This window comes from Ambystoma mexicanum, chromosome 13 (genome assembly GCF_040938575.1).
Source record: "Ambystoma mexicanum isolate Mex_15411 chromosome 13, UKY_AmexF1_1, whole genome shotgun sequence".
NCBI lineage: Eukaryota > Metazoa > Chordata > Amphibia > Caudata > Ambystomatidae > Ambystoma > Ambystoma mexicanum.
In genome coordinates this window covers 578,806,614-579,960,046 of record NC_090938.1, presented here as the reverse complement: position 1 = coordinate 579,960,046, position 1,153,433 = coordinate 578,806,614, and the positions used below count along the sequence as shown (strand labels likewise).

General features: G+C 46.2%; 1 protein-coding gene across 1 annotated transcript; it reads left to right on the top strand.

The window, feature by feature from the left end:
- The first annotated feature begins 543,131 nt into the window (after positions 1–543,131).
- LOC138521507 (ras-related protein Rab-18-like) lies at positions 543,132–1,153,013 on the top strand. The gene is made up of 7 exons (XM_069634405.1): positions 543,132–543,360; positions 704,310–704,365; positions 753,520–753,581; positions 839,351–839,423; positions 937,591–937,709; positions 1,007,290–1,007,356; positions 1,151,964–1,153,013. Exons 1-7 carry the CDS (start codon positions 543,293–543,295, stop codon positions 1,152,137–1,152,139), a joined length of 621 nt encoding a protein of 206 aa, XP_069490506.1. The 5' UTR covers positions 543,132–543,292; the 3' UTR covers positions 1,152,140–1,153,013.
- The last annotated feature ends 420 nt before the right edge of the window (positions 1,153,014–1,153,433 follow it).

Genomic DNA, 1,153,433 nt, shown 5'->3' with positions numbered 1-1,153,433 from the left:
TAGACAGGTATACCTCTGATATTGGCAGCGAGGCTATGCAGGATACAGGCGTCTCATGAACTGAAGGCAAATACTCAGTATACTCCGGGACTGAAGACATGCTCTTTTGATGGACTTCCGGAGGCTCTAAAGCTGAAGGATGATCTGCAGGATGAGTCACTGTAGCTGAAGACAGGCAGGTCAGGGGAAACCTTGAGGCTGAAGGCATGCAAGCTGGAGCAATCTCGGTTGCTGGATACAAGCATGTCCAGGTCTTTGGGACTGGCTCTTGAGTAAATGGCAGACATGGCAGCGGTTCATTGGTTGAAGACAGGTGTGCCAAAGATGACTGCAGGGCTGTGGATTGAATCATAGAAGAGTCAATGGTTGTAGGAGGACAGACAGAAGTCTCAGAAGTTGACAGACCCATCGGTGGCTCAGGAATGAAGGGCACCTTTAGGGCAGTAGACTCCTTGGCACCAGTAACCAAAGACTGAGCTGTACCCTTGCAGTCCCTTTCTTTAGTGGGTGACACAGAGTCCTTTTCTTTGTAGAAGTCAAAATCAATCAGTGGAATCACCATAGTAAAGTCTCTGTTAATCAGGATTTCGTCTATTGTCCATTCCTCTGTTTTAGCTTCTGAAAGAGGCAGATTATCAATCAACAGTTCAGGAACCGCCTGACGGTTCTTTGGTTCGGTATACTGTGGAATGAGTCCATCAGAACATGAAATCTGTACTGTCTCTGACTGTTCGTATTGATCAGAAGTGGCAGAAGGAAGAGTGAACCCAGAGGTAACATTGTTTTCCACATCAGCTTTAACATCTACTTCAGTCTCAGCAGCTGTATCAAGAGCAGGGCCTAAGCCTACGGTAGTGACTGAATCTGTGTATGCCACCATTGTGGATTGTGTTTGGAAATCAGAAGCTTGTATGTGTGCTAGCTCAGAATTATGACAAACTGCTACACAGGGTATTTTTGGTAAAGGAGTGGCTTGTAACTCTTCAGCTAACTGCAATCCCTGATAAACAGCAGAACAATTGTTAGAACCTGTGCCTAGATTAAGCGCTGTGCTAGACGAAAGACCTTCCCTCCCAATAGATCTAACATATCGACAAATATCATGGTTTACCAAAGTCTCTGCACTCAGGGGCTGAACAGTGTTCACTTCCTCCACATCAACAGATAAAGTCTGAGGTGTATTCAGTAAAGAGTGTAAGGTTTTATTTTCCTCTTGTGCAGAAATGAGTTCTTGTCTTAACTCCTCAAGTTTAGCTCTTAGCATGCCCTGCATTAACTGTACATCACTATCAGTAGGCACAGGGGGAAGCATAGTGGCATCAGGGCTGGATCCTGCACTAGCAATCTGGATGTGCATCGATTGTACATTGTCCTCTACTGCTTGCAGGTTCTGTGATTTATAGTTTATTTTTCCAACTTGGTCTGTGTTTCCCTTAAACAAACTATTGACATTAGACCTCTTGGCATTAGGGACTACAGTATGTACCTGTGCAACGGAGTATGCGTTAGACTGAGGGTAGAAAACAGAAGTTATGCAAGAAACCCCTCCATTCTTTATGTTGGTATCATGAAACTGTTCTATCTGAGGTGAAGCACAACTGGAACCATGGGGTTCAACAACAGAGGTACTCTCGTATAATAAGTCTAACAGTGTGTTGTTTTCTGCAGCTAAGGCTTGTGCTGACATAGAATCGGGATCAAAACCAAAGATAGAACTAGGATCAGGCCATGTAGGATGTGCCATCCTATGGGAAAAATACTTTGCACGTAAATGCCCATTCGTGACAAGGAGTTCATTGGAGTCAGGACTAGTGATTTGATTGTCACAGGTAAATGTAGGGGAAGCTTTCTGTACAAACTTGTTAGAGGCCTTGCTGCCTTTCTTTCTTAAACTTGCCATATTCAATGGGAATTTTGGGCTGGTCATACTGTCAGGATTAGTCAGGCGAGTACAAAGGCAGCGAATATGGCAAGGGAAATGTGCACCCAGCAACTACGACTCAGGTATGCTAGAACCCAGGAGTGCAAATAGAGTGTGACATCAAAACCAATATATGAAAAGGGATGTGGGGTAAGCACCTGACCGCGAGGAAAGTCGGCAAGCGCCTTACCCCCAATTGCTGTTACAGGTACTGACAGCGCTAAACCCACGTGGAGGGCAAGCAATGACAGGATCTGTGTACTAACACTCTTGATGGTATTACATAAGGGAACTTAAGAACTGTACTCACGAGGACGAGATAAACCTCTTGAATGTCAGCTAGCCCACGAATCCTGTTGAAGAAACTGGGACCCCGAAAGGCTAGAACAGCAATGGAAGGAAAACTAAATACCTAAGTGGGAATAGTGTTTACAAAATAGTGAGGAAAACATAAGCATTCACACAGGAGCTAGCTACTACCGCACACCACACCTAAATCAAAGGGAAAATAAATGCAGAAGTGCAGTGGAAAACATGGAATGGATCCTCTAGAAAGTAAGGATCAGGAGCAGGGAAAAACGAAATAACCTATGCAAACTTCTCCCTACCCCTCCAAGGAAAAGACAGGAAACTAAACTAAGAGGAAGGCTAAGGCAAACGGGTAACAGCAGCAAAGGACAGAGTCAAAGAAATATAGAACACAGACAAACTGGGCTGCATCTAAAAGGGGAAAGCACTGAGAAATGCTGCCTGCAAACAGAGGAAGACAAAAAGGGAAATCAAGGGAGCAGAAATCAATTAGCGCATGAATCTGAAATTCAGGGCGGAGGAAACAAGAAAACAGGAACAAGGAAGTAGGTACAAAGGCAAGGAACCAGGAACCAGGGACTAGTCAAAAACAGGAACACTGCAATCGATGACCAGCGCTGGACTGAAGTAAGACTGAGGCTTTTAAAGCTGCTTAACGAGCACACGCCTCGGGTGTGCTGATTGCTGCACCTGCCGCCACAGCTGTTACCTATCCTCCACCCAACCTTGTGTTGCAAGGGTGGAGGTGGAGCAGTGGGCCAGGCATTCTGGGAAGCATAGTCATTTGGTTAAAGAAGCATGCTGGCTGCCAAAAACCTGGAATGGATCCGGAAGGGAAGTAGCTGGGAAAATAGGGATTTAGCGCTCCCAAATCATCACAGCACTGTAGCATAAAGTTCGGAGGAAAAGTCCAGTAGGGAATAAACCCCAAATCATGCCCCCAAATGGTGGGAACGGGAGCGAAGGGAGCGAGTCGTGACACACATGTACTAACATAGGCTTAGTAGGCACCAGCGAAACTCTCAACAAACTCCCCCCTCAATACAAATCATTCAACATCGACAACTCTATCATCACAGTTTCCAAGACAGTCAAAACCCTAGGTGTTCACCTAAATGCCTCTCTATCCATGTCCCGCCATGTCAACGCCATTGCCTCCTCCTCAGTGCTCACCACCAAGGTGATCAACGCAGTAAAACCCTTCCTCTCCACCAAAAACTGCCTATCTATCGCCAGAGCCACAATAGGTACCAAACTGGACTACTGTAATGCCCTCTTCCTAGGCACCTCTGTCAACAATATAAAAAAACTCTAAATCACACAAAATAACACCCTCAGGGCTGCGCTAACCACCCCTAAAAGGGAACACATCTCCCAAGCCAGGAAAGATGCCCATTGGCTACCGGTAAAAGAACGCATACTTTTTAAAGCCATGGCTATCACACATAGGTGCCTCACATCAGATGCCCCACCCTATCTCGCCGAAAGAATCACACTCAACACCTCCAACAGACCCACCAGAGCACACCGCGCCAACCAGATTTATGTCCCCATGTTCAAAAGAACCAGAGCTGGAGGGTCTAGTTTCCAACACCTCGCACCCAAAAACTGGAATGCCCTGCCAACCTCACTAAGGAACGAAGAATCTTACACCACCTTTCGCAAAAACCTAAAAACCTTTCTATTCCGCTAATGTTTTCAAACCAACATGCACAGTTATGCCTGCACTGTAACCAAAGCAAAGCATAACCTTCTCCTAACACCTGTCACTGCACGACTGCTACCGAATGTTGCAACCTACCTATGCTATGTTAATGCTTTGCTATGTTAAACTCAAGCCTTCTGTAACAGCGCCACAATGCCTCAGGGCAGCTCTGTGCGCTTTCTAAATGCAAATAAATAAAAATAAATAAATAAATAAATAGTGTGCAGCAAACATGATGGAGATTCAATATTAATAATCCTGCTATGTTAAATACTAAAATTATAAATGCTTTCTTATTAGAGTTTTGCATACTGTGAAACATTTAATAAGAAGTAATAAAAACCCACTTACTACATTATTGCATTATTGCACACAAAACACAAACAGACAACAACACATACAAATATGAGCATATACAGGGAATGTGAAGTAAACAAAAAAACAGCAATATTACCTGACAATCTTCATAACCTAACTGATTATGTTAATGCACAGACATTATTGCTCTGCTTGAAAGCTGCTACTTCTCTATGTATAACTACCACATGATGTGACTGGACCCTAAGGAAAGTAGTCTGAGTACAATGTATACAAATATGAGCATGTCCAGGGAAAGTACAGCCATAAAAAAACAGCAGAGCTATAAGAACGTGTTCATAACCTTACTGATTATCTTCATACACACAAAGTATTGCTGTCTTTCAAGTTTGTGTTTTCCCCATCTATGTTTCATATGCTGTGAGTGGACCCTAAAGGAATTACTGTAAGAACATATTTGAAGTATAGGTGTACAAATATAGTACTTTTTGAGTTTTTAGTTCCTGACTGTTACTGGCCTACACATATCAGTAAAGGAAAAAAAAGTGAGCCAGACATGTGATTTCATCAGTGATGTCATCAATGACATTTGTGATGTCATCTTTGATGTCCTGGGTGTTAGTCTTAGCAGTGCACGGCGGTGGCGCGAGTTATGGTTGCTTAGCTTACCACAACTGGAAAATTTCAGGGGTTTTTTGGTTTTACTTGGAACTAGAATGTCCTTTTAACAAAGTTTTTTCAATGAATTTCATAGGTTTTTAGTAGCGCAACTTAACCGTAATGTCCCTTTATTAAAGTTTTTCTACCGAATATATATAGTGTGTGTAAAGAAAGAGGAGAAAAGACACCAATGACCAACAGCATCAGGGCCGCACAGGATAGGCAGCATAGTACAGACGAAATAAAGCAGAAGTCTGTCATGTAGTCATCTTTATTTCAATTTCAAAATGATATTCAGGCTAGGAAGCAGTCATCAATGCATTTCGTGCCCTACCAGGTACTTTATCACACTAAAACAAAAGCCCTGTGCATGTGACAGGTTAAAAAGTGCACACAGACTCTATGATCTACAAAGCATCTACAACACTCACATTGAAGAAATGAAGAAAACAGTGAAGAAGTCTGCCATTTTTGAAGCGTGCAAGGTAAGTCAATATAGATAGAGTGGACTAGCCTTATGGAGTGCAAGTCTGTAGGGAATTAAAATCACTGCTGTTTAAGTAGAGGAACATAAAAGCTAATCATAAATGGGACATGTAAACAAAACGATGTTGAAATACATAAATGCATAGTGCATGAGAAACCCAAGCATGGCAAAGTATCGACCCCTCTTGAGGATTGAGCTGTTAAAGTGCATAGTCCAACATAGAGGTCAGTTAAGGCCATTAACAAAGGCCAGGTTGAGATGCTAAGTAAAATTCAATGCATAAATAATACAACTTGCTTAGATACAAATGTAATTTTTCCAGATAGCAATAATGAAAAACATATACAGTAATGAAATAAATGCACAGTCACTTACAGCACCAAGTCAATAAAGTGACAGTGAATTGTAAATAATTAAATAAAGTGCATAATGCATAAGGTGCTAAGTGCATTTCATGTGCAAACATGCTACATATTGATCACATCCCTAGACATCTCAATGTAACCAATATTCAAGACATGATAACAGTTGAATGTGCGTGTGAGCATTAAAACCGAAAAACCTCAGTACAAAAGCAGCTCGAGTATATATCAAAATGCAACGCACCCAAGTAGAGTTGGGGCTCAGAATGTTATCAGAGCGCAGCATTGAATTCTATAGGACAGCAAAAGAATAATAAATCAACAATTGAAAAGAATAGATAACACCCCAGCCAGACAAAATGGCCATCACAGAATTACCTAAAAGAGGAGGATTTTGAAAACACAGGAAAAAAGAAAGAACAATTGTGAAAAGGGAAAAGAGGAATACATATCAATACAGTGATGATAAGAATATCAAATTACAGCAAAATAATGTACAAATTCTATTGAAATCAAATCAAAACATAATAGAGACAATTCATATTTGATTAATCTAGAACCAAATGAGAAAAAACTAAAGAATACGAAGGAAGGGAAAAGTAATTGCCTAGTGATAGTATTGAAACAAAATCAAAGCGACAAGTACCAACTGTAGACAAACCACCCAGGGGAACAAATGGCACAGTCCATATTAATAGTAATAAAGACATCCCTACAGTTAATTAGGTGATCCAGCTGAGGCTGTAAACAAAGATTTCTGGGATATAGCACAAGGCATCATGCACCCTGTGGTGAGGGCATAGGAACTCAAACACTGATGAATGTGAATAGCTCTTCATCGATGTTATGTCCTACAGGGGCTTTCGTCTGAATTCCCGGGATGGGAATGACACCGCTGAAGATGCCCGCAGAACAGAAGGAGCGATGAATGATGGGCAGAAGCGCCGCAAGGTAAGGCTGTTCCTAACGGTGTTCTTGTTCTTGCAGGAGCTGAGCGCACAAGAAAGATGCAGGCCTACTGGAGACCGATCCGAACACGGTGAGTGTCACGCTGCAGGTGCAGAAAACACAAAGCATGTTTCTCAGCCTGGGTGTGGCTTAAATAGTCTCTGGGTATCACAGGTGTCTTTGGGCTGAACCACACCCAAAAGACTAGACTGCACATGCAGTTCTGGGAACTGAAATATGTGGGGGCATCCATCTTGTCCCCATCAATGCACTACAAGTCCAATCCCCAATGTTATCCTATCGGACTGAGTGAGTCTGGTGCCACAAGTAGACCAAGTGGGTCTTTGGAGGGATGGAGAGGCCCTTCAGGGCCATGTAGGTGATCGTGGCCTGGCTGCAGCCTGACATCTTGGAGGGCTGGGGACATGAGGGGCAGGAATCATGACACCGTTCATTGATCACATACCTAAAAAGGACTTGGATGCTGCCAGGCCAGTATCATGGTTAATAGAAGTGTAAAGTGACACCACACCAAGAGTCACTAAAAGCATTTCACCTTCCCATGGTATGACATTGATATGAGATAGAAAATCCTTAGTGTCACAAAGGATGAGGGTAATGTCGAAACCAAAGGCTTGATTGTTTCATCTATGAATTAGGCAACATTCTTAAGTAGAGGACCACAGAAGGTGACAATGGGTCTCCCTGGAGGTCCAGACAGTGACATATGCACCTTCGACAGGAAATAGATGGCCGGAATCACAGAGGCGGCAGGTGACAAGAAATCCCTCAGCTCATTATACAGATTGCAGCGGTCCACCCAGGTGTTCAAAAGAGCCAACAATTCAAGTTGAATTATTGGAAAAGGATTACATTCCAATTTTATATATCATTTCCTATCCCAGAGCTGTCTAATGGCCTCCCAGACATAATCTTGGTGATCCAATAAGGCAATATTGAAGCCTTTGTCAGACGGTTTGATGATATGTTCAGGGAGATTTTGAAGCTCCTGCAGGACAATTTTTTGTCTGACATTCAGGTTGTGAGAGAGATTGGTATTGGTGAATCTCATTTTCTTGAGATCGGTGATCACTAGGTCATTTAAAAACCTCAAGACAGCTGAGTGGCATGGGTGGAGAGGGTGTGTGGGGAAGTTGAGGGGGGAGGGGAAGGGGGGAGGGTGTGTGAGGAAGTTGAGGGGGGTGTTGGAGGGGGGAGAGGGTGTGTGGGGTGGAGGGCTTGTGCACAGTCATTGTTCTTTATGTTCAATACACCTGTTGTGATATGAGAATTCACATGACCGGACATTGCTTATTGTGTACGTGTGCTTTATTGGTGAAGAGTCTACAGTGTCCATGTCCCCGACACAACCAGTGCCCTGAGTCCCACCTCCATGGCACACTCTGTATCCATGTGTGTTAGAAACATTGATTAATCAAAGTCTGGCCTCTCCTGTGCATTGCTAGCTCCCTGGTGTGCACCCCCATCTCCTCCCTTAACATCCCTCTCGTCAGGTGGTTGCAGTTCAACATCAGGGGGCAGAGGCACATTCCGTCTGATGCACATATTGTGTAGCATGACACATGCCATGATGATCTTGCCCACCTTCTCATGCCCATACAGGAGTGCCCCACCAGACCTGCTGAGGCAGCGAAACCGTGCCTTCAAAATCCCAAATGTCTGCTCGATCACCACACGGGTACGTGTATGTGCACGATTGTAGTCCTCTTCGTGCCTGATCTGTGGGTTCAGGACAGGGGTAAGGAGCCACCTCTTCAAGGGATAGCCAGCATCACCTGCATGTGTGCAACAATGGTTATGTGTAAGTGATTACATCAAATGGGACCTGTATCAATGACACAATAACATGCATTTATTTCCTGTTCACACCCACATATCCATGCATGAATAGAGCTACTCAAAGTAACTGCAATGTGTGAATTCATATGATCGACAGGTGTGTGTGGCATCGTCTAGTGGGTGCAGGGGTGTCCTATTCCTTATGAGTGCTCATGCACTGTGGTTGCCCACGCTGGTTGTTCACATGATCTAGGTGATGTGTAGTTAATTGCATGATTTTATCCTTTCACCGTTGAAGCCAGACTCTTGATGATCTGACTTTCCACGTCTGATGTAGCCATGCTGGTATGCTGGACCTCTGTGGTGGTGAAGGAGTGAGAATCTGTATTTTGGCCTCATGTGACTCCTTTGTACGCACTAATGGACACATGTCCATTGTGATGATGTTATTCGGTCATATGCATTGGCCATACTAACTGCATGTCGCTGCATTGTGTTGCAGGGGCTATGGTCTGATTATGTGCGGTGTACATATTGATGGCTATGGAATGGTTGCAGCACTGCCTCATTTTCATAGTAGTGCAGCTTACGTCTTGCATTTAGGTGTCAGGTGTCAAGTCCAGTCTGGCCTGATTTGGGGTATGAGCATGGTCCATCCTCTCAGCTAATCTCAGCCAGGTGAAGTATGCATCTCCCCCCCATCTCAGCCAGGTGAAGTATGCATCTCTCCCTCCCCCCATCTCAGCCAGGTGAAGTATGCATCTCTCCCCCCCTCATCTCAGCCAGGTGATGTATGTATCTCCCCCCCATCTCAGTCAGGTGAAGTATGCATCTCTCCCCCCATCTCAGCCAAGTGAAGTATGCATCTCTCCTCCCCATCTTAACCAGGTGAAGTATGCATCTCTCCCCCCATCTCACCCAGGTGAAGTATGCATCTCTCCCCACCTTCTCAGCCAGGTGAAGGATGAATCTCTCCCCCAAATCATCTCCCCACATCACACTGCCATGAGCTTGACATGCAACTCACCGAGTAGCCAGGATCGTTGCCCTGCGTGTCGCTCCATGTAGCGTGGTATCGTGGAGTTCCACATGACCATTGAATCATGGGTTGATCCAGGAAATCGGGCACAACAATGTGTGATGATCTTGTTTGAGTCACATACCATTTGCACGTTGATGGAGTGGTATAATTTACGGTTGTGGTACACTACCTCCATGGCGTGTGGGACCACCAATTCAACATAGGTGCAGTCGATGGCACCGATGCAACCTGGGAAGCCTGCCAGTGAATGAAAGCCAACGTTGGTGTTGGAGATCTCCTGGGCAGTCCGTGGTAGGAATATGTGGTCACCTGTGTGCTTCAGGAGGGCATCGAGCACTTGGTTCAGCGTCCGTGAGAATAATGGTTGTGATATGCCATGCATCTGCCCTACTGTGTGCTGGTAGGTGCCTGTGGCCAGGAAGTGGAGCACAGACACCACCTTCAGTAGAGGGTGGATGGCGGTACGGATGTCTATGAGGCTGGCAATGTCATTATGTATCATGTCCACAATGGTGGTGATGGTGTCCCAGTCCAGACGGTACAGGGTGTGGATCTGCTCAGGGGTTAGGCTGAATGGACTGGCTCTGATTCGAGGGATTAGGGGCTTCCTGTGTAGTACAACTGCCTGCACTGGTGGTGCATGCTGTGCCTGCCTCACCCTCCTTCTACTCCTGTGTCTCCTCTGTGCTGCCTGTTGTTGTTGTTGCTGGAGTTCCACTGCAATCATGTCCTCCAGCCCCAGTATTGCTACTAGTATTGGAATCGTTTTGGTGTGTGACTGGGTGTGGGTAGGGGTTGGGTGTGTCCTTTTGTGCTGGCCCAGTCTACATTGCCTCCACCTGTGATGATTGTGTGCACCTGTGGCAGTTGGGAACACTGCACATGGCCATTTACAGGGGGTTTGCGATGCTAGTATTTACTCCATGCCGGTAAGGTACTTTTCAGGCTTCAGTAGGCCGTTATTTGCATGTCCGCCTGACTTGTGTTCAGCTCCTGTTTATGCCATGCCGCTATTGCCGGCATGTAGGGTCGCCTGCCCATGCCAATGCCGCTATTAGAGGGAGCGTTATTTACGGTGCGGCTAATAGTGGGTTGGCGGGTCGTAATGGACCGGAGCGGTAAGCGATGCCGGTAATCCTTTACCGGCATCGTTTTTCCCTTACCTCCAAGCTCGTAATGAGGCCCATTCTGATTGCTCATCTAAATGAGTTCCCTGAAGGAGTACTATATCTCCTCTATTCCTCCAGATCCTTGCCATAACTTTCCATCTCTTAACAGCACAATTTATACCTTTCACATTCCATGAAACAAAATTCAGTGGATTCATACTTTAGTGTTCTATATAGACTTGTCTATGAGTATAACTTGAGTATACACAGCTTTTCCAATTTCACTAAACCAACTATCAATATGGTAAGGAAGAAAAAAAGAGAAAGCCTGAGTAAGTGAAGGGTGAACTTTCTTTTTACCTGGCTGTTTGGCTGTTTGCTGTATTGATGTGTCTCAGCAATTGAGGTCCCCTGTCAACTTGAAGATGTCTTCTATCACTGACTTTACTGTGGAAGGACCCACTAGATTCCCATCTGGACTACGAAGCTGTCTGTCTGTCTGTGGCACCCGATGGAGTCGGGGGGACCGACCGCAGCAGCCGCCGTTACTGAGACAGAGACAGACACGATCAATAGAAAGAACCATTCCCCGTACCCAGAAAAGGACCAGCGCCGCCTGAGAAGCCATAGCTCGCTATTAGAGAAGAAATCGCCCATACGGAGCGGTAAGACTCAGGCTGCTTCTGGTCGGAACATGGGCAACATGGGAAACTTTCCCTTGTTTACAGCTGTATACCCGCGGCTACCAACGAGTGACTCTATAGAGTGCAACTCTGAAGCTGACCTAAAGTCAGGAGACGTTTTCCAGGAATTGGATTTAACCATGAAAAAGAAGGTTTTAAATGTGCCTGCCTCTGTGAAGGCAGATCGGCCTAACGCCGAACTCGGACCTTGCGAAAACAGCATGGACACGGCTAACACTCGGTCCCTCCACGGGGCTCTGGGGACGGCAGCAGTGCCACCCGAACCGCTCACCCCAGTGATTCCGGATGCAGACACAATTCTCCCCTCCGCCCCCCCACTGTAGCCAAACCGCCACTCTGGCGAGTGGCGACTTGATCGGGACAATCGAAGAATGATCTCGCCCAGTGACTTTGGCGTCGGTGGGGGAGGACGTGGGTCGCAGGGCTCTGAGCGGTTCGGTGGAAGCTTCTGTCATCGGACTGAAAGACCTCGCACTTGGCGCTCAGGAACACCAAGAACGGAATATGGCAAAGGGTCCCAGATTGGAACAGACTCCCCAGCCATTCCTATCCCCGAGTCTATCTTCGTGGGAATCTACACTTACGTCATGCAGTGCTGTAGGGAGCACTTTGGGTCCCTTTCAAGCCACGCAGAGCATAGAGGCCCTAGTCCATGCAGAGCCAACACAGGAACCGGCAGAAAATGATCAATGCTGCCAAAAAGAACTTGGTAAGTCACCCAAATCAGGCAAGTCAGCTGTCAAATTAGATCAATCGTCCTGGATCTGGACACATACAGCAACAGTTTACCAAGGAATTCCTTAAATAAAGACATTCCGAACTTAATTACTCCTGAGAAACCTTCAGACTTGTCTATTTTTAAAAGCAGGAAAATGAAGGTACTCCTACAGAAAAAAATTGCTTACACAAAAAGATGTGACATCCATAGAAAAGGGAAAAGCTCCAGTAAATGATTTCAACACATTGAAAGCCCTGAGTGAAAGACAGGCTAAGCCTAACAGAAAAAGCGAAGTGGGGAAATCGCTGCTCCCTAAACCATTGATTTCTAACGGCCTGAAAGCCTTTTTCAAGAAGCAGTACAAGCGAAAATTAGACATATCTCTGGAATTTTCTGACGCTGAAATATTGGAGAAAATCCAAGAAATGCCCCCAGTAAATAATTCACGGAAAACAGAATTTGTGGGGGTAAAGAGAGCCGATCGGGATCCACCAGCTTCAACCTTAAATGTAACACCGAAAAGTATCCAAGTTGATCATCAAATCATGAAAGATACAGCAGGGCCAAGTACCACAAAAAGGAATGGACAATCACTGAAAGAGCCTACATCTCTACAAACTCCAAGTACAGTCTTTCCAAAGAATTCCCAGAAGACTGCCCCCTCCCTTACAAATAATCACTCAGAAAGGCAGGACCTGTCACCAACCAGCACGGTTCTACCAACTGACGCCCAGCCCATAATTTTTAGCCTGCATCCCGCTGGCACCAATGTCCAGGAACATAGAGCCGAAGCATGGCAGGTGCCTATTGGTACCAACGGCGAAAGCCATTAACGTTGGGCAGAGAAGCTTGTTATCAGGATGAAACCACAATGCGCCAGCCATTACCAACTCAGCCCTGTATGGCACCGGGATGCACACCGCTGAGAAACAGAAGGTTGAGTGAAATACCTACGACAGCCCAAAAGGATTCACCCTCAAAAAAACCCGACCTTCTGGCGGTTATGTCAGCAGTGACAATCGCCATGGCCCAATTTGGAAAGCTATATGATACATTAAATGACTCCATGAAAGACAACACCACGATCCTAGCTATGATGCACTCTAAGCTAATCTATGTAGAAAGATACATAACAGCTTTGGAGCAAAAAAGCACAGAACAACAAATGCTATGGGAATCAAGATTCTTATCACTGAAAGAACAAATACATTCTCAAAAAGGTGCCAATTCAGCTGGCGCAAAGAAAACAGAGAGAGAAACACAAATATGCTCGGATTACTCCCATCCAGGGACGGTGCCCTCGCTAACAAATTCAAACATCATAGGGGCGCAAGCCACGAGTTCGCACCCAACCGTGCACACCTCACAAACTTATTTAATTTGTGAAGTGGTGGCAAATAACAAGCATAAAGTAACATTGCAACTAGCGGCAAATGGGCCCTCTATTCTATTGAAAGTAGGGCAGCCAATCACTGCGCTGTTTGACAAAGTTTTGATATCTAAGGCCCCCAGTAACTCTACTACTCATCGGGACACCTGCCAATCGCCCTGTGTGATGCTGGACCAGTCTAAATCTCCAATAACAGTGGAAGATTTTATGGCGGATAATTCATTGATGGACATCACCCAACATCTGGACCCCGCAGAGGGGCCAGCTGAACAAATACCAGAAAGCATCGAGATTTCAGCATCAACTCTGGACTTAAAATGCAAAAGGTCGACCCCTCTAGACAGGCGATCCTCTTCAGATAAGAAACCTATAGATTTGCAAGTAAGGGTTTCAACAGAGAGGGAAAGCAACACGTTGTCCCCACGCCAAACAAATAAAACTTGCGAAGATCGCCAAAGGCCAACTACATCATCAGAAGTGCCCCATGAGGCGAAACAACAAGGACTCGACGCACAGGTCGACAGCCTTCAATTGCATGCATGCAGACAAAAGGGGGCTACACGAATCTTCAAACTGGAGCAATTATCGAGTAAAGACAGGTACATGGTTCTAAACAGGAAAACAGTACTGAAACTGCTTAGCAAAGTGCACAATCTTCGATCACTACACACAGATGACTTTACACTGATCAAGCCCTACCACAGAGACCAGAAAGCAAAAGCGTACCCACACATAAAGGCCTCTTCAGTGCAAGACCTGACTCAGGAAATTTACATCAAACTTGAACGTATGGGCCTTCGCCTTGCGGAATTACCAGAGTCAATTACACAGAATCGAGGACACGTAAGAGGGAATGAAACAGCCCCAAAAAAGCACCAATATACATAAACAACAGAAGAGCTTTACAAATATAAGAGATGGCATACTAAGCTGAGACCTCCAGAAGATACACAACATCGAATACACAGGTTGCAATCCAACAGTTCGGAAACTAACCGTGATTACGGGCACTACCGGAATGAAATGAGAGAAAGGGAAAGACAGTAATCTGAAAGGGACAACGAACGTCAGAAATTTGTAGGCAGCCAAGAAAACAGGCAAACTTCAAGTCATGCTGTGGCCAACAAAAAAAGGCATAACATATCATGTACTCCGGACACATTCCCAAGTGATCCAGTGAATAAATCGAACAACGAAAGACCACAGACGGGTCCTTGGAAGTGGCTGCAATCGGTGGTTAACAACAAGGTCAAGAGATAGCAATGACAACCTACAAAAAGATCTCTCTATGACCACCGAAAACAAGAACACGCCATCTCGCCACCCATAACTCTAAGTATGGGGTCGTGGAACACAAGAGGCCACTCACACCTGATAAAACCAGAGAGCCACGATCTGGACATTTTCAACATTCTATGCCTCCAAGAGACATGGCTGGTGGAGAAGCCAACTCTTGATGGTTTCTCCATTGAGATCTCCCCGCCGTTCAAGGTGCGTTAGGCCGCCCGTCTTCTGGTCTTCTAATGGCGGTCCGGATTGGCTTGGGATTACCATCACAAAAAAACTGGTGGAGTATTATGGCCTGTTGGCAGTCCTATTATCATGGCAACACCTCGAATTGGGTTCAAATTTGTGAACCTCAACACACCTGGCTATCATCAACCTTGGAATCCACAAAGAACCTCATCTGAAAACTTTTGTGCTTCTGTGGCAGACACCATTGATAGAATCTATGTGGAGTATGAGACATCCCATATATTCGTTTGCGTCGACTTACACGCCAAATGTACCAACTCCAGTGAAAACACGAATAAACAGATGACCATCTCTTTAGCCAAAAAGCGGGGTGAGATCTGGTTGATTTAATGACATCACAGAATTTTCATAATGAGGCATGGCTGCAAGACGACCTTTACGGATCGGAATACTATCTCAGAAGTGACATCCAGACTAAACTATGTGCTCCTGCTATTCACTTACAAAGTGGGGAGGACTGGTCGAAAAAAAAGAAAACAAAACCAACAATCATGAATACAATAAGACTTTGGTCGACAAACGGAGGATTCTAAGGAAAATTAAAAACTGGTCAAAATTAATGACACTGAGGAAAATCAAACCGCCCTTTATCTAGAGGTTAGAAAATACAAATCATGGCTGAAAAACCACAGGGCAACACTTTACCAGAACAACGCTGAAGAAATGCTAAAGACTTTAACTAGCAAGAAATCACAAGACTTCTGGGCCCTAACCAAAAAAACTGATTTTCAAACCAACAGCCAATTATCAAACTCAGTGCCCGAAGCGACCGGGATGAGTCACTTTAAAAACCTGTTTGAACTCCCCTCAATTTAGTCCCAGGTCTCGGAGCCACCTTCTAAGGCCCCGTGGATTGACTTAACCGATTGAGGGCGACATTAAAAGATCAATTTTATAATTGAAATCATCAAGAGCTCCGGTTCCCGATGGCCTGACCAACATCGACTTAAAACAAAAAAGAGAGGGTGGTTTGCTTCCTGTCTGCACACAAAACACAATTACAACTGAAAAATCAGCTTGGTTTTAATTGGTATTCTGACAGCCTAACACGTGTTTCGAGCGGCAATGCTCTTCATCGGAGGCTGCGTAACATTTGTGCATACATATTTAGGTCAAGAAAATGTATGAATTTCATTCCATTTATCCAGAAGAACAAAAACCCACAAAGGTCACAGAGGTGGTTTCAAAACACCATGTAGTAAGTCATCAGTTCAAGGTGAACAGTAAATAATGCCAAATCACAAAGCATTGCACCATGTCCCCAATTGAAAAAAAGGATATTAGGTTTAACAACCATAGTTGAAAGTTTCCAAGTTCATGTCGATTCAATGAAATTGTAAGAGGGAGAAGAAAAGAAATAAGGGAATACTTATTAAAATTCAAATCCTAAAACTAGTCATACATGTATCTCTCCAATCATAACAACCAATATGTAATAAGATATTAGTAAAGTACCTTGAAGTTCTTGTGATATATGCCAAAACACTAAAAAAAAAACATTTACAGATTTTAATTGTTGGTGTATTATCCATGAGTTGATAAGGTTTATGGAAAATTGTGGTGACTGTAGGTCTCTTACCTATGTGGCTGTTCAAATACTGAGGAGAAATTTTAAATCTCGGCTCCACTATAAGTTGAAAAAATCAACTGTTACAATCATGGCAATTCTTATCAGTGAAGACCATGCATTTTCTTACTAAATTACGTGTTTATAAAAAAAATGATGACATACCTACCTATACAAGCACGATTGCGAAATGGTTCTGAGGATCTCTAATTCAAAACCGCATGGTTATTAGTGGGTTATCAATGCCATAAGAGCGAAAGAAAAGAAATGCCACTAATTAGCAGGAGTAATTGAAACTCAAAGTGGCGAGACGGTCATTTGCGCTGCCCCCACGCCAAATCAGAGCAAGCGGGGGCCAGCGCGAAATAACCATCCTTACCGGCGTCTCCGCCTGAATGTAGTCACTGGAGCCGTGCGCGGCAGAGATTTCCTTGTATTTAGATCTAACGTGCAACGTGGAACAAAACATGCACGGTGCACGTAAGACCTAAGATAGCGCCCATATTGGGTGTGTAGGCAAGTAGCCTCATACCATATTAGTTAAGCAGGGCCGATCCCGTACATTTGAAGTTATGTTGCCTTGTGACTTATTATGATTCTTGAAGATAGGGAAATCTTATGAACCATATATAAATTGCAATATGTGGGAAATGTGCGCCCTGAAACCTTACTAATAAGATACTAATATTCAATATTATGTGTGCAGGTTATAACCCATTATTTTTTTAAAAGTGCTTACTAGCTATTTTAGACAAAAACCAAGGATAGTAAAGATATGGTAACTGCCCATAAGCAATTAGACAAGTTGTATTCTTTTATAAACCTGAATTATACAAATGGTATGTGTGATCATAAATTAGTCATGGAGTTTGATACAAAGAGCTACATATGTTTACGATGCCTGGTTGGCATTATTAGTCCTTCTTAAAAGATCCCAGCCATTTAAAATATACAGTTGGAGGCATCATTGACCATTGTACTAGGTTTAGGCACTGTTGGCCTGGAGAGACATCATGGGTGACCGGTCTTGGATAAATGTACATAATTACACTGAAATACATGTATAAAGTAAGTGGATATCCACGCAAATGTGATGCATAAATTGTGCATCAGTCCAAGGGAACACAGATGGTCGGTATTGAGTCCGTGAGCCACAGTGTGATATTGGCAGATAAAACAGGCTTCCAGTTGTCTGAGTTTAAGGGCAAGGTTACCTCCACGTTGGGGTAAGGAAACTTTCGCCATGCCTGCAAATCTAATACATGACTTGTCGTCTAATTGGTGTGTTTTTTGACAAAGTATCGCAAGAGGATATTTTGAGTCCTGATTGGAGACTGTGGACAGACAACAACACCCGGAGGAATGGTCAATCCTCATTAGTAAGATTTTCGGCCAGTGTATGAAAGCAAAAGAAATTCCGAGCTCTTGGTCCCAAGCGGTGGTGGTACCAAGCTTTAAAAAGGGCAACAGAGAAGACCTGGACAGTTATCGCCCAATTGCGCTTTTAGACATTATTGGAAAGATCTTTAAGACTCTACTGCTTACCAATTTCCAGAAATGGGCAAGAGCTTCGCCCAGTAACGACCCATTTCAAACGGGCTTACAGAAAAGTGTGGGGACATCGGTCAACATCCTGCTATTAAACATCATTAAAATTAACATCAGAACTGGCACCCCCAGAGTGTTTTTAGCTTTTGTCGACTTGACTCAGGCTTTCGATAAAGCAGACAGACAAAAGTTGCAAGCCTGGAACTGGCCTCCTTCGATTTTGGAACCCGTAAAGGCTTTACATACGAATACCAAATTACGAGTGCGTTTGACCCAGAAAGGTCTCTTGTCCGAAGAAATTCCGTCAGAACGGGGCGTTAAACAGGGTTGTCCTTTAGCTCCTGCCCTGTTCATTGACTTTTTGGGAGACTACAAAGAGACAGAAAACAAGATCCGATCATTTCCACCAAAAATAGGCAAACGTGCTGTCTCCCGCATCCTCTATGCTGACAACCTGATACTGCTAGACCAAACCCAGATTGGTCTTCAGCGACAGCTGAATAACCTCGCTCAATATACAGGGGACAATAATCTCAAAATAAACACGTCAAAGACAAAATTCATTATTCTGGAAAGATACCCGAAGAAGAAAAACAAGATCCCTTACTGGTCCTTAGATAACATCAAAATCAAGATCATTACTGATTTCAAATACCTGGGAGTCATGCTTGATAGTTCCACGAAAGAAGCCAAAATGCAGCAGGCACTGTGGGACAAAACCAGAAACCTAACAGCACAAACCAGAATAATCGATGAAAAATACGGAAAGTTCTCATTATTACTAGCAATCCAATTTTACAAGGCAAAAGTGGTCCCATCTCTAGTGTATGAGATGGACGTGACCCTAAACATAACTGTCTCACTATGGCCAAAATTGGAAGGCCACCTGTGGAAAGCGGTACTGGGTTTACCGAACTCTACCTCGATTACAACAATCAGACGTGAACTTGGTCTGCTGTCTCTGGCGACAATAGTTGAACTAAGTAGCATTCAGCTCTTTAGGAAAACTCTGCTGCCCGCCAGCCTTCCAATATACCAGATGATGGCAGAGGAAATCAAAAGCACTCATTGTGCCACGCTAAATTCATGGGCGGCAGCTGTAAAAAGTAAGCTGAATGACATAGCCTGCACCAAGGAAGATTTGATCCGCAACCTACAAAGAGTGAAAGTAAAACTGGAAAATCTAGATTGGATCAAAACCAACGAAGGTGCAACATCTAACAAACTGCTGAAACACTTACCGACGATATCTAACAAACTGAAAGTCCCCTTGGCATATTGTGCCAAATTTCCAGATAAACCTCTGAAAAAGACTTTTAATCGAGCTTTCTTAAACCTTCTGCCAACAAATGAAATTTTGGCTATCACATCAACCTCATGTTCGAACATTTGTACACTATGCATGGACCAGAACCAACCTGAAACGCTAAGACATTTGCTGTGGACCTGTCCGGAAATGAGACAGGAGAGAACAGTCTATCTGACATCGCTCTTTGAGGATTCGAAAATCCTCTGAGAAGAGGTTTGGTGGGCCCACCGGATCTCTGAGGAAAAAACGACATGGACCATAGCTATGGTAAAGATCATGGAAAGCGCCATGGAAAAGATCAAAGACCCCATAAAAAGGGCAGAAGGCGCCCCGTGAATTGACTGACTTTATTGGGAATTTCTTGTTTGTCTTACATGAAACCTACGATAACTTTGAAACTTTGAAACTTTGAAACTTTGAAAACTTTGAAGACTTTGGAAATGTTACGTTTTACAGATCTTGTAAAAATCTCAATTGATTATACACAATTAATTTTAAAAAAAGAAGAGAAAGAAAAGAAAAAACAGACAACAAGCACAACACCTTCACACAAACAGACTGACTAACAGTCAGAAATCCAAAACAATAAGTCACAACTTGCAAAGTCAGATAACCATCCAACCTTGAATGAGTACATATATATACGACCAACACATCGTTCCAAACTATACTTACCAGTAGATCTATACAATTTATTATAATCAGTACTTTCCCCATCTTTCATCATTTGCTGTGATCAGGACCATTTCTTCATTACAGCACAGCTACACATTTGTTTTTTTGTTCTTTTTGTTGTTGCATTAATTGGTGTGTTATGTAAGAATTATTATATTACAAACTATAAGGTGGTAAAAGAAATGTACCTCAACTTTCTTTGTAGACATCGCCCTGATGATGGACAGCCGTCCAAAATGCCTCAGCGATGTTGGCCTCTGTACTTCTAGCTAAGCATAAGAAGGTTAAAAAGATTTGTTTTACATATCTGTTTTCTGGATAATTGATGGTTAGTACTCAAACTATATAGTACATGAGTCCTTTTATTAATTCCTGATTGTAGTGTATTCTAACCCCATTTGGCGTCACCAGGTCTGGTATATTTTTATACCAGACATCTCTCTTTTTTCCAGGACCATTTGTTCCTCTTCAAAAATAATTTTAGCCTGTGTTAGTCACGCTGTCTCTCTACAGCAAGAAGAGAAGAGATGCGAAAGCACCTGGGCTGCTCTCCAAGGACTCTCCAAATACATGTTGGCTGATTCGCTGGTATGAAGCGTGAGGTGCGTCATATTGTTTTGATGCGTCCGCCATCTTGGATCCGTGGACATCCGCGGACAGCGCAGCAACGAACGGGGGAAAAATACAACTTTGGGGAGTGTGTTAGTGTGTAAGAGTGCTTGGTGAGGGTGGGGGAGTAAGAGATGAGTCAAATGCTGTATTTGTGGTATCAGGTAATAATATTGCCACATATATGGTGACCGTAAATAATATCGCCGGGAAAATGTCATGGCGATATTATTTGGGTGTTTGGGTGACCAGATATATGGCGACAGGGGCAAAAAAATAAAAATTGGAGGGTTGCGGGGGTGTCCCCCGCATGTTCCATGCAATAATGTTGCCACAAAAAATGACCATTTTTCAGCGATATTTTTGCATGCCGATATTTTTGTGGCGACATTATTACATGGAACCATATTTGTTTAGGTGGCAGGTGCCCATATAGCATTGTTAAAATGTTTTATTCTATGGGTGTGTTATGCTGCGGTGGTTGTGGCCAGGGCCTAGAGTCAAACATCCATCAAATATCCCCAAATCTACAGTTTGTGTACTGTTTGATTTGTATAGTTTGTGTGTTAAGTTTATGGCTATGTCATGTAATTAAGATTGTAGAGTTTGGTTACAAGCACTGCAATATAACATACCCATGGAAGTAAACATTTTGAATTGTGGTGTATGGTTAGATGTTTGCTTCAATGGTTGTGTTATGGAGCAGTATTTGTGAGTTGAATTATAATATACTTACTGTTTGATTTTTTGTGATTGGATATATTTTTTCATGACTTGGGTAACTGGAGCAGATATTCTTTTGCAATTTCTGTGATAAAAGAAAAGATCATGTTAGTGTAGGTAGTTTATAATGAGTTATTGCATTGCATAATAGGCATTTCTGTATTATTTCAACCCTCATATTTAGTAGTTTACAAACCAGTGTACTGTGCAATTTGCTCAGTTTCTGTGTTTATTTCTTAAATCATTGGGTCTGTGGGAAAAAAATCCATTCTGATAAAAAACAAAACTTTTTGTTATGGTACAATACATTTCTTTCTTTCTTTTCAGTGTTTATTTGTTGTTTCTGGCTAATATTCTATCTGTTGGCTTGTTGCACATTGTTAGATACCTGTTGGCGTTTTCTAACTGGTTATAGTTTTTTATTTATATTTTCAAGTTGCTCATTTATCTGTTGGGTTGTTCAAGATTTTTGGGGCAGTTAGATACCTGCTGGCATATTCTAACTGTTTATTTCTTCTGCATATATCTGTTTGGTTGTTGCAGAATCTTAGGGCAGTTAGATATCTGTTGGCGTATTGTAACTGGTTATAGTTTTTTATTTATATTTTCAAGTTACTCATCTATCTGTTGGGTTGTTGTAGATTTTTGGGGCAGTTAGATACCTGTTGGTGTAATCTGTTTATTTCCTCTTATATTTTAGTGGTAGTGATTTATCTGTTTGGTTGTTGCAAAATCTTAGGGCAGTTAGATACCTGTTGGCGTATTCTAACTGTTCATAGTTTTCTAATTGAAGTTTCATTATTGTTTATGTACAGATTAGTTATTAAATTTTGGTTTTAAGAATATTAAATAAGTGTGTATAAGATTTGTTGGTAATTGCTGCTTTAGAGTAATGGTAATATCAATACATTCGAACCATCAACAATTCTTTTTTATATATGCAGTGTAGTGACCTGCATTGGTTGTGGCTCCTGTGTGGTAGATTATACCTATTGCTGTGAAGGTTTTCTTACCAAGTGATACTTGACCATGTGTGAATCCAGTCAGCTTGCAGTTGTTTTTGGTACCATCTGCATTGTAACGTAGAAGCATTAATATTACGTATTTACTATGTTTTTGTATTTGTAAGGTGGAGCGATTATCTGAATTGCAGGTAGTACATAATCTGCCACGGTTTGCATTTTGTACAAGTTTCTGAAATGGAACGGATACACTGTTAGGTATGGATACATACATGAAGCGTTCATTAGGGATTTGTTCCTGTGCCATATTGTTGCAGAGAGTGCATGTATGTTTCCACATGTATGAAATCTAGAAGAATTCATTTATAGGTATGTTTTTGTTTTCCAGTACTTGTAGTAAGTACATTAGAAATTCTTGTGGATCTTCTTGTGAGTTTATAGTGAATTTCACCATTCCAGCACAGTAGTCCAATTCTTGTCTTATTCCATGAACACTGTATGTGTTGTCAGGATTGTTGCTTGCATATCTATGAAGGACTAACATTTGCAAACACAATTGTTTGTTTGTTTATTTAATATAGCGCAAAACCAAAGCCGCAGGTAGCCGGGCGCAAACATTACAAGGATACTTGAGAACTTAGTTACAGTGGCACACACAAAATAGGCAGTAGGACAGTTCAACAACATTACAGTTTGAATATACTTATGCAGTTAATTCCAGGTGTCGGAAGCATAAAGAAATAGGCAGTAGGACAGTTTAACAACGTTACAGTCTGAATATACTTATACAGTTAAAGCCAGGTGTCGGAAGTATAAAGAGCTAAGTAACAATCAACCACAGTTTGTAGTCCCGGTAGGATACAGTGAAGTTCCTAGATACTAGCAGTGGTAGTTGGAGGTCCCTATAGGGGGACAGGTTAAGAATGGGCATAGTCGGGAGGTGTCACTCAGGACGAGTGGTTCTAGTAAAAGAGGGTGATCAAATTAGATGTCATTAGATCATATCCATGAAAAAACCTTACGCCTGAAACTTGGATAAGGTTGGTCCTTTCTAAGTTCTAAGGGGAGTTTGTTCCAGGTTTGGGCAGCTATGACTGGAAAGCTGGCGCCGCCAGCTGTACTCTTTTTGTATCTAGGCACCATCAAGGTATAAGCGTTAGTCATTCTTGTGGGACGGTTTGAGATTCTGTTGTTGATTCTGTTTGCTAGATAGGGAGGAGCTATATTGTTGAGGCATTTGGACGTGAGCAAGAGAGTTTTGATGGTGATCCTGTCTTGAATTTTTTGCCAGTGGATATTTCTTCTGGCGGTAGAGACATGGGCTCTGTCAGAATCTCTGTTTTGTCGTCATTCAGACAGAGGCCATGGGATGCCATCCATGCCTGAATGAGGAGATATATCTTATTTACCAAAGCTGAGTCTTCCAAGAAGTTACCCGAAAGGTGGATGAGGATCTGAGTGTCATCTGCATAGTAAGTGTAGATGACACCCAGTCTATCCAACTTGTCAAACAGAGGTTTGGTAAAGATGTTGTACATAGTAGGAGACACACATGATCCCTGGGGGACACCGCAGGAGACTTGTATGGGATCAGCAGCTGCTAGGGGGAGAAGACTCTCATAGTCCGGTTAGCAAGGAAGGATTGAACTCAGGTTATGGCATCGCTTGAAAAATGGGCAGCGGAGCCGAGGTGATTGCATAAAACTGCATGATCTACCAGATCAAAGGCTGCCGAAAGGTCAAGGAGGAATAGTATAGCTGATTTTCCATTATCCTTCAACTCGTCAATTTGAGTCTTGAGATCAATCAGGGCTGTTTCAGTGCCGTGAAGGGGCAATTGGTCTGTATTGTCTGTATTGTGTAAGTAAAAGTTGTCAACAATTGGTGGCAATTGGAATAGAATATTTATTGCTACATTTGCGTAGCAATTTACACCAGTTGTATTTGAAAATTTGAATGGACCAGATAGTTCTGAGTCCAAGTCATTTCTTCAGAGTGTGTGTTGCTTCTTTGAAGAAGTACCTGAGTTCCTTTGAGTAGTAGATTCTTCTTTGGTTGTAGTAATTGATAAAGTATTAGCTTCTTTTACTCTCTTTGGAGGATTTGCAGTGAGATTCTGTTCCATTTCTGTTTGAAGTAGTTTTCTTTTACACCGTTTTGCTTTTTGTGGAACAGGACAGGTTTTAGATGGGGGTGTATAGTGAACGTAGTCTATTGTATTCTAAAATGCAAGGAATATCAGCGTTTACTTTACTTCCATCAAAGTTAATTAGAAATAGACCATCAAGTGTACATAAGCGTGATAGTGCTACGTAGCTCATGCCTTCTTTAAATACTGTGTTCCCAATATCTATCAATGCTTTATCTAGGGTAAGACCTCGTGATTTGTGAATGGTGACTGCGTATGCTAGAGTTAGAGAAAATTGTTCTCTGCGTACATACATGTCTTTGAAAAGAAGGATTCGAGCTGTTGAGCATCCTATCCTTTTTACTTCTGATAGTTTGTCAAAGAGAATATTGACAAACTGAATGTTGCTGTCACGTGGGTATGTTTGAAAGCCAACAACTGTACCAAGTGCTCCATTAACTAGTCCTTGCTCCACGTCAAGGTTACGTTTCAACCTTACTCTACAGTTTAAAGATAATTTTAATAATTCTAAAAACCAGCTGTGTTGGAGATAGTTTTCTAAGGTATTTAGTCTTGTTGTGGCTTGTTGACACATGGGTACTGTCAAACCATGTATGTCTAGTTTGTTTGTGGGGCAAATTTCAATTATTGGTTGCATTTCTTTTTTCAACATTGTTTCATTGAATTTGGAAAAGCTTGCAAGAGTTGGCATTAAGGACATACAATTGACATTTTTGTGTGCTAATCGTTCCATGACATCAGTAGCACATGAGTTATGGCCATAGAGTGCATGGATGTGCCGGGTTTTTAATATTGCTTGTGCTTCTTGAGATAGTACACCAACTCTAATACTTTTTAAAATGTTGGCGTATGTGAGGTCTGCAGACTGGCACATATTTTCTGTTAATTCTCTTTATTGGAAATGTTGCCAAAGGTTGACGGCAGAGCTTGTGTCCTAAGGTTTTAAAAATAGGTTCACCTTTCACTGGTGTCAATTGAAGAAGATCTCCAAAAACAATAATGTGTTTTCCTCCAAAGAGCTCTTCGTAGTTTGTTGTTTTGAGTACTTCTTGTAATCTGAGGTGAATCAAAGCCAACATTAGGTTGGAGACTATGCTCACTTCATCTATTAGTAGCAATTTCATTTGTTTCAACACTCTGCGTAGTTCCATTGCAGCTTCTGTAGAAAGTTTGTAATATTCTAAATTGTTTTGGTATTCTACTGGAAGGAATAGTAATCAGTGTAAAGTAACACCGCCTATGTTGTAGGCAGCTAAACCTGTGGGGGGCAGTTACAACAGCTGGCAGTTTGTTGTTTGTCAATTGTTGAAGGAACTTGCTGATGATTTTGATTAAGAATGTTTTGCCTGAACCGGCTTGACCACTGAAGTATAGTAGTATAGGTTTATAATTTTGACAGGTACATTCTTTATTTTCATGTTGTACACCATATGCAATTTCTTTTGTTACTTCTTGAAAAATGCTACGCTGCTCATTGTTCATTTTTGATTGCAGTACAGTTAAGTCTTCTGTATCTTCTTCATAGTGATACATGGTGTTTTCTACTTCTATCATAGCTAATTCTGCCTCATTTGCAATTAGTGGCTGTCCCAGTGGTTCTTAGCTTCCTGTTACAGAAGGTTGACTACTGTCGGGAGTGTTCTTATCTAGTTGGGCCTGGAGTTCTTCTTCGTGTTGCTGTTCACTGTGCAACATTATTTTGTACTGTGTAAAGTTTACATCGGTTATAGTGCTTTCATTTCATTTGAAGGCGTCTTCATAGGAGTCATAGATATCTAGTAACTCTTCTTCTTTTCTCCATGGTTTAAAAAGTTGTAGCAGGATCATGTAATATAGTTATTTATGTTGAGGAGTTTTTAATGACAATTTGAAATGTTTAATTAAGCTTCGTTTGGTAAGTTTCACTAAGCTGCCTTCACAATTCGTCACTCTGTATCTACCTTTGTTTTCATCTGGTTTTATATTATTTTTGTATGTGAAGTTTTGGGCTATGTGATATAGACACATGGGGCCTCATTACGAGTCTGGCGGTAACCAAGGTGGTAAAACTGCCTGGTTACCGCCGGACTCGTATTACCATTCCGCCTCTGTGACTCCTGGAAATACCAGGGCATTACGACCCTGGTGTCACGGGAATTCCGGAGGCGGAATTCGGTAAATCCCCATTCCCATTGAGTCCTATAGGACTCAATGAGAATGGGGAAGTGGAAACACTGGCACCATCTCGTGATGGTGCTGGTGTTTCCACGTCCACCTGCAGGTGGGCGGTGTTAAACCCGCCAGGTCAGACCTGGCGGGAACATCACCTCCCGCCTGCAGGACTCGGGATCGGGCGGTCCAGAATTAACAGTGGTGGCGGGTTTACCGCCACTGTTAATTCCGGACCACCCGACCTGTAATGAGGCCCATGGTTTCCAAAGTGGTACTCCTGTTTGGGTAGGATATGTTTAGTAAATTGTTTCTTAAAATGTCTTGGCTGTTGGGATCATTTTTGGCTGTTGTTTCTATGTTGTCGTGTGATTTGAGAACTCTTTTCCTAGATTTAGCAGGACCAAGACTTAGCCATACTATATTTTCAGATTTTCCATACAAAGCAGTAAACTGTTAAATGGTCTGCAGCTTCATAGGAGCCACATTCTCTATGAGAGAGCATTTTTATGCACAATCTGTACAATTTCTGAGATAGTGTTTGTCTGATTATAGGTCATCCCAGAGGTCTTGAAGCTTGTTTTTTCTGCTTTGGAGAGAGCTTTTTTATGCACAATCTGTACAATTTCTGAGATAGTGTTTGTCTGATTATAGGTCATCCCAGAGGTCTTGAAGCTTGTTTTTTCTGCTTTGGTTAAGTAGGCTGTAACATATCGTGCAACTGCAGTGGAATTGTCTGCAATGTACTGCACATCTATGTTTGCATTCCATAAGAAGGCAATGATTGCATTGTAATCATTGATATATTTTGCTTCTTCTGTTCTTTTTATGTAATATGTGTTCTTAGGTGATTTATCTTTAACACAATGTCTAACTGAAGACATGAAGTTGTTTACTTGGCATTTTGTTGTAACTGGTTTAGGGAAACCAAAGCGGCATTTGGTGTATTATTTCCCTTTGTTTTGTATTTCCGACGACAATATTTCCCACATTTGAAACTTTGAAATTGTAAAATTTGTGCATGAAGATCACTATTTGTTGCTTCTGAAGGAATTTCACAAGTGACATATTTTCAATAAACTGTAAAAAAGTGGCATCACTGTCCTGACCAAATTTAGCAGCATCTTTAATCCATAAAAGCATGTGGATATGTGGTGCTCCCCTGGCTTGGTATTCTTTTCTCCAAAAGAAGTGTTGCACTTCTCTAACGGGAGGAACAGTTTTATTACAAATAAAGTGTAGCATAGCAATGAAGCGATGATGGAAATATCTTGAAACATTAACAGGATCTAGAGAGCAAAGTACTCCAGGTGTTAGTATATCTATGTTTGTTTTGTTTTTGTTTGATATGCGTAGGAAATCATGTAAATCCTCCCATGCATATTCTGCACAACTTAATATAACAAACCAAGTGGGTGGGCCGAGATTTCTTATCATACAACGTACATCTCCGTGACGTCGGAACCAGTACTCTTTAGTACCACACATGTTTGCTAACAGATTTGTAATGCTTGATTGTAAAACCTCATCTTTTTCTTGCACTTTTTGTAGTAATTGCGTAGCTGACATATTTAGAAAAATGGGTACCTGATTTCAATGTGTGTGCAACTCCGTAGCATAGAGTTGCTAGTTCACTTTCAAAGAGTAGGTGGAATATGTATTCCACATTTTGTCTAACGAGTGGTATTCTGATGCTGATATCTGAGTGGGTCTATCATCGTACCTTCCTCCTTTCCCAGTAGGAAAGAGTAGAGGAAAAGCATGTGCTTATATACTTTTTTCCCATATGCTGATTGGTGATCCTTTGGTTTGTCGCATTTGGTACGTTTCTAGTGCATCATCTATGGTGTCTTTAGAATGTAATGGATGAATTGTATAATGGTCTAAAATATTGGATACTGTAGCAGGATCTAGAAGTTCAAATTGACCAGTTTCTGGTGACTCTTGAATTATTTCATTGGTTTCAGTCAGGTTTTCTTCAATATTAATTTCTTTGTAGATTGTCTTTTAGATATTCTAAGGCTTGTCTAACTTTATATAAGTCTACGAGTTGTTGCCAATTTTTTTTGTCTTTTGTAGGTACACCATTTACTAAGACAAGTAAAGATTGCTCTATTGGACGTTGCACTCCTAGAGTGTGTACATTTTCTTTCAGATCTAATGGTAAATAAACTACTTTGCCACGAATGCCTTTCACTAATTCTGAGGGAGGTAATTTTGCTGTTTTCGGTTGAAGGCGTATTATTGCTTGAAATTGATGTTTGAATTATGATGCTCTCATATAAATTGAGTTGTTGCAAGGGTTTTGGTAGTGGGAGGAATTCCAAGTTATTTGTGATAGCACCTGAAGGAGGTTGGTTATTGCCAAAATTTGCAATGCAGTAACTACAAAGTATTAAGGGGTTATTTATTTCGTATTCATTTTCTGCTATAAGGTAGAGAGCTAATTCAAACCATTTGGAATCTTCATTGTCTTCTATATTGTATGTTATGTCTACAGTTTTTGAGCTACTTTTATAAAAAGTTCTGCGGCAACACACACACACACATGGTTTGGTACTTCAGCGGATGTACTTTTAAATTTTAATATTTCTTTTTGGTATGTGTGTAGTAGAAGGTTGCCATTTGTAGAATTGTTCCTAGTCTGTTGTAAAGCTATTGCATCTTGTAAGTGGCTTTCACGTCCAAAATATTTTCTCTGGATATGCTCTATATCTTCGAGTAGGTCTTTGGCTGTACCATGTAGAAGATTGTTATTTAAATTGTCTAATGCTAAAGCTGGCCTTTTAGCATAGTACAGTTTATGGACTAGATTTCTTATAGTTGAATGATGTGTTGATATAATTTCGATATGGTGGAAGGTGCTTTTGCAATTGCGTCCTGAAATGCAGGCTAATGGATGTCCCTGTCGACTTGTGTGTTTACGCACTGGACAGGTATCCATATTTTGTAGAAGTTTCATTTTGAATTTGTCTTTGCCTTTTACATATTGATTGAGGAACTAGCGCAAAGATTTGAACGGCCATTTGTACACTGGATGTTTTGTTTCCGTCTGATGGAGAGGTGATACTGAATTTTCTGGGGATATTTTTGTGAGCAGTGTTTCTTGTTCCATAATGGTATTATTAAGTTTTTTCATACCCTCGTCCGCTGCTATGTATGGCAATTGTGTTTGTTTGCTTTTGTTTGTATGCTTCTTCATTGAAATATGTTTCTCTGCTTGTGGTGTGACTCCATTCACCTCCACTGATATTTAAGAAGTTATTTTTGTTGACATTCCATTTATTGTCTTTTTTGTAATTTAGTAGTTAGTTTTGTTAGTGGTTTCATTCTGTTTAACACTAAAATAAATAACTTCCTTTTGAAAAGGATTGCACTGTCTATGGGAGCTTCTAGGATTACATTTCTACGGTAGGTTTTAAGGGTTGTGCATGATTTCTCTCCTGTTTTTATAAGATTCTGAAGGACTCTGTGGTGGAACATTTTTTGTAAAATACTTTTTTTGGTATGGTTACTTGCCACTACATCAAGATTTATAGGAGCAGTGTTAGCAGTAGTGGTAGCTGAATTCGTGTTAATCACTTTCTGTTTCGTTTTTCATTTTGAAAGAGGAGGCAAAGTTTTTGTACTGGAAGCTTGTTTTGTTTCGCTTAATACATCTATTAGATCTTTTGTTTGAACTTTTTGTACAAATTCTGCTAGAGATGGATGCTTATTTTGGACACTTTTATTTTCATTTGCTCTACTTCTGCGTTGCTTTCTACGGACTTGTTTTTTGGTAGGCATTCTTTTGGGTCTGTTGAAAAAAAAAGAAGGTATGAGTTGGGCTGTTCTGCAATGTATGTGTGCATGAGTGTCTGAGTATGATGGTAAGGCTGTATGTGGTGGTGTGTGATTGTGCATTGGGCAGCTACAACTAGTTGGGAAGGCTATTCTTGTATTTGTGTGTTACTATACTGGGGTTCAGAAGATAGTACAAAGTAAGCTAGTGGTGAGGGGAAGCACTAATACTAAATCTAATGGTATAGAATTAAAACAGTTCTTTGTTCTGAAATACTAACATTCTAGGGGCTGATTTATGGAATTTGTGTGCCGAAGAACGGGGATTTTTGTGCACCAATCTGCCTGCAGATCCCTGTTTAACAAATGGGGATTCATGGGCAGAATGGTGCACAAATCCCCGTTTTTCGGGGCACAAATTCCATGAATAAACCCCACAGTGTGTTTCAGTAACAGTAAGAATATTATGGTAGTATTGTACTTACTTTTTTGTTTGGAATGAGCAGGTTTCATCTGAGTTGTTGTTTGTACTTCAGATGCTGTTTCTTTTCAGGAGAGTGGGCTTCACTGCAATTGAAAAAGAAAGAAGTTAGTAATTTTGTGTGTTTATAGCACTGATGTTAATTTAGACGTTGATTTTTTTGTTTTTGTAGTAGTATTGCTGTTTGATAACTGAACATAGTGTGTGCATGCAGTTTCCTTTGACTATGTGCAGCCTTTATATTTTACTTACAATATGTTAGTTCAACATGCTTTGCAAATGAGTAGAATACTAAGTATATTAAACTAACTTGGTTTCTTCAGGTTGTGTTATTGCATGTTAGGATATAGAAGAAATGATGATGTACTTGTTTTTCAATTTTTGTAAGGTAAATGGCAGAATCTGTATAGAAAAGCATAAAATGAATGCGTTTGTGAAGGTGTGGGTAATAAAGCAGAAGGATGTGATGTACAGGCAGCTGTGTTATTTTAGCTGGGAGCTTTTCAATGATAGTGTCTATCTGTGTGAGTTCATAAAGATGCATGAACTTATCCTGGCTGTGTGTAATTTTATAATACACTACTAAGTGTTTTTCTACAATTATACTGTTATTTCTCCCATCTTTTAATATTATAATTTTTTAGATAGTTGTGTGTGTAAAACCAGAATTTAGATAGCAGACAAGTTTGGAAGTGACAGTTGATTATAGCAGATGGGAAAAATAATAGTAAGTAAATTTTATAGGTTATACCGGTTAAGTGGCAGTTACTCTGTTTACATGCATTTATAAGAGTTGTACATGTATTCTGCATAAAATATGCATACCTGTGGTTTGCATTCATGCATGTGGATATGCATGCAGCTGCAAGTAGAAATCTTGGAGATTTGTACAGTAGTTTTTGTAGTAGGTGCTTTCCAATGATATGAGACTTGTACTCAGAGTGATCAACAATACATTTGAAGTGCTGAACTCTGATGATGGAGTAGATTTAGAGGTCTTGGATGTGATTGGTGGGTGGTTGTGTGACTGCTTAGCTGTATCCAATGAAGGAATGGCACAGAGAGTGAAGTGGAAGTGAAGTGGAAAGGGTAGAAGGGCTGTCCAAGAGTTACGTGGTCCGCGGACACCGCGGCTGTACACGGACAGGGCGTGCCACACTCGGGGTTTTCCAGCAAATCCAGCATGGAAAGGGGACTGTAGGGATTACCCAATCAAGTGTTGAGGTTGTGTATTTGTGTTGAAAGAGGATGTGTGTTGGGAAGATGGCAGAGGTGGAGAAAGTCAGGGTGTTGGTGCTTGGAGATGTGTTTGTGCATGGTTTACAGCGGTATGCTCAATGCAGGCATGTGGCAAACAATTTTGATGTTAAAGGAGTGGAGGTGGTGTGGAGCACTGTGCCTGATTGCAATGTACAGGGAATTGTACAATTTTGTGAAGATATGGGCAGGATGAACAGTCCCCATGTGGTAGTTTTGCATTGCGGTACTTTCCATTTGGGCTATGTCAGTGCCCCTACTTTGTTGACAGATTTGGAACACTTGGTTCAAACAGTAAGTAACATCCATCCTTTTTCTGGATTAGTACCTAGGGCAATATGAGCCAATAGTTCTGTTTTTGTCCTCAGCAAAACATTGCTTCATGTGCAATCAACCGAGGCATGTGTGCTTTCATGCTTAGAGCAGGTATGTTCTTCTGTAATAATGAGAATATTGATTCCAGTAATGCTGTTTATTTTACGGAAGATGAGATTTCTTTAACTTTTATGGGAAATGCTGTGATGTTCTGGAATGTAAGGGTTGCTTTGGAGAAGGTTATGTGAAGATTTTAGGAGTAAAGTAAGAAAAAAAAAAGAAATAATATACAAAATAACAGGTGTTTGTCAAGCATCTGCAAAAAAAAACGGCTCTTTTCAGAGCCAACCTCAAAGGGGAAATAGGGCACACGATTTAGATATAAATTCACCATGCTGAGATTTTCGATATGTCCACGGACATGGCGGTAGTCTACGGACACCGCGTATTACACACAGGGATTTTGCGGTGGAGAGGCATGCAAATGAGAATAAGTAGAGCAAGGGATTGGTCAATAAAGTTTACTGGGTGTGTTGTGTAAGGAGAGAGTTTGTCAGAAAGTCTTTTTCACTGTGTGTTTAAGAAAACAGATTATCTGGATTTTGGGAGACTCATGGATACATTGGTTGGAGGTGCATGCAGAATGCTGTGGAGTAGCTGCAGATCTTGGATTCCCTCATGTGGAAGTGCATCGGCATGGAGTGCGTGGAATGAAGTGGCTGGACTTGGTACCTCTCTGTGCTACTTTGGAGACACAGCATCATCCAGACATAATTATAATTAATTGTGGAGGGAACAGTTTAGGACATGTGTCTGGAATTTATTTGCAATTTGCAATTTAAGAAGGACTTGGGAAGGTCATGGACATGCTTCCAAATTCTCAAGTATTTTTTTCTCGTATTGCGCAGAGACAAATGTGGCTGCGTTCTTCTTCACTTGGTCCACAAATGGAGAAAGCGAGGCGCAATGTCAATAAGGCTGTTTGTGCCTTTTTAAGAGATGTTGGCATGTCCTCTTTTCACAATGAAAATATTATGTTTCGTAACACATACATTTTTCGCACAGATGGAGTCCATCTTACTTATGCTGGTAATCAGATTTTTCTGAGAAATGTACAAAATGCATTGCAACCTTTTCTGGAATTACAGCTATCCATTTTGCAGTAGGTCTTCACCATTTGAAATTTTTCAAACACAAAAAAACACCACCAAAAGGCTCTTTTCAGAGCCACCACTTCCTCCCAGAGAAAAATGCAATGGTTTTGATAGGCCAACACCCCGAAATTTTATATGTCCGAGAACTGTCCGTGGACTTTTAAAAAATGCACAGGGCCCTGCACTATTTATTTGTCACTTCTATTTTTAAACTGTGAAAGGCGGCTCTGAAAGGAGCCTTTTTTTTGGGGGGGTTGTTGTTTTATTTTTTTGTTTTTTCACACGACACACAAGGAAAGGAGGGGGAAGGAGGGTAAGGAAGGGACACCAACCACGAGGATAAGAAAGGGCAGGTGAAGAGAGGAAGATGTATGGTGGGCCTTATTTAGGTAGGTAGCAGACCTTCTCATGCTCTGTGACCGCAGTCTCGAAAGCACTCCAAAGACTCTCCCCACTGCAGAGTTCTGCGTCAGAGTACATACACAATATTGTGACCCTCGAAAGGTAAGGGTCAACAGCATCATGGATGGCCTGTGAGGCAGCTGGAGGGATGCGCTGTCCACAGGAGTGTCTCTTGTGGTTACAGGAGCGGAAACAGAGGATGTTGTAGAGGAACTCAACCTACTACATTTATCACAAGGTACAACTTTGCGAATAGCCTCACCTTGGAACGACCATAGGTGTCGTTTCATGGATGTCATACCAAAGCTGTACAAACCAGGCTTCCCACGACTCAGCACCATTTTGCACTGGGTGCAGATGACCTTATTCGCACGCGCTTTGGCACTCGGCCCTGAATCAAAAACAATGGCCACACCCAAGACTCACGGCGAGTGTTGGTAGTAGGGACTTCCACTACCTCATCCTCTTCGTCCTCTTCATCCTCTTCATGCTCCTCCTCTACATCCTCATGCCTGTTCCCCTCTGCAGGCCCTTGGGGAGGTGGTGGTGGTGGAGGGGGTGGAGGCGGTGCTGAGGCACAAGTAGCACCAGCTGGAGCAGCAGCAACCATAGATGCCATCAGGTCTGATAATGGGAAGCAGCAAGAGCAGCAAGATCAGCAAAAGCCAAAATAGACAATGCTCTGTCAGGTAGCCAGAAGCACAATGAGGATGAGCTCTGGCCTTTTATAGGGGTGCAGGTGCGCACTCCGCGGACAGCACAGATCGAACACCCCAAAAAGGCTCAAAAAGTTCCAAAAAGTATGTAGAAAGCCAGGGTCATTGTCTGGGACATGTGCAATGGTGCATTTTTACTGTAAAATACTTTAGATTTTCCAAAAAAGTACTTTTAAAATGTTCGGGGACCCGGACAGTGTCCGCAAATCAGGACACACGCTCAGCGTGGGTGCGGCCACATGATGACGTTGTGAACACGTCCGCGAATGGGACGGGTGTCCGCAGGACACCAAATGCGTGGGAACGGTCATGCACATGCGCGTGGATGTTCCACAGACAGTGTTCCAGTCCTCAAACTAATTAAAAGTGCGACACACATGAGACAGACAGTTACGAACAGGCGCAATGTTCGTAGGATTTATGAGTGTGGTGCGCATGTGCGTAGATGTTCAACGGAGAGTACGGACAGGTATGGTATCCTTAGGGCACCTTCATTATGGTTAATTGCGGACATTTCGGACATCGAGTGTGTTCTAAGAACAGTTCCATCTTTCTTGCGGACAGCACGGACAGGTGTGGTGCCCCTTAGGACTTCTCCCTTATGGTTAATTGCAGACATTCCAGACACCGAGTGTGTTCTAAGAACAGTTTCATCTTGCTTGCGAACAGTACAGACAGGTATAGTGTCCTTAGGACACCGCCATTTTGGTTAATTGCGGATATTCCAGACACCGAATATGTTCTAAGAACAGTTCCATCGTGCTTGCAGACAGTACGGACAGGTAGAGTGTCCTTAGGACACCTCCATTTTGGTTAATTCCGGACATTCCGGACACTGAGTGTGTTCTAAGAACAGTTCCATCTTGCTTGCGGACAGTACGGACAGGTTTAGTGTCCTTAGCACACTGCCATTTTGGTTAATTAAGGACATTCCGGACACCGAATATGTTCTAAGAACAGTCCCATCTTGCTTGCAGACGGTACAGACAGGTATAATGTCCTTAGGACACCGCCATTTTGGTTAATTAAGGACATTCCGGACACCGAATGTGTTCTAAGAACAGTCCCATCTTGCTTGCGGATGGTACGGACAGGTATAATGTCCTTAGGACACCTCCATTTTGGTTAGTTGCGGACATTTCAGGACACAAAGTGTGTTCTAAGGACAGTTCCATCTTGCTTGCGGACAGTACGGACAGGTATAATGTCCTTAGGACACCCCAATTTTGGTTAATTGCAGACATCCCAGACACCTGCGCTGTCCGCAGACACCCTAACTGCCTTTAAAAAAAAAAAGACACAAAGGACTGAATTAAAACACACATAATATTTTTGTTTATTATATACAGATATAAAATTTATGAAAGAGACGGGGAAGCAGAAACTGGCACAAATACAGGGGAATTAGAGGTTTGGAGAGGATGGATGGGAGGGGATGAAGGGATGGAAGTCTCATCATAACGTTTTTATTGGTGGTGAGGGTTAGGTAACAGTTGACTGGGACATGGAGAGGGGGAACAGGTGCATGCGGGACAATGATATTTTATTTTTTCTTGTATGTGGTCCTCCACAAAAAGTTTTAAAAGATTCAAATTTTCCAAAAGTATATCCATTTTTTGTTTAATGCGCTGCAGAGTATTTTGTAATGTCTCTTTTGGTATATTATTTTCAATGTTTGTATGGTCTGTTAAATATATATATATATATATATATATATATATATATATATATATATATATATATATATCTTAAGCGCACATAAAATAATGATTATTAATTTGCTTATATAGAGAAGTGTCTACCATTAGTATCACTGTCTTCACTCATTTCCTCATGTGGGAAATGTTCTTCAAGCCATTCCAAAGTACTGGACATTTCTGTGTAAAAGAAAATATATTACTTTTAGTGTACCTAATACAGAAAGTTTAGAAATATAGAAGAAAAATGAAATTTACTTACTAGTTTCTGGTAAGTTTTGTTGTTACTGTTGTGTAGGTCTGCTGTTGCTTCTTGCTGTGCAGTTTCTGTGAGGTAATTATGTTGGAGGCATATCTTTTTTGTTTTGGTATATTCCACTTTAGAACATATGTTATTGAAATGGATGGTTGATGTGTTACATATATAGGTTCCACTTCTTATTTATTATTACATATAATGTGTTTATGTGCTGCTTTTTGAACTTATTCAGTGTTTATAATGCATGATAGAACAATTTAAGATACCCCCTGAATTTTTGGGTAGTGTTGATGTATTCCAAGTCCGTCCGCGGACATCAAAATCACTAGTTGGGGGTTCAGTATGTTCTATGTTACATGTATATAAAGTAAGGGAATCCTAGTAAACATGTATCAAATTCACACTATGAATATGTATATTCAATAAAAAAAACTTTGATAAAGGGAGGTTATGGTTAGGTTGCGCTATTAAAAACCTATGAAATTCAGTAAAAAAACTTTGTTAAAGGGACGTTATGGTTAAGTTGCGCTACTAAAAACCTATGAAATTCAATAAAAAAACGTTGTTAAAGGGACGTTATGGTTCCAAGCAAAACTTAAAAAACCCTGAAATTCACAAGTTAGGGTAAGCTAAGGAACCATAACTCACGCCACCACCGTGCATTGCTAAGACTAACACCCAGGACATCAAAGAAGACATCACAAATGTCATTGATGACATCACTGATGACATCACATGTGTATTTACTTTTCATGAAAAGTCTGTACAAGGGGTTCTTATTGTAATGTTGATATAAAAGTGTCAAGGGTCATTGGAATAAATATCATGAGATATGTAGTGCATTAAGCAATGCAGTGTTACGAATAGCATTCTATTATGAAGTTCTTTAGTATACTTAGATACTCATGTTGAAACATAGGCGTTTGTTATTTTACGTGTGTGCACGTTTCATTTCCGGCACAGCCTAAAAACCCAGGATTTACATCATACTTTCCAAACAAATCACACAACACACATGAGATATTCTGTTTGCATGTTACTCAAGCAGAATGAGGTTATCAAGTCAGTACTTGTCAGTTTGAATCATGAAACGTTCTGGCAGAGTAGAATATGCTTCCAAACAAAGACACATTCTATTTAGCTCGGAGCCCCACTGGTAAGTATGCATGAGTCTCAAAGGCAGATTATTTACTACAGGAAGTGATTAGAGATGAGAAAAGGTAAAAAGGCAGTGGCCATTGCTGTGGCACTTTAAAAAAAATTATATAGGGTTTTAAGAAGCTATTTAAGCGTGATTGTTTGGTGATTAGTAATTAAGAGGATACTGAACAAGCTGTGTGAAATAATAACCTTTTCATGCATTTCATTTCACTTTGTGTCTGTGTGAGATTGTTTGTAAATTCTCATTAATTGCTATTAATTGTGGTTTGTAGGCTTCCATTCAGGATGGGGAAAATAAACTATAGTCATAGGGGATAATTTTTCAGGTCAAGCGGAGTGTAAGAAGTGGCTCTAGATTCATTTAGCTCCACTTTTTATAAGCGGCAGGATTTTTTATGATTTGGTAGCCGAAGTTGGAGAGCAGATCGGACTTAACAAGGCCCACCTGCCAAATCCGATTGGTATTCCATCAGCATGCATTTTTACGTTGGCGGAAAACCAATGTATTCCTATGGGATCTGCCTGACTTTTATACCTGGCAAAAGCTGGCAGAGTCCAAAGGAATACAATGTGGATGGCACCCATAATTGTTAATTGTGGAAGTGATTTACACTTTTCCAGACACGTAGTCGTAAAGTAAAGAGCAAAGGCAATTTTCGCCTGTGTTTTACTCTTTACTTTTCCAGTACTTGATGGAAACAATTAAAATTAATGAATGGCCTTTTTTGCAAAATGAGTGCAAACAGGAGAATTCTGCTTTGTGCAATTTAGGATTCAAATAAAATTCCCTCCCTTAATCTTTTTATCAACATGTTTCTACAATGATAAATACATTGTCAGGTCGGTTTGTCATGTGACTTATGCATTTTTTTTAAAGTAATATGTATAACATTTAGTATTATTTTAGGTATTCAAAGTTTTAAAGTAATCTGTATAACATTTAGTATTATTTTAGTTATTAAAAGCCAAACTTCGACACATATGTGTACCAACATGACTTCGGAAGATGTGTGGTCAAGTATCTAAATTTCAGGCTAGGCTCAAAATACGGCTTTACCGCTTGACCAAAGTGTGTGATCCCTGGCATACTTTTTAAAATCACTATGCCTTACCTGTTAAAATGATGTGCCCCTAGAAGTGATTCAGTTCGCATTATAAGCTATTCCAAAAAGCCTCGCTGATGGTTTAATAGATGGGCAGCCCAGGCATTAGGACACATACATCTAACTTTTAAAATATCTGGGGAAAATGTATTGAACAAAATTGTGTCATTCAATAGCAAATCAGATTAAACACATCAAGTCATCATGGACAATTGCATATTATAATAGGTATGTAAACAGTATGTACCAGACAATGATGTACAGGGGCACGCCCCACCTCGAGCGATACCAGAAGGCTGCAAACACCTCAACCAGCACTGTCTGCCTCCTAATGCAGCCCTTACAGCCCTAGCACTCTCTTGCACTATCAACTCAATTAATATGTGCTGTAAAAATTGAACAAACAATAACATTTTGTGCTTAAAATGTAATTTTGGACATGAACCATTGATGGGAAACATTCCGAATGGGACTACTGTAGGGTTCAGTTGGAAAGGAGGGGCAGGGGAGGATGTGAAATGGGTGGGTGAAGGGAGGATTGTATACATGTGTATATTCTTGGAGGATATGTTGTTGTGCTCGAAATATTGTTAAGCTCAACAAGGCTACCTGTATTGATTGGACATGGTATTTTCTGTTCTTGAAAGTTTTAAATAAAATGTAATTTTGTAGGAAACAACATCTCCTATTTCGTGCTTCAGTATTCTGGGGGGGGGTGTCTATCATTCACAACAAGATGGAGGGAGCACAAGCATCTCCTCCGGGGCCTTCTGAGAGTAGCCACAGTGCTCAGGAAGATATTGTTGAGAGGACACCATCTGAGATGGTAAAAAGACTGGGGGGCCTCACTGCTCGGCACTCTCAGAGGAGAAAGAGGAGGCATCACCCTCAATTCTCCCAAGCCAGGCCAGGAAGGCAAGCTGGGTGCTGGTGTCAATAGGTGGGAGGGTGGGGGGGCGTAAAGGGGAACGGTGCTAGGGCAGCTGAAGGAAGGTGACTAGACAGTGAAAGGTGAAGGAGTATCAGATATAACAGAAAGGGGATAGCAAATGGGAAGGGAAGATAGATTGGTATTGCAACACTATTTTCATTGCCTCTCTTTTGCTATGTACTGTTTTTTATAGAAGGGTGAAATTGTATTTTGCAGATCTGGGAAGACATTTTTTGCTGGTTCACGGATCTGGGAAATCTGGATCAACGCCAGCACTTTGTTTAGGGTACTCCTAGACCCACACCCAATGGAATGTGGGCCCCCCCTGATCAAAACCCTGGCCCACCCAGATGAAAATTCCTGTAGCAGGGTCTGGGTGCAATGCGGAAGTGAAATTACAATTGGTCGGACACGTGAGTAGAACCTTTCCTTTAAGCAATATATAAATAGCTGGGCATTTCTATATTGGGTGAAAGCAGGGAACACATAATGCCTGTCTGTACAAATTCAGGCACCTTATTCCAAAGTGTTACCAACACAATTTAGGAAATAAAAAGGGGAAAAGAAAATGCAAGGGACATGAGAATGTACCCGTTGTATCAGGGGCGTTGCTAGGGGGAGGCTATAGCCCCTGATCTTTTGGTTGTAGCCCCGGATAGAATCTCAGGAGCTACATCCGAAAGACTAGCTAGCCCCCAGTCCCAACAGTTCCGACATCAGCTTAGCCCCGGGTCTTTTCCAGACCTAGCTACTCCCCAGTGTTGTATAATATTGTGAAATTGAAAGAAAACACATTCACTTTCAAGTTTAGAATTCTGCCTGTGGTGAAATAGGCTATTTAGGATGTGTTTGCGCCTGTGGCCTTTGCACAGTGGTTGTAGCAATAAAAGCATCTTTGTAGAGCTTCTAACATCTGAGGCCCTGGAAATAATTTTGAAAGTCACCCCGTATTGCACATTTTCAGCAAGCCCACCCTTTTCCTATGGGAACATTTGTAGATACCACACAAAAGAGGCCCAGGATGCAAAGGCCTACTCGGAAATCTCCAGAGTTCCCTATAGGCCAGTCTACCCCTGCCTCTCCCCTGTTAATTCGAGACACTGCTGGATGGGCGGAGTGTGACAAGCGTTCAGCTCTAGAGGTTCTTCCCATCAGGGTCTGCTTGACCCTGGTGTTAAGAGAATGGGGTGCCAGTGAGAAGCAGAGACCCCTGTGATTAACAGTACCGCTGAGGTACAGGCTGTGTCCGAAAACTACCTGCCAGGAATGTATGCTTGCCCCAATGATTGAGTGTGTGTGTCTGACTAAGAAAGCAGGAGGCCTGAGAAGGACGACCCCAATATGTGTACTTAATTTATCAAAGATATGGCTTCTTGATTGTACACCATATATCCTTTATGCATCCAAAGCGCCCTAGGCTGACGTTGATGATGACACACCGGCTGTTTTTGATTGATAATGGACAAAGAAAGTGGGCTCCCGTGCTCATAGGCACCAACTGTGTTCGCCGAACGTGTGTGACATTTTAAATGCTACAGGCACGTTTATAACTGAAATTTTCATTCAACGCAACAAGCCTTTCATTTCCTCCCAGTTGGAGAACAATTATTCTGTTTTCATGATGTGCTGTGATGTGACATGTCATGTTTAAATGCATGAAGCAAAATGCAAATGTGTGCGGCCACGGCGCAAGCTAATGTTAAATGGTACAGGGAGAGGGCGGCTAGACAACATCATGGCACGACGCTGGAGTGGGCCTGACAACCAGGGCCTTCACTTGTGTATGCTGGATGTGGTACCATCCCAGACATACACGCGAAAACTTACCGTTTGGTCAATTTGTGCCTTTAAAACGCAACAGTACGCTAAATGAAACATTTCGAACAGAAGCAGAGTTAGTGAGCTCGAAACTGAAAGCGAGAAAATATCCTCACAGGATAATTAGGAGGGCATTTAAAGGGACGATTAACAATAATCGCGAGGCCCTCTTAGAATATAAAAGTAAAGACACAAGCAATTCCAGAATTGTATGTGTCAGTCCCTTTTCTTCAAAATCAAATGAAGTAACTGGAATTATTAAGAGAAACTGGCACATACTTGAAAGGGGCGAATGTCCTCTAGGCAAACCACTCTGCGCTTTTAAGCGCACATCAAATCTTAAGGAACTTTTAACTAAAAATGATATCTCACTGAAACACCAAAGACAGAAAAGTATTACAGAGTACTGGGGCCTCCCACTATTAACAGGACACGCGCCGTGTGGAAGTTGTGTAAATTGCAAATATACCTCGAGGTCGACTGAAGTAGATATTGGCTTAGCCAAACCATGGTTGCAGGTACAATTCACCAACTGCAATTCAACCAACGTTGTTTATGCCATATGGTGTCCATGTTCTAGGATCTATATAGGTATGACAGAACATAGAGTTACAGGAGTAATATCAAGAACAAAGTGATAACAGCACCCCTGGTGGGTCACTTTTTGGCTATGCACATGGGAGCGACACCTTAAGATGGACAGTATTGTTAAAGGTGGCCACAGTTTTCACGAATGATGCTGCAAACAAGCGACTATTGAACCGTGAACAGTCGTTGATTTTTTTGGACTAATGCATCCAAAACCGGCCTGAACGAACAGGTTGAGTGGATGAACTGCTGATAAGATCAATAACGAGGGTCTGTGCATTGCAGGTTAGAGATACCGGTAATGAGTCACAACACGGTAATACAAAGACTTGATCCTCTACATGGTTGCCACATTCTAGTTTGGCTCATTCCCCAGCGTAAATTTTGAACGGAACCACTTGGAATTAGCACCGGGCCGGATCCCGAACTGTGACTTCCGTGGCCCGTGAGGTAAGTTGGTTGAACCTCATTAGTTATTTGACGGTGTACACTAATTCTGAGAGTCATGATCCCTGAGTAGTAAGAAGTAAGTAGTAAGTAATTTTCTAAAAACAATAATATATTTAAAAAAATATATAAATAAAAGATTTTTTATGTGTTAGGCACTGTATGAAATGAGTCTTCTGTACGTTAATGGTTCTACGTGTATGTAATAGATTCCATCCAGTTGCATGCTAGAATGCTTATTTTGCCAATGTGGAGACAGAACCTCACAAGTGTAAAAGCTATTAGTATCAGGCTGGAGGTAGAACACGTGAAATGAGAGCCGAGCTCAAAATAGAAAAATACGCAGAGACACGTAGTTGAGATCATGTGATCATGCGACAGCCGGAATTTGACTCGTGAGGCAGGAACTATGGGATTGTATCTCGGTGAGGGCTGTTGTTGACCGAATTATGTAGACTACAGGTTTGCTTATGACACGACAGGTTTTGTAGGACTGAGACTAAACAAATTTGGATAGTTGTTTCTCACTGAAACAGCAACAAATCAGAGGAAGGATTAACAATGCCAGTGACGAGGATTTAACTGGTGGAATGTTAGAGCGCCTGCTAGTATTTCGGTAAGGGACACTGATTAAGCAGGTGATTGGGTACGTTTTCTACACAGAGGGCAGTTTGAACGAGCACTCAATTGAATTAATGCCTTTTGCTTGTGTACGTTGGTTAACTGTGCAGGCATCTGAGTATCGGAACTGAGTGCGAATATGGTGAATACAGTGTCAGTTACCAGGTGCACTTTTCCCCATAGGAGACGGTGACTAAGTCAGATGGCAATGCATTTCTTATTGTGAAACAAGAGGTGACATAGGAATATGGAATTAAAGTAGGAATGTTTGTTTAGACAGATTTGATGTCACCCAGCGACGCAATTTTCAAAGTTAGCATGAACGGCTGGTAACGCCACACCATAGAACCGAGAATTGAGTTTTTTTCCATAGGAATACTGTGATGTAACGCTCAATCTCTCAAATTGTGGACTGTATAATTCTAACACGGCTTTGAAGTAGAGCAGATCACGTTTGAATGTTGTTTATAAACCCCACGTCAAGAAGTAATGATGAACTGATAACCACGAGTAGTTAGGCCTTTTTAAACGTGTAACCAGCATAGAAGCTTAGCAGCCGTACTTGTGTTGGTTCTCATACTACGTTCTGTTTTGTGTTGTTTCCCAGATGCTTGTCCAGTGAAAGGACGTTCAAACAGGTCTGTGTCAAGGATACTTTGAAACGTTATGCAAGGTAAGCGAGTAGAAGGCAGATATAAGTGCCTTTGAGGCTAGAGGAGCTTGAAACTGAGTATTTATACTAAATCGCTGCCTTTCTTCTTTTTCCTCCCCCAGAATAAGGACAATGTTGTGTCTTGTGTTCCCTACCAATAAGATGGAAAGTCATGTTTGATTGTGTATCCCTCTATCCAAACGTTGATCCCCTGAAGAAGTTCTCGAACAATGTGCCACAAGCAAATGAAGAACGAAACATGTTGGGTTGTCAAGCACTATAATTGATAACAGTGCTTTGGATTAGAGACTATTAAATAGTGTTTTTTTTCCTTTCATGAAGAGAGGATTTATTTACAGAAGACTATTGATCAGGTTAAAGGGTTATTGTGATTCTAATAAGCCGTTTTGTGATTATTCCAATGCTTCTTTTGCACTGTCTATTTGACATATACGTTTTACAAATTATTTTGCACTTTAGGTATGACCTTACCGACAGTAGGTGGTAGTCTACTGTGAGGTATTGTCTATAGATATGTTTTGAGATTTTACTCTTTGGGTTATTTTGGTTTTATGATATATTGAATGTTTATATTGATGTAAGACAGTATGAATGTTTTGATTGATTATATGATTGTATACTGTTTTTAAATTTGTGAAAAAAATAGATTGATTTAATAAAATTGTATTAACATCTTTTTATTGAAAAACATTTTTTCATACTCAGTACCTATTTGGTACATGGGCTGAGTAGTCCTTACAATAGGCGGAGACAGAGAAGAGACATACGGGTTCTAGAGTCTTTGGTTGTCCATAGTGTGTGCAGCGCCGAACCCCCATGTCTTTAAAATGCTCTTGGTCTCTTTTTGTATTGTTAGGATTTGGTAAGCATGTCAGGGGCCTGATTCACAGAGCATTCTCCAAAGGGATTGCATTTGTGAATCAGGCCTCTGATGTTTTAATTATCTTTTTTGTTTGAATACCATCTAACTATAATTTGCGATCACCTGGGAATTTTGGGGATTTCTTTGCATATTGAAAATATCTCAAGCACGTCTCAGATTATTGGAATGTTTAAATAACAGATCCTAAGTAAGTAGCGATGAACAGTGTTTGTCTACAGCCTGTTCATTTACTTTCTTTCCTTGTTTTGTATTGTTATTGGCAATAAAGCCTTTAAGAAACATGTTATCAAAACAAAACATCAATATCATTAATTCACAGTTTTACCAAATTGAAATGCATAAGACGAAAAAAACAAGCATAAGAAAAAGAACAAGATAAAGCACCATACAATTCATACAACAGAGTTACTTGACATAATATCACCTAAAAGTTCCTTCAAAGCTAAACTTTCAATAAAACCCACAACTGACAAATCTATAGAGGTAGCTCTTCCTGATAAACAATCATGTCAGAAGTCTATTTCCCCCATTAGCATGACACCTGTCCTGAAATTGTTTAAAACACACAGAGCCTTCCCCTGATAACGCACCACAAGACATGACCAGATGCCTGAGATCTTCTACTTGTTCCCCAATACCACAAAATCGACAATTGGCTTCACTCATAGAACAAAGACTGTATCGTAACATGATCTGTTTAGTACGGACCAAATTCAATCGGAACATTAAAAAGTAGCACTGAGTTGATCGCTTAGGGTAAACTGCTAGATGAGGAGCTAGCAATGCGCGCTTTTTGTGATCCTTCTGCAAATGAATTAACGAATCATAGACATGTATTTGTTCCATTGTATTAATCTAATCTTGTTGATATAAGTTTAGTTTCATCCTTATTCAATTCCTCACAAGATCGTCTTTAGTAAAATTCGACAGATTCATCATGTTCATACAGAAATCAGCTATTACATTTACTTTCTAAACCTCAAGTAAAACACTTAAAAAGAAATTCACTGACTAGCTGATTTACATTTTCTCTGCTGTACACATACCTTGGTAGGGCTTAGTAAATGCGTAAACACTGTATTTTGAAAGAGGTTTACTTGCTTAGACAATGCTTAAGAATGACCTTTCATTTTGACTCATGGTTATTCCGCCCAGTACTTTCTTTGTACCACATGCAGTAAAAATTCAAGCCGATTCTTAACTCAAAGTAGAGAGTTTTTCCTACATTGAAGGTAAGAAATTACAAAATGGAGTTTTATATTTACTAAACTAGAAGGTGTTACCTGCTAATGGCCATGATTCACAAAAGTGTTTTTCAATAGGAAAATGTCATTGAAAAACGCTTTGTAAATCGTTCCAAATGTCTGCTAAACTGACAAACCACAAAGACAGGTCTTTAGTGAACAGTGTAACAACCCTTCGAGTTAAAAGTTTAACCTACTGTGCCCATTATAATACGAAGTGTAAATAATAATACTAATATTGATGTCACGTTTTTGGGAATCACTTCTTGATGGGTTCCTGTCTTGTTTAAGGGTCATAATAGTATTGCCCATTTAAGTGAACTAAGTTCATCACTCCCAGAAGGGTGAAGGGCTAAGTCGTCTGACCAGGATTCGAACCTGGGACTGCAGAGTGAACTCAGATGTCTGTGGCAAGCACTTAACTCTCTTGTTGTCTTAATTTAACTGGGCATCAGCATGCTAAAATGGAAATGGTTTAATGCTATAAATACCAACAGGACTCATTCCTGTTTCTTGGCAATGCCATTCTGTGACTTCAGGTCCTACATATCCGCGTTATGAATTCAGGATTACAAGTCCAGGAATGCAAAGAAAAAATCACGACTGGACTGCCATCAGTTCAATAGAATTGGGCATTTTGGCATTCATAGTATATGCAGACGATTCCCATAGTGGCCTACCATGGGCTCAGTGTGCCAGCCAAACATCAAAACACCACTCGTGCTGGCCTCATTTACAAAGCGTTGTTCGATGGGATTGCGTCATTGAAAAAGGCTTTTCTAAATTAGACCCCTTAATGTATTAATTCAAATGGAAACTAATCAGCCACATATTTGTAGCGCTCACAGCAAACCAAATTTCAGGTCTGCAACATATGTCATCCAATAGTACACTATAATTAAACCAAAAGCAAGAAAAAAATGCTCATTATCCCAATGGCTTGTCCAGCTGTCACTCTGTCTCCCTTAATTCCATCTGAATAAATAGGGGCTTGATTTTGAATTAGCAGTCGAGGCTGGAGGGATCAGCCAATCAGGTTCCTTGAATCATGGGCTGAAACTGCTAATCTCAACCCGCATTCCGTGGAACCCGAAGGCCGCTTCACCACGCTCTGCAGATTTGCGCTGTTTCCCTTTGCTGGCCACCATGTAAATGGAAGAAGGGCTCCGTATGGAGCCCCGAACTCCCATCTCCATGGCAGCCATCTAGTATATTATTTTGATTCAATGAACAGCACGCTACACGGCGTCCCGTGCATTCAAACATAATACAATGCCCCTAGCACCATGGGTTACCAGATTGGCAACCAGCGGTGATAATCGCGTTACACCCAATTTGGTGTGGCAGATAGGATATTATCGGCCCAGGGATCTGTGTTTAACTCAGGCCCTGGGCCGATAACACCCATTCTGGCCCACCGACTCAGGTACTACCGCTATAATAATGTAGTTGTGTTCTGAGTTATAGGAAGGTTCTTAAGCAGCATCTCTTTGAGAATTATATCTTTCTGAAGTATTTATTTTTTAGTGTGCGTTAATATGGGTTATGCAAAACCTTAAACAGATATTATATACATAAAGGACAACTATCATTTTAAAAACACAGTCGTGGAACAATTCACTCTTTAAATAGTCCTTATACATGAGGACCCAACTTTAATCATTCTTAGATAAAGATTTCTCGATCTTAATATAAAATAAGTATTCAATCAAGCACATTTCTATCACTTATAGCGAACACAACTTCCAGGTTGCATTCAACATTCAATTAATCATCTATGTGTGTACCATAAATGTGCGATAGATCAATACTACAATATTCATGCATGGTGACATGTCATTATTGTGGGTGTAAGGCAGTTGTATGTCTTTTTATCCACAGGAAAATACTGTTTTAAATTGCTCGTTGTTCTGATAAAACAAGCGGAACAAGCTTTGCGGAGAACCCAAAAAATAAGTAAAATTGTAATCCCTTTGAAGCAAAAAAATAAATAAATAACCCGGCATTTTGAAAAGGTACTTTTCTGACAATAAAAAGATTGTCGCCAGATTTAGCACTGACATTGTCATGTATCCTCGTGCTTACTGCATACAAAAGTCTCCACTGTCTTCAATATTTTCATCTTTCAACATTTACATATTTATCAGATTGTAATTGAAGCACCTATTCTTTTATTTCAATCTTTCTGCATTAACAATCCAAAAATCTAAGCTGTACTCTCAAACAAGAAATCCATTATTCATTTTTTTTAGAGTCAGGTCTGCTTTATAAAGTCACCTATGAAAATGCAATCTCATATCTTGGAAAGCAGGATATATTGCCACCAGGTGGTGTAAGACTTAACCTCACTCTTCCATGTTTAGCATACCCATTTGTTGTGGGTTACCTGCCCATGTACTTCAAATGTTGGAAAATTGTTAAGCATGCATGGAATTCCTCTCACAACTCTTCGAGGAGTCGAGGTCCAACATTCAAAATCTGTGGTTACCCTTTTTTGAGAAATATGGCCGACAATAAGCCTTGAATGATGTGTTAAGGGACCTGGGAGGTTGTCCTCGATATAACTTACTCAGGATTTGGGGTGGGTGGGGAGGTATGTTACAAGGTCGTCAAGTTACGTTGGCTTTTGATAGTCATTCATGATATGGTTTGTATTTCCTTGTTGAAAATATCAATATAATTCCATTTTGGGAAAAAAAAAGCCATGCATTTCATAAAACACCTTATCTGAAGCGGTCATGGTATTTCACTCAAATATGTTTGTACCACCCTTTAATTAGTTAGGACATTCACACATTGGTTCATTAAGAGAGTGTTTGGTTTGGAGGACTCTTAAATTGGAGGCGCGTACTAACCCAGAAGCAGAGCAGACTGGAGGTTACTCGAATGGGAACTAGGGGCCAGTGGGTTATGTTAGATTTCAGAACTGTGCACACATGTGAGGCGCTTCAGGTAATTGAGAGCACAGCATTGATAGTCGCCAATGTGACATTTACGATGCACGAACTACCACTAAGGAATTGTATCAAAAATATCCCCATACAATAGCTGAAAGAGCTGGGTCAGCATACTGTTTGCCAAACCACAATAAAACCTGAATGAATTACCTTAACTTAGTACAAGTAGAACGTTTTTTTTTGCATCTACACTAAGCTTTTCCTCCTTAAAAATATCTAAAGGTATGGCTCAATCAGAGTGTTGTTTCAAAGACGGATTCCATGCGGCCAGACCACTTTGCCGGGATGTTGATATTTTGAACAAAGTGTGTCAGGTGGTTGTGCACATATTTCAACAAGATGGTGAGCATAGCATATTTATTGTGTCATTTATATAGCACACAAAAGCCGGAGGCATCTAGGCGATTTTACTTAAGAGGGTGGTTACAGTGGTTACTTACAGCGATAGAAAGTTACAGACATTACATGGTGGAAAGTTGCAGTCTTTACAGGAGTAGTTTGCTTAGGAAGTGGTTACAGTGGCTGACATAGGTTGGTGTGCAGAATTTGGAGAGCCGCGCATCATGGTACGGAGAGCTATATCAGAACATGCAGTTACAGGTAGGTAAAGAGCGACATAAGTTTGGGTGCACAGTTTGGAAAGTCGTGACTCAGGTACAAGTCCAGGTACATCAATAATGCAAGTGTAGGTGGGTAAAAGACCTGCATGGGGCAAGCTGGTTATAGGGAGTGCACTATTGAGGTTGCCAACACAGTCGAGTGCCCCCGAAGTGATAGGTGGTGTGCTTTGGCGGAATCATGTAGCACTGATAGTCTGACAGTGGTGCTGATATTGGCAAGTCTCCATGATGTGATCACATGGAAACAGTGGACGGTGTGAGAGGCACAAAGTGCAGAAGATGGCATCTTGAGAAAGTACGTGGGTGGGGGGCAGTCGATGTAGCATGCAGGCATTGACAACGCATAGGTTTGTGCCGGGAAGTAACATACCCTGAAAGCTATGGTGGGAATACCAATTTAAGGAGAGCAGATACCGGAGTTATGAGATGTTCAGGATGTACTGGATTTAGTGACACAGTGGAGTTATAGCAGTGCACTACGGTGGATGGGAAGAGAGTCAGAATGGGTAATGCAAGAGAATAGACAATGTATAGCATGGAGTCAATCCGAGGTTGAAAGTGGAAAGTAACGGGTAGTGTAGCAGAATGTTTGCATCTGCATGGAAGCACTGGGCATGACCTGAGAGATTTGTAGGGTCCATGCACATATCTTTTACGCTGCCTTGTCCATCGGCTACTGTTAAGTAGCACCCGCAGCCGAACTTTGGGTGTACCACAGAAAATCAGGGTCCTTGACATGAGGAAAGAATTCCAAGGATCTTGCATGCCAGTTCTCTCCCAACACACATACAGGGCTGTCTGGTCGCTCTTGCACCTCCCAGGCCTCTGCCTCTTACTTGACTGGAGTGAGTGCATCTACTCCTCACCCAGCGTCTGGTCCAGTTTGGAGTGATCTTGTTCTTGGTACTTTCCGGAGTTCCGACCAGCTCTTCTGTGCCTTTGTGCCAAAACTAAAAATTGAAAAGGGGCTTTTCTTTTCTTGTGATTGTGGTTTGTTTGCTTCACTGTCATTTATTTTTGTTTCTGCTTTTTGAACACTGCTTTCGTGTGCATGCATTGAATGCATACATTACAGCCTTATTGTCAGCAGTACTTAATTGTCTCCAATCCTTGTCAATGGACCTGACTATCCTCATGGCTGATAATGCAAATTACTTTTAAGGCCGGTATTAACTGCATGCTTGGTAAATACGGCCAATTTATGTTCACATTTATGTTGTGGATTTCTCTTTCTCGGGTCCCGGGTGGTCTGTGGTTTGTTTTAGAATGTTTTCATAAAATGTTCACCCTGCTTTTTTCTTCTTACTTTTGCCTTTTGTTTTCTTATTTAGATCTGTAGACACACCTAATGCAGTGATGAAGAACCACTTTTAAGTTGTCACCAGTGGTGGAAAACCAACGACATGGTGACATGGTTTGGCCTTATAAGGGGACAGACATGAGACTACCATGCCCACCACTGGCAGGATCTACCCACATGAGACAATAGCCCACACACTACATCCAAAACTATAATTACAGTGATTACACCAAGTATGTCCGTTTCTTATAGGTTCTGTTACATTTTTTGCAGCATGTGATCAAACAGGAGATATACCAATTAGAATGCTTCAATTAAGGCTACTAACAGATGATAAAGGCCTCCTATGCACAGTTCTGTATCATTTGGTGTAATAAGGCTTAATCATTCCATCCAAATGTAGCACCGACAGTGTCTGCAGCTTAACCCACTTGGTGGTACTGATTCTAACGTCGCATCACACTACCTGTAAACTGACATTACCTAGCTAGTTCTGCAATGCAAAACTGTTCATTTTAGCACCTTTAAAAGTGAAGACATCTGTGGTAGTTTGGCTGCTAAGCCTCCCACTCAGCATGTGCTAATGGGATTTGCGAACATTTCATGGGGCACTATAAGAGGATAATAGACCTCTTGCCTCATTAAAGGCCCATGTATACTACTCGGGAACGTGGGCGGCAGTTCATTATCTCATGATGATGTCCTAGTAGAATGTCTGTTACTGCTATAATTAAAAAAAATGCACCGCATAGAGGATGTATTTAGGAGCTAGAACAAAGACCTCATTATAGCAAAAGGACAGTGTTCAGGTTTTGTAGGTTTAGCTCACATACATATGAGGGCAACCCATGAACAAATCAATCAAAACTCTGATGTCTCCACGCTGCAATAACAGCCACAATTTGTGCGCAGATCAGGCTGAAGGAAGCTTCTCCCCTTTACTTTCTATTGAGCTCCATGCATGTGGCCAGCGGAGGAACAAACACCAAATACAGAGAGACCGAAGGTGCATTAGATATAAAAACAATTCTAACTCAGTGAGTGGGAAAAGTCGATTAGGTTGCCCTTTTAGCTGCTCAAATATGTGGGATTATCCTTTTCACACAGCTCCCTCACCCTGCAACAGGGGTAACAGCCAGTTTTGTCGAATTTGGAACTTACTTGTCCTGAGAAAAGCAATTTCCGCAGATAAATTGGATCCTGAAATAGAACCGGTGGGTCCCACACGGCATCATATGGGCATTGCATGTTCCACTCCCGTTTTCCATTCTGAAGCATGTCAGTGACCTAGGGGCAAGTCTTAGAGTGAAGTGGGTGAAGCAAAGGATTGATCTATGGTTTTTTTTTATATGAAAGTCTCTTTTTCTGGAGGGGATATTTTGTTTTTATGTAGCCAATATCGACTTTGGGTGCCTGAAAACCTTTTGAGCCTATCATTTACCTTTATTCGACATTTAGGGCCTCATCATGAGTAAATCCTGCGGTAACCGTATTAATGCCGCCAATACCGCTATGCTGGATCACGACTTTAAATCCTGCCGGCGCTATTACAGGCGGCGCTATTACAGCTTGCTGTAATAGCGCCGGCTGTAATAGCGCCGACAACTAAATGCATTATTACAGACCTATCACAAGTACAGCGTTGGCGCTCCTAGCGCCGTAAAACCGACGCCAATATCGTTGAAAATACCCCCAGACAAATGCTGGAGATAAAAGAACAACACATGTGACAGCAATAAAGGACCAGGTGGAAACAATGCACACAAGAGGATTACAAAAGACCCATCCATGCCCCACAAATCCTCCCCAACACCATGTAGCCATTAGGAGTAGGGAGGAGACAGTAATAAAGGCCCAGGTGGAAACAATGCACACAAGAGGCCTACAAAAAACCCACCCATGCCCCACACACACTTCCCAACACCATGTTGCCATTTGGAGCAGGGAGTCTTGATGTTGACCTCTACATGCTGCGCCAGGAGCTACAGAGGCCTGACAACCAGCCCAGGGCACAGGGAGCAGAACGGGGGTGGGGGAGTGGGAGGAGAACAGCGCCATCAAGGCAGTCAGCCACCCCCAGGGCCAGGCCAACACCTGATTGGCAGTTGCTATCTGAGTACAGGCTGGACAGGACAACCATCACCCAGTTGCTTGACACAATCCAAGGTGACATAGCTAGCCGGACTGCCATCAGCACGGCTGTGCCCCTACTCATGCAGCTTGTGTCAGTACTACAGTACCTTGCAACTGGCAGCTTCCAGCACACAGTTGCCATGAGGGGGTGTGTCTCAACTGCAACCACCTGGGTGCCTGGGTGCCAGTGCCTGCCTCCGCTCCTCCCACTCCCTCAATCGTTCTCATGTCAATTAGGGTGGGACACTGCTCCCCCCACGGTGTGAGCTCTGGTGGTGGTGGCCCTCCTCCAGTCCTGTGCTGGGCCTAGAGGCCCCAAACACGGCCCCAAACACAGACCTGCATGTCATTGAACCGCTTGCAGCAGTCCTCCACGACCCCTGGGGGACAGCCCACCGCTGTCACCTTCTGGCTAATGGATTTCCATATCTGCGTGCGCCGCTCTGTGCAAGTCTTTTTCTGCTGTGGGCCATAGAGCTCCTCCTGATGGCCTATTACCTCCTCCACCAGTATTGTCAATTCTGAGTCTGAAAACTTGGGTTTACTGCCCCTGACACACTCCTGGGACATTGTCCTGTTTTCTCAGGTGTGGATGGCTTCCAGGGGCTGTTATTTTTGGCGGATTGAGATTTCCAAAATGTCTGTCGCTTTGTTTCCGGTTCTGGCACTGACACATTTACCCCAGGCCTAATAGCGTGGGACGCCAACGGTAACTCAATGTGGTCACTGGGTTTTCGGGTTCACAGCCACTGTTACTGCCAGACGCTATTTGCCTTAATGCCACATCCGTGTGCGCGTGCACACCAACCCGTGATCGGGCGTTGTTTGCGCCACACATCGCAGCGTTAACGCAAATACCGCTCAGCAGTATATGTGCCGGGTACCGCCCAACTTGTGGTGAGGCCCTAAGTCTTTAGGTAAACCTATATAACATATAAAATAATCATTAAAAGTCCATATAAATTATACAAAAAATATGTTTTATTTATTGTATTTATTTTATTTAATATTTATTGTGATATAGCTCAATGAGCTTTGCACAAATAATTTAATAAGCTAATACACAAGTAATAAATAGTAACATCATTACATATTGAAAACATATACTAAAAACAATACAATATTTAAAAATGAAAGGAACACAGTCCTTCATCACAGAAGGAACATCAACTAAAGAACTGGTTAATTAAACACATTCACATAATCTATGAGCTAAATTACGCTACCTTGATAAATAAATAAATGTGTAGTTAATGTGTTCATACCTCCAATTACGAAAAGAAAACAGACATACTGGCAGGGTCCCATGCATCATAAACCTTGTCGCCAAGCTGTTGTTCTGCATTCTTCCATACCCGAGTAAATTCCAGTTGGACAGAAACAGATGGAACATTCAAACAGTAGGCCCAGAAGGCATCAGTTTTGATGTGTTCATATGAACGAACCAATCTTCCTAGATTACACATATATACTGGACCCAATTCTTTACACTCCATGAGGACGTGTTTGGCCATTTCAAGCTTGTGCGGGAGCCTACACATCCGGCAGAATCATTCCATGGCATCCATACCCATTTGTGAGCCGAGAATGGACAGCAGTGGTAATTCATTTATTCGCAAAAGTAATAGGAAACGCCTAACTTCAGGGTCTGGGCACAATAGCAGATAAGGCAGCATCTTCCTGTCTTCCTGTACAAGTGTGTTATCTTTGATACAGCCCCCCATCCTTTTAGCCCTGTTAAGTGAGAATAGTTCTTGTGCCAGTCCCATCAGTTGAGTTTCCTCTTAAAGGACCTCACCAACTCCCTGTGCTTATTATCGCCTTCAAATTTGGGGTGCCACTCGATCTGCTCAAAGAGCACCCTAATCAGATCATGGGAGACCCATTTCTAAGTGAACAGATTCAATCGGGCAGGAAGATCGTAAACTCAAGAGCTTATGCCAGAAAGCTCTCTATAAATCCGATCCAGCCAAGTTAAGTTGGGTAATGTCAGTACCTCAATGCCGTACAGAACTGCAGGGCAGAAACATTGTTTGTAAAGCTAGATAATAACAGCAAAGGAGAATACAGCCTGGATCCTGGCCACCATCATGCTCAGTTGCAAATTTAGCCAGTTGATTGAAAATGATATCTTGTCATCGATAGTTCAAGTAAACATTATCAAATCATTAGCGTATAGCATGTACACAATGGGTAACAAACCAGTCCTCGAAGGACACAATGCTTTGGTCTTTAACAGAGCCAGTAGGTCTGATATGTAGACATTAAACAGCAGGGGAGCCAACACACCCTCCTGCTTGACTCCCCTGCTGATCTGGACCCAAGAAGTCACTGTCCCTTGATTGTCCAAGTGCACCTGAGCCTGATTGTTAGTGTGGAATTCGGAATTGTATGAATGGACTGAAAAAAAAGGTCTTACCACACAAAAAGTCTTAAAAATGCATACCACCAAAGGTTCGAGCACCAAAAGTTTGAACCTTTGGTGGCATTCATTGTAGGTTAGTAAAAAAAAGAGAAAAAGACTGCGGGGGATGCGGGGTGTCCCCTGAAACTCCCCCAAGAAAAAAAAAACAAGGGCTACGGGGGTGTCCCCTGCAACACCCCGCTCACTATACTTTAAAGTATAGTGAGCGGGGTCTGCGGGGAAAACCCCTGCAGCTGCCCGTAAAAAAAAAAAAAAGAAAAGGACCCTCCGGCGCCGGTTCCCGATCACGCAAGTGAAAGGGAACTGTTGCCGCAGGACACAGAGTGAAGAAAAGGTAAGTAGGGTTTGTTTATGTTGGGGGTGTGGGTGGAGGTGTGTTGAGGGTGTGGGTGGGGGGTGTCGTGGGTGTGTTGTGGGTGTGGGTGGGGGTGTGGGTATGTGTGATTTGCAGTGTTTGTTCACATGGGAAATATACAACCTTTGGTGGTGCGTACATTTCCCGTGCAAACTTTTCCATCACTGGCTTTTCCGTGATGGAAAAATCACGCAGATCTTTGGAATTCAACAACCATATGTAATAACCATGGCGGGCACCCAGCCTCTTCAACTTGGCCCATAGAATGAGCCTGGTTACCCTGGTCAAAAGCTGACTTAAAGTCAATATATACCACAAATAAAGCCAGAGCGCCCTGGGCTTTGTGTATCAGATGATCAAGTGCTGTTATGTTGTGTGATGTGCCTGAGCCAGCCCGAAATCCCATCTGAAAAGGTTGGAGAATCGAGTTTGTATCAGCCCAAGATGACAGTTCCTTCAGCACCAAGGTTGCAAAGAGCTTAGCAGTGAAAGCCAACTTAGACAGCAGTCTTTAATTATTTACGTCCAGCCGATCTCCTCTCTTGAACACTAGGGCCATCACAGACTGCTGCCATAAGGACAGCACTAAGTGCTCTCTGCAAACACGGGAAAACAACGTTGACAGTAAATGGGCCCAATTCTCCGGGTCAAGCCTCAGGACCACGTTGGCTAAGCCATTCGGCCCAAGTGATCTCAAGGGCTTCAATTTCATGATTGCCTCTTTGATCGCCTTCTGGCGCAATGGTTAAAGCCAGTGTCCAACTGTATCAACCTTGTCGGTATTAAAGGAAGAACTTTGGAATTTCTTGCCACATAAGTGGCTCAAACCTGTCCTTGAATGGGATTTATCAATTTTTCCCTGTGGTTTCTTTAGACAAAGCCAACGTCTCCCATATTGCCTAATAGTCTCAGTTTAGAAAAATAGAAAGAAATTGTTCCAAGTTCTTCCTATTTGCATTTGGTCTGAGGGCTTTTAGGCAGTGCCTGTGTTTGTTAGAAATAAGTGCAATTTTGCCAAACGCTGCATTGGTCAAAACGCAACCTTTAAATCAAATTTTTACCTCTCTGAAAGCCCTCCGAATCTCTATGTCAAATTTTGTGAGGTTTCTCGAACCACTGTCCAAAGCCGGAAAACGGTCACCCATGCCCACATTATGTGTAGTGTTGCTTAGCCAGAGTCCAATATCTCTTTGAGTTTTACCCTTCAAAGTTCACCATTCATACCTTCCCGCAGGGGAAATGTCATTGCGCAATTTTATCAACCTTATGTCTAGACCATCTAAGGCTATTGCCAGCAGCGTTCACTTGCAAACCACCACACACTTGTGCACAGATTTTACCATAGCCTAAGGTGAGCTCTAATGTTAGTGTGGCATCGTCACTATGTGTATTATGGGCATTTACAACAGACGACACCATTGCTAGCAGGCTATTATTCCCGCTAAAATAATCCAGTGTCGACTGTTTATTACCACTGGTCCACGTATAAGCCCCAGGACAGTTTCCCTCCATTCTCCCATTCAACATTGTTATTTCCCACTCTTTAAGGTATGCTAACCAATGTGTACCACATGCATTGTAGGTGAAAAATTGCATGGTACTTTTTTCATTAACATTTTTGTGCTTTGGGCCACATTTCTTGTCAACACACCTGGCGTTCCAATCCCCACATAACACTAGATTGTCAACCATCAGGTCTTCCCACTGGATTAGAATTGAGTTTAGATACTCACAAACTACATCAGAAACCAAATCCCCTGGGCGGCCGTAGATGTTGACAATCAAACGCTTACACAAACCACCCATTACCAATGTTACTTCAACTGCCACAACGTTTCTTCCAGAGTCCCTAGGAAGGCACAATGAAGATATTATGTCATTCTTGTTACAAATCAGTGGTCCGCCTTTTGGTCTGCCCCGGGGACCCTTTGTTGCAAGTGTCTGGTAGACAGTGTACATATCTATTTTAAGGTTGAATGATGCTAGGGTCTCCTGGAGGATAATGATGTCATATTTGCATCTATTTCCCGCATGGAGCCAGCGTTGGTGAGTGGATGTGAAAACCCATGTGAGTTCCAATTTAGAATTGTAAGGCTTCATTTACTTGGACCAGCTTTTGGTAAAAAGCACTGAAGCCACTGCCAGCCTTGATCATCATCATAGGATCCCCCAAATTTCACAGGCACCCTTGAATTCAGCTTTGTAAAGGATTTGGACTTGTGTGGGGGCTGCTGGCAGGACCATTGAGGACAGCAAGTCAAGCCCTTCACACTTTCAAGTTTTGTGTCAAGTAACAAGCCCAAGTATTTTAATGAAACTTGATGACCCCATACCCGTGCTGCCATTTCTGGTAGCCAGCAGTGAATTTGAGACAAATTCCCAGCAGACCTGGCCATAGGTTCAACAAATTCGAAGTCACAAGAGGATAATAACCTAAGTGATGGTACCTTATAAAGGAGTTCCAGCCGAACCGAACGATTTCGATGTCGGGTGGTTTTAGACTCAACCGCAGGCCCAATAGTGAACACCTTCGAGTCCACCAGTTTACTAGCTGTAGGATCGCTGTTTGTAGACAGCTTGGGAGGCTGCAGAGTAAAAGTGTCCTCCCCAGTCACTGTGATGTGAGGAGTAGGACTTATTTAGGCCAATAACAAGTCACGTTCCTCACAGTCACTGTCTGCGGCTGGTCGTTCTGCAGCGGGGTGGCTATGTCATCTTCTTTCAACAGCCAGCTAGTGAGGGTGCCCACTCATGGATTCAACCTCCTTTTCGTACGAGCAGCTTTCTTCCTGATCTTCTTTGGTCTAAGTCTATTTACAGGGTTCAGCGTAGAGTTTAAAGGGTGCTCAATTGCCTCTGCACTCACGCCCCCAGGAGTTTGCAGTGGACGTTCGTGTTTGGTCACTCTCTCCTGCACATGTTTAGCCTGGCGTTGCTGTTTACGTGTTGGGTAGGAGGCAGGAGATTGAGCCTCCTCTTCCTTCTGGGTGCAGTTTTCTTGATTTAAGCAGGATTCAGCTCCATGTTAATGCTGCTGGGAATTTGGTACTGATTCCAAGGTGCTGTGTCCATTTGAACCATTAGTGGGCAATCAAATCATGCAATTGTAGAATCACCTCACTCTGGCGTTTAAGATCTTCACGTATTGCGGCACAAAGTTTCAATAAGATCTTAATAGAAAAGTTTAATATGTCAGGCTGTGAGGTTGGGGGAAGTACCCACGTTACACGAGTTATTACTTGTGTTGCGGAGCAATTCAGTGCCTGGTTGGATTGAGGCTAACTCCTCACTGGTGTCGTACACTAATTCAGGACTCCCTGAAAGCCTTTGCATATCACTAGGTGGCTACTGTACTTCACTTAGTTCGTTTACACCAACCGTCGTCTGGTAGTCCTCAGGGTTGGTTCAATTACTGGGACCTGGTTATATGTTGTTGTGGAGTGCATAGCAGAGTTTCAAAAGTGAGTTGTTGTAAAAGTCCTGATAGGACACACTGCATTACTCGTTTACAGAATCCTTCGCAGCTGATGTGTCTGGTACCGCTGCTGCTTTACTCGCCTGCTGGTAAAACGCTGTGATTTCCCCTTGTTTTTGGGCTATAGACCCCTCATTCTGTGTCTGTGTGGCCAGGCCTTTTTCAGTACCACTTACAGTTTGACGTGACAAGACAGCTTTACTGTTCAGTGCTTGTTTGCATGGTCGAGGTAATAAGGTTTTGTTTTCCGTATATTACTGGCTTTGTTGCGTGGAGGAGCCTTACCTGGCATACCAGACAAAGGTGTTTAGTAGAATGAAGTTTAGGTGCTTACCTCTATCTACCTCTGTCGCAAATAGGAGCTTCTTAATGAAAGTTCACTTCCTGCTTAGTATGTCTCAATACGCAGTCCACCAAAAGCAACCTGCTACGGAATGGGGCGGGGGCGGGGGGTGCAATCCCTTCCTCCCTTGCCAGAACACTGCTAGAACACACTCCACACTCCACACTGTGTGTGTGTTTTTGTGTTTTGACAAAACGCCGCCTCCAGCACTGGTCACTGCAGAAAGACTCTTAGCAAGCAGATTGGGCTGCTAACACTGCTAGAACACACTATGCACACGGCACGCGCTCTGCGCTGTGTGTATGTTTTTTGTGTTCTGACAAAACTCTGACTCCAGCAATGACCACAGCAGAAAGAAATGTGCCTACATTAAAAGATATAAATCATTCAAACAGTGGGAATTTTACAGTCAATGAGCAGTAAAATGCATAGATTTAATTCTATTTCAGTTATCTTAACTATAGGTTAACATTAAAAATTCTTAATCACCTGTTGCTGACAAAACCATGCCCTGCGGATGAATTTTGACACCCAAAAACCCATATCGAGGTTGGCGGCGGATTTGCACAAAGCCATCCGCTGCCGTTCGTATTGAGTGTGAGTTGAACACAGGATTAAAATGGAATTTCCTCAAAGCGTCAAATTCTGTGGAAAACAGCAGACAGTGCATCCCCTTTTCTTCCGCTGTACTGCCTGGCAAGCATTGACCGGAGGTCGTCTCAGCCCAAGATTTACTAAGAGCACTAAAAGCAGCAACCGTGAGCAAGCCCAATCTAAATTCCAGGAAATGTGTCCTGGCAAGGGGCAGAGAAATTAGATTAAAAAAGGCTTTGTACTTAAAGTCAGGTGAAACTGCTAAATATCCTCTGCCTAAAAGTAGAACTGTACAGGATTCTTCCATTTGTCTACGGGATACAAGCAGAGCTGCATTTCTGGCAAGTCGGATACTGCCCTTCTCAATGGTACTGGTGTGCGTCCATAGGCCAATTCGATTAAGTTCTGGAAGCATGTTTTTGATATGGAGGGACCACGGTAGAGATTTGCCTCTCTCGTCTGACAGAACATGCTCTACGGCCTCTCGATATTTATTGAGGCCAAGGGTACCCGATAGCCTATCCCGGTATTATACAGGTCTGAGTCTAACATTGTCCTCGATTGGGCTCAGGTCAACCTCCATCCTGAGAAAGGCATTTGGGGAACTGGGCACCAACATCAATAGGGCTTTTAAGGATTTATTTTTTGCAGTATGTCAAGATTGATGTTTAGCATAGCCTCAGATGTCCGCACCATAACGATCAGAGGCATATACTTGTGTCCTATACATCTCCAGTGCTGGCGAGATGGGCCCCTTACCACGCCCTACGAAAAAACTTCTCACCCCTCCGCCATATTTCACTAGATTGGTGCATGACCTTTCGATCTGTGTAGGCCAGGAGACGCTTTCTGAAAAGCGGATCTCCAGGTACTCATAAGCATACACTTGCTCCTATCTGACACCATCAACATAGATGCACAGCTCCCGTTTTTTAGCAAGCTTAGGTCGAAAACATACAATCTTAGTTTTTCCAACATTTAAGGATAGACCTAGCTCTTTAAATTTGGACAGTGAACATTCCATACTTCTGTTAAGGCCCATTGGGGTGGTGGATAAGAGGACTGCATCGTTTGCACAGAACAACGCGGGCAGTCTATAAATGCCTAATCTCGGAGGATCCATGCATTGAGTCAAAAGGTCCTCAATGACCTTGTTGATATAAACACTGAACAAAAGTGGGGCGTGGACGCAGCCTTGCCTGACACCTCGGTCCACCCCAAAAAGGAGCAGTCACCTTCCCCTGCAAGACCTGCTCGAACTACCGCTCGATTATCATGGTATAGACCCTGGACTGCAGATAATAGGTGATTTGGTAAGTTTTTTCAACCAGACCTGCCAAAGCATGTCCCGGTGCACTCCGTCCAAAGCTGTCCTCAAAGCCATAAAAATTGCATAGTCTCATTTTCTTTAGTACTGTGTATTTTTGGACCAAAAGAAACAAGCCAAACCCCTGATCCAGTGTACTCTTCCCTGACTGGAAGCTTGAAGGTTGCTTATGATCTCATTATCTTCTATCCATGTTAATTTCCGGGAACGTCCCTCTCCCCTTTCTTAAATATGGGGACAATCTTGGGCTGACCACCAGGAATCCGGTACAACATTATCATGAAGAGCGGCATTAAAGAGTCGTAGCACTTCGACCCAAACTAATAACTCATCTTTATAGAGGCCAGTGGGAATCCTAGGAGCATTCCTACTCTTCTGCGACTTAACAGCCTCATATACTTCATCGAAGGTTAATTCAAAATGTCAAATCTATGCTAGTTGGATTCCAGTTTGGGATGAGTTATTCAATATCTTATCAGTTACCGTCTCAGGGCTTGAACCATATAAAACAGAGAACTGGTCAAACCATGCATCCGTACTGATAGTACACTTGAGGGAGTTGTTACCATTACTATCTTTACTAGTGACCAGCCTCCAGAATTTGGTTGTGTTGCTTCTTGCAGCATAGTCTCTAAGCTCCTCCCATTTAGGTTCCATATTGGCTGCTTTTTTAGTTTTAATAATAGTTTTGTAGCGGGCCCTTTCAAAATAGAGCTGGTGTCTATCTATCAGAGACCCTGCTTGCAAGCATGCAACCAATTTAAGCTTGGCCAGTCTACAGTCCTTATCATACCAGTCCTCACTGACCAAAGGCCCCTTTCTCATCATTGGCTCCAGGCACATACAAGCGGTCGAATAGAGCACACCAGCTCATCAGTTTCATTCAACACCATTGAGTTCCTACACCCTGGTGCACAGATGCTTTCAATATGGACTAGTCCCGCAATTCCCTGAAGTTTGTCCCATATGATACTTTTTCTTGCATGCCCAACCTGAATTATACATACCGATTGAACATAATCATGTTGACCTCTCACTGGGCACTGACAGAATGAGAAAACTGTTCAAAGTGGCTTATCGTAGCTCTCACTTCGATTTAAGTCCTTGACGCTCTCAATTGAATGAAATGATATGATAGTTTATTTGTATAGCGCCTATACACAATGTGTTTCAAAGCGCTTCAAGGAAAGGGAGGGAACAAGGGAAAATACAATGACATTCTTGGAGGCCATGAACAATAAGGATGTGAAATTAACTATCGTACTCGGCCTGACAACATTTCAGATAGTGCAAGAGCTAAGACATAGATATGGAAGGGAGGGGGAGAGTGGGAAGGAAATGGAAACAGACAGGCGACTACCGCACTAGGTCTGACGAAATTTCTGGTAAAGCCGGAGAAAAACAAAAGGTGAGGGACAGTGGTGCAGAAATGGAGGCGGGGAACAAAACAAGTGACTATCATACTAGGCCTGACGACATTTCAGATAGTGCTGGAGTGGGGGGGTGGAACAAGTAAGGGGAAGGAGGAGGAGACAGAGGAGGTTGCTATCATACTAGGTGCAGGGACAATTCTGATAGAGTAAGTGCACAGAAGAAAGTAAGGGGAGGAGGGGAGGTGTTAGGAAAAAGGAGAAAGGGAGAGGAGGAGAGAACAGAGAGTAAGCAGTCAAAAAGAGTGGCGAAGCAGAGGGGGAGTGAATACAATTGCAGAAGTCAGTAGTAACACATAATGTTGCAGCTAGGATACAAGATGAAGATGGGAACAGCATGATTCAGAGCCACCCTGAGTACAAGATGCAAAGGAAGTCCAGCATGAGAGTTGATAAAGGGTGACGCACTGTGAATCAATGAAGTCCATAAAAGTCAAATCCAGCATTGGCCACAAGACGGTGATAGTGAAACCAGAATGTATAAGGACAGACTCCTGCAGAAGTAGGCTGGAGGGAAGGGAGGGGGAGCAGGGTAGAAGAATCCCAATTTTCTGCTTTAAACAATGCATAATCTATTTGGGAGGAACTATTAATCCTGGCATAAATAATGCCTGCGGGTTGGACAAAAGGAAATCTTCCATTACAGGCCTGAATGTGAGTTATTTTGGTGTAAGGAGCTACGAGTGTTGGAATTCCCACAGACCTCATCTTGCTCTTCACAGAGCCCTTCTAAATCGCTCAGGGGTTCCAACTAGAAGTTAAAATCACCTACCACAATTACATGCAGGTTGTTACTGCTGTGACTCTCCCATTTGTTAATATGATTCTGTATCTTCCCGACTAGATATGGCTCTGAGTTGTTACCCGTCCTATTATATATTGAAAAAAAGATAAGTGTGACCTCCAGGTGCATTGGCAATTAAATGTTGTAAGTAGCATGAATCAGTGGCACACGCTTGGACGTCCCAGTTTAATGAGCTGTACACCCAGGCAATGAGGCCACCTACAGGTCAGCCTGAGAACCATGTGATGCTGGTATGATATGATATGATATGATATGGCATTTGTAACGCGCCTATACACAAGTGTTTCAAGGCGCGACGAGGCAGGGAGGGGGGGAACAAGGGGAAGACAGACAACGATCCTACTAGGCCAGGTGTCATTAGATTGCGCAAGTGCAGGGGTAGGGGGAAGGGAAAAGTGCAAGGGGAAGGGGAGGGGGGAAGTGCAGTACAGGGTAAGTAGAATAAAAATAAATAAATAGGGCCAGCTGGTGGCAAGTGCAAGGTAAGTGCAGACAAGTGCTGGGAAGGGGGGCTGTAGGGATACAGAGATAGTCCCGCAGTGCAGGGGTTGCCAGGGAGGCAGTGCAAGTGGAGAGTGGCTGGGCCAGGGACCGAGGTCGGTGAGAGTGGCCCAGTTGCAGATTCAGTGCAGTTTCAGTGAAGGATTTAACAGGGGAGAGGGAGAGAGAAAGCAGAAGCAAAGAGGAAGGTTTTGAGGTGCTTCCGGAACCGGAGGTGGTTCTCCTCAAGTTTCAGGGAGGCAGGAAGGCTGTTCCAGAGGGAGGCCCCAGCCGCGGAGAGAGATCTACCCCCAGCTCGTTGCTTCGAGAAGCGGCTGACCCTGAGGGAGTTGGAGACGGATGAGCGAAGGGCTCGGGAAGGAAGATATTTAGGAAGAGAAAGTTGAAGGTATTTAGGCCCCAGGCCCCAGAAGGCCTTGTGGACAATGCAGAGGGTTTTGAACTTAATCCTCGCAGCCACTGGGAGCCAGTGTAGAGATTTCAGTCCTGGAGAGATACGGTCCCTTGGCTTGAGGCCAAGGACAAGTCTCGCAGTCCTGTTCTGGATGAGTTGCAGAGGGCGGAGAGTGGAGGCAGGCAGATTAAGATAGAGGCTGTTACAGTAGTCTAGCTTCGAGAGAACCAGGGCTCGGGAGACAGTGAGCTTCTGGGGGAAGGAGAGGAAGGGAAGAATACCTCTGAGGAGGTGCAGCTGGTAGTGTGACTTCTTAGAGACGTCAGATATATGAGGAGAGAAGGAGAGTGTGGAGTGAGTCGAAGATGACCCCGAGGTTTTTTGCCTTGCAGGTAGGAGCAGGAAGAGGGCCAAGAGAGGCTGGCCAGAGAGCTTCAGGGAAGGAGGGAGTGGGTGTGCCGATGAGTAGAATCTCAGTCTTACTGGCATTAAGGCAGAGGTCATTGGCGGCACACGTATCACAAAGGTCCGCCTTTCCAGGGCCCAGGTTTCTTGAAAAAAAGATGAAATTGAATCCCTGAATGAAAAACATCCAGTCTGGATCTGTTAGATGTTTGCCCAGTCCAGCAATATTCGAGGATAACCTTTCACATGTGTTTCTATGCACAGTGTTTCTGTTTTATTTCTACATTAAGCCTGTAAAGAAATGCTGGAATCCAAGATAAATGAAAGATCTTTGGCTTTGCTACTGGCAATACCTGACTAAAGAGTGGAGCGTGAGAGAAACATTTGTGAGTAAAGATCTGCTCTCAAGATCAATGGGTAGTTACTCAATGACATTACATCGTCAATTGGATTTCATTTATTCTTGTACTGCTGTCAAGCAATGATGTAAATCTTCAAAAATATGTGCACTTGTGAAATTCCCAAAGCATGTGCTTGTCATTACCATTCATTTAGAAATGCCCAGCATGGCACAAAGAGATTAAAGCTACACCGAAAAAAAAGGCTATAACGGAGAACCCTGTGAGACGCCACATGTTCAAGTAACTATGTCAGACATATAAAGGGACCTGATGTCGGGGGTCTGCAAACTTTGCCTCTCCAGATGTGTTGAACTACAACTTCCATCGACCTAACCATCATATTATATGGTGAGGGATCATGGAATTTGTAGTCCACATGGGTGTAATTTTAGGGGGGAAAGGGGTGTTTGTCCCCCGCAACTTTCATGGCACACCATTTTGTCCCCATTCATTTGGCTGGGGCACCTTTTCTTCGGATGTCATGTCCCCTCCAACATTTTCAGCAAAGTTACTCCACTGGTAGTCCAACATATTTGGAAAGCCACACGTTGCAGACCCCTCAAACGGGCCACAATTTTATGTAGTCTGCAATCATCAGGGTGTTTCACCCCAAACCTCCCCCACACAAAGCACCTCCACCCTTTACCACCAGCCACGCCCCCTTTGGTGTTCCATCTACCCGGATCCGTCCAACCCGTTGAGCCCGCCAAGTCTTTTTTTAAAGTTTCCTGGCACCACGCCTGACCCTTATCAAGTCCCCTCCCTCCCACCAACCGTGCCAATCCTTTGCTCGACCCTCCAGCGCAGTTTCATTCCTCTGCCTTCTTCTGGGTCTGTGCTCCCATCTTACATGCTCTTCCTGTTGGCGGTCTTGTGTGGGCGTCACTTCCTGGGTGGCCTCCTTTATGGGCAGTTCAGGAAACACGGTCGACAGACCTGAAATGCTTCCATAATCCATAATGGGAGACCACCAACCACAGAATCCGCTGCTTTTAAGTTTCTCAAAAAGTCATTCACTAGGTGGAGAACACGGGTAGCCGAAAGCCTGTTACAGTCTACGCTACTTCATCTGTGGACCAAAAAAAAAACAACTTTAACAACACAGTTTCAATTGTTGCTTAAAGTTTTTGAAGGAGAAACTCCCCGCCTAAATTGTGTATGGAAAGCAACTATATAAATACACACATCCGCTAGAGATACATTCTCAATATTTGTTCATGATATTCCTTATTCCTCGAATCAATCATTCAGGAGCTCGTTTCTCATATTGCCCACACAGCTGCCAGGGTAATTATCAAAAATACATGGAAGTCAGTGCAAAAGATATACTTAGCAATTATTGAGCCTTTTGAAGAATATCAGTATCAGCTGCTAGAATGCTTTTTCAATGTTTATTTTGCATGCTAGCCTCTGATTAGTTGGCAGTGAAGAACATTTGTTAAAGTATTCACAAACACTACTAATGAACAAAAAAAAGAACAAATGCATCCGGGTCCTGTGGCCCCCTGTTAAATACACCACAATCCTGTCTATGTACACACCATTTCTCCGGTATGCCCTCAGTGAGATAGTGTCATTCCTGCAAGGTTGACACTCTATGTCCCCAAAAACCAGGCCGATCCCCACCTAAGGGGATGCCTCTGTCGCTTCTGTTCTGATTCTACTTGTAACCATAAAAGCAGCACCCCCTCTTCAAGATATCAGTGTTTTTCTCTGTTTGAGAGAGAGCGAGACAGATTGAGAGTGAGACAGACAGGGAGAGGCAGAGAGAGAACAGCACAGGGAGAGATAGAAAAGGAAGTAGTTCCGCATATGATACACCGGGTACAGCTAGCATGGCTTAATCCGTCTTATCGTCTTCTACCATATAGCTTGTAATGCATGCACTAAGTGCACTAAGGTAATCACGCACCCTCCACTATGTGCACCCCGTCCCCCCATCTCCCTGGATGTGCTCTTCTAGCATTTATCTCTCATTCGGTATCGCCTACGAGGGTGGGACGACCCTCTCTCCTTCCCAACATATTCACAAACGCTAATAATTAACAAAAAAAGAACAAATACATAAGGGTCCTGTGATCCCTTGCAAAATACACCACAATCCTGTCAATTTCTAGGCTGGACTATTGCAACAGCCTCTTTCTAAATCTGCCCGCTTCTACTCTCCGCCCTCGGCAACTCATCCAGAACAGGACTGCAAGACTTATCCTTGGCCTCAAGCCCAGGGATCGTATCTCTTCAGGACTGGAATCTCTACACTGACCCCCAGTGGCTGTGAGGATTAAGTTCAAAACCCTCCGTATTGTCCACAAGGCCTTCTGGGGTCTGGGGCCTCAGTACCTTCAACTCGCTCTTCCTAAATATCTTCCTTCTCGAGCTTTTCGTTCATCTGGCCGTTATTTATATTTTTTATTATTGTTATTATCTATTCCCATGGACTGCACTTTCCCTTCCTCTCTCCCCTCGCGCTTGCGCGATCTGAATGACACCTGGCCTAGTAGGATCGTTGTCTGTCCACCTTTGTTCCCCTCCCTTGCCTCGTCGTGCCTTGAAACACTTGTGCATAGGCGCATTACAAATGCCATGTCATATCATATCATATCATATCAAGGTACACATCACCTTCTCCCATATGCCCTCATTGGGATAGTGTCATTCCTGCTCGACAAACGTGCTGACACTCTATGCCCCCAAAAACCAGGCCAATCCCACCTCATTCTACTTGTAACCGTAACAAACATCACCCCCTCTTCAAGTTATCAGGATATCAGTGTTTTTCTCTGGTTGAGACCTGTTTTCCGTATGGCCATGTGTATGCACCGTCATTTCTGTTGGGAATCATGATGTAACTGGCGCTGTTGGTCCTATGGTGGGGCAGCAAACAAAAGGTAAACAAAGAGATGGATTAAATCATGATTTAATCAAATCACACAACCGTTGTTCAGTGCAGCGTCGCAACTCTCCTTGTCATAGATCCCACTCAATGGGTGTCCAGTGATAAAGTCGCCGTTGCACCTGTGAAACTCTCAGGGCCTCTCATGCGTCTCATCGCATTCGCTCAAACAAAGTCCGAAACGCTGGTGTGATACACAACTGCTTTATTTGAAATCCCAACGAGAACTGGCCCCTGCCCCGAGTCCCCTCCCTAACCCAACGTCACTTCCCCTGCCCATCGGGCCGCAATGGCGGACCCCCCCCACACAACGATGTGGATGGGCTACATGTCCATCAAGGCGTCAGGGCACAACCTGACATCTCCCCCCTTTTTAAGTCATGACTTCGTGCATAACTTTTACCCCATTTCTTCAATAAATCTTTGGGGTTTTATGTTGGCTTTATTCGGCTCCTCTGTGGTCTTCCTTGTCTGCTAGGGGTGCTGAGTGTGGGTTTTTCCGGCCCTTCTTCTTGTTCTGCCTCGGATGCCTCGCTGTCTCCTAAGTATGATTCATCTCGCCACCTTTCTTCCCTTTCTTCCTCGGTCCTCCTCCACGCCCGTTCTAGAGGGGTCACCACTCTCCTGAAGTGTGATACGTTGCGCGTCAGGGAGTTATGACTGTCTCCCTCTGCCATGACCATACTACCCTTTTTCTGGGTCACCGTGAGGAGTTCGGGCGCAAAGGTGGCATCTTCCTTTCGCCCTTTTTGTTGTTTCGCTATCACCGTGTCTCCTGGGACTATGGTGGATTCCTGGGCTCTTCTCTTTGCATCTGCCGTGTCTTTCATTTTCCTCTTTCCTTCCGTGTCCTTTAGCTGGGCATGTTGCTCCAACAGCGTCTGGGGGTCTGGCCGTGGATCCTCTGGGAGTCTTGTCTTAACAGGCCTTCTAAACACTAGGTCTGTGGGACACACCCCGGTGGTGCTGTGAGGTGTGTGTCTATATTCCCTGAGAAATTGGTATAAGGCTTGTTCGAACAGTTTGTTCATTATGTTGGCTATCTGTAGTGTTCGTTTGATGCTGGCCTTAAACCTTTCGACAATCCCGTTTGCTTGCGGCCATCAGGGAGTAATTTGTCTGTGCTGAAAACCCATGTACCTGGCGAACCTTTGGAAGTCCGTGCTGACAAACAGTGGGCCATTGTCTGATTTAATTATCCTCGCGACCCCATATGCTGATAGCATCCGATCCATCGCTGGTATGATGCAGGTAGCCGATGTGCTGTCTATCAGCTGTGCTTCAGGGAACCAAGAATGTTCGTCGATCAGTACTAGCACATATGTGCCATCCCGGAGCGGGCCGAACATGTCTACTGCCAGCTCATCCCAGACCTGTTCTGGGAGCGGGGATGACTGTATCGGGTTGGGGTGAGGCGGTGGGCTACTTGTGCGCAGATCGTGCAGCCCCCTACCAGTCGTTCCACGAGTGCGTCTAGTCCGGGGAACCATACTTTTTGTCTGAGTAGCCTTTTGGTTGCTGCAACGCCCCGATGACCTTCGTGAGCCACCTGGACTATCTTTTCTCAGAGAGACTTGGGTATGACGACTTTGCACCGTTTTAGGATGATGTGGTCTTCTACCACAGAGAGTTTGTCTCTGACTAGGTGCAACCATTTGTTGTCCTCTTTGGTCTTCTCGGGTTCGCCTCTGGCTTGTTGTCTCATGTGTGCCCTTTTGTCGAGTTGTAGGCAGTGTTTGACTATCCTGAAAGCTGTGTCCTGTTCCGATTGGGCTACTAGCTCCGGCCACTTGACCAGGAGAGGTTGTAGGTGGTGAATGACATAGTTGATGTATGCATCCGCTATAGATGGGATGCCGACGCTGGTCCCGTCGGATGGCGGGACAAATAGTCTGCAGGGTTGTCTTCATTTCCTGGACGGTGTATGATGTTGAATTTATAGTCCTGTAATCGTAATCCCCACCTGGCTATTCTGGGGGGCATTCTCGCCTTGGGGTCCCCGCAGATCGTGAGAAGAGCTTGGTGGTCAGTTATGATGGTGAATTGTTTCCCATATACGAATAGATGAAAGTACTTGCACGTCCATACTACTGCTAGACTCTCTTTCTCTGCCTGGGAGTACGCCTGTTCGGTGGCAGTGAGGCTCCTGCTAGCATACGCCACTATGAATGTCTCCTTTGGTTTGGATGAGTCCCTCTGTGTGAGGATGGCTCCCAGCCCTACGGGGCTGGCGTCGACGGTGAGTTCGGTGTGTCGTTGGCGTAGTCCAATACAAATCGTAGGCCGACGAAATGCCGAAGCTAAGCCACTTGTATTGGAAGAGTCCCATATGTGTCACGAACGTTGTGATGTATCAAGACTCTGGACTTATCTCGATTTGGTGGTACCCCTTTGTCAAGTCTAATTTGGAGAATGTGGTGGCCCCATGTAATAGGTGGATCATGTCCGTGATCCTTGGCGCCTGGTGTCTCTCCCTTTCAATGGCAACATTTGGCCGTTGAATGTCTACACACAGGGGAATTGAGCCATCTGGCGACTTTTTTGTAACAGGGACTATGGGTGATACCCAGGGAGTTGGTCCGGTGACGGGTTCGATGACTTGGGCCTTGATTAGCTTTTCTAACTCATCTTCCACCTGTTTCTGAATGTTCACTGGTATTCCCCTGTAGTGTTGTGCCACGGGTGGTATATTGGGGTTAATGTGAAGGTGTACTTTTCTGTTTTTGAGCTTTCCCAGCCATTTGAATAGCTTCAAGAATGTGTGTTCAATGGTTTCAGGCTTCGCGAAGTATTTATGTGCCATCAGTTGGTATAAGATATGCACCAGTCTCATGTCAATCGCTGTCTTGAAACTCAAGATGCACCCACTATTGGCCTCCGTTTTGAGTATATGTAGTGGTATTTTTGCAGCATGTGTTTTATGTGTGCACCACGCCGTGATGGTGCCCTTGCACGGCAGGGGCGTAGTTGCTCCGTATGGATATATGTCCACAGTAGCCTTTTGTATCTTTGGTGGGTTAGTTGAGGTGTTATAGGTTTGTTTGCTGATGATATTGACTGTCGCCCCCCGTGTCCATGAGGAATTCCAGGGGCGTATTGTTGACGTGAAGTGTTTGCATGCGGCTGTGTTGGGTGGCCGTTTTGTTGTCGTCTAGAGCCCAGACATACCCCTTTTTCCTTTGGTCATCCTCGGAGAAGGGGGTGTCGCTGGATGAGGGAGACCTCATTTCTATGTATCTGACAAATCTCCTTCTTTGACTGCGTCTCGATGTGTCCGTTGACCACCTCTCTTCTCTGGGCGGGGCATTTCTACGTTCTCTGCCTTCTCTGCATTGGGCCCTATATTCGTCCTCGTGCCTCGTGTCTGTCGGGCTGTGGCGGGTGTTTCTTCTGCGTTCTGACAGCCGTTGTCTGCTTGACGTGGGGGCGGGAGCATTTTTTCATACCGCCCTGAAGAGGTCCATACCACCGCAGGCGGCACATTGTTGGCCTACTGCAGGGCGCTCACCCGTGTGTGGGTATTCGTATCCACACCGGTAGCACGTGACTTCTGTTCGCTTGTTGTTGGCATTTGCGAATGTGGCTAGTTTGTTGACCTGATCTGACAAGTGATGTTGTAGTGCTATCTTGCCGAGGCTGTCCAGTTGGTTCTCTTCTGCTGCTTCCATCCTGGCTAGGGCCAGTATTTCTTCGAGAGTTCTTTGCTTCTGCAGTAGTTGTTTCCGGAATGGTTGGCATATGCACCCAGTAATGACTTGCGAGCGTAAAGCTTCTTCATTTGAATACCTATGAAATTTGCAGTATTTGAGTTTGATGCGAAGGCGCATCACAAAATTATCAAGAGATTCGCCCTTTTCCTGTCTGGTAGTGTGGAATACGTGTCGTTCATAATCAATGTTAGTATGTGGTGCAAAGTATTCCGTTAGTTTGCCAGGTAGCTCTCCATATGTGGCGTTATCTAGGTTTAATAGCTTGCCTGCTATGTCTCTGACCGCAGGTCCGACTGCTACTGACAGAGTGTTCTTTATCCTGTCGTCGTCTGTTAGACCTATCTCCCCGAACTTGAAATCCCGTAGCCATATGGCCCAGTGGGATCCTAGGTTGGTGGTGTCGCTGAGGTCGAATGGTGGGGGCATGTGGGGGCATGTTTAGAGTTTGGGCAGTTCCCCCGTTGCTGCCGCTTGATTGGCAGAGACATTGACATTTGCATCACCATCTGAGCGTGAGGATGATGCCGTGGTGGCAGTGGAGTCTGAGGATGCCACCAGGCTGGACATGGTGGTATAGATTCACCCCTTGGGGTTTGTTTTTTTTGTCTTTGTTTGGTCACTTTGGGTTGTGGCCAGTGTATGTGGGCTGATTGTGGGCGGTTTCCCCCCTCCTTTCACTGTTCATTTGTGGCCTGTGGTATCCTTTATCAGATGTGGCTCTATGTGGCCAGGGGTACCTGCTCAGCTGTTTGTCAGGTGCACTTCGGCGCTGTCTGACAGCTCCGTTGTCTCCGCACAGCGCGTGCCTTGGGCTGCAACGGGCTGTTTTCTACAACTTCCGATTTCCCCCCATGTGGGCGGCAGCGTGCCGCTGTCCGTGGAATTGGGCTCGGGCTCCGCCTTCCGCCCTCGGCGTGTGTTCCCTTGTAGGGCCTCCCGGCCCGCGTGTCATGGAGCGCTGCTGCTCCTAATGCGTATCGTGGGCCTTCTGGCCCCGGGACCTCCGCAGGTCCATGCACGCCACTGGATGCGCAGCGGGGCGAATGTCCTTCACACCGCTCTCAGGAGGTGCACCGACGCGCTTGCGCTGTCTGGCGACAGCCCTCCCATGGCGTGAGGTTCGCACTGCGTGCGCAGCGGGATGAGGGCCTTCTCCCTCGCCGCTCACGGGAGGTGCGCCGATGCGCACACGCTGTCTGACGACAGCCCTCCTGCAGCGTGAGGTTCGCAAGTTATGACCTTGTCGCCAATGTGAAACTCTCAGGGCATCTCATGCGTCTCATCACATTCGCTCAAACAAAGGCCGACACGCTGGTGTGACACACAACTGCTTTATTTGAAATGGCAACGAGAACTGGCCCCGGCCCGCGAGTCCCCTCCCTAACCCAACGTCACTTCCCCTGCCCATCGGGCCGCAACGGCGGACCTCCCCACACAACGATGTGGATGGGCTATATGTCCATCAAGGCGTCAGGGCACAACCTGACAGCACCCTCAGTAAAATCAAACACTTCCCCCAAATATCCCCCAAATATTCTCAGGTTGGAGTTTACAATATAAAATTAGATCCCTCCTAGAATATTTTGGGAAAGTATTTTAGTGGTCAGGAAAACAAAGTTCCCTACCTTTTTCCAGGCGGCATTATCACATGGAACCATGTGTGTCCTCCAACATGAATTGCTCAAACCATTTGGGCATGAGCCACAGCTGTCATTGATGAACAAAAAAAGGTTCTCAATCCCTAATGGGGTCATCCCCCCAAACATTATTGAAATCTTACACTCCTTGCAAGTGTAGTATTCCAAGAGTCAAATGATGCCACCAGCAGAGGCGTAGACAGAGTAGGGCCTGGCGGGCAAGGCCCACCCATAATCTGTAAATGCCCACGCGCTGTGTGGGCATTTACAGATGCTAATGTCACTAGAGTGGGCCCCACTACATTAGCTTTCAGTCCCACTTGTTAGACAATCCTGGCTACACCCCTGGCCACGAGCTGTAACCAGAGTTGGACTGGGACAAAGAAATAGGCCTGTGCACCAAAAAATGTATCTGCAACACTCAATTGCCATTCATTATATTTCGCCAGCAACTGCTTGAGTCAGACTTGTATCTTTGTGGCAAATACTGCATTTTAATGCATATTGGGTCACTACCATTTTTTAAAACAGCTATACAGAGCAGGAACACATCAAACTGGTCCACATTGCCTGAAAAAACAGGCTTGAATGCAGGCACTATGACCAGTGAGCAAATGGGGCACGAGTCCCCCCGCCCCTAAATTCTGGGATATGTTGTCTTGTCCTCGCTCGCCTCACAGAGCCATGGCATACAGGATAGGGGGCATATGATAAACATTGGCTGAGGCTGCAAAGGCGGCAAAGTCCCGGAAATGACTTCTGTAAAGCATTTCATTGCTTGGAATTGCGCTTTTCTTATGCACACATTGTTAGGCAATTGAAATTGTGATAGGATCTTATCGCCTGAATGTCAGGGGAGTTAATGGAAGGCTAGAAGGGGTTAGGAGACAACACATACTTACAGCAGTGTTTAAGGGTCTAGTTTCAGACGTGAAGGGGGAAGAGTTATGGCTGCTTTTAACATTGAAGCTTCACTAGAAGAATCTCACTACTGTCAAGATGTTAGCTGCCCTAAACACTACATTTGGTCAAGAATGCCCACAGGGAGAAAGTGACTCACAAAATAAAACTACTGTTTAAAGTTAAGTTTGTATCCATGAGGTCTACTAGTTTAAAATGAAAAAAAACTCCAACCGTAGCGAGTCTCCACGTTTAATGGGATTATGCTACAATGCAGCTGGACATGCACAATGAACAAGCAGCTGATAAAGCAAATCACGCACCATATGCCAACCACAGCATTACTGTGCTGACATGTACCAATAGAAACATGCACAATGAGCTAGAAAGCCAACCACACGCCACATCCCATTACTGTGCTGGCAAGTACCAATAGAAACATGCACAATTAACTAGCAGGCCAACCACACACCGCATCCCACCCACATCATGACTGTGCCGGCAAGTACCAACAGAAACATTCACAATGAACTAGCAGTTAACATCGCCAACCACAGATCATATCCCAACCACAACATGACCAGTAAGTACCAATAGAAACATGCACAATGAGCTAGAAAGCCAACCACACTCCATATCCCATTACTGTGCTGGCAAGTACCAATAGAAACATGCACAATTAACTAGCAGTCCAACCACACACCGCACCCCACCCACATCATGACTGTGCCGGCAAGTACCAACAGAAACATTCACAATGAACTAGCAGTTAACATCGCCAATCACAGATCATATCCCAACCACAACATGACCAGTAAGTACCAATAGAAACATGCACAATGAGATAGAAAGCCAACCACACTCCATATCCAATTACTGTGCTGGCAAGTACCAATAGAAACATGCACAATTAACTAGCACTCCAACCACACACCGCATCCCACCCACATCATGACTGTGCCGGCAAGTACCAACAGAAACATTCACAATGAATTAGCAGCTAACAAAGCCAACCACAGATCATATCCCAACCACAACATGACCAGTAAGTACCAATAGAAACATGCACAATGAGCTTGAAAGCCAACCACACTCCATATCCCAACGACAGCATTACTGTGTTGGTAAGTACCAATAGAACATGCGCATTCTGGTGGCGCTGGTGCTTGAGAATGACGTTATATGTGCAGCAAGGCTGATTTTGAGGGGTATAGCTGATTTCTAAAGACTGTTGAGGTGAATGTGAATGTGTGTACGTATGTGTGCAGCTATGCCGAATTAAATGAGGGGTGTAGCTGCATTCTATTGGTTGTTGGTGCAGAGGCAAGAGTTTGAGTGTGTGTGTGTGTGTTTCGCAGAGGGACCTCATTCCTGTTCAGCCTCCAGTGCCTGTCGAGGGTGTGGTATCTCCCTGTTTCTTGATGGGTCAGATTCTTTTGGTGAAAACTGGGGGTGGTGGCAGGTAGATCTGTCGCAAAACTCATGTTGTTACTGTGCAGGTACTAGCAACGTCATCGGCTGGCAGTTCTGCTAAATAGAATCCCTGATAGGTAGTTCTACTAGGACATTCACAGATAGTTGGGATTAGCGAGGTATAAGTGGTAGAACGTTCCTTGCTATATAATTCCCCACAGGGATTTCCAGATGTGTAGGATTTCATGGGTTGATAGCGTACTGCATGTTTGCAGGGCAATTATCAAGTTCAATGATCAGGGCATGCACAATTAACTAGCAAGCCAACCACACACCACGTCCCAACCACATCATGACTGCTGGCAAGTACCAATAGAAGCATGCACAATGAACTAGCAAGCCAACCGCACACCACATCCCAACCACAGCATTACCATGCCAGCAATTACCAATAGAACATGCACAATGAACTAGAAAGCCAGCCACACACCAGATCCCAACCACAGCATTACTATGGTGGCAGGTTGCAATAGAAACATGCACAATGAACAAGCAAGCCAACCACACACCATATACCAATCACAGCATGACCATTGTAAGTAAGTAAGGGGTGAATTAGCCCCCCCATAAATTCTACACAAGATGTACCACTCACTCTTGCACTAGTGGGGGACGGATCCATCGCCCTTCTGCTACCATGAGGAATAAAGCCTCAGTTGGAGCAGAGGTGGGGCTACTGCAAGGCACACTGGGACTCAATTTTGTGTGCCCTTGACTCCATCTTTGGAGTAGACTGCAATTCAGCACTACAAAGTCTCCTCTCCCCTCTGCAGCGCCGTGTACAGCGAGCACCAGTTGCCCCCACCTTTTCTGCAAGGCCCAAGTCTCTTTCTCATGGATGCGCTGAAGCTAACTGCAACGATTAATACTGTGTATCATATTATGCTTCCTCTGAGATCACTGTCCTGTGTGTGAACCAGCCTGAACCATGCCCTGTAGCTCATCCATCTCCACAAACCTGTTCCCGCACCCCTCACCCCGCTGTTGGAAAATTATTGCTTGTGTAACCCTGTGCCCTCCTAAGGTGTTCTCTTGATGTAACAGAAGTGTGCCCCCACTGTGCTGACCACCCTAGAGTGCCCCCAATAAACCCACACCCCTGTCCCAGTATATCCTGTCCAAAAACTAACATGTGTCACTCCACTCCCTGTCTCATTCAGATGGGCAAGACCAGCCCCCATCCCCAGGTTAATCGCAGAAAGTAAGACCCCCAGCACCCTTCACCCTACGAGTGACCCAATGTGAAATGATGTAGTTATGTATGTACAACTTGTAAGCCTCTAAGATTTACTCAAAGGTATATTGATGGTCATTGTTTATTGTACATTTAGACTAATTACTAATGCCAGCTTAGCTAGTTTCAACCGCATCTCCTACGTGACCCGACTCTCACCCCACCCGGACAAGGCCAGCCGAAACACGTGAGGCCCACCCTCCCGCCAAAGGAGCAGCCTAACCTGAAGAAGCAGCACCTACAGGATCCTATGCATCGTCGCCTTGTAACCAATAATCTTGTTCTCTGTAACCCCTATAGCTGACATCACTGATGACGCTTTTTTGTCTTATAACCCATTTTAAATGTAATGTTTGCCAGAGTGCTCACAGGGCAGCAGAGTTCTCTGGATGCCGAATACCATATAAAACGTTGGCAACCTTGCAACCTGTTCTTTTAGTCTCATTCCCTACTGGGATGTGTTTTATATTCTGAGTTTGTATACGCAGTTTGGGGAATGAGCACTTTCATTTGGTAACCCCCGCGATGTGATCGAGAAGGTGTGCCGAGAGAAGCCCCCGTGCCGTGAGCCGAGATCCGGGACGCCACCCCCAAAACCATTGCCTCCGTGGTTGACCAGTGTGCGCAAAAAACGAAAGGTTACAAGGGTGCCCCTCATCTTTGCAAATACCTGACTGCTCGACAAGGCGGGTCACGGCTTGGTTGGGGTGCGGCCCTGATTGTGGATAGACCATGAACGGAGGTTCTCGGACCACTCCGGACATGTGAGTACGGGTTGCAAGATTCTTAAAGAGGGGAGAATTATGAAGTGGATGGTCTAAGGTTAAAAATAAGATAGCAGGGGGAGTCAGATTTTGAGGCCTAGGGACTGTGTGCATGTGACTGATAGGCTTTTTATCTTCTTTTCTTTATATAGCCATTAGGTTGTGGAGACAGAGGTAAAGGAATACGGATCCTAGCTCCGAAGGGGGGTAAAAGGCAGCGCCGCGTAGCATTGTCTTGACCAGTGCTGGGAATAAGTGGAGATAAAAAACATAGGCGTCTCATATACTGAGTAGACTCAGAGTAGTAATTTAGAATATTCTTTTTCTGCGTTAGCACAATTCTGGTAAAAAAACAGCCCAAGGGGGCTCAGGGAAGGGGGGTAAGGGCAGTGAATGAGAAAATAGAAAAGACAAAATAACATAAGGTAAAGTGTAAGGGGTAATAGAGAAATATATGTTATATGTTGAGTGTTGTGAAAGGTAAACGTGTTGGTCTGTCCAAAAGTATATATGTAATAATGTCGTTCATGTAAGAATATTGATTGAAAGTATATCATTGTCGTTCCTGAAGAAGTGTAAGTAAAAAGGTTGTTGTGGTTTATCCCAGTGTGGGACAGAAAGTGGTATTAGAGCAATTACAAGTGTTTCTCCAACGGCACTGGGTAACACCTTAAGCACCCAAGTAAACACAAAAGGTAAATCATGGGTTTGGCGGTAACCCTTAAATGCAGCGCTAACACTATAACTGCCGCATTTAAGGGTCCACCAAATCACAGCCCTGGCGGATTTCCACCTAGCTCTGAGCTGGGGGCAAATCTGCCTCAATTTTGCTGATTTTCAGCGCTATTACTGACAGCGGTAATAGCGTGAAAATTCCCCATTGGGCCCAATGGGGAATGGGGAATTCCCGAATGGGCCCAATGGATAAAAGGAACTTACCGTTCCACCATTCTGTGATCCGGCGCTAATAGCGCCGAAGGGTTTGGCGGTAGGGCTAATAGCCTTGGTGGTAATACCACTGGCGTTAGTGCCTAACTCGTGATGAGGCCCAAAGAAAGGAGTCACATCCTTATCTCACATTTGCAAGCACCTCCCCCTGTACAGTGTAAAAATACAAAAGTACCATGAGCAGTGGCTCACAGAAATAAAGGGGGAGGGAGCATCCCAAGTGTGGCCTGAAGGAGGGTCATACGATATAAAAGAGTACTAGACCTTGTGACAACCCACCTGCTAGCAAAGTACCGAGGCAAGCAGCTCCAAAATAGACGTGAAATATTGGACCTCTGGAGGATGTTTGAAGATGCATCCCCTTGTAATGATATAGCAAAGGAGGTATTGCCGGAAGCAGCATCAACCCCAAATGGAGAAGGGGGATTATTAACAGAACAAAAAGTGATAAACGCGGGGGACAATGACCTCACCAGGTTATATCCCTTACTAACGAGTCCCGCTGCAGGATACAGTGACCCAACACATGTGCCAGCACCAAGTGCCACGACCACCCCTGCAGCTACAGCCCCACCACCCTATGATCCCAGAGGTTTATATGGACCCACTAGCGCCCCTCCAGTACATTTAGCACGCCTCATGGGAGATCTAGAACATCTGGCTAGTACACAAACAGAATTGACACGATTAAGAGCGTTGTGTGACAGGGGACAAATGTTGCTCGAAGGAGGGGAAGCGTCGCCCAGCATAGCCAGTGAATTGACACCTCCACCCAGTGTAGCGGGTGGGTCCACACCTTCGCCACCGCCAAAAGGCAACATAGCTAAGGGGTCCGAAAATGAGTGGCAATCAGGAGAGTTTTTCTTTCACTTAAATGACAAACCAATAAGAACCATGCGAGCGGAACCTGCAGAAGGCCAGGGAGGGGAGGGACAAGGAGGTGAAGATTCAGATAGAGAGATAGATGAATTATGGAGTGATCTAGATGAGTATGAAGAAGGGGCAGCAGCAGCAGGATTGTCGCTCCCATTCAGAGAGGATCCGGAGGACAGAGGAGGGCTGGAGAGATGGCAGGGGAGGCTGAGAAGCAGGTTAGGAAACATGTCACTAAGTAAGGCCAAGAAAGTAACGACAAGCAAAAAGGAAGGAAGAGCAAAACTGCAGATGGCCCTTATGCACAAAGGAGCAGGGAGACCCCATTACATACCATGGGCACAGATGGACAAAAACAACCTGTTGAAGCTCCTCCCTCCGCTTTCAGGTGGGGCGGGGAAGTGGATACACGCATTTGAAAAAATACAGCAGGAGTGCCCCTGGCCATAGGCGATGTAAAGAGTTTGTTAGTATCTGCAGTGGGAGATCAGGCAGACAGAGTGTGGGTGAGAGCAGGTTTTCCGGGAATAACAATAAATTGTGACCGCCATGATGGGTCCTCGTTCAACAATGTAAGGACCCAAGTGTGGAATGCACTGCGGAAAGCATTCCCAGATACTCCCGACTTACATCTAGTAATGTAGTGTACTATGGGAGAGGAGGAAGAGGCTGCGTACTTCATTCTTTGGGTGCAGGAACTGTGGAGATCAGAAACGGGCATGGCTTGGGACCAATCCACTGCCCTATTTTATTTTATTATCAAAAGAGGGCTGCCATAGGAGGTACAGAAGGCCTTGGATAAAATTGCTGGGATATAAGCCAAAGGTTGTCCCGAGATTCAGAGCATCATAGTACATCATTGTAGGAGGATCAAAGAGAGAGAAAAAGAAATAGCATAGAGAAGCTTGGCAGACGAAGCAAAGCTTGTTCAGAATAAATTGGTGAAAGTCGCTGCGATTAACGCAGCTCTACCCGTGGAAAGACAGGAAGGAGGGGAGGAGGGGTCAGGAAATACACCAGCAAGGATGGCAGCTACCTTGCCTGCCATCGAACAGGAGCAATGGGCAGGAGGGGAGCAATATGAAGGCCACCAATGGCAGGCAGGCCAGCAAGAGGACGAGGTGAGTATCAGGGATAAGGAGGGGGATTGGGGGACTGGGAAACAGAGGGTTTGGAGAACAGGGCTTGCAAGGAGGGAATCAAGGGACTTGCTAGAACTGCGGGAGGTGGGGACATTTTTCCAGAGAATGTAGAATGAGACCTATGGAGTATTACCAAGGACCCCCTCCCATGGGAAACGAACAGCAATTTGGCCACCCACATCCAGGCAGTCCCTATGGGTTACCTATGGGTGGTGGTGGATGATGAGAGCAGTATTATAATGATTGCCAGCAAGGACTGCAGCAAATACAACCTAGACAACAACCACAACAACAGGGCACGCAACCTCAAGTAGCGCGCCAGAACACGATGGGAAACACACACACTAACATTTTTGCTACCACAGCTAATGGCACGCCAGCGCCATTCCACTGTACAGAAGTAGTTGGAGACAGCGTCTTCTCTGTCCCAGGTACAACCACCTACCCCGATTAGGACAGCCCACAGAAAGCACTTGTGTGTCCAGTCTTATTAACTACCCTACGTGCAGAAGAGTAACCATTGGTGGGGGCGGAGATAGGCAACACGCAGTTCATCTTCATGGTGGACTCGGGAGTGGAAAAATCGTGCCTCATGGAAAGCCGGTTCTCTCTCTCAGGAAAAAATTTGGCAATGCAGGGGTTTTCTGGGGCTATCTTGAAAGTTCCTTACACAAAGGATTTGGATATAACAGTGGGGGGAAAAAACAGTTCGAGCTCCTCTGCTGTATCACAAAGATTCACCCATAAATTTACTGGGGAGGGACCTCCTTAGTAAGCTTAACATGACCATCTCCTTTACAGAAAGGGGAATAGTGTGCTCCACTCTCAGAGTATGTCCAGTGAGAGCGATGCTAAATGATCAGTACCATGGTAAACGAGGTTGTAGCAAGAGTGGTGCCCACGGATGTTGACATGCTTATTTACAGGATACAAGTTCTGGCTAGAGTGGTACCAGAAATAACACAAAAAGAATGGAGGGTGCCATCTGATTTTGTTGTTTGCCCTGTAATAAGTCCCGAGATAGTGCCTAGCACTCTTCTCTCAATTGACCTGCAGGGGGGTGCAAGTATCAGGCAAACGTATTGTGGCAATAGGACTGGACACGCATGGATCTGAGTGGAGAACAGTGTTGTGCATAGACCCAAACATAGCGCTGAGAGAGTTAACAGATGAAGGGCTATTTACTGACAGTGACACTGACGGGGAAATAAAAATGGAAAGATGTGTGCCGTGTGACATAATGATCCAACACAGAGAGGTCCATAACCCCCTCATAGCCAGTGTCAGTACACCGCCTTCCATATTCGATCAAGACATGGAGAAAGTACCACAAGAGGTATGGACAACTAGACCTCATGATGTAGGACTCCTGTAAGGAGTAACGCCCATAAAAATAAAATTAAAACAGGTGCAGTACCACCCAGAGTGAAACAGTACCCACTGTCTAGAGAAGCGGAGGAGGGAATAAAAGAAACAGTAAGTGCATTACTGCAACAAGGTATAATTGTGCCATCAAATTCACCATGTAATACAGCGATTTATCCGATAAAAAAGGCAAGGTGCGGGGCTTGGAGGATGATACAAGACCTCCGCCCACTTAATGACATCATACAGGAGGAGCTCCCCCTACTGCCAAACCCTGCTTCCATTTTATGCAGCATCCAGAAATATGCAACGCGTTTCACGGTTGTGGATTTGAAGAATGCCTTCTTCTCAATACCACTTGACCCCAGTTGGCAATGCCCAACAGCTTTTACCCTGGGCAGAAAAAGATATGAACACTGCAGACTACCCCATGGTTATTGTGAGAGCCCCAGTATATTCAACAGAATTTTGCATGAAGACCTTGGCAACATTGATGTAAAAAGCATAAAGATTCAGTATGTAGATGATCTCCATATTTGCAGCGAAAGTGAAGAGCAGTGTAGAGCAGATTCAATAACATTATTGACCTTGTTAGCAACAAAGGGGTACAAGGTTAATGTTAATGTTAAAGGATATTTGTCATGCACTATCACCATGGGGTGGTCCCCTGGCGCTCTGGGGGCTCTGACAAAAAGGGAGAGGTGGGGGCAGTTAGTGGGATGAGCTGGAGAAGTGCAAGAGAGCAGTGATATGCTGTTGGTGGCCTTAGCCCGGAATTCTGTTGGCTGGGCTTGGGGTGTTATACTGTCGGAAGACGCTGTGTGCTGGTGTGCGGGTCTATGTGAGCTGTGTTTTGCTGTTGCGGTGTAGTGAAGTTTGTGCGGATTGTTGTGTTGTAGGTTTGTGGTTGTGTTTGGTTAGAATTTGAGAGGTGTATGCAGAGGGTAAAATTGTTAGTGGGTTGGTTAATTGACATTGCTGTCTTGAAGTGAGGTGCTAAATTTTCTGTGGGATGTGCGGGCATTTCTGTGTCTACGTTCAGACCAGCGGCTGTACGGCACTCACGCTCCCTTTCCCATATGGCATCCATTGATATTCATAGCCTTGCCCAAGTTGGCTACCGGCCGACTGAGAAGCCCCTGTTTGTATGCGGGTGGACAAAGGAAAACTGCAATACTGCCTGGCAGAAGTTTTGTATCTAGCACAGCTGGTTTCCAAATTGATACCCAAAAAAGTGAAGGACATGCAGGAATTCCTCTGTATATGTTATTATTGTTGTGCTTGGATACTAGATTAGTGCTGCATACACCCGCCCCCTCCTCCAAGGACTAAAAGAAGCACAGAAAAGCAGCGCCCCCATCAAATGGACACAGGAAATGATGATACAATATTTCTAATTGCAGGACCTCATCACACACGCACGTGTTTTGGCGAACCCAGATTATGATTGGGAGTTCTACCTTTTCTCACATAGCAACAGAATCTTAATGACAGCAGTACTCCCCCAGAAAACATCACTAGGCCACAAGCCATTGGCCTACTATAGTAGTACATTAGATTCAGTGATGCAAGGTCACTTCACATGCAAACAAGCTTTCGCAGCCGCACCCTTCGCGATAGAGAAAAGCGGCACTATAGTAATGGGTTGCTCTGTAACGCTTTACGCTGAACACTCACTGTTTGCCATACCAGAAAGGTCAAAATCTACACTTACCACACAAAGAGCAACTGCATACCAAATAATAATATCAAGCCCAAACATGCATGTCGTTAGATGTAAAACTGTAAACCCTGCCACATTCATCACAGTGCCCTGCACAGTAGAGGATATGCAAGCACACGACTGTGCCACATAAGAGGGGGAGGAGGATGACATTCCAAAAGCAAGTGCAAATGCACTACAAGTAGGAGAAATATACTTTGTAGATGGGTCAGCATCCATTGATTGTGAAACAGGAGAAAAACATGTAGGGGCAGCTGTGGTAAGGATCGAGGGGGAAGAATATGAAGTGATAGTGCAGAAACGCCTCCCATCACATTTCTCAGCACAAGCAGCAGAACTCATTGCATTAATTGAAGCATTGCGTACAGCCAAAGGATGCGCAGTGACAATATACTCTGACTCGGCATATGTGACAACAACGGTACACTCAGGCTTTTCACGATGGCGACGAAGGGGATTCAGGAGAGCGGATGGCTCCCCTGTACATAATGCAGCGTTATTGAAAGACATCATTGACGCCTTAGCAGAACCATCAGTAGTGGCCTTAGTAAAGTGCCAGGCACATACAAATAACACAGACGCAATTTCACTCGGGAATGCAGCAGTGGATGCCGCCGCGAAAGAAGCACCGTACTTCAACATCCCGCCAACAATAGAATACATTCTAAAAACACCCACACAGGACGACAAAGAGGAAGGATACAACTCTACACCCATACTACAAATAATAGAATTGCAAATGCGCGCACCCCCGGAGGAACAAGAGCTATGGGAGAAAAGAGGTTGCAAACAATCGCCCACAGATTTGATATGGCGGCAAGAGATGACAGGAAAAGTTGTAATGCCCATAGAATTGTTACAAATAGCGTTTCAACAACTGCATTTTCCAGCACACGTTACAAAGCAGCATGTTGTAGTAGACATCTAGGAGGAGAGGTTCATCCCCAATCTACAGGAACACTTCACAAAATTGACCATAGAGTGCACAACATGTCAGACATACAGTTCAGGCATGACACTAAGAACAATACGAGGAACGCTACCACGCCCATCCAGAGAATTACACATAGACTATGCCGATATGGGAGAAAGATGTATCTTGGCAAGATACCTCATAGTGATAGTTTGCTCCCTATCTCACGGTGGGTGGAAGCAGGACCATGTTCACACCCAGATGCTAAGTGCGCGGCAACATTTTTGGTGAGAGAGGTATTTTCAAGGTGGGGAATATGTGACGTGATCCGCTCAGATAACGGTATGCACTTTGTAAACGACCTCTTTAAAGAAGTGACAACCTTGCTGGGAGTAAAGCATAAACTCTGTTTGATTTACCACCTGCAAGTAAACAGGGTGGTAGAAAAAAATCAATGGCCTCCTCAAGAGCAAATTGTCCAAATTGTGTCACACACTTAAGAAGAACTGGGTATATTGCTTGCCCCTAGCACTGTTTCAACTCAGGACCCAGCCAAGTAAGGACCACCATTTGAGCCTGCATGAAATAGTGACAGGAAGACGCATTCATACGCCACTCTCCCCGGTGAGAAGAGACCCTCATAGAGCTGCCACAGTGCTAGGGAATGAATTCAAGGAATATCTCTACCAACTTATGTGGGCTGCGCGGAGCATAGCAAGACAAATAGCACCTGCATTCACTCGAGATAATGAAACTGATACAACCACACCTGCACAAGATAGTCCCACAGGGCATTTGATTGCTGGTGAAAATGTATATGTTCTCAGCTTCGTGCGGAGATGGAACTCCCCATGATTTCATGGCCCTTCTGAAGTAATTTATTGCACCCCCTCGGCAGTGAATGTCTGAGGTTTAAAATACTGGGTGTCAGATGTAAGAAAGGCACACGAAAGCACAGCACCCCACAGTGAACAACAACAGAGTGAGGAAGTTGCAAACCCTTAGTGATGAAACACAGCTCACAAAGTGTAAAAGACAAACTCAAAAATAATAGCAAGAAAAACAGTATAAATAATGATGAAGAGTGATTATAGGTAAATATAAATATATATGTATGCTCTCTCTCTCTCTCTTTCTCTTTCTTTCTCTCTCTCTCTCTCTCGCTGTCTCTCCCTCTTGCCACTTCTCATGTTCCCTGTGTCCCTCACTCTCGCAGTATGTTTTATCTCTGCCACTTTCTACTCAACATATTTCTCTTCACAAATAGTTTGCCCTCGCTCTCTGCTCTTGTGATGTCTGACATTTCCTATCCTTGGTTTAAAAGATTATATATTAAATGTGTACATGAAGATAATAGTGATATGTAATGGAAAATAAATAGAAAAAAGGTTGATTATTTCTGTACTTAACCCATTTATATCGCCCCTTCAGGTGGAAATATGACGGGAAGGAGGGCCCTCACTAACAACGCCACAGATGTAGATAGTGATAGAGTAGAAGTTAGCAGTAATAGAAACTATAACTACGATTGTGGTCTTTATTTTGAGGCTATCGTTTTTCAGTAATGTTGTTCTGCCTCTGCATGTATTGGAGCGTGTAATTTATATTGGGGGATATAAAGGAGGGGGGGAGTGGGGCACACTTGATACAAGAAGGGTCAAGTCTCATATGGGATGGCTTTAAACTTATTTGGAGCCACAATGCTAGATGCTAATTTAACCACTTTGCACAAAAACCGAACTGTCAAAACCCCCATTTTTACATACGCTTCTATGGGTTATGATGCTGGTAATGTGTCAAATGAATATGATGAGGATTATCTTATGTTCGGTAGTTTGGAATCGCCATATGTAAATATGCACACAACTGAAGAACCGACCTCTAATGGCGATACAATGCACTTTATACCCAATGTCCCAGTTACTCTAACGTACCCAGAGTCGCAATCATTGCAAAGTGGGAGCGAACAAAATGATGAAATATGGACACATTTTTTCCCCATAAGACATCTAAAAGTGAAAAATGTACATAATAGTAAAGGGGGGTAGAAGATGAAAAAGGGGGGCGGGAGGGAAAGGTTATGATGCATATCATGGTTTGGGGTTGGATGAAATTGAAGACCCCCGCCACCCAGATCAGTCCAACAAATGGCACTCGGATATGAGTGCCACAGCTAAGCAAGCAACAAATGAGAGCTGTTACGTTTGCTCTCTCATACCCCAGGCCTCTGGCACGCCTAAAGTACTTTTACCTGATACGATACCCAGTCTGATGCCCAGTGTCTAATCCATTTAGCCTTATGTAGAATACGAAGTACCTTCCAAGCACACTAGCAGTACAAGTGCTAGAGAACAAAAAAACGTGCACAAGCAAACCTCAAGGAGTGATATGTTTGAAAGAATAATTTTTTATCATCAAAGGGACAATGTTCACAGAAAACAAATGGCAAGACGAGACAATCACATGTAAAGCTGAAGCATTGCAAGGACTGACAGAAGAGAACTTTCAATGGGTCAAACAAACTTGCACAGCAACCTGGTTCCAACAAATTGCCAAAACGTGGGTGACCGCACTTGAAAAACCGATCAAGATACAAAAAGAAATACATCATGAACTTTGCTTTCATGGGGCCGGAAAGGTACGAATGGGCGCCAACACACACTGCAACAAGACAATCATCCTGCCAGATATGAAAAAAGGAACAGCAGCCTTAATGGACACTTACTGGGTGTGTGGCAAACTAGCGCACCTACATCTCCCACCATCATGGAGAGGTACCTGTGCCATGGCAACGCTACACTCAGGTTTAATGGTGATTCTGGAGAGCCATGTCCAAGGGGGGAAGGCACCAATTGAAACATCACCGGCACCCCTGCCAGCAACCAGAGAGCCTTCGACATACGACATCCTGTCTGAAGATGAGTTACAAGACCAAGTCTCCCGCAAGCTAAAATCATCAAATTACATCTCCAGTAAATCCTCAGACCTCCTGGCAGAGATTCCCGATCAGTATAAACTTTCCAATTCTGCAGAAACATTTTTTGCTTTACTGCTTGTACCAGGACACCAGGCGCGGACAAACGCAAAATGGCTGCAGATCGTGCACTGGGAATTGATCCAGATGGCCAACGACACAGAAGAAGGCTTCAACCTCATCAAAGTGGAACTTCGCGCCTTGCGGTTGATGACCGTGCAAAACCAATACGTCCTGGACTTCCTCACAGCAATGGACGGTGGTGTTTGCCCAAAAATCTGGAGCGCATGCTGTACATTCGTACCTTCTGTGGATGCGGACAATGGGACCCTATCCCATGTGATCTCGGCAGTGCATAACTTGGGTGAAAGGATGAGAAAAGAAGGAGTAATCCCCGCAAGCAACTTGTTCGATGACATGTTCAACTGGATACCTTCCTGGTTCAACGTCATGATGAGAATTTTTGTCCCACTCATCATTTTCCTGTTACTAATTTTTTGTGTGTGTCAGGTAGGCATTTGTTGTGCAAAATCAATGCCTAATTCCGCCATGATGATGGTGACAATGGGGCAACCGACAAGGGTACAAACAATGAAGGTTGCACAAATACAGACAGGAGAATCTAATCCCCCCAAACACAGGATGACAGCAGTATATCGTTACGCCGGGGACAGGGTGGATCATTTGCATCACACCACAATAAAGGAACCAAGGGAGTTACAATGGTACAAGGCGGTGTGGGTGGATCTGGATGGGGATGGGGGAATATACATGACCTGCACCCCTGATAAGTATGCTAGAACGGGCCAAAATGTATGAGCGGTATGTAGGGCCTGGATGCCAATAAAAGGGACACCTGCTTGGGGCGAGGCAGTAATGGAGGCGAAGTATTGCCGAAATGCAAACAGTGATAAACAGTAATTTGTTACTTTAGATGTAACAAAAGGGGGGAATGTAAGGAAGGAAGGGGCAAATTAGCCCCCCCATACATTCTACACGAGATGTACTGCTTGCTCTTGCACTAGTGGGGGATGCCTCCATCGCCCTTCTGCTACCATGAGGAATAAAGCCTCCGTTGGAGCAGAGGTGGGGCTATTGCAAGACACACTTGGACTCCATTTTGTGTGCCCTCGACTCCATCTTTGGACTAGGTCACAATTCAGCGCTACAAAGTCTTCTCTCCCCCCTGCACGCCGCGTACAGCGAGCACCAGTCGCCCCCACCTTTTCTGCGAGCTCCAAGTCCCTTTCTCACAGATGCACTGAAGCTAACTGCAACAAGTAATATTGTGTATCATATTATTCTTCCTCTGAGGTCACTGTCCTGTGTGTGAACCAGCCTGAACCACGCCTTGTAGCTCATCCATCTCCACAAACCTGTTCCCGCACCCCTCACCCTCGCTGTTGGAAAATGACTGCTTGTGTAACTCTATGCCCTCCTACGGTATTCTCTTGATGTAACAGAAGTGTGCCCCACTGTGCTGACCATTGACAAGGAGTTCCCCCCTTCTCACCTGGGTCCGATGTTTGCCGGTGACTTTGATCGCTGCCTTCTTGTGAACGCTCCTTGTCTTGAACAGCGCTGCTCGAGATTCTTCTGGTTCCAGGTTGCGTTTAGTTCCGGGATCACGGAGTCCAGGAATCCGGGAGACTGGAAAGGCAAGAAAAGCTCGGAACCAGGAAGGGGGAAAGGAAAAGGAGTGGGTAACAGCACTGGGACAAGGGGAACAATACCGCGAGCTACGAACACACGTCTGGGCTACTCTGCGATAGCATTGAGACGCGTGGAGCCGCAGAAGGCGTGGTCTATAAATAGACCAAGCCGCGTTCAGCGCATGGAGCGAGCAAGGGCTTCAGCTCTGGACGGCCATGTTGGAAGTAGTACGGAATGCAAGCCCAGTTGAGACAAGGACCAGGAGGTCCAAAAGAGGCGTGATCTGAAGTTCATGACAGCATGCCTCCTCCGAAGGCCTTTCCCTCCAGGTTTGCCCGGGTGTATTAGGTGAAATCTTCTGAGCAACCGAGGAGCCTTGATATTTGAAATAGGTTCCCAGGTCCTTTCGCTAGGAGGATATCCTTTCCACTCCACTAGATATTGAAGATGGCCCCGCTTATACCTGGAGTCACAAATCCGGGACACCTCATATTCCAGTTGGTTGTCAACCAATAGAGGAGGTGGTCTACTGGGATTTCGAGAGGACTGGATGTAGGGTTTCAATAGGGATGTGTGAAAAACTGGATTAATTATTTTCCAGGAGTCAGGTAGCTTGATTCGATATGAGACAGGATTGATAATCTCCTTGATGGGAAATGGACCATAGTAGCGGGGAACCAGCTTGTTTGGTCGTAAGTGTCGGGAGAGTAGTTTTGATGACAACCACACTCGGTCACCGACCGTATAGGAAGGACCTGGTCTTCTCTTGGAATCTGCGTACCTCTTGATCTGTAATCTGGCTTTCTCTAAGTGTTCTTTAGCTTCCCGGTGAATGTTGATAAGAGTTTCGATCCAGGAGTCAACAGTAGGTACTGGTGTAGGGTCAGGAAGAACTGAGGGTAAGACCGATGGATGGAACCCCTGACTACAATAAAAGGGGCTGGTCTGTAGCGCTGAGAGTTCGGAGTTGTTGTAAGCGAATTCCGCAACGGGTATCAGGAGAGACCAGTCATCCTGGACCATGGTAGCGAAACATCGGAGATATTGTTCCAGGGTCTGATTTGCACGTTCTGTGGCTCAGTTGGTTTGGGGGTGATATCCTGAAGAGAGGGCACGTTGGATTCCTAATACCCGACAGAGGTGTTTCCAGAATTGTGAAATGTATTGGGGACCCTGGTCAGATATGATCTTGGAAGGAAGCCCATGTGGTCGGAATATGTGTTCCAGAAATATTCCAGCTAGCTCTGAAGAGGAGGGTAGTTTCATCAGTGGCGTAAAATGGGCCATATGGGTAAACAAATCTATGGTGACCATGATGGTAGTATATCTTCGGGAAGGTGGTAACTCCACTATGAAGTCTGTAGCGATGATTTCCCATGGTTTAGAGGGTAGAGTGGGCTGCAGAAGAAGACCCGCCGGTCTCTTGTTATCATGTTTGTTTTGGGCACAGGTTATACAAGTCTGGATGTATTGCTGCACGTCAGACTTCATTTTCGGCCACCAGAACTGTCTCTGTATAAGACGGAGTGTGTTGTTGATATCTTGGTGCCCGGAATGGAGTGTGTCATGACAAAGGTTTATTATCTTTTGCTGTAGCTTCCGTGTAGGAATGAATAGTGTGTTGTCCTTGAATAAGTAGCCTTCCTTGGCTCTCAATTTCCAGAGATTTCATGTTGAAATGTCCTTCCATAATTCACAGGACTGAGTTTGCGATTGGACTTCTTCCAGGAGATTAACTGCTTGGGCTACGAATATCGTGGGAGAGAACATTTTAGGAAATGCTTTATCTTCAATGGTCACGTAGTCAGGACGGCGAGACAAGGCGTCAGCGATCAGGTTCTGTGATCCAGGGACATGGGTAATGTGGAACTGATATTGGGCAAAAAAGTAGGCCCAACGTGCCTGACGACTGTTCCTGCACTCCAGTGTCTGTAGAAACTGAAGGTTTCGATGATCAGTACGGACTTGGACAGGATGTCTGGCTCCTAGAAGTAGGTGTCGCCATTCAGTGAAAGCTTGGCGAATGGCCAAGAGTTCCTTTTCCAGGACGGAGTAGTGCGTTTCACTAGGAGTTAAGGTTCTTGACAGATAAGCAACGGGGTGTTCCAAATCGTCCTCGATCTTCTGCTTCAACACTGCTCCTATGGCGTAATTAGAGGCATCCGTTTCCACTAAAAAGGGTCGATTTATATCGGGTTGAGCCAATATGGGAGCTTGTGTGAACTCAGTCTTTAAACGCTCGAATGCAGTTTCTTGTAAAGTTGACCAGACAAATGGGGTGTCCTTCTTTAGCAGATTCACTATGGGTTGTACAATCTCGGAAAAGGTGGCTATGAACTTCCGCTAGAAATTGGCTAGTCCTAGGAAGGATTGGATTTGTTTCACGGACGTGGGAGTAGGCCAGGCGAGAATGGCCTTTACTTTTGAAGGGTCCATGCCAATCCCCTCTGGACTAAGGATAAATCCCAGATAGTGCACAGAGGTAACGTGAAACAAACATTTTTCATGCTTGGCTAAAAGGTGATGTTCCTGGAGTCTTTGTAGAACTGCCTTAACATGTCCTTCATGCTTCTGAGGGTCCTTGGAAAAAATCAATATGTCATCCAGATAGACAATGACGAAGAGAAACAACATATCAGAGAACACCCTATCCATAAAACGTTGGAAAACTGCTGGGGCATTGGCTAGTCCAAAGGGCATGACCAAGTACTCGTAGTGGCCAAAGGGTGTTCTAAAGGCGGTCTTCCACTCGTCTCCTTCCCGGATACGGATCAAATGGTAGGCACCCCTGAGATCCAATTTGGTGAATATTACGGCTCCTCTCACAGCTTCCAGGATATCCGAGATCAGGGGCAGTGGGTACCGATCCTTGAGAGTGCATTGATTTAAGCCTCTATAGTCAAGGTAAGGTCGGAGTTCCTTGGTATCCTTCTTGGGAACGAAGAACAATGAAGCACCCGCTGGAGATTCTGCCGAAAGGAATTACAGCTGAGGGATCAGTATCTATGGCACAGTCTTCGGGCCTGTGAGGGGGTAAGGCCTGGACTATGGCAGTAGAAAATACATCAGCATTTCCCTGATAGGCCTCTGGAACTTGTATGATATTGGAAACCATGAGTGGTGTTTCTTGGTCTCTTGGTGGTTCTTTAGGAGTTACAGAGGAGGGATCCAGGGACAGACAGTGGGACATACAGAACCCTGAGCCCAGGAATAATGATCCTGCTGTCCAATTGATATATGGATTGTGCTTTTGTAACCAGGGCATTCCCAAGACCATGGGGTAATGGGCTGACTTAATGATGTCGAATGTAATCCGCTCTTGATGATGGTTTATGAAAAGTTGGATCTCTTTAGTCTGCAGGCTTATAGGCCCTGAAGAGAGGGGTCTTCCATCAATTGCTTCCACCGGCTGCATGGTGTTTCGGGTCTCGTACGGAATATGATGACTAACCACCCAGTCTTGATCAATGAAAATTCCCATAGCTCCGCAGTTCACCAAGGCCAGAATGGGATAGGTCTTGTCTTTGGAGGGCGACAGGAAGGCCTGTAGTATCACCAAACTGTTTTGTCCAGGAGAGTTCAAGGATGGAATTGATGTGGAGCAAACATCTCTCTCCCGAATCTCTGCTCCATTTAAGATCGGGAGTTGGCATTTCCCGAATGCCGAGGAGGTGCCAGAGGACATTCCCTAACTAAATGTTTGTCTGAAGCACAATACATACACAAACCCGTATGGATCCTTCTCAATCTTTCTTGAGGCGATATGGGTCCACAAAAGGCTCCAATTTGCATGGGTTCAGGTTCTGGGGCTGGACTTGGGTTTGCATCCGTTCTGGCTGTGCTCTCAAAGGACGTCTTGGGTGGGTTTCCCTTGGATTTCTTTCTTTCAGCCTTCCTTTCCTGGATGTGAAAGTCTATTTGCAAAGCCAGGTCCATTAGTGCTTGGAATGAATTTGGTCTGGCCACCCTGGCCAGTTCATCCTTGATCTCTTCGTTTAGGCCTCTCCTGAACAGGGTAAAACTAGCCTCAGGGGACCAGTCTGCTTCCTTGGCCAATTGTTTAAATCTGGTCACATAAGTAATATATCTTGGGGGCCTTGTTGAAAGTCCAGCAAGCATTCTTGGGCAGTATAGACCTGCTCTGGACGGTCAAACATGCCTTTAAGGGCCTGTATGAACCCATCGTAGTCGTCTAGGAGGGCATCGCTGGAGTTGACAAGGGGTGTTGCCCAAGTTAAGGTGTTGCCGGAAAGGTGGGATATGATGAAACCCACCTTAGCCCTAGGAGTCGAAAAATAATAGGGCTTGAAGGTAAAGTGGACCAGGCATGAATTCAGGAATCCGCAGAGTGTTTTTGCCGAACCATCATACTTGTCAACAATACCGCCCTACAGGGCACCCTCCTTTGTAGCAGAATCCCGGGATAAGACCAATTGTTTGAGCGTGGCGTTTTCCGCCTTAAGATTTTGAACCTCGGTTGATAGTTCTTACATTCGTCGCATTAAGTCCTGCACGGCGACTTCCATCTCGTTTTTAGGTTTGGTCGGGTGGCGTCTCAAACTGACAAGGAGTTCCCCCTTCTCACCTCCGATGTTTGCCGGTGACGGGGCGTGGCTTGGACGGCCATATAGGAGGCTGTGCTTTCACAGAGCTCTGTAGATCCGGAACCGATCCTGTGGAGGGGAGCGGGTGCGGTGACCAGCCGGCGCTGGAAAAGTGCATACCAGCTTATGAATACTGTGGGGCCACTCGCTGAAGATTTGGCGTGTGGAGAACGCCTGGAGCCTGAGTTCTCCCCACTGTGCTGCCACGGGTCCCGGACCGGGGACACAGGCAAAATGGCAGCCCGAACAATGCAGAAGGCAGGAGTCACGGGTGCGCCGCTGCAGTCACATACTTAGGGCTTGCAGGGCCCCCGCGACGAACTTTCCGCTTGTTGCCCGAAGGCAAACTGAGAAGCAGAGCGGGGACGCTGTGAGAGAGTGCGCCGGGGGCTGCGGGTATCCAGGGCAGGCTTGGACTCACGGGCTGCAAGCAGCCGCGAGCCTGCTGTGTGACCGACCTTCAGAGACTGGGCCCGTAGCGGAGCTACTCGTCAGCCGGCGCTCAGGAAGATACATTGCAGCGGCGCACGGGGGAAGGCCAATGTGATCCCCATTGGAAACAAAGTCGCCGCGGATCCCGCGAAGGGCGAACTCGCGGGAGCGGCTGTTACTGCGGGCCCCCTGGCACTGTGCACTGGAGGGAAGCGCAAGGAGGAAAATAAAATAAAATTTAAAAAAAACAACAAAAAAAAAAAAAGAAAACCCCGTCGGAACTGTAGACGGACAGCGGTGGATCCTCCGTGTGCCCTGTAGGCTCGTGAACCGTACAGCCTGGTAGGAGGGCACTGGTGTGCGCCGAGGGGGTGCGCTGGGCCCCCCCTTGAAGACACTGGGGACAGTGGCCGGGCCCAAAATAGACACAGCGCATCGGATAAGGGTGCACTGATTTACTGGCGCTGTGCCCTCACATTGGAACATCGGCACGGGCCTCCTGAGTGAGCTGGGTTGGACCATCGCGAGCCCCTTGCTGCCAACTGGGGTCCCCTGATTGGCACTCACGGGGGCCACCCGAAACACGGGAGCGGGAGCCCCATAGTTGAGATCACCCCACATGAAGGAAGCCTTTGTGATTGGAAAGAGGAGGCACCAAGGGACTGGGGAGCGCTGCTCATAAATCATATACGGAAGAGCCCGTTAAAATAATGCAGGGGGTGCACGAGTACGTGGGAGGACACAGCCCACTCGGAGCGTGTACTGCGGACGAGAACAAGTTTGGACAGCAGTGAATAGTCTGCGACTACACGCACAGTGATGTGAGAGGAAGCACGACAGGAACAAATTCAACTGACGCGGCAGGATGTCCTCTAAAGTGGTGAGACCCCGGATCAAGCAGCCCACGATGGAGGCCTACGCCAAGTCGCCCCCGGGCGCGGAGGTGGGAAAAAACAAAGAGACCCCTGCGACGGCGGCAGACCCATCCGAGAGGTGCTGGCAGCAATTGCTGACTTGAAGGAGGCCTGGGAAACGAAGCTGAGCCTAGCCATGAAAGAGTTGCAGGAGGGTCTAGACCTCAAGATTGGAGCGGTCCAGGAAGAGATGAACCTGCTAAGACAGGATGTGCGAACGATCGCGGAGCGCACTGGGGCACTGGAAAAAGAGTTTGCCCCGAACACGGAGGCGTACGCTGCACATGCTAAGGACCTTCATGCCCTTGTGTAGCGAGTAGGCAACCTGGAAGACAGAGCAGAGCAAGCAGAGGGGCGCGCCAGACGCAATAACATTCGCATAGTGGGTGTACCGGAAGGGGCAGAAGGATCGAACCCCATAGAATACGTCGAAACCATGCTTTTGCAGGGGATCACAGGCGGGTAGTTGACTCAAGGTTTGCGGTTGAAAGGGCGCATAGGGCCTTGACCAGAAGACCGGCCCCAGGAGCTCCCCCACGGTCGCTGATCGCAAAGATCTTGAATTATCGTGACCTCGAGAAGATCCTGGAATTTTTCCGGAAAGGCGGAGCAATAGAAAGGGGATCAGCGAAAATAACGGCATACCCGGACTATACGCTTCTTGTGCAGCGCAGTCGAATGAACTTCGGATCGGTGAAAAGGAGGCTCAGAGAAGCAGGCCATCGCTACATGTTGCTCTATCCTGCCAGGCTAAAGGTGTTCTACATGAACAGATCCCTTTTCTTCGAGACGCCGACTGAAGCGATGGAATGGCTGGATATACAGGGTCGACCTCAGGAACCGGATTCCCAGACGGGAGCGGCTGGAGATAAGTAGCACGCCGTAAGGGCACCCGAGGTGCCATAGTCATGACATTGGGACTGGAATATAGAATGGTATTGTGCTTGTGGGAAGGAAGTTATGGTATCTGCCGGCTGGTCCCGTTGGACGCACCTCTCCTAAAATAGATGACTGGGAGCTCCTGGGAAGCGCCCTCTGAACCCTATAGTAGTATACCTAGTTAGGTCACCATTAGATTGGTGACGCCCTGCGGGGTCCTTGTCCTCAGATACGAGGCAGGTCCAGACATGGGTAGGCCTGAGATCCAGGGATGGAGCTGGGCAATTGTTGGGGGTTGGTAGGGAGGGGAGTGGGAGGGCGTTGTGTGCTGTGGTGTAGAATTGGGGGATGGGGAAGAGGGGTTTTGTTTGTAAATAGTAGGGTGAGAGCCAGAAAACTAGCTAGCAATGGGAGCATTGGAGGAAGGGTTAAGATGGGGATAGTCAGAATAGATGGCGTCGGGTAACCTCAAAGTTGTGACCTTGAATGTACGGGGCCTCAACAGCTACCTGAAACGGAATAAAGTGATGCTATACTTAAAGAGGATGCGCATAGACATAGCCCTGTTGCAGGAGACCCACCTTACTAAGGAGAAGCTGGAGGTGGTCAGGAGGAAATGGAAGGGCACCGTTGTTGGTGCAGCATACTCTGCGTATGCTAGAGGGGTCATCACCTGGGTGGCGCCGCATGTGCCGTTCCGGGTGCTCGTCTCTACAGTAGACCCGGAGGGTAGGATGGTGGTGGTGACGGGCCTCCTGGAAAGCAGGGAAGTGCACATCATAATTTTGTACGCCCCCAATAACGATACAGCGGCCTATTTTAGGACCCTTTACAGTAAACTTGGGCCCCTGGCAGGGGGTACGGTGGTGTGGGGGGGGGACTTTAATTGTACCCTGAATCCCAGGATGGATAGGTCAATAGACAGAGCGGGAAAAAGGGCGCCGGCGGCCAAAGCGCTGGGTACACTACTGAAAGACATAGGCCTAGAGGACGCATGGAAGAGGTTGCACCCCGTGGACAGGCAATATTCACACTACGCAGCGCCGCATGACCTGTACACTAGGCTAGATTATATATTTGTAACGGCTGAGATAGTGGGAGACATAGTGGGAGCGGAGTATAAAGCCCGAGTAATATCTGACCACTTGCCCCTGGTGGTGGAGTGGAGACACCAACCCCCAAGACCACGGATCCCAACATGGAGGCTCAGGACCGAGGCGCTGCAGGACGAGGGGTTCCGGGAGGGTCTGCGGGATGCCATTGAAGAATACTTTGATATAAACATGGGAAGCATACGTTCCGTGGGCACTCTGTGGGAAGCGTTCAAAGTGGTGGTGCGTGGTGCAGCCATCGCCAAGGCCAAAGGGCTCCAAGGGGGTATAGAAAGGGAACTCCAAGAAGAGGAAAAGGAGCTGGAGGATCTCACGCGTTGTGAAAACACCGCCCATGACAACATAACCAAGATAAGAGAGCTACAGGCGTCCTGCAGCTCACTCTGGGATAGACTATGCAGACTCAATTACAGGAAATATACGGAGAGGATACATGCAGGGGGCGACAAGCCTGGCAGATTGCTGGCCTGGCTGTATAAGAGTGAGACTCCCCGCTCGGTGATCAGTGAGGTTAGGGATGAGGGAGGTTTCATTTGCAACACCCAAGATGGGGTAAACGATGCGTTCCTTAAGTTTTATAGACACTTGTATGAGGACACAGGGGAGGATATGAGTCAGGACATACTGGACACATTGGAGGACATAGAGTTGCCCACCCTGGACGACCTAGAACGCGCAGAGTTAGACGCACCTGTCACTTCGGATGAGCTGGAGGTAGTGATTCAGAATCTGCCCACATGCAAGGCATCTGGTTCAGATGGGTTGCCTGGTGAGTTTTACAAAACATTTAAGCAGGAGCTGCTCCAGCCACTGCTTGCCATGTTCAACGAAGCCTATGAGCAGGGGGAACTCCCATTGTCCCTCCGCGAGGCCGTGATTATCCCACTCTTGAAACCAGGCAAGCCGGCCGGGGAGTGCGGGTCTTACAGACCGTTGTCCTTGCTCAACCGGGACAGCAAAATACTTACTGCAGTGCTGGCTAATAGGCTGAAGAAGGTGATTGGGAAGCTAATACACCCAGATCAGACGGGATATGTTCCAGGCAGGAACATCACTGATAACCTTAGGAGGATACACCATATCATTGACCAAACCGAGGAGGATACTGGAGAGCTGGCCATAGTGTCGTTAGACGCGGTCAAAGCCTTTGATTCGGTGAGATGGCCCTGGTTGAAGGCGGTCCTTAGAGGATACAGAATGGGACCTGGATATCTCAGGTGGGTCCATTTGCTCTACAGTGCCCCGATGGCGAGAGTCAAAACGGGGTCCACAGTCTCGGACACCTGGCAATTTAGCAGGGGGACCAGACAGGGATGCCCCTGGTCACCCTTGCTATACATACTAGCATTAGAACCATTGGCAATATACCTGCGACAACAATATGGGGAGGTGGGCATAAGCACTGTCAGTGGTAGGCACCTAATATCACTATATGTGGATGACATTCTTCTTTACTTGCGTTATTCAGAAGAAAATCTGCAGTATATGTTGGAGGTAATGGAACGGTACGCCACCCTTTTAGGCATATCGGTGAACCCCAGAAAGTCTAGTCTGTTTCCTTTGGGCAGATACAAGAATGTCCCGTCACAGAGGTTGCCTATCCTGCTAATACCATGGCAGACAGAGACATTCAGGTATTTGGGAGTAAATATATACCACAAGGCAGAGGCGGAACACAAACATAACACGGAAAGAGCGTTGAAGGGGATCAAGAACAGCATGGTGTTCTAGGCCAGATTGCCCCTGACCATGATGGGTAGGACGGCCCTGCTCAAGATGGTGGTCTTGCCTAGACTCTTGCACTTTTTCGTGAATGTTCCGTTTTTGATTCCCAAAAGTCTATTTGTGAAACTTCATAGTGTGTGTTGGGGCTTTGTATGGGGTAACTCCAGAAACAGGGTGGCCCTGTGGAAGCTCCAGAACCCGTAAGGAGGTATAGGCCTGCCAAATTTCGAACTCTATTACCTGGCGGGGCAGCTGCTGTATGTTGCTAGGTGGCTTTCGGCGGAAGACTCGGCAGAGGCTAGGCTTCTGCGTGGAGATCCGGCCCCATACTTCTTGAATGAAGTGGTGTGGTTGCGTAGGGACAAACTGGTGGGCAGGGGGTGGCTGCTGGAGCTGGGCTGGGAAATCTGGCAAAGGACCTGGAAGTTGATGGGGGATCCGGAGCCGTACTCCCAGCAGGCCCCACTGGCGGCGCTGTGCGGGAGCGACTCCCAACTCCTTGAATCGGTCCGGAGATACTGGGAACAGGTAGGCCTGGCCACCCTCGGAGATATATGGCAGGAAGGGGAGGCACTAGACTTCCAGAGGTTGCAGGAAGAGACGGGGGTGCATGGTGGCCAATTTATAACTTACGTTAGGCTTGTGAAAAAGGCTAGAGAAAGATGGCCCGAGACAGTGCTAGCAGAGGATCCTGACGCCTCCCTGGAAACCATGTATGACGTATCAGAGGGTGGGCACGAAATCTCAAGGATATATGAGCTCCTGCGAGTGAGGGCGGGAAAGGAGTTGCTCCAATTAAGACAGGATTGGGAAGAGGAGGTGGGAGATTCCATGACAGACGGGCAATGGGAGTGGGCTCAGCGGTACCACAAAAAGGTGTCCCGGAATGCGAGATTCCAACAACTTCAACTGTACGTTACTCACAGGGCCTATCTGACTCCCGGGAAGATTGCGAAGTTTGGGGGACTAGCTGTGCAGCAATGCCCCAGGTGTGGGGAGATGGATGCGGGGCTGCTACACATGTTTTGGGCTTGCCCGGAAATGCTCAGGTTCTGGGATGAAGTTAAAACGAAAATGGCTGGCGGGGGAGTAGTGTTAGATGTGGGATCGGCCTGGTCATGCATGCTTGGGCTTTTCCCTCGACCCATGCATTCAAAACACATAAGCAAGATGAAGGACTTGGCCTATGTCCTGGCCAAGCGCAGGATTGCAATGGGCTGGAAAGCGACCCATAGGCCTAGGGTGGAGCTGTGGTGGGCGGACCTCCTGAAATGGGCGGAAGCTGAATCCGTAGTCCGTAATTCAAAGCGGCCACCAGGGGCGGTGAGGAGGAAGTAGGGCCCCTGCTGGCCTGGCGGCAATTGGTGGCCTCTATGGCAAATCCTTACCAAGCCAATAACGGAACAGAGGACTCGGGTGATGATCGGCTAGCTGTTGTGCACCCTGATAATGCTCCAGTAGAAGTCACGTGCAAATTGGCTCTAGTTTAAGGGGGGGGGTAGAGCTGGGGAGTTTTAATGAAAATATGATGGTCTAATGATGATTCTTTTGCGTATTGAAACAGTTATATGGTGTGTGTTGTTTGGTTTTAGAAATATAATAAAAATATTTTTTTTAAAAAAAAATGTTTGCCGGTGACTTCGATCGCTGCCTTCTTGCGAACGCTCCTGGTCTTGAACAGCGCTGCTCGAGATTCGTCTGGTTCCAGGTTACGTTTATTTCTGGGATCACGGAGTCCAGGAATCCGGGAGACTGGAAAGGCAAGAAAAGCTCGGAACCAGGAAGGGGGAAAGGAAAAGGAGTGGGTAATAGCACTGGGACAGGGGAACAATACCGCGAGCTACGAACACACGTCTGGGCTACTCTGCAATAGCATTGAGACGCGCAGAGCCGCGGAAGGCGTGGTCTATAAATAGATCACGCCGCGTTCAGCGCATGGAGCGAGCAAGGGCGTCAGCACTGGACGGCCATGTTGGAAGTAGTACGGAATGAAAGCCCCATTGAGACAAGGACCAGGAGGTCCAAAAGGGGCGTGATCTTAAGTTCATGACAACCATCCCTGAGGGCCCCCAATAAACCCAGACCCCTGTCCCAGTATATCCCGTCCTAAAACTAACATGCGTCACTCCACTCCCCGTCTCATCCAGATGTGCAAGACCAGCCCCCCGTCCCCAGGTTATCGCAGAAAGTAAGACCCCAGCACGCTTCACCCTATGAGTGACCCAATGTGAAATGATGTAGTCTTTATGTACAACTTGTAAGCCTCTAAGATTTACTCAAAGGTATATTGATGGTCATTGTTTATTGTACATTTAGAGTAATTACTAATGCCAGCTTAGCTAGTTTCAACCGCATCTCCCACGTGACCCGACTCTCACCCCACCCGACAAGGCCAGCCGAACCACATGAGGCTCACCCTCCCGCCAAAAGAAACAGCCAATCCTGAAGAAGCAGCATCTACAGGATCCTATGCATCGTCGCTTGTAACCAATAATCTTGTTCTTTGTAACCCCTGTAGCTGACATCACTGATGACGCTTTTTTGTCTTATAACCCATTTTAAATGTAATGTTTGCCAGAGTGCTCACAGGGCAGCAGAGTTCTCTGGATGCCGAATACCATATAAAACTTTGGCAACCTTGCAACCTGTTCTCTTAGTCTCATTCCCTACTGGGATGTGTCTTTTATTCTGAGTTTGTATTGGCAGTTTGGAGACTGAGCACTTTCACCATGCCAGCAAGTACCTATAGAAACATGCACAATGAACTAGAAAGACAACCACACACCATATCACAACCACAGCATTACTGTGTTGGCAAGTACCAATAGACACATGCACAATGAACTACCAGCTAACAAAGCCAACCACACACCACATACCAACCACAGCATTACTGTGCTGGCAAGTACCAATAGAAAGACGCAAAATGAACTAGAAAGCCAACCTCACACCACATCTCAAGCACAGCATGACTGTCCTGGAATGTACCAATAGAAACCTGCACTATGAATTAGCAGCTGACAAAGCCAACCACACACCATATCCCAACCACAGGATGGCCATGCCAGCAAGTACCAATAGAAACGTGCTTCATTCCTATCATGTTTAGAGGCAGTGTCAGTGCACGGATGTGCTTCGAATTGCAAAATTTGCTGCTAACTTAACACTAGCTCTCAAAAACATGCCTTGGCGTAGAACACCCCACACACGTAGGTCTGCCCCTCTGCCGAGAATGATTTAGTCTAGTTGCCCCTGATTGCATGAGCCTGTTGGAAAAGACCTCAGGGATTGTCCTATTGGCCTATAGGGTAGTCTGCCCCATGGTCTAATGTGAAGTGGCTCTCAGTAGTGGTTACTTGAATTATGAGTCACGGAAAATATTTTATCGCGTTGCGGAGCAGTAGTTAATTGCAGATGCTATATCATCTTTAATTGGGTCTATCGTTTGTAGCAGGCTTCAATTAGCATATTCAGTATTCCATGTAAATTGCCACCTGGAGCCAGATTTAATGACGATAAATTCTCCCATGGTGCATGAACAGTCTGCGTTGGGCCCACCAGAGGAGGCCTTGGAATGTTCTGTATTTAATCAAGAGCAGGAGAAGATGCAGGGCCAGCGACCACAGTAGTGCATGAATGCAATTGCATACCAGTTTGTTGTACCAAGTAGGCATTCAGTGATTGGTTGTGTGGTGACATGACAGACAGGATCAGTGACCGACAGGAATAAGATGTTAGGACTTCCAGGTGGGGAACCAATAGTTGCTGAAAGAGCCTATTACTGACGAAGACAGAGGAGGTGTGTAAATAATTGGGGCAGCCAGCAAGGCCTACATTTGTATTTAGATGACTAGTAACAGAGGCAGGGAAAATGTATCAGAAAGGGGATTGTGGAGCAACATAGAAAGGTCCCATTGTGTTTTAATTAGCAAAGCCAACCATCCGGTACTTTGCAGAACTGTCCTGAATCCCACACACACCCTCTCTCGGATGGGGAAATGTCCACACTTTTCTTCGGGCTGGACATGATCAAAGCTGTTCCAGGTACCGTTCACAATTTTGTGTGAAAGTTGGAGCTCCAGGTAGCAGAGTGGATCTTCCAGGGATCTGTGATGCATCTTGATACGTTGCTCTGTGTCAATAGAGCCTTATAATGGGGTCAATTGGATATTGATGGAAGGGAGGTGGACTATTAGCAGGGACTTTTGTCCCTTAAAAATGTGAATGGCGGGGATGAGAAATGGGCAGGGTGCATAATGCTGCATGCTGTATGAAATAATGGCTATGGTTTCAAAATCCAAGGGAGATTTGTTTAGGCTCACATTACTTTGGGTATTGCTACTGTGACCTTCCATTCAGGATCTGGAAAATAAAGCTAAAACCATACTCTTTTTGCATACAGTGTACGTTTAATATGAATGGCTAGTTTATTATTTAATGTGTGTTCTTTTCAAGGCATTGGTATAAGCAAGGTACACGAAACCCAAACCAAAATCTTAATTAATATTTATATCAATTAAACCTTGGAAGATTTGTTGTCAGGTGCTTATATTCCCAAATCCCAGTTTCACCACTTAACCAATGTGTAATCCTGTGTAAATCATTTAATCTCACTGTGTCTCATATTTAGTCTCTGTAGGTAATGCAGTTAAAAGAAAGCTTATGTTAATATATGACTATGTTAGTATGTGCTATTTTAAAAAACAACCTCTCTCATGGTTTGCTTGACTATAGATTCAAGAGGCAGTAGATTCAGAAATGTAAATTTCACTCAGCTCTTCCCTTCAATAAATGCACGTGGGGTCTCTTTTCCTCCGCCTATTAAAGGCATGCAGTGTTGTGCAATTGCCTTCTCCCATCCCTGTAATATGTATGTGAGGTTCTCAGTGCGTTGGCCTTCTCCTATGCCTAATAAATGCAACTGTGCCTCTTGTATGCGTATTAAGAACACCTGGGGTTCTCAGAGATTTGGGTCTCTTTTACAGCTAGCAAATACACGTGTGGTTCTCTGTGCTATGGCCTTCTCACCCACCTAATAAACGTGCATCGGGTTCTCACTGTTACGGCTTTCTCCATCTACTAAATGCACAAGCGTTTCTTAGTGCTTTGGCCTTTTCCTACGCCTAGTAAATGCATATGGTGTTCTCTGTGCTATGGCGTTCTCCGCCTACTAAATGGAAGTGAGGGCTCTCATTGCTTTGGCACTCTCCTACTCCAGGTAAATGCACATGGAGTTCAGAGCTTTGACCTCCTCCTCTACCTACTAAATGCACATGGGATTCTTAGTGCTTTGACCTTCTATGTTGCCTAGTAAATGCACATAGGGTTCTCATTGCTTTGACCTTCTCCGTCTATTAAATGCACATGAGGCGCTGAGTGCTCTGACCTACTCTTACAACTAGTAAATGCACATGGGATTCTCCATACTATGGCCTTCTCCTCCTACAAAATGAAGTAGGGTATGCAGTGCTTAGACCTTCTCCTCATCTACTCTATGCATGTAGGGTTCTCAGTGCCTTTGACGTATCCTCTGCTTACTAAATGCATTTGGAGTTCTTAGTGCTTTGGCTTTTTTCTTTGCCTTATAAATGTAAATAGGGTCATCAGTGCTTTGCTCTTCTCCCCCACCTACTAAATGCACATGGAGTTGTTAGTGATTTTCAATTCTCATACAGAAGGCATGTGGGTTCTGCTGACCCTTCACTCACCATTCACACCTCGACCCACCTAAAAATCAGGTCACATTCCCCCAGAAAAATTCCAACTTGAGTCCCTAGCTTTTCCTAGGCCTCATTACCGATAAAGGATAGCTCGTCCTTGACAGTTAGGGGATTAATGAAGGAGAAAACATTACAAGGCTTTGAATGGCAAAATACTGAAATCACCAAAAAAGGCATTGGCACTGGGGCGGTCGGGGGGGGGGAAATTAAGCCTACTCTAACCAAACTATCCTACAAATCCCTTCCCTAACAAGCTTGAGCTGCTCCTTTCTCTTGAAATGGCAACCATCAACTGTCGAGTTTTTACTTGCTTGACTTTTTTATAGACGTGAGGTTGAAACTCTTATCTTGATACACGGGAGACCCCTGTACAATTTGACCTGGATGAACCCCAGAAAATGTCTGAAACCTTTACACCCCACTTTTCAGGGCCCATCAAGAGCCCAGCTGTAGAACTACAGGATAAGCTGCACCAAGCCAAACAGGAGCCCAGAGGGGGCAAGAAATCAAACACCATAGGTAAGAGGACTACCAATCCCTCGCATTAACATGCCTGACCCCATGATCCCAACACTAACATTGCCTTTCTCCACTTCTCTCCCCCTCTTTTCCTCCCACCAATGTATCAACACAATTTGTAAAATGTACATAATCATATGCTTCATACAACGTGTTACGCTATCACCAATACACATTACCTAATCACTATTGAATCAGCTGCTAAACTAATGACACCAGATCATGCACTTTTGCACCACCACACATATATCATGTCACAAATGTCACCCAACACAAACAACTGTGATTATATGTGTGTAACTTTTAATATGCATCAGCCTTGAAAAAGACCCACGGGTAGAAACACGTGTCGGCTGACCTTATCTGAGACTAAGAGTCCACACTATATATACAAGACAAATAAAAAATCTTGCACCAGCAGAAAACGCGTGGGAAATCAACAAAAAAAAAAATTGCAAGGTATCCAGGGAAACCCCCATTTTTGCAACATATGTAATGGGTGCAGCATCAAAAAGATAATATGGCAATGAGGACATATATTTTGGGTGCACTTCATGGAAATGATATACAGTGTCATTGCTGGCATCTATTCTGGATGAAGCATCATGAAAGTGATTTCCAGTGGCAAAACTGACCTGTATTGTAAGTATAACATCAACATTATTTATGGTGGAAATGGTGGCAAATATAGTGGGCAGAGTATCATAAATTATATGCAGACATATTTTGTTGGAGCCACTTCATGAAAATAATTTATAGTGGCAATATTAGAATATATTGAAAGCGTAGCTTCATGAAAGAAATGTACAATGGTAATAATGGTGCATATTCTGGGCATATTCTGGGCTGCAGACATATGGTATGCTGTGCTTGGTCCTCCCACTCGGAGTGCCAAATAGGTCTGTCACACAATCACACACACATGCCTGCAGCCTTACTAGGCCACACAGACCTGATTGTTTGCTCTGCTCCTGTGGGAGCGCAGTGCTAAATGTACAGAGGGTGACAGCCGGGTGGACTGTGCTTTCTTGCCTAGCTTCTTGCTTGCAAGCTGTATACATGTATATGGACGAGTGGCCTTTAGCTGGGGATATGGAGGCGCAGCCGTTAGGCAGAGAATGGCCTCAGCTTGAGGTTGGTGCAGGGGGTGAATCAATAGAGGAAAAATTGTTCCCAACAGGTCCATCCATGAACCTAATGATTATTAAAGCAATTTTACTATACAGTAAATGAGACAGCAAGCATTTGTGTGCTTGATCAAATCAATTAATATTGCATACTTTAAATGAATTGTAGGTATAATTTATTATTTTATTATTTTTACACAAATTAATCGTCCACTTCATTAGAGTCTTCAATCACTCATACAAATCACTAATTACACAATGAAATATGACTGGAAAATAGACAAAATTGTTATTCCTTTTAAATCAACATAGAACAAAATATATTGGATGTACGTAAGAACAGTAGCCATGCACATGGGGTATGAGCATAAGGTACATTGTACTTTTACCTGTGATGTCCAAACGATCCCCTACCATGGATACAACACTCCCTATTCCTGTCCTAATCTAGAGAATAGAGAGGTTATAAGAGGATCAAATGATTAAAGGCAAAAGTCCAAATTATTAGAGGCCAATAGACACATCCCAGATCTAGGTCCCAGTCAGCATCTCTGAGGCATTGCACAAATAGCTGGTAGGTTTCCAAGTGGTGCGAGATGCTGATATGGAGGTTTCGGCAGGGCTGGAAAATATCCCACCTTCTTCAGGACCTCAAGGACATGGATCACTGTGGATGTGAAAAATGAACAAGCTATTAAAATATGCTTTAAAACGGGTTGCTCGCCCATACAAATTTTAAAATATAAATGTGACCACATACTCAGCAAGAAGGCCACCAACTGAACCACCACCAACAGAAGGAACATGCATATAAATACAGCATGTTGCTTCAAACCAACACACCCTGTGTAGCCGGAAAGTGTGAGACTGCAGCTATCCAGGCCAACACTAACCCCAAAACTGCAGCGGGGGACAGGTAAAAGGAGAAGAAACTAAATTGATGTACTTGTAGAAGGACCAGACAATGAGGGAGACACCTAACAAGTTGTTACTCACCACTATGAATGCAGGCCGGGACATTGCTCAGAATTCTATGCGATTAAGCTTCTTAAGACTCAATACTTCAGCCACTGCAGAGAAGGTACACCCTAAGGGATAACCCAGACAGGACCTCCTCTAACTGTGGAAACTCTTCTTGCTAATTAACCTTTCTGCTGCGTATGTGAATACAGAGAGAGTAGTAGATTACCCAAAAGAGCAGGTAGCACCAACACCGCTAAATCAGGCTGCAAATAAAATGCAAACAATTAATACCAGAAATAACAAGGCACAAGTATTAACCTACTGGCAGAATAACTACCTGGATGATGCTGGTTGGTACAATAAGGGATGAGCCTAGAGAAAAGGATAGGAAACTGTTTAGCTCTATTCTAAGTCTTAAGGATGGATACCTAGAAGTAGGCATGTCTTACCCTCTAAAGTGTAAAGGAAATCCTTGAATGAAGGGAAACGACAGGAGAAAATAACAAACAGGATGATTCGTATGAGATGTCTCCCTGGGCGGAACGAGCATCACAACTAGGTCCGGCGTGGTGCATTTAGGCAGCAAAGCGTTAGGAGAATGCACTTGTAGAATTCCAAATCAAATGTTCACAGTAAACACTCCAGAGGGCGTATAGGAGATAGATGTCGGGCTCCCAACACTGTAATAGGTCACCAGAATACACTTTGGCTTACTGAGTAGCTGGAGGGAGTGAGTTGCAGCTGAGTCCCAGGTGAACAAAGTGGTTGCAGATGTACACGGAAGCAACCAGCAGAAGCTCCACCGGGTTCGCTGAATCGGGCAAGAAGCTCGGTGTTTGATTGACTACCGGCAAACATAAAGGAGTAACTAAAGGGAAGTGCGTGTAACGGAATACACAGGCTCCGTATTAATCTCAACCAGTAATCAGGTCCACAGTATGAAAGAACGGTAGGAGGTAGAGGATTGGTTCAGTGTTCCGGGTCGGCAACAGCAGTTCAGGACAAGACCAGAGGGAGAGGCGAAGACAGGTCGGTTTGGAAGTCTGAGGTCAAAACACGAAGGATAAAGACAGCAAGCAAGTTGAAATGGATCAAATTAATGCTAATTAGAAGCAACGCTGCAAAAGCTTTGGGTTCTTTTATTATGGTAAGGGGTGTGGCTTGGATGTCTGCATCGGCTTGGAAGTCCGCGTTGCGATCAGCTGATGGATCGCGTGATGCTTGAACACCCGCCTATGTTTCCTAGGCAACGTTGCCAGAAAGGAGAAGCCCGATGTTTATGGAAAAGGACCCATTCCTTAACATGAGGATACCGCAATCGGTGAGGAACGGAATTAACCCTGGATTTAACGCAAGGTAAGCTAAAACTTACTGCTGTATGTCACTCCAGTCGAGTCATCCCTGAAATGCCATGAGTGTGAGTTAAAACTGAACCACGGTTGGGCTGTTCTCGTCTCGAAGTTTATAAACGCTCACAGGTGTCAAATGAAGGCTAAATTGGAGCTAGAGGTGGCAAACACAGGGGGAGCAAGAGAGTAGTGTGCAGTTCTGTAACAATACCGGAGGGACTGCGAGCGGCTGACTTGGGGCATATGTCTAGGCAAGAGCTCAAAAAAGGAGAGAGCATGGGGGTATATATTTAATTTGTATCTATCGCATCACATCTGTTTTGACAATGCCAATGTGTCCTTTAGAACTGGATTTGGCCAACTAGTGCAAATAATTGCCAATATAATGTTCCTAACCAGCATATGAAACCACACATAATAAATGTGTAACCTACCATTCATGGTATGCTTATATCTAATCACTCTGATTTTATAGACCTTAGATGTTAGCCATGCTTATAGTTAATCACTTTACAAATTATACCATAAATGTTATCTAAATTAGTTATACAGATATGGACAGTGGTACATCTATTTATTTAATAAAAGATCCATCTGCTCTCAGGTTTGGTACGCTGACAGCTAATCACTGTTGTGGGATACATCGACCAGCCCTGCAGAATTCCCCTACCTCACCAATCTGCACTTCAGCAGTTAGCAGCAGAATGGCTGTGCTGCCTCTGCAGAACGCCATTCTCTTGCATCAAAACTGCGTTGTGCAGCTACAAAAATAATGGCTGCACTGTCTTTGTCAAGCACCTACGGGGACGAGATGGAACATGGAACACCCCGAGAAAGGCTGCCAATGTTTACCTTATGTGCACAAAAGAAAAGAATTGAAAAGCAGTGCTGCTTTGCTACTAGCTTAAAATTTCCCATTGAAAAAAGGAAATATTTTACATTTAAAATGAATGCGACCTGATGCTCTTTTCCACCGTTTTCAACAGTACTGTCAGGATTAATCAGGTGAGTACAAAGGCAGCGAATATGGCAAGGGAAATGTGCACAAATTCGCACAGTGAATAACCTTGAATCAAACAACGTGCACACAAGAACCACGACTCATATATACTAAAACCCAGGAGTGCAGATATAGTGAAACAAAAATACCAATATATGAAAAGGGATGTGGGGTAAGCACTTAGAACCTCCTTATGACTGAAAGGAAAGTCGGCAAACTCCTTACCCACTATGCTACTACAGATACTGACAGCGCTAAGCCCACGTAGAGGGCAAGCAAGGACAGGATCTGTGTGCTGACACTCTGGATGATACTGAATAAGGAACTTAGAAACAGTACTCACGAGAACCGGAAAGACCACTTGAATGTCAGTAAACCCACGAACCCAGTTGATCAAACAGGGACCCAGAAGGCTATAACAGCAATGGGTGGAGGATAACTAAATACCTAAGACCTAAGTCAAGGAGCAAGTAGGAATTGTGATTAAAGAAATAGTGAGGAAAACAAAAGGCATTCACACAGGGACTAGTTACAACAGCACCCCACACCTAAATAATCAAATGGGAAATAAATGCAGAAGTGAAATGGAAAACATGGAATGGATCCCAATAGAAAGTAAGGATCAGGAGCAGGGAAAATGATATCACAAAAGGAAACCTTTCCCACCCATCCAAGGAGAAAAGGCAGGAAGCTAAATCTAAAAAAGGGAAGACTAATGCATCAAGTTTTTAAGTAGCAAAGGGCAGCATCAAAGAAACAGACAACACAGGCAAATTGGGCTGCATCAAAGGGTAAAGCACAGAGAAAGGCTGCCTGCAGACAGAGGAAGACAGAAAGGGAAATCCTGAAAACAGAAATCAATTTAGCACATGAATCCGAAATCCAGGGCGGAGGAACAAGAAACAGGAACTAGGAACTAGGCACAAAAGCTAGGAACAAGGAAAAAGGGACTAGTCACAACAGGAACATTGCAACGATGACCAGCGCTGGACTGAAGCAAACTGAGGCTTTTAAAGCTGCTTAACGAGCACACCCCTCAGGTGTGCTGCCTGCTGCACCTGCAGCCTCAGGTGTTGCCTATCCTCCACCCAACCTTGTCCTGCAAGGGAGGAGGTGAAGCAGTGAGCCAGGCATTCTGGGAAGCATAGTCATTTGAGTAAAGTAGCATGCTGGCTGCCAAAAACCTGTAATGGATCCGGAAGGGAAGTAACTTGGAAAATAAGGTTTTAGCGCTCCCAATTCATCACAGCACTGTAGCATTAGGTTCGGAGGAAATGTCCAGTAGGGAATAAACCCCAAAACATGCCCCCAAGTGGCGGGAACGGGAGCGAAGGGAGCGAGTCGTGACAGTATACCCCCTTCCACGGCCGTCTCCAGGCGACCGTCACCCGCACAAAACATCTTCCTTCTATGATAGGAGCGCTTTGTCTTTGGAGGTGGCACTGATGGAAACAGTGGCCTGTGGGCAAAAGCAGATGGACTGGAATGAATAGAATCAAGCTGCAGTCTAGAAGAGTCATAGGTAGGCTTCTGGTGAGGAAGAGACTCATGGTTCAAAGAAAGGCATGAAGGACTTGCAGGACCTGAAGCAGAGTTGGAAGTTCCAGGAAGCTCAGTCACTGGGAGTGGACACTTATAAGTCTTTGAGGAGGGAGGCAGGCTGGTGCAACATGCCTTAGACAATGGTAGAAGCCCTGTTAGCCTTTCTGCCGAGAGTGGACACGCAGGAGGTGAGGAAACTGCAGGTTTCAGGAAATGTTTATGTTCAGAAAAAGAAGGTGGCGGCCGAGGTAGAGGTTCGGATCCTTTTCTGTCATCCATCTGGGAAAAGGCTTGTGGTTGAAAGTGACTAAGGTTTGACTGCATATGTTCCATGCCTTGGAGGCCTGGAAGTCCTATGGGTGGTTCGAGGCTGGCACTGCCGGTGACAGTCGTGTAGCCACCTTGTTGCACGTGGGATACAACCGCAGGGACGTTTGGCATACTGATAGGAGTGATAGACGCAGTACTTAGTACATCAGGCACACTCGCAGCAGGAGCAATAACAGGCACATCTTGAACTGCAGCAGTCATTCCCTTCCTTTGGCTACTAGCACCCAACTGGTGCTGCTGCTGGGGGGCCGTGCCCGTCCCTTCCCTCGGGCTCATTCGTGATCCGGCAACAAAAAAGCTGTCAAGCGGCTGATCCGAACCGGACCCCGGATGCGAACCACCCAGCCCGCTATCCTGGTCGGCTACTTGTTCGGTGACTGGGCCGTGGCGGATGGTATCCGTCTCCCTCTCGTAGTACTCCAGGCAAGTCCAATGGCCTCGCATGTAAGGCTCTCCCGAGTCATGATCCAGTTTGATGTTTCTGAAGTGAGAGCTGGCAGAAGTTTCAGACTCAGATGTTGGTCTTCGGGAGGCTCTGATGCTACAGTCAAGCAGTTTGGAGAATTGTCTTGTGAAAAAGGCAGGCAATCTGGTGATCCCCCTGAAGCATACAAAGGGCAGGCTGGACCTTCATCGGTAATAAATGGTTGTGATTCAGAAGGAATCTCTGGAGCAGAAGAATATGCAGCAGGATCTGACAGTGTAGACAGGTACACCTCCGATATTGGCCGCGAGGCTGAGCAGGATACAGGTCTCTCATGAACTGAAGCCAAACTAGCAGTGGGCTCTGGGACCGAAGACATGCACTTAGAATGTACTACCGGAGGCTCCATGGCTGAATGATAATCTGCTGGATGAGTCACTGTAGCCGAAGACAGGCATGCCAGAGGAAATTCTGAGGCTGAAGGCATGCAAGCTGGAGCCATCTCGTTAGCTGAAGACAAACTTGTCAAGGTCTTTGGCACTGACCACGTACATGGTGAAGGCTCTTGAGTGAATGGCAGACATGGCAGTTGTTCATTGATTGAAGACACGTGTGTCAAAGATGACTGCAGAGCTGTGGACTGGATAATAGAAGAGTCAATGGTTGTAGGAGGATAGACTGAAGTCCCAGAAGTCGACAGACACATTTGTGGCTCAGGAATGGAAAACACCTTTATGGCAGTTGACTCCTTGGCACCAGTAACCAAAGACTGAGCTGTACCCCTGCAGTCCCTCTCCTTAGTGGATGGCACAGAGTCTCTTCCTTTGTAGAAGTCAATATCAACCAGAGGAATCACCATAGTAAAGTCTCTGTTAATCAGGATTTTGTCAATTGTCCATTCCTCTGTCTTAGCTTCTGAAAGTGGCAGATTAACAATCAACAGTTCAGGAATCGTCTGCCAGGTTTTTGGTTCAGTATACTGTGGAATGAGTCCATCAAAATCTGAAATCTGTACTGTCTCTAACTGTGCGTTGTGACAAAAATTGGCAGAAGGAAGAGCGAACACAGAGGTAGCATCGTTTTCCACATCAACTTGAACGTCTACTTCAGTCTCAGCAGCAAGATCAAGGGCAGAACCTAAGCCTACAGTAGTGACTGATTCTGTGTATGTCACCATTGTGGATTGTGTTTGGAAATCAGAAGCATGTATGTGTTCAAGCTCAGAATTATTCCAAACTGCTACACAGGAAATTTTAGGTAAAGGAGTGGCTTGTAAATCTTCAGCTAACTGCAATCCCTGACAAACAGCAGAACAATTGTCAGAAACTGTGCCCAGATTAAGCGCTGTGCTAGAAGAAAGACTTTCACTCCCAATAGATCTAACATATTGACAAATATCATGGTTTACCAAAGTCTCTGCACTCAGGGGCTGAACAGTGTTCACTTCATCAACATCAACGGATAAAGTCTGAGGTGTATTCAGTAAAGAGTGCAAGGTCTTATTCTCTTCTTGTAACGAAATGAATTCTTGTCTTAACTCCTCAAGCTTAGCTCTTAGCATGCCCTGCATTAACTGTACATCACTATCAGTAGGCACAGGGGGAGGCATAGTGGCATCAGGGCTGGATCCTGCACTAGCAATCTGGATGTGCACCGATTGTACATTGTCATCTACTGCTTGCAGGTTCTGAGATTTATACTTTCTCTTACCAACTTGGTCTGTGTTTCCCTTAAGCAAACTATTGACATTAGACCTCTTGGCATTAGGGACTACAGTATGTACTTGTGCAAAGGAATATGCTTTAGACTGAGGGTAGAAAACAGAAGTTATGCAAGGAACCCCTCCATTCTTTATGTTTGTACCATGAAACTGTTCAATCTGAGGTGAAGCACAACTGGAATCATGGGGTTCAACAACAGAGGTACTCTTGTATAATAAGTCTAACAGTGTGTTGTTTTCTGCTGCTAAGGCTTGTGCTGACATAGAATCTGGATCAGAATAAAAGACAGAACTAGGATCAGGCAATGTAAGATGTGCCATCCTGTGGGAAAAATACTCTGCACGTAAATGCCCATTTGTGACAAGGAGTTCATTTAAGTCAGGACTAGTGATTTCATTGTCACAGGTAAATGTAGGGGAAGCCTTCTGTACAAACTTGTTAGAGGCCTTGCTTCCTTTCTTTCTTAAACTTGCCATATTCAATGGGAATTTATGGCTGGTCATTCTGTCAGGATTAATCAGGTGAGTACAAAGGCAGCGAATATGGCAAGGGAAATGTGCACAAATTCGCACAGTGAATAACCTTGAATCAAACAACGTGCACACAAGAACCACGACTCATATATACTAAAACCCAGGAGTGCAGATATAGTGAAACAAAAATACCAATATATGAAAAGGGATGTGGGGTAAGCACTTAGAACCTCCTTATGACTGAAAGGAAAGTCGGCAAACTCCTTACCCACTATGCTATTACAGATACTGACAGCGCTAAGCCCACGTAGAGGGCAAGCAAGGGCAGGATCTGTGTGCTGACACTCTGGATGATACTGAATAAGGAACTTAGAAACAGTACTCACGAGAACCAGAAAGACCATTTGAATGTCAGTAAACCCACGAACCCAGTTGATCAAACAGGGACCCAGAAGGCTATAACAGCAATGGGTGGAGGATAACTAAATACCTAAGACCTAAGTCAAGGAGCAAGTAGGAATTGTGATTAAAGAAATAGTGAGGAAAACAAAAGGCATTCACACAGGGACTAGTTACAACAGCACCCCACACCTAAATAATCAAATGGGAAATAAATGCAGAAGTGAAATGGAAAACATGGAATGGATCCCAATAGAAAGTAAGGATCAGGAGCAGGGAAAATGATATCACAAAAGGAAACCTTTCCCACCCATCCAAGGAGAAAAGGCAGGAAGCTAAATCTAAAAAAGGGAAGACTAATTCATCAAGTTTTTCAGTAGCAAAGGGCAGCATCAAAGAAACAGAAAACACAGGCAAATTGGGCTGCATCAAAGGGTAAAGCACAGAGAAAGGCTGCCTGCAGACAGAGGAAGACAGAAAAGGAAATCGAGAAAGCAGAAATCAATTTAGCACATGAATCCGAAATCCAATGCGGAGGAACAAGAAACAGGAACTAGGAACTAGGCACAAAAGCTAGGAACAAGGCACAAGGGACTAGTCACAACAGGAACACTGCAACGATGACCAGCGCTGGACTGAAGCAAACTGAGGCTTTTAAAGCTGCTTAACGAGCACACCCCTCAGGTGTGCCGCCTGCTGCACCTGCAGCCTCAGGTGTTGCCTATCCTCCACCCAACCTTGTCCTGCAAGGGAGGAGGTCAAGCAGTGAGCCAGGCATTCTGGGAAGCATAGTCATTTGAGTAAAGTAGCATGCTGGCTGCCAAAAACCTGGAATGGATCCGGAAGGGAAGTAACTTGGAAAATAAGGTTTTAGCGCTCCCAATTCATCACAGCACTGTAGCATTCGGTTCGGAGGAAATGTCCAGTAGGGAATACACCCCAAAACATGCCCCCGAGTGGCGGGAACGGGAGCGAAGGGAGCGAGTCGTGACAAGTACACAATTTCTTCCAGTGAGACCCAGCTATGTCCATCAATATTCAGGTTGTGGTCCAGCAAAAGTGGGCATTTCTCACAAATGACAGGCTGCGTCAGGCAAGATCTGTGAAATAACAAAGAAGTTCATTCCAAGCCGTATGGAAAAATGCTTGACTGTTGCAAGAAAATATCACTGCTAAATTCTTCAAAAGAAGCCCTATCTCTCTGTTCTTATGTCAGTTTCAGTGGACCTTTCCCTTGAACAGACTCCTGTGTATGAGAAATGGACTAAGGCTGCAAATAATGTGCAGAAGCTAGATGTAAGAGAAAACCGCATGGGGAAGTGACAGCAGAGGGAAATAACCACATGTAAAAATTGTGCTTTTTGCAAACAAAGAAATGTCTGTTTAAAAGTAAATTGTTGAATTAAGGCCATGTCCTTGCATAGAGATGTGAGTATTTTTAAAAAAAACATATGTAGGATATTTAATTCCAACAGTATTGCTTTCTGCTTTAGGAAAAAATAAATACTTACATAAATAGATTTGCTGAAGCCACAGAACAGGTTTTCATGGCCTGGCTTCAAAGGACTTTGCTTCCTGTGAACAGGATTCAGCTCCTGCCAAGTGGACCAGCATCTGGGGCATCTGAGTGGAAGAAAATGGTCCGATAGCACAGCGAGTTGAACGCTTGCTTTCATATCTCTACAGAGCCCACTGACGCAGGTTCGAATCCTGGCAAGGCCAAACTCAGCCTTTCATCCTTCCGAGGTCGATAAATGAGCACCGCACACTGTGGGTAATAATAAGCAGCGCTCAGATACCTGAGGGTTCATAGCGCTATATAAATGCTAAATTATTATTATTATTATGATTATTATTATTATTATTATTATTATTTATCCGAATAGGAAAGGGTGGTGGATCTTGCACCCCTTCCAAGCTTTGTGGCAGTGCCCCAGCCTGGTGCAATAGATTTCTGGGACACATAGGTGTGACTTTTTAGCAGCACCTCCCCTCAACTTAAACTGGGGAGCTTCAAAGACAAATCTAGGGTAACACAGGGCCAGTGCTTGACAGTTGGCTGTGGATTGGAAGTATGCCCTTATTTGGAAGACAAAAGCTACCCATCTGGGGCAAAAGACTGTTCTGAATTAATAAACGTTAATACTTTTATTTCTGCAACTGGAAAACAAAGAAATGCGATAGTTTAACAGTTTAAATGTAATTTTGTGGCATTAAAACAAGACATGGTAGCTGTCCCTAGATAAGGGGGACGCAAATGACAGACACATGTAATTCATGGTGCAACTTTGGAAATCAATGCAACCATGCTTTATGATGATATGTACACATATCTATATTTATAGAATTGTAGGTGAAACGGTTCCCAATAAAAAGTGCAAAAGATTATTACAAGTACGAAACAATGTCATATCAACCCGCGGGTTGGAATGTTATGCTCTGTGTGAAATATGTAACCTGCCTATGTGATTTTCAAAAGTGCCACAACTGTACAAATTTGCAATTTATGTCATAACTGATTTTTGGTCCAATTAACTGTTGGAGGCCCATGGGCATGGTAAGCACACAACATAAAAACTGATGTCAGGGCTCTGAAATCCAACTAGATGACAGGAAGGCGGTAACAGTAAACCCTGGCCAATCCAGTTGTTAGAGGCATGTCCAGCGAAAGCCTGCCGCCATGGTAAATCCTGTGATGTCATCCGCCTTATAAAAAGTGAAAGCTCACGGAGACAAAGGTCACTCTTCTAAATTTTCCAGCTCCTGTGTATCCTGATATTCCATATTCATCCTGCCAGATTCCAGATTGCACTGCCAGGCCAGAGCATAGCTGACCCTATGCAGGCAGGACCATTGATCCATAAAACCCCCACTAAAAATCCCAATAACTCAGGGAGAAAGGGGGCAAGATGTGGTACCCTTCTTGAGAGTATCCTGTACCACACCAGCTTTTTGCCCCACTATCTGCATGCCAGTTGTACACCTGCTATCCAGTGACCAGACAGGCCCAGCTGTTTTCTTCTAGGAGAGCCCCGCCACGGAGACCAGTGACCAGATATTGCCTTGGTGTCCAGAATCTCGGTCCGCTGTCCAAAATACCCCATTCAAGTGCTTGTTGTGAGTATTCCCCTTCCCCAACAACCACAAACTGCATCCTTTCTCTGTTACCTTGTATTAGGTCCAATCCCATAAAAATCCCATAACTGCCTTAGCAGAAATCCTTAAAATTGGCAGAATCCTCTGTGTAGCCTGTCCTTGTTCTCCAAGTGTTAGCGCCATTTTCTTCCACTCATTGCTGTCCTTGTGTAAGTCATTAGTACGATTTTGATTAAATTAATTAATTCTCCCTAAAAGAGGGACATTGCGTGAAGGGGTTACAACTGCAGCTTTATCTTCTTATTCACGGGTGGCGTTTCTCTTTTCTAGCCCCTAAAACCTAGTTTAAGTAAAACGTGTCCTTTCCTTTCCAAACCAATTTTCTCTATCAACTGTTTTTATGTGTAAAACCGAATTTCCTTTCCCATTGAGATTCTCATTCTCTCATTAATTTAGAGTCACTCTTTCACTTTCATCTTATCCCTGTTATGTGCATCTATCACTCAGCATAAAAACTGGATTCCGATTCTGTCTATTTCATCCATCTTTCAAACCGTTTTGCCATTTAAACCTGTGTAAATTAGCAAATGCAATTTCTTCGCGTGTGATTTGGCTGCACTGTGTTTTTCACTTTCAAGTTGATTTTCTGAATTGTCTGCCCATTGTTAACACAATGCTTGTAGTTCGCTAGTGTTCTTACATCCCTGATATTGCTACAACGCATCTTTATCTCATTCATTCAACCGCACCTATATATTAAATATTTACCAATTCCGAGTGCTATTTGTTCAATTGCAAAGAGTTTTAAATACGAGTTTGCCTCCCATTTCGGGGGGAAGGTCGGATTTCACTTCTGTTTGTTGCCTAGCATACCTGGTTCCTTGCTAATCCTTTTGAGGGAGTATATCAGGGAGAAATCTTAACTTGGGTGCTATGTACTCGAAAAGTAAAACTTAAAAGTAAAAAAGTAAAACTCAAACTAAGTGTATTCTATCATTTTACCTTGTAATTATCACCCCATTGGTGATTGCTGCCCACTGTTAAATGTGTGTGATTTCATTTCAATTTAAAATAAATAAATATTGTATTACCACCCACCGGCCTGGTTCATGGTCCATTGTGACCCGAGGTATTTGTAAAAGGGGGTGTGAGACGGGTTGGGTGAATTGAATTGAATTTGAATTTTGAAACATTTATAAGCGTGCACACAGCGAACTAAATTGTATCTTGGCGCAGATGGAATGGATTCAATGAAAGGGAGCAGGGCAAGCCCATCTGTATTGTATTACAACACACATAGACTAAGCAGGGATCCAAAATAATTGATTTACTTAAAAGATAGGTTTTGAGACCTTCTCTAAAACTCATCAGCGAGTTAGCTTGACTCAGATTTAGTGGGAGACTATTCCACAGTCTGGGTCCAGTCACTGAAAAGCACCGGTCTCCTCTTGTTCTACACTTCATCCTAGGAATTATAAGGAGGGATTCATCCTCCGACCTAAGGGTACGGGTGGGTTGGTACTGTTTCAGTTTGTTTATCAAATATACTGGTGCCATTCCATGCAAGCATCTAAAGACCAGGCAACCGGTCTTGCATTTAATCCACCACCAGCCGGTGTAATGATTGGCACAGACCAGATATGTGAGTGTTCTTGGCCACATCAAAAACCAGTCTCACGCCTGCATTTTGTGCTTTTTGAAGGCAATGGATTTGATTACTCGGTGCTCCTGCCAGGAGTCTGTTACAGTAGTCAAGGTTTGAATTAACCAATGTCCCCACCACCGCCGCCCGATCTCCTCGGGGCAACATAGGGTAATGCTTGGCGCAGAAGGTGACTATTATAGAATACAGACTGAACCTTGGCTGAGACCTGGGCATTACATCCCAAGTCACTCTGCCAAATACAGCCCAGCCTCTTTGCCTTGGTGGAGTATTTGAGCCTGGCTCCCACAACCTCAGGAGGAGGGGGGCATTTTTCTCCATCAAGGAGATGCTTAGGGCCAAACAAAATCACCTCAGTTTTCTTTGGGTTCAATTGCAGCCAATTTTCTTCCATCCATGTACATATTTCCTCTAAGCATCTAGTGACCAAGGCAAGAGCTTCCTTCACATCATCGAGCCTGATGTATAGCTGGGTATCGTCAGCATAAGAGTGAAACCTGAGCTGATATTTTTCCAGGATATTCATCAGGGCACGAAGATAAATATTGAACAGAAGTGGGGAGAGAGCCGATCCCTATGGCACACCACAGCACTGGAGGAGGATTTCTGAGAGAAAAACTCCAACCTGTACACTTTGTTGACGATCAGTGAGAAAGGATGTAAACCACTGAAGTGCACCAGGGTCCACATTAACCAGATCCTTTAAGCGATCCAGCAGAATGCTGTGGTCCACCATATCAAATGCGGCAGAGAGATCGAGCATTACAAGCAGGGAGAGTTTCCCCACATCCCCTGCCTGCAACATCTCCTCCCAGACCGCCATCAATGCAGTCTCTGTCCCATGTAATGGACGGAAGCCAGATTGCAGAGAATGGAGCACGCAATGATCTTCAACAAAATCCTGCAACTGTTTAGTAGCTGCTTTCACCAGGATTTTGCCTGGCCAAGGGAGACCCACAATAAGGCGATAATTGCCATAATCTTCAGGATCCAGGCCAACCTTTTTCAGCAAAAGAGTGACAACCGATACTTTAAAAACATCAGGGACTAATCCCTGGGAGAGTGAAAGGTTGACAAGCTTGGTCATAAAAGGGGTGGGTTTCAGAGAGAGTCGTTTAGCAACCAAAGCAGGCTATGGGAAAAATGAGTCGTTTGTAGGTTTTAGCTCAGACAAGTGTATGGTAATGTCCTCAGCTAATACTTGCTTAAAACTGAACTGGGTTATTGGTCCCGTATACTTTGGCTAGTAACCTCACACTGCAGGGTTTTATCTAGATTTCTATGAATCCTAATGTTATTTTGAATATTCTAAATTTTGTCTCTAAAGAAAAAGTATTTTAATTGTGCGCCGTATTCTAGGCTAGTTGCAAGAGTCCTGGTCTGGTGTGTGACGCCTGGTTAGAATCCTTAACACTGTTATGTGATATATTATAGATTTTACCCATCGTAGGTATACAGATGAATTACTGACTTGACATTGTCAATGGCTCATTTACTGATATAACAGATAATCCATCCATCAAGCAACAGATCTGGATTTGTTAATACACACGTAACAGTTAATTATAATTGGAGATTCATTACTCAGGCAAACGGGAACGTACACTTCATACTTTGTTGTCAAATGACGTCATGCGTGTCTGGCATGTGACGTCGCTCACACAAACATCACTGTGCGTGTGACGTCACACGCACAACAGCACCACCACAACAATATAAATGGTGCTACAGCAAGCATTCTTGCACAGTGCCACAGGGATCAAACCCGAGGAATTATAAAGACTTTGAGATGGTAAGTAATATCAGCCTTTTTATATTACCATCCCAATACATTTAGTTAACGTTACGGCTTAAGTTCAAGAACCCCTCTTTTTTTTAAACATGCACATTGCTTTGTCTCACACAGGCCAAGACCATTGTATGCTAATTTGTTTCGGGGTATTCACCCATAAGTATCCCAGAACCACCAACATTATACGCCACATTACGCATCTGCCAACGGTAAGGGACACAAAATGTATTCACATTTTTCAATGATCATATTGTGGAGAGCGTCTGGCTCATTCAAATCCCAATGCATCAGAACTACATACAGGATAAAAGACCTGATACTGTGTCTACGTGCAAATCAGGGTAGGCCCTTTCTTATCTTCTTTTAATGTTTCCTTTTCTTATTCATTTTCTTATTCTGGTCATTATGCAAGTATTGATATAGGTGAATTGTCAACACAAGAAAATGACTATTATTCTCAATCCATTAGGATTACCTACAGATATATGAACAATTAGGGTGAGTTACGATTGAACTCCCATCTATCCTAATGCTGGAATAGCGATCACAGAGGGTGATTTATGTCTAAGTGAACACACCGAACTTATAGGGCCAAGGTATACCACACTCCACTTGGTACCGGGCAATTAATAGAATTATGTCACCAATTCACCCATTGGTGGGTATTATGGCCAACTAGTGAGCCCGTAATCCGTAGCACTTTCACACAGTATTTAATAATACAGTGGCTGGGTGCAAGTGATGCGCATTACTCATCTATGGACTTAGCAATATATGCTAATAAGACTTAAACTACTCAATCATGTTTGTGAAAATGTGTCTTTGTTTTGTTTTCTCGCTTCTGCATTTCACTCCATCAGTGAAATGACCATTGTATGTAACTATTTGGCTTAATGTATTCACTAATTGTTTAAATCATTTTTCATAAATATATATGCCACATAACAAACATGTTCAAATATGTTCCATGTATCTATTTTATATACTTGTAACCTTCATGGGACACAACACTGTTTATTTCAATGCAAATGCTTTTGTACGACATCATGATCTTAATTTATGTATGTACTATGATTTCTCTGTCAGCTTTGAGAACGACTTCGGTCAAAACACTTGTCGGCTGACCCTAATGAGAATAAAAAAAGTATTGGATTACCTATTTTGAGGACTTTGAACTGTTTTCACACCAAAAAACTGTTCACTTAACTCCAAGAAAGCAGAAAGCGAATCACCCAAAACCAATATAATTTGCATGGAGGAAATATGCCAGAATTTACACAGTGCTGGAAGTATGGTGGCCAGCCAATTAGGGGTACATATCATTGTAACCAGAAACTCATAGCTGTAACCTACCAGTGTAAGGTGCACACGTCTCGTCGCCGTGCCAGACTCGAAGGGTGAATTATTGCTGGTCTGCGGGGCACATTCACTATGGGCTAATGTAGCCCTGAAAAGTAAGGGCAATCTATAACGAAGCAGAGTGACGTCTTCCATTAGTGAAAAAGTATACACAATGTAGTTAGAAAATGCCAAATAAGAGGCCCGGTATTAGGCAATGCTGTAATTGGTTAAGCCGCCATGCTGTATAAAATAGGTTTCCTGACGGCAACTATAGTCTACGTAGACTGTCCCATGAGGAACAGATTGGGGAGACACTTACTTGGTTTTGAAAACGTGGGCCGAGTTGCCTTAGGTGCACCTACTGCTCAGTGAAGTCACAGAGGAGATGACGGCTATGCCTGCCGTAAATAAAGATCCTGGTGATCATGTGATCAAAATTAGGCAGGGCCTTCTAAAGAGGCAGCCAAGGCACATTCTGAGAGGCATGGTTCTCTGTGAGGCAAAAGAATGCAGCCTGTGGCAGAGAGTCCCCTGAAGTAGGTGGCTTTAGTGAGCATAAATATGGAGAAACGACTAAGGGTAGAGCGGGCTCACCACAAGGTGGAGGTCATGCACCATGAAAAAGCAGCGCCAAAGCGCTGTATGTACAATTCCAAGAACAATGTTGCGGGGCACAGACAAGACAAATTTCTGTACTTCAAAGGAATTCAATTTCCTGCTGAATTTACATACTGAACAACTGCCACAGGGAAAGTGGCCACTAGGGGCCTGAGATCCCATCCCGTGATGAAAGACCTGTTCTCCTGGGGTCTAGAATGCAAAAGGTGGTCCTTTAGATTTGTTTGTCATTTCATGGCAAAAAGGGGAGTGTGTTATTTGGCGATGTCAAAGTGTACCAGGGCAAAAGAAGAAAAGGACCCCACAAGCTACCTAACAAGGTGTACACTGGAGACTTTTTAGGGCTTGTTTAAACCACCAAGTCAGAAATGAAGCCACATCTTTTTTAACAAACATAAAAAGATGATGACATGGTCGAGTTTAGCAAATAAATGTATTCCAATTTATTTTTAACATAACAAATTGACCCAATGGTCATATTTTAAACATAAAAACAACATAAAACATAAGTAATGGACACAATTCATCCAAATAACAAAAAGCAGATTATTTGACAGTAGTTGCCTAAAGATTGGGAAGGTGTGTCATGAGACACACTCTTGCTAAAGGTGATGTTAGTAGCTAATAGGTGACTTCAATGTATTGCAATAGATGGCATAAATCAAAAAAGTCCCCATATTTGTTGTGTCAAATATGGGCCACCTTTTTTATCAATTTCTTCACTGCAAAGGTGTGTGTGCTATACGCAAGTACGCACACCAGTTTCTTCTGTTTCTTCTTGTCCCTTTGTTGGAAAGGGGTCTCTCTTGGCATATATTTAGCCCTTTTTGCTGCCTTTGTGATCAATTGTTTGGTATATCCTCTGACTAAGAGTCTGTCTATTAGAATGTCTGCATGTGTATTGCTGTGACACTGATTGAGCCAAGATAGAAAGTTAGTCAAGTATGTGATAGGGCCTTGCTTAATAAAGATAATGGTTTCAGTGTAGCAACGCCACAACTTAATGTGGGTCAGAAAGGGATTGATGTCAGACACAACGAAGTGTTGTTCCCATGCTGCCATGAAGAAAATAGTCAGACTGGTCGCAAACACTGCACCCATTGCTGTCCCTTGGGTCTCTACAAATAATTGTTCTTTATATTTTAAGAAGGATTGTTGTAATGGAATTGACAGAAGTTCTAAAATGAATTCTGCTGAAATGAGTCTATGGGAAGGCTCATTCACAAGAAGTTCTCGGATGCACTGTATCGCCTCTTCTTGATGGATACTGGTGTACAATGCCCATATGTCAAGAGTAACCAGAACTTCCTTTCTCAAACAAATGAATGACTGATGTGCTGTCCCGAATGTACGTCTCCGTTTGGTGGCTATGGGCCTGCAGGAATTTGTCCAGATATTTACAGACAGGTTCTAATACTGACCCACATCCGGCCACAATAGGATACCCAGGTTGTTTGGTGGCATCCTTATGTATTTTAGGGATTGCATAAATGGCTGGGGTGTGGCATTCCAAAGTATTCAGGAAATCAAACTCATCTTCTGTGATCCATTCCCTCTGGAGTGCCAAGGACGTCACTTCCGGAATTTCCTTCTTCAAGACGTCGGTAGGGTTCTTACGTAATTTCTTGTAACTAGCAGGGTCCTGGAAAAGATCCACCACCATCTGGTGGTATTGTTCCGAGTTGAACACCACTATTCCCCCATCTTTACCTGCGGGTTTGATAGTTAAATGTGGATTGTTAGTAATCTCAATGCCTGTCTTTCTGGGTTGGATATATTGTACCTGACGTCTTGGTTGACATGTACATGTTTCCTCAATTGTTTGAGAACACATTTCTCAGAAGTTAAAATCTATCTTGGTGTTTGGTTCTGTGGGTGTAAAATTAGAGGGGCATCTAAGGCCCCTGTCTAGTGGTTCTTCCTGTGCATCACTGTCTTTAAAGAAAGATTGCAACCTTATTTTCCTTAGAAACTTACATATGTCTGTTTCAACCATGAACCAGTCCGTGGAAGAAGTAGGGAAAAAGGAAAGTCCCTTAGGACACTTATCTGTGCAGTCGATAGAGGGTGTCCCGACAAGCTGAACACCGGGAGGGAGAGTTGTTCGGCTATCTGAAGGCGGCCGTCTGTCTGGATCTCTGCCCATGCAGGGCCTGTTGCCATGATGGATCTGGTTGATATTGGTGCAAACCTTGGCCCCGTATAGGTCCTCTGCCTAAAAAATGCCTATGGACATTAAAGGGAGGTGGAGGGGGGGAAGGGGAAAGGCTGGAATGCATAGCCTGGATCTACTATGGTTCCCTCTGATGAATCACTGCTTGTGTCAGAAAAGGTTACTCATTGTTTACACATTTCTTGTCCCTGCCAGGCTGGTTTCTACCTGTGTTTTTAGACTGTAGGTAATTGACTGCCAGGTTCTTCTATATCCCTGGGCAATTTTGTTTTTTTTTTTTGCCCAAGGTGACATTCTTGAACTCTTCAAAGAGTTTCTGTACTGAATGTTGGTACAGAAAGATTCCTCGGCCCTATCAAGTTCTAATTGGACTATTGCTGCTAGGCGTTGCATGGTAGAGATAGTAAGGACCATCAGGTCTCTCCTGCACTTAGTTGCCATATAGCTGAAGTTAGTTTTATATTCTTCATCTTCTAGAAATAGACATGGTTCATTGCATATCACTAGGCCTGCTGGAATGATATTTGCTTTTAAATATTCCCAAAGGAAATTATCATGCAGTTCTGTTCGAAATGTTTTCTTCTTCAGCTTTAGAACTTCCTCACCTGATGTTTTCAAAGAATTGATTTGCATGCCCGTTGGACCCCTGATAATGGCAATGATTTGCTCCTCTGTATAGCTCAGTGTGGCATTATCCGCCATAGTCCTTTTTCATGTGTTAGCCTAAAAGTTCAATTGTAAATTGTGTGCCTTTTTAGCCCATGTTTTTGCTGTATAAGTACTGTAAATGCTCTGCATCATCACATTATTTTTAAAATGTAATCGTTACGATAACTCCCCCAAATCCCTCTACATTACTTAGGATACCATAGCCAAGCTTGATTTCTCATGCTAATTCAGAGAGGGTGTGGGGTGGGGTCAGATGTTAATGACCCTATTTTGAAAACATTCACTAGCTGCTGGCCTTGAGTCATTCACAATGCTGGTACCCTTCCTTCCCCCCTCCACCCCAGTCACACAAAAAGCTGCCATATTCACAGGAACGAGGCTTCTGTAAAGGGACACAGTACATCATGGGTTAAGTATATTAAAGAGTGGGCAATCCGGGACCAGGAGGGATTACATGTACTACAGCTAGGGTTTGCAATCCAGTTATAATCACGAGCAATATAATGACAATATTTTGAAATTTCAAAATCTCAATCAGGCGATTATGTGAGACGACTCTTCTTCATTTTGGGATTGCTACTCAAGAGACAGCACCACCGTTTCCATCTGGAGAAATGATGCTTGCCGTTAGTCACCCCATGCCAAACACACACCTATGCTACAACTCCTCCCACTTCCCATTCTCCCTAACATACTGTGCTAGACAGCCACACCAACTGCAGATGGGTTCAATAAAATTGCACATAACTTACGCAATAGTCGTTTTTTTTCTAATATATCATCAACCAGGATACTGTATGTATATTAACTCATTATTTAAAATATTCCTCAACAATACTAGGTGCTCAGATTTTGTAGGAGTTTAGTTGTATTTTGTTGTTCTGAAGTGTGATGTGGTGCTGCGCTCCAAACGCAAATAAAGGAGGCATACACTGTGTTGGATCTGTGGAACTCAAAAAGAAAGGTTCCCAGGCTTTTTGCCCTTATTTATACCCTTTGGTTTGTACACCATCATGACGCTTCCCATCAGGACGCTCCTAGTCAGTCACCTGACTACATCAGTTTCCTCTCAAAATTGAATGAAAGAAAACAAACAAACAAACAAACAAGAGAACAGATCACCTCTGGTGCCATAGTTCAATCGTCACTCAATGTTCTTACAGCGTCGGTAAACTCCATGTAGAACAAACCCTCCGAGCCGGGTAGAGGTGAGGCTTATCCTGGAGGGAGTACCAGGGCTGACCATCTCGGCTCTGAGTCGCTGGGGGTTTTCGTGGATGCTTCCCATTGATTCTCTTTCTTGCAGCGGCACACCTTCCGCAATGAGGCTCCCTGTTGTCCCCGGGGGGGCAACTTCTGTTCCTCTCTCTACATTATGGACGGCACCTTCATGACGTGAGAGGAGTTCCTAGTCACCGTCTCGCTTCCTCGGGCTGCCGTCACCATGCTCCTTCCACAGGATTGTCCAGGGTTCAGGCTCATAGGATAGACCAATCTTCCTTGGTGTTCACCTGTTTTTGACCAGGGCCATGTTTCCTACCTGCCGTCTGCTCGGGATGGTGTTCCGTGCTTGACTTTCATGTTCGTTTTGGGCTTGACGTGTTCGTTCCACCCACTCATTGTTCACATTTGGGGCTTTCCAGGTCTGATGGAGGGGAAGTACGACCTGTATGGGGAGCCCGAACATGAGGGCTGCCAGGCTCACTTTTGTCGATGAGTGCAGCGTCTGCCGGTACAAGCGAAGGAACCAGTGCACTTTGGGTGGCCACGGTCGTTGCTGATCTTTAGCGATCCGAACGGCTTTATAGGAGGTGGCATATAAGGGAGGTATACACGGTGTTGGCTCAGTGGAAGTTAGCAAGTTAACTTCCTGGGATTTTCATCCTTATTTATTCCCTTTGGTTCATACACCATCATGATGCTTCTCGTCAGGATGCTCCCAGTAAGTCACCTGACTACATTACTTGACGTACACAGACCTAATAGACAGACCTGTCTACCCTGTGGGATTAGACCAGAACCTCTGAGTTTTAATGCTGTTCTCCAGGAAAGAGTGTGAAACATCCAGGTTTCCAAGGTAAAGGGGGGCAGTGGTGCGTGGCTGCCAACTGGCTTCACTCACGAGTATGACCTGCAAGTTAAAGCCAGTTAGAGGTGATATAAGCCATTATAAAAAGCTGCTTTTGATCCTAATAAACGGGTCCTTGTGCCCTGAGCACCCCCTTTTTTGTTATGCCCGAAGACTGTTGTTTGCGATTGTTAATAACATTAACATTACAAGAGCTCACAGGAGTCCTGTATGGCAGAGCACTCAGGGCAGAGGATTGCAATAAGGAAGCTGCACATATGAAGACCAGTGAATTTAAAAGAGAACTTTTTGGAAGTTGGCTTACTTAATAAACCTATATCTAAAAAATAATAATTTTAATATGAAAAGAGATTGCAACATACTTTTCTTTTATTCATTGATATTTTGTATGTTTTGTAGCAAATTAATGCAGTCAGCACCTTTGGAAAATGTGTAGGGGTATACTTGCTCCTATGCTAGCTGCTGTTTATCTCGCCATGGGGAAAGCATGCAAACATTGGGAGCCTTAGAAATGCAATGAGCACGGTGGAGTCTGTGCACATTCTGGCAAGAGTATGATCAGAGCTGACCCAAGGCATGGGCAGTCTGTGCGGTGGCATAGGGCCCCGCTATCAGAAGCTGTCAGAGGGTCCCCAAAAGGCACCAGTGTCTGCTTCAACTGCTGTGCAGCTTCCATGTATAAAGGTAGCGTGAGGTCACGGTGTCGCCTCCAAACCTCCTGTGGCACTCTGTTATTGTTATGTTATGTTATTTGGCATTTATATAGCGCTTTATAGATCATTGGTACGATATCAAAGCACTGTTAGGTTGAACGCCCTTGGGAACCGTAGTTCTGGTCAGTAGAGAGAGAATAGTGTTGTAGGGTGCGTGGGTGCACCAGATATTTGTACAGCTGGTGTGATTGCCGGGTGGTAGCTGTGTGCTAGTGTTTAGGTGCGGTGCTTGAGAAGTCAGTTGGTTGTGTGCAGTCCAGGGTGGGCTTTGGCTGTGTTAGACCTGAAGGACGCTTATGTGAGCAGCTATGCTGCAATGTGCTCAGCTAGCTGCGTTTTATTAGGGTGATGAGGTGTTGATGAGGTTGTATTCGTATGTGGACAGCTAGGCCGAATTATTCAGGGGTATAGCTGTGTTCTATTTGAGTGATGGTGTATAGTAGAGAGTAAGAGTAGTGATGTGATGGAGTGTTTTTTTTGTTTTGTTTTTTGGAGTGCCCGAGACCAGGCTCCAGAGAAGGAAGGTGGGAATATAGCGACAGACAGACATTTAGAGGCAAGGGGATATGGGTATATAGAGGATACAGATATATAGCAACAGCATGGGGAAAGGGGGCTGGTGCACAGTAATACACGTGTGGGCGGATTCCATCGAATTCTATTAGTTCCGTCTGGCCCATTTGTTCCGTCTGTACTGTTCGTTCCATTTACTTCATATACTCTATCTATTCCATTCATTATATCCATACCATCTGTTCTACATATTCAATCCTCGCTGCCCCTTCATCTACTGTATCAATACCATCTGTTCTACCTATTCCATCGACTCTATCCATTCCATAGACTCTTTCCATTCCATACATCTACCTAGTCCATCCACTCTTTCCATTCATCCATTCAACCAACTACATCCACTCTATCCATTCCTCTTACCGTCTACTCCATCCAATCCATCTTGTTTCATCTTCTCTATGCATTCCTTCTGTTCCATCTATTCTATCCATTTTGTCAGTTCCAGCCACCCTGTCTAATTCGCTGACCCTATCTAGTTCATCTACCCTACCTAATTCATCTCCCCAATCTAATTCATCCACCCAATTGAATTTGTCCGCCCTTTCTAATTCATCCACTCTATCTAGTTCATCCCTGTATCCGTTTCATCCATTCTGTCCATTTCATCCATTCTATCCGCTTTGTCCATTCTATTCGCTTTGTCCATTCTATCCGCTTCATCCATTCTATCCGATTGATCCATTCTATCAGCTTCATCCATTCTATCCACTTCATCCATTCTATGCGCTTCATCCATTCTATCCGCTTCACCCGTTCTATCCGCTTCATCCGTTCTACCTGCTTCATCAATTCTATCCGCTTCATCCATTCTATCCGCTTCATCCATTCTATCCGCTTCATCCATTCTATCCAATTCATCCATTCTGTTAGATTCATCCATTCTATCCGCTTCATCATTCTTTCCGATTTATCCATTCTTTCCGCTTCATCCTTTTTATCCGCTTTATCCATTCTATCTATTCCACTCCTTCCACACTATCTACTCTGTCCATGCCATCCACTCAATTCATACCATCCACTCTATCCATACCATCCACTCTATCCATATCATCCACTCTATCCATACCATCCACTCTATCCATGCCATCCACTCTATCCATACCATCCACACTCTCCATGCCTGACATTCTATCCATACCATCCGTTCCATCCACCCCATCTGCTCTATCTGCTCCATCAGTTCCATCCACTCATACATTCCATCCGTTCTAACTGTTCCAACCACTCCATCCGTTCTATCCACTCCATCCGTTCCACCCACTCTGCCCTTTCCATCCACTCCGCCCGTTCCATCCGCTCTGCCCGTTCCATCCGCTCCGCCCGCTTCATCCACTGCGCCCGCTCCATCCACTCCGCTCCTTCCTTCCACTCCCCATTCCATCCACTCTGCCCGTTCCATCCACCCAGTGTGTTCCATCACTCTGCCCGATCCATCCACTTTGTCCATTCTATCCACTCAGCCCATTCCATCCACTCAGAGTGTTCCATCCACTCGGCGAGTTCCATCCACTCAGCGTGTTCCATCCACTTGTTCCATCCACTCTGTCCGTTCCATCCACTCCACCCGTTCCATCCACTCTGCCGTTCCATCCACTCTGCCTGTTCCATCCACTCTGCCCATTCCGTCTACTCTGCCTGTCCGTTCCATCCACTCTGTCCGTTCCATCCACTCTGTCCATCCACTCTGTCCGTTGCATCGATCCACTCTATCCATACAATCCCATCTAGTTCCATCCATGTTATTCGCCCCATCCGCTCGATCCCTCCCATCTGCTCCAACCGCTTGGTCTACTGCAACTCAACGGTCCACTACATCTACTCCATCCACTCCATTCCATCCTATCCTGTGGGTAGGGTTGGAGGTCTTTGACGGTTGCACCAGTTGGATAGTCCCAATGTGAGTTTCGTCATTGGTTTGTTGGGGGATTCAGATTTATCTTTGGGTGGTTGTTCCTTTATGGGAAGAGCCACATTTTTAGTAATTTGCGGAATGACAAATAGTCTTAGGTGTGTCGGATTTGAGGAGGAAGCGAGTTCCACAGGGTGCGGGCCACGGCTGAGAAGGAGGATCCTCCGATCCTGGCAGAGTTGGTGGCTGGGATCACTAAAAGGAGGGCAGTGCCTGATCTTAGGGTGCGGGGTGGGAGATAAGGTTGTAGCTTGTCTTGCAGGTATAGAGGGCCGGTCTTGTGCACGGCACGGTGAGTGATGCACAGGGTCTTGAAAGTGGCCCTTGGTCCAAATGGCAGCAAGTGGAGGGTTTTGAGAGCTGGAGATGTGTGGTCTCTTGGGCCTAGTGCTAGTAGAATCTTGGCAGCAGCGTTTTGCGCTCTTTGCAATTTATTAAGGTGTTATCCCGGGACTCCAAGGGAGAGGGAATTAGCATAGTCCAGTCTTGATATTACAATAGACCTAACAGCAGCAAGTCTATTCGGGAAGAAGAGGTAGGGAAACATGTGTCTAAGAATTTTGAGATGTAATGACAAGACTTAGATACATTGTTGATTTGAAGAGAGAGGGTTAGGTCAGAGTCCATAGTACATCCAAGGTTTTTTACTGTGGTGGAGGGGGTGGGCGGTTGGCCCATGGATGGGTGCCATGGCAGTGGACAGGGAAGAAGCTCAGTGTTGCCGCATACCATGATTTCGGTTTTAGTGGAGTTTAGGAGGAGGTGGTTTGTAGTCATCCAACTGTCGATGTCAAGGAGGCAGAATGCGAGGTTGGGCTGAGAGTCGGAGTCTGAGTTAAAGAGTTTCAGGATGATTTGTGTATAATCCGCATAGTTGTAGCACAGGATATTGTGCGGGTGGATAATCCCAGGGAGTGTGGACATATAGAGGTTGAATAGGAGGGCTGATAGACATGCGCCTTGTGGTACCCCAGTGTTGACTGGGCGAGCGGCCGAGGCAAAAGTGGAGAGGAGGGTTATTTGTTTCCTGTTGTTGAGGAAGGAGGCGATCCATTTGAGAGCGGTTCCATGGATTTCTAGGGACTGGAGGCGGTCGAGAAGGATTGAGTGGTTAATTGTTTCAAAAGCGGCGGAGAGGTCTAGAATTAGTGCAGCGCATCCTGCAGAGTCTGCAGTGATTTTAAGAACGTCCCAGATTGAGACCAGACTGGTTTCAGACCCGTGTTGTGGCCTGAAGCCTGACTGGGCATGGTCAAGGAGGTTGTTGGGTTCCACAAAGGCATTTCGTTGGGAGTATGCAGTTCGATCGATGAGTTTTGCAAGGAATCTGGTGTTCGAGATGGGGAGGTAATTTTTGGGGTCAAGGGGGTCAAGGGATGGTTATTTTAGAAGAGGCTTGACATGTGCAATTTTCGAAGGCATCAGGGAAGATTCCTAAACTGAGGGAGTCATTTAAGATGGTTCTAGTGTACTCTCCTGCGCAGGTGGATGAGAATATTTCTTTGAGGACTGAGGTGGGGCCAGAGGGTTTTCGAGCAGAGAGGAGGTCGAGAAATTCATCTCTGGAGATTGGTTTGAAGGAGTCCAAAGTGGGTAAGGTCGGTGTAGCAGCGGCAGGTGTGGGGGTGGTCGATGGGGTGGATGGATTTTGGGGCGGAGAGAGGAGGGCCAGTTTATTGTTAAGGGAAGTCGTTCTGTCAAGAGCGGTGGTGTAGAAGTGGAGCGAGAGACAGTCGCAAAGTGATTGACATGGAGTAGATTGGGCTGAGGTACAGGTTGGTTTGATGAATTCAGATAAGATTATGTGGAGTTCCTTGCTGCAGTTTCCATAGTTAAGAATTTGATTGTTGTAGTGGGCTTTTTTGGCTTTCCAGATTTCTGCTTTATAGTTTCGATGATGGAAGACGAAGGTGGATCTACTGAGATTGGTTGTTCTTTTTCACCATTTGCGTTCCAGGGATTTATTTAGTTGTTTTGCAATCCTCAGCTCGGGAGTGAACCATTTGAGAAAAGGTCCAAGGCGTGAGGAGGGGCGGCATGAGGTGGTGAGCGGGATTAGTGAGTCATTGAGCCATGAGTCTATGGTTAAAGAATCATCATGGGGGATGGTTGAGGGGAGTCTGTGGAGCAGGGTTTTGGCTAGTTCAGGGAGGATCTTTAGCTTGTTCCGGCATTTGCATTGAAGGGGGACGGATGGTTCGGGGGTGGGGGCGGAGGCAGGGGTGATGATGGAGAAAGGGACGATGAAGTGATCAGACCATATCAGTGGTAAGGGGGTTAGTTGTATCTGGTCATGGGAGCTGAAGATGGCATCAAGGGTGTGTCCTTTAGAATGAGTTGGGCCGTTCATGTGAAGGGAGAGCAGAGAATGGCTCATGGGGTTGCTGGGAATGTCTAGCCAGATATTGAAATCTCTTAGAAGAGTCAGAGATGGTGGCAATAGAGTCACAGAGGTTGGCTGTGAAATGTCTGTCGTAACCGGGAGGTCTGTAGATGATTAGGAAGCTGTGGGAGAACTTTGGGGGCAGTGAGAGTTTAATGAGAAGGGATTCGCAAGAAGCAGTGCATGTCTGTGAATCGATGAGTGAGATGGAGAAGTGAGATTTGAAAACGACTGCCACGCCACCTCCTCTAGAGGGTCTGTTGAGCGGAATGAGAGAATAATCAGGGGGGAATGCTTTGTGAGCAATGGGGGCAAAGTCGTCAGAGAACCAGGTTTCCGTGATAAAGACTAGATCAGGATTGTCAGAGGAGAGGAGGTCAAAGATGCTGTGCCTGTTTTTTGCTACAGAGCGGGCATTGAAAAGGATGCATCTTACTACAGAGGTGGGAGATGTCCTGGCGGTTGTAGGGGTGTGGGTGGGGGGTGTAGTGAGGGCAGTGGGTGTTGCGGGAGTGGTGGGGATGGCTGGTGGCAGTGGCGCATTCAAGGTCTGTGGGTTTGGAAGGGAAGGGAGCGAGTCGGGTGGCAGCAGGTTCTAGTTGGTGAATGTTGCCGTTAGGTCAATGGGGAGTGGGAAGAGTAGGCGCAGGGAGGAGGGTGTGAACAGGGGGAGGATGGAGTGGGGAGGGCGGGTGCTGATGGGCTGTTGGTCAGAGGGCGGGTAGGGATTTGGGACTGGAGGGTCTTGTGTGGAGCACAAGGGGTTGGGGATGCCAGGGGTGCTGGGGGAGAAGTCGAGGGAGAGGGGTTGGAAGCAGGGGGAGGGAAGGAGGGAGTGTGGTGATGGTGGGGGGGTGAAAGATTGTGGGAGTGGGTCGAGGTAGGAGGGGTGAGCAGTAGACTGACATGGAAGGGGACCATACTTGTTTTCACTCTTGAGGGTTTTCAGTGCAGTCAGTATGTGAGAGAAGGTGGGGTTTCAGAGGGTGATGGAGATGAGGCCACTGTTCTTGTCAGGGCAAGACGTGCAATTTTTAGTCAGGGGAAGGGATACTGTGGTGGGAGGATGTTGGTTGGTGTTGATGGGAGGATAGGTCAGGGGACAGGGGAAGGTGGGGGTGGATCTGGGGGGAGGGTGGGCAGTTCGGTGATGGGATAGGGGAGCGGGCTCTGAGGTGATGGGTGGTGCAAGTGGGGGAGGTATGATCGCAGGGGAGTGAGGGGATGGGGTGGAAGGAACAGTGGCTTTTGGGTGTTTGGAGCACCATCGGGCTCCTCTGGCTTGGGAGTTGAATAGGGGGCAGGTGCCACAGAGAGGGATATTGGTGAGTTGTCGATGGCGGGTGGAGGGTCGGTTGGGAGTGGTGGGTTTGTTTGAGACGGGAGGGGTGGGAAGGGTTTCTGGGGAGGGAGGTGGGAGGCGCACCAGAGTGAAGCTCTCACCCTGTATCTAGACAGGGTGGGTGGAGTCATGGTGTGGAGCAATGGGTCTGAGTTGACATGCAGAATTCCACTGGGCAGACTTTTAGTTCAAACTCAATGTCGTTTGACCACAATCTCTAGATGTAGAGTTCAAAACAGTAAGCTTTAGCGTAATCTCAAAGTCGCGTGACCACTGTCTCAAGGTGCAGGGTTCAACATGGAAGACTTTAGTGCAAATTCGATGACGCTTGGCCACACTATCTAGGAGTGACACAGGCTTAAGATGGAGAATTCTACACAGTGTGCTTTTAGTGCAATCTCAAAGTCGCTTGACCACAGTTTCTAGCCCAATATCTAGATGCAGAGTTAAACACTGTGAAGCTTTAGGGCACACTCAATAGCGGTTGACTATAACGTCTAGATGCAGAGTTCAACACAGTGAGGCTTTTCGGGCACACTCAATAGTTCTTGATCATAATAACTTGGTGCAGAGTTCAACACGGTGAGACTTTTTAGAGGATGCTCAATGTTGCTTTGACACACTGTCAAGGGCGAAGATCTAGACATTGTAAACTTTTAGGGCCCACTCAGTAGTGCTTGGCCATAATATCTGCATGCAGAATGCAAACAGAGAATCTTTATGGCACACTCAATGTTGCTTGACCATAATATCTAGATGTATAATTCAGCACAGTGAAACTTTTAGGCCACACTCAATGCTGTGTGGGCACACTATCTAGATGTGGAGGATTACACAGGAAACTTTTAGGGCACACTCAATGCCACTTGACCATGACACCTAGATGCAGAATTCAACACAGTGAAACTTTTAGGGCCCAGTCAATGCTGTTTAACCATAATACCTAGATGCAGAATTCAACACAGTGAAACTTTTAATTATGAGTGGCAGGGCTTTCTGGAGTGAAGTGATTGCTTCAGTCCCCACCCGTGCCACACTTACTTTGGTGGTTGGTGCTGGTTGACGGCAGGCTACTGGCTTCTCGCTTCTCCTGTGGACACCTGCAGACACGATCTGGAGCCACCTCAGTGGGAGCCGCCCTTTGTCTCGGGCCCTTCGTCGCAGGGCTGCACGGGCAGAGGGCTGCCCTGGGAGGGTTAGTTAAAACCGGACAGGAGACCAATCAAGGGGAGGTGGGAGGGCTAGGGAGGCGGGTACAAGGAAGTCAGGGGTCGGGAAGGAGAGGGGTGCACACAGGCCTGGGGGCACAGAAAAATGCAACAGATTAAGCAAAAAGGCCCAGAGGGTCTTCTACAATGTACCGTTCACCTGCACAGCACGATGGAAAGTGAGACACCTCAAGTGAAACCATCCTATCTGACCCAATAAGTTTCTAATGAGTGACTACCCCTAGTATCATTGGTAATTCCCAACATGTGAATTTGAATAAACCAATTTATGGTGCAATGATAGAGTGTAATTAGTTATGGCACTCTCTAGTAATAACATTGATTAGTTGTGGTTGATCACACTTGAAGTTTAAGGTGGTTAGGGTGTAATACTATTATGGTGGTGAGGGATATCTGTATAGGCTTACCCCACACGAAAGGCAAAATTCACGTGTTGGGAAGTACCAATGATACTCGGGGTAGTCACCCGTTAGAAACTTATTGGGCCAGGTAGGATGGTTTTACGTGTTCTTCTCATGGTACTCTGCATAAGATATGTTTCTTACACTAGTATGGTTCATATTCTGCAGTTAAGTCATCACTCTTTAAAACAGTGACTAAATGACTGAACATATATTCTAATAATCTGTGGCCTCCTTACATTTTTTCTATCCCTCTCACAACCAACCTATCTCCATCTGACTCCATTCCTCCATCTCTGACCTGACCTGTGACACCATATGGTATGTTTTTCTAATATGTAATGATTGGAATAACCGTATTTCTTTTGATTCCCTCTTTATGTGCATTGTCATATGACCAATGTATAAACACTAATTTTATTTGATTGTATCACACACTTTTATTTCTGTACAATGTGCCTACTTATTGTTACGCTCACCTGGTATCCACGGGGGCGCCACACGATATTGGATGGAGGTCTAAGTGCTAACCCGGACCCCTCTCTGCTTAGTTATGTGCCAGACGTTGGTAGCGCCTATAACAGGAGAATGGAGGGTTAAGATACTGGTTCTGTGATGGGTGGACTCCCACCTCCCTCTGGTCCAAATCCCCTCCCTTGGGGTTATTGCTCACCGTTTTTGTGCGTTGAACTCTCCGTCCTGCATCTCTGTGCAGGGGAAAGTGGTTGGTGCGGGTGTTCTGTGGACCTAGTTGCTTCACTGGTCCGTGTGCCCTTATGTCGGGTCCAGACCGGCTGTGACTCTGACTCTGTTTGCTGTCTTCCAGGTGAGTTATAATGTCTTTTCCGTGATGTTCTGGAGTGATGAGCGATCGAAGCGCTGCTTGCCCAGGTAAGTGCTTTGTTAATGCTGACCTTGTTCCTTCTCCCTTGCAGGTTGCAGTGAAACCTGGAGATGGGCAAGGTAAGAGAAGCGCAGGGTGCTGCCAGGACTTTCTGCTTGCCCAGGTAAGAATTGTTATCAATGCTGTCCTTGTTTCTTTACCTTTGCAGGTTGCGGCGAACTCCACAGATGGGTGAGGTAAGCGAAGCCCAGGATGGATTCAAGACCGGTTACTTTACAGACAAGTGTTCTTGCTCGCTAATGCTGTACTTGTTCTTCCAGGTTATTAATGGAATCCGGATATAGGGCTTCAGGATCGGGCCGCCGGAGAAGCAGATGAGCAGGAGCAGGAGCTGGACACGGTGAGCATTACGCTGTAGGAGTGCAGAATAACGCGAAGTGTGTTTTGATATTTGGGTGTGGTTTAAATAGCCCAGGTAAAGTAGTTCCAGGCCAAGTAGTTCCAGGCCGAGCCACACCCAAAACACTAGACTGCATGGCTTGGTTCTAAGGAACTGAGCTGTGTAATAGGCCTCCATGTTGGATTAAGGTCCAAAACTGGTATTGCTTTATTCCTGATAATGAGCCTGGCGCCAAAGGCTCCAGGACTGACTCCATGTATGTTTCTGATGGAGTTTTAAGGCCCTTGGGGACAGTGTGAAAGGCTTTAGAGCCACTACTGCCAGGGGGCTGTTATACCTGAGGGGTCAGGGGCATGGATCGTGACACTTATAACAGCCTTGAAAACAACAAGGGGTCGAAACACGTGTCAGCTGTCTACATTTTGAGGAATAAAGATTTATTTCTTCATCATCTGAGTCTTTTCAGTAATATAAACTTCATACCAGTGGACTTTTTCAAATTTAGGGGTGCTGAGTGTGAGATACCTTCCCGAACCCTAATCTCATTGCCCAAATATACACACAATAAAAATAAAAACAATCGTGAAACTTCTGCAAAAACAGCAGTTGGTTTCCGTTAACACAACACAATCATCCTATTTTTGAAATACCTTCCACAGATAGTGTTTTTAGACCAAAGTTTCAAAAGACCTTACACATGGCAACATGATTTAATTTCCCATGATACCTTTGCATACTAAAGACTCATTCTGTGATATCACTAATGTCATTATTTATGCAAATTAGGGAGGCCCACGCATCTTTTGCTGCCCAGGGCCCACAAATCCTAGGTCCGGCCCTGAATGTGATATATAACACCCAGCCTGCGTTCGAAGTTTAACATGTCGGCGGGGCAGGTGGGTGGAGTCTCGAATAGCCGGGGCAAAGCATCACGTGACATAAATCTCAGGGTGTAGTTGTACGCAGTGCAGGGAATAGGCTGGCACAAGATGGCGTGCTGCTCTGGCAAGAAACTTCTTGCTGAAGCGCCACCCACCAGACCCAGGGGGCAAACACATGACTGTCCCAATTCCTGAGCCTCAACAAGCAGACCGCTTTCAGAAGAGTCTGCTCGTAGAAACGCAGGTTGCTCACTGTGCCACAGACCACAGGGGCTCAGACAGAAATCTACCAACCAGCTCCATGCACAAACGAGTAAGCAACTTCACAAGCTTTCAGTGCACTGCATACAGAAACTTCAAAATCCTCACAAACTGTCCAAACTGAGATATATGTCCTACAATTTACAGACATCTCTTTATTAGAGTGAATATTGTGACTAATCTTATCTTAACGAAATTTGCAGAGCGCAACATAAGCCAGAAGGCAACTTCGCGCTAACGAGAGGAAGGAGTCCAGTTCACAGAATTAAAACAGAAAAGTCTTCAGTGCACGGCGAAACAGAATGTGAGACTCAGTGCTGCGCAAAGGGAAGGGAAACTGGTTCCATGCCTTTGCCACAGCTACCGACAAAACGCGCCCACCCGTATGAGCAAGCCTGAACCTTGTAGGTTGTAAGGTCTTGAGATCCTGAGAGCGGAGGAGCCTAGAGGGAGTATACAAAACAAATTTGTTCAGAAGAAATTCAGCACCCAATCCATAAACAGCCCTGTGAAGAATACACAGTGCTTTGAACCTGATCCGTTGCTCAACAGGGAGCCAATGGAGTTGTCTAGCAACTGCGTCATATGGACACCCCAAGGAGGGCGAAGAACGGCCCTGGCTGCCGCATTTTGCAGCAGCTGAGGACTGCGCAGAAGATGTTTGGGAAGGGCCAGATAGAGGGCATTACAAAATAGAGTCCATGATTCGCCTAAAAGGGTTTCTTACTGAATCACTATGAAACATGTTTAACATTTAAAATTGTGGGCATTATGATGTTCTCATAATGCTCTTTGCTGTTATGCAAATTGCCAGGTTTCAGTTCTATGAACAGATATTGTGTTCCACAACCTGACAAGGGCCACGCCCTTTGTCCTCGCCCCTCCTAAGAGGTGACAGTTCCCTGAATAAATGTTTTCCATTTCCTGCACTGGTTGTAAGCATGTCTGCTAATACACCGTTCGAGCAAACAAGCTTTGGAAACACAAGGTTTTCATACATTGCACTTAGACGTGTGCACGTTTTCTGTCCGGATGTAAACAATGGTTGCGTGCAGCGCAGTCATGAGCTACTTTCCCCCCTCTCAGATCCCGTGCAGATAGCGCATGCGCACCTTGTCCCTCGCACCCCGCCCGCGACGCGACAATGGTTATACTGGAAAAAAGACTTGTTATTCCAGAGCTTTTCGAGCGTGGAGGAGCGGCTAGACTTAATTTCTTAAGGCTGCTGGGTGGTTTAACGTGCGGTTACGTGCCTTCCAGTTCTCCTACCGTGAACTTTAACGGGGGGGCGGGTATTTGTGGCGTTGCCCCGTAAGGGCTGCGCACGCGGCGGTGTGACGTTGCACGTCGCCGCGTGCGGCTTAAATAAACGGGGCGTTCCCGGAAGCAGTAGAGCGACCGGGGAGCCCGAACCTGACAGACGTGTGGGTGTGAGCTCTGTTGGGTTGGGGGCTCACGGGCACGCCTGGGGGGCAAAGGACAGACCCCCAACAGTGGCGACGAGTGATGTTGGATGCCCGGGCCCGGCGGTGAAAGGCGTCCGGAATTTTTCAAACGATCGGAACGTTCACGGACGTTTCATTTCATGCCGTGGCTGCGGACCGCACACGCGGCTGGCGGCCATTTTGCATACGAGGCCGCAGAACTTCTCGGAGCTCCGGTTCGGACCGAGAAGGTGATCCGGGTCTAATTTTTGGATTTTGTGGTTGCTGAGTGCATGACCTGCATGCCCATACCCAATTTGTGTGTTTTCTTCAGATTTTGGGACTGTTACGTCGAGTGTAAGCCAGGATAAGGACTAATATGGTAGGGACTGCTTAGTCCAGTCCATCCACGTGGCTCAATTTTTGGGACTTCTATACGGCAGTGCTTTGCTGCAAGGTGGCAACAAGGCACTTCCTCGCCCCCTTCATCATCAGGACACTCTTTTGATCCTCTTCATCATCACGAGGTGGTGGCCGTTCTGGAAGTTCTTCGTGTGTTTGCACCAGGCTGTGTGTGGCACGGGGGTGCATTCTTCCGCATGGCGATGGTGGGAATCTGAGTTGCGGCCCAGGTCTGGTAGTGGGGTGCCTGTGCACTCAGTCCCATGTCCGACAGCGACCAGGACGGTGACACCGCGGATCTTGGGGAAGAATCTCAGGACGAAGGTCAGGCGGCCCAGCCTGCAGCTCTGCAACCGCTGCCACCGGGGAATCAGGGGCCTGCACCACAGGCACCACTAGGGGCACAGCCTGTCGCTCCACAAGGGCCCCCCATTATGGCTCAAGCTAAAGCCCAGGCGGCCCTGCAACCGATACCAGAATTCGATCCTACGGGCCCCCCGTCCAGTCTGGGGCCCCGATGGAAGAGGTGGGTGGCCCGCCTGGACATGTACTTCAGGGCTGCTCGAGTGGATGACGATGACAGCATGGTAGCCACCATGCTGTACTCGGCGGGAGCCGCGGTTCAGGAGATCTTCGAGTCGCTGACTCCGGTGGACCAGACCTATGGTGAGGCGAAAGCGGCTCTCCTCGCACACTTCCTTCCACTTGCCAACGTGGACTTTGAGAGATTCGTGATGCTGTCGGCCAAGCAGAAGGATGATGAGACCCTGGACACGTTTTATGGCCGCCTACGCCGCCTTTCCCAAGGGTGCGCGTGGGGGGACGCGGAGGACATGATACGGACAATGCTGATCCAAGCATGCTCCTCCGGCAAACTGAGGAGACAGGTCCTCAGAGAGCCGGGAATCACTCTGTCCCGTATACTAGAACTGGGTCGATGTCACGAAGTGGCTGAGGTACGGGCAAACAAGATGGAAGCGGGTTCACGCTCGATCAAGGCCGAAGAGGTGTGCGCTGTGTGGCGGGGCGGCAGAGAAACAAGAAGGCCTGGTGGAGCCCCCCGAGACAGGGCAGGAAGATCGGGGGAGTCATGTCAGAAATGTGGCTATGACCTCCCCCACCCCACAGAGTGCCCAGCCGCAGGAAGAACATGTGGCCGATGTGGGCTGCCGGATCACTTCTCGAGAGTGTGTAAATCGGCTCTACCTGTCATGGTACCCAGAGGTCCTGCCCGAATCTGGACTCCGCGCCAAACCCGGCCATCCAACATGGCCCAGGTGGATCAAGCGGAAGAGGAGGCTCAGGCAGAGGAGGCTGAAGTAGAGGAGGAGGAAAACATCTTCTTCGTCTCAAGCATGGGGATCCTGAAAGGCAAAAGCAGGAGACAGCCAAGGTGCGTGGTGGAGGTGAACTGCTCGCCTGTTCCCATGCTGGTGGACACTGGGGCATCGGTCAATGTTATGGCGAGGGGACATTATGACGCTCTTGACCCATTACCGAACCTGGCTGTGCCAAGAGCTCGCATCTTCGCCTTCGGTGGACTCGAGCCCATACCGCTGGACGGAGCATTCGTGGCGAAGGTGGAGCATGAAGGCTCGAAGATCAGAGCCCGGTTCTATGTGACCCCCATAAGCAACAACACCCTGCTGAGCTGTGCGGCTGCGGAGGCACTCGGGATAGTGAGTTTTGCGTACTCAGTATACCTGGAAGATATCAACGATCTACTGGACAAGTACGCAGCCCTGTTCAACGGCATTGGGAGAATGACCGGTGATCCAGTCCGGCTACACATTGACGACTCAGTACAACCAATTGCCCTGAAACACCGGAGAGTTCCTTTTCATCTGAGGGAGCAAGTCGACAAAGAACTGGACAACCTGGTGGCCTTGGACATCATCGAGAAAGTGGAAGGCCCAGCACCAAGGGTGTCCCCCATTGTCGTGGCCAGGAAACCAAAGCAGCCAGACTCTGTTCGCATCTGTGTGGATATGAGGCTACCCAACAAGGCCATAAAAAGGGAGCGACACCTGACCCCGACCATCGATGACATAATTGCTGAGGTACAGGGGACCAGATTCTTCTCCAAACTCGACCTCAGAGCAGGGTACCATCAAGTTGTCCTCCATCCGGAGTCCCGGTACATTACTACATTCACCACCCACCGGGGACTCTACAGGTACAAGAGGTTGAGCTTTGGGGTATCGTCGGCTGCCGAAGTGTTTCAGAACATTATCCGGGGTGCACTTGCTGATCTTGAAGGGGTACTCAACATCATTGATGACATTTTGGTGTTTGCCAACACAGAGGTGATCCACCTGAAGCGCCTGGCCAAGACCTTCGAGAGACTACAGTCATTGGGCCTCACCCTCCATAGGGACAAGTGCGAATTCCTGCGCCCATCAATAGAATTCTTTGGGTTTGTGTTCAAGGAGGGAGGGGTGTCACCCGACCCGCGGAAGGTTCAGGACATAAAGAGTGCACAGCCCCCGGAATCCGTGTCGGAAGTGAGAAGTTTTCTGGGCATGGTGACCTACTGTGGTCGGTTCATCCAAAACCTGGCCTCGAGGTCTGAGCCGCTCAGAGCTCTTACCAAGAAAGAGACCGCCTGGCACTGGGGTCCACTGGAACAGTCGGCGTTCGAGGACATCAAGAGCGCCCTAACAACGGAAGACACTATGGCGTTTTTCGACCCGGCGCTACCCTCGGAGATTGTGGTCGACGCCAGTCCATTTGGCCTGGGGGCGGTCCTGACCCAGGTGGACCGGGATGGAAACCTCCGGCCCGTAGCATACGCCAGCAAGGCGCTCTCGGAAACGGAGCAGCAGTACTCCCAGATCGAGAGGGAGGCCCTGGCGGTCTTGTGGGGATGCCGACATTTTCGCCTCTATGTGCTGGGGCGCCCGGTGACTGTGGTGACTGATCATAAACCCCTGCTCCTGATTCTGGCGGGCTCGTCATCTAAGCCCCCGGCCAGAATTGAGAGATGGATGCTCGCATTGCTTGAGTACGGGGTCACGCTGGAATACCGGCCAGGTGCCAACAATGCAGCGGACTTCCTTTCCCGTCATCCCGGAGTGCGTGGGGGAGTGGCGGGAGACACCTGCGCAGAAGAAGCGGACGACCATGTCCGGATGGTGGTGGAGGGAGCAACACCAAATGCACTGCCCCTGTCGGAGCTGGAGGCTGCGGCGGCCGAGGATGGGTGCTTCCAGATACTGAAGCAGTCGATGCAGAGCGGTTCCTGGAAGCTCGTCTTGGAAGCTCTCGCAGGGCGGACCCATGAGGCGAAGACCGCCCTTGAGCAGCTGTGGAAGGTGAAAGATGAGCTGTCTTTCTCGGAGTCGGGGCTCCTGCTCTGGGGGGATCGCATAGTGGTCCCCCACTCCAAAGTGGGTGAGGTGATTGCTTTGGCCCATCAGGGACATCAGGGTGCTGCCAAGACGAAGGCGAGGCTGCGGATGATGGTCTGGTTCCCGGAGCTGGAGAAAAGGGTCGATGACTTTGTGGCAGCCTGTGTATGGTGCCAGGCAGCCTCCCCGGTGCAGAGGGAACCGGCTATCGAAGCAATGCCTCGAGGGACCAGGCCCTGGGAGGTCGTGCATGCAGACTTTGGGTCCACGTCCGTGGGCACCCATTTTCTGGCCATAGTCGATGAGTACTCCCGGTACCCCGAAGTGGAGTTTGTGGAATCGGTGGCATTCGAGCATGTGGTAGTCGGCGTGGAAAAGATCTTTGCAACCCACGGATTTCCCCTGACGCTGTGCTCGGACAATGGGTCGCCATTTCAAAGCGAACGTTTCTCAGAGTTCCTGGCCAGCTGTGGAGTTCAACATCGAAAGATATCCCCTCTGTGGCCGCGGGCCAACGGCGATGCGGAAAGACTGATGCGAACACTAAACAAGACATTTCGGATTGCGCAAGGACAAGGCCAGCCCCTCCAACGGGCATTGTATCAATTCCTGAGAGTGTATCGCACCACCCCACATGCCTCCACTGGTGTCGCCCCGGCGGAAGTGCTGTTCCGGCGATGCCCCCGGGGTCTACTGCCGGAGGTACAGCAGAGAGAACCCGGGATTATCAACGACCAGCAGGTTGAGGCCGACCGACTGGCCAGGATCAGCCAAGAGAACGCGCACCGGGGCCTGCGGCCCCAGCGGCTGGAACCCGGGGATGAGGTGCTCATCCAGAACCGCCATCCTCACGGGAAGTTGTCCCTACCTTATGAACCAGCGTCTCTGGATGTGGTCGCCGTGAAGGGGTCAATGGTGACGGCCTCCGATGGGCGAACGGCTGTCACCCGTAACGTCAGCTTCTTCAAGAAGCTGGGGGACTCGAGAACTGAACCCCCTCTGGACCCTGGTGTCGCCGAGATCCCTGAGGAAGATGGGCCCCCTCTCGGTGTCCCGGCCTCTCCGTGTCGGGAGGCTACTGTTGATGGACTGCCGGTGCCGGAAGGTGAGCGGGAGGTACCCGCAGAGGACTGGGCGAGGGAAACCCGCTTACCTCAGTGAGTATGTGTTGGGACAGTTGGAGAGTCGTCCGGGGTGAGGGTGGCTGACATTAAAGGGGCCTGGGTCCAGGTTGGGCAAGTTGTTTGTTGTGTGATATGTTGTGTTTAACTAATAACGTAATTGTGTGTCCTCCTGAAAAAGGAGGAGTGTGGCGTTGCCCCGTAAGGGCTGCGCACGCGGCGGCGTGACGTTGCACGTGGCCGCGTGCGGCTTAAATAAACGGGGCGTTCCCGGAAGCAGTAGAGCGACCGGGGAGCCCGAACCTGACGGACGTGTGGGTGTGAGCTCTATTGGGTTGGGGGCTCACGGGCACGCCTGGGGGGCAAAGGACAGACCCCCAACAGTATTGACCCAGAAATGCCACAGAAAGCACATAAAGGCTATCCAATCTGATGCGGGTGAATCAAGGACCCCGCAACCACAATACCCTCCTGAAATAATGTTTAGGCAGTGACGCGGGCATTTCCTAAATTAAAATACACGCCTCTCAACTCACGTTAACCGCCCGGCAATCAGTTAACTCGCTAAACCCCAGACACGCCCACAACACTTCAATGGGCTCTCGCTTGCTAAAAATAAAATCAGATGTTTTCCCTCCTGGCCGGGAAGGGGGGGAGGGGTGCACAAAGGTTGGGAGTTATCCCTAAATTACATTTGGAATGCATTTAATACAGTTTTTGTTTAATCGGCTTTTGTTATTTTTAGAAGAAACATGTCCAAAAAGCAGCACAGAGTTTAGATCTGTTTGTTGGGGGCCATCCCCTTATGTGAACGGGCGTAATGGAGCCTCGTACCACCCTTCAGGCGATATTCTGAAATGTCGCCTGCCCTACTTGGCTAAAGTGAGTGCCGTGCCTGACTGTGAATGCATCAATAATTAAGAGCAATTAGCTGGGATTTGTGGTAATTGATGAGGGAGTAAAAACCAAAAGAACAGAAAAAGGCTTAATGCACGTCATTGGCTACAGAGGACAGTTGATTGGTTTCCCGTCATCAACGGCAGCAGAGGGTATAGCTCAGTGGTAGAGCATTTGACTGCAGATCATAGAGGTCCCTGGTTCAAATCCGGGTGTCCCTTCATATCTTTTACATTTGTTTCACCATATATAAAACGTACGGCAATTGATGGGATTACAAACAAATTGTAACCATGGCGATTTACATTAATTTAACCAGTTAACAAGCAGCTACTGGCGAAGTGTTTCTATTTGTGAGTACATTAAGCCCGTTTTTCAGGACAATATCTTAGAACACCACGCCTGTAAAGAATACCAGCTGCGTTTTATTTGTCTGTTTATATGCCCCGTTAACGTGACCAGATGTGTGTGAAATGTGACACCTTGAATTGATAACTCAGCTCTATGTTAATATTAATTTATTTTATTTTATTGAGCATTTGCAAGGAGCTTTATACAACAGAATTGCATTTCAAAGCGCCACAAGGCTAAATGGGAAGGAAACTGCAGTGTCCCGGCTGGGACGAGCGGGTTGCGCAGCAATAAGAGGCGGACACGGAGCTCTGCTTTGAACGTGCTCTTTATTTCGTGCCTCAACATGAACTAACTTATCCCTGCCCTCCCGCTTCACTTCCCTTTCCTCCCGCCCTGGTCCCTCCTGCCCTCTTTGTCCCGGATACGTCAACATGACATCTCCCCCCTTTTTAAACATTTACCACACTCTTCGCAACAGGCGATGGTCTGGCGAGTCTCTAGTCCATTTCCTCGATCCATCTGCGAGGTCTGTTCCAGACTCGCTGTGGTCGTGTCAATCTGATCCCCGGTGAGGTCCGGCTCTAGACAGCTTCGGACTCGGGGTCCTGATCCGATTCATCCGCTTCCCAGGGATCCTCTCCCAGCTGGTCACCGGATTCTTCGTCTGGTGGGGCCTGTACCCGGCCACTCAGGCGTCTTGTCCCGGGCTGTGGAAACTCCTTGAAGTGAAACGAGTTGCGGGTTATCGCTCCCGTGGAGCCTTGTGCAGTGATCATTGACCCCTTCTTTTGTGTAACGAGGAGGGGCTCTTCCTGAAATGCAGGCGTGTGTTTATGGGTCGAGGGCTGGCGAACAGCCACTATGTCACCTATCGTTATTTGGGATGACTGGGCTTTCCTGCGGGTGTCAGCGTACTCCTTCATTTTGTTTTTGGCCGCATAATCTCGCCCCCTGACCTCTGCGTCCAACGCCGGGTGTGGTGCGATTGCCTCAGCTTGGGGGAGTCGAGTTTGAGGGTTTCGGCCAAACATGAGCTCTGCAGGTGTCTTCCCTGTGGTGCTATGGGGTGTTCCCCGGTAGTCCCGCAACAGCTGATTTAGCACTTGGTCATATGGTTGCTCCGTGAGGCGTGCGACCTGAAGGGCCCGCTTGAGATTGGCCATGAACCGTTCAATCATCCCATTGGCCTGAGGCCATAACGGTGTCACCTTTCGGTGTTGGAATCCCAAGTATTACGCAAACTGAGCGAATTGAGGTCCACAGAACGGAGGCCCATTGTCCGTCTTGAGCACTTTGGGCACACCATAGGCAGAGAAGATGTGGTCCAGAGATCAGCTGTACTTCTGCGTATCGTGTGTATTCGTTCATCACTGCGAGGACATACTTCCCTCCTTCGATGGGCCCAAAGAAATCAGCAGCTACCGCTTCCCATATGTTCTGCGGGAGTTCTGACATTCGCAGAGGTTCGGGATGTCGATTAGGTGTAATGAGGCAGCAAGTGGGACATGCTGTTAGGGCGGCCTCTACTCGGGCATCCATTCGTGGGAACCAGACCTTTTGGCGCAGCATGCGCTGAGTGGAGACGATGCCTCTGTGGGTCTCATGTGCGAGGTTGATGACTTTCGCCCGCATGGCTGCTGGGATCACGAGCTTGCAGTCTTTGAGTAGGAGATGGTCTTCCGACACGGCTAGCTCTTCTTTCACTAGGAGAAGTCGTTCCACATCTTCCCATGTTTGGCCCCCTGCCGCTTTTCCTCTCTCCTTGGCCCTTCGCCATTGTCTGGACTCTAGTCCTTCGCATATGATGCGGCATGCGGGGTCATTCTCTGTTTCCCTTGCTAGCTCTTCCGTGTTGACCCCCTCCGGCGTGCTTTGATGAACCAAGTATCTGAGATAGCGGTCCGCCATGGACGGTTCGGGCGTGCTCTCACTTCTCGGTCTTCTCGATAGGAAGTCGGCGGGGTTTTCACCCTTCCCTGCCCTGTGGATGATGTCAAAGGCGTAGTCCTGCAGTTGTAGCCCCCACCTGGCGATCCTTGGGGGCATCTTAGCTTGTGGGTTTCCATACAGAAACAGTAATGCTTGGTGATCGGTGACTACTTGAAATGGCTTTCCGTATAAGAACAAATGGAAATGCTCGCATGCCCACACTACGGCCAAGCCCTCCTTTTCAGCCTGGGAGTAAGCTTGTTCGGTTGCGGATAGGCTGCGACTGGCATAGGCTACCACGTGTCTCTGTAGCGGGTCTTTGGGATCAAATGGAGCCAGAATGGCGCCTAACCCGACGGGACTGGCATCGACTGTCAGTTCTGTTCTCCGGTTGGGGTCGTAGTAAGCCATGTTCTCCACCTTCGTGACCCTTCCTCTGATGGTCTCGAAGGCCCCTTGACACTCACTGGTCCACTCAAATTTTTCGTTTTGGTGTGTCAGTTTTATTAAGGGCTCGCTGACCGAGGCGAAGTCCTTGATGTACCTACTACAGTAGCTGGCTAGGCCTAGGAACGATCGAAGTTCAGATACATTGGTTGGTGCTGCCGTGTCATTTAGAGCTGATACTATGTCTGGATCCAGGGTCATCCCCGCCTCTGAGAGCACATGGCCAAAGAACTTGAGTGTGTTCTTCCGGAATTCGCACTTGTCTCTATTTAGTGTGAGGTTTGCATCATGTAGAGCTTTACACATCTTCATGAGGGTCTCGTCGTGCTTGTTCACATCAGTTCCGAACACCAAAATGTCATCGGAGTAGTTGAGGCAGTTTGGGATGTGTTTTATTATGTTGTGAACCTCAGCTTGGAAGATTTCCGTGGCTGACGACCCCCAAAGCTCAGTCTCTTATATCTGAACAAACGAAACCTGGGCGACGAACGTGGTTATGTTGCGGCTCTCGGGGTGTAGCACCAGCTGATGGTATCCTTTCTGGAGGTCTAGTTTTAAAAAGACTTTTGCCCCGTTCAACAGGTGGATCATGTCAGTTATTCGTGGCGCAGGGTACCTTTCCCTTCTGATTGCTTGATTTGGGCGCCGCATGTCGACACATAGCCTGATGGCTTCGGATCCCATCTTCGGGACGGGGACAATCGGGGAGACCCAGGTGGTTGCTCCCGAGGCTTTTTCGATGATGTCCTGCTCCAACAATTTCTTTAGTTCATCCTCCACCTTTTTCTTAATGTTGACCGAGATCCCCCGGTATGGCTGAGCCACTGGGCATATGTAGTTGTCTACATGTAATTTGACTTGTCGATTCCTGAGTTTCCCTATCCCTCTGAATATTTTGGGATATAAATTGTTGATCATATCAACAGGGTCAATTTGCTTGTGGACCATGATATTGTAGAGTATGTGTATCAGGCCCATGTCCGCAGCTGTTTTAAAACTCAGAACACAGCCGCTGTCTATTTCGGTGGCCAGGACGTGAATCAGAACCTTCATCTCTTGCCCCTTGTAGCGGCACAGCCCGCTGAACAGTCCTATGCACTTTAGGGGAGTTTTTGCACCATAAGCATATATATCAACAGTGGCTGGCTGGAGCTTCGGTTTCGGGGTCAGTTTGGCGTATACTTGTTCACTCACCACATTGACGGTGGCACCAATGTCGATGAGGAATTCCGTTGGTCTTTCTTGCAACTTAATGATGAGGGTGGGGCTATGAGTCATCGCTGTGGGATTTCCTAAAGCGGAAATATACGCCTTCTTCTTTTGGTCACTCCCTGAGGAGCTGGGGTCTGATTCTGTGGGGGATTGCTCTACCAGGTAGCAGACATGACCCCTTGATCTTCTCTCTGGCTTAGCCCGCATCACGAATCGTCTCCTTTCTCTCCGTTTCTGCCATTCGTCGCCGGAGTCCTTATCTCTCTGATCACTTACAACTTGGGGTTGAGTGGGTGCTTGGTGCCCCTCCATATCGACTCCCCGAACGAGTGGTGTTGTCCCTAGGCCTCTCTCTCCCTCGATCCCTGAACAGTCTGCACACTGCCTTGAAATGGCCTTCCTCACCGCACAAGGTGCAGCGTTGTCCTACCGCCAGGCATGTCCCTTCATGTGGGTACTTGACCCACACTTATAGCAGAACAGTTCTTCCGATTTCTTCTCCAGGTGCAGTTTGTTTAAATTTTCCCCTAATGGTGTGCTCCCGAAACTTTCCACTTGAGAGTCAATGGCTCTTTCAACCCTGGCCAGAGCTAGTATTTCCTCTAACGTGTGGGATTTCTGGAGTAGTTTCCTGCGGAAGGTTTGGGACTCGCACCCTGATATTATTTGGGACCTAAGGGCTTCAGTGTTTGAATAATTCGCAAAGTCACAGTGCTTGAGCTTTGTACGAAGTCGCATCACGTATGCGCCCATTGTCTCCCCTTTGGCCTGCTTCGTGGTGTGAAATAAGTGTCTTTCATAGTTCACATTGGTGTGGGGCGCGAACTAGGCTGCCAAGACGTCTTTGAGCTTTTGTATGGAGTCTACGGAGTCCTGGGACATTTCGTCTATGATGTCCCGGGTGGCAGATCCGACAGCTAGCTTCAAGAGACACACTTGCCTCACATCCGCTACTGGCCCTGTGGCCCCCATGTAAAGGTAAAAGTCCCTAATCCATTTAGTCCATCTGGGGCCCATGTTGCTCGTGTCCGTCACATCAAAGGCTCCAGGCATCTGTGCTGCCAGGGTGTCTGGCAATTGGTATGGCACCTGATCAAGTGCCTGGTTCGCTGGTGCTGGGGGCCCGTTTCCTGGGGCCACTGCGCCACGACCCGCATCTTGGTCTGACATACTGGCGGAGGTATGTCCTCTCTATGCGTGAGAATTTTGCTGCTGTAGTGTGATGGCCGCCTGTTAAGGCACAAGTACCATCCACTTGCACCAAGCAGGCTTGAGGTGCTCTTCCCTTGATCTGGTGGGTGGCTCCTTTGCTTCTCTTCCCCTGCGTGAGGCCCCACATGGTCCTTGCTTGGGCCTGTCTTAACCTTAGGCCCGGAGCTGTGATTGTGCGAGGGCTGCCTCCTCTCCTTCCGTGGGCCTGGTCTCCGCAGTGATTGCACACGCGACCACGTGTGTGCTGCAGGGAGGGGGGGCGCACCGTACCTTATTGAGTGTTCCGAAGTGTGAGTAGGCTTTTCTGCTCCCACGTGTATTCACCGCTGCGTCCCGGATCTCTGCTCCGTGACTTGATTCAGTGCGGGGAGGAGCCTGGGCGAGCTCCCGCTTCTGCCGCGGGTTTCTCCCTGCGGCCTGCCTGTTGGAGCTGGGTAGCACCCCTGGGCTGTGGCGATGCCACGCGTTCCGTTATGCTGCCGCTGGCGCTCGTCAGCGAGCGCTCTGCTCACGGTCGCGGGCGTGTGGGCGGTGCGTGTCTCTCTCCGTGGAGGGGGGACCTGCCGCTCCTTATCCCATCCTCATCACCATTGCAGTGTCCCGGCTGGGATGAGCGCGTGGCGCAGCAATAAGAGGCGGACACAGAGCTCTGCTTTGAACGTGCTCTTTATTTCGTGCCTCAACATGAACTAACTTATGCCCGCCCTCCCGCGTCACTTCCCTTTCCTCCCTCCCTGGTCCCTCCCACCCTCGTTGTCCCAGATACGTCAACATGACAGAAACAGGGGAAATAATAACAATGGCAAAAACAGTAATATACTGTTGTGGTCCTACTAGGCCTTGTGGCATTCGGCCGTGCAAGTGCATTGAGGAGAAGTGCAGAGGATGGGGATGGAAGGAGGAGCAGCGGGAGTGGACAAGTGTTGGAGGAGGACTCGGGAGGCAAGTGCTAAGCGCAACCTAGGAGGAGAACCTCAGGCTGGGTGCTTGTACAGGCAACTCTCAAGGGTGGGATGTGACGCCACCAAGCAGGGGCCTGGAGGGCAATGCAGTGGGGGAGGGGCACTGGTATTGACTGGGAGAAGGGTCTGGGATCCCGTGAGATTCATGGGGATCAAGTCACCTGTCACAGCGGCAGTGGGGTAATTTGCAGGGAAGAGAAAGAGGAAAGAGAAGAGCAGAGTTTTTAGCAGTTTCCGGAACTTAAGGAGGTCCGACTCAAGTCTGAGATGGGCAGGGAGGCTGTTCCAAAAGTAAATACCAGCAGAGGAGAGGGACCTGCTCCCAACTCTCTGCTTGGAGAAGCGTTTGACAGTCAGAAAGTTGGAATTAGAGGCGCATAGGGCTCTAGCAGGGGAATATTTAGAGAGGGAAAGTTGGAGATATTTATTTATTTGAATTTATAAAGCGCACAGCAGCCCTGAGGCATCGTGGCGCTGTTACAGAATATTTGCTTGTACAAGGAAAAGAGAAACATTACATGGTTCATGATATTACATACTGGTGTGTTCCTTGGTTACAGTGGAACACAAATCATGGTTCATAATATACTCATATTGGTGTGTTCCTTGGTTACAGTGGAATACAGCACAATAGAATCTAGTTGAATAGCTTTGTTTTCAAGGTTTTTCTGAAGGTAGTGAAGGAGGTTTCATTTCTGAGTTGGTGTGGTAATGTGTTCCAGTTCTTAGGTGCTAACACCACAAAACTGGCCCAACCAGCTTTGGCTCTTATGAAAGCAGGGATTGAGAGCTGGTGTTAGTATTGGTCCCATTTCGCTCTGTTCCTGGATGCCTAATGAATTTGTTCAGAGAGGTATGAAGGTGCAGACTGCAAGGGGCATCTGTGAGTGATGGTGAAGGTCTTCATGAGTATACACTCTTTGATTGGGAGCCAATGAGCGTCTCGTCTGGCTTGGGAGATAAGCTCTCTTCTTGGGATTCTTAGTGCAGCTGTGAGAGCATTATTTTGTGTGATTTGCAATTTGTTGATGTTTTTAGATGGTGTTTTTAGATAGCGTGGTGGCAGGCCCCAGAAGGCCCTGTGGATGATACAGAGGGTCTTGAATTTGATCCTTGCAACCACTGGGAGCCAGTGAAGAGATTTTAAGGATGGAGATATGAGGCCCATGGGCTTTAGGCCAAGGATACGTTTTGCAGCCCTATTCTGGATTAGCTAGAGGGTGGCTAAGGGAGGAAAGAGGGAGATTGAGAAAGAGGCTGTTGCCCTAGTACAGTCTGGAGAGGACCAGCGCTCTGGAGACATTGAGCGTCTGTGGGTAGGTGAGAAAAGGAAGAATGTCTCTGAGGAGGTGGAGCTGGAAGGGGAACTTCTTGGTAAGGTCCATGATGTGAGAGGTGAAGGAGAGAGCAGAGTTGAAGATGACCCCAAGTTTTTGGCCTCACAAGGTGGTGGGGGTAGAGGGCCCAAAGGGGGTGGCCAGAGGGTAGGAGGAAAAGAGGGCACAGGTGTCCCAATGAGAAGGATCTCTGTCTTACTGGCATTGAGACAGAGATCATTCGCTGCACACCATGCCTGAATGGTGGACAGTCGGGGATGAGAGAGAGGAGGAAGAGCTGGAAGTAGAGGGAAGTTTGAAGGAAGGGCGTGTGTTATCAGCATAACACTGGACATGAGGGGAGGGGGAGGAGATCAGATGAGCAAGAGGGGCGAGATAGATATTGAAGAGCCATGGCGGTGGGTAAAGCCTTGGGGGACGCCACAGGTAGATAGGGCCATGGTAGAGAAGAAATGACCCAGTTGCAGCTGGAAGGGGCGGTTAGTGAGGAAAGAGGTCAGACAAGCCAGTGCCCGGTCAGTGATGCTGAGGGTGTCATAGAGTCATTTTATGAGGATGGAATCGTTGACCATGTCAAAGACAGAGGAGAGACTGAGGAGAAGGATAACAGCAGGAGAGTTGGATTCGAGATTTGCAAGCATGGTTTCACAGGTGTTCAGGAGAGCAGTTTCCGTACCTCTGGATGCCCGGAATACAGATTGATGGTCATGAAGGCAACCAACAAGATCAGTGTGGAGGGTCAGTTGGGGGAGGACCAACCTTTCCAAGAGTTTACCCAGGAAGGGGGTAGTAGAGATAGGGCAATAGTTAGCCGGGCAGGAGGGGTCAGCAGACAGCTTAATTAAGAGAGGGTGCACAAGGGAGTGCTTGATGGATAGCAGAAAGAGCCAGTGGCGAAGGAGTGGTTGCAGAAGTCCGCAAGAGCCGGGGCGAGAGAGGAGATGTCCTTAATGGTTCTGGAAGAGCAGAGGAGCACCTGTTTGGAGGAGGCCGTCATACAGCAGACCACTTTAGAGACCTCATCCAGTACAATGGGCAGGAGCGAGGAGAGTGAGGGGGGTTGGAGGAGGGGGGCCAAGGGAGGCAGGAGAGCAGGCGTGGGAGAGGAGATGGGGTGGAGGAGAGGGAGGACAGGATGCCCTGAGTTTTGGATGTCAAATGGGAGGCCAAGGCAGTGCAGAGAGCCTTGGAAGGATGGAGAGAGGTGGAGACGAGACTGCAAGTGGATTGGCGAGTTCCTTGCAGATTTTGAAAAGTTCAGCCGTGTTTTTAGTGGCTCCAGAGATGTGGGCTTGGATTTGGGCCCACTTCTTGAAACAGATAGAGAAGCAATATTGCCTTTGAAGCAGGCGGTAGGCCAGTTTGTCAGAGGATACTTGCATTTCAGAGATGCTAGATCGTAGTTGTAATGGCTGTTCTTCTTGGTGGCAGGTTTTAGGCAGATCCTCATGGCAGGGGCAAGGACGTCAAGGGTGTTAGAGATGGCAAGGTGCAGGTTAAAAAGGACAGAATCACAGGGAGAGTCAGGAGCAGGGTTGAGAGGGGGGATGAAGGTGGAGGCAAAAGCAGCATCTGACACTCACTTCTTTTTTTTTTTTATTTTTATTTTTGTTTGGCTGAAAAAGTTTCAACCTTTCAAAATATTATTCATTACAACATATACAATTAAATACTTTTTACATAGTTTACAAATGATGATAATCCTTCAGAAATGTACATATAGATAGACATAGCAAGTTTAGCCAATATTAAAAGTAAGTTGTTCTTTGTTTTCACAAAAATGATTAAACAAATGTTAGCGAAGCATGGATTAAAAAGAAAAGGTAAAAAAAGGAAAAAGAACAACCTATATCTTAAGAGAATTCGTAAAATTGTTAATTAAACATAAAAAAGAATTTCAAGGCAAAACTGTTTTTATGAATTGCGTAAGAGCAATATGAATGGCAGTTCGATTGCTCGTCATTAGTAAGCTCCATATATGATTTGAGGAGTGATTGCAGTTTAATTGCAATAGATTGTGAAAGTAGTGTTTGCGTAAGCCATTCAAGGCCGGGCAATCAACCACTATATGTGCTAATGACTCTGGTTGTTTATAGTTTTTACAAAAACGACAGTAATTTTCATTTTTTGAAATAAGACCACGTCTTGCCAAAATTTGATTTGTTGGATGAAGATTCAGACGCATTCTTAGCATTTCTGCACGGACGTAATGTGATGGAGACTTTACAAGATACTTGGCCATTTGTTTGATCTTCTTATGTGGAAAGAGTTTTAAGTCAAAATCCACATAATTTGAACATAGTTCTTGTGTTACAATCCAGTCGTGCCAGTATAATCTTTTTTTTGCTTGATTAGGGTTTGTAAGTAGCAGGTCAATGGAGATGTCAGCATTTACCAATACTTTCAAAATGTCTTTTACCCATTTTTTCGGAAACACATCGTTGGAAGAGCAGATATTCATTGCAATTGGGCCTATTAAATTCTTTGTGTTAATTTCTAACAGACATTTGCGATAAAAGTTACAAAATTTCCAAAGGACTAGTGCAGATAGAGAGATGAGGCCCAATTCATACCTCAGCATACAGATAGGAGTACACGTAGGTAGACAAAAAACTGCTTTCCAAAAATTCCCTTCATGTCTGTCCCAATAAAATCTTGATTGTGGAAGCAATGTTTCGGCTCCATAGATTAAAATAGGGACAACTTTTTGATTGAAGAAAGTGACAACATGAGCTGAGGTAAATTTACCATACTTATGTAGGATAATTTTTGCTTGAGATATAAGAGTCATAGATTTTGCTTTCAGGGTATCATTATAAATTTGATGTTTCACAGTGCCATAAAATGGTAACCCTAGATATTTATAGAAGGGTACAATCTTTAAAGGGGCTTTCTGCAAATACCATTGGAAATTCATCAATTTTCTGTGCCTCTTTTTTTGACAAACTACTATCTGTGTCTTGTCCACATTAATGATCAAATTGTTAATGCAGGTATAAGTGTCTAGTTTGTGCAGTAATTCTTGTAGTCCTTTTGGAGTTTGAGAAATAAGGACAAGATCATCGGCATAAAGAAGCCATGTGATCTTTTGATATCCTAATTTTGGTGAATCGGATATTACTTGTTCAAAGAAGACACCTATGTCAAGAATGAACAAATTAAACAAAGTGGACGCCAGAATTCACCCTTGTTTCAAGCCTCTCAAAGTCTCAATGTGCGCAGATAGTAATCCATCAACTGATAGTCTTACTTGAATAGATGTGTTTGTATGTAGTTTTTTAATTATGGTTAATAGTGAAGGAGGGCAACCATACTTCTGTAGTTTCTGGAAAAGCAATGTTCTGTCGACCGAGTCAAATGCTTGGCGAAAATCTATAAAGGCCATGTATAACGGTTGATTGACCTCTGCATATTTAGACTTTAACATGTTCAGGGTGATCAAATTCACTGATGTTCCTAAGCCAGCAACAAAGCCGGTTTGAAACAGGTCTCTTTTGAGCTCATTTATGGTCCATTTGTTCAATTCTTGTAGAATGATTCGGCTATAAAGTTTCCCAGGAGCATCTAGTAAGGCGATGGGTCTATAGTTATCTGGGAGACTCCGATCACCTTTTTTATAGATTGGAACAATCAGCGAATGTTTCCAAGATGCAGGGATCTCTTGAGTTTCATTGATATGTTCATAAATTTGGTATAGTATTGATGACCATATTACTGGATGTTGTTTAAAAATTTTATTGGACAGTCCGTCAGGACCCGGAGCTCTGGACTGACTTATTTTATTGATGAAGTACAATATGTCAGATTTAGAGATGTTGATATGAAACCGTTTATGAGGAAAGGTGCTAAGAGTTGGTTCAGAATTAGGTGGACTAGCGTAAACATTAGAGAAGTGATTAATCCAACTTGCTTCCGGCACACTCTGTAGTTGTGACATAGATTGTACAGGGGATATGGCATTAGTTAAAGCTTTCCAAATTTGTGCCGTATTATGGTCACGGATGGTTTGCAGCATTAGTTCTCCATCTCGTTGGAATAGTCTACTGCGATGGTGTCTTCGCCAATTTCTGTATGAGGTTTTAACTTGAGTGAGAGTAGTAAACCTAATCCTTAGTGGAAGTTTCAAGGCCTCTCTTTTTTGGAATCGAAATTCAGTTTTTTTGATTTTCGCTTCTATATCGAAATTATGTAAGCCTCTAAAGGTCTGTTTTTTACGCACCCTATTATCTGCAAAATGTTGTATAAGATCGTAATAGGGTACAACAGTGGAGGATGTTTTTTCACGTGAGTGACGAAAGGCAACATGCAACGAATTATTTAAATCATTTAGTTTGTTCTCATTCCAGATTATTCGATTTAACTGATTAGAAACAGTTATTTGACCCAAATGTGCCAATGTGTTGCATTTTGTAGAAGGTACATTGGTCAACCACTTAATAGTGAGCAGACGATGATCACTATTTGGGTTGGTTTCTAGATTAAAGGAATGGATTTTCGAGTACAACTTGTCATTCACATAGATGTAGTCAATTGTGGCTTTTGCAGCACCTTGTTGCCACGTCTGAGCTGAGACACTGATGTCAAATTTACTTCCATTCATCATACAAAAGCCTCTGGAAAGCATAAGTTGTTCCCACAATGTGCGTCTCGACTCTCCTAAAACATAATTTGCAGAAAAACAGTGCAGATTGAGATCACCGGCAACAATTGTATACTGTATTTTAGGGGTGAATACAATGAAGTCCAGCATCGTTGAAACATCATTCAGAAACCTCCGATTTTCAATGCTCTTGGGATTCCAATATAAGTTGACTAAAGCGTACAAGGTTGACTCTATTGAGGTAACAGTTAGTTGGGCAAAAGGATTTGGGGAGTAGGAGTAGATTATACTGGCATTAGTACTTAATTTCGTGGCCGTCAAAAGACCAGCCATTGGTCGCCCCTTTTCACCTTGTAATGCTGGTGAGAAGTGTATGGCATGATTGTCCCAAGAGGGAGTACTTGTAAGCCACGTTTCTTGTAATAGAGTCACATCGTAATTATTTAGAGTGTTCAATGCGTTGTTTATCAGATGACTAAAGCCTCGGGTATTCCATGAGGCGAGGGAAATAATACAATCATTTTTAACCTTGTACGATAGTTAACTTCTGGAGTCACAATTACAGCAGCATTTGGAGTTCACATTATCCTTTAGGTATCCTTCTGTACAATCTGAGTCCTTGTTAAGTTCGCTTAGGGCTGCACTAATCCATGTTTCCGCCCTGAATGATCCGTCAGAGGAGCTGGTTGGACCCAATAGAAGTATGAAACCCAAAGCTAGGAGTTGATTCTTTGCTTCCCATATAAGATTCCTAACAACTCTGGACTTCAACCAGAGACACGCCGTACTTACTGAATTATCATTAACGAACTCTACCTGCGCTATATCTGTAGTTCCGATGTCCTGCAACAATGGAATATCGGAAAAAATCTGTAGGATACTTTGACGGTTTAGCACATATTGTGGATATGGTGCTGGTCGACAACCGAGTACTAAGGCAATATTTGTTTCCTTATCTACTTTTATCTTCAAGATTGATTTAACAGGTGGATTACTAAGGGAAGTTGTTGTTGTAGAGCACGGTAGATTGTTTGCAGGTGGGCGTAAAGATTTCAGCAGAGAGGCAATTTCAGCATCACGATCAGACAAGGGAGTGGACGCTAATACTAGTTTCTTGGTGTTATCACACTTGAATGAGACCGAAGGTTTAGATCCAGGTCGCTGAGCGGATGGAATATCGGGGCTGAGTGGTGCAGGTAAGGGCCCTTTTAGTATCGGTAACGAAGCAAATCTGGTCATATACGCATCAACCTCCTTTCTGATTTCTAAACGACGATTCGCCAACATCTCTTGTTCGTGTTCAGTCGATGTGCAAGGTTGAGAAACTTTTGGTTCTTTTAATGTGGAGCGTTCGGCAGTCAAAATCGCAGTTTTTTGCACTGGGGTTTGTTTATCGCTGAGTTCAACAGCCAGTGAGGGAGGATGCACTTCCAAACTCACTTGTTGTTTTTCATGATTTTGAACTGCGCGGACCAGATTGTCCAACGGTGCATATGAAACCGGGGGTGCAAAATTTTCAGTTATAGAATTAAGTTTTAGTTTGCGAATTTGACTTAGTTGCGTATACTTTTTTGTAATAGCGCAAGCCGTTTGCTGACTGTGCTTGTTAGGGAGAGTAAGTTTGTTGAAAAATTGCTTCGAACTTGTTGGTGCACCAACTTCAGTTTTCTTTACATTTTTAGATTTTTTTTTTTTTACCACCTCTGGATTTTTCTTCTTTGGTTGGGAATTTTTCTCAGAGGATAGAACTTTAGGCGGTAATTGTGATTTAGTTTTAGAAAAAATGGTGTACGGTTCAAGAATTCGGTCACTCATGGACTCCCCACCTGCACCTTTTTCAGGAACAGGCGCGATCTCTCTGATGACCTGACCAATATACGGGAGAGAGCACAATATACCTGAATTGTCTATGGTGATGGGAGACAATTGCGTTTCTGCTTGGGAATGCAGATTGGACATTTCTGGTGCATTCAATGGTACTTTTACAAGAGGACTATTATGAGCCAAGGTAGAAGTCATGGTGGCAACAGACGCCAGTTTAAGTGGCTGCACGATTGGCTCATTAGTCATTGGTCGTTGATGCGCCCAAAATGTTTCTTGCTTCGCCTGGCAAGCTAAGATAGATAACAACTGCGCACCTTGTACATCCATTTTAGTATTCAGTGTGTTAAATAATGTGATGATAGTTTGTAGAGTTAAGTTCATTGCTCCCAAAGTTAGTTCAACTACTTTAGACACATTTTGTAATGGTTGGGGCTTTTCATCTGAAGGGCATTTACGAGGAGTGGGAAATAGAAAAGAGGAAGTTACATTAGATTTCGTATAACCTCCATTTGAAAACATTTTAGGTGAGAAGGAAAAATTACCAAGTGTTTCTTGTACCATAAAATCAGAATTAGGGGAAGGTAGGTCAATCACAGCTACATCCCCTGATGATTTTATTGAAGTGGGACTGAGGTTAGTATCCGTGATTTGAGCTATAGATTCCCCTCTTAAAACTGTGCTGTCAGACAAGGAAACATGTAGAGTGGTGCTGCACCCCGCTTGATTATGACTAATTATATTTGGGGGAGGCTGTGAGGTGGCTTTAGAATTTTTCGAGGTGGAGTTTTGAGTTGCACAGTTCGGGTAAAAGGAGCGTATATCTTGGGTGCTTGAAGTTTGTTTCAGTGAGTTAGTTACAGGAAGAGCAGTACACTTATTTACAATGGGAAGCTTTGGAGGTTCTACTCTGTCTAAACGGGGTGTCGAGACACATGGAACAGTTTTGGCTTGTGTTTTGCTAGAATTGAACAAAGCACTTTGTAAGGGAGGCATCCCAGTGCGAAGTGTATGAAGATTTCGTTTCATTTAGGTTAAAGATTAGGTTAAAGATTAGGTAAGAACCCGTAATCAGAATGTTCCTAAAAACGAAATTCTATAAACGTTTAACACTCACAGTTTGGGTGCTCTCACAGGCTCTCTTTGTAGATGGAAACGAGAGCAATATTGGTAAAGAATTGACCGCTAGCCCGCTAGTCCGCGACGCTGCGGCGAAGCGGCAAAGCGGGACTTCACGGGGCTTCCACGGGTGCGCGCGCGCGGTGCGCGCGCGTCCTGTTCTTATAGGCCCGCCTTCCAATCAAGAGTTAAGGCTCCTGGTTGTTGTAGTCCAATGTTATCCAATAGCAGAAAATCAGCTTGCAAGTGAGTAAGCAGCAGAAAAGCGACTCCGGGCAAAGCGGGACTTCACGGGGCTTCCACGGGTGCGCGACACTCACTTCATCGGTCAAATGACGGCAAAGGAGAGTAGCGGTGGAGTGAGTGGCTCAAATAGAGGGCCATGGGGTCCCAGGTGGGAGCAAAGGAGAGCTTGGTCAGACCAGGAGGTGGGGTGGAGACCGGATTAGAGATAGGGATGTCAACAGAGATGAGTGCATCAAGAGTGTGGCCGGCAGAGTGAGTCAAGCCGGAAGGAAGAATAGTGAGAGAGAGGGAGTCACAGAGGACTCATACCTGAGAGATGGATGATTCAAGAGAGTCGAGGTGGATGCTGAAGTCACCAAGGAGAAGGAATTTGTAAGACGAGGTTGAAAGGGATGAGGTAAGGTAGGCCCATTCAGAGAGGAAGAGGGAGATAGGGCCAGGGGATCTATAGATAGTGGCGAGGGTGAGCGAGAGAGTAGGTGAGACCCTAAGCAGATGAGGCATTCAAAAGTGGAGTAGGATTGATTAGTAATGGTGGAAGCAGGGACCTACTCAGGGAAAATCAGGGCCACTCCACCGCCAGGCCTGTTGGGTCTGGATTTTGTGGCCCCCAGGAAGAAGAGTGTCAAGAGTAGTGACAGAGCTGGCATTGAAGCATGTCTCGGGAAGAGCAAGGACATCCAAATCAAAGTCTTTCAGAAGGAGACTGATGTCAAAGGAGTGTTTGACAGCAGGCCGAGCATTCAGAGAGCTAAGTGAAGTTGGTTAACACCTTTGAAGGTTTTTGGAGGGGGTGTACAGGGGCTTGGTACTCCCATCGGTGGTGGTGGATAAGTGAGGGGAGAGGATACAGGGGTGGCAGGAGAAGAGAGGAAATTTTTGAGAGAAGGCAGTCAATGGTCGAGAAGGAGGAGAGTAGGTTGAGAACCTTGGGCCATGATAGTGCCATTTTGATAGACCTTAATGATACATCTAGAGGATGAGAAGTATGCAAGGAGTACTTCCCACCTAGTGCCACCATTAATGGGTGAGGAGGAGAAAGAGTGGCGACCAGATGGGGGGTCCATAGGTCAGGATAGGGGACAGTGAAGAGGATATCCTTAATAGTCTGTCTGGAAGTGGCATTGATGCAGGGTCATCAATAGGTAGGCCTGGATTAGAGTCCAGGAGATATACATTGTATTGAAAGTCTTGCATGGTTTATAATTCAGAACTGTTGCTGACAAAATGCCTTTTAGTTGGGAGTATATGTGAAAATAAGGATGCCAGGCGAACAAGACTCCAACGGGAGTTTATTGGTTAAGACAAACGTGACAGCAGCACTTAACCGAGCGGCAGCTCCAACTGAACTCAGTTGACGCCCCGGTCTCGGCACATGAAATCCAAACATTCCTAGAACCTTATGACTCACAATAGAGTTGCTCTGTATGAAATACACACCACACAGTACTCTCGTGAATCAACATACTAGGATATGTAAATACATAATGGTGCTGTGCACTTTGCCCATCACATGTGCACTTTGCCCATCATAACACATCTCACCCCTTACATTTGGATCAGATTTATTTTACATAGTAGTCTCTAAACCAACTGGGTTTGTTCTTGACTCTCCCTGACCTTGTCTCTGTTCCAAATCTTGTTAGACTGTTGTCATCATAGTCTCCATACAACAGATGATTGCTTCCCTTATCACAAAACCCAGCAAGATTGTTGTTACCTTCATTGCATTCACGGTATTCATTGCTTTCAACCCCGACTGGACATTTCGCTAATCGGGACATCGACCAACATTCACCTCCCTCCATAATGACCACATTGCCCCTTATAGCAGATATCTTTTTAGGACCAATATATTTGCTTTCCACAAACTTGGAGGCAAGTGTGGGATTCTTAATGAGTACCAGATCCCCCACTTTCCAAGTGTTCACCTTGGCTTTCATGTCCTCATCAAGCCTCCCTTTATACACATCCTGTGCCTCCTTGATGAACGTCATTATTTTTCCTCGATCAACATTGGCACTTTTAGCCAAGTCCAGCCAACCTGAACAAAGCTTCGTGCCAGGTTGCCTTCCTTTAAGAGACATGAATGGAGAAATGTTTGTAAGTGAGTGTGGCGTAGTACAATAGTTCCATATATTTCCTTCAAAACACCAGACCATTTCAATCCTGAAGCCATAGCTAGTTGTAGACCACCCTTTATAAACCTATTAGCTCTCTCCACAAGGCCATTAGCCCTGGGGTGATACAAAGCTGTTTTAATGTGCTTGATGCAGAATTTTTTCGAAAAGTTTAGCATTCACTCAGAACAAAATTGCACCCCATTATCAGTGACCAACTCTGCCGGGAAACCCTCTCTGTAAAACACTTCTTCAAAAAATAGCACCATTTCAGCAGTGGTAGCCTCACGCAGAGGCTTCCATTCAATCCATTTGGAATGGTAATCTACTAACACTACGAAATATTTGTATCCATCACCAAGATTCTGTATTGGCCCAATCAGATCAACCGCAACATTTTGCCACGGCTCACTAGGTACCTTGACAGGCGTAATTGGCACTTCTCTGACAATCCTGGTCTTGTCACTTTTCTCACACTCTCTACAGCCTCTGACACACTTTTCCGCATCGCTATCAATCCCCGGCCACCAAAAGGACTGCCGCAAGTACCTCTTCGTTCCCCCCATACCTAGATGTCCTTGATGCGCTATGTTTACTAAATGAGATCTAACCCCACTGGGAGGTACAATCCTTCTTCCTTTCCTGAGTTTGCACCCATCCTCGGACAAACTTAACTCATCCCTCACACCAAAATACCTCTCATATTCCTTCCCAATCACATTTTTGTGAGGCCATCCTTCTTTAGTCCACACCATTTCAATTTTGTGTCTTCCTCATTAGCACTTACCCATCTCTCCTTATCAATGGCATCATATTCAATCTCAGCAATGCTAACGCTTTGATATTTTCCGGCATCTCACCACTTCCACCATCTCCCACAGGCAACCTAGACAAACAATCCGCAACCACGTTCTCCTTCCCAGGAATGTAGCACACTCTGAAGTTATAGCTCATGAGTTCTACCATCCACCTCGAAATCCTAGGAGACCCCTTCGCCGACTCTGAACTATTCATCAGTTGAACTAAGGGCTTGTGATCTGTTCGGACAAGGAAAGCACGACCCCACAGAAAAAATCTAAAGTGTGTGATGGCCCATAAGACGGCCAAAGCCTCTCTTTCAATAACAGAATAATTTCTTTCTGCTCCTCTGAGCGGCCTGGACGTGAATGCAATGACATGTTCAGATTTACCTGAATCAAACTGAGTCAGAGTAGCTCCCAATCCTAGTGTACTTGCAGCAACTGAGAGAAGGGTCTTCCTACCTGATATAAATCCCCCTAATGACGGTGCCTTGGCTATCCCCTCCTTGATCTGCTGAAATGCCTGCTGACACTCTTTGGACCACTCATACCTCACCCCTTTCTTTAGTAACTCTCTGCAAATCCACCCACAAATTTATGGTCATATTCCGCTAGTCCCATGAAGGAACGTAATGGGTCCTTGTCCTGAGGCTGGGGAGCATTACTGATACTTTTCACTAGCGACTTCTTGGGAGAAATGCCTTCTTTAGAAATCCTGTGTCCCAGGTAATTCCACTTCCCCAACAGCTATTCTACATTTGCTCCTTTGGACTGTCAACCCTGCTTCTCTTAGTTTACATAACACAGCTTATGATGCACTGACTCATCACTGGCAAATATCAAAATATCATCTTGAAATACTGTTACATTTCCCAGACCTTTCAACACCTCCTCCATCACCCTTTGGAATACAGAGGCAGCCGAGGCTAGCCCAAAGGGCATGCGATTATATTTGAACGTGCCTTCGGGTGTGATAAAGGCCGTTAGGTGTTGTGAATCTCTGGACAAAGGAACCTGGTGATAGGCAGCAGAGAGGTCAATAACCGAAAACACCTTTGGCTCACCATGGGTGGATAGTGTTTCTGAAATGTTGGGCAAAGGATGCCTTTCCATTAATATATTATGATTAAGACTACGTAGGTCTACACACAACCTCAATTTCCCATTGTTTTTAGCCACAAGCACTATAGGTGACAACCACTCCGTAGCCGCCACAGGCTCAATCACACCTTTGCAAACTAAATCATCCAGTTCACTACGCAGTTGCGCTCTCATGTTTAACGGCACATGCCTCACTTTATGAACAATAGGTTGAGCATCCCTCTTCAGTTTTATATGATGCTCAAAATGCCTGAGCCTGCCCAGGTTCTCAGAGAAAACCTCTGGAAACTCTTTAGACCATACATCATCGATCTCCGCAATGGTAACGGGTTCAAGAGCACTGGCCTGCACCCTGACCCTCAAATTTTTTTGTTCCTCCCAACCCAATAGGGAGGCACCCTTCTTTGCGACCAGAATGTTAGCCTTGCATTCCTTCCCTTTATATGCAACTCTTGCGGAAAATTGACACAAAATTTCAATTGGAGACTCTCCATAACCACAGGGTTCAATGTTAGGTGGGTTCAGAATTGTTCCATCCCTCTTCAGAGTTCTCTTCAAGGTGTCATCCGATATGATGGTCCAGGGAGAGCATGTGTCTACCTTCATAACTATTTCTTGACCATCAATCATGAACACATCCACCGGCCCCTCCTTCTGTCCTCAAATGGCTGATACTTCAAACACATGCCTGGGACTCGAGTCCTGTGCAGTGGACACTTCCTGTATATTGTAGCTCAAACGAACACTTTCCTCGTTGTCGTTCCTGGATTCCAGGAGGTTTATCGATGAGCCCATGCACACATTGGCAAAGTGTCCCTTGCCTCTGCACTTGAAGCATTCAGCAAATTTCGCTGGGCAAGAAGGGTAATTTAATCCATGTCTGAAACTGCCACATCTGTTACATTTCATGTTCGACGCTCCCTTTCGGTTCATGTTGACACTCGGCTTCCTCTTTGGATCAACAGCACACACGGCTTGGGCACTTTGTTTGTCAACTCTCAATTCCTTAACATATTTTGACGTTTGCTCTATGCTCCTGGCTAAATCCACAGCCTCCTCCAGCTTCATGTCCTTGGTTAGTAACTTTTCTTGGATCCTGACATTGTTCGTACACCTCACCAGCTGATCCCTGATGAGTGAGTCAGAGAGGTGTTCGAATTTGCAAGAGTGACTTAGAGTCCTCAAGGAGGCTATGTACGATTCCACTGACTCTGAGGGCTCCTGCACGCGCTGGAAGAACCTGTGCCTCTCAAAGGTCACATTCTTTCTCGGTTCAAAGTGATCCTCCAATTGTTTGAGGGCAAAAGTATACTCATCCATATCTTCGGCTTCGGCGCTATGACCTCTGCTTAATCCATCAAACACAGTGCGCCCTTCTATTCCCAGATTATGGAGCAATAATGCCTTTTTACGAGCCGCACTGAACCTCTCCACCCATCGCTACCAAGTAGTTCTCGAATATGTTCTTCCACCTGTCCTACCTGATGAAGGGATGGCCAGGCTCGTTCAGGAAAGGCACAGCTGGGGGTATTGTTGCTGCCATGTCGCGGCCGACAAAAGAGGCTAATTGTGTGAGGCAACAGTGCATGGAGCGGAGCCTTCGATTGAAAGCAGGGTCATTCAGTAGTTCATTGAGAGTGCGTCATAATGCCCCTCCAAGAAGACAGGGAGATTCCAATGAAAGGCGTTGCTCGGCAACCTAATAACAATGTCAGTATGGAAGGGAAGTTCTTCCCACGTCAGAGGAGGACACTCACTTCCTCACAAATGCTCGAACTCAGGAGCTTTCAGGCGCGTGGAATAGCATGCGTTCAGTCTCGAGCCGATCTGCAACAACGTTGCGAGCACGCGCTAATTTGGGAAGGACAGCACAACGGCACACCAGGCCCCCACCCTCCAGGGTATGCCTCCTGACCTGGTCTTGATCCTGCTTCCACTTAACTCGATCCGCTCTGCCTGCTGTCACGCAGGGAAGTAGGATGAGCAGCATTGGTCCGACTGAGTAGAACAACAATCCTCGTCTATGAACCAGTAGCACGACAATCCTCGTCGATGAACCAGTAGCACGACAATCCTCATCGCCAATGTGAAAATAAGGACGCCAGGCGAACAAGACTCCAACGGGAGTTTATTGGTTAAGACAAACGTGACAGCAGGCACTTAACCGACCGGCAGCTCCAACTGAACTCAGCTGACGCCCCGGTCTCGGCACATGAAATCCAAACATTCCTAGAACCTTATGACTCACAATAGAGTTGCTCTGTATGAAATACACACCACACAGTACTCTCGTGAATCAACATACTAGGATATGTAAATACATAATGGTGCTGTGCACTTTGCCCATCACATGTGCACTTTGCCCATCATAACAGTATAGTTCAGCGGCAGAGCATTTAACTGCAGATCAAGAGGTCACTGATTCAAATCCGGGGGCCCCATTAATTTTCTCACTTCATTTTTACTTTACATTGGTTCCATCTTACTTCTAGTTGGCATCCCGTTGTAGGCTATAAGACAGTGGGCCTCATTACGACCCAGGCGGTAAGTTACCGCCTGGGCCGTGACTTTACCACCATGGCGTAAACTACGTTTACGCCATGGTGGTTGGCGGACTTACCGCCCCATTCCGACCTTGGCGGGGCGGTAAGTCCCCAATCCCCATTTACCCTTCCCCATTCCCATTTTTGCCCCATAGGGCATAATGGGAGTGGGGAAGGCGTTAATTACGCCACCGTAAATTACGGTGGCGTAATTAACTCCATGGTCCCTTAGCGCCATGGATTTTAACACCTGCTAAAAGCAGGTGTTAAGTCCGCCATGGCGCTAAGGGACCTCGTACTCAGGCGGTAAGGGTCGGCGCTGTTTACGCCGCCGTAAAACCCTTACCGCCTGGGTCGTAATGAGGCCCAGTTACTTAAGATCCAGAGCTACAGGTTTTGAGCAGTCAACAAAGGACAATGGATTTGGTGAGCATATAAACCAATAACAGACTGCAATACTCTACTTACTGGTATTATTTGTTACACCTAGCCAATGTCTTACACAGTATTTCTTTTTTTTGTTTGGCTGAATAATCAACCTTTCAAAAGAAACAGAAAATTCATTCATCTAATATACAGAGTTAGAAAATGTGTATTCTTATACTATAAAAATACATTCAATCTATATAATTAAAACATTCTTTTGTACTATTAAAAGTGAGCAATAATATAAAAAGGAGAGGAAAAAAACAAACGATAAATTAACCAGAAACTCACTGCTGTTATGTAATTTAAACATTCCTTGTATATTAAATACAGCAGTTACAAACCACATAGAGCAATAAAAATATCCTTGTCTATTTTTCTATTTTCTCCCCTCGGGGTAAGATGACATTCACATATTGCACCAGAGCAATTTTTACTATGGTTCTAGGACTAGTGAGTATAAACCACCATATTTCATCTTCTGACAAGTGGCAATTAAAATAAAACAAACCACTAAAATATCTTTCTCGTATGTGTTTCAGCACCGGACACTTTACCACCAAGTGTGATAAGGTTTCTATCTGAGTTTGATTGCTACAGAATCGACACTTGTTTTCAATTTTTGACATAAGCCCTCTTCTTGCTAGGATTTCATTTGTAGAGCATAAGTTCAGTCTTATTCTCAACAGTTGCCTACTAGTATAATATGAGGGGAACCGAACTAAATATCTTTCCATGTTACGAAACCTTTTATGTCCAAATAATGTGATATTGAAATCTACATATCTTTTACATTGGTCTTGAGTACTTATCCAGTCTTACTGATAAAAAAGTTTCTTCGCCTTTTCAGGGTTCGTTATTATAAATTCAATAGAGATGTTTGCATCAATTAGGGCATCGATAACACAATTATTCCATAATTTTGGGAATCTTTCTGTAGGATTAAGCTCATAGTGAGCTATTGTGCTCAAAATATTTGACGCTGATATTCCCATTACACATTTCCTGTAAAAACAGCACATTTTCCATACCACCTGACTATATATAGAGATGGCTCCCAATTTGTGCCGTGATAGTGGTGCAGTTAGGAAGTCTCAATACTGCTTTCGAAAATTGCTTTCATCATCAATACCTTTGGGGTTCCAATATAAGTTAATCAGAGCATACAACACGGCACCATCAGAAACCAGGGAAAGCTGTAAATATGCATTGGCGGTTTAGGAGAAAATTAAACGTCATTTTGCACTAATCTTAGTACAGGTCAAGAAGCCTGACATGAGGGTGACCTTTCACACCCTTTAAAGCTGGGGTCAAATGTATCTCATGATCGTCCCAAATGGGCACCTTGGTGAGCCATGTCTCTTGTAGCATTACCAGATCAAATTTCCCCAATATACACCCCTTATTGTTTATTAGATGTTCGTATCCACAAGTATTCCAAGACACAAGTGTGAGTGCTCTATTACCAGTGTATTGCTCTAGTGAACTTCTGGAACCACCACATTTACAGGCACATTTCAGACTTGGTTGTGCTTTTTCAATAGACGAGACTTGATTTGTGGATAACATAGATGAAAGATCTGATTGACAACCACCATTAGGAGTACGATCAGTCATTGGCGATAGCCCCACTAGTAGTATGAACCCCATATTAAAAAGGTGCTCTTTTGCTTGCCAAATGATATTACGCAGAACTCTGGAATGCAGCCAAATGCGAACAGTATTCAATATTGCATCATTAATAAACTCAACTTGTTCCAAATCAGAACTACCTATAGCCTCCAACATTGGTATATCTGAAAACAATTCCATTACACTATGCCAATTTAAGTCACATTGGGGGAAAGGAGATGGATGGCAGCCAAGAATTAATGAGCTAGAGTGCATGTCACGCAAGACTGAGCTTGACTGCGTCTTAGGAATTTGCTTACTCTTATTTAAAGTTGTGGTTTTAGGGGGAATTTTCATATGCTGTGGGTTAGTTATAGGTAGTAGCGATTGCAAAAACGGCACCACCTCAGGGCCAAGTTCCTCATTTTGTTGTTCTCCATATCTCGAAACTCGAGTTGGATTCATATTCACAGATAGTACTTGAGAATTTTTCACTGAAGATTTATTAGCAGGAAGGCAAGGTCGTCTTGTGTCACAGTGTTCCAAACAAACTTGTGATGTAATATGCTCCCTGCTATTGAAATGGGGCAAATTTACATCTAATTTTGGAGGTGCATTGGTCCCTTTCAGATTGGATATAAATATCTCATGACCCTGCATCTGGGAGGGATTACCTCTGATTAAAGAGGAAGTTACTAATTATCAACAATGTTGAGTTGCGAGGATCAGTTTGAGCTTGCAACTAACGTAAGTGGGTCAATAGTTGAAAAAAAGCTAGTAGGCCGCCTATGAGTGTTTACTGAGGGGGCGCCTAATTTGGGGCTTAAATAGCCTGCCATATAGACGTCCACTTCTTTTCGTATTTCTTGACATCTATTCTCTTTCACTGCTTGCTCATTCTGCGTTATATTAATGACTCTCGGTGTAGAGAGTGCAGTTTTGGAGGCTTATTTGTTTTGTATAGCAGTGTTACCTTGATAATTTTGTGCAACTTCTACTAGTTCATGAAGTGGCGGATATGGGGTTATATTTCCGTCTCAATTTCCAGACTCCCCCACCTTACGCTTACGCGCATGATCTAATAGCGTGTATTTTTTGGAAACGGCTAAAGAAGCCATTTGTAGTCCTTTAGGCGGAAGCTTCAATACTTTAATAAAATGTTGAATTGCAGCCGTAGTGGTTTGTTTGGAACCTTTTACTTTTTTTGATTTTCTTCCTTTGGAGGTCTTAGATTGTTTGTCTAAGGATCCTGTTTTAGTAAATATAGTATAGGCCTTTTTATCCACAATTGCTTGATGACAAATTCCCATTGTGTCATCTTGTTTGTCTTCGGAAACGACGTTATCATAATAATTTTGTCAAAAAAAGGAATTGATGGTATAACATCAGTAATACTCGGTGCAGGGTTTTGATGCACAGAGATTTGCAAAGAGGGTCTCACAGGCAAGGTAGAGCTTGTCACAAGTATGGAACACTTAGGATCAAGTGGCTTAATCAGGGAATGACAATCTTTCTGATCAAAATATTTCACATGATTTGTTTGCCATCCTATAACAGTGGCAGTCTGTGAGGACTGGACGTTCATTTTTTCATTGAGAGTTTCAAATAATTTAATGATAGTATGCATGGTCATGCTCACAGCATCAAAAGTAGAAACAAACAATTTAATTAAACCATCATTAATAGGCTGAGTGATGGTTATATTGGCTTTTCGTGGTGTAGGAGCAATAAAGGAAGGTACCGCTTCAGAGTCAACGTGACTAATGTCAGCAAACATGTCAGGGGAAAAGGACAGTTTTTCAGAATGCTCTTGAATAGAAAAATCAGTTTTATTGGGTTCTAAATCAATAACTGCCATATCACTAGACTGTTCACTGACATTCTTAGTATCGTCCAAAGCTGTAGGAACCATCGAGTCTCCCTTCAGAACAGTACTATCTGAAAGGGAAACGTTACATGGTATAGCATTAGACACATTGAGACCTGTATCAGAAAGATGATTAACAGTACGGTCCATATTAACAATCTGAGTTTCTGCAGGAATCTGTACCGCCGTGTCTAGGACAGGATTAATGAAAGCAGTAGATATACAAGAGTCCTTACATCGAAAATCCACAGCTGTGTCTTTAAGTTGTTTTTTAGTTATAGAGTCCTTGCCAGACGGACCAGAACAAAAAGATCTGATATCAGAACTTACAGTTTCTCTAGGAAGAAGAGTCGCAATTTTCTTTTTAGTGGACCGTGAGAGCGGCATAGAGCATGTCTGAGCCGCGCGTGAGTGGTCAAAAATGTCCATCTGTTTTGTTTTGGCTCCGGATCCAGCGCTCCAATCAGTCAGAGGCGGCATGTTTGTCCGCAAAGTGAAGTGGCCCCTCCTCATGCTCTTCGCTGAGGGAGGTATAACAATAAAATACTTCTCAGCAAGAAGCAGCACGTGAGACTAGAGGCTCTCAGCAAAATACCCTTATCAGCAAGGCCTTGACTGTATTAAAGCACTTCTATGCTCCGTCGCCGCGAAGCAGTGCTTCCAAGGTGCTTCGCTTGGTGCGCGCGCGGGCCTCCTTTTGTAAAAACACGTTAAAAAGGGGCGGGTCTTGCCTTAACTTGATTTTACCCCGTTCTAAATAGGAAAAGAAAGTACTATTAGGGTCACTGGGCTTTAACACAAATGTCCACAATGAGTAAAAAGACATGACATATATTGTAATACCAAGAAAAGCAGAAATCACAATCCGTAGTCATGAAGCAGAAAATGCAGCTTGGAGGGAGTCCGGTGCAAAATGGTGCTTCCAAGGTACTTTGTTTGGTGCGCGCGTGCTGGTGCGCGCGCGCGGGCCTCCTTTTGTAAAAACACATTAAAAAGGGGCGTGGCTTGCCTTAACTTGATTTTACTCTGTTCAAGAAAAGCAGAAATCACAATCTGTAGTCGTGAAGCAGGAAATGCAGCTTGCAGGGAGTCCAGTTCAAAGCGGTGCTTCCAAGGTACCAGTACAGTCCTTTAACATGTGAACACAGTCTGCCTTCCCCCAGGACATTCTCCAAAAAATCTAATTTTCCTTTGTTATGTCCATCCCCCTTTTTCCCCTCCACATCTATAAAGAGGAAGTATTTACCCACAATTCTCACGTGTAACCCAAATCGGGTTAATCCAGGGAAGGCTGAGGCAGGATCAGGAATGTGAATAGGAAGAGAATGACTAACTGTAATGAAATTGCCTCCATGTCCCTCTTCCTCGTCCCAGTACTTACCTCTGAGGGCCACCCTGCATCACAGGAACCCTCCTATTTTGTTCTTGGAGGTGTGAACCTCCACTTACCAACGATCCTCTAGTTTAAAAATGTTCTGTCCGTCAGCCAGGAGCCAAACATCTTTCTGGTGTAGGGCACTGGGGAGCAACGTGGCTGGCCTCCTGGGCCTCTCTCCTCCAGTAGGGCAGCAGGAAATGTCCTGGGTGGCATGTCTGCTGTGTGGGAAGGGGGTACAGTTGAGTGTTTTTCCTCATCCAGCTGGTAAGGCCCTCTCGGTTCCCCTGCATGGCGAGGGCTTCCAATGGAGGGCTTTGCGTTACGGCAGCCCTGGCTCAATGGCGACTGGAGGCAGAGCAAGGACTTGAAGGCACTGCTCTCAACTCACACGCTTTTGGCGGGTGTCATTGGCCTTGCAATCAGCTGATCCACTTACTAAGCCTCGTATACTCCTATTCACTTCAATGGACTTTCACCCACCCCAACAAAAATCTGTTTTCACCCACCTTGGCGGCACAAAACGTTGAGAGCTATGCTAAGAGGTTCTATGTCTTTTTTTTCGATTTTTATAGGCCGCCTCACAAAATGGCTGATTTTATTTTGCCCGATTTTAGGCAGCCACAAATATAGAAAAAAGGGCATTCTTCGACCCCCACCCCCGCTTGCAGGTTTTCTTCAAAATGAAGGGGGTTTCACCCCCCCAAGCTCCTCCCTCAACCCCCGCTGATTCCAAGACTCCCCCCTCAACTCAAACGCACACGAACACACAACACACACATAAACACAAACAGCGGTACAAATATCCTTTAACATTAACATTAACACAATACTAAAGGAATTGGAGAACCCAATCCCTATACCCGATAACTGCGTTAAAGATAAAACCTGGTGCTCTGACATACAGAAGGCACTCACTGACAAAATTGCTACTCTTCAAGTAAAAATCACCAAGAAAAGAGTAAACATACCGACCTCGACCCCACAAATCGGTAAACTACTGACTCCACCTAAACCAGCACATTGCTTTAACGTCGTTAAAGTTTCTATACTAGAGGCTGAAAAAATAATACTCTCGCTTAAACCATCCAACTGCAGAGGAGATAAATGCCCTGCCCAAATCATAAAAGACGCTGCGAGGGACCTATCACCTTTCATCTTTAAGCTTATCAACGTGTCATTCACTTCAGGCACCATCCTGAGTAACCTTAAGGAATCGTGGGTCCTCCCCCTCCTTAAGAAACAAACGCTGGACCCTGCTATACCCACGAATTATAGGCCAATCACAACAGTGCCATTCCTCCTAAAGATACTAGACAAGGTGGCTTACCTACAGATTCAGAAATTCTTGGAGCAGAGCCAACTTCTTGGCACCCGGCAATAAGGTTTCAGACCACAGGATGGGACTGAAACAGCGCTCATTGACCTTAAGGCCCAGGCCGACGAGCTGAGAGACCAGGGAAAATGTGCCTTACTACTTCTTCTGGATCTATAAGCAGCGTTTGACTTTGCTGACCATAAGGTACTCTGCAACGACCTAGAGTCAGCAGCGCATTTCTCGCAGCAAGCTATAGCTTGGATTCAATCTTTCTTACGTGAGAGAACCATGAGAGTCTTCTCCACCACAGAAGCAGCAGATCCCATTCCCATCACTTGCGGTGTTCCCCAGGGTTCCTGCGTGTCCCCTACCATGTATAACATATTTACCAAGCCCCTCTTTGATGATCTGGACTGTCTATGTGTCATCTACACTAACTATGCAGATGACACCCAGATTCTCATCCCACTTACAGGAGATTACAATCAGGATTTGGCATTGGTGAATAGAATATACCTCATCATCCAGGCATGGATGGCACTCCATGGTCTATGCCTGAATGATGAAAAAACGGAACTCATCATTCTGGGGACTACATCCAACATTAACAAACTTTGCCATAATTATACCTCCTTTGATATAGATGGCAACACAATTAGGGTTGCCAAGGAGGTATAAACCTTAGGTTTTTACCTCGATTCTAGCCTTACTCTGGAAACATAGGTGAATGCAATGGCATCATCTACAGCCTACACATGCAAGCCGATCAGATTGGCCAAACCTTTCCTCTCAACAAGCAGTTGTACCACACTGGCAAGAGCACATGTGCTGTCCAAGTTGGACTACTGCAACGCCCTATACCTTGGGACCAATAAACACATCACCAGGAAAATTCAAGTACTTCAAAATAACGCCCTGAGAGCAGCGTTAGGAATGACCGAAAGAGAACATATCTCGGCAGCAAGGAGACAGTCTAACTGGCTCTCCACTATCAACAAAATAAGACTAAAAACTGCTTCATTAACATTTTAGTGCCTTAATAATTCAGCACCTCACTACTTGACAGAGGGATTCAATAGAAGACCTATGATCCGACCTACCAGAGCGGCCTACACTAACTGCCTGACAGTCCCCTACTTCAAAATGATGACAATCAATGGCAATAGCTTCCCTGTCAAAGCTGCCCAACTTTGAAACTCCCACCCACCTATCCTTAGGGCGGACCACCTACGCACATTTCAGACTAAATATCATCAAATGGTTAAAAGAAAATGACCTTTAACCCCAGTATGAGCCTCTAATCCCTTACCCCTCTCACCTCATGGAGACCACCTAACTTAAATACACTGTTTATAGCTATATTGTATATAATTGTATTCCATCTGCTGCACCTCCCCCGACCTGTAGTATTTGGTATCCTACATTCTGCTTCACATGCTTGTGGTGACCTCTACTGTCACCTACACTGTATTTTTGTATTGCATCTTTGCAACTCTGTAAGCTACGCTCAGCGTCGGACCGGCCTCACTGGCCGATCGGCGACTGGCCGATGGACCTTGAGTTCCTGGGGGGCGGTTTTTTTATCAGCTACCCCCGGGCTGATTTTTGGCAGGTGTTTTTTGAGTGCAGGTGCGTCGGGAACTGGACTGGCCCTGGGCACTGCAGCATCAAAGCAAGGTAAAAACGTGTGTGTGTTTACACGTTGTTACCTTGCTTTGATGATTTATTTTTGCAAATTGTTTATTTGCATGCATCCATCAAGGGCCCAATCAGCCAGGCTGTGGAGAGATGCCATGGTAGCACTTTTGTCAATTGTCTCGAGTGTCGAGACAATTGACAAAAAGTGCTACGAATGTGCTATGAAGAATCCTTGACTAATTCTGGCATGGTGGGGGGAGCGGGGCTCATGGGCTGAGGCCATAACAAGCACTTTAAGTTGCAAGAAGCAACTTGTGCCTGGGCCGGGTCCTGGGGCTGGGGGGGGGGGGGCCGCAGGGGGAAGGGAAGTTAAAAACCAATTAATGCAGTCAGCAGCGCCCGCACACAGAGACTTGGAGGCGCCAGAGAGGTCAATTCCGTGACGTGGGAGTGGTGTCAGTGTCACGTGAATATGGGCCTCTTTTGCTGCCGCCCGCCTGCGCATGATTTTGCACAGAGTCAGACAGAGTCTCACTCAGAGACAGACACAGCCGTGCATACACTGCAGCAGCAGGGCAGGGCACTGCACTGGCAGGCAGTCTGTGTTGCACGGAGGACAGGTGGACAGGTGCACTGCAGGCAGCCAGGCAGGCACCGTGTGCAGCAGGGACTGTTTGTTGCATACAAAGCGATGAGGAAGGCAACCGGATCCTGCAGCAGGTAAGTGTAGGAGAATTGGCTGCACAGCGGATGAGGTTGGGGGGACAACGTCCATCTTAAATTCTCGCTGTTCTCCGTTGGCGCCTGACCCTGGCTCCCCACCGTTGCCACGTCACGTCCCAGGGAGATGGAAATTAATGGATTTGCATTGAAACCGCCTTTAAATTACATGCTATCATTAAGAGACGATTAAAGGAGGGAGCGTGGAGCAGGAGACGAGCTCTGATTAAATCAGCTGGTGTCATTTGCAGCAGTGATGCTTTAGCTCTTCTGTTGGGTGGGGGCGAGGACAAGAGGCTTGCAAGTTTGCTTCCCTCTTCTTACTACTGGAAGACGAACTTCCGGCAGTCAGGGATACTTTGCATTCTGACTGGTGTCATTCAAGGTTCTTGGAATGCTCAGTCTTCTGAACAAGTGAGCTCACTCAATGTGAAAACATCCACGTTCAATCTTCACAACCCATAACATGGCCATTGTGCATCTTCAAACAGCTTGTATCCATCCACATGGGACTGTACTGAATATGCCAGGTGGGAATGGGGAGCTCCTGTTTTAAGTGTTTGCCACTGACATGTAGACAGCATGCAGCCAAAAAGTCCTACAGAGCCTAGCCCCCCTTTTGGAGGTCGCTAAATGAACTACTGGAGTCGGCCCTGGGCATGGGCAGTCTGAATGGTGACCCAGAGCAGGGCCGGACTGGGGCATAATGTCTCAGCGCCAATGAAAAAGTGGCCTACAGTGGCAAATGGCAATTCATTCGTTCCTTTTGTGACAGCCCGTTTGAATAGTACCCAAGGGGGAGTTTAAAAATAAATAAAATGTGATGCAAATTGTGCATTTTAAAGAATATTTATGCAGCAACATTGGTCATAACTACGACTAGCCGCACAGCAAAGTAACTCAACAAATTGGCACACATTGGCCAAACAAGTGGCCCATTTTGACCAAAAATACTGGCCCACACTAGCATTTTGTGCTTTTGGTTCGGGCATTGCCCTATGGGCTGGTCCAAGCCTGGCCACCGAATATGTTTGAAAAGTTGCATTAAGAGTTGGATGGTTGTCTGTTGCCTGTAGCAGAACATTGGCCCTACATGTCCAGGAGGCTGCGATTAACATTGTAAGGTTGTGTGTGCTCGCCAGAGTAAGAATGCTATAAATGAATACCATGCCGAGGCTGCATCAGTGTTTATCTATGTTCCTTTTAGAACAATGTCACTGATTTTACTGAGGGTTTGCAGTAAGTGTTGTAGGCTTTTTTGTTACCCACTCAGATAACATTTCTGGTAAATGTCTGGTAGACTGGGTAAATGCAGTAAGCTTGACAAAGTAGTGTTTTTTTGATTTTTCATAAATGTTTTACTGAACCTCCCACGGTCTTGTGTCTATCAATTGGATAACTAATTAAGCAATATGACCCGAGCGGCGGGGGCATTACCGACTCAGGTAATGCCCCGGGGCCCATAGTTATAGGCCCGAGCGAAGCGAAAAAAAAGAAGCAGAAGGTAAGTGGAAAAATAAATAAATAAATAAATAAAACGTACCTGCGTCCCCGGCAGGGGACGATGGAAGCCTCCAGCTGTGTGGAGGCGTGGAGTCTCCACACTGCTGGAGGCTGTCATCGTCCCCCACCAGGAACGCAGGAGCAAGAAGGTAAGTGGGGTGGGGTAGGGAGGAGGGAGGGAAGGAAAAAAAAAGCTTACCTGAGTCCCCAGACGGGGGGCAAAGGCAGCCTCTCAGCCGTGGGGAAGCTTGGCCAACCCCCCTGCCGAGGACAAGGCTGCTGGAATCCCGGCCGAGAATCAAAGGATTCTCGGCCGGGTAAGGATGCGTGTTGCATTCTGCTTGACTCTCGCCGGGTACTAATATACTTAAGATACTGAACCCAAGAAGGGATTGTGGCTAGACCACAATGCTGTGCAGTATTAAATTAACCATGAAACAGCATGTGGCACGTTAGAGTATGTAGCCTGCCCCTGACACAGAAGCTGCCATGTGCATTCCCCCCGACCCGGGTTGAGTGAAAAGGGAGCACGGTCAGACCCAGGGTGAGTGATTGGGGGGAGCACGCACAAACCTGGGGTGAGTATCGGGAGGGTGCAGGTGGCAGAGGTGCCGGGCACTGGTCCCTGCTGCATGGCGTGTGCAGCCCTGGCTGACATCCTCTGCCTCTCCCCCATTATCATCTGCCAGCGGCAGGCCGCAGCCGTACGCTCTCTCTCCAGTCCCCTGCGGCCCCTTTGTCTACCTCCTCGCCTGTCTCTGAAGATGCAAAGGCCCCCAGCTCGCCTCCACAGGTGGGCCTTCTACTTCTCGCGCTGGCCTCCCTCCGGTGGGTGTAACAAGAGCGACCTAGTCATAATAACTCACTCCAAGAATGCTATGGTGCCCGTTACCGGACTGTGTATAGCTAGCGTATACCTCTCATAGATAGGTGCTATCAATAACCAACTTGTGGTACTCATTTTATCACCAAAAGGTGAAAGGTTGGCACTGGCTCTCGAATGACAAGCGATTAGCCATCTGCCTCATGTGACAATTTTTGTCTTTGCATTATGGCACCTGCAGTTCTGCGGAGGGAGGGGATTGGGGGTGAGGAGTGGGTTTAAATGTGTTAATGGATAATAAATAATATGCCTGAGTTCGATATTGCCAGCTGATCTGTGGTGGAGAGTGTCGCGATGAGACGCGTATGCAGTATTATAGCGACTATATTGGCGACGTCTAGGCGCTAGCAGTAATACATTTGTCTCATCCTTTAGCAAGGCAGATGTCTGGCGTTTTTTGGCAGTGCAAGTCTGTGATCCTGTTTACTGAGAATGCCTTTGGTGGTCTGGAAGGTCCAAGAGGGCGGGGGAGCCTAATGTGTATCCAACAGCACAAAATGTTCTAATTAAGCCAATAGATCCGGTGTGGCGTTTACTGGATAGCTTCTAGGCACCTTTCTGTGGCGTTTACTTGAGAGCGTCACTCCAGACACCTCTCTGTGGTGTTTACATGAGAGCTCACAGACACCCCTCCGTGGCCTCTACTGGAGAGCGTCACACCTGGTTACAGTAGAGGCGTTGAGAGGTGGAGCCAGATTGGGCATGCAGTGTGTGTTTGTTTTAACAGGACCTCCGTCAATGACACACATTGGGGCTGAAGGCAGACCTCTCTTAAAACATTTTTTATTACACCATTAGCGGGTTTACAGCTCCTTAACTCTTGAAGGCTGCTCTGAGAAAACAGTGCAGAGTTTGATGGTAAGGCTTGATTAAAGCAGGCTCAAAGAATTCCCATGGAGGTGTTTTGGACAGGGAGGGGCAGTAACTGGGTGGCACCCTATCACTTGCAGCATTTGAACAGCTACTATGACACATCCTATGACCATGCAGTGGTCAAAACCTTACCCTAACATCCCCAACCTATCAATAACCTCTCCCTAAACCTCATTCCGGTTTCCCTACGTCCCCCCTCCTATCCAACCATCGTCACCCTAACCCACCTTCCCTGCTGGGGTTGCTGAGCCCTGTATAAGCATCGACGTGCAGCAGGTCCCAAAACCGCAGTGGGGGGTTGGTTCATACCACTCCTGCGCCTCGGAGCTGTGGACCCTGTCACAGAACTGTATGCAAAGTTATGTTATTTTATGAGTTGTGTTGTAATGTAACAGACACATGAACTCTCCATAAGTAGCATTTTCTGTAAAGTCGTGAATTGACACGATTCACGGATGATGGTTTGAGGGCCACTTTTTTGAGGCAGCTGTGGGCCACTATTTCATGTGAGGGGTGGGCCACTTATATTTGGTTGTCCGGGCCTATTTCTTGTCCCAGTCCGACCCTGGCTACGCTGTATTTTGTATTGCACCCTGTAACTACGTAAGCTGAAAATATCCTTGTCCTCGCACCCTGATACCCTTGGGTCTGGTGCGCATTACAAATAAATAAACAAATAAACAAACATAACACACAAACACTTACCCCTTCTCCATCGCTGACGCCTCCGGGTCCTGGCTTGCCTGTCAGAGCCTGCACGCACCTGCATGCAGCAGGGGCATGACAGTCTGATTTTTAAAGACCCCTCTGTGCGCTCACAGAATAGTCTTTCTAAATCGGTTTTTATGACAAACATTTAAAAAAATGTTTATTTGTTTTAAGATTATGCTACCGCACTGTGGATGATGATCGGTATGAGCGGGAAGGGCACAGAGACTGGTTGCCTATATGCCGGGCTCCATGCTGTCCGCATCGACGTTACCGTTTCCTCCGAGCATGGTTGACGCTGGTGGTTGGCAGATGATGCCTCCATGATTCAGAGGGAACATAGGTTGCCCAGGTTGCCTTGGTTCCATTGGGACACTTTCCTTACATTGACTCCCAGTAGGAGTTGGGGAACCTTGCAAGTTTGGCCCCAGTCTGTACTGATATATCACTCTAGAAGTCTTTAAGGAGACCTGGCCCGGTCACTATGGATACCAGTTGCTGCATCTCTTTGCCTCCTTGATCTGCGTGCAGAGCTCTGTGGAACAGATTACAAGGATAATGTGTTTTAAAGCCCCTTAGCTAGAATGGGGAAACATAAAGAGAAAAGAAAACATCTGGAGTGTTCCAAGGATTCTTCTAGTTTTGAGAAGAAGTCCCGTAAAAAGAAGACAACTCAAAAGAAATTTAAGCTGAAATGATTATTTTCTCAAAGGGAAATTAAGAACAAGATTAGGCAGACGGTCCAAGAGCATGAGGGAAGGAAAAAATGAAAATGTTCCCTTGAAGCTTGTCTTCAAACTCCTCTTTTTCAACTTCAGGTACAGCTTCCTCTTTAGTGTGTTCAGTCCCTTAGGATGAGGCTAAAGAAAAATATCTGGATAGGATGGAGGTTGATACTGTATTATCCCAGATACGGGATAACATGAGATTTTCGGAGCCTTCTACCCAAAGAGTATTGCCAATCCAAAAATCAGAAATTATAAACATACTCCCAAGATGGGTCTTTCAGTGATTTCCAACATTAAAGACAGAGGGCCTCATCCCAAGTTGGGTGGAGCGGTAAAATTTAGTGGTAACGCTATAACCGCCGCATTTGCCGCTTTGTCCAATCTCGGGTTGGGCGGAAAGTGAGAGTTTTACCTCCAGCTTTTTGCTGGACGGAAAAATCTTCCCTTTGTGCCCGTTTTCGGTGCTATTAGCACACCGCTAATTGGGCAGACGCTAGTAGTGCCAAGAAACCCCTGTGGGGTCCAATGGACTCAATGGGAATGGGGATTTATCTCTACACCGCAACTTGCGATCTGGCGTAAAATGCACCGGACCAAGTTGCGGTAGCGCTTTTTTTAATTTAGTGTCTTTAGCTAAAATAGTGACCTTTTACAATCCAATACAAACCAGTCAAATATATAAAAAGGGACATTCCACAATTCATATGAACAATCCCTCCTAAAAATCTTTTTTACATTAAAATTGCATCATATTAAATGAGTTGTCCACCCCATTCAAATAAATAATGAATAATCTGAATTCTGTTATGGGAGTGGTAATCTACAGGTTACCCGTTGCCAGAAATGAAAGGCCGCCGCCGTTATCACCAGTGATTCAGCCCCAAAAATTGCACTCCACAACTGATCTGAAGTAGGAGATGCAAATTTACTATACGCTTTCCCATAAACCTTACTCAATGGCCCTCATTCCGAGGTTGGTGCTAGTCATGGCGCTATTAGCGCCATGACTAGCACCAATACTGGTACCGCCAACGACTTGGTGGTATGGGGACTTACCGGTCTATTCCGACCATTGCGGGACCGGTAAATCCCCATTTGAAAAGCCATTCCCCATTACCATTTGAGCCCCCATAGGGCTCAATGGGAAGGGGGAAGGGGTCAATAACGGTACCGTAAATTGCAGTACCGTTATTGACCCCGGTATCCCTTTGCGGGTCCCGTCCTTAACGCCTGGTAAAACCAAGCGTTAAGGGAGGGACCCGCAAAGGGACCTCGGAATAGGTGCCCGGTATCCCTTTGCACCCAGGTCGTAATGTCCCCTAATGCCTCACATTGAATCTGAATATGTTGGGCAGATTCAACCTGTTTAGCACTGAGTCTACATAATCTGTCTTCACAGGTATTCCCACCGAGGCCCCAGTATTCTCTAAGAATGGAAGCATCTGTAACCAGAGCAGAAGGATGAATCTGCTCAAAGCAGGTATGTGTCATTTTAACAGATAAGAATTAGGACAGCCTATTAAAAACGCCTGATGAGAATACTGTTCAAACTTCCGAAGGCCTGATAATTGGGCCAAAGCTTGTCCTACCTCATGGTACGTTGATTTCGCTTGTATTTTAGCTAAAGTGAAATCCAACCACGATTCAGGGAGACTAAACACCCCTATCTCGGTCAGGTAGGACTTCACAGTTGACTCTAGGTCCTTATACCGCATGCTCTTAGAGGACATTGTGGAATGAACCATGGCCTGTCCCAACAAAGAGTCTGCTCCCACAAGTCCTTAACAGATCTTGGCCCAGAACTTACACGCTGCCATGTGCCATAGCGACACTTGGGACGGAAAACCCAGTTCAAGCCTAATCGCCTTGAGTGGCACACAAGTAGAGATGTTCAATAGTGATCGTAAGATTTTCCCTTCTAACTTCGGTAACCAGGCAACCGCCTTATTTGGGAACACTTCCAGGGCATATAATATTGCTGGAATAATTGAGGATTTGTAGGCTATGATTTTTGCCTCAATAGAGCGACCTCCATGTGCATCAATGATTCTTCTGAGTGAGAGCCACTTAGACCAGGCCTTTTGTGTTATTTCCTCTGCCAAATACAACGATGGCATAGTGGGTCTAATACAGGTACCCAGGTATTTTTATTCCCCGACCTGTACTAGTCTGGCTCCACCAAGCCACCATTCAAACAGAGGGGTGCTGTAAGCTCCATTCGCACAAACCATTATTTTAGTCTTAGCAAAGTTGTGACAAAGACCAAGATCACTGGCATATAGGTGCAGGGCCTGTAGGTAGCGCTGGAGACAAATCGGAGTGCGATCTAATATCACTGTGCCATCCGCACATGATAGGCATGGGAGACCTTCCCTGCCATATCGCGGCGGATGATTCCTGACTGACTTCAAGACTGAAGGCAGTTCTGACGTGTAAAGGTTATACAGCATAGTTGTTGTGGTGGTGGTTGGATGGCATGGGGCCTTGGGGGCAGCCATGGCAGAGGACATGCCTGAGGTTGGGACACTTGTAGAACTAGTGATAGTATTGGAGGCAGTGTCGGTGTCATGGCTGGGTCTTGGGCATTAGGGCGGCAAGAAGTAGTGATGACAACATAATGAGGTGGCATAGTCGAGCTTGGGGCACTTGCAATGTGAGAGTCAATAATGGCAACATTGCTAGGGAGCATAGTAACATTTGTTGCATTTATATGATAATTTATAGTGTTGGCATCATAATCAGGAGACAAGGCTAGGTCTAGGGCATTGGTGGCACATGGAGTAGAGAATGCAGGGTTGTCAAGTGATATCTTGGAGCTTGGTATCGTTCATGGAGCATTGTCGGGCAACAAAGTTGAAATAGAGGCATTTACATGATAAGGAGCATTATTGGCAACATGATCAAGTAATACAACTAGGTGTAGGTCTATGGCATTGTTGCATGGAAAGGTGGTGACAATATTGTCAGGTGACATGGCAGAGCTTTGTGCACTCACATGGTGATAGTCAATGGTAGCAACATTGTCAGCGAGTATAGTAACATTTGGGGTATTTCCATGATAAGGTACAGTGTTGGCAGCATAATCCCAATCATAATCAGGCAGGAGACAAGGCTAGGTGTAGGTCGGTGACACATGAAGTTGTGAAAAACCTAAGGGATTTTCCCACCTTACTCCCCTATAATCTCCTAAACAAGTGGCCAGGGAAGGGCCAGCGCTCTTGGATCCCGACCCTGGGGGTGGACTAGCAAGAGAGGACTACCTTGGTGGAAGATCCTCTGGATTGAGGAGGGAGTGCCCAAGGCTGAGACATGGTATCCCCCTTTCCTGACAGTAATCTACCCAACTTTCCTTCCCTTTCTGTGGGACACTACATCTGAAAGTCTGGAGGGGACCGGAGGGGCTGCAGAGTGGCTAGGGAGCCGTGTGTCCAAAGAGCCGGAGAAGTCAGACTGCAGCCTGCTGGCTGTCTCCTCTGAAGTGCTTGTTTCCCCTTGGCGTGTGAATGAAAACCCAGCTGTAAGAGGGGCAGTGAGGAAGACCCTGACCCAACGCTGAAAGCAGCGGAAACAAGCAAACCACGACATAGCGGCCAGTGAGATTTTGTGATACCCAGTGCGTGTATGACAGGGCGCTTTAGAGAAAGCCTTTTTGTTACAAATGAAGATTGGAGTGCGAGTGGCACGATTGAAGTCAAGAAAGCAAGGGAAAAACTATACGAAAGTCTTGAATGTTAAGTTCCATAGCCTAAGGGAAGGAGACTTTATGGGAACTGTAGTTCAAAATGAAAGTGATGGACATTAATGAAAATCAAGGGTGCCAAAAAGGGAAAATGTGCAGAGAGTATCCACAAAGTTACACTTGTGATAAAAAGAATTGTGTAGAATTAAAAGGCAGGAGCAAAGCCTTATGGGACTTGTAGTCTGAGGACAAGGACAGCATACTAAGAGGGCCTGGGGCACGATTAACAGCCAGAATATCAGAGTGGCCCCGCACTGGGTTCAGAAAAGATACTGTGCACTTTTGAAAGACTCTGATACAGGGAAAAAGCCTCAAAACTGTTCGACAGTAAAAGAGAAAGACGAGCTCGAGCCCAGCAGAGGGAAGCCTGTGCTGAACTGTGGTAGAGGGAAGCCTGTGCTGAACTGTGGTAGAGGGAAGCCTGTGCTGAACTGTGGTAGAGGGAAGCCTGTGCTGAACTGTGGTTTAAGTTAAGTTTGAAGGACAGAACGTGGCAAAGGGAAACCCCACAAAGAGAAAGACAGGCTCGAGCCCGGCGGAGGGAAGCCTGTGCTCAACTGTGATGAATTGAAGAGTTGGATGTGAAAAGAGAGGCAGGCTCGAGCCTGGCGTAGGGAAGCCTGTGTTGAATAATGGCAAAGTGAAAGCCAAAAGAAGAACTGTGTATTTGTGGTAAGATGGACGATGCCTAAAGAATTGATTAGACTGTCATAATCTTGAAGCCCAAGCCTGAACTGTTGAATTGTACCAGCAAGCCAGACTGTGCAAGACTTTTAGAACTGTGGCATCCACCTATGTTTTTTGACAAAACCCTCGAGACCCTGTGCTTCTGAACGTGGGGAAGGGAGTTGTTACCTAAACCATTCTTGCATTTCTTTTAAGACACTATTTTTCTTTTTTGTATTCCCTTTACACATTTGTCATTTGAGAAGGAGGGCAAGGTTAGGTTTTCTTAGTATAGACCTTTTTTATTTTGACTAGACTGACTTGTACTTGTGTGTTGTTTATTTTATGGTCAAGATTACTCCCATTTTAGAGTTAGGGCCAGTTAGGAATTTCACCAAACCCAGTAAACTACAAAATAAAGGTTTTTGAAACTTGCATCTATTGGTACCGGTAAATCCCTACTGCCTTACTACGAGGTCCCTTTGAGGGTTGGGGGATTTAAAGCCTGCTTTTAGCAGGCGTTAAAATCCAACCCGCTAAGGGACCTCGGAGCTAATTACGGCACCGCAAAATTGCGGTGCCGTAATTAGCGCCTTCCCCATTCCCATAGACCCCTGTGGGGCAGAAATGGGAATGGGGAAGAGCAATGGCGGAAAGGGGATTTACCGCCCCTCCAACCTTGGAATGGGGCGGTAAATCCCCTTTCCGCCAAGGCGGTGCCGGTATGTTACCGGCATGAGCCATGGCGCTAATAGCGCCATGGCTCACCGCCTACCGGGTAATGAGGCCCATAGTGTCTGTGTCTACTGTTGATACCATGCCTTCCTTACAGAGTATAGAATGCATAATTGTCAAGTGATGTAGCGGAGCTTAGGGCACATACCTGGTGAGTATCTGTAAAGGCAGCATTGTTGGGCAACAAAGTTGAAAAGAGGTATTTACATGATAAGGAGCAGTATTGGTAGCATGATCAGGTAACAACGGTAGTTCTAGATCTAGTGTTTTGGCTTAAGGAATGCTAATGGCAGTAATGTCAGGTGTTGGGGCACATACATAGTGAGAGTCAGCATTGGTAGCAATCTTAGTGGCCTTGGTGATCCCACAGGTAGGCATTTTTCCAGTATCTAGGGAAGTAACGTGCCTAGGCACGGTTCTGAAGGCCTTGAGGTACAGAGTAACATTGCTTGGTGCCAGGGTCAGGCATAGTGCAGTAGCGGTAGGCGGTGTCATCACGTTGGAAGCCAGGGTGTCTTAGTGGGCATTGGTGAAGTCTTGGCAGTGACTTGTAGCTGCTGTGGGATCGATGCTGGTGGCATTCGTATGGTGATTGAAACGGATGGGGCACAGGTGTGCGGGTCGTGGGGTGCTATTCGTATGGCAGTATGCTTTTTTGGGGTCGTTTATGGTGGCGCACAATGGGGGGGTTGGCGGCGGTGGTGCGCAATCTTTGGGGGTTGTTTCTGGTAAGGAGTGGCCGATGGTGGGATGAGCAAGGTGGGGAGGAGGTTCTGTATCGGAGGAGGGTGTTTCTTCTCAGCATGTTGCAGGGCTTCCTGTGTGGTCTATAGGGGAGGCGATCATGTTGAGATATTGGCTTATGGAGTCTGGGATGGTGATTTAAATGCTGCTTGAATTTTCACTTGTCTTGAGGGAAGACAGAGGGTTTGGGTGAGGGCCGAGCTGGTGTTTGTTGAGAATATTGTGTTAATGCAGACAGCAGAGATGCACGCGAGGCAGCGATGCTCTCAAGAGATTTCTGCGTGGGTGGGTGCTCGAGGGTTGCACTGCGGGGACACTCGCAGCAGGGATATTGTATTGGAGATTTATTAGTTTCATGTGGCAAGCAGGCAGGGTTATGATGAAGCGGTTTCAGGGCTGACGCACAGGGTGCCGAATAGCAGAGTGGTGCTGGAAATAGCGGCATGAGGAAGGAATTAGGGCTCGGGATGGGTATGTTAACCGAGCAGGAGATGTCCACGGGCCAAATGGTCTTAGATGAGGAGCCAACCATACAGGGACAGTTTGGTTTACCTTCATATGCTGGTGGTGGACAGTGCATCAGTGTAGAGAGAGAGTGTAAATGGCCTTAAATACCAGCTTTGATTTCCGGCCCGCTTCACCATCCAGGTCGGATCTGCAGCTTCCGTAAGATTCGAGGTTGCCCAATCAGCAGCCTTTGTGCTCAGCAGAGCATTCTGTGTAGAGGGACTGTTGCAATCTACGGTGGCGGCCATCTTTTAAGATATTTCCTTGTGGTTTCTCTCATCTGTTGCAATGCAGATGGTGGGAGGGTGGAGGTGCCCAAGGGGGGCTCTTGTGTTTAATGTGCAAGTTGCAGGTTCGAATCCCGGCAAGGTCGACTTAGTCTTTCATCTTTCCGAGGTCAATAAAGTGAGTACCAATTTCGATTGGGTAATAATAATGTATGTAAATATGTTCTATGTATAGCACTATATAAAGAACAAGTTATTATTATTATAATATCTACTGGGAGGGATGGATGAACAAAGTCCTTGTACATGTAAAAGGTAGATAGTGCCTCAGGTTAAAAGTCGGGTCACAACGGAGAATGACAACCTATTGGGTGACGAACCAAATAAGGAGGGGTGCAAAGAAGGGCCTGGAATGTGACAATATCTCTGGCTGAGGTATGGTCACCAAAAAGATAGTTTTCAGCATCATCAAACACCTAAGGGCTCAAGATGTCAAGGGCTCAAAGATGGAGCCCTATATGGCATGAAGGACTCTAGGGAGGACCTGGTAGGAGTCATGTTCTTAAGAGAAATGGAAAAGCTCTTACAGAGTCAGGAGATGGTGTTATCCGATGTGGACAGGTATACCCAAGCAGTCCGAAATGCCCCAATCGCTGCCCATTGAGCCTTGAGGTAGCAGTAAGCCAGCACCCTATCAAAACCCTGCTGAACTAACTGGGCAATAGTGGGGGAACCTCGCCTTAAAGGGAGTAAATTGTTAAGGTTACACCATGATACAAATGACCTCCAGTGACCTGCCTAGGTGCGGAAAGTGGCAGAAAGTATTGGGATGCAGGTTCAGCTCCCATGTCCACACAAACATTTAAGGCTGCAGAACATTTATTAGTGCACGAAAAAATGAACGCATGTGGCTGCAGGGGGGTGGAGCATGCACTGTGGGAATAACAAATAGAGTTTTTTTTAGCAGTTATGGACAAGTAGGTAGACCCTGGTACAGGGCGTGAGTGATATTGAAGTACAGTAGTTGAAATATAGTGTACATGGATGTAAACATAGGCCCTCATCCCAGATGCGAGAAAAACTAGAGCACTGCCATATTTGAAGTGAGGCCTAGCATGTTGTGGGCCCTGGTGAAAGTAGCCACATAGCACGGCTATGTGTTTCGAATCGTCCCAAGCCCCAGCAGGGAAACCGAACATAGAGGCTTTCAGGCGGCCTGCTAGATAAGAATACAATTGTATTGTGTTGCAGGCCTACAAAACCTGAAAGGTATGTGAATGTCCCGAAGGACAAACTCATGAGAGCCGGGGTAAAGGTCTAGAGCTGCCAAGAGTCCCGGCATAGATTTGGAGCATTAGCGCCCTCCGAATAATAGCCATCCCATTTGAACTGCCTGATGCCCACTAGTAGAAGACCTAAATCGATCAGAAATTGGCTGATTAGTGTGGTCCTTCGAGAGGCCCAGGAGAAGCTCTGGGGAGGGGCAGCTGATGAGGGGGGAGCCAGGAGTGAAGCATCCTGTGATGTACAATGTGACGAGCAAGAGGTGATGCCAACAAATGAGATGGGGTGCCCGCATGTCTAGTATCAAGCTAACCGCTCCAATATTCTAGAGAGCCAATTTGACCTCACAGGTATCCACTGAGCTCATGTAAACGACCAGGTACACACCATGTGGCTAGGCCCATGGGGAGGGTAACGTTCTCAGGGGCCTGCCAAACAGGGAGCGGGAACCCAAGGTGAAGGAGTAGGAAACCACATGTGAGAGGGCAGGGGTAGATTAGAATGTTGGCCAATCAGCCAACGGACTATATGGGACTTGTAGTATGTATATAGGTGGTAGCCAATGAGGGTGGGGAATGAGCACTGTATATTGTCTGCATCACGAGTGACAATATGTTGCTTTATAATGCATAGCTGCTTTGAACTAATGAAGAGCTCTGTGGCAGTTGGGTTCTATGGGACCCTCTGTCACCTTTTTCCTTTTTGTATACAAAATACATCTTGTTTTCCCTGCAAAGAGGTTCACTGAGCGTTTTTCCTCAGAGAATTATCTTTCTTCGTCTGGTTGTCTGGAGGTCTGCCCTACAAATTTGGTGATCCCGACTGTCAAGACCGGAGGGGGGGTCTGCACTTCCGCTCTCTATATGGTAGAGGGGAGGCACAGAGACCCCTGCCAAGATTCTCAATTATGGTAGCAATGGACAAGCAATCAAGGCCTAGCTTCTCGGGAGGTGATGTGAGCTGGTTCTTAAGTACAGTGTTGTGCCCGAGCACCCACGAAGGAATGTCCACACACTGTATCGGTTAAAACACAGTCTTTATATAATTAATATTCAAAGTCATATACACAATCACGATAACTCACTTTGTGCTCCGAAAATCAACAATGGTAAATATGTACAATTCTAAAGTGGTACCACTAACTTTATTAGATCTTATTAAAGTGCATACGTTCAGAATGACACACAGATCAAATTAAGAAGAAAACCAGCAGTAGAGAGAAGAAGGAAAGCAAGATGGTTGAACAAAAGGCAGAATACTGGTAACTACCGTTAAACACAGTTCTGTGTGGAGATCCCCCCACCTGGGCAACCTGTAGGAGAAAGATACAAGCCCAGTCCATATATTGTTCAGCCTTAGACTTCCCAATAGTTCGGCAACCCCAAAGTACCTTGGTGTTGTAGCGTTCTGCGTCAGGGAAATCGACAACCCTTCTTGAGTGTCCTCCCTTTCAGGCAGGAGTCACGGGTCGTCAAACGTCTGACGGAGAACAGGTCGGGCTACGACGGTGAAGTGGCCGCATCGTTCCTAGCGGTGCTCGTTGACGGGGAAGCGTGAACGTCGTGCCTGGAAGAGGCGTGCGGGGCACCTCGGTGTCGATAGTTCTGGACCGCAAAGAGTTGAAGAACTGTGGCCCAGCAAGGGCGTCGAGTCGTCGGCGTCTCTGTGGTCTTTGGGTGTCGGGAAACCCACCGGTGGATGCTCCTCGGCGCATCGACGGTCAGGCCTTCTCTAGCAGGATACAGCGGCGACGATGCAGACGAGAGCGTCCTTGGATCAATGAAGTTCTTAGGCAACGGGAGCAAAGCGGCTCCAGTCGGCGACGGCGGTCGGCGACAGTGACGGACAACAGTCCGGGCGCTTCTCCTTGGAGTTCCGCAGCAGTTCCCGTATCGGGTCGGCAGCCTGTCGAAGGTCTGTCTACCAGGGAGCTTTAGGCAAAGATCAGCTGTGCACGATGGTCCCTCGTAGCTCGGGAAGAGGGCGCCGTACCAGGTCCTCTCTGGGTCAGTCCTTGAAGCACAGCAGCTTTCAGATTGCGAAGGAGAGCAACAGCAATTCTTCTCGTCCAGCAGGGCTCAAGGTTAAGCTTCACTCCAGTTACTCGTCGTAGTGGACTTCAGCTTCTGAACACGATTCCTAGCAGTGAGAGGTCCCCAGATATACTGTTGATCTCCCATTCATTCCGCTGGGTCATACTCAAGCATCCAATCACGACTACGGGCATTCATGCAGGCAGGCAGCCAATCAGGCACACAAGGTATTCAGGCCATTCACTTCTCTCCAGACACTCACAACAAGTTATGTGTATTGGGACAAGTACCGAGCCATTCAACACTCCAAGCTGCATTCATACCAGTTTCGGGCAGGGCTGTCTCAACCATTGTGTCAAACACCAGATACTAGACAGCCACAACATAGAATGTATATTCGTCACACACTCCATTCACCCAGGTCCCACCCACAGGCGTACCCACAACATACGGTCATTGAGAAGGCTCCAGCCAGTCTGGTCGGCACTTCCCCACACTACCATATACGGAACTTCCACCCAACAGCCAGTCAGGGGGAAGGGACAGAGGGAGGGCTTCCCGGGACTTCGGGAAGATCAGGGTAACAGGTGATGGAAGGCAAGAGGCCATGGGGGCCATTTTGTCTCCATCAGGAATCTACCGATTCCAATGACAGGGCCTGGGCATCCCAAAATGGAGGACACTCAGGGCACTAGTCATTTCAGCACGGAGCTGCCACCAGCCCGTACCCTGCTCTGTGGGTCACACACAGGTGCCCAAAAACATACACTAGGGGCACAGGGTTGTACCCCTACCCATTGGTGCCATAAGGGTATCCCACGGGTCCGTTCACCAAACCAAAAGAGAGAGAGCTGCACCGCCAGGAGTCCCACATCAACTCCTGCGCGGAAAACACGACAGAACACACGATAAAAAGTAGTAAAGGACAAGGATACAGAGGCCCTGTCCCTCCGATGCATTTCCAGCATCACACCGACATGATCCCAGAATTTCTGCGGTGGCAGAGGATTCCTGGCCGCAAATCTGGAGGGGCCGTGCCCACCTGCAGTGACCAGTCTCCTATGCATAAATTGGAGAGGTTTACAGGACCCATGTTGTCTGAATTGCTGTCTGGTCTTTGGAGCGGGGCGCCGCTTCTGGATTGTGCAGGCCATTGATGGAACGCTGTGGCAGAGAAATTATGGAGAGCACGTAGATGTAAGTGCACCCTTTGCGGGAGAAAACAATATGGGTTGGGGTGAGAGTGTTGAGGGAGTGTGGCAGCGTTTTGAGAGTAACAGGACTGTGGAGTGGAAAGACCACGTGGCACTATATATTTTCTTATTATATGGAGTATCAAGGATAAAAGGAGTAACAGGATACTCTCTGATTCGGGGGGGGGGGGTTGATAGCGCTGTATGACTAGGAGAAAAAGAGGAATGGGGTAGGGCCCTGTGTATTGAGTGGGCCTGGGACCCCTCCGCCCAATATAAAGGGGGCGTGAGGACGAGAAGTAGTGTTTTGGTGTCTTTTTGTTTTTCTTATGGCGGTGCAGACCGAGGAGAGGTCTGGTTTTGTAATATATATTGAACTAAAGTGAAGTTAGGGTGTGGATAATTTGTGTGAGGGTATATAGTGGTGTGAGGTACGAGTAAGATGTGTAGCATGTCGAAGGGAAAGTTTGTGGTATTGGAAACAGAAAGGGGTGGGGTAACGGGATGGTAGGACACTGCTGTATCGGAGCCGGACTCAACAAAGTATGTAATATCTGAGGAGGTGCGGCTTAAATGGAGCCAGCAACCCCATTGGAGTATATGTGCAAAGCTCTTCCGTTGTATAGGGAGAAGATAATTAAACACCATAAAGAATGGGTGGCAGAGACCAGAGTGGGCATGTATAAGTCCTAGCCAGAACAGGGAATGATCAACAAGGACTTTATGGGTCATATGTACATGTTCCTAGCAGCATAGAATAAGGGTTAGAAGTAAAAAATAGAAAGGATGTGTTGGAAGTAAAGAAGATGGTGAAGGATTTAGAGGATACCCCCTGACTCTGTGAAGACATGGAGCGGACCACCTTTATCATGTGTCCTGGCCCCAACCACCCCCACCACACCAAATGTTCAAGTAACGCACCATCCCCCATTAAGATGTTATCCCACCCACGTGGCATCAGGATACACTGATCCTACCTATGCTCTGTAGTCGCCCACCACTCCTCCTTCTCCTTCGACATTGGCAAAGTACCAGAATCTCCCAAACCACATAGCATCTGCAGCCGTTCGAGCTCACGAGCGTTGTTACGCTCACCTGGCTCCCTCAGAGGCGTCGATCGGAACTGGACAGCTGCGGTCTCCACCAATGTGACGCGTAGGGCCGAGATGACGGACTGGACTGGCCCACCTAGCTTCGTTTGCTTGGCCCGTAGGATTATTCTTCTGCAAATGGAGAAAGGGAATTAACCACCCGTGGAGTTGAGCGTAAATCCCCCCAGCCCTGCTGTTCTCCCCACAGATCGCCTTTGATGTTCCCTCTTATAGTTTCACCTGATGGTTTGAAAAGATGAGCTCTCCATCCTGCATTGAGCGCAGGGGCGCGTTGATAACCAGTTGCTTCACTGGATCGAAGGAATTGGTGAGTTCCAGAACAATATTGACTCCGAGATTCCCGGCAAGACGCCGTAAGTATAAATTTCGTAAGAGTTCAAATGCCTGACTTTCACTCTTGTCCGATTCCTTGCAGGTTGCAACTTGACCCTAATGAAGAGTTCCTCGTGGCAACCGGTAGTATTCTGGTAAGGATTTGTATTTTCCAACACAGTTCGATAAAATAAAGTCAATATGTAACCTGTTGCTTTCTCCCTTATTCAGGCGCTGAGAGAAAATATGAAGTCCTGGGGAATAATACCTCCGGTGGTAAAATCAGGTAAGTCTGTTGTGGTGAGGAGGTTTCCCTTGTTATTCCCTTTGTTTCACCTTGCTGTTCTTTTGTTTCCCGGTAGGGACCGGGGTTCGGCGAAGATGCAGTGGAAGCTGCGCCGACCTGTGAAGAGGAATAGTACCCCCGGTGGTAAAATCAGGTAAGTCTATGGGGGGTAACTAATATTCCCCTGTGTATTCCCTTAGCTCACCTTGCTGTTCTTGTCTTCTCCTTAGGTGCCGGAGTGCGGCGGGAACATGCAGGAGGATGCGGTGAAATGTGAAGATGCTGCGAAGGCCGGTGAGTTCAGCACAGCGCTGCAGCAGGCGTGGCGACGTGCATAAAATAACTTCTTTCTTCCAGCTCGAAGGCGCGATGGATCGGGAATTCAGGTAAGGATTAAAGGTATTGCTCTTGTTCTAACCTTTTCTCCTTCTTTCTCCCTTTTTCTAGGAGCTCCAAACTCGAGGCAGGCGTGGCAGAAGGCTGGATGCAGACTTGTAGGCACGGTGAGCGTTACGCTGCTGGATGCAGAATAAAGCGAAGCGTGTGCTGCTCTTCGGGCGTGGTTTAAATAGCCTCCAAAGTAGTCCCAGGTAAGTATTCCTCCCCAGCCCCGCCCGAGTAAAAAATAGTCCCCAAGTAAAGTAGTCCCTTCCAAGCCTCTTTTGGCTTGGAGCTCTTGCAGCATGGTCTGCATAAGGTAAGTTTTAATCTATGAGCCTGGCGCCTATGGCGCCAGGACTGACTCTCCACATGAGCCTGGCGCCATAGGCGCCAGGACTGGACCCAAATAGCCCCTAGCAGAGGTTGTTGGGCTTGCTTAGGATAACTTGATGCCTGCTTCCGGGGTTGCTGGACGTGGTCTGGATCCCCGGGGATAGGCATCATGACAGCACTCCCCCCCCAAGGCCCCTCCTAAAGTCATTCTTCCCTGTGGTTTCGGTTTGTCTGTGAAATTTCCGTGGAATGTTTTCACCAATCGGGGTGCATGAACATGGTCACTAGGTTCCCATGACCTTTCCTGTGGTCCGTAACCTTTCCAGTCGATTAAATAAAAGAGTTTTTACTTTATCAGCTTGGAGTCCAGGATGTTCTTAACTTCAAATTCGGGTTCTCCGTCTACAAGAATAGGGTCTGGTGGCTTGGTTAGTCTTGTCCCTGGTTGCACTGGCTTCAAAAGTGACACATGAAAGACGGGGTGAATTCGCAAATTAGCAGGTAAGTCCAACTTGACAGCCACCGGGTTGATAATGGCCTTAATAGAGTAAGGTCCCAAATATCTGGGGTTAAAGGTCCGTGTTCCCTTTAGAGCTATATGTTTTGTGGCTAACCATACTTGGTCCCCTATCTGATATTGTGGAGTATCACTTCTATGCCGATCAGCATCTTTCTTGTATTCTTCTTTCGCCTGTTTTAAATGTGTATTTGCTTCCTTAAAGGCTTGTGTAATCGTAGCATACAGATGGTCCACTGCAGGCATTTCTAAGTGTTGGGGTGAGTCAAGGTCTGAGGTTCGAGGATGGTGCCCATATAAGGTATAAAAGGGGCTTTGTCCAGTTCCAGAGTGTACTGAATTATTGTATGCATATTCGGCGATCCAAAGAATGTTTTTCCAATTACTCTCAGTCTGATGTAACATACAATGCAGGTATTGTTCGAGAGTCTGGTTGGTCCTCTCCGTTTGACCATCGGTCTGGGGGTGGTGACTGGTCGATAACCTCACATCGATTTGCGCCAATTGACAGCATTTTTTCCAAAAATGTGAAATGAATTGACTGCCCCGGTCAGAGACCAATATGGACGGAAATCTGTGTATGCGAACAATGTTTTCGAGGAACTCCTTGGCCAGGATTGAAGCTGAAGGTAATCCCTTTAAAGGAATAAAGTGGGCCATCTTGGAAAAAAGATCCACAATAACTAGAATGGTGTTAAATCCATTGCATTGGGGTAGGTCATTAATAAAGTCTAACGATAAGGTGTGCCAAGGTGTAGGCGGAATGTCTAAAGGTTGTAAGAGTCCAGCTGTTTTTTTCTTTTGACTTTTGTTTTGGGCGCAAATGCCACAAGACATCACAAATGATTTAATATCCTTTCGCCCGGTGGGCCAACAGAATTGTCTTTTAATTTTAGCTTCAGTTTTTGCAATACCTGGGTGCCCCTCCATTAGAGTATCATGATAACGGGAAATGACTAGCTCTTGTAGTTCCTTGTGTGGCAGAAATAGCCGCCCTAGGTAATAAGGCAGATCATTGGTGACGGAGTAGTCCGGGCCCTTTTTTACCCAGTCCTGCAGGGCTGTAGGGTCAAAGAGTTGCTGGATCTTTACCAAAATGTCCTCTAGTGTCTGTAGAGTAGTCATACCAAGAATTCTTTGTTCGGAAATTATAGGTACTGGTTCTGGGTTCACTTCTGCCTCTCCCATCCCTATTCGGGATAAGGCGTCTGCTTTACCATTCTTACAACCTGTTCGATAGGTTATTACGAAATCAAACTCGGCAAAGAACAACGCCCATCAGAGTTGATGTGACGATTGGGCTTTGGCTGTCTTTAAACGCTGTAAGTTCCGGTGATCGGTGATCACAGTAATGGAATGCCTGGCACTGAGAAGATAGTGCCACCAAGCCTTGAAGGCGGATTTAATGGCTAATAACTCCTTGTGGGTAACCGCATAGTTTAACTCGGGTGCAGAGTACTTTCTGGACCAAAATGTTACTGGATGAAGCTGGCCAGTTTCAGGGTCCTTTTGAGACAGGACAGCTCCCATGGCTAGACTGGATGCATCGGTTTCCACTTTGTATGGAAGTTCAGGGCGCGGGTGCTTTAATACAGGTGCAGACGTGAATTTCGCTTTCAGCTCTTGGAAGGGATTTTCAGCTTCTTCAGTCCACATAAATCGTTTATTTTTTCCAAGAGTGCTGTGATGGGATGTACAACATGTGAAAAATCCGGGATGAATCTGAGGTAGAAATTGGCAAAGCCGAGCATGCTTTGTACTCCTTTAACTGAACTTGGTGATGGCCACTTAAGGATTGCGTCCACCTTTCGTGAGTCCATTCGGACTCCCTTTGGGGTCAGGATAAACCCAAGGAATTCAACTTCTGTGGCATGAAAAACGCATTTTTCCAATTTTGCATATAGTTTGTGCTGGCGCAATTTCTCCAGGACTGCTCGGACGTGCTTCACATGGTCAGATTCTGAAGAAGAGTATACTAGAATATCATCGATATATACGACAACACAAACGTCAATGAGTTCACGAAGGACATCGTTCATGAAGTAATGGAAGGCTGCTGGTACATTGCACAACCCGAAAGGCATCACCTGGTATTCAAATAACCCATACTTAGTGTGGACAGCAGTCTTCCATTCGTTGCCTTCTTTTACACGTACCATATGGTATGCCCCCCGGAGATCTAATTTAGTGTATATACAAGCGTCCTTCACTTGGTCTAGTAGTTCAGGGATCAGAGGCAATGGGTATTGGTTCTTAACAGTTATCTGGTTCAATGTGCGGTAGTCTATGCACGTTCTGAGGTCACCTTCTTTTTGGGCACGAAGAACAAAGCTGAAGATGCAAGGGACTTGGATGGGTGAATAAAGCCATTGGCAAGGTACTGTTCTAAGTATTGTCGTAGGTGAAGGTTCTCAGGTTCCGTAAGGGCATAGATCCTGCTACAAGGGGGTTGTGCACCAGGTATGAGATCGATTTGACAATCGTACGATCTGTGTGGAGGTAAGGTGTTTGCCTGTTCTTTTTGGAAGACATCCTGGAATTCTTGGTATTCTGGAGGTAGTTGCATGACTGCTGTGGTTACTGTGGCCAGGCCTACATTCTGACTTTTCTTTGGGTAACAGGTTTGTGCACAATCCGGTAAGGTTATTCTCTTCTCTCGCCAATCAATACAAGGATTATGTGTTTCCAACCAAGGTATCCCCAGTATTATTTGGAACTGTGGGGCTTTGATTAGATCAAACACAATAGTCTCTCGATGCCCATCCTGACCCAATAGTGTCATCTCTGCGGTGGAATGAGTTACAGGCCCAGAGGCAATTTCATTTCCATCGACTGTGGTGATGACATCTGAGGTGGTTTTTTCGGCAGAGAGGTAGATTCATCCTGGAAGCCAATTCATAGTCCACATAGTTTCCTATGGCCCTGCTATCAATGTATGCCCTTACTGCGTGCATACGCGATGGCTGCCCTGGATCTACGAGGGCCATTGGTATGATGAAATGCGAGGTCTGAGTATCCTTCTTCAAGCTCGGTAAGCGGACCTCTACGCTTGTCGGGCGTGGTTGTTTCCCAAGTCTGACTCCACATGGCTTTTATCAGCAGCTCCTACCACCTTCTTGGGTGGTTTTACAGGGAAATCCCGTAGAAAATGCCCAGAAGTTCCACAATATAGACACAATTGCATTTGCCGTCTCCTTTCTCTTTCCTTCTGGGTTAAGGATCCTTTAACCCCTCCGATATGCATGGGTTCTGAAGTATCTGCTCCTTTGCGGTTAGCGTGGGTTTTGACCAACACCCAATTCTCAAACTTGGCTCGATCAGCCTTTCTGTTCTGAAGTCTGTGATCTAACTGGACCACTAAGTCTATATATTCAGCGTAGTCTTGAGGTGGGTTCACGACTTGAGCCAAGACATCCTTGAGTTCTCCTCGAAGCCCTCGATGAAATAACGTGATTCGTTTTACCTCAGGCCATCCAGTTTCCACTATCAACCTATTAAAGGTTGCGATGTAGGATAGAAGGTCCTGGTTACCCTGTCGTAGGGACAAATGTTCGTTATCCAGGGCCTGTCCTTGGGTGTGCCGGGCAAATAGTCTTTCCATGCTCGTTTGAAAGCCCTGCAAATCCCGAAGAATTGGGTCATCCTGAGTAACTAGTGGAATTGACCAATCAGCTGCACTGCCGCTGAGATATGACAATACAAAGACTACCTTGCCTTGATCATTTGGGAAGGCTCCAAGTCTGCATAAAAAGTGCAAGCGGCATTGGTTCATAAACACAGCAAACTTTTTGAGATCAAAAGCGTTCGGGTTGAGCTAATGGAATATTTCTTGGTAGGTTTATTTGCACAGGCTTACTCGATAACACAGGAGCTGGATTTTCCCCGGAACCAGGTAGGGGTACTTGTCCAGCCTGGCTTTGCAATAGTTGCCAAGCAAAGTCATCAGTTCACTCCTTTGACAAAATCAGTTCTCTCCTAAGAGCAATGGTTTCTTGACGGGCGGAATGCACTTCAGCCCTGAGTTCCCCTAGTAATTGGGCCAATTGGTCAGTCTCTGAGGTATCCATAACGCCCGGGTGGGAATTTGTGGGTAGGCGTCGCGTTCTGTTACGCTCACCTGGCTCCCACAGAGGCGTCTGTCGGAACTGGACAGCTGCAGTCTCCACCAATGTGACGCGTAGGGCCGAGATGACGGACTGGACTGGCCCACCTAGATTCGTTTGCTTGGCCCGTAGGAATATTCTTCTGCAAATGGAGAAAGGGAATTAACCACCCGTGGAGTTGAGCGTAAATCCTCCCACCCCCGCTGTTCTCCCCACAGATCGCCTTTGATGTTCCCTCTTATAGTCTCACCTGATGGTTTGAAAAGATGAGCTCTCTATCCTGCATTGAGCGCAGGGGCGCGTTGATAACCAGTTGCTTCACTGGCTCGAAGGAATTGGTGAGTTCCAGAACAATATTGACTCCGAGATTCCCGGCAAGACGCCGTAAGTATAAAGTTTGTAAGGGTTCAAATGCCTGACTTTCACTCTTATCCGATTCCTTGCAGGTTGCAGCTTGACCCTAATGAAGAGTTCCTCGTGGCAACCGGTAGTATTCTGGTAAGGATTTGTATTTTCCAACACAGTACGATAAAATAAAGTCAATATGTAACCTGTTGCTTTCTCCCTTATTCAGGCGCTGAAAGTATGAAGTCTTGGGGAATAATACCTACGGCGGTAAAATCAGGTAAGTCTTTTGTGGTGAGGAGGGTTCCCTTGTTAGTCCCTTTGTTTCACCTTGCTGTCCTTTTGTTTCCCCTTAGGGGCCGGGGTTCGGCGAAGATGCAGTGGAAGCTGCGCCGACCCATGAAGAGGAATAGTACCCCCGGTGGTAAAACCAGGTAAGTCTGTGGGGGGGTAACTAATATTCCTCTGTGTATTCCCTTAGCTCACCTTGCTGTTCTTGTCTTCTCCTTAGGTGCCGGAGTGCAGCGGGAACATGCAGGAGGATGCAGTGAAATGTGAAGATGCTGCGAAGGCCGGTGAGTTCAGCGCGGCGCTGCAGCAGGCGAGGTGACGCGCATTAAATAACTTCTTTCCTCCAGCTCGAAGGCGCGATGGATCGGGAATTCAGGTAAGGATTAAAGGTATTGCTCTTGTTCTAACCTTTTCTCCTTCTTTATCCCTTTTTCTAGGAGCTCCAAACTCGAGGCGGGCGTGGCAGAAGGCTGGATGCAGACTTGCAGGCACAGTGAGCGTTACGCTGCTGGATGCAGAATAACGCGAAGCGTGTGCTGCTCTTCGGGCGTGGTTTAAATAGCCTCCAAAGTAGTCCCTGGTAAGTATTCCTCCCCAGCCCCGCCCGAGTAAAAAATAGTCCCTAAGTAAAGTAGTCCCTTCCAAGCCTCTTTTGGCTTGGAGCTCTTGCAGCATGGTCTGCATCAGGTAAGTTTGCAGCATGGTCTGCATCAGGTAAGATTTAATCTATGAGCCTGGCGCCATAGGCGCCAGGACTGACTCTCCATATGAGCCTGGTGCCATAGGCGCCAGGACTGGACCCAAATAGCCCCTAGCAGGGTTTGTTGGGCTTGCTTAGGATAACTTGATGCCTGCTTCCAGGGTTTCTGGACGTGGTCTGGGTCCCCGGGGTAGGCATCGTGACAGCTAGGCATCGTGACAAGCGTAAGGACCTAGAGCAGAGGCCGCAGAAAGAGTTAGAAGAAGGGTTAAAAAGGACAGAGGAAGAGTTAGCGAGATTGAAGTTGGATAGAGGAGATGTGCAGCGAGTGCCTATTGGAACAGATGAGTGGAGAGCGGGAGACATTTTGTTCAGAATTGATAGTACAGCGATCAAAGATGTGTATGTGGAGAAGGAAAATAGTGTGCAGCAGTCCAACAATGTACATCGGGGAAGGCGGTGGGCAGGAAGTTTTGATTATGGGTCAGGTCAGTGTGACACCGATATGGGTGCAGGTGCAGAGGAGGAAGAGTGAGGTACGGTGAATGACTTGTGGGGAAGAAGGAACCCCACCCATGATATCGCCATGGGTGGAAAGTTTGTGGGGGCCTAGATTGAGGACCGGCCATGGGCACATTGCGGTCGTGAAGGGAAAACAAGCGGGGAAAAAGAAGGTAGTGAGGACAGTAGGGGCGCAGTTTCCATTGTTACACAAAGGACCTAGGAAGGCACGATATGTACCATGGCCATACATTAACAGAAATAATGTAATACAGGTACTACCAGCCCTCACGCATTCGAGAAGCAGACTGCAGGCATTAACCGGGCTGTCGGCAACATGAAGAGGCTGTTTGTTGCAGTTTTAGGAGATCAGACCGATGACATTTGGGTCAAAGCACGGTACCCCGGGGTGCGGACAGGGGATGACAGTCATGGCGGGCCCATTTGAATGATTGCAGGACCCGAGTGTGGGCGGCACTGCGGCATGCGTACCCTGACACGCCCAATCCCAAGTCCATAATGCAACAAACTAAGCAGGATGATAAGGCTCTGGCCCAATATATATTACAGATACAAGAGATGTGGAGGGCAGAAACAGGGGAACATTGGGATCGGTCAATAGCTTTTTTTCTACTTCATGGTTAAGAAAGGACTCCCCAATGAAGCGCAGAAAGCACTTAATAAATTGGTGAGAATTGAAGCAAATGGGTGGGCGGAGATACATCTATAATTGTGCCCCATTGTAAACGGTTGAAGGAGAAGGCAAGGAAACAGCTCAGAGAGTGCAGACAGAGGAAGCGAAACTAGTGCAAAAGAAGATGGTGAAACTGTCAGTAGAGGGAGTGGTAGTAGCTGTGCCACAAGAAGGACAGACGGAACAGAGGGTGATTGTGGGAGACACACGATCAGCCCCTGTGTGGGGAGGTGGATATGACTGGAATGGTGGGTATCAAGTGCAGTACCAGGGATGGGGTCCCCGTGGAAGTAGAGGTGGTTTTGGAGGGATCGGGCCAAGGGGTGGGGGACACTGGGCAATGTTGGCATTTGTCACTGGAGTGTAGGAGCAGGCATGCAGCAGCATACAATCAGCGAATTCCCCCATATGTGCAAGGTGCCCGTGCCCCATATCCACAGCCCTATGCCCAAGCACCCCCCAATAGGAGAATAGCTCAGCAGCAACGTGGTCGCCTTGGAAGCAAGACAACACGGAGCAACATGGGTTCGATCCCCGGGTCCGCGCTTAGAAACCTCTGGGTATTAAGCGTGTTATAAATAACCTATCATATCATATCATATCAAATGCTCCTCACAGTGCACCACCACCCATGGCCAACCTGCTCCTGCACCACAGTTCCCACAGCTGCAAGCACTGGCACCCAAAGGTGCACCAGCATATGCAATACACCGCACGCAGTCACAGACTCCTCAAGTACCTAACAACAATCAGTGCCTTATGGCATAGTAATTAATTACCAGGGGGACAGTGTCGTTGGAGGGAATCCCTTGTCTGTCTCGGGACAAACACCCAGACTAGGACAGCCCACAGAGAACCTTACCATGCCAAGTCCTGTCATTCACTTCCAACCCAGAAGAGGTACCCTTGGTAGGCGTGTAGATAGAAAACAAACCATTTGTTTTCATGGTAGGCCCAGGTGCAATATAATCATGTATTCAGGAGGGGCATTTCCCTTTGTCAGGTGAGGTAATGGACACGCAGGGGCTCTGAGTGGCAATATAATTGGTTCCATTCACAGAAAAACTGCCCATCTAGGTAGGTAACATGGCAGTATGAGCACCATTGTTGTTCTCAACGGCGTCCCCTGTAAACTTGTGGGGGAGAGACGTGCTGAGTAAGTTGAACATGACCACCTCGTTCACAGAGGAAGACCAAAAAATCTAAAAACATAGTTTAAGAATAATTTAGCCAAAGCAGGCGCCGTGGGAAGCCCTTTGCAGGGCACAAAAAGAGCCAATTTCGTGAAATAGTCAATGATGACCCAAATGGTATCATGGCCTCGATCGCATGGCAATTCAACAATGAAATCCATCGAGATCATGGCCCATGGTTCTCCAGGAGTTGGCAATGGTTGTAAGAGACCAATAGGTTTGGTTGGAATACACTTGCATTGAGCACATATTGCACAAGTGGCTACATAGTCCAGAACGTCCTTAGACATTGTTGGCCACCAAGACCAGCGTCGCAACAACTCCAACGTTTTACGACTGCCAGGATGAGCTGAGAATTTCGTTTCCTGGCACCAACGAATAGCAGTGGTACAAGTCTTCTAGTCAGGGAGATACACCATTCCATCATGGTAAGGAACGCCATGGACCACAGTCAGATTCAATTCTTGAAGGAGTTGTGGATTGAATTTAACCCAATGTTCTAGGGCTAGTCGTAAAGGTTTTTGTATTCCACACGCACAAGCTACTTGAGCAGGCCCAAGGACTGATGAATGAGAAACACCATGTAATCTGGAAAGAGCATCAGCTTTAGAGTGTCGGGAACCAGGTCTGTAGTTGATCTGGAAATGATACATGGAGCAAAATTCATGCCAACGGGCATGTCTGGCGGTAGTGCATTTTACTGATTGCAGGGCCAAGAGATTGCAGTGATCCGTGAACACTTGAACTGGTAGAGCAGTCCCCAAAAGATGATGACGCCAGACGAGGAAAGCATCCCTAATGGCCAAGAGTTCCTTTTCTGTAATAGTATAGTTCGCCTCATAAGTGGTGAGTTTCCTTGAATGAAAAGCTACCGGATGCAACTGACCACTATCCTTGCATTCCTGTGAAAGGATGGCCCCGAGCGCAATGTCCGAGGCGTCAGCCTCTACCACGAATGGTAGATCCGGATTTGGATGCATTAACACATGAGCCGAGGTGAACAAGGATTTCAGATGATCAAAAGCCGTTTGGGCTGCTGGAGTCCACCGGAAGGTTTGTTTAGAACTGGTCAAAGAAGTAAGGGGAGCAGCAATAGTGGAAAAAGAATTTATGAAACGCCGGTAGAAGTTTGAGAACCCTAGGAAAGACTGTAACTGCTTAAGGGTAGAAGGAATCGGGCATTCCAAAACCGCTTTGACCTTGGTATCACTCATTTTTACACCCTTGTCGGTGATGTTGTAGCCTAAGAACTCAATTGAGGTAGCATGAAATACACATTTCTCTAACTTTGCATACAAGTGGTTGTCTCTTAATCGTTGGAGGACTGCAGAGACGTGTTCAACAAGGGTCTGGTATGATGGAGAATAGATAAGAATGTCGTCAAGATAAACCACCACATAAGTGTCCAACATGTCTCGAAAGACGTCATTGATGAAATGCTGAAAGGTAGCAGGAGCATTACATAGCCCAAAGGGCATAACACAATACTCATTGAGACCGTATTTTGTTTTGAATGCGGTCTTCCATTCATCTCCTGAACGCATTCTTACAAGATTGTATGCACCTCTTAGATCCAATTTTGTGAATATCTTGGAACTTCCTAATTGGTCTAAGAGTACCGAAATCAACGGTATTGGATATTGATTTCGGACTGTGAGTGCGTTCAATTCCCGGTAATCAATACAGGGGCGACGATCCCCTTCTTTCTTGGGTGCAAAGAACATAGGTGATGCCGCAGGAGACCGTGATGGATGGATAAAACCCATACTGAGGGCTTTATCTATGTATTCTTTTAAGATAACATCCTCTTTGGTAGTTAAGGAATACACCCTTCCGTTAGGTATTTTAGCACCAGGGATTAGATCGATAGGGCAGTCATAGGGACGGTGAGGTGGTAGAACCTCGGCTCCTTTGGCATTGAAGACATCTTGGTAGGCCGAATACTCTGGAGGCAAGGACATGACAACAAGAGCACCCACCGCAGACGCTACCTCAATAAGAGCTCGACAAGGAGCTTCCTTAGGCACTTGGTGAGTTTTACAACGCTTTTCACAGTACTTAGAGTCAAAAGAAACCATCCCTTCGATCCAGTCAACAGTAGGGTTGTGAGTTCTGAGCCAAGGTAAACCAAGAATAATTCTGAACTGTGGTGCTGCGATAACATCAAAGGTGATAGTTTCAACATGACCCGTGAGTGTAGTCATGATCAAGGGCACGGTTTGTTCAGTGACTAAGCCGGACAATAACGAAGTACCATCTACGGCATTCACTACTTCTGGGTGGGTTTTGGTCACAAGATTCACGCCTTTCTCACGAGCGTAAGAGAGATCAATATAGTTACCAGTGGCTCCCGAGTCCAGAATCGGATCACCAAACCAGGAAGAACCCGTCACGGGTTGGAAACAGACATTGAGCGTGACCGGAGAGTGCATCATGGAGTCTTGGGACACTGGACTCAGTAGGGGGACCCCTTCCACTACCGAGTCAATGCGTTTCCCGACTTCTTGGGTTTCTTTGGGCAGGCCTTCAAAAGATGGTCAGGAGACCCACAGTAGAAACAGAGGTTATTCAAACGTCTCCTTTCTCTTTCCATGGAGGTTAAAGGACCCCGCACGGCACCTATTTGCATAGGCTCAGGTGCATTAGAAAATGCAGTAGAAGGGGTGACTAAGACAGGCATTGTTCCGCTTTTTTCACCCTTCCTCTCCGCTCTCCGAGCATCTATCTGGAGGACGAGGTCTAACAATTCATGGAAGGCCGTAGGTACCACTGGAACCGTAGCAAGGATGTCTTTGATATTATCCGATAGGCCCTTATAGAATAATGAGGCCTTCTTGTCCTCAAGCCACGCTGTTTCAGCTACCAGTTGGTTGAACTTAGCTATATATGACAACAAAGATGAGTCCCCTTGTTGAATAGCCAAACAGAAGCTCAAGTTCGGTGGCTTGGGTTCTATAGCGAGTGTCAAACACCCGACCCATTGCCTGCAGCAAGGCATCACAATCAAAGAGCAGCGGACTCCCTGCCTCCAATAGAGGATTAGCCCACGTGGCTGCGGTACCGGCTAAATGTGACAAGACAAAGGCTGCCTTTGTAGCCGAGTCAGGAAAGGCCGTGGGGCGACATAAGAAGTGCAGGCGACATTGATTTAGAAAGGTTCGGTAAACTTTAGGGTCGCCATGAAAACGCTCAGGGGGAGCTAATGGAAAATAGGTGGCCATGACCACCGAAGGCTTTACAGCTGGCTGGGGATTTGGAGAGGCAGAACCTGAGGCCACTGCCGGTGGGGGCACTGGCGCCATAGAAGGGGCACGTGCTTGTAATTCATCGATTGTTGCTTGAGTGGCATTATGAGTGCCCGTCACATCGGTCCTCAATTCAGCCATCAACTGCATAAGATTGGCCAGAGTATCATTGACATCCATCTTTCTATTTTGTAGGCTTCTGATTATGTCAAGTTGGCCCGACTCGTGATCAGGAGGCCTGGTAGGAGAACTCGAAGTGTAGCCGTTGAGTTCTTCCTACCAATGTGTCCCTTTGTATTTCTAAGTAAAATTACAAAGGAACCAATTAGTTGAAAGATGGGTCTACTGTTGCAGCTGGAGATGGAGACACTGTAATGATGGCTGATGTACACTGAGAATAAAGGCTGTAGGGGTTAAACCAGATATCAGAAAACTAAGCATATTGAGCGGAACACAAACAATTTCAGAAAAGGACAAAAAACGATAATCAGGAATCAGGTAATAGGCAGTGAAAACTTACCAATGGTAGACAAGGGAAGGACACTACTGAGCAAACTCTGCAAACCCAACCTATCCTTAACTCACGACGAAACGAGGACGCCTAGATGGAGTTTGGCAGTCTCAAGTCCACAGACTATCCCGTTGAAACGAGGACACCTAACGACCTGAGCGCCGGGAATCAGTCTCTAGTTCGGTGTGCTATTCTTTTTTCGGGCATGCAGATTCGCTCAGGTAGGTGATGAATAGTGCCACAGTGTAAACAGTTGTTGTTCCTTAATCCGGCGTGTCGAGTCTGAAATGTTGAAAAGGACTTTGCTGGGAAGCCGGTGCGAACAGTAGAGGTAGAGCAGGTCCAATAACGTTCCGGGGTTTGGCAGCGTGCGGACAATAGGGCAGAACAGAATCAGCAGGCAAGGCAGGTTAAATTGCGTTCCGGGGTTCGGCAGCGTGCGGACAGAGATGCAGATCAGAATCAGCAGGCAAGGCAGGTCAAATAGCGTTCCGGAGTCTGGCAACCTGGAAGCAGTTCAGGAAGTAACAAACAGTAAACAGACAAGGAAGCAAGAGTTCAAGAAACACAGACTGCGGTCCAAAAACAAAGCCAGGAAAAGATAAGCGCAGTCAAAGGGAACAAGACGTGGGTTCAGGAGCTTTCAGCGATTTTGACGAAAATCAGAAGCAGCGATTGCAGCTACCCGGAAGCGTTATAACGGGTAGCCGCGAACTTGATTGGCCCCTCCTCTTCCTTGCAGTGTGATAGTTTGTTTGTGGAGAGGACGCCATAATCGCCATGGCAACATGGCGGCACGGGTTCGGAAAGGGTGTTTTGGCTATTTTTCAAGGGAACAGAGTTTCTTTGAAACGGGCAAGGGCCGTCGCCGAACACTTTGGGTTGGATGTTTTGCGGTGATCTTGGCAGAGTACTATTCAAATGAAAAAGTGGCAACCAATACTGGACTTATATAGAAATAACTGTGTATATACAATATGAGAGAATGCATACCGTGTGTTCACAAAAAGGTGTACCAATTGTTCTACTGAATTTTCAAATACTGAGCAGTCACAGTGTAGAACCAGACTCATGCGAGTGCTGAAACGTATCTATCACACCTACAAAGAATGCAAATATTGTTTTATGAGGTCCGATGATTAAGAACATAGTTCAAATGTCCTAACCTAAGGTATAGTGGGAAGTAACAAACTTACTATTGTGTGAGGTCCTGGAAATACTGCGGTTAATTTGTAGGGACGTGTTGAGAAGAGACGTGGTAATCTTAAGTTGGAAGAAATCATACCACGTGGGATACAATGGCAAATCCGTGTGCCTAAAAAATGGAAAAATATAGAATTTAAATTTTTAAAGCAAGGGATCTAAATCCTCAGAGAGCAACAAAAGGAATGTAGCAAACTGGAGTGAGCAAAAGTCAAACAAAGTGATGCACTTTGCAAAGTCTGTAACAGAATATTAGGAAGCAATGTCCTGCTAGGGAGCAGGGAAGGATGAGTAGAAGTTAAACCGTATGTCTACGGATGTTAGAAAGTGAAATCCTGCTCGGGAGCAGTAAAGGAAAGGAAGCCAAACAAGTTAGATAATCAAAGACTTATGATTAGAAGCCTGGGACAAGTAAGAAGCTGTTCGATTCTCGCCATGTTGGTGCAAAGAAAACATGGCGGTATAAATGTACGTCAGACGTGTGACGTCATCCCGTACCAAGCGTGCGTGACGTCACGAATGTAAACACACTGATGATTATTGCTGCGTAAATGTCGTAATCATATATTACGCTTACCGAACAACAATGATTTACAAGAATAATGAAATAAAGAAATGTTAAATGCATACTTGGAAATAGGCAAAAAGAGAGAAGTTTTAAGAGGGGCTTGCGATGACTACAAATGGGGGTAAATGTAAATGAAATAAATATACAATATGTATTATATGTGGCATCGGACAAGGACGCATGAATGTGTGGTACACAGGCCTCCGTGTAACAGTGTACCTATAAGGAATAATAGAGTGGGTCCCATGAAGAGTCTAGATTACAGAAATAATGTATAGAGGGAAAGAGAATGTACAAATTATATTTTTGACCTATATCAGCGAGTATCCTGTCCATAACTTATTTATGAGCTGCCTTATGGATTGAACGGGCCTGATTTTCAATCAGTGGTGACAGAGTCAAACTAGGAAACATATCTAAAATTAATGGGTTCTGTCTCCTTAGTATGGAGTGCACAATCTAGAATGGCCACACACAGTCATTTTCAATCCTGACCAATTTTGATGTCAATCATATTCTAATCAACAACAACATCATTTAGAGAAACAATCCTAAATAAAATTCCTCATTGAGACCATGTGTATACACTGCATCTAGTTTGTGAATCCGCCACAATTCTCTTTGTGCCAACTTTTTAGCAAAATCTCCAACGTAGTTGTGTGATATTATGGCCATTTTCTTGAAAATGTCGATATACTGGAGACCTTTCGTTTTTGGTTCTGATGCTGGACTTGTGCTCCGTCCAAAGTTCTTTTGCCTTTCTAATTTTATTGCCGATGTAATATTTGCAATAGGGGCATCTGAGAGCATATATTATGTATTTACTGTCACATGTGGCGAAGTCACAAAGAAAGATTTTTTTGCCATTGATGGGATGGCGAATGTGATCTCCTTTTAATGATATTAGGACAATGTTGGCATTGAAGGCAAGGATAGGTTCCTGCTTTTTGTTTCGTCAATGTTGTTTGCCTAGAAGTTTTCTTTCTTTCGGCTTTGATGAGGCTATCTCTGAAATGTTTCCCTCTTTTATAGGCCAACATTGGGGGTTCTGGAAAAGTCTATTTAGCTGTGAGTCAGATTTTATCAAGTCCCAATTTTTCAAATGATTTTCTTAATCTGATAACTCTGACTTGAAAACTTCATAGTATGGATGAGTCTGGTTGTGGTTTTCTTAGGTTTTTCTTCAAGTAATTTAGCCCTGTCGAGTGAATCTGTACGAATTACAGCTTTTTCCAGGATCTCATCGGGAATCCTCTGATTTGAACCTTTTCTTCATGTCCTCGTATTCTCCTTGGAGTCGTGTGGCATTAGAGGTGATCCTTTTTAGCCTTAACACCTGAGTGAAAGGAAAGTTCTCCTTAAGGTGGGTAGGATGAAAACTCCCAAAGTGGAGTGTACTATTTCAATCAGTTGGTTTCCTATAAATACTTGTGCTTAAAGTCAATTCTGTTTTTTGGATATTGATGTCAAGGAAATGTATGTCCGGTGGCCCTATTTCTAGGATGAAGGTAATTCTTTCATTGCAATTATTTAGATATTGAAGGAATTGGTGAAGTTCTTCAATAGTACGGTACCATACACCAAAAATGTCATCTATGAATCTTTTCCAAAAGTCGATTTTGGTTTTCCAGGGCTCTTTGTTGAGTACATGTGTTTCTTTGAAATGGAACATGAATATGTTTGCATAGGACGGGGCTACTGGTGAGCCCATTGATGTTCCTGCGGTTTGTAGAAAGTATTTACCTTCATAGCGAAAGTAGTTGTTGAAAAGAATGATGGTAATAAGTTCAATGGCAAATATCTTATGGATCGAAGTCTTTCTGAGAATGCCAACCACACATGAGGGTATCAGGTATTAATATCGCCACATATATGGTCACCGTAAATAATATCGCTAGGAAAATGTCGTGCCGATATTATTTGGGTGACCATATATGTGGCGATAGGGCCAAAAAAAAAAAAATGTGGGGGTTGCGGGGGTGTCCCCCACATGTTCCATGCAATAATGTCGCCACAAAAAACGACAATTTTTCAGCAATATTTTTGTATGGCGATATTTTTGTGGCGACATTATTACATGGAACCCACATGAGGGCTTATGTAGCAATACACCATACATGGTTGCAGAGGCCAATCCGCTGCTGCTATTCTACTACTGATCGGTGTTATACGTAGTTAAAGATAGTTCAAGGTGTGCCTACTAGATAAGGGGCAGCCAAATATATTACTAACACCTAAACCAAGTATAGGCATATATGTTCCCTTAACCAATCCCTCCTTTCGATAGCTTTTTACTGTTTGACACGTAGGATGACATCATAGCTGACGTACATAGAGGAATAAAACCTATGCGTAATTGAAATGTAGTCGAGACTGAGTAAGCTGCAATTTGTTTCCTCACCAGGTTTTCCTATTTTATTTGAACTGCTACTAAAGTAGTATTTTACCATATATTTTGAGTCTGTCTGATTATTTGGTTCTGAGATCGTTTTATGGTAATGCCATCAGGCACTTGGAACGCTCCAGGTGCTACTGCACAATCCTATAAGGACTGAGACAAAGAAGAGGGCTGAAGAGGCATCTAGATCTAGTAGTCAAGAAATTAAGCCTAACAACCTTTGCACATGTCAGGCAATTGAAGTCAATGGCTTACACCTGAAGCCAATTGCCAAACCTGTGAGGCATAAAAGCTGCAGCAGGAGAGGAAAGGAAGAGGGAGCTAGAACAGGAGTTGAGTTGGAAGGCAGGCAGTAGTAGCAGAGCACAAGGCTGGCAATTAATGTGCAAGTGTGATCACAGAAAGGACACTGGAGTGTGGAGACAGCAAATTTCATCTGCTTGTTCTGAGAGGGTCCTGTGGTCTCAAATCCCGCATTGCTGTGGCTGTACTGAGGAAAATGTGCTGAGAGTGGAGCTTTTCCCATGAGCGTCTAGTAGCTGTGAATGCAGAGCCGTGACCATGCTGAAGCCCATAGCAGAAGGCATGCCGAGGGATTGAGGAGTGAAGGAGACTACCAATTAACATGGGCATACCCCAAACACCTGTGCTGCAGAAGGCTGTGGGTCCCAAGAGTGCCAGAAGCAGTAGTAGTAGTAGGAGAAGTCGGGAACATGAAGCAGCCCACAACCGCAGAGTTCCTGGAGCCGGTGAGTGAAGCTCGGTGTTCAGGTTCACTTTGCAAGTCCCGGTAGGATAGCTCAGAGGCAACATGCTCGCCTTAGAAGCAAGGCGACACGGAGCAACACAAGTTCGATCCCCGGCTCCGGGCTTAGAAACCTCAGGGTATTATGCACGCTATAAATAACCTATCATATCATATCATTGCTGGTAATTGGGACCAGCTTAGAAGTGACTCACGTGGGGTCTAAAGTGAGTATAAACTGTTGTCATTGTGGAAATTCTTAATAATGGAAATGTATCACGCGCACTATTAATGAGAGCAATAGTGTTCGCGTAAGAAGAAAAGCATGTTAAATCCGTTGTCGAAAAATATACTGTTGCCAGAGTGGTTGCGTGTCTCTCATAAAAAAGGCAAAGGCTTGTTATAGCCACGCTGAAAACCTTATTTTAGCTTCCACAAGTGTTACAAGAATATTCAGCATTAAAGGGAGGTCGCGTGTGACCCATTGTATTTCTTTACAGGAGTCGGAAACTGACTCTGTGATATTGAAGAACAAATACAATCACTGGTATCTCTTTAAAGCTAAAGATCTATGTGAACGAGTGATCGTGTGTACCTAAGTCTTATTTGCCTTTGAAGACTGAACCTTGCAGTAGTTGAAACATTTATTCCTGAAGTCTTGAAGTTATTGCATTGACTTAACGAACAAGCATTAGCCAAGCCAAGAGGCGAACACTTTCCATATCTAAACCAGTCCTATTAAGAACTATCCACCTTGTTTACGAGGTTGGTAAAGGTCCAGTGCCCTCTGACACAAGTGTGACATTATTACCTGAAGCTGAAAGAGTGGAAATACAGCTTAAGTGTAATTACTGGAACCAAGAAGGTTTGAACAAAGCTGGGGAAGGGAGCTGGGTGCTTGTGAAGAGTCAAGCAGAAGTACTTAAGTGGCAGAAAGGCCGACAGAAGAGGCAAAGCGGCTGCCCTTTTCTTGAAGTATAGGAAGGAAGAGTGCCTTGCCTACCTGTAGAGGGCTAAGAGTCTTGTCTTTATATGGCTAAATAACATTGTAGAAAAAGTAGCAAAGTACCTGAACTGTGGTGGTGTATAAACTGTCAGTGAATGTCACATTGAAGTTGGCTGAAATAGAAATATACTGTGGAACAAAGGAGACTGTTACCATGGTAAATGGCAACAACCCAAGAAGAAGCATCCTTACAATTATACCAAATGTACTGCTGAGGTCTTAATCAATTGAAAAGTCGTCGAAGAAGAAGTTGTTAACCTAGTCTTTGAACTGTGGCTATTCATCTTGAAAGGAGAAAGTCTAGGATTACCATTGGTGCAGAAAGTGGTGGAAAAAGTGGTCCGCTGTGGCCAAGTAGTAAGGAGCCAATATCTTTACCATTGCTATTGTGGAGGTGGAGCTGCAGCAGTGAACTTTCTGTGTGAGGGTACAAAACCCCATGTGCAGTGGAGAGCGTGGTACGGAAAGTGGTGGAAAAAGTGGTCTGCTGTGGTCAAAGAGTAAGAGCCAGAATCCTTACCAATTGCTATTATGGAGGCGGAGTTGCACCAGTGAATTTTCTGTGTCATGCTACAAAATCCCATTTGAAGCGTGGCGCACAGCACGGACAGTGGTGGAAAAAGTGGTCTGCTGTGGTCAAGGAGTAAGGAGCCAGTATCTTTACCATTGCTATTGTAGAGGCAGAGCTGCAGCAGTGAATATTCTGTGTGAGGCTACAAAACCCCATTTGCAGTGTGGACCGCAGCATGGAAAGTGGTGGAAAAAGTGGTCTGCTGTGGTGTGCGGGGGATCAATGGGTTTCAGCAAGGTCCCATCCGCTTAGTCTGTGCGGTACAGCCTGAAATAAAAGCCACACTGTTGAGTGTACAACATCTCTCTGGTCATAGTAATCAACTTGAATAATTCTGACTATCCCGGACTGAGGTGAATACCGTCAGCCCTTATTGTACTGAGGAAACAGTTGTTTAGCCAGAAACTCCCTAAGACTCGGTGCTCATATAGTTATTGGTGGGGAATCAATGTGACACCAGAGCCGGCTATAGTGGGAGTGGTCTCTGGTAGTCTGAGTTAAGCACTGGACATGGCAGTGCGGGAAGGTCTGAGAAGTCAAACACTTCTTGCTGTGCAAAGTAATAACCTGCTAGTAGGGGCTGGTACCAGCATGAACATTTCGAGTGAGAAACATCGGAAAGAGGTTGTATAGCGGGTGCTCTGAAGAGGCCGTAGCAACCGAAATTGTGCATAATCTGGCCTCCCCGTCACCTCCCAGGGGCGCAAGGTGAAAACAAAGCAGCAGATTCACTGGATGTGGGGGACCTGCAGGAGAGTTTAGAACAGCCCATACGCCCCGGAAGGCCCCTGCGGGCAAGATGGTCCATTCATTTCCCCAATTGCTGGATTAAAAATCACAGATTTGTATCCAAAAAGTCTGACAAGCACAGAGATTGGAAATACTTCATCCATGGGGGCAACAGCAGCTGTGGACAATTCCCACATTTACAATATCAACTTAATTGACTTCTTGAAAAATGACTTGGACACAGTTTCGAATTTGGCGGGGGAAGGAGAAGAGCAAGGGAGTGGAGACAGCCTAGCACAACAGACTTGTGATGTCTCTGTGGTGGGGTCCCCAACAGAATTACAGGCTGGTGCTTCCTTCCTTCGAGGGAGAGACGTGCTACTCCACCACACACTGAGCAAGGAGGACGGATTCACTTTGCCATCAGTTTGCACATTAAATGTGGTTTTGAGTTCATTGTGGAACTATATGACAATATTTGGAGTGAAGTGAGGGCCCACACTATTTGTTTGAGTGAAATTAAGCTTCAAGTGGAAACAATGGGATGTGATCTTTTAGCATGCAAGGGAGGGAGGGACGATAGGGACAATATGTAACTGTAAGAAGTTGTGCCAAACCCAAGGTGAGATCAATTTACGCCCAATTGTAATTGTGGATGAGGAGAGTGTTACCATCAGCGATCAAACTCCAAACCTAATCCCTATTCCAATCCAACAAGAGTGTGTGAGTGCAGAAGAGGGGGTGAGGAAGGGGGATCAGGGAAGTAGGAGGGTGAACCCTCAGTCTAATGTGGATGTGGACATAGAGGAGGGCGTGAATATTGAGAATGATGGGAATTTGTCGAAGGTACAAGAGGATGGGAGGGGTTTAGATCGGGGGAACAGGGAAGGGGGAAGGAAGAAAACAAAAAAAAACAGAAAGGCAAAAGAGGTAGAATGGTATTGACGCGTAATTGTTTTCTTGTTTTCGTAAATTAACAATAGTGGAAACCCTAAATGGCCATCAAAGGCCAAATATGGGTAGGCCCATTAATCTCATGCCTGTGCAGGAAGATCTCTGAACTGATAGTCAGGGGAGAGGGGGAGAAGTGCCCAAGTGTGTGTCTGGGCGTGAGGTGATGGAAGTGGGAGGGTTGGTGGAAACTACTGAGGGAAGAGCGATTGAAGTAGGCACGGGAGATGGCGGTACCTCAAGTAATATCCCCATGACTCCTGTGAATGCTTTACAGCCCAATAGAGTTGAGTCAGCGGTTCACAAAGAGGGTTGGAGTAGGGGAATTGGGGAGACCCTGCCCTCAAGGTTGAATGATGTTGCAGGGACTGTGGCAGGGGGTCCTACAATAGAGGTACAGGGGGAGGGGTTTGAGCTAGTGGGAACACAATTATGCAGGGGAGGAATTACCATTTACCTGTGAGGACAGTTCCATGAATATCCAAGGATATTCTTGATAAATTGTACAGGCCTCCCTCGCTGTTAGGGAATGACAACACTATAAAAAATTGTGTCAACAATAGGTTGCAGGACAAGGAGTACAGAGGGAGGCTTAAGAGGATTTGGGGGCCGGCAGGCAGGTCCAACTTGAGAGATGTAAGGAACTCATGGTGCCAACAGTAAAGACAGACACAAGTGTTCACAGTTCAAGGGTGTGTATTAAACTGTATGCAGGTTGGAAAAACGCCTAATCTAAACCTAAATCTAGGATGGGAGCAAGCTTCGACCATCAAATGAAAATAAGGCAGTCCTTGTGGCGTTTTGTCAAAATAAATGGCCTATACTAAAAAAAACGATTGCTAAATCCTTACAACTAAACATAGAAAGAATGTGGGATAGGGTTTTCAAAAGAAAGAAGTGTTATATCAGGATGTGAATGCCAGGGGTCTCCTTTCCCCATGTTTTGAGCACGGGATAAGGTGGGTCTCTTGAGTTTAGCACACACTCAAGCTTTCCCAGCACAAGTCAACAGTTCCATTTCAGCTATCATGTTTTCAAGGCCCAACTCTCTTTAACATCAAAAGTCTCTTGCCTTTGAGGGCCTGATGTCTCAGCAGTAACCAAAATTAAAGTTTGGTTCCTTTTTGTACTTAGGGTGTTGATTTCTCACCCGTGGGTCCCCCTCTTCCGGTGTAGACCCCTCTTGAATCTCAGCCTCCTTCCACCAGGTTCAGTATGGCTTTCCTCTCCTTCACAAATCTTAATGTATTATTAAACAGTTCCTGTGGACATCCCTCTGCCGGGTTCACTGTTGTCAACACACTGTTTCTTGGTACTTTAGACTTTGCCCCTCTTTATCGGCTTCCCTCCTCCGGGATCACTCTTGCCACCCCGCGATAATATTATGTAACATATCCACCACAGCCACCTACTTCACAGTCATTGATTTAAAAGACACTTTCTTTTCCATCCCACTGCACCCTAATTCTCAATACCTCACCACGTTTACATATTGTGCAACGCAATTCCAACATATAAAGGATCTCACAGGGGTATTGTGAGTCCCCCAGCATCTTTAACAGGTTCCTGCATGCATATTTAGACAACATGCATATGCGGAGTACCATCATTCAATATGTTGACGATTTGCTGGTATGCAGCGCCAACGAGGAGCAGTACAGTTCGGTTTTCATTGGTTCTCCGCTCGACCACCGGCTGTGATGAACCACTTGGCTGTTCGGAGTATCTGTGGTCAAGGTCAGTACCACAGAGACCAGCATCTCTCCCTGGCTTTATTATCAGCGGATGGGGGTCTCATGTACCGTTGACATCTGCTACAACACACGCTAGCTATTGTTTGCGGTCTTAGGATTCCTTCTGCAGATGGTTCACGAGCCTTGGTCAGAAAAGGGAAGGTTACTTCTGTCCTTGTCACCCCCTCGGTATGTGCTGTTTTTCTCCTTGTGAACTGCCATGGTGAGTTAGTGCTCACGTTGTGCGGTCTGCCTTGCTCGTTGTGTGCTTTTATTCTCCACCTTTTATCCCTATGCGGAAGGGAAAGGGCCGTCAGGTGTGTGGGATTCTGGTAAATTGCCTGACTTTGCCTAACACTTGCATTGGGACATATCAGGTAAATGGCTCTGGTGTAAATCCATTGTCTTTTGTGTTGTAAAAGGGGGTATGGGGTATAGTTTCTGAGGATCCTACATGGTAAGATAGGGAAAAGGTGTTATAAGAAGGGGGATAGCGCGTCTCACCCATCGGTGTCCCACTCCCCAATGACCCACCATCCAGGTGATCCTCCCTCACTGGTTCACCCCCAGGAACTGCATCCAATAGTGATGGTCGTGTCCTGGCCACCTCGATGACAGATCCTCAGGGACTAGCTAGGGAGACACCTTCAGGTTTATTACAGAGGGGGGAGAGGTGAGAGTGAGTGAGGGACAGTAACTGCAGGAGGCGAGGTTGTGGGCAATATGATCATTATGTCCTCCATGTTGGGGGTGGAAGCTTCAGTTTGTTTAAATCGATCAAATGTGCTTCTAATTTTAGCCGAGGTGTCAAGCTTGGCAGCATTGTCATCAGCGTACCTGGATCGAGTTGAATTCGGGGATAAAAGAACAATGGGGAAATGCATATTACATTTTGGATCCAAATTAGTTAAAGACCTGGTTCTGGTGGAAGACAGCAGTTTACTAAGAATTGTTTTTTGGTAGCAAATGGGGAAGAAAACCTGCTCGGCAAGGGACTGAAGGGAACAGACTGCAGAGGGAGAGGTGTGATCAGCAGGATAAGAGGAATGTGACATTGATGAACTGGTCAGGAGTGTTGTCTGCCCTGCAGAACATTGGAGCCCCAATAGGTGGCTACGATGTGCATCCTCTTTAACAACAGTATAACATTGAAGATGTGTTTGTGGAACTATAGAGGGAGTACTCATTTGCTACATAATGTGGAAGCATTGAAGTGTTTAAAATGTGGTAGCTGCATTCTCCTTCAAGAGACCTGGGTGATACAGGCACCGACTGTGGGTGGTTATGTGGTCTTTTCTCAAGCTGCAAGACCAACTAGGGGTGGCCGCGCAGCCGGGGGTCATTTAACAGCAATATGTTCAGTACAAAGCCTGGTTGTGAAAGAAGTGCTTGGCCTACAATTCGGGACACTTGCTATCGAGGTGACCAAGTTGGAACAAGGGAAAGCCTGCCTGATCATCAATGTGTATTGGCACAGGTGTATTGCACCAATAGAATCCTTTGTGAAATCTATAGTGGATGGGGTAATGATCTGGAAAGAAGTGTATTCTGGGGGCAATGTCATTCTGGCTGGGGATCTTAATGTTTCCTGTAATGAACTGCATGCAGGGGAAGAAGAATGGCAGGTAACTCCAGATATGGAACGAGCGGGCCACAAAATTGAGAGTGACCGGTTTTGAATGATAGCATTGTCCTCTATGGTATTACAAAAGTTGAATGGGAATGTGCAAGGTGATCAGGATAACAATCCAACTTGGCACAGAGGGGACTCCGAGTCTACTGTGGACTATATATTTGCTGATACACAGCTGTTTGGAGAGTGTTTGGGCTTCGAGATCCTCAAAAACCTGTGAAGTGACCATTCCTAAGGCCTGATTTTGTTATGTCTTTATGTGCAATATCACCGAGTATGTTAAGGAATCTGAGGGTAGCTTCGGCTAGAAACAGAGTTGGCTGGTCGTACAAGCTGATGGAGAAAATGAATCACTTTTTGTGTGACATGTTCAATTATACGAAGTATGACTGTAAAATGGATATGTTTAATGTGACCCACTTTCATGATTTAATTGCAGAATTGTTGTAAAAAATGCGATTGGCTAGAGGGGAGAAAGTATGAAGAGGGGAAAAAGGCCTCACACTCACAAGTATAATGAAGTCCTTACGGGGAGGAAAACATAGAAATGTGATGTAACATCAGATGGATTAAGAATGCAGGACTTTTTGCAAATGAGAGGAGGTCCGATATAAATAAGGTGAAGGAGAGCTATCAAAACATCTGTAAAGGATATCAGGTGAAATTGTTACACAGTGTCGATGAGCAGATGTTGAGAATCTTGATTAACAAAGATGCTAGAACTTTTTGGGAAATAGTTAATGCACAAGAGGATGCAAACCAGCTGGTGCAGATAAAACCTGTGCCTGAAAAGGTTTAATGTATGCACTTCCAGGAGTTATATGCGAGGTCATTGGGTCTGTACATGACAGCTTGGAGATGCATGCACAGGCAGGGGAGGGCCCGGGAATTGGTACTGAAGTAGAGGAGATTGAGTACCTAATCATGCAAAGTAAAGCATATAAGGCGTCTAGCCCTAACAGTTTGTCAAAGGTTATTAAGTCAAATCCCTGGCTGTGGACATTAGTCTTGGGTTTCCTCTTCAAGGATATTGTTATTAGGGGATCAGTTCCAGAGTCATGGCACACAGGTCTGGTGGTGCCCATTTATAAAAAAGGTGTGCGGAAGAACCCAAAAAACTATAGGCCTATTACGTTGTTGGACGTGGATAGTCGAATCTTTGCTTCCTTGATTTTAAAACATCTGCAGGAGTGAGCCGAGTCGATTGGGCGCCCAACAAAGCAACAGACAGGCTTTTGCAAATGGTGTTGGACTAATTTGAATGGTTTTGGTAGTGCAAGCCTATCAAGAAGATGCTGGGGGGGAGAAGCTGGAGTCACATTTGTGGCTTTGATGGGATGTATTAGATTGTAGTACTTTGTGCTCTAAATTGGCTGCCTGGGGGCTGCTGGGAGGTTTTTTGAAGTTGATAGTGGGAAGGCACAGAAATTCAGCGATACGTGTCAGATTAAATAAGGAAGGGGATTTATCTAGGTTTATTCAGAGTGCAGCCGGATTGAGGCAAGGGTGCGTTTTGGCACCTTATCTCTTTAACTTATACATCTCGGATGTAGGGGAATGTCTAGAAGCAAAACAATTTGTTACGCCAAAATTGGGTTCTTCGAAAATCCCCTGGATCATTCGTAGATGATTTCTAAAAGTTTGACGAAATTAAGATACGCCTGAAATGCCTGTTAATAGCTTTCAAAGATTATGCACAGTTGAATGGGCTACACATTAATCCTGAGAAAACTAGGATCCTTCAACTTTCGAAAAAGAAAAAAGTTTGTTCACCAAAGTGCTTTTTGGAAAAGGTTGCCTTATCATGTGCTAATAGTATAACTTATTTGGGTTTCCATATAACAGTAAATCAGGGCTTTGGAAATATTAAGATCATTTTAAAGCAAAAAGCAGTTGCATTAACAAATGAGTTATTAATATTGGATAATAAGTATGGGAGATTTTCTCTGAAACCCGCCATCTCTTTTTATACAAGGAAGATCGTCCCGAAATTGACTTATGGCCTGGAACTATGGGTTGGGGAGTCCTTTGGCATGTTAGACAAAATCGAGGCTTATATTTGGAGACGAATACTGAGAGTATGCAACAGCGTTCCAGTTTCTGCTGTGCGTTTTGAATTGGGACTGCCATCCATTAGGGCTTGTGTACAGTGGAAACTGTTGACATTGTTTGCATGCCGCAATAATGCAGAGAAGGGGCTCCCTTCATGAAGATCTGAATGCTTACAGGGAAGGGCTGGTGAGGCAAGGATGTAGCGTAAGCCTGATGGGGAGGATATTTTCTGCAGTAATTTTTAATGGAATCAATGAGGATGTTGGAGAGTTTAACGTCTAATCCACTGAAGGTGCGGAAAGCCTTGTATGAGGTGGATTGGATAGCTACGACTAAGCAATTTCAATACTACCCATCAATGGCTCATTAGGCGCATGAACACAAGAGGCGGGGAAACCTGGCTGCCTATATGGCACAGTTCCCCAACTGTTGTTATAGGCAACTGATACAACGCTTAACGTGGAATTTGCTCCCCTCACGTGAAGTTCAACTGAGGAGGAAACTGATTGGCTCTCATGAAAGTTTGTGCAGATTCTTTAAGGATGAGAATGTTATAGAAACTAGCAAACATTTGTTCTTGGAGTGTTCTGCAATCTCAACAGTCAGATTAATGTTCTTTGGAAAAATGATGAGGCTTATGGAATGGGTCGATCTGGAAGATGTATGGAAAAGATGTCTTAACCAAGAATGGACTTAAGTGTGGGTAGCTTTATCAGGTTTTATTAAGGCATTACATTTGTCAAACCAACAAGAAAAGGTCTGAATTATGTGAGAAACCTGAAGGTATCTCTCTAGCTAGTCCTTGGGGATCTGTCATCCAGGTGGCCAGGACACGGCCATTGCTATTGGATCCAGTTCCTGGGGGTGGACCAGTCAGGGAGGATCAACTGGATGGGGGGTCCACAGGGAGGAGGACACTGATGGCTGAGACGCAGTATCCCCCTTCCTTTGATACATTTTCCCAATCCTCTCACGCAGGACATTCCAAACCTCTGCCCCCATCCCCCTTTCCAACACGAAAACTTTCGCACAACACAAAGGACAACGGATTAACACTAGAGCCGTTTACCTGACCTGTCTCAATACCAGGGTCAGGTAAAGTCAGGCAATTGATAAAAATCACACACACCTCACAGCCCTTTCCCTTCCCCACAGTGATAAAAGGTGGAGCCAGAGAGCACAGTGCGAGCATGGCAGACAGCACAACGAGACAGCTAATCAGGCATGGCAGTTGAAATGAAGGACAAAGACGGCAGGAATCGAGAAGGTGGCGAGGAGAGAAGTGACCTTGCCCTTTTTGTCCCAGACCTACAGAACCTTCAAGGAAGAAAGCCTAAGACCACAAACAATAGCACAAGTGTCTTGCAGCAGATATCAACGGTACACGGGGCAAGCCTTTGCCGATAAGCAGGAGCAAGGGAAGCTCCCGTGACCGCGGTACCGACCATGACTCCAATGAAGAGGAAAGCCAAGTGGTTGATCACAGCTGAACCGTCGACGGGAGAGCCAATAAGAACCGGGCTGTGTTCATTGATAATCACAAAGTGGCAAGTTTTGAACCAAGTTCGAGGAACTGTGAAAGAACGGTAAAGTGTTAAGGGGAGACCAGCAGAAGAGGGAAACCGGCACCACATGGGTGCAAACCCAAGAGACTCTGGTTGATCCCCATCTCAGAGAAACTACAGATACCAGAAGGCCATAAGAGAGCCAGCGGAATAGGTCAAAGTGGTCATACTGACGGTCACGCAAAATCCCTGTACAATCGAAAGACTTTGATCTACAAATTGAGTGAAAGAAAATGAAGCGAATCCCACAGTGAGAGGAAACCAGGGAAGCGAATCCCAAGAGGGGCAAAGTCTAAAGTCCCATGAAACTGAGTGTTCACAAACGTAAAACCCAGCAGAGGGATGTCCACTTTGAACTGTTTGAAAAGACATTGAGAAAACAAGGGAAGTGAATACCGCTAAAGAGAGGAGAGAAGGGTCAGCGCCCAGGAGTGGGGGACCCAGGGGTGAAGCCAGCACCCTACATGAAACTGTGGTAAACAATTGAGAAGTGTCAGCACCCAGTAGAGGGAGACCCAGGGGTGAACCCATTAACCAGCGAACATTGGAAACGAACTTTCATTTGTTAAAGGAACTTTTGTTTTTGTTAGTTGAAGACCTCGGGTCCTCGAAGACAAGAGACTTTAAAGTGAATGAGACTTGGCCATTGACGGTCCTGAGAGCTGCCATTGAAACTGTTGTCTCGTGCTGGAGAAGCCCGAGAATGAACTGTGCTCCAAGATCCCACCTTACCCTGTGCTCAAAACATGGGGAAGAGAGACCAAGTCTACCTCATCCTAACATATTTTTTGAGAACACCTCCTTCTTTTCTTGAGAATTATTGCACACCCTTTTTTGTATTAGTTATATGATTTGGCAATAGGTTTCTTAGTATAGGCCCTTTTATTTTGACACAACGCCACTGGGCCTGCCTTATTTTTCCATTAATGGTTGACGCTTGCTCCCATCTTAGTTTTAGGTTTAGAATAGGCATTTTTCCAACCTGTATATAGAATTAATTGTTCAATAAACACCCTTGAACTGTGATCACTTGTGTCTATCTTGCTTGTTGCCATCATGAGTTTCTCGCATATGGTGCCAGGTCTGGGATGTGACTCAATTGAAACAAATTAGGGAACCCTACAATTTCAAAAGCTTAGTCAGAGACCCTTCCTTTGCCACCAAGGAATCAATAGGCTTTGATATCTGTAGCAGTACAGAAGCTATTATTCCCCCTGTGGAAAGAGGAATGATTCCTATGGATTTAGTTTTGATTCCCCCTCCAGGTTGTTACATACGATTAGCCCCAAAATCTGGCCTAGCATGGAAGTTTGGGATAGATGTCTTAGTTGGCGTTTTTGATCCTGACTTCCGAGGAGACGTGAAGGTTCTCTTACAGAATCATTGCGAAGTCCCTTTTGAGGTACGTCAGGAGACCACATTGCACAAGGAATTTTGGAGAGAGCTCTGTTCCCTCAATTCCAAGAAAGTGAACTAGATAAAACAGACAGAGGTAACTGGAGAAGCGGATATATCCCCTACCATCCCCTATCATCCCGTCCCAGGATAGCTCAGTGGCAACATGCGTGCCTTGGAAGCAACACAGATTCGATCCCCGGGTCCGCGCTTAGAAACCTCTGGGTGTTTAAGCGCGTTATAAATACACAACTAAGACAAAAAAAAACAATTACGCAACTAAAAAAAAAATATACAATTCCTGTAACAGCGCCTCGATGCCTGCGGGCTGTGTGAGCGCTTTAAAAATGGAAAAAAAATGGAAAAAATGAAAAGAAAGTAGAGGAATCTACCATCTATCCTGACTTAGCCTTTGCCCAGCTAAATGATCCAGCCCACGCTGAAGCTTTTTTACAAGCAATTCCTGAAGAAGAATGCATAGAGAAGTGAAGACCCTTTTTCTTCTTAAAACTAGGGTTACTTTACAGAAAAGAAACCTCCCTTGAAGGGTTAATAAAAACTCAACTGGTAATACCTAAAAGTCACTGAAAGGTCATGCTAGAGATTGCACATTCCCATCTCATGGGAGGACACTTGGACCAAGCTAAAACCCAGGCACATATTAGTGGAAAGGTTTACTGGCAGGTATCCACGCTGCTATCAAAACTTTCATACAAACATGTGAGATATGGCAAAAGACCAACCTACGCGTTCTATTACCTGCCCCTTTGAACCTGTTGCCAATTATCGAAGTCCCCTTTTCATGAATTGGCATGGATATAATAGGACCTCTGGAAACATCTAAATTGGGCAACAAGTATGTACTGGTGATCGCGGATTATGCAACCCGATACTTTGAGGCATTTCTAATATGAAATAATACCACTGAGCAGATTGTGAAACATCTTCTACCGTAATTCTCTAGGGTTGGCTTTCCCAAAGAAATACTAACAGATCAGGGTTCACATTTTATGAGTAAGTTTATGGCTGAAGTCAAAGAGTTACTCCATATTACCACCTTGCGAACCTCTGTGTACCATCCCCAAACCGATGGTCTAGTAGAAAGATTTAATAAGACCTTGAAACTAATTCTCCGAAAATTGGTAGACAAAGACAGGAAGGACTGGGATCAAATGATCCCATGGGCACTATTTACAGTGAGAAACTCCCCTCCCCCACGCGTTTTTCTCCCTTTGAGCTACTCTATGGAAGAGAACCGAGAGATGTCCTGGACATGCTCTTGGAAACTTGGGAAGAACGGGAGGAGGCCCCCATTCCAATATCCCAAACCGCAACTAGAATGTGAGAACACATGAAATTAGTTGAGACTTAGTTTGTACTCACATAGGAAAGGCCCAAAACCAACAAAAGGCCAGTTACGATAAAAAAGTTAATTTAAGAACTTTTTCTATCGGACAGAAAGTACTAGCCCTCCTACCCACCTCAGAAAACAAACTTGTCTCAAGGTGGCACAGACCTTATGAGATAATAGAAAGAATGGGAACATGCACTATAAAATAGCCCAGCCAGACCAAAAACAGAAAGTCCACGTATATCACATTAACCCCCTAAAAGAGTGGAAAGAACACCCATCAGCCAACCATGCCAAGGTTCTAGCCTGCCTGGTTCCCGAAGACATAGATAACTTTGACTTAATTCCGCCCGAGTTATCTAGCCAACAACGGGAAGATCTAAAGGACGTAATAGTCTAATTCCCTGATGTATTCTCAGAAAAATCGGGAAGAGTAAAAGGTACATATCATTATATTCGACCACCTAAAGGCAAAGTAGTTCACCTAAAACCTTATCGTCTACCAGAGGCGTGTAAATAGGTAAAATCGAGGAAGTTGTTGGGGAAGAGGTTGTCTTTCCCACCCCCTTACCATTCCCGCAATGATCAGACGTAGTATATGCTAAAGGGGGGAGACACACACACCCTCCTCTTTATCTTCTGCACTACATAATGTTAGTAAACAAACAAATAACCAAGTCTTTTTGATAGCCTAGCAACTCCATTTTGTGCTACACCAACCGCCATCTTTTACTAGGCCCAAGCATGATCTCTCAGTAATCACAGCTCTCCCTTCCCCAGCGCTGTGCACAGACAGCCTGAGCCCCATCCACCTCCTGCCAGCTCCACACGAGCCTTGTCCTCACAGAAGTCCAGCCATTCATTGTTGCAACGTTTAGTATCCTTTCATGTCAGATGAGCTAATTGCACTATGTGAGACCAGAACAAGCCACAGGCCATGTGCCCATCCATCTCCACTAACTTGCCCATGCTTTCTCGACCTCCACCCGACCAGACCACGGGCCACCAGTCCCTGGCCCCTCTACTCTTTGATGTAAATATGCATCTGGCCCCTCACAGAGTCCATTTCAGGACACCCACCATAGCCATAATCATATGCACCAATATGTCCTCCCCAAAACGAACACATTTCTATCTGTATCATGAGGCATCAGGTAGATCAAAACGCACGAGAACGACACCTGGACCCGGGGTACCGTGTTTTATGAGCCCTTGTGCACAAGGGTCGGAATGCCAATATCTCTGCCAATGACCTGAACGTAGCCCCATTCATGCAAAGATTTTTTTATGTCTGCTATTACTCTTATGCAATCAGTTCCTGTTGTATTAGCTTAGTTAGATAGCATTGTATCGCCTCTCTGCCCTGAACTTCACCACGACGATGAGCCGAGCTGACCACGTGCACTGTGACTGACAAAGAGACACCAGCCAATGGAACCCAGGCATCCCATTTAGAGCTGGAATTAGTATACGTACCTAGCCAATTGACTTTGTTAGTTTGTTTCCTATATGTAACGTCACAGCTGACGCTTGATGCCTTTTTAAAGTGCTGCCCGTGTATCTGTCAGCAGAGCGCTCTCGGGCAGCAGAGTTCTCTGCATGATATGATATGGCATTTATAACGCGCCTATACACAAGTGTTTAAAGGCGCAACGAGGCAAGGGATGGGGAACAGAGGGAAGACAGAGACAACGATCCTACTAGGCCAGATGTCATTCAGATTGCGCAAGTGCATGGGAAGGGGCAAGGGGGAAAGTGCGGGGGTGGAGGGGACAGTGCAGTGCATGGGATAATAGAATAAATAAACAAGAAGTAAAAGTACAACTAGCTGGTGGCAAGTGCAAGGGTAAGTGCAGACATCAGGTATCAAGTGCTCGTAGTGGGACTGTAGGGATACAGAAAACAGTCCCCTAGTGCAGGGGTTGCCAGGAAGGCAGTGCAGGTGTGCGACTTGCAGGGGAGGGAACCTAGGCATGCATACTTTATCTTATATACATTTGTTTTACTTGCAATTAATCTCCTGGTCTCATTCCCTCACTGGGTGTGTCCATTATTTGGTCTATTGGGTATTACGTGTTGTGAGGAGTATAACTTCAAAGTGAACAAAATGTTGAAGGCTAATATCATCAAACCTTCCTCAAGTCCATGGTCCTCTCCTATCGCGTTGGTCACTAAACGTGACCGGTCCTGGAGATTCTGCATCAAATTCCGTCAAGTTAATGCCATATTGGACTTCGATGCCTATCCCATTCAATGCATCGATGACCTAATTGATAAACTAGGAACAACCACCTACCTATCTATCCTAGATTTAACAAAGGGGTACTGGCAAGTCCCCGTATATGGACCAGATTAGGAAAAAACTGTGTTTACAACACCCCCAGAGTTATTCCAGTTTAAAGTCCTCCCTTTCGGCCTACACAGTGCAACAGCTACGTTCCAACATCTCATGGATAACATCCTACAACCCTATTCTGACTTTTGTGGAGCTTACATTGACGATATCGTCATTTATACTAAGACCTGGGAACACCATCTCTTCCATCTTTATACCATCATGAAAGTCCTTAGGAATGCTGGTCTAACTGCAAATCCAGCTAAATGCAGATTAGCCCAATCTGCCGTGAAACATCTTCACTTCTCCGTAGGGAACAGAACTGTACAGCCCCAACATGAAAAAGTAAAAGCCGTCTTGGATACTCCAACTCCCAAGACCAAAGAGACCATAGAGCTTTCCTTCGGTTAATAGGATATTACCGTAGGTTTATCCCCAACTTTTTGGATAAAACGGCACGATTGACAGATAAACTTAAAAATGCTGAACCCCAGAAACTTCAGAGGAGGGAGGACGACGAGATATGCTATAACATCCTAAAGCAAACACTATGCCAAAACCCAATCCTATAGTTAGTCGCCTTCTCTAAGGCGTTTGTCTCACAGACAGACACCTCCCTTACCGGGTTAGGTGCCTTCCGGTCCCAAATTTGCAATGGGCTACTATACACCAGTCGCAAGATATTCCCATGTGCTAGAATCTACTCTGTGGTGGAACTGGAGGCCCTAGCCATCAAGTGGGCAATTATCCATCTCAGGTACTATCTATTAGGAAGAAAGTTCACTCTGGTTACTGACCACTCACCCTTAGTCTGGATTAGCCAATGCAAAGAGTTCAACCCTCGGGTCATGCAAAGGATTCTAGACCTACAACCCTGTTGTTTCACGGTGGAACACCGGAAAGGAAAAGACCACGGAAACATGGATTTTCTTTCCTAGTTCCCCTGAGAAACAAATGTGGCTACATCGCATGGAGGAAGGGTATGTGAGAAACCTAAAGATGTCTCCCTAGCTAGTCCCTGGGGATCTGTCATCCAGGTGGTCAGGGCACAGCCATTGGTATTGGATCCAGTTCCTGGGGGTGGACCAGTGAGGGAGGATCACCTGGATGGGGGTTCCTTGGGGAGTAGGAGTGGGACACTGGCGGGTGAGATGTGGGCCCCTTCCTTTGACACCTTTTCCCCATCCTCTCATGTAGGACATTCCAAACCTTTCCCTCCCCCTTTCCCAACACAAACACTTTAGCACAACACAAAGGACAACAGACTAATACCAGAGCCGTTTACCTGACATGTCTCAATACCAGGGTAAGGCAAAGTCAGGCAATTGATCAGAATCACACACACCTGACGGCCCTTCCTCTTCCCCACAGGGATAAAAGGTGGTGCCAGAGAGCACAGTACGAGCACGGCAGACAGCACGATGAGATGGCTAAACAGGCGATGCAGTTCAAACGAAGGAGAAAGATGGCAGGAATCGAGAGGGTGGAGAAGAGAGAAGTGACCTTGCCCTTTTTGTCGCAGACCCGCAGAACCTTCGAGGAAGAAAGCTTAAGAATGCAAACAGTAGCACAATTGTCTTGCAGCAGATGTCAACGGTACACGGGGCAAACCTACGCTGAGAAGCAGGAGCGAGGGAAGCTCCCACGACCGTGGTACCGGCCTTGACTCCAATGAAGAGGAAAGCTAAGCGGTTCATCAAAGCCGGCTAGTCGAGGGGCGAGCCGATAAGAACCGGGCTGTGTTCATTGATCACAAAGTGGCATTTTTTGAACTAAGTTCAAAGAACTGTAAATTGTTAAGGGGAGACCAGCAGATGAGGGAAACCGGCACCACGTGGGTGCTAACTCAAGAGACTTGCCCATCCCGTCTGGGAGACACTACAGATACCAGCATGCCATAGGAGAGTCCGCGGAATTGGTCAAAGTGTTCATACTGAGGGTCACACAAAATCCCAGTACAATCCAAAGACTTTGATCTACAAATTAAGTGAAAGAAAAGGAAGTGAATCCCACAGTGAGAGGAAACCAGGGAAGCAAATCCGAAGAGGGGCAAAGTCTAAAGTCCCATGAAACTGAGTGTTGACGAACGTAAAACCCAGCAGAGGGTAAAATGCTTTTTTGGCCTGAGTGGTTTTTGGCAGGCATTAAATAGCTTCGTGATCTAATAGATGGTAACAATTGGATCTCATATGCACAACTGAGTCAGGCCCATAACATTGCGGATTGTACCTTTGCTGATTACAGGAAATTGAAAAATATTGTAGTTAACTGCATTGGTGTGCCACAATTGCCTAGTCAGAATGCTGCATGGTTAGCTCTACAGACGTGTTCGACTGCTTTTCACTCGGTTGCTACGATGTATGGCTTTCTGAAAGCTCACCGTCAAGGCGATCTAAGTTTACCTGACATCTGGGCAGATGAGCTGGGAGAAGAGATTGATTTGCGGTGTTGGCGACGTTGCTGTGAGAATACTTGTCTGGTGAGTCAGGACTGGGGCCTAAGGGCTTCTCAAACAAAAATTCTCTTTAGATCGTACTGGCCACCTGTACGGTTATTCAGGAGACAACTCTTGGATGTTGATATTTGCTGGAAATGTAAGGGTGCAAGAGGCACCCTCAGTCATTTAATTTGGTTTTGTGCAAAGACAAAAAAGTTTTGGGAGTGTGTATGTGAGCGAATGTATCTGTGATCACTTGTATCTGTCTTACTTGTTGCCACCATGAGTTCCTCACAATTATAGGGCACATTTCTCATGTTTTAGCAGCGAAGGATGAAGAGGGTAATGGTTTGGGTATTATTGCACTAGTGAAATGTTTTGTTGGTTGTGATTTATTGTTTGGGGGTCGAAGTTCCTTTATTTAAAAATGAAACTTTGTAATCAATGGAAATGTTTATAGGTTGTTTCAGGGTATATTTTAAGTAATGAAAAATGGTTTTATTAATTGAATATTTGAATATAGTCCAGTTAAAGTGTTTTTTCTTTTTTTATCAACTTTTTTGAATTTCAAAGGTTTTTATATGAACCAAAAACAATTGATATATCCTTGACTGTACTTGGAAGGGGATCTTTTCAACTGAGAGCTGAAGAAATGTTACCAGTGTATTTATGTTTGATAAACATTTGTATTGACTTTGAGCGTATAACAACTGGTACAAACTTTTCTTTTCCTTTGAACATTTGGAGAAGTAACTTTGAAAAACCCTGGGGATGGGATTTACCCAGGAAAGGTGAAAGTCATTCAAATACTGGTCACATACTGTTTATCCTTTTTATGTTGTTTATGATTTTTTTTTAATGTGTTGTTGTTTAATGTGAGGGCTAGTTTGCTTATGTTAGGAGATATTCCATTAGTCTTTAGAGCAGGTATGGAATTCCCTGATAGAGTAGGATTAGCGAGGATCTATTTGAAATTGGTTTCTTAATAAAATGGCTACTCTTGAGAAAAACACAAGCAGTTGTCCGCCTCGCACTACTGACCCCTCACAATTGGATGCAACTCTATGATGTCCAAAATGCTCCCCATTCAGCACACCTCCTTCTCCGAATTCTTTGTGTCAACCTGAATGATGTAATCGCCTCTTATTATTTGCAGTAACATTACTATCTCAATACATTATCTACATCACTCCTTTCAGGGTGAATAACAATACTATCAAAGTGTATGCATTCCTTGTACAATATATTATTAATCCACTGCAATAAATATTTAAGATATTTAATAATATGAGAAATTCTATGAATATTGCATCGTTGACCCATTATTCTCACCGCCTGTAGATTTCTTATTAAAAGCATTGTGTAATAATGTAGTTATTGTACATATGTGTTGGTTATGTTTCAGGAATGTGTATAGACTCACTGAGCCAGTTTATATGGTTGGGGAATTTAAAGGGGGAGTCTGCTATGGGGGAGTGTATAAAGAATACGTTTTTCAGTATGGTACTGTCCGCAATTAGGTTCTTTAAAATGATTGAAGGAATATGAAAAGGGCAAGGTAGTTGATACAGTCACATGGCAATGGAAGCCTCAAGTTAAAAAAAAGGGTTGGAGGAAGTGGATTATGACCAATATATAGGGGTTGTATTTGACACAACGACTGATATGCAGCATCCAGAATTCAGTAAGTTATGGTATATTCACATGCGCTCAGTGGACCAGAGGTGGAATGGGAGCTGCTACGTCTTCTCTCTCATACGCATGCATCAGGGGCAGAAATGTTAGTACCCCAAGAGATAAAGGTGAAAAAGGGGTGGGCACCACTTTAAAATTCACGTTAATTCGGTCAATTAGGCTCATGTGGCTATTTGTAGTTTTCAAATGTGATTTTAGCCTGGAGCTGTCAGAAAAATAATGGTCAAAGACACAAGGACCAAAAAATTCAAAAGACAAGAAAATGATGAGGTGAAAACGCCTCAACAAATCTGACGCTCTCAGTTGGCTCCAAAGGGAGCAGAAAAAAGTACGTTGTATGTTGGTTTTTAAAGAGTACTTTTCGTTTTCATTTTTCCTTTATCAATAGTATACTTTTGTTTGTTTCATGTTTCAAGTCAACTTTTGTATTATAACAAACTCGAGTAGAAATCTTCAAAAGTGCAGGACATGTTTAATGTACATTCCTGTCACGTTATTATTTGGAGTGGCAAGTGCTGAGACAGAGATTAAATACGTGGTCTATTCAGTGCAAATTAGCCAATGCATTTCAGTGTATCTACACCATCTTCAGGGCTATGCAGTATGTTGTAAAGTCACAGAGGTTTTATTTCTATCAATCTAATTGAAGTCAGTTATTTTACATTCTTCCGTAAAATAGAGAGCAGCTCAGTACCCCAAGAGATGCCACCTCGAGAAGCCAAGTGTTTAGTTCATTTGGCACTGTGTCAGGTTCAATGTATGTTTCAAGGGCACGGAGTACGAGTTGTACTGATGGATGAAGATGAGGAACATTGTGCGAAGGAGGAAAAAGACTCCTGGTGCAAAACTCACCCATTGCTAAAAATGGATGGAGTGTTCGTATCAAACAAATGGGAGGAGGCAATAGTGAGCCACACGGCAGGGTGGTTGGTGGGGTTCGATGAAGAAATCATATAGAACATCAACAAGAACTGTCTTACCATATGGGCCCCATACTTATCGAAACTAACATGGATTGAAACAAAAGAAACCCCAGTGAAAGTGCAAGCAGCAGATGAATATGCCTTTTGTTTTTTCAAGGACATGCGACTGTTCCTGTGGGAACTAACAGCAACTGTAACACAACATTATTCATTCATGATCCCAGCAAAGACACAGCAGCCCTTGTGGACATCTTTTGGGAATGCGCCCAGTGGGCATATGCATCTTCCACCATCATGGAGAGGGACATGTTCACTAACAACTTTGCACTTAGCAATTCTCATGGTTCCTGATGCACACTTAACACTAGCACCCATGCCCGGTGCAGAACAGCCGTGGCCGCCTCCATCTCAACCCATACAAGTCAACAGGATGAAGTGCACACTAAGAAGATGGCAGAGGTGATCAAACTACTTATCAGAATACTCCTCCAAGCTGCTCAAAGCAATTCCAGACAAGTACTGCCTGTACACAAAAACAGAAGTGTTATTTGCCTCCCTTCTTCTACCAGGGGTTCATGCCACGGCCAATGTGAAATGGCTTCAAATCGTGCTGTGGGAAATTATCCCATTTGTGAATGACACAGAGCAAGGGCTTGATTCAATCAAGAGCGAGAAGCGGGTGATCCGGTTGATGACTCTCCAAAACCGGTATGTTCTGGACCTGTTGACGGCCATGGAGGGGTGTGTGTGCAAGAACATCATATTGCCATGTTGCACATACATCCCCCAAAACGTTGCAGACTACGGGTCCTTGTCACACATCACAGGGGCCCTACACAAGCTAAAGATAGGCATGGATACTGAAGCAGGAGTAGACGCTGAAGATTGGTTTGATACAATGTTCACTTTGGAACCAACATAGTTAGGAGCATTGATGAAAATATTGATGCCCATCATGGTACTCCTGCTGGTGATGTTTTGTGTGTGCCAAATGATACTGCGGTGCTGTGCAAAGACACTCCCAAACAGTGCCATGATGATGATATTGATATGGGCAGGAAGAACTCCTCCTAGTACAAAACACAGGCACACCCAAACAGAAAACTCCAACAAACCACGTATGGTGGGAATTGATCAACCCTCTACATCTCCCTTGGACCGTAATATCATCCCTCCAGATAGTGAAAATTATATAGAGTATTGAATTAACCTACGGGGAGGTAAGGATTGTCTCTTTCTCCTGTGTACCCCAGAACAGTATGCCGATGGTGGAGGGTGCCTGTGTCACATGTTCAGGGCATGGATAACCAAGGACAAGAATGTCTGAAAAAGAGAAGCAGTTGAGTTAGTTAATGAAGGATTAACTAAAGTGGGGGGTTGGGATGCACGTTCAGCTCCCATGCCCACCCAAATGATTTAGGCTGTGGAAAATATATTAGTGTACGAGAAAATGAAAATGCATGGCTGCAGGGGTGGAGCATACAAAGTGGGAATAACAAATACAGTAATTTCTAGCAGTTATGGACACATAGGTAGGCCCCGGTATATGGCACAAGTGATATTTAAGTACAATAGTTGAAATATAATGTACAAGGATATAAACATAGGCCCTGGTCCCAGATGGGAGAAATACTGGAGCACTACCATATTTGAAGTGAGGCCTAGTCCATCACGAGCCCTGGTGAAAGTAAGTGCATAGCATACCAATGAGTTTGAATCACCTTTTCGTCCCAGTCCCCAGCAGGGAAACTGAACATAGATGCCTTCAGGCCTGATAGATAAGAATACAATTGTATCGTGTTGCAGGCCTGCGAAATCAGAAAGGAATGTGAATGGTCGAACATGGGCAGGGATGTGCCCGTCCCGAAGGACAAGCTCATGAGAGCTGGGGTTCAGGTTTAGAGCATTAGCACCCCCCAGAATAATGGCCGTCCCATTTGAACTGCCAGATGCCCACTAGCAGAACACCTAAATATTTCAGAATTTGGCTGATTAGTTTGGTCCTCGAGAGGCACAGGAGAAGCTCCAGGGAGGGGCAGGGGATAAGGAATGATCGCATATTAACGATCAGATGCACAAGGTGACACCACATTTGAGCGGGCAGGAGTAGATTAGAATGTGGCCAATCGGCCGAGGGACTATAGGGCACTGGCTATGTATATAGGTGGAAGCCAATGAGGGTGGAGGATGAACACTGTATATTGTGTGTGTAACAAGTGACAATGTGTTGCTTTATAATAGCATGTCTGCTTTGAACTAATCAAGAGCTCCGTGGCAGTTGGGTTCTTGGGGGACTCTGTCAAATGTTTCCTTTTTGTATATAAAATAAATCTTGTTTTCCTTGAAAAGATGTTCACCAAGTTTTTTTTCCTTAGAGAATTGTTTTTCTATGGGCCTCATTACACGGAAGGCAGTAAGGGTTAACGGTCACTGGTAATGGTACCGGTGACTGTTAACCCTTACCGCCTTACTACGAGGTCCCTTAGCGGGTTGGTACTTTAACGCCTGCTTTTAGCAGGTGTTAAAAACCAACCCGCTAAGGGACCTTGGTGCTAATTACGGCACCGCAAATTTGCGGTACCATAATTAGCACCTTCCCCATTCCCATTATCCCCTATGGGGCAAAAATGGGAATGGGGAAGGGCAATGGTGGAAGGGGGAATTACCGCCCCGCCAACCTTGGAATAGGGCGGTAATTCCCCTTTCCACCAAGGTGGTGCCGGTATTTTACTGGCATGGACCAAGGTGCTATTAGCACCTTGGTCCACCGCCTACCGTGTAATGAGGCCCTTTGTCTGGTTGTCTGGAGGTCTTCCCTACAGACGCCTAGACAGTCAAGGAGAGAGCTCCCAACAGATCCTGTCATAGGAACCCTGTCTTCTCAATAGTCAGATCATCCAATTCTAGTTGTTGAGCAATGTTATGGATCCCTGGGCAATCGGAACCCTGGACATGTGGAGCACATGCTCCTAGGTGGAGGAGAGGGTTTAGGCTTGAGAGGGTTAGACCTCGGGATGCACAAGCAAGTGTGCAAGCCCTAGATGATCTGGAGCCGACTGCCTGGAATATTATAGGACTGTTGCTCGGTTTCTACATCTGGGTCTGCAAGTTCTTCTCTTCCTTATGGACTCAGTGTGCCTTCTCCTCAAGCTGCTCTCCAAATAGTTTAACCCCCTGGAAAGGTACGTTTAATGCAACAGCTTTTTGGGTTGATTCAATCTGCAAGTCTCTCACATGGATTTTTCTCCTGGCCAAGACTGTGGTTGTCATCGTGAGGTCAGCTGCTGTGACTCAGTTGAGGGCTACATCAGGAAGGAACTCAGCCTCTCAATGCATAATGTCCATTATTGTTGTTGTGCAGTCCGCTTTCGTTTCCATATGTGCATACTGGTCACTGTGAAATCAGCCATGAGTGCCTGAGCCATATACAAGGCATAGACAGACATCCCAAGGATAAGTGAGTCCCTTCATGGGATTTTCGGAAGGCACTGTCATCTTTTTTGTCCACTGCATTGAGTACTGCTTCTTCTACAGGGGCCAATGAAGGGTGGCCTGTGGGGCTGGAAGGATGACAATCCACCCCAATAAAGACAGCATTGACATGTCTTTGCCTTGGGGAGTCTAAAGTATTCCCATAAACCTGGCATCAGAGATCTTGTCAGGTTACTTCCATTCTCTCCAGAACTTGTCCCGTATGTTAGGGATACGTGACAGGCCGCTCTTTACTGTTTCCTTTACCGGACAATAGGCTTCACAACTGGGTTCCTCGTCCACAAATTCCATGCGCTGGGCTGCAAGACACAAACTTGTACAACTGTGGAATGGTCCAGATTTTTCCACTGAGGTTCCTCCCCAATTCTTGCTTCAAAGAAAATTCAGGAGGATAAAGAAGCGGAATCAGAAGATGAGGAAGTGGAAGAGGAGGGAGAATTCCTTTTGACGTTTCTCCTCTGTTTTTCGGTGCAGGGTTTCCCATGCGCAGAGTACCCGTGGCAGCCCAGCTTAAGTGGAGTCAGGCCTGCCTACACACCTGGGGACTGCTACGTCCCTGCAACTCAGGGCCTACGACCAGCACAGACCCTGGGGTGACATCATGACATGACTAGGAGACGAGCCCAGCAGCACTGCCCGCCAGGGCAACATCTGCCGAACACAGAAACAAAAAATAGGAGGATTGTGGATGAGTCGTTTCAATGTATACTCTGTGAAGGGGGCTAAGGGAGAATGGGTGAGTATAAAAAAAGGAATTTTTGAAGAATGTTTGCGGAAGGCGCACATAAGTGAATCAGAAGATCAAAGATGCACGGGTGAAACAATGATATTGTGTGTGGAAGCTGATGCGTTTTGATCAATGTGGTATTCACTAGTGTGTGTTTCAGAGGGTTGTCTGAATGAAAATGGCATTCAAAATGGCAGATGACACTTTTAAGATGTTGGCCCACCCCCAAGCACAAACTATACCCTACTGCACTACAGGGACAGGGACAATCTGAGCCCTTTCCCTATCAGGACCCATAGGTACAATCATTTGCACTAAAGGCCACTGAAGGGGAGGAGCAAGGGACCTATATAAACCTGCCAGCTTGTCAGTCAGGGTATTCAGAACCACGGAGCAGGATGGAAATATGTCCTTTGAGCCACTTCCCTTCTTCTCAGTCCCCAGCTTCCTCTTCAGCTGTTTCTCGGGTTCTTACATTCTCTTCATTCAGTGGACTTTCTTCAGTCCTGGATACTCTACTGTCCTTATTGCTAAAAGCTGATCCCCTTGGCCTCAAAGTTACGTTTGTCACTTTTCTATGACCCTTCATCAAATCATCTTCTCTGTTGTTTTCTCTCCTCTCACTAGTGCCCTTTCCGGACCGCGTCTTAGCCTCTTCCCTTGTTTAAATGTGTGGCGGTCTATGGTTGACTGGTGGGCAGCTCTTCCAGCAGAGCTCTTTGCTTCACTTGTATACTCTTTCCGATGATGTGTTAGGTCCATCCTGGACCTCTCCTGCCGACTGCAGGTGATGAGTGATATTTCTCCCCCTTTGCTCAGGGTACTTCTCTGATGGATAATATCATATGGGCTATGCCAGCAACAGGCCAGCTTCTGTCTCTAAGACACAGACGTGGGTCCGGTACTTGCTGGGCATAGAGGCCCTCACTGATAAGGCCCAACAAGGCTGAAACACGTCTGGGGATGCTTTTGATCTTGTTCCTAAGGAATATGACCAAGCAGTTTGGGCTGGACTGCCCCTTTTGGGGTGGGACCAAGCCTGATTTGCATATGGTCTTTCCCCTTTTGTAATGGCTTGGCAGGCGAAGGACAATGTCCTGGAGGGTTGCCTACACCAATGCCAGAGGTTAAGATTATTTCTAAACCTTCCAGCCATCATCTCTTTTGTTTTGCTTACTCCCCCCGCATGGGATGGGCCTGCCCAGACATGGGTTCCTTATCTGCTGGGCCTAGAGACCCATGCTGCTCCTCACTGATGAGGCCCAACAAGGCTGAAACATGTCTGGGGATGCTTGTGGTCTTGTGCAGAAAGGATGTGACCAAGCAGTTTAAACTGGACTGCCCCTTTTGGGACCAGGCCTGATTTGCATATCATCTTTCCTCTTTTGTAATGGCTTGTCAGGTGAAGAACGATGGTCTGCAGGGTTGCCCAGAGCAATGCCAGAGGTTAGAATGAATTCTAAACCTTCTAGCCATCCCCTCTTTTGTTTTGCTTTGTTAATGTTAATGTAATGAGGTCTTGTGCCGCACATTGTTGCCACTTACGTAGTCTATTGGCACTCTGGCGAATCTGCAAATGAAGGAGGTTTGTGGGGAGGGGGGCGTTTGTTAGTGGGGTTGAGAGGGAAAGAAGCAATAGAGCTTTTATCTGCTTTTGGCAACTTCAGTTTTGAGAAACCAGTCACTGAGCATTGGTGTGTTTCTGGTTGGTAGTCGTCATGCTGTGTTGATGTATGATTGTGTCTTGTTTGGTTTGATGTTGGGTGTTATGAAGTGCGTGCACTTTATGGTGCAGTAGAGGTATGGTTGTGTTTAGTTCCGAGTTTGTGGGTGAGTATGCTGAATGGTGAGTTGTTTTAGCACAGTTACTTAGAAACAGCACATTTCCTACCCTCAGCAATCCAGTTGTGTGCAAGAGTGCACCCATTTTTGAGGCCTACATTGTGCCAGGGCACCCCCAATAATCTGCTCTCCAGATGGGCGTGTCACTGTGCCCCCCCCCCATATCCTGCCATGTATGGGCAATCCACGCAACTCGGCCAAGGCCAAGTAAGGCCATCCTACACCCATACCTGGTTGCCTGGGTGTATCCTGTTGGCTTTACAGGGTATAGACGGTTGGGTTGTGTTGATCAATGTTTGTCACTCTGCTTGGTCTTGGTTCATCATTAGTTTCATTTGAATTCCTTTTCATGTTTCTTGCATATTTCGTGGTACGTAGATGTCGTTCAGGTGGTTTCTTCAGCTTTGGAGTTTTCTAAATTTTAGGTGGCCCTCTGTAGTATGTATTTCCTCCGGGAAGGAGTTCCAGTGTTTTATGGCTATGCCAGAAAAGGCTGGTCCTCCAGGTTTTTGTTTTGAGTTTTGTTTTGGTTCCAGGCGAATGTCGTAGCTGGATCTTGGTGTTCTTGCTGGTTTGTAGGTGATGATTTTCTTTTGTATGAATTGCGTTCCTTGGCCATGGATTGCTCTGTGTGTTATGCACATTGATTTGGAGGTGATTCGTTTTTTGACTGGGAAGCCAATGTAGCATTCTCAGCACTGGTGTGATGTGGCCTCTGTGGGAGAGTTTGAGGTGAAGTCTCGCAGCTGCATTCTGTATCCGTTGTGGTTTCCTCAGCAGGTATTCCGGCATTCTGAGATATATACTATTGGCGTAGTCTATTCTTGAAATGATGAGGGAGCTCATGGTAAGTGCTCTGTCCGTGATGGTCAGCAAGGGTAGTATCTTTTTTATTGAGTGCAGATGGAAGAAGCATTTCTTGATTATCATGTTGCCTTGTGGTTCTAGTGTTAGTTTGTTGTCCATTACGAGTCCAAGGTTTTTGACTACTTTGGATGGTTCGGTGGGGTTCCCAGTTCTGCGGGCCATGGGAAATCCTTGTTGTGTCCCTAGTTGTTGGGCGCAATCATGACTTCCGTTTTGCCTGGGTTCATTTTCAGTTTATTGGCGCTCATCCATTGGTAAAGCTCTTTGAGACAGTTTGTTAGTGTGGGGTCCACCTCTACACTGGCATTGATTTTGTATATGATTTGGGTGTCTTCTGCGTAATTGTAGCAGGTGAGGCTGTGTTTTTGATGAGACTGATTTGGGGAGTCATGTAGACGTTGAACAATAGTGGTGATAGGAAAGACCCCTATGGGACTCCACTTGAGGAGTTCCGTGGTGCGTATTTTAATGGTGCTAGCCATAATGTTTCTGTTCTTCCGGACAAGAACGATTTGATCCAAAGGAATGCTGTGTTGCGGATCCCTATGTCTTCTAGTCTTTTGACGATGGTGTTGTGGTTGACTGCGTCAAAGGCTGCTGAGAGATCGAGTAGTATCATTGCAGAGATTGCGTTGGAGTCTGCATTGGTATTTAGATCATCCCATATTGAAAGTAGCACATTTATGTTCCTCTCATTGGTCTGAAGCCTCCTTTTGCCTGATCTAATAGTTGGCTGTTTTCAACATATTCCATTATTTGTTCAGAAACATAGGTCTCTATTAGTTTTGCTGGGTACAGAATGTTTGAGATGGGTCTGTAGTTTGAGCGTTCTTGCTTGTTGCCTGACGTGTCCCTGAGCAGTGGTTTGACGTAGGCCAATTTGAAGGCTTGTGCCACTGTCCCTGTGGAAAGTGAAAGGTTGAAGAGTTTGAGGTGGTATTCTGATGGAGTTCTTTGCGCAAGGATGGATTTGTAGGTGGCTAGTGGGCAGGGATCAGCTTGGGAACCTGCTCTGTTTCTTATGTTCACCAGGATGATGAATTATTCTCTTGAGATTTAGGAGAAAATGTTTAGTCTGATCTGTGGCTTGGGGGTTCGTGTGGGGCGGATGGCCAGATAGTTTGGCCTGCTTTGTATGATTTGTTATATGTTGGTGATTTTATTCCTAAAGTGGTCGGTGAGGTCGTCACATAGTTTTTGTGTGGGCACTGGTGTGTTATTGCATCCAGGTGGGTTTCCCATCTCGTTTATGATGTTTAGCAGTTATTTCTGGGTTTTGTTGTCCTTCATGATCCATTCATTGTAATGTTTCTTTTTCGATTTCAGAATTTCTGCTTTGTATGATCTGATCTGTGTTTGGTACATTAATATTTGTCTTGGTTTTATCTTCATTCCTGTTCCAGTTTCCGATTTGATTTTTTTTCATCGCTTTAAGCTGGGGTGTGAACCATCTTGCCACTGTTCTTTTCCCATGAAGGGGGGGTGGGTTTTTCCACAGAAATGTTGTCTTTTGTTTTCATTATCCAGTTTAGGATTTTGTCTGTTCTTTCGTCTATATTAGTCCTGTTTAGGGTTGAGTTCAATGGTTTTGTGGGTTCTAGTTTTCCTTCCAGGTCACAGTTTTCAACGATTCTCCAGTTTCTGTTCAAGATCAGAGGGTTGTTTGGGGGATTTTTGGATGTTTTTGAAAGTATTTGAATCACAAAGGGTATAATGAGGTGGTCGCTCCAAAGTATTTGGATTGGTGGTGCTGTTGTGATCAAGTTTTTAATGGCGAAGATAGCATCTAAGGTGTAACCTGCTGTGTGGTTCACTCCTTTCACCATTTGTCTCCAACTGGTTACTTGGTGTTATTGGTGAGTTTGAGTTCTCTTCTTCAAACCAGATGTTGAAGTGGCTGAGTATGATCAGGCGGTTTTGTTTAATGGCAGTGTTGGTGATAGCTTCTACAAAGGTGTCTATGAAGGGTACATCATAGGTCAGAAGTCTACATACTAGTATAAATGTGAGATTTTGTAGAGGGTCTGCGGTTAGGTGCAAAATGAGTGATTTGCAGTTTGAGACGTTCAGTGGTTGTGAGGTTCTTATTTTTAGATGGTCCCTGTATGCCACGGCAAGTCCTCCTCCTCTTTTTCCTTTTATGTTGTCCATTTTGATCTTAACGTTGTCAGACAGGCAGCTGTGCAGTATGATGTTGTAGTTTTCTGTTAGCCAGGTTTCTGTGATGATTGGAATGATGATTAGAATGTCTATACCTGTGTGTGTTTGGACATAGATATTGCGTTGATTAGGTTGCAGTGTATTTTTTTGTTTATTGTGGTCTGTTTTCTCTTTGATTGTGCCTTTTGGTGGTCTTGTTGACGATGCTCGTTGTTGTCAGCGGTTTGCCGGTTGTGTTCTGTTGAGTCTGTTTCTACATTAAGTAGCTCAGTTAGATTTCGTATAGGGTATACGTCTTCTTCTAGATTCTCTTCTATTTGCGGATCATGGTGCCGTTGGTCCCCTTGATTTTTTGTGATGTACGGAGTGAAGGTATTGTTCCCTGTCTCATTTCTATGTGTTTTGTATCTTTCCCTTTGGAGTTCTGAAATCCGGCTGGTGTGTCTGATGTCTTGATCGGTGGTTGTTGGTTTGGAGGTTGGACTGATGATAGGTAGGGCGTAAGGTAGAGTGATTTACCTTCAACCATCTTACTTTGCAATATTGTTTTAGTTGTTAAAATAAGGCACGTGATTGTCTTGGGAACTGTCGGCCGTACACTCAGATAGAAATTTAACATGTGTTGCTGCACTAGAGGCCACAGTGACATCAAGCAGAACTCTGCCCAAAGATATCGAACAGGTAGACTTTCTGTAAGACCACATAAGATCTTCAAAGACAAGCTTTCACGTTTATTTAAATCTCCAGTATGTTTAGAGCTCCTGATCTCGCAGCCATACCATATTGTAAGTGATAATTTGAGTTTATTAACTTGTGTTAGTGGGCTTCGATTACAGCCAGCTTTTTGCTAGTCTTCTGCTGTGCAAGCTTGGATGTGACCTGCTTAGATCTTTTCAAGTTAGCTTGTTAACAGTAACAACACCCAAATAAGTATAGTTAGCCTCTGCCTCTACTTGCGCACCACTCTAAGCCAGTTTTTCACTTTGGACATTTGGTTTATTTAAAAATCATGATCTTAGTTTTTGGTAAGTTTATCTTTAAACCATATAAATTCGAATATTGCACGAGTGCAGTTAGTGCTTTCTGCAGTCCAGGAGGAGTGCTGTCTAACAGCAAGATGTCATCCACATATCCGAGCACCTGCATTCATGTTGATCCCAAATGAGGGGGGAAAATACCTAGGGTCGCCAAAGCTTTTGAGATAGCTGCCAACTATACATTAAAAGCATGGGCGCTAAACCGCAACCCTGCCTCAAGCCAATATGGGTATTGATTGTATCACTAAGCGATCCTGTTTTATACAGGCAGACTTCAACCATAGTGCTTTCATGCAAAGGAATGACCACGCTAAGAATACCCAGGTATTGCAATTTCTGCGATTTTATTTGTTGAATGCGGCATTGTAATGTATGTATGGGTTATATAAAGGCTGATTGTAAGTACGCTTGGCTAGCTCAATAATCATGGCGAGCACCCTTCTATTCACTGAAGTCGAAAAAACATACCTAAAAGCTGTTGGCCTATATGGCAGTATATGGAACTGTTCTACCCATTCTGTCAATTCAGTCACAACACTCGTATAAACATATTTCCTGGTGCATCAAGCATTGCCAGCAGCATTTAGCTTTTGGGGGTCAAAGTGGGATCACAGTTATTGACAGACACAATGGGCTTCATGACGGGTCTGTCGGTAACCCTGCCGGGGCAACAGGTGTGTTGCCGCCCGACCCGTAAACATTTACTGGCGCCTGACTTCCCAGTGCCACCGGCTCATTATGAGTCCGGCAGCCGTGAAGTTAGGTGCCGGTAAATTTGTTAATCCCCATTCCCATAGAGTCCCATTGGACTCTATGGGAGTGAGGTCACAAAAGCACTGGCACCGTTGCTAACGGTGCTTCCGTGATGGCTTTGCTTACCCTGATTACCCCGACCGCTGTGCCCAGCAGGGTCAGACCTGTTGGGCACATCGGCTCTGGCAGGCAAACACGTACTTTGTCGGTCCGGAAACAAGGGTGCCGGTGAGCTTACAGGCACCCTTATTTCTGGAACGGCAAACTTGTCGTGAGGCCCAATATATTTTGTCATTTGAGGGGAGAGTGGCAGTACATTCTGTGCCCCCTTCCTCTTTACAATTCCCAGAGACTAAAGGGCTGAACATTCTTTTGGCATGACAACCCGGGGAGGGGGGGCAGCATTCAAAAGGTTAGCACTCCTTGAGTGAACCTATGGTTGGGGAATTTGGTTGGTCTTACCTTGATTTTTGGCTAATCGTGTACGACTGGATGCATCCCTGAACAGTCCCTGAGATTAAAGTTTGCAGTTTTATTAGAATGTTATATGTATGTATGTTTACTTAACTTCGGCTTAATGCCATAACCGTTTTACATCATGAACACAAAGTAACACAAGCTTTTGAAAGGTTACATTTTTCCCATAGCAGCATAAAGAATACAGTGAAATTGCAAGGATTGTAGCATCGCAGCATCGACTCAAGTTAAAGTGCAGGTGCAAAATGCTGCATCTGTATCAATCGAATCAGGAATACCTTTCTTCAAGTCAGTCATTAGGCAGCATATAAATGTGTGATAAAACAATCGATACTATAAAAACACTGCTAAATACATTTGCAAAAAAACAACTAAAAAGGTGGAGAAACAGAATCCGCAAACCACAATGACTGAATATATCCTACAACCTTTCTCATCTCATACCTACAGAAGAGATGGCTACTTATAGCAGTTAAGTGATATACAACCATAGTGGGTGAAGTGGTTTCAACCAAATTACCTATCTCTAAAACGTGCCATAAAACATTCTGGATCATTAGAATTAAATGACTGGATGAGGCGTAAATAACCTGAAACTCCACTTCTGAGCATTTTTGCCACCTTGGTCCTGTAGAGCCAGGTCCGGTGTATATATTTAGCAACAAATTGCACAACATTGAAATCAGATGTAGATTTGCAATAATACATTGCTTTCATCGTTAAGCAAATGTGTGCAGAATTAAAGTGTTTATTACAATAAAAATGGCCAGAATGGCATGTGCTCTCAAATTCATTGGGCTTTACGAGTCCTTTGGGGTTGGTGCAAGTGCGGGCCTTTTCATCTCTCGCCTTCCCTGGGCTTGGGCCCGCCTTCCAACCCCAGATGTCCCTACTGGGCTGCTAATAGCTCAGCTATCGGAAACCCCTATATTTCTTTCAGTTCCCTACATATCAGATGTTTACACTATGGCGTTAGCTATCTGACTCCCTAGGGAACTTCTAGTTTTCCCTCTCCTCTCCCCGCTTAGTAATTTCAGGAAACTGGGAATGGTGCCTTCTTTCGCCCAGCGTGACACTCACTTCTTTCAAATCCTCCCACTTCTGACCCTTCACTATACTGGTCCCATACGCTGTTCTGCTCCCACCACGTCACTGTCCATCCAAACTCTCACTCCACCTTTCTACCTCCACTCTACGATCTTACTTCCTTTTTCACTCCTTTTACCACTTGTAGCCGCAACTGCTCTATTCCTCCGTCCTTCTGTTGTTTCTCCCGCTCTACCTCTCCTACACTCCTTACTCTGCGACTACCACCACCTCTCTACTACCACTGTCCTACTCAAGGGATATGGTGCCCTGCTCACCCCTCTATTACTGACTAACACTCTACCAGTCCTGTCCTTCTCTTACTACTCCCACCACTTTCGATCTTTACTGCCAACTACTACTTCTAACTCTGCCACTACCTCTGTTCCACTCCACTACTCCTACTCTAACACTCCCAATCCCACTCATCGCTCTCTCGCACAAACACTCCACAAACCCCCCTCTCACCAATAGTTTCTGCGCTGCTTTCTGCTTTCGCCTCCTCTGGTCTCTTTGACGTCCTTCTCCACCGCCTGTCCTCACCCAACTAACCCACACCACGCAAGTCACATACACGTTCTTAAATACCCCACGCCCCTCCCAGGAGTGGATACTCGCCCTGTCCAATCGCTTACTTGGCTCAAGGGGCTGTGGCAGGGACAGTGCTTAGGGAGGCTTAAAAAAGGGCGTGGAAGCCCTGCACCATTTCCTGGAAGCATCTCTGGCAAGGAAAGTGAAAGAGTTTCTGAGGAACTGGAATCCCTGTTTTATAAGGCCTTCTGATGGGCCTTTTTCAATCTTAATGTCTCTGGTAAGCTTGTGGGAGCCTTATTAATAAGGCATCCTTTTCTAAATGGCATATAGATCCCTAGAGACTTTGCTGCACCCCTTTCTCGTGTGGCCATGTTAGGCTGCTGGCTGCCTGCTGTGTCAAAGTGCGAACTGTTGCTGCATAGTAACTTCCCTCTGCTGCTTCGCGCTGTGGCTTTCCCAATCAGTGTTCGCTGTCATCATCATAGGTAAGGTGGGGACGAGGTGGGGATCTATAAACACTCACGTGAGCACCAGGGAATTTCTGGGGTGGACTCCCTCCATTCCATGACGGGGCCTGTAATTAGGCCTTGTCACACTCTCAAGACTTTTAGTTTATCATATAATATAAAATTACCTGCTTTTTCCTCATCCCTTCCTCAAAGTGGGCAATTGCCCAAACACTTGTTTCCCCATGTCCTTGGAAATCAGGCTACCCTAAGCTTAGCCATCCTAAACTCCTGGTAGAGTGCCCGTGCATATGGTGGGGTGATGATGTCAAGATAATTTTCGAATCCAAAATCCACCTTGATCGAAAGATAACCTGGTCCGAACCCCAAACTATGGCTTGCTTCCTCTGTGTTTTTCCTATAGTGAATTAATGCTGCTTTCTTAATTCTCTCGGTTGTTGCTTTGTTAACAGAGGAAGGATTACACCCTAGGCTATTCTCATCCAGAGCAAGGATGGTTATTTCCACATGCATTGGCCACAGGTGTGACTTTCCCCCTCCAGTTCCATTAAATTAATTAGCGCCTCCCAGTATCTCAGAAGATCCCGAGTGCTCCACAACCTAATCCAGTACATCACTGGTCTTATTAAGACTGCCTCTTCAATGGAGCATACATCTGTATCCATATGGATTCGTGCATTCAGAGTGTCCTGTGGGAGCATGAGTAGATTTTGGAGAAATGTATTTTCTGCTATTAGCAGGGCCTTTGCATTTGCGTGGCTTCGCTTGTTTTTGTGCATTTCAGGCGATGGTGAAACTGCGCTCCTACCACCTCAATTGAAGAAACTTCTAACCACTCCCCTATACTTTTCCAAACTATTGCAGGCTTTGTCAACATGGGCAGTCCAGGAGCCACTCTCTTCAAATCTAATCCTTAAATAATCTTAAAAAGGGGCTTGCTAAAGCCTAAAACCAGCTACTCTAATATCCAGCTATTGTCGTTTGGTAAATCTGGACCTGAAGGCCAGGGTCTTTGTTTTTCCAGTGTTTAGCGTAAGTTCCAACACCTTACATTTGCCGAAGAAACCTGTCATTACAGCAGTTCCTCAATTACTTCATCGATGTAGATACAGAATAAAAGCGGGGCGAGGACACAGCCCTGCTTTACACATCTTGCAACCTTGAGTGGGGTTGTGACCTCCCCCGCCAAACCATGGGGGACCACTGTCTCATTGTCAAAATACAGAGACTGAACTATAGATACCAACAATAGCTCACGTGGTGCCCCATCAAACGCTGTCTTGAGGTTAACAAAAAATGGCATTCAATTTAACTTTCCTCAACACAGTGTATTTTTGTACCAGGAGAAACAATTGGAAACTTTTATTCCACGTGCTCTTGCCTTTTCGAAAGCCAGCTTGTAAATTGTTAATGATCTACCCACTCTTGCAGGTATTTCAAGATTGCCTTAGGAAATGTTTTTCCTGAGCTGTCCAAAAGCAACATTTGGTGGTAATTGGCTGGTTGGTCCCTTCATCCTTTTATATATACTCAGACAATCTCCGCATTACGGCATGATGCAGGAACAGCATTTAAATTAATTACTGCATTGAAGAGGCGCCACAAGACTGGGGACCACATTGATCAAAATGGGAAAAGATCAATGGGAATTTTGTCAAGACCTTGCACCAAGCATCTGCACATATACTGCATTCTAATGCTCCACCCCCATTGACCTCCTTACCAGAGTCTAGCTTCCAAAAGGTTGTGCAGTCAATCCTCTCAAAGGTTGTTAGGAGATGATCACATTTTTAATTTTACAAAAGCATCTTCATTTTCATGTATTCGCTTTTTGTAACTTGCTCTACAAGCACGCATGTGGAATTTATCCACAGGGCGCCCAGCTGCTAGACAAGAGACTAACTTCTGCTTACCTGCACTACATTCCCCATCGTACCATCCCTCTTTTGAAAGTGAATGTTTTTTTTATCATGGGCTTAGAGCATGTTACATAAGGTATAATGCTTCTGGCCCAGGCATCAAACACATGCTAAACTTCAAGGTCAGGGCTCTCCACCATGCAAATGTTTTCAATATGCCCCAGAATGGAACTGGAGGTTAAGGTCACCAGCAAAACAAATGTGAGTTTTCACTGGGTCATACTCCTCCCATTTGTTAACCAACTCTTGGATTGTTTTACTATGCTTAATGGAGTTCTTCCATTTGGTCTATGATATACAATAAACAAAAGCCTGTGATGGCCATCAGGTGCAAATGCTACAAGATGTTGGAGATCTTTTAAATCTGTTGCTCACTCTTGAACTTGCCAGTTTAAGGTAGATTCCACCCAGATGAGCAGACCATCAATGGGCCTGATCCTAGAGCCTTTCCGACCAGAAATTGAGAACTTCTGGTACCCCTGCATATCAACCAACTCCATAGCCAAACTTTCCTGTAAGAAAATGAGCCCAAAATCCTGGATAAAATCACACCAACTATGGTCGGCAATATGCTTGGCTATGCCAGCGATGTTCCATGAGGACCTCTTACAGGGTGCTGCTGGGATGTGACAGCATACCTGATGCCCTCTGCCAGTCAAAAGACTCCCTCAAGTCCCTCCTCTACATTGGTGATAATCACTACCCTAGTTCCAGACTGATTGGGTAACTCATTATTGGGTAGCACTTCTACCTGTGGTCACCATGCCTTGGCTACCTCGGTAGGGCTTTGTCTTCGGTGGAAAGGCTCTTAAAATAATTTGGGAACCTTTGCAGAGGATATGCCTGATATTCTATAGTAATGAGGCCCTTGACCAAATCTCTACTAGTTAGAAAAATATGAATGTAATCGTCCATGCTATTGGGCATTTTCCACCACATACACCGAACAATGTCCTCCCTGATGACAGATACACATCTCTTTACAGACCGAATCCAATGGATGCTTTTATTTACCAGGGATTCCTGGTTCTCACATGCTCCTATGGCCAGTCTAGGGACGTTGTACATGGTTACTGAGTGCTGCTCCCTTCTATGTCTCATGTTTGAACAATGTGTCGCAGTTGATACCACTCTACACAGAGGGGCCCTGGCTTTGCTAAGCAACTGTTTTCTCGAACAGCACTTGGGGGATTATTGGTCACATGCTGGTTAATAGTGGCAATAATTGGATTTGACCATGCTGGGAGGGCTTGGCTCCTCTTTGCCTCAATGTGAATAAGTCAGGAACTGGTGGGTCCTCATGGCCTGCACAAACCCTCACACCCTGATTAACGGGACACCTGGTTCTTACTGCCTCCACTTGTCCATTTATAACATTTCGATTGTTTGTGGTACATAGGGGCATTCCCTCACCCAGCTGTTCCACCCTGGCCACAAGCGTGACGATAGTATCTTTTTCAACAATCTCCCCATTCATCCCTTTAGCTAAGGTAAGTGTGTTACGCCTGACCTTTGCTGATTTACATGTCAGGCCCTTTTTTGGTTTCTTGGCGGGGGGGTATTGGCTTGGGGAGAGGGAGGCTCCCTTCTGTTTAACCTTACCTGCTTCCATGTTACTTTTTAGGGGGGAGAACCTGTTAGGGTCTAAATGGGCTAATCACTGTCAACTCCTGGGTGGGGGGTACTTTATAGCCATGACCTGTGAGAAGCTCCTGATACCACTAGCCACCTATTGTGCATTAGAAGTGTCCTGATTCTCTCCCTCACGTAAAGTATGTAGTTCAAATACATTATTTAGTGTTATTCTATGGACACATTAGCAGGAAGGGTATATTCCCGCCCACACACCTGGTCTTTCCTTTTCCCCACCTCAAAATCCCCCATGGAATCGTTTTGCTGCCTGTTAGTTTGGTTGACTAGGGGATTATGGTTTGGACCAGCTGGGCAAGATGTATGTTCAATTAGTAGTTCACTCATAGATTCAATATTGCTCCTTCTACCACACAGTTGGATCTGACAGACAATTAAAACACTATCATTCTTAATATGACTTTTCTTTTTACCTGAGCCATCTACATCCTGTAGGAGACCCTTGATTTCAGTGATTAAAACATTTAACTCGTTAATCGGTTCAAACATTTTATATTCTTTCTTTGGCCTTTCTTTTGGAGAAATCAAAACGTTTGCCTTCCTTTTAGACATACTGGATCACAGGAATAACTAATGTTTCAATTAGACAGACCTAAGAATACAAGAGAAACCACACTTAGTTATGCAACAAATTAAAACAAGTACAGGAATGATACTGACATACTAACTGTGAGAAACCTGAGGGTATTCTCACTCCTACTCTCCCTGGATCCTCTACTCAGGTGGGCAGGGAAAGGCCATCACCTTTGTATCCCAACCGTGGGGGTGGAGAAGCAGCAGAGGGTCACCTGGGTGGAGGGTCCTTGGGGATTGGGAGTGGGGTGTCCACAGGCGAGACATGGTATTCCCATTTCCCTATTGATGACCAACCTACCTCTTCCCCAGCTTTTATGGGCAACCGCAAAACCTCTCCCTTCATTTCGCCACATTTAACCTCTGAAAGTATGGGATGAAGAAGAGGAGCCTGAGAGTAATGAACACTAAACCTTCAGTTTACCACTCTGGTACTGGGACGAAGAAGATGCATGCAGAGTATGTTGAGAGTCAAGCAAGCCCAATTGATGATCTACACCTGCAACCTGTTAAGTGGTTGCAGGTGCGTAAAGCGAGGGTCTGAGAACAGCACAGAGAACAAAAGGGAAACCTGTGGGGGAGACACCAGCAGGGGACACTTTTCTGAAGGAGGCAGCCCTGGTGGAACCGGTGGAGGAGCCAGGATGCCGGCCAGCAGCCCAGAGAACTTGTACAGCCCAAGGCGAGTCGGGCGGTTTCTAGTGATTGCATCGAAAATAAAGTGTTGACATACCAAACCATTGAATACAAAGCATCTAATGCCAAAGTATCGACAGGCTATCTTTTACATGTAAAAGTGCCTTTCCATCAAAAATATAAATGGACTGGTTTCAATGGAAAGGCACTTTTACAATGCTTTTTTCAGTAACTTAAAAAAACGTTACATGAAACAGTCCAGTGCTGACATTTCGGCACTGGTCAGCTCCTTGTAACATTTACATTTTTTTTGTATTTTGGAGGGGTTCCCACTCAGCCCCCCCAACCCCCACACCCCCGCCCCCAACCCTAACCCTAATATAACTCTTAATCTAACCCTAGCCCCAACCATAACCCTAACCCTAATTTAACCCTTAATCTAACCCTAGCCCCAACCTTAATGTAACCCTTAATACAACTCTAGCCCCAACCCTAACCGGAATGTAACCCTTAATCTAACCCTAGCCCCAACCCTAACCCTAATGTAACCCTTCATCTAACACTAGCCCCAACCCTAACCCCCAACCCTAACCCTAATGTAACCCTTAATCAAACCCTAGCCCAACCCTAACCCCCAACCCTAACCCTAACCCTAATGTAACCCTTAAACTAACTCCAGCCCTAACCCAACCCTAACCCTAATCTAACCCCTAATCTTAACATTACATTTCGATGGATCCATTGAATTTTATGCAAGGAAATGGCCATTGTATGGAATGGTAATTCAATGGATAAAATTTGATGGTTTGGTGTTAGATGGTTTGCTATTCAATGGAATGGACAGATACCGAGTCGGACCATTGGGCTATTACAGGTGTGGGAGCCTCTGCAGCGGGGAATCAGCAGCACAGGTACCAGCATGTGCAAGACAGTCTGGTATGCGAGTGGGGCTCGCAGAGGCTGACCTACATAGCAGGAAAGAAGCAGCACGAGCCACCAAGGAACAATGCTGAGGACCGGTGAGTGTCGGGGAAAGATACTTGACAGCCCGGGCATTCCTAATGGGATGTGAATAGGTAATGAAGTATCAAACTGAATCTGAACTTGAAATTCAACATGTTGAATGCATATTGAATACCGAACTGAGTGGCAACTTGTAATTAAGCATCTATCTAAATATATATTTGTGAAAGTGTGTTTGTATGTTCGGGGTTGGCTCCAGACCCATTTTTGTGGGTGGAAATTGTGGTCCAAGGTCGGCATACCAGTCTGGAGTGTACTGACGATAGTGAAATTTAACCAACCACACCCATTCACCCTACACCGGGCAGGGTCCGGCCCTGCGCTATCAGTATATGCGTTTTGGGTGATTGGCGATTTTGCTATTGTTGGCTCCAGCCCCACAACAGTTGTCGTGCTGAAATATTGGCCCAAGGTTGGCATACCAGTCTCTGGTGTATGGGCGATGGTGTAATCTGACCAGCCCCACCCATTCGCCCTGCACATGGCCGGGTCTGGCCCTGTCCAATCGGTAGAGGCGATTTCGGAAGATTGCCGATTTTGAGACTTTTTCAATAATAGGAAGTTAGGACACTAGGTCGGCATACCAGTCAGGGGTGTACTGGCGTTTGTGAAATTTGACCAACCCCACCCATTCGCCCTGCACAGTGGTGAAGGGAGGTCCAGCCCTGTGCTATCAGTATAGGCAATTTCGGGAGATTGCAGATTTTACGATTTTTCAAAAATAGGAAGTTATGACACAATAAAACATAAACAAGGCTATAGCAGACCCCCACATGCATGCTCGGGTAACTCTAGTATTAAATATTTGTTGAATGCTCAACTGAATGAAACCTTGCAATTAAGCTCAATGCATAATCAAGTAAAACGTTATGGGCAAAACAAATAGCAGAGTACAGTCAAAGCGAAAGTGTCCATACGAAAGCTGTGGAAAAGAGTGGAGAGTGGAAAAGAGTGGAAAAGAGTGCAAGTGTGAAAGCGTGCCACAGAAAGATGGGAGATTAACAAAACCACCACGAAGTGAACTTTATCAGTAAATGCAGTGCGGCAAGGCCAAAGCCTCGAAACGGGTGTGTGACATATTATCGAAGAGCCAAGAGGCTAACGAAGAACAGCCAGAGGTGTGTAAACATTGCACATAAAGCCAGGAGGCCAACAAAGAGAAAATAAGAGAACGTGACTCTGTACGCAGGGGCCAGTATAGAAAAACCTGTGTGGGCTAAAGAGCCTAGCGATCCTGGTTGCGCAACCTCTGGTGGGTGGACCGCGTGGTCTGACAACTGCGCCTAGACCAGTGAGCCCTAAATTGTGAGACTCAAAGACATTGTGAAATAAACCAAGGAAAAACACTGCAACTTGTGATGCAATCCAGAAGGAGGGTCAGGTTGACCTTGAGGTGTGTTAAACTTTTTTTAAAGACTGAAACAAGTATTTTATTATCATTATTATTATTATTTTCATTTATATAGCACGCACAAGCCCTGAGTCATCAGGGCGCTACTCTGGTTACATGGGGCCTGTGGGGAGGCCAATGCTTAGTTACATCATGGAGTTATCATACAGGCATGGGTGCAAAGAATAGTTATCATGCAGGCATAAATGCAAGGATAATTTAGGATATGGATTAGATGAACAGTTGAGTTTTGAAGGCTTTGCAGAAAGCCCAATAGGATTGTTTCTCTCTAAGTGAGGGGGGCAGGGTATTCCAGTATTTAGCAGTGAGGACTAGGAAGCTAGAGTCTCCTGCTTTGGCATGATAGAATTTCGTTGGGCCAGCCTGTGGGTACATGGGGTTCTAGTGGGCCTACTAGATTGGACCCTGTTGATTTGTTTCACGAGGTATGGTGGAGCTGTACTAGAGAGACATTTGTGTGTGATGGATAGGGTTTTGAACATGATTTGCTTGTTGGCGGGTAGGCAGTGGACGGCTCTGCAGGCATTTGGTCAGGGCTTGGGATGTTTAGTGCAGCACGCAGGGCGTGATTCTGGATCGTTTAGAGTTGTTTATGTTGTGGGCAGAGGTGCCTGCAAACAAGACGTTGCAATAATCGAGCCTAGAGCCCACCACAGCGTGGGCGATTGTTAGACAATTGTCATTTGTGAGGTAGGGTCTGACTGCGTTGAACAGTTTTGTTGAGTAGGCTGCGGCAGAGAAGATAGCATTGACTTGTCTATTTAGGGAGAGAGTGGCATCTAGGTGGACTCCTAGCGTTTTTACAGAGGGGGAGATTGGGATCACTGAGCCATCTATGTTGAAGCTTTGTATTGTGGGTCAAGGTTTTTTAGTGCTGACGGAGGCCCAGTGATGAGTAGTTCTATTTTTTCGTTGTTGAGACATAAGCCATGCAGGCTTGGATGGTGGCATAGGTGGCTGTGAGAGAGGCTGCATCTTTGAGGTAGGAGCCGGTGTGTAGGAGGAGAATTTGGGTGTCATCGGCATAGTTGGTATAGGCTATGTCAAGCGAGTCGAGGTGGTCAAAGAGAAGCTTGGTGAATATGTTGCAAAGTGTTGGCGAGACACAGGAGCCTTCAGGGACTCCACAGCTAATGGAGGAGGGTGAGGCATTGGCATTTTCTGCAAAGACTTTCATGACCCTGCCTTCGAGGAAGGAGGCGACCCAGGATGCAGCTTCTTTCCAGAAGAATGCAGAGGATGCTCGCAAAGGATCTTGAGGTCTACCATATCGAAGGCAGCGGAAAAGTCAAGAAGGAGGAGTAGAGCAAGCTTTCCTTAGTCTCTGATTTCATCAATTTGGTTTTTCAGTTCCAGCCGTGCTGACTCAGTGCCGTGACCAGGGCGGAAACCCGACTGTTGCATACCAAGGATTTGGTGGGTTGCTAGGTGGTGTTGAATTTGCAGGTATGCTGCTCTGTCCAGTATTTTGAGAAGGAAGGGCACGGTAGTGATGGGCTGGTAGTTATTGAAGCTGAGGGGTCGAGGGTAGGTTTTTTTAATGGGGGAAGGACCCAAGCTTCTTTGAGGCAAGGGAGAACTACACCTGTGTTGAAGGAGGCGTGGATGAAAGCCGTGATGAAGGGTGGTAGACTGTCAGCACAGTCCTTGATGAGAGGGGCTGGAATCCCCTTTACATCTGGAAGGTTTGAGGCCTAGATGGATGTGAAGGGTTTCTTGTGGTGAGATTTCATGGACGCTGAAGATCGGGACACCTGGTTTGTTAGGATGTGTGGTTGAGTGGGCAGGTGCTGGTGTGAGATGGTGAATTTTTTGGCTAGGATTTTCTCTTTTAGCAGGGTGATTTTTGATAAGGCCTGTTGGATACTGTCGCACCAGGCAGAGTCTTTGATTATGTTTGAGGTTTGAGGGGTAGGTGATTCAAGTTCTTTGAGTATAACGAATAAATCTTTAGAGTCTGAATTGGTGTTGATGATTCTGGTGTTAAGTGAGGATGCTTTTGCTTCTATGATAGCATTCTTGTATTTCACGCTGAGGAGAGAGAAGGTGAGTTTGGAATTGTCAGAGGGATTATTTTTCCAGTTAGACTCTGCACGAGTTGTGATGGAGGGTTTGTTGGCTTTTTTTTGCACTAGAGGGCTGATGGTGTCGATGGCATTGGCCAGGGTGGAGTATTGTTAGATGTTCAGGGTCTGAAGTATTCAGAAGGTCAGGATTAAGGCCAGTGAGGAGTGGGACAAGGTTCTCTTTAGTGAGTTTGTGCGCGCAGCGTGCCAAGAAGGGTGGGCTTGGCCTGCTTGTGGGTTCGGGTAAAGGACCTGGGGGAGTGAAAAGGTGACGATATGATGGTCTGACCAAGGGTAGGGGGAGATGGTAAAGGATTCTGACATGGCAGTTAGTGTCAGCTAGCCAGTCGAGGGTGCGTCCTTTGTTGTGGGTGAGTTGAAGGATACGCTGGTTGAAGCCTAGTGAGGAGAGGGCATTGGCTAAGGATGTGGCTGGTGGGTCTTGGGGGTCGTTGAGGCCTAGGTTGAGGTCACCTAAGAGGAGCACTTGCGAGGAGGATTTGATGTTGTTACTAATGATGGGGAGGAGGTCCTCTTTGAATGTGAGGATGGGGCCTGGACGGCGATAGACAAGGTGAATGTTGATGGTGTTGGAGGGTGAGGTGGTCCATTTGAGTATGTCATAGTTATTATTTAAGGAAGTGGTGAGTTGACTAATATGCAGATTGTTTTAGCAATGAGGGCGACTCCGCCTCCTCTGCAATTCAGTCGGTCACTTCGATAAATAGTGTAGTGAGCGGGGAGGGCAAAAGAGATTGCCGGACCAAATGCTGGTTGTAGCTAAGTATCTATAATGGCTAAGGCATCAAAGTTGTGAGTAGTTAAGAGGTCATGAAGGTCTAAGGCATGTGCTAGGAGGGGGCGGGCATTGATCAAGGTGAGGTGGAAGACATGGCTGAGGGGGTTTGTGGGTCATGAGTAACGGTGTTAGCTAGTGGTGGGTGGGGGGACATTGCTTGGTACTCTTAGGCAAACATTGCTAGGTACAGTGGGGCAAACGTTGCTGGGTACAGTGGGGCAAACATTTCTGGGTTTTCTTGTGCAGACATTGCTAGGTTTTCTTAGGCAAACATTGCTAGGTACAGTGGGGCAAACATTGATGGGTACAGTGGGGCAAACATTGCTAGGTTTTCTTGTGCAAACATTGCTAGATTTTCTTGTGCAAGCATTGTTAGGTACAGTGGGGCGAACATTGCATAACTTTGTAGCGCAGACGTTGCTGGACATTGGTGGAAAGGCATTGCTTGTGGGAAGGGATAGATGGGATGATAGGAGTTGTGGGGTGATAGCGATGGGCAGGTGTGGAGTTGTGACTTTTAAAGATTTTGTAGGCGATTTGATTCCATGGGGTTTTTGAGAACTGTAAGGGTTAGGACATAGGCGAACACAACGGGAGTCCATCTCAGGATGAGACGAGGGATGGAGGTTCTTGTGCAGATACACTGGTTCCTTGAGGCACTGGGTGGTGGGACCGTGTGATGGATGGAGCGGTCATAGCGATGCGGCTCGAGAGGCGCATGTTTCACGTATATGCGAGGCAAGGGACTGTGAGTGTTTGCGCAGTAGGCTCCAGGCCAGATGCACGAGGATCAGGTATTTTAGCGAGGTGAAGTATAGTGGTAGATGGGAGGAAGGTTGTGGGAGGGATGGAGTCACAGCTGGGGTCAGATAGTGGAACTGATAGGAGGGTCGAGGTTGGGTGTGTTACGTACCATTGGAGTTGTGCAATGTGCCATATCAGGACATGATCTGGACATGATCTGGACAGGGCCAGACAGGGAATGCAGTTGCTGGCCTTGAAAGTTGGCCTTTACAGGGGGCCCGCTTCACTATCCTGCTCGAAGAAGCACCGATGTGTTTTGGATGCGGCGAGGGGGGCGGCCATCTTAGAAAGGAGCTGCATTATAGTGTCGCAGTGTAGCCCAACTGGGCTTACCATATGGGTAGAATGGTGTTCCTGGAGGAGCAGACTGCTTATCAAGTGGTGCTGCTCATCCTGTGCAGATGATTACTGTGAACAGGGCTAGACAGGGAATGCGGGTGCTGATATTGAAAGTGGGACTTTACAGGGGGCATGACAGGGGGCTAGCTTCGCCATCCGGTTCACAGAGGCACCTTCTATTGTCGAGCATTGAGACCAATCAGGGGTAGGCAGAGGTGGTAGCAAGCCCTCCGGCAATCGATGTGTGTCGGATGAAGCGAGGGGGGCGGCCATCTTAGAAAGGAGCCACATCACGGCGTTGCAGTGTAGACCAGCCGGGCTTACCTTAAGTGTACCGTGGTGTTCCTGGAGGAGCAGACTGTTCATCAAGTGGTGCTGCTCATCCAATGCAGATGATTCCTGTGAACTGGTCCAAACAGGGAATGCAGGTGCTGGCCTTGAAAGTGGGCCTTTACAGGGGGGAGGCAGCTTCGCCATCCGGCACCCAGAGGCACCTTCTATTGTCGAGCATTGTGTCCAATCAAGGGTAGGCAGAGGTGGGACCAAGGCATCCGGCAGACGATGTGTGTCGGATACGGCGAGAGAGGCGGCCAACTTAGAAAGGAGCTGCGTTGCAGTGGAGCCTAGCCGGGCTTACCTTATGGGTAGCGCAGTGTTCCTAGAGGAGCAGACCGCTCATCAAGTGGTGCTGCTCAACCTGTGCAGATATTTCCTGTGCACAGTACCAAACAGGGAATGCAGGTGCTGGCCTTGAAAGTGGGCCTTTACAGGGGGCTGGTTTCGCCATCTGGCTCCCAGAGGCACCTTCTATCGTCGAGTGTTGTGGCCAATCGGGGGTATGCAGAGGCGGGTGCAAGGCCTCCGGCAATCGATGTATGTCGGATGCGGCGAGGGGGGCGGCCATCTTAGAAAGGAGCCGCGTTGCGGCGTTGCAGTGTAGTCCAGCCGGGCTTACCTAATAGGTAGTGTGGTGTTCCTGGAGGACCAGACCGCTCATCAAGTGGTGCTGCTCATCCTGTGCAGATGATTCCCGTGCACAGGGCCAGACAGGGAAACAATACAGTACAATTGTCTAAGTTAAAGTCTTGGGGAAGGGAACTGTGAGACTTGAGAAACCGCAAGTGTTGTCTTGAGAAGAAAGCCCCAAGATCCTTTTCTTTTGAACTGTTGTTAGGAAAGATTTCATAATTGTAGGGAATTTTCCTTCCATGTGGCAACCCCTAAACTTTTTGCTATTGTTTTTAACCTTGTTCTTGACTTTGCCAGAGAAGTACAGCCTTCTGCCGCACTTCTCTGGGCTTTCGCTCCTTTCTTACGGGGAAACTGACATGCCCTTAAGACAGTCAGTACCGGGGAACGTGGTTTCCCGTAGTTTCTTTTATCGTGTCGCAGCTTTAGTGCAACACGACACAAGGGGGCACTGTAAGCTAAGTTACAGCTCTCTTGGGTCTCTAGCCTTCTACAGGCCCTAGATACTCTTTTAGGATGGTATTTGATCGGTGCAAGTCATTCAGGGACTGGAATGGTGGCAGCGATCGTTTTGTTTATTTTGAGCTCCTTTTGGCGTTCTGAGCACGTTTTTGCACTGAACCCAAAATGGTGGCCTGGCTCCCAAAATGGCCAGGCCGCGAGGCTCCTTTGTCCTGTCCACTGTCCGTCTTGCTCCCTTCACCTTCCCCAGGTCCGGCGACCCGGGGCCTTCCTTATTTGGGCATGTACTTTCCCGCGAAACGTGGTTGCTTTCGCGGGCTTCTACATGTCGTTTGTGTGCCTCCAGGGTGTGGGCTGGGATGTCTGGTCCCAATACACATCCTGGGTGCCAGAGAGTCTAGGGTGGTGTGAATGCCTGGGACCACCGTGGTCCGTGATTGGTCCACGTATGGTATGTGTTTTGATGAGCGGATCTCCCATTGGCTCCCCTCCGTTTTGGCGCGAAGGGAACCGTGGATAAGAGGGGGCTGGAAACACCACTACCATGTCGATCTCCTGAGTTCTCACGAACGAAGGAATACAGGAGCCAAGTATCCTGCAACTACGAGGCTGGACCGAGGAATCGCTGGTGACCCGCTGAAGGAATCCTCCTTTGCACTGCTGTCGTCCGGAGAGCCCCTGTCCTCCTTTGATCGAACCAGAAGGCCTGTACTGGTGCTTCGACCTTTGGAATAGCAGGAACAGCTATTCCCGGCATCTTCAACCATCTCCTGCCAAGTAAGCCTTCGGAAGCGTCTCTGGGCCATCCAGTTGACTGACCAGCTTACAAAGGAGTTTGGCTCTGCAACCGCCGCCAGGTTGTGTTGTATTGCGAGTCCTTATCCCTCTCCCACGCTTCGTACGCTTGGCGTCCCCAGGTCTGAAGGGAGGAGTGTTCATTTGGCTCGAATACACACGGCCGCTCCGTTGTCCTGTGCGGCAACAAAACTGTGCCGGTTTCGTCGATTGGGACGTCTTTTTGCTCTACACGACTACAAAGCGTTCCCTGCTCTTCTGAACCTGCCAGCTGCTGAAACTATCGTGGAGAAGCCTGGGTCTGCTTGCTTCGGGGACCGGTGAGTAGTATATCTAGGATCTGGTCGCCCTCCTGCAGTATCCCATTGCTTTTCCCTGCTGTGTAAAAACAGCACCCTTTTGCCGCGCTCGCGCTCTGCTTCTGCCCGCTGTGGAGGCTGCGCTTGAGTTGCGGAACCTGTTCTCCTTCTGCTGTGCACTAACCCGAACTGCCTGACTTCCTCCAAAGAGCTTCCCCTTTTGCCCGTTGGCACCGGCGTGGCAGGTACTTTGAGCACAAGGCTCCACTCTTCGCAGGGCTCGGACTTCCATCTAGTTAGGTGCATATGAAGGCGAACTGAGTCAAAAGCATTATCGCACTGCCTGTTTTCCTTCCCTGGCAGGTGGACTACATATTTCGTGCTTTAAACGCTTGCGACTGTGTATTTGTATATATATTGTGTTGATATGGTATGTGTTGGTTTAATATTGTGATATTGTGATTTTCTCGCTACGGTCATTGTTTTAAAGGCCTTAAAATAAATGTGTATCTATTTTTGATATAACAACTGTTTGGAGTAGTTTGTAAGCGCTCTTGCTTTGTGTGCTCATTGCGGGCTTTCAGTCACCCTCACCCCTCTTGAGACCTAGTCTTGACCGCCGCGATCGCTACCTTGATTGGTCTGGCTTGTCCAGAGGTTACCCTGTTCCAAGTAATTAGGTTGGCCTTCTGAACTTCTGCGCCACCAGGACAGAGTTCAGAAATCCGTCTTAACAAATTGGTGTACAGCGGTGGGATACGACTGAAGGTATCCGGTGTTGCGCTCGAACTAAGGCAATTCAGGTTATTCCAAACAGTACACGTAGTGAATTGTTATAGTATAACTTTAAAAAGGCCATAGTCCTATCAAACAGTATGGAAACAAGTACGTTGTTAACTTTAAATGCTTCCAAATCAGAAACGCTGAAAAAGATGTGTGCGGAGAGAGGTGTTTCCTCTCAAGGCACGAAATTGGAAATGATCCAAAGAATCGTGGCGTGGCAAGAAGCGCAGCTTGACGCTATTACTTCTGAGGACAGTGCGGAAGGTGGTGGGGCTGCTCTCACTGGTAGAACCGACGGTTCTGCCGCCGCACTGTTCCACGGCGACCACGAGGACAGGGAGGACGAGCTGTCTAATGTTTCCTCTGCCAGTGCTGATGGGGAGGCTATGCTTGAATTCAAGAAGCAAGAGCTGCGGTTTAGGCAGCAGGAGCTTGAATTCAGCATAGCCAAACTAAAAATCGAACAGGCAGAAAAACAAAAAGACAGGGATCACCAGTTGGAACTGGCCAAGCTTCAGGTTGCAAATGGATCCAAGGGTCCTGGACATGGGTCTGGGGCCTCCTCTCATCCACGGTTTCCAAAAGATCTGCTCAGTGTGTATGAAGAGAGGAATGACATTATGGACTGGCTGAATGCGTTTGAGTATGCATGCGAGGTCCAGGAAGTTGACAATGCTGATAAGATTGCGTGGTTGCTCAGTAGACTGCCCCATTCTGGCTGTAGTGCCATTATGGAAATGTCGAAGGCTGAGCGGGCTGATTTCGCAATGTTAAAGCAGACTCTCATTTTAAAGTTTGGGAAGACTCCGGCCCAATATTTAAAGCGTTTTCGAGAGTATAAGAAAAAGGAAGGTGGTACTTGGGTATCTTATGTCGCTGAATCTTTGAAAAACTTAACTGGCTGGGTCGAAGGCTATAAGGTTTCTACCTTCGACGGCATGATAAATCTTGTCATGCTGGAACACATTTTTGCTTCTTCTTCCCCGGAGCTTAAGCAGCATTTGGCCGATTCGAAGGAGATAGATCCTAAGAAGCTGGCCATTGCAGCAGACTTATGGGTGTCACATCGAGTGTCCCATAAGGACAAAACTCATCCTGGTAAGCAGGAGGAGGGGAAAAAGTCCAAAGATATGGAGGGTGGGGAATCTGCTAAATCTTCTTCCCATAAGGGCCACAAAAAGAAAAACAAGGGTAAGACACAAGAGAACTCACAGGGTAGTGGAGGTCAGCCTTCGAAACAGAACTCTGGTTACAATAAGCCTCCCTACGTAAACAGACCCACTGGGGCTTGTTTTTCTTGTGGAGCAACTGACCATGTGAAGGGGGATCCCCGTTGTAAGGTTAGACCTTTGGGGGTCCACTCCGCTAATCTGGCCTTCTCCTCCTACGAGGAAGAAGAGATTACAGGAGCATCCTTCTCCTCAGACTCATTTCCCAGCGGAATAGAGGCCGAGGTAGTTTTAGTGTCCCTGGGTTCCCGGGAGCCTAAAGTCGCAGAGGCTTATGCTAGGATTCCGGATAATACCAAGCACTACTTTAAAGACAGTGTGCTGATCAATGGAGTGGATACTCCAGCTCTTAGGGATAGTGGGTGCAGTCGAACTGTAGTGGATTCTACCTTGGTAGACTCAGAGGAAGTTGCCAGAGCTACTCTGATGCCCACTAAGTTGGCTGACGGCCCCCTCCGTATGTTTCCCGTGATCCCTGTTAATCTAACTTTAAATGGTACAGCAGTCAGGATTCCAGTGAGCATTCAGAGAAACGTCCCGGGAAAGGTCTTATTAGGTAATGATCTCAGAGCTTTAGGGCTCGTAGGAGACACTGCCGAACGACCCTACACACGGTCTCAAGCACGGGCAGCATTGGCCAAGTCCAATACGCCGCCCCAGCCGAAGGGGAAACCCAAGGCGAAAGGAGTCTACAAGTCAAAACGAGGGAAAGAGAATATTCCCCCGAGCTCGCCTACCACTGCGGTGGAGGAAGTTGGTCAATCGCCCGAGCCTGACGAGGAGGTGGCGATGCCTGAAGTATTCGACCCCAACGATCATCCTGAACTAAAAGACTTGTTAGTTGAAGGAGGTCCTGATAGGGACGAATTCAGTAAAGGCCAACGTGAGTGCCCATCTCTGGAAGGCCTAAGGAGACAGGCCTGCTCCCAGCTTGAGGGTGAACCTCCTGGGAAGCATAGGATTTATTGGGAAGGTGGACTCCTGTATAGTGAGCCCACAGAGTCTACAGAAGGAGACCATAGGAGGTTGGTGGTTCCCCTTGCTGTTAGGCCCTTCCTCCTGCAGTTGGCGCATGAAGTTCCCCTTGCTGGTCACCTTGGTATGAAGAGGACCAAGCAAAGGTTATCCATGCACTTCTACTGGCCCAAGATGGGGGTGCAAGTAGAAAGTCACTGCAGGAGTTGTGCCTCCTGCCAGTTGTCTGGTAAGGTTGGCGCGACAATCCAAGCTCCGTTGGTACCGCTCCCAGTTGTGGGGGTACCATTTGAAAGGGTAGGGATCGACATCGTCGGTCCCCTTGACCCGCAAACATCCTCGGGCAATAGGTTTATCCTGGTGCTGGTCGACCATGCAACCAGGTATCCTGAGGCCATCCCATTGAAAACTGTAACTGCCAAGTCAGTTGCAAAAGCTTTACTCGGCATATTTACTAGGGTTGGCTTCCCTAAAGAAATTGTGTCAGATCGTGGCAGCAACTTTATGTCGAAGTATATGCAGGCTATGTGGAAAGAATGTGGGGTCACCTACAAGTTCTCTTCTGCATACCACCCCCAGACCAATGGTCTGGTGGAACGTTTCAACAGAACGTTAAAGAGCATGATTGGGGCTCTGGAGGAGCCCCAGAGAAGAAAATGGGATCTTCTTTTACCATGCTTGCTGTTTGCCTACCGAGAGGTACCACAGGAGGGTGTTGGCTTCAGCCCCTTCGAACTTCTGTTCGGTCATCCCGTACGGGGACCCTTAGCCATTGTCAAGGAGGGATGGGAGATGCCCACTCCCCCTGTTACTACCAATGTAGTTGACTATGTGCTAGGGCTCAGAAAACGGATGGTACTTCTGATGGGCTTGGCTAGTGATAAATTGAAGGCAGGGCAAGCGCTGGTGAAACATTGGTACGACCAGAAAGCTTCCCTCATCAACTTTACACCTGTTCAGCAAGTCCTGATCATGAATCCAATAAGGCCTCGCGCTTTACAGGACAAATGGTCAGGCCCTTACACAGTGGTGGAGCCCCTGGGTGAGGTAAACTATTTAGTGGACCTTGGAAGGCCTGGACAGGCTCCAAAAGTGTTCCACGTGAATAGGCTGAAGGCTTTCGTCCCAAGAGTCGAAATCGCAGAACTGCTACTGGCGTCAGACGTTGAGGAAGAGGAGCCTGAACCTCTCCCCGACCTGTTCCAGAGCGGTCCTTCAGATAGCTCCGTTGAGGGTGTCCGAGTGGCCCCTCACCTGACTTCTGATCAGCAGGCTGAGGTGAAAAGTTTGCTTAGGCAGTTTTCCCCCCTGTTTTCACAGTCCCCTGGTTTGACACCTTGGTGCAAACATAACATTGACACAGGAGACAGTGTACCTACCAAAAGTAGGGGATACAGGATGTCGGATAAAGTACGGTCTTATATTAAGACCGAGGTCAACAAAATGTTAGACCTTGGGGTGATTGAACCCTCTAGTAGTCCTTGGTCCAGTCCTGTGGTTCTGGTTCCAAAGGCAGGCACTTCTGAATTGAGGTTCTGCGTGGATTACAGGGCTCTGAATGCTGTCACCAAGACAGATGCCCACCCCTTGCCTCGAACAGATGAGCTGGTGGATACTTTGGGTGCCTCCAAGTACCTCAGCACGTTTGACCTCACTGCTGGCTATTGGCAAATAGCTTTAGCAGAACATGCCAAGGAGAAGACAGCATTTTCTACTCCAGACGGCCTTTACCAATTCCGGGTAATGCCGTTTGGGTTGAAGAATGCACCTGCCACTTTCCAGAGGCTTGTGAATCATGTGTTGAATGGGTTGGACGAATTCTGCCTTGCATATCTGGACGATATAGCAGTTTTCAGTGCCACCTGGGAAGACCATGTGAAACACCTCGGGATTGTGCTCCAGGCTCTTCGGAAAGCCCACTTGACCATAAAGGCTAGTAAGTGCCAGATTGGACAAGGCTCAGTGGTTTACCTTGGACATGAAGTAGGTGGAGGGAGGATACAGCCTCTACCCAGTAAAGTACAAGCAGTACAAGACTGGCCTACCCCCACTACGCAAACCCAAGTGAGAGCCTTTTTAGGACTCACGGGGTATTACCGCAATTTTGTGGCAGACTATGGTACCATAGCTGCTCCTCTGACTGCCCTCACAACTCCGAAGAAACCCAAGAAGGTAACTTGGACCGACGAGTGTGAGAAGGCCTTCAATGGCTTAAAAGACTCCTTGTGCCAGGCCCCTGTGCTTAGGGCCCCTGATTATCAAAGACCTTTTATCGTGCAGACGGATGCCTCTGACACTGGGATAGGAGCTGTACTATCACAAGTAGATGAGAAGGGTAAGGAACACCCTATCGGTTTTATTAGTCGCCAGCTTAAGGACAGAGAGCTCAGGTGGTCCACGGTAGAGAAAGAATGTTTCTCTGTTGTGTGGGCCCTAAGGAAGCTGAGGCCCTACCTCTATGGGACCCACTTCACTGTGCAGACTGACCATAAGCCGTTAAAGTGGCTAATGAACATGAAGGGGGAGAATACAAAGTTGCTTAGGTGGTCCATAAGTCTTCAAGGCTTCGACTTCACTATTGAGCATAGACCAGGTGTCCAACATAGCAATGCTGATGGGTTGTCCAGAATGTTTAACCGACCTGAACAAGAAACTCATCCAGGGGTGGATTAGTTCCCCCTGTCCATAGTCTGGGAGGGGCGAGTGTTAGGAAAGATTTCATAATTGTAGGGAATTTTCCTTCCATGTGGCAACCCCTAAACTTTTTGCTATTGTTTTTAACCTTGTTCTTGACTTTGCCAGAGAAGTACAGCCTTCTGCCGCACTTCTCTGGGCTTTCGCTCCTTTCTTACGGGGAAACTGACATGCCCTTAAGACAGTCAGTACCGGGGAACGTGGTTTCCCGTAGTTTCTTTTATCGTGTCGCAGCTTTAGTGCAACACGACACAAGAGGGCACTGTAAGCTAAGTTACAGCTCTCTTGGGTCTCTAGCCTTCTACAGGCCCTAGATACTCTTTTAGGATGGTATTTGATTGGTGCAAGTCATTCAGGGACTGGAATGGTGGCAGCGATCGTTTTGTTTATTTTGAGCTCCTTTTGGCGTTCTGAGCACGTTTTTGCACTGAACCCAAAATGGTGGCCTGGCTCCCAAAATGGCCAGGCCGCGAGGCTCCTTTGTCCTGTCCACTGTCCGTCTTGCTCCCTTCACCTTCCCCAGGTCCGGCGACCCGGGGCCTTCCTTATTTGGGCATGTACTTTCCCGCGAAACGTGGTTGCTTTCGCGGGCTTCTACATGTCGTTTGTGTGCCTCCAGGGTGTGGGCTGGGATGTCTGGTCCCAATACACATCCTGGGTGCCAGAGAGTCTAGGGTGGTGTGAATGCCTGGGACCACCGTGGTCCGTGATTGGTCCACGTATGGTATGTGTTTTGATGAGCGGATCTCCCATTGGCTCCCCTCCGTTTTGGCGCGAAGGGAACCGTGGATAAGAGGGGGCTGGAAACACCACTACCATGTCGATCTCCTGAGTTCTCACGAACGAAGGAATACAGGAGCCAAGTATCCTGCAACTACGAGGCTGGACCGAGGAATCGCTGGTGACCCGCGGAAGGAATCCTCCTTTGCACTGCTGTCGTCCGGAGAGCCCCTGTCCTCCTTTGATCGAACCAGAAGGCCTGTACTGGTGCTTCGACCTTTGGAATAGCAGGAACAGCTATTCCCGGCATCTTCAACCATCTCCTGCCAAGTAAGCCTTCGGAAGCGTCTCTGGGCCATCCAGTTGACTGACCAGCTTACAAAGGAGTTTGGCTCTGCAACCGCCGCCAGGTTGTGTTGTATTGCGAGTCCTTATCCCTCTCCCACGCTTCGTACGCTTGGCGTCCCCAGGTCTGAAGGGAGGAGTGTTCATTTGGCTCGAATACACACGGCCGCTCCGTTGTCCTGTGCGGCAACAAAACTGTGCCGGTTTCGTCGATTGGGACGTCTTTTTGCTCTACACGACTACAAAGCGTTCCCTGCTCTTCTGAACCTGCCAGCTGCTGAAACTATTGTGGAGAAGCCTGGGTCTGCTTGCTTCGGGGACCGGTGAGTAGTATATCTAGGATCTGGTCGCCCTCCTGCAGTATCCCATTGCTTTTCCCTGCTGTGTAAAAACAGCACCCTTTTGCCGCGCTCGCGCTCTGCTTCTGCCCGCTGTGGAGGCTGCGCTTGAGTTGCGGAACCTGTTCTCCTTCTGCTGTGCACTAACCCGAACTGCCTGACTTCCTCCAAAGAGCTTCCCCTTTTGCCCGTTGGCACCGGCGTGGCAGGTACTTTGAGCACAAGGCTCCACTCTTCGCAGGGCTCGGACTTCCATCTAGTTAGGTGCATATGAAGGCGAACTGAGTCAAAAGCATTATCGAACTGCCTGTTTTCCTTCCCTGGCAGGTGGACTACATATTTCGTGCTTTAAACGCTTGCGACTGTGTATTTGTATATATATTGTGTTGATATGGTATGTGTTGGTTTAATATTGTGATATTGTGATTTTCTCGCTACGGTCATTGTTTTAAAGGCCTTAAAATAAATGTGTATCTATTTTTGATATAACAACTGTTTGGAGTAGTTTGTAAGCGCTCTTGCTTTGTGTGCTCATTGCGGGCTTTCAGTCACCCTCACCCCTCTTGAGACCTAGTCTTGACCGCCGCGATCGCTACCTTGATTGGTCTGGCTTGTCCAGAGGTTACCCTGTTCCAAGTAATTAGGTTGGCCTTCTGAACTTCTGCGCCACCAGGACAGAGTTCAGAAATCCGTCTTAACAACTGTGTTGCCTGAAAATTGGGGAAGGGAACCCCGAGGATTTTGTTAAACTGTATTACCTTGAACATGAGAAAGGTGATTTTGAGACTTTCGTGGAACTTTCTTGAACTTGGCGAAGGAGTGCTGAAAAGGAAGCTAAGAGCTGTAAGAAGCTCAGAGCTTTATGTTGATCACCATTTCTTTGATTATTGACATCCCTACACATTGTTTATCTTTAGTTGTGAGGGGAAGGATAGGTTTTGGACACAGACAGACTTTTAAGTTGTTTTTTGACCCAGACGTTCCTTAGTTTTGTCAGGCAGGGAAATTCCACCTTAGGACAAGTTAGGCTTTCTACCATGCTGACATTTGAGTTAATAAAGTATTTTATTTTAAATATTGAATCTGTTGCCTGTGTTTTACTTTACGATGCCTTATACACATAACATACACAATGAAATAATACATTTTAAAAAATTCAGGCCTAAGCCAAGTAGGAAAGTCCAATGGTATATAGCGCCAACCCAAAAAGATTCCTGAGGAGGTATACAATGGAACAGAAATGAGGGCGAGGCCTATTGAAACCACAGTCCCAGGGCCAAGCTATAATCGTGGAGGGCGGCAAATATAAGTTAGTTGGACAAATAGTCATGCAGAAGCGTCCTCATCGGAAACCAGCTCTGTGCCTCGATCTACGCAGGGGGCTGTAGATTGAACAGATTCTGTCCACATCCAATTACGGGCCGGAGGATTGTGTCAACACACCCTCAGCACCAAACACCAACAGTGCACAACACTACGCCCTTCGCCGCTGTGGAACCGGCAGCCGAGTTTTAAATTAAAGGGGATGTGGCCTCCAGGTCACGGTGCTCCCAATCCAGCTCTTCGCTCCCAGGCTGTGAAGCAGTGCACAACATTGCACCCTTTGCTGCTTATAGTCTACATAATCCTTGGATGCTGAGGGGGTAGGTGGGTGTGGGGAAGGCCTAATACCCTTTGTCCATGGTCATAATGTGGTCCTCCTGCATGTATTTGTTATGATGAATTAACATGATCACATGGGGTGAAACCTAATCGGCAGTCATGAAGCAGCTTTACATATTCACTCAAAGTTTATTGTACACCACTCTCCTATATTTTGCTGATGAAGAAAAAGTTTAATAGCAGCCTGCATTTGGCAAGAATTTTTGTCAGCTGTGGTGTTTTTCATGTGGCGGGGTGAGGGGTTATTGCTTGTTTCAAGCCTGGAGGCTCTTTCCCCTTGATTAAATATATCTTGAGTATTTTTGTGATTTTGGTCGGGCAGTCGGTCTTTGATGCATGAATGTTCAGTGTGGCTGTGCTCGCATTTTGGCTAATATCTCTGGCACTGGATTGAGCAGGTTTATGTAAAGCAAGTCTCTTCTTCGGTCTTATCTGCAGACCAACTCTGGGGCTTGTAGACAACCTAGGTGTGGACCCTGGGATGTCCATGTGACCTCTGTCATGTGGTGAAGAAAATAAAGGGAGGAGGAGCCCGCCAATTCGGCAGTTCCAGCTCCAGTAAGCCACAGAGCTGTGTCCGTGTCTCATTCCGGCGCTGCGAGCCAGGGCCCGCGCAGTGCCCCTCGTCCAGCCCGCCCCGCGGCCTGGAACACACCTCACACTGACAACGAGGCAGGATTCCAGAACCGCCCAACGACCACGCCTCCCGGGCAACCCCATGGCCTGCTGAGCTACTCGTGCCACACGGGGGGGGGCTCGGGAGAAGCGGGGAAGAGGAAAAAAAAACACAGACCATTGCACAGAAGTAAGTGCGTGGCACCCAGGAAAAGGGGGGGGTCAAAACAGCGACCCCTCCAGCTGCCATACACACGCGAGCCACATCAAAGGTGCCCCAGCACAGGCACCGGCTCGTGTCTCCAAAAAAAAATGTATTTGCTCAAACGAATAAGAACTCTTTCGCCCGACGTGCCAAGAGCACAGAAGCCCCAAATCCACGTGGCCACAAGCGCGCTAAGGGAGCGAGCTGAGCGCACAAGCTGCAGCACTGCATCAAGAGCACACCACATGGCCCAACCCAGAGATGGGCACAGAAGGCCCCAGCTCGCGCGTGCAAGCACCACAAGCCGCAGGCCACAGCCCCACACCTGAAGAGGGCTATCACTGGAAAAGGACACCAAACCCTACTGCATACACCAGCAGCCCCCGAACAGAACAAAAAAAACACCCAGGCACGACTTTTGCATGGGCACACACCCTCAGTTAGCCAAAGGTGGCACGACAGACGCCCACACACAAAGTGACTTCGCACACTCCAATCATCCAGAGTGGAGGATGCACAAGACACAGGACCACAGCACTGACAAGCCTAAGAGTGCCACAACATGACAGACGATATCACGACCCCGCAGAGGTTGCATGCTCGCAACCCAGACACCTGCACGTGGCTGGACACCACTCAAGGGACATTCATGCAGCAAAGGGACGTGCTCTTGTGGAGCTCCGTTGATCCTACAATGATCCTGGAGGAGAAGTGCGTGCACGGGAGCCGGCCGGCACCGAAAAATAACGTCCATGCTTGTGAAGATGGCGGCTACTCTCGCTGAAATTTTGATGCGTGTGGAAGGTGCGGACACTGAGTTATACTCATTTGCTCGCTGCGGGCCCCGAATCGACGAGTGGAACAAAATGGCGGCAGAGACAAAGAGGACGACAGGGGTCACGAGAGCGCCGCTGCGATCACAAATGTAGGACCTGCAAGGCCCCTGCATCGAACTCCAAGACCTGTGATCAGAGGCGGACCGCGGCGTTGGGAAACAGAGGAGGAGTATCGGTTTGCCCGGGACGCGCTGCTGCTTCACTGAGGCAGCGCACATTTGAAGGCGCACGCACCCAGAGCTGATACAATCTATGGATTGTACACTGACGAGACTCGCCGAGCGAACTGGTAGCTGACGCTGGGCCCGTGGCGTATTCGGATCGAACGCCGGTGGAACCCAGGAAGATACATTGTGGCAGCGTACCTTGGGGAAGAAGGTGCGAATGTTGCACCGGCAACAATGTAGCTGCGGACCCTGAGGCCAGCGCGAACAAGCGGGCGGTGGTGGCTGCAGTTTTCACAGCGCTGCGGATTAACTCTGTACACGCAGGGAGATGGGAGAAATCCCATAGGGACAGTCAGTAGACTGCAGCCAATATTCCACACGCTCTGAACACCTTTAAGCTGGGCTGCCTGAGGAGAGGGTAGTTGCGGGCCCTGCGAGGAGCGCTGGGTCCCCTCCTGGAAACACGGGGTGTAGTGGACACCGCGGCACCGTGGGGCCCAACATAGATACGGTACACTGAAAGGGGGTACCCAGGCCCGACCATGGTGGGCCTGCATCACAAAACATTGGCGCAGGCCAGTTGAGGAGGCCGATGCGAGACATTTGCTGATCCCCTGACACTTAGAGCGGCCACCCTGAGCCTGGGTACGGGAGTACTACATCTGGAACTGCATTGTGGGCTGGATGGCCTCGTGATCGCGGAAGAGGGGGTACGAAGGGAGTGCGGCGGATAGGTGAGCGCACTCGAGCACTGGCCACGGAAGGAACACGATAGAGACCGGTGCCACGACACCGAGAGCGTACGAGTACGTGGGAGGACACGGCCCACTCTGGGTGCGAGGGGAGAGACAAGTACATACCTGGACTGCTGAGAGTGGTTCCTGACCACGCGGACATTCGTGCGGAGGGAGGCACGGCAGGCTTTCGCCCAGTTAACATAGCAGGATGTCCTCTAAAGTGGTTAGACCCAGGATCAAACAGCCCACGATGGAGGCCTATGCCAGGTCGCCCCCAGGTGCGGAGGGGGGCAAGAGCAAGGAGACCCCCACGGCAACGGCGGAGACACCGGGCACGATCCAGGAGGTGTTGGCAGCGATTGCAGACTTAAAGGTGGCCTGGGAGACTAAGTTGGGCCTGGCTATGAAAGAGCTGCAGGAGGGCCTGGACCTCAAGATCGGAGCGGTCCAGGAGGAGGTGAACCTGCTGAGACAGGATGTGTGAATGATTGCGGAGTGCACTGGGGCCTTGGAGAAGGAGATGCCCCGAACACGGAGGCGTGCGCCGCACATGGAAAGGAGCTCCATGCCCTCGTGCAACGGGTGGGCAATCTGGAGGACAGAGCTGAGCAAGCAGAGGGGCGCACCAGACACAATAACATCCGTATAGTGGGCTTGCCAGAAGGTATGGAAGGGTCAAACCGCACAGAATACGTGGAAACCATGCTCTTGCAGGAGATAACAGGCGGGGTGCTGACCCAGGGGTTCGCGGTTGAAAGGGCACACAGTGCCTTGACAAGGAGACCGCCCCCAGGAGCCCCCCCGCGGCCGCTGATCGCAAAGATCCTGAATTATCGGGATCGAGAGAAGATACTCGAATTTTTCCGCAGGGGAAGAACTATTGAAAAGGGGTCAGCAAAAATCACGGCGTATCCGGACTATACGCTGCTTGTACAGCATAGTAGGATGAACTTTGGGTCGGTAAAAAGGAGGCTAAAGGAAGCAGGCCATCGCTACATGTTGCTCTACCCAGCCAAGTTGAAAGTGTTTTATAAGAACAGATCCCTTTTTTTCGAGACGCCGACTGAGGCGATGGATTGGCTGGATATGCAGGGCCGACCTCAAGAACCGGATGTCCAGATGGGAGCTGCGGAAGATAAGTAGCACGCAGCTGTGGCACCTAGGGTGACATGGCCAAGACATTGGGACTTGAATATAGAGTTGTATTAAGCTTGTGGGGAGTGTGTCGTAGTATCAACTGGCTGGACCCGTTGGACGCACCAATCCTAAAATAGACAACTGGGAGCTCCTAGGAGGCATCCCTTGAACCCAATAGTAATATACTTAGTTAGGTCACTGTTAGATCGGTGACGCCCCGCGGGGTCCTAGTCCTCGGATATGGGACAGGACCAGACGCGGGTGGCCTGAGATCCAGGGATGGAGCTCGGCATTTGTTGGGGTAGGGTAGGGTGGGGGGAGGGGCTGGGTTGTGTGCAGTGGAATGGAGTTGGGGAACAGGGAGGGGGGGAACTGTTGAGAGGGGGAATAGGGAGAGTCGGAAAACGAACCATCAAGGGAAGCATTAAAGGGAGAGGTGGATTGGGAACAAACCGAGTAGATGGCATCGGGTAATCTCAGAATTGTGACCTGGAACGTATGGGGCCTTAATAGCTATCTGAAACGTAATAAAGTGATGCTGTATTTAAAAAGGATGCGCATTGACATAGCCCTGCTGCAGGAGACTCATCTCACAAGGGAGAAGTTGGAGGTGGTCAGGAGAAAATGGAGTGGTTACGTTGTGGGGGCTACGTATTCGGCTTATGCTAGAGGGGTTATCACTTGGGTGGCGTCATATGTGCCTTTTCAGGTGCTTAGCTCAACGGTAGACCCATAGGGCAGAATGGTGGTGGTGACAGGACTCCTGGAGAACAGGGAAGTGCATATCATAAATCTGTACGCCCCCAACCACGATACAGCGGCTTATTTTAGGTCCCTCTACAGCAAAATTAGCCCCCTGGCTGGGGGTGTGGGGAGGGGACTTTAATTGCACCCTGAATCCCAAAATGGATAGGTCAGTTGACAAAGCGTGGAAGCTGGCGCCGGCAGCCAAAGTGCTGGGGACAATGTTAAAAGACCTAGGCCTAGAGGAGGTGTGGAGAAGGTTGCATCCAATGGATAGGCAATACTCGTACTATGCAGCGCCACATGACTTGCACATGAGGCTAGATTATGTGTTTGTAGCAGCTGAGATAGCGGGAGAAATGGTGGGAGCGGAATACAAGGCCCGGGTACTATCCGACCACTCGCCTTTGGTTGTAGAGTGGCGACACCAACCCCCCAGAGCGCGGATCCCGACATGGAGACTTAGGACTGAGGCATTACAAGATGAGGGGTTCCGGGAGGATCTGAGGGAGGCCATCGAGGAATATTTTGATATAAACACGGGCAGTGTACGCTCTGTGGGAACATTATGGGAGGCGTTTAAGGTGGTGGTGCGTGGAGTAGCCATTTCAAAATCTAAAGGGCTCCAGGGGGGCATCGAAAGGGAACTTCAGGAAACAGAAAGGGAGCTGGAGGGTCTCACACGACATGAGAATACCGCCCATGAGTATAGTGCCAAGATAAAACACCTACAGTTAACCTGCAGTGGACTCTGGGATAGGCTATGTAGACTAAATTACAAGAAATACACGGCGAGGCTACACGCAGGGGGAGATAAGCTGGGCAGATTGCTGGCCTGGCTGTATAAGAGTGAGACCCCCCGCTCAGTGATCAGTGAGATTAGGGATGAGGAAGGTCGCATCTGTAATACCCAGGAGGGGGTAAACGAGGAGTTCCTCAAGTTTTACAGACACTTATATGAGGACACGGGAGGATAAGTGTCAAGACATACTGGACACGTTAGAGGACATAGAGCTGCCCACACTGGATGACCTAGAACGCGCGGAATTGGACGCCCCTTTCACCTCGGATGAGCTGGAGGTGGTGATCCAACATCTGCCCACGTGCAAGGCACCCAGGACGGATGGGTTGCCTAGTGAGTTTTACAAGACATACAAACAGGAGCTGCTTCCACCACTGCTTGCCATGTTCAACGAGGCCTATGAGCAGGGGGAACTGCCATTGTCCCTTCGCGAGGCGATGATCATCCCACTCCTGAAACCAGGCAAGCCGGCCGTGGAGTGCGGGTCCTACAGACCCTTGTCCATGCTCAACCAGGACAGCAAAATACTTACGGCAGTGCTGGCCAATAGGCTGAAGAGGGTGATCGATAAGCTGATACACCCAGATCAGACGGGCTATGTCCCCGGCAGGAACATTACAGATAACCATAGGAGGCTACACCATATCATTAACTACACTGAGGAAGATACGGGTGAGCTGGCTATCGTGTCGCTAGACGCGGTCAAAGCCTTTGATTCGGTGCAATGGCCTTGGTTGAAAGCGGCCCTGAGGGGATACGGAATGGGACCTGGATATATCAGGTGGGTCCAGTTGTTATACAGCACCCCGATGGCGAGAGTTAAAACAGGATCCATGATCTCAGATACTTGGCAACTCAGCAGGGGGACCAGACAGGGATGCCCCTGGTCACCCATGTTATACATTCTGGCATTAGAGCCGTTGGCAACATGCCTGCGGCAATAATACGGGGAGGTGGGGATTAGCACGGTAAGTGGTAGACACCTGGTATCGCTGTATGCAGATGACATGCTCCTGTATCTGCGCTATCCGGAGGAGAACCTGCAGTATGTGCTGGAGGTGATGGACCGTTATGCCACCCTCCTGGGCATATCGGTGAACCCTAGGAAGTCTAGTTTGTTCCCCTTGGGTAGATATAAGAATGTCCTGTTACAGAGGCTGCCTATCCTGCCAATACCATGGCAGACTGAGACATTTAGGTATTTGGGAGTAAATATTTACTACAAGATCGAGGCGGAGCACAAACATAATATGGAGAAAGCAATAGAGGGAGTTAAAAACAGCATGGTGTTTTGGTCTAGATTGCCCCTGACTATGATGGGGAGAGCGGCCTTGCTCAAGATGGTGTTCCTGCCTAGACTCTTGCATTTTTTTGTGAATGTCCCGTTTTTGATTCCCAAGAGTCTATTTGTGAGACTTCATAGCATGTGCAGGGGCTACGTATGGGGTAACTCTAGGAAAAGAGTGGCCCTGTGGAAACTCCAGAACCCGTGTGACAAGGGGGGCATAGGTCTGCCGAACTTTGAGCTTTATTATCTGGCGGAGCAGCTGCTGTTTGTGGCCAGGTGGCTGACTGCTGAAGACTATGCGGAAGCCAGGCTTTTGCGGGGAGACTCGGCCCCATACTTTTTGAGGGAAGTGGTGTGGTTACAAAAGAACAAACTGGTGGGAAGAGGGCGGCTATTGAGGCTGGGCCGGGAGGTCTGGCGCAGTACGTGGAGAATGATGGGTGACTCAAAGCCGTTCTCTCAGCAGGCCCCGCTGGTGGCGCTATGCTGGAACGACTCTCAAATGTTTGAGGCGGTCCGTAGATATTGGGAACCGGTAGGCTTGGCCACCCTTGGGGACATATGGCAGGAAGGGGAGGCATTGGAATTTCAGAGGTTGCAAGAAGAGACGGGTGTATAGAGGCCAGTATATAGCCTACGCTAGGCTCATGAAACGGGTTAGGGAGAGATGGCCTGAGACAGTGCTAGCGGATGACCCTGATGCCTCCCTGGAAACGATGTATGATGTTACGGAGGGCCGGCATGAAATATCAAGGATATACGAGCTTCTGAGAGCAAAGGCAGGGAAGGAGCTGCTTCAACTGAGACAGGACTGGGAGGAGGAAGTAGGAGGACCCATGACAGAAGGGCAATGGGAGAGAGCCCAAAGGTACCATAAAAAGGTGTCCCGGAATGCGAGACTCCAACAACTCCAATTGTATGTCACTCACAGGGCTTATTTGACTCCCGGGAAAATTGCAAGGTTTGGAGGCTCGGCTACGCAGAAATGTCCCAGGTGTGGGGAGGTGGAAGCGGGGCTGCTACACATGTTCTGGGATTGCCCAGAGGTGCACAGATTTTGGGATGAGATTAAAACTAAACTGGCTGGTGGGGGAGTGGAGCTGGATGCGGGATCAGCTTGTCCATGCATGCTCGGGATTTTTCCCAGGCCACGGGATTTAAAGCACATATGGGCTGGAAGGCGGCCCACAGACCCAAGGTGGAGCTATGGTGGGCGGACCTCCTCAGATGGGCGGAGGTGGAATCCGTAGTTTGGTTTGAAGCGGTTAATAGGGGGGGAGAGGAGGAAGTAGGGCCTTTGCTGGCCTGGCGGCAATTGGTGACCTCTATGGCAAACCCTCACCAGGGCAATAACGAACCAGAGGACTCGGATGAGTGCATAAGCACTGCGATACCTGATAATGCTCCTGTAGATGACATGAGTGAGCCGGCTCTAGTTTGTGGGGTGGGAGGGGGGAGGACGGAGAATTACACTGTATAATGTGAAGGTTTGATGCTGATTATGTACGTCCTAAACAGTTGTATTGTGTGTTGTTCTGTTTGGTTTTTGAAAATAAATTAAAAAAAATAAAAAAAACAATTTGAGCTCAGTCTCCTCACAAGGAAAGTCAGAAGCGAAGACTGAAAAGAGCTTTCCTCATGCTCAGCCTAGGCACAAAGGCACTCTGCATATTCAACACCCTACCAAACCCAGGTACAGAGGATGACTGTGAGACCGCGAAAGCGGTACTCACAAAGAAGTTCAAGCCAAAAGTCAGTGCCAACTTTGAAAGATTCAAGATGAGCCAAGCCAGACAACGCCTACAAGAGAGCATAGATGACTTCCACAGCCGTCTGAGTGAAATTGGCGCTGGCTTGTGACTTCCCAAACGAGGAATTTTTGGTAAAACAACAAGTCTTAAACGGCCTATCTTCAGACAAGCTGAGGCGTGCCATTCTGGCAAAGTCAGATCTTCCACTAGACACAATCCTGTCCATGGAGCGACTTCGGGAACAGACCGACAAACACCCCACGTAGATGGAGAAGATCATAAGTCACCTACCACTAGACACTGAACTGTCCAAGTGTGACACTGAAACAGTCAACGCCCTGAGACAACAAAGACCCCGGCGGAACCAACCTGCTGCAAGGCCGAAAGACTGCATATGGTGCAGGGGACAACACAGCAGGAAGGACCCTTGCCCAGCATACAGCACCATGTGTCACAAATGCGGAAAACTCAATCACTATGCATCCGTGTGCCTGAGCTCCAGACAACCAAAAGACTACACACTGCGGGAAGCCACCCCAGTCCATAGAGGCAAAGCGGGACCCCACAGACCCCGGCCCAGCCCGGGAGAAGAGAGCGCAGAGAACTTTCAAGCAGACAGCGCAGCAACTGAAGGGGCAGGGCCTGGGCCATCGACGGGGATGGCACCGACAGCTCTAGCAGCGACGAGGAGCAGTCCGCCAGAGACATGTCCCTAAACCACGCCGACAAACACTGCTACTACAGGAGGGAGAAGGTACACATGATTTCGGCAGTGAAACCTAGGCATGGGAACCCATCGGGCAAGACCCGGTCGCGACGATGCACCATATTAATGGACGGAGCACCAATAACAATGATGATCGACACCGGGGCCACTGTAAACGTCATGCCATTGTCCAAATTCAACAAACTCGAACCAAAACCCATACTTCGACCGCGTTCCGTCCTGCTTTACGCATATGGCAGCAAAACACTCCTGCCCGTAACAGGCCATTTCAAAACAATCTTCTCCCACCGTGGGATCAGCTGCAAGACCCATATCTATGTCGTTGATGCTGGGATCGAGACACTCCTCAGCTGCGCAACTGCTGAACGCCTGGAAGTCATCCAGTTCATCGTGGAAGTACAATCGGCTCACATAGAACATCTACTATAGAAACACAAGAAACTCTTCACAAGAATTGGCTCTCTCAAGGGTAGGTCGGTGAAACTCCACATCGACCCCACTATTGAACCACGAGCAGTGCACCACAGAAGGGTACCGTTCCACATGAAAGCCGCAGTGGAAGCAGAGCTTAAGAAGCTCGAGGACCTGAGAATCATCAAAAAAACATCGGGCCCTACCCCGTGGGTCTCCCCAATGGTGGTCACAGCCAAACCAAAACAACCGAATGCAGTCCGTATTTGCATTGACATGCGGCTCCCCAACGCGGCATTTGGGCGAGAGAGACACCTCACCCCAACAATTGACGAACTGATCATTGATCTGACAGGTGCAACCATCTTTAGCAAGCTTGACCTCAGGTCAGGCTACCACCAGATCCGCCTTGCGAAAGACTCACAGTACATCACCACCTTCTCCTCACACCTAGGTCTTCGACTCTACGGACGCCTCACTTCGGCATCTCTTCGGCAGCGGAAGTGTTTCAACACGAGATAAGAAAAGTCCTACAAGACCTACCGGGAGTAACCAATGTCAGCGACAATATTTTAGTCTATGGCAAAACGGAAGCCAAACACACCAAGCGGCTTGCAGCCACCCTCCAAGGACTAGAAGACTCAGGGCTCATGCTCCTCGAGGAGAAATGCGAATTCGGAAAATGCTCACTAAGTTTCCTTGGCTACGGGGGTTGGGCTCGCTCACTCTTCCGAACCCTGGTGCTCGCCTTACCATAAACTTGGCCCCGCTGCCAGGCGGAGGAACACCTGGAACGGCGCAAAACAGCTTAACAAGCGCAGCTACAACACTACCAATTGACGGTTAAACCCACGGACCGCCAGCCACTGGAGCTGGCATCAAGAACAACATAAAACACCTGCAGCCGGGACACCATGAACAGTGGAACCCAATTAAAATAGCCGGAGGCCAGCCTAGACTGTACCTCATCTGCATGATTTGCGGGCAGGGAAATTGGACTTATAGGGTCAGCGCTACACCTATAACCATTGAATATTGACCAGATAGAAGGCCCCCATCTGAGAAACTTCACTGGATAACTCAATCCTGAGACATGATTTAAGGGCCGTAGATGAGACTTCCATAGAGAGTACAGCAGGAACTAGAACTGAAGTTTTAGGATCTAGGGAGGGTGATGTCTCCCCCCAAAAGCAAGCTGAAGTTGGTCACAATGGATTCCTTTACAACGGCCAAGCCCCAAAGACCACCGCAACAGGCCCAGGAAACGGTAGCGGAACCCTCCCAACAGGGAGAAGATCTTAAACACGCACAGGTCCTGCAGGCAATAGCAGCCCTCCGCACGTCAGTAGAAGGGAAAATTGAGGAGATGAGAACAGACATGCAGCTTATGCGTCAAGACGCCCGCAACCTCACGGAAAGAGTGACGACAGCTGAAAACACTCTACAAGAGAATGTAGAAGGCACCCAGGAGCTGAAATCGAGAGTCCAGGTCCTAGAGCAAAAGGTGTCGAGACTCGAAGCGTGCTCGGAGGATGCTGAGGGCCGAGCCCGCCGTAACAACATTCGTCTGCTGGGGGTTCCCGAGGACTTGGAAGGCTCAGACCCGACCGAATTCATTGAGACACTCCTACTACAGGAAATTGGCCCAGGGAAACTCTCGCAGGGTTTTTCTGTGGAAAGAGCCCACAGGTCCCTCCAGAAACGTCCACCTCCGGGTTCATACCCTCGCCCAATCATAGCTAAAATTCTGAATTTCCGAGACCGAGAAATAATACTGCGAGACTCCAGAGAAGGAGGTGAGATCAAACGGAAGGACTCGACAATAGTCATATACCCAGATTACACCCCCACTGTGCAACGAGCAAGGAACTCCTTTATCCCAATAAAAGCACAATTAAGAAAGCTCAACCTAAAATACATGCTGCTTTACCCATCACGCCTCAAAATCCTCTACAAAGGAAGAGCCATATTTCTGGAGACCCCAGCCGCGGCAAATTTGTGGCTAGAACATAATAATCTGGCTGACGACAAGGAAGACCCTCCGGGGTCGGAAATGAGATGATCACCCTCACACTGAATTAAGAGATACACCTGCACTTCCACCAGCGAGCTTATACAACCAGACACCTATGTTATATCAGAGTTCTACTGTAATGATTGCTAGATCGGGCAAGAACTCCGGGAACCACACGAGCATCTGTTGAATGACCCACCCCTCCGGACATTGTGTGGGCAATTTGCCCACACGCCTCCCGACCCGGAAGACCAGAAGTGGCCTGGAAGGCTCGGGACCCCCGAGCGTTGCAAGTTCGAAGCAACTGCTGGGGGCATTTCAAAGTTTTGTTCCTCTGTTTAGTTTGTTTTGTTCATCTTCCCCATTCAAAGAAATGGGAGTTACTCAAATTACAAAATCTCCCATGAGTGTGATAGATGCTGTAGGAGGGGATGGACGGGTGGGGGGAGGGCTGGGGATAGGAGTATTTTCGGGAGGAATTGATGGTCCTCGGATCGATCTGGACTCAATCAAAGAGCCCCGACATGTTATCTAACGTCACAATAAAGATGGTGACGTGGAATGTGAGGGGATTGGGAACCTACTTACGCCGGAACAGAGTCAAGTCATACCTGAACAGGAAAAAAGTACAAATAGCAATGCTGCAGGAGACACACTGCACGGCGGACGCCTTGGCCAAACTGGGGGAACACTGGGGAGGACAGGGAGTGGGCACTACATACTCTAAATATGCAAGGGGGGTATACACCTGGATTCACCCCCAGCTCCCATTTCACCTAGATGGGTCAGACATAGATCCTGAGGGTAGGTTTGTCATTCTCTGGGGCCGACTGGAACAAGATGAAGTATGCATAGTGAACTCTTACCTCCCCAATACTAACATCCCAGCACACTTGAACTCCATGTACACTAAGATCGCACCCTATAGACATGGCGTTTTTCTTTGGGGGGGAGATTTTAATTGTGTCCATGATGCGAACCTAGATCGATCCCTGCCTCACCCAAAAGGCTCCTCATCGGCAACCACGGCCCTGTCCTTGTTAACAGATAGATTGAGCCTGGCCGACATTTGGAGGGAACGCCATCCGAACTCCCAGGGGTACTCATACTTCTCCTCCCCACACGACCTTTATACGAGGATAGATTACATCTTCATAGGCAAAGAACACCTATCACAAATAGAGGAAGCGCGTTATTTAGGTAGAACCATCTCCGACCACTCCCCACTCCTAATAGAATGGAATCAAACTGGCCCGAGACCCCCTATCCCTATGTGGAGGATGCCGATAGACGCTCTCGGTGACCCTGTGTTCAGGGAGGAACTACATGAATTCATAGATAACTTTGTTGAAAGAAATAAAGGAAGCGTAGACTGCCTGAGCACGGTATGGGACGCTCTCAAAGTAGTGACGAGAGGCGAAATCATCACAAAAGCAGGGGGCATCAGAAGACAATTGAGGGGAGAATTGGTTCAATGGGAACGACAGGTTGAGCAGCTGGAAGCCGCCCCGGTGAGCACTCACCAAAGGGAAGACAACCTGAAGGAACTTAGAGCTAAATGTGCCCTCGCATGGGAAAGACTAGCCAAATTTGACTATGCCGCCAAAACAAACAGAACACACAAAGAGGCTGATAGACCTGGTAGAATGCTGGCCTGGTTATGTAGGAAGGAGCACCCTAAACACACTATTACCAAGCTACAGACTGAAGAAGGGGAAATAGTACAGACCCAGCAGGATATAAACGACACTTTTAGGGGCTTCTACGAACTCCTCTATTCTCATAACGACCAGGTCCCCCGAGAACAAATTATGGACACCCTGGGGGAAATAGAACTCCCCAAAATCTCCCCGGAACAGGCAGCAGTTCTAGATGCAACTATCTCACCAGAAGATATATCTGAGGCAATCAAGTCACTAGCCATGGGTAAAACCCCGGGGAGCGACGGACTGCCCACTGAGTTCTACAGGGCCTATGAGACCTCCCTAACGCCCTTGCTATACGAGGTTTTCCAGGAAGCACATGAGAGGGGGATACTCCCTGATAGTATGAGGGAGACCCTGTTGATTCCAATTATCAAACCCAATAAGCCGGCTGATAGATGTGACTCCTACCGCCCGATAGCCATGCTTAATTATGATGTTAAGATATTGACCACTGTGTTAGCAAACAGACTGGCCAAAATCATAGGGGAGGTGGTGCATGAGGATCAATGTGGCTTCATACCGGGCCGGAACACGTCCATGAATCTACGAAGAGTACAACAGATTATTGCTCAGACAGAGGCTAGCACGGAGACGTATGCACTGTTGTCCCTTGATGCCATTAAGGCGTTCGATTCGGTATTTTGGGAGTGGCTACTGGCGGTCCTGGTAGACTTCGGCTTTGGCCCGGGGTTTATTACTTGGATCAAGATCCTTTATACCAGACCTAAAGCCAGAGTAAAAACGGGAAAGTACATATCAGAGCCCTGGGATATATGCAGGGGCACCCGGCAGGGATGCCCGCTCTCCCCCATGCTTTATGTATTAGGGCTGGAACCTATTGCGGTTTACTTCCGCAGACAATTTTTTGATGCTGGGATACAACTAGGGGGAGTAGACCATATAATCTCCCTTTACGCTGATGACGTACTGCTATATGTCAGGGACCCACTGAACAACGTACCCACGATGTTAAATGTCCTGGACAACTTTGCAAAGTACTCTGGCATTCAGTTTAGTAGGGCGAAATCTTGCTTATTTCCCCTAGCAGGCCTCAGGGGGAGAGACATAACAGATCTCCCGGAGGTAGGAATACAATGGGAATTGGCCTCATTCAAGTATTTAGGGATACACATATTGCACACCCCTACTCTAATGCATGAGCACAACACGAAGATAGTGGTCCTAGCCCTGAAAAAATCCATACAATTCTGGGCAAAGCTTCCCCTGTCCATGATGGGCAGAGCGGCAATAATAAAAATGATCGTCCTACCTAGATTTCTCTATGGGTTTCAGAATATTCATTTTTACATTAAAGTGCCCTTTTTCCGCCTGTTAGAAAGAATGATCCGGGACTTTTTGTGGGGAACAGGAAGACGCAAAATAGCACTCTCCACCTTGATGCTGCCGTACGCCCAGGGGGGTATTCAACTCCCAAACCTTGAAAAGTATTATTTGGCGGCACAACTTAGTTTCGTCACCAAATGGCTGGCAGATGAGGTCACATCTGAGACCCCCCTACTACAGACCCTAGTTTCCCCGTTACATTTAAAAGAACTCATCTGGGCCCCCTCCCACTTGATGCGTGGTGCCCCCTTCTTAGCTGCACTGGGACAAAAAATCTGGCGCAGAACAGAGACCCTTACATGCATCAAACATCAGTATGCCCCAGACATACCACTAATCTCTGACCTATGTGGATCCGCTATCGATCTGCAACACCTCAGACACTGGGAAAGAAATGGGATATACTCGTGGGGGGACCTGTTTCTGGACGGAGCCTTCAAAGATTTTAAAACACTCCAGGAAGAAGATGGAGTCCACACGGGCCAGTTCCTGTGGTACCAGAGGTTGAGAACCACAGCACGTACCAAATGGTCGTCATGGCCGGAGGAACCGGAATCAAACCCCCTAATCACGCTTCTTTATACTCTGGGAGAAGGATGGAAACCGATGTCCCAGATATACGCCCAACTGAGCGACATCCCCAACCCACGGAGTGCCAACTTGAGAGGCAAATGGGAAGCTGACATAGGCCGGGAAATGTCTGATGAAGAATGGGAAAGGGCCTTGTCATTTCCTAAATCTGTCTCCAGAAACCACAGATTCAGACAAATTCAACTTAACCTCCTACATCGAACATACCTGACACCATCCAGGCTAACAAAACTTAACAACAAGTTACCCTCTAACTGCACATGGTGCGGACAGAACAATGCAGACTTGATCCATGTGTTCTGGCAGTGCGCTAAAACGCAATCCTTGTGGACCACCATTCAACAGACAAGCATCAACATGGGAGCGACTGGATACAAGTGGACCCCGGAGGAATGCCTACTGGGCACGTATGCCAGGCCGGCCAAACTCAAGCATTTCACCAAACTAATGGACATCATGTGTATATTGGCAAAAAGGGCCATGGCAATGTCCTGGAAGAAGGCAGCAGGGCCCCAACAGAAATGCTGGCACTCTGAGTTGAAACGCTGGGTGCGAGCAGAAACCTCAGCGTGGGAGGAAAGTGTAACTAGATCGACAGATGAATCCAGTTCGTCCTTGGAAGCTTGGAGGGAACTTACAGACTCCCTGTTTTATCCCTCTGATGATAAGCCTCCGTGAATTAACGAGAGCCAACCGCAAAACGGACCTGAGACCATAGTCCGCCAGTTTTTTAAGCTGTTTCCCTCCTTTTCCTTCCCCCTCACTCCAAACCGCCTGGAACTCTTCCCCTACGGCCCAACTGGCGACACCAACCCAACTCAGCACGCAGAATCACTGGGAGAAAGTTAATGTTTTATGGTTTGTTTGTTACTGTCTTTCCTCATTAACACTCAACATCCTGGTGCTTTGGTATATGTTGTTCTACAAATGTGTTAATTAATAAATGCCAATAAACAAATTTGAAAATAAATAAGTTTCCTTGGCTACGTTTTTAATGAGCACGGAGTGTCACCCGACCCCAGCAAAGTTAATGACATCAAGAATGCGCAAGCACTGACGTCAGCAACCGAAGTCCACAGTTTCCTTGCCATGGCCACATTCTGTGGCCATTTTCTTCCAGACCTGGCCACGTCCGCTGCCCCCCTGCGTGAACTCACCAAAGCCAAGGCCCCCTGAAAGTGGGGAACAGAACAAGAACAAGCGTTTCAAAAGATCAAAGGCTCCCTCTCCAGCGATGCCACCATGGCATTTTTTGGCATGTCCCGCATGACAGAACTATTGGTCGATGCTAGCCCAGTAGGGCTCGGATCAGTACTAACACAGAAGGACTTAGAAGGCACTGTCTACACCATTGTCTTTGCGAGTAGGGTGCTCACGCCAACAGAAAGGAACTATGCCCACATTGAAAAAGAGGTGCTGGCGATTGTCTGGGGGTGCAAACACGTCCACGTGTACATCCTAGGACACCCAGTGAAGATATTGAAAGACCACAAGCCGCTCATCCCCATCTTCGGAGGATCAGCACCACACCGCCCAACCAGAATCGAACACTGGCTGCTACAACTCCGACAGTTCGACCTGAACATCCAATACCGTGTGGGTGCCGATAACCCGGCAGACTTTCTGTCATGACACCCAGGCCCAGCCACCAACAACAAATGTGAGGCTGCGAGAGTGACAGAGGAACATATATGCCACATTGAGGCCTGCACCAGGCCCAAGACCATGAGAATTGAGGAAATCCAAGCTGAAACAGACAAGGACCCATGCCTACAACATGCAAAGGCAGCAGGCCTGTCAGGTGAATGGAAATCCTTCCTTACAGCAGTAACACGGAAGACACCCCCAGCACAAGAACTACTGCAAGCCTTGTTCAGGTTACGCCACAAGTTGTCCGTCTCACTAGACGGTCTGATCCTAAAGGGGCACAGGATCGTGCTACCTACATCCCTTCATGAGAGAGCCCTCAGACTGGCACATGAAGGGCACCAGGGAATAGTGAAGACGCTAGTCTTCCTTAAGTCCCGGTTATGGCTACCACACATGCAGCACAAAGTAATTTCGCTAGTAGAAGCCTGCACAGCCTGTCAGTCCACACGCAGACTGGGACCGCCGGAACCCATGATGTGCCCTCCCCCGAAGCGACCGCTGATGGGACGCCATAAGTGTTGACTTCTGTACAATTGCAAACAAATCGTACCTACTGGTCGCAATCGACGAACACACCAGATAGCCAGAGGTTGAACCAGTCACCTCCACAGACGCCATATCCGTGACCACGGCTCTAGAGAAGATATTTGCGACGCATAGCTTCCCATCCTCAATCCGAAGTGACAATGGACCCCCCTTCACAGGTAAAGGATTCCGAATATTCATGAACAACCTGGGAATACGCCACCGTCACATCACCCCATACTGGCCACAATCCAATGGGGACACTGAAAGATTCATGGCCTCAATCAACAAGACTGTAGGAATTGCCAAAGACAAGGGCCGGCCGTGGTTCCCCAAACTCTACAGGTTCCTCCGGGCCTATCGGCTAAACCCCCACTCGGCTACACAAGCCAGCCCAGCGACCATGATGTTCGAGGTTCCCATCCAAGGAAGCCTACTGGACTCCAGCACAGGTTGACCTAGAAGTGAATGAAGCAAAAAGGCAAAGCCACAATGCTAAAGAGGACAAGGCTAGAAGAGCCTCCCCCAGTGAAATACAGATAGGAGACACAGTGCTCGTGAGAAACAGAAGCCAAAAAGGAAAGATGTCTCTTCCCTATGATTAGGCACCATGGACAATCTCACACCGAGAGCACGGCCTTGCCTCCGCCAGCCGAGGTCAAGAGACAGTGACTAGGAACGTCTCCCATTTCCAGAAAATCCCACCAACCTAATGGGATAAAGTCACTGAGGAAGCCATACCCCCAGGAGAAACTCCCCCGAAAGACAGTGCCACAAACCCTAGAGGAAAGGAGGGGAGAGAAGAACACAAGCTGCAAACAAACACAGACGCACAAGGAGAGGAAGACACAACCGGACCTGCCACACCGTCCCGAGAGCGAAGGACTCACTACTCGCTCCGGAAACGACTGGTGCCGTCAACTCGACTAGAAGGCTACATGCTGAACGGAATCTACAGGCAGAAAAGAGACTGAGAAGCAAGGCGAGTCCCACCAGTTAACGGGAGAGCACCGACAGTTACCAGCACAATACCGAACATTTCAGTCAGTTATCCAAGTTCATATGTTGTTTTGTTTTTCCTGAAGATGAAAAGGGATGTGATGTCCACGTAACCTCTGTCACGTCGACAAGACAATAAAGGGAAGAGGAGCTCGCCAATTCAGCAGTTGCCGCTCCAGTAAGCCACAGAGCTGTGTCCGTGTCTCATTCCGGCGCTGCAAGCCAGGGCCTGCACAGCGCCCCTCGTCCAGCCCACCCCGCGGCCTGGAACACACCTCACAGTCCCCATACCCCTTTTTAGATCCTGATGCCATAAGGAGGCAACCAAAACCTGTCACTGACACTGCTGTAGACCGTCCAGTCTACCCACCTCACGTATTGATTTCTTGCACTTGCCCTAAAACACACTTTGGGGACATGCCATATGGGGTGCCTTGGCAGCAACAAAGGGGCAATGAGCTGAAAGACTCAGATCAGTGATCCATAGATCGCCACAACTTTGTCAGATCCTATTTTTATCCCTACTGCTTCCAGCTCCTCAAGCACAGCATAGGAAAATATTCCAGCTCCTCAAGCAAAGCATAGGAAAATATTCCAGCTCCCAATCACAGCAGAGGAAAATATTCCAGCTCCTCAAGCAAAGCATAGGAAAATATTCCAGCTCCTCAAGCACAGCAGAGGAAAATATTCCAGCTCCACAATCACAGCAGAGGAAAATATTCCAGCTCCTCAAGCAAAGCATAGGAAAATATTCCAGCTCCTCAAGCACAGCAGAGGAAAATATTCCAGCTCCACAATCACAGCAGAGGAAAATATTCCAGCTCCTCAAGCAAAGCATAGGAAAATATTCCAGCTCCTCAAGCAAAGCATAGGAAAATATTCCAGCTCCTCAAGCACAGCAGAGGAAAATATTCCAGCTCCTCAAGCACAGCAGAGGAAAATATTGCTGCGGCCAACAGTGTCCCCACTGCCCTTAATTATAATATTTCTTTTTTAAACTCTGTTTATTCAATTTTCAGAAAGATAAAAAACAGTAAAGTAAGAACAACAACCAAGCAAATAGAAATGTAATACCAGCATATCAACAACATTAAACAACCCCATATCCAGGGAATGGAAAGAAGGAAAGAAAAATGAGAGAAAAAAAAAGAAAAAAGGCGGGTGGCAAATTGACTTCGATCATACAATTCATTAAAAGCGTCCCAGAGATCGGAATATGTGTCCAGCTTCCACTTAACCTATAATTATATTATAGTGTCAGCAGAAAGAGGTGGAACTAAAATGCCCCACCATCACTGCATTAGAGGTACCCAATTAAGCCCAATTCCAAAATGGTGATTATATTTTAACATCCAAAGCAAAGCTGGGCCCTGAACCCAAAGCAAAGTTTGGGCCTGAAGGTGACTATTGTTGACAGGGTTAATAGAAAACAGCAAATTATGTGGCAATGTTCATAAACAGACCCAGTATAAGTTGTATTACTGATCTGCACATTCTAGTATTTTATGACTTGATCTTCAACCAGGGGGGAAGGGGAGAATCACTATGTTCAGTAAGGGCGTAAGCGTGTTATCACATAGCTGTAGTGGGGCAGGGCCAATGCTAAGGGTAGTTACACAAAGCTATGTGATTCCTATATTTTGATGGTATGATATGTTGTTATGTTTCTAGTCTTAAACACTGTGCACTTCACCACTGCACTTGTCTTAAAGTGTCAGACTGTGTCTTTATAGAGGCGAAATTACGACCCCGCCCGACGTGGCAGGTAGGCAGGTCATGGTCTCTGGGGTCAAAAGGAAACGTGGTCAAGGAGAAGATTGGAAAAATTGAGGGAGACAAAAACAAAATTTATACTGACTGAACTCAAAACTGAAGGGGAATGAAAACCTAAAGGTGTAGTGATGGTGATCGTTGCGATAAATGCATAGTTTTTAGTTTTTTGGACTGAAGAAAATGTAATTATAAGAAGGGAATGCAGCATCCCTTATTGGCCAGCAGAACTTAATACTAGTAATGTCAATACGTATATCAATATGATGAAGGTATCACGTTTTTTATACTGAGCTTCAGGCCATATTCCTTCCACTTGAGGTGCTGTAATATAAAATTGCATGTAAAATATGTAAAATAATTACCAGTTATATAGCATTAACTGTAGAGAGATTCTACTAATAGGTCTTATCACACAACCCAACAGTGCTCGTATCAAATTCAGAAAGATGAAAGGCCGAGTCATAACCTGACAGCATTTCAATCTGTGACCTGCATTTCCCCTTCCTTATCTTTGGGCCTTTATCCCACTGAACGATTTACTGCACCATGGGTTCAGAGAAGCAGCATTTTTTAGATTAAAAAATGTATGAGTTAATAAGTGACTAACAGTGAAACTCACTCTGAGATGAATTTCCAATTTGGTGTGTCCATAAAAATGTTTGAAAAAGCCGCCTTGATACACCAACCACACGTGTGGGGGCGAGGTTTGTTTATACACGGCAATGCACACCAATTGCCTATCTTTAAAATAGATAGCAGAACAGTGACCAAAGGTTACCTCCATCACGACTTTCATTATATTCTGTATATCTGGCAGGAGAGCTCGGTGATGTAAGAGCCTGCAACTTCAGAGATCAAGGTTCAGTCTGCAGGTCGCCCGTTGTACGATAACACATTAGTCAAGTGAAAACAGATAATTCACTTGATAATGTGAGCTCTAAAAACCACTAAGTCGGTTCAATGTGTTTTTACCGAATACTTGTTTATCAAAGCTTTTTTTACCGAAGCAAAATCATCGAAATATGCACTAAATTTTGTATTTATTTTTAATTGGGTGGGGGGGGGGCTCACAAGCCTCCCTTTCCCTAGGTTTTCAACCCCCCAAAAACCCTCCCCACCGGTTTTAACCCCTAAGCCCATATATATATATATATATATATATATATATATATATATATATATATATATATATATATATATATATATATATATAATTTTTAAAATCTGTATTCAAAATCTGTATTTTTTCTGTGAATTATATTTGGTAAAAAATGCCTCGAATAAAAAGTTTTCGGTAAAATTACTGGATACCCACTGCGTCATGGTTAATTTGGCTCAAAATGGTGGTGTTAACCACCTGTATGAGAAAAAACGATTCCTATAGAGAGTAGGGATGGAAAGTCCTGCTTAAAAAAGATTGTTTTACAAAGGTAGCGGGCGCCCCTCTCTCGCAAGAACAGACATGATAACCTGTTCAGTGGTTATTAACCACTTGAGAGTTCGCAGCCACAGATGGGAAATATCCATTTGCATATCAGTCTTTGTCCTGCCCAGGGGCAGTCCAGCACCGAAATACAATGGCAATTCTAATCTGAACGAGAGTACCACCAGCAACCCCATACACGTGTTTCACCCTTGTTGGGGATCATCAGTGAGGTGAAGCTGATGCCTCTCTAAGCACAGTGAGAGGGAGACCACGTCTGGTTGCCCCCAGGAGACCTAGGGTTACCAATCCCAGGTTCCTTAAAAAATAGTTTTACAAAGGTAGCGGGCGCCCCTCTCTCGCAAGAACAGACATGATAACCTGTTCAGTGGTTATTAACCACTTGAGAGTTCGCAGCCACTGCTTTTACTCACTGTGCCTTTCACAGATGGGAAATATCCATTTGCATATCAGTCTTTGTCCTGCCCAGGGGCAGTCCAGCACCGAAATACAATGGGCAGGACAAAGACTGATATGCAAATGGATATTTCCCATCTGTCAAAGGCACAGTGAGTAAAAGCAGTGGCTGCGAACTCTCAAGTGGTTAATAACCACTGAACAGGTTATCAGGCCTTGTTCTGTCGAGAGAGGGGCGCCCGCTACCTTTGCAAACTAAATTTCAAGGAACCTGGGATTGGTAACCCTAGGTCTCCTGGGGGCAACCAGACGTGGTCTCCCTCTCACTGTGCTTAGAGAGGCATCAGCTTCACCTCACTGATGATCCCCAACAAGGGTGAAACACGTGTATGGGGTTGCTGGTGGTACTCTTGTTCAGGTTGGAATTGCCATTGCATTTCGGTGCTGGACTGCCCCTGGGCAGGACAAAGACTGATATGCAAATGGATATTTCCCATCTGTCAAAGGCACAGTGAGTAAAAGCAGTGGCTGCGAACTCTCAAGTGGTTAATAACCACTGAACAGGTTATCAGGCCTTGTTCTGTCGAGAGAGGGGCGCCCTGTATGGGGTTGCTGGTGGTACTCTTGTTCAGGTTGGAATTGCCATTGCATTTCGGTGCTGGACTGCCCCTGGGCAGGACAAAGACTGATATGCAAATGGATATTTCCCATCTGTCAAAGGCACAGTGAGTAAAAGCAGTGGCTGCGAACTCTCAAGTGGTTAATAACCACTGAACAGGTTATCAGGCCTTGTTCTGTCGAGAGAGGGGCGCCCGCTACCTCTGCAAACTAAATTTCAAGGAACCTGGGATTGGTAACCCTAGGTCTCCTGGGGGCAACCAGACGTGGTCTCCCTCCCACTGTGCTTAGAGAGGCATCAGCTTCACCTCACTGATGATCCCCAACAAGGGTGAAACACGTGTATGGGGTTGCTGGTGGTACTCTTGTTCAGGTTGGAATTGCCATTGCATTTCGGTGCTGGACTGCCCCTGGGCAGGACAAAGACTGATATGCAAATGGATATTTCCCATCTGTCAAAGGCACAGTGAGTAAAAGCAGTGGCTGCGAACTCTCAAGTGGTTAATAACCACTGAACAGGTTATCAGGCCTTGTTCTGTCGAGAGAGGGGCGCCCGCTACCTTTGCAAACTAAATTTCAAGGAACCTGGGATTGGTAACCCTAGGTCTCCTGGGGGCAACCAGACGTGGTCTCCCTCTCACTGTGCTTAGAGAGGCATCAGCTTCACCTCACTGATGATCCCCAACAAGGGTGAAACACGTGTATGGGGTTGCTGGTGGTACTCTTGTTCAGGTTGGAATTGCCATTGCATTTCGGTGCTGGACTGCCCCTGGGCAGGACAAAGACTGATATGCAAATGGATATTTCCCATCTGTCAAAGGCACAGTGAGTTAAAGCAGTGGCTGCGAACTCTCAAGTGGTTAATAACCACTGAACAGGTTATCAGGCCTTGTTCTGTCGAGAGAGGGGCGCCCGCTACCTTTGCAAACTAAAAAAGATTGTAGCCTCTTTAAACAATGGGTTGGGGGCGGGGTGGTTCCACTCTGCTCAAAAGAGTCCAACCATTTGGAGCGGAGGCTTGAGAAGGTTTGAGAACATCACACCGGAATTTGAGCTGCTCCTATAGCTACGAGTATTTCATGTAGTACTAAATTCTGGGATACTGGACCATTATCCTAGACTCCAGCATTACAGGCGGCTAGATAAATGATACAACAGGGACATCAAAATTAATGTGAAAGAAGCACAGGATGTGCTCTTTTCACTATTGTCCATTTTAGAAATCAGGGTGCTGGGAAACCATTTCACAGCCCGTCAGTGTGAAATGCTGTAAAATAGAAAGAATATTTCTATCCTTGTTTGAGGATGGGAATACAAATGGGGGTGCAGGTATTCACACGGCTGCTTTCCCAAAGAAAATGCATGATAGGTTGAGCAAATCCTCTTGTATGCATTGTGTATTCCCCTGCGCCTGGTCCAAACAGGCGTAGTGGAATGTCTTTGATGTTTGTGCATTTCAAAGCACATCCAATTTGTGTATTTGGGATGCGCACTAAAATGTGCAAAAGCACCCCCTTGTTTGTGCAAATGAGTGAAAAAGGCATCTGAATGAGCACATCTTAGATTCTCACCTTCAGGTATTTCACTCCGTTTGCGCATTGAGCTGCGCATCTTAGATGTAGGGGTCAGCGAAATGGCTGAATTCCGGATAAGATTCGCCCGATCTGCCATTTTTGCCTGCTGGGCGAACTTGGCAGTCTCTGGCCTTTTCCTGGCCAAAATGTCAGTCGTTTTGAATTTAGTTTGTAAAATAAATTCGGTTTTGTCTGTGTTGCTGGATCAAAAACAGAAATTTTGGGGGAAAACAGAATTTATAAGCAAAAAAGAAAACCTTCAAAACATGTGGAGGAAGAAGAAAAAACCACCGGCAATGCGAAATCTGTTGTGAATTTCACCAATTTCGTTCTTTGGTGGTAATTTTGCCCACTCCTGCTTAAAGGCACACAATCATGAGCCCTTAGGGGCATTTTTTATTGGCACACATTTTGCAATTCACTAGGGCATCTTATCACTTTAGGCAAAAATGTTTTGACAATCTGCCCCAATATATAAAAAAAAGGTCAAATGAAAGTTAAAAATTGCTGAAATTTAAATATCTGTTTTCAGTAGGACCACTGGTTTTATATTACTGATAAAAATGACAAGAATTTAAATAACAAAAAATAATCACAAAGTGTAATAGAAATGTGTGAAGCAAATAGTTGTACTCGTAATTTGAATTCATCTTTGTTTGGTGCCAGTGTTAAGATGTGCAGGGCATCTTATAAATTATTCCAAAATAAATGTTGACAATCTGCCCCAGGATGTTAATAAAATGGCTGAAATTAAAATACACTGGTTTTATTTTTCCGGTCAAAAAAGGTTAACATTTGACAAGAATTTAAACAACAAACAATATCACAGAGTAGAATGGAAATGTGTGAATGTATTTATTTTATTTTGCTTTTATAGTGCTTGATGCCTAAGCGCTATACTGTCACCGGGGTCGGTGATATCTTCGTCCGACAGTGTAGATTCCGAGATCTCCCCCGCACACGACTCCTCACCTTCTTCTTCCTTCCAAGAACCCTTCTTTTCCTTTCTTCGTGATCGCACCTTTTTTTTATGTAGATAGGGACGACCCCGGGAGGAAGCCACCGTCCCCCCCAAGAAGGGAGACCAAGGGGCCCCTCCCCCGGGAACGACCAGGAAGGGGAAAAAAGCCCTAGGCACAAAAAACCCCTATGCAATCGCCGGGTGCTTTGGAGGAGTGGAACCAGGAATCCTTGTAGGTTGAGTGCTGGTATGAAGTGTCTGGAGGCCACACGTGGGAGAGAACCCCCAAGGACACAGGAAGTCCAATAAGCGGTCTGAGGAACTGGTACACGGGAAGCTAGATGTGGAGGTAGCAAAACGGTAAGCAAAGGCAGTCCGGGGAAAACAGGCAGGAGACTGGTACACGGGAAGGACACAGCAAACTTATCTGAGTGGTAGGCCAGAGCAATCTAATGGACAAAGCAGGGAACTGGTACACGGAAGAGACAGAGCGGAGCAATACAGTCAAGAGGAAGAAGGGCGGAAGTGAAGATGGGAAGGACGGAAGGTAAGTAAATTCGGAAAGAGGGCAGAGGAGGCGGGCGAGAGAAGCAAAGCAAAGAGAGCGGAAGAAGGGCAGGCAGAAACAGCGTAGGAACGAAAGATGAGCAAAAAGGGGGCCGGACTGGCCACGAGGACCCAACCGGCGGAAAGTGAGTAACCAAAGTAGAGAGAAACAGCAAGCAAGCAACTCAGGGCTAACGGAACGAAACCGGAAGCGTTGCGACGCGTCCGCGACCCGAAAGTGGTGGGTTAAAACACCGGGCCGCAGAGCGCTCAACCAATGAGAACAGAAGAAAGTGAAACCAGGAAATAGGGGGCATGGCAGAAAGCGGCTGGCGGACGGGACTAAGTTCCGCGTCGCCAGCGGCTCCATAGACGCCAGGAGCTCGGCGGCATGACATATACAAAGAAATGAAAAACAGTACAAAAAATTCTCATAACAAGGGAGTATTTATTAGTTGTACCGAAGCTAGAGTTTCAAATTAGATTTGAACAAAGGAACGGAAGAAATCGAGCCAAGCGACAGTGGGCGCAAATTCCAGTGCTGAGGGGCAAGAAGAGAAAAGGAACGGAAGCAAGAAGTGGACATAAGAAAGAGAGATTGAGAACAAAGAGAACAAATTGGAGAATAAAACATGACTAAAGAGGACAGATGGGGAGGAGCTAGCCCGTAAAGATACTTGAAGACAAGACAAAGAAAATCAAGGTGCAGACAATATTTAAAGGATATCCAATGCAGAGGAAGTAAAGCAGCAGAGATAGAATCCACTGGGGCGAGACAGCATGAAGTGTGAGCTGAAGAGTGATAGATGGAATTAATCGGGGCAAGCTGACAAGCAGGAAGACCAAGAAGAAGAGAAGAGCAGTAAGAGAGGCAGGAAAAAACGAATGAAGAAACAAGGAGCTGAGCTCCCTTAAAGGTGAGAAAACACTGAGACGTACGAATATTAAAAAGGTGAAAGTGACTGGAACGGGAGATAGTCAAAATGTGAGAGGAAAAAGAAACAAATGAATTAAAGAAGATGCCAAAATTACAGGCAGACTTGGAGATGGGAATAGTAGAAGGGGGAAAGGATAACCACGACTCCCTTCCTCTAGCAACTGCCCCCTCTACTGGGGGCTAAAAATCATTGACCGTGTAGCCCATCTACAGATCCAAAAATTCCTGGAATCTAACAAACTCCTAGGCCTGAGACAGTCGGGATTCCACCCAGGCCATGGTACGGAAACGGCACTCCTGGATCTAAAAACACAAATGGACCAGTTCATGGATAAAGGTGACTTCTGCAGCATTTGATTTGTTCAATCACAAAAACCTGTGCCACCATTTAGAAACAGCTGCCGACTTCTCCCCTGAAGCAATTGAATGGATCAAATCATTTCTTTCCAATCGCACCATCAGGGTCTTCTCTGAATCGTCAGCTGCCCCTCCGGCCCCAGTATCCTGTGGCGTACCGCAAGGCTCTTATGTGTCTCCCACACTATACAATGCATTCACAAAGCTCCTCTTTCACAAATAGACAAACTGGGAGTCATGTATACCAATTATGCAGATGAAACCAAAATACTCTTTCCCATCACAGGATGTTATGATACAGACTCAAAGGCTCTCAACCAAGTATATCTTACTATCCAGGCCTGGATGGCACAAAACAAACTTTGCTTCACTGAGTTAACCTTCATTGGGTGTAAGTCCAAACTAAATAACTTACCACACCCCTACAAATCCTTTGATATTGATGGCAATACCATCAATGTTCCCAAGGAGATAAAAACTCTAGGGGTCTACATAGACTCCACACTCATCCTAACTCGACAGTTCAATGCCATTGTCTCGTCTGCAGCATATACATCTAAACTTGTTAAACTTGTTAGAGCAAGCAGACCATTTCTCTCCGCAGACAACTACATCACGCTGGCCAGGGAGTTGAACCTATCCAGGATTGATTACTGCAATTCACTTTTTGCAGGAACCAATAGCAGAAATATCAGCAAACTCCAAGTTGTGCAAAACAACCCAATCCACGCAGCACTGAATATACCTAGACACGAACACATCTCACCATCTAGATGACACATTCACTGGCTTTCTGTGCAAGATAGAATCACATTCAAAATCCTATCACTTATACACATATGTCTCTCAAACAATGCACCAGCCTACCTCTGCAACCTAACCTCCAAAACCCAATCCATCAGTGTAAAGACCGGAGGGGGGTCTATACTTCCGCTCTCTATTTGGTAGAGGAGAGGCACAGAGGACCCCAGCCAAGATTCTCTATTATGGTAGCAATGGACGAGCAATCAAGGCCTATCTTCTCAGGAAGTGATGCAAGCTGGTTCTTAAGTACAGTGTAGTCCCCAAGCACCCACAAAGGAATGTTCACACACTGTATTGGTTAAAACACAGTCTTTATATAATTAATATTGAAGGTCACGTACACTATCACGATAACTCACTTTGTACTCAGAAATCAACAATGGTAAATATATACAGTTCTAAAGTGGTACCACTAACGTTATCAGAACTCATTAAAGTGCATACGGTCAGAATGACACACGGATCAAAGATCAAGAGGAAACCAGCAGTAGAGAGAGGAAGGAAAGCAAGATGGTTGAACAATTGGCAGAATACTGGTCACTACCGTTAAACAAAGTTCTGTGTGGAGATCCCCCCACCTGGGCAACCTGTAGAAGAAAGATACAAGCCCAGTCCATATATTGTTCACACTAGACTTTCCAATAGTTCTGCAACCCCAAAGTACCTGGCATTGTAGCGTTCCTCGTTGGGGAATCGACTGCCCTTCTTGAGTGTCCTCCCTTTCAAGCAGGCGTTACGGGTCGTCGAACATCCGACGGAGAACAGGTCGAGCTATGACGGTGAAGTGGCTGCGTCGTTCCTAGCGGTGCTCGTTGACGGGGAAACGTAAACGTCCTGCAAGGAAAAGGCGTGCGGGGCACCTCATTGTCGATAGTTCTGGACATCAAAGAGTTTGAAGAACTGTGGCCCAGCAAGGGCATCGAGTCGTCGGCATCTCTGTGGTCTTTGGGTGACGGTAAACCCAACGGTGGATGCTCTTCGGCGCGTCGACGGTCAGGCCTTCTCCGGCAGGATACAGCGGCGACGATGCGGACGAGAACGTACTTGGATCAATTAAGTTCTTAGGCAAAACGGGAGCATGGCGGCTCCAGTCGGCGACGGCGGTCGTCGACAGTGGCGGACAACAGTCCGGGTGCTTCTCCTTGGAGTTCCGCAGCAATCCCTGTATCGGGTCGGCAGCCTGTGGAAGGTCTGTCTACCAGGGAGCTTAGGCAAAGATCAGCTGTGCACGATGGTCCCTCGTAGCTCGGGAAGAGGGCACCTTAGCAGGTCCTCTCTGGGTCAGTCCTTGAGGCATAGCAGCTTTCAGATTGCGAAGGAGAGCAACAGCAATTCTTCTCGTCCAGCAGGGCTTCAAGATCAAGCTTCAGTTACTCCAGTTACTCGTCGTAGTGGACTTCAGCTTCTGAACACGATTCCTAGCAGTGAGAGGTCCCCAGATATACTGTTGATCTCCCATTCATTCCGCTGGGTCACACTCAAGCATCCAATCACGACTAAGGGCATTCATGCAGGCAGGCAGCCAATCAGGCACGCGGTGCATTCAGGCCATTAATTTTCTCCAGACACTCACAACAAGTAATGTGTATTGGGACAAGTACCGAGCCATCCAATACTCCATACTGCATTCATACCGGTTTCAGGCTGGGCTGTCTCAGGCATTGTGTCAACCACCAGATATTAGACACCCACAACATAGAATGCGTATTCATCACACACTCCATTCACCCAGGTCCCACCCACAGGCGTACCCACAACATACGGTCATTGAGAAGGCTCCAGCCAGTCTGGTCGGCACTTCCCCACACTGCCATATATGGAACTTCCACCCAACAGCCAGTCAGAGGGAAGGGACAGAGTCAGCGCTTCCCGGGACTTCGGGAAGATCAAGGTAACAGGCGATGGAAGGCAAGAGGCCATGGGGGCCATTTTGTCTCCATTAGGAATCTACCGATTCCAATGACAGGGCCTGGGCGCCCCAAAATGGAGGACGCTCAGGGCACCAGTCATTTCAGCACAGAGCTGCCACCAGCCCATACCCTGCTCTGTGGGTCACACACAGGTGCCCAAAAACATACACTAGAGGCACAGGGTTGTACTCCTACCCATGGATGCCATAAGGGTATCCCATGGGTCTGTTCACCAAACCAAAAGAGAGAGCTGCACCGCCAGGAGTCCCACATGAACTCCTGCGCAGAAAACACAACAGAACACAGGATAAAAAGCAGTAAAGGACAAGGATACGGAGGCCCTGTCCCTCCAATGCATTTCCAGCATCACAGTGCCCCTCCCAGACTGAGGTTAGGGTGCCTAATCTCCGACAAGATAGACACCCTCATCCAGACGGTCAACATACCTTCTGGAAAGGCCATCTGCATTATCGTGACTCTTCCCTGGTCTGTGCTCTATGCTGAAGTCTAGCCCTTGCAGACTAATGGACCACCTGAGCAGTTTCGGATTCTCACCCTTCATCTGCATAAGCCACTTCAGAGGCTTATGATCGTTTTTGGACCTTGAAGGTAGACCCGGTAAGGTAGGGTCTAAAATGCCTAAGGCTCCAAACTATACTAAAACATTCCTTTTCAACAGTAGCCCACCTAAGTTCCCTACCCTTAAGTTGTCTACTGATGAATATGATCGGATGTTATCTTCCTTTGTCATCTAACTGGGACAAGACAGCTCCGATTCCGGTGTCACAGGTGTCAGTTTGAACGATAAAGGGCTTTCTGTAATCAGGCGCACACAGCACGGGTGCCCTACACAGACTTCCTTTCAAGCCATCAAAGGCCCTCTGACAGTCTTCAGTCCAATGAACCTTCCTAGACTGTTTGGGTGAAGTCAGCACTGTCAGGGTTGCAGCTATGGTTCCATAGTGTGCCATGAAATTGCGATAATACCCAGTGAGGCCCAAAAAGGCTCTAACCTGGGTTTGAGTAGTGGGAGTCTCCCAGTCATGTACGTCCTGTACTTTACTGGGGAGAGGTTGGATTCGACCCCCTCCTACCTCATTACCAAGATATGTGACTTTCCCCTGAGCTATCTGGCACTTGGTGGCCTTGATAGTGAGGTTAGCCCTTTTCAAGGCCTGCAACACTTTATCCAGATGAGTCAAATGCTCTTCCCAGGTGGAATTGTAGACGGCAATGTCGTCTAAGTAAGCCACGCAAAAGGCTTCCAGCCCACTGAGCGCATGGTTGACTAATCTCTGGAAAGTGGCAGGGCCATTCTTCAACCCGAAAGGCATGACCCTAAACTGGTAGAGTCCCTCTGGTGTTGAGAACGCCGTCTTTTCCTTGGCATGGTCCATCAGAGCTATTTGCCAATAGCCTGAGGTAAGGTCAAAGGTGCTCACAAATTTGGCAGCACCTATGGTGTCCACAAGCTCATCAGCCCTGGGCAATGGGTGCGTGTCAGTTTTGGTGGCGGCATTGACTCCTCAGTAGTCCAACTAGGAACCTCCAATCCTTGGTACCTGCCTGGGAACTTGCCTTGGGGACAAGGACCAAGGGACTGGACCAGGGACTGGTTGAGGGTTCAATAACACACAGATCCAACATCTTGGCGACCTCAGCCTGGATGTGGTTCTTAACTGTATCTGACATACGGTAGCACCTGCTTTTGACAGGCACACTGTCACCAGTGTCAATCTCATGCCTACACCACGGTGTAAGGCCTGGTGTCAGTGAAAACAGAGAGGCATACTGCTGGAGCAAAGCCCTGCAGGCCCTCTGCTGCTCTGCTCTCAGATCGGGAGAGAGATGTACTTCTTCCACAGAGCCATCCTGAGGGTTGCTAATCAGCAAATCAGGAAGGGGCTCACTCTCATCCTCTTCGTGTCCTGAAGCTAGCAAGCAACATGAGACTTCAGCTCGCCTGTGGAAAGGCTTGAGCCTGTTAACATGAAATACCTGAGGGGCTATCCCAGAGGCTCCCATGTCAACCAGATAATTGACTTCGCCCATCTTGGAGATTATCCTGAACGATCCAGTCCACTTATCTGCCAAAGCCCGAGGCTTGGTAGGCTCCATCAGGAGGACCTCCTGTCCCGGAGTCCAATCCACTTGCGATGCTTTAAGGTCATGCCAGTACTTATTCAATTCCTGGCTGGCCTTAAGATTCGCTGTTGCCTGACGCATCATCTGTGTCATCCTCCGTCTGAGGCCTAACACATAGTACCCCACTTGCTTGGCGGAACATGGAGGGGTGGCCTCCCAACCTTCTCTGATCAAGGCAAGGGGCCCCCTCACGGGATGTCCAAAGAGTAACTCTAAGGGGCTGAAACCAACACCCTCTAGAGGTACCTCTCTGTAAGCAAACAGCAGGCATGGCAGGAGAATATCCCACTTCTTCCTTAGGGGCTCTTCCAAAGCACCTAGCATGCCCTTGAGAGTTTTATTAAATCTCTCAACCAGACCATTGGTCTGGGGTGGTAAGAAGTGGAGAACTTGTAGGTTACTCTGCATTCTTTCCACATGGTTTTCATGTAACTTGACATGAAGTTGGAGCCTCTATCCGAGACAACCTCCTTGGGGAATCCAACACGGGTGAAAATGCCCAGGAGAGCCCTGGCAACCACCTTGGCTGTAACCGTCCGAAGGGGTATAGCCTCAGGGTACCTGGTGGCATGATCGACCAGCACTAGGATGAGCCAATGTCCACCCGACGTGGGATTGTCAAGGGGACCGACGATGTCGATGCACACACTCTCAAACGGTGTGCTGGCAATGGTTGCAGTGGGGCGATGACCCTGCCTCCAGTCTTACCAGATAACTGACAAGTTGGGCAGGTCCTGCAGTGGGACTCCACTTCTACTCCCATCCGTGGCCAGTAGAAATGGCCAGAGAGCCTCTGCTTAGTCTTCTTGGTCCCAAGATGACCAGCTAAGGGCACCTCATGTGCCAACTGCATCAGGAAGGGCCTGTAAACCTGGGGTACCACCAACCTCTTGTGGGCACCAGGTTCAGGCTTAGTGGGCTCACTAACAAGGAGCTCACCCTCCCAATAAATCCGAAATGTTCTAGGCACTTCTCCTTGTGCCTGGGACAGGGCCTGTTTCCTCAGACCCTTGAGAGAGTGGCACTCTCTCTGTCCCTTACAGAAGTCCGCCCGGGAGGGTCCCCCTTCAGCTAACAAGCATTGAAGGTCGGGATGATCCTCCGGGTTGAGAGCCTCTCCCACAGGAAAGTCTTCTAACACTTCTCCCACAGGAGTTGAGACGGGATTCACCACTGGACCCAGCCTGTCAGGAGCATGGATCCCAATGGGTGCTGTCGGAACAGCAGGAAGAGCAGGGGCTCCCTCCACAGAGGTGGCCTTCTTACTCTTCCGTTTCCTTCGTGCCTTGGGTTTCCCCGTCGGCGAGGGTGCCGGGTTCGCAGCCGGACCCTGTGTGACCTGCGATCGGGTGACCGCCACGGCAGCCATGGGTAGACCATCCGTGATCATCCCCAACTCGACCAAATCTTTTCCCAACAAAATGTTCGCAGGCACGTTGTCCTGAACCAGGACCAGAAGCTTTGCTGTCTTGTCTCCAATCGTAATGTTGACTAAGGCTACAGGCGATAATTTGAGAGAGCCATCAGCTAACCTGGTGGTTCTCAGAGGAGCACCTACATAGTCCTCTGGCTTGAGCACGGCCCTGTCCACTACTGTCATGCTTGCCCCAGTGTCTCTCAAACCAGTAGAAGGCTTGCCATTCAAGAGGACACTTCTCAAAAGCCTACGAGTGTTCTGTGGGATAGTCGCCAGTACTTCTGCATACTTCTGCTTACTGGTCCCAGGCCCCAAGGGACACTAAGGAAATCTCTACGGGAGCACCGAAGGTGATCCCAGTAGAGGAGGGGAGGACGGTGGCCTCCACCTCAGGTACTGAGTAGGGGTAGGTCATGCTGGCAGCCTGGACTCCAAATGCCTTACCCTTACACTTGGGGTCACCCCTTCGGTGGTCCAACCTAGCCAGCTTAAAGGGGTCTAAAATGTTCTGGTCAGCAACATACTGACGCAGCTCTGGTGAACAGGCTTCCGAAAAATGCTCAAAAAACAAGAGGTGAGACAATTCAACAAACGTTTTCACTTTGTAACCATCAATCCACCCCATCATGTTCATGTGCGCAGCACTCACCCAGTCAACCCAAGACACATTCTCTCGTTTCTTAAAATCCCTGAACCGTTTAAGATATTGGGTAGGCGTCTTGCCAAACTTGGCAATTAAAGCAGACTTCATGCACTCATACTGACCCCTTTCTTCCACACTCAGTTTCAGAATACAGTCATATCCAGTTTGAGCCACTCTGCTTAACAAACCCTTAGCCCAATCTCTCTCGTCAACATCATGAATTGCACAAGCCATTTCAAACGCTTCATCCATTGGAGGATATCAGAACCCTCCGCATACACACCAACCAAATCTTTCATAAACTTGGTTGCTGGGGACCTTACACTCTCAACTGGTCTAGCTGAAGTATCCACTCGCACTTTCTCTAACTGGATTCGCTGACATTCAGTGTCCCGGTTCTTGAGTTCAAGGTCCCTATTTTTGAGTTCCACATGCTTTGCCAACTCCTCTTTCTTAAGTTCAGCATCTATTTCCAACTTGCGATATTCAAAGGGCAATTTCATCCTTAATAACTCAAGCTCCAAGGAATGGGTGGGGTTTGGAATAGAGGCAGCATGAATGGTGGCATTCCCAGAATCGGATTTGGTGACCACCCCCGGGGTAGAGTCCTCATTGGTTGTATCCCCCCTTCAAGAGTTTCACAATCGATCTGGTAGTCCACCAGGGCAGCTATCAGCTCAGCCCTAGACTTATCCACAAAGTCTAACTCCCTGGCTTCACAAGCACTCTGGAGAGCCTCTAAGCTCATCCGAGTCAATTTACCATTCGCAATAGATTCCATTGCTTGTAATGCAGTTATCTAGTACACGACTAAACCTTAATTTAACAAAGTGCAGATATCCTTCGTAAGCGGCACGGTTATACACTGATTCTTAAAACCATAAGCATCCCACTGCTGCCACCAGCTGTAAAGACCGGAGGGGGGTCTGTACTTCGTAGACGAGAGGCACAGAGGACCCCAGCCAAGATTCTCTATTATGGTAGCAATGGACAAGCAGTCAAGGCCTAGCTTCTCAGGTGGTGATGCGAGCTGGTTCTTAAGTACACTTTAGTCCCCAAGCACATACAAAGGAATGTCCACACACTGTATTGGTTAAAACACAGTATTTATATAATTAATATTGAAGGTCACGTACACTATCACGATAACTCACTTTGTACTCAGAAATCAACAATGGTAAATATATACAGTTCTAAAGTGGTACCTCTAACGTTATCAGATCTCGTTAAAGTGCATACGGTCAGAATTGCACACAGATCAAAGATAAAGAGGAAACCAGCGGTAGAGAGAGGAAGAAAAGCAAGATGGTTGAACAATTGGCAAAATACTGGTCACTACCGTTAAACACAGCTCTGTGTGGAGATCCACCCACCTGGGCAACCTGTAGAAGAGAGATACAAGCCCAGTCCATATATTGTTCACACTAGACTTTACAATAGTTCTGCAACCCCAAATTACCTGGCGTTGTACCGTTCCTCGTCAGGGAGTCGACTGCCCTTCTTGAGTGTCCTCCCTTTCAGGCAGAAGTCACAGGTCGTTAAACGTCCGACGGAGGACAGGTCGAGCTATGACGGCGAAGTGGCCCCGTCATTCCTAGCGGTGCTCGTTGACGGGGAAACGTAAACGTCCTGCAAGGAAGAGGCGTGCGGGGCACCTCGGTGTCGATAGATCTGGACCGCAAAGAGTTTGAAGAACTGTTGCCCAGCAAGGGCGTCGAGTCGTCGCCGTCTCTGTGGTCTTAGGGTGGCGGGAAACCCACTGGTGGATGCTCCTCAGCGCTTCGACGGTCAGGCCTTCTCCAGCAGGATACAGCGGCGACGATGCGGACGAGAGCGTCCTTGGATCAATGAAGTTCTTAGGCAAAACGGGAACACAGCGGCTCCAGTCGGCGACGGCGGTCGTCGACAGTGGCAGACAATAGTCCGGGTGCTTCTCCTTGGAGTTCCGCAGCAATCCCTGTATCGGGTCGGCAGCCTGTCGAAGGTCTGTCTACCAGGGAGTTTAGGCAAAGATGAGCTGTGCACAATGGTCCCTCGTAGCTCAGGAAGAGGGTGCCTTACCATGTCCTCTCTGGCTCAGTCCTTGAGGCACAGCAGCTTTCAGATTGCGAAGGAGAGCACAGCAATTCTTCTCGTCCTGCAGGGCTTCAAGATCAAGCTTCAGTTACTCCAATTACTCATTTTAGTGGACTTCAGCTTCTAAACACGATTCCTAGCAGTGAGAGGTCCCCAGATACACTGTTGATCTCCCATTCATTCCGCTGGGTCACACTCAAGCATCCAATCACGACTAAGGGCATTCATGCAGGCAGGCAGCCAATCAGGCACGCAGTGCATTCAGGCCATTCATTTCTTTCCAGACACTCACAACAAGTTATGTGTATTGGGACAAGTACCGAGCCATTCAATACTCCATACTGCATTCATACCGGTTTCGGGCAGGGCTGTCTCAGGCATTGTGTCATCCACCAGACAGGGCCATCTTAAGCACTTTTGGGGCCCTGGGTACGGACATCTTTGGGGCCCCCCTCCACCAAACCAAACGAATTAAGGGATCAAGAATACTGGTCGCACCCCCCACCCGTTGGGCTCACACCTATAGGTTGATATGCTGTCTCACGGCATAATAAGCATGTTTACTCCATTTAAGTCCCCTTACCTTCTTCATTCTTGCTGAATGAGTCTGCATGCATTATGAATGATAAACAAGTAGCATTTGAAGACCAACATTAGCAGTCCACGAATAGGTTACTGCTCTAGTGCATACAGGATAACTGTTATCAATAACATCCAGGAGGGTGTTCAGCCTGTAGTATTAATGCAGGACCTTATGTAAAAGGTACATGTCACCCATAATAGAGAGAGAACTCACATTAGCTGCCTCACAGAATGCAAAAGTGTTCATGCATGGATAGAGGAGACCAATTGGAAGCCCAGTGTGTGAAGCACCCATTGCAGAGATATGTGTTCATATGCAAAATTAGAATATCATATTGCAGCAAGGCTGGCTGAGCTTTTCCTATGTCTGAAGTTTATAAAACTGCCTACATCTGTACTTGGTTTTGCAGAAGAACATCTGCTGGTATCAGCAATGTACCTGTACCAGATAGACTCTCAAAGTGGGAAAAAACACAGAACAGGTTATCATGCCATGTTCTTTCTAGAGAGGGGCGCTGCTACCTTTTTTGTATTTTTGCAAGGAACTTGGTGTTGGTTACCCTATGTAACCTGAGGGAACCCAGACGTGAACCCCTAGTTCACTGTGCTCAGAGAGGCACAGCTCCACCTCACTGATGAGGTCCAACAAGGCTGAAACACGTGTCTGTGGTTGCTGTTGGTACTCTTGTTCAAAGGAGGTTTGCCTGGCATTTCGGTGCTGGACGGCCTTTGCGGGCGGGAAAAAGACTGATGTGCAAATGGATATTCCTCCTTTGTGGGAAGTACAGTGAACAAAAAGTGATGGCTGCAGACTCTCAAAGTGGGGGAAATAAAACACAGAACAGGTTATCATGCCATGCTCTTTCTAGAGAGGAGCGCCTGCTACCCTTTTGTATTTTTGCAAGAAACTTGGGTTGGTCACCCTAAGTTACTTGGGGGAATCCAGATGTGGACCTTCTGCTCACTGTGCTCAGAGAAGCGTAGCTCCACCTCACTGATGAGGCCCAACAAGGCTGAAACATGTGTCTGGGGTTGCTGCTGGTACTCTTGTTCAAAGGAGGTTTGCCTGGCATTTCGGTGCTGGACTGCCCTTGCGGGCGGGACAAAGACTGATATGCAAATGGATATTCCTCCTTTGTGAAAAGTACAGTGAGCAAAAAGCGATGGCTGCGGACTCTCAAAGTGGGAAAAAAACACAGAACAGGTTATCATGCCATGCTCTTTCTAGAGAGGGGCGCTTGCTACCTTTTTTTGTATTCATGCAGATGATACACTGCTGCTATTTCGCTAGGATTCTCCGTTGTCGGATCCACCATCTGAACTGAGAAATTGTTTGGCTGCAATTGGTGACTGGATGACCAGTTGGGTTGGAGAAGGTCCATTGAAATAGAATGGGGAAAACAGAGATCTTGGTGGTTGGCTCCTCTCCTACTAACAGAGTCTGGAGTACAGAGTTTTGGCTCCATTCTTTGGTTCCCTGGCCTAATCCTAGTAAGTCAGTAAAGAGTCTTGGTATTAGACCTTTACCATCAGGATGTAGAGAAGCTCAAATTTGGTCTCTGTGTGTGATAGAGACTTTCTTAAGCTTAAGATCTTGAAGAAAATGTTGCCTTTTATTCCAATTGAGTTGCGGACCAATGTTACGACAGCTTCCATTATGGGATCTCTTGATTACTGCAATTGAATCTACCTTGGTCAACCAGTGTTTTTCATTCAGCGCCTGCAGCTTCTCCAAAACTCTGCAGCTCGCTTGGCCTTGAGTGACACCAGACTCTCCGACTCTAGTAGTCAGCTGCACCAGCTCCATTAGCTCTCTGTGAATAACTGCATCAAATTTGAGATTCTCTGTATTGTGCATCTTGCAATTCATAAATCTGGTGCTGAGTATCTCCAATCTAAATTGGTTTCTTGTATTCCTGCCAGGTCACTATGCTAGGCCTCACAGAATCTGTTGAGATCCCTAGATACCACAGAGCTCGGGCTGGAGGTCATTCTTTTTCGGCGCTCGTACCTTCTCTGTGGAACGCTGTTCGGCTTCAGCTCTGTGAAACTATTGTTCATCTGGTTTCTGCAAAGCTCTTAAAACCCGTCTTTTGCAAGATTTTCTCTGCTCTCCTGATGGCCTTTCTGCTTGTCTGCAATAGCGCCTAGATGCCTTCGGGCTGTAGTTAGCTGCTTTACAAATATAATTACATACAAAGAGCATCAAGATCATCATAGAAAGTAAGAATGGGTTTGGGGGGCGATAAAGAACTAGTAAAGCAAGAGGAGTGGGATAAGAAAATAAAGAATAATGGTATTAAAATGATGGGAGCAAAGGAAGGTTAAGAGAAGCAGGAATCGGACGAGGTGGGGAGGATGATAAGATACCAACACTGCCTCCATGTCCAGACAGGCGGGGGGTGGTGGTGGGGTATGAGTGAAAAAAGATGATGTAGAAAGAGCAGCTGGAATGACCATATTTGACGGAGAGAGTCAGGTTTCCGCAGGGCAAAGAAAATGGAGATGAAAGCGGGAGAAGATATCTAGTACTGAATGCGCTTCATTACAGAGTGACCGGGAGTTACAAAGGGAAATATCAGGCCCATTTCTTGGCTTGAGCGAAGCAGGCAGTTGCCCAGGGCGCAATTGCCCTGGGGGGCACAATTGCCCAGGGACGGCTGGAAATTAAGCTCAGGAGGGTGCGATTGCCGTGGAGGACACAATTGTACTGCGCCGAGTAGCAGCAGCAGGTGCTCCCTCTGCCTCTTCTGACCAGCATAACATTACATGAGTCAGAGAGGCTCTCTGACCCCGGACCACACCCGGGGCACAAAGTTAAACTGCTCAAGAGGAGGGCGCAGTAAGGGGCCCACCCAGAAAGCTGACTCTGATCTGGCCGCACAAAAGATTACGCATCCCGCTGTGCTGGTGAGCGCCCTTCTGCGATATGCGGCTGGCTGCTCTCTGCCGACTTTTGGATGACTGCGATGTGTTGGAATATGCAAACAAAGGAATGCATATTCCAAACACAGCGTGTGAGATGCTCTGGAGTCACACATCCTATGCCCCTCATTATTTGTGTTGACAGCCTTTCAAGTGGGGCAATTTATAAGTGATGGCTCGTTTCACAAGCCATTGTTTTTAGATAGTATGTGCTTAACATTTAAGTGTTAAAAACTGAACATGTGGCATTTTTATTCAAAGAGAATTAAAATGCCACACAGAAAAAGTTTTAAACTATTTTCTTTATGTTCATGCCTCTTTATTTGAAACACCACAACGTTATTTTTTATATATTACTTTTTAGTTACATATGGCGCAACCCTAGGAAGGTTAACTGTCATTTTGTTGCTCAAGTGTTCTAGTAGCTGCTTTGGGACATGGACTAAATGCGTTCAGCATCAAAGGTCTTTTAATTTTCTAAACAATCCAGCCACTGTCTACCACGCACAGCAGATGGAAACTCAATGTCACTTGGCACCTTGATTAGGAAAGTAGAGTTCATTGTGTGTCACCATGTAGACAGTAGTCCATGACAAATCAAAGCAGTGATATGTGTGCAGCAATGTTTTGTGCGCTGAACAAGCCACCACCCTGTTGATTAATGGCGTCTATGTGGCACTCCCGTATGTAACTGCACATATGCCTGTTTTTGTCTGATGTGTCCCAAGTGGGTACAATACAATACTGGAATGTTTTGTGTATGTGGCTCTGACGAGCATGCCATACTGTGCCCACACTTAAACGCATGAAGCAATCCAAGAAGTTGCCTCAAATTGTACATCCGCTACGCCAAATGCCCTTTCTACACTGCCAAACCATGATTTTCACTAGCTGCAGGCCAGAACTAATAAGAGATGCTAATGCCAGCTCTGTTAGATAAAGCGTGAGTTTGCTAGTTTTTGCAGAAATAACCCTTGAGGCCTGTAGTAGCTGAGGAACTATGGACCCTTTACCATGCATTAGAAGCCAGTTTTGCTTAAAATGCTTCATCAGCGTATTACTGGTAAGGCTAAAGTTTGTAAGAGGTACAATCCTTGCTGTGTAACCTAGCTGTGCATTGTTTATTGGGTCTCTCTTCTACAGTATTCTGTCCTGTCTATAGATATAATTCCCAAAAGATCTTTCTGTATTGGAGGTTGAACATGCTCACACTGAGACCCAGCCCTTCCTCATAATAATAATCAGAAACAAAAAGCAAAAGAGCACTTGTACCCAATGTTGCAGCCATTTTATACTCACATCCAAAAATTAAGTTGTCCAAATGAGTACGTATGGTTTATGGTTACAAACATGTTAATATGGTGGTGAGTATTGTGAGCAGTGATGTGAGCACCAGGCCATGCATCTGTTATGAATTTAGAGATTCACACATACAATCCTTTTATCACAGACTTGCTTTTCCAATATAGAGATCTCTGATCACTGTTCTAGTCCTGAAAGGCTCTGTGATTTAATGCAAAGCATATATGAACTCTCACTGGTGCTATTTGTCCCGTTTCCCACTCTCATAGAGGTATTTTGAAAAAATAGAATACGAGTGTACCTGATAATTCATATGGTTAGTCCAGTATTGCTCCTTGCGGGAAATACAAGTGATGTGGTACGAACAAAACACCTGCAACACAGGGCCAGTGTGCCCTCAGACCCCGATAGGCTGGTCACACCGAAGTGTGCCAGTATGGACAGTTTGAAACTGCATTCAGGCAAGGCCTTCCCTAAGGGCAGGTGAAAGAGAAACCATTTACTTCGTCAGCAACAGCTATTTTCACATTAGAATTCTTCTGTAAAGTACTTGCATTACAATGTAATGAAACCAGTTTAATTTATATAACAATTATTTATTCATAATGAGGAGGGGTTTCGTCTCAGGACACATAGGTGTAGTTTGGGAGTGATGTATGCCAGTCGGAGGGGGGTGCATTCTGGTGTTTCGCCCTGGGCACCAAATTGGCTATAAACCGCCATGGGGAATATTTAGTGTGTTAAATCTGAGACTGCAGGGTACATTTTATTGTCAGTATTTCCGGTTGAAGAACCTCGATGAGATAAGCAACTGGAATAAGAGGATGAGTGGAAATAAGGCATTGGGAAACGAGAGCAGAAGAATAGCAGACAAGAGAGAACAGGAGACTATATTGCCAGAGGAGTAAATAAATGGGCGCCAGAAATTGAACAACACCGTTCATTCGTGCCGATAGGAGGAGGGGCACTTCAGCGAGCGGAAGTCCGGGACAAAGAAGGAGCTGATTGATGGCAAAAAGAGGCCGGGCAGAAAGCAACGCCATCGTTGGAGAAAGTGTTGCCACGGCCCATTGTTGTAAGCAATTATACAGAAACCATTTATCGCGGAAATGCATCAAGCAAATATTTGTGCTGTAAGTGCATTGAGTTACTCGGCGGCTTTCTGAAACAGCTTCATTAAATATGTATTTTTCCTCAGCGATTGAACAACACTGCATCGTGGAAGGCAAAGACATAATTTATTTATCGGCCTGAGCAAACCCACATTTATCAAGTGAAAGGAGGCATAAAACTTTATCCAGTTACATATTTTTCTAGAAAGAACTCCATATGCAAATATGTCAAAAGCAATGTATGTTCCCCCCTCCCAGGGAGAGCAACGAATGAGAAAATAAGTCCAGACGTGAGGAACAATATATTTCCCCCTTCCGAGCCTAAGTCTACAATATGGCTTTCTCTCTGGGTGAGTGCACACTCTGCACTGTACACTACAGTGACTGCAGAAATTGCAACCTCCAGTCCCGTCAAAATAGGAAGAGACTAAGGACCTTCGTAAGGGTGTTACCATCAAGGAAGCGCGGGGAACCCAAAATAAAGATGATGTTTAGTGAGAATATGCCAAATGGACCAGTGTGTGATTTAAGAAGGATGCAGCGCCTGTTTAGCTGAAGGTTGAACTGCTGATAGTCCATGTCCTCAATGAAACTATGATGAATGAGCCTAAAGAAAAAGACGTGGCTATTAACAGGTTAATTCTGATGCGTGCATATTAATTGTGGATAAGAAGCATGAGCGATAGCACCTTCACAGTTTGTGTGCCTGTTCTGTGAATCTGCACCATTCATGCAGATCGCTAATGAAGAGCAGGGATTCTATGTCAAGACCGGAGGTAAGTATTATGCTTCAACTTCTTTAATCTACTCTTCAGCAGTTTCAGCACTTCAAACAGAAAACAAAACAAACTTTCCATCTCCATATGTTTTCTTTTTTATTTTGTTGAAAACTACATTTCCCCTCTTTCTCGTCCATTTCTGTAGTCCATCTTATTTCCTTTTTGTAGCCCACTAGCTACTTCCTGCCTCAGGCTCCACCTCTTCTTTGCTGCTCTTCAGCCAGATAAGTGATCTTTTCCTTTGCTGCAGAGCTATGTATTGAGTTACACTTGTTTAATGTGTGAAAGTGACTTTATGTAGTAGTATGCACGTGATATGGTGCGTGACAACGATGGCAAGTGATTTCATGCTGTTTCCTATGAGTTTAGCCCGTATTTAGTGGTAGAGCAATAGATCTTGCTCGCGCTGTGAGCCCGTTCGTTCTGGGGCCTCGCACGCGCACATTGCATTCACTGCAGGGCACCAAGTGTGTCCTGTGCAACATTATCTACACGCCCGGGAACTTACTTCGCCGCACTGGGGAGCAGGACCAGAGCCCCCTCCCTGGGGTGGAGGAGTGGAGCTGCGTTGCGTGTGTGATGCAGCTCCTAATTAAAGGTATATCCAGCCGCAAAGTTAAGACATCTGGACTCGGAGTGAGCGTTTTCCTCGCCCGCTCTGCGTGAGATGGAGTTCAAAGGCGCACAAGCATAATTGCTAGCTCAGAGCCTGAGCTCCGGAACACACACCAACATTTCTGTGATCTGCAGGCAGCAAGCCTAACTCGCAGGCGCACACCCCAGAGAACACTGGCACAAGCACTGGTGCTGAAGACTGGCCCCAGAGTAACAGAGTGCTGTAGAGCTCCTACACCACACTAAGGTGTAGGAAGTGATTTGCATTTAGGACAAAGTGAGGAAAAAAGAAAAGAAAATATAAAAAAAAATATGAAGAAGAAAATAAATGATAAAGTGTGCAGAGTCATGTGAATAACAGAAGAGGTGTTTGTGTACAACACCAGATAATGCCAGCTTGTATCTGGGGGTGCAGACCACGCTGACACTAGGTTTGATCCCGGCAGATGTGCGTAACAGCTTGCTCTAGTTCAGGCACAGGCACGCAGCACCAGCCAGTAGCCTTCCAGCCTCCAGTATGTCAGAATACGAGTGGAGCGAAGAAGAGCTGGCAGAGAGCGACCTGGCACTCAGTTTCAAGCAGATGCTTCGGGACTCATTAGTGGAAGCCATGACAGAAGGAGTGAGGCCTATATAAGGAAGACTGGCCACCCTAGAGTCTATCCTAGGGCAGAAAAGTAAAAGCACCCATGGTTTTAAAGAAAGCACACCCGTGAAGGCCACCACCATGAAAGAGAGCCTTCAGGGAAGTAACATGACCCGGAAAAGGAAATCCTCTTCTACTCCCCCGCGCCCACGTCATGGGGTAGACCAACAGACTCCAGAGACATCTGACACCTTTGGTAAGCTGAAGAAAGCCTTCCTGCAAAGGGCAGCAGTGCCGAGCCTCCTTACCCCCATCCCAGGGGAGGACAATATGGGCAACACAGACAGGGATGAAACCGGGGAACTGCTAATAGCGTGTGTATCCTCCCAGGATGAGGAGGGCAAGCAGGAGCCAGCCCCCGGGGTGGCAAGAAAGTCAGGAAGGAGGTGCACCTGGAGGTGCAGGAGCCGGACATGTCGGACATGTTAAATCCGGAAGATATCCGGAATCCCAGGTCCTTGGATTGGCATCCCTCGCTGAGTGTCGCCAGGTGCATGTCGCAAAGTATCAGGAAAGCCTTGGGTAAGGATAGCAAGGATCGCATGATGGTGGAATGCCCATGTCCAGACCTGGCAGGGAAAGTGGCCAAAGTGCCCAAACTCGACCCTAAAATGCTGACTTTTTGTTGCAAAAGTCTCTAAGGACCTCAGGAAAGGTATGGACCAGTCCTGAAGAAACTGCCAAGAGAAGTTGATAGATATCACTGGCCCTCTGGCAAAAATAATGGATCTAGCGGAGCATGCTAGAGACACTGGAGAGGAGGTGCAGGTGGAGACCTTGGCAATCTGGGCACAGCGAGCGGTGTGCCTCGCAGGCAATGGTAACTGTGCAATTTCTTCAGAGAGGTGCATGAGCCTGCTGTTAAAAATCAACCCGAAACTGAGCAACCTTCGCCACCTATGAAGCAGGTGAAGCAGCGCAAGGTCTCCTATTCGGAGAAGCTTTTGGCAAGGAGATGGGGAGGGTTGTGGGCACATATACCTCCATGGAGAAGGCACAAGCCTCCATAAAGAAAATCTTCCCGGGCCAAGTTTTTTCCGGGACCGGTCACTATCAGGGTCGAGCGGCCGATCACTTCTCATCCTCATGTAGACCCCTGGGTGGCAGAGTCCACTACTGGGAGTCGAGACAACAAGACTCCTTCTTCCCCTCCAGAGGGAGGAGCACTAGAGGTTGTAAAGGTAGAGGAGCTAGTCACTCACAAGGACCAATCTCAGGTAAGAGAGTTCCTTATACGTACTCTCCAGTAGGAGGGAGGACATTGCAATTTTGGCGCAGCTGGTGTACGCTGTACAGTGATGCATGGGTGCTGCAAACAGCCTGCAGGTTTAACCTACAGTTCGTGCAGCCCCCATCTGAAGTAGCGCGACCAAGCCTCACCGTCCGGTCTCAAGCGGAGGAAGAGCACCTCCACACCCAAGCTCACACAACTCAAGCGAAAGAGAGCGATAGAACAGGGCCCTGTTTCGTCAACAATATGTTCTTGGTTCACAGGAAGGAAAAGGTCTGACCGGTAATAAATCTCAAAGAGATCAATGGGTGGGTGATATACAGGCACTTCAAGATGGAAGGCATTTACCAGCTAAGAGATATTCTCAGGAAAGACGACTGGCTAGCCAGGATAGTCTTGAAAGATGGCTATCTGACGGTATCAGTGGCATTGGACTAACGCTGGTTTCTAGCATTCTGATGGGAAGGGAAATTCTGGCAATTAAAGACCTAACCGTTCGGGCTCGCATCCGCCCCCGCATCCGCCCCTTGGGCGTTTACCAAGATGATGAGGCCGGTGGCAGCGGCTATCAGAGAGAAAGGGATTCGTATAATCATTTATTTATTTGATTTATTTGTTTTTGGTTACATGTAACCTTTATAAAAGTTAAGAAAATTAAAAAATTAGAACAAATAAATACTTTTGTACAAGCGTTGCCGTTTAAGACAGTTACAAAATAATATAGACAATATACACAAATTATACTTATTTAACATAGATAAGATTAAAACCAGTATTGTTAAATTGTCAATTAAGTTGATTTAAACAAAGAGAAAAACAAAAAGACCACTAACAAAAAACATAAGCCTAAATCATGATCAAAATCCCTCCAATCCATTGTAAGACACACTATTTCATAGTTTCCTCTAACTAAAAAAACATACTCCAATTTTACAGAAAGAACATCTACAAATTTAAGAAGAAAAACATTATAAACTATACTTAATTGTACTAATACAACATCATCCAACTTACAAAAAATAACCTATACAAAACCATAAATAGGTTGTTATAGAAAAATAGAACAATAAATAGTCATACAGCAGAGGAGGACGGTGCCTTACCTCCAACCTTTAGGCACAAATTGCACGTATCAGGCAAAAAGCAGACAGCAGCAATCTGAAGGGAGACCCTTTGATCATGCAGCATTTCCCACCACAAATTGTAAGGTTTACTCTTTCGGGATTTATCAGAAATCTGCTAAAACATCTTATGCGTTCAGATCTTAGAGAAACACAATCAATAAGAAGATGTCGTAGCGTTTCAGTGCAACCAATTTTGTAACAGAACCTACAGACCGAGGGTTCACCACCACTTCTTTCCCTTATATCTGTAATTTCTCCAGTCAGGAGTACAATAAACCTAAAGCACATACATTTTGCTTATCAGGAAAATGCTTCAAATACGGTTCCAGAATCCCCCTCTTTTTGAAATGTGAAACCAGCTGGTGGTAGAGCTTAGTTTCCAGAACCTTCTCCACAGTGTCATTCCAATCCCTATACTCCCAGAGTTTTTTTACTTTCCCAGGATTAAATATGTGGAGCTCATAAGAGGCCCCCAATTCAGTTAGAGACTCCAGACATTCCATAAATCTGCATGATAACTGTCTTATTGCATTTATGTTGAGTTAATTTAACAACGTTTACTCTCCAAATGCCATTAGCAGATGCTGAAGACCCCTGGGAGTATGACCATAGAGCATAAAATCATCAGCATACGCTGTCCAACTCACTTTTACTCCCTCCACAATTGGCGATGCAAGGGCAGCATTTTGTAAGATAATGCTTGCGTCCGCCACATATAGATTAAATATGGTGGGCCTAAAAAAAATACAGCCTTGACAAAGGCTATTTAAGGCACTGATGGAATATGACAAGATGCCAGCATTGTTAAGACGCACTTGAAGCCTGGAACCCTCATGAAGATGATAAAGAATTGATAGAACGGGAGAGGGAATACCTATGTGAAAAAGTTTTGACCAAAGAATATTCCTATCTACCAGGTCGAAAGCCATGGAAAGATCAATCGAGGCCACGTAGATCGGTATACTATTTGGCTTCCAGGCCTTATCTTGCAGGATCTTTAATAGTAGGCACCTGCATATGTCCCCACATTCTTTCTAAACCCAAACAGAAACATCGACATGGTGTTTTAATTATCCAACCACTCCTGTACGTGCTTCAGCACAAGGCCGGCAAAGATTTTTGAGTCAACGTCCAGGAGTGCTATTTGCCTATAATTGGCGGGACAGGATCTATCTCCCTTCTTACATACCGGCACTATATATGAAATATGCCATGTCTCAGGAATGGACCTTGTCATAACAATAGCACTGAAAAGAATAAAAAGAATTTTGGACCAGAGATCTACATTCCCTTTAAGAATGACATTTGCTAGACCATTAGGCCCAGCCACCCGAGACGTTGAGACTATCAGAGATTTAATATCATCCTGTAGTATTTTGATGTTCCAGGGTGAGTTTTTCACATATGCGGGGAGTTGACATGCAATCCTCGAGGGAGCATAAAGAGAGCAACAATGGCCTTCCCACACCTCGTCAGATATTGCCGAGGTTTGCACCGTTATTTGGGAGAATTCCCTGCAATTAATTAGAGCCCATAATTGTCTAGAGGAGGAATGTCTCAAGGCAGTGAGCATATTTTCACTGTCAGCTTGATAAAGGGATGCCTGATGACTCTTTATTCGATTTTTCCATTTGTTGCTAACCCTCTTCAACAATACCACTTTTCTGTCAGTGAAAAGTATGAGTAACGGATATGCCTAACTTCCCTTTGCCTGCAGTTTTTCAAAGATTTGACCTTTGCGTCATAAATATGTGTATGTTTCATTTTACGAATAATGGCGCGCACTGGGCTCACTGCCTTCTTTATTGATGTCACAACATAGTGTTCAAAAGTATCATGAGTGTAAAAAGTTAATTTCTTCCCTAATTCCAAAGTGGAGAAGACTGACACGAAAACAGCATTCGATTCGGAGACATTGGGGCTCATTATGAGTCCGGCGGTAGCTGTGCCTGTAAAAACGGCACGGCTCCACCGGAGTCATTTTTTTTTTTCCGGCAGAAAAAAGGAACTCCACATTCGCACTGAGTCCCATTGGACTCAATGGGAATGGGGAGGACGGTAACATCGGCACCACTCGTATTGGTGCCGGTGCTACCGTCAAAGTCTGCGGGCGGGTGCCATTCTGCCCGCCAGGTCAGACCTGGTTCAGAACTCGGAATATGCCGGTCCGGTAGCAACAGTGCAGGTAGCTTACCGGCAACGTTGTTATCGGACCGGCATGCTCGTAATGAGGCACAGTATCTTTGTGCCCTGTAATTCGCGTGTGAGCCGTGTTAATATTCAGGGTGAAGGGATATATATCCGATTTTTCTTGACCCCAATCCCCTGCAAACATTAACTCTAACATTTTATGGTCGCTAAAAACTGTTTGTGTAAGAGTGAATGCGAGGACCAGATCAATCAAAGGTTTTGACACATGAACATAGTCAATCGCTGTGGAAACAGTACCATTCGTCCAGGTAGATAAATCGGACGAAGCACTCAACAAATCATTTGCACAATACAGGCTCCAATTTGTGAACAAATTACACCACTGTTGCCCCTGCAGCAGCTACCGCAAACTACCCTTGGGACCACCTTCTGTGGTATTATTACGGAGACTTAATAAAATACCAAGGTAGTTACCAACAGCGATGACAGTGCCCCCTTCCATTTCAATTTCAGCATTTAGATCGCCAGCTAATATAATCTGTAAGCCCTTGCACGGGGCATGCCATTCTTCAAATAAACAGTTTAGAGTTTTAAGAGATTCCAGCAGGTTATTATCTGGATTCCAATAAATATTCACCACTATTATAGTGCAGGGACGGGGCCCTGTAGTTAACTCCAGCAGTACTGCTATGCACTATTTTGATACGTAAAAGGTTTTTCTTACTTTCAGGTTAGTAACAATTCTAATGGCCAGTATAAGACCACCCGAAGGTCTCCTTCTAGGGCCCTTCTCTGCAGGTTCAGAGTAGACTGTGAAACCATCCAGGGCAAAGCATGTGGTAAGCCAGGTTTCCTGTAAACATAACACAGAGAATTATGTTCAAGTAGAACATAGTTCCACAGAGTTTCTGAGGAACCAAGACCCTCTGGAGTTCCATGACACCAAGGAAAGTCCTCCAGCCCGGTTAAAGATTAGGTTTCAGCCCCTGTAATTGTGAGATGGGCTCACGTAGGCTCAAAGCCAACCACCGGATATTAGGATCATTGGGCACCCCCGCCCCCTGATGTATACTCTGGCTGCCTTGGGGGCCATCCGAAAAACATTCTCTGTGCCCACCGATTGTCTCCCTGCACATGGGTTTGAAAAAGAAGGACTATAATTAAGGAGATCATAGCCAAATTTGTTAAAGGACTCCACCTCTTGCAATACTGCATCATATACTGTGCACGAGTAAAAAACAATTTGTACATAGTCATAACGCTCAGGGTGTATGAAGTCCACCAGCTTGATGTCCCCAGATGTAATTAGGATCAAGCAAGTGATCTTGTTAAACAAATCCAGAATTCTCCAGCGATTAAGGGAAACAGGCCCACCATGAGTGAACATATAATGAAGCAGGACACTTGGATCATTGGGAAAGTGGAGATGTCTCCACGACACATCTTCAAATTGACTATTGTGGATGGATTTGGATATGATCTCACCGCCCTCCCTACTGGTAATCCACCCTCTGTCTGCACATCCCCACAATCTCTGCCCGGGTTAACCACCTCAACCACCCAGAAATTATTCTCAGTTGTTTTACCCCCTGTTCACCCCTGGTCGGATCAACAGCCACAGAATTCCCATCTTGAAGTACAATCCCCTTCTCTATAGTCACCCTACTCATTCTTCCTTGAACCATGAGTTGCCAGTTGAATCTGAGATGGAACAGCATTAGTAGGGATTTGCAGCAAGTCAATTAATGATTGTCTAACCAATATTTCCATATCCCGGCTACAGGGAAGCAATTCATTGTTAGTCGGAGAGCTGATTTGCAAAGCACCTGCATTCTCTTTCTCTCCAATAATACTTTCAGCGCATGGTTGGGGATGCTTAAAGATCGATGCAACTTCCAGGCGGGAGGGTCAAACAAGCCTTCTTCCATAGCCTGCGGCAAACCACCACCCTCAGGTGCAGGCTCACTGTTATTCATAATTGAGTAAGATGGAGTAGTTGGGGTGCCACATCCTCAACAAGTGTTTTTTTTTTATTGAAGAGGTGGTGCACTCCAACACCCCTTTAAGTCCCAGAGGAGTATCTAGAAAAGAGGAATCTATCCCCCTAGCAGGTAGCTTGCTGTTACCACAGGACTCACTTTGTGCCTTCAGAGGCTCTATGGTGGGCTGTTCAGAATCTATTATGGGGGGGGCTCCTCCTATTACCCCTAACATAGTCAAATCTGTAATGGGGGGACGAGGCAGAGGCATAGCCAAAGCCCACCTCATTGTGTTCTTAACAAGAGTGATTACCAAGGGTGCGTAGAGAATGTCATCATACATCCCCCTGCCTCTGTATCTACTCGTACTTGAGTGTAGGTTAGGTTTCATTCGAGCGCAGAAGACCACAACAGCAGAATAAAATCAGTGCAATCCAAGCAAAAGGTGGCTTTAAATGAATACACAAATGGGATCTCTCGACACTTCTTCATGTACACTCCCTTCCTCCGCACTGACCAAGAGGCATACTTTTAAACAACCACCACTATATCCATATTTACATTTAGCAGTCCTGATATTGCAAAAACATGCCAATTCAATAGTAACATAATATTCAATTAAAATTGAATTGAATTGAGCAGACAAGAAAAGCCCCCGAGTTAATACTCACATTAATGATGATTGGGAACAGCAAATGAACAATACTCAGCAAGCTCCCGTATACTAAGCTCTCGAAACCCGGCCTTTACGGAAGCCGTTAGAAGACCGTGTCCATACAGCTGTACAGCTTAAGAGCCTAACAGCCACTACCGGGCCACTTCCCATTGCGCGCGCCACAGGCCTCTTGTGCTGTAGCAAGGACGAGGGGGGCAGATCTACAGAGCTGCTACAAGAAAGGTAAATAGTATTATATTAATACTGATTAAGGCAGAGTTATAGTATTAAATCCTTATATGTCCACACAGTGTCCACAGTGATAAAAGGGATGCAAATTAGGCAATGCACACCTTGAAAGCGAAAGTCCACACAATCCGACAGGATCTGAGCAAGCAGAGTCACCAGCCTAACAGCCACTTCCGGGCCACTTCCGGTGCGCCACGGGCCTCTTATGCTGTAGCAAGGAAGAGAGGGCAGAGCTACAGAGCCGCTTGAAAGCGAAAGTCCACACAAGCCGATGGGATCCAAGAGAGCAGAGTCACCAGCCTAACAGCCACTTCCCGGTATAATAATTCATCTAGACAATAGCCGTTGTATGGCAGACAACAGGGGGACTTTAGTATACCAGATAGGCTGAGTCAAGGAATTCTTAGCGTCCCTAGGTTTCCTGGTGAATCAGGAAAAGTCGGATATGTCCCCAGCCCAGGGGATAGACTTCCTAGGCCTTGTGATAAACATGAAGAGGGCAACACTGGATATTCCAGTGAAGAAGATAAGAGATAACGAGAAGGAGCTCAAAGCCTGTCTGGACAAGGAGCTCCTCTCTCTCCGCTCACTAGCGATGGTGGTGGACTGTTAGTGTCCTCCATGCAGGCGATATTCCCAGGGCCACTGCATTACAGAGATCTGCAGAGGTTGAAGATCAAGTATTTACAGCAGGGTCTCAGATATCATCAGATGGTCCCCCAAGACTAAGAATGCCGCACAGAACTGCCTTGGTGGCTCCAGAACATGGAAGCGTGGAAAGGACGCGCTATCTTCGGGGACAGTCCAGTCTTGACACTTTTATCAACGCAACTTTTACCCATAATATTGTTCCAGATAACATCAAGAATGTAGTAGTTACTCCATTGATTACAAAATCTGGCCAGGATCCGAGGACATACAGTAACTTTAGGTTTTTTACAAATGTTCCTGCACTGCTGAAAATAGTTGATAAAATTGCCACAGTCCAATTGCAAGAACATTTGTACAAGGTTGCTGTCTTTCATCCCAGGCAATCAGGCTTCAGGTCCTACCATGGCACTGAGACTGTACTTGTAGACCTGCAGACTCAGATGCTAAATGTGGTTGACAAAAGGAAATCGGGGCTGCTAATGTTATTAGATCTATCAGCAGTCTTCGACCTTGTAGATCCTGATAAACTTGTTACTATTCTGGCCACTACAGGATATTGTTCAGAAAAGGTTGCAGAATGGATCATGTCTTTTCTCGCTAATAGATCTAGAGTTTGCTGGGGGGCCACCTCTGAACCAGCCTTGATCACCTGTGGTGTGCCTCAGGGTGCTAGCGTCTCACCAGCACTCTTTAATGTATACATCCGAAGCCTATGTGGTCTATTGGAGAGCCTGGATGTACAATTTACCAACTATGCTTATGACACTCAGCTCATTATTGAGCTGAGTGGAAATTATGCTGAGGATGGCGAGAACATTTCTTATATCTTCGAAAAAAATTAAAAACTGGATGTCAACGAACTGGCTCTGCCTCAATGGTACAAAGACTGCACTTCTTATTTTTTGATCCACTCAGGCAAGAGCCAAGTTAGGAGCAGAGTATTCAGAATGTATTATTATTAACCACTGCATTGAGGTAGTACAAAAAGTGAAAACCTTAGGAGTCTTCTTTGAAGCCTCCATGGGGGCGGATGCGCATATAGACAACGCAGTGAAGAAATCCCAATACCACTTGAGGCTGTTGCGACTGGTGAAGCCATATGTCTCCTGCTAAAAACTGTACCACTCTGGTAAGAGCAATCATGATGCAGAGGCTTGATTATTGCAATGCCTTACTGAGTAGTGCTTGTAAGGGATGTATAAAAAAAAACGTCAGATCTTACAGAACAATGCTGTACGCATCATCAAAGGAATATCAAAACAGGGGCACATAACTTTACACACAAGGGCCTTGCATTGGCTTTCAGTGGCAGCTAGAATTCTGTTTAAGACCAATGGTATAGTACATAAATGCCTGTATGGTTTAGTACCCCCTTATCTAAGTGAGAAATGCATATAGCAGAATTCTACATGAATCACCCGCTCCAGTGATACCATGTATCTAACCTGCCATCGGAGCAAGTGTGCCAAAGGCAAGGGTTGATCCTTTCCAGTGCAGGCAGCCCTGACCTGGAACAAGCTACCTGCTGTTCTGCAGCAGGGAGAAGAATCCGGGGACATTCCGTAAAAAGCTTGAATACATTGCTTTTCAGCTGATCCTTGTGCTATGCCTTTTTGTGATGTTTGTTTTTTGTATCTGTCTGCGCCTAAATGCCTGCGGGCTCCAGCGCAAAATAAATAAATAAAATATTGTTGTATTAACGACTTTTTTTTGTTACTGTGGAACAGGGCCATGCATTCTCCCTCCCTAATGGTGTCTTTCTGATTCCCCAGGAGATGACCAGAAGAATGGCTGAGTGGCCTAGCAGGCGGAGGGGCAGTGAGTAGTCCCGGGCCAGGTTGGAGCTGGCGTTTGGAGTGTTTGGAGTCCCCGAAGAATTTGTCGGGGACATTGTGGCTCGGGTGTTGGGTCATTTTAAAGACATTTGCAGAGTTTGTTCAGAGCAACCAAAGAAGAGGTGGAGCCTGAGGCAGGAAGTAGCTAGTGGGCTACAGACTGGAAATAAGATGGACTACAGAAATGGACTAGAAAGAAGGGAAATGTAGTTTTCAAAAGAAAAAGAAAACATTTGGAGAGGGAAAGTTTGTTTGGTTTCCTGTTTGAAGTGTTGAAACTGCTGACGTGTAGATTAAAGAAGTTGGAGCATAATGCTCACCTTCGTGTCTGAGGCATCATTACTTTATTCATTACTTCATTATCCCAGATTGTGCCATGTTTCTCCTGCCTCCTGGCTCAATACATTTGGTCACAATCCATGAAAAGGAACGTAGTGCACAGCCGTCGGAATGATGCAATTCCCAGCCGTGTAATCTCTGTGCAGGAACTCAGATGTGGAGTTCCTTCGTGGGTATCGTATGGATTCTGGGATCAGAATTTGCAGACACAGGGGAAAACAATACACCCATGTTTTTTAGCAGGTTTTCTCTGTGTCAGCCATACATAAATGCTTTGGGTTTGGGGAGCTGTTTTGCTCTGTGTCGTGTTATGTCTTTTAAAAACCACTTGCCTGAACACACCGATCAAGAGCTCTTAGACTCAGGAAGGCAATAACTCACATTAGCAACCGGCACGCGCGGCGCAACGGGAATACTGCGTGGTGATTGGCTCATTTGCGAGCCATACCACACGGTATTCCCTTTTACGCCATGCGTGCCGGCTACTCTGTTCCCGGCGAGGGGCGTGGCAGCCCCTCAGCCAATGAGGAGGCTCGAAACGGGGCAATCCCCGCTCCGAGCCTCCCCATGGCTGGAGGCTTCCTTCGTCCCCCGCCGGGGACTCAGGTAAGAATTTTTTATTTTTTTTCCTCCCTCCTCCCACCTCCCACCCCACCCGACTTACCTTCTATCCTGCGATCTCCGGCGGGGGACGATGGAACCCTTCAGTCGTGTGTAGACTCGGAGCGGGGCCCCGCTCCAAGCCTCTACATGGCTGGAGGTTTCCATCGTCCCCCGCCGGAGACCGCAGAACTTTTTTTAAAACATGTTTTTTCTACCCCCTCCCAACCCCACTTACCTTCTTTTTTCTTCCGCTCCCGATGGCTGCCATGGAAAGGGAAAACGGACTACGTTTTCCCTTTCCCGGCTGCCATTTTTTTTAAAACATTTTTTTATTGCCACACTAAGTCCAATAGTTAGAATATAATTGGCTCTTTATCGGCCCTTTATTCACATATGATAAAATATGCTTACCACACTATAAATGCATAGAATCAAGACATATATGTTAACAAGAGCAGAGAAAATACACTACCGTTATAGTTGATGAAGAAGAAAGCTTAATCTCGGCCGCCACAACATTACGCAGTCTCAAGGCAGGTAGGCAGAGAGATCACACACTAACAGGTTCTGGAGCAGAGTGTCCTCCCTCTCAGCGAGACTTCTTCAACCAGGGTCCCCAAATCTGTCTACCACTTGGATGCCCTCTCTCTTATGGGGGAAAAAGGTTGCTGCCTCCCTTGGGTTGCTAATCGTCCCCAGCCAAAGGATGGATAGAAGTATGGGGGCATAGAGTGGAAAAATCCAGTAAATAGTGGACAAACCCAGCTCTTCTCTTGCGCGCTCGTTCCCAGCACCCCTTATTACTGCACCTGCATAACTTCAACCCCCTTCTTGGCGCGTCCTTGGTCACAAAATGCGCCGACTATCCTCTATAATGTGAATCTCAACTTCCAAATATGAACATTACAACTGTGGCAGAATTCAGATCTGCTACTTAAATTCAGAGGAGCATAGACGTTCATGGGAATGAATGTCCAATATGGCGGTGCACCAGCACCATGTTTTTTGGCTCCTTTTCACACACGCATTACAGGAGCGTTATTTACAATGGGAGCCTGGTTCCATTAATATTGACTCTTGGTGACCTGTACATTTGAATGCCCCGTTAATGCCTAGATTACTTATAGGTAATACTCATTATTCTTAGGCCTACTCTTTCACATTGCAGCACTTTTGAAGTGGTCTGTCTTCCTCAGGAGGCCTTTTCCTTATATCCTATTTATACGTATGACTACATCTATGTTTTGTAAAATATGTACACATTTCTTTTAAGAACCACCTACCTGAAAGGTATAAAGGCAGCCGGTAAGGTGGCTCAGCGGGTCACAGGTTCAAATGCTGGCAAGGTCAACTCAGCCTTTCATCATTCTGAGGTTGATAAATGAGTACCAATTTCGATTGGGTAATAATAGTAATGCATATAAATATGTTTGTTTGTTTGTTTATTTGTATAGCACATAAAACCCTGAGGTATCTAGGTGCTTACGCTTGGTAGATTAGTTTCAGTGCTTCAGGTTACAGATAAGAAGGTGTAAGAGGAGAGATACAACATCGTAGAACGTGCAGCGGTAATACAACATACGCAAAGTGCAAATGAGAACTACAAGATAATCACATCCATTGAGCCTAGCCCCATGTTGCCGGGCGGCAGCAACACACAGATGCAAGAGTCCAACAATAGTCATATGCATGGTGCCTACCCCATGTTGCAGGGTGGCAACAACACACAGATGCAAGAGTCCAGCAATAGGCATATACATGGTGCCTACCCTATGTTGCCGGGCAGCAGCAACACACAGATGCAAGAGTCCAGAAATAGGCATATACATGGTGCCTACCCCATGCTGCAGGGCGGCAACAACACACAGATGCAAGAGTCCAGCAATAGGCATATACATGGTGCCTGCCCCATGGTGCAGGGCGGTAGCAATAGACAGATGCATGAGTCCAGCAATAGGCATATACATGTTGGCTACCCCATGTTGCAGGGCGGCAACAACATACAGATGCAAGAGTCCAGCAATAGACATATACATGGTGCTTACCCCATGTTGCAGGGCGGCAGCAACACACAGATGCAAGAGTCCAGCAATAGGCATATACATGGTGCCTACCCCATGTTATCGGGCGGCAGCAACACACAGATGCAAGAGTCCAGCAATAGGCATATACATGTTGTCTACCCCATGATGCAGGGCGACAACAACACACAGATGCAAAGGTCCAGCAATAGGCCTATTATATGTGTCCTATGTAAAGCAAATTATTCTTTTATCCAGAATCCTCTCAATAATATCCAAGAATCCAGGGGAGCCCTCAGTGGGGGGAGGTAGTGCCCAGTGTAAATTCTGTGACGAGGAACAGTAGGACTAAGAGTAATGAAGTTTACAAGAGATTAACCTAGGCATTACCTCTGCATCCCTCTTCCCAGTACCTACCTGTAAGCAGTACCAATGACCAGCTTGGCCTGTATTGGAAGAAACAAAACATGCCACCAGCTGTGATTGTATAATTCAGTGAATATGTTTTATTTGTAGCAAAGAAAAATCAAGTGGGAACCACCCTCAAATTGACTCAAGATCACCCAAAAGGAGCGTAATGAATCATCATCTACCTAGAAGCGGTAATGCTGATGAAGGTGGTGAGTGAGGACAAAGTGGCAGCCATGCGAATCTCATGAATGGAAGCCCTTCTGAATTCAGCCCAGGATGCCAACATACATATGGTTGAACAAATATGGACACCTGAAAAAGTAGGGAGATCATGTAGTGTGCAGGCTAAGCATATGGTGTCCCCCAACTAACAACTGAGTAATGCTGACAAAGGTTTTGAACTGGAGTTTACTTCCAGCCTTTTAAGGGGAGCAGCAATACCCTGGTGATGAATGGGGATGCAGATTTTATTCATACATCAATAATCGAATCGACTCAGGTAATTTGGAAAAATGGAAACTGTTCTATTTTCAATTGTTTAAAACGGAGTACAACGAACATCAGCGCACTCACTCGATCCTCTCACTCAAAACATTTTTATAAAAAACTGGGTTCTTATACAGAAAAAGTGTCATCAATGAGGTTTAACTTGCGGCTTACAAACTTCATCCTACGTGGCAAACTACATAGGCTCTCAGTGAGTGTCTAAGTATACATTCTATATTAGCATGTATCAGTGAATGAAAGTGATAGGGTACTTAACATCAGGTGGGGCAACTAAGCCCTCCCCTCAAAAATGGCCACTATGACCAACACTAAATGTACGCCGTCCCATTGGCTACAAAACTATAGGACCCCTAGTTACATGGTCCCATACAATTGGTTGGTTTCTAACCTTAATCAATGCTTTTCCACTGACGTCTGACAGCGGGCAGGCTGAACATCCAGGTGCTAGTGAGCTTGTCTTGGCACTAGCTTCCTACCAATTAGCATATCATCCATCATCACCTCTGTGGTCCAGCGTCAATTAGGGCTTTGAAGCTCGTCCTTGAGAGTGTTCTTAACTCTGGGAATTTTAGGGAGTGAAAGTACAGTCTGCCTTCGTGCGTAGGTGTGACCACCTCGTTCGTCCAACTTCATCCTTCCACGTGACTAGACACCATTAAACCGAGCTTCTGGTGCATTTAAAATATTAATTATCATTAGACCTCTGACGTCTTTTGTTTTTGTCCATGCCTTCTGAACAGGAGTTCTGTTCTTTCACATGATTTGTATCCAATGTCAATTAACTCCAGTTTGATAAGACCTTGGCTTCTTTGGTTGATCCACTATGTCTGCCTTCTGAGATTCATTCTGTTCATGCAATTGTTTTTTAACTGTGACGCACTTTAAATGAGGCCTTCTTGTTACTATTCAGCACTGCTATAATGCGTGATGGAAACATCCATCTTTTACTAAATCCTCTACATAAATGTATATATTGGCGCTTGCCACAATCTACTCATTATAAAGCATAAGGCTAGCTTCACAATTACTTTGCTACTTGCGTTTCTTGCTTCTGTACGCATGCAAACTAACTTGATATTTTCATTGTTTCCGTGGCATAAGCTTCTTCACCTTGATCCCAAGATCTCACTTATCCTTTATACTATCTTGATGCCTTATAGCATATCTGCATTCTCTGGTCTCTGCATCTCTTCTATACACGTCAGCTCAACTCTGTGTGACGTCACCATTCACCCTTGCCGTTTATCTGCTTTGTTTCTTCAGAAGTCTCCTTTTAAATAGTTGCCATCCCTCTTTATTTGTAGATATGGCTTTCTCAATGGGAACCTCGTCTCCCTGATTCTCTTCAGTATTGGTAATCTCACTGGTCCTGCACAGAGTCCATGCTCTGCTCTTTGTCGATTCAACTGCTCCGTGTATGTCTCGTATTTCAGCACAAAGTCTATAGGCAACATAGGCGATATAGGTGAAGCGTTGAGGTGGGGGTACTTGGCTCCTCCTCTACACTCCCCCCTCTGGGTGATTCATTGACCACTCTATCCTCATTCTTTACATCCAGGCATCCTCTTCTAAGAAATATCGTCTTTGGGACCCATATCTTGATGACCCCCTTCAGGCAGCCTGTTGTTTTGACATGCTTGTCTTTGATCCATGTCATGTGTTGACATTGTCCATTTGGGCTGCAATAGACCCATCTTCCCACATACTTCTTATGATTCTTCGGGTATAGGAACTTCGTTCCATCAGGTGTATGGATACTGGCCTTCAAATAGTCTCTGATTTCTTCATCTGTCAAGTCTTTGGCCTTCCATCCCTGCTCAATATTGATCATGATTTTCATTCCTATTGCTTTCTTTTCTGTCTTCCTGCATTGCGAGATTATCAGCTTGATCACACAGAATCCAAGCAATATCATCACTATCAGAGCTCCAAGGAATTTGAAGATGTCTGCCATCCACTGTGGAATCCATAAAAAGATTGATCCAAACCAGCTGTCATCAGCAATGTCTTCAACCTTGCCTATCATCTGACCATGGAGTGCAGTCAGCATGTCCATGGCCTCAGTCAAGGTTCCGTTCTCGTCATCGTGAGAAGGTATGAATGTGCAACATGATTCTCCAATTTTTGCACAAACACCTCCATCTATAGCTGTGATCATATCTAGGACATATCTATTCTGGAGAGTCATCAGTCTTATGGCTCTCAGTTCATCTCTGATTACATTGAATCCCTTTATGGTCGTGTTAATTGTCTGTAGCAATTCCCATCTGGTTAACTGTAACCATTTGGTATTTGCTCCAAACTGGATAGCTGACATGAAGATCAATGTGAACACTGAAGCTTGCTGGCTGAGCAGTCTGTGCTCATACGGAATGGCATCAAAAGCTTCTATCGATTTTGTTGAGAAGTAGTTTTCTCTCTTCATTCTTCTTAGCAGTTCCACAGATCTCCTCTTCCTCAGGTGAGCATCTGCTTTTGGGAAACTGTCAAGATTCAGATCACTCTTTGGAATCGCAAACGCAGGAACATGAACATTCAGTATTGAGTAAAGTATTCCCCAATTCTCGGGCAACTTTATATATGCTCTGGATCCAGAGGCCCAGTAGTGATCCATTATCACGGCTGTCTCAATCTTCATTCCTGGCACATCAAAGAGTCATCCGCATTTTTGATTTTCTCCCATTTTTCTTGTGCCATTATTTCTAAAGCACAACTTTGCACTCTCCAATGGAACAATCTGTAAGGGTCCTCCTACATCTTCGACCCAAGTCAGTAGCTTGGCAAGCCTCGGCCATAATGGGTTGCAGCCATTCTGTGCAATGTCAATGGCAGGTTTGTAACAACCAATAGCTACCCAAGCTCTGCAGATTACCACTCCTTCTTCCCATCTGTCTGGTGATAACACTGATCATCAGATCTACATTTGACTTCTGTTCATCCATCTTCAAATCGCTTCTGCAGATTTTCCTGGACTCTCAAGATTTTTGTTCACTTATCTTCTAGTTCCAGCTCCTTTTTCTCCAGGCAGGTTATATCAGATCACATGATTTGTGGTCTTTTCTTGGTCTCTTGTCCTTGTGTCTTGAACATAATCATCTTCATCAGGATCTGTCTTTTCAGTTGCCCATTTGAGAGAGGCATCTTCGCCCATGAACTGGCCTCTGGTCTGGCAAAGCGCTACGTGTCACAGACAATGTGTTGTCTGGACATCTACTTCGATGGCTATGAAGATCTTATATTTCCCCATACTGTATGGCCGAAGTGCACACACAAAGCATCCTTCCTTGGAAGTCATCGTCCTTCCCACTTCCTTCATATGCTGATATCAGATGTTATTTCCCAAGTGTGCTGTGCTGTCCAGGTAATCATTCAGCTCAAAATCCTCTTCTTCGGTATTCCGTTTCAATCTTATTCTTCTTTCAAGACCTTTCATATTTCCTTCATGACGAACTTCAGCATATCTCTTTCTGACTGGACCAATCATAGGAACGTTCATTGGCACTACTTGAGTAGGAGAAAGTTCGGAAAGCTTCATTCTATCAACATGCCATTTAGGCATAGAAATGTCTCGTAAAACCTCCATGTGTGACCTCTTTTTAGGGACTAACCTTATATCATGTATCACAGGATCAGGTGTGTTTGCATGCATTACTTGTGTAAGCTCACTTTCTAACAATTATTTTCTTTGTTTCTTCTGCAAAGTCTGTTCCTGGAGCCCAAAAATAAATTTAAGACCTTTTTTTGCATGTGAGCGGTTATCTGTACCAGTTATCTCAGACCCAGACAATGTGTCATCTTTCTTTGGAACAGGAATGACTACATGGGGTCTCGGCTGCATAGTAGTTGCCACCGTCATACCCTCCTTCTGCTCAGGAAAATTCACCGGAGTCTTAGCTCCATGTACATCAACATGGTACGAGGTGCGTACTGTCAGTGAAAGCAATATAATCACAAACAGAATAAAAAATGAGATGATACATATATATGCAATTTTGCAACATCTACTTCGTGGACAATGTGGAAATCTCTCAGCACCAGGCAATATCACATTGCTACGAATTATGCCCATTTTAATGCCTAAGGAAGAAGAAACTCGACCATTTTAATATTTCATCTTTTTGTTCCTTTTTCTTTGAAACTGTCAACTTGACTCAGCGCTTCATCCTGGCTCATCAAGGACAAGGCTCTCAATTCTCCTCCTGCATCAGTCTTTTCATCAGACGAAATGTATGCATTTCACAAGTATGAAGAAAATGATTTCACCAGCATTTTGTACTCTTTCCTCCAGAAAGTATTTTTGACCAGCAGTCTCTCAATTTGTCCCTCGAAGGAAAGTTTTACTCTGACCTCAGAGCACGCTCAGAATAAATGTTCACCTGGACGCTCATATCCCTCACGATCTCGCTTAACGCTGCATTGCTTCTCAGATTCCTTAAAAATGTCCTAACATCAGTATGTCGATTAACAAGCTGTGGGCATTCTTCGATCAAATAATAGAATACAAAGCAAATTAGTCTGTGTGCATTGTCAGTTGATAGGGGCATTTGCACTCTCCCCACTATACTCAGGAAGCTGTAAAACTTGCTCAGTGATTGCTATGAGTAACTTTCTCACAATCGTGTCATTCTTGGGATCTTGCAAGAAAACATGAACATTGGAAGTTCTTCCAACGATATCCGGATAAGAGTGCAGGATGAAGACAAAAACCTCAAATATGATCCTTGAAATGTTGTTATTGGGTAATACCATGAGAAGATTCAAGCAAGAACTCAGTATAGCTGGAATCAAGGTACTATATTTTTCTCAAGTGTCAAGACCACGATTTTGGCATATTTTTCCTTTCTTATCAAGGCTTTTAGCATGCCAAAGTCCAAAGTCTATTCAACTCCTATGGCTTTACGAATACATATCTTCCCTTGACTTCTGCAACTGTTTTGCACAAAGTGTTCAAATTTGCTTCCCTTAAATTTTCCAAAGATGGCTTAAAAGAGTGTCCCGAACAAAGCAATACTCCAATAATCTTTTAAATGTTTCTATTTGTCAGCTTCTGCGTCCTTTTTCCTCATAATAGACCCTGTCTGCATGTGCTGTTGTTCTTCCCCAAAGCCTGTACTTGCTTCGATGGGTGCGAGGACAGTGAGGTTTCTCCAACGTGAAGTTGGACGTCATCAATAAAAGTCCCTGCATGCCTGCCTTGAACTCTGATTGCAGACGGCATAACGTCCTCTACGATAAATGGACTGTTGCAGCGGGGTTCGTCCCACTTCTTCCTTGTATGGTTGTGGATCAGAACTGCATCACCAGGGAACAGGTGAGGTGGACGCAACTTTGAGATTTGTATGTTGCTGCATCTTCTTTTGTGTTCTGCACTGCCCCACTCCCTCTTCGTCGTAGCTGACCTGAAATGACAGAGATACTGGACGTCATACAGTTCAAATAGTCGCGCAATTCCAACCCTAACAGATCTGAAGTTGGCTGAGCATCACTTCTAACTCTGAATGGAGGTGTGAGGGGCATTCTCATTCACCTTCCCGTCACAATTTCATAGGAGTGAGGTGGTGGTCAGAACCTGGCTTGTTCCTCAATGCATATAATGCCAGTGGTAGGCAATGCAACCACCTTTCTTCAAGGTAAGCTTCAACTTTGCTATTCTTTCTTTAAGCAAGCTGTTGAGCCTCTCGTATATCCCATTCCCCTGTGGATGATGAGCTGAAGAAAATGTGTGCTTTATACCAAACAACAAAGTTATCTGCTCAAATATCTGGTTCACAAAATGAGGACCATTGTCTGACCTCATGACTTCGCATACTCCCCATCTAGGAAAGACTTCCCTTACCAAAAATGTTGCTGCACAGGTGGAGTCTTGGTGTGTAGATGGACCTGCGTCAATCCACCTTGAAAAGGGACAAACTACTAAGATCATATATCTATATCTATTACATACTTGTATCATGTCGACATAGTCGATATGTAAGTGCTGAAAAGTAATATAAGGTCTTGGTATAACTCCCCTAACTGTGCGCAGTGTATGCCCAGCTGTGAATTTCTGACAAACTATACAGTTTGTCACAAAGAATGCAACAATGTCCACCAGATTTGGTACAAGCCAATCCTCAGCAAAAGTTGCAGCAGATTCTCCTTAGTTACATGCGTGGGCTAGTGTAGCTCCTCCAGCGCTACCCTTAATAAGGCTAGAGGCATCACTGGTTTACCGGTGCTGTCTTTTCGCCACAATGCTTCAAAGGGGTTTAAAGAACACCCTCTTTGTGTCCACAAATTCTTTTCCTCTTGATGCGCCTCCCCCTGGACTTCCACTAGCTGCGTTTTTGGCAGACTATTATAGCCCTCAGGCACAGTCATTAAAACAATCATTTTTTCATGCAATTCAGGCGTTTCAACATTCATCATTATATTATCTCCATTTGCTATAGGCTTGGCTTCAGTGTCTGCTGCTTGATTTCCGCATGAGATAAAGTCTGCTCATTTTGTGTGAGCTGCGCATTTAACGACTGCTATGCCTTCTGGAAGTTGTAGTGCCTTAATGAGCCTGTCCAATATGTCGGCGTGCTGCACTGGCATGCCGTCCGCTCGGAGGTAGCCCCTCCTTTTCCAATGTGCCACCCCTGCATGTACCATCAACGTCACATAGGCAAAGTTGCTGTATACTGTTGCATCCTGATCTACGTGATTCTCAAGCGTGAGGATCAACAGCAATCATTCTGCAGCCTGTGCTGAATAATGAGATGGCAATCGGGTCCTTATAAGCACCCGAAATTCCCCATTAGCCATGTGCTTTACCACAACGGCACCTGTATATCTCTGCCTGTCATTTTGATTGATTCTTGAAGAACCATCAATGAAAACAATCTCTCTGCCTGCTAAAGCATTTTCTTTTATTCTGGGGAATTCGTCATTGAACTCGTCATAGTTTGCACAATAGTGTACAGGCTCTCCTTCCACCATTGGCTCAGCTACAAACATGGCAGGATTCACTATTTTGCATCAAACTACTTTGATTGCTGGATTCAATATAACTACCTAATAGGCAAAAGCTCTTTGGGATGTCAAAGTGCCCTTTGGTTTTTCTAAAAGAGCAAATAATGCATGTTCGACAAATAACGGCATAGAACATCCAGTCATTATGCTTGCAGCCTTCTGTATAGCGAATGCGGCGGCTGCTAAAGATTGTTCACACGGAAAATGACCTCTCATTACTGGGTCTAAAATTCCACTGCAATATGCAAGGGGCTTGTACCCCAACGTAGTTCTCTGCGTGAGTACTGCTTTCATAACCGTACCATCTGTATGTGAGAACAAATAGAATTCTCCCGCATAATTAGGAATCCCTAAAACTTGAGGTGTGCAAATTGCTTTTTTTAATTCATCAAATCCTTCCTCCATTTCCTCGGTCCGCACGATTTTTTCCTGCGTTGCCTGTGCTTTCTTTAAAACCTGTAATAAAGGCCTTATATATGAGCTGTAATGAACGACCCATGCTCTGAGGCAGTAACATAATCACAACAATCTCTGCATGTGCTTTATTGTCTGGGGCTTGGCTGTTTTCAAAATAGCCTCAGCTCTTTCAGGGGTAACCTTCTTTGCTTCATGTGAAATCAATTGACCTATGTACAGCACTTGTTGACAATAATGCAATTTTTCCTTGTCAACTTTATATCCTTTGTCAGCAAGTGTAATCATCAGCTGAACAGAATCGTGTCTGCACTCTTCCTCTGTGGTGCTGCAGACTAAAATGTCATCTACATACTGCAACACAATGCTCTCTAAATCAATATTGCTTAAGTCCATCTGAAGGACGCTATTGGAAATAGATGGACACTCACAATACCCTTGCAGAAGCGAAGGGCTTTTCAGACGGGTTTGTGTGAAAGTAAATGACGTCAGATCCTGCGAATCCTTATCTAGTGGGATTGAGAAAAAGCATTTTTCAAATCAATCACTGTGAAATATCGTGCCTCAACAGTTACATTACATAAGATTGTAGATGGATTAGGAACTAGAGGGAACTCGGCCTCTACAATCTGGTTTATCGGTCTAAGATCTTGAATTAAACGCCACAGCCCTCCCTTAGATTTCTTGATAGGGTATACTGCGGTATTACATGACGACTCTGACGTCACCAAAATGCCCTGATCCATCATGGCAGAAATTGTCTTGAAAATACCCTCATCTGCCTCTCGAGACATAGGATACTGAGGTGCTCGAGGTAGAATTTCTCCTGGTTTCAGCTTAATTTTTACTTCTGCAACCCCCTTCAACAGGCCCACATCATAAAACTGGCACTTTCGCCATATCTTCATCAAATATTCAGGACGTTTCTGTGCTATCATCATTTTCTGAGGAACTTTTCTTTTAATTGTTTTCACCCGGTAAGTAATACCTTTTTCAAGTATTACATCGTCATCAGATGAATGGTCTCCAAACAGATCGTCATCAGTGCCGTCAGTCAGTCTGTAACCTTCCCCGATGGCGATCACTACGCACCATCATCTGCCTTCATCATCATTTCCTTCAAGCAAAGCCATTTCTCCTCACACTATGGCAGCTTGTAGCTCTAAGGGAAATACTCGTCTCTCCTCTTCAAGCATTGGTATTCTTGGTCTGAACAAAAACTCATCAGGTATTCTCATTGTCCTGTCTTCTAAGCCTGGCAGCCATGTCAATAAGATGTGCACCCATAATGAAAAACCTCTGGTTCTAAAGGTGCTGCTCTTATGGCCACTTGTCCTGCAAACGCCATGATAAGTTCACACACATTTAAATAATGCATGCCAGGTGTTGCACACACCATGCCTTCATCAGTAAACAAAATTGTCACGTTCAACTGTGTCATTAAATCTCGACCCAATATATTGACATGTGTCTGCCTTGAGAATAGCAATGGCACCGATATGTCACACTCTCCTATAGAGACTGGTAATTCTTCTGTGAAAGGAATTCTGCTCGAGCTCCTGTGAAACCTTGAGTATTCAGACATTGAGAACTTTCCCTCTCGTATACATGAGCGTGTTGCACCCGTGTCTACTAAAAACGAAAAACTCTTGCCTCCTATACTGACATCAACCCTTGGTTCCTCATGAGGATTTGGCATCACGGATAGTATTGAACATGTCAGGTCTCCCAGTGAGCTGTCCTATTGCAGATATAGTCTCATCCCATTACCCGTGAACAGATTGCTTCCATCGCCAGTGACATTCCCCATTCTAGGAGTCATTGACTGACCTGTACTGGTATTCTTCTGAAGCTGCATAGGCGATTGTTGCGACTGCCCATCTAGCGGATTGATCGCAGCTTGCTTTGATTGCAATCTCTGCTGTGCTCTTGGCGCTTGTGTCTGTTGCATCGTTTGATTCTGAGCAAATCCATCTCTACTTTACTGCGAAAAATGCAGGCGGGCTTGCCATCCCCCCTCTTGAAAACTGATCATTTTGCACGAACCCTTGGCTTCTACATCTGCGAGCAAAATGCCCTGTCATTCCACAAATCCAACATATAGGTGGAGGTCTCCTATTCTGCCTATCCTGCATATTCCGAGCGTCATTCTGCATGGTTTATAACCCACCTTGATTATTTTGAAAGCCTCCCTGTTTATTCTGCCAATTCCCTTGGTTACCTTGCCATCCCCTTCCACGAAATATTGGAGAAAACCCATTATTACCCTGGTTGAACTGCCTTTGATTATACACTTGTGGCATATTCGCTGTCTGCTGTGAATTGAAACCATCTACGCCAGTCAGCATTGCCCCTTCAACACCATATTTGGAACTTTTTCTGCACTAGCTTTGCTTCCTCGCCTTTCCTTACATCGTCTTTTTGCGATTCTTTTCCTGTAGAAGTCTGAAGTAATGCGCAATAGTCAGATAAATCTCCGACCACAGTTTTGTTTCCATACCCACTAACTTCTTGAGCTGCTTCTGTACTGGCTCCGGCAGCCTTTGCCATAATATATGATAAAATACTGGTATAGATTTTCCCCAAGCCTCACGTGTCTCGCGTGCCCATGCTTCCTGGAAATTTTGAATGTAAACCAATGGATCATCTCCTTCCTTCATCTTTTTCTTCATTATAGCGCCCATATTGGACATGTCTGTATATAGTATTCTAAGTGCCTTCCAGACTGCCGCCCTGAAGTTATTAAACGGTGCTCTGTCATGAGCAGTGTTGACTATAGTAACACCAGGGTACCCTGCCTGTGACCAAACGTCATCTGCTCTCTCACCAAGTATGGCGATTAGGAGACCATTAATGTCCCCTAGAGCTAGCATATTTAGTCCTGTCCTTTTCTCTAATTCATTTATACATTTTCCAGCGCCAGAAGTCAAACTCAGGAGTTTACACTTTAAATTATCTCTATCCATCTGGGGCCATGGTATATACTGAGGTCTGGCTCCCCCTTTCTCTAACAAGGGAAACTGTGACACCTCAACTCATTCTCATTTCTCATCATTTGTCTATCCACCGCTAGGGTGATATTCTCGCACCGCCTTGTTCCTGGCAATGTCCTCAATCTGCTCACATATGGTGGTGTTTCCTCCCTCTCATGGAGTTGCCCTTTCGGTCAGTCTGACTGTGACAATGGTTCTAGCGCCCCAAGTACAGGTGCATTTAAATCCGACCATCTTACTCCCTTATCCATTGAGAAGCATCCCTCGGGACCACGTGTGTCACCTCTCCCTTCTCCATGAAAGGTACCTCTGTCTTCGTCTGACATTTCCTGTGCCCAACTCGTGCAACTACTCTCCTCCTCATCTCTGTTAAGAGTCAGTCTATCTAAAGACAGCTCCTTTGTCCTCATGCTACACAAGGCTCCCTATGGCTCATATAGTTGCGTACTCTCAAGTCGATCATTTTTTCCCTTCCCATTTAATTCTTTCGGGGCTCTCATTTCATGATATACTTTGTCAATTGCTTCCCCAATGCTCCTCGAGTCAAACTCATCCTCTAGATTTACAATAGACGGGCCTGGCAATGACTTGTATTCTGGAATAAATTCCTCGATATCCTCCGATGCAACATCTGGATCAAGATTCCTTACTTCCTTTTCCAAGTGATCAAGATTGCGTGCTCTCTGCCTTTTTTTGCCTTCTATATCATTGTCAAATTCTCTTTGCTTCCTTGCTTCCTCTCTCACCCTTTCTTCCTCAGTTTTCTTCATATCGCTTCTTTCATTTGTGTCATGAACCACCGGACGCGTCCCTTCTGACCCATAGGGGACTGAACTCAGCAGTACTCTCAACATGGCTGCTGAACGTGAAATGCTGTTTTCCAGTCTCTGCGTTGTACGCTCTGCGTTCTACAAAGCAGACACGCCCCCGTGGCCCTGCGCGTCTCAACGCTACCGCTTGCAGTAGTCAGACGTGTGCTGCTGTAGTTCATACAGCAATTTCCACTGATTCCTGGTTCCCGGTCCCCTAATTTTTCTCCTCCTTCATCCTCCCCTTTTTGTCCTCACCTTGCATTCCTGGATTTCCTTCGCACTCGCCTTCCGAGTGCGCTCCTCACCATTTCCTGGACTTTTTTCCCAGACATCTGAACGCTCCCTGTAGATGGGACACGAACTGCACGCTGGAACTCGAGGACCCACGCACAGGGTTATACAAGATCCGAACGGTGCGAAAGAAGACTGCATCGAAGAACTCGAACAAACAACGCAGACAGGTGAGAAGGAGGGAAACCTGTGACAATTTGCCTTTTGTATCCCCTCATCCCTTCACCGCTGTATTCTCTTATCCCTTATCTTTTGCTTGTCCTCTTCTATTCTTTTTCTTTCAAGCCTCTCCTGTTCTTCCATTGCTCTCTGTCTGTTGTCATGTTTTCTCTGCTCCTCTGCTTTCTCTTGTTTTTTAACTTGGTCATCTTGATACAACTGCTCTCGTCTCTGTCTATTCTTTCTTTTCGCCCCTTTGTCTTTTAATCATTCCTCTCTTTCTCTATCTTTTTTGCCCTGCCCATCTTGATCTTCCCTTTGTCTCACATCCTCAATGCTTTTACCATCGAACTTAAGCAAAATCTGACCGCCCATCCATTTTTTCTGTATAAGTGCCAACTCGTCAGTCTTATCTCTTTCTCCCTTCCATCTCTTCATTTCTCTTCCTAGATCTAGAGATGTGCTTTCATAATCACTTCATTCCTTATCGCGTCTCTCCTTGTCCCTCGAGACCTTCGAGATTACATCTTTCTCAGTATTTCTCCCTGGGCCCTTGTCACTGCTTTGCGCAAGTGACTCATATGTCGGGTTACTGTACCCTGTCGCTGCTTTAAGCTCCCTCAATGGGCATAACCCATCGTCTTTTTTATTCTTGCCTTCCATTTCAACCGGGGTGATGGAGCAGGAGGCTCTTCGCCCCCCTCTTCGCATATATTAAGTATCCAATCGAAAGGAGGCTGCTCATCTTTCTCTTGTTGGTACATTTTCCAAAGCTCTAAGCTTGCAAGTCGCTTGTCTAGCTTCTTCGCAGTGTACGCAGCATGCAAATATGTCATCATGTGCTGCAAGACTGTCTTCGATAGTGACCCTCCTTGTGGCCAAGGCATAAACATTTTATCTGCAGTTCCCTTAACCCATTCTGCACTATACTGTTTAAGCTTGGGCACATGTTTGGGCAGCTCTTTACAGAGATGTATAAGTGGGGTAATCGCCACCATTCTTAGCCCCGTCACTTTTTGACTCTTAACACTTATTTGCTTCTATCACAGGTTTAAAACTTTGCTTCAATGCTTAATATGTGCGTGCACTAATCGTCCAAGCTCCAATCCCTTTGATCACAATGTTTACTTTAATCTTGCTAAAAAACAACCATCAAGTAAAATTTAAACACAATAATTTCTTTTTCTACTTTCGCGCTTCTCTTTTATCACCAATTTTTTACTTATAACATCATTACAAACACATAAATACATAAAACAAACAAACAAACAAGCACACTTGACCCGTCCTTCCTTTGGGGTCTGTCTTGCCCTCTTAAATTGCTCGGATTGGAGTGTAAACCTATCTTTTTTGGACTGTCTTTAATCGGTCCTGTATCCTAAATGTTCCACTATGGGACTGGACATAAAGGTGTCTGCTAACACTCTTTAAAGTTTAGGAATAGGGTTTATCCTCTTACCGTGGCCTCACTCACGATTCCTCATTAATTGCTCGGCAACACTCAAGTCAAGTTTTTTTTTCAATGTCTCTAATGCTCTTACTCTTACGTCACGTTTGTCCCACCTCCCTCTGTTACTCTTCTTTTCCCTTAATACTTTCTTTCATTCACTGCGCATGCACAATTATGCCACATTCTTTAGTTTTTACTCACCATTTGCCTTTTTTCTTCTTACGACTCTCGTCCGTACGGCTGCTCGTAGATGTGGGAGGGGATAATTAATTAAATCAGGGGACCAGTCACACCTGCCTTGCAAGGGCTTTAGTTCTTACTCTAACCACTATCTACGGGGAGCTTCACATCCTATTAGCTGAATGGCAAAGGTTGTACGATATAGCTGGGACTCTAAAGTTTACTCATGACGATGGGTCTTTATCCAACCATCATCTCTCTGCTAGCAAGTGAACAGGAGTTTACTTCCAGCCCTTTAAGGCGAGTAGAAATACCCTGGAGATGAATGGGGATGCAGATTTTATTCATACATCAATAATCGAAATGACTCGGGTAATTTGGCAAAATGGAAACTGTTTTATTTTCAATTGTCTAAAACAGGGAGTACAAGGAACATCAGCGCACTAGCTCGATCCTCTCACTCAAAATACTTATAAAAAACGTGCTTCTTATACAGAAAAAGTGTCATCAATGACGTTTAACTTGCGTGCTACCAACGTCATCCTATGTGGAAAACTACAAAAACCTATGCTCCGTACTGATAGGCTCTCAGTGAGTGTCTAAACATTCTATATTAGCATGCGTCAGTGAATGAAAGTGATAGGGTGCTTAACATCAGGTGGGGCAACTAAGCCCTCCCCTCAAAAATGGCAACTATGAACGTCACTAAATGTACGACGTCCCATTGGCTACAAAACTATAGGACCCCTAGTTACACGGTCTCCTACAATTGGTTGATTTCTAACCTTCATCAATGCTTTTCCACCTACGTCTGACAGCGGGCAGCCGGAACATCCGGGTGCTAACAAGCTCATCTTGGCACTAGCTTCCAAGCAATTAGCATATCAATCCAACATCACCTCAGTGGTCCAGCGTCAATTAGGGCTTTGAAGCTCGTCCTTGAGAGTGTTCTTAACTCTGGGAATTTTAGGGAGTGAAAGTACAGTCTGCCCTCGTGCGTAGGTGTGACCACCTCGTTCGACCAACTTCATCCTTCCACATGACTAGACACCATGAAACCGAGCTTCTGGTGCATTTAAAATATTAATTCTCATTAGACCTCTGACGTCTTTTACTTTTTTCCATGCCTTCTTAACAGGAGTTCTGTCCTTTCACACGATTTGTATCCAATGTCAGTTTACTCCAATTTGATAAGACCTTGGCTTCTTTCGATCATCCACTTTGTCTGCCTTCTGAGATTCATTCTGTTCATTCAATTGCTTTTTAACTGCGACACACTTTAAAGGAGGCCCTCTCGTTACTGTTCAGCACTGCTATGATGCATGATAGAAACATCCATCTTTTACTAAATTGTCTACATATATGTATATATTGGCGCTTGCCACAATCTACTCATTATAAAGCATAAGGCTAGCTTCACAATTACTTTGCTACTTTCGTTTCTTGCTTCTGTACACATATAAACTAACTTGATATTTTCATTGTTTCTGTGGCATAAACTTCTTCACCTTTATCCCAAGATGTCACTTATCCTCGATATTTTATTGATACCTTATAGAATATCTGCATACTCTGGTCTCTGCATCTCCTCTATACACGTCAGCTCGACTCTGTGTGACGTCACCATTCACCCTTGCCATTTATCTGCTTTGTTTCTTCAGAAGTCTCCTTTAAATGGTTGCCATCCTTCTTTGTTTGTAGATATGGCTTTCTCAATGGGAAGCTTGTCTCCCAGATTCTCCTCGGTATTGGTAATCTCACTGGTACTGCACAGAGTCGATGCTCTGCTCTTTGTCGATTCAACTGCCCCATGTGTGTCTCGTATTTCGGCACAACATCTATAGGCAACATAGGCGATATAGGTGAAGTGGTTGAGGTGTGGGTATTCTGGCACTAAATCTATAGGCAACATAGGCGATATAGGTGAAGTGGTTGAGGTGGGGGTACTTGGCTCCTCCTCTACAGTTTTCACCCATACTCAAAACCACAAATGTACCAAAACGACTCTGGACATTTCTAAAGCAAGCCGTCCAATCCAGGTAGACCGAAAGGTTTATTTTCACATCCAATGCATGCTAGGCTCCTTCTCAGAGGAAGTAGGGATGCAGAGAAAGAGGATAGAACCAGGTCTGAACCCCTGTGAAATTTGGTGATAACCTTTGGTTTAAGCGATGGGTCACAAGATAAAACCACTGAATTTTCCATAAATACTTGGAACTTATTGGAAAAGAGATTTGAGTTCCCTCTAGTTATCTGACTGATTTTATGGCACTGATGAAGAACATTTTGAATGTCAGATTTACGATTACAATCTGCGATTGGTTTGAAGATAGGAATTTATAGGAATAATAAGACCGGTGGAGATCCCGTACAGGGATCCATTTCCTGACCTGCAGGTGAGAGATGGGGAGACTATGAAGTTGCTGCTTCACCTTCTGTTGCTCCCCATTCAGGGTTCTATGAATGTTCTAATGGCCATTATCTGGTACCTTTGGGAAGAAGTTGCCATAACCACGGAAACCCCATCACTGGAGGAATCAGAGAATACATTTTATGTTGCAAGCAACTGAGGATACCTCTCTGTAAGGGAACACCTGGAAACAAAGGACCCCCAGTGACTGGAATAGGACTTCAAGGTCTCCTTGATTGCTGTGCGGAAATATCCAGATTGCTGGGTGTTACTTATTTTTGGAACATCTGCTTGTAAACTGCTAAGTTGATCACTTGGGTGTTAAGGAGGGTGAAAATGGAAAGTCGAGGACTAGGTTCGGGCAGTGAGGCAGCACCCAATGAGAGTGGAAGGAGGATTGAAAATCAGAATTTTCTTGCCATAAAAGGGACTACTAAAATAATTTCTGCTTGTTTCCATATGAGCTGGAGGTGGACTCTGGAGATCAGGCAAAATGGGTAAAGGTGACGTAGAGGTCATGGAAAGGGGTTTAAGTCCTTATCCTCATGCTGCTAGGTGAAAGGAATGTGTGCGGATGTGAGGAAGGAGTTTGGTTCCCAGGGAGTCAAATAAATCCTTCCCTGAATAGACAACATGTCAAATCAGGGGAAAAACCTGATAATTAAGCCCCATCTCCTGGGATGCTGAAATCCTGCCCTGGTTGTCCATCTGTGTGTTGTGGATGACTTAGATGTGAGGGCCTCTCGCGAGACCAAATATGCAGTTCTTTCCAAGAGGGTATCAATTCAGTCATAGCCTCCAACGGAAATGACCTTGCCCCTCCTTTCCTATTGATATAAGGGAGGGCTAATGTATTGCCTATCTGCACCAAGATTGTCGTTCCCATGAGGGAGGGAGCAAGGGATTCCAGGACTCTCAAAATGCTAGTCAACTCCTCAAATTCAAGGACCTTGCTGGTCTGAATAGGAGCCAATGACCCTGATATTATTGGTTCCACAGGACAGCACCCAAACCCAGCTAACTGGTGTCTGTGGTGAAGTTAAGGGGAGAGGGTTGGTCCATAGGGAGCTGCTATGATAGGTGGGACAGGACTAGCTATCAATGCAGAATATAAATAAATGATGGGGACTCCCATTAATAATTCACATTCATGAAGAACCTGAGACGAGTTCTCAATCATTATTATTATTGTTATTGTTAATAATAGTATTATTACTATTATTATTATTATTATTATTATTATTATTATTATTATTATAATTCTTTAATGTGGTATAGATTGAAAATAAATTCAAACTTTACACATGTTACAAATTACAAACATTATACATAATTCATAAATATACCAAAAGCATGAATTAATAATCATATAGCATAAAATCAACTAAAAAGGACAATTAAACAACTTTCCTTAAGCTATTTACATAAAAATTCATATCCAAGTGTGTTACATAAGACGGCCTGCATCTCGGATGTAATAAAATTAAGTATTTTTAGGCCTTTAACAATATCTATCTCATAAAGATTACTCAGTGAATTCCTTGGCACCCCTATTGTGTGGAATAGTTACAGTTCACGGGCCAGGCTAATTTCTACCTGTTGCCAAACATTATATAATGTAATGAATAAATGCATATTGCAGGTGTTAGTGCAATAACGCCAGAATGTTATTTCGCATATAGTTTTAGGGTCGTGCGCAAATTCCCCCAGGTAGCGTAAGATTGTATTATTCATAGGTAGACATTCCGTGAGAAGATGTCTAGCTGTCTCCAGACATTCTGAGGATTTACACAGACAGCATACACGCTCAGCAACCGGGATATTGTCCCATGCTCCTCTGATGTACAGAGTAGGCAATTGTTCCAATCGGAACAATATAATGAAGCGTCTGAGTCTTCTAGAGGGGCATAGATATAGATAGGCTTGTGGTTTCATAAAATTGAATAATCTATATTTCACAAATTGATATGTCTTCAGACTGCCTATATGTGTAAAATTCTCGAGCCAATCCCAGAGGACTACTTTTTTCCTTAGCGCATTTAGGGTTTCCTTGGTAATAGTAGCCCCTCTATGTGTCCATCCAATATCTGCCAAAAATCTGGTCATATCTTTATGTAGGGGAGATGTAGTGTATTTTTTGGTCACCTCCTGATGTATCACAGTTAGTAAGGGGTTCATAGTGCTACCTATCATCTTAAGGTAGAACCCTGCTCGTTTCTTCAATACCATAGCCTTCAAAGAGGGAAGGCCCAGCTCCAGTCTAATCAGGGCCATAGGTACCCCAGGGGATAGCCCCAATATCCGTCGCCAGAACTTGCCCTCCAGCACTTGCAACCATGCTAGGTCTAATGTGTGCAATGACTCCAGGCCATATATAATCATGGGGGCAAACACTTGGATATACAGGTGGCGCGTTCCCCAGCGGGTAAAGCCACCCTGCTTGTTTGTAAAGGCAGAAATAAATGCTATCGCTTGCATCGCCCTAGTGATGCGACCCTGTCTGCATAATAAGTAATCACCAAGGGGCTCAATTTCGACTCCAAGATAGCGATAAGATGGAGCATAGGGTATAAGATTATGGTGTACTATCAAATTTACTCGTGAAACTCTTCTTCTCATAAATCTAAGGACTTTTGTTTTGTCCAGATTGATGGTCAATCCGTTTATCCTGGCATAATCCCATAGGGCAGTAGCGGAACGCCTCAAACCACCTATGGTATTGTCAAATACAACTAGATTGTCTGCATATGCTAATACAGCACACGATGCATCACCAATTTTAGGAGGGCAATTGTCAACCTCAGCTAATACTGCAGGAATATCGTACACATATAGGTTATAAATAAGGGGGGCAGTGACACACCCCTGCTTTACCCCCCTATCTTGGGACACATTTCTGGTCATATTTCCGTCCTGATCTAACCTCAGGCGCACCGTAGTATTTTGATTGATTAATCTAAGGTAGTAAAATAACCCAGGCGGACATCCCAATTTCTCTAGCTTACTCCATAACCTCTCCCGTGGGATGGAGTCGAATGCGGCCTGGAAATCGATGTAAAGAGCATACAACGGGGGCTGCCCCTTACTAAGCGCCCGTGTTCGAAGTATTTCCATGACCAAGAGGTTATGTGAGGTGGAAAAATCCTGTCTAAAGCCACATTGGAATCTGCTGAGTATTTTGGCATCTTCTACCCATTTCTGCATCTCACAAAGCAATAGTGAGGCAAAAAGTTTACCTGAAATATCAAGCATGGATAGAAGCCTGTAGTTATTAGGATCAGAACGGCTGCCATTTTTGAATACAGGAATAAGAATCGCTGTCTGCCAGGACCGGGGGATTATCTCCTGCACTAGGACCTTATTGAATAATAAAGAGAACAAATCGGCCCAAAAAAGAGGGTGGTTCTTAATCACTACATTAGCTAGGCCATTCGGGCTATTTTATTCAGAATTGCCTCAGTTAATACATCAAAAGGCGGATGGATAGGAGCCCTCTCCAATACTCTGCTCATGGGTTCCACTCCCCCTGAATTTCGGCTTAGTAGGAATTTTACCCATGTCTCCTCACATATAGGGTTAATTAAAGGGCCTTTTGCCTTCTCTCTATTCTCATTGAGTAATAACCAAATACTACGAGAATTTCTCGTACAAATCGTTTGTATCAGCTGCTGATATCTGGTATTTTTCTCTGTTGTCTTAATGTTCTTAATATTCGCTTTATAGCGGTTTTTGATATTTCTTACTTTTTCGCGGTATAAAGCTCCCGATAAATTAATGTGTTTCAGGCCTCTGATTAACTTTCTTAGCTCTCTCTTGGCATCCTTGATTTCCCTATTAAAGGAGAGTATTGCACCCCCAATTTTTAACATCTGTTTTTTATTGACCGTGGCATGCTGACCTGAGAACCCCGATATCCACTCTTCAATTTCATTTGCCGTCATAAGTTTGAAGTCACAGGAGCCCCGCTCTAAAATGGATTCCAGAGCTTCTGTGGCCAATCTTATGTTCTTCTCAGACCACACTATTCTAGATCCTGCCTGGTTAGCTTGGATGGTACCCCTGTTAGCAGGGGAGGGAGATGTTATAGGTATACTAAATATACACTGTAGCGACGCATGATCGCTCCATTTATTAGGCTTGACTATCATGTCGCTTACTCTGCTCTGCATCACGGGGCACATGAATATATAATCTAATGTGCTCATGGATGTCCCACTCGCCCACGTGTGTCTCCCCGACCAATCTCCTGAAGTACGGTCATTAATCATAGCCATATCCCAGGCTTCAAACAATTACAGCCAGCCTAATCCTTCGGCCTCCCTCTTTCTATGGGACATCCAACATCGTTCATTGAGATCAGAGTTAGAAGATATAAGAGTCTCGTCCGTCATATGGCAATTAAAATCACCCATAACCACCACCGCAACATTGCCCTTTCTTAGCAGCCATATAGACAATAGATCTTGTATTGCCTCTTGCAGTGAGTCCAGAAACAATTCTCCTGGAGGGTTATACAGATTAATTAAAAGGAACCTTCCCGAGCCATTTTCCTCATGATGTTCGACCTCTACTGCCAATAGCAGCTCCTCAGATTTGCATTGAATCTTTCGGGACATAAACATGTTCGATACCCCCGTGAGTAAGCCACCGTATGGACGCCCCTTGCTGCCCCGTTTAGCAAACGCTTGATGTATAACAAAACCATCTAACAGTAAAGGGTCGAGAGACCATGTCTCCTGTAGACATATACAACTATGCTGGGACAGTAAGTCTACTGAGCCTTCCGACCTCAAGAGATGGGAAAAGCCTCTGCAGTTCCAAGAAAGTAAAGACAAACATCGGTGGTTCTGTAGCAGCTGCGGGATGGATTCTAAAAGTGACTTCAGGACTTGCTGTATTTCCTTTAACGCAGGATTGTCCCCTGGTCCCGATTTGAGCACATTAGCCACAGGAGCTGTTACCATAGTGTCCTCTGGTTGATCCGAGGGTACCTTCTCCAGCGGGTCCACATCAATGTCAATGTCCACTGCATTCAGATCTTCTTTGTATTTTCTGATGAGTTGCGCCGTAGTCGGAAAAATGCAATGTAAGGCAGAGACATTAGGGTTGGGGCCCGACAGGGGTTCTACAAATAAAAAATCCTCAGATTTTAGGACACAAAGTTGAGGTATATGATATATTCTTGTTAATAGTTCAGAGCGTGATAACCAGGGATTTTTGCCGCTTGGGTACAAATTCTTAATGAAACAGATACGGGTCGTATTTATGTCCTTCACTTCCTTCTTCTGGTCCAATGGTAAGGGCTCGGTAGGTTCTTCCACCGCCCGAATTTCAGGGAGAGGCTCTGGCTGCATATGTATACTGGTTTCCAACTCAGGCTCAAAGGTCATTACTGAATCATCATCTGGGTCCATTCCCATTGTCTTCTCTTCCGGTATCAGCCAGTCTATTAATGGTCCCTTAGCCTTTGCCGCCCTTTGAGCTGCTCTCACAAGTCTTTTCCTGCCCTTTTTTGAGCGGGTCTCAGGTGCCGGTTTGGGCACTGTTATAGGTGGTTGGGCCCCTTTTGTAGCTGACTTGTTTTTAAGTGCCTTTTTTGCCAGTCTTCGTTGTTTCCGTGGGGGGGAGCACCGGGGGTTTAGCTCATGCTCTGGATCGTCAGCCTCCACAGGGATTTCCTCAATTATGCTATCACTATTGGGCACATATTGTGCTTCACCCCCCTCCACCACATCTTCCTGTTCTTCAATCTCCTCGACTGTCTGTAAAGCATCAGATAGATTCATTTCTGCCTCTTCTCGGAGGAGATCCTTTTGCTCTAAAGCCAATGTAATGGTGTTAGTATTGGCCAAAATTCGTCCTGACATTTGTAGAAGTATTTTGAGGGCAAATTGAAGAGCAGCCACCGATGATTGTAGCTCAGTTATCTGTAATGAGCTTGGCTGTGATTCGATATTATCGTCCATCACATTATCCGGTTCGTCCTCCATTGACGCCATTACCAGATTTGGAGAAGCATACAGACGTCCGCTAATTCCCCCACCGGTATGCACCCCCGAGACACTATTCATGCTGTTTTCTTTTAATGGCGTTATGCCACTGGGTGACCTCAGGGGCGTTTGTGTTCGCATCCCTCTCTGTATCATTAGACAAAGGTCTAAGAGGGAATTATTGTCAATGTCGTCGAAATTGGAGGTATTTAAAGAAATGCTGCCACTCTCTATCGGTGCCAGTGTTTCCTCACTTACAGTGGAATTCGTGGCCGGGGGAGGGTTCACAGGAAAGAACTCAGTTATAGCCCCTTGCGCCACCGGGATAGCATATTTGGCATTCTTTTGGATATGCCCCCTTTCTTGTGGGATTCCTTAGGTTCCTTTATGGGTTGAGATTTATTTTTACGTAGATTATAAATCGAGTGGGGTGCTCTTCTTCCCCGCTGCATGTCTACGTTAAGGCTCACTTCACTTCGAGAGTTTATTTACCGAAGGTGCAGGTTAGTCCAGGCAGGTAAGGTAGTAAGGGCTGCTACTAGAGGCCAGGAAAAGTTTTACCTCTAGAACTGCCCTGGTGAGGTGACTTATGTAGAGTTCCACACCTTTTACTGGTACCCTTCTCCCCACCAGTATAATGACCAAGGAAACTTGTAAACCCAGATCAAAGGCTACAGCCCGCAGTCTCCAGTAATAATTGCAAGCCCGGATCAAAGGCTACAGCCCGCAGTCTCTGGTAGAAGTTCACAGTTCCCCTTCTTCTCAGGGTCCACTCCAAGCCCACTTCAAGAAGTGTCACAAGAAGCCACAGGGAGCCACCGCGCCTCTCCGTGCTGTATTACAGCAGGGGAAGAAATTCCACGGCTGTACATGGCGCGGCTAACTTCCGCGTGCTTTCGTTCTTCTGGCTCCAAACCCGCTTCTCACTTTTGGGCTGCCAAGTCAGCCCTGCACGCCTCAATCTCCCCGCGTGAGGCCTCCTGCTCACTCGCTCACCCGGGAGGGGATAGGCGTTGTGGGAGGGGATAGGTGTTGCAAGGCGGAGGGGGAGATCACTATCCCCCAGCTCTCTGCTCGCCACTCGCAATTTCTCCCCTTTACCGCACTCGCCTCACACCTCGCCTTACACCTCACCCTCAGGTCTTTACCTCCTCACGTTCCGACCAGGGCCTCTCCTCGGCACCTCGATGGTCCGCGCAATCTCGTCCTTCGCCGAGCACCCGCGAGCACCGCCGATCGCCACTTCCGGCTGTGCGGCGTTAGAGGAGCGGACCCAGCACTCACAGCCGCTCCTACGCTCTCACGTTAGATCTTGTCGGACCGCGCGTCAAGCCGCACCAGCAGTTACTCGCTCTCTCACAGAGTGTCACGTAACATGGCCACTTCTGACACTTTATTATTATTATTATTATTATTATTATTATTATTACTTTAATACTTATAATGTGCACACAATAATGTGTGATATGAGGCTAGTGGAAGAGGGGTTCCCTTGCCCAAAGAACCAGGAATGCACCAGAGGCCATGTGACCTTGTATTTGTAAAAACTGTCTTAGATTAGTAAGTTGGAGGCAAAAGTTACCTAAGAGGTGTTGGTGGAGACAATCTGCATGCTTCCACGGGGCAAGGACCAGGTCTTAAATGGTCCTGAACCTTGCTCTTATTGCCACAAAGTCCTGGTAAGGTGTCATGTTCGATTTGTCCCATTTCAGGATGAACCCCAGATCACTTGAAGGAGCCAATCATCCGGCTATGGGCAGACTGATATTCTTCCCTGATGATGGAGTGCTACCAGTACCTTGGCGGCAGCTTTAAGTCAAATGGGAGAACCATAAACAGGACACCACAGCATAGCATTGAAACCTACAATACTCTCTCCAGCTAGGTAAATGTACGGAAGTAGCATGGGGGTACTTTAATGGGGGACAATGGTGTTTGTCCCACCCCAACCTTTGTGGCACATGCTTTTCCTCTGCTCATTTAGCAGGGACCCCTTTCATTTAGATGTCATGTCCTCCCCCCACAACATGTTTAGCAAAGTTACTCCACTGGTAAGTATCCACCAATGCTAGGGGTGTTAAAATATTGGGCTTGGTAATGTAAGTTAGAATGGGGTCTCTATCCTGAAATGACACGTTATTTATAAGCTATTCAGATCCTTGAGGTCCACGATGAGTCTGAAACAACACTTCATCTTTGGAAATAACAAAAACTAAGTATACTCCTGAGCCTTCCTTCTATGGTATAAGTGGTGTGATGGCACTCTTCCTGCCCATCACTGAATTCCTTGAATCAGAGCTGATGTCTTCCATAGATCAAAGGCTATCAGATTCTCTTTGAAACATGTCAAATCAGGATGATTGATGAATTCTAGGAACTAGCCCCTTTTGACAACTTTCTGGATCTAGGTATCTCAGATGTATCTCTCCTAGATCCTTCAGAAGTGGTGAATTCTTCTTCCCACTGGACACACAGTCTCCTTGGCATAATCAGGAGTACTGTTTGTTTTCTTGAGGAGACTTGGACTAAGCAGAGAACTGCCTCTAGATTGGAATTTGCTCCTGGAGGATGAGAAGTGAACACAGGCGAGAGGATGAAATGAGGGCTTCAGCACCAGTTTGAGGCCTAGATTTCTTCCTCATGTTATCAGCGTGTTTGGCATTCAGAAGTCTCAATGGGCCTTCTCTTTCAACTGTATCCAATGTCAGTTTACTCCAAATTGTATTTTCACAGCAATAGATTTTTGGGAGCGTTCCATGTACCAGTCTTGTATGTGGTTGTACTCCTCAGAGAGAAGTTCTGATCCTATTTTTAAGTCTGTTGCACCTGCAAGTTTTAGTTGCTGTTTTCACGTATGATCTGGATGGATAGATACTATGAGCAGCTTTTTGCTGAGTAATTGCTTTTATGGAGTTATGGGGTGATAGGACTGTAGTAAGATCAATGGTTCAGAACACGTTCTATGGGAAAACAATACAAAATGACTGTTTATATATGGCAGGCCTAGACTGCTTTGCTTTTCTAGTCCTCTTCATCTCTTAAAATAATGCATGTTTATGTGGAGACCCTGTGGTTTATGATATTTTTAAAGGAATATTCTTCAGTGACTTTTGTGTGGGGACACTGGGGACTATAACTAGCCTTGGCAAAGCCAATAGCGTTGGCATTGTGAAAGCATGGGAACAGGCATTTGCAAGGAACGGTCGTAATGGTACTTCTTGGCCCTAAATTGAGAACAGCTGGAAAATCGTGTTATTACCTGGGCATAAGATAGGAGTGCCTGGCAAATGCCTATCTAATACATACACATATACACAAGCCAAAACTGTTGCACTGAACACCTATAAATCAATTGGCTGAATGTACACTTGGTTAAGACATTTTTATTACACCAGTAATTTACAGTGGCAATTAAGTCAATAACTCTCAGAGTTTCCATGTGTTAATAGCCCCGCAAAAATATCGCCTTACAAAAATATTGCCATATTTTTGTGGCAATATTAAGCCATGGAACCTGCGGCGGACACCCCAAGCAACCCCCATATTTTTTTAAAAGGGAGCGGGGGACACCCCCTCACCACCTGTCCCTTTTATCCCATAAATTATCCCCACCAATAAAATCACCTATGGCCTTACCCCACTACCTGGCGATATTATTTGTGGGGATAATATGACCTGATACCCTCTCAGAAGATTGCTTCGTAGTCTCACTGGCAGGCCAAAGTCAGACTGCTTGATAGAGCCATCTCAGCGAGATCCCAGGAGGATGTGTTTTGGGCAGGGGGTAGGGGTTAGGTAGTGAGTGGGAATAGCCATAGAGATTAGCATGGCATTGGAGAGTTAATGTGTGGGTTTGTAACCAAATACCACCCACAGCCTATGTGCCGCTCTTGTGTTATCTCCTTCCTAGCTGTCCTTCAATTACATGGTTTAGGATTATAGGTGGGGCGTTTGTGCCATTTAATAGCAAAACTAAAAATAATGATTTACTTGCACGGGAATGTCCCTCTCTGGTACCATTGGTCATAGTGGCTCTGTGAAGGAGTTATTTGTAAGAGTTGTGAGCTTGTTTGAACTAACAGAGCATTAGTGCTTACCATGTCCATCCCCAAAAAGGTTTTACTTCGTACAGCGGCGGGTATGCTGACAGGACCTGACCATAGGCATTACTGCTGGCTACTCGTCTGCGATTTAAAAAGCTTGCGTTTCCTGCCTGCCGTGCTCTGGAAAGGTAAAAACGGGCCCCGGTTTGTGCCTTCATATCAGAGTGATTATAATGTATTGAGCGAGCAGTGAGGCTCTCTGAGCATCCATAAATAATAATTTGGTGATTTATATAGTGCTCCATGTCAGTTTCCTCCAGCTTCTAATAGCTGTAATAACTGGCGTCTATATCATTACCGAGTCATATTACCTGCCCTTGGGCGGACAAAGCGCTGAGTCGGCCATCATACTCATGACCCCGGGCATCGTATTGTTCCCAATGCAAGCACAGTGTGCGTGAGCTGCCGTACGCCGTACCACCAACGTAACAGCTGAAGCTTGAAACTCTTGTTTTGGGAAGGATTTTAAAAATAAAAACGACCCTCAAACCTATTTGAGAATGTACATAATCCTGAAGACCTGGCTTGGTTAACATGAGCACTGGTTGATAGGATGGAAACCAACATCAACCCACCCCCATCCTTTCTGAGTTAGTAGGGTCTTCCATCCCTGTAGTATGGCCTGAAGAATCGATGTTCTCATGGTTTTATGGTGCATACAGTCAGCTTGCTTTGCTAGAAACACCCTTTTTTGCACACTCAAGCTATATTTGCATCTACCACACAAGCTATATGACCTTCATTCACTTTCTCTGGGCTATCTAACATGGCTACTTTGAGATCCAAGCATATTGTGTTTTCAAACCCATACACAGAAAATTCAACAGTGCCCGTGTTTAACCAAACATTCAGACACGTCACATGATCCTTTCTGATAAGGAGATGCATAGAGGATGGGCAGCTGGGAGGGTGGGCCGCCACTCCCCTACTATCATGGAGTGAGCTGAGCACCCACAGTTCCCCAAGCAAGCAAACTCTGCCCTAGTAGGCTGACCTTCTTGCTAGCCTTGTTAGTAGGGCTGGCTGCAGGTCCAGTACTGATCGAACTGAGATTTCGAAGGCCTTGCGGCTCTCTTGGGTCCGCATAACAAGGCAATAGTGCAAGTGGAATTTCATGCAGTATTAGCACTAGGAAAAAACAGCTTTAGAGCAGAAAACGTATTAATAAACTGCATTCTTTCACCAGAGAAATGTTTGACCTAGTACTAACAGGGCACCGTATTAGCACTAGGGTACACCTTGCCCTGGAGTAAAAACTAATGAAGAACATGTATTTCCACTAGAGTAATTTAGGTCCTAGTGATGATACAATGCAAAGTTGCACTTGCACAGGTACAAAGTCTTTATAATGTGGCACCTTGTTTGCATACATCCATTAAGAAAGGGCATTGGTACCCTACTACTATGGCTGAAACACATTCTCCATGGACCTATTTAGCCACTTACTCCAGTTTGGCAGTATTCCTTTCTGTAACCTCTCTCTAATGAGAGCACTCCATTTTGGCAGAGCAGGATCTTTGACCGGGTCCTCAGGTGTCTTCAAACTGTTACCTTGTGATGATACTCAGTAAATTCTTCTTACTTTTCCCCCTGCTGGCCATTTTCCTTGTGCCCAAAGACAGGCAGCCTTTAGGCATTATGTGTGGCACTTAAAAAAGCTAAACTAACTATATCAGTCTTTGTTGTTATTAGTTTGAAAGGCTGGTTGATCATTGTTGTCATGTCCGATTGCTATAGAGTATATCATATTGGAAACCAGACTTAATTCAAGCTGTTATTGAATAAACAAATTCGTGTTCTCCCCTCATCGTTCTGTAATATCAGCTACACTGCATCTATTCCACACATACACAGATCCCAAATCTTCTGCATAGTGCATAGGGCCTTCTGTTGCTACTATACCTCTATTTTTGCCTGTCAACATTTTCTTAACCTGTAAAAGAGTAATTTCTAAGAGACCAGTGGGTGAAATCGGTGGCATAATGAACTTTGAACACACGTTTGTTTCTTTTGAAATATATCTGCATGGCATGCATTAAATGAGGGGATGGAGTCCTGAAGGTATTTCCTCTACTTTACTAACCAGCGCAGGGTTTTGGTGGAGCGGGCAACTGGCGGTTAAGTCAGGCCTCATTACAACTTTCCTGTTAAATCACCAGTGATTCACGGAATTACCGCTACATCAGAAGTACGCAAGCACACACATTCTGACATGCCAGTAATGGTGCCACTGTCATTCTGGAAACACAGTGTAAGTCACTGTTCATGTTGCTCCCGTCACCAAAAATGCTGGTCGCACCATTTCCGGCATGACCAGAATGGAAACACATATTACGGAAACACAGCAACCTGAAAAAGTAAATCCACCACTTCCTGCAGCCTTTCAACAACTGTAACACCGGCATGATGTCAGGAGCTGCAAAATTCCGGCAGCACATGCAGAGGGCAGTGAGTACAACGTGCAATATCAGGAAGATAACAGAGTGCATGCCAATGTAGCGAACACCACACAGAGACATGTCCAACTGCACAACACCAGACCATAGCCAACCCATACAATGGTACCATTAATTGCGCACACAAACACAGTTATTAAACCTTGTTGAGCGTGATTTAATGCAAATCAGAAACAGCCAACACGTGTTTCGAGCTTCAACGCTCTTTTTCCAGGCTGCAAAGTTATATACAAAATGTTTTCAAATATACATGTTTGACATAATCATATGTAACAAACCAAATGTAGAAAAGATATCAGGCCCAAAAGACCAAAGGGTGGGGGAGGGGGGCATGACAGTGTTATGTTCCGGACACACATAGTAATTACCCAACACAATAAGTCCAATATGCAATGGCAAAAAAAAAACAAAAGTAACAATAGTATAGGGAAACACCACATAATAATTGACAGAAATTCCACGTAAAGGATATAAAGTATTGGCAATGGAATTAGCCAACCGTTGAAAACAAATGAGAGAAAGCAGAAGATCAAATTAGTTAGAAGAATATAGTGATAAGAGCAATCATGTGAGCACAACCATGGTCACCCAATGTGCTGTATAGTTAGACGGCAAGTCTGCCATATCCAAAAGTAGAAAGTTACCTTATGAGAGCTTGAAACGGGAAACTAGTAAGCCAACAGAGGGGAAAAGAATATATCAACATGCTGCAGTCAAAAAACCGGGGCACATTATGTGTTTAAGGATTATGGTTCAACTAATCACGATGTAGATCATGAAAGCTGTAAAAGCCTTACCTATAGAGTAATACGATTGCAAAAATGTCCAAGGTGCATTCACTGGCTCCACTGTAAATATAAGAATTATATGTGTTACCTATAATTCATGTGCAGAAACTGTGATACAAATTTAGATAAAATAAATATAGGCATGCAAAACCATACCTATAAAGTTGCAGTTGCAATTAGCCACTATTCACGGGTGACAATTGTACAAGGCATGAAGGTCCGCACGGAAGTGACATAAAATTCAAGAGGAAAGAAAAAAGAAACACAAAAAAACCTGTGTTAAGGATGCTAATTGGGCCTCATTCAGAGAGCGCAAAGTTGCGAGACAGTCACCTGCATATGGCCCCTGCTTCAATTAAGTCAGAAGGGGTCTACGCGAAAGACTGTGCTTACTGGCATTTCTGCACATAGTGAGAGAGACAGGAGCCTCGCGCGTGTACGCGGCACTCCTGTAAATACAAGTTGCATGTTCCGTTGGCTGCCGAGCCGAAACCCAGAAGCACGGCACATGCGAGCGGCCATATTGGAAGTAAAGTTGTTACTCGGCTAATATACTGTATAGCCAATAACGTGCATCATGGATAGCCCATACTTAAGGGCCGAGATTGAAATCAAGGGGAAAGCAATATGATTGGATTACCACAGTGGATAGGATTCAAAAGGAGAAAAATCAAGATATTAGCAGCCTTACATCACGGCTGCAGAAAAATAAGAATTGATTGTGCCATTTACGGCAGTTGCACCCCTTGAGGGGTGGTGCATCCATGCAACCCATTGCAATTAGATTTAAATTTGTAAGTGAAAATTTTAAATGTAAGCACAATGCCTTAAGGCAAAACACAAGGTGACCAGTGTTGTCTATACAGGACCATTCTTTTACAAAAATTATGTATATGCACATGTGGCAAACAGCATCAAGAGACGCATAGGCATTTGGACAGTATGACTTCAGAGAAACACCGAAAATTAATGATCACTGTTAAGACCGATTAATACAGTACGATACTGGCAGATTAGCCGTGCTTCAAGTTGTCTTATATTCAGGGTCAGATTGCTGCCACGTTGGGGCAAAGTTACTTTTGCCATGCCGGCAAACCTGATTTAAAACTGTCTGTGTTGTAGCGTGTAATACATTTTAATTTATTAGTATGGCTAGAACTCAACCTTATTTCGGTGTGAGTAAATCAACCCTCTTCATGCTTTGTGCATTTCATTCAGCTTTCAATACCGTTCCTAGGTCGTAACCTCTAACTTCAAATTTGTCTCGTAAGAATTTACATTCTTGCAAAAAATCATCGTCATTAGAGCAGTTTCTGCATGCTCTAATGAATTCACCTTTCGGTATGTTGGTAATGACAGATTTTTTATGGCAACTAGATGCATGCAAAATTGAATTGACCTCAGTAGCTTTACGAAATGTTTTAGTTACAATTACGTTATCCTGCAGACAAATTGACAAATCCAAGAAATTAATACTTGAACTACTGCACTCAATTGAATACCCCAATCATTATTGTTCAAGTAGTTAACGAATTCAATCAAACACTCCACAGTACCCGTCCAAATCAAAATCACATCATCAATATATCGTTTCCAAATATAAATTAATTTGACAAACTCATTATCAGACAGTGCATATTTGTCCTCAAAATGGTGCATGAAAATGTTGGCAAGCACCGGGGCATAGCTTGCACCCATAGCCACCCCGATTTTCTGTTTGAAATAACAGTTATTAAAGAGAAAAACATTTTTACATAAAGCACAAGTTAGCATTTCTTTGACCATTGTAATGTGTTCAAAAAAGGATGCAGAATGTTGGCGGTAAATACAGTCAACACTTGCAATAGCTTGAGTATGGTTGATCGAAGTGTATAATGCTTTAACATCAAGTGTAACCAGCAGCATCCCTGGTATGACTTTTAATTCAGAAAGGATTTGCAGAATATGCATTGTATCACGCAAAAAGGTTGGAATCCTGACCACTAGGGGTGACAGACATTCATTAATGTAAATGGAAATAGGTTCCATGATGCCACCTCCACCACTCAAGATCGGCCTGCCTTCTGGTATCTTTGTAAATTGTTTATGTATTTTAGGCAGGAAATATGCGATTGGCATGATTGGTCCATTTACAGTTAGAAATTGTTTTTCAACATCAGTAAGCAATCCTAGCGAATGCCACTCATTAATTAGTGTGGTTACAGTTTGACGAAGATGAGGTAGAGGATTAGCTGGGAGTTGTTCATAACAACCGGGGGAATTGAGGTGTTCTAATCCCATACTGATATAATCTTGCTTGTCCATGAGTACAACATTCCCCCCTTTATCCGCTTCTTTAATGATTAGTGTATCTATGGTCATTAATTGTCGTAACGCCAATTGTTCTGATGTAGACAAATTATGTTGGTGCTTTTGCCGTTTTTTTAGACATATCCTCCATGTGGTGGATGTCGTTGGTTACAGCCTGATGAAATGTATCAATTAGGTTGTCTTTGGGAAAAATTGGGACAAATTTAGATTTGGCAGATAGTTCTTTCATTTTCAAATTCTGTTGCTGTATGTCTAATTCTTGCATGAGATCAGTCACATTCAACATTGGGTTTGATTCACATTTGTTCAGAGACAGTAGAACATGTGTATTATGCATCATTTGCAACGTAATATCTGATGGGCAGGGTGCAGTGGGTTTGGCCTTGTAATATTTCACCTGGGTTGCAAAATATTTTTTAAGTTTAAGTTTGCGTATAAACTTGTACAGATCAATTTGAATTTGAACGTATTCATTGTAACCAGAAGGTGCAAAGGAAAGTCCTTTGTTTAGTACTGCACATTCGCTCGAAGAGATGAATAGCTACTCAAGTTGCAAATTAAATTTTATTGTTTTGGTTCCTGAGGTTCTGCTGATACGATGCACAAGTTACTCTCCGCTGGGGCAGTGGAGCGCTTCCTCCTGTTGGGTTTGCTGTTTGCCACATGTGCATATACATAATTTTTGTAAAAGAACGGTCCTGTATAGACAACACTGGTCACCTTGTGTTTTGCCTTTAGGCATTATGCTTAAATTTTAAATGTTCACTTACAAATTTAAATCTGATTGCAATTGGTTGCATGGATGCACCACCCCTCAAGGGGTGCAACTGCCGTAAATGGCACAATCAATTCTTATTTTTCTGCAGCTGTGATGTAAGGCTGATAATATCTTGATTTTTCTCTTTTTGAATCTTATCCAATGTGGTAATCCAATCATATTGCTTACCCCTTGATTTCAATCTTAGCCCTTAAGTATGGGCTATCCATAATGCACGTTATTGGCTATACAGTATATTAGCCAAGTAACAACTTTACTTCCATTATGGCCGCTCGCATGTGCTGTGCTTCTGGGTTTCAGCTCGGCAGCCAACAGAACATGCAACTTGTATTTACAGGAGCTCCGCGTACACGCGCGAGGCTCCTGTCTCTCTCACTACGTGCAGAAAAGCAGGTAAGGACAGTCTTTCGCGTAGACCCCTTCTGACTTAATTGAAGCAGGGGCCATACGCAGGTGACTGTCTCGCAACTTTGCGCTCTCTAAATGAGGCCCAATTAGCATCCTTAACACAGGTTTTTTTGTGTTTCTTTTTTCTTTCCTCTTGAATTTTATGTCACTTCCGTGCGGACCTTCGTGCCTTGCACAATTGTCACCCGTGAATAGTGGCTAATTGCAACTGCTACTTTATAGGTATGGTTTTGCATGCCAATATTTATTTTATCTAAATTTGTATCACAGTTTCTGCACATGAATTATAGGTAACACATATAATTTTTATATTTACAGTGGAGCCAGTGAATGCACCTTGGACATTTTTGCAATCGTATTACTCTATAGGTAAGGCTTTTACAGCTTTCATGATCCACATATTGATATATTCCTTTCCCCTCTGTTGGCTTACTAGTTCCCTGTTTCAAGCTCTCATAAGGTAACTTTCTACTTTTGGATATGGCAGACTTGCCGTCTAACTATACAGCACATTGGGTGACCATGGTTGTGCTCACATGATTGCTCTTATCACTATATTCTTCTAACTAATTTGATCTTCTGCTTTCTCTCATTTGTTTTCAACGGCTGGCTAATTCCATTGCCAATACTTTATATCCTTTACATGGAATTTCTGTCAATTATTATGTGGTGTTTCCCTATACTATTGTTACTTTTGGGGTTTTTTTGCCATTGCATATTGGACTTATTGTGTTGGGTAATTACTATGTGTGTCCGGAACATAACACTGTCATGGCCCCCCCACCGCCTACCCTTTGGTCTTTTGGGCCTGATATTTTTGCTACATTTGGTTTGTTACATATGATTATGTCAAACATGTATATTTGAAAAAATGTAGTATATAACTTTGCAGCCTGGAAAAAAAGCGTTGAAGCTCGAAACACGTGTTGGCTGTTTCTGATTTGCATTAAATCACGCTCAACAAGGTTTAATAACTGTGTTTGTGTGCGCAATTAATGGTAGCAAACCCACTCTTAATACTCTCTTTGATGTAGCCACCTTGGCAGGGTGACTACAACTTGCTCCCATCTGCAGCCCCATAACACATCCTATTCAACGGCAGGGCGCCTAACCTCAACTGTCCACCACTGCCAACCCTTATTAACTAACCCATGCAATGGGCCAACAACCATAGGAAGTGCACACACACATTGTTCCCCACAGACAAAGAAACACACAACTGACCACATGACTACTGGTCATGTGCAGACAAACATTACATGAGGTCCAACACATGCACAAGGCCCCCCAAGCTACAATGCATGCACTACAGCCGATGACACACTGACCATCCTCAGACCCACATCCTCTACTGCCCCCATCCCTTCCAAACATGAGTGCCTGACTGCATATCAGGCAACATGCTCTGCTGATGATCCCTGCCTTGATCCACGCAAGACGGAGAAGGCCCTCATCATGACGGCAGTGTCCTGCCACCAGCCAAATCCCTGGCCAACCTCCATGTGCCCACTCCCCACACATCCATGCGAGCCCGCAGATGCTGTTGCCACACCTGGCCCATCCCCCACCTCGCACCTGCACATCACAGTCCATGGCAGAGGCCCAATGCACCACACCACCACCCAAGAGGCAGCCAACCCCACCGCAATGACCACCATAAGTCCATTGTCTCTGGAACACTGCTTTCCATTGGGCCTTACGACAGCAACAGCCCTCCCTCATTGTACCTCTGAGCTCTCTTTGACCCCTCATACACACCCAGAATGGGCGTCTGTGAATCAACCCTGCCCCCAATCCCCAGGACCGCTCCCCTCCACGACTGGGATCCCTGCACTGACTCGCTATGATGTCACTGACCAATCCCGTGATCCCTGGCTCCACACACCGGGTGTCTGAGGCCTGGTCCCCCGGCCAGTCACCACCAGTGCCCCTCACAGGCACTTGTCCATGGACGCTCTTCCTTGTACTAGACTGGAACTGGCCCACCCCGTCCTGATGTGCTCACGGTTGTGCACAAGGTTGTACGCATTCTCCTGGTGGGTCTGTGGATGCCTGACCGGGTCATCAGCCAGGGCAGCAAGGGCTAGCTGGAATCACCTGAATGGGAGGGACACAAGAGGGCAATGTCATTGAGGTGACTGGGCAATGCAGGCATGTCTGGATGTGGGTCAGTGACACATGCATATGGGCATGTGCGCTTGTTGCCCAATCACCTTGCTGTACGCTGTGACAGTTACTACTGGTCAGGACTTGTGTGCGATTGGACTCACATGGATGTGTCAGTGCTGGTGGTGGATGGGCACAGTGACGATATGCGGTGCTAGGTGACATGGGTGTGATGCATTCTGGTACCTGTGGTGCATGTCATGTGTCTGTTCATCTGTGACCACATTGCACCGGTGTGTCTTTTCGTTTAAACACGTGGTTCATGCCAGCCATGTGCACCCGCTCTTGCATGCAGTTTGTGTCCATACATTTTGATGACGCCTGCGGCCCATGCACCGGTGACAGTGAATAACCTTCCCCGACCTGCAACTCCCTTCCGTCCCCCATGCAGCGAACACCACAAACAACTGGCAACTATGGTCTGTGCTACATGAACATGAGTCACTTCTGTTGTAGGCTGAGGTCGCCAATACCTGGTAAGCAGCACATGAAGTGTAGCGTTTGTCACTGGGGGTGCAGTGCTGTTCCTAAGAGTCTCTTCATATCTAGATATCAATGTTGCTTGAGGGGTGTAGGCTTGCCGCTCCATGGGGGGAAGGGGTGTGTATGGCCCTGAGCAAGTAACCATCATAAGCACCGTGGCCTACCTGCTCAGGCACCTCTCCTCTGAGTTACCACAATGCGCTTGGCCCACCCTTTCCACATGGGCTGTGTTGGAACGTGGGTCACACGTCTGATATGAATATGTGTGTTACCCGGTATTCAGCAGTGACGGACCGACTATGAGGGAGGACCGCCCAGATGAGGACCCAGGTATTGTATTTGCCTGCCAACGGCAAGCCCAGAGGTCTATTAACTCTCCATGGCACTGTGCTGCAAGTAGTGCCAATGGGTGATTGTGGTGTCTGAGGTACCCCATTGACCCAGAGCTGCAGGGGGGAATATGTGGTTGGGCAGACTAAAATATAGCTGTGGCTGTCAGGGGGAAGGATGATGATCCCAAGAAGTCACAGATGTTATACATGGTGCTGGTGAATGCTGATTATGCATAATCTCAAAAGGAGGAACCCATCTGGGGGATTATACCAGCTATATTATCCATTTGGATTCCTCAGAAGATATACATATGGGAATTCCCACTTTCCAGGTGTCCTTTTAGATGTTTATATAAAATGTCTCTGGTCATGGTCATTAAACGGTTCTATGTCATTTTCCTGTTTCTCGAGGTCACATATCAAAAAGACTGTTTTTTCAATCGATTTCTTGTTCCCCAGAATACGGGATAGGGACATAACTGCTATTTTTTTTTTATTCAGGGGGGTCACCACCCCAGTTCCTCATTTGCAAACTGCCGCCTGCCACCCCCTCCACATACAGGCACGTTTTGCCACAGTTACGCGCACACAGAGACACACAAAATCACAGACACTTACCTCTGAATCCCAGAGCTCGTCCTCTCAGGGCCCCGATTCTCATCAAGGTGCGGTACTTAAGACCTATTCTGAAGATGGCGCATTCTTCCGAAATCGGGCCCTGATTCTTATCAAGGTGTTAAGTATCAAAAAGGACGTTAAAAGGGTTAACAACCTTTTCGGCACTTAAGACCTATTCTGAAGGTGGCGCATTCTTCCGGTAAGGAATGCGCCACTTTCAGAATACATATGGCGGTTGCTAGGATGGGTTGGAAACCAACCTAGCAACCGCCACATTTGTAAACTGGCTTTTTGGAAGCCTATTCTTGTGGCACTCCTCCAGTTTAATATGTGCGCACATATACGGTACCCTTTTGGTGCCGTTAAACTGGAAGAGTGCCACAAGAAGCCTTGTTTGATGTAAATGGAAGTGTCCATATACACCCGTGTTGTATATGGACACTTGCATGTACACCAAAGCAAGCAGCTTCAACGTTGCTGCAACGTTGAAGCTGCTTGCTTTGGTGTACATGAAAGTGTTCATATACAACACACGGGTGTGTATGAACACTTTCATTTACACCAAAGCGAGCAGCTTTGCAACGTTGAAGCTGCTCGCTTTGGTGTAAATGGTGTTCATATACACTGCACGGGTGTATATGAACACTTTCCTATACACCAAAGTAAGCAGCTTCAGCATCCTCCAATGTTTACGCTGCTCACTCGCTGTGCCTGTCAGCCCCTGTGCACACTCATGTGCGGCACAGGGGCTGACAGTTCGATTTCACAGAGCGGTTGTTCTAAATGAAAAAGGTAATTTGACCTAATGTTAATGTTAATGTTAATGTTAATGTTAAAGGTCATTTGTACCGCGCACTATCACCACCGGAGTGGTCCCCTGGCGCTCTGGCGGCTCTGAAAGAGGGGGGGATGATGGGTTAGTGGGTGGAGGCTGGAAAAGTGCAAGATTGCAGTGATGTGCTGTTGGCAGCCTCAGCCCGGTGGTTCCGTCGGCTGGGCCTGGGGTGTATGCGGCCGGTAGTCGTCGTGTGCTGATGTGCGAGTCTATGTGTTTTTTTTGTTTTGTTGTTGCAGTGTAGTGAAGTTCGTGCGGTTTGCTGCGCTAGAGGTTTGTGGTTGTGTTTGGTTTGGAGTTTGAGAGGTGTATGCAGAGAAGGAAGTTGTTAATGGTATTCGTTAGTCATCTCTATCCTGGACTGAACCGTGTAATCTTACCCGACGGGATGCTTGTACACCCTGAGCCTCAGGAGGTATGTGCCCGATTTTCCATTCGAGGCCGTTTGAGGATCTAGCTGCCCCCTCCGCCCGCTCCCTTAATAACCTTGCATGCTCCTCCCCCCCTCCACATGACTAGCGCCGCTGCTAGTGTCCATACACCCGGTTGTGTGGTGATTGGTGGTATATTGTCTGTTCCACAGCCTCGTGGGACCTAGTTGTGGCTGTAAGGGCGGTGGGGGATGGTAAGGGTTGGCTGGAGTAGTTGTATCCGTTTCTCTGTGTCTCGCGGGTGGACCCCTGTGTCCAGCGTCAGCCCTGTTGGTGCCCCGGGTACTTCTGTCGGTTCTAGCGGTTTGTCACTGTCCTTTTTTGATGATTCGTTTGTCTTATTGTTGTTTTGGTTTTATTCTCCGGTGTTGAAGAGGTAGGTTTTTAGTAATTTTCTGAATTTAAGGTGGTCTTTGGTGTTCCTTATTAATTTTGGGATGTTGTTCCAGGTTTTCGCGGCTAGGTGGTAGAAAGCGGTGCCTCCGAGTTTCTTCTTGATGTAAGGTTTTTGTTCCAGTCGGATTTCGTTGGTTGACCTGAGTGGTCTCGTTGGCTTGTAGATTGTTAATACCCATTAAACACATGGTGCGGTGATGGTGGAAATCTATTGTTGACTATATTTTTTGGTGGATCCCGCAAGATTATGTTGATAACATCATTGTTTTTCTTTAAAGGGAAGACAATGAACTACAAATAAAGGAAATATGCACTTTTTGATAAATCTTAAAACCCAATGTTGGCAGTTACATGGAGGGGGTATTGGGTGACTGCTGATTATGAAGGTCCCAGATGAAGCAAGCACGGGAGGACGGGCGCACAATAATCTCTGGATTCATATGATGCAAGGCCGCGAAATTGGGCACTCTCATCCACATTGCAAGATGAAGATGATGAGATACAAGGTCAACTTCCCTTGAAATGCAAATCCACTGTGAACCAGCGTTAACCGTGTGTCGAATATTGGAGCTAGATCAGTCACATAAACTCACTGATACAAAGGATGCAGTGTGAATATTGTGGCAGGATTTTGCTTCATGATGGAAATTGTCTTGTGTGTGATCAGATTTGTGGACGCTTTATTAGACGAAAACACCAATCGAACCTGCTCAGTCACAAAGAGGAGGTGGAAGAAGTCTTCATCCCTTTGTCAGTCCAGTAGAAGGCAACCTTGGTGCAGGGTGACAACTGACGTTCCTGTTCCCATTGATACAGTCATATGAGTTAATGTGAAGGCTTACAAATAATGGCTTGCGATGTGTGCCGAAAAGCCACTGTTGCAGCCAAAAGAAGCTTTTATCACATATTGACATTCCTTGCCGATGGGGTGAGGTGAAGGGGGGGAGTTCTTATCAGAGTATATCAGGAAAATTAGCACGATCAAGTAAAGTTCTGCGTAACAAATGAAGGGAAGCACACGCTACATAGCTTCAACATTGCAGAGGCTATGAAGCAGGTGCATTTCGCATTTGGGGTGTATGCCAGGACATGAGGGTCATTACGAGTTTGCTGGTATCCTGCCGGTAATTCCAGCAGAATACCGCCAAACTGACCCTACCGTTTTTGCCACCTGATATTCTGGGATTACTGGGATATTCCAGGTGTCAGAAACGCAGGTAAATCCCCATTCCATGGAGTCCCAGAGGACTCCATAGTGGTAATTGTGTCATTATTATGCTGGTGGAGTGGCCCCCACTGGAAAACACATGTTTTCCCAGTATGGAAAAAATCCTGGTGCCGGAATTACTGATAATTATACCAGCATTGATCCCATACTGGGAAACTTGTAATGCGGCACAAAGACCCTGTTGCAAAAAATAGAACTGTTTCTAGGAGTAGAATGTCAGAAAGGCTGGCAGGTGCAACTGCATATCGATGACATCATACAATTGGTAGCCCTGAGCCACCGCAGGGTAGCCTTTGTGGTGGCAGCCAAGCCTATGCTGCAGGCAGCACTTAGAATTTGTGCAGCCATGAGGCTGTCCAACAACGCTATAAAGAGAAAAACATCTGTGAGTAGTTGCTTACCTAGTTAAATATGGGGTGACCATAGGGGCACGGTATCACCGCCCACAACAAGATGCAGGACCTAGGGTCAGCATCAAGAGAATCCCCTGTTCTCCACACCACCTTCTCTCAAGAGCGTGCCAGGGACTTGGTGCATTGTGCCTCCAGTTAGCGTGACTCCTTAAGGAAGGCTAGGGCAAGGTAAATTCATTCTGAAGAAACAGGTTTTAAAACCAAGATCGCAGAACCACAAGCCCAGTGGAATAGAGATTGCACGTCATGCACTCACCCTATTGAAGTTTGAAAGCTCTGCACATAATCAAACCTGTTTGCATTGCTGGAACAATTAAGTGCCCAGACCCGATCCACAGACCTCACAGCGCGCATGTGCAAGATTCAGATTCAAGATGCTGTCCACCAATTCTGGAGAGCTGCAGAGTAGAACGATGGAGTCAACCTATGAGAGAGGCCAGGTTATACAAACCAAAAGGAGAACAGAGATGAAGGGGAGTATTGTGAAGGAAATAGGAGGGAAAGAGAAGAAACTGGTTTGGAAGAGGCTGGAGGACAGGAGGTGACTAGAAGTGAGGAGGTAATTTGAAAGGGAGTAGAGGCTGCGGCTTGGGAAGAGACAGGAGGAGGTGGAGAAAAACGGAACAATGAGGAATTAGAAGGAAAGGAGAGAAGCAGGGAAAGACCAGAAGAAGGTGATGAGAGATCTAGAAGAGGAGGAGAAACATCTAGAGGGGGAGTTGATGAAAGAGCAGGAGATTAATGACGAGCTGAGGAGTCTTTTGAGGAGGAAGAGCAGTCAAAGGTGTTGAGACAGTTACGTGCAGAGGTGGTAATCACTCAGGAGGAGGTGGTGAGACATTTAGTGGGGGAGGTGGTAAACACTCAGTAAAAGAAAGGGTAGCAGAAAGCATGAAGACGTGTTGATGACCCTAGAGAGGGTGAGGAAAAGGCTAGCAAAAGAAGTAGAAAAAGAACAAGAGGAAAAGAGGCTAATACTTTCAGAAGAAGTGGCAGTAGGATAACCATAAGAGAATCACCTGGGCATGCAGAATCAGAGAGGGAATGTACCCCAGGTTCAGCTAACATCTGGGGAACCAGCGAGGAGGAGGTATAAACATGAGGTGAAGATCATGATAACAAGAATGCGTTTATCATTTTTATGTGTGCATTGATAAAAGACTGACATTTGTCAGCACATTCTAACAACACTGAAAGTGTAACCAATTGTATTAATAATTGTTTGATAATAACCACTAGGTTTTGACTGAGTCATTCCTCAGTACAGTTGATGTGCATGGGACGGCAGTATGCTCCAATTTTGGACATTACTTTCTTCTCAGTATATAGTAGCAGCTTAGTGTGCCAGAGCTGCTTTTTTCTACCTTGCACCCATAATCGATCTAGATTTTTTAAAGTATTCATTACTCACTTACACCACAAACCTAGTTTTAAGAACGTGTGCGCTCAGTAAATCATAGGCTCATTTTGTTCTTTCCCAATTATTGGAGTGACATAATAATCTGGCGTGCATCCACCAGATACCAAGATTATTTCTGAAAGTATGTTGTTTTCCAAAATTAATCTGCTAACAACTAAACACGCTACCCCCCTAGCATTTAGTGAAGAAGAGGCATCACAAATTTTAGGTCTAATAAAAGACACATAAAGCGCAACCTCCTCCATAGAAAGTCCAGACAAACTTGTTAACAACTTGGAAAGACTTATTAAAAAATAGATTTCCCAAAAACTACACGCCTCCACCCTAGCGCGTGCATACTATAAAGCACAACAAATCCCACGAGGTTTGAGAGACTACCTAGGACCCACACTATGCAAAGAGTGTGGCAAATTTGTTAAAAAGTGGGAACAAATCCTCAATAAATGTATCCTTGGATTTTATACTACACACGATGGAATTTTCAAAATGACTCTCGAGGATAGATTCTGAGATCACTGAACTTAAAGACCAACTGAGTGCCTTACTTTCACAAGAAGAACTAATGAAAATCCTTGAGGACACCAACAGAAAGCTAGACTACTACCAATGGGAAATTGAGCAAAGAAAAATGTGAAAATTTAGAAGGGACACAGTCGATTACTCTAGAGACATATTTTACTCTTGGTAGGAGTTCTATCAACAGAACCAACAGTTTAGAAACACCAGACAGGACAGACAACTAACACATAACAGTAGAATTATGGACCCCACGAGTGACACCTCAAGTAGCGACAAAGAACAAACCACAACAACCCCAAGTATGAGTAGTACAAATACTTCCTCAAATGTTATCCTGAACCCACCAGTCCCAGCACAGCAGAACTAAGCAGTACAAATACATGTCCCTTTTAAGAGGGGGAAAGACTAGGAGAGAAAACAAGAAAGCTAGTAGGAAAGAAAAAAATAGAGAGCTAGTCATTACTATCTCCACACAGTCCTTCTCTAAACAACAAATGGACCTACTTAGTTCAGGACTATCATTTGTACTAAAAAATAACACTCATTTACCATGACATTATATGCCTACAGGAAACGTGGCTGCAGGAAAAACCGGCTCTAGACGGCTACTGTATTGAAATTTCTCCGGCCTTCAAAGGACCTTTCGGTCGCCCATCCTCGGGCTTACTGATAGCGACCAGAATAGGATCCGGTATATCCATCACAGAAGTCATAACCCGCAGCTACGAAATTCTGGCCGTTTTAACCACATGGAACTCTCCAAATCAACCGCCCAAGTCTACAACACCAGACTTGGTAGCTATTATAAATGTTTACTGGAATCCGCAAAAGATTTCTACAGTGAACCTCTGTGACAAAGTGACTAATACAATCGAAGAGATTACAATTAAATACAAATCTCCTAATATTTTGATCTGCGGGGACCTCAACGCGAACTGTACTACGTACAGCGTGCTCGAAGTAAAAGAACCCTTTAACTCCTCTGCAACAACTAGGGGTCTGGCGTGGAGTTCCATCATGAAATCCAGAAACCTTTTGAATTCTGCCTCCGCCGCACATTCAGATACCTTAATACCGACTTGGGAGCATGACAGGTCTTCAGCTACTCTCGACTACATCTCTGCTTCCGAACCAGTGTTCTGTAATATAGTGTCTTTTGAAGTAATCAGAACGAAGTACAGTGACCACAACCTATGAATCTTATATGCAGAAGCAAATGGAGCATATCGCAATTCTGCAACACAGCCATTGAGACAAACTCTCAACAAACTCGGCTACGTATGATCGCTTCTGATGTTCACAAACTTACAGACCAATTCACCATCTTAATGTCTGATCCAATATCGCAAAGAGCATGGCAAGATCGAGCTACATTCCCCTTCTGCTTCCTTTCAAAAAACCTAGGAAGAACTGCAACAACCTTAGCAATCGCTGTACTCATGAGTATAACTCAGCTCCGGTCACCAAACGCAGATTTCTAAGAAAACTAAAAAGAGAGGCAACAACACTGAATCAACCTTTACTCTTGGAAAAACTTTTGGTTGAAACAAGAAATTACAAGCAATGGCTGAGAAACTCAAGATGTGTTCTATATCAGTCAGACGCTGAAGAGATGCTGAAGGCCCTGTCTAACAAAAAATCCCGAGCCTTTTGGTCGCTAATCAACAAATCGAACAAGCTCCCAAACTCGCAGAAGATCCATCCAGTGTTGGAAACAAAATGGATTGCTCATTTCCTGAAGCTGTTTGAGTCAGTAAAAGGAATGTTAACGAAACCAGGCGACAAAAAGATATAGCCTGGGTGGACCAGACAGAGATCGTCGAGATCAAAGCTATTATCCTGAAATTAAAGTCGTCTAGAGCACCGGGGCCTGACGGACTTGCTAATTGCGACCTTAAACAACATCCGGACGACTGGTCTAACCTCATCAGCTCAATATTTGAAGTCTTACGAGAAAGAAAATCAATCCCTGACTCGTGGACGAAAGCGGTGATCTTACCAATTTTTAAAAAAGGAGCCAGAGACGATCCCCTGAATTACAGGCTGATAGCTCTTCTTGATGTTATCGGAAAGGTTTTTGCTACAATTCTTCTGAACCATTTCCACAAATGGGCAGTCACTTCACTGTGCTCAGATCCCTTGCAAACAGGATTCCAAAAAAACGCCAGCACTAGTGCCAACATACTGTGCCTGAATCTACTCAAAGACAGAGTCCTGACTGGAGCCCCGCGGATGTTTCTAGCGTTTGTCGATCTGTCCCAAGCTTTCGACAGAGTGGACAGACAGAAACTGTGGTCCAAACTTAGGACCTGGCATTGTCCAGAGAGCCTCTTGGATCCAATAATCAAGCTACATTTAAACACCAGCATAAAAGTGCGCCTAAATAATCAAGGCTTAATTTCGAAGTCCATGCCGACTTTTCGTGGAGTAAAGCAGGCCTGTCCTTTGGCTCCAGCTTTGTTCATATCTTTTCTCGGAGACTTCAAACAGAGCCAAACCACACTCAGATCATTTCCACCAAAAATAGGTAACACAAGGGTCCCGAGACTTTTATATGCAGACGATTTGACATTACTTGAACTCACTCAGGTCGGTCAGCAACGACAACTGAATACCCTTACAGCTTACACCACTGAAAACAATTTGGAAATCAATAAGGAAAAGACTAAGATAATGATTCTGCAAAAACCAGGAACCAAAAAGAAAGAGACCTTTCGATGGCACCTCAATGAGACAAAAATAGAAGTGGTTGACTCATTCAAGTACCTTGGAGTGCAACTGGATAGTACCAAGAAAGCACGGAACATGCAAGAGGAACTCTGGTCTAAGGCCAAGAATCTGGCTGCACAACTGAGAGCAGTCGATCGAAAATACGGCAAATTTTCTCTCCAACCGGCGATCAGCTTTTATAAGGCCAAGATCATTCCCTCGCTGACATACAGTATGGACGCTACCCCTTCAATTCCTCCGGCCCTCTGGCTCAAACTTAAAGGTTTCATCTGGAGATCGGTGCTAGGCCTACCTACAACTACTGCTGTAGCTCCGATAAAATGGGAACTCGGCCTTGTCTCCCTAAAAGCAGTGGTGGACATCAGTACTTTACAGTTATATAGGAAAGTCATCCATCCTGAGAGCCTGGAAATCTACCGCATGATTGCAGAAGAGATCGATAAAGGCAATAACCACTCTATGAATGAGTGGGCCATGGACCAAAATTTAAAACTGCAGGAAATTGCGTGCAATAAAGAAGATTTTAAGAATAATCCTGTTAGGATTAAAACTAAATTGGAATGCTTGGACTGGATTTCTACCACGGAAAAAGCCACACTTAACAAACTACTAATTCATCTCCCTATGACTAGCAATAAATTGAAAGAACCTATGGCTTACTGTAAAAGATATCCAAATAAAGCACTGATGAGAATCTTTCTGAAAGCTCGTCTTAATGTCCTGCCGATGCAAGAACTCCTTGCGATAAGAACAGGATCCATGGCTAAAAACTGCACACTCTGCGAAAATCCTGAAGAGACAGAATCTATCAGACACCTGCTGATGATCTGCCCAGCTATGCACCAAGCCAGGCTAGCCTTTTTTAGTCCTCTGACGATAAATTCATTTGCTGGCAATGAAGAAACTTGGTGGAATCGCCTTATCACTGAGGACAAGACACGATGGCACACGGCGTCTGCCAAACTTCTGAACCTGGCAATGGAAAAAATAAAACTGAATACTGCCGTCTGATCCCTGTCTACGACACACTGACCGAAATGCTGTCTGTTGTCCCCTGTGTGATGTCTTTTGCAAATCTTTCTTTTCTGCGACGGAATTTGTCTGTGGTCTTGTAAAAATCTTATTTGATTATATACAAGTAATAAATAAATTTAAAAAAATAAAAAAACTCATTTATTCGATGAAGAAATCAATATAGCCAAATTGACTAGGAAGCGGAGACTTGAACTATTTTATGACTCTATACCCCCCATGGAATAAAGATCACTGACATTTGATTACTTCAAGTTGAAGCCCAAAAGTACATTTAATCCTGCAATATGCAACTCAGCGTTTGATTTATTTGAAACCAAAATGGTGAAAGACTTCAAAACAAACATGTACTTTGATACATGGGAACAAAAGATGCATAAACACCAGCTTAAATTCCTCAAAAAAATATCTGAAGATCGATAAATTGAATTAAGCCAGCTGACAAAAGCAGAGCCATTGTCATAATGGAGTCCAACTTCTACACAACGGGGTGTTTAACACATCTAGGTAAAATTGACACCTATATGTTACTTGACAATGATCCGATTCCCTCTATTAAACCGATGATTGAGAAATTGTTGACCAATGCTCTTACAGAAGATTGGATCACTGAAAAAACCAAAGACTTCTTAACAAACAAATACCCTATAATGCCAGTATTGTATGGGCTCCCCAGGATCCACAGAAATCTACAAAATCCCCCCTTCAGACCAATTGTGGCTGCCACAGACAGCATTGTCGACCCAATAACCAAATGTTTAGACAAGCTCTTGCAACAATTGGTACAGAACACCTCTATGTATCTTCTTGACAACACTGGAAGACCTTGTACTTTTTGATAACAACTGGACACTCCTTAAACTTGACGTCCAAAGTTTATACACCTGCATCCCACACAGTGAGGGACTTGAAACACTCGAATGGATACTGTTACAAGAACAATTCTTCCAATATGTTAATGTTACACTAGAATTGACCAAAATGATCCTGTACAATAATTTCAACAAACTTTACTTTTACTTTTACTTCAAGATATTTATAATGCTCATTTATGGACCCTGGGGCTTGAGGGCACAACAAGACATATACAACTGATAACAGATAAGCCCTAAAGTCATGTATCCAGGTGAGAATCTAGCTACTTACGTGAACAGGTGGGTTTTCAATTTCTTTTGAAATGTTTCTGTACATTCCAGGTCTCTCAGATCTAGTGGAAGATCATTCCAGACCTTGGTGGCAATTGCAGAGAAGGCTGTATTCGACACTTTCCTGGTTCTGCATTTGGGAATAACCAGACAGTTCTGGTTATTAGATCTCAGTGATCTACCATAGGATCTTGCGACCAGGAGCTGCTGTAGGTATCCGGGCATGTTGCCCGATCTACACTTTTGTAGGATGGTAAGGATCCGGAAGCGAATTCTCGCTTCGATCGGTAACCAATGTAGAGTGTGTCGAGCCGTTGTGACATGGTCTCTGCGCTTGAGCCCCATTACTATTCTAACAGCTCCGTTTTGACAGACCGGGAGTCTATTCCGACTAGTTTTATCAATGCCAATGAGTAGGCTGGAGCGATAGTCAATTTTCGCCCCATTGATTGCTCTGGCAATCGTTTCCGCATTCTTTTGGGAGATCAAGGGTCTTAAATGAGCTAGTAGTTCTAAATAATATGCACAGGATGATACCAGGCTGCTTATGAGGGGTTTCATAGTAGGTTGCTGATCAAGTATTACTCCAAGGGTTTTTACTTTCTTCATGGGAGCAATAATTTCTGCACCTATATGAAAGCTTTCATATTCCGTGCCCAATTTCTGTAGCATATGAGTAGATCCAATTATCATCAACTCTGTTTGGTCTTTATTGTATGCTAATTTATTGTGAATCATCCATGACTCAATGAGGTCAAATGTCTTGTTGATTTCTGCTTTGTGTACTTCATAGATCCCTGTCAGGGGGACGACACATTGTGTGTCGTCGACGTAGTTCGTGGATATCACACCTTCATGAGCCAACCTAGCAAACAGAGGGGCAGTGAAAATATTGTAGAAACACAGTGAGGTACATGCGCCTTGGGGTACCCCGCAACTAACATTAATTGGTGCAGATTCACCTTCTCCAAGAAAGACCCTACTTTTGCGATTGCAAAGAAAGGAGGTGACCCATTGAGTGGCAAAGTGCGAAAAGTGTGCGACTTCCTTTAACCTGGTGGACATGATGGAATGGTCCACCAGGTCAAAGGCAGCCGATAGATCAAGCAGCATCAGCAATGAATCTTCATTCCTGCCCATGCGGGTTAGTAGCTTGGATTTAAGCTCAAGGAGCGTGGTCTCAGTTCCAAAGTCCACAAGAAAACCTGATTGGTGGTCATTTAGGACAGCGTTGGCTTTTAGGTGGGCCGAAATTTTTTCATAGGCCACACGATCTAGAATTTTCAATAGAAAGGCAGTGTTGGTGATAGATTGATAATTATTAGGCAGGTCAGGTGATAGTGCTGTTTTCTTCAAAATGGGCATCACCCACGCCTTTTTCGGATCCTGAGGAACCGTCCCGGTTTTCAATGAGGTATTAATAAATGTACATATGGCTCTTAACAATGTAGGAGGGTATGATTTAATAATCATTGTCGAGTACACCTCATTTTTGCATTTGGTAGATTTGAGCTGTTTTATTATTGTGTCCAAATCCTTCATTGAGATTGCAATGAAATTAAAAACGGGGATGGAAGGAGATTTCTCAAAAACCTTTTTTGTTTTTTCAGTCTCATGACTCAGGTTGTTATTTTTCTCGGAAATAGTATTTCCGCCCTGATGCCCCCGGGCCTGATGGTGCGCATTACAAATAAATAAAATACAAATACAAATACAAATATATATAATTTTCTTCAATGTATCTTGCAATGCTTGTTGCATCAGATCACACCAAGCACAGTTATCTTTAATCAGTCTTTCAGGAGCGGTATGATTTGTTAGTTCCTGCTCCTTTAGGATGCTAAAAAGCTCCTTAGTATCTGACTAGGCATTTCCAATCCTGGTATTAAAAAAGCTTTCCTTTGCTTCCAAAATAGCCAATCTGTAATTTGTAGCCACACTCTTATAAATTCAGCGAGAATCCGCCGTTCTGTGGATTTTCCAAGCATGGAAATACTTAAGCGTAAGGGATTTCATGCATTGTAGTTCAGGTGAGAACCATGCATTCCACTTGCTCTATGCCTTGGGCATCTTTTTCTTTAGCGGTGCTAAGCTATTTGCAATATTAGTGACGTTAGAGGCAATAGCTTTAGACAACTCCTCAGGGGATTTTAGATCCGACAGATCTGATAACGGATGAAGCAGGGGTTCCATTTTATTAGATGTGATGTTTTTTAAGTAACAAGCCAGAAATTCAGTACCATTTCTTTGGAAACTCAGCAGTCACAGTGAATTCAACAAAGAAGTGGTCTGACCAGGGTCAGGGGGAGACCAGGATATCCATAGTCTTCACCTTGTGGCATGATACCCAGTCTAAAGTGTGCCCTAGATTATGAGTGGGTTCCGATATAATGTGCTTGAATCCTAACTCCTCCAAGGCCAATAACATCTCAGACGTGGCATTGTCGTCTGTGTGGTTCAACCAAAGGTTAGAATCTCCTATAATCAAGAAGCTAGAGTTGGTTTTCATATGGGAGAGGAGGAAGCTAGACAGATTTGACGAAAAGCCTTCACTTATAGTTGGGGGTTTGTATATTAGTAACACATTTAAGGTAGATTCCGCGTTCATCCCAATTTTCACCAGAGCGAGTTGAACCCATCCATAACGTGACCCTTGGTTTCCCATATTGTGAGGGACAGTCTATAGATAAGGGCAACACCCCCACCCCTACCCTCCAACCTATCACTTCTATGTATGCCATAACCGTGAGTTATGGCCAAAAGGAGAGATGGCACGGCCGCAGCATGAGCCCAAGTCTCAGAGATGGCACACACATTAATGTTATTTTCCTCTATTTGAGTGACAACCTCAACCGCATGTTTTACTTGCGATCTGGTGTTAAGCAGGAGGAATCTCAAATTTGCAATATGGGAGACCAATGGTTTAGGTTTAAACAATATTACTTACAAATCTCTGGTACCTCATTGGGTTCAGCGATGGCCCCAGTGTATACAAACATATTCATGTTTGCTTTTTAAGCCCAACACATCCTCGAACATCCAGTCTGGTCTACCAAACTAGGCACTTGGAAGAGAGCCAACATCTTTGGGATCTGCAAAGGTCCCAGAGATTCGAATCCTTCCTTGTTTATCTGAACAAATATCATCCAAGGATTAAATTCATATTAGAAGTGGGATCTCTGAGTGTACACTTCCTAAATGTCAAACTCACACCAATAGGCAACACTCTGAGCACATCCATCTATCGATAACCCACGGATGTGAATAACACACTCCATTATACAAGCTACCGCCCACAATATTCAAAGAATAATCTTCCCCTGAGTCAATTCCTTAGAATCAGAAGAATCATATCGAATGACAATGATTTTTCTGAAGCTGTCGAGTCCTTGACTGAAAGATTCAGATCTAGGTGCTACTCTGCTAATGTACTTAAATAAGCTAAGACTAAGAGTACCTCACAGAGCAGGAAGACCCTGCTGAAAAGCAAGGGAAGCAAAGACGAGCCCACCTCTGATATACCTGACCAAATGTTCTAAACAAAGTATGCAAATCAACCACCTACTTAAGAAAAATTGGAAAATTACAAGACTAAACAACCAAATTACTAAACTGTTCCCACAACCACCGATGACAGCATACACAAGAGGACACAATATAAGGGACAACTTAGTGAAAGCAGAGTGAGTAGAGACCCCAAAGCAACTCTTTCTCAATAAACCAAAGTATGGTAACTTCCCCTGTACATTGCTGCCACTGCAGAGAGCTAGTAAGAACACATCACCAGTACCCAGTGAATCTTCAACTGATAGATTTTTTTTACTAACTGTAGTATATATACTCCTGCAGTCAGCCACTGATAGTGGACGTTATTTATACATGTAGACATGAATCTAAGTGCAAGATGATGAAGCACTTTTCTTGATGCAATTTCCTCTACTAGATCCAAGTGTGGTTCCATGCCAAGGTAGGCTCTTCCTGCGCTTACTCTTGTTATTGAATCTTTGAACTGGCAATCCCATTGGCACTAATCAGTTGTAATATCACAACAGGTCAAGTTTTCACCTCTCCTTCATGAAAACATAATCTCTTAGAAGATCTTCCTTGTCAAGGGTCCCACGTGCATACACTAAGGTGAATTTGGATAATATTCTGAAGTACTTTCTCCTACATAAGATGTCTTGTTATCATACATACACCTAACTTGTTTAAACATATTTTGGTCATCATTGTCAGTACTCATGTAAGCATTCTCTACTTACCTTTGTAGATACATGAAGTTCTTGAAGATTTGTTGAGACAACCCCTAAAGATTTTCTTGCTCCTAATGAAGGGAGTCTTCTCCCGAAACGCATAGAGCTCAATACTATTTATTACTGTTTATCATTTGTATGTGTGTATTAATAAAAGACTGACATTTGTCAGCACATTCTAACAACACTGAAAGAGTAGCTAATTGTATTAATAATTGTTTAATAAACTGTCCCACATTTTCAGCACAGGACAAGGTGGCACACTCAAGTTTACCACACTCGTTGGCTTCTATAGCACAACGATGCAGTTCAAAATCTCAACATCAGGGATTTCTGTGCCAGTCTCTTTGCCATTTAAAGTCTCTTATTTCAGAGGGCCTGATTCAACATGACAAACATTAAAGTGCCTTTCTTCTCAGGATTTTACATGTACAACTTCTTGGGTAACTTTCAATTCACCAAGGGTTTGCCAGGCTCAGACCCACTATAACCCAAAACCTTCTCAGGTGATTCACTATTCACCCTGGATCCCCCTCAGCTGGGCTCAGACACACTTTACCACAAAGCTTTCAACTGATCTCCCTCTACCAGGCTCGGACCATCTTTCTCTATTTTTCCAAGCTTTCTTTACTTACTCTTTACTTCAGAAATGAAAGACCTTCGACTGTGCGCAAGATTTTGCTCAACCCTCCGCAGGACCCCTTTGATTCACAATTACTCATTCTCTTCTTGATATGCTCTCTTTCTCACTGTCACTTTGCCAATTATCACTTGGATACCTAACAGAGACTATTGTCTAAGCACCCACACGGTGCTGGGCCACTCTGTGAAGGCTAGTGTATCTTGCTTTAAAAGTTCAATCACTCATCAGCAGTTCAACTTTATTTGCTTCTTTCATTACACGCATTTTAGCAATGTTCGGTCCAGAGCTCGCCATACAATGTTGCTGCTTGCAACCTTGGCTTCAACACAGACCGGTCTTGTATCGGTCTCCCCAACTCACCAGCTGTGTTGATTTCACTGATGCTGCTTTCTTCTTAGAGCCAAGGACATTACCACGGTGGCTGGTGCTACCCCCCCTTGATTATTGATGCAGGAGGCCCCTCAGTACCTCCGACACACAATGCAGGATTCTTCAGCCTGGTTTCCTGATCTTATGCTTTCTGCTCTCGAGGTTTCAGGAAAGTAAAAGTTCCTTGTCAAAAAGGTCAAAGGAACTTCCCTCCTTTCGATCCTCTTCTTTGTGGCCGTCTTTCTTCTCTCCTAAAATTGCCATCTTGGAATTGCTGTTTTCTCGTGTGCCTTGCCTCGCTCAGAGTGTGCTTTTGTGCTCCGCCTTTTATCCACGTGGGGAAGCTTAATGGAAGTCAGGTGTGTGTGTGATGGTCAGTAATTGCCTGACCTGGCCTGACCATTGTATTGGGACATGTCAGGTATGCAGCTCGGTGTTAGTCTGTTTCCCTCATCACGGGGTGTCCGTGTGAAAGTGTTTGTGTTTTAAAGGGGCTAAGGGTAGAGTTCCTAAATATCCTACTTAGTAGGATGGGGTAAAGGTGTTACAGGGAAGGGTATATTGCAGCTCTCCATCCGGTGTCCCACTCCCACTTCCTGAAGACCCCTCTCCCATGTGATCCGCCTGCACTGGTCCACCCCCAGGAACTGGATCCAAAAGCGATGCCTGTATCCTGGCCACCTGGAAGACAGATCCCCAGGAACTAGTGGGTGAGACACCTTCTGGTTTCTCACAGCCATAGCTGCTTTTATTCTTCCTTGCACCCATAATCAATCTAGATTTGTAAGTATTCTTTACTAAGAAGGTGTGCACTCCAGTAAATTGTAGGCAGCCATTATGGATAACACCTGCTCTTCTGTTGTTCCTTTGAGGTCAAAGATGCCCAAAAACATTTCAAAACAATGGTTCACTCCAACATTTGCCACTCTTAAAAAAGAATATGGAGCATTTTAACGGAAATTGAAAAAACATAGGACACCCTGCTGAGGTAAAAAGGGCACTAAAAGGATTTAAAGTGGCTATTTTTAAAGCAAAAATTATTGTTTTATCTAACAAGATTGATGCAGATAAAAATCATGCTAGAGAATTATTCTCAGTAATTTCTAATTTTGATCGACCCAAGCCTGCACCATGGATCAGGAATGTGTCATTCAGCCTGGCTAATTCTTTTAACCTAGTTTTTTTGTGATAAAATTAAAGGCATCCAATCAAAAGTTGCCTTAAATAGGCAACTGAAGCCAGAGCAAGATCTAATACAGGAGGATCCGACTGGTCGGGGGGAGCGAGGAGTTGGGGAGGCCCCCAACCACAGTAGTGCCCTTTTCAATTTTAAATCAGTGTCAGAAGAGACTATAGTTGCTCTATTAAAGGCACTTAAACCTACCAACAGTGTCCTCTTTTATCTGCCTGCATGGAGTGCAACCCGCCTGGCAGCAGACATCACTCCTTTCTTAACCTGCTTTGTCAATAAATCATTGGATCAAGGATCCGTTCCTCCTGACTTAAAGAAATCGGTAATTTCTGCGCTGATGAAAAAAGCAGATTTAGATGCTGGAAATGTACAGAATTACTGAAAATTCTGGCGAAAATTGACACTACTCAATTGCAGGAGTTTGTGGATAGGGAGTCTCATTTTGGATCCGCTACAATCAGAGTTTGGGATGGAAATGGCTATGGGGGCAGTGTGGGATGAACTGCTGCAGGCTGCTGGTAGCGGACCAAGGGCAACTCTCACTGCTGGTATTGTTGGGCTTGTCAGCAGCGTTTGGCACGGTGGTCACCCTTGTCAAACGCCTAAGGGAATGGGAGCTGGTATCAAATAAGGCCATTAGTTGGTTCACCTCTTTTCTGTCAGAGTGCCACCAACAGGTGAGGTTGGGAGGTTTTTTGTCAGATTCTATTGGACATGACTGTGGGGTCCCTCATGGATCCTCGTTATCACCTTTATTAATCTTTAGCTGAAGCCACTTATGGATATATAGCGGAAGCATAGGGTTGGGTTCAAGTCTTATGCCGATGACACGCAGGTGTTCATTAGACTTGACCGTGTAGAGGAAGCCTTTATGAGAATACCAGTCTGCTTGGACGAAATCAGCAGCTGGATGTCAGCCAACTCTCTTTTTCAAAATTCTAACAAGACAGAGATTGCCTTGTTTGGACCAAAACATCTCCTTAAAGAGGACAGTCGTCCCCTGTCTCTGGCCTTGCGGAGTACCGAGTTAAAATTCATACCCAGGTTGAAAAACCTTTGCTGCATATGGCAGAACAATTTGGGCTGTGAAGGCTAAATTGGAGCCAAAGTGCAGGCCATTTTTTATTCTTTGCGAATGCTCATACAAGCTCTTTCTTTTGTCCCTGTGAATGATCACGCAGTAGTGGTGGGAACATTGCTAAACTCACAGTTGGACTATTGTAAAAGTCTTCTAGCTGAGGTTCTGGCAAAACAGGTCCAACGACTTCAACAGGTGCAAAATGCCAGAATCTGAATGGTGTTCGGGGTTGGAAAATCTGCACCTATCTCGGGGTTACAGCGATCTCTTTACTGGCTTGCTGTGGAGGATAGGATCAGGTTCAAGATCATTTGCCTGATATACAAAAAACTTAAGTTGGCTCCGGCATATCTGACCAAACAATTAAGCCTTCACCAGCCAACACTTGCCCTCTGATCTCATGACAAGTTACTCTTGACTGTTCCCACATCGTCCTGTGTCTTCAGAGGCGACCGCAGATGTTTGGCCCCAAAGAATGGAACTTTCTCCCATTAGAGATCTGAAAGCTGGAGTTCTTTCCTAATTTCCGCAAAGTTGTAAAGTCGTATTTGTTTAAAAAAGTATTGGATCAACTAACAACCTGTTTTTGAACTTGTCTGTCCATCAGTTTATGATTATTTAAACTTGTTACATTATATGTCATCTGCGCCTAGATTTGATTCATATTGAGCATGTTAACAATCCTCAATCAATCAATCAATCAACTGGTGTCTGGTTCTATTTTCCTCCAAGGCTGGCTTGACAAGATCTTCCTTGCTTTTTATCATTGGAATGGTCTTTAGCAGACTGTACCGCCTATATGTTGGTTCCGCGTGAACTTTGGCTCCTTCTCTGATCTTCTTCGTGTTAGTGATTTTAGCAAGTCCAACTCTGTAAGGCTCCTTCTTCCTCATCCCAGCATGATCTGTATGCATCAAGTCCTCTATTCATTCTACATAGATACCTAGTGGTGTGGGGAACCACAAGGAATTGACTTGGGTGAAAGGAAGGAGGAGACAGTGGTGTCTAACGCATTCTCCCAAGTGTAAGGAAGGCATGGTATCAAACAGTAAGACAGACGCAAGTGATCACAGTTCAAGGGTGTTTAATGGACTTCAATTGGGTTTGAAAAACGCCTATATAATCCTAAATCTAAAGATGGGAGCAAGCTACGACCATCAAATAGTAATAACACAATCCTAGTAGAGTCTTGTGAAAACAAAAGGGCCTATACTAATAAACCTATTGGCAATCCTTACTTTTAAATACAAATAGTGTGGGAAACTATGTTATGCAAAAGAAGTGTTCAAGAAATTATGTCAGGATATTCTAGCCATTAGCTTCCCTTCCCCACGTTTTCAGCATGGGACAAAGCGGCACACTCGAGCTTAGCACACTTTGTGGCTTCTCTAGCAAGAGGATGCAGTTCAAAACCTCAATATCAGAGCCTTCTGTGCCAAAGTCTCTTTGCCATTTAAAGGGGGTCATTCCAAGGTTGGAGGTAGCCATGGTGCTATTAGCACCATGGCTACCTCCAAAATCGGATCCGGGTCCGCTCTGGCTGAATGGGGACTTACCGGGTCATTCTGACCTTGGAGGACCCGGTAAGTCCCCATTCAGTAAACCATTCCCCATTCCCATTTGAGCCCCCATAGGGCTCAATGGGAATGGGCAAGGTGCTAATTACGGGCCTGCAAATAGCGGGCCGTTATTAGCACCCTGGTCCCTTAGCGGGTCCTGCTAAGGACGTGTAGTCTGACCACACGTCCTTTGTGGGTCCCGCTAAGGGACCTCGGAATAGGGCAGTAAGGGTTTACCGGCACCAGCATCCTTACTAGTGCCCGTAAACCCTTACCGCCCACCTCGGAATGACCCCCAAAGTCTCTTATTTCAGAGGGCCTGATGTGACACAACAAACATTAAAGTTCCTTTCTTCTCAGGATTTCACATGTACAACTTCTCTGTGATTTACTGTTCACCCCGGGTCCCCCTCCAATGGGCTCAGACCCACTGTAACACAAAACCTTCAATTGGTCGCCCTCCACTGGACTCGGACCAAATGTATCTACTTTTGCAAACTTTTTTTACTTCATCCAAATCGAAGATTTTCGACTGTGCGCAGGATTTTGCTCGACCCGGCGCAAGACCACTTCGATTCACAATTCTTTGTTCTCTTCTTAAACAAACCCTTTTAACGTTCAGTTCTGCCACTTCTCAGCTGGATACCCTACAGAGTCCTTCGATTGAGCACCCAAGCAGTGCTGCACCACTGTCAAACTTATTGTATCTTGCTTTTAAAGTTCAATCACTCATCAGCAGTTCAACTTTACTTGCGTCTTTTATCACGTATGTTTTAACAACGTTGGTTCCAATGTTTGCCATACAATGTTGCCGCTTGAAACCTTGACTTCAATACAGACCGATCTAGTATTGGTCTCCCCAACTCACCGACTGTGTTGATTTCACTGATACTGCTTTGTTCTTGGAGCCAAGGACGTTACCACAGCGGCTGCTGCTTCTCCCCACCTTCATTGTTGATGCAGGAGGGCCCCGGGTATCTCCAACACACAATGCAGGATTCTTCAGACTGGTTTCCTGGTCTTACACTTTCTAATCACAAGGGCTCTTGAAAGTAATGGCTCCTTGTTGTAAAGGGCAAGGGAATTTCCCTCCTTGCTTTACTGTCTTTCTTCTGTCATTCAGCTGCCATCTTGAAACTGCTGTTTTCTGCCTCTCTCAAAGTGTGCTCTCATGCTCCACCTTGTATCTGTGTGGGGAAGCTAAATGGAAGCCAGGTGTGTGTGATAGTCAGTAATTGCCTGACCTCACCTGACCATTGTATTGGGACATGACAGGTATACTGCTACAGTATTATTCTATTTTCTCCCATAGCGGGCTGTCCGTGTGAAAGTGTTCATGTTGTAAAAGGGGCTGGGGGTAGAGTTCTTAAGTATCCTACCAGGTAGGATGGGGTAAAGGTGTTACAGTGAATGGAATACCTCGTCTCACATCTGGTGTCCCACTTCCACTCCCTGAAGACCCCTCACCCAGGTGATCCTCCCACACTAGTGCACCCCCAGGAACTACATCCAAAGGTAATGCAGTGTCCTGGCCACCTGGATGACAGATCCCCGGGGACTAGTGTATGAGACACCTTCTGGTTTCTCACACAAGGCTATAGTCACTGGTCCAATGGAGGACTTTCCCTCCAATGAGATTCACTATCAGGAGCGGCCTCACCTCCCAGGCCTCATGGGAAGGGGCCTCTCCCATGGAAGCAGTGACAGTACCCTTGGATTTGTCACAGTGGCTATCAATTCTAATTGCATTCCCCTTGATTGCAGAAGTTCAATGGATTTAATGAAACCAAATGTCTGCAAGGCAACAGAGAATGTACATTCTGACACTTGCACCACGGCAGAACTCACTATTTTAAGTGTTGTGAGAAACCTGAGGGTATTCTCCCAGGTAGACCTTGGGAATCCCTTATTTAGGTTGCCAGGGAAGGGCTGGCGTTCTCAGATTTCAACCCTGGGGATGGATGAGCGACCAAGGATAACCTGGCTAGGGGAGCCCGGGGTAATGCTTTGAGGACTGGCCCAGGAGAGATGCAGTATTCCACCAGGGACGAAGTCCCTGAGGCTTTTTATGGTTATTCCACTTCTACCTCCCTGCCTCCCAAAGAACCTCCCTTAATAAAATCCAACCACCCCTACACCTCTGGAAAACCAACTTGAAACCCAAACCCTGTTATTCTCAAAAATCACAACTCCCAGAATCCTTGTTTTCCTGGTTTCCACTCAAATACTCCCCTTCCTTCTTGTCCACATCACTCTTAATTATTCTTTCCTGAACTCCCAATCTGCTCAGACAAAATACTACTATTCCCACAGTCCCCCCTATTCTTTTCATGCTAATAATCCTGTTCATTCCCGTTTGTATCGCAAATCCTACCAATCTCACCCTTCTGAATTTACCAACCCCCCTAAGACGAAGAATATAATTTCCCATGACACCCCCCCCTTTTCTGACACAAAAACCTTTGCACACCACGAAAGATGACGGACAAGCACCAAAGCTGTTTACCTGACATGTCCCAATGCAAGGGTCAAGCAAAGTCAGGCAATTGACCAGAATCACACACACATTTTGTCCCTTTCCCATCCCCAGAGGGATAAAAGGTGGAGCACAAGAGCACAATACAAACAAGGCAAACCACACAACGAGAATGCTAACCCAGCACGGCAGTTCAAGAGGAGGAGAAAGACAGTGAGAATCGAAGGGCTGACCCACTTCAGTGAAACCTCCGTGCAAGGAATCGTAAAACCGCAAACAATAGCCAGTGTGTTTTGCAGCAGATGTCCATGGTACACAAAGCCCACCTCTGCTGATAACCAAGTCGGAGAGAGACGCTTGGCTCTGTGGTACCGACCTTGACGCCAAAGAGAAGAAAAGCAAAGCAGTTCATCACAGCCGGTGAGTTGAGGAGTGAGGTGACAAGAAACTGAACTGTGTTGAACAAAAGTAGCAAATTACTAATTGAACTGTAAAAAACAAAGAATTGTTGATACTAGAGGGGAAACGCAGCTACAGAGGAGTCAGGCACCACGTGGGTCCTTACTCAGGAAACTTTGGGCGTTACCCAATTGTTGAAACTACCATTACCAGAAGGCCTTGGGAGAGGCGTGAGAAAGAGGTCCAAGTGGTCATACAGGGATCTAGTGAAATCCTCTGTACAGTCGAAAGTCTTTGTCTGGCAGATGATAGAAAAGCTAAGGGAAGTGAATCCTGCATCGTAAAAACGGATGAAAAGGGGGCAAAGTCTGAAGACCCAATTAATAGTGTGTTGACTAGAGTGCATCCGGCAGAGGGATGTCCACAGTCCACAGACATTAAGATTTGTGAATGTCACAGATGAGATTGTCTTAAGAAGCCGTAGTGAACCCGACCGAGGAAGGCTGATAGGTGAGAAGGGTCTGAGCCAGAAAGAGGGGGAACCAGGGGTGAGAAACCACCACCAAACGACATGTGAATATAAGAAATGAAATCATGCCAACGCAAGCCATATCTTTTTAATACAAGCCATAGCAAATCCGCCGGAGGGAAACTTGACATTCGAGAGGGATCTGAGCCCTGGTGAGGGGGACCCAGGGGTGAAGCATCATCACTCTGCATTCAGAAAGGACCTTTGGTTGATCATTTTGAATATATCAGGCGCTCGAAAGCAAGCGATTTAAACGTTGAAGGTCCCGATATCACAAGGAACTTTTTGTGGCTCTGAACCCGGAAGAGGGGGAAACAGGGGTGAGAAGTCCTCACCCACCAAGTATATGGAAAGAAACTCTTTTTTTATTATTTTGAGACATATCAGGTACCTGAAGACAAGAGATGTTTTTGTAGAAAAGAGACTTAACCGCCAAAGGCCCTGATAGCCGAAAGTGGAACTGTTGGCTCGTGCTGGGAAAGTTCGAGCGTGTGCAGTGCTCCGGAATACTACATTGTCTCATGCTCAAAATGTGGGAAAGGGAGACCCCGGCTACCTCATTCTGACTTACCATTTGTGAACACTTCTTTTCTTTCTTGTGAACATTATCCCACACTCTTTTGAATTTAGCGTAAGGATTGGCAATAGGTTTCTTAGTATAGGCCCTTTTATTTTGACAAGACGCCACTAGGACTGCCTTATTATAATTTGATGGTCGTAGCTTGCTCCAATCTTTGATTTAGGTTTAGCTTAGGCATTTTTCCAACCTTCCTATACAGTTTAATAAACACCCTTGAACTGTGATCACTTGTGTCTGTCTTTACTGTTGCCACTACGAGTTCCTTACAGTGTCCATGTCCTGGAAGTGGTAAGTGCAGTACTTGGCTGAAAATCTAGGATCGTCGCACTATCCATCTCCAGCAAGCCTGACCCCTTTGCCTGCGAGAGCATTGTCTATGGATATCTGTTTGAGAGTCCATGCCTGACTAATAGCAGGAAACAAGAACGGTCTCTAATATTTGTAATATGCAGTTTTAGCAATTAACTCAAGTCCTACAAATGTAAAGAAACTTGATATTTTACTAAATGTTGAAACACTGAACAACAGAGCACAAGAACAAAGCACATTTCCAGTAGGTACTTTTCCGAAAATGGGTTGTGCTACTTATTTGTTTGGCCGCCAGAAACACACTCGGCTGCTGGCGGCACCACAGCTGGTAAATTGCCCGGCTAGGAAAAGGAATTCTTCGCCCCCAGACAAGGTAGCCTCGTCGGGGGACTCTCTTGAGGCCCTGGCTGGCGATGTTCCGCCCTGCGATCACAGTGGTGGCTGCTCATCCCCATGAGGGTTCGCGTGAGAAATAAATACAGCTCATACATAGTGGCAAGTGATTCCATTCCTTCGATGCCCACATATAAATATTCATCTTCAAGAGGGTTACTGCACTTTGGTGGCACCGGGAGGGCAGCCTCCCACTGGAATCCTGCAAGGGGGTACTCTCTCTCTCTCCACAACCCCCTGTCTATTTCGTAATGACCTGCTTGGTGCGTGTGGGGCACACAGATCAGGCCACTGCTGGGCGGTTGTACTCCTGCAAACAGCACTGGTTCCACAATACAGAGCCCATACTAGCGGTATTGCTTGCCTGATGTTAATTGACTTTATGTGGACAGGAATACCCTTTAAGTGCAGGAGTGCCTGGCTTCCATTAAATGTATGGCCGGAGGCTACCTGCTCGTCACCTGATTATGCTTTCCCTGGTGAGATACCACTGCGACCCTTGATGCTGGGCTGGTGAGTGGGTTGGCTCCTTTGTTGGTAGGGCCATACCTGGAGGAGGAAAAGTGACGAAAGAGGCGGCAAAAAAACTGGACAGTCTGAATAACCATGCTAAGGCCACCCCCGAGGGACTCTAGCCTGACCCCCAATGAGGGCTCAGACACAACTGCACCTACAACAGAATCTCCAGAATTTCAAAAAATCCTTGCAAGCATGGCCAAAAGTTTTTCCACCGTGAACGCTAAATTAGACGACATTAATGCCAATATATCTGCTTTAAGCTCGAAGCTGGAAAAGGTGCATGACCACATCTGAGAGGCGGAAACGGGAGTAGGTGTCCTCAAAGATAATATGTCTGCAGTAAAGTCCATGCTGGACACCCTAAATGCAGCAGTGAAAGCTACTCAAAAGAAAAGCGACGACCTGGCATCGCGCTTGTGTAGGAATAACGTGCGTATTTTGGGGGTCCCTGAAGGCCCCACCGGAGGCAGCATGGAGCTCCTCTTTGAAACCACCTTGATGAAGATCCTCAACAACCCCACCGTCTCCCCTCATTTCTTGTTGAAAGGACCCATAGGTCATTGGTGCCCCTCCCTAAGCCAGGCAGTCCACCTTGCCCAATCACAGCCTGTCTCCACAACTATGGGGATAGAGATGCAAAGTTGTGGGCAGCATGGGAGAAATGAGAACTATCCTTGGGATCTAACAGGAACTTCATATACCCTGACTTCTCGAATGCAGACCAGCAGGAATGTAAAACCTTTCAAGGAGTGAAGAAGCTTCTTTGAGATAGGTCTATGCTATACTCTAAGCTGCACTTTTCCTTCCAGAACAATGCCTACTTCTTCACGATTCATGGAGAGGCGGCAGCTTTCATCGAAAATAACATCCTCTGCCACAGAAGAGGGGTCAGGTCTCTATCGGCTGCTAATTCTGTCAAACCCACTTGAGATCTAATCTATGCTACCGGGTATGTATGTTTTAACTCTCCTTGATTGAACTCTCGGTATGGTGGGACACAGATAACTGCGTGCCAGCTGCACCGCCTCTCCGAGCTATGTTGCTATTGTTGGTGGGATTGTGGGTCGGGGGTTTCATTGCATTCAGTTTCTGTGCGATGTGGGAGGGGGTGGAGGATGGAATTAAAAAGGTTTTGAAATGTTATGCTCAGTGTGAAAAGGCTAAATATGTCATACATGTTGGGTTATTACCTTATTTTACAATGCAGGGAGGAGTGCGGTTGGGGCTAATGAGACCACGGGTGACATCATGGCAACATGACTGATGACATGACATGTATGACCTGGAACATACTGGGAATGGACAACGCAGGTAAGAGGAGACTTCTCATCAGGAGCGTCATAGAGTACAGATTTTGTTTCTACAGGAAAAACTCACACCACCAACAAAATAGCCTCTCACTTTGCCTGCTATTGGGGGGTCAACAGATAGTAGACAACCTATTCAATGCAATCCAAGGGGATCCTTGAACACCGGAGGATCCCATTTATGTACATTAAATCTCTGATTGACCCACACGGCCATTACCTAAGAGTGTACTGCAGGATCAGCACCAGGGAGGTTCTTTTAATGAATATGTATGGGCCTAATATTGTTGACCCACAGTGTTATTGTGCCATCATCGACATATGCCACTTATTCCCAATGGTTCCCATGCTATGGGGCAGGGCGATTTTAACATGTTATTGGATACTAAACTTGACCACACAGGGTTCATGCCACGTGTACTCTTGCGTACAGCTAAATCTGACCGAGGGGATGATCTCCCTAAGGTTAATTGGTGTGTGACAGGCCAAAAACCCAGAAAAATGCAGTTACACAACTCTCATTCTCAGATTGACCTCTGGCTCCTGTCACCGATACCTATGGGAACAGTCTCCTCCATGGCAATACTGCCTAGGTCCTGTCCTATTCGGACAACTACCCAATAACTACACCTGTTTTTTTCTACGCAAACCCATTCCTCATACTTCTCATGGAGGTTTAAATCATCTGGACTTCTAGACATGGTGTTCTCTTCCCAGCTGCCAGGGAATGACAAAACCTACTTTGATATTAATGTTGATACAGTGGAGAAGACAGGCACGCTCTGGGAGCTCCTTTAAGGCATATATCAGGGGAGTCATTAGGTCAGCAGAATTAAAGTAATCCTTAAAGATATACTGAATAGTGAATTAGACCTCCAGAAAATGGAACTAGAACATGCAGCGCACCCCACATCAGATATACTGCACCGAATTGTGGAAGCTCTCGAGATGTTCTGAGTGCATGCAGGCAGAGAGCTAAAAATCCTAGTTGCCAATGAGCGGCCTGGTGGTATGGCAATGGTGGAAGACCAGGCAGGACCCTGGCACACTTGCTGCAACAGCATAGAGCGACATCATGCGATCCATACATTCTATTGCAGGGGGATAATAAGTTTATGCCAATGCTGAAATAAATAGTGTTTCAAGAGTACTATAAAAACCTTTATGCACAGCGGGATACTTGTACAGCTGAACAGATATGTGCAGTAGCACTTTTTGTGCATGTATATGTGCAGAATGCGATTACCATAATAAACAGTCTTGTCCCCAAATGACTGGACAGACTCAAAGAATATGCAAAGTACTACTTTATCATCAATTCAATAAAGTAGGCCAATCTGGCGAACAACGAATTGCAGTCCACACACTCACAATGCAGACTGGTTACACAAAGGCTTTATACATCAATATGCGTCAGCTATGATGTCATCCTACGTGGCAAATAATAAGACCTATCGGGTTCGGGGATTGGTTAGGGGAACATATCTACTTATAGAATTTATAAGTATTAGTAACTTTATTGGCTGCTCTTTCCCTGGAGCCATGCCTCGAACTTCCCTCTAACTACGTGTAATACAGATTATTGCAGTATAACAGTAGTGGATTGGCTCCTGCAACATCGTATGATCATCGTTACACCTGCCCTCATGATAGGTTGACATCCTCTCCCAACCTTGGACACTCGGCTCAAGCAAAACTAAACTCAGGTGCAGAGAACAACGTCAGACTACTGACCACTTTCCCACTTAGTCTACCATCTGTCATCAGCCAAGATTTCAGCCAGGCCTCTCCTTTGTACTTGACCTTGCTGGATGTTCTCTTCTTTGGAGATTTAAAGGGAGTTAGGGTACATCGTTATCTTCGGCCAGGGCTTATGAATAGGCCATGTTTTCTGGTCTTGAACCACGCGTGAAAATACCACGATTTTGTCAATTTCACCTCTTATTTAGTGCTATTTGATTAAATTATCTTGGGTGTCGTTACCCTCTCCAGTCTCTAGAGACTTGGTTGTCCTGTCTCTCATAGGCTTTTCTGCATCTTTTATTGTCAATACTGGGCATCGTAAATGTTTGCTCATTTACTTAATCTAAGAGAAATATGTCCTGCGTGCATTGCTTATCCTCATTACCTCCCCTTGAACCCTTCAGTAGCTTCTTGTTGTGTCATCCTTGATCTCCGGCCAGCAGCTATTCTTTGTTCATGCATGAATTTGTATTTGCAGCCTCTGTCAGCTCTGCAGCTTTGGTCTCTCTCCTTGGAGCTCTTCACTTACTATCATTGAGAGCTGGCTGTCAAGTTGGTCCAACTCGTGATCAGGAGGCCTGGTAGAAGAACTCGAAGAGTAGCCGTTGAGTTCTTCCTACCAATGTGTCCCTTTGTATTTCCAAAATAAACTACAAAGGAACCAATTAGTCGAAAGATGGATCTACTGCAGCAGCTGGAGATGGACACAGACACCGTGGAGTGTAGAAAAGGCAGCCGATCTGGGAACACTGTAGTGGGTGTTGATGTACACAGAGAATGTGGCTGTAGAAGGTAAGGTCGTATATCAGAAGATTTCAAAACATAGAGCATGAGAGACAAGTTCAGGAAGTGACAATAAATGACAATAAGGAAATTTGTATGATGAACAAATAACAAACATAGAAAGACTTACCAATGGGCAGACACTGGGAAGGCACTACTGAGAAAACTCTGCAAACCCAACCTATCCCTGACTCACGACGAAACGAGGACACCTAGACAGGATTTGGCAGTCTCTAGTCCACAGACTACCCCGACGAAACAAGGACGCCTAACGATCTGAGCGCAAGGTGTCAGTCTCTAGTTTCTGCACTATTCACTTGGGTATGCAGATTCACTCAGGTAAGGTGATGATGATGCCACAGTGTAGAGAATCAGGTTGTTGTTCCTTTTGACCCGGCGGGATGAATCTGAAATGTTAAAGAAGGATGAATTCCACTTTGTGGCAAGGCAGGTCAAAGAATGTTCTGGGGTTCGGCAGTGTGCGAACAGTAGAGGCAGAACAGAACAGCAGGCAAGGCAGGTCAAACAATGTTCCGGGGTTCGGCAGCGTGCGGACAGTATAGGCAGAACAGAACGGCAGGCAAGGCAGGTCAAACAACGTTCCGGGGCTCAGCAGCGTGCGGACAGTATAGGCAGAACAGAACAGCAGGCAAGGCAGGTCAAACAGCGTTCCGGAGTTCGGCAACGTGAAAGCAGTTCAGGAGGTGACAAACAGTAGCAAAGGCAGGTTAAATAGCGTTCCGGGGTTCGGCAACGTGTAAACAATCCATGTGCAGATAAACAAGGAAACAAGGCATTTCAAGAAACACAGACTGCGGTCAAAGGCCAAAAAATGAACAGGCACAGCCAAGGGAGACAAGACATGGGAACGAGAGCTTGCTGTGATTCAGACGAAAATCAGAAGCAGCGAGTACGGCTACCCGGAAGCGTTATAACGGGTAGCTGCGACCTCATTTGGCTCCTCCTCCACCCTACAGCGCGGTAGTCTTGCTTGTGGAGAGGACGCCAAAGTCACCATGGCAACATGGCAGCACGGGTTTGGAAAAGGCATTTTGGCTTTTTAACAGAGGAACAGAGTTTCCTTGAAACATGCAAGGCCCGTTGTCGAACACTTAGGGCTGGATGTTTTGTGGTAATCTTGACACTGGCATCCATTCTTTCAACATAGCCGCTTCACCCATGTTATGTTTTCTATTGCAGAAGCGTCTATATGGCTCATCTATCTTGTGTTTCTGCGTATATACATTCACTACTCATCTAGTTACTTATCTTCTTTGTATATATGTTTTCTTCTAACTTGTACGTATGTTTACTCTTATTTCTTCAGTTACACCTTCATTCTTAAGTATTCTTATATCATTTCAGTGCATCATTGTATCTTCTCCTTATGGCATCTCTTTGCACCTATCAGATCTTCTTTACAACTCCTCGATTTTCAGTGGTGCATGCAAATCTCCTGCTACCACCTCATTATGAGGGTACATTTGATACGGTTGTCTGAGTGCATAACATCTCTCATACATTCAATGTGGTATAAGGATGATACCTGGTGTTGTGCACTGTGTCTTCCTGTTGGTCATCCATTATGACAGAGGTTAGGGGGCAGAGTCTATCAATGATGTACACATCTACTCCTCTACATTCCCCCTCTGGTCGAGTCCTCGACCACCTCTTTCACAAGTCTCTCCCCTTCTCACCTGTTTTTCCTGTTTGCTTGCAACCTTCTTTTGTGACTTCTTTCGCACGGTCTGGGATTTGTATAAGTCTGTGTGCGGGTCTTCGGATTTCAGCGTGCTTCGTTCACATTGTCCAGGACAGAACCCGGAAGGAACAATGTCCGCGCGCGGAGGCACGGAAGCCGTGACTCGAGCACGGGCGAAAATCCAGGAAAGTTCGGTAAAGTATGAAGGATGAAAGAAAAGGAGGAGGAATCAAGGAACCGGGAAATAGAATTCAGGAAATTAGCCCCGAGCGAACTCCGGCAGCACACGTCCAGCTACGGCAAGCAGTAACATTGAGATGCGCAGAGCCGCGGGGGTGTGTCAGTTTAGTAGTGCGCCGAGCGAGGAACGTAAAGGCTGGCAAACTGCATTTCGTATTCGACGGCCATGTTGGGAGGGTTACTGCATTCAGTGCTCTATGGTTAGGGAACACGAGGTCCAAAAGGGACGCAGGCGGCAGTTCATGACAGCATGCCTCCTCTGAAGCCCAGCTCCTCCGGGTTTGCCTGGATGGATAAGGTGGTATCTTCGAATCAGCCTGGGGGCATTCATGTTTGATATGGGTTCCCAGGTGCGCTCACTAGTTGGATATCCTTTCCATTCGACCAGATATTGCAGCTGACCACATCGGTACCTAGAATCACAAATTCTGGAGACCTCGTACTGGAGTTGGTCGTTGACAATCACTGGAGTAGATCTTGGAGCAGTTCGAGAGGGTTGAACATATGGCTTCAACAGAGAAGTATGGAAGACTGGGTGGATCCTTTTCCATGATTCTGGAAGTCAGAGCCGAAAGGCCACTGGATTGACGATTTCTTTTGTAGAAAAGGGACCGTAATACCTGGGAGCCAATTTATTTGGTCGTAGGTGACGTGGGAGGAGTTTTGAGGATAACCAGACCTTATCGCCTATTGAATAGGAAGGTCCTGGTCTTCTTTTGGAGTCAGCATAATGTTTAACGTCTCTTCGGGCCCTTTCTAGGTTTTCTTTAGCTTCTTTGTGCACATTGATTAGTATTTCAATCCAGGAATCAACCGTAGGAACTGGGGTTGGATGTGGAAGAGTGGACGGTAGGACTGAAGGATGAAATCCTTGACTACAGAAAAAGGGACTGGTTTTGATAGCTGAATGATCCGAATTGTTGTATGTGAATTCGGCCACAGGTATTAAGAGTGACCAATTATCTTGCACCTTGGTGGTGATATTGTTCCAAAGTTTGATTTACTCTCTCAGTAGCTCCATTGGTCTGTGGATGATAACCCGAAGACAAGGCACGCTGGATTCCCAGTATACGACATAACTGTTTCCAGAACTGGGATATGTACTGGGGCCCTCTATCAGAAATTATCTTGGAAGGTAGCCTATGAAGCCGGAATATGTGTTCCAGGAAAATTCCAGCAAGTTCAGATGAGGATGGCAGTTTGTACAAAGGTGTAAAATGAGCCATATGAGTGAACAAATCAATGGTAACCATTAAAGTTGTGTAGCCCCTGGAAGAGGTAGTTCCACGATGAAATCCGCAGCGATGATTTCCCAGGGTCTTGTTGGTATTGCCTGTTGGAGCAGGAGACCTGCTGGTCTTTTGCTATCATGTTTGTTCTGATTGCAGACCGCACATGTCTGGATATGGATCTTGATATCATCCTTCATCTTTGGCCCCCAAAACGGTCTTTGTATTAGATGGAGAGTGTTGGTGATGCCACGGTGTCCTGAATGGAAAGTATCATGACATAGGCTTGTGATTTTTTGTCTCAGTCCAGGAGCGGGAATGACCAAGCGATTGTCCTTGAACAGGTATCCGTCCTTTGCTTTGAGATTCCATCAATTGTATCTCTTATACTCCTTCCAAGGTTCAGAGGACTGGCTTTGAATTTGAATATCCTCCATGAGGGTAATTGCTTGGGCAACAAATATTGTGTGGGGAAACATCTTAGGAAAGGTCAGATCCTCAAGGGGTTCATAGTCAGGACGCCTGGATAAAGCATCGGCTATAATGTTGTATGTTCCAGGGAAGTGATGGATTTGGAATTGGTATTGGGCAAAAAAGAAGGCCCAGCGGGCTTGTCGACTGTTTCTACATTCTAGGGATTGTAGTACTTGGAGATTCCGATGGTCTGTGGGGACTTGAACCGGGTGTTTGGCTCCCAGAAGGACATGATGCTAATCAGTGAAGGCCTGACGGATGGCTAACAATTCCTTTTCCAGGACGGAATAATGGGTTTCACTGGGAGTCAAGGTGTGGGAGAGATAGGCGATGGGGTGTTCTAGTTTGTCTCCAAGTTCTTGTTTCAGGACTGCCCCAAAGGCGTAGTTGGAAGCATCAGTTTCGACAATGAAGGGTCTGTCTGTGTCAGGTTGAGCAAGGATGGGAGCTTGTGTGAACTCCGACTTTAATCGTTGAAATGCTGAATCTTGGACTGAGGTCCACTGAAAGGAAGGATTGAATTTGCTTTACGCTAGTGGGAACAGGCCAAGATAGAATGGAATCAACCTTCGAAGAGTCCATTCCAATCCCCTTTTGGCTAAGAACAAATCCGAGATAGTGAACAGTAGATACGTGAAAAAGGCATTTCTCGGGTTTGGCCAGGAGTTTATGTTCCCGTAGACGTTGTAAGACTGCCCTTACGTGCTCTTCATGTTCTTGATGGTCCTTGGAGTAGATCAGTATGTCGTCTAGATATACAATGACAAAGAGGAATAGCATATCAGAAAATACCTGATCCATAAAGCGTTGGAAGACTTATGGGGCATTAGTAAATCCAAAGGGCATAACTAGATATTCAAACTGGCCAAAGGGTGTTCTAAAAGCTGTCTTCAATTTGTCACCTTCCTTTATACGAATAAGATGGTAAGCGCCCCTCAGGTCTAGTTTTGTGAAGATGACAGCACCTCTGATGACTACCAGGATGTCTGAGATGAGAGGCAATGGATAACGGTCCTTAAGAGTGCATTGGTTAAAGCCACGGTAATCGAGACATGGCCTAAGCTCATTGGAATCCTTCTTGGGAACAAAAAATAGGGAGGCGCCCGCCGGGGACTTGGATGGTCGAATAGTTCCGTTTTCCAGATTGGTATCCAGGTATTCCCGGAGGGCCCTCTTTTCAGGTTCTGACAAGATAAACATTCTTCCAAACGGAATTACTGCTGAAGGTTCGGTGTCGATGGCACAATCTTCAGGTCTGTGGGGTGGTAGAGCCTGATCACGACTTTGGCGGTTATGTAATTCCCCATTCCCCATTGAGCCCATTCGGGAAGGCCCCATTGCCCATTGGGCTCAATGGGGGAAATTTGCGCTCTTACCGCCGGCGGATTTACCGCCGGCGGTAATAGTGCACATTTTCGGCGGATTTACCCCCAGCCAAGAGCTGGGGCGAAATCCACCGAAGTCCTGATTTGGCAGACCCTTAAATCCGGTGGTAATAGCGCAACCGCCGTATTTAAGGGTTACCGCCAAAGTCGTGATGAGGCCCTATGGCTGTTGAGAACACATCTTTGTACGCCTGATAGGCCCTGGGAATCTGGATGACGTTAGAGACGGTGACTGGTATTTGTTGATTTTCTTGGAAGTCTTCAGAGGGCTTTGGTAAGGTGTTCAAGGACAAACAGTGGGACATACAATGTTCCGAACCAAGAAATAGAGAGCCTGCTGCCCAATTGATATAAGGATTGTGCTTCTGTAACCAGGGCATGCCTAAAACCATTGGATAGTGGGCAGATCTTATAATATCAAATTTAATCCTCTCTTGATGGTGGTTTATGAAGAGAAAAAGCTCCTTGGTTTGAAGGGTTATGAGTCTTGAAGACAGGGGTCTTCCATCGATTGCTTCAACAGGTTGCATAGTCTCTCGTGTTTCGCATGGAATGTGATGAGTTGTGACCCAATCATGATCTATGAATATGCCCATGGCTCCGTAATCCACTAATGCCAGGATGAGGTAGGATTCTTTCTTGGAAGGCGATAGGAAAGCCTTGAGAATCGCAAGGTTATTTTGTCCAGAAGAGTTAAAGGAAGGAATTGATGTGGAGCAGACATCATTCTCCCGAAACTGTGCCCCATCTAGGATCGGGAGCTGGTGTTTCCCGAACGCCGTGGAGGAGGAATAGGGCACTCTCTGACAAGATGTTTATCGGAGGCGCAAAACATGCAGAGACCTGTGTGAATACGGCGCATCCTTTCTTGTGGGGTAATGGGTCCACGGAATTCCCCCAGTTGCATGGGTTCTGGATCTGAGGTCGGGGAAACTGCAGGTTCTAGGCTAGAAGGGTGGTCTATGACAGCCTTTTGGAATGATGATTTCGACTTCTTTTTCTCTGCCTTTCTTTCCTGGATTCGAAAATCAATTTGCAAGGAAAGGTCCAAGAGGGCCTGGAAGGAATTAGGGCGAGCTACCCTGGCTAGCTCGTCCTTTATTTCTTCATTCAAGCCTCTGCGAAAGAGAGTGAAGCTAGCCTCTTGGGACCAATCAGCTTCCTTCATAAGTTGTTTGAAACGGGTGACATAGGTAAGCATATCCCGGGATCCTCGTCGAAAATCAAGTAGACGTTCTTGAGCGCTGTAAACCTGCTCAGGACGATCAAACATGGCCTTTAGGGCTTCCACAAATCCATTGTAATCATCCAGGAGGGCGTCGCCCGAATTGACTAGGGGAGCTGCCTGTGGTCTTTGGAGAGCCATCATATTTGCCCACCACTCCTCCCAATAACACGCTTTCCTTGGTAGCAGAATCACAAGACAATACCAGCTGCTTTAAGGCAGCGTTCTCAGCTTTAAGGTTTTGAACTTCTGTGGTGAGTTCCTGCATGCCTCGCATGACGTCTTGAACCGCGGTTTCCATCCCTGTATCCGTATCGATTTTTAGGCATCTCAATCTGTCACAAGTCTCTCCTCTTCTCACGTGTTTTTCATGTTTGCTTGCAACCTTTTTTTCTGACTTCTTTTTGCATGGTCCGCGATTTGTATAAGTCCGTGCACGGGTCTTCGGATTCCAGCGTGCTTCGTTCAGATTGTCCAGGACGGAACAAGGAAGGAACAATGTCCGCGCACGTAGGCACGGAAGCAGTGACTCCAGCACGGGCGAAAATCCAGGAAAGTTTGGTAAAGTTTGAAGGATGAAAGGAAAGGAGGAGGAATCAAGGAACCGGGAAATAGAATTCAGGAAATTAGCCCCGAGCGAACTCCGGCAGCACACGTCCAGCTACGGCGAGCAGTAGCGTTGAGACGCGCAGAGCCGCGGGGGTGTGTCTGTTTAGTAGTCCGCCGAGCGTGGAACGTAAAGGCTGGGAAGCTGCATTTCATATTCGACGGCCATGTTGGGAGGGTTACTGCATTCAGTGCTCTATGGGTCAGGGACCACGAGGTCCAAAAGGGACGCAGGCGACGGTTCATGACAACCTCTTGTTACTCAATTCTCATGCTTCTTCCACAGAATGACTTCTTCTGAATCAATATCTTATTCACCCCCCTCAGGTTACCTGCATTCTTTATATGTTCATTCAAACTCCAGGTCATGTGGCAGCACTCACCAGTTGGTTGACAGAACATTGAACACCCTACATAGTTCTTATGATCCTTATGGTAATCTAACTGTGTTCCTGGGAGTGCTAGAGGAATTTTTTTCAGGTGCTCAAGGGTATTGTTTTCGGTCTGTGTGTGCTCATCTGTCACAGCATTTACATTGATCATTATCTTCATTCCAATTGCTTTCTTTGCTGTCCTCTTGCATTGCCCAAAGAATATTCTTATAAGGCAGAATTGCAGCAACAATAACGCTAGTACTGCCCCAAATTGTTTGAAGGCATTTGCCAGCCAAGTTGGAACCTATGAGAACAGGGACGAAAACCAATCTTCAACCTCAGTCTCCTCTACTTCATCCTCCATCTTCGTATGCTGGGTTGACAGCATAGTTATTGCTTCTGTCAGGGTTCTATTTTCTCCTTCGTGGGCACGTTTAAATGTACAGCAAGAAGGCCTGATCTTGGCGTGCACACCTCCTTCCATTGCTGTAATTAAGTTCAGGACATATCTGTTCTGCAGGGTCATGAGCCTAATTGCCCTCAATTCTTCCTTGATCCGATTAAATTGTTGTATTGTCATGTTGATCATTTGTAGCAGCTCCCACCATTGATCTGTAACCACTTGGAATTTGCTCCAGTCTGTATTCCTGACACGAATATAGCTGTGAATATCATTGCCGTTCACTGAACAATTTATGCTCACCTGGAATGTCATGATAGGCTTCCATCGATTTTGCTGAAAAATAGTTCTCCGTCTTTCGTAGATTGAGGTTAAGCTATCTCTTTCACTCACGTGTGCATCCATCTTTGAGAAACTGTCAATATGGACATCACTGTGGGGAATCACCAATGCAGGACCCTGTGTGATCACCAGAGAATAAGTTCCCGCTCAATTCGTAGGCAGCTGCATATAAGCCTTGGATCCACAGGCCCAATAGCGATCCATTAGCACAGCAGTTACTGCATTCATTACTGGCACTTAGAGTGTCTGCTTGCATGCTTTATTTTTTCCAACTCGAACCAGGCCTTTTTTTTCCTGAAGCATATTGTTGCATTCTTTATTGGTGTTATGAACACCGGTCCTGCTTCCTTTTCATCCCATGTTAGTAATTTGGAATGCTTGGGCCATGACTTTAGGCATCCGTCATTTACAATTTGCACTATTGATACTGATTCTTTCATCAATAAATGTGCACTGCATGCAAACATTCCTTCTTCCCATCCTGTACAGGTAACAACTCATGCATATACCACTAGCTGAGGTCTCGCCCAGCATCCAGGCAATCCTGGTGTTTCCTGTGCATCTGCTCATCCCAACCTCTTCTGTTTGGCAACCCCTATCTGTACTCCAGTCAGGTATGAATATATGAGCATTCTGCTCAACCAACCTGAATCTTTTTCCATCTTCTGTGTTTTTATGTATGCATCTTCATATGGAAATGATTTCTTCGATCACTATCGTAGGGTTGCCCATTTTCCTTCAAATCATCCTCTTGTTGTGCACGCTGCTAGCTGGCCGAGGCACATCACATTGTGTGCAGATATTTCTCTTGCAATTAATGTTCTGGCTGCGTTCATGCATAAGGGATGAGAGAGCATACCTAGCAGCTTTTTCTGATGTTCCCTTCCCCACCTCTCTCATGTGTTGATACCACATGTTATTTTTTATATTGGCCGACTTGTCAAGATATGAATGTATACCTTCATTATCTTCCCCAACATCTCTTTTACATTGGGCAATTTGTTCAGAAATATCAGAAAAAAATATCACTTGTGCTTTTGTCAGCGATAGAAAGAGAGGTCTTATTCTCAGGGATTTCACTTGAATTATAAATCAATATCTCACAAAATGTAAAAAGCATAGGAAAATACAAACAACACATAAGGCAAAATGTAGTTGTGAGAAGTATTGCCATAGTATTCAAATGCCACATGATCTCTTTTGGAGTAGCTGGTCTTCTTGTTAGTGAGCGTTTTATATAATGAAAATTCAGAATTTTAATTTACTGTGTTCACCTATAGTTATTTTTCAAATATGCACTTTTTATAATAAAAACTAGATTATGATAGCTATAATAACTCAAAACAACATCTACGTGTCGTTGCACTAGAATTGGATAGGTTTGTAATATGTAAACAAAAACAAAATGCAAAAATACATGCAACGTATCAGGCAACATAGAATGTGTTATGTAATTTATGTGTCATGCTTTTCAATGCTCAATCTACTTTTAATTGAACTGAGAAAGTTTTGGAACAGCTGCAAGCCCATTAATTCCCTATCCTTGCCCTTGGTAGCCAATCTGGTCAGCATGCATGGAACTTCTACTCTTGCTTCACTGTCACCGGGTGCCGGAGGAGTCAGGGTCTCTCCTTTGCAGAGCTTCATGTCATTAAAATGCAGCAAGGCTCTCCTTCATTGTAACTTCTTGGGGGTGACCTCCTCTACTAGGTATGGACCTTCAAAGCACGACTTGTTTAAAACATTTAATAAGTACTTGGTCTCCTGGGTACAAACTAGGCTGCTTAAGAGAGTCAATTAAATCAGTCAATTGGTTATCTTCCTCAGTCATCTTGGACCCTTCCCTCTGATTGTTGATCTGTTGAGAAATAAAAGAAACATTAGCGGTCATATTTATTAAATAATCATGCATTTCATCACCTAATGTTTTTGCTACACTGTGGGCATCAGTTTTTACTTGTGTAGGAGGACCAAGAGGTACTCTCATGTGTTGTCCAGTCACCAACTCATGAGGAGTTAGGTGGTGATCTGAGCCAGGCTGGTTTCTCACGGCACATAGAGCAAGGGGTAGGCAATGTAGCCATCCCTTCTTCAGAGTTATTTTATTTTCAGCTATTCTTTTCTTGAGAAGCCCATTTAATCTCTCACAGACACCATTCACCTGTGGATGATAGGCAGAGAAAAACCTATGTTTTATACCCAATAAAAGAACTATCTGTTCAAATAACTCATTTACAAAATGCAGGCCATTATCAGACTGCAGGACCTCGCACATGCCCCATCTAGGAAATGCATCACGCATGAGAAACTTAGCAGTGCATGTGGCATCGGGAGTATGCATGGACCTACCTTGATCCATCTGGAAAAGGGACATACTACTACCAGCATGTACCTGTATCCATTACATACTTGTAGAATATCCACATAATCTATATGTAAATGCGGAAATGGACCATTAGGCCTAGTGATTGCTCCTCTTACTGTTCGCAAGGTGTGCCATGCTGTAAATGTCTGGCACACAATACAATTTACAATAAACTGTGCCATGTGTTTTAACAAATTTGGTATGAAACAGTCTTCTGCGATTGTTGCAACAAGACCCTCTCTGCTGGTGTGCGCAGGGTAGTGAAGCTGCTTCAACGCCACCTTCAATAATGCCAGAGGCATAACTGACGTTCCAGTGCTATACTGTCCCCATAAAGCCTCAGTAGGGGATAAAGAACACCCCGTCTTTTTCATAGGTCTTGCTCTTCCAGTGGGGCTTGGCCTTGCAACTCAATTAACTGTAAAATGGATACCATATTAGATCCTTATTGTGAGAATATGCTGCTCTTTTTGCTGCTATATTTGAAGGTTTGTTTCCGCAAGAAATTAGGTCAACCACAGAGATAGAAGTTATTGTTGATGGGGGTTTATTCCTACGTCTATGTCTCTTTGAAATAGCTAGTTTGCCCTGTGTTGCTATTCTACATATGTAGTTATCACCTCAGCCCTAGAGGTCGCTGGTGTGACGGCTACAATTGGGGTGTAGAAAGCCTATCCCTTTCCTCTCTCACTACTTTCCTATGCTAAAAAAGTTAGGTGCACATGAGGTTTGAATCACAATATAATTTGTTTTATTAACTAACAGACATTATATTTAACTAATATACATGGAGCGACTACAACTGCCATGAACTCCCAGGAGTCCCAGTCTGTAGCGCCGTAGTTCGGCATGCAACCAACAGGACACGTGATGACACACGTAGAACTACAACCCCCATGAGAACATGGGAGGACATCACTGCTCGAACCGCCACAGATCGGATAACACAACAAATAAGTAAATAACTTGAATATAGCAACATCCGAGGCTCGTACGCTTGTCTTCAATAATAGATGTTTAACATTAATCTAAAAATACAACAACGAGTTCGCACGCGAGCGGTCACGTGACTGTAACATGTGACTACAAATAGGGAACATTCCCACTATGGTGCCCGTGACCGAATCCTGAAAACAAGACGCAGCGATAATCTGAAATCAAGGTAAACCAATTCGAACAATGGCTACTCTACTCTGGGGGTGGAGGTATCCCGTGAAAAGTCACAGCACACAACTTCTAGAGATTCATTAGCTCTAAATAGCCTAATTTGGTGCTTGGTTTTCCCTGAAGAGCCACAGCACACTACCTTTGGAGACTCCTCAGCTCGGAATAGCCAAAGTTGGTGCACAGTTTTGTTTAATACGATGCAGCACCACACTGCACTCGATACTGGGGAGAGACTCTTCCAGCAAATATAGCCAGTACACTCCACAGTTTTGGATTCTGTATATTGAAATAGCCATAGCAGCTTGGCCCCGAACTGTTATTAATACCACCCAACAAAATAACTAAGAAAGATGTTTTGAACATCACTTCCTAGATACTCACATACCGGGATTTGTTCCCTAGGGCGACAAGACACCAATAGACGAATAAGAATCCTACAACGTGGACTGCATACAGGAATCCAGTTATACAACAGGTAAATTGGGCGTCCGCTATAGATATATGTGTCACGTCATTTTAGAAAACAGCGGCATGATGACAAGAGCGCTATCCCACTCTGTATTCACCTTTAGATACTGACCTGAGGGAGACCCTGGAAGCCACCCCACATCAGTATCCGACTACTACATCTCACTTAGGACAGATGTACCAACAGTGATACATAGGTCACTACAGGTAAGGGACAATGAACCCTCAATATATTCCTCACCTGTTTCGTTGAAGCACTTAGAGACTGATGATACCCCATCTGTCTTTTTAACCCCATACGGCCCGGAAAATTATCCACAATGCCCATCTGGAAACCCGAAGATTTCCCCAAGATACCCATGAATGGGAGGATTAAAAGAAATTATATATCTTACTCATAAAGCAATAAGATATCACCTGTCCTGAAGAAAGCAGCCAATAACCAGAACCGCTGAAACTGGTTGACGTTCAATAAGCAGTTCTGGGCCGATGACCCAGACTCCAGGACCCACTATATTTATGATAAAAGGGCTTGAATAAATATATAAATCAAAAAACATCTGAGTGTCCCACTACACAAGGAGCAGGACACTTATATACATTTTTAACTATCTATCGACCAACTGGCCGAACAAGAATTATTTTTATGGATAAGACACACACATTGGAGGTGGGAACATTAAAGTAGAAATCCGACCACCAATGGATGTGCACCTAACGTTTTTAGCATAGGAAAGCAGTTAGAGAGGAAAAGGGTAGGCTTTCTACACCCCAATTGTAGCCGTCATACCAGCGACCTCTAGGGCTGAGGTGATAACTACATATGTAGAATAGCAACACAGGGCAAACTAGCTATTTCAAAGGGACATAGACGTAGGAATAAACCCCCCTCAACAATAACTTTTGTCAATGGTGTGTTACAAATATCAGGGTATAGACAGGAGGAGACAGCCCGTTGACTCCATTTGTATCTAACTCAACCACAGAGATAGCCAATGGGAGCTCTAATACTTTAATGAGCTTGCCCAATAGAGACACATGTTGCAGTGGTGCGCCATTTGCACAGAGGAAAGCCCTCCTTTTCTAACGTGATAACACTGTGTGTATGGTTGTCATCAAGTAGGCGGAGTCAGAATACACTGTCACTTCCTCATCTTCAAATCTCTGAAGTACGGCGATAAGTGCCACTAATTCTGCAGCCACCGCTGAACAATGTGAAGGTAATTACCCACTTGTCACTACTTCAAATTCACCATTCTTTTTTAATTTCACTACTGCCATCCCAGTATGCCTTTCACCAGTCGTTTGGTCAATTTTTGAAGAAACATCAAAAGAGAACCCCCCCCCGAGCATTTTCTCTAACATGGGGAATATCATCATAAAATGCAGTATATGTTGTGCAGTCGTGTACATAGTCATCCTTTCCTACTAGTTCTGCTATGAATGTCGCTGGATTCACTATTCTGCATCTAACAATGTTGACTGCTGCATTCAAAATAATCACTTTGTATCCAGATGCACTTTGTGTAGTCAATGGGCCTCCTTCCGAGTTCGGAGGTAACCACGCCGCTATTTGCGCCATGGCTGCCTCCGAACTCGTCCAAACTCCGGCCTGGTGTATGGAGTAATTACCGGTCCATTCCGAGTTCGGAGGGACCGGTAATTCCCCATTCACCAGGGCCATTCCCCATTCCCATTTGCGCCCCCATATGGCTCAATGGGCACGGGTAAGGCGGCAATAAAGTTACCATAAATTACGGTACCGTTATTGACCCCGGAGTCCCTTTGCGGACCCGCAAAGGGAACTCGTAGTAGGGCGGTAAGGGTTTAATGGCACCGGTCTCGTTACCAGTGACCGTTAACCCTTACCGCCCCACTCGGAATGAGGCCCACTGTGCTTTTGGGTATCTCCTAAATCGCAAATAGGGAGAGCTCTGCAAATAATGTTATTGAGCATCCCATTGTAATACTGGTAGCTTTTTCAAATGCAAAAGCAGCGGCTGTTAAATCTTGTTTGCAATGATAATGTCCTTTCATTACTGGGTCTAGAATCCCACTATAATAGGCTGGTGGTTTGGGTCCATGTCCCAATGCCGTCTTCTGTGTAAGTACTGCTGTCATCATGTCTCCATTTGAATGTGAGAATAAGTAAAACTCTTCATTATTGGGCCTCATCACAGCCTTGGGGGTATCCTGGTGGTAATTGTGCTGGGATTCCGCCAACTCAAATAGCGTTACCGCAACTTAGTCTGGCACTATTAGCACTTGATTCCGAGTTGTGGTAAGGCTGTAATTTCCCATTTTGTTAAGAGTCCATAGGACTCTATGGGACTTTTCAGTGCTATTACTGCCAGCCGTAATAGCGTCGGTGGTAATTGTGCCAGAAATGGGCAGAAAGCTGGAGATTTACCTCAGCTCAAAGCCCTCCAATAATTACATAGGCCTAGAAACTGTTTAATTTCCCTTGCTGTCTCAGGTTTCGGCGTTCTCATGATTGCTTCTGCTCTTTTGGGTGTCACTTTTCTCCCCTCCCGGGAGATGAGCTGTCCTATGTACAGGACCTCTTCTTGACAATATTGTAGTTTTTCTTTGTCTATCTTTTATCCTTTTTTCCGCAAGTATTTTCATTAGTTGAACTGAGTCCTCCCTGCACCTTTCCTCTGTCTCCCTGCATACCAAAATGTTATCCACATATTGAATTATCGTGCTCTTGAGTTGTACATTGCCCAAGTCCATTTGAAGGATGATATTAAAGATTGATGGGGACTCGCAGTACCCCTGAGGTAGTCTTGTATGTTTCAGGTGCTGATTTCTATACGAAAACAAGATCAAATCCTGTGAGTCTTCATGAAGGTTAATTGAAAATAACTAATTTTTTTAATCTATCACATTGAAATATTTGGCTTAAGCTGGGATGTCACATAATATTGTAGCAGGGTTTTGGACCAAAGTAAACTCTGCTTCAACAACATTCTTTAGGGGGTGGAGATCTTGAATAAATCTCCAATTCCCGCCGTTGATTTCTTCACTGGGTTCACAGCCGTGTTACATGGGGATTCTGATGGCACTGATATTCCCTGCTTTATTAAAGCAGAAATGTTCTCGAATATGCCTTCATCTGCTTCTCTAGACATAGGATACTGTTTTGCACGTAGCGGAATTGTTCCTGGTTTAAGCTTGATCTTCACTGCAGCTGCTCCACTTAATAGACCCACATTATATGGACTATGAGGCACCTTCTCTAAGTCTTCCTAAAAAAATGACGGGTTCTTTTTTACCAGTGCCATTCTCTGTGGTATTTCTCTATTCTCAGTTCTCATCCAATCAGTAAGACCCATGAAAAATACTAATTCGTCATCTGAATAATCATCTCTAAAAAAAAGTCTTCACCTGTCAAATCTGTGAGTCTGTATCCTTCCTTAAGGGCTATCACTGTTCTCCATGCTCTACCCTCATCATCTGTCCCATGAACAACTACCCTTTCTCGATTTACTGCTGTTGCTTTTAACTATATGGGAAAGACTTGTCCTTCCTCATCATCTATTGGTATTTCTGGGCTAAATAAAAATTCCTCAGGTATTATCAATATTTTCCCTGTTAGTCCAGGAAGCCATGTCAGCAAAATATTGACTCCATACAAAAATATTTCTGGTTCTAAAGGAACACCTCATAATGCTTTCTGGCCTTTAAAGGCTGATATAAATTCTCTCACGTACATACAATTTCGAACACACTGTCCCTTTGTCAGTAAAAGATATTCACTTTCTGGGGATTACAATCAGGATTTGGCCTTGGTGAATAGGATATACCTCATCATCCAGGCATGGATGGCACTTCATGGTCTATTCCTGAATGATGACAAAACAGAACTCATCATGCTGGGGACTACATCTAACATAAAAAAAACTTAGCCATGACTACACATCCTTTGACATAGATGGCAACACAATCAAGGTCGCAAAGGAGATAAACACCAGGTTTTGACCTTGATTCCAGCCTTACCCTGGCAAAACAAGTGAACGCTATGGCATCCTCCACGGCCTACACATGTAAGCTAATTAGATCAGCAAAACCATACCTCTCCACAAGCAGTTGCACCACTTTGACAAGAGCACTTGTGCTGTCCAAACTGGATTACTGCAACGCCCTCTATCTGGGATCTAATAAACACATGACGAAGAAAATTCAAATACTTCAAAACAACGCCCTAACAGCAGCCCTAGGAATGACCAAAAGAGAACACATTTCAACAACTAGAAGACAATCGAACTGGCTCTCAACTATTGACAAAATCAAACTAAAAACTGCTTCCCTAACCTTCAAGTGCCTCAACAATGCAGCACCAAACTACCTGACAGAGAGGTTCAAAAGAAGACTCTCGTCCAGACGTACTAGAGGGGCCTATACAAACTGCTTATCAGTTCCCCCCTTCAAAATGACTACCATCGGTGTGAATAACTTCCCTGTCAAAGCTGCACAACTGTGGAATTCCCTCCCACCCACCTTAAGGACGGACCAAACTTACCCTCATTTTAGATTAAATATCATCAACTGGATTAAAGAAAATGATGTGTAGCTCTAGCATAACCTGCTAGTCATTGTATTAGACCTCGGTAACCCATACTGGATCCTGCTTTGTATTTGTGCACCCATACTTGTAAATTAACAGGCATCACACGCTGTACTGTTGTATTGCTCTTGTAACCATGTAACTATGTAACATTGTAACTACATAGCTATGTAACATTGTAACTATGTAAGCTTAAAGTATCCTTGTTCGCGCGCCCTGATACCTTTGGGTCTGGTGCGCACTATAAATATACAAACAAACAAACATTGTCATGTTAGGTTTTGTCATCAAGTCACGTCCTTAACTGTCACATATGCTAACTGATGTCTGCTGAGAGTATAGTAGTGGCATTGACATGTCATGTTCACCTATAGAAAGTGGTAATTCGTCAGTAAAAGGAACCAAACTTGTAGCCCCAGGGAAACCCTGCGAATTCATGACGACCCCAGACAGTGGGTATTTTCCCTCTAGAACACAGGAATTAGTTGCTCTCGTGTACACAAGGAACGAAAATGTCGTGCCAACTATCGTTACCCTGACCTTTGTTCCCCTTGTGGTTCTGGTGTCACATCAATTTGCTCTGTGAGCCTTCCTATTGTGGGTATAAATTCATTCATGTACCCGTAAAAAGAATTCCCTCCCATTACTGTCACACTGCTTATCCTGGGTGTGGAGGCCTGTGGAGCTCCTGTGTTTGCTTTCCATTGTGGCACAGTTGCTTGCTGCACTTGTGTGTACTATGGTTGCTGTGCTTGTGTTTGTTGTGTCTGCATGGGTGCTTGCTGTGGTTTTTTGATATTGATATTTTATTTCTATCCTGCTCGTACACAATTGTTTCAGAGCGCAACAAGGCAAGAGAGGGAAACAGGGGAGAACAAAACAGCAATCTTACTAGGCCCAGTGACATAGAGAACACGCAAATGCATGGGAGAGGGGCTGGGGAAAAGTGCATGGAAGGGGGAGAAGTGGAAAGTGCGAAGCAGAGGAGAAACAGATAAGTAATAATAAATAAATAAATAATAAAGGCAACAAACTGTGGTAGTGCAGCCAGCAATTTCCAAGTGCTAGGTTTAAGGCAGCAGACAGGGTAGGTTTGATAAGTGCAGGAAGAAAAGGGGGGTGCTGTATGGGTACAGATACAGACCCCAGTGCAAGGGGTGGCCCAGAGGCAGTGCGGGAGGGCGGCAGGGTGAGCAGGTACCTGGGCCCGGAGGACAGAGGGTGACCAGATGCATGGTGCCAAGAGAGAACAGATCAGCATGGGAAAGGGGGAGCAAAGGCAGAAGAAAAGAGGAAGGTCTTGAGGTGCTTCCGGAACCGGAGATGGTTCTCCTCAAGTTTTAGAGTGGCAGGGAGGCTGTTCCAGAGGGAGTCCCCAGCCTAAGACAGAGACTTCCCCCAGCTCGTTTCTTTGAAAAACGAATGACTCTGAGGGAGTTAGAGATAGAGGAGCGAAGAGCTCGAGAGGGGAGGTATTTGCAGAGGGATAGCTGAAGGTATTTTGGACCCAGGCCCCAGAAAGCCTTGTGGACAATGCAAAGGGTTTTGAATGTAATCCTTGCATCCACTGGGAGCCAATGGAGAGATTTCAGAGCTGGAGAGATACGATCCCAGAGCTTGAGGCCAAGGACAAGTCTCGCAGTCCTGTTCTGGATTAGTTGCAGAAGGCGGAGAGTAGAGGCAGGTAGATTTAGAAATAGGCTGTTACAATAGTCCAACCTAGAGAGAACCAGAGCTTGGGATACCATGAGCTTCTGGGGGAAGGAGAAGAAAGGCAGAGTACCTCTGAGGAGGTGCAGTAGGAAGTTTGACTTTTTAGAGACCTCAGAGATGTGGGCGGAGAAGGAAAGGGTGGAGTCAAAGATGACCCCAAGGTTCTTAGCCTCGCAGGTGGGGGTAGGAGGAGGGCCAAGGGAAGGCGGCCAGAGAGTGAGGGGAAAGGATGGTGAAGGTGTGCTGATGAGGAGGATCTCTGTCTTGCTGGCATTCAGACAAAGATAATTGGCGGCACACCAACCTTGAATGCAGTCACCCTTGTGCCCATCCCCTCTTGGAGCATGCAAGTTCTGTTGCATGCCTCCTCCTCTACTTCCAAATATTTGGGCTATATGTCCTATTTTCCAATAATTCCAGCATTGCTGTGGCTGTTCCCCATTAAATCCTCCTCCCCCTTGAGGGTTTTGAATTCCTCTTCCCCCTTTAGGTGCATTCCCTCTGATCCATAGTGTGCACTACATTGCTCTGCTGCACTGACTGTGCTCCGTGTGTGGTCACTCCTTCACCACTCGTCAATACTGCTCCTTCTATAGCACATTTTGACAATTCTTTCTGAACTAACTTCTTCTGTTCTCAGCTTTCTGCTTATTTTTCTCTTGTAACAAATCGACAATGGTGTACAATAGTCAACTGTATTTCTGGCCATGGCTTCGATTCCATCCCTACCTATTTCTTAATTTGCCGTTGCACAGACTCGGGCAGTCCCTGACTAAAATATGATAAAATAATGCCACATTTTCCTCATCTCGAGATGCCATAGTTCTTGAATCTCTTAAATAAGGGCAACAGGATCTTCGTGCTCTCCCATTTTCCCAGTCATAATCACACCCATGTCTGAAGTGTCAGCATACTGTACTCTAAGCACCCTCCATATATCTGCCATGCAATTATTAAATTGTGCTCCATCATGTCATGATCTGTGCAGTCACACTTGCATACCCTGCTCATCTCCAAATGTTGTCAGCTCTCTCCCCTTGAATGGCTGCTGATAGGCCTTTTATGTCACCCACTGCTAACATCATTCCCGCTGTCATTCTCTCTAACACATACATCTGTTTTCTGTACCTGCATTCAAACGAGGTAATTTACATTTTAGATTTTCTTTATCCATTTGTGGCCATGGAATATAGTATGATCTGTGGAAATCGATATAATATTATGACCCCAATCGCATCGTTTAAATGTATGTTGGCCTACGCCAAGCTGTCTAAAGGATACTATGTACATAGGTTCCGCGGCAAGGTCTTGACCTTAATGTATCGTGTAAACCGCCATCTTGGATCTAGCCGCCATTTTAGGTACTCTTGCAGTGTGGAAGTCACCCTGAATCACAAAATGGAGGCCGAATGACATTTCGAGTAAGACTTCGGCCATGGTGACCTCCGCACACGTGAATGAATAATATGTCTGTAGGCTACTTGCTAGGGTCATGAACTAAGACCCTGTCCTCTGTTTAACCTATGTGTAAATATGTAACCGTATCAGCGGAACTGATCTAATGTATGGAAATTGTGTGTTCGACCTGGCTACGAACCCTAGCCATGGTTCCAGAAATGGTTAACTTGTAAGAGGGCTGGCCAATGCAGTACTAAATGTATAAAAACCCAAGCATCCCGATGATCGGTCTCTCCCACTTTCAGTGCGAACCTAACGTTGAAGGTTCGTGTGTTAGTCAGAGGGCCGAATAGCTATTCGCATGTCAATTGACTTTGGTAACTTTGTAACTTTGAAATAAAGCGCTTTGTATGTCCTTTGTAACCTGTGTTGGTGTGTTTCCTTTTGGGCTTCCCGGCCTCATGTCAATTTCTCTGTTTCCACAGTTGGCGCCCGAATAGGGACCCTCAAGATTGATGCCGGATCATTGAAGGTTGACGCAGACTATCGAATCGGGATCGGACGGTGTGATTCTGCGGGCCCGACCGATCGAGACGCGATACCTCGGCAGCGCTGCACGATCCGATCCTTGGGCGATAGTCGTGCGGTCTGACACGGCATCTTGACGAGGGTCCAATTCCGAGGCGGGCAGATTTGCCGAAACCACCGAACGCAGGTAAAATTTGTTAGTTGAAGTCCTTCGTAAACCGTACGGTCCTCCTTAGGTTTGGTCAGGTGCAGTCGTGACCCGGCTCTTAATTTAACCCTGACAATTTGAATTTGGCGTATTGTATCTGCAGACACAATTATTGGACCAGGTAACACCAATTTTTTGAGAAATGCCTGGGAAATTGTCTAGCTGCTTTAGGGTTCTGTTCCGCAGCGATCGACAATCTTTGGAATTTAGCCGTCTGGCACCACAGGAGGGGTCGCCGGCGTGTACTATGTACTGTAAGTATGGCATTGGCAGTATTGTATTTAATGACATTTGGCACAGACAGACCAGAAATGCCTCCGAATTTCAGTGGCCAATCAATGGTAGCTTTGAGATCCCCCGTATTGAATACTTAGAGTCGATCTTGCTTAAAAAGAAGGCTAGGCCAGCAGCCTTTGATGTGTTACAAAATTGGAAAAAGGAAGCATTACAGCAGCTTAAAAGTAGGGATAAACATGCACGACGTCATAAAACGAATGCCGAAAAGGCATTGTTGTATGACAAGGAAAAACGATTAGATGAAACCCAGAAGATGGATAGAGCTTTCTCGCTTGGAGTCCAGAAAATTTACCCCTCTAAAGATTTCCATGTTTCCGAGGAGTTTATTGAGAAAATATTAAACGAACGGAGGCCTGATTCTTCAGCGCCACCTCCGTATGCTCCCGTTGTGGGCACCTTGCCCGTTCCTGCTATTGCTCCTATCGTTATTCCTACTCCTCCTGCGCAGACTACTGCCCCTAGTTCTTTGGTTGTCGCTCCTCTGTCTATTTCGTCTATTACATTACCTCTTTCCCCTGCACCCTTGTTAGGTTCACCTACACCTCCGATTCTGGGGAGTCCCGTGTTCACTAAATCAGATCCCGGTGCAGGGTCGAAAATTGTGACTCGTAGTACTGTTCCTGCGGGCAGGAAACAGGAACTATTTGCTTGGGCTAAACATTGCATGGAAAAAGGTGATCAAACTGATGTACTTTCAACATTATCTAATTTGCACGATTTTCCCGAGAAAAACGTTTTTATTGAAGGACTGGGGATTCATTTAGGTGTAATGTGGGGTAGATTGCAGACTTCGGATCTCCCACAAGGGGTGAGAGATCTGAATGCCTTGGCACTTTCGAGGGATACAGAGCAGAAAGTATATGGACATGTTGACAGATTGTTTGAGTTTAGGAGGGATTTTGAAAGGTTACAAAACGAGGATGATGAGGACGACAGGATGTATGCACAGAAACGGTTCCTTTCGTGCCGAAGTTCAGCACCTGAGGAAGTACGAATTTGTACCAAAGACGCGATTCGATGGATCTCGGATTCATCGATACCGCCAGATGAGGTGTATGACACATATAGTCAATACACGGTAGAGATGCAAAGGAAGGTAATCCAAGTGATGGTACAGCACTTACAGGAGGAATGTATAAGGAAGAAGGTTGGTTGCCCCATAGAGTTATTGGGTATTTGTAAAAGAGCTTTTTCGCCCGACACTTCTACAGCTGCTTTTGCGCTCGATTTGGCCCTATTACTCAGTAAGCGGTCGGAGGTCCCTATATCTCAGTTGCCTATGAGAGAGGTCCCTCCGACCTTTGTCCCAAAAGTAGAAATCCCCGCCAACGCGGCGACTGGTGCTGCCGCGGTGGATATCCCTGCACATTACGTATCACAGTTTGTTCACGTCCCGTTCTCTCGACAGGAAGTGAACACGATTAGACAATCAGTCCCTGATATCAGGAAGAACCCGACAGGGTTTTACAAAGAAATAGAATCCGTTTTGCAGTCTTCTGTGTTCACCTTAAGTGACATGGATTTATTGTTTCCAGTGCTTTTACCTGTTGATGTATGGAAACAGGTACGAACAATAGATGATGTGCCGGGGTTAGGGGATACATGGGTAAACTTAACTAGAATAGATGGGGAACGACCAGCTGGTGAGAAACCACCCCAGGTAATACTCACTTTACCTGATAGAATAGTTGCCAAATTAAAAACTATAATCCCAGAAAAAAGGATTATTTGGGACAAGCTTACGGCCTGCGTCCAAGGGAAAACTGAAGGTACTACTGAATTCTTTGATAGATTCGAACAGGTGTTCTCCGACTTCAGTGGACAGGATTTAGGTACAGAGTCGGGGAAGAGGTTGTTTGTGGACAAATTTGTGCGTGGATTGTTGCCCGACATCCAGTCACAAATTATGTCCTCAGAGAGCGCTTGGCAGGCAAAATCTCAGTCAGAGGTCTTGCATATGGCTCAGTATTACGAGAATCGGGTTAATAACGAAAAAGAGAAAATCGACAAAAGAAGGGGTGACCTAAAGACAAAGGTATTGTTGCAGCAAATTGTCAGAAACCCCAGAGGAGGTACGACACAGACTAGAGGTCAGTACATTCCAAGAGGAAATACTCCTCCAAATTCTATAAATATTAATCAGTGTGCTTATTGCCGCCAGGAAGGTCACTGGCGAGCACAGTGCCCTGCCCTTCGTCAGAGGTCAGGAGGCACATTTGGAGGTATGGGTAGGCGACCAAGGGGCCGCCCCGGAGCAGGAGGCCCTGATAGGGGTCAGCTTCTACAAGATCCCCAGCAACCTTTTTCACGGGAAAATCAGACTCCGAGTATGGACTCGAGAAATATATTTGATCACCCTTCCGCCGCCTATCTTTCTGAGGAACTTCCCTTTGATGAAGTTCTGCCTTACTAGGATTGCCCGAAGCAGCGTTTGGAACCTTTACCTATTCCCGTTATTCAGAAGGGCCCCTATGTTGAATTATTGGTGGGGAATAGGAAACATCAGTTCTTGATCGACACTGGAGCACAAAAGTGCTCCATCGACCATTCGAGGGTTCCAAACATCCCACTGTCAGGGCAAACAAACGTCTCTATAGGGTTCTCTGGCATACCAACTGTTTGTCCGGTTTCTGCGCCGGTATCCGTTTCTTTGGGTCCTTTTACAGACCAGTGCCCTTTTCTTCTTACTTCAAACTGTGGAGAAAATTTGCTGGGGTTGAATTTGTTGAAGAAACTGAATGCAGTGATTCATTGTTCCCCTGACGGAATAAGATTAACAGTTTCACCACAGCAACCCTTTAACTCCCAATACTTGACCCGACCTCTACCTCCCGAATTTGACATTGTCCCAGAATGTTTGTGGGCAATAGACGATAATGATGTCGGGATATTGCACATCGATCCTGTTAAGATAATATTGAAACATGGGGTTAAGCTACCGCGCATTCCGCAATATAAAATTTCAATTGAAGGAGAGCGCGCTCTGAAATGCATTGTCTCCGATTTTGTACATCGTGGAGTGATCGAAGAGATTACAGGTAGCTTATGTAATAGCCCGATCTTGCCAGTATATAAGAAAGGCGACAATGCAATTCCGTACCGGTTTATAATAGATCTTCGTGCTATTAACCGGGTGGTAGCCCCACAATTTCCAATCGTGCCTGATGTAACAACGATCTTAACAATGATCCCTGCTACGGCTACACACTTTAGTGTTGTAGATTTAAAAAACGCCTTCTTTAGTATTCCGATACATGAGGAAAGCAGGTATTTGTTTGCGTTCACCTTGGGGGGACGCTCGTTTACATTCACAAGGGCACCTCAAGGGTATACTGAAAGTCCTAGTATCTATAGTAGAGCCTTAAAAGAGCAGCTCGACACCCTTGAATTACCATCTACTTGCACGCTGCTTCAATATGTAGACGATTTGCTCCTGGCTGCAGACTCTGAGAAAGCTTGTAAAGAAGGCACTATATTGTTGCTTGTTCATTTAGCTGAAAATGGTCACAAAGCTTCACTTAAGAAATTTCAATATTGTTGTCAGGAGGTTGCCTATCTAGGCTACCTCCTGTCAAAGGAGGGGAGAAGATTGACACCTGAACGAATAAAACACATTTCTGGCATGTCTGTCCCAAAAACACAGAAGGAAGTCAGAGCCCTGATAGGGATGGCGTCCTACTGTAGACTGTGGATCCCGAACTTTGCCCTAGTGGTAAAACCGATGTTGGCTTTGACGAAGAAGGGCATTTCTCTGCCATTGCCATGGGAATCGGAACATCAACGATCATTTGAGCTTCTCAAAGCCGCGCTGTGTTCAGCACCGGTTCTGGGTACACCAAATTACGATAAGGCCTTTGTGTTGTTTGTGCATGAATGTAATGGATGTGCTTTGTCTGTGTTAACACAGGAACATGGAGGGAAGAATAGGCCGTGCGGCTATTATTCCTCCGCCCTCGATCCTGTTGCATGCGCTTTGCCGCGATGTCTGCGCGCTGTTGCTGCTGCCGCTGCATCTGTAAAACAGAGTGAGGGGATGGTCCTAGGCCACGATTTAATTTTGATGGTACCTCACTCTGTCGCTATTCTATTGAATAAAACTCAAACACAACACCTTACTTCTGCCCGGTTGACCAGGTACGAATTAGTTCTATTTGCTCCTCATATCCAAATTAAAAGGTGTTGTGTTCTCAATCCGGCTGAACTTTTGCCTCTCCCGCAAACTATTGCTTGCGGCGATGACGGATCACATGACTGCCTGTATGCCACCGAACAAGAAACAAAGGGCAGAATAGACCTCTCAGATACTCCTTTGGATAATGCGGAAGGGGAGCTGTTTTGTGATGGCTCCTGTTTTAAACTTCCGAATGGCACGTCTACAGCTGCTTATGCAGTTACTACTTTGAACAAGATCGTAGAAACTAAAAGGATTCCGCATAACTCCGCGCAGGCCGCAGAGATTATAGCGTTGACCCGCGCTTGTGAGCTCTCCCAAGGGCATAGAGTTAACATTTATACGGATAGTCAGTACGCCTTTGGGGTGGCTCACAATTTCGGAAAACTGTGGTCGGAAAGAGGGTTTCTGACCTCACACGGGACCAAGATTCAGCATGGTCCCTTAATAGTAAAACTACTTTTTGCGCTCTCACTCCCTGAACAATTAGCAATCATGAAATGTGCAGCACATCGCAAGGTCATAGACAATGTGGGAAGAGGAAATGCTTTTGCAGATTTGATAGCTAGACAAACAGCTACAGACCTTAGCACAGACATGTACACCTCGAGGGAAGTGAGAGATGGTTGTATAATAGATGAAGGCATTGGGTCTGTGCGAGATATTCAGACTGATGCCTCTGTTGAAGAATCTAGGAAATGGGCTGAAGGCATGGGGAAATTGGATGACGAAGGGTGTTGGGTGGACGCATCTGACGGGAAATGGTTGCTTCCTGATTCTTATGCATTAGCAATGGTCACGATGGCACACGGTCCAACACATGTGTGTGCCCAGCAAATTGCGAAGATATTACAGCAGGTTTGGGTGAATGATAAAATTTTGGAAACTGCAAAAAGACTCGTCCAGAACTGTATGATTTGCCTGCAGCACAATGTGGGTAAAGGGACAGTGACTCCAAGGGGAAGTTTCGGGCCCCCCTCTGTCCCCTTTGAAACCATTCACCTTGATTTTATTGAAATGGAGCGATGTAATAACTTGAAATATGTTCTTGTTATCATTTGTGCTTTTAGCAAATGGGTCGAGGCTTTCCCCGTCAAAGATGCTACCGCCATGACCACCGCAAAGATCTTGGTAAAAGACTATTTTCCTCGATTTGGGCTCCCGAGGATAATTTGGTCGGACAACGGCCCCCACTTCATCGCAGCCGTAATGTTGCAAATATGTGTTGCCTTAGGGATAGAGAAACGTTTTCATTCAGCTAGGCACCCTCAAAGTGCGGGGTTGGTAGAAAGACACAATGGTATTTTGAAAAACAAACTTGCAAAAACATGTGCCGACACTAAATTAAAATGGCCAGATGCTTTACCTATTGTGTTGTTAGCTATGCGCACCACACCCCAGACTAGAACTGGGCTCTCTCCATTCGAGGTAGTAATGGGAAGGCCTGCTAATATTTGGGGTCTCCCTAAACCTAAAGCCCTGAGGGATGTGGAGAATGTATTGCTCATAGACTATTGTAATCAATTGACTAAAAATCTGTATTTCATTTACCACCAGGTGAATGCTGCCTTACCTGTACGGTTTACGGGCCCAGGACACGATATATTGCCCGGCAGCTGGGTCCTGGTGAAGGCCTACGAAAGGTCTTCCTGTCTCGCGCCTCGCTGGCGGGGACCCTACCAGGTTTTATTGGTCACCAGGACGGCAGTGCGGGTGGCAGGAAAGAAGAACTGGATACATGCAACACATATCAAGAAGATCCCTCACCCGACGCCACACGTTACAGAAGAAACAGAACCCCTCGCTGGTGCTACACTCTCTGATCTCGGAGTAGCAGGCAGCGTTGTGAGTGCGTCGGAGAAGTTCTCTGAGCCTGAGGAGCTCGGGGAGCCGTCCATTTTGTCTCCACACTCCCTTGATCAATCACTTCCGGAAAACCTTGTTTCGAGCTCTGCGACTTCCGTCGCTACTGATACGACGCTCCCCTCAGGGAGCGACGATACTTTACTTTTGGATTCAACAAACTTGGGTACCATCCTGTACAACCTTCGACCACGCAAATAAAATCGCCGCACGAGTATCGTGCATCTGGAAGAAAAGGGAGTGATTGAAATACTATCTTCCCTTTTTTTTGGAACAAAGAAAAGGGGGGGTTCTGTTGGCCAGGGTTGGGAAGGACTAAGAAGTCGCGCGGCCGAAGTGCCGCCAGCAACGAACATTGGGGCCGTCGATCGGGATAACCATGATGCCTGCCGCCTTCACCGCTGCTCCTCGTATTGAACTATTAGATAAGGAGGTGACCAATTCGAACAATGGACAATGTGCCTGGGCCCCGAAAACGTACTGTTGTGTTCTCGTTTTGGTTATTGTTAGTTTTGCAACTGCTGCTGTGGGACTTTGGTACTTTGAAGAAATGTATCCTTTGAAGCCTCTGTTACCGACCAAAATTGTACCAACTGTTTTGACTCCCTCTGTACACCTTCACACTCTGTCCCCTAGGGACTCTCGGCATAGACAGAAATATTATAATAACACTTTGATGATAGTGATGAATGCTACGCATGCTATTTTTAATAGGAGTAATTGTTGGGTCTGCACTCACTTACCACAACATGGGAACAAGGGACTGGGATGGTATATACATCCCTTACCTCTAACAACCTCTTGCTATGCCTCTCTTAGAGCACTCTTTTTTGGCCGATGGAATGATAGCATCTCAGGGAACTTCGATGGGACTAATTTGAATGAATTTGAAAAACGTGAATTGACTCCCCTGGGATGCTCGCTTTTCGCAAATAGGAGTAGACCTAATATCGCTTCTATTAGGCCGTCTGATAAACTTTCTTTTCCTTTTCAAAATCTAGTTTCTTTCAAGATGGCTCCGATAGGCAATAAGGATGCCATGCCTCCTTCTTATTCTGTAAATCACAGTCCTGATTCTGTCCCTTTCTGTGTACAAAGAAACGGCACTAGGCCAATGGGAGATTTCGAGCCTTGTATAAATATTGTAAATTTGACTGGGGAAAATAGGCCTTTGTATGTAGGGGGACCGGTTTATTTTGTGTGTGGTAGTTTAGCTTTCCCCTGGTTGCCCAAGGATTGGCAGGGGACTTGTTATTTAGGGATATTGTTACCAGGTGTATTTATAGCCAGTACCGTAGAGATATCTAAGGCTCGCCCGCGACGGGATAATGATGGAGATACCCCTGGACAAGTGTTCGGGGATATAGCCAAATCAGTAGTTCCCTTCTGGGGACAAATAGCAAATTCAGAAAACATCAGGGGATTAGCGAGGGTGTTGGAGAAAACAATCAACCGGACCACGGACATACTTTACAATATGACCTTAGAGCAAAAGGCGATAAGATTGGTAGCACTTCAAAATCGAATGGCATTAGATGTCATTTTAGCTGAACGAGGTGGAGTATGTAAATTAGTGGGGTCCGCTTGCTGTGTTTTCGTACCAGATTCTTCACCAACAATATTCAAAGCAATTCAGAATTTACACACTCTTAGTTCTGAAGTCCATATCCCTGTAGGAGACTGGAGCCTTAGTACTTGGTTTTGGGATTCTCTACGATCTTGGGGGTGGAAGGTGCTTTCTGTTATTTTAGGTATTTTTGGGACTCTGTTATTCCTTTGCTGCTGTTTTCAATGCCTCCCGAGTATATGCGGAATGATAGGGGGATGTTGTGCCCAAGTTATGAGCGCAATAGGGCGTAGAATATATACCCCGAAGACAGCATCTAAAGAATTCATGTTGCAAGAAGTTCTTATGAACAACTTTATGGCTATTGACATTTCAGACAATGATGCGGAACCTATGGATGCTAATGCCCTCAAGTATTTTCAAAAGTATTAGGAAATAATGTTTTAGCACTTGGCATAGGCCAAAAGGAGGGTCTGTGGAAATCGATATAATATTATGACCCAATCGCATCGTTTAAATGTATGTTGGCCTACGCCAAGCTGTCTAAAGGATACTATGTACATAGGTTCCGCGGCAAGGTCTTGACCTTAATGTATCGTGTAAACCGCCATCTTGGATCTAGCCGCCATTTTAGGTACTCTTGCAGTGTGGAAGTCACCCTGAATCACAAAATGGAGGCCGAATGACATTTCGAGTAAGACTTCGGCCATGGTGACCTCCGCACACGTGAATGAATAATATGTCTGTAGGCTACTTGCTAGGGTCATGAACTAAGACCCTGTCCTCTGTTTAACCTATGTGTAAATATGTAACCGTATCAGCGGAACTGATCTAATGTATGGAAATTGTGTGTTCGACCTGGCTACGAACCCTAGCCATGGTTCCAGAAATGGTTAACTTGTAAGAGGGCTGGCCAATGCAGTACTAAATGTATAAAAACCCAAGCATCCCGATGATCGGTCTCTCCCACTTTCAGTGCGAACCTAACGTTGAAGGTTCGTGTGTTAGTCAGAGGGCCGAATAGCTATTCGCATGTCAATTGACTTTGGTAACTTTGTAACTTTGAAATAAAGCGCTTTGTATGTCCTTTGTAACCTGTGTTGGTGTGTTTCCTTTTGGGCTTCCCGGCCTCATGTCAATTTCTCTGTTTCCACAGATCGTCCTCCCCTTTCTCGAATAATGGGAATTGTGTAAACCCTGGTCCAAAAACATATCCCCCTACAATTTGCATCTTCCAGGCAGGAATAGTTTCGCCCATTCGTCTTCTTCCTGGCAGCGACCTTAACCTGCTTACATAATGCGGGGACATATGCCCTGCACTGAGCAATCGTGCTGGTGGTTGTTCATAATATGGTGTTTGGACTGGCATTTTCTCTTTGCGGTCTTATAAATCCATCCATTTCACTTCTCTCTCTAGGTTTCGGGTCTATGGAAAAACCTCATGCGCCTTCTCTTCGTGCTTTCTTATTCTCCTCCCTTTCGTCGTCTGACATCATTATACCCCTGCCTATCACCTCCTATCATCATGAACATTTTGTTTACTTAGGGACAGTCTTCTATGCTCGTCCATCAACGTATTATCTGCTCTATTTTCTGTCTCCTTCTGCAGGGATCCTGCATTGCTCCCCATAGCCTCACAGGCGCCTTTCTGTCTTATCTGTCTATATAGATGCCCAATCCTTTTCCCTATGCCTTCTGCCTCATGCTTGTCAGCCGGCATCTGTATTCTCGGTATCCCTTGCAGCTCCCTGTGTAGCTGCTGTGATCCTCTCTCTTCCTTCCATTGCTCTTGTGCTTCATTGAGTATCATACTTCTATTAACAATATGATCTATTTTGTCATCTCTTTGTCCCCTACTCTTTCTCATTTCTTCTTCCCTTCTCCTCATCTCCCTGTTCTCTTCTTCCTCTTGCCTTCTTTGCAGCCTACATTCTTTCAATCTTTGGGCTTCTATTTCTTCACATTTCTTCTTCTCTATTCTGTCTTTCTCTTTTTCTCTTTGTCATGCCTTCTCAGTTTTCCCTTTCTCATCCCTGTATGCCCTTTCTCATTCCTTTTCCTTCTTTTCTCTTTCTTCCCTTTCTTCAATGTTGTAAATGCCCTTTTCCGTCTATTTTAAGCAGTATCTGTCCTCACATCAACTCGTTTTGTACTATTGTCATTCCACTTTCTTTGTCTTTCTCTCTTTCTTGTCTTCTAGCTTCCTCTTCTATTTCTATCTGTCTGTCCTCTCTCTCATCACGCTCTTTATGTTCGTGGCGTTTAAACATATATTTACATTCCTTATTCTTACTGTCTTCCATACTGTCGATATTATAAGCAGGAGATGCGTATGTTAGATTAACATACCCCACCACTGTTTTTAATTCCTTTAGAAGATAAATCCCCTGTTTAACTTAGTGATGGATCACTCAGGCAAGATAGTGATGTCAAACAAAAGTAGTCTTTATTGACTCAAAATTAGAAAAACAAAGGATTAAGCAATCATGAACTCTGTTTTCCTTCGTTTAGTCCAAATTAAAGTATTCTTTAGGTGTCCGTGGCAGATAAGGCAGAAACCTGGGGTTAATCCTCGTAAGCCCAGTGGTACTGTGCTGCTCTCTCTTTGGTTCCAATACGATTCTGCAAGGAAGAGTAGAATTCACCCTTAGTCCTTTCTCTCTGTTTGGTTTAAATAGGGGCTAGAGCACCCTGGACCAATCAGCGCCCTCCACCCAGTTTAGCCTTCATAAACCCCTCCAAGCCCCGCCCCCTTCATTTTTGGATGCTGGCCGCCATGATGTGACCCTCACGTGTACCTCGCAGTGAAGACTGGGCTTTGAGCGTTCAGAGGCCAGAATGTTGGATAAATCAGGTAGACCTTTATTCTCTTTTCCTTTGTGTGCATTTGTTTTCCCCTTTTCTAATGGCCGTTCGAGCGGCAGCTCGTACAGTGTTCTTTTCCAGCCCCGCGATGTGGTTGTTTTACGGCGTCCTACTATGGCAGCACCTGCACGCTCTTCATTTCGCTGGGTAAACAACCCTCCTTTGTTGTTTCCATGGGTCGGCTCACTTGGGTTCCTTCCTAGTGACGCGGCAGTGCTTTCAGGAGTCCCTGTTTCCGTAACTCTGCGTTTGTCAGCCTGAATGAAAGTCACTTCACTGAAATTCCACGTAGGCATCTGTTCTTTATGTGAAATAGTAGCCACGCTTATATCCGTGCTTAGATCTGTGCCTGACCATGCGGGTTCTGGGTTATTATTGGATTGCCCCTCATAACTCAGGTTGTCACACACACCCCCCGAGGAATCGAGCCGCTCGGGCCGATCCATGCTCCTTGATAGATAATCAGGAACAACCTGAAATGAAGCAGGTTTATGCACAGTTTTGAAAGAGAATGCCTGTAACGTAAGAAACCATCAGAGGACCCTTTGATTTGAGTCTTTGTGTGCGGCTAGCCACTGCAGTGGAGTAGGGTCTGTGAAGACCGTTAAGGATCTTCCTAACAAGTAATATCTGGGGGTCTCAATAGCCCACTTAATTGCCAGACACTCTTTTTCGAAGGTTGAATACGACAGTTCATGTGGGAGTAGTTTCCTGCTAATGAAAGACACAGGCCCCAGATCATTTTCTGTGCCTTGTGAGAGTACTGCGCCTAATCCAGTACCCGATGCATCTGTCTGTGCAAAAATGGTTTCTCAAAAACCGGGCATCTTAAAACCGGAAGAGTGGAGATGAGGGTTTTTAGGGTTTGGAATGCTGTTTGGTCCAAAGCATCTTGTAAGACATCCCCCTTGTATGTAGATTTGAGAGCCTCTGTTAGAGGACTAGCAATGGTGGAGAACATAGGTATAAATCTTCTATAATAACCTATGAATCCCCAAAACACTCTTATTTGTTTTCTGTTGCTGGGCAAGGTTAATCGCATGATTGCCTCCACTTTGTCCACCTGTGGTTTGATGACACCGCCGCCCACTTGGTGACCCAAATATTTTGTCTCTTTTGCAGGTAGGATAGTTTTCTTTGGGTTAATATGTAACCCTGCTTTTCCCAGGGAGGAGATCACTTCTATTAGGTGTTCAATGTGTTCTTTCCAGGTCTTACTGAATACAATTAAATCATCTAGATATGCGGAACTGTATGTTGTGTGGGAAGCCAGTACTTTATTCATCAGGGCCTGAAAAGTCTCTGGAGCCCCGTGTAACCCGAAGGGTAACACAGTGAATTGGTAAAGACCTGTTGGAGTAGAGAAGGCAGTTTTCAACTTATCTTCTTCTCTTAAAGGAATCTGCCAATATCTCTTTGTTAGAGCAATAGTACTAATGCACTGTGTGTTACTCAGCCTTTCTATGAGTTCATCAATCCTAGGCACTGAGTTGGCTTGATATGTTGAGATGGAGTTGAGTTTTCTATAGTCCATGCAGAACCTGGTGGAGTCATCTGGTTTGGGCGCCAGCACAATTGGTGACGACCAGTGACTGGTGGATGGCTCGTCACCCCTGAGCGTAACATCTCTTCCACCTCATGTTTGTACAGCTATTCTTTTTGATTCTGGTAGTCTGTAAGGACAAACCCTTACTGTTTGGGCCGGATCCGTATTAATCACATGTTCTACGAGGGTCGTTTTTCTGGGATAAAATGAGAACACATTTTCCACCTGTAATTGGTTCATTGGTTGGCTGTCTGTTTCGGGTTCTCTCAATTTTTTTAAAAGGTTTATGTGGTAATTCTGATGTTTTTCCCTCCTATCCAGCTGTTCCACCATGTAATTCACAGGTTCCATAACTGCAATGATGTTGTATGGCCCCATCCACTGAGGCAGCATTTTGTTTGAGGAGTCGGGTAATAAAACCAATACCTTGTCACCGACCTGAAATGTCCTTACCCGGGCATTCTGGTTGTAATATTTTGCCCGAGACAACTGAGCTCTCCCTAGGTTCGCTCGGGCCATTGCTCTCAGTTTAGTAAGGTGTTTTCTCATTTCTAACACACAGTCTGTGAGATGTTTTTCTTCCTCCTGTTCCTCCCATTCTTTTTTTGCTATATCGAGGATCGTTTTGGGTTTATGTCCGAACAGTAATTCAAAAGGGGAAAACCCAGTGGACGACTGAGGAGTATCTGTTAGGACCATCAAAACCCACGGTAGAACTCGGTCCCAGTCTTTTCCAGACAGTACTGTGATTCTTTTGAGCATTGTTTTGATTGTTTTATTGTATCACTGCACTAGCCCATCTGTCTGTGGGTGATAAATGGAAGTACGTAATTGCTTAATACGTAATTGTTGACACACTTTCTGCATTATCCCAGACACAAAGTCAGACCCTTGGTCAGTTACAATTTTGGTTTGTAATCCAACCCTGGAAAAGAATGGCACCAATTGTTGACAGACTTGTTGAGCACTGATACTCCTCATAGGAAAGGCCTCCGGGTATCTAGTGGCATAATCTACTGCGACCAGAATGTATTTCTGTCCATGACTGTTTGGTTCCAGTGGACCAACCAGTTCCATACCTATTCTTGAAAACGGTTCCTTTATGAGTGGCATAGGATATAAAGGGGCTTTTGTGGTTTATGGGAACTGGTTTTCTGACAAACTGGGCACTCGTCACAATATTTTGTCACTTCTCTGTACACCCCTGGCCAAAATAATCTTTTTACCAATTTCTCTTGGGTTTTTTCCTTACCAAGATGTCCGCCTACCATTTCATCATGTGCTTACCTTAGCATGGTAGGTCTATAACTCAGGGGTACTAGTAATTGTTCTGTTTCTCCTTTACTAGGGTCATTTGTTACTTGGTATATGAGTCTCTTTTTGGTCTTGAACCAGGGATATCCGGTTCTGGAGTCCCTGTTAGGTAGGGCTTGTTCCCTCGCATTCTTCAATGAAGGAACCGTTAATATCTCGCTTCGAAATGACTTCATGCTGTCTTTCGTCAACCAGTCTATTACCCCTATGAAATGGTTGCGTTCTCCCCACTGTTTTTTAATTTCTCTCACTTCTCTCCTTGTTTTCTTTAGGTGCTCACATATACTGGGTTCTATCTCGCTGTGGGAATAGGATGCTGTTTTGAACCACTCCACATCATTAACACATTCCCAGAATGAAGGTAGATCAGTACCCAGTAATACCGGTGCTGGCAAGTGTGGCATTATGGCGACCCTCATTCTTGAATTGACCCCGTTAACCTCTCAGTCTACTTCTTTCGACTGAGATGTTTTTGTGGCCCCATGCACACATTTGATCCGGATAGGTTGGTTCCCCGCCCCTTCCGGCACACTTACTTCTGGTCTTATGGCAGTCTGCTTGCTTCCGGAATCGAGAAGGCTTTGTCTTGGCATTCCATCCACTCGTACTTCCACGAGATATGGATCCCTTTTCCATCAGAATTCTCGGTGCTGGGCCGGGCTGGGCCCACCTGGGCCCACCCAATTTCCATTGGTTCTGTTTTTGTTTTTTTGTGTACAGAACTGGGCTATATGCCCCCACTCTCTGCAGTCAAAGCACTGTGGTTGCCGGTTAGAGGTGGACCATGCCGGGGCTCTTACTTCAGGACGACTGCTCTTGGTATCTATAGGTACAGTTCCTCGGGGTGCAAGTTTATTGAGTTCCATGGATGTCAACCGGGTGGGTCCGGCTTTCTGGAAGGCGGAGACGATATCAATTGCTTCAGCCAAAGTAGGTCTATGATATTGACGGACCCATCTTTGCTTTGCTGTCGGTAGGGCCTCCACAAACTGTTCGAGTTTGATTTTGTCCATGGTTTGATTTTGTCCATGAGTTCTTGTACCGAACTGGTAGTGGGCTTTAACCATTTGTCACCCAGATCATGGATTCTGTAATACAGTTGTCTCGGGGTTTCTCCATTGCGTAGTCTGATTTCTCGCAATCTGGCTCTATATGCCTCTTTGTCCACCCCCATCCGTTCCAAGATGGGTTTTTTAATGTCAGCATAGGTGGCACCGCCTGCAGGGTTGGCAGCCTGATAGGCCCCTTGCATTGGCCCTGTCAAGAGGGGAGCGATGAAATGGCCCCATTTGTCAACTGGCCATTGGGAGTTCCGGGCCACTCTCTCGAAATTAGTAAAGAAGTACCCTGGATCTTCTCCTTGCTGGAACTTTTGTAACACATTGGTAGGGGCTACGGAAGCACCCCTTGTGGCTGTCATCATCTCAGTAATCTGTTTGATCGCATCTTGGGTTGCCGCCTGCAATTGTAATGCCTGTAGCAACGCCTGTCTGTCAGTCTGGGCTTGATGTGACTGAACCTGCATTACTTGTTGCAGCTGTTGTTGTCCGTCTGTGAGGGCTTTAATGATGGCCTCCATTGCGTTCTTGATCCCACCGCTGCCACCAAACTTTGTGATGGATCATTCAGGCAAGGTAGTGATGTCAAACAAAAGTAGTCTTTATTGAGTCAAAATTAGAAAAACGAAGGATTAAGCAACCAGGAACTCTGTTTTCCTTCGTTTAGTCCAAATTAAAGTATTCTTTAGGTTTCCTTGGCGTATAAGGCAGAAACCTGGGGATAATCCTCGTAAACCCAGTGGTACTGGGCTGCTATCTCTTCGGTTCCAATACGATTCTCCAAGGAAGAGTAGAATTCACCCTTAGTCCTTTCTCTCTGTTTGGTTTAAATAGGGGCTGGAGCACCCTGGACCAATCAGCGCCGTCCACCCAGTTTAGCCTTGATAAACCCCTCCAAGCCCCGCCCCCTTTGTTTTTGGATGCTGGCCACCATGATGTGGCCCCCACGTGTGCCTCACGGTGAAGACTGTGCTTTGAGCATTCAGACACCGGAATGTTGGATAAATCATGTAGACTTTTATTCTCTTTTCCTTTGTGTGCATTTGTTTTCCCCTTTTTTAATTGCTGTTCGAGCGGCAGCTTATACAGTGTTCTTTTCCAGCCCCGCGATGGGGCCGTTTTACGGCGTCCTATTATGGCAGCACATGCACGCTCTTCATTTCACTGGGTAAACAACCCTCCTTTGTTGTTTTCATGGATCGGCTCACATGGGTTGCTTCCTAGCGACGCGGCAGTGCTTTCAGGAGTCCCTGTTGCCGTAACTCCCCGTTTGTCAGCCTGAACGAAAGTCACTTCACTGAAATTCCACGTCGGCATCTTTTCTTTATGTGAAATAGTAGCTACGCTTATGTCCGTGCTTAGATCTGTGCCTGACCATGCGGGTGCCTGGTTATTATTGGATTGCCCCTCATAATTCAGGTTGTCACAGTCTTCTATCGTACTGTCATTCTTAGGATGAGAAAGAGCAGCTGAGGTCATTATGTCCTCCTCTTTATGCTGATTAAACAAGCACTACTTCTCTGATGGGTCTTCTAACTCACTCTGCTACATCTTCCAGAGTTCTAAAACCGCTAACATTTTCTGTAGCTTCTACCCCGTGTATGTAGCATGCAAGCATGTCGTCATGTGTCGCAGCACTTCCTTTGATAATTAACCGTCTTGAGACCACAGCGTAAGTGTTTCATTAGTCGTGCCCTTCACTCAATCAGCGTGGTACTTCCTGATTTTAGGTGTGTATCTTGGTAATGTTCTGCATAGATGTTAAAGGGGAGTGTCTCCCGTAATGACAAGTCACTTTTAACTGTCAATACTTGCCAGTTTTTTACTTTATTTAATTATTTATTTAATTAATCACACTTCAACAATTACTTTTTCCAGAACCATCAATCACTGCCCAACTCCTACAAACCAACTTCTCCAAAACCATTTCCAACCATATACAGCAATATCCATTTTTATCTCTTCATTAATAGTTGTCAATTTCTATTATCCTGTTATTATTTTGATAATTTTTTATCTTATTTTTTCTAAATATGAATCCTCCTAGGTTTGATTGGCACCAGTCGCTTGTTTCCCTAGGGCGTACTAATTTGTTGACTTCTATTACTACCGTTCTTATAATTTTTAAACGTTCAACTTATTTCATCACCCTTAATACAAAATACGTCACTATATATTTTACACTGATTTTTTTTTATCCCCTAAAACACGTGTGCACATTTTTTCGTCTTGTCTCATTTTCCTGATAAACGTATCTCATCTCTATTTTACTCCATTTAGGAGTCTGTCACGCACACTCCCTTGGCTGTAGCCACAGGAATCCCTTAAATAATGCTCAATTCTGGATTGTGGTGCGGTCCCTTCTTCCTCCTTGAGGAAAGTTTTTGAGGTATCTCCTTTTCCCTAACAAATACTGCTATGTTCCATATATATACACATGTAAATGGGCCCCTCCCCTTTTATTTGCCACTTTCGATGTTTCTACTTACATCCGTTATTCAGCCCAAGTCCTCCGGTATTGACTCTTCCACAATCGACCAGTTCGCCTTCAGTCCAAAGGACGCCTGCGGGGACCGGACAGGAATTTCTTCAAAATGGCACCTGCCAGCCGCCTCAAATCACAAATGTTATAACGCAGCTTTCCGCAGGAAACTCTGCGGTCTTTCGGCTAATGGTGGAAGACGTCGCAACTCCAAAGTCTGGATCAGAACCAGCTGCACCGCTACCAAATGTGCAGTATTACCATAAGTCTTGGACCCAAATGACCGAACAGACTCAAAGAATACTACTTTATTATCAATACAATAAAGTAGGGCAATCTGACGAACAACGAATTGTAGTCCACATACTCACAAGGCTGATTAGTTACACAAGGGCTTTATATCTCAATATGCGTCAGCTATGACCTCATCCTACGTGGCAAATAATAAAACCTATCTAGGTCAGGGATTGGTTAGAGGAACATATCTACTTTAGAGTTTATAAATATTAGTAACTTTATTGGCTGCTCCTTCCCTGGTAGGCAAGCCTCGAACCTCCCTCTAACTATGTATAATACAGATTATAGCAGTATAACAGTAGCGGATTGGCTCATGCAACAGTGCATGCTCATCGTTACATAGGCATTCATGATAGGTTGGCATCCTCTCCCAACCTTGAACACTCGGCTCACTAGCAGCACATAAGCAAAATTAAACTTGGGTGCAGAGAACAACATCAGACTACTGCCCACTTGTCCAATTAGTCTACCATCTCTCATCTCACATCAGCCAAGACTTCAGCCAAGGCCTCTCCTTTGTACTTGACCTTGCTGGATGTTCTCTTCTCTGAAACTTTACAGAGAGTTAAGGTACATCGTTATCTTCAGCCAGGGCTTATGAATAGGCCTCGTTTTCTGGTCTTGCACCATGTTTGAAGAGACCATGATATTGTCCATTTCGCCTCTTATTTAGTGCTACTTGATTCAATTATCTTGAGTGTCATTACCCTCTTTGGCCTGTAGAGACTTGGTTGTTCCATCGCACATAGGCTTTTCTGCATCTTTTATTGTCAGTACTTGGCACTCGTGAATGTTCACCCATTTACTTAATCTAAGAGAAATATGTCCTGTGTATGTTGCTTATCTTCGTTACCTCTCAGTGTACCCTTCAGTAGCTTCTCACTGTGGCATCCTTGATCTCAGGCCAGCAGCTATTCTTTGTTCGTGCATGAATTTGTATTTCCAACCTCTTTTAGCTCTGCAGTTCTGGTCCCCCTCCTTCAAGCTCTTTGCTTACTATCATTGAGAGCCGGTGTCCATCGTTTCAACATGGCCGCTTCACCCGTGCTATGTTTTCTGCTGCAGCAAGCTTATATATGGCTCATCTACCTTGTGTTTCTGTGTATATGCATTCACTACTCTGGTTACTTATCTTCTTTGTATATATGGTTTCTTCTTACTTGTATGTATGTTTACTCTTATTTCTTCAGTTACATCTTCATTGTTAAGTATTCTTATATCATTTCAGTGCGTCATTGTATCTTCTCCTTATGACATCACTGCATCTTTGAGATCTTCTTTACAGCTCCTCGATATTCAGTGGGGCCTGCAAATCTCCTGCTACTACCTCCATACGAGGGTACATTTGATACAGTTGTCTGAGTGCATAACGTCTCTCATACACTCGATGCAGTATTGGGAGGATACTTGGTGTAATGTACAGTGTCTTTCTCTTATTCATTCAATATGACGATGTGAGGGGGCCGAGTCTATCAATGAAATACACGTCTGGTGCTCTAGAGATAGATGGGTATTAGGAAGGGTTAGCATTGACACAGTTGTCGGCTAACGCCAGGGCACAACTGGATCGGCTGATAACCGCAGACAAAATCTGCAAGGCCATTGACAGCCTTCCATTGGTTAAGGCCTGTGTGTCCGATGGGCTTAGTGCAGAGTTCGATAAAGACCACAAATTCCTTATCAGAAACATGCTAGTGGAGGTGTGGGGTGAGGCTATGTCAGGTGGGTGCCTGCCGCCCACGATGAAAGAGGCAATAATTACAGTGCTCTTGAAACCTGGAAAGCTTGTGGACGAATGTAGCTCTTATAGACCGCTTTCACTAATACATGTGGATGTAAAGATATTTGCAAAGATATTAGCAAACATGCTCATGCCCCTGATGGTGCACATTATACATCCTGATCAATCAGGTTTTGTTCCTGGCAGGTCTACCAGCTTGAATTTACGCAGAGCTTTCACAGTTATGGCCCACCTATATTTTTTGATGCAGGCTTCCTTAGGGTCGCTGGACACCCAGAACACATTTGGCTATACATGTACAAAGTGCTCACTCACTGCAAGTTTGGGCCCCAATACATTTCATATATACGTCTGCTGTATATGGAACCCACAGCCAGGATCCGCACCAACCGGATGACTGGGATAATACTTATTGGAAGGGGCACCCATCAGGGTTGCCCATTGTCCCTGCTATTTTTTCCCTATCATCATTGAGTCATTTGCTGATACGATTAGGTTACATCACTCTCGTAGGGGGCTCTGAATAGGGGCTATCACAACATTATTTCATTATATGCGGTTGATGTGCTGCTTTGTGTGCGTAATGCTCGGGACAATCTCGGGCCCTTTATGAATAAGGCGTCCACATTTGGGGGATTATCTGAGCTATAGGTGAACAGATCCAAATCCCAATTGTTACCCCTCACTAACTGCACAGTACGGCCAAAAGATGTTGGAGATTTTAGGTAGACTCCAATGGGTATCACATGCTTAGAGGTTACAATACACAATAGATGGGAATTGCTATACAACTGCAACTACCAGGCTTATCTGCAAATAAAAGTGGGCAAGGTGGGTGGTTGGCTCCAGTTGCTCCTTACGCTTGCAGGTAAGAATTCCCTACTCAAGATCGTGGTACTCCCGAAGCTACTATATTACTTCCAGAACATACCTATATGGCCAGAATAGCAGTTTTTTAAGCAATTAGATGCCTTCGTGTCTAAGTTCGCTTACTAGATAATACTAACCCTCATAGCCAGATGGAAAAAAACCTGGTGCTCCCCAGGTATATCAGATCCTTGGTGCTGACCCCAATATATCTGTTTTACCCAATCCACGTGACAACAATTGCTTGGAAAATTCTTTTTTAATTTAGGAAGGTAGATTTATTTATTTATTTATTGTATTTGTTGGTAGTACCCATACCCGGAGGTATCACAGCGCTAAAAGTACAGGGTAAGCAGAACATGAAGTTACAGGTATGATAGCAAGATAAGGGTTACATTATATTAGTGATCAAAAGACAGTTATATGGTAGTGACAGCATTGCATTACGAACATTTGTTGAGTAAAAATATTTTTGCTTTCTTGCGGAAGATAGCGTGTGTAGGTTCAACTTGTATGTGCAGAGGCAAGGTGTCCCAGAGTGTGGAGCGATGGTGGTGAAGAAGGAGCCCCCAGCTCTCTGTGTGGTGGATCTGTGAATGTTCAGGGCAGAAGTGGTGGAGGAACAGAGATTGCGCAGGTTGTGTTTCTTAGAGATGCGGTTTGTGAGATAGGAGGGGGCAGTGTTATATAAGCAACGATGGGTGACGGCTAGGAGTTTGAACTATATGCAGGCTTTGATGGGAAGCCAATGAACCTCCCGTCTGATGTGGGAGATGTGGTCTGAACGTATCAAGCCCCAGACTGCTCCGAGGACGTTGTTTTACAGCAGTTGGAGTTTGCGAAGATTTTTGGTTGAAGTCCCAGCTAAGATGGCATTATAATAGACAGGTTTACTGCCTATGATGGCTCTGGTTAGGGTAAGGCAGTTTTCAGAAGAGAGGAATTTCCTGGAAAGGTTCATGAGTTTGGTAGAAGAAGTTGTGGAGGAGGCGATAGCTTTGACATGTTTTTGAATGTTCAGTCCTGCATCCAGGTAAATACCTAGCGTTTTTACATGATTGGAGACAGGGATGATGTTACCTTCTATGCAGAAGGAGGTGATATCAGGGCTGAGATGCTTGAGGCAATGTGGGGATCCTACGATAAGGAGTTCAGTTTTGTTTTCCCATCATTCAAGCAGAGATGGTGAGTGGCCATCCAGGCTTGTATGATGCTGAAGACATGGTTAATGAAATGTGGCGTCAGTGTCGTAGTTGCCGGAGAGTTTGAGAAGGACCAGAGTGTCATCGCAAAGTTGGTGTAAGGTATGTTGAGGTTGTTGAGACGGTCAAAGACTGGTTTAGTATAAATGTTGTAGAGGGTGGGAGAGAGGCAGGAACCCTGTGGGACACCGTAAAACACAGGTATGGGGTCAGCTGAGTCGAGACCTGCAAAGACCCTGGTGGTATGGCCGGAAAGAAAGGATTGGATCCAGAGGATGGCTTCTGGGGAGAGGTGGAAAGTGCAGGTGAGGTGTTTACAGAGGATCTCGTGATCGACTATGTCGAAGGCTGCGGAGAGGTCTAATAGAAGAAGGATAGCAAGCTCACTGTTGTCCCTGATGTGGTCAAGCTGGATCTTGAGGTCAAGGAGGGCAGTTTCAGTACTGTGTCTAGATCTAAAGCCAGATTGATGGGGGTCTAGTAAGGTGTGACTTTCTAGGTGTTGTTGCAATTGTGAGTAAGCTGTGCGCTCGATTATTTTGAGGAGGTATGCGACTGTGGTGATGGGATGATAGTGGGAATGGTGGGGTCAAGAGTGGATTTCTTCAGGAGGGGGTGACCCAGGCTTCTTTGATGGCGGAAGGAATGGAGTTGGTCTTAAATGTTGCATCGATGAAGGTAGCTATAATAGGGGCCAGGGGTTCAGCGCACATTTTGACAATGTGGGCTGGGCAGGTATCACCGGCACAGGTTGAGGCTTTCAGGTGCTGCGTGGTGGTACAGACTTCTGAAGGGGAAACATGGAGAAGTGGAATAGAGGGGGAGGGGTAGCAGTGGAGAGGCGGCTGGCCATGGGGAAGGGTGGTTGTAGTGGTAGAAGAGTTTTTTTGTTGATAGCTGTACTGTAGAGATTTGCTTCTTTGGGGTAACCTTGCTCTTGCTCCTGTACTCCAAGACCCCCGGCCGGCCCATAGAGTCAGGGTTTGCCCAAAAGCACTTTAAGACAAGATATCAGCACCCGTGAGATGGATGGGGGTGCAGATTTTATACTTCAACAGCAATCAATAAGGACAACTCAAAAGGTTTGGCAAAGGGAGTCAGTTTAATGACAAGTACAGAAAACAGGGAGTTATGGATATCAGCAATGATGTGATCTTCCTTTTCGCTTCAACTCCAACGAACTTCATAAAATTTGTAACATTTATACTGAAAACTCATCATCATTGACGTGTAACACTCAAAAGTTAACAAGCAAATCTATTGGTTAGGAAAAGGTGACTTTACTATAGGTACTATATCTGTATATGATAACAGCGTGAGGGGATTGGGTAAACACTTGTCAGGTGGGCATCTAAGCCCTTCCTTCAATATGACTACTGCAGACATCTCTAAAAGTACAACGTCCTATTGGTTCTACTAACTATAGGACCCTAGATTACTAGGTCCATTGTGATTGGGTTGGCACCAACCCCATGCATACTTTTACACTCTGCTTAGCAGTACGCAGAATGGTCGGCCAGGTGCGAGGTGTCCCTTAGTTACCAGGCCTTCCTCCAGTCCTTGCTACAATCAATCATAGCATTAGTAGCCATGTTTCAATTATTTCACTGCAGTTGGCCTAGAGACTGCATCTTCTGTCTGGAAAAGGTTCTGATATCTTCATCTGGCCTGGTGCCATGCATAGGTGTGAACTCTCGTCTCTTCTCTCTCGGCTGGTCACGTGATTCAGACACCGTGAATGAGCCTCTTTTTCCATCAATTTGTGTATTTGATTTTTGTTTCACCCGTATATTCTGTTCTTAGTTTCAATTAGATGTATCTACTGTTCGTCTCTTCTATTGGTATGACCTTGGCTTCCCGGGCACGAATTGCCTCTGCTGAGTTTCGTTTCAGCCGTCTCTACTCGTTTTTGCTAAATGTGAAGCTTTCCTTGTATGGCCTTTAGTAATCTGCGTTGATTCTGCTTCTTGTGCAAAGTGGAAATATACTTATAATAAGGGGCTTCGTTTGAGGTAGATTATGTATAATGGCACTTGCCGCACTATTCTTCTACTAAGCTTAGCAAGCCGCACTGTTTTCTTAGCTTTCTTGCGGTTCCAAGCATATTTACAGGTGTAAACTGGTCGACTATTTTCATTTTGCTTACAGCTTAAATTTCTTACATTTTGACATCTTTCTTTTACTTTAAGTTCATGATATCCTTATTCATGGCGTTTCGTCACTTTGCATGATTCTCTGGTTGTCATTTCTTCTATCTGTGAGTCAGTCCCGGCCCTCGTGACGTCACCATTCATCTTCTATTAAGGCCTTTTTGATTTCTTCAGGGACTGTACTCAGACGATCTTCATTTCGCTTCATCTGTTGATAGGGTTTCCTCAGTGGATACCTTACTGTCCATGGTTTCCTTGGTATTGGTACTTCAATAGGTGCTGTTCTTCTGATAGGCACTGGGCAGAGCCCTACTGCGGCTCTCTGCTGGTTTACTTGCTCATCATACGTCACATATCTCGGTGTGAACGTTCCTGGTACTTCAAAATGGGCGACTGGAGTGCAGGTTTTATTTGGGACCTCCTCTACACTCCCCTCTCTGGGCGATTCATCGACCACCTTCACCTCCGTCCTTGGATCCATTTTACTTGGTTCCTTTGTATCCAGCTTTACCTTATTGCTTGGGTCCATTCTTTCTTCGTCTTCTGAGTCTATGCATGATGGTCTGAAGAAGTGTCTCTTTGGAGTCCATACTTTTATTACTGTCATGATGCCTACCCCCGGAGCACCAGGCCAGGCCCAGCACCCCCGGAAGCAGGCACCATGCCCTTGGGTAAAAGCCCAGCGGCCCCTTATAGGGGCTCTTTGGACTCAGTCCTGGCGCCATAGGCGCCAGGCTCATAAAGGGAGGTGTTTTGTGCACTTACCTGATGCAGACCATGCTGCACGCTTCAGGCCTCCCTGAGACCTGAAAGGGACTATTTTTTCATAGGGACTATTTTTTCACTCGGGCGTGGCCAGGGAAGGATACATACCTAGTTGGGGAAGGATACATACCTGGGACTTCTTTGGAGGCTATTTAAGCCACGCCCAGACAGCAGCTCATGCTTCGCGTTGTTCTGCTTCCTGCAGCTTAACGCTCACCGTGTCTGCTCCTGCTCCTGGACTCCAGCCACGCCCGCCTCGAACCTGGAAGACCTGCAAGGAAGGAAGAGAAGAGAAAGGTGAAAACCAAGGACTATTTCAAACTTCTGACCTGCATCCGGAATCTTCTCGCCAGCGTCCCTGAAGAAAGACTTCCATTTAAAAGCATTGCGTTGCTCGCTGCAGCGCCACGCTTCACTCACCTGTCCTCGAGACATCTCCCGGCTCCATCGCGGCTGTCAGCATCAGACGCCACATCTCTGCACCTAGAGGAGAGAGGAAGAAACAAAAGGTGAGCAGAAGGAACACAGAAGGAAAGCCTGATTAACAGCCATAATACTTATCGGCTTTTCTTCCACATTTCGGGTCGGCGCCGCCCCGTTGGCAGGTACCGTACCCCGGCCCCTATGGGGAAAGGACAAGAGACATTTCTGGGGAATGATAAGGACATTTAGAGGGATCGCCCTCATCACTACTCACCTCGGCAGTTTAACCCCTCGACGCATCGCCTTCATTCTGCACCTGAAATAAAGGACAGATCACAGGTTAGAAAGACAACATAAAGGGGGCCTCACTTGAACTTTGAACTTTCATACTTACGGCGCATCGCTCAGGAAAGTCAAGTGGATTTTGCCAGCGCCATTCTGAAAACCAGTGAAGTAACTGGACGAACGCGCGCCCCTGCACCAGAAGCAGGATGGAGAGTTCATCCTTCCAAACCATAAGGTGAGCTTAAACCGGGGTTTGGAGGAAGTTAGAGAGGAACGAAGAGGGAAAGGGGGGAGCTAGCACACTATTCTGCAGACTGTTAATCCCCTTTCTCATCTGCAGAAGGATATTCCTACGGGCCAGGCAAGCACGATTTGGAGGTCCTGTCCAATGGGTGTTCCGGGTCCTGCGCATCACGCTAGAAGAGGCCACAGCAATCCAGACTAGACCAGCGCCCCCGTGGGAACCAGGTGAGCGTTACAGAACGCGAAGCCTTCCTACAAATTCCCACCCAGGCGCTATGGAAACTTCCGAAACTGACCAGTTGGCCCAATTACTGGGGGAATTACGGGCCGAAGTAAACACCGCTCGTCAAGAGACTAGTGCCCTCAGGAGGGAAGTGATTGTAATAAAGGATAGAGCTGATGACCTGGCTAGACAGCTTTTGCAAGGTCAAGCTGGACAAACTCCTTCACCCGGTTCTGGGGGGAACCCCGCTCCTGTGGTTTCCAGTAACCCGGTGCAGATTAATCTACCTGGAAACATGCCGCTGGCCCCACCTGAACGCTTTGCTGGGGACCCCAAACAATTCGCCGTATTCATGAATCAGTGTCGTTTGCACTTCCTATGCAGACCTGGGGCCGTCCCTAATGATCAGACCAAGGTAGCCTTTGTGTTGTCATATCTCAGTGGCTGTGCTGCCGATTGGTCAGTCCCACTGGTAACTCAAGATGACCCGATTCTTCGTGATTTTCAAGGATTTCAAACAAGCATGGAAAGGTTATTTGCTCGACACTCCCAGGGACAGGCTCTGGATGACGAGCTTCTATCTCTGCGACAGGGCAATCAAGACCTTCTATCCTACATTGCAACCTTCAATAGACTAATTGTGGAAACTGGTTGGCCAGAGGATAAAAGAATCACGTTATTCTATCGAGGTCTACGCAGAGAACTTAAAGATGTCCTGGCACAAGTTGTAAATCCGCCCCAAGAATGCACTGAATATATAGACTTAGTGGTCCAATTGGATCACAGGCTGCAAAACAGAAAAGCAGATCGGCCGAAGATTGAAAGCCGGGTGTTGGCCAAGACCCACGCTAACCCCAAGGGGGCTGATGGCTTGGAGCCTATGCAAATCGGAGGGGTTAAAGGACCCCTAACTCAAAAAGAACGGGAAAGAAGACGACAGATGCAATTATGCCTTTATTGTGGGTCCTCTGGACACTTTCTACGAGATTGCCCGGTTAAGCCGCCCAAGAAGGTGGTAGGAGCCGCTGATAAAATCCATGGAAACTCTGTATCGGGAAACGACCACGCCCGGCAAGCGTAGGGGTCTGCTTGCCGAGCTTGAAAACTAACTCTCAGACCTCGCATTTCATTGTGCCAATGGTCCTCGTAGATCCGGAACAGCCTAAACGGTTGCATGCTATAAAGGCATACATCGATAGCGGGGCTATAGGAAACTATGTGGATCGAGAATTGGTCTCTAGGATAAACCTCCCTCTGCGTCCTAAAACCAACAAAGATGTCATCACCACAGTAGATGGAACCGAAATTGCCTCTGGACCGGTAACACATTCCACAGCTGAGGTGACACTTTTAGGTCCGGATGGCCATCGTGAGGCAGTTGTGTTTGATGTAATCAAGGCTCCACAGTTTCAGCTTATTCTCGGAATCCCTTGGTTAGAGACACATAATCCTCAAATTGATTGGCGAGCGAAGAGAATAACCTTCCCGGATTGTGCACAAACCTGCTACCCAGAAAATCCAAAGATTAATCTAGCATCAGTAAGCTCTGTCCCCGTGCAACTACCTCCAGAGTACCAAGACTTTCAGGACGTCTTCCAAAAGGAACAGGCCAACACGTTACCTCCCCACAGATCGTATGATTGCCAAATCGATCTGGTGCCCGGTGCACAACCCCCTTGTAGCAGGATTTACGCCCTTACTGAACCAGAGAATCTGCATTTGAGACAATATTTAGATCAATACCTCGCCAATGGTTTCATTCGCCCGTCAAAGTCCCCGGCATCCTCAGCTTTGTTCTTCGTGCCTAAAAAAGAAGGTGACCTTAGAACTTGTATCGATTACCGCGCATTGAACCAGATAACTGTTAAAAATCGTTACCCTCTGCCTCTGATCCCTGAACTCCTTGACCAGGTGAAGGACGCTTGCGTATACACCAAGTTAGATCTCCGGGGGGCTTATCATCTGGTACGAGTAAAAGAAGGCGACGAATGGAAAACGGCCTTCCGTACAAAATATGGACTATTCGAATACCAGGTGATGCCTTTCGGGTTGTGCAACGCGCCTGCAGCCTTCCAATTCTTCATGAACGATGTCCTTCGGGAACTCATCGATGTCTGTGTTGTCGTGTATATCGATGACATTCTTGTGTACTCCTCTTCGGAATCTGATCACAGAAAGCATGTCAGGGCCGTCCTATAGAAACTGCGCCAGCACAAACTGTTTGCCAAGCTGGAAAAATGTGTTTTCCATACCACCGAGGTTGAGTTTCTCGGATTCATCCTGACACCTAAAGGGGTCCGAATGGATTCATGGAAAGTGGATGCCATCCTCAAATGGCCATCACCTAGTTCGGTGAAAGGTGTCCAAAGCATGCTTGGTTTTGCCAACTTTTATCGCAGGTTTATCCCGGAGTTTTCACGTGTGGTGCAACCCATCACTGCACTCTTAAGAAAAAATAAACGTTTTGAATGGACCGAGGAAGCCGAACAGGCCTTTCAGGAGTTGAAAGCTAAGTTCACGTCCGCACCTATTTTGAAGCACCCGTGTCCCGATCTCCCATATATAGTCGAAACCGACGCGTCCAGCTTAGCCATGGGAGCTGTCCTGTCTCAGAGAGACCCTGAAACCAACCAACTACACCCCGTAGCATTTTGGTCCAGAAAGTTCTCGCCGCCGGAGATAAATTATACGATCACCGATAAGGAACTATTAGCCATTAAGTCCGCCTTTAAGGCTTGGCGGCATTATCTCCTCGGCGCCTGGCGTACCATCACCGTGATCACTGATCACTGAAATTTACAATATTTAAAAACTGCCAAGGCTCAATCGTCTCGACAGCTCCGATGGGCTTTGTTCTTTGCTGAGTTCGATTTTGTAATCACCTACCGCCCCGGCTATAAGAATGGTAAGGCGGACGCTTTATCCCGAATTGGAATGGAAGAAATAGACACAAACTCAGAACCTGTGCCGATAATTCCCGAACAAAGAATTTTGGGGATAACCACTTTACAAACCCTTGAAGACATTCAAGCACGAGTGAAACAATTCCTGGACTCTTCAGCCTTGCAAGATTGGATCAAAAGGGGGTCTAACTTTTCAGTCAAGGATGGCTTACCTTACTTCCAAGGACTCTTATTTTTGCCAGAAAAGGAATTGCAAGAACTGGTTATTTCCCGTCATCATGATACCCTGATGGAAGGACATCCTGGCATTGCCAAAACAGAGGAAAAGGTTAAACGACAATTCTGGTGGCCTTCCTGGCGAAAGGATATTAAATCTTTCGTGATGTCCTGTGGCGTTTGTGCCCAAAACAAAGGTCAAAAGACAAGACCCGCCGGTCTTCTTCAGCCCTTAGACATTCCACCAGCACCTTGGCACACCCTGTCACTAGATTTTATCACAGACCTGCCCTCTTGTAATGGTTACAATACTATTCTGGTTGTGGTGGATTTATTTTCCAAAATGGCCCACTTTATTCCGTTGAAAGGATTACCTGCAGCCTTTGCTCTTGCCAAGGAATTCCTCGAAAATATCATCCGTTTGCATGGATTCCCGTCCATACTAGTCTCCGATCGAGGAAGCCAGTTTATTTCTAATTTTTGGAAAAAGTGTTGTCAACTGGCACAAATTGACGTAAGACTCTCGACCAGCCACCACCCACAGACCGATGGTCAGACGGAGAGAACGAACCAGACCCTTGAACAATATCTACAATGTATGTTGCACCAATCGGAGGGTAATTGAAAGGACATTTTATGGGTGGCTGAATATGCATACAATAACTCGATACACTCTGGAACTGGTCAGAGCCCCTTTTATACCCTATATGGACATCACCCTCGTACTTCAGACTTGGACTCACCTCTGAGCCTTGAAATGCCCGCAGTGGACCATTTGCATTCTACGATTACTCAAGCCTTTAAGGATGCAACTGCACATTTGCAACATGCGAAAGGGAAATACAAAAAGAATGCGGATCTGCATCGAATAGAGGCGCCTCCATACCAAATAGGGGATCAAGTATGGTTGGCTACCAAACACCTATCACTCAAGGGGCCTCGAACTTTTAATCCAAGGTATTTAGGCCCTTACTCGATCAAAGCTATAATCAACCCAGTGGCAGTCAAGCTCGATCTACCAGCTAACATGCGGATTCACCCCGTTTTTCATGTGTCACTTTTGAAACCAGTGCACCCAGGAACCAGATTAACGAAGCCACCAGAGCCGATTCAGATAGATGGGGAGCCTGAATTCGAGGTGAAGAACATTTTGGATTCTAAGATCTCAAAATCAAAACTTTTCTATCTAATTGATTGGAAAGGGTACGGGCCTCAGGAAAGGTCTTGGGAACCCAGTGATCACGTACATGCACCTCGGCTGGTAAAAAGGTTCCATCGGAATTTCCCAAACAAACCGAAACCTCCAGAAGGAACGACCTTGGGAGGGGCCTTGGGGGGAGTGCTGTCGTGATGCCTACCCCCGGAGCACCAGGCCAGGCCCAGCACCCCCGGAAGCAGGCATCATGCCCTCAGGTAAAAGCCCAGCGGCCCCTTATAGGGGCTCTTTGGAGTCAGTCCTGGCGCCTTTGGTTCCAGGCTCATGTTGGACATCAGACCTGGCGCCATAGGCGCCAGGCTCATAAAGGGAGGTGTTTTGTGCACTTACCTGATGCAGACCATGCTGCACGCTTCAGGCCTCCCTGAGACCTGAAAGGGACTATTTTTTCATAGGGACTATTTTTTCACTCGGCGTGGCCAGGGAAGGATACATACCTAGTTGGGGAAGGATACATACCTGGGACTTCTTTGGAGGCTATTTAAGCCACGCCCAGACAGCAGCTCATGCTTCGCGTTGTTCTGCTTCCTGCAGCTTAACGCTCACCGTGTCTGCTCCTGCTCCTGGACTCCAGCCACGCCCGCCTCGAACCTGGAAGACCTGCAAGGAAGGAAGAGAAGAGAAAGGTGAAAACCAAGGACTATTTCAAACTTCTTACCTGCATCCGGAATCTTCTCGCCAGCATCCCTGAAGAAAGACTTCCATTTAAAAGCATTGCGTTGCTCGCTGCAGCGCCACGCTTCACTCACCTGTCCTCGAGACATCTCCCGGCTCCATCGCGGCTGTCAGCATCGGATGCCACATCTCTGCACCTAGAGGAGAGAGGAAGAAACAAAAGGTGAGCAGAAGGAACACAGAAGGAAAGCCTGATTAACAGCCATAATACTTACCGGCTTTTCTTCCACATTTCGGGTCGGCGCCGCCCCGTTGGCAGGTACCGTACCCCAGCCCCTATGGGGAAAGGACAAGAGACATTTCTGGGGAATGATAAGGACATTTAGAGGGATCGCCCTCATCACTACTCACCTCGGCAGTTTAACCCCTCGACGCATCGCCTTCATTCTGCACCTGAAATAAAGGACAGATCACAGGTTAGAAAGACAACATAAAGGGGGCCTCACTTGAACTTTGAACTTTCATACTTACGGCGCATCGCTCAGGAAAGTCAAGTGGATTTTGCCAGCGCCATTCTGAAAACCAGTGAAGTAACTGGACGAACGCACGCCCCTGCACCAGAAGCAGGATGGAGAGTTCATCCTTCCAAACCATAAGGTGAGCTTAAACCGGGGTTTGGAGGAAGTTAGAGAGGAACGAAGGGGGAAAGGGGGGAGCTAGCACACTATTCTGCAGACTGTTAATCCCCTTTCTCATCTGCAGAAGGATATTTCTACGGGCCAGGCAAGCACGATTTGGAGGTCCTGTCCAATCGGTGTTCCCGGTCCTGCGCATCACGCTAGAAGAGGCCACAGTAATCCAGACTAGACCAGCGCCCCCATGGGAACCAGGTGAGCGTTACAATTACTCCTTTTAGACTTCCTGCTGTTCTCACGTGTTCATCCTTGTTCCATGTCATCAACTGACATTGTCCATTTCGGCTGCAGTAAACTCATCTTCCCACATAGTTTCTGTGTTTTTCTTGGAATAGAGAAATTGTGTTCCCTCAGGTGCAAGATTGCTAGATTTCACAAAGTCTCTTATTTCTTCATCAGTCAGGTATTTGGGCTTCCATCCTGGCTTGACGTTGATCATGATCTTCATCCCTATGTCTTTCTTTGCGGTTTTCTGGCACTGAGAGATTATTATTTTGATAACACAAAATCCTAGCAAGATCATCACTAGCAGGGCTCCCACAAACTTGAATGCATCTGCCATCCATTGAGGAACCCATGAGAATAGTGATCCAAACCAACTGTCATCATCAACTTCGTCTGTCTCGTCAACCATCTGGTTCTGCAGTTTTGTCAGCATGCCTATGGCTTCTGTTAGAGCCCCATTTTCTTCATCGTGAAAAGGTATACATTTGCAACATGATTCTCCGATTTGTGCAGAAACACCTCCATCCATAGCTGTGATCATGTCATGTACATATCTGTTCTGGAGAGTCATTAGTCGGATGGCTCTTAACTCTTCTTTGATTGCATTGAATCCCTTTATGGTGGTGTTGACGGTCTGCAGCAACTCCCATCTGGTTATCTGTAACCATTTAGTATTTGCTCCAACTTGGAAACTTGGCATGAGGATTGTCGCGAACACTGATGAGGTGAGGCTAAACAGTCTGTGTTCATATGGGATTGCATGAAAGTCTTCTTCAGATTTGGCAGAGAAGTAATTTTGCCTCTTCAGTCGAGTCATCAGTTCCACAGATTTCTTTTTCCTCAGGTGAGCATCTACTTTCGGCAAACTGTCAATATTCAAGTCGCCTTTCGGGGTCACCAAAGCTGGAACATGGACATTCACTATTGTGCATATACCTTCACCACCTTCACCCTCCTTTCCCCTCACTCTCTGGCCCGCCTCCCTTGGCCCTCCTCCTACCCCCACCTTCGAGGCTAAGAACCTCAGGGTCATCTTTGACTCCACCCTTTCCTTCTCCGCCCACATCTCTGAGGTCTCTAAAAAGTCAAATTTCCGAATGCACCTCCTCAGAGGTACTCTGCCTTTCCTCTCCTTCCCCCAGAAGCTCATGGTATCCCAAGCTCTGGTTCTATCTAGCTTGGACTATTGTAACGCCTCTTTCTAAATATACCTGCCTCTACTCTCCGCCTTCTGCAACTAATCTAGAACAGGACTGCAAGACTTGTCCTTGGCCTCAAGCCCTGGGATCGTATCTCTCCAGCTCTGAAATCTCTCCATTGGCTCCCAGTGGATGCAAGGATTAAATTCAAAACCCTCTGCGTTGTCCACAAGGCTTTCTGGGGCCTGGGTCCAAAATACCTTCAGCTATCCCTACGCAAATACCTCCCCTCTCGAGCTCTTCGCTCCTCTACCTCCAACTTCCTCAGGGTCAGTCGTTTTTCAAAGAAACGAGCTGGGGGTAGATTTCTGTTTTAGGCTGGGGCCTCCCTCTGGAACAGCCTCCCTGCCACTCTAAAACTTGAGGAGAACCATCTCTGGTTCCGGAAGCACCTCAAGACCTTCCTCTTTTTTTCTGCCTTCGCTCCCCCTCTCCCCTGCTGATCTGTTCTCTCTTGGCACCATGCACCTGGCCACCCTCTGTCCTCCGTGCCCAGCTACCTGCTCACCCTGCCACCCTCCCGCACTGCCTCTGGGCCACCCCTTGCACTGGGGTCTGTATCTGTACCCATACAGCCCCCCCTTTTTCTTCCTGCACTTATCAGACATACCCTATCTGCTGCCTTAAACCTAGCACTTGCAAATTGCTGGCTGCACTAAAACTGTTTGTTGCCTTTATTATTTATTTATTGTTATTTATCTGTTTCTCCTCTGCTTCGCAGTTTCCACTTCTCTCCCCTTCCATGAACTTTTCCCCTACCCCTCTCCCTTGCACTTGCGCGTTATCAATGTCACTGGGCCTAGTAAGATCGCTGTTTTGTTCTCCCCTGATCCCCTCCTTTGCCTTGTCACGCTCCGAAACACTTGTGTACGAGCGCGATAGAAATAAAATATCAATATCAATATCAATACCTACCCAGTTTCTCAGCAATCTGATGTATGCTTTGGATCCACATGCCCAATAGTGATCCATAATTACTGCAGTTCCATGTTCCATGCCTGTGGCATCAAAGATTCGTCCACAATTCTGCTTCTCTCCCATCTTTCTTGTGCCATTGTTCCTGAAGCACAATTTTGAGCTTTCCAGTGGTACTATCTGCAAGGGTCCTCCTCTGTCTTCGACCCATGTCAGTAGTTTTGTAAGCTTTGGCCACAATGGTTGGCATAACCTTTGTGAATTTTCAGTTGCTTCTTTGCAAGCTCCGAGGACCATCCATGCCCAGCAAATCACTACTCCTTTTTCCCATCCATCTGGTGAAAGCACTGTTCCCCAAATCTGACTTTGGCCTCTATTCTTCCAACTTCGAGCCTCTTTTGGAGTTTTTCCTTGGACATTTAGCTTCTGATTCACTTCCCATCTAATTTCAGCTCCTTTTACTCCAGGTTTCTCGTACCTGATCACCTGATTTCTAGTTTGAGCTCTATTTCTTGTCTTTATGTCTTGAACATAATCATCTTCATCGGGATACGCTGTTTCGGTTGACCATTTTAGAGAGCCATCACTACCCATGAACTGGCCTCTAGTTTTACACATGGCTACGTGTGAAATACAGTGTGCTGTCTGGACATCAATTTCTACAGCTATGAAGATCTTGGACTTCTCCATGCTGTAAGGTAGGGGTGCACAAACAAAGCATTCTCCCTCTGAACTTCGTCTTCCAACTTCTTTCATGTGCTGGTACCAAATGTTGTGCCCCAAATGTGCTGTGCTGTCCAAGTAATCGTTTAGTTCACTGTCATCTCCATACATGCTTCTCTTGAATCTTAATGTTTTCATGTAGTTTGCCATAACTACATCCCTGAATGCATCTATATGGCTCTTTTTTACTGGAGGATCCTCAGGTATCCTGGTCCGCGGTGCAGGCCTCCTCATCTACGCCATCTGTGTAGACAAAAGCCTGGCAGCTTTTTCCTTGTCCTCGTATATCTTTTTCTTTCTGGTTAGGAGTGCCCATATCCACGCTGGCATTGGTCCTGTATATGGTTGTATTGTGGAGCTTGCACTTGTCCCTTTCACTGGAACATGTATGCTCGGCAATGTTGTCTTTGTGGGTTCATTCCTCAGCTCCTCTAGTCTCTTTCTTTCTTTGGCTATGAATGGCCATACTGTGTCTACTATCAGTTGTGCTCGTGCAGAGATTTACTACGGGTTTGCTCTTGCCTTTCCTGGTATTGGATCAAGAGTACCTAATACTGTGGTTTCTGTAGGCTTTCATTCTGACTTTTCTTGTCCCTCCATGACATCCGCTTCCTTCATTTGGATCTTTTCTTTGCTTATGGTGAGATTTCTCATAGTAGGCAGTCTTTCCTTCTCCCATGCTTTGAATTGTGGCTCTGCAGTTATTGGCACGGGGCCTGGTGTATGTGCATTTAGTGTTTGCATGTGTGTGGTTGTCAGTAACCTTTTTACATTCATGCTTTGCCGACCCTGTCTCTGGCTTTTCAATTTGCTTGTTACCACAAGTGTGTGTGTGTGTGTGTGTGTGTGTCATTGCTAATCTCATCCATCTCAAGTTCATTCATTCCACCATCAGATCTTCTAGGGACTGGAATGACTATGTAAGGTCTGGGTACTTTTGTAGGTTTCATGCGCACATCATTAGGTGGGTGCACTGGAATAGGAACGCTCTGTGCACCAATAAAAAATGCAGTTCTAATCGTTAATGACAGTAAGACGATGATGAATATAATACATAGATACATTATGCCTCTATAGGTCAGGTGACAGCATTTACTTCCCGAAAAATATGGATATCTTTCTTCCTGAGGGAGGACAAGGTTGCTGCTCTGGATCCCCATCTCGATCATTCGCCAAAATGTTAACTTTTACTATACTCCTTTAACAATATCGTCTTTCGGATTCTGTGTTAAGAGTTGCAGGTGTTCCACAATTGTCCCCCCTCTTGTGAATGATGAATTGTCTATTATCTCGGGATACAGTTCCTTCACTAGACTATGGGAAGTGTCAAAATCAAGCAACAATTCAGCAAGTCTCTACTATGCATGTTCAAAATATATCAGCTCCCAGTCTATGCCTTTAATCTGTTTCATTCCAGAAGACATGCTGTGTCCTGGTCAGTATAACAAAATCAATAGAAGAAAAAGTTTCTTTTTTTTTCTTTTCTTTTGGCCTTATTCCTTCAATCTGTCCCTCAGCGGAAAGTTTGAAATCTTCTCAAATATTTCTGCTGATGGTTGGAGAGTTCCACTTGCATCACTATTCCTTGCAAGAGCATGCCCATCTGTGTAGCATTAGCTGGGTCTCTGATAAATGTGAGGACATCAACATCTACAGGTCTCCCCACTAGCTCTGGAAAATCAGTGATTAAACGAAAGAAAACGTTGCTGGCCAACCTGCTGTCTTCTGGTGACAGGGAGATTTGACCTGTCTTGCTGAGGTTCAGGATTGTATGTTTTTACTTCACTATGAACAATGTCTGCACGTTCAGTTTGCTTGGAGTGCAACTAAGATCACAATGTTATTTAGGAGTATGCTCAGACGTTCTGTATTTGCTGGATCTCGAAGAAACGTGAGTACGTCTGGCGTTCGCCTGACAAGATTTGGACAGTCTTCGATTAGGCGAAAGAACAATGTATTGACAAGCTCATTTACTTCCTTCTTTGCTTGGGATATTTGACTTTTCCTCGCTGTATTCAGGAAGTAGGAGGAATTGTTCTGTGATCACATAAGCAGCCTCTTTATGGTATTTTCGATTTCAGTGACACTTGTGAGCCTCCCCACCAGTGACGGGTACGATTTTAGCACTAGATCGAAGTATGCCACCACGTCTTTGGTGATGTCGCTACTGTGGGACACCATAGGTAATTCCAAACAAAGTCTCTGTGTGGAAGGAATCGGGGTACTGTATTTTCTTCCAATTTATGTGTCCTCGATCAAAATTTGGCATGTTATTTTCTCTTCACGGTTTTAGTGTGCCTCAGTCCAAAGTTCAAGTCAACAGACTATGTTGTGGTTTATAAAGACAATTGTCTTCTTCACCCTGCAATTAGGATGCACAGAGTGTCCGTTTTACATGTCCTTATCCTCTTTTCTGCTCAGAGGAATGTCCAAAGTGAAACCACAACTATCTCACAAAAGCTCCTTTGTCTTTACTTTGCTGTTGCTCATGCGTTCTTTTTCCTCGTCATGGATCTTGTCTGCACGTGCTGTGGTTCTTCCCCATCGCTCGTAGTCTCCTCGTGCTGGGGTGCAGGCAGAGGGCCTTCTCTGATGTAGGGTTTGATATCGCCCAGAAAAATCCAAGCTCTTCTACCTTTTAGTTTCACTGTGGAAGGTGTTCAGTCTTCCACTGTAAAGGGACCGTTAAATCTTGGCTCATCCCACCTTTTTCTCGTATGGTTCTTTACCAGGATGGTATCTCCAGGGAAAACGCATGGTACACAAAGTCTTTGAGCTGTGCCTGTAGTAGTATCTCCTTCTGTGTTCTGTGCTGCCGTGCACCCTTTTCATCGTCGCTGCAGCTGGTCTGAAATTACAGTAGGGCAAGATGTCATGCAATTCAGGTAATTTTGCATTTCAAACCCTAAAATTTCTCCTTTTCACTGGGCATCACATCTAGCTCTGTCTCGGGGTGTCAGTGGAGTGTGCATTCTTCTTCCTGTGGCTATTTCGTGCGGCGTGAGATGATGGTCAGAACCAAGTTGGTTTCTGAGTGCATAAAGTGCCAAAGGAAGGCAGTGCAACCATCCCTTCCTTAGAGTAAGCTTCAACTTGGCTATCCTTTCCTTTAATAAGCCTTTGAGCTTCTGACAGATCCCGTTACTTTGCAGATGATACGCCGATGAGAACTTGTGCTTTATACCAAGCAGCAAGCTAATCTGATCGAAAATCCAATTTACAAAGTGAGCCCCATAATCTGATCTCATGACTTCACATACCCCCCACCTGGGGAATACCTCTCTCACTAAAAATGTGGCCGCACAGGTAGAGTCTGGGTGTGTACATGGACATGCTTCAATCCATCTAGAGAATGGACATACCACAACAATTAGGTATCTGTACCCGTTACATACTTGAATCAGGTCGACGTAATCGACATGGAAGTGCTGAAAAGGCCCATTTGGCCTTGCGATGACTCCTCTCATTACTTTTAATGTGTGCCCAGCTGTGAATTGTTGGCAGATCATATAGTTCACTATGAAAAATGCAACGTGCTCAGTTGAGTTCTGTATGAACCAGTCTTCTGCGAGCGTTGCCGCCAGATACTCTTTTGTCATGTGTGCCGGATAATGTAGCTGCTCCAGCGTTAATTTTAACAGTGCTATAGGCATTACTGGTTTACCAGTGCTGTCTTGTCGCCACAAACTGTCAGAGGGATTTAAAGAACACCCTCGCCATTTCCAAAGATTTTTCTCTTCATGTGGTGCCTCCCCTTGGAGTTCCATCAACTGTGTTTGCCCCAAATTACTATAAATTTAATGTGCAATCCGTGCAACCATCAATCTCTCATTTGTGTGGGTGACTTCCACTTCCATGATCGTTGCACTCTTGCATGCACTACGTTGGGCTTCCGTGTCTGCTGCTTGATTTCCGCGTGAGATAAAATCTGTCCCTTTCGTGTGGGCAGTGCTTTTCACGACCGCTATGCCCCCTGGGAGGTGTAGTGCCTTGATCAGCCTGTCCAATAAGGCTGTGTGCTGCACTGGCTTGCCGTCTGCTCGGAGTTAGCCCCTCCTTTTCCAGCGCGCTAGGCCTGCATGCACTGCCGACGTCACATAGGCAGAGTCACTGTACACAGTTACTTCCTGGTCTGTTTGATTTTCGATGGCGAGTATCGACGCCAATAATTCTGCAGCCTGTGCTGAGTAATTAGATGGTATTTACGCACTAAGGAGTACTCGAAATTCTCCATTGTTTTGATCGATTCTAGAATAACCGTCAATAAAGACACTTTCTCCTTCTGCCAAAGCATTTTCTTTTACTCTGGGGATTTCATCATAGAATTCTTCATAATTTGCACAGTCATGTATTGGCTCTCCTTCAGTGACTGGCTCAGCTATAAGCATAGCTGGGTTCACTATCTTGCATCTGACTATTTTAAACGATGGATTCGATATGATCACTTCATAAGCAGAAGCTCTCTGAGATGTTAGTGTGCCCTTTGTTTTTTCTAGGATAGCAAATAGCAAGTTCTCGACATAAAACGTCATGGAGCATCACGTTACAATGGTAGTAGCTTTTTCAATGGAAAATGCTGCGGCAGCCAAACTTTGCTTGCACGGGAAATGGCCCCTCATTGCAGGGTCCAAATTTCCACTATAGTAGGCAGGGGCTTATACCCCAATGGCGTTCTCTGTGTGAGCACTGCCATCATAGCGATGCATTCCTGTGTGAAAACAGGTAAAATTCCTCTGCATAATTGGGAATCCCTAAAACTGGTGCCATGCAAATGGCTTTTCTGAGTTCAGCAAATCCTTTCTCCATGGTCTCAGACCATTCAATCTTTTCTTTCGTCACCTGGTCCTTCTGTAAGGCCTGAAGCAAAGGCTTGGTGTAAGAGCTGTAGTCGAAGACCCTTGCCCTGACATAATTGCAAAAGCCTAGGAAACTCTGCATCTGCTTTACCGTGTGCGGCTTGGCCGTGTTTAGTATGGCTTCAGCTCTTTCTGGGGTCACTCTTTTCCCCACATGTGAGATCAGTTGGCCTATGTACAGCACTTCTTGCTGACAATATTGTAGCTTTTCTTTGTCAACCTTATATCCTTTCTCAGCCAGTATAGTCAATAGCTGAATAGAATCATGTCTGCATTGCTCCTCTGTCGTGCTGCAAATTAAGATGTCATTGTAACGCTTACCTTGACTCTGCGGGAACGCCCTTGAAGACCCGAATAATACCTTCTCCTTTAGGAGCAGAGAATTTCTGTGGAGACAACAAACAAAACTTCCCTTAACATGAAAACCTAATGATACTCTCTACTCAACCCCAAGAAATAAATAATTGCAGAAAAACAAGTCTTTTCCAGCTCACCTGATTATTTATTTGGGTGAGCTCTCCATCCTGCTTCTTAACACAGGGGCACTAGTTCTGAAGAATGTTGATACAATGGATTCTGCAACAACAATATGGGGGTTTATGTGACTAGGGAGAATGGATTCTTAAAATGATGTAATTGAAAAGAACAATCTGAAACTTCCTCTCTTTTACTTAGCCTAAATACCTATGAGCTGTGTCAGTGACTAAGGGGAAACCCTAAATGACCTGCGGGTATAAATAGTCACAATAAAACTAATAAAATGCTTCAGAAAACTAAATATGCTATCACTCCGGGAAGTGCTGAAATGATTTCTGTAAACTAGGCTGAGGAGAAAAAACTGTCTCTCAAAATTGCAACAACAAGCCTAATACAGTACCTCACAGATACAAGTTAATTCACTTGACAGAAATACGAGTTTGGCTATGACAAATATGATGCAGCACTCAAAGCCCTGTAAATGCGTGCTTCTTTGAAGGTAACCCTGACACCACGGTAATGTTAAGCAACAACAACAACATGCGTTACCATCATAAAAATACCAAACTAAATTTGAAATACTCCTCTGCACGGCGGCATGAATACAACGTGCACATGACCAAATAGAACTGTGTCAAACAACAAACAATTCTGAGGAATACTTGCGGGTGCGTGGAATTTCCTCGTAGTTCACTGAGGAGAAACGAACATTCCGTGACAGAAGGGGGAAATGAGGAAATACATAAATAGAAAGGGAAACTAGAAAATGTGGCTGAGGAGGGACAAGAATATGCTTTGGCAGGGGCACGGGCAGCGGGCAAAGAAAAGGGAACTGCTGAGAGGAAATCTTGGAGAGACCGCAGTAAGCATCAGTACTGAACTTCAGTCAACAACGCGAAGCGCGTGTCTCAGGAGAGTTCGTACACTGAGAAAGACTAGACCGGTGATGCTAGTCTTTCTATGGCACTAAACTGCGGCCATTACAAGGAAACAGGCAATCCTAATAACTCAAGGGGAATCTATTAGACTGGTGCACTTTACTAGTAACTGGATTAACCCTTCTAGAGCTACGGTGATCCTTACCCCTAGACTGGCCTGTGGTCGTGACAGTCATCCACATATTGAAGGACACTTTATAATGCAATATTGCTTAGGTCCATCTGCAGGACTCTGTTAAAAATAGACAGTACCCCTGTGGTAGCCTCGTGCTTTTCAGACGCATCTGTCTTGTCTTAAAGTGAATGACGTCAGATCTTGTGAGTCATGGTGTAATGGGATTGAGAAAAATGCATTTTTCAAATCAATCAGCGTGAAATATTTCGCCTCAACAAGTATATTACATAAAATTGTAGCCGGGTTTGGGACTAAAGGGAACTCAGCCTCAACAATATCATTAATTGGGCGTAAATCCTGAATTAGCCTCCAAGACCCTCCTTTGATTTCTTGATCGGATAAACTGAAGTATTGCATGACGATTCTGGCGTCACTAAGATGCCCTCTTTCATCATAGCTGAAATTGTCTTCAAAATTCCATCATCTGCCTCCCTGGGCATGGGGTATTGTCATGCTTTTGGAAGAATTGCTCCTGGTTTCAGTTTGATTCTCACCTCTCCAACCCCTTTCAATAAGCCTACGTCATAGAGGCCTGTAGTCCATACTGAGACAGGCACTTGGGCCATGTCATCATCAAAATATTCAGGATGGTTTCGTGCCAACATCTTTCTCTGAGGCACTTCTCTTTTGATCATTCTCACCCAAAAGGTGAGACTCACCTGCACTGTTGTCTCTCCCATATCTGCTTGCTCTTCAAACAGATCATCATCAGTGACGTCAGTCAATCGGTATCCGTCTTCAATGGTGATTACTGTGCACCATTGCCGGCCTTCATCGTCATAACTGTCGATCAAAGCCATTTTCCCTCGTACTACAGCTGTGTTTATCATCAAGGGAAATACTTGTCCCTTCTCCTCATGCATAGGTATTCTTGGCCTGAATAGAAATTCATCTGGGGTCCTCATGATATTGTCTGCAAGGCCTGGCAGTCCTGCCATTAGCACATGTATTCCATATGCAAATATCTTGTGCTCTAATGTGTGTCCTGCGTATGCTCTAATCATTTCGCATATGTTTGAATAGTGCATTCCTGGAGGTGAACATATTATGCCCTTCTCTGTGAATGAGATTGCCATATTTAACTTTGTCATTAGATCTCAACCCAAAATGTTTACTGGGGTCTGCCGTGAATATAATAAAGGCACATTCATTTCACATTCTCTTATAGAGACTGGAAGTACGTTTGTGAAGAGAACACGACTTGTAGCTCATGTGAAACTCTGAGTATTTATGGCATCGCCGGACAAGGAAAACTTGCCTTCACGTATGCACGAACGTGTTGCGCCCGTGTCAACTAAGAAGGAATATTTGTTATCCCCTATAACAACATCCACCCTAGGTTCCCGGTGAGGGTCTGGTGTCACTGATAGGATAGAACACATCAGGGTTCCCAGTGAGCTGTCCTAGTCCATATATAGTTTTGGCCTACCTTGTGCTGATGGATTTCCCCCATTACCAGTGTTACATCCCATTCCAGGGCTCACAATCTGCCCTGTGCTCATCGTTTGTGATAGTTGCATCAGTGACTGTTGGGACTGTCCTTGTGGAAAACATACTACACTTTGAGGTTGTGGATTTTGTAGTGCTCCTGGTGTTTGCTGTTGCACCATGTGATTCTGTCCAACTCCCTGTTTTAAAACCGCAGGTGGATTCACCGGGCCTGCTCCATTCCTTGGCCGTTTTGCATCATGCCTTGATTTCTGCATGTGCACGCTAAATGCCCCGTCAGCCCACACAACCAACATACTGGCGGTGGTTGGATCCCTTGCCCATTTGACATATCTTGATTACCATTTTGCATATTTTGAAAATCTCCTTGATTCGTTTGGAAACCTCCCTGATTACTCTGCCATCCTCTTCCTCTGAATCCTCTCCCTCTGGTGTATAACCATTATTGCCCTGATTACTCTGTTGTGGAGTATTGACCTGCTGCATGCTCGACCCGTCTGTGCTAGTTATCATTGCTCCCTCGAGAGCATATTTTGACAATTTCTTCTGCACTAGTTTTGCCTCTTCACCCTTTCGTGCAGCTTTCTTTTTGCGATTCTTTTCCTGCAGTAGCCTGCAATAGTGTGCGATGGTCAGCTGTATTTCTGGCCATGGTTTAGCCTCGACTCCTACCAGTTTCTTGAGCTGTTTCTGTATGATATATGATATGGCATTTATAACGCGTCTATACACAAGTGTTTCGAGGCGCAACGAGGCAAGGGAGGGGGAACAGAGGGAAGACAGACAACGATCTTACAAGGTCAGGTGTCATTCAGATTGCGCAAGTGCACGAGAAGGGGGAAAGGGAAAAGTGTGTGGGGGAAGGGAGAGGGGAAAGAGCAGTACATGGGATAGTAGTATAAATAAGATAATCGAACGGTACATATGGTGGCAAGTGCAAAGTAAGAGCAGACATAAGGGCTGATAGTGGGACTGAAGGGATACAGAACAACTGTCCCCAGGTGGGGGGGTTGCCAGGGAGGCAGTGCAGATGTGCATTTGGCAGGACCTGGGCCCGAGATCAAAAAGGGTGGCCAGGTAACCAGTGCATTATCAACCAGGAATTCAGCAGGGGAGAGCAGGAGAGAAAGCAGAAGCAAAGAGGTGGGTTTTGAGGTGCTTCCGGAACCAGAGATGGATCTCTTCAAGTTTCAGGGAGGCAGGAGGCTGTTCCAGAGGGAGGCCCCTACCGAGGAGAGAGACCTACCACCAACTCGTTGCTTGGAGAAGCGACTGACCCTGAGGGAGTTAGAGGCAGATGAGCGAAGAGCTCGCAAAGGAAGATATTTGGGAAGTGAGAGTTGAAGGTATTGCAGCCCCAGGCCCCAGAAGGCCTTGTGGACAAAGCAGAGGGTTTTGAACTTAATTTTCGCAGCCATTGGGAGCCAATGCAGAGATTTCAGTCCTGGAGAGATACGATCCCTGGGCTTGAAGCCAAGGACAAGTCTCGCAGTCCTGTTCTGGATAAGAACAGGACTGTACTGGCTCTGGCAGCCCTTGGCACAATATATGGTAAAACACAGGTATAGATTTTCCCCAAGATTCATGAGTCTCGAGTACCCATGCGTCTTGAAAATTCTGTATGTAAATCAACGGATTCTCTGAATCCTTCATTTTCCGTGTCATTGTAGATCCCATATCGGAAGTGTCTGGGTATAGCACTCGTAGTGCTCTCCAAACTGCAGCTCTGCAATTGTTAAAAGGAGGTCCGTCATGTGCGGTATTGTTAGGCGATCCTCTGCACACCAGGCCACGACACATCACAACACCGCTCACATTCCCACAACATCTCCTCCCAAGCTTCGAGGCTCAAGTGATTCGGTGAAACCACAGAACCGAAAACTCCGTACCAGTGTACGGGCTCGATTGCAACCCTTTCTGCATTGGCAACTGCCTTGGAGAACGTATAGCAGAAAGGGCGGCCTTACGTCTTCACGCCGGTCACGTGATACGCTATGGCGTTCCCCATGTGATCTTGGTGGACGTCACATGATCCAGAGAAGTCACATGACCCAGGGTCGACCAGTATAAAGGTCTGAGAGACAGAACGCTCATTGCTTCTCAGCTGGCTTCGGACACTGTTTGGCGTTACAACTTGCTCCTTGTTACCTTGATCACGGAACTCTATCTCGGACTCCCTCGGACACCCCTTGGTACTTTTGCTTGGAACTGTTTACCTGTTGCCGGATATTTGGACTGCACCTCGACTTGTCTTTGGATCATCCCTTGGTACCTTGCTGATCTTCTTCGCCTTTTCCCTACTGGGGATTCAAGTCAAGCCCTGACTCCCACAGGTGGCTACTCTTCATCCACGCTAACCTGCGGTTCTACCATTCCAGGGACCGCCGCATCTAATGAGCCTCGAACCTCCCTACTAGGTTACCTGGGTCTCCCTTACACCAGATAGGTAAGACACTTTAGATTATTTTGTTTACCTGCCTGTATTGTGATTGCCTGGTGCTTAACCTCCTTCCTTCTTGACAGCAGCATCGGTGTTCCAGAGGCTCCGTGGATCTGGGAAGACATCTCTCACCTGTGGCCTCAAGGGTCGCACAGCGGGTTTCTATTTTCGTTCCCCTGTGCGTCACTTGGGGACGGAGGTCTCATCGGTCTACACGACACTCAAGTCAGAACAGACTGAGAAGCCGTATAGTCGTGTTAGACGATGCAGGGATCCACGGACGAACCCATAACTGCTTTAGTTCAGGCAATTACAATACTAAGGGCAGATATGGCCGCCGCGAACACAGTGATCCACCAAAGGCTGGATACCATACAGAGCGTTCAGCATTCCCTTCCTGCAGACCCGGAGTTTGGAGAGAGCAGCTCCTCCCCTGCACCGCCAGTCCCGACTCCAATAGTCCTCCCAACTCCTTCCCCCCTGGCTGCTCCTGAACGTTACCAGGGTGATCCCAAGACATTCAGAACCTTTGTTAACCAGTGCAAGTTACATTTCTTATGCAGGCCTTTGGCTTTTCCCACGTCCACTGCTAAGGCCGCCTTTGCCCTTTCCCATTTAGCTGGAACAGCTGCTGCTTGGGCTAATCCCCTGTTAGAAAACAATAGCCCGGTTCTTTATGACTTTGATTTGTTGGTCCTAGAAATGTCCCGAGTATTCGATACTCGACACAAGGCACAGTCTAGGGATTTGGAGTTGTTGGAATTGACTCAGGGCAAAAGAACGCTGATAGATTACATCACCAGGTTTAACCAGCTAGTTGCGGAAACATCATGGCCAGAAAATAAGCGGGCGGTGGTCTTTTATAGGGGATTGAGTAACACCATGAAAGACGCTTTAGCAGTGATCCCTTCTATGCCTACTCAGTACCAGGAATTGGTTGATCTCGTCCTGCAGGTAGATGCACGCCGAGCGGAGCGTAGAGCTGAATCGGGGGCCTCCTCCTCTCCTCCTCTTGTTAATACTCCCGTTTCCGTTACTGTAGAACCTATGCAAGTGGGAGGGGTACGCAGTCCCATTACAACATCTGAGAGGGAACGAAGAAGGGTTGATAATGCGTGCTTTTACTGTGGCACCACTGGACATTTCGTGAAAGAGTGTCCTCGACGTCCCAAGAAGAGTCAGGTTTTTCGGATGGCTCGACCTTAGAACCGGAGACCAGGTCGAGTGTCCCTTCATCTTCTCCGGGAACCCCTCTTACCTTTGCTCGTGTTCAACCTATCTCCGTAAAGGCTACTCTATGTCCCTCTACTGGCCTTCTACATGCAGTCAATATCATTATTGATTCTGGTGCCACTGGTAATTACATAGATATTGATTTGGCCCATTCCCTCAATCTACCTTTAGTGGTAAAAACACGACCGGAACCTGTCCAAGCCGTAGACGGCTCTGCATTGATTTCTGGTCCTGTTAGACACCAAACTGCACCCCTCTTGTTGAACATACAGGACATACACACAGAAACCTTAAGTTTTGATTTGATCACCGCACCTCAATTCGGTATCATACTAGGGATTCCCTGGTTACGTGAACATAATCCATTGATCAATTGGCAAGCAGGCACTGTACTCTTTGAGTCCGATATTTGTCAGAACTATTGTCTCCCGATCCATCAAGCCCCTGACACACCCTCTCGGGTCTTGGGAGCCCTAGCACAACTCACACTGACGGTTGACGATCCAGAAGTCATACAGTCCCATACTGTTGGGGGGTTGGTGTCTGGGATCCCGCCAGAATATCTGGCTTTCGAATCTGTTTTCGATCGAGGCTCGTCTGAGGTACTTCCTCCACATAGACCTTATGACTGCCCAATCGAATTGCTTCCTGATTCCACCGTTCCTTCGGGCAGGATCTACTCTCTGTCTCCTTCGGAGGAACTGGTGTTAAAAGAATATGTACAGAACGCCCTGCGTTTAGGACACATCCGCCCCTCCACTTCACCAGCGGCAAGTCCTATCTTCTTTGTACCCAAGAAGGAGGGGGATTTACGTCCTTGTGTGGATTATCGGCGTCTTAACGCGATCACCAAGAAGGATAGATATCCCATCCCGTTAATCACTCCACTCTTAGATCATTTAACACATGCTTCCATTTTTACCAAACTTGATCTACGCGGCGCATACAATTTGGTACGCGTTCGCGAGGGAGACGAGTGGAAAACTGCTTTCTGTACTCGTTACGGATTGTACGAATATCTTGTCATGCCCTTTGGCTTATGTAACGCCCCGGCCACGTTCCAACGATTCATGAATGACATTTTCAGGGATATTCTGGATGTGTACATGGTTGTGTATTTGGACGACATCCTGATCTTCTCTCGTGATCTGGATGACCATGTAAAACACGTCCGAGAAGTATTAACCCGTTTAAGCAAACATTCCTTATTTGCCAAACCTGAGAAATGTCAGTTCCATAAGACCTCTGTTGAGTTTTTGGGTTTCCACATCACCCCTGGGGCGTTATCCATGAACGAGTCTAAGGTCAAAGCAGTCTTAGATTGGCCAGTACCTCAAACACTCAAGTCCTTGCAGGCCTTTTTAGGATTCGCCAACTTCTATAGGCGTTTCATCTCTTCCTTTTCCACGATTGTAGCCCCACTCACGGCCCTGACTAGTCCTCGGGTACCATATCAGTGGCAGAGAGAACAGCAGGAGGCTTTTGAGACTCTGAAAACCGCCTTTACTACCGCACCGGTACTCCAACATCCCAATCCGGATCTTCCGTTCATAGTCGAGGCAGATGCCTCTTCCTTTGCCCTCGGGGCGGTGCTGTCACAAACGTGTCCTAATACCGGCAAATTACATCCAGTGGCATTCCACTCCCGTAAGTTTTCTAGTACTGAGTCTCATTATACCGTTACGGAAAAAGAACTCTTGGCGGTCATGGACGCGTTCCGTGTTTGGCGTCATCATCTTCTGGGGGCTAAGTATCCTGTCACAGTATACTCCGATCATCGGAACCTACAGGATTTGGCCTCCCTGAAATGCATTAATAGCAGACAGGTCCGATGGCATCTTTTCTTTTCCTCCTTTGACTTCCGTATTATGCACCGTCCCGGAACGGCACATGGGAAGGCGGATGCCTTGTCACGTTCCCCGGGGGGGGTCCAATTGCCTACATTCCCCGACACTGTTCTCGAAAAGAGTCATGTGATATGTCTCTGTACTCCCTCATTGTCACTGATAGACTCGGTTCGATCCTGGACTAGCGATCATTCTGACCAGTTACGAGAATGGGATCCGGTATATTCTGATGGTTTACCTTTCGTACATGAACGCCTGTTCCTTCCTACACCTGATACACGTAATCTTGCCCTTGAGTGGTCTCATGACGCTCCCTTTAATGCCCATCCCGGACAAGAGCGCACTTTAGACCTTCTCAAGCGTTGGTGTTGGTGGCCTTCTATGAAGCGCGATGTGGAGTGTTATGTCAGATCTTGTGCGGTATGTGCTCAGGCTAAACATCAAAGGGGTCGACCGATTGGATTGTTGCTTCCGCTTCCGGTACCTCCCAGGCCCTGGCATACATTGACAATGGATTTCGTTACCGATCTCCCCAAGTCGAAAGGCTTCGATACCATCTGGGTAGTGGTGGACACGTTCACAAAAATGGCCCGTTTTGTTCCTTGCAAAGGTATCCCTTCGGCCCCTGTCTTGGCGGACTTGTTTTTTGAACATGTGTTTATGCTATTCGGCCTCCCTTCGGTCATTGTTTCCGATCGAGGTTCACAGTTCACCTCTCGGTTTTGGAGATCCTTGACGAAACTATTGGGCATTGATACGAGGTATTCTTCGGCCTATCATCCGGAGACCGATGGTCAGACCGAAAGGACGAATCAATCGATGGAACAGTACCTTCGTTGCCTCATATTGCAACATCAGTCCTCTTGGTTGGCCGTTTTGCGGCTTGCGGAGTTCGCGTATAACAATGCGGCTCATTCAGCTACTGGTTATTCTCCTTTTTACGCCCTCTATGGTCAACATCCCAAGGTTTTGCCGGTCCCTGATGCCTCTGGTTCTTCGAATCCTGCGGCCACGACATGTCTTAGGGATCTTTCTGCTATTCATGCGAGCACAGTGGTTCATCTCACTGAAGCAAAGGCCTCTATGAAGGCCCGTGTGGATGGCAAACGTCGTGCTGCTCCCCCTCTGGTGGTGGGTTCTAGGGTCTGGTTATCTTCCCGACATCTTCGCCTAGTGGGTTGCCGGAAATTGCTGCCTCGCTTTGTCGGGCCGTATGTGATCTCACAGGTTGTTAATCCGGTGGCTTTCCGTCTAGTACTCCCCAGCTCTTGGCGCATCCATCCTGTGTTTCGTGTCTCCCTCCTCAAACCCTGTCCTGACTCAGTCCGTCTTCGTACCCCTGTTGCGCCGGTGTCCTTGACCTCTCCTGATGTTTTTGAGGTGTCGGCCATTTTGGGTTCTAGATGGTTTAGGGGTAGGCTCCAGTTTCTGGTGGATTGGACGGGTTACGGCCCGGAGGAGCGTTCGTGGGTTTCCGCATCTGATTTGAACGCCCCGCGGTTGGTAGCCCGCTTCCATAGGGATCATCCGTCCTGCCCACGGGGTCGTGGGCCGTTGGGGGGGGGGCTATGTTAGGCGATCCTCTGCACACCAGGCCACGACACATCACAACACCGCTCACATTCCCACAACATCTCCTCCCAAGCTTCGAGGCTCAAGTGATTCGGTGAAACCACAGAACCGAAAACTCCGTACCAGTGTACGGGCTCGATTGCAACCCTTTCTGCATTGGCAACTGCCTTGGAGAACGTATAGCAGAAAGGGCGGCCTTACGTCTTCACGCCGGTCACGTGATACGCTATGGCGTTCCCCATGTGATCTTGGTGGACGTCACATGATCCAGAGAAGTCACATGACCCAGGGTCGACCAGTATAAAGGTCTGAGAGACAGAACGCTCATTGCTTCTCAGCTGGCTTCGGACACTGTTTGGCGTTACAACTTGCTCCTTGTTACCTTGATCACGGAACTCTATCTCGGACTCCCTCGGACACCCCTTGGTACTTTTGCTTGGAACTGTTTACCTGTTGCCGGATATTTGGACTGCACCTTGACTTGTCTTTGGATCATCCCTTGGTACCTTGCTGATCTTCTTCGCCTTTTCCCTACTGGGGATTCAAGTCAAGCCCTGACTCCCACAGGTGGCTACTCTTCATCCACGCTAACCTGCGGTTCTACCATTCCAGGGACCGCCGCATCTAATGAGCCTCGAACCTCCCTACTAGGTTACCTGGGTCTCCCTTACACCAGATAGGTAAGACACTTTAGATTATTTTGTTTACCTGCCTGTATTGTGATTGCCTGGTGCTTAACCTCCTACCTTCTTGACAGCAGCATCGGTGTTCCAGAGGCTCCGTGGATCTGGGAAGACATCTCTCACCTGTGGCCTCAAGGGTCGCACAGCGGGTTTCTATTTTCGTTCCCCTGTGCGTCACTTGGGGACGGAGGTCTCATCGGTCTACACGACACTCAAGTCAGAACAGGTATTAATTGTGATCACCCCAGGGTAACCTGCCCATGTCCACACATCGTCTGCTCTCTCACCAAGTATGGCGATTAAGAGACCCTTGATATCCCAATAGCTAACGTGTTCCCTCCTGTCATTTCGTGTATCCATTTTCCGGCTCCAGATGTCAACATTGGAAGCTTGTTTTTCAAATTTTCTCGATCCATTTGTGGCCATGGAATATATTGTGGTCTTGCTCCCCCTTTCTCGAGTAACAGAAATTGGGATGCATAGCCCTCTCTCTCTTCTCTCATTGTTCTCCTGTCTATTGCAGGGGTAATATTCCCGCATCGCCGCCTGCCTGGCAATGTCCTAAGCCTGCTCACATAGGGTGGTGGAGACACCCCCCTCTGACCGTGAGATACTTCTTCATGCCGGTCTGACTGTGTGGCTAACTCTGATGCCCTCGGCGCAGACTCACTAGTGTCTGACCATCTTATCCCTTTTCCCCTTGGGAATTGTCTTTCGCACCTTCTCTCTTCCTCCTTTTCCTCACGCTCCTCCCTTTCTGTGTCAGACATTGTCTGTCCCCAACTCGTGCAGCTTCTTGCATCTTCTTTGTTCCTACTTATTTCTAATCTATCCAGGGATAGTTCTCTATTCCCACTACTTCGGGAGGCATCCTCAGTGTCGTAAAGCTGAGTGCTCTCTAGGCGCTCGTCTTCCCCCTCCCCTTGGGGTATTTGTTCTAGCCCCATTTCGTCATATATTCTATCAATCATTTCTCCAATGCTTCTGGTTTTGAAGTCATCTTCAATATTCGCCCTAGACATCCCTGGTACTGAATTGTACTCAGGAAAGAATTCTTCAATGTCTTCCCAATCTACTTCTGGCTCAGGTTTTTTAATCACTCTCTCCAGATATTCAAGATTGCGTGCTCTCTGTCTTCGCTTACGTTCTACATCGTCATCGAATTCTCTGCACTTCCTCGCCTCTTCTCTGACCCTATCTTCTTCCTCTTTCTTTTCGTTTCTACGTTCATTTGCTCTTTGAATTTCCTCATCCCTTCATCTCCCAATTATTTTCTCTCGTATTCTTTGCTCTTCCTCTAACCTTTGCTGCTTCTGTCGGTCTTGATCATTGGCTGCTCTCTGTTTGCGATTGAGCTGTCATTCTTGCTCTTCACGATATAACTGTTCTCTTCTTTGTCTATCATTTTTCCTTATTCTTTCATCTCTCAATTCTTTCTCTTTCTCCTTTCTCTGTACATCGTCTAGCCTCTCCTTTTGTTTCGCATCATCAATGCCTTTGCCATCGAGTTTCAATAAAATCTGCCCTCCCACCCTTTCGTTCTTTGCGAATGCTATCTCATCAGTTCTATCTTTGCTTCCTTTTCATCTTTTACCTTCTCTCTCCTTGTCGAGAGATGCACTTGTCAGTTTCTGATCCCTTCTTTCATCTTCGTGTCTCTCCTTGTCCCTTGGGACTGTGGAGGTGATAGCCTTATCCTTATCTTTACCTTGATTTTCATCACTACTTTGCGTAGGTGACTCATATGCTGGGTTGCTATACCCTGTAGCTGCTTTAAGTTCTCTCAATGGGTATAACCCCTCATCTTTATTTTCTTCAATCTTCGTTTCAGATGGGGCCGGTGGCGCGGTAAGCATCTCACGCCCCTCTGTGCATACATTAAGTAAACAATCTATTAGCGGCTCCACTTCCTTCTCTTGTTCATACATTTTCCAAAGCTCTAAAATAGCTAGGCGTTTGTCCAACTTTTGGACAGTGTATGTGGCATGCAAGTATGTCGTCATGTGTTGCAAAACAGCTTTAGATAAGGACCCGCCCTGTGGCCACGGCATAAACATTTTGTGGGTGGTTCCTTTAACCTATTCTACACTGTATTTTTTCAGCTTAGGTGCATGTTTCGGCAACTGTTTGCACAAGTGTGCTAATGGAGTTATGTCCTCCATGCTTAAATCTGTTCCCTTTCTTTTTATATAACAATATAACAGTCAAAGCTTCACGCGATTTAAACAATTTCAACAATATGAGCAAGCACCAATCACTGCAAGCTCCAATCCCGATTTTTTCACAAAATTTGATATATTCTATTTTACTCAAAAAACATCAGGTTGTCCTCTACAACGTGCCAAATATCCAATCGCACAGTTTTTATGCTAGTTCCTTGAAGGAAAATGTTCTGTCCTATGACGTCACAAAAATCAACACATAAGACAGACGTTAACAGATTAGACGAACTCCAGCTGGTCACATGTATCTCTGCCTCTAAAAACCCCGACATGGAGTCTAAACGTATCCCTTTCGCGGCGCCTTTAATCGCTGTGGTAGCTTATTCGTTCCCCCTTATTTGGGACTCTAGATGCAAGTTTCTTCTAGCCGCTATATTAAAGCGTAAGAATAAGGCGGATCCTCTCTCTTCTCGGATGTCCTCCCCGGTAACCTCTCTCTTCTCGGGTGTCCTCCCCGGTATCTTCCCTATATCTACTTAATTTTTCTTGAGTCATTATTCCCTTCCCCATATATATATATATATATATATACATTCCTCTCTGCTTCTAACTATATTTTGTTTTCCCGCCTCTCTCCGTTACCTTTTCCCTTTACTTGTTTCTAAGGTATGCACTTTTGCCAAAGCATTAGTCTTTTTCACTCACCGTTCGCATGTTTCCTCTCTGGACCCTCGGGATCACCGCCTTCGTCACAGCCTTCTTTGGCTTTTCTCCCGCTCAGCTGCCCGTAGGAGTGGGAAGGCGTTAGGTTGGTAACACAGGTCCCTTCAGACCTCGTTCTGCAGATTTTTTATCTTTAATCTACCACTGTCTACGGGGAGCTTCACGGTCTACTCAACCGAATGGCCAAGGACTTGTGATATTGCCAAAGACCTAGAGTTAATTTATGGCAACAGTCAATGGGTGTCTTATTCTAATCGATAATCGATAACCATCCGATCTCTGCTACCAAGTGTACTTCGAGACTCCCGGCTGGCCCATAGAGTCGGGGTTTGCTCAGAAGCACTTGAAGACAAGATAGTAGCACCCGTGAGATGGATGGGGGTGCAGATTTTATACTTCAACACCAATCAATAAGGACAACTCAAACGGTGTGGCAAAGGGAGTCCGTTTAATGACAAGTACAGAAAACGGGGAGTTATGGATATCAGCAATGATGCGATCTTCCTTCTCGCTTCAACTCCAACGAACTTCATAAAAATTGTAACATTTATACTGAAAACTCGTCATCATTCATGTGCAATACTCAAAAGTTAACATGCAATTCTATTGGTTAGGAAAAGGTAACTTTACTAGAGGTACTATATCTGTATATGGTAACGGAGTGAGGGGATTGGGTAAACACTTGTCAGGTGGGCATCTAAGCTCTTCCTTCGAAATGACTACTGCAGATGTCACTAAAAGTACGACGTCCTATTGGTTCTAACTATAGGACCCTAGATTATTTGGTCCATTGTGATTGGGTTGGCACCAACCCCATGCATACTTTTCCACTCTGCTTAGCAGCACGCAGAATGGTCTTCCAGGTGCGAGGTGCCCATTAGTTACCCGGCCTTCCTCCAGTCCTTGCTACAATCAATCATAACTTTAGTAGCCATGTGTCAATTATTTCACTGCGGTTGGCCTCGAGACTGCATCTTCTGTCTGGAAAAGGTTCTGATATCTTCATCTGGCCTGGTGCCATGCGTAGGTGTGAACTCTCGTCTCTTCTCTCTCGGCTGGTCACATGATTCAGATACAGTGAAGTTGCCTCTTTTTCCATCAATTCGTGTATTTGATTTCTGTTTCACCCACCACCTGCCTTTGCTTTCTTATCTCGACATTTAAGAGGCAGGATATTCTGTTCTTAGTTTCAATTAGATGTAGCTACTGTTCGTCTCTTCTATTGGTATGACCTTGGCTTCCCTGGCACGAGTTGCCTCTTCTGAGTTTCGTTTCAGCCGTCTCTTCTCGTTTTTGCTAAATGTGAAGCATTTCGCATATGGCCTTTAGTAACCTGGGTTGATTCTGCCTCTTGTGCAAAGTGGAAATATACTTATAATAAGGTGCTTCGTTTGAGGTAGATTATGTACAATGGCGCTTGCCGAACTATTCTTCTACTAAGCATAGCAAGCCGCACTGTTTTCTTAGCTTTCTTGCGGTTACAAGCATATTTACAGGTGTAAACTGGTCGACTATCTTCATTTTACTTACAGCTTAAATTTCTTACATTTTGACATCATTCTTTTACTTTAAGTTCACAATATCCTTATTCATGGCGTTTTGTCTCTTTGCATAATTCTCTGATTTTCATTTCTTCTATCTGTGAGTCAGTCCGGCACTCGTGACGTCATCATTCGTCTTCTATTAAGGCCTTTTTGGTTTCTTCAGGGACTGTACTCAGACGCTCTTCATTTCGTTTCATCTGTTGATCGGGTTTCCTCAATGAATACCTTACTGTGCATGGTTTCCTCGGTATTGGTACTTCAATAGATGCTGTTCTTCTGATAGGCAATGGGCAGAGCCCTACTGCGGCTCTCTGCTGGTTTATTTGCTCATCATACGTCACGTATCTCGGTGTGAACGTTCCTGGTACTTCAAAATGGGCGACTGGAGTGCAGGTTTTATTTGGAACCCCCTCTACACTCCAACACCGGATGTGGGTATATGCCTGACCTGCTCGCGACTACGATACGCAACTCTGGGGATACATATGATGAAGGGCACTTCATCACTATCCCAGATGCCGTCCCTAATACTTGGTGTGCTCCTTTGAGGCTGCTACAACACTTTCAACTGCAAGCTGCATTTCAATGCATGCGCCCGAACTTCCCTTAACAGTTGCCGAACGACCCAAGTTTTATGTGTTGCGAATGGTGGAGGGGGTTGGGGGGAGTAGGAGTTCAGTTAAAGTACTATATAAACTGATAATGTCAAACACACTGACAGTCACCTTCAAGGTCCAAACTAAATGGACAGCGGATTTAGACATTGAGATAACCGATGACATATAGTATAGAATGTGCTCTTTAATGAGGGAGGGATCTTCAAACTCTTGATTTCGTTATTCATTTTAAGCTATTAAACAGGTTGCATTATAGCCCTTCAAGAATGTGTCCATTTCAGAAAGATTGTGTGGGCGTATTCCCCAGATGTAGTTCTGAGGGGCCAATGTACATACACATGATCTGGTTCTGCCCGATGCTGACTAACTTCTGGGTCGAGGTCTGCAATACTCTGGGGAAGATAGTGGGCTGTCAGTTGCAGCCCACGCCGACCACATGCCTGTTTGCGTTATATGAAGACTCCGATGCGTCCCCGCAGAATATGATACGTACAGGGTTCCTCGTCGCTAAGTGATGTATATTGCGGCAATGGCCCAAGAAGCGTGCCCGGGCTGCGGAGCAATGGCTAAAAGACGCTGCATTGTCCAGTAACATGGAAGAGCTGTGAATGTCCATGTCCCCAGCATCCTGCCGCCCAACGGACAAATGGTCCAGGTACAAGTTACTCCTGTTGTCTGGTACCCCACTACCTGCGCATATACTCCCCGATGCAGCCAGTACTCTGAATTTTGTACCTTAGGGATCTAATTGGAGATAGCATGTTTGCCATTCCAGTAGCTCAAAGAAGATTGTCAAGCCCTCACGTGCTTATGCGTTTATATTTTTCAGTTTTTTAACTCTATGTGTAAGCCTTAGCGTGATACCAATGGTTTTAATGCCTGCACCACTGAGCAATTATAAAGTTTCAACAACAAACAAAAAAATACAGGTGCAAGGGAGATGCAAATCATGGCAGGGTTATTGCTGACCCTGTCAGGATCTGTGTGGCTGTCATGCTAGCATGTCCATGGAATTGCTTTTCACTGTCTTTGCTGGGAGCCTGTCATACATTAGTGTCAGAATGCAAAGGAGCCTTAGTGCCACTGTCCAGCCCATCCTGAAATGTGCAGGTCACCTTTGAGGGTAAGGTGACCCAGGGCTTTAAGTGAGGTAAGAAATTGAGGGGGGCCCTTATTTGGGGGCATGGCTTGTGGGATGGGTGTGGCCTAAAAAAGTACACAAACCATAGTAAGGTGCGCAACCAAATATAATATTTATATGCATGTACGCATTCATATATTTGTATGTATACCTTACTATGGTGTGTGCACTTTGCAAACCATCCTTTATAAATATCTGTTTATAAAAGATGGCTTGAAAAGTACACAAACCATAGTATGATACGCACACAAATATATAACGCTTATATATTTGTGTGCGTACCTTATGGTTTGCATACTTTTCAAGCTATCTTTTTTTTAAATGTCTATGTTTATAAAAGATGGCTTGAAAAGTACAGGTGACCTGCTTATTTTAAAAATAGCGAAAATGCATAGGCGCGCATTCTCTGCGCCCCTTTCACTTGCAGTATTTTCTCAGAATCTGACCTTATGGTTGTGTTTGTGTGTTTATGTTTCTCTGCATGACAATGTTAGTGTATCTCTCTGGAAGCTACCACATGCATCTGCCATTACATTGTTAGAGTTGGTTAGGTGTGCGCGTGCGCGCACGTTTGTGAGCGCTGGTAGGGTGGTCTGTTTATGTGCGTTCCCATATATTTAATTGCCTCTAATATTGCAAAGCGCTAAAAACGAACATATAATTACACAGTGAAGTAGGTGCAGACCTGCCGTCAGAATGTATGCGCGTTTGTTTTCTGTTGTTGTGAGCTGCGTCGCACTAATCGGAAGTCCTGCAGTGCCCGACGATTTCTGCATGATGGGAAATGTGCTGTACTCACTGTTCCAGAAGAGAAGGTCACACTAAACACTGCTTGACACTGTTCTCCTGAAAGTGACTCCTGGAGTTCAAGTGAGAATTTAGGACTCTGATTTACAAAGCCCTTTTCAATGGGGTTTTCCCATTCAAAAGTGCTTTTGTAAATCAGGCCTTAGGTATAATAGGGACTGTGGCATTTGCCATGGAAGACATAAGCTCACAAGTTAACCCTTCGCCTCTATAATCTAGCATATAAAAAACAGCAATATGGACGAGTGGATGGATGATGACAAATCGCACTTACTTATTGTTTCTCATACACCAATAATTTTCTTACAAACCAATTTGTATTTTGTTATATATAAATAGTCAATCTAGCAGTCACTGCTTTAAGTACGATCAGAAATCAGGGAGTTGGGGGGCTTATGGAAGAGGGTACTTCATCAAATTGTTCTGAGCATGGCCTAAAGGAGGTGAAGGTGGCTTAGGCAAGCCACAAACAATACGAACAATCCATCAGGAGACGCTGCAACTTTGGGCCCATGTGGTCTTGTCTGCATTTTGTAAATAAAGCATTCTCTGGTTCATACATTGACTCTTTTTCAACAAAAGCACTCTATCACAAACCTCCAACAGTGCCCGCCAACGTGCCTGGCCTCTTTGGGCTGCTTAGACAAGCCTAGCCAGCCACCGAAGTCTTAGACCAGCGAAAAATGCACACACGCATCACCAAATCTAAAATTCTTAGAACCTGTAGCACATTGACTACGGTCACCGAGAGCGTTCCAACCACAAAGCCAATTGAGGCCATAACAATGGGAAAAGAGCGCTATATAAATAACCCAATACAATACAATACAGTGTCTAAATAAACTGCTATGTGCATGAGTGGACTGGGGACCAAAAGTGGCACTGAAAATGCTTTCCCAAGTGGATAGCAAAGAGGGTAGCTGGTGCACACCAAATGTTTGTTGAAAAGACTTAAAGTATCAAGGCCCAGCCATGCTGGTTTAAAAAAAATGAAGGTGCAGGGGAGGAATTAAGGCCTTGGCACAAGACCAAACTATACACACGAAAAGAGGAAGAGGATCCACATTGAGAATCCTCCCGTCGCTTGCACACTATCTGAATCCACCAAAAAGGCGGTTAGTTTTTCATGCAGGACAATCACAAAACTTATTTAAGTAGTTTAACAAGATATTGATTCCATATAACAGTTCAATAAGAAGTCTGTGTATCCAGTTTGTAAAAACAAGGGTATTTTAATCATGAAACAATATAGCGATAAGCAAAACACATCCCAAAAGTCCAAATACAATAGCTTGACTCATTTCGAGGTGGTCCCTCTTCATCCGAAGCTTAATCGAACTGTTGATGGATGACGTTCATGCATGGGAAAACAGAAAACAAAATACTATCTATTACAATTCAGCCGTATTGTTTAGGTAATTCACAGAAAAAGAGTTGAATCCACATTAAATGCATATAATATGATGACCGAAAAGTATCGATATCTCCCTGACTTCAGACTAGATACATGGAGGCATTTCATCTAGCTAAAGAAGACTCACAAGGCACTTGTACTTCATGAAAAAAAGCCCACATTAGGGACAACCTGCCCATACTCTGTATGTCTGATATCTGTGTGTGCCAGACGGCTCTATACCTCAACACCCAATCAGCAGTGATAAAATATTAACACATTGAAGTAACAAGATACTCCTATACATTCCTAGTCTTACGACCCAGATGTGATGGCGTACTCTAAAGTCTCTGTGATATTACTTTAATCTGTCTGATAAATGTACCATCTTTTTAATTAAGGAGGCCGTGACAAATTCAACCACCTATTTTCCAATAGTGTCTCAGAATATAACTAGGGCGAAAACTCACCAATGGGTATTCCAATATCATAAACCCAGCGTGTCTGAGGTGCCGAGATTTAAATGTAGTGTCAGGAAAATGGCACACTCGAGATAGTCCTCTTCTTCTAAGGCCTGTTCACAGGACTATTAGATGCGGCACAAAAGAAAAAATAGTTACAAAGGGTTGTGTAAATCAGCGGATATTGTTTCTTCTAAAAAGAGGCATATAATGATGCCAAAATGAAAGTATGCTATATTTGTGGGCCCTTACCTTATTAGAACATGCTCTCCAATGCTAGCGCAAGGCAGCGTGGTGTCAAATGTAAAGGATGCTGTAGTCCCTTAGCAAAATACAACGGCTGCTGCAATCTGCAGTTCCTACGATTTAAGGAATACATGAATCCATCACTGGGCCAGTAAGACTATTAGTTAGATAAGTCTTAAAAACGGTGCATACCCGTGTTTTAGTGCAAGAAACAATGTTCCTATGAAGCTGGAGGTTATTCACACGTTGGAGTGAGATTCCAGATGCCTTGCGCGTTACCAAGAGAACCACAGACAGCGCTCTCCATGGGATACGTGTTGAACATGCTCGACTGGCGGTCTGGAGTAACTGTGAAGTCAAAGTAATATGTGTGATGTAATGTCCTGTCTGTGTACAACACAAAAATGGGCTCAAGTCTCTAATGTTTAAGAATGGGCTGTGTTAGGTCCGATCAAGTATACCTGTGTGAGCTGGTAAGTTCAATGGGGAATCCAGGGCCAGCAACGCGTGTCCGTAACCACAGAAACCACGGTTTAGACGGGTGCTGAACACCGCCGTATATGAGGACAGAGGGTTTAGAAAATGGAGAAAGGACTGCAAAGTCATAACGGAAAATGGCTCGGCCATATTGTAGTGGACCAAAGTAAACAAGATTCTAGTTCAGTAAGATGTGCCTGATGTCCAGGTGGACTCCAGTCTAGATATTTAGCCTGCACTAGACCATTCAGATTAGAACTCATACCCGGTGGGACAAAGTTACTACATAATTCTGAATCAATGGGGACTGCATATACATTCCATATTAGACAGTAACTGCATGCCTAAAGTGTTCTCTATTTTGGATAATTCACATTCAAGGTATATGCCTGCCTCAGGTGTTCTCTATTGTGTATAATTGATATTCATGGTATATGCCCTTAAGCATATATATCGACATTGTGGTTCTCTCGTTGGAATACTTGGCTATAGTTTAATGATGATGTCCACTTAATTATACAAGGACCTATACACAATACCAGTGTATGAGTAACCCCAAACAACATTTGGGGAAAAATGAGTCACCACACAAAAGACGCACGTGGTGCAGAGCCCCACCAGAAAATCTCCATAGTTCCCTATGACCCTGGGCACCACCAGCTGTCTGAAAAATTAAACCCTTTCTGACGCAGGATATATGCATTTCAATTGGTGAGTAAATGACACAGGCCGATGGTTCAATGAGAGTACGGCGCTATCTATTTTGTGAGGTCAGGCAGGTGTGGAGAATAAAAGGTGATCGACTTCTACACCCAAAATGTGGACCCTTAAGGGATGGCACATAAACTCAGTATGTAGATAAATACGGAAACCCAGTAAACACTGTGTGAGCACCTGCTAATAGTGTCTGTTCTATCTGTTCTGGGAAGAATTAAGTATAAAGTATAGGGAAATAGAACTTAAAAGGACAGGTCAGTGAAAAGGTATCAATCAGTAGTTTAATAATTCAAAAACATTCATAAAACAAGAATTAAATCACATCCCATCAGAATAAATTTTTCTGACACATAGCCATTCTCCAGAGAGACTAGTTATCTCTGTTAAATAACAGAGTGATAATTTGGACATCAATTGTTAAGCTACTAATGATTGTGAAATATGATTTATCATCTCTTGCATATTTTCTATGCTCCAATTTGAGGGTCAGCCTGTTAATGGCTATGTGTCAGAAAAATTTGTTCTGATGGGATGTGATTTAATACTTGTTTTATGAATGTTTTTTAATTATTAAACTACTGATTGATACATTTTCACTGACCTGTCCTTTTAAGTTCTATTTCCCTATACTTTAGACATAAACTCAGTAGCCTGAAAGTGGTCAGGGAACTTAGTCGAGTCTCAGTCAGCTAGTCATTGGATCAGTGGCTGGGTACTCAAAGGCAGATAGGGTCACACTTCCTCTCCCTTGAAATAGCAAAAAAGAAAGGAACCACTTCCTTTTCTCCTAAATGAGGCAGAGGCTGTGGGCACAGTTACATTGGCATTCTAGCAAAATAAGGAGCAGGTACAGCGAGAATAAACAAGGGTAGAGGCTATTCCACACTTGGGGGCACTGCAGTATTACATCAACAGGGCTACTGGAAGAATGCTTTGCCACACTCCAGCTTTAGAGGGACAGCCCACTGACACTGATTGGCCCTTCAGTGCGCTAAAAGCTTGGGCCCATAAAGGTAACAAAGTGAACTTTGGCCCAGAAATAAACCTACTGCAAGCAAACACTTTCTACTGGAAGCTATTCCACTCAGGGTGACCTGTAGGCAATTCAGTTCCAATTTACCCTGAGACAAACACGAAGTGTGGAAAGAAATCAATGTCAGAGTTAGATGGTATTTGTTGAATGTTTATAATTAGTTCCATTGCCACAGAATTGCCCTCTTATTTCATTCTTGAACACCCTTGGTATCTTGTTACCTGAACCGACGAATCTTGAATTCTCTATCACACTTGGAATTGACTTCAAAGTAGAAACTGGTAACTTGGCAGATGATGACTCCCCTAACGAAGAAGATTGAACATATAGAATCCACACTAGTGTATTAATAGACCTACTAGGAGACAGCGGGGGGGCTGAGACTTTCCCTGTATTATTTACAAAAAGGCTGCTGTTCCTTAAATGCGAAAACATACAATGATAGACCAAGAAAGGTTCTCTCTTTCTATTCTTCCCTCTGACCCGACTCACTCTGCAGGGCACACTCTGGATGTTCTCATCTCCTCAGACCTCCCCCTCACTAACCCTATCACCACTCCTCTCTCCTGGAGTGATCACTTTCTCCTTTCCTCCCAGCTGTACAGGAGGAGCCGAATGCCTCTACAGGATGTGCTGCCCCCCCCTGCTACCTGTGTGCTGGAAACCAGAGGTTGTGCAAAGTTTGATACCAGTAACTGTGACAATTCCGAGGAAGGTCTTTCAAACAAGGTATCCATTAAGAAAACCTTATATGACCTACCCCCGAAGAAATGACGATCTAATGGAAGCAGCTCCCCCCGAAGGACTATGAGAATAAGGAAGAAAAAGGCAGATGACGTCACAAGAGGCAAAAGTGACCCACTGAGAAGAGTGGTTGAAGGAGAAGATTTGTAGACTATATATAAACTGGTGTTGAAAAGAAGAATCGAGTAAGCTTTTATGTATGGAATGAAGATTGCACGAGTGAAAAGCACTTCAGAAAACACAAGTCCTTTTACAATTGTACAGAAGCTGCAAAGCAAGTAGATAAAGTATTCTTAAGGCTGGTTATACGTAGTATATAGACTGCAGGCGGTGCCGCCAAACATATATGTATATTGAGTTCTGTATTTGATGGCACAATGTAGTAAGCAAGTCTCCATGGAAGAGGATGAATTGAAGGCCATGTGTGTCGCAGCAAAGAATAGGTTCAAAACTTGAAGCAAGACCGAAGAGGTTGCCTGGCTTGGTGTCAAGGACTGAAAGCAGCCAAGAACTGGTTATCAGCCGCAAAGAAAAGTAGACGTGAGAAACCGCGGCATCCCTTGTTAAGTTGCAAATAGACAACATCATGAGTGCCAAGTTTTTTCATTAGAGACTATTAAATGGTAGAATATGAGCAAATCCAGGGTCTCTGATCACGTGAGCTGAGGATGAAAATAGATGAAGAGCATGGTGAACCAGATTGAAGATAGCGAGTGCCTATACTCCCTTTTATTCCCAGAGGCGAGAAGCTACTACAAGGTCAAGTTCAAAGGCAAAATGAATGGCAGACGGCATGAGTGATGAGAGATACTGGGCTAATTAGGTGGGGAGACATGGTAAGGCTCACCCACCAACACCTGGGTTCCAGTTTACGTGCTGCTAGAGCATCGACTATTCCGGAAGTGTACAAGCGTGCCAACCAATTGTAGAAGGCCATATAACGAAGAGCCTTCTAGTTTGAGAGACAATTAAATGTTGTGGTTCTAGTAGCCATCAAGGATGACTTGAACTATGACTTGCACTTGGGGAGGGCAAGAGTGCCCACCTGACTATAGAGGTACAATCACAATCCTATCCCATACACAAAGTATACTAAAATGTTCCCCTGTAGCCAACCACAGTCCCACGTAGGTTTTCCAGTTTTTCACGTAGTATGACATCATGAATGACAACATTTCTGTATAAAAGTGTGATTTTTATAAACTTTGTTGAGATTATGCTATGCACCATTCGTTGATGTCCTTTGTACTCCCTGTTTTAGACAATTGACATTTAAACAGAATCCTTTGCCAACTTCCTCAGTCGGTCTTCTTATTTAGTCTGAGAAATCATTCTCTGTCCCATCCATAGTACGACATGTTACCTTGAGTAAAGGAGCCCCCCTGGGTTCACATGTCTCCCTCTCTACCCCTCAGGCCAAGCCAACTCCAGCGCTGCCACCTAGCTTCTCTGTCATCCGGCCCATGAAGCGTGTGTCAGTTGAAGCTTTCACTGCCACTTTCTCTCCCCCTCCTCCACCTCTGGCTGACTCACGTCCTGACACAGCTCTTTCCAAGCTCCACTCTTCTATCTCTGATACTCTCAATGTTCTTGCCCCTGTCATGAGGATGCGCTTGAAGCCAAAGCCAAATTCAACTCTTGTTATGACTTTGACCTCCTCACCCTTAAACACAAGTGTAGAGTGGCTGTGAGGAAATGGCTGGCATCTTGTGCATCCTCTGACAAACTGGCCTGCCGCCTGCTCTAAAGGCAATACCGGCTCTCTGTCCACACTAAGAAGAGAGCACACATCCAAGCCTGCATCTCTGCAGCGTCTAATAACTCGGCCGAACTCTTTAAATCTGCAAGGAGCTGGCCAATCCTGCTGACGTCTCTACTTCTCTGTCCCCTCCCAGGCCCTCTGCATGGCGCTGGCTTCTCATTTCATCTCTAAAACCTAGGATATCCTGTCCACCCTCTCATCCTCTACTCCTCTTCCTGCTTCTCTCTTTCCGCTACCTCTGCCCCCCTGTGGCCGCCTCTCTTCCCTCTTTCTCTTCCTTTCCTTTCCTCTGTTCTCCCCTGACGAGATTTCTAGAAGTACGATCCATGAAAGTCTTGTCAAACAGGTTCTTCCCTGTTCTTCAAAAACCATCAAGGACCATATTGACACCCTCGCTCCTGCCCTGGCTGACTTCTACAATCACTTTGCCACTGGAGCTTTCCCCTCCCTCCTGAAGCACTCTCTTGTGCACCCTCTTCTCAAGAAACCCTCAGCCTACCCCTCTTGCCTGGCTAACTGTCGCCCAATCCCTAGCACTCCTTTCCTGGGCAAACCCCTGGAAAAGCTGGCCATCTCCCAAACCTAACCTTCATATTGACTCTGTTGGTTGTCTCTGTGATCATCAGTCTGGCTTCAGAGCAGCCAGAAGCACAGAAACTGCTCTCCTGAACATCCGTGAAGACCTGCTCTCCAAGCTTGATTCTAATCTCCCCTTTGTCCTCATCTTACTCGATCTCTAATCTGCCTTCGACATGGTCACCCAGGCCATCCTGCTCAACTGCCTCTGTGATAACCTGGGTACCACTGATCAGGCCCTGGCCTGGCTAACGTCTTTCCTCTCGAGCAGACTCTCCCAGGTCCAACTTGGGTCCTTCCTTTCCTCTATCTCACTCTCTACCTGTGGTGTTCTCCAGGGGTCTAACCTCTCTCCCTGGCTTTTCGACCAATACCTGGCACCCCTTGCCCACTGCACATTGCTGCTTTCTGCTCCAACTTTCAGTGCTATGAGGATGACGCTCATCTCGTTTTCAGGCTCCCCTCTGCCACCTCTTCTCCCTCTCTCATCTCTGACTGTCTGTCTGCAATCCAGGAGTGGTGTGCCGTCAACGACCTATGCCTTAATGCCAGTAAGACAGAGATCCTCCTCATTGACACACCTGCACCTTCCTTTCCTGTCACTCTCTGGTCGGCCTCCCTTGGCCCTTTTCATGCTCCCACCTGTGAGGCTAAGAACCTCGGGGTCATCTTCGACTCCAAACTTTCCTTTCCTCCTCACATCTCAGATGTCTCTAAGAAGTCACACTACCAACTTCACCTCCTCAGAGGCATTATTCCTTTCCTCTCCTTCCCCCAGAAGCTCACTGTCTCTAGAGCTCTGATTCTCTCTAGGCTGGCCTACTGCAAAAGCCTCTTTCTAAATCTACCTGTTTCTACTCTCTGCCCTCTGCAACTCATCCAGAACAGGACTGCAAGACTTGCCTAGGCCTCAAGCCGAGGGATCGTATCTTTCCAGCCCTGAAATCTCTTAATTGGCTCCCAGTGGCTGCAAGGATTAAATTCAAGACCATCTGCATTGTCTACAAGGCCTTCTGGGGTCTGGGTCCACAATACCTTCAACTCTCCCCTTCGGAAATATCTTCCTACTCGAGCTCTTCACTCCTCCACCTCCAACTCCCTCAGGGTCAGTCGCTTCTCCAAGCAACGAGTTGGTGGTAGATCTCTTTCTTCGGCTTGGGCCTCCCTTTGGAACGGCCTCCCCGTCTCTTGGAAAACTGAGGAGAGCCCTCTTCGGTTCTGGAAGCACCTCAAGACCTTCCTCCTTGCTTCGGCCTTCTCTCGTACTCTCCCCAGCTGATCTCTGTCTGTAAATGCTCTGGGCACCTGGCTAGCCTCTGAATTCAGTCCCAGGTCCCTGCCCACACAGCTGCATACCCGCAGTGGCCCCAGGCAACCCTAGCACTTGGTTCTGTATCTTCAACCCTACAGTCCCCTTACCTGCACTTATTAGACACCTTTTGTCTGTGCTTAACTCTTGCACTTGCCACCTGCTGGCTGCACTACTTGTTTTGATCCCGTGTTCAGCACTTTCCACTCCTCACCTGCCCCTTGCACTCCCCACCTTCCCTCTCCCCTAAACATGCGCGATCTCAATGTCACTGGGCCTAGTAAGATTGTTGTCTTGTCCTCCCTTGTACCCCTACCTTGCCTCGTCGCCCCTTGAAACACTTGTGTATACGCGCGCTATAAATAAAATATCATATATCAAGGAACGTGACTTTTGATAATGGAAAAGCCTCTTGGCCATTATCGACTACCTGATGAATTGGGTGAATAAATGAATATGAGCAAAGGCATGCATATATTGAAAGTGACCATAATTCCTTGGCCCCAGAGTTAAAATGGGACTAGATATAGCAAGTGGAAACCTGCCTGCCAAATATTGGTGAACTGTTGAATACTATAAAAGAGTTAAATTGTCAGTCACTAATACAATATTCCAAGCCGGATCCTATCATTTCTGCCTGTCTGAATGAAATAGAAATTTCTCTAACTATAAACACTTCTCTGCATCAGTGTATGTTTGCTTTTAAGAACACATCTGGCCCCGGAATGAGAGTTTGAGGCCCTAGAACAGCTCAACTGGACTTCATACCATCTTGCTACTTCCTTTATCCGGAGAAGCCAATGACATTGACAGAGGGAATTGTTTCTTGACTGGAGAATCCACTATGGAATTAGGTGGATAATCCTTGATCAAAAAGAACAGATCCAACCGAGGGGAGGTCTAATTGTTTGGCTCATCTAATGTTATAGATTACCTGAGTTAGAGTGGCAAATGTATTTATAATAGGTTCCAATAAGCCTGGTGCTAATGGGATAATAAGAAAGAGTGACTCTTTCGATTACAGTGTCTCGAGCATCACTGATATTTGTGGGCATGAGACCAAAGTCATGATTCCCTGTTTCACTACTGACCTCTATTGGACCTTGGAGAACTCTATCCGGTCATTGTTTGGATAAATATCAAAGAGGGCACAGAGTTGGTGAGCTCTGATTGATGGAGGGAGGGAGCCAGGAGGAATGGGGCTGATCAGATAGGGAAGGGGGAGTGAAGAGGCCAAAAGAAAGGTGACTTTCACCTTGGAGAAGTTCAGCATCAGGCAGTGTAGAGCCATCCAGTGGTGAATGGTGATAAGCAGCTTGTGATGTGTTCTGAGATTACAGGCATGAAGGAGGAAAAAGAGAAAGGTGTGATCAGCTAGGAGGTTGTAGTGGAAAGCAAAGGATGACCTGGTTGCTCTGTAAAACATAATAAACCAGTGTCCGCCAACCCTGTAAATGACACCATAGGAGGGGGCTCCAATAAGCAGATAATAAAAGACATTTACTCACAGTATTGCATAGGGCAGGTGTCTGCAACCTGCGCCTCTCCAGTTTTTGGAAGTACAACTCCGATGATCCCTCGCCATTGATTATGCTGGCTAGGCCTGATGGTAATTGTAGTCCAAAATATCTGGTGAGCCAAAGGTTGCAGACCCCTATCCTAGGGGAAGAAATAACTCAATAAGACCAATTCCAGTCTACAAGAGTACAACGTTCATTCATCGTCCGTTTTTTTTGGGCCAAAAATATTTTCGGCCAAAAACAAGAATTGAAAAATATGGGGGGGTGTCTAAGGGCATGTAAGGGATTAGGGGGGTGGGAGAATACAGAATAAATAAAAGAGAAGACGGAGTTTGGGGGGTACCCCCAAATAAAAAAAATAATACATTCAAGAATTTTTTCACCGGAAAAACTTCAGAAAAAACACATAGAACCCCCACAAGCTAGCCAATAAAATGGACCAGGAAAGAAAATCTCAGAATGGTCTCCCATTAGACCCTCCCAAACTTGAGACAAGTGGGTAGGATATGCTCCATAGGCTTACAAAATACCTATGAAAATGCATGGTACTTGTGGCAGCCCACACAAGGAAGTCCGAGAAGATATTCATCATTCTTTATTTAGACAATTTGCTTCTCAAGTCATCCTTCAATCAAAGCAGTCTCAAACCACAGCCCGATTGCTAAGCAATCCGGGCCTTCATTTCAATCAGGCAAAACCAACACAGATCTCAATGCAAAATATTCATGTTTTATGTGTTGTCTTAGACATTGAAAGTGAAGAGACTGTTCGATGGAGAAGAATTGTTCGTGGAAAGATTGTTCTCTATATTGGAAAAGTGCTGTCTATTGAGAAAACATACAATCAACCACTGCATTTTCATGGTCCCTCATGCTCACATACATACACATGTGCAGAGGTTCAGCCATCACAGTTGAAAAAGTTTTTGTGATGAGAAACTTGCTCTGACAAGTAAAACATTGTGTTCTGTGCAACTGAGGCTTATGTGGGATAATCTGCTCCAAGGAGTCAATTTCCAGAGACACTTCCATAGAACTGAACCTGGTCAATGATACATCGATGTTGGGCTGGGGTGGGCACGTGGTCACCCCATGGGAAATCCAACCCAATCGCATCAATATGCTAGAGTTAAGAGCAGTCTGCCAAAGCCTTCCTATCATCAAAAACAGCAAGCAACATTCAGGTCCATAAAGTAAATGCAGCTAACATGTGTGTTACCTCAACAAACAGGAAGGTACAAGATCCAGAATCCTCTCAAAGAAAAACACAGGGGGGTGCAAGATGCAGAATTCTCTCAAGGAAAAACACAGGAAGGTACAAGATCCAGAATCCTCTCAAGGAAAAACACAGGGGGGTGCAAGATGCAGAATTCTCTCAAGAAATGCCTAACAATCCAGTACTGTTTCCTGTATAGGAACTTGTTAGGGATGACAAGCTAACTCCAGTAACTTATCCTTCATTGAAGAGCGTGAATGGGTTCTCAACTATGAAGTTCTAGGAGACGTGTTCTAAAGATGAGGCACTCCAGAGATAGACCCAGGTGCAAAATCTGAAAATGCAAATCTGAAAGCTTTGTACACAGAGACCCAGACTCTGAAAGAAAATGCCCTAATGATAAATTGGTCAAACGAATTTCTTTATGCCTTTCATCTGCCTTTTTCAAGAAGCCTTTTTCTGTAGAGAGTTCTCCTAATACGATAACTTCTTCGATCATTTAGCTCTCCTTCACTATGCAAGTCTTCCCTCCTCCCAATGGAAGTGGATGGATTTGCCATTCTATTCAGTGATCATTAGTAATAATTAAGATCCCATGGTGGAGAAGGAAAGGTTACTTACTTGTAATCCTAATTCTCCATCATAGGTATCATTAATATATTCATAAACAATTATACAACTACGTGAGGGGGAGGAGGTGCTGAATTGGTTAGACACATTCCTTTAGGCTTTTCCTCTGGACCTGCTTCTCCCCAGAGTAATTCAGAAGCTCAAGCAGTATACAGCGACAATGACCATGATAGCCTCGCCATCGGCTTACCAGCACTGGCATCCAGATCTTCACCTGTCGGTCGATCATAATCAGAAGCCTTTGTGCATGCGATATCTCCTGTGCAGAATGAACTGTACTAAATTCAATCAAGCCTAGTATCACCGAGCAAGACTGTTTTGCTCTTGAGTACCTGCAGTACAGGCATTTGCATCTGCTTCGGTACTGTGTGAGCTTGGTTGGATAGGCTATCATTTGCATTTCAGTGGAAGAGATTCTAGCTGTGGGGTATCGACAGAGGCGTCAAGCCGACAACCTGTATGTCCTCCCTTTTCTTCTTTACTTAGCTGAATTTCATGTGCAATTTTCTTCCATTAAGGTTCATTTGATAGCTATCACAGCCTATACAAATACCTGTCTCAGGGCTCCTTTTGCACTAGCTCGGTGAGCAAAGAGCTTTTTCAGTTTACTGGTGCATTGTTGGAGAAACCTACCTACTGGTCCGTGAAGCGTTCTGTAGACTCTAGCATCCAGCTGGCAGTGCAGCGACTGTCTGAGCTGCTTTGAGCCGCCGGCCATCATGATTAAAAAGCCAGTATAAGCTTCAGCTGTGCATCAGCGTGCGACATGTGCATCGCCATGATGACGTCAGGCAGAAGGGTGATATGGCAGAAAGCACAGGTGAGACAGAAAATGTCTGCGGGATGGAGCCAGCACAAGATAGATGACATAGATGACAAAGATCTGCTGAGGGCCGTGGAACGTGTGGAGACGACAAATTGTACGCATCACTTTAGACATCCAAGAACTTGCCCATTAAAAACTACTCGGGTGCCTATCATTGAAACTAAGTAAAAACACGTTTTAAAGATCATACATTTCTTTCCAAGAAGAGAAGGGGGTACTGTGTCCCTGAAAGGTACCTTCAAGGACTTGGCCATGGAGTTGAGCTTCCCAAAACTATCTGGGTACTAAACTGCTTGAACAAGTCATCATTTCGATCCAACCCACATCAGAGGTTTTCGCACAGGTACAATTGAAACTTGTTTCATTACAAGAAGGGGTGGTATCATTGGAAGTGGGTGAAATGTTGAGAGCTATATTGCAATGACTTAAACAAAGGGGGCAGTAGTGGTACTATGAAGCAGAAGGAAACTGAGGCTTAGGTGGGTGGAAATGCCACCTCTCTCCAGAACCACCATTGGATATAAATTAGACTACTGTAACGTCCTATTAGCTGGCGCTTCAGCCAAAAACCTTACCAGACTACAAACCATACAAAATAATTCTCATTGGGTGGCCCTTAGCATTCCCAAAAGGAAGCACATCTCCCACGCCAGACACAATGCCCACTGGCTCCCTGTCAAAAAACTGATACTCTTCAAGATACTAGCCACAACCCACAAATGCCTCTCACTCACAGCCCCTCCCTGTCCCGCCGAAAAATTAACCAGAGCCACCTCCTCCAGGCCTAAAGATTACATCACGCCAATCAGCTGAAAGTCCCCAACTTCAAGAGGGTTAAAGCAGGAGGCGCCAGCTTCACATTCCTAGCTCCCAAACACTTGAATGCCCTCCCCAATACCCTAAGGAACTAGACCTTGCAACTAGGGTTTTGCAATTCACTTAAAACTAAGCTCTTTAATTAGGGCACTTTAGCGCACCCCATCACATGCTGCCCACTCAGACAACCCCCCATACGGAGCCTGTGATGTATCACTAACCCATCAGTATACCTGTCAACCACTGAGCGTGTAACTATGCCCATGCTGTCTTACTGTGTAAATGTAAAGCTTGTAACTATGCCCACAGTGTCTTATTGTGTCAGTGCAAACATCATCTGTAAGGTAGTAGGTTCACTGCAACCAAGAACCAACGTAACCACCATTTATTTTACCATGCACAATGTCACCTGGAGCCCCAAGCAGTCTCCTGCTTGTCTTCATGTAACCAAGTAAGCATTGCTGTAACAGCGCCACGATGCCCCAGGGCCGATTTGTGCGCTATATAAATGTAAAAGATCAATAAATAAAATAAATACAGGGATGGTCGAGCCACCGGTTTTGGTGATTGACCCCATAGATATATATTCAAGCGGCACCAATGGTGCCAAATGATCCTTCATCTACCCCCCTTCTGTTTGACCCCAACTGCGAAATATGCAATTCTGGGGTGCAGGTTTATGAGACAAAGTTGAATACTACTCATGACAGTGATGCAAGTGGGTCCTCTATGGCAATGTACTCCGTACTACAGAAACTGTTTACTATATTGGTTCAAAAATGTGAGACATTGGAATTTAAATTAGATCAGCAGTTGCTGCTGTTAAATAAGAGCATACCTAAATTTACAAGAGGGTATACAGATCAAAGCACAAACATTGGTTTATTAGATGAGGCAATCATACAGGCTAATGTGGTGGTTGACTGTGTGCGTGTTCAGCAGGCTAGGAAATCCAATAGTGAAACTTTATTACTTGATAAAGCTGGGTATACAGTGGAAATATATCTCACCGGGGAGGTTCGAAGAGAGAGGAAAAAGAAACTAGGAAAGTGTGAAAAAAGGGTGATTTATCAAGCCGTGATGTACAAGAAAAAGGCAAAAAGTAAGAATCTAACATAGTGAGGCTTATTGAAAATAATATGGGTCATTCGGATGAGGTTCAGACTGAGGAACCTATCTTACTAGAGGAGCCAAAAGATAAGAAGGGAAAAAAATAAAAGTTGTCAAAATAATGCAATGGTGCGGTAGTGGTTATTGAAGGTTCCATCAACTTACTTAATGAAGGACAATCCTCTTTGGACCATTCAGACAAGGTGGATATCGGGTCCTTCTTCATACAGTTGTGGAGGGGTAAAGACAGAAATATAGGTCAAGTAGAGGAAAGAGAGTTGTACATAGGAAAAAGAAACACAACTGAGGGTTGGGTATACAGGAAGAAGGTTTGGAAGATGTGAGTGTTTATATCAAATATACCTGAGGGCTAGCCACGATCACAGTTGACGGATGCAATGTCACAAACAATTGGGGCTAACACTATAGCCCCCCAAGTGCCTGAGAAAGTGCTAGGGTACACTATGAGGGATAATGAGAATAGAAATAGAGAGGCACACAGGGCACTGCAATTACAGGTGGTTTCCACCATGGAGAAGCATTCTCCATTAAATAGAGCTGCAGTGCTGTGTATCCATCAGAGTACAGTGCTACTCCGGGTGATTACCTCACAGTATATCATTATTATAGATCAGGTAGAAAGGTAGAATAAGATAATAAATTAACTTCTAATATTTAGTTTACATTTGAAGCCATCTTGGAATTTGTATACAAATGTGAGGATGATATATTTAAGAGGCTACAATTGTTCATTGGTAAAACTACCTGTGAGAAAATGTAGGACCATAAAAAACACTTTAGGTGGATCGATCTAAACTGTGGGCTGAGTCCAATCTAAAACAAAAAGTAGCGAGGGGAGATAATATGAGAAGCGTGAATAACAACCTGCTGATAATAGACTTGTAAACCCAATCAACCGATTGTGGGATTGTGAGTCTAGGGACGGGCAGATTGGTGAGATTCAGAAAGATGAAAGGCATTGGCAATGGCTATCAATTGCTTTCCAGCCATACTTTTAAAGTAAACCCTGATGAAGTAGTTAGGTTGGGTTCCTGCAACACAAAAGGTTCCTCATATCTTTCTGAAGAAGGTGGTTTGCTAGAAAATTTAGATGGATTTGGTTTTCTACTATTGCAAGAAACATGTCTGACACAACCCAATGAATTTGGTGGGAGGTCGACGATTCAGGTATTGGCTGTCAAGGTCCTAAAAGGTAAGACAAGGGCGGCCTTGTTATATCAGTCCATCATGCATGGGCGATTAGGGAAAGTAGATGAAATACGGATACAGTACTAGCTGGTATGGTTTCTATGGAGAATCGGGCTATAGGAGATTGTTTAATAAATATTGTATATGACCCACCAAATGCAAAATCCCAGGTGAACAACAAAAAAAGTGTTAAACAAGTTGCTTAATGAAGGAGATGGTACACCTGTATTCTTAGATGGTGAATTTTTAATGCAAAAATCCCCTGGGGTTTAGCTTGTTTTTTGGATGCAAAAAAACTCCTTGCCTGTTGGTAATGAATACTTTAATCCTAAAGGTCTCACATGGGCAGAACCCTCTATTTGTATAATCTAACAATGTTAAACAGACACTGCGCTGGTGATGAGCACCAAGCTTATACTCAACTTAGTGAGAAAGCATGAGTATCATAGATTATATTATCTTTGTTAATACAGCAGCTTGTTAGGAAAGATTTCCCTTTAGGTGCAATTTTCCCTCCATGTGTGAACCCCCCAAACGTTTTGCTTTGTTTGGCTTGCCTAACCTGACTTTTACCAGTGGAGCACAGTCTTCAGCTGCAACACTCTGGGCTTTCGCTCAATTTGTTACGTGGAAACTGACACGTACTTCAGGCTGTCAGTACTGGGAAACTATGTTTCCTTAGTCTTTGACTTGGTGCCATTGCTTGGTAACTTTTTATCTATGTGTCAAGTACCTTACAGTACCGCGCATGGGGTCCTTTTGTTTTATGGCCATATCCACTCTCTAAGGATTTGTTGATGTGTGTAAGAGTGTGCCTAGGACAAACTGGTGGCAGCAGTTTACTTTTAAAGTATTTTTACTTAGTTTTTATGGACCATACCGCCTTTACTGGGTTTGGCTCCTCAAGACTCTGGTAAGTGCCGAAAATGGATGTGACATGAAGTTTTTTGTTCTGTCCTTTGGCCATTTCATCCCTTTGCCTTCTCCCAGGTCGAGAGACCCAGGTATTCCTTATTTGGGAATGCAGTCTCCCGCAAAAACCATAACTTTCGCGGGCTCCTTCATGTCACATGTGCTAGTGCCCAGGAAGAGGGTTGGGACTGTCTGGTCCCAATCCACACTCAGCCAGTATGTCTGGTAGCCATTAAAGACTGGAAACACTGTGGGCCACGATTGGCCCGCACCTGGTGTGCATGCGAGAGAGCAGATCTTCCATTGGCTAGCTGAGATTTGAGCGCAAACCGAAACTTGGATAAGAGAAGGGGCTATCTATGCATCCATTCCAGGTCGATCTACTGAGGTCCACACTGAAAAAGCAGACTCGAGGACCTGCCGGCGACATGCTTGCAAGGTTTGGCACCCTAGCCCCGCTGTTGTCCCGTCTGACCCCTGTTTCTTCATTGCACCAAGAAGGCCTGCCAGGGCGCTTTGCCTCTTTGGAGTAGCGGGAACAACTACTCTCGGCTTCTCCTACTTACCCTCACAAAGAGCCTCTCCGGAAGTGTTCCAGGGCGATCCAGTGAACTGACCAGCTCGAACCCAGGGTATCGCACAGGAACACTGCAGTCCCGAGTTGAGACTCGAGACTTGGGAATCGTTGTCGTAGCTCCTCTGAGTCGCGATCTACGAGAGTGTGCGCCACGGCGCAAGCATTTGCGGTCCCTGTGTCACCCCGCTGTGGTGCCCATCGCTGAAAGTGCCTCCTGTGTCCTGAGACAAGCAAACATACTGTCACGGATGATCTTTCCATACCACAGCAGTTGAGAGCCAGAGCGTCCCTAAACTGCAGGGTTAACACCAACAGGCAAAGTTTGGTCCAGACTGTGTTGACGGTCGGTGAGTACTTTCCTAATTTACCGATGGCCCCCTGGCACACCCATTCACTTTTACGCACGAGTGTCTCTCAAAAGATACTCACATTGGCTGCGATAGCCTGCACTCCCCAGCTATTCCTGAACTCCGAAATTCACTCTGTCTGCAAGGGTAGACCTTCTAGGAATAGGAACTTATTCTTCACCGCTTCAAGGCCCTTCCTGAGCAGCTACAGCCACCTGAAGAGAACCCGCTTTTTTGTTTACTCACGACCACGCATTGTTAATGCACAACAGTACTTTGAGCGCTAGGCTCCTCTCTTCGTAGTGCTGGACTACATAAGTTAGGGATTGTTGATGAAGGATTGCTAAACTGATATCTGTGTTGATTTAACCCCTTTTCTGTTACAAGTCATGGTTATTTTCTCCCCCATCATCAGCCTTAGGCTACTCGCATTATTGTTTATATGTGTCATGACTCCAGCTCCAATAACCTCTCTTACGGCTCGGAATACACCAGCTATCCGACATGGTAGGACCTTGCCAAGGATTACTTTTCCCCTATTCAGGGCCTGGAAGGCGTCCTGGAGGTTGCCATGGAGACGTTGGGATTCCTACAGATGCCGTCTGCCTTCCTTGCGCGTTGCTACCACACCGGGTCGCAGGACTCCTGCTTCAGAATCGTGGCATAAACGCAGCATTCCATTGGGCCATAAAAGAAGCAGCATCTTACGTGATGGCGCTTCTGATTGCATTCGGAATCCTGAAGCTTCTGCTCTCTGATAGCTTTGTATCCCGTTGTAGGTTGTTTTCTTGGATATCCTTGTTGCCAACCCTGCTTTCTTCTATGGATTACGCCTCTGTCTTAACCCTGGTATTCTACACTCCTTTCGTTGCCAAACCCTCCCTGCTACCTGGACGACCTCCTGTCACTGTTTCTGTACCGATGTGTTCCGTACAACTTCTGACTCGGCAACGCTTACTGGAGTGCTACGTATTCTGATATTGTCTTTGTCACTGCCCACTAGTGTACGGACCTGGATCATTCTTACATTACTCTTCACTGGTCTGCTTGCCCGACACAGGCTTCCTTGTCTATGCACTATCCACATTGCGAGGGCTGCATCCACTACAACATTACTTTGCTTCCTGCTTTCCAAAATTCCCTTATCCACCCCTGAAACCTTAACTCTTCTCTCACTGCGCAGTGTTAATGGCACAAGAACTTTGGACGCTATGCTGTAGAATATTGTGCTGCAACCCGACACTGGTGCATCCCTTGTGCCGCCCGGGGTTTCCCCCTTACCAACCAACCCCTTCCTTTATTGTTCCTTCCTTCATTGGACAAGGACTTCCTTCACTTCACTAACTACACCACACGGTAAGACTGGCTCTCAATCCCTTTCTATCCTCTTTAGTCAGTATTGCGAATTCCACTCTTGGGTTCAGATTAATTAGTGGGTGCTTATGTTTTTCCTCACCTAGTGGAACACAGAGTTGGAGAGGATACCTGTTCCTTTGTACAAGGATCCCACTTCTCTCTCCTCGGGTTAGAACTAGCATAGTCCCTGCTTGTTCTTGTGGTACTTTCTCCTCTCTCTTGTGTACAATCCTAATTGAGACTCCTGCTTGTTGTTCTCAGCTTGCGGTCACGGCGTGGGTGATAGGGTTACATGCCCTTTCAAGTGATCTACCCATCTGACCTGATCATTTAGTAGGGCAGTAGGGTGTATTGCTGGGAAGGTCTCCCTCTTGTGGAGGGGGCCTGCACCGTTTCGGGTGAGTGAAGCATGACCAGGCAAGATATCATCACTTGTTGCCTGCTCATATTGTGATAATATTTTAGATAGTATATGATCGTGTGTGGTATTGTTTGTTCATAACTGTGGTTAAATTGTGTTTTGATTATAAAGGCCTATAATAAATGTATTTTTGATATATCTGTCTAAGAATAATCTGTGGAGTTGTACTGTGTGTGCTGATTGTGGGCTTCCGATCACTCTCACCCCTCCTGAGACTTAGGGCCTCATTATGAGGTGGGCGGAATGGGTTTAACGGCACCGGTAATGGTGCCGGTGCCGGTAAACCCATTCCGCCCTATTACGAGGTTCCCTTGCGGGACCCGCTCAGAACGTCTGGTCAGACCAGATGTCCTTTGCGGGTCCCGCAAGGGGACCAGGGAGCTAATAACGGGCCTGTTATTAACAGGCCCGTTATAAGCTCCATCCCCATTCCCATTGAGCCCTATGGGGGCTCGAATGGGAATGGGGATGGATTTTTTAATGAGGAATTACTGGGTCCTCCAAGGTTGGAATGGCCCAGTAATTCCTCATTCAAGGGACCCGGACACGATTTTGGAGGCAGCCATGGCGCTAATAGCACCATGGCTACCTCCAAACTCTTGACCACCTGCCAAGATACCGTAGATTGGTCTGGTTTGTCCAGAAGGTTCCCCTGTTTCACTAAACTAGAGTGGCCTCCTAAAATTCTGCCTACCAGGTCTGAGTTTAGAAATCCATCTTAACACAGCTGTTGGGGAGGACGCTATGATAGTAAAGTAAAGGAAATCTGTGTCTTGCCATTCAAAACATCCTTCAAAGCACGCATTTCCAGGATGATAGTTTAGGGATAACTGATGACATCAAACATTTGAAAAAAGATTATTGCAGATGGTTAAGACAATATGACAAGGAAAGGGCTAATGATAAATACAAAGAGCTGGCATTAAGTGCTAGACAGAATGATACTACTCGAATTGGCTCAATATAAAGGGTTAAAAAACAAGGGCCCTACCAATAAACATTTTGCCTGACAGGGCTTTGGCAGACATATATATTAAGAATACCCTGGTTTCTGAGGTGCAAGAAGAACATAGGTATACTTTAAACCATGGAGACAAATGGATTTGTAGGAAAAATGTAGGCGATGTAGGGAAGCTTATGACTAATTTGAACTCTTCTCGGGAAGCAGGCTTGGAAAGGAACTGCAACGCCTTTATAAAACAAAAGCCATGGCTATCTACTTTGACCTTGCTCATATTGTTTAATTCAGTTGGGGTAAAACTGGGTTGGTACCTTTGACATGGAAAGATAGTAATATTCTGCCTGTGTATAAAAAAAGACTGCTGGAAAAATCTGGCAAACTGTCGACTACTAGCGATGCTAGACATACTTGCTGAGTTGTTTGCAAGAGTCCTATTAGATGAACTGAGAGATTGGATTGGCATGATTAAGATCTTACCCCCTAATCAAACAGGGTTTCTCAAACACGCTAGCACAGTTAATAAATCAATCTCTTCAGTGACATTGGTAGAACATTCTTGGTCAAAACACAAATTGCTGATTTACTGTGCATTCATCGACTTCTGAGCCGCATTTGATACTGTTGTGCAAAATTGATTATGGCGCAAATTAAAATCTTGGAATATTCTTGCTGGACTGTTGTCAATGATTACTATGTAATACTCAGACTCTAGGGTGAGAATTTAGCTAGCTTGCCAGGGATGCGTAACTGAGTGTATATCAACTAAGAGAGGGGAGAAGATGGGGTGCATACTGGCTCCAACACGCTTCAACCTCTACTTGGCTGATTTAAATGAAGCGTTGCAATCCCCTATGATATGTCCAGCTAAGTATGGGAGTTTGAAGGTGGGGTGGCTTAGTTATGCCAATGATCTCTTGTTATTAGATCAATCTCCAAAGGGCCTGCAAATTCAATTGAATCTTTAAGGGCAAATATGGCCAAGATAATGGGTTAAGTATTAATATTAATAAGACCAAAACAATGTTTTTTGCTCCCACACAGAAAATAACGCAGAAATATATATGGAAGCTCAATCAGAATCCATAAGAACGGGTGGGTTATTATAAATACCTCAGTGTTGTTGTGGATGATAATCTCAAATGGGCTAAACACTGGGAAACCACGGAAGTCAAAACTCTGCAGCAAGCAAACGTGATAAATACATTTATTGGTACTCGGGGGAGGGGGAGCTCAAAACAATATGTCTGCTATATAGTACTAACATTGTATCTGGCATGCTCTCTGGTGCGGAAGTGTGGGCCAGTAAATATCCTAAACCACTTGAGATATTGGAGGGTAAAGTCTTGAGGATATTGCTTAGACTTCCTAATTTGCTATCCATGGGGGTTATTGATTTAGAATTTGACCCGAGGAGTGCACACATAGAGGTGGTGTACAAAAGAATAATGTGTTATGTTATGCTGATGAAATTAAGGAATAACACTACTAATGTCCAGCTATTTCATGCTTTTTAGCGCTGAATGGGAAAGCAACCAAAGGTTGTCTAAATGAGATGTCTATATTGTATGCAGATTGGCTGCCACATCTGATGTCTCGCCCTACGGAGGTCTTGCACAGTGTTTTTAAGAGATCAATCAAAGAATTGTTGAAATATGTTTATAGGGATACTGACATGACGAAACTAGCGTCAAATTCGAATAGTGGCAATTGTATTCAATACATGTTAAAACGAGTAAAAATGCCCAAAAACATAGATGCTTTTCCGATCAGCATTACATTAGTACGGTATCTTAAAATTATGTTTATAGCTCAATTGCTGGAAATAGAAGGTGCTAAGTTGTCAATTCCTAGAAGTATGCGTTTTTGTAGGAAACCAGTGAGAATATTTTGTTTGGGTGAGAAAGCTTAGACAAATTACGGGTCAGACAGCTTAAAGGCTATATGAATGTGGGCATAAATTAAGTGTCTATGGTTTTATGGGATCTTTTAATGGATGGTAATGATGTGAATTAGCTTTATCATATGGTCAAATTATATGGTGTGATTATTAACATTTTGCACAATATGTCTGAAGGGACTTTTTATTGATGACATTTTATGGTAATAATGTGAATTCTATTTACTATATGGTCAAATTATATGATGTGATTATTGTGACCCGGTTTGAACCTATGAACAAAGTAGATATGGAGCAGTTGTAGAGGAAAGTGGCCCTTTCAGTAGCCATTACATTAGGCAGAAGAGTTAGTGAGATACAGGCCTTATGTGTAGGGATCCCTACATTATTTTCCACAATAATAGCATAGAACTGAGGACACATCCCTCATCTATGCCAAATGTAGTGTCAGAGTTCCTCATTTAGTAGACAATTTCTTTATGTGCCTTCTTCCAGAACGTTCTTCTCCAGAGAGAGCTCAGTGTACATTAGATGTAAAGGGTGCTTTAGAGCATTACCAGAAGAGGACAAAGAAAACTAGGATGTCCAAACAGTTATTTAGAAATTAGATGGGGTTTCAAAATACAGGTAACTATGGGCCCCAGGGGCATTACCTTATGCAGTAATGGCCCGCAGGCTCAGGGCGTATTGCCTATTTGTTTATCTCTCAATAGTGATCCTACTAAAGGGATCTAGAGTGAAGGTCATTGAATTATTAATGATGTATATGTTGAAGGATTGATCACTTCAGACAAATATATCTTTCTTAATTGTAAGAATCCTAAAATGCCAGCTTTTTATACTTTTCCTAACATAAACAAAGGTGTTTTCAATCCACCAGGAAGACCAATGGTGTCTAACTGTGGGTTGGTTTTAGAACCTGTTTGCAGGTTTATAGATTTGGTTCATTAAACCCTTGGAGACCAAATTATTTCTCAAAGACACCACAGATGTTATACGTAAAAATCAATTGTTTCGGGTTTGTTGCCATGAATTAGGTATTAAGAACAATGACTATTGGATATGTTTCTACATATATTCCTCAAAAACAAGTATTAGGCATTATTGAATGTAGTTTGAATCAGCATCCAGTTTTCTATTATATGTCTACAACATTTTTGGTGGTTTTAGCATCATTAGTGCTCCATAAATCTGATATGACTTTTAAAGCCCAATTCTTCTAACAGATCAGATCAAAGGTACCTCAATGGGCTCAGCTTTTGCCCCAAGTTTGGAAAGTGTGTAAATTGCACAGTTTGAGGATAAACATGTGTTAAATGTGTTAAATATATTTACAGCAAATCTATATCTACCTACAATCGATATTATTTTACGGGTGCTACACAGATGATATTTTGATACTGTGCAGAACAATCATTGAAGCTGGAGGAGTACCTCATATAGATATGGGTCTATGGTTCAAATCTGCTACACGATTTGGAGAAGATGCTTCAAAAAGAAAAAGCAATTTTATTGAAAAATATGTCACGTCGACACATGGAAATCCAGACAAAAACTCGAATTAACCCTATAAAGTAATTTGTTTTCAAACTCACAAATGCACATCTTATTGTAAAAGCACATACAAAAGAAATGAACGCTTTTAGCAAAGATGTTGATTTGGCTTACTTAGAAAGCGACACGAAGAAACAATTATTAATCACCACCTTTCAGCCATTAGACACCATGTTAAATGAAAACTCCAAAAAGATCTTATGAATTAGGGTGAGATTATAAAAGCTCACATTAATGGTTACTCTACCATAATCTACTGAATATGTGGAATGCAAACATTTATATCCAATTTGTAGCAGACAATTGAATACATAACCTCATAAAGCACTAACGCTGAAAAATGTCAACTACAAGATCTTTGGGGTCAAAATACAAGTGAGAAGTCACTAAACTGCACGTTTATCTATTTTATAAGTTTAAACTAGTTTTCATCATGTATGTGTGTAAGAACTCAGGTTGGATACTCGTTGCATTAAAAAATATCCTTTATTCAGTTTTACAAATGCTTCCACTGATTGCAGAGTGTAATAGTTTGTTTTGCACACTGGGGTTCCGAATTCGTGGTCTCCAGTACAGATGCCATCTTATCGGCAGAGGCACTCTAGTACGCCAAGTGAAATCCTTCATCCTCTTCCTCTGAACGCTCAGCCTCCTTCCTGGTTTAAGTTGAGAAAAAAGGGTAGAGAAACAAACATCAGTGTCCATGTAATCAACTGGTCCCGTCCCGACCTCCGGCCAATCAGCGGTTTCGCTGAACGCAGCGGAACGTACGCTGTCCCAGCTGACCCCGTCCCTCCCCTTAGGGGCATACCCTCCCGTGAGCTACGCTACACCATCTATGCCCAACTCCATTCTGGAGTGACACTTGGTCAAAAAAGGGGCAAGGACAGCCACACCGTTGCCATGGGGAACCGTACGAGATGCGAACCAACACCTCCTCCTAAACCGTAAGTATGGACTAGTCTTAATTCGGCCACGCCGGGTATGTCTGACCAGTCAGGGCCAAGAAGGAACTGGGGATCCTGTCTTCGTCGAGCCACATGAACCCTTGGACAATCAGTGGGTGGCCTGATCTGGCGGACAGCCCTCACAACCTCACACATCCCCACCAAGGGACCAGGCCGTTCGGGCGGGTCCTCCAACTGAGACAGATAGTCAGCTACCAGCTGGAATTTACCAGGCCTGTGTACTGTACTGTGGAGAAGTCAAAAGGCTGGAGGGTAAAGAACCAACGCAGGACCCTTTGGTTGGAGTTCTTCTGGAGGGCCAGCCACCGCAAAGGGGCATGATCAGTATACAAGGTGAAGTGACATCCCAATAGGTAATAGCGTAGGGTTTCAACGGCCCACTTGATTGCGAGGCACTCCTTCTCAATCTTAGAGTACGGTAACTCATGGGGCAACAGCTTACAACTTATCAAAGCCGACGGGTGGAGGTCAGTCTTGTTACCCTGGGACAGCATGGCACCCAGACCACAACCAGAAGCATCGGCCTGCAAAAAGAATGCCTTGTAATAGTCGGGACAGTGGAGTAAAGGATGGCAGGAAATGGTTGAAACCAGGTTGTTGAAGGCCCAGAGAGCTTCACCCTGTAGAATCCCCAGATGGTTTTCTCGAAGTGCATCAGTCAGAGGGGCTGCGAAATTGGAGAAGTGTGGGATGAAGCGGCGATAATAGCCTACGAAGCCTAGGAAGGCCCAAATTTCCCTCTTCGTAGTGGAGATGTGTAGTCGCTGGATCATGTCCAACAGTGTAGCCGAGATATCTGGTTGTCTCTGCAGCTAGACAGGTTTTCTCTGGTTTATATGTAAACCTGCCTCCTTGAGGGCTGTGACAACCTCCAGGAGATGGTTAAGGTGTTGTTCCAAGATGAGTTGTAAACCACAATGTCATCTAGATAGGCAGCAGCATAGGATTCATGTGGCTGTAGGACTCTGTCCATCAATGTCTGAAAAGTGGTGAGTGCCCCGTGTTGTCCGAAGGGAAGGAATGTGAATTAGAAAAAACCCTGTGAGGTAGCAAACGCTGTATTCTCTTGGTCTTCGAGTTTAAGTGGGATTTACCAGTAACCCTTTGTTAGATCTATCATACTGAGATACATAGCAGACCCAAGATTTTTCAGGAGTTCATCTACCCGTGGCATAGGGTAAGCCTCATAATGGGAAAGTTGTTCAATTGTCGGAGGGCCATTCAAATTCTTGTTGTGCCGTCGAGTTTCGGGACTAACACGACAGAGGAACACCAGGCGCTCTTAGATGGTACTATGATGCCCATTCTTAACATTTTATTGACTTCTCTGGAAATTTCGGCTCTTTTGGCTTCGGGTATGCGATAGGGTGGAAGTCAGACTATCTTGCCAGTTTCCGTTCTTATTGAATGTTCAGCTTGATCGGTCCAGCCAGGTATGCTGGAAAAAGTGGAACCCACAGGTCTTAGAATCTTTAATAGTTCCTTCCATTGGACATTGGTGAACTGGTCTCCGAACTGTACATCCCTGATGTCACTTTGGCTTCTTGGAACCATCTGTTCTGGTTGGGATAGATCCATATTAGTAGTATTCAGCACAGGGACCGTAGGATCCTTCCAATACTTCAATAGATTGATATGATAGTTCTGCAGTTTTGCCCTTCGGTCTGGCAGTTCAATTTTATAGTTCACTGGTCCTAACACCCTGACAACCGTGTAAGGGCCTCTCCATTGAGGCAGTAGTTTATTTTCACTGGTAGCGAGTAACACCAACACCATATCACCTATTCTAGGAAAATGCACTTGAGTGGCCCTGTGTAGTTTTCTTCCTGTTGTAATTGTGCTCGTCCTAAGTTGTCCCGGGGAAACTCACTCAAATGATTAGGTGGTCTCGAAGGTCACATACGTAATCTGTTAGGTTGGTTTCCTCTTGTGTTTCCCAGGACTCCTTTAGATCTCTAGGATGGTTTTGGGTTGTCTTCCAAAAAGATGTTCAAAAGGGGAGAATCTGGTGGAGGACTGAGGGCATCCCGAAGAACCATTAGTACTCAGGGCAATGCTCGGTCCCAACAAAGACCCGTAGGTCTCGTTGTCGGAGCATTTGCTTTATGGTTTTGTTATACCTCTCGACAAGGCCATCAGTTTCGGGATGTTAGATGGTGGTTTTTTGGTGTTGGATTCCCAGGGTTTTACAGACTTGTTTCATATCAAGGGACATAAAATGACTGCCTTGATCTGTGACAGTCTCCTGGGGTAGCCCGACCCGTGTAAAATATGGCATTAACACATCACAAACGTGTTTAGTCGAGATCCCCCTTAGAGGAAATGCTTCTGGATATCTAGTTGCATAGTCTACGGCTACCAGTAGGTACCGATAGCCTCGGCTACTAGGCTCAAGGGGTCCTACCATGTCCATCCCTATCCTCTGGAAGGGTTCTTTTATGAGGTGCATTCTTTGCAAGGGGGCTCTAGGAAGACTATGGACACTCATCTTCTGACAGATGGGACATACTTGATAATGATTAGCAACATCAGCATAGATACCTGGCCAGAAAAACCCTTGCCGGAATCTTTTCTGCGTCATTGTTTCTGCCAAATGTCCCCTGGTGGTGGGATCATGGGACAACTGGATGAGGCCCTTCCAGTATGATTGTGGAACTAGCAGTTGTTCTTTTTTGACGTGATCCACCCTGATAGTGACTCTATACAACAAGCCCTTCTTTTCCTTGAAGTATGGATCAGAAGGTGACCTAGTTGTAACATTCTGAGCTTGTTCTCAGGCCCTTTTATGGGTCTCATCAGTGTCTGTTTTGGTCCGGATTGAAGGTAAGTGTTCTTCCAGCTTCCAATCCACTAAGCTAATATGTTGTTGGGATTCCCTCCACTTGGCCTTTAGCAGTCTTTTAGCGGAACGGGTTTTGTGTTGTCTAGATGGGGATGAAGAGGTCAGTTCGACATCAGAAAAAGGAGGGCTTTATAGCCACTCAGTTGTGGTGAGTAGCTGAGCTAAACCTGGGATGTCGGTGCCGATCAGAACCGGAGCAGGCAGGAATGGAATGGCTGCAGCCCTTACTTGTATTTTTGTACCGGGGAGTCCCATTGTAATGTCCCTGAAGGGATACCTTTCAATGTTCCTATGTACACACATCACATGTATTGCTTTACACACGTTGCTCTCCTTTTCGCTTACCTGGGTTAGAAACGCGGTCTGTCGACTGCTGCGGTCTATCTTCGCCTGCGCAGGTCATCCGTCCACAGTGACTTCAATGGTATAGGGAAGGCACTTTCGTCAGTGCTCCTGGGTATGTAGAGCTCCAATTTCCATGGGTTCAACGTTGACCTTCTTGGGAAAGTAACAGGTGATGTGCCCCCATTTGCCGTATTCAAAACACTGAGGCTGTTGTGGTCTTGATGCTGGACCTCCGAAAGTGGTTTGGTTATCAAGTCGGGGTTTGATTTCGCTCAGTGTCCACCGTGGAGGGCCGCTTCAGCTGGTACTTGCTTCATTGTAAGGTTTTCCCAGAGTGATTGCAAAAACCCTGGGTAGGCCGGCCTTTTGATAAGCGGTGGCCACATCAATGGCTTCAGATAGTGAAGATGGTGGTGTTGACGTACCCATCTCTGGATGGGTCCTGGTAAAGCCTCCAGAAACTGTTCCAGTAGGACCTTGTTCCTTATTTGCTCAATAGTGGGCGTACTGGTCTGGAGCCATTTCTCGGCAAGAACTTGGATTCTGTAAAAGAGCTGACATGGGCTCTCGTCGGGTTTCAAACGGCTCTCTCTGTATTGTAGTCAGTAGGTTTCTTCGTCCATACCCAGTCTCTCTAGTATGTTTTTCTTTAAGTCTACGTTGGGTTGGCAGCTTGATAAGCCCATTGCATCACACCAGTAAGAAGGGGGGCAAGATAGTACCCCATCGATCAGTGGGCCATTCAGCGGCTCTGGTAATCCACTCAAAATTAACAAAGAAAAAGCTGGGGTCATCACTGGTCTGATATTTCTGCAAAATAGTAGGTGGTATGACCAGTTGTGTTTTGCTGGCACCCACTGCCTCCCCCTGCAGACGAAGAGCTTCCCGCTCTGGTCTTGTGCCTCCCCTTGTATCTGGGGGGCTTGTTGAAGCACTCAGCGGTCTGCCTGCGATTAGTGTCCTTGGACCTGGAGCAGCTGCGGTAGCTGTTGCTGGCCTTCTGCCAGCGTCTTGATAATGGTATCCATGAAGCAAAGAGGAGGGGGGGGGCATTGTCTTATCCCACCGGTGCCACCACTGTAAGAACTCAGGTCGATTAGTCGGTGCCTTAAAGAAAATATCCTTTATGCAGGTTTACAAATGGTTCTACTGACTGCGGAGTGTAATAGTTCCTTTTGCACACTGGGGTTCCGAATTCGTGGTCTCCAGTACGGATGCCATCTTATCGCCTTCAGCAGCGGCACTCTAATACACCCAGTGAAATCCTTTGTCCTCTTCCTCCGAACACTCTGCTTCCTTCCTGGTTCAAGTTAAGCAGAAAGGGTAGAGAAACAAACATCAGTGTCCGTGTAATCAAATGGTCCTGCCCGACCTCCGGCCAATCAGCGGTTTCGCTGGATGCTACGGAAAGTACAGTGTCCCAGCTGACCCTGTCCCTCCTCTTAGGGGCGTACCCTCCCATGAGCTGCGCTACACCATCTGTGCCCAGCTCTGTTTCCGGAGTGACACTCGATCCAAAAAGGGGCAAGGACTGCAGCACCATCGCCATGGGGAAGCGTACGAGATGCGGACCCACCCCTCCTCCTAAACCATAAGTATGGATTAGTCTTAAACCCTGCCATGCTGGGTATGTCTGGCCGGCCGCGGACTAGAAGGAGCCGGGGATCCGGGTCTTTGTGGAGCCACATGAACCCTTGGGCAGTCAGTGGGTGGCCTGAGTTGGGGGACAGGCCACGCAACCTCATAATGACAGATGCATAGGGGTGCTACCGAAACCCATCTGAGGAGAATACAGAAACCCACCGCCCCAAGTCGGGATAGAGATGCCAACTAATCAACTGCACTAACAATTTACCCCTCTGCATACATCCCTCAAACTCCAAACTCCAAACCAAAAACAACCACAAACCTACAGCACAGCAAACCGCACAAACTTCACTACATGGCAACAACAAAGCAAAAACACACATAGACTCGCACAACAGTACTCAACGACTACCGGCCGCAAAACACCCCAGGCCCAGCCAACGGACCCACCGGGCTGAGGCCGCCAACAGCACATCACTGCTCTCTTGCACTTTTCCAGCTCCTTCCCACTAACTGCCCCTCCCTTCCCTTTTCAGAGCCGCCAGAGCGCCAGGGGACCACTTCGGTGGTGATAGTGCGCGGTACAAATGTCCTTTAACATTAACATTAACATATACAAAGCTTATGATAAATTAGCTGAAACATATCTGTATGGTAAAAGGGTAGACAGTGGATTACTGTTTGATACGAAGAAAGCAGACATAGGGCCTCATTCTGAGATTGGAGGTAGTCATGGCGCTATTTGCGCCATGACTGCCTCCAATAACGGTACCGGCACCGGTCTCGTTCAATTGGGACTTACCGCTGTAGTCCGACCTTTGCGGGACTGGTAAGTCCCCATTGAAAAAAACATTCCCCATTCCCATTTGAGCCCCCATAGGGCTCAATGGGAAGGGGGAAGTAGCTAATAATGGTACCGCAATTTGCGGTAGCGTTATTGGCTCTGATTTCCCTTAACGGGTCCCGTCCATAGCGCCTGGTAAAACCAGGCATTAAAGGAGGGACCCGCTAAGGGAACTCGTAGTAGGGCAGTAAGGGATTACCGGCACCAGTCTCCTTACTGGTGCCCGGTATCCCTTACCGCCCCACTCGAAATGAGGTCCATAAAGTTTTAAAGTCTTGCCATCAACAAGAAATGTTGGCTGCAATTAACCAGCAGAATCTACACCCAGCAGAAAGGTCAGACGTACTCAGTCACTAAGAAAAAGTACGTACAACATAAAATATCTGATACAACTTCCGTCAGTGGAACACACGCCAGCGCAAGTGAAGGTGGAAAGCAAACATTCAGCCAAACACGACAAACATCTTCACTTTGCACCCGAGAACATTTGTCCCACATACTCACACACTTACTGGCTTCATCCCCTCCAGGTCTCCTGATTCTCCCAGCCTCTCTTGGCTGATTGACCTCGTTGGCCGTATCTGAGTTGCAATATCCCTGTCCCCTTCAGGGATTGAGGTTCACTCAGCTTCTCATGGGCTTCTTGGCCTTACTGGTTGTGTGTGAGTGTGAGTGACAGTGTCTCTAACCCCTTCAGAGCTTCAGTTTCGTTCAGCTTCTCCTGGGCTGTTGGGTCTCGTTGGCCACATGTAAGTTAAAGTATCTCTAGCCCCTTCAAGGTCCCTCGGAGTCCAGCTGCCCGCCTCTCCTTTACCCGAGCTGGCTGCGTACTTGCATGTAGTATAGACAGCATCATTCGGGAAAGGCGGTGGTGACTCCAGTGACTGAGGAGCTGCATCCTCACCCTCATCAGATCTCCTGCTGGTGTCCGTCACTTTCGCGTCTTGGCTCAGGAGCACGGGGGGTTAGGTTTCGACTGCTCGAAGTCTTCCCCTTTAGGAAACCTTGGATCGGCAGGCATCCTGCCCACTTGTGCTTGGCAGCATTCTGTGGGCTCTGGGATTTCTCTACCCACCACATATCGGATGTGGCCCTGCCTACAGGTTTGATCCGCCCAGCGTCACGGCCAAGGCAGTGCCTATATGTGGGCTCCTCCAGATGTCATGTTCCACTTTGCCGGGGTCTGATCCTGGTTGCTTTTATCTTCCACTGCATAGGGAGATAGAGAACAGGATTGGTTTCATGTTTCTTGCACCTAAGTCCACAGAGGGGGGTCAGCAGCAAAGTCCTTCCCAGTTAAAGGGCCATTAGCCTCAAAATATGTCTCAAGAATCCCTCACTGAAACCCAAACTAAAGTCTCCTCCCAAGTGGCCAGGGGAAGGAGACACTGCAGAGGCATGTAGGTGTAGTAGTTGGGAAATTAAGCCTAGTAGCGATTGTAGGAGTCCGGCAATTAAGGCTAACAGCCTGCACCTGAAACCTATTGTCAAACCTGTGAGTTGTAAAAGGCCTCAGCAGGAAAGCAGTAGCAGAAGGAGCGATGGAATGACCTAAAACCGCTCTGGATGGTGAGAATATGTACCCTCGTGGAAAACAAGTGATAAGGGACTGAGTCAGGGCTCATGCTACAAAAATACAATTCTAGGGGACAGACTCAATAGCCACCAGCAGGGGAGTACAATGGGACTACATTTGGGCCCGAAAAACATTAAATATCCTGCATTTACAAGGGGGATATTTTATAAATAGTGGGGAACATAATCACTTCTAGGACCAATTGTTGCATATAAGACACAGTGATATTACATTATTTGCCTAAGATCACACACATTTGCTAAGCTGCAAAACCAGGATATTGACCCACTAGGCACTTTAAGCACTTGAGCCGATATCTTCCAAGCTCTAGTTGGTACAAATATCTAGGTTTTGGCTTTCAAGCAATACAATAATGCTAACTTGTAGTAGAGATCACTTTACTAGGAAAGTATCCTGAAGATGCATGAATCTGTACAGAAATATGTCAAGATAAAAGAGTTTGATTTAGCCACTCACTTTACCTTGGGAGAAGGCACAAGTTTTGTTGGATAACTGTAGCACTGTGTGTGCGTTTTCAGATGGAAATGTACCATCACAGTACCAATCACCTAAATAGTCACACATAACAACAGCAGTGTTTCACAGGAACCGTATCTTCACCATGAAAGCTTCTGAGGAGAACAAGGTACCAACGGTCTGAGAATTTTGGGAGGGGGGGGGACTTGCGATAAAGCAAGCCTAATTAGTCCAATTATGTTGCACATCTGCAATTCAGTGAGTAAACACTAATCTATCACATGTCCCATCCTGCATTTAGCAAGTTCAAATCCTGACAGGGCTATTGCTACACACAGCAGGAGGCTCTCTGGGGTAGAGAAATTAAGGAAGCAGGGGCCAGTGCCTCGCTAATTCTCACCCTGGAGACGCCACTGATATCAGGGATTTTTGAAAAAAAAATTGAAAAAATGATTGTTTGATTGTCAAGGGCAAATCCAACTTGGAAATCGAATCTTGGGTGAAGCAAGTAATATATTGAATCTCTATATGGAGACTGAAGAGTCTTCCAGGGTGAGTCCTGCCACCTTCAAGCGATATCAGTGCAGATGCATGTTCATTATCCAGTTTCGACTTAACCTGTCTTGTTAACACTCTGTTTGATGTGAGGTCAACTAGTACCGAACTTTGGCAGCATTTGTGAGGTTACATAAACTGGTGCAGAAGCAGCAGTCACATGCGAGTAAAATATTTCTTCTGTAAGCCAAGTTTCAATCCTCTATTCTGACAGCAAGCACTGTGTTTCACAAGGGAGTCTCTGTAACTATGCCAGGCTGCTATAGGGAACATAAAGCCTACTTAACTTAAATTAGTACATTTAACTTGTCTTCAGTTCAATTAATTTACTATTGCATTTCAATCTGATTACTTTTAAATCTTCACAGTACATACAACTAATGCCCAAATTTAAATCTGATCTGGGCAGATGGGCGCTCTTGAGACTATCCCTGTGGGGCAAAATCAACTGTATCAAAATTAACTTGTCACCACGAGTTAACTATACTCTCTCGATGCTTCCAATCAAAGTGCACACAAACATTTTCAAAGATCTTGACTCGCTATGCCAAAGTTCATATGGGATGGCAAGCCCCCGAGGCTGGCTTCATGGGAAATGCAATTAACAACAAACAAGGAGGTATGAACCTGCCTAATTTCTCCGAATATCATCTGGCATTCATGGCTAGACATCTATGTTGGACTACATACACAGATCAAGTGGATAAAATGGCAGCGGAAAGTAATACCACAACGTATCTAGCTCCAAAGGCCCTGCTGACGACAGTGACAAAACCATCTAGAGGGCAGAACCCGTTAACAGCCTTTTTGCATGACTGTTACTGCTGCATGTCTAATCGTATGGGAAGCAACCCTTTCCTATTCCAGGAAGCATCGATTTGGCCTAATCCAGCATTGACCACCGATAGGAAGGTTCCATTTTGGCCGTCTTGGTTCTTGGGAGGAATCAGATATATAAAAGATTTGATTGAGGATGGGGAGTGGATCCATTTTGTGTAACTGTGCCGTAAATTTGATTTGAGTGAATGCACTTATGCCGAGTTCAGGAAATTGAGGGGTATTATCGCTGCCAAGTTGGATCCTGACCGCTTAACAACACAGAATACAGCATGGTCTGCACTGGAGCTTTGCAAAAAGGCTCAACACCCAGCCACCACTATGTATGGAATCTTGCAAACTTGCCACAAAGGAGACTCAGAACTAGCCAACATCTTGGCTGAAGAGCTAGGTGAAGCAATTGATCAGGACTGTTGGTCGAGATTGCTGTGGCAATGTTCGACCGGTCAGCATGGATTGGGGATTAAGAGCGTCACAGACTAAACTTCTATTTAGAACCTATTGGAGCCCAGAGCGTATGTTCAGGTGGTGTCTTCTGGAGATGGATCAATGTTGGTGTCAGAATCCAGTTGCCCACGTCGTGTAGCCGAAGAGTTCTTCCTCCCGATGGAACCCTCTGGCCCCAGGAATGGACAGCCAGAGCGATCAATCAGAGGAAAGAACGGATACCTGATGAGACCCAGAGGACGCAGGAGTTGTAATGTAGATGACGCAAAAGTTGTAATGCAGAAGTCAGGGTGGTACGAGTAGCCGAGGACAGGCGTTGGATCTGTAAGTGAGGAGTTAACACAATACAGATAATATAACAACCGCCCTTCTGACCAAACCCGAACACAACAGAAAGAATGCAATACGTTGATCCCAATTCTGATAACAACCCCTAGGCTTACCGTTACTCCGGGGAGAACCAGATGGAACCAGGAAGAGAAGAACTCCGAAGTCCACAATGCAGAATACCAGCAAAGCTCAACCACCTATCCCGCTGGCACGAGGACGCCTACTACACACTAGATAGTGTGCGTCACAAGGAAACCCCAGGTTGGAAGTTCAAGTTCCAAGTTCAACAATCCAAAAGTTCAAGAGTTCCAAGGTCAACAATCCAAAGTTCAAGAAAAGTTCCAAAGTTCCTCAAAATACCCAGATGCAGTCCAGATGATTGATGATCCAGAAGACAACCGAAGAGCAACCAAAACAAATGGGCGAAGGCTAGGAAATCCGTGAGCGGTCCGAGGTCGAAGAATGATGCGGGCAGCAAACAAGAACAAGGCAGTCCGAAATCCAAAGCCAGGTAAATGGTCCGGGTCGAGGCAACGAGGTAATCAGAAATGCTGGAGGGAAGGGGAAGGGAAAGGGACAGAACCGGGATGATAAGGAAAACTGGATACAAGGTACAAGATACGAGGCGCCACCAATTCGCAATCAGAAGCACCGATCTGGAGTGTAGGCGGAGAATATAAAGGTGAGGTCACATGACAGCGTTCCGCGGCTTCCAGCATCGACCGTGGGAAACGCTGAGAGGACGCCAGCGTTGCCATGCCAACTTCCAAGCCCCTGGTTGTAGTGTTCTTAAAGGGCTATGCATCCGTTTCTTGACACTGCTTACACGCCGGTACATGACAGTTGGAAATGCAAGCAAGGGGTACTCTGAGTCATTTAATCTGGACTTGTCAAAACACAAAGGAGTTTTGGGAAGGGATCCGAGATAGTCTGGCCTTGGTCTTAAATTGCACTATTGGAATGAATGCTTCAATCTTGGTCCTTGGTGGTGTGTCCTCACTGAAAGGTATTCAATTCTGTAAAACAGTCTGGCTACTCCGGGCATGCATGGTTGCAAAGAAATATCATTTTGAGGTCTTGGAAATAGTCTACTTCCTTCTGTATTGATGAATGGGTGGAAGAGTTGTTAACTTTATCCACCTATATAGGGCAATTTATAAGGAAGCAGGAGACACTGACAAGTTTTTAGATATATGGGGATGTTTCCTTGAAACTTATGGCTAATGTGTTGTATGGATTTTGTGTAATTAGAGGTGCGTTAGTTATCTATGAACCCCCTTCTTTCCTCTTTACCCCCTTCTTTTAATATCAACTGTTTACACTGATGTATGGACATTAAGATTGCACTTTAATGTTTGTTCATTTGCATCATTATAATTATGATGCTGTTCTCAATACTGTTTGGTTGAGTTTCATGATGTTTATCAAAATAAAAATTTAAAATTCACAAAACTATATTTTGTCTTCCTCTCTTACAGGTAGTCCATTACTGTGAGTCATTCTAGTCCTTGTTTCAGTCCTTAAATAATGAGACCTCTTGGGACAGGCAACAATTTGCCTGATATATCAAAACAAGCTGTATCTGACCCTAATGCCAGGTCAGGTGGAAAATATAAGGTCCCTGATCTTAATAGCCCCCTAACCAGTGGCGGCTGGTGAATTTCCCACAAATATGCCAGAGCGGGTGACCATTGCAAGGGATCCCAAACCAACCATATTAAGTTTGGGTGGGTTTTCTCCCTTGCCCTGCAATTTTTTTTGTATCTGTTAAAATGGTGCATGATATGACACACTATCTGTGAAAAATTGGGCAGAATGGCAGGCAGTTTGCTATTTGTTTTGTGGAATAAACCCAGTTCAGAAGTCCTATTGATGCAACTCGCCAACAGTGCACAGGAGCATTTCTGAACATGTTTTCATGATACCTTCACCTACAAAATATGTCAGTTGTGAAGACCTGGGGGTTTCACCCCTTCATCCCTGGGAGGAGCCAGCCCCTTTGAGGCGAGGCTAGGGAGGGGAGCCAGCTCACCATAAATCTCCCTAGGGCTTTGGGAAAGTGGGACCTCACTGGGAGGGACTCCCCTCAAGGGGACAAGGGCTCCCATTCCCATGGGGAACGTCCTATATCGAAGGCGTTATCTGCATACATGGGAATCAGAGAAAGTGATGTTACATTCAACTGTGGGACTCACTAAAAAACAATACTGAAAGTGCATTTGGATGTTTGAATCAAGACAATGCTGGTCTCTTGGTGGGTTTGGCAGCTGAGCTTAAGCAATATGCCCCTTTTTGGTCATCGAGTCAGAATGAAGGCGCAATCACCCTTGAATGGAGGAGAACCACCAATTTGCAGAGGTGAGCCTCTGACGTAAGCACGTCATTGAGGGGTGGAGCAACGCTACAAAGCGGAGCCGGCTGTGGTTCGGAGAGGAGAAGGAGAGATGCCACCACACTGGCACAGAGTCGCGCAGAGTCGGTGAAGCTAAGGCATAGTAAAGCGGGCCCTCCCTGGAGGTGTGACCACGCAGAGGAGGTGGTCAGCCTGGTGCCTGAGAAGCGACTCTGAATCCAGAACTCAAGGGAGGAATGAGTCCTCCATTTGCAACATGAGATCTGAGGAGGAGAGACACGCTGAAATAAGCAGAACACAAAATGTGCTTGTACCCAACGGGAAGGCCAGAAAGCTGTGGAAAACGTCATTGCTACGGCGGAGACACTACCTCACTGGAGCAATCCTTGCGACATAGAAGATTCCTGGGATGCTTATAGTGGAGGGGGGCAGAGAGACCAGAGGGCGCCCGATGCCCACAGGCTTTCAAGACCTTCCAAATATATAAAATAAATAAATTTAAAAAAATTAAGGGGAAGGAGGAAGTATTACCCCAAGCTTACACCAGGGGAATAAAGGCCTGGAGAGAGACTAGGAACTAAGTAACATTATGGGGTACGGCAGCCCAAGAAACCCACATATCACAAGCAATCAAATCACAAGCAATCAAATATCACAAGCAATCAAAGGACACGCAAAAACTCCTCAGAACCAAGAGAGGCCTATGAAAAGATGTGATACCAATACTATGGGAAGATAAGTGAGCCATTGGGACAGAGAAACCCAGGGAAACCAGAGTGGCCCAGTAAACCAATTAAAGGACATATTTGAAGGCAGCACATAGTGTGTAGAAACCAACCTAAGTAGTGGAGAGGGATCAGGGATATATCCCTCCACCTAAGGCAACTTGGACATTTGGTCTTTTCAAGATCTTGACACTTTATTTTGTTAACTTGAGATACTTTTGGAACTTGGACATAGGGTCAAGAACTGTTAAACCAGGGAGAATTGTTTTCTATGGATAATCCTTGTATTTGTAACCAGTAGGGATACCTGCAAGCCCAAGAGAGATCGGGGAGAAAAACTGGTGGTAGGGCCAGTGATAGGGGCAGTTTATAGGATGAGTTTGGACAGAGGACTATACCGCATTACGAATTGGGCAGTAAATCTGCCGGAATACCATCAAATCGAATTACATTATGGTGGCAGTGTAATTACCCGTTTAATTTGAGCTCATTGGATTCAATGCAGCCTTTTTAGGGGAATTACCGCAGTAGAATTTCCACGGCAGCAATTCCGCCGATTCTACCGATTTCTCAGCGGTGAGTTGGAGGATTTACCTCCAGGATTTTCCTGAAGGCAAATTCTCCACTCCAGGTCCAAACTCGTAATTTGGTGTAGTGGTAAAGTTGGCAGTAACAGAGTTAACAGAGTTAAATCACGTCTCCAACTTCAAAGAGAAATGAAATCATTGCTTTGTGAAGTCAGAGAACATGTGTTACCAGTAAGTAATCTATTCATGACATCCTCCTCCTGCTTCTTTATCCCTGTCTTTACACCCTAAGGATATCACAAGCAGTTTGGGGATTCTGCATCCTTATAATAATAAAAATGGCATGAAAATGTATTGAAGTGCATAATTACAGCTATGGTCTATTTAGGGGGGAACTCTCCATACCAACTCTCCCCAGACCAGCTGAAATGAGAAAATATACAGCTTAAAGGGGAAACAGGAATGAGCTACAATCCTGAGTTCTCTAAATTCTATCAAGCAAGTAATCGCAAACAATGAAAGAACATACCACACGCAGATGTTTTTTTTAGCCCCAAGGGAGATTAATGTACCTGTCCAGACTGTTTATTTCCAGACTATGGGCCTCATTACAGGTTCGGTGGTAACCCTGCCGGTGGTACCCGCGGGTTGCCGCTGGACCTGTAAAGATTTACCGGCAGGTGACTTCCCGGTGCCACCGGCTCATTACGAGTCCGGCGGCTGGGAAGTCAGGGGCCAGTAAATGTGTAAGTCCCCATTCCCATAGAGTCCTCTAGGACTCTATGGGAATGGGGACATGGAAACACTGCACTGTTGCTAACAGTGCCAGTGTTTCCATTAAGGGTTTGCCTACCGTGACCGCTGCACCCAGCAAGGTCAGACCTGTCAGGCACATTGGCTCCGGCAGGCAAACATGTAGTTTGCTGGTCCGGAAACAAGGGTGCCGGTGAGTTTACCGGCACCCTTGTTACCGGAACGTCAACCTTGTCATGATGCCCTATTTCAATAACCCCTTGCTATATACAGAGACCAAGATCTGCTTATGGGGCTGATTCCTGCCAGAACATAGCCTCTAGAGAACTTCAGTTGAGCAGACAAAGCCATATTATTCTACAGGTTGTGGTCCCTAATCCGCCCTATAGGATAGTTAATCTGTGGCCCTACATCCAGAGCTCATGAGGTAGCTCTAAGGGGAACATCTACCCAGCCTATAGTATGCTCAGCATCCCATGGCAACCATTACACAAAATACTCATCAATAGGTATGAGGGGCACATAGAGCGCTTCATATCGGCTAGGTAAGGAATATTACAACATTCCAAAGGTCTGATACACAGCATTGACTAAAGATATCTGCAGATAGCCACTGTCACTTTAGTTAATATGTGCAATAGGGTCCTTTGGTTTCAGAGTGTCTCCCAGTTTACTGGCAGTACCATCCCATCAAACAGTCTCTGCCTGCAGTCTGCTGGCCCACTCATCACCGACCGCAACTGATAACTCTGACTGGGGGCAGCACTGAACAGCAACCGCTCCATTAGGGCAAATCCTCTCCTGAAGATGAGAACCACCAGCTTGATGAAGACACGCTGGAGAGGCACCTGGGAAACAAGCTGACCAAACCTTTGTCCTCACAGATGCGCCTGCCCTGCAGTGCAGTAGGCAAGACAGCATGCCTCTCCGTTATGTCTGCTTACCATCCTTTGGGACACCATGGCATGTGCCCATGCTGTCTCCTTGCTCCTCCTCTTTGCTGCGTGCCTCTGTTCTGGATGTGCCCTCTCATGCTCCACCATACATGAGGACGCAGGTCCCAGGCTAGATCTTCAAATGGACCACTGCCACCATCACAGCGGCCTGGGTTTGGGAGCCTCACGCATGCCGTGCCACTGTTACTGTGGCTTAGAATGTTGAGGTGCCGGTTAGTCTCTCCTCATGCTCCTGGATCAGAACGTTCAAAGGGCTCATGAGCAACGGGTCTTGCAGCTGCCTGCGATACGGCTTCTTGGGAAATTTCTCAGGTGGGCCTTGATGTCTGGGGTAGGTGTGGCTGCCACTAGTGACAGCCACCTGATCCCGATCTCCCCCTTACCTCCTCTCCCGCACGGTACTTAAACGTTTTCCTTATTTCAAACCTTCCAGTGCAGCCCATTATTCCACGCGACCTGGGGGGTGACCATTCTAAGTCCAAAGAGCCCAACTTCTTAGCACCCCCATTCGAGAGCGATCCAACGTGGTAAGCAGTAAATTGAGTAAATAGCACTGACCCTTAATACACAACAAGGGGTGTTTGTCTTACACAATTTGGCATCTCACACATGCATCATACCATATAATAAAATGTTACGCACAATACACTGTACCGATGTGTGTGTGTGTGTGTGGGTGGGTGTGTGTGTGTATACTGATCCATCCTTTCCGTGTAGCGCCTAGTAATCCTATAATACAGAGCTCTTTTGAGCTAGGCATTACGTTATCATCAAACTTCTTTGTTAGTGAATGCACTTCTGAACCAAATGATGGCCTCAGAGTGCCCATATATAATTTGGAATGGTTGATAACTGCATCCGGAAGGCCTGAGTGCCTGCCCTCCAAATGTACTCCAATGGAATCCCCTTGAAGGCAGCCCAGAAGGCTGACATTGCTCTGGTAGCTCTGCCCTGTACCACCATTGGAGGTGGGGCCTCAGTTGCTTTTTTTGCCTTTGTGATGGCTGATCTCATCTATCTACTAAGTGTAGCAATGGTGGGCTTCCTCCCTGAGCGATCTGTACAAAAGGTGGCCCCTGAGATGCGTTCAAGGTAGATCTTGACTACCCTACCCTCATCTTGGGGAGTCGGGGATAGCAACCTCAGGTTTTCCATCATTTTCCCACAGTGTTGGGAGGGCTAGGTCCTCATGCAAATGAAAGTGAGTAAACCTTTGGTTTGAATAGAGGGGAGGGTTGGGTTGGGTTGGAGTGTAAAGCCCTCTAGTACTCATCCTAAGTGGGATAGATAGAAGTGCTCCCATTTCTCTAAACCTCCTGATCAAGCCTACAACCACCAAAATAGGCATTTATAAGATGAAGACACTCATCAGTACAGACTCCAGAGGTTCAAAGAGGGAATAATATTGCCTTGAAAACCAGGTATAGGTACCATGTGGTGTAGGGTGATTGGATCCTTCTGTGACCAGTATCTCAGTCCCTCCGGACACATTGAGCTAGTGCATCCACCTGTGCAATTTGAACCCAATATACCCCAAAGGCCCTGACCACCACTAACAGAGCCATCAGGTAGGAGACCACCAGATCCAGGTGGAATCCTTCCTGGAGGAACTGAAGGACATTTAATGGATCACAGGCAAGCAGGTCTAGGTCGTTTTTGTGACATCAATTTGAAAAAGACCTCCAGTACCTAGCGGATGCCACTATGGTGGAACTACATCAATAGCGGTATAGCTATTGCTATTCTAGGACATGACCCCTCATTTTCTAAGCTTAGCCTTTCAATGCGAGCATGTATGAGGTTTATAAAGTGCAATCCTTGTTCGGAAGCAACAGAGCACTGTAGATAAGGAATGCATAAGGGGTTACAAATAGAGTAGGTTGGCAGCAAAGGGGTTGGGTTGATTTGCAGCTCTGGGGGAGCCCCAGAAAGGGCTATGTCGATTGGAGAGATCAATAATTGGCAAAATATTCTTTAAAGAGTAGGATTGCCAGGTCCTTTCTGAAGTGTAAGATGAAGGGGCCCCGTCTTATCTGTGTTGATAACTTGCTCCAGAGACGGTGTCCATCCCAAGAAAAGACCAGTTTCCTGTTTTTTCCACCCTTTCAGTTCTTTGTTTGCAGTCTGGAAATGTTGTGACTTCTGGTAGTGTGCTGGCCACCAGAGATGGGGAGCTTCTCAGCCAGGTACTGTGTCGATTAGGTTGTGTCTGCTTTGTAGGTGATGCAGGATGTCTTGAACACAATATGTGCTTGAAGTGATAGCCAGTGCAGCTCCTTGAGGATAGCGAGGATGAGTATCCAGTGATTACAAAGAAAATAATTTTCAGAGATGGATGTTTTACTGAAATGAAAATAATGAAAAAACACAGCATTTTTTAGTTCTTTTATATATGGGGGTTGGGGACCCACACAAATAGTAAAAATAAAACATTCAGTGATTTTTTTTATCATTTTCATTTTCGGTAAAACAACCGTCTCTGTAATTTATTCGTTAAAATCACATAGAACCGGAATGATGTGGTCAAATCTATTTAGTTCTGTCATGAGGCATGCAGACGCATGCCAGGCAGCTTTCAAAGAGGCCTAGGCATCACCTGAGACTCCTGACATTAGGACATTGCCACTGTTCAGGTGGGAGATGACCAGGGATTCGACAACTGCTCTGAGACTCGATGCAGGGAAGAAAGGCTTGACTTTGCAAAGAACTGTTAGCTGCTACTATGCTGCTTGGGTATTCTTGGCAATGTGCATTCTGAATGAGAGGTCACAGTCAATAGTAAAGCCATGAGATTTTGCACTGGTGGAGAGTTAAGGTGTGAATCTGTCATGCTTCATGTCAGTCAGCCACTTCTGGGATTGGTCCTGGTTGGTGGGGGTTCCTAGGAGAATTAACTTGGTCTTTGTCGAGTTGAGCTTTATGTAGGCGCTTGACATCCAGGATTGAATGAGGGACAGTCAGTGCTTGAGTTGATGAATGTTGGTGTTGCACTTGATCTTCAAAGCTTTGTGTCATCTGTGCATTGATGTATATGTCAGTGTTGATGGGGAGTTCCCCTAGAGGTTCCATTTAGATGCATGAAGATAGCAGGGGACACAATTGAACCTTGTGGAACTCTGCAGGTTACTGGACAGCACTTGTAACTATTGGGGCTCATCTACAATCAAAACTCCACGCAATCAATTGTAGTCTCTAAATGGTCAAAGGGGAACGGATCGGCCACCTGAGCAGGTTGGAAACTAATGGGAGAGGAGATTCTGTCAAAAAGGAGAGGTGATGGGGATATAGAAATTTCCTTGGCAATCGAGGGGCGACTAAAATAACCTGAGCCCTATTCCTCCTGTTTAAAATGAAGACCTTCTGAATGGAAAAGGGGGATTTTAAAGAGGGGCGTTGACCACCAGGGGAAATTCTGAGCATCTTGTCCCAGTGTCATGAGGTCCTGGAATCTAGAGATATAACTCAGGTGAATTGAATCCTCTCTGAAGGAAATGATCTACTAGTGGTACACGAAACCTGTTATATATGGCCTGGTAGGAGATCCTGGTCAGAACATAGTTTACTGAGGCTGAAAATACCCAGCTGAGGGTGCCGGCCCTCACATATTCCACTCCTGGAATGTAGGATTCCTAGAGTGAGATGAGATTTCCCTCTGCTGAGCATCTTGTAAGCCAACAGCTTAACAGAGTTAGTGCCCCTTGGAGGTTTATATAAGGCTTGGGCACAATATTGTCGGTCCACAACTAGACTGCCTTTCCTTCCTTTCAGGCCTGCTAAGAGGGCAGATATCATTCCCTTATGAAAGATAGATCCTGCCAATTGAGGGATCTCCCTGCCAGATCTGGTATAACCTGGAGTTGGCCAGCTCATAGCCGCTGTTTCATTACAATTATCCGGCCATTTTTATGGGGGCCAAAACCTCATATACCCCCACTACTTACCCAAACCCCAACTACCTTAAGAAATTACCAAAAAATACCATAACCTGACACCACCCTACAAAGACAGTGAAGAAATGCAGCAAAACAGCTGTGATGAGCTGGCCCCTACGAGTTGGGCCAGGACCCTCCTTGCAGTTTGGAGAGACCATTTCCCATTGACAGAAAAGGAACCCAGAGTGGAATACCAGTCTAGCCCTTGGCCCACAAAGGGCCCGACTAGTATGGGTTGTATGCTTGTCCCCCTAAGGAATCCTAGAAACAAAGACACAGACACCAGGGTAATAAATATATTTTATTAAACGTAGTGTGTGTTTATTTCTATGTCTGGGTTTGATATGGACTGGTCCATCCAACCCACCAAAGGGCTGGATAGAATGTTAAAAGAATAAGAAAAAAGGAAAGAACAAAGACAGAGCCCAAAAATGAACTGGGCAGGGGAGAAAAGAATCCTGAGAGGATTGAAAAGTGACAGAAAATGACAGAAAAGGATAGAAAGAGAGAGAGAGAGGAAGCAGAGACTAGAGGGGGTCAAAAAACACAAAAATAACCCTCTAGGGGCTGCTGCATTGAGTGGCCCCTGGGGTCCAGAGAGAGAGAGCAAAGCACCAGGTAGTGCATTGGGGAGCCCCCCAGGGAATTAGCAGGGGCAGCTACGGCCATGGCGGGTGCGGCCCACTGGGGGGCAAACTGGGCACACCCATGCATCATAAAGGGGGGTACCCAGGTTGCAGAAGAACAGCCCAGTTTGGGTCACGTGAGGGGGTGACTCGGACCAGGCTGCCTGCCTATGCCCCCAGTTAGCCCACTTAGTGGCCAGTGATGCGGGCTCTTTATGAAAGTCCTCTCTGGTTGCGTATGGCATGCACGGGCTGGGAGGTGAAGAGTGAGGAAGTCCCTTCACCCCGGAGGGCAGAGTGCTGAAGAGTGAGATGAGGCGAAGACTCTCCCTGAAGTTAATATGCCAACGGGGGCTTCCCTGAAGATTTTAAATAAGCTGCACGTGCAGCTGTGAGTGTGGGCGAGCCCCATAGGCTGCTCATGGGGCCGACATTGAAGATTCTGAAAGCCTGTGTGTGCAGTGGTGAATATGGGCGGACCTCCAAGTGCAGAGGGTGGGGGGCAGTCCAAGTACATCAGCAAGACAGCGGATAGTGCAGTAATTGTGGGTGGCCTGACATCACCCTGAAGAAGGAACAGGAGGTGACAGCCCCAGTTTCTTCAGAGGCCACAGCCCCCTTTAGCCAGCCTTTCAGCCAGTCTTTGCAGCAGGCCCTTCAGCATGCCAGAGCCACCAGAGACAGCTCTAAAAGGTAATGTGGAGAGGGTGACTGACTATAAAAGTCACCCTATCGTGCCATAATGTTTTATGTGTTTTATATGTTGTATTTAAATGTATGTATGTATTGAATGGGAAGAAAAAGAATATCGAAAAGTCAAATATTTTTTTTATTTTTTTTATTTTAGATAGTTTATTACAAACTTTTACAATATTAGTAACAGCAAGTTATCCTATTATCACAAGTCTGTCCATATGAAAGAAAGAGAAAGTCGAAAAACACAACACAACAGAATGGCTAATCAAAACCAACAAAAACTACTGAGCACATCTGTTCTTTGCCATTTCCTTTTATGCTTAATTCTGTCTACTCAACCTTCTCGAGCAATGAAGCTGTTATTCAACTGTTTTAAAAAAAATATTAACGCAAATGTTAACTTATTGTCACTTCCTTCGGCCATCACACTCCACCACTCCTCTCCATTTAGATGTGGTCTTTTCGCGACCCAGATGTTTAGTTTTGAGGTCTCTGAAGGTACAACAGTATAACACTAGATGCTTCAAGGTATCTTCGGTAGCGGCACAAAACCTACATCGAGCATCGACTTCCTATTCTCTACTTCTCAAGTTTATTGCCTCTTTTGTTTGGAATAGTTTTAATCGTAGCTTCATGAAGGTCATCCTCATTCGATTGAACAGAAATCTTTCCAAATATTTAGGTTGGGTGTACACACCCCTCGCTTCAGGGGCAGCATGCCGCAAGCATCTATGCAAGGCTCTCTGGTCTAAAGTTTCGCACCAATCTTGCTCCCACAGTTGTTTTTTCTACGCGTTTGGATTATCCGTCAGGACCTCTTTATTCATGTTCTGTTGCTCGAGGAGTAATTTGTAAGTTTGTTTCCATTTACCAAGTATGGTCTCCTCTCTTTCGCTTGAAGGTGTGTTCAGGATCTTAAACTGCAGGAGATCATCTGCACCGATCACTTTCCTGTATATAATGATAACATATTCCACATGACCCTTGTGATAATTGAGGTGAGACCTAGCTCGTATGGAATACAAGCTGTCATGGTTCCTTTTGGCAGTTGCAGAATTTTACTCCAGTATGTATTTTCACACGAGCACCATGTTGAATGTGGGCATCCCAGCATTGAGCTCATATCGAATCCAAACTGTCAGGGTACCTCTTGGCAGTTGCAGAATTTTACTCCAGTATGTGTTTTCACAAGAGGACCACGTTGAATGTGGGCACCCCAGCATTGCTTCTCCGCCAAAAATTAGAGCGTGGATACCCTTAGCTTTATAGAATTCCATAGCTGCTCTCAACTTAAATTTGCCAAACGTTTTGTTTATTGTTGCTCCTTGCGCAGCCAAAGGTTTGCACTTCCTTTTGATTTTTTGAACCATTGGTTTGTCATTTATATGGGAGTTTATTAGTACGCCAAGGTATTGTGCCTTGTTTGCACATTTTATAGTTTCTTAATCTCCATGTGAATTTTTTTCTGTTGTTACTTTTGGATCCTATTAGATTTTGTAGCACAAAGATCTCTGTTTTTGTAGCATTTATCATCAATCCATTTACTTCCGTGTATGTTTTCAAGGCGGAAAGTTTACGCTGTAAGCCAATCGGCGTTACATCTAGTAAAACGATATCATCGGCATACAGCATATAACTCAGCAGGTTTCCATTAACTTTTAGTGCAAAGGCCCTTACTTCGTCCATCGCCCTTCTAACATCAGCGATAAACAAGTTGAACAGAGTTGCTCCTAATGGGTAACCCTGCTTAACACCTCTGAATGTTTTTATTTATTTGGCCTTGTTTGTTTAACAGCAATGTTTAGTGATCGATCCATTGTGCTTCCAAGACCATGTTACATTGGCTTGCTTGTTGGGGAGCTTCAACATTATTTATAGTTGCCCAGAACGCTCTTGGATATTTCTCTATCAAGATCTTCAATATGTTCTCTGTGTTTCGCTGCAGCATGATGTTCTTGTGTGAGCGTGACACATTTTCATAGTGCAATTTCACACTCTTCGTTTCTTCAATTCAATCCTTTTTTTGTCTTGCATAATTGCTCTGATGTTTTTCCGTAGCTCACGCTTTTTCGAGACAATGTCGAGTTTGCTCACATGCTGTCGTCTAAAACTCGGTTTATTTAATCCATCGTATCTTTTGTTGTAGAAGGGCGAGATACTCTATCGTATCCTCTCCTTCAATGTTTTCATTGTTATTTAGGGTCCTTGTCAGGTTTGTGATTTTAGTGCTATCCAGTCTCAGTCTATTTCTTCCTGGCTCTAAATTCTCTGTACGGTTCCATGTGATGTTAGTGATCTTTTTTGTTCTAAGCAAATACATTTTTACTAGGTTATGATCACTTTGGAGCATAGCTATTACGCTAAGCTTATGAATTTTCTCTACCAAGAGCTCTGAAACATAGAAATGGTCCAAGACTGATTCGGACAGGCCTCTTTCCCATGTTTGTTTTGGGGGAATGTGTCCTCTGTTTCCGTTCAATAACAACATTTCTCTGGCCTCCATCTCATCTGCCCCTGCTGTTTTTATTGGGTTTAGCTGCCTGTTGTTTTTCTCATTCTTTTTCTTGTCTTGGTCCTGCGTCACGCATTCCATGTTAAGGTCACCACATAGTATAATATTCAGTTTTTCCTCATTGATCATAATGTTGTCAATCAAATCACATATCAAGTCAAAAAGTTCCAACTTGTCGTGGCCTTTTGCTGCCAATACACATTGATAATGTGCATTTTCAGTTTATTTCCGGTATTTTCTTGATGACGTTCAATGGAAGATAGTTGTATATATGGCGATGGATTTGATGAGCTCAATATTCAAAGGCCATTTTTGATTCTGACCATAGTTATTAAGCCAGCCATCGGACAGCCCTTCAATTGTTTAATAGCTGGGTTCAAGGCAATTTTGAAGCCTTCTACACAATGCAGGGTACGGAGCCAAGTCTCCTGTAAACATATAATCTGTAGATTTTCCAGGGGTGTTGCGATGTTGCCAAACAGATGGGCGAAACCACGCGTGTTCCAAGAGCCCATCTGTATTGTGGTTTCGCCATTAGTATCTGAACATTAACTGTCACTTTTTGTGTTTAAAGTTCTAGCAATCCAACTCTAGCTGTCAGGCTTGCTTGCAGTGGTCGCAGCGACAGAAGCCTTTCCAGGTTGTTTCTGTTCTGTTTTATCGCAAGCAAACGTAATTTTTATTTGTTTTTTGGTCCCATCTCGACTTCAAGTGGTTGAGCATTTTCCGACTCTTCTGTTGCAACTCTCGTTGGCATTGTTCTTTTTTTTGTTGTTTTATCAAAGCTTATTTGGTTTGTTCTTTGATCAAGTTTGTGTACCGTAGTGTCAACGTCTGATTGATTTGACTTAATCATGGCTTTGAGTATGTGGTCCTCAACTCGGAGCTCCTTTATGTTAAAACCTAAGGAATTCAAATCATCAGTGTTGATCCGGACGAGGTCTCTGATTATTTTTGAGTAAATGTGTAGTAATACTCGGTCAAAAGTAGATTCCTTGACAAATTCAACTGTTTTAATATCATTTGATGATATTGATCTTAGTTGTGGGATGTGATGGAGTAACTGCAGCACGTTATATCTGTTTAGAATCAGACCACCATCTGAAGGGAAAATTCTTTCCAGCAAAAGGCAATAATTTGAATCTATCTTTTTCCTTTTGTTTGCGTTCTTCTGTGTCACCATTAAGGTCGAACGTCTATCCTCTCTCCAATCTTCTTCCCAGGTAGTCATTTGGTTGGGCTCCTTTTCGATTATTGGTTCCCATAGAAGTATTTGCACTGTGGGTTTTTGATTCATGGTTGCTATCGTGGGTGGGAATGCATTCTCTTTGTTTCGGTAACGATGAGTTGCATGTTATTGCCGTTTTAGTTAGAGTAAACAATCTCCTTTCCTAAGTGTGAGAAATCGTGTTTGTCCCAAGGCTGGAGCATTCCTATTTGGATTAGTCGTTTCGTCTTTGGTCGGGGTAATGAATATCGTGCATGTTCTTTTTGTCTGTTTACCTGACCTCTCTTTAGTTTTACCTTTTGGAGCGGTCCTCGGCTCCACTTCGGATTCCGAGTCGAGGGTGGTACGATCTTAAGCAGCATCGTCCACCTCATCTTCATCCACTTCACTATCTAGTTCATATGTAGATAGATTAGCCAGTGCCTCCATCAGTTCCTCTTCTTCGATTTGGGTTCCTCTATCGTGAGGCACTTTCTATCCTTTTCCATTTTTAATTTTCTTCTGGAATAGAGGTTTTAGCTCCTGCCCGCAGCCCCAGTGCTTTTTCCGTTTCTGCAGTTTGAATCATCACATTTAAGGATTTAATATTCCTTAAACATTTGCAGGAATTTATGGTGTTCAGGTTTTTACGGCCTGGCATATTTTTTGTCTTTTATTTCTGTTTCACTGGTATACTTCTGTTGCTCTTAGGTTTTGCATTCAATATTCGTTTAGTTTTGTCAAATATGGAGAAGCTTTCATTCTCTTTTGTGATATTTTCACCCCAACTTTGGGCATCATTGGAGGCAAAGTGATTTGACCTTCTGTATTAAAAGAGGCAGACGGAATGGCTATCATTATGTCTACATTTGACTCTGTTGCCACGAAAACTTAGCTGAGGTCGTCTGCAGTTGATTGATTTGTCAGGGTTATTGCATTCAGCTCAGTCATGGATTTTGCTAAATCTAATATTATGTTCTTTTCACTGACATCCTCTTGACCTATTAGATCACTTCCAGCACTAGGGACTTCGTTGTTCCTGAATGAACAAACAAACACCAGACACACTTTTACTGACCGTGATGCAGTGCATCAGCACCACATTTTTTTTATTAGCTGTATTGACTGGAGTTGAAGCTGTCTCTCTTGGCCTAACTTCCTTTGCTTCCTTTCTTTCTCCTCTTCTTTCGAATGACACATCGTCTATGTCTTCTTGAATTGACTGCTGCATTTTAAGAATCATTAGAGCTTCTCTTACTACTTCTGCGAGAAGACGTTTATCATCTGCGCTGTTTTTTAGTTGCTCTTTGAATAAATTATTTAAGATGTTGTTTCTTTTACATCATGAGCAGCTTGTAGCTTCAACTCATGAAGCGTTATTTCCATGGTTATCCTTATAGTTGTTGTAAAGCTGCTCATATAATTTTGTAAAAGGGGCAACTGTGATGGTCATTGCTGAAACTAGATTTGGCCCCAGCTCATTTATCACCTGCTCTACCATCCCAAAAGTATCCTGAGCGGATTTTGATGGAGCCATTGTTTTTTTTTTGTCTTATCGCTGGCATCATTCTTCTCACTTTGGGAAATTGTCTTTCGACAAACGAAGAGTCTGAGGATTTTTCTTCAGAGTTGTCTGACGTTGAGGTTCCATTAGAAGCATTAGAAGCTTGCATTAGTGGCATCTTTTTTGTTTGTCTCATGTTACTCTGGTACTTCCTTCCATGTCTCGCTATTTCAGGCCTGAATCTTTTTTGAGAGCAGACAGCAGCTAGTGTAGGGCTTGAATACATTCTTCTGCATTTATACGGCTGACTCATATGATTTTGCACCGGCTGTACTGGTGGCCTTTGCTGGATGTTTGAGGTGATTTCCGGATGGTTGGGATAATTTTTTGGAGCCTTATATTCTAGGTACCACATTTCTGGTTTACTCTGCATTTCTATAGCTGAGTTTTAAATTGCCAGGTTTGCGTTGATTTCAATCAGATCTTTAATTAATTGGTCAGCCACTGCTATGGAGTTCGGTCTGGCACATCTTGCCTCAGGTTCCAGTGACTCTAGTTCTTGTTCTTGTATAATGTTCAGCTCAGACTCCAGCAGCGTTGCAGATAGAAACACATCCTCTTGGGTTGTTTCGGTCCAAGTGTCAGTTTCTGGAAGGTTCAATTGAACACTAGGAATTTCTCTCGCTTCATCTGGTTTGTCGAGCTCTGCTCCATTGCTTTTCTGTTGGTAGCTTTGCTTAGGGCTCGATGGCCTGAATTGAAGGATGCTATAGCTGACTTTTGCCTTCAGATCCCCTATGCCCGGGATCAAGGCTGATTGGGCCCTTCCTGTCTGCCTTTTTCGCTTTCCAAATGTACAATCTTCCTGGATGTACCACCTTCAGTATTCCATTCTGGATTCCTCATTTGCCACGTTTCATTTTCTAAAGCATCGCCCACGCTCGTTGCATTGTTTGTCGCCACTTGGGGCTTGTGTGCAACTGGGCGCCATGCCAACATGCGCAGTGGCGAGACGTCACCTTTTTGATTGGTTGGTTTAGGCGATCGATTATTTAAGAATTGGAAGCTTAATAGGACCCAGCACAAATCCTTTTTCATCTTCTGTGACGCCTTATGGGTGGCCACACTAGTTACCAGCTCTCTAATTAGCGTTTCTTGAAGGGTTAGCTGTTCTGTGCCGGTATCACTCGGTACTTCGACTCTTGGTGGTAGCGAGCACGGGTCCCTCCTCGCTTCTGAGTTTGTTTGTGTTTTAGTTTCGTTGGGGCAAACAGGGGCACTACGAGCAGCGATCTTGTGCTGTGAGTTCTTCTATGTTGTTACAGCATTCTTTACAGAGACAAGCTCTGTTGCCCCCTCCCTTACGCATGCACTATTCACACTTACTTGTTCGTGGGCTGATTTATCTTCTTCAGCCACTGATGCAGAATGGCAGCAACGTAGTTGAGCCCGCTTTAAGGGCGGCATAATTTTTGGCTTCGCCAGCAGACAGCGCGGAACGACCATTGTTGGATCTGTCAGATCAGGCATCGGAACCAAACCACAATGAACACTCCCACACACTCTGCGATGCTCTGCGTCCGGGTGTGGGTTTTTTAACAGTTTGCTCCTCCTCGCTGGTAACAATAGAAAAAATACTCGCTGCCACGAGGTCCAAGCACAGCGAGATGAACACTCCCAAATACTCCGCCAGTCAAATATCCCATCACAGCAACAATTTACTTTGTCCCTAAAGTTCATGAGCGATTACAAAAACCACCATGCAGGCCAATTGTGGCATCTATAGGATCTCTTATGGAGAAAACATCAATTTTCCTCGACGACTACCTCTTCCCCTTTGTGGAAACACTCCAATCCTATATCAAGGACAGTACTGATTTCCTACAGAAAATATCAAATATTGCTTGAGAGGATTCATATCTATTAACCACCCTTGATGTGGTATCACTATATACAAGTATATAACACACATTTGGAATACAAGCTGTCAAATAATTCCTCAAGACAAAATCATTTAGCTATAGAGAACATTTTAAAATGCTCATTGAGATGTTACTTGACTGCTTGGAACACAATGTATTCATTTTTGATAAAACATTATATATTCAAACGTGTGGGACAGGTATGGGCACCGAATTTGCCCATCATATGCAAACCTAATGATGTGAATGTGAGAGACAGAGATGCTACATGAGGCAGACTTTGAGGAACACACACAGAAGATAATTTTATGGATTCGCGTTATAGATTACCTCTTTATTGTGTGGAAAGGAACAACAAGTGAATGGCTAGACTTTGTGCACAAGATCAACCAAAATCAATACAACGTACAGTTCAGTTCACAAAGCACCATAACCAACAACAAAATTGTATATCTGGATGTCAAGGTATATGTAGAAGACAACCAGCGCCAAAGCACAATATATTGAAAATTTACTAGCACAAATGTGTTATTGCATGCTGCAAGCTGGCCATCCAAAACCTTTGATTCGAAGCAGCCCATATGGCGAGATGATTAGAAATTGAAGATATTTCTCTACAGATGTGGAATTTGTAAAACACTCAAAAAATCAGAGCAACCAGATTCCAAGAATGGGGATACTCGAGAGAAAGTGTGTTAAATGCCTATGACAAGGCCAAAACCAAAACAAGCGAGAATCTTATGAGGAATAAAGAGACCACTAAAGCGGAACAGAATCATCTGAGATTCATAACTATGTACAATACACAATCAGTAGGAATAAAGAAGATTATGGACTCTCACTATGAAAATCTTGCAAGCGGATCCAGATATGGGAGTTAAAGTCCAAATAACTTTCTGAAAACTAAAATGTTCAGATCTTTACAAGAAAACACAATTCCAAGTATCAGAGGGGAGTCCTTTTCCCTCTTCTTCTTTCACCTAACACATGTCTTATCAAGTATGGTTCCTGCTCCTACCAGACTTGATCTGCAAGTCCTCTTGTTTAGAAAAGGGTTGTACTTTCACAAAACAAATATCACACAGCAAATCTGGTTCACTCTCCTGCCAGATTTGACTGTAGTTGGTTCTTTCTTGCCTGCAGCTGTGTCTCACAAGAAAAAGAATCATCAAAAGCCACAAAATGCATCATCAAGTCTGGTTTACTTCCCTGCCAGACTTGATTGCAGTTACATAGAGCATGTTTTTGCAAGGCTGCCAGGACAACTACATACCTGGTTTGACCATTATTTAGGATCATCAGTGTAGTATAGTTCTGAGAGTCTGTTGGTTGGAGCATGTGGCCATGTTTTCACAACACAAAGAAAGTTATGGTGGGTTTAAAAAGGTTTGAACAAAAAATAATATTCACCTGAAATGTGAAAATAGGAACGTCCATTTGAGATCCTAATAAGGTGAAACCAGGTATGTAGTTGGCCTGGCAGCCTTTCAAATGTCTGTCTTGGGTTGATTAAGCTATGTATAAAGTAGCACTGTCCTCTTAGACAATGACAATTTCCTGGAGAAAAGGGTTTGCATTTGAGTTCATTTTCATACCCAAAATGCCTTGCTATTGTGGCTTAGAACTGCAAGTGAACTTCCAGCATTGGCTACTAGGCGGCGCTGAGGAAACTGTGATTTAGCTCAAATGGACTTTCCTACATATATATATAATAATAATTTGTCATTTATATAGCGATAAAAACCCTCAGGTATCTGAGCGCTGCTTATTATTACCCACGGTGTGTGGTGCTCATTTATTGACCTCAGAAGGATGAAAGACTGAGTTTGGCCCTGCCGGGATTCGAACACACAGCATATTATACTCTTCCCCTGACCAGGTTGCCTTTCTTGGGAAATGACAGGTACCAAGAAAAGTCATGAAGCATCTCTCCAATGTCATATATCACACTTTATCTTCAGCTAAAATCAATGCTTTAATTGGTAAAAAGTGGTGCAGGCCCTCGCCAATCGAGGCTTCAAGTGGGCTGGTCCAAAATGTTCTCCTGCGCTGGAACCCTGCCTACTCTCCACACCCCATTTCTATTAATCTCACTCTGTGTGTCCCTCTCTGTTTGTGTCTCAGGAGGATAGCTCAGGGGCAACGTGCTTGGCCTGGAAGCAAGACGATGCAGAGCAATACAGGTTCGATCCCGAGTCCGCGCTTAGGAACCTCTGGATAAGTTCCTTCTTTTTTCCTAGCCAGAGCCATGGCACCATGGCATGCTAATGCATCTCAGTGGGCGGCATAAAACAATGAGCACCTTCTTTGTGATTGGGCTCAGGGCCCGCATTGTAAATCTGAGGGTCTTCCCTCATAGTTGCTGGCAAAGCCACTCTGCTGCCTATGCATTGCGGGGTAAGTTCCTCTGGGTCTCCATTACTGCCTGATTGCTTCTAAAGTGTCTTGTGTGCCTTCGGCTAACTTGCACTCCTCAGTGCCTTTTTGCTCCATTCAGCCCGCTCCTAGGCCTTTCTATTAATCTTATTCTGTGTGTCCCTCTCTGTTTGTGTCTCAGGAGGATAGCTCAGGGGCAACGTGCTTGGCCTGGAAGCTAGACGATGCAGAGCAATACAGGTTCGATCCCCGAGTCCGCGCTTAGAAACCTCTGGGTAAGTTCCTTCTTTTTTCCTAGCCAGAGCCATGGCACCATGGCATGCTAATGCATCTCAGTCGGGGGCATAAAACAACGAGCACCTTCTTTGCGATTGGGCTCATGGCCCACATTGTAAATCTGAGGGTCTTCCCTCATAGTTGCTGGCAAAGCCACTTTGCTGCCTATGCATTGCGGGGTAAGTTCCTCTGGGTCTCCATTACTGCCTGATTGCTTCTAAAGTGTCTTGTGTGCCTTCGGCTAACTTGCACTCCTCTGCGCCTTTTTGCTCCATTCAGCCCGCTCCTAGGCCTTTCTCTTTTTCTTCCTTCCTCCCCTTCCACCTTATTTGTGATTGGGCCTGTGGCCCGCATTGTAAGTCCGAGGGTCTTTCACTCTGGGCAGCCCACTGCCCATTTCTGCCCCCTTGGCTAAGGGTACAATGCAAAGGGGAAACTCCCACAGTAGCAGCTCCAGAGGGTGCTTACCGGTGTTTGCATGCACAGCAGCACAGCAGCCGTCAATCAGCAGCGACTGACAAAGGTGTGGCCAGGGGGTACAGCCATTACTGCTCCCTGTGTATCTGTTCCTCCACCCTTATTACTCCTATTAGCTAAGTTCATGTTATCCGTTTCTGGCACTAGGTGAATTCTGTTAGCTATTGGGGGCTTAACTTCTTTCAGGAAAGTCAAATCTGTGTGCTTTTACAGTGCTGTTGTGTCTAGAAATTAGGCTTTTCCCTCGATCCCTCTATCTACGATTTTCCCTCTATCCTGATGACTTGCTTCTAGGTGTCTTGCTTTTTACTGTATGATGTAACCTAGGCCTTTTTGTTCCCCTTTCCTGGACACTTGATTCTTGATTGGTGCTTTACTGGATGGTGTAGTTTGGTTTCGTGTACTGCAGTTTCTCCCCCTTACCCTCTCTTCCCCTTCCTTCTCTCTGCACTCTCCCTCAATGGTGCTCTCTAGCCCTCTAGCTCCCCTACATTCTCTAACTGCTATTCTATCACCTATCTTATCCCTCCCTCTAAGTCTGGAAGGAAAAAGTTCAAGAAGGATCTCCTGGTCTCCAATCCAGGGCTGCCCATCGCTGACACCTATGTCAACGCTTCTTCCAGACAGACTTTCATCGCCATCATCTTCGTCGCCCCTTCTCCTGACCTTTGGATTACCCATATGGTCACACTGCTCTCCCTTTTTCCTCCTCTCCCATTAATGGTGGCACCCACTGGGAAGTACTCTTGGCATCCTTCCTGTCCTCTATGGGTATCATTAATGTCTACCTAAATGGCACTGTCATGGTCCAGGGCTCTCAGCTCAACATCTTCCTTCTCGATAGGCATATTCCGTCTCTCATCAACTTCCTCCTTTCTCTCTGCCACTCCTCTTTCTGCCGCCCCTCTGGCCCCTCTGCCACCTCTGACAGGTGTACCACATTCCTGTACCGCTCCTCAGAAGACCCTAAAAAATGCCAACCTGCTTCACTTAGCTACCCTAAACTCTCTGCTGTAAAACACTCCTCTGACATCTGCCGCCTCCTTGAAGACCTTGACCTCGATGTCCTCGCTCTCATCGAGACGTGGTTCACTGCCAGCACTGTCATGAGTATTGATGCTCTTCTCCCTAAGGGCTACAAAATCCTCTCTAAGCCCAGACCTAACCGGTCTGGGGTGGAGTGGCCTTGATCTTCACTCAGTGGGTCTCTGCTACTATCATACCCACTCAGGCCTGCTCCTCTTTTGAATGCCTTGTGTGCAGGCTGGGTGGTTCTTCTGTCCTCTCTCTGACTCTGGACACCCTCTACAGGCCCCTTGCCAGGTCTCCCTCTTCCTCTCAGAGTGGGCTGACCTCACGTCTTCTGTCCTGGCCTCTACCCCCAAGCTTCTTCTCCTCAGAGACTTCAATATTCACCTCGACTCCCCTGATACGGCCTCTGGACTTTTCCACAACCTGTGTGACTCTTTCCCTCTCCATTCTTCCCTCCGGTCCGACGCTCTCAGTCAGACACACCTTGGATGCTCTCATCTCTGCAGATATCCCCATCCTCATCCTCTCATTACTCCTCTCTCCTGGTTTGATAATTGTCTACTTTCCTCTCGCAAGGACCTCCTGGGTCCCCCGGCTAAGCCCTCACCTGCACTGCCAGTCTCCTTCTCTGTCATTAGACCCATGAAGTGAGTGTCAGTTGCTGCTTTTGCCACCACCTTCACTCCCCCTCCTACTCCTGCCATTGACTCTCACTCTGACACAGCCCTTTCAAACCTTCAACTCTCCTTCTCCAACACTCTTGACATCCTTGCCCCTGTCATGAGGATCCGCATGAAACCTGCTTCCAAGTGCAACTCCTGGTATGACACCAACCTGGCCTCTCTGAAACGCAAGTGCAGAGCAGCTGGGGGGATGTGGCGGACTTCAAGCACATCATTCTCCAAAGGCAATACAGACTTTCTGTCTGCTCGAAGAAGAGGTCCTATATCCAAGCCTGCATCTCGTGGGCTACTAACAACACAGCTGAACTCTTCAAACTCAGCAAAGAAATTGCCAATCCTACTGCAGTCTCCATGTCTACTCTGTCTTCCCGGGCCCTCTGCACTTCTCTAATCTCTCATTTAATTACTAAAACTCAGGACATCCTGTCCTCTCTCTCCTTTACACCACACCCTTCTACCTCACCTGCTCTCAGTCCTGCCTGGCCCCCACTTCCCCTTCCAGCCTACTCGCCTCTTTCTCTCAGATATCACCTAATGATGTTTCTAGACAAGTCTGCTCTATGAAAGTCTCATCCAAACAGGTGCTCCCCAGAACTATCAAAGATAACAATGGGCCTTATTACGACCCTGCCGGTCCGGAAAGAATGGTGGTGGTAAAACCGCCACCACCGTTCTTTCCGGACCAGCTGATTAAGAGCCCTGCAGGCGGGAGGGGTCACTCCCGCCAGCTCTGACCTGGCAGGTTTAACACCACACGCCTGCAGGCAGACATGGAAACACCGGCTCTGTCAACAACGGAACCGGTGTTTCCATTGTCCCCATCCCGATGGAGTCCTATGGGGCTCCATGGGAATGGGGACTTACACAATTCTGCCTCTGGAATTCCCGGATCACCGGGGTCGTAATGCCACGGTGATTCCGGGAATCACGGAGGCGGAATGGTAATACGAGTCCGGCGGTAACCTGCCAGTTTTTCCGACTCGGTTACCACCGGACTCATAATGAGGCCCAATGTCTCCCTTGCTCCAGCCTTGGCTGATTTCTGCAATCACTCCTTTACCACTGGATCTTTCCCATCACTCCTCAAGCACTCCCTTGTGCACCCTTTCCTCAAAAAGCCTTCTGCCGACCATATCTGTTCGGCTAACTACCACCCTATCTCCATTACCCCCTCCCTGGGCAATATCTTGGAGAGGCTGGCCATCTCCCAGCTCATCAACCACACTGAATCTGTTGAATCTGTTAGTTGCCTCCAAGATCACCAGTCTGGCTTCAGAGCTGCCAGAGGTATGGAAACTGCACTCCTGAACACCCGTGAAGACTTGATTTCTAATCTCGATTCCAACTCTTCTTCAGTCCTCATCCTTCTTGACCTCTCCTCGGCATTTGATACGGTCATGACACCCTTATGAATTGGCTCTGTGATACCCTCACCATCACAGAGCTGGCTCTGCAATGGCTGACCTCCGTCCTCTCTGAGTGACCTTGCCAGGTTCAACTGGGCCCTTATATCTCCTCCAGCTCACTCTCCACTTGTGGTGTCCCCTTGGCACTATCCTCGCACCGTGGCTTTTCAACATTACCTTGCCCCCTAGCCCATCTGATCTCTGCCTTCTCTCCTAACTTCCAGCGTCCCTCCTGTGCCTCCTCCTCTTCCTCTCTCATACCTGACTGTCTGCTATTCAGGCATGGCGCACTGCTAATGATCTCTGCCTTAACGCTGGTAAGACTAAGATCCTTCTTATTGGGACTCCTGTTCCCTCTTTTCCCCTTACACTCTGGGCCCCCTCCCCTCATCCTCCAGTAAGGCAAAAAACTAGGCGTCATGTTTGATTCCTCTCTCTGCTTCTCTCCTCACATCAATTACCTTGCTAAGAAGGCTCACTTTCAGCTTCACCTCCTCAGAGGCATTCTCCCTTTCCTCACCTTCCCCCAGTAACTCAATTTCTCCAGAGCTCTAGTGTTCTCTAGGCTGGACTACTGAAACAGTCTCTTCGTCAACCTACCTACCTCCTCTCTTCGCCCCTTCCAATAATCCAGAAAAGGACTGTAAGACGTATCCTTAGCCTCAGGCCCAGGGACAGCATCTCTCCAGCCCTACATATCTCTCATACGCTTCTACAAGCAGATAGTGGGGGGGTTAGATCTCTCTTCTCCAAAGTCGCCTCCCTCTGGAATGGGCACCCTGCCCCTCTGAGACTTTATCAGGATCTCCTTAAGTTCCAGAAGCTTCTCAAGACCTTCCTTTTCTCTTTCTTCTTCCCTTTCCTGCTCCCCTGATAATTTCTCCTCCCTCTGCCTCTTGACTGGCTGCCTGGTTCCTTCAGATTGTCACAGTGCACAAGGCCCTCTGCTGATAGTCTACCCCTGCACTTATTCTCCTCTGACCCCTCCTCTCAAACCTGCACTTGCCTTTCTGGGCTTCCTCCCCCTTCACTAGCCTGGCTGGGCCTGCACCCCCTTAGTTCCTCCAGCCCATTCCGCACACTTAGCACGTGAGGACCTTCTGCCCATGCACTCTATTCTTCCTGGGCTCTGTCCACCTGGCCTCCCCGGGCGCTCGCTTAACCGTCCGACACTCCTCCCCTCCACTTTCCCCAGCACTTCTGTTACTGCACTTGCACGATCCAAACATCACAAGGCCCAGTAGGACCGTTCTGTTTTATCACGCCTGCCCCCCCTTGTCTTGTTGCGCCTTGAAACACATTGGGCCTCATTCCGAGTTTGGAGGTAGCCATGGTGCTATTTGCACCATGGCTGCCTCCAAACCCGGGTCCGTGTCCGGTCTGGGTGAATGGGGACTTACTGGGACATTCCGAGCTGTGCGGACCCGGTAAGTCCCCATTCAACCAACCATTCCCCATTCCCATTTGAGCCCCCATATGGCTGAATGGGAATGGGGAAGGGGCTAATTACGGGCCCATAAATTACAGGCCCGTTATTAGCGCCCTGGTCCCTTAGCTGGACCCGCAAAGGACATGTGATCAGACCACACAGCCTTTGCGGGTCCCACTAAGGGACCTCGGAATTGGGCGATAAGGGTTTAACGGCACCGGTCTCCTTACCGGTGACCGTTAACCCTTACCGCCCAACACGGAATGAGGCCCATTGTGTATAGGCGCATTAGAAAAACCCAATAAATACAAAAGGTTCAAATCTGTTGACCGTAAAAAGATGTTCTGCAAAGTTTACTGGCTGCAATGTCTATTGCCTAGGTTTTGGTAGGCACTTTAAACATGTTTATGGCCTAGGGCAGTGCAGATCTCATAAATGCTACTCCCAGTGCAGTTGTATTCACATTTGAACCTGGCAAAGAACACTGAACAAGGAAATCCAAAAAAAGGTATGAAAAACACTCAACAAACAAAAATGTAAAAGAGTTGTATTGTGACATTCACCTTCATAACTAGATCAACGTTTCTCTCTCTGGAAGTGCTTATGTGCCACAAGGTTGGCCACTTAGTAATACTTAACTAGAGGATTTTGGGTAACTGCAGGTTTATACTTCCTGAGTGAGGAGGGACAGGATTTTTAAAAATAGTTGGGACATTATAGAGCTGGCAGTTGAGAGAGCAGCACTTTAGGAGCTTAGCTCCAGCCACCTCCGGTACTCTTAAAATATATATGGCTGAATTTGAATCTGTGGACATGGGAGATCCTCCTTCCTCCAGGAAAATAAGAGAACCAGAGTAGGAAGGACTAACTTCAGATATTCCTAAAAGTGAGAAACAACCAAACACAAGGGTCAGGGATGAGGCACTGGTAAACCATAAAGTCAGAGAAGAAGGTTAGTCCATTGAGCATTACCTAATGGAGATAATGGGTGGTGTGGTTTTATCAATTGAGAAAATTAGGCCGACAGCAATGGAAATTAAAAAGGAACACAATTTGTTATGAACTGAACACCTTGAGGAAAGTGTATCCAATTTGGATGGGAAAAGGTAGCCTCATTGTCATCACAACAGACAGATTAGGGTGTGCAGCGAGGAGGTTGAGGCCGCGCTGCGCCGTTTTTGTTTGGGTTGCCACAGAGGGCCTGTCTTTCCCTCTCTCTGTACAATATTTGTACAGTACCCCTCTTTGACCGGCTGGAAGAGAAAGGCATCTGGTTTACAAACTATGCAGATGACACACAATGTATCATTCCTTTATCAGGCATGCATGATCAGGATACAAAAAAGGTGAAAAAATATATTAATGAATACATACTTGGATGTTGGAAAGCGGTCTAGCCTTGAACGATGAAAAATTGAGCTGATGGTTGTGGGAATGGAAAAAAATCATCAAACTCGGACCAGAATAGCTACAGTTTCAGGTTGCAGATTGTATGATTTCCACACAAAAGAAAGTAAAAACACTTGACATATATTTAGATCAGAACCTTAATATGCAAGCCCAATTTGATCTCCACGTCTGCCTACTATATCGAGTTGATGGCTCAGCTACGACCCTACACCTCGACAACTAACTGCGGGACAGCTGCTAGGACCATTAGTGGTGCTAAAATAGATTACTGCAGCCGTCTGTTGACTGGGATCTGTAAGAGTGATTGTGTTAGGCTGTATTTGATACAAAATAGTGCAGTCAGGATCACTGCAAGCCTAAAAAGGAGAGACTTTGTATCTGATGCTAGGAAAGGATTACATTGGCTCCCTATTGAGGCCAGGATTGAATACCGGCTTATCATGATCACTCACAAATGTGTGACAACGACTAAGTCCGGTATAACTAGCTGAAGTGTTAGAGAGTAAACCATTGACTGGAGACCTTAGATCTAACAACTTGAACTTTTGGAAGGTTCCCATATGTAAACTTTCAAAAGTAGAAAGGGGGCCTTTTTAAGCTGCTACATCCAGCTTTCTGTAACTTAAACCTGGGGATGGAGAGTAGGTGAGAGGATGCTGAATGCATAGGTCTGTTGGGTTGGTTCATAGAAAATGTGTTTGCTAAATACTTGGGGGCTCAGTTAGATGGACATTTGTCCGTCAGAGAGAGGGTTTTGAATAGGATTTGCTCTTGGACAGCTAACCAGTGGGTGTTCCATCTAGTCCTAGAGATGTGAGTATTTTTAGGGATGTCCAAGGCTGCTCTTAAGGCATTATTTTGAATTACCTGCAGTTTTTTGATATTGTGGCTTTTAGTACGATAAGGGCTCTAGCCAGCATGATGCTACTGTCGGACGACAGGAAGAGTCTACAGGCATTGATAAGCTTAGACGTGTAAGCTGCTGCAGATGCTGTGGCATTGATTTGTCTAGTTAAGGTTAGAGCTGAGTCAAGGTAAAAAACTAGGGTTTTTACTTCCTTGCACACCTTGATAGTGTTGCTGTTGACAGTGAAGGAATTGAAGGAGTAGCAGAGTTTGTTAAAACTGTATTGTGATTATATGAGGAGTAATTCTGTTTTTTCATCATTTAGGCACAAACCATGTTGGGCCATACAGGCCTGGATGGTTTGGTAGATTGTGTTAAGGGATTTAGGGCTTCATCACGAGTTGGGCGCTAACACCAGCGGTATTATGGCTGGGGCTATTAGCCCTACCGCCAATCCTCCCAGTGCTATTAGCGCCAGATCACGGGTTTGGCGGAACGGTAAGTCTCCATTCCCCATTGGGACCATTCAGGAATTCCCCTTTCCCCATTGGGCCTAATGGGGAATGTTTGGCGCTATTACTGCCGGCAGTATTACCGCTGGCGATAATAGCGCCGAAAATTGGCAAAATCGCGGAGGGTGCCTGTGATTTGGCGACTGTTAAATGCAGCAGTGATAGCGTTACCGACACATTTAAGGGTTACCGCCAAACTCGTGATGAGGCCCTTAGAGTCTGTGTCATGAGAGCCAGAGGTGGGTATGAGGATTTGGGTGTCATCTGTAGGTGACACACAAGTCATCAAGACGGTTAAATAGCGGTTTAGTGAAGATGTTGTAAAGTGTTGGGATGACACAGGAGCCTTGAGGTACTCCGCAAGCGACCAGGGCTGGCAATGCTGCTGGGGTAGGTGAGAAAACTCTCATGGTTCTATTGGTTAAGAAGGACTGTATCCAATGTATAGCTTTAGGTGAGAAGTGGGCTGGTGAAGATAATTGTTTACAAAGTATGTTATGATTGACTAAAGCAAACACAGAAGAAAGGTCGAGCAGGAGGAGTAGTGCTAGATTGCTGTTATCTTTGAACAAATCCATTTGTATTTTTAAGTCAAATAGTGCTGATTTCGTCCCATGTCTTGGGCAGAAACCAGATTGGCATAGGCCAAGGAGGTTGTTTGTTTCCAGATAATTTTGGATCTGGAGAATGTGTGTACATATATTTGTGTATGATTACATATACAGGTTTGTTGTATTTTTACCTTGGGGACAGTTTATGTTAGGAATTGGTTGGCTAGGTTGACTCCTTTGATAGAATGATTTTTATAGTCGGCATAGAAAAATGTACATAGTGAGGTGGCGAGCATTCTCTTCATAGACTAGCACTATTATGAATTGTGGACGGGACCTGGTCAAGTTGTGTATTGGGAGGGAATTTGATGCAATATTGCTTATATCCCCTCTTGTTCCTACTTGTATCACATTGTGTTATGTATTAGGTAACTGAACCACTGCTGCAGGCACAGAGTAAAATATAATAAATCTTGCATTGGAACTGAAGTTTCTATCCTGGAATGTCAAAGGGATCAGCAATCCCATCAAACAGAGAAAAATATTAACTCATATAAGTAAGATGAAAGCCGACATAGTTCTCATGCAGGAAACTCATTTCCTAGAAATTGATAGAGAATATATTTTGAACAAAAAATATAATGTTGAGATATCTAGCTGTTATCATCAAAGATTGAGAGGAGCGATTATACTATTTCGACGGAATATATTCATGGCATTGGGCAACTAAGTAATAGATCCAGAGGGCAAGTATGTAGCAGTGGAAATAACTCTGGATGGGAAACCTCTCGTCCTCATGAATATGTATGCTCTGAATACAGATCAGGGTAATTTCTTCCTAGAGATAGGGAATATTCTAGAAACACTGTAAGAGGAGGGTATTATCCTGGGGGGTGATTTTAATCTGGTTACTAACAGGGTGCTTGATAGGCCACCAGGCTGAGGGGAGGACTATGAAGGAATTTAGAGAAGTAATGCAGGCTTTGGAATTGATAGACCCATACCATCAGGGACTTCTATGAAGTAAATATGAGGATTTGGGTACTGAAGCTGACAAAACCGAATTCTTAGAGGGTCTTGGTTTATCTGAAATGCAACATTCTGTCCTAATTCCCCTCGTTGGTCTCTAGGCACACTCTGACAAAGAGTTTGAACCTCCCCGCTCAATGTACCACTCTCCTCAACTGCAGAATCAGAGTCCGTTACTTAGATGCCGTGGTGATGGGCCAGATAATCTTTCCCTTTTTTTGCAGTCTGTGACCTGACACGGGTAGAAGCCGTGATGTACCACTTAAGGACCACACCACGGCCTCAGCCCCGGGCACAGGCAGTGTAGGAGGAAAAAGCCCGTAGGCAGAAAAAACCTCCTGGATGTTCTAGCGGTGCTGGCCATAGGACGGGGCGCTGGATGTAAACATGGACTGATGTGGAAAATCCAGGAGTGAGCTGCAGCCCCAAAAGTTGAGAAGAAGGCGAGGCTGTAATATATGGCAGGGATGCAGGAGAAAAAGCCGGAGTGGTACGAAAGCCCAGGAGAAGTAAGAGAGAGGCAAACGGATGATTCAAGGACAATTCCTGGTAAGTAAATAATGGCGAGAAGCAGGGGAAAGGGAGGACCGGAAGAAGGGAGGAGAGGAGGCTGAGGGAGACAGAGCGGGAGAAAGCCGGAGCAAAGAGGAAAGGCAAGAGAAAGCTTCGGTACGAAGTGAAAGCAAAAAAACTAGCGTCTCACCGAAAAGCACAAACGGCTGGCAGAACGGTTGCAACGCGCCGGCTGCTAGGGAGACAGGAATAAATACTCCCAGCGGTCGCGCGTAGCGGTCTGAGGAAAAAAACTAGACCGCTGCAAGCGGACGTCACCGAACGTGATGGAGTGAGCAATGGCGGCCTCGTCACAACCGCGGCAGCCACCTCCATCTGGAATAAATCATGACACATTCTGGCATTGAGATGCTAGACGCCTTGCTTACCAAAGATGATTTGTTAATTGCAATGACAAATACACCAAGGAATAAAATCCCTGGTCCTGGCGAGTTTGCCACAGAATTCTCTAGCATATTTAGTGACGTATTAAGTCCTATTTTATTGGATGTTTACTTAGATATTATAAATAGAGGGGAATTACCAGAATGTATGCAATTAGCCCTAATTACTTTGATTCCCAAACCGGGCAAAGATCATACAAATTGGGCAAATTATAGACCAATTTCATAGCTCAATGTGGACGTAAAACTATTAGAAAAATGTTCGCCACTAGATCAACCTTAATATTGCCACGAATAATTCACCACAATCAGACTGGTTTCATTAGGGCTTGATATTGCCCTGATAATATGAGGGAATTGATAGATGTTAAACATCTAAATATACACTCACCTGAACCATTGATGGCTGTGAATTTGGATGATGAGAAGGCATTTGACTGGGTTAATTGGACATACCTACATTTTATATTGGAAATATTCAGCTTTGGCCCTATTTTATATGCGGTTCTTTCATGCACTATATAGTAGGGCTAAAGCGCAGACCCTGGTAAATGGGTTAAAATCTACTGTTTTGGAGATTCAATGAGGAACCCATCAGGGATGCCCATAATCTCCTCTTCTTTTTAACATTTATTGATTGGTTATTTATAATGCACCGATACACAATGTGTTTCAAGGCACACAAATCTTTATTGAACCTTTGACAATGGCGATTAGGCTACATTTATAAGTAATTAAGATGGAATTGTATTCTTTTTGTCATATATATGACGTATTTATTATAAAGAGCTCGCTGTTAGCTTGTTGTAGAGTGCGGGAGACCTATCCAGATATTAGTGGAAGGAGTTTGTATTCTTAGAAAAAGGAATGTTACCTTATTTCGTACTTAGGAGATGATGGGTGTATATACTGTACTACTTTTTTAATTGTCCCCACTGTCACAGATTTATCACTGGCCTATTCTGCTGTTTTGTTGGAAAAATGCTATATTTATTTATCACATGTAACTGTTGGAAAAAAATGTAAACCTACTTTATTTTATGGAAAATTGTTTCTGGGCTAAAGGTGGGTACCTCCCAGGTAAATACTATGGCGCGGAAGAGTAGAACTAGGAGTAATGCAGATTACTGGTAAGTAATCAAAGCATTTTCTTGGTCACTTCATGAATTGGGATCATAGTTGGTGTAGGGGTAGGAGTGGAGGTAGCAGGCAAGTTTGTTTTGTTGTAATGTTGATGTGTGCAGATAGATCTGAAAAGGTAAGGATCTGCCTGGTTTGTAAGTTTTAGATATTTTTTTAAAAATTATTTTTATTCAGTTTGTTACAAACTTTTAAAAAGAAAACAAAAAAATAAGAAGAAGAAATCTTGTACAATAGTTAACCATAACACTAAAAACACAGAAAAGCACATCATGGATTTTTTTCCCCCCTGCTTTATGACGAGCATCATGATCTCCTTACTCTCGTTAATGTACGTTAAATCAAGTTCATTTGGCAGACATGCATTGATTTTTGAGTTCGTTGTCACAGAGTCATCTGGGTATCAAGTTCCGGCTAAGCTTGGATGATCAATGGTGACAACGTTCTCGGATGGTTTCGACTCCTTCTGAAGTGTTCCCAATATCATTTTCAGGAAATTTATGAGGGGGAAGGTTATTTTGTTGTTTGCACCTTCGAATATGGCCGCCCACCATTGTTCCGAATCCCAAGTCGATTTCTTGTCAATTTCAGCTCTAAACAATTTTAGTCTCATATCTTGCGTAGCGGGGAAATAAAGCACTAGATGTTTTAAGTTTTCATCAGTGTTTTGACATAGTCTGCACTTTATGTCATTCACTTTGCCCTTTTTCCTTTGTTTTAGTATTTCTTTTATTTCGAGTTGGTTCAGCTTGAATCTCAAAAATAAATCCCTTTGAGTTGTATGTGAAAATTTGATCAGGTAGATATTTTGCCAGCAGTCTGGTGTAACGGTTAAGGTGAGCTCCACATTGCCTATGTAAATTGTTTGTGTGGTTGTTTGTGGTGTCTGGAAGAGCGGTGGGTAAGGAGAGTGCAAAGAGTTGTGATGGTGTAACTATGGTGGGCCAGTGTGATGTTTAAGGACAATTAGTAAGGACATGTGTCTTGTGTGGTGTACATTTCGTTGTGTTAACCTGCCTAGTTTCAGTGCTAAAGTTGAATGTAAAGATGTGTTGCTAGTTACGGTGGGAGGTAGAAGGGTTTACTGGTAATTCTTTACATTTACTCTCTGCACTTATGAGTCTCCCGAGTCTCCCTCCCACCTCTCGCCTGGCACTTCTACCCCTGACACCCCCCCCACACTTGTGCAATCTGAATGACACAAGACCTAGTAAGATCATTGTTTTGTACTCCTTCTGTCGCCCCTTTCTTGTCTTGTCGTGCCTAGAAACACTTGTGTATAGGTGCGTTATAAATGACATATCGTATCATATCATATCATAATCTTCACAGCAGACCACCCAATAACAACTGCGGTTAAGCTTTTGGACCTTGGAAAAATCAAAGAGGTTGCATTTCATTGTTTATATCTGTACACAATAGTGTTCATCCAGCTTTTATGTGTTATTATCCTGTATTTTGTGATGTTGGACTAAATTGAGCTCTGCCAAGTTATGCTATGTCAGGGCAGAATTTCACATACCTGTCAACCGATTTTGGCAGGTAAAGGCCACCATAGAGTCAGGTGACTCCCTCGCCAATTCCCTTGCCTGCCCATGGGCGTCAATGGCGTTCCCACCTGCAAAAAAAAAATCCTTTTTTTCACCTGCCTTGGCAACTAAAAAGGTTCACATGTATGAATTCAGTGCCCGCAGTTTGTATTAGTTGATTGCCCAAGACTTCCATTTTGACTGCCCGTTGACACCTCGAATACACCCCAAACATAGCAGCACTCAAGCTTTAATCAGGTGCTGCATTAACTCTCCACCTTTTGTGCCGCCAGGGGAGTTGAAATCAGACAATTGTATTTTTGGTGGGTGAACATACATTGAAATATTTGGACTGATAAGGGGCTTGGCGGCAGGGTTGGACTGGGGCACACAATTGGCTCTGGACCAATACAAAATTAGCCTCTAGTCACAAAAGACAAATCATTCCTTTTTTAGCTGACTGAATAGTATCCAAAGGGAACATTTCAGGTAAAATGTGTTGCAAATTGTGTATTTTAAAGGAAATGGGCCTCATTACAAGTATGCCGGTCTGTAAATAGCAGTGCCGGTCACTCCGTACCGGCACCTTTTACTGGACCGGTATACTCAGAGTCGCAATGCCACTAACACCGTCACTGCAAGTGACCTACTGTATCCTGCAACACAGTGAACGGAATCTGTGGCAAAGCGCGTCGGCTGTGCCAGAGACACCGGCATGGCATTGGTATGTGCACATTCCGAGCATCACGTACACAGAAACACTGGCATGAACGGGCCGGTAGCACTGTGATTTCCATGCATAAACACTGGCATTGTATACCAGGCGTTAACTAGAGTCAGGTATGCAGAAACAGGCCACAGGTGGAGAAAATCAGCCGAGGTGGCCACCATGAGCACTCCAAAAGCACAAAAGGACCACTCCCACACCCCACACACCTTCCAACACTACCATGCTTGCAGCAGCAGTAGCAGTAATGGAGCTGGATGCCGTGCATGCAGGGATACAACTTCAAGAGGCAGGGAGGCAGAGGATACAGCAGAGGCACTGGAGGAGAAGGAGGGCCATCATGAACATGCAAAACATCAACGGGCAGTAGGTTGCAGCCCGCAGGCAGCCACACATACCACGCAAAAGAGCCACCTCCTTCAACCTGAGCCAAACCCAGATCCACACCCTGTACCGGCTAAACAGAGACACCATCACATCCATAGCGGACCTGACCCATGATGACCTTGTCAGTTTCATACAGATCCGTACAGCCACCCCCCCCCTTGGGCAAGGTAGTGTCTGTGCTACACTTCTTTGCCACAGGCACCTACCAACACACCTATGGTGAACTGCATGGGCTATCACAACCCTATTTTTCATGGGTCCTCTTTCAGGTTATTGATGCACTCCTGAGGCACGTGTCAGATCACATAGCCCTACCCAGAGCACCTGACCAGGTCAATTTCACGAAAATAGCATTCCATGTGGTTGTAGGCATGCCCAATGTGATAGGTGCATTGGCCTGCACACATTTTGAGCTGGTGGCCATGCGTGTTGTTGAGGCAGTGTACAGGAACCGAAAACTGTACCACTCACTCAATGTGCAGATAGTGTGTGATGCACACCACCTCATCACCCATTGCTGTGCCAGATTCCCAGGTTCAACCCATGATTCCATGGTGCTGAGGAACTCCACGCTGCCAGGGTACATGGCACATCACAGCGGAGAGCATATCCGGCCGTTGGGTGAGTGTAATTACCAAAGCATATGCACTGTTGAAAAGGGGCGGGTGGGCATAACACACCATAGCGTACATGGCTTTTGGGTGAGTTTAATTACCAAAGCATGTGCACTGTTGAATTGGGGGTAAGGGGTCCGCACCTATCTGCAGTACATGTGTGCAATGCAATGTTTGACACACAAATAGAATGCCTGAGTTGAAGGCCTTGACTGGCGTGTGTCAAATGGCCAGACAGAGCAAGCGCATGCATAACAACATCAAAGATGTACTGCAACATCTAATGCACTACAGGTGCCAGAATGCATCAACCCAATGTCCCAAATCCCTGCCAAAACACACTCAGCACAACCCACACCACCTGCAGCACAGACTAATCATTCTCATGCATCATAACACCCCACCTCCAAAACACTAGCATACCGCACACCAAATAGCCAGGTCTCCTGCCTGTTTCAAGTGCACATACACATATGCATGTGACCAGGACGTCAATAAAATAGACTGACATGTCAATGGATGGGTGAGATGCCCATCTTAAGACTAGCAAATTGGAACTAAATTAGAAAACACACCAGTCTAATTTGTGTGTGTCGTAGTGAAAGGGACAGAGGTCAAAGTTTGTGTGAATAGGCCATGGAAAAGCGACTGCAAACCACACATCCACCATGCATATCGACAAAGTGTATTGGCTGGCTGACAATCATCAGGCTGTCATCGTCTATCCCATCCATTCAATTACTCGTATGGTAGCCCTCTGTGTATACATCCACATCCATCATTAACCCAGATCCATTGATGCTGTGCAACCACTACCATGCAGCACATCCTGTACATCAAAATGCAAGTACACCTTCAGCCATGTACTGAATCACAAATAAATACGAAATCGTCTTTTGACGTAGAAAAAAGTTATTACCTGTGTCAGCTCTGCCTACCAGGTCTGCGGCCCTCGCAGGGTCTGCCGTGTCGGGCACACTGGCTGTGTCAGACATATTATTATTTTTCAGGCCCAGAAACATGCCACCTGGTAATGGCATGGCACACTTACAGCCGGACAACCCACATTTGCAATTTGCACGTTCATTACATTGACATTGATGACTGCGACATAAATCCATAAGATCACCCTGAATCCATGCAAAAATGTTCATACAATGCATGGACATCCATTCCCAATGACAATGCGCATGTTAACATGCTCAACTATGACATATGCTACGCCTTCAGCAATTTGCATGTAAAATTGGTTATTGAATGATATACAGATTGTATGGACATGATTGAGGCCCCACAATGATTTTTTCTCCGTTATTCCTTCCCATGCAGGTGATGCTGGATACCCTTTAATGCCTTGGCTGATGACCCTTGTGAGGCAACTACAGAACCAGTACAAGCAGGGATACAATTGTGCTCACATCTGGACTTGTATGAATGAGCAGACATTTGGCCTTTAAAAGGCAAGGTTCCGCTGCCTGAGCAGATTGGGGGGGCGCTTACGTACAGCCCTGTGAAGGTGGGCAAGATAGTCCTGGCCTGTGCCATGTTGCACAACATGTGTATCAGGCGAAACATACCACTGCCCCCGGACATGGACATGCACCCACAGGATGCAGAGGATGACAATGGCAGGGATGATGAACTGCAATTGGCACATCGCATGGATGCCATGGATGGCCGTGAGGCACGCAATGCCCTCATTACCCACTATCTCTGAGACCATCACACAAGCACATGTCCTAGGACAGCTAACACACTCAGCACTGTACAGGAAATAAATCACTCAGGTACACCGAAAACGAATGTCCAGTCATGATTTCAATGCAACACCAAGTGTAATGTGTATAATGGAATGAATAGCAAACATGGAACTACAACAACTACCAAAACTATACCTCCTGACAACCCGTCTCCAACTATCCCTCACCACTCTCCCTTCACAACTCCTGTCATGTTGGACAAGTAGTCCTTGCAGTAGTCACATACAGAGCAAATGTCTGTTCTGGACCTATTTGTGTCCCCTTTTTGTATCCGGCGTGCAACTGTGTGCAGAGCTGGACAGCCGCATTGAACGTTGCCTTGGGTGGCTGGGCACAGAACTGGCAGGCATGGAACTGGTGGGTGGTGTGTGGGTCTGTTCTGTGGGCCGTCTGTCTCGGCAATGCAGGACATGACACTGTTGCCCTTGCATACCCTCCTGGACATCTGTACAATGGCATTAGTGCAACGGCCAAAGGCACATGCATTTCTATGCCCACTGGCCTGGACACTCTCCCGCATCAACTGCGCCTCCTGGAGGTGCTGCTGCACCAGGGCTGTCAAAGCATCCTGGCTCTCCTCTATACCCCAGAGTCTGCCATCCATTTTGTACATGGTAGAATAGTGCGCTGGGGATACTGTTGTGGTGTACTGCCAATTGTTGGGTACAGTATTAGGGTGGGACCTTCACGCTGTGTGATGTTGGGGTGGGGAGGGGTGTGGTATGGATGGGGTCAGCATGAGCCTGCTGCCTGTAGCAGTTGTGTATTTATGCTCAGGGCTCGGGCTGGCTGGGACGAGGAGGTCATGTGTCAAATGTTCACTTTGTGTGTGACAGAGGTCATTTGTGGGTGGAGATGGGGCTTAGCATTGCTGTGACTTTGTGCCTGGGGGAGCATGGCTGTCACACATGCAGTACGCTGTGGCAGGGTGATGTGTGTCTGTGTGGGAGTAGAAGCATTTCTGTTGGCAGTACAGGGTGCCTGTGCTTTGTTCTACGTGTATTAGTGGTATGTGTCATGTTTTGGTGGCAAGGGTGTATGTCGGTTTATGCACACAAGTTGTTGGCTTCTGGGGAGGCCATGTAGGTTTTTTTGGTGTTGTGGAACTTGCCATTCATGTCATATGTTGGTACAGTAGTGGGTGCAGGGTGGACAGGGAGGTTCACGTTACATTGGGGTTATGTGTACTCACTGGCCTCTTCAGGTGTCCCGGCTCTGGCCTCCACAGCACCGACCCCTTTGATGGACTCTAGGTGCAGCACACTGCTACACGTCTCCTGCCAGGGCAGCAGGCATACTGGGGATGCGTTCCCGCCACCTGTGGCCATGCCCTGTCTCCGCTGGGCTGGGAAGAGGTTGCGTACCCTCAACCGCAGGTCGTCTCACCGCTTGTGGCAGTCTCGCACTGTGCGAGGGGTTGTGCCAACTGCCGACACCTTCTGGGGCACCTCCTTCCAGATGCTCTCCTTGCGCAGCTGGGCTGGCCTGCGCTGGTCGTTGATGAAGAGCTCTGCAGCATGCTGGACAATGGTGTCCTCTAGCATGCTCAGCTCAGGCTCAGAGAAGCGTGGTTTCCGCTTTCGGGTCTCACAGACTCTAGATGTCATGGTCACAGTGGAGTTTGTCTGGCCAGGAGAGGTGGATGTCGCCTGTTTCCTGTTCCAGTGATCACTTTATTTGTGCTGGTGGGTCCGGGCCCATGTTGCTGGATTCTGAGGCACCGGCGCCGGAGAGGACGGTGTTGACATTTTGGGAGGGTTTCGATGGTGTTTCTGTGATGCCGGTACCACCGTTTCTGGCATGCCGGAATGCTTGTGCATGACAACATGCGTAATCATCCGGAGATTCTGGCACCACAGGTTGCCGAAAACAGTGGCACCGGCATGTCGGAAACTGGGATTTCTTACTGGCATACTTGTAACGAGGCCCAATGTGTTAAAAACTACTAGGTGAAGCCATTCATCAAACTGGACCAGATTGGCCAAGAGTCTGGCCCAATTTGACCCAAAAACTGGACCACACTAGAATGTTGGGCTTGCACTTTGTGCATTGCCTTATAAGCCAGTCCTAGCCTGCTTGGTGGGTAAGTCAACTGATTCCATGGCAGGTGACAAGCCAAAAGCATGTACGGTGAGAGCTATGGGTGATGTGAAAATGCAGCTGGCCAAGCACCAGCAACATACAAAGCTAGCCACAACACAGACATGCCAACCCTCCCTCCCAATTTAGGCAGGTGACTCCTGCTTTTTAAATGAAAAATGTTGCTATTTCATACATGCCAACCCTCCCGATTTAGACGGCAGACCCCCGATTTTTCAGTGAAAAATATAGCTATTTTTCACATTCTCCCGCCTAAAATTACTGTAGCCCCAATGCATTCCTATGGGGAAATGTAGGTCTCCCGATTTTCCCAGTGGAAATCTCCCTCCCAAATGGCTCTGAATGTTGGCATATGCTATTTTTCATGTTCTCCCACCTAAAAATGTTCTAGCCCCAATGCATTCCTATGGGGAAATTTATTTCTCCCGAATTCTCTCGTGAAATCTCCCTCCAGGTGCCCCAGAATGTTGGCATGCATGCACACACTACATGATCAATGCTGGCAAATACTGATAAAAATGGGAATTGTTGCGTCAAAACTTGAGGACATGTGACGGTCTAATGCGCTTTCAGTAGGAAATCATGCTGCTAATTCGACACAAAGGCCAAACATGTCTTGAGGGCGACAGGAAGACTCCCCACGCAAATGTCTCTTAAGGTACACTAATGACTACCAGTTGAAGAGTTGGCTTCTGAATCCTTGGCATTACTATAATATAACTAATAAATGATGCACTGCCACAACACCAAATGTCTGGAATATTGGTTTTGGCACAATAAACACCCGAGTCATATTTTATAGATCCAGAATGTTGTTTCCCAGGTTGTACTTCAAAACTGCAGGGCATTGGCTGTCTCGTGAACGTTGTTCGTGAAAAAAAACTGCAGTGAGATTTTATCACGTAACCCCATTGTCAGGTTTACGAACATGATCTAAACTTTTGGTCATGAACGTGACAGATTTTCTAACTGCGACATCGCCCTTGCCTTAAGCATCTTCAGAGACATAAGTCACGCGCATGAGCCAACAACAAGTGAGGGTTAAGGCCACGTGGAGAAAAATATTGACGCCAGTCAAATAAGTACTGTCAAGTACGTCACTGGGAGCCATTTTCGAAACAGGCAAGGAGTAACTACAAAGCTGAAGTGGAGCAACACTCTGCCTGAACTTGTTATGGCTCTTGTGCGGGACATGACGCCGCCCACCAACAGGAGTCTAGCACCAGCATAGACGGACTGGACTTTCCAGAGTCCCAGCTGGAATAAGATTAACAAAGTTCCTCGTGAAGTATTTGGTAACGGTGCTGCATTATAAACTCTGGACATGGAAGATGTGGCGCTGACAACCTTGAAGCTACTTATGATAGGGGAGAGCGGAGTGGGCAAATCTAGGTAAGGAATCTACGGGAAAAGGAACACCTATGTTTCACTCGGCTTTCCCGTAATAGTCGGTCTTCTAGACGAGAAATACGATGCATTCCGTGACTCCTATTTTTGTTATGAAAGCTCTGATTTGTTTTGACACTAGGCGACTAGTCTTATTAGTTATGATGTGTTGATTTCCTCTTCCATTTGAACATATGAGAATACGGTTTTCTTTTTTGAAAATCCAGACGACAATTTGGAGTTACTTTATTATTAACTGTAATGGAAGTTCCGCCATTGTAACTTATTATGTCTTGTTAAACAACACCCCACCTTGCAAAAAAAAAATGCTTGATTACTTACTGGCAATCTTCATTACTCCTGATCCTACTCTTCCTCATCACAGTACGTATATTTGATTCTCTCAACTCTGTGACAGGCGCCCTTCTCCAACTCTTTTCAGGCTCTTCCCCTTATACATGCCAGCACCTGGGAGCAAGATGTTTGATAAAGAAAGCAGGAGAACTGAATTTTTCCATTGGATTGCATTGGGGTTCCAATTATTGTAAGTGAAAAAATAGCAACATTTCTGATCGAAAAATCATGAGTCTCCTCTGTAAATCTGGAGGGTTGGCATGTATGCTGTTGGCTTGTGCCAGGAAAAGGAGGACGCATACGCAGGAGGGCTGCATGAACATATCTTTATTCCAATTACATCAAACGTTAACTGGCGCTCTCACGCTTTACCCAGAACTCCCCTTCCCTAACCAACGTCACTGACGGCCGCCTCCATGACGGGCGGGGCTGGCATTAACCCTTCATTGTCCGGTAACGCCACACCCGGACAAATGTCCAAATGTCAACTATCACTCTTCAACCAGTCTCACAGGCTTCTTAATTGTCCGGTGAGGTCTCCCTTCATAGGCTTCTGGCCCGGCCAAGTGTGGCAGATCTGACCCCTGCTCTCTCCCGGGTCTCCTTCAGGGGGAATCCATAAGTCATCTGTTTGAGTCTGTGGCTCTGGAGACACCGGTTTTAGAGGAGCCTCGGCGTCTTCTCTCTTGATGTAGTGTCTGAACTGCTGGCAGTTCCTTGTGATGGCTCTCTCTTGGTCTTGAGCAGTGACCATCGTCCCTTTTATGGCCGTGACTCTCATGGGGCTCGGAGCAAAACACGGGTCCGTCTTGCAGAGCATTGGTTGCTGCACCCGAACCTCGTCGCCTATTTGGAAGGCTTTCGGCGTCGCATTGCGTCTGGCATCTGTGTCTCGCTTTGCCTTCTCTTTTCCTTCTGCATCCCTCTGCAGTGCTTCGGCATCAGTGGGCTCTGCAGCAGCCGGATTCCGAGGAATGCTGGTGCGTACTTCATAGCGAAACCTGAGCTCAGCAGGTGTCTTGTTCGTGGCCTCATGTGGCATGTTTCGGTAGTCTCTGAGGAGCCGACATAGTGCTTGGTGTGTGTTGACTGTTTCGATTTTTGCCCTCTGGATCGTCTTTTTGATTGATGCCATGAATCGCTCTGCCATTCCATTTGCTTGCGGGTAGCGGGGGTGATTATCATGTGCTGAAACCCTAGGTGTCTTTCCAGGGTCCCCAACTCATGTCCACAGAACGGAGGTCCGTTGTCAGACTTGATTACTCTAGGAATCCCCCATTCGCTGAGTATTTCTTCCAATACCGCCGCCACCTGTGGGAAGGCTGTAGTGGGAACGCTTTTCACTATCGGGAATCGTGAATGCTCGTCGATCAGGAGGAGGAGATAGTCTCCTGATTCTGTGGGTCGGTAGAAGTCCATGGTTACTCTTTCCCAAGGGTGATCGGGTATTTGCGTGTGCTGTAGAGGAGCTGGGTTTTCGGCTGGTGATGTGCACTGGCAGGCGTGACAGTTTTTGACCCATTCATCGACGGTAGCATCTAGGAATGGGAACCAGACATGGCATCTTAATTGTTTCTTTGTGTTTTCAGCCCCGCGATGACCCCCGTGTGCGGTGCAGACAACTTCGTTCCTCAGCGCAGCAGGTACCACAAGTCGGTACCCCCGAGTAGGATGTTGTTGTCTTTTACGGCTAGTTCATTGTGCACTCTCGCAAGCCTTACAATCTCCTGTTTGCATACCCCCGGGTGGGCCAGCATTGCTCTCCGGTGATCTCTCCATTTGCTGGTCGTCGTGAGGCTGATGGCGAGGGCAGTCGTGGGATCGGCGGCGGATGCAGCAGCGACCGTCTCGAGCGACAAGGCAGGTGGCAGTGAGTTTGAAGCAATGTATTGCACGTAGGCGATGTCCCTTTTGCCTGTCACTAGGGGCCCCACCGGGTGCCGCGACTGGTAGTCGGCAGGGTTTAGGTCACCTCCGGGCCGGTGAATGATATCCTAGTCATTGTCTTGAAGACGTATGCCCCATCGCTCGATCCTCGGCGACATCTTGGTGGGAGGGTTTCCAAATAGGGATAGGAGAGCCTGGTGGTCCGTTATCAGAGTGAATCTTTTCCCGATCAGGAAGTTGTAAGTGTTCCAATTCCCAGACCGCAGCCAGGCTCTCTTTTCCCGCCTGGGAGTAGGCAGCCTCAGGGGTCGACAGTGCCCTGCTCGCATATGCCACTATGTGTATCGGGTTGACGTCAGCACAAGTGGTCTGGGCAAAGATGACTCCGAGGCCCACAGGGCTTGCATCCACAATTACTTCTGTGTGCCACAAGGGGTTGAAGTAGGCGAGGCGATGGGCTTCCGTGAGGGCCTGCTTGATGCCCATGAAGGATCGTTGACATGCTGGCGTCCACTCAAAAATTGTATCTTTTTGCAACAGCCTCCGGAGCGGTTCTGTGAGGGACGCATAGTGCTCTATGTATCTGGCGCAGTATCCCGCCATGCCTAGGAGCGATCGTACATCAGCGGTCTGCTGTGGCTCGCCGAGATTGCTGATCGTCTCGACCTTTTCCGGGTCTGGCATCATCCCATGGCTGGAAAAGATGTGTCCGAAAAAATGTAAGCTTTGCTTTGCTGAAACGGCATTTGGCGATGTTTAGCGTGAGACCAGCAGCTCGCAGTGCTTCACAGGTGGCATACAACGCACTGTCATGGGACTCTTTTGATGAGCCGAAGATGAGGATGTCGTCGCTGTAGTTCAAAGTACCCTTTATGGGTCTGATGATCTGGCGGACTGCTTCCTGGAAAATCTCGGCTGCGGATGAAATTCCGAAGTTTAACCTCCGGACCCAATAGTCCATCATGGGTCATGAAGGTAGTGATCGACCTGGAGTCGGGGTGCAACTCCAGTTGATGGTAACCTTGGATTAGGTCGAGTTTGGAGAACATCTGAGCGTTGTTTAGCTGCACTATCATGTCCTTAATGTATGGGCCCAGGTGCCTCTCGCGTTGAATGGCAGTATTGGCTACCCTCATGTCTACACACAGGCGTATTTTGCCTCCTTCTTTCGGTACGACCACAAGTGGGGATACCCATGGCGTTGGTCCAGTCGTGGGCTCGATGATGCCATCACGAAGCAGTTGTTGGAGTGCTTCCGACACCGCCTCCTGGAGGTGAAACCCTACTCTCCTCGGATGTTGTGGCACAGGTCGCACGGCGGGGTCTATGTGTAGCCTGATGGGGGGACCTTTGAGTTTCCCCAGACCTGAACATATTTCCGGGAATTTCTGCATGATGTCTTCTTGTGTGATGAGCTTCTGTGGTTGACTGCAAGTGATTGCCCCGGCGTGCCTTTCCGGGTTACGATTGTTCGTAGTGGCAGTGTCGCCGGGCTTTACATGAATCTCAATCAGTCCCAGGCGAGAGGCTGTGTGGTAGCTAAGTAGACCTCTACTTCTAGTGAGTGAGCGAATGATGTGGATGGTCGTGTCTACCTGGCGACTGTTCAGGAGGAACCAGCGTGTGAAATGTCCAATTGTCTGCAGCGGTGTAGCGGCTCCCAACTGGAAAATTTGCGAGTGCGACGGCTCAAGCGTAGGCGGGTTTGGCATCCTGGCATAGTCTTGTTCACCCATAATGTTTACCGTGGCACCAGAATCTACCATGAACTGAAACAAGTTGTTTCCCATTTTGATTGGGGATTTTGGGGGCCTCTCTGGCTTCCTCGAAGTCCAGTATGAGGTTGACATACTCATCTGTCCCTTGTGGCCTTTGCGTACATTGATTGAACAGGTATCATTCGTAGTCCCGATTCACTTCAATTATGAGGAGTTTGTCCAGCGCTTTGATTAGTTCCGCAAAGTTGTTTTGTTCGGCTGCGGGAATTGTTTTTACAATGGTCTTAATCTCACCCCCACCAGGTTGAGGAAGATGTCTCTAATATTGGGGGAGTCATCGTCGCCTGATCCCCTCACAAAATGTTGAAAATCCTCCATCCACTCAGTCCATCTGGGCCCTTTTGTAGCTTGGGGCGTCAAGTTGAATGGTGGCGGCATCCGCAACTGTATGGATTTTGCTGCGTGAGTAGGCTAGGGGGAAGGTGGATTGCTCATGATGCCAGTAGAACTCGATCAGCGTCGTTGAAAAGGGCGAGCTGGTGTGGGGTGCGGGCGAGCTGGTGTGGGGTGCGGGCGAGCTGGTGTGGGGTGCGCTATCTGTGGGAGCACAACATTGGCAAATAGGTGCTGTGACCCAGTGAAGGCGTAGGGTGGATACCACACACAGGATTGGCTGGCCCACTCACCCGTGTATGGAGGTCACAGCTTCTTGATGCTAGCAGCACCGCAGAAAACGGGTGTGGTATGGCCCCCTCTGGGTGTGTATCCATGCGTGTCCAGACAGCATGCTAGATGTTGGTGTTTGCCGGAAAACAGTGGGCACGTGCGTGTGTTGAGGGACCTTGCACACATGTGAAAACTAGTGACACGGCTTCCTGCCGTGTCCAGGCGCTGCACTCTGTGCACGAGTCACGTCGTGGAGAAGGAGGAAGTAGTGGCCGAGCAGGCAGTCCAGGGCCGCGGCAGTGTAGCAGCTGTCTCGTTCGCAATCGTACGTCATGTTTATAGTCTTTTGAAGGGAGGGCCTGGTGGACTGCCAGGTTGCCACGGCCACGAGCCCGCACTCTGGGCAGAGGAGGAGGAGACATGGTGGGCAGCTGGAGTGGCTCCGCACACTTGTGTGAAGCGCCCGCTGCAACGGGCGAAGGAGGAGGAAGCACAGTGGACTGCCGAGGAGGACTCCTGCGTATTTCAGGACGAGTCCTCGTCGCCAATGTTGGCTTGTGCCAGGAAAAGGACGCATACGCAGGAGGGCTGCATGAACATAACTTTATTTATTCCAAATACATCAAACGTTAACAGGCGCTCTCACGCGTTACCCAGAACTGCCCTTCCCCAACCAACGTCACTGACGGCCCGCCTCCATGACGGGCGGGGCTGGCATTAACCCTTCATTGTCCGGTAACATATGCCTTCATGGGTAAGGCATAAAGCACTAGTTTTCCTATGATGCTGCACTTTAATCTCATAGTAAGTTATCATACATGCCCCAATCCATTTGTGAGATGCTAGTCCAGCCCTGGTCTTAACTTTTGCATTCTGCGACTTGTAGTTCTGATGTCCCATGTTATATTATGTCCCCAGGACTATAATTCCCACACCACAAAGTTAAAAATAAGGACTGTCTAAGCATCAGGCCTATATACAACAAAATGGACCGTTGGATCAAGGATGGCAACACACTAATCACTGACTATTTTCTCCCAACAGTTTAATTCAAAATTTCAACAGACGTTTTGTGGTACAAAAGCAGCATAGGTTTTTCTCAATCATATGTTTGATTAAATACTCTATTCAAATTCCTCCATCGCTCACAAGCATACATAAATCCTATTTCTCCATATTAGCACATGGTTCCATAATACATATAACCATCTAACCTAGATTATTTACAGTGTTTCTAGCACCCCTTTCTGGTATAAATGTGTCTATCTGTGCAAACCACAGAAGATGTTTAAGTCGACACGTGTTTCAGTCGGTTACCCTGGGCTTTGGTAGGTAGCCCTATATTGACCCAACCTTCATCAGGACGGAAGCTACATGCAAAATATGCCTTGCTTCAGGCTAGATGAAGTGAGAGAAATCCTCTTACCATCAAGCTAATTCATTGCCATCCTATTTATTTAAACACAGTGTGTGTTTGTAACTTTATTCATTATTACACTGAATTGTACTCCCCTCTAATGTTGATCTTGGAGGTAGTACAAAACTCTTGGCGTTGTCCCAAAAACTCAGACGAGTCAATGCCTTCTGCACTGAGCCTGAAAGAGGGGAAACGGGAGGATGAAAAAGCATTCCCCTATGTTCCCAATTTTCGCTAAAGTGACAGTTACAGGAAGTGTACTCATTGATCTACACACACTACAGCTGCTTGTGACTGGATCTTCCAATGAGATAACTCGCCGGTATATTATTTGCCACGGTTAATCGCGAGTATGCTGGAGCATCAGCTTCCTCGCGTTCCTGATCCTAATATCAAGGGGTCACAAATGCAATAACATAGGTGTCTCTATTATCCTAGACAAAATGGGTGCCACTCTAATTGTGGCCATGTCTAATCACACTAATTACACCCCCCTCTGTGGTGACCAAATATAACCAAAGCACTCATTGGACTGCGCAACGTTGCACGTCTTCTAGTTGGAACTTCTTGTTGAGCCTACCGCTGGTGTGGTCTTCTCATCTATAACACTTACTTCCAGTGTGCAACTCAGTCATCCCGACGCTGGGATATAAATGTCCTCGCACTTGTGATTGTAATGTTCAGGGGACAGAAAAACTGTAGAGGAGGAGCCAAGTACTCCCACCCCCCCCCCCCGCCTCCCCCCTCCAACTACCTTGCCCATATTACCTATAGAATGGGAACCAAAGTATGTGACGTATGCGGAACAATTGAATCAGCAGAGAGCAGCTTATGATAGATGGACCGCGTCAAGCGCCAATATACATATATACCTCTATAGATGCATATGGACAAATAAAAGATGATGTTTCCAGTGTACGTTATAAAGCAGTGCTCAACATAAATAAGAAGGCCTCACTTCAGTTTGTTACAGTTAAAAGCATGTTTTAATTGCACGAATGAATCTCAGCAGATAGAGATAGGACAGATTATCAGACAGGACTTGGCTGACATTGGATACAAATTGTGTGAAGGAACAAGGGGCTCCTGTTGAGGAAGCTTGAGCAAAACAAAATACGTCATAGGGCTATTGAAAGAATATTAAATACATGAAAAAGCTCGATTTCATGGTGTCCACTCACGTGGAAGGAAGAAATTGGACGACCGAGGTGGTCACACCTACGCACGAAGGCTGGCTGTGCCTACACTACTTAAAATTCTCAGAGCAAAGAACAAAGCCTAGGCCAAACTTCAAAGCACTAATTGACACTGGACTGTTGAAGTGATAATTGATTGATATAATAATTGGTGGGAGCTGGTTTCTAGATGAGCCCACTAGCACCTGGATGTTCAGTCTGCATGCTGCTGAACGTAGGTGGAAAAGTACTGATGGGGGGGTGGGGCGTAAGCCAACCAATTGTATAGGACCATGTAATCAAGGGACCTATAGTTTGTGTAGCCAATGGGACGTTGTGTATTTAGTGACGTTCATAGTGGCCATGTTTAGGGAGGGCTTAGTTGCCCCACCTGATGTTAAGCACCCTATCACTTTCCTTCACGTTTCTATACTGATATGGAACGTATGCGTAGACATTCACATAGAACCAGTCACTCCCTCCGATAGGTTTTGTAGTTTGCCACGTAGGTAGTGATGCAGGTGAATGTCAATGATGACAATTTCATGCAATCGAACCTCAGTTTTTACTAAGATGCATTGAGTAAGAGGATCAAACTGCTGCTGAGGTTAGTTGTACTCCCTGTTTTATATAGTTGTTATTAAAATGGACTCCCCTTTTGCCAAACTGCCTTAGTCGTTTTGATTATTGATGTATGAATAAAATCTGCATCCCCATCCATCTCCAGGGTATTGCTACTCATCTTAAAGAGCTGGAAGAACCCAGTTCAAGAGCATAAACGTGACTGTTGCCCCGTGAACAAATTACTGGAGCCCCATGTATTAAGACAAAAACCCCACGCATGAGTCAAATGCTGCATATATTATGCTATAACCCCCAGGGCCGATTCTCTGGACTGACATATATTACAGACCATTAAACCACAGGCACGTGGAGCTAATCTGGCGATGACTCTACATAAAATTGAACAAAGATGGATTTATTCACTTACATACGACACGGATTGAACATAGCGGTTCAGTGGAATAACCTTATAAGCGCTTGATATGACGCAAGTCCCACATGACATCTGGGGGTACACATTATCCAAAGTAGCACCTGTCCCCTAAAAACACTCAATGATAAGAATAGTGGTGGAGGACAATTATCTACACTGATCTAACGTGCCACACCTTCACCGACCTCGCACGTAATTCCGACTTCACACTGAACGTGGGTGAGGGGGATCGGGTTTGGATATCCCCTAGACAGGGATGGACTATATGGGGCATTACATGGCTGGCGGGTACCTCTGTGCACAGGAACTCTGTCTATTTTAAGATATTGGGACCGGGAAAGTGGTAGTCGCCTGACCATGATGGTTTTTAGCGATGTGGGAGTTGGTGAGCAATCCCACCCTACATTTGAAGGGACTCGAGAACCATGCCTGAAGAATATCTGGTCTGGCCGTGACATAGTTGAGGTCATTTGTCCCCATCAATACTCTGATCTACTCACAAAAATAGGAGTCTGTAACTACACAAATATAACACAGTCCGATGTAAAGATAACCTTGTGGTTCAGGGAACTACATGTCCCATGAACACCAGAGACCTGGTGATGCGTTCAAGGTGGTCCAATTATCTTGAATGGGTAAGACTTCAACAGTTGCACTTTCCGGAATATGAATAAAATGTGCAGCTATGCGGAATGAGTAACGTGGACTGCGAAACTAGAATGCCACACTCCGGATGGAATTCATTTTGAACACTCATTTTTTACATCTATGATGGCAATTAATTTGCTTGATTGGGATGAAATATACCGAGGCATATGTATATTATCATCCTTGCAGTGCAAGTGTCAAATTGTTTACAGAGATGTTTTCTACTTTTTGCGAGAAGGCGCACGATTCATTGTTTTTTACAAACACTCTGCAGACATGGAAGGGCAGACCCTGAGACGCCTGTAGTATGACCGCCATACACGAGATTACACAGTGCTAAGCAGTCATTATTTTTAAACGTTAGCCTTGAGATTCAAAAGAGATTAGAAATGTATAATACCATAAGGCTAAAACAACATGATGGTACTGTAGATGGCTAGGTCGTGGCCCTAAGATACATGCAAGGGCAGTGTCAGCCCACAAGATCGTCCCTGGGGGTTACAGCATAATATATGCAGCATTTGACTCATGCGTGGGGTTTTTTCCTCAATTCGTGGGGCTCCAGTAGTTTGTTCATGGGGCAACAGTGACCTTTGTGCTGTTTTTCTGTCCCCTGAACATTAGAATCATAAGTGCGAGGAAATTTATATCCCAGCGTCGGGATGACTGAGTTACACACTGGAGGCCAGATTTCCTTCAGGCATGGTTCTCGCGCTCCTTCAAACGTAGGGTGGGATTGCTCCCCCACTCCCACTTCCCTAAGAAACCATCAGGGTCAGGCGACTACCACTTTCCCAGTCTCAATGTCTTAAAATAGACAGAGATCCTGTGCGCAGAGGGACCCGCCAGCCATGTAATGACCCATATAGTCCATCCCTGTCTAGGAGATAGCCAAACCCGATCACCCTCACCCACGTTCAGTGTCGGTGAAGGTGTGGCACGTTAGATCAGTGTAGATAATTGTCCTCCACCACTATTCTTATCATTGTGTGTTTTTAGGGGACAGGTGCTACTGTGGATAATGGGTACCCCCTGATGTCATGTGGGCTAGCGTCATAACAAGCGCTTATCAGGTTATTGCACTCAACCGCGATGTTCAATCCGTGTCGTACGGTGTCAAGTGAGTAAATCCATCTCTGTTCAATTTTATGTAGAGTCATCCCCAGATTACCTCCACATGCCTGTGGTTTAACGGTATGTAATAACTGTCAGCCAACAAGTTCGGCCCTGTGTCTTATAGTATAATATATGCAGCATTTGACTCATGCGTGGGGTTTTTGCCTCAATACGTAGGGCTCCAATACTTTGTTCACGGGGCAACAGTGACATTTGTGCTCTGTTTTCTGTCCCCTGAGCATTAGAATCACGAGTGCGAGGATATTGTATTGTATTTATTAAGTTTATATAGCGCTTTATGCAAAAGCGCTTTACATTTCAACAACAAGAATACATAGGATAATAGAAGCATAAAATTACAAGACATGAAACAAACCATCAAAAACAGTATACAGAACAATTTACAGCGGATAATGTAAGAGATATAGATCAGGGGAAGGAAAGAGGGATGAAATAAGGGAGGTCGGGGTAGGGGAGAAAGATGCGATTACACGGGGACGAGAAGTAGGAATGGGGAAGAAAGGAAGTTTTAGGGAGGAAGGATGGAAAGAGGAGGAAAAGAGGGGATAGGAGAAATTTAAGAGGGATGTCAGGACGGGGTGGTGAAGAAGAAAAGATTTTCAAGGATGCATGAAAGGAGGAGTACGAGGAAATGGAGCAGATGGAGAGAGGAAGAGAGTTCCTCTTAGATATATATCCCAGCATCGGGATGACTGAGTTACACACTGGAAGTAAGTGTTATAGATGAGAACACCACACCAGCGGTAGACTCAACAAGAAGTTCCAACTAGAAGATGCGCAATGTTGCGCAGTCCAATGAGTACGCTCCGGTTATTTTTGGTCACCACAAAGGAGGTGTAATTAGTGTGATTATACATGGCCACGATTGGAGTAGCACCTGTTTTGTCTAGGATAATAGTGACACCTATGTTCTTGCATTTGTGTCCCCTTGATATTAGGATCAGGAACGTGAGGCAGCTGATGCTCCAGCGTATTCGCGATTAGCCGTGGCAAATATTAATATACTGCGAGTTATCTAATTGGAAGATTCAGTCAGGAGCAGCTATACGGTTTGTAGATCAATGAGTACACTTCTGTGACTGTCACTTTAGCGAAAATTGGGAACATAGGGGAATGCTTTTTCATCCTCCTGTTTACCCTCTTTCAGGCTCAGTCCAGAAGGCATTGAAGAGTCTGAGTTTATGGGACAACGCCCAGAGTTTTGTACTACCTCCAAGAGGTTCCATGTCTTAAAATCACGGCACAAATGGCTGTGAAAACAAAATATTGCGGCAAAAATGCCGTGGTTTTTTGTGCCACAATCATGTAAAGGATGCAGGGGACACCCCCGGACCCATTATACCATTTAAGGGGAGCGGGGGTAGGGTGACCAGGCGTCCCGGATTTCCCAGGACAGTCCGGGGAAATCGCCCTCCGTCCAGGGAGTTTTTTTCATTTTAGAAACCCTGTCCAGGGTTTACAGTGTTGGGTGGCTACGACCGTAATTTTTTTTCACAACACTTTCAGAATTCTGACGTCGGAGGATTGGCTCAAACCCCCAACCTTTCAGGTGCAAGTCACAATACTTGCTGACTGTACCACGGAGACTGGCTTGGAAATTAGTGTTCAGCAAGCCATGCTATATCAATTGGAGCAAACGCCCGTTTTGAATTAAAATGCCAAGATTCACAGACAAAACGCCACAAATGAGATCATATACAGTTTATAGAAAGGAGAAGTGCTGGAAATATGATTGGGTGGTGGTTGTGGGGGCGTGTTGGGAAGGGGCGGTAATTGGTGGGCTGTGATGGGGTAGTCCCTCTTTTATGTTGTTGGTCATCCCGGTTTTTTCGTTTGGAAATCTGGTCACCCTAAGCGGGGGACACCCCTGGAACCCCCGCCCCCGTTAAAAGGTATAATGGGGTACACCTTTACCAGGCCAAACCAGAGCATTTTTACCAGGATTTATTTCTTTATTTATTTTTTTATTTTTTTTTATTTACTGGCAACCTTTTTGCTGCGATTTTATTTCCTGATAACCTCCAAGATTAACATTGGAGGCGAGTACAATTTAGTGTAATAATGAATAAAGTTACACGCACACATTTACTGTGTCTGTTTAAATAATGAGGATGGCAATGAATTAGCTTGATGGTAATCGGTTTTATTTTTTAGATGATGTCTCTCACTCGATCTACCCTGAAGCAAGGAATATTTTGCGTGTAGCTTCCATCCTGATGAAGGTTGGGTCAATAGAGGGCTACATACCAAAGGCCAGCGTAACCGACCGACACATATCCACTTAAACATCTTCTGTGGTTTGCACAGATACACATTTATACCAGAAAGGGGTGCTAGAAACCCTTTTAAATAATCTGTGTTAGATGTTTTTATGTATTATGGAACCATGTGCTAATATGGAGAAATAGGATTTATGTATGAATGGCTAAGTGCGTGTGAGCGATGGAGGAGTTTGAATGGAGTATTTAATCGAACATATGATTGAGAAAAACCTATGTTGTTTTTGTACCACAAAACGTCTTGAAATTTTGAATAAAACTGTCGTGAGAAAATAGTCAGTGCCCAGTGTGTTGCCATTCTCGTTGTCCATTTTGTTGTATATATCTTACTGTCACCTGGTGGACCGTAGATTTTCTCAGGTGCCCCTTTATTTGAAACAATTAGCATCAGGCCTGGCTTAGCATCTCCCGACTGAAAATGTCCATGTTGGTGTGTATGCGTTATGGATCAAGACATGCAACAGGTACTGCAATAAGGAAGAGTAGGATAGAATAACAGTGATTAGTATAAGTAATCTAAGCATTACCTCCATTTCCTTTTTCTTCTTTCCAATACATACAGCTAGATCGGTTAATGAAGACTATGACCTCAAACAAAAATTGCTGTTAATACCAAACACTTTCAATTGTGTGGCATACTGTATCACTGCTCTTAATCCACCTGTGCCAGAAGCCGTAGACGTATGTCCATGGATGTTCAAGTGGTAGTGCTTGTTGTGTTCTTCCACTAAAGGGTTACGAGTGTGTCTAGGACAACTGCATGCAGCGTCCTGCACACTCGCCCAATGTGTATCAAAGGGGCTGGTGCCGCAAACGGCTGCGAAGATGATGTAGCGCGGTGCGATTTAGCAAAATAATGGAAGGTGAAAGCATAAAGTGCACGTCTGCCTTTTTCTTTGCTCCATTGCTGTATTGCTCGCCAAGAGTGCACGGACAGTTATTTATCACTAGTACATTTGCAGAGCAGAGCAAATACTTTGAACGCAGGTAGACGAAACAATAACTCACACCCAGACACGCAGTTAAAGGATAATGAGCACTTATATGGCTATTTATTCATAAAGCAATAAGTGATAACACAGAAATAAATCACAGAAAAGATGGTGAATTAGAAAGAATATATCATCATGGGCGTAACTGAATCCCTCATCTCGCCAGAAGCGGCTGAAGACCCCGGTAACAGCCAGGCCGACAGCACAACAGCCCACAGGTATGTCGGAACAAGGCGTCCCCCCTCCGACTGAGGTCTTTGTGCTTTTTCCCACCTGACCTTTCCAGAGCTTCGCATATATGCCCTCCTCAAAAGGGGTGGCAATTTCTCGATCCTTCTGGCATTAGCGCTTGCGCATTGATGAGTGACCGTTGGCTGCCGGCCGGGCCAGCCGACAGTAACCCCAAGGAGCAAAGCGCTTCCCTCTCCTAAAACACCACGGAAAACAATTCCATAACTCATCTTGAGACCTTGGCACAAGCATAGCAAGCCATAACAAAACCTTTTTTTATATCTGGTACCAGCCGGCACCTGTGGATTCTCGCTTTCCCAGCGCTGTGTCCTTGGCTGAGGCCTGCATACCAGGCTCAGCAATGAGTAACGTTGAAAAACATGTTTTTTAGCAAAGCAAGTGCAGCTTTCACTGAGGCATGGAATAAATATCCATTATGGCTCTGAGTGCCCCAGAATGCACTGCGCACCAGCGCCATGTTTTAGCTCAAGCATCACAATTGCCCCTGCCACAGGGTCACACGAAAGTGCTGAACATGGGTAGACTGATGCACCCACGTGGCTACCTGACTAATGTCTATAATAGGAAGTCATTGCCGGTGAAGCCGCCATTCCCCTGTGTACTTTCCTTGACCTCTTTCGTGTAGGGGGCCCCCTGTACTCAGATACGCTTCTGCAATGGCCTGCCTTACCTACCTGTTGATGGATGGATGGATGGATCCTGCCAAGGAGAAGCCATGCCAAACATTATAAACAGAATGTCTGAAAGTCCTGCACCCTTTACAAATGTTATCATAACCCCCTTCACGTTCTGTAAATGACCCCTTTCTTCTTCCTGAGAGGAGGAATGCATGAACAGCGCTCACAGCACCTCTCTTGAGATTTCTGGAATTTGGAGTAAAATCCTTGTCACAATGCAACGGAAGGGCCGCAGGGAGCACTTTGTGGAAAGGTGCTTTACACAGAATAGTCTCCACAATGAGTTATTGTAACCAAAAACCCCACTTCCAATGCCAGATACTTAAATCCACCTATTCCGAAGGATCGACAAGTGGGGGGCCCTCAGAGACCAGAAACCATTGGGATATCCCATGCTGGAACCCTCTGACTGAACCTGAGGTTTAGTTTGAGTGAAGTTTTTCACCATCTTGTTAACTATTCCCTCTCCGTTCGATCCCAGCCTCCAGGATTCTCTAACTGTTCTAATTTTAAAATGAGCGCTCAAGGAAGACACCGGATGCCCCAACTCATTCTTTCCTCCATGAACTGCAAAGTCACTGGGACTAGATAATCTATTGAAGAATATTCACTGGGACTGGATAATCTATTGGAGAATATTTATGACTCTCTCACCAATTGGAGCTTCTAATGTTTATTCTAGGCCCTCTGTGGTACAGGTCTCTGGGTATCTTGTAGACTAGGATAAAGGCCAGCTAAGATGGTGACACTTGTATTTTCCAGCTCCCCATTGAATTACCTTGCCCGTCTTAGATTTACCCCTAACATTACCGGCCCAGACCCCTACCACCCCCCCGTAACAGGGACATGGGTTCTGTGGCCAGTGTTAGTAAAAGGAGGACCAGAACCTCTGCCATTTTGGAGCTATCTGAATGATCTGCAACCTTGAATCTCTCACCAGCACCTTGGATCGGAGAGGCAAAGGAGGTAAAGCAAACAGTAAACCTGCCAGCCACTTTCATCGTGGCATCAATCCCTGATACATCTGAACCGGTAACTTGGAGAAGAACACACAGAGCTTGGCATTCAGAGAACGGGGGGGGCAACTGGTCCACTATTGGATCCCAGAACCTTCCACAAATCTCTTAAAAGACCATCCAATGCAATTCTCAGGAGGAGGATGGAAATACTGTACTCAACTGATCTGCCCTGGTGTCCATACCCTAATGTGGGAAGCACTGAGGGACAATAGATTGTGTTCCGCCCAGCTCTGTAATTTCCCTTACTTCACTTGATTCAGCTCCCTTGGGTGAGACCTCACAGTGGTTTCATATGCCACAGCCATGCTGTTGTTCCTTTACAAACACCAGCACCCCCTGGATATATGGCGAGAACTATAGGAGGGCCCTGCGGATCGGCTGTAATTAGCTCAAGTTGGAAGATCTGAAGGCTTCCTGTGCGCCCCATCTGTTCTGCGTCTGGAGCACTCCCACAGGTGACCCTCATCCCAGGCTGCTGCCATCTGTGATAAGTGTGGTCTCTGAGGGCCACAAGAGAAGTAACACTTTCTGTAGAAATTGTTTTTCCTGTCTACATCACTGGCACCTGAGGCTCAAATCGATGGACACCCGAATAATCTTCTCGAATTCCCCCGATCCCAATGATGCAACAACTGATTCACTAAAGGACTCTGGTGTAACCTCACCCAGACTTCTATGAATACGCTGGACCAAAAGGTCTCCAGTAATCAGCACCGTGGTGTGAGAAGGCCATTGCAATGACGAGTCAATCTGTGAAGCACCGTCTGCCAGGAGACCTCCCGGGGAGGTTCCCTCTGCCTTGGAGGAAGGAGCTGATTCTCTGCAGTGGATCAAATAGCGACTTCTTGCACCTGACCCAACATAGTTGTTTTGGGTACACCCAGGCCAGACAACTAATGCACACCAGGCCCTGTCATGGATGGGTCGCTGCTTATCAAGCTGACAACAATGTGGAATCCAATTCTGGTGGCTGTAGAATTTCGTAATCCCAGCAGCCACCCTGTCAAAACCAGATATAGCTTAGAAATACATATTTATATTGCCAGCAGGCTGCATGTGTATGCAATTATAAAATTTTTAACCAGAAGGCAAAACTGTTAAAATGCAACCTCTGCCTTTTTGGAACTTTCATTTCCAGCAACTGTGTTGGGAAATGTACATGTGACCGCTGAACCTGCAGTGCTGCTACTGCAGGGTAGCTGCTGGAGATGTGAAGAAACGGTCATAGCAAGATATATGTGTGCATTATGCTTTTTGTGGTAGAGCATTATGAAAATGGAATCAGTTTAGAAACCGAATTTCGCATATCATTTTATTATTAAACATTAAAAAAAGGTCAGGCTATCCCGCCCTTAACAGGTGACATTCTGCCACGAGCTAACCTTCTTATTATCCATACCTTTCAACCTTTTCAGTTGGCCTTGCGGGTGAAGGCAGCTTTACCTAGTGAGAGCCCATTGAAATCTATGGTAAAGTAACAATAGTAAAGATCAGGGAGTAACACAAAGGTGTGCGCTAGTCCAAATACTCAAGACTAGGTGCTCTCCTTGCTGCAAATAACAGCATGTGTGGTCCCTCTAGGCCAACACCCCAGAACTATAGTATCTGTGTGAATTGCTGTATTGCACAGAGACCCAATCTTTACAACAAACACTGTAGATATAGTAGTTTCATGAAAATTGATGTCCACAATATGTGCTTGTATACAATGTTTCTGTTTAATTGACACAGCCGACACGTGTTTCGACCTGTCGGTTGTTCTCAAGGCTGTTGAATTATATCCAAACATATAATAATAATAATGTGAAAATTAAAACCATGTGACCCATTGTCAAAACCCCAACATATTGCAATAGAATTACATACCCATTGCACAAGTCCATGGCAGCGATGTTGAGTGGTTAAAGAAAATTTAAAATATATATATATTACCAATTGTTAAACCTCACTAAAGAACCACATTTCATTGTAGATCTAATACCACTTTTAGTATGTATTGATTAGGTGAATTGTAGTGCATTGCCAACTCCAAGCATACCACCACAAACCGTGACCGTATGATGTGAACTGAAACCAAGTACTAATATTAATTAAGTTAAGTTAGTTCCCGGTTCATCAATACCTCCACCCACATTCTGGGGTAAAATAAAGAAGACTTAATAACAACTCAAATCGTGGCGTCCAAAAGCTTGTCAAACATGTGACCAGTAAGAAATACTTGGGGCCGCAAACTCACCCAATCTGTTCTGTTTGAAGGTCTATGCGATAATTGATTTGGCAGGACACGATCGTAGATACGAATGAACGATAATGTGGTAGCATTTATTTTGAGTAAAAGAGGTATATCCTATTGCCTAATAGGGAAGGGAGATTATCCCAGAAGTCCAATTTGGAGCTTTCCCCAATACCTGAGTCTCACACTGATATCACTAAGCATAGTTTAGGTTGTCCATAACAAAATGACTAATAACTAAATAATCAATGTAATTGAGTATATTAGAAGTAACCCCATGTGCAAATCTATTGTAATGATATGCATAAAACTTAAGTATTAGTCCAAATGGCATGTCACTAATTGTATGGTTTCTTAGAACTGGCAATGCACTTACACTAGAACTAGCACAGTAATATTGGTTACAAGAAGAACCCCATCTCATGTTCTGTATTGAGCCCCGTTGGGGCACATCGTAAATTGCAAATATATTTGGCCTCCATTTGTCTCTGCTTAATTTGCGGATTGCCTCCACGTTTGCCTAGTTGAACCTTCTTTAGTCCAATAAACCTTATGTCTTGAACATTAGCCAATTGGTGGCATGCTTGCCAATGATTTGTTAGAGGTAACTTTTGATCTGATTTATTCAAAGAGGAAATATGTTCCCTAATTCTTATACACAATTCCCTAATGGTGCTGCCGACATAGATCTTCAGCACACACAATTGCATACATCACAAATTTACTGCGACAATGGATAAACTCATCAATACGGATTTGAATGCCTTGTTCATTAGAAAATTCCCAACAATCTGAATGTGCAAAATGGCAAATGCTGCATGTGCCACATTTGGAGAAACCCCTCAAGCGTTTCAACCAGTCTGTACCTCTGGGACTCGCGTGTCTTACAAAAGACGGACAGAGTTTATTCTTTAAATTCGGGGCTTTTGTGTAAATAAAAAGGTTTCATTCAGAAATGGAGAGATATCTGTCACAACCCTCGCCCAAAACTCTCTCTGGCAAACCCATTGGCCAAGTGGAGTCAGGACTCGGGCCTCTAGAGCCTGGCATCCTCTTCAAAAGCCCTCATGGGGCCAGTCCTGGCGCCCATGGCGCCAGGTTCATACACTATGAAAAACAATGTGCTTGGGAACTACTTCATTGTATTGTCAGCCAACATGGAGGCATCCACATAGCTTGGTTCCTATGAACCAAGCTATGCGGTCTAGTGTTTTGGGTGTGGTAGCCTAAGGACTACTTTACATGGACTATTTTGTTGGGGCTATTTAAACCACACCCGAGCAAGACAACATGCTTTGTGTTACTTTGCAGCTTGCAACGTGACGCTCACCGTGTCCAGCTATTCCCTCGAACCTCAGAGAAGCAGAACCTGCAAGGAGATAAAAGGAACATCATTAGCAGCAGCATCTTACCTGCAGTCTTCATCTTTAAACACTCGCAGCTACTGAGAACAGCTTCCTCGAATCTGCACGCCTCCCGGACAGAACGACCTGAAAGAGGAAGGTAGAGGCATTTACAAATTACAAACTGCTCAAAAGGCTTACCTGGCTGGTCGCCTCTCGGCTGGCACCACTCTGGACATTCCACTCGCGCTGAAGAACACTGCGACGTACAAGGAAGGAAAACACAGGTTAGCAAAGGCAAGACTTTGCAGCGCTGCGCATATCGCTTACTTACTGCGTCATAGCGCTCTTAATGCGCCACCATTTACCAGCGGGGCTCAACCAAGCCAGTTCGCCGCGCTGAAGCTCTGCATACCTAAGGGAGAAAAAAGAGACATTTTAAACAAAGAAAGGCATGCAGGATAGCAACAAAACTAAAGAACAGCAATAAGACCTACCTGAACAATATCAAACGGGCCTGCGTCAGTGAAGTAACTGGACCACACTCGCCCATGAAAGACAACGCGCCCCTGCAAAGAAGGCAGGATGGAGAGCACGCCTAATTTTACCACAAGGTGAGGAGAGGACGCCAGAGGGACTGAAATCATACGGGGGTGGAGGGAGGATACTTACAACAGTCGGTCAGTATTGAACACAGTCCTCCTGTATTTTCAGGCAGAACCTTCCCTGCAGACCACATCAGGGCAAAGCTGAGAAGCATACCAGCGAATAACCCGGCTGGGTGGCGTCCCTGTGGATACCAGGTGAGCGTAACAATATCTCTGTCTAAATGCAAAATTCCCCAGCGTCTATACACCATATTGTACATCAAACTCGCTTCCTTGTATATTGTGTTATGATACCAACATTCCTTGAAAACCTTGTAGTCTCATTCTTGAACTTCTTCAACATTTCCGACCTGGGTTTGGGCTTGATCTTCTGGCATGCTTTGGAGATTGTCGAAGCATTGTATCCTCTGTCAGCAAATCTTTTAGATTAGAGATCACATTCTTGCATGAATATCTCATTTGAGCAATTGCGACGTGCCCTAAAGTACTCGCCCACTGGTATGTTGGTGACAACAGTTTTTCTGTGGCAGCTTTCCGCATGTAGCGTGGAATTTACTTTTGGATCCCGACCCTGGGGGTGGATATGCGAGGGGGGGGGATAACCTGGGTGTAGGGAACTTGGAGAATGGGGTGAGGACATCTTAAGGTGAGACACGGTATCCCCGCCCTTTCCCTTTCATAATGAGCCCTCTTTCCCTAAAGCCTTTGTGGGATATTGTCAACCCCTTCCCAGAAACACCATCTTAGTACTTGGACGAGGAAGAGACCAACTAGGAGGATCCATCTCATTTCATGAACACACACATATATCGGAGACCAGAGGTTAAAAGGCTTCTTTTATTAAATTGTACAATTTTCAAGCCACTATACCACTATGGTACTGAGACGAGGAAAAGGACTATGGGGGCATACCAGATGAACAACCGGGCATGTCTGTATAATGGAGTCCTCCAGGGTCGAGGCAAGAGAACGACCCACACCTGGGGTCACTTAACACACCTGATTGATATAAAAATTCCTGCCGTTCAGAGGGAGGTCGAATGGGCTGGAGGAAAGGAAGCTGGAGAACCAGGAGGCTGGAGCAGTGCTGCACAGGAGAAAGGGATGCCGTTGCCGTGGTTGGCTGTGCGAGGATCTGGAGGTCTTGCCATCCGCCAAAGTGGGTCTGGTGGGTAGAAGCAGTGGAGCTCCCTGTGACCGGCATTGCTGCCAAGAGAAGCCAGGAAAGTGGACAGTACGCGCGGGGCAGACCGTGAGAGGAAGGCAAAGTCTGGAGAAGATGTGAAGCAGCAAAAGCCTTGAGAAGGAAGAAAGCTGCTGTGTGCGACCAGTGAGTGTAGAGCCTGTGTACAGTCTGACCGGGGTGCTCCGGTAATGTATAGCAAAGTCCTTCGCAGCTGCCGAGTGAAAGGCAAAGTGAATAACAGTACAATTGAATGCCCGGAACAAGAATTATTGAAATAGCGAATGAAGTGCAGCTAATGGAGGGTGCTTGTGAATATCGCACAGAGTGAACATTTATTAAAGGCAATTGTGAATACCACACTGATTAAAAAGTACTGAAAACATTTATGAATACCTCACAAAGTCAGTTGAATGCCCATGAAGGGAGCAAAATCAAAGCAGTGCATGAAACAAATAAAAGTAAAGTCAAGAGAGTACTAAGGAGGTACGATGTGGAAACTTAACAGTGGCCGGAAGTCCAGTGGGGCCAAGGCATGAAAGAGACCTGTCTTGATAAGAGCCAGAGAATTACAAAGAAGGATAATAAAGTGCATGGTGGTAAAGAAGCCACGGGGCAGCGTCTGGAGTATGGGACACTGAGGAATCAAATAAGCATCACTGTCAGATGGAACCAGTGGAATTGTTGATGTAAGCAGTAAGAAAGGGTATTGGTTGCGTGACCTGTAATGGGTGGACCATGTGGTCCGACAACTGCGCCTATTGGGACAAAACGATGACAGTATATGTTAAGTCAAGCTTGTGTTGCTACATTTGTGTCTGAAAAACTGAAGTTAAGAAGCAGAACTGTGTTCATTTTGAAAGCTGGAAGTTTGAACTCTTGCGGCAAGGAAATCCAGACTTGGGAGGTGTCCCAAGAAACTGTGTTATTTTGGAAGCAAGAAGGTTTGAACTCTGGGGGAAGGCAATTCCAATATTCAGAACTATTGTGAACTTGGGGAAGGGGAAGCTGATCCTAAGCCTAGAGCTGGAAGAATCTCTGAACTTTCTTTTGAACACTATTTTTTTTTTTTTTTTTAAGACTGACCTCTTTACACATTGTATACATTTAGTTGTGAGAGAAAGTTTTATATGTTTTGGGCACAGAGACTTGTTGTACATCCTGACACATGTTATCCTTAGTTTTCTTTAGGCAGGGAAATCCCACCTTAGCATAGGGCAAGTTAGGCTTTACTCCACCGGGCCTTTTAAGTTAAATAAATCCACTTTGAGCACAAATTTGAATCTGTCTGTGTCTTGCTTCATGGTGCCTTCACAATAGCCTGGGAGATGATGAGAGCAAGGATTGCAGAGATTCAGTGTGGGGTAGAAGAAGCATGGAAAGATTTGCCTGGGGACGCGTAGGTCGAAGAGGCAGGTACTGGACATGGAATTGATGTGGTGGGAGAGTGATAGATTTGACTGCAGCGTGCATCCAAGATACTTTTTACAGAAGTGGATGTTGAAGCAGCGGGTCCTAGGGAGTGTGGCCAAGGGATCGGTTGGGGAAGGAGAGAGGATTTGCAGCATATTAGGATTTCTATTTTGCCAGGGTTGAGGAGGAGGTGGTTGGCGGTCATCCAGTGGTCGAATTAAGAAAGTCAGGAGGAGAAGCCAGGGTGAGGGTGGCGCCTTGGGGATCTTGAGAATAATCTGTCACCCGCATGATTATAGTATATAAGGTTATCAGGGCGGATGAGTGCGGGGAGTGGGCTAAAGTAGATATTGGAGGGGATATAGGGAGGCTCGCTGCGCGCCCCCTTTCGAATAGGGTGGGAGGAGGCTGACGGGGTGGGGGGAATAATTTGTGAGTTGTACAAAAGGCAGAAGGTGATCTATATTAGAGCAGAGTCTTTGATCCCTAAGGATTGAAGCCTGTCTGAGAGTGTGGGCTGGTCAATGGTGTCGAAGGCCGAAGATAGGTCGAGGAGGATGTGCGTGATGCATCCTTTCCAAGTTTGCTGTTCTTTTTAAGTCATCCCAAGGAGATTATTGGTTTCTGGGAAGAGGCTGAGCTGTTTGTGTGCAGTGTGGTCCAAGAGTTTGTCAACAAAGCGGGTGTTAGAAATAGGGAGGCAGTTGGATGGGAGGAGGGTGTTGAGAGAGGGTTTTTTTGAGAAGTTTGACGTAAGAAGTTTAGAAGGCCTCTGGGAAGATGCCTGAGGAGAGGGACGGGTCAATAACGGACCGTGCAATGCTGCCATCACATGTTGTTGTTGGGATGTGCATAAGAAGGGTGGGGGGACAGGGGTCTCCGGGGGAAGCCAACAGTCGGCTTTGTGCTAGAAGTTTGAGGAACTCTGGGTGTAAGATGGAGTGAAAGAGGCGATGACCAGCATAGAGGGAGGAGTAGGGCTGGGACTGGTTTGGGAATCGGAAGAGGCAGGGGGCACCAGAGTTAGTTTGCTGAGGATGAAAGGTGTATCTATTGCTGGGTTGTCCAGCTCTGGGCCTCGAGGGCCGGATCAACGCCGGATTTTCAAGATGCCCCTCATTGGTATTCCTGAGATAAATTTGCATTCAGTGATTTCTAAATGTAGGGTTCGAAATTGAGGGGAGCTGGGAGCTATTTAGCGCCTGCTTGTAGCCTGGTTAGTTTGGCACCAACAGCTACCAGGAACTACCTTTGGCTCCCCAGTCGAACTGATGCCGAACAAACGCATCTATGTGGCATGAACTCTCTGCGTTTGGGACAATTATAAATGAGCATTAGGACATATCTATATAGCACTCGAGACATAAGAGGTCATAAATAATGGACAAAATGATAAGTTTGCATCTTATGCAGAAGTTAGATTTGTTGTACGCTGTGTACGAAATCCTTGTTCCCCATTGGTAGCTCCTGCTCGGTGGTTAAAACCAGATACTCAGGAGCTGCTTTTAGCTCCTGCTTATCCAATCTTAATTTCGATCCCTGTAAATGTGTGAAGATTTTTCCTTAGTAATTGTAGTGAGGGTTACCCTGGAGGCCGGTCGGGATTCCGGTCATTGGGGCCTAGAGTTGGGCAATCCTGACCTTGTGAAAGTGGTCGGACAGAGCCTCGCAGAGTGATTGGGAGTTGCGGGAGGGGGTTGAGCAGCATGGCGTCTTGAATTATGGGGGTTATACCATTACTGCGCCCCCCCCCGATCGCTGCAACCTCATGAAAATGTCAACTTTATTTTTTTATTTCGACGCCCTTTACTCCTCATATATATGTGGGGGGGTAATGGTATATAATGCAAGTAGCAGCGGCCATGGGGGGTCTCCCCCCGCATATATATGTGGTTTATAGGGGGTCGAATAAAAAAAAACCTCAGCAATTTCGGGGTGGCACTGATGGGGTTTGCAGTAATCGTTTAGATTTGAATTATGTGATGATTCTGTGGAGTTCATGGCTAGGCTTACGGGAGTTGGAGAGTCAGTTTCCATAGAAGGTTCTTTTGGCTTTTCTACTTTCTGACTTGTAGGCGTGTCAGTCTTGCAAGAGAGGTTTTGTTTTGAGCGGTGGAATTTGTTCTCCAAGTCCGCTCGAGTTAGTGCTTGAGGCTTTTGAGCTCGTTGAGGGAGGGATGCGGGAGAGAGAGAGGATGGAGAGGGAAGGTTGGTGTGACGGGACCAGGGGTGTTGGGAGGTCAGGAGGGAGAAGAAGATTGCAGAGTGATCTGTCCAGATTAGAGGGTGGAGGGCCGGGTGGATATAAGGTGTGTGAAGCTGAATACAGCGGCATGGGTGTGTCCTGCATTGTGGGTGGGGAGAGATATCAGTTTGGTCAAATTTGAGGGCTTCTAGGTTATCGGAGAGAGAATGAGTCATGGGGTTTGAGGGAGTGCGAAACCAGATGTTGGAGTCTCTTAATATGCTGACAGATGGCTGCTGAATGAAGGTGGCTGATAGGGTGTAACCAAGGGAGTCTGCAAAGTTCCTGGTGTAGCCAGTGGGCCTGTATAGGATAGAGTAGGAAGCTCTGGGTGACCAGGGGGAGTGTTGTATTTTAATTAGCAGTGATTCACAGTCGGTGCTGCGGGATACATTTATCCTTGAATAGGACTGAGTGGTGGTGTTTGTGGAGGATGGCAAACCCTACTCCTCTGCAGGATCTATTCTGTACAGTCAGACTGTACCCTGGGGGAATGCCTTGTGCGCGATAGGTTCATAGTTGTCGGAGAACCAAGTTTCTGTAATGAAGAGGATGTCCGGGTTTTCGTCTGTGATGGAAGTCGAAGATGTTGTATTTGTTTTTGGAGATTGACCTGCCGTTGAGGAGTATGCAAGAGAGCAGGTTTGGTTTCTGGAGGAGTGTGTTACGTAACAAAGGGTGGGGGGGGTTGACGTGTGTGGTGTTGATGAAGGGTGGCGAGTGTGAGGGTCTGGCTCGGTGTGGGTGGAGAGGTGTGTTGTTGTAGGACCGGAGGAGGCGGGGGTGAGGAGCGAGGTGGGGGAGGCGGCAGTGGAAAGCAGGAGGGGGTTCAGAGGAGGTCATGTGGGGGGGATTGCTGAGGGAAGGGGAGAAGGTGGGCAACTGGTAGGGCTGGGGATTTGGAGGAGAGGGGGAGGGAACTTGGACAGGGTTCGGGGGTAGGTGGAAAATGTTGGGTTGAATAAGGTGGGGGTAAAGAGTGGGATCTTAAATGGAGCAGAGGAGAGGAATTAGGGTGGGAAGTCCTGAGACCAGTGCCATAGTTGCAACCTAATGATAGCTGAAAGCATGCAGAATATATCCACCATAATTCATCAACCCAGATGTTTGAGTATTTGTCGGAATGTACCAATTCTAGGCTTCGTTTGATTATAACCAATGCATTTTTAATCTCGCACTAAGCGCTTTTTGAATTAGCCAAAGGCGCGGCCGCACTCATGCATGCATCTGCTTTCACATACAACTCAAATTACACTTTGCACAACACTTTTGCCATAATAATGTAGCTAGCTACCTTTCCTGACAGACATTAGAACTGTAGCTACACACACATAACTGTCTATCCCCTCACACACACCTTTCAGCTAATTTCCCGTGTGTACATCTTTCCACCCATACACATGTCAATTAGACATGGGTGGCTAGCAGGGATTCTGCCAAGCCCTCGTACCGTTTAATGGTCATTATGTACACATGCATACTAGCAACTCTTAACTCTCCCGTACTTCGGTCCCTTCGAGGGCTTTCAACCAACAGAGCGTCAGGACCATACCCATGGTGAAAGGTGCTATAAAAATGACGGAATTAATTTAAATGTAAAGGAATAGCAATGTTCTGTTGTTTAAAATTGATACATTTCAGCTACAGTTGTTTTATGTTTCAAATAAAACGTGTCCCCGTTGGGATCCTTTCCAAAATCCACTCTGGTGTCTGGTCAAATTAAGGGGTTAACATTGGAAAGGTAGAAACCCAGGGGGTTGCCCATCTCCTGTTGCAGGAAGGTTACCAACAGTTTAATTTTTCAGGTGTCCCATCATCATTCAGGTTGCAGCTGGTCTGTGGGGAGAGGGATGGTGAGAGGTCCCTCCCTGGTCAGTGTTTTGGCAAATGTGCATGTGCCACCAGGCCAGACCCTAAATGCCAGGGCAACACATGGGCAAATCAGACAGTAGAATAGGAATAAAAGATCAAATGCAAGGCAAACCCTTCACAGTCAGGAGAGATTGTGAATCTTAGCCCAAGGAACAAGGTCAAAGGACTGGCCTACAGTCCAGAGTATTAAGGAATTACTTAAAAAGGTGACTAGGAAATTATCTAAGGGGATGGAATGCAAGGGGTTTACTCCATAAAATCCTAGGTTCCCAAAGTGAAAGACAATTTACGGTTGTTAAAGGACTTCTAGAAGCTACATTAAAAATAAAATGGTTGGATTTTAAAGGTGTATGTTGTGTTTTTATTTTTTAATATATACATGCTTCCCCTTACCATGGCCCTTGCCATGTTTCTGTCAGTTAGGACAAGGTTTATAGTGGTGGAAAAAACATTACTAGTTCAGGATGTTACGATTCGGCCTGAGAACAGCCCCAAAAGTCTAAATGTAAATTCTGGCTCCTCTGGTGTAATTGATTAAGCTGAAGGGAAGCTGTGACGGGGTCAGGTTTGTGTAGTCATGAAGGGGGGGGTCAATCCTAAAAGCCCCAGAGTATGCTTTGTGTTTGACTGATGGCCCTTCCACAATTCCTGCCATCCTTTCTTCTGGCCGTAGGTATCTGCGAGGAGCCAGGAATGAGTTTCGGACACAGGGGACTCATGTTTGTGACTACCAACCTTTATTGAAATAATACTGGGGTTTGGGAAAGGCCTCACTGTCCCTAATCTTGAATGCATTTTCCTACCTCAACTAAAAACTAAGGGTGTGCCTGTTGTCAAGATGTCCAAAGCAAAAATGTCCTGTGTTCGAAATCCTACCTGCCCTCTCAAACTAAAATGAACTATAACGTGCGAAGGCTTGAAAGAGTTCACAAATGTTAAAGTTCAACAAAAGATGGAAATTAAACGGAAATCTGCAGTGGATAGTGTTCATAGTTCAGGGGGTTGTTCCCTTCCCCCGGTTTCCCTTCACCAAAGTAAAAAGTTAAATAAAAAAGAATAACCAAGTTCCTGTAGCCCAAGAGGTTAACTCCCTCCTCTTGATGTTGTAATGCACTTGTGGGGAAATGACTCTCTTCCCCAGGTTTTCTCCTCATGCACTGCAATTCAAAATCCTAAGGGTATGAATCTTCCTTTGGATTCCCGGTTTAGAATGCCAAAACCTCGGTGTGGGTTCCAAACTCATATAATGCCAGGTCTGTTGTACATTTCTTTTCAACACAGGGTATTGCACTCCCTTTCTGCTTTGCTTCAATTCTCTAGCTTGCCTGGTATACTCTCCTGCCAGGACTTTCAAATTCAACTTTATGGGTGCGAGTCCCAGACTCGCCATTTGCCTGGTGTACTCTACTGCCAGGACTTTCTCTTTTTATTGTTTCCTTCAATCATAAAAAGATATTTGTCCAGTATTTCTTTGACCTTTGATTTTGCAATGTTCAGTTCACCGTTTGCTTGACTTTTTGTTACTGGACCAGTGAGGCTGCATATACCCTTAAACAACCTGGTATCCCGCCTGCTTTTTCTGGGGCTTACCCCGTGCCTCTCAGCCTGTGCCTTCTTCAATTTGCTGCCTCGATGGGCGTCCTGTCAATCGCTTCATCCTTGCTTAGTCCTTATCCACTGTGTGCGGCTCCCATGGCCTCGGACTGCCAGGCAGCGGGTTTCCATCCTCGCACTGGCTCACAGGGTATTCTGTCAGCCGTCCGGCTCTCGCAGAGGGACCGGTGGGGCAACAGAAATGGACTGGGAGTGAGAAGGGATTGTAAGCGAGCAGGGGAGACGCAGCAATCCTCCCCAAACTGAATTGGAAGAAACACTTGCCAGTACATGAAGCATATGAAAGTCGAGCATCCCAAGCACATGGTTGCTATGCTGCAAATAGGGGCCGAAAAGGAGGCATGGATAAATATTTTCTAGACGTTTTCCTGGGGTAGCTTGGCCATGGGGAGCATGTAAACGGGGGGGCCAGTGGGAGCCGGCAGGAGTTTTGGAAGAGGTAAGGCTTGACTAGAAAAGTCTGTCAAGCACATAGGAGATTGAAAGGTGTTCCACCAACGCTGCACCTGATCTCACCGGATCAAGAGACCAGGTGGAGGACAGATGGATGTGCAGAGTGCTGAGGAGACTGCGGCAGTGTTTTGTGAGAGTGCATGCAAGGAATTGTGAGAGATTCGTAGCAGCTGTGTGTAGTCGAATGGGTGTTTGTGAAAGGTAGAGAGAGGGAGGAAAAGCATTGGTTGGTGATGGAGTAAGAGCATGTCTATGATATGGCATTTATAACACGCCTATACACAAGTGTTTCAAGTATTATGGTAGGGATGTGATAAGATCAGGGCACAGATGTATACATGGAGGACTGTGGAGATCATAGAGAAGAGATTGGGGAGATGAGAAAAAGACAGGTACAGAAGAGGGGGTGAGTGGATCGAGAGATGGGTAGAGTAGGAACATCTCAGAGGATGGAGATGGAGAAATTGAGGCAGAGAGAGAAAGCGGGAAATGGACAAGTGGTGAAACCCAGTTGAAGTATATCTGCTGACACAAAGGGAAAGGGAGAGGCTAATTTAGAAATTCCCTGAGGGAGCTAGATAGAAAAGGTCACAGCCTGTACGTTTCCCTCCCAGATCAGAAGAACCTATACAGTAGGGGGTTACTGTGCTTTAGAAAATGTTGGGAACATTCTGGGAGCTAGGAACACCTGGGCTAGGGTGGAGGGAGCACACTGGGAGGTTGGGGGTGCCATAGGGGCCGCCTTAGTTCCAACTGGCCCATCCTTCCCAAACCACTCATTTGAAAGAGTACTTTTTTTTTTTTTAAATGTTATTTTTTTAGTGTGGATTTTGAGGCCATCCATGACAGAATACAGATATTGCCTTACATAGATGATTGCCCAGGTCGTTGCTTTGATTAACCAATCTGGAATCTCACATCTGTCATGGAAAAATAACCACAGACTATTCCAGTGGATTGGTGAATAATGTATTACTAAAAAGCAAGCAACAGGATAACAACAATACGTTGACTGTAAGAGACTTCGATGCAAGTAAGAACACCCCCTTCCCTCCAAGCACCGCTCTTATACCGAAAGGAACACACACACTTCAATGAAAGGGGAAGTCCAGAAAGGGCAGGGAATCCTTACTGAAGCAATTTTAGAAGCAGGGAACAAAGCTCAAGCATACAAGTCTTTGATACTAGTTGCGTTCTCACATCTTGATATGCCGTTTTCAGGAAGGACAGCATAACGTGATACATTTAGTTGAGCTGAATATACTCCTCCAAGGTTCACACAAGGTCTCGGGCAGGTGAACACGGTTACATTTTATGACTTTGTCTGCTAAAGCTGTTTTTCCTAAGGAAGTGTGAGCCTAAACATTGCTTACGTATGCCAAAAGGGAAATGCTTCGGCAGCATCCTCACACTAATCCCCCTCCCCTACTTACCTTCTCGCTGTTTCTACAGCCCTGCGGCGTCAGTTCCGTCCTAACACAGGTCATACAGACATTTTGATTCAATCAAATTGGGTGTTACCAAGCCTCACCTCACACAGGCAAGGAAGAGTTGTTTAGAAATGGCAGTTTGCAGTAACTACTCAATATTATAATGCAGCATTGTGCTAAGGGAGTACATTTCATTTTTAAATTTTAGACTTTTCCCCCACACATACATTTAACCTGCACATGGCTACCTTTTTAAGGGATTTCTGATCAACTGGAATAAGTCTCATCTGAAGCAGTCACAGTACCCTGGATGTAAAGGGTCCCATTTATGGACAGACCAGGGGATGGGTACCTTCCAATAGGTCAAACAGTATGGCTAAACAAAAACAATTCCAGGGAGTGATGTTCACAAGAATGATTCTTACTCCGTCCATTTGAATCACAGGAGAAAAGGAGTCTCATCACCCTTGTCCCATTCAAGATATCACTTGACTCTATACATGCCAATGTCATGAAAAAGGATAGTGTAAATCATGCTTTACTGTTTAAATATTTTCTGTTTCAATTAATTAAATTTTAAATGCAAATCAACACCACCACACTTCAACCATATGGGATTAGTCTTCGATGCAGTGTATACTTATTGGCCCCACTGGACGGGCTTGATTTCAAAACCTCTGGTGGTTATATCTACAGATAATTAATATTTCTTTTAGTATTCAAATGTATAAATACATTGGTGTGCCTACTATCTTACCTCTGAGTGATGCCAGATGCTTCTGTTCAAAATGTCTCAAAAATGTTGACTTAGCATTTGGCAGAGTTAAAAGAACTATGCATGCAACTTCTATATGGCTTGGTGTCCAGACATTTGGTCGACTGAAAACTGGTCGAAAGACATTTGGTCGAAAACCAAATGGTCGAATTCTTTTTTTTATTTATATATATATTTTTTGGGTTTTCGTTTTTTTTTTAAAAAAAAAGGGTTTTTTAGAAAAAAAAAAGGGGTGAAAATAAATTCGACCATTTGGTTTTCGACCAAATTGGTTCGACCATTTGTCCAGTCGACCAATTTTTTTCAACCAAATGTCTGGTAACCTATGGCTTTCATCAGAACAAAACGATTACCAATAACAAACGATTTTCCTTAAGTAAACATTTCTGGCGTTGTTGCAGGTTGTCAATTCTTAATAGGTGTGCACATAGGCAGTCCTTCCTCAGTCTCATTCATCAAGTTGCTGCCCATTACACCATCTTTCTCATGTCGTGGGTTCTCTCATTGTGGATATTTCTTTTACTTCTATGATCATTATTGTGTACATTATGGACCTTATAATAAGCACATATGTCACATAAGTATTCTGGTGTTACAGAAAGTAGGGCCGATAATCCTGGGGCAGCTTCAGTTTTCTGAGTAGTTTGGCTGTACAATTTCCTTCTAAAGCTGTTGAAGAAACGGTTTGCTTCAGAAAAAAACATGCTACAAGCTTGTTGCCTGTTTCGACATCGATGAGGTTACACTTGTTTATGGATATAAGATGCCAGGGGTGACAAGTCTCCAAGTGTTTGAAGCCCAGATAACGCCAGAGCAGAGTAGTTGCTAGACTTAATTGTTCTAAGCAAAAGTTTCCTATTAGATCAATCATAACTTCAGCCAATGGCAGCAGCAGAGGGCGGGGAGCAACACTGGCAGAAACCTCATACCAAGCAAATTGGGCATCAAAGGAAGCACACAGCTCCTTGAGCTGTAGGGAACGGGCACTGCCCTGCAAGAGTTTTCAGCCATGTTTCAGGTTCAAGCAGTAGTCTCGTCAGACAATACAACTGCTACAGAGTATGCTGCTTGTCAAGGGGGCATGAGGTTGTGACCAATGTAACAACTGTCAGAAAACTTGGGAGGATGGCAGAATCTCCCTGCCTTCCTACGCCTTGACCCGTAGCTCCTTAAGTTCAGGAAACTACTCAAGACCATCCTCTTCACATCCTCCTTGTGTCTCCCTATACCCTGCTAACCTCTTCTCTTTTTCTCACCTGCCTCATTAGTCCTTCCTTAACTTTGTTCAGTCTCACTGACTGGTGGCCTAGTTCACCTTCAGAGCCTCACAGGTCTCCGCCTCCCCCGCTAGTCTTTGCATTTTCCTCCGGAGTCTGCACTATGTTCAGACTTCTGCACTTTCAGTATATGCTCCATGAGAGGTGTAACCTCTCTGCACTTAACCCAGGACCCTGCTTGACTGGCTGCACTGACCCCCCCACCTCACATCCGTCTATACACTGCATGACCCGAATTTACTTGCACTAGTAAGTTCTGTCTTGTCCCCCCTTTGTCTCCCCTCCCTAGTTTGGTGCCGTCTGTAACACTTCATGCACTTACACTAGGAGAAATGCTGTCAGTCCTAGTACGCTAGTTACCTTTTTGTTTACAAATTCAGAACTTCAAGGCCTAAGAATGATTACTGTATTCCCTTGCTCCCTTCCCTCCTTGAAGTGCTTTGAAGCACTTCACCTGTGTATATGCGCTGTACAGAATAACCACGAATCAAGAATCACTGACTTAATGAATTGGATGCTCTGCTGGTACTGTTGGGGAACACGAGACGCCTACCGTTGGCATCCCGGCGACTCACAGGTGTTCTGCTTGGATTGACTCGTTGGAGGATTGCAATGTCATGTGGGAGGGGTCCCCCACCTAGAATGCAAACCTGGATGGAGGACGTGGCATGTTGCCATGACCTTGAGACATCTGAACTTTGCCACTACATACCAGGCCGCCTGAGATTTGCGTCCAGATATGTTTAATTCTCGTTAGATGCTTGGGGTGGTTGGAATGATACCGTAACAATTCTGTCTACTATAGACTTCAGAATAATGTTGTAAAGCAGCCTGGCTCTGGCAGTTTCGGATTCTAGTATTGTTTTTGTTTGTATTTTTGGAAAATCAATAACTAAAATATGAAGAAGAAAAAAAAGAATCGCTGACGCCAGTTCACAAAAAGGATGAACAAGCTTCAGTTGAGCATTTTCCACATCAAAGGAAATTTCATTCAGGTTCCGCACTTAAGGAGCTTGAGGAGTGGGAGCAATGACGCCTAGAGTGGCTGGCAGGGCATGCTTATGCATTTCTCCTGATCTTACCGATTCTCAAGATAATTAAGATGAGAAACGACAATTTGAAAGTGATTTTTAGTTGTGCCATACTGGGGAAGAAAGTCTTGAATCACTCCTTTTAATGAAACAGATGATGTTTCCATTATGGTTCCTAAGGAAATCGCCTCCTCCTGTCAGGTTGATGCTAAGGCATCAGAGAGCCAAGTTCATCCTCTGGTTGTCCTTGAAGTTGAAAGGCAAGTGTGATGATTGTGGAGGTTTCGTCCCTTCTTCCCTGAGGTGAGCTGCCCCCTTTGAGGCTAGGGACGTAAGCCTCTCAGTAAAACCCTCTCTAGGGGTTTGGGAAAGCAGGACCTCACTGGGAGTGACTGCCCTCAAGGGGACAAGGACTCCATTCCAATGGGGAACGCCCTATACCTAAGGCCTTATCTGCATATATGGGAAGCAAAGAAACTGATGTTACATTAAGCTGTGGAACCCAAAATAATACTGAAAGTGCCTTTGGATGTTTGGCTCAAGACCATGCTGATCTCTCCGTGGGCTTGACAGCTGAACATAAACAACACTTCCCATTTTGGTCACGGAGCGAGAATAAAAGCACAATCACCTTTAAATGGAGGAGAAGGAATAGTACACAGAGGTGAGCCCCTGACACTAGCACGCCCTTCAGGGGTGGAGCCATGCTACACAGCAGATCCGGCTATGGCACTGAGAGAAGCAGGAGAGTGGATACAACACTGACCTGGCACAGAGCTGCGCGGAGTTGGCTAGGCCAAGGCAGACTAAAGCCGACCTTACCTAGAGACGCGTGGAGGGGAATGTAGATGCACACACCTAACGTATTCAAAATCTTTAAGAAGTGAGTGTAGATAGTTTTAAGTAATCTTTTGAGGTGCGGGGGAGGAAACGTAACCCTGGCACAGGATCACAAATACCTATCCGTACTGAGAAAAAAGAGGATCCAAAGGTAGGAGCCCTCCCGTCCCCTGCACACTATTGGTATCCTGTATAATAACAGTTAAGAATAAATCTAAATCTAAATCTACCTAGAGACGTGACCACGCACATGGAAAAATGACGCTCATCCAGAACTATAGCTATATAAGCTATATGCTTGTAAAGTGTGAGCAGAGAAAAACTATAACAAGCGTAACAGAAAACTCATTTGTGTCCAAATGGGAAGACCAGGAACTCCTGGAGAATGCCTCTGCTACTGAGCACCTCATTGGAGCAAACCCTGTGACCTAGAAGGTACCCTGTTCGCTCAGAGTGGAGTGGGGCAGAGAGAAGAGAGAGAGTGAAAGAAGGAAGGATTACCCTAATCCCATACCAGTGCCTTAAAAAAAATCTATATTGATTTTCACTTCACAGAAACTCCCGAGAGGGATCAGGGAAATATCCCTCCACCTTAGGCAACTTGGACATTTGCTCTTTTTTGCTCTTTTCAGGAACTGCAGGCTTTATTTTTGTAAACTTGAGGAACTCTGGCAGACTACCAACAACTGTTAAAGCATGGAGAATTGTTTTCTACTGATAGGGATTCCAGGACTCCCTCCTGGTTTCGTTAAGAGAGATTGCGGTGAACAACTCTGAGGTCAGGGAACTCTGCCCAGTTTTCCTTTTATCTTTTTTTCAAAGTGGCAGGGCCAGTAAGAGGGTATGTTTGGACATGGGACTATTTCTTTATTTGGAACTTATAGCGATAGGGCTAGAAAGTTGTTTTCTTTTAAGTAAAATAAAAACCTCATCTGGTCCGAGCACTCCTTCTGGCTTGCCACACAAGACTTGCAAAACCCACGGCTGACAGCTCAACTAGCTATCTATCCATCTGTCTTGGCAGATAGCGAGGCTGAAGCTTATTAGAGGTACTGGAATAACTTTGTGATGTGGTGTTCTAAAACTGAAATACAAACCTCAAAATATGGAATTGCCTCTGTACTGCAGTTCGTACAAGATGGGTGACTATGGGCTTGACAGTTAACAGCCACAGCGCTGAGTGGACAGCGGTCACTACGTTTAGGGAACCATGTAATGATAATACAGGAGTACAATCCGTGTTGGGCTGTGTGACAAAATGACTATTGTTCTGCAGGAGTATAGGAATTGAGTGCCGACTAAAGCATCTTCTCCGCCCCACACTATTACTAAACCAGCTGTGATCCCAATCATGACGGTGAAACAACGAACAACATGAATGTTATACCTTCTTCGCCTCCTACGGTAGCGCAGGCAGAGGGTAGGCTGTACTCTTCAGAAGGCATGCGCCAGCACACAAGTATCCAAACAGAAATAGTATAGTGGTACCAAAATAAATCGAATCAAGGTTCTGTAAAAATACTAAACTTTAATTGAACTATAAATACACACAAGTAAAAAACACTTATGCCCCATGCTTAAAAAGGAAAACACAAATAATCTGACTTTTTTGCAATAAAGGGGAACTCTGGATTTGAAGACCCGGGCAGCCAGGCAAGAATTTCAGTAGCAATATTTAAGTTCACAAAGATTTTAAAAAGGTAATGAGTGCAGTAAAAATGCCACTCACACCCTCTGTGGTAGGCCAGAGACAACCACTTGAAATACCTTTCACTCTTGTTCTTTGAGCTCGACAGCGTTGATCCGGGAGCTTTCTGAGAAAGTGATCTAGTGTTGGGTTGGTGAGCGAGTCAACTGGGTGAAGTGCATGGTGCGTTTCACAAGCAGCAACAACACTAGGCATGAAGCAGCTTTGGACAGGAAGGCGATGTAAGGGTCAACGTATCTCGCAAACGATTAGAGGCAGGAGCATGAGCCATAGCTGTTCCTTTGCCCCTGGATGGCTGTGAGACCTGCTAGTCCAGAGTCCCAAAGAATAGGGAGAGTCCTTGTTCCTGTCTTCCCAGCTAGGACAGTTTCCAGGGAGCACTTGCAGGGCTGACTCTTCCTGTAGGCAGAGTCCTGGGTACACGTTTCTCAGCAGGCACAGGCCTTGGTCCAAACATCAGTCACCCCAAATACGCCCCTGGAATGATGGGGGAGGGGGCTTGTCTCCTCCTTGGAAGTATCTATCGTGACCCCTATGGAAGATGACTTTGAAGCAGACTGTACCCCCAATATAGTTCCAGGCGAATGCTTCTTCAGTAGTCCAAAGATGAATCATCTGGGGGAGCACCCCATTATATAGGCAGAATGTTACAGTGGATTATTCTACAGCAAGTATGTTGTTGCAACCTCCAGTATTTGACCCTTACCAGTGTCCTTTGCCTGCTGATGTCATACCGAGAGTGCCTTGTCAGCAGGAAGTGGGGCCAGGGACTGGAAGTTTGGGGGCTCAAGCAAAATCCAAAATGCAAGACTGTTCTCTGGGCTGAAGCTCCCTCCTGGTTTATTCTTACTTCACCCATTCCTCTGTCTGCCACTTCTGGAAGACAGCCTTCGAAGTGACAGGATTGTCTTTGAAGCACCGGCTCCCAGAGGACTTTCCAGAGAGTTTTCCAAATCCCTGGTGGAAGGTGACCACCCTTCTCTGGGATAAGGTAGTGGGGGGAATCGAAGAGGGCTTCGTGAGCTGGTTCAAACCATGGTTGTTATGGGTACACCAAACATGGCCTAATACACAGCAAGCCCTGTCATGAATGACTCACAGTGCACCAAACTTAAAATAATGGGACATCAATTGTTTGTGGTTCTGTGATTGTGAAATCTCAGCAGTCGCCAAGTCTAAACCGAACATGGCTTGTATTTATTTATTATAAACTGTCACTAGACAGAACGGGTTCATACAATTATGACATTTTAAACTGTTGACATTCAAAGGTATTCCCATTTTTATTACAAAATAAGCCAATGTGAAAATTAGAATAACTTGAATTCTATAAATGCCGGCTAGAAATCATTTGGAGGGCATCTTCTTGAGGTATTTATGAATGATTCCTGTCACCTTGGTACTGGATTTGGCAATCAAAATCATTTTTGCACTTTTTAGTGAACAGACCGGCTTGACCCTTTCTTTAAGTGTCGCCCATTTGCAGCTGCACAGTCTGATGGCATATGTGGTGAGCCAGAAGGAGGACTCAGACTGCATGTGGTCTTGATTCACGAATTTTAAATAAAAACCAAAACGCCTAACCTTATCGATATGAGGGTTGTTCCTTACCTAACAAAAGTACAACTAAGGTTGCTTGTCAAATCCAAATAAAGTCTTTTGTCCAAATCCTAAGTAGCTAACTGACCCTACCACTTTAGAAAAATACCTGGCTCAAAGGAATACCCAACGCAAAAGAAAACTGAGGCTTGTTCACTAGCCTCTGCATGGACCTATGCCTGCCTCAATTGCAGTTGACTTGTTCTCAGTCTTTAAAGTTCTTGTAGTTTGCCTTCACAATTATTTTTACCAAATCCTTTTGGAAAATCAACAACTATGTTCTGTATGGGTTTCCCTCTCCCTCTGATAAGGAAACAGTTTTTTTATTTTTAAATGTTCCAATCTCTTCTGGACGACTTGAAAATACATGTCTTTGGTTTCATAGCGTTGGGACTCCCCAAAAGTCTCTTTGCTGTGTGGTGAAAAGTCGTATCTCTAGTATACACTTTAGCTTGGGGTTCTTGCCCATTCGAATAACACTGCTCCCTGTACGCTATGCTGTCTGTGTTGTAGAGTATTCTGCTTCCCTTTACTCTGTCTCATAATGGGATGTCTGTGTGCTTTCTTGACACTCTTGATGGGTAATTTTACTTTGATATAGTTTCTGTAACTTTCCCACTCTCATTTAGTGAGAGCTGTGTGCCTGTCTCCTTCTCTTAACTTGGCGTACTTTGTCAGCTGTTCTAGTCTTGTATTGCATTGTTTGTATCCCTTTTCTATTTCGATTAGAGGGGCCTGTTAGCACATTACATTCCCTTGACTGTTCGTAGTAATGGCGGCTATCCCAGCCTTTCAGTACAATGTTTGTATTGTTTGCTCTCTGGCTGAACGAGGCTGTGTCCAGTGCTCCAGATAGGACTTTGGAGTATTTTTCTCCCAATTTCTTGAATTGGAGAGTAAATCCAATTTCAAGAGAGTATAAATAGTGTCCGTCAACTATCCAATTTGTGTGTAAAAATAAAACTTTGTTCGAAAACATAAGTGACAAAACGGCTGTATTTCAGAGTGGTTCTAAATAATTTATTAAACCTCTGGAAATCATTTTCCCCCACTCAGAAGCTTGTAGATGCATGCTACCCAGCTTCATCTTCATGATACTTGAGCACAAACTCTGTTAAGAGTTACTACAGCTGCCAGCTAGTTACATCAGGTGATTCATAAATCAAGTCCCTCACTCTACTAGCATCACTTCTCTGCCTCTCGGGCTTAATGTTGCTGCCTGGCACTACCTGCTTGACAGCCACTCTGTTTTTACTCCGTTGCTTCATCTCTCCTTCTCTTTTTTCTACTCCTTTTTCCCCTGTCTCTTACTTTCTGACGCTATGCCTCTCACTCTTAAGTGTTGTAATACCATGTTTTGTGGTCTGTTTCTCTGTCACTTTGCTTCTCACGTCTCTGCATTCTATTGTTGCTGTTTCCCTCCTATGTATCGCTGTATCGGTTGATATGACTTTTTTTCCTCTCCCATGTAATAAATCTGGCTATATCAGTTTTTTTCATTTTCTTGGTCGTGGTTGCTACTTCTTTTGATTATCTTTCTTGCAATGTCTCTTATGTTATTGGCCTGCCCTTCTCTAGTCTTGCTTTCCTATTTCCATCTCTTCTCACCGGCTGTTGATCTGTGTTTTTTATTTTACTGTCTCTAAATGTGACAGTAAATTTGCTCTGCTTCTATCCCTCACTCCTATTGTGTGTTTGCCCTATTATTAACACTGTTTCCTTTCTCACTTTCTGTGTTGCCCTATCAGGTAGCTCATTGCTCTCTCTACCTGTTGCTCAATTGTCTAGAATGTTCTCTGTCCCTTTGCACCCCCCCCCCCCACACACACCTTTGTTTTCCTTTAACATGGCACCAATAAATATCCAAAAAGCTGAAGAAATCTAGTGCAGCTTTGCCATTGGGTGCTGCTTTTTAGATGTATGGAATCTAATACCTTCTTTTGGCCATTATGCTGAGAATAATAGAGTTAGAGGTTTGTCTGACCAGATGGTGCACTTGCTTGAATGCAGATGCTTTAGCAACACTGCATGCCATTACAAGTATAAGCGTGCATATGAGCTGTGTGTTCTGAGCCATTACAGGTATAACAGTCCTCATGGGACGTGCTTCTTCTGAGTCATTAAAAGCACAGCAGGCCAAATGATATGTGCCTGTTCTGAGCCATTAGAAGTATAGTGATCCTCATGGGATGTGCGTGTTCTACTTCAGAGCCATTACAGGTATAGCAGCCCTGATGAGGTGTGTATTCTGAGCCATTACACAAATAGCAGTCTTCATGGGATGTGCTTCTTCTTAGCCATTACAAGTATAGCAGTCCAAATGGGATGCGTCTGTTCTGAGCCATCACAGGTATAGCAGCCCTGATGATTTGTGTGTTCTGGGCCATCACAGCCCTGATGAGGTGGGTGTTCGCAGCCATTATAAGCAAAGCAGTCCTGAAGGGCGGTGCTCTGAGCAATCACAGGTATAGCACTCCTCATGAGTTGTGTGTTCTGGGCCATTACAAGTAGAGCATCCCGGCTGAAATGTGTGTGTTCTAAATCACTGAACATTTAGTAGTACTTTTGATAAGTGGAACAAGTCAACTCTGTTACAATTGATTGTTACCTGCATCCTAAATGCATATCTCTGATGCAGACACATTAACTCAAATCAGCAAGATTTGAACTAACTGGTTATACAATAATATTTGCAGCAGGGTTATTGACCCACTGAGCTGCCTTTCCCAACAGGCTGTTGACTCTGAAAGACACATAGGGTTAGGCCACTGGCAGTTCCATGTGAGGCCTGTCTGACATAATGGATTGTCAAAAGCTCCAAGCTTGTTTGGACTATCCTACATTAGTCAGGAGATTCATAATAAGGCTTTGAAATGTGCTCGATTTTTAGCAATGAGACTCAGTAATCGGACATGGGAGATGCAGACGTTTGAAAAGCGCAAGACCGAGTAGAAGGAATTGAATTATATGACAGCAATGCCATCTTCACACACTGTCAGTGGTTGGTGGGAAGAGCTCAGACACTGTTCTTGCTCAGTACTTTAGCTCGCTGCAGAAAATGTCAATACATGTTAGTGTTTTCTTAACAGCAGCTCTGTTCAGAAATTCAGATACTGTCCCAAAACCTAGCAGTCCTGCTAAGAAATGTGGGCATGATGCAATCAGTCCTATATTTGGCATTGTGCCATGATATGCGTAAAGCAGCTCCGTTGATAAATTAGGCTAATTTGCTTGAATATATGGCACTCCTGCTGAAAGGTACTGGTACAGTCTGTACCACTGAAAATGTATACAGCACTGCTTCTACCTGTGTCCATTATACCTGCTTGCAGTGGCTGGTCAGAAAGGGAGTTAAAGTCCAGACCACATGTCTAGCTATTAGTTGCGCTCTAAGAAAACAAACTATGTATAGTGTCCTTTCATGCACACAAACACATGCAATCTTAAGACAAAAAAAACACCTCTTCATATAGAACACCAAAAACGTGTTTCCTTCTCACACGAGCCAGACATCTGCTTGCTGGGTGGCTCTCCTAAAAACTTAGATATCGAGAACCGCACGCTTTTGAATGCAATTGATGTGCTTCTGTGATGAAAAGAAAACAAAGTATGAAATGCCCATGCTGCTGCAATGAAGCAGAAATGCAACCCTTGTTTAAGACCATTTTCATTATACACAATACTACCGGTGTCCTAAAGCAACGTGAAAAGCATGTACATGATGTTTTAATAACACTGTAACTTACAAAATGCAGGCAGTTGAATAAAGTGAACAAAACACAAATTCCATTTTACATTACTTGGAATCTATTATTTTTAACAGACTGCATGATTTATGGGGGTGCTACAATTAATAGCCTGGGTAAGTGGTACTACAGGAAGAATTAAAAGGGCCATATTAACAATATTTCTGTGCGTAAAAAGGCCTGATACACGCTTTATCTGGAGGGCTGCGTGTGCCCATACATCTGATTTGGCTTTCATACCTGCATTGGTTTATGTGCTCGTGGAAATCGCAGCCATGTACCTTGCTCGCCTCAACAGATCTGTAGTGTGCCTTTCCCCATCTGTATGTCTCATGGTGGGAAAGATGCTTGTCATTAGGAGCTCAGGATTTCAGGCTCCCCTTTCTTCTTGGGTCTTGACGTTGGTTGCTGGGCGCCAGACCTACCACTGCTCTTAGTGGTCACGTCACCCGGGAAGATGGTTGTCTTTACGTCCCCTGTCTCGCCTTGACCGGAGCCTCTTGCTCAGTTAAGGCAGTTACCTTCCAGCCTCCAGCTGGTGGGTTTATCGTTCTGCTTATCACTACTGGCTCAGCAGCTCAACGTAGATCCGCCCCTCCATGCCGTAGGTGTTGCAGGGGCTCGTCTGCGTAGCTCTTGCTTTCCTCCCACTGTGGGAGTTCCTTCTGCATTCACGAAAAGCTTGTATCTTAAACACATCATTAGAATGAATTAAATGATGTCGGTCTTCCATGATTATGGTGCTCAGACGAGGTTCGCCATTACATGAAGCCAAGAGGGGCACAGAAGGATCCTTGTGATTCATAGTAATGGGGAACGCAACAGTTTTTCCAACATCCATATATGCAGAAAGGGTTGTTTCGACTGGGAGTTCCATGTTGGAATGGGAGTCCTTGTCCCCACGATACTCCCAGTGAGGCCCCACTTGCCCACACCCTTAGGGAGGGTTTTGCATAGTGGGCTCACCTCCCTAGCCTCAAAGGGTTTGGCTCAAATAAGGAAAAAGGGTCGAAACCTGCAGATTTGTCGCAGGGGCAACAAATTAAAACTGAGCCATGTCAAAGCCCACTGTTCGTAGATGTACATTATATGTTTAATGCCAGTAGTTAAAATGGCTTGAAACTGTGTATTTTTCATTGTCCTACCTTCGAGGTTAAGCTGTTTAATATGCATTTTGGAGAAAGCAAAGCTGAAGTACCAAATGCTAGGCACACCCACGGAATCCAGACTTTTTAAACGTGACTACACTACGGGATCTTTTTGGCATGGGCATGGGGCTTTATATGATTCAAGATGATGTTTGTTAGTATAACATTTGGACACGAGGTTAGCCACAACTTAAGGGGTGGACTTACCCAATAGTGAGAGAATGGACTGGTATCTAGTTCTTTGTATGATTTATAACCTGGAGAACAGTTTGTCAGGCTTAATAATTTACAGCAGAAATGGGTTTCCAACACTTGTTTTGTATGTGGCTCTTTGAAACGCCAAACCTTTGCACCATATAAACCAAAAGCCTTGGAACGTGCCGCATAGATTCCCATTATAATCTGCACAGGCCGTTTCCTGTAGACGGTACCAAACTTACAGAGTGCCCCGGTACTTTGGCCCATCTTTCTGGCATCTGTCTTCAGGTGAGTAAGACCGCCTAAGACTTTTGTAAAAAAAAAAAAATGACCCCCAAATAGGAAACATTGTCTTTCTCTGGAATCTTTTCATCTGACCTGGTGGTGTAAATAAAGCGCCTTTTAGGGCACTTGCTTGCTGAGAAACTAATCGGCAGTGATTTGGCCGCATTGACTTTAAGTCCAAAGAGGCCATAAAGTACACATATCTAGTGATTCGTTTTTGGAGTGAGCATGGTGTCCTTGGAATAAGAGCCACGTCATAGGTGTAAGCCAAAACGAGGGACATCCACTTGGCAATGAAGCAATGTGCTTTCAATATTATTTGTGTTTAGGGAGAGCATGGATGCTGAAACGCACCCCTGTTGTACACTTCTCTCAACCTAAATCAAGTGGTACGGTCCCCCAATTGACCTGCTCTCACTGCGGTTTTATTAACTCTATGAACCCTTAACAGAACACTGACCATATTTTCTGGTAGACCCTGTTCACGAAGTACCCGCCACAGCTTTGTCCTGTTGACGGAATCCAAAGCTATGGATGGGTTCACGAAGGCGACATAAATGGGTTCTTCTTTGAGGTGCACTGCACTTGCAAGAATCGGGTACGCAGTGCTGAGGCTATGCCGGAATCCAAACTGAGAATCAGATGAGATATTATGTGGTTCCATCCAGTTGCTACGGTAATAGAAAAATGTACATGAAAAGATTTTGAACAGACTGTTTTATAGGGTTGTAGGGCGATATGATGACGGGCATGTGTTATTGCAGTTCTTATGAAATGGACACAGGTTTGCATCTTTCCAGGACTTTGGAAAGGTATTTGTCGCTAACATAATGTTAAACATATAAAACAGAATAACCAACCAGAAAGAACGATCATGTTTAAAAAGATCCACAGGTACTCTATAAGGCCCCAGGGCGTTACCCGCCCCGTTACCCCAGCAGAAGTTCATATTTCGACAAGTCGACCCCCTTACCCCCCTACAAGGAAGGAGGAGGGAGAGCTACTCTCCTGGAGTAATGCTACAGGGACGTGGGCATGCCAATTACACATTCTCTGCAGCAGGTATACAGTGGGTGTCTTATATGTGGATGTTGGTAAGTTCAATAATGCACCTAATCGCCTGCATTCCCATCTTAATATAAACCCACCCACACCAGTTTATAAAAAAGCAAAAGCATTGTCTGAAAGTGAGTCAGTTTAGCAGATCTGACTTTCATGGCAGAATCCATTTACTAAAGCTCATAAAATAAATTGAAACATGAGAGATTCCCCATACCAGATGGAAATCTGTCACATGGTGACTACTGAGGATCTTTTAATTATCACGACCCGTTGATCCTCCATGCGCTCTGGCACACTCCTCTAGCGCTACAGTTTCCCCAAGGTCTACCCTTTTGAATCTGTCGAGGCCATTGATACCAAATACCTGACCCTAAAAGCACCAGTATTCTTGTTGGCGATCACTTCTGTCAGATCGGGTGCAATTGGGACTCTCGTGTACACTTCCCAAATGCGCTATTCCAATCTGGCGATGCTAGTGTAGGGCTACTTTCCAAATGGTCCCATAAATTGTGGTAATACTGATGTAGGACCTTGCATTCCTTCTGAAAGGGTTGCAGCTTGACCAGTCGCTGGACATTATGCTTCCAGCTTTTCACAAGATGCCTCCCTTGCCCAGAGAGATAGAATTACACTGTTTGGACTTGAGAAGGGCAGCGCTGGCTTATGTCGATAGAATGGCATTTAGCAGGAAATGAGGCATCTTGGTTGTCTCATATGACGGGAAAAAAACCTTAGTTGTTTTCATTAGCAGATGGATCACGACTGTCCTTCCCATGTCTGACTCATCAGAAAAGATCATGCTGCCAACAAAGGTACAAGGGAGATAACAAGGGTTATGGCGATCTCATGGACTAATGCTCAAGGTGTGCCCCCTCCAAGAGATGTAGAGCAGTTAATTGGTCGGACACTAATACGTTTATAAGACTTTGAACTTTGACAATCAGTCACTCTGTTAATTTGGCACCAGTGCCACTTACTGAACGAAGTGGGTGCAAATGCTAGGTGCAAAATAAATTGGTGAATGGTTGATTCACAGCATACTTTGTAGTCTGTGTGGTTTCTCCTACGGCCTGCCCATGTCTATTTTTGGTCTGCCTTAAACCTAAGCAATAGGCCGAGGGAGAGGGATATGGAAATAATGTTCAAGTTCTCACTTGTAATCTTTATTTCTATACTACTACTGTTCATTGACACTGTACTTATGACCCCTGCCCACCCATCACCCTCTCAGTATGGGATGAGAGATCCCATGATCTTATTTGAGCATAGGATCATGGAGCTATTAGATTACCAGAGCAGTGGGAAGGGGGAGGGACTTCAATGAATGGAAAATAGGTTCCGGTCATGCAGGTTGGTAGCACTGGGATGAGGAAGAGCAGGACTGGCAGTAATGAAGAATACCGGTAAAGTGGCAGCCCAACCTCTCAAATGTCCTTCCCTGCCTCTCGCCTCACATGTTCGTAGCAATGTCTCCTTGCCTGGTCACATTTCGCCTTTCCTCAATAACGTATAAAAAGATTAAATTCATGCCGTCTAATGTTAGCAGAAGACAACAGGGCTCATTACAAGTTTGGTGGTAAGTGGTAAAAGTGGCGGTAACAGAATTACTGCCACTCTTACCATAACTTGCGGAATCACTGCAGAGATCCGGCGGAATTGACGCCACGGCTAATTCCACCAGTGGAATTCCCGTCAGAACCAGAAAAGTCTTTTTCACTGTATTACAAGGTGAAAAACAGCTGAATTACCACTGGAAATTGGCAGCCAAAAACACAATGCAATTACCTCCACCGAAAAGGTGGAGGTAAATGCACACATGTGATGGAAATCAAGGTACAGGTGCACCCAATCCACTCAGGAGGAGTATATAAGGCCCACACCTTCCCCAAACACACATCCAAGCAACACGCAACCACAAGCAGATGTCTAGTATGGGATCCACAACCTGCTACTATTCATCCAGCTATTGTAGCATGCAAGACCCCAGCAGGAAAGGAAACTGGCACGACAAAGGCACAGAAGACGCGGAGGGCACCCATACCACGTATTCGCCCATCCCCTTGGACACTGATGGACAACCAATTAGTGACACCCACCATCGCAGACCTGCTCACCCTGATCTAAGCTGCATTCCAGAGCACCATTGCAGTCAGAACTGCCATCTGCCCCCTGGTAAAGCTTGTGCCCGTCCTACACTTCTGTTCCACGTGCAGATTCCACCACACTGTTGGGACGCTTTCTCCAAGGTGCTGGAACAAGTCATGGATGCGCTTAAGAGGCATGCCCATAAGCACATCTCCATGCCCACGACCCAGGCGCAGTTGCACGCAGCAAAGGCATGTTTCTACGCCATTGCCCAGTTCCCCAACCCCATAGTAGAAGTGGATTGCACACATGTGGTATTGGTGCCCCCACAGGCAATGGAGCAGGCATGCCAGAACAGGAAACTGTTCCATTTCATGAATGCCCAAATAACATGTGATGCCGACCTCGCAATCAGACACTGCTGCGCCCGATAACCTGGTGCCACACATGATGACATGATACTGAGGAACAGCACCCTACCAGTGTACATGGACACACACAGAGGACAGCGTACCTGGCTTGTGGGTAAGTAGTAGTAGTCAATCTGACAAAGACATAGCACAGTGACACACATGGCGAATCGAATGAGAAGTAATGTGAGCAAACTACAAGTCCCATAATGCATCCTCAAGAAAGAAATGAATTGGCGATTAGCCATGACTGACTGACTTACCCCAGTACACATAATGACCTTTGGTGACTCCACAGGACATCCTGGCATGCAAGGTAGCAGAACATAATTGGTGGCACCAAGCAAGGCACCTGTCCAAGCCATTCCCTGCCAATACATCGTTATAGGGCGGTACAAGGCCTACTGCCATCTCCATGTCAGTGTCAACTGCATGGCTGATGTCAGCGCATAGACAAACACATGATGAATGATGTTGTGCACACTATGAATGACTCAAAGTGCACACTATACGCCAGTGCTCCTCCACCACAATTGTATTTGTATTTATTGAGCTTTATATAGCGCTTTTAACCAAATCGCTTTACAGAGAACAATATGCAATACATATAAAATAAGCAATGTAAAACAATGTTCAGAATCGGTCAAAAACAAAGAACAATTTGCAGAGAACAATTTACAAAGAACAGTCAGTAATTAATAAAATAAGCTGTGTAGATTGATGCTCTGAATCAGCCATTAACAATTAAACAGACGACTGAAGTAGGTGCGTTTGTAAAGAAGAGCTGAAGGAGGAATAGGAAGTAATGGAACGAAGAGAGAGAGGGAGAAGGTTCCAGTGAAGAGGAGCAAGAAGTTGGATCGAAAACGGGATCGTGCACAAGGGGCGCGTGGGACAGTAAGTCGAAAGTGATCAGCAGAGCGAAGAGAGGAAGCATAGAAGGAGAGGAGAGATGCAAGATAGGGAGGGATGAGACCGTAGAGAGATTTGAAGACAAGACAAAGGAAGTTGTACTTTAGTTGAGAGTGAAAAGAGAACCATCCCAGTGAGGAAAGGGACGAAGAGATTGAGTACTGATGTGAAAGAAGATGGAGAGAACGGATGGAAGAACGATAGATTGAAGAGGAGCTAGACATGAGAAAGGAAGACCAAAGAAGAGAACAGAGCAATAGAAAAGTCGAGAGAAGATTTGAGGAAGAAACTAGAAATTTTGTGGCGTGGAAAATTTGCGCATATTGTAAAGATGGAATCGACAGGCACGGGAAGTAAGAGATGTGGTGAGCAAAGGAAAGATTGGTGTCAAAGTCGATCCCAAGATTGCGGGCAGAAGGGGAGCTGGGAGGGAGGAAAGAAAATGGAAAATATTGTTTTCCCAGTGTTCAGGGTAAGAAATTGGATGGTCATCCAGGATTTGATGGCAGTAAGGCAGGATGAGAGTTTGTGATGGATGTCAGGGGTGAAGGATGAGAAAGAAAGAAAAAGCTGAGTGTCGTCAGCGTAGAAGTGGTGTGAGACTCCAAAGGACGAGATGATGGGAGCAAGAAGGGCGGTGTACAAAGAGAAAAGAAACGGCCAAAGAACAGAGCCTTTGGGGATGCCTTGGGCGAGAGGAAAGGAAGGGGAGGTGCAGCCGCCCCAAGAAACAGCAAACGTACGGTTAGACAGATAGCATGTGAACCAGGCAAGAACAGAACCACAGAAGCCAAATGAGAAGAGAGAGTCAAGCAGTAAAGAGTGATCTGCTTTGTCAAAGGCAGCAGATAGGTCGAGAAGAATAAGGACAGAAGAGTGTTTAGAGTAGCGGGCTGCGAGGAGGGAGTTAAGAATGGAGGTAAGAGCTGTTACAGTGGAGTGGCCGGGACGGAACCCAGATTGAGTAGGAGGGAGAAGAGCTAGATTAGAGGCACGTGTTGAGAGTTGGGAGTAGACAAGGCGTTCCAGGAGCTTGGATGGGAAGGGCAAGAGAGAGATGGGCCAGAAGATTGATACAAGAAGGGGGTTTGCAGTGGGTTTCTTCAGGATGGGAGTGATGATTGCATGTTTGAAGGCAGATGGAAAAATAGAAGTAGCAAAACAGATGTTGAAAAAGGAGGTAAGGAAAGGTACCAGGAGCGGGTAGACTTTGGGGAGGGCGACATCGGAGTCTGAGACAGGAGTGAAGTTAGAAATGGGTTTGGAGGGGGTTGGAAAAGAGGGAGAAGAGGGAATATATGAGGGGGATTATAGAATATCTTGGCTTAGAGTATGTACTTTGGAGGAGAAAAAGTTAGCAAGATCAGTAGCTGATAGAGGTGAAGCAAAGGAAGGGTTAGGAGTGGCAGGAGAGAGACGGCGAGTCAGAGTTTGAAAACTGCGACGAGGGTGAGTTGATTGAGTGTGGAGAAGATCCGAAAAGTAAGTTTGCTTGGCAGATTTGATGCAGTTGTCATAGAAAGTGTGGTAGAAGAAGTAGCCTGGTTGGCTGGATAGCGGTGTTTGTGCCAGCGTCTTTCAAGGCGGCCGAGAAGGCGGCGCATAGATGAGAGATGAGGAGAGAGCCAGGTTTGGGCGGGTTTGCGAGTGGGGCGGACAGTTGCAAGAGGGTAGAGTTGGTCAAGACTAGAAGCAAGGTGAGTCATCCACATGCACAGATGAGCGTACATAGGCCAACGGCACAATTGATGTACACAGTACATGTGCCTTAACGGCCAAATGGCCATGTCTAACCCTGCATGTTCAATTTCTTGTTGACTCAGGCTATCAACAATTACCCTGGCTGATGACACCTGTGGGGACCCGGTTACACCACAGGAGGCTCCCTATAATGAGGCCCACAGGAGGACCAGGACATGCAATGAGCTCACCTTCAGACTACTGAAGGCTAGATTCAGGTGCATCCACCACACAAACTGTGCAGTCATGTACAGCTCTGACAAAGTGGATAAAATCGTAGTCCTATGCGCAATGCTGCGTATGAAGGAACATACAAATACCTCCAGATAAGGACACCGCCCCCCCTTTCCCGACATTGATGAGGAAGATATTGCAGGTTAATACAGGGAACCTCGACACATATGTGGGGAGGGGAGGCAAGAATGGTCAGCCAGGACCTCATGGACAACATTTTTGGCTTGGCACACATGCACCTCTGATGTCACTGATGATTCACTGCATGCACATGTATCACCACCACGGAATAAAATTGCGTAGACTCGATAGTGATTTATTTTTAAATCAACAAACCTTGATCCCCAACTCCCTCACACACCCCACACCCTGATCACCAACTCCCCCACCACAGCCTAATCCCCCCCAGCCCCCCAAACTCCATTGTCCACCCCACACCGTTGGTCTGTCCCATGTGCTGAACCACTAGCGCTTCCTTTTGTCCTCTTTTTGCGCAGGCAGGAAAGCACGTGACCTGCAGTGCTGGGAGCATCTGGGCGGCGTGCGTGTTGCCCACCTGCCCCTCAGTAGGGGTGGCTGACACAGAACTGACTGGGTCACTGCTCCGGAGGTGTTGCATGCTTAGTTTGATTCCTCTGGCCATGGTCTCATGTGAGGCTGAGATTTTTTCAGCAAGCTCCCACACCCTGATGAGGCTGTTACTTGCATTTGTGTGCTGTGATGAATTTAGTGAGCTCCTCTCTAAGATCCTGAAATGCACCTCCTCTCATGTGGCCAGGGAAAGGCAGCCCCTACCTGATCCTGACCCTAGGGGTCGTATTATGCGGGAGGCTCACGTGAGAGGGGACTCATGTCAGGGGGGGTGGGAGACCTCTCTAAATGATTCCCCTAATATTCCTAAAGCCTTAATTGGTTATTGTAAACAAACAATTTTGACATAAAAACAGCTAAGGACTTCAAGTCCCATAATGCTTGTACTGGGACGAGGAAGAGGGACTTGGAGTTGATGAAGTATCATGAGCGGTCTAGTTGTTGTGATAGGAAGCACTTGAGTGGGACATTTAAATATCTAAATGTGTTCGAGGTGCAGAAGGGAGGAGAAGCTGATGGTGTAGTAGTGTCAGGATCAGGACACTGTGCGGGAGACACTGTAGATGCAGAGGAAGCTTGGCCTTGCAGAGAATGCGCAGCGGGAAACCGCTCTGAAGGAAGCTACGCCATGTGGAAGACGAGCTCCCGACACACCGTGGACTGCTCCAGTACGTAAGGCACACCGGGGATCACACAAAGCTGTCAAAGCTTCTGTGCAGGACTGCACAGACTGCAGCATTCGAATTGGAGCTGGCAGAGTCACAGAAGGCCACAAAGAGACCCACAGCAACAACAGCCAGTCAGGAGACACTGATGCATACCAGTGAGTTGGCCTAAAGCAGGTGACCCTGTGGCGCTCCGAAGGAGACCCTAGGTGAAAGTGATATATTTCAATACCGAACAAATGTATTGAGGCAAATTGGGCACAACTCTCCTAACCAGGGATTCCAATTAGGGGATAATTGTAACCTACATTGCCAAAGCCACAGAAGTGTGAACACAATGCAAACTGAGCACAGCCCTCCTGATGAGCGATACCACTTGGGGTGTGATTGTAACCCGCATTGACAGAAGCCAAGAGGTTGCACAAATATAAAACAAAGACTGCAGGAGCAAAGCCCTCCTTGCAGGCCTCACAAAATTCCCCCCTCCCCCCGTCTACTCTCATGGGTGAGTACTTTATTGAAGTGTTGAGCACTATTTTTATTCTACTAGTCCGGGTGGGCTAGGTTGCTTTTAGGAGATGTTCTGTTTACAGTAAGTGTTTTTGCATTTCTGATTGTAGCCTCTAGAAGGCTGCAGTGCGCACAGTGTTTCTGTTGATATCAGGAACTCGTCACTGAAGGCGGCTTTGAACACTGGAGCAACTGAAGAAAAACAAAGTGCTCCGAGTTTAGGCTTGTGATGTTGCCAAAGCTGCCTGGAGTCCCTGGCAGGCAAGGGACACCGGATGGTACAGTGGTCTAAGCAGGCCAGACGAGAGTGCATTGTGAATCTGGCTGGAATCTGCCAGGGTTCCGTTATGACGGGTACAAGCAAATTTTACTTTCTACATTAAAACTTTCACAGATTTGTACAAGACTATGAAGAATACTGTGGGTTTTGGTAAAGTAAAGTGACAGTTTCTAAAGTCACAAAAAGATTGAAAGTTATGAAAGTTAAATGCTGCATAGGGTGAAGGGTCATGTGAGGATACAGAAAAAACGCAACAACGCAAGCCGAGACATGGTGTGACATGCAAATAGTCATAGGGTCTCGCATCATGGCTGTTCCATATTCCATATCTACTCCTGCGTGATTCAGAACAATTTCAAATGCTAGCAAATTACCAGGCAATTCGACTTTTCAACTGAATACAGGAACCTTGCAGTGGGGAGCTGTCTGATTGTTCTGCAGGCATATGCGCTATCAGAATTTTCTGGTTGGAATCTAACAAGCTTTTCATTCTCCTGGCGTCGATAATACATGGAATTTGCACCACTTCTTTGTAACAGAGGATGTTTTTGAATGTATGCATGGTTACTTTGCCTGCGATGCATTGTAGTATTTACAACACTTGTGCACAAAGCAGTGGATGTTTCATCAGCCCCACCGTGTTCGAATGTATTCATGTGTTGTACAGCTTGGATAGCTTAGTGAGTTAATGTACCTACTGCAGGGTAACCTGCACAACACAGATTTCAATCTCAGAATAACTCCCCCTTTTACCTTACTTGAGTGCACTATGGCAATGGTGACATGTATTATTTATAGTACTTCAAGCCTTAAACTTCTGAGAGCACTATATAAACACCAAGCACGATTATGCTATTCATTTTGTACATGGTGGCAATTGCCACATCAGGGCAATTTTAGAAACATATACTTGATGGTATAGTTTTCACTCCATGTCATAATGGATCACCAGATCAGGCTCTGCTTTCATGCCTTTCCATTTTCTGAATATGGTCATAACAAGTGTTCATATTACATTTTTGTGTTCTTTGCTTTTCCAACGCACAACAAGGTCACTGCAGTGTAGAAAGGGCAAGCGATTCATCCATCATCACAGGACGTGTCACCATACAAGCAGGCTATATGTATTTAGGACAGCAAGCCCCAACGCAGTACTTGAGTTGCCCTGTTCAAATTCACCACTGCTGTATTTTTAAAATTTTGTGAAGTTCTGTTTTAGTTGTTGTTCTGAATTTGCGTTCGCCCATGAGGTACAGGTCGCTCTGAATGTGTAGCAACGTGGTGCTGTGTCAAGTTACTATTTGGGGTTCAGTTTCCTCTTCAGTGATCCATTGGTTACACAGGAAGGGCAGGGTAAGGTGCGTCTCCATTGCAAACCCTTTCAGATCCAGTGAGGCACCCTCTCTGCCACCTTCAAGGTATTGATATTGTCTTATAATTATCCATTATGAATGAATATTTACTATGAATGAGCCGAGAGTATGCTGTGGCCTGTTGCACACCTTCCTGCTTCAACACAGTTTCTGGGAAAAAACGTGGCTTAAGAATTTCCCCTCTGACCACCACTGTCTGTGAGACGTTTTGGTCCGAATGCCTCTTAGTGCTGCCGAAGCACTCTATCATTCTTGATTTTCTACCACCAATCCCTGCAGAGTCCTCATTCCTGTAAAACCTGTCAGAAATCTGCACATGTATTTTCTACCCCTGATGGGCATTCTGTTAACGCCTATGTAATACATTCATGTGGAAGCAACTCTGAAAGGCTAGAAGGAAGCAAAACGGCAATCTCTTCATAGGTCTGCAGATAGGTTAGGATGGTGCAGCCTGCACTGACACTCCCACCAGTTCTACTGCACTTGCTGTGATTTCTGCTGGGCATACAGTGTTCTCCATCTGTCCAGCGTCCATGCAACTTTGTGGTCGGAAAGGAGCGAAGCTGGCAGTCCAATTGCACTCCCGCACTCATCTGACTTCCCACACGTATCAGATATATACAGCTCTTCGCTATACCCCGAGGGCCAGGCGCCATTAACCAACTCTCTGTTAACAGGACACATAGCAGGGATCTCTTTAAAGCACTATTCCTCGCATACAGACCTGCTTAAATTCAAGTTAGCAAAATCCTAGGTTTTACAGAGGTAGGCCCACAGGAGTAGTGCACGGAGTAATGGTGGACAAAATATAAGTGCATTTTTGAGATTCTTACTAATGAATTCACTAATACCCCCCCACGCCCCCAGGAGTGCCCTGTTGTCTATATCGGTATCATGTTTTCTGAGTGTATGTGGACAATATGTTTTTTCAGTACAAAGAAAATGGCCATCTAGTTTTGGGTTCGAGTGCATTTCTTGAAGGTCGAGTACATACACTTAGTTATTCGACCTGTCGGTCTAGCAGTTTTTTAAAGATGATGCGAGGCCTGCCCTGTATGAGTAACCAAGGGGAAGAGAACTGTAACCTGCATTGGCTACAGCCAAGAGGCAAGAAAAGAATAATACAGAAACCATACCAATTTGGGAAGAGCTGTAACCCATTTTGTTAAGAGTCAAGTGACTATCAAGAGAACCAGCTGTTGCTTAAACCTTCTCACTTAGAATCCTGGTGTGGAGGATTCTGGAACAAGCATTACCTCAGAGTACAATTGTAGTAGTAGGGTGATGGAAGCCAGTACACACAGGTAAGTGTGTTGCACTTTATTATGTTGACCCCGCAGGCAAACCTCCACCGCCGGAGAGTCCCAAGACCAACTGGCCCATGTGGAATGTTGATGCCTGAACGCCAATCAACATTCCACACGAGCCCTACAATGCATTACAACATATCCTCTTCCCTTACATAACAAAAATATAACACAACATTTGAATATGCCAGGAAATCATCAATGAAGTGATATGAAAACCACCTACAAAGATGCTTCATACATATTTTAAAACTAAGCCTTCTTAACACTAACATATAAGCTAAAACATGTCCATCAAAGGTAGCAATAATGAATTAAAATGAACTGTTAACACAGTGAACTGTTAACACACATGGAGAAATACTGGATCAAAATGAACTGTCAGCACACATAGTCCCTGAGTCTCACAGGCGGCCTACAACACCTCATAAGGGCGCCCCACACCAGCCTCATGCCCCCCCCATCAACTTCCACTTGTTCATGTCTCTGAACACTCTGAGCAACCACAGGTGGGTCTGCCACTAAACCATGCAGAGCACTGCCCCGATCTCTGCCTAACTCTGAGAACTCACAGGGACAAAGTCTAAGGCAACATCCTCTTCCATAGCACAAGGATCCCTAGCTCTACCTACCACCACCCGTCTCTTACTCTAAATGGAGCCACCCTCCAATTGCACGTGACCCTTTCCAGTCCTTCTCACTCTCTTAGGAGACAAAAACGTGCTAGTACCTTTCTGAACAAATCTCGGATTCTTAATACTTACTGTATCACCCACCACAACTTGCAACTCCTTCCTGTGCTTATGGGAAGAACCCCTGGCCTCCTGGCGTGTTAAAATATTGCGGCGAACATTCTCCAAGTCCAAGTCGCATGGACCACCCCCTCCCAAGGCCATGGTCCTAAGAATGGTGCCCGCCTTTCTACCTCTCATGAGTTCAAACGGCGACCTGCCAGTGATAGCTGACGGAGTTCTACGATACGCTGCTAAGTACTGAGACACAACCTCCTGCCAATCCAATCCATTGGCCAAGGCCAACTGTATGGCAGCCTTAATGGTACCATTAGCCCTCTCCACAAGACCGTTGGCGCTCGGATTATACAAAGCAGTGTGATGATGCACTATTGCACATTGATCCAAAAACTCCTTCATGGCCTTAGACGTGAACTGTACCCAGTTATCGGTGACTAAACTAGCAGGAATGCCCTCCCTGTCAAACACCTTCTTCAGGAAAGCAATAACTGAACCAGTAGTAACGTCTCCAAATGCTGCCACCTCAATCCACCTAGATGTATAATCAACAAGCACCAACAGGAACCTACACTCTGGCTGCAGACATTCAAAGGGACCCATACTATCTAAAGCCAATTTAGACCAAACCTGCTTAGGGATCTCCACCTGATTTACTGATTGGGGATACACCACCTTGCTCTTGTCGCTGATGGCGCACGCCTGACATTCTTTCACCGCTTCCTCAACATCCTTATCCATAGAAGGCCACCAATAGTCTTCCCTTAGTCTCCTCTTGGTTAACGAACGCCCCAAATGTCCAGAAAGAGCCAATTCTACAATCCTACCCCTAAGACTAATGGGCGGCACCAATTCCACACCCCTAGACACACCCCAAGGACCCTGGGCTAACTCGTGCAGCACTTGTGAATAACCCTTCCCTTCGGGTCTGTGCTTAACAGCTTCCCAACCCTTAATGAGACCATCTCTGATCCACCTCAATTCAATATCAGCCTCACACTGGGTGTCCACACCGACTTTTCCACAGCAGATGCAATATAAGCAACTTGACACTCTTGCAAGTCCTCCTCCTCTTCCAACACACCCTGATATCCCTGCCAAGCCTCCACCGTAGGCAGACGTGATAAACAATCCGCGACTACATTCTGTTTTCCCAGAACATACTGTATAGTAAAATTGTAGTCCTGCAGCTCAACAGACCACTTTGCGATCATTGGAGACACTGCTATAACACCTCTAGTGGAAAGTACCTGAACCAACGGTTTATGGTCCATTCTAACTATGTACGGAACACCCCACAGGAATGTCCTGAAATGCTTAGATGCCCACACCACTGCCAAGGCCACCCTTTCGTTCACTGAATATCTGCTCTCCACCTCCCTCAAGGTCCTAGAAGCAAACACTACAGGCTTACGTTCTCCTTCATACCATTGTTCCAATACCGCCCCCAAACATCACTGGCATCCACAGTGAGTATTGTCCTGTTTTTTGGATCAAATGACCGCAGACACGGAGCATTTTGCACATCACTCTTAACCAACTCAAATTCCACGTCACACTCCCCAGACCACACAAATTTGGCTGACTTCTTCATCAGAGCCCTCATAGCCACAGCCTTCTCAGCGTAGTTGGGTATGAATTTAACGTAATACTCTACAAGTCCTAAAAACGCTCTCAACTGGTCCTTGTTGGTGGGCACAGGTGTGTTTCTCATCACCTGGACCAATTCAACCTTTGGACTGACACCCTCAGCACCCAGGGTATGTCCTAAATATGTTACTTTATCCACACCCACTTGACATTTGGATAGCTTCACTGTCAGACCTCTCTCCTTCAGGATTTGCATCACCCTCCGAACCCTGACATTGTGTTCATCCCTGCAACTACCCCACACCAAGATGTCATCCTGAAAATAACATACCCCGGGCAAACCACCAAACGCTGAAAGACAGCCGATGCAAGCCCAAAGGGCATGCAACAGAAACAAAATGCCCCAAAAGGAGTTGCAAATGAGGTGAGAGGCCTGGACTCAACGTGTAGATCAATTTGATGTTACGCCGTGGATAAATCAAAAGTAGAGAAACACTTTGTGTCACCCATTGTCAACAATAACTCATTAATGTTCGGCAGAGGGTGCCGATCCACCCAAATACTGGAGTTAAGTTCCCAAAGATCCACACACATTCTGATATTACCATCACCCCTCTTGACCAGGACAACCGGGAACAACCATTCTGACGACTCAATGGGCTCAATTATCCCTGCCCCTTGTAATTTGTTCAACTCCACCTCCAAACCCTCTCTTGCCGACACTGGGACCCTTCTCACTTTGTGCACCTTGGTTACCGTACCCTTCTTCAACACAATGCGATGGACAAAGCCCCTGAGTTTACCCAGCGTATCGGAGAATACTTCAGGAAACTCAGCCATGAGCGAAGAAGGAGTCACTATGGCGCTTCCCCCCCCCCTTCGCTTCCAAAACACTGAGAACGGGAACCTCCTTCCCCGGGATATATCTCCATCACCAATGCCGCTTGCTCATCCCAGCCCAAGATACTGGTGCCACATACAACTTTCCAGTAGCCTGCCTGCCCTTGAACGAGAAATTCGACCAACCATATCCCAGCACATCAATAGGGTTCTGCCCATATGCACTCGGCTTGATGTCGGATGCAATCAAAGCCGATCTCTCCCTCCCCAGCTTTCCTTGATACACCTCTGGAGCCACCAATGTATATGGTGACCCTGAATCAACCAACATTTCTACGGGATGGTCATCAATATCGAGACCCATAAGCCTTTACGCACCCTTCCATCCACATGCAAAATTATACCTTGCTCAGGCCTACCCCCCGAAGCACCTTCTTGCACCAACACATTCTCTCCTGATGTCACATTGGCCACCATCTGCACTTTGCACATGCGGGCATAATGACCAATGCTTTTGCACTTCCTACATTCAACATTACCAGCAGGGCATGTCTTAGAGTCAGTTGAATGGCTGGACCAACCACAATTTTTGCACACATCTTTGGCCTTAGCCCATTTACCCCCTTGGTTATTAGGCCTATCAATACCTCTCTTGTTCCGTGGTAACACAGCATGAACTGTATCCCTGGATGTGTCTCTTTCCGTGACTATCTGTACACTCGTTCTAGAGGCCTCAATCGTCCTTGCGATCTCAGGAACCTTGTCCAAAGGCGGATCGCTCTCAATCCACAATCTTTCCCTGATTTTCGGGTTACACGTCTGCATCATTATTTGATCCCTAATGTATTCATCCAAATTACCACAAAATCTACATGTGGCCAGAAGTGCATGTAATGCCGTAACATAAGCATCAATGCTTTCTGCCGATCCCTGTGCTCTATAAAAAAAATTATAACGCTCCAACACAACATTAATTCTTTTGCCAAAGCGAACCTCCAATTTCTTTAAGGCAGTTTCATATGCACTTACAACCACTTCTACCTCACCACCCCCAGGAATTGTCACATCTTTTCTAGGCAGATGACGGAAGACCCTCAAGCCATCAGTACCTTAGCAGTTTAACAGTGCAGCCTCCATTTCATCAACATTGAACTTGGCTCCACCAGCCGCCCTCAAATACACCTTAAATGCATCCACCCACTGATCCCATGGTGCAGTAGGCTCTCCAGGAGACGGCAGGAATGCAGGTGGAGGCCTGGCAGTTGTATGCAACATATCCGATTCGAAGAAATTGCAGGCCCCAGTCAACACCTCCTTGACACACTCCTGACAGTGCAATTAGAGATAGATCCCGCCACTCGCCTGTGTTTCAGCTAAGTACCTTGGCTGTAAGCACCCCCAATATCTCTTAGAATGCAACGCAACAGCCTGCTCAATAACTTGCACAGCAGCCTTGCCCAGATCAGCTGCTCCTTGTGAAGGCGATAAAGCACGACCATCCACCAAGCAGAGCTAATCCATTACACGTGCCACACGGACTGACGACCCCGAGCGTCCAAGCAATAGTGTATCACCGCGCCGTAAGTGAAAGGTTGGCCCGCCCCTTGACACAGGACCAACCAATGCAGAGTTCGGGCTGGCATAGTACGCCGCGAATGGTGGCATTGCTCGTTGACTGCAGACCTGCCTCTTCGCAATGAGACAACCAAAAGGACTGTAGACTGGGAGTTGGCCCGCCCCCAAGACAGTCGCAGTCCCGGTCGCGCTCTAGAAGCAATCCGGAAGCAATAAGCAGCTCCCCAGAGAACCGGCCAAAACTCTTCCTGGAGATCAGCAACACCCAGCACTCTTACGATCCCTCGAGCGCCGGGGTACCCAGCTCAGTCTCCCCAGTGGGACACGGCACAGCTCCTCCTGCACCAAAAGCACGCATGACACTGCGGCGCTGGCAGCTCCACCCAGAGCACGCTGCACGAAGCTGGCGGACTGCCGCGCTTCTATGTAAGGCGTAGTGGCTGCAGCACCGCTTCCCTTGTGCGAGTCGGTACAGCCCTCCTTGCGCCGAAAGCGCACACGACACTGTGGCTGTAGTCGCTCCTCCCGAAGCACGCCACACGGACAAGGCGGGGTGCCGCGTTCCTAACTCAGGCACAGTTGGCTGCCTGGCCAGTTACAGAACCAGCCTCAGGATGATCCGTCCCTCCTGGGCCCTCCGTGGGCTGCCTACGCCAATTCGGGCCATGGTCAGTTCACACGTGGGAACGAACAAGGGTCCACACACATCCTCGTCGCCAGTGATGGAAGCCAGTACACACAGGTAAGTGTGTTACACTTTATTATGTGGACCCCGCAGGCAAACCTCCGCTGCCGGAGAGTCCAAGACCAACTGGCCCGTGTGGAATGTTGATGCCTGAACGCCCATCAACATTCCACACGCGCCCTACAATACATTACAACATAGGGGTTTTATCCTGGCAGGCGAGTAAATCAGGAAATAAGATTATTTAAAGTGCTGTGGTTGTGGTAAAGAGGTGCGTTGGAAAAGAAGTGTTAAATACATTACTGTGTCTTGTTGAACTGCTGCGTTTCCAGAGGTGTTTCCTTTAAATAAGATGTATGATTATAAAGCTATCCTGACTGAAGTGCTTCTTTTGAAGTAGGAAGATGATGTGCTAATAATTGCTTGACTTTTAAGAAAGAACATTTATCCTATATTATGAACTTGGTTTTTGCGGAAAAAGCTTTTGTTTTGCCAAGCAAGAGACTGTGGAAGATTAATAGTTGTTCTGAGTTGTGAACAAGTCTTTTGAAAGAAAGATATTCACTTTGCCAAGTAGAAGAATCTGTTGCATGGAAGAGACCTTTGCTGTTACGTTGACTGGAACTTGGTTATTGCACAGAACTTTCTTGAACTTTGCTCAAAATATTCTGACTTGATCCAGGGGAAGGGAGTCCCAACCTAGTCACAAAGAGAATTTTCTAAACCTTTTGAGTTTGAATGGATATGCTATCATGTGGAACTTAAGACAGCCAAACAAATCATGTATAATTTTGTTGTGTATAATAGTGTGAGGGTCACATATTTTTGGACACGTCGCCATTTTTCTTTAGTCTTAGTTTGTTAGGCAGGAACATCCTTGTTAGGCTAGGGAAAGATAGGCATCCATCTAGGCCCTTTTTGTTTCATAAAATGGCATCTTGTGAGAAAACTACCTTTTGTGTCCGTCTCACATCTCTGTGGTATCACATTGTACTGTATTCTGCATGACCTGTAAGTGGCACAATTGCTCCTGTGCAATGGCACGCATTTCAATCTGCCATTCCTCGATCCTGTCCAGCTGCTCCCAAATGGCTTGCAATGTGGGGCCCTGCACTGGTTGGGGTCCCACAACATCATCGTGGGATGCCCGACCTGCCTGCTCTGCATGGTCATCCATGTCCTCTGACTGCTCGAAGTGGAGGGCACAGAGCCCTAACAAGTGGGATGCGCAGGACTACATGGGCGACGGACTGTGCAGGGGGGAGGATTCCAGTGAGAAGTGTCTCACAGGTGAATAAGCAGGAGTAGAGGTGGATGGGAAGACTCCGATTGCACGGTGGCAGTGGGTGCAGTGGACTGGGCACATGCCTGGATTTTGTCAGCACTTGGGCTGGTGTGTGGTACTCCTGAGCAGCGGTGGGGTTGCCCCTGTTGCAGGTGGTGCTGCAGCCTCGGTAATGGCCTGAGTAGCAGGTTGAATTGTGGCCAGTGTGCTAGTGGCCATGGAGGTGGATGGCATTGTCCCCTTGGATAATGTTTGTGGTTGCCACTCCTGTACGAGGCACAGCCTGTGGCCTTTGTAGTGCTTGCTGGTGTTGGTTTGCCTGAGGTACTGGCATCTTCAGGGGGTTCCTGGGTGTCTTGTGTGCCTTTTGGGGGACATGAAAGTGTGCATCAATACCTTCATGGAAATGTGTTGGGTGTGTGGTCATGTAGTGTTGTGTGTGCTGCTATGGGGTCACTGGGTGCTAGGCTCCAGGGGGGGCATACTACATGTGACTGACAGTATGGCAGTTTACAGCATTGAATGATGCGTGTGCATATGTTCAGTGTGGAGGTCGTGCCTTCCTTCGACCATGCAGTCATGTTCATCACTGACCTACATGGTCACGTGTGCACATGTAGGGGATGACGGATGTTGCTTGCGCATCCTGTAGTACTGTCAGCTGAGGGGTGCCCTGCTAGTTGTGGTGGAGTCATGACGACTTAAGGTTGGACATTGTCTCCTTTGGGTGTGTGAGGGGCCTGCAGCTACTGGTCTGTTGCAGCAGTAGTTGGTGTGAGACACAAATCCAGTGTGGTTCTTTGTTTGACGTGCGCTACATTTTTGGTACCATGCTTGCTGTGGTGGTGGTGCATGGGTGACCGGTGTGTGGGCAAGGGGTGGGTGTGATGTGTAATGCAGATGTGTGTCAGTCCTTGTTACTTGCAGTTCATTGGTGGTTGTTGCGTCCGTCATGCCCTCGCCATCCTACTTGGTTGGAATCGAAGGGGGATCACTGCTTCAATAACTCATGATGTAATGGCTTGCAGTGTAACGTGGACCTCAGCCGAACCCACACGGTCCAGGCCCACCATGTGGAGGATGCTGCTGACCAATTCCTCCAATGGGGTCACTTCTAGAGGGCCTACTGTTGCTCCACCTGTGGCAGTTGTCTCCCTGCATTGGTTTGAAATTAAGCTGCAGACTCTGGCCTTGAGGTCGTTCTGCCCTCTTCTTCATTTCGTCTGCATCACGCTGCATATGGCCTACTACAGCCACCACCTTGTCCCTAATGTCTGCCAAGATGCCATTCTTGCGCTGTGGGTGGTCTTCCGATGTTGTGAACCGTAGAGTTAATCAGAATGGGCCACAACCTGCTCCGCTAGGACGGTCCGCTCCTGATCACTGAATTTGGGTTTTCGCACCTGCATATTGGGTACGTTGGACTTGGCCTTCGCTGAAGACATGATTGTGGTTGCCTCTGGGGATGGATTGCACTCTGTAAGGAAGGCATGGCATCAAACAGTAAGACAGACACAAGTGATCACAGTTCAAGGGTGTTTATTGAACTTCAAATAAATTGAAAAATGCCTAATCTAATCCTAAATCTAATGATGGGAGCAAGCTACCACCATCAAATAATAATAACGTTGTCCTAGTCGATTTCTATTCTAAAAAATGTATTCTAAATAGTGTGGGAAACAATGTTATGCAAAAGAAAAGTGTTCACAAAATGATATGTCGGGCTATTCAAGCCGTTGGCTGCCTTGCCCATGTTTTCAGCATGGGACAAGGCGGCACACTTGAGCTTGACACACTCTCTGGCTTCTCAGGATGCAGTTCAAGACTTCGATATCAGGGCCTTCTGTGCCAAAGTCTCTTTGCCATTCAATGTCTCTTATTTCAGAGGGCCTGATGCAACACGACAAAATATTAAAGTTCCTTTTGTCACAGGATTTTCACTTATACAACTTCTCAGGTGATTTACTGTTCACTCCTGGCCCCCCTCCACCGGGCTCAGACCCACTTTCACACAAAACCTTCAATTGGTCTCCCTCTGCTGGGCTCGGACCAAACTCATGTACTTTTACAAACTTTCTCTACTTCATCAAAATTGAAAACTTTCGACTGTGCACAGGATTTTACTTCGATTCACATTTATTCGTTCCCTTTCAATTGATCTCCCTCCGCTGGGCTCTGACCAGATATTATCTACTTTCATCAGTTCTCAGCAGGATACTTTACAGAGACCTTCGCTTGAGCACCCACGAGGTGCCGTACCCCTCTGTCAAAAGTAGTGTAGCTTGCTTAAAAGTTCAATCGCTCATCAGTAGTTCAACTTCAATTGCGCCCCTATCGGACGCATTTTAACAATGTTCGTTCCAGCGCTTGCCATACAGTGTTGCTGCTTGCAACCGTGGCTTCAACACAGACCAGTCTTGTATAGGTCTACCCAACTCACCAGCTGTGCTGATGTCACTGAAGCACCTTTGTTCTTGGAGCCAAGGACGGTACCACAGTGGCTGGAGATTCTCCCTGCTTTGATTATTTGAAACGGGAGGGCCCCCGGGTATCTCCGAGACACAGTGAAGGATTTTTCAGCCTGGTTTCCTAGTCTTATGCTTTCTATTCTCGAGTTCTCTGGAAAGTAACGGTTCCTTGTCAAAAAGGTCATGGGAATTTCCTTCCTTCCGATCCCCCTTCGGTTTTCCCGTCTTTCCTCTCTTGCTCAGCTGCCGTCTCAAAACTGCTGCTTGCTTGTGTGCTTTGCTAACGCTCGGAGTGTGCTCTTGTGCTCCGCCTTTTTATCCGTGTGGGGGAAGTGTAATGGATGGTCAGTAATTGCATGACCTCACCTGACCATTGTATTGGGACACGTCAGGTATACGGCTCGGGTGTAAGTCTGTTTTCCCTCATAGCGGGCTGTCCCTGAGAAAGTGTTTGTGTTGTAAAGGGGGCCAGGGGTTAGAGTTCCTAAATATCCTATATGGTAGGATTGGGTAATGGTGTTACCAGGAAGGGGATACTGCATCTCACCATCCAGTGTCCCACTCCCCAAAGATCCCTCACCCAGGTGATCCTCCCGCCCTGGTCCACTCCCAGGAACTGGCTCCAAAAGCAATGGCTGTGCTCTGTCCACATGGATGACGGATCCCCCGGGACACCTTCTGGTTTCTCACAACTCCGACGGGTTGATTTTCAATGGATTGTGTTGTTAAAGATGGCCGCTGCAGTAGATACTTTTTCTGCAATGACGTTATTTGTGGCAGCATTAATTTTGCTGGCAGATTTAGCACTGATTGATCCTGCGGTACAGTAATTCCGCAAAATATTGGCGGAATTGCCCTTGTGTACTCTTAATTTTCAGAGATAATTCTGCAATACGGAATAACCGTTACCACCAATTGTTGGGGGGTCGCTCTCCCGCCTAGTTGTAATACAGCGGTGATTCCACCAGACACCACGGCGGTAGATGTGTGTTGACCTAACTGAGGACTTATTGAGTTGGAAAATATTTAATTTGGTGTTGAAGTTTGGATCAGCCTTGACAAAGCCTGTTGAGGTGGAACACTTGCAAGTTCTCCATTGGTTTCTGTTGGCTTGTAGCTGGAAAAATGTATTTGCTTTTTTGATCAATAGTTTGTTAAATGTTAAAGGTATTTGTACTGCGCACCGTCACCAACTGAGTATGTCCCCAGGAGCTCTGGCGGTTCTGCAAATGAGAAGGTGGGATGGGTTAGTAAGGTGAAGAGGGAGTAGGATAGTAAGAGGAGTGGTGTTCTGTTGGCAGCTTCAACTCGGTATACACTGAGTGCTGAGCTTTGGTGCGAGTATCGGATCGATGTCAGTCCTCGTGTGCTGTTGGTGTGGCTTATGTGTTGTTGCAGTGTTTTGAAGTGTGTGCAGGTTGTTGTGCGAGAGATGGGTGCGAGTTATTTGAGTGAGATAAGTATGCGGAAATGTTGAGCTTTTTTTGGTTAATGGGTTATATGATATTTAACATGCTAACATTCACAATTCTGTCCAAGTGTGGCACCTTCACAATACCATCAAGAAGCAACTTAGGCTAACGTTCTGAATTCTGTCCAAGTGTGGGAGCATGCCAACATTCACAATTACACCTAAGTGTGGCATTTGCTAGCCTTCATAATGCCATCTGTGTGGCACATGCTATTATTCACAATCCTGTCTAGATGCAGCGCAGGCCAGTGTTCACAATTCTAAGTGTGGCACTTGCTGACCTTCATAATTCCATCTGTGTGTGGCTCTGGTAACAATTTCTAACTGGAAAAATGTACAAGCTTTTTTAATTAATGAGTCACAATTGGTGTCAACTATTAATTATGATTCAGGTCACTGGACTGTTCCTTGCGAGCCGGATTGAAGACTGTCCAAGACCCCTCGATCTTCTGATGTGACCCGAAATCCCTCGCTTTCATGTTCAGAATTTAGTGAAAATGGGAAGCCCCATCAGTATTGAGTGTGGTGCTCCCACAGCCAGGTCGTTGGCGGGGGGGGGCAGCCTTTTCGCTTAATGAGCGTTATTGCAGACAAATCTTGGAATATCTTCACATTAGATCCTTCAAAATCAATGTGTTCCTTCTCTCTCGCCATTTGGAGAACGTCTTGTTTCTGCCTAAAATAATGACAATTGGCTAAAACCGATCTCGGGCCGTTCGCTGGATCTTCTATCAATTTCAAAGTTGACTGACTCCATTGGGGCGAACAGTGTCGCTATCAGGGCCTTTACCCGAGTCTCCAACACAGATGGGGTTTCTCCTGATTTTTCCCTTCGGTCCATTATACGAATATTCGATCCCCGCTCTGTTTTCCAGATTGTCCAATTTCAGTTCTACGTCTATTTCCCTCTGCTCCAAGTCCAGGAACTGTGTTTCGCTTGTCATTGCCACAAGATCGACTGACAACTGGTTATTCTCTATGGCCTATATCCAGTCTTCAACTTTCACCATACTGGCTTGCAGGTCCATGACCACCTCAGTCAAACCAGATTTTATAGATCGGATTTCTCCCAGGAGGAGACGGATGTCAGCTTTGGTTGCACTATTGTGGTCCTCCCCCGGAAAATCCAGCTGACTTGCGCCCTGATCCAGCTCCATGGTTGTTTGCTCGTGGTGGAAGCTGCGTAACTTGACTGCTGTGCGCGGATCCAGAGTGGATAAAATCCCAAGCGCAGATTTTACCCTGTGGCGTTGGTGGTCGTGGTGGCTTGTTCACTTTCTGCTATCTGCGCTGTCCAGTTACTGTGCCCCCGTCCCACACCAGGCTCTCTTGACCACCACTTGCTCAAAGGTTGCTCAACTAATCAGCTGACAGCACTGTAGGCAGGTTATCTTCAACTCATGACCCCGTCTGTGGTTGCCTTAGCTTTAAGGGTGTTCTCTGCTGTATGCAATGACCGTTCACTTAGTTTTAGGTTTCAGTATTTTGTTCTTCTGATTTACTCAGACCGTTGCTGCTATAAACTGTTGTTCCCAGTTGTGCAAAAACGATGCCACTGCTCGTAGGGCCATCTTCATTATTGGCGCTGCTAATACCAGGGGTAGTTCTCAGTCCCTTGGGGCTGCGTCATTGTCACCTGCCGTGTATTTCATCCTGCCAGCGAGTACATCAGCCATGTTGTAAGGAATCTCTGCTGCCTGTCTTATCTCCACATCGTGCGCGGCTGTTTCGCAGCTCCTTGCAATCCAATTACTTCTTTTTAAGAGTTGCGTGCTCGTCGCACTGCTTATTTCAGTGAGGGTTTTATTTTCCTAAAATACTGATGACAGTCATTGTGGGCTTCCGTGACCGGCTGCGAGGCTCGCTGGGCTGGGCTCCGACCCGCGGTAAACCACACTGCGACCTCCCCCACTGGGGCTGCGTTCCTCACTAGGAGCCGGCAGATCTCAACTACCCATTTTCACCCTCACAAGCAGGGCACGTCTCTCCTTACTGGGTGCCGGCTGCCCATGGCTCACCTTTGCATCCCTTCTGGGAAGCCTGTCTTTCCCAACAACGGCTTACGATGTGGCTTCTTATCTTTGGACTCTGGTAGCAGTCGCCATGTTTTCTACCCGCCACGATAGTGATTGGATCCGGACTGCGTTCGGGTGAAATAAAAGTACGACTGCTCTCACAATTCAACCTGTGCATTCCACATGGGTTCCGATTCCAATTTTCAGGGTTTTCTGCCTTAAAACTTGCTAATGATGAAGCGCTCCGCCATTGTTCCCTACTTGGTGAGGGCAACATCAGTTCAAGCAGCCAGAACCCCTGCATCCCCTGGTGGTCTTGCTGACCCTTCGTAACTTAACTTTCAGCCACTGTTTCACGTAGGTTATGGCTTCACCCCGGGTCCTCCTTCTGGGCGCAGACCCTTCTCAATTATTCAACCCAATTATTTAAAAGTTCTTTTCTTAATGAATGTATATCTTCACCCCTGGATCTCCCTAGGTCGGGCTCGGACCTGTCTTGACTTCACCTTCACTTAACTTTTAAGAGTTACGGGATTCATGTCCCTTGCTTTCTCTCAATGCGGGTTTCACTTCCCTTACTTTCTCACTGGTGTAGATCAAAGTCTTTTGATTGTACAGTGATTTTATTAGACCTCCTGTATGACCACTTTGACCTCTTTCGTCGACTCTCCTATGGCCTTCTGGTACTCGCTCCGGTGGGGGATCGACCAGAGTCTCTTGAATTAGCAGCCATGTGGTGCCGGTTTTCCCTCTGCAGCTGGTCTCCCCTTAACACTCTTTAGAGTACACTAAACTTGGTTCAAACGTGCCGCTTTGTACTTCTCATTTACCACAGCACGGTTCGTATCGATTCATCCCTCGACTCATCGGCTGTGCTGAACCTCTTGGCTTTCCTGCAGTCAAGGCTGGTACTACAGGCGTGGGAGCTTCTCTCGATCCTGCTTATCGGCATAAACTTGCCCCATGTACCATTGACATCTGCTGCAAGACACTTGTGCTATTGTTTGCTGTCTTAGGCTCTCTTCCACAAAGGTTCCGCACGTCTGGGATGAAAAGGACAAGGTCACTTCTCTCCTCGCCACTCTCTCGATTCCTGCCGCCTTTCTCCGTCTCCTGAACTGCTGCACTTGCATAGCTGTGCCGTTGTGCTGTCTGCCATGCTCGCCTTGCTCGTACTGCAGTCTCTTGCTCCACCTGTTTTCCCTGTGGGGAAAAGGGCCGTCAGTTGTGTGTAATTCAGGTTAATTGCCTGACTTTGCCTTACCCTTGGGTTGGGACATGTCGGGTAAACCGGTTTAACATTAATCTGGTTTTGATCACAGTTCAAAAAGGTGTTAGTGCATTGTCTTGGGCGAGTAAAGGTATTTGTGAATTGTACAGACATGGGGACAAGCTTGCCCCTTGTGGAACCCCGAAAATATATTATAATTTTTTATTTATTTTAAACTGAAGCTCTTGGAGTAGCAGGGGTCCTGCAGCCGCTGTGGTGTGGGGGCCCCACCACACCAGGTCTAGGGTTTCCCCAGTACAATCTTCTCGCATCTGGATGAAGGTTGGGCAGGGGCTTTCAGCGTAAGAAGGAAGCACTCAGTAGGGCTTGGAGCTGACCATGATATGTGGCACGTGTCGCATACCACATTCAGCTCTAACCCCTTCTCCGGCTTCCTCACGGCTCATATACAGGAACTAGTTCTTGTTTGCGAGCAGCACGGAGGAGTCGAGGGTGGTCTGGAGTGACAGACCGAAGCTGTAAAATCAGGTAAGAAGGCTTTCTTTAAATCAAATGTGATGTGTATTTTGTATGTGTGAAGTGAGTGTTAGATGTATGTATGTGCTATGGGTCAGTGAGTGGTGGGTGAATGAGATGGAATGTGATAGTGTGTGTGTTTTAATGTTATGGGTGGGTGGGTGCCTGTGTAGATAATCTAGCTATTGAAGGGAATACCCTTCTGGCGTTGGATGGGGCAAGTATTAACCATTAAACAACATGGGGGTGCAAACAACAGAATACACGTGTTTATTCTTTTTGAAAGAATTGTTTCTTTGAACCTCATACGCTCTATATGAGTTTCAAAGAAACCGTTCTAAAAGAATTAAAACATGTATTCTACCTGTGTAGATAATAGGGGGTTAAATGTGTATGAATGTGACTGTCTAAATGTTCTGGGTGGGTGGCCTCATGCCTGTGTGGCGAATTCAGTGAGAATTAATTTAAGAGGAGATACATGGGTGGATGAAAGGGTGTGTGGGTGGGGGCTGTGGCACCCTGGGAGACTGCGATCACTAGAGCATTTTTGACACATCCCTTATTGACTTTGCAAGTTTTACTGGTATTTTCGGGCAAAGTCAAGCTCCTTTGTCATTACTGGCTAAACTGGCTTTTTGATGCAGCCAGTCTAGCCATTGCTTACTGTGGCATGACATTTATTACTAGTCATCTTTGAGAAAGCAAGCATGATAAGTAGTATTATTACCTTGCTAGACTGGCATTTTGGTGTAGCGGCCTGTATATTTCTTACTGTAGCATGACTTTTTATTAACTGATAATCTATGATGAAGCAAGGATGTTACGTGTTCTTATGGGTCTAGACTGGCTTACATTGGAACGAGTTTGAATATGTTTTCTTATTGTGACATGGCACTTTTAATGGCCAGACCAACTGGAGTATTTTCTTACATAGGAGTACTGGCGTATATTTGCAGAGCCCGCTTTGTGCCTAGTGCCAGTAATGATACTATAAAAATACTCTCTAATCAAACGGGAGTATGTTCTTATATGGGAAAAGTAGCATATGTTGGTGGAGCCAGCATGGACATTTTCTGGCCACAGCTAGCATGAAAATGTTTTTTATACTGCCATATATTGAAGGGACCGGCATGACAATGCATTGGGAAATGCTCTTGTGCACTTTTGGTGACATAGATCTGTTGTACTTTTTTTCCATGAGTTACAAAACCGATTGCAAATTGTCTGGCATTCAACCCAAATTTTCACAGAAATTGTGCTGTGTAATGCACCATTTTAACCCATTATTCAAAACATTTTCTTATGGGAAGGGGAAGAATCCCCCTGATCTCTCTCCCCTCAGAACCCCCTGCCCCCAAGCCCAAACTTGTTTTCGTTAGTTCAGGCCCCCTCGCTATGCTCGGTCACAATCGCATATTTGTGGCAAACATTTACACCTTCCAATAAAACAACTCACTAGCCACCACTGGTGGCTGGTATATTTTGGGACCAGGCACCCTCTTCTTTCTACGCTAGGTGAAACATTTAAGCCTTGATTTAAAAAAAAAAAACGATTTACTTCTTTCACTTGGAGTAGTGTATCCCTCTGCAGTGTCATGATAATCATGGACATTGCACACACGTGGTGGTCCGGGCTGACCCGGGGTGTGGGCTGACCTGTGCTTTTAAGCAGCTTGAGGGGGTGGGGGTGCACTAACCATGGCTTGCAGGGGTTCCCCCCAAAGTTTGTGCTATGCCACTGATTGGGTTCTGCTCACCTTGAACACATTCAAGTGTGCTGTGAATGGTTGAGAGGGGTCGCAAACACGACCCAGACTGTGCTGTGGTGCAACACTGTTTAAGAAAATAAGCATTGGACACAGTCTCAGAAGTGAGCAAGCCATAGAGTGACCCACCCCTTCCTGCTCAAACTCCTCCTTGGAAAGGGTTTTGTGGAAGCTTCATTCACGAACCTGTTCTGAGGGGGAGGTCCTTTAATAACACACCACGCATATAGAGCTCTGAAAATCATAGATGCGTTGAGCCCCACTCTTGAGGGAAGTGCAGGGGGTTATTAATGAAGGGGGTAATCAATGGGAGTAACTTCTACACCCAGTTTCCCTCCCATTGAACATGATGTCCTCCCTGAGGATTCTTGCATTAAAATGTATCGTGTGCTGAAATATTTCATTTTACCACTTTAATAATTTGCTCACCAGATTCCTCTCTAGCCCAAATCAGTTGATGCAATCTATATAATTATAGCATTAATAAATACGTTTCCCTTTAACTCACCTCTACATTTATATTCCGATTAATTTTCCATCTCAACATAGTGGTCATGTTCCTGTGAATGCTATGATCTATGACACATGAGTGGGAACCGTTTCTTTGTGATCAGATGCAAAACGTCTAATTTACATATTAAAACTGTTTTTGGTCCATCTAATAGAGGGTTTTCAGTGGAACGTTTTCCCACCTAAATGAGCTCTCTAAGAGGTTTGGTAGCAGCGATACAGGGGATATAAACAATTCAATATACATTTTATAGCGCATGTTCCATTATGCAAAAATATTGCCTAACAATAAAGATTATCCAGAATAACTATAAAATAAGAAAGCCTTAATTCTATTAAAAACACAGAGGCAAGCATTATGCTCCTCTTTCTTTTATTAACTTAAAAGAGAAAAGCTCAGCAGCAAGTATTTTATGCACCTAACTGAGGGTAGGTATAGCATATACATTAACAAGAGTGCTAAGAATATCTAATAAACATTAAACATGAGAGGAAGAAACCTCTAGTCCATATAAAAGTCACTTGAAGAAAAAGAACTCCATTTCCCAGGAGGCTTTGTCTGAAGTCCATAATAAGTCACAGCACATGTGACAACAATCCTCCAATAGGCATCAAACTGCCCCTCCAAATATGAACCAACAGTGTAACTTCCTCTTTCGAGGCTGCAAACTTTGGCAATCCAGAAGAAATAGGTATGGCTGAAGTCGTAAAGTTGCAGACGTCCTGCAGGAAAAACAGAGCAGATCAGGAGATCAGGCGGGCTTGTCCGGAGTCCCTATCGAAGGAAGAGAGAAACAATCAGGGGCTACTTGACGTATATGAAAACCCTATTCCTTTTACAAGGGTGGGAAAGAAATCAGTACATTATTATGCAAACTTACATAGCATGTAGTATAACAAATTCACCCAATGCAAATGACATTGAACATTTGTACGCTAGCATGTTATGCACCGCTTATTTCTCTAGTCGAGTGGGATAATGCTTGCCTCCATGTCTTTAATAGACTTAAGTCTTTCTTTATTCTGGAAAATCTTTATTCTATGTCAAGACCGGAGGCTCACATTATGCTTGTTTAAAGCTTACCCACTACTATGGATGCAGGTTGCTCTACCGGTTTAAGGTAGAATTGCTTGAAAATTCATCCTCATGATGTCCTCTAGACAGACTCCAACCTGAAAAGCTTTGGAAGCCATGGCACCTCTCACTGGGTGAACGCCAAAGTGATTAGTATCTATTCTGCTTGCGAGAGAGTCCAGCGCACCCAGTGTGCCAATGTCTGGGCAGAAACTGCCCTGTGGGGTTTGCGCAGCGCTATCAATAGTTGGCCGTTAGGGGAGATATGAAGAGGCGCGGTCACCTCTTCGTAGACCTTTAAGCACTTGACTAGACAAAGCTTTGGCTGTTCTCTAAAGGCAGGATACGAGATTACTCTTGAATTGCATTTAGTCCTTCTGGATATGTGGAAGACTATGCCATCAGGAGAAAAGGTCCTGCCTGCTAAATCAAGAGCTCTGACATCGGAGACTCTTCTGCAGGAGACCAAGCATAACAGCGTAGTGAGCTTGCCGGAAAGGGCAGTGCGAGATAGCTCCTCATTATGAGGCCAAGAAAGGAAAAGGTTGAGCACCTTGTTAACGTCCCATAGTTTGTCGTATCGGGACGGAGGCAGCACCGTAAGGCGGATACCGTTGAGTAGCCTGCAAACTATGTGATGTTCTCCTGCTGGGACCCCCTGTACGAGATTGTAGCCGGCTGAAATTGCGGAGCTGCAAGCATTGACCGTCCTGTAAGTGAGACCTCGCTCTACTAATGAAGCTAGGAAATTCAGAATTTCTTCTACAGGTGCCGAAACTGGATGGAGCCCTCGGTCCAGACACCAACGTGTCCAGGCGTTCCAAGAGTTGGAGTATCTCTTGAAGGTAGCGGGGGTCCAGCTCTCCTCGATGAGACTGATGGCTTTGTGTGAGATGCCTGGGACCCTCCATCTTGCCCTGAAATCCTCCAGGCTGCCAAGGTCAACAACCTGCTGAGGAGAAGGGGGTGGCGTTGACCTGTCGGACCCATTAGCCGATCTGAAAATCGGGGTAGAAGGATTGGAAAATCCAAGGAAAGTTACCAGGTCTGAGATGTCCAGACCGGGGCTATGAGGACAAGCTCTGTTTGTTCCTGACGGGCCTTCGCCAGGGTCCTCGCTATCATGGTGAAGGGGGGGAAATGCGTAAAGTATTACCCCTGTCCAACGCTGTAGAAATGCATCTGTTGCGGTGGCAGCTGGATCCGGCCTCCAGCTGTAAAACTCTGGGTGCCGAGTGTTGAGGTGGGAGGCAAACAGATCCCTGGACATGGGGGCGGGGGGGCCATACCCGTTGGAGGCGGAGGAAGATCTCTCTGTTGAGCTTCCAATCGCTGTAGTCGGTGGAATGGCGGGAGTGCCAGTCCGCTACTACGTTCTTTAGCCCTGGTAGATACTCCGCCGTGATGGAGATTTGGTGTTCCAGGCAGAAATGCCAAAAATCTTTGGCTAGTTCCACTAGAGGTCTTGATCTGGTGCCAACCAGATGATTGATGTATCTCACTGCTGAAATGTTGTCCCTTTTCAGTAAAATACAACAACTCACTCTGCCTCTGGCAAATGACCGTACTGCGAAAGAAACCGCGAGAAGCTCCAGGCAGTAATGTGCATTTCCAGTTCCTGAGGGGACCAAGTTCCCCCTGTGGCTACTGCACCGCATCTTGCTCCCCAACCTGAGGGGCTGGCGTCTGACTCTCACTATGTCCGGGGTGGGCCCAGGCTTCCATATGCGTGAGCCACCAGACGAGTTCCGTCCTTGCCTGAGGCGAGAGTGTCAGACGTTGTGAGTAGGAAAGGCTGTGCCTCAAATGCTAGCCTTTCAGTCTCTAACTCCCGGTAGTGGAGTGGGCCGGGAAATGTTGCTTGTATGGAGGAGGATAGTAGACCTATTACTCTTGCTAACTCCCGGAGGGAGATGACATTCCTCTGAAGAAGCCTGCAAATCTCCCGACGTGTGGAGTGTATATTGAGAGTAGGGAGACGGAGCTGCGAGATCTGCGTATCCACAACTAATCCTAGAAATTAGATCTGCGTATCCACAACTAATCCTAGAAATTCTAGGTTCCTGGATGGGCAGAGAACCGATTTCTCCCAATTTATGAGAAAACCGAGGCTGTGTAATAGATCGCTGGCGAGCTTGACTTGTTGTTCTACCAGGGCTTGAGATTGAGCCATGAAGATGATGTTGTCCAAGTATATTATGAGTCTGACACCTTTCTCTCTTAGATGAGCCACGACTGGCCTTAGGAGCTTTGTAAATGCCCAAGGTGCCAAGGAGAGCCCGAAGGGCAAGCTCCTACACTTCCAATCCTGATCCTTCCAGGAGAACCTCAGGCGGCTTATGTGTGCATGATGAATAGGCACTGCCAGATAGATGAGCGTCCTTGAGGTCTAGGCGAATGAGTCAGTCGCCTGGTCTTAAAATATTTCTGAACATGTGTATCCCCTCCATCTTGAAATGGCGGTAGACTATAAAGTTGTTCAAAGCCCTGAGATGTATCACTCGACGTACCTTTTGCTTCCTGCGAACCAAAAATATAGGGCTGAAAAATGTACCTTGACTCGAACAAAGGCGTATTGCCTGCTTCTGGTGTAGATGGTGTACCTCGCTGTCTGGAGCTGCTGCATCCGCCTCGGACATTACTATCTGTGCAGGTCGATTTGCCTGGAAGGGTTGAGCAGAGAACTCTAGATGTAAGCCTCGAGCTGTGTCCCTGATCCAGGCATCTCCTGATAAGGAGTCCCAGGCTTGCGCAAAGAGAGCTATCCTCCCTTCTATGGGTGTCGGCGGCGCGGGCCCTGCTATGGTTACACTATCCTGTAGGTTGTTGGGCTGGATATCTTGCCGCTCTTCTCCAGCCGCGACCTCTTCCATGTCCTCTTGATGGGAAGAAGGTGTCTGAACGGTCTTGCCAGATATGATGTTGGTCCCTTGAATGTTGAGGTTTTTCTGTCAAACGAATATTGGCCGGAGGAGTTATCCCCACTTCCTCCAGCCCGGGAACATTTTTGGGTGACGAAGACCCTTGTCTAAGGCAGTGAAGGCGCCTACGAATTTGGACATCTTTCACAAAGGGATCCCCAAATAGAAGACCTTGAGCTGCCGCACCAGATTCGGTGTCTGCCAGCTCTCCCAGTTTGGTGTCAATTTTTAGTAGAATGCCTTTCCTGCGTTCAGCAGATATGGCACAGTTGGTGTTGCCAAGTAAGCAGAGCGCTCTCTGAGACCAAACCCGATAGAATAATTGGGTCAATCGGCTTGCCTTTGTCAATGGCCATATTATCTTTGCCAGGGGCCCTGCAATGTCCAGGACCCTATCTTAACAGGATCTCCAGGCACGATCAATGCCTTTTCAGGGGTCCTTGATGTTCTTCCTTAGGAAGGTAATCATTTTAGATTCAAGTTCCGGAGTTAGCTACCTTTCCCGGAATCTCTGGGCGAGGGCATTCTGATTTGAGTTTGGCCCAACTTCTTTTTCTAGGGGCCGACGTAGTCTGGCTTTGATGGCTCCTAGTCTGTGGATCTGGGGTGGATCAAATCCTTTGGTGTAAACATTCCCTCGATAGCAGAATGTTCTCCGGTTGTCTTCTTGGGGAATGGGGGCTGCTACGTTTCCCGAGGTAGAGGGTCTTGTCCCTATAGTTTGATCGTCCTCTTCTGAGGATATGGGGGTCTGATCATTATTGTACTCCCCCTTATCATTCTTGTCATATTTGCCCTGCTTGTACTCCTCCGGGCTTGAGGATCTAGTACCCCTATTGTCGTCCTCTGGGTGAGAGGGTCTATCGTCGGAAGGGGTCTCCTTCCTAGTCAGAAAGGCTTTTTAAAGCCTGGAGAAGGCGTCTGAAATGGCAGCAGTGGCTTGCTCTAGCTGGCTCGGTGGGGGGGGTGTCAAAGAGTCCTTACTCTTGCGAGCCGGGGTACATCCTCCATCAGAAAGGTGTTTTCTTTTCTGTGTTCTCTTCTTCCCCAGCTGGGGTGTTACCTGCAAATGCTCTTCCATACTGTCTTAAGCGCTGCTGGATGGGCAAGAGCATTTCTGAAACAGCCTTTTTAATGGTGGTTTCCACAGAGGATCCCAGCACCTTTTTTAAAACTGTCCGCCATGGCCATTTCATCAATCAGATATGCTCGGTCCTCATCCTCTGACCGTTCTTGGTCAGCCTGAGGGGAGTATTGGGCTGCCAAAATAATGAATGAGATTTCGTTTTAAGTGAAATACAAGAGGAAATAGACTTAATTGCTTCTGAAGGTAGACTCGGCGCTCGTGTTAGTAAAATTCATTGAAATCAACGGAAATACGTAGCGCAAGCGCCGGTTAGTAGAAAAAAGAACCAGGAGTGACAAGGCTCCCCCTAGCGGCTGTGGCCGTCACCGCGCCTGAAGGAAAAGGCTCCGCGCAGCCTCACCGTTCCTCACGGAACATTTTATTGAGTCGGGGAAGGCGTGCACGAGCGTTCGGAGACGAAAGGAAAAAGGGAAAGCAGATAATGGAAGCTAGTTGTGTAATGCGAGGCTCCGATCGTGGCAACGTTCTTCGACGCCCCGCGAGGAACAGCTGGCGTCGGAGACAGCAAAGATAACAAAGAAAGGGGACGCGGGTTACGCAGCCGGCGTTAAAATAATGTGAACGATAATAAAAGCGTAATACAACGCTACGAACGAGTGCTTGACAGCAACAGCAATATTAAATATAAAGCATGCTGATTTATCACAATTGAAAGTGACACAATAGAATACAGTTTACTTATCTCTTGCTGTGAGCAGCAAAGAAAGACGAAGTTACACACTGTTGATTCCTATTTGGAGGGACAGTTTGATGCCTATTGGAGAATTGTTGTCACATGTGCTGCGACCTATTATGGACTTGAGCCAAAGCCTCCTGGGAAATGGAGTTCTTTTTCTTCAGGTGCCTTTCATATGAACTAGAGGTTTCTTCCTCATGTTTAATGTTTGTTTTATTAGATATTTTTTGCACCCTTGTTAATTTATATGCTATACCCGCAGTTAGGTGCATACAATACTTGCTTCTGAGCTTTTCTCTTTTAAATTATTCTTCCTAGATGCAAAGGCTAGCACCATAGTATGTATTTTCTATTGAGTCAGGGCACACAATCTGCTCTTGCTGACTCGGGCCTGGCTCATATGGTGTTTATGACTCAGGGCCTGGCTGATGAAAAGAGCCTTTGTCATTTGTATTTCTTGGGGGTTAGATTGTGTTAATGCAGTCTCCTCTTTAGAAGTTTCCGGAACTGCAGTCCTGTCGAGTGTTAAATTGTTGCATTCAGGAAGGCCTGCAAGATGGTATTAATAGATTTGACGGACCAGGAATGCAGAATCATCTGAATTTAAATTATTTTGTTAAATTTTCAGCCCTAACACACCCACAGGGCAAGTAATTCAACTCAACACTTAAACTTTATGGTGCAGTATGGTTTGCTTCGTCTGTTTGAAGGAGGATCCTTATCTGTAGTGGCCAGCTTCAAAGAGTTTATTAGCTTGGGAAGGGAACTTATCTGTCCTCCAATCCTGTAGATGGGGTTGGATGTGGATGTCCTTGTGAGTTGAAGGGATTCCCACATGTCCGAAGTCAGTGCTGGACCTATTTAAAGTTGGTTTCAGTCACAATTGCAGCATGTTCCCTCATTTTAACAAAAGTTGCAGGTTATTTTCTGGTACTTGAAATGTTCTTCTCAGGCCGTGTCTCTATATTCAGGTTTTAGGGGACTTGAAAATATTACACATTTTACTTACACGTGTGTTTTTTTTCCAACTGTTGTGAGCAGGCCTCAGCCCCCATGTTGTCTTTTATGTGAGCACTTTTATTCAATGGTCATATCCTTACAGTAGGGCTCGAAATGAGGATTGGATAAGCAGGAGCTTCAAGCAGCTCCTAAGTTTCCAGCGGTCGCCAGGAGCTACCACTGGGGAACGACGAGCTAGTACATAGTGTTACACAAATCAAATTTCCACATAAAATGCAAACATATTCTTGTATCCATTACTTATGACCCCTCATGCTTTAAATGTCATATAGATGTGTCCTAGTGTTTATTTATAGATTGTCCCAAATGTGCAGAAATACATTAGTTGGGTTTGTTCGGCATTATTTGGCTTGGGATGCAAAATGTAGCTCTTGGTAACTCTTTATTTTAAGCTAACCAGGCTCCGCTATATAGGCTATATACAGGAGCTAAATGGCTCCCAGCTCCCCTTGAATTCGAACCCTGTTAGTGTGGAATCACGCAGCTGTTGAACCCTTTTGGAAATTGTGGATTGATATTGGAATGGGGGATAATAACTTGGAAATTACCCTTTAATTGTTTGTGGGCCCCATCCCCTCCCTTCCTGCCTGAGATGAGTGCTGACCAGGTTTCAGAGATGGTTTGAAGCGGGACTTGAAAGAGTGGTTCAGCTATGGAAGCACAGAAATTTCATAGATATCCAGATGCTAGAAAATAATTTGTGCATCGGCAAACTACCAATGTTGACTTATCAACTATTAAAGGGGAACCTCACTGAGGAAAAGTGAAAGGACCTGGTAGACTGCAGGCTGACACCATTTCAAATGATGCTCACCAAGCAAAATGTCTCAAATGGATAATATCCAAAATCTTTAAAATACTATTATAGGTGAGAGGCCCAAATCAAATATTAACTAGGTGTAAGTCGGAGGGATTCAAACTATCTGACAGTATTCGGGCAAAGTTATGTCGGCCAACCTAAAAAGTTTTAATATCAAACCAGTATAAGCTCCACAGTTTCCGTAGATAGCATTTCCACCCTGTGAGATTGGCCAAGTTGGATAGTAATGTAAGCAACCTTTTTTGGAGACGTTGTAGAAAGAGAGCTATGTATTAGCACATTTGATGGGAGTGCAAGAAGGTACAAAGTGCCTGGTGTGAGGTCCTCTCTTGGATTAAAAGCCATGATGTGGTGGAAAGGAGGCTGAACATTTTGTTTTATTTGGTCTCCTCGCAAGAGAGGAGGGGTTCCACCACCTATTATATATGGGGCATTTAATGCTGCTAGGGAGAGTCTGAAAAAGAGAGAACCTGCCCTCCGAGGAAGCATGGTTCACTAAAGTAAAAGAGCTATACCAAATGGAAAACAATCTCCCAAGGAATATAGAGGAGTGGCATTTTTTCTGGGTCTGAGAGCATGAAACGAGCCAGAGATAATTGATGTGGGATAAGATTGTGATGTCTTTCGAGAAAAGGTAGCAAGTGCTTGGCAGAGAATCCATAAAAAGAATAATCTTCAGGCGATTGATGGGAGGAGGATCTTTATAGTGGAGATGATTCTGGAAAGATGGCAATTGTGGGAAAACCAGGACTTCTGTGTTAAGACCCTCCATGACCATTGTTGAAAAGGGATGGTGGGTAGAGGGGATGAGTTGAGCGGTTTTGCAGAGGAGAACACTGTGAAGAGTTGGGGCAACCCTGTAAAGAGTTGGGGCAAGTCAAGGGGGGAGTGCCTGGGTGTGGATATGCTGGGTAGTTAGATTTTATGCCTTAAGCATTTGTTTAATAAAATAATGTACAGTTTAATTTGGAAAAAAATAAACGGTGAAGGAGCAGTCTTAAAGCAGTATTTAGTGAGTTTGGGAACCTGAAGCCTGCCCGGGCCATTTTTGTTTAGTTTCTCTAATTTGTCAGAAAAGGCCACAGCCCATTTCAAGCATTTTCCCTGCTTGCACTTTTTAAAGTAAATACTTCTCATACACATAAAACAGAAAGTTTCAGAATTGATAGTACATAAACAAAGGAGCACCAAACCAGGTGTTTAAAAGGCCACTTGATACGCGACTAAACAAAACATTTCAGAAAAAGTGGGGAACAACGCAAAAACACTGAAAACTCATCCACGGGAGGATTGAAAGACAGATGGTATGGAACAAGACTGTAGGAGGAAGTGAAGAGTGGCAACCACCCGCTAACGAAATGTTAATTTATAGTGTGACTGCTAGTTCTAGGATGGCTACCTGCAAGAATTTGGACCATATCCTTTTCTACCTTTCAAGGTGCCTCTCCCTCATTGCCAACATCTGTTATAGGGTTGCCAGCCTCAAAAGGTCTAACTGCCAAGTCCCAACACTTGGTCATCTTCTAATTTTCTGTTTCCGCAGTATCACCTGCTTGGCAAATATCACAACTCCAAGTGTCGTCTTTAGTGTCTCATCACAAATATTCATTGGAATAGATGGATCCCAGTGTATCCAATTTGGGTCAACCTTGCTGTACCACGCCAGTTCTCACAGATGCCTCAGGCCAAAACCCTGTCTCCTTGCTACAGATCCACATCAAATGAATCTGGTTTGCATAAGGTGCCACACAAAACACAATAGCAGTATACATTGCATCCTCTCTGCCAACCTCAAGCATCTTTTCAGAAGACAAGTATCCTTCGAAGCGGTACTTTTGCTGAATACGCCTTGTTTTTGGTATCTTAAACACTTTCTAATGATACCAAAGATGTGGTCTTGTTCTTTCTGTGGTGGTTCACAGCCCAAATCCCTTTATTATCTTCGCTTCAGCGAGATGCCACCATCTTTCTGTGGTATACAATTCGCCTTTATACTCGTGACACATGGTGAGACTTTAATCTTGCCAATTCTCCTGTGTCTATCATAGCACACCTATCTACCAGCTTTAAGTACCATTTATTTTCTGTTGGGGCCATGTTGTAGTTTCCTTGTATCGAGTCCTAGGGCAATAAGTTGGTCCCATTGAATAGTTCTCCGAGTTTTTGAGGGTAACATTTGGCTTTTCCCAGCTTCATTTGAGCATTATGGCTCAGCTTTATTGTGGGGTTTTTCAAGATCAAAGCACCCTAATGTTTGTAGGGTTCATCAAATGACATAGCAAGTGGTCTCCATTCCACCTGAGCAAAATTGACCTTGGGCAGTCCTGCCATTAAGCTCTGGTAATTAAGCGTGTACAGTAAAGTTAATTCTCAATATCATTAATGAGATAAACCTTCCGATGGGCCTGAGGCTGGGGTCTCCATTTCACCTCTTTCCCCACCAACTATATCGGTATAATCCCCCACCCCTATTATGAGATCTCCTGTTCGGGAGGCTAAGCCCCCTTTCGCCATAGGCAATTTCATCTTCTGTATGCCCAACATAGAGACTCTTCTCTCGCCCTGTCCCTTCATAGTGATTTCTGTAGAACCCTGGATATTTTTTCCAGTAGTACTCTGGGGCATGCAGGGGCATAGCTCACAATTTGTAGAATAGCCATAATTTTGAAACCGCTTTATCAGAGAGTGAGGCTGTCCCACTGGTGGTCTGAGATATTCATAGGTGTGCTCCTACTGTCTTCTTGGATCACAAGGAAATTAAATTAGAGATATTAAAGTGGTTTAGCTCACACTATCATGACCAATTCTCACAATGAGTGCTATAGCAGCATTTTCACCACCAACTTTGCCTGGTTCACTTTGTGTACAGAGATCTTCACATATCGATCCAAGGTCGTGAAATGTTCTGGCAGTGAGATGTTAGTCTGTCAGGAATGCCATGACACCCGCATACAGAGCAACCTTATGTTCTGTGGATTTGATGTTTGCTGTCCACCACATTTCTTCCACCGGCAGTTCTAGTGTACGTTTGAAGGGCAGAAGAGAGCGTGGGCATTCTCTGTCTTGTTTCTCTACCCATCTCAAACAAAACGGATTGGCACCCTTCAAGTGCAGCATATGACTCAAGCCGTATCTTTGTGAGATTGCAAGCCACAGTTGCCAGAAAATGGGATCAAATGCCTTGCCAGTGTCAATTGAACTAGCTGCTACAGGTTCCGGTCTGTCTTCAAAGGTTCCCCGTAAAGTTAGGTGTAGGCCTGTATTATGGATGCACTCTGCCCCGAATAAAGCCCATTAATTTGTTCAATGTTTTCCTGAAGACGAATTGCCAGCATCTTTGCATGTATCTAATTGTTAAAGTAATGTGTTGTATGCTTTTATGGCTTTGTGCCGAAAATAAAGCTATACTTTACTTGAAATATATCTTTGCATATATCTTTGCATTCACCTTAACAGCAAAATTGTCTGTACATCGCGCAGCTGGTCTCTGGCCTACCCTCTTTATGGATCCTCTTAATTATTACCTGCCATTGTGACTGTCGTTTTGCCCTTTTCATCAATTTCAGCAAACAACGTTTCGATCAACTTTTGAAATAATTGATGGTATGCTTGTATTCTTCCACATTTAGTCCAATGAACCCTGGGCTCTTACTTTTCTGCAAATCTTTCAGAGTGGCTATGATCTTGGCCTTTCAATAGATTGGTCTAGTACGGCCACTTCCTCTGCACCAATTCTCTTTAGGCTCAAGTTATTCAGGAAGCTCTCCATATTGTCTGCAGGGTGCTGAAATACAAGTTGCAGGCTACTAGCCATCCATAAAAGTCACTTGCCACCCAAATTCTATAGATAAACACAGCACACCATTTCTTACTCGCCAAGAGTCAAAGATCACTAGCTAGTGGCGAGTGCACATTTTGTACCCTGTTGAATTAATTGATGAAGGATTTGTTCAGTACAGAAGTTATCATTGAAATTCGTTAATTATGGAACCATTTTTCAGAAATAAACTTGCAATTGGATTGGAAATTCCATTGGCCCTCATCATGAGTTGGGCATTAATACAGTGGTATTTACGCCCCAGCGGTATTACCATTACCGCCACGATTACCAGTCGAATTACTGCTGTAGCATGACCATGCGGGCGTGCGCAACCCTCTCTGGCGGTATTACCAACAACAATGGTCAACGGGCGGTAGTACCACCCCAATACAATGGTATTACTGATACTGCTGAGAATAACATCACTGCCAGAACGGGAAGCACTGTGTCGGCGGTCACGTTGAAAAACACAATCCACTCTGCTGTCCGAATGCCTACAGGAAATGGGAAATTCAAACATCCAGGATCACTATGTCCCAGGAAAAACATAAGGGATGCCTCCCAGACCTCAGGCTAAGCAAGTCCAAATTCGGTGAATCTGAGCTGAATGCCCTGGTGGATGAGGTAGTCCTGCACGCAGACGAGCCGTTTGGCAGCAGGCAGATGAAGACCTCTGCACAGAGGAAGGCAGCGATGTGGGGGTCCGTCAGTGATAAGGTGGTGGTGGTGGACACTGTTCATCGCGATGCGGCGGACTGTCGCAAGAAATGGAATGATCTAAAGTGCAGGGTCGTTGAGCCTCCTTGCACACCACAGGATGGAGAGTGCCACCACAGGAGGTGACGCCGTGTAACCCCTCACCCTCAAGCCGCGGGAGTTGAAGGTCAACTCCACCCTCCACATGCAGGGCATAGAGGGGATCGGGAGTGCAGAGGCCGGAGCAAGGACCCACAGGGAAGATCTGGTGGTAAGACTATCTGACCCCATGTACATGTGAATGCAGTGGCCAAAATCATGCGTACTCCAGCAGAGATGTGCACAATGGGCAAGGGAATGGGAGAACACATGGCAATCACAGCAAATGCGCAGTGAGTTTACACGTGCCAGGGGAGATGTGGAAATGTAGCATTGCACATGGACTGTAGGTGAAACGTGCATGCCAACACATGGAAACATGAGAAGCATCCATGTGTGCCATGATGGTTCATGTCGGCAAGTGAAGCCCCACCGCACCCACAACAAGCCACCTTGGCAGGCCAACAGGCAATGTATACATGCATGCACAGTGTACATCCTCAGCAGGGACTACCACCACCTAGTAGCAGCAGCACTCTTTGGGCCAGTATCACCCATGCCAATCATACAAAATGTGCGTCTCTGAAACACACACAATGTTGCATGAGCGTCTTGCAAGCCCGCAGATATGTCTGCAAGATGACTGTCAGCATGTCATTCTATTCCCAGCAGGTTCTGTGAAGACATCATGAAGGAAGACACAGACAGTGGACTTAAAGATCAAACACAAGTAGTTAATTAATTTAAATATCAGGATGCTTGAAGGCCTAACTTGCCCTATGTTCAGGTGGTAGGAAAGTCTAAGTCAAAGAGTTCAACTTAATAGTCCGTCTGTGTCCAAAACCTATTCTTGCCCTCAGAACTAGAACAAACCAATGTGTATGGATGAAAGTCAAAATGAACAGTGTTCAGCTTAAAGTTCTGAGCTTCTTCCAGCTCACAGCTTCCCCTCAGCTCCCCTTCCCCAAGCACAAGAAAGTTCCATGAAAAAGAGTCTTTCAGTTTACCTTTCTCCCGTTCAAGGTAATATAGTTCAGAACCAATCCTGGGTTCTTTTCCCTAAAGGTCAGGTAACGTAATCAAAACAAAGGGTGGTACTTGAGATTCTGACCCCAAGACAACACATATAGGGCCTCATTACGACCCCGCCGGTCCGGAAAGCGCAGCCACTGTTCTTTCTGGACCGGCTGTTTCAGTGTCCTGCAGGCAGGAGCTGTCAATCCCGCCAAAAGGAGGCTCTTGAGCTGCTTACAGAACTTCAGGCAGTCCAGCTCAAGTCTGAGAGGGACAGGGAGAGGCACCTGCCGAGGAGAGAGATCTACCCCTCACTCTCTGCCTGGAGAAGCGTCAGACCCTCAGAGAGTTGGAGGTAGCTTAGGGAACAAGAGAGGTGGAGACTGCAGTAGGATTGGCCAGTTGTCGATTTTTAAAGAGTTTGGCCATGTTAGAGGATGCACACATGAGGCATAACTAGGCTATTGATTTTAAACAGGTGGAGGTTCCTTTTTTAGACTTTTTTAATTTAAAATAATAAATTTTGGGGGCTCGCCGTAGATTGGAATTTATGTTTTAAACATGTTGACAAGTATATGAATGATGTTCCTATTCTTGATAATACATAAAATAATAGGGTGAATCTCTCTTGGGATCCCCTTTCCTAGATAGGCGGGGCACCAACGCAACATAGGAAAAGACACACCATTAAGGGTTAGTAGAGACCTTCTTATTAGGGAGGGTCAGTAACCGCATAGAGCACATTATAAGTACATTAAGGATCCTTTCTAGCTTGTGTAAACACGCCTGCAGAAGAGCTACATGTACATGTTTCTTAGGTAAATGCAATATAACTTTATTCCTTTATTAGGCCAGTCGGTCAGTTTATGGACTAGTAGCAACAATGTACCCATTTAATTTTCATGCCCAATGGCAGCTTTGATCCCGATTCATACCCGCTCACTGCCCTCCTCCCGGTGGAGCCACCCACACCGTGCACACCACAAACTTTCGTATGTGTACATTGCTGGTGGTGAGGAATGCTACTGTAGGTTTAAACATGAAGGATGTTAACAAGAAGGATGGCATAAAAGACTGAGTAATATCAAGGACAATACACTGAGGCAAAAACTAAATTTGTCACCCATTTAGCAATATAGCGATTTGGAGGCAATGATGGTGCCCCCCACGCGTCCACTACCGAGCCTCCCATCTCATAACAGAGCTGCTATGCTGCTCATTAACCTAAATGATTTTCTTGCGCGCAAAATCGTATCTCCTATCCCGATCATCCATATCACTCACATAATCTCAGACCCCAAAACAGGCACTGAGAAATGACATTTAAATACGCCTATCCTTGAAAGATCTCTATAGGCAGTTTCAAAACACACTCTCAAGAGAGAAGTTGTATGAATGTGAACCATATATTAAAAGATTCCATTGTCCTAGATGGAGAAATACATTTTTAAGATTTCGTTTTAATCTTTTAGCCACTAAGGGAGTAGAAGGGGCTCGAAAGGGTGTGGAAAGAACTAAAAGAGCATGTCGATACTGTAAGGATAATGGTTCAATCGAGACTCTGGCGCACCTCCTAACGGTTTGTCCACAAACACTGACAGTCCGGAGGAATAAGTATTTGAATATGTTTTTATGCAATATTAGGTTGTATAGTCAGGAATATTTTTGGAATAAAATTTTCGATAGAAGTCAGATATCCTTGATTTTGGCAACTTTAACATGTATTGATAAACTTCTTAACTCTAAGTGAACTAACTACATTCTTATATAGCGCAACACTAAACCCAAAGGTCTCAGGGTGCTCTTTAAGATATTAGTACCCGGCGATGGGGGTGTGGCAGCCTCCCAGCCAATGAGGAGGATCAGAATGGGGTCTTTACCACACTAGGAAAGACCCCACTCTGAGCCTTCTCGGAGTGGGAGGCCACCATCTTCCCTTGCTGGTTAGCAGCTAAGTGTGCTCCCCCGCGTCTCCTTACGCTTCCTACCTACCACCCTTTTCCACATCTTCAACCCTGCCCCACTTACCTTTTCCTAACTCGTCCCTCTTCGGCGCCGGGAAGACTAGTGTTCCCGGAGCGTCCCCGGTACGCCCCCAGTGCGTGAATGGCTGCCATGGAAAGGTAGAAGGGACAACCTGTAGTTCCCTTCTCCCTGATCCATGGCGGCCATCTTTTTTTCTTTTTTGTAGTTTTTTCTCATGAAAAATAAACGATTAGTACTCTGGTACAACGTACTGGGGTAATAATAGCAATATAACCCTTAGAGGGGGAGCATTACAGTCTGGTAATACCCTGGGCTATCGTTGAGGCCCTCGCTTTGCTCGACCTGTAACTGAGGCACGCTGGGGCATTACCAGACCAGTAAGGCCCGCCCTCCTTGGGTTCTATGGTTCCATTGCTTATGTGGGATCATTAATTGGAATAGGGATTAATTGGAATGTTTTTTTGACACTTTTAACTAGAATGTTTTATTGAATAAAGGAAATCTATGGATTGTTTTGCATTTATGAATTTGTCAAATGTGTACGTTGTTTTCAAACATTGCCTTTCCATGTTAATGTTGTAATATTGAACTGCGTTTAAGTGCTGCAGAGGGGCCAGTTCCTTTCATCCCATCATAAAAGATGGCCAAGAGGTTTTCTTTTTCCATCCTGAACTGTTTCTGTTTTAAAGGGGGAGGAGATCATTATATGCACTGTATTCACTCTATAGGTTTGCATGGTGTGGGCCCAAGCTTGTCGTTATTTCGCCCATTGAGTTGAAATGCGCTATTCATTATCAACTATTGCAAACCTAGAAACATCATTTCAAAGAGTAAATGTTGAGTGTCACAAAGGCAAAAGCCTGAGACTGGTGGAGGGTTGCTTGGGCTTCTAGTTCGGCGTGTCTCTGCTGCAGTCACCCTACATGAATCTGGATCTTGTTGGACTTCGTATAGCCATGGTCCATCCTCTGCCCTGCGCATACCCTGGAACCCCCACCAGCCCTGCAGTACCTGTCTGGGTACAATGAACTCTGCTTATGTATGCGTGTTACAGGGCACGAGAGCCCTTAGGTAAGGGCTTGAAGACAGCCTATTAGCTCTCCATAGAAATTATGAAATAAATAGTCTCATTGTCTTGGGTGTTGCCATAAAATGCAATGGTCAATGGGGTACACTCTTATAGAGCGCTCTTTAAAAGTGCATCAACAGGTTATTTACATTCTAAAAATCGCAACACAGATTTTAGCTCAAACATGGATGCACGGTTAGTTGTTCTAGGAACTTGTTTTGGTTGACCCTACGTCTCAAACAAAAGAATGATGCTCTTCAGACTAGGTTATGTGATAATTTGGCAAATACATGTTTTGTAACTACAAGGCTGCAAATTGCTCTGCTCTTTTTAAAACGTCAAAACGAATGGCTCTGTTTCGGTTTTGCAGATGCATCAACACTGAGGTGAGGCGTGATTTTCATGAGTCCATCCTCCTCCATATCTTGGGTAATACAAGATGAAGATGATAATACTAATAATGACTGCAGAATGTGATAACAAGTTGGTGGCTACTCCATGCTACTTTACATGGCTCTGGTAAAAGTCTGGTTTGTGTTCTCACTCCGTTACAGTACTAGCCTCCAATTGAACCAGAAAGCAAGATAATGGCCATGTCTTGTTTGGTCTATTTTGCCCACCAGCTTCCAACACATCACCACAGTCTCTTGGTCTCTATACTATTTTGGTGCATTTTTGAGGGCGTCATACTTTCATGCTGCCACTTCAGAGCGGTTGTGAACCAGGCAGCTTTACAGTCAGTTGACAAGAGTGATTTGAATGGGTTGTGCTTCGCTCGTGGTTCCAAGAGGAACATGCCAACGGAGTTGCATCGGATTTTTTGTTGTCCGGTCACTCTGCATAGGGTTTTTTTCTGTAAATGGTTGGATCTGTGATGTCTGCGCTGTGCCTTATTTTCTTAACCTGCCAGATCTCACTAAGTGATCTATGGGAATTGGTTATTTTCATACCTTTTAGGGATAAAGAGGCTGTGACAGACCTCTCCTATACAAGTACTGCTTGGGTGCTTCCCTTAAGAGCTTGGATTGGGCTTTAAGCACAAGCTGCGCACGCTTCCCACCATGCCTTCCAATGACTGAACGCCTGCTGTGTGTGTGATGGCTTTTGGAGGGTATTCTGGATTACTGTGTCCCAGAAATGTGAGTGAAGGGCCCTGTTCTCTTTTTACCAATGCCCAGGTTTTTTAGGTCAGTTGGTTAAATTAGGTTGAACCAAAAATCTGGGAGGCCTCCGGAGTGCAAAAGCCTGAACCTTTGTACGGCCCAGCTCTGGAGTCCTACAAGAAGTCTTATGGGCATAGCTGGGTGACTGTGCAACATGTTTGCATATCTCAGCAGACCACCTCCGCCAATTGCTTGGAGTTGCACTTGAAAGCAAAGTTCCTCAGCATATACCCCCTATCAAATTTACTAAATCAATAAAAACACCAACCCTTGCCCTTCTGCATACAGATTCATGTATAATTGCCTTTTTGAGTTTAATTGTACCCTCGCGCCGGGAACATGCACCTTTTTCACGGCTAATTAGAATGCACATTTGTTGAAACATTCACTGTCTGTAACTTTAGGCTTTTTTTTTTCCAATTTCTGAACCCACTGCCCTTCACAGCATGGTCTCTGTTCTCTATCCTAGGACCGCAGCTATGGTTGCCTTTCCACTTGATCTCGGGGAAGCTCAACGAACCGCACCTCTGAAGCCTCCTCTGCTGGAAAGGTTAAAAAAAAGTAATGCTTAGAGCAATCACCTGTTCTCGCTTCCCACTCTCCTGAATTACAATGTCCTGCTGCTCAGTAGCTTTGTAGGGTTTGACATCCAACAGCGTGTTCTGCAGATGCCCTCGCAACCCCGCTCTTTAGATGTGCGCGGCTCAGCCAGCCAGGCAGGCTGGATCCAGAAATGCATTGCGGTTATAAGAGAACAAAAGCTACAAGAAACAAAAATAGAACAGTAACTTGCTCAAAAACTAAAGCAAAACCACCACGCCAGGGAAATCATCAAAATGGTGCCCTAATTGGGAAGAGAAACGACCCAAGGTGCATACGAAAAACAACTGGAAAACGATGTCTGCATGCACTATGGATCCAAGAAATCTACTTTTTTGTAATTCTTTTTTACACAGGCCATATTGTCTGCGTAAAAAAGTATTGCTCCTGAGAAACTACACTTGCTATTCTTTTCACGTAGATCAACAATCATACAGAGTAGGATCCCAGAAGGATCATCATGCATTTATGCCTAAACCAGTGTAGATAATTTTGTGGATTCCTGTTTTAAGATGGAACTTCATGAAGTATGACAATGACACCAAATTTGAAAAGTGAGCTACTGTGGCTCTGCTAGTGCGATTTGTACCACACCAGCGCTTCGCAGTGTACGCAACTCACACACAACTCCTCAGTGGGTATTCTCCTAAAACGCATACGTTTTTCCCTTTACTTGCTGTTATTCTACTGCTACTATGTGAAGCATAGCACACATCTATTTACTTGGTACAATTGCTGAATTGGCACTTGGGGGAATGGCGCCCGCCATTCAGTAGGCTAGGAATGTAGGCTTGAACTTGTGGCATAAGCCTGGGTTCCTTTCGAGCCTCCAGCACTACCCCTCCATGCAGCCGTTATTTTCTTTCTCCGGGGCTGACCTGCTTCCTCTCCCATCTCCTCCCTACGTTTCCGCTTTGCTCGGCCCACCATGGCTTGAGGTAGCAGATTGTTACTGGCAAGTCCGCCTGCAAGCTGGTGCTTAATGCTACATCCCAACTCAATCGGGCCTGTTGTGCTCATGTTAAGGTGGCATGTGTTAGGCAAGATTTGGTGCAGTACCCTTTGTGTGCCCTACAACAACCTGGCAATAAGAACCTAACCTTTGGTGTAAGTCTGTACTACAGAGGTTGGTAGTGTGGCTGAGAAGCCAGGCTTATCTCAAGAGGGGTCAATGCAAGCAGTAGGGTGGTTACACAGAGAATCACATTGACAAGTATCCAAATAAACACTTACACTCAAAGTTTCTTGTTTAAACAATTATTAATTTAACAGTCAGTTTGAATAAGCCTTCTTCAGAAAGGGCAATATAATAGTAACATACAAATACACTCCAAAATACACACTCTTAGTTTCTCTAAATCAGCAAGTACCCATTTGGGATGGCACACACACTTCCTGCACCCTCAGGTGACTTAAATAGCTAGGATACTGGACTTTTATACATCACTGGTACATTTAGAGCTATACTGAAGTTCAGTTTTGGTTAGCACACGACTGGCAAAAGCGATGGGGTAAATGTTTCCGTCGTTGTCAGTTTGGGTAAGTACAGCCCCTAGGCCGACTGGGCTGGCGTCGACTAGGAGTTCAGTGTGTCTCTCAGTGTCAAAAAATGCCATTGTTGTGGAGGCAGATAGGGTGTCTTTGATTCGCTGGAAAGATTGTTGGTGAGTGGGCGACCACTCCCACTTTTGGTCCTTTTTTTTAGTTCGCAGAGGGGACTTGCAATGGTGGCGAGGTCTGGAATGCATCTCGCGCAGTACGTTGCCATTCCCTTGAAGCTCCTTACTTCTGTGGCGGATTGCGGGGTTCTTCCTTTCCAAATTCACACTTTTCGGTGTTTAGGGTCAGTCTGGCTTCCTCTAGCCTGTGTAGGACTGCCGCCAGGCGCTTGAGGTGTTCTTTTTCGTTGGATGCATATACAATGATGTCATCACTAATGTTTTTTGTCCCTTCCAGGCCAGTGAGGACTTTCCAGATTTCGTGCTGAAATACTTCAGCTGCTGATGAAATTCCGAAGTTTAACTGCTTGTAGCGTCTTAGTCCGAGGTGGGAGGAAAATGTGGTGATGTATCTTGACTCCTTGGCTAGTTTGACTTGGTGGTAACAAGACCTAAGGTCGAGCTTGCTGATATTGTTGCCCCCGATACACGACGACTTTGGCAGCCTTATAGAAATACGCACTGCCATCCCCCCACTTCTAAAGGTGGTGTCTGTGCTCCACTTCCTGGCCACAGGCACCTATCAACACACAGTGGGGCAGCTGCATGGCATTTCGCAACCACTATTTTCACGAATGCTGAACCAAGTGCTGGATGCCCTCCTGAAGCACGCAAGCACCCACATATCCCTACCACGGACTGCCCAGGAGATAGCCGACACCAAAGTAGCTTTCCATGCACTGGCAGGCATGCCCAATTGTGTTGGTGCCCCGGACTGCACACATGTGGAATTGGTAGTCCCCTATGCCATAGAGGTGGTGTACCGCAATTGCAAGCAATATCATTCCATCAATGGGCAAATGGCATGTGACTCCGGCAAGATCATCACACAATGATGCGCCCGATTTCCCGGATGAACACATGATGCCATGGTGCTGTGTAACTCCACGCTACCCCGTCACATGGAGTGACATGCTGGACCACGTGCCTGGCTGCTTGGTGAGTTGCCTGAGTGGGCCATGGCAGTGCAATGGGCTACTGATATGTAGGGATGCATACTCCACCTGGGTGGGAAAGAGGGGGTGCATACTCCACCTGGGTGAGAAAGGGGGGTGTATACTCCACCTGGGTGGCAATTGACGGTGATTGGAGAATGCATGCAGAGCGAGACACTCCTGACCTGAATCTCCCAAACCCAAAATGACACATCACTGGCAAACATTTCACCAATTATGCATATCGATGACAACAAGTAAGAGGCACAACCACTCCACCATGTGTATGTCAAGCAATGCATGACTGAACAGGATTGCAACTGTGGCAATGTGGCTGGTGTGGCCATGCACAGTGTATAATACACAGCATAAATGGGAGGCTAAACATTGTTGTACAACCACAGTACATCCGCCTCGGCATGCATTATTTCAACCTTCATCATCTATTGAACGCCATCCAGACTACCACACCTCATAGCAGTATGGTTGCGTCTTGCGATAGTAAGCATCTAGTGAACATTCTTGCATACGTACAGGGACATGTGCATGCCACACCAAATAGCTGCGGCCATGGCTGTGCCTCCTGAGGGTGGCAGCTCAGAGTGACACAAACCTATTTGTATTCGCTTGCAGGTGATGGAGGATATCCCTTGAGGCTGTGACTACTTAGCCCTGTGCTGAACCCGCAGAACAGCCATGAAGAGGAGTACAATCGTGTTGACACCCCTACCCGTGATGTGATTGAGCAGACCTTTGGCCTGTTGAAGGCACGTTTCCGCTGCCTAAGGCAGGTCTGGTGGGGCACTCCTTTATAGGCCTGAGAAGGTCGCAAAGATCACCATGGCCTGTGTCATGCTGCATAACATGTGCGTCCGGAGAAATGTACCACTGCCACCTGACATTGACATGCATGCACCTGGTAAGGATGATGAGGATGGAGACGGAGGTGAAGTAGCCCCCCTGCCAGTATGTGATGCACGGGATGGCCATGCAGTACGCAAAGCACTGATTCACAAATACTTCTGAACCACAGGGACTATGATAGACCTGTGTCAGTGACACACTGGGTCCATGTGGACATGCACACAGGGATTGTTGGGAGTTGGCCACTGAACACCGTCACACATTAAATGGATACACACAAAATGAACAATGTCCAGCCATTGTATGTTTTTTCACACTACGGGTGTATTGGTTCAAACAGCAAAAACGTGACCACTCCCCCCCCAAACCCCAGTGAACTCCCAAACCCACCCAACAAACCCCCATTAAACTCCCAAACCCACCCCAAAAACACCCCAATATACTCCGTAAAATGCTCCCCTTCAGCCCCAACCATGTGTCCCTCTCCCATTGTCTGCCCACACTACTTCCGGGACATTTTGCTGTCCGGGGGCGTCATCTCAGAGTGCCGTGCACTCCTTCGGGACTGGCGCACAGGGCTGATGGGGACTGAGGATGCAGGTGTGGTGGCTGTTGATGAGTCAGAGGCAGGTTCCACGCCTGCTCCAAGGCGTGGCCGCTGCATGTGGAGCAGGATTGAAGTGAGTACTTGTCACTGCCCCCAGACTGTCCCTCATGAGCACAGCCAACGCATTCACAGCGGCTGTGTTTGCTGCAATGGTCACTGTGGTCCCTTCAATGGCAGTGGCGATTCCCCGCTTGGTCTCCTCTCCATCGGCAATGTACTGCCGCAGGAGGTCCAACATGGCCTCCTGTCAGGCCTCCACCCTCGACAGACGTGACTCGAGGGTGTTGGTGGGAGCTGGAGTGGCGGGTGGTGCACTGACGGGGCCTGCATTCTGGGTGCTGTCCTCCTCGATGGTGCTCAGATCTGAGTCATGGAGGCAGGGATCAGCACTGCTGTAGGTGGGTGAGGGCTCGATATGGGGCCGGGGGTTGGATCGGGGGCTTGAGCTGGGTGGACATGTCACTTCTGTGACTCCCTCCTGGTCCACATTGCCATCCACGTCATCCTCGGTGGTGGCCGGCGCATGTAGGGATTCCCCTCCAACTGGTGTGGGTGTGGGCTGCTGGGTCTGAAGTGTGTGCGGCACACTGGCAGCAGGTATTGTTGGCTGTGTTTCGGCTCGGTCAGGCACACTGCCTGTGGGTGTGGCCTGCTTGTGTGCCATGGAGGTGGTGGTGGCGGTAGCCCTTTTCTTTTGGTGGGACGTGGATGCCCTTGCGGTGTTCTATTGCCTGGCATCTTCCTCATCGGTGCCTGGGGGGTAGAAGAGATGCAGAGCATCAGTGATGGTGTTACATGCCAGAGGCATACAATTGTGCTGTTCAATATTCATTCATACATGCATTCATGTCACACAGGTGTCGCACAGGGTGTTCTGAAGGTGCATTTTTTTTTTCATTCACTGCATGGCAGGTGGCATGCCGTTGATTTGGGGTTTGTGTGATGTGTTACATGGGCACGGTCCAGGTGTGTTGGCCGTGTGTTGGGTATGGGATTGGCACTCAGCATGCATTTCTGTGTGGCAGGGTTTGGGCTGCAATCTGGACTTGGATATGTTAATGTGGGCGTAGGGATGTGCATTGCCACATCACTTGTGCTACGTCATGGTTTCCCCTACAGGGATGTGCAAGGTCACTCACCTCCTTCTGGGGATGATGCCGCACCCATCTCAATCTCCCCGATCGACTCTGGATCGATGAAGCTGCTTGCGGTCTCCTCCCAGGGCATCATTTTTGCAGGAGAGTGGGGACTCCCGCCTGTAGCCATGGCCGCCCTCCTGTTGCTTGCTATGATGTTGTGGACCCTCAAGCGGAGGTCGTCTCACCTCTTACGGCAGTCCCTGACAGTACGTGGGGTGGTCCCCACAGCCGACACCTTGCCGGCTACCTCCTGCCAGATATCCTTTTTCTTCTACTGGACCTCACGCTTCATGTCATGGGATTTAATGAGGTCTGCATGTGCAGCAAGAGTGTCCGCTAACATATTCAATTCAGCGTTGGAGAAACGCTGTTTCCACAGCTGGGGGGTGATCTTCCGTGTAGCCTTGGACATTCTCAAAGTGTTGCCACAGAGCTCAACAGGTATCAACTGGTGGTTAGGGAGGATGGCAATGGATTGTGTTTTTAAAGATGGCCACTGGGCCATTTCCCGTTCCGACGCGATGACGTTATTTCCGGGTCCGGTTTTACGAGCCCGGTATTTGCATGTTGGTATTACCGGGTCGGTATTTAGGGGTTCCTCCTAGGCGGTGCCGGTATCGTCAGGTCCTGTGATGGCGCTATTGGGGGGGGTTGGAGGGCCTTTTGCAGCATGCCGGTATGGCCATTACCGGCATGGGGGTTTGCGCGTGTTTGCGCACTAGTAATCACCCGCTACTAGCGGGGGTCATAAGAGCACGGACCTGCTCGTTCCGCCATGCCGGTAATGACCCTGTTTTTACCGCGCTACTCGTAATGAGGCTCCATGACTTTAGCGTTGGAGAAAATATTTGCAATACACGGAATCCCGTCAAAAATCAAAAGCGTCAACGGGCCACGCTTCACCAGCCAAGAGCTACGCCAGTTCTTCCCGGATCCTTCCCGGATCTCAACATACGACACAAGCGGATTACCCCAGGATGGCCACAAGCGAACGGCGATGCCGAACGATTCATGGGATCACCCAACAAAGTCATCCGCATCGCAAAAGAACGGGGACACCCATGGCTAAAGGCAGTGCATTGCTTCCTTAGGACTCACAGACAGACCCCGCACTCCTCGATAGGAATCAGCCCAGCAGCACTTATGTTTGGGGTACCCATACAAGCGGAGCTCCCCGTACATCCAAGGTGGGTAGCGCCTGAGCCAGACCTCCCAGCCATAGATGCAAGGAGAGCTAAACAAAACTAGCAGGAGAGTATCACTCGACGGGCCAACCACCGGGAACTAGCACCCGGAGACACAGTCCTCGTCAAGAACCGAGCCACGCCCAAGAAGATGTCCCTTAATTTCGAATTCCAACCCTGGACAGTCAGTGGCGCGAATCAGAGCATGATCACTGCCACCAGGGGAAGCGGCGAGGAACATTTCACACTTCAGGAAAGTACCGCCCGAGCTATGGGAAGAAAGCCCAAGAGCCGCAAGGGAAGGAACTGGATCACCCTGTCGACCACAAGGCCGAATGATACCCGGAACTTATGAAGTGCCACGAGAGCCCAGGACACCCAACCTCTGGCGGACGATCCTGAGAGAAGCCATCCCCAATACCACCTCCGGGAAAGGCCAAAGCCTTCGTCCCGCTTCCAGGCGTACGTTGTAGATGGAATCTACCAGCATGTGAGCCTGCCCGGATAAAATCCGAGAGACTAAAATAGACTACACCTGTTGTGATATGTTATTGTTAAATGTTGTGAAAAACATTCCAAGTTGGGGAGGAATGTGGTATCACGTGCCGGAGAGATTCCCGGTCACGTGTCAGGGGAGGAGAGAGAGGAAATAAAGGTATCACCGGAACTGGCGTAAAGGCACTAGTCCGGGTTTATGCAGCCTCACGAGTGGTCGTGTCTCGTTTGTGCGCAGCAACGTGCTGCGCCATACGACCTTGTCAGGTCCACCTCCGGTGTCGGGCTCCAACACCCGCCCGACATTACACCCACTCCCGCGCTAGAGCAGGGAGTGAAAGCCGCCCCGCTCCTGTGTCAGAGCAGGGAGGTAATTATCTCAATAGACCCACCCCGGTGGCCCACCCATGATTTCCAAAACGGAGTGGAAATGCTTTGAGTAAACGCAGGCGAAATGAAATTGCCTTTACACTTCACGTCTCCATTTTGTTTTGGGAATCGCGTAACTTTAAGTTATGCAGGCAGCCTTTACAATGGATACTTATGCAATCTGCCTGCTTTTATCAGGTGGAAAGTGAGGCAGATTTCATGGCAATCCATTGGTGTTATGCCAGCATGAAAATGCATGTTGGTGGAAAACCGTGGTCTATTTTGAAGTGGAGCTGCGATGCTTATTGGAAATCCATATCCTGTTCAGTACCTCCAAATAGCTTGAACATCCGCGGATTTTAAAAGTGTAAAGCGTTTACACTTTTGTTTAACTTTTTGCTGTTACGGTCTTGGAGGGGGGGTGGTAAAATAAATGACCTCAGACATCCTTTTCTTCTACAGCCATCTTTGATTTCTTTTGTAGTTCTGCTGAGGGTTATGCCGTAAATCGTTCATCTTAGCAGAGCAGCATAGGAAAACGCACCACGTTCTAATTGTGTCCCTCTGGTCTCACAAAGCCTTGTGAGCCTACTGACGTTTAGTTGACGCTGTGCTTCGGGTTATCCACACACTACTGAACTGTGAAATACTTCATCTTCTGGCATTCGATCAGGAGCCTCAGTGTGCACTACCACTTGACTTCTGAGCAAATTCGAGCGGAAAATCCTAACCCCCCCCCCCCCAGCAGCAGTGTTCCTGGCTGTGCATTACAGTGTAAGAGTAATAGTTTGACGCCTCATTGATCACGCCTCTCTAGGCGGACTGAATGGCTCCACTCTAGCCCACCGCAGCTCACTTTGTGACGATAATGTGTGCGGCAATGGAAGTAGACAGCTGGAAAGCGGAGTGGACGCCAGGAATTCAATTAGAAGCCACACTCCACTAATGTCTCGGGGGAAGTTGCCAAGTTCCCAGAGCGCATGCAGCAGCTGACCAGATAATTAGAAAACCCATGAAAATTAATCATTTAAATCATTTTCGGAGGATTCCCTTTTTTACAGGCTTTTTTTTTTCGGGATTAAAAAAGTACAGCTAAAACCCATACCAGCTCAAGTGTATATGTCTATGAATTTATTTGGACATACATATAATGGACCACCCTCTGTAATCTTTGTGTTTGTACAGTCAACTGATGGCGATTTAGGTCCCTACTACTTAGAGCAGGCTTGTCCAACCTTTTTGAATGTGGAGCCGAAGCATTAACTTTTTGTCACCCGGTGGGCCGGCAAGCCAAAAGTCAACACCCTTACCCAAAGCAGTATATTCAGAATCGATGTGTGTGACCTTTGACACAATAGCATCACAGGCAGTGATAGCCATGCAGTCCCAAAGATAGCTGGGACAGTGATCAAAGGTTAGTTTCTTCCGATTTCTTCCCCCAGTGTGTATGTGTTGATATTTTTCTGAAACAGTGGGGGCGACCGAGCGTAGCGAGGGAGCTATAACGATCTAGGGAGGGTTTGGGTAGGCCCCCCCCCCGCAAGATTATTTTTCCAAATATGGGGTTGAAATGGTGCATTTTACAGCAGGAAAACTGGCCAAAAAGCCATAAATTTACAATCAGTTCTTAAGGGGAACATGTGCATTCCATGTCACCAACAGCAGACATTGTAGAAGACGTTTTAATGATCAATGTGTCCACAGTGTTATAAGACAGCACTGTCACTGATGTGACACATTGGCATGCTGGTTGTGCCCAAAATATGCCTCTGTAGCAACATGTCTATGCTGGTTGTTCCCAATTTAGGCCAGCATTGTCCTGTACAAAGCATGATTGATGCTGCCTGAGCATACCATGGCACTGGTGATTAGGTACTTCACTATGTATATAATAGTTTTGACCAGTGTTGCCAAGTAAATATTCTGTATCTATGTTCACCATGTACCCTACTTTTGCCTTTGGCCACCTCTGTGCCCCTCCTAAATTTGATTCCTGATGACACCATTAGATTGACCAACTATGGGGATTCATGAGGAGCAGGGGGCACAATTAGTGAGCTGCAACTAGATCCATTGCAGCCTGTATGTCTGCTACCATAGGTGATTGGTCCAGGGGGCACGAGAGGCAGCAACAGTTCTCCGCGACGGACCCGACAAATATTGAACACATTTCACACAAGAATGGATCACCACATGCATCATTAATATCTGTGTGTATAGATCCATATTGTCAAATTACTAGGAATGGCAGCAGACGTCCAAGGCCAAATGATAATGTTATATAGCTCTTTTTATAGAACAATTATGCATACAATATCACCCAACCTGTGTTGGTACTCATTTATGAACCTAAGAAGGATGAAAGGCTGAGATGGCCTTGCAGGGATTCGAACATGTAGATCACAAACACATCGCAGCAGTAAGAGCTCAACCCACTGAGCTATCATATTGGCTATAGTAAAATGAGCAATTATTCTGTAGTGTAGTGGATACCATTAAACTGGTAACTGCGATTTAATAGCAGACCAGTTAATTTCATCATCAGGTCTGGTGCAAATTTGGCAAAGTCTAAAAATGCACCGCCACTCACGGCCCGGTTTATTTATTTGTTCAATGTTTGTCGGGTCTGTGGACCCAATTAATTTATTTATATCCACAATGTTGGTCTGGCCCAACATTGCAGAAATAAATAAATTAATTGGGTCCACGGACTCGAAAAACATCGAACAAATAAATAAATAAACCAGGCCGTGGCCTGTTACTGCCTCTGGTGCCCCTGGGAAGGGCATGGCCTGGTTTATTTATTTGTTCAATTTTTGTCTGGTCCGTGGACCCGACGAACATGGAACAAATAAATAAATAAACCTGGCCGCGGCCTGCAAATAAATAAAAAAGAAACACTTAACAGGCCTCGGTCACTGGCGTGATGCTGGGGGGCTGGGCTGTTCATTCACACGCAGCTGGCTGGAACAGCAGTGTGAAGGTGGTGCAGCTGGCCGTACCTTGCATGGCAACAGTATTTCCATTGGCTGATTTTCAGCCAATGGAAATCACAACCCATGCAGCTTGTTCTTTTGGATTTCCTTTGTTTGTCTGTTCGACAACCTTGACTTGGAGCCAAGCATTTAGGACCTAATTTCTGCTATCTTAACCATTAAGGGGGTGTTATTTCCCCAAGAGGCGTATTTTGAGAAGGAAATGCCATTTATCTGCACAAAAAAGCCCAGGCTATTCTGCCGGAATACAGTACTCTAATCACCAATGTATTATCCCTGTTAATGCATGCAATGTAACCGATCTCAAACGTCAACATTCTGTTGCTGTATGTGAACATCATAACAGTTACCATTTTAACATCCGCTTTCTTTTGTTGTTGTGCGTTTCCTCTGAAAAAAGATTGGGTGACTCTTTTCATGTCTATACATCTATTCCTGTTGTCATATTGTGTCTTGCCGACTTGACCTTTGGCTAAGGCAATTCATTAAATCATCAATGCATGAGTTGGGTTTCATTTCATTTCATCATTTGTATAGCGCCTTTCCCCATAGGTATGCTCCCAACGCGCTGCAGGTTGAAAGCCCTTGGAGGGACCAAAGTCCAATATGAATGTGTGCATTATAGCCATTAGAGATTATGAGTGGTGCCCAAGTCCCAGTCAAGCCACCCATGTCTGTTTGGCATGTGTATGGGTGAAGAGATGTACACTAAAGTAGACTGGAGAGGGTGTGCAAGAGGATAGTCATTATGTGTGTAGCGACAGTTCAAATTTTTTCTGTCGTGAAGAGTAGCTGCATTCTTATGGAAGTGTTGTGCAATGTGTGATTGGATTTATATGTGAAAGCAGATGTATGCCTGAGTGAGGGCGTGCCTTCAGGTTACTTCCGAAGGCACGGAGTGCGAAGGAAATATATATAAATATATCGGTGATGTCATCAATGACATTTGTGATGTCATCTTTGTCCTGGGTGTTAGTCTTAGCAGTGCACGGTGGTGGCGCGAGTTATGGTTTCTTAGCTTACCATAACTGGTGAATTTCTGGGGTTTTCAGTTTTACTTGTAACCATAACATCCCTTTTTAACAAAGTTTTTTCAGTGAATTTCATGTGTTTTTACCAGTGCATGCTATTTTCCTACAACTTACTAATATTATTCTTACCCAATATAGCAAAATTTGTGTCCAATTTACAAAGTATCACCTTAGAACTCTGCCATTTTCCACCTTCTAGAATCATTTTGAACTCTTCTATACACTTTTTGCAACTATTTCAAATGGTTTTGCATCCGTAGACGTCTACGAACATCTGAGTTCATTGCGAACCTTCTGGACAGTGCACATGACCATACGCCGGCACGCAGCATGATGACGTGTCCGAGAACCCGTCCGCACTTCACGATAAGATCTGTGCTTCGCTGGCAGTTAGGAACTGCATTTCCTACTGATCTAGGAACTTTCAACTTCAAAATGTCCCTTGCACAACTCCTACGCCTATTCCTACTCCTTATCCATTAGCAATCTAGTACACAATACATACTTTTAGCAAAACTGATATTTATCTTAAAATGGCATCAACTAATGCCATCCCTCCTCTCCAAGAGCCACCACCTCAGCTGTAATCAAGGAGCATGAGAAACACTGCCCCCTACCTTAGAAATAACACATACGCAACATTTTCCCCTGACCACCTGCCCCTCCATATTAGTGTTTGGTGCCTCTTCCCTCATTTCCCTCCCCACCTTTCGTTCTAAGCTCGCCGGGCCAAAAAAAAAATGCATCTGAAAACAACACAAGAAATGTTCCTTTAGGAACCACCTTTCACAGTTAATAAATATAACTAAAAAAAAACATAGACTCCCATCTACTTTACATTTCTCAGTAAAGTACAGAGACTCAATAAGATGTTCCAACATTTCCATTTGCATTTTGTGTTATGCTAATGGGAATATTGTGGCGTTCATCCTCGTTCTAGGGACTGGAACAGTGGATACCGGCCCGGCAGCCCAAGTTATCAGCCCAAGCGAAGCAAGGGTGGATAACGAGTACTCCGGAACAAGAGAAAACAACTCAGTGGCACTTCCACTGAGCTTTGTAGACGCCTGTTTATGTAGTAAACACTACTTCACTTGTATTATAGTTTTAGATTTGATTTTAGGTATATAATACTTCTTTGGTGGTCAATCATCCATGTGAGGACCCCCGTTGTATGCTTGCTATTAAATCACTTATGCATTGTTGTTTTGCAATTTTTCTTTATTGTATTTATTGTGGCAGAAGCCCTTGCCGATGCATTTCGGACAAAGTCCTTCCTCCGGGCGAGTTTCTAAAAAAAGAGACATTAACAATTCGGGGTTAACCTCACCCCAGATACAGTCAATTTAAACAAAACAATCAAATCTATATAATATCAACGTTCATGATAGTAATGCGAAATGACATGCCAACAAAACAACACATACCTGCCCAATTGCTATGTATTTTTCTCTGTAGTCTATATCAAAAATGCACGCGCTGCGGTACCGTAAGCTATTCTTAAAGAGAGCTTCTGTGTCGTGTCACGTATATATCAGCCAAAGTATGTTAAACTGAGGAGCAGTTTGAGTGGTTGCTCATTGTTTTGGAAGCATCCTTAGAGATTCTGGAATGAAATAAGCAATGATGCGCTTGACTAATGCCTAAAAAGGCTACTCTTATTGGCATGAAAGCATAAATGCATTTACACACTAACGTGTGAAAAGATCTGAGGAAGCACTAGTGTTCTTAGCTCCTCCGGCTGCCGGTGAGGTATACGGTTGATTTGATCCCTCGAACAAGTCTCAGGGCTGTATATTCCGTCCGACTTGTTCCATCTAGACGAACGACACGCGATTTAGTTAGTAATGCGTTCGTTTCCACTGAGACCACGTATGTCTATATGGGCATGATTCATAAATTTATCTGTTTCTTCTTCTTAACGCGGTCGCACGCAGCGCTGTGGTGTCCGGGGCAACGGATGTTTCCCCTGGCAACAGAACACTGCACGTCATAATGCGTGTTTAAGAGTACCGCACCATCACGCAGGATACGTGATGACGCGGAATTGTAGTTCAAACGACATTGGGAAATGTCGTTATTTCTGAAGTGTTTGTGGACTCGTGAAGTCGTGTCTACAGTCCGGATGGCTAAATTAAGCCAATTGGTTCATAGTGGTAATGTAATGTATATACAGGCATCTATAACCTAATACACTGAAAAAATTGATAACATTGTGGCGATAAGTCAAAGCGTATTATATTTAGTGCAAGAGAGTAAATTCCAATCGCATGGTCTATTGGACTGTCTAAGCATGACCCATACATATATGTATACATATTTTGCACTCTCTACCAGAATACTGATAATTGTTGGCGATTAAAGGGTCGGATTACTTCAATGCTTATTTCCGAAAATGAGACGCATCAACATTACTTATCTATTTCATTCACTAATTTGACAGATTGCCTCTGTACGTATTGTACTTGCCTAAAATGGCAGAATGGTATGATTATTATTAACAGTAGTTGTGATGTAAAAGGACTCATCTCGATCCCTACGCTTCTACCCCAAATACTCCTTGTGACTTGTACACATAGTTAAGCCGTCCTGACTTAGTTGCTCTTTGGCTCATATTACCGTGTATCGTACATTTAATTCACTTTGTACATTTCTAAGCATGCAAATGTTATGGCACGGTATGGTTATTCATTGCATATGTTGTAGCTTATATCACATGATCGCTCAAACTTTTTTTACCAATACAATTTAGGAACTGCTTGCAGAGAAAATCATACAGCTTTTTGTCAGCATTTCCAGTCTTTTATCCAAAGATAACATGCTTTGCGTTCCTCCCTGTTAATATGGCATATGTACAATTGTACCAAGATCACAAAAAACAGAATAAGTCTAGTTCTTCATTCAAACCTGTGGCAGCAACAGTCCCAAGCCTGTCGATCCAAAATGCTTCCCGTTGTTCGAGTCTCTTGTTAATGTTCATACGGAGGTCTTTTGTCCTGATAACCTGCAAAATTTGAAATCTCATCTGTGTTAACTGATGTTGATGCGCTTGGAAATGCCTTGCCAAAGGAGAGTGACGATTATTTGTTCTTATGTTGGATTTATGTTCATTCCAGCGTATACGCGCTTTACGACTGGTTTGGTTTGTCCAACGTATGTGAGACCACATGGGCATTTGATTGCATATATCACATTTGGTTTCACAGGTAGCATAGTCTTTTAAGAAACATTTTTCTCCGGTGCTTGAATGGGTGATGTTACCTTTAGTCACATTGTTGCAGTTGTTACAAGACAGGCACGGGTACATTCCTGGATGTTTGCTGCGCTGCTTCTTAATTCGGTTGGGATTGGTGTCAACTAAAAGGTCTTTCAAGTTGTGACTCCTTTGGAATGCAAAAATTGGCTGATTGCTGAAGTTACCTTTCAATTTCGTATCACATTCAAGTATTGGCCAATGCTTTAATATTGTTTTTCTGATCCTGTTAGATTGAATACTGTATTTGCTTGCAAAAACAAGTTGAGGGTCAGTTTTGCTGACATGAGCTTTTGGTGTTAGCAACTGTACTCTGTCTTTTTGGTCCACTTTCTGTTTTGCTTCTTGTAATTCTGATTCTCTATATCCTCTTGATCTGACTTATTAAGCATCTTTGCTGATTCACATTCCCAATTTGTATCAGAATTTACAATTCTTTTAACTCTTAATAGTTGACTGTAGGGTCGATTTTTGATGGTTGTGGGCGGATGAAAACTTAACCTATGAAGGAGATTATTCCCATCTGTTGGTTTATGGAAAATATTTGTTTCAAAGTCGGGTGCTGTTGGTATGATCTGTACATCAAGAAAGTGTAAACCAGGGTTTCCAATTTCTGAGGTGAACTGTATTCTTGGGTCAATCATATTCAGATATTGCAGAAATAGATTAAGATTCTCCATTGTTCCTTTCCAAATCAAAAAAGTCATCTATATAGCGACCCCAATGTTTGATATTTTTTTGCCAAACTGGATGATGTAAAACGTGGTCCTCCTCAAATTTTATCATGAAAACATTGGCATAGGCTGGCGCCATGGTAGCCCCCATGGCGGTTACACTTATTTGTTGAAAAAAGGTTTTGTGATGTCTGAAATATGCATTTCGTGCTATCATCTCGAGCAAGATTACCACAAATTCCTTCTCCTATGTCATTTTTTTTTTAACAGAATCCACTCCACTGCTTGTAATCCTAGACCATGTGGTATTGATGTGTACAAGCTGCACACATCAATAGTGACTAAGATATCTGTTGGTTCAATTACTATGAAATGTAGTCTATTGAGAAAATCCATGGTGTCCTTAATGTACGATGGAAATTTCTGGATGATGGGTTGTAGGATTTTGTCAATGTAGATCCCTAGAGGTTGTAGTAGTCCTTCAGTGTCTGCGACTATGGGTCTTCCCGGCGGTTTGTCAAGAGTCTTATGTATTTGAGGTAATAAATAAAAGTGGGGAATCTTCGGGTATTGTGTTATTAGAAATGATTTGGTTGTTGACGAGATCCATCCATTTTCTTCAGCATCGTTCAACATTTCTTGAATTTTGGACTTAATGTCTTGTGAGGGGTCATTCAGTAAGACCTTGTAGGTATTGATATCTTGGATTTGTCTTTGACATTCCTCTTCATAATCCGTTGTATTCAATATTACTAAGGCATCCCCTTTGTCAGCCGAGCGAATCGTGATATCTGCGTCTTCATATAGCTTTCTTATTACTGCCATATCCTAACAAGTACTCGGGACCATTATCCCCCCATTCCAGCCCCTGTAATGGGGGCTAAAGGCCATTAGCAACCTAGGTTCCCAAAGCGGGAACCTTGGGTGCTAAAAAATGTTTTCCTACACCGGGATGCCTCTGGCGTCCCGGTGTAGGAAGGACGATCCTTTTCCAAGATGGCCACCATGGAAAGGAAAGCAGGGTTCCATACAGGGCCCCTCTTCGCTTTCCATGGCAGCCTGCAGAAGGCGAAAAGAGAACCCTATGACCATATTACCACAAGCACATTTTTCTTCCCTTTCAAACCTATCCGAATTTGGAATAACTTTACCACAAAGCCAGTCCCAATGGTTGTCCCTCGTGGTCATGCCCAGTAGCCAGATTGTCCGGATCATGACCTTATTCCATGACCAGACAATGTGGCCACTGCCCATGGCCACAGGCTACACCTTAGTCACCAAAGGTATATCACAATTTTTTGTACCTACATTATGACACTTGTCAACAACAGAAAAACACAGACACATATGCAAAACCAGGCTTTAAGGTCCTTGCCAATTCTCCTTACACAAGTTTCCTGGAAATCCACCCATGTTTTTTTTCTCAAGTGTCAAATGTATGCACATACAATAGTAAAATGACTTGGCCGCCACTTGACACAATCCATTCAGACTTAACAAAAACATTTATATCTAGATCTATAATCATTTTGCAAACCTTTGTGTACATTTGTCAAATGGCACCACATTTATAAGCCTTTACAAGATTTTGGGATCACCATCTAATTTTGCCCACTCTTGACAGAATCCCAACAAACTTTGCAAAATCATTCGGAATCGGGTCAAGAATATAATTGCAAAATTTCATGCAGTATCATTAAGTGGCGTCAAAGTTATAAGCCATCCAAGAACTGCTTTTCACCAACCCTGTAATGCAGAGGTGTCCGCGAACTTCACAGGACTGTTCGTAGACTTTTACGGCGAAAAAAACACCTGTTTTTTTGCTTCTTGCAGCCATATCCCATCCCATTCTCATCACCCCTCACCTCCCCAGAGATTATTTGATAAATTTGGCAAGTGCAATGGTTTTTTAAAAAATGTTTTTACCGTGATGTCCGCGGACACAGGCCGATGTCCACGAATCCAAGATGGCGGGCGTTTCCAAAAATCTGACGTACTTCACGCTTTTCACCATCCAAGCAGTGGGCGCGTCTGTTGTCCGCGGACACCACGTTGCCTTCTAAGCCAATCAGAGTCCTGTCCGCGGACTGAACAGGGCAGTGAGTGTGCAGACCGAAGCCAGATATCACTAATTTACAAAAGCATGCTTTCGGGACCAAGCCGCCGCTCTTGTTGCAAATTTGGTTAAAATCCGTTCAGCGGTTTGGGCTGTAGGTGTCAGCAAAGATTTTCTCCATTCAGTCTATGAAAAAAAGAAATTTTGGGAGCCCCCCCTATAACTTTGCCCCCCCCCCCACCGTGGACGAAACCTCACCAAACTTTGCAAAAATTCAGAGCAGGCCATATACTTTTTTGAAAAAGTTTGGTGAGGATTCGTCCAGGGTGAGCAAAGTTATAAGCCACCCAAAAAGTGCTCTTCCTATGGGTTTAGAACCTTAACCATAACTACACAGGCGCTAACGTGGGCCGTGTAATTAGCAACTATAACCGGCATTGCCCGGATTTTATTTCCTCATAGGTACCATTTGTTAGAAATTTCTTAGCTTTACTCTTTTAAGAAAGTTGAAAAGAAAAAAAATCACTACATTTTTCTATTTTTTGATATTTTAAAAATATTTTCTTATAAAGACTACACAACACCATTTTCTGTTCTTCTTAAAAACACATTCTGAAACGTATACTTGTAGGTGAGAACAACATGGAGGTTCCTGAGCAGCATGAAGGGTTACATGATGCCGACGGTGCTATTACCAATGTGCAGGTTCACTGTAAGGCTTGTTTTATAAAGGCATTTATTTCTTTTAGTTGGAGCAAAGATATACAACTGATTTGGGGAACCAGCTCTAGAACACACAACCTATAACTGCACTTGGGAGAAACATTGAGATTTTGTGAAGGATCCTACCAATACCTCAAACCCTGCCTAAAGTCTACTCCCAGGTGGCCAGGGAAAGGAAGATTCTGCCTGATCCTGACCTTGGGGATGGTGTACTGCGGGATGATAATCTGGGAGGAGAAAAAGCCCAGGCTGGTGAGGAGATCCCGTGGGATTAGACACAGTAGATGTACTTTGAAAGGGAACATCTTTCAAAATTGCCAAAACAGGTAATGGCTTAGTGCCCTTATGATGCCCGTGAATCCCATATAAAAACTGTGGCTCTGGGCACAGGAACTATAAAACCTGAACAAGCCTTACCCAAAGAAAGACCCTTCAAAGTATTTCATGGTCAACACCCTCCTTACTCCCAAAGGTATAATGGAAAGGAATTAAGAAGTATTGCCTTAAATCTACTATGTTCCTCTGTAGCTACACAATCTAATGATGTATCCTTAAATAACTTTAAGGAAACTAAATCTACCCTTAAAATCAGTCATTATTTACAAGAATTAACTTTGTTGTTGGGGACTACGAGTCGCATCATTCCTCAAGTACTGGGATGAGCAAGAGGGCTGAAGAGGCATGCAGTAGTATTAGTTGGGCAATTAAGCTTACCGCCCTCACCTGAAGGAACCAGGAGGCATAAAAGTCCCCCTCAGGTGCAGACAATTGGAAGGAGATGGAACTATGAATGGAGTGCATGCTGTAGCAGTAGAAGCATAATGAAGACGACACAAAGCTGGCAAATCAATCAGAAGTGGCAGAACAAGTGGAAAGCCGGAATGTGGATACAGCAGATTTCACCCGCTTGTTCTGAGAGGGTCATGTTCCCCACAAACTCTGAAGTGCAGAGTTTGCTCAGCGCAAGGCGTGCAGAGGTGCTGTATTTCCCCATGTGAGCCTGATTGCTGTGGTTGCTGCTCAGGTAATGTTTCTGAGACCGAGGTGAGGAGCTGTGGGGGAGTCGTGGCTCCCAGGAGCGAGAGAGACTCCTTAAATGAATGGCTGACCGGATACACCTTTAGTGAGGAAGGGTGTGGTCCCAGTGAAGTCAGAAGCAGTAGAACTCGTGGCAGGAGTTGTGAAAGTTGTGCGACCCGCAGAGCAAGAGTTACGGAAGCTGGTGAGTGAAACCTGGCGTTAGGATTCCTCGCACGAGCACTGCCGGTAACAGTATCTAGTTTCCTATTCACTTGCGTTTAGTCAGAAGCGAGCTGAAGTTGTTAATTGAATATTTAATAAGGGAACAATGGAAAAGTAGCACTCGCGTGTATTTGGTAATTTCATATGCGTGTGTGAAGACCAAACGCTGCTAAAGACCATTATTAAAGCCTTTAAGACTGTAAACCTTATGCAGAAGTTGTTGCATATCTCTAATTAAAGAGTGCACATTGCAAAGAACGTTGATGAATATCTAGTGCTGATAAGTACATTTTTTTTAAACCTTTAAACTTTGAAAACTACCTCAAGAAGTTGTCTCATGTGCCTGATTGTGCTTTCCAAAGGAAGACTGAACTCGGTCCTTTACTTTCACGTGGGCATACCACTCGTATAAAAGAAGTTAAGCAGTTAAACAGTGTATTTACAGTTGAAGAGAAGAGCAAGCATTGCCCAAGCCAAGACTCTCCCCATACTAAGAGTGAAAACAACCTTTCTCAGAGCCAAAAAGCTATATAACTTTTATTATGAACCCAATAACAGTTCAACCTTGCCTTAGAGACAAGTGTGCAAGCATTACCTGAAGCCAAGAGAGTGGTACCAAGGCTTTTGGGTAATTTATTGTGCTAACCGTTGGCAGAAGGGTGAAGGCACAGTTGGGAAAGGGAAACTGGCTGCTTGTAAATAATATTTTGAAGTTGGCACAACCTATATTGCCAAAGACTGTGAAAGGAAGAGAGAAGTGGGTCATAAAGGCAAACCTAGGTTGGTATTGGGGCAGACAGATAAGAAAGGCAAATGGGCTGCCCCTTTTGAAGATGGATATTCAGAGGAAGAGTGCCTTGCCTACTTGAAGGTGTTGAAGTACTTGAAAGTGAATCTTGTCATATATGTCTTAAAGTCCAAATTACTGAAGCTCTGGTGGTATATCTGGTTGTCAGTAAATGCAGCATTGCAGTAGCCTAAACAAAGTGGAATACTACGAGGCAATGGAGACTGTTCTCATGGTAAACATGAGTAGAAGTGAAGTTGTGAGTAGTGACAATGTGAAGTCCTCCTGACAAATATACATTGTGAATCTTAATTCTGTAACTAAAGACAGTCTGTAAACCAAGAACTATGTTTCTCTAACTGCGACAGAAGTTGCATTTCTTGTGAACTGTGGCAAGTCTTCTTCGATTGCTAGAAGTGGCGACAAAGCATTGGGGCTGGTATTACCTTTGGTGCTGTTCTGAGGAAGTGGAAAGTCCATCTTTCACCAAGGAGAAAAGATTTGCTATTGTTGGAACTTTGGCTAACAATACATTACTTAGACATTGAAACATCAAGAACTGATTTGAAACTCTTACCTACAGAGACTTTCTTATTTTTTCTTTGGTTGACAGTTGAAGCAAAATTCACTTTGAATCCTGGGGGAGAGAAATGCACACGACTCTGTGGGACGGAGGACAACACATTTAAAAATGCGATTTCTGTCAAATGGTGCATGTTACTACAAACCCACTATGTTTGGCACACTGCGGCCAGCCATGCAAAGTGCAACTTTTATTTGATATTTACTGCAAACAAAGTAAATGTTAAATAAAAGTTTCAAACTTCTCTTGTAAATGCTACTCGGCCTTCATAAAATCTACTAGACTATGCGAGTTGGCAAAAAGACTTTGCGAGCCATAGATGAGTCTGTAAAATTTAAAAGGTTAGCTGCATAAATGGACACAAATTAGATATGATAAAAAAGGCTGTGAAAACACTTTGGCCAGTTGTCTCTCACAGGTGGCAATATATAATACAATCATAAGTGTAGAGCAAAGCAAGCTCTATCGGCTAAATACAGTGTTTGGTATTGCAGTAGATCTGTAAATGTACAGACTGGATGGAACTACTGATCACTACTTTGCGCATCTAGTTCGCTTTGTGTATTCATTATGTTGGAGGCAAGAAAGAGACTAAGCAGAGTGGATTGCGTAGCAGACAGAAACTGGGCAAACTAGGTGGAATATTGTAGTTTGTGGTCATCTCACCTTCAGAGTACCTGGTATAAAGAAACAGGTTGATAATATAGAATGTCAAGGAGCATGAGTTCGCTCATGGGTTGAGCACCGGTTGCAAAACATATGCAACCTGCAGGTTACAGAACAAGGTTTGTCATCAAAAGCATTTGATCATGTGCATTTTCAAAAGTGTTCACTCGTCAATATGATGCATCTTTCCCAACAAAATGAAATATAGTTGACACTATGACATTTAGATACACTAACCTAAACATTACTGTAAAGCATGGAGATGATGCAGGGCTTTACAGTATCAATACTGTAATTATGCATTATGTAACAACTTACATTTTAGGAATGGAATTGCATGACTGTCTTTTGCCAGACAGGATATAGAAAGCTTACTAAAAGTACAATCCTGATTACTTCTGGACTGCAATTATTAGAAAAAGACATTCCTGCCCAGCACTCCCACAAATGCATTTGACACTCGAGTGGAGGAGACGATTACTGCTGCACTTTCTCTGCATTAGCACTTGAAGTGAACCGAGAAAGTAGGGTGAAGAGAGCACAGATGTTAAGAGAGGAATGCAGGGCGAGCTGTGCTTTCATTGAAGAGGACAACTTAAATGGCTAACATTCCTCCACAAGTGTCCATTTGATTAGCAAACTTAGAGAATTGCATAGCAAATTGCTGTGCAACACCGCTTATTTTATGCCTTGCACTGCATTGCCTACCCTCAGAAAACCATCTTAGAGAAATACATTGCCTATCCCCTGATCCTTCAACGAGCAAAGCATAGGCATCCCTCAAAATCAATGAGTGGCAGGGACTTATCAGAACACTGTAATGGCTGTGTTCACTGCCCATACCACCATATGGTAACTGAAGGCTGTTCTGCACAGCGTCCATGGGCAAAGTTGGCAAACGGGGTGGGGGGGAAAGGAGCTGCCCTTTGCTGTGGCCCTTGTCCGGCTGCTCGGGCAAGACTGCCCTGGGGCCTTTGGTGCGCTTCATGGTAGAATAGATCCAGTCAAGGCCGGGTGGGCGGGAACGAAGCAGCTGGAGTACTGAGAGATGTGTTGCTGGTGGTCCACAAGGGGCACATGAGGATGAGCAGGTCAGACATGGGTGGATGCTGCCCAAGGGATGCCCAACCATCATCTCCCCGTTGCTCGCCCAAGCAGGGTTGGCCCATGTGGGTGACAGTCTGGGTATGACTAGTTGATGTAAAAATCCAGATTTCTGTAGAGAAAGGGGGGTCAGAAAGGAAGGGATGCAGTGCAGTATATTGGTGTGAAAGTGGGAGGAGTCCAGTTGCAGGCTGGAAAAGCCAGGTTTTGAGTGCTTTCCTGAAAGAAAGTGGTCTTCTAAGAGGAAGACGTTTAGTGGAAGAGAGTTCCAGATTGTGGGAGCAAAGATGGAGAAAGAAGAGACTCCTAGTTCAGTAAGATTGTAAGGTGGGATCACAAGAAGGAGGGAGGATCTTGATCTGAGGTTTCTGCTCGGTTGGTATCTTCTGAGTTTATTGTGGATGAATACAGAGCCTGGAAAATTGATTAGACGAAATGGCTAAATATGGTTGTGTTTTTATTTTTTACAAGCCATCCCACTTGTATGATTAGCAATTGTTTAAATCATTACTTTCAATGAGCCGCAATGCATTTGTAAACAAGACATTTATGAAGACTTTGCACATATTTGTGTGTCCCCTTATTGTTTCATTTTCATGTACAGTGTCAGAAATAGTGCAAACGTTTCATAAGTAATGTTGCTACTGGTTGGCATAAAAAAACTGGGGTATCGAACTGTATTTTTACAGACAATTTGTGGCCATCATGTGAGATGTATGCTTCTGCACAAGTCTGATTTGAAAGAAAAATAATAATACAAATATCTAATAGTTGTACAGACATCAGATGCATTGTGCTTTGCCAGTGCACACACATCATTGTTCTGAACTCATTTTAGGCAGATCTGTGCACATAGCTGGAATTTGCATGCACATCACTTTGTGTGTTTTGCCGAATTGTTCATGCAATGGGGCAAAGATCATTGCTCCCTTAGAACAATGTGGCACAAAACGTTTGATTCCTAGAAGGTTGCAGGTCTGCCCATATAGCCCTTTCCTTCGAGGGGCTGAGTGGCTGCTGATGGATGGCATGAGAAGTATGGGTGATGAGGCCAAGGTAGCTGTGGGACATGCTACGGCTCTGTGCATCATGGGAGAAGGAAACCATTTGTGGAACCTGCGCACCGTGCCACAGGGCAGTGATGCTATTGCTCACAACACCTGCACAATGGGAGTGCAATCCACAGCATTGAAGTGCAGGAGTGGTGCCTGTCCGTTCAGACCTCAGAGCAGGGTCTGCAACCTGTGGCTCTCCAGGTGTCTTGGACTAGGTTTCCCATGATCCCTCAATTGACTCTGCTGTCTAGGCCTGATGGTAATTGTAGTCAATAAGATCTGAAGAGCCAAGGGTTGTAGGCCCCTGCCTTAAGAAGCACCAACCCAAATGTGAGACAGGCATGGTGTCACGAGATGACACAGACAACTGAAATGGAGTTCGAAAACCTTTATTTTACTGGTTAGGATGGCCTAACTCCTATCTTGCCCTTACTCTAAGGTGGGAATGTTCCCTAACGGAAAGTAAAGTCCAAGTTTGTCAGTCCAAAACAAAATACTGTCTGTGTCAAAACCTATGCTTGCCCTCACTTCTGTAGAATAACAATGTGTATGGGACTTGGTAAACTCAAAAGTGTTCAAAGTAAAAATAGTTTGGTAATGCAGTTCTTCTGTAACTCCCTTCCCCAAGTTCAAGAAACTCAGTTTCGCAAAGTTCCTCAGCCTTATCAGGATTCACTTGCCAAAAGTTCACAGTAACTTTAGTTCACAAAGTTCCTTTGGCTTATCCTGGTTCCCTTTTCTCGAACTCAAAGCCCTCTGGTTAACACTCTTCAATGAGTTTCTCAGGTTTCCCCTGCCCGAGTTTAAACTCCTTGATTTCACACTGTTGTTCAACATGTCAAGTTCCCCTTTTCAAAACACCAAGAGTTCAACTTGCTTCTGTAGAGGTTTCCTTCCCCATATTCAATGACTCCTCTTGGTTTATTCAATTTCAACTTGCCGCACAGTTCACCTATTCAATGGGGTCTCCCCTGGTCGAGGTGCAGTTTGTCAGACTGCACAGTCCACCCATCACAGGTCGCGCAAGCTGTGCCCTCTTAAGTTCATTAGCCAAAATAAGATTCTCTTTCAGCATTCACTTTCTTTATGAATTACTGTTTCTTCATATTTTGTTTATTGGGTTTCTGTGATTCTCCTGGGTCGATTCCCACAGCCTCAAAAGTGGTCTCTGCGGCCCTCCTGGATCACTCTCCCACCGGGGGCCCGCCTCAATGCTTAATTAATCTTTTGCTGGATCTCAGTGGGTTTCTTGGGTCACTCCCCTACCTGGAAAACATCTGGTTATACTTCTTTCTCCAGCATGGGGTCTGGCATAGATTCACATGCTCATGAATATTCCCCGTCGTCAGGCCGGGAATCCTCGGTAAAGAAAAAATCAGTATCAGTTTCGTTTCTGATCTGTCTTTCGTAGTAGTAACCAATCACTGATCTCTGCGTCATACTGACCACAGCCAATGACTGCCCTCTACCTAAGCCCCGCCTCTGGCAGCCATCTTCAGATTTGGTAGCACGTGAAGTGGCAGTATGACCAAGTGAAGAGCCGCAGAGGGGTAGGCGGGAGGGTTCGCATGTGAATCCATGCCAGACCCATGCTGGTGAACAACAGTTACAGGTAAGTAACTTGTTCCTTCTCCAGCATGGGGTCTGGCATGGATTCACATGCTCATGAATATAAGAATAAATAGCAGTACACACATGCACAACCACGGGGGGTGGCAAAAGGCTCAACATTAAGCAATACAAAAAAACTCAACATTAAGCATCTCTTACCGCCTCACCAGGCTCACCTTAAGCGAACAGGTTGCGCAGCACTGCTTGGCCGACCCTGGACTCCTCCCTGGAATACCGATCGACGCAGTAGAATCTCGTGAAGGTGTGCGTCGACCTCCACGTAGCAGCCCTGCAGATGTCCAGCAGGGGCACACCAGATAAGAATGCCGTAGTAGCAGCGATCGCTCTGGTCGAATGGGCTCTCAGACGGCCTGGCAGCGGTCGGTTAGCCAACCGGTGACAGTGCATGATGCAGCCGGAGAGCCATCTGGAAATAGAAGACGTCGAGAGAGCCTTCCCTTGATTCACAGGTCCAAAGTTCAGGAACAGCTGTGATGTCCTCCGGAAACCATTTGTGCGGTCCACGTAGAACTTCAGCGCTCTAGCCACATCCAGCGAGTGCAAAGTCCTCTCGGCCGGCGACGAAGGAGACTGGAAGAAAACAGGTAACACCAAGGGCTCGTTAAGATGGAAGTCCGACGGCACCTTGGGCATAAAGGAGGGGTGCGTCCTAAGCACCACCCTCGAGGCATGGAAAGTCAGGTACGGTGCTTTGCAGGACAGGGCCTGGATCTCTCCCACTCGTCGTGCGGAGGTAATGGCCACCAGGAACGCAATCTTCCACGACACAAACGTCATCAGTGCGGAGTGCATCGGCTCGAATGGGGGCCCCATGAGCCTGGTCAGCACCACATTAAGTTCCCACGCCGGGGCCTCCACCTCAATGTTAGTGATGTTCAGGATAGTAAAGGTATGACCCGCCGAGTCCTCTCCTTTTGAATGTCTGATGGAAAGTCATGGGGTAGTACAGGACATGAATGACAATATCCCATGACAGAGGGGAGTGTAGGATAGATCGGGGTTAGAAAAGGTGGGATACCATGTCTCGCCATTGGGTATTCCCTCCCCAATCCTTGAGGACCCTCTATCCAGGTGATCCTCCCTCGTTAGCCCACCCCCAAGGTCTGGATCTATAAGCAATGGCCCTCCCCTGGTCACCTGAGAAAAGGATCCCGGGGGAGTAGGTAGGAAAGAAACCCATGGGTGTTTTCACACCCCTCACAGCTCGCATAGTATCCTTTAACGTTGCCCTTCTTCTGTAGGTTGATGCTCAAATTCTCCTTCGATTGCTGGTGAAGCAGAACGGCATCGGTAGTGGCATAGATTAATTCCAAGTGGATAAGTGCCTCCAGGATGATTGGTACTGGTCGATGGGGCAGATTTCTTGCAGCCATAACTTTAGCCTTTGGGCCTCACCCGAGGTAGCTCTCTAGGTTACAAAATGTTTCCATTGTTGCGGATGATCTGCTGTTCTTTGTTGCTTAGTTCAATCATTCATCTAAATATGTTTTTTGATTTAAAAAAAAAAAAAAAAGTTAAGCAATGTCTACTGGTGCTTCCTGCAGCTACTCAGCTCTTTGGCCTTGATTGCCTAAAAGCCAAATTGCAGCTAGTGTAGCAAGGGGCATCATCCCTTCTCCCCAAGGGGGAGCCCCCCTGTGAGGCTAGGGAGGTGAGTCTGTTCGGCAAAACCCTCCCTAGGGGTCGAGGCAAGTGGGACCTCCCACAGAGAGACTCCCCTTCTGGGACAAAGACTCCTGTTCCCACGAGGATCTCCTTAGGCCAACTACCATAGCCGCGTGCATGGGACTGTATTGTACTGTAATGGAACCTTGGACTGTTGTCTTACGTCCAAGGTTCCACATTCTGGGTCAGTTGGCTGGAGTGGTGAGAGCTGCAGGGTGCTGGAGTTTATCAATAAAGCACTGTTTTAAAACTACCAGCCGTGTATCCCCCCTTTATTACACTGGCGATGAGGTGTAAGCAAACACCAGCGAGAAACCACCCGTGCAGAGAGACGGAGGACCAGAGAAGCATTCCAGGTCCATAGCCCTGTGGCCTCGCCGGCAGCGACTCCCAGAGAGGGAGATCACCAGAGCGCTGCTCTTCCGCTCTGATTGAAGCGAAGAAGGCAGTCAGAGGACGAGGTGGGTGATGCACAGCAACCACTAGCCCTTTTTCTCCCATCACCCCCCCCCCCCCCCCCCCCCCCCAGCGCCGCCACCAATGGAGCAAGCTGTCGGGAGCAGTGAAACAAGCTCCGTTTCCCAAGTGCATCACGTCCTGTTGCGTTGCCTCAGTTGGGGGGGACGGAGGCAGCATTAAGGAGTGAGAAACCAAAATCAGTAGGAGCGTAGGAGGGCAGTGCGTGTGAGCTCAAGCAGAGAGCGGTTGCCAGGAAACGCACCAAGGCAACACAGTGCCCAGCACAAGCGAGGAAGACGCAGCTTCAAAGGCAGTGTTCCCACAAACATTTCAATTATTTCAGCAAACTGAAAGTGTTGAAGATACTTCAACCAGCTCATATCCATCCCCACAGTGCACAGAAGAGAGGTGGGGGTCTGTGGACACAGGTTCTGGCACTAGAGTGCAATGAATTTTAAGTGTATGAAGCATTCCGATCCTTCAAACAACTGAATCTAAAACTGCAAGCATAAGCAGCGAACTGGAAACAGTCTAACGTGTGCCAATTCAGCCACTGTGTGCCACGGATAGAGGGAGCAGCTGTAGTTCAGGTCCTGGCACAGCAAACTGGAGTGCAACAGGTAATGGATTTGTTCAATTTCACAAAATACCAAGAACATGCAGCAGAGTAACGCTCGCTCCCCGCCTGCATTTCTATCCAGTCCAGGTGAGCCCGCATTGCGTGGGACTTGTGGATAGACGCCTTCAGATTGTACCTGAGGGCAGCAGGTTGTGCCGGATACGACAATGATGAAAAAGAGGCAGCACTGTTGAATTGCCTGGGAACAGAGGGGCTACCAGTGGGAGGGCTATGCAGACATCTTATCAGTCAAACTAGCACCATCACCCAAAAACGCCATAAATATGTATCTTATCTACCGACCTCCGGGTCTCCCTGCAGACTTCCAAGGACATGTCACCCACTTACTTGGTGAAAATATTTTTTTTTAAAACTACTAAAACTCTACTCTTCTGCAACCTCAACCTAGGATTAAATGACCCTAATGATAAAGCTGCCACCTCTTTCACCAAGGACCTCACAGATCTGGGTTTCTCCCAGAAAATGATGACCCCCACCCACTCCAAAGGCTGCACCCTTGATTGGTTGGTTGACCACAATTGTAATTCCACCATCACTTCCAACTCTGTCTACCCATGGACAGACCATAATTGTATACAATTCACCATCCCCACAACCCCAAGCACTAAAACTACCACACATGCACCTGCTACTCTAGCAAGAAGCGCAAAAAAATAAACTCCGGACAACCTCCGTTTCTATCTTGACCTCCCGTGCCTAGCACCTCCTTTTTCGCAAGACCCAAACATCCTAGCGGATTTATTTAAGGACACCTTACTCACGCAGTCAACACCATTGCCCGAATTAGAAGAAAATAAGGGAAAAAAGTAATTTCACTCAAACTCTTGGTTCACTGATAAGCTCCAAAGCCTATGTAATAACAAACGCCAGGAGCTTAAAAAATTGGCTGGCTAACCCCTGACACACAACTAAAGAAAGTTTCAAAACTATTGCCAAAAAGTACAAAGACACCATTTTCAGTACCAAATCGGAAGTAAATAACACCCGAATATCCGAGGCTAACTCCCAATCCAAAGAACTCTTTACCATCTTTAATTAACTCAAAGATCCTCCTATCTGCACAGACTAAATCATTAAAGATGAAGCATGGTGCACTAGCATACGAGCTGCAATGCTAAAAAAAAAAGACTTTCTACAAAACAAAATTCTAGACCATTACAAAGCCTTACTGAACCAGAGCCAGCCATTACAAACCCTGCCCAACAAGAAAACTATCAACTTCCCTAAATTTGCATTTAAAGACATCTCCGAAACAGAAGTCAGACATCCTCAAACACCTTAAACCATCGCATTGTAAGGGCGATGTATGCCCTCCCAAAATCATTAAGGGATGTGCTGAGAAACTTGCTCTACTCCTGGCCGCCTTCATCAACTCCTCATTCAAATCGGGCATTCTCCCGGACAGCTTCAAAGAGGCATGGGTGCGTCCCCTTTTAAAAAAGCCCACATTAGACCCCTCGCAGCCTAACAACTACCGGCCGATAACAACTGTCCGCTTCTGCTCAAAATACTAGACAAGGCCGCTCACAGCCAGATCAAACTTTACGTAGAAACCAAATCCATTTTTAGGAAAAAGACAGTCCGGCTTTCGCAAAGGGCACAGAACAGAAACCGCCCTGTTAGAGCTAAAAAATGTAATCGCTCAAATACTGGTCAACGGCAAGCCCGCCCTCCTCCTCCTTCTTGACCTCTCAGCGGCATTCGAACTTGTGGATCACAAAACCCTTACCACTCACCTCACGCGCGATGCACACTTCTCCGACCAAGCAGCTTCCTGGATCACATAATTCTTAGATGGCAGAGCAATTAAAGTCCTCTCGAAAACAGCAAATGCAGCTCCCACCATCATTCACTGTGGCGTCCCACAGGGATCCTGTACTGCCCCAACGCTATACAATCTTTTCACAAAGCCCCTTTTTGATAGACTGGATGAACTTGGGATCGCATAAACAAACTATGCTGACGACACCCAAGTGCTCCTTCCTCTAACAGGCTCATATCACCAAGGCGCTGCAACCCTAAAGCAAATTTATGCCACTATTCAAGCTTGGATGGCCACAAATGGCCTATGCCTCAACGAGGCTAAGACTGAGATTCTTGTCCTTGTCCAAAAACACACTCTAGCTAAGGTAGACGGTCTCTATTCCAAATTCAACATTGACAACTGCATCATCCCAATCCTGTCCTCTGTCGAGACGCTAGGGGTCTATATTTATGCTACGCTGCCCACGAACAAGCAAGTCATTGCTAATCTCTCTGCCTCTGCCCTTAGTACTAAACTCATCAATGCAATAAAACCCTTCCTAACAAAGGACAACTGCCTCTCAATAGCTAGAGCTACCATAGGGGCCAAGCTTGACTATTGCAATGCAGTACTAGCCGGTACCTCCGTCAAAGACATAAACGGACTCCAAATCACTCAAAAGAACTCACTAAGAGCAGCCTTAAGCATCCCAAAAAAAGACCACATCTCACAAGCTAGAAAGACTGTCCACTGGCTCCCAGTCAAAGACCGCATCACATTCAAAATTCTCTGTACCACACACAAATGCATCAATCTCACAGCACCATCCTACCTCTCAGATACACTATCTAGATCCACCTCAACCAGTCCTACTAGAACATGTTACACCAACCAATTTACCATACCGCGTATCAACAGAGCCAAAGCAGGAGGGATAGGATTCCCATATCTAGCCCGGAGCTCTGGAATGCTCTTCCCACTGCCCTCAGAGCAGAAACTTCTCTCCCTGACTTTCGGAAAAAACTCAAAACTGCCCTCTTTAACTAACCGCTCTACTTTCCCTCCACTTCTCATCCCCCACCATATCCATGTGCTTTACAAACTGTTCTATACATTTAGTATAATATGTATGCCTGTCTGTTGATTATATGCAACTAAACTCTGATCATTCACTTTAACAAGCGCCACGATGCCTTCGGGCTGCTGCGCGCTCCAAAAATCAGAATAAATAAATTTGTTTTTAGACATCTTCCAGGTGAGGAGGTGCGCATTCCAGGAGCTGGAGACGGAGAAGCTGTGGTGAGTGCCTATGAGACAGCTCTCAAGAATCTTGAAGAGTGTTTTGGGGAAAGGGCAAACCTGGTACTAGAAAGGTACCATTTCTTTTCAAGGGCCCAAGGCGTGGGTGAGGGGATAGACACGTATGTAACGGCTTTGCGTGCACTGATATCCACATGCAAGTTCACAGGTGTTTTGGAAGAGTACATAAGGGACCAGGTCATGATGAAAACCAGTAACGCCAAGGTGAAGGAGAGACTGTGGATTGAGAAGGACCCGCCACTTGAGAAAGTGATCGAGATAGAAAGGGCCATCGAACAATCGCGGATAAGTGTACAGGAAGTGACTGAAAGGACTGAGAAGGAAGGCCAAGGTACTGTCGTACATGCGATAATGCCCAAGAAGAGTGTGCGTGAAACAAAAGGGAGATCTAACAGAGGAGAGAATTTTCCCACGAGAGACACTAAGGGGACGTCTACAAGAGAATCATGCTGAAGGTGTGATTGGAAGGGACAGGCGTCAGGAACCAAGGATTGCCCGGCGTGGAATGTGGAGTGCAGGAGATGCAAGGGAAGGGGACATTTCGCACGCATGTGCCGTACACTCACTGGGAGCAGACAGACAGTGAGAATGTTGGATCCCGAAGAGAACCCTAACAGTCTTGTTGGTTATGTCAGTGAAGGTGGGCAGGGCAGGGAGAGTTGCACGATAGTTTGCAAGAAGGAGTGTTGTTGAGTGTGAATTGTGCACAGAAGAAGGGGCCGTGGGCTGTCCTAACTGTAAATGGGATCCAACTGCAAATGTTAGTAGATTCTGGGTCACCCTATGCCATGATGTCTCCAGAACTATATGTCAAGAGCTATGGTATGGAGGTGTCCTCTCGAATCCTTCCGACCATAAATCCGTATGCATATGGTCGCATACCCATACGGGTATTGGGATATTAGTGGCCCAAAATTGAATTTAAAGGGCGCACCGCAGAGGGGAAGATTTATGTTGCTCACAAGGGAGATGCAGTCCTGGGTTGCGACGAGCAAGCAGCTTTGGGGCTAGAGATACGTCCCGGGAAACCTATTCCTGTGTTGTGTAGAGGGCGAACATGGTGTACAAACCAAGGGGGTCATAATGGCAGGGTACCTCAAGGAGGTTTTCCTCACCATATTTTCAGAAAAGTTGGGGAAATTCGAGGGTTTTTCACACTAAATTGTCCTGAAGAGAGGCGCTGTGCCCACGGTACATAAAGTGACGAGGGTGCCCAATGCGGCTAAGGACGGATTAAAGAGTGAACTCACGAAACTCAAGGAAGCAGGTGTAATAGAGGAGATTGAGTGTTCTGAATGGTTGTCACCGGTGGTGTTGGCGCACAAGGCGGAGGGCAGTTTGAGAATGTGTGTGGACCTGAGAGAACTCAATGCAAATATATTGGTTAATAGGGTGCGTGGCCGAGTAGCCATGCGATAGGATGGGTCTCTTGGAGTCTCCTGACGATCCGGTCGTGTACACACGGTTAACCTGTTGCACAAGTGAAGCAAACTAGATCACTGCTGTACGAAGATGCATGGCACATGAAGAGCGTATTCACAAGCAGATTAGTGGAGAGGAATTGCAGCAAGAATGAAAAGAAATGTGTGTGTGCCTGGTGACTGAACCAAAGAACTAAGCTATGAACTGTATGGTAGGAGTGGAACCGCTGTGCGACAGTAACGTACAGTCGTAATACCCTGCAATAAAAGCTGCAGCAACTTCAGATACAAAGGACATGGTAGCCCCCTGCAGACCTGGTGTCTGGTTGATCCGATGGAGGAGGGAGGAAGACATGACACATGGGGTCCCCTCAAAGAGCGGCACCGCACACCAGAGTGAATTACCTCCCCGTCGAGCAGTATACACAAGCTGGGACTCGCAGTCATCCGCCATACATGACCCAATGCGCACCAAAGAAGCGTCTGGACACAGGCAACACAGGCGGATACACAGAGACAATAAATTAAACACCCAGCTGAGGTCAGACGGAGAACCGAATCCTAATGGATATAACAGTAGAAGCGGTCGGACTGTCCCTTTGGGGGCGTAAATAATACACAAGTAAGACTCAATGTGACACGGCTTCTATTAAAATCATAGCGCAACATAACTGTATGAAGAAACGACGCGCTGGCAACAGTAGCACAGAACTGCTAAGCGGATACAGTGGCCCGGACAGAGTCTCGTACCGTGAGCCCTTAACGTGTAAGAAGTGATAGTGCAGTGGTTATCAAACCATCGGAGGAGATACATAGTGTCTGCCTAAATGCAACAAGTCGGACACGGGCATCAATGGCTGGGGTTGCCGGCAGAGTGGAAATGAACAACAGCATACCCTGGTGATCCTCGTACAGAGCAGTCATTTACACAGCTCTTAATGAGAAGAGGTGCATGAGAAAAAGACCAGCACACCCGTGGTTGGAGGCTCGAACGAGGAGGAGCTCCACAATGAAAAACTCCCGGCTCACAGTCTTAGTGTTTACTCTGACAGAAAACAAAGCAGGAGTCCTGCGGAATGGGCACCCGAGCGGTCTGAAAGACACTATTGTGATATAAACTGAAATTCCTTCCTTCCTGCTGAAAATTCTGGAAAAGTCTGCATATCTACAGATTCAGTCCTACCTAGAAGATCACAACACTCTCGGGAAAAGGCAATCTTGCTTCCGCCCTCGCCATGGCACAGAGTCAGCCCTACTTGACCTTTAAGACCCAATCACTCAAAGCCATGGACAAAGACAAATCCTCTCTCCTCCTACTCCTGGATCTCTCGGCGGCTTTTGGCTTGGTTGACCACAAGATCCTATGTAAACATCTCACCGACACAGCTCACTTCTCCCAAGAAGCCACCGCCTTGATCACTTCCTTCCAGGATGGTCGAGCTATGATAGTTTTTTCTGACCAAGCATCGGCATCTTCATCACCCATTGGATGTGGAGTCCCACAAGGTTATTGTACCTCCCCAACGCTCTATAATCTATTCACTCTCCCCCTTTTCAGTGACCTAGAAGACATCGGCATAGCCTTTAACAACTATGCCGATGGCACACAAATTCTTCTCCCTCTAACAGGTAACTATGAGCAAGAACTCAACACCCTCCTTGAGACATATGCACGCATCCAGGCTTGGATGGCTGCAAATGGCCTATGTCTCAACGGAGAAATAACAGAAATGCTACTCGTGGCCCCCAAAGAATCCCTAAAAAAAACTAGATGACAAATACAGCTCCTTCAGTATTGAGAACACGGTTATTACAACTTCTGCTGCAGTAAAAACCCTTGGTGTCTACCTAGACTCCACCCTATCAATGGATAGGCAAGTTAGTGCCATATCCTCCTCAGCAGCTCTGACCGCTAAAACCATAAATGCTGTCAAACCCTATCTATCACCAAAGAACAGCCTCAACATTGCCAGAGCCACAATTGGCGCAAAGCTGGACTACTGTAACATCCTACTCTTAGGCAGTTCCGCAAACAACATGAACAGACTGCAAATTGCACAAAACGGCACCCTCCGAGCTGCACTCAATATCCCGAGGAGAGGGCACATCTCCCAGGCAAGGAAAGACGCTCACTGGCTCCCAATCAAAGAACGCATCACTTTTAAGGCTCTCACAATCGCACACAAATGCCTTTCTCAGACCGCCCCAGCCTACCTAGCTGAAAGAATACACCAGGCCCCTGCCCACAGACCTAAACGGGACCAGTATTCTCACCTACTCTCAATACCTACATTCAACAGAGCAAAAGCTGGCGGAACCAGCTTTGAAGTACTAGCCCCCAAAGCTTGAAACGCGCTTCCGCTCAACCTAAGAAAAGAAGAATCCCCCTCAACGTTTAGAAAATCACTAAAAACAAGGCTTTTTAATTAAACCGTCTACCACTGTACTGCCTCTAACACTGTTCCTCTGTAACCTCGGAACAGCTTCAACACTGTCATTTAATGTCTACATTTACTCTTGTGACAAATGTCGTAACCGGCTCCAAGTGAACATACTTGTAACAGATGTCATAACACGCACTAAGTGAATATACTGTAACAGCGCCACAATGCCTACGGGTCACTAGGCGCTCTATAAATCCATATAAATAAATAAATAAGCGGGTGTGTGCAGTGATCACAATAAGAAGCAGGGCCCAAATAGTGAAAGTTGCATGAACACCAGAACTAACACAGACAGACGGCGAGGCTTCCCGAGTTGGGATGGTACAGATAAAACACGAGCGCCTGGCACCCGAAATACTGGCCAAAAGGACACTGTTGCAGTAAACGCTGAGCACAAGAGGATACTGCACTGAAGAGAAATACTGCAGTTTTGGCAGACGAAGAAGGTGCACAGAACAGCCCTGCCAACACAGGAATCGGGAGGTGACATTGTGGGGCAGACAGTTGCAGAGTTGTGGTTTGGCAGCACTGCCTCTTTATATGATAGTTGGCCCTGGCAGATAAGCAGATACTGGTGAAATTACAAGTTAGGTGCCAGCGCAAGTAATTGCGAAAATCCTGTATCTAAGCTGTGGGTAAGAAGAACAGAGTGGGGGCTGCAGAAGAGAGGGCTCCCAGAGAGGCGTGGCAGAATACATGGCGTCAAAACCGAGTGAACCCAAATGAAAGCAGCCTTCAATTGACATATTTACGAAACCAGCACACGGAGGAGAAATAGCAACACCAGTGGGGCACAGCATACAGGGAGAAGTAGCCCCAATACGAGATGATAAACAGATACTGGAGGCCATTGCAGAATTAAAAGCATCATGGGAATCAAAGATTGACGCCGCCATAGTAGAGCTTAAAACATCTCTGGAATGCAAGATAGATGCTGTTAGTGTTGATGTCAACCTTCTGAGACAAGACGTTAGAGCGTTAGCCGAACGCACAGGAGGTCTGGAGAAGGAGGTGAAGTCAAATACGAACATTTGCACCACTAACACCAAGGATGTTTCCACATTTAACAACAAGTGTGCAACTTGGAATGCAGGGCAGAAAAAGCAGAAGGACGAGCGCAGAGAAACAATATTCGCTTTGTGGGACTTCCAGAAGGGGAGGAGATCCCAGACCCGACTAACTATATTGAAAATATGCTGCTGCAAGAAATAGGCAGGGGCTTGCTCACCCAGGGATTTACAGTAGAGCGAGCGCATAGGGCCCTGTCAAAAAAGCCACCGCCAGGGGTCTCTCCCCGACCGATTATTGCCAAAATGTTAAACTATAAAGGCAGAGAGAGGATCCTGAAGCACTTTCAAAAGAGTTACAATCGGCAGAGCATCAGCAACCATTACGGTGTTCCCAGACTACACCTTTTTGGTGCACAAGCAACGACTGAGCTATGTGTAAATTAAAAGAAGGTTGCAAGAGTCCGGCTTCAAATATGTTACTGTACCTGGCAAAGCTGAAAGTCCTGCATAAAGGAAGGGCTTTATGTTCTTTGATACTCGGGAAGATGCCACAAATTGGATGAACACGTTGAATTGCCCTGCGGGAGTCGATGACCAGACGGCGAAATGAGAGGATAAGTGTGATGCTGGAAATGCATCAGAGGGACAGGGCCTCTGAATCCTTGTCCTTTACTGCTTTTTATCGTGTGTTCTGTCATGTTTTCTGCCCAGGAGTCCATGTGGGACTCCTGGCAGTGCAGCTCTCTTTTGGTTTGGTGAACAGACCCATGGGATACCCTTATGGCACCCATGGGTAGGGGTACAACCCTGTGCCCCTAGTGTATGTTTTTGGGCACCTGTGGGTGGCCCACAGAGCAGGGTATGGGCTGGTGGCAGCTCCATGCTGAATTTGACAGGTGCTCTGGGTGTCCTCCATTTTGGGATACCCAGGCCCTGCCATTGGGATCAGTTGATTCCTGATAGGAAACAAGATTGCCCCTGTGGCCTCTTGCTTTCTATTGCCTGTTACCTTGTTTCCCAAAGTCCTGGGAAGCCCTGACTCTGTTCCTTCTCCCTGACTGGCTGTTGGGTGGAAGTTCCATATATGGTGTTGTTGTGAAGGCCCAGCTAGACTGACTGGAGCCTTCCCAGTGACTGTATGTTGTGGGTACCTCCTGTGGGTGGGACCTGGGTGAATGGAGTGTGTGACCAATATACGCTCCTTGTTATGGTTGTTTGGTTTCTGGCATGAGAGACAAAGACTGAGACAGCCCTGCCCGAAACTGGCCTGAATGCAGTGTGTAGTGTTGAATGGCTGGGTACTTGTCCCAATCCACATTCCTTGTTGTGAGTGTCTGAAAGGGAGGAGTGTGGCCTGAATGCACTGTGTGCCTGATTGGCTGACTGACTGCATGAATGCCCTTCTGTATGATTGGCTGCTGAGTGTGTGCCAGCAGTGTGGATGAGAGACAGAATAGTATATCTGGGGACCTCTCACCACTGTTCAGAAGGTTCAGGGAACGTTCAGAAGGTTCAGGGAACGTTCAGAAGCGTTCTGGAGCTGAGTCTCCACTCTAAGAGTAACTGGAACTGCTGATCCTCGACGTCCAGCTGGAAGAAGAAGACTTGCTGTTGCATTTGCTTCGACCGATCCGAAGGCTGCCGAAATCGTCGAAGACTGACCCGCGAGAGGACCTGGTAAGGCGCCCTCTTTCCGTGCTCCGAGGGACCATCGAGCACCGCTCCATCTTCGCCGAAGCGCCCTGGAAGACAGACCCTCGAAAGGCTGCCGACCCGAGACGGGACCGCCGAGGAGATCGAAGTGAAGCACCCGGACATCGCCGCCATCGAAGTCCATTGCCGTCGACCAGGGTTCGCAGGTTTGTGTAACCGCTGGAGGCCCGTCGAAGTTGTGTTGCCCAGCCGTGGGAACCACTTGACGCCGTGCCGCCGACGACCGGAGCCGTCCGCTCCTTTGCCTAAGAACATTCGAATCGAAGGACTCCCTAGTCTGCACCGTCGACCGCTTTATCCTGCCGGAGAAAGTCGAGAACGACCAACGCGCTGAGGAGAAACCTGCCGGTGGGTTTCCCGCCACCCGAAGACCACAAAGACTCGAACGACTCGACGCCCTTGCTGGGCCTCCGTCTCCAGAATCTTTGCGGTCCAGAACTATTGTCACCGAGGTGCCCCGCACGCCTCTGCCTTGCAGGACGCCGACGAGCACCGCTCGGACGAAGCTGCCGCCTCATCGACGCCGTTTCTACCCTGTTTGTCGACGGACGTTCGACGCCCCGTGTCTCCCGCTTGAAAGGGAAGGCATTCAAGAAGGGCTGTCGATTCCCCATCGCCGAACACAGAGTTCCTCGACGCTTCTCGACGCCTCTCGACGATCCGTGACTCCCGCTTGAAAGGGGGTCGCTCAAGAAGGATCTGTCGACGCCTCTTCGAAGAACTCGACTCCACCAGGTACATTGGGGGGGTAAAAACATTATAGGAGGGAATAAGACTTGCAGAACAATATATGGACTGGGCTTGTGCTATATCTTTATTTTACAGGTTGCCCAGGTGGGGGGGATCTCCACACAGAACTGTGTCTAGTGGTAGGGGCCAGTATTCTGCCTATTGCTCAACCATCTTATTTTCTCTCCTCTCTCTATTGTTGATTTCACTCTATTGATCTGTGTGACATTGTTACAGTATTGTTGATGCACTTTAATGAGATCTAATACAAAGGGTGGTACCACTTTAGAATTGTATATATTTGCCATTGTTGATTTTCCTAAGTACCAAGTGAGTTATTATGATAAGTGTACATAACCTTGAATATTGATTATATAAAGACTGTGTTCTAACCAATACAGTGTGTGGACATTCCTTTGTGGGGGCTTGGGGACTACACTGTACTTAAGAACCAGCCTGCATCACCTCCTGAGAAGCTAGGCCTTGATTGCTCGACCATTGCTACCGTACTAGAGAATCTTGGCTGGGGTCCTCTGTGCCTCTCTTCTACCATATAGAGAGCAGAAGTACAGACACCCCCCACCGGTGGTCTTCACAATAAGTGAAGGTGCATTTCCTCTATATCATACCATTGGACTGAACGTGTGCTACTATGCTTAGTGACATAAGTGATATGGACCCAGGGACAAGATCAGAACCCAGAATAAGTTGTAACTGACATAATGTGTGCACACGGATATCCTGGGATAACTTCATAGTGCAATATGTGCAATATACTGTTACCCAAATGCAGGAGTCACAGGTGCTGCTTTCTTGCAAGCAGCGTAGGGACGCACCCCATCACCCCCTAGTAGTTAGGATACAGGTAGTGTGGTATCCTCCTGCGGCGCTCAGAGTACTGAATACAAACGGGGAAAATAACGAGATGCTACGTAGCCTGAGATCCAGGGATGGAACTGGGCAACAGTTGTAGGGGTATGGGGGTTGGGGTAATTAAGGGCGGTAAGGCCTACACAAATGCGCACAGGAGATGAAGGAGGAGAATGGATGTAGAGAAGGATTTCAAGGCGAAAAACGAATATGGGTGATCTCAAAATTGTGACCTGGAATGTCAGGGGAATTAATGGCTACATTAAGAGAAATAGTATAATGACATACCTTAAACGCCAGAAGGTAGATATTGCTTTAGTACAGGAGTCCCACCTCACCAAAGCGAGAAAAGAAATATTGATACGTAAATAGAGCAGGAATATGGTGGGTTCATTTTACGCAGCGTACGCCAGAGGGTCCTGATCCGGGTGGCACCAAAAATCCCCTTTAAGGTCCTTCAAACTTACGGACAACGACGGCAGAATGGCTATTGTTAGTGGCCTAGTAGAAAATAAGGAAATATGCATCATAAATACGTATGCCCCGAACCAAGACACTGCTTCTTACTTTAAAACATTACTTCCCAAGATTAGTCCACACAGAGACTGTGCATTGATATAGGGGGGGGGGGGATTTTAATTGTACATTAGACCAACACCAGCTGCGAAAGCTTCGAACTTGCTGCTGCGCACATTGAACCTTGAGGATGTATGGAGGGTGATGTTCCCGCAAGACCGAGGGTATTCTCACTATTCAGCCCCACAGAACCAATATGAGATTGGATTATGTGTTTGTAGGACAAGAGTCAATCCACGAGTTTACACACGCCGAATATAAAGCGAGAGTCTTGTCCGACCATGGCCGTCTGGTTATTACATGGCAAATATTGCCTCCCCATGCTAAAATTCGAACTTGGAGACTTGGCGTGGAAGCCTTGAAAGACGCTGGGTTACGGGAACATATGCGTGCAGTGCAGGAATACTTTAAACACAACACCGGCAGCATAGATCCGGCGGGTACACTATAAGAGGTCTTTAAGGTTGTGGTTCGGGGTGCGGCAATGGCCAAATCGAAAGGGTTACAAGAGGTAATATTGCGAGATTTATAAAGGGGTGACAACAAAATGGAAGCTATAATTCGGGCTGGTCGTGGGACACTAGAGGAAGTGGGGGAGGTGGCTCGCCTTCTCCGCTCGTTCGGGACTGGACGCACTTGCATCCACAGAAGATTTTCTTCCCTTTTTTCCTCTCTGGCTCTCGCTAGCGGTCGTTTACTAGTTTGTCTATGTCGTTCAAACTAGACTTTCCTGATTGTTCATCGTGTCACTGACGCTTCGCGAGGGCGGACCCCCAACCTCTTTGTTTAGAGTGTTTGGGCCCGGATCAACGTTGGGACTCCTGTTTTTACTGTGACTCCCTTTCGGTCCGGGCTCTTCAACGTCGGTTGGAGCGGTGGGAGGAGGTGTTCCGACAAACTCCCCCTTCGCATTTTCAAGAGTTTATCGACGAAAAGAAGAAGCGCCCCGTAAGTTCTTTACTTTTCAGAGCACCCTGGCTGGGAGACACCTTTCCGGGTTCTTCCCGAGCCGGGAGGGGCGTTGATCGCTCCGTCACCTGGGATTGCCTTGAGGTGCCCGTGGGGCCTAATAATTCTACCAGAGTTTTCTCCGAGGGTCTCTGTAAGGGGCCTGTGAATACCGGAGTACGCTCCAAGGCCCCTCCTGTGGGGGCTGCTTGTAGACCCAGTTCTACTAAGTCGTGGGGTACCGGAGCTTGCTCTGAGGCCTCTCTATCGGCTTACCTCAAAAAGAAGACCGGGGTGCGCCCCAAGGCCTTGGTTGGGCTTGGCGTAACCGAACGGATGTTCGAGGCCCACGCTAGTAAGGCTATTACCGGACCTGGGTCCAAGGTCCCTCGTACAGAGGCTAAAGTTACCAACATTTCTGAGAAGCCTGGCAAGGCCTTATCAGTGCACCGTTCCCGCTCTTGTGGCGACACCAGATCTGTTGAGGGGGCAAAGAAGGTAAATTCTTCTTTTACAGGCAGTGCCGAGGTCCTTCCTGGGAAGGCTGATTTGGCGGTTGGTATGTCGCAGAAACATTCCAGGCCTCATAGTACCGGCTCTGCCGAGGTTCCTTTCGTTAAGGCTAAACTTAAGACCCAGTATCCTTCGACGGGGACCCCTGCCTCACTTCCTCACGTGCCGCAGTTCCCCTCAGGTGATGACAAAATGGCGGCCGTTTCCGCCACGACCGCGGCAGCCATTTTGGGTGCTACTCCTACAACTACGCCATCGGCCTCATGTGTAGGACTTGGCTCTGGGGGTGAACCGAGAGTTCCTTGTGCGCATCCTTTTCGGCCAGTCTATGACTGGAATGCTCGGATGCCCCTTACGCACAATGTTTCGTTGCCTGTGGGGTCGGCGCCTTTGATTTTTGTGGATACTTCGGGAGATGGGCCGGTATGGCAACCTTCCCCGTTACGTCTCTGGAATTATCCTCCTCATGAGAGGCCTCCTCCGGTTCCGAAACAGTCCTCGGAGAAAGCCTTTTTCGGCAAATTTCAGACGCTATGTGTACCGACCCCATGAGGGAATATTTCAAAGGGCTTTTCAGAGAAATATGTCCACCTCCGGCTCCACCCGTTCCTCTGGTGGTTCTGCCAGCGCCCCCTTTACCTATGGTGCCTTCTCTTACTCTTCCGCCTTTGCCTCCATTGTCCCCTGTGGACAAGGCAGCGCCTGACACGGTTCAGCAGGATCCTGACCTGTCGGATGACGCGCAGGGCGATTAGGACAACGAGGACCTGCCCCGCTCTATTAGAGCCTTTCATGACCGGGTACTGGGCATGATGTGCTTTTTGGATGTTCCGGTGCCCGAGGCACCCGCTCTGCAGGAGGGCGTGCTTTCTGGGGCGTTCACCCTGTCTCCTTTGGAGTGTACCGGCCTGTTCTTGCAGAACGACGTTCTGGCCGTTGTCTGCAGGGTCTGGGAAAAGCCACACTCTGGACTTTTCGTCAATAAGAACATTGACGCGCGATACAGGCTGCATTCTTCGGAAGAGGTGGCCCTGTCTTGTCCGCCCCCCTCCTCCACAGTGGTGGCTGCGGCCATTTTACAGTCCAGGCCTGTAGCATCCTCTTCTACAACGGCTACTCAGGTTCTGGGAAAGGAGGATAAACTCCTCGAGTACCTTGGGAGGAAGATTTTCGCCAACTCGGCCTTGCACCTCCGGCAGGCCAATGCCAATATGGTTTTAACGGGGGCTAATATGCGGATGTGGAAAGGTCTGTCGGAGTTTGAGGAGTTCATCCCGGTAAAGAAGCTGGACGACTTTAAAGCGGGATTATCTGATGCCAGGGTCTTGGCCCAGGATCTCCTGGAGGCTGTAGCTCATCATGTACACACCCCGGCTCGGGGCCTTATGCTGGGGGTTGATACCTCACGACAGGCGTGGCTGCATGCCACCAAATTCTCAAAGGAAGTACAGGACAAGATGTTGGACCTTCTGCTTGATGGTAAGGATCTCTTCCATTCTACAACAGATGTAGAGCTGACCAAGACAAAGGATAGCACTCAGACAGCTAAGTCCTTGTCGGTACTTGTTAAAACCCCTTTTAAAACCCAGCGGCCGTTGTCGCAAAGTCGACCCTCCTCTGGCTTTAGGGGCTTCCTAGACCGGAAATCTCGCCGAGTGGATACCCCTTTGGGGAATAACCGCCGGAGGCAACAACAGACTCGGTTTTTCTCCCGCTCCTCAGCCTCCTCCTCGGGTTCAGGTGGCAATACCACCGAAAAACCTACAAAATGAGGGTTCTCTGCGCTTGCACGAGACCCCGGTGGTAGGACGCATTGCGTCTCATTGGGAGGCGTGGAAGACCATCACCGAAGACAGATGGGTCTTGTCAGTCGCTCGGGCGGGCTTCCGCTTACCCCTACACCCTACCCCATCCTTCAACCCTCCTTTTTAACTGTCGGGTTTGCCCTCCCTCAAAGCTGAGGTTCAGAAGCTTCTGGACCTCAGAGCTGTAGAACCTGTTCCCCTTGGGGAGCGAGGGGAGGGCTTCTACTCCCGGCTGTTTAAGGTGCCCAAACCCAACCAGGCTGGCCTGCGCACCATCCTAGAGCTTTCCCAGTTCAATCTTTTCCTACCCCAAGAGAAATTCAAGATGATCACGCCCGGCCCGATACGGTCCTCCTTGCAGATGGGCGATTGGTTCAGCGTGGTGGATCTTCAGGATGTGTACATGCATATTCTGATTTGTAATCCACACAGGAGATATCTCTGTTTCTCTTTGGGAGAGGAGCACTTCCAGTTTCGAGTGCTTCCTTTTGGCCTCAGCTCTGCGCCGCGTGTCTTCACGAAGATGATGTTGGTGATTGCGGCCTATCTTCGTCTGCAGGGTATCCATGTGTATCCGTATTTGGACGACTGGCTCTTACGCAGTCCTTTCCCGTTGAAATAGCATGCAATCTTCAGTCTCTACTTCAGCTCCTGTTCCATCTTGGGCTGTCGGTGAACTGGCGGAAATCTTTGACGGTCTTGCAGGACTTGATTTTCCTGGGTTTTCGCTGGAACACGATCGACTGCAGAGTGTACCTGACCGGGGACAGAATGGCGGATCTGTTAGCCGCGTGTCAGATGTTTGCACAGTCGGAGAGCATGTCGGCCTGGTGGTTCCTCGTGCAGGTTGGCTCTTCCTCTTGCTCGTCTCAAGATGAGGCGGACTCAGATGGCTCTTCGGAGTTCTTGGCGTCAGGCTGTGGACCCGGATTCCAAGTTGATAATGATTCCGACTTCCATGACAGTGGACCTGGAGTGGTGCTCCTCTCTCAGCAAACTGTCGGTGGGTGCGGGGTTCCAGGACCCAGCCCCTACGGTGACGATCACGACAGACTCCTCCCTTCTGGGGTGGGGTGCAACGTTGGATCTTCTTCAGGTCTCAGATCTCTGGTCATCTCAGGACAAGCTCCTCCACATAAATCATTTAGAGCTTCTGGCGATCTTCCTAGCGCTCAGGGCGTTCAGACCGATCATAGCCAACAAGGTGGTCTGCATACGCACGGACAATGTGGTGTCCCTCTCGTGGACCTGTCCACCCAGATTTGGGAGCGGGCTGTACTTCATGGTGTTTGGCTGCTTGGCTGCTTGCAGTGCACATCCCGGGCCAGCTGAATGTCACAGCGGATGCCCTCAGCCGGCGGACAGTGGTCCGCTACGAGTGGGAGTTGAAGGCGGCGGTCCGCTCATGGATTTTCTCGCGTTGGGGCACACCGGAAGTGGACCTCTTTGCTACGGCGGTTAACAAGAAGTTTCCTCAGTATGCCTCTAGAGGGGGGCTGGGAGCCTCCTCTCGGGGGATGCTCTCGAAATTCCATGGCACAACATGAGAGCTTACGCCTTCCCACCTCTGCCTCTAGTTCATCGAGCAATTTGGAAGCTGAAGAACTCGGTGAACTGTTCCCTTCTACTCATAGCCCCGTGGTGGCTGGCCAGGTTTTGGTTCTCAGAACTTCAACACCTGTTGGTGGATCCGCCGATCAGGTTACCAGTGACCCCTGATCTTCTTCATCAAGGGGAACAGCAGCTGTGGCACCCCTACCCACAATGGCTCAGCTTGGCGGCATGGTGCCTGAGTTCAAGTCTTTAGACCATCTTAACTTGTCTGCGGATAACATGCGTATTTTCCAGGCAGCCAGGAAACCCTCGACTAGATCCCAGTACAGAAGCAAATGGCTCAGGTTCTGTCATTGGTGTTTGAGCAAGCAGTTGGACCCTAGGGGGGCTACAATTGACACGGTGCTGTCCTTTGTATCCTTCTTAGCAGAGTCGGGTGTCCATGTTCTGTCATGCAGAACTTACCTTTCAGCCGTTTCCGCTTACCTCTCTAGGGACCAATGCTCTTTACTCTCTGTATAATCCAGTGGTTAAGAGGCATTTTGTAGGCTTGACACGCCTCTATCCTCCAATTCGTAGTCCGCACCTGTCGTGGGATCTAAATGTAGTCCTGACGGCGTTGTCATAAGCCTTTCGAGCTAATGGCCACGGTGGACCTCAAGTACCTGTCCTGGAAAGTGTCCTTATTAGTCGCTGTTACGTCAGCAAGGCGGGTGATTGAGCTCCAGGCCTTGTCGCTGAAGCATCCCTTTTTGGTCTTTCACAAGGATAAGGTAGTCCTACGGACGAATCCTGCTTTCCTGCCGAAGGTGGTATCTGAATTCCATCTGAATCAGTCGATCTCCCTGCCGGTCTTTTTTCTGAACCCTACCTCAGAGGCAGAAAGGATTCTGCATTGTCTCGATGTCAGAATGGCTTTTAAGTTCTATCTGGACAGAATATCAGAGCTTAGGAGTTCTTCTCAACTGTTTGTGACTTTTGGTAACCCTCATGGTAAGCAGGCATCTAAGGCGACTATTTCTCGGTGGATCGCCGCCTGCATTACGGAGTCTTTCACCGTCCAAGGGCTGAAGCCTCCTAAGGGTATTCATGCACACCTGGTGCGGGGCAAGGCAGCCGCGTTTGCTTTTCAGAAATATGTCACCTGGGATTCCATTGCTAGGGCAGCTACTTGGGCCTCCCCATCTGCTTTTTGTAAGCATTATTGTCTTGACATGAGCTCACGAGCTGATGCTCAGTTTGGCCAGGCTGTGCTGAAAAACCTGTTTCAGTAAGGGGCATTTCGTCCACCCGTAGTTCCTGTAAGGAGTGCTTGGGAATCTCCCATAAGTATGGAGAAAAGGGGACGGGACGTAGGAGTATAACCAGGTTACTCACCGTTGTGACCACCTTACTCCTAGTCCATAGTCTCCTTTCCTCCATACGCCCGCCGCCGTCCCCTCTAATAAGGTTCCTCTGCTATTGCTAATAGGTCTTAGATCTGGCGATAGAAAAGGACTGATGGGCGATGCGCGGGGCGGAGCCAAGGTGGGCGGGGTTACGGCCGCGGTCCGGACACGCACAGGAAAGAGCAGAAGGACACATTTTTGCAACATTTTTGGATGCTTTTTACAAAAGTTCTCCGGTCCCGTCCCACAGGACGGAGAGATGTCCCATAAGTATGGAGGAAAGGGGACTATGGACTAGGAGTAAGGTGGTCACTACTGTGAGTAACCTGGTTAATATGCAGCGCTTCACTTGTTGCATGTGTCCCTATCAGGGAACCTCTTGCTGCACTTGAAGGACCCCACCCGCGGCCTCAGTTATGTCCACACGCCCCATACCACCCTCCCCGACCCTCTTCCTTCCGAAGGGGAGCCCCCCCACCTCAAGCTGTTTTGACAATGTCTAGACTCCTCTTCCCCACCCTCCGCCGACAGTTGCTGTGCACACATTAGCAGCCCAGTAAAGACCAACACCACAAGTTCAGCATGGTTCATAACTGTACTGCTAATCTCAGTGCAGTGAAGACCTGTCACTATAATGCATTGTGGGTATGCAAATGAGTTCAAATGCCAGTCAGGAGCATGTCTTTGTTTAAAGTGCAGTGCTAGTTTATACAATTTCAACCTAAGACAGACGGCTGTCAAGGATGCATACATGTTTTGCCCTTACTAGGGATCATAAATGAAATATAGTCTGACATTCTTGAGTTTGCAGAATTGGGGTATGACTAGCAAACATAAATAGGAAGGGTGAATAGCTCCACAAGCAAAATGTTGGTCTTTAACAAGAGGGCAGCAAGTGCTTCGCAGGTTCGAATCCGCAGGACCCTCTTATCCTTCCGATGGTTGATGAATCATGTATCATTCAAAAAGTTACAACACTTAGAAGCTGGAGCAGTGTGGCATTGAGCACTATATAAAAACACAATATTATGTATAGTCTGTGAAAAAAACTTTAGTTAAGAGGCAGTTAAGTTGAATCCATTGAATGTAATTTCTGTGGAAAAAACTTTAGTTGAATTGTCGATGAACTGCCGGATTAATGAAAGAAAATCCCAGAAATTCGGCAGCTCTTAGAAGCTACATTACCTTGACTCGAAGCCCTCTGTTGTGCAGCCTATGAGCCCTCTGATGATCACTTTTGACATCGCTTATGAGCTCATCAATTACATCACCGGAAACTAGATCACTCAAATGGCATCATAGGACTTCAGCTACAACATAATTGATGACGTCACTCACTGGAAAGTACATGTCCGTGTGAACAATTGCATTCTTTATTTCAAAACTTACAAGAAACATTCAACAGCTATGCTTAGTGCATGCCAACGGAGAAGACTTGTAACCTGACAGTGTGCCATGCATACTTAATGAAATGCAGAAAGGTATTGTCTCTGCTCCTCAAAAATATATAATGCCTTTTTAAATTGACTTCAAAGTCCAAATCTACAATTTCACATGCAGTAGAAAGAACCCAAGTTTAATGGAAAGAGTACATGATCTTCCTCTGTACTAGCAACCTTTGTTTCCCAAACATGTGACCATGTTTTCTCCAGATTTACATTTACAGGTCATCTTACATGTGCATTACCTTTTCACATGGTAGAGTCCTACCTTGTTATTGAAGAGACAGTATGTTGTGCTATGCTGAACAAATGGATTCTGAAAACTGTTCTCTCACGTTTAGGTTACTATCCTTCTCCGGAATGCTACACATCCATAGTTCTACTATGCACATCTTCTGTTTAGTTATTCATTCTGCTTTGGAAGACTATGACGGTTGAAGTTACTACTTTACAAATACTTGGAGTTTACAACTTAGTAGACAGGGCTCGGTTCACATCATATGAATGGACTTTTGTTTGGAAATACTCATCCATTACTGTCTGACTCAGGTCTGTCATAATTTGATGGTTGAGCAGGGATGTTTTGTGATTAACTTTGCATGCATCTGGTGCAAGTGACTAGAATCTTGAGATGGAATGCAGGGCTTAGAATGTTTATCAATGAGTGTGTTCCAGGTTTCTCTGTTGCAAGGATGTAAGCCCTGAGAGAGGATGTCGGTGGCTGTCCTATGCTCCCTTTTACTTTCCTGACTCTAAGAATTGTATTTGATGTACCTGAACTTAAGCAAATAAGTTAACAGTTCACTGGAGTGTCAGAGTCATGTATGGCCGGACCCTGAATCCAATAGGATGCTATTTAAAAATGAACACCAGAAATGTACTTGACTCCTCTGGCTTCAAATGTTTCAAATAGATGTTAGCATTTCTGATTACTTAAATATTCCCGCTCTCCCATTTAGATGTAATCTCCCCATCAGAGATGGCATTGATAATGTCACCTGTGGTGTAATCGGCGTGTTCTAGTTTCATGTGATGTCAGATGCAATGTGCTCATAGGGTGCCAAATGGGGCTTGGAGTAGTGTTTTAGCTTCCAAATGCTGTGAAATGTTAAAGGGGTTTGTTTCATTAGTTCAGCATAGGATGGCTTCAAGTAAAATTTGTTTCTACTGAACTTCAAGGGGTTTGTTATGTAATATCTCCTACCATCTCTAATACTACATTTTTATAAATGTTGAAAATATGGATAACATCTGTGATGTCATCACTGTACTCTTAAGAAGTGGAACCGGGAGTTTTGTGTTCATCTTAACTGAAGTACCCACTGTGTCTGGGGTTTCCTGACATCCAGATTGATCTGCAAGACAAATAACTACTGATAGTTTGCTACTAAGCAGCTACATAAGAAGAGTGCAATGGGGGTTTCTGGCCTCGACCACACCCCCCAATGCATGGATGTGTTGGAGACAAGCTTCCCAGACCTACTCTAAAGGCTATCCCTGTATGATTCATTTGTAAATAACAAGGACAACCCATCACACTCAAAAGAAGGATATACAAAGAGTTTGCCAAGACCCAATCACAGGGGTGCAAGGTGGAGCTCTTGACAACCACCAACACTCTTGAGAGGCGGATTGGAAACAGGCAAGCTTAACATAACCTTTCTTGCTTTATCAACCCCTGGTTAAGTATGAAACTAGGATTCCTCGAAAGTATACCATGCTGCTTTCAAAAAGTCACCACAATGTACCACAGCATACAGATGTACATCTAGTCGCAGAGGTACCTAAAAGACGATTTCATGACAATCACCTTCAAGTGCATGTGTGAAGAACTAGTAGTGTGCGTAGACATCTGCAGCCACTTCTTTCTTCAATCTCACCACAGTTCAATTTGTGTGAAAAATAAATCTGTCCTATCACAGTGACGGGACAATTTCCTTGCCCTTCATTCAAGACTGCATTGTTGGCCTAAGGCATGCAACACCAGACACTTGCTCACACCTTTCCGACAACTACGTTAGATGCCTAAGAAAACCTATCAGTGCTTTCTGTGTACACAGACACTATTGTTTGCTGTGCCCATAATGCACCAGTGCCACTTTATGAAAACATGTTCATGATGGCTGCCTTAATATATGCTAGGTTCCTGTTGAAAAAACCGCACTCCTATTCACTTTGCCCATAATACCAGCAATGCCACCATCTATGGCAACATAATCTTTCAGGCTACATTCATATATGGCATTATTCGCAGGCAAGAACGCACTTATTTTTATTTTATTTTTACATTTATAACGCGCACAAGGCAGCCTTTGGGCATCGTGGCGCTGTTATAGACAAACTTACTCAGTTGCAGATGTGAAACAGACACATAAAGCGTGAGCATAAAGCAGTCCGAGGTTTGTACGGTTACAGGAGAACCTGGTAACTGCTAGAAAAACTGTGCATGAGTTGATAATGCAATGGAATTATCGAGTTTGCAGAGTGGAGCTGGGCAGTGCGTATGTGTCTTAGATGAATAACCTGGTTTTCAGTGCTTTGCGGAAGGCATAGTGAGAGAGTTCATTCCTAAGGCAGGGTGGCGGGGCATGCCATTGTTTGGAGGCAATGAAAGGGAAGCTTGCACCACCCGCCTTGGTACACTTAACCCTGGGGGTGTAGAGCTGGTTAGCGTAGTGAGTCCTTGTAGGCCTGGTTGAAACTGCTCTATTTTATCTGAAAGGTATGCTAGGGCTGTGTGTGTGAGGCATTTGTGCGTGATGGCATTTGTCTTGAAAAGGATGCATTCTTTTACAGGGAGCCAGCGTGCAGAGCGTCTAGCAGCTGAAATGTGTTCCCTCTTTGGTATGTTGAGGGCCGTGCGGAGAGCATTATTTTGAATATTTTACAATCTGGTGACATGTTTTGCTGAGGTGCCAGCTAAAAGAACATTGCAGTAGTCTAGTTTTGATCCTATAGTGTCTCTTGCAATGGCAAGACAGTTTTGAGTAGATAAGAATGGTTTGACCGCATTAATAAGCTTGGCGGAGTATGCAATAGCGTTTACTTGCTGTGACATGGAGTGTGTGGAATCCAGGTAGATGCCAAGTGTCTTGACTGATTTAGGGACTGGAATCTGATTGTTGTCGACAGTGAAGGAGGCGTATTGCGAGTTGAGTTTGTTGAGTTTACTTGGGACCCACTAGGAGAAATTCAGTTTTGTCTCCATTTAAGCAGAGCCCGTTATCTGCCATCCACGTCTGGAAGGTTTCATAAACCGCATCATGTGTTCTGGAGTCTGCTTCAAACGTGCCAGTGAGAGGGAGGAGGACCGGAGTGTCGTCTGCATAGTTAGTGTGCGCTATGCCAAATGCGTCCAGGATGTCAAAAGGTGTCTTTGTAAAAATATTGTAGAGCGTGGGAGCGATGCAAGAACCTTGCCGGACTCCACAATGTATAGTAGTGGGTGATGCACAGGCCTGGTCTGAGAACACACTCACAGCTCTCCCTTCGAGAAAGGAGATCATCCAGGAGGTGACTGAGCGAGATCTGTGCTGCAATAGTGAGGTGTTTGCAAAGTGTCTTATGGTCCACTAGGTCAAGCACTGTAGATAGATCGAGGAGGAGGAGTAGTAGTTAGTTCTGGTTTCCCTCCATCGATAATTTCGCAAAGTTGGGTTTTTAAATTTAGTAGAGCCGATTCAGTCCCATTACCTGGGCGGAAGCCAGATTGACGCTTACCCAGAATGCAGTTAGTTTCCAGGAAATGTTGGACCCGAATGTATGCTGCTCTGTCCAGGGTCTTTAAGAGGGAAAGGCACTGTGGTGATGGGACTTGACTTCTCATTGCCACTTTAAAACACGTTTTCCCCAATATGTCATCCTTCTCAAATCCTGATCATCATTCGGTTACCCACAATGTATGTCAGCAGTGCCACTTTACTAAAAGGGGCTGACATTGCCTAAGTGTGAATTTGTGTCCTCGGATGTCACTTGTAATTTTGCGATTCCATATGCTAATTGATTCACCAATACATTTGTTAGGGCTTGTGTCCTAGTACCATTAATCCTGCTGCAGATTGACTCCTCAACCTCATACGAACATCCTTTTAGAATGCCAAGTCTCTCGTTTTTAGACATATGTACCAGGGCACTTGCACCAAGCAAAGAACTGCCTGGCTCTTTCATCAGTGTCCTCCCGCCTCCCCCACCCCGATCTCTTTATAGTAGCACTCGTACAGCCAGCACCACCGTCCTCCAGTCACCTTGTTTCAGTAGCACCACCAGTCCTCCAAGGACCTCCAAACAGCAGCACTCTTGCAGCAGGCGCTGCGTCTCCTGCGCAGTGCATATGTGTTCAGCTTTGGTCGTGTTTTGTCATCAGGAAAAGAGTACATGAAGTTAATAATCGCCCGCGAGAAAACCAGGCAGTGACACTGGAGCCGAATGTGCCTGCTTTAGACATGCATAGTCTGAACTAGCCCAGTGGAAAGCGCTGAGAACACAAGGTAAAGGTTTGAGACCACGCATAGTAAGAGCAAGGCAGGAGACCAAGCAGCTGTGCGTCACAAAATGGGCCCACAGTGCCACTGAGAGTGGCTCTACGTCTGTTGTCCAATCAAATGTGATATTTCTGCAATATCTCAAAGCCTTAAGCAGAATAAAGGTGGTAAGTGGAAACTTCTCCCGATAATTTCTTTCGTCAGGCTTCTTGGCACATTTAAGAAATTGTATTGTCTCACAATTTTATCCTGGATCCTGTGATTTTCACTGCTCACAATAATAGCTGCTCCCAGTAATGCACAGATTGTGTGTACCTCTGTGTCTGGTGATGGTTGCCCCTACACATTTACTAACGCACAGCTGGAGATGATGCAAAGTTCACATAACCAATGAAAATACTGAACTGGGGACTCCCAGCCCTTTAAGATTAGTAGCAATACCCTTGAGATGGATGGGGATGCAGATTTTAATCAAACATCAATAATTCAGACGACGCAAGTAGCTTGGCAAAAGTTTGTCTGTTTTAATGCAAGTAACTAAAACAGGGAGTACAATGAACAACAGCAATCGCACGATACTCAACTCTCATCGTTGCTGGTTTCTTAAACCCAAAATTTGTCATAATTGACATGTTGACCTGCATCATAACCAACGTCATCCTACATGGCAAACTTCTAAAACCTAAGCCTAGGTGTTTTATCTATTCGTACATAGTAACAAAGAGAAATAATTGGATGCTTCACATCAGGTTGGGCAACTAAGCCCTCCCTTCAAAATGGCCACTATGAACGTCACTAAATGTACGACGTCCAATTGGCTACACAAACTATAGGACCCCCAACTACGTGGTCCTCTAGAATTGGTTGGCTACTAACCCCCGTCAGTAACTTTCCACCTACGTGAGCAGCATGCAGACTGAAGAACCAGGTGCGGATGAGCTTGTCTCGATACTAGCTTCCCACCAATTAAAAGTACACTCCATCATCACCTTGATGGTTCAGTGTCAATTAGTATTTGAAGTTAGCCTTGAATCTGTACTGTACTCTGAGATTTTTTTAAGGAGTATGGGTACTGTCTGGCTTCTGTGCGTAGGTGTGATCTCCTCCTGCATCCAACTTTCTTCCGTCACGTGACTGGACACCACGATTTGAGCCTTTTTGTGTATTTGATTTTATTCCCCAATAGTCCTCTGACATCTCTCGTTTTCACTTGACCTTCGTGAACAGGAGCTTCTGTATAATGTCAGCCAATTCTAGTTCTGATAAGACCTTGGCTCTTTGGCACATCCAACTCCTTTGTTCAAATATATTCTGTTTAATTCAATTGCTTTTGTAACTGCGACACTGAATTGAGGGCTTCCTCGTTGCTCAAGACTGCTATATACGTAGTGGAAACATTAATTCTTTATTTAATCCATATGTATCTATGAGGTATATATGTATATATTGGCGCGTGGCGCAATCTATTCACTATACGCATTTGGCTAGTTTCATGATTGCTTTGCTTCTTGCGTTTCATTGCATCTGTACATGTTTAAACTAACTAAGAATCTTCATCATGCTTATGTTATGTTATGTTATTTGGCACTTATATAGCGCCTTATATACCATTGGTATGGTCTGAAGGCGCTGGTAGGTTGAACGCCCTTGGGAACCGAAGTTCAGGTCAGTAGAGAGAGTAGGGAGAGTCTACGGCGCGTGTGCGCACCGGTATGTGTGCAGCTGGTGCGGTATTCGTTAATAGCTGCTTCTTAGCGGTAGGTGTGGTGGTTGAGATCAGGGGTATGCGTTCGTTCTGGCAGGATTTATCCAGACTGCCTGGCGCTGCGTTAGGCCTAGGAGAACGCTTGGCTGGGGGGTGTGTGACCAGCAGTGTTTACTTAGAGTGATGGGGAGTGAGCGGGAGGTGTTGGTATGAGAACAGTTATACCGAATGGTGTCATAGTATCTCTGTGTTCTACTTGAGTGCTGGTGTAAAGAAGAGAGTAAGCGTGGGGTGTGATATGATGGATTACATGCTTTTTCATATGTTCTCTGCATTCCGGACCATGCTATGTACGTCGCGCAGTTCTATGTTCTCCAGTCCGTTCTGTGGACTTTTATTCATTCCATGCGTCCCCGTCAGCGCTACACTCCGGTCTGCTCGGCACACTCATGCATTCCAGTCCGCCCCGCGCGTTCCTGACTGCCACACGCACGCACTCCTGTCTGCCCCTCGCATGCACCCTGTCTGTGCCTGTACTTCGCATTCACCCACCGTGCGCAGTCACCCGCTCTCTGCATTCACCCATTCCCCGCACTCACCAGCTTCGCACACTCATCCGCTCTATGCACTCATGCTTTCCCGGCTTCAACATTAGTATGCACTCATTAGTCCCTTAGCGTCATTCGTTAATACGCAGTAATCCTGTTCTATAAATTCATTTGCTCATTACACTCATTTGCTCTATACACTCATCCGCTCTCTAACCTCATCCGCTCTCTAACCTCCTCCGCTCTACACGCTCCTCCGCTCTACACGCTCCTCCACTACACTTGCTCATACGTTCTGTGCAATCATCAGTTCTACATTTGCTTCTCTGTATTTATGCCATCGTCCGCCATACGCGATCTGCATACCCAACCACTCTACATGCTCATCCGCATATCATGTTCATCCATTCTATACCTTCATTCGATCTACATACTCATTCGATTTACACATTCTGTTCGATCTATGTAGTCATCTGTTCCTCTACTCATGCATTCTTCCACTCAGTGCATTCAACTGTTTACACTCAACCACTCAACACACTCAGCCGCTTAACATGTTCATCCTTCTATACACTTATCCGATGTAATTACTCATTCGATTTACACACTTATTCAATCTATATAGTCATCTGTTCTTCCATTCGTGCATTCATCTGTTCAACAGGCTTCATCCATTCTAACTAATTCATTGATGCTATTCACTTCGTTCCCTCCTCATGCATTATGTGCATTTCAGCAGTTTACATCTCCTTACTGTTTCCATATGATTTATTCTTATTATCCACTTCACTGTTTTGATCTACTTTACTCGTTTAATTCTGTTTGTCTTTCTAGTTTATATTCGGGTTATTAGTTGTCCATTTCTCACCTCAGGTAGTTTGTTGGGTTGGTGTCGTTGAGATGCTGTTTGTCTGTTTGGGTTAGTTTGGTTACCGGTTGGTTTTAGGGGAAGAGGCAGGTTTTCAGCAGTTTGCGGAAGAATGATAAATCCTCAGTTTGGCAGATGTGCAGTGGGAGTGAGTTCCACAGTGTGGGGGCCAAGGCTGGGAATGATGATCCGCCTAATCTGACTGAGTTTGTCTTAGGTATGACTAGGAAGCCGACTGAGCTTGATCTTAGGGTGCGAGGGGGGTGATAGGGTTTTAGTTTGTTTTGAAGTTATTGAGGTCTGGTTTTATGCAGTGCTCGATGGGAGATGCATAAGGTTTTGAAAGTCACCCTTCGGGCTACTGGAAGCCAGTGCAGCTCTTAAGGGCTGGGGAGACGTGGTCTCTTGGGCCGAGCGCAAGTAGCAATTTGGCTGCCGCGTTTTGTGCCCTTTGGAGTTTATTCAGTTGGTATGCGTGGAGTCCGAGGTATAGGGGGTTTGCATAGTCCAGTCTTGACATAACGATTGATTGGACCGCGGAGAGTCTGTTAGGAAAGGAGAGATATGGAAAGATGCGCCTAAGGGTTTTAAGGTGGTAGTGGCAGGATTTTGAGACATTGTTGACTTGGCGCGAGAGTGTTAGGTCAGAGTCCAGGATGCATGCTAGATTTTTCACTGATTTGCAGGGGGTCGGTGAGCTGCCCATGGCGGGTGGCCAGGGTAGTGGTTGCGGAAGAAGCTCTGAGTTGCCACATGCCATGATTTCAGTTTTGGAGGGGTTTAACAAGAGGTGGCTTTGGGTCATCCAGAGTTCTATGTTGAGGAGGCAGGAGGATAGGTCAGGTCGGGAGTTGGGATTTGAGTTCATTAGTTTTAGAATTAGTTGAGTGTCGTCGGCATAGTTGTAACACAGGATGTTGTGTGAACGAACTATTGGAGGGAGGGTGATCAAGTAGAGATTGAACAGGAGTGCAGATAGGCATGCTCCTTGTGGGACTCCCGTGTCGACTGGTCGGGCTTGGGAGGTATAGGTGGAGAGTATCGTTATTTGGTACCTATCTTTGAGGAATGAAGCTATTCATTTAAGCGAGGTTCCATGAATTCCTAGGGAGTGGAGGCGGTCTAGGAGGATTGAGTGATTTATTGTGTCATTTTAAGGTCATCCCAGATTGAGGTTAGGGTGGTTTCGGTTCTGTGACGGGCTCTGAAAACTGATTGTGCAGGGTCTAGGAGATTGTTGGCTTCGACAAAGGCATTTAGTTGGGAGTAGGCGGGTTCGGTCAATGAGTTTTGCAAGGAATCTGGTGTTTGAGATGGGGCGGTAGTTTTTGGGCTGGAGAGGGTCGAGAGAAGGTTTTTTAATTAGTGGTTTGACATGAACCGTTTTGAATGCGTCCGGAAAGATACCAGAGGAAAGGGAGGCATTTATGATGGGTCTTGTGTGTTCTCCTGCGCAGGTGGAAGCAAACATTTCTTTGAGGGTTGTGGCCGGGCAAGGGTCCAGCGGGGAGCCAGATGGTTTGCGGGCAGATAGAAGTTTGAGAAATTGCTCTGGTGATATTGGACTAAAGTATTTGAACGTTGGTTGCGTAGTGGTCGCAGCTGGTGGGTGTTTGGTGGTTAGAGTATTGGTTCTTTCGAGACCCGTGGTGTAAAAGTGGAGGGAGAGTGAGTCGCAAAGTGATTGTGAGGGGGTCGGGACGGTCGTGGTGCAAGCCGGTTTGGTGAACTCGGAGATGATTTTGTGGAGTTCCTTGCTTAGGTTTTTGCAGTTAAGGATTCGGGAGTTGTAGTAGGCTTTTTTTGCTTTCCGGATTTCTGCCTTGTACTGATAGAGGTGTTGGGCCAAGATGTCCCTGTTCTCTTTGGTTTTGTCTTTCTGCCATTTGCGTTCTAGGTATTTATATATTTGTTTAGTGGTCTTCAACTCAGGAGTGAACCATTTGGGGAAAAGGCCACGACGGGATAATGGTTTGCAAGGGGGTGTGAGCAGCATCAGAGATGCGTTGAGCCAAGAGTCAAAGGCATCAGGGGTTAATTGTTTAGTCAGCTGGCAGGTAGGTGGTGGAGATTGGAGGAGTGCATCGGCTAGGTCCGTTATGATTATTAGTTTTTTCCAGCATTTGCGTATATTTGGTGGTTCAGATTCGAGTACGGGAGTGGGGTCGGGTGAGTGAATGGCGAAAGAGAGAATTAAGTTATCGGACCAGATGATGGAGGTGTGGGGGTTTAAATGAATCCGGGTGTTGGAACTAAAGATAGCATCAAGAGTGTGTCCTTTATAGTGATTCGGGCCATTTATGTGGGGTTGAAGGTTAATTGAGTCTAAACCGTCAACCAGAGAGTGTGTCATAGGGTTGGTGGGGAAGTCGAGCCAAATGTTGAAGTCTCCAAGAAGGGTGAGGTTGGGATGGTTTAGTTGAAGGGTGGCGATTGAGTCGCAGAGGTTGTTTGGGAATTGTCTGTCGTAGCCTGGGGGCCTGTAGATTATTAGGAAGCTGTGCGAGAGCGATGGGGAGAGGGATAGTTTAACGAGGAGTGATTCGCAGGAAGGAATGGAAGGTTGGTTGACGATAATTGAGGCGTGGTAGAAAGACTTGTAGACGAATGCGACTCCCCCCTCCTCTAGATGGACGGTTCAGTGGGATGAGGGAGTAGTCGGGGGTGGGGGGGGTTGGTGATAAGGCTTCACTGGCAATTGGTGCGAAGTCGTCAGAGAACCAAGTTTCGGTGATGAAAACTAGGTCTGGATTGTCAGAGGTGAGGAGGTCAAAGATGGAGAATCTGTTTTTTGCTACGGATCGGGCATTAAATAGGATGCAGTTCACATCAGCAGGCGAGGTTGGTCTTGGGGCTGGGGCAGAAGGGGGTAGTGGCAGAGAGAGAGGGAGCTGGAGGGGGTGGCTGATGATCGGTGGGAAGAGTGGGCGGGCAGAAGGATTGGCGGGCTTTGGGCGGGATTGGGTGGCTGCATGTGTTCGGATGATCAAGTTTGGCTCGGGGGATTTGAAGGTGGGGTGTGGGCGGTTAGGGGTTTCCATTACAGTTGATGAGAAGTTGAGGGCGAGGGGTTTCAAGAAAGGCGAAGCTACGGGGGACGCAGGTGATTGGGGGGAAAGTGGAGGTGGGTCGGGACAGGGGAGGCGAGGAGTGCTGAGAGATTGAGGGGGACCAGGTGCGATTCCTCTTTAGTTTCCTTGTTGCGATTGGAGTGTGAGAGAGGGAAGGGGGGGGGTCAGAGGGGGAGAGGGATGCGGCTTCGGTTCTTGCTAGGGCTAGTCGTGCAGTTTTTAGGGATGGGAAAGGGTGTGTTCGGGGGGGGAAGGTGGTGGGAGATTGTGGGCAAGGCGGGGGGTGGCTGCTTGCAGGGCAAGGTGTGCCCGCTAAGATAGTGAGGGGAGAGGGTATGGTTAACGTGGGCTGGCCGGTGGGGGAGTTCGGGGGCGGAGTGGTTTTAGGGTGGTTGGCGCGCCATCGTGCTCCTCTGGCTTGGTGTTTGGAGAGTGGGATGGTAGGGAGTGCAAAGGAGGGTGGGGTGATTTGGGAAGGGGGGGTATGGGGTGGAGAGCACACCGGGAAGCGAGGGTGTCTATGGTGGTTGTTTCCGACAGACTCTGTTGTAGTGGGTGCACTCATGCTTGGAACGAGCTGTTAGGAGTGGTCTCAATTGAAACTTAAGTTTATTGGACTTTATATGTTTGGCTATATCACTGGCTGTGAGTAGTCTTGATTTCAGGGTTGTACTAGTTTATAGATATTAGGCCGTTTTGAGGTGTAGCTAGACCCTAGGCTATACTAATTAGGCAGTCTATTTAGTTGTAGCTACAGCACAGTTACGCTGTTGGTAGATTGTCTTCTAGTAGGCTAGCATTCTTCTAATAAGCTGGAATATGGGTAAGCTATTTAAGGAGAAGTTGAATGTAGCAACACTCCAGGTATGGCTTTAGTTGGACTTTTAGGTGGAGTTTAGGAGGGCTTTCTGATTGTAGTTCTAAATTCAGTGGGAGCACGCTATTAGGTACACTTCCAAGTTCAATTTGCACAGAGATGATTTTAGACTAGAATAGAGTCCGCTTCTAGATTTGCTTATCCACCGGAGGTGGTATTAGGACTGCGTCTAGATTAAGTTTTGTATAAAAGGGATTTTAGACTATTAGGCACAGTACTGGATTCTCCATTATACAGATGATATTAGACTATTAGCATATGGCATAAGTCTCTTCATCTTTGTCCCAAGACGTCACTTATCCTTAGTACTTCTTTCTTCTTCATACATCGTCTGCCTCTCTGGTCTGGTTATCTTCTATATGGGGTTGATTCAGTTTCCTATGACGTCACCATTCATCCTGTTCATTCAGTTTCTTTGTTTCGTCAGGAATCGCGTTCAAATGGCCATCACATTGTCTTGAATGCAGGTATGGTTTCCTCAATGGTTACTTCACTTCCCATATTCAGTATAGGTATTCTTATGGGTATTGCAGAGTCGTTGCTCTTCTTCTTGCTTTCTGATTGGTGTAGTATACGTCACATACTTCTCAGGCAATGTAGGTGGAGTGGGGGTACTTGGCTCCTCCTACACTTCTCCCATCTGGGTGATTTATCGACCACTCTCACATCGTCTTCTATCCCTAGACATTCTGGTCTGAAAAAGTGCCTCTTGGAGACCTATATCTTTAAGACTCCCTTCAGGCATCCAGCTGAACATAAAATAGAGCAGTACATTCGGGATGGCATGAAAGGCTTTTATTGATTTAGCAGAGAAGTAGTTCTCTCTCTTTATTCGACTTCTCAGTTCCACAGATCTCTTCTTTCTTAGATGAGCATCTGCTTTTGGAAAACTATCAATGTTAAGGTCACCTTTAGGAATCACCAATGCAGGAACATGGACATTCATCAATGTGCAAATTCCTCCCCAGTATTTAGGCAGTCTGATGTAGGCTTTTGATCCACAAGCCCAATAGTGATCCATGATTACTGCTGTTCCATGCACCATTCCTGGTGCATCGAATATTCGTCCACAGTTCTGATTTTTTCCCCCATTTTTCTTGTACCATTGTTCCTCAAGCAAAACCTAGAACTTTCTAATGGTACTATCTGCAATGGTCTTCCCCAGTCCTTCGACCCATGTCAGTAGTTCAGCAAGTCATGGCCATAATGACTTGCATAACATTTGTTCATTCTCAATTGTTTCTTTGTAATATCCAATGATCATCCATGCTCTGCAGATCGCCACTCCTTTTTCTCATCCGCCTGGTGATGGTACTGTTCCCCAAATTTGCATTTGTCCTCTGTTCTTCCATCTGCAAGCTTTTTCTGCAGTTTTTTCTTTGACGTAAGTTTTTTATTCACTTCCCATCTAATGTCAGCTCGTATGGGCTCTTTCTTGTCTTTATATCTTGTATGTAGTCCTTCATCTGGATCTGTCTTTTCAGTTGCCCATTTAAGAGAAGCATCACTTCCCATAAATTTACCTCTAGTTTTGTAAAGTGCTATGTGCGAAAGGCAATGAGCTGTCTGGACATCAATTTCAATTGCTATGAAGATTTTTGACTTCCCCGTACTGTATGGCAGGAGTGCAAATACGAAGCATTCTTCATCTGACGTCCTTCTTACAAATTCTTTCATGTGTTGGTACCATATATTGTTTCCCAAATGTCCTGTGCTGTCTAGATAATGTCACAATCCATGCCCCTGACCCTCTCAGGTATAGCAACCCCCTGGCAGCAGTGGGGCTAAAGCCCTTTACACTGGCACCAAGTGCCTTAAAACTCCATCAGAAACATACATGGAGTCAGTCCTGGTGCCTTTGGCGCCAGGCTCATTATTAGGAATAAAGCAATACCAGTTTTGGACCTTAATCCAACATGGAGGCCTATTACACAGCTCAGTTCTTTAACGGTGTGGCTGGGCCTGGAACTACTTGGCCTGGAACTATTTTACCTGGGCTATTTAAACCACACCCAAACAGCAGAATGCACTTTGCGTTATTCTGCACTCCTGCAGCGTAACGCTCTCTGTGTCCAGCTCCTGCTCATCTTCTTCTCCGGCGGCCCGATCCTGAAGCCCTAGATCTGGATACCATTAACACCTGGAAGAACAAGAGCAGCATTAGCGAGCAGGAATACTTACCTGTGAAGTAACCCGTCTTGAATCCATCCTGCGCTTCACTTACCTCGCCCATCTCCGGAGTTCGCCGCAACCTGCAAAGGTAAAGAAACAAGGACAGCATTAATAACAATTCTTACCTGGGCAAGAAGCGAACCCTGGCAGCACCCTGCGCTTCTCTTACCTCGCCCATCTCTGGGTTCCCTTGTAACCTGCAAGGGGGAAGGAACAAGGTCAGCATTAACAAAGCACTTACCTGGGAAAGCATTGCTTCGATCGCTCACCACTCCGGAACATCACCCCAACCTGTACAAAGAAGGGAAGAGAACACAGGTTAGCAATTCACACCAATAAACAGCGCAGCGCTCCGCATCAATAACTCACCGTGGTCTTCGCCATCAGCGAGGCAACTCTGAGATCGCAACCATCTCTGTGAAAACAAAAAGAGACATTGTTGGGGAACACCGTAGTGGAGCAGGACGCAGAGAAGACAGAGAAAACGGAGGGAAAGAAAGAGACAGAATAAAGACATTCATCTGTGTTTCTAGTTTTACCTGTCTACCCGCCACTGTATCCTCTTTAATGGTCATGAGGAGTCTGTTTGTAGGTTTGTTGTTAAGCCTGATGTAAAATTCCATCCTTTTTCTTAAAACCGTAGCCTTGAGGGAGGAGATACCTAACTCCAGCCTGATCATGGCCATGGGGATACATTGAGGAAGGCTGAGAATTTTTCTTCAGAACTTACCCTCCACAAGTTGTAACCATCCTAGATTCATATTGATAACGGGGTCTAAACCGTATGTGACCATATGAGCCAGACATTGAATATACAATTGGCGTGCTGTCCAAATTGAGAAACCACACTGTTCACGCGTGAATTTATATATTAATGCTGTGAGTTGGGCAGCTTTTGTTTTGCGCTCCTGGATACATGTAAGGTAATTTCCTTTATGGTCAAACTCAACACCTAGGTATTTGTACAGGAGAGTATATTCAATTTCGATCCGACCCACCATCATACGAGGCCTAGCTATTCTACCTGCAGTATATAATAGCAGGGTGGTTTTACTGTGGTTAATGACTAGTTCATTAGTCTCCGCATATCGCCGTAACTGGTTAGGGGATCTTAGAATCCCACTAAAGGTGTGATCCAGGATCACTAAGTCGTCCGCGTAAGCCAGTTTAGGACAGTGGCAAGTGCCTATCTTAGGGGGGAAGTTGTTAATCCCTCGCAGGCATTCAGGTACATCAGACACAAACAAGTTGTAAACGGTGGGAGCCTTCACACACCCCTGCTTTACCCCTCATCAGAGGGATGGGTTTGGTTACGGCAACTTGGTTGTCAAGCCTTACTTGTACAGTATTGTTGGTGTGTAGAAGCTCAAGATAGTATAGCAAAGATTCAGGGCAGCGCAATTTCCTCAGTTTGTTCCATAGGAAGGAACGATTTACCGAGTCAAAGGCTGCCCTGAAATCTACATAAAGTGCATATAACGGAGGGTTATCATGGACCAGAGCCTTACTTATCAGTGCATTCATAACAAACAGATTATGGGAGGTAGAATAACTAGCTCTGAAACCGCTTTAGAATTGGTCTAATATGCCCGCATCTTCAATCCATTTTTGTAGTTCATTGAGAATGAGAGCAGCAAACATCTTCCCAGAACAGTCCAGCATAGATAACAGTAAATAGTTCTCTGGTTCGGTTCTGTTACCTTTTTTGAAAACTGGTATAATGATGGCAGCCTGCCAGGATGTAGGAATACGACCCTCATACAATATTTTATCAAACAGAATTTTAAGAAGACAAGCCCAGAAAGGGGGGTTATTTCTCATCACCACATTGGAGAGGCCATTGGGCCCTGGGGCTCGTGAAGTGTTTAATTCTTCGATTCTGCCTTGTAGTTCCTCAATAGAAACCTCAAAGGGGGGGGGGGGAGTAGGGGTTTAGAAAAAATGGGGGTGTAGGTCCTATTACTAATCCCCACATTCCGCTTTTCCAAATAGGAAAGCCATTTGGCACTACCTATGGGGTTCACCATATAAGAGGTCTTCTTCCCTTTAACCTCCCCTAGTACAGACCATATTTTGCGGGTGTTCTTACTACATAAAGTTCTAACCGTATGCTGCCATCTCTCCAGTTTCCTATGTCTTTTGTGTATTTTTAGCCATATTTGATAGATGGCCTTCAACTTCCTTGTTTTAATGGCTATGACATCTCTGGAGTGTAAACCCTTTCTGACAAATCGAATGTCACCTCTAAGTTTACGCTTCCTGTCTCTGATTGCACGGTCATAGATTGCCTCTTGCGGCACCTTCCCCACCATCAGCCGCACTCTACAGGAACGGTGCAAACCAGAGAAATGACTAATCCATCCCTCAATTGGATCGGGTGACATCTAATTAAACAAATTTGACTGTTCAACCCCACAATCACCAGATGCCCTAGAGGCCTTCATAACATTTTTCACCGACCAGGAGATGCGATTTAATGAGTGGTTAATAGTGGGATCACCCAAGTTGGCCACACCCACCCTAGGGGTGCAAGACCCCAGACTCAATATCAAGGGATCATGATCACTCCATTCACTTTCCCTAACCACCAGATCTTTGACAATAGTTGCAATCTCAGCACTGGTAAAGATGTAATCAAGGGTACTCCCAGACCTCCCATTCTTCCAAGTATGCTTGCCAGGCCTATCATTTCTTGTTCGCCCATTAATTATTTCCAGGTCCTAGCATTCAAAGAAGCCCCTCCAGCACTCCCCCTCACTATCGGTGGATGCCTGTTTCCAGAGGCTGTTATTATATAGGTGCCGGTTATTACTAGTGCCACCCCCACAATTAATCTGGCAATTTAAATCCCCAGCCACAATAACAAAATATTTCTCGTTGGTTAGCTTCCAATTACTCAGTTCATGCAGGGCATCTTGAATGTGATCTTTGTGTTTTGCTCCCGGGGGGGTTATATATATTTATTAGCAGCATTTCTTCCCATACAGCTTTTATCCTAAGGGACAAAACAGCAGCACATATATAGTCGTTTTCCACTGAGATCAGTTCGACATCCCAATAGCTAAGCCCTCATAGGGACGTCCCAGCACTCCTTTCTTGGCCAGGGTGTGGTAAATAGAGTAACCATCTATGGTCGTGGGGTGCAACAGCCAGGTTTCTTGTAGTAAAATAATGGGATAATTGTTAATGAGTGTAAGGGAGCCCTTATCGGTAAGAAAATGTTGGTGGCCATGAGTATTCCAGCTTAACAAAGAATAATCCCATGGTTGTTGCAAGACCATAGGTAGCGAAACGGCCAACCATTTCAGAGTGTTCTGAATGTCTGCCATCTGGACTTTCTTTCCCGATGGTTGGGCAGGTCTGCCACCCTTGTTCTTGGGCGCTCCATAATCAACACTTAGAAGGGAGGAATCTTCCTTCTCTTTACTGGCATCAACCTCTATACCAACCTGCACAAGACATTTCTTATGAGATCGGATCAATTGGGCCGATGCCATAACACAACAATGAATGGCTGTGACATTGGGATTACGCACTCTGAGTGGTTCCACAAAAGAAAAATCTTCTGTGCGTATAATACGTAATTGTGGAATCAGATGTAATTTAGTCAGGACCTCAGATCTTGTCAGCCACTTGTCCCTTTTCTTCTGATTTAAGTTTTTAATAATGCAGATTTTACTTGCGTTGGGATCTTCAATTTCCGTTGCCTCCAGGGTGTCTCGATGCTCCTCTTCCTCAGCCCTCCCGTCTCCACATGGAGTTGAACATTTAGAAGATTCATCAATCATGCTGACCGAGAGCTCGGATTCCGGATCTTCCAGGATCGTACTAGTAGCTTCCTGCGTTATATCTGGAATAATCTAGCTTGTTAGAGTCCCCAACCCCTTCTTTGTGCGCTTCTTTGTTTTCTGGACCCTTTTTTTTGCTTTTTTAAATCGAGCGGCCAGAACATTAGTGGTTGGTAAGTGGGAGGCAATTTCAACTGCCACATTTTTAGTAGCCTCCCATCTTAGTTGCCGGTGCTGTTTTTTAGTCAGAGGTGCTTTCACGCTAGCCTCTTCGGGTTCCTCCAAGTTACCTGTTTCCTGCAGGGCTGCAATTTCACGATCCCCCTTTGGGGCCGACGGTATTCTCGGCACTTCGTTCATGTCATCCATAAGGTTGGGGAGCCCTAGCTGGATTATAGAGTTAGTATGAATCCTCCCACACAGTTTTAATAAGATTTTCAACGCAAATTGAACAGATGCCATGGAAGCTTGCAATTCAGTAATTGCTATATTATTTAAACCATCTGTATCACCATTCCCACCCCTATCGGTATGTTCCAGTTCTTCAGGATCAATATAAAGATTTGGAGAAGCCGATAATCGCCCTGCCGTCGGTACCACGGGTGAAATAGGATAGGGTGGATACCAGTTGAGGTTTGAGGTTTAATTACATGTTTGTTTAGGACTAAGTGGCTCCCTGGACATCCGATGATCATTCTGGACAGCATTCAAAACTTGTGCTCAACCACTATTGGGCTATTCTTTCGTGGCGTAAGAGGCCTATTTAAAGTAGCCATCGGTTTTTGAATTGATGAGCACAAGTCGAGAAGTGAGTTATTGTCAATGTCGTTAAAGTTGGTGGAATCAAAGGCGTCGCTTTTATTGTGTGGGGGAGGGGGTGAAAGATTACCATCTTCAGGTGCTGATTTATCCATAGGAGGAGTCACTTTGGGAATATTTTTCCCAAACATGGCCGGAATAGTGCCTTTGTCTGATGCACCTCCCGCCCCTTTTGGATTGTCATTGTTTGTGGCTTTAGGGGGTAGTTTAGCCGTTTTTCCAGAATTACCTTTGCGCAAGTCATACCGGGATTTCAAAGGCTTCGTTTTAGTCATTTTACTAGATCTGCACCGTAACACGCTGATTCTGTGTAGAATCGGTGAATGATATGTAATAGAAACTAATATGCTGTCTCACCTGTGTGAGTGAAGGCGCCCACTCAATGCGTTTAGTAGTTTCCACTGGTACACAAAATGTCTGGAAGGGATCAAAGAGGAAGGAAAACCTCGGTCCGATGGTCGCGCCACCAGCGCAAAACAGCCGCACAACAGCCAGCGCCCTTTACACCGCCGGGCTTCACGCTGCAAGGGTGGTTGTGTCTGCGTTTTAAAGTTGTGAAGAGTCACGTGATTGATCATGTGACTGCAAGTCAGCTCCGCCTCCTCCAGGAAGCGAGCAGTTCCCAGCAAGAGCCCCTTGACGGCGTGCAATGCTGGAGTATCAGCAGCAGCAGACAACGTTCGTTTTAGGGCTAAAGCAGTTCTTCTCAATGCAATAACTTTTAAGAAAGTGGATCTGTTGTCTGTGTCCTGCCTCATGATACCTTCACAGTGCGTAAACCTAGAAGAAGCTGGGTTAGAAGTTGGCTTGTTCTATTAGATTGGTTAATGGTCTTTAGGTGGGTTGTCAGAGTTAAAGCAAATCAGTGTTGCCACTGACTGTCGAATGGTCCCACTAATACACAACATCCATGGGATGTAGCTCTGCTGTGAATTGTAGTACTTTTGTGACACTAGGTAAAAGGAGGCAGCATAAGACCCCAATGTCACGGATGGTCTATCGTCAGACAGAATGTTCTTATTTTGACATCTATTTGGACTCTGGTGCCCACAGTCTTTCTCACTCACTCCTGTATTTTGACCTGATTTGGATTATGTGCTTCCTTTGTTTTTGGAGTCTGATAAACTGTATAGGCATCTACTTTGTGTATGGTGACACACAGCACATTCAGTGCAGTGTCACAGATAAATCCTTTATATTTCTCATAAGAGTTAAATATCTTTTCTTGTGTGAACTACTGTTGCCAAGAGTATTAAAGTTAAATTGACTTTACTTACCTTTTCTCTTTGTAGGTCCAGTACACCCCATTTTATGTGGAGGGCTGGGGGGTTACTTAGTAGCCCCTTTTCCTACCAACTCATGTAACATTTTTTATGTTACCCTCACTACTTTAAGTGGCAGGTGGCAGCGGTTTAATTTTGCTAGATTTAATGGTCGGTCTTCTTTTTTCACCATTTTCTGTTTGTGAGGTCTTTCTTGGGTTTTACTCTATGCGCCAAGCCAGGTTTGAGCCCTTTGTTCGTTTTGCCTTTAGCAGGCTTCAGTACATATCCAGATGAGGTTCTCTCTGGGCCAACCTATAGGCTCTGCCACATTTGTACAGTCCAACCATTTGCATATGTTCATGTATTACATGAACCCATAAAAAAGAAACTGCAGGATTATAGACAACAGTGTTTAAAACATTTTTTTTACCTATGTGTCAGACTGCAGTAAAATGAGAGAGCAAAATGTATATGTTTATATGGATTTATTTGGAAAAAGGACTCAATTTAAGGTACATAGTGGTAGATGGTCATGGGGCCCAAAGGAGAAACACGTTTACAGACTGTTCTGAAGCTGCAGTCCTTTGACTGCACTAACCAAGAATAAACTGCCAAAACAGCATTCCCTCCACACGCTAACAGGAAATATGCAGTGCCTTGAAAAGCCCAAATCTGATGCAAGTAGGAGCAAATGTATCACTTGGTGTCCTGCCAGTAGATTCAGATACCTAAATACTTAAGGATATTTCATTCTAAAGAGCTTTAAAAGCCGGATAGATCCATTCTTCAGTGAAGGTCTGCAGATTTTCATATCACTGCAGACCTTTTTTTTTTATCTAAAGTCACCCTGGCAGCAAAACATATTAAATGCCTGCTACCCATACTCTCATGCAACCCACATAGTTTGCAAGGCATGGAAGATGGAAATGTGCAGCTATTCCACACAAACCAGAAAATCGGCCAAACATTCAAACACAACGAAACACTGAACAAGCTCTGCAACATCAATTCAGCAAAATTACGAAGAGGAAATTGCATCACATGCACAATGCTCTCACAAGAATGGACATCACAAGACCGTCAACCCGCACAGCAAGGGATATCAAATGTTATGAAGGAATCCAGATTTGACAGTGTAAAGATTTGGCCAGTTACTGGTACCTCATGACAGTTGCATTCTCCCACCCACATGTCTCATGTTTATGGTACTGTCGCCATATATAAGGAAAAACATCATGCACAGACGCTCTCATCCAATGCAAAAAGGAACTTCAACTGCCTCAGAAATGCATGTTAATGCCTGCTATACAGAGCATCGTTCCTATATGTGCAGCTTCACATGTCCAGGTGCTGCCATGATATGTCAAGTAGAGCCTCAAATACCTAATAAATGCATATTTCTCATTATTGTTGGGGTATTTATTGAGCACAAACCCAGCATCAGGCAGCAACAAACCCCTTAACAAGTTCTAGGGTGAAGTACACAGTGAAGGAAGCAGAGATACATGGGAGAGGGAGAGCAAACAGGCCATTGGCAGCAAGGGATCAGCAAGCAACTAGGGGAGAAACCAGGGTGGCGTAGATTGTCCAGTTTCACGTTAGGCGTCTTCTGGTTCTTTCCTTGCTGAACCTGTGGAGTTCAAGTCTGCATACGTTCTATCTACTTGATTGTAGGCCACCAGACATACAGAGCTTGTCAGGCAGTTAACCTGGGCACTGATCTGGAACAATTTGTATGTGGCCAACTCCTTGTTCCCACACTCCTTTTCAATTTTGCAAAACCTGGGGTTTCACCCTACGTAACCAAGGGTAATCCAGACGTGGACCCCTTGCTCACTGTGCCTGAGATAGGTTCAGTTTCACCTTATTGAGGAGGCCCAACAAGGCCAAAACACGTGTCTGGGGTTTGTGAAGGACAGCGACAACTGATTCCAAATTCAAAACAAACACGTTTATTAACTTAAATGTCAGGGTGGAAAAAGGCCTAACTTGCCCTATACTAAGGTGGGATTTCACTACCTAAATAAAACTAAGGAAAGTCTGAGTCAAACAAATCCATCTGTGTCCAAAGCCTATGATTAGCCTTACAACTAATCTATACAATGTGTAAGGATGTCAGCAACCAAGAAAAACAGTGTCCAAGACAAAGTTCTGAGCTTTTTCCAGCTTATAGTTTCCTTTCAGCTCCCCTCCGCAAGTATAAAATACTTCCACACAGAGAAAAGTCTCATGATTCCCTTTCTTGAATTTAAGATGCAATAGTCTTTTCAGGTCTCTGGGTTTCCTTCCCCAAGTCAGGACTCGGGGTTTCCTTCCCCAAGTTCCAAGTGCCACTCTTTTAAAAAGAAACACAAAATGTCCTTGGGGGTCATTACGACCCAGGCGGTAAGTACACCGACTTTACCACCATGGTGTAAACTATGTTTACACCATGGTGGATGGCGGATTTACCGCCCCATTCCAAGGTGAGTGGGGCGGTAAATCCCCATTTCCCATTTACCCTTCCCCATTCTTACCCCATAGGGCATAATGGGAGTGGGGAAGGCGCTAATTACGGCACCGTAAATTACGGTGCCGTAATTGGCACCAAGGCGGTTTACCGCCATGGATTTTAACGGCTGCTAAAAGCAGCCGTTCAAATTGGAATCGGGCGTTAAGGGTTAACGACGGCGTTAACCCTTAACGCCTGGGTTGTAATGAGGCCCCTTGTCTTGGAAATGGACCAAAATGTCGACCTCGAACGGCGACTACATTTCCTTTTACTGACTCCCATTACTGCGCCCAAGCAGAGCAGGGGTTGCGGGATGTCCCCACTCTTACCATTGTGGTAAGCGGGGGACAAGAAAGTTTAAAAAAGCACCCTGCCGCCTCAGCTCCGACCCACCTAAGTGGGAGGAACCAACGCTGCAGGGATAGCGGGGAGACGGCGGCGCACACAGAAGTGTGCTGCCTTAAAAGTATGTGGGGTGGGGTGGGGTTCGGGTAGGGGAATGCAGGCCGGGGACGTGGGTAAAGTGATCTATTTGATCACTGTGCCGCACCGTAATTAGTATTGACATTATTATCGGTGCATTTACGGGCGGCGCAGTGATCACATAGATTCCTTGTCTTCCATAGTTTAGTTAATGTTGCTGTCAAATAAACCGTTCGGGTAATTTTGTAACTTTAACACATGTTGGAAATATTACTGTAAATCAGGCTTCAGTATCCTTTGTTTGCCTGCTCTTTTCAAATCATTATATTTCAGCATTCTTTGATTGGTTTAAAATTATATTCATTTTAGCACTTCAATGTATGATGGTTTGCATGGATTTAAACGTCCTCTCCTCTTTTGGATTTCATCTATTTTAATTCTGTTTAGCAGCAAAGTTGTAATTCAATAGTTCGACCTCTGGCCTAGGGTTCATGTTCTCTAAATGTTCCCCTTTGTTCAGTAAGTGACAAATATAACAGTTTGTTTCACTTTAATTGAATAGTTTGTTGTTCTGAGACTTTCAAAAACATGTTCCTTGCCACACGCGACCAATCTGACAAAGTATTTCCCTTTTGTGACATGATTAACACATATAGTTGTTTGTTTCACTTTAATTGGGCGATTCAATGTTCAGAGACCTTCAAAAACATGTTTCTTGCTACACGCGACCACTCCCACACAAAGTATTTCAGGAAATGCTCAAGTTCACACACACGCACTGTGTTTCTCAAGCACCAGAAACTCACTGGTCCTTTGAATGTTTGAGCTGCAGTGTGGATCACATGGCCTTCTACCTTTAGTGCCGGGGCTCCAGTTCCTGCCCCTCTGACACTCCTGTGGTGGTCCTGCACCACAGGGGAACGAGCATGTTGAATAGAAAGGAATGGGGCAGCCTTCCATCACGGCTCCCCTCACCTTTCCTAGTCTGCTCCAGGGAGTCCCCACTCCCACGCAACGCTATAGGGTCTTCTGCCACCTGCACCGGCCTTCTGGTCCTTCTACTGTCTTTTCTCTCTGCTACTGGGTTAGCTTCCATTTATACACTCGCTGTCCCTTGGCAGGCTGCAGGTGTAGATGATTATTCAGCTCTGCCTGACCACAATTAAAGGGACATGCCTGACCTTCACTGCTCTTAGCAGGCATCTTCCTCGTCCCAGTACTACAGTGGTAAAAGAGCATACTCTTCATTGCTTTTAGTTGCCTCCTCTTCGTCCCAGTACTATCAAGTGTCAATTGTGGAGAAATGTGGGGAGCTGGCTTACAATAGCCCATAAATGTTTGGGAAGGGTTGGGTTGGCTGTCCCTAGGGAAATGTCTCGTCCAATGGTACCCCACTCCCAGTCCCCAAGGACACTCCTCCCAGGTGATCCTCCTTCTCTTCTCCGCCCCCAAGGTCGGGCTCCAATAACGATGGCTTTTCCCTGGCCACCTGCGCAGGATCCAAGGGGTCTAGGAATGCAAATACCTTCCGGTTTCTTGCAGGTTGCTGATAGGGATCCCTAGTGTTTTGGTGCTGGACTGCCCTGGTGGGTGGGACAAATACTGATATGAAAATTAATATTTCTCCTCTGTGAAGGGTGCAGTGAGCTCAAACATGGTTGTAGACTCTCCTGAGTGGAACAAATTCTATAGAACAGGGTATTTGACCCATGTTCATTCTCAGTAAAGGAGCTCCCACACTCCTTTTCAACATCGTGCCCAGTTACCCCCATTTTCATTGGCATTTATTTAGAAGGCAAGCCCCCATACCAACCCCCAACTACTCTTAGAAATAAAAGAAAATACCCTAACCCTGCACCCACCTAAGAATGCAGTGAAGAAATGTGACTAAAAGGGCTGCAATGAGTCTACCGGTACAATGGGGACTTGAGGGTGACACCCTTGTAGATGATGTAGCAGGATTTGAAGGTGATTTGTGCTTGCAGCGGTTGCCAGTGCAGGTCATTGAGGGTTGGGCATCTAATGTTAATTAATGCATGCTATTTTGAGGCATATGTATAATGCATATGGATGGCATGCACCAATTGTCCAGGTACTGCCCCTCCACTGCGGGCCCCACCCACTGCACGCCTACCCACACACCAATGCTCTAGCTCCAGGCTCAGAGGACACACAGTGCTTCAGCATCTGTTGGTCCACGCTTCTGCTTTTTTCTGCCCACTTTTCCTCTTCCCATGCAAACTGCCTCCATAAATTCCTGCTAAAGTAATGATAATTGGGAGAGGAGTTCTCACCCCTCTTTCCCCTGAAGCTATTAGGAATCTACTGAGAGGTTAGGGCAGGGTGATGAAAGGTTGGGAACTGCAGAAATTAAAATGGTGTTGGTATCAACTGTTGACCCAACCTAGTTCAACTGTAATAAAGCACAGTCACTAAATGTTTAGTTCCAACTTTACATGTGTTGGTGCTTCCATAGCACAAACCTGTCTAGAAAGTTGTGGAGAACTGCACAAGAAGGGAGGACCAGTTTGAGATTCAGCACAAGGTTGTGCTTAGGGGTCTCAGGGGTATAGTGCACGTAATGGGGGATGGAGTTTGTTGCAAGTTCCAGCGGCTAAAGAGCTGGAGGGTTCCATAACGGCAGAGCCGGTTGATGTGTTCCTTGAAGAGTTGTATTTGATTTCCTTTCTGTACTTTGAGGAGGCTTGTTTGCTGTCATTTTCTTTTTTTTTTTTAATTTCCTGACTTCGAGTTTGGTAAAGGCATGGCTTCTCATGGTAGGGCTCACCTCTCGCTGGTTAGGGTCAGGTAAAACAGTGTATTGAACTTTCCAGCATTATGCGTTTAGTACTGCTTCATGGCACCACTTAACTCTTGTTTTTTCTGTATTTGTTACAGTCTTTTGTTGAGATTTACAGATGATACCTTTGATAAACAAATTGGGGCAACCATAGGTAAGTTCTTGTATTTTCTCTGTAAATAATCATGCACCTATAGATCTTGATTTTATATATATGCAGTAACTGATTGCCTCACTTTTTGTATGCTTGAAGTTCCATGTGCCCTGCATCATTTAGTCCTGTTGCTTTTAGCCTTGCACCCATCCCACATCCTAATGCAAAAACAAATCATTGGTCTTTGAGTATCTGCAAATAGTTTGTGCTTTATCATCACTGTTCTTGGCGACTAATTGTCCCTCTGAGACCACAGAAAAGCCCACACTTGTTGTTTTGTAGAAGCTCCACAATTGCATATGTCTCTGACATGTCATTGATTTTAAGCTTGGTACAGGCCGCTGGACGCTCTGTATTAGCCAAGCAGCTCCTTGAGGTTGCACCCATATGATGAGGCTTCTTTTATGCCAATACACAGGGAAAATGAACCGTAGGCAGGTGTGAAGCCCACAATAATGGCAGCCTGCAGACCATACGCTGTGGCAGGTCTGTAGTCATTACTGACACTGTGGAAATGAGGGCAACCTTTGTACATAAAAGTGACGATGGAAGGACGAAGGAAAATGGAGGAGGCACCCCAATAAAATGTGCGATGTCCTCCTTCTCCCTCCCCCGCCCCCCTTGGATAAGGGGGAGGGAGCCCGCCAAAGCGCCGCAAGTCAGACAAAAGCCAGCGAAGGGTAAACAAAGGAAAGGGGTGGGGGATGCCCCATATAACGGGCAGCCGCCCTGCTGCAGGCAGTTTCCAGCGCCTGCCAAAGGACGCCCGCCGGAGACAAAGGAAGGATTTCGTTTTCCACCTACCCACCCGACAAGAGGAACAGAGGTTGGGCAAGGCCTGGTCGTCGACGTCACAGGACGGCGAGGCAATGTGGCAGTGTTTGGGCGACCAAGCACAAGAGACAGACTCCGAATGAGCCAGGAGAAAGCCGGAAGGGTCTTCGCTCTTTTCGGACCAGCGCCTTTTGGGAGCCTAAGCGGCAGGGGCGTCTGGTGGTAACAACAAGGGCTCAGCTTCCCCCAAAGAAACGGCGCTCTCCCCACCCAAGAACACCTGCAAGGGCAGGCGAGGCACAGATGCAAAGGGTTGGGAGAGTTGTGCCTACGGAGGACTTTGTGGAAAGAAAGGGGGAAGCAGGTTGTTGGACACGGAGCAGTCGCCGCATCTTCAGAACTATTTACAGTAATGTGTACAGTGTTTTTTATGATGTTGTGAAAATAAATCTGCTGCCTTTTTATGCCGAAAAGAAGACAAGTCACATTACTTGGGGGGGGGGGGGGGGAAGAATGGGCATGTACAATGTTATCAGTGCAAAATGGACAGATGCACGGGTTATTACATCCTGGCCGCAAGTGTGCATAAGCAGAACTGCAAAGTGCGGAGGGTTGGAAATTGGTGGGAGCTGGGAACTACTTAGCTCCTGGTTATGGCTTAGAGTAGTATGGTTGGCTTGACATCAACATATACCAGGAGTCCGCAGTGTAGTGTTTTGCGCCATAGGTAGACACCCTGGGAAGCATGACCCGACAAGCCACGCCCCCACAAACTCAAAAGGGCTACTAGAATCCCACAGAGTGAAGCCAGCAGTGTCGGGGGCACACTGCAGTGTTTGCCGTTGCAGGTGTTCAGAGACCGATGGATTTCTTATCTCGCAAAGATTACGTCCAGTCTGTTGGAGACTTTAACTTGGGTCCGATTTCACTTTCTTACTGCCGCAGCCTGGCTGTTGGGTTATTGCAACCTCCGTTCCTGCTTCTGACTTTGCAGCGCACTATGGATTGTGGCACTGAAGCTCTACAGTACCCTCAAGGTACGAAAGAACTGGTTGTAAGTGGCAGCCCCGATTGCCCTGACTTTTTCTCCTGTGATGTGCCATTCTCTTGACACTTTGACATCTGTGCCCGAGCCACACCTCTATTGAGACGTCAGAAAAGCTCAAGACTCCCAATCCCCCCCTATGTGAGGGTGGAGCAGGGTGCCTTGGCACTGTATTAAAATGCAACTCCCGAGGCTCATTATGTTTGTTGACATCTGATGCTGGCGTTTGACACTGGCATTTGCTTACTGTGTAGGGGCCGAGGACTGGGTGGACTGGGCGGAAGAAAGAACTGGCGTAGGCGGTTATCTCTGGGCTCAGAGCTCAGTCAGTTACATGATCATAAAGCAGACGTATTTATCCTGTGCAAAGCTGCAATTTTTATTTTTTGACTCCTGTCCAGCTGTGTTTTTCGCAAAAATAAACATAAATGGAGCCATTGCTGAGCCCAACTGCTGTGTTGTGGTGCAAATTCTTACCCCTGTGAGGCCCTTGACATCTGTGCCATGCCTGTAAATTCTCCAACAGCGTCTGCCCCACTTTCTCAATGAAGAATTTTGTTTATCAAAAGGAAAAATCTACCAGCAGACGCACTGCCTCGCACGTGTGACACAGAAGCTAAATTACTGAACTCTATATCGTCTTCGGGACAGGATTTTTCTTTAATCAATGAAACTGAGAGGCTACCAGGGGGCGCAGAGGTAATGGCAGCCTAGGCGCCGAGCTCCCGCCGAGTCCGGGCCTTTCTAGGGGATTGAGCCCTCCCCAGGCACCCCAGGCAGAATCGCAGGGCAGCTTGACATCGGTGCCCCCCCCCCCCCCCGAGGCACCCCTGCTCGAAAGAGCGAAGTCCGAGGCCCCCGGGAATCTGGAGAACGAGCCGCGACGGAGCAGCGGCCGCGAGGGAAAGCTTGCCTGAGCGACCAGGAAACTGGGACGGCCCGCTGAGGCGGAGAGCCCCCGCTGGGGAGCCTGGCCTCCCTGTTGGGCAGCGGATCCTGGGAAAGGAGCGGCTTGCCGAGGCAGGCTGGTCCAGCGAGTGGATACGGCCCGCAAAGGGCCCCAGGAAGCAGAAGCGGCCTGCAACGAGAGGGGGACTCGCCAGCCGGGCCCACCCCCACCAGACTTCGGCGGACAGCCAGAGGAAGCGGCCCGCTGAGGTGAGGCGCTCATCCATTGGGCCTGGCCCCCCCACCAGCAGCAGCCCTCCCTGACAACCTCGCCCCGAACGAGGATCTGGGCCCCCATTGCCTCCCCCTCACCCTCAGGGACGGAGCACTCCCCCCCCAGCGGGGCCGTCCTGGTGGGAGGCGCGGGCGGATGGCCTCGAACTCGGCCCCCGGGGCCTAGAGACTGTGGCATCGGACTCCGACCTACCCTGGAGCCACACACAGGGAGGGGGAGGCACACCTGGGAGCAACGACCCCCGCGGATGAGCATGCAGCAACCGCTGGCCTGCCGCGGCCACAGCTTACCTACCCGCCTCCACAGTGGACAGCCCCCCCAGCAGTATAGGCCCATTCAGGCCCCGAACAGTGCTCTCGAGCCTTGAGTGACAACACCGAGGAGGCAGGACTGCGCCTCCTCCCCCCCCCCCGCTGAAGAACCCCGCGATCCAGGGGGCCTTGATAAAGGGACGACTTCTGCCCGCCTCCGCCCAAACAGGTCGTGGCCCCCGGGGCGAACCCTGGGGCGTGTGCCCGCCTGCTGCCCCCCCCCCCCCTGGGGGAGGACAGTGAAACCGGACGGAGGTGTGAGAGCGGCACCGACGGCCTCCCCGCCCCACAAAGCTACACCGAGGAGAGGCCCAGGTGTGAGGCCCCCGCCTGGTACGGGAGGGGCGTGTTCCCACCTGGAGGACACCCCAGGGAAACCCCCCGAAGCCCTTGGCCAGCGGCGAACCCCGCGGAGGGGACTGTGTAGGAGTGCATGAACTGGCTGGAGACCCTACAAGCATTCCGGTACAGGGAGACGCCGAGACCCAGTAGCAGCTTCTCTGGTTCCGGTGGCATGGCTCACCCGGGGACCACGACGGAATCCACGATAGCGATGGAAAGGGGCTTTGCCTCCATTCTACAGGAAATTAGGGAAATGCGCTCAGACATTGCCCAGAAGTTTGAAAAGATGGACCAGAGAGTGGACAAAGTGGAGGATAGGCTCCTACAAGTGGAAACCAACCAGTCCTCATTAACAGCCCAGGAAGTCCAAATAGACCTGAGGCTCGCGGCCCTGGATAAAAGAGACGAGGAGAGAGCCAGGCAGATGGACGATTATGAAAATAGGGAGAAGAGGAACAATCTAAGATTTTTTGGGATTCCAGAGACGGAGGGAGAGAGAGAAAGAGACTTGACCCGAGTTGTGAGAGACATTATTACCCTTCTATTTGCGGAGGAGATGACCACAGAACCAACATTCGACCGGGTGCATAGAGCAGGAGGTAAGGTGGGGAGCCCCCGGTCTGTCCTTGCCCGGTTTCACTACTACACGGAAAAGGCCAAGGTCCTGGATGAAGCGAGGAAGGCGGGGGTGATAACCTACAAGAACGCTCAGATCACCATTTTCCAAGACCTCTCCGCTTACACCCTGGCAAAGCACAGAATGTGCCGCCCCCTAACGCAGCAACTCAAGGAGAAGGGGGTGCGCTACAGGTATCCTTTCTCCCCGACTTTCGAATATATGGGCCAACGGACAATGCTGGTTACCGAAGAGGATATAAGAGGGGCAATACGGGATTATGTGGTGGATCCCATCCCCCGAAGGGGCCCAATCGGCCCAGAAGCAATGGACAGGGGGGGGCCCAAGTAAGTCGGGCGCCAGGAGAAGGAGAACCGCCCCACGGAAATACAAAAAACTGAATACACCACCGCCGGCACATCCCGGGAATCCCGACTAGCTGCGGGGCAGGACTGGAGATTTATGATGTCCCAGCGAGGAGAGTCTCCCGCTGAACAGCAAGTATAGTGTGGGCACCTGACGGGACGAAGCTGGGGGGGTAAGGGGGGCTCAAGGAGATGAGCATTGTACTGCGTGCCTGGCCAAGGGGGGCAGGCTGGTGGTCCGGCCAAATGCCAGCAATGGCGGAACTAACTGGCTGGACGCCAGGTAGGGGTGAGGGGGGTAGTTCCAAGTTGGTAGGGGTTGGGTCTTTAGGGAGAGGGGAGGGGGGGGCGTTGGGGGTCAGTTTTAGGGCCCCCCCAGGAGGGCATAAGGGGGTATCCAAGTAATCAAGATGTGAGACTAAAGAAGCGAGATGGGAGATTCGACAGGATGTGGGTGACCGAACGGGACAGTTGCACAGACTATGGCTGATGGTCTGCCGGCCCTAGGGGTGGGTACCCTGAATGTGCGAGGTCTGAATGCACACACAAAGAAATCCCTAGTAAGTAGAGAGTTCAGAAGGGCCAAACTAGACCTGCTTTTCCTACAGGAGACACACTGGGCTCGGCGGAAGGAACCCAAGATGAGGGGAGAAGGAATAGGCGAGATGCTCTGTGCATCGCACAGATCTAAGAAGAGGGGAGTGGCTATCTTACTAGTGAGGGGCGTAGGCTTTGAGCAGGAGGCACATTGAGGGACCCCGAAGGCCGGTACTTGCTGGTGAGGGGTTCACTACAAGGCGCCCCCTCAACTCTTGCAGTCGTATGTGGCCCCAACGAGGGTCAAGCTCAGTTCTGGGAGGAAGTAAGGGACAGGCTTAAACTCTTTGTGCGAGGCAAGGTAGTGGTGGGGGGAGACTTTGATATGGTTCTAGACCCGTCCTCTGATAGAAAGCGCATGGGCCCTCCAATCATTAGGCCTGAGGACGAGGCCATGGCGCGCAACTTCCAGAGGGTTAACGCAGAGCTGGGCCTGGTAGACACAATCCTGTCCCCTAGGCCTGATGCCCCCTGTACACGTATTACTCGGCCATACACACCTCATTCTCTAGAATCGATTATATCCTGGTGGACGAGACACTTCGTCCATACACCTCGGGCTATAGAATTGACTCGGTCCCCTAGACGGACCACGATATGGCCCAGAGTACTATTGCAGAGGGTTGGCAAACGGAGCGCAGAGGACGTTGGAAATGTAATGATGCCCTACTGAAAGACGAGGTCATCTCGCAGGAAGTGCTAGATGCCATAACAGAGTTCTTTGAGCTGAATGATAATGGGGAGGTGGGCATACACACACTGTGGGACGCCTTCAAGGCGACCCTGCGAGGGGTTCTCATCAAAATGGGGGCCCAGAAGAAAAGGGAGAGGGAGGCCCGGGAGAAGACCCTAAGGGAAAAGATAGCCCAACTCCAACCATGTGGCGCTCCGGATCGGCCGCTCGAGTGCGACCGGGTCACCGCGCTGGAGGACTATAGACTCCAACTGAGGGACCTCCTCCTGCACAAAAGGGAGAGAAACCTCCAGATGGTGAAACAAAAATATCACGACAAGGGGGATAAGGCAGACAGCATCCTAGCCTGGAAGTTGAGGGAGGTCCAACGTAGCAGAATGGTGAAGGCGGTGAAAGACGCTCAGGGGACAATAGGTTACGACTCTCCCCATATAGGGGAGGCCTACCGCCATTATTATGAAAATTTGTACACTTCAGAATATGATCAGGGAGACACTGTAATAGAGGACTTCCTGGGTTCCATTCAAGTTCCAGCCCTTACGAGAGAGATGTCGGAGGGGTTGGAGGGCCCGGTCACCGAGGAGGAGATAGACAAGGTAATTAGCGGGATGAAGGTGGGGACCTCCCCGGGGGAGGACGGTTTTACGGTGTACTTCTACAAGAGGTTCTGCTCCACCCTGGCCCCGCATCTAGCGAGGGTTTTCAATTCTATGCTGGAGGGGGGCATTCTCCCCGATTCCATGATGGGGCCATTATAGCAGTGCTGCCCAAGGAGGGTAAGGACCCCGCGGAGTGCTCCTCCTACCGCCCGATATCGTTAACTTAATACGGATGTGAAAATCTTGGCCAAGGTGGTGGGGGGGCGGTTGGAGGGGATAAAGCCGAGGCTGGTCCACAGGGACCAAGTAGGCTTTATAAGAGGGGGGCAGGGATCGGATAATATCCGCAAAACAATAGACCTGTTCCACTATGTGCAGGAATCGGAATTGGATGCATGTGTCCTCTCCCTAGACTCCGAAAAAGCTTTCGACAGGGTCGAGTGGAGATGCATGGAACTCCTTCTCTAAAAAATGGGCTTCGGGTCGCACATTAGGAGCTGGGTATCCGCACTCTATAGGGCCCCCACGGCAAGGGTCCAAGTGAACTGGGTGTTGTCCCGGTCCTTCCCTCTCTCCCCTTTGATATACGTCCTCACGATGGAACCACTAGCCATAGCGATCAGGGCACATCCGGGTATCAGGGGGGATCAGCAGAGGCGAAATAGAATTCAAACTATCCCTATTCGCAGATGATATTTTGGCCTATATGTTGAGTCCAGCCACCTCGCTACCCCCTTCTTATCCCTGGTGGCCACGTTCGGCTGCTTCTCCGGGCTAAAAATCAACACAACAAAATCAGTCCTGCTCCCAATGAAAGAACGAGACCCTGAGTTGTACCCGTTGGATAGGCTTGAAGGGATTGCAGTGGGAAAGGCCTCCATACGATACCTGGGAGTCCTGCTAACCAGGGACCTGTCCAAACTAGCTCCCTCCAACTATGACCCGATAATGGCAGGAATCACATCAGACCTGCAGAGATGGGGCAAGCTGATCCTGTCGTGGTATGGCCGGATGACAGCGGTCACGATGAATGTCTTACCAAGGCTTCTGTACCTGTTCACAGCGCTTGCCACCATTGTCCGTGAGCAGACCTATAGCATGCAGTCCGAGAATTCATATGGCAGGGGAAGACCCCGAGGACAGGGAGGGCGACTCTGACACTGCCAAGGGAGGAGAGTGGGTGCGGGCTTCCTGATTTCCACCTTTACTTCCGAGCTGCTCAGCTGAGGGACCTTTTAGAACACACGAAAGAAGCGATGAGGACGTACTGGTCATACCTAGAGGACATGGACGCCCACCCCCTTGTGGTAGGTGTCCTTCTGGGCGACACCTACCACAACAAGGTTATTTGAATTATTGTCTCATTTGTATGATATGTAGCTCTATGTAATTCATATCCCATAGATTACAACATTTATATACGTTTATTATGAACCTCCTATTTCGAAGGGATTGTGTCCTCCGACGTATTCCTTATCTTAGATAGAAATCCTTCAGCTTTGCTGGCCTCGGAAAATTTTTTCGCCAGAGGGCGCTGCGCGTCGATGATCGCCGAGTCGATGACCCTCGACGGCCTCCGTGCCGACGTCGACGTCATCCTGCCTATAAAGGCCGCGCGCAGCGTCCGTTGCTCAGTTCCGTTTTTCCGCGCTTCGTTGTGCCTCGGAACACCGTTGCTCAGTTCTCGTCAAAGATAACGTATATAATAACTACTATTTACCTCGATATCGATGGCATCCTCCTCCGACCCGACGACCCCTCGGTCCGGTTTCAAAAAGTGCCGAGACTGCGGGAAGAAAATGTCGTTGACGGACCCTCACAGGGTCTGTTTGTGGTGTCTGGGAATCACGCACCAGAGTTCGGAGTGTGAGGAATGCCTTTCCATGACGGCGAAAGCCTTGAAGGAGCGTAGGGGGAAGCTCGAGAGAGGTAGGTCAACTTTAACTTCCTCGAAAGCTTCTTCGGTAGAGTCGAGACGTTCGTCTCCTCACCATAAAAAACACTCTCGATCTAGATCACGAAGTGGCTCCCACCACTCGTCGACATCGAGACACTCGAAGAAGAGACGTAGGAGATCCCCTTCGTCATCTTCGTCGAGTTCTCCTGAGAGAGTTCATTGCCCCACAAAACGCAGCTCGCAAGCTGAGTGGGAGGAATTCAGGAAAAAGATGCTAAGCGTCTTCGAGAAAGCGGCCTCGTCCCCCTCGAAGACAGCTGAGGGTGATACCCCGGGTAAAAAACCCAAAAAATCTAAACGCCGCGAGTCGCAGTACCCGGCGGAAAAGTCAACCCGAAAGCGCCTCGAGCCATCGGGAGATAAAGCATCATCGACGCCATCGTCGAAAACTCCTTCGAAACAGAGGTCGGCGCCATCGACGCCGTTGTCGAAGGATTCATCGGCGCATCAGTCGATCGAGTCGACGCCGACGTCGACGCCGATATCGACGCCGGTGAAGGAAAGAACCACGGCTACTCCACAGCCAACGGTTAGACAAAAGACCTCCGACTCGACGCCGAGAACGTCGACGTCGTTCTCGAGCAAGACTCCGATCCTTTCGAGTTCTTCGAGGCCTAGTACACATTTCTCGACGCTTTTCACGGCGCCTTCGAGTACTTTCACGTCGGTGTCGACGACATCGACGTTTTCAAGGCCTGTGATGATGGCTCCTTCTGCATTGGAAATGGGGTTTATACCATTCCAAAAACCAATGTATCCCCCTTTAACCTCGATTTTTGAGGAAAGGGAGGATTCAGACCAAGATATTGATTTACAGAGGACCACATCACCAGAGCCAGAGACTTTCGCCTCTGAGGAAGGAAGATTAAAAAATCTTCAGGATGCACTTCAGGAAGCTAGTGGCTTGGACACTTCTCCTGAAGCAGAATTTATCAAACCAGACCCAGGAGAACATGCGGAGACTCCATATAGAGCTCTGATGTCTAGAATCATAGAATTTATGGGTTGGTCTGCACCTTCTCCTGCCTTTCAGCAGGATGACCTCACTGACATACTGGACAAGGGCCCACAGGAGGATCCTGTGGTTCCATTTCACTCTGCTCTACAGAGAAGGATTTTGACAAACTGGGAAACGCCAGAAATTATCCCGGCAGTAAATAAAAAACTGTCAACAAAATACAGGGTGGCTAGTTCTGACCCTGAATATTTGTCAAAACACCCTACTCCTGAGAGCTTGGTTGTACAGGCTGCAACCTCATCAGGCAGCACATCTGCATACCCCACTGCTCCGCAGGATAGGGATGACAAAAAATATGATGCCATGGCTAAGAAGGTTTTTTCTGCCTGTAGCATGGCGTTAAAGTCTATTAACGCGACCTGTACGCTCGCTAGGTTCAGCCACACCCTTTGGGAGTGCGCTTCATCAGCGGCTGACTGCCTCCAAGAAGGAGAGGAAAGGGACGCATTTTTAAACATCATCAGGGATGGTAAAGATGCGATGTGCGAGACCCTACAAACTGGCCTAGATTCTGCTGACAGTATCAGCAGGGCCATGGCGGCAAGTACCACAATCCGCAGGCATGCGTGGTTGAGGAAGTCTGGTTTTGCCTCTGACGTGCAGACCAGGCTTTTGAATATGCCCTTTGACGGTTCTACCCTCTTTGGAAAGAAGGCGGATGACAGTTTGGAGAAACTGCAAACGTCCAAGGCAGCAGCCAAGTCATTGGGAGCTGCTATCCGTCAGAATACCTTTCGTCCTTCGGGATCATCGTGGAGAGGACGGTCCTTTCGTTACTATTCCTCATATGGAAGGGGCAGGGGACGACCGGCTCAAAGAGGCCAAGGAAGATTTACCCGTGGTGGACGGGGTAGGGGAAAGAAAGCCGCACCCGCAGGAGCAGGAGCCACTTTACCTTCGGCAACTGCATCAGCCGCTTCAAAACCACTCTGAGGTCTCCCCTCACAGAACACCAGTAGGGGGCAGGTTAACTCACCATCTGACGGAATGGCAGGCTATTACGTCAGATGCTTGGGCTCTGGAGACAGTAGCCCAAGGTTATTGCCTGCCCTTCCTACATATCCCTCAGAGTCATCCACCGGGGAACAACCCTTTGAAGCTTCCAGATCCGCTCCTCTTGCAGGAGGTTTTAGACCTGCTAGAGAAAGGTGCCATAGAACTGGTACCTGTAGCGGAAAGGAACAAGGGTTGGTACTCCCCCTACTTCATAATACCGAAGAAGGACGGAGGACTGAGACCCATCTTAGACTTACGGGAATTGAACAAATTCCTCCGAAAGGACAAGTTCAAGATGGTGACTCTCTCTCAGATCCTTCAGGCCCTCCAGCTTCAGGACTGGTTGGTATCTCTAGACCTCCAGGACGCTTATTTCCATGTGCCGATCCATCCCAGGCACAGGAGATACCTGAGGTTCGCAATTGGCAGCTCTCATTATCAATTTCGAGTTCTGCCATTTGGGCTAACCTCCGCCCCGAGGGTCTTTACCAAGCTAATGTCGGTTGTGGCTGCAAGTCTAAGGAGGGAAGGGATTCATGTCTACCCTTACCTAGACGATTGGTTGATCAGAACTGTATCTTCGGAACAGGCTCAGAGACAACTAGATTATGTTTGCCACTTCCTTCACAAGCTGGGCTTCTCCCTCAATTTAAAGAAGTCACAGATGATACCATCACAGAGACTCCAATTCATTGGAGCAGTCCTGGACACTTCCCTGGGAAAAGCCTTGCCACCAGAGGTGAGGGCTCGAGATATTCTGCAGATGGTCATCAGATTTCAGAATGCCCAATATCTCCCAGCCTACGACTTTCTGAGGTTGCTAGGCCTCATGGCATCCTGCATATTCCTCGTGCCGGAGGCTCGCCTGAGAATGAGATCCCTCCAGTGGGCACTGAGAACTCAGTGGTCACAGTTCTCAGGAAGGATGACAGATCTCCTTCGGATCCCGGTCAAAGTAGCCCGAGACCTTCAGTGGTGGGCCTGTCGGGAGAACATCCTGAAAGGAGAAATGTTTTGGCAACCATGGCCGGAGATAACAGTAGTCACGGATGCCTCACTCACGGGGTGGGGAGCTCACGCCAACGACTTGACCATCAGCGGTCGTTGGTCTCCATCGGAGTCCAGACTACATATCAACCTGTTGGAGCTGAGAGCCATCAGACTAGCGCTGAAGGCTTTTCTGCCGTCTGTACGGGGAAGAAACGTCCTAATAATGACGGACAATACAGTGGCCATGCACTACCTCAACAAAAGAGGAGGCGTAGGCTCACTACCACTGTGCAGAGAGGCGATGCAGCTCTGGTTTTGGGCAATTCAGGAAGGAATCTCTCTATCGGCAATTCACCTAGCCGGAGAGAAGAACTTGACAGCGGACGCTCTGAGCAGGCAGAGCACAGTCTCTCACGAGTGGGAGATAGCTCAGGAAGTCCTTCAAGAGATCTTCGCCCTTTGGGGAACCCCTCAAGTGGATCTGTTCGCCACCAGTATCAACAGGAAGTGCGACAGATTTTGCTCAAGGGAATTTCCCCCGAGAGGAGCTCTAGGAGATGCGTTCGTAGTGGACTGGGAGTTCCCACTTCTGTACGCGTTCCCTCCGGTCCCTGTCATTCCTCAAATGATCAGGAGGTTGAGAAGGTTTCGGAAGACCATGATCCTAATTGCCCCGGATTGGGCCAGGAGAACGTGGTACCCGGACCTTCTAGACATGTCCATCTGCCCTCCAATTCGACTGCCATACAGAGAGGATCTTCTCTCGCAGAAGGAAGGTCAGGTTCTCCATCCAGCCATCAAGACCCTCAACCTTCACGCTTGGTGTCTGAAAGGTTGAGGTACAAGGATTGGGACCTTCCGGATGATGTTATGGAGGTGTTGCTTTCGGCCAGAAGGCCGGCAACTAAAACTCTATACCGCTGCCGTTGGAACAAATTTTGCAGCTGGTGCAGAGAAAAGAATATTGAACCCTTTTCTTGTGGTACACCTATGGTGTTGTCATTCTTACTTTACCTGGCTAATTCAGGCCTACAGGTTGGCACAATTAAGGGCTATCTCGCAGCGCTATCAATCTTTAAGCGCACTGCAGAGGAGCCTTCATACTTCAAAATTCCATTGGTAATACAATACCTAAAAGGATTAACTAATGTTTATCCCCCGAAACCTTTTCAAGTTCCCTTATGGGATTTAAACCTAATTTTAAACTTCCTAAAGGGTGCCCCTTTTGAACCACTACACTCTTGTTCATTGAAGCTTCTCACCCTCAAAACTGTTTTGCTAATAGCATTGACATCTGCTAGAAGGGTTAGCGAGTTGCAAGCCTTATCGTGTAAACCTCCACATACAATCTTTTACAAGGACAAAGTTGTTCTTCAGGTGAAGCCTAACTTCCTCCCGAAGGTAGTCTCGGAGTTTCACATCACTCAGAAGATTATATTACCTTCTTTCTACCCTCCTCCTCATCCGGGGAAGGAGGAAGAGAGACTGCACAGGCTGGACCCTAAGCGAGCCTTGAGCTTCTATATCAGCAGATTGGCTAAGATCAGACAAGCAGACCAACTCTTTGTAGGTTATGCAGGACATAAGTTGGGCCTTCCAATAACAAAACAAACCATCTCCAGATGGATTATTTTAGCCATTCTGGAGTGCTACAAATTGGCAGGAAAGGAGCCTCCTCAAAATCTAAGGGCTCATTCTACCAGGGGTATCGCAACATCCTCAGCCCTTCAAAGAGGGGTGCCAATTCGAGATATATGTGCGGCTGCCACATGGTCGTCCGCACATACATTTACCAAATTCTATAGCCTGGATTCCTCCTCTAGTCAAGAAACTAGATTCGGCAAGGCTGTGTTACACTCTGTCCATTCTGGAAGGGTAACATAACTTTTATTACTCCCGCCTCCAGTCACAATACCACTGCTATGGGAGTCTATCTAAGATAAGGAATACGTCGGAGGACACAATCCCTTCGAAGAACTAGTTACTCTTACCTTGTAACGTTCTTTCGATGGGATGTTCCTCCGACGTATTCCTTATCGACCCTCCCATCCATCCCCGCAGTATGACTTCCTGTGGGTTTGCAGCCTATGCTCCTTCAAGGTGATTAGTCTAATCCAAAAACATTACTGGGGACTACAAAACGGAACTGAGCAACGGACGCTGCGCGCGGCCTTTATAGGCAGGATGACGTCGACGTCGGCACGGAGGCCGTCGAGGGTCATCGACTCGGCGATCATCGACGCGCAGCGCCCTCTGGCGAAAAAATTTTCCGAGGCCAGCAAAGCTGAAGGATTTCTATCTAAGATAAGGAATACGTCGGAGGAACATCCCATCGAAAGAACGTTACAAGGTAAGAGTAACTAGTTCTTTTGTTATCGGGTAGACCAATGTTGATGGTTCAACATAGTCAATCCACTTTGTTGCTATCTCTTACCTCCAGCTGTCTGGTTCACATTTTACTTGCTCTCCATTTTTGGCACGAGTATTTCTTCCTTTGCCTGATTTTTTTCTTATTTTTTTCTTTTTTCTAATTTGTATTTTTAGGTTCCATTTTATGCTGTATATTCAAGTATTTGTTCATTTTGGGAATTAGTGCAGCCGTGCCCCCGGTTTGCACCTTAGATTGGTATCTGTTGTACATTTCATTTTGAATTCTAGTATTTCTTCTATTTTCATGATTTCTTTCGTTTTTATTTTTTACCTAAATTGCATTTTTAGGCTCTATTTTATGCTGTATATTCCAGTAATTGTATTTTGTTAATCAGTGCAGCCTCCCCCCGGTTTGCACCTTAGATAGGTGCACTTCGTTTGTCAGTAATAGCCGCATTGCCCACGTGTCCATTTAAATAATTGTTGCCTAGGCGACCGCCCTAACACGCCGTTCTGCTTCTAAGAACCGGCACCCACACGTTGCAAGACTCCCTCGCTCCGTGTTCAGAGGTAAGCCACACTATTATGACCGTCCATTGACTGGGTACACCGCAGCCCTATTACTTTACTTACCTTGATCCCCCCCTTTTCATTTAGATCACGCGATCTAGGCGGCTACATGCACGCCACAACGCTGCCTTTTCACGCACCACTACTACAGTGCTTGTTCCCCCTTTGCAAACTTTTAAGGTAACATTGCTACATTCCATCCGTATTTTTTCTGCACACTCTTCTTTTTATTTTACTGATCTCTGTTTATTCTTTCCTTTTCTTCTACATTGTGCTTGCACCATGGAACTTTCCCCTGATTGGTATGTGTTAAACATTTGATATTTTCATGTAACAATGTTAATATTTTTTGATAATATTTTTGCTGTACTCTGTGTGGAAATGTAACAGACTGGCCCTGAAGAAGGAAATTCCGAAATGCATTGGCCTTAGTCTATTGTATACATCTATTGTACATATGTGTTGCGGTTCACTCCCCTCTCACTAAGAAAATATTAGTGACAGCTATATTTATCTTCTGGATAAATCAAAAACTCTTGAAAAACCAACGGATGACTCATTGCATTCATTCTATTAAGAACCTAAATTACTATGGATATAACAAAACCTTTTGAACTATATAACTTGACGCCCTGCTCTGGGCATTTTTTGTGAGCGGCTGCGTGACCTAGTATTTTTACTCGGTCTCCTGCTTGTTGTTCTGGAGATCATAACCCACGGCTACGGTCTTGCTTTCCGGCAGAGGCCTCAAGACAATCCACCGGGGAATCTCTCTTTGAACAGTCTGGATCCGCTCCTTGCGCAGGAAATTCAATCCCTGCTGGAGAAAGGCGCCATAGAACTGGTGTCTGTAGCGGAGAGAAACAAGGGATGGTATTCCCCTTATTTTTTGATTTCCAAGAAAGACGGGGGATTGAGACCCATCATGGACTTGCACGGTTTGAACCAACTCCTCAGGAAGGACAAGTTCAAGATTGTTATTCTTTCTCAAGTCCTCCAGGCCCTTCAACTTCAGGACTGGTTGGTGTCTCTCGACCTCAAGAACGCTTATTTTCATGTGCGTTTCCATCCGAAGCACAAGAAGTACCGGAGATTTGCGGTTGGCGACTCGCACTTCCAGTTTCGGGTCCTGCTGTTCGCATTGACCTCCGCCCGAGGGTCTTCACCAAGCTCATGGTAATGGTAACAGCGCACCCCAGGAAAGGCGGGATTCACATCTACCCCTACCTGGACGATTGGTTGATGAGGGCGCGCTCTCCCGAGCAAGTCCTGGATCATCTGTCAGTCACCTGCCACTCCCTCCACAAGCTGGGCTTCTCCCTCAACTTAAAGAAGTCCCATTTGACACCTACTCAGAGGCTCCAGTACATCGGAGCGGTGCTCGACAAGTCCCCGGGGCAGTGTTTTCCTCCCCAGCTGAGGGCTTGTCACATTCTGCCGATGGTGCACAAGTTTCAACTTGCCCAGACTCTCCCAGCGTTCGAGTTCTTGAGAATGCTCGGCCTCATGGCATCCTGCATTCTTCTGGTGCTTGAGGCCAGGTTGCAGATGAGATCTTTGCAATGGGCACTCAAGCTCCAGTGGTCTCAGTCCTCCGGCAGGATGTCAGACCCTGTTAAGGTGCCGTCTTCGGTCACCCGGGACCTTCTGTGGTGGCCCGACAAAGGCAACCTGATGAGGGGGGCTTCATTTTGGCTGCCCTGGCCGGAGGTGACGATCGTGACGGACGCATCCCTCATGGGATGGGGAGCTCATGCCAACGAGTTGACAGTCCGCGGTCGTTGGTCTCCGTCGGAGTCCAGACTCCATATCAATCTGTTGGAGCTGAGGGCTGTCGAGCTAACCCTGAAGGCTTTTCTGCCGACTGTGCGAGGAAAGAATGTCCTGATCCTGACGGACAATACGGTGGCCATGCACTACCTCAACAAAAAGGGGGACAGGGTCACTTCCTCTATGCAGGGAGGCGATGCAGCTCTGGTTCTGGGCAATCCAGCAGGAAGTTTGGATCTCGGCAGTTCATCTGGCAGGAGACGAAAACGAGACGGCGGACACGCTGAGCAGGCAGAGCGCGATTTCTCACGAGTGGGAGTTGGCTCAGGAGATTCTCCTGGAGATCTTCGCCCTTTGGGGGACCCCTCAAGTGGATCTCTTCGCCTCCAGTGTCAACCGGAAGTGCGAGAGGTTCTGCTCACGGGAATTTCCTCCAAACAGAGCCTTAGGAGACGCTTTCGTGATGGAGTGGTCTTTCCCACGGCTGTACGTGTTTCCTCCAGTCCCCGTCATCCCGCAAGTACTGCGGAGGTTACGGAGGTTCGGTTCTCGGATGATCCTCATTGCTCCGGCGTGGGCCCGGAGGACGTGGTACCCGGACCTTCTCGACTTGTCCATCTGTCCTCCATGTCGTCTTCCCTGCTCTCACGGGAGGGGGGTCAGGTTCTCCATCCCGAGGTCAGGTCCCTCAACCTCCACGCTTGGTTTCTGGAAGGTTTATTTATAAGGATTGGGACCTCCCTGAAGACGTGATGGAGGTGTTGCTCTCGGCCAGAAGGCCCGCAACAAAGTCCCTGTATCGTTGCCGTTGAAGAAAGTTCTGCGACTGGTGCAGGGTTAAGAATGTGGATCCTTTTGCATGTGAAATTCCCATGGTTCTGTCTTTTTTGCTTTCTTTGGCCCACAGGGGCCTTCTAGTGGGTACCATTAAAGGTTACCTGGCGGCGCTGTCCATATTTAAGCGTTCATCTGAAAAGTGTTCCCATTTTAAAATTCCTTTAATTTCTCAGTTTCTGAAAGGGCTCACTAATGTGTTCCCTTCGTCACCTTTCCAGGTGCCCGGTTGGGATTTGAACCTTGTTCTCAAGTTTCTGATGGGTGCTCCGTTTAAGCCTTTGCATTCATGCCCTTTGAGACTGTTAACTCTGAAAACTGTATTTTTAGTTGCGGTCACTTCCGCTCGCAGAGTGAGTGAGTTACAGGCACTTTCATTTAAGCCACCCTTCACTGTGTCTCATAAGGACAGGGTTGTCCTTAGAGTTCGTCCTCCTTTTCTTCCGAAGATGGTGTCGGAATTTCATTTAGGCCAGAAGGTTGTTCTTCCGGCATTTTATCCTCCTCCACATCCTGGAAAGGAAGAGGAGAGGCTCCATAGGCTTGATCCTAGGAGAGCGCTAAGCTTTTATATTTCACGCATGTCCCGGGTCAGAGTGGACGATAAGCTCTTTATTGGTTACGCTGGAAAGCGTTTGGGAGAGGCTGTGACAAAACAGACTTTGTCTCGCTGGATTATTTTGGCTATCTCTGAGTGTTACCGCTTGGCGGGTAAGGACCCACCGGTCGGCTTACGGGCCCATTCTACCGGGGATATGGCTGCCTCTACTGCCCTGCAGAGGGGTGTCCCTATTCGCAACATCTGTGATGCAACCATCTGGGCTTCGGTACATACTTTTGTACGTCACTATTCCCTCGATTCCATCTGGGGGCAGGATCTGGCCTTTGGCAAGGCGGTCCTTTATTCCGCAATTTGATTGGGCATGCTAAGTTTCTGTTTTCTAAATTCTTTTCCCACCTCTTTGCATTGGTACTGCTTTGGGAGTCTGTCATAGATATGGAATACGTCAGAGGACCCAATCCCCTCGAAGAACAAGTTACTCTCTTACTTGGTAAGGTTCTCTCGATGGGATGGTCCGACGACATATTCCATATCGCTCCCTCCCTACCTTCCCCGCTACAGAATTTCTTATGTGATTGCAGCTCACGTTTCCGCAAGGCTTTGTGTGTCAGACTGGCAGAAGACTGGTGGCACACGTTCTGGGAAAAAACTACAACTTAGGCTACGGGCGTCGTGCGTCCTACTTATAACATCCAGTGACGTCGGCCATCGGAGGAGGTCCTCGAGGGCGGCGTGTTGATGTCATCGATGCAGGACGCAGATGCCGAAAGATTTTCCGAAGCAGCACAGCTGTGGTGATTACTGTCATAGATATGGAATACGTCGTCGGACCATCCCATCGAAAGAATGTTACCAGGTAAGAGAGTAACTTGTTCTTTGAATATTTGCAGTGAGAAGCTCCTCCTTTCCCCATGACCTGATAAAACCTTGGGCACGCACGCTTCTGGGTGAGTGCCTTGGTGAGTGCTGGTCAGCCTAGCAGCTGACCGCAATCGCCGGCACTCCACATAGGACGCACCCTAATAATCCCTTGCTTCACTGCTTCATATTGCTATCCCTCAGCCCCTTGATCAATGTCCACCTACACGTTGAAAACTGCCATGCTCATGAATGTGATAAATCTTATTGAAAGTGCGCATGCTCAAACTGAAAGAGGTAAGATACCCCTCGACCACGACATTAAGATACCTAAGATTGCACGCTCCAAGTCAATGTGCGCAGACATTAGAAACCTCTGACCCATGACCAATAAAGATCAACATCAACCAATGGCAAGGCAGCCGACAACTGCAGAACTTAATGGCCCTATCAATGCTCAGGAAAGAGTCTCAACGACTATCGATTCAGGCTCATATACCTGCTACCACCAACACTGAAAACATGCAGCCGATACAAATATCAGATGAGGAACTGTTTATGTGCTGGACACAGAACTCTCCAGTCTATAATGAGCCTCTTAATGTGGTTTGTCTCAATCCGACTGATCACGCAACGAATGCATTATTGGTAAAGGTCGCCGCCATTATCCATCCATAACCAAAAATGATACTCTGCGATAGTAAAAAGCACTGGCAATTCACCCGATACTGAAATATTGCCGGACGTGTTGGATGTAGAAACCCAAAACAGAACATCTAAAACTGCTACTGCCAGCAATGAACCACCTGACAAAGAAATACTAAACCAACATCTAATAAGCATTATGATTGAAACACAATTTGTGCCAAGCTGTAATAGAGATTTCAATCTATCCCAATCCCTGAAAATGCACCCCACATCTCCCAACCAGGCATTCACTTCTACTGTATCATCCGTCATATCATTTGTATGACCTACTCATAGACCATCATTTGGGTTAAAGCGCCTACCCATACCTGCCTATGATATTACACTGGCAGCTATGAACAATGGGATCTTCTCTGTCAGAAAATTATATTAGGACGTGGATTTAAAAATAGACCAAAATGCAAAACTACTAAACACCATTAGCTCCCAATTTCTCGCCTTGAAACACCTGTGTATTCGCGCCTTGAATAACTTGTGTATAGGCGCGTTACAACCTCATTTGCCAACAATTCTGTCCCCAACAACTTAAAACAATCCTGGGTGCTCCCTCTCCTAAAAAAACAATCCCTGGACCCAGCCATACCAACGAATTATAGGCTCATCACTACTGTCCCTTTTCTGTTAAAAATCTTGGACAGAGTCGCCTACATCCAGATTCAGGAATACCTGGAATCTAACCAACTGCTAGGTATTCGTCAATCTGGCTTCAGACCTCAACACTGAACTGAAACTGCTCTGGTTGACCTCAAGAGCCAGATTGATGAAATCAAAGACCAAGGAAATGCAGCCATCCTACTTCTCTTGGACCTCTCATCGGCCTTCGATTTAGTCGACCACGAAATCTTATGCAACCACCTCTCCATCGCAGCCCACTTACAATCCTTCCTGGCGAATAGAACCATGCGAGTCTTCTCCACAACAGCTGCTGCTGACCCTATCATCATCACCTGCGGAGTCCCACAAGGCTCCTGTGTCTCCCCCACCTTGTATAATATATTTACGAAGCCCCTATTCGACAAATTGGACCGTCTGGGAGTCACCTACACCAACTATGCAGATGACACCCAGATTCTCCTCACCATCTCAGGCAACTACAATGTGGACGTCACCCGGATCAACTAAATCTTCTCGATCATTCAGGCATGGATGGCCACCCACAGCCTCTGCCTGAATGATGAGAAGACGGAGCTTCTGCTGGTCGGCTCTCCTAACAACCTGCCTAAACTCAGTCCCAGCTACAAGAACATTATCATAGACGGTAACACCATCCCTATCGCTAAAAGTGTGAAAACCTTAGGTTTCCACCTTGATGCCAACTCCAACCTCTCCAAACAACTCAATTCAACCGACTCAGCCACTGCCTATACGGGTAAGCTAATCAGGGCAAGCAGACCCTTCCTATCCCCCGACAGCTGCCTCACTCTGGCCAGAGCACTCATTCAATCCAAACTAGACTATTGCAACAGCCTGTAGCTAGGAGCCAACCAATCTGTAACTAACAAACTCCAGGTTCTCCAGAACAATGCTCTACGCGCAGCACTCAACATCCCAAGGCGCGAGCACATTTCCACAACCAGGAAAGCGTGCAAATGGCTCTCCATACAGCAAAAAATTGACCTCAAAACTATCTGCCTCACCTACAAGACCTTAAACAACCTAGCCCACCGTACCTCTCCAACAAATTCACTCTAAAATCCACATCCAGAACCACTAGATCATCCAACTCCTTATGCCTGCTAGTGCCCAGATATGCCTTATAAAGAGCAGGAGGCGTGAGTTTCACTGTACTAGCCTCCCAACTTTGGAACACCATACCACTCGAAATTAAAACCACTGAGTCCTTCCCGATCTTTAGGAAACTTGTTATTGGCTGGTTACTGAACAAAGAGTAGCATCCACCATCATCCCGAATATCTAACAGCCGCAACCATACCTGCACTATATGTAAATTGTTGTACTATGTACATTTTTTGTAAATTGATGTACTTGTAAATGTAAATGCATATCTTTTGCCTGTAACCGTGTCCTTAAGCGCCCTTCTACCCACAGGTCCGGAGCGCTCTACAAATAAACTAAACAAACAAACAAACAAATGCCATATCATATCATGTCTCTGCAGAATTGAATTATCAGAACTTAAGACTGCAGTAAATTCGGGAGCTATCCTCCAGAGAAAAAGCAATAGAAAGAACTATCGCCCAATCTCCAAAAGCTTTAATTATCTGCAAAAATGATCTATTCATATCATCAAACATTAACACTATCGACCATGATCATCCCAACATGCTCTACCCCCCAAAACCGGTTATCCTCAGCGCACCCATAGAAAATGGTGAAGAAGTAATTGAATGCAACAGGGAAACAACAATTACGCCAATGATCTCATTTTGCTGAACCCAACTGCCATTGCCCTTCAAAAATTACTTGGTGCTTTGGTAAAAGTATGCCTTTGAGAACGAACTAAAGATAAACATCATCAAATCCAATATATTAAAGATCGAATCATCAAACAAATTAAAAATAACAAGATTTAAATGAGATTTCACATGAATACTAATCCCCAGGGGTAAATGTAAACAACAATAAAACAGATGCCCCATATAAAGCGGAAATAAAACTCAAGATGACAACACTATGCTCTCAAGCATTTCTGGTCCACCACAAGTATGGCAAATACACCTGCCTGCCCGTTCTTATATTCTACACTCAAGAAGTCATCCCAGCCTTAATTTATAGAGCACAATCCACATTCTTGGAAAACCAGCCCAATTGGACTACCTAGAAGACTCTTTTTGGAAAAGAATACGATCATTGCCTAAAAATTCACCAATCTCAGTCATAATATATGAACTAGGGCTAATCTGTTGTTCAATGAAACTCACTGTCTCTCTACAGGAAGTGCCTAATGAAAGAAGAATTCAAAACAACTACCATACAACCTTTATCACAAGCCCTTGAAAATAGTCCAAAGCACAAGATAAACATATGGAAAAATCTATGCCCGGAAAATGTGGAGAAAGCCAATATAGACGATTATCCAACAATATCGAATCCTCAATGAGCCAAGTGTAAAATGTGGTACATGGATTGGGAAAATACTGAAGAGACATGCAAAAAATACAAAATATACAAACATTGGATTTTTATCTCTAAAATGATCAATCAGATACCAAAATATTTCCAAAGATTTCCAAATGCTGCATATCGATTGCAAATAATGAGATTACGCTTCAACCTATGGCCGACTAGAGCCATAACTGTGTTGAAACATAAAGAAAGCAATGGCAACAATACAACTGTATGCAGATTCTGTGACCTAAACAACAAGGTAGAAACTCTGGAACATCTAATTGTACAATGCCTAGCACTCTCTGAACTAAGGAAAGAACATTTTCATACGTTTTTTCACATATATCGCACCTTAACTCTTGACACAATGTGGGCAATGATTTTTAGTGCACAATTTGTTTCCCTAAGCATAGCTACCATCAATTTCCTTTTAAAACTGCAATTATGACAAAAACGGAGTCATCTAAGCCTGCAGATGAAAAATAAGATCTGAAACAACCCTTTCTGGCACCTAAACGTGTATGCACCCTATGCTAATATCATAAGGCAGCAGAATAGAATTACGTAATCCATTGCATGTGATGAAAATATATCAACTCAAATCCATGTAAATGAATACAATTTTATGTGTAAATGGATATATATTTTATGTGAAAATATACATTTTAGACCACTCAAAACCACACATTCTCTTATGGCAGGTTTGCCTATGTTTGAAAAGTTGTAATTACACCTACAACAAATGATAAAAACACTTTAAATAAAAAAAAGAAAGTTAAAGAAGACGATATATCAGGAGCTAGATTTGACTCCCCAGGCCACCTGGTGCCGTACACATGTACCCCAACGACAATAACTGTGTTTGAGAATGTGTACAGATAAACAGTAGAACACCTCTATGAGACATTTTAAAGTGCAATTGGTCATATGGAATGGTCACAAATGTAGAGTGTGGATCTCACAAGGAAGTTACATTTGCAGCATGCCACATGCACCAGAGGTAGCGTCTGCTTATTGGCTGATGGCAGATACCCAGGAGCTTCTGCTCATCAAATCCTTACTTGGATCCCTGAAAGTGATAAATATTAGCATAGTACCATCAATCTGAATATTTCTTGTCGACGCCCCTTTATCATACCCCAGTGCTCAAATATTTTGCTACTCTCCATTACTTGCACTACCCTTGTGAGCTGTTAATCTTTGTCTCATATTCAGTCGTACCTTGTATGTGGTTTAGTTGGCAATCTACACTATTAGTTGCCTTAAAGCGTTGGACACTTAATATATCTTTGCATGTAATTACATTACAATTAAGGTCACCAACAGAATAAGAACATGCATGGAAAACGCTTAAACAGGTTTTATTAATTGTTTTTTGGGGTGATTAGAATGTTGATTTAGTGAAAGATTAGGCCCTGAGGTGAATGTGTGAATGCTCTAATCTAGTGAAAGATAGGTCTTCACTACGATGAGACATTTTTTGTGCCAACATAAAACTCGGCGTGTGGCAGGTGAAGTGTGCGTGCAAATAAACAGTGTGGATCATAGTAAAATCATAGGCCAAAACTAAACGTTTTGCAGTAATTAAGTGATCAATATTGTTTTTGGAATCAACAGAATTAATTCTAGGTTCCTTTGAGTAATGTGATACATCAATCCAGTCAACAATACAAAATGTATTTTGTTAGGTACAGAAGAGTAAATGCACCTATAACTACAAGACAACAATGATACAGATGGATTAAATAGGTGGGAAGCCGGTTCTGCAGTGAAATGACTGGAGAGAGAAGAGTATTCTTGAACTGATGCCATATAAATTGTATATATATAGTGAGTGCCAGTACACCCCTAAACCAAACTGGAATGCATCTTTACTTAGTGTTGCAAAAAAAAACTTTTATGTAAGATGTACATTACTTGTATGTCTTAATCCCTTTTTTCCATACTCGTGGGATATCGTCCAGGAGAAGGCGATGGGACTGGAACATGATGTGCATTGGCATAAATTCAAACAGGAAAAAAAGCATGGGGTGGATGTGTGGCCATGGCCACCACTTGGGAACCCCTTTCACATGCTCCTGGCACCAGCAGTCAGCCTCTTCTCAGCGTGCACAGGGTTGGAGCGTTTTCTTTTTTCTTGGGCCCCCATTTCTACACCTTGTACCTCTAGATTTAAGCATTGTGCATCACATTGTTCCTTTTCTGCCTTTGACCCACATTCTCTAGTGCGCCTCTGCACGGACCATGTACATTGTTTATTCTGTCACACAATCTTGTCACTACCCAGTACTTCACGGTAGGGTTCTTTTGAGCATACTCTTTTTTCCAGTACTAAGCCTACAGGCCCTTCTTGGACCTTAAAACCCTTTTATGGGTGCGCTAGTCTCATACACTCCCTTCTACCCTGCTGCTGTACAGCCACATAACAGCTGTCACATCGTGCATGTAGCCTGATCCATGCCAGGGTGCATCACAGCATGGGAGACCACAGATGGGCTGTTATAGGGACCGCTGAAATGGTGGTTTAGAATCTGAACCCTCAGTGGCACTATGCAGGTCCCCTAGCACTTCAAACTGGAATATAATGGGATTAACAGAGGATGTTTCTTTGCACTCTGATTCATAGCAGTGCTTTACTGCAGATTCTGAGGATCTCCAACATGTAGAGCAGAGCTGTTTTAGGATTTTCTGTCCCTGTGAGATTGTCATTCCAGCACAGAATAGACTGGGCAGCCAGGACCTTGGATCTTGCACCTTCCTCTATAACGTTCATGATCATGCTCCCTCTTTTCCAATAACTTGCGTACTGTTTTCTTTACCAATGCCCTTGCCCGTGGGTCCCATTCCTGCATCTAGGGCTAGAAGCCTTCTGGGAAGCAAGGGTGTTGTCCGAGGTGTTTAGATTTCACTCGAAAGACCTCACATACCATGAGAATTCTTTCAAGGATATTGTCAAGGGTGTCACCCATCATCAGGCTCCTTCAGTGGAAAAACTACTCCAGTTAACAGCAGATCCTCCTGAAGTTTAGTGTATTTGATTCAGCCAATCTCACCCACTTCTCCTTCAGCAGTCGCAACCACCACAGCACATCTGCAGCCATTGCCCTCATCCACTCTGCTTCCTCTTCTAGAATCTCATCTTGTTACATCTCCTCAGCCGCAGGCTAGGGAAGCTGCAGATCCCCCACAGCAGATGGCGAGGAAGACCTCCCTGCCTCTTTAATGACTTTCCATGAAAGGCTCATGGCAGTCATGAACTAACTGGACAGCTTCCTCCACAGGACACTGGCATCTTGGCCATGGTACTCCTGGATAAATTGGGGAATACCGGGATTCTGGTGCATCTACACATTCTGTGGGAGGCAATGACAAATTGGAAGGCTCACCATTCAGTTGCCCCAGGCAGCAAAAGCTTGATGCAAAATGTGAGTCCTGAAACTGATTAGCTGTGTTTGGGCATTAGCCCTCCTGAACACTCTTATAGTTTTGACAGCTTTGGCGCAGGGTAAGCCTCCCTCTTCCTCATTCCCTTCAACCTCTCAATTCTCCTTGACCCCTTTAGGCATGGAGGAGAATGCCATGGATGCTTGGGGCAACCTTCATAGCACACTGCATCTCAGACAGCTAATTTGGATGAAATCCTTGTAGGCTGCAATGCAAAGCTGTTGAAGAAAGCTGCAGATTGAGTCCACGTCCTGCTTCCTGACTGGAAGGAGGAGTTCCTGTTTGGTTTATCAGAGGCTTGCCAGATTTCCGACTTCACAATTAACTTCGGAGCTGGTCAGGTCGATGAAGCAGATAGGGGCGTGTACATTGGATTTGACAGAATCTGAGTTCTTGAACCAGCAGTCCAACATCTTAATAGCAGTCGCAAACTCAGAAGCCATCAACTTCTTCAGGACAAAATGGTGATTGTTTGAGACCTTGCTAGACATTAAAGTGCTTCTACAATAGCTCTCAGTGCCACACGCCTCCTCTGGATACCCTGCATAGAATATAACAGAAGTTGTTGAAGATGATCTCTGGCTTGGCAACTTCATACAATGATAAATCGAAGAACTGACAATACTTAGACGCAATGTCATGCCCCCCCAGTAGAAGGTCCAGTAACTCTCTTTGCCCCTGTTTGGTCTCAGATAATAGTCAACCAGAAAGACAATGGAATAGAATGGATCATAATAGATCACATTTCTGTACCTTCCTCCCAGCAGAGAGATTCATGATGGCTACACAACCACAGCTTTGTTGTGTTCTAGGAACTGGAGAGAAACTGTGTGTACGCTATAGCATTTGGGGTCCCTTTGAGAAGTTCCTACAGTTCTCTGGGGTAGGTTGGAGCAGTAAAAATTGTCATTCCTGGGTCCTGCTCTCTGGTCTCAATTCACCTCCAGAATGTTTACCACAGTGATTGGAGTGGTGGCACCATTTATGAGACAACAAGGGTTTCACTTGCACTTAATTGGGCAATCGTTTCTTCATCATAGAGAACAACAGACATCCAAACAGTCTGTGTATGGATGTGACACTCTGCTGGCGTTCCTTTTCTGCTCTTTGTGGGTATTCTGCGACTTGTGGCATCATGCACAATGGTGGTTTGGCATGCAAGGCTTCCCATGAAGGACACAACAGGACCTGTTGAGTCAGTGGCCTCGAGTCCTAGACTATGTCAGTCCTGGTCTCTATGCCAGATTTTGAGATTTAACTTCTTTGTTGGATGTGGGGGTGGGGTGATCACCTCGACTGTGGTGGTTTCCTTCAACAATCTGGAGTCCACAAAATCTCTGCAGATTTGTCTCTCAATTATGGGGATTTGAAGGTGCCTAACTTGTGCATCGCGCCCCCCAGAACCACTATCTTTGCATAAATAGTCTAAAAACTGCAAGCTATTTTCATAGTCATAATGGTTTTTCGGCTCTCTACTAGGAACACAGGATGTTGATTTTGTTGATTTTGACAGAGCAAACAACCATCATGTTTTACCAGAACAAGCAGGAGGTACAGGACTGCCTGCCATTTGCTGACTGGTGTTTGAATTGTTGTGAATGTGCATTTAGAAAAAGGCTTCACCAAAAGGGGTACACATGGCACGAGAACTGAATATTCAGGCCAATGGCCCGAGTAGGTTGAGTCGGCCACCTCAGTTCTTTGCCACAGTCTTTCTGCAGTGTGGCTCTCTACTAGTCAACCTTTTTGCATAATACTAATGCCACTTGGCAGGGTCGGGGTACTGCTCCGAATGGATTGTCTCCTCCCATGTACTCCTCATCTTTTGATATGTTCCTATCCAGCTTCAGCTGCTTCCGAATATTTTTTTGGCAGAGGGTGCTGTGCGTCGGTGCGGTCGACTCGATGTCCCTCGAGGGCTCCTATCTCGGAGTCAACATAATCATTGGTGTTTATATGGCAAGGGGCATACGTTTTTGGGAGAACCACGATGTTAGTGGATTTTTATGAGCCGTATGCTGCGCATTTTTAACTAATAAAGAATACTTTTGTTGATACTGAACATCGGTTTCCTGGAGTAATACTGCTGGACTGGGGGAGTGCTTTCCATGGACTGCAGAAGAAACAGTCTTTTCTATATATAATATATATATATATATATATATCGGTTCAGTTTTCTCACGGGTCCTCATTGTGTGTCCGTGGTGCCTTGGCCTGGACCATAGGACGGCGGACTGCGAGTCCTGTCAGCCCATGATGGTGAAGGCTCTGATGGAGCTTAAAGGGAAATTGGCAGCGGGTAGGCCCCCTACTAAATCCCCATTGACGACTCAGTCGAACAAAAGATTGTCCGATGAGTCGAGAAATGACTCTCCTCGAAGGAAGAGATTGAAAAAGCGTTCTCGCTCCTGGAGTAGATGGCATCATTCCTCGTCCTCTTCGAAGAAAGTGAAGAAAAGGCACTACTGGTTGCCTTCATCTTCATCAGATAACTCTCCAGAGAGAATGATAACATGCTCCACCAAATCCTCCACTCCAGCATAGTGGGAAGAATTCAGGCATGAAATGTTAAAATGTTTTGAGAAGGAGGCCCGACCCGTCAAAAGACAAACAAAGAAGCCATGCTCCTGTCGTGCCGTCGAAGGCCAACCAGGAAAGGTCTAAGGCTAAATCCTGCTCGCTGTGAGAAAGGCATGGTATCGCAAGTAGAGAATGACGCAATATGAACAGTTTCGAAAACCTTTATTTTTGGTAAAAGGGATGGAGAAACTCCTATATGGCCCTTAACCTAAATATGGGTGCTTGCTCTACCATCTAAGGAAAAAAAAGAAAACCGTCCTGGTCAGTCGTGTCACAAAATCATAATCAGTTAAACTTATAAACTTAATGCCTGCCCTCACTCTTAATACAAAAAACGTGTATAGGTAAATGTGCTTTTCAAAGGAAAATTAACGTGGAACAAAAATGTCAGAATGGCAAGTGTATGTATGGCTATGTCTTCCCTTCCCCACGTTATATGGCACGTGGGTTTAAGCTTGTTCTGTCTTTCAAAGTCTCTTGGTAATGCAAACAATGTCTCTCTGAAAAAAACAATGTCTCTCAATAGTTCAGCAATGGCTTCCCTTACAAGGGCTCAAGCCAACAAAGTCTCTTTTCATCACTCAGTTTATCGGGGGTTCGCGTCCCCTATATTTTTGCTAGCACCTTTTCAAGACTTTCTTCCTTCGGGCTCGAGTCTTCTTTTTTACACATTGAAGTTCGTAGAACATTTCACTAAGACCTTCGACTGGGCTTTCATCCGTGCCTAACCGCTCGGTTACTCTGTATCCTTATCTATTCCTTTCATATATGTTGCTTAATCTTCACTCTCATTTCATTGACACAATTGTTGCAAGCACTCCGCGACACAAACTAGGCTTTCATCCTCTCACTTGACACTCCGGTTTGCGGAGGGAGGCTTGCTACTTTTGCAGCTTTTCAATTGGAGTCAAGGCCTTGGCTCTCTGAATCTGCTGTTATCTCCTCAACTCTGCCATTCACCCGGGAGGGCAGCTGCAGCCTTGTGGCACGGGATACATTCGTTTTTTTCCAACTGGGCTGGCTCTCATAACCTTCTTGGCCTCTTGGAGTTCTCGCGTTCTGGCAAATAAGGGCTTTCGCATGCAGCCTCTCTCCCCTGGTTCTCTCACCTCTCGCTCACCGTCGCCTGGTCAGCCACCTCTCTGGACGAGCAGCTCCTTCGTGCCTTTTTCTTCGCTCAATAGGTACAGTTCACAGGTCTCCTTCGGCCGGGCCTCGGACTGGTCTTCCACTTTAGTTCAGTATTCACAGTAAGCCTCTCTCAGCCGGGCATGGACCTGTTTAGGCCTCCCTCAGCTGAGTTTGGGCCTTTAGCTCTGTTTCTCAAAAGAAATGGTTTTGGACTTCCAGTCCCAAAATGCATCTGTCTCTATTTTGCTCCTACTTCGCTAGCTCCCCAAAATCGTATTCTCTCGGTTTAGGAGTAGCAGGGGCACAAGGAGATGTTTACCTAGGGTCAAGGTCTTATCACCTGCCTCCCAGAAACCTGGGCTCCCTTGTTTCTCCCAGGGGAGGAGCTTTGATGTGGGTGCCACCAGGCAACCCCAGCTGCACCTGGGTTTGGTTTCCTTGAGGCACAGCTTCGACTCAACACTGGAGCATCCCCAGCTCGCTCAGTGTGTGTCTCAGTGCTCCACCTTATATACTGGTGGGGAGGAGTAATAAGAGTCGGGTGTGAGCAATTGTCCAGCACTGCCTGACTGTCTGATCTTGTTAATGGGACAAGATGGAGACTGCTCATAGGAACTCATGGTGTATTGGTCCCTATGGGTAATAGCCATCACACTCGTCTGCCTCTTCCTCGTCCCAGTGGTTTTGGGAAACAGCAGTTGGGAGGAATTATGGGAATTGTAGTTGTTGGGAAGGCATGTATCAAAATCATGGGGGTTCTTGTTTAGGGTGAAGGGGTGAATATACAAAGGTGGTTATATTTTCCTTTTGTGTTTCTTTCTTGTTATAGAAGAATACTGGGGTTTGATGGGATTTGATTGGCAGAAACCCATAATGACTGAGAGGTAGCTGGGTAGGGGAGTGTCAAAAATGGGGGAATACTGTGTCTCGCCCAGGGCCGTTCCTCCCATAATAACCAAGGGTCCCCTTCCGAGGTGATCCTCCCTCGCTTGGCCCCCGCCAGGGTTGGGATCCCAGACCGAGGGCCCTTCCCTGGCCACCTGAGTCAGGGATCCCCGTTAACCGCCTGGGAGAAACGCCTCTGGTTTCTCAATGCCCTTGAGAACCCTTCAGAAGCCCTGAGGTCTTGACACAACGAGAAATCGTCGAAGACTTCATCGAATCGAGGGTCAAGCCCTTCGAGGGCTCTATCAAAGCCAAAACCAATGAAGAAATAGTCGATAACGTCAACGCCATCGGTGCCAAGGCCGTCGTGCCTTTGGTGTTGATGCCAACAACGTTTTTAACCATTAAAACCTCAACAAACTCAAAACAAGTTGAAAAATCCTACAAACCTTTGCCAAAATAAACTCAGACCATCACGCTCCACCATTTGGGTTGAAGTTTGGCACACCCAATGCCCCAGAATGTCTGATTTCAGAGAATTCAGATTAAAAGATTTGTATGACAATCTCCAATCTGCTAGTGGTGTGGACCCATCACCGGAACTTGAGTTTGGCAAGTCAGACCCGGCAGACCATGCAGATGCCTCTTACTGGCAGTTTATGACCAAAGTTATAGATATTCTGGAATGGGGCAGACCTGCACCACCATTTGAGCAGGACGACCTGACAGATATTCTTGATAAAGGTCCACAGAAGGATCCCATTCTCCCATTTCATATCGCAATTCAAAAAAGGGTTATGGCAAATTGGAAGGTTCCTGAATCAAGCCCAGTGGTGAATAAAAACCTCACCAAGACGTACAGGCCCTCGAGTAACAACGCTAGCTATCTATCAAAGCACCCTACATCAGAGAGTCTAGTAGTTCAGGCAGCAACGGCTACTTCCAAACAGGCTGCTTATCCAACCATCCCACCAGACAGTGTCATTGAACCTTCAGCATGCTTACTTTCATGTTCCTATCCATCACAAGCACAGGAAGTACATGAGGTTTGCCGTTGCTGGTTCTCGTTATTAGTTTTGAATTCTGCCATTCTGTTAGGCTCACCTGGCTCCCACAGAGGCGTCGATCTGAACTGGACAGCTGCGGTCTCCACCAATGTGACGCCTAGGGCCGAGATGACGGACTGGTCTGGCCCACCTAGCTTCGTTTGCTTGGCCCGTAGGAATACGGAGAAAGGGAATTAACCACCCGTGGAGTTGAGTGTAAATCTCCCCACCCCCGCTGTTCTCCCCACGGATCACCTTTGATGTCCGCTCTTATAGTCTCATCTGATGGTTTGAAAAGATGAGCTCTCCATCCTGCATTGAGCGCAGGGGCGCGTTGATAACCAGTTGCTTCACTGGCTCGAAGGAATTGGTGAGTTCCAGAACAATATTGACTCCGAAAAGTATGTAGTTCGTAAGAGTTCAAATGCCTGACTTTCACTCTTGTCCGATTCCTTGCAGATGCAGCTTGACCCTAGTGAAGAGTTCCTCGTGGCAACCGGTAATATTCTGGTAAGGATTTGTATTTCCAACACAGTTCGATAAATAATTTAAATATGTAACCTGTTGCTTTCTCCCTTATTCAGGCACTGAGAGAAAGTATGAAGTCTCGGGGAATTATACCTCCGGCGGTAAAATCAGGTAAGTCTAATGTGGTGAGGAGGGTTCCCCTTGATAGTCCCTTTGTTTCACCTTGCTGTCCTTTTGTTTCCCCTTAGGGGCCGGGGTTCGGCGAAGATGCAGTGGAAGCTGCGCCGACCCGTGAAGAGGAATAGTACACCCGGTGGTAAAATCAGGTAAGTCTATGGGGGGGGTTACTAATATTCCTCTGTGTATTCCCTTGGCTTACCTTGCTGTTCTTGTCTACTCCTTAGGTGCCGGAATGCGGCGGGAACATGCAGGAGGATGCGGTGGAATGTGAAGGTGCTGCGAAGGCCGGTGAGTTCAGCGTGGCGCTGCAGCAGGCGAGGCGACGCGCATAAAATAACTTCTTTCTTCCAGCTCGAAGGCGCGATGGATCGGGAATTCAGTTAAGGATCAAAGGTATTACTCTAGTTCTAACCTTTTCTCCTTCTTTCTCCCTTTTTCTAGGAGCTCCAAACTCGAGGCGGGCGTGGCAGAAGACTGGATGCAGACTTGCAGGCACTTTGAGCGTTACGCTGCTGGATGCAGAATATCACGAAGCGTGTGCTGCTCTTCGGGCGTGGTTTAAATAGCCTCCAAAGTAGTCCCAGGTAAGTATTCCTCCCCAGCCCCGCCCGAGTAAAAAAATAGTCCCTAGGTAAAATAGTCCCTTCCAAGCCTCATTTGGCTTGGAGCTCTTGCAGCATGGTCTGCATCAGGTAAGCTTGCAGCATGGTCTGCATCAGGTAAGTTCTACTCTATGAGCCTGGCGCCTATGGCGCCAGGACTGACTCTTCATATGAGCCTGGCGCCATAGGCGCCAGGACCGCACCCAAACAGCCCCTAGCAGGGGTTTTTGGGCTTGCCCAAAATGGGGTTGCTGGACCTGGTCTGGGTCCCCAGGGGTAGGCATCATGACAGCACCCCCCCCCCACCCACCCCTCCCCTCCCCCTAAGGCCCCTCCTAAAGGCGTTCTTCCCCGTGGTTTTGGTTTGTCTGGGAAATTTCGGTGGAATCTTTTCACCATTCGAGGTTCCCAAGACATTTGCTGTGGTCCTTAACCTTTCCAGTCGATTAAATAAAAAAGTTTTGACTTCACCATCTTGGAGTCCAGGATGTTTTTAACCTCAAATTCAGGTTCCCCGTCCATAAGGATGGGGTCTGGTGGCTTGGTTAGTCTTGTCCCTGGTTGCACTGGCTTCAAAAGTGACACATGAAAGACAGGGTGAATTCACATATTAACAGGTAAGTCCAACTTGACGGCCACCAGGTTGATAATGGCCTTAATAGAGTAAGGTCCCAAATATCTAGGGTTAAAGGTCCGCGTTCCCTTGAGAGGTATGTGTTTTGTGGCCAACCATACTTGATCCCCTATTTGGTACTGTGGAGTATCACTTCTATGCCGATCAGCATCTTTCTTATATTTCTCCTTCGCTTGTTTTAAAGGTGCAGTTGCCTCCTTAAAGGCTTGTGTAATCGTAGCGTGTAGATGGTCCACTGCGGGCATTTCTAAGTGTTGGGGTGAGTCAAGGTCTGAGGTTCAAGGATGGTGCCCATATAGGGTATAAAAGGGGCTTTGTCCAGTTCCAGAATGTACTGAATTGTATGCATATTCTGCGATCCAAAGAATGTCCTTCCAATTACTCTGTTTGATGTAACATACAACGCAGGTATTGTTCAAGAGTCTGGTTGGTCCTCTCCGTTTGACCATCGGTCTGGGGGTGGTGACTGGTCGATAATCTCACGTCGATTTGCGCCAATTGACAACATTTCTTCCAAAAATGTGAAATGAATTGACTGCCCCGGTCAGAGACCAACACGGACGGAAATCCATGTATGCAAACAATGTTTTCGAGGAATTCTTTGGCCATGATTGAGGCTGGAGGTAATCCTTTTAAAGGAATAAAGTGGGCCATCTTGGAAAAAAGATCCACAATAACTAGAATGGTGTTAAATCAATTACAAGGAGGTAGATCAGTACTAAAGTCTAACGGCAAGGTGTGCCATGGTGTAGGCGGAATGTCTAAAGCAGAGGTCGCCAAACAGTCGATCGCGGGCGACTAGTAGCTCGCCTGAGCCTTTTCAGTCGCCCGCGCTGAAGATACTGAAAAATAAACAATTTCCTAAATTAAATTATTTAATGGTGCGCTTTGCAGTTATTTTCCATGTTCAGGATCCGAACCCTGGTCGTCCCAATTGCGGGGAGAGAGCTTTGCTGCTGTGCCACTTGGAGCTGCTTGTAAATCCATTGACCGATGTCAGTATCACGTTCTGCTTCTGCAGGCCGCCTGTAGTACCACAGTTGGCCTTGTGCGCCCCACAACACTGTCTTGCTTAAGTAAGCTGCTCTTGTTTGCCAGAGATGTTGGAGGGGCTGGGGCAGGATCAGGATCATTGGGACCACGTAATGAAAATATCACAGTAGCAGTGCCGCTCGCCTGGAAATGTTCGAAATAATATTTATAAAATGGTGCAATTTCCTTCATGTGGCTTCTTTCCAAATTCCACACTGTACATTTCCAATTTAAATCACTTCCATGACACAGGTACACCCACTTTTAGTACATTAAGCACTCCATAGACACGCTGTACAGTAGAAGCCTACCAGGGTAGCTCAGCAGGTTGACAGACCGATGCTGAGATGTTATATATTCAAAACTACAGATTGTTAATCGTATGACTTTTTGCAATGCCTTATAAAAAAAAAGTGCTATACAATGTGTTTGCCAGGGTATGGGTTGGGCTGGTTGCTTGCTTATATTCAGGGCTGAGGTGGGGATATTTCTGCCCCTGTAGTGAAAATCAAAAGTTGGCACCCATGAACCCACAGTTTAGTTTCCTAAAAACTGCTGTCAGCATGACAAAAGCATTCATTTGTGATTAACCAGTTTGACAAGCATATAACATCTTTATAAATATAACTTGTGCTAAAACACAGAGGGGCACACAAATAATGATAATGATGTGTTATTTATATAGCGCCTTAATCCAAAGCGCTTTACAGAGCACATATTTACATGCAATAACGCCCAACCAAAATTGGTACTCATTTATCGACCACAGAAGGATGAAAGGCTGAGTTAGCCTTGCCGGGATTCGAACCTGCAACCTGCAGATCACGCTCAGATCGCAGCAGCGAGTGCTCAACCCGCCGAGCTATCTTACAGGCAAATAGCGGAGTATGTGTGGTGTCTGACAAAAATAAAATGTCAAAGAAAACTTGTGAACGCAGGCAGCATTTTTCAATTAGGAAAACTTTTTGTTTTTATTTAAATTTTTTTGGAAGTGTGAAATGCACATTTGGAAAACAATAGTGTGCCTAGCATGTAGAAATCCTGCATAAAATGCAAAGGAAGGGGCACAAAAATTACAAGATATTTGTGTGGTAGTCCAACAAATATCTGTCTTTTTGAGACAGCTACTAATAAATAACAATGCAACAAAGACGTTTTAGAAGTTCTTAATATATTCGTGAAGGCATATGTTAGTCCATCTGTTTATAGAGGGGAAATAATCGAGCCAAAAAAATATTGGTAAAGATTCTGAGGTTTATAAATATCCCCACCCCGATATCGCCTGCTAGTAGCTCCCCACTGTTGGCCTCTGCTACAAGTAGCTCTAGCTAACGTAAAGATTGGAGACCCCTGGTCTAAAGGTTGTAAGAGTCCAGCTGGTTTTTTCATTTGACTTTTGTTTTGGGCGCAAATGCCACAAGACATCACAAATGATTTAATATCCTTTCGCCAGGTGGGCCACCAGAATTGTCTTTTAATTTTAGCTTCAGTTTTTGCAATACCTGGGTATCATGATAAAGGGAAATGACTAGCTCTTGTAGTTCCTTGTGTGGCAGAAATAGCCGCCCTTGGTAATAAGGCAGATCATTGGTGACAGAGTAGTAGAGCCTTTCTTTACCCAGTCCTGCAGGGCTGTAGGATCAAAGAGTTGCTGGATCTTTACCTGAATGTCCTCAAGTGTCTGTAAGGTGGTCATGCTAAGAATCCTTTGTTCGGAAATTATAGGTACTGGTTCTGGGTTCACTTCGGCCTCTCCCATCCCTTTTCGGGATAAGGCGTCTGCTTTACCATTCTTACAACCTGGTCGATAGGTTATCACGAAATCGAACTCGGCAAAGAACAATGCCCATCGGAGTTGACGTGACGATTGGGCCTTGGCTGTTTTTAAATACTGTAAGTTCTGGTGATCGGTGATCACAGTAATGGTATGCCTGGCACCGAGAAGATAATGCCGCCAAGCATTGAAGGCGGATTTAATGGCTAATAGCTCCTTGTCGGTAACCGCATAGTTTAACTCGGGTGCCGAGAACTTTCTGGACCAAAATGCTACTGGGTGAAGCTGGCCAGTTTCAGGGTCCTTTTGAGACAGGACAGCTCCCATGGCTAGACTGGATGCATCAGTTTCCACTATGTATGGAAGGTCAGGGCGCGGGTGCTTTAATACAGGTGCAGACATGAATTTCGCTTTCAGCTCTTAGAAGGCATTTTCAACTTCTTCAGTCCACATAAAGCGTTTATTTTTTCGCAAGAGTGCTGTGATGGGATGTACGACATGTAAAACATCTGGGATGAATCTGCAGTAGAAATTGGCAAAGCATGCTTTGTACTCCTTAAACTGAACTTGGTGATGGCCACTTAAGGATTGCGTCCACCTTTCATGAGTCCGTTTGGACACCCTTTGGGGTCAGGATAAACCCATGGAATTCAACTTCTGTGGCATGAAAAACACATTTTTCTAGTTTTGCATATAGTTTGTGCTGGCGAAATTTCTCAAGGACTGCTCGGTGTTAGGCAGAAACCTGTGCAGTTCCCTCTGGGACCACTGCAAAAGATTTAAGACTACAGGTGTTTGGCAGTAAACCCACTTGGTAGCAGTCTGTACCACACAGATTCACTTGGTAGCTGTGGCTGAGCAGTCAAACTTCCCTCAAGAAGAGTTGGGCAGTATACAGAGTATTCACAATAGGTCAAAAGAACACAGTAGAACAAGTAAACACTGACCAGAGCTTGGTGTAAAAGAGATATAATTATTTATTTAAAACCACATCTAGAAAAACACACAGGCACTAATAGTAAGCAACTCAAAAACACGGTCACTAAAAGATATACACTCCCTTAAAAGAATATTAGACAATTCTTTAGTAAAGCCCCACTTATTTCCAGACAGCGGTGAGCGCTTAACGCAGATGGCACTCTAATTCGTTTTAAAAGGGAGAGAAAAGCAGAGTATAAACTGAAACAGATCCCAACACTTTTTTAAGAACACAACAAGAGAGGAAGGCAAAGTAAAACCGTGAGTTTAGAGTTCAGTAGGCCGGATCCACTTTAAGAGGATCAAAACAAAATGTGTCCAAGGTCACACGGTTGCAGTGCACAAGAGTCTTGCAAAGGTTCAAAAAGAGTTGGACCAAAAGAAAGGGACCAGTTAGAGGGTCAAGGCGGCCAGCCCAGTCCAGAAGGTTAAGGGGTTATTATTACCTTGTAGCAATCTTTAGAAAGGGAGGCCTGGCGGACACGGTACCTTAAAGTGGTGAGAATACTCCAGCGGGGGCAGTTGTTCCTGGCAGCGGATGCAAGTCGGTGCTTCGTCCGGGGGAAGAGGGGATCTCGTCGGGGAGGAAGACAGGAGTCCGTTGCACTGCCAGGGAAGAAACCAGCCGCGGAGTTCTCAGGTAAAAGGAGCGGTCCTTTTATTCGCGGTCCAGTGGTAAGTGGCTATCCGGTTGCCGGGGTGCTTGGCACGGGCAATTCGACCACAAGACGGCCTGGGATGCGAAGAGGAGAAAGTAAACTGGTTGTGCCCACCAGTCGGGGGAAGAAGCCTCTCCAGCCGGGAGATCTTCTCTGTCGTCGGGAAGTGGTGAGTCGGTTCCGCAGGGCTCCACCGGTGGTGTCGTCGTGTAGGTCGGCTCAGCTTCTCCCTCGTCAGATTCTCAGGTCCTGTGGCGACTTCTGAAGTTCCAGTCCCCAAAGCCCTGCTTTTATGCAGCACACTCCCATTCACTCAGCCTAGCTGTCAATCAAACATGCTAAGTGGTGAGCCGGCCGGCTCACCACTTGGGCCAATCACAGAAGAGTGCGACTTGAGTTACCAAGGTAACTCAGTCCAGGGTGCCTAAACCCCCTCCCACACCCCTGTGGTACCCAGACAGAGTGGCACCACTTTTGGAGGCTTCTGTGGAGAAGCCCGCCAAAAAGTGGAACAAAGGGCTCGACTTGGGTTGGAGTCACAGAAGAGAACACAAACGCCATTTTAGATTCGAGTCCTGGCAAAAAATACCAACCGGCGAATTAATATTAAATAAATTAACCGGCGGTATGTTCGAGGCTATGAGAATTAAATAATTAAAGTTGGTAGCTTCGAACAATGGGAAAATCCCATAGGGATATATTCGCGGTTGAATATAAAAAGTAGTATCCACTGCCACCAGCCAAAACTCGATCAGGGGGGACGGAGACGTACCCCCTCGACTAACAGACCCCGGGGCAATCGAATTGCCCCGACCAGTACGTCCACAATATGATGGTTTGTACTGGTTTCTGTTAATAATTTGGGACTAGTAAAGCCAATGGTGACTTTACATGCCCTGGGAGACAGTAGTCAGTCCCAGGGTATGGAGTCTATGGTGGGGTGTCACTATGACACCCCTGTGTCACTGCACGGAGGGTGCTGTGTAACACACATAGTAAAAACACATGAGACCCTATGGAGTAAAGGACCCCATAGCCCATAAAACACATTAACAGTCAAAGGAACACCATAAATCATGTCCAAGCGTGGGAGAAAAAGAGTCTCACTCTTGGCAGGAGAAAAAAACAAACTCCAGAAATCAGCAAAGCTGTTGGGGGACTCACTAGGTTAGGAAATTCAGCCTAAACAGAGAATTCTCCCTAACACTCGGACGTGCTTCACATGGTCATATTCTGAAGAGGAGTATACCAGAATATCATCCATATATACGACAACACAACGTCAATGAGTTCACGAAGGACATCGTTCATGAAGTATTGTAAGGCTGCTGGTGCATTGCACAACCCGAAGGGCATCACCTTGTATTCGAATAACCCATACCTAGTGCGAAAAGCAGTCTTCCATTCGTCGCCCTCTTTTACACGTACCAGATGGTATGCCACCCGGAGATCTAATTTAGTGTATATACAAGCGTCCTTCACCTGGTCTAGTAGTTCAGGGATCAGAGGCAATCGATATCGGTTCTTAACAATTATCTGGTTCAACGCGCAGTAGTCTATGCACGTTCTGAGGTCACCTTCCTTTTTGGGCACGAAGAACAAAGTTGAAGATGGACGAATAAAGCCATTGGCAAGGTACTGGTCTAACTATTGTCGTAGGTGAAGGCTCTCAGGTTCCGTAAGGGCATAAATCCTGCTACAAGGGGGTTGTGCACCGAGTATGAGATCGATTTGACAATCGTACGATCAGTGAGAAGGTAAGGTGTTTGCCTGTTCTTTTTGGAAGACATCCTGGAATTCTTGGTATTGTGGAGGTAGTTGCATGACTGCTGTGGTTACTGTGGCCAGGCCTGCGTTCTGATTTTTCTTTGGGTAACAGGTTTGTGCACAATCCGGGAAGGTTATTCTCTTCTCTCGCCAATCAATACAAGGATTATGTGTTTCCAACCAAGGTATCCCCAGTATTATTTGGAACTGTGGGGCTTTGATTAGATCAAACACAATAGTCTCTCGATGCCCATCCTGACCCAATAGTGTCATCTCTGCGGTGGAATGAGTTACAGGCCCAGAGGCAATTTCAGTTCCATCGACTGTGGTGATGACATCTGAGGTGGTTTTTCGGCAGAGAGGTAGATTCATCCTGGAAGCCAATTCATAGTCCACATAGTTTCCTATGGCCCCGCTATCAATGTATGCCCTTACTGCGTGCATACGCGGTGGCTGCCCTGGATCTACGAGGACCATTGGTATGATGAAATGCGAGGTCTGAGTATCCTTCTTCAAGCTCGGCAAGCGGACCTCTATGCTTGTCGGGCATGGTCGTTTCCCGAGTCTGACTCCATATAGCTTTTATCAGCAGCTCCTACCACCTTCTTGGGTGATTTTACAGGGCAATCCTGTAGAAAATGTCCAGAAGTTCCACAATATAGACACAATTGCATTTGCCATCTCCTTTCTCTTTCCTTCTGGGTTAAGGGTCCTTTAACCCCTCCGATTTGCATGGGTTCTGAAGCATATGCTCCTTTGGGGTTAGCGTGGGTTTTGACCAACACCCGATTCTCAAACTTGGCTCGATCAGCCTTTCTGTTCTGAAGTCTGTGATCTAACTGGACCACTAAGTCAATATATTCAGCGCAGTCTTGAGGTGGGTTCACGACTTGAGCCAAGACATCCTTGAGTTCTCCTCGAAGCCCTCGATGAAATAACGTGATTCGTTTCACCTCCGGCCAACCAGTTTCCACTATCAACCTATTAAAGGTTGCGATGTAGGATAGAAGGTCCTGGTTACCCTCTCGTAGGGACAAAAGTTTGTTATCCAGGGCCTGTCCTTGGGAGTGCCGGGCAAATAGTCTTTCCATGCTCGTTTGAAAGTCCTGAAAATCCCGAAGAATTGGGTCATCCTGAGTAACTAGTGGAATTGACCAATCAGCTGCACTGCCGCTGAGATATCACAATACAAAGGCTACCTTGGCTTGATCGTTTGGGAAGGCTCCAGGTCTACATAAAAAGTGCAAGCGGCATTGGTTCATAAACATGGCAACCTTTTGGGATCTCCGGCAAAGCGTTCGGGTGGAGCTAATGGAATATTTCCTGGTAGGTTTATTTGCACAGGGTTACCCGATAACACAGGAGCTGGATTTCCCCCGGAACCAGGTAGGGGTGCTTGTCCAGCCTGGCTTTGCAATAGTTGCCTAGCAAGGTCATCAGTTCGCTCCTTTGACAAAATCAGTTCTCTCCTAAGAGCATTGGTTTCTTGACGGGCGGAATGCACTTCAGCCCTCAATTCCCCTAGTAATTGGGCCAATTGGTCAGTCTCTGAGGTATCCATAACGCCCGGGTGGGAATTTGTGGGTAGGCTTCGTGTTCTGTTACGCTCACCTGGCTCCCACAGAGGCGTCGATCTGAACTGGACAGCTGCGGTCTCCACCAATGTGACACGTAGGGCCGAGATGACGGACTGGACTGGCCCACCTAGCTTCGTTTGCTTGGCCCGTAGGAATATGCAGAAAGGGAATTAACCACCTGTGGAGTTGAGTGTAAATCCCCCCACCCCTGCTGTTCTCCCCACGGATCACCTTTGATGTCCCCTCTTATAGTCTCACCTGATGGTTTGAAAAGATGAGCTCTCCATCCTGCATTGAGCGCAGGGGCGCGTTGATAATCAGTTGCTTCACTGGCTCGAAGGAATTGGTGAGTTCCAGAACAATATTGACTCCGAAAAGTATGTAGTTCGTAAAGTTCAGATGCCTGACTTTCACTCTTGTCCGATTCCTTGCAGATTGCAGCTTGACCCTAGTGAAGGGTTCCTCGTGGCAACCGGTAATATTCTGGTAAGGATTTGTATTTCCAACACAGTTCGATAAATAATGTCAATATGTAACCTGTTGCTTTCTCCCTTATTCAGGCACTGAGAGAAAGTATGAAGTCTCGGGGAATTATACCTCCAACGGTAAAATCAGGTAAGTCTAATGTGGTGAGGAGGGTTCCCCTTGATAGTCCCTTTGTTTCACCTTGCTGTCCTTTTGTTTCCCCTTAGGGGCCGGGGTTCGGCGAAGATGCAGTGGAAGCTGCGGCGACCCGTGAAGAGGTCACCTGGTGGTAAAATCAGGTAAGTCTATGGGGGGGTTACTAATATTCCTCTGTGTATTCCCTTGGCTCACTGTAACGCTCACCTGATTCCCGTAGAGGCGCCGGTCTTGACTGGGCGTATACCGTATCTGCAAAGGTGATGTGTAACACCCGGCTGGCTCTTTGGGCTGGACCTCTGTGCACTGTATGTCTGACTTGAAGGGTAAGATGTCTGCAGATAGAAAATATGGGATTAAGGAACTGGGTTATTGAAGGTCTCTCTCTTCTTCCCTTTCTCTTCTCCTGTAGAACCCCAAAGGTTAACGCTCTCACCTTAGGTAAGTGAACGCCGTGCTCTCCATCTGCCTCGGGGCAGGGTGCTGTAACCAGTTTCTTCACTGGATAAGGGGAGCAGGCCTCTTGACTTCAGAGGACTGCTGTCCGTCGTTTACTGCACGAACGGTAAGTTTCGAGTAATTCTAATGTCTTTAAAGTCTTTAGTAATGATGTTTCTTGTTTTGCAGGGTTCCGGCGATGGCGGATGACGGGCTGAAGTGAGTTGAAGATGGAGCCTGTGTGATGAATAGAAGCGCCTGGAAGCATGTAAGTAAGCGCTTGTTGCCTGCTTCACGATGCGCTCTAACTGTCTTTTTATTTTGCAGGTACAAGTTCGGAGCGGCTGCAGGGTGCCGGAATACCCACTGGGTTAGATGTGGAAAGGAGTAATGGCACGTGAGTATTAAAGTTCCCCAATGTCTTTAAACGCACCTTGTTTTGTCTTTCAGATGCGGGATGCAGCGCCGAAGGCCTCCGGAGCGTGCAAAGAGTTGGTAAGCTTTTGTCTTTCAGATGCCGGAATGCAGTGTGAAGACCTCCGGAGCGCACGAAGAGTAGGTAAGCCTTTGTCTTTCAGATGCCGGAATGCAGCGCGAGGCGTTGGTGACAGCCGATGGACCAGATAAGTGAAGAGCTGTCACTGAAGACCGTAATGCTAACCTGTTCTTTCTTGTCTTTATAGGTGTTGCTGAAGACTGGATTCAGGATGGTAAGCCTTTTTCCTTAGGCCCAGGATCAGATGCAGAAGACACGATGAGCGTTCTGCTGCAGAGGATGCAGAATAACGCAAAGCAAGATTCATCCATCGGGTGTGGTTTAAATAGCCTCCTGTAGTGCTTAGGTGTCTCCTTCCACAGCCACGCCTAGGTAAGAAAAGAGTTCCTGCTTTCCAGAAGAGTTCCAGTGTTCTGAATCTAGGGAGTGGCTCCTGCCCCACCCAACAGGAAAAGTAGTTCCAAACAGAAGAGGATCAGAGGCTCAACTGGCAGGCAAGTAAGCAGCATGGTCTGCTGCAGGTAAGTCCACCCAAGCATTATGAGCCCGGCGCTTCCAGCGCTGGGACTGGGCATATTTATGAGCCTGGTGCCACTGGCGCCAGGACTGGGTCCAAAAGGTCCCAATTGGGACTGGTTGGCACTCGGAACCTGGGTTATGGATCTGCTTCCAAGGGAGTTGGGAAAACCCTGACCTTTTGGAAGCAGAGATCATGACACTCACCTTGCTGTTCTTGTCTACTCCTTAGGTGCCGGAATGCGACGGGAACATGCAGGAGGATGCGGTGGAATGTGAAGATGCTGCGAAGGCCGGTGAGTTCAGCGTGGTGCTGCAGCAGGCGACGCGACACGCATAAAATAACTTCTTTCTTCCAGCTCGAAGGCGCGATGGATCGGGAATTCAGTTAAGGATCAAAGGTATTGCTCTTTTTCTAACCTTTTCTTCTTCTTTCTCTCTTTTTCTAGGAGCTCCAAACTCGAGGCAGGCGTGGCAGAAGACTGGATGCAGACTTGCAGGCACAGTGAGCGTTACGCTGCTGGATGCAGAATAACACGAAGCGTGTGCTGCTCTTCGGACGTGGTTTAAATAGCCACCAAAGTAGTCCCAGGTAAGTATTCCTCCACAGCCCCGCCCAAGTAAAAAAATAGTCCCTAGGTAAAATAGTCCCTTCCAAGCCTCATTTAGCTTGGAGCTCTTGCAGCATGGTCTGCATCAGGGAAGATTGCAGCATGGTCTGCATCAGGTAAGTTCTACTCTGAGCCTGGCGCCTATGAGCCTGGCGCCATAGGCGCCAGGACCGCACCCAAACAGCCCCTAGCAGGGGTTTTTGGGCTTGCCCAAAATAACATGATGCCTGCTTCTGGGGTTACTGGACCTGGTCTGCGACCCCGGGGGTAGGCATCATGACACATTCGGGCTGACCTCCACCACAAGGGTTTTCACCAAGGTGGTAGTGGCAGTGAGTCTTGTTAGAGGAGGGACTCGCATCTACTCCTACCTAGACGATTCGCTGATCAGGGCACGTTCCCCCGAACAGGCCCTGAAACATCTCGGCATCACCTGCAAGTCTCTCCAGAGGCTGTGCTCCTCCCTCACTTACAGAAAGTCTCGCATGATACCATCTCAAAGACTCCACTTCATCTGAGAAGTCCTGAATGCATCCTTGGGAAAAGCCTTGCCACCCAAGGTGAGGGCTCAACACGTTCTGCAGATGGTCACCAAATTCCAGAGTGCCCAGCGTCTTCCTGCCTTTTATTTAATGAGGTTGCTCGGCCTCATGGCATGCTGCATTTTCCTGGTGCCTGAGAACGAGATCCCTCCAATGGGCTCTCTGGACACAGTGGTCTCAATACTCGGGCGGGATAACAGACCTCCTTCAGGTTCTGAGCAGAGTCGCACAAGATCTCCTGTGTTGAGCCTGCAAGGACAACCTTCTGAAGGGAGAACCTTTCTGGCAACCATGGCCGGAGATAACAGTATTTATGGATGCCTCACTCACAGGGTGGGGAGCCCACGCCAATGATCCTACAGTCAGCGGTCGTTGGTCTCCATCGGAGTCCAAACTACACATCAACCTTTTGGAGCTGATGGCAATCAGACTTGCGCTCAAGACCTTTCTGCCCTCATTACGGGGAAATAATGTCCTGATAATGACTGGAACACAGTGCCCATGTACTACCTCAACAAGAGAGGAGGTATAGAGTCACTGGCACTGTGTAGAGAGGCAATGCAGCTCTGGTTCTGGCTAATTCAAGGAATCTCCCTGTCGGCAGTACTTAGCCGGAGAGGAGAATACCGAGGCGGACGCTCTCAGCAGGCAGAGCACAGTCTCCCACGAATGGGGAACTAGCTCAGGAAGTCCTTCAAGAGATCTTCACCCTTTGGGGAACCCCTCAAGTGGATCTGCTCGCAACCAGTGTCAACTGGAAGTGCAAACTGTTCTTCTTCAGGGAATTTCCCCCAAGAGTAGCTCTAGGAGACGCATTCGTAGTGGACTGGAAGTTTCCACTGCTGTATGTGTTTCCTCCTGTCCCCGTCATTCCTCACGTGATCAAGGTATCCAGTAAAATTATCCCCATATATATGGTCACCATAATATGGTCACCGGGAAAAGGCTGTGGTGACTTTATATATGGTGACCATATATATGGGGTCAAGAGATGCGGCGGTGAAAACCATTGCCATTTTTTGGTGGCCTTTTTGCCAGATGACATTTTTGCAGGGACATTATCCCATGGAACCGTGATTAGGAGGTTGATGAAATTCGAGAAATCTATGATCCTAATTGCCCCGGATTGGGCCAGGCAGACATGGTACCTGGACCTTCTGGACATGTCCGACTGCCCCCCAATGCATCTTCTGCAAAGAGTGGACCTTCTGTCGCGAGAGGAGGGTCGGGTTCTCCATCCAGAGGTCAAGACACTGAACCTTCACGCATGGCTTTTGAGAGGTTGATATATAAGGATTGTGACCCCCGGATGACTTAATGAAGATTTTGCTTTCGCCCAGAAGGTCGGCAACAAAATCCTTATATCGCTGCCATTGGAATCAATTCTGCAACTGGTGTAGGGAAAAGGATGTGGTACCTTTTCAATGCAATAAATCTATGGTGCTATCTTTTTTGTTACATTTAGCAAATCTGGGGCTCCAGATTATAACAATAAAAGGTTATTTGGCAGTGCATTCAATCTTCAATCGAACATTGGAAGAGTGATCTTATTTCTAGATGCTGTTAATCATTCAATTTCTTAAAGGGACCTTAATCTTGTGTTGAAATTTCATGTGTGTGCTGCCTTTGAGCCACTTCATTCATGTTCACGAAGACTACTAACTTTCAAAACCATTCTCTTAGTTGCATTCACATCAGCCCACAGGGTGAGTGAGTTGCAGGCCTGATCTAGTAAGCCTCAATTTACTATTTATTACAAGGACAATGTTTTCCTTGGGGTTAAACCCTATTTTTTGCCAAAAATGGTATCAGATCTTCATTTATCCAAAGATATCTCACTTCCTACATTCAATCCGCCTTCCTTATCCCTGTAAGGAAGAGGAAAGGCTGCATAGGATTTATCCTAGAAGGGTTTTGAGCTTTTACATTTAATGAATGGTGAAAATACGTCAACATGATCAGCTTTTCTTTGGGTACACTGGACACAAACTAGGTCTTTCAGTTACAAAACAAACTTTGTCCAGATGGATAATTCTTGCTATTACAGAATCGCCGGGAAAGATCCCCCAGAAGTCCTGAGACCTCATTCCACAAGGGGCATGGCAACATCTTCTGCTCTGCAAAGAGGGGTGCCTATAAAAGAAATGTGTGCGGCAGCCCCTTGGTATACAATTCACACATTTACCAAGCATTACGGTCTGGATTCATCCTCTAGCAAGGAAGGAGGATTTGGGAAAACTGTCCTACATTCAATCGATGACAAATCATAAGTCGAAAATCCTTACTGCCTCCTCCAGAACCTGACACTGCTTTGGGAGTCTATCAAAAGTTAAGGAATACTTGAGAGGACGCAATCCATTGGAAGAACAGGATTCTTACCCCTGGTAATGTTCTTTTGACTGGATGTTTCCCATGTATTTCTGATCGGCCCTTCCAGCCTAACCCGCTGTAGAATTTCCAGGCATTACACTTTGCACTCATTCAAAATCTGGTACTGTCTGGGACTCACTGATGCCGGTATTTCTGCAAGAGTAATGTGTAAAAACAGAACTGAAGCTAATGGGCGCTGCGCGTGCTATTTATACTGACGATGACGTCGACTCCGAGATGGGAGCCCTCGAGGAACATCGAGTCGACCGCATCGATGCACAGCGCCTTCTGACGATCTTTTTTTCCGAAGCAGCTGAAGCTGAAAGGGAACATATCAAAATATGAGGAATACGTGGGGGGAACATCCAGTCAAAAGAACGTTACTAGGGGTAATTAACTTATTCTTCTCTAGGAGATGCATTGCTTCATTTTTGGGATGGTAAAATACTGTGCCTTTAACACATTCTCTCGTTTTGTCAAAATACCGCACAGGTTCAGCTAATAAATGGGCTGCCACCTCATTATATTGGTCCCTGGTTCGGTGGCTGAACAGGGCATGGTTTTCAGAATTCTGGAATAGTCTTGCCAGCTACTGGCAACAAGGCCACGGAGGACGTACCGGATGCTAGTATTCCAGCAAGTTCACTAGGTTTGGCCAAGGGTACGTGGACAGGCAGGTGAATCCTCTTTTTCGGACAATGTTTTCTTTTCTTCAATCTATGGCTTCATCCAGTATTAAACTGGACTCTTGCAGGACTTATCTCTCTATTAATCTTAATGGAGTCCCCACCATGTTTTCATTGTTTAATCAGTTATAAAAATAACACTTCAACATTAAGTTATGCTAAATGGCTTTTCTTTGAAAGCGCCATCCTACTTGGCACTTAAATGTGGTCCTTAGTTCATTGACATGCTAAATATTTGAGCCCATTGCCTCTGCATATCACCTCCTAGTGGTATTCGTGTTGGCTATTCCTTCTGTCCAGAGGGTCAGTGAACCTGAGTCTCTTGCCTCCAAAAAACCCTTAGCCGATTTTCTTCAAAGAGAAGGTGGCGGTGAGAACTACCTCCTTTTTTTGTTTTCTTTATGAAAGTGATTTGAGTTTCGCCTGGTCTGACCAAGCAATTTCCTTACCAGTCTTCTTTTTTAACTATACCAATCAAGTGGTAAGTGTTCTTGGCTTTAATTTTAGCTTGGAACATAGCAAAGTTCTTCTTTCTTCTGACCATCTCTTTGTTAATTAAGATGGTTCATCCTCAATTCTCAAAGCCTCTACGGTGTAGCAAGATGTATTGGTTCTTGCATTTCATTTTATAGTGATTAAAGGTCAGGAAATTTCTGCAGTCTAACAGACTGAAGTCCATTCACTTTGGGCTAAGGTGGCCTCATTGGCCTGTCGGAGGTGTGCTCCTGAGCAAGGCATTTGCAGTTCAGCCACTTGAGCTTCTCACTGTACCTTTTGCAAACAGTACTCTTTGCATGCCAGCTGTAAGCCTGACACTGGCTTTGAGCAGGCAGTCCTCTGGGAAAATTCTGGTTGAGCTGTCATTCTGCTCTATTTCAGCAGTTGTAAATTCATCCTGCTATTGTGTTGTGGATTGTTATCTGATCTTCAAATAGTATGGATGTAAGGCAACTTGTCTTAGAAAATTTAACGCTACTCATTGTAGTGACTACTGTAAGTTCATAGTCCTCTTTCCTCCATACGTGCTTACCACATCCCCTCTAATAACTTGCTATGTGTTCTGATAAAAAAGCAGGCAATTGGAGCAAGCAGCATGTCAAAGGAAGGCCATGAATAGGGTAGCTGGGTCACGCATGTGCCCCTTGCTTATTTCTGTTTGAATCTTTGCCAATCCAAGCCATGCTCTAGTCCCTTCTGAGGTAAGGGCAGACTGGACTGAGTGCAGAAGTCACTTCTGTCAATTACTTTTACACTATACTCAATGGGTAAATGTTTCTCAAGCAATAAATATTGGACTGAAACAGCCAGAGTTCAAACTGATCCCCTGCAGGTTAAGTTCCGATTTCGGAATTGAATACTTAATTATCTGGCTGGGAATAATCAGTTGCAGAGTGGGCTCATGAGCAAACCAGAAAAATCTATTTGAACAGTGTGAGTGATGACCAGTCTCCTGAAGAGAAGTGCTGGAGACAAGACCATCAAATTAAGAAAAGGCCTGTACAAACAGATAGGGGCATTAGCACTGAGTATGCAAAGATTACAATTTAGATGGAATTGGGTCTCTGTGGTCAAGTAGTCTGCGAATGGCTTGTCTCAATGGGTCTGGAAGTCCAAGTTTGATGTGCATTTGTGTGTTTAAAGAAAAACGTATATTGAATCATTTAAGGCAACATACAAAACAGTGAATTCCTCTTGTAATAAATGCTCTTGCACAGCATAATTTACTGTTTCTACAATGTTTAATGTCCTCTATTCTTTGATTTTCTAAATGAATAGAAGTTGTTTGTTCCTCATTACTCCATTTAATTACAGGCATCAGTCTCGTCATAAGAACATTGACATCAGTAGATCGTTTTAGTAAGACTTGTTTTCATATTTTTATAATGTAGGTGTTGATTTCAAAGTTAAACGATTGATAGTCGATGGGAATCAAGTGAAGCTTGCAATATGGGTAAGTCCTCAAACTCCTGAATGAAGAGAATGAAAGGCTATTTTGACTTATACTAAAATATGCTCTGGTGACTTAGTTCTAAGTGTGATACAAAAAAAGACATTTTCATATTATTGGGCTTTGCCTCGAATACATGACTGAGCCTTTACAAACACCAATATATTTTGGAATTGGGGGAAGGTACTAGGAACTCTGGTTAATGTTTTTGCGAGAAAATTGGGATGAAGTTTCTCTATTGGATATTTGATTTTCAATGAAATTGATTTGCTGTCTATGGTGGCTGTTTTTTTTGTTCACCAAATGTGTGAGTTTGATGATGGTAATTTTGAGCACATGGGACAGGTTTACTAGCACAATTAGGGACTTTTATTATGAAACTGGAATATGCATTTGAAGCTGTTAGTATACGAAGTTGGAGGATTTGTTAAAGTTAGCAACTGTATATTATGAATTTCAAAATTATATTGAATATTAAGAAAGAGGGCCTATTTATTTCTGTTCTTTAATAAAGTGTTTAATATGTTGTTCCTGTTGTGTCCTGCACTCCTTGACTTTGACGTCTCACGTGCTCTTCTTTTCCTTTTTCTTTTTTTCTTCAATCTTCCGCTCCAGTGTTAGGGAAACTATGTACTGTAACCATTTGATGGTTCACTCTCACGTATTCATTTTTCTTCCTCCCCAGTTTTGTTCTCAAATTAACTGCTTGATTGTATTTTTCTTATTTTTAATTGTTTATTATGTTTTAATATGTGTATATAAATGTGACTTTATCTTATGTTAATGATATGTTAAAAAACGAAAAGGTAACTCAGCGAGCTAAGCACTTGCCCGAACATCTTTGTTCAAGTGAATAATCCTTAAGAGATGCTCCATAATAGTATGCACAATTAAGCTATTTTACATAAGCCACATAACAAAAAGCACAGACTTATTTTACAGTTCACTTAAAGAGCCTGATATGATAAATTGGGATTCTCAATTTATTGAGAATTGCACAGATGAATCATGCTCATAAAAATACTGATAAAGATACAAATGTCATCTTATTTACAAATATTATGGGGAAGAACGGACATGCTGGAAAGTGCAGTGTCTACATATCAATCTCCTAAGAGTGAAATAATAACGTAAAGGAAAAACCTTTAAGACCATTTTATATAATCATTGCTGCATCCATAAAGTGCGTGGACATGCATAGGTCTACCCCATTTAAACTTGTAGCCACAGGGTTATTCTTCAGGATGCTAATCCTTCATCACCAATTTTGTTCAATCAAAATAATGATTGAAAATGTGCATAATCCACTATAACATATTAAACAATCCATAAGATTCAATTCTTTTGCATCTAAATATGTTGACCTTTTTAATTCAGGTAGAAGAGGCACATGTATCTATTATCCATGTTTAAATTACTTTCCTCTGTGGATCATACTTAATGGAACTTGTAGTTCAAAGGACAAACTTTGTATGACTTTTACTGCTGTATAGATAATTTATTTCCCTGTGTCCCTGTGTCCTAAAACATAATCATGAAGAGAAACATTGGTGCATGCCAACAAACCTTCATAACTAATCGTTAAAAACTAAGATAATCCTAAAATTCACCCTAAAAATAACATTACTCAAAATTCCAAGGGTTAGTTGTACGTGGCAATCGTTTGGCGTCTCGTGTTATAGTGAGTAGCCGAGCACCAGAATTCTGGTGATCTGTTGCAGTCAGAAACATTTACATAAAACACTAGACAATTACATTAGTTGAATAGATGTTTATGGCCACCATTTTTGTACTAATTCAGAATGTTAAAAACTTAAAATATTGTCAGGTTAAATATATCCACCTCACGTCTTATTAATAGATGGCTATTATTTTGAATATACACTAAATGTATATAATTGACTACTACTACAATTATTAAAGATACCAAATATGGATTTCTCTTCTAATCAATATTAGCTCATCCATGTCATTAATATGCATGTGGGTGTATTAATGGTCTCTATATGGCTTTAGTATGAATCTTATATAAATGAGCAGAGCTTCATTCAAATAAATGCCATTTCTGAACCTCCACTGTTCAAAACCTTACATGATGACAAATCCCACATAGATAAATTCAAGGTAAAAACTAGCTGGTATATAACACATAGGTAAATATGTTTTTATTATCATACTTCTACCCAATTAAGACCATGAACTAATGCAGAATTGTATGGCATAATTGACACCTCACCTATAAAAATTGAAATTTCTGAAAGCACAACCTCGGAGCAATTGAATAATGTACCTCTTCTAAATCAAGAACAGCCTGTGAATGCCACTCAATCTGTTTAAGGCCGCTATTGTGTGTTCAGATTCCAGAACACAGGTGCGACTCTTAGCAAGGCTTATTTAGCCTTTTGTTCGTAGAGGTTGATACATTGAGCACAATTAAAATGGTTGCACACTATATATAAAGAAAAGCATGGACATTTTATTCTGGGAGGATAGTTTGCACATTAAAGGCCTGCCTTTGACATGGGGACAGCCTGAAATGTACAAGTTTAAATCCTGGTAGAGCCGACTCGGTTCTGCAAACTTGGTGGTTGACACCTTTATTATTAATGTATAATATATTGAAAACCGTTATTGGAAACAGGTTGAATCTTGCATGAAGCACTATTTAAGAAAAACCTGACATTATTTGTATCGCTTTTCTGAAAAGATGTTCTCCCAGTAACAGTTTTAGAAAAAGAGAAATACAGTTGTATGAACTGAAATCAGACTAAGTCATTTTGTATTCATTTAATGACATATCATATTCTGCGTTTGTAGAGACTAGAGAGCTACAACATGAATGCCCATTGAAAGGCATTTTTTGTTGTTGTGATCACTTTCTCTTCCCATTTCCATTGGTTATTTCCGTGGGGCTGGAGCAACAAACACTTAGTTTCCAGATTATATTCTACACTTGTTTCTATTTATAATCCTGGTATCCTGCTGCTAGTTTTGCGGGTCTCCTCTTGACAGTCATATGGGCTACCCTTACTTTCCATGGAAAGGAATCTGTCATTTAAGGATGTAGTGACTATTTTTGCATTGTCTTTCCCGAAGGTCATGGGTTCATAGTTTTCAGCATGGTCCATTCCAATCTGTAGGTGCTTATTCGGTCCTGTTTTTCTCTTTGATTTCTGGGACTTGCAGTTCTGCTTTTCCCATTATAGAACACAGACTTGATGTCCCAAAATGCAAAGAAAAAACAAGACTCGATAAGTACCTACAGATTGACATGGATCATGTTGGCAACTACGTAGGTTGATAGTCTCTTGCGTTCCTTTTGCTCATTTGCAGAGAACAAGAGGCTCAAATTAATCTTTCCCTAGAATGGAATCGAGCAATACTTTTTCAAATGAAGAGTAATTTGTATCCCATGAGCATCAGACAGCCTTTAATTTGTGTACTCGGCTTCAACCTTCTAAAGAGCTGTCTCCTACCATGCTCTTCCTCACAATATTCCTACATCCTGCCCCCTTTTGTCCGTAGTTATGTGCGGAACCTATATTTAGACAACAGCACCAGCGCATAATGGACCTTGCAAATGCCTTCCTTCATGAGTTCCTATGGGCAGTCTCCATTTTGTCCCACTAATGCAGCCAGGCAAGATTAGGCCTCCCTTTACAATCATTCCCACCTGAAAGCTATTAACCTTCCCAGTTAGTATAAAAGGCCGGGCACACAGGCACATTCTGAGTGAGCTGGTGGGTGCAGAGAAGATAGTTGAATTTGAGCTGGAGAAGACCCCTGGAGGCCGGGAGCAAGGCAGATTACCCAGGCACTGGACCTGTGAGTATAGGGGAGGCTGTAGTGTGTAGTGGCAGCTGTACCTCTAGAGAGCTAAACCAGGGGCAACTGGGGTTCCTTGGCGGTACCCACACCAGAGCTCCTACCCTTGACAAACCATGAGAGTCCAGGCTTTAGAGTGGCAGGCGGTGAGACCCTGACCTCAACTCATCCCCTTGAGCTTCTGCAACTCCCAAATCCATGCAATGCCCTCTTGGGGAGCTGGTGAAGTGGGAGCAAAATGAGAGCGGTGCATTCGAGGACATGAAGTCCAAAACCTTTAAAACTTTAGAAATCCAGAGGGAGATCTGTGTGAGTGACAGAGGGGTCTGAGCCTGGCTGAGGGAGACCCTGAGAGGCAGAGCTAAACTGGTGAAACCCAAGCTGTGTATGCAAGATACCCACCATTCTCACACACTAGATAAAGAGTCGGTGAGGTGGAGCAGAGGTCGTGGTGTCAAACTTGGCTTCCTGATCAAAGCCTCAAACGCAGCCAGTGAGTTGAAGTAAACATGTGCAAGGCCGGGCTGCATTTATTTATTAGCATTTATAGAGCGCACAGCAGCCCTTAGACATTGAAGCAGCAGAAGTAAAGATAGAAGTATGAACTGAAATGATGTGTGATTAATTAACTTTGATAAACTGCAAGTGCTGTGAAGTGACAGTGATCATGCATATTGCAAGTGCCCAGTCGAAGGTCCCTGTCTGATGCTTGCCATATCTACGGACTGAGAGTTGTGAGCTACAGAAGCGAAATAATCGAAGTGGTCATGCTAAGGTCTACCCTAAACCCTTTGGACAGTGGAAAGTCTTAGATTTCATAAACTTGTGAATAATAACCGATCTGAGACCGACTGAGGGGGATTGGTTGGATTAAGGAACTTGTGATCTAAAGGTCTGAGCCCGGCTGAGGGAGACCTAGGACAGATTAAGAAATTCAGTTGAAAGAAGGAAAAGTTGTTAACAACAAGTCCAAGCCGATTGAGGGAGATTTGCGAAAGTGTGATAAAAGGGGTCTAAGTCCAGTTGAGGGAGATCTGTGAAGTGGTGAAAACGTGTATATGAAAGGTCTGAGACCGATCGAGGGAAACCTATGGTGAACTTTTCATCCTGGAGAGAAGGAGCGTTAGTTTGTGTTGAACTGCATCCTCGTGCCCCAGAAGCCAGAGTGTATTATAGAGCCTGAGTGTGCCCCTTGTCTCATGCTGAAAACATGGGGAAGGGAACCTGAGCACTGACCCATTACTTTTTAAACACTATTAGGTTGAGGTTTCTCAAGACTGCACCAATTAGGAGATTACATGATGGAACAGTTTGTTAGTGGTTTAATTTTTTTAATTGATTTTTGTGTTTATTATTGCCCTTGTGCTTGTTTATTAACGGCCTTGTGCTGACACGTGTTTCGGCTGCTTCCTGCCTTTCTCAAAACTGGGATCAATCTAATATAAATTATAATATAATTCATTACATATGCACGAGTATACATTATATCAAAATAACAAATAACAAGAAGACAGAAATAATAGCATTGTTGCAAAACGTGAATTCACAGAGGTAACACAATCAGATTTGTTGTTTATGATTTCACAGTATACGTAGATCAGCCAAAATTAAAATAATAAACGGAGAGAGATGCACAGAAAAATAGGGATTGGTATAAGGGAGGATTGATTGGTTAGAGAGGGAAAAGAGATAACGTGTGTTAAGAGTTATTTCGGTTGGTTTGATCCAAGAAAATGATAAGGTCATTGAAGGGGATTGAAGTAAAAGTTCTCTGAACATCAAAAAGTATGCTTACCAAAATTATCAAGTATCATGGGTTAGATCCCTCATTGTCTGAAAATATAGAACACACTGCCCGTTAGTGTGGTAGCACCAGTGCATTGTACAGTGTAGTGGCAAATTGCCTGTATTATATAGGGTGTGTTAAATAAAAAGAGGGAATGTGTGTGGTTCGAAGGGTTATTATATGATATTGTGACTGAATTACAAATGCGCCCGTGTGGGTGCCATTGCGTGCTAGAAATATAATAATTTGTGTTCGATTATGAAGTACACATACCGACCCATATGGTACTTAGAGGACTACGGTTCAATATGTACTGATCTTTATCGAAATTCATGCCGGCAGTGTGATTTGTAAATACCCGACTTTGGTGGGCCGCTACTATGCCAAACATTAGGTGGCTCTATTAGGCTAGGGCCTGGCGTCCTGTGTTCCTATTAATGTTGATAGTAGGACAAGTCCCAAGTGCACCCTCGATCTTCACTTACCTTGCTTCTAGCAAAAGACTTGTGATCGTGTCAGCTCGAGCTATCGTGAGCCCAGCGTCATGGCTACAGTTTTGATGTTGTGTTGCCCGGGTAACCGAACATAAAGTTCTCGTGTTACCCCGCAACGCATCAGTGGACCAATAGTCAGTTTTCTTGTGCTGTTAGCTAAGATGAATGAAGCAGCCATTTTAGAGTGGGGTATGGCAGAGTAGTGGGATACTGGATTATATTAAAGGATTGTGCCTGCTTCTTAATATGTTTAGAACCTAGAATTAACCAGGTTAAATTACTATCCAAGTGAAAACAATACCAGATATACAATATGTACGCGGTTGCGGTTCGGCTCTGCTTGCATGTTAGATGAATTTTGGGATCGGGCGAATGTGGTGTCCCCCTTATCTCCGAATTCTAGATGAAAAGTCTTGTACTATAAGACACAATGTGAACGTTAATTCAAGTATCTACAATGAATGGTAATGCTTGCATCACATTGAGTAATCTATTGTGTGCTCGTGTTTCCTGAGTGCACAATTGCCGAATGGTAAGGTGGGACAAATTAGTTTTCAGAAAACGTTATACAGTCCAATTGGGATTGCGGTTAGATATCTTGAATATTGCTTTTTTTTTGGTCTGGAGCAGCTAGAAACTAATATATTCCACTGGTCTTCACAAAAAAAGAGATAATTTCATTGTCCGAGTTCAACCCTTTTACAGTGGTATTCAAAAGGCAGATAGTCCTTTCTTCAGCTTGTCGTAGTCTCTGGAGTTGATTGCCCCCTCTCCTTGCTTGAGGAATATGTTGCAGTCCTATGAATTTGATTGCTGTTTTGTCTCCCATCTGATGATGTGTCTGCCAATGGTGAGCTAAGGGGAACCTCGGGTCCTGTGTCCCAATTGTTGTCATATGCTCACATATCCTTGTACGTAGCTCCCTCTTGGTGCTTCCATTTTATATTTTATGGCATATGCAAATAATCCTTTATACTACAAATTTACTTCTGCGATTTATTTCCTGCTTGATCTTGACAGTTACTCCTTCCAGATCACAAAATGTCTTTGTTTGCACATGTGCGTATTTGCACATAGTGCATATCCCGCATTTTCTAAAACCAATGTGGTCTGCTTCTAGCCAGGTCTTGTTTCTTTTGTCCTTCATGTCCGGTAATAAGGATGGGCTAACAATCTGTCTCAAGGTGTCCGCTCGTTGAGTCGATGAGGTTGATAATATGCTCATCTAATCTAAGGAGGTACCAGTGTTTCCGCAGGACTTTGCGTAGGACATGATGATTCTGGCTGTATTTGGTGATAAATCTGACTGGAGTTGCGCTCTTTGCACTCTGCTGTTTTTTCAAGAGTGTGTCCAATTGGAGCTTGCCCTTCGCCACGCTATAAGCTCTTTGGACATGATACTTCATAATTTTGGTAAGTATACCGTTTTGATGTTCAGAGATTTTTTACTTCAATCCCTTTCAATGACCTTATCATTTTCTTGGATCAAACCAACCGAAATAACTCTTAGCACACGTTATCTCTTTTCCCTCTCTTCCCAATAAATCCTCCCTTATACCAACCCCTATTTTTCTGTGCATCTCTCTGTTTATTATTTTAATTTTGGCCGATCTACGTATACTGTGAAATCATAAACCACAAATCTGATTGTGTTACCTCTGTGAATCCACGTTTTGCATCCATGCTATTATGTCTGTCTTATTGTTATTTTGTTATTTTGATATATATAATGTATACTCATGCATATGTAATGAATTATATTATGATTTATATCAGATTGAGCCCAGTTTTGAGAAAGGCTGTAAGCAGCCGAAACACGTGTCTAACTAACAATGATCAATTTATTGCAATAGGCCTAAAGAGGAGTCGCCGCCAGACCAGCTCTTCCCAAAGCCAGTCTCTCTATTTTTCCATACTTTTTAAACACTATTTCTTTCAAAACATGTTTTCCCGCACACATTTATCGTACTAACGTTAAGACCATGCAATAGGTTTTTGTTATTTTAGGCCATCTTGTTTTAACAGACACTACTAGGACTGTTTTATTTATTATTTGTTGGTTGAGTGTGCTCCCATTCTTAGATATAGGCCTAGTTAGAAGTTTTTCCAACCCTGATTATTCGAATAAACACCCTTGAAATTTGACTCACTTGTGTCTGTTGTGCTTTTGATGACATGCTTCCCTTACAGCACCCTGAACCTTTTGGACACTTTTGAGCCTATGCCCCTATGGCCTCCCCACCAATGTTCCCTCTAAGCTGTGCGCATGTGCGCTTGCCCAGCTTCCTATGGGTTCCGCTCAGAAGAATTTTAGCAGCGCACACAGCCAATTCCCACCTATTCCAAAAGATATAACAAGGCACAAGCCATAGCAGGTACTGAACATTTGCTTTCTCTCAAAATAAATCAAATTATACGAACTAGTCTTGATATTTTGGTCTAGCCTATTTACATTGCCCAACTATGCAAGCTTGACCTTAAAAACCTAAACATATAATACACCCACAAGTGGTTAAAAACTAATATGATAATTTGGCTATACGAACAGAAAATACAACTAAGATATGCCTGCACACATTAACCAAATTATCTTACCTCCCCACCCATGACTCCTACACTGGACTCTACCACACTTATACCTTATGACTCGAACCTCCACCCTAGACCACATTCAGATATTGTCAGAAAACATTGACTCTGCCTTGCTTGGCTCTGCGAAAGGATACCAGACTAATACCTACATCCACTTCTTTTATGTTCGTTATAATATGAATGACGTTCAAGCTCAAGAATTTCTCTTACTCATGGTGCCTTAGCAAAAGTGTCACCCAGATTATGTAACCCAACTTTCAGCTCAAATATTGGAGATTGACTGTAAGTAAGCAGGCTACTTGGATGTAGAATCTTATCCCATGCTTCCAATTCTTTGTACGTATGTGCACACGGACTTTGTAGCAGCCACCTTGCAAGTTAACGCATTATAAAACTCAAATATTAATTTACCCTCTTAGGCTTTTGTGTAGGCAAATGTTAGACTATGCGTCTCCTACTTTAGCATTGCTAACATTACCCTATAACTGAAGAGCAGCATTGCACTTGGCCTGTAAGGAATAATGGCTATGGGCTATGCCTGGCATTATTTGTATACAGCATTAGGGCAAAGGATATTCAGATAAGTAGAATGCTTTATACACAATCTGCAACTGTTCCAAGTTTTCAGAGTTCCATGGCGCAAAGACCTTAACACATTATATGGTAATTTGCTGCTATACAAAAATGTGTTAACTGAGCACTGACCTAATCCTAGCCAGCAATTTAAAGGGGTGGGGTAAGTTTCAAACAATCTTGTATGCACTTCAAAATAATTGTGCACATGCAGATTCATGACATTTTCTTCATCTGCCCATAATATTTTTTGCTTGCAAAGTATTGTGGGCAAGGAAAAATACCAGTGAGTGTTTTACTGCTACAATCCCTAACTTTTTATAGAGCCCTGTCAACTAGAACAAATCAGCAACTTTCAAAAACCAAATCAGACGTTTTGGCAGTACAGTACTGTGAAGGAAATGTGTTTTTTCTTGTGCTAAAGGATAGCAAACTCTAGTTACACTCTAGGAAACAGCACCTTCTGTTTCTTTCTGTGCTCAGCTGCTGAGGGCTTATCAATATAATCATGTGCATGTGTTTATTGCCTCTAGCATCCCCATGCATCTTGTTCAACTGATAAGAGGGAATTTCAGAAGAGGGGTCCCTAGTTAAAGAAGACCACACTTAATCTGTTGTACCTGTGAGCATTGCTGCTATTGACTTAAAAAGCAAATGTATGTGATTTTCTTCAATGGGGCTCCAGAAGAAACCTGTTCTTTGCCCTTAAAATTCCTCTTGCGATCAGGCAGTAATACTATTAGAGTTGATACCTATGCCACTGCTCTGCTGTTCACTGACCCATATCAGTGGAACGTTGTGGATAGAAGTAGGCTGTAGGTTCTCGATGTCCATGGTTTCCGATTTTTGCTGGGCACATTTTCCTGTTTTAGGGAGTAAAAAGGAATAGTGTATATGCCTCTAAACTATAAGACTCGTTTTGAGGAACTGTTGGCACAACTCACAGGACAATGTAACGTGAATAGTAAGCAAAGGCCCAGGAATTCTCATCAAATTCTGTTGTGCAGTTATTCTGACACAATGATCGTTCTTGCATAAATTGAGAGGCATGTTCTCCTGACCCTTAAATTACTTAAAGTGGCACATGAACTACCATTGACATGTTTTATGGCAAGTCTTGGACTGGTTGATGAGCTCTACTTATAAATCACATATACAATATTTGTATTTTTTAGCCTATGTGTTTGGAAAAAGTGTTGTATGATGCACATTTTACTCTGAATTTTAAAGAATTGCAGTGGATGGGAAGGGAACATTCCCTTCCAAACTCTTCGGAGATGCTAGCTCACTAAATCGACATGGTCATAAAGTGGCTTACCTCATTATTCAGTTGTGCACATGGAAAATAATGGGCGCACGGAAGCTAACCATTTCCGCACTTTGGGAAAAATAATTAGAGGGAACATTGCTCCCCACCCAGGTTTCACCCATTTCCATTCAAGAGGTCCTCTGTCTTTTTGAAGGTCATTGAGATAGTGACCTCTCAACTTGGATACCCATGCCAGGGAGGATCACCTGCATCCCTGCTCAAATGACAAGCTCAATCGGGCTCCCAGCCCTATTGCAGGCTCACCTCTTCAGATCACCCATAACCTGCTCTATTTCTTTGCCCTCCTGTAATAATATGAAATATTAAATTGTGCCACAGTACTCTCTCTACTCTGAAAGCTGTACCCAATAATTTCCCTTGGTTCTCTCATTTCTTCCAGCACTTTTTCAAGTGGCGGCACGCTGACAATGTCTTACGATGCATCTAACTGACAAAAATGCCACTACCTTAGGGTTCTCTGTGGAGGAAGCAGACGTGATTTTAAACCTAATTAGGGAGACTAATGTAACTACCTCAAATAGGGATCCATTGAAAAATCAATCGGAATATATGATCAGAAAGGAAGTTAATTGCACATTATATGCACTAACTTTAGGTATATATTATACACTCCAACACTTACCAAGACTGTTATGTATTCCATTAATGCCCACATTATGTAAGGAAACAAGGACTTTGTGAACAAATGGGAACAGATCCTCAACAAATGCTTCCTTTTCTTGATTTTACTTACTATTCAGGAACTGTCCAAATGTGTAGAGACAGTTTGAATATGGAGATTGATGACATTTAGGCAGAACTCGGCACTACACAAGTGGAATTACAAAATATCTTTACGGAATGCTATTCCTTGGGCCATTCATTTACATGTAAAAAATGTCTGCTGAGATACTCTCATATTTGGGGCACTGTTCATGGAGGGCTTTTTTCCAAGCAGAAAGGATGCTTGCTTGTGATGCCCCACGCAAGATGCTCTGTCTCTGCTGTTCTGCCCCGAGACTATAGGAGAAATCTGGGTCTCATAGCCTCCTAAATTCTGGTGGTCAGGCACACCAAACAAAATATGAGAGTTCAACTGCACTTGCCTCACAACTGGAGTATCAGTCCAGTTACTTGTCGTCTGTTCCTACCCATGCCAGTTGCCTGTGTGTGTTCAAAAGCAAGAAACTTTGGTATGCCGTTCCAGCAAGCTGACTCTTCTATCCCATGCCAAGACTTTTCCCACCTCAGCTGGGGTGCCAAGCTAGAAACCCTGAACATCCACAACTTAGAATTGCACAGGATCAGTGCTGACACATCAGCGTTCTAGAACTCAAAACTATTTTCTTGACATTGAAGGCTACTTGCCTTCTATTACCGTTATCGGTTCCTCATGTCCGACTGTCATGGACTGGTGACTGTGTCTTTTCCGTGGCAGCTGCAAGGGCTTGGAATGATTTACCCTAGGCTCTCCGAGCTGCTGTCAACAATCTGGCTTCTCGTCAGTCTTTGAAAACCCTCCTCTTTTAGGTGTACATCCTGCTCAACCACTTCCTCATCTATACTGCTTAGCGCCTAGATGCCCTCGGGCGAATGTGCGATGTACAAATATACATAACATAACATCTATTCTGGGGTCAAAATACTGATCTTCACTGACAATAAAATGGCAGGTTCCCCCACAACAGCATGTTCTCCCTGACTGTGCAACGTTGCTGTTCAGTTTTTGGGACTGGGCTTTTCAGCAAGATGTTTATTTATTTTTTAACTTTGGTTTTATTGGCAATTTTTCAGAAAAAGAAACAATGACAACACCGGGTGCAAAATGAATATCACGTTTTTCATCCTCAAACCCCCTGGGTCTCCCTCCCCTCCCGCCCCCCTCTCCCCCCTCCCCAACTCTGCCCCTCCCCCCAGATCAGTGTCCCATCGAAAAACCAACCGCAGGATTTGTCATCAGTACTCGTAGTTCGGTGCCTTGGAGCTGTGCTATGCGTTCACGTAAATGCTGGCTTAGACGGATCCGCTGTCTCCCGGGCCGTGGATTACACCATTGTCCTTGAGTGGTACTCTCTGGGCTCCATCGCCCTCACGCCCCAGGTTGTCTACATAATGTCAGTGAGCGTCCCACCCCCATGCCTGGTAAACCCCATACCAATTTGCCTGGAAGGCGCTCGATTCGTTTACCATGGCCGTCAGTTTGTCCATGAGGAACATGTTCTTAAGTTTTTTTTTTTAGCAAGTCTTTCTTAGAGGTGGTCTCCGGGCTCTTCCACCTTTGCGCTAGGGCCACTCTTCCTGCTCGCAACATAGTCTCCCACATTCTTGGGTACCTATATATTTCCGCCTCCTCTGGCGGGAGGCCCAACAACATTGTCAACGGATTGTGTGGGAGTAGTTCCTCGGTGACCTCCGCCATCCACCCCCGTACCTTCTCCCAGAACCCCTGTACCCTAGGACAGAACCACCCCAGGTGACCCTTCGTCCCCACTTGGCCACATCCTATTGGGCATCTGGGGGACATCCCGAGAACATCTTGGATAATTTCAATGGGTCTCTATGCCATCCCTGTAAGATCTTAAAGTTGTGCTCCATGTCCGATGTAAATAGGTTCCCATGGAATGCTATTTTAAATACCCTGGACCATGCGTCCTCCAGAGAGAGCCTCTCCCGCCAAGTCATTCCAGAACCCACGAAACCCTCTCCTCCCTTCCAAGTTAACAGTGTTCAATATTTGGTACATTTTGGATACTACCCCCTTCCTTGTTGTGGCCGTGTCCAGTAACTTTTGAAAGGGGGTCAACTGTCTCCGCAGGTTCAGGCCCCAAGTCTGGTCACAGAGGATGCCCTTCAGGTGCAAATATTCAAAGACTGAAAGAGACCCCCGCCCAAGCGCATCTCGCAGCTCCTCGTATTCGAGGTACTCACCCTCCTTGAACAGTTGCCCCACCCATTCCAACCCCCTGTCCGACAGGACTGGGCATTCCTGAATCCCCTGCTGCCTAGTTTGAGCGGGTGGCCCCAGAGCGAGGACATTGGGGAGGGCCATGAAGTAAGGTGTGCGGTTGTGGGTTCTTCCTTCCAGATCGATCAAAGTATTCCCAGGGTTGGGTGAGTCTGCAGTCTGTTTGGGATGTGTTTGAGCAGCAACCACAGAAGGTCGCATACTTTCAGAGGGTGGGCATCCATGTCCTCCAGATAAGACCAATAGGTGCCCATCCCCTCCTTCATATGCTCCAACAGGACCCTTAGCTGGGCGGCCCGGTGATAGAGAAGGAAGTCCGGCAACCCGAAACCACCCTCCTCCCTAGGTAACGTTAGAATGGCCTTCCCTATCCTCGGGTTCCGCCCTTGCCATACAAACTCTCGGACTGCCTTCCGTAGGTCTCGAAACATCTGGTTGGGGACCCCTGTTGGGAGTGCTGTAAAAAGATACAGCAGTCTCGGGAGCATGTTCATCTTCACCGCCGTCATGCGCCCATACCAGGATAGGATCATACCTCCCCTCCTCCTCAGATCCGATGTAATCTCCGCCATAATGGGCCCATAATTCGCCGAGGCCAATTTTGAGAGATCTCTCGTGAGGAGCACACCCAAGTACCTAATGGAGTCCCTCCCCACCACAATCCTCGCACACCTATCCCGGTGGTCCAGCCCCGGGTCCTGAACCCTTATAGGGAGTAACACTGATTTAGATGCGTTTATTTTTAGCCCCGAGATTTGCCCAAAGGTCGTCATCAGGGACAGGAGAGGGGGGGAGCGAGGAGCTGGGCTGCACCAGGTATGCTAGAATATCATCAGCAAACAGGGAGAGCTTGAACTCCACCTCTCCTCTTTTAATCCCTTTAATGTTGGGGTGGGCTCAGACCGCTATGGCCAGGGGCTCCATCGTCGGGACATATATTAAAGGGGAGAGTGGGCATCCCTGCCGCATCCCCCGCGTGAGAGGGAATGAGTCGGAAAGTTCTCCATTCACCTGTACTCTCGCCGTTGGGGCCCCGTATAGGGCGGAAACCCAGTTCCTGATGTGAGCCCCGAAGCCCATTCGACGGAGGAGGAGTTGCATGTACCTCCACTCTACCCTGTCAAAAGCTTTCTCGGAGTCCAGGGAAAGCAGACTTGCTTCGAGGTCTGATTCTTGGGCATGGTGGATTAGGTCTATCGTCTTCCTGATGTTATCAGAGCCTTGCCTGCCCCCTATGAACCCCACTTGATCCCCGTGAACCAGCTTGGGCATTATCCCCTCCATCCGTTTACCTATCACCTTGGCCAGAATCTTAACATCTATATTGAGAAGGTAAATCGGGCGATATGAGGAGCATTCAGTGGGGTCTTTGCCCTCTTTGGGCAGTACCACTATTATGGCCCTCATCATGGTATCCGGCAGAGAGCCCCCTCTAACACCTCGTTAAACACCCTCACCAGATGTGGGGCTAGGATAGCCCGAAACCTCTTATAAAAGTATACAGAGAAGCCGTCTTCCCCCGGGGACGTTCCCACCTTCATCCCAATGATCGCGTGCTCCACCTCCTCTTCTGTCACCCGGCCCTCTAGACCCTCCCCCATTTCGCCTGTCAAGGACGGGATCTGGATGGAGTCCAGGAAATCCTCAATCTGAGTGTCATCCCCGTCATATTCTGACGAGTATAACTTTTCATAGTAACGGCAAAAGGCCACTCCAATGTTTGGGGTGTCGTGATCTAATGATCCCCGATCATTCTTCACTGCCTTCACCGTTCTGTTCCTCTGAATCTCTCTAAATTTCCAGGCCAGGATTTTGTCAGCTCTGTCCCCCTTCTCATAATACTTTTGTTTCACTAGTTGGAGGCTCTGCTCAGTCTTATGTAACAGGAGGTCTTTCAACTGGAGTTTATAGTTTTGTAGGGAGGCAATCTGATCCCTTTTCAGGGGTACCCCCGGGAGGCCACCCGGCTGAAGTTGGGCTATCTTTTCCCTCAGGGACTTTTCCTGGGCCTCCCTCTACCTCTTTTTCTGGGCTCCCATTCTAATGAGAACACCACGTAAGGTTGCCTTAAAGGCGTCCCACAGCACGTGTGTGCCCACCTCGCCATTGTCGTTCAACTCAAAATACTCCGAGATGGTGTCCTGCACTTCCTGTGCCAGAACTTCGTCCTTCAACAGGGAGTCATTACATTTCCTTCGCCCTCTACTGCCACTCCACCATCCCCCCACTATGGTGCTACTGACCAAGTCGTGGTCGGACCAAGGGACCGGGTCAACCCTGTGGCCAGACATGTGGAAGAAGGGGTTGGTCTACCAGGATGTAGTCTATACGGGAGTATGATGTGTGGATTGCTGAGTAGTATGTGAAAGAGGGGAGCCCCGTCCTGGGAGTTGGAATGGTGTCCACCAGGCCCAGCTCCGCGTTGACCCTCTGGAAGGTACGGGCCATGGTTTCATCTGCAGCCCTAGTGGGCTGGGGCCCCAAGCGTTTTCTATCCGCGGTTGGGTCTAGGACCATATTAAAATCCCAGCCCCCAACACCAACATCCCGTGAACAAACGATTTCAATCTGTCCTTCACTCCCTCCCAGAATTGCGCCTGGTCTTCATTGGGGCCGTACACAACTGCCAGAGTCAGAGGGGAGCCCCGCAAAGAGCCCCTTGCCAACAGATATCGGCCCTCTGGGTCCTTCACCGTGGCTTCCACTTCAAAGCCAACACCCCTTGCTAGCAATATGGCTACCCCCCTTTTCTTGGTTCTGTGGGATGCGCTGAGGACCTCCCCGATCCCGCCTCCTCGCAGTTTCGGTTCCTTCCCCCGAGCCCAGTGGGTTTCCTGAAGAAAGAGCAGATCAAGCTTTGCCCTCCTGAATTCCCTTGGTTGGGGTGTTCAACCCCCGCACATTAAGGGAACCCACGCCCAGGGCAGGCAGATCCTCAGCCATTGTCTAGGATCAACATCTTACTGGATAGCTGACTCATGGCACTTTTCCTTTCCAGCTCCTTTTGTGTTACGTCCTGATCCCCCTTGCCCCCTCCCCCCACCCCTCAGGTGGGCCTTAAACCTGTCCCCAACTGCCCCCTGGTCCCCCCTCCGAACTGAACAACCCCAACTATTCCTTCAACCCCCACCCCGGCGTCCTGCCAAATAGTTCCACCATTGCTGGTAATTGGCCAGACCACCAGCCTACCGCCTCCGGCTGGGCTAATGTCGGAAATCACTCCTCCTTGAGCCCCCACCCTTCCCCCCCGGCCCCCTCCCAAGCCCCCCTCCCCCAGGTAGCCGAAATACTTGCTGTTCTGGGAGGCCCCTTACGTCCTTGGACCCCATGGTCCTGGAAGTCAACTCGTCTATGAGCCGGGCCGACGTTGTGTTCGTGAACTGAGTTCTTTGCCCGGTTTCCCCGTACCCTTTTTCACTTCCAGATTGGTGTTTCAGCTACCAGACTACCCCAGGCCTGACCTGCCCGTTCCTCCGTGTCCGGGGTCGGCGTCCTCCCTGTCCGTCGTCTGGGACGGCGGGTTCAGTTTCTTAAATTTCCGTGGACCCGTCTTCTTTCTCCTCTCTCCTTGTGGCCTGCGTTCTCTGGCTCCTTCCGCTGCGAATCCCGTGGGTTCTAGCCGCGGGGTCGGGTCCGACATACTCTTGGATGGCTCCATCAGGGTCGACCGTTGACCCTCGTATTCGAACGTGAGGGAGAAGGGGTACCCCCATCTATAGCGCACCCCCTTCTCTTTTAGCATTTGTGTTAGAGGGCGGCACATCCTGTGTTTGGCCAGCATGTTTGAAGAGAGGTCCTGGAAAATGGACACTTGTGCATTATTATAAGTTATCTCCCGTGTCTTCCTGGCCTCCTCCAGAACCTTCGCTTTCTCTGTGTAGTAATGGAAGCAGACCAGAATTGACCGGGGGCTGCCAGCTCTGCCCCCCCGCTCTGTGGACCCGATCAAACGTTGGTTCAGTCGTCATCTCGTCTGAGAAAAGGAGGGTGATGATGTCCCTCACCACCTGGTTCAATTCTCTTTCCATTTCTCCCTCCGATTCCGGCACCCCAAAGATCCTGAGGTTGTTCCTCCGTTCCCTATTTTCGAAATCGTCCATTTGCCTGGCCCTTTCCTCGTCTCTCTTTTCTAGAGCAGCTATTCTCAGGGACATGTCCATCTCTTGGGTTGTTGCTGAGGACTGGTTGGTCCTTCGACCTTGTCCACCCTACGGTCCATGTTCTCCATTTTCTGGGCAATGTCCGCCCGCATGTCTCTGATCTCCTGCAGGACCGAGGCAAAGCCCTTTTCCATTGTAAGGGTGGGTGGGGGCGAGGTCTCGGGCTGGGTCATTCTGGTCGTCCGTTCCGGGCCGCTATTCTCCCTTCTGGCGTCCTGGTAACAGTATTCCTGGAGGGTGTGGCGCCAATTCATCCGATCTCCCTTCCTCTCCCTCCGGCCGGCAGTCCTCGGGGGCCAAGAGCGATGACCCAGCTGGGAGACTGCCCTCTCTCCTTCAGGCAAAACTGTTCCATGGGGGGCTATCTTTGAGCGGGCACACGCCCCACCGGCCTCTGGTGGGGGCCTCGCACTCTTTACACGCCCTTTTCCCACTGCTTGTGGTCGTCTGTCCCTGTGGTTGGGAGGTGGCGACGATGTGTGTCAAATTGTGATCGGATGAAGGTCCAGGCTAGGCCCCCGGGGAAGGGGGGCACAGCGCCCACGGCGTGCTGATTAGATTCTATCAGCCATGTTTTCTTCAGAGTTCGTCTCCAGGCGGGCACTCGCCCTGGGAAGGAGCCCAGGGGCCACCACCTGTGTAAGTCTCCTCCTGCCTGGGCCTCTCACCTTCCTCACCAGCCATGTCCCGCTGTTGTCCGCTGTCCACCGCTCTGATGGCCCTCGCCAGGGTCCGTTGGATGGGGCCTCGGCACCCCTGTTGCTCGACTCCATGTTCGGGAGCTCGGGTCAGGCGGGCTGCCTCTCCTTTGGCGGGTCCGGATCCGCGGCTCGAGTCGCTGCCGCCTGGGGCTTCCGCCCCGGTACCGTCCTCCTGTGCTGCGGGGCCCCGACGGTGGAGTCCGCGCCGGTGCGCCGGTGTGCTCTGTAATGTGGGGTGGAGAGGTGAGGCGCGCTTGCAGGCCTCAACGGCTACCGCGCACCACGACTCCCCACGCAACTCCGGAGGCGGGCGGGGCCCCTCGTGGATCCTCTCGTTGGGCCGCGAGGCCTCGTTCTTGGGCACCCGAGGGTCTTTTGGCGTCGCTCTTTCGCCCAGATGTTCCGTGGGGGGTTCACGAGGGGGGCCTCAATCCCTCAACATGGCCCAGTTTCGGCAGGAGCATCGTCTTCAGGCAGCCATCGCCTGTGCGCCCCCTGGTGGCCTTTCTTCAGCAAGATGTTTACCCGTTAGAGAGCCATTTGATAGTCCCTCAAACTGGTGGCTGAATCAAATGCCTGTCTCACCCCGACATCCTGAATGTCATCTTTTAGAGGTGGGAGTTTACTCTTCTGAACGTAATTGAAAGGAACACAGCCTGGGCTCATGCCTCCTCAAAGAGGGGGGGAGCTCTAAGGGATGCATTTCTCATTCTCTGGCAGGGACAGACAATGTATGTGTTTTCTCCCCTTCCTGAAATTTCGTAGGAAGACTGTTCTTTTTGGTGTTGGTCCACTTTACTCGCCTGCTGAATTTCCTTTGAGCTTTCTGCCTTGAATCACCACTCCTAGTTTCACATAGAGATAGTGGTTCTTTGCATCTACCCCAATTGTTTAATAAAGTTAACTTCCGGCTTCCCGACTTCTTCTGGAAATAATCTTGATGTTTGAAGGGTCTTAAGATTTTAACTTGAAAGAACCAGGGACATCGAGATGCCCCAGGATCGAATTGGAACCAGCAGGGATTCCTTGTCTGGCCCAAAAAGCAAACAGCCCTATTGCACGATGATTTGTGCACTGCATTATACATAGTTTTTAGCCTCAAAGGGTATTTTGTGCTCATCTTGTCGGGGCAAAGTCCGATTTGCTGGCCTTTCACAGTAGCCTGCCTTAACCTGGGGACTTCTAATGGGGTGTCCAAGGTGGACGGGAACCTCTCTGAGCTAGTGGACGATGCCCCTGTGGACAGTATGTGGATGATCCCCATGGTCTCAAATTCACTTAGCATGTGTTTCTGGTTAAGAGACTGGCGACCTTACCCCGTACAATGCACCCCTTCCCATACCTTGGCTCAACAAGATACGCGCCCCAACCTCTCCTGAAGATAGCATAACAATTCTAAAGCACTCTCAACATTTCCTGTGCAAATGAGGCTCCTCTGTGGTCCTTGGACACGGCGGCACAGGCACAGACCCAAACAGGCAAACGATCCAAGATAGCAGAAATAATTCCTAAAACCACAGTCCATTCACTGCTCAGATCTCCTGAGAACATATGTACCAAAGGTGGGAGGCTTTTGCGAGAATATATGATTGTTAGAAAGGTATGGTATCAAAGCAAGACAGACACAAGTGATCATAGTTCAAGGGTGTTTATTAAACTGTAAAATGGGTGGGATAAACGCCTAATCTAAACCTACATCTAAGATGGGAACAAGCTACAACCATCAAATAATATTACAGTCCTAGTGAAGTCTAGTCAAATAAAAAAGCCCTATACTAAAACTAAAAACGATTGCCAATCCTTACCGCTATGCTACGAAATAGTGTGGAATAATGTTTCAAAGTGTTCACAAAATGATAAGTCGGGATGTTATGGCTGGGGTCTCCCTTCCCTATGTTTTTAGCACGGGACAAGGCGGGACTCTTGAGCACAGAACACTCCTGGGCTTCTCTGACACAACCTTAAAGTTCCTTTTTTTTATATCGGGGCCTTCTGTGCCCAAGTCTCTTCTCATGACTTTGACTTCTCAAAGTCAAAGTCTCATGCTTCAGAGGGCCTGATATGCCAAAACAACAAAACAAAAAGTTCCTTCTGATCTTCACTTCGGGTGGTTACCCTTCACCCTTGGACCCGCCTCAGACTGGCTCCGATCCTTCTCTCACTCGTTAGCCTCCCTCAATCAGGCTCAGACCAGCCATTCACTGTGGACATCCCTCAGTCGGGTTCATACATGTCGTCACAATGTTGTTCACTTAGTTTCTTCACAGCTTTTCTCTTGACGTCCCTTAGTTGGGCTCACTAACGCCTTTCAATCACAATGTCCTTACTAGTAATATTAAAAAGTCTCAATGTCTTTTAAACAACCACCTATTAGTTTGGTCACCCTCATCCGGGCTCAGACCTTCCACAGCACTTCGCCCTTTGGAAGTCTTTGTTAAAAAGTGCAATCACGTCCCGCTGGGTTACTCTGTAAGCCTATGGCAAGGGCGTGTTTATTCACAAAATCACAGTTCGCACAGCGTTCTTCTCCGCGGGCGCAAATGCCTTTTTCACAATTCTACAATTGTCAACACTTCTGCAATGTGTCAAGGACTTTCGATTACACAAGGGGGTTTGCTTGACCCTTGTATGACCACCTTGACACCTCACGTTAGCCTTCTCTATGGCCTCTTGGTACTTGTAGTTTCTTTACCCTTTTAGTTCAACATAGTCTCTTTATTCATGACAGGAGTACCAGTTAGAGACCTGCGAACAAGTGCCCATGTGGCGTTGGACCACTCTATCTGTGGTACCAAGTTCGTTCACAAAACATCTCTGTCTCTTAATCTTCTTAATGTTGCCACTACAACCTTGGGTCTAATACAGTCCGGCCCACTATCGGGTTCGTCCGACGACCTACCGGATGTGCTGAATTTGTTGCTGTTGCTTTTGCCGTGGGAGTCGAGGACAGTACCAAGATGGAAAATGCGTCTCCCCACCCTGGCTATCAGTGCGGGAGGGTTCTATGTACCTCTGACATCGGTCACACCATTCGCTAGCTGTAATTCTCTATTTTATGGTCCCTTTGTCACTGGCCTCGCGGGTCTGGAACTCCCTCCTTGACGTTTTTTCAGATCTTGCTGCCTTTCTCTTCCGTTTGAACTGTTGTCCTGGAATAGCTGCTTCCTCGTGTATTCAGCCTTGTTTAGGGTGTGCTCTTGTGCTCCACCTTTTATCCCTATGGGGAAGGGAAAGGGCAGTTTGGTGTGTGTAGTTGTCGGCAGTTGCCTGACTCTGCCTGATCCTTGTGTTGGGACATGTCAGGTAAACGGCTCTGGTATTAGTCCATTGTCGCTCACGGAGTGAGAAAGTGTTTGTGTTGGAAAAGGCGGGGTAGAGTTCTAAATATTCTGCTGGACAGGATGGGGAAAAGGTGTCCTAAGGAAGGGGCTACCGCATCTCACCTGTCTGTGTCCAACTTCCGCTCCCCGAAGACCCCTCCTCCAGGTGATCCTCCCGCACTGGTCCACCCCCAGGAACTTGATCCAATAGGCATGGGCGTATCCTGGCCGCCTGGCAGACAGATCCACAGGGACTAGTAAGTGAGACACCTTCAGGTTTCTCACATTATGCAGTAACCAGTCATATGGTAGCATTAATAAGGATACACAAATGCAAGCCCTAACACCCAGACTGGTCCTAAAGGAAGGCTCACTAGAGTTTAAAAAGGACATCTCATGAAGGGAAGCTGTGGGCATTTGAAGAAAGCTCTGACATGAATCTGGAGTGAGTAGGTGATTCAGGAAGACATTTTGGGAAATATATCGAAGACCAGAGGTGGCTGGGGAGAAGTGGCAGCATGAGCTGTTGGAAGAGAGACTGCAGTTGGAGGTAGAAAGGTGTGCCTTCAGGTGGTGGTAGGAGGACACCATCAAGTGGTAGCGGGGGGGCAACATAAAGTGGTGGCAGGAAAAGGACATCAGGAGTTGATAGTGGGTAAACTTTAGTAGGAGTTTGGGAAGAAAGGGCTAGCGAGATGGTAGCTAGCAGGATCAGGAAGCAATGCTTACCCGAAGGCAGTGGGTATGGGGTAAAACCCTTATTGGAAGGGGCTAAACCCACAGTGAGAATAAACTGAGCATGTGGCGACGAGAAGGCTTGGGATCAGTAAAGGAGAAGAGGTTGTGCAAAGTGAAGAAATGGGACCCTATGAAAGGGAAGTGAGGAGAAGACTTTCTGCAAGTGGAAGAGAAACTCCATCTGTAGCTACTGCTCATGATGGAAATACGTCAACAGGACCTTTACGAAGGATCAAAGGTGATCTTATCCCATCATAAGCAGGAGACAAGCCAGTGGACTTTTGTAGAACAAAGCCTAGAAGCTGAAGGTGATTGGGAAGTGCCCTTAAATCTTGTGATCATCTGACGCAGACCGCTGAACTGGTGGTTTTTACCTAAGGTAGTGTCGGACTGTTTCTGGACTACACTCTGTTTGACAGTCCCCCAGAAATACATTTGTAAAGCATTGACATGAGCCCTACCACATGTGGTCTGTAAATATTATTCTGTGGACAGATGCTCACTTCAAACAAGTTGTGCTTCACAACATTTTTGGCTAAGAGCCTCCTGGACACTTCTGCATTATTTCTCTCCATACATCCTCCAGTTTCTTTGTGTGCTTAGGATTCTCCAACAAGTATGACGGAAAGTGGACTGGTCATAGGATTAGGGAGTTACTCACTTTAGTGATTACTGTACTCTTACTCCATTGTCCCCCTCCCCAACTCCCTCCTTCAATATGGCATTCCCTCCACCCCCTTTTAAAAAGAGCTTGATTTACTTGCCAGTATGAAAGGACTGCTACTGGGAGCAGGCTGAAAAATGGTTCGGAGCTGGGTGTAGGTATTTGTATTTTGTTTATTTGTATAGCGCGCCTAGCCCAAAGGCATCTGGGCGCACATCTTAGGTTACAGTGACATAGTAAGCATAGTAACAACAATTTAGGTTACAATAGTATTCATGAAGGGCAATGAGAGCATAAAAAACATAACATATATACAGATTCAAATTACTTTCAAATAGTTTACAGTGTTGTTAGTCATGGAGCTAATCAGAAAGAATAATAACAGTGGAAATGATGTGGGGGCTAGCTGACTGGTTAAGGCCTGGTGGAGTTAGGACTATCTTGGCTAGAAAGCCATGTTTTGGCCTTGCTCTTAAAGGAGTGGAATGAAGGTTCCGCTCTAAGAGGGTTGAGCAAAGAGTTCCAAAGTTTCGTGGCAAGGACTGTGAAGCTCGCACCGCCTGCTTTCTATAGTTTGAACCTGGGTAAGGAGAGACAGTGGGCCTGGTCTGCTCTCTGAGGGCGGTTAGGTGTGGTAAGTAAATCGGCTAGCCAGGTAGCTGGGCGCCTGGTTGGCCAGACATTTATGCGTCAGTGCAAGCGTTTTGAGGGAGACTGTTTGGGATACTGAGATCCAGTGTAGGCTGCGTCTCGTGTCGGAGATTTGGTGATTCCTAGTGATATTTAACACCGCTCTGATGATGTTGTTCTGGGTGACCTGAAGCTTGGTAAGCTTTCGCTGACTCGTTCCTAGATAAAGGACATTACAGTAGTCGATTTTAGACATAATCAGGGTTCTGGCCAGGATGGTGCAATTGACAGTGGTGAGGAAAGGGCGGCAGGATGTGATGAGTTTACACATGTAGGCGCATGCCGAGATTATAACATTCGTTTGTCTGGAGTGCGATATGGTAGAATCAAGATAGATGCCTAAAGTTTTAGTATCGTTGGATACTTTGATGGTATTGCCATCGATGACAAAGTATTTAAAGGAGGGGTCTAGTCTGTTAAGTTTGTGATGAGAGCCCAAGATGAGGAGCTCTGTCTTTTCATCATTAAGACAGAGCTCATGTTGGGCCATGCAAGCCTGAATGACCAGGTAAACATCATTTAAGGCTTTCGTGTCAGCCGTATAGTCCCTGGTGATGGGGTTGAATATCTGGGTGTCATCGGTGTAGTTCATAAAGGTGACACCCGGATAATCAAGAATATCGAAAAGTGGTTTTGTGAACACGTTATAGTGTCGGTGAAACGCATGATCCTTGGGGTACCCCGCACAGAACTGGTGAGGGTTCAGCAGAGGCCGAGTGGGAGAAGACCCTCATGGATCTATTGTCCAGGAAGGATCTGATCCATGTGGTGGCTTTGTCTGAAAAGAGGGCGGCCGATTTGAGATTTCAGCATAGGATTTGGTGGTTTACCAAATCAAATGCTGCGATAAATCAAGTAGTAGTAGCAAGGCCAGATTCCCATTATCTTTCCGATCCTCAATTTGAATTTTTAAGTCAATGAGGGCCGTTTCGGTTCCGTGTCTAGGCCTGAAGGCCGATTGTCTGAGGCCCAGGAATTTGTTGGATTCCTAGTAGTCTTGGATCTGCAGATAGGCTGCACGGTCTAGAATTTTAAATAACAAAATAAGAATTGGACACCTAGAACTCTTAGATATTTTTAGAGACCATTTGTTTGTATAAGGACGTTTTTTTTCTCTTTTTTACAAAAGAGAGATGCTTAGATAATTTAAGGTGCAGGGGAGAAAATGAAAACGCTGGCATATGGGTTGTACGTACAGTAGAAACAGAATAAGTTCCCAATTTGGGAACTCCCGTCCCCTGCACGCCATCTATGGCTGAGTAAACCCAATTAGTTTATAATTCCTAGTGAAAATTCAATGAAAATATAGTTGACACATCACATTCTATATAAGTGCATATATTTTTAGGTAACAAGGTATTTGAGACAAATGACTTAAGTAAAACTTATTCTGTTTCTACGGTCTAGAATTTTAAACAGAAACGGCTCAGTGGTGATGGGCCTGTAATTAGTAGGTATGCTGGTGTCCAGTGTGGACTTCTTAAGAAGGGGGATAACCATGCATCCTTAAGGTTGTCTGGGACAATGTCAGTGTTGAACGATGAGTTTATAAGAGCAGTAAGAAAGGGAGCTAGTTTGTGTATAGCTTCCTTGATAATAGGAGATGGGCACGAGTCACCCTGGCAGTTAGAGGGCTTGAGTTTGCTGATGATGTTTTCAACCTCTGTGGTGGTTAGTGGCGTGAAAAGGGTTTGTGGGTGTGAATGATGGGTGTGGTTTTGCCATGAGGAGAGTTGAACCGAGGGTTAATCTGGAGGCTGATTTTTTTTGGCATTGATTTTGGCTTGGAGTGTGGATATTTTGCCAAGGAGTGCTTTTTGAATATTAGCACACCAGGTGCTGTCTTTGCCGCAGTGTTCGGCGGGGCAGAAGGAGATGCAAGTTCTTTAATATCTTGAAAAGCTCCTTAGTATTGGATTCCGCTTGTAAAATGTGCTTATTATAGGTGTCTTTTTTTTGCTTGGAAGATGGCATCTTTATAGTCAAGGGATGCTACAAAGAGGCTGTCCATGTTGGAGTGAGTGGGATGGCTTCTGAATTACATTTTTCTTTATGTAGCACTGTCGGGTGTGGTGTAAACCATGAATTGAGATGTGCACGTGGTTTGGGTTTCCTGGATTTAATGGGTGCAATAGAGTCCAATACTTCAGGCATAGTCTGATTGAACGTATCCACTAGGACAGTGGGGTCTGTGCATGATAATGACAGTTTGTTTAGAGCTGGTAGGAGGACGGGGAGCAGTTTTTCGCAAGTTATGTCCCTATTGTTTCTTGTGCAGATTGCAGGCGCAATGTCCTATCTGACACAGAGGTCGTTGGCTATGATGTTGAAGGTAATCAATTGTTGGTTGGACCACGCACACGGTTGGTTAGCCTCTATATTGATGTTGCAGTTTAAGTCAACTAACCAATCAAGTGTTCTACCCTTGTTGTGGGTAGGTTCCCTGATACGGTGGGTGAAGCCTAGGTCAGAAAGGGTGTTGGTGATGTCCAGAGCTTTGAGGTTATTGGGGTCTTGGAAACCAAGGTTAAAATCACCAAGTAAGATAATTTGAGATTTAATCTTAGTTTTATCTGCTTGGATGGAGGTAATGTCTTCGGCAAATGTGGTGACAGGTCCTGTGGGCATGTAGATGAGGTGTAACGTGATAGTTTGGTTAGGAGAGATGGCTAGTTTCACTGATAGTAGCACATTCGAGGAAATCTGTTGATTGGGAATGACTCTGAGGCCAATGGAGTTTTTGTGAATAACGGCGATACCACCTCCTCTAGTTTGATTAGTGTTGCGGTCGCCTCTGATGATGGCGTATCCTGGGGGAATGGCAAGGGAGAGTAATGGTCCAGAGGCTGCATGTAACCAAGTCTCTGTGATGGTGAGGACATCTAGTTCATGCGTAGTGATCAGGTCAGCGATATCCAACGCATGGGTAGGAAGGGACCTGGCGGTGACCACGGCGCCCTTAACCGCGGTTTGTTTGGCAGTTTGTGAGGAACTAGTATTGGATTTGGTGTTCTTAATGCCAGGAGACAAAGGGGTCGGGGTGGCAGTTGCTGGGAGCAATATGGATTTCATGGTATGATGTTGATGGGAGGGTGACGGGCAACGTGAGGGGGTCTGGAGCCAAGTCGAAGGTTCCTTGCATGTAAAGCGCATGGTTGGTTTGGGATGGTTTTGGCAGCAAAGTATTCTAGCCAAAGAGCTGGGGAGTTCAGGTAACCAGGGAGTTCAGGGTGCATTTCCCCAGCGTGGCTTCATACAGTGGTGTGCTTCAACATGCTCTGGTCCATTGCCCATAAGCGTTGAGGGAAAGGGGTCTATGCACTAAGAGTACAGTTTTCACTATGGTGGGTAACCTGTTGTTTGTTCACCAGATTAAAGTGATTACATGGATTATATCAACACATGCACTCTGCCCAGTCCGTAGTTCATGTCAGGGACTTAAATGATTGATTTATTGATAGATTATTTGTATAGTGCCTATACACAGTGTGTTTCAAAGCGCTTCAAGGCAAGGGAGGTAGAGAGGGAAAATACAATGACATTCTTACAAGGCCTTGAGACATTCAGAATGTGAAAATTACTATTGTACTAGACCGGGCGACATTTCAGATAGTGCAAGAGCTATGACAAAGATAAGGAGGGAGGGGGGGCTGGCGGCGTAGGAGATGAGACAGACAAGCAACTAATGTACTAGGCCTGATGACATTTCAGGTAGTGCTGGAGGGGGAGTGGGAGGTGAAGGAAACACAAGGAGGGAGGGGGAGGAAAAACAAATAAGCTACTATCATATTAGGCCAGATGACATTTCGGATAGAATAAGTGGAAAGAATATAGTAAGGGGGAAGGGAAAAAAGGGAGAGAAGACTGAGAAATGCTGAGTGTGGTGCAGGAGAAGAAGAGGCAAGCGGGAGGGGGAGCGAAGAACAAAAACATGTGCAGGCAGGGATCATAGGTATACAGCAGGGGGGGCAGCGTTACAGTAACGAATGAGGAGCAGACAGGGCCCTTTGTTGTGGGCCTTGGCTGTATGGGCCGGCTCCCGCCTCCCAGTTGCTACTATTGGCCATTTCAGGACCAAGGCAGGCAATGGGAGGTGGAGTCCGGACTGGCAAAGGAAGCACACACGTTGTTAGGAGGTGTGGCCATCTTGGAAGGGCCAATACAATGAGGCAGGGTCACAGAACGAAGAATAAATGGATCATGTTGTTTTTCTGAATTTAACCCCTCAAGCTTTCAGAACATCATGAAATCAATGAAGCATGATGTGCAAGGATTTCCTAACCCGCCACTTGTGAGTGTGTAGCAGTTAAAATGTATACTCGCTAGTTGACAAAGTATATTCTATGTGTCCAAGGCACCCTCACCTCTGCTAACATGGGCTGACTCGCATCTTAAAACCTGCATGCTCCACTATCTTCATCCCTCTTGATAGCGACCACTCAAATGCTCTGTTATGCCTCTTCGCCAATTAATCCTGTTTAAACCTCTCAGGTATGCACCTTGCTGTTGCCCAATTACAGCTAAACTTTGGTTAAACAAGAATCATCCACCAGTTAATAATTTTCCTATCAAGTGTGCTTCTTCAGCCACTCATCTATTTCAAATAAATACACATGTACTTTTATTTTACTTGTTTTTTTAACATCTGCTTTATATTACTTGAGCAGATTAGGAATGGGACTGGGGTAAGTAGTTAGACAAGATCTACACAGCTCTGGAGAAAAAGGCAGGTGCAGTTTTGGACATTTCTCCCTTCTCTAAAAGTTTTTGGATTTGTTTTATTTGTGAAAGGGATCATAGTGCTTCGAGAAGCAGTTGTACAGGGTGTATAACAGAAAAACGAGCTACCAAACTACCGTGCTACTAGTTGCCTTAGCCTTGATATTGATATCTGATTGGATCATAAACCACATAGTGAGGACGGTGTGGAAAGTAGTAGTGTTCAATGTGTGACCAGTGGGTCATATGAGTTTGGCAGAACTTCATGCATTCATTGCTAACGGCACCCTGGAATGTGTTTTTAGGCCTTTGGGGAATAGTTTGAATGGGTATTAAGTTCACTGATGACCGTCTTGAGCGTCTGGTCGGCAACATGCAGGGGATGTTGCCAGTCTCCAGACGATTTCAATATCCTCGTATGCACATGTAGTTGTACAGGAGGAAACATCACCTCATTGTGCTAGAACTCTTCCCAGAAAACTGTATAAAGAGCCATTTCCTTTCAGAATGCATGTGAACGTCCAGTTTTACGTCAGTTGACTGTGCAACATTACACATTGTTTGTAAGCACTCTACATTTACAGCAAATGCAATCATTGAGAGACAGGGAATTCATGTGGTTTGCCCAGGATCCATAAATCTGTGGAAATGTGGAAGCCAAAGGTAGGGTTCTTATCACTGGGATCCGCATTTTGCACCTCGATCCCGTTTCCTCAGGAGGGGCAGAACATAATAGGAAACCCATCAATAACCTACAACACAAGAAAGAACGCAAAAAAGGTCCCTGAAAAAATGTGTTTTTTGTGCACTGCTGGCTTCTGTGCATGATTGCGTTCAACATGAAAGTCAGCTAATTTGAATGAATTGATCTAAACAATGCCTTCATGCTGTTGATAAATTGGGGCACACCACATGTGAGCGACACATTCTCTCTACTCCCACAGAGTTTTCAGCATAGAGAATGTTAGGGATTTTGCCAATTAGTCAAATTCACAAAGACATTTTTTGTCACTCTTGGGAGACTTTGTTCTTCAGCAAGCTCCTATCCTGTGATTTATACACCCACCGAGTTCTATTTATAGATGTTCTAATGAATATTTCGTAAGAGTAAATGACAGGATAGGACGTTGGGCTTTTCTTGAGTCAAGTTGATACCTGACTTTCACGCCTATATTGGTTGCCTTAAAGACTCCATCGATCTGGCCTTCCCTGCTCTTCTCGACCTCCTAAAATGATTCCTAATATTTTAAGTCTGCAGTGATTGATTCCTTCTCCTTGTTGGCAACACACTGCATCCACATGTCAAACCTGAGAGAACAAGCAGCTCTGCTACTAAACGTGGAAAGGAATGGTACAATTTGGAAAGCAAGGAATGGTGCGAGTCTTGGAGAGAGGAAATCACGCAAGTCTCAGAAGGAGGGAATGGTGCAAGTCTCGAAAGGAGGGAATTGTATTGACACATTCTGGTGCTGAATGAATGACTGGCCAGTGTGATAAAGTGTAATGATATGATATGTTATTTATAACGCGCTATATAACCAGAGGTTTCTTTATTTATAACTGTATTATCTTGAGGGGTCGGCTGTCAGGTTTGTTTTTCTCAATGTATTCTGTAACACTGGACTCGCTACTCTGCTGCAGTAGTTTTGCAACAGTTGACCTTGTAAAGCTGGTATTGGGAAGCTGCATTCAGTATCTCTGCCTGCACAACGTGTCAAAATAATGCCATGTTCAGTACATTTTCGGCAGATGGACTCCATATCCCTGCAAGTAGCAGTTCATACTGGAAATTTGGTTTCAATATTCCATAATGTTAAGTCCTAAAAATAAAAATGGGGGACTCATCAACAAACGCAATGGGGTGTGACGTCACCAGAAATTAGCATTTCAAGCTGAAATATGCACATTTCATTAAATTGGCTTTGCATAACCACCCACATTGCACAGAACGAATGGCATTTGCCTTTCATAAAATCAACACACACACAAAACAGAGAGAATGTTTTCATCTAATAGTGTTTTTTTTATTTTTTTATTGATGTGTGGTTATACAATTGACAACCTTTTATCAAGTTTAAACAATTTAAAATCTTTTTTTCAAGTTTTAAGTAAATGTTAAATTTCCTGGCACGAATTTTCACACATTGACAGCTGCTTCTGTATGGCGATAGAAAATTTGACTACATCAAGAGATACTGATGTTTTTTCGCCCGATTGAAGCATTTTCCACCATAATTCTTTTGATTTATATCCATACTTGTTAATGATGGGAATCATATAGATGGCCCTTTGTGGCGATAGGGCCGGACAGGTCATGAACAGATGAAACAGATTCTCTGGTGACTCATGATTTTGACAAAGTCTGCAATTCAGAGGAGTATCATGATTTCGTGGCCAAGCAGTTTCTCTTGTTTTAATTAGGTTGAGCCGAAATCTAAAAAATTGATCTCTGAAATACCAGTGAGGAAACAGTTTTAGATATCTTGGTAATGAATTTGGTCTTTTGCTGTCCTCCCAGGGCTTTCCATAGGTCTTGCATATTAACCATTCCCTTTCGGTTCTGAACCAGTCATAGGAATACCGTTTTTTTTTTTTTTTTTACTTTGTCCGGGTTGTTGATTAAAGTATCCATTTGTTCTCCTGTAGCATGAAGTAAAAGTCGACATTCTGTTTGCCATCCACTCAATGTTGGGTCAAGTTCTTCCATCAGGGCTTTTTTTAGGCAGTTAAATCCGCCTTTGGGGTTTTGCTCCATGCATTTTCTGTAGAATGATGGCGTCTTCCATTCTACAATTGCTAGCATGGAGGTTAAACCCAGCTCTCTGCGGATTGTCTGTATTGGTGTGCCTTTAGGAAGGCGAAGTATGTTTTTCCAAAAGTGGCCTTCTAGAACTGCCCAATTTTTGGCTTTAAAGTTGAATGATGTTTCGGCGCCATGGTAAGAATCGGAATTACCTTCGCTTTATAGAATTTAATAATTGGAATTAAACTGAAGCCACAGTATCGTTTCAAGGTAATTTTTCCTAGACCTGTCAGGTTCAGAATTTATTTTCTTAGTGTTTGGAGCTGTGCAGCATTGATCCTGCTGGTGTTAACACAAACTCCTAGATATTTAAAGGATTGAACTACAGGTTTTTTGTTCCGAGTAGTGACCAGTGCATTTAGTTCGCAACTGGCTCCTTTGAACACCAAAAGGTAGTATGGCCGATTTTTGCGGATTAATTGTGAGTCCGTTGGTTTCCACATACTGTTGTAGGGCGTTTAATTGTCTTTGAAGACCAATTGGGGTTTGGTCTATGAGGACCACATCATCAGCATAGACTAGGCGATTGACTTGGATATTTGCTATTGAAGGAGGAAAGCATCTAATGTTGTTGGCTGTAGAATCTATGTCACAGATGAAAAGGTTAAATATTTCAGAGGCCATCGGGCAGCCTTGTTTGACGCCTTTGTTGGTCGGAATTGGCTCGGTTAGTAGACCAGTTTTGTTCAACCAAACACGGAGAGTGGTATGATGGTGAAATTCTTTGATGGGGTCTATGATTGAGACAGGACAACTCCATTTTTCTAATTTGGTCCATAGCTTTTGGCGTGAAATACTATCAAACGCTTGAGTTAGATCAACAAAAGCTATGTCTATTTTCAAATCTTTTTCTTCTCTCTGTGCGGCTTTTCAGCAGGTTTAGAATGAATATATTAAGGGATGTCCCAATGCCTTTGACGAAACTTGATTGCCATGGATCAAAATGGCCTGATGTGGTTGCCCAGGTTCGCAATGCTCGAAGTACAAGTGTGCCAAATACTTTGCCCATGGAATCTAGCAGCGCTATAGGGCGATAATTGGGTGGAATTTGTCGGTTGCCCTTTTTGTAAATGGGTACGACTATTGCTTCTTTCCATGAAATAGGATTTTTTTGAGTTGATGTAATATAATCGAACAGAATTGACAGAGCTTTCACCCATTCGTATGGATTTTCTTTAAGGGCAGCATTGCTTATTCCATCAGGACCATGAGCATTAGATTTGGACAGCTTCATAATGACATTCTCGATGGTATTCACTGAGGTATCTATTAAATGCCATTTCTCGTTAACTTGTGCGGATGGCATGTCTTCCTGTTCATGATTGAACAGAGCCTTGAAGTGGGAAATCCAAGCTGCCGGGTGTATTGGCGTTGTTATCAAGGAATTTTGATAAGTGTGTCATTGATTTAGCTGTTTCCACATGTCATAATAGTGTTTTTGAAAACCTTAAAAGGTGGCATGTTTTTTTTTAAAACTTGTTTTTATTAGATTTTCATGTCAAACATCAACATAAACAAACTGTCATTCCCCCCTCCGCCTTTGTCTCCCTCCCCCCTGCCCATCGGGGCATTTATGTCCAATTTTTGGGGCTCTATGCATTGAAGATATCTGATACTTTTATGTTGTGGGAACACCATTGTTCCATGAAATCCGACTGGAGATATTCCAGTATCCCTTTCGATTCCTTGGCGAAAATGTCTCTCGTGCCCTGTATCGTGTGGGTAACTTTTTCCATCGTTATTTGGGCCCAAACCTTTTGCAACCATGTGAAAGTCGATGGGGTGTCCTTATTTTTCCAATTCTGGGCAATGGTTGCCCACGCTGCTATGAGGAGTCCCATGAAGCCTCTCCACTGTGAGTTTTTGAATTTGTTTGACATTATTGTCTCTCATACCGCGCAGCCACACCCCTTCTCCCAGCAGTGGCACATTTGGCAGCATCTTTCCCATCTCGCCCTTTAACTCTTCCCCGAATGGTTTTATCCCTTTACAATCCCACCATATATGCCTCCAAGATCCCACCTCCTGAAATCCTCTCCAGCATTTGTTAGACGTTTTGGGAAACATGGTTTGCAGTCTTTCTGGAGTGTAGTGCCACTGAACAACTATTTTGGTCCACATTTCTCTAGTGTGTGCAGAGCGTGTCATCTTGGGGATCAATTTCCATAGATCCTCCCATTGTGTTCTTGTCGATTCCTCCCCCAGCGTTCTGCCCCATCTAATCATGTAGGACCACTTTATTTCCTCCTCTCCTGTGTTTATAAATGGAGTGTCGATACCCATTTTTTTGCCCCCTTGTTGGAGATAACATAGGACTCAAATGCGTGAGGTCCCTTGTTGCCGCTTTCATAATATCCGGGGATTGCAGCCAGTGTTTCAGTTGCTCATATTTGTATCAATCTCATCGGGAGCGAAATGCCGCCGAGTGGCACGAGTTGTGTGATCTTATTTGATTATCAATAAACATTTCCCCTATTTTTGTTATGCCCGCCTCTTCTCACCTCTCATATGCCCCTTGTTCCATACATGGTGGGAATTGGGGATTTCGGCAAATGGGTGTGAAGGGGCTCAGCGCCAAAAGGTGGCATGTTTTAAACTCCAAGAACCAATAGAAATGTTTTCCCTGGAACAGGGCAGTATTGAAATGAGACATTTCACCTTTAGTTCTTTATTTTTCATCAGGTTATATAGTGCAGTGGTGACGTGTCTGACCTGCAAACCTGACGGTTGTGGTTCGTTCTGGTGTTGGCTTAAATTCATAAATTCAAGGAACACTTTCAATGTTTCTCATTTTAGCTCGGGGGACTGAGTCCACTCTCTGAAAAAAGTGGTTGGACTCCGTCCACCCGCCAGCACCCTCGACTTTAGCCTTGATAATGTATTAGTTTCCCACAAATGAGGGGAAAGCGGATAGACACTTTGGTGGGTCCTCGGGTTACTACATACCTCGTAGGAGACAGAGGATCAGGCTGCAGGGTCTACAATTGAGTTTGGGTTGTATTGTTGCTAGCACAAAATAACAATCGGTGGCCAATACGCAAAATTAAACATAGTCTTGCTGATCACGACGAAACAAAGTATTGGTTGTGTAGACACCTTTTGTTCATAGCTCCAGGTTACAGTATTCCTTAATGTGAGGATAGACCTTTCAGATTAGGTGTGAACTTTGTAGTGACGTGATGAATGGTGTCCTGTCCTGCTGGCCATCTATAAATGTTGATAGAATGTTAATACATGTGTGTGACTGACAGCTCAGGAAAATACTGATGGGTGCTTGAGTGTGGATGTTCTAAAGTGTCAATTGGGGGTCTGAGCTGGAGTGCATGAGGAGGAAGGCAGTTGAGTGGTCTCTAATGTATATACTTAAGAGTAACTGGTACTTATGAACTAATGCATACATGTATAATCGAGCTTACCTGGACTTCTCGATGCAAGGCTCACAGGGGGTATGTGTCTGGACTCTCCATCAAACCACTTTTTGGTTACTGTGTTTGGCGACGACAGGACAAGAGCACACGACTGCAAGTCACAGAAAAACAAGTTAGGAGAGCTTTGGTGGGGGAGCAGCACAAGGTAGACCATGCCCGACCCACCTACAATGTGTCATCCATCCACAAGAGTAACACAAGAAAAAAGGGGCCCAAGCACGAAAGTACATAAATACTCCCCAGCCTCGCTCCAACTGCACAAGGAAAAAAGCTTAATTTTGGAAGTAATGAAAAGCTGTCGGCTAAAGAAAAATAACCAAAGCACTGTTTTCTGACCCAAATTTCACACAATGAGGGCCGATCAATGACAAACCTCATTGAATTAAGACTGTCAACCATATCAGGACAAGTTGGCTGTCAAATGCATCTATTTGTCAGTGCCGACACTCTTATGCCTGGAGATGCGGCTATGTTCTCTGGCTGATGGAGCGATTCCACTTTGCACATATGTCATGAAGCTTGTGAGCGGTGCAAATGGTCCTGGACACCACGTCGGTGTGGGCTTGGGGTATGCCACTTTGGTGCTCCAGAGTTGGGATGTGGCACAGAGTGGGCACAGTCTGGCGATTGTGGTGCACAAGCTTGGGCGAGTGACCGAACGACTGAGAGCTCGAACCTGCTCAGCATCCAGCTTTGGAAGGGTGACTTATCCGAACACTGCACCCATAAGCCCTTCACTCTCCACACCCCCTGTGCAAAGAACTAACTTCGAGCTGTGTCCCTAATCTAACCTTAGCAGACGCCCCAGCAAGTAGCAATACTGGAAAAGCTCTGACGCTAACCTTTCTTTCCTGCCAATAAAATGGAACATGTGATGCTCCGACAGCAGGGTGTTAGGATACGGTTAACCTAAACATGAGGGTTTTGTTGGGTTTATAGTGAGAGTCCATGCACCTACTGCAAAGCAAGTACCGTTTTAATTGTATGTGAGGTAAACTTGACACCTATCATGGTGGCTGCTATATAGTACTGGTTGTGTCCATAAACTGTGGACAGTCAGACTTCTTCATCATGTTGGACATGCTATTACTGTGATTCATATTAGATACTGGGCATGTGGGGTGTAGGTGTGCAGGTTTAGTTTGTGTTTTATGCTTTTAGGTTAGCCAATTTACATTTTTGCAAAGGTTGGTGTTAAGGCTACAATCAAACCATTATAGCTCCGATTACTGGTCTGGGGACACACTTGAGGATATAGATTGTTGGTCGGGCAAAGTTATGTTTAGGATGTGCTGTCTGAAGCTGTTGTCTTTTGTGTGTAATTGCATTCACTGTTTTATATTGTGGCCTTAAGAGACTAAGTCAACAACTTTGACATGTATCATTTCAGGTACCTAGATGTAGGGACAATACTAGAGGTCCATACCTTAGGCATGTACATGTGAAAATACCTGTAATGTTATTAAGGTTAGGGTATGTACTTAGTTATGGCACCATAGGAAATATTATAGTCTGGATATGCATTTGGAAATGACACTTCTCTGATGTATTTCAGGGATAGGCCTTGGGTACAGTCCTCCATGGTAACATTACCTCCGATAGATGAGGATACTTTGGACAGTCCAGACTATAAGCGCAACTACTATAATTCACCATTGAGTTCATTTTTCTTTGTAGTTAAGTGAACGTTTACTTTTAAGTATTACTCAAGTAGTTAAGTACCGCTCCTGGAGGTTCTATGTGTCCGTTGGCATTTTACTGTTGGTATATGTGTTGGGTGTGTGGGTGCATCCTACTTGTGTGTCCAGTGAGTTGAGTGTATTGTTTCTATGATACTTGTGAAGGAGTCTGATTGCTAAGTGTTTGGAACCTGAGTACTTGTGCTGTTGCAAGATTTAACAATGGTTGTTATAGTTACTAACAACTGTGATGGACTGTATTTGCATTGTTTGACACATGACCCCATGGTCAGGTGGCAGATGCAGTTAGAGAGGCCTATCCTGCTGACTCCTTGGGTGTAGCAATTTATCTATTTTGTTTATTTAATGGTCATTTGTATGGTGCCTATACACCAGTGTTTACAAGCGCCACAAGACAAAAAGGGTGGGGGGGGCATAGGATAAAAACCAAACAGTAACTGTCGTACTAGGCCTGGTGACATTCTTACCATGCAAGTGCAGAAACAAAAAGTGCAAGGGAGGGTGGAAATAGGGGACAGGGCTGGGGTGGGTTGGAGTCGGGGGAAGTGCAGGGGTGGGATTTCCAGGGGGGCTGAGCAAGAGCTAGGGGGAGCCACGGAGGACAAGTGCAGCGGAAGAGGGAAAGGGAAAAGTGTGACTGACAGGGTGGACCAAAATCTGGCTATTCCAGGAAGGGGGCCCGAGGGCAATTACTGGTTAGGAATGCTGGAGGGGGGGGGGGGCTGGTTGAGGGGGCCTGGGTACTGAAGGCTCATAAGGGACCAGGCACGAGTCGCAGCATCACAAGTCTTGAGGAGTTTCTGGAACTTAAGAAGATTCGGCTTAAGTCTGAGGGGGGGGACAGGGACGTCATTCCAGAGGGAGGCTCCTGCCGACGAAAGGGATTTTACTCCCACTCTCTGCTAGGAGAAGTGCCTGACCTGCAGAGAGTTGGAGCTAGAGGACCGAAGAACTCTAGCAGGGAGGTATTTAGAGAGAGAAAGCTGGATGTAGAGAGGTCCCAGGCCCAAGTCTGTCTTGTGGATGATGCAAAGGGTCTTGAAATTCATCAGTGCAGTCACCGGAGCCAGTGGAGAGATTTTAGGGCTGGAGAGATGTGGTCCCTGGGCTTGAGAACAAGGATAAGTCTTGCAGCCCTATTTTGGAAAAGTGGAAGATGGCTGAGGGAAGACCGAGGCAGATTGAGGAAGAGGCTGTTGCAGTAGCCAAGCCTAGAGAGAACCAGAGCTCTGGACACATTAAGCTTCTGGGGGAAAGCGAGGAAAGGAAGAATGCCCCATTGGAGGTGGAGCTGAAAGTTGGACTTCTTGGCACAGTCCTTGATATGCGGAGAGGAGGATAGAGAGAGAGGAGTCAAATATGACACCAAGGTTTTTATCCTCACAGGAGGGTGAGGAGAGGGGACCCAAGGAGGGTGGCCAGAGAGTGGGGGGAAACAGATGTCCGAATGGGGAGGATTTTGGTAGAGCACCACGCCTGAATATCAGTTGGGCAATCCAGTATGAGAGGAATGTGAGGAGGTAGAGGATGAAAGCTTCAAGGAAGGTTGAGTGTCATCAGCATAGCACTGGAAGTGAGGCAAGAAAGTGGAAATCAAGTGGGCCAGAGGGGCAAGGTAGATGTTAAAGAACCATGGCGATAGGATCGAGCCCTGAGGGATGCCACAGGTAGAGAGTGAGGTGGAGGATAGGAAAGGGCCAAATTGCACTTGGGAGGATCAGTTTGAAAGGAAGGCGGTTAGCCACGCCATTACCCGGTCTGTGATCGTTAGGATATCATGGAGATGATTTATGAGGATGGCATGATTGATTGTGTCAAAGGCAGAAGAAAGATCGAGAAGGATCAGAAGAGGGGGAGAGTTAGAATGCAGGTTTGAGAGCAAATCTGCGCGGGTGTGCAGGAGAGCAGTTTCCGTGCCTCTGGATGTTCTGAAGCCAGACAAACTGGTGATCGTGGAGGCAGCCAGACAATTCGGCGGGGTGTGTCAGTTGGGGGATGACCAGCTTCTCCATGAGTTTGTCCAAGAAGGGGGTTATAGAGATTGGGCGATTGTTAGCCAGGCATAAGGGGCCTGCAGAGGGCTTTTGTTAGGAGAGGATGCAGAAGAGAGTGCTTGAGGGGTTGTTGCAAAGACCCAGTGTCAAAGGAGTGGTTGCAGAGGTCAGCCAAGGAAGAGGCGAGGGAAGATATGTTGTCCTTGATAGTTCTTGAAGAGCAGGGGAGCACCTGATTGGAGTAGACTTTCATAGAGTCTGACTACTCTAGAGACCTTGTCTGGTGCAATGGGCGAGAAGGAAGGGAGAATGGGAGGTGGGGGGGGAAGATGGGCCAAGGGGGGAAAGGGAAAGTGGGGAGGTAGGAGGGGAGGGGAGGGGAGGAGATGACAGTGAGGACAGGAAGTCCAGGGTGTTGGTGAAGTGGGGGTAAATTCTGAGCAAAGTGCCTGCGTGCGAAGAAGAGAGGAGGAGACTGCAGAAGGATTGTCGAGTCCCTTGCAGATTTTGAAAAGTTCAGCTGTGTTATGAGTTTCCCCAGAGATGCAGGCCTGGACATGAGCCCTCTTCTTGGAGCGTGTGGCAAGACTATATTGCCTTTGGAGCAGTTGACGGGCCAGTTTGTCAGAGGATGAACTTGAGGCCTGATACTTCTGCTCAGCAGCTTTTCACTTGTGTTTCAAAGCTGCCAAGTCAGAGTTATTTCAAGAGTTGCATTTGGAGGCAGGCTTTATGTGGATCCTCATGGCAGGGGCAAGGATGTCTAGAGTGTCAGAGATGGAGGTTAGCTAGTGCAGAGTCGGTAGGGGAGTCAAAAGTAGGGGTGGGAGGAGGGATGAAAGTGGAGGCAAATGCAGCGACTGACAAACGATTCATCGGTCGAATGACGGAGAAGGAGACTGACAGTGCGGGTGGAGGCATCGTCTGGGTGTCGGGGAACTCGCGATGGGAAGAGAGGAGAGAATCGTCTGGCGAGGAGTAGTTGGAGAGCGGGATGACTGTTGAGATGAGAGCATCCAAGGGGTGTCCAGCAGAGTTGGTTGGCCCAGAAGGAAGAATTTTGAGAGAAAGAGAGTCACAAAGGTCATGAAGGAGAACAGTGGCCAAATCCAGAGAGTCAAGATGCAAGTTAAAGTCCCCAAAGAAGAGAAGTATGGGGAGGAGGCTGTGGTTGCAATGTTTGTTGTTCCTTGAGGGATGGTGGAAGGCTGTCCTACGCGGAGACACTTTGTGTTGCACTGGATACTGTGCAACACACTTGGGAGCTTGGACATGGTCTGTCTGGGTTCACCTGCTCGGGCTCTGTACCGACCGAACAGGTGCATCTTAGTCGAGTTGCGTGGCAACCTGAGGTGCCCCACCTGTGGTTACCCCATAGCCTGGATAATATTTCTGCACAGCATATAACATATGCACTGTGGGACGTAGTTAAGGTCACAGCCAAAGTGACTAGGATGAACATGTATTGGGTGTGATGCTGAATAAATGTGTTGTTTCTGTAAGGAAGGGAGTTGTAGTGACTTGATGGATGGTTTCCTGCTGGCCATCTGTGAATGCTGATGGATAATGAGTGCTTATATGAATGTAACCAATGTGTCAGTTTGGATCTTGAGCTGGAGTGCATAAGGATGGCCGGTGGGGGAGTCTAATGTATATACTTAAGAGCAACTGGTCCCTATGAACTAATGTATACTTGTATATTAAAGTTTACCTGGACTTTCTAATCAAGAGGCTCAGAACTGTTCTGTGTCTGGCTCTCAATCAATCCACTTTGGTTACTATAGGCTTTCACATTCCAGAGGTAGATCAGTGTTCCCTCTACACGAGAGTGACCGAATAATCGGTTAGGCCTAGCACTTGGGCGTTTCTCAGAGATTTGCTTGTTGACAAAAATTAGGCAAAGCCATGTATTTTCCTTATTCGCTGCTTAACATTAGGGACTAGCTCAAGTGCTTTTCTGCTGAACACCATCAAAATGCCCCAGGTGTTTCAAAGGTTTAAATCCGCACAATCCAATACCATGTTTTGGCCGCATCATGACCCATGTTCCTGTGTACATTTGGGCTCCCCATTTCTGTTATTTATGGTTTGAGGTTCCATGGGCCAAGTATAGCAGAAGTGCATGAACACATTATTTTGCTTGCAGTTCTCACACCCCTTAACGCATATAGACTAATCATTCAGAATCTAAGACAATCTGATATAGTGACTCTGATACAGAGCACTGCAAAAAGCACCTCCAATCGGAGTTATGAGTCTTCGGACATTGTCCCATTGGAATTTCAAACCAACAACTCAATCTGAGTCCTGTATCTGTCCATCCTGCTTTTATCTCTGGCTTATTGATGGTGCTTTGATGATGGATCAGATTTTTGTGGACACCACATCCATGTCATCCCCATGTGGTTGGGTAACCAGCATATGATTGTCTGTGGACACGTGACTTCAACTTTTGGGGGGTGAGTGAGACTGACTAGTTCACTTTAGCTCCGATGGTGGGGAAATCTTCTAAAGGATTCACTACAAAGTACGTTTTGGACCACTTCCAGCTAGAGATGACCTTTAGATGTGCAACTGCCATCACTTTCTGCTTGTGATATTTGCGTAATGTGTATCACTTGTGGTAATGTCAAAGCTGGAAATGCACTAATCACCAACGGTAATCCAGTAGAGCGTATTTACCTCTGGGCTATATTGTCTCCTTCTAGGATCGGCAGCAGTTTACCCATAGCACATAATACCGTAGGACACCAGTGGTGGTGATTCCGCCCTTTCTGTAAAAGAACCACAGATGTTAAAAGCCAAATGATCAAATTTGTATATTTTGGCAAATTCTGCATTTCCTGAATATTCAACCAAGGCTCCCGAATTCCCAACATTTGACTGAAACTGGATTGTGGTAACTATTTTCAGCAGCCCCTCACATATTCCATCTTTAGAAATCAGGCAGCTCAAAATGAAACTGCTAGAATGGCACTCACTTTAACTTAACTGGTCGAGTGCTTAAAGAAACAAATGTGCTGCTCCAGAGGGACAGCACCTAGGTTACCTATGCCACACTGTTGGTAACACCCCCCCCCCCGGGCCCCTACTGACAAACATTGAATAATGGGGGAAGAGTTGGATCCTGGCTGGCTATAAACTACAGGAACCGGAATTCTTTGCTGTTACATCCTGGTACTTACCAGTAGGATTCAACCTTGCACTTTGAATGGATTGTGTCCTCCCACGTATTCCTCATCTTAGATATCTTGTCTCCCAGCTTTGCTGCTTCAGAAAAATGTTTTCACCAGAGGGCGCTGTGCTCGAAGCCGCAGAGTCGTAATCCCTTGAGGGCCATCGTAGAGTGTCCACGTCATCTTCAGTATAAAGGGCTCGAGCCGCTCCCGGCTCAGTTCCGTTTTCCGTTTTTCCAAGCACTGCTTCATGTCGCAAAACGGTGCATCCATTTTTTCAACGAAATGTCTTCATCAACTCCATCCACACCCAAGACAGGTTTTAAAAAATGTCAAGTTTGGAAAAAAGATGTTGATTACTGACCCCCCATCGTAATTGCCTTTGGTGTTTGGGCCCTGACCATCGGGTCGACGAATGTAGTTCCTGTCTGGCTATGTGCCAATAAGGCTCCTAAGGAATGGAAAGGTAAGCTGATGGTGGCGGAGGAATCTAATAAGTCTTGTAAAAGACAAAGAGATTCGGGAGGGTCGAGCATAAAGTCTTCACACAGGTCGAGGAGATCGAGGTCTAAGAGTCGCTTGAGGAAATCCTCCTCTTCTTCGTCCAAAAAATCAAAGAAGCAAAAACATAGATCTCCTCCTTCTTCCTCTTCCTCCTCGTCTGACAGAAGGGTTGTATCCTACCCTTCCAAGCACGATTTCCCTGAAAAATGGAAGGCCTTCAGGGCTTCGATGCTAAACATTTTCGAGAATGCGGCCCAGACCCCTCAAAAAAAAGCTGCCTGAAGATCATGCCCCTGCCTCTCCAAGAGTGACAGAGGGAGATCAAAGACCAGGGTTGATAGACCCAAACTTGAAGATGGCTGATCTTTATGATTGCCTTCAAACAGCCAGTGGCCTAGATACCTCCCCTGAAGTTGAGTTTGAGAAGCCAGACCCTGCAGATCATGCAGACTCTGGGTATAGAAACCTAATGGGAAGAGTCATTGATCTCATGGGATGGAAAACCGCTTCCCCAAGGTTTGGCCAGGACAATATGACAGACATCCTTAATGAGGGACCTCAAAGGGTCCCTGTCCTCCCTTTCCATAAGGCATTGCAAAAAAGGGTGATTTCAACTTGGGATATCCCAGACTCTGGGCCTGCAGTAAATACAAAGTTTATAGGGAAGTACAGACCATCCTCGACAGATCCTGAGTACCTGTCAAAGCATCCCTCGCCAGAAAGCTTGGTGGTACAAGCTGCAACCTCCACTAGACAGTCAGCTTACCCTTCGATACCGCCTGATAGGGATGACAAAAAAGTTGATGCTTGGGCCCGGAAAGTCTTTTCTTCAGGCAGCATGGCCCTTAAATCTACAAATGTAACTTGCACTCTGACAAGGTTTACATACACCATGTGGGATAGTATGACATCAGCGGCTGAACGCATCCCATAGGGTGAGGAACGGGATGGTTTCCTGGCAATAGTAAGAGATGGAAAGGAGGCTATGGAGGAATGCCTCCAGTCAGGATTGGACACTGCTGATAGTGTAAGCAGGTCCATGGCATCTAGCACGGTCATAAGCAGATATGCCTGGCTGAGGAAATCTAGTTTTGCACGGGACGTGCAATCCAGATTACTCAATATGCCCTTTGACAGCTTGAGGCTGTTCGCAAGCAAGGTGGACGAGAGATTGGAGAAGCTGCATACCTCTAAAGCGGCAGCTAAATCACTCAGCGCCGCTGTAAGGCAGCCTCAGCAACACTCCTATGCAGGATCATCTTCCTGGAGGAGCCATACCTTTCATTTCTACTCCTTTTTTGGAAGAGGGAAGGGAGAAGCCAGTCAAAGAGGCCAACAGAGAAAACCCGCTTGTGGTGGAAGAGGGAAAGGTGCTAGATCAGCCCCAGCAGCGGCTACTACCTCCCCAGCCACTGCTGCAGCCGCTTCAAAGCCACTCTGACGTCTTGATCCACAAGACCCCAGTGGGAGGCAGGATCACTCGGTGTCTGAGTGAATGGCGGGACATTACGTCAGATGCCTGAGCACTAGAGATAGTGACCCATGGTTACTGCCTTCCTTTTTGACAAAGACCTCAAGATCATCCCTAGGGAACCAATTCTGTCAAAATTCCAGTCCCGCTTCTTGTGCAGGAGATTTTAGTTCTGCTAGAGAAAGGTGCAATAGAACATGTACCTGTAGCGGAGAGGAACAAGGGTTGGTACTCCCCTTATTTTCCCATTCCCAAGAAGGACAGGGGATTGAGACCCATCTTGGATTTAAGACATTTGAACAAATTCCTCAGGAAGGACAAGTTCAAGATGATGGTGTCATCCGCCGCCACAGCCGTAGCCGAGATTGGCGGATACTTCCGCATTGGAGTTGGCGACGCAGAGGTAGGGTGTTTTAGTCCCTTCTCTGTGTTCTTGCATGCGCTTCCATTGATGTAGCGCAGCGCCGCTGGGAGTATTTAATCCTCCTCCCCCCGGCTAGACGTTGCGTTGCAACCCCTCTTGGATGTTTCCTGTTCCGGGTTTCCTCGCTCCTGACTTCTGCCTTTCCTCTTCGGATCTGTCAGAGGTTCCTTGTGCTCCTGTGTTTGTACCTCTTACGAAGCCCATCTTTTCTCCTAATTTTTCCGGACCGCTGCTCTGAGCGGTTCGCTTTGGTTTCCGCTCTCTTGGCGGTTTCGTTCCATCGGACACTGCTCCTCCTGGTCGGTCCGCCTTGGATTCAGCACCCGCCTATGAATTGCCTCGTCTCCACTTGCAAGGTTGTTTCGACTTCCTACAAAGACTGCGGCTCCTTCGCATCCGCTCTTTTGAACATTCTATTTGTCTACCTGCCTGTTGATTACATCTCCAACATAGCCCTACAGCCAGCGGTCCGTCTTGTCATCCGGATTGGAAAAGAGTCAACACTCGGGCAAAGGTTTTTTCCCGATTTGGGTTTTTCCCTTATTCCGGGTTGATTCCGGAAGGGGAGTCATGGGACGGCTGTTTTACCAGCAGTCACTGTGACTTCCCTCCGTGACAAGCATGTTCATCTGAAGAAGGGGAGAGACTACCTTGCACGGCGGCGCCTACAAGAGACTGACAACTCCAGCAGCTCAGGTGAGGAGAGTGTGTTAGTAGGGGAGGAAGAGACCAGAGTGCAAACTTCACCACAGATTGCAACGCCAAAAGGTTTAAAGATGTCTGCTGAGGAGCAGGTTCAAGAGTTGTGGAAGGCTTTCCAAGCAATGTCCCAGGAATTACAAGGAGTGAAGACAGAAAATGCCTTACTCAAACAGATGGTGTCCGCTAGGGAGCCTGCCCCCCCGGAATTACCACCAATGGCGCTTTCCTCCGGGAAATGCGACGGCTCTCCCAAGAAGGTGAAGGAGTTTTTGGAAGCGTGCATGGTTTATTTCACTTTTAGGCTTCGTACCTTCGCTACTGACCAAGCCAGCGTGGGATTCCTAATCTCGAATATGACTGGGAACGCACTGTCCTTGGCTACTCCATTGGTGACCAGTGGTACCGCCATTCTTCAGGATTTCGCTGGGTTCCAAAATCTACTTAAGCAAACTTTTGAAAGGCCAGAGTTGTCCTTTGCCGGCTGTGAAGATTTGCTGGATGTTGAACAAGGCTTTCTGGACATATTGTCATATATCTCCTCTTTCAAGACATTGGCAGCCAGAGCAGGATGGCCCGAAACAGCACAATACGTCATTTTCAGGAGGGGATTGAAGGAGGAGATCAAAGATGAACTGGCCAGATCCCCTCGTTCACCCACTTTTTCGGATCTGCTCGCTGCTGCTCTTCAAATAGAGTATCGTCTCCAAGAGAGGTTGACAGAGCGCCGCAAACAAAGAGGCTCTGGTTATACTCCGGACACCTTTTCACACTCTGCTCCTCCTTCCAATGAACCAATGCAGATCGGCGCCACCAGAGCACCTCTGTCCGCTACTGAAAGACGTCGAAGACGAGATAAGGGTCTACGTGCATACTGCGGTTCAGACCAACATCTTCTTAAGGACTGCACGGAACTGCCAAGCAAAAGATCGGGAAACGGACACCCTCGGCGCCAGTAGGGACAAGCGACCGGGGTCTCCAAGCCTTTCTCATCGTCCCTATGTCTCTCTTTCTGTTTCCTCTCCTGGGTCCAAAGATGATTCTAGACTCATGGTGATTCCAGTATATCTCGACCTTGAGGGCAGACAGGTGAAGACCCTAGCTCTACTGGATTGTGGAGCGGCAGGTAACTTTGTTGATACCCTGTGGGCAGACAAGGTGGGTCTCTGCCGGATAGCTCGGAAAGAGGGCCAGAAGGTTGAAGGAGTGGATGGGTCGCCATTGTCTTCTGGTCCCATTACCCATACCACAGAGGAACTCTCCTTGACGATAAATCAACACATGGAGGTCCTGAATTTCGACATCATCCGGACCGCCCATTTTCCCATCATTTTAGGCATTACCTGGCTTCGCAGACATAATCCACGGATAAACTGGACTGAGAATCAACTGAGCTTCAGTTCCCCATATTGTGCAACCAATTGCTTCCCGCTGGAAGATGGGGAGATCTGCAGCGGTCAACATTTTTTCAAACACCCACATTGGAGTTCATGCACTACCTAGCTTTTGTTTGGGTTTTTATGAGGTGTTTCAGGAATGCCTTCATGCCAAATTGCCGCCTCATCGGCCAGAGGACTGTACCATCGACATGGAATCCAATGCCTTGGTTCCGTTCGGAAGGATGTTCTCCCTCACGCAGACAGAGAAGCAGGTTCTTCGGAAGTATTTAGATGCAAATCTGGAGAATGGTCTCATTCAACCTTCAAAGGCACCCGCAGGAGCTCCCCTATTTTTCATCAAGAAGAGAGGCACCACCGAGCTTAGACCCTGCATAGATTACAGGGGTTTAAACAGGGTTACTATTCGGGATCGGTATCCGATGCCCCGATCACGGACATAATCGAGGCTGTACAAGGAGCCAGGGTGTTTACCAAACTCTATCTCCTGAATGCATGCCATCTACTTCGGATTGCCAAGGGAGACGAGTGGTAAACAGCATTTCGCACCCCTTTTGGCTTATATGAGTACAAGGTAATGCCGTTCGGTCTGGTAAATGCACCAGCTGCATTCCAGAGATTTATGGACAGAATGTTTTCCGACATTCTTTCTGTCAGTCATCATTTATCTTGACGATATTTTGGTCTTTTCCCCGAACATGAAGAAACACATTGAACAGGTTATGCAGGTGTTGGACCGCCTTCAAAAGAACAATTTACTGGTCAAGGCCGAAAAATTCAAATTCGCCGTGCCTTCTGTGCAATACCTGGGATATGTTCTTTCGGAAGAAGGGATTGCCATGGACCAAGAGAAGGTCCACGCCATTCTCAACTGGCCGGCTCCTACTTCCGTCCGGGAGGTACAGAGGTTCCTGGGGCTTTCGAATTACTACAGGAGGTTCATTCCGAATTTCTCGGAGGTAGTGTTCCCCATTACTCGACTGCTAGAAGCCTTTCCGTTTCTATGGTCCGCTGAGGCGGAGAAGAGCTTCTGTCATCTAAAGAGCCTTTTCTGCTCGGCCCCGATTCTGCAGCATCCGGATCAGACGCTACCATTTATTTTGGAAACAGACACATCAGCCATCGCCATCGGGCCGTGTTGCTTCAAACTATTCAGCTAGTGGAACACCCGGTAGCCTATCTGTCTAAGACACTTTCTCCCAGTCAACTTAACTATTCAGTTCTTGAAAAGGAGTTGCTTGCCATGAAATTGGCCTATGCGGAATGGCGGCACCTCCTCATGGGTGCCCGACATCAATTCCTAATCCGTACGGATCACAAGAACCTGAAAGCCTTACAGGAGATGGAATGTTCGAACTCCAGACAGGCAAGGTGGGCCTACCTTTTTTCACAGTACGATTTCCAGATCACATATATCCCTGGGTCACTCAATCGGCTGGCGGGCGCATTGTCTCGCAAGGACTCTCACAAAGAAAAAGCATCGATCAAAGCTGAGCCCTTGTTCCACAGAAATCGGATCCTGGCTATTGTGGGTTCCTTTCTTCAAGAAGTAAAGACCGCAGTCGTGCAGGACCTACCACAACTCTCCTTTCATCCCAACTCCCCCTACCAAGTAAAAGATGGCTGACTTTTCTATAAGAAAAAGTTGTATATTCCAAAAGGGACGCTACGCAAAAGGATCCTAGATTGGTGTCATGACTCGCGCATGGTGGGCCACAGAGGCGGAGACAATACCCTACAACTCATCTCGAGATCTTTTCTCTGGCCAAATATGAGAAAGGAAGTGTTTGAGTATGCCAGTACTTGTCCGATTTGTGCCAGAGCCAAGTATGCGTCGGGCAAACCCTTAGGACTGCTCACTCAGGTGGAGATGCTGACTCGCCCGTGGGGGCTCATCTCCACGGACTTTATACTGGACCTTCCTGAATCGGAATCATGTACTTGTATCATTGTGACAGTGGGCGCTTTTTCCAAGTTGGCTCATTTCTCCCCTCTTGCAGGACTCCCTACAGCAACTAAGATGGCGGAGACCTTTGCCCGAGACATTTTCAAACTACATGGTCTACCCGACAAGATAATCTCAGATCGAGGAAGCCAGTACGTCTCCAAATTCTGGACAGCCTTGTGTGCCAGTTTGGGAGTTGAAAGAGCCCTTTCTTCAGGTTTCCATCTGCAATCCAATGGCCAGACTGAACGACTCAACGCTACTCTAGAACAATACTTAAGGTGTTTCATCGCTCAACATCAAGACAATTGGGTCTCTCTACTCCCTACCGCAGAGTTCTCTTATAATAACCCCAAGCACTCCTCCACCGGTCTTTCTCCATTTTACTGTAGCTATGGGGTTCACCCACGATTTGTATTACCAGAGGTACCCAGTTTTTCCAACTCCCCAGCCGCAGAGGAAGCCTTGAGAAGTATTCAAGAGGCTCAGACCACCGCATTGCAAAGCTTGAAAGACAGCAGAAAACAGAATAAGAGTGGAGCTGACAGGCATTGCAAAGAATGCCCTGCCTGGAAGCCAGGTGACAAGGTGTGGTTGTCTACAAGGTTCCTACCCAGGTGGACACAGCCTTCTAAGCTATCTCCTCGTTTTCTGGGTCCTTTCCCCATTCTCTCGAAAGTCAATCCCGTGGCCTATCGCCTCCAGCTCACCCCCTCTCTTAAACGCATTCACCCTGTTTTCCATTCCTTTCTTCTCACCTTACTATCCAGATTCATATCACAGGACTCTCTCCCGGCATACTCCTGCTCCTAACCTGGAAGAGTACGAAGTCTCCGCTATCAGGGATTCTAGGTTTTACTGAGGCCGGTTGGAATACCGCCTGTCGTGGAAGGGTTACCCGGAGTCTGAGGACTCTTGGGAACCGGCTTCCCAAGAACATGCCCCTCGGTTACTTGCCAAGTTCGACCGCCTCCACCCGGGGAAGCCTGGGTGGGTGCGGCCTAGGGAGGGGCATACTGTCATCCGCCGCCACGGCCGTAGCCGAGATTGGCGGATACTTCCGCATTGGAGTTGGCGACGCAGAGGTAGGGTGTTTTAGTCCCTTCTCTGTGTTCTTGCATGCGGCTCCATTGACGTAGCGCAGCACCGCTGGGAGTATTTAATCCTCCTCCCCCTGGCTAGACGTTGCGTTGCAACCCCTCTTGGATGTTTCCTGTTCCGGGTTTCCTCGCTCCTGACTTCTGCCTTTCCTCTTCGGATCTGTCAGAGGTTCCTTGTGCTCCTGTGTTCGTACCTCTTACAAAGCCCATCTTTTCTCCTCATTTTTCCCAACCGCTGCTCTGACCGGTTCGCTTCGGTTTCCGCTCTCTTGGCGGTTTCGTTCCATCGGACAAATCTTCTTTCTTTCTCTCTCTCTCTCTTATCTTCCTCCTCATACTTCCCTCTGTATCCTCCGGGTCCGTGCACCCTACTTACCTTCTGCCTCCTCCTGGTCGGCCTGCCTTGGATTCAGCACCCGCCTATGAATTGCCTCGTCTCCACTTGCAAGGTTGTTTCGACTTCCTACAAAGACTGCGGCTCCTTCGCATCCGCTCTTTTGAACATTCTACTTGGCTACCTGCGTGTTGATTACATAGCCCTCCAGCCAGCGGTCCGTCTTGTCATCCGGATTGGAAAAGAGTCAACACTCCGCCAAAGGTTTTCCCGATTTGGGTTTTTCCCTTATTCCGGCTTGATTCCGGAAGGGGAGTCACAGGACAGCTGTTTTACCAGCGGTCACTGTGGCTTCCCTCCGTGACAAGCATGTTCATCTGAAGAAGGGGAGAGACTACCTTGCACAGCGGCGCCTACAAGAGACCAACAACTCCAGCAGCTCAGTTGAGGAGAGTGTTAGTAGGGGAGGAAGGGACCAGAGTGCAAACTTCACCACAGATGACCCTTTCTCGGATCCTTCAGGCTCTTCAACTTCAGGACTGGCTGGTTTCATTGGATTTCAGGAAGCTTACTTTCATGTGCCAATCCATCTCAAGCACAGAAAGTACCTTTAGGTTTGTGGTTCTCACTATCCGTTTCGAGTTCTACCATTTGGGCTGACCTCCGTCCCGAGGGTTTTCACCAAGCTGATGGCTGTGTTGGCAGCGAGTGTCAGGAGGGGGGGAATTCATGTCTACCCTTACCTGGACGACTGGTTAATCAGGGCGAGTTTACCTGAACGAGCCCGGGAACATCTGACCATAACCTGCCATTTCTTACACAGACGGGGCTTCTCCCTCAATTACAAGAAGTCACAAATGATTCCACGCCAAAGACTCCAATTCATCGGAGCAGTCCTGGAAACTTTCTCGGGCAAAGCCCCGCCTCCCGAGGAGAGAGCTCACCACATTCTGCAGATGGTAACAAAGTTTCAGAACGCCCAACATCTGCGGGCCTTCGATTTTCTGAGGTTGCTCAGCCTAATGGGGTCCTGTATTTTTCTGGTGCCGGAGGCCAGATTGAGGATGAGAACCCTTCAATGGGCCCTCAGGACTCAATGGTCCCAATTTTCGGGGGATATGTCAGATCTGCTGCAAGTCCCGGCCAGACTGGCTCAAGATCTTCTATGGTGGGCTTGCAAGGAAAATATCCTCAAGGAGAATCTTTTTGGAAAACATAGCCGGAGATAACAGTAGTGGCGGACGCCTCACTCGCTGGGTGGGGAGCTCATACCAACGATCTGGCAATCAGCGGTCGTTGGTCTCCATCGGACCCCAAGCTACACATCAACCTTTTGGAGCTGGGGGCAATCAGATTAGCGCTGAAGGCCTTTCTGCCCTCTGTACGGGGACAAAATGTCCTGGTAATGACGGCCAACACAGTGGCCATGTACTACCTCAACAAGAGAGGAGGCGCAGGGTTACTGCCACTGTTCTGGGCAATGCAAGAATGAATCACTCTGACGGCAGATCACTTAGCCGGAGAGCAGAACACGGCGGCAGACGCTCTGAGTAGGCAGAGCAGTTTCTCACTAATGGGAACTAGCTCAGGAAGTCCTTCAAGAGATCTTCGCCCTTTGGGGAACCCCTCAAGTGAATCTGTTTGCGACCAGTGTCAACAGGAAGTGCGAACTGTACTGCTCAAGGGAATTTCCTCTGAGAGGAGCTATAGGGGATGCGTTTGTGGTGGATTGGAAATGTCCACTCCTATACGCCTTTCCTTCAGTCCCGGTGATTCCTCATGTAATCGGGAGGTTGAGAAAGTTCACGAAATCCATGATCCTAATTGCCCCGGATTGGGCCAGGAGGATGTGGTACGTGGAACTTCTGGACATGTCCATCTGCCCTCCAATACGTCTTCCACAAAGAGAGGATCTTCTCTCGCAAGAGGAAGGTCGGGTTCTCCATCCAGAGGTCAAGACACTCCGCCTTCATGCATGGTTTCTGACAAGCTGAGAAGGATTGGGACCTCCCGGATGACGTAATGGAGATTTTGCTTTCGGCCAGAAGGCCAGTAACAAAATCCTTGTACCGGCGTTGTTGGAACAAGTTCAGTAACTAGTCTAAGGATAAGAATGTGGATCTATTCTTATGTAATAGTCCTACAGTACTTTCTTTCCAATTTGGTGCTCCAAGTTGGTACAATAAAAGGATATTTAGCTGCGCTATCCATATTTAAGCGCTCCTCTGAAGATGTTTCTTATTTAACAATGCCTTTAGTTACCCAGTTTCTAAAAGGACTAACAAATGTGTACCCTCCAACACCTTTTAGTTTTAACATTTCTCATGTGCCTCCTTTCAGCCTTCACATTCTTGCCTGTTAAGGCTTCTCACTTTGAAAACAATTTTGCTAGTGGCTATAACATCAGCCCGCAGGGTGAGTAAGTTGCATGTGCTCTCTTGTAAGCCTCCTCACACCATTTTCCATAAGGACATGGTCATTCCAAAGGTCAAAGCATCCTTCTTACCTAAAATAGTCTCTGATTTCCACCTGTCACAGTAAGTTACCTTGCCCTTTTTTTACCCTCCTCCACACACAAGTAAAGAGGAGGAGAGATTGCACAGGCTGGAACCAAAGAGGGCTCTCAGTTTATATATTTCTAGACTAGCAAATTTCCGACTAAGTGACTGTTATACTAGATATATATACTAGACACAAATTTGGCCTTGGAGTGTCTAAACAAACTATCCAGATGGATAGTTCTGGCAATTTCAGAGTGCTACAAATTGGCTGGGAAGGAGCCTCCAGATGGGCTAAGGGCTCATTCAGCCAGGGGCATGGCAACTTCCACGGCTCTTCAGAGGGGTGTTCTGGTGCAGGATCTTTCAGCCACCTGCTTGTCGATGCACACTTTCGTAAAACATTAGTGCTTGGACTCTACATCTTTAAGGAGTCCTCTTTGCAAAAGCCATCCTTCATTCAGTTCATGATTGAAATCTCGAGGGACTACGACTCCACGGCTTCAAGCACAGCACCCTCTGGATACATTTTTTTTCCAAAGCAGCAAAGCTGGGAGACAAGATATCTATCTAAGATGAGGAATACGTTGGAGGAACATTCAGTCGAAAGAACATTACAGTTGGTAAGTAACTTGTTAATCTGAATCAAATCTGCTTCCCTTACGATTGCTGAGGCATGAAAAAGCGCTTGGAGGAGAATAACACTGGACTGTGGAGTTAATTGCAGCTGGGAGCCAGAGTTACGCCCCTACCACCACTCTTTTGTCTCTGCAAAGTGTAAGGGTGCAGAAGGAGGAGACTGACGCACAGGTGGCATGGTGATTGCTATAGACTTTTATTAGTCAAGAAAATAAAAAGAAAACCCTAACTTTACCTAAATGTAAGAGGGGTTTCCTGCCTCAACTAAAACACCAAGGGTTCTGTTGGAATGTCTGTGTATATCAATAGTCCACCGTCCTGTGTCAAAACTCTGTTTCTGTCCCTTACACTAGACCTTCTTGGTCCGGTAGAATGACTCCCTTCTTCTGGACTGGTGATGGGTTTCACTTCTAGGCCTTGACTTCTTCCTTGGAGAATGCCTGCCTTCCCAGGGTCAAAATTGTCCCCAATGTAAAAAACGCAAGGTTTATGCATTTTTCCTTGGCAGACCCACTGCCTATCTGTTAACATTCTCTTTCAGAAAGTCTTTATAACGTTGGTTAGCAGGAGAATGGCTACCTTCTCCTGGTATTTCGATTTAAGAGTTGAACACAACCAGGGGGAATGACTCCCTTCCCTTAGTGAGCAAAGAGTCGTGTCCTTTCGAGTTGGCCAAGCAAATGCCTCCCTTTGCCTGACCTGGGATATCAGTTGGCCTGCGGGAATGACTCCCTTCCCCATTCTAACAAACAGTTCTCAAATGTTAGGCTGGTCCAGTCCACCTGGTCACGGTCACACCATTGCACGGCTGGTCAGGTCTGGTGGGGAGGTTGCTGCTAACTGGACCGCCTCTGGACTTTAACGGCTGCTCGCGTGCGTCCCCCTCTCTGCCTGTTTTTTCTCTGAACGTGATTCGATACTCCCGGGTTCGTCACAATATATATAAACCAGCAAAGCCACACACTACTGCACCTCCCAGTCGCCATTCATTTTGCTTTCGCCTCCAGTTTACAATTACTGAGCAATGCTTTGCTTTTGTAAATTAGTGCAGATGTGTGCTTTTTGCTCCAGAAAATTGTCTTTTTCTTGTAGAGCAGCAGTATAGAGGAGCACAATTGTATATATAGCATTATTAAACTAAGACTCACAGCCCTCAAGGATGCAAACTAATGTGTTTCACCCTCATTAGAGATCATCAGTGCAGTGTAGCCGGACATCCATTTTGGCGCATGTGGGTATGCTTGGCCAATGCCACCAACGCTATGGTGGGTTTAAAAAGCATGAAAAAAACCTACCTGAAATGTGAGATTAGAAAGGGCCAATCTGAAACAATGTATTTATTACAGCAAAAAGCTTTAAAAAACTAAAACATTCACTTGTTATCTTCCAATACATAGCTGAGCATGCAGGTTTGAGCACTTCCTAGCTACTAGGGGGCTTTAATCTGCAACATTGCTGTTTGCAAACCTATACCCTTAAACATAGAGCCACTTCAGACCCAGTTACAGCACAGAAACGCCTACCATCAAAGTAGTCGATGCCCTTAAAATGCTCGATGATGGCCATTCTTGTCTCCTGGTTCTCCCTGACCTCTCATCTGCATTCGTCGCAGTAGCCCACCAGACACCCACCGACATTCTACGTTGCTGCATGGGGATCGGCGAGATCGTCATCCGCTGGTTCAAATTCTACTTTGCTAATCACTACTAGTTTGTCCACTCCGATTCCTCCAGATCACCAACTCTACCCATGACCTGCGTAATCACCCAAGGATCCACCCTCTTCCCCTGTGATCTTCAATCTTTACATGGAACTGCTCTGAAACCTCCTGGCACCACACAACATCCACATCCACCATCACGCAGACTATCACGCAGAGGACACGTATCTGTACCAAAAGTTGTCCTGCATCAGAGACATCCACAGGTTCAAGGCCTGCCTTATATTGATCCAGTCCTAGATGTCCATAGCTTAAATTAAGCTTAACACATCCAATACTGAATTCCTACGAACAACACTGAACACCCAAACATCCTTACCTGGCTCTCTGCTATTAACCTCGAGGGCTGGCCACCTGTGCCAAGTCTCTTCAGCTCAACATCGACAGAGACCTTTCCTTCAAACAGCATATTGCAAGGAAGACACAAATGTCTTGGTACCAACGTTCTCACCTGTGGAAAATCGAGCACACAGAAAACAACGTCAGATCTGCTGTCCAAGCATTTGCCCTCTCCCACCTGGATGGTGGAAACGCCCTTTTATATGGTCTTCTGATGACTACCCTATCACCTATGAGTTGTATCCTAACATACTGCAGCACGACTCCTCATTAGACTGCAGTTTCAACCTCATTACCCTGGCACTCCTCAAAATGCACAGGCTCCCCCTGCAAGCATGTATCTTCTTGAAATGTTATTGTGTAATCTGCAAGGATGTTGGCCTGAAGTCCCCAAGCTACCTCACTGAGAATCTGTGCATCTGTGGAGGCCTACGATCCACTAGAAAAATATCCAGAACAAAGTCCACACAATCTCCACTGCCCACCTATACTGTGCTTGGGTGATCTAGTCCCCCCCACCCCCTGTTCCCCACCTGGTTGGTTGTAGATTTGTTACTGCCCAATTGCCCGGCCTTCCCCATTGTTGGCTCCCCTGTAGCTCTACGTCCCTCACCATCCTCCCTCCACACCTCCCTATGATTTGTAAAGCGGCCCGTTGCTTCCCGAAGCCAGGTTTATGCTCAATAAATACTGTAATAATAATAATAGTAATTGGTCTCCCTATAAAAAGCATAGATTGTTTCATTATGCCTTGTCTGTCAAAGGTGTAATGGTGAATTTGCAAATGACAAATAGCACTGCCATTTGGGAGAAACAGATCTGCTCCTCTTCCACAGAGTCATTTGTAATGCAAGTAAAGATAAAATAATGTTGTTATAACAGGAAAACACTTTGAAATTAAACGTTTCGTTTGACCTATTTCCTTCCAGTAGATAGCTGAACCTAGCAGTTAGAGCATTTTCTATGAAACCTGCACCCCATTGGTATTGGTAAGCCAATGCTCTAACCACAGATTTTCCCTTTAGAAAACCTAAATTCTTTCACTATGACATGTCTCTCAGTGGATGAATATGCACCTGGGACTATCCAATGCTAGTCGGGATAAACATATATGTTTCTCCCCAAGTCATTTGTAATGAAAATCAAGAGAAAACAATGTTTCATTACAGAAAAACAACAAGGCAATTGTTCCACAAGTATGCAATGTACATTGAAAGCAATAGGTCAAACAATAACAGACTCCAATATAAAACGCTTTTAATGTGTTCTAGTAAAAAATTAGCATTGTATGCATCATTAACGCTAATCCTCCCAATGGACATTTTCACCTTCCTTTGAGTATTTTCTAGCCAGTGATGGGCTTAAACCGGCAACCTTGCTATTGGTAAATCCATGATATAACCACTGAGGTACTCAGTCTTTCTTTGCCATTTTTCATTATGACATGTCTGTCAAGAGTGTAATGGATGAAGATGCAGCTGGGAACTAGCAATGCCAGTTAGGATATACATATCTGATACTACTCTCTGGGTCATTTGTAATAAAGTAAAGCTAAAACCAAGTATTCATAACCGTGGACATATTGAAAAATAAACATTTGACATATTTTCTCCCAATGGACAGTTTAGCCTTCCAATTTGAGCATTTCCTTGCCAATTAGGGGCTTGATCGTGCACCCTTGCTGTTTGTAAAACCATACTTCAACCACTGAGTTACCATTATAAAACATACCTTTTACCATTATGACATGTCTGTCAAATGTGTAATGGATGAAGATGCATCTGGGAACATGCAATACCAGTTGGAATAAACATGGGTGCTGCTCTTCCCCAGACTCATTTTCTTTATGAAAATAAGTATAAAAGAATCTATAACAGCAAAATGCATCAAAACAATACCTTTGACCTATTTTCTAACAATGGAAACCCGAGCCTAGCACTTTGAGCACTTCCTAGCCAATGAGGAGCTTGAACCTGCTGTCACGATCCATGCCCCTGACCCCCTCAGGTATAACAGCCCCCTGGCAGCAGTGGGGCTAAAGCTCCTGGAAGACAGCAAGCAGAGTCAGAGTCACAGCCGGTCTGGACCCGACATAAGGGCACACGGACCAGTGAAGCAACTAGGTCCATGGAATGCCTGCACCTACCACGCGCCCCTGCACAGAGACGCCGGACGGAGTGTTCAACGCACAAAAACCTAAGGTGCTATCCAACGTCTGATGCATAACCAAGCAGAGAGGGGTCCGGGGCCTCCATCCAGTATCGTGTGGTGCCCCCATGGATACCAGGTGAGCGTAACACCTGCAACCTTGCTTTGAATAAATCCTTGAAACACTGAGCTACTGGGTTTTCTTTTAGAGAAGGTTGCTTTATTCATCATAACATGTATCAATGGTGTAATGGATGAGGAAGCATCTGGGAACTACCAACGATAGTTGAGAAACATTTCTCTAAGTCATTTGTTATGAAAATAAAGATAGCATATTTATAACAGGGAAAGCATTAACAACAAAAACAAAATGTATTTATGACAGGGAAAGCATTAAAAACAAAATATTTACCTATTTTCTGGTAATGGACAACTGCACCTACCAGTTTGAGTGCTTTCTAACAAATGAGGAGCTTCAACCTGCAACCTTGCTGTTAGTAAGCCCTTGCTTTGCCCACTGAGCTATTTGTGGTCCCTTTAGAAACCATAGATTTGTTCATTATGACATGCCAGTCAAAGGCATAATTAGGCAATATGATCCGAGGAGGGGGACCCTTACCGGTAGGGTAATGCCCCTGTGGCCATAGTTAGAATCCTGAGCAAAGCAAGGGCTTTCACAGAGCCCCAGGGCATTATCTAAATGATAATGGCCCCCCTCTGAAGGTCATATTGCCATTAGTACCGCAGTACGAATTACAATTTTTCTCGAGTCGAGAAACATTGCTGCAACCGTTTCTTCTTGACCAGATTAAAAAAAGGAAAAAAATGGCTGCCAGGTGTCAGAAGGGACTACAGGTAGTCCCTTCTCCCTTTCCATGGCAGCCATTCAGATGAATGGAAAAAAAGTAAACAAAAAAAATGGCCACCATGGAACAGGTAGAAGGGACTACATGTAGTCCTTTCTATGATGGCCAGTCACGGAAGGAATCCCGGAGTCGCGGCAGTGAAGCAGAGACTTCAGAGCCTTCTCGGCAAGGCAAGGGCGAATGAGCTTGCTTGTAACAAGAATCGAAAAATATATAAGTGGGCACCACAAAGTCAATTCACTCTGAGCACGGTATTGAAAAGTGAAAAATCTGAATGGAATTAACCAAGGTCAAAAACATTTTCCAGGAGCTGGCTGTGATGAGTCTGGAGACACCCTGACTCAAAAACATGTACAGCAGGAGACTGGGTTACAAAACCTAGTCTCACAGCCGCTCTCCGTCACACCCAATCTGGGTAGTGTAATTCAAACAAAGAATTCTTCCAACATGTAGATTTTTTGTAGTAAGTTACTTGTATCCAATTTCATAATTATCCTCAAAGAAAAACTGAGTCTTGATGAGTTGGATAATTGTTTATCAACAGAAAAAGGTTTCAATAACCAGACACTAATTTTGTCTTAGTGGGAATGCGGCTATCACATCTCATGGGTAGTAGACTTAATATGGCAATGCATTTCGGAGTACAGAACTCCTTCGTCAGGGCAAGTCTAGGTAATTGAAATTACAAAACAAAATTTAACATGCAAACATGATTACAAATATGTCAGTTAACACAATGACAAACAATCATAAAATAAAATGAAATAAACAAATGAATAAAAAACACATACCAAGGTGTAAGTATATCCCAATAATGTTGCATGAAGGAAAAACAGAAAAAGAATAGTGAGTCTAACAGATTAGAATCAGCATAGTTATGCGTGTGTAACAACAATGAATGGCAAGGATATGAAGGAAATATACCTTACAGCCTTGCAGTGTGCAGCCTTAAAATTGCGAGCGGCTATAAGTCTCGTGCGCGTGTGGTCTTTGGGAGCACACGCGGTCCAAATGTGGACTGTAAGCGGTGATCTGCGGATGTAAAAAAAGATGTAAGAGTAACGTGTGGGGATCCAAAGATCCTGATATAAAAGGGGCTGTGTGCGGGCATACCTGTAACTGCAGTGCGGCAGCTTGCACAGACGTCTGAGCGCCGCTTAGCATCGCCGGGTTAAGGCGTTGCTATGGGAATGGGCCTAAATATAGCCACGTGACCGCATCGCGTCTGTGAAATGGCGTGATGCGGACATGCTTTGGAACACCTCTGCATGCGAGTTTCTGAGGCTAGTAATGCACAAAAAAAGAAATTTAATAGACTAGGCACGGTCATTGGAAAATTCAAGAGATATTTGTAACCAAAATCGGAAAATGAGCCATAACCATGGACATAGAAAAAATACTAATATGGTGAAACTGATGTAAAGCAATTATCTATGTACTACAACCAAAACATAAAAATTAATGAAAACCCAAACGGATACTGAATCCTTCTTATGTGTGTGTGGCAAACAACTACTATTCTGTCATGCTGTATCAGTGGAAGTTCAGTAATGTGCAACCTTGTCGCTGGTGGTGGCACTCATGAATGCCACCTTGGGTCCCAGACAGGAAGTCTGGGAGTTGCGACCTGGGTGCAAACATGCAAAACTGTGACATAGCTAAATTGACATATGATGCATGTAAGACCATAGTGCCTCAGAACCTCAATACGACTGTAAATAATGGAAACAGGAGGTCACAAACGTTCGAATGCAGAAAGGCTAGTATGTATGTTCGTACAATGCAACAAACTACATTGTTATAGGTTATAATAGGAGTGCATCAGATGTCAGATATAACAGTGGTAGTTGATTTCCACTGGAGAGAGAAATGCCATAATTTAACACAAATCAGGTTCCAGATTCTAGAGGTGTTGAATAAAATAAATCCACATGAAGACTTAGGTCTGCGACTCAACAGAAGAGAAACATTTTTGATCGACAAACTGGGGAGCCTGCATCCCAACGGACTCAATGAAGATTTCAAGTTTGTTGTCAGTCCCACCCGCCAGTGTCCTAATGCATGGTTGTCCCGGTTAGTCCCACAATTTCACATATTGTTATTTCAACATATTTTTACAGCAGTGATTAGCCAACAGTCTGGCAGTCCATTTGACCTTTTCAATAACATGATTGCCTTTTGTGCGGCACAGATCACTCCACGCTGTCAACCAAGTTTCGAATTTCCCTTTGGCTGTAATTAGAACCTTCAATGTCTTCCTTTTCACTGACAGTTTGTTTTAGCATGCCTCTCTAGAGCAATTATTTCCAATGTGAGTGACTCTACCGTTTGAAGCAGATTCCCTTTATTCCTTATTGACTTCAAGAGAATTGTTTCTGCCATACTCAACCAGTGCTTCGTGATTAGTTCACCGTTTTTCTTGGATTTCTTTTCACTTTATTGAAGATGTTTGCAGAAAATTTAGTACTCTACATGTTGAACCGTTTATGATGTATAAACCGTGAACTGCAACTGAATCCTGTAGGTTCTTGAAAATGCCCACAATCATGCTTTGGTCAAGATACATGTACTACAAATTCCAAATTGGTGTCCCTCTTTTCACTACAAAATACTCTTATCTTGTAAATGCAATGCTTCTTGTGTGATCTAAGCAGTGCATCTTTTGATAATTAATGCAGCTACACACACACATATTTTCTTGTGAATTTGTTCGAAGTTTTCAAAACCTCTTTTTCAGGAATGCTCTAGTCTGCCTGTGCTGGAGCTATGTAATCTGACACTTTAAACTTGTTTCTTGTCCTTTGTAGAACAATGGTTTATTATGTTAGCTCATTGTTTCTTTGGCCCTGGCACTGAGCTGTCAAAATGATCGATAACTATCCTGCTTTGGCACGATAGGCTAAATAGGGACAAATAGCACCTGGGTTCTTTGGATGTTATGGTTGGCTAGGAAATTTTGAAAATTGTGGCTCTGGCAGGGTTTGCTGCTGTGTGTTTGTGACCCTTTTGTAACAGTATATTATTTGAGAATGCGGAATAGTAAGGGATCTTGACCTCTCGCTGTATTGCAAAAAATGCCTGACCCACAACGCCAGCGTTACATAGCATTAAATGACAATCTGGAAGAAAATCCTGTACAAAATATGTATAAATGAACCCTCTTCCCCACCCACACTCTGCCCCACCCTCACACACTTTCTTCCCCTCTCCCCATCCATTCCCTGATGCTCTCTTCGAAGTGGCCCAGCTCTAAAAGGTGCACTACAAAAAATAACACTATGGATTCAGAAATGTAGAGCATGTACCGAAATGCAAAAGAAAGATTGCTAAGGTTTGTCTCAGTTAATAGGCTACATTGGTTGGAATGCAGCCTTTTTTGTTTTGTTTAATAATCGTTGTTCAGAATCAGCAACTGAATAACAAAGCATGTAAGTAATTGCATATAATAATTTCAACAATATGGTTAAAGTTCGGCTTCAAAATATGAGGTCAAGCAAACATACTCCTGATAACAATAAAGTTAGACTAGTGCCTAAGTAGAATGCATCCTTTCTAAGATGCTAAACCGACCAAATGCAGTGGGATGAAGAAAACAGAGATGCCTCCAATGATATTTAACCAAGCTATACCCTGGCCTAGGATATTCCACAGAAGCACACCCTGGTAGGTTTACCATCTTTCCCTCATCCGGAGATGACGCCAGTAAATTTGAGGCCTTTTCCTACCTCCCACTCCACCCCAACAGCTTTGGCCTGGTAATGTGTCATAGTCTTTTATAAGGCCTTTGGCAGAGCATACTTAGTGAGGCTTTGGGTTGCAACCCTTAGCAGCTCCATCCGAACTCTTGCTCAGGGTTTGCCACTGACCTCATCCCTATAGTCTTTGCAGGAGATGTGTTCCATACTAAGGTTAATGTAGCTGTGAATCTAATATTGATGATGATAAAAGGTTTTAGTCCCATGGAAATATTAATGATGGTCTTTGTTTCAAGTGAGACAGTCTGGGTCAGGAGTAGACTGGTCCTGTGTCATCTTTTGGAAAAGGATGTATCGAAGTATCTTTGTCCAGTCTGTCACCCAACTCATAGAAACACCCCCCTACAAAGCCACAGGCAAATTGGGGCTCTCTACGAGGCCAGTAAACACTGAGCCAACTGCATGACAAACCAAGCACAACAACACTGAATCTCATTGCACCTAATCCTACCCTTTAGTCCCTCACAGGGGAAGCTGTGTGCCATAAACACAGAGGGTCATGAGTGTGGTACTGGTGCCCAGGCCCAAGGGAGCAACATGTGCAAACAGGCACTGGCTGTGATGGAGGAGCAGAAGAGCATGGGTATAGGGGTGCGCAAGCAGCCTTGTGCAATCTCCTATGGGCTATGAAGGTGCATGAGCAATCTGGGTTGTAATATCGCACTGGGTCGCAATGAATGCAAGCCAAACAAGAATTTACAAGCCAAGCAGTTTGTCCAAACTGCTCTGCTCACAAAGGAGAGTACAGAAACATTGCTGACTGACACTCTGTGATTGGCTTCACCCGCCTCAGCCACATCACAATGAAATGATCTGTGATCTATGAGTGGCTATTTGTCTCCAACACTTTACCCGGAAGACAGGGGTTGATGGTGGGAGTAGCAGCACAGAATCGGTGCAACAGTGAGCCTTATATGCAGAATTCTTGCAGTAAACAGCACTTAATGATCTAGTTAGCACTTCTTAAACTATCCCTATCCCAGTGGACACTCTTGCCATTATAGGTCAAAAGTCGGTATTGGAGTTCGGATCATTTATTCAGTTAAGCATCACTATTTATATTGCACATTGTAAACACTGCAACTGTTGTCTACTCCTAAAAGAATGGTTCGAATGGATTGTGTCCTCCCACGTATTCCTCATCTTATGTTATTCGTTCATTTTTTTTCCACCAGTGTTGCTGTGTTCGAGACCTCGGAGTCGAAGTCCCTCGAGGGCCGCCATCGGGCGTCGACGTCATCCGCTGTATAAAGGCCTCGGGCAGCACCCGTTACCTCAGTTCAGTTTTTCCAACGCAACTGCTTCGTGTTACGAACGGCGCATTAAGAATTTCTTCGCCGATGTCCTAGTCTTCAACTCCCTCCACACCCAAGACAGGATTCAAAAAATGTCTGAAGTGTGACAGGAAGATATCTATAACCAACCCCCATCGGAATTGCCTCTAGTGCCTCACCCCAGACCATCGGGTTGATGAGTGCGGGTCCTGTCAAGCCATGTCAAATAAGGCTCTTAGGGAACGCAGAGGTAAGCTGGCGGTGGGGGAGCCAAAATATAAGTCTTCGAAAAGACAAAAGGATTCAGGTGAATCCGGTAGAAAATCTTGTCATGAGTAGAGGAGGTTGAGATCGGAGAGTCACTCGAGGAAATCTTCCTAGTCTTTGACTAAAAAGTAAAAAAAGCAAAATCATAGGTCTTCCTCTTCGTCCTCTATTGAGAGGAGAGTAACTTTCCCATCAAAGCACGATTCCCCAGAAAAATGGGAGGCCTTCAGGGCTTCGATGCTTAAAATATTTGAGAAAGCGGCCCAGACCCCCTCGAAGTTGCCGCGTGGTGATCATGCCTCTACTCACTCTAAAAGTGACAGAGGAAAATCAAGATCTAAACACGCAAGGGTTGAAAAAGAGTCGAGAGTGTCTTCAAGGGGAAAGTTCTCTGATGCCTCGCACCAAGTCTAAGCCTCCGTTGCATAAATCAGGGCTAGCGGAATCGGCGTTGAAGCCAAAACTCGACTCGACACAGTCGACGACCATAGCGTCGAGACTGATGGCTGACGAAGATGACGTCGACACCTTTAGCTGTATCGAAACCTTCTTCGACAGCATTGAAGCCTCCTTTGACACTGTTGAAACCAGCGTCTACCCTATCAAAGCCTTTGACGCCTTTATGGTGGCCTTCTTTAATACCAAGATCCAAGTCGACGCCAATGTCCTTGCCTAGGCAAATTCCACCTTCTTTACCTGAAAACACTTTCGACCCTCAACCGAGACAGGAATTCTTTAGATCCATGTCATCTATATATGAAGAACATTCCTCTGAAGAGGATGTCACTCCAGCTGGAGTTAGATTTGGAGCCAGAGAGGTTCCTGAAGAACTAGTGGACCCACAGTCTAAAATAATAGACCAGTATGACTGTCTCCAAAATGCTAGTGGCTTAGACACTTCACCTGAAGTGGATTTTGAAAGGCCAGATCCTACAGATCATGCTGATCCCATTTATAGGAATCCTATGGGAAGGGTCATTGATTTTATGGGTTGGAAAGCAGCTTCCCCAGATTTTGACGAGGGTGACATGACTGACATCCTGAGTGAGGGTCCTTTAAAAGATCCTGTTCTCCCATTCCATAAAGCACTGCAAAAAAAGGGTAATGGTAAATTGGAACACCCCTGATTCGATTGCAGCATTAAATAAGAAACTGGTACCAAAATATAGGCTAGCTTTCTAAGATCCAGAATATTTATCCAAACATCCATCTCCTGAAAGTCTAGTGGTGTGCAAGCTGCAACCTCCACTAGGCAGTCAGCTTCCCCATCAATACCACAAGACAGGAATGATTAAAAAGTTGATGCTTGGGCCCGGAAAGCTTTTTCTTCGGGCAGCATGGCCCTGAAATCGTCTAATGCCACTTGCACATTAGCAATATTTACTTATATCCTGTGGGACTGCATGTCATTAGCGGCTGAACGCATCCCGGAAGGTGAGGAACGGGATGGTGTCCTGGCTATAGTGAAGGATGGTAAAGAGGCTATGGAGAAATGCCTTCTGTCAGGATCGGACACTGCGGATAGTATAAGCAGGTCCAAGGCATCTAGCACAGTCTTGCGCAGATTTGCATGGTTAAGGAAATCTGGTTTTGCACCTGATGTGCAGTCTAGATTACTTAATATGCCTTTTGACAGCTTGAGGTTTTTGGCAGCAAGGCGGACGAGAGCTTGGAGAAGCTGAAGACCTCCAAAGTGGCAGCAAAATCACTCAGCGCCGCTATAAGGCAACCTCAACAACACTCTGGAAGAGTCTCCCCTTTCGCTTCTATTCCACTTTTGGAAAAGGGAGGGGACATGCCAGTCAGAGAGGCCCACAGAGAAAACCCTTTCTTGGTGGAAAAGGGAGAGTTTCTAGATCAGCCACAGCAGCGGCTACTACCTCCTCAGCCACTAAAGCAGCCGCTGCAAAGCCACTTTGAGGTCTTAACCCACAAAACCCTGGTTGGAGGCAGAATCACTCGGTATCTGGACGAATGGTGGGGCATTACGTCAGATGCTTGGGCACTAGAAATAGTGACCCGTGGTTACTGTCTTCCTTTTCATCAAAGACCTCAAGATCAGCCACTGGGAGCCAACGCTGTAAATATTCCAGACCCGCGCCTTGTGCAGGAGATTTTAACCCTGCTAGAGAAAGGTGCAATAGAACATGTACCTGTAGCGGAGGGGAACAAGGGCTGGTACTCCCCATATTTTCTCATCCCCAAAAAGGACAGAGGATTGAGACCCACCTTGGACTTGAGAAGCTTGAACAAGTTCCTCAGGAAGGACAAGTTCAAGATGGTGACCCTTTCTCAGATCCTTCAGGCTCTTCAGCTTCAGGACTGGCTGGGTTCATTGGACCTTCAGGATGCTTACTTTCATGTGCCAATCCATCCCAAACACAGAAAGTACCTGAGGTTCACAATTGGTGGTTCTCATTATCAGTTTCGGGTTCTTCCATTTGGGCTGACCCCCGCCCGAGGGTTTTCACCAAACCATCGGGTGGCAACGAGTATCAGAAGAAGGGAGATTCACGTCTAACCGTATCTGGACAGTTGGCTAATCAGGGCGAGTTCATCCAAAGGAGCCCAGGAATATCTGGCCTTGACCTGCCACTTCTTGCACAGTCTGGGCTTCTCCCTCAATTACAAGAAGTCACAAATGATTATAACCCAAAAACTCCAATTCATCAGAGCGATCCTGGACACTTCCTCGGGGAAAGCCTCGCCTCCCGAGGAGAGAGCTCACCACATTCTGCAGATGGTAATGAAGATTCAAAATGCTCAACAGCTACCGGCTTTCGACTTTCTAAGGTTGCTAGGCCTCATGGCATCCTGCATTTTTCTGGTGCCAGAGGCCAGATTGAGGATGAGATCCCTTCAGTGGGCCTTCAGGACTCGATGGTCCCAGTTTTCAGGGGGGATGTCAGACCTTCTACAAGTCCCGACCAAGGTGGCTCAAGCTCTCCTATGGTTGGCTTGCAAGGAGAATATCCTCAAGGGGGAACCTTTTTGGCAACCATGGCCGGAGATAACGGTACTGACGGATGCCTCACTTACGGGGTGGGGAGCCCACACCAACGATCTGACAATCAGCGGTCGTTAGTCTCCATCAGAGTCCAAACTACACATCAACCTTTTGGAGCTGAGAGCAATCGGACTAGCACTGAAGGCTTTTCTGCCCTCTGTACAGGGAAAGAATGTCCTGATAATGACTGACAACACAGTGGCCATGTACTACCTCAACAAAAGAGGAGGCGTAGGATCACTTCCACTGAGCAGAGAGGCAAAGCAGCTCTAGTTCTGGGCAAGGCAAGAATCTGTCTATCGGCAGTTCACCTCACCAGAGAGCTAAACACGGCGGCAGACGCTCTGAGCAGGGAGAGCAGTCTCCCACGAATGGGAACTAGCTCAGGAAGTCCTTCAAGAGATCTTCGCCCTTTGGAGAACACTTTAAGTGTATCTGTTCAGACCAGGGACAACCGGAAGTGCGAACTGTATTGCTCAAGGGAATTTCCCCCCAAGAGGAGCTCTGCGGGACGCGTTCGTAGTGGACTGGGTATTTCCTCCCCTTTACGCCTTTCCTCCAGTCCCTGTGATTCCTCACGTAATCAGGAGGTTGAGAAAGTTCAGGAAAACCATGATCCTAATTGCCCCGGATTGGGCCAGGAGGACGTGGTACCCGGACCTTCTGGACATGTCCGTCTGCCCTCCAACACGTCTTCCACAAAGGGAGGATCTTCTCTCACAAGAGGAAGGGCAGGTTTTCCATCCAGAGGTCAAGACACTCAGCCTTCAATCATGGTTTCTGAGAGGCTAAGATATAAGGATTGGGACCTCCCGGATGACGTAATGGAGATTTTGCTTTCGGCCAGAAGGCCAGCAACAAAATCCCTGTATCGGTGTCATTCGAACAAGTTCAGTAACTGGAGCAGGGATAAGAATGTAGATCCATTTCTTTGTAATACTCCAACAGTACTTTCTTTTCTCTTAGAATTAGCCAATTTGGGGCTTCAAGTTGTAACTATGAAAGGTTACTTGGCAGCGCTATCTATCTTTAAGCGCTCCTTGGAAGAGGTGTCTTATTTTAAAATGCCTTTAGTCATTCAATTCTTGAAAGGGCTGACAAATGTATACCCACCGACACCTTTTCAGGTGCCCATCTGGGATTTAAATGTAGTCTTAAAATTTCTCATGTGTGCTCCTTTCGAACCTTTACATTCTTGTCTATTAAGTCTGCTCACTCGTAAGACCATTCTTTTAGTGGCTATAACATCAGCCCGCAGGGTGAGTTGCAGGCACTGTCTTGTAAGCCTCCTCACACCATTTTCCATAGGAACAAGGCTATTCTAAAAGTCAAACCATCTTTCTTGCCTAAAATTGTGTCCGATTTTTATCTGTCACAAAGAATTGCCTTTCCTTCCTTTTATCCACCACCTCACGCTAGTTAGACTGCACCCAAAAAGGGCTCTCAGTTTCTATGTTTCCAGATTGGCAAATCTCTGGCAATGTGACCAACTATTTGTTGGATATACTGGGCACAAATTGGGCCTTGCAGTATCTAAACAAACTCTAGCCGATGGATAATTCTAGCAATCGCTGAATGCTATAAACTAGCTGGGAAAGAGCCTGCAGATGGATTAAGGGATCATTTAAGCAGAGGCATGGCAACTTCCACAGCTCTTCAGAGGGGTGTCCCAGTGCAGGATATGTGTGCTGCGGCAACCTGGTCATCAATGCACACCTTTATAAAGCATTACTGCTCGGACTCTACTTCATACCAAGGAGGACTATTTGCAAAAGCTGTCCTTCATTCAGTCCATAATTAAAATTTCTAGTACTCCCACCTCCAAAATTACCACTGCTATGGGAGTCTGTCATAAGATGAGGAATACGTGGGAGGACACAATCCATTCGAAGAAAAAGTTACTTACCAACTGTAACGTTCTTTCTATTGGATGTTCCTCCCACGTATTCCTCATCGACCCATCCTACCCCTCTGTACAGTTTACGCCAGTTGCACTCTAACTTCCTTAAGAGCCTGAGGACTTAAGACATGATCAGCTGATGCGGCCATGAACACGGTAAAAACAGAACTGGGGTAACGGGCGCTGCTCGAGTCCTTTATACAGCGGATGACGTTGACGCTCGACAACGGCCCTCGAGGGACTTCGACTCTGCGGTCTCAAACACAGCGCCCCCTGGTGAATTTTATTTTCCGAAGCAGCTGAAGCTGGGATAAGAATATCTTAAGATGAGGAATACGTGGGAAGAACGTTACAGTTGGTAAGTAACTTGTTCTTCTACATACTGAAAACAAAATGCCGGGATGGGGACAGGTTTCACCATCACGATGATTACCCAGAACAGAAGTGCACAATATTCTAGCTGAAGGGAACCACAATACTGTGCTATATTTGGAACCGCCTCCAAAGTTGTTGCACAAACTAGGAACACTGTTAATGGTGTGTAAGTAATTCTTAACCTTCTTGGAAGCCTTGGATGGCCTTGAGTACTTGTCAAAAAATAAGCAATCTTCATACATGTTTAGCCTGTGATATCCTCATCCACTTCCTCCCCATAATAACGTCTCCTGGTACAGAACAATTATATGTATTTGAAGTCTTAGTAGTCATGATGGATAAGCATTATGTAAAATTTAAGTTAAATATATTCATCAAAATATCGACTTTGTGCATACAGCATGACGGAGAATAGATTACAGATTAGATAGCAGCTTTGGTGGCAATGCTACCATTTTCATATTTGGCACATTTTTAGATGATTACCTATTAATGGTTCCTACCAATAATAAACATAACGGAGAATGGCTTTTGATGGCTGCAGGTCTGACCTGGTCCAACCCACAATGCTTGCCACGATCATCGAAAAATCTACGCCATGGTGTTTGACCATCTTGAGGGGAGCAAAAGAGTCACTGCAAGCAAGCAGTCTAGTATGCACCATTGAGTTTGGATCGAAACCCCAGACTGAGCCTTCCAAGCCAAACGTATGTTCACTATTCGGAACCAGGGATGTAACAGTGTTACAGGTGCAGTAAAAAATCACACAACTCCTCGACAAGGATGTACACAGCAATGGCAGAGTAAATGTTCATTGTGTGGCAGGCAACAACCGTTTTGCCCCAGTTTGCCAGCAAGGGTGTATGAAAATGGGATACTCCTGGAATGGAGCCTTGTTAAAAGCCAGACGCATGATGAAAAAATACTGGAGAATTCTGGTTTAAGATCCTGCTAGTAGATGACAGAAGTGAAGAAAGGATGCCAGTAGAGTCACAAATCGCAGGCCTATTCACATGGCCAACTCAGGTAGCAAATTGGTGGAGTAAAGGATTGGGAATAAGTTTAATACATTGCCACAACCAACATTACTGCCCAAAGAGTGTGTTCAAAGCATGACATTGAGGTCTTGGGTTGGAGTAGTTTGTGACCTTGAAAGGATTAACAATTCAAGGCTGGAAACGCCAAGTTGATAATGCAATACACCCACACATTGTAATGCTGTCAAAGATTTTCTGCACAATTCGTTTGACTGTCTTGTGACTGTTATCCTGAGGTATATTTAAAAGGATGACAATGTAGGCATTGTGTTCAAACCTAATGTGGCGCCAGTGAAACACTGTATCTTCAATGTTCCAATTAGGGAAGCTATTAATGCTATTGAACAATAAAGTCCAAAAAGCATTCATTCAGAATGTGGAATCCTCCAAGTAGTTGACACATAAGGGGGATAGTGGAAACAGCCACCTTTTGTATGAATGCGAAAAAAGTGTCAATTACAGCATTCTAGCCAAACCCCTTGATCAGCATACATGAGGTGGTCAGCATGATGGATGGTGCTAAACCTTTTTTAGCCATGTACCTGGGTCACTGTATCATGAGATTGAATTAACAATGGATGTAATGCAGCATTTAATAATACTGTTTGGGACTTTTTAGTTTATACACATGCCCTTTGGTCTCGCCTGTGCAGAAGCTGCGTTTCAAAAAGTGATGGGGCACTTGTATCAGAGTTTTGTATGAAGAAGTGTTTTTTTCCTAGATCTTCCTCTAAACTTCACAAAATCCATGCACGAACATGAACAATGCCTATGGAAAGAATTCGGCCTTTTACGGAAGTCTGGTGTAATGTGAATGAAGCGAAAAGTGGTCTGTTTCACAAGGAAATTGGCAGACGTTTTAATTGTGTAAAATAGTCTTGGCGGAAGCAGTCAAGTTTGCAACGGCATCCATGCCAAGAGGGATTCACCTCTTTCTTTGGATATGCACAGTTTACTCAGAATTTTCAAACCTTTTTGCAGCATAGGTGGAACTCCCAATGCAGGCTGCTCCAAAATCGGGGAGGGATACAAGTGGTTGCCTCAACGCCATGTGGTTTTTGAGGCAGCCAAACAGGAAATTTACACAAGAACGGACATTAAACCTTTCAGTATGGGAAGAGGAACAATTGTAACAGTAGTTGCCAGCAACAAAGGAGTGGGAATTATGATATGAAAAGTTTGAGAAGAGAGTAAAATGAACGTAGCATTCCCCTCTTTCTCAATGGAGAAAGCTAAAATAAACAATTAAGTGACAGAGTGGGAGCATTTGGGCTGTGCAAATACTTGTTCTATTTCTTGTTGGGAGCTCCTTTTGTGCAAGTGCTGACGTCGGTGGGGACTGCCAGCGTCTCCCATGGGCTGTTCAGGTAGTTGCCCCTTTTCAGAAACAACAAAATAAACTTGGGAGTTGTTACAGTACTTCTGATTAGTTATTGAATGATGTGTTGGTATAGACAAAATAATCTTAAAAAAGAATCGAGTGCTAATGGAAGTAATTGTATGTTTCGTTTTTTTGTCACATGAGACAAAAACAAATAATGACATCATCACAATTCCTGAAAAGAATTTAAAATCCACATTAAAAACCACCCATATTAAAAATCATGTTAAACGCCTCTACAGAGATCATACAAAAGAGATTGCCCTTATCTGTTTTTGCTCATTGCAACTGGTTCCCATTGCAACTGGTTTCTCATTTCATCAATTTAAAACACATACACAACCGCTAAGATTAGAGGCAACTGAGTACTATTTGAAATTCTTCCCCCAAAATGCCAGCCAAGAAGTCGACTCTTCCTTAAACACACATTTTCCAAAATACACATCATGACTCCCTTAAATGGGGACAAAGCACTATAAGGTGTTCCAACATCTCCTGTAAATGAAGCTTGCAGAACCTGCAGGTTCTTTTGTTTGGATCAATTTTCAACCTAGGACCTAAAACCTCTTAAGTGGGAAAGAGATTAAAACAAATTCTCATATATTGGGTCCTCCAAAACAGAAGGGGACATTTTTGCAGTTGACCCAGTTTCTTTTCATACCCATGAAAATACTTATAAAGTTGACATAGAATAATGTTTGATCCCCCACAGTAAAAATGCAATGCAATGAAATGTGGTCAAGGAATCTCATGATAGAAGTAAATTGTCTTTTAGGAATGATTGAGCAAGACCACTTAACAAATTGAGCGAGGGGCTAATGAGTTTAGCACATTCTGGACACCTACGAATTTCCACGCCAAGAGTCATCATCATGGAGATTTTCTAAAAGCCTGCAATTGACCAAGATGCCAAGAGGCAGAGAGCTATTTCAGAGAGTATGGAGTGTCCATGAAAAACTGCAGGAAAGTCCAGATGCAGCTTCCACCCATAATTTCTGTGAAAGTACCTGAAAATGTACATGGGCAAAGAGTGGCTTCGTTAGGCCCAGGAGTATGTGTGGCAACCAGGTTGATAAGATAGCTCAGCAGGATGAGCTCTCACTGTAAAATCTGCAGGTCGCAGGTTCGAAATCCGGCAAGGCCAACTTCATCCTTCTGAGGTCGATAAATGAGTACCAACTTCGGTTGGGTGATATTGTATGTATACATATTCTATGTAAAGCACGGAGGCATAAGCGCTATATAAATAACATTGTCATTATCAGGCTAACTGTTATCCAGTGCTACCATCCTCCCCCACGTGAAATGGGGCCTGTAGGCAGCAATGGGTGGGTCCCAAGGTTCAGCAATATGTCAGCAGCCACAACAATACTAATATCAAAGCCTGGGGGGCTTCAAGATCAAAAATATAGTCCTGCAAATGGGGGATGCATGTGAGGAAAAGACTGTGACCAAGACCAGGAAATCAAGCTAAATGTAAGTGAGACCCTTTCCGTTCCCAGAGGATTTTAAGCCGATTTATGATTACCGCTAGGATCCCCCATGTCTTCACATATGTTTTCTAACAGCCAGTAACTTCAAGTTAGGAACCAGACTCTTTGACACCTTGGAAAGGCAGAAGAACCATTGATGTGCATCATATCCTACCACTCCAGTGACATGTTGAAGTTGCAGGCTGAAGAAACCTCTGGTAATTTGCAAATCTACCTCCCAAAGTTCATCATGCCTGTTTCTAAAGGACTGAGGTCTATATTGCAACATGATTTATATAAGTCTGATGGTGAGCAGGATTTTGTCCCAGCGAATTGACTGACAATAGTCTGACCCCTGGTCAGCACTGTTTATGCGCTACAAATAGCATACAACTTTCCAGGTATGGAGTACAGAAGATCAGATGAAGTATCAGCAGTGGAGGACAGGAGGCAAAATGAATAGCATTGTACTGCAGATGACTCACCGAGCCGCAGCAGCTACAGGAGCATTGTAAAGGCAACATGTTGAATGCTTTTCTTAATGCTGCAGCAAATGCTTTTCTTAATGCTGCGGCCTGCGGACGCGCACTGCCTATTACAGAGGAAGGGGATCCTGCAAGGAGCATGAACCTGAATGCACACAGTGAATTCCTGTGCAGAGTGGGCTGCACACCACATCTGGCTTTTGTTGATCCTTCATGGGCCAGCAGTGTCAGAGTGGGGTGGCAGGCATTAAACAAAGGACTATGCTGGCTGGGGGAGGCAGGGAACCAGTAACTAGCAGACGGTGGAGGCGCGAGGAGGTGAGCCAGAGAAACTGCTCGAAAGTGCAGCAGGAGGAGAACTTGAAACCTTGTAGTGGGGGAAGAAAGAGAAGCACCACCCTGCATATGTTATGGTTATGTTGAAAAATTCAGTAGTTTTGGGATGGCATTTTTCAGAGAATTGATTTGGTCTTGGGTATATCCCTTCCAAGAGGCCCGCTTGTAGGCGTATTGGGTTTTTTTCCCCCTGATACTGGGTTATACAGTGGAAAACATGTTTGGGCATACAGGGCATTATTGGTTGCCAAAATACGCATCCTGAAATTCTGGAAAAGTGCTACTGCCCCTTTGTGTTGATGATTGGCTGGTGAGTTTGCCACTTCTCTCTAAAAGGGAGAAAGTAACTTTCATGGTAAAGATCAACATCATAGGTATGAGAGCATCTGGGGTATGTTTAATGACCTTTATGGTTAACTGTTGGTTTGACTGCTCATTAACATCTGTGTGCGGTGGATGGTTATAGTATTTCTGTTTTCTTTTATTGTTCTTTTCCACACCTGTCCTGATTCCCCCCCCCTTTTTTTGTTGACTCGTTTTACATTACGACTATGATGGATGAGTTAAGTTTGTGTCTATTCTACTAATATGTACACACAAATGATTGTCCTATTTTATTTGTTCATGAACTTTTAAAAATAATAAAACATAATTTGGAGAAAAGGGACTAACCAGGTCTGGGAGTGAGAATCGAATGAAAGGAACCCTGGAGCTGAAGGAGAGAAGGCAAGGGGGTTAAAGATGAGGAAAAATGTTGAACAGAGCTAGCAAGAAGTGAGAAAGACCTGAAATGGCCAGAATGTGATAACACTTTGGAGTGTAGAGAAATTAGTAGAAAGTATAGCAGAATTAAAGTAGAGGGGGGGAAAAGGGAACAGATGAACACAATTGAGGAAGGAGCAAACGAAAGGACATAACCTGACACAAGGCAGGACAACCTAGGAAAAGCTGCAGGAGAAGCCTGAAAATTGTCCAGAAATAAAAGGAGGCCATCCAGAGGGAGGGGATGTCTGAATCACTGAGGTGAGGAACAGAAAAGCAGGGGTTCTAGAGAAGAGAGGGAGCAGCTGTAGAACCACTGCCAATGAAGGTGGCAGTCGCGTAACAGTACAATGGGCACAGCCTCCAAAGCTCCCTTTGCCCAAAGAGATCTAGAGGAATATGACCCAAAGTGTGTCGAGATTTGAAGTGGGACTGGACCGACCAGTGTGGAGGACTGGCTAATGGGACCTCAGCATCCTGGATATAGCAATGGCAGCAGTAAGGCCCAAGACCATCAAGAAAAAGAAGTGCAGTGGAACACTTTAAACTACATTAACGGAGCAAAGGAGCACATTTTGCTTAACTGCCAGGGGTTGGAAACCTTGGGAAATAAAGGGATGGACTGATGGAATATGGTCCTTAAGGAAGTTGGAAACGGGGAGAGTCCTCTGCTGAGGAGACATTGCCAAGCTGTTCAGCCTGCCAGATATGCCCACAAAGTTCCCAGTCCCGTTGAGAAGGGAAGTCCTGCAGCGGCTGCCAGCAAACAGCTCGGTGTCCTGATAGGGCCACTGCCGGAAATGGCGGTAGCTGTAAGAGTCTTGAGGTGGGAGAGCCCCCATGCAATACTACAGGCCACTGATCTTACATCCAGCTCCATTGTTTGTTTGAGCTTGATCCTCCTACTTCAGTGCCTTTGCGACAAGAGCACGCTCGTCTCGCTCTACACATGCTTTTTCTGTCTTGTGCTGAATCTTAGTTCGTTGTGGTCCACAATCCAGGCAGGAGTTTATACACCCAATGCCAATGTTCGTTAATTTCTGGCATCCGACTGAGATTCCAGCCAGGGAGCAAACAGTCTGTCACACCTGGCCACACCCTATGTGGTGCACAGTTTTCCTAGCACTGACTTACTTAGTGATTTCTGCCTCCTGGGATGTGGTTGACTAGGGCACTCAAAAATATGCCCTGCCTATTCCTCTGAACAATGTTGGGACTCTGTTGATTGCAGTTGCAGTTGGAGGTTGCCCAGCGAAGGACTGGGATAGTTCTGGGGGATCCCCATAATCTGCCTTCTATGGTTGGTCAAACTTTGCGCTTTTAGGATTATCAGAAAATAAAAATATGATTCTTTTTAAGGAAAAAAGCCTTGATTTAAGTGCTCTACATTTGGGAACGTACTATATCGTTACAGTGGCTAATCATGTTTCCAGATAGAAAACTGTATTCTAAGCACACTTTATTAAGGTTTTGAAACCCTCTGATAAAGTGTAAGAGATTGGTAAAGATCATTTGAATAACTTTTATAAGGTATTTTATTTTCAAATGTATAAAGTGCACTAAACCCGTGGCACCAAGGCGAGTTTACAACCTGTTACGAGTATAAAGGAGATAAGTAAGTCAAGCGCCAGAGGGAAGACTGCCATAAGGGCTCAATCTACACAGCTGGCTGTTTGTGCTTTTTCTTATGTTATTGGTTACAAAATATTTGCCATAATTAAAAATAGATGTTACATTTTTTTTAACAAGTTCCCGTTAAAAATAAGCTCCAAAATGTGCCTCCAAGTTCTTACTTGGAGGCATCGATATTTAAAGCAGAAACACTTTAAAGTGTAATTTGAATTCTCTGCTCTCGTGGCAGTAATCAAGCAGGAGCCCTCTCCTGGTAGTTGTAGCTTGTTACTGCCAGAGATCAGAGAATGAAAAACGGTCACAGGGCAGGCATTTATATGAATCCGAATACAACAAACTATTTTCTGAAGAATCTGTAAAGCGTTTGTTCACTATATTAGGATGGCATTCATAAGAACACGTGAACAAGGCAAGAACGTTTTGTTTATTTAATAGGGCGTGTTTGCCTTGTAAACTGACTCTTGTGGTCCATGTTTAAGGGCTACCATTTCAATCCCTCGACCCGAGTTCGAATCTCAACCTGTCTTTTGTTTATGGTGCATCACGTTTTGTTTAAAAAAAACTATATTTGATGCACTGTATAACAAGAGCACTGTGAAAGTAGCTAATGAATTAAACTACATGAGGGGACTCATGTGGTCTATTTCCTTGTAAAATGGCAATTACAGTGCTCATTGAGTACCGTGAAAGCACCTAAGGATTTAGACTACACTGGGGGACGATTTCCTTAGCAGTGAAATGGCATCACAGTGCTCGTTGCCGTGTTGTAAAACAACACGTCAATGCGTACTTGTGATTAGCGGGACTGAAGGGCCTGCTCCTTCAGTCACATGGCCTGGATTGGAGTACATGACTTTTTTTCCAGGTGCTTCAAACATTGTTTTTTAAAACAAAATTTGAAGCGTCCAGACGAAGTAAAGGCAGAGATTAGAACTGGGATTGCATGGTTGAAAGAGCTAACCCTTAACCACTGGACCACATGAGTCCTTTTGAAAGAGTGTGGCAAAAACGCCCTCTTAAATAAACAGGACGGGTTTCCCTCGCTCACACGTTCACATAACAGTCCAATAAATGCCATATACAAAAAACAAAAACTTTCCAGATTTGAAAGAAAAGTGTTTGTTTGCTGCATTTGGATTGCAGATCCTAGGACTGACTGTCCTGTGAACGTGTTATTTAATTCTCTGCTCTCCCAGCAAAAATCTTAGGGCTCATGCTTCATTACTGCCACCAAAGCAGAGAATTACCAGGTTACTCACCGTAGTGACCACCTTACTCCTAGTCCATAGTCCCCTTTCCTCCATACTTATGGGACATCTCTCCGTCCTGTGAGACGGGACCGGAGCACTTTTGTAAAAAGCATCCACATTTTTTTCAAAGATGTGTCCCTCCTCTCTTTCCTGCGCGGGGCCCGGCACGCGGCCGTAACCCCGCCCACCTTGGCTCTGCCCTGCGCATCGCCCATCAGTCCTTTTCTATCTCAGGGTCCAAGACCCATTAGGCGGACGGGCATATGGAGGAAAGGGGACTATGGACTAGGAGTAAGGTGGTCACTACGGTGAATAACCTGGTAATACTCCTACGTCCCGTCCCCCTTCCTCCATACTTATGGGAGATTCCCAAGCACTCCTTACAGGAACTATGGGTGGATGGAAATACCCCTTACTGAAACAGGTTCTTCAGCACAGCCTGGCCAAACTGAGTGTCAGCCCTAGAGTTCATATCGAGGCAGTAATGCTTACAGAAAGCAGATGGGCAGGCCCAAGTAGCCGCTCTAGCGATGGACTCCCAGGGAACATACTTCTGAAAAGCAACCGCAGCTGCCTTGCCTCGCACCTGATGTGCATCGATACCCTTAGGAGGTTTCAGCTTTTGGACGGTGAAAGATTCCGTGATACAGGCAGCAATACATCTGGAAATGGATGCCTTGGACGCCGGCCTGCCCTGGGGTTTACCAAAGGTCACAAACCGTTGGGAAGAACCCCAAAGCTCGGCAGTCCTGTCCAGATAGAACTTAAGAGCTCTTCGGACATCCAGGCAGTGTAGAACCCTTTCTGCCTCCGAGGCAGGGTTCGGAAAAAAGACCGGAAGGGAAATCGACTGATTCAGATGGAATTCGGTCACTACCTTTGGTAGGAAAGCTGGGTTCGTCCGAAGGACTACGTTGTCCTTGTGAAAGACCAAGAAAGGATGCTCCACCGACAATGCCTGGAGCTCACTCACTCTCCTCGCTGACGTAACGGCTACCAGAAAGGAAACTTTCCAGGACACGTACTTGAGGTCAACCGTAGCCATTGGCTCAAAAGGTTTGTGGCACAGCGCCTTCAGGACTACATTTAGGTCCCAAGGCGGGTGCAGACTACGAACCGGAGGGTAGAGTCGTGTTAAACCAGCAAAATGTCTCTTCACCACCGGGCTAGTTAACAAATAAGAACACCGGTCTGTAGAGAGGTAGGCGGAAATCACCGAGAGATAAGTCCTGCAGGACAAGACATGAACCCCTGACTCTGCTAGGGAGGAGACAAAGGACAGCACTGTGTCAATCGTCGCCACCCTCGGGTCCAATTCTTTCTTCAAACACCAATGACAGAACCTGAGCCATTTACTCTTGTATTGGGATCTGGTCGAGGGTTTCCTGGCTGCCTGGATAATGCGCATGTTATCCGCAGACAAACCCAAAGGCTCTAGAGGTGTGAACTCGGGCACCATGCCGCCAAGTTGAGCGATTGTGGGGAGGAGTGCCACATCTGCTGTTCCCCTTGGTGAAGAAGATCGGGAGTTACTGGTAACCTGATTGGCGGACACACCGACAGGTGTTGAAGTTCTGAGAACCAAAACCTGGCCGGCCACCACAGAACTATCAGTCGAAGAGAACAGTTGACAGAACTCTTCAACTTCCAAATTGCTCGATGAACCAGAGGGAGGCGGGAAGGCGTAAGCTCTCATGTTGTGCCATGGGATCTCGAGTGCGTCCCCCAGATAGGAGGCTCCCAGCCCCCCTCTGGAGGCGTACTGAGGAAGCTTCTTGTTTACCGCCGTGGCGAAGAGGTCCACCTCCGGTGTGCCCCAACGCGAGAAAATCCATGATAGGATCTCTGCCTTCAACTCCCACTCGTAGCTGACCACTGTCCGCCGGCTGAGGGCATCCGCCTTGACATTCAGCTGGCCCGGGATGTGCACAGCAAGCAGCCAGACCCCATGAAGCACGGCGCACTCCCAAATCTGGATGGACAGAACCACGAGAAGGGAAGACTTTGTTCCCCCTTGCTTGTTTATGTAGTACATTGACACCGCATTGTCCGTTCTTATGCGGACCACCTTGTTGACAATGAAAGGCCTAAACGCCTTGAGCGCCAGAAAAATCGGCAGAAGCTCCAATTGATTTATGTGCAGGAGCTTGTCCTGAGGTGAACAGAGGTCCGAGACCTGAAGATGATCTAACGTCGCACCCCACCCGAAAAGGGAGGAGTCGGTCGTGGTCGTCACCATGGGGCTTGGGTCCTGGAACCCGACACCCACTGACAGGTTGCTGTGAGAAGACCACCAGTCCAGGTCCACTCTCATGGAATCCGGAATCATTATCCGTTTGGAATCCGGGTCCACAGCCTGACACCAGGAACTCCGAAGAGCCATCTGGGTCCGTCTCATTTTGAGACGAGCAAGAGGAAGAGCCAGCACACACGAGGCCATGAGGCCCAGAAGCCTCTGGAACCACCAGGCCGACATGCTCTCCGACTGTGTAAACCTCTGACACGTGGCCAACAGATCCGCCATTCTGTCCCCGGTCAGATACACTCGGCAGTCTATCGTGTTCCAACGAAAACCCAGGAAAGTCAGGTCCTGTGAGACCGTCCTGGAGGATTTCCGCCAGTTCACCGACGGCCCAAGATGGAACAGGAGCTGAAGGAGAGACTGAAGGTTGCCCGCTGCTGCCAACGGGCAAGGGCTGCGTAGGAGCCAGTCGTCCAAATAGGGATACACATGGATACCCTGGAGACGAAGATGGGCCGCGATCACTGCATCATCTTCGTGAAGACACGCAGCGCCGAAGTGAGGCCAAAAGGAAGCACCCGAAACTGGAAGTGCTCCTCTCCCAAAGAGAAACGGGGGTATCTCCTGTGTGGGTTCCAAATCAGGATATGCATGTACGCATCCTGAAGATCCACCACGCTGAGCCAATCGCCCGCCTGCAACGAGGAGCGAATCTGGCCGGGCGTGATCATCTTGAATTTCTCTTGGGGTAGGGAAAGATTGAACTGGGAAAGGTCTAGGATGGTGCGCAGGCCAGCCTGGTTGGGTTTGGGCACCGTAAAATGCCGGGAGTAGAAGCCCTCCCCTCGCTCCACAAGGGGAACGGGTTCCACAGCTCTGAGGAGCAGAAGTTTCTGAACCTCGGCATTGAGGAAGGGTGAGCCTGACGGTGAAAAGGAGGGTTGAGGGGTGGGGTAGGGGGTAAAGGTAAGCGGAAGCCTGCTCGAGTGACTGACAAGACCCATCTGTCTTCTGTGATGGTCTGCCACGCCTCCCAATGAGACGCAATGCGTCCTCCCACCGGGGTCTCATGCGAGCGTGGAAAACCCTCATTTGGCAGGTTTATCTGTGGCGCGGCCACCTGAACCTGATGAGGCTGAGGAGCGGGAGAAATACTGCATACGCTGTTGTCTCGACCGGAATGTGCTCCTCAAACTCCGACAGACCTCTCCACATCCGCATGTTAGCTCCCGCCAAAATTAATTCTGCATTGGCCTGCCTGAGTTGCAAGGCCGAATTGGCAAAAATGTTCCTCCCTAGTGAGTCCAGGAGCTTGTCCTCCTCCCAAGACCTGAGTCGCCGTCACGGAGGAGGAAGCTGCAGGTCTGGATTGCAACGTGGCCCCAGCCACCACTGTGGAGGAGGGAGGCAGAAAAGACGACAAGGCCACTTCTTCCGAGGAATGTAGCCTGTAGCTCGCGTCAACCTTTTTATTTACAAGAAGTCCCGAGTGTGGCTTTTCCCAAACTCTTCGAACCTCGACCAGAACGTCCTCTGCAAGAACAGGCCGGTACGCTCCAAAGGAGACAAAGTCGCCCCAGAAAGCACGCCCTCCTGCGGAGCAGGTGCCTCGGGCACCGGAACATCTAAGAAGCTCATCATGTCCAGTAGCCGGTCATGGAAAGCTCTGGTAGAGCGGGGCAGGTCCTCGTTGTCCTGATCGCCTTGAGGGTCATCCGACAGGTCCGGCTCCTGCTGAGCCGAGTCAGGCACAGCCTTGTCCACTGGGGACAATGGTGGCACAGGCGGAAGCGCAGGGGGAGGCACCACGGGCAAGGGAGGTGCCGGCGGAACCACCGACGGGACGGGTGGAGCCGGAGGCGCGGGTGGACATATCTCCTTGAAAAGCCCCTTGAAATATTCCCTCATGGGGTCGGTGCGTATAAGCGCTTGAAATTTACCGAAAAAGGCGTCCTCAGGAGATTGTTTCGGAACCTGAGGAGGCCTCTCATGAGGTGGACAAATCCAGGGACGCAACGGGGAAGGGTGCCACACAGGCCCCTCCGCCGACGTATCCACATAAATCAAAGGAGCCACCTCCACGGGCAACGAAACATTGTGCGGAAGAGGCATCCGGGCGTTCCAATCATAAACCGGCCAGTAAGGATGCGCACAAGGGACCTTGGGTTTACCCGAAGGACCGAACCCTACACCAGGGGCCGATGGCGTAGTTGTAGGGGCAGTACCTAAAATGGCCGCCGTGGTCGTGGTAGGAACGGGCGCCATTTTGTCCTCATCTGAGAGGAACTGCGGCACGTGAGGAAGTGAGGGAGGGGTCCCCGTCGATGGATCAGGAGTCTTAATTTTAGCCTTAACGTAAGGAACCTCGGCAGAGTCGGTACTATGAGGCCTGGAATGTTTCTGTGACATACCAACCGCCAACTGAGCCTTCGAAGGAAGAGCCTCGGCACTGCCGGTAAAAGAAGAAACTTTCTTCTTTGCCCCCTCAACAGATCTGGTGTCACCACAAGAGCGGGAACGGTGCGCTGTCACCGACAGGGCCTTGCCCGGCCCCTCAGAACTGTTGGTAGCCATAGTCTCTGTACGAGGGACCTCGGACCTAGGCCCGGTAGAAGCCTTATCGGCACGGGCCTCGAACATGTGTTCGGTACCCTCAAGCCCAGCCAAGACCTCGGGGCGTACCCCGGGTTTGTTTTTGAGGGAAGCCAAAAGAACGGCCTCAGAGCAAGCTCCGGTACCCCACGACTCAGTAGAACTGGGTCTACACACAGCCCCCACAGGAGGGGGCCTCGGAGTGTACTCCGGTGATCACAGGCCCCTTACGGAGACCCTCGGAGAAAACTCTGGTAGAATTAACAGGCCCGACCGGCACCTCAGGGCGAACCCCGGTAACAGAGCGATCAACGCCCCTCTCGGCTCGAGTGGAACCCGGGAAGGTATCCCCCGGCCGGGGTGCTCTGAAAATCAAAGAATTTACCGGGTGTTTTTTCTTCTCGTCGATGAATGCCTGAAAATGCAAAGGAGGAGTCCGACCGAACACCTCCTCCCACCGCTCCAACCGACGTTGAAGAGCCCGGACCGAAAGGGAGTCGCAGTAAAAACAGGAGTCCCAACGGTGTTCCGGACCCAAACACTCTAAACAAAGAGGATGGGGATCCGCCCTCGCGAAGCGACGGTGACACGATGAACAGTCTGGAAAATCTAGTTTAAAAGACATAGACAGACTAGTAAACGAACGCTAGCGAGAGCCAGAGAGGGAAAAACGGGAAGAAAATCTTCTGAGGATGCTAGTGCGTCCGGCCCCGATCGTTCAGAGAAAAGGACTGATGGGCGATGCGCTGGGCGGAGCCAAGGTGGGCGGGGTTACGGCTGCGTGCCGGGCCCCGCGCAGGAAAGAGAGGAGGGACACATTTTAGAAAAAAATGTGGATGCTTTTTACAAAAGTGCTCCGGTCCCGTCCCACAGGACGGAGAGATGTCCCATAAGTATGGAGGAAAGGGGAAGGGACGTAGGAGTATTAAAAGAAACCCATGTAACTGGTTTTGTGTGCAAAATGGATGCATCCATGTCCTTGAAAAACAGGATTTGAAGACACATTTTGAAGATTATTTTTCATAGTAACGTGTTTTAAACAATATGTTAACATACAATTTTAATAATGGGTAAACAGTAACATTTTTGAGCGGGCTTCCCGTTTTATGAGGGCATGCAGTCAGGTATACAATGCAGAGAGTTCCGATGTTAAGTGCCCCAACAAAACTCAGGACCTTTCAATTAGGGTAGATTTAAATGAATAGCACAGAACAAGTTGGGAGTGCAATTAAAAGAAGTAGTTAAAATATCCAATCCAGATACAAAATACAGGAAAGTTGGATACGTAAAAATGAATGACAGATGAGGAGCATTTGGCCAATATATCCATTTATTCCTTGTAACATCAGAGACTCAAGTTGCTGTATTCTCTTCTGTAATTGCTACTGCACTTTGTCAATTCCCTATCTTTTTAACTCATGTGCAATGTGTAACCTTTACAGTCTGTTAGGACATGGGTGATCAACAGAAGGCTTGAGATGTAAAGATGTGGTATTAAACGGGTTCATTGGGATGTACAGTTGGTGGGTGCAAAAGTGAAGTTAAACCACAGTAGACTGTTTCCCAAAACACAGTGAGGGTAAGAGAAACCATAATTACAGGCAGCGTTCACAAGGCTGATAGCTAGCCTCTGGACTAATCACCCTAGGTTCGAGTTGAAAGGTGTGTGGAAAAAGAGTTCACAGAACAGTCATTCATGGTTCATTTTTGAGTGCTGTGAACTTAGAACTACTGGATCCAAAGAGTGATGCATATGGTTGTCAAATAAGCCCTGACTTGATTCCACACGTCTGTCATGAGTGGAATTTCAGGCTGTCTTCATAGCCTCCTTCCAAGGGCAGTGTAACCTGGAATTATGTCCTCTGTCGTCCTGGGCCAGCAATTTAATGTTTTGTGTCCTCGGCAGACGACTTGCCAATTCCACCTCAACTGGTCCCGGGCTACTGGCTAACCTCGCTCTGTTTTGCTTGCACATTGCTTTTTAAACTTGCCCCCCCACCTTCCCGTTTGACTCTACTCAACCCCAGATCCCACTTGCCATCCAGCTCCTGATACCCCCTCTGCTCATTGGCCCTCTTTACTTAGCTATACTGGGAAGGGTCGTTGGGTATCAATGTTCTCCTGTGGCTTTGTGCCTCCTCCTCCTCCTCCTCCTGTTTAAACATTATTTCCTCCTTCCATCTACCTCCTCCTACTCTGGATATTTGTTTTCCCTTCCTCCTCCTGATGTTTCCCTTCTCCACCCCTCCTTTTCCCTGCTCTCATCACTTCCCACGCTACTGCTCGAGAAGCCCACACACTGCTTCCCTCATTCCTTTGCCCTAGGCTGCATCCTCTTTAAGGGGCTGCATTTTCTGATTGCTTCTTGGGGGTATTGGCCCAATCAGTGCCTAATCATTTTCCCAGTTCAGATGTATGTGATTCAATTGTACATGCTTTGCTCATGACAGAGAACAAGACTCTAAAAGGCTGGCCGTCATCTGTTTTGTCACAGTTGTGCTTTTGAAGTGTGTAGTGCAGACACATGGTACCCACGGGTTGACCTAGAGACTTCACAGTCTTGTCCATGTTCTGTTCACTGCATTATCGGTGAGTGTTGATTCTGTACAATATACATAAGTTTGTTATTGTGTGTCAAGCTAAAACCTGTGAGCATTAACTTTGTTTATGCTGCATCTGCAAATCCCGGTCTGACAATGTGAGTCCTGTCTTAAAAGGCACTCGGACCCCCTTGCAGCATTATCAACGTGATGATCCCCTTCCGGCCCAGCCACGCACTGTGGGGAGCACTAAGTGATCCGCCCCTCATGTAGCCCTCATGTAGCTAGTGGAGGGGCCGAGCTCCATAAGTCACACCCACGCTTGCCGTCAAGACCAGTTATGGGACACCATTACATAACCGTCATAATTATTATTGGGGATAAGTATCATGCAAACACCGGGACTCATCGAAGTTGTTTATAATACCAACTGAAGTGTTTCATTGAATTATTATTACAAATGATGCAGAGAGACTTATAAATCTGAACAGTAATTTGGTGAACTTCTAGAAGGTTGATTGAGCTTCTCATCATTCAGTTTTCATTTAACTATGCTTCTTCAAATTGTAAGATTTTGTGTGGTGCAACTATCATTTTAATTTAACAGGGTTGTTTAGCGGATTCTTAGATTTGCATGTTCATTTCAGTCTCTGCAGATCCACTACTGAGAGGCTGCAGAAAGAAAAAAAGATGGAACCAAGGAACCTAATGATTCGCGAGCTGGGAGGTGCTGCGACACTGTGGTTTCCTTACTCAGCCGCAAAATACGCTGCTGTGGTTTGCCCTCAAACTTGGTGTGGCAGACGATAAAATGGTGTCCTAACTCTGCTAGCACCCTGTGTAAGTCAAGCCCCAAGGATAGCGGAAGGCTAGCTGATGAGACTGCAGAACGGTGGCTGTGAATTGAGACAAATAGTGCCACAGTGAAAGATTGCTTTCCAGTATACAGCTGGACAAAAATTAACGCGTAATAAAGTATCCCACATTTGTAAATAGCATTTAACACTGGCCCGCAAACCGTCCCACTCTATCCCGTTGTGCCAGCCCTTCAGGCACTGCCTTGCAGGTCTTTGAGCATGCCTCTATCAAAGCTTCCTTGATACATTTTAGTAGCCACAAATCAACTGGTATATTTTTTCCCCCAACATGATTGTGCTTCACCCCATCGTTTTCGTTGAGACGATGTATGGACACAACAGCGGCATCATATTTTCAGGATTTGGATATTTACTCCAGATAAGTTTGTTCAACACGATAGCTGTAGTCTGCATTGCATCCATCTCAATAATATTCTGAGGAAAACCAGAGTGATATGCAGTAATGCAGAAGATTGCCAACAGATCTTGCTAGAGCACAATGGAACCCTTACACAATGAGATGGAAACTCTGCCTAGGCAACAGCAGATATACGCGTGGCTCTTGAGGCATATATATTGGTGCTACATGTTTCGCACAGTATGTTCCTTTTAGTCTCTTAACGATATGAGAATCAAACTAATAACGAGTGTTCTATGCTTTTGTGCCCTCGGTGCAAAAGATTGGAACAACGGCCTGCTAAATTCCATAAATTGTTTAAGCCTCAGTGAAAATGTTTCGGTGTGGTTGTCAATTATTTACATTGTGAACTGCTTCATCGTTTCTACAAACTAGTCCTATTTTGCAAAGTACTCTGAATTCCTTTGGGCGCAAGTGCCCTTTTCAAAATTTAATGACCATGGATTTGTACAATGTTTACTTCCTTCAGGACACAGCTGGACAAGAGCGCTTCAGAACTTTAACTCCAAGTTATTACAGAGGAGCTCAAGGAGTCATTTTGGGTAAGAAACACGTTTGTTCTTACAATGGATGCATTTGCCACCTTTTCAGTTTCTGATGCTACCAAACGACCTATAAAATACTGTATGATGCTTTCACTTGCAAAAGGGAATCCACAGGGGATATTAGTGGTACGAAATGAAGAGGACATTTTGTGCTAAACAATAAAATCTATACAGTAATGTCTTGCATGTGAATTCTACTCTAGGATATATGTTACAGGAAGAATGATGTATGAAATAATATCCGAGACACCAAAAGAAGATACTTCATATAGAGCCAAATAAATGGAAATCAACAAATTTGCAGTGTGTGCTATGGTTAATAATTGCTGATCCTCTTTGACCAGGTGTTCTGCGCATACTATAGCACCCCGTAAATTCAGATTAAATAGTGTGTACCACCACCCAATTTTACAGTCCCTACCTTAGCCCTAATCAGTAAGGGTTAAACCAGGCCTTCCTTGCCTGATGTAGAGGGAATACAAAAAATAAGAAATGCGTGACAGTCTCCATGAAGTCTATCCATAGACTGTGTTCTTCAGGAGCTGCCCTATGTCCCCATATCAGACTCCAATAGCACTTTGTGCCCAACAACACTCTTGTCAAAGGGAGAACCTTCTCCCCTCTGCACGGTTCTCACTTGCAACAATACATTTCCCGAGCACTGGACAACAAAAACAGTTCAAATTCTGAATATTTTAACCAAAATTAGTACAGTACTTCTTTATTTTTCCTATGTTTTTTTATCCATAACTGCCACATGTATAAACCTAGATAATCACCTTATCCTTTGCTGCGCTTCACAACAGTTATAGACTTGGAGGAAAATCAGAGCTGGCAAACCTTTGCAATTCCTGCTAGATTTTGAAATTCAAAAGGAAGGTTACATAGATCACCTACAAAGGATTAAGCATAACGTTTTTGAGTTCGTAGTATTACTACTGATTAAAAGAATTAACTACATGACGCTATTATGACATGGGCTCAAAATCAATGGACTTCTTCTATGCAAACTATAAACTTAATTGAAGGAGATATATATTTCGTACAGAGACACTACTATACATAAAAACTCACATCAGTGTCAACTTGGGTCTAACATTGATGTTAATTTCCATATGCATGTAACCCGTATGCAATATGTAAATTACATCCATGTATGCAAGTAAACAATATTGGTCATAAGACATACTGATATAGAGAATTTTAAGAAAAAGTTTATAAACCCATTTAAAGTTTAACGTTAAGAAGTAGCCTACTATTAAACTGAAAAAGGACTTGAAGTGTACATAACATGAACAAATAAACCTTCATTGGTGTAACCTTAAATCACCCTCATAAATGACCAAAATAATTTAATCAGCAAATAATTAACTATTAAGGCACTACACAAGAACAGCATAATTGTTCTTTTGTAATGCACTTAATAACGGGGACAAGTTTCTAAGCGCAAGCCCGGGATTTGAACCTGTGTTGATATGCATTGTCTTGCTTTCGAGACCAACGCGTTGCCCCTGAGCTATCCTCTCGGCCACATACTGAAAATAAACATTCAATAAATGTTAAAAATGCACATCTCAATTAGGCTTCTATTAAACTTCCAGAAATCTTACATCCACAATGACACCTTACATTAAATAACCTTTAAAACGTGCACCCATAAACTGGCATTATAGTAAATAACTTCACAAACTACAACCAAAAAAATCCAATGATCTTCATAACCTGTTACAATAAGGTTGGTTTATTTGTTCATTATATGTTATCTTATGTATACTGTTAATTTTATTGTTTAATAGTGGGCAAAACCCTAATGGCATTTACAACATAAAGAGTTAAATAGTCGGTTGGTAGTAAAAGCTTTTATTTTTTTCACTGATTTCATTGTTTTTCTTTTTCTTTTTTTTCTTTTCATTGTTGAATATTTAACTTATCATTTTTAACAATTATGGTATGCAGGTCTTCCCAAAGTATATAGTGCATATATTGTATTGTTCTTTTATTCTATTTAAAAATGTAAAACTACACAAGCAAATCCCTCAATGCGAGAGGTCCCAACATAGTAAAAATACTGAAAGATGATAATATTAAAAATGTATTTTGTGTCATCTCTAAGACTCATCATTATGGGGGGGGGATATTCCGATGATAGTCTGATAAATTGTGACTTTGTTGGGCTACAGTAACAGGGAGAGCAGAAAACTATTAGTACAGTGACACACTCCGAACTCACTTCATCCTTATTCACATATAACCATGTCTAAAATCGTACTGCACTCACATTTTCCAACCTCCCACATTTGTGCCCATCTCTACCATCTGCGAATCTAAGTGATAGTAACTTCTTTTCCAAACCAACAGACTACATTTTTCATTACCCAAGGAGTGTTCAATTTACTCCTCAACTAAAATAGTCTCACTTCATCTCCTCGACCATAATGTCAGTGACTGTTTCAGCAAAGGACTTTAATAGCTCTTAAGCCCCTTTTAAAGTTATCTTTGTTTTCTTTTTTTCCCTTTGAACATTTGCTGGTTTGCTGAGTGAGCGCTCATAAGGAAATATGTAGAATAACTACTGTTTTTTATTAGTGAATGCATGTACGGAACAGTAGTAGTGTAATGTAGTGAGTGTCTGTAGAAAACCATCTTCTCTTATTATACACAAGGCTGGTTTTGATGCAGTTGAATTGTAGAGGTATACGCTAACATTTACTTAGTAGGTAATAACTTGTTCACATTACACTGCGCAACTTATCAGTTGTACCATATAGACATCCATCTCCATGCTCATTATAATGCACATGCCTATTTTTAAATTTATTTTATCATTTTTAATGATTAACTTGATTTACTTTTGAGGTGTACCAAGTAGACCTTATTTAATTTACTTTTGAGGTGTACCAAGCAGACCTTATACAAACTCATTTTTTATATGTTTATTGTTCTCTGCTTGCATGATTTTAAGCACAGTTTTAAACTAGGCAAGAGTCAGGGACCTATTTTTTAAAACTTGTGTTTTTTTTTTACCCTCTGATCTTTTTAGAGCACCTAGTGAAATGTGGGCCCCATTACTCACTAGGGTATTAAAAGGTTCTTACCCGTAAAGCTGGAAGATACCATCTGCTCTGTATAAAAATGGAAGCACGCTGAGCCCTAGTAATTAGACCACTATCATTCCTGGATAATGTTTTTACAATTTTTGGGAAGGTAGTATTGGAGAGACTTCAAAGCTGGGTAAATGATATTGACATTTTATTTTTAACTCAGTTGGGATTTAGACCTGACTTGGAACAGTCTGTCAAATACTGAATCTTTATTCACTCGAAGCCAGATACATATTTGGTCAAGAAGATAATTTATATGTGAAGTTTATGGATCTGGCTGCGGCTTTTGATTCTGCAAACAGACAAAAACTTTGGCCCATTTTAGCAGAAAAGGGTGTGCCTAAAGACGTATTTCTTGTAATTGTACACATCCATGAAACCGGCACAACTGTGCGGTGCAGTAAAGGAGGAAGAGTAACCTCCCCCCCCCCCCCCACACCTCCCTGCGAGTGCACAGCTCGCTGGCGTTAAATAACATGAAAACAGAGCTGCTTCTAGTGGGGACTTCGTCCATTTGAAAACATTTGATTACAATAAATGTGCTATTGCTAGTGCTTGCATTAGGGTATCTGATAAAGTTCAAACTCTGGGGTATACCCAGATGCACATCGGATTATGAATGGACTCTTATATCAGCAGCATTGGTTCCAGTTGCTCTTATTACCTCAGGCTGCTTGGACAGATTTGTCCTTTTGTATTGAAGCAGAGCTGTGCCATGATTGCTGTGGTAATTATTTGCTAAAAACTTGATTATGGTTGTAGCTTGCAGCAGGGAGTCAGTCAAAAAAGCCTCACTAGACTGCAGATTATACAGAAAGGAGCTGTTCGAGTCGTAAAGGGCCTGGCTCGTAAGGGCCATGTCCTGGAGGCGCAGAGACAGCTGCACTGGCTTCCGGTTAGATCTCGTATTCTTTTTAGGAATCTGATTATGATGCACAAATGCCTCTTTGGTGCAAGCCCAAAGTATTTGAAGGATAGAGTTTGCTGGCTACCAGAACGCAGGACTCTGAGGTCGAATAATTCTTGTCTGTTGCTTACCCCTCAATTCAGTTTACAGCAGGGTGGCCAAATAGTCTTTTATTACTCAGCTCCGGCCCTTTGGAATAAACTACCTCCAAATTGTTGAAGCAGTTCAAACCATTGCTGAAAACACATCTTTTCTCATAGTTCTGTTATCTTTGGTTTCAGCTCCATATGTTCTCTTTAAATTGTTCCTGTTTGTGTGTCGGTCCTGTCATTAATGAATTGTTCTTTTTGTGTCTGTGCGCTCCTATGCCTATGGGCCATTTGGGCACGTTATAAATGAGTAAATACATTTAGTAGCAAAAAGAGGGGTCGAGATAAGGATGTTTTTTACCTCTCTAGTTCAATTTATTAACACATACTTTCCATCAAACATTGTGTATAGTATCAGTGGATGTACCACATTTGAAAGGGTTTAGGATCCTTGTACTCTCCTGCGCAGTTGAGTGCTGTTTTAGCTAGGACTGATTCAAACCGTCCACCCTTTGCCAAATCAAACCCATGGATCCACTGCAGGACTCCCAAACCATAGTGCAGGCCCTTGTAGTCCCACACATCAATGAGGGAAACACCCTCCTGACGGGTCTCCCTGCCGCTCAGTTGGCCCCCTCAAAGCAGTCCAGAACACTGCAGCTTGCCTTGTTATGAGTGCATAGAAATGTGACCGAATCAACCCATTTATATGCCCATTGGCTTCGTCTCCAGGCCAGGATCCTCTAAAAGACTGCATGTATCTTCTCCAAAGCAGTCACGCGTAGCACACCAGCGTACTTGGTGGGTAAGCTCTACATATGTGGTGTGGGAGGAATCTGAGGTCGTCTTCACTTCTTTCCCTAAAATATCCTCCCCCCAGGTGGCCATCGCTTTTGGATCCTGACCCTGGGAGTGGATTTGCAAGGGAGGATCACCTGGGGGGAGGAGGAGAATTGGGTAGTAGGGGTGAGGCACCCATGGGTGACACACAGTATCCCCCATTTCCCTTTCATCAGGAATCTGATGTCCCTAAGGCCTTTGTGGGTTATTTTCAATCTCTTCCCTATTGTGTCAGAAGATCCCCTCCAAATATATACCACTATGGTACTGAGACAGGGAAGAGACCACACAGGAACACTCATCCATTCTTTATTAGCCCAAACATACACGAACACTGCTATAGTACTGAGACGAGGAAGAGACCACATAGGAACACGCATCCTTTATTTATTAGTTCAAACACAAAAATACCACTCTGGTACTAGGACAAGGAAGAGGGATGGCGAGTACCAAGACCATTGAGTAATCAACATGAACAGCTTGCACCTGAAGGCAAAGGGGCGGTATATATCGCCCACTCAGGTGAGGCTAATGAGGAAGCAGGAGGAGAGAGCGGGTGCTCCTGTGGAATGCTTACAGATGGAGAGGCCATAAAAAAGGAGGGAGATGTGTGTCGGAGGCGCTGTGGTGCTGCTGAGTCGTTGCAGCTTAAGCAGACTGTGGCTGGTGTTGTCGGAAGGTCTCCTGAGACAGGGGCAAGCTGCCGACCCCCAGGAGTCAAGGGGACTCCCTCTCCAAGAGCCTGAGGTGATGGAGACCCGAGAAGTGGGGCCTGCCAAGCTGGGAGCAGTATCCACGAAGAAACGACCAGAGCGGTGGAGGACAACCGAAGATAGCATCCCTGATGTGTCAACTGAGGCTGTGTGAATCTGGGACGTTGTGTTGCGAGCCGCGTGCAAACAGAATGTTGGACCGCTCGCGAGGGAGCGAGCTCAAACGGAGGCAGTGTGATTGCCACTTCAGAAAGGTGAAAATCAGTAATGTTCAAAGTGAATGAGCAGAGGGCAATTCCCAGCAGGAGAGTGAACTGGGAATTGGGCATTTCATTATTATTGAAGAGGAATGAAAAGCATTTTGAATACCGAACCAAAGGAAAGTGATAATGAGTGAATGCCACACGTATGAAATGCAGAGGAAAATGTTCCCTGATATAAAGGAACTTTGAAACAGATAATATTGAAGAAAGCAAGCATTTGAAATGAATATGAAGCCATAATGAAAAGAGGAATTGTACAAAGTCGTGGCAAAACTATGATGAGGTTGGGATACTTCAAATGAATAGTGGCAAGATAAGTGTTGGAAAAGATTGCAAGAATATAATTTTGATACCACTGTTCAACTGAAGCAGTGGTGGTGAAACTGTGAAAAGGAAGCCACTCGGGTGTGTCGGTTGCGTGACCTGTAATGGGTGGACCGTGTTGTCCGACAACTGCGCCTATACCGAATACACCCCACTCAAGAGAATCCACTTAAGCATCTATGCATTCATCCTTGAATATACAGAAACATCTGTGCATTGTGAACTTACAGTGTAACTTTATGATTTTGATAAAGGGACAAGAGCCTGAAAGCTGGGAAGAATCCAGAGGAATTGTGTTGTTATGAAAACAGTGAGAGACTTGAAAGCTTGGGGAAGGGAACCCCTTTTGAAAGTGACATTGAACTATTTGTAATCCCGGGGAAGGGAGAGTCCCTTTCTGACGAGAGCTAGAAGAAGCTCTTAACTTTTGTTGGAACGGTAATTCATTTGGAGCTGACATTCCTACACAGTTTGAACATATAGATCTGAGGGCAAGGAAACGTTTTAGACTCGGATGGATCTTTACTTTGGACTTTCTGACACAGACTATTCTTAGCTTTGTTTAGGTAGGGAAATCCCACCTTAGCATAGGGCAAAGTAGGCCGTTTCCCCACCTCATCGTCTTTTAATAAAGGTTTGTAGCCCAAACTTTAATTGCTGATGCCTTCACAGGTGTCATACGCTCCTCATATAGAAAATCGACCAACTAGCTTGAATCATAACTCGTCTGCAGAGAGGACCTGCAAACAATCCTTCTCTTGTAACATACCCACCTTCTGGAACTCAGTCCCTGTATAGGCTTGGAATGCCCCCACAATTCTCCAATTTCACAAATCTATCAAAACCTGGCTCTTTCAACAATACCCAACCAAGGACTTATCCCGATGAATGCAAACACTGATGCACAGACCACAACCCACAGTACTGCGCTACTATTAAAGAGGTCCAGCCCAAACGCTGGTTACCCCACACGCTGAATAGCACGCTGCTGCTCTTAAGCCAGGTCTGTGCTTTAAACAATAAAATAAAACAGGACGCCATATTCCCTCCAAAAATTAATAGCTGCAAATGAAAAATACTTGAATGAGCTGGGACAGTATATAGATGCAAGGAAAATCAGCAGTATTAGTTTTTGGTGAAAGACGTGAAGACAACATGGAGCTTTTTCATGCTGGAGAGTTTACAATTGACAGTGTTCAATTGAATGAGTATCTGGTGTTTGTTTTTCCCAAAAATGTACTACCAAGGTTCATGTTGAGAAGTAAGCTATTAAAATGTTCCATGCAATTTTGGGTATTTTTCTTTTGTCGCAGAATTGAAGACCCTGCCTCTAAAAATGTTGCTAGGAGCCTCAGAGGCAGAGAGAAAGTCGGTTGTGCTATGTGGCATGGTATTTTGGGGTTTCTAAAGTGCAGACGACTTACATAAACTATAAAATCAATTCTGCAAGAGATTGTTAGCTATCCCTAACTCTACTCCAATCTTTGCATCACACAACTAGATTGTGTTATGCTATTTAGAGAATCAAATTAGGCTACCACCAATGTCAATTGTTATGAGAGCTATGATAGAGCAGAAAACCAAGCTGATAACTCGGATCCTAAGCAACCTACTAAAATCTGATAGGGCCCTGTCGATACCACGGGTGGAATATGTACACAAATTACAACTTCTTTGTAGGGTAGAACACACTAGCAGACTAGAAAAAAAGGTTGCTGCGCAATTTTTGTTGATCTCAAAAAGATCTAAAGCTTGCAAGGGAAGACCATAGAATTGAGTAAGCCTTTATTTGTTGCAATAAAGGCAATTTCGAATGGATTGTGCCCTGCCAGATATATCCTTACCTTTAGCTTTGCTGCTTCGTAAATCTTTTCTCTCTCTTCAAGAGGGCACTCCACTCGAGGCTGCGTCGTCTATGTCCCTCGGCGGCCTCCGTCGAGCGTCGCTTTCATCAGCTGTATAAATGCCTCGAGCGCGCCCGTTGGCCTCAGTTCCGTTTTTCCGTTAGCTTTGCTTTGGATCGATAAAACGGTGCTTCAGTTCATATGAATAATGTCGTCTTCATCTAATCCTTCCACAACGAAGACTGGATTCAAGAAATGCCAGAAATGTGAGAGAAAGATGTCGCTAACTGATACCCATCGGAATTGCCTGTGGTGCCTCGGTTCCGACCACCGTATAGATGAGTGCGGTTCCTGTCAGTCGATGACCCATAAGGTCTTAAAAGAATGAGTATTTAACCTGGAAGTGGGGGAGGAATCTGCGAAGTTGAAGCAGATCCAGGAAGTCCTCCTCCTCTTCCTCTTCCTCTAAAAAGGTGAAGAAAAGACGACACTGGTCTCCCTCTTCCTCTTCCTCTTAGTCTGAGGAAGTCATAACATGTCCATCGAGACATGACACCCCAAGAAAGTGGGAAGCTTTCAGAGCATCTATGTTAAAACATTTTGAGAATGCAGCCCAGACCACCTCAAAAGAAGTCTAACGAATCGGAGTCCAAACTACACATCAACCATTTGGAGCTGAGGGCAATCAGACTAGCACTGAAGGCCTTCCTACCCTCTATACGGGGAAAGAATGTTCAGATAATGATGGACAACACCGTGGCCATGTACTACCTCAACAAGAGAGGAGGAGTAGGGTCACTAACAACGTGCAGAGAAGCAATGCAGCTCTGGTTCTGGGCAATACAACAAAGGATCTCTCTGTCGGCGGTTCATCTAGCCGGAGAGCAAAACACAGCGACGGACGCTTTAAGCAGGCAGAGCACAGTTTCCCACGAGTGGGAAATAGCTCAGGAAGTCCTTCAAGAGATCTTCGCCCTTTGCGGAACCCCACAAGTGGATCTGTTCGCAACCAGTCTCAACAGGAAATGCGAACTGTACTGCTCAAGGGAATTTCCCCTAAGAGGAGCTCTAGGGGACGCGTTTGTAGTGGAATGGGAGTTTCCACTTCTGTATGCATTTCCCAGTCCCGGTGATCCCTTAGGTAATCAGGAGGTTGAGAAAGTTCAGGAAAACCATAATCCTAATTGCCCCGGATTGGGCCAGGGGAACGTGGTACCTGGATCTTCTGGACATGTCAATCCGCCCTCCAATACGTCTTCCAAAAAGGGAGGATCTTCTTTCGCAAGAGGAAGGTCACGTTCTCCATCCAGAGGACAACACATTCAACCTTCATGCATGACTTCTGAGACATTGCGATATAAGGATTGGGACCTTCCGGATGATGTCATGGAGATCTTGCTTTCGGCCAGAAGGCCTGCAACAAAATCTCTGTATCAGTGTCGTTGGAACAAGTTCAGTAACTGGTGCAGAGATAAGAATGTGGACCCGTTCCAGTGTAATATTCCCACAATATTATCTTTTCTATTACACTTGGCTAACCTAGGGCTCCAGGTTGGCACGATAAAAGGTCACTTAGCAGCGCTATCCGTTTTTAAGCACCCCTCAGAAGAAGAATCTTACTTTAAGATACCTTTTAATAATTCAATTCTTAAAAGGTCTAAATAATGTGTTTCCTCCAATACCTTTTCAGGTTCCTGTGTGGGACTTAAACTTGGTACTAAAGTTCATCACATGCATTCCATTTGAGCCTTTGCATTCTTGTCCGTTAAGGCTCCTTACTTTTAAAACAATACTTCTTGTGGCAATGACATCGGCCCCCAGGGCAAGTGAGTTGCAGGCACTTTCTAGTGGGCCTCCTCACACCATCTTTTATAAAGATAAAGTGGTCCTTAGAGTAAAACCCTCTTTCTTGCAAAGAATCGCCTCAGATTTTCACCCATCACAAAAAATAACACTGCCTACATTCTACCCTCCTCCTCACGCAAGTAAGGAAGAGGAATGGCTACAATGATTAGATCCTAGAAGAGCTCTTAGCTTCTATATTTCAAGATTGGCAAAACTACATCAGTGTGACCAACTTTTTGTGGGATACACTGACCGCAAATTGGGACTAGCCGTGACCAAGCAAACATTATCTAGATGGTTAATTTTGGCTATAACTGAATGTTAAAGATTGGCTGGGAAAGATCCTCCAAATGGGCTGAGGGCTCATTCAACCAGGCGCATGGCAACTTCAACAGCACTCCAAAGGGGTGTCCCTGTGCAAGATATTTGCGCAGCAGCCACATGGTCATCCATGCATACTTTTATAAAACATTATGCTCTAGATTCAACTTCTTCACAAGGAGGCCTGTTCACTAAATCAGTACTTCATTCTGTACATGACTAAAATTTCTGTACTCCCACCTCCAATACAAAACTGCTTTGGGAGTCTATCTAAGATGAGGAATCCATGGGAGGACACAATCCATTTGAAGAACAAGTTACTTACCAACTGTAACGTTCTTTCGATTGGATGTTCCTCCCACGTATTCCTCATCGGCCCTCCCAGACTACCCCACTGTACAGTTTACGTGTTTACACTCTAAATTCTTTTAAGGCTTGGGTCAAAAGAGGCACGCCATTAACTACAATCCAGTGGCTAAAATATATGAAAAAACAGAACTGAGGCCAACGGCCGCGCTCGAGGCATTTATACAGCGGATGACGTTGACGCTCGACCGAGGCCGCCAAAGGACAGTGACGCCGCAGCCTCGAGTGGAGCACCCTCTGGTGGAGAGAGAAAAAAATCCTGAAGCAGCAAAGCTGAAGGTAAGGATAGATCTAAGATGAGGAATGCGTGGGAGGAACATTGAATCGAAAGAACGTTACAGTTGGTAAATAATTTGTTCTTCTAGTGCTACATTACCGTACCCATATTTATCCTTTAAAATAGAGTTCTGGATTAAATGTGATATCACAAGATTACATTTTACTTGTTTAATTACAAGTAACAGTTTGGAATTTGTTGCACCAATTAATCTGAGTGTTTCAATTACATTTCCCAATTGTCCCAAAACACCAGAAAGTGCTTTCCATCTGTTTTTATTTTGTAAAAAGTAAAATCTAAAACACTGCTTCCGATAGTGGTTTGAAGAAATTTGAGACAATGCTATTCAGCTTTTATGTTTACTCTTGGCAAATTCTACAGCTATTTCGTGGGCAATCACACAATTTCCCAGGAAAGGATTGTCAATACAAAAACAATTATTTTGTGAGTAGATTAGTTAATGGATTATATATGATACTGTAAGGAACAATAGATTTTAGCTTTAATTTTATTTTATGTGTTGCAATAATGGTGGATTTTATAGTGTGGATTGTATAGTGTATGTGCTTAGGTCAGGATTGCTTTTTGCATATTGGTTTTTGCTCCTTTTGCAAAATGTATTTTACAATGTCAATCAGCTTTAGTTCAATGATTTGTTCTGAATAAAGCACTAGACTGATTAGATATGTTAATACTTTCTACATTGGGCATACATCTTGTCACAAAGTATATGAGAGTAGTTCTTTAAAAGTAACTATCTATTTGGTACATGGATTATTATTGATGTGCTGCTGTTGTATTTCTTTACACAAAGGACCTTGTTTAAGGTATGTATTTCTGATCCCAGATATCCAGTTTATATTGCGTCTGGTATTCCTACGGTTTTAATAATAGATGGTGAAAGTACATATGGATCATGTTTCTTGTTTGTAAATATTTTCATATTGATGATCAATGACTCAAAACACAGGAGTACATGCATGGAGATTGACAGAATCACCAGTAATGGTAATTATATCTGTTTATAGTGATGTTAACGCTCATGTACTGAAGGAAGTTTAATTTTGTGTATTAGAGGTGATATTTGGAAGACTAAATCTAATGTGACAAACGTTATAGTAAGAGTGTATTTCTGTTTCATTTAAGAAAGATTTGAGGGCTTTTTTGTACTCTGTTCGCCAGTACATACAAGTACAAGAGGGTGCAATAATCATATTTTTCTCTTTCAGTTTAATTATTTCTCAATGTTATTTTTGCTCTGACTCCTGCTTTGTTTCTTTGTGAAACAAATTGTGATGAGTTAGTTGTGTATCAAGAATGTAATTTAGTTTATTCTTTGATACATGCTTTCTGTACAGTGATTTTATTTTATTCAAAACTGATTGTATATTCTTAAAAGTGCAACATAAGTCAGTCCATCAGTGAATACCTTACTTCCTAAATCTGCTTTAGCTTTGTCTAAACGTAGTCCTTGTAATTTATTGTCAGCAAACATGCTGGTGTCACAAGGAATTGTCTTAATCTCTTTAATAATTGATGATGTACAGTAACTGTTTTTGATCATTGCACATTTGTATTTGAATTTGATTTATTTGTAGAGCGCGCCTGTCCCAAAGGCATCTGGGCGCATAGCTCATGTTACAGTTACAGAGAACAACAAGGTACAATAAACACGGTACAGATATACATATTTACAAGCATCAAGAGCACAGATCTTATGTTACAATTTACAGATGAACAGCAGGGTACATATACACATAGTTATAGTTTACACGATGAGTAGCGTATGATGGCTTACACATCAAGGGACACCAGCCAAGTCTTGGCGTTGTGTTGAAAGGAGTGGGACGATGGCTCATTCCTAATGGTGTTAGACAGTGAGTTCCATAGTTTAGCGCCAAGGACAGGGAAGCTAGCCCCGCCCGCTTTTTGGAGTTTGTATCTTGGTATATTGAGGCAATGCATTTGGGCAGATCTCCAAGGGCGTGTTGAGGAGTGATGAGTAAATCGGTTTGCCAAGTAGGCAGGGGCATGGTTGTTCACACATTTGTGTGTGAGGGCGAGTGTTTTAAGAGATATTCTTTGGTTAACCGATAGCCAGTGAAGGCTTTTGTCTCATATGCGAAATATGTGCAGATCTCGGATATTGAGGGCAGCCCTGATGGCGTTATTTTGTGTAACTTGAAGTTTGTTTAAGTTGCGTTGACTAGTCCCTAAGTAAAGTGCATTGCAGTAGTCTAGTTTGGACATGACCAAGGTCCTAGCAAGAGTAATGCAATTGGGTGTGGTAAGGAAAGGGCGGCAGGCTGAAATCAGTTTGCAGGTGTATGCAGAGGCTACAATGACGAAATTGGTTGTCGGTTGAGCGGAAGTGTGGAATCGAGGTAAATTCCAACGGTTTTGATATTGTTAGAGACCTGGATAGTGTTACCATCAATGCTAAAGGTTTTAAAGGCCAGGTCCAATTTGTTAATCTGATTCCGTGAGCCAAGGATGAGGAGCTCTGTCTTGTCGTCGTTAAGACAGAGCTCATGCTGGGTCCTCCAAGCCTGTATGATTTGATAGACCTCGTTCAGGGCCTTGGTGTCTATGATGTGGTCACCCGTGATTGGAATGAGTATCTGCGTGTCATCAGCATAATTGGTGTCAGATAGTCAAGTATGTCAAATAGTGGCTTAGTGAACACATTATAGAGTGTGGGAGAAACGCAAGATCCTTGTGGGACCCCACATAGGACTGGTGATGGCTCGGCCGCGGCGGATGGGGAGAAGACCCTCATGGATCTGTTGTTCAGGAATGATCTGATCCAGGTAGTGGCTTTGTCCGAGAAATGCGCAGCAGTTTCGAGATGTTGACAGAGGATGTGGTGGTTGACAAGATCGAATGCCGCTGATAAATCAAGAAGTAACCGGGCTACTTTGCCATTATCTTTAAGGTCCTCAATTTGAGTCTTGCGGTCGAGAAGCGCAGTCTCGGTTCCGTGCCTACGGCGGAAGCCGGATTGTCTTAGGCCAAGGAGATTGTTAGATTCCAGGTAGCACTGAATCTGCAGATAAGCCGCACGATCTAGGATCTTGAGTATGAAAGGGACAGTGGTGATGGGTCTGTAGTTGGTTGGTATGGTGGCGTCCAGTGTTGGTTTTTTTAGGTGGGGAATGACCCAAGCGTCCTTGAGTTTGTCAGGGACAGTACCCGTATTGAAGGAGGAATTGATAATGGCAGTGATAAAGGGGGCTAGTTTGTGAGCAGCTTCCTTGATGATGGGGGTGGGACACGTATCACCCTGACAATTGGAGGGTTTGAGTTTACTGATGATATTTTCAACATCAAGGATAGTAAGTGGTGATTAGTTGAATGGTGCCTGCTCGTGAGCCGATGGGGTGGTTGAAGGATTAGGTACTATAACGTTTTGGTGGCATTTTTTTAATATTGATTTTCGACTGGAGCATAGCTCTCTTGTCTAACAGTGCTTTTTGGATGTTGGCGCACCACGCGCTGTCTTCACTACACGTGTCGGGGGAAGAGGGAGATTCTAATTCCTTCAGGATTTTGAGGAGCTCCTTAGTGTTCGATTCGGCTTGTGTTATGCGTGTGTTATATGTCTCTTTTTAGCTTGGAGAATAGCTTCCTTGTAATTGAGAGTAGCAATTACGAGGTTGTCTTTGTTAGCGAGGCAGGGGAAGCTTTTCCAGCGGGTTTCAGCCATATGTTTTTCTTTACGTAACGCTCTCAGTTGTGGGGTGAACCAGGCGTTGAGGTGCACACGTTGTTTAGGTTTCCTACATTTAGTGGGGGCTATAGTATTAATGGCCTTAAGCATGGTGCAGTTGTATGCATCCACAAAGGTGGTAGGGTCTGTGCATGATCGTGCGATTTTGTTAAGCGTTGGAAAAATGATGGGGAGAAGTTTGTCCCGTGTGATATCCTTTTTGTTTCTTGTAAATATGGCTGGCGCAATGTCCTGTTTAGTATGCAAGTTATTGGCTAGGTTGTTGAAAGTGATAATGCGGTGGTCAGACCACGCACAGGGAGTGTTCGGTTCAAGATTAATGTTGCAGTTAAGGTCGTCTACCCAGTCGAGTGTTCGGCCTTGGTTGTGTGTAGGTTCACATACACAGTGTGTAAAGCCTAGGTTGGACAGGGTACTATTGATTTCCAATGCAGGCTGGTCATTAGGGTCATGAAGTCCAAGGTTAAGGTCATCTAGTAGAATGATTTGGGAGGTTGTTTTAATTTTCTCTAGTAAAATGGATGCAAGATCCTCAGTAAAGGTTTCGAGAGGGCCTGGGGGTCTGTATACGAGGTGCTAAGTAGAAGATTTGTTAGGAGCGATAGCGAGTTTGACGGAGGATAACTCAGCTGAGGGGATTTGTGAGTTGGAGGTAATTGTAATGTTGACATTGTCTTTGTGTATAAAGACAACACCACCTCCTTTAGTCTGGGTTGAATTGCAGTCACATCTGATGATGGAGTATCCATTGGGTAGAGCGAGGGAGAGGAATGGGCCAGATGCGGCATGAAGCCATGTCTCAGTGATAGCAATGAAGTCGAGGTTGTGGGTAGTAATAAGGTCCGCGATGTCCAGTGCGTGGGCTGGGAGGGACCTGGCATTAATGAGAGCGCCCTTGATCTGTGTTTCTTTGAGGGTATTATGTAGATCTGGTGGTAGAGAGGGAGTTGGAACTTCCGAGGTTGGGTGCGAAATATGCATTTGGCGGGGTGTATGTTGAAATCTGGATCTGAGTCTAGAGTTTCTGATGATAACAGGGCATGGTTGGTTGGGTGTAAGTTTGGAAGCAAAGTGCTGTAGCCATAGGGCTGGTAAGTTAAGGTACGGGTTGGATACTAGGTTGGAGGAGATGAACCGAGAGTTGGGCGAAAGTTTGGGCATGTGAAGTGAATGTTGCTTGGGGGAGGGAGTACTGGGGTACTCGGACATTTTGTGGATCGTACAGCAGTGTGGCAGTGGTAGAATGTACCTGGAGGTTTTAGTAAAGGTGGGATAGTGGTGGGGACAGCAGTGCGATGCGAGTATAAGACCTTGAGCATGCAAGTTCTCCAGTAAGGTAAGAAAACAGAGAACAATGAGCTGCATCAGCATGATGGGCAAATGATGGAGCAGATGTGTATGACTCAGTGGTTAATAGCATAGTCCCATAGGCATAGACACAGTACCGAGAGGCTGATCCCAGAAGTCACGTTCAGTAGATGCAGTAGGTTAGTCCCCTTGGTGTAGACACAGTGATTAGTAGGCTAGTGCAGCAGGGCACATTCAATAAGGAACAGTAGGCTAGTCCCATAGGCATAGACGCAATACTGAGAGGCTGATCCCAGAGGGCACTTTCAATGGGTGCAGTAGGCTAATCCCCTAGGTGTAGACACAGTGATTAAAACACAAGTTCAGCATGGCACATTCAAATAGATGAATAGTAGGCTAGTCCCAAGGACATAGAACTAATAGGCTGGCACATTCAGTGGGTGCCGTAGGCTAGATCCCTAGATGTAGGCGCCATGGTTAATATGCTAGTCCAACAGGGCACAATCAATAGGGAACAGGAGCAGTGGGCTAGACCCATATGCAAAGACACAAAGCTAGTGGGCTCGCCCAGAAGGGCATACCATAGCGGTAGACTCGTACCAAATGCATTTAACACAGGGTGAGGTAGTGGTCTTTGCAGATAAGAACCCATTGTCATAATGGCCACGATTTAGCAGACACTAAAAGGTTTAGCAGAGTAGCAGTAGTGACTAGGACAGTTAAACTGGCAATGCAGAAGTGGGGGGGTCAATGGTCAGGCATGTATCAGGGCACTTATCAACGCATATAACTTAAAGGCAGTAATCTAGCGTAATGATAATGCTACGGTCTAGATACAAGTACAGGAAAATAGCAGGTAAGAGTCAAATGCTAGGATCGGATGTATACAAGTAACGTTGGTAGGCAAAAGTGCAGCGATTGGCATTCCAATTACTGTAAGAGCGTAATGGAATACACTTAGGAGTATGTACACAGTGGTGACACATTTCGTGGGCATGGATATACAGGATGAAAGGACCACATAGAAAGCAGTTCAGAGAGGTGATTCGAAGTTACGATGTGAAAGTGTGTAGGCGGTTTTGTTAAACTTGCCCGATTATGCTGAAGTTCTGTGTTCGTAAGGAGGTGAAGAGAGTCTCTGAAGCTCCGATGTTTGTTCAAAACGAATACAATGGGGTTGTGGTGCAAATGGAGCAAATAGGAGCAATAGGAGTAGTAGAGGAAGTGGAGGAATGGAGTGACTTTAACTATTTAAAGCTAGGACGTAGGGGGAAAGCCACGCCGCGCTTCCATGCGCTCAACAGGTGCAGAACAGGCCTTATATGGACAAGGGCCGGCTTCTGCCTACTGGTGGGGGTTTCTGGGCTAAATGCTCGGTGTTGCCAGGCAACCAGATGCAAAGCCTTGTTTTCTTGCCACTAGCAAATGTCGGCAATCTTTAAAGCAGGCAGGCAAGGGAACAAAGGCTTCCCAGCTGATGTAGTGCAATGCCTGAGAAGTGGTAGCCTCGGGGCTTACCTTTCTGATGGTAAATCATGGATGAAGTTAGGTATCGTAGCTTGGTCCTCCTCATCGAGGTGCAAGGTTGGAGCAGAAGGAGGTGGACTTCAGACCGGTGGGGCTGGGGAGGGGCTCCTGCCCGCTCCAGGACTCCAGATAGAACTGATAGATAGAACACATCAATGTGGTCAAACTTATTTTTTATGAACCTTATAAGCAAGTTGCCGGCATGATTTTGGAAATCTATCTAAACAGTGGCACCATTTATTAAACCATGCACCACATTTACATTTCTGCACATTAAGACTCTAGCTTTCAGTCACAAATGCAGGGTGCTCACTAGTACTGCAGTCCTGAAAACGGCGGTTTCTGTTAATTGTTTTCAGCTCGTTTATTCATTTCACTAGTTAAATTGCGACATATTTTGTCTCCATCTTTTAGAACTACCAAATGTTGTTGGTGTTTATTAATCATTAAAGTGTTGAAGGTTTCACCATCTCTAATGTAGGGAATAAACATAATCAGTTTTTGCCTTAGTCACTAAGTTGATTGTATGTATCTGCTCCCATATTACTAGCACCATGTACATTTGTGATGAGTCTATGGTTTAACATATCAGTGACATTGGTATTTATTTGACCCATTCTATACGGTTTTTTTTATAGGTATCTAATTTTTTAACCTTACATTGCTGGTTATTTTCCATCAATTCAAAATAATTAATGCAACTCCGTAAATGTACATTGCCAATACTCTCAATGATTTTGCTACACTCTTGTATTTGTGGTTTGGAAAGTTTCCTGGAGTCAGTTGTAGTAGAAAATGCTTGCTGCCAAAAAAAGCATGCATTCAAGCAAGCATAACATTTGAAACAATACTGGCCTGATAAATTATGAGAACTTTATTTTTTTAAATAATTTTGCAATTTCTTGCTGCTTCTGCACGTCATTTTCAATACTGCTTTTTTATTATGTTCTACGGGTAACATAAATAACCGTGTAAAGTAATTCCACCAATGCTTTATGCAGCAAGATGAGATGGTGTTGAAACCATGCTAGGTAATGGATTAAGACTCCATAAGAAAAAGTGGATTTTACTTTAATTATTGTAGGGAACTTTTACCTGTGCCTGCCTCACAAACGATTTATAATAGAGTAGGTTTGTAATCGTGCAGAAATTAATGATGTTACTTACTGTTTTGTGGAAAATTTCATTTTGGTGGACTTTTTATTGGACAAAGCTCTTGCTCCCAGGGGAGCCACAGAGCAAAAGCCACCCTCGTTGTTCCTCACAGTTCTCCATCCTGGCCATTCGGAGACTAGGGAGCAGGTGAACGAGTGTGCTCTCCTACTCCTTTGGGTATTACTATAATTGCACCTAGGCAGTGCAGGAAGTCTATAAAGCCTGTGCTTAACATGCTAGACATCCTCTGTATGATATGGCATTTATAACGCGCCTATACACAAGTGTTTCAAGCCGCGACGAGGCAAGGGAGGGGGACATAGGGAGGACAGACACAACGATCTTACTGGGTCAACTGACATTGAGATTGCGCAAGTGCCGGGGAGAGGGGAAGGGGAGAAGTGCCAGGGGAAGTAGAGGGGGGCAGTGCTGTACATGGGATCTAACAAATAGTGTGGCCAGTAGGTGGCAAGTGCAAGGGTAAGTGCAGACAGCGGGTGTCCAATATGTGCAGGTAAGGGGACTGTAGGGTTGCAGATACAGACCCAAGTGCAAGGATTGCCAGGAGGCAGTGCAGGTGTGCAACTGGGTGGGCAGGGACCCGGGCCTGAAATCAGAGGGTAGCCAGGTGACTAGTGCAGTATCAGACAGGAGATCAGCAGGGGAGAGGAAGAGAGAAGGCAGGAGCAAAGAGGGAGGTCTTGAGGTGCTTCCGGAACTGGAGCTGGTTCTCCTCAAGTTTCAGATAGGCAGTGAGGCTGTTCCAGAGAGAGGCCACAGCCGAAGGCAGAGATCTACCACCAACTCGTTGCTTGAAGAAGCGACTGACCCTGAGGGAGTTGGAGGTGGAGGAGCGAAGAGCTAGAGTAGGAAGGTATTTCCGAAGCGAGAGTTGGAGGTATTGAGGACCCAGGCACCAGAAGGCCTTGTGGACAATGCAGAGGTTCTTGAACTTGATCCTTGCAGCCACTGTGGGACAGTGAAGAGATTTCGGTGCTGGAGAGATACGATCCCTGGGCTTGAGGCCAAGGACAAGTCTCGCAATCCTGTTCTGGATGAGTTGCAGAGGGCGGAGAGTAGAAGCAGGCAGATTTAGAAAGTGGCTGTTGCAGTAGTCCAGCCTAGAAAGAACCAGAGCACTAGAAACAGTGAGCTTCTGGGGAAAGGCGAGAAAAAAGACTACCTCTGAGGAGGTGCAGTTGGTAGTTTGGTACAGGTCTTGTAATGGGTGGTTGCCCACCTAGAGTGTTGCCTTTAATGTGAATGTCTCCTTTGACCCAGCTAGTTTTCCTTGTGTTATTTTACCGCCTTTCCTCTAATTCTATCCTACTACTTTTCAATGGCTAATTTACCAGTTCACTACATACAATGACAACACTAATTCTTTCTTCTCCACGCAGGATTAATCTGGTATGGTTCAGGTTTTGGGATATCCTTTTTGTTAAACTCTCCTTTGTGTCTCTCAGCACTCATTCTGCACACAATGAATTCCTGGCTCAGACACCACAGCCAGTAGGTTCAGCTTTAGCAGATCTCTCTACAGACATAATTAGGAAGGGATCCAATATGATTATCTGATCAGTAGCCCCAACAACCATTAGTAACACTTACACACACTTCAAGGCATCACACATCCACAACATGACTCCACATAATACCACCACACTAGTAATGGCCTTCTTGAAAGTTTTCCTGACCAATATGCAACACACATCAGGGCTCCAGATAAGCGTAGACCGGGCCTTGTTACGCATTCAAATCTAGTCAATACGACCGCTTTATTCTATCAATTATGCACCAGTTTAGAGCAGAGGGCAGTGCAAAGGTCAGGATACTGGACAGAAACCAGAACTCTTCTTTTATCTACATGGATGTAATTACAGGCAATGGAGAAAAGCCGCTGAAACAGACGTTTTCCTCTGAAGACTTTCAGATAGAAACTGTACGCAGTGATATAAGGAATGGTTTATTTCTGTTCAGCTTCTGCTTTTTTTTGTCTCTAGATGTTTATGGAGCAAACTGAAGCGTTGCAGTCAGTGGGGTAAATTACTATAAATGCTCCGTGGCAGCAGAGTCCTTGCTGAAGGGTGAATGATTGTCATTACACCAATCACAGAAGTCACAGCCGCTTTCAAATCTTCAAAACTACAATTTAAACATCCAAAACCGACTCTCCATGAAGTGCAAGCTCTGTTCAAAACCAAACAAAATGTAACAGTTACATTTGTCATTGAAATAGAAACTCAACAAAACATGTCCCTGTAGTGATAATCCAGATATGTATTTAACTCTATGTAGCGCTTCATTCATGGTTCATCCAACTTCTAGGCACTGTGATTATTATACCTTAGTCAATAGTCTGCTTAGCGACCTCTGAAGGATGTTAGTCGGTCTGATAGCTCAGTTGGTTGAGCGCTTGTTGCTCTGATCTTTGCTTGATAGGCAGGTTGCAGGTTTGAATCACAGAAAGGCCAACTCAGACTGTCATCCTTCCAAGGGCGATAAATGATTATGGTTGTGTGATAATTGTGTGTAAAAATGTGTTACGTACAGCGCTTTGGCAAAATCGCTATATGAATAACAAATCTTTAACTTTGTCCAGCTAAAATTTGACCATGAGATTAGATATAGAGTTTAGTATTGAGTCCTTACCTCGCTGCACTATTGTATCATAAAATTGGTATACTATTAGGAAAGGAGGATTTACATTAAAAAAAGACAATTCTGCTATGGAAACACACAATCCAATTAATGTTTGCTTTACTGTGTAATTGGCTAGGTTTTTGTGTCTCGAAAAATAAATGAAATATATATAGAAGAGATCAAATGGCCAGACCTTAGAGAAATAATGAAAGGCGTGACTTATCGCTCTGTATTATATGAACATCCCCTCCCACAACATGTTTTAGGAAGTGAACCAGCTGTAGAGTGGCTGGGAATTGGTGTCGAAATAATTTGATTTTCTAAGGCTTAATTCCTTCCAATTATGGTTTACTGAGTTCCTACTATGCAAAGCTTTTCTGATTCAAATTAGCCTCCATATTTTGAATAGTCGCAATAAATGTTATGTTAGTTCTATCTTTATGGATCTTGCACTGCTGAGGCAATTAACTGTTCCTGTTCTATGTGGGTGCTGATCCCACTGTTGTATTGGTGAGGCACATGCTGGGCATGTTCTTTGTGACAGTAATTTGGACTGCTGCGCCCTATGATGTTCCAGTTATATGCGAGTGTAGCTTGCACTGCTGTGGTAAAGCCCTTGATTTACCTCTTCAATGTGGCGGTGCATGCACTGTTCCACCTTATGCAGGTCTTTCTCTATGCAAGTGGAATTTATGTTGTGACCCGCAATGTACCTGTTCCAACTGTGGTAATCTTGCATTGTTGAGACTTGCAACGTTCCTGTTCTATGTGAGGAAAGCCTGATCTACTGAGATCCATATACTTTTCTATATTAGGAGTTGAATGTGCACTACTGAAGGCTATGTTACACCTGTTTTATATGAGAGGGGCCTCTACTGCAGAGACACATTCCTGATCTGTTCTCTGTGTGGGAATCGTCTCCCCTTGCACCAATCTCCACCTGTTCTAAATGATTAAAACTTGCATTGGGGTTGCCCTGATTCGCCTTTTCTGTGTGTATAGGGGAAGCCTGTACAGTTTCTACTGAAGCGGACCGGCTCTGTGTGAGTGAAGCGTTGAAAAGCTCATTCAGCTGTTGTACCCTTTATTTATATGCAAGGGAAACTCAGAGTGTTAGTTCTCATCTATTCCATTTGTACGAGGGTGTTGGTGCCACTGCCTATGTGCCTTTTCTGTTAATTGATAAAAAAACGTTTTTTCTGTCACAATGCAGAAAGCTGCTGCATGGTAATGATTTCCATACATTTTTAACTCTTTTCACAAGTCTGCTGGATGTCGCATTCTTTTTTTACTCTTTTGCAAGAAGAAAACTCGTTTTTACTCACTTGAAATCTAAAAATAAAGGAATTAAATACGTCAACATCAAAATCTTATCTCGCGCACTTGCTCTCATTCATTCTTTTGAATACTTTTTCTTGTTGTCGAAACAAAGAAACTATGCTTTCATCCTGGCAATCACTATCTCTCATCCTTATGTTTTCATTTCCTTGCATGTCGTGAGTGAAGTCTATATGCTTTTGTCTCCCTGAATTTTCCAACTGTTCCCTTTTCCCGCTCTCCTTAGCCCCCTTTCTTTTTTCACTCCACAGACCATGGTCTGCATGCCACCCTGGGTCGGGTCACATTTTGGCTCTGCACAGACAAGTCTCACCACTTTAAGACCACTCAGCTGGTGACATGCACAGTATTAAAGACAAATAACACAACTATCACAGATGGCCTCAATAACATGCCAACTCTCGGAGATGGAAGAAAGGATTTTGTTTTGATTCTCTCTAACCTAGCAAGGGACATTACCATTCCAACCAAGGTGTCTCCCGATCATGGGCTTATATTAGGAATTGGTAACACCTAATGTCTAAACAAAAACAAATGAAAATAGCTGTCTTCTGGTGATGGCCCAAAGGAGTAACGCCTTTTCTACCTAAGTTTCCTAAGGGAACTATGTACCCTATTCAATGGTTTTCCTCATGGGAATGACTTCAGGTATGTGCCTTTCAAACAATCCGGTATTCCCCCTCGCTGTTCCTTCAGTGCCCTGATATTTCTCTTCCTGAATCGATCTACCAATTTCCCTCTCCTGCTCTCCTTCCTCCTACTGCATCCACCATCTATTCTCTCACTCTCACCACTGTATCTCCAATAATTCTCTTTCACCTCTCTCCTTACTACTTCCCTCCACTCTTCAATCTTTATTACCTCTACTCTTGTCTCTCACCACACAACCCCCTCTGCTTGGCTACTACTACTCTCTCCACAACACTACTATACTACTCTCCTTCCCGCTACTGCTCGCCCCACCATTACAACGTACCCCTACTCACCATGGGCAGTGCCAGCCCCTGGTAAGGGTGGGCTTAAGCCCACCGACTTTGAGGAAGAATTAATCCCTCTGTCGTGATGCCTAACCCCATGCTTCGATACCAAAGGTTGCAATGGCAAGAGCCTGTTAAATTTTGCACCTCGAATAGCAGTGTATTTATTTAAAGGCATGGTCTAGTAAAAAAATGTATTTAAAAAATAGATGGGCAACATAAAAAAAAATACTAGCATTCTCTTTTTTAAAACTTCCTATGTAAAATTTTGAGCTATTCAAGCTCAAAATTCGCAAAAGCAAGCACATGGGCGCATCCATTTTGTGAAATGGATGCCCTCCTGTGCTGGCTTTTGCTTTTGCGGCACTAATGAAGGAAAATCCAGCCAGCTGTAGTAAACAAAAGCTACCGCTGGGTGGCTTTTCCTTCATTAGTGCTGTATGCGGAGGACGGGGACCGGAGACCAGAGCAGGAAAGCTGCAGCTGAATCTCGGTAAGTGCTATTTATTTTTTAAAAAAAAGAAGCACTAGCTGCGTTTTTTTTTCTAAGTTTTCCGGGCTGGAGGAGCCCGGAAAACTTAGAAATAAAACTGCAGCTTTAAAAACGTTGTATTTATGTTTGCGGTCGCTTTTGAAGCGACCGCAAACATAAATACAACGTTATTGTGTTGGAAAACGCTGCGGTTTTTCTTTCCGAGTTTCTCAGGCTCCTCTGGCTCGGAAGAGCCTGAGAAACTCGGAAAGAAAAACCGCAGCGTTTTCCAACACAACCGCGTTGTGTTTCTGCCTGAATCTGCTTTCCCATTTGGGGCTCTCGGGCTCCCCATGGGGAGCCCGAGAGCCCCAAATGGGAAATCGGCTGTAGGTAGAAACACTACGCGGCATGTAAACATAACCGCGTTGTGTTTCTGCCTGCTGTGGCTTTCACTTTGGGTCTCCGATGCTCCCCTGGGAGCACCGGAGACCCAAAGTGATAGCCACAGCAGGCAGAAACACAACGCGGTTGTGTTGGAAAACGCTGCGGTTTTTCTTTCCGAGTTTCTCAGGCTCCTCCGAGCCAGAGGAGCCTGAGAAACTCGGAAAGAAAAACCGCAGCGTTTTCCAACACAGTAACGTTGTATTTATGTTTGCGCAACATAAATACAACGTTTTTAAAGCTGCGGTTTTATTTCTAAGTTTTCCGGGCTCCTCCAGCTAGTGCTTATTTTTTAAAAAAAAATAAATAGCACTTACCGAGATTCAGCTGCAGCTTTCCTGCTCTGGTCTCCGGTCCCCGTCCTCCGCGTACAGCACTAATGAAGGGAAAGCCACCCAGCGGTAGCTTTTGTTTACTACAGCTGGCTTGCTTTTCCTTCATTAGTGCCGCAAAAGCAAAAGCCAGCACAGGAGGGCATCCATTTCACAAAATGGATGCGCCCATGTGCTTGCTTTTGTGAATTTTGAGCTTGAATAGCTCAAAATTTTATATAGGAAGTTTTAAAAAAGAGAAAGGTAGTATTTTTTTTTATGTTGCCTATCTATTTTTTAAATACATTTTTTTTACTAGACCATGCCTTTAAACATTTAAACAATCATTAACGTGACCGCATCACCAAACACAGTGGAAGAGGACAAAAGTGCTCCCAGGCTATAGCAATAAGACCCCCTATGATGAAGCCAAAAACTTAACTGCGCTGATTAGCTTTTAGATGGCGCATGCTTACAATGATTAACATCTTTGTGCAACTGGGATGAAGGATGCATCTAATGGGCCAAAGGGCGCATATAGCTACTTTGCCTCCTGGGCTCAGAGGAAGAGGAGGTGGTGGGGTGGTGGGATGGAGGGGGGGGGGGAGAGGGGAAGGAAAGTTGGACTGCTATGTGTTTAATTGCTGCACTCACTACCAACTTTCAAAACTGCCATCTGGACCCACACAATGTTGAAGCTGGCACCACCCTGCTCTCCACACCACTACTGCTCACCCCTCTCCACTACTCCTCCCACTGCTTGTCTTAAATTCACTATCCTTTCAATTCTCTTCTCATTCACTCCCTACTCTCTCCTCCCACTCCACTCAATCACACGAATATTCAATACTAGCAACAACGTTTCTCACCAACCAATACCTCACATTGCACACTGCCTGCTTAATGCTCCTCCACTCTCACCCGAACAACCCACAACTTCCTGCCTCCCTTTATTCTAGCCTCCTTCCTATTGGCTATCACTCTCCACTGGTTCCAAGTTGCAATCTTTCTCAGTTCTCCCTGTCGGGAGGTGGTACAAACATCAAAAGAAACGTAAGAGGGGTCTAAGCCAAGCCCCTTGCTGAGTGCGGATCCACCTGGGTTTTGCAATGGCGGCATGCAGTGTTGTCATGGCGCTTAAGTCCTAGCTTGTGTGAAGGCCTTGTAGGCTTTTCATTCTGCTTTTTTGATTAGGGAGCCATTCAGCAGCTCTCCCCTAGTCAAGCACAATGTCACTGGAGAGGGCCCTCTCTACGCATTGGTCCTCTGCTGTCAACTGTTTATCTGGTTCACACAGCAGCTTCTCTTCACTACGTTGCTGGTTGCGGTTCACAAGTTCTCAGTCACTTAGGATAACTTTGGTTTGACTAGTGATTATTCTTTCTCTCACGTGAGATGATGGGGGGGATGTAGTCGTCTGGAAAAATAGACAACTACTGGCCAGCATCATGTAAGAAAGGTATTGATTGATTGACAGAGGCACTCTATGCAAGCAAACTGGCACCTCAAGAAGGGACAGGGTTTGGTGCCCTCCCAACTACCAAGTTCCCCCTCTGAAGTAGGACTGGCTCGGCTTCCACCCTGGTAGGCCTCTCACCCCAGGCTAAGCGGGGTCCCCCTCCCCTCGTCTGCTTACTGACCTTATCATAGAACATAAAAATAACATTCAAATCACTTACTAATTCTTGTGGTGTTTATCTGCTTGTGCCTGACTCATTGTGGTAACTACATCAGGCATTTCCATTTCAACTTCCTCTTAGAGGTACTGGTTCATTTGCTATTTGCTTGAGTATCTTTTTGAAGTTCAACTTCAATCGTTTTTTCTATCTCCATTTCATCATTCAGCATTTTTAACAACATTAGTTGATTCTGGGAATTTGCTTGCTGAGTCGGAGGCGGCTGCTTACCGAATTGCCTTATCTACATTGTGCTGGGCAGAGTAGCTTGAATCACCTGCGCTTTGGGTCCTTTCCTCTAATCCAACCAAGCCGGAGATAGTTGGAGAGAACGCCACACCGCAATACCAAGAGCCTCATCGTAGGCTGAAAGGAGGCGCTGGTAGGCGCAAACGAGGCGGATACCCCCCGACCGGACGCCACATTGGGAAAGCATTGGTGAAGCGGGTACAGAACACTTGATGACACAGAGATGATTGCAGCCTTTGAGCCGTAAGCTCTGAGCTGTGAGGCAGGCTTGTACACCCATGTGCATGGGTTCTAGGCAGGCGATCAGCTGACAGATTGCACCTCTCCGCCTGTTCAGGGTGTCTTGGGTGGCTAGGCTAGTGCTACACGTTATCTGGCTGTTTTATGGCTCTTTTCTTATTTCTGCCACCAGGGACTGCAGGGTTATAACCCTGTTGTAAGAACAAAGGGCAGTTATACGTTTCATATTTGGGTCATGAAACGAAAGATTAAACCAAGCAAAGCAAGTATCAAACGCTACCATTTTAGGAGCTCTGATCAACACACTCATCATTACCAGGCACTGATTACTGAAACTTCTGCAGTGGGAGAAGGTTCAATAGGCGATACTGGTCTCCAATGGAAGATCACAAAGGTCTTCCCACTGAGGGGGAACACACTCTACAGCAAAGTCCTCGGATAGGAGTACTCTGACGGAAGGAGAGGGTATAAGGATCGACTTGGACATTTCAGGGGCAGTCTTATCCCAAATGGAATTGGAGGCTAGTTTGCCGCTGATGGAAGTGTGTGAAAGCCTGGAAGAGGAAATAAGAATGTCTGAAAGGGTATATGAGTTCCTGATTATGTCACCTGGGCTCTTTAAAACACAAGAGGTTGAGGTGATTGGAACCTCGACCTCACAGTGCACACCATCTGGACAGGGGGACCACTCCTTTCATGATCAAGTATCTTCAGCTGTCAAGATTAATGCACCACGTGACTCAAGATTCTACAGATATAGGGACTTCTTCATTGGCAGCTTTGAGCATCGTACTACAAGTATTCATTAGATTGTATGATGCAATTGCCCTAGAAGTTAAGGCAAAAACTCTTGCACTAACCCACATCAGCAAACAATTCGGGGAGGGGCACTGTTGTCATCCCTGTAACCAGGAGATGGGACTGAATCATGGGGGTAATCTTAACCCCCCGGTCTAAGCCCCTATTTAGTCTTACGCCTCGATTCAGGAATGCAGGAGCTCTGTAATAGGGCCTGAGTCCAGGCCAAAAGTAATCCGGTCTAAGTACCTTGGCCACTGCAGGTTAAGTCTAGGATGAACTAAAAAAAAATCAAAGAACGGAAAGAATGGGAGTCCAGATCATTGCAGAGGGTCCAGAAAGTTCCTGAGGTGTATTCTCCAACTCGCCACCAACAAAGAGGGGCTGGACGGTGTGCAGAACAAGGCAAGCAACAAGACGGAGGACCAGAAATGGGTAGAAGTAACTACATATTCTTGAGATGAGAAGAGGAGCCGGCTAAGGGCCTTTCAGCAGCTAGTCCCACTCCCAGATATGGGATAAAAGCTCTGTTACAAAAGACTACCCCATAAATCTGGCAAGAAAAGAGGATACAGAGAAATTATGAAGAGTGTCTGCAGTCGCAGCCCGAGTCAATATGGGCAGAGAGTCGTTCTACACTTCAGGTGCAGAATCTGCCAAAATTGCTGGCTGCGGAAGCCCCAAGGGCACAGAGGTCACAAACAGAGTGTGACGTGACCAGGAGGGAAGATATAGCTGTCAGTGCGTGTGGAAGTGTAGCCCAAAATTTGATACCCGCCCCATCATCTTTGATTCTGTCTTTGATGAGGAAACAAACATTCCATTGAACAGATGCTGTATCCCTACTGGCTTCAATTCCTGCATCAAAACACATCTCTTCAGCAGACATTGGTCAGGCAGCATATTATTCTGGCGGGCGCTTCAGGTCCTGAGAGGGGCAGGGAGGGGCTCCAGCCCTCTCTCCCTTCGAGGTGTGTGGAAGTGGCTGAGTGGGGATAATATGCTGCCTGACCTTCACGATGCAGCAATCACGGAGACAGCAACTTAGAGAAGGCAAGTGAATGGCTAACTAGCCTCATTCACCCATTCTGCGTATGCCTTCTGAGCCCTGCTGCCCAACAGAGCCCCTCCTGTGCATTAGCACATCGCTGCTACGACGATCCTCCATTTTGTCCCAATAGTGGCCTGACCCCAAAATGGCGGCCGCAACGCGGCCTGAAAACGAGGCTGCCTGATCCTCTATGCAACCAGCTGATACTTCAAACAATCCCCTACACCGGTAGGCGGAAGCCGGCTCCGGAAGAAGGCCAGAGGAAAAAGGCCCTGTTCTTCCCGGGACGCAACGAGAACCACGATGGAATCCCATCCAAAGTTGGCCACCAACACTTCCACGACCTCCCCTGCGGCCGCATGTCCCCAGCGCCAGCCCGATTGGCCCATTCCCCCTCCACAAGGTTAACCACACACGCTGGCAGGCGAGCGCCGGCCATCCTCCAAAGGTCCAGCTACCTAAGGAACCCTGCCTGTCCGGAGGCGTCCGAGGCCCGAGCCGTTTGGTACCCCCGGGGTAAGCCTCTTTATAACTGCTACTAGCGACATCCTGCTATAGATCGCATCTTTGAACTGCCATTCCGCATAAATGATAACCTTGAACTTGTATAATGCTCCAGTTGTAGTCTGCTCGATGTACTACTGAGCCTTTTTCTATTTGTCTATGATCATCTTACACTCGCCTCAGTACATTTGGCCCTGCAGGTCCCCACTACACCCTGCCTCAGCTGCAGTTTGGCGCCAAACCAACAATAGTCTCTGTTGGCTACTACTGTACCTGCTATGTGCCGCAGACCCCTAGGCACCTGCCCATCACCTTTGCTAGTTTATAACTACAGCCTAGTACTCACTTGACCCCGCATAGTACTAAGAATATATGTTGACGCTGCCCTGACAACAGTTGCCTTGCCAAGCTTCCTGTACCCTGTGCATATCCGGACGCTCAAATATAACTCCAGCTGCCCTCTATTTTCTGTGCTAGAGCACCTGTGTACTTGCATACTATGTCTTAGCCATCCCCTGCAAAAAAATAACCAATCTGCCTACTGTGTACCACTGTGCCACTGGGTTGTGCCTTATGGTCGCCTAGAGACCTCGGTGCTATTGTGTTGTGCCTCATGGTCGCGTAGAGACCTCAGTGCTATTGTGTTGTGCCTCATGGTCGCGTAGAGACCTCAGTGCTATTGTGTTGTGCCTCATGGTCGCGTAGAGACCTCAGTGCTATTGTGTTGTGCCTCATGGTCGCGTAGAGACCTCAGTGCTATTGTGTTCTGCCTTATGTTCGCTTCGAGACCGCAGTGCTATTGTATTGTGCCTTATGGTCCCGTAGAGACTATTGTGTTGTGATCATTTGCCATTGCTGCCTTTCTTTGCACACAGGTGCATAGTCACATCTCACCTAATGCGATGTTGCGAGCATTTGCCATTGCTGCCTTTCTTTGCACATACGTGCATAGTCGCATCTCAACCCCTGTGATGCTAGTCAGCATTGCCACTGCTAGTACTATCCATCTCTAATTTGCCTAGGACCTAGCACTTTGCAACCATTATCACGCATATGTACCGGTCATTGCCCAGACTTATACTACTAGCTAGCCCGATAAAATAGTAGTAGCCCATAGCACTATTACTCGCCCAGGCACGTTCCACTAGAGAGACATTCAGGTACACTATAGACAGCCAATTACCTGTCCCCTCACTATTCCAAACTAAGCCAAACCATGCAAGGCTGGTTACTAATCATGATGTTTCCCTTCTGTGTCGTCCCGTATGACACACCTTGCACAGGTACCCACTTCCTTTTCCTCGATAACGGCCTCTCCAGAGCAGCCTGCCCCCGTCATCACCCCATCCCATGCCCTACGCCTTTCTTGCCCCGCACTACACCATTCCCCAATCCGTATCATTCGACTAATAGTCTAATAGATCACAAAAGCATCCAAAAGTCACCAAGGGATAACACACCCCACTTAGTACCTATAACAACTACCCCGGTTCTCAGTGCACTTAGACGCACTAGACACAGATCACGGACCTACATAACCTTCTACGTTCCAACCAGAGGACCCATCAAAGATAATCAACCCAATCAAATCCCTCTTCTAGGTACCATAAGAACCCAAAGACTCAGATCTAGAATCACTAACCCTCCTAGAGCTATCACCTTTATCAATCATGCTAACACAGGAAATATACCCCTATTAAAAACCCAAGCTAAACACCCTAAAAGACCCATCATACTCAAACAACAATCTAACTCCATAGAAACTACCAACACTCACCCACCCACCCCAACCCAAGAGCCACTTCCATCCACACACCTCAAAGCAGCCCTCATTAATGCGCGGTCCATACCTGCTCATGCCACTGAAATTCATGACCTCATTATTGGGCAACAACTTGACCTACTCATAGTGACAGAAACCTGGCTCCACCAAGCTTCTGGCCCATCGCTCTCCATTGCCATTCCCCCAGACTACACCATTCTCAGAACAGAGAGAACAAAATCAGTAGGTGGGGGAGTAGCCATTATCTCTAAAGCCCATCTCAAAATAAGAACCAGCCCTGTTGAGAGCCCAGTCGGCTACGAAGTCCTGCTAGCTAAATTAGCTACGGACCACAAAACCACTATAAACATAATAACCATTTACAGAGCACCCAACACCATATCTCAACCAGAATTAGACATACCACTATTGTTAACGCCACTTATTAAACCAAACACAAAATGCCTATTCCTAGGGGACCTGAATCTAGGATTTAACGACCCCCAAGACCACAAAGCAGATGCACTACACAGTGCACTTAAAGACATGGCTTTCACGCAACTTGTGAACGCCCCTACCCATACAAAAGGGAGGTCACTAGACTGGATACTACATCTTAACACTATAGTATCCATAGACTCCATCGCCCTGGTACCCTGTTCAGACCATCATTGCATAAACTTCACTATCCTGTGCAAAAAACCAGACTTACCGAAAACGGTTGTTGAAGAATCCTATGTAACAAGAAACATCCGCAAACTCGCAGCAGAAAACATCAACCCCCTATTAGCCAATGCCCTCAATAACAATATCATTACTGCCAAAGAACCTTGTGCCCTGGCAGACCATTACCATAACTGTCTTACCAGTACAATTGACGCCCTAGCACCCTGCGTTAACAAAACCAAACATAAAGACAAAAAGTCCTCCCTTTGGTTCAACGAGGAATTAGTCTCTCTTAGACCGATCAAAAGATCGCTTGAACACTGCCTAAAGAAAAACCACATCCCAGAAGCTCTGGAAAAATTCAACTCTGCAAACAAAACCTATAAATCAGCCTTCATCGCTCATAAAGCAGATGCCTTCAATACTAGAATTAGTAATGCGGCCTCCGATAGCAAAGAGCTATTTACCATACTCAAGGAGCTGGAGAATCCGATCCCCATAATTAACCCAGTCAAACCAAGTAAAGAATGGTGCACCACCATCCAAGATGCCTTGGCCACTAAAATTAAACTATTACAAAACAAAATTATCTCCAAAAGAAACCTCTTGTCCGACAAACACTCCACGGCCAACCAGATCTCCACGATTATAGAAAATACCGCCCCCTCTTCAACTTCACACCAGTCTCTCATGATACAGTACTTAATACTATAGCTAAACTTAAAGCGTCCAACTGCAAAGGAGATAACTTTCCAGCACACCTAATTAAACTCTGTGCCCCCACTCTCACGCCTATAATCACTAACTTTGTAAACACCTCCTTCTCCACAAATCAGGTCCCAGTCAGCATTAAAGTGGCTTGGGTCACCCCTCTACTAAAAAAGCCCACACTAGACCCACTAGTGCCCACAAACTACCGGCCCATAACGACTGTCCCATTCTTACTTAAAATCATTGATAAAATAGCCTACAACCAACCACAAACTCACCTAGAACAAAATAACCTGCTAGGAGCCAGACAATCAGGCTTTAGGCCTAATCACAGCACTGAGACAGCCCTCCTGGATCTTAAAATCCAAATAGACTCTATTAGAGATTCAGGCAAACTAGCCACACTACTGCTACTGGACCTATCAGCATCATTCGACTTGGTAGATCATGACAAACTATGCAACACTCTAATAAAAAAAGATTTTAATCTTTCCAACAACGTCACACACTGGATCAAATCCTTTCTCACTGACCGTACATCCAGAGTTGCCATTGGAAACTTTGCAGCGGACCCCATAATAGTACCCATTGGAGTCCCCCAGGGATCCTGCCTCTCTCCCACCCTCTATAATGCATATACTAAACTTTTATTCTCAGCCTTAGACGATATGGGTGTCATTTACACCAATTTCGCAGATGACACACAGATCCTTATCCCTATTACAGGCGACTACACCCAAGACACCCTCACCATTAATAAAGTTTACTCCATAATCCAAAACTGGATGGCCCTGAACAGTCTCTGCCTAAATGATGAGAAAACGGAGGTCCTCATTGTGTGCTCCCAAAAAAGAATAAGCACCCTCCACCCGGACTACTCTCACATTAATATCGAGGGTACCCGGATCCCAGTACTTAAACAAGTCAAAACGTTAGGTGTCTACATTGACGCCAACCTGTCCATGCATAAACAAATAGCAGCCCTTTCCTCGTCCACAGCCTACACAGCAAAACTTATTGCACTCAGTCGCCAATTTCTCACCCCTGTAAATTGCATCACCCTGGCTAGAGCCCTAATCCTAACAAAACTAGATTACTGTAACGTCCTCTTCCTAGGAACTTCCAAAACCAATTTAAACAAAATCCAATTAATACAGAATAAAGCCCTGAGAGCGGCTTTAGGGATAAAGAAATCTGAACATATATCCAGCACTAGAAGAGAAAACCACTGGCTGCCAATTAAAGCAAGGATCATATTCAAAACCCTTAGTATCGTCTACAAATGTACCACCAACAAAGCGCCCAGCTACCTCAACAACTCCATTAAAAAAAAAAAATGTCAGGTAGGTCGCTGAGATCTAATAATCTGGCCCTCTTAGAAGTTCCTCAATACAAATACAGCAGAGCAGGAGGAAGTAGTTTCAAAGTTCTAGCCCCTTCACATTGGAACGCACTACCTCCGAGTATCAAAAACGAGGATTCCTTACGAAAATTCAAAAAAGCATTGAAAACCTGGTTATTCAATAAATATTAACCGCTTAAGCCCTACCCTCCCATGACCAACTACACTTCTTAGGGCAGCCGCTGTACTGCAAATAAGGCTGAAACAAAATGGGAAGGGCTAACTGACCAATTGGAATCTGGTATATGACTACATGATATCTTGTAACCTATGTATAAAGAAAAATGTATTATTTGTAATGTAACTGCAACATTGTATAATAATGAGTTTAACTCTCCTGTATCTTTCGCCGTGGTACCCTAGGGTCTGGGCGAGTAACAAATGTAATAAATAATAAAATAAATAAATAATGCTCTTTAAGAGGGCTGATGTTATTTTTATACAGGAAACTTGGTTAAAGAAGGTCCCTCTTTGGACGGTTATAGATCTATTGCTAGTATTGCCAAGAAAGGGCAGAAAGGGATACCGGCAGGCGGGTTACTAGTGGCAGTAAAAATGGAAAGATGTAGGTCCTTACATCTAGTGGAAACTTATACCAAAGGTGTGCTGATCACCAAAGTAATTGATATGCGGGAGGGCCGCAAGAACCAGTCTCTCCTAATTAACATCCACTTTAATCCCAGGTCGAGCTTGTTTGAGAGAGTTAGTAATGAGATTGAAAACGCTTTGCTCCCCTTGGATAAAAAGGGCAAAGTAGGGCTGATTGTCCTAGGAGGAGACTTAAATTTCAATTGCATGGTGACATCAGGAGACAACACGGATGCGGATGAGAGGGCAACGAAAAGTATTAGTAATGATCGTTCTAGGTCATCTTGCTATCCAGATGGGAGTTTACTCCAAAAATTTGATGGGGGACAGGAAGCTAAAGGATATCCCTACCTGGGCCAATGCATTCACCTCGGCAACCATTGATTTTATATTCACACGAAATATAGATTGTACTAGGCTCCAATAACTAGAGATATTTCACACCACTCAGAGCGATCCCTCCCTCCTTATGCTTACGGTTCTAATACCCCCCCTGGTGGACGAGAAGGAAACTATGGGAGATACAAATATTCTCATAGAAGGAGCCGGGGGAAGACTGTCCCAGCGCAGCTCCAATGTGAGTTTACTAAACCAAAAGTAGGCATTCTGGAGGGAGGGTTTTAGCAGCTTAGAGGACAGGAGGAGCATGTGCTCGCCGGTAATGTTTCGGACCCTCCTGACAAAACTAGGTAAAGTGGGTGAACTGGTCCAAGGACGCCCTCTAAAGTTAATAAAGGTCATCGACACACGTTTTATAGGTGTAAGGAAGGTATGGTATCAAGAATAGACAGACACAAGTGATAGCAGTTCAAGGGTGTTTATGAAGCTGTATAGGTAGGAAAAACGCCTCATCGAAACCTAAATCGAAGATGGGAGCAAGCTACGACCATCAAATAATAGAGGCAGTCCTAGTGGCGTAGTTTCAAATAATAGGGCCTTTACTAAGAAAAACCTATTGCCAATCCTTATGCTAAATACCAAAAGAGTGTGAGTTAGGGTTCACAAGAAAGAAAGAAGTGTTCACAAATAGGTTAGCCGAGGTTCTCCCTTCCCCACTTTTTGAGCACGGGACAAGGCGGTTCTACTGAGCACAGCAAACTCTCCAGCTTTCCCAGCACGAGACAACAGTTTCTCTTCACATATCAGGACTTTTGGTGAGTAAGTCTTTCATGCAAAAAAAGTCACTTGCTCCAAGGACCTAATGGAGTTCCAAAATAACAAACAAAAAGAGTTCTGTTCCAAAGTACCTTGGTGGTGACTGCACTCCTGGGTCCTCCTCTTCCGGACGCAGACCCTTTTTGAATATCAGCCGCCACCCGTCGGGTTCACTCTCGCTTATATTCCAAATGATTTCTCGGTTGCATTCACAAATCTTAAAATCGTTATCCGTGGACATCCCTCTGCCGGGTTCACTTTTGTCAACCCTGGTTTCTTGGGACTTTAGAGTTCGCCCCTCTTTATTGGCGTCCCTGCGTCAGGTTCTATCTTGCCATTTCACAATTTCTTTTGCTTTTTCTTGGTGTGGGATTCACTTCCCTTGCATTTCTCAATGGTTTGTTAGTCAAAAACTTTTGGCTGTAAAGGGATTTGACTGGACACCTGTATGACCACTTTCTTTTCTTTTCGGCTGGCCTACGGCCTTCTGGTATTGGTAGTTTCAATCAATCCGGGATAACCCAGTTTCTCTCAAGTCAGCAACCCTGTGGTGCCGATCCCCTCTGCTGCTTGTCTTCCCTTAACAATTTACAGTTGTTTGAACTTTACAACAATGTGCCACTTTGCGACTTTCATTCAATGCAGTTCGGTTTCTTATCGGTTCTCCCCTCGGTTCACTGGCTGCGATGAACATTTTCAGTATATCTGGAGTCAAGGCCGGTACCACGGTAGCAGGCGTCTCCCTCTGTCCTGCTTATCAGCGTAGGCACGCTCTGTATACCGTTGACATCTGCTGTAACACACTTTGACTATTGTTTGCGGTCTTGCAATTTCTACTACGGAGGTCTCGCTGGTCTGGGTCGGAAAGGGCAAGGTTGCTTCTCTCCTTGTCTGCCTCTCGTCGCCTTTCTTCTCCTCTTGAACTGCCGTGCTTGGATAGCTTTTTCGTTGTGCGGTCTGCCTCGCTCGTACTGTGCTCTTGTGCTCCACCTTTCATTCCTGTGGGGAAGGGAAAGGGCCGTTGGGTGTGTGTGATTCTGTTCAATTGCCTGACTCTGCCTGACCCTTTTTATTGGGACATGTCAGGTAAACGGCTCTGGTGTTAGTCCGTGGTCTTTCGTGATGTGCAAAAGTGTTTGTGTGGAAGGGGGGGGGGGCAGTGTTTCTGAATGTCCTACGTGGTAGGATGCGGAAAATGTGTTGGAAGAAAGGGGATACCGCGTCTCACCCATCTGTGTCCCACTTCCACTCCCCGAGGACCCCACCATCCAGGTGATCCTCCATCACTGGTTGTTAGGCAGAATTGCATGCAGTACCCTCTGGCCAACCTTTGGTATAAATCTGTACCACACAGTTTTTTGGTAGCGAGCTGAGCAGCCAGACTTATCTCAAGAGTGAATGTGAGCAGTACAAGTAATTACACAGAGGACTTTCAATCACAGTGGTTCAAGTAGACACTTCTAATCAAGGTTTCCTGGTAAAACTCTTATTAATTTATTACACAATCATTTAGAAAACATTTCACTAGAAGGAGACAACTTAATATTATGTAGCAATACACTTCAATACAACACAGATTTTTAGACAGTTTGAGCTCCCCTGAAATGGGGGCCAAATGGCAGTTCAGTTACTTAGAAGTGAGCAAAAGGGACAAAGTGGGTAGAATTGATCACATATACTTATTAGACAGTGCAAATAGTTTCAGTTCACCAGAGGAATTCAGTTCAAATCAATAGGCCAGACAAAAGTCAATGGGCTAGTTTTCTGGATAGGAAAGCGCAGTTCTGGTATCAAACCGTAAAGTCTTTGAAAAAGTTCTCAGAAGTAGTTTAGGCAAAAAAAAATTATCATTTGTTGGGTCACAAGCTGATTAGGCCTGCAAGTTGGGAAAGTTTCACAAACTTTTACAGCAAGAGTGGCGTTCTCTCAATCGGGTTGGCACAGTACCTTAGTATGAAGAAACAAATGCAGCTGAAGTCATTGGTTCCTGGCAGTTCCTGCAGATCTCACTGTTCTGAGCCTCAGTCGTGGGGACAAGAGGGAAGACGTCGGAGGACTCCTGCACTTCACGGGATCGTCGAAAAAGCAAACCAGATGGAGTCACTTCAGTGTCAGTAGCTGTAGATTCAAGCACACGAGCTGGTATCCCTCTCCCTCGTTAATCCTAACCAACCTTGAGAATGGTATCCAGGTGGCTTACGAGTTGATTGGTCCCACCATCTCAAAGGAAGAAGTCGTCCTTGAAGAGCCTTCTCTGTCGAGATGAACTTGCCAATTCGGACCTGCAGCAGGGCTTCACCGGGCAAACCAACGGTCCAGGAGTTGCAGCAGCCATCCTCTTCCAGCTCTTCTTCGGTTCTTTCGTTTCAGTGGTCAACTCCGCTTTCCAGTCCAAGAGACTCACCTTTTAAACAGTTTTCTCCTTTTCATTACAGCCTATCTGTCACTCAACCAGCAGGGTGGCTGTGCTTGCCAGACACTCAGCCAGCCAATCGCGCCAGAGTGCATTTGGGTCTCCCAGGAGACTAAGCACAGGGAGTTCTGGCACCTCCCTCACTTCCTGCCCACCCCAAAAACTCAGACGCGGTTTTGAGTCCTGAAGCTCGCCAAAGGCACACGAACAAAGGGACCAAACCTGGTTAGGCGCACAGAGTCAAACACTAGAAGGACCTTTCCAAAAAGAAATGGCCAAAAAAGAAGACTGGGACCTGTTTAAACAAGGGGCTTAATGCACCATCTTGAAAAACATGGCTCCCCTGAGTTTTAGCTACCAGTGTTCGCGGTCGGTAAAAATCATGGTAGTTCATTGTAAAACCACTGCCACTAGCCTTTTCAATAGGAAAGGGTAGCATTTGACTGCTACATGAGTATTTAGACACAGGGGATACTATGAAACCCCTCCAGCACTCCATTGTAAAATGTGGGCTGGGTCTAGGAATTTGGAAAGATTAGTAAAGTAAATTTCACTTTACATTCTCTGGGAAACAGTAGTTTATCTAAACCTTTGGGAAGTCTAAAAGACATCCCTGTGCCACTGCACTGAGGGTGCTGTGTAACACACGTGAAAAGATGATGCCTATGGAGTTACCTAAAACGCCATAATCAAAGAACACAAGTGAAAAACACACATCAAAATACATGAGTGGGGGAAAAAAGGCTCAACTCTTTCCAGGTAAAAAAATCAAGTCCTCAAAATCCAGCAAAGTTGCTGCGGCTCTCTAAATTGAAGGGGATTAGCACATTTATGAGAATTCTCCCCAACACTGGTCCACCCCAAACAGAACCCTTTCTCTAACCTCAAAAGTGCACTCAAATGCCCGATCCCTAGGAGCCCACGCCACTGAAATTCATGATCTTATACTAGATTCGCATATAGATTTCCTAGTCGTTGACGAATCCTGGTTGCACCAAGCCTCGGGCCCTCTTCTGTCACTTGGTATCCCAAATAATTACACCATATTTAGAGCAGATAGGACTCATTCTCAGGGAGGTGGAGTTGCTATCATTGCTAAAACCAACCTCCAACTGAGAGCATGCCGTATTGATAGTGTTGTTGGCTATGAACTTGGAAGCGCTTTGAAACACATTGTGTATAGGCGCTATATAAATAAATGATCATATCATATATGAACTCCTTCACACGAAATTAGCTATTAACGACAAAACTTCCATTAATCTTATTGTCATATACAGAGCGACTAATTTAAACAGTCATCCTGAATCAGACATCCCCCTTTTACTCACCCCACTCATCAAACCAAACACCAAATGCGTCATCCTTGGAGACATAAACTTAGGTTTCAATGATAACCGTGATACCAAAGCAGAAGCCCTCATCGCTGCTCTTAATGACATGAGTTTCAAACAACTCATCAATGCCCCCAGCCGTATTAAGGGTAGAACCCTAGATTGGATCCTTACGCATAACTCCACTATCAATATAGATTCTATCTCCCCACTTAGCTGGACGGATGCGAGTACAACTATTGGTAGTGGTTTATGATCTGTATGGCATAGTGCGTTAGTGCTCATCTTAGGCTCGAGTGATTGGAGCCTCGTCTGTGGAAGACACAAGAGTAGGGAAACCAATATGTCCGTCGACCATGGTTGATGGCAAATAGTATTTGTGTTATCGAAGTAGCATTTGTTTACAAAAGACATGGGAAACAGTGCTCTGGTCGCACAATTCTACTTTAGCCTGCCTCGTCAGCGTTCGAGAAGCTTTTTGGAAGGTGAGGTAAACGTGAATGTTTGTATTACCACTTCAACTCCACAGTGATTGTTAACAATGGACCACGAAGTTAAGTTAGTTAGTCGATCACCCACGGGGAATGATTCATGGGTGCCGCAGTGATATTAGAATGCCTTCGGCTGTTTAGTATGAGAAGCTTTTTGGAAGGTGATTTGAACATGAATGTTTATATTACCATTTCAATTTCATGGTGAATGTTAACAATGTAGTAGTACCACGAAGGAAAGTAAATTAGTTGATCACCCACGGGGCACGGTTCACGTGTGTCGCATGCTTAAGAGTTGGATATATTGTTAATGACATTTTGGCAGGTGACTGTGTTAAACCACGTGTGCATGTAAAGGTTGATTAGCAGGTTATTGTATGATCCTCAGATTGCACATTGAACGTCTCCAGCTCTAAAGAAAATAAATGCTGTAAAGGAACATTTAATCATGAATAAGACGTGATTAGCTTGCTCTATTGAGAAGTTATCACAATGTAGGAGGAGGTGTTTTTCCCAGGCTGTTGAATAGTGGTTGTGTGGCGGGAGTGTAATGGTGGACTTTCTTTGGATGAACTATTATTGGGACTAGTGCTTTATGTTTCTGTTGACAGTCAAGCTTGTGTGCTACTTGGAAGCAATTGAGAGTTATTGGATTCTTAATTAAATGGAATCCTGGAATTAGTACTATAATGTGGCAGAAGTATCATGCATAGTCAGCAGGTATTTCCTTGTATATAAAAATGTTTGTTTGTGTGCATCACACACATTCACCATGATGCATTATTTCTTGTGTTATGGTGTACATAGACGCAATTATAGCATTGGCAGTCAATCTGGTGATAGAGTATCTTTTTTTGAAGTCTTTTAGTGTTTACTACATTACAATGAGTGTTTTATGTGAGACTCACCCACAGCAAAAAGATTTGAAAACAAAATAACTAATTTGTAACGTGGTGCAATGAACAGAAACATATTGGAACTATGAAATTGTGACACATTGTTTGGATTGAGTCATAATTTTTGTGAAACTGTCTGATTAATTGTTCAATGTTTGTGTATTGTTATGGATGTGTAATTTTAGTGTATGGGTATACGATTATCTTTGTGTTATGTTGGGTGTTAAGAGATTTTTATGGTTGATATGTCATATTGACAAAATAAATTGATTTTGGATTTTTTATTTTAAAGTCCACTGGGTCTATATTTTCAGGACTTACAGTGGGATAAGAGAAGGGCCAATCACCAGATATGAGATATTCTTTGGGATTGAGATCTATCTATCGCTTTGTATTATTTGCCTAATTGGGTCTGCTCCAGACCGGATTGATAGGCTGACCTTGATCGGGGTCTAATTTGAGGTGTTTGTATATCACCTGTATTGGCTCACAGCAATTTCTCATTAGAAATGTCTTCTCAAAGATCTCAAGTATGTGCATTGTTTTTTAGTTTGGTTTCAAACCATAAGATCTTTTGGTAGTAGTACACTTACTTGGAGCCTAATATTAGAGAGGTGAACATTTGTTATGGTTGTGTTGGATTGTTTTCTTGGAAATCCCAAATGAAACCTCCTATAACACCACAGAGTGCTTTTAAATGTTCTTTGCCTTGGATTTTTATTTTTATTGGGAAGTTATAAGTGATATTGTTGTTTAAAAAATGTATTTTTCATTTTCACGGTCTTCCCCCAATTTGGGGGTGCCTTTTCAATCCACCATAGCATGTGAATGTAAGGACCCCACCTGGACTGTTATTTTTTCTAAATGTGTGCTGCAGGGCACTGATTACTGTCATAGATATTCCATATCTATGACACTAATCGCCACAGCTGTGCTACTTCAGAAAATCTTTCTGCATCAATGACGTTGATCCGCCGTCCTCGAGCCTCGAGGGCCTCCGTCGAGCTGACGTCACCGGATGTTATAAGTAGGACGCACGACGCCCGTAGCCTCAGTTCTGTTTTTTCCGCGAACGTGCTCGCTTCGGAGATCTTGGCGCGCCTCGATTCTTCTGAATCCTGTTCTTTCGGTTCTTCGAACCTGTTTCTTCGTTGCTACTTGTAAGCATGATGTCTTTGGCTTCTTCCACCCCGCGGTCCGGGTTTAAGAAGTGTCGGGTGTGCAGGTCCAAGATGTCGTTAACGGATACGCATGATGCTTGCCTCTGGTGCCTCGGGGAGGACCAGGATACGGACAACTGTGTTGACTGCCAATCGCTCACATCGAAGGCCTTGCGGGAGCGTAAGAAGAAGCTGTCAGTCGGTAAGGTGGCCAAGCCCCAGAAGTCGTGTTCCACTGGTCTTTTGACGGACGATTCGAGGGGCGACTCTCCGCATCATCGTCGTGAGTCCGTGGGTTCTCGGTCTGGGAGTCGGTCCCGACATTCCTCTGCCTCGTCGAGGCACTCCAGGAAGCACCGTCACAGGTCGCCTTCCCTGTCCTCTTCCGAGGACTCTGCCCATCGGCGGGTTGCTTGTCCCAACAAGCATTACACTCCTGAGGAATGGGATTCCTTCCGAAAGGAGATGTTGGCAGGGCTCTGGTCGGTCCGCGCCGTCTGAGGACGCTGGTCGTGGCCGTGCTAGGGATGCTGCTCGTCTGCCTTCGGGCTAGAGCAGTCGTCGCGACCACCGGGCACCTTCGAGGTCCCGGTCGGACAAGGATGGTCGCTCTAGGCATGCCAGTTCCATGTCCCGATCCTCGACGCCCTCGAGACCGCGAGAACCTGTGCAGTCTTCGAGGAAGACTTTGACGCTGGCGGCGCCAAGGTCGTCGACGGACTCTCTCGAGGCCCCGCCTCCGAGGAAGTCGTAGACGCCATCGGCGCCCAGGCTGTCAAGAGACCCGCTCGGGGAACCGCCCTCGGAGCCTGTGTCGAAGCTGTCAGTGCCGCGCTCGACGTCGACTCCATGGACGCCTTTCGAGGCAGCTTTGTCGGGGATGCCTCATGGTACGGGGGAACCCCCCCAGAAAGGCTCTGGCTAAGGCAAAACATGTCTTTGTTCCTTTTTCAGTTCCCTCTTTCCAGCCTCTGGATTATGTTTCTGAGGTGGATGAGGGGTCTGAGGAAGGTGAGGTTCCTGCAGGGGTTCCTGATGACATTGTTTCTGGTCATAGTCAACTTGAGGACCTGCGTCAGTTGCTGCACGACGCCAGTGGTCTAGACACCTCTCCGGAGGTGGAATTTAGTAGGCCTGAGCTTGGCACGCATGCCGACTCCTCTTATCGATGCCTGATGTCGAGGGTCACGAATTACCTGGGGTGGTCTGCCCCCCCTGGGGATTTTCAGCTGGATGATCTGACTGATATCCTCGACCATGGTCCCCCAACTGACCCGGTACTGCCATTCCATATGGCCTTGCAGAGAAGGGTGGCTGCGGCTTGGACTTCTCCGGAGAGTCTCCCGGCAGTGATTAAGTCCTTGCCAAAGAAATACCACTCAGCCAGTGGCGACCCCTGCTACTTGACCACGCACCCTACTCCGGAGAGTTTGGTGGTGCAGGCGGCTACGGCCCCAGCAAAGCAGGCGTCCTATCCTACCATCCCTCCTGATAGGGACGAAAAACGTTTTGACGGCTGGGCGAAGAAGGAATTTTCTTCTGGGGGTATGGCGCTTCAGGCGGCTAACTCCATTTGTGCCTTGTCTCGTTTCACGCACACTCTGTGGAACTGTATTTCCTTAGTGGCTGATCATATTCCCAAAGGGGAGGAACGGGATGGTTTCCTTGCTATTGTGCAGGATGGCAAGGATGCCATGTGTGAATCCGTTCAGTCGGGTCTGGACATGGTTGATTGCGTCAGCCGGTCCATGGCGGCGAGCACCGTAATACGCAGGTTTGCGTGGTTGCGGAAGTCGGGTTTTGCTCCTGATGTGCAAGCCCGGCTCCTCAACATGCCCTTTGATGGTGAACATCTTTTTGGCAGCAAGGCTGACGAGAGTCTTGAGAGGTTGCAGACTTCCAAAGCTGCAGCGAAGTCGTTAGGCGCTGCAGTTTGCCAACCTTCGCCTTGTCGTCCTAGGGGACAGCAATGGAGGGGAGGTTCCTTCCGATATTACTCGTCCTTTAGTAAATCGAGAGGAGCTGCTAGTCAAAGGGGCAACCGTAGGAGTACCAGAGGTGGAAAACAAGGTACTCGAGGTGCCAAGGCCGCGCGAGCAGTTGCCTCTTTGTCATCAGGCACTGCCGCAGCCGCTTCAGCTCAGTCATGAGGCCCATGCTTCTCCGGTTGGGGGAAGGCTCGCGCAGCATCTTGTAGAATGGCGTGCCATTACTTCAGATGTGTGGGTTCTGGAGATCATTGCCCACGGCTACTGTCCTCCTTTCCGGCAGAGGCCTCACGACAATCCACCAGGGAATCTCTCTTTGAAGAGTCCGGATCCGCTCCTTGCGCAGGAAATTCAATCCCTGCTGCAGAAAGGCGCCATAGTACTGGTGCCTGTAGCGGAGAGGAACAAGTGATGGTTTTCCCCTTATTTTTTTGATTTCAAAGAAAGACGGGGGATTGAGACCCATCATGGACTTGCGCGGGTTGAACAAGCTCCTCAGGGAGGACAAGTTCAAGATGGTTACTTTTTCTCAAGTCCTCAAGGCCCTTCGACTTCAAGACTGGTTGGTGTCTCTCGACCTCAAGGACGCTTATTTTCATGTGCCGATCCATCCCAAGCACAAGAAGTACCTGAGGTTCGCGGTTGGCAACTCGCACTTTCAGTTTCAGGTCCTGCCCTTCGGATTGACCTCCGCCCGAGGGTTTTCACCAAGCTCATGGTGGTGGTGGCAGCGTATCTCAAGAAAGGGGGGAAGCACGTCTATCCCTACCTGGACGATTGGTTGAAAAGGGCGCGCTCTCCCGAGCATGTCCTGAATCAGCTGTCCGTCACCTGCCACTCCCTTCACAAGCTGGGCTTCTCCCTCAACTTAAAGAAGTCCCACTTGACGCCAACACAGTGGCTCCAGTACATCGGTGCAGTGCTCGACACGTCCCTGGGGCAGTGTTTTCCTCCCCAGATGAGGGCTCAACACATTCAGCAGATGGTGCACAAGTTTCAGCATTCCCAGAGTCTCCCAGTGTTCAAGTTCTTGAGGTTGCTCGGCCTCATGGCATCCTGCATTCTTCTGGTGCCAGAGGCCAGGTTGCGGATGAGATCTTTGCAATGGGCTCTCAAGCTCCAGTGGTCACAGTCCTCCGGCAGGTTGTCGTACCCCGTTCAGGTGCCGGCCTCGGTCGCCTAGGACCTTCTTTGGTGGGCCGTCAAAGGCAATCTGATGAGGGGGGGCTCTGTTTTGGCTACCCTGGTCCAGACTCCATATCAATCTGTTGGAGCTGAGGGCCGTCGGGCTTGCCCTGAAGGCTTTTCTGCCGACTGTGCGAGGAAAGAATGTCCTGATTCTGACAGACAACACAGTGGCCATGCACTACCTCAACAAAAAGGGGGGGGCAGGGTCACTTCCTCTGTGCAGGGAGGCGATGCAGCTCTGGTTCTGGGCCATCCAGTAGGAAATTTCGATCTTGGCAGTTCATCAGGCCGGAGATAAAAACGAGACGGCGGACGCTCTGAGCAGGCAGAGCGCGATCTCTCATGAGTGGGAGTTGGCTCAGGAGATTCTCCTGGAGATCTTCGCCCTTTGGGGGACCCCTCAAGTGGATCTCTTTGCCTCCAGTGTCAACCGGAAGTGCGAAAGTTTCTGCTCGCGGGAATTTCCTCCAAGAGGTGCCTTAGGGGACGCGTTCGTAGTTTCCTCCAGTCTCCGTCATCCCACAAGTGTTGCGGAGGTTCGGTTCCCGGATGATCCTCATTGCTCCGGCATAGGCCCGGAGGACGTGGTACCCAGACCTTGTCGACTTGTCCATCTGCCCTCCATGTCGTCTTCCTTACCGAGATGACCTGCTCTCACGGGAAGGTGGTTCAGGTTCTCCATCCATAGGTCAGATCCCTCAACCTTCACGCTTGGCTTCTGAAAGGTTGAGGTATAAGGATTGGGACCTTCCCGAAGACGTGATGATGGTGTTGCTTTCGGCCCGACGGCCGGCAACTAAGTCCTTGTACCGTTGCCGTTGGAGAAAGTTCTGCGACAGGTGCAGGGTTCACAATGTGGATATTTTTCATGTGACATTCCTATGGTTCTGTCTTTTTTGCTTTCTTTAGCCCACCGCTGTCCATATTTAAGCGCTCGTCTGAGGAGTGTTCGTATTTTAAAATTCCTTTAATTTCTCAGTTTCTGAAAGGGCTCACTAATGTGTTACCTCAGTCACCTTTCCAGGTGCCCGGTTGGGATTTGAATCTTGTTCTCGAATTTCCAATGGTTGCTCCATTTGAGCCTTTACATTCTTGTCCTTTGAGACTGTTAACCCTTAAAACTGTATTTTTAGTTGCGGTCAGTTCCGCTCGCAGAATGAGTGAGTTACAGGCACTTTCAGTTAAGCCACCCTTCACTGTGTTTCATAAGGACAGGGTTGTCCTTCGAGTTCGTCCTTCCTTTCTTCCGAAGGTGGTGTCGGAATTTCAGTTAAGCCAGAAGGTTATTCTTCCGGCATTTTTTACTCCTCTGCATCCTGGTAAGGAAGAGGAGAGGCTCCGTAGGTTGGATCCTAGGAGAGCTTTAAGTTTCTACATTTCACGCATGTCCCGGGTCAGAGTGGACGATCAGCTCTTTATTGGTTATGCTGGAAGGCGTTTGGGACAAGCTGTGACTAAGCGGACTTTGTCCAGATGGATTATCTTGGCAATTTCTGAGTGTTACCACCTGGCGGGTAAGGACCCTCCGGTAGGCTTACGGGCCCATTCGACTAGGGGTATGGCTGCCTCTACTGATCTGCAGAGGGATGTTCTTATTCGTAACATCTGTGATGCAGCCACTTGGGCTTCGGTTCATACTTTTGTACGTCACTACTCCCTAGATTCTTCCTATGGGCAGGATCTGGCCTTTGGCAAGGCGGTCCTTTACTCTGCAATTTGATTGGACATTCTAAATTTGTATTTTCTAAATTATTTTCCCACCTCCTTACGTTGGTACTGCTTTGGGAGTCTGTCATAGATATGGAATACATCGGAGGACCCAGTCCCCTCGAAGATCAAATTACTCTTACCTGGTAACGTTCTTTCGATGGGATGGTCCGACGACGTATTCCATATCCCTCCCTCCCTTCCTACCCCGCTACAGAATTTCTTATGCGATTGCAGCTTACGTTTCCGTAAGGCTTTCTGTGGTCGTACTGGCAGTAGATTGGTGCCACACGTTCTGGGGAAAAAACTACAACTGAGGCTACGGCGTCGTGCGACCTACTTATAACATTCGGTGACGTCGGCTCGGTGGAGGCCCTCGAGGACAGCGTATCGACGTCATCGATGCAGGACGCAGACGCCAAAAGATTTTCCGAAGCAGCACAGCTGTGGTGATTACTGTCATAGATATGGAATACGTTGTCGGACCATCCCATCGAAAGAACGTTACCAGGTAAGAGAGTAACTTGTTCTTTTTTTTTAAATACACTACTGGTCCTTCCGAAGCATATTCTGTACAACCTTGTGTACCAAAACCATGTTGAGAAGCCTGGGTATGTAACAAGACATAAAATAAGCAATGTCGCATAGCAATTTGCTATGCAATTCTGTGGGTTTGCTAATTAAATTGACAATTGTGTAGCAAAGTTAGCTATTTAAGTTATCCTGTTCAATAAAAGCACCGGTCACGCTGAATTCCTCCATGGCTCTCAATGCTCTCGCCACCCTCTTCTCTGTTCACTGCAAGTTCAAAGGGGCTAATGGAGAGAGTGCAATAGTAATAATCTTCACTCTTAAGTGCCAAACGCCTGTGGGAGTGCTAGGCAAGATTATTTGTCTTTTTCAAAGATTAAAAAATGAGAAGTAATCTGAGCGATACTTTTATTAAGCTAACTATATCCTATATGGCAAAGAATAGTATGTGTAACTTTATTAAAAATGGTCATACAATTTCATTCCTAACCATTTAAGTTGTTGCATAATGCAGAACTGCATTATTGCTTCTGTAAAACACTGCATTGTCTCTGTTCTTTCCAGTAAAGTTTAGGCTAGTGTATCTTAATCTCAGTGTCGACTAGATTGATTTTTGTTGTGGAAGATGCATCACCTTGATGACTGAGCACTTTTGAAAATGTATATGATCACACGGCCAACTGCTTTTGGTGACAAATCTAGTTCTTTGACCTGCCTTGCTGGTTGCACTTATCTGTGCAACTGGTGCTCAAGGCATTAGCAGTTTTATACCAGTTACACTGCATTTGCCATGGCAGCAGACTACAACATTCCACCAAGTTTGACCAGTTCTCTGCCTGCTACACCTTCTACTCTGCTTATTCTTACTTAGTCTTTCTTTCCTTTTACATAATGAATACACAAGGCTAACTAGATGTTTACTCAAACGAGTGATCAATAGTTCCATCCAGACTGTATATCGACACATCTACTGCAATACCAAACACTGTAGTTAGTCTCCAGAGCTCACTTTGCTATACGATTATGATTGCATGCTATATTAGCACATCTGTGAAAGAGCTCGCCAAACTGTTTTCAGGGCCTTTTCATCAAATCTATTTGTATCCATTCATGTAGCTAACCTTTTAGAGAAACTCAGCCAAGGCTTGCAAAGTCCTTTCACACGCGTAGTCCAGTAGATTTTATGAAGGGCGTGGACCATTTGCAGGGGATGTTTGAAACTTTGATGTAACATTAACTTTTTTTGTAGTAAATATCAAAGAAGGTTTCACTATGCATAGCTGGCTTCTAGGTGGCAGTAGTGTGGCAAACATAAAGTGGGTTTGTGGTGACATGCACCATTTTACAGAAAGTGCATTTACACTTTTTGTCAGCTGTTGATATGAGCCGAGTGCATTTCTTTTAGGTCGAGTAGGTTAAGTAATTACTTAACCTACAGGTCTAGTGGAATTTTTAAGAATTTGCAAGGCCTGATTTGTCTCACTGATCTTACTTCAGTGGTACATAAAAATGCTGTATCGATGCTCATTTGATGTTTTGGTTCCAAATAGAAATATTAGTACAATATTGCTAATCAAATGGGTGCGTTTCCTAATCAAGAACATTTTTTATTTAGCAAACTCTGCTAATCAATTTTTGAAAATGAATTTATGCCTTGTGTAACATACAACTGTGTTCTGAATAATGTCTTTACCAGTATTTTTGTGTTACCAGGATATTGGCTAGTATGTTTCTTATGCTACGATCTAAAACCTGATATTTAGTTTGTTTGTAGACCGTAAGATGCATCTGCGCTAGTCCATAACACAATGTTAAAAGCTCACGTTTATAAAGTAAGTGAAACATGAGTACCGGACGAGTACTGTTTGCTGCCGCTGCCCCGTTGCTCTGTCTCAATTGGATTGGACTCCACGGACTTGTTACAGCGCTCTAAAACTCCCTGGAGGAAGTCTTTCACGGGTGCACCAGCATGCCTGACTCTAAGGTGACTGTCTACTAGCATAACCCTGTGTCACACAGAGCGTGCTCTCCCCACTTTGTGCCTCACAACTCGTGTATTCCACAACTGTGCGCCTTACAACTTGTGCTCTTTACAACTTGTGCGATGCACACACTGCCCCTTCAAGGCTTGTGTGTAAATATCTGTGCTCACATGCTTTTGTCATCCCGAAGTGTTGTGGTGCCCATTGGTAATATCGTCCTTTTTTTTCCTTACCTCTCTCTGTAAAGGTCCTTCCTTTGTGGTGGCCATGCCCCCCGCCGACGAGTCACGCGCTCCACAACCTCAAATACTGGCAGCCTCGCGCACCTGCGCCGCGCACCAAGTACCGGACAAGTACTGTTTGCTGTTCGCGGTGCGCGGCGCGGGGTGCGATTCTGCTGTTTGGGGTGTCTGTTTTTGCACACGCTGTGAAGTGGCTTTATATCAGGTGGTAAGCACTGTTTTGATCAGGTGAAGCTAGGTGGTGTCTTTTTGCATTAAGATGGTTAAGAAATTGCGTAATGGGAAGAGATGCCTGAATGGTTCCCCCTCAACTTTGTTTGAGGGCAATATGTCAGAAGAGGAGCCCATTTACGAAACAGTTAACCAAACTAAGAAAAAGGGAAAAGGTATAAATGAGAAACCGTGTACTAGCTCCTATATGAAGTCATCAGTAAATTCAAATGTGCCAATCTTACCTCCGCTAGAATCAGTAAGTGTTACAACTGCAGAAACTGAAAAAGAGGTAAATACAGTGGCCCAAATTCACAGGGAGGTGCATGGAAGTATAACCCACCCACTCAAACTAATTCATAATGTACCCATTACTGATAGCTCAATATTGGGAACGGTAAACGATGATGAGAACATGCCAGCTATTGATATTTCGTTGGTTGCGCCAGTTGTTCTAGCTGAACTCCATAGTAGAACACGCCTTTCGAATGGGCCCTCAACACCTGCTGCTGAGTTAAGGGGCTTTAGGGAACAAGTTCATTTCCATGCAGCTATAGCAGAAAATTTAAATCAATTAAAAGAAATGCAAAAGAGCAAAGAAGGATGGGGGGCTCGGGATCTTAAACACTCTGCCAGCTCACCCGCTCATGAGATTCAATTCAATCCCTCTGATACAAATTACTTACATTCACCAGTACTGGGTTGCAATCCTATACCGCTAAAAAATAACTCAGGAAAATCTCGCCAACCAAATTCATCACTTCCGCTATTCCCACTGGAAGAGACTTTAGTGGATTTAAATCCCCAAGAATTACAGAATTTTCCTGTCTTGACCAGGATACTGAATTTGCTGGACAAGGGGCACGAATTTACGCATGGAGCGATTGGTGCTCTGAGCCTAGCAACATCAGAAATCAATTCAAGACTGTAAAATAGAGGGTTTTTTGATGGCCCAGGAAAAATGTCATGTATTTTGGGCTGAACAACATATGAGTGAGAAACGCTTTCATACTCAAAAGTTAGAAGCAATAGAAACAGAGCTTAAAGCTGGGAAATCATACAATATGAAATCTTCAGCTTCCCAAACCGAGTATGTGGAGCTGAATGATTCGGTTATAACAAACGCAACAACTGATGTAAAAAATGCACCAGCAAATCAGCTTCCTCCATATGTGGAGATAGCGAAATTGCAGCATGAAAGAATATTGGCTTTAGAGAAGATTGTCCTTGCTGCCAACCTAATGCCTCCGGAGAGGATGGCACAGGTACTTTGCAAAACAGAGGCGCCAATATTAATCCCAGTTACACATACCCCTGATAGTCCCTCTGTGCTTACAGATCTGATTGATTGGAACTCAGAGATCATGCAGAGTGGTCAGGAATGTATTAGCGATTCAACTGAAGGAGGAAATGGTACTCATAGTACATTCTTTATGTCCCGAAAAGCTAAAAAATTACATACCAAAGCTTTGAAAAAAAAAAATGCAAACTTCCAAAATCCATTAACCCGAGCAGGGCTCATGATGAATCAAAATAACAAAGAAAAAATGAAAAATAAAAACTCTGAGACATTGGTAGAACAGAATAAAAAAAAAAGCAAAAAAGGCATAACAAAAGCGTTATTAAGGAAGATAACATTGATCTAACGCAACTAAACATTGAAAGTCAGGCTGTCTTGGGCATAGACGATACTGGGTCACAAAAACTCGTTTTTTCGAGTATTGAGGGGAGTGAAAAAAAAATATATCAGATGAGATACCAAAATCTAATGTCGCAAACATAAAAGATGACAATGTGCTATCATCACGTATCCTTATACAAACGCAGCTACAACGCTTCTTCGAAAAAATAGACAAAAAAATAACGGACCTAGTTCAAAAACCACAACACTACAGATACAAGTGCCGACTGTTATGTTGTGAGTTCTTTACCTGATAGAAGTACTCACAATATGAATAGTCAAGTTGCGAATGAAGTTGTAGGCACTCAGGATCCTGATTTTACTAAGTTACAACACATGAAGGGAGCTCCTGATACACAGCAAAATTGGCAGTCCATATCGCCTACCCTTTTCGTGAAGGAGAGAGTGAGGATAAATGGTCATTCTATAACACCTTAGGGCCTGAGATGAAATTGGTAATGGGATGGACGTTGGATCCAACAAAGGTAGACAAACCAAACTTAACGCGATCATCATTGATGAACATTTTTCATCAAATACCTGCACTGCGCAACTTAGTGTCTAAAGATATAGACTGGGTTCGTTTACCGTATGTCTCAAACGGTCAAATGTTATGCAAATATCAGAACACGATCATCGCCGCACTAATAGGGAAACATATACAGGATTTTCAATTGCTTGGTTATGAGTTATCACTGTTTAACTCCCTGGAAAATGCCACACTGTTTGTGGAATATCAACCTTCCGCTCCTTATAACAACACCCACATTGAAGATCATAATAACCAGCTTGCAACCTTACATGAAAAAATCAGATTGCAATCGGAATCCGTTGCCCAGATTGTGACAAGCCTGACATGGCTTGAACCACTGATGAAAAATCTAATAAGCAATATGCCAGCCAAAGAAAAACAATAAAATGATACAGTGGTTATACATTCTTGGAATTGCTGTGGGTTTAATAATTTTGAGAAATGGTTTCAGAAAACATTGGATGTACAATCACCAGCAATAATCATCTTGCAGGAAACCATGGCGACCCAAGATATTTATCTGGAAGGATATGTAACTTTTTGCTCTCATGCGATAAAAGGTAACCAAGGCCGTCCATCTGGAGGCCTTGCGATTCTGGTGAGACCTTTATATCAATCTAAACTGCTCCAAATCTATTCATCTCCAGATATATTGGCCGTGGAAGTGACATCTAACGTCAGGGTGTTCACTCAGCTGATTATAGTTGCACTGTATTGGAACCCAGCAACGTCAACCTTAGACTCTATTATCGAAAAAGTTAACCATGTTCTTTTACAAGTGGCAACATACGCTCCGAATGCACAGATCATTATGGGTGGCGATTTCAATTCAAACCTCAACAAAATAATGTTGAAATTAGATATAGCATCTTATTATGAAAAATTGGCTTTTGAAAGGGGGCAAATATGGAGGGAGTTTTTGAGCGATTGGGAATTGCAAGTTGTGCCCTTTGCACAAAAAGAGAATGCATATACTTGGGCTTGTGGTAGAAAACGCACAGCAATTGATTACATAGTAACCTCGAACTCACTGGCTGAATTCACCACAAACTGCAAAATTATTCAATCACATCTAAGTGATCATTGCATTTTGGAGTGTCTATTTGAGTGTAGTTTACCATTATATGAAGCTAAGCCCGTACTGTCATTGCTGGAGATTGATCGCAAGGCACTTTCCATCAGGTGGAATGCTAGATTATATAGGCAGCTAAACTATCTGGTTAATAGAGACATGGTAAAAGATAATGTTGAAACATTGTCCAGTTCTGATCTTAACATTTGGGAAAGGCAAAATGCTGGAATGATAGGCAGGCATCTTGACACTTTGGTGGAGAAAAGCTCAACAGCCAAAAAGTTTGACTATAAGAAGAGTTTTAACGCAGAAATTCCATTAAGGAAAAAACAAAAAAACAGAGAAATTCGTAAACTGCTGAAATTATCCATTTATATGGGGGGTTGTGCAACTGAGAAAAAGAAAATCCTTGCAATTTATAGAAACGATGTCAAACACCTGAAGATTGGTTCATTTATCGAAACCAATCAAAAAATGATCCAGAACTTAATTGGCAAAAACTCAAGGGAAACTTGGGCAATATTGAAGGACCCATTATTGAAAGGAAAACCAGATCTTTGCTCTGCCGTAAGTGGAGAAGTATGGTGTAAAATCTATGAATCCAAATATGCTATGCCACAGAAATGTTGTGAGTTACTAACCCCGGATCTGGCAATAAATATTCCCTCTATGTCCCTGGGGATTGAATGACATCATCTCTATAATTGCAAAGTTAAAACCTTCTAAAGCCGCTGGGCCGGATGGTATTCCACCGTGCGTCTTAAAGGACGACCCGAAATTATGGGCAAAAATCATCCTAAGGAGGCTGGAATGTGTATTTAAAGCAAAGAGAGTACGGGAGTCGTGGCTATCCGCGATCATAATTCCACTACACAAAAAGGGTCCTTTGAACGACCCCTCCAACTTTAGACCCATAGCTTTAATCGACATCTCGGCAAAGATCTTTGCTGCCCTAATATTGAAGGACTTAAATGTTTTCATCCTAAAACAGAAAATTCTTTCGCGGTTTCAAACTGGGTTTCGCAAAGGCATGGGTACACAGTTGAACGCAACCCTGCTGGCACACTTACTAAAGATATCTAGAAAGAAAGATCATGGGCCACTGTATATGGCGCTTGTTGACATATCCGGGGCATTTGACTCTGTAATTAGACAACAGTTGTGGCAAAGGATGCAGGACATTCATATTCCATTGCACCTGATAGCTATGATCATTATGTTGCATTCCAACACAAGTTACAGGATCAAGATCGATAAGGAAGGTTCGCTAACACCACCCATTCTTACCTTTATAAGTGTAAAGCAAGGCTGTAACCTTGCAGCCACACTGTTCAACCTGTATCTAACTGAAATAGCTTCAATTTGGTCTATGTGTAACTCATTTGCGATTAAAGTAGGGAATCTTTGCTTGGATTGGCTAGCTTTTGCAGACGACTTGATAATGTTTGATCTTACTCCGTTTGGGCTGCAAAATAAACTTTAATGCTTAGTTGAATTCTGTGAAAAGCGCAACCTCCAGTTAAACCCGAATAAATCACACATATTGGTATTCTCAAACAAAAGAAAGCTTGTGAGATACCAATGGAAAATAAAGGTTCTTCCGATACCACGTGCTTTGGGCATGATTTACTTGGGTTATAACTTGAACAACTCTGATTCAATTGACAAATGGAATAAAGAAATTTAATTAAAGCGATGCCATTGATCGCACAAATGAAATTAATCTACTCAAAAATCTGTAACTTCTCCTTAATTCCATTGATAGATTTCTATAAGCTTAAAGTGGAAGCAATCATCATATACGGCCTAGATCTGTGTTACTTGGAAATTGGTTCTATATTAAACAAAATCTAAGGAAAAATATGGAAGATAGTCTTACATTTGCCTATGTCACTACCAAACTCGATTATTATGCACGAATTGGGATTGACATCATTAGCTACCAAACATCTGTGGCGCAAGTTTGCGTCTCATGCAAAAATCCTAGACCCTTTGCCAAATTCCCTTTATGAAGATCTTGGAAAAATGCTAAAGGGAAATCCGGCTTCCGTAGCAGATGAAGGGAAAAGGTGCGATGAAAATCTTGCACAATTAGCCATGGGAAGGGAAGATCTAATAAATCTTCCTCAGGTTCTAAAGGCAAGACTAATTCAATACGATTGGGCAGTGAATTCAGATAAAATTGGGCAATATAACTCTCACAAGGAGTATGCAAAATTTCGGCATAAACAATCACCACTATTGCCATACTTGAGACAGTGTCCTGGTCACAAAATGCGCACAATGTACATGAGGTTTAAATTTAACTTAATTCCAACTTTAGAGCGCAGTAAGAACTGGCTCAACTGTTCCGATTTAGAAGATGAAGGATGTAGATTTTGTAGGAATGCTCAAAAAGAAACGTTGAAACATCTTGTCTTACATTGCGTCTTCTTTGCAAAAGCAAGGCAAAACAATCTGCTGAAACATCAAAATGTAGCAACAGTCTACCAAAGTGAGATGTTTTGGACACAATGCATGTGGGGTTATCGTATGTCTAAGAACATCGATTTAACACAACTGTTGCATGAAATTGATAAGAATCTGATGTCCAAGAATTCAGGCAAAAATGGAGTGGCGAATAACCGTTTTGATATATTAGATAAAACGATTTTAGTGAATACAATAGATGAATGAATATACCAAAACCAGGTCATTTCAATAGAAAAATTACTGACTCTAATTTAGTGAAATAACCTTCGATTGGTGGTGATGTGTTATTGTAATGATGTTTTGTTTGTTATCGTATTTAGAGTGTAAATATGGTTCTCCCTTTTCATTATTTGATTATTCGCTGATTTTATGTAAAACACTTCGGTAATGTGATTATGTTTTTAGGTATTATGTGTATTTTAACAAATCCTTTTGTAAATTTATGAAATAATATTAAGAACTGTTGTAAAGATATCTTGTATCGAAAAACAACAAATAAAAATAAAATTAAAAAAGAAACATGAAATTATGCTTTAGTCGAAACCGTGGATCCGCATTATACATGCACCTAGTCAGATATTCTTTTTTGTGTAACATCTAATCCACCATCATGAGTGGTTGGAAATAGTGGAAAAGTAGATTCCTCTAAAGAAATTCCCAGCATTTAACATGGTTGCTTAGAACATTTAGTAGGGTGCGATAGGATCACCTATCGCTTCAGGAGAGTGAAACATGTGAATGGTGTATTCGTCGTACACATTTATGTTGATATTAAAGTGTATTTCTTTTTAAACAAAGCATTACTTTCATATCAAATATCTTCATGCACATTGTGTGTAATCTTGGATGTTTATGTTTTATTGTTTGCGTTGTGTTTTTTTAGATATGCCACTGCTTTGTACACTTTGTTCAAATTTACCATTTTCTGCCATAGCATTATACTTTTTTAGTCCCTCCATTAATGAGAACTAACGGGTCTTTTCTTTAGCACACATTACTCCTAATGATTCCATATTGTCATTAATGTTTAAAGGTAATTTAACTACTTTTCCTTTCAATGCTTTTACTAGCTCATTTGCTTGCCTCATTCCAGACTTAGTTTATTTGAAGATGGACAGGTTTTGTAAAGGGCACATGCATTGTTGTATCTTCATCAAATGATGTTGGAATGTGCCATGGTAATTGGATTTGCTTTCATCTCATCTGCTTTAAATCCAGTTGGTTATTTGTTTCAATCTTATTAGTTACAACAGTGCAAACACATTTTTAAAACATTATCATGCGGTATGTCCTCTTCAAGAAATAAATACATAATGAGACTAATCCAAAGTTTTGTACTAGAATACCTCGATTTTTCTTCTATGTTGTGCGAGAAACCTGAAGGGGTCTCCCTAGCTATTCCCCAGGGATCTGTCATCCAGGTGGCCAGGACACGGCCATCGCTATCGGATCCAGTTCCTGGTGGTGGACCAGTGAGTGAGGATCACCTGGATGGGGGGTCCTCTGGGAATTGAAGTGGGACACCGACGGGTGCGACGAGGTATCCTGCTTCTTCCAACACTATTTCCCCATCTTAACACGTAGGATATTCAGAAATGATGCCCCCCTTTTTCCAACACGACACTTTCGCACACCACGAAAGACAACAGACTAACACCAGAGCCGTTTATCTGACATGTCCCAATAAAAGGGTCAGGCAGTTGACCCGGAATCACACACACCTGATGGCCCTTTTCCTTCCCCACAGGGATAAAAGGTGGAGCTCGAGATCACAGTACGAGCAAGGCAGACCGCACAATGATAGAGCTATCCAAGCACGCCAGTTCAAGAGGAGGAGAAAAGCATTGAGAACCGAAGGAGCGACAAGGAGAGAATCGACCTTGCCCTTTCCGACCCAGACCCGTGAAGTCTCAGCAGAAGGAAACATAAGATTGCAGAGAATATAGATACAAGTAAAGCCAAGCAGTTCATCACAGTCGGTGAGTCGAGGGGAGAGCCGATAAGAAAGCAAACGTTGTTGAATGAAAGTGGGAAAGTATGAAAAGTACAAAGAACTGTGAACATTGAGGGAAAAGCCAGCTGCAGCGGGATCCGGCACCACGTGGGTGCTTACTCGAGAGAGACTGGTGAATCCGTATTTGTTGAACTACCGATACCAGAAGGCAGTAGGAGAGCTGCAAGGCAAAAGTCAAAGTTGTCATACAGGGGTCTAGCAAAACCCCCTTTACAGTTGAAAGGCTTTGACCTGCATGTAATTGGAAAACTAAGGCAGGTGAATCCTACATAGTAAACTCAAGGAAGGAATTGTGTAAAAGAAAAGGAAAGAATTGGCAAGAGTGAACCCAACGTTGGGATGCTGATAGAATGGGCGAAGTCTGAAGTCCCAATGAACAGTGTGTTGGCGAAAGTGAACCCGGTAGAGGGGTGTCCACAGCGAACTGTTTAAAAAGACATTAGGATTCGTGAATGTCGGAGATGAGATTGTTCTGAAAAGCCATAGTGAACCTGACAAAGTGAGGCTGAGATTCGTGAGGGGTCTGCACCCGGAAGAGGGGAAACCAGGGGTGAAGTCATCACACAAAGTACATTTGGAACACAAATTCTTTTGTTTGTTATTTTTGAAACCCATCAGATCATCGAAGGCAAGAGACTTTTTTGTATAGAAAAGAGACGTAACCACCAAAGGTCCTGATACATGAAACGGAACTGCCATCTCGTGCTGGGAAAACATGAGTGTGTGCTGTGCTCAGGAGTCATACCTTGTCCTGTGGGGAAGGGAGAACCCTGGATAACACATCCTGACGTATCATTTGTGAACACTTCTTTCTTTCTTGTGAGCCCTATCACACACTCTTTTTGTATTTAGCGTAAGGTTTGGCAATACGTTTTTATTAATAGAGGCCCTTTTATTTGACACAACACCACTAGGACTTCCTTATTATTATTTGATGGTCGCAGCTTGTTCCCATTTTAGATTTAGGCTTAGATTATGCCCTTTTCCAACCTACCTATACAGTTTAATAAACACCCTTGAACTGTGATCACTCGTGTCTGTCTATTCTTGATACTATGCATTCCTTAAATTTGATACATTTGAATTGCTGTTTATTTAAAAATAATAACCTACAACATTCACATACATGTGAAGGGTATTGTTGGAATTCATATGAAACATTGTCGAACTGGAGACAAGCCCTATTGAGCACTGCATAAAATAGTAAATTCACCGAAACAAATACTTCCGGCAACAAACTCCAGTAATGTTTTTCTTGAGGAGGCAAATCTCATCAAAATTAGAAAAAACATCTGACAAGTAGATTCAAAAAAGGGTGCACACCCATAAGCATAATTTCACCCAAACGTAAAAAAAATGGGAAAGCATCCAAGTTACATGGGACATGTCCTTCTAAAACAAATCATCTGCACTTTAGAATTGTGTGTGCCTACTTTTTATATTCCAGAATTTCATAGCATGGTCAAATTTATTTACATTCAATATATCAAGTGATTATTTAACTATTCAACCACATAATTCAAAGACCATATAAGCGTCTGTCACTGAATACTCTTGGAACATTGCAAACCTTTAGTCTTTCAGGTATAATCCCAGTCTCCAAATATTCCAACGTTAATTTTTCATGAACTAACACATTTTTTCTTATGGTTCAGTCACTCCAAGTCATCTTTTGTTCCTGCACTATTCAAGATTGTTTTTAAAAAATATATATATATTCAGAAAAATACTATAATTACATTTTCCTTCTTGAATATATGCCTTGTTCATTGATCATTGAGACAAACAAATCTATGAAATCACTGTCAACTACCTCAACAGTTATGGGCTCTGCTAAATTATCCACATCATCGGAGGAAGCTGGTATTCGGTCTTACCACCCAGGGCCACAACACATTTTATATAAACCATTGGCACAAACTGGATAAAAGCCCCATTCATCAAACTATAGAAGAGTCCATTCAATGAAAGAATTGCACTCAGCAACAAACCACAGTAAATCTATTTTTAATCTCATATTGATCTATTCAAATTTAGAAAACAATTTTAAAAAGCATTTGCTCATTGACAAAATATACTCCAAAGAGCATCTGTTCATTGGATAATGTGGTGAATTTGGGAAATTCATCACTTCTCCCCTAAGGGGAGCCACACCCTTTGAGGCTAGGGACGTGAGCCTGCTAAGCAAAACCCTCCCTGGGGGTTTGGGAACGCAGGACCTTACTAGGAGTGACTCCCTTCCAGGCAACAAGGACTATCGTTACCATGGGGAACTCTATGCACCAGAGATTATTTGCCTACATGGGAGTCAGTTATACTGACCATACATCCTTATGTGTGTCTCAAGATAATGCAGGCAACACCTCTGTGATTGGCTCAAGGTAATGATAAACTTTACACCTGTTTGATAACTTGTTGTGAACGATACAAGCTCACTCATTACAGGAGCGAGGATAAAGGGCCAACCACCTTTGAGTGGAGAAGGAGAAACCACGCGCAGAGGCAAGGTTCCAAAGTGAGTTTGTTAGAAAGGGTGAGAATGCACTGCTCAGCAGAGCCGACTGTGGCGAGGAGAGAGCTGAATGCCGAAGGGAGCGAGGCAAACGCTGAAAGCAGAAACCTCTATCCCGATATGGAGGCATTCAGGGGCTGAGAAGCCAAGGCCGACCAGAGCGAAACTTGCAGAGGTTGCACTGGACCTGGTTCCCATGAACGCCAGAACCAGGGATTGAGGGAGGAGTGAGTCCTTGGCTCCCAATTGGAGAACAGAAGGACAAGAGAACGCCACAATGAGGTCAGTCAATCAATTGCTTGTATCCAGTCCGGAAGGAGGACAGGCTGGGAGGAGTGCTGCAGAAGAGAGATGCCCTCACTTGAGCGCACCCTGAAACGCAGCAGGTACGCGGGTTGCCCAGGTTGATGGGGAGCAGGGAGAGGAAAGAATGAGTGCGGTAGGAGGAAGTATTATCCTAACCCTGAACCAGGGTCTCAGAGGCACAGAGTGAAAGACTGAACGAGAGAGAGAGCAGGGTTACGAGAGCCCGAGAACTTCGAGAAGGGAAACCCTCCAGAAGTGTCAAAAACACCCACAAGAGCTGGTAGAACCACAAGTAGAAGAGAGGGTTTATCGACACCCCAGAGAGCTAAGGGAGGCAGAGGGACTCAATAGGCAAAGTGAAGAACAACTACAAGAGGGTACCGAGGCTCCCAACATCTAAACCAAGAGTGGAAACAACCAAGAAGAGAAGGGGATCACCAACATCCCTGAAGTATACGAGAAAACACAGGGTTGTGGAGACCGAGAAACCCAAACAGTATAATCCTCACATCAAGTCAAAGGGGCCATTAGAATTAAGAGAATCCGATAGGAAGAGGGACTGCCCATATTACAGAGTGATAACCGTGGAGATATTAGCCTGGAGGAACTTAACAGAGCCACAGGGATCAACACACAGAATAAAGTGTCAAGCCATTGGGAGGGGACCTCATGGAGGTGCCCCACCACAGATCAGAAGGGACAAAGATAAGAGTGACATTGATATATATTCCAAAACAACAGATACCTTAGAGTAAAGATACTATTTGTGTTCAACCTCTATGGCTATGGGCCTCAATAGGGACAAAATAGAATATCACTTACACATGTAGTACCGAACAGCTTGCAATCCAGTGATCTAGTCAATTATATCCCCCGGCTAGTTATTATTAAACGTTTGCTTTTCCCTGAAAGGGGTAGATTCTGGTGGGAAAACCCTAATCTATGGGTTAAAGTAGTTGTGATGAAGTTGAAGAATATCCTGTCAGCGAGAAAAGCACTGGAAAAGCAGCATACTATGACATACATTTTTAACATTCACCCTAAAATTGACCCCTTATTTGTATCTGGCTATCAATAACAATGTTTGCTTTTAGTAGGGCTACTTAGGGGTTGTTTCCATGTCCGAGTCTGGTTTGGATGTTGGCTTGTTGCATGATGGTAAACATGGCGTGCGTTTGCTCCCCATCAGTTATCGAACGAGTTGGACATGTCATGTTTTTCTGACTTCTGTTCAGGAAACGGTGATTAACAATTGCAGACCTTATTGAAGTAATTTGCACTGTGCCAATTATTTATCTTTTAACTATGACCGATCTATTAACTTTGGGTCACGCAGGAGCTAAGACCAGCTCCTTGGTGTCTGGCATCACCCTGTAAGCAGGAGCTACAGCGGGGGAACCAGGAGCTACCAGAGATGCTCTTAACTTTTTGCCAATTTTGTATGAACCAATGTGTATTAGATGTGTTCTAACCCTTCTTCATTAACCTTCTCAAATACTCAAATGTAATGTCACATTTACATGTTTGGAAGGCATGCGTTGGCCCTAGGAGACAAAAGTAGCTCCTGGTAGCTGTTGGTTTGAAGTTAATCAGGCTCTACTATGCTAAACGCAGGAGCTAAATAGCTCGCAGCTCCACTCAATTTCGAACCCTGTCATGGGAAATTGTTTATTTATCCTTCATGTTGGAATTAAATATTTTTCGGTTTTATAATTAATTCTTCGATTTTGAGTGTATTTTGTATTGTAATAAAATTGAGGACTTTTCTGAATTTGTTTGTGTATTTATAATGTATTGAAGAATTTCTTTCATGGATCTTGCGAGTTCAGAGTAAAATGTATGAATACAACTACTAGACAATGGAGGTTTTAAAGTACATTTATGACACCAGAGCTGTTGATGTTTAATCTATAAACTCTACTACATGGATATGCATGCAATTGAAGTGTGGTGAATTTCACCTGAGCCCTTATAAATTAGTTTTTTATTAATAAATGTGGTATACTTAAACAATGTGCGATGTCTAGGGGTGTGTCTGTGTGCAACCATGCTGTGCACTGTGTGCTGCTCTGCAGGCATGCTATGTTCCAATGTATTTTGTATTCTTTCTGTGTATATATATATATTATATATATATATATATATATTGATTTATAGGTGATTAGAAAAAAGCCCCCTCTGTGAAACAGTTAATTTGTGATGCCGCAAGAGGAAAATGAGAGAGGAAGAATTCTGATTTTCAGTCGTGTCGCCTTCAGAGCGCATAACTTCTAAGGGGACGGACAGGAGGAGCTAGACAAACATAGGGCCATTAGTGAAATTAAAAGGTCGCTAACAACAAGCACAAGCGGATAGGTGCATGTAATCAATAGATACCACGTCACGATGGATGCATAGTGCCAGGGGTTAGGAGGGAAGAATAGGTACTGGGTACCAGGGAGCAAGACCAAGACTAGGGTGCAGAAAACTGGGCTATTAGCCCCTTGGAAACCTCAGAGTGTCATGGCGAGTATACCCTCCATATGTTCATAGAACTCCTAGATTAGTAGAGTCTTCAGCCATTTCCCGAAGCATAGGGTTTAGTGAGATAATAAGAGTGTTTCTGAATCTGGCACCTGTCGATCAAACGGTTCTGTTATTGCTGGGAGCGGGTTAGCTCTTGGATATAGCCTGGCACCAACAGCTGCCTGGAGCAATCTTCGATTTACAGAGTCAACTGGTGGCACAAAAATATACCAATCTGGCGTTCACACTGTCTTGGAATATCTAAACAAAAGTGCTTTAGGAAGCATCTAGGAAACCTTTGAAGCATGATGGATCATACATACTGGACACAAAGTTATAGTTTGCATCTTACGTGGTTGTTAGGTTTGTGGCACAATGGTTTTTAGCTCCTCATTCGGTAGCACCAATAGAGAGAGAGTAAACAGGGTAGCATCACAGAAACAGAGTTGACAGTACAGATACAAATGTGTCAGGGAAGTGACAACAACAGAGATTGATGCTGTAACATAAACAGATGCAGTGGCAGAGTTCTGGTTGCAGTGGCAAAGATAGATAATGACTCAATGAGAGGTAATAGCAAGACAGAATAACAGACAGGACAGAAATGTAAAAAGGAATTAAAAGGGAGAGCTAGGTAAAGCAGAAGTAAAAATGAATGTATTTATTTTATTTTGACATTTATGAAGCGCACATAGCCCAGAGGCATCTGGGCGCTAATACTTAAGAGATTGGTTACAGGAGAGTACTTCAGCACGTACAGTTACACTTCAACATATACATTACAGAAACACAGATATACAGAGCAGTCATGACATGTCTGTTATAGCATAAGTAATTAGTATTCATGGCAATGGTGCTATGGGGTACTAGGAGTTGCAGACATTGATAAATAGATTCATTATAAGGTTAGGCGATTAGGAGTGGACTGTCTAGCCTAGACCCGGTGTCTCATTGTTGGGAGTCTAGGTTGAATAGTCTAGTTTTCAGACATTTTCGGAATGACCAGAGGGATGGGTCATTTCTCAATTGTGGTAGCAAGGTGAATGACAACTAAAGCAGTATGGCAAGATACTGAGAGGAAGCAACATTCAGTGATGCTGGGAAAGACAGAGCCACAGTTGGGGAAATAAACGCAAGTTAATAGCTTTTTTTCGATCTCTGCATTTCTTTCAATCTTCTTGTGCTCATGTCAATGTCACACATTAAATGTACACTGTCCTGAGAGGCAATTCATGAGGCTTTAATAGATCCTGGGTCTTGATAATTAACTCTTGGTCAGAAGAAATTCCCGACATCCTGGAGCTTCTTTCATCTCCTGCTTCATGAATTCTAATTTTGTCCTCAGTAATTCTGCTTTAAAAGACTATAACAGTAGTCCAGCCTAGAGAGCTCCAACACGGTGGTAATCTCAAATTTACAAGAGAAAATTAGGAAAAGCAGAATGTTTCAGGAGATGCATTTGGAGATTTTAGATAGCTTGAGGCATTGAGGAGAAAAAGGTGAGAGAACTATCCAAAGCTAATCCCCTGATTCCTTGCAGATGGAAGAAGTGTAGGTGGGAGGCCAATTGTAGTATTTGACATGGTATATGTTTAGCATTGGCAAGTCCTAGTATATATGTAGGAGGTAGTAAGGTAATCTCAGCCAGAACAGTAGAAGTACAATTTTAGCATATAAGAGTGTATTGATTTATTTTTCTGAAGTGTGAAGGTTGGAGATGGTAGATTAATGTATTTCCCTATCTTTTTATATAGTGATGAAATGTGTAAATGGAAATAGCCTGATGTGTGCAACTCAAAAGTCTTATGTTCTAATATAAGACTATTTAAAGCTTTGTAAAGTATCATTTTTGGAGCTGGCATATATTGTACATGTGTTTTTGTTTGTGTATATTTATCAGTGTTTTCAGTGTGTCTACAGGAGTAGGTTCGTAGGATAAATATAATTCTTATTTGGTTTACATTTTATAGGTAAGTGGTGGAAGATACCAGTTGTGGTTCATTTCTGATTTCTGGATCCACTGGGTACATGAGTACCACCATAAAGTGTTTTTTTTGTAAGTGCAATCAGTGTTGTGTGCAGATATCTACAGGCTTCTTAAGTTCAAATGTATTTCATACTGTTTTATATTTGGAGTAGACCTGGTATGTTTATTATTAAACAGTTTGGTATATTTCTTCAAGGTAATCTGCTGTGTGTTTGCCAGAACATTGTACAATCTAAGACTAAATAAAGTTTATTCCACTAAAGCATACACTTTGGAGATGGTTAGGCTTTTTTCATGTATATGTGTGTGCAGTGTTACAGATACAATTTTTAAGTAAAGTATTTTACTTCCCATTTTTAAAGTTGGGAGTAAAATGATGTTCTAGGGAATACAAATGTAAATTCCATTCCCAATGGGAGTGTTTTATAAATGTATAAAAATATTTTAACAGAAATGTTTTCGTAAAACATGTCTTTGCACCCAGTTATACATGCATATTAAAATATATGTTTTTACTTCTTTAGATCAGGTAGGAATAATAGTACAGCACCTTCCTGTGTCTCTGCTTGCACTACTGATCTGAGCAGATCTTTGGAGGTGTTTGGGTCAAGGCAGGGGACAGGCTCTTATGTGTCTGTTTCCTATTTTTTGGGAGTAAAAGTGGATGATACACCCCTTATCCGTAAGGTTGTATGTACACATTTGTCAGTGTGTCTGTCTGGTCAGTATCAGAATTGTTTAAAAAATATATTTTATAGGTCAGTGGGTGAAGATGCCAATTGCGGTTAACTGCTGATGCTTGTATTCATTGGGTGCATGAATACTTCCATAAAGCGTGGTGTAACCATTAACTTGGATTTTCAGAATATTGCCATTCTAGGTCGTGGACCCCAGGGAGAAAAGTGTGAAATCATAATGTCCTTTTATGACTGACAAAATCTAATTTTATGCAGAAGCTACAGATATTCTAATACTTCTTGTGTAATGTGACAAACTAGGGTACATGAAAAGTAGACATGTTGAGACCTATTCATAGTGACATGATTTCCCTCGTTAATAACCATCCTGGATGTCACATGGTTTGTTCATAAAACATTGGATGGGTACCAAAGCAAGGCACAACTTTAATTAGTGTTTGTCAGCCAGGATGTGAGATTGTGAAATGGCAGTAATTTAACATTTTAATTTAAGACCTAGCAATCCTGCAAACTATAGGGCTGGTTCATCTTATAGTGGATACAAAACTTTTTAAAGTAGCATAAAAGGTGTTTTAAACGTCTTTTGTGTTTGCATGTTTCTTTAAAATGTTACCCCTTGAAATTAAATGTGCATATGCTTTCAAGGTGTCTGTATTCTGATATAGGAATGTGGATGGTCCAAAAGAATTTTAGTAAGTATTTGACATTGATTTTATAGCATTGCATATCCTGACTAGATTTCTGTAATACATGTTTTGCTATTGGGTCTTGGAAGGTGTTTCTTGTGGATAATAGGTGACTGAAGGATTCACTCACTCCATTAGCATGTTCTACCAAGGCTTTGGTGCAATCTTGCTGTTTAACGGAATGAATATAGTTTAATTTGGGTATTCACAATATTTTACTACTCCATGTTGGTGTAGAGGCCCATCAACACATTGCCGGTGGGGAGGTGTTCCGGATAATCCGTGAGACGGCATTGATTTAATGCACATGTACTTTGAACAACATATAGACTTATCTCGAGTATTACTGTAAAAAGTAAATGGCAAAGTACAACTGTTTTTAACCGTTGAATAGGCAGATATTGTGTATGAATTATTAAAAATATTTGGAGCATGCTAAGTTCTCATAGCATGTACATTATTGGACACCATAGTATTTAGACAAGTGATGAACATTAATTTTGTGCTTATTTGTAAGTCTGTCTGCTGATGGACGTTTTCCTATGCAACATATTATCGGTATTGCCAGTTTAATAATTTTAAAATATTATACGCCTTAGTCTACTGAATATTGTGTATGGTCATCAAGAGTTTTGTACCTAAAACATGTACACCATACTGTACTGATATTTGTATGTCATTTTTAAATGGCATTTGGCATAAGGATATACTAACTACATGGGCATACAGTAACTCTTTTGTAGGGTACATATTTGTGTAATAGGACCATCCAATAGTACCACAACACTGAGCATATGAAAAATATTGTTATAACTTTTGGTCGTTTTTTTTAATAAAATGCCTCTGTTAGCTTTTATATGCTATCCTCGATATTCATATGATGTAGGCATTGTTGCATTTTATATATAGGCTCTACTGTGCATGCCAGAATATTGATACCTTTCCATTTGTTCACAAGCTAGTTAGTATCTCAAGCTAGGCCAATTTTACATTTCTTAAATGTTTTAAGCATGGTCCAGTTTAAAGTGAACTGTATGCGTGACAAAATTGTCAAACATTGAAGTGGTCAATTTAGAACAATTTTGTTCAGCAAAAGTAATTTTCCCTATAGATCTGCCCATTCTAATAATGTGAAAACATGTTTTCTTTTTTGAAAATTGGTTTTTATTGATTTTTAAACAAGGATATTGCAGTATTCGATACAAACATATTAACGTGACATGGCAATTGCAAGGTGAAAAGAAGAGAAGGAGAAGGAAAAGGGAGGGGAGGAATACGAGAAGGGGTGGGAGAAAGGAAAAGAGGAAAGGAGAGAAGGAGGAAAGAAGAAAGGAAATTGCATTACAATTGCCCATGGTACCAAATATCCCCGGTTTAACCCTTACCTGCCCCTCCCCCCCACCCTTCAATCATGATGGTTACGGAAAACAGCAAAGATTATCATAATCGGGGAAAGGAGTTCATGTACTGCTTCAGATGCTAAGAGTTCGGTACTTCTTCTGACATTCAGAATCCAAATTGACATTACGGGCTAATCAATATAATGGCGTTCAGTCATATCGTGTTGCATATTTGGTATTTTACTTGATGTACTTGGCTCGAAACTCAGACCATTCGTTATCAATGGAAGTGTGGTCTCCATGGATGGCTGCTGTCAGTTTGTCCATGTTGAAGATGTTACGGGAGACCTTGATCCACTCGGCTTTTGTTGGTAAACTTGTTCTTTTCCACATGGTTGTGAGACAGGCCCTCGCTGCCAACAAGAGCTCGTGTGTCATTTTGGGTACCTTAATTATTTGTTCTTCCGTCTCCACTAGACTAAATAGGATCATGAGTGGTTGCTTCTGCCTCTCCTCCCCTTCAAGCTATTTAATCCAGCTGAGGACTTCATCCCAATATGCTTGGACCGCCCTACATCCCCACCACATATGCCAATAGTCAGCTTTCTGGCCACAACCTCGCCAGCAGAATGGGCTTACATCCTGATACATTCTAGCTAGTCTAAGTGGGTCGTATTGCCATCTATATAATAGCTTGATCCCATGTAATTTATACTGACATGAGATAGATGTTTTCGAGGTTCTTCTACATTACTCCTACGTCCCGTCCCCTTTCCTCCATACTTATGGGACATCTCTCCGTCCTGTGGGACGGGACCGGAGCACTTTGTAAAAAGCATCCACATTTTTCCAAAAATGTGTCCTTCCTCTCTTGCCTGCGCGGGGCCCGGCACGAGGCCGTGACCCCGCCCATCTTGGCTCCGCCCCGCGCATCGCCCCTCAGTCCTTTTCTCCGCTCGATCGGGGCCGGACGCACTTGCATCCTCGGAAGATTTTCTTCCCTGTTTTCCTCTCTGGCTTTCGCTAGCGTTCGTCTTATAGTCTGTCTATGTCTTTTAAATTAGACTTTCCAGACTGCTCTTCGTGTCATCGTCGCTTCGCGAAGGCGGATCCCCATCCTCTTTGTTTAGAGTGTTTGGGTCCGGAACACCGCTGGGACTCCTGTTTTTACTGTGACTCCCTTTCAGTCCGGGCTCTTCAACGTCGGTTGGAACGATGGGAGGAGGTGTTCTGACGCGCTCCTCCATCTCATTTTCAGGCGTTCATCGACGAGAAGAAGAAACGCCCGGTAAGTTCTTTAGTTTTCAGAGCACCCCGGCCGAGGGATACCTTCCCGGGTTCCTCTCGGGCCGGGAGGGGCGTTGATCGCTCTGTCACCGGGGTTCGCCCTGAGGTGCTTGTCGGGCCTAATAATTCTACCGGAGTTTTCTCCGAGGGTCTCCGTAAGGGGCCTGTGTACACCGGAGTAACTTCCGAGGCCCCTCCTGTGGGGGCTGTGTGTAGACCCAGTACTCCTGAGTCACAGGGTACCAGAGCTTGCTCTGAGGCCTCTCTTTCGGCTTCCCTTAAAAATAAGACCGGGGTGCGCCCCGAGGCTATGGTTGGGCTTGCGTTTACTGAACGGATGTTACAGGCCCTTGCCGATAAGGCTATTATAGGGCTTAGGCCCGAGGTCCCTCGTACAGTGGCTAAGGCTACCAGCAATTCCGAGGGGCCGGGCAGGGCCCTGTCGGTGAAAGCGGTTTCTCACCGTTCCCGCTCTTGTGGTGATACCAGATCTGTTGAGGGGGCAAAGAAGCAAGGTTCTTCTTTTACCGGCAGTGCCGAGGTCCTTCCTTCGAAGGCTCAGTTGGCGGTTGGTATGTCGCAGAAACATTCCAGGCCTCATAGTACCGGCTCTGCCGAGGTTCCTTATGTTAAGGCTAAAATTAAGACCCTTGATCCATCGACAGGGACCCCTGCCTCACCTCCTCACGTGCCGCAGTTCCCCTCAGATGAAGACAAAATGGCGGCCGTTACCGCCACGACCACGACGGCCATTTTGGGTACTACCCCTACAACTACGCCATCGGCCTCTGGTGTAGGGTTCGGTCCCTTGGGTGAACATAAGGTCACTTGTGCGTATCCTTACCAGCCTGTTTATGATTGGAACACCTGGATGCCGCTTCCGCACAATGTTTCGTTGCCTGCAGGGGCGGCTCCTTTGATTTATGTGGATACGTCGGCAGAGGGCCCGGTGTGGCACCCTTCTCCGTTACATCCCTGGAATTGCTCACCTCATGAGAGGCCTCCTCAGGTTTCGAAGCAATCTCCTGAGGACGCTTTTTTCAGTAAATTTCAAGCACTTATGCGCACCGAACCCATGAGGGAGTATTTCAAAGGGCTTTTTAAGGAAATGTGTCCACCAGCGCCTCCGGTGTCACGCTCACCTGATTCCCACGGACGCGCAGGTCTGGCTTCGAGTGCTGATGCTTCTTCAATGGTGAAGCGCAGGACTCTGAGGATGGACAGGTCGGGCCCCTATACTCTGGCTTCTCTGGCTCGCAGGAATATTCCCCTGTGCGTGAAAAGGGAGTATTACCTACTGACGGAATAATGCTCAAGCCTCCCACTCCCTTCCAACCCTCCACGATACCCTTCCACGATTCCCCGTGAAGTCTCACCTTAGGGTCTGGAAGGATGAGTTCTCCATCCTGCTTCTGATGCAGGGGCGCGTTGAAACCCAGTTACTTCACTGGATTGAGGTTTGATGGGAGTTCAAATAAGCTTGACTATTCAGGTAAGGCGCTGTAAGAGTTCTGTAGCAAGTTCAAAAGTTCAAGCTTAATAATAATGTTCATTGTCTTATTGCAGCAAGCGCTAACGCTTATGTCTTTTTCCCCTTAGGGGCCGGGGTTCGGAATGCCGGAGATATGGCGCCGACCCGAAGTGAAACGTGCCGTTCCAGTAAATGACAGGTAAATTCTGGATGAGCGTTCGGGTAATGTCTTTGCATTCGCTCATTCAATGTCTTTGTCTTTTTTCCCCATAGGGGCCGGGGTCCGGAATGCCAGGAAGCAGCAGGACCCGAAATGAAATGGGAATGACCCAACAGGTAAGTCTTAGAAGGAAACTGAGCTTTTCCTATTCCCTTCCTTCTCTCACCTTGTGTTCTTGTCTTTTTCTCTCTAGGCTCTGGGAAGAGGCTGCGGATCCGGATGATCGCTGCTGAAGATGGAGGTGCCCAGGAAAGGTGAGTGAAATGCAGCGCTGCAGCGATCGAAGCGAAATGCTTTTAAAAATGATGTCTTCCCTTTCAGGATCGTCGGTGTGATGTCTCTGTGATGCAGCTTTAGCAGGTAAGGTGGTCTTTCGCTCCAATTCTCTCTCATCTCCCTTTGCAGGTGACCCAGGATGCTGACAGGCGTGGCTGAAGTCCAGATGCAGGAGCTGACACGGTGAGCGTCCAGCTGCGAGGAGCAGAACAACGCGAAGCGTGAGTTGCTGATCGGGTGTGGTTTAAATAGCTTTGGAAGAAGTTCCAGGTATGTATCCTTCCACCGATCCGGTATGTATCCTTCCCCGACCACACCCAGGTGGAAAGTAGTCCCACAGGTAAAGTAGTTCCATTCAGGCCTCAAGAGGGCCTGGATGTAGCAGCATGGTCTGCATCAGGTAAGTGCACATTAAAACACTTGAACACATGTCTAGCTTTATGAGCCTGGCGCCTAAGGCACCAGGACAGGGGTCTAACATGAGCCTGGCGCCTAAGGCGCCAGGACTGTGTCCAAAGGGCCCCAGCTTGGGCCCGCTGGCATTTCCCTGGGGGGAATGATGCCTGCCTCTGGGGTTGCTGGGTCGGACCTGGCTCCTTGGAGGTAGGCATCATGACATCCGGCTCCACCCGTTCCTCTGGTGGTTCCGCCGACGCCTCCTTTGCCCGTGGCGCCTGCCCCTGCTCTTCCGCCTTTGCCACCGTTGTCCTCAGTGGACAAGGCAGTGCCTGACATGGTTCAGCAGGATCCTGACCTGTCGGATGACCCTCAAGGCGAGCAGGACAACGAGGACCTCCCCCGCTCTGTTAGAGCTTTTCATGACCGGGTACTGGACATGATGAATTTCTTAGATGTCCCGGTTCCCGAGGCACCTGCTCCACAGGAGGGCGTGCTTTCTGGGGCGTTCACCCTGTCTCCTTTGGAGCGTACCGGCCTTTTCCTGCAAAAGGATGTTTTGGCTGAGGTCCGAAGAGTCTGGGAGAAGCCACACTCAGGACTTTTCGTCAATAAAAAGATTGACGCGAGGTACAGGCTGCATTCTTCGGAGGAAGTGGCCTTGTCGTCTTGTCCGCCTCCCTCCTCCACAGTGGTGGCTGCGGCCACGTTGCAGTCCAGACCTGCAGCATCCTCTTCCGCGACGGCTACTCAGGTCTTGGGAAAGGAGGACAAGCTCCTGGACTCCCTAGGGAGGAAAATCTTTGCCAATTCGGCTTTGCAACTCAGGCAGGCCAATGCCGAATTGATTTTGGCGGGAGCTAACATGCGGACGTGGAAAGGTCTGTCGGAGTTTGAGGAGCATATTCCGGTCGAGAAGTTGGAAGATTTCAGAGGTGGCCTTTCAGATGCCAGGGTCTTGGCCCAGGATCTCCTGGAGGCTGCGGCTCATCACGTAGACACCTCTGCTCGGGGCATGATGCTCGGGGATGATAACTCGAGGCAAGCGTGGTTGCATGCCACCAAGGTTTTGAAGGAAGTGCAAGACAAAGTTTTGGACCTTCCATTCGATGGTAAGGAGCTTTTTCATTCTTCTACTGATGTAGAGCTCACCAAAACCAAGGATAGCACTCAGACGGCTAAATCATTGTCTGTTCTGGTTAATGCTCCTTTCAAACCTCAGAGACCGTTATCGCAGAGTCGACCTTCTACTGGTTTCAGGGGCTTCCTCGACTGCAAATCGCGCAGAGTGGACACTCCTGCAGGAAATAACCGCCGTAGACAACAGCGTACGTGGTATTTCTCCCGCTCCTCAGCCTCCTCAGGTTCAGGTGGCACCGCCACCGATAAATCTGCCAAATGAGGTTTTTCGGTGCTCGCACGACACCCCGGTGGGAGGACGCATCGCGTCTCATTGAGAGGCGTGGCAGACCATCACAGAAGACAGATGGGTCTTGTCAGTCGCTCGGGCGGGCTTCCACTTACCTTTACCCCCTACCCCACCCCTCAACCATCCTTTTCAGCTGTCAAGCTCACCCTCCTTCAAGGCCGAGGTTCAGAAACTTCTGCTCCTCAGAGCTCTGGAACCCGTTCCCCTTGGGGAGCGAGGGGAGGGCTCCTACTCCCGGCTGTTTACGATGCCCAAACCCAAGCAGGCTGGCCTGCGCACCATCCTAGACCTTTCTCGACCTATCCTGATTTGGGCTCCACACAGGAGGTACCTCCGTTTCTCTTTGGGAGAGGAGCACTTCCAGTTTCGGGTGCTTCCTTTTGGCCTCAGTTCGGCGCCACGTCTCTTCACGAAGATGATGTCGGTGATTGCGGCCTATCTTCGTCTTCACGGTATCCATGTGTATCCTTATTTAGACGATTGGCTTCTACGCAGCCCTTGTCAACCTCCAGTCTCTCCTTCAGCTCCTGTTCCGTCTTGGGCTGTCGGTGAACTGGCAGAAATCCTCCATGACGGTCTCTCAGGACCGACTGCAGAGTATACCTGACCGGGGACAGAATGGCGGATCTGTTGGCCACGTGTCAGATGTTTGCGCAGTCGGAGAGCATGTCGGCCTGGTGGTTCCAGAGGCTTCTGGGCCTCATGGCCTCGTGTGAGCTGGCTCTTCCTCTTGCTCGTCTCAAAATGAGACGGACCCAGATGGCCCTTCGGAATTCATGGCGTCAGGCAGTAGACCCAGACTCCATGCGGATAATGATTCCGGATTCCATGAGAGTAGACCTGGACCGGTGGTCATCCCTCAGCAATCTGTCTGGGGGCGCGGGGTTTTAGGACCCGGTCCCTATGGTGACGATCACGCCGAACTCCTCCCTCCTAGGGTGGGGTGCAACGCTAGATCTCCTTCAGGTCTCGGACCTCTGGTCGCCTCAGGACAAGCACCTGCACATAAACCATTTGGAGCTTCTGCCGATTTTCTTGGCGCTCAAGGCGTTCAGACCGGTCATTGTCAACAGAGTGGTCCGCATAAGAATGGACAATGTGGTGTCAATGTATTACATCAACAAGCAGGGGGGAACAAAGTCTCCCCCCCCTCGTGGACCTGTCCATCCAGATTTGGGAGTGGGCCGTACTTCATGGTGTCTGGCTGCTTGCAGTGCACATCCCGGGCCAGCTGAATGTCACAGCAGATGCCCTCAGCCGGCGGACAGTGGTCAGCTACGAGTGGGAGTTGAAGGCGGAGGTCCTCTCAGGGATTTTCTCGTGCTGGGGCACACCGCAGGTGGACCGGTTCGCGACGAACAAGAAGCTTCCTCTGTATGCCTCCGGAGGGGGGCTGGGAACCTCCTCTCTGGGGGATGCTCTAGAGATTCCATGGAACAACATGAGAGCTTACGCCTTCCCGCCTCTGCCTCTAGTTCACCGGGCAATTTGGAAATTGAAGAACTCGGTGAACTGTTCTCTTATACTGATAGCCCCGTGGTGGCCGGCCAGGTTTTGGTTCTCAGAACTCCAACACCTGTCGGTTTATCGACCGATCAGGTTACCGGTAACTCCCGATCTTCTCCACCAGGGGGAGCAGCAGCTGTGGCACCCCTCCCCACAATCGCTCAGCTTGGCGGCTTGGTGCTTGAGTTCAGGTCTTTAGAGCATCTGAATTTGTCTGCAGATAACATGCGTATTATCCAGGCAGCCAGAAAACCTTCGACCAGATCTCAGTACAAGAGTAAATGGCTCAGGTTCTGTCATTGGTGTCTAAAGAAGAAATTGGACCCAAGGGGGGCCATGGTTGATGCAGTGTTGTCCTTCGTGTCCTCCCTAGCAGAGTCAGGGGTTCATGTTCTGTCATGCAGGACTTATATGTTAGCGGTCTCTGCTTATCTCTCTACGGATCAGTGTTCGTACTCTCTGGCTAACCCAGTGGTAAAGAGGCTTTTTGCTGGTTTAACACGCCTTTACCCTACAGTTCGTAATCCGCACCCGCCATTGGACCTGAATGTTGTCCTGACGGCGATGTGCCATAAACCCTCTGAGCCAATGGCTACTGTGGACCTCAAGTACTTGTCTTGACAAGTGTCCTTTTTGGTCGCCGTCACATCGGCAAGGAGAGTGAGTGAGCTCCAGGCATTGTCGGTGGAGCATCCTTTCTTGGTCTTTCACAAGGACAAGGTAGTCCTTCGAACTAATCCGGCTTTTCAGCCGAAGGTGGTGACCGAATTCCATTTGAATCAATCGATCTCCCTACCGGTCTTTTTTCCGAACCCCGCCTCTGAGGCGGAGAGGGTTCTACACTGTCTTGATGTCCGAAGAGCTCTCAAGTTCTACCTGGATAGGACTTCCGAGCTTAGAAGTTCTTCTCAACTTTTTGTGACTTTCGGCAACCCTCAAGGCAAACAGGCGTCTAAGGCAACTATTTCTAGGTGGATTGCCGCCTGTATCACAGTCTTTCACTGTCCAAAAGCTGAAAACTCCTAAAGGTATTCACGCACACCTTGTGCGGGTAAGGCAGCTGCGGTTACTTTTCAGAAGTATGTTTACCTGGGAGTCCATCGCTAGGGCAGCTACTTGGGCCTCTCCATCTGCTTTCTGTAAGCATTACTGCCTCGATATGAGTTCTAGAGCTGATGCTCAGTTTGGTCAGGCTGTGCTGAAGAACCTTTTTCAGTAAGGGGTATTTCCATCCACCCGTAGTTCCTGTAAGGAGTGCTTGGGAATCTCCCATAAGTATGGAGGAAAGGGGACGGGACGTAGGAGTATTAACAGTTTACTCACCTTAGTGACCACCTTACTCCTAGTCCATAGTCCCCTTTCCTCCATACGCCCGCCGGCCGTCCCCTCTAATAAGGTTCCTCTGTATTGGTAATGGGTCTCTGACCTGGCAAAGAAAAGGACTGAGGGGCGATGCGTGGGGCGGAGCCAAGGTGGGCGGGGTTACGGACGCGTGCCGGGCTCCACGCAGGAAAGAGAGGAAGGACACATTTTTGGAAAAATTTGGATGCTTTTTACAAAGTGCTCCGGTCCCGTCCCACAGGACGGAGAGATGTCCCATAAGTATGGAGGAAAGGGGACTATGGACTAGGAGTAAGGTGGTCACTACGGTGAGTAACCTGTTAAATCCTGAGCCATGTCTTTGGGGAGAGGCGTCTGCCGAGATCTGTTTCCCACTTGTGCTTTAATGTGACTGAGGGGGTTGTATTGACTTTAACTAGTGCTGTGTACATTACGCTTATAAGGCCCTTGGAACCTGAGCGGGTGTCCAGAATTGTCTTGAACGGGGTAAGATCTCTCTGTAGAGCCTCCCTCCAAACCTCTCGAGTCATGACTCCTTTAAGTTTTAGATATTGAAACACAGAGTGGACCCAGGCCTAGGGCTTCTTCCAGCTCCTGGATGGTGATAAATGTGTTATTTCTCCATAGTTGCCCCGCCCTTTCCAGTCCTGCGTCATACCAAGAATCATAGCTGCCTGGATCTGGGATATCGTCCCGAACACCCGGTGCCCATAAGTGTGATAGGGGGGAGGGCCATGTTGTGATCCCTTTCATCCCTTTGTTTGGTTTCCATATAGCCCATATGGTCCAGAGAATGGGATGTTTTTTAATGCTGTTGCGTAATAGTGGTCCTGGTACCCATAACCATTCTCCCACAATGAATGGTCGGAGGTGGTAGTTGTCTAGGCCTATCCATTGGGGTTCTTTCTGCTGCCTGACGTGCAGGATCAGCACTCGTAGTTGGGCTGCCCTATAGTAGAGCTTTATGTCTGGGAGGCCTTCCCTGCCATTATCTTTCCAAAGGTAGAGTAGAGCAGCAGGGACTCTGGGTTTTTTGTTTTGCCATAGAAAGGTGTGCAGTGCTTTTTTAGTGGTTACAAATAATTCTTTGGGTAGTTGGATAGGGAGCATCTGGAATAGATAGAGCAACTTTGGCAAGATGACCATTTTTAATTGTGATCAAACGGCCCATCCATGAGATGGTGAGTCTTGTCCACCTCTCAATATCTTTTTGAATTGTGTGTAATATCGGGGGAAAGTTGGCTTCTTCATCCCCAGAGGTGCAAATCGCTCCACCTCTGCATCCTTAACCTTGTCGAGCGGGAGGAGGACCGATTTTCCTGTGTTCATTTTTAGACCTGCCAGTTGACCATATTCCTCGATTATTTCCATAGCTGCCGGTATCGAATTTAGGGGGTTGGTTGTATGCAGGAGGATGTCGTCTGCATATAGACCCAATTTATATTCTTGGTCCCCTACTGGAATTCCCTCCACCCTTTTGTCAAGCCCTAGCCTCTGCGCGAGCGGTTCGAGGGATAGTACAAATAGTATGGCGGACAGAGGGTAGCCCTGTCTGGTTCCCCTCTCCAATGGAAACCATCTTGAGTAACCACCGTTCACTGCCACAGAGGTCTTGGGGGATGAATAAATTGCTTTGATGGCGTGGCAGAGTTTGGGTCCGAGACCTATCCAGACCAGAACCCTCTCCAAAAACCCCCAGTCCACTCTATTGAAAGCCTTTCCGGCATCGAGTGATAGGAGAGTTGGGTCGTCGTTCCTCCCCTGTGCCTCATGTATCAAATGCAAAGTTTTTCTCATTGTGTCCGCTCCCTGTCTGCCCATCACAAAGCAGACTTGGTCTGTGTGTATTAACTTTGGTAGGTGTGTTTCTAGCCTGGCCGCGATTACTCTGGCGTATATTTTGGCATCTATGTTGAGAAGTGATATGGGGCGATACGACCTGCAGTGTTTTGGGTCTCTGCCTTCTTTTGGGATGACCGTTAGAAGGACCTGGGCAAACGTCGGGGGTTCCCAGCCTGTCTCAAAGATGTCGTTAAATAGGGTCACCATGAAGGGGGTAAGAAACGCAGTGAACGTTTTGGAAAAGCCGGGGGTGAAGCCATCTTCTCCCGGTGCCTTCCCCAACTTAAGACGTTTAATGGCATCAGACACTTTGTCACCAGTGACTAGTGTGTCGAGGGCTTCAGCTTCAGAGTGTGACAATGCAGGGAGGCCAGTCTCTTTGAGATAAGTGTCTACGCTCCCTGGTGGGGGAGGTGGGTCATTGGTGTATAAGTCTTCATAAAAGAAGGCAAATGCTTCTTGTATTCCTTCTGGGGAAGATTCTATTGTGTCTGTAAGGGTGCCATCTGTCCTCTCTATCATGACTACCCATCTTTCTGCCCGTTGCGCTCGAAGCCGTGCCGCAAGGAGGGCGTCAGCTTTATCACCTCCTTTTCATAATACTTTTGTTTCAAATATTGTAAGGTCTGGGTAACCTTGTCTATTTCAAGGGCTTTAAGCTCCTCTCTAAGGTCCTTGGCTTCAGCAAGATGTATGATTCTGCTTTGTGGGGATGTTTGTGCTAAAGTTTCCACTGTGTCTAGTTTCTTTCTGATGGTTGTCTCTATTAGAGTGCTTTCCCTCTTCTTTCTGGCACCTTCTCTAATTAGGATCCCTCGCCAAGTGGCCTTAGCTGCTTCCCACACATTTCACCTGTGTCATTAGTTATAAAAAAAAACTGCTTGATTTCATTTTCCAATTCCTCCCTGAAGACCATGTCCGACCATAATGATTCATTGCATCTCCCCTTTGTGTTACGTGGGGCAAGGCCATCCCAATCCAGGTCCACCACGACATATCATGGTCCGACCATGCAATGGGGTATATGTCTGCGGTCTGGAGTATTTTCATTAGGCCCTCAGAGAGGAATACATAATGTATTCTTGTAAGCGTGTCATGAGGGTTGGAGCGGATTGTGAATCCTTTTTCCGCTGGATGCAGGTGGTGCCAGCTGTCCGAAAGGCCATATAGGGCAAGGGTTGTTTTGATGTCTGCGTACTCATTTGTCTGGGGAGGTTGGGGATGTCTCGTGAGGTTTGCCTATCTATGGCGCTATTCATCCATGTATTAAAATCGCCCCCAAATATCGTGTGACCTTGTGATCTGTTAAACAACCATTCAGTCGTTTTAAGGAGGAATCTCTTTTGACCTTGGTTAGGTGCATAAATTGTGGCTAAGGTTATAATTGTGTCCTTAATGGATCCCATTACTGCCGGGGCTCTACCCTCTGTGTCGGACCAGGAATTTAGGATCTTCATGCAGAGGCTCTTTCGGATCAGGATCCTAACCCCTGCCTTTTTCATAACACCCGAACTCCAGAAGGTATGTCCCACCAAGCTGCTGGCGATCCTTCTCTCGTCCCCTTTCTGATATTTGGTTTCCTGCAGGAACATATCATCTATATTGGTCCTCTTAAATGCTCTCGCCACTATAGAACGTTTTGTGGGGGAATTCAGGCCTTTCACTTTAAGTATGCATATACGTAATTTGTGAGTTCTAGGTGTTGTTGCCATTGTTATTTTCGTGTAAAGGGTAGCCCAGTAAGTGCGTCTGTCTCATTCTCTAGGTTCCAGCTGTGTGTCTGATGTTTTGCGATTGCGCCGGATCTTGTGTGGTCATGATAGGACCACTACAGATTCTGGATGCTCTGCAGTCTGTAGTTGCAAAGATGTCTCATCCCCCTTCCCCACACATACTGTTCCGTCCCATTTTTCCCATTGGGTTGTGCTTCCCCATCCTCCCCACCCCCCAATCCACACAGCGTCTGATTCGGCTGGGTTATATTCACACAGTCGTTCTTGGACCACCAGCGGGAACCGTACAATGAACGGTCCCATCTGTGTAATGATGCAACTTAACAATGAGCCCCCAACTTCCCCCCTATATTTCAAAAGCTTGTTAACAACCTAAACTATATTTCAAACTTCGGATCTTGTTTGTGCGAGCCCTATATCGGGCTTCCGCTAAATTAGCTCATGGGCGATCGTTGGCATTGTGTTATGTTCCATCACATTTCCACTTTTCCGTGCCCCTCCTACTTCCAGAAGGCCTGCTAACCCCGGCCTCCTCCCCCCTCCCGAATGCCAGTTAAAAGTGCATTGGTTCTCATCATATAGGTGTGACCTTACCCGTGGCCAGTTCTTGGGTATGTCATCTGCTTCGGTTTGGGCAGGGTAAGGGGGGATTGAGTCTCACCTTCGTCCGCCGTCATTTGGTGTGCGTTGATCCGTGGTTGGCGGTGGCCTTCAGGCGGCTGAAAGTCCGTCTTTGGGTGCACCCATGGAAAAGTAAATGAGAGATCCAGGCGAGTTCAGTGTTCGGTGCCCGGGGAGTTGTTCGTCCGCCTATATTTCCTTGACCCAAACATCTTTCTCCATGGGCCCTTAGTGTGCCATTCCTTAGCCTCGGGCCTTTTCCCACTCTGAGTTGGCTCTTCTTCATGAGTCCCTAACAGGTCTGCAATACAGTTCCGAATGTCCTTCTCAGAGACTAGTTTTATGGTGTTGCCCTCCCACTCGAAGGTGAGCGAGAAGCGGTATCCCCAGCGATATCACACATCTTTTTCTTGCAATATTTTGGTGGGAGGGAGACATTTTCTTATCATTGCCAATGTGAGGGAGGATAGGTCTTGGTAAATGGCGATGTTCGCGGTGCACAACATCACTTGTGGGATGTGTCTGGCCTTTTGCAGGACCCTGGCTTTGTCTGCGTAATTATGGAATCGAGCGAGCACTGTTCTAGGACCTCCTGGCTTTCCACCAGCTCTGTGAACATGGTCCATTTTGGGCTCGTCTACCGAGTCATCATTAAATAACGACTTCATTATGGTATGCAGAAATCTCTTCAAGTCTGTCTCAGTCTCGCCTTCATTTTCTGGAATGCCAAAAATGCGTATATTATTGCGCCGCTCCCTATTTTCTAAATCATTCATCTTTAGGCGAAACTCTTCTTCTCTGGCCTCGAGTTCTGCAATGTGTACATCCATTTGGGTCTCTAGAGTGTTCAATGATGACTGATTATGCTCGACCTCTTCAAGTCTATCTTCTATTTTATCAATCCCCTGGGTGATTTTATCAATCTTGCCGCCAATATCTGCTCTCATACTCCTCATTTCAGTGAGGATATCAGCAACATCTGCTTTAGTCGAGGCTTCGGATTTCTGTGTTGTTATTGTAGCAGCTTCAAGAGAGCAGTAGCTATCTGGTGATGGTGAGAAGTGGTATGGGGCCAGTCTCTGACGTTCATGTGGTGGTTTATACTTGGACGAGCTGGCCCTTTTGAGATGTGATGGGTGGTGGGGCCTGTCCCTGCCACCCAGGTCATTTTGTCAGGTGTGTCTCACCGGTTAGAGGGAGTGGCGTTTGTGCTGTATGTTGTTTTTTCAGGGGGCACACTCTGTGCCTTGCATGGGCTCCCCTAGTTGTTTGGTAGATGTGGCTGGAGCAATGGGTCTGAGAAGGGCACAGGCCCTGCAAAGCAGGGGCCCAGCTCTTAGCTAGGTCTTTTCGGGTGGTAAGTTTGGTCTTCGTGGGATGGGCACGGGACTTTCCAGAGGTGCTCGAAAAAACGTGGAATCTGGCCCGCTGCCTGATCCAGATCTTGTGGGTTGCTGGTGTCTCTCAACTTCGCTTTATGTGCCACCGCAGACGGTAGATTTCGGGGCGTAATCCGGGGATGCCTGCGTAATGGTGTTGCCCTGCTCGCCGTTTATGAGGACCTATATGGCACTGGATCCTTGCACCTACCGTGTTCTTCTATAATCTCCTCAGTGGAGGGAGGTGGTGGAGGCTTCCCGTGGTCGGCGCAACCAAGACCGCAACCAGACACACTGCAGGTGTTGTTTCAAGAGTCTGCTTGTAAATAAATCACTGGGCCATTTGAGGTGTGCAGGTCAGGCCCAGGGGCACTATCTTGCGCAGGATCTGTGTGTGTCCACCCTCCGGAGGGATCCAAGCAGGTGCACCGTGTCACGGGGATAAGTGAAGCTCGTTGGGCCTGGCCGTGTTGGCAGAAGTAGGGTGCAGCGTTTGGAAACAGGGCTCCGAGGTGGAGGAGCCGCCGCAGGGAGCCGGCTCCAGCTGGCGCGCGGGGGGGGGGGGCACGAGCGGAAGGCCTCGATGGTGTTAGTTGGTGAGGTGGAGCCTCTAATAGGCTGCACCTCGCTCCGTCCGTACCTTCTTTAGGCTGACTGCGGACGTCCCCGGGTGCCTGGGGGGTCCGGGCCGCGGCGTTCTCGAGTGGCGTCCTCGCGCCTTATTGTCCATGAAGAATGCTCCTTGTGCAGGGCGGCCGGCAGTTAGATGGGCCTGTTCCTCCGGGGCTGCGGGTGGGTCGATACGGGCCTGGCAAGCTGCTCGTGGGCCGGGTGTTGAGGGGAGATCGCTGTCACAGGGCGGGAAGCGGCAGCCGCGGGCCTCGTTTAGTTCGGCTGCGTTCGTTCTTCTCTGGGCTTCACAAGGCTGTAACTCTGTGAAAACGTCTGTTTTTCGTTGTGCTTTTTCCGGGGTATGCTATGCGCCTTTGGGCATCGGATCTAATCGATCATCCACCCGAGGGGGTGTCCAATAGTGGGGGCTCATTCCACTTTGGTGGACCTCGCTGCGGAGCTCACGCGGAGGAGCTTGCCATCCGTGCGCCCCCTGGTGGCCAGTCCATGTTTTCTGTTTTAAACGTATTACCTTTTAGCCAGTGCATAGATGCCTACCAAATTTGGCATGTTTGATCCATCATAATCAGTTGAATGATACATTTTGGTTAATCCATGGGTTCAAAAGTTATATCTGAAAGTATTTGTACAAAATGAAGTGACTCTTTACAGGTGTGTGCGTGCGTGTGTGTGCGTGTGTGTGCGTGTGTACACTAGTCATGCTCATTTATTCCTGTAGGGTTGCCATGGATTCTAGAATAGCTATGCCTGACCTTATTTGCACACTTTGCTCCGACAATTAGGAGACATACTCCTACGGACACAAATAGTTTGATTCGCCTGCTCACTCACTGCCTGGCTTACTTAAACACACTCATCCTGTGCAACTCACTAATTTTGTTACAATCCCTCATCCCTAAATCAAACTCCATTACACTATTTTTTCTCATTCTATTTGTTGCATTTTTAAAGTGCTCATCCGCCACAAATATGGTTCCTTGCCGCTGGATTAAGGATGGTGCACACTAGCAGTCAATTGTTTGGAAGAAAATCTTGACTTAAGGTTTGCAGCAGAAAAGAGCAACAGTGCTGGTCTGTAAACCGGGCATTCCAGAGCATGGGGTTCATGGCCGAAAAACAGCATGTCATTGGGAACTGTTGAGAGTCTATGATTTGCAGAGTGCAAGTTTCTTGTAGGGGGCTAGAGGAACATTATTTTAGATGGAAATGAAGACCACGCAAGTAATCTTTGACACTTATATAGCGCACAAAACCCAGAGGTAGGCGCTTTTAGCTTAAGAATACAGTTACACTAAGAGCTTTGGGTTACAGAAGGAAGCGTAAAAGGTGAATTACATTGTGGGACGTGCACAGTTAAAACATATGCTAAGTGCAAAAGAGAAGTACAAGGTGATCACATCCATTGGGCCAGACCCCAAGTTGCAGGGCGGCAGCAGCACACAAATACGAAAGTCAAACAATGTGCGAGTACATGGTGCTTACCCCATGTTACACGGCGCAGCAGCAGTGCCAAAGTCAGTCAATGGGCAAATACATGGTGCCTACTGCATGTTGCAGGGTGGCAGCAACACACAAATGTGAGGTCCAACAATATGCAAATACATGGTGCCTACCCCATTTTGCAGGGCAGCAGCATCATACAAAAGGTCAACAATGTGCACGGTGGGGGCGCACACAACATCAGTGGCGACCGGGGGGGTGGCGGTACACAGCATCACAGGCCACGGGGGGATGCGGGTTACACACAGCATCACAAGCGACCGGGGGGGTGGGGATACACACAGCATCACAGGCGATAGGGGGAGTGGGGGGTACACAGCATCACAGGTGACCGGGGGGGGGGTACACACAGCATCACAGGCAACCGGGTGGGGGGCTACACACAGCATCACAGGGGGCGGGGTGGGGTGACTCGCAGCATCCAAGGCGATCAGGGAGGATGTGGGGGTACACACAGCATCACGGGGGGGGCGAAAGACAGTACAGAGAATTTTTAATTGCATGCGTTGCTTGATTGGCAGCCAGTGCAATTGAATAGAAAGATGATAGTATGAGAGGAGTGTCTGAGGCTGAAGATAAGGCAGGCCCCTGATTTCTGGAGAACAATGTTTTTGTACATGGGTCAGAGGAAGGCAAAAATACAGGGAGTTACAATAGTGAAGCACAATTGAATAAATGCAGTAGAGACTACGATGTGAGCAGAATGAGAAATAAATGGGACAATCTGGTGAAGGAGATGAAGATGCTACCAGCAGGTGGTTGAAATGTGACCAATCTAGGAATAGAACGTTAGAGATGTATCACATTTAAAGCCAAGGTTCTTCACTATGGCGACAGGGGTTGGAGAGACAACACGGCTAGAGGGCCTGGATTGAAAGCACCACAGAGTCTGGGCAACAAAACCTATGAGCTTAGAATTGGTACAAATTTAAAGTTGCAAGCTATGAACCAGTCTTGAAGTCACTCTGCCCTCTCATTTCTACGCATACACATTGCACACCATTTCTTACTCGCCAAGAGTCATTTTTTACTAGCCAATGGCTAGTGGGCAATGCAAATTCTGAGCTTGATCAGTCTTTTCTGAATTGAGCCTAGGAGCATATAGGCTCATCCATGATACAATGATAAACAAGCAAGATTGAAATAAAGAGGAAGAGGTGCCAATCCACTAAGCGAGCCAAGAAGTTGCACACAGTGATAACATTAAGGAACACTGGGGGCCTCGACATTCAAGATTTATATAAGCGAAATTAAAGGGAGATTTCACTTCTTGCGAGCAGCTTGTAAGTGGAGAGGAAAGTGCTTTCCAGCAGGCGTCATCTAGTTCCAGGACTGCATGCAACTGACACCTAGCCCGGACAGACGTGCTTCAAAAACTCATACAAGTAGCATGTGCTGGGCAAATGCATTTCAACCCGCTGATCTAAACCATTTGAAAATAGCGATCAGGAAACCTGTAAGCTGCACCAGAAAATCAAATCTTGAAATCAACACTGGATGAAGAGTCTTCATGAGACTGAGTGGCGAGAGCCCTGGTTTTAAAGCCCCAGCCATAGAGCCAGATGAGGCGCCATACTGGAGTCTGGCGGATAGGCTCATGGAATACTAGGGGTTTCACCCACCTCTTCCAAAAACTGGATCCAGTAGCTGCAAAGCTCGATATATTGTCTCTACAAGAAATCTGCTTATTGGATGTGCCTATGTGAGAGGGTTTTTATGTTCATCAAAATAAAGCATTGAAAGGGAATCATGGTCTGCCAGTGGCGGACCTTCTAATCCTTGTAAGGAATGAAATATCTTTTGAAGTTATCTAATCATTCAATCCAAATTCTCACATTCAGATTTTGGTCCAATCTTTCATTGATAATGTGACTAAAATGCAGGAACCCGGAGTCAGGGGTTTCCAGTTATTTTATTAATATAGTGATGTCTTGGATAGATTCGACTTACCAATCAAACTCAGATTCAGTCGTGATTCTCTGTGGGGATTTGGACATAGACTGCTTAAAACAGTGCAGTCCTGAAGAAATAAGGTGGTGCAAACAAAAAGGATGCAAAGCAAAAATGTTAAGATTGGCTTGAAGCAACAGAACGTAGAGGCCTTATTATGCTGAACGGTCAAACTCCAAGTGACATTCCCAGTTCTTCAACATGGCAAAATGGTCTTAGTAGAGAGACCCTTGATTATTTCTTTATCTCAAGTTACATACGCTCCTACATACTGCAACTTAACGTCTCTGCTACTACTCATAGTGACCACAAGTTGCTCATTTTAACGATAATGGCTGGAAACAACAAGAAAAAAATTGGGCTGGAATCCAAAGGTGGAGGTAGAGGGGGGACGCCATAGTCTGAGATTGAAGCCGGAGAAGATCCCTCAACTAACAGAACATCTAAAGTTCTGCCAGTCGAGCAATGAACTAGAGGTGGAATATGACTCCATCCTAGTAGCATTTAGAGATAAATCTGCTAAGAACTTCAGACCATTTTTATCCTATACATTCATATAATAAGGAGGTGGTAGCTGAGAATCATCCACTTCAGAGGGACCTAAGAAATCATCAGAACTTTCGTCACAGGAAGATGTATGACTTGATCAAAAAGAGGAAACAAAACTTTAAAAACTGGCTAATGTCCCATAGAATCATAATGCATCAGAATGATGCGGAAAAAGGCTTAGGGCTCTAAACAAGAACAATGCTAGAACCCTATGGCAAATTATTAATAAAGAAGGTGCATCTACTCAGGCTTTGCAATCAAACCCGATATCAGAAAATACATGGGTGAATTATTTTGGGAAACTATATGCCCCATATGGCCACCAGGACAATATGCTTCGGAGTATTGAAAGGCACTGATGGAATATTCCATTCAATAGGGAAGAAATGTTCGCCCAAATTAAGAAGATGGTTTGACCAATGAGATGCTGAAATCTGTCCCAGAAAACTGAGCTGACTTCTGTCTGTTGCTGTTTAGAAGTATTTGGGCGAGAGGTCGGGTTCCACTCTGTTGGAAATCAGCCATAGTGGTGACAATTTTTAAGAAGGGAGATAGAACCGACCCCAAGAACTACCGGCCAATAGCGCTATTAGATGTCTTGAGGAAGCTTTTTGCCTCCCTTTCGTTGAACTGCCTGAAGGAGTGGACCAGGAAAGCGGGCTGCTACGACTGCCGACAGACGGGATTCGTCAAGGAAGTGGGAAGGCTGCCTGAACCTTTTATTAATAAATCTGCTGATGATGAGAGCAATCAGGGGATCAAGAAAAATATATCTAGCCAGTGTCCACTTGGAATACGCATTTGATAGTATACATCGGGTGACTCTCTGGTCGAAACTGGAAAAAAGAGGGTGCCCGATTGAGCTGCTTGCGGCAATAAAAGATCTACACACCGACACCTCTATCCAAGTCAGACTCTGACAAAAATGGTACCCACCTTCAAAGGTCTAAAACAGGGCTGCCCGATGGCTCCAGCCCTATTTAAATTCTACATAGAAGACCTGACGGAAACTTTGAATCAGGGCAGGTCCTTCTCACCAAGAATAAATGATATAGAAGTGTGCTGGTTACTTTACGCAGATGACCTAGTTTTACTAAACCTTACGCCAATTGGTCCCCACCGAAAGCTTGATCTCTTCCAACAAATGTTTGTGCGAATGATCTAAAGATAAATGCAAATAAATCGGGAGATCATGATCCTGGGAAATCCAAAAGGGAGAAAACGGAAAACTCAGAGATGGATGTTGAATGAGACCCACCCAGAGTATAAAATATTTTGGAGTGACATTATGTGCCAGTACCTACCTGTGATGCTCTATGGGCTAATTGCCTAAGGATAAAAGTAAAAAATCTAACTGCGCAGCCAGAGGTGATTGGGCACCAGAAGTTCTTGCTTGTCCCAATCATAAGATTTTACAACCAAAAGGTAGCCCAGCTCTCACCTATGCTGGCGAGGCCTGTCTGGGACTCCTGTGGGAAATCTGGGAAGTCCTAGAGGGCCTCTTTTGGAAGAAGCTCTTGAGACTACCTGTGTGCGTCCCCATGGCAATAAGACATGAATTGGTCCTCTTATCACTTTATTCAAGAGTGGTTTGGAACTTGCTTCTTCTATTCAGAAAAATAAAATTACTAACATACCCACTCCAATTTGGAGTACAGGCAGCAAAGAAACCAGGAAGACACGATCCTGTTCAGACTGTATGGGAGAACCAATGGCAAACGATTCTAGGAAACCTGCAAACGTCTATAGAAGTGCTGTGTAAAAACCCTTTGTTGGTAAAAAGAAAATCCTGCAGGGAGACGACTGGCGTGAAACCGAATCAAAGAGACCTACTTCTTAGCTTTCAATTCAACATCTTGTGCACCAAGGAACCTCTACATAGATATGGCAACAGGGAACAAGATTATTGTTGCTGCCTTTGTAAGAAGGCCCAGGAAACTCTTAAACATTTACTCCTTTTTTGCCCAAAATTGAAAACTTTGAGAACACGTATTTTTCTTGAAAAAATTAGGACAATTGGGTGTTGATGCAGAGTCTTGGTGGGAGGCTCTTCATGGAGGGACACACACCAAACTTAATTATGCACTTGTAAAATTCTTGGAAATCACATTGGAAAGATCAAGCAAATCGGAAATTTGATGCATTAATGTGCCTCTAATCTTTTCTTATGCGTGCTACTTCTCCTCCTTTGGCTCCTAAAGGTTTTGGTTGTTGTAAAGTGGACCCCATCCTAAAATGGGTGTATTCTGTGTTTTGTGTTTTAAACCGACTGGACCGGATTGGTGTTTGCGTTTGGATTTTAGGATGGATTTTGGCAAACGTTTAAATAAAAAAATAAAGACTCTGAGTGGTGCCTATACATGAGGAAGGCATTGTAAACCCTATAATCCTGCATCAATGGTAAGTCAAATGCTATAAAGAGCAGCCAGCATCTCCAAGTCGGTTTCATGTCAGTGTCAGAACACAGCATGTTGAGAATGGAGTAGACCCAGTTGTTCTGCAAATTTCCAAATCTAGGCAGTGGTAATAATTGCCATGCACCTCGTGTAGGAAAAAAACAAGGGAAATGGGGCAAACATTATTGAAGAGTTGAGGATCTACAGTGGGCTTCTTCAGAAAAGGGTTGACAATCACTCTTTTGAAGAGATCAGGTGCAGTACAATTAGCAAAAGAGATATTAATTACAGAAATAGAGTGACAAAAAGTTTAAAGATTTAAAGTGGGGCAAGGGGCGAGTGATTTTATTTTTCTTCAGAAAAGGGATTATTGTATTGTGATGAACTGAGTAAAAATATGAATACATAGTAATAAAATGAGAAAGAGAGAAACGGACAACTGCAGTGGCCTCAGAAAAGATGGGTGTTGTTTTGAATAGCTACTTTGTCATCATAAAAGGAAGAACGTTTCTCGCATAGAACCCACCTGGATGGTGGCAATGCCCTCCTCAAAGGCCGCCTGTAGTTCTCCCTTGTGCCCCTGAGAAGTGCTCTACACACGTCTACATGTCTCATCAAGGGTCTATGGAGATACAAACACATCACCCTGGCCTTCATTGACCTTCACTGGCTCCACTGCACGCATTAATCTCCTTCAAGTCTTGCTGCATCATGTATAAGGCAGTCGCCCAGCTACCTTGCAGAGGAACGAAGTGTCTCTGGCAGACAGTGCACCCCCAGAAGCCAGGACATTTGCAGACTTGAAAACTGCTGCTGCAAAAAGGAACCAGAAAACAAGTCTTCTCTGCCTACATCCCAAGACTATAGAACCTCCTCCCTGTCAGAATCGGACTTGCCCTCACGCTCCTACAATTCAGAAAAGAACTCAAGACCCACCTCTTCAAGGAATCTCTCTTCCACAACACCTAGGCTTCACATCGCACCATGCACCCCCTGGCTTGCTAGACGCTGTCCGCCACTCTGCTCCCCACCACCCTGTACAGCTGTACCTCTCCTATGTGCCCCTCTCGATCTTACCCCCGCTGTATATCTGTTCTGTTGTTACCTCTGAAAAGTGTTCCGTTATGCATCTGTATTGTTGTATACTTCTGTAAAGCATTCAGTTGCTTCTCAAAGCTAGGTCCGCGCTCAATAAGTGCCATAATTATAATTATTGAGGTTGAGTAACCCAAGGGGAAGCAGCAGATCAAAAAGAAAATTCTTTCAGAATGTCTGGTCACTTGATTCAAGAAGAGTAGAATTTATATTTGTCCTGATGACTTTCTTATGTAATAAGAGCTTGAAAAGATAAGCGTTTCCGACTGTTTGATTTATAAAACCAGCGTCAGAGTTGGTGTGCATATTTTGTAGTAGATTAAATAGCAGCCAAATTGTGATTAAATCATTTAGGCTATTAGCACTTTGGGTTCTGAGAAGCTATTTTAGTCTGATCAAGAGAGTGGGGAGCAGAGGATCTCCGGTTCATAGACCCTAAAGCAGCAGCATCAGTGCATGATTGGATTGATTAGGGGACGAGAGGCAGAAAAGGGATTACGTTACTTCATATAGTTGATGAGGGTAGGCAAAATGGTTGGGCTGGCGAAGGTGCACGGGAATACAATTCTAAAAAGGAACTAGGAAGTGATCAGACTAGGCAAGAGGAAGCTCTGTAGAAAGGGTGATCAGATTTGGGCTACCAAGCATGAGTTTAAGAGTGTGACCGGTAGCATGAGCACTACTGGACACCATCTGTGGATATTAAAATCACCCAAAACTACCTGGTGAGAACCAGAGAGGAGAGGGGAGTAGTATACAAAAACAAAGAACTGGCAGTAGCATAAACTATCTTCAGCTTAAGGGTCATTGCTTTGGTGTTCAATATTGTAGAAAAAGCTGTATAGACAAAAGGAAGGGAGATGCAGCACATTACAGCCACACCACGTCCTTCAACTGTTTGAATATATATTCTGAAGGGGATGGCTATGTGAATAGTATGGTCTGACTAATCTTTAACCCAAGTTTTGGTAATAAGGATATTAAATTGGTCATCAGATAGTAAATCATATTTTAAAGAAGTATGTTTGGGAAGTGAGAATGCATTAATGAATGCAATTCGACTATAAGACTCTTGAGAAGTAGTCATTTTGAGAACAGAAGACTTATAGGAGTTCATAAATAGGGAGGGGGTTCACTTTAGGCTGAGAGTACAGAGAAAATGCCCAGGTGGGAAGAAACCAAGAGAAAAAATTGTATAGGCATGGTGAAAAGCCGAACTATCGGAATAAACAATAGTTAAGCTAAAAAGGCCAGGTAGAGGGGTGCTGTTGAGCAGTCAAGGAATATGGCTGCCTAGTTTCTGCGCCGCTCCGTTCTTGCCCACCAGATTCTCCTGTACATCGGCGCTAATCCTTATCATCCCCCAACGTTGTTGCCACGATTCTGCTGCTGGGGCTCTCCTCTCTCTCTTGCTGAAATCTGGAGTGAGATCGGAGCCTGCAACCCGTATATCGGACACCTGGGCCTGTGGCGGTGCCCTGCCTCCTTGCGTGGCCGCTCTTGACGTTGGTGCTCCCCTGCCCGGAGGCGCTGCCGTGCTGGTTTCCCGGGCGCTGCCACCTGCGTTCTGCCTGCGGCGCTCCGAGCCTCGTGAGCTCCCTCCTTGATTGTGCCGGCTGGGGCGCGAGCCTGGGACACCCGGCTCCTCGGCCACGGACGTGCCCTTGACCTGGCCGGCGCTACTGGCCGGCGGCTGACTGGCTGGGCGGGGATCCGATCCGGCGATCTGGAGCCGCGCTGGAGCCCCTGCGCCCATATACACATGTATGGGGCCCTGCCCGCCTGTGGTGCCGGGGCCACCTGGACTGTATTCCGAGGCCACGGCTGACCCTCTCGCTGGCCTGGGGGCCGGCGGATGCCTGGCGGACCGGCTTTCCTTGATTAACAGAACCACCTGATAGTGAAGACTGATAGTGGCCACGGGACGCAGAGCTGCCCCCCCCTGCGGCTGCTTGTAGGATTGGGCTCTCTGGGCCGCCGGGGTCCGGCTCACTGCCCCCCGGTGGCTCCTGAATTGGGCTGCAGGATACTGGACCGAGGTGCGGCCCTCATATGTGGAGAAGGTGGCACTGACTAGCGGCTGCCGCAGCCTCCAGACATTGCTGGTCTTGGATCAAGACCGGACCCCGGTGGGTGCACCATTGCCTTCCGGATGTGCTGATTTGCGCCAGGAACACACGGGTTAGCCACCCTAAAGGCTGCAAGGTGGGTGCTGCAAGCTGGAACACAACACCCTGCTTCATCCTGCTGGGGGTCTCCACCATCCCCGCTACTTGTCTACACCCAGTGAGACTGCCTGAATATAAGCACGCTCTGCCTCTCCCCCAACTCTCTTAGCCCACGGGTACTGTGAGGCCCACAGTTTACGCGCTGGAACTAGCTTGCCTGTCACTCCTTTGCCACCCCAGCGGCTCCACATACTCACATGCTGGGGGTTTCAAACCACGTCTCTGGGACTCTCAGGGTGCTAAAGAAGGGGGAAGCACCTTACTTTCTCAACGCACCCAGATGAGGACAGTGTTACTCGATTAACCCAGGAACCCTACCTGCCTCACTAACGGCGAACCCAGGCATACTCCAAAGTGACACAGATCACACCGAACCTTCCGAACCTTCCCCAGCTTGCTCCACCTGTGACGACTGTGGCCGCTGCGAGGCCCCAGCGAGGCTCACTACTGTACGGCCCACCAGGCTATGCGCTGGCCACTGCTGCTTCCTCATAAATGCCTGGTCACATACCAGCCCCCTCTATCAGGCTGTGACAACACCAGCCCCACCGAGCGCGATATACCTATACGCTGCCACTGCTGACCTCCTATCTTCCCCTCTACGAGGTCCCAGCCTCTGTCCGACACCTACCTCACTGAGTCGGTTGCGGTTCCCCTCCGTAGCAATGTCCAAGAGAGCGCGATGTGCTGGCAAGGTGGGGGCCATGGACAAGTTCAACAAGGCGGCCCCTAAGGGAGACCAGGCGTTGTCCTCTGCAGCGCAGGAGGAGGGCGACCACCTGCCGGACCCCCCGCAGCCTGACTTGGCCGCGATGATGGAATCCATGGCCAAAAACTTTGCAGCCTTTCATGAAAAGCTGGATGACATCAAAGCGAATGTGGCTTCTTTAAGGGCTAAGCTTGACCAACACTGGGCCAGGATTACCGAAGCAGAGCAGAGGGTGGGAACCAACGAGGACAATGTGCATACCCTACAAAACACAGTTTCAGAGCTTGTCCGAGACATGAAACAGGTGAAAGCTAAATGCAACGACCTCGAATCGAGGTCACGAAGAAATAATATTTGCATAATTGGGGTTCCCGAATCTACGCTTAAGGGGCGCATGGAGCTTGCAGTCGAAAAACTCAACAAAGACCTCCTAGATGACCCTGATCTCTCGCCATTCTTCACGATTGAAAGAGCTCATTGCTCATTGGCACCTCGGCCTAAGCCAGGAGACTTTCCCAGACCAATAATAGCAAAACTGCTCAGCTACAAGGACAGGGATCACATACTCCGATTGGCCAGGGAGAAAGGGGAATTAAGGCTGGATTCGCAAATAATCAGGATCTTACCTGATTTTTTTGGTGGGGGGTGCAGATGGAGAGACGTCGATTCAGTGGGGTGAAGAAAATGCTAAGACATAGGAAAATCGAGTATGCAATGCTTTTCCCTGCCCGCCTAATATTCACCCATCGTAACAAGCTCTACTTCTTTACGGTCCCTGACGAGGCTGTTAAGTTCATTGAGGCGCAGATCCCACTGACAGATCCCCCCGAGGAACCGATGGACAGCGACTAGTACCGGACACATGGTCTCCTCTTGCGAACCCCCAATGGCAGCGGTGGGTGGGCCGTGGACTCCCCTGTGTCTAGGGGTTCCCCCCTCATTGTCCTACTCCCTGGGGGCAGGGGGCTTGCCTGACAATGATGCCATATGTGGGGCCCGTGCGCCGAGGACCGGGCTCCGCCATCATGTACTGGACCACGCCAATTCCATCTAGGACCTTGATACTCTTGAGTATGTATATCCTCGCTTTGCAACCTTATTTTCATCAGCAGATCTTCAGATTTATGTTATATTATCAAAACTTGTATTACTATTTGTGGGCAGAACGGCAGCGGTAGCCCCCGTTGCAACTGCAATTCCCTTTGAGTCTAAATGTTTGTTTTAGCCCCGGTTGGGCGATTTCCCAGGCGTTGCCGAGTTGGGGATGGCACGAAGTTGTTCACTCTAAGGGTGGGTATCTACACAGTGCTGGCTGGGACAGGGCGGTGAGGGTGGGGGGGTGAAGAAGTTGGGGTAGGTTATATACAAAATGGCGGGAAGGTTGAGACCGGTTCTAAAGGGAGGCACTCTTATGCCATTGCAGCACACATGGCGCCTGTCAGAGGCAGATCCTTTGCTTGGGAGGTCCCGTAAGTTGTCTGTATGGCGATCAAAATGATGACATGGAATGTTCGGGGGCTGACAAATTTCACAAAGTCTCGTAGGATCGCGGCCTATGCACAAAGGCACGGGGTCAAGGTCCTCCTATTACAGGAGACACACGCTCTGAAACACTTATCGTCTAACATAGCACAGACCTGGGGTCTCAATAGATACTATACCCAATACTCCACTCAAGATAGGGGAGTTCTGATCCTTATCCATAAGTCGGTAAACTTCATACTCCGCACATCTCACATCGACACGGAAGGCAGATATGTGATTCTACACTGCACTTTGGCTCACAAAGAATGCTTGGTGGTTAACTTATACGCGCCCAATACTGGCTCCCCCGAGTTTATTGACGATGTGACCGCCATTCTTATGAGATATCTAGACGTCCCCATCATATGGGGGGGGGACATGAATCTGATACTCTATAATGTCCTAGACAGAACGACCACTCGCAGAGCCACAACTTGAGCCGCCAAGCAACTCCTCATACACATGGACTCTCTGAATTTACACGATATATGGAGAACGCTCCACCCCCATGAAAGGGATTATTTTTTCTATTCAACGGCTCCTCTAGAATAGATCTTTTCCTCTTGTCTGGCAAATTTGTGGGTAGGGTCTTTGATGTCAGGATCCTTGCACGCACGCTATCTGACCATTCCCCTGTGCTCCTACAGATCCAACTCGGCAACACAAAGTCGTCGCGACCCGCCTGGCGCTTTAAATCCACCGCCCTATCTGACATTGTCTTCAAAGCTGAGATCCTAGCGGACATAACCACATTCTTTGAAAATAACAGGGCATCTGACACACCTGAAGGGATCAGATGGGAGGCATTTAAGGTTTACATCAGAGGGATGTGCATCTCTAGGGAAGCTGGAGTCCTGAAAGCTATAAGGCAAGCCCTAAACAATTCTGAAACTAAGCTTAAAGCCCTAGAACAGGAGTACCACTCCACTCCGACCCAAGTAACCCTAGCTGGGATCAGAACTGGAACAGTTTGAGTCACATGGCATGAGAGAGGTGCAATACTATGCTCGCCCTGTTGCTGCCCGTAAATATGGGGAGGGGAGATAGACTGGGTAGAACCCTGGCCAGGCTGGTGCATGCAGAGGGTGGTAAGACCCGTATTGATAGCATTATAGATTAGAATGGACTGAGGCACTGGTCAGACCAGTCCATTCTAGACACATTCGCTACCTTTTATGCAAATCTATATGGTCCCCAGCCTGAACACTCAGCCCAGGACTTGGATGACCTGCTGGAAAGCATTCCTATGACCCTTATCTCATATGATACCAGGGAGCGACTGGACCCTCCGTTCACCTTGGATGAGATAGTCCACGTGATATCAGACCTTCCCAAAAACAAGGCGCCTGGCCCGGATGGGCTCACTTCGGAGTTCTACCAGGAGCACATGGCCATATTGGCACCTGCTCTACACGGTGTCTGGGCCGAATCACTTCGATTAAACATCCTCTCCCCCCCCCTTAAGGGAAGCCTTAATAACAGTCCTCCCCAAACCCGGAAACCCCCCGGGTGAGTGCGGGTCCTACAGGCCCCTATCCCTTATTAACACTGACATGAAAATCTTTGCCAAGGTAATCGCAAACAGGTTTCTCCCTTTCATGTCCCACATGGTCCATGCGGACCAGAGTGGATTCATTCCGGTCGATCCACGGCACTCAACATCCGCCGCCTATTTAATGTGATGTCCAGAATTGACCCGAACGCTGATGCTGTGGCGGTAACACTAGATGCCCAAAAGGCTTTTGATATGGTCTCATGGCAATATCTATGGGCCGTGCTGGAGAAAATGGGAGTGAGGCCAAATATGATCTCTTACATAAAACTCTTATACACGGGTCCACTAGCTAGGGTCCTTGTAAATTCTGTTCCCTCCTCCCCCTTCACGCTACACTGTGGTACTCGCCAGGGATGCCCATTCTCCCCCCTCCTTTTTGCGCTCGCTATCGAACCCATGGCTGACCATGTAAGAGGGCGTCACATCAATAAAGGCATTCGGTTACTGGACACACCGGAAATCATCTCACTTTACGCGGATGACATGCTCTTGTATATTAGAAACCCTTCCACATATCTGGACCCGATCATCCGCGACATTATCAAAATAGGCACGTTCTCCGGTTTCACTATCAACTATTCTAAATCTGAAATTTTCCCTCTCACTATAGCAACTCAACAACCGGCATGTGAGTACCCCCTACGCTGGTCCCTGGGTGGTGTCAGGTATCTCGGGGTACAAATGTCGCTAACCAAACCTTCCCTATTAACGGACAACTATGAGGCTGGCTCAGCTCGTCGTCTCCAAGTTCTCCAAATGGCGCAATCTACCGCTATCCCTGGCGGGCAGACTCTCTCTAATAAAGATAATAGTGGTCCCCAAGCTCCTTTACGTCTTCACTAACGTACCAGTCTGGCCCGGGATGCAATACTTTAAGAGGCTCCACTCGGAGTGCGCCCAATTTCTCCGGCACTCGGGTTCGGTCCGCAAGAAGTGGCAACACATGACTTTACCCTATGATAAAGGGGGGTTCACAACCCCAGACCTCTGTCTGTACTGGAACGCGGCACAGGCACAACACGCCTCTCATTGGTACACGTTCCAGAATCCGCCCACGCATGTAAAACTTGAGAAACTGGCCGGGGGTGGGACCAACATCATGACCCTGTTATTGCACTGCACATTCCAAACAGATGCCCAGGCAGACCCGGTGGGCACCACGATCAGGGCCTGGAAGAGTATCCTGCGCTCCGAGCAAGAGCAACACCCGTACTATAAGTGGCTTCCCATGTGGGAGTTTTCCGGACGCCCCACCCACACACACACAACAAACACCTCGTACGACACTGGGAACATCTGGGCTATCGAGCCCTTGCTGACCCCTTCCCCGATGGTACGTTTGTCACCCCTCAAACATGGCAACCAGAACACTCCAATTCTTCGCTCGAGATGTTACAGTACTACAGGCTTAGAGCAGCGGTACGAGCTATGTGGCCCTCATACCCAGACGAACCCCCAGATTGACTCCAATATATAGCAAACGCCGCAGGCGCCAAGGGTATAATATCCAATTTGTACAAAATGCAGCTGGAGAAAACAGTGGATAAGTCTCTCAAACCACGCAAAGCATGGGCTAGGGAGCTTGAAACGGAAATAACCAATGAAATATGGGGCAAAATGTGCGCACACATGCGCAAGGTCTCCCTTAGCGCCAGATTCCGCTGCATACGATTCAAACTCCTCAACAGGCTCTATTACACACCGTACAGAGTGGCGAAATTCACACATACCCCGACTCATATATGCCCTAAATGCAAATCCTGCGAAGCAGATCACATACACATGTTCTGGTCCTGCGCTGCGCTCAACGTGTTCTGGGTGGCTGTGACGGAGGCGCTCTCTGAAATAATTGGTTCCCCAGGGGCTATGGATCCACTAGCCCTGTTGTTTGGTATCTGGAAGGGGGAGAATGTAAGGAAAATGTCAAAATTCTTAAATGTAAGTGCCATTGTTGCCAAAAGATGTATATTGCAATGCTGGAAGCGCCATAATCCCCCCACCCTTATGATGTGGCTGAAAGCGCTTACCTGGATACAAGTGTGCGAAGAAGAATACATTGGATCCCTGCCAATCTCATCACGCCCCAAAAACGTGTAGTCAGAATTCTGTTGCTATCTGAACAATAGAGACGAAGTGGAATGGAGGTCTACTCCCCAACCAGTACAGCCCAACACGCCATGTGAAGTGTAACTCTCCTTCCTTTTTTCTTTTTGCGCCTCTTCAAGACATCAACCGTCCTTAACCTGAGTTGTTTAATTTAATCGTGTTGTACTACCTTTTGGGATGCTTTCTTGCTGGTTTATTGCTATGTAATCGGTGCTGTGCCTGTCTTAACTTTCTGCCAATAAACAAAAGTAAAAAAAAAAAAAAAGGCCAGGTAGCGGAGCTCTATTGAAAGCCGCAGAGAGCGTGTTGGAACAGGTAAAGTGCTCAGGAGCGAGATATTGCAGGAACATCAGGTAGGTTCAGTACAAGGATACACACGTTCTTGCCTTTCATGCTCCTTAGCGCACTTTTGCTGCGGATGACATTGTTCAATACACATGAGGAAGTTGCACTGGGTCTTGAGGACAGGAAGCAGCTTGTCACAATCTGGTGGTGATCCGAGTGTGTTAAAGATGAGCAGATTCTTCCCAAAGTATTCGAGTAGTGTCAGGAGTTTACTGGGACACACTTCATTGCCATACTAATCTATTATGATGCCTTACACCGAGGTTCCTATTTTATTATCATTGGTGAATGAACATTTACAAACAGGACATGGGCAAAATGTTGATATAATTGAACTTATGCATGATTCTGTACAATAGCAGTTGTTTGATAGAATTGGAGTGCAAGAGCAGAAGTGTATGTAGTAATTGGCTTCCTTTGTGTTCTCTAATTTCACATAAAGAGCAAAAATTCCCGTCTGAATACATTGACTAAAATGTTTTCTCTCCTTCTTAAGCCATGCCTTTATGCTTATTGCATTTTTTCTCAGTGTATGACGTCACAAGAAGGGAGACGTTGCAGAAGCTGGTTATCTGGCTGAATGAGCTTGACACCTACAGTACAAAAGCCAACATGGTAAAGATGTTAGTCGGCAACAAAATTGACAAGGTCAGTGCAAAGTGGTGTCCACTGAGGGAACCTGCATTTATGCTTTTGTTATTCATAGAAAACTGACACCAGAGTAAATGTGTATGCCAAGCATTGACGTTTTGAGGCCTTCTTATCTATCTTTGTAGTAATTGCCCTTTTTAATGAACTGCATTTACTGGACTCTAATCTGCCAAATACTATTCCAGTTTGGTCTGCTTGCTTTGATGCACAGTGACGGGGACAATGACAATATGTGTGAAAGGGTTTAAAACTTCTCTTTCCCTCGCTCATAAAAATTAATGAGAAAAAAAGTATAAAAAGACACCAATACAAAAATACAATTTGACTTTAAAACCAAACAAACCCACCAGTGAATCCAGGATGTTGATGGAGCTTACATTACTGTATAATGGTAACTTCTCAGACGTAACCCAATGTAGCCAGCCATCCTTGGATAGAAACACACCCTGTGCAAGAAAGAGAGACATTATTTATCTTCCCCATGGCTAGCCGGGAGCATTTATTTAATCTACTATGTTACAGCTGACAAAAAAGTCTCAATGGTTTTCTCCATTCAGCATACATGTATAGGAAAAAAATGACACATCAGTTCTCTTCTAATATGAACCTTATAATATAATTGGTCAGATTTCTAGGAGTAAAATGCATTGCCTTTTTTAATAGGACATAAAAGCTTCATAAAATACATAATTATTTTCTTATTCCAATGACTCATACCCTGCTGATCAGCATAAAACTTGCTGTTACTAATTTCATCAGTCACGGAACATATTGTTGCAGCTTAAGAACTGGTTGAAAGCGTTTTTTTTTTATGACTCTGGCGGTAGCTCAACTCGGCCATGGACATAAGATCGTCTGACATGTTTCCATTGGCTTCATCCTTAGCCATTTCTAACTTACTGCCAACTTTGAGTCTAAAACTTCCTTTCTGCCATTGCACCGCTAGAATCATGTTTCCATACCATTTAATACGGCTAAATCCGTGCACCTGGCTTTTGCCCAGGCCACTCCCTGTTCCCAATAACCTTGGCTTGAGTTGCTAACTATTTGTCTGAGCTCTACACAACTCTGTATTTCTACGTTTTTCAGCAATTTGAATTTCCATGATGCTTTAAGGCCTGTATTCATTTTAATGCATGCTGTGGCCACCATTTTGGAAGTAATGGATCCCTTTTCCTGTAGCACTTCTATGTCATGGGCTATATTCTGCATATATTTTACATTTTGCTGATGCATTATATATTTTTCTAGTGTCTATTGAGTGTGGGTAATATTCTTCACGTCTAAATGCAGTTTGACTAAATGTCTGTGTAACTTTGTAACAAATACATATTTGCCTTGTGTTTTATGCTGATACGTGTGTCATAAGTGAGATGAGATCACTTGCTTTTGTCATCCGTGGCTCACACCGTGTTTATCCTTACTGTCTCTGCTTAGGTACTGAAGGGGGTTGAGAACCCTGAAGGTGTCTCACTGAGTAGTCCCCGACGATCTGTGACCAGGACGCCGCCATCGCTATTGGATCCAGTTCCTGGGGCTGGACCAGTGCGCTAGGATCACCTGGATGGGGAGGGGAGGGTCCCTTGGGGAGTGGGACACCGACTGGTGAGACGCGGTACCCCCTTCCTTAAAATACCTTTTCCCCCATCCTACCCCATAGGATATTCAGAACCCCCTCCCTCTTCCATCATGAACACTTTCTTACATCATGAAAGAGAACAGACTAAAACCAGGGCCGTTTCCATCACATGTCCCAACACGAGGGCCTTGAAAAGTCAGGCAATTGACAATAACTACACACATGTGACGACCCTTCCCCCTCCCCACAGGAATAAAAGGTGGAGCATGAGAGTACACTGGAGAGAAAGGGCTACCACACGGGGAAGCAGTTATTACAAGATGACCGTTCAAACAGAGGAGAAAGGCGGCGAGAGCTGAAAGGACATCAAGGAGGGAATTGCCCTTTTCAACCCAGACCTGCGGAGCCTCTGACAAAAGAAACATAAGACTGGGAATCTCAGGTGGCGAATGGTGTGACGGATGTCAGTGGTATGTGGAACTCTCCTGCACTGATAGCCAAGGCAGGGAGACGAGGTTGCCATCGTGGTACTGTCCTAACTTCAGCACAGCCGGTGAGTCGGAAGAACCGGATAGGAACCGGACTGTGTTAAACCCAAGGTTGCAGAGGGGCTGTCGACGCAAGGCAAGATTAAAGACACAGAGTTCTTTCTGTGCATATACTTGGTATCCGAGTCAGAGTTGTCCGTCGCCACGTGGGCGGTCATACGAAAGGACTCTGACTGATGCCATCCTTCTGAACAAGGAGGGTGTGTTAAACAGAGAAATCAAAGTGGTCCTGCAGCTGGTTTTGTTGAAGCCTGTGCATAGTCGAAAGTCTTCGGGTATTGTAGAAACTACAAGTACCAAGAGGCCTTAGGGGAGCCGACGAGAAATGTCAAAGGGGTCATAAGAGGGTCAAGCCAAACCCCCTTGTACAGTCAAATGCCTTTGGCACGTAGTGGAGGCAAATGTGAACCTGACTGAGGGATGCCAAGAGAAAGCTAAATAAAGTGAACTGTTATAGTGGCAAATGTGAACCTGACTGAGGGATGCCTGCAAATTGGGGTGGACATTAACACACCTGTGAACATTGCGTTGACAAGAGTGTACCCGGCTGAGGGATGTCCACAGTGAGAGGTTTAAAAAGACATTGAGACTTGTGAATACGACAAGCGATTATGAACCAGACAGGGGGAGGCTCACCGGGAAAGACAATCGAAGCTCAATTGAGGGGGATCCAGTGGTGAAGAGTTCTCACCCTACAGAAGCAAACGGAAAGGAACTTTGTTTTGTTATTTTGTCACATCAGACCCTCTGAGGCAAGATATTTTTTAAGACAGAGACTTGGCCACCGAAAGTCCTGATATCGCTTGTAGCCTTGTGCTGAAGAAGGCCAGGAGTGCTGTGTGCTAAAAAGTCCTGTCTTGTCCCGTGCTAAAAACGTGGGGTAGGGATGCCCCAGCCATAACATCCTGACTTATCATTTTGTGGGCACTTTTCTTTCTTTTCTTGTGAACACTATCCCATTCGGTTTTATAACTTGGTGGTAAGGATTGGCAATAGGTTTTAGGTGTTTTAGTACAGGAATTTTTATTTTGACAAGACGCCACTAGGACTGCCTTTTTATTATTTGATGGTCGTAGCTTGCTCCCATCTTAGATTTAGGTTAGAGGTGTTTCTCTCCGATTTATACAGTTTAATAAACACCCTTGAACTGTGATCACTTGCCTGTATTTACTGTTGCCAACATGAGTTCCTTACAGGGGCAAGAGCCCTGAGTGACACGTTTATCTGTCTGTCACCAGAGGAGGAGGGCTAGTCCTAGTTAGTCTACACCTCTTCATTTCTTTTGTCCCACCACCTAAGCTAAAGCTAGCTCCAGTGCAGGGCAAGAGTTTAGCCAATCACCTACCAATACTCAGTAGTCACAGGTGTAGTTTGTCCCGAACTTCCACTCAGGGGAAGGAGATGCCAGACTTTAAAAGTCTCCCTTCTCAGACAAATATGGTGGAAGGTTTGCAAGGAGCTGCAAGAAGGGAATTGGAGATGATTGCCATTCTAAAGATGCATTGCGGGGGGAGTTGAAGTTTGGATTGAAAAAGGTACATTGGAGGAGGAAGGTTGTCACCCAGGGGTCATTTGAAGGCGATAGCGTATCAACCGGAGAGAGATGTATTGGAGGTCAGAAAGACAGAGGTATCTTGGAGGAAGGGTATCATCTGGATGAAGGTATTGAGGCAGGCAGAAAGAACAAGAGCTGTTCTTATCTGGCGAGAGGTTGTATAGAGTTGATCCACCTGGCTAGAGGCAGAGATCTAGTTAAGTCTCCTGACAGAGGGAGGACAACAGGAACCCCCTAACTATCCAGTAAGATCAGCGATGTTCCAGAAGGAGAGGTCGGTCCTTTGCAGATTGCAGAGGCAGGAGGGGGAGCAAGACAGTTTTGATGCTCCAGAGGTCAGGAATTTGGAGATATAGACAGGAAGAAGGGTCATGTTCCCGGGACCAGGACCCTAGTACAGGGAGGTGGAAAGGAGACTGAATAGTGGAAGGCCTGCTATCCGACTCCTGGAAAAGGCAACACCCTAAAGAGGAAAGGGCAGCTGTCCTTTCCTTGTTTTATTCCCACCAAGGATCCGGCTAGATTCCTAGTCAAAACCTGGGTCATTTTGCCTGATACACCTTCGACACATCCAGCGACTCCGGAAATCTATTGCTCCCAATAATTGCAGGGTGGTGATAGCAGGCACATTGCAACAATCCCTCACTGCAGTGCTCTTCTGCTGCAGAGGGGCGAGGCTTTTGGCCTCCCCTGCCACTAATGTTGTTGCTGCTAGTTCCCCCAGCAGAGACATGCCCACTGCTTCCACTAATGACTCCACATGCACAACAGATGAGGGTGACATTATGGACGACAAGTTGGACATACATGTAGCTGTTCTACAGAGTCCTCGTTCACCTGCTCCCAATGCCTTTGCACCAAATGTTGGGTAAGTGAAGTAGTTCACATGCATGGTGCTGAGGGCGCAATGCAGGAAACGTCAGAATAAAATGGTGTCCTATTTAACCTTGCACAGATGGCCTGTGGTAACTGTTAGACCTTCCAACCTATTGCATGTTGGTGTTTTCATGACTGATGACAGTCCCCCACTGTGCAAAGTCTTCCCACTCCCCAGCTATGACCACCTGAATTACATCACTGGGCGCATCCCAGTGCTGATGTCCTCACTTCCTTCCCCTCTCTGCTGGGTCTATCCTCCAGTTCAAAGGCCAAAAAATGCCTCTGCAAAAATTAAAAACCTGGAAAAAGCCAAAAAAGATAAAGCAAAAAAGAAACGCTCCAACCCAGCAAAGAACTACAAGGCAATGAAAGAGCTATGGTAATGAGAAATGCACTTCTTTGAACTCTTCAATTGCTGACTGACGAAGGGGCTGACTATGCAACTGTCATGATAAGAAGCTATACTCTAGTGTTCACCCTGCTTTGCCCATGTATGTGAACTTGGTCGCGTTGATTTAAAGGTTTGCCGCCCTTCGATTTCCTACCCGCCCCCATAATTCACTCAACTCGGCCAATCAGTGACTACTGTGCGCTATGCAAGAAGCTCTTGTGCTCTCAAAATATTACCCAAACATTGTGATTTTGAATTTCATGGGGTGCCCCCACAAAATTGGCATCCCACATGCTAAATCAAGTGCCTCCTAACACACTAAAGTTACCCTTCGATGCATCTTGCTAGGCCATTTCTGACATACTCCCTTCTCTCCCCTCTTTTTTTCTCGCTCTTTCTTTCTCTATATATACTAAATATATCCCAACTCCAAGAGCTCCGCCCAGCAACTGCTGCACTTTGAACTCAGCGGCTTGGTCGCTTGTAGGGATACTCCACCAAGGGCTCGCTATGTTCGCACCGCCCCTTTGGGGAATTGAAAAGTAGGACAGTATACCAGCAAAGTTGGATGCATATGGAACGGAATGTCATCACACAATTTCATCAGTTATTATCACATCCTAAACGTCAAACGCTTTAAGAATTGCAGATTTGAACAGTAAACCATTAACGTTGGATGCATGTGAATGGACTTCATACGCCTTAGGAATTGAAGTTTGGACAGTGTACCTTTTTAAAGTGGGCTAAATGTGAAACACACCCCACACCCATGTCTGTAGGACATACGATGATGACCCCAGTTTTAAGCGTTACAAAAATCGCTACATAAAAACGTACACATAATTGTCACTTATGATTTTACATTATAGGCTAGATATATATTTCTGAGGCTTGTGGATCTGCTTAGATCACATGCTATGCATAGGCCATCATCTAGTGCTAGCCGCAGAGTATTACATTTTTTGTTTTCGAAACTCAAAGGGATGTCGCCAGGGCGTGACAGTAATACTATCCCTAATGTCACGTCCACTGTACCCATGGTCCTTCATGCGTCCAGGTCCCTCAGATTTATTTTTCCCCCCATCATACTTGGATGCATGTCGCGGGGTTCCTTCTTCTGGCTGATGCCATTACTTATAAAAGTTTAAAGTTAAACTTTCTTTCTGTCCTTTTGACTACTGTGCACCTTAAGATCTCTGGTGACGGCTTTCGAGGACAAGACCATCCGTCGACGACTCCCATCTCAACAAACTTTGTCTGCCTCGGCCCTATACAGTAGGGATGAATGGGGGGAGGTCATAATCCATTACACTTAGAGAATGCATATTCCCCTGTACTTCCTTGTATTTCACCAGGCTGCAATCCTTCAATACTATTGAAAATACACCTGTTAAATTCTGTCCTTCTTGTAACAGGAAGTTTCCCTGGAAGGATTCACGCAGTGTGTACAACCTTTGCCTCCCTAGGGACCACGTCGAAAAACAGTGCAAGTCCTGCAAACTGTTTCGGCCAAAGACTTTAAAGGATCTGAAAACTAAACACAGCCCACCACGCCATGCAGGCCGAGGCCACCATGGACGTCGAGGAAGCCTCCAGCGATGTCGGCGTTCTAGGTGATGCTGAAGGCGATCAGGACCCAATGGATTCCCTCGTGCGAGCCCCGGACTCTAACAGGCGGGCTGGCGGTTCTGCTATGGAGACGTCCCCCAGCGGCGCAAGCACCTCCATGACACGCACACTAAACACAGTCGACCACTGATAAGCCACACACGGTGTCGAAGGGCAGGTCCAAAAAATCCCTGTCCTCTGGGCTGTCGCGGTAGTGATCATCACACCATAGGCAACCGAAACAGACACCAAAGTCCATTTCCGACACCACGACCAAATCGGGGAAGTCCTCGGGTTCTGGCTACCAGGTGTTCAAAGATGCGTCAACAGCCCCTACGAAAAATTCCAAGATGAGTGATTTAATTAAAAAATAGTCTGACACCCTCAGGGCAAAAACATCGAAAAACTCAGTCCTTGATGCCCCAAGCCTCAAAATCACAAGGTTCAAAGAATAAGAATTATTTTACCCCTAAAGACACCCTGTCATGGGCAATGCATCACAAATAGCCCCCTGCTCCAGAGCCTATCCCACAGCTGTTCCCTCTGTGTTGCCAAGCTCCTCCAAATGGATATCGGAACAGTTTGATAGGGCCGTGAGAAGAATGTCTAGTTTTGTAAATTTCTTTGATCAACACCCAGAACAACTTACCTGCCTCCAGTGGTCCGCTGAAAGCGAAGCAGCTATCAAACAGCCTGATGCCAAAAGAGCCTGCCTGGACGCAACGCAAACTAATACCTCTACATATCAAAATGTGGCTGATGACCTATATTGTTACGACAATCAAGGTTCCCAAGACCTTGGCTTATTAGCAGACCCAGAAGACCAAGGGGAGATAGGGGACACAGATCAATACTATGACGACAATGATATATACATTATCCAATCCCCAGACCATACCGACTAACCAACCAGTAGGCGATTCCCTGTTGGACAACTAGCTGCAGTAAAATGACCTGCTTTTAAAAGCTGCAGAACACATTAAAATTCAAGACCCAGGAAGCTCAAGTCGATAAAGCCTTCATAGAGGACATCCTCGGGGATAAGAGATCTGCTGCACAGTTCATCACGCTGCTTCAATCTGTCCAGAGGCGCATCCAGCCTTCTCTACTTACCCCCAATCTGACATGGGCAGTCAACCCACGCATTGAAAAGATGTTTGGACCAGCCCCATCAGACCCATTGTACATTAGGGGGCAGCTATAGCCTGATGTTCTAGTAGTCACCACCACAAGGAAGAGAGCAGGAATACATTTAGCCTCTGCCGAAGCCCCCCCTGACAAGAAGAGCAAAAGGATTTACACCCTAGGCAGGAAAGTATCTTCCTCGGCTGCCTATCAAGTGAGGATAGCAAACAACACAGCGCTACTGTTCATTTATAATTGCCACAAGTGGGACGAGATTTCACAGCAAATAGACATGGTCCTGGAACCCCTAAAGACACAGCTCTTACAAAAAATTGTAGAAGGGAGACCAGTAGCAAGCTGCATTCTTAAAAATAACTTAGACGCAGCAGATAATGCGGGGCAAATTGTGCCGGAAAGTACCCTCATCAAACGCCATGCATGTCTACCACAATTGGGTTTCAAGTTGGAGACCCAAGCCACCATTCTGAACATGCCCATTGAGCCCAACACATTCAGCAAAGCGGTCGAGGACACACTGAAAAGTGCTAAGGAGGAATATGATGCCCTCAAATCCCTGGGACAACTCACAAACAAACCCTTTGTGTAGAGAGGAGGTTCAAATGCACGCTGGTTTAGAGTAGAAAACTCCTAGCGGTCCTCCAACTACAACCAAGGCAGGCAGAGTTCATCCTGGGGTTCCCCTCAAGGGCAGTCCTCCCAACAAAACTTTCAAAGGGGCCATAGAAGATCCAGGAGTAGAGGCAGGTCCTCCTCCTCAAGAGGGGGGCTCCACCCCTCCTAAGCAATTACCACCCGCTACAGGTCCCCTCCCATGCCTCTCCAGTTGGACGTTGAATTTCTCACTTTACCCACGCATGGGAGGGGATCACGTCCGACAAGTGGGTACTTTCCACCGTGGCGGGGATCTATTGCGTAGAGCTTATACTAACACCAGCCAACCACCCACCAAGACAAAGACAAACTAAAGAGGAAGAACAACGCGTCCTGCTAGAAGAGGTCAAAGCACTGCTACTAAATGACGCCATAGAAATCGTACCGGCAAACCAGGTAAACAAGGGTATTTATTCAATGTACTTCCTTGTGCCAAAGAAAGACCTAACCATGCGCCCTGTCATAGATGTGCGCCCTGTGAACACCTATGTCAAGCCACAACAATTTTGCATGACTCTACAGAAAGCAATCCCACTGCTAAAACAGGGGGACTATGTGGCAACCTTGGACATGAAAGATGCATACTTTCATATTTCAATGCTCCCAGCACACAGAACATTCCTGCGCTTCAGAATAGCAAGTCAACACTACCAGTTCAAGGTGCTACCCTTCGGCATAGCCTCCGATCCAAGGGTATTCACCAAGGTACTAGCGGTACTGGCAGCACACCTACACAGAGAATCAATCCCAGTAAACCCTTCTATGGACTATTGGCTGATAACAGGGGAACCCTCTCAAATTTGCAAGCAAAATACCCAAAGAACAATCAATCTTCTGTTCCAATTGGGATTCTCATTCAACGAGAAGAAATCAAGTCCCGTTCATAGCAAAACAAAACAGTTCTTAGGAGCTATCATAAAGTCAGGAGAGGGACTAGTCTTCCCGACATACGAAAGAGTGCAAAACCTTTGTATCTAGCTGGTCGCCAAATAGCTGTTACGCTCACCTGGTCTCTGCAGAGGCGTTGGGGCATGGTTGTAGCCCACCTCGGGGTGAGATCGCTTGGGTCCGACTTCGCCCTCTGCGCTTATGTGGTAACTGGTGGTAATGGGTGATGCTGCTCGGTACTGCTCCTGCATGGAGAGTAGGAGGCAGACCCCTTCTCCCAAACCGTGGTACCCGCTGGATGCGCTGTCCCAGCAAAGTTCATCTGTTGATTAGTTTTGGCAAGCACTCTGTTCTGCTGCTTCTGGCAGGGGCGCTTGTATGATCTGGAGACAGAGTTCCTTCACTGGTCCCTTGCACGTGGTAGTCCAGTCCTGCTGCGACTAAGCCACTATACTTCAGGTTAGTGTTCCTGTTTGCCTTTGTCTTTCCTCGCCTGTTTTTGTTGTATTGTAAAGTTTGTTGTCTTGTATTGCTGTCCGTTCCACTTTTTATGTTTGCTCTTTTGCTTTCTTCCCTTGCAGGTGATGTTGGCGGCCAGGCAGAAGCTGCAGAGCTTGAGGGGGCAGCCGGAGGGAATGAGGAACGAAGATGCAGCGGTACAGTAGCTGGTAAGTTGTTAACTAGGGGGTGCACGTGGTTCAAATGCGGCACGGCCCTAGGACGGATCTTCTAACCTTGTCTTTCTTCTTCACGGGGTCAGAGTTTGTGGATGCGGGGTGCGGTGCTGCGGCATCGGGATCAAGATCACTGGATGTCAGAAGATGAGTCTGCAGATGAAGCGATGAAGCACCGGTTTCCTGGAGGTGAGTATACAGGCGAATGCCTGGTTTCAAAGGTAAGTAAACTGGTCCAAGCAGCGGTGTGCGCCACGTTGCACGCGAGTGCACAGTAACGCAAAGTACCGACCTTAAGGACGGAGCATCTTATATAGCTGAGCTTCTGAAGCCATGCCCACCAGGTTAAGCCTGCCTGCCATACCCGATGAGTCAGCACATGAAGACCAGGCCTAGGGAGCCCCACCCGAGGAGTCAGCACATGAGGATGTTCTCTGGAATAAAGGCGTTCAGCTCCTGGAAAGTTCTTGTAAAATAAAAGCACTCCTGCACTGAAATAAAGTAAAACAAATGAAGTGTTCCTGCTCACGTCATTATATGAGCCTGGGGCCAAAGGCGCCAGGACTGAATCCAGCCAGGGCCCCTGTGTTTATGGGTCCCAAAGGGACATAAGTGAGTCAAGTGACCCATTGCCCCCATCACTAGATGGTGTGGGTTTTGTGTTGTGGGGCCTGTGGCCATGACAACCATACGCAAAGCAATGCCCTTGCTCAGGGTGATGGCTTCATGCATTTACCTGGTTCTCCACGCACTGCGCCCAATGCAAGATTTTAGCGAAACAGTTGTCTCAGGGAAGAGGTCAGTGGGACGATCTAGTGGTTGTTTTGCTAATCCTAGTTCAAACGCTACGCTGGTGGACAAAGAAAAATATGTGAAAGGGAAAACCTTTTCACAACCCTACATTGCAAGCGATTGTCATAACAGACTCATCACTCACCAGGTGGGGAGCCCATTACCTTCACCACACAGCCTAAACACACAATGGGCAGACTTTGCATTCAGGTTTCCCCAACCCCGGATCCAAGGAGGAGCACCATGTGGATGAGCTGGTCAGGGAAATGTGCCTACGCTTTTTCCCCAAACACTGCTACAGATCAGGTTAGTGAACAAGATGCACCGGGAACAAGTAGCTCTCATCCTGGCAAGACAACCTTGGTTTCCGCATCTGCGCAAACTTGTGATATGCGATCCAATTAGACTCCCGGCCCCTTCAACATGATCACCCAACACGGGGGCACAACGATACACCCACATCCTCAATCTATGAACTTGCCAACTTTGCTCCTGAAGTCAGAGTTTGGTCATTTAAAACTACCTCAAAGGTGTATGGAGAGGCACGTAAACCAAACACCAGACACTGTTACTTTAACAAATGGGAACGATTTGCAAGTATGGTGCCAGTCAGAAAATGTAAACCCGATCGAATGTACTCCATTAACCATTCTTCATTACATGTTCCACTTACTAGACCCTGATCTAGTATTCAACTCCATCAAGGTTCACCTAGCGGCTCTAGCCACGTATACCACTTCTCAAAGCAAGGTGTCCTTGTGGAAAGTCCATGCCATTAAGGCGTTCATGGAAGGAGTAAAAAGGCTTTTACCCCCCCACCCCCATTTCAAATCCGCCTCCAGGGTGGGATCTAAATGTGGTACTCACAAAGCTCATAGTCCCCCCCCCCCCCCTCCTTTGAGCCTATGCACAAATCCAGCCTTAAACACCTAACCTATAAAGCGGTTTTTCTGTTGGCCATCACCTGCATAAGAAGAGTCAGTGAACTACAAGCTTTATCGTTGCAAGACCCTTTTTTGGTTATCCGCAAAGACCAGTTGGTACTAAGAACACACCCTATGTTTTCACCTAAGTTCATATCCAAGTTCCATGTCAACCAGTCCATTGAACTACCCGCTTTCTTTCAAAACCCTTCAAGGTCGCTGAGAAAAACCTCCATACACTAGATGCAAGGAGGGTGCTTCTTTACTATGTAAACAAAACAAAACCACTATGAAGAACAGACCAACTGTTTGACTCTATAGCACCTGTCGGGGAAGGTGATCACATTTCAAAAAGCACCATCTCCAGATTGATAGTGAAATGCATACTGCTACTCACTATCAAACAAAACTCTGCCTTTCACACCAAGAGCTCACTCTACCAGGGGTACAGGAGCTACTTTGGCCTTTATTGCAAACTTCCCGCTGGATGCCATTTGCAAAGCAGCTACATGAAGCTCTATACATACTTTTACTCAGCACTACTGCATTGACATACATTCTAAAGCAGATTCACAGGTGGTACAAGCAGTGCTAAAACATCTATTTGCCACTTTACCTTTTCATAACCCATCACCTTCTCCAGACACTGCTCGCTAATCTATGCATAGCATGTGATCTAAGCAGATCCACAAGCGTCAAAAGGGATACATGATTCACTGTAATCGTATTTCTGGGGCTTGGATCTGCTTAGATTCACATGCGCCCACCCTTCCTCCCCTATGGAGTAGAAGGTGCAAAGATGTTGCTGGCTTTATCTACTCCTATCTGCTTTATTACCTCTGTACTCACGCTACACTTCATGCTACCTCATTTCAGAAACCAAACAATGTGAGGGATCTAGACGCGTGAAGGATCATGGGTACAGTGGACGTTGCACTAGGGATAGTATTACTGGCACGCCCTGTCAACGTCCTCTTTCGAGTTTCGAAAACAAAAAATGTAATACTCTGCGGCTACCATTAGATGTCGGCCTATGCATAGCATGTGAATCTACGCAGATACAAGCATCGTAAGTGGCCCTGTAGTTATCGTTAAGTTGCTCAGCCCATATGAAGAGCACTTTTTGGGTGACTTAAAACTCTCCATTCCACCCCCCCCCCCCCCCCGCCCGCACCCCTGGACGAATCCTCACCAAATTCTGCAGAAAATGTATATAGCCCACTCTGATTGATTCTGTGAGGTTTCATCCGGGAGGGACAAAGTTATAGGGGGGATCCCAAAATATGTGGTTTTCCTCAGAGACACAATGGAAAAAAGAATTTGCTCACGCCTACAGCCCAAACCGCTGGACGGATTTTCACCAAATCTGCACCAGGAGTGGCAACTTGGTCCCAAAGGCGTGCTTCGGTCATTTGGTGTAAATCAATACAGTAGTTTCGAGAAAACACAGCCAAAAAGTAGGTCCCCAAAAATGTATATCTGGGTCCGGTCCATGGACTCACTTCCCTATTCGTTCCGCGGACACCCTCCTGAGCCTATCCCGGGCTGGCGTGATGTCCGTGGACATTGGACGCGCCCGCTGATTGGATGGTGAAAAACGTGAGCTGCGTCAGATATTTTGAAACGGTCACCATGTTGGATTTGCGAACAGCGCCCGTTGTCCGCGGACATTGCAGTAAAACCATATTAAAAAACACAGCATTACACTTGTCAAACTAATGAAACAATCTCTGGGGAGGTGAGGGGTGATGAGGATGGGATGGGATATGTCCATAAAAAGCCAAAACAGCTGTTTTTTCTTCTACTAAGTCTGCGCACATGTCACATGTTGGGGACATCCATGCATATTTTTGTATTCTTCGCAACTGTTTGTGAACTTTGGCCCTGTGAATCATGGGAAGGCCCTTTCCAAGGCTTCCATTTCCAGGTGGCTCTCCATTTGCATCACCCTTTGTCTCTAGTTGGCAAACCGACCATTGCCTGGCTGTCCGAGAGCCCATTCGACCAGAGCAATCGCTGCAACTACTGCGTTCCTGTCTGGTGTGCCCCTGCTTGTCATCTGCAGGGCTGCTACATGGAGGTCAGCCGCACCTTCACAAAGTTCTACTGCGTTGACAGGGATTCCAGGGAGGCGTCCAGAGTCAGCCAAGCAGTGCTGCGCAACCTGTTCGCTTGAAGGTGAGCCTGGTGAGGCGGTAATAGATGCTTAATGTTGAGATGCTTAATGTTGAGCCTTGCCACCTCCCATGGTTGTGCATGTGTGTGCTGCTGTCATGATCTCTGCTTCCAAAAGATCAGGACTTGCCCGACTCCCTTGGAAGCAGACCCATAACCCCGGTTCCGAGTGCCAGCCAGTCCCAATTGGGACCTTTTGGACCCTGTCCTGGCGCCAGTGGCACCAGGCTCATAAAGATGCCCAGTCCCAGCGCTGGAAGCGCCGGGCTCATAATGCTTGGGTGGACTTACCTGCAGCAGACCATGCTGCTTACTTACCTGCCAGTTGAACCCCTGATCCTCTTCTGTTTGGGACTACTTTTCCTGTTGGGTGGGGCAGGAGCCACTCCCTAGGTTCAGAACACTGGAACTCTTCTTGGAAGCAGACCCATAACCCCGGTTCCGAGTGCCAGCCAGTCCCAATTGGGACCTTTTGGACCCTGTCCTGGCGCCAGTGGCACCAGGCTCATAAAGATGCCCAGTGCCAGCGCTGGAAGCGCCGGGCTCATAATGCTTGGGTGGACTTACCTGCAGCAGACCATGCTGCTTACTTACCTGCCAGTTGAACCCCTGATCCTCTTCTGTTTGGGACTACTTTTCCTGTTGGGTGGGGCAGGAGCCACTCCCTAGGTTCAGAACACTGGAACTCTTCTGGAAAGCAGGAACTCTTTTCTTAACTAGGCGTGGCTGTGGAAGGAGACACCTAAGCACTACAGGAGGCTATTTAAACCACACCCGATGGATGAATCTTGCTTTGCGTTATTCTGCATTCTCTGCAGCAGAACGCTCATCGTGTCTTCTGCTTCTGATCCTGGGCCTAAGGGAACAAAGGCTTACCATCCTGGAATCCAGTCTTCCGCAGCACCTGTAAAGACAAAGAAAGAACAGGTTAGCACTACGGTCTTCAGTGGCAGCGCATCTCTTACCTGGTCCATCGGCTGTCACCAACGCCTCGCGCTGCATTCCGGCATCTGAAAGACAAAGGCTTACCTACTCTTCGCATGCTCCGGAGGTCTTCGCACTGCATTCCGGCATCTGAAAGACAAAAGCTTACCAGCTCTTCGCACGCTCCGGAGGCCTTCGGCGCTGCATCCCGCATCTGAAAGACAAAAGAAGGTGCGTTTAAAGACATTGGGCAACTTTATTACTCACGTGCCATTACTCCTTCCCACGCCGAATCCAGTGGGTATTCCAGCATCCTTCAGCTTCTCTAAAGCTCCAAACTTGTACCTGCAAGATAAAAGGGACAGTTAGTGCGCATCGTGAAGCAGGCTACAAGCGCTTACTTACGTGCTTCCAGGCGCTTCTATTCCTCACGCGGGTTCGATCCTCAACTCTCATCAGCCCGCCATCCGCCATCGCCGGAACCCTGCAAAACAAGAGATATCATTACAAAAGACTTTTAAGACATTTGAAGTACCCAGAACTTACCGTTCGTGCAGTTAACGACGGACAGCAGTCCTCTGAGGTCAAGAGGCCTGCACCCTTATCCAGTGAAGAAACTGGTTACGGCACCCTGCCCCGAGGCAGATGGAGAGCTCGGCGTTCACTTACCTAAGGTGAGGGCGTTAACCTTTGGGGTTCTACAGGAGAAGAGAAAGGGAAGAGGAGAGAGGCACCCAATAACCCCAGTTCATTAATCCCATATTTTCTATCTGCAGACATCTTACTCTTCGAGTCAGACATACAGTGCACAGAGGTCCAGCCCAAAGAGCCAACCGTGTGTTACACATCACCTTTGAAGATGCGGCATTCACCCAGTCAAGACCGGCGCCTCTGCGGGAATCAGGTGAGCGTTACAGCTGCTGTGTATTCTTTATTCAGGAGCATGTGCATCCATGCCAGACCCCATGCTGGAGAAGGAACAAGTTACTTACCTGTAACTGTTCTCCAGCATGGGTCTGTCATGGATTCACATGCAAACCCTCCCGCCTACCCCTCTGCAGCTCTTCTCTTGGTCCTACGGCCACTTCACATGCTACCAAGTCTGAAGATGGCTGCCAGGGGGGCTTGGGAGGAGGGCATTCATTGGTTGGGGGCGGTGTGGCCTGGGACCGGTGGTTGGTTGTTGGGGGGGCGGGGGGGCAGTTCGGAGGTTAGACTGATTTTTTTCTATGCCGGGGACTCCCAGCCTGACGGGGAGTATTCATGAGCGTGTGAATCCGTGCCGGACCCATGCTGGAGAAGTTACAGGTAAGTAACTTGTTCCATCTGGATCTGGCCTGTCCGAGCAGGCTTCCAAGTCCTTTGAGGGCGCTCCATCCGTGGGGGCCCAAGACAAGGTCAAGCACTGCAAGTCCACTTCTGTCCAGATCGCCACGCATGCGGGTCCCGCGACGATCAGGCCGCGTTAATCATCGCCATCGGCCTCAATCTCCAGTCATCGCTCAAGTTCTTAGTCAAAGAGAAAGTCTGCTACCACAGGGAAGCGGTGAGAAACCGGAGAAGGCCAGACACCAGTGAAGGTGTCCGACCTGCTTGTGAAGGCTCAAGTGAGGCAGGCTAAGACGTCCTCTTCTATCGAGATGGTGGCGGTTGCCCTTTCGAAGCGACGGGCTGACCCGGTCCAGGGTACCCCGATGGCAGTTAGGATGGCGCTTCCTCCCAGGCGGGAGGCTTCGGACAAACCAGTGGAGAAGACCCTCTCAAAGAGGATGCCGTCCCTTAGCCAGACCCCTCAGGACCCAAAAATGGGGTTCGGGGGGGCTGGAAGAACTCTAGAGCACAGATATTTCTTCCGACAAGGTTTTCTGTCCACACCATCCCAGGCATTGGGGATAACGACAGGAACGTCAAGAAGGAACCCAAACCCACCCCCAGAGGGCGTGGCGACAGGGACCACCAAGGCGGCCCTACTACCCAGGCACCTCCCAGAGATCTGTTGCATGATATTCTCTCAACCCTCCACACGCTGGTGTTGGAGATACCGAAGAGTGCCAACAGCGCCACCTACTGCACCACCGGCGGCAACGACCCCATTGACACTGGGGCCACAAGAGCCGGAGAAGAGGAAGAGGCACCCTACGCCTATGCTCCAGCCGCCAAAGCCGCTCCCCGCCAGGGATACAGGGACGGACACGACAGACGGCGGCAACTCTCCGCCAGATGAAGTGGGCTTGTTCCACTCCATGGTCGCCCACGCATCGGATCTCTTCCAGCTCACACCGGAGGAGGGCTTCCTGTATCAGTGCCGGGAGGCAAAAAGGAAGACCATTCAGGCGGTGCCCCTCTTTGATGACGTCTGGGATGAGGATCTAGCACTGCTGAAGAACCCTTCCTCAACCCCGGTGAAAAGAGACTGCCATGAAAAGAAATACCGGATGCCGAGTCTGCACTCAAATGTCTGTGGTCACAGCCATCACAGGACTCTGGGGTCTCGGCGTCTGCTCGGAAAAAGTCATCCAACCAGTCGTCCTCAGTCTCTAGAAGTTGGACGCCGTGGGTAGGAAGGTCATCTACTCGGCAACGACGGTCAAGGTGGCGAACGCTTTAGCCATCCTGGCCAGGTACGAACAAGAGTTATGGTACAAGGTGAGCCCGATGGAGGATGCCGCCACCGCTCCCCCACGGCACCAGTGCCGGCTACTGTGCTGACAACTGGGGACCCGACAGCCAAGAAGAGGAAGAGGCACCCACTTCTTCTCCGCCACCCCGCACAGGTGAGACTGAGTCAGACACAGCAATGGTGATGGGCACGGATGAAGATGGCGGGATGGGAGACCTCCCCTCACCTCTGCCCAGATCCTCCCCACCAGTCGAGATGGGGTCATTCCATGCAATGATCTCCAGAGCGTCACAGCTTTTCTGGCTCACGCCAGAGAAGAATGCGGGATTCTTATACCAGCGCTGTGAGGCAAAGAAGAAGACTATCCTTTCAGTCCCGCTCCTGGATGACATTTGGGGTGAAGGACTGATGCTCATGAAGAACCCTTCTACAGACCCAGCGAAGGACCGGCTGGAGAAGAAGTACAGGGTTCTGGACTCTGCACCTAAGTGCTTGCGGGCCCAACCTTCACCAGACTCTGTTTCTGCAGCAGCCAAGAAGAAATAGTCGGGTGCAACATCTTCTGCAGCGTCCACCCCTCCCTACAACGAGGAGAAGTTGGATGCGATAGATAGGTAAAGGGATCTACTCTGCGATGACCGAGGCCGCCAACACCCTCGCTATTGTGGCACGATATGACCGGGAGCACAAAGGAAGCAGGTGAGTCAGGCAGCAGAGCGCGACCTGGGCTGACTGAGAAAACCCTGTAAAAAGTGTTACTGTCCTCCGTGTGCGTTCCCTGCCCTGGCCCCATTTCCTGGTGTCTCCCCTTCCACCCGCCTCCCATCCCGCCCACAGGTGAGTGATTGGCTGCCTGCTCTGCAGCCCCTGGGCCTAGCGCCCGTGTGCTGCGACCCGCTCCATTTCCCACAAAGGAAGTAGGTGAGTCAGGCAGCAGAGCGCGACCTGGGCTGACGTAGAAAAAGTGTAACTATCCTCTGTGTGCGTTCCCTGCCCAGGCCCCATTTCCTGGTCTCTTCCTTTCCACCCGCCTCCCATGCCGCCCACAAGCGAGTGATTGGCTGCCTGCTCTGCAGCCCCTGGGCCTAGCGCCCATGTACTGCGACCCGCCCCAGGCCCCCGAAGCCTCCCTCTCCCACCCCGCACCCTCTTCCTCGAGCCCTGCCCCTCCCGCCTCCCGTCCCGCCCATCCCCGCTTTGATTGGGCCTCGAGCCCTTCATCACTGGTCCTCCCAGGGCAGCCCTCTGCCTGGCAGCCCCCTGCAGCTAAGGGCCCCAAGGCCAAGGGCGGCTCCAACAGAGGCAGCTCCAGGAAGTGTCAGCAGGTGTCCGCAGGGGAAGCCAGTAGCCAACCGTCAACCAGCAACTACAAGGACCAGTAAGGTAGGGTGGCTTGGGTTGGGGAGAGATACAGCTCTTCCCTAGATACCTGGCCACTAGGCAAAACCAATGTCTACCAATGTGATCACCCCCAATTGCCCCAAACTGCATTGATAGGCCTCTCTCCCACTATACAGGTGTCTCAAACTTAGAAGGGCCTCTGTGCCCGAATTGCATTGTGTGTTCCCAAACTGCATTTATAGCAGGGCCTCTGTACCCAAATTGCATTGTGTGTTCCCAAACTGCATTGATAGGCCTCTCTCCCACTATACAGGTGTCTCAAACTTGGTAACCGAATTGCATTGTGTGATCCCAAACTGCATTGATAACAGGGTCTCTGTGCCCAAATTGCATTGTGTGATTCCCAAACTACATTTATAGCAGGGCCTATGTGCCCAAATTGCATGGTGTGATCTCCAAACGACATTGATAGGCCTCTCTCCCACTAAACAGGTATCTCAAACTTAGCAGGGCCTCTGTGAATAATGCATTTAGATTCCCAAACTACATCGATAGCAGGGCCTCTGTGCCAAATTACATCGTGTGATCCCCTAACTGCACTGATAGCAGGGCCTCTTTGCCCAATTTGCACTGTGTGATTCCCAAACTACATCGATAGCAGGGCCTCTATGCCCAAATTGCATTGTGTGATCTCCAAACTGCACTGATAGGCCTCTCTCCCACTATACAGGTTTCTCAAACTTAGCAGGGCTTCTGTGACCGAATTACCATTGTGTAATCCCAAACTGCATTGATAGCAGGGCATCTGTGCCCAAGTTGCACTGTCTGATCTCCAAACCGCATTGATGGGCATCTCTCCCACTGTGCAGGTGTCTCAAATCTAGCTCACTTGCAAATTTAGCAAACTCTCAAGTGAGACAGAAGCCACCAGCGAATTACGGTGGTAGGTCACTCTGACTAGGACCTCTCATCACAAGGCGAAAGTCCAAGCTACGCCCGTCCAAGCCACCCTCCAACCAGCATGTGCCCTTCCCAACCCACACAGCCTGCTCAAAACGGTGAACCGCGCTCAGGGAGACGGACAGTAAAGAGAGCCACCGATAACACCCAACTTAATAACGCCCTACCACCCCCCCTTCAACTCCTAGGACAGCGACTGCACGAGTTGCCAACTCCATCCGGAACACCACCGACAGACAAGGCCCAAACTAGTAGTGGACAACCCCCTCACCCGCCACTACATCACAAGACAACCAGGCCAAAGCAGGACCAACTAGACGTCGCCAAACAAAGACTAAACAACTCTCAATCCTACAATGTCGCGCAAACGACCCATTCCAAGGAAAAGACGAAGAGATGAAAGAACAAACACTCCAGAACAGCAACTTAGAACAACAATCATAGACTGGACCCCCACAGACAGGAACACAAATCTAAGGAACTCTGAGAGAAGAGAAAAATCCCTCTACTTAACTCCATACCTCGCAGACAACCGGCCACCACGGCAATCCAACCCAACATTAGAAGCAGCAACAAACAACCTAACACAAGCAAGTAGAAGGATGACCAACACAAACAACAAACAGATGACCAACCCAATAACCCCCTACATCACCAAAGCAAGAGGAACTTCCAATCAACAACCACAACTCCCGGAAGACGAACCCGATGAAAACACAAAAAACCCAAGACAAAACCTAGAAGAACTCTTCGAAGACGCTGACACCCCGAATCCCACAGCCCAACAAGTGACCGACCAGGAAGGAAACCTTAACACCGAGCGGAAGTCGACCTCGACAAAGCCCAAACCAAACACCTCCAAACTTCACTGCAATCTAATAAACGCAAGATCCATGTCAAAACACTCAACAGAGATCTTCGACCTACTCGACGACAACGGCATTGACATCCTGTTCATCACAGAAACATTGCTGGACGACAACTACAAAATCACACTCCAAAGCTGCCTTTCGACCGACTTCAAATGCCTACAAATAAACAGAAAAAACAGGGAGGCATCGCTATAGCATTCAAAGAACACCTGAAAATAAAAACTCCCGAACCACTCAACATCCTCAACTGCGAAACCATGGTAATACACCTAACAGCGAACTCAAAAACCAACATCACATTCATCCTGGTATACAGACCACCAACATAGGTTGCAACATTCGTCCATAACTTCATAGAAGCCATCACCAACTTAGCCATCAACCACGAACACCTAATCATCCTGGGGGACTTCAACATCTGGTTTGAAGACAGCCACGCCAACTCCCAAAACTCACTAATTGAACAACTCGGCACCATGAAACTGCGACAACTAGTCAAAGGAGCAACGCACTCGGCAGGACACACCCTAGACGCAATCTTCGCCAAAGAAAAATTCATGATCACTCTGCCTACCCAATCCTAAATCCAACATCCGAAACTCACAACCACCACCAAAAGAAACTGGAAACATGTCAAAGAAAGTAACCTATTCGAACAACTGGAATTAACGAAACCCTCAACTACAGAACTCGAGCTAGCTAACCTAGACGGGAAAGCAGAGATACTGCACAAATGGATCACAGATACAATAGACAAGATCGCCCCAGAAAAACCGTTCACCCCATCAAAAAAAGAGCAATGGCAAAATGGTTCACCCCACTATTAAACATGAAAAAAGGAAAACAAAAAGATGGAATTGGAATGGAGGAAAGAATAAAACCCAGGGAAAAAACACTGTACCAGAAACAAATCTGTGCATAGAAGAAGGAAATTCAAAAGGCAAAGAGAAGACATTACGACGACAGAATCAACAATGCCACCAACACACAAAAAGAAATGTTTAGTATCATTGAAGAAATGAGAAACCCACCAGGCTGCGATAACACCCCAGCCCCCTCAGAAAAACTATGCAACGACCCGGCAGATCACTTTAAAAAAAAAATCGACAGCCGTCAAACCATACAAAAGCGACCAACCAACCACAACATACAAGCCAACGAACCTAACACGGAACCACAACACAAATTCCGAAGCTTTCCTGAAATATCACCAGAGGCATTCGCAATGCTGGTAAAACGAAGCAAGAAAGCGGGACCACCCATGGACCCATGTCCCCCAGACATCTACAAATCAATCCTCACGCAAGGATCGCCAGCAGAACACTACAAAACCTTCTAAATCTATCACTATCAACAGGGACTGTACCGAAGATCTTCAAATCAGCATACATCAAGCCACTCTTGAAAAACACAAGTGGTGACGTAGATGACCTCTCCAACTACAGACCGATCTCTAACATCCCCTACCCAACAAAACTTCTAGAAACCTAGGTATATAAACTAACCCAAGAACACGTAGAAAAACACCATCTGCTGGACCAAGCTCAAATCGGTTTCAGACCAGCGAGAGGAAAGGAAACAGCACTACTATCCATCTGGGACGACCTCACAACTAACGCAGACTCAAACACTACCTCAGCCCTTATTCTGCTCGACCTCTCTGCAGCCTTTGACACAGTTAGCCACAACACCCTGACCAAAAGACTAGAAGACATGGGCATAACAGACACAGCACTACGCTGGACCAAATCATCCCTAGCAGACAGAACAGAAACCGTATGGATAAAACCTTTCAAATCCACCCCACAAGTTAACGACTGTGGAGTACCACAAGGATCCTCACTATCTCCACTATATTTCAACATCTATCAGACTCCGGTCATCAGAATCTTCAAAAAATACAACATTACATGTTACAACTACGCAGATGACACTCAGATCATCTACAAAATCAAAGACACTGATGCCGACCATTCAACCCTAACCGACTGTCTAAAAGAAGTCTTCAACTGGATGGATGCCAACAACTTGAAAATCAACCCAGGAAAGACAGAAATCATGATCGTATCCAAAGACCAAGAGAACGAAACCACCATCCCATGGCCTACGGAAATGGGAAACACACCGACACCTTCGAAGGTAGTAAAAAATCTGGGAGTCCTAATGGACAACAACCTAACTCTGGAACCACAAATAAATGCAACAGTGAAGAAATGCTATTTCCTCCTCCACACGGCAAGAAGAATTCTACCTTTCCTCTCCTTCACGCACAAAACACTCACCATTGTCGCCCTAATCATGTCAAAAATCGACTATGCAAACGGCCTCTACATCGGAATACCAGAATACCTCCTCTAGAAACTGCAACAGATCCAAAATACAGCAGCAAGACTACTCCTCAAACTATCCAGAAGAGATTGCATCACTCCAGCCTTAAAAACACTACACTGGCTCCCAGTAAAACATTGCATCACCTTCAAAACAATGTGCATAACGCACAGGGCAATCAGTGGACAAGGAGCAGAATTCCTACAAAAGAAAATAACAGCCTACACACCAACGAGACCCCTCCGATCAAGCTACGAAATCCGCCGGGAACTCAAACCATACCTTAAGAAAAAACTTGGAGGCACCTCCTTCTACAACTTAGCCTCAAAAACCTGGAACAACATCCCAAAAGAAATAAGAAACACAGAAGATCACCTAAAATTCAGGAAATCGCTAAAAACCTGGCTCTACAACACCACAGACTAAACCTGGAAACCAAAACTGGAAAAAGGATGACTAAACCGGAAAAGACACAGACATTCCTGACCCGAGAGAATAACTCTGACGGCACCTGGACGGGTGACACCGGATAGACTGGAACACAGGCCGCATGCACGCAGACTTAGTCAACTACCCCAGACAATCCCACCAACACCTTTGCCCGCCCCTTAATTACCACCTGGTACCACAATGGTGTGGAATTATCGAGATATTGGCAATCACCCCACTACCCGAGAGGTTGTCATTGGCAGGTGCACTGGCCACAGGAGTATGAAGGGAGGATAAGGGGAGCTGTGAGAGAGCATGTTAGAGGTGGGGGCCAGAGGAGTAAGGAACCTGTATGCCAGTCGGACCGTGATCAGGACAGAGCCGCATCAGGGGAGACTACGCAAGCCGAGCCCATCAATTCAGGATAGAGACGCAAACTAACCTACCCTACTAACAATTTCCCTTTCTGCATACACATCTCAAACTCCAAACCAAGCACAACCAAAGCCTACAGCGCAACAAGCCGCACAAACTTCACTACATCGCAACAGCAAAACAAAAACACACATAGCCTTGCACAACAGTACACAACGACTACCGGCTGCAAACACCCCAGGCCCAGCCAACGGACCCACCGGGCTGAGGCCGCCAACAGCACATCACTGCTCTCTTGCACTTTTCCTGCTTCCTCCCACTAACTCAACCTACCCTCCTTTTTCAGAGCCGCCAGGGGACCACTCCGGTGGTGATAGTGCGCGGTACAAATGTCCTTTAACATTAACATTACAGGGTTGGTGAAAAGTAGTTTTTGAATGACGTATAACTTTGGCGCCACTCAATGAAACAGCATAACATTTTGTGATATTCTAGACTTGACTTTGAATGGTTCTACAAATGTTGGTGCTGTTTTTCCAAGAGGGAACAAAATTAGAGGGGATGTCCCAAAATATTTGAAAGATACAAACGTTTGCAAATTGATTTAAGACCCAGATTTGAATGTTTTTGCAAAGTTTGGTAGAATCTTGTGAAAAGGGGGCAAAATTAGAGGGGGGGTCTCAACATTTTTAGATGGCTTATTACTTGTTGCCGTTTGACGAATGCGCACAAAAGATTTTAGAAAGATTATACACCTAACCTTGAATCTTTCTGGAAAGTGAATAGATTTTGTCAAGTGGGGGCCAAGTTATATGACTATTATGTACGTACATTTTAACACTTTGCTGCAAATCCGTCCATGTTTTATTTTTTGAAAACTCGTGCAAGGAGCACTGGCAAGGATGTGAAAGTATGGTTTTGCAAATGTGTCCGTGTTATATTTTTTGAAAAGTGTCATAATGTAGGTACAGAAAATAGTGATATACCTTTGGTGCGTGTGGCCATGGGCAATGGCCAGATTGATCAGGGCATAGCCTTTGGCCATGACTCAAACAATCTGGCAAATGGCCATGACCACCAGGGACCGGCTATGTGGGAAAGTGTTTTGACATCGGAATAGGTTTGAATGGGAAAGACATTCTGCTCGAGGCTACAGCCAGAAGTGCTGGACAGGATTGTAGCAAACATTAGCGAGGGGTATTAGCAAGGACCTGAAAGCATGCTTTTGCAAATCTGTCCTGCTTTACTTTTTGGAAAGTGTCAAAATGTTAGTACAAGAAATAGTGATAAAACGTTGCTGCAGTGGGCCTGGCCCTCGGCAAGGATACATGTTTACTCTGATTTGCCTATTGGGGTATATGGATTGTGGAGACTGGCCATGCAAGCTATGAGCACTGGCCATTGGTCACATTATGAGGTTATAGTGGACACTGAACTAGGATGCAGGGTAGGTGCAGTGGATAATGGCCGTGGTTTGGTGGGGTTGGGGTCATGGTCGAGGCTCATGTTCTAGGCAATTGAACAATGACTTGCATCCCCAGCATGTGCTGCTAATAATGACACACATAAGTATGCATTGCAAAAAATATGTTTGCTAAGGAAGGTTTATAGTTATTTCATACATGTTAAGAGAAATTATTAATAACTTACATACAGTGATGTAACATTATGAAACATTTTCACTTATAAAAACATATTTAATTCACAGAAAAAATGTTGTTAAAGGGATTACGGTTATGATGTACCCCACCCTCGGGATTTCTCTGCCCCAGCTGTTAGTCACCTCCCACCTTGGTACTTCCCTCCTGGGCTCCCATGGGCACTTTCCCATCCTTACTGCCACTTTTATTTATGCACTTCTCTCACCACAATGCATATGTGCATTTACAGGTGTACTATGTACAATTGTTGGTATAAGTATAGGAAATGCAGATGCAAAAGATTTGTAGAACATTGTTAAGTGGCAGTAAGTGTGTGAAAGTTTAATTTGTTTATAGGCTATATGTAGAGTTTTTTTTAATTTGATTGGTGGATATATGTGTGAATGGCTTAAAGCAGGAACTGAGGGAGTATTACAAACATAACAGTAAAAAGAGTAGAAGGGCTGTCTTGTGTGATAGTGTGCATGTGCAATCCAGGTTTTTTAATACGGAATGGGCTAGACAGGAGAATGCAGAGACTGTGAATAGTCATAAAGGTCAATGGATTATGGTCTTTATTGTATACTAGAGAAAGGAATTTCAGACAGAGAATTGTTTCTGTGCTTTTTTTCTTTTCTCTAGTATACAATTGTCCATTATTTTCATTAGAATAGTAGAACATGCTAATGCGAATGTTGGAGAATCTTATTCACTTGAAAATGTAAAGTAGATGGAGTCTATACGTTTATTTTTGTTCCATTATTTTAACTGTGAAAGGTGGTTCTTAAAGGAACCTTTTTTGAATGTGTTTTTGTTTTTTTATTTTTTGCAGGAGAGGACAAAGTAAGGTGGGGGATGGAAATTAGTGAAGGGGCACCAACCACAGATGTGCAGGGGTAGGTGGACAGGGGAAGATGTTGCGGGCGTGTTAAATCTTACAGCTTCAAAAGCCCTTTGAAATTGCTCCCGCCTGCAGAGTGGTGTGTTGCAGTATATACAGAGTACTGTTGTTTTCTAGAGATAGGGATCAACAGCCTCTTTTATCTCTTGCAAAGTAGCTGGTTGGATTTTGTGTCCAACAGCAGTAAGCTGCGTGGTTACTGTATTTGTTAAGGTAGAGGAAGATGGCCTACTTCTTTCTAAGGAAGGAACAGCCTTTGAGAGCATTGCAGTGGTTGGATTTGGTGTGGCAGCGCATGGAGGTGGTCCCGTAGGATTACTGCCCATGTTGTCTGTGACAGAGTGCATGTTGTACTCTGTGTATTTCACTTTGGTAGCTTTAGCTTTTGGTACATACCCAACAGTGGTAAAAAATCTGCTACACCCGTGATTCTCTTTGAGTGCTAGAGGTAAACTTCTTCTACCTCATCTTCCTGGTCCTCTTTATTGTCTTTTAAAGTATTGCTCTTCCGTTGTGTAGGTTCTCCAGCTGGTGGTGGTGGCTCTTGGGGAGGAGGGATGGCTATATCTGATGCCATTTTTTAAGATAAATAGCAGTTTTGCTAATATTCTTCCAAGTATGTGCTGTGTGCTAGGTTATTAATGGTTAATGAGTAAGAATAGGTGTAGGATTTGTGCAAGGGTATGTTTTGATAAGCTGAAAATGCACTTCCGAACTGTTCGTGAACACGTCATCATGGCACACGTGTGGTCACATGACACTGTCCGGAATGGCTGCAATTACGTCAGACGTTCGCGAATGTCGACCAACACAAAAACAGTGGAAAAAGTTGCATTGTCAGTGATGCAATCAATTACATATGTGATGTCATCTTTGATTTCCTGGGTATTAGTCTTAGTAGCGCACAGGGGTGGCACAAATTATTATATAGCGTGCAGAAAATGTAACTCTCACATGAGATGGAATCTTTGTCAAGTATATATGAGCCATTATCCTTTTAAATGTCTTCTGCATGTGTCGCAATGTTCATTTATTTGCATTCCTAAAAGCACAGAGAGTTATGTCCTATGGACAGCAGCAGTTGATCTGTGGAGCCAAAAATAACACCTAGAAGCTGTTGGTGTCAAGCCAACCAGGTTCTTCTGGTCTATAAGCAGAAGCTGAAAAGCTTCCAGTAATTTCAGACCATATATCTCAAACACCAGCAAAGTTATGGTAAGTTTTAAAAAGGCTTGAAAAAATCCTTTCACCTGAAATGTGAAAGAATATCCATTTGAGCCAAGCCGCACATGCCACAGCCCACCTAGTAACCATCTCTCGAAGTTCACCACCAGTTCAGAGCCACATCAGTAAGTCATTATTGGTATGCAAATTAGCCCAAATGCAAGCCTTTTCCTCCAGATAATTATCTTTGTCTTACAGGGCAATGCTGCTTTATACGTAGTTTTATCAACCCAAGACGGTATTTCTTGAGGCTGCAGAAACCTACATACCTGTTTTCACCCTTATTGCAGATCAACAGTGCAGTATAGTATTGACAGCCTTGTAGTTGCAGCACTGGCGGATATTTTCAAACACCATCAACGTTATGCTTGGTTTAAAATGGCTTGAAAAAATCCCTTTCCCCTTTGGCACTGTGGTGTGTGCAACTTGGCTCAAATGGATTATTCTAATTTCACTTTTCAGGTGAAATGATCACATCATTCAGGTAACAGTCTGTTCACTATCATATTTGCACTTTGTAATCTATTACTAAAACATTAATTTGCCACTCATATGTTCCTGTGACTGTACACCTGTCAACAATTTGTGTTCCGCTTCCAGTCAAAGCTTTAAGGCACACCTTCGACTGAATACTAGTAATTTGTGAACTCTTCTGCCATGCTACTTCTGTGACATTCGAAAAGCATACTGCATCCCTTGCATGTCTCCCTCTTTCCTTGAACAAAGGTTTAAGATATTGCTCTCTTAGCTTTGTGTTAAGAGGACATAGCAATGAGAAGTGAGCTACCGTTTCATCATACGCATTACTGCCATTTCACAGGCTCCCCTCCCGCATTGAGACATGGGCCCTCATTACCAGGTTGCAACCTTGGCTTACCGTTTCCATCGTCCCAATATTCCAATAATACCGGGATATTGCAGGCGGCGGAGGAACAGTAAGTTCCCATTCCTGTGGCCACTGGAATTGGAACTGTAAGGAAGGCATGGTATCAAAGTAAGACAGACGCAGGTGACCACAGTTCGAGGGTGCTTATTTAACTTTGTCAAGGGTGTGATAAATGCCTATCTAAACTTAAATCTAAGATGGGAGTAAGATACGACCATAAAATAATAACAATAATGCAGTCCTAGTGGAGTCTCCAAAATAAAAGGGCTATACTAAAAAACCTATTGCCAATCCTTACCGCTAAGTTACAAATAGTGTGGGGTTAATGTTCAGGAAAGAAGTGTTCACAAAATAAGTGAGGATGTTCAGGCTGTTGGCCTCCTTTCCCCATGTTTTCAGCACAGGCAAGGCAGTTCACTCGAGCACTGCACTCTCTTGGGCTTCTTCGTCATGAGGACACAGTTCCATTACCAACATCAGGGCCTTCTGTGCTCAAGTCTCTTGTGTTATCAAAGTCTCTTGATTCAGAGGACCTGATGTACCAAAAAAAAAACAAAAAGATGTTTCAAAAATATACGCAAGTCAGGTGAGTCACTCTTCACCCGTGATACCCCTCTTCCGGGTTCTGATCCCCTTTTATACAGCTAGTCTCCCTCAGCCGGGCTCGGCCCAGTCTCAGTTCAGTTCGTTGGCATCCCTCAGTCAGGTTGACATTTGCCACAGCAATACCTTTTTGTGGGTGACTCACTGTTCACCCCGGATACCCCTCTTCCGGGCTCAGATCCCATTTTCACAGTTACAGTTCACAATTTTGCCATCAAAGACTGTGCATGGGGTTTGGCTTGGCCCATTGCGGGACCACTTCGATTTCCCAGTTAACTATTTTACACATCAGAAAGCGGGGGTTCCCTTCCCCTATCTTTCTCTCTGCATCTTTCGTTGGGTTCACACTTGCCTTTGTAATCACAATACACAATTTTACACTCTCAGTTGGATACCTAAGAGAGACCTTTTGAATGAGCACCCACCTGGCGCAGGACCACGCTACATGGTATTCACGTTTGTTTCAAAGATTCAGTCAATCCTTGGATATTCAATTATATTTGCACCGCTCATCACATACGCCTTAAACTTTCCTCATGCAATGTTGCCGCTTGCAACCTTGGTCCTAACACAGACAGGTCTGCTATCAGTGTCTCCCCAACTCAATGGCTGTGTTGACTTTATTGGAGTGGCTTTGTTGTCGGAGCCAAAAACAGTACCACAGTGGCAAACACTCCTTCCCACTACAGCCGTTGATGCCGGAAAGCTCTGGGTACCTTTGACACACAATGCACCTTTCTTCTGCTTTAATTCACAGTGTTATGCTTGTTGGGCTCGTGAAAGTAACGGTTTACTTCCTCTGAAAGGGCCCAGGGCAATTCCCTCCTTGCAACCCTTTCTGGTCTCTCCGTCTTTCTCCTCGTATTAATCCGTCATCTCAGAACTGCTGCTTCCTCGTGTGTTTTGCCTTGCTCAGAGTGTGCTTTCGTGCTCCGCCTTTCATTCGTGTGGGTAAGTGTAATGAAGTCAGGTGTGTAATCATCAGTAATTGCCTGACTCCGCCTGACCCTTGTGTTGGGACATGTCCGGTATACGGCTCTGGGGTCGCTCACGATGAACTGTCCGTGGGAAAGTGTTTGTGTTGGGAAATGAGGCTGGGGGGTTAGCTTCTAGTTATCCTACCTGGTAGGATGCGGGAAAGTGTTACAGGGAAGGGGATACCGTGTCTCACCCTTCGGTGTCCCACTTCCACTCCACGAAAACCCCTCCTCCAGGTGATCCTCCCGCACTGGTCCACCTCCAGGAACTGGTTCCAATAGCGATAACTGTGTCCTGGCGTCATGTGCCCGGGTCAGTGGCACCTATGGGATCAATGGAGGGCTTGCCGCCATAGACTTGTTCTGCGGGTTTTCCCCTGCGCACTGTTTAGCGGTCTAGATGTATTCCAACATGGCCGCTGCTGGGAGGTTCTTAACCCTCCTCCTCCCAGCAGCCGGCGCGTTGCACTCGCAGTTTGCGTTTCCCTTTACTGTGGTACTCTAAGGTAGTTTACATCAGCTTTGTTCCTTCCCAGATCGCTCTGTCCTCTGTGCCTTTCTCTCGCTTTCCTCGCCGGCGGCTGCCTCGCTTCCATCTGGCGCAGGGCTTTCTCTCTCCTGTCCTCTCTGTGCGCTCTCTTTTTGTCTTCCGCTCCTTGTCGGCTCCTCCGAGCGCTTTGCTCCCTCCTTCTCTTTCTCTTTCACTCTCTTACAGGTTGTGCGCAACGCTCTGTCTCTGGCACCACGTGCGCACTCTCGCTCTGACCTCCGGTTTCTCTGTCATCCCGTCACCTTGCCTTACCTCTTCCTCAGAGTACCGACTCCCTACCTATGTTCCTGTTTCCATCTGGGATCACTCTGCCCTCGTGCGGAGTCAGTTCCGGTCCTGTGTTCCCGGCACGGATCTGCAGCCTGACTTCCAGTTGAGATACATTGGTCAGCAAAGGACTTCAAGCTACACCAACAGTCCTCCTGCCAACTGGAGTTTTTATGCCAATATTGAGGCTTTTTCTCCATTTTTGCCAATCTCGGGAGAGAGGCCACAGGTCTGCAATTTAACAGACGGCCACTATGGCTTCCTCTTGGGGTAGGCCCTACATCCATTAAAAAAAGTACTATTGCTCAAGAAGACGTTCTGCAAAGCCCCACTTTGACATCAGTACATAAGGTGAGGAGGAGGCGGCGAAGGAGGAGGAGATCAGTGATTCAGAGGAGGAAACCAAGGGAATTGACAGATTGCAACGCCCGAAAAAACATATGGCTACAGCCGAACTGGTCCAGGAACTCATAGCCGCCGTCCAAGGGCTGACCTTAGAAGTGCAAAATCTAAAAACTGAAAACACTGTGTTATGCTAACTGGTGACAGCCCGTGAACCCCACCCGTCTGAATTGCCACCCATGACTCTGCCTTCCAGTAAATATGATGGAAAACCCAAGAAACTGAAAGAATTCTTGGAAGCCTGTATGGTCCACTTCACTTTCCGGGCTACCACATACACCTCGCAACTTGCCCGCATCGGATTTATGATATGCTGTGTGACAGGCAATGCATTAGCTTGGGCAACACCCCTAGTTACCAGCACCAGTCCCGTCCTCCACGACTTCGTAGGTTTCCTAGCACAGCTAAAACAAGCCTTTGAGCAACCCGAGATAATATACACAGCTTGTGAGGAGCTCCTGGACGCCGGTCAAGATTCCTCGAATCTGCTGTTTTAGGTTACAACATTCAAAAGGTTAGCCACTGAAGCGGGCTGGACTGAACAGGCGCAATATGCTATCTTCTAGCGTGGCCTAAGGGAAGCAATGAAAGATGAGCTGGCCCGGTCTCCATGACCTCCTACCTTTTCTGACCTGCTATCCACTCTTCTGCAGAAGAATACTGCTTGCAGGAAAGGAGGACCGAAAGAATACGTCTTCGGGGTAACTATTCTTTCAGCGACTCCTCTCCCCCGGCTTCCTCCTCGCCTCAGCAACCTACTCGAGAGGAACCCTACAGATGGGATGTGCTCGGGCTCCACTGACGCCTGAAGAGAGGAAGCGCCGGAGAGAGAAGGGTCTCTGTGCTTACTGTGGCTCTGATGGACACCTCCTTCGGGAATGTCCCGAAGTGCCCCCTCGTGTCTGGGAAACTAGTGACCTCGGTACTAGGAGGGATGAGCTACTGAGGTTACACACCCAGTCCCCATGTTTCTCTCTCGGTCTCCTCATCCAAAACCCAGGAGGACTCCTATCTGATGGTGGTAGCCATACAAGTGTGCATAAATCAACACAAGATCGATTCCCTTGCTCGCTTGGACTGCGGGGCAGCGGGGAATTTTGTGGTCACTGTGGGATGTATTGACCCACTAGGCTCTGCCCCGCGACATCACTGTGTGCTGCTTTCACCAGAACCAGCAGAATGGCTGCCAAAAAGCCCTATGCGCGCTAAAACCTCTGAGAAGTGCGCAGGGAAACCGGAAAAATTGGATGCCAATCTACATTGCCTGTGTCAGTGGTAGAACAGGAGACCACACTGCCAAAACCTGTCATTGGGCTGCCCACAGAGGGAAATGGAACTACCTGAAAAGGCAGTGCTTCATTGCAAGGAAACCCAGAAGTGCTCTAAAATCCGTTTTTCCTTGGCTGTTGAAATTGCAAAATAATGGTTCCCAAACATCAGAAAAGATCCAACATCTTTGATGGGTGTTAACCATAACCTTATTTAAGGAATCCACATAAGCGCACTACGTCAGGAAAAGCAGAATCTATCAGAGAGCATCCACATTAAAAAGGTGCTTGCCTGGGAACATCTGTCAGATATGGGCGCAGTACCGCTGGCCACCTGTATCAAAGCTGTCATTTACTTACACTGGGAGTTTAAACTTGTACATTAAAATCAAATTGTGGAAAAGAAGTGACTTGCCATCAAAAGCAGTATAGGTTGCCACTATTCAATCTCTATTTTGTAAAAAGACTGGAATTAGAGATCTGTGGGTCTACTTTTTGAAAATGTATAGTTTTTTTTAGCAAAGACAATTGTAAACAAAGTGTTTTAAAGTGATCTAATGCCAGCCACAGGACTTCAAAGGCAAATTCCACAGCGTGTCCCAAGCAAAGGTGCCTTCCTTTTACTCTCTGCCCCAGGAACTCTGTCAGATGCTAATGAAAAGGGGAGGGGATTTTGCTCTGCTGCTCTGGGGATAGACAATAGACTTCCTGGACTGAAAGGGTATGCAAATTCAAGTGTCAACAGAAACTACTGCCAGCAGGAAGAGAGGCCTGGATTGCGCTTGCCCTAGCAAAACTTTGGGGGCGCTCCAGACAGATATGTGTATCCTTAACCCACAAGAAAGTATCTTTTTGAAAAAGACTCCGAGAACTGTGAAAAATTGCAAAAAATCTGTAAAATATAGTGTTGTTAACATGAAAATCCTGGTCACATTTTGAAACTACTCAGAACTCTATGTTCAGAGACATGACTACATAAGTTGTGATTTTGAAGCAATTGTGATGATGCTAGAAATATGAAACTTCACAGGATTATGCCCAGATGTCATGCGCATATATGTATAAAAAGGTGGACAAATCTGACATTGGGTACCCGACCAAAAGCGCGAAAAACTGTCAAATCTGAACCAAAGCTCTCACCGAGATGGAACTTGGACGGATACTTGCTCTACTAAATCTGTGATGTAAATATGTTATTGCTATCAAGTTGGTAATAGTGTAAATATGCTTTATATGAAAAATAGATTTACTGTGCAGAAACAAAGGGGGGAGGTCCTCCATGGATTGTAAAATACAGCATCATCAGGACACCAGATTTCCTTCTCAAATCAGGGTAGAGGACAGACCCTAACCAATAGGATTCTTGGAGGGTGTGCCTAGTATAACTCAGCCTACCCTCCCCTTTGGTAAATACATAGAGATAGCTGAGGACCTACAGAGACAGACACATTCACCCATCAACGGGTTGCTGGCGAAGCACTCTGCAGGAGAATCCCATACTCAAGGCTCCAGAACTTTTCAAAGCAGAAAGGCCCGTTTCCAACTCCTTGTAGTTTTTCCGCAATCGCGCTTCTCGCACGCGAATAAGTTTGCCGCAAATTTCTCATTTGGCTCAATTTCATCACGTGTAAAACAGCTGTTCTTTGCATTCGACCTCGGAATTCAGTTTTCAATCTGCTAGTGACTCAATAATCATTGCTAGTGTTTATCTGAAACTATACAAAACGGCTCCCACTAGTTTTGAATCCAATTTAGTGAATTAAATACATTTTTCTGTGTTTTTAACCATTCATTCAAAGCCACATTCAAAAGCATTTGACCCGTTTGCAGTCATTCCTGTTTCTCTCTGAGTTGGCTGCGGGAAGTTGGGATTGAAACTGTATTTGTTGAGTTTGCATTCCTGAAACCTGTTTTCTATCCTTCCATCTCTTTAGCTTGCATATTGGGGGGATTCAGTAGTGTACAGGGGGAAAGAGTGACATTGCATTTGGCTGAACCCACACAAAGTATTATTCTATGCTGCATTATTTTTCCTATCCATACTCCTTCTGATTAAAGAGATTGTTGATTGTAACATCACTCCTTGGTGATCATTCTACAAATATTAAATAGTGTGATATATATATTGTTAAATCCATAAAATAAATCTTTTAACTTTGCAAATCAGCCTGCTTCCTGGTTCAGTGAGACCGGGGGGGTTTCAAAGAGAGGGGCGTGATATAAGGGTACGTCATTCAGAAATAAAATAACTTATAGACAAAAATATAGAATTAAGGGTTCCAGCTGTGCATCACACGCCAGGCATTGACTTAGGTTGAGTGCCGGGTTGAAACCATTTACAACACTGTATGGGCGGATCAGGTGGGCCTCAGACGACTGGAACTCAAGGAAGGGCAGAAGGTAGAAGGAATCGATGGAAGCCCTCTTATTTCGGGCCCTATGATATATGATATGGCATTGATAACACGCCTATACACAAGTGTTTCAAGGTGCAACGAGGCAAGGTAGGGGGAACAGGGGGAAGACAGACAACAATCCTACTAGCCCATGTGTCATTCAGATTGTGCAAGTGCATGGGAAAGGGAAGGGGGAGAGTGCGGGGGATAAGAGGGTTAGGGGACAGTGCAGTACATGGGATAAAAGAATAAATAACAATAGTAGAAGTGCCGCCAGCAGGTGGCAAGGGTAAGTGCAGACAACATGTGTGAAGTGCTGGAAGTGGGACTGAAGAGATACAGAAACAGACCCCAAGTCCCCAAACAGTCCCCATGCATATTGATCTATAGGAAAGAAACCTTAAAAGAGATGGATGCCAACTTGGTCAAAAGTCAATTTCGATTCAGCCAAACGTTTTTGCAAAATGCACCATTCGTTCACTTTACTCCCATGATATAATGGGTGTCTCCATAACACTATATCATGTGGAACAAATGGAAGGAACTCTGTTAATTCTGTGGGGAAAAACATTTAGAAGAAGCATGCTTTTCACAATTATTTGTGACTGCTTGGGTGGAAAATTAAATGACCGACCCTACAGAATCTGTCCCTCTGAATACAAAGCGAGTCAAATGTATTTTCTGCTCAACGATTTAGACTACATCACAACTAGAATTTCCACTTACTGTATGAATGTGAGTCAGTCACTTTTTGTTATAGTGTATTTACACATGAAACCCTGGTTAGTGGCACCAAAACATGATTTAATAAACTTTTGTACAAATTGCTGAAGCGAAAGACAAAGTCTTAGAAAACAGAATAACAAACATGTTCGCAAACTTGAACTTGAGTATTATTTTAGGCGCTACTCTGAACTCCGTTGCATGTGTGATTCAGTACAGAACACACAAAAGACCACGACTGGTGCTGGAATACAGAATTTATTAAAGGTTTTACAGGAAATAACTTGGCTTAGACAGAATAAGTGTATGAATAACTCAAAGTGAGAGGGTTAACAATATGGAAACTAAAAATCATCTTGCTTCAGCGGGGCGCCTCCCCGTTTGGAACCCTCTTGGGTGTTCGAGTCGAACACCATATATTCAGAAATTTCTTGGTTCATGACCAATAGGGGAAAACTTTTCCAAGTGGGATGGTTCAAAGGACTGGTTTCCATGTGGTCCTACGGTATTGCCCAATTGATGACCCTGTTTTTGGTATTCTGAGTACTGGTTTTGCAGGTTTCCCGTACCCTTATCGATTATTGGACTCTATGTACAGGGCAGGGGAAAAAGTCTGAAGAACTCCTTCCACAGGTTGAGGGGATGGTTGGTCCTCCTTGGCTTGAGTGCAGTAGCCTGGGTTTATGAGCTAGACTCTGGGGAGGTCCGCATATGCTGAGCTGCTCCCTGCTCTAGGTCATTGGTCCTCAGGACACCCTCTGGTGAAATTGCACCATCTCATACCTCCTCCAAGGAAGTGAGATTCTGCCCTGGACCAACCTCATCTGCTGGAGCACTCCCACCTCTCGTCTCTCCCTCTTTCTACCTCGCCCCTCTTTCTCACCATCCTCTCTCCCCCGTTTCTCTCTCCCTGGTTTTCCTGTCCCCTGTTTTTCTCTTTCCCCCACTTTTCTCTCCCCCCCCTCGTTTTGACCCCCCCCCCCCCCGATTTCTCCCCCGCTGGTTTCTCTCTCTCCCCCCTGGTTTCTCTCTCTCCCCACAGTTTCTCCCCCCCCCCCCAGTTTCTCTATCCACCCCTGTTTCTTTATCCACCTTCATAGCCTCACAGATTGTGCCCCAGCTATCCATAGTGCCAACATTGTTCTCGAGAAAGTCGATCAGGGTGACCAACAATGATTCCCTGAATGCCATATCTGTCAAGGCTCCCACTTGCATGCGCCATGTTGGGATAGGTGTCCTGGGAGTCACAAGATTCCATTCTATTAACAAGGGGGAGTGGTCAGACACTGTATGGCCCAGATATTCCGCTCCATTTATCTTAGTGAGGTGCTCTGACCTGACATCGAAGTAATCAACGCAAGTGATTTTGAGAGTGAACTAGGCTCGCAGCTAAGCAAACTGGTCTCCGATCATTCATCCTCCTTGCTAGTAGGGGACATGAATAGATGGAGAGGAAACCCAGAGGACAAAGAGGCTACTGCTTTGGAAAATGCCTTGCACAATTTGTCTTTTCAAATAGTAACTAAGGAACCCACCACGCCACAAGGTAACCAGTTAGACTGGGTCTGCACCAATAATCTAGTCTCCTCTCAGATTAAGACGGAGCCATGTATCTGGTCTGACCACAGTTTGGTGACATTGGAAATAACCCTAAACTCTCCAATCAAGCTTTTAGAGAACCCACATGTGAAAATCACAAACAGAAACTTTAAAGGAATCGGTCCTGAGCAATTAAAACCGTGCCTGCTCCAGATCAGGGATTCCTTTTTAGTAGATGACAACTGTGAACACATGTTAGTTAAATATACCAAATCCATACAAGAAATGATCGATAAATATGCACCTCTTAAAAACAAGCTGGTTAGGAAAAACAGCTGTAAAGCGAAATGGTATAACGAACATATTAACTCCCTCAAACAGTTTAAACACGCCAAAGAACGTGCATGGCATAAGACCCACACTCGGGCGGATAGAGAGAACTGGAAACGTGCCGACCAAGTGTACCGGAAGGCAATTAGAGAGGCAAAGTCCAATTAATACAACATGGAAATTGAGGCAGCCCCAAACTCGACAAAAAAACTCTTTGATATTCTTGAAGACATAGAAAAGCCCACAATCCTCTCCCCTCCTCACATCCCCACTAAAGAGGATTGTGAAAGGGTTCAAGCGGGTTTTGCCGCCAAAATAACCAAATCCAGGAACAATATAATCCTGGCTATAGACAACATCAGTTTGGAGCCCCCCCGACGAGAAAGAACCCCTATCCGTAGAAAAGCAAAGTTTCAGCTTTGCAGAAGTCTCAGAGGAAGAAATGTGTAGGGTAACGACAGGCGTGAAACCCACCTCCTGCGCTGAAAACATCCTTCCCACTAAGATCATCTTGGATAACAAAGAACTCTTTGCCCCGGTACTGACAAGGCTAGTCAATGCCTCCTTCCTAGAAGGTGTAGTCCCAAAGGACTTAAAAAAAGTGACTATCACACCGCTTGTAAAAAAGGCAGGCTTAGATCCCAAGAACCCGCAACAACCTCCGTCCGATCACCAACTCCAATTTTATACTTAAAATGTTAGATAAAATTGCAACCAATCAGCTGCAGAAACATGTTGAAAATGCAGACGTGCTACATAACCAACAATCTGGCTTTAGAGCGGCTCACAGTACAGAGTCCGCAATGCTAGACCTACAGACACATATGCTGGAACTGACAGAGAAAGCGAAGACTGGGTTACTCATGCTGCTCGACCTCAGCGCTGCATTTGATCTAGTAGACCACCAACTGCTACAGTCAGCATTGGATACATTTGTAGGGTGCTCAACTAAAGCACAGGCCTGGTTGGCCTCCTTCCTGAAAGACAGGATGGCACGAATACACTAGGGCGAAAACTTCTCTGAAGCAACCCCGATACTGTTTGGAGTTCCCCAAGGTGCCAGTTTGTCCCCTCTCCTGTTTAACCTTTTATATAAGAAGCCTCTGCGCCCTGTTAGAAAAAATTGGCGTGATTTTCACCAATTACGCTGATGATACCCAGCTAATATTTGGGTTAACAGGAGACCATGCTGTGGACAGTGCGAAGATCGAGAAAGTTTATAATACTATTGATATCTGGATGCAGAAGCACTGGATGTGCCTAAACAACACCAAAACGGAATTAATGATATTCGGATCAAATCAAGCCAGGTCCAAGTTAGATCCTCAATATAAAAATTTCCGTATTAAAGATGCAGTCATAACAGTGGTACCTAAGGTAAAAACCCTAGGAATGATGGTCGAAGCCTCACTGGGATCAGGTGCACAGGTTAGTTACTTATATAAAAATGTACTAACTGCGTCTCCTAAGAACTATCAGACCATACATTAATGAGACCAACGCAACCTCCGTTGCCAGAGCTATTCTGCTATCACGCCTGGACTACGGAAATGCGCTGTTACTGGGAGCTTCAAAAAGGGAGCTAGCTAAATGCCAGGTCATGCAAAATGATGCCGTTCGCATCATTAAAAGGAAGAAACAAAAGGACCATATATCAGACAGTAGGAGGGACTTACACTGGCTCAGAATCGAGGACAGAGTTAAGTTTAAAGCACTAACGATTGTCCATCGATGCCTTTTGGAAAGGCGCCAGCCTACTTTAAAAAGCACTTCTCCTGGTATGCCCCCTGTAGAGGCCTAAGATCTGCTGATACTGGCCTCCTAATCATCCCAGAAGCCAAACGGGCATCAGGAAGGGGCAAATCCTTCCCCGTCAAGGCATCCAAATATTGGAATGAGCTCCCCATGCACTTAAGACAACAAGAAAATTACGCTACTTTCAGAAAAGCTCTGAAAACTAGACTTTTCCAATAAACTTAGCGTAACCTTGTTTTTTTTTTCGCTCACCCCAGCGTAGTCCAGTTTCAAGCGAATTATTGAGGGTTATAAATTGCAAGTGACCATATTTGCGCTTCACCGCGCCCTGATGCCTGCGGGCTTTCGGCGCGTAACAAGCGTAAAGTAAAGTGTGCAGTTTGTGTGGCGACGAATAGGAGCACCCCCATCGATTGAATGCAATGCCCTTCAGGCATCCATCAAGTCCTTTAGTGCCGTGTTCAGGGCAACGGTAGCAGGGGATGAGCCGCCACTTGGAGGCAGGAATCTATCGGGCGCTGCATCCCAGACACAATTAAAGTCTCCTACCATAAGAAAAAAATTCGGGCCTGGCTGTAAGAAAATTACATAGCGTATGGCCATTCGCCATGATCCTATGCCCGGGAAAGGACAAATTGACAATGCAGATTTAACTGTGGTGCAGGTAGACCCAAATAATTACGTATCTCCCTTCCTTATCCCTCTCCAACGCCAGTAGTTCAAAGGGCAGAGACCCATCTATCCAGGTAAGGACACCTCTGGCAAACTTTGAATACGTAGCTTCATATTCCAGCCCGCCCCAGCGATCAAATGGTGCCTCTTGTTCCTTAGGTAACAGATGTGTCTCCTGGAGTAGCACAATAGATATTTTCTTGCTGTGTAGGTATGACTTCACCTTATTCCTGCGTAAGTAGGAACCCAGATCTCTAACATTCCAATTTAATAATATAATGGTCGCCATTAACGTATTCCGTGACAGCGGCCCTATCAGGGCCTAATGATCCCTCTCTTGTCATGTTCCGCCTCCCCTCCCCAAGCCGACCAGTCCTACCCGGATCAGGTGCGCCAACTTAGGGGTTCCCAGAGTCAGTGCCAGGCCAGTCCCCACCCCCAAACCAGCAATTTCCATGCCCCTCCATACAGCCAGACGGGTGCTCCAGAGAGCCATTGTGTATGGATAAAACAACAATAACCAACCAATTTTAACATTTTGCCCAACAACCACTGGTTGTTCGGGCTGTCATGGACCTTCAAAGCCAGGCCTGGCCATTGTGTACCAGGTGGGGCTCCAGCAACAGGCTTGTGCCCATTGTCAACTGCGGGCGGGTGGATAAGACCAGCGAAGGGTAGCTGGGTCTCACTCCCGCTATATATTGAAGTGCAGTACTTGCGGCAGTGGCTCGCATTCGTAGCATTTCCATTGGGAGCCAATGATGGTTCTCAGAAAATTCAAGCCATTCCGGTGGCTGTGTTGACCGCGACACCTGAATTTTCCCAGAAGTGTTAAAAGCTGCAAAGAGGCTCATTCCAGTCTGATCAGAGGTAGTGCGGCTAGGTCCAGTAACCCTACCTAGCTCACGGTTCAGCATCACACTTACTGGATAAGTTATTATAGTCCATCCACATGAACGCAGCTTCCGGGCTGTCCAAGAATTGCCTTCTGCCGTTATAAATGATCTATAACCTTGCAGGGTATATGAGCATATACTTGATCTTCCGTTGCAGCAGTCTCGCCTTTATCGGTACAAATGTATTGGGCGCCCTTTAAACCGTTGGTGTATAATCAGAATAAATGGCTATCTTCGAGCTGCCCCTTTGTATTTCACCCCCCTCTCGGGAGAATTGCAGTATCACCTCCCTATCACAGTAATTGAGGATTTTGGCAATCACCGGTTTGGGATGTGAACCCACCGCAGGTCTCTTCTGCATGGATCAATGTGCCCTTTCAACTGAAAAACCCTGCAACAGTTTAACAGGGCCAATTTCCTGTATCTCGATCTAGGAGGTCGGGTCAGAACCTTCGGCGTGTTCAGTTAACCCCATCACACTTACATTGTTCCTTTGTGACCTTCCTTCCACGTCTTCTGCTCGCTGCTCCAGTGATTCATTTCTTTTTTCCAGGTCCGTGATCCTCACTTCCAGGTCTTTGATGGTGACTACAGTCTCCTTCAGTAGCCCTTCCGCTGTGTTGACCCTCTCTGCCAGGTGTCTAAGATCCTGCCGAAGTATTTGAACGTCAGTTTTAATTTCATCAATCTTTGTTTCGAGGGTGGTCCTCAGAGCCGCTATAGCCGCTAGTACCTGGTCTTCATGAGCATTTTGTGGTGGTCTATGCTCCACTGGTTGGTCCACTCTGGCCGTCTGGGAAGTATTGCCCTGTTTACTGATACTGGCAAACGAGTCCATGATGATGTGCTCGCCTTTATTTTTAGTAGGCGACATGTCGTAGGAATAGCTGGTAGGCAGTGTTGGGTGAGCAACGCAGATCGTAGTAATATGTGGTCCCTCAGGGCCCTCCCGCTGTGTCCCAAGGATAATACACTATTCAGCAGGATGTTAAAATGGGCACCTCCACTTATAAACCACACAGGGAGGAGCTCCTGCAGATATTGGAAAGGGCCAGTTGCAAGTCGGGTCCCTTTCCAGCCACATGTGGCTCGGGAGCAATAGGAGGGGGGGGCTCCCAGCAGGCAGATGCTCCTAAACCGTCTGCTAGACTGGCTCTATTGGGTTCAACTAGCAATCGTACCTCAAGTGCAGCAGGGGTCTGCAGGCGCTAATCCAGTTATCCGGGCGTGTGTGCAGCAGCGATCCACCTCAATGTTCCATTTTTCAGGGCTGACGCAGATGATGCTGTTGGCGATTTAATCTACGGTGCAGGATCCCTCACCAGGGTACGGCATCATACAGGAGGAGCATATGTCCGCTCTGCGTGTTCTGCTTGGTACAGCAACCAGGCTGCAGCTCCCACCTGTGTCCTCACACCTGCATCAGCTCAGATGACCCCACCAGGCTACAAGGCAGCAACCATGAGCCAAGCATTCCGCTGCCCGATGCAGCCGGCTCAGTCCGCGGAGTTCACAGGCTCCTCGTAGTTATTCAGCGCGTCCCTGCGGTGGTTATCTTGGAGCAACAGGGGCACTAAATTCAGAGTGGAATTTACTGTGCGCTCGTCTCTGATTCTGGACAGGATAGGGCTCGGCAGTAAGAGATTAGCTTCTCCAGTCAGGAAAGGGAAGCAATCTTATAAATGAGCAGCGTTAACCACTGCATGGAGGATCAGTAAAGGATCTTTATCGGGAGCTCCTTACAGCCATGTCTTCACTCCATGAGCTCAGGCAACGCCCCCTGAGACGCTGAAGTGTATGATACCCCATTTTAGAGCGAACACTTCTGATGATCATGTCCTACAGGGTTCGTAGTAATCAGACTCTTTCGAGTGGATTGTGTCCTCCAACGTATTCCTCATCTTAGTTGTATTCCATCCAGCTTTACTGCTCTTTGGAAATTTTTTCGGCAGAGGGTGCCGTGTGTCGATGTCGTCGAGTCGATGGTCCCGCGAAGGCCTCCGTCGAGGGTGACGTCATCTGGTGTATAAGTAGCACGTGCGGGGCCCGTTGGCCTCAGTTCCGTTTTTCCACAGTTCCGTTGCTTCGGGCATTCAGCGAGCCTCGAGTTCTGTGAAGAAATATAATATAATAAGAAATATGTCCTCATCGACGCCGACCACGACCCTGAGATCGGGTTTCAAGAAATGCAAGTCGTGTGTCTCAAAAATGTCGATCACGGACCCGCACCGCGAGTGTTTGTGGTGCCTCGGAGAGGGCCACGACATGGAGGACTGTTCGAAGTGTCAGGCGATGACGGGGAAGGCCTTGCAAGAAAGGAGAGGAAAGCTACAGGTAGGTCGGAAGGATCGAAAACCCTCTAGCGTCGAGTCGAGACCCCATGAGGAGAAATCTCCTTGACGCGAATGCATCGATCTAGATCCTGAAGCGATTCTCATCGCTCGTCTTGTTAAAAAAAAACGAAAAAACAACACCACAGGTTTCCTTCCACCTCGTCGTCAGACGAGTCTCCAAAAAAGATGAAATGCCCCACGAAACATTAGTCTTCCGAAGAGTGGGAAGCATTTAGGATCAAAATGATGGAGGTGTTTGAGAAGGCAAAGCCTCGGTCCGTGCCTGCTTCGGAAGCTGTCAGGGAGCGTCAGCGCTCCGACACTCGCGCGCCTTTGAGCCCCGGTGATCGTTAAAGGAAGGATAGGGAACCTTCCAAGACGCCGAGCGATAAACGCTCGAGTCGAGTCGACCACTCGAGGTCACCGACGCCGTCCGAGACTTATCACACCTCGAAGGGAAAATCGTCGAAGACTGCCTCGACGACCCTGTCGACGACCACTATGTCGTAGACGCCGTCAACGCCTTTATCGATGTAGACGCCGAAACCCTCGGCACCAAAGGCTCCAGCCAAGCCAGGGAAACCAGAAAAGGAGAAGTACAAAGTTACAAAACATGTAATTTCTTCAGAGTCTGGTACTACACCTCTTCCTCCTCCTCTCCCAGAGAACGTTTTCAAGCCTCTCCCTAGGAAGGAGTTTTTCAAATCCTTGACCTCAATTTTTGAGGAACAGGAGCGATCCGATGAGGAAAATCTACGTTTTGGATTGGAATATGGCACCCCAAATGTCCCAGAATGCTTGATCTCAGAGGAAAGCAGAATGAGGGATTTGGTGGAGTCTTTACATAATGCAAGTGGCATTGACTCTTCTCCCGAGAATGACTTTGGTAGACCAGATCCAGGAGAGCATGCCAGTCCATCTTACTGTCAGTTAATAACCAAGGTGGTAGATTACCAGCCCAATTCGTCCAAGACGATTTAACAGATATATTGGACCATGGTCCCACTGAAGACCCAGTACTACCTTTTCATGTAGCCTTACAAAACAGGGTGGCCAAGAATTGGGAAACTCTGGATTCTATTCCTCCGGTAAATAAGTCCCTTGCCTCAAAATACCGCCCAGCCAGTAGCGACCCCGGCTATCTGTCAAAACATCCAATGCCCGAGAGTTTGGTCATACAGGCAGCCACAGCTTCCAACAAACTTGCGTACCCGTCTATCCCTCCAGACAGGGACGATAAGTGTGTGGATGCTTGGGCACGGAAGGTATTTTCAGCCGGGAGCATGGCATTAAAATCTGCCAACTCCACGTGTGCCTTGGCAAAATTTTCGTACACTCTGTGCGAGTGCATCGCAATGGCGGCGGAGCACATACCAGAAGGGGAAGAAAGGGAAGGTTTCCTAGCCATCGTTGGAGATGGAAAGGAAGCCATGCAGGAATCCCTTCAATCTGGGTTGGACACTGCGGATAGTGTAAGCAGGTCCATGGGCACTAGCACGGTAATGCGCAGGTTTGCGTGGTTACGGAAGTCTGGTTTTGCATCGGACGTACAGAACCGTCTTCTGAACATGCCTTTTGACGGGTCTCACCTTTTTGGCAACAAGGCTGACGAGAGCCTTGAGAGGTTGCAGACCTCAAAAGCAGCGGTAACATCTTTAGGAGCTGCTATTAGGCAACCTCAGCCTTTTCGTGCACAAGGGCAATCATGGAGGGGACAATCCTATCGTTATTACACCTCATATGGAAAGGCGAGAGGAATGGCCAGTCAAAGGGGCCAAAGAAAGGCCACTCGCGGTGGACGAGGAAAAAGTGCTAAGTCAGCTGCAGCCTCTCTGCCAGCAGCAGCTGCAACATCCGCCACAAAACCACTTTGAGGACTTGCACCACAAAACACGTGTAGGAGGCAGGCTGTCGCAGCATCTGCAAGAATGGCGAGCCATTACTTCAGATGTTTGGGCTCTAGAAATAATAGCCCAAGGCTACTGCCTTCCTTTTCTAAAGCAACTTCAAAGCAATCCACCAGGGAAACACCCGTTGAAGTCTTCAAACCCGCTCCTACAGCAGGAAGTTCTAACCCTGCTGGAGAAAGGTGCCATAGAACCAGTACCTGCAGCGGAGAGGAACAAGGGATGGTACTCCCCGTATTTTTTGATCCCCAAAAAGGACAGAGGACTGAGACCCATCTTGGACTTAAGAAACTTGAACAAGTTCCTCAGGAAGGACAAGTTCAAGATGGTAACTCTCAGATGCGTCAGGCCCTTAAACTTCAGGACAGGTTGGTGTCATTGGACCTCCAGGATGCTTATTTTAATGTGCCGATTCATCTCAAACACAGAAAATACCTGAGGTTCATAGTTGGCGACTCGCACTTTCAGTTTCGAGTCCTCCCATTCGGTTTGACCTCTGCCCCGAGGGTCTTCACCAAGTTAATGGTAGTGGTGGCAGCGCACCTCAGAAGAGGGGGGGATTCATGTCTAGCCCTACCTGGACGATTGGTTGATCAGAGCGCGTTCTGCCAAACAAGCACTGGATCATCTGAAAGTCACCTGCCACTTCCTCCACAAACTGGGCTTCTCCCTCAATTTCAAGAAGTCACAGATGACACCTTCCCAACAGCTTCAGTATATAGGAGCTGTACTAGACACATCCTTGGGAAAGAGCTTGCCTCCCAAGACCAGGGCTCAAGACATTCTTCAGATGGTTTCAAAATTCCAAAATGCCCAAAATCTCCAGGCTTACGATTTTTTAAGGTTGCTCGGCCTCATGGCATCCTGCATCTTCCTGGTGCCAGAGGCACGCTTGAGGATGGGATCCCTTCAATGGGCTCTAAAGACTCAGTGGTCCCAGTTTTCGGGTCAAATGACGGATCTTCTTCAGATTCCGAACAAGATCGGACAAGACCTTCTATGGTGGACCTCTACAGAGAACATCCTAAAAGGAGAACCTTTTTGGCAACCATGGCCGGAGATCACAGTAGTGACGGATGCCTCACACCTGGGGTGGGGAGCTCATGCCAACGATTTGACAATCAACGGTCGTTGGTCTCCATCGGAGTCCAAACTACATATCAATCTTTTAGAGCTGAGGGCAATCAGACTAGCGCTGAAGGCCTTCCTGCCATCTGTCAGAGGAAAGAATGTCCCGATGATGACGGACAACACAGTGGCCATGCACTACCTAAACAAAAGAGGAGGTGTGGGGTCACTACCCCTGTGCAGAGAGGCAATGCAGCTCTGGTATTGGGCGATTCAGTAAGGAATCTCTTTAACGGCAATTCATCTAGCCGGGGAAGAGAATATGACGGCAGATGCTCTGAGCAGGCAGAGCACGGTGTCCCACGAATGGGAACTGGCTCAGGAAGTCATTCAAGAGATCTTCGCCCTTTGGGGAACCCCCCAGGTAGACCTGTTCGCAACCAGTACCAACCAAAAATGCGAAAGGTATTTCTCAAGGGAATTTCCCCCGAGAGGAGCCCTGGGGGACGCGTTCGTGGTGGAGTGGAATTTCCCACTATTGTACGCGTTCCCTCCGATTCCTGTCATTCCTCAGGTCATCAGGAGGCTGAGACGCTTCGGGAACCGCATGATCCTAATTGCCCCGGATTGGGCCAGGAGAACATGGTATCCGGACCTTCTAGATATGTCCATCTGTCCTCCAGTACGTCTTCCTCAGAGAGAGAACCTTCTCTCTCAAATGGAAGGTCAGGTTCTCCACCCAGAGGTCAGAACACTCAACCTTCATGCTTGGTATCTGAAAGGCTGAGATACAGGGATTGGAACATTCCAGATGATGTTATGGAGGTGTTGCTTTCGGCAAGAAGGCCAGCAACAAAGTCTCTATACCGTTGCCGTTGAAAAAAGTTTTGCAACTGGTGCAGGGAAAAGAATGTCGATCCTTTTCTATGTTCTATTCCGGAAGTACTATCTTTCCTTCTGACCCTAGAACATAGAGGTCTGAATATCGGATCAATAAAAAGTTACCTTGCGGCGCTTTCCATTTTCAAGCGCTCATCGGAAGAATGCTCCTACTTCAAAATTCCTTTGATAACACAATTCTTAAAAGGTCTCACTAATGTGTTTCCTCCTTACCCATTTCAAGTACCGATATGGGATCTAAATTTAGTCCTAAAGTTCTTAATGTGTGCCCCCTTTTGAGCCTATGCACACGTGTCCATTAAGATTACTAACATGGAAAACGGCCTTTTTAGTTGCTCTAACATTGACGAGAAGAGTGAGCGAATTGCAGGCACTGTCTTCTGGGCCACCCTATACTGTGTTCCATAAGGACAGGGTTGTATTGAGGGTTAAACCATCATTTTTACCAAAAGTAATATCTGATTTTCATTTAAGTCAGAAAATTGTTTTACCCTCATTCTATCCTCCACCTCATCCTTCTAAGGAGGAAGAAAGATTACACAGACTGGATCCAAAAAGAGCTTTAAGCTTTTACATCTCTAGACTTTCTAGGCTTAGAGTGGACAACCAGTTGTTTATAGGCTACACAGGAAGGAAACTGGGTCAATCGGTAACAAAACAGACAATTTCGTACTTTGCATTTCAGAATGCTACAGACTAGCACAAAATGAACCACCAGAAGGGTTAAGGGCTCATTCCACCAGAGGCATCGCCTCTTCCACGTCCCTTCAGAGAGGTGTCCCAATAAGGTCCATTTGCGAAGCAGCAACTTGGTCTTCACTTCACACCTTCTCAAAATTCTATAGCCTGGATGCTTCCCAGTCTAGGTAGCTGACTTTTGGAAACGCAGTGCTTTATTCCGCCATCTAAAGGCATTGATGGGGGGGGGGGGAAATCTGACCCCTCCTCCAGAGAAAGTAACAAAATACTGCTTTGGGAGTCTATCTAAGATGAGGAATACGTTGGAGGACACAATCCACTCGAAGAACAAGTTACTTACCAACTGGTAACGTTCTTTCGATTGGATGTTCCTCCAACATATTCCTTATCGCCCTCCCAAACTACCCCTCTGTAGATTTTTCCGAGTTATTGCCATCTCAAATCTCGCAAGGCTGATACCCGTCTGCCGGCACAATCTACACAGTACAAGATCACAGGCAAAAAAGGGGGAAAAACAGAACTGAGGCCAATGCGCGTGCTACTTATACACCCGATGACGTCACCCTCGACGGAGGCCTTCGAGGGACCATCGACTCGACGACATTGACGCACGGCGCCCTCTGCCGAAAAAATTTCCAAGCAGCAGCAAGGCTGGATGGAATACATCTAAGATGAGGAATACGTTGGAGGAACATCCAATCGAAAGAAAGTTACCAGTTGGTAAGTAACTTGTTCTTTGAGGCTATTGGTCTCTTCACCCCCTCAACAAAGGAAAGCTCTACTCTGCTTCTGATGATTTAATAGCTGCCATCTCCGAGATTGCCCTGAACAACTTGAGTGTTAATGTTCCATTAAGAACTCAACAAGTGTGCCATCTAAAAAAGAAAAGCAAGCTTATTAAGAAGCTGAGCAATAAAAGAATATCCTTTTAAAACAAAGAAGAGCCTAGTCAATCAGTCTGGGGGTTGATAGGATCCTTGCTGGGCTTCGCAACACCCCGTCTCGCAGGTCTACTTGGGAATCGGCGATGGACTATGCAGAGAAGATGTACGTTGCGCCTAAACAGCAACTCAACCAATTATAGGGGGGTACCAGGCAATGAACCAGACATCAGAAAAACTGCAACAGACGTACTGGCCTCTGACATCAAAGCCATTCTACAGAGAGGTGACTTACCTCCCTGTAGGAAGGTTGAGCTTTACTCTGCTATTCTCCAAAAGTATGTGACCTTTGTACACCAGGGCAAAATGGACAAAGACATCCTAACATTATACATGCCAGAGGGTCAGGGTACCTCCTCTCCCCCGATAAAGGAGCTTTCATCATCACTAAATTCTTGAGCTGTCGAAATCACAATGTTAGCCCCCTCCATGCCCAAGAATGTTGAATTGCTGCCAAGTAAAATTCTCCAAAACATTACTGTACGTTCATGGAAAGAGAAAGGGGATCTTGTTTACAGAGGTAATATTATACATGGCTCAAAAATGCTTGACCTAGTCAGAGCTTCTACGCAGTCCCATGCCTTTTCTAGCAAGAAACAGCCTATTGGTTGGGACATATTCATACAATCACTGGCTGACCTGAAATGCCAACATCTGTGATGGGGATTGCCGGCTATAGGACTCAATTGGAAAATGTACAAAGTGCCGCCGGGCCTCCCCCGTGTTATTCCTTTGCCCCCTGTTCCCCCCATTTCCTCAACCTTCCAAAAGCAGCACTCACTCGCCCTAACGCTTACCCCTCTTTCACAGCATGATATCCTAACAGCTTCCATAAGCCTGCCGCCAAAGAAAAGAAACATTGTTTAAGAGATTGACGTTGATGGCTGCTTAGCAATGGCTAATATCCAATTCATATAATACTACGTATGTTGATTGATTGTCTGCTACCATGATTTGTAACTACCTCATTATTTGTATGCAATTCATCTTACACTATGTATACCATTTGTGAGAATGATTTGTAACTACCTCATTATTTTTGTTTCACTAGGATTGATATTTGTATTGTATGCTACTATATGTAACTATCATTATGTTACACTATGGTTTGATTTTTGTATTGTATGATGCAATGGTTTATTTTTAACTATCCCATTATTTGTTACACTATGTATGTATTCATTGAATGCTCCCATGATTTGTAACTACCTCATTATGCGCCAATATGCAATTCATTTTACACTATGTGCTATATGTATTCATTGTATGCTACAATGATTTGTAACTACCTCATTTATGGAACTGCCCTTGTAAGAGTTTGAAATATATGTATTGCAATATTTGAACTACCAAATGTGTCTTTTGTTGTTACATTACAAAACTGCTGTTACTTTTCTCAGAAAAAAAGATATCTGTTTTACATCAAACCCCCCCTCCCCGTTTCTGCCTGTTACTTCTTTTTGGCTTTGTTCCAATGAACACAGCCATTACTTTTTGGGCCATTTACAATGAACGCCCTCTAGTATTTTTAGCTCTGTGCCCAATAAAACATCTTGGCCATTCTACATTTTATATCCGTTCAGCATTGTATATCAAATGCTTTACACGGCACCGCTTGCAGGGAAAATAATACTATACAGACCCTCACACTCCTGTAGAGACTACTTACGCGCTTCTATGAACCATCTACGTCCTTATATGGACCACTTGCACATTGCCAAACCCCTATCCCTTGGGGACCACCTGCCAAAACCAATTAACAGACTTGCATGGTGACAAGTAGTGTACAACCTGCACTACTCCCACTTTACTATTAATGGAGAAAACTGAGAATGAAGTGGTGTTCTAAAGTATTCCACGTTTAGAAAACTAGTGTTCTGATGCTTGTGTATCTGCTTAGAATTACATGCTGTGCTTATAGTCCGACATCTAGTGGTAACTGCAGAGTATTGCAACCTTGTCTTTCGAGGATCGAAAGGGGATGTCGACATGAGCGTGCCTGTAACACTATCCCTAACGTGACGTGTAGTGTACACAAAATCCCTCACGCGTCGAGGTCCCTTAGATTGTTTTTTTCCACCCAACTAGCTGGTCGGCTTATGCAGAGCTCTTACAAATTGCAAATGATATTCTTTCCCATGACCTTCGACGATTACTTCTCTGCCACCGCCAAAGACCGTGGAAGAAAGACAACCACAGACTTAGACATCTAGTGCTCCAGTCTATGCTGTTGACCGCGTGGCTGGGCTTTCTGGCCGTCCTATATAGTAGGGAGAGTGGAGTCTGGGGGTTTTCCATTTCTTTCAAGAATGTATTTCCTTCTCCCCTCTCTTTGGTCCTCTGGTTTTGAGGTCGCTATAAACCTGAGCTATGGACAGGTCACCCTTTAAAAGTTGCCCTTCTTCTCCAGCATGGAGTCTGGCATGGATTCACATGCTCATGAATATTCCCCGTCGTCAGGCTGGGAATCCTCGGTAAAGAAAAAATCAGTATCAGTTTCGTTTCTGATCTGTCTTTCGTAGTAGTAACCAATCACTGATCTCTGCGTCATACTGACCACAGCCAATGACTGCCCTCTACCTAAGCCCCGCCTCTGGCAGCCATCTTCAGATTTTTACCGCACGTTCAAGTGTTGGGATCCTCGTGCTATTGCTCTCGAGCGTTAGTGCTATTTTTCACGTTTTTTCTCAGAAAGATTTGTCTTTTTTCGGTCAAAAGAGCCTCAAGCTCCACCGTTTCTTCATCCGATCAACGTGGACCTGTGTCGGATTCGTCTACGCCCCTCAAGGGTGAAGATTTCGTCGAGCCACGCTCTTGGAGGACTCCAGAAGTTTCTCAGGCCCATCTCGAACATGGCCCAGGAGAAGGGAAGCTAGACGCCCGGAAAGCTGTTCAGGGTCTGCCCTGGATGCCAGCTTCAGAATGTCCTTAAGGAGGACAAATACTCCCTTTGCCTTTACTGCCTACATGAGGACAAGACGCACGTGGAGAAGGACTGTGCGTTTTGCGGCAATATGTCGGAGCGGACCATGAAGGACCACCATCAACATCTCGCCAACTGGCTGGAAGGAAAGAGCCCGTCAGGCGAGAAGAAGAAGTCTGAGCGGTCTTCTAAGACCTTTGAGGGCGCCCCGGCGACGGGGGTCCAACAGAAGGCCAAGCACCGCGAGTCCGCTGGCACCGGGAGCGCCGAACGGTCGGGCTCTACGGGCGCCAGGCAGGGCGCACCCTCCCCGGCGCCATCAACCACGAGCCAACGCTCTGGCTCGGGTAAGAGGAAGGCCGAGCACCCGGCGAAACTCCTGGAGAGACCTCGGTCGTGCCCTAAGGCCCCATCGGAGGGGGAGCGAGGTGGTGACCCTCCCCCCCAAGGCGGTGAGCGCACCTAAGGTGGTGAAAGCCTTGATCCATCCGGCCAAGGCCTCTATCGAGACAGTCGCGGCTGCCCTGGCTCAGCCGGTGGAGGCTACACCAGTGGTGGCGACCCCGGGGCCCAGAATCTCCCTGCCACCGCGGAGGGAGTCCTCTTTCGTGCCCATCGACAGGACCCCTGTGAAACATCCGACGGAGAAGAAAAAGGGGGGGGCAGGAGGTCGTCGTGGACTCGGCCTCAGCCTCTGAGGAGGAGCTGATCGAAGTCTTAGGCCACGGCTCTGGCGTGGAAGAAGGCCATCCTGTCGGGAGGGACCCCGACGTGGAAGACGACGAGGGCGTCGAGGATGCCGACGGGGCTCCTGATCGCCCGTCGGATCTCTCTCAACCAGTGCCGCAAGACAACTCGGCGGCCATTTTGTTGGCTATACAGTCCTTATACTCGGAGATCAGGCCGAGACTGCCGTTACCACCAACGGAGTAACCGCTCCCGACGGGGGACCCGGAGCCAGGCCCTTCTGGGAGCCCTCCCCCTAAGAGAAGAAGGATTCACCCTCCACCTCCTTTTCAGCCATCGCGCCCTGTTCAGCCCTCCTCCCCGTCCACGACACGTGGGGATGATACGGGGACTGACACGGCCGCGACGGGTACAGACGACAAGGTTTACGACGAGGATCTCCCGTCGTCACCTCCCACCCGGGCTTCCCCGCCCGACGAGATTGGATCGTTTCACTCCATGATCGCCAGGGCATCCGAGCTTTTCCAGCTCTGCCCGGAAGAGAAGAAGAAGGAAGGTTTCCTTTATCAACGGCGCGAGACCAAGAGGAAGACGGTCCTCGCTGTACCTCTACTAGACGATATTTGGGATGAGGGCCTCGCCCTCCTCAAGAACCCATCCACGACGCCGGCTAGAAGGGATCGGTACGAGAAGAAGTACCGGGTCCCGGACGCGGCCCCCTTGTGCCTTCGGGCACAGCCGACCCCGGACTCGGTCGTCTCCGCGGCGGCCAGGAAGAAAGCGGGGGGGGGGGCGCGGCCTCTACATCAACCTCCCCGCCGGACGGCGAGGGAAAGAAATTAGACACGATGGGACGCAGAGTCATCTCACCGGCAGCGACGACGATTAAGGCGGCCAACGCCTTGGCTATCGTAGCCCGCTACGACAGGGAGTTGTGGTACAAACTGGCCCCCCTGCTGGATTTCCTACCAGACGAAAAGAGGGCGGAAGCCCTAGAGATCTTGCAGGAAAGAGAGGTGGCGTCGGACCATGCCATTACGATTGTGACGGACATCGCTGACACTGGATTTCGCCAGTTGGGCAATGGGGTGTGCCTTAGGCGGCGTGGATGGCTCAAGGCTACTGACTTCCGTCAGGACGTGCAGACCAGAGTCTTGGACATGCCGTTCGACGGAAACAACCTGTTTGGGAAAACAGTGGACGATTCCCTTCAAGCCATCAAAGCGGACACGGAGACGGCCCGGGCTCTTGGGGTTCTCCAGCAACGGCGGCCGCCCTTTCGGAGCGGCAGAGGCAAACAGGGTGCCTCCAAAGGTTCCAGCGGCGGATTTTCCACCTACCGTCAAGCGGCCCGTTCGTCGTCACAGGAAGCTTACAGGGCACGAGGCAAGTCAGGCGGACCCCGCCGTCGTCGCCAAGGAGGACAAGGCGGCAAAGCCTCGTCGAAGCAGGACTGAACTGGCCGTGGGGTCGGGCCCCCACCGAAGCACCCCAGTGGGAGGCCGGCTGGCGAGCTTCGTCAGCGTGTGGGAGTCCATCTCCACCGACCGTTGGGTGCTGGACGCCCTAGCGCAGGGTCACGCGCTCGAGTTTCTAAAGAGGTGCCCGCGCGTCCCCCCTGTGGCCAGGAAAGAACATCACGTCCCTCAACTTCTCTTGGAGGTAAAGGCGATGCTCAAGAAGGGCGCCATCGAGCTCGTCCCAAAGAGGCTTCGGGGCTCCGGAGTTTACTCAAGATACTTCCTCGTGAAGAAGAAGACGGGAGGATGGCGTCCCATCCTGGACCTACGACGACTGAACAAATTCATCAAGGCACAGAAGTTCCGGATGGTCACCCTCCAACACGTCCTGGGTCAACTGGAGGAGGGCGATTTCCTGTCGTCGTTGGATTTGGAGGATGCCTACTTCCATATTCCCATCCTAAAGGGACACCGAAAGTTTCTCAGGTTCGTGGTCCAAGGGCGTCACTACCAGTTCAGAGCCCTTCCCTTCGGATTGAGGTCGGCACCCAGGGTGTTCACCAAGTGCCTCGCACCGGTGGCGGCGCAGCTGCGCCGAGAGGGGATCCACGTCCACCCCTACCTGGACGACTGACTCATCCGAGCAAAGACGAAGGAGCTCGCCGTGGAGCACACGGCAAGGACCGTCCAACTACTCACGGACCTGGGATTCTCCATAAACTACGAAGTCCCACCTGGTGCCCGCGCAAGACGCTCTGTTTCTGGGAGCGAAGCTCAACACAGTGTCGCTTCTGGCCTCTCCGTCGGAGGAAAGGACGAGGGCCATCTTGGGCAAGGTGCAGCGGATGCTGGTTGCGGACGCGGCCAGGGTGAGGTCCATCAAGTCCCTCCTCGGTATTATGTCTTCTTGCATTTATCTCATCCGCCTGTGCAGGCTCCGGATGCGCCCGTTGCAGGAATTCCTGGATGCGCGCTGGATCCAGATGACAGGCAGCTTCGAGGAGAGGATCACACTCGACGAGAGTTTCTGACGAGCGATCCGGTGGTGGAGCACCCGCGCGCATCTGACGGCGGGCATGGACTTCCAGACCCCCAGCCACCAGGAGACAGTGACCACGGATGCCTCCCTGGAAGGGTGGGGAGCGCACACCGAAAATCTGCACGCGAGAGGCCTTTGGCTTCCGACGGAGAAGTCCCTCCATATCAACGTCCTGGAGCTCCATGCAGTTTTTTGGGCCCTCAGGTCCTTTCTTCCGTCCCTCAAGGGCAAGGTGGTGAGGATCTTCACCGACAACACCACCACCATGTTCTACATCAGGAAGCAAGGCGGTACCAGATCCCCAGCCCTGTCCAAGGAGGTGCAGGATCTGTGGCATTGGGCCGTCGCCCAAGGGATGTTTCTGGTGCCGTTTCATCTGGCAGGGATAAAAAACACCATCGCCGACTCGCTCAGCAGAGAGCTGCGCTCGTGCCACGAGTGGGAACTACGACAGGATCTAGTGGACCGCCTCTTCCGACGGTGGGGCACTCCCCAGATCGATCTGTTCGCGACGGCGACAAACTCAAAGGTTCGCCAGCAGGTTTCCCCAGCCGAGGAGCATGGGCGATGCTTTCTCGTTCCCCTGGGAGGGCCTGTTTCTATACGCGTTCCCTCCATTGCCATTGCTGATCCGGCTCATCAACCAGCTCAAGAGGTCAGGGTGCAGGATGATCCTCGTCGCACCTGCGTGGCCGAAGCAGATATGGTTCCCAGATCTTCTGGACTTGTCAGCGTCCCCGTCAATCAAGCTGCCAGCGGACACGGATCTTCTCTCCAGGGAAGGAGGCGCCATCCTCCATCACGACCCGAAGTCGCTGAACTTGCAGGCCTGGCTCCTGCAGAGTTAGAGTTTGGAGGATACGACATACCGGCCGACTGCAGAGAGGTTCTTGCAAAGGCCAGGGCGTCCTCAACTCTTAAATGCTATGGACACAAATGGAAGAGGTTCTCTGTCTGGTGCCAGGCACAGAAGATTAACCCTCTACGGATTACGGCTCCCCAGGTACTGCCGTACCTTCTGACGCTGGCCAAGGCTGGGCTGGTGCACGCGTCCATCAAGATTCATCTTGCTGCGATCTCCCGATACACCAGAACCACGGGGCGGACATCTTTGTGGTCTCATCGTCTGGTGAAAGAATTTATGAAGGGACTGTTCAGATCGTTCCCGCCGGTGAAGGCTCCGGCCCCGGCGTGGGAGCTCAACGTGGTGCTGACCAAACGCATGGGACCTCCGTTCGAGCCTCTGCACTCGGCTCCGTTGAAGTTCTTGTCGTGGAAAACAGCGTTTCTTGTGGCCATCACCCCTGCACGAAGAGTGGGAGAGATCCAGGCCCTTTCCTGCAAGCCCCCGTACTTGACTTTTCACGACACGAGGGTAGTGCTCAGGACGCACCCCTCCTTCATGCCCAAGGTGCCGTCGGACTTCCACCTCAACGAACCCTTGGTGTTGCCTGTTTTCTTCCCGTCGCCTTCGTCGCCGGCCTAAAGGACTTTGCACTCGCTGGATGTGGCTAGAGCGCTGAAGTTTTACGTGGACCGCACAAAGTGTTTTCGGAAGACGTCACAACTGTTTGTGAACTTTGGACCTGTCAATCAGGGGAAGGCTCTCTCAAAGGCCTCCATTTCCAGATGGCTCTCCGGCTGTATCATGTACTGTCATCGGTTGCCAAACCGACCGCTGCCTGGCCGTCCGAGAGCCCATTCCACCAGAGCGATCGCAGCTACCACAGCGTTCCTATTTGGTGTGCCCTTGCTGGACATCTGCAGGGCTGCTACGTGGAGGTCGACGCACAACTTCACGAAATTCTATTGCGTCGATCGGGATTCCAGGGAGGAGTCCAGGGTCGGCCAAGAAGTGCTGCGCAATCTTTTCGCTTAAGGTGAGCCTGGTGAGGAGGTAAGAATTGCTTAATGTTGAGTTTGATGTAATGCTTAATGTTGAGCCTTTGCCACCTCCCGTGGTTGTGCATGTGTGTACTGCTATGTATTCTTTATTCATGAGCATGTGAATCCATGCCAGACCCCATGCTGAAGAAGGAACAAGTTACTCACCTGTAACTGTTGTTCTCCAGCATGGGTCTGGCATGGATTCACAAGCGAACCCTCCCGCCTACCCTTCTGCGGCTCTTCACTTGGTCATACTGCCACTTCACGTGCTACCAAATCTGAAGATGGCTGCCAGAGGCGGGGCTTAGGTAGAGGGCATTCATTGGCTGTGGTCAGTATGACGCAGAGATCAGTGATTGGTTGCTACTACGAAAGACAGATCAGAAACGAAACTGAAACTGATTTTTTCTTTACCGAGGATTCCCAGCCTGACCACGGGGAATATTCATGAGCATGTGAATCCATGCCAGACCCATGCTGGAGAACAACAGTTACAGGTAAGTAACTTGTTCCTTGTAGAGGCAAGTACCCCTGCAAGGACATGCACCATAGGTGCAATAAGTGTCTCCCTCGATAACACCACGAGGCGTCCTGTCGCTCTTGTCAGCTCTTGCGTCCTAAGACTATCAAAGAGCGTTGAGTTAAAAGGTGGGTGACCTAGGCCGAAGGTAGCTCCCCCGCTGCCACTGGCGCCGAGAGTGACAAGGGGTTAAGCGACGGCCATGGCTCCGATGCGGATGCCATCGATCTTTCATCAGCGCGATCGTGCTCCGATCGATAGTTCTGCTATGGGGAGTGTACATTCTGGCGACAGGGGCGCACTCGCTAGTCATAAAGGCAAGAACACAACCCCCAGTGCTGCCTCAACAGATTCGTCTGGACGGTCCAAGCCGCCAACGGGTACGCCAAGATCCTCAATGGCACCCGTCAATCCAGGCAGTCGTCGGCCCTCTCCGCAACCGCGTAAGCGGCATGCGTCCGGGCACACCACATACAAGGGCATCAACACCAAAGGCGCCTCCTAAGAGCGCACCGACGCATAAGGTTCCGGCTGCATCGAAATCTACGGTGAAGCTGCTTGAATAGCTGAAACCCCTCCCGGAGACGCCGAACATCCGAAAGAGTCTCGCAAAGATTGTTTCGGCGGCCAATAAGACTAGGGACAGGTCGAAAGACATGTCCACCCGTCGGGAGCGTCAGGAAGCCTATGCTGAGAGCCCCCAGCCTTTATCTAAAACTCTCTTAGACAAATCTCGATGTTCAAAGCAGGTAGATCCCCGGGACAAGCACTTTCCCCCTCTGGCTCCTCTTTATGGATCAGGGATAGGTTTGAGGGGTGTATGAATAGGCTTGCAAAGTTTGTGGACTTGTCAGAAAAGTTTACCACGCCCAAGAGGCATAGTGAGGAGGACCTTTACCCCACATTGTCTGAATTCCAGAGGACCACCTGTCCTCTTCATGAGGAGGTCTTTGACCTGACGGATCAGGAAGATGGTCCTCAAGACCCCTTTTTATAAGAAGATGATCCCTTTGAGTATCCCATTGACCAGGCCCCAGATTGGGGAGATGAGCCACCGGTGGATAACCCACCATGGTTATCACCTACCAATAACCCAGATCCTGACACAATATTCATGGACCCTCCCGCCTCCCCACCTCTGCGACAGTCCTCTCCCATAGATGACCAGATGACACTTAATGCCATTAGCAGCCGAACATTTTCAAATAGCCACGCAAGAAGCAGTGCAAGACTCTGACTTTGTGGAGGATATTCCAAAGGAGAGGCCACCTGCCAGTCAGGCTATCTCTTTGCTAAACTCCATTAAGCGGTACATCGCCCCTTCTTTACTGACGCCTTCACAGACCAGAGCTGTGAACCCACGGGTGGAGAAACTTTTTCGCCCCTCCCCAATCTATCTCTATATTCAGGGACATGCCATCCCAGATTCCACGCTGTTGGCCAGCTATTGCGATGTTCAGTGGAACCTGCTACAGGAGGGCCTGCAGGAGGTCGCTGAACCAGTACATTCGCATCTGTTCACGATTGTGTCAGAGGTTAGACAAGTAAATCACAATATCCTTAAGAACACCCTAGATGCTGCAGAGACCGTCGGCCAAACTCTGGCCCAGGGTTCCCTTTTGAAAAGATACACCTGGTTAAAAAACTCAGGGTTTAAGCCGGAAACGCAAGCGTCTCTCATCAACAAACCTGTGGAGGAGTCTAACCTGTTTGGCAAAGCTGTAGATGAGGAAACCACAAAAAAAGAACATGAAACTTTGACATTTTTAAACCAGATCACCAAGGCCCTTTCAGCAGCGATGTGGGAGTTCTTGCCACTCCTTTCACGGACAGTCCTATTCACGTTCCCCAAATAACCAATATGGAACGGGAAACACATGATCCTCACGTCCAGGGTCCCAAATCAGTATTCACCTAGAGTACAGTGTTGTGGGGAAGGAAGGGGTCGCAATGCCACCCCTAGAGACTCCCCGGCCTCCAGTCAGAAATGACTTGCAGGTCCGGGTCCCCTCCAATTCCTCCCCGGTCGGGGGACGTCTAACATTATTCTAACACACATTGGGAGGGGATTACCACAGACCAGTGGGTGCTCAAGACCGTCATCCACGGTTATTGCATAGAGCCGGTCAACTTGATTCAGACCACCAAGGTCCAGGCATCTAACACCGGAACACCCGATGATCATGCTACAAGAGGTCGAGATCCAGCAGGAAAAGGGTGCAATCGAAGTCGTCCCCGTTCTACAGTTAAACAAGGGTATTTATTCAGTGTACTTCCTTGTACCCAAAAAGGATCTCACCATGCGCCCTGTGCTAGACTTGCGCCCAGCGAACAAATTTGTCAAGTCACAAAAGTTTCGAATGATAACGCTGCAAGAAGTAATCCCTCTGCTAATGCAGGGGGATTACATGGCAACATTGGACATGAAAGATGCATACTTCCATATTTCAGTGTTGCCAGCTCAAAGGAAATACCTAAGGTTCATGATATAGAACAAACACTATCAGTTCAAGGTCCTTCCCTTCGGCATTCCCTCTGCCCCAAGGGTATTTACAAAGGTACTGGCAGTTGCAGCAGCTCACCTGCGCAGGTGATCCATGCCAGTATATTCTTACCTCGACGACTGGCTCATAACAGGGTAACATGCCTGCCAAACACCCAAAATACGATAGACCCACTCTTCAGCTTGTGATTCTCCATAAATGAGAAGAAATCCAGCCTAGACCCCAGCCAAGTCAAGCAGTTTCTGGGGTCCCTAGTTCACACGGAAGACGGCCTCATCTTCCCCTCCAACGAGAGGGTTCAAAACATGCTGTTTCAGATCCCTCAGTATGTTGCCAGTCGAGAGGTGATGGTACGCAAGGCGATGCGACTGTTGGGGATAATTGCATCCTGCATATACTTGGTCCCTCAAGTACGTTTGCGCATACACCTCATGTAAGAGTGGCTCAACAGCCAATTGTGTCAGGCCAGCGAACAATGGGACAATATAGTGGTTGTCTTGGTGGCCCTCGTTCTCTCTGCAGTGGTGGTCGAGGGAAAACCTCTTGAAGCGGAAAACCTTCACCAGCCCCGCAATAGAAGCCGTGTCACGACAGATGCATCTCTCACGGGGTGGGGAGCTCACCTCCTTCAGCAGACGGCGCACAGCACTTGGTCCCCAGCAGTAGCATCCAAGCACATAAACCTGTTGGAACTGTTAGCGGTGATCAAAGCTCTGGCTTTTCAGACACAGTTGCAGGGAAAGACAGGACTGGTTCTCACGGACAGCACCACAGCCATGTACTACCTGAACAAGCAAGGGGGCCACTCACTCTCCAGGGCTATCCAAACTGTCCCAGAACATTTGGAAGTGGGCTCTCAGACACAAGATGATCCTACTGTTTAAACATGTTTGAGGGGAACTCAATCTTCTGGCAGACGTGCTCAGCAGAGACTTCCCACTACCCTTAGAGGGTACGAATGGTGACTGCACGAAGACAGAGGGCCTCATTACACGGAAGGCAGTAACCATGGCGATATTAGCGCCATGGTTGCCGCCGGTAATTTACCGAGCCTGCCATGGTGAATGGCGGAATTACCGCCCCATTCCAAGGTTGGCGGGGCGGTAATTCCCCATTCACCATTCGCCCTTTCCCATTCCCATTTGAGCCCGCATAGGGCTCAATGGGAATGGGGAAGGTGGCAATTACGGTACCGCAAATTGCGGTACCGTAATTGCCTTCAAGGTCCCTTTGCGGGTCCCGTTCTTAACGGCTGGTAAAACCAGCCGTTAAGGTAGGGACCAGCAAAGGGACCTCGTAGTGGGGGCGGTAAGGGATTACCGGCACCAGTGCCCTTACCTGTGCCGGTAATCCCTTATCGCCATCCGTGTAATGAGGCACATAGTCTCCAACATTTTTGAAAAATGGGGCTTCCCAAAGATCGACTTGATTGCAACTCTGGAGAGCTCACAATGCCCAGATTACGCCTCAAGGTACCCTCAGAACCGATCCAAGGGGAATGGTCTCTGGATAATATGGTCAGGGAATTTTTTTTACGCTTTTCCCCCAAATGCCCAACTCAACAAGATTGTGCACAAGATGCATCAGGAACCAGTCACCATGATATTGGTGGCCCCGATGTGGGCTCGCCAACCCTGGTTCTCTCATTTTATGGAGATGTCACTCTTTCCTCCGATGAAACTACCTTGCCCATACTACATGATATCTCAGGACAAGGGGGAAATACTTCATCCATGCCCGCGGACTCTCAACTTAGCGGCCTGGCACCTGAGGTCATAGAGTTCGGGCATCTCCAACTTCCTCAGAGATGCATGGATATACTTAGAGAAGCAAGAAACAGCAGACATTGCTACTCCAATAAATGGAAACGCTTCGTCATCTGGTGCAATTCCAAGTGCATCAATCCCATTGACTGCTCTCCTACTCATATTGTACTATAGCTGACTCACCTACTAGACTCCTACTAATTCCCTGAAGGTCCACTTAGCTGCACTTTCAGCCTATACCACGTCCCATCGAAGGGTATCGTGGAGGAAGATCCCAGTAATTAAAGCTTTCATGGAAGGGGTTTAGAGAATTCATCCCTGTATTTCTATCCCGGCTCTCTAATGGGACCCAAATGTTGTATTAGCCAGACTTATGGGATTTCCCTTTGAACGTATGCACAAAGCAAGCCTCAAAGCACTCACTTACAAGACTGCCTTCCTAGTGGCAGTCACTTCAATAAGGAGAGTCGGTGAACTCCAGGCCCTTTCAATTCTAGACCCCTTTGTTACAATTGGTTCTGCGCACTCACCCACGGTTTGCGCCCAAATATATTTCTAAGTTCTATGTGAACCAGTCAATAGAACTACCCACATTCTTCCAGAACCCCACTAACGTGGCGGAAAGCAGCCTACCCACACTGGATATGCGCAGGGCAGTCATGTACTATCTGGAAAGATCTAAACCACTAAGGAAAACAAACCAGTTTTTTGTTTCAGTGGCGGCTGGTAGAGAAGGGGACCCTGTCTCTAAATCCGCCATCTCAAGGTGGATTGTCAATTGCATCACTCGCTGCTACACTCTTGCCAAGAGATCTGCCCTGCAAGCCTAAAGCGCACTCTACTGGGGGCACTGGGGCATGCATTGCAAATGTTCCTCTCTGGTCCATTTGCAAAGCAGCAACCTGGGATTCTGTACACACCCTTACAAAACACTATTGTCTAGACACTCACTCTAGGTCTGATTCTCAGGTGGGACAAGCAGCACTAAGACATATTTTCACTACTGTTCCTTCTCACATCCCACCTCCAACTCCGGGTACTGCTCGCTAGTCTATGCACAGCATGTGATTCTAAGCAGATTCACAAACATCAGAAGACATGCATTACTTACCGTAATAGCATTTCTGATGATTGTATCTGCTTGGATTCACATGCGCCCACCCCTCCTCCCTGGTTGGATGGAAGGAACATGGACATCTACTTCTTCTATCTTCAGTACTCACTCACGATAGTCAGAAAAAATACAATCGGAGTGACCTCGATGCGTGAGGGATTTTGGGTACACTACACGTCATGTTTGGGATAGTGTTACAGGCACGCCCATGTTGACGTCCCCTTTCGATCCTAGAAAGACAAGATGCAATACTCTGCGGTTACCACTAGATGTTGGACTATGTGCACAGCATGTGAATCTAAGCAGATACAATCATCAGAAATGCTATTACGGTAAGCAATGCATGTCTTTCCACATACATGAACAAATGAAAGGACAAACACGTCAACAATTTGACTTAAACTGAACAATTTATTTTACAAAACTACTAAATGGGTATTGTAATTATAATAGTTTTTTTTATAATGTGCTGAATACCGAAGAGGTTTCTAAGCAATGACCCGGAACAGCGCTCAAACTTATTTATATAATGTCACCACCCACAGTGTGCTATATATTGGAAATGAAAGGTCCATGATGACACAAAACGATACATATTTCCAGTGCAAGTCCATGTTGATGACTATGGATTTTCCATATCATAAACGTTTGTCCTCATAGTTTCTTCTTCCCAAATAGCTGCCTGCAGCCCTGCCTAAAGCCTTCTTCAAGACATCAGTATTATGTTTTACATAGGTCTGCTAAAAATGAATGAATATACTCTATGGGAAAGTGATTGGAAAAAAAAGTTGAATCATACTGTTCTAACCAGTGATTATTGCATTTCAGTTGCCTCAATAGTTACATAGTCACCAAATGGTTAACTGTGCAGTATAACTTTTGATTTTTATGGATTGACTGCAAACCTAGCTTCAGGAAGCAATATAGTGTGCACTTAACACCGTAATCGACCATAAACTAACGTACACTAAAGCAAGACGAATCAACGAGTCGAGTGCAACTACTGACCCATCTGCTAAAAGTTAAATGTGATCACACAAACACAGGGTGCCCACCTGGCTCTTAATATTTAATGGCTGACTGGTGATCCACATTGTTTCCATACTACATGTTTGGTAAGGTTCACTAGTCTGTGGGGGTCATTTTGCTTTTTTATGAAAAGCAAAAATAAATGTGTATATATGATGGTCATGTTGGACTTAGGCGAGGGATACTACTCATCCGCTTAGTTTGGTATTTAATGATAAAACATTGACATGTTTCTCCACCACTATTCCATGTGCATGTGTCACTCCTCACTGTTAATTATTACTGTGGGTTAGGAAGTGACTATAAAATGAAAGCTATGCAAATTTGCAGCATTCAATGCTTCCAAATGTCTTGTAGACAGCACCGCGTGCATGCTGCTCTAGTCACGGATTTTATCAAGCAGCTGGAGGTGTTGATCTCAGCATGCACAAACTACATTTGGCCACATTAATGCCCTTTGTGAAATCTTTGCACACAGTAGATTTTTCTTGAGAAGTTGTTCAGTTTACAGGCTTCCTGTTGTTGCTCTCCTCATTTGATCTTTCCCATGGAGTCAAGCCCCTCTGCTGAACACAGTTCTTTCTTTTCATGCGCTTCAGGCACTAATTCACGTGCCGAGTGTGACTAAATGTCCATTTGTTTTGAATTGGCAGTACCACTTGAAGCATGTCCTTAAGTGGTACTTAAGTTTTCTGTAATGATTTAATTTACTAGATGGCGCTGTAGAAATGAGGACATGCAGCCAAGTTTGAGGTTGCCGTGTATCGTCGGATTCTCGTTTCTGGTGTTTCTTAATGACCCCATAATAGGACTTTCTGAATTATTTATTCAATTCGTTTGTGTTCCTGAAATCAGTTAATCTGAAGAACCGTGTTTAATGAAACGGGCACGAAAACATACAGCAGACAAAGAGCTCAATGTTCGCCCTGCTGAGAAATGCAAATTGCGAAGTGTAGTGTTTGCTTACCAGTGTGGCCCTCTAGAGATTCTACAATAGGTTGGATGCTAGTTGCTACATTCAATACTTATTGGATACAGTGGCTAAAGATGTTGAAGAAGTCTGAAAAAATTGCATAGTCAATATAATTTGGCGAACGCAGACCCTCACTGAAACTATTGCCAATTTCAAATTCAGACTCTTGATTTAAGAGCATGGGCAGATCACTCTGGAAACGAAGCTTGGCAACATAATTATGATTTGACCAAAATGTAAAAACAATTCGAGTTTCATATCTGTCTTTTTGTATCTCTGGGCTTTGGCGTATAGTATGAGGATTCCGAGAGCTTTTTGAGACTCGCATATTTTTATTTGCTGAGATGTACCTAGCAACCACAGCTGTGAGTGCAGATATCCATGCTGGAGAAGGAAGCCAAGACAGTGATTTGATTGGTATCAGTCGAGCCAGATATCCTGTTTCTATTTTCTGGCTGCTGTGGAGTTAATTTGTGATTTATGTTTTGTTTGGTTCAAAAATGTTTATTGCCGTTTTCAAAGAAGTCAATATGCAAGATGAGAAAAAGTCTGTTTGATGTGATGGTGTACTGCAGGGGAAAGTAGTTGCAAGCTCGCCATCTCAATTCTATACATGCACACAGAACACCATTTATTACTTATCAAGAGTCAAAAATCAATAGCTAGAGGCGAGTGCAAATTTTGCACCCTCGTGTACAGTAAATGAGTAATCCTTTTGTAACTAAGCGCTCTCATATTTGACAATCTAGTAAAAGGAAGATCACAGTGATTCAGTTAAAGAGTCTGCGCTGGGGCATATAGAACGTATCTTCAGAGCACAATTTGGATCTTGTGAGCCTACCCCTAGGTTCAACTTGGCAGATCACACAGCTGAGCATGGTCTGGTGTTCACAGGCCATGGGGGTGGATCCATGTTTCTCTAAAGGGAGTCCTCATTGATGCTACATATGGGTGTTTGTATGAGGAAATCAATGGCATTTCGGATCTGTAAGCATGGGAGAACGGAGAGGGGGGAGAAGAGGTGGCAAAGTAGGAGGGCAGAGGAGGAGGAGAGCATGTGAAAGGTGGGGAAAAGAGTGTATAGACTTAGGAGGAGTAAAAGTAGGAGGAAGACAGTGGAAAGACTAGAAGAGATGGGTATAGGAGGAAGAAAAGAGAAAGAGACTTGCAGTGGAAAAAGAGCATGAAGAAGAGTGAAGGACCAGGAACATCTGAAGGGGTGGGGGGAATTGTAATTGAACCACACGAGGAGTAAGGAGAGAATAGGAAACAAAGGAATAGAAGACAGAAAGCCCTAGGAAGATCGAAGAAATAGTTAAAAGGACTGAAATGAAAGGAAACCAGAAGAGCCAGAAGGAGCTAAGGAGAACGAGAGACGAGTAAAGCCAAAAGCATAAGATGTTGAGAGAGAGAAGGGTGACAGCGCAGTTAGGAGGTGAATAGGGAGAAAGCAAGGTGCCCAAACAACTGAAAGGAAGGAAGGCAACTAGAAGAGGGGAAATGTGGTGTGGGGGCTGAAAGCCAAAAGGGGAGGTGAATAGGGCCATCTATAGTGTTTAGAACAAAGCAGTAGGGAACACCAGACTGGGGAGCAGAAGGGATGAGAGTGAAAGGGAGATCAGACTACGAGACACATGCCGTGTCAGGTGGTACCTTGTGGATGGGGCACAATTCAATGGTGGCAGAATGTGGCACCTGCAACATGGGTCCTGCAAAATCAATTCCCTGACCCACTGTGGTCTGGAGTCACCTTATAGAAACTGAGAACAGCAACCTAGGTCTCCTAGAGCCTGACGGGTATAAGTGACCTCCAGAGAAATGAACAGCCTGACCGAACAATGGCAGAGCAAGCACTAAGCAAAAAGAATAAAGAAGTGCCGTGAATAATTGATACCTCACAGTCTGTGGATGACTCTGATTTTGACCACCAGGTGGTGGAGGCCAAGGGAAGAGTGCGATGGACTGGGGGTTTATGGTCCTTAAGCAATCTGGAATTGCATTTTCTCATTTTAGGTTTTCACCTTCCTACACCCAGCCCACCTGAGGCCTTTGGTATATCTGTGTTAGAAAGCTTAGTTCAAATGTTTTTTGTTTTTTACAGAAGTCTCTAGTTGATCCCCACCCTCGTCTTGTCCCACATTTGACAGCTAAGGACATTAGAATACAGCTAGTAAAGTGTACAAGATCATACTTTTTTTGTTAGGAAGCTAGAATCGTAACATCCTGTTCCACAGTCTGCAATTTAGCCACTATACCACATCCTTTCTAAGGTAGTGTTTTTCGTTTAATAAAGTGCTTTATATTAGGCTCTTCTTTTTTGCGACAGTGTCAATGCATTTTGTGGAAGCACAGAGGGATAGTTATTTGGCCAGGATTACACAATTTTGTCAAGTGGAAACACCCAAATAGAATTTAGATTACTGTTTCTAAAGTGTTCAACTTATCCACTAGGCATCTTCTTTCTGTCTACTTCCCTTTGCTGCTGTTTGTGTGTATTTGGTGGGTGGAGGCAGGGTGGAGATGTGTGTCTACGGGAAAGAGGAGATTGCATGGACGTTGCTGTTATGTCTGATTGGGTGGATGGAGAGTGAGGAACTATGTGTGGGTGGAGTGAGTGGAGCATGTCAACGTGTGAATGGTTGGATTTTGTTCAGAGATATGTATGTAGGACTGTCTATGGAATGTGGTTATGTGGCTGTCATGGCCACACACCTCTGAGAAAGGAAGCCGTGGGGCTTGAATTTGCTGAGTATCTAAGCAATGCAATGGCTGAGCTACCTGAATTGTAATTATTACTAATCCAGCTTGATCATTATGTACTCCGCACAGGTTCTGTAGACGGACATGATGATACACTTGTCAGTTGTTGAAAATCAATGATTTCCTTTTTCAATATTGATGGCAATGTCATCATGGTGGCCAAAGAAGTAAAAACCTTGGGGTTCTACCTCGACTCCTCCCTGAACATGCGTAAACAGATCAGTGCAACCGCCTCAGCCACGGCTTATACCTGTAAGCTTATCCGTGCCTGCAAACCCTTTCTGATCACTAAAAGCTGCATCACCTTAGCCGGAGCTTTAGTATTATCTAAAATTGATTACGGCAACGCTCTCTATCTAGGGACCAGTAAACATACTATTAAGAAACTCCAGATCCTGCAGAATAATGCACTCAGAACGGCCTGGAGTATAGTATACCTCACAGACATGTCTCTACAACGAGACGTGTTATCAACTGGCTCTCCATTAAGGAGAGAATACACCTTAAAACAGCATCCCTGACCCACAAATGTCTCTATAATGTGCCCCTCAAAACCTTATTGAAAAATGTACCAAATATAACCATGCCCGAACTGCAAGATCCTCCAACTCTTAATGCCTTAAAGTACCAAGATGCAAACTCCAAAAAGTTGTCTGCAGCAGCTTCCCGGTTACGGCCGCTCAACTGTGGAACTCCCTACCCTCCACATTAAGAGCTGCCCAGTCCTTCTACAAATTCAAGAAAGACATGAAAAGTTGGCTTATTGCCAATGACACACCCTACTAGACCTAACCAGCCCTCCATAACTGTATCCATGCATATCCCTATGGTAGATCTCAATGTTCCTGTTATGTTCATTAATCTCCTCTTGTATTATATGCCTGCTTGTATATTACCCAGTGTATATCTGCCTAGTGCGTTAACAATGTCTACTGTATGATCATGTAATTATGTATAGTATTCTCCTCTCCCCCACTGTACTTTTCCCTGAGTGTAACTAAGAGAATGCATATCCTTGCAATGCGCCCAGTTACCCCCGGGTAGGGAGCGCAATATAAATAAACAAACAATGATCCTGTTGGTCGCTGTTCCGAGTCGCTTATCGCTTGATGTGCTTTGCACTCTGCAGTAAAATGCACTGAGAATGGGCACGCGTGGCTGGCTGGTATACCCCGGAGCAGACGTGGAAGGGATGCGAGAGTTGGTGTGCTGCAGCATACTGGGATGTTCTGTGCACTCTCCCCACCTGCCATGTCACATTGACGCAGTAGAAATATCTCGGAAACGGTCGGTCCTGTGGCTTTGAAATGTGGTTTTCGTGCCCTTTGAGTTTTGTTACTAGCGTCAAGACGCTTAAAATGAGCTGTGCCCGGTACTTTTATGACCACAATGATGTTTCGCCGATTTCAGGTAACTGTCTCATGTGTGAAAGGGCTGAAATCTAGGGAAAGTAGTGGGTGTCCAAATGTCATGTAGCCAGTAATGTCCTGAAGGTCATAACAGGTAACTATGCAAAAGTTGGAGACAATTGGTGGAATGGTTTGGCATTTTATAAGGAACAAACTAACAGATTTTCTGCATTATATATAGAGAGATGGTGCATAATGGAAAAACTGCTAATCCTCGACTTGTGCTAGTTACTCATCCACTGCAAATTGATCATTATAGGAAGTCCCCATACCTAGCCATCAGTATTCCTATCACTGCCTGGGATCTGTACTGCCAATCGCCTGCCTGCTGCCATAATTACAGATCCCAATTAGCACTCACATGATCCTCTTCCAATGATTATACATGCACCCCTACTACCTCAAAAGTAAATGTTGCCCCCTCAAACCACTTGTACTTTTCTAGTCGTTTGACAGTTTGTTTCTATTCCACTCCTGCTGCTCTTATCCTGTCAACTTTTCCCCTTTTGTTTTCTTTTCCCCCACAGACCACGGCCTGGTTTAACTTGAGAAATATCACACTAACCGGCCAAGCCTCGGTTCTGAAAGACCACTCGGGTGGTTGTAGGCACAGTATAAAAGTGTATTAACATAACTTATTTTGTCTGCTTGTCAATTTGCAAATTCTGCTTCATGACCTCTTTCCCTTAATCCCATTTGATGCCCATGTTTGCTAATCCTCTTTGACACTATTATTGCTCAGTAAGGGGCAGTGATTTGTGTGTTATTAGCCAATGTACCACAGAATAATAAAATGTCTAACAATGGTTATATTCGCTCATTTGTTGCAAAGTAGGAAAAACTTCATAATGATCCATGGTTTGAACTGTAGAAGATCTTGCTGAAGTGTGTGATTTTAAAACATTACATTTTCATGGTTCAAGAAAGAGCATTGTTTGCTAAATGTTAAACTGTTTTCATTTCCTTTGCAGACGGACCGTGAGGTGGACAGAAACGAAGGTTTACAGTTTGCTAGGAAGCATTCTATGCTCTTCATAGGTAAAGTATCTACTTGTGAACAGAAAATAATTGTGGGTGGGCGGCCGCTCAGTTAAGACAGGATCATATTGAGTACATTGTGGATGATGGGTAGGCAAGATACCTACAGAATGGAGGGCAGAAAAGAGGAGATATTGATGAATAAAAACACCCTACCAACACCCAACATTTATTTTATTGTGGATGTTTTTGTGATGCTAAAAGGTGGTCTGATTTCACATTCTTGCTTTCTCTGAAGTTGGACCTTTCACAGTGCACTAGTCGCTGATTCTCAAGTAACATCTAAAAGGCTATTGATGTTGCTAGACTAAACAATGATTCAGTGAGCATTGGTAGTCTAACATACCAATTTTTAAGATGGATTTTCAAGCTACAATCTAATATTGTTTCCTACCTGCCATGTTTATAGCTACCGAATTACAGCTCCAGTGAGTGTATGTTGTAGGAGAATAAAAATTGCGTTTAGCTAAACCCAGCAATTCGTGCAAAGTAAAAAGTTGACTTTTATCCTTCAAGTTTCTCTTCGGATCGGGCAGTGATAATGTTAGAGCTCTTTCCTGTACACAGTTCTTCTTTGAAGATGGGTGGGGGGAAGCCGCAAATAGGCTCCCCTGTCAGTCGTTTACTGTATTTTCTTTTGGAGGCAGTGGAGTATTTCTAGTCCCTATTTATTTTGCTGGGGATGTTTTCCTATCGTTAGTGAGTAAATGTGTTCAAGTGTGCCGCTTGACTGGGGGACTTTCTCTTCCGCTTAAATGATTCAGATTTAGTCATTTTCCCTTGTTGGAGGATTAGTTTAGCCACTTCTGTCTGGCTATCCATCTCTCTATCTCTATGGCATAACCTGTTCCTACTTTATTTTGCACTTTTCTGCCCCGATATTTGTTAGGTGCCCATGACTTACCTACCTGTTCTTTCTACCCTAGTAAATGTCCTTCATTTTTCACTCTTTCAGTACGATCCACTCTACTTTCTAGACTAAATACGTTCCAGATTATGTACCAAAGTACTTACTTCAAAATGTCTAAACCCTTTCAACTTCATCTGCCACATCTATAACCATCCTTGATCAACCACGGGGATGTTTCATACTGGTATGTCTGCTGAATAGCAAGGCAGGTGCTGTGATTTAAGAGTAGAACAAGAGCTGATTTTGATGTTGCCCGGTTTAATGCCACATGGCATTTTCTTTGAAGGTAACAAAATGAGAAGAGCCTGTATAAAGGAACAGTAGTTTCTCTCAAACATAAAGGATAATGTTCGAGACTATTGTCGCCATGATTCTGATGTCACTCATTAGCTATCTAAGGGCATTTTAAACAAATGAATGTCAACACTGTCAAGTTTTAAAAATACATTCTTTCATCTTCATTGCATGACACCAGGCAAGGATGTAGGGCACAGAATAAGCTTCCTCGATTATTCTCCTGTTTTCAGAAAACTATACGACTGTTGAGACTGCTGGCTATATAATAAACACCTGGGAACTATATTAAGAAGAAGAAAGAGGACACAGAATATTATTTTCAAGGGTGGAAGATTATAAAACTGATACAATATAATAGTTCCGGGGAAACCTGGCTGCAGACTCTTTTTGAATAGTTGACTGACAACGCGTATGGATGTCATAAAGTAATCCCTACTGATATAAGTTAGACAACCTGATATTGATCACCTAGGTGTCTTCATTCTCTGAGTGGAATGGGCCTACGCTTGAAATATCCAGAGAATTAGCACTATCCAATAGAAAGATTTTACATCCACAGGAGAACTCTGGATAAAGAATGGATATAATGTGCACGTGTACTGTTTACATTTACATATACCTTTTGGTGTACTTAGGATCAGGGAGACCATAAAAGGTTAAACAAAAAAGTTACATATAAATTGTGGATTGAGATAGTATGTATTTCTGTTTTTGTAATGTCTGATTTATACCTTTTTTTTGGTAGCCAAAAGAACATACTAACCTAGAAAAAGCCCTAAGGGGTGAAACATTTGCACGTCCTCTGAGTTTATGTTGGTACATTACCTTGAGTTTGTTTTGTGTTACAATACAGACATATATCATTTTGGGTTTAAATACAATGCGAAAATTGTTGTGATGTGACAAGAATATTTTCGTTGAGTACTAGACTTCTTGGATACAAACAACATTACTTAGGTGAAATCATATATTGATTAGTGTTGAGATTGAAATAAATCAAAACAGGGTTATTTACATAACCATAAACCAAGCGCAACTATAGTCTGGAATTTGTTCTTTTGTAAGTTCCTATTTGTGTCCATTTCTAATTGTTTAGACACCTCCATCAGTGGAAGGGAAAACACCCATTGGTCCCCCCTCCACAATCCCATAGAAAAAGTTCTGTACTAAGAATTCACTACATTTTGGGACTCTTCATTATGACCTTTGAGGGAGGCATGGTATCACAAGAAGACACTGACACAAAAGCTGCACATTTCAAAACCTTTATAGATGGGTTAAAAGGGGTTGGAAAACTCCTATCTGGCCCTATAACTAAGATGGGAGCATTCTCAACCATCAAACAAAAAGAAAATACAGTCCTAGTCAGTCCTTAGTCAAAATAAAATGGCCTATACTAATAAACCTAATGCCTACCCTCTATCTAATACAATAAATGCGTAAAGGGAATGCGTAATGCAAAAAGGAAAATCGTGTTCAAAAGAAATGTCAATATGGCTCAGTAAACTCCCTTCCCCACATTTTGTAGCACAGGGTAAGGTGGCACACTTGGACCTTGCAACAAACTCTGGCTTCAGACACAAGGATGCAGTTTGTTTCGTTAACCAGGCCCACTTGGCCTTCCACGAAAAGTCACTAGTTTATCTGCTGGACATCTCGGCTTTCTCTCACTCCAGCCTAGGTCACCTTTTAGCCTGCAATACAGTTAAACAAAAGTTTGTTTCCTTCTGGTTACCACAATTCAGAACAGGTTTCCTTGCGCCAGGCTCATACCTTTCAATTACAATTTGTGGGGATTCCCTTCCCCAAGCTTCAATCACACCATCATAGGCTTCCCTCTGTCGGGCTCAAGCCTCCTTTCACTTTTATTCCGCTGTTGAAGACTTTCGAAACTCCAGGTCTTTTGCTTTTACCTTGGCATGACCACTTTGACCTTCTTTCCTCAAACATCACTTTTTCTTTCCTACACCAAGGCCTCTTGGTAAATGCAGTTTCAAGCACAGTACTTATTTCAAAGATCTCTCACATCCTGATCTCTCTCTGCTGGGATCAAACCTAGCAACAGTTAAAATCTTGCTTCCGAGTTACATTTCTTTACAATGCTTTACTTTATCTCGCGTTTTATCGGCACAGACGCAATCTTCATTCGTTAGTTACTGTTGCCATCAAGTTTCATTTAACACAGACCGGACTTTCATTGCTTTCATCAACTCACTTGCTATGTTAATTCATTTTCATCTTTGATCCTGAAGTCAAGGCTAATATCACAACTGCCTCTGCACCTCCCCAATTCTGCCGTTCACCTAGAAGCGTAGCTGATATCCTTGAAACACAAAAGAGTCGTGTCTCTTCTCTCAGGCTGGGCTTTCTTGCATAGCTATCGAAGCCCTTGGGAGGTCACAATGTCTCACTAGGGTGGCCAAGGTTTCTCTGTACCTCGGTTCCGTCCCTCGGCCTGTCACTCTGCTCTGCCTGGTTCACCGTCACCCTGGAAGAACTGCTCCTTCGAATGGATTCTGTCCTCTCACGTATTCCTTATCTTTGATATTTCCAATATCCCAGCTTTGCTGCTTCGGAATTTTTTTTTCAGCAGTTCGCGCTGTGCGCCTCCTGTCGAGTCGATGTCCCTCAGAGGCCTCAGTCTCGATGTCACCACAGGTATATATAGCACACCCAGCGCCCTTTGGCATCAGTTCCGTTTTTCCACGCTTATAGCTATGGATGTGGTACGCCTCGTTCCTGACAGGAATATCTTCGAATCTTCTTAGAAATGTCTTCACTATCTCGAGTTCTGATGTGAAATGGCTTTGTCTTCAGTGTTGTCCATTCCTCGATCTGGCTTCAAAAAATGCGGCGACTGTGGAGCAAAGATATCCATGATGGACCCTCACAGGATCTGCCTGTGGTGCCTGGGGTCGACTCATCTGTCTTTGGAGTGCGGGGACTGCCCATCTATGACGGCCAAAGCCCTGAGAGAGCGTAGAGAGAAGCTTCCGGCAGGTAAGCCCCAAAAATCCCCCTCTACTCCATAAAAAAAAAAGACCTCAGACGAGTTGAGGACAGTTTCTCCTCGTCGAAAAAAGTCCAAATGCTCCCGTTCACAAAGTGGATCACACAATTCGTCGAATTCGAGACACTGAAAGAAATGGCACCATAGATTGCCATCTTCCTCGACTTCTAGTTCACCGGATCAGGTCGTTTGCCCCACTAAATCTAGTTCACTGGCCAGTGGGAAGAGTTTAGACTCCGAATATTAAGGGTTTTCGAGAACGTGGCCTTGGCCCCCTCGACTACACCTAGCGGCGATGCTGCTGTCGAAAGACCTTGGAAGCTGTCATGATCTCTGCTTCCAAAAGGTCAGGGTTTTCCCAACTCCCTTTGAAGCAGATCCATAACCCAGGTTCCGAGTGCCAACCAGTCCCAATTGGGACCTTTTGGACCCAGTCCTGGCGCCAGTGGCACCAGGCTCATAAATATGCCCAGTCCCAGCGCTGGAAGCGCCGGGCTCATAATGCTTGGGTGGACTTACCTGCAGCAGACCATGCTGCTTACTTGCCTGCCAGTTGAGCCTCTGATCCTCTTCTGTTTGGAACTACTTTTCCTGTTGGGTGGGGCAGGAGCCACTCCCTAGATTCAGAACACTGGAACTCTTCTGGAAAGCAGGAACTCTTTTCTTACCTAGGCGTGGCTGTGGAAGGAGACACCTAAGCACTACAGGAGGCTATTTAAACCACACCCGATGGATAAATCTTGCTTTGCGTTATTCTGCATCCTCTGCAGCAGAACGCTCATCGTGTCTTCTGCATCTGATCCTGGGCCTAAGGAAAAAGGCGTACCATCCTGAATCCAGTCTTCAGCAACACCTATAAAGACAAGAAAGAACAGGTTAGCATTACGGTCTTCAGTGACAGCTCTTCACTTACCTGGTCAATCGGCTGTCACCAACGCCTCGCGCTGCATTCCGGCATCTGAAAGACAAAGGCTTACCTACTCCTCGTGCGCTCCGGAGGTCTTCACACTGCATTCCGGCATCTGAAAGACAAAAGCTTACCAACTCTTCGCACGCTCCGGAGGCCTTCGGCGCTGCATCCCGCATCTGAAAGACAAAACAAGGTGCGTTTAAAGACATTGGGGAACTTTAATACTCACGTGCCATTACTCCTTTCCACATCTAACCCAGTGGGTATTCCGGCACCCTGCAGCCGCTCCGAACTTGTACCTGCAAAATAAAAAGACAGTTAGAGCGCATCGTGAAGCAGGCAACAAGCGCTTACTTACGTGCTTCCAGGCGCTTCTATTCATCACACGGGCTCCATCTTCAACACACTTCAGCCCGTCATCCGCCATCGCCGGAACCCTGCAAAACAAGAAACATCAGTACTAAAGACTTTAAAGACATTAGAATTACTCGAAACTCACCGTTCGTGCAGTAAACGACGGACAGCAGTCCTCTGAAGTCAAGAGGCCTGCTCCCCTTATCCAGTGAAGAAACTGGTTACAGCACCCTGCCCCGAGGCAGATGGAGAGCACGGCGTTCACTTACCTAAGGTGAGAGCGTTAACCTTTGGGGTTCTACAGGAGAAGAGAAAGGGAAGAAGAGAGAGACATTCAATAACCCAGTTCCTTAATCCCATATTTTCTATCTGTAGACATCTTACCCTTCGAGTCAGACATAGAGTGCACAGAGGTCCAGCCCAAAGAGCCAGTCGTGTGTTACACATCACCTTTGAAGATACGGTATACGCCCAGTCAAGACCGGCGCTTCTACCGGAATCAGGTGAGCGTTACAGAAGCACAAGAGCCGTGCGTCCTCTGTCCTGGCGGCCAAGTCTCCTTGAGAGCAATCCCATCCCTCTAGTCGAGACAAAGTCCACTCAAAGACTAAACCGTCGACGAACTTGATTCACACAGGACCGAAAATTGCGTCATCAACGCCATCTGTGCCGATAAAGGTGGAGAAACCATCGATGCCTTGAGTGTCGACCTCCTCAACGCCACATGTGTTGAAGCCACCAACACAACTGTCAAAGCCATCGATGTCCATGTAGACAATTTCAACACTTTCGACTCCTGTCACAATAAATATTATGTCAACTTCGGTTGAGAAGACTTATACTCCTTTGCCATGCTCAGAATTCTTCAAATCTCTTCATCTATTTATGAAAATGCAGAGAAATCCTCTGATGAAGGGGAGGCCCTTTGGGGTACAATATGGAACACCATTGATATCAGAGGACTTGGGCATGAAAAACTTGCAAGAATGCCTTCATGAGGCTAGTGTAATGGACATCTCTCCTGACGTTGAATTTGGAAGAGCAGACCATGCTGAGATGACATACAGGCAGCTAATGTCAAGGGTCATGGAATACAAGGGGTGGTCAAGAGCTACACCTGTCTTTGAACAAGATGATCTCACTGACATATTGGACGATGGTCCACAGGAGGACCCAATTGTCCCTTTTCATCAAGCCTTACAAACGTATGTGGCTTCTAATTGGTAGGCACCAGAGGTTATTCCAGCTGTAACTAAAAAGCTGACGACTAAGTACAGAGTTTCTAACTCTGATCCTTTTTACCTCTCCAAGCAGCCAACACCATAAAGCCTGGTAGTTCAGGCAGCGACCTTCACGAGTAGGCAAAATGCCTATCCTACAAAACCTCAGGATAGAGACGACAAATGTTATGAGACCCTGGCCAAAAAGGGGTTTTCGTCCCGCAGTATGGCCTTAAGGTCAGCCATTGCTACGTACATGCTAGCGAGGTTCACACACACCCTTTGGGAGCGCATTTCTATGGTGGCTGACTATATCCCCGAAGGGGAGGAGCGAGACGGATTCCTTAACATTGTGAAGGGTGGGAAAGACGCAATGTGCGAAACCCTCCAGACTGATTTTGACTCTGTTGACAGTATCAGCAGAGCTTTGGCAGCTAGTACAGTGATCTGCATATTTGCCTCGTTGCGAAAGTCAGGATTTGCCCCAGACGTACAATGCAGGCTTCTCAGTATGCCCTTTGACGGCACTCATTCATTTGGAAACAAAGCTGATGAGAGTTTGGAGAAACTGCAAACTTCCAAGGCGGCGGCCAAATCCCTTGGAGCTGCAATAAGACAAACTCCAAACCTCCCCACAGGTACACCCTGGTGGGGTAGGTCCTTCCGCCATTACTCCACATTTGGAAGAGGCAGAGGACAGCCAACTCAGTGAGGACAAAGACGATTCTGTAACGCTCACCTGATTCCCGCAGAGGCGCCGGTCTTGACTGGGTGAATGCCGTATCTTCAAAGGTGATGTGTAACACACGGTTGGCTCTTTGGGCTGGACCTCTGTGCACTGTATGTCTGACTCGAAGAGTAAGATGTCTGCAGATAGAAAATATGGGATTAATGAACTGGGGTTATTGGGTGCCTCTCTCCTCTTCCCTTTCTCTTCTCCCGTAGAACCCCAAAGGTTAACGCCCTCACCTTAGGTAAGTGAACGCCGAGCTCTCCATCTGCCTCGGGGCAGGGTGCCGTAACCAGTTTCTTCACTGGATAAGGGTGCAGGCCTCTTGACCTCAGAGGACTGCTGTCTGTCGTTAACTGCACGAACGGTAAGTTCTGGGCACTTCAAATGTCTTAAAAGTCTTTTGTAATGATATCTCTTGTTTTGCAGGGTTCCGGCGATGGCGGATGGCGGGCTGATGAGAGTTGAGGATCGAACCCGCGTGAGGAATAGAAGCGCCTGGAAGCACGTAAGTAAGCGCTTGTAGCCTGCTTCACGATGCGCACTAACTGTCCCTTTTATCTTGCAGGTACAAGTTCGGAGCTTTAGAGAAGCTGAAGGGTGCTGGAATACCCACTGGATTCGGCGTGGGAAGGAGTAATGGCACGTGAGTAATAAAGTTGCCCAATGTCTTTAAACGCACCTTCTTTTGTCTTTCAGATGCGGGATGCATCGCCGAAGGCCTCCAGAGCGTGCGAAGAGCTGGTAAGCTTTTGTCTTTCAGATGCCGAAATGCAGTGCGAAGACCTCCGGAGCATGCGAAGAGTAGGTAAGCCTTTGTCTTCAGATGCCGGAATGCAGCGCGAGGCGTTGGTGACAGCCGATGGACCAGGTAAGAGATGCGCTGCCACTGAAGACCGTAGTGCTAACCTGTTCTTTCTTTGTCTTTACAGGTGCTGCTGAAGACTGGATTCCAGGATGGTAAGCCTTTGTTCCCTTAGGCCCAGGATCAGAAGCAGAAGACACGATGAGCGTTCTGCTGCAGAGAATGCAGAATAACACAAAGCAAGATTCATCCATCGGGTGTGGTTTAAATAGCCTCCTGTAGTGCTTAGGTGTCTCCTTCCACAGCCACGCCTAGGTAAGAAAAGAGTTCCTGCTTTCCAGAAGAGTTCCAGTGTTCTGAACCTAGGGAGTGGCTCCTGCCCCACCCAACAGGAAAAGTAGTCCCAAACAGAAGAGGATCAGGGGTTCAACTGGCAGGTAAGTAAGCAGCATGGTCTGCTGCAGGTAAGTCCACCCAAGCATTATGAGCCCGGCGCTTCCAGCGCTGGGACTGGGCATCTTTATGAGCCTGGTGCCACTGGCGCCAGGACAGGGTCCAAAAGGTCCCAATTGGGACTGGCTGGCACTCGGAACCGGGGTTATGGGTCTGCTTCCAAGGGAGTCGGGCAAGTCCTGATCTTTTGGAAGCAGAGATCATGACAGCACCCCCCCTCAAGGCCCCTCCCAAACCGGGCTTCTCCGGGGGTTTGGGCTTGTTAGGAAATGTTCGATGAAATCTTTTGATTAGACGAGGCGCGTGGACATATTCTGCAGGTTCCCAGGATCTTTCTTGGGGACCGTAGCCTTTCCAGTAAATCAGGTAAAATAGTTTAGATTTGGAGATCTTGGAATCCAGGATGCTTTTGACTTCAAACTCGAGTTCTCCATCAACTAGAATAGGTTTTGGAGATGTAGTTAGTCGGGTTTGAGGTTGCACGGGTTTTAATAGAGAGACGTGGAAGACCGGATGTATCTTCATGTGAGGGGGCAAGTCCAACTTGACCGCTACTGGATTTGCTATGGTAGTGATGGAATAGGGACCAAGGTATCTTGGGTTGAATGTGCGTGGTCCTTTTAGAGGTAGATATTTGGTGGATAACCAGACTTGATCTCCTACTTGATATTGGGGGGCTTCCTTCCGATGTTGGTTTGCTCCTTTCTTGTATTGTTCTTTAGCCCTTTGAAGGTGAGAAACGGCTTCCTTAAAGGCTTGGGTGATGGTAGAATGCAGGTGGTCTACTGCTGGTGTTCCAAGATCTTGGAGTGAATCCAACTCCGAGGTTCGAGGGTGACTACCGTATAAAAGAAAAAACAGGGTCTTCCCAGTTCCCGAGTGGACAGAGTTATTGTAGGCATATTCGGCTATCCAAAGGATATCTTTCCAAGTTTTTTCAGTTTGTGGTAGCATGCAGCGCAAATACTGTTCCAGAGTTTGATTGGTCCTCTCGGTTTGTCCGTCGGTTTGAGGGTGGTGGCTGGTCGAAAGTCTCACATCAATTTGAGCCGACCGACAGCAACTTCGCCAAAAATGAGAAATAAATTGACTACCTCGATCCGAAATTAGAACCGAAGGAAAACCGTGCAGTCGGACGATGTTTTCGAGAAATTCTCGGGCCAGAGTTGCTGCTGTTGGTAAGCCTTTGAGTGGAATGAAATGCGCCATCTTGGAGAATAGGTCCACGATTACTAGGATCGTATTGTATCTGGAGCATGGAGGTAGATCGGTGATGAAGTCCATAGAAAGCGTATGCCAAGGGCGAGGCGGGATGTCAATAGGGCGTAAGAGGCCGGCTGGTTTTTCCTTTTGACTCTTGTTTTGGGCGCATACTCCACAGGACATTATAAAGTCTCTGATATCTTTTTTCCAAGACGGCCACCAGAAGTAGCGCTTGATCTTTTCCGAGGTCTTGGTCATACCGGGATGTCCTTCCATTAAAGAATCGTGATAACAAGAGATTACCTTTTTCTGTAAATCTGTGCTGGGCAGGTATAACCGTTCTTGGAAATATAATAGGTTGTCCTTCACCGTAAAGTCCTTTCCCTGCAGATGCCAATTCTGTATGTCTGCTGGAGTTACCAGTAGCCTGGCTTTATCCTTAACTTCCTCTATGGATTGTGTGGCGATTACACCTAGAATTCTTTGTTCGGGAATGATAGGTACAGGTTTAGGATTGATCAAATGTTCTTCCACTCCCATCCGAGAAAGGGCATCAGCTTTACCGTTTTTTGTACCAGGTCGATAGGTAATTATGAAGTCAAACTCGGCAAAGAATAGTGCCCAACGGAGTTGCCTAGAGGATTGAGCTTTTGCGGTTTTCAAATATTGCAGGTTTCGGTGATCTGTAATCACAGTAACGGTGTGTCGGGCCCCCAGAAGATAATGCCGCCAAGCCTTAAAGGCGGACTTGGTAGCTCGAAGTTCCTTATCAGTATTAGTGTAATTGATTTCAGGAGGCGAGAATTTGCGGGACCAAAATGCCACGGGATGCAACTGATTGGTTACTGGGTCCTTTTGTGATAGAACTGCCCCCATGGCAAGGCTCGAAGCATCAGTTTCAACGATGTAGGGGAGTTCTGGGCGAGGATGTTTTAAGATCGGTGCAGAGATAAATCTAGTCTTCAAATTCTGGAAAGCGTGTTCCGCCTCGGTAGACCATTCAAAACGTTTGTTTTTCTTTAACAAGGGGGTGATGGGCTGGACTATTCGAGAGAATTCGGGGATAAACCTGCGGTAAAAGTTAGCGAAGCCTAACATGCTTTGAACACCTTTTACGGAGGATGGCGATGGCCATTTGAGAATTGCATCGACCTTCTTTGAATCCATACGCACTCCGCTAGGTGATAATATGAATCCCAAGAATTCAACTTCAGTCACGTTGAAAACACATTTTTCCAATTTAGCGAAAAGTTTGTGTTGACGCAATCTCTCGAGGACCATTTTCACGTGTTTCCGATGTTCAGTTTCCGATGAAGAATAAACGAGGATGTCGTCAATGTAAACAACAACGCACACATCTATGAGCTCTCTGAGGACATCGTTCATAAAATATTGAAAGGCGGCCGGGGCATTGCAAAGTCCGAAGGGCATGACCTGATATTCAAATAGCCCATACTTGGTGCGGAAGGCCGTCTTCCATTCATCGCCCTCTTTTACTCGTACCAAGTGGTAGGCTCCTCTAAGATCCAGCTTTGTAAATATGCATGCTTTTCTGACTTGGTCCAGGAGTTCAGGGATCAAAGGTATCTATTCTTAACGGTGATCTGGTTCAGGGCGCGATAATCTATACAAGTTCTAAGGTCCCCTTCTTTTTTTGGAACGAAGAACAAAGCTGAGGAAGCAGGGGACTTGGAAGGACGAATAAACCCATTTGCTAGGTATTGATCCAGGTATTGTCGGAGGTGAAGATTCTCAGGCTTGGTGAGGGCATAAATTCTACTTCAAGGAGGAGTAGATCCAGGTATCAGGTCTATCTGGCAGTCATAAGACCTATGAGGAGGTAGAGAGTTAGCCTGATCCTTCCGGAAAACATCTTGGAGTTACCAGGAGGTAACTGGGGAGCCTCCGAGGAAATTGCTGCCAGTGCAACACCAGGTCGAGGGTGACAAGTAGAGACACATTCTGGAAACTGAACCGTTCTTGCTCGCCAATCGATCTGAGGATTGTGCTTCTCTAACCAAGGAATTCCTAGAATAATCTGGAACTGAGGGGCCTTGATCACATCGAACACGATCTTCTCATGGTGTCCATCTTGACTTACTAGCGTCACTTCTTGGGTGGTATGCGTTACTGGTCCAGAGGCCATCTCCGTACCATCCACCGTAGTAATGACGTCCTTTACAGCCTTTGGACAAAGAGTCAGATTCATCCTCAAAACCATTTCATGATCCACATAATTGCCGATGGCACCGCTGTCGACGTAAGCTTCAATCGCATGTAATCGATCCGGATGTTCAGGGCTAATGAGGACCATAGGTATCACGAAATGCGAGGTCACTGAACTGGTTTTGACGCTCGGCAAGAGGACCTCTATTCTTGTCGGGCGAGGTCGTTTCCCTGCTCAGAGTTTGTGACCCTGGTAACTGCAGCTCCTACTGCCTTCTTGGCTGGTTTCACCGGACAGTCTCGAAGAAAGTGCCCCGAGTTTCCGCAATAGAGGCATAATTGCAGCTGTTTTCTCCTTTCCCGCTCCTTTTGTGTTAGTGGTCCTTTCAGGCCCCCTATTTGCATGGGTTCCCCGGAGTCTACTCCTTTGGTAGGAGTTGGTGGTTTGGAAAATACTCGAGCATCAAACTTGGAACGATCGGCCTTCCTGTTCTGCAGTCTGTGGTCAATTTGAACGACTAAGTCAATATAGTCCGAACAGTCTTGCGGGGGATTCACTACTTGGGCTAACATATCTTTTGAGCTCTCCACGTAGACCTCTATAAAACAGCGTAATCCTTTTGTCCTCAGGCCATCGAGTTTCCACTATCAGTCTGTTGAAAGACGCAATATAAGCCAAAAGGTCTTGATTACCCTGTCGCAATGAAAGGAGCTCATTGTCCAAGGCCTGCCCCTGTGAATGTCTTGCAAACAGTTTTTCCATACTGAGCTGAAAAGCTTGAAAATCATGGAGAACCGGATCATCTTGATTAACTAGAGGGATCGACCAGTCTGCCGCATTGCCACTAAGGTACGAAAGCACGAAAGCTACCTTAGCTTGATCAGTTGGAAAGGCTGCTGGCCGGCATAAGAAGTGCAACCGGCACTGATTAATAAATACTGCAAACCTCTTTGGGTCACCAGAAAATCGTTCGGGCGGAGCCAGAGGTACATTCCCAGGTAGGTTGATCTGCACTGGGTTCGTAGAGGATGTTGAAGGAAGATTTGCCCCTGATGCGGGTAACGGAGTTTGTCCGGCTTGTGACTGTAGCAATTGTCTAGCGAGATCGTCTGTTCGCTCCTTGGAAATAATCAGTTCCCTTCTTAGAGCATTCGTTTCCTGACGGGCTGCATGCACTTCTGCTCTTAGTTCCCCAAGTAACTGGGCTAGCTGGTCGGTATCTGAGGTTTCCATAGCGCCTGGGTGGGAGTTTTGCGGTAGGCTTTGTGTTCTGTAACGCTCACCTGATTCCCGCAGAGGCGCCGGTCTTGACTGGGTGAATGCCGTATCTTCAAAGGTGATGTGTAACACACGGTTGGCTCTTTGGGCTGGACCTCTGTGCACTGTATGTCTGACTCGAAGAGTAAGATGTCTGCAGATAGAAAATATGGGATTAATGAACTGGGGTTATTGGGTGCCTCTCTCCTCTTCCCTTTCTCTTCTCCTGTAGAACCCCAAAGGTTAACGCCCTCACCTTAGGTAAGTGAACGCCGAGCTCTCCATCTGCCTCGGGGCAGGGTGCCGTAACCAGTTTCTTCACTGGATAAGGGTGCAGGCCTCTTGACCTCAGAGGACTGCTGTCCGTCGTTAACTGCACGAACGGTAAGTTCTGGGCACTTCAAATGTCTTAAAAGTCTTTTGTAATGATATCTCTTGTTTTGCAGGGTTCCGGCGATGGCGGATGGCGGGCTGATGAGAGTTGAGGATCGAACCCGCGTGAGGAATAGAAGCGCCTGGAAGCACGTAAGTAAGCGCTTGTAGCCTGCTTCACGATGCGCACTAACTGTCCCTTTTATCTTGCAGGTACAAGTTCGGAGCTTTAGAGAAGCTGAAGGGTGCTGGAATACCCACTGGATTCGGCGTGGGAAGGAGTAATGGCACGTGAGTAATAAAGTTGCCCAATGTCTTTAAACGCACCTTCTTTTGTCTTTCAGATGCGGGATGCAGCGCCGAAGGCCTCCAGAGCGTGCAAAGAGCTGGTAAGCTTTTGTCTATCAGATGCCGCAATGCAGTGCGAAGACCTCCGGAGCATGCGAAGAGTAGGTAAGCCTTTGTCTTCAGATGCCGGAATGCAGCGCGAGACGTTGGTGACAGCCGATGGACCAGGTAAGAGATGCGCTGCCACTGAAGACCGTAGTGCTAACCTGTTCTTTCTTTGTCTTTACAGGTGCTGCTGAAGACTGGATTCCAGGATGGTAAGCCTTTGTTCCCTTAGGCCCAGGATCAGAAGCAGAAGACACGATGAGCGTTCTGCTGCAGAGAATGCAGAATAACACAAAGCAAGATTCATCCATCGGGTGTGGTTTAAATAGCCTCCTGTAGTGCTTAGGTGTCTCCTTCCACAGCCACGCCTAGGTAAGAAAAGAGTTCCTGCTTTCCAGAAGAGTTCCAGTGTTCTGAACCTAGGGAGTGGCTCCTGCCCCACCCAACAGGAAAAGTAGTCCCAAACAGAAGAGGATCAGGGGTTCAACTGGCAGGTAAGTAAGCAGCATGGTCTGCTGCAGGGAAGTCCACCCAAGCATTATGAGCCCGGCGCTTCCAGCGCTGGGACTGGGCATCTTTATGAGCCTGGTGCCACTGGCGCCAGGACAGGGTCCAAAAGGTCCCAATTGGGACTGGCTGGCACTCGGAACCGGGGTTATGGGACTGCTTCCAAGGGAGTCGGGCAAGTCCTGATCTTTTGGAAGCAGAGATCATGACAGCTTCTCCCGTGGTGGACGGTGGAGAAGTACTAAGACCGCAACAGGAGCGGCTGCCTTACCTTCAGCCACTCCGTTAGCCGCTCCAAAACCTCTCTGAGGTCTTCGTTCACAAGACTGCAGTAGGAGGCAGGTTGTCACAGCATCTGACAGAATGGCAGGCTATTACTTCAGGTGCTTGGGCATTGGAAACAGTTGCCCAAAGTTACTGCCTACCTTTCCTGCAAAAACCTCCACCGGGAAACAACTCTTTGAAGGTTCCAGATCTGCTCCTTATTCAGGAGATGTCAACCCTGCTAGAGAAGGGTGCTATAGAACCAGTACCTGTAGCGGAGAGGAACAAGGGTTGGTACGCCCCATGTTTTCTAATTCCCAAGAAGGACGGAGTATTGAGACCCATCTTGGACTTAAGAGACTTGAACAAGTTCCTCAGAAAGGACAAGTTCAAGATGGTAGCCCTTTCTCAGATCCTTCAAGCCCTCCAGCTTCAGGATTGGATGGCATCATTGGACCTCCGGGATGCTTACTTTCATGTGCCGATTCATCACAAGCACAGACAGTACCTGAGGTTCGCCGTTGGCGGTTCTCATTATCAGTTTCGGGTTCTGCCATTTGGGCTGACCTCCGCCCCAAGGGTTTTCACCAAGCTGATGGCGGTTGTGGCAGCAAGTCTCCGGAGAGTGGTGATTCACGTCTACCCCACTGATCAGGGCCAGTTCCCCAGAACAGACCTTGGAACATCTCAGCTCCATCTGTCACTCCCTTCACAGGCTGGGCTTCTCCCTCAACTTAAAGAAGTCTCTCACGAGACATCCCAAAGACTCCAATTAATCTGAGCGGTCCTGCATGTATCCCTAGGAAAAGCCTTGCCCACCAGAGGTGAGGGGTCAAGACATTCTGCAGATGATGACCAAATTCCAGAATGCTCAGCATCTACCCGCCTTCGATTTTCTGAGGTTGCTCGGCCTCATGGCATCCTGCATTTTTCTGGTGCCAGAGGCTCGCCTGAAAATGAGATCTCTCCAGTGTGCTCTCAGTGCCCAGTGGTCGCAATTCTCAGGAAGGATGTCCGATCTCTTTCAAATCCCCAACAGAGTCTCACTGGATCTTCAGTGGTGGGTCTGTCAGGAGAACATATTGAAAGGAGAACTCTTTTGGCAACCATGGCCAGAGATAATAGTAGTGACGGATGACTCACTCACGGGGCAGGAGCCCATACCAACGATTTGACCATCAGCGGTCCTTGGTCTCCATCAGAGTCCAAACTACATATCAACCATTTAGAGCTGAGGGTAATCAGACTAGCGCTGAAGGCCTTCCTGCCATCTGTACGGGAAAAGAATGTCCTAATAATGACGGACAACACAGTGGCCATGTACTACCTCAACAAAAGAGCTTGTGTAGGGTCACTACCACTGTGCAGAGAGGCAATGCAGCTCTGGTCTGGGCAACACAAGAAGGTCTCTCTGTGGGCAATTCACCTAGCCGAAGAGAAGAACACAACGGCAGACGCTCTGAGCAGGCAGAGCACAGTCTCCCACGAGTGGGAACTAGCTCAGGAAGTCCTTCAAGAGATCTTCACCTTTTGGGGAACCCGTGAAGTGGATCTGTTTGCTACCAGTGCCAACAGGAAGTGCGAACTGTATTGCTTGAGGGAATTTCCCCCAAGAGGAGCTCTAGGAGACACGTTCATGATGGATTGGGAATTTTCAATCCCATACACATTTCCTCCAGTCCCCGTCATTCCTCATGTAATCAGGAAGTTAAGAAAGTTCATGAAATCCATGATCCTAATTGCCCCGGACTGAGCAAGGAGGACATGATACCGGGACCTTCTGGACATGTCCATCTGCCCTCCGATACGTCATCCTCAAAGAGAGGACCTTCTCTCGTGAGAGGAGGGTCGGGTTATACATCCGGATATCAGGATGCTCCCCCTTCACCATGGTTTCCAAGAGGCTGAAATACAAGGATTGGGACCTCCCGGACGAGGTAATGGAGATTTTGCTCTGAGCCAGAAGGCCAGCAACCAAATCTTTATACTGCTCTGGCTGGAATATATTCTGCAGCTGGTGTTGAACTAAGAATGTTGACCCTTTTTCATGTAATACACTGATGGTGTTATCTTTTCTATTACATCTGGCAAATCTGGAGCTCCATATTGGTACCATCAAGGGATATCTGGCAGCACTTTCTATTTTCAAACGCACTTCAGAGGAAGTCTCAAACTGTAAAATTCTTCTAAAAGTACAATTCTTAAAGGGACTGACTAATGTTTTCCCTCCAATCCCATTTCAAGTCCAACTGTGGGATCTCAATTTGGTGTTCAATTTTTTGATGGGAGCTCCTTTCGAGCCTTTACACTCTTGTCCCTTAAGACTTCCATCTCTAAAGACCATATTTTTAGTGGCAATTGCATCAGCCCGAAGGGTGAGTGAGCTACAGGTTTTGTCCTGCAAGCCTCTTCAAACTGTCTTTTATAAAGACAGAGTGGTAGTAAAAGTGAAGCCTACTTTTCTCCCCTAAATGGTCTGAGTTTCATCTTACTAAGAAGATAACGTTACCATCTATTTATCCCCCTCCACATCCTGGGAAGGAAGAGGAAAGACTTCACAGGCTTGACCCTAGACATACACTGAGCTTTTACTACATCTCCAGATTGGCAGGATTACGAAAGGATGACCAGTTATTTGTGAGCTATTCAGGTCACAAATTGGGACTGGCCATTACCAAGCAAACTATATCCAGATGGATTATACTTACTATATCGGAATGGATAAAGATCCTCCAGAACACCAAAGAGCTCATTCGACCAGGGGCGTTGCAACTTCGTTTGCCTTGCAGAGCGGAGTTCCAATAAAAGATTTTGGTGCAGCTGTCACATAGTCGTCTGTGCACACTAAACATTACATTTTAGATTCTTCCTCGGCTCAAGATTACGCATTTGGAAAAGCAGTGCTGCATTCAGTGCATACACAACCATAAAATACTCATGCCATACTAATTTCTACTCCCTCCACCAAATTACGTAAACTGCTCTGGGAGTGTAACAAAGACCAGGAATACGTTGGAGCACTCAATCTATTCGAGGAACAAGTTACTTACCCCTGGTAACATTCTTTCAACTGGACGTTCCTTCCATGTATTCCTTATCGCCCCTCCCAACCTACCCCACAGTAGAATTTCACTTGCGGTTGCAGCCTACGCTCTCTCAGGGGGAGTAATCGGCGAACACAAGAGAAGGCTCCACTCTTAAAAAAAAAAAAGGAACGGAGGCTAACGGGCGCTGCACGTGCTACATATACCTGCAGTGACATCGACGTTGAGACGGGGGCCTCCGAGGGACATCGACTCGACAGGCGCCGACGCACAGTGCCCCCTGCTTAAAACATTTTCCCGAAGCAGCAAAGCTGGGATATTGGAAATGTCAAAGATAAGGAATACGTGGGAGGAACATCCAGTCGAAAGAACGTTGCCAGGGATAAGTAACTTGTTCTTCTCGTGCATCGCCTTGCTCAGAGTGTGTCTCAGTGTTCCACCTTTTAACCATGTGGGGAGAGCTAATGGTACCATGTGTTTGTAATTAAGGTCAAGTGCCTGACCCTGCCCGATCTTATAAGTGGGACATGTTTATTTTTTGCATTTTCTTTTAAAAAAGCTCTCACACAGCCCGGCGGCATCGAGGCGCTGTTACAGGATAGGTCTTAGTTGCGTATTTATAATGCGCTTAGTACCCAGAGGTTTCTAAGCGCGGACCCGGGGATCGAACCCGTGTTGCTTCGTGTCATCTTGTTTCCAAGGCAGCACTTGCCGCAGAGCTATCTTCCTTGGCAGTGAAACACCCTCTGGGTTTTCACAGACCCCAGTATCTTATCTATCAGTCTCAACAGGGCCACTGGATGTAAATTGCCCTGTACGCCATTGGGTCCCATGTGAGCTAGGGAATGTAATGCACCTATGTCCAGTGTATTGCATGGGTGGAACTCCTTTCAGCGTCAGATCTCCTCTTTCTCGGCTCAGTGTAGGAAAGAGGGGGGAATCTGGGAAATTTGAATATACTATAAAATAGGATGGGACAGGGGTATTTGGAAAGGGAGGATACCATGTCTCGCCATCAGGCGTACCTCCCCCACTCCTCGCTGACCCCTCACCCAGGTGATTCTCCCGCACTTGTCCACCCCCACGGTCTGGATTCAAAGGTGATGCCTGTGCCCTGGCCACCTGAGCAAGAGATCCCCAGGGTCTAGGCAGTGAAACACCTTCTGGTTTTTCACAGACCCCAGTATCTTATCTCAGTCTCAACATGGCCACTGGATGTAAATTGCCTTGTACGCCACTTTTCATTATTTTTGCAGCACTGGATCTTTCATAGATTCACATACCTGAATATTCCCCGTCGTCAGACTGGGAATCCTCTGTAATTTTAAAATAAATAAATATAAATTTTTCCCCTAGAAAAAGCAAGACTGTTTGCCCATAATGCCTGTATAGACACTGGCTTATGTAGCTCATCCACCTCAGTCCCTTTTGACCCTAACCAATGAGGTGGCAGGGCTTAAGCTCCACCCCAGGCAGCCCACCTCAGACTGCCATCTTCAGATTTCTAGTGACTAGGGAATCCTCCACAGCTCTCTAGAGCTTTGTCTTATTATTCAGTCTTTAGAAATATTTTTCAAACCATTTTGTTACTAATGGATAGCGTTTCTTCTGCCCTTCTGCCCAGCTCAGGAAACCTTTGCCTTCATCTGGAAATCATCAATGGAAATCCTTCCTCTGGCCCCTCATAGCCATGAAGACTCCAGCTATTACTGTCCTTACACATTTGTCAAACCTTCACACCGAAGACTCTACTAGGCAGTGTCATGGCCATGGGCCCGTAACCCCAGACCCCGCACCATCGGGGTACGAGAGCAAGGGGTAACACAACCTTTAATTGTCCCTTGGGGACACTGCAACATGGAGGGCCCAGCTGGACCCAGTCCTGGCGCCTTTGGCACCAGGCTCGTAAATAAATGTGCACTAGCACATTTTTATTTGGTGCAAGTACTTTGTTTTCACTGCAGGGGCCCCCACGTGCATTTGGTCGGCCGTGGCTGCTGGGGAGAGTCAGGCTGCACGTGTAAGCATCCTTTAGGAGTGGCACGGTGGGGCCGATGAGTCCAGGCTAATGGGCATGGCCAGAGCTAGGCTATATAAGCCTGCTCAGCCCTCATGCACGCGCTTCGCGTTATTCTGCTATTGCAGCGTAACACTCACCGCCGCCTAAGTGCATCTTACCTGTTTCCAGCTACCAGCCTGAGTGCATCTTACCTGTTTTCAGCTACCCGCCAGAGCGCATCTACCTTGCTTCCAGCTACCAGCCGCAGCACTTGCCTTGGAATCTGCTTCCTTCGGCATGCATCATCATGGGCTCTGGCATTCATCTTCAATCTCCAGACCTCCGGTAAGCAGCGCTCCAGCCCGACGACGTGACAGACGGTGCCTGCAAGAGAAAAAGATAAAGACAAGGTTAGAATTCGCTAAGACATTATGTTTAAGGTCACGCTTAGACAAATCCTTGCGCTTAACCTTAAACCAACACTCACCTGCTGGCGGTGCATCGTGGACTCCATTCTCTTCCCATTTGCCCTCGCTTCATGCACCACAACTACCGCTGGGCCGCATAGCATCTATTGGGAGAAAAGAGGAAAGACATAATTAAAAGGATACAGACAATAATCAAGAATCAACATTACCATATTTTAAAAGCCATAAGACACTTACCTTCAGGAGTGGTTCAGCGACAGCCGGTCTGGGCTACCACGCACATGGGCCAGTGAAGGAACTCGGTCTATCAAAAGCGCCCCTTCAGTGAGAAGCAGGACGGAGAGCTTGCCATCATCAATCAACAGGTGAGGGTATATGCTCACCACATTCTGAGAAGAAGGGTTTGAGAGAGACAGTAGTCGCATAGCAGCATTCTCACGATCTCTCATATCCTCTCAGGAGCAGTGTCAACTACCAGCGCAGTCCACAGCACACGAGCAGGGGAAGAAGAAGCCTGACAAGGGGAATTCGCTTCCAGGGAGGGCTGCAACCGTGCCCCAATGTCCCCGCAGAGACCAGGTTAGCGTAATGGGCAGTCACAGGCGACTCCTTCATCTGAGTAGTAAATGCTATTTGTCTGATGCTGAACAGTCTGCCTAAACAATCCTGTCTGGTCTCTCAGGACCCCTGAGAAGCAAGCTTCTACAGATGAGCTTAATCAGTGGGCAGGAGAACCCTTTGGACCCCTTGCTTCTCAAGAAGAGCTTCATCAGCGGGCAGGAGAACCCTCTGGACCCATGAAAAGCAAGCTTCAAAGAGTAGAGCTTCATCAGTGGGAATGAGGACCCTGATAAGCATGCTTCAAAAAGAAGAGCATTGTCAGTGGAAAGGGGCACAGCACCACCTGCAAAATGAAGAAAAAGGGTATGGAGTGTGAACCGTCCACTAGATCCTAAAACCCACTCGCTCTTTGGAAAACATCAGAAGCGGCAGGTAAGACCCCCCCTCATCGACCACAATACCAAACCATCGTCCATAAGGTACTCTGCAATGGACATGACAGCGTCCACAGGGCAACCACTGCGGCTAAATTGCAGTCAACGGGTTCCTCGTCTATGATAGATCAGCTGTCGTACTCTACGGTTTGTCTTTGTCGACGTAAGGAGTCCACGTGCACGGCTAACTCGCTGCATATGGAAAATACCCTGTCCACAAGTACCTCTGGGAGCCCTCATCCACAAGATCCCTCATCCACGACCATCGACTGGAGAAGTTCTGTTATCTAATAACCCGATAGGAGCCCTCGTCCACGAGAGCCCTCATCCACGACCATCGTCGGGAGAGGAGGGGCAGTATCGCCCATGGTTAACCCACTGTGCACGGAAAAACTCTCATCCACAGCCATTTCTAAAGGCCCCCCCATCCACGGATGAACTACTTCCTCGTCCACGAAAAAACCCTCGTCTACGACTAAACAGTAGAGGGGAAATACATAGACTGGAAGAAAATCAATGTCTAAAGTCTGTTTGTCCACGACCACTTCGTCATTCACGAGGAAAACAGTAGTAAGTCCTTGACCGCTCCCCTCCATGCAGCGCAGTGATGAGCAGAGCTCAGTGTTAATCACACCCTGCCAGTGATACAGGTCTCGGGGGCAAATGCTAACTTGTCCCCCTTCTAGAAATGATTAAACTTCCAGACATAATTTTACAAGAGGAATTCTGACATAGGAGAAGACAGGCCACAGTCTGTGCCCAAAGAGCACAGCCCTACATGGTAATTGCCCTCGGCAGATAATCAACCCTCGTTGATACAGCAACTAGGAGTCACAGAAATATCTCCCGACCTCGGCGATGGATGGCAGCGTCACTGCAACAAAAGAATATGGGTGTCTCTCTCTCTCTCTCTCTCTCTGCCACAGTCCATAAGGGCACCTGACCTTCTGACCAGATCCAGGGCTGAACACGCATTCGGATGAGCCTGAGTGGGGAGGGGAGGAATCCCCCAAGGCTCACCTCAACAAGATACTGGAATTTCTTCACTACCAGACCACACTGCTTCCTTCCATTGCAACAAAAATGCTCGATCACCAAGTATTTTGCAGAGAAAAGAAGGCAGTTCTCCATGAGCACAGACACAATATAAAGGGGCGGCCACGGCCATACCCTTGATAGACACCAGAGGGAAAGCAAGGAAGATCCTGGCCAATCCATTTTCCACTCCCTCCACTACGGCTAGGCTGGAAGAGAAATGTAAGCCCCCATAAAACCTGACTCGGTAATCACTGTGGCTGCCTGGAAGAAACACATGAACCCTGCATCACTACGCCCTGCTTGCCAAAGAAATCAGGAAACTCCAAGTTGTATGTAGAGTCAGAGTTCATGGAGCACCTTCAGGCCAAACTTCAGACGAAGTAAGGGCCATCATTACAGACAGAGAAGCAACATTTGACCACATGATTCATTCAGAGGTGGAAACTGCAGAGTCCAGGTCCGGCAGATGGCTCATGTAGCAGCCCTGCGGCACCAATCATGCATGTAGGTGACCAACTTCAGACCTGAAGTACAGGGGCAGATCCTCTGTCATTCGAAGGGGTGATCCCCTTGGAAAAGAGGATAACCATCACCTGAAGGGTATTAAACCGGACACTGATGCAGACAGACCCATCAGTTCACTGAGAGGTGGCAAAGAAAGGCATAACTTCATGACGGATCAGGGAGGTTTTGTTCCAACAACACGCTGTATTCCACGCAAAAGGCTAGATCAACATGTCAACCTCCCGACAGATACACGACGCAGAGAGGCAGATGTGGTACGGCCCAGACAAGGGCACAGTCATGCAAACAAAATGGATGGGAAGCACCATTCCCTGCCACATCTCTCCCTGGTAGGAGGGCAGATCACCCACTACCTGCATCAATGGCAAAAGATCACCCCAGAAATATGCTACAAAGATCAAACGAACGACACATCATCGAGTTCCTCACACTGCTGCCAGCCCTACCTCCAAGTACATGCAATACTTGCCACGTGGCCACCTCATGCTGAGGCGGACACATTGCTATAAAAGGCTACTATAAAGGCTGTTCTTCACAATCAAGGAGTAAAGGGATTCTATTCACACCTTATTTCTAGAGCGGCGCCCTCTCCCAGACCTGTGCGTTTTCATCATATAGGTAAAGCACATAAATTTCAAAATGAACACACCCCAACGGGGCAATCCTTGGCTCCAGAAGAGCTATTTTCTAACTACAATACACCTAGAAGAGGTGTATTTTTTTACATATCCGTTCTGCCAATATACTAGCCCTACCTAGGGTTTACAGAAGGGGACAAGCATCTTTCATAGCACCTGCAGGAACAACCAACCCATATTGCTGCCGCAGTCTGCTCTTTCTTACTTTTCCCAGGCGATAAACCAGCCAAACAATCACTGGTTACCGCCGGGGAAATATTCTCAAGCACGTCCCAGGTCATCGGGACAGAGTACCAGTATTGTGCTCAACTTTTCCCTGTTTTTTCCAGAATGGCATAGTGCTCACTAATCCGCTAAGATTACGCCACGGTGCTGTATGAAGGGTGTTTGCTCACTTCTGGGACCAGCCCAAATTCACTATGACCCCCTCCCCTGTAAGTTTCAAGTATCATGCGAAGCACAATGAACTCATTCTGGAAGAAACACAACCAAAAAATGTGATATAATTGCATTTATTGACAACAAGCTAATTATATAAATGAACACAAACGGGTCTTACGTTCCTAGCTATTGTGGATGTTGGCATGAGACTGTCAGATCTAGGACCCAAGACACCTTCACGCCTGACGCCTTCCCTCCACGGGCCCGGCTTTACCCCTCTCTAGAAACAGTACAAGGGTGGGCCATGACTACTAAGAACCTCTGCCCCGGAGTGGTTGCTGGTTTCAGGCGCTTCGCAGTGTGCACTCAGCAGAAGCCCATCTGACAAGTCCCTCCTGATTAATGTAGGTATGCATTCTTATTGAGCTGGCTTGTCAATCAGAGTGATGGAACCTTGTAGAATCTTCGTGAGGTGCAAAACATGTTTTTGATGGAAAAATCTGCTTCTGCGCTATGCTCTTTACCACTCCCGCATCTATAGCTGGGAAGTGTTCCTTAGGAAGCTTTATCTGCTCTTGACAAGGTCGCGCCTTTGACTCTGTTTTCCCGTGCAACTCAGTGTCTGTGCACAGTGAAGCTTTTTTGAGAAAGTGGAAACTAAACACCAGTATTGCAGTTAACCCTCTGTAAGCAACTTCATGAGGGCTCACGTTTCATATAGCTCACTGGGTTAGGTGTTTAAGCGCTACTTAAGCATTGCTAAGCCATTTAAAAAGCTACGATTACCAGCATTTAGTACACTCTTCTTATAAGCCATCAGTCTTAGTTCCTTATGCAGCAGGCTATAGGCCTAATATACGATATAGTTATCTCAGTGGGTTTATTCACTTATGCAGGTTTTGCTCATTACACTACATTAGCAAGACAAAGTCGCATGGGAGACAAACAGATGGCACTCTAGTAGTTCAGAAGGTACATCATGGGCAGCGCAATGCCAAACCATTGAGGCGTGAACATTTCGTGGACGTTAGGTGCAAGCCTGAACTAGAGTATATATAGTATAGTACCAGGGGATTAGGCAGCCAGTGCCGAAATACAGGGAACTAGATAGAGAACATTTGTTCAGACAACCTTGTTATTGATGTCATAGAGGGAAAACTTGATTACCAACCGGCAAGGTTCTGCAGATACACTGAGTGAGAGGTAAGTGTAAAGATAGCCTGGGATCAGTTTCAGCAAAATGGGCACTGTGGTTTAGAAGTCCCTGGAAGCCTCTTATTTGGTGAGTAATGTTCTTTGAAGGCATCATGAAGCAGACACAGACAACAGGTTCATGTTTGGTCCACACATTGTTATTAACTTTTAAATGCAGTAGCACGACCTTCAGAAATGGGCAGAAGCGGAAAAAGTGCTATGGCGTGAACCGGCCAATAGAGGGGGAGAGGAAGCAGAGACATTGAAAGCTTGGAGGCATTTAATATCTACCTTATCAGATTCTGTCTCGACTGTCCTTGATGATGAGGACTTCCTGGAGGGTTAGGGGAGGGGGGCACCCCTAAAGGCGACAGTTACAAGAGGTTATGGAGAGTAAGCTTGGGAAAGGGGGGGGGCAGAAAACAGTGGTAAAAACATGATTTAAAATATGTTAAGACTGGAATTCACTGTTTGGTATGTTTTGGTTGTTGTGTTTGTTAAAACCAATAAAAATAGTTTTAAAAAAAAAGAAAATTTAAAAAAAAGTTTAAATGCAGGATGGAGTAATGCCGAACGTGTGCAATGCTAAGTTGGGTTTTCTCTACTGTAAGAAACTCATGGTGGCAACAGTAAAAACAGACACAAGTCATCTCATTTCAATGGTGTTTATTAAACTGTATAATGGGTGAGAAAAACGCCTAATCTAAACCTAAATCTAAGATGGGAGCAAGCTACGACCATCAAATAATAAGAAAGCAGTCCTAGGAGCATCTTGTCAAATGAAAAGGCCCTATACTAAAAAGTGTAGAGTTGTGTGCTAAAAGGACACACGACACCGGAAAGTGAATATTCAAATGTGGTCATCTGTCTCACTGGGAGCTAATAAAGCTGCCGACGGCTCCCCAATTTCGCAGTAGCTGCATGTGGGAGTGTTTTGTTTGGTTTCATTAGTTCGGGACAGGGAGGGTGTACTAGCCGGTATGTTTGTGTTTCTGGCGTGGGTGGGAGGGATGGGGTGTTCGATTTCAGTTAAGCACAGCACCAGTGATAGTTTTCAGGAAACACATGTTCTCTTTGTGGCCCCCCTCGACGGCTTAGCTGCATGATGTCCAGCTAATCCCTCCCATGGGCCAGGATGAGGAAGTGGTGGGACATCGCATAGTAAGAGATCCGAAGCCACTGAGGATAGGTGAGCAAATCACACTGATGACTTGCAATATTCCGTGTTTGAAAAACAATAAGAGGTTCAGGCTAATAGTGAACCAGGAAAAAAGGGACCAGGTGAATGTTTTGTTCCTTCCGGAGACCCATTTGAGTAGGGGTAACACACTGCCCAGTGCCCAAGGGTGGGGCGTCCATAGGTACGGCTCCCACTAGTCTTCTCATTCTAGAAGAGTAGCCACGTATATCCCCAGATCATTCGATTTTCGCTTACACAAATAGGTTGGTGACGCAGAGGGGCATTTCTTGCTCCTAACGGGGGCATGCTTGGGTATGCAGGTTCTCCTAATTAATATTTATTACCCGAATATTAACTCCCCAGACTTCTTCCACACATGTGCAAACCATATTCAGAGATTCCCGGCATATGAGATTTTTTGGCCTGGGGATTTTAACATCGCTCGGTCACTGCCCCTCGATCGGTCCTCCTCCGCTCAACAGGTGCTGCCAAAGGCCTCAACGACATGGGGGAATATTGCAGTATGCCACAGACTGATTGATGCCTGACTGTTTCTTAATTCCACTGCTAGCGAATACTACTCTGAGGTACACAATAACGCATCTAGAATAGACTACACTATGGTGATGGCGGATATTGCCAGGTCACTGCCAGAAACCAAAATTCTACCTCAGACACTGTCTGATCCCTCTCCGGTAGTGCTCTCCTTACTTAGACCGGCTCAGGTCCCCAGATTACCTAGATGGCGGGCCTTGGAAGATGCTGTATTTAGGGAGGACATTGAGTAAGATATACAAACCTTTATTCACGCGAATGAGGGCTCGGTTTCAGAACTGAGGGTAAGTTGGGAAGCATTCAAGGTCTATATCGGGATGCTGTATCTCGAGGGAGGGAGGGGTTCTAAAAGCACTCCATAGATCATTGACATCTCTCAAGGCGTAGATCAAACAGCTGGAACAGCAGCAGTTGATACCTGACGACCCAGCATTATTACGGGAGAAAAAGGGGGAGTACCCTTCTTTGCCAGCAGAGTGGAAATCTTTTTGGGGCACCCAGTGGCTGCCGCTGCATATGAGGAGGGAGACAGACCCAGCCGTACTTTGGCCTATGTGCATTATGGCAGGAAAGTGCAGCCCCCACAAGCCAGGCAGGGGTAGAGGCGTTTCTGAAGACTCAAAAGGGGAAGAGGAGCTTCTAAGGGCCAGCAGACTGTAGCTGTGGCAGGGGGGGCGACAGCGCCTTCAAAACCGCTTAGATTTTCCCCTCCGACTTACCGGTTGGTGTATTTTTGCTAAGTCTTTGGTCCCAGTGGCAGGAGATCACCTCTGATGCCTGGGCCCTGCGGTTAATTCGGTGGGGTTATTGCCTCCGGTTTCTGAGAATTCCTCTGCACAGTCCCCCGTCTTACTGGTCCATCCGGGACAGGAGCTCCAGGAAGAACTGAGAACCCTGTTGTCGAAGGGTGCTGTGGAAGAGGTGCCTCCCGATCCCAGAGGATCGGGCTGGTATTCCCAGTATTTCCTGCTGCCCAAAAAAGGAGGTCTCCGTCCGATTCTGGACCACAGGGCTCTAAACAAGTTCCTAAGAAAAGACAAAGTCAGGATGGTGACATTGAGAGAAATTCTCCACGCTCTCAAGCTTCAGGACTGGCTGGTGTCTATGGACCTGCAGGATGTCTACTTTCATGTACCCATACATCAGAAGCACAGGAAATTACTGCAGTTCCTCATTGGGGACAAGAACTATCAGTTCAAAGTGCTGCCTTTTCGCTTGACCTCATCTCCAAGGGTCTTAACCAAGCTCATGGCGGTAATCGCATCACCTCAGGAGATCCGGAGTCCACGTATTTCCGCACCTGGACGACTCGCCTATCCGGGGGAAGTCAGCAGAACAGGGTTTGACTCATCTAGACGAAACCTGATGACTACTGCACAGGCTGGGCTTCTCCCTGCACTTAAAGAAGTCACACATGACACCAGTCCAAAGGCTCTGGTTCATCAGGGCAGTCCTATGCACTCTGACAGGGAAGGCCTTCCCTCCCATGGAGGGAGCAGACAACATACAATAGATTGTCCTGTTGTCCACGCCACCTTACCAGCAGCTTCCTTTCCCCACCTTTTGGGCCTCATGACATCCTGCATTTTCCTGGTGCAGGAGGCCAGACTGCAAATGAGATCCCTTCAGTGGTTCCTACGGGAACAGTGGTCCCAGTTTCTGGTAGCTTTCTCAGATCTTCTCATGGTGTCCAGCCAGGTAGTTCGCAGACTCGGCTGGTGGGACACGTGCACAAATCTGATGGCGGGAGAACCCTTCTGGCCCCCTTGGCCTCAGGCCTGCGTGGTCACGGATGCGTCCCTGAAGGGTTGGGGCTCTCAATGCGAGGACTTGTAGGTGAGTGGCCTCTGGACTGCCTCGGAAGCCAGGTGGCATATCAGTGGGATTGAGTTGCGAGCCATCAGGCTACCTCTGAAGTCTTTCGCCCCATCACTCAGGGGAAAGCATGTCCTGGTTCTGACGGGCAACACGGTGGCCATGCACTACTTAAGCAAGGTGGAGTGCATTCCCGTCCCCTCTGCACAGAAGCAATGCAACTGTGGGTCTGGTTGCTCGAGAATCAAATCTGGGTCTCACAAGTCCATCTGGCGGGGGCCGAGAACTGTTTGGCGGATGACTTAAGCAGGCAGAGCATGCTCTCGCACGAGTTGGAAGTGTGCCGGGAAGTCCTGGAAGAGAGCTCTCGAGGGTACCTCAGCAGTGAATCTGTTTGGCACCGAAGCCAACAGGATGGTGCACTGGGGGATGTGTTTCTGGTGGATTGGACCTTCCCTCTCCATTAGGCATTCCCTCCGATCCCCGTCATTCCGTGGATTCTCAGGAGGTTGAAGAGGTTTTGAGCGACCATGATCTTGATCGCCCCGGATTGGGTGAGGAGGAAGTGGTACTCTGACCTCTTGATCTGTCGGCCTGACCGGTTGCCTAGGTGGCCAGCTTTCACCCAGTCGGAGAGTCGGATAGTACACCCGGCCCCGGATTCCCTCAACCTACATGTGTGGCTCTTGAGCAGATGAGGTATGATGACTGGTACCTCTCTGAGGAAGTTCTTGGGGTGTTGCTGGCTGCACGCAGACCATCTAATAGAATATTTGAGGAGGTGGAGAATATTTGAGGTGTGGTGCAGGGAGCACAAGGATGACCCCATCTCTTGCCCTACCACAACTGTGATGGAGTTCCTGCTGTCACTAGCCTCTTGAGGCCTTCAGGTTGCAACAGTCAAGGGGTGTTTGGCAGCTTTTTTCTGCTTTTAAAAGGTTCCCGGATCAAGGTTGCTTTTTTATCATACCGGCCATAGCCTAATTCCTGAAAGGCCTGCTCAACAAATTCCTGCCGACTCCCTTTGCTGTTCCGGTTTGGGACCTTAACCTGGTTCTCACCTTTCTGATGGAGGCTCCATTTGAGCCTATGCATTTGCAGAAAGGTTTTGAATGGATTGTGTCCTCCCACGTATTCCTCATCTTTGAAATTTGATATCCAGCTCTAGCTGCTTCAGCAAAATATTTTTTGCCAGAGGGTTCAGCAAAATATTTTTTTCCAGAGGGCTCTGTGCGTTGATGGCATTGACTCGATGTCCCTCGATAGCCCCCGTCTCGAGGATTAATTGAAGGTATATAAAGCACGTGCAGCGCCCGTTGGCTTCAGTTCTGTTTTTCCACTAATGCTTTTGCTTTGAGAAATACAGCGCGCTTCTTTACTTCACTTAACATTGCTTCTAGAAATCGAGTATGTCTTCATCGTCGACACCGACAACTTCGAAGACCGGGTTCAAGAAGTGTCGACACTGTGGGTCGAAGATGTCATTAACCAATCCACATTGCACTTGTTTATGGTGCCTCGGGGTGAAGCATAACACCTCGGACTGCTCCACGTGCCAGTCGATGACTGGAAAAGCCGAAAGGGGAAGTTAACGGTAGGTCGAAACCCCAAATCATTTACCCGACCAAAAAACCTTCGACCAACGAGTCGAGAGGAGACTCTACTTGGAGGAAGAAAGTTAAGAGGTCGAGATCGAGGAATGGCTCCCAACACTCCTCATCGTCGATGAGGTCCAAGAAAAGGCACCATAGGTCGCCTTCTTCGACTTGATCGTTGTTCGCTTCCCCTGAGAAGGTATCGTGCCTCTAGCCGAGTGGGAGACTTTTAAAGCAGAGATGCTAAAAATATTTGAGAAACAAAAGCCTCCAAGCCATGCGCCTTCCAAAGAAGCCAGGAAGGAAAGGGCTTGACCTAAATCCCTCGAGTCCGGGACGAAGGCCTGATCCTCATAAGAGCCGTTGAGGCCTAGAATCGGAGATGTATCATCGAAGAATCTGTCGAAATGAAACCACAAGCATAAGACGAGGACGTCGACATCATTGACGCCGGCTGCGCCTTCAACGCCAACCCATCGACGCCAAAGGCATAGACTCCAGCTGAGCCATCGACGCTGAGCGCCCCAGTCAAAAAAAATGTTGATGGCTCCTCCAGCGTCTAATCCCCATTGTTCATTAAATTGTTGATACTTAAAGACATGTACCTTTACCTAGGAAGGACTATTTTAATTCCCTTACATCGGTATATGAGGAGAATGAACCCTCAGATAATGAAGCACCACTTGGCCTCCAATTTGGTACGCCAAGTTTACCAGAACGTTTTATTTCTGAGGAATCAAGGTTAGGAGACCTGTATGACAACCTGCAGACGGCCAGTAGGGTGGATACCTCATCTGAGCTAGAGTTTGGAAGGCAGGAGAGCATGCTGATGCATCATACAGCCAGCTCATGTCCAGGTTAGTGGACTACATGTGGTGGAGTAAGGCTCTGTTACCATCCAAACAGGATGATCTGATAGACATCCTAGATAAGGGTTCTCAGTCAGATCCTATTTTACCATTTCATATTGCTCTGCAAAAAAGGGTGACAGCGAATTGGGAAACGCCAGAAACCAATCCGGCTGTAAATAAAAACTTGACCAAAAAGTACCGCCCTTCCAGTAGTGACCCAGACTACTTGTCAACACACATCACTCCCGAGAGTCTGGTGGTACAGGCAGCTACAGCAACTTCTAAGCAAGCAGCTTACCCTACCATCCCTCCAGATAGGGACGGACAAAAGAGTAGATGGATGGGCAAGGAAGGTATTTTCTACAGGGAGTATAGCGCTGAAATCAGCCATCATCCACATGTGTCCTTGCAAAATTTATGTTCACTCTATGGGACTGCAATTCTCTGGCGACAGAGCACATTCCTGAGGGGGATGAAAGAGACGGGTTCTTAGCCATCGAGAGAGCCATGTGTGAGTCTCTTCAGTCAGGTCTGGATTCTGCTGACACCGTCAGCAGGGCCATTGCTACTAGCACAGTTATACGCAGATTTGCGTGGTTGAGGAAGTCTGTCTTTGCACCGGATGTACAATCCAGACTCCTCGACATGCCCTTAGACGGGTCTCATCTTTTTGGCAACAAGGCTGTCGAGAGAGCCTTGAGAAGTCAGACCTCGTCTGAGTGGACAGTCTTGTAGGAGTAGATCTTTTCACTACTACTCTTCAGTTGGAAGAGCAAGGGGAATGGCTAGTCAAAGAGGCCAAGGAAGTTCCCTTGTGGTGGACGAGGGAGAGGTGCGAAGCCATCTCAAGCAGGGGCATCTTTACCATCCGCCACTGCACCAGCCGCCTCAAAACCTATCTGAGTTTTTGAGTGACAGCTCACCAGTGAGGGACAGACTGTCTCAGCATCTAGAAGAATGGCGAGTCATTACTTCAGATGCTTGGGCATTGGAAACCATAGCTCATGGGTGCTGCCTTCCTTTCATACAGAGACCTCCGAGCAATCCACCGGGGAGCCACTCTTTGAGGATTCCATATCTGTTCCTTGTGCATGAAATGTTAACCCTGCTAGAGAAAGGTGATGTAGAACCAGTGCCTGTAGCGGAGAGGAACAATGGATGGTATTGCCCTTATTTCCTAATACCCAAGGAGGACTGAGACCCATCTTGGACTTGAGATACTTGAACAAGTTCCTCAGGAAGGGCAAGTTCAAGATTGTCACTATTTCTCAGATCCTTCAGGCCCTCCAATTCCAGGACTGGAGGATGTCTTTGGACCTTCAGGATGCTTATTTACATGTGCCAATGCATCTCAAGCACATAAAATACCTGAGGTTCGCAATTTCGAGTACTCCCATTCTGGCTAACCTCCGCCCGAGGGACTAAAGGGGGTGGTGGCAGCAATTGTCAGGAGGGAGGGATTCACGTCCACCCCTACCTGGACGATTGGCTGATCAAGACGCATTCTCCCAAACAAGTCCTGGATCATCTCCATGTCGCCTGCCACTCTCTTCACAGACTGGTCTTCTCCCTCAATTACAAGAAGTCCCACATGACACCTTGTCAAAAGCTCCAGTTCATCGGAGCTGTACAGGATTCATCCTTGGGGAAAGAACTTGCCACCCGAGGGGAGGGCTCAAGACATTCTACAGATGGTCAACAAATTTCAGAGTGCTCAGCGTCTCCCAGCCTTTTGATTATTTTGAGGTTGCTCGGTCTCATGTCATCCTGCTTTTTTCTGGTGTCAGAGACCCGCCTAAGAATGAGATCCATTCAGTGGGCTCTCAGAACTCAATGGTCCCAATTCTCAGGAAAGATGTCAGACCTACTTCAGGTTCCAAGCAGAGTTGCACAGAATCTTCTTTGGTGGGCCTGCAAGGTCATCATTCTGAAGGGAGAACCTTTTTGGCAACCATGGCTGGAGATAACAGTAGTGATGGATGCCTCACTCACGAGGTGGGCAGCCCACAACAACAATCTGACAGTCAGTGGTCGTTGGTCTCCATCGGAGTCCAAACTACACATCAATCTTTTGGAGCTGAGGGCAATCAGACTAGCGCTGAAAGCCTCCCTGCACGATGTGCGAGGAAAGAATGTCCTGATAATGATGGACAATACAGTGGCCATGTACTAACTCAACAAGGGAGGTGGTGTAGGGTCATTACCACTGTGCAGAACTGGGCAATTCAAGAAGGAATCTCCCTGTCGACAGTTCACCTAGCCGGAGAGGAGAAAACGGCGGCGGGATGCTCTGAGCAGGCAGAGCACAGTCTCCCACGAGTGGGAACTAGCTCAGGAATTCCTTAAAGAGATCTTCACCCTTTGGGGAATCCCTCAAATGGATATGTTTGTCACAGTATCAACCAGAAGTGCGAACTGTACTGCTCCAGGGAATTTCCCCCAAGTTTAGCTCTAGGAGACGCGTTCGTGGTGGACTGGGAGTTTCCACTCCTGTACGCGTTTGCTCCAGTCTCCGTCATTCCTCACGTGATCAGGAGGTTGAGAAAGTTCGGGAAAATCATGATCCTAATTTCCCCCGGATTGGGCCAGGAGGACCTGCTACCTGTACCTTCTGGACATGTCCATCTGCCCTCCGATACGTATTCCACAAAGAGATGACCTCTCGCGAGAGAGGAGATTCGGGTTCTCCATCCAGAAGTCAAGACACTCAATCTTCACGCTTGGTTTCTGAGAGGCTGAGATACAAGGATTGGGAACTCCCGGATGACGTAATGGAGATTTTGCTTTCGGCCAGAAGGCCAGCAACAAAGTCTTAATACCGTTGCCGTTGGAACAAATTATGCAACTGGTGCAAAAACAAGAATGTGATACTTTTCTGTGTAAAACACTGGATGTTTTATCCTTTCTACTATCTTTAGCCAATTTGGGGCTCCAGATTGGTAATATTAAAGGCTATTTGGTGGTGCTGTGCATCTTTAAGCGCGCATCAGAGGAATGGTCATATTTCAAAATTCCTCTGGTGACACCATTTCTAAAGGGGCTCACCAAAGTGTTCCTCCCCCCTGCCCCGCCTCTCCTTTGCAGGTTCCAACTTGGGACCTTAATCTGGTATTAAAATGTCTTATGTGTGCACCCTTTGAACCTTTACACTCATGTCCTTTAAAATTGTTAACCTTTAAAATCATTATCTTGGTAGCCCTATCTTCAGCCCATAGAGTGAGTGAGTTGCAGGCACTTTCATCTAAGCCACCCTTTATTATCTTCCATAAGGATAGGGTTGTTCTGAGGGTTAAGCTTTCATTCTTAGCCAAGATCATGTCTGGCTTTCACGTAGGACAGAACATTGTTATACCTTCTTTCTATCCCCCACCTCATCCTGGCAAGAGGAGAGATTACACAGGCTGGACCCTTGCAGAGCCTTGAGCTTTTTTTATGTCTCGGCTGTCAAAACTTTGCATTGTTGATCAGCTTTTCATTGGCTATGCAGGCCACAAACTGGGTCAGGCTGTTACGAAAAAGACCTTATCCAGGTGAATCATTCTGGCTATTCCGGAATGTTACAGACGCAGGAAAGGATCCTCCTGAAGGGTTAAGAGCCCATTCTACCAGGGGCATGGCTACCTCTACTGCCCTGCAAAGGGGTGTAGAGATAAAAAATATTTTTGAGGCAGCGACGTGGTCTACGATTCACACGTTCACAAAACATTACTGCCTAGAGTTCTCCCTCGGTCAGGATGGGAGCTTTGGTAAAGCTCCTGCTTTTGGTTCATGAAAACCGATAAACTTAGTCTTAATCCCTCAACCAAAACAAACCCTGCTTTGGGAGTCTATCAAAAATGAGGAATATGTCCGAGGACACAATCCATTCGAAGAACTAGTTACTTACCCCTGGTTACGTTCTTTCGACTGGGTGTTTCTCCCACTTATTCCTCATCGCCCTCCCAGCCTACCCCACAGTTGAATTTCCCATACTATTACAGCTTTTGTTCCTTCAAGGCTGAGTATGGTTATTCCTGTAGTGATGCAGATATTTCTACTGTATGAAAAAACAGAACTGAAGCCAAAGTGAAGCCACTTTGTGGTGCTATAGATACCTTCGATTACATCATCCTCGAGATGGAGGCCCTCGAGCGACATCGAGTTGACACACATCGGCCTCTGTCAAAAAAAATGTTTCTGAAGCAGCTAGAGCTGGATATCGAATATCAAAGATGAGGAATACGTGGGATAAACATCCAGCCGAAAGAATGTTAACCAGGGTAAGTAACTTGTTCTTCTCTTAAAGTCCGATCAGGGTTTCTTCCGAAGGTTGTTTAGGAAATTCATCTTTCGCAGTCTTTTGACTTGCCAGTATTCTTCCCTCCGCCCCACCCTTCTAAGGAAGAAGAACAGTTTCACTGTCTCGATCCTAAGAGAGCCCTCTGCTTTTATGTTGCCCAACACAGCGGAGTTCAGGAAGACAGACCAGTTGTTCGTCACCCATTCTCTTTCACGCAAAGGTATTGCGATTTTTCCGAACTGACCATCTCGCACTGGATCATTTTATGCATTTCTGAGTGCTATCAGTCGGTGGGTATCAGGGCCCATTCCACCAGGGGAGTCTCTGATTCCACGGCCCTTTAGAGGGGCGTCCCTGTTCGGGACATTTCTGCCACGTGGTCCTCTTTACATACTTTCACAAAGCAATATGCTCTGGACATTGCACGCAGGGCTGATGCACGTTTTGGCAGAGCGGTTTTGCAAAACCTGCTTGTGTGATCCTTTTTGCCCTCCTCCTTTGCCTTAATGCTTGGGGAGTCTAGCAAGATGAGGAATCTGCGGGAGAAAAGCAACCCATTGATGGAGAAATTACCGTAATGTTCTTTCTATGGATTCTTCTGCAGATTCCTCATCACCCCGCCTAGCCCTCCTTGCTCAGAAAGTGTTGTGGCCCTTCGCTTCTGATTCCATGTAGTATGATGGCTTTGGGGTGCTCATCTCTGTTGTTCAAATAAAAAAAAAATGAAACATTTTTTCTAATTGGAATGTTTTTAGCCTCTGGTTGGTTTCTATTCCATAGTTGCCAAATGTAAGGCTGGTTAGCCTCCTCCTGTTTTCCTATGCAGTGTTTGAGCTGGGAGAATTGGGGAGGAACTGAGGCATGGGCGTAGTGACGTGGTATTTGTATGGTGCCCGACCTCTCTTACGGAGCCGACGATTGACCACCCTGCAAGACGGATCGATGAACGATGGCCGAGTCGAGGTCCACTACGCCTCCTGTAGAGCTTTGGATGGATACCTATCAAGATGTGGAATCCTCCATATGGGATGAGTGGCCCAGCTACCCGGGGGTACCACACGTGTCGCCCATAGTTCAGTTAGTCATCAAACCCCCCAGATATACAAACTGTTATCCTCTTTGTCCAGGATGATTAAATTACAGAGAGTTGACAAGACGATTACATCTGAGAAATCGTTGGGGAAGGTACTTCCTGACTCCCATTTGACTCCCATTGGAAATGGATATGTATGCAAACACGGAAAATAGTATTAGACAATATGTTCTCACTGACCCACTTTAAGTTTCTGCACCAGATCTATTACACCCCAGCTCATTTGCAGAAGTTCTACCCCACACCCTGCTAATTTTGCACATGTGGTGTGTGAGTGAACAAATATAGGCAACTCTGGGATCGGATCAGATCTATCATGGGCAGATGGTTCATAATCAATCACTAGATTCCCCAGAAATGTGGTTATTGACTTTATTCGAGAATGGGTCCAGGGCGGAGAAAAAACAGTTCGGTATGGCATCAGCTGTGGCCCAATCACTGATCGCAAAGGCCTGGGGAAAACAAAGAGCGCTGAGTGTTCAAGAATGGCTGAATTGCTTGACTACCTGTGAGAAACGTGAAACCCAATATGCATTGACACTACACACTAAGAGCAAACCGTGTGATTATTAGGCTCATTTAAGGGCTCATAAAATGAGGGCAGGTGGTGACTCCATAGACTGGGACGTGTAATGCATTGCAAGTCGTCCTTACTGTAGCGTGTCAACCTTTTTGTGTCTGTACCCTTGCTGTATATCTTTCTTTTGGTTTTTAATTTGCGTAGATGAGGGTGGGGGCAGGGTTTGTGGGGTACACAATGTGTAAGAGTACTGTGGGGGATTACGATTCAATAGGAGTATGGGACGTTCATGCTGTGATGGGCACATAATATTGAAGCTGTGCTGATGCTTTCTCTTGGGGGCAGGGGGGATTTCTTGTTTTGGTTTACTGATTTGCTTCTTGTTGTGGTTTGCATATTGGAAAAAAATAATAAAGTTTAAAAAAAAATATGCAGCCTGCATCCATATGCATACATGGCCACACCCTCCCAGTGCCAACCCTGCTCTCTGCCTGCAGCATTCCGGTCAGATTTTGGTTTGCTTTTGTCCTTCTTGTGTTATTTTCCATTTGTTTTCCCTCCAGTTCCTCACTATGCGGCAGTGCTACACTCTGCCTACGTCGGTTTAAACTGGATTTTGATCTTGCGCAAGCTAAAAGCAGCAGATTCTAGTAGTGAAGCCTCACTGCCCGTATTCGGAGTTTTGGCCCAGAGCACCACTGGGAATGCGGCTGGTGGTGTAATGTGCTTTTGATTAGAACACTGGCCAAGCACTTTCAGAGTTGTGAGGATCTGTTCATCCTCCTCTGCAGGATTATCACAAGTTCATTGAGCTCAACAAAATAAGGCAGGGAATGGACCATCTTTCCTTTTAGGCACCCCAGGCACCGTAACTCCTTTCCATGGCTCTGGGAGTGATCCCTGTGGTTCTCAGTCTACCAGGGTTAACCCAGTGGTTCATCACTCAGGGGCTAGTACCGTGGCAACCCATAGGAACCCCCAATCGAGGGCTAACATTGGGGGCAACCTCGAGGATCTCTGCACTGGGCCTGATAGTGTCTTGGCTGGAGGTTCCCCTGTGACCGGGCTAAGGAGGTTAAAGTAGCACACAGTCACCACCAGAAAACTTCTGCTAGCACTGGGACCGTTGTACCCGAAGACCTGTTGCTTTAGCCGGTGCTCATGATGAGGCACCCTTCTACCTCAAGTGCTAGTGCCGGCTGCCTTCACGCACCCTTGTTTGGACCTCCTGTTTTGGTGGTCATGTTATTTCACAGCATTTGATGCAGAAGTCGACGTGACCCGCCAGTACAGCTGAGACTGGTGCACCACTTCAAACTCCATCTTCTTTGGTCAGGGATAACTTTGCCCTAGGGTTGAAGTGGTCGACACACATGTTCATGTCATCACAACACCCTTTGAATGTTCCACCTTCCTCTGATGCACTGATATACTCCTATCCATGGCTCACAGGTCACAAAGCCTCTTGTTTTCAACTTGCATCGACTGTCTCATGGTTGAGGCCTCTGCATCGTGAGACAGCATAAGCCTCATTGCAGGGTGTTTTTTTTTCTTTGTTTTTTTAACCAAATTTCAGTCCCTGATTCACCCTTTGATAACTTACCACAAGTATCTATCACAGGAGGGTGGGAGGGGTTAGGGGGGGGTAAAGCCTCACGTTCCACAGACCCTGGTTCCCCATCTCCAATGTCGATCCTCCGCTTCTCCTGCTTTCCTCTTCAGGGTTGTAATTTGGAGAAGTTTTTGCCCCACATTCTTGGTGCTGCTTACACACATCAGCCTTGTGTTGCTCCTTTTCAAGCAGTGGCCTCCCTCTTGCCCCAGGGCCATTGGCGTCTCCTTTATCCACAGGTCTCCATGCCTCCTAACCAACCCATGCCAGCCAGGCCCCCCCAAGCACCCCTGCAGACTTATCTAATGAACAGGATTTTGGAGATGCCCCCCAAGATAACCCTGATATCAAATTGTTTGATCTGCAAAGGTGTTCCATTATCAGATGGTAGGGTTGTTGGTATTATTGGAGATTACCATTCCAAAGGCCCCACAGGCTCAACCTTGGATCTTTTGCACTTTTTTGGTTGCATGAAGCAACAAGCACTTGGAGGCTCCTTTCCAAAATACTGTGCTCCAGGAAGCATTAAGAATTTGTCAGAATCTCCACACTAATCAAGTAATAATTCGGATTTTAGATGTCAGATAAAGGCTGCTTTCTAAGTGAAAAGGTCAGTTTAGCTTCCCGCTCTCGGCCACATTCATCAATACTGATGGCTGCAATGCTGAATTCTCTCGGGGGGGGGGGGGAGGGGGTTCTTTTTTGGGTTTCGGAAAGGGAAAAATGTAGCAAAATCCTACCCTTCATTTGCATCGGGCCACTTCAAATGCTGTCCTGATGGCTGCCAATTGGAAACCATGATGTATATTTGTAGACTTTGAGAAGTTGTTGCTATCAACCAACTTGAACAGTTCAGGGCAGGACCTGTTGTGGTTGAGCTAGTGGCACCTGATATAATGATATGCACAGTAAACCTTTTTGATACAGCTTCCCATGGGTTTTGATCTGCAGTGAATAGCAAGTTTATTGCTGACCTTCAGGAAATTATTCTGAACCCCTGCGTTGGATGGAGTTGAACTTTTTATTCATCAACAGACATGTAATTGACCAAGAAAAGTACAAGCACCCAGACTGGTAACTCTGGTCGCCCTTACCAAGGCCATATTTAAATCCTTTCCTTACACTCCAAGGCCTTGTGAAGTCTTACGGGGGGGCTTCAGGTGCCCTCAGGACTACAGGGCTAGGCAGCCTAATGGTCTCCTAATATCGTAGAAAGAAACAGAAGAACACCACCCACAGGAGATAGCCGAAACAATCATAAGATAGTTTGGCCCCATGCTACTCCATTGGGGGGCACAATTCCTTGTCAAACAGATGCCACCTGCAGGGGCAGAATTTCACTACATACAGAGGCCTGAAGGCCAGCAAGTTAAACCCCTAGAATCTATCGGCAACTGGTTTGGATTACTGCTAGTCTCTTATCCCTGTTCTTCCTCCTCATCCAGAAAAGACGGGGCACTCTAACTCTGAAAGTGGGTAAACTCAGAGAATTGAGAGGGTGCAGGCTGTTTCCCTCCAGGTACTCCTGATTCTTCTAAACATTTTTCATAGAGCCAAAAACAACAAGGCCTGCACACCATTGTGGACCTTTCCCTCTTCAACCCATCCTTACCACTGGAGAATGTTAAGATGATAACTCCAGCAAATATTTGCTTCAGACAATTTCTGGGGATTTGCTCTGTGCCGTGGATCTAAAGACGCTTATCTGTGTATTCTCATTTGAAAGTCACTAGTGTTCCAGATTAGATTTTGAAGTGGGAGTATTTTACTCCCCATGTTTTATTAAAGTTGGGGAATATTTTAGAATAGAGTGAAAATATATTGTAACTGTAAAACAAAGTGTGTGTGTGTGTGTGTGTGTCGGTGTCACAGCTCCTATGTGTGTGTGTCCTATCTTTGCTTTTTGGGAGTAATTGCCACTGATTTCTGTTTTCCTCTGGGCAGCAAACGTTCACAGTACTGGGACATTCCTTTTGGTAGTCTTGCTGCAAATACAGCTGAGGATTCGCTATTTTTTCAATAAAAATAAAGTATTTTGTCATATGTTTAACATTCACTATGGGATATTTCAATGTAACGCTATTGTGAATTCACAATGTTCAATAGAAAGCATTACATTCAATAATAATTGCTTTCAACATTGAAGAAAGAGAGCTATCCACTAATAGTACATTAGTCATTACAGTGAGCACATTTTACTGACTCCTGTGTCCCGTGCCCTTTTCTCCTTACCCTTACCAAGCATACAGAAACAGAAGGGTGCTTTAACTTAGCCTGGTCTAGCAAAATGATTTTGCCAACAAAGCTCGACTAAACCAGGCATCAGCCTGAGAACTGATTTTCATGCACTAATGTTTGCAAAAAGCAGAGGCTCAAGTAGCTTCCCTGGCAAAGACATCCTTTGGGACATGCCTCTGAAATCCATGGGAGCTGCCAGGGCTCTGAGCATATAGGCCCTCATTACGACCCTGGCGGAAAGGGGTTTACGCCGGCGTAAAGCATGGCGTACCTTTCCGCCTGACTACGAGTTCCCGTAGCGCCATGGTGATTTTTACGCCTGCTTTTTGCAGGCGGAAAAATCCATGGCGCTACGGGACTTGTTGTTAATTACGCCACCGTAATTTACGGTGGCGTAATTAACGCCTTCCCCACTCCCATTATACCCTATGGGGCAAAAATGGGAATGGGGAAGGGTAAATGGGGATTGGGGACTTACCGCCCCGCCAAGGTCGGAATGGGGCGGTAAGTCCGCCAACCACCATGGCGGAGTTGGCAGCTTAGCGCCATGGACCATGGTACAAATTGCACCATGGTTCTCCGCCAGGGTCGTAATGAGGGCCATAGTCTTTTATGAGGCAAGGGCTTCTGAATGGACTAGCTCTCAAAAATACATGACACTATCCAGTAGGCGATTGTATCTCTAGACGCCTGCTTGTTGCAAAACTCCCCTCTACTTGCCATGAACTATGAAGTGCACGTCCAGGGGATATGAACTCAGCAGGGCTTTACACTGAAAATTATATACTTAATGTTAAACATAACAAGACAAATGTTTACTGAAAAATGAAATTAGCTAATGCAAGGAGCAGCTCTGTTTCTGTTGCCCTTTAAAAAGGGAATACCATACACTGTTCAATTTATATTTTAGTAATCTACAAGGAAATGATAGACGGAACGTTTTTTTTAAATTACAGGATTGGTTTAGTATATTTGTGAACAGAACAATTTATTATTTGAGTACTCCAAATAAAGGTAAACGGCACTTTTCTTTTACAGGGTACATAATATTTCCTGTAGCTTTTATGTATTGTGAACTTTGGTTCACCTAACCTGTATGTTAATGAAGAGTTCTTCTTTCCTCAAAACGGGCCCCATAGTCCATCACTGTGACCATGGCATTAAAAATGCAAATGACACACCTTTCTGTCCCCAAGACAAGGGCCTGTTTGCAAAATGCATTCCAAACTCAGGTTTTTCATGGTTGTATTTCTATAAGTTTATCTGGGAAGTCCCACTGGTAATAGCTTGATAAATGCCTGGTCTGTCGTAATGGCAACTTCAAAAAAGCAAATGTCTACACAAGCCCTGACCTTCAATCTGGCAGTGCATTGTGGCCTCTTGTAGCATCTGCCTACTCCATTAAAATCGGCCTTTCAACAGGACCTTTTGTTCATAACATCAGATGTCTATGTTACTACCAGAAACCTAGCAAAACATGTAATTAAAGCTAATTGTAATGTGCTGCACGAAAAATGATGTATTTGTAAGAAGAAAAGTGGAAAATACACTTTTGGCTATAATTTTAGAACCATTTGTCCAATTTGAAAAAAGAAAAGTAGATCTGAATTCACTGAAACAGGGAGAACATGCATATGCAAAGGACTTTTTAAAATGTATTAATGTTTTAATAACTCGGTTATGCATGCAGTCACAACAATATATAAAGGATATCTTCGGATTCAGAATATTCTCGTAATTCTGAATACATCATTCTTATTATCATCACATGTTAACACTGGGCAATAAATCTGTCAGTCCAGTTTTGATTTTGCATTCTTAAGTATACAAATACCTCATAGCGAACATACACACCATATGGAAAAGAGAATTTAGTGGTCCAGTCAAATCAAAGAGGAGGTTCCTAGCATGTGTAAGTAAAGGCAACCTATTGCATGCCCTCTCCAATCCAAAAATGCAGCGTCAAATGTTTCTCCATTTTCCTGAGTATTTCTGCACAGGCAGAGAGGAGAGGCTTTGGGAAAACAAAAAGGAAGAGAGCCTTTTTCACCTGGATATAGCTGATGGAAAATCTCTTTAATGAGGCCTTTTTCAGATGGGAAAGGCCTCTACATTACGCTCCAAGACAAAACCAGGTTGCCCGAGAGGGAGTTTTGGAACAGATTGATCACTGAAAGGACAAGCCTGTCTGGGGATGATGCTAGAAGCCTGTTAATGTTCGTGCTCATAATTGTGCCCTTTTAAAGTCAAACCAGAAGTGAACACAATAATCCCAGAGCATTTTGATAAATAGTTCCCAAGAATTAATACAATCCCAGATTGCAAGTAAAATGTATGTTTGGGGGATACCTGTTTACACGCTATGTCATTGAAGTGGGGACTGGGCATGTAAACAAATTTTGTAAAGTATATTTAAATATATCGACCTAGAATCTATAATTTCACAGGATATATTAGTCTCTGACAGTCACAAACTATTAATTAATTCTCTGGATTTTCATAGGAGAAACTTTATATCTGGGTTGGTGAGTATGGTGTACACCAGATCTCATAGATTTGCAGCTCTTGATATACGTCCTGACCTGTGAAAACCAGAGTTTACATAAAACAAATCTTGAATAGTTTTCTACTAAAGGTAGAATAGGGAAGGAGATTGCTTGCTTCCCTTCAGTCCCAAGAAAATGCCAATTTAAATAAGTAATTGTTTTAATTTACATTGCACAGAAATGGAAGGTTCTTTCTTAAGTATACTCCTGACATCAATTACAATTAATTTGTTGATTGCTTTTCCATTTCAATGTTATAATCTCATGCTTGTGTGACACTTTAATACCTCCAGGCATTTTTTTTTGTCTCCAAAATAAAAGCTTTTACCTGATAGGTTTCCTTGTTAAAATATTTGTTAATAATTGATTTACAAAAGCCTTGTCGTTGGTGAAGAGGTAACAACTGTTTACTCAGATCACCAAATACTTATTTAGAAATTACTGTTTAAAATATCAGGAACGTATCTCTTTCTTATTAGACACTATAGGTTGGTTGTACAATTTGATGGGACCACAATCAAATGATTTCGCCCATATTGTTGAAATGTTTCTTCTCCAGCATTGGATCTTACATGGATTCACATGCTGTGAATATTTCCCCGTCGTCAGACTGGGAAACCTCAGTAATTTTAACTTAGCATTTTCCTATGGAAAACTTTGACACTTTAGTGTCCCATCAGCTTCCTTTTTAGGTGCTTTAGGCCCCACCAATAGGATGTCTGGTATAAATAGCCCACCCCCGCAGCTTCCCTTCAGATTTCAACCGTCTCGGAACTGTTGGGATTGCCTCATGTTTTTTCGTGTTTTTGCACGTGTGTTTGGTTCGTGGGTTAGGATGTCATTGGTAGCCCAGAAGAAATCTCTTTTTCGGCCTTGTGCTACCTGCGGCATGAAGAAGGTGTAGGAAGGGGATGGTCATATGGACTGTCTGCAACGCCTGAAGTTCAAGATGCTCACCATTCAAGATGTCATCCATTCGGTGCAGCCGGGCGAGTTCCTAGCATTGTTGGATCTGCCTATTTTCACATCCCTATCGGATGCACAAGTTCCTGCGTTTTGTGGTCGGAGAGGAACACTGTTTCGGGTCCTCCCGTTTGGCGTGAAGTCGCCCCCCAGGACGTTCACAAAGTATCTGGCCCCGCTGCCAGCCTTCCTCCGGAGGGAGGGTCATCATGTGTACCCCTAACTGGATGAATCGTTGGTGAGGGGTTTGTCGCAGAAAAGGCCACAAGAGTCTCTCATGGTGACCATGCAGCTTTGGCAACGGCTGGGATTCGCCGTCAACTTTGATAAATCATATCTGACACCGTCAAGGAGTTGGTGTTTCTCGGGGCGCAGTTTCTTAGCCAGATAAATCTGGTAAAGCCTTCCAGCGAGCATGTGGAGAAGTTGCGGGCCAAGGCAGACGAATGGAAAGGGGGCACAATGGTCTTGGTCCGAGTTTACATGTCGCTATTAGGGGCCATGGCATTGTGTATCCCTCTTCTTCCCAATTGCCGCCTGTTCATGAGGCCGGTGCAGGAGTTTCTTGCAGACAGATGGTCGCAAAGTCGAGGATTGTGGTTGGACAAGATGGTGGTCGACAACAGCTTGGTGGACGCCCTTCGCTGGTGGACATGCACAACCAATCTTATGAGGAGAGCATGCCCTTGCTGGAGCCGGAGTTCCAGTTTACGATTGTAGCAGATGCTTCCCAGGTTGGGTGGAGGGGCATACCAACAAGTCACAGGTGCAGGGCCTATGGTCTCAGTTGGAGACTGTTGCATATCAATGTGCTCGAGTTGAGGGCGGTGCACTGGGCACTGAAGTAGTTTCTTCCGCAGATCAGCGGTGAGGGTGTTAACGGACAATACCAACATGATGTTCTATTTAAGGAAACAGGGGGGCACACATTCCAGTGTCCTGTCGAAGGAGGCGCAGGACGTTTGGCATTGGTTTCTAGCTCAAGGGATCAGCATTGTCGCTTTCCATCTGCCTGGAGTTCTGAATGTTCAAGCGGACGCGCTCAGCAGGGACGCCAGTCAGCTGCACGAATGGAGGCTGAAGGAGCAGCAGGTGACAAGAATCTTCCGGCGATGGGGCATCCTCCGTTGGATCTGTTTGCTACGAGCGAAAACAAGCAGTGTCTGGAGTTTGCCGGCAGAGGGGCTCATCCAGAGTCATTGGGGGACATGTTTTTGTTCCCATGGACGGGCCTCTTCGCATATGCATTCCCCCCCTTCCCACTCATTCGGAGGACCATCCAGTGGATTCGGAAGTACCAGTGCAGAGTGATTCTGGTGGCCCTGTTCTGGCCCAGGCACACGTGGTTTACAGATCTCCTTCATTTGACAGTGGAAGAGCAGGGTTAGTTGGGAGCGGATCCGGATCTCCTGTCTCAGGACGACGGCAGAGTATGGCAGCACGATCCAGTGTCTCTCATCCTGGAGGCGTGGCTCCTGACAACTCAGAGTTCGGTCATCTAGGACTATCCAGAGAGTGTCGACGGATCTTGGAGGCAGCGAAGGCGCCTTCCATGAATGTCTAGTATGATCATAAATGGATGAGATTCTGTGAATGGTGTAAGGGTCATCCTGAGGTTGAGCCTTTGGATGTTTCCCCGGCTCAGGTTCTACCGTACTTGTCACACCTGGCGGAAGGGGGCCTGGCGTTGTCATCCACTAACGTGCATTTGGCAGCGATTTCTAGGTTCACGAGAAAGCACCACACTGCTCCTCTGTTTAGTGATCGCTTGATGAAACATTTTCTGAAGGGGTTGTTTAAGACATTTCCTCCGGTGAAGAAGTTTGCACCGGTGTGGAGCCTTAATGTAGTCCTTTCGGCTTTGATGAAACCTCCTTTTGTACCCATGTCGGCGGCTCCCTTGAAGTTCCTCTCATGGAAGGTGGCTTTTCTAGTGGAGATTACCTCGGCCATGCGGGTGTCAGAATTGCAAGCATGGGTCATTGACCCGCTTTACCTAAGGTTTATGAAGGACAAGGTTCTCCTGGCCACTAACCCGCACTTTATCCTGAAAGTGCCGTCAGCATTTCACAAACATGCCTCTATTGCTTTACCCTCGTTCTTTGCTAATGCATCCACGCCAGCGGAAAGGGCCCTGCATTCTCTGGACGTTAAGAGGGCCCTAAAGTTTTATATGAATCGCACACAGGACTTCACAGCAGCTGTTTGTGGCATATGGGCCATCAAACAAGGGGCAGGCCATCTCCAAGCAAGGAATTTCCTGCTGGGTTTCCTCTAGAATTCCGTTTTGTCGCACAAAAGCTGGCAAGCCTATGAGGGGGTGCGCCGAAGGCTCATTCTACGCGGTCCACGCCACCGTGGTCTGGGATACCGCTGGTGGACATTTGCCAGGCAGCCTCCTGGGCGGTGCCGCATACCTTCACCTGGCATTAGTGTCTGGGGCAGCAGCATGTGGTAGATGTGCAGGTGGGGTGTGCGGTCCTCCAACGCCTGTTTCAATAAGGTAGGCTTTGCAGCTTCAGGGTTTTTTCTTTTTACTATATCACTTGCTGGGTTCGTTGTCTCATGTATGTGATTAAATACTGGTTGTTGGTTTGCCTGTGACACCACCACCAAACATTGGTTGTACTGCTGTGTAATCTATTCACAGTATGTGAATCCATGAAAGATCCAATGCTGGAGAAGGGAGTAGTTTCTTACCTGTAACTCAATTTCTCCAGCGTTGGTATCTTTCATGGATTCACTTCCGGCCGCCTCTGCAGGCAAACCTTGGTTCGGGTTCCCTCTGCTTTGGAGGTTAAAATCTAAAGGAAAGCCTCGGGGGTGGGGCTATTTATACCAGACGTCCTATTGGTGGGGCCTAAAGCACCCAAAAAGGACGTTGATAGGACACTAAAGTGTCAAAGTTTGCCATAGGAAAAGGCCAAGTTAAAGTTACAAGGGTTTCCAAGCCGGACTACGGGAAAATATTCATAGCATGTGAATCCATGAAAGATACCAACGCTGGAGAAACTACTCCCTTCTGAATTATGTCTTATTTACACAGTGAATGAAGAATTTAACTTAAGGAATCCACAGATATTTGAAGATCCCATTTTTCTAGAATAGCCATTTATACTTCTTTATGCATCTATGTATGGATGCTGGTGTGATTATAAGTTCAATATTGTATTGTGAACGCAACCATAAGTGAGACAGTAGAATGATTGTTGTGTTTTTCTTTCTGCAAACAAGGTGTCAGTACTCAATTAAATATTGCAGATGATTTTCCCAGCTTTCATAGTTGAGGGACTAGCTTCAATTTCTTTATTTGTATTATTGCCAGTCAAACAAAATACTCAGATTAAAAACGGTCTGTTTCTTGTCACAGATTGTAGGGTGGGAATGTCATGAGGAGGGTTATTAGATCAGGAATATTTCTCCTCAAATTAATCGAACACTAGAAATGAAAATATATTCCTTAGCTTTAAGTCATTTCAGTCTGCTTTTCACTGATGAAATGTATGAATATCCGTTATGCAAGGCCTTCGCAGATGGAAAGGACAGGCAGGTAAAGGGCGGTGTCCAGAGTGATCTTCCTCGTCTCAGTTGTGTCAGAGACTAAAAGAGAAGAACATATTGGCAGTAATCTCCCTCAACACTCTTATCAAAAGAGACATTCAGGCTAGAGAGTGCCACAAGAGTAATCTCCTTTGTCAGAGTGTTAGAAGAGAGCATGGACACTATGGGAACACTCGCCCTTGTTTTTATCGACAAGAAGAGGAATAACTGTGTGTTGTAAACAACAGAAGTGTTTGACTTTTAAACAAGCCCTAAGAGAGGCCTGGAAAGAAGTGCAAAGGTGTTGCAAGAAACTACCCAAAGTTAGCCAACAGTTGAACCAACGGGACCAGGAAAAGGGAGTCAATCTCCTAGTTCTTTCACATGAATTGTTGAATCAGAGACTAAGGCAAAAGGTTACTAAACAGCAGCTTGGAAGCTGACCATGTAGACCAAGAGAAGATAAAAGTTGTTAAACTGTGGGACCAGGAGAAGGGAGTTATTTCCCTAGTATACTCTACAAGTGTAGAACTTGAACCTTTATTAGAGACTAATAGAAATACGCACTAGGGCTGGTACCATTATATCAGGAGAAGGGAGTCATTCTTCTGGAGTTGTTTATGTTGATTGTCTTTTGTTAGCGGAAAGACTATAGTAGGTTAGTTTTAACAGAGGACTGACATTTTGAGTTTGACAGCCACCCTGACAACAAACACTCAAGTTATTCTTTAGTTAGGCAAGGTAAACTCTCATTGGTACTGATACTCCTCACTTACAGCGTACAATGTGAGGACCTACATAGGAATGAGAGCCCAAGTCTGGTAAGAGCAGGTTAATTCACTTGTGAAAAGCAAGGTAAAGACCAAGTGTGTAGTACCTAGAATAGGTGTACTATTGGTTATGAGCATATATCAATTTAGCAAGATCTACATACTAGATATCGAGGGCTAATAAACATGCAATGTGAATGTCATGCCTTCCATCAACGGCTCATACAGTTGTCTTAAAGAAATTCAACAGATGCCTCAAACTTTTCACCAATGCCCATTGGGCTCTACATGCTGAAAGTGCCAAGGTTCCACATACCCATCCTAATGTATGATCCCTGTATCTAGCTCGCCTTGGAATTCTCAGATTTCAGTCATTCAAATGAGTTAGTTGAGCTGCTATCATTTATTGAAGGAGATATTTTAGAACACTCTCACTCTTAGAACAGAGACAACCACAATTTCAGACAAAGAACCAAGATCGGACTATTCACTGTGTTGTGGTATCCCAAAGAATTCACAGGAAACTAAAATGTACATTTCAACTGTTCAAAAAAAAAAAACAGATACTTACCCATCCCTCCATCATCCTTTCACTTTGTTCAAGTCTATGATTTAATCAAGCTTTGGAAATTGACTGTCTGCCAGAATGAAGTGCTTCCTTACTTTAGTTCCCTTTCAAAGACTATGTTGCCACTCTCATGTCTCCACTTACTTTTGGTCTTTTTGTAGAAGTGTATACCCTTTTCCTTGGTTTCTTTCTTCAGTTTTTCTTCTCCTTTAGATCAGACTCCTTTTTGTAGAATGCAGACTTCCACTTGGTTTCTTCTCCTTATCTGGGTGCACATTTGTTATCTTGCCTCTCAAATATGTGTTCCAATTGGTTTTGTTCTCTTGAATTGGGATTAGTCTTTCCAGAATGCACCATGTCAATGGGTTACTTTTCTCTCACTTTTGTTACACTTTAGGATCGTACCCAATTTCCCAGAATGTTTCAATTTGTTTTTCTCTTTTTGTGTCACATTGAATTTGATCCTATCTTAGAGAATGCTTTGTTTCAATAGTGTTCCTTCTCTCATTATACCTTTGTATTGGACTTAATCAGAATTCAGAATTTCCATAATTTTCCTTCCATTACTTTTATTGTAATTTGGAAATGGACTTTAAAGAGAAATGCTGCATTCTAGGGAAAAATGTCCTTCTCTTGGTTCTGGTTTGACTCCACACACAGAAGTCAGTAAGTTACTCACGTTCAACAGTCTCCTTGTGATCTTGTTTTACATTTCTTGCTTTGGTTACTGGACCTCCCAACTCCAATTTCCTTATGGATACTGCTTAACTGTGTTCTGTCTCACTCAGACATATCTATGACTAGGTTGTCTCAATCCCTTGGGCTACCGGCGCTATAGAAGCAAACACATAACATAACAATCCAATGTCTTTCCGCGCATCAGGCTTTCTCTCTGACTCTGATGTCTCGTTCGTCCATCTTTGGTTTGGAGCTTTTCCCTTAAGCATCCTTCTGTCAGCACCATTGGTGCCTGGAACATCTTTTGCTCAAACAAGCCTCCTCTCTGATTCTGTGCATGTCTAGTGTTGGATACCTTGCACATACCGCTCACTCTTAGGACTACACCTATGCCTTTCCCTTCGTCCTCGCTCTCCTTTACTGGCTCTCTGCGAGCTCACACATTCTCTTTTGCTCTCCTGAACATCTCATTCTTCTGCTTTGCATTGGACTTCTGTGGGTCTCCACCTACAATTTTTTCTGTATCCATCTTCTTGTTTGCTGTGCTAAGGATCTGGTCATCTGATCATTGAAATAGAAGTAGTGTTTGCAAGATGTTGACCAGTTTTCTTTTTTGTTCGCTTACCAGCCGAGTTCAGCTCTGTTCCACATCACACAAGCTTTTCTGCCAACAGCTAACCCCTTTATGACACTCATTGTAGTCTGAACTCGTTGGAGCACGGTGCACTCTTTTTAGTCTATTAAAGCAACTAACAAATTTGAGTGGAAGCACCCAATCCTTGCGGCTCCTCCAGAACTAGGCCAGAATTACATCACAATATATGTTGCAGAGCTAAAAGGTTAAATGAGAACTTCAAAACTTTCAGTGAAATGTATCCCTATCTAAGTTTTATATTTTTTTTGGTCGTCGGATAAAATCTTTTCTTGCATGGTCTGTCAAACCTCAGCCTTGTCTTTGCAGACAATGCCAATTATTTCACAGATTTGGCAGCACCCTGCTGAAATCTGTTCTCCTGCACGGTTTCAGTAGGTGATCCAATCCTGTTATTTCCCCATTGCATTCTGGTACGTTACCAAAATATGAGATTTTAAAGAGAAATCTGGGACGCCCTGAACTGTACACTCCTGGCTTGGCAACGTATGTTTTCTGGGCACTGTCATTTTCCAATTCTAATATTTAGTCTATGATTCCTTGGTTTCACTTCTGCCTAGTGGAGCCGATACATCTTTATTTAAAAAAAATGTGTAACTACAGTTTATAACCTCCCTGGGCCATGTCTATCCTTCATTTCCACTCTTGATTCAGTGTCTTGAAGGCTGAAAATATATTTATATTAAATATTCTTTACCAACTTTGCATTGTCTTTGTAAAACATTTTAACAGTTTTAGTAATTCCTTTATTCCTCTTTGTTACCCTCCCTTTTTTTGCTTTTCTCCTAGAGGATCTTATTCTCTAGATGTGTGTTTGTTTATTGATTTATTGTTGTTCACAATTACCTTTGCTCTTTGTCTTTTTATATAAGGAAACTCTTGTGTACATCTTTACTTTCACTCCCTCCTGCCCACCACCCAGTATTTTTTTCTCTAATAGTTAGACTGTTTTTGATCAGAAGGTAATTAAATGGAAAGCATTTTCACATGGTACCGCCCTGAAGACACTATATAGGCACCTAACCTACATTTCTCAATTCAATCAGCTGGTCTGAGTTAAAGATGAACACGTATGGGTCATCACTGCATCTGCTCGCCACCCTGTGCTGTGTGAGCTTTTACTCCCAACACTTACCAGTTTTTTGTGGGTGTCGAGTAGAGCTGCAGTAAAAAGCAAAATTTCCATATTCTTAATCATTTCTCCATTTTGGTTTGTAAAAACACTGCAAGAGTAGATTGCTTACAAATGAATGGTGTATCATTACCTATTGAAATATGTGTAATAATTACTCGGCCCACAGTCGTTTGCCTTGGGCCTTCGTTCATTTTGGATATTGCCTACCAGTGCTAGAAGGAAACCTATTTGCTCCATATGCTCCTGCAACTGAGCCACAGTAAATATATCCGCTTCCCTGGAGCTGGAAAGCTGCAAATCACAGTGGAGCAGGGGCACAGATCAGCTTCATGGCTTGTATTTGATCTCCTTGGTAGGATTATTTTGCCAAGTAATTCACGGGCACGGGCAAGGGAACATGCTTAGTAACTAGGTCTTTACAGAAGGACTGAAGTATGCAATTTGCGCATTACAATGTCTGCAAGAGCACAGTTTAATCTTATTCACCTTTTCAAAAGCCACAGTACTAAATTCCCCAAAATGCATTTGTGGGTCTATAATTGGCTTCACTTTGCATGCTTGTTATCCACATATTTTCATGCATGACGCACCTCATGGATTCCTATGGTAAGGATTCTTGCCTAGGAAAGTTGTCCCTGGAAATTTGATTTATTTGCTTCAATATAATAAAAAAGGCTAAAAGGAGTGGGCGCACGCCCAATGCTGCCCCAACCCATATAGTTATTTGCCTTCCTTGTGCCCTCAGCAAGTACACAGCCTCTTTGTTTCCAGCTGAGGTGTGTAGGGGTGCAGAAGTCAGACTCTGACACAGAGGGGTCATATAGTTTTCTGTAAACCTTTGTTCAAGAGAAAAAAGCAGAAGAAAACCCTATCTTGCCCTTACTCTAATAGGGGTGGCCCCGCCTCAACAGAAATAACTCATGTCTGAATGTCTAAAGCAAAAAGACCAATGTCCTTTGTCAAAATATTAATTATGCCCTTTAGACACCAAGTTAAATAAATCAATGACTCCCTTCCCCTGAACAAAAGGCAGTTCTTGTCTTGGTAAGAAATGTCTGGTCTCCAACCAAGGCCTCCGTATCGCTGACACCCACATCAGTGCTTCCTCCAGACAGACTCTCACCAACATCCTCTTCGTCATTCCCTCACCAGACCTATGTACCCCTCGTATGGTCTCGGCTCTTTCTCCCATCTCTTCCTCTCCCATTAATGGTGACGCTTGGTGGCAGGCCCTCTTGGCCTGCTTCCACTCCTCCAAGACCATCATTAATGTCCATCTGAATGGTACTGTCTAAGTCCAGGGTCCTCTGCCCAATCTCCTCCTTTTCGATAGGCGTCTCTTGCATCTTATCAATTTCCTTCCTTCTCCTGCTACTCCTTCTATCACCTCTTGGGCTTCTCTGCCACCTCTGTCTTCTGCCACCTCTCTGGCACCTTCTTTCTCTCTGACTAATATGCCACCTCCTGCTATAACCTCTGCACACTCTCTGGCCCCTCAATCACTTCTGCTGGGCTTACCTCAAGCCTCTAGCCCCCCTCCAATCCCCGGAAGTCTTTCAAATGTGGCAACCTGCTCCAAGTCGCTACTCTCAACTCTCACTGTGCTGTCAAACACTCCTCTGATATCTGCCACCTCCTCAAAGAACTTAACCTGTATGTTCTCACTCTCACCGAGACATGGTTCAAGTCCAGCTCTGTCACGTGTTTTGTCACTCACCTCCCTGATGGCTACAAGATCCTCTCCGAACCCAAAACCAACCGACCCAGAGGTGGAGTAGCTCTGATCCTTCCTGTATGGTCCCTGCTTCTGTCATTCCTACGCAGGCCTACTCCTCCTTTGAATGCCTGGTCTGCAGGCTCTCTAGCTCTCCTGGCTTCTCTCTGACTGTGGCAACCATTTACAGGCCACATAGCTTTGTTGTCCTTCTCCTCTGAGTACGCTGACCCCTCCTCTTCTCTCCTTGCCTCTACCTCTCAACTTCTCCTCCTCTGAGACCTCAACATCCACCTGGATGCTTCTGACCCCTCCTCTGGGCACTTCTGCAACACTCTCTCTTTCCATTCAGCCCTCTGGTCCGACACACTCTGCCAGACACACCTTGGATGTTTTCATCTCCTCAGACATCCCCCTCTTTAACCCTCTCACCACTCCTCTCTTTTGGACTGACCACTTTCTGCTCTCCTCCCACCTGAAACTCTGTCCCTCAGGCTAAGCCTACCTCAGCACTGCCACCTACCTTCTCGGTCATTCGGCCTATGAAGCGTGTGTCAGTGGATGCCTTTGCCGCTACTTTCTCTGCTCCTCCTGCGGCTGTCTCACACAGCCCTCTCTAACCTGCATCTTTCGATATCCAACACTCTGGATGTCCTTCCCCCTGTCATGAGAAACCATCTGTAGCCAACCTCCAAGTGCAACTCTTGGTATGATTTGACCTCGCCGCCATTAAATGCAAGTGCATGGTGGCTGAGAGGAAGTGGAGGGCTTTGAGCGCATCTTCTAACAAACTGGCTTGCCACCTGCGCCAAAGGCAAAACAGACTCTGCCGTGTCCAAGAAGAGAGTCCACATCAAAGCCTGCGACCCTGCAACCTCTAACAACACAGCCAAACTCTTTCAAATCTGCAAGTAGCTGCCCAATCCTTCTGCAGTCTTCACCTCTCCTGTTCTCTCCCAGGCCCTCTGAACAGCTCTGGCATCTCAATTTACCACTAAAAATCAGGACATCCTGTCCTCTCCTCTACATCTTCCTCTCTCAGACCCCCTCTAGCCGCCTCTCCCTCTCCTCCCCCTTTCTCCCTGATAAACACCTAACAATGTTTCTAGACTAGTCAAATCTATGAAAGTGTTGTCCAAACAGATGCTCCCCCGCTCCTTCAGAACCATTAAGGGACACATTGACACCCTTGAGCCAGCCTTGGTCAATTTCTGCAATCACATCTTTCCTTTCGCTCCCAAGCACTCCCTTGTGCACCCCCTCCTTAAAAAACCTTCTACCGATCCTACCTGTCCGGCAAACTATAGCCCGATCTCTATCACTCCTTTCCTGGGCAAACTCCTGGAAAAGCTGGCCATCTCCCAGCTTACTCTCCATGCTGAATCTGTTGGTTGTCTCCATGACCATCTGTCTGGCTTCAGAGCAGCCAGAGGCACGGAAACGGTTCTCCTGAACACCCATGAAGATCTGCTCACTTATCTTGTTTCTAGCCTTTCTTCGGTCCCCATCCGCCTTGACCTCTCCTTTGCTTTTGACACGGTCATCCACGCCATCCTGATCAAACGACTCTGTGAGAATCTGGGCATCACAGATCAGGCCCTCAAGGTGTTCACCTCCTTCCTCCTGGACTGACTCTCCCAGGTGCAACTTGGGTCCTTTCTAAGCACCACCTTTCTCTCTCCACATGTGGTGTTCCCCCGGGCTCTATCCACTCACCCTGGCTCTTCAATGTCTATTTGGACTATTTGGCCTCTGTGGCCTACCTGATCTCTACCTTAGTCTTAACTTTCAGTGTTATGCGGATGACACTCAGCTCTCTTTCAGGCTATACGCAGCCTCCTCTCCTCTCTCACTGATTCCTGACCGTCTATCCGCGATTTAGGATTGGTGCACCTCCAATCTCTGCCTTAATGCTGTCAGGACAGAGATCCTTCTCATTGTGACCCCTGCTCCTGCTTTCCCGTTCTCTCTCTCTGGTCACCCTTGTTGGGCCCTCTTCCTACGCCTTCCTGTGAGGCTGCAACTAATCCAGAGCACGACTGCAAGACTTGTCCTTGGCCACAAGCCCAGGACCGTATCTTCCCAGTCTTGAAATCTCTCCACTGGCTCCCGGTGGCTGCAAGGATCAAGTTCTGCATCGTCCACAAGGCTTTCTGGGGCTGGGGCCCGCACTACATCCATCTCTCTCTTCCAAAATACCTTCCTTCTCGAGCCCTTCGCTCAGCTACTTTAAACTCTGAGGGTGAAACGCTTCTCCAGGCATTGAGTGGGGGGTAGACCTCTCTCCTCTGCAGGTGCCTCTCTCTGAATGGCCTTCCTGCCCCTCTCAAACTTGAGCCGGAAGTTGGAACCAGCTCAAGACTTTCCTTTCCGCTTCTGCTTTCTCTCTCCCCTGCTGACCTACCTATCTGCTACGCTGGCTGGTTGCTTGAGTACCCTCAGTCTTACTGGGTACCAGGCCCCTCCATGATTAGTCTGCCCTGCACTGCCTCCGGGTCTACCGCGCACTTAGGGGCTGTACCTGTAACCCCACAGTCCCCTGCCTCCTTGCACTTACCCTAGCCGCCTGCCCTGATTGCACTTCTCCCTTTCCGCTCCCTGGCACTTCCCCCTCCACCCTTCGCCCCTGCACTTTACGCAGGATCTGAATGACACAAGGCCTATTAAGATAGTTTGTCTTGTCCTCCCTCTGTCTTCCCTCCCTTGTCGCACCTAGAAACACTTGCGTACAGGCGCGTTATAAATGGGATACATCATATCATGTGATTAGTTTCTTGGGTTCTCAGACCATGGTTGACAGTCCTGGCTTCCTCTAGCCAGATACTGCACTGAAGAACAGCTTGGATGCTCTTTCCAAGCTGTAGGGGGGTCCTTGACACTTGGGTGCACACCAGGTTCCCTCTCACCAAGTACTAGGACGAAGAAGAGCTGCTTGGATGTGCTTTCCAAGCTGAAGTGGGTCATAGACTTCCAATTCTCTTTGTTAGGGTGAAAGTCCCAGACCTGCATTTCCGGCTTTAGTGTTTCCTTAAGCTTTGTTTACTCTCCTGCCAAGCCTTAGAACAAGTCCATGTACGTTCTCACTTTCCTCCCTTTGTGTTAGTGTCCCAGACCCTCCTTTTCCAGCCTTGCAAAAACCTCATAGAGTTTTCAGAGTCTTTTCGGTTATCTGCATACCTTGTGGTATGACTTGTATGAGTGCCAGCTCCCTCAAGGCAGCTGGGCTCGTTTGCGGGACTGTGATACGTTTCCAGAGCTTCCTTTTCTCTGCAGTGGCTCTGCCGGCAGAAGCTTCCTTCAGGGAGAATGTTTTTCTGCACTCTTGCGGTCTCCCGTTCTCTGGAGCTTCTGGGGACTTGCTGGTAGCTTTCCAGAGCTTCCTTTTCCCTGCAGCGTCTATGCAGTTTTCTTCCCTTCAGGTAGAGTGTGTTTCTGCAATCCTACGGCCCCAAGATCTCAGGGGCGTCTGGAGTTTCGGTCTACTTGCGGGCCATGTGGTCCCTACATCCTCGACTTGGCCGACCCTCTCTCCTTCCTCTCGGCATCCCGGTTAGCACCCACCTGCCCATCGGGCTCGATCTGGCTCTTGCAGTGCCTCCCGGGAGGGCTTCACACCTTGTCAAGTTCTTCTTCGTTTTTATCCTGTTTCCTCAAATCACTGTTCGTGAACCACTAGACTGTTGAAAGTGGTTCCAGTGGTTATTCAGTATTGCTCCGCATTCCTTCCCCATCTCGGTACTAAATGAGTGTTGATGTAGTAACTCACTAAGACTCCCCCCTCGTCTCAGTGCTCTCTATTCGGACTGCCTTAGAAAAGTATATAGGTTATGAAGGTAGGTTTGAAGAGGAAGGAGGTGAAGGAAAGGTGGAGTAAGTGTGGAAAGAGCTACCATGGGTCATGTGATTGGTGGGAGTACCGCGTTCTCCCAATGTGGTAGTCACTGGTCCCAAAGGGGGTTTCCCTTCCCATGAGATCCACCCGCTGACTACCACCCTGAGTGGGACTATCAAGTAGTGGCCTCACCAACCTGGCCTCATAGGAAGGGGCTTCCTCTTCGGAAGCTGCGACGACATTGTGGGATTCGTCACAGGTGTCTTAATACAGGATGTTGTCCAGGTTTCAAGATAACTCCTGTAACAGGTAAAATATCCCTCTTGCTGTATATTGACCTCCATGCCAAAAAGCTAGGACCGGGCAAGGAGGGAATTAAAAAAGTGCTGGTACTCTAATGCTAATGGGGAAACCATGATTGTTTGAGCTTCATACCAAGGTATACTTGAATCTTCCTTTATGTTCTGTTATGCAAGCAGGCAGCTTCAAAAGCCATTCTCTTGCACCTAAACAGGGTAAGGGTGATCATTCTTTGGTTAAATTAAAGCTAACCTCTACACTGGTGTCGGATTATTTCTATGTCAGTTGAGGTTATAGCAGTATCTCTCCTTGTAACTTAATAACAAGATTGCAGCCTTTCCAAAAATACTAAACTTCTTTTGCCAGTTATTTTCATAGAGTATGTCCTTCATATACCCCACCACCGTCTCCTTGGGCTCAACAGTGCCTAGAAGTAATGATGCGCTACATGCCGCTTAATGTAGGATTGTCCGTCTTGGTTTATGAAGCATAGTTGCCAGGCGTGAAGCCATTTCTTTTCTGACAATTACAAGAAAGGATTCCATTATCGCTCAGTAAATGATTGTGCTGGAAAACTAAGCACCTTTAACTCCTTTTGTATTGCCTGCGGGTATACTAAACTGTAAACCTTTTCTAATAGACTCAAAATCTATTTTATTATATTATTCTTAAACACACATATCTACAAAGTGGTGTTGATTGCTGTGTGTGAAAATGTATATTGACGCACACTTCGTAATGGTCACTCATTCAGTACACGTCACAGTCGTGCATCAGTACTCTATCAACTGAGCATTTGTATGTTTTACACGTTTGGTTGCACTCTTAACAACTTTTCTTGGGCATACATAAAAGAGGAACATGAAAAATAAACCATGAGGTGGATTTTCTCACATTTCAGGGAGCTTTTGCAAACTTGCCAAATTTGAATTTCAAATGGATTGTGTCCTCCGGTGTATTTGTCATCTTTGACATGTAATGTCCAGCTTCAGCTGCTTTGGAAATACATTTCGGCAGAGGGAGTTGTGCGTCGATGGCGTCAAGTTGAGGTCATCAGAGGGTGCATATATAGCGCACACAGCGCCCGTTGGCCTCAGTTCTGGTTTTCCACAAATAGCGTTTGCTTCGTGTGAAATTCAGCATGCCTCATCTGTGACGTATTCAGGCCCTCCAACTCCATGATTGGTTGGTGTCATTGGACCTTCAGGATGCTTATTTTCATGTGCCAATCCATCTCAAGCACCGAAAATACCTGAGGTTCACAGTTGGCGGTTCTCATTATCAATTTCGAGTTCTGCCATTCGGGCTGACCTCCGCCCTGAGGGTTTTCACCAAACTGATGGCGGTAGTGGCAGCAACTCTCAGGTGAGGGGAGATTCACGTCTACCCCTAACTGGACGATTGGCTGATCAGGGTGCGTTCTCCCGAGAAAGCCCTCGATCATCTCAGTCACCTGCCACTCTCTTCACAGACAGGGCTTCTCCCTCAATTACAAGAAGTCCCATATGACACCTTCTCAAAAGCTCCAGTACATGGGAGCTGTGCTAGATACATCCGTGGGAAAGAGCTTTCCACCCAATGGTGACCACATTTCAGAGTGCCCAGAGTCCTCCAGCCTTCGATTATTTTTTTTATTTTTAAATTTATTGATTTATTTTTTGGGGTGGTTGCTCGTCCTCATGGCATCCTGCATTTTTCTGGTGCCAGAGGCCGCCTGAGAATAAGATCCCTTCAATGGGCTCTCAGAACACAATGCTCCCAATTCTTAGGAAAGATGTCAGACCGACTTCAGATTCCAACCAGAGTCTCACAGGATCTTCTGTGGTGGGCCTGTGACGAACATATTCTGAAGGGAGAACACTTTTGGCAACCATGGCTGGAGATTACAGTAGTGACAGATGCCTCACTCACGGGATGGGGAGCACAGGCCAATGATCTGACAATCTGCAATCGTTGGTCTCCATCGGAGTCCAAACTACACATCAATCTTTTGGAGCTGAGAGCAATCAGACTAGCACTGAAGGCTTTTCTGCCCTCTGTACGGGGAAAGAATGTCCTGATAATGACGGACAACATGGTGGCCATGCACTACCTCAACAAGAGAGGTGGTGTAGGGTCACTACCACTGTGCAGAGAAGCAATGCAGCTCTGGTACTGGGCAATTCAAGAAGGAATCTCCCTTTCGTCAGTTCACCTAGCCAGAGCGAACACGGTGGTGTTTGCTCTGAGCAGGCAGAGGACAGTCTCCCACGAGTGGGAACTAGCTCAGGAAGTCCTTCAAGGGATCTTCACCCTTTGGGGAACCACTCGGGTAGATCTGTTTGCAACCGAGATCAATCGGACGTGTGAAAGATATTGCTCAAGGGAATTTCCCCCAGGAGGTGCTGTAGGAGACGCGTTCATAGTGGACTGGCGGTTTCCAATCCTATATGCATTCCCTCCAGTCCCCATCATTCCTTGTGTTATCAGGAGGTTAAGAAGGTTCAGGAAATGCATGATCCTAATTGGCCCAGATTGGGCCAGGAGTATGTGGTACCCTGACCTTCTGGACATGTCCACCTGTCCTCCGATGCATCTTCCACAAAGAGAGGACCTTCTCTCGCCAGAGGAGGGTTGGGTTCTCCATCCAGAGGTCATGACTCTCAACCTGTACACTTGGTTTCTGAAAGGCTGAGATACAAGGATTGGGACCTCCCGGATGACGTAATGGAGGCGTTGCTTTTGGCCAGAAGACCAGCAACAAAGTCTCTGTACCGTTGCCATTGGAATACGTTTTGCAACTGGTGCAAAAGAATGTTGATCCTTTTCTGTGTAAAACTCTGGATGTTTTATCCTTTTTGCTATCCTTAGCTAATAAGGGTCTTCGTATTGGTACCATAAAAGGCTACTAGGCAGCACTGTCAATCTTTAAGCGCTCGTCACAGGAATGTTCCTATTTAGAAATTCCCCTGGTGACTCAATTCCTGAAAGGGCTCACTAATGTGTTCCTCCTCTCCTTTCCAGGTTCCGGTTTGGGACCACAATCTGGTTTTAAAATTCCTGATGTGTGCTCCATTTGAACACATGTCCGTTAAGGTTGTTAACCTTCAAGACAATCCTATTGGTAGCTCTGACATCAGCCCGTAGAATGAGCGATTTGCAGGCCCTTTCATCCAAGCCACCCTTTACCATCTTCCACAAGGACAGGGTTGTTTTAAGGGTCAAACCGTCCTTTTTGCCAAACATCATTGCAGACTTTAATTTGAGTCAGAATATTGTTCTGCCTTCCTTCTATCCTCCACCTCATCCTGGTAAGGAAGAGGAAAGACTCCATAGATTGAACCCCCCTAGGAGAGTGTTAAGCTTTTGCATCTCCAGAATGTCTAAGTTGTGAGTTGATGACCAACTCTTTATTGGATACACAGGACACAAGCTAGGCCAGGCTGTTTCCAAACATACCTTGTTGAGATGTATAATGCGAGGGGATTGGGTCCTCCCACGTATTCCATATCTATGACGGGTAATCACCACAGCTGTGCTGCTTCGGAAAATTGTCCTGCGTCGATATGCTGTCCTCGAGGACCTCCGTTGAGCCGACGTCACTGGATGTTTTAAGTAGGACGCACAACGCCCATAGCCGCAGTTCCGTTGACGGACTCGCACAATGCCTGCCTCTGGTGCCTCGGTGAGGGCCACGACACAGATGATTGGGTTGACTACCGGTCGCTTATGTCGAAGGCCTTGCGGGAGCATAAGAAGCTTTCTGTCGGTAAGGTGGCCAAGCCTCGGAAGTCGAGATCCACGGGGCTTTCGACTGACGATTCGAGGGGAGACTCTCCGCATCGTTGACGTCGGTCCGGGGGTTCTCGGTCCTGGAGTAGGTCCAGCCATTCCTCTGCCTCTTCGAGGCACTCATGGAAGTGCCGTCATCAGTCGCCTTCCCCGTCCTTGTCTGAGGGCTCTGCCCGTCGGCGGGTTGCTTGCCCCAACAAGCATTCCACTCCTGCGGAATGGGATTCATTTCGACTGGAGATGATGGCGATTTTTCAGTCGCAGGGCTCCATTCCGTCCGCGCCATCGAAAGACGCCGGCCGTGACCGTGCTAGAGCCGCCACTCACACGCCTTCGGGCTCAGGTGGTCGGCGTGATCATCGAGCACCTTCGAGGTCTCAATCGGACAAGGTGGATCGCTCTAGACATGCCCGCTCCAGGTCCCTGTCCTCAACGCCCTCGAGACCGTCGGAGCCTGTGAGGTCTTCGAAGAAGAAATCGGCGCCGAGGTCGTTGAGGGACTCTCTCGAGGCTTCGCCCCCGAGGAAGCCGTCAACGCCATTGGCGCCCAGGCAGTCGAAGGACACGCTCGAGGCTCCGCCCTCAAGGACTGTGTCGAAGCCTTCGCTGCCATGCGTGACGCCGATTCCATCAGCGCCCTTGACGCCTTTCGAGGCTGCTTTGTCGGAGGTACCCCGTGGGACATTGGAACCCCCTAGAAAGGCTCTGGCTAAGTCTAAAAATGTCTTTGTCTCTTTTTCTGGGCCCCCATTCCAGCCTCTGGATTATATTTCTGAGGTGGAAGATGGGTCTGAGGAAGGAGGTTTGGTGTTCCTGTTGAGGTACCTGACGAGATATTGTCTGGTCATAGCCAGCTTGGAGCCTTGCGTCAGTCGTTGCACAATGCCAGTGGTTTGGACACCTCTCCGGAGATGGAGTTCGGTAGGCCTGAGCCTGGCACCCACGCAGAGTCCTCGTACCGGTGCCTTATGTCAAGGGTAATGGAATACTCGGGGTGGTCTGCACCACCAGTGGATTTTCTGCAGGATGACCGGACGGATATCCTTGACCACCAACTGACCCGGTACTGCCATTCCATGTGGCCTTGCAGAGAAGGGAGGCAGCGGCTTGGACTGCTCCGGAGTCTGCCGGCACTGAGCAAGTCTTTGCCGAAGAAATATCGTCCAGCTAGTAGCGAACCCAGCTACTTGACTACGCACCCCACTCCGTAGAGTTTGGTGGTGCAGGCGGCTACCCGGCAAAACAGGCATCGTACCCTACCATCCCTCCTGATAGGGACGACAAATGTTTTGATGGCTGGGCGAAGAAAATGTTTTCTTCAGGGGGTATGGCTTTACAGGCAGCCAAATCCGTGTGTGCCTTGGCACGTTTCACTCATACTCTGTGGAATTGTCTCGTTGGCGGCTGAACACATTGCCGAGGGTGGAGGAACAGGATGGCTTTCTTGCACTGGTTCAGGATGGCAAGGATGCCATGTGTGAATCCGTTCGGTCGGGTCCGGACGTGGCAGATTGCGTCAGCCGGTCCATGGCGGCGAGCACCGTAATGCGTAGATTTGCGTGGTTGCGGAAGTCTGGGTTTGCTCTTGATGTACAAGCCCGGCTCCTCAACATGCCCTTTGATGGTGAACATCTTTTTGGCAGCAAGGCTGACGAGAGCCATGAGAGGTTGCAGACTTCCAAAGCTGCAGCGAAGTTGTTGGGCGCTGCAGTTCGACAACCTCCGCCTTTTCGTCCTAGGGGACAATAATGGAGGGAAGGTTCCTTTTGATATTACTCATCTTTTGGTAGATCGAGTGGAGCTGCAAGTCAAAGGGGCAACCGTCGAGTACCAGAGGTAGAAAACCAGGTACTCGAGGTGCCAAGGCCGCTCGGGCAGTTGCCTCTTTAGCCTGAGGCAATGCCGCAGCCGCTTCAGCTCAGTCATGAGGCCATGTCCCATGGTTCGCCGGTTGGGGGAAGGCTGGCGCAGCATCTTGTAGGATGGCGTGCCATTACTTCAGATGTGTGGGTTCTGGAGATCCTAACCCACGGCTACTGTCTTCCTTTCTGGCAGAGGCCTCGCCTCACGACAATCCACCAGGGAATCTCTCTTTGAAGAGTCCGGATCCGCTCCTTGCGCAGGAGATACAATCCCTGCTGGAGAAAGGCGCCATAGAACTGGTGCCTGTAGCGGAGAAGAACAAGGGATGGTAGTCCCCTTATTTTTTTTATTTCCAAGAAGGACGGGGGATTGAGAACCATCATGGATTTTTGAGGTTTGAACAAGCTCCTCAGGAAGGACAAGTTCAAGATGGTTACTATTTCTCAAGTCCTCCAGGCCCTTCAACTGCAAGACAAGGTGGTGTCTCTCGACCTCAAGGACACTTGCTTTCAGGTGCCGATCCATCCCAAGCACAAGAAGTACCTGAGGTTCGCGGTTGGGGATTCGCACTTTCAGTTTCGGGTCCTGCCGTTCGGATTGACCTCCGCCCTGAGGGTTTTCAGCAAGCTCATGGTGGTGGTGGCAGCGTATCTCAGGAAAGGAGGGATTCGCGTCTACCCCTACCTGGATGATTGGTTGATCAGGGCGCGCTCTCCCGAGCAAGTCCTGGATCATCTGTCCGTCACCTGCCACACCCTTCACAGACAGGGCTTCTCCCTCAATTACAAGAAGTCTCATATGACACCTTCCCAAAAGCTCCAGTACATCAGAGATGTGCTAGATACATCCTTGGGAAAGAACCTGCCACCCAATGGTGACCACATTTCAGAGTGCCCAGAGTCTTCCGGCTATTTTTTTTTTAAATGTATTTATTTATTTTTTGGGGTGGTTGCTCGTCCTCATGGCATCCTGCATTTTTCTGGTGCCAGAGGCCACCTGAGGACGAGATCCCTTCAATGGGCTCTCAGAACACAATGGTCCCAATTCTTAGGAAAGATGTCAGACCAACTTCAGATTCCAACCAGAGTCTCACAGGATCTTCTGTGGTGGGCCTGTGAGGAAAATATTCTGAAGGGAGAACACTTTTGGCAACCATGGCTGGAGATTACAGTAGTGACGGACGCCTCACTCACTGGGTGGGAAGCCCATGCCAATGATCTGACAATCTGCAATCGTTGGTCTCCATCGGAGTCCAAACTACACATCAATCTTTTGGAGCTGAGAGCAATCCGACTAGCACTGAAGGCTTTTCTGCCCTCTGTACGGGGAAAGAATGTCCTGATAATGACGGACAACACGGTGGCCATGCACTACCTCAACAAGAGAGGTGGTGTAGGGTCACTACCACTGTGCAGAGAAGCAATGCCGCTCTGGTACTGGGCAATTCAAGAAGGAATCTCTCGTCAGTTCACGTAGCCAGAGAGAGCACAGTGGCGTTTGCTCTGAGCAGGCAGAGGACAGTCTCCCACGAGTGGGAACTAGCTCAGGAAGTCCTTCAAGAGATCTTCACCCTTTGGGGAACCCCTCGGGTAGATCTGTTTGCATCCGAGATCAATCGGAAGTGCGAAAGATATTGCTCAAGGGAATTTCCCCTAAGAGGTGCTGTAGAAGACGCGTTCGTAGTGGACTGGCGGTTTCCAATCCTGTATGCGTTTCCTCCGGTCCCCGTCATTCCTCGTGTTATCAGGAGGTTGAGAAGGTTCAGGAAATACATGATCCTAATTGCCCCGGATTGGGCCAGAAGTATGTGGTACCCTGACCTTCTGGACATGTCCACCTGTTCTCCGATGCATCTTCCACAAAGAGAGGACCTTCTCTCGCCAGAGGAGGGTTGGGTTCTCCATCCAGAGGTCATGACTCTCAACCTGTACACTTGGTTTCTGAAAGGCTGAGATACAAGGATTGGGACCTCCCGGATGACGTAATGGAGGTGTTGCTTCTGGCCAGAAGACCAGCAACAAAGTCTCTGTACCGTTGCCATTGGAATACGTTTTGTAACTGGTGCAAAAGAATGTTGATCCTTTTCTGTGTAAAACTCTGGATGTTTTATCCTTTTTGCTATCCTTAGCTTATAAGGGCCTTCAGATTGGTACCATTAAAGGCTACTTGGCAGCACTGTCAATCTTTAAGCGCTCGTCACAGGAATGTTCCTATTTCGAAATTCCCCTGGTGACTCAATTCCTAAAAGGGCTCACTAATGTGTTCCTCCTCTCCTTTCCAGGTTCCGGTTTGGGACCTCAATCTGGTTTTAAAATTCCTGATGTGTGCTCCATTTGAACACATGCCCGTTAAGGTTGTTAACCTTCAAGACAATCCTATTGGTAGCTTTGACATCAGCCCGTAGAATGAGCGATTTGCAGGCCCTTTCATCCAAGCCACCCTTTACCATCTTCCACCAGGACAGGGTTGTTTTAAGGATCAAACCCTCCTTTTTGCCAAACATCATTTCAGATTTTAATTTGAGTCAGAATATTCTTCTGCCTTCCTTCTATCCTCCACCTCATCCTGGTAAGGAAGAGGAAAGACTCCATAGATTGAACCCCCCTAGGAGAGCGTTAAGCTTTTGCATCTCCAGAATGTCTAAGTTGCGAGTTGATGACCAACTCTTTATTGGACTGGGCTTCTCCCTCAATTTAAAGAAGTCCCACTTGACGCCAACTCGGCGGCTCCAGTACATCGGAGCAGTGCTCGATACGTCCCCGGGGCAGTGTCTCCCTCCCTAGGTGAGGGCTCATCACATTCAGCAGATGGTGCACAAGTTTCAACATGCCCAGAGTCTCCTGGCGTTCGAGTTCTTGAGATTGCTCGGCCTCATGGCATCCTGCATTCTTCTGGTGCCGGAGGCCAGGTAACAGATGAGATCTCTGCAATGGGCTCTCAAGATGCAGTGGTCAGTCTTCCGGCAGGATGTCGGACCCCGTTCAGGTGCCGCCCTCGGTCGCCCAGGACCTTCTTTGGACGGGCTGTCGAAGGCAATCTGATGAGGGGAGCTCCATTGTGGCTACCCTGCCGGAGTCCAGACTCCATATCAATCTGTTGGAGCTGAGGGCCGTCAGGCTTGCCCTGAAGGCTTTTCTGCCGACTGTGCAAGGAAAGACAGTCCTGATTCCGACAGACAACACAGTGGCTATGCACTACCTCAACAAAAGGGGGGGGCAGTGTCACTTCCTCTGTGCAGGGAGGCGATGCAGCTCTGGTTCTGGGCAATCCAGCAGGAATTTCGATCTCAGCAGTTCATCTGGCCGGAGACGAAAAGGTGATGGCGGACGCTCTGAGCATGCAGAGAGCGATCTCTCACGAGTGGGAGTTTGCTCAGGAGATTCTCCTGGAGATATTAGCCCTTTGGGGGACCCCACAAGTGGATCTCTTCGCCTCCAGTGTGAACCGGAAGTGCTAAAGGTTCTGCTTGCGGGAATTTCCTCCAAGAGGAGCCTTAGGAGACGCGTTCGTGGTGGAGTGGTCCTTCCCACTGCTGTATGCATTTCCTCCAGTCCCCGTCATCCCGCAAGTGCTGCGGAGGTCACAGAGGTTCGGTTTCTGGATGATCCTCATTGCTCCGGCTTTGGCCCGGAGAACGTGGTACCCGGACCTTCTCGACTTGTCCATCTGCCCTCCATGCCGTCTTCCCTACCGAGACAATCTGCTCTCACGGGAGGGGGTTCAGGTTCTCCATCCAGAGGTCAGATCCCTCAACCTTCATGCTTGGCTTCTGAAAGGTTGAGGTATAAGGATTGGGACCTCCCTGAAGATGTGATGGAGGTGCTGCTTTCGGCCAGACGGCCTGCAACAAAGTCCCTGTACCGTTGCCGTTGGAGAAAGTTCTGCGACTGGTGCAGGGTTAAGAATGTGGATCCTTTTTCATGTGACATTACTGTGGTTCTGTCTTTTTTGCTTCCTTTAGCCCACAAGGGCCTGCAAGTGGGTACCGTTAAAGGTTACCTGGCAGCACTGTCCATATTTAAGCGCTCGTCTGAGGAGTGTTCTTATTTCAAAGTTCCTTTGATTTCTCAGTTTCTGAAAGGGCTCACTAATGTGTTCCCACCGTTCCCTTTCCAGGTGCCCGGTTGGGATTTGAACCTGGTTCTAAAATTCCTAATGGGTGCTCCATTTGAGCCTTTACATTCTTGTCCTTTGAGACTGTTAACCCTTTAAACTGTGTTTTTAGTTGCGGTCACTTCCGCTTGCAGAGTGAGTGAGTTGCAGGCACTTTCTGTTAAGCCACCCTTCACAGTGTTTCATAAGGACAGGGTTGTCCTTAGAGTTCGTCCTTCCTTTCTTCCGAAAGTTGTCTCTGAATTTCATTTAAGCCAGAAGGTCATTCTTCCGGCATTTTATCCTCCTCTGCATCCTGGTAAGGAAGAGGAGAGGCTCCGTAGGTTGGATCCTAGGAGAGCTTTAAGTTTCTACATTTCACGCATGTCCCGGGTCAGAGTGGACAATCATCTTTTTATAGGTTATGCTGGAAGGCGTTTGGGACAAGCTGTTACTAAGCAGACTTTGTCTTGATGGATTATCTTGGCAATTTCTGAATGTTACCGCTTGGCGGGTAAGGACCCTCCGGTAGGCCTACGGGCCCATTCTAATAGGGGTATGGCTGCCTCTACTGCCCTGCAGAGGGGTGTTCCTATTCGTAATGTGTGAAGCAGCCACTTGGGCTTCGGTCCATACTTTTGTACGACATTACTCCCTAGACTCTATCGATGGGCAGGTTCTGGCCTTTGGCAAGGCGGTCCTTTACTCTGCAATTTGATTGGGAATTCTAAATTTATATATTGTAAATTCTTTTCCCTCCTCCATTCGTTGGTACTGCTTTGGGAGTCTGTCATAGATAGGGAATACGTCGGAGGACCCAAACCCCAAGTTACTCTCTTACCTGGTAACGTTCTTTTGATGGGATGGTCCGACAACGTATTTCATATCGCTCCCTCCCTACCTGCCCCACTACAGAATTTCTTAAGCGATTGCAGCTTACGTTTCCGCAAGGCTTTCTGTAGTCATTCTGCCAGAAGATTGGTGCCACACGTTCTGGAGAAAAAACTACAACTGAGGCTACGGGCGTTGTGCGTCCTACTTATAACATCCGGTGACGTCGGCTCTCGAGGACAGCGTATCGACATCGACGCAGGACGCAGACGCCGAAAGATTTTCCGAAGCAGCACAGCTGTGGCGATTACCTGTCATAGATTTGGAATATGTCGTCGGACCATCCCATCGAAAGAACGTTACCAGGTAAGAGTAACTTGTTCTTCTCACAATATCAGAATGCTACAGGCTGGCAGGTAAAGACCCTCCTGAAGGTTTGAGATCTCATTCCACCAGGGCCATGGCTACATCTACAGCCTTTCAAAGGGGTGTTCCAATTAGAAATATCTGTGAAGCTGCAAAGCCGTCTTCCACCCACACGTTTTCCAAACATTACTGTTTGGATACTTCCCATGGTCAGGATGGTACGTTTGGCAAAGCAGTACTTTTCCTCTGCCCTTGAAAATGTATAAATTGTCATTTTACATCCTACTCCAAGCATAATATTGCTTTGGGAGACTGTCAAAGATGAGGAATTTGTGGAAGGACACAATCCAACGTAACATTCTTTCGACTGGATGTTCCTCCCACTTACACAAGTTTGCCGGAAAAGTTCAGGCGGATGGTTGTCTACCATAGATGAAGCCATCCATTGACTTTTGTAGTTGCTTAAGGCTTTTTGATACTTCACATCTGTCACTGTTTTTCTTCACTGGCAAGGCAAACCTGAATTTGCCTCTTTCGGATGCGATTCTTAAGGTTTCAAATGCTGAAATGTAGTTACCTGAGACAAATGAATTGGTGAACCTCCGGCTCTTTAAAAATGGTTTTGTGATGTGCTCTATAAGGACTGATGCCGATGAGTTAACCCATGTGTTCTCCAAACCAAGATCCCTGATTTTCACTTCAACATCATGTGTGCTTTGCCGGATGCACATAACAAGTTGCATTTGTATGTGCCCTCAGGCTGTCGCCTTAATTCAGGACATTGAATGTGCACTTTGCGGCACACTCATATGTTGGCTTGCTGGTACCCTCAGGCTGTCACCCCCATCAGGCCTCTAGCAGCCTTCAACAGCATTGGCCTCTCCTTGTTGACTTTTACTCTGGTTTTGTGTACTTTTGCCCCTTGCTGACAAAGAGTGATTAATTGCTTTTCAATTGACATTTAATGTTTCAGCTTCCCGCTGGTTATCTCATGATTATCTGAAGTTATTAAAATCCATGCTGCCTTCCTTTGTCTCCATTACATTTTAAGCACTTCATGAGTGGTGTGACTACATCATGAAGAAGGACACAGACAACCGATTTCAAATTCAAAACAATTTTGTTAACTTAATTGTCAGGATGGAAAAAGTTCTAACTTGTTCTATGCTAAGGTGGGATTTTCCTACCTAAAATTAAAAAGAACGGAAGAAAGTCTGAGTCAGAGTTTAACTTAGGAAGCTGTCGGTGTCCAAAACCTATTTTACCCTAATTTACACAATGTCTAGGGATGTCAGAAACCCAAAGAAACAGTTTCCAGCATAGAGTTAAGAGGTTCTTCCAGCTCGCAGCTTTCTTTCTGTTCCCTTCCCCAAGTGTAAAACAGTTCCACAAAGAAAAGCCTCAAAAATGCCCTTTCTTGGATTGAGGATGCAAGAGTCTTCTTTTGGTCTCAGGGTTTCCTTTCCCGAGTCAGGAATAGTGGGTCCCTTCCCCTAGTAGCAAATCACAACCTTGAAATGAAATGCTCCTGGTCAGGACTCCGGGTTCCCTTCCCCAAGTTTCAAGATAGATAGTTAAAAAGCAAACGCAAAATATCCTTGTCTCCATAGTTCAGTTAGTATTATTTTCAATATTTGTTCAGATCATTTGCAGCTCTTTACCAGGTTGAAATTTAATTGCAAATCAGGCTTCAGTGTCTTTTGTTTGTTCATTGTTTAAAGTCATTTCAGCATACTGTGGTTTGTTTAGCATTTCAATATATAATGGTTTGCTTGTAATATTCGTTTAACACTTAAACATACAATGGTTTGCTTGGTTTTAAAGTTTCTTTCCCCTTCTTGGGTTCCAAAGGTTTTCATTCTGTTTGGTAGTAAGGTTTGAATTCAGTTCGGTATTCAATAATTATAAATCTTGTTTATGGTTTGTTTTCACTTCATCTGTAATTTAATATTTGTTCGTTTCGCATTAATTAAATGATTCGCTGTTCGGAGACCTTCTAAAACATGTTTCCTGTCGCACGCGACCACTCCGATACAAAGTATTCCCATTTATTTGATAATTGACAGTGAAGGGATCACAGGCTTTTGAAAACATGCTAATCAGAAGCACGTGACCCCTCTGATACAAATATTCGGGAAATTAAGAGTCAACAGACACGTGCACCAGTTTTCTCATTCACCAGACACTCACTAGTTGCTTTAAGAGTTTGTGCTGCAGCTTGGATCTCTGAGTTTTATGCTTTTAGTGTTAGGGCACATGTATGAAGAAGGGTGCAGTGGATAGCCCTTGATGAATGCCCCACTAATTGTTTAATACGGTCAGAAACATGTTGGGCTGACTATTTTGTACACAAATTCAGCCATTGTAGAGTTTGTCATTTGTCTAATTATGGGTGAATATAAATTGGTAATGTGTGTGTATTTATGTTTTGTACTATGTATCTTGTGTTTTTGTGTTTTATGAGGTTTTATACATTTTGTGTAACACATTTTATATCGCAAATATTTTTGGAGAAAGTCAAATGTTCATTTTATGAGTATGCTATTAGATATATTTTTTCAGGATTTAGCATTTTAAAAGATTTGGTCAGCAGTACTTTTGTTGAATGTTTTCTTTTCTTTTCTTTATACATGTGTATATTGCTGTTTCCCAGAAGATAGAGAAAAGACTTCTCTTCTTAAGGGAAAGACCCTGGGATTATTTACCCAAATTATAATATTTAGTGTTGGAGCTCCCTTCACCTTTTTCAATCTGCTCCAGGGAGTCCCAACTCCCACGCAACGCTGTAGGGTTCTCTGCTGCATGCACCAGTCTCCTGGTCCTTCTCCTGTCATTCCCCTTTGCCGTTGGGCAGGGATCCATTTATACACCTGCAGCCCCTTGAGAGGCTGCAAATATGGATGATTAATCAGCCTTGCCTGACCACAATTAAAGGGACATCTTCACTGCTCTTAGCAGGCATCTTCCTAGTCCAAGTACTATAGTGGTAAAAGAGCATAGTCTTCATTGCTCTTAGTTGCCTCTTCTTAGTCCCAGTACCATCAAGTGTCAATTGTGGAGAAATGAGGGGAGCTGTCTTATAAAAGCCCATAAAGGTTGGGTAAGGGTTGGGTCAACTGTCGATAGGGAAAGGAGGATACCATCTCTTGCCCAAAGGCACCCCATTCCCTAAGAACCCTCCACCCAGGTGATCCTCTCTCTCTCTTCTCCACCCCCAGGGTCGGGATCCAATAGCAATGGCCTTTCCCTGGCCACCTGTGCAGAGGATCCAAGGGGTCTAGGAATGAGAATTCCCGTGGCTTTCTCACAATGGATACTTCAGGCTTTCTTGTTTTCTGAATTGTTGGCAAGGGTGCTCACAAACATCATGTTGACATGGATCCTAACATGCCCAGACACGTCTTCAGCCAGCCCTGTTCAAATAGATATATGCAGATCTTTCCCATTCTGACCGCTGTGTTTATTAAAGAGTAAGAATAAGGCCTAATTTTCCCTATGCTATGCAGTGTTCTCTACCTAACAAACAAACTAAGGTGCTCGTCAGTCATCTGTGAATGTCCAAAAGAATCTTTCCACAGTCCAAACTAACCCTAACTGATCTACCACTTATTCTGATAAGTAAAGACAGGAGAATAACTCCCTTCTCCTGGGTGTTGCTTCTTGCAAACAACGTCTTCCTGTTTCTTGTGAATAGGTGATTTTTAAATAGTCTTGTGTGACTTCTTCAATCAGTTCATGTAACTCTTTCAGGATTTTATTGTATTTTTTTTCCTTCTGGTTGACCCTGTGCATGTATCGTGCTCCGTATTAATGGTTTTGAAAGTCCTGTTCTTACCCTCTTACTCCTACGTCCCATCCCCTTTCCTCCATACTTGTGGGACATCCCGTCCTTGGGGACGGGACCGCAGCACTTTTTAATAGCATCAAAATATTGGCTTTTTTGTCCTTTTATTTTTAAGCAGGGCCACCGCACGTGACTGTAGCCCCGCCTTCCTCGGCTCCACTCTGCCCATCGCCCTTCAGTCCTTTTCTCAGCGCGGTCGGGGTCGGACGCGCTTGCATCACAGGGAATATTTTTCTTTTTGTTCCCTGGTCCTTCATTCCTTCTCGTGTTTCACAGTCATCTTTCCTCCGTCTATGCCGCAGCGTCTGGATTTGTGTGCTGTTCATCATGCGAATGTCGTTTCTATAGGGTGGATCCCCACCATTAGGACTTGTGCTTCTACTGCAACTCCCTCTCCGTCCGGGCACTTCAGCGTTTACTTGTAGGTGGGAGGAGGTGTTTCAATGCGTTCCTCCACTAAATTTACAGTAGTTAATTGAAGAGAAAAGGAAACTGGAAGTAAGTTTGTTCCTTTTCAGGGCACCCCGACCAGGGAACTCCTTACAGGGGTCTTCTGGGTCCTAGAGGGGTTTAGCAGACCTCTTACCAGAGTTCTCCCTGAGGTGTCCCCCAAGGGATCTAACCGGTGCTCCAGAGTTTCCTCTGAGGTCCCCTGCAAAGGGGCTGCCAAAACCAGATCTTCCTCCAAGGTTCCCTTTTTCGGGGCTAAAGCTGGGCCCAGTACTTCAGGGGCTCTTGTCACTGGGGTCAGCCCCGAGGTTTCCACATCTGGAACTAAGTGCACCAAGTCTCGGCTCGAGGTCCCTCTCAAGGTGATTAAAAGTACCGGGTTAGTCCTGATGTTCCCCTTTTTGGGGCCATATCTAAGACTAGCAAGATTGAAGGGCCCCGTTTGGGGGTTCTGGCTTCAAGGGGTGACTCTAAGCCCTCCCACACTCAGACTTGTGGAAGAACCGATCCTGCTGATGGGGCACAGAAGCTGGTCAAGCACCATAGCTTTTCTAGTATCGGCTTCGCCGAGGTTCCCTCACTTTGGGCTAATCCGTCAGTAGTCCCTAAAGTGTCTCAAACACTCTGGATCTGCTAGCTAGGTTCCTTGTCACAAGGCTAAAACGGAACATAAGACCCCTGACTCCCCTGTGGTGACCACAGCCTCACTTACACCTGTGACGCAGTTAGCCTTAAGTGTTGACAAAATGGCGGTCCAACCCCTGCGGTCTACAGCGGCCATTTTGACTACCTCTCTTGCACCAACATTCCCCATGCCTGGTGCTGAGGGGCTTGTTTTTGGGTCAGAGCAGCCTTTTTCCATGTTTTGTGGACAATAAAAACCTATTTCGCCCTCCAATGGATTGGCGTGCTCGGACTCCGCTGCCACATACAGTCTCGCTCCCTCCTGCATCTGCGCCTTTGATCTACGTGGATCCACTTGATGGGGGACCATCCTGGCAACCATCCTCATTGCAATGCTGGTGGTATGCCCCTTCAGAGCGGCCTCTGCCCACTCCAGTGCGTAGACCTTCGTCTGAGGATGCGTTTTTTGGAAAGTTTCAGAAGCTTATGCATTCTGATCCCATGAAGGCATACTTTAAGGATTTATTTAAGGAAATGTATCCTAAGTCGCCTGAACCGCTCCTGCTCCGGCAATCCCTATGCAGGTTCCGGTAGTGCCACCTCCTTTCCCATATCTCCCTTTGGGGCCTCTTGCCTCATCTGCCTCCACTTTCTCCTGTGGAAAAGACTCTGGTTGCTCTGTCAACCATGCCTTCGGGGCCAGAAGCGCCACATGTGATGGATCAGACTTCTCGTCCCGCTGCATTAGATGAGGACCAGCTGGACCAGGACGGCCATGACCCGCCCGCTCTATTGGAACCTTTCACGACTGGGTGCTGGATATAATGGCACTGCTAGCCATCCCAATACCCGAGCCCCAAGCTCCACAAGAGGATGTACTTTTGTGAGCCTTCACTCTGTCAACACAGTAGCGCACTGGCCTGTTCCTTCGGAAGGACGTCCTGGCCGAGTCCCGTAAGGTCTGGGAAAAACCTTATTCCGGGCAGCACCTGAACAAGAAAGTTGAGGCTCGCTACAAGCTTCATGCGTCTTAGGACATATCCTTGTCGGCATGCCCACTCCCTTCTTTGACGGTGGTGGCAGAAGCTACACTCCAGTCGAAGCTGCCTTTAAATCTTTCACTGCAGCATCTCAGCTCCTTTCCAAGGAGGACAAGCTTCTTGACGCCATTGAGGAAAAAAGTTTTTTTCCTATTCGGCTCTTCAGCTGCGTCAGACTAATACTGAGCTTATCCTGGCATCTCATCTACCAATGTCAAACTGTGGAAGGAGCTAGCCCGTGGGACAACATGAAAGCTTATGCCTTCCCTCCTTTGCCACTGATTCATCGGTCACTTTGGAAACTCAGGAGTGCATTGAACTGCACTCTCCTTCATAGTTCCTTGGTGGCCAGCCAGGTTCTGGTTTTTGGAGCTGCAGCACCTGTCGGTGTCCTCTCCGATCAGGGTGCCACAGATTCCGACATTCTTCACCAGAGCAATCGCCAGTTGTGGCACCCCTCCCCACATTCTCCGAGCACAACATGCCTATATTTCAAGCGGCACGGAAGCCCTCTGCAAAAGCTCAATACAGGAGCAAGTGACTCGGTTTTTGCCATTGATGTCTAGCCAAAGGGCTTGATCCCAGGCATGCTTCTATTTACAATGTTTTGGCTTTTGTATCTGACCTTGCAGCCTCTAGCATACATGTCTTATCGTGCCCAACATATTTGTCCGCCATTGCGGTTTACCTGTCTACAGACTCACTGGCTCATCCAGTCATCAATAGACACTTTGCAGGTCTTCTCCATCTTTTTACTCCAGTGCAGGCCCCTCACCCCAAATGGGATCTGAATGTGGTCCCCCCCGCTTTATGCCATAAGTCTTTTGAACCCATGGGCACTACCAAACTCGAGTACCTGTCTTGGAAGGTGGCCTTTTTGATTCCGGTAACATCTGCAAGACGAATAAGTGAGCTTCAGGCTCTTTCTGTGGAACATCCGTTCCTAACTTTCCTTAAGGATAAGGTTGTGCTTCACACTCGCCCTTTCTTACTTCCTAAAGTAGTTTCTGAATTGCATTTGAACCAGTCAATATCTTTTCCGGTATTCTTCCCGAACACGGTCTCTGATGCAGAGAGGGTTCTGCACAACCTAGACGTCATACATGCTCTGAAGTTCTACCTCGATAGAACAGGCAAACTCAGAAGCTCTTCACAACTTTTTGTTATGTTTGGTGGCACAAAACAGAAACCAGCCTGAAAAGCATCCATCTCTCGCTGAATAGCTTCATGTATTTCCTAGGCCCACAAGATTCAAGGTCTTCAACCACCAAAGAGCATTCATGCATATATGGTCCGTGGCAAAGCAGCTGCTGTTGCCTTCCAAAAGTACATCCCTTGAGAGTCCATTGCCAAGGCGGCTACGGGAGCCTCCCCATTGGCGTTTTGCAGACATTACTGCCTTGACGTGAGCTCCTGGGCTGATGTCCAATTCGGCCAGGCAGTTCCTAAGAATTTGTTCCAATTAGGGAAATTTGCATCCACCCGTAATACTTATGGTCAGTGCTTGGCAATCTCCCACAAGTATAGAGGAAAGGGGACGGGACATAGGAGTATGAGAAAGTTACTCACTGTAGTGACTACCTTACTCCTAAATCCATAGTCCCCTTTCCTCCATACCTGTGGGACATGCTGCTTGTAGGAATATCCTGCCTTTGCAACTCTCCCACTTGAGATTCTATTCTCTTTTTGTTTACTTCATAGTATTCATTTTCTTTATAGTCTTCATCTTTGGACATATATCTGACTCCACGTTTCTCAACCGGTGTTTGTCCTGTAGTTTTAATTTCTCTTAATATTTATGGTTTTTGGGTTTCTCTCATTCCCAACATTCCTTTCTCGTACTTTCCATGTTATGCCTTCGTTAATTTGACTGGGAAAGTATGTGTGGTCCCATAACGATCTGCTGGCGGCCTCTCGTTTTCCCTGTTGCCTTGTTTCCGCAGGGATAAGGTCCCCCGAGCGTTCATTCACTCAGTTTGTTCTGTTCATCACTTTCTCGGCTTCTCTGTTTATTTTGGTGTCCCGTACTTTGTACTATCCTTCTGAATGAACATCCAGCTCTTCGGGTATCGGGAAACTGTGGGGTCTTGACCTCGTAGTGATTTCGGGGTTGTTTTGTGGACCACCGGTCCACCAAGAGTTATCTGTGGTCAAGCCACCACCATATGTGGCTCGCTCTCTCTCCAGTTTACAGGATGTTGCACGTCCAGCGATCTACTTTCGATACAGGTGCAGTTTCCAAACTCACAGGCTTCGACAGTTTCACAGTCTACTGCCCCTCTCGGTACCGCGTCGCCATGGGGCTTCCCTGGCTGCCTTTCATATATCTCTCTCTCTCTGTCTCGCTCTGTCTCTCCATCTCTGTCTGCTCCATTCTGCTCATCCCAGTTTAAAGATTTCCATTTAAAGTGACACTCTGTTTCTTGTTGACAAAAACATATGGTCTTTTTCTCTTCGCGTAAGTCTTTCTATGGTATTGCCAAAAAGATTATTTCAGGATATTCTTTAGGATTTCCACCGGAAACGGGAGTCCTTGTTCAAACAGGGGGAGTGTCTCCCGGTGAGGTCCCACTTGCCTCTGCCCCTAGGCAGGGTGTTGCAAAGTGGGCTCAACTCCCCAGGCGCACAAGAGTGGAGGGGGGGCTCCCCCTTGGTGAAAAGGGGCAAATTCCCTCGACCCACACTGCATACATGTCGTTGACTAGAGCTTGTAGAGTAAGCAATTCTGCCTTTTCTTTTTTATGTTTGCTCTTAAAATGTCAATTTACCCCAGATGTATAGCTTAGAGTCCTGTACGCTGTCACAAATAGAGGAATTAATGAAGGACTCGTACACCAAAAATGCAGTACCAAAAAAGGGTGTGTAATGCACAAAACCACACTGGGAGCAAGACTAAGGAAAACAAGCTTGTTAATAATATTGTTGATGGTCAGGATAGCAGAAATAAGTGCTGTAACAGTTAGAGTTACGGACCATGGACCCGAGTGCAGAGTTCTACTATGTAACGGTTATAGTCTTGAAAACATGTACCAAAGACACTCAAGGTTTCAGGGCCCCAGGAATCCCCTGTGTCGGCTGCTAACGTACGGTGGCCCTCCTGGTTAGTAGTCACTGGGCTTGCAAAGACAGTCTATTTCTTCCCCAGCTGGCCTGTGTCAGTTTTCAGGTTTCAGTTATTCCTCAGCCAACAGCGGTGCTGCCTCGAGATCTCCTCTCTGGCTTTGCACAAGTCTGTCAAGGGTACTTTGGTGGTCTTTTTGGTTACACCACATCCGGATTATGGCTTCCTGCTAGCCTGTAAATATTCCTGCTTCTTTTCAGCTTAGATTCTTCAGGCGGGCCCCTGTCATTCCTGGAGCCCAGGTCCACATTGCACTGCTCAACTCTTCATCCCTGATACCCTAACTGCTTCTCAGTTCCACTGCTCTAGCCTTATACCACCCAAAGCACTTCTTTTTTCAATTTTGTTTTTTTATGGTTGATAAAATCAACCTTTCAAATTTCACAGCATATCAAAAACAATACAAAACAATTAATTCAAATTCCTTTCCAGCTCAAGACTCAATACAAGCACGTGGCAAGCAAGATACTGGTTCTGAAATAAAATAAGCACTTTAAATTAGTACTCATAAAACACTTCAAATTATAAAAAGGAAAGGTAATTGATGCTAGTCAAGAAAAATTGCATCCAAAAACTGTACAATCGCTATCTTAATTGATAGCGCGGTAGATGAAAAGATGCATTGCCACATGTTCTTTTGAGTGTACACATTTTGTTCTTCAAAGACATTTCTGAAACACTTCTTCTGGATAGTAGACAATTGTGGGCAATAAACTAAACAATGTTCCAATGTTTCTTTTTGAGCAGCATTATTACAGACTGACATGGATTTTCAGCTTTCGGGATTTGCTTTCTTCGAGCCAGAACGTCTAAAGTCGGCCAAAGATTCAGGCGGAAGCTGAGAAGCTTCTGACGAAGCTTTGGACAAGGAAATTTGACCAGATAATCATCAAAGTCCTTGTAGTTTAGGAATTTGTTTTGGGTTACACACCAATAATGTCGGTGGATTTTCGTTTTGGCTCGAGCTTCGTTGGATAAGAGCAACTCTAAATCAACAGAAGCATCAGACAATGCGTTCATGATAAATTCACCCCAGTTCCAAGAAAATGTCTGATTTTGCTTAAGTAAATGACACCTTTCCCAAAATGTCTGAGCACTCCAATGACAAGAGACATTTGCAGAAAAATGCACAGTATTTCCAGATGACATAAGAGAACATTGATAGAGAGCCCAGTTCCAAGCGAATCAAAGGTAAAGGTGTACACATTTGTAAGTACAAGACTTGCTTCCAAAAAGATGATTCTAATTTATCCCACCATACTGCAGTTTTAGGAATTAGTGCTTCAGACCCATAAGTTATGTTTGGGAGCACCTTCTGGAGATAGAATGTTAGCGCATGTTTGATTGTACATTTACCGTATTTGCCCATAAGCACCCTTGCTTGGGCAACTACGGACCGCAATTTACCAAAAAGTCGAACTCAAGGCTTGGTAAAGTGTCTGCAACTAGAGTTCCCAAGTATTTGTAACTAGACACCCTTTCAAGCGTAACATTATGTAATCTCCACTTGAAAGGTTTAACTTTGCAACCTAAGCGCCATTTACAGACCATTGTTTGTGTTTTGTTAGTATTGATTTTTAGATGATTTAAATCTACATAAGACTCTAGGCCATCCAAGAGCTTCTGTAGTCCAGTATGTGTTTTAGAGATGAGAATGAAATCATCTGCATAAAAAAGGTATGGAATTCTGTGTATGCCGAAGCTGGGAGGATCACTCATGATTTTACTGAGATTGACTCCCAGATCGTATATAAAACGGTTGAAGATTGATGAAGCCAAAATACACCCTTGCTTCAACCCTCTATATGTGTGAAATTTCGAGGTCATGTCACCACCCAAATCGAGTCTAACCTGCATGGAGGTATTGGTATGTAAGAGTACTATTAGAGTTATCAAGGAAGACGGACATTTGAGTTTGACCAATTTATGATATAGAAGGGTTTCATCAATTGAATCAAACGCGGCCTTAAAATCAACAAAGGCCAAAAACAAAGTCAGTTTGCGAGCAGCTTGATCCGAAAGAAGCATATGAAGCGTAATAATGTCAGGAATGGTGCCTAATCCTGCCTCAAATACTGACTGGAAAGGGTCATTAAGCTGGGCCTGCATAGTCCACTTGTGAAGATCTCTCAGAATTAAACGGGAGAAGATCTTTCCTGGTGCGTCTAATAATGCTATCGGCCTGTAACTGGACGGTTCTTTCCTGTCCCCCTTTTTGTAAATGGGGACAATAATGGAGTGAGTCCAGGTTGAAGGAAGTTTTTGAGACTTCATAATAAGACTAAAAATTTGGAACAAGATTCGCCCCCAGATTTCAGGATGGGCTTTTAACATGTTATTAGACAGATCATCCGGACCACAAGCACCAGACCGACTAGCCTTTTTGATGAAGAAAAGAATATCATCCAAGTCAAAATTTATGTGAAAGTTGGACGGGAAGCATATGGAATCTAAACCAACACTGCCATCAGGCACTTTGTAAAGACCTGAAAAGTACGCAATGCAAGCGGATTCAGAAACTTCATTGGCTTGTATAACAGTTTGTGGACCGATCGTGGCTTGATTGAGGAAGGACCAAATTTTAGCGATGTTTGTATCAGATGTTATCAGGAAGCCTCAACGCTTCTCTTTTCTGCTGTCGAAACAAACGTTTTCAATCTCTAATTTCCTTGTCGAAGACATGCAATATAGGGAAGCGATGTACAAATTTCGACGAGGAACTAGGTACAGGGGACCAAAAGGCTTGGATCATATCAAAATAAGACATTTGGAGAGCTAATGTCTGTCTCCAAGCTTATGACCTCATGAAACAAGCGTTCATGAAAGGAATCCATAGCCTTTTCCGTCCATCAGTCTATTACCCGCATTGTTGACATTAAATTGGCCTTGAACAATTGTATCTCTATGCAAATTAGAATAAATGTAATACTGCCAGTAGGTTGTTAATTGTTTATGATCACTCGAGACCGAATTCACAATTTCAAAATCCAAGACATCAGAAAACAGACTTGCATTCATTTTTGTTATTTTTAAGTTTGTTTATTGGCATTTGTCATAAACAGTCTCAATGGCTGATCTCTCAAGCCATGTATTGCAAAACTCTTTGAAATAATAGAATAGTGAACAGAGGGGAGGGGAGGGCGGGAAGGAAGGAGAAGAAGGAAAAAAAAAAAAAAGGGAGGGGATAGAGAGGAGATAAAGATCTTAAGAAAGAAAAAACATTTCGAACAATAAACAGTTAACATTAACATGAACTGTCTCCATATCTTGCTTTCATCAAGCATATAGCAAGTCTTTAGCGGGGGGTATTGTGGGGAAGGGGGGGGACTTCTGGACGCATCGATTGCTTCGGGTGTTTGGGGATCACCCTTGTGGGTTACTAGGTGTCTGCAGTTTAGTATGGTCCAGATGGTGACTGTTCATGGGGGTTTGTCGTCTGAGGGGTATGTTATAGTTCTGACTATCTCCCGCCATGCTTCTAGGGTGGAGCTGGACTCATCTGTGGATCGGGTAACGTTATCCTCCCACGCCTTAGTCTCTGCATCAATCCATCTAATAAGTTCGCTGTGCCAGGCGTCACACCTAGGTCCTGCTGGCTTTTTCCAGGACATAGCGATATGTCTTTTGGCCAAAAGGCACAATAGATCCATTAGCTTCACTCGATGTTTAAGTTTGGCCGGTCTGGGATACGTTCCTAGGAGGCATTCCTCAGGAGTCCATCTGTAGTTGGAGGTTCCCGTCTTTTCAGATGTCAGCTTGACTCTTGCCCACAGGGATTGCACCGTGGTGCACTCCCAAAACATATGTATGAGATCAGCTCTGTCCGCTTTACACCATGGGCAGTTGGAGCTTGCATTTTTGTTGAATGTCGCAATCCTGTGTGGAGTGAGATATGTCCGGTGTAGGACATTCAGTTGTATAAAGCGGAATCTGTGGTTTCTTGATACAGCTTTAGGGAATGCCAGCGCTCTGGACCATTCCGTCTTCGAGAGTTCTCGATCATTGTCTGTTTCCCATTTGCTTTTCAGGGTCTCTCCCTTCGGATTGGGGTTGTCGGTGAGGTGTCTGTATATTTGGGAGACCAGTTTCTGTCCTTCTCCTAGGTTATACAATAGTGTTGTAAGAGGATCTGACTCAGGTTCTCCAGGCCAGGTGTCCCATTTGTGTCTTGCTATTTTGCGTATTTTACGATACCACAGGTATTGACTAGTGGGTATTCCATCTATGGTCTGTAGTGCATCGAACTCTTTAAAGGAGCCGTCATCGTATAGATCTCCCCACATGTAAACCCCTTTCTTCTCCCAAGCCCTGAGGTGTAGTAGGTCTGAATCTGATCTGCATAGATCCCAGATCATCGGTATTTCTGGGGAGTACAGGTGTGTTTGATTTCTTAGTGACTTTGTTCTTTGCCATATTTGTTTCCCCAGGGTAACTATGAAAGGTGTGTCATTCAGCAGGCGTTGGGGAGCCCAGAGAAGTTCTTTAAGTTGTAGTGGTGAGATCAGAGATTGTAGCAGGGGGGTCTCGGATGTGTTCTCGTCAGCCAGCCATTTGGACACAAAGCTGAGTTGGGCCGCCAGATAATATTTTTCGAAGTGCGGGAGTTGGATTCCGCCCTGGGCGTATTGTAAGACTAGCGTAGAGTGTGCTATTCTGTGCCTTCCCTGCCCCCAGATGAATTCTCTAGTTAAGGACCTTAATAGGCGGAAGAACGAATTCTTGATGTAGTATTGCACATTTTGAAACCGATACAGGAGCCTGGGGAGGACTATCATTTTGGTTATCGAAATTCTCCCCATTGCCGACAGTGGGAGTTTTGCCCAGAAGGACATTGATCTGCGCAGCGCGGGTATTGCTGCATTCGTGTTATGCTCATGCATCAATTGGGGGGTGTGCATGATCTGAATACCCAGATAGCGGAACTTGGTGGTCTGCCACTGTATCTCCAGTGTTGGAAGCTCCTCCAAGCATTTGCCCTTAAGGCCTGATAGTGGAAATAGGCAGGACTTTGCCTTGTTGAACTGGATGCCTGAGACTTTGGAGAAATTGTCAAGGACTTCCATCATAGTTGGGACATTGAGTTGCGGGTCTCTGACATATAAAAGCACATCATCTGCATAAAGTGAAATTATGTGATCTATCGTCCCTAGCCTTATCCCAGCGTCAAAAAATTGTTTCCGAAAATAGATGGCTATGGGTTCTAATCCCAATATATAAAGCATGGGGGATAGTGGGCAGCCTTGTCGAGTACCTCTGCATATCTCCCAAACTTCTGACACGTGTCTCCCAGTCTTTACCCGTGCTCTTGGTTCGGTGTAGAGTACTCGGATCCACCTAATAAATCGTGGGCCGAACCCGAATTCCTTCAGGACCGCCAAGAGCCACTCCCAGTATATGGAATCAAACGCCTTGGTGGCGTCTAGCGATAACAGGGCGTAAGATTCGGTGCTCGCATCTGTTTGTGCAATAATGTGTTGGAGTCTGCGTAGATTCATGGTCGTGTTTCGACCTGGAACAAACCCACACTGATCAGAGTGTACGATGTCTCCTATCTGTCTGGACAGTCTCTGGGCTAGGATTGTGGTTAATAGCTTAACATCTTGATTAAGCATAGCCAGCGGGCGATATGAATCGCAGCGTTCGGCCAGCTTGTTTGGCTTAAGTACTGGGATCACTAGGGTTTCCCTCATTCTGTCAGGTAGGATACCTCGTTCATATATTTCTTGAAAGACCTCGTGTAAGAGCGGTATCAGGGAGGAACTATATGTTTTGTAAAATTCCGAGGGTAACCCATCGCTCCCAGGAGTCTTGGCCGTAGCTTGTGCTTTAATCGCTTCGGCAATGTCTTCTGTTGTAATATCTGCTTCTAGTTCCTCTGCCTGTGTCGGGGTGAGCCTAGGTAGCCCTATTTCTTCTAAGGTATCCGTTATTTGGTCCCCAGGTATTTCCGTTTCGTGGTAGTATAAATGTTTATAATAATTCTTAAGTGTCATTTATTTCCTGTTGTGTCTGGTGTGTAATGCCTTGCTCGTCCTGAATCAGGGTGATAGTGTGTCTGGGATGTACCTTCTTGCAGAGCCATGCCAGGAGCCTACTGGGTCTATCCGCTTCTGTGTGCGTCCTGTTTGTTCTAGTGGTGAAATCGAACTTAGCGAGTCTGCTCCAAGCGTCTGAGCATTTCTCCCGAAGTGTTCGAAGTCTGTCCTCGTGCCTTTCTGGGTCTATGGGGTCTGTGCTAAGCCTCTCAATTTCTGCTTCTCCCTGCTCTAGTTCCTTGCGCAGCGATCTTCTGATGCCGCCTGCTTTTGCCATGACTTCCCCCCTGGTCACTACCTTTAGGCTCTCCCATACCGTGCTTATGTAGTTCACGCTTCCCCTGTTCAGTTCTATATAGTCGTCTATCGTGTCCTGCAGTTGGTCTCTGAATGCCTGGTCCATCAGGGCCACCGTTGGCATGCGCCACATAGGGATGGGGGGCGAAGGGCCGGCATGGTTCCAGTTCACCGTTAATGGGGAGTGGTCTGAGATCGTTCTTCCCAGGTATTCTGCTCCCTCCATCTGGGGTAGGTGTTCCCTTCCGACAAGGATGTAATCTAGTCTCGTATGGAGGCCATGTGGGGACGAGAAGTAGGAGTAGTGACGTGTGTGGGGGTGGAGTTCCCTCCACACATCAACCAGTTCTAGTCTGTCTATCAGCGTGTTTAGTGCCGTCGTGGCAGCCATAGTGGTGGTAGGCGGCGGTAGCGACCTGTCTAGTATGAGATCCCGTACACAATTGAAATCTCCTCCCCAGATGAAGAGGCAGTCCCGATGTGGAGTGGTTATGTTGTACATCGAGGCCAAGTAGGCCGGGATGTTGTTATTAGGTAGGTATGTGTTCACTATGCATAGCTCCTGTTGCTCGAGATGTCCCCATACAATCACATATCTGCCCTCTCGCTCACTAACAGATTTGGATAAGCGGAAAGGGAGCTGGGGGTGTATCCATGTGTACACCCCTCTGGCATATTTCGAGTAAGTAGTCCCAAATCCCTGTCCTCCCCAATGTTCCTGGAGTTTACCCATATGTATCGCTGTGCAGTGTGTTTCTTGTAAGAGCGCTATTTCAACCTTTTTCCTGTTTAGGTATGACTTAATTCTGTTCCTTCGGAGGTAGGTGCCAAGGCCCCTCACGTTCCATGTCATTATTTTCACGTTCCCTGCCATGTTGTTTTTGGCTGGAGGTCTCTGGTTACAGTGCTCCGGAGGAAGTTTGCCCTCCAGGTGTCCCCTCCCCTGACCCGTTCCCCCTCTTTCGAATTAATGCATTCGGGAGACTTACCAACTGTTGTAACTTTCATCTGAACGGATGAATAACCAAAAACGTTCAACTGCAAACTGCCCCTAGCAGTTGCTTCTATCTTGCAGCGCTCAGGGGCTCCCGAGCTTTCTGGGCCTCTCCAGGCCTTTCGGTGCGGGTGGAGTGTAGGCATTTGGCCTGCACTTTCCGTGAGGGGGTGTGTCAGCGGTGTTTCTGCTCGTGGTTCTTCGTGGTCTTGCCCGATATAGCCATATTCTCAGTGTGGCCCCTTGCAATATCTAGTTAAGCGTCTCATCTTCAGTGTGGGACCTTCCATAGGTGTTCGTTTTGTTATTATTCACTTCGTTTCTTCTGAGGGTCCTCTCCGTTGTCCGCTAAATTATTGTGTTCCATCCACATGACCGCCGCCGCTGGAGTCTCCAAGAAGGTTGTCTTCCCCTTGTATAAAACTTTAAGGCGAGATGGGTAGAGCAGCATATATTTTATGTTGAGTATTCGTAGTCTAGCCTTCACCGGTATGAAAGAATTCCTGGCTCGTTGGACCGTTGGGGTATAGTCGGGGTATATGACTATTCTGGAGTCCTGTCTTCTAATCTCACCGCCTTCTCTGGAGTGTCGTAGTATTATTTCTCTATCTCGGAAGTTGAGGATTTTCGCTATTAACGGGCGTGGGTGCGATCCTGGCGGGGGGCGCTTTTGAAGAGATCTGTGGGCACGCTCCACTGAGAACCCCTGGGAGAGTTTTCCCGCCCCTATTTCTTGTAGGAGCAAGGTTTCTATGAAGTCCGTAGGGTCCGAGCCCTCCATGTCTTCCGGGACTCCCAGGATCCTAACATTATTGCGCCGTGCGCGGCCCTCTGCATCCTCGGATCTCGCCTCTAGCCTCGCTACTTTCATTTCTAGGTCCGTTACCTTTATTTTCAGGTCTGTGGTATCAGCGACGCTGTCTCGCAAGGTAGCTTCATTTGTGTTCACTCTTTCCGTTAGGTTACGGGCATCTTGCCGCATGAGCTGCATATCTGACCTTATCTCTTCGATTTTTGTTTCGATAGAGGTGCGTAGTGCTGCGATGGCTTGTAGGACTAGTGTATCTTTAGGTTCCGTTTCTGGCTGCGGTGGCGCTACATTGGGATTGGGGTCCTGGTGTAGCGTCTGCTTGGGTCTGACCGTCGTGTAGGAGTCCATTGTCGTTGACGGTATTGACTTTGCTTTGGTTGGGGACATCTTTGTATTCAGGTCTAGTGTACTGTTCTCGCAATAGTTGATTCAGCGGACGACGCTAGTTAGGCGGGTGTCCTACCTCTCAATTGCTGCAAGGAAAAGCTGTGCTGTGGGTGTTGCTGATCTCTCACCCGGTCCGAGGTGTTGTCGTGGGTCAGTTCCACTTATAGGTTCTTATGGCACCCAGGGTGATGCTTGTGGGGTTTAATCTTCGTTATTTGTGTCCACCTTCTCAATTGCAGCACGGGGATGCTGTGTCACAGGCGGTATAAGTCTCTCACCCAGCCCACGGCGAGCAAGCGATCCGGCGCGGTATTATCAGCACGTCTGCCCACAAGGTGGCCTCGTCGGGGCAGGGGAGACAGGAGCTGTTGTCTGTCCCGCTCCCGGGTCTGTCCGTAGTTGTGTACAAGGGCAGGGAGGGGGAATCAAGTCCGGGACTCACCCCTTTGCTCTGCTGGCCTTTGCGTGTTCCCCAGTCTATGTTTTTCCCCTCGGTGCCATGTGTCTCTCGAACTCTTCTTCTGGTTCTGCGCGGCGGGGACGCAGTATCGTGTCTCCTGTCTCACGCCAACTGCTTCCTCTGTCCGGGCAGGATCTTCCTAAGTTGCTGACTGGCGGAGGAGGGAGCCCGCTTCCACGGCTTCCGTTCGTCCGGGAGGCCGCCTCTTCTTCCTCGTTCGCACCCTCGTGTTGGACCGTATGTTGCACCACCGGGACGTCAGCTGATCTAGGGCATGTCGGCACCCCTCTGCAAACAGCGCAGGATCAGACGTGAGGAGTTTCCGTGTCAGTCGATCGAAGTCCCAGAGCCGCGTTGCTTGGGAGCTTCAGCTCCCCTCCCCCATTGATACAGTGGGGACCGCCATCTTGTAGGGCCAAGGGGCGCCTCTTCTCTGGTCTCGTTTTTTGGGTTGCTGGGCTCGTTTTTTTTTCGGAGCAGCTGCCGAGTGTTGGGAAGGGGTCCCTCTGTTCAGAATCGTTGTTCTGGGCTCACGCGAAGTTATTTAACTAGCGCGATTTCACCCGTAGCAGGATCACGGGCAGGAGCTTCTCGAGCTCGCGTCCTCACGGCATGCGCGCTGGCCACACCCAACAGACTTGCATTCATATACATGTAATCGATAATAGATGAAGAGGTGCCCCTTGACCATGTCGAACCCAGAGGCATATCAGAATTGAATGCTCCATTAAGCCTAATGAGATTGTGATGTTTGACAAATTGAGTCAATTTTTTGATGCGAGTTAAGTTATTTTTATTGTTGGAGTGAATACAATCAAAATTGAAGTCGCCTGCAATCAATATTTCATGAACAGAGCCATCTAGGAGGATTGTGTTCAACATGTCACTTAGGGCTTTTAGGAAGCATTCATCTGTGATCCCCACCGGATTCCAGTATATATTTATGATGGCATAAGTTGTTAAGGCCAATTTCAACCGGGTCATTTGGATAAATGCATTGGGGGAGGCCCAGGGGGAGATACTAATATTGATGTCTGCTTGAATTGCAGTCAATAAGCCACCAAAGGGTCGTCCACAAAGTCCTTTACGAGCCGCGATTGTAAGCACATCATGAGCATCTCAAATAGGGTCAGAGATGAGCCAAGTTTCTTGGAGCAAGATTAACTTATATTTGTTTAGAGAGCTGAAGTCATTATTCAATAACTTGGAGTAACCCCTCGTATTCCAGCTGATAACAGGAAATGTAATTGCCTTAACTACTTGGACTAGTTAATGCTGAGAATAAGTCTCAGATGAAAATCTTGTCCCTCTTTGCCCATGGGAGAGGCTTTCGTATATGGCACAGTGAGCTGGAATGGAGGATTGCTGCTGCTGGAAGGGTCTGGACACTATCATTTGCTTCCAAAGAAATCTCAAAGCCCAAATCACACAATTCTCTTCTTGTAGCCCATATGGCATTATGGATGACTCGTGATTGCATCCAAATTCACACAGCATTCATATTGCAATTATCAAAAAAATCCACCAAGGTTAGATCATGTGAATTAATATCTTCTAGTGCTGGGACATCAGCAAAAATGCTCAAGATGGAATTGCGATTTAAGACCTATTGTGGACACAGAAGTGGCTTACACTTCAACAATAGACAGAAATTTGCTGGTTGCTTTTGTAATGGCCGAGAGGCATCGGGTCCTTTTCCAGACACCAAAGGAGCAGATGCATTAGAAGAGAGTGGTTTAGACTCTTTTTGAAAAGCAACTTGCAGTAGTTCAAGAAGTTCCGAAGCAATTTCTGCCAAAAGAGATCGTCTGGATGAGCTAGAAGGCACCTTGGAAGCAGATGAATGCAGAGAATCAACACTTGTCTTGACGGGCAACGCAGTTGAGCGGGCAGCCTCAGCCGTAACAGGGACTACTGCCGAAGACTTCAGCTCAACTGCAATCGGCAAGCGCTTGGGTAAGGATGATTGGGTAGAAAAGGGAGGTTTTTGAGCAGAAAAGCATGAAAATCCAAAGGCAAGTTAAGAGCACTTATCAATTGTTGGCCCTGTGTACTTGCCCAATGTTGGAAACTCCCATTAGACCTCCTTCTGCCATACACCTCTGATGACTGACTTCCTCCATCTGCTCTCCTCGACCCCCTGTCCTTCTGAGCTGTTCCTTATCCTCTTTCCCATGTACACTGCCTCCCATTTCTGGCCTCCTCTACCCTCCACCACTCCAAGCACTCTTCTAATCTCCAAACTCCCACACCCTCAATCACCTTTGTCAGTTACTAGCCTTCTAAAGGGATTGCGTGAGGACCACCTGTCTCATTCACTTGGACAGTTGGCCATTATTATCCCCGTTATTTTCTGCCTGTTGATCCAGGATTAAAACAAGAATACACCGTATTGGTCAGGTTTAGTTTAGTTTAGTTTATTAATTTGTACCGCGTGCCGAACCCTGGAGTAACTGGGCGCCGGAGACTTAGAGACAGTTACAACATGGCAAAAATATACAATACAGACTGTGATAAAACAACAATAGGTGTAGCAGCCCGGGTTACAAGGTGGTCAACAGAGACATGCGGAGAGGAAGTACATTAAGCAGCGTTTTTGTTGGAAAGCCATGTTTTTGTTTTGGCTCTGAAAGTCCAAAATGAGGGTTCTGCTCTAAGGTTTGGTGGCATAGCGTTCCATAGTTTGGCAGCTAGGACCGGGAAGCTGGCGCCACCTGCTTTTTTTAGGGAGAATTTGGGAACGGAAAGGCAATTTGAGTGTGTCGTTCTAGTTGGTCTAGTTGAGGTGTGATTGTGGAACTTGTCTGCCAGGTATTTGGGTGCGTCATTGGAGCGGCATTTATGGACGATGACGAGGGATCTGAGAGTGATTCTGTCTCGTACCGGGAGCCAGTGAGCATCTTGTCTGATGCTGGAGATGTGGGCGTTTCGTGGGATACTGAGGGCGGCTCTGATGGCATTATTTTGAAGCACCTGTAGTTTGTTCAGGTTGCGTTCTGATGAGCCGAGAAAGAGGGTATTGCAGTAGTCAATTTTTGAGAGCACTAACGCTCTGGCTAGTGTAATGCAGCTGGAAGGTGATAGGAAAGGTTTGCAGGCGTTGATGAGCTTATTGGTGTAAACTGTGGATGAGGCTGTGGCGTTCACCTGTCTTTTGAGCGAGAGAGTAGAGTCTAGATAAACCCCAAGGGTTTTAATTTCTTTGGCTACTGTGATTAGGTTACCGTCTATGTTGATGGACGCGTAACGGGGGTCTAGTTTGTTTAGCCGTGGTTGGGAGCCGACAAGAAGGAGCTCAGTTTTCTCGTCGTTGAGGCATAGACCGTGCTCTGCCATCCAGGCTTGGATCTCCAAATAAAGGTTGTTGATTCTGGTGGAGTCCTCATCGTAGCACCCTGATAGGGTGATGAGAACCTGGGTATCGTCAGCATAGTTTGTGTATGTGACACCCAGGTTATCTAGGCGGTCAAACAATAGCTTAGTGAAGATATGTATGTGTCGCATCCCAAGCACCTCTCCCATCTCCCCTGTGAGACTGGTGGTGTTTGTTTGAGATTCCTCCTGGCTCCAGTCTGCTATGATCATAAATGTCTGCGAGCTGCAGACACCCTGGCCTCTCAGAATTATTTGAGTCTGTCTCTTTCCACATGTTGGGCAGGTTGGGGGTTTACATGTGACCTTGACCACAAGGTTGGTAATGTAGGAGAGGGTCTGGGAATCCATTGGTGAATGGTGCATTGTTAAACAAATTGTAAATTAACATCTCAAGAAGAGGAGAGATAGACGTCATAAGGCTGAATGATGGCATACAAGTGTCTAATGGTAATCTTTATTCTTTAACAACATTATTAAACAAGAGATAGTCTACAAATGTTCTTTTTTATTTTGTTGAACAATTTTGATTAGTGTTCATTTTGCCAAATCATTTTGCTACACGAGTATGCATGCCTATTCACTAATTACCAGTGTGATGTTTGATTTGTACGTTTAGTTTTATAACCTTATGGACTGAGGGGAGGGCTCATTATCGTGGGATAGTGACCCACCACCAAGTTATGGCCCAAGGTGAAGCCTAAAGTATATAGACTGAGTTAGTAAATTAAATGTGTTTTTTTTGTAGTATTTAAATAGCATGGTAGTCTTCATAAGTTAAGTATTTTAATTGCTACTTGGTTGAACAGGTTTATCGTGAGCATTCATTCGATATCATGTAAAAGTAAACAGTTTGTCTCTAAGAAAGTTAAATTGATTCTGTTCCATTATGCTTTATTCAACATAAGTCTTCAGCACAACCAAATACATCAGTAAAAAGTAAACAAATATTCACATTTAAAACACTTATCGAGCAAATCACAAGTATAATCATTTGTTAAATGCAAAAAGAGTATCTACAACCCATTATATTAATAATCTAAAAATAATTGAAAATCATTCTTGTTCTCTGTGGAAAGGACCATCATTAATTTACCATTATGTGACTTCAATAAAACCTCAGCATTAGAGACAACCAATTGACATTAAACATCTAGCACATGTTGCTCTTAACTACTAGCACATGTTCCTCTTAACTACCTAGCTACCTGTAACGACGTGCAGCCATTTACAGCACATCCTTCACATCCAATCATAAACTCCTTCTAAATTAGTTGATACGTTAGGACATTGGATCTACATTCATGTTGAATGCTAAGTGATGGACCTGCCTTGTTTGTTTAATCCATGCGTGATGGATAAACGGAACCACAAAGTATACGGTCACTGGTAACTTTTTTTGTGTTATTATTATGCTATATAGCAGCATAGACATCAGCCTTTTAACAGAAGACAAAAAATGTAAATCCACAGTCAAAGTTAGCAGCAGGAATAAAACAACATTGTTAACAGGCCAATGTAGACAATCAAGCAAAATTCATAGTTAGTGTCCCACCAAAGGCAGGTGGTTTTCCAAAATGCAGGCAATCTTTTCCCAAAAAATTGTTAAAAATATAATACACGGTTCGTGGTTCCCCCCACAATTGGCTCCCAAAAATGCCTAATTTGTGAGGGAGTGAGTAAGACAAGCCGCGAACAGAGCCATGGTCTGATGAACCCCCAGCATTGCGCAAAGGGCCAGATGGACCTGGGTAAGTTAACCCACGCACCCATCACTTCCAAGGTTTTAACAAAGTACGTTTTAAGTTTGAGGTAATCCCATGCCAAGGCACTGCCCACAAATTGTTTGATGTACTTTGGGGGAGAATCCTGTGTAAGAATGTACTCAGTAAAAAGACTGCTATTCGACTTAGTTGTCAAGTGCGCATTATACTGCTCCTGGGTGTAAACACAGGCAACATATCGTGTAGCAGCCTTAAACCGAGAATAGGACCAACTCAAAGAAACACTGGGGGCCAATACCAGCCATATATTGGCCGTGGGTAATACAGTGTAAAGCCCCACCCTGCAAGTAAGAAGATTTAATTAGGGCAGCTTTGAACATGATGGAATTCAAAGTGCCAACTTCTGCGTTAGCAAGACGGCAAAAGAAATTGCTGCTGTCTCGCCTTTCAAGAAAAGATGCAAAACTCAAGGAAGATGAACTGAGTCGGGGCATGCGTAGGGAGACAAAACAGCCTTTTGAGAAGAGGAGATTCAAGTCTAGCCACTCCCACTTCATTACCAGGGTGCCAGCCTTCAGCCCCTTACATAAGGATGGTGCTGATCTTGACCAATTACAACCGCGCCAGGATTCCAAGTGAATAGCCTCCTCCGGTGCGGGCCAGTTTTCCAAGTGACCCAATAACCTGCGAACACCTGAGCTTTACATGGGCTAGATATAGAAGGCCACGTAAGCCGTCGTCAAAAATAATTCCCAGATATTTGTACTCCTTTACCACCTTGAGTCTGACCCCCTCCAGATGCCAAGGCACCAAGATCTTTTGGCAACCCGGGGGAAGAAATACCAAGACCTTGTTTTTTCTTAATGTTGACCACTAGGTCCATGGAGTCAAGGGATGCCTGAAGACCTGCAGCAGTAAGGTCAAGCAAGATAGTATCATCCAAAATCCCAGCCGTTGTAGGGCAAAATAACCCAATTTGGGTGGAATTGATATGGGATTTATCAGGGCAGTGCCCATGTCTGCAAGATATAAAATAAACCAAAGTAGAGCAAGAATGTAGCACTGTTTCAGGCCACAGGCCATCTGGATCCGTAAAGTAGTGGTGTCAGATTGATCTAGTATGACTTTGATCCTGGTGTCAGAATGCAGGAGGATGATCATAGGCAGAAGGTCAGGAGGGATATTCCATGCGGATAGCTTCCACCAGAGCTTGTTACGATTAACAGTGGCGAAAACTACACGATAAACGTTGTACATACGGGGCGCTGTCTATCAGCCAAGCCTGCTGGACAACAGTCTGCAGAACAAAGCAATTAGTCCTCGTTCTTAGGCCGCACTGGAATGTGGTCTGGTTGAAGGGAATAAGCTTAGTCTCAGTGGCCCAGGACCATCGGTCATTAATAAGCATGCAGACAAATATTTTGAAAGAGGCATCCAGCATCGCGAGAAGGCGATAGTTTCCGGGATCAGAGTGGGCGCCCCTTTTCCAGATCTGTACAATGATGCTGTCTCTCCAGGATAGGGGAATACGTTGAGATTTGCCTATCCAGCGGAAGAGGCTGTCCAGGGCAGAGGCCCAACTATCAGAATCATTCCTTTTTTTTTGGATCAAAGATTTTATTGATTTTAAACATAAAACATTACACTTATCTCTCTGCAGTACCGGGTAGGGACGTGGGGAAGGAGGGGAAAGTTTGGGGTAATAGCGGAAGGGAAAGAAAGGGGTGGACAGGAGGGGAGAGGAACATATGCAAAATCTACGTTTCCAAGTACATGTGATAGAATGTAGAGGGAGAAAGACAATCAATCAAAAAACAGAAAAAACAAACATTCCCAAAAAAAAATTAAACTCAACTTCCGGGACCATGGTCCGACAGACCGTCAACTTGACAACAGTTGATCTCGTGGCATAGGATATTCTCGGCAGAGGCATCTCCCCCCCGCTCCCAGGGCAACTCTCAGTCACAGAGGCTGTGGAGCCAATCTTGTCCTTTAGCTAGCCTCTTCCCATCTTCTCCATATTTTGTCCGCTTTCTGCGGGCAACCCCTCGCCGCGTACACTCTATGTTCCATTATAGCGCATATATCCACATCCGTGACCCACTGTTCAAAGCTTGGCGTACGTTCCGATCCCCACAGTTGCGAAATGTTCCGCCTGAGAACTGCTACCGCAGTCGACCAGAGCAACTTCTCATAACGGGAAAAGTCAGTGTCAGTGGAGATCCCCAGGAGAAGGAGTTTTGGTTATCTCTGTATCTCTTTACCTATAACGCTAGATAGTTTATCACAGCATCTCTGCCAGAGCCGTTGTATCCTACTACATTCCCACAAAATATGGAAAAAGGTACCTTCTTCACTTTTGCAGCGTAGGCATCGTGCGTCCGAGAATTTGCCCCAGCGGAAGAGAGCCACTCTTGGGTAATAGGTGCGGTGCAGGATCTTCAGTTGGACCAGTCTAAGTCTGGAGGAAATGGTCGTTTCTCGCGGGTACATCAGGGCCTCCACCCAGTCCTCCGGTTGAAGGGGACCCACATCCCGTTCCCACTTTGCCTTCAGGCTGGTTATTTCCGGTATTACGAAGGATGTTATCACATTGTACATGGTAGAGGTGACTTTCCGGTCCACCCGGTCCAAAACTATGTTTCTCTCCAATGGGGAGCTTTCCGGCATGTCTTGTGTTATGAGTCTGTGGGTCATCCAAGCGTGTTTCATCTGCATATAGTGGTACCTCTCTGTGTCTGGAAGGGAGAACTTTTCATGCAATGTCTCGAATGGTACCAGGTTGTCCTCGTGAACCACATCTCCTATACTGGCGATTCCTCGCTGGGCCCACTCAGGCCATCTGGGCAGCTTTCTTATGTCGGGAAGGTTGCAGTTGTTCCATAGGGGTTGTGCCAGCGTTAGCTTCCCGCCCCATCCCAGGTACTGATGTGCATCTTTCCATATTCTCACTATATGCGTTGCCATATCCGTGTGTGATGTGTGGTTTAGGCCTCCATTCAGATGCTCTAGAGGCGTGGTCGTGGCATTACAGATAAGTCCTTTGATATGTGGGAGGCTTCCGTCTCCGTGGAGCATATCATTTACTACCGCCATCTGGCTGGCCCAGTAATGACTGTATCCTGGGCAGTCCAATGCCTCCTTCCCAGATAGACCTTTAGAGCGTGGCGAGAGCAATTCGTGGGTGTCCCCCCCCCCCCCCCTCCCTCCATAGCAGCTTCCGAAGGGTGCACTCTATTTTGTGAAATTCTCGCTGGTGAATGTATAATGGTGCATTTTGAAGGATATATAAGAATTTAGGAAGGGCAATCATTTTGAACAGGGCCGCTCTGCCCATCAGCGTTAATTGCAAGGAGATCCAAAGGCGAGTATCTTCTGCAAATCTTGTCATGAGGGGGGAGAGATTCAGGGTTGTGTATTCAGTCAACTGCTTCGTGATACGTATCCCCAGATACTTGAACTGTTCTCTTTCGATCTGGTAAGGGCCAGACGTCAAGTTTGCCGACGAGGTGTCCCCTAGCGGGAAGAGGATGGATTTGGACCAGTTCACTCGCAAGCCGCTGAATGCCTCGTATTGCTCTAACGGGTGCATGACTCTGGGACAGGCATTGCTTGGGTCTTTCAGATATATGAGAAGGTCGTTTGCACATAGAGATATTCTGTCTTCCCAGGTCTCGGACCAACGGAAGCCTTCCCTGGTTGGTGTGTTTCGCAAGAGGATTGGCAGTGGTTCGATGGCGATGGCAAAAATCATGGCTGACAATGGGCAGTCCTGTCTCGTGCCCCTCCCCAGATTGAAGAGGTCCGAACACCAGCCATTAACTCTGGTCCTGTCCACCGGGGATTCGTACAACAGACGCACCCACTTCATAAAGTTCTCACCGAAACCCATGCTTTGCATTATGGTCCAGATGGCCTCCCATCTCACCGAGTCGAAGGCCTTCTCAAAGTCAATTGCTAGCAGGGCTAGCAGGCCCTGTATGCTGTTGGCCCTTTCCAGGGCCGAATATAGCCTGTGGAGGTTCATACGTGTTGATCTCTGGGGCATGAAGCTGCACTGGTCCGGATGTATCAGGGTGGGAATCACCTGTCGCAGGCGGTCGGCAAGTAGTTTCGCCAGAATTTTAGTTTCGCTATTGATGAGTGAGATGGGCCTATATGAGCTGCATCTTTCCTGGGGCTTGTCCGGCTTGGGTATCACTATTATTGTTGCTTCTCGCAGATCTGGTGGGAGAATGCCCTCTTCTAGCGCGTGTTGGTACATTTGGAGAAGTTGGGGGGGCCACCACATTGGTCCCCACCTTTCGCCATAGCTCAACCGGGAAGCCGTTAGGTCCTGGGGATTTACCGGATCGGAGGCTCGACATGGCACTTAGGATCTCCTCTTCTGTGATCTCCCTCTCCAGCAGTTGCAGTTGCGTTTCCGTTACGGTGGAGATGTTAATTTGTTCCATGATCGTGACATCCATCTGTGTCTGTGGGCTTTCTGTACAGCTCAGCATAATAATCTGCGAAGCCTTGTCTTATTTCCTGATCGGTCACTCCTGGGTTCGGTCCTCCTGTCTCGAGCCTTCGGACATGGCTGCGTCCCTGTTCCATCCTTTCCAGCTAAGCCAGCATCCTGCCCGCCTTGTCCCCTGTTTCATAAATTCTCGCCCGCATTGCAGTATGCGCTTTTTTCGCATTGTCCATCGCTATGTTTTGCAGCTTTTTCTGTGCCAGTAGCAACGATCGATTCAAGGCCGGTGTGTCCTCAATTATGTGCATCTCCTCTCCTCTGCTCACTTGACCTGTTGTTCGGCCTCAAGAGTCTTGCTCCAGTGCTGTCTTTTTTTCGCGGTTGTCCACGATATCAGTTCGCCTCTTAACACCGTCTTGTAGGCCTCCCACAGTGTTCCTGGGTTCATTGCCGTCTGTGAGTTGAGCTCGAAGAATGTACTGGTCGTCTCCTGCAGCTTGTCCACAAGCGCAAGGTCACCCAGGTAATAGCTATTTAGGCGCCAGCTCGGTGGTGGAATCCGCCTGGATGTTATGAGTGTCAGTTCTAATGGGGAGGGATCAGAGATGCCCCGGGGGAGAATGTCTATTTCTTGCGCCCTATGTAAATCAGTTGCTGGGATGAAGAAATAATCTAGCCTGGAGAGCGAGGCATGTGCCCCTGAGTGGAAAGAGTATGCTCTCGTGTCCTGGTGGAGTTCTCTCCACACGTCACATAGGCCTAGTGCGTTGGCAAACGTGGCAAGTCTGGTGGGAACATTGGGGTTTCTATTCCTCAAGTGTGATCTATCAAGGGTTACGTTCATGACTTCATTAAAGTCACCTCCCAGGATCATGAGGTTGGATGTGTCGTTTGCGATTAACGGGGCAATGTCGGTAAGCAGCGGCTCAAGCAGGGTAAGGGGTGCGTAGGTCGCTATCGGAGCGATGGAGTGATCCCCCTAGCTTGCCTGCCGCGTAGATATATCTGCCGCCTGTGTCATGGGTCACCGACGTGAGGTCGAAGGGAAGGTTTTTGTGTACCAGGATCATGACCCCTCTTGAGCCTATCGCGAAACCTGAGTGAGTGCCAGCTTGTAGTTTGTGCGTCTGAATAGGGTACAGTCAGTGCCTGCAAGATGGGTCTCAGACAGGAACACAATGTCAGCCCCCCGCCTGTTGAGGAATTGCCGCACCAGCCGACGCTTGACTGCGCTGCCCAGCCCATTAACGTTCAAAGTCATGAGCCTCAGTGTTCTGAGAGCGTCATTACTACCACTATGTGATGCCATGGGTGCTTGTGATGGTCACTACCTGTGTTGCAGCTGACGGTGTTATACGCCAGCTGCAGATACGCCCGCAGTCGAACACTGTTTTATTGGGTCCTGTCTGTAACTAAACCTAACAAATCCCCAACCCCCCCTCCCCATACTCCTCCCAACTAGAAGCATCGGTCGCCCGAACAAAAAACCACCGGTGTCAACCGGACACCTTACATGCGTTTAACCTAACTTCAAGTGTAGGTAGCCTCCCTCGGGTTGGATCCCAGGGGGAGAGGGCCCTCTCTTGCGGGGGTGGCTAGAGGGGAACCGCCACTGATAATACCCGTAGAGGGGGCTCTCTTTGCGTCGCGGTCTTGGGGCATACCGCAACCGCATCAGATAATGTGCCTACTGTTGGGAAGGTGCGTGTAGAAAGAGTAAAGCAGTAGCTCAACCTGGGTGACCCAACGGGACCTCGGGTATCCGGCCGGCCTCGGGGCAGTTGTCAGCCTCCCCGCTCTTACGGTGGGTGCTGCGCTGGTGGTTGGCGGACCTCCCGCTGTTGGTCTGGTGGAGGCCTTCGGTTCCTACCCCTGTTGTCGCGGGGGGTCGACCAGTCTTCGTCTGTTTTGTTCAGCCCAGCGCCAAGCCTCCTTGGAGTCATTGAAATGGACTGTTGTCCCTTTGTGGTAAATCTTGAGTTGCGCAGGGAAGAGCAGGCCATACTTCACCCCCATTGTTTACAGTTGTTTTTTGAGGTGGTCGAAGAAGTGTCTCGCCTTTTGCACTTCCCTGGTGTAGTCGGGGGGGAGGCAATTTTGGAGCCGTTGAACGTGACGGTGCCTTTTGCGCGCGCATGTTGCAGTAGGGCATCGTGATCCCTGTAATTTAAGAATTTTGCAATTATCGTGCGTGGAGGTGCACCGCGTGGGGGGGCTGCCTGTGGACACTCTGTGTGCCCTCTCAATGGAGAAGAACTTGGAGAAGGCGTCTGGCTCGTACAGATCAATCAGCCATTGTTCTAGAAAAAGTTCCATGCAGGAGCCTTCGGCCTTCTCAGGTATACCGAGTATACGCACGTTGTTACGCCTTGATCTGCCCTCTCCATCTTCAATCCTGTCCTCCAGTTTGGATGTTACATTCTGGAGCTGCTGTTGCATAATGTGCATTCTATCCTCTGTGTTGGATATGCGATGTTCCGCTTCCCCGGTGTGTGCTGTCAGCTTTTGAAGATCGTGACGGAGGAGGGATACATCCATGCTTATCCCGTCCATTTTCTGCTCCATTGATGAGCGGGAATCGGCTATCGCGGCCATAATGTCCTTCAGTGAAATTCCCTTGTCCGTTTCCATCTCGTCCGCAGATTGCGGATGGGGGTCTGCTGCCAGGGGCGGTTGGATGGTATACTGATCCATCCTGCTTTGTGTGGGAAGTTTCCTCGCCTTGTCTTTCCCCATGGTACCGATATCACTAGCTGCGTATGTCTGTCTTGCACGCCGTCGCCTCCTGGAGCGGAGCTCGGGGGGGGGGGGGGAACTCGCCCACGCTGTCCCGCCGCTCCGGTACCTCTTCCCCGTCTGTGGCTCACAGGTCTGCCTCACACGCTGGGTCGCACGGGAAGGGTCTCCCTCGTTCTAGAGCAGGAGTGCTGCCGGCGGGGGTCACGGCGTCCCACGCGGGTGGATACGCGCTCCGTTCTTTGGTTCGCTATAGTCCGCCTGTTGGGAGGGACACCGTCCCGCCGGGACCACTCTCTTCCTCCGATGTCGACTGCGGAACAGTAACAGGCTGGATTCCGATGTCGCACGGACTCACTTCAGGGTGTTCGTCCGTGCGCGCCGGCGGCCATTTTGGAAGCTGGATGTCGATCGTCTCGAAACTTCTCGTGGTCGTATTTCTTGGAATCAGCTGCGGTTTCCTCTGCTCTACGCCTCATTTGTGTCCAAGGGTATCCGACACCCTACATGGTTGTTATCAGCTCTTATGTCGTCGAATTTCAGGCTATTTTATCAGGATATTTGCTGCGGTCGCGGGAGCCGAGGAGACCTACGTCCTTCTCATCCTGCGGCTAGCGACGCCCCCATCAGAATTATTCTTGACTACATCACTACAGATGCCATAAGGGCCAGGTGCTCGCGAGGGGTTACTGCTGGTAATAATCCTCAGAATGTCCGGTAGAAAATGCTTGTACTGCCATCTGACCAACTGGATGCTACTCACATTAGTCAAGACACCCTCTCCACCCAGCGTTTTTGTCATATAATCGACCCAGCCGGTATCATGTGCAACCATGAAATCACGCTCGAAGTGGTCGCCATTAACCATCTTCCAAAATTGGCGTAGGTCCTTGGCGAGGGCTACATTTACCAAGCTGCGCCAGCGTAGACATCCCCGAACATATCTGCGCCGCTTCATCCATGACCGATACGATTGTTTTGCTTTATTCAGACCTGCTGCACTAGCCACAAGTTGCATTCCCACGATATCGTGAAGTTCCCTACGTATAGTTTTCCTCCTTGAAACAACAATTCCATATTATGGATATCGGTGTGGTCGTGGAAGAAATGTGAGTCTCTTGTTTTTTTAATCTTTCCTAAGGAAAGTAGCAGTGACAAAGGTCGAGATGACCTCACCATAATTCTCAGGAGCACAAGTACTGGAGCCATCAATACCTGCACATGTAGAACATTCAACAAAAGAAGCCAGCACATCTCGGAGATGGGCAGATACTACCTCCAATCTACGTTTGTTCCATGATATGCGGTTTAATGAAGGATTAACCCTTAACACCCCAGTAGGCTCGGGAGCAGGAATTGGCTTTAATACATTTTATAGAGCACAAAGAGGAGTGCTCACTCTCAAGGGAAGGACAAATTGCCATATCCACCACCAGGCCGGAAGCATTGGCCATAAAACCATAATCCAGGATACTGCTGGAGTTAGGACTAAAGCGGGTACATTTTGGTGGGCAGTCCGATAATGTAGCGCCATTGATCATGGTAAAACCAAAACCAAAAGAGTAGAGTAGCCCACTCCAGACACTTCCTGCACAAACGGAAAAGCAGACCATCGTCAGCAGGTGTCTATCAGGGTCAACCAATTTACTGTAAGGAACTCAGTGGTAACAGTAAAGACAGACACAAGTGATCACAGTTCAAGGGTGTTTATAACTGTATATGTAGGTTGGAGCAAACGCCTAATCTAAACCTCAATCTAAGATGGGACCAAGCTACGACCATCAACAAATAAGGCAGTCCTAGTGACGTCTTGTCAAACGAAAGGGCCTATACTAAAATAAAACTATTGCCAATCCTTACAACGAAATACAAAAAGAGTGTGGGATAGGGTCCATAAGGAAGAAAGAAGTGTTCACAAAATCATAAGTCAGGATGTGGTAGCCGGGGTCTCCCTTCCCCACGTTATGAGCACGGGACAAGGCGGGACTCATTGGTTAAGTCTCTTTTCTACAAAAAGTCTCTTGGCTCCAAGGACCCGATGCGTTAAATAAAAATAACAAATAAAAGTTTGTTTCAGATTGTACGCTGGGTGATGATTCTTCACCCCTGGGTCCCCCTCTTCCGGGCTCAGATCCTTCTCTAATGTTAGCCTCCCTCCATCAGGTTCACTGCGGCTTTTTACTTCAAAAATGCCAAAACAAAAAGTTATTTCCGATTGTTTTCTGGGTGATGACTCTTCACCCTGGGATCCCCCTCTTCTGGTCTTGGTTCCTTTTGCAATGTTGGCCTCCCTCTGTCGGGTTCACTTGAGCCTTAATTTCAAAGATTTCACCTGTTGCTTTCACAAGTCTTAATGTCTTTTTAAACAATCCATTGTGGACCTCCCTCTGTCGGGTTCACTCTTGTCAACACAAAGTTCCTTGGGGCATCATGCTTCGCCCCGTTCTGCAGGCATCCGTCTGTGAGGTTCACATTTGCCAGCCTCACAGTTCCTTCTACTTTCACACTATGTGGGATTCGCTTCCCTTCGTTTTCCAATTACTTGTCGGTCAAAGACTCAACTGTACAGTGGGGTTTGCTACACCCCTGCATGACCACTTTGACCTTTTCCTCGCGGCTCTCCTAAGGCCTTCTGTTATCGGTAGTTTCAACAATAGGGGAATCGACGAGAGTCTCGAGTGAGGTTCCATGTGGTGCTGCACCCCTTGGCAGCTGGTTTTCCCCTGAGTTCCTTTAATTTTTCCTTCATTTGGCACTCATAACATTCGTTCAAAACAGTTCGGTTCTTTTTCGGTTTTCGTTTTGACTCATCGGCTTTGATGAACTGCTTGGCTTTTCTTGTCTTTGGAGTCAAGGACGGAGCATCTCTCCCTGTCCTGGTTATCAGTGTAGGAGGGCTCGGTGTACCATTGGCATCTGCTGCAACACACACTGGCTATTGTTTGCGGTTTTATGATTCCTTTCACGGAGGCTTTGTGGGTCAGGCTCGAAAAGGACAAGGTCACTTCTCTCCTTGTTGACGCTTTGGTTTTCGACACCTTTCTCTCTTCTTGAACTGCCACCCTGAGATAGCTATTTCATTGTGCGGTCTGCTTTGAACATAGTGTGCTCTCCTCCACCTTTTATCCCTGTGGGGAATGAAAGGGCTGTCAGGTGTGTGTGATTCTGGTCAATTGCCTGACCCTTGTGTTGGGACAAGTCAGGTAAATGGCTCTGGTGTTAGTCCATTGTCTTTCGTGTTGTGAGAAAGTGTTTGTGTCGGGAAAGGGGGGGGCTATAGAGCTTCTGTATCATACGTGGTAGGATGGGGAAAAGGTGTTATAAGAAGGGGAATACCGCGTCTCACCTGTCGGTGTCCCACTTCCACTCCCTGAGGACCCCCATCCAGGTGATCCTCACGCACTGGTCCGCCCCAGGAACCAAGGAGAAAAGTGTTCCAGGAGCCAGCTGGGGGCCGACTCACATGTGTGCAAGGCATTCTAACGGCGCTGAGACTGCTGAGCAAAGGGCTCAGCTGTGACACAGAGCGAGACGGAGAAGAAGAAAATGCTGGTAGCGTTTACCAGCACGGCATGATCCCGAACCCACATGAAGAACCGGGATACTGACACCCGGGAGGGGCAACGGGCATGCATTAAGCAGTAATTTAAGTAAAGAGTACTACGGGACTCATCGTTGTCTCAGTAATTTTGAAGATAGTAAAACTGATAAAGAACGCTACAGGACACTTCACATTCATCCCATTGGTACTGAAGTCAGTAAAGAAAATAAAGAATACTATTGGACGCCTCATTTTTGTCCCAGTGATTGTGAAATCCGTAAAGTAAATAAATAACATCCGGGGACTAAGCAGACTCGTCCCACTATTCGTGAAAACATCAAAGATGGTAATGAATGTCAAGAGACTTGTTGTGCCCATCTCAGTGGTTGCGAATACCAGAAAGCAAGTAACGAGGGACAGACAAATCCTCATGTTGGTTCCCATAAGTGGAAGCCCTTGGAGAAAGAACAGGTCAACGGGACCTGGGATACTGGTCCAAGTGGAATGAGAGACTGAATAAAGTGAAAGATATAGTGATGCTTAAGTGTAAGGGAGGCATGGTATCACAAGTAGACACTAACACAAGAGTTGCAAGTTTCAAAACCTTTATTGTTAAATTCAATGGGGTTGAAAAAACTCCTTTCTGGCCTTATAACTAAGATGTGAGTAATCTTGTCCATCAAATAATAAAGACACAGTCTTAGTCAGTCTTAGTCAAACAATAAAGGCCTATACTAACAAAACGTAATACCTGCCCTCACTCTAATACAAACTAATGTGACATAGGGATATGTATCTAAAAAAGGAAAAATCAGTGGTGAAACGAAATGTCAAAATGGCAATATACATCAGTATTAATTCTCGTCCCCTCCTTGTATAGCACGAGGTTAGATGGAACACTTGATGGATGAACACACTTTGGCTTGTGGAACAGTTAGGCTGCTGGCTCTGCCCTCCAGAGCCTTCTTGGCTGTTCAAATCTGAGTCGCAAGTTCACAGGTTTAACCTCTCGGGTTCCCCGCACCTAATTCCAGGTCACCCTTCAAGCTTCTACACAGTTTCAACAAAAAGTTTCTAAATATAGTATTTGGTCGCAGTTCACAATAAGTTCCCTTCCCCAAGCTTTCTTCACATTCCACACTGTAGGTTCCCCTCAATTGGGCTCAAACCTCCTTTCGTACTTTGATTTTGCTGTCGAAGACATTCGAAACTGGGAGAATTTCTTCTCTCTCCTCCACATGACCATTTCAACCCACCTTTCTTTCTTTACTTCCACTTTACATATTTTCTTTCAGTTCCAATATCTCTTGAAAAATGTACTTGCTACATATGACTTGATTTCATATTGATTGCTCTTTCAAACTTTTCTTTCATGCAATTTTTGTGGTTACTTTCTTTCGCTTCCTGCTGCCTCTATTGCTTTATAACATTTCAAAGATTTTCAATTGGGCAATCTCACTTTGCCAGATCACTCTGCTAATTTGTATTTCATATTGACAATTCTTACTTTCGAAGTCTTCGTGCGTATAAATAGACTGACGCAGCGTCCGTTGCTCAGTTCTGTTTTTCGACGCTTCGTGGGCCTCTGAATCGTGTTGCTCAGTTCTTTCTTCAAGTATTTATTATTCCTCGAAGATATCTTCTTCATTCGATGGCTTCCTCTTCCGAACCGTCGACCCCACGGTTCAGCTTCAAAAAGTGTCGAGATTGTGGGAAGAAAATGTCGTTGCTGGATCCTCACAGGATCTGTTTGTGGTGCTTGGGATCGGAGCATCACTGTTCAGAATGCGAGGACTGTATGTCCATGACGGAAAAAGCCTTGAAGGAGCGTAAGGGGAAGCTAGAAAGAGGCAAGACTCTTAAACTTCAACTTCTTCGAAAGTTTCCTTGGCAGAGTCGAGACATTCATCTCCTCGCCGTCACAGGAAACATTCTCGCTCAAGGTCTCGAAGCAGTTCCCATCAGTCTTCGAGATCTAAACACTCGAAAAAGAGGCATCGTAGATCTCCCTCTTCTTCGTCTTCTTCTACTTCCCCCGGAAAGGGTCACCTGCCCTACGAAACACAGCTCTCCAGCTAAGTGGGAGGAATTCCATAAACAAATGCTTAGCGTCTTCGAGAAAGCAGCCTCAGAGACGGCTAAAGGTGATACGCTGGGTGAAAGACCTGAAAAAATCGAAAACGCTGCAAGTCGTTGCAACCGGCGAAAGAAACTGCCCGAGATCTTCATGAACCCTCGAGCAAAGGCAGTAAAACCGCGTCATCGACGGCATGGTCGAAGTTTCCTTCGATTCATAAATCTGCGTCATCGACAACTTTATCGAAGTGTCCGTCAACACACAAATCGGTCGAATCGACGCTGTCTTCGACGCCGCTGTCGACACCGATAAAGGACAGACCTACTGCTGTTACTACATCTCAGTCAGTAGACGTACCGAGAGCTTCGACCATGACCTTGAGGATGGCGTCGATAACCTCGACGACTCCGAGTAGGATTCTGATCCTCTCGAGTTCTTCGAGGCCTCTTCATACTATGTTGACGCCTTTTTCGGTTTCCTCGAAGCCTTTGACTTCCGCATCGACAACTTTGACGTTTTCTCAATCGGTGACTACAAGCTTGGCCCCTTCTGCTTTGGAAATGGATTTTAAACCATACCCAAGTTCAGATTATTTCAGAGCTTTGTCCTCTATATACGAGGAAGGGGAGGATTCTGACCATGAAAGACCCTTTGGGTTACAGAGGACCACTACACCTATACCAGAGGAATTTATCTCTGAAAAGAATAGATTGAAGGACCTTCAAGACTCTTTGCATGAGGCAAGTGGTTTAGATACTTCTCCAGAAGTAGAATTCGCTAAACCAGACCCAGGGGAACATGCTGAGACCCCTTATAGGGTCTTAATGGCCAGAATAATAGCGTTCATGGGGTGGTCTACACCTTCACCTTCTTTTCAACAGGATGATCTTACGGACATTTTACTTAAGGCCCACAGGAAGATCCTGTGGTTCCCTTTCATACTGCATTGTAGTGAAAAATATCTGTCAACTGGGAAACCCCTGAGGTTATCCCGGCAGTTAACAAAAAACTATCTGCCAAATATAGGGTATCTGCTTCTGACCCTGAATATTTGAGCAAACATCCAACCCCAGAGAGTTTGGTTGTGCAAGCAGCAACTTCATCGAACAGTAGATCTGCATACCCTACTATTCCACAAGACATGGATGATAAAAGGTTTGACGCTGTGTCAAAAAAGTTCTTCTCGGCATGTAGCATGGTGCTTAAATCCATTAATGCTACTTGCACGCTCGCAAGATTCAGCCATACACTTTGGGAGTGTGCTTCATCTGTGGCTGACTGTCTCCCGGAAGGAGAGGAAAGGGAAGCATTTCTGAACATCATTCAAATTGCTGGACGCCCTGGGCATCTCATATACAAATTATGCAGATGATACACAGGTACTTATCCCCCTCTTGGGTGACTACCAGGCCGACAGCATCACCCTCAACTCAATCTACTCTAAGATCCAATCATGGATGGCCCAGAATTGGCTATGCCTCAACAGCGAAAAAACAGAACTTCTGCTGATTGGATCCCCCTCCATCCTCAGCAAACTAGGCAATCAATACTGCACCTTCGCTGTCGACAACATTCCCATTGCCGTCTCCCAAACGATCAAAACACTTGGCGTCTGCCTTGACTCAGACTTGACCATGGATAGACAAATAGGCGCCATTGTTTCTTCATCTGCCTATTTCTCCAAACTACTTAATGCAGCAAGATCTTTCCTTGCCCAATTGCCTCACCATAGCTAGGGCAATCATCGGCTCACGACTTGACTACTGCAATGCTCTCCTGGCAGGGACTTCCTGCAAAAACATTGCCAAACTACAGGTGGTCAAGAACAACTCACTCAGGGCTGCCACTGGGATCTCTAGGAGGGACCATATCTCCACTACAAGAAGGCAGGTGCACTGGCTGCCAGTTAAAGAAAGGATAATCTTCAAAACCCTCTCACTCGCGCATAAGTGCCTCCATGACCTAGCACCTCCCTACCTGGCTTCCAGAATTCAGAAACTCTCCTCTCAAAGGCCTACTAGTGTGGCTTACACCATCCTGATCTCGACTCCCAAAATCAGGAGAGTGCGCGCAGGTGGCACTAGCTTCCCTTCTATGGCCGCCTCATTCTGGAACTCCCTTCCCGCCCACCTTAGGATGATTGACTCCCATCTGGCATTCCACAAAGCCATTAAAACCAGACTATTTGTTTGATCCGTCAATCTTAAGCCTCATGTTATCATCTGTTTACATAACATGCCTGTAACTAAGACTGTATCACTGTATTAACAATTAAGCTTCCTTTCATCTACTTGCAAGCGCCGCGATGCCTGTGGGCTGTAAGTGCGCTCTACAAATACAAATAAAAATAAATTAAAGATGGTAAAGACGCAATGTGCGAGTCCCTTCAAACTGGCATTGATTCTGCTGACAGTATCAGCAGGGCCATGGTGGCAAGTACTACAATCCGCAGATTTGCGTGGTTGCGAAAGTCTGGTGTTGCTCCAGATGTGCAGGCCAGACTTTTGAATATGCCCTTTGATGGCACTTCTTTGTTTGGTAAGAAGGCTGATGACAGCCTAGAGAAGTTACGAACATCCAAGGCCGCAGCGAAATCTCTTGGAGCTGCAATCCGTCAAACTCTGTATCGCCCCTCAGGAACCTTTCGCTTTTATTCGGCATTCGGAAAAGGCAGAGGACAGCCAGCTCAAGGGAGCCAAAAATGATTCACCCGCGCTGGACGGGTTAAAAGTACAAAAGCCGCAGCAGCAGGTGCCTCCTTGCCATCGGCATCTGCGTCAGCCGCCTCTAAACCACTCTGAGGTCTCTCCTCACAAGACACCATTAGGGGCAGGTAACTCAACATCTGACAGAATGGCAGGTTATTACGTCGGATGCTTGGACATTGGAGACAGTTGCCCAAGGTTACTGCCTGCCTTTTCTACGCACCCCTCAGAGTCATCCAAAGGGGTACAACTCTTTGAAGTTTCCAGAGCCGCTCCTTTCGCAGGAGATTCTAGACCTGCTAGAGAAAGGTGCCATAGAACCGGTACCTGTAGCGGAGAGGAACAAGGGTTGGTATTCCCCCTATTTTCTAGTACCGAAGAAGGACGGAGGACTGAGACCCATCTTGGACTTACGAGAATTGAACAAATTCCTCAGGAAGGACAAGTTCAAGATGGTGACTCTCTGATCCTTCAGGCCCTCCAGCTTCAGGACTGGCTGGTATCTCTAGACTTTCAGGATGCTTATTTCCATGTGCCAATCCATCTCAAACACAGGAAGCACCTGAGGTTCGCAATTGGCAACTCTCACTATCAATTTCGAGTTCTGCCATTTGGGCTGACCTCCGCCCCGAGAGTCTTCACCAAGCTAATGACGGTAGTGGCTGCAAGTCTAAGGAGGGAAGGGATCCATGTCTACCCCCTACCTAGACGATTGGTTGATCAGAGCAGTATCTTCGGAACAAGTTCAGATCCAACTAGATTATGTCTGCCACTTCCTTCACAAACTGGGCTTCTCCCTCAATTTAAAGAAGTCACAGATGATACCATCACAGAGACTCCAGTTTATCGGAGCGGTCCTGGACACTTCCCTGGGGAAAGCCTTGCCACCAGAGGTGAGGGCTCAAGATATTTTACAGATGGTCACCAAGTTTCAAAATGCTCAACGTCTCCCAGCCTTCGACTTTTTGAGGTTGCTAGGCCTCATGGCATCCTGCATCTTCCTTGTGCCAGAGTCTCGCCTGAGAATGAGATCTCTCCAGTGGGCACTAAGAACCCAGTGGTCGCAATTCTCAGGAAGAATGACAGATCTCCTTCAGGTCCCGGACAAAGTGGCTCGAGACCTTCAGTGGTGGGCCTGTCGGGAGAACATTTTGAAAGGAGAACAGTTTTGGCAACCATGGCCGGAGATAACAGTAGTCACGGATGCCTCACTCACGGGGTGGGGAGCCCATGCCAACGACTTGACCATCAGCGGTCGTTGAACTCCATCGGAGTCCAGACTACATATCAACCTGTTGGCGCTGAGAGCTATCAGACTAGCGCTGAAGGCTTTTCTGCCATCTGTACAAGGGAAAAATGTCCTAATAATGACGGACAACACAGTGGCCATGCACTACCTCAACAAAAGAGGAGGCGTCGGATCACTGCCACTGTGCAGAGTGGCGATGCAGCTCTGGTTTTGGGCAATTCAAGAAGGAATCAATCTATCGGCAGTTCACTTAGCCGGAGAGAAGAACTTGACACAAGACACTCTGAGCAGGCAGAGCACAGTCTCCGACGAGTGGGAGATGGCTCAGGAAGTCCTTCAAGAGATCTTCACACTTTGGGGAACCCCTCAAGTGGATCTGGTCACCACCAGTATCAACAGGAAGTGCGATCAGTTTTGTTCAAGGGAATTTCTCCCGAGAGGAGCTCTAGGGGACGCGTTTGTAGTGGACTAGAAGTTTCCACTTCTGTACGCGTTTCCTCCAGTCCCTGTCATTCCTCAGATGATCAGGTGGTTGAGAAGATTCCGGAAGACTGGGCCAGGAGAACGTGGTACCCGGACCTTCTGGACATGTCCATCTGCTTTCCAATTCGTCTTCCACACAGGGAGGATCTTCTCTCGCAGAAGGGAGGTCAGGTTCTCCATCCAGACATCAGAACCCTCAACCTTCACGCTTGGTTTCTGAAAGTTTGAGGTACAAGGATTGGGACCTCCCAGATGACGTCATGGAGGTGTTGCTTTCGGCTAGAAGGCCAGCAACAAAGACTTTATACCGCTGCCGTTGGAACAAGTTTTGCCGCTGGTGAAGAGAAAAGAATATCGAACCCTTTTCATGCGGCATTATCTTTTTTACTCTATTTGGAGAATTCAGGTCTTCAAGTTGGTACGATCAAGGGCTACCTTGCAGCGCTGTCGATCTTCAAGCGCACTGCGGAGGAGACATCATATTTCAAATTACCCCTAGTAATCCAATTTCTGACCAATGTCTATCCCCCAAAGCCGTTCCAAGTTCCATTGTGGGACTTAAATTTAGTCTTAAGTTTCCTGATGGGTACTCCCTTTGAACCACTCCATTCTTGTTCATTAAGATTTCTCTTAAAACAGTTTTACTAGTGGCTTTGACATCTGACAGAAGAGTGGGCGAATTACAAGCTCTATCTTGCAAACCTCCTCATACAATTTTTCACAACGACAAAGATGTCCTACAAGTGAAGCATAATTTCCTCCCAAAGGTAGTCTCTGAATTCCACATCACTCAGAAGATAACCTTACCTTCATTCTATCCTCCTCCCCATCCTGGGAAAGAGGAAGAGAGGCTACATAGGCTGGATCCAAGGCGAGCCTTGAGTTTTTATATCAGCAGACTTTCTAAGATTAGGCAAGCAGACCAACTGTTTATAGGTTATGCAGGACACAAATTAGGATTGCCAATCACAAAACAGACCATTTCCAGATGGATTATTTTAGCCATTCTAGAATGCTACAAATTGGCAGGGAAAGAGCCCCCACAACACCTTAGGGTTCATTCAACCAGGGGTATCGCAGCCTCTTCGGCCCTCCAAAGAGGGGTACCGATTCGAGACATATGTGCGGCTGCCACATGGTCGTCCGCACATACCTTTACAAAATTCTACAATCTGTATTCCTCCTCTACCCAGGAGACATGATTTGGCAAAGCTGTGTTACACTGTGTTCATTCTTAAAGGGAAATATTTCAATTTTACTCCCACCTCCGTTTACACACCACTGCTATGGGAGTCTATCAAGATAAGGAAACGTTGGAGAACACAATCCCTTCGAAGAACAAGTTACTTCTTACCTTGTAACATTCTTTCGATGGGATGTTCCTCCAAAGTATTCCTTATCGCTCCTCCCATCCATCCCCTCAGTAAAACTTCCCTTGTAGTTGCAGCTTACGCTCCTTCAAGGTCAATAACCAATTCATGCACAGCTACTCTTAAGCTTCAAAACGGAACTGAGCAACGGACGCTGCGCGAGTCTATTTATACGCACAATGACGTCGGCGCCGATACAGAGGCTGTCGAGGGACACCAACTCGAGGGACGTTGACGCGCAGTGCCCACTACTGAAATTGTATTCCAAGGCCAGCCAGCTGGAGGTGATCTATCAAGATAAGGAATACGTCGGAGGAACATCCCATCGATAGAACGTTACAGGGTAAGAAGTAACTTGTTCTTCTATTGCAGCTCATCGGCGCTCGCGTAACCTTCATCCCTCGGATACTGTCGCAAGCATTTCAATTATACACATAGGCCATGCTTTGCTTCCCTCAACTCGCCAGTCGTGTTAAGATGCTTTCCGTCTTTCACGCCTTTGATGTAGGAGTCAATGTTATTACTACTGCCACTGCCTCCCCAACTCTGCCTTTCACCTGGGAGGGTGGCTGGTAACCTTGTAGCAGTCAGAAGAATCCTTCTCTCTTCCATCTGGGCTGTCGTGCGCAATCGTCACTGCCTTTTGAAAATAAAAATCTCTCGCTGGGGGCTTCTCCGGCTTCCTGCCACTTTTGGTCAACCCCTCGGTCTGTCGCTCGCCTTTGCCTGGTTCACCATAGCCCTGGAGGAACTGCTCCTTCTCGTGCAGCGCTTTGCTCAAAGTGTGTTTCAGTGTTCCACTTTTTGACCATGTGGGGAGAGTTAATAGGTACGCGCGATCAAAGTCAAGTGCCTGACCTTGCCTGATGTCGTTAGAGGGACATGTCTACTGTATTGCATGGGTGGTAACTCTTCCCCGGCTCAGTGTTTGTCTAGGAAAGGGGCATGGGGGGATCTGGAAAGTTGGAATATCCCATAGAATGGGATTGGATAGGGGTAATGGGGAAAGGGGGATAACGCGTCTCGCCATCGCGTGTCCCTCCCCCACTCCCCGAGGAACCTTCACCCAATTGATCCTCCCGCACGTGTCCACCCCCAGGGTCTGGATCCAAAGGCGATGGCCGTGCCCTGACCACCTGCATAAGGGATCCCTGGCGTCTGGGCAGTGAAACACACTTGTTTTTCACATAAGCAATGGTTTGAAGTAAAGCCAGCTTTTTACAGGGAGGAAGAGACCCTACAATAAACCTAGAGGAGTAGAAGCCAAGACCCTGAAGTAGGGAAACAAGACATTGTAAATAAAGAAAGACATGGGATACCTAAGAGAAGGTCGAGTACTCTTGAGGAATGAAAGTAACTGATTAATCACGTCACAAGGAAATATATCAAGATAGACTATTAATGCTCAGTATGTCTGTCCAGGAGAAGGCGGTCATTCTCCTAGAACTTTTTTTTTTTTTTTTTTTGGTTGGTTAGTGCAACCCATTTTTTTGATTAGTGGTAGGGTCTGCGCCGGGTAGTTTTTGGATGGAAGACAGATTTGGACTCCATTGGTGACGACAAGCAACATTGCTAGATTTATGTTAAGTAGGGCAAACCCCTTTTTGTTAGGGATAGACAGGTCTTTATTGCTAAGAATGCCTCCTTCTTCTGACCTACCACACACCACAAGCTACTCAGATACAAAGATTTTAGTCGGTGGATAACATTCGCAACCCAGGATTGACCACCATTAGTAGTCAAAACATGACTGAGTGCATTACTTGGTTATCTCTGGAGCCTTCCAAAGCCTGACACAATATTGGACCGCCTTCTGGCCCACAGAATCAAGTATTGACAGCAGAAAGCATTTCATATGAATTGGGGCGCTAGGAAAACTCTTTCAATGTCTTAACAGAGTTTTTAGGCACTTGTTTTCAATCATTGCGAAGCTGACAGTTGGTATACCCCCATAATTATAAGGTTTGCAGTCTATGGGCCTGATTCATGGAATAATCTGCACTGAAAATAGGGTACTTGCATTCATCAATTCATGGAACACAATGCGTAGGGCTTACCCGGGACTTGCGAGGAATCCACGCTGGTCCACCACGTCACTGTGACCTGACAAACGGCTTGCACGAGGCCGGCCGGGCCTGCGCAACCACCTGAAAAGGGGGCGGAACAAGTGGAATGAGGAAGAACAAGCGAAAATGTCAGTATTACGAGGGACGTTCCACCGTCAAACTATCGCACTGCCCATGCGCGCGCGATACAAACCTATTCATGGAATTGAACAGGGAACGCTGGCTCGCAAAAAAAGCATGTGCAAATCCCAAAACACCTACGCCACGCGATAGCGGGCGTAAACGTCAATGCGCACACTAACAAATGCATAAAAAGCATGCGCAAACAACAAATGCACGGATACAGCCACGATGTTGCACTATTTGTTGCAGCAATCAACCAGGGACACCGCGGGAGGAGGATGGCCAGGGCCCAGATCTTCCACTGAAGGACCAGCCTTTTTGGGATGCCTGATGACCAGGTCTGTGGCAGGTATTGGCCCGCCTGACCCAATATCATCTTAAACCTGGTCACGAAGTGGGAAGATGACCTCATATCACCCACCATGTGCTCCCAAGCACTGAGAACCTTGCAAAAGGTGCTCACTACTCTGCATTTTTTGACCACTGGCTCATTCCAGCGGACCACCGCCATAGTGGGTGGCATCTCCCAGGCCACGCAGTCTCGCTGCTTACATCATGTGTTAGCAATCATAACTGCACGTCCTTCTGTCCGCCGGCATATCTATATGCCCAGAACACCAGCAGAAAGGCAAGCAGTGGTCCAGGATATGTATGGAGTGGCGCACTTCCCAAAAGTACTAGGTGCCATTGATTGCACCCATCTTGCTCTACATCCACCTAGAGCAACAGAGCATAGCTACCACAACCGGAAGCATTGGCACTCCATCAATGTTCAGGTTGTGTGTGATTCCAAGGGCATCATTACTGAAGTGTATGCCAACTATCCTGGTAGCACACATGATAGTTACATCTTCAGGATGTCCCCCGCTACACCAGGCCCTGGAAGCTGGGAAGCATGGCAACACATGGCTCATTGTGAGCATGAATATCCATGCACGTGCATGCATATTGCACACAGACCACACTGTCAACAAACGACAATTAAGGGACATTCCCTACCCCCTTAGCACATACATGATGATGCCCATACGCAACCCCAACACACCTGCCGAGATAAGGTACAACACTGCCCATACTGCAAATCGGGGCATAGTGGAGCGCACATTCGGAGTGCTCAAGTCACATTTCCGCTCCCTTGACGACTCTGGTGGTGTGTTGCTATAGGCACCACCAGTAGTCTTCAGGATCATTGTGGCAGCATATGTCCTGCACAATGTTGCAACACTGCGTGGCATCCTGGTGGACATGGTGTTGGCACACCATATACACCCATAGGCACAACGCTTGTGTATGGCTGGGCAAAGAGCATGTGGAGAGGCTGCACGTACCCAGCTTGTGCAATCTTTTTTCACCTAAAATTCTTTCCCCTGTGGAGGGCACACAGTCCCACCAAATACCAGGTGCCATTCCATGATGACAATGGGCCAATGTGCCCACAAAACAACCCTGAGAAAGAGCCCTTGGAAGTGCAAATTTGTATGCATTCCTTAGAACTAAAAATAAATTTCATTTTTATGTTTCCCAAAGAAACACATTGAAGAGGGAGGACACCACTACCACCATGCCAACCAATTAATAAAATCACCCCTTTGGCACTAAAAACATCCCTTCTCCAGCATGGAGTCTGGCATGGATTCACATGCTCATGAATATTCCCTGTCGTCAGGCTGGTAATCCTTGTTAAAGAAAAAATCAGTTTCGTTTCTGAACTGTCTTTCTCCTAATAACCAATCACTAGTCTCTGGGTCGTACCGCCCCCAGCCAATGACTGCCCTCTACCTAAACCCCTCCTCTGGCAGCTATCTTCAGATTTATACCGCACGTTCAAGTGTTGGGAGTCATCGTGCTATAGCTCTCGAGCTTTCACTGCGCTTTGCGATTTTTCAAAGAGTTTAATCTCATTTTTTCGGTCAATCGAGCCTCAAGCTCCACCGTTACTACTTCTGATCAATGGGGACCCGTTTCAGAATTTTCTACGCTCCTCAAGGGCAAAGTTTTCATCGAGTTTCACTTCTTGGAGGATTCCGGAAGATCTTTGAGGCCTTTCCTGCGTGGACATGGCCGAGAACAAAGGAAACACGACGCCCGGATCCAAGCTGTTCAGGAGCTGCCCTGGATGCGGATTGCAGAATATCTTCGGGGATGAGCATTCCAGATGCCTCTACTGCCTTCACGAAGACAAAACGCTTGTGGAGAAGGACTGTGCGTTTTGCAAGGACATGTCGGAACGGACAAGAACATGTCGGAACGGACTATGAAGGATCGGCGTATCCGCCTCACCAAATGGCTGGAAGGGAAGAGCCCAGCGGTAGGTGAGAAGAAGTAGTCCGAGCGGTCTTCTAAGAACTTTGAGGGCACTCCGTCAACGGGGGCCCAACAAAAGGCAAAGCGCTGCGAGTCTGCGGGCACCGGGAGCGCCGATCGGTCGGGCTCTTCGGTTGCCAGGCAGATCTCACTTTCACTAACGCCATCAACTACAAGCCTATGCTCTGGCTCGGGGAAGAGGAAATCGGAGAACCCGGCTAAGCTTCGGGAGAAGTCCCGGTCGATCCCGACGGAGACAGCCGAGGGGGAGCGAGGCGGTGACCCTCCCCACAAGGTGAAGGCCAAAAGCGCGTCCAAAGTCGTGAAGGCCCTGATTCACCCAGCTAAGGCCTCTGTCGAGGGAGTGGTGGCGGCCCTGGCGAAGCCTGTGGAGGCTACCTCGGGGCCCAGAGTTTCCCTGCCATCGCAGAGGGAATCGTCTTTATCCATCGATAAGACCCCCGTGAAAACCCCGGTGGAAAAAGAGGTGGGGGCCCGGTGGCCATAACGGACACAGATACAGCCTCTGAGGAGGCGCTGGCTGGAGTAGCGAAGATCCTGAACAAGAAGTTCGAGGAGGTCCGGTCCAACGGGAGTGATCCGGACGAGGCGGACAAAGAAAGCGACGGTGGTGCCGACGAGGAGCCCGTGGAGGCGGAGGATTCCACTCCCCAACCCTCGCACCCATCGCAGTCGGTACCTGGGCCACAGGACAACTCGGGAGAAATCTTGATGGTGATCCAGGCCTTGTGTAGGGAGATAAGGACAAAGTTGCCCTTACCACCAATGGAGAATTCACCCCCACCCCCCGCCCTTCCTGCCTTCACGGCCTCCGCAGCCATCATCTCCTTCCCCTGATCCGAGGGATAACATGGGAACAGAGACGGATGACGACGGTGGTGACGACGGGATGAGCCTTCCATCACCACCTACTCGTGCCTCCCCGCCTGACAAAATTGGCTCCTTCCACGCCATGATTGCCAGGGCATCCGAGCTCTTCCAGCTCTGCCCCGAGGAACAGAAGAAGGAAGGTTTCCTCTATCAACGGCGTGAGGCCAAGAGAAAGACGGTCCTCTCGGTTCCATTACTTGACGACATCTGGGACGAGGGGCTGTTGCTCCTGAAGAACCCGTCCACGACTCCTGCCAAGATAGACCGGTACGAGAAGAAGTACCGGGTCCCCGGATTCCGCCCCCATGTGCTTTAGGGCGCAGCCGACCCCGGATTTGGTCGTCTCCGTGGCAGCCAAGAAGAAAGAGGCGGAGGCAACAGCTTCAACTTCGACCTCCCCACCGGGCGGCGAGGGGAAGAAACTGGACGCCATGGGACGGCGGGTCATCTCATCGGTGGCGACGGCGACTAAAGCGGCCAATGCCCTCGCGATTGTGGCCCGCTACGACAGGGAGCTCTGGTTTAAGATCGCTCCCCTGCTGGACTTCCTCCCGGACGAGCTGAGGCCCGGCTGAGGCCCTGAAGATCCTACAGGACGGCGTGGTGGCGTCGGATCACGCCAGAACGGTAGCCACGGACATTGCTGACACCGGTTTTCGCCAGATGGGCAACAGTGTTTGCCTTCGCCGGCGTGGTTGGCTCAAGGCAACCGATTTCTGTCAAGACGTGCAGACCAGAGTTCTGGACATGCCTTTCGACGGGAACACCCTGTTTGGCAAGTCAGTGGAAGAGTCACTGTAGGCCATCAAGGCCGACACAGAGACGGTTCGGGCCTTGGGAGTGTTGCAGCAACGACGGCCGACCTTTTGGAACTCCGGAGGCAAGCAAGGTGCCTCCAAAGAATTTGACGGCGGCTCCTCAAATTACCGCCAATCGGCCCCCTCCTCGTTGCAGGAGGCATACAGAGGACGCGGCAAGTCAGGAGGATCTCGTCGTCGGCAAGGCCGCTGCCAAGCAGGACTGAACCGGCCATAGCGTCGGGCCCCCACCTGAGCACCCTGGTGGCAGGCCGATTGGGGAAGTTCATCAGCGTGTGGGAGTCCATCCGACCGACCGATGGGTGCTGGATGCCCTGGCCCGCGGGCACACTCTCGAGTTTCTAAAGAAGTGCCCCCGCATTCCACCCGTGGCCAGGAAGGAAAACCACGTCCTTCAACTGCTGCTGGAAGTAAGAGCGATGCTGAAGAAAGGAGGCATCAAGCTTGTCCCAAAGAGGCTCTGGGGCTCCAGTGTGTACTCACGATACTTCCTCGTAAGAAAGAAGACCGGCGGCTGGCAACCCATCCTGGACCTTCGTTGTTTTAAACAAGTACATCAAGTCCCAGAAGTTCCGGATGGTCACCCTCCAGCATGTGCTGGGACAGCTGGAGGAAGGCGACTTCTTATCGTCGCTGGACTTGGAGGATGCCTACTTTCACATCCCCATTCTAAAAGGACATCGAAAGTTCCTCAGATTCGTAGTCCAAGGGCGACACTACCAGTTCAAGGCCCTTCCCTTCGGATTGAAGTCGGCACCCAGGGTATTCACCAAGTGCCTAGCACCAGTGGCAGTGCGGCTGCGCCTGCAGGGAATCCACGTCTACCCATACCTGGACGACTGGCTCATCCAAGCAAAGACAAGAGAACTCGCCTTCGGCACACAGCGAAGACCATCCAGCTGCTCACAGATCTGGGATTTTCGATCAACTTCATGAAAGCCCACTTGGTACCGTCGCAAGTTGCCCTGTTCCTGGGAGCCAGGTTCGACACAGTGGCGCGATTGTCCTCTCCGTCGGAGCAAAGGACGAAGGCCATCCTGGGCAAGGTACAACAGCTGCTGACCATGGATGTGGCCAGGGTGAGGTCCATCAAGTCCCTTCTCGGCATGATGTCCTCGTGCATCTACCTTGTGCGCCTGTGCAGGCTGCAGATGCTTCCACTGCAGGAGTTCCTCGATGCTCATTGGATGCAGGCGGCAGGCAGCTTCGAAGACAGGATCCCACTCATCGAGACTGTCTGCCAAACGATCCAGTGGTGAGGCACCCGCGCACTTCTGGCGGCGGGTATGGTCTTCCAGACCCCGGCACATCAGGAGACGGTGACGATGGACGCCTCCCTGGAGGGATGGGGAATGCACACCGGAGATCTCCACGCAAGAGGCCTTTGGCTCCCGGAGGAGAGGTCACTACACATCAATGTCCTGGAGCTCCGAGCCGTGTTCTGGGCCCTCAGGTCTTTCCTCCCATGCCTCAAGAGCAAGGTGGTAAGGATTTTCACCGCCAACGCCACCACGATGTTCTACATCCAGAAGCAGTGAGGCACCAGTTCCCCCAGCCCTATCCAAGGAAGCCCAGGATCTGAGACACTAGGCCGTCGCCCAAGGGATGTTTCTGGTACCCTTCCATCTGGCAGGAATAAAGAACACCATTGCCGACTCATTCAGCAAGGAGCTGCGCTCATGCCACGAGTGGGAACTGCGTCAGGATCAAGTGGATCTGCTATTCCAACGATGGGGCAATCCCCAGATCGACCTATTCGTGACGGCGATGAACACCAAGTGCCGGAGGTTCGCCAGCAGGTTTCCCCAGCCGGGGAGCATGGGCACGCCTTCTCATTCCCCTTGGACGGCCTGTTCCTGTATGCGTTCCCACCGTTGCCGTTGCTGCTGCGACTCATCAACCAACTCAGGCGGTCCCGGAGCAGGATGATCCTCGTCGCACTGGCGTGGCCGAGACAGATCTGGTTCCCGGACCTTCTGGTCATGTCAGCGTCCCCCCCAGTCAAACTGCCGACAGACGCGGATCTCCTCGCCAGAGAAGGAGGCGCCATCCTTCACCACGACCCGGGGTCGCTGAACTTGCAGGCCTGGCTCCTGCAGCACTAGAGTTTGGAGGGTACGATATCCCGGCGGACTGCAAGGAGGTGCTTGCAAAAGCCAGTGCGTCCTCAACTCTCAAGTGCTATGGACACAAATGGAAGATGTTTTCTGTCTGGTGCCGGGCACAGAAGATTAACCCTCTGCGGATTACGGCTTCTCAAGTGCTGCCGTACTTGCTATCGCTGGCCAAGGCGGGGCTGGGCCTTGCCTCCATCAAGACCCATCTGGCGGCTATCTCCCGCTACAGCAGAACTCCGGGGCGCTCATCCCTGTGGTCCCATCGCCTGGTGAATGAGTTCATGAAGGGACTATTCCGATCGTTCCCGACGTGGGAGCTCAATGTGGTGCTGACCAGACTCGTGGGGCCGCCATTTGAGCCTCTGCATTCGGCACCGTTGAAGTTCCTGTCGTGGAAAACAGCGTTTCTTGTGGCCATCACCTCTGCACGACAAGTGGAAGAGATCCAGGCCCTCTCCTGCAAGCCTCCATACCTGACTTTCCACAAGACGGTGGTGGTGCTGAGGACGCACCCCTCCTTCATGCCCAAGTTGCCGTCGGACTTTCATCTCAACAAGCCCTTGGTGTTACAACCTAGAAACTATGGCTCACATCCCTGAAGATGGATCATCGATCCGAAACGCATTAGATTTAGGAATAACAAAAAATTGGCTATTTCGATGTTACAAATACTGGTTGTCGTTTTGCAATAATGTGTTAAACCTTGGTGTGAAGACTTGTAAACACTGTGATTAACTTCTAGGTTGGAGCTTCCTTCAAACCTAACAAAGCTAGTCAGGATACGTATAAGTGAAATGTAGACAATTGTAGTCTACACTTAAACTTAGTCGTTTTTTCTTGTTTTGTAAAAAATTAAATGTTCATATGACGAACGCTTTTTGGAAATTGCCATTTGGTTTCTTGAATTGCTATTTGAATCTCAATATGTAATATACCAGTGATTGTTTCACATGATACTCATACTTGACTGAATTGATTACTAGGCATTATCCTCACTCTTGAAGAATGAATCAATTTCAAGGGAATTGTGTCCTCTGACGTATTCCACATCTATGACCGTAATGACCACAGCTGTGCTGCTTCAGAAAACTTTTTCGGCGTAGGCGTCCTGCGTCAATGACGTCGACCTGCTGTCCCTCGAGGGCCTCTGTCGAGGGTCGACGTCACCGGATGTTATATCTAGGACGCACGATGCCCGTAGCCTCAGTTATGTTTTTTCCGTGAACGTGTTCGCTTTGGAATCTCGGCACGCTCGGTTCTTCTGCTTTGTAACGGTTCTTCTACTTTGTATTGACGATGTCTTCATCCTCTTCTACCCTGAGGTTGGTCTTTAAAAAGTGACTGGACTGCGGTTTCAAAATGTCCATCACAGACCCGCACAACGTCTGCCTCTGGTGCCTCGGCGAAAGCCACGCCACTGACAACTGCAATGACTGCCAGTCTCTGACATCGAAGGCCTTGCAGGAGCCGAAGAAGAAATTATCGGTAGGTAGGGTTTCTAAGACCCGTAAGTCGAAATCTGCTGGGCTTTCGACCGACTACTCGAGGAGCGACCCTCTGCGTCGGCTTAAGTCCAGAGGGTCTCGGCCTCGGAGTGGTTCCCGCCATTGCTCCGCCTTTTCTAGGCATTCTCGGAAGCGCCATTACCGGTCACCTTCCCTGTCCTCATCGGAGGACTCTGCCAAACGGCGAGTAACTTGTCCCACCAAGTATTCGTCGCCGGCCGAATGGGACGCATTCCGCCAGCAGATGATGGCGATTTTCAAATCGCAAGGCACCTTTCCGTCCGCGCCTTCGAGAGAAGCCGGCAAGGAACGAGCTAGAACTACCACTTGCACGCCTTTGGGCTCGGCCGGTCGGCGCGATCATCGGGAGCCGTCAAGGTCCCGATCAGAGAAGGTTGATCGGCATAGCCGTGCCAGGTCCCGGTCCTCAACGCCGTCAAGACCGTCGGAGCATGTGAGGTGTTCCAAGAAGTCGTCGACGCCATCGGCGCCGTGTCCGTTGAGGGACTCTCTCGAGGCTCTGGCTTCAAAGAAGTCGTCGACGCCATCGGCGCCGAGGCCTTCGAAGGACACTTTTGGGGCTCCGGCCTCGAAGCAGTTGTCGAAGTCATCGGCGTCTCGGTCGACGCCGATTCTATTGGCGCCCTCAACCCTTTTGAGGAAAATGGGCCAGAAGTGCCCCGGAGGGCTGCGGAAACTCTGAGGAAGGCTCCATGTAAGTCAGTGAGGCTTATCTTTGAGCCCTTCTCTGCTCCTCCATCCAGATTGGATTTATTCCAACCTTTGGATTATATTTCAGCGGTGGAAGAAGGGTCTGATGAGGCGAGTGTTGTGCCTCCTGAGGTTCCTGATGACCTGTTGTCTGGTCAGTCAAATGGAAGACCTACGTCAGTCCTTATGACGCCAGTTGTCTTGACACCTCTCCGGAGGTTGAGTTTGGCAGGCCGGAGCCTGGTACGCATGCCGAATTCTGGTATAGGCGTCTCATGTCAAGGGTGACTGACTACTTTAGGTGGTCTGCTCCATCTGTTGATTTTCTGCAGGATAATCTGACGGATCTCCTGGACCAAGGTCCACCCACTGGCCCAGTGTTGCCATTTCATATAGCGTTGCAAAGAAGGGTGGCGGCAGCTTGGACTGCTCCGGAGAGTCTCCCGGCAGTGAATAAGTTGCTTTTGAAAAAATACCATCCAGCCAGTGATGACCCCTGCTACTTGTCAACGCACCCTACTCCGGAGAGTTTGGTGATGCAGGTGGCTACGGCCCCGTCAAAGCAGGCTGTGTACCCTACCATCCCTCCTGATAGGGACGACAGGCGCTTTGATGGTTGGGCGAAGAAGGTATTTTCTTCTGGGGGTATGGCTGTAAAGGCAGCCAACTCCGTTTGTGCCCTGGCAAGATTCACTGACACCCTGTGGAATTGTGTATTGTTGGCGGCTGAGCATATTCCTGAAGGGGAAGAACGGGATGGTTTTCTAGCCCTCGTGCAAGACAGCAAGGATGCCATGTGTGAATCCGGTCAGTCAGGTGTGGACATGGCAGACTGTTTCAGCCAGTCCATGGCTGCAAGCACCTTGATACGCAGGTTTGTGTGGTTGCAGAAGTCAGGGTTTGCTCCTGATGTGCAATCCTGGCTTCGTAACATGCCCTATGATGGTGTCCATCTTTTAGACTGCAAGGCTGACCCTTGACAGGTTGCAGACCTCCAAAGCTGCAGCGAAGTCTTTGAGCGCTGCAGTACGACAACCTCCGCCTTTTCGTCCTAGGTGACAGCAATGGAGGGGAGGTTCCTTTCAGTACTACTCTTCCTTTGGTAGATCGAGAGGAGCTGCCAGTCAAAGGGGCCGCGGTAGGAGTACCAGAGGTGGAAAGCAAGGTACTCGAGGTGCCAAAGCCGCTAGGGCAGTTGCCTCTTTGCCATCAGGCACTGCCGCAGCCACTCAGTCATGAGGCCATGTCCCATGGTTCGCCGGTTGGGGGCAGACTGGCGCGGCATCTTGGAGAATGGCGTGCCATTACTTCAGATGTTTGGGTTCTGGAGATCATAACCCATGGCTACTGTCTCCCCTTTCGGCAGAGGCCTCACGACAATCAACCAGGGAAGCTCTCTTTGAAGCGTCCGGATCTGCTCCTTGCGCAGGAAATCCTATCCCTGCTGGAGAAAGGCACCATAGAACTGGTGCCTGTAGCGGAGAGGAACAAGGGATGGTATTCCCTTTATTTTTTTATCCCGAAAAAAGACGGGGGATTGAGACCCATCGTGGACTTGCGTAGGCTGAACAAGCTTCTCAGGAAGGACAAGTTCAAGATGGTAACTCTTTCTCAAGTCCTCCAGGCCCTTCAACTACAAGATTGGTTGATGGCTCTAGACCTCAAGGATGCTTACTTTCATGTGCCGATTCATCCAAAGCACAGGAAGTATTTTCAGTTTTGGGTCCTGCCGTTTGGATTGACCTCCGCCCTGAGGGTCTTCACCAAGCTGATGGTGGTGGTGGCAGCGTATCTCAGGAAAGGAGGGAATTCACGTCTACCCCTACCTGGATGATTGGTTGATCAGGGCACGTAACTCCTGAGCAAGCCCTGGATCATCCGTCCGTCACCTGTCACTCCCTTCACAAGCTGGGCTTCTCCCTCAATTTAAAGAAGTCCCATTTGACACCTACCCAGCGGCTCCAGTACATCTGAGCAGTGCTCGACACATCCCCGGGGCTGTGTTGGCCTCCCCAGGTGAGGGCTCATCACATTCTGCAGAGGGTGAAAAAATGTCAATGTGCCCAGAGTCTCCCGGCGTTCGAGTTCTTGAGGTTGCTCAGCCTCATGGCATCCTGCATTTTCCTGGTGCCCGAGGCCAGGCTGTGGATGAGATCTCTGCAGTGGGCTCTCAAGATGCAGTGGTCACAGTTCCTCGGCAGATGTCGAATCCCGTTCAGATCCCGCCCTCGGTCGCACAGGATCTTCTGTGGTGGGCCGTCGAAGGCAATATGATGAAGGGTGCTCCATTTTGGCAACCGTGGCCAGAGATAACGATTGTGACGGACGCATCCCTCAAGGGTTGGGGAGCTCATGCCAACAAGCTGACAGCCAGCGGCCGTTGGTCTCTGTCGGAGTCCAGACTCCACATCAATCTGTTAGAGCTGTGGGCTGTCAGGCTAGCCCTGAAGGCTTTTCTGCCGTCTGTGCAGGGAAAAAATGTCCCGATTATGACGGACAATACAGTGGCCATGCACTACCTCAACAAAAAGGGGTGGGGGGCAGGGTCACTCCCGTTGTGCAGGGAGGCGATGCAGCTCTGGTTCTGGGCCATTCAGCAGGACATTTCGATCTCGGCAGTTCATCTGGCCGGAGATGAAAACGCAGCGGCGGACGCTCTTAGCAGGCAGAGCACTGTCTCTCACGAGTGGGAGCTGGCTCAGGAAGTTCTGTTGGAGATCTTCGGCCTTTGGGGAACCCTGCAAGTGGATCTCTTCGCCACCAATGTCAACCGGAAGTGCAAAAGATTCTGCTTGTGGGAATTTCCTCCAAGAGGAGCCTTAGGGGACGCGTTCGTAGTGGAGTGGTCCTTCCCACTGCTATGCATTTTCCCTCCAGTCCCCGTCATTCCGCAGGTGTTGCGGAGGTTCGGTTCCCGGATGATCCTCATTGCTCCGGCATGGGCCAGGAGAGCGTGGTACCCGGACCTTCTCTACCTGTCCATCTGCCCTCCACGCCGTCTTCCCTACCAAGACGATCTGCTCTCATGGGAGGGGGGTCGGATTCGCCATCCAGAGGTCAATTCCCTCAGCCTTCACGCTTGGTATCTGAAAGGTTGAGGTATAAGGATTGGCACCTCCCCGAAGACGTGATGGAGGTGTTGCTTTCGGCCAGAAGGCCCGCAACGAAAACTCTGTACCGCTACCGGTGGAGAAAGTTCTGTGACTGGTGCACGGTACAGAATGTGGATCCCTTCCAATGTTCCATTCCTTTGGTTTTGTCTTTTTTGCTTTCTTTAGCCCACAAGGGCCTGCAAATAGGTACCATTAAGGGTTGCCTGGCGGCGCTGTCCATATTTAAGCGCTCGACTGAGGAATGATCTTATTTTAAGATCCCTTTGATCTCTCAGTTTCTAAAAGGGCTAACTAATGTGTTTCCACCGTCGCCTTTCCAGGTGCCGGGATGGGATTTAAATTTGGTTTTAAAGTTCCTAATGGGAGCTCAGTTTGATCCCTTACATTCGAGGGGATTGGGTCCTCCGACGTATTCCATATCTATGACAGTAATCACCACAGCTGTGCTGCTTCGGAAACTTTTTCGGCGTCTGCGTCCTGCGTCGATGACGTCGATGCGCCGCCGTCGAGGACCTCCTCCGACGTCATCCGATGTGATAAGTAGGACGCACGACGCCAGTAGCCTCAGTTCCGTTTTTTCCGCGAACGTGTTGCTTCGTGTTTCTCGGTTCTAGCCTCGACTCTTTGGAGTTCTGTTCTTTCTGGTTCTTCGAGCCTGTTCGTTTGTGAATATTCCTTCGCAGCGATGTCTTCCACTTCGTCTTCAACCCCGCGTCCGGGCTTCAAGAAGTGCGGGGTGTGTGGGTCCAAGATGTCGGTGACTGACTCGCACGACGCCTGCCTCTGGTGCCTCGGGGAGGCCCACGACACGGATGACTGTGTCGACTGCCTGTCGCTCACTTCCAAGGCCTTACGCGAACGTAAGAAGAAATTGTCGGTAGGTCGGGTGTCCAAGCCCCGGAAGTCGAAGTCGGCGGGGCTTTCGACGGATGATTCGAGGGGTGACTCTCCGCGTCATCGTCGGAGGTCTCGTCGGTCTTCTTCTAGGAGTCGGTCTCGCCACTCCTCTGCCTCTTCGAGGCGTTCTCGGAAGCGCCGTCACCGGTCGCCTTCCAGGTCCTCTTCCGAGGACTCTGCCCGGCACGTCGGTTATCCCACCAGCCGTGCGACGCCGGAGGAATGGGCTTCCTTCGGGAAGAAAATGTTGGCGATTCTTGAGTCGCAGGGTACTCAACCGTCCGCGCCCCCGAGTGGGGTCGGCCGTGTGAGGTCGAGAGACGCCGCTCGCAAGAGTGGTCGGCACGAGTCACGGGAGAGGTCCCGTTCGGACAAGGAGGCTCGTTCTCGCCGTACCCGTTCCAGGTCCCGGTCCTCGACGCGATCGAGACCGTGTGCACCTGTGATGTCTTCGAGGAAGACATCGACGTCTGAGGCGTCGAGGGCGTCGACAGGCTTTCTCGAGGCTCCGGCTCCGAGGAAGTCGTCGAAGCCGTCGACGTTCAGGTCGTCGAGGGACACGCTCGGGGCTCCGGCTTCGAGGGCTGTGTCGACGCCGCCGATATTGGAGGCGCTGCATCTGACGTCGACGCCGATTTCCTCGACGTCGACGCCGATCCTCTCGGCGCCGTTGCCGGTTTTCTCGACGGCGGCGCCGATTCGCTCGACGCCATCGACGCCTTTCGTGTCGGAGGTGCCCCGTGTCTCGGGTGTACCCCCTAGGAAGGCTCTGGCTAAGAGCAGGCACTCTCAGGTGCCTTTCCACCACTTGGATTATATTTCGGAGGCGGATGAGGATTCGGTTGGCCTGGTTCCTGGTCAGGTGCCGGATGACATTGTCTCGGGCCATAGTCAATTTGACGAATTGAGGCAGTCGCTGCATGATGCTAGTGGTCTGGACACCTCTCCGGAGGTGGAATTTGGTCGGCCTGAGCCTGGCTCCCATGCCGATTCCTCATACCGGCGCCTTATGGCTAGGGTGTCTGAGTATCTGGGATGGTCTGCTCCCCCAGGGGAGTTTGTGCAGGATGATCTGACGGACATCCTTGATGTTGGTCCCCCATCTGACCCGGTTCTGCCATTCCATATGGCTTTACAGCGTAGGGTGGCGGCGGCTTGGACTGCTCCGGAGAGTCTCCCGGCAGTGGGCAGATCCTTGTCGCGGAAATACCGTCCAGCCAGTGGCGACCCCTGCTACTTGACCAGGCACCCCACTCCGGAAAGTTTGGTGGTGCAGGCGGCCACGGCCCCGGCAAAGCAGGCGTCGTACCCTACCATCCCTCCTGATAGGGACGACAAACGTTTTGATGGCTGGGCGAAGAAGGTGTTTTCTTCTGGTGGTATGGCGCTTCAGGCGGCCAACTCCATTTGTGCCTTGTCACGTTTCACGCACACTCTGTGGAACTGTGTTGCGTTAGCGGCTGAACATATTCCCGAAGGGGACGAACGGGATGGTTTCCTTGCTTTGGTCCAGGATGGTAAGGATGCCATGTGTGAGTCCGTTCAGTCGGGTTTGGACTTAGCTGAATGCGTCAGTAGGTCCATGGCGGCGAGCACCGTGATACGCAGGTTTGCGTGGTTGCGGAAGTCGGGGTTTGCTCCTGATGTGCAGTCCCGGCTCCTCAACATGCCCTTTGATGGTGAACATCTTTTTGGCAGCAAGGCTGACGAGAGCCTTGAGAGGTTGCAGACCTCAAAAGCTGCAGCGAAGTCGTTGGGCGCTGCAGTTCGCCAACCTCCGCCTTTTCGTCCTAGGGGACAGCAGTGGAGGGGTGGCTCCTTTCGCTATTACTCGTCCTTTGGTAGAGCGAGAGGAGCTGGCAGTCAAAGGGGCCAACGCAGGGGTACCAGAGGTGGACGACAGGGTACCCGTGGTGCCAAGGCCGCTCGGGCAGTTGCCTCTTTGCCCTCAGGTAACGCCGCAGCCGCTCCTACTCAGTCATGAGGCCTTGTCCCATGGTTCGCCGGTTGGGGGAAGGCTGGCGCAGCATCTTGTAGAGTGGCGTGCCATTACTTCGGATGTGTGGGTTCTGGAGATCATAACCCACGGCTACTGTCTTCCCTTTCGGCACAGGCCTCGCGACAATCCACCGGGGAACCTCTCTTTGATGTGTCCGGATCCGCTCCTTGCGCAGGAAATTCAAGCCCTGCTGGAGAAAGGCGCCATAGAACTGGTGCCTGTAGCGGAGAGGAACAAGGGATGGTATTCCCCTTATTTTTTGATTTCCAAGAAAGACGGGGGATTGAGACCCATCATGGACTTGCGCGGTTTGAACAAACTCCTCAGGAAGGACAAGTTCAAGATGGTTACTCTCTCTCAAGTCCTCCAGGCCCTTCAGCTTCAGGACTGGTTGGTGTCACTCGACCTCAAGGATGCTTACTTCCATGTGCCGATCCATCCCAAGCACAAGAAGTACCTGAGGTTCGCGGTTGGCGACTCGCACTTTCAGTTTCGGGTCCTGCCGTTCGGTTTGACCTCCGCCCCGAGGGTTTTCACCAAGCTCATGGTGGTGGTGGCAGCGCATCTCAGGCAAGGGGGGATTCACGTCTACCCCTACCTGGACGATTGGTTGATCAGGGGGAGCTCTCCCGAGCAGGTCCTGGATCATCTGTCCGTCGCCTGCCACTCCCTTCACAGGCTGGGCTTCTCCCTCAATTTAAAGAAGTCCCATTTGACGCCAACGCAGAGGCTCCAGTACATCGGAGCAGTGCTCGACACTTCCCTGGGGCAGTGTTTTCCTCCCCAGGTGAGGGCTCTTCACATTCAGCAGATGGTGCGCAAGTTTCAGCATGCCCAGACGCTCCCAGCGTTCGAGTTCTTGAGGTTGCTCGGCCTCATGGCGTCCTGCATTCTTCTGGTGCCAGAGGCTCGCCTGCGAATGAGATCTTTGCAGTGGGCACTCAAGATGCAATGGTCGCAGTCCTCCGGCAGGATGTCGGACCCGATTCAGGTGCCGCCCTCGGTCGCCCGGGACCTTCTGTGGTGGGCCGTCGAAGGCAACTTGATGAAGGGGGCTCCGTTTTGGCTTCCCTGGCCGGAGGTGACGATCGTGTCGGATGCATCCCTCACGGGATGGGGAGCTCATGCCAACGGGCTGACAGTCAGCGGTCGTTGGTCTCCGTCGGAGTCCAGACTCCATATCAATCTGTTGGAGCTGAGGGCCGTCAGGCTAGCCCTGAGGGCTTTTCTGCCGACTGTGCGAGGGAAGAATGTCCTGATCCTGACGGACAACACAGTGGCCATGCACTACCTCAACAAAAAGGGGGGGGCAGGGTCACTTCCTCTGTGCAGGGAGGCGATGCAGCTCGAGTTCTGGGCCATCCAGCAGGAAGTTTCGATCTCAGCAGTTCATCTGGCCGGAGTCGAGAACGTGACGGCGGACGCTCTGAGCAGGCAGTGCACGATCTCTCACGAGTGGGAGTTGGCTCAGGAGATTCTCCTGGAGATCTTCGCCCTTTGGGGGACCCCTCAAGTGGATCTCTTTGCCTCCAGTGTCAACCGGAAGTGCGTAAGGTTTTGCTCGCGGGAATTTCCTCCAAAAGGAGCCTTAGGAGACGCGTTCGTGGTGGAGTGGTCGTTCCCGCTGCTGTACGCGTTTCCTCCGGTACCCGTCATCCCGCAAGTGCTGCGGAGGTTACGGAAGTTCGGTTCCCGGATGATCCTCATTGCTCCGGCGTGGGCTCGGAGGACGTGGTACCCGGACCTTCTCGACTTGTCCATCTGCCCTCCACGTCGTCTTCCCTACCGAGACGATCTGCTCTCACGGGAGGGGGGTCAGGTTCTCCATCCAGAGGTCGGATCCCTCAACCTTCACGCTTGGCTTCTGAAAGGTTGAGGTATAAGGATTGGGACCTCCCTGAAGACGTGATGGAGGTGTTGCTTTCGGCCCGAAGGCCCGCAACTAAGTCTCTGTACCGTTGCCGTTGGCGTAAGTTCTGCGACTGGTGCAGAGTTCAGAATGTGGATCCTTTTGCATGTGACATCCCCATGGTTCTGTCCTTTTTGCTTTCTTTGGCCCACAGGGGCTTGCAAGTGGGTACCGTTAAGGGTTACCTGGCGGCGCTGTCCATCTTTAAGCGCTCATCTGAAGAATGTTCTTACTTTAAAATCCCTTTAATTTCACAGTTTCTGAAAGGGCTCACTAATGTGTTCCCTCCGTCGCCTTTCCTGGTGCCCGGTTGGGATTTGAACCTTGTTCTTAGGTTTCTTATGGGTGCTCCGTTTGAGCCGTTACATTCTTGCCCTTTGAGGCTGTTGACTTTGAAAACTGTGTTTTTAGTTGCGGTTACTTCCGCTCGCAGAGTGAGTGAGTTACAGGCACTTTCTGTTAAGCCACCCTTCACTGTATTTCACAAGGACAGGGTTGTCCTTCGAGTTCGTCCTTCTTTTCTTCCGAAGGTAGTGACGGAATTTCATTTGGCCCAGAAGATTGTTCTTCCGGCATTCTATCCTCCTCCGCATCCTGGTAAGGAAGAGGAGAGGCTCCATAGGCTTGATCCTAGGAGAGCTTTGAGCTTTTATGTTTCTCGCATGTCCCGGGTCAGAGTGGACGATCAACTCTTTATTGGTTACGCTGGTAAGCGCTTGGGGCAAGCTGTGACGAAACAGACTTTGTCCCGCTGGATTATTTTGGCCATCTCGGAGTGTTACCGCTTGGCGGGCAAGGACCCTCCGGCTGGCTTGCGGGCCCATTCTACCAGGGGCTTGGCTGCATCTACTGCCCTGCAGAGGGGTGTTCCTATTCGCAACATCTGTGATGCTGCCACCTGGGCTTCAGTGCATACATTTGTGCGGCATTATTCCCTCGATTCCATCAGAGGGCAGGATCTGGCCTTTGGCAAGGCGGTCCTTTGCTCTGCTATTTGATTGGCTATTCTAAATTTTGTTTCTAAATTCTTTCCCTCCTCCTTGATTTGGTACTGCTTTGGGAGTCTGTCATAGATATGGAATACGTCGGAGGACCCAATCCCCTCGAAGAACAAGTTACTTTCTTACCTGGTAACGTTCTTTCGATGGGATGGTCCGACGACGTATTCCATATCGCTCCCGCCCTGCCTTCCCCGCTGCAGAATTTCTGTTGCGTTTGCAGCTTACGTTCCGCAAGGCTTTGTGTCGGACTGGCAGTTGACTATTGTCACACGTTCTGGGGGAAAAAACTACAACTGAGGCTACTGGCGTCGTGCGTCCTACTTATCACATCGGATGACGTCGGACGTCGGAGGAGGTCCTCGACGGCGGCGCATCGACGTCATCGACGCAGGACGCAGACGCCGAAAAAGTTTCCGAAGCAGCACAGCTGTGGTGATTACTGTCATAGATATGGAATACGTCGTCGGACCATCCCATCGAAAGAACGTTACCAGGTAAGAAAGTAACTTGTTCTTCTTGTCCGTTGCGACTGTTTTCCTTTAAAACTGTATTTTTAGTTGCGGTTACTTCCGCACGCAGAGTGAGTGAGTTGCAGGCACTTTCCGCCAAACCTCCCTTCACTGTTTTCCGTAAGGACAGGGTTGTCCTTAGGGTGCGGCCTTCTTTTCTTCTGAAGGTTGTGTCGGAATTCCACTTGAGCCAGAAAGTAATTCTTCCGGCGTTTTATCCTCCTCCACATCCTGACAAGGAAGAGGAGAGGCTCCATAGGTTGGATCCTAGGAGAGCTTTGAGTTTCTGTCTCTCACGGATGTCCCGGGTCAGAGTGGCCGATCAGCTCTTTGTTGGTTATGCTGGAAGGCTTTTAGGTCAGGCTGTTTCCAAGCAGACCTTGTCCAGAGGGGTCATTTTGACGATCTCTGAGTGTTACCGTTTGGTGGGAAAGGACCCTCCAGTAGGCTTATGGGCTCACTTTGCTAGGGGTGTGGCTGCCTCCACTGCCCTACAGAGGGGGGTTCCGATTCTCAATATTTGCGAAGCAGCCACATGGGCCTCTGTCCATACCTTTATGAGACACTATTCCTTGGACTCCATCCATGAGCAGGATTTGGCCTTTGGTAAGGCAGTCCTGTATTCAGCAATTTGATTGGGCATTCTAAAATTCTAAATTTGTAAATTCTTTTCCCACCTCCATACATTGGTACTGCTTCGGGAGTCTGTCATAGATGTGGAATACGTCGGAGGAGACAATCCCCTCGAAGAACAAGTTACTTATCTTACCTGGTAACGTTCTTTCGATGGGATGTTCCTCCGACGTATTCCACATCGAACCCTTCCAGCCTTCCCCTCTACAGAATTTCTTATGTGATTGCAGCTTATGTTTCCACAAGGCTTTCTGCAATCATACTGGCAGGAGATTGGTGCCACACGTTCTGGGAAAAAACTACAACTGAGGCTACGGGCGTCGTGCATCCTAGATATAACATCCGGTGACGTCGACCCTCGACAGAGGCCCTCGAGGGACAGCGTGTTGATGTCATCGACACAGGACGCCTACTCCAAAAAAGTTTTCCAAAGCAGCACAGCTGTGGTCATTACTATCATAGATGTGGAATACGTCGGAGGAACATCCCATCGAGAGAACGTTACCAGGTAAGATAAGTAACTTGTTCTTCTAAGGGATGTGAAGTGTCACTCAGTACACAGGGTCAAAGTGCAATGAGAGACACACCAGCACAACCATTAATGCCTGTCGCAGGCCACAAACAGCTGGACCTGCCACCCACTCCCAACCACCCAAGAAAGGCCCCCACACAGTTGAAATTCCCACAATTTTGAATATGAACCCAGTGGCCCCACTAATCCATAGAAACAACACCATGCCCAGACCTATCACCAGAACCGCACCCTGTGAAACATGTACCCATGAAGCGGTACTGGTGCCCCAAAAGACACGTCAATCCAAAGTGATCACACACAGTGCAAGATTCCCAGCCAAACGCCACACAAGCATCTGCAAATGCCCTTCACTTACCTCCACAGGTTACCCACCTGCCTTACATATGATGCAACCCATCGGGAGACGCATCCCCTAAATGCAATGACATGCATAGTAACAACAGAAAGAACATGCACATCCATGACAACACATGAATGGATTCTGAAAATATGTAGAGAGCACCCACTGCAGAAGCACCACGGGGTCCAAGAGGGTGACAGGACATAGATTATGATCTGCCCATGAGTGCAGCGTAGCACAACGGAGGGAGGGAGGGAGGGAGGGAGGGAGGGATGGATGGAGGAATGGAGGGAGAGAGAGTGAGAGGGAAGGCCAAGTTAAACACACATCAAGGAGTACAATGCCTGAATTGGAGATGGCCAATGACATTCACTAAACCACAGTAGGTGTGGGCATAGATTAGTTGACTGAGGGAGGTAACACAGTGACAAGAGTACCACTTAAACCATCCTGGCATGGTAGCATGCAAAGCACATATAAGTAAAGTTACACATGCAGAAAACATGGAGCACAATGACGCATGCTCACATGGTGTGAATCCCACATCACCTTCACCAGGAACTGTGTCTCAGAATAAGTGACAGGAGGGCCAGTGCCTTGTGGGGGGAATGGGGAGCATGGCCGTCAAAGGGTGCAGGGTGTCTCCCCCGGGACAGCAGCCACCACCACATCACGGATTACTGAAACAACATGGGAGAAGACATTACAAAAGGCATAGTGAAGTAACATTCACACAGCACACGTGCCAGTATACACTGACCCCATAGATACCTGCACATGTCATCCTGCGCACCACCATGCAAGTTGACATCACTATGCATGCCTGCATGTCCACCACTGAAAACATCATTGCCTTCAGAGGGCAACTGCACAACTCAAGGTAAAAATAAAACCTGTAAAGGGCAACTCAAAAATAACATGTCAACATCCGGGCATGGATTAAAAAATAATTCCCCTCCATGGGCTCACGTATCTCACGGCTACGGTGGACCGGGTGGAATATCTGTGCTGCCACCCCCATCCTGCATTGAATCTGAAGGTGGAAGTGGTGCTGGAGGCTCACCACACAGTGCTCTGGCCTGATCCTCAGTGGCAGCCGCCATGCGTCACACTGATGAATGCACCAGCAGACTGAGGGCTTGAAGGTCACTATGCACAACCTCACGGGTTGCACAGAGTTCCTCCGAGATTGTCTACCTCTATGATAACATCTAGCGGAACAGTCTTCTGCTGGCTGCTTCTTCCTCACGGATTGCAGCTCTGTGGGCCAACAACTCACGCCTCAGGGCTTCCCTGTGTACCTGACCCCCTGCAAGCAGGCATGCCTGCAGACACTGCAGATCTGCCCGTCGCCCCTGATGTTGGCCTCCGTGTGCAGCCTGTAGGAGCGGCATGTGGACCGCCTGACCTGCAGCTGTTGCTCCACCTGTGTTTCTTGGGGGTTAGGGGGGGAATCATGGAAGTGGCCACCCTATCCATGCCCTCAGCCAAACTCTCATAGGCAGCACCCTATCAGTTTGCGGAACGCAACATCTGCTGCTCCCACTCTGCCCAGTCTGCACACGTTCCTCACATATGCTGGACCCATGGCTGCCTGATCCAAGAGAGCAAGGCCCTTGCTGTGATGCCCCTGTCCCTGGCTGCAGGACTGCAACACATCTGTCCCAGGACCAGAAACCAATACATGGGAGCATGGCCCGGCAGCCGTAACCACCACAGATGGGCATGCCACCACTGACTGGCCTTGTGAAGGCACCTGCCCCTTGCAGACTTACGGGCCCCAACTGCTCCACCCCATTGGTGCACTCACCTCAGCCAGCTTTGAGGACTGCACATCCGGTTGAGCATCAGAGCCAGTTGAGTCCAAAGAGTCAGAAGTGTCTGAAGCACGGCTCAGGATGGTCTGTAGCACCAGTGGGTTTTCACGGCCTGCTACACCACGTCATCCACTGATGGTCTGAAGCACCACAGACTCTTCTTCATCCTCTTCCTCCTCCTCTGCATCTGGTGCTTTCTCACCTGCACATGCACAGAAAAAGACATGTGGAGTCATGTGCAACTTGTCTACAGTAAACATGTGTATCACATTGCTGTCATGGAACTTAATGCAGGGCATGTCATCATAAGGAATAAAGCATCCACACACTGTGGACAACAAGCTATCTGAGCTTGGCATATGCAGACTGGCAACACAATTCCGTGCTCGGGGCCATTCTTCCAGTGGACACATTGCCAACCAACAGGGTCGTTAAGAAGCACATTATGGCACATTGCACCGCAAACTGTGGACTAATACCAGTGAAAATGGGCATGGACATGTAGCTCTGTGACCTGCAATTAAATCACATGGCAACAGGTAGACACACCTATCCACATCAAGTCTGCATCCATCACATGTCACACCATTGTTGTCTTGGTACAGGGACTGTACACAATGGGAACATGCCGTAAATTTGGGAAAAAGGAAATGGTCCCAGTTGGTGTATGGCAAGGTCCGTGAAGTGGAGAGAGTAAGTCAGTGGAGTTGTAGATAGGAACAAGGTACAGTGACTCACAAGAGGGAGAGGGGCATGGACCCACGGGGTGTGAGCTGAGTGAGGGAGGGTAACGGAGCAGGCCTCGCAACGATTTGCCTCAGGAGTCATTGCCATTGGGGCAGCGGGATGTGCATAGTCAAGACATATGCACACTCACTCAGGGCACACCATAAGGCGTGTTGGTTGTCATCTTGGATGATCTATGTAGCATGGAAGCACATGCTTACATGTGTGAAAAGAGATTCTATACCCTGCAGGGCATGAAGTGTAACTCCTATTTCTGACACATGCACATGTCTAGCAGAGCAGAGTCACTGACATCAAGGATGCAGCAAACAGCTGTGCACGTTGTGGTACCATGTTGCAGATATTGGGGAGGTTATGCTAGTGGGGGTGAGTATGGGGTCCAGATGCAGGACCCCAAGTGGGCTGAGGCATGGCATTACCCCCTGGGGCTGGGACAGCTGCTTCCACAGCACGTCCCAGAACACCTGGGGCTGGTCCAGCTGCTTCCACAACACGTCCCAGACCCCGGCCCCGTCTGCCTCTTTCCCTTTTGGGGCCTTTCCACTCATGTTCCAGGTGTAACGGAAATATGGAAGGCACACCAAGTAATTGGCCTGGGGAATTTGAGTGAGGGTGCAGTCCACATGATAGAACACATAGTTCTGTGGTCCAGCAAGGCTAATTTGTTCCCCAGGTGCGAAAAATATGATATGCGTAAAGCACAGGGACCCCAAAATAAAAATACAAGCATACGCAATGCCAGGATAGCTTCCGAAAAAAGAAAAAAGCTGTATGCAATACGCAGTGGGACCCTGCTACACAAAAAATGCATATGCGAACCCCAGGAAAGCTACCAGAAAGGTAAGAGTATTCGTACACGAAAGACAAGGGCACCCACAGTTGTCAAAAATGCATACGCAACTCTCTGTTAACCTCGCAAAAGTCAAAAAAGTATGTACAGAGGCAAATCCACCACCAAAATAAGAAGTTTGTACGGTCCCTGAAGTGCACGGATTGAGTGGCACCCCAAAATACGCAGTACTCCACTCGTCCATCTGCTCCCCTTCGCACGCATTTTTGGAGTTGCTTCTACATGTACTAATGTATCCCAGATATGACATGCTTAACGCCTGTGCGCAGCACATGTCACGTGAGTTACACGCTGAGGGCCTTTCCTCGGATTTCACGTGTCCATGCTTTTCTCATTTTTTACACGCAAAGGCCCTTCACTCTGTTCACTGCTGCCATCATAAAGTGACACGGAAGACCCACGCTCCTGCCTCCACTTGCCCTATGCTGCCTCCAACTTTGCCATCTGCTGCTGCATGTGTGTGCCTGCTGCCCACCTGCACTGCGTTTGAAGTGCCTGCCGTCCAGCCATTGCTTGTGCTCCTGTCTCCGGCCCTGTGGTCTCTTCAGCCGCTTCTATAGACTCCTCCCGTGCCATTCCACCACCACCGCTCCACAGTCCAGCTCCAGGACCACCTTGCCCACCCTCAACTGCCTCAGGGTTGCCATTTCTGCATCATCATCAGACCAGAGCAGCAACCCCTTGGCAGCGAGGCAGAGGGCTGTCCACTTCAGTGCCAGGGAAGTTGACATCCTCGTGGCGATGGTCCTGGATCATTATGATCCCCTCTTCAACCCTGTGTTGCAACGCGGCAAAGGAGGACGTCAGCAGATCTGTGACCGGATCACGGATGCCATCAACACTGAGGGGGTGGCAGTCTGCTCCTTCAAGACCGTACACAAGCTCTGGGAGGATCTTATATCCAGGACCCACAGCCAGGCCATGCGCTTCATCCAGGTCAGTGGAACCATGTAGGGGCACCATGCGCACAGGTGCCGGATGTCGGGGAACAACATGCCAGTCCTGGAGAGGTTTTTCCTGGCGCTGCACACCCAGGTCTGCAAATTGCAGCAACGCCTGGAGTCGACTGGTGAGTAGCCATGTGGGGCACGGCTGTACGGTGCAGTGTTGTGCATGTTGGTAGTGACCCCCTTAGGCTTGCAGCAAGTATGCCTCTGAGACGGAGGTCTGCATGCATGCCCCAGACATTGCTCTCCATGTGTGCATTGAGTCATCTTTGGAATTTAAATGTGCTCTTAATTGCATTGTGTGTTGTATTGCTGCCTTGCAGACCGTGCACATGCAATGTTACTTGTGTCTTTGAGGTTCCAGGATGGCAAGTGTGCCAGTTGAGGTAGTGTTGCCCACGTCATGTGCATGCCTCATGCTCATGTGTATGTGCACAAAATGGAAATGTCTGGTTTAGTCATGTTGAGGCATTGCACTTCACAGGACTCTGATGTATTTGCTCATGGCACTTTTTGGGCCCTCAGAGTTGATGTGTGTGCATGACATGGGTATGTGTTTCTTGCTATGGCATGCTCACATGTGCATGTGCAATTGATGGAGTGATGGCCAGGCAGGTGTGTGCGTGGATGTGGATTGTATGTCCATGTGTGCGGGGTGTGGAGGTTTATGGTTGTTCCCTTGACAAGTCATGTTCCTGTGAATGTTGGTGATACCACGCTAGCTTTGGTGCAGTACACTGATGTTGCTGTTCTGTGTCTCCTTTTCCACATTTGCATCTGCTGAAGAGGGTGGAAGTAGTGCTGTGGAGCAGGGATGCAGCAATGCTTCCACCAGGCAGAGGTGCAGCCCACAGCCATGCTAATCTTCGGGGAGCAATGTGGCTGGGGCAGCGCCAGTGACATCGGGCATGGCTGCTGGGGCTAATTCCAAGAAGGTGAAGGTGGGAGTGGACTCCTCAGCAGCGGTTGGCTAAGTGATGCCACACAGGGGCCATCCATGGTGGAAGACGCCCCGGAGTCATCCAGTTGACGGAGGTGGAGGAGGTGGCCGTTGAAGCCCAGCCCATGGAGTCAGTTGTGGGTGTTGACGTGGGCTTGCGTACTGCAGTTATGTCCATGTGGAATGGGGCTGTGCAAGCCACTGTGGAGTGCCTGTGCAAAATCCTGTCCTTGGGCCATCGAATGCAGCAGTGTGCGCCGGCTGGGATGCCTCCACCCAGACCCATCCCCCGTTGTTGGCCAGTTTCTCCACCCAGACCGACATCCCCTTACCATGTTATGCGTACATCCGTGATTATGTGCTGCCCCTGCTGGCCTGGTTGGCGAGGCGGACAGGTGCCATTCGTGATGATCTGCAGGCTGCTCGTAGTCTGCTTGCATATCATTACAGCGAGCTATACTGCCTTGTGTCCTGACTTGCAGCAAGCCTGTTCGTGTTGTACTCCATGTGATGTTCCCTGCTGCAACCACCTCATCTTTCTCTTCTGTGCACCAGTCATCCTCCAGGGTGCCTTCTGGCCCAGGTACCAGCAGGGACCCCTGTGCAGCACCAGTCCCACCCAAAACGCCCGTCTGGTGGAGATCACATCCCTGCCCACGTTGGGAGTCCAAGGAACAGCAGCCGAGGTGGCCACCGTGCCCACCCAGGCACCGAACGGGGCACAGGCAATGGAGGGGCAGTAGGCACTATGAGCAGTGCGGGTGCCGTACACTCCCGGGTATTGTCATCCGCTTGGAGCGCTTACCAATAGCGGGCACCATCACTGGAGCAGCAGGTGGCAATGAGAAGGAGGCAATTTTTCACAGGACAGACCACCCAAAGAAGGCAGATGGCAAGAGTGAGGCAGGGTGCACTCATGAGGCACAGATTGTCTTCCTTGTTCTGCAGTTATGACAGGCAGGTCGTGGCAGAGAGTCAGCGGACACAGGAAGCAGGAATGGTGATGGCCACGGCTGGGATTGCGCTGCGTCGTGCAAGGAGGCAGGCTTTCATCCTGGAGGCCATTTGCAGGGAGGCGCAAATAATAGAGACACGATCCTGGGCGACCTGCTAGCCCTCCAGGCAACAACAGAGGCCCGCCCGAGGGAGGGGAGATGTGGCGTGGGACCCAGCCCTGGGAGAAAGGCTGATTGAGACCTGAGAGGAGGAATAGCCCGCTGCCTTTGTGAATAGTTATATAGATGTAAGTTTCCTTTTTTATTTATTATGTTCCCCGGACTTGGCAGACTTTCCTTCCCAGTTTTTCTTGTATATAGTTAGTTAGGCGTAGGATTTTTATTTCTTTTCTTTTTCTACCCCTGGACTGCTTTCACCTTCATTCCCCGTTTTAATTGTAAATATTTATATGCAATACATATTTGATTTTGTTACATTCCCCACTTCCAGTGCATCTCTCCATTGCAAGTCATGTGTCTTGTGGTGTGCATGCATGTGTGTTGTTGATGTTATGGTTGTCACTGGAAGGATGCATATGTGGCTGACATGCGTGGGTGGGTCTGCACTGTATGTTTTCATTTATTTTAGCTGTACAGCATCACTGTATGTTTTCCATCAGGGATGTTGGGGTGGAGGTAGGTGGGCTCACAGTGTGCTCACTGTGGACGTGTTCCATGGTCCCGTTAATGGCACCTTTGTTTGTAATTGCTGTGTTAGACCTATGTCATGCAGGCATGCACACCAGCATGTGCAGCTTCACACTGCCTTCTCCCATGTGTTGCTCCACCTCAGACACTGAAATGTAGTAGCAAGCCATGTTTGCTCTTTCGAAGTGGCAGTACAATTCTCCTGTCTCTGTGACTCATGCACTCTCGGACTGCCCTCCCATCACCCATGCATCCCATTGCTTCAAGCTTTATCCAGAGTCTCGCCCCAATCAAAAGCAGATGTAAATCCACAAAAAGCGCTAACAGACCATGGCCACCCTTATGCCTTGTGTTCTCAATCAACAGGTCCATAGCTCTAAGATTATGGGTTGTAGAAGAACCTGGGTGAAAGCCTGTCTGGAACCTGTCTAAGATTTTATTAGAGTCGGACCATTTTTGCATATGGTCCAGGATGAAGGAGGCAAACTGCTTCACGGGGACATCTAATATGGCCAACAAGCGGTAGTTTGCTGGAAGCATCCGGTTACCTTTAATAAAAACAGGAATTAGTATGGCCGTTAGCCATGATGCTGGGATTTTACCTTCACTCATCACTTTCCCAAGATGACATCATTGGGAAAAGTTGCATGCACCATCTTCCCTTCAAGGGATGTTTCCTCTATGCCCCATGCCATAATGATGCTGTTCTGCCAGTTTATCCACCTACCTGATTGTGACTCATGGTATATCTGATGTAGCCCCCATACCATGAGGCGCGGCTCTGCCAGTTTATGCACCTACCTGACACTGTCTGTATATCTTAAGATTGTCACTTTGCACTTTATGTAACTAGTGCCCTGATGCCCGAGGGTTTGATGCGCTGCTATAAATGTCAAAAATAAATAAATAATGGCATATTGTTGCACTCCTCTCCAACCTCTATGTAGATCTATTTTGTTACTACCTAGACTCCCCTTAGGGATAGTATATGGACAACTGGGACAAGGAAGAAGCGGGGAGTAGTGAGGATCAGTTCCAACAACGGTCAGTATCCACTTCCTCAAAGCCATGTAGGAAATGATCATATAACGACTGACGCAAGAAAGAATCACAGAGTAATGAAGATTGCGAAGCCCGGAAGACCAACACAGCAGTCTAGTTGTAAGACGAATAATAAAACTGGGAAGTTTAAATACAGCCTGGCTACACCTGACCAGTAGAAGGAGCTGGAAAAATAGAAATGAGAGCTGCAAATGTGTGACCCGAAATACACAGAGCACCACCTTGGGGAGAGAACATGCTGTTGCAGTCGACTCCGAGCGAGGAAAGGAGAAGCCTGGGTGCAGGCAACTGACTGCTGAGAGAAAGAGAATAGCAGGAACGGTGCACCACAAAGAGAGACAGCAAGGATACAGTGCTTAACAGGGGGCGCACACACAACCAATACGCTGCAGTAGACGAGAGTAAAGAAGCGCTGGAGGCAACCGGTAAACCCAGGGAGAATAAGAGGGTTACCGGGTTGCCAGTGCATGTGTGCCGGTCCATAGGAATACCACAAACTGAAGGAAACCTGAGGCGTGGGGAGGCCAGAAGTTACTGGTGAACCCAGAGACCACAAGTGGGTTACCAGATGTCCTAATCAAGTTAGTCACTTCTTGAAAACTCAACGAGAGGCCAAAAGCAAAGCTGCAAAAGAAATTAAAGGATTTGTAAAACAAGTCACAAGTGGGTTATTGAACCCCAGCCCTAAAGAGAAAGTAATTTGTATGGTAAAGTCCTGCCAAGAATGTATAGCAGGTGAAGATAAGTATCTGTGTAATAAAGTCCTGGTGGGAAGGTGTACCAGGTGAAGATAAAATTAGATGTTTGTGTAACAAGGACTGGCAGGAGAGTATACCAGGTGAAGATCAATAGAGAAATAAGTTATAAAGAATCTCAAAGAAATTCATGCCCTTGGAATTATGAACTGTTGTGAAAGTATATAAAGGCAAGGAACGTCCTTAGGAAGAGAAATACCCTCAGGATTTGCAACGTGTTAAAAGATGAAGAGAAAGCCTGGGGAAGGGGACTGTTCCCCAATAAAAGATACCAAGTGCAGAGATTAATCCTCTTGGAACCTGTTTATTCTTTTTGAACTTGTTGTATTAGAATATAGAATCTGGGGAAGGAAGTTATTCTCTGGAACTTTGAACATTGATTCATTGCAACCCTTTTCATTGGATTTGAACTTGTGCGTTGAACCTGAATATTTGGGCACTTTTGAAAAGCAAGATACCGAATCATTTACACCTTTATTTAGAGTGTTAGGACCAGGATTACAGACACAAGACATACTTTTTGTTGGACATCTTGACACCCTGGACAGACCCATTAGCTTTGGTTGAGTTAGGGAAATTCCTCCTAGATAAGGTATAGTGAGGTATTTTCCAACCCTGTTTGCTTTAATGAACGTTTATTGCAACAAACATGACTCCTTTGCGTCTGTGTCGTATTCCTGACTCCCCACCCCCAACCCCTCTGTGGTTGTTGAAAAATGTCCTGACATCCCCACTGTTCTTATCCAGGTTAATACCCCCACTGTTCTTATCCAGGTTAATGGATGACTTAGCAAGTTGGACTGACCAACAACTGCTTTCTGAGAACCTGACACCCAGGTAGTCATAGAAAGGAACTTGTTCTAATATATGACCATCCACCACTATCTTCAAATTACAGCGTTTAGTACGTTTGGGTCCAGACACTATTACCTTAATTTTGACTTTGTTCAGATTCAGCCTCATCTGATTACACATAATCACAAAGCAGTTCATGGTGTGTTTAAGGCCCATAGGGGAGGTAGCAAGTAATACTGCATCATTGGCAAAGAACAGTGTGGTGATCGTGTCACTGCCTATTTTAGAGGAATCAAAATAGTTCACAGAGCTGTTTCTTACTAGCTCGTCAATCACTTTGATCACTTTGTTAATATACATGCAGAATAGGAGGGGAACAGGGGGAGAATGCATCCCTGCCTCACACCTGTTTGCACAACAAACAAGTCTGTCAGCTCCCCAGCTGGACCCCAGGGTACAACTGTCTTATTACCAATGTACAATTCACATATTACTTCCAGGAGGTGGCCAGGAATATCCCTCTTTTTAAGTACCTGCCAGAGCAATTGTCTAGGTACACCATCAAAGGCAGTCTTCAAATCCACGAAGACTGCATAGAAGTTAACTTTAAGACCGTGTATTTCTGTAAAATAAGAAAGAGGTGGTGAAAACACTGGTCTAGTATACTCGTGTCTGGCTGAAACCCGGCCTGAACATCGTTAATGAGTTTACTTGAGAAGTCCCAGTCCTGGAAATGTTTAAGAATTGCTTTGGCAAAGATTTTCCCTACTGCTTCAGTGAAATCAACCAATGATTGCCTCGCTTGTCCCTCCTGCCTTTTTTCTATATGGGCACTATCTCGGCTCTAGGCACAATACTGTGTTTCGTTGGATAAGTGCATTAAACATCCTCCACAGAACAGGCGCCCCCACACAGTAGGCTCATCCTTGAATAAATCTATAAGGATCCTATATGATTTTCACCCCTTCGACTTATTTATGGCTTCCACAACCAAAGATAGAGAAAAAAACCTTGTACTCCCGCAGTCGGAATGTACCCCATCACGCCCACTGGTTTGTTTGCCAGCGCTGATGTCGATACAGGCCCCCTATAAGTGTTTGAAGTGATCACACCACTTATCTGGGCTTATACTGCACTGCCGTATTTTGGAAATACTACCTCGCAGTCTCCTTTTCACTGCCTCCGGTAAATCCTCCCATTTCGCATGATTAAAAACCTCTTACCTAGTTTTTATTACGGATTTATAATTGCCTCTAAAACCTTGTAATTAGGTCCTATTAACCGTGAGGCAGAGCTTTAGTTCTTTCTTGGATGCTCTGCATTCTTCGTGGAACCACCCCTTGTTTTTCAAAGTTAGTTCCTTAACTTCATCCATCGGGCGAGTTAACAAGGAGGAACAGGCCCTTAAATTATCAAACTCCACCATTACACTCTAATCTGTGCTAGCTTCAAAACGAATGTTTTCCATATTGCTCAAGGCTGCCTGGACTATGACATACTTGCTTTCAGTCTCTTCAATCTTGATTGTACGCAAACATGTCCAACTACTGAGATATGTGAGGTCGTAGTTGATACTTTAAGGTTTTTACTTTTTTGGCCCAATGTTCTGAATTAGGCAGATAGGGGCTTATTTGTCACTTTCACAGTGATCTACCACTTCAAAATTATCAATTAGCTCCCAATCTCTAGCCAAGACTAGTACGTAATCAATCCAGGATCAACTTCCATGCAAATAAAAGTTTTTTTGTCCCTGTTTGATCGTGGGCAATGCACCGTTACACTCCCGAAAATCAAGCACATACAGGACCCGGGATGTGTCAATTGCCTGGCTATGCATTCTTACAGGGTGGTCTGCTACCAGTGCCAGCATCCACGAGGCTGCAGCTTGCTCGTCCCATAGATCATCCACCTCTTTTTAAGGCTTCAATTGTAAATTAAAATCGTCTTAAACTAGAACATGTTCTTTCTTATAGTCGTAATAATCGCACCTTTGGATCAAGTCTTGCATTAGGACCAAGGTCCCAGGTTGGCTACAGCCATTTGGTCGATTATATACATTGAATATAAGCAAATGGTGGCCATCACCGATTCTTGCTATTATATAATGGAGGTCTGGAGAGCCTGACTCGCAGGACTCTATAACCCACATTAAACTGGTACCTACCAGGGTTAACAACCCTCCACCTGGCCTCCCTTGGCTCCTTTCCTTGTTTGTACATTAAAAGCCCTGTACCCTTGTAACTATAACGAGTTCAGGGCCCAGGTCTCTTTCAGGCATATGAGATAAAAGCCCTGAATTAAGTTGCTCCAGTCTTGGTCAATCAAATGCTTCTCTACACCCGCTGTATTCCATGTCAACACCTTGCAGATGTCGCAGTTGGTAATTGGAACAGGGCAGGGGGCTGTACTGAGTCAATCTCCACTCACAAGCCCATCTTTAGGGGCCCCTATTCTCATCCAGGCAGCTTGATGACCCTCTTCCAAGGTCCCTTGCATACTCACACTCTAAGGCAGTATGGGGCCTTAAGGTGATCCTTGACCCATGGGGCGGGTACGTTCTATTTTCAAAAGCCAGGAGCCCTTTGGCTAGAAACCTATTCTTCAAAGACATTTTGATATAGTTATCTGTACCATTGGACATCCTCCCCTGCTCGCAATGCACAATATCGGCCCTAATGACAGAGAAGCACCCCCTAACACGCATTCCTTTCATGTTTTTTTTAGTCAGTCTCCGAGTTCTCGTGAGCGCCAGAGGTCAATTAAGGCACGCTATGCATGCAAACAAATGGGTCGCCCCTTTGTAGTTTACTCCGTTTACTAGTGTTCCCTTCTTCAACTCAGCCTTTGGGTATTATTCTCCCTATCGGTGGGGTGAATTTATTGGGTCTCCTAGGCGGATTGCGGTTGACATGCCTGGCAATTTTGTCAGTGATGGCCTGGGACCATCCTGTCGTCACTTGGGTGCCCCGATCTGTAGACCTACAAAGTGATTTCTTAATGATTTAGATTTCTCTTCCATGTATTAAATAGCCAGTTTCAGCAACAACAAAAAGGTACTCATAGAGAGGAAGTGTTTTGTTGAAAAAAACTTGCCTGGAAATTGCATTGCTGATTACGTGACTGCTTCTGAAGACAGCTTGTTCAGAATGCAGTCAATACCAGTAGTTATTGACTGCACTCTAAACATTATGATTGGCTGAGAGGAGGTCCATACCATCTCCGTTTGCTCATTTGCATTGGACTGCTCAATAGTACATTTTTTGTTAAAGCTACTACTGATCAATGTAACCGTATGCATAAATGTTATTTTAACACACTGAAATGATAGCCCTTCCCGTTTTTCTGCAGAGGCAAGTGCTAAGAGCTGCGATGGAGTGCAATGTGCTTTTGAGGAAGTGGCAGAGAAGATCATACAGACCCCAGGATTGTGGGACACCGAGTCACCAACGGGTGGTGTTTACTTGTCGAAGCCAACACGTTCACAGAGAGAATCATGCGCTAGATACTATTGCACTATGGCCTAACATCGAAGGATCTGCATTAAGTAGATGAGCAGATCACGGGCACCAGGCCGTTCACCAGCAGGTCACTCAAGGCTTAAGAGACATTGCACTTGACCAAAGGAACTGAACGAGTTTCATACTTTGCCAAGTCTCGTTTTAAGCCAGAGCAAAACAAAATCACTGTGTGCATGTCCTCCGTTTTTTGATGTTGCTGATGATGTAAATCTATCGGTATACGTTTCTGAAAATGAATTCCTTGCTGCTAAGCCTCTGCATTGTTGGTGTTTCATGAATCTGTGCAACGGTTAGTCGGAAAAGGCCCTACCTGAGGTGGCATGGCCATATAACACTTGCAGTTTGGAAAGTACTGATTGATCTACTGCGCAGAATCATTGGCCGGCATGCTGGCCTGCTCAGGAGGCTTCAATTAGTCACCTTTGATAACGGAGCCACATAAGAAACTGGGATAAATGTATCCGTGCCACGTGTTTGTCAATCTCGCTGTACATCTTAATTGGTTGCGTGATGGGCTCCAGGCTATTAATTGTGCCTTCTCAAAGGACACTGCACGTAGCTTGAACTGTGAAGCAGAGCTGAGCAGTGCCAATAGTTTTCTTGGCGAGTGGGTCCAGCGCTTTTGATTCTAAGCGGGAACTGTGCTGTGCTCTGCAGGAGGCTTATGATATTTTTAATAATATTATTACTGACTCACTTTGTGTGCAGGCACCTGCTCAACACAGCTGCAGTAACTCTGCGTTCTTGAAATAGTTTATTGTGTTCAATGTTCTCAGATGCCTGCATCAATGTTTTATTTTTTTGCAATATAATGTGGCTGCTGTTCAGTCTCTTGATTGAGTCTAGAAAAATAATATAAAGGCTGCTTTATTTTTAAGTGCATCCGTTTTTTATTAATTGTTGTCATTTTTCCAGTTTATGCTAATTTACCTAAACATTGTTGCAACTTGGTGCAGTACCTCCATGAAAAGAGGCATGGTGTATGAAGAGAACCCTACAGCAGATTTTAGCCTGAGCCAATTTGTGTAAGTGATGAGGGAAGCAGAATGGTTGGTTGCAATTTTACATTCAACTTCATAACTATCTTATGCTCATAAAGAACTACTCCTTTCATACTTTACCCAACAGTAGTCAAATGTATCAGTTTAACATTTGTATTAACCCTATCACTTAGTTTGTGAACGAAAAGCAGGGTAAATGATGTGTAGTGTAGCTCACTGCTTAGTATAGTTGTAGATGAGTCAAAGGTTACTGAGCTGAACTTCTTCTCTGGATTGTGGGACTAACAGCCTTTGTATAT

Bases quoted from the DNA above. Each gene is read 5' to 3' on its own strand.
- LOC138521507 (XM_069634405.1), top strand. From the start codon at position 543,293: ATGGAAGATGTGGCGCTGACAACCTTGAAGCTACTTATGATAGGGGAG. The intron at 839,424-937,590 runs GTAAGAAACACG...ATTTTTTCTCAG, and splicing joins AGCTCAAGGAGTCATTTTGG to TGTATGACGTCACAAGAAGG. The intron at 937,710-1,007,289 runs GTCAGTGCAAAG...TTTCCTTTGCAG, and splicing joins TCGGCAACAAAATTGACAAG to ACGGACCGTGAGGTGGACAG.